Source organism: Microtus oregoni, unplaced genomic scaffold, assembly GCF_018167655.1.
Source record: "Microtus oregoni isolate MIOR12 unplaced genomic scaffold, Mior012 000018F_ref0000195, whole genome shotgun sequence".
Lineage (NCBI taxonomy): Eukaryota > Metazoa > Chordata > Mammalia > Rodentia > Cricetidae > Microtus > Microtus oregoni.
In genome coordinates this window covers 16,766,329-17,919,761 of record NW_024543077.1, presented here as the reverse complement: position 1 = coordinate 17,919,761, position 1,153,433 = coordinate 16,766,329, and the positions used below count along the sequence as shown (strand labels likewise).

Here is a 1,153,433-nt window from a genome sequence, read left to right as displayed (position 1 = left end):
ACCTCAACTGAAGTGAAAACTGGAAAATAGATACTGTGGTTGCCTGGGAGTGGTAATTATTCTTCTACAAAGATGTAATCGAGTTTTAAAAAATGAAATTATTACAAATTTTAGGAATTGCTATGGTTTGGGATATGTCCCTGTGTCCCCAGGGTAGCACTTTGAGAACTTTTAGGTAGTCAGTTCTAGTGGGAGGGTCCTGAACCATCTGTGATGTGCCTCTGAAGGATATTTAGTGTCTCAGCTCACACAACTCTTGCCTTTGCCTCTTGGTTTTTGAGGCAAGCAGTGGGAACCTGCTATGTTCCTTCTCATGAAGCCTCACTCAGAGCCAAATGTCATGACATCACAGCCTGGGACCATCAGAGACGTGATTTAAAGTGTTTTTTTTTTTTCATGTAAGTTATTTTAGCTACTCAGTTATAGTAGCAAGAACCTAATATACAAAACATACAATATATATCCTGAAACTGAAGAAATTGGAAGCCTAAAATACATCATGATCTTATTTCACCTTCAAAACAGACCTATAAGATGGTAGCAGCATAGTCTCTCCCACTTCCAAGCTAGACCAGGGAGCTGGAGAGATGGCTCAGTAGTAAGGACACATACTGCATTTGTAGAGGGCCTGAGTTCAATCCCCAGAGTCCTTGTTGGGTGGCTCGCAAACCCCTACAACTCTGTCTCCTGGAGGATCTGATCCACTGTCTCTGGACTACACACGCACATACATAACACCAGACAGAAACACATAAATATAATTAAAATACAATCTTCAAAATTTACTAGGAAAAGAGTTACATTACTATCTTAGGTCAGGAAAACTGACATGTTGTCAGGCTGGCTTTCTCAGAGCCTAACATGCAAACTCATAAACACTCTTCTTCCTCAGCCATAGTGAGGAGAGGGGGCTGGCAGTATTTTCTTCTTAGAAGCTCCTGTTTTGTCATTTTATTCAATTGCATTATTGTTTATGTGTGTATAAAATTATAGTTTAATAACTGAGCAAAGCTCTTTTGTGTTGTTATTTTTTCTTAACCTTGACAGACAACAAATTAAATATATAGTTGTCATACATCTGTAACCTCAGCATTTGGGGGGCAGAGGCAAGAGGATTGAAAGTTTGAGGATAGCCTTGCTGTAGAGAAACTCATGTTCTCAAAACAAAACAAACAATAAAAAAGAAACCCTAGCTATAGATAATATATATATTTTTTTGAGACAGGGTTTCTCTGTGGTTTTGGAGCCTGTCCTGGAACTAGCTCTTGTAGACCAGGCTGGTCTCGAACTCACAGACATCCGCCTGCCTCTGCCTCCCGAGTGCTGGGATTAAAGGCGTGCGCTACCACCGCCCGGCTATAGATAATATTTTTCACAATTCATTTGAACCTGTGCACAGACATATACACACACAGCCAATAGGCTCAGAATAATGTTCTTTCCACGTGGTATCACGTGACTCTGTGATCAACCATGAAGAAAGTATCGTTGGCCATTCCAGAATTTCAGCTGACACTAGATTTGCGTACCTGATGCAGATGTACTGGTTTCAGCGTCTTCTCGAGAGCCCCCCTGTCCTACCAAGGCTGCAAGCCTCTCCACCTGAATTGTTTTTTTTTTCACATAATATTCCTGAAATGAAATAAAATAGTGTTTTCTTTTTTTTTCTTTTTTTTGAGAAAAGGAGAAAAAAAAAAGAAAAACAAGTTTCCACCTCCTCCCAGCCTCCCATTTCCCTCCCCCTCCTCCCACCCTATGCCCCCTCCTCCCACCCTTCTCCCCCTCCCCCCACTCCTTTCCCCCTCCCTCTCCAGTCCAAAGAGCAGTCAGGGTTTTCTGCCCTGTGGTAAGACCTAGGACCTCCCACCTCCGTCCATATCTAGGAAGGTGAACATCCAAACTGGCTAGGCTCCCACAAAGCCATCACATTACGTAGGATCAAACCCCTGTGCCATTGTCCTTTGCGTCTCATCAGCCCTCATTGTTTGCCATGTTCAGAGAGTCCAGTTTTATCCCATGCTTTTTCAGACATTAAGGGCAACATTGAATAAATGGGACCGACTAAAACTGAGAAGCTTCTGCAAAGCAAAGGACACTGTCACTAAGACACAAAGGCAACCTACTGACTGGGAGAAGATCTTCACCAACCCCGCAACAGACAAAGGTCTGATCTCCAAAATATATAGAGAACTCAAAAAACTAGACTTTAAAATGCTAATTAACCCAATTAAGAAATGGGGCACTGATCTGAACAGAGAATTCTCAACAGAAGAAGTTCAAATGGCCAAAAGACACTTAAGGTCGTGCTCAACTTCCTTAGCAATCAGGGAAATGCAAATCAAAACAACTTTGAGATATCATCTTACACCTGTCAGAATGGCTAAAGTCAAAAACACCAACGATAACCTTTGCTGGAGAGGCTGTGGAGGAAGGGGTACCCTCATCCATTGCTGGTGGGAATGCAATCTTGTGCAACCACTATGGAAGTCAGTGTTTCGGTTTCCACCTGAATTGTTGATCTTGCTGCAGACAATCCCTTTATGGCAGAACTCCTGCAGCTCGGGGTCGCCTGCCAGAGCACAATTTGCTGATGGCGCAAACCTATGATCAGGCGGGGCGGGCTGTGAAGATCCCAGCTCTGGTGGCAGCTGTCTGTCTCCGTGCTCCACGTCCTGTGGTGTGATCCTCAGCCCAGCACGGTTGAAATGTTACTTAGCACGACAATTCTCTGTGTTTGAATAATAGCTGCTCCTTAGGCCGTTCTAACAATTCCCAGCACTTTATCTGTCTCTAGATAAGTTGTGTGCCAGAACGGTTTCTAGTTCCTCGCTAAGTCCTGACTTCTCCCTGTTTTACAGTATTTTTCTCATTAATATTTACTTAAAATATTAATATTCATAAATGATATGGAATATTTGGACCTACTAATCATTTACCATAAATAGAATATGTGTATCATACTAACAGAAATGTTCATTTGTTAGATCCTCAGAAGACAGAAATAAACCTTTCTCCCTAGGAATCAAGATCAACCCTAGCAAATATGGAGACTACCAAAAGCCCTGGAGTTTGGTTTTATAAATGACCTTGCTTTTCCTGCTCTTCATACCTACTACCTGCGTTTTTAAGAAACACTTGATCTACAGTGTTGAAGAATAACACTTGATGAGACATAAACCAGTTTCATAAAATCTGTCACAGGTTGGTAAAGAGAAATAAGGCTTTCATTGTTCATTGAACTAGAGTAGCAATTTGACTACTTTCTTGGCCCCAGGCATTGTTGCCTAGATATTAAAAATAACCTCGCAATGCTACTCAGCTTGTTATTATAGAATTTTGGCAGGTCAATACTAACAAAACATTGTAAAGAAATGTTTATGCTATTACTAATAATGAATATTAATGTGTCATGTCATATATAGAACTATTTAATAACGAATATTAATATATCATGTTGTACATAGAACTATTTAACTCTGTCTCCCATCCTTTCTCCCCTCTCCTCTATCCTTTTCTCTTCCTTCCCCTGTTCCCTTAGAGGATATAGCCCTGAAAGACCTGGAACATTCTATGTAGCCCACATCGACCTTCAACTTGTAGCAATTCTCCTGCCTCTACCAGCTGAGTGCTAGGATTATAGGCATGATTGGATCATGCCTGGTTATCATTTTCCTCTGAATGTTAGAATGAATGAGCTTCAGTATAATAGATTAGTGATGAACAATTTTGATGAAATTTAATGTCCTGTTTTTATTAAACTCATTTCTATTTTAGTATCAGAAACAGCAAAAAGTTTTATCTTACTCTATATAAATATTAGGAATTATGATAACATTAAATAGCTTGAAAGCTGGCATCTGGCTAAGTTGTTCTATTACAATAATCGATTATAGAAGTTAACATCACCTTTAAATGTGGCACCATTAAACTTTGTTATTTGAGGCCTTCCTTATGTAGAGGGAAAGCTGAGTTGTCTTAAAGAGATCCTCAATGACCGCTGTGGTCCATAATTTGCAGTAGCTCAGCCCTCCTTTTCGATTTGTAAATTTGTTTTCAAAACTCTTGATTGTTTTATGTACAGAGCATTTTGTTCCAGGACAAGGAAGTCTTTGTGCACTCAGGTATGGAGATGCATGACGTTACCCTTCTCCCTTCTGTCCTAAGTGACCAGTAGCTTTCTGTTTCATGTATGAATGTGGCTACATAGTCTATCACAGACGTTTGGGACTTCTTTACCCATTTTACATTTCAGTTTTTGCTTTGACTAATTGAAACGTCTTATATTTGTAGATCTACAGCTCTATAATGTAGAAACACAGAGCCCCTCCTCTGCATCTTTCAGTACCCACAAAGCAAGTTGCTACTAGCTTATAGACGTGTTTCTTAAAATAGTGTACATAATGTACACATGTGATATTTTATCAAACTCGTCTATAGTCTTGTTAGTTACTGTTCTATTGTTGAGAATAGATACCAACACTATAATCCTTTGGATGGGTAAAACGTGACATGAAGGTTAAATCCACAACAACAAACGGAAACCTCATACAACTTGGTTCAAAATAGAAAGTCATCTTTTTCTCAATTTTAGAAATTATAATCTGTAGTACTTGAGCAGATCACAGTAGGATTCAATTTCTTTCCCGTCTCTGTCTACTTTCCTCTCTCTTCCTCTTTTAATCTCTCGCTCTCCCCTCCCCGATTACATAATATTTTCCCCTAAGTTATATATTCCATCTTGCAGGGAATCTCTGAAGACTCAGGAGTTTCTAAAGAGAAGCTCTTAACTACTTAGTACTCAGTATAAGTACTGAGTTTGCAGGAAGTAACTGAGGTTGCAGGAAGATCCTGAAACCAAATAGATTTACTAGGCCCTACCTCCCCAAACTTAGACAAGCAACAAGGACTGTCCAGAGATACCCAGCTAAGCAGTTGCTTAGAAAAATCTCAGCCCAACTGAGCTGCTGGGAAGAGACTTTCTGACCTATTGAAGTACCTAAAAGTTGTGCAGTGACCACAATAGCTCCATCTTTTGTGAGCTAGAGTGAGGGTTTGAGGGGGGAGCTGTTCTTGAATCATGGCTGCTCCTGCTAGTAACCCCTCACCCATATCCTTGTACGTAGCCCCAAAACTCACTGTTTTACCAAAATGGACTTGGGTGGTCTCCTTGTTTTGGTTTGTTATTGTTCCCATCTGGACTCAGTAGACCTCTGTTCATAGCTCTCTAAGAAAAATGCTACACATCTTTTTCCTTCCTTCTTTCTTTCCTTCCACATCCCCATTTTTCCAGTTATATAATGGTACCAGCAGCGGCAAAATCTTAAGAAAGAAGTTTTAAGGTAGAAACATGATTTTACTGACATTTGGTCATTTTTTAAGCAAACAGAGTCCAATGGCATACTTACCTGCCACAAGAACTATCATATGCATATAGAAGTGAAAGGAGAGCAAATGAAAAGTGTCAACCAGCAACATTGTTGAGGTGGATAGTACCAAACACGTAGAAGGCACACTGAAGTGTGGGAGAAAAGACTTTTCAGAGCATTGAGGGCTGGTGGAGATTTTTCTGCCAGATGACTAGAAGATTTAGAGAGACAAGTGGATCCTTTGTCCTGCTACATTCATTATTTCAGAAGCAGCTACTCAGCTATGACTGCTGGGTCCACACTCTGCGAGCACTTCCGAGGAGCATGAAAACGGGTACCTATAATAGTAAGTTGAAGAGAACAAGCCAGGAATCTATAGAATAATTGAGAAAGATTCTATGGCTATTCTCTGAGCGTCCAGAGAAGGATGAGTTCCTAGCTTTTGCAGGAGTTCCAGTAAGAGAGAAATCCCAAGGAGCACAGGTAATAGGCAAGGCGTCTGGGGATTTCTAAGGACAGACAGTTTAGGCAGAGAGACTCTATCAAGCACCATACTTTGTAATGCATATGTGGGGACCCTAGAAAAGATGCTTTGCTTTATGCCTGTTTAGAAGGATCCTCAATCCTTTGGTTAATGCATCAAAGTTTCCATTTGCTGCACTGTTCCCTGGAGACGTTTGCTGACTCCAGGATGCTCACATGGATTCTGATTTATGTCTTTAGGATGGCCTGGTATCCCTAGAACCTGCCTCATTGAATGTTTCTTAATTACATAATTGATCTGCTTCCCTGTCAATAACTTTTTTTGGAGGGCAAATAAAAAGAAAAAAAAGTTAATTAGTCAAGACTTACTTTAGGATTCTCAGAATATGTAAAAAATAAAATGTAGTCCCCAAATCTGCTTTACTTTTCTTATTATATCTAATACTTGTGATACCCATAAAGAGAAAACTGTTCCTTTTTAGGCCTAGCTATAAGGAAAAAAATATATGGCCTAGTTATTTGACTATTGGATAAAGGTCCAACTCACAGACCACACTAAAGCAATGCAATAAATCAGGGGGCTTAGAGCTTTGGTTTGCAATGAAGAGTGAATGCAATTAGGTGCACGCAAGGCTCTTCCTGGCTAGACTATTAAACAATGAATGATAGGGATTCTTCCCAGTTCTCATGAACGTAAACCTTTCAGAAATATCAGAGGAGAATAAAGTAAGATGTCTTTTGAATTGTAGCATTATCTTCGCCAAGCTTGGCTTGTGAGGCACAGGTCATACTGTGTTGCTGGTTTCATCAGAGAGTCATTTATAGTTGTCCTCCTGTGCACAAAGTACCTCTGGACGTTTAGAAGGCGGCAAAACCTCTAGATGTTATAGAAGTCTTTAAAAATGAGATGACTCATTTTCTTAAGATGATCAGGAACCGTACAGCAAGATGGACATGTCTACACCTTAGTGCTCTTTTCCTGCGACACCGCAGTGTTAAGATGCTTCCCTCCTGTCCCTGCTTAGCGCTCATTTTCACTGTAGTCTCCAGTGGAGCAGGACTGGGGGTGATTTGGTCAGGAATCTTGATATTATTTATGAATCATTGATATACTGGCCAGCAATTTGCTATTGGTCGGGGATAAAATTTCTGAGCTCTGTACGTAACCCCTCCTCTATCTCTTCTTGCAGGTTTGTGTCAGCCTCAGTTTTTTCTGTCTTCCACAGACAACATCAAACCTGGGAGCACCTGAAGAGGCTTATTCGATGATCTAGATTCACCTACAAGTGCCAAAGTGTTATGGATCTTGGCATGCTCAGTACTTCCCTGTCTTTCTCAGTGAGACATGCATATAAATATAGCCTTGCAGATTGCATCTTTGGAGGGGTGAGAGGCTGTGTCTTATCTCCACTCTCCTACCCTTTTCCTACCAATGTGAACTTTGTTCCTTCTACCGTTCTCCATAACTACCTTCCTGATTCTAAAGTCATAGATTATTCCATGTTGTCTCCCTCACCACCTAAGCTCTGAATGAACTTCATTTAAAAATTTCCTAAATATAAAGGGGAAAAAAGTCTACATTGGTGAATTCACTAGTTCGTCTATATGCTTTGGTTTATTCATTGTGTATTTGCATTTTATAGACAGTTTCCCCTCATGGGGAATGAGAAACTAACAGAAGTGTAAAGTGGAGGCACGTTAAGACTCAGTAGTTGTTGGCTGCTGCTAAATCTTTGTGGGAAAGGGTTTTGTAAGCAATTCAGATAGGATCCCAAGAGAACAGTTTCAGGGCAGAGAGACAAGAAATGAATCCATACAGGTGAGCAGTGAAATATTTACTCATTAATATACAAGTTGGGGTAGGGGAGGGAAAGTGGAAAGGGCTGGAGACCTCAGAAAGAAAACTGTAGTTGTAGACTTCTGGGAAGACAAATTGTTAGAAAATTCAAAGCCAAGAATACCAGTTGAGGCCACTGTTTTGCTTCCTCTGGGAAAAAAAAAAAAACCTCAGGTTCACTTCATTTGTTTTGGACTAATAGCAAAACACTCTTGGCAGAACCCTGTGATTTTAAATACACAGAAAACAAACCCATGGAGGGAAAAGCAGTCTACAGTATGTGACCGCCATTGTCCTAAAGAACATTCAATTACAAATCAATGAGTGACTTGAAAGAAGATTAGAATTTGGGCTTGGGAGTCTATTTTTAAGCCTTTCTTTCATAAGGCTGGGCACAAAGGTTGTGGGAAGTTCAGCTTGCTCTTTGCAAGTCAGTCGGAAGCACCTTTTCTACCTTCTGCTCCAAGATCCAGCAGCAAAAACATTGTTCTGATCACAGCTTCTTGAAGTATAATTACTTCGTCAAAGAAAAATATAATTAGAACTGATATTTTAAAATATACCATAATTATATTTAAGGACTTGATAATTTGTTCACGTATGAAGTGTTCTGTTAATTTAGCAACAAGCAACAGTGCTGAAGTCAGGAAATGATCTGACAGTTTTTCTTTTCTCTGTTTTAAAAATACCATCTATTCGCTCCTTTGTCTATTGAAAGAGAGAGAGTCAGTTTCAGTCGTGAATTGAATTAAATGCTTGACACAGCATTATGAGCATCAGGGCCAATTATTTTCTATGTTCCTCCACATTTCTAGCTTGTCTGTACCATTGCAACGGCACAAGAACAAGAACAGCCCTCTGGGGTCCAAAGTACCCTATGATCTCTTTCTTCCCAGCCCCAGTCAGCATTACTCTCTCATCCCCTGTCTTGTATCTCGTTCCTCCCATGAAAACACTTAGAATCCCATTTCCCTTTTACTAGTCTCCTTTCAAAGAACCTTTTTATGAAGGTTTCCAAGGTACTTTACTTTCTTTAATATGTTTTAACGAGTATATGACTCTGCCTTGGCATCACTTATAAGGTGGTTTTGAAACAATTTCCTGATTATTGCATGACTACTCATCTCTCCATTCATTTGGGGTGACTCGGCCAACAAGTGACAGGTTCTATTCTATTCGGATTTCTGTTGTTGTATATGTCCATGTAAAAGCACAGACAAGACCTCTCTCTACCTGTTAATACAGGATTTCCATAGTTTTCATGGAAATTAGGTGTCTTTTTGGCGGTTCTGCCCTTGCCATCGCTTGCTGACTACTTCAGACTTGAAGGTGGCTTAGTGTGTTTCTGGTCAAGGGCAACATCACAGAGAAGATGTAACTGTGTTGACCAAAGATGCTGCTTTGGTGCAAATTTGCCTTGTTACCCTTGCCAAGATCCCGAAAAATCAAAGTCTCAAAAAGAACCTTTTACTTGGTAACAATTTGATAATTTGAATTTTCCAGAGAATAGTTGTTTCTTGTCACATTGCCCGTGTACTGATTTGTATCAGTTGAACTTTTTGGACTACAATATTTCTTGGAAATTAAAATGACTAATGTTTCTCTCAACCATGACATTGCTTAAAATATCAGAGACACCCAGAAATAGCACCTTTTAAGGTTGGGTAGAAAACAAAAATGTGTCTCTGAACAAGAGGCGTGTTGGTGAGGTGACCAGAGTCTGGGAGAATGCGCTAAGTGGCAACGCCTGAAGGGTTTCCACGGAGGACTGCGAGCAAGAGCAGCAGATCCTGGACTCTACTGGCCTGAATTCAATGTGGGAAGATGTGCTCATTTGTTCCTTATAACGCTATGCTATCCAAAAGAAGAAAGAAAGGAAGGAAGAAGAAAAGAAAATAAATCCAATGATTAATTGGTGCTGCCTCGTTTCATCTAAGTTTAGGATTCCTGAAGCCAGAAAGAGGAGATGACTGTCTCTTCCATTTCTTGCTGGTGTGCGCCTTCTTATGTGTGTCTTCTTCATTTCTGGTACCTTGTCACTGAGAAGAGGGACTGGATCTCCTGTGTGTTGTTTGGACAGATGTGGAGGATGGGGAGAGGGGAGGCCAAGTTGTCATCCTCTGACCTACAGTGCAGCATCCTCAGAAGTCATTAGCAATTACTAAGTTATTTAAACCTAGCCAGACTTCAACTTTCCTAAGACGTTAAGAATTTTTACCAAATTTAAGGTTTTTACCAAATTTTTCAACAGAGTTGTATAGTTTCGTTGTGATGAATGACCCTGAGATGCCTGGATTTTAGTTCTAAATTTGGTACTTGGGGAAAGTGAGAAAAACCGAAGATAAATTATAGATTTTATAGTTGTCTATTCTTTTTTTTTAAAAAAAATCATTATTTATTTTATGCTTGTGGGTGTTTTTTTTTTCCTATATGTATGTCTAACCTTCATGAATACATGATCTCGGGAAGGCCAGCAGAGGGCATCAGAGACCTTAGGACTGGAATAACAGATGCGCGCTACCAAGAGGATGCCGGCAATAGAACCGGGGTCCTCTGGAGGAGTAGCCAGTGCTCTTCCCCACTGAGTCATGCCTCCAGCCTATCTACTTTTATAGCCTTGTATGCTGCTTTTGGTTTATAACATTAAAAAGTATAAGAATTCTAATTGAGTCATCCAAAGTAGTCTTGAGACTACTTCCTAAAGTCTTTAATCAAAATTTTAGATATTAAGAATGTAATTATCAATTGGAGGCTGTCAGGGAATAAAAAAAAAGAATTTTTGATAGTTGTTTTGCTTGTTGTCAATGATGTCAACTAATTTCTGTGCTAGGTTAACATCGTCAGCTCATCGAGAGCTGGAACACTCTCCTGGGACTGCAATATTTACCTGGGGTTCAAATTATTAGTAACTGACGCTGGCTCTCACTTAAAAGTCACAGAAATTTCTACTCGGTTCTTTGTTTTCCTCTTTCCCTCCAACTGATTTCTAATTGGCATAATTCTGCAATAGTTCTTTTCCGATTTCATACTTGAGGTGAAAATATGTTAGAGAATTATTTGGACAATATGCAGTTTTTCTCATTACTAAATTTCATTCTGTGTTCAGAATGACTAGTTGAGGTTAGACTAATTGGAAGACCACAGCAGTGCATTTAAGGAACATCAGTCTCTTAGTTTCTCTAGGCCAGCAGTTCTCAGGAGGCACCTATGACCATCGGAAAACACAAATATTCACATTATAGTGGTTCTCAGGGGTCACCTACGACCACTAGAAAATACAGATATTTACATTATAGCGGTTCCCAGGGGTCACCTATGACCACCAGGAAATACAGATATTTATATTACAGTTCACAACAGTAGCAAAACAAAAGTTATGAAGTAGCAACAAATTTGATTTTATAACTGGGTGTCAGCACAACAGGAGGAACTGTGTGAAAGGGTCACAGCACCGGGAAGGTTGGGAGGCACTGCTCTAAGCCTTTCCTTCACTATCCTGACCCTGGTTTTCAGAAATAAGATGGAGAGAAGAATAACAGCCAACTTAGATAAGTAAAGTAATTGAATGAAGGGAAGAAACCCAGCTCTGGCTTTGGTTGGAATAAAGTAATGAACTCTCATTTGTACTATGCAATGTGTAGTCTAAATTTTTTGAATAATTTTATTATTTTTGGGGATTATAGCATAATGATATCATTTCACCCACCCCTTTTCTCCCTCCAGAACATCTTATATATTTCCTTTTGCTATCTTTCAAATACATGGCCTTTTCTTCTTTAACTGTTGATCACACACGCACGCACACACATACACACCACTCCGCTCAGTTCATATAATGTTGCTTGCATGTATGTATGTTTTCAAGGCTCACCCTTTGGGATAGAATCTCCCTTTGGTGTGCTCTTCCCTAGGAAGATGGTTTCTCCCACTCAGAATACCTTAGTTGCCTGTAGTTCTTTGTGTAGGGTTGAGGCTGCCTGTGCTCTCCCCTTGTATGTTAGCATGTCTATTGGTGTCGTCCTGTTTAGTCAGCCGTGCCGGTGAGTCTTTCTTGTTCTATGCTTTATTTGATCTAAAATATTGACATTTAATTTAGCTGAGAGAGAGAGAGAGAGAGAGAGAGAGAGAGAGAGAGAGACAGAGAGATGGAGAGAGGTTGAGAGAGGGGCAAGGTTCTGCTGTCCAGGCTGGTCTTGAGAGCTTCTGAAGGCTGGGGTCACTGGCACAGGCCACTACACCTATCTACTCATAGTCTTTAACTGCTCTTTCTACTGCTCTCTTATGGGTCCCATACATCTTATACCACTTGCTGAAGTTTATTTAAAGGGTGCAGAGTTATAGTCATTGGATGCTGAATCAAAAACAGATCAATGGTTTCACTCAGTTTTTGTGCCGGAATGCACCATTTTGGAGTTTATAGATGTTGCAACACTCATTAGGGATGCTATTCATTGTTACCAAGTCAAAGAACTGCATGTGAGGTCTATTGGAATGCTGGGTTATCGATGAAATGAGGCTTTTATTTGAAGCTTTAGCACAAAGCGGGGTGGAACAGTGCTGGTGGATGACCCTGGCATGGAGGTCATGCTCCTCCTCTGTGGTTTCAGACCACAAGCACTCCACGTTGTGCTTATGAGAGAGTAGGTATCCAAGAAATGCTTAGGACACGCATGAGGGATGGAGGAAGATCTGCTTATCATAACAAAGAAAGCCTGTCTCTGTTTACACTGTTTTTCATGATGGAGAATGATAGATACCCTATTTAGATAATAATTCTTCCTTGGAAGGATGAAAATGCTGATAGGTGGTTATGGTCTAGTATGTGGGCTATAAAGAGTTAACTGCTTAGGAAGGAAAGTTTTTTTAAAAGTTGTTAAAAGTAGCTGGTAGTATGGTCCAATAATTGTTGATTATAAAGGCCTCCAGCTTTTAATTCCTGCCTGTGGTTCTAATTAGTTTTAATGAATGTAAATCATGTGGTCCTCTGCTGACCTGCTCCAGTTCATTACTCTCCTGGTTGTCTGAAGCTAGTTGGTTCAGGATTAACTGTCATACTCAGAAAGAAGAGCTCCTGTCACTCATGCAGCTGCAGATATGGGCTGTTTTCTTCTGGGAATGAAATTGAAGGTGCACAAGATACGCAGCTTCAGTGAGCAGCTGTGTGTTCATGGGTGACAGGAGTGGAGACTCACAGACACTGGGAAGACACAGGCTGCAGATACAAAGGCAACGCCAGAAATTCCTTCAATCACATTTGCCTTATTAATGTGATATGTCCACATGTACTTACGGATTCTTATTGTGATTGAAATTGACATTATTTCAAAAAGGAGGGCAAAGTTTAGGGCTTAAATTCGTTGTAACATATTGCTCCATGGATTAGTAGCTAGATTAACAATAGTAAGCATGTTCTTTTCTCTGTGGAATGAACCTTAGATCCAACCAAAAAGCAGTTGGATATGGTCTTAATGATCATAATTTGCTGTAAAGCTCTTTTAATTTTTACATAGTAATAATTATTAATAATTTTATATGATCAATTGTATGTATTAAAGTTAGGAAACAGAATGATATATTTTAATACATAGTCTTTATTGTGATAAAACACATACAGATTTTTTTCTTTACATAAATAAAATCTACAATTGTTCTCTTAGCAAAAGAAGTCATTGGATAACACCAATATATCTTTTTAACAAGGAAACTTAACATTGACATAATAATTTAATCTGTAAATTGTGGTCTTATTTTGTCAGTTGTCACTATAGTGTCTAGTCTGTGCTCATTTTGCTAAGTTGGTTTTAACTTGGTTTTGTATTCTGGATGTTTACCTGACCATGTTGTTGATGTTTACATGATTGAAATACTGGGATGTTTTTGCATACAATCGAGTCTTTTTTTAGGTCTTTTTAAGGTCTTGGAAACTTGATGGCCACTAAAACCATGCCAAGCCAGTAGCCAGTAACTTTCAGGTTCTTGTTTTGAGAATTCGAACAATGAAATTCATGGGCCACCGAGGATGTGTTTTAGAGATAAGTTTATCATATATTCGTTTAAGGCAGTTCAGCTGTGTTGAGTAAGAGCAAGAGAGTAAGAGGGCAAGAGCTAGATGAGGAGGGACCCTGTAAGCAGGAAACATTCAGAAAATAGCTTGGCAGAGAGCCGCTAATCAGGGGCTAATGGAGGATTTTCTGGAAGAGACTTGGGTGAGGTGGGGACAGCAATTGGCCCACTCATGTGTCCAGGTGCCTTCTCTTAGCACTGCTAACATAAGTGCATATAGCCTTTAGACAGAAGAGCTCGATTAGGTTGTAACAAAGAACAGGAAAGAGAACTCTCCTGGTCTTCCTGCCCTCCAGCACGAGGAACTGCTGCTTTGGGTTCCTGGCGTACATTCTCAGTTTCTATTTCTTAGTCTTATCATTGTAGGGTAACTCCAATTAAACTCTTTGATTTGAACACACACACACACCCACACACACCACTACACAGGCTTTATACATGTGCTTTCCATAGATATTTTTAAACACTTTTAGTACTAGTTATCCCTTACCCAAATGCCCATACCTTTCCACACAGAAACCTCTCTTCCCATTATTCTACTTTTCCCTTCAATATCACTTTGTTCTTTTGTCTTTCTCCCTTAAGATCTTTCTTTTCCCTCCCCACCAGTGGTCTCTTTCTAGTTTCCTTGATTCTACAGGTGCTTCAAGTTAAACACAGAAATCTAAAGGTTCAATGATAATATCCATGTAGGTATGTATGCATGAGAACATGTGATACTTATCTTTCTAGATCTGGGTTATATCCCTTAGTAGGATGTTTTCCAGCTTTATCTATTTTTCTTCAAAGTCACACTTTTGTTTTTCTTTAAAGCTGAATAAATTTCAGTGCATATAGGTATATTGTCATTATCCATTCATCAGCTCATGGATTTCTAGGCTATTTCCAGCATGCAAATCTAACCAAGAACTCATAGTTGGGAAGCTATGAGTTAATCTACTACTATTTCCCTGCAGAACTGACATAGTTTCAAACTGCCTTTTAAATTAATATCTCTATGTCCATAGACTAGTGCAATGCTCAGTCTTCATCAGGGAAGTTTCTTTGTCCAGAGCGAGGTGATTACTATAGACTTTCACAATTGACCAAAGTGCAGTGAAGAAGTCTCAGTGGAGTGCTCAATTAGGTTTTTATATACTCATCCACCACAACAAAAACCAAGAAAAATCAGTAACAGAGATAAACTAGAAAAACAATTAAATTTATGTTATGACTCATGTTTCCATTATTGCATTCCCTCCTTCATTATCACTTAATATTTACTTTTCTTTTTATAAGCACATTTGTACACATACACACATGTGTATACACACACACATTATAGGATAGGAGCCACATATGAAGGAGGACATGCCATTTTTTTCCTTTGTTCTTTTCACATTTGGCAACTTTACACAAATTAGTTACCTGGGAAGAGACAACCTGAATTGAGGAATTGCTTTCATAATGTTGGCTTATAGGCAACTTCTTGATAGTGATTATGTGGAAGGGTCCAGTTCACTATGGGTGGTCCTGTGTTGTGTAACAAGACAGGCTGAGAAAGCCATGTAGAACAAGCCAGTAAGCAGCATTCCTCTATGATCTCTGCCTCCAGGTTTCAGCCTTGAGTTCCTTCCTTGGCTTCTAGTGATGGTAGACTATGGCAATTTATAAACCAAATAAAGCCTTTTCTCTTCAAGTTGGCTTTGGTTAGAATTTTATTACAGCAACAGAAAAGGAACTAGGATGGAAGTTCACACCAGAGAGTGGGATTGTTGTGATAGACCTGACCATGTTGGTTTTGGGGGAGGCTTGTGGAAGTATTTTTGATTTTTGTACTAGAAACAGCCATTGAATGCTCAGAGCTTAATGCACTGTTGACTGGTCTTTGAAGATAGGAATGTTGAGAGATGTTCAGATCAGGAGACTTGGTCTGTGAAGTTACAAAGGGGATCAAACACTACACCCTGGTCATTCACATGAAACTTGCTTTACTCAGACAAATGGGGGTAGTAGCTAAAGCTGAAGAATTGTGGCTAAATATCAGCGAATAGTAAGATATTATAAAATCTTCCTGGAAGTATTTCTTCAGAATCAGCACACAGAAGCTATGGTTGAAGGCTAGTACTGTATCTCAAGTTGGGATCTGAACTGGGTAATGTATAAGATTCTTTTATATGTTACTGGTTTTGGAGACATGAAGTTTATAGGATTAAAGGGATCATGGAGAGAAACTGAGGCTTGGTGTCATGAAGCTGCATCACAGTCCCTGAAGAGGGACTTGAGAGGCCATTGGTGGAAGGGTAGCCTCTGTTCAGCTGGACAGCATATTAGTTATGTCAGGACTGTGATGGCCATCAAGGACATTGGCAGATGTGGAATGAAGTTGGACTGAGCTTATGGGTCAAGCTGTGAGTGCTGAATAGGAAGCCAGAGAACCGGGACTACCCAAGCTCTTTGTAACCCAGAGGATCATGAGTGAGTTCCAGATGTCAGACACTGAACTCTTTCTACTGTTGAAGTTTGTTTTTGTTTTGACCTGGTATGCCCTGGTTCTTCCCTCTCAGAACAGGAAAGTACATACATTGGTTTTATTTTAATTTAATTTTTTTTAAATATATGAGCCTAGAGTTAAGAGACTTCGGATTTTTAAAGGAACTTTTTGTAATGGTCTGCCCTCTTCCTTTAAGAGACAAGTCCTGTCCACTTCACCCCTTCCTCTGGGGTAAGCGGATCTTCTGCCTGAGTAGGCTTTCTCTCTCTCTCTCTCTCTCTCTCTCTCTCTCTCTCTCTTTCTCTCTTCCTCCCTCTCCCTCTCCTTCTTCCTCTCCCTCTCCCTCTTCCTTCCCTTCCCTTTCCTTCCCTTCGCTTCCATAACCCACTAAATAAATTATACCCACAGTCTCTGCATGGTGTGTCCATCTGTCTCTCACCCATCGAGGGCTGCTGTGGCTCTGCTGAGGATCTCAGGTCACCCCACCCACAGTGGCCTGCTGTGTGCCGAGGCTTCCCACCTGGGACCCACTGTCTTTTGTGGCCTGCTGCTGACCCTCAGGAAACTGTGCTGTTTATCTAAACCATTACACTTTTGACTTTTAAAGTATTGAAAATTTTAAAGAAGGGAAGATTTTTCAAGTTTGCGTTTTATACTATGGAATTAGCATGAGATGCTGGAACTAAACAAGAAAGGGAAACGTCACACTGTAGCTGTGATGTACTTGACTAGGGGTCCCTGTTCTGGTTAGTTTTTGTTACACGCACTGGAGTAATTTGGGAAGGGGGAACCTCAGTTGAAGAATTTCTTCTTCAAATTGACCTCTGAGCAAATTTCTGGGGCCATTTTCTTAATGTATAATATGAGAAGGCCCATCGTGGACAGGGCCACCTTTGGGCAGGTGACTCAGGGTTGTATAAGAAAGCAAGTGAAGCAAGTCCTGGCAAACAAGACAGTAACACAGAGATGCTCCAGGGTCTCTGTTTCAATTCCTTCCTCCAGGCTCTTGCTTTGAGTTCCTGCCTTGGCTTCCCTCCCTAGTGGACCACAGCCTGTAAGTCAAATAAACTCTTTTCCCTTAAGTGGCCTTTGGGCAACATTTTATTACAACAATAAAGAAGCAAACAGAAACAAACCACCAGCCCCTTCAGTTCTTTAAGGGCGCGGCTCCTGGTAAATTGACCATGCTTCAGAGGGTGGCCTCACCCCAGGGATTTACCTACATCCCAAATTGTACTGGGTGGGAGTGCATAAAGGGACCAATCTTGTGGAACCATAGCTTCAGGATTTCCATGGCTGGAGCAATAGCAGGATGTAGGAGAGAGGTTCCGGTGATGCTCCAGTATTGCTGGTGTACCAGAAGCCAGGAGCTCTGAACCAGACTATGATTCATTGCAATGAGCATTTGCAAGTAAAGTTGTTTGGACTAAAGGGTAGACTGTGTGACACATCCCAGCTCCCGTGACCACTACAACAAATGAATACATGATGGAGAGGTGGGAGAAATGGAGAAGTAAAATGTTTTTTCTTTTTCTAAGTTATTTATTTATTTATTGGAGGGGACAGGCTTCAAGGGTAGAGAGGGCAGGAATGGAAGGAATGAAAAATGAGTGGGATTGGGGTGTATGATGTGAAATCAATAAAAAATTATATTAATAGAAAAGAAGACAGGAATTTGGGAGTGAGGTAAGGGCTGAGTCTAGGAGGAGTTAAGGGAAGAAAAGGGAGTATGAATGTGATGAAAATAGATTGCATGACACTCTCAAAGAAGTAATAAAATATTATATTAAAACATTCAGCTCTTCTAGGGGGTTGGGGTTTTGGCCTTCAGATTGAAAGAGCATTACCGAGTCTCAGGCAGTCGAGTTGCTGACAGACCCCACTGAACTTGGGGCTTCCTGCCTTCAGTTCATTCTGTCCAGGGAGTGATTTATTGTTGGCTCCTTTCTGTTGGAGAAAACTGACTATCCTTTGTCCTTTGTGGTTTGTCTTTCTAGACCAGGGTTCAGTCCAAGATTATGTGTTCAATTTAGCTTTCATATGTCTGTAGTCTTCTTTTAGCTGAAACAGCTCCTTAGCTTATCTTTTTCTTCCACACCATTGACATCTTTGAAAACCTATGAAAGTTGGTTTTAAGAAGGTGTGTCTGGGTATTTTTCTATGATAATACTCAAGTTTTACATCTTTGGTGAAATATTACATAAAATCACATTGTTTTCTACATGTGCCCATGTACCTTATTGATAACACTTTTAATAGTTAAAATTTTCATGCAATACATTTTGATCATATTATTTCCCCTTCCCTCAAGCCCTCCCAGCTTCTCTATGCCCCTTATGCATTCAAAAACATAAAACAAAAGCCCAACAGAACAAAACATAAAAAGGCAAAACACTAAACCACAAGCATCATTGCCTCAACAAAGCACATAAAAATATGGAGTCCATCTTGTGTTTATCAGACCATGAGGCCTGCTCTGGACCATCTACAGTAGACCTTTGATGATGGTAATTAACCAGACCAACTTAAAATAATACTCAGCTTTAATAAACAGAAGAAAGAAAACTTACAAACCAGGGTTCCAGCTATCCAGGAGTGCAGAGGGCAAAGAGGAAGAAGCAAGCATACCTGGATGTTTTCATTTGTTTTGTGTGGCCCCAGGGGGACACACCCTAAACGGAATGTGGTTGGCTGAAGTTCCCCATCACTTTGAGCCTACTCTTCCACAGAGATCCCTCACCTTGAGGGCAGCACTTTGATATAGACATCCATGTTGAAAGGAACTCCTTGTTCGTCCCCGGCCTCCCAGAACCAAAATAATCACACAGAAACTGTATTACTTAAATCACTGCTTGGCCCATTAGCTCTATCTTCTTATTGGCTAACTCTTACATTTTAAATTAATCCATCTCCATTAATCTGTGCATCACCATATGAGGTCATGGCCTACCAGCAAAGTTTCAGCACGTTTGTCTCAAACAGTAGTTCCATGGCTTCTTCTAACTCTGCCATCCTTCTCCCAGCATTCAATTTAGTTTTCCCTGCCTAGATCTGTTCCCGGATAGCTCTGCTCTAGGCCCAAAGCAGTTCCTTTACTAACCAATGGTATTCACAGCATACAGAGGGGAATCCCACATCACCTCTAACTGAGGATTGATGCTCCATGTTCTCTTGTGGATCTCTGTATCAATTTCCATCTACTGCAGGAAGAAGTTTCTCTGATAAAGGTGGAGTGGTGCAGGGAAGTGTGGGCATAGCAGTACTGATGATATGTTTTTGATGGCTTGTTTATGCTGGGAGCAGCCCTGTTCTGTTAGGCCTAGTGTTTTGCTTTGAGAAGTAATAGTGCTTTGTGGGAAGATGCAAAGACATGATGATGCTATATAAGTCATTTTCCCTTTTAAACCTTTTGTCACTAGATCTGGCATCCATTGATCATTCTTGCTTGAATAAATTTCACAAGGATGACTGTAAAAAATAGATTTAAAACATCATTTTCTGTGGTTATTAGGTGGTATTTTTGCTTTAAGAAATCGCTCTTTTCCATTTAATTTGTTAAAAGAACACAAGAATTCATATTTAAGTAAATATGAAAGTGAAAAAGGCCATATATGACCTTCTTTATTTATTGTGATGATAAAAGCAGTCTAGATTTAATGAGTAATAGTCCTTTCAAGACAGCTGCTGGACTGGTTAGTCCTCTGTAACTTTTGGAATACTTCTCTTTCTTTTTTTTTTTTTCTGATACAAGAAGCTGTATCCGATTAGTTTGGTATTTCTGATGCTGCAGTCTTGGGATGCAGCAATATTACCAGAGAGTCCTATTTCTGTTAGTAGCAACTGTATTTAAAACAAAGGTCTGTGTGGTGTAAAACAAAATCTTTTTAAAACAAAATCAGTGGTTGGAATGAGCAAGCAGTAAACAATAATGGAGCAGCCATCTGACAGCTAGACACTATACTCTATACTAAAATGAAGTTTGCTCACCAGTTGCTGAAACTGAGGGAATGGGGGTACATTTAATAAAGAAAATCAATAAAATTTTATAGTTGAGTTTTAGTTTAGAAAAGACTCATTGAAGTCAAGAAAAGGAAGATGTACAGTCTGTGATTTTCTTTCCAGTGAGTGGTGCTACATTTGTTGCAAGAAACATCCTGGTGCTCCATCTTGTACAAATGAATGAGATCGTTTATGCCTTACTATGTCACCAAGTGACCAAGTAATGACAGTAACAAAGTAGATGACATATATTACAGATAGTTAAAAATGTAATATTGATACAATTGAAGAATTTAATAAATGGCATTTGTTCAGCTTGGAGACACTGGCAGCGCAAAGATCAGACCTGTGACAGTTGCTGAATCCCAAGAAGTAAAACAGCATTGCACCATGAAAGTGGGAAGAAATCAGGGAGTGTTGCTACTGACCGATACAATATGCAAATGAAAAACTCTGTCTAGAAAAACTAAGAAATAGTTAAGGACTGGAGATACAGACCAGTGGTAGACTTCTTACCTAGTATGCAACTCTGTATTCAATTCTCAGCAGAGAGAAAGTCAGTTAAAATGTATAAAACTCCATAAGTAACAAGTTACTCAATTAAACCCCAAAACAATGAATTGTAAGAACAAGTATGTAAGTTGCCTGTAAGCTATCAGGAATGAATTTAGTCATGGTCTTTGACAATTATCTTTTCTTTAAGGCAGAGAAAACTTAATTATGAAACTTACTACTTCAAATAAAGATAATGATATTAATAATGCAATAATCATATTAATAAAAGTTACTAAAGTATGTTGCCTGTGATTATGGAGTGTAGGATGGAGGTCGGTATTATGGGCAGAAGGTTGGATAATGATGTCAGTTAGAAAGGCTCAGACTGCATCCTGAGAAAGGTATTTTGAATTCTGATGCTGAACAGGAAGTAAAAAGGGTGAAAATACTTCGATACTCTCAGAATCTGAAGAGGACCCATGCTGATTTAAGGAGAGAGAACAAAGACCCTACATATTGTGGTTAGCTGGGGAAAAAAAGAAACTCACAGTTTCACTCAGCTGTTTCCTCTTAGCAAGCAAAGAGGAGAAAGCCGGGGTTCTACAGAACGTGTTGAGGAAGGCAAAGCAGAAATCAGTAGATAATACTTCCTACATAATGATTTTACTGTAAGTGGAAAATTGACAGTGAAATATTTCATACAATTTGCTAGGAACTCAGAATAGGACCTGTATGGCTGTGCAAAAATTTTCGCCAGACCAGAGAACTATGAAGAGAGCACATAACACTCCTGTGAGGTTGAGTGAGGGGACCCACCTGCTCCTCAATGACTAGAAGTTGGAAATGGCTCTAAGCACTTCCTCTTTTCTGTTTGCAGTTATAGACAGGGGCCGACGTTTTAAGTCTTCATATACAGGTTGATTGGAGCCATATGCAGGATTATTTTATGGGTTTTTCCTATAAACTACAACTCACCCATGGGACGTTTCTTGGGGCAGGTGAACTCCTGCTGAACAGTAACTTTATTCAGATGCCATTACAGCAGTTCTAGGACATGCAAGCCCAGAGGCATGCTTTTTGTCATGACAAGGATCATCTGGCCTTGATATGTCTTCATGTTCTGTGTATAATGCAGATCAGAGCACACACCTGTTGAATAGTATGTGCTGAATGCCTTGTGGGTGACAAAGAAGTCTCCCATTGTTCACTTCCATGAGCATATTGGTATTGCTATGTTTATATGTTGAAACCCCAGTCTTCATTGTGGTAATCACTGGAGACAGAGCCTTGGGAAGGCAATTACTGGGTGTGAGAGCAGGATTCAGGTTGAGCTCAGAAGCTTTACAAGACAGGAAGAGAAACTGTGACTCTGAAAAGGGGGCCATCTGTAAGCCGAGGAGAGAGGCCCACCAGGAATTTACTGGGCAGTATTTGAAATTTGGACGTTCCAGTCTCCAGGACCATGGGAAACAAGAGTTTGTGCTTTAAACACTCCCAGTCTATTGTGCTTTGTTGTAGTCTACCAGACTAACACAATCCTATAAACGCCTTAACTGCTTTATTGGGTTATTGTAAGCTATATCAGCAAAATGGGTTAGATATCCTTGAAATCCTTGTTCGGGGTGAATTCTTGCTCTATCAGTAAAATCATATGGGATATCAGTTCATAATCAGAAAGCGATTGTGTGACCATTGACTTTGAACAAGACACATCAGAGGAATTAAATATTAAACAAATGATTGGATGAGTGTGTTGGGAAATCCAAGGGATATTTATCTCTCATTTGTAGTTTTGAATTCAGTTGGTCAGTCTGACTTTTCTTTCTCAATGTGATCTTCTCCTAGTGTCTCTCCCTGTCTCTAAAGTGCTCTTTTCTGGGTTTCTCAGTTGGCTCAGCATGTAATTTTATCTGAACACACCCAAGTTTTTCTGTCTTTGTACTTTTCTCATTCATTTTCTTCTTTTCTACTCACGAAACCAACTGCTTTTAAGAAGCAGATTCAGTTATGCCTCTATTTCAGAATCTCTGTAAGTGAACTTAATCACGTCCAAAATGTTTATATTTAACTTTTCAGGCAAAGGACTTGGTATGGGAAACCTGTTGGGAAATCAGTGAACCAAGTAGATTACAAATGCAAGCCTCACTGTAGATAAAATTCCAATGCACAAACAAGGATATGGGCACAATAAATATGGCACATTTACAGAGAGCTCACAGATGTGCACACATGCATGCATACACATATGCACACATATATGTATATGATCAAGGTTCAACTAGAAAAGAAATTATAAGCACGAAATTCAGCATTATGTTTCTTCTAGAGGGTAAAAATGCAGAAGTGATGTTGTAATTAAGCCAGGTGAGAATTCTTAGGGACTCATTCTGTAATGTCTTATTCCTTATGAGTGCCTGATATATTCTTTATTTTTTTTAAAAAAGTTGTTTTATTTATTTATTATGTATACAGCATTCTGTCTGGATGTTTTGCCCACAGGCCAGAAGAGGGAGCCAGATCTCATTATAGATGGTTGTGAGCCATCATGTGGTTGCTGGGAATTGACTCAAGACCTCTGGAAGAGCAGCCTGTACTCTTAACCGCTGAGCCATCTCTCCAGCCCCTGATATATTATTTAACTGTGGCAAATGTATGAAATGAATCATGAATAAAAACATTTTTTGCTGCTTATCAGCTTATAATATTCATTCAAAACTCGATGAGTTACATTTTATCTAAAAATTTTACTGCTTGACTTACAGAAGTACTTGAATAGACTGACTCAAAGTTCTTTGACTGCCAGGGAGAAGGTCACTTTAAAAGGTCCCTATGGGGATGAGGGACACAGACTGTCATGTGCTAGCTATATCGTCTGTAGAAATGTCCTCTTTTCCTGTCTGCCACATGGACGAAATGACTCTTACTTTAGTCAGACTGTATTACTGTAACTAAATTTCTTAGAAAATGCACTGTGAGTGCTAAGAACAAGTAAATGTTCCCTCTTATTTGTTGCAGGAACTTTAAGGGTTCTCCCTTAGCTTAGAATCAGGAGATATAATTGGGGTTACAGAGTTAAGGCTGGGAACTAACCAAACTTGCATGAGGAAATGCATAAAATTATGGCTAACTTACGTTTTTAAAAACAATTTCTTTTTTTTTTCACAATTTACCAATAACTTGTTTATTCAAGAGCAACTGAAGCTGTAATTGCTCATTTAAAATGTTATATGCAGAATCTAAGAAGAAGAAAGTAGTTTTTGAAAGTATGCACAATGTGGAGCTAGGTAAAATACTTTGAACAAACTTAAAACTAATGTATTTTGAGATTGAATCATGAACTGGCTTCATTGGTGTTGCACGTTTCATTGGTGATAAAGTGTGTGGTCACAGAATTGTCTCGAGTTCTCTCTGAAAAGCATACATGTTTTTCTCTCAGTTTTACTTTAAAAACAATTTCTTTTGAACAGGGTCTCACTATGTAGCTCTGACTGGCCTGGAACTCACCATGTAGACCAGGCTGGCCTCAACCCCAGAGGTCTACCTGCCTCTGCTTTCCTAAGTGCTGGAACTATAGGTGTGTGTCACCGTGACTGCATGGGTGACTTATTAGGACTTAAAGAGTAACATCTTTTTCTAGAGACAGGTACCTGTAACCCTCAGCAAGGTGCCCATTTACCTGGTCTTGAGAGAACTAGAAATTTCAATTTCAATATTGAAAAAATGCTTGAGATTTACAGTGACCTCCAAACTTCTTTCAGTTGTAATTTATTTAATCATTCATCAGCTGTCAATCCATCCATTCATACCTTGCTTCATTTCCACGAGGATACAGAATAGTTCATAAGAAATTCACACAATGAGGAAGCCCCGTGCTTTATAAACTCGAGCCTAAGATATTAATAAACATCATAATACAACCTTTTCATGGATTCAGAGGGGGTGTTTATTGCAGATTTTCTGAAGGGGAGGCTTGAGGAGCCAGTCTGTTTTTATCTACCATCGAGGGAAGCCCATGTGGTCTTTTGGGTACAGAGTGATCCTTACCCAGGGTTGCTGGGCGCATGGTACCTTAGGGCTTCATCAGTTTTCTGTTTTCATCCATGTTATCTCTGTTAGTTACAGATTCTCTTAGGAAATCAGAATGTCAGTGGTTAGTTTCTGTAGAAGGAGCGGTGGGCCGCATTCCACGTGGCTAGCATTAGACCCGAAATAACAACACACAAACTACATTCTTTTAAACATTGCCTGGCCCATTATCTCTAGCCTCTTACTGGCTAACTCTCACATCTTGATTAACCCATTTCTATTAATGTGTGTAGTACCATGAGGTGGTGGCTTACCTGGAAAGATTCAGCATGTCTGACCTGATGGCTGGCTCCATGGAGGCTGCCTCACTTCCCTTCTTCCCAGCATTCTGTTCTGTCTTCTCCACCCACCTAAAAACTGGCCTATCAAAAGGCCAACGAAGTTTCTTTATTAACCAATGAAAGTAACACATAGACAGATGACCCTCCTCCATCAAGTTTCAATGTGGCAAACTACAATTACAGTCTTTTTTTAGAGGAGAATTTGAGTTTGGGGTGTTTCGAGACTGTTTCTCACTGATGAATGTTCTTAGAATTATTCTATTCATAGGTAAGGAGGCCTGAGGCACTTTCTGTTCAGAGGGCAGAGTGGAGTCCTCTATCTGAGCAGATAGGCATTCTCTGTGAGACAGGCTTGCTCCTCCTCATACCACAATTGTTCCCCATCCACCTGAATGCTAGCACTCCTAAAAGATAATGAAGAGAGTGGCAGCTGAGGAGAAAGGGTGGACGATGAACACTTGGCTTCAGAGACTGAAGCCGGGCTCTGACTGTGCTCTGGCTTCTGACGGATGGCAGAGGAAAAAAGGGGATGCCATCATTTCAGTAACTTTGGGGAGGGAACCGATTTTCAACTTGCTGAACGTTATATTTATTCTTTCTTTGTAAATAAGTATAAAAATATGTTTTCTTATGGCATGATTCCTCCCCCAATTTACCTGGTCTCTTTTTGTCCGTACCATTCTGCCTTCTCGTGATCCCCTTCTAACCTTCATGTCACAAGGGTTCCATCACTTCCGCCCTCTTAAGCCTCGTTGCCCCTCTCTCACTGACCCCTTTCTAGCTTCACGAATCGATGCATTTATAGGAAAGTATTTTTTTTTATTACTGTGGGAAAATAAATAAATATCTCTTGTCCCCAAATAATTTTTGATATTTCTTTATGAAAAAGAACTACAATCAATAAATCAAACAAAATTACTTCCATTTTGCTGGTTTAACTCTTTTTGAGTCTAGACAATGCATCTCTTTAATCGAATGATCTAAGAACACAGTCCTCCATTTTTCAACCGCAGTGTGTCTCATCTACCCACCATTTATCCATTTACTCCTCATTTCCCCGAAGAACCTGAGCCCTTGGCAGGGAAGCCACATAACGAGAATGCACTGTGCTTTCTAACTCCAGTCTGGGACATTACCAGACACCACAGTGAAACGGCTTCCCATGCAGCTTTGCTCAATATATTCCTGTTTATTTTAATTAGTGTATATTAATTGTACAAAACAATTGTTTCAGAACAACGGGTGGCCTCTTTTCTGCACATAGTGTGCTTTGAACAAAAGGCTGTGCTAGTTTATTTGTGACTGTGGCAAATGCCTTGGAGAAACATTTAAAGGAGAAAAGTCTGTTTGTCTCATGGCTCTCGAGGTCCCAGCCCTTGTCATTTGACTTGGCTGTTTCTGGGCTTGGGAGGGGAATACTGTGGAGGATGGAGACACTTACCACATTGCAGACAAAAAGCCAAGGAATGGAAGAGATACTGTTTTCCCACAGTCTGCCCTCATGACATAGGTCCTTTAATTAGGCCACACCTCTTTCTTTTCCACCATCTGCCAATATTGACTGTTGTGGGATATTTTGATTGCATTCTGACTAACAATAAAGTTTGCTTTGAATCAGGAGTGGAGTTAGCTGCTACCTGACCAATATTAGCCATAGAGGTTTTGGAGGACTGAGGACAGATAGAGAGACAGAGGAAGTAGTAGGGCAAGGCTTGGAAAGAGTCCCAGCACTTTTGAGGGAGAAGGGTAGGGAGAGGGAGAGGTTACTGGTCACTTCTCAGCCATTTCTCTGATCATTCAGGTTCTTACTTCAGTATCTGACTCATGAGTTTTTATTGATAAGGACTAATTAGATAATAAAGACTAATTAGATAATTAGATAAACACATCAAATGACCCCCTATAATCTATCAAGAGAAGGTCCAACTGTTTCTCTAGAGTCCCTCAGCTAGCCGCCAGGCCTCTAACACAGTCTTTGGGATGCGATTCAGATTGAAGCCATGACAAACCATGACTTATACATCTTTTAGGATCAATGTCATTGTCAATGTATGTGTGATTTTCATGTGCCATAGGTTTAAAATTATGCAGAGAATTTTGGGACCAGTTATCGTGGGCCATGTGCCCATGCCTCGGTACTCTTAGAAAAATCTTAAGGACCAGGAAATCTTTCTCCTTCTGTTGTCCAAATAAGAAGACCTGAGTGGATGGGTTGAAAACCTGCTTGTGTTGTGACCTGGGAGGTGCTAAAAGGGCAGTCAGAAATGTCTTCTCCGACTTTCCGTGGAGTCAGCTGATTCAGTTGTCACTATTAACGTTGCCCTAGGGAAGGCTATCAGAAAAACCCTATCTAAAATAAATGTGTGTATGTTAAATTGGAGAGGGGGAAAACGCACGAGGCTTCAACTCTACACAAAGAAATACAGGCAGCCAAAGAATGCTGAGAACAGGAGAACTAGTCTTACCCAGAGAAAAGCACACCTCTTGGCAGTCCAATACCAAATAGTCAAATCCAAAACCACACAGACAAGTAACATACAGACTGAGCAGGTTATATGTAGCAATACAGGTAGATATGTGTAACAATTAATGAAAAACCAGGGATCATCGATTTGAAAGAGAGAAAGGAGTATATGAAAGGGTTGGGAGGGAGGAAAGGAAAGGGAGAGTGATGTAATAAATTATAATGTCAGAAACTAAAAAAAGTAATTAATATTTTCTTTGAGGCAGTAGCACATTAGCCCAGCTTGAGGCTGGCACACGGGTCTGGAGCTGTGAGCTGCAGGAGGCTAAGGGTGTGGCCAGGCCATTGTACACAGGGTTTCCAATAGGCCGAACAGGGTACAGAGGGACTTTAGACTCAATGGCAGATAAAGACACCAGCATGGGAGCTCCTCTACCTCCTTCCTTTGGTAGATGGGAAAGCCTCTCTGCTCATTAAAATTGATTTGCCTGTGTTAAAGTGCTTTGGCAAACAGGCAGAGAGAGAGAGAGAGAGAGAGAGAGAGAGAGAGAGTTTTTTTTTTTTAAATTAAAAAGAATCTCACTTTGCAGTTGTTTTTACGCCTTGGTGAAAAAGCAGGGTCTATCGAGTTGCTACATTACGCTGAGTCCACTTGGGCATCACTCCGGTCAATTACGGTTTCATTTCAACAAGGCCTCTGTCGAGTTCACAGAAGTTATCAGCCAGCCAGACATGTATTTTACTGATCCATAGCCTGCGCTATCCTAAGTAGTTTTCATCAGTTTCAGAAAAGATAGGCAAGGGCCCTATGGAGTTCTTACAACAACCTTGAGCTGTCTTTGGAGCTTCGGTCTGCTTAATTGGAAAAGAGAGCCCTGGTTGAGAGCGAGACACACATTCCCCGCTCCTTTAGAAGGGCCATCGCTCTGAAAATTGATACATTGTATCTCTCTGAAAATTGATACATTGTGAGCATAGGCATTAGATAAGCAAACATTTTCTTTCCCAGCTGTATGAGATCCGGCCAATGCCAGGTAAACTGCTCGCATTTTCACTCTCTGTAACTCCAGCTCCTGGGGGGCTGTTAGTGCTGTATTACACTGTGTACAGAAATGTAGTCTATCTCAACACGACTTCCGGGACTTGATATTTGACATAAAATTATGGTCATGTACAGGTCTGAAGCACTGTACAAAAGACGAAACTGCATCATTCCGTGGGATACAGTACATTTTCTCCCCCAAAATAAATTGATTTTAGATGAATTCCCTTCATCTATTTGACCCTGCTGGGCCTGGTTGCTTCCTGCGAGATGCAGCTATGTAAGAAGGAGGGTTGTTGTTATTTGATGGCAAATTAATTCAGCAATTTCAACAGACATTTGTTGGCTCTCTACTATATGCCAAAAATAAGGCTACATTATAAACGTGCAGAGGGTGGGGATACAGCTTCGGTTTTCGGTCAGTTGGCCGCTGAGTGAGGGCGGACACTTGCTCACAACATGGCGAAGGCCATAGGGGCAATGGTGGAAGGAAATTTGTGGATGGAAAGCTTTCTTTTTTTTAAGCTGTTGCAAACCACAGGGAAGGATTTTTCAAGTAGACAAAGATCAGCATTCTATTAACCTCAGGTTTCCTGCTGAGGATGTTTTGCCTGGATATAATCTGGACGGGGAAGAGATATGAAGTTAGTGCGTCCCACAGATTTGCAAAACATGCATTCATATAATGTTTTATAGAAGGTAGAGCGTGTTTTCATGAATTACTCAGCACTGTTCCTGGACAACTCTGTGAGATAAGAATAAGAGACGTGCCCTAGCTTCCAAACATTTAAAGATTGTTCCCAGCCCAGAGTAAAAGCATGTCAATTCTATTTATTCCGGCTGACGGCGATAGTGGAGATGCTGTGTGTAGCGTCTCCGAGCCTCAGTGGTTTGCTCAGAGTGGGTTGTCAGTCACGTTCTCATGGTTTTCTGTATTTTACAAATGTCACTAACTGCATTACGTGCAAACAAAGGGGGAATGTGATCAATAGTGATAATATGGGGTTCTAGTACATCTCTTCAGACTGCTTTTAATTTAAACGGGTGCTTTAGTGGGTTTTAGCTGCAGGCCCAGCATCCCCTCAGATACCCATGTCTGTGTGAGTTTGTCTGGAGACAAACTCGATCCATGGTGTGCAGCAGCCCATGGACAAACCATTCAGCCTGGAAAGATTCCTAAGTGAAGGGGCTAAATGAGCACCTGATGGTGTATTTAGCTTTCTGGGTATGGGTTACATCATTTAGTATGATATATTCTAGTCCTACCAATTTGCCTAAAAATTTCATTTTCCTTGAAACTATAGCTTTTAATATAGCAGTGTGTCTGTCTATCAGCTAAAGAATTAATAGACCAATTTTGGTAAATTCTGTGACAGCTACTATTTAGCATTGAAAAGAAATAAGTTACTACCACGTACAAGTATAAATCTCAGTATTATGCTGATTCCATTCATGAAATTCTAGAACAGATAAAAGTAATCTATGGTTCTGACAAGCTATTTCATGGTATTGTGACTAATAATAATGATAATGTATTGAACCATAAAGGAAGAATGAAGTTTGAATGTTGTAAAATATAAAGAAATGATGACTGTTTAAGGAGATAGATATGGGTAGGAAAATTAAACACTGCAACATATATATAAATATATGCATTAAAATAGCAAATAGTACTCTGTAAATTTGTATAAAATGAGTACTTTGATTTGTCAGTTAAGTATATTTTAATTAAAATATATTAAACTATGTATATGATATCAGAGATCACTACTTGGTGGTGGATAACTAATTGGGGGACTCTTCTCTTGGGAAGAGCATTTTTCTCTCTCTCAGCAGTCCCTAGTTGCCTAGTTCCTTAGGGTTGAGAGCCCATAAGCTTTCTCCCTTCTATGTCACCATGTCCACTGGGACCATCATTGTTCAGGTCTTGTTTGGTCAGTCATACTGACGAAAGTTCATGGGTGAAGTTCTTGTGCTATTTCCAGGAGGCAGACTTTCATAGCATGTAGGTAACATTATACAGCCTGGACAGGTTTTGAGTGTGTGTGTGTCTAACAATTAAAGGAAAAGACGACATGAATTAGAGAGAGAGAAAGTAGGGTGGATAGGAAGGGTTGGAAGGAGAAAAGGGAATGCAGATAATGATGAAATTATATAATTTCAAAAATAAAAATTATATATTATATATAGTATTTGGATTGACAGAAATCTGGCTGGAAAATAGGAAAGCTCAAAAGAATGTGAATGGAGCTTCAGATGGGACAGAAACGTTAGTCAGGTGGTGGTGGCGCACACCTTTAATCCCAGCACTTTGGAAGCAGAGGCAGAAATCTGTGAGTTTGAGGCCAGCCTGGTCTCCAAGAGCTAGTTCCAGGACAGGCACCAAAGCTACAGAGAAACCTTGTCTCAAAAAATAAAACAAAAAAAGGACAACTTGTATCAAGTTTGTGAAGTTGATTACTTTGTTCTTGACATTTGTCAAAATTTCTAAAACTTATACATAAAATAAGATGCACCTTATGCTATATGAAAGCTACATGATAAAGTTGACGGAAGTAAGGAAACCAAGTGATCTTTCACATCATTTCTCATAGTGTTTTAGCTACATTGCATTATTAAACAGACCAAATATTTCATGTTAGGATGGGCTTATTTCTTTGTTCATTACAGGTTATTACTGAAGAGACATTAAAAAATCAATACAGCACAACAATAGGTTTATATGCTTGTTGGATTACTGATAAAATTTTGATGTAGCACTGCTGTTAAACTTCTAAATAAAGTTTACCCCTGGCTGGAGACACCATGGTTGTGGAAACGGAAATACTGACCTCCTCATGCCTCATTCTTCTTTGTGAAATATATAGTACATTATTATTATCTGTAATTACACTACCATGTAGAGCACAGGAAGACTGGCTGTATTTATTCATTTGAATGTAAGGATTACATTATAATAATATACATGATGTGTAAAACTCAAACCTGGATCATTAGTTTTTCCACCTCTTCAGCTGTGAGCATCATCCTGCTATGCTATAGAGAATCGGCATTCCCTCTCTTGTAGTGATCTGATATCCCTAAGTTAACCTTTTTCCTTCTCCCTTCTTCTCTCCTATCCCCGTATCTGTACCACCATTGTACCCCTACAAGATTCTGGCCGTGAAAATTCCAGTAGTGTCAGCAGTCCAGACTGCAATGACTCAAGAGAATAGCTGTATGACTTCACAATGGATGTGCGCTTCCAAGAATGCATATCCCAGAACACAGAGCTGATGGTAGGAGTCCACTGGTATGAAGGAGATTTTCATTATGGCCCTTTGGGGTATGATCCGGTGCCAGGTTATAATGCCAGAAACTGTTGCCCTCAAACCACAGGCTATGGGGATTTCCCCAGGATTCTTAAGATGAATGCGGGAGATGTGTGGCTCTATGGGACCCCAAACCACAGTTGTGGATCCATAAGATATGATATGAATACAGGGGCCACTGGTAACTCATGAGTTCATGGTTCTCTATTGAATAGGAATAAGGTTTCTGTGTACTGTGGAGTGATTGCATGTGGTGCGCTTCTAACTTTATGAAAGTTAATACTCAAATGAAACCCTCTGCCTACCCCCAGGGGATAAGTATAAATGATGCTAGGGTTATTGACACGAGTCTGAAGTTCAAAGGCTGTGGGGGAGACCTTCTCTAGAAGATTCACGGTGCGATGATGAATGTCTGGGCTGGTGATGCTGTTATGCCTATTCTTGGGGAGGCAGAATTTAAGCATTTAGAGGTGATCTTTCTTAGGTCTTTTGAATAAAGAACTGGGTGGTTCCAGGGCTTTGGGATTTGGTATTTATGGTTGTAGAGCTTCAGGACATTGGCTAAGAAGGTCTCTTGGTCATACAAAGTAATTGCTTGTGGGACCAAGTGGTTATTACAGTTCTGGAGTTGGAACAGGGGATATTGTCTTCACTCTAGTCTTGACAGAAAAGGTTGGGCTTTTTGTATCAGCAGCTTTAACCCCAGATCCAGTATTGGAGAGAAACACTTTCCTGGTTCACCTGGGCATATTTTTTTTTAAAATTAGTATGTAGGGTGTAGAGTTGATTAGATACTTTTACGTTTGTTACTTCTGAACTCAAAGTGTAGCCTTTGTGTGGTCTTTGGCTTTGAAAAACTTCAGTAGTGTCTGGGTGTAGGGCACTTATGGTTACCTTCTGGAGCTAAAGGGATTGAATGGAACCTTCCTCGGGCCAATGAGGCAAGCAGTAGTGATGCCAAGCCTATTTGTATCAACAATCCCATTTCAAGAACGTGGGATGGGCAGATCTCTTTTCCACAGGGTGAGTAGAACTAGTTGGGAATTTAGACATCCAATGTTCATGACCCTGAAGCTTCCAGAAATGACTACAATTTTATCCAGTTCTTAAAGGACAGGAATGGGTGACCCAGACCTTTGCATTAGCAGCTATTGTTCCAAGGGGTCTTAGGATTTTATTGCTGTGAAGAGATACCATGACCATGGCCACTCCTATAAAGAAAATACTTAATTGGGGTGGCTTGCTTACAGTTTCAGAGGTTCGGTCCATTGTTCTCATGATGGGGACATGGCGGCATGCAGGCAGATGTGGCGCTGGAGCAGGGAGTTCTACATCTTGCAGGTAACAGGAAGTCAGCTGAGACAATGGGCAGCATCCTGAACGGGAAACCTGAAAGCCTACCCTCACAGTGACTCCCCTTTTCCAACAAGGCCATATCCAGTCCAATGAAGACACACCTCCTAATAGTACCTTTCCCTCTGAGATTATGAGGCCCAATTACATTGAAACAACCACACGAGGCTACCCGCTAATTGAATTTTAAGTCTACTTATAGCCGTTTTAGCTGTGAGAGTTGAGTTTATACAGCATATTCCCCATTTTTTGTCTGCCTCATCTTCTAATGCTTGTTGTAAGGAAAGAAATCACACTCCTCAAACTGTCTATTATTCTGAGTCCCAATGGGTTTTTTTGTTAAACCCATTTAGCCCTTTTAATAGCATAGAATAATTACAGAGGTGGTTTAGGCTCGTCTCATGCACGCCGGTAATCCATTTTGACCATTCTCCTTTTATCCTCTTCCAGATCGCACTGATGCCCTCGTCTTCCTAACAAATTACTTTTATACTTTCACATGAATTCTTGGTGCTTCAAACAAACGAAATTAGTGCACACCATTCCAAAGTAAAGGAGGTCCACAAATTAGGTACAGGCTGCATCTTCAATTATATCAATACTATCATCTAATTCGAGTAATTATGAGCCAGGAAATGTGGCCCAAGGCAAAAACTATCAAAATCTAGACACTCAGCAGACGTCTTTGTTCCTGGTACAAAGCTAGGATCCTGAAATAAGTATAATGAGTTCAACTAAGCCCAATGAGAAAGGTAATTAGTTAAATGAGTTACATACCTTTGAGCCTGGGGACCTGAATAGAGCTTCTGGGAAAGTTAGAAAACAAGTAGAAAGCTCAGCTCCTTTCGGGGCCTTCTTTAAAAAAACAGTGGAAAATAGAAATGGCTTCCTACCTGCTCGTTGGCACTGTGCCTTGCATTGGAAAGCCAGGGAATGGGCACAGGTGATCCTAAGGGCCATTAACAGTGGGTGCTGTGGATCTGGAAATTTCGCGGATGAACACTGATGACTGCTTCATGCAGCCATTCTCCTTTTCTTAGCACCATGGATTAAGAGCTTAAAAATCTAGCTCCGTTCGTTAGGTCTTATCTTCTGCCTTCCTCCCTTAGCCCATGGAACCTTGCTGTCTGAGGTGGCATTTGTAAACACTATCAGAATAAACCATAAGTTTCTCTTCCTTCCCCAGTTAATTAATATATAAATGAGAAATAAACTTGTACATATGTGAGTTATACATTTTCTATAGATGCACATGGTTTTATACACACACATGTATTTGTCTTTCTCTATATTATAATTATTTGCCATAATGAAATCATACATTACAAGCACCCCTTTGTGTGTGTGCGTGTGTGTGTGCGTGTGTGCACGTGCATGTGTACATGTGTGCGCATGCACATGGGTGTGTATGTGTGGTAAGGACAGTTAAGATACATTCTTAGCAAGTTTCACACAAGCAATAATCATTGAGATAGTGAGTCTTAGTTGTCAATTGTACATAACCTAGAATCACCTGGGAAGAGTCTCGGTGAGGTTGACCGGCCCGTGAGAAGATTGGCTTGATCCCCTTAGCTGATATGGGAGGACCTGTCCTCAGTGATTGGCCCCAGTGCCTGGTTTAGGAGGCTGTGCTGCACAAGAGCCATGAAGCTAGCGGACTACTAAGCAGCACGTATTCCGTCTCTATCTGGTCTTGACTGTGGCTGTGGTATGACTAGCTAGCTACTTCAAGCTCCAGTCACGGCCCTCAAGATCCCACTTGGTGTACTCTAACCTGGGACTATGAGCTCAAATATTCCCCTTCTCCCTTAAATGGCTTTGTGTCAGTGTTTTTTACAGCAACAGAAATGGAACTATGGGAGACACCAGGCTGTAGACTACGGCCCCAGCTGTTATTGATGGAAGTGAAAGTTTGTATCTTTCCTTTAAAGCATCTCATTTACACCATACCCTTGGCTTTGGTAAAAACTTACATTCTCTGCTTCAGTGATTTTGACTCTTTAGTACATATAAGTAAGAATTTACAGTATTTGTTTGTTTTGTTTTGGTTTATTTTACTTAGCATGATGACTGTCTTTTCATCCATTCATATCACTAATGGTGGATTTTTATTAGGATTTATGGCTGAATAATACTCAACTTTGAGTATGTACCATGTTTTCTTTATCGACTTATCAGTTGGTGTGCACCTACTGTGATTATTTGTGTATAAAATATCCCCCAAAAGTTCATGCGTTTGAACCCTTGGTGGTGTAGCATTGGGAGGTTATAGAACCTTCATAAGGAGGACCTGACTGCTGATACATGGACACTGAGAAGTATAGGACACCCTGATTCCTATCCAGTGTCCACCATTATTATATACTTCCAAGTAGTACTTTAATGTGTTAATGTACCACATTTTCTCTATCCATTCTTTTGTTGATAGGCATCTAGGTTGTTTCCAGGTTCTGGCTATTATGAATAATGCTGCTATGAACATAGTTGAGCACATGTCCTTGTGGTATGATTGAGTATTCTTTGGGTATATACCCAAAAGTGGTATTGCTGGTTCTTGAGATAGATTGTTTTCTAGTTTTCTGAGAAATCGCCATACTGATTTCTAAAGTGGCTGTACAAGTTTGCATTCCAACTAGCAATGGAGGAGTGTTCCCTTTATGCTACAACCTCTCCAGCATAAACTGTCATCAGTGTTTTTGATCTTGGCCATTCTGACAGGTGTGAGATGCATTTCTCTGATGACTAAGGATGTTGAATATTTCCTTCGGTGTCTTTCAGCCATTTTAAATTCATCTGTTGATAGTTTTCTGTTTAGGTCTGTACCCCATTTTCAATTGGATTGTTTGCTCTTTTGATGTCAACCTTCTTGAGTTCTTTGTATAATTTGGAGATCAGACCTCTGTCTGATATGGGGTTGGTGAAGATCTTTTCCTGTTGTGTAAGCTGCCATTTTGTCTTGTTGACCATGCCCTTTGTTTTACAGAGCTTTTCAGTATCAGGAGGTCCCATTTATAAATTGTTGCTGTCATTGTCTGTGTTATTGGGGTTATATTTAGGAAGTGGTCTCTGATGCCAATGCATTCAGGTGTACTTCCCACTTTCTCTTCTATCAGGTTCAGTGTGGTTGGTTTTATGTTGAAGTCCTTGATCAGTTGTTTCTTCGAGATAAAGTTTTCCATTGGAAGACCATCCAACTGGCATTTCTCAATAATATAGTGCCATTAAAAATTTAGTAGTGCACATTATTTTCCATAATGAGTCTACCAATTTATATTCCTTCCAGTGGTGTAAGTCCTCCACACCCAGCTAATAAGTGTTATGCCTTGATATTTTAGTTCTTATTTACTGTGTCCTCAATGAAAGGGAAAAGTCACATTAAACAATCACAATTGTGAATATGTGAAGGGAATGAATGATCAGTGAACCAATTCTTCTGATCAAGATCAATGAAATAATAGTCGTTTTTATATGATTACCTCATAGAAAATGGCGAAGACGGATGGGCAGTGGAAGGGAGTGGGGCAAGGTAGGAGTCAGAGGAGACTAAATTAATATGTAAAACCAGACCTGATGAGAGTGGAGAGCAAAAGAGAGGTTGGAACTGTACCCCAGATCTTCAAGTTTCTGTCACAATATTATGATTTCACAACATGAACTTTTTATTTCTGAATAGACAAAATGACTGAGAATACACACGTCATGTAGACAAGTCTACACACTCACATCATCCATATATCCCACTGAAAGAAGAGTTTTATTTTGATTTTCAGAGAAGTTAACTAGACTGTGAAAGGGTGGTCTATCAGAGTTATGGTCAACTTTTATGAAACATGTAAGTGCAATAGGTCAGAGTTTCTCATTAAAATACATCAGCAAGTAGAAGCTATATTTAAATGTTGCCAGGTGTGATGATCTGACATGAGAAAAGCAGCAGTAACTATAATTCCTTAGACAACCTTCAACTATGGCCTGGCGTTTCATGATGGATCACTACAAGATTACAAAGATTAGAGTTGATAATTAAAGCATTGTAGTTTGTGCTCTCGGTAAATCTTTGTTTTGATGGAACATCCACCTAGCTAGTTCTGATCAGTGACCTTGGTGAAGACTCTTAATCCAACATGTACATACATGGGTTATATGGATATGACCTACCTATTTCTTGCATAATTAATTTACTCGTTCAATTTAAGATGACTAATCGTAAATTTCATATACTCATTTTCATATGCATACTTTTACTTGAGAAGCAGATATCAGGTATATTTCTACTTGTCCTGTGCTCAGGAGTTTCCACTTGCCTAATTTTAAAGTTATGTGATGAGAACAACACACTTCTGGAAACACGGCTATGTTTTTAGATGGGGTAATTAGGAAACCCATATTGCAGACAGTAGATGAAAACTAACTCATTGCAATTGAATTTGTCATATCCATAATTATCTAGTACATTATGTACCTATCAATCGATAATACAAGCAACCAGCACATCATATGAGACACAAATACTGTATTGAGAACAAGCATTAATGGACGGAACCCTGTAAACTACGGCAAGCTTTGATTAATGTTTCAGGTGAGACAACCTGTCTTGTACATCATCATTCATGGAACATATTACTAAAATGAAGGACTTTAGTATTTTTATCTAGTATGTTCATAAGCATTTTGTGTTTGCATTACTAACTCATATTAAAAGTCAAACTATAGAATTATTAATTTGATAAATTTGATAAGAGGCACAAAACATTAAACAAATCTGGAGATCTTGGGAAATATTTTATTTGTATTTTTTCATGTGTGTGTATAGTGTGTGTATGTGGTGGTATGCACATGTGTGTGCGTGTGTGTGTGTGGGAACATGCAGACTACAGAAGAGGACATTGCATGTCCTGTTCTTTCTATCACTCTCTGCCATTTTCTCTCGAGACAGGGTGTCTCACTGAACCTGCAAATAGGCTGGCAGCCAGCAAGCCCCACTGAGTCCAGCATCTCTGCTCACCAAAGCCCTGGGATTGTAGACTCGCATACAAACCTCTCTGGCCTTTTCATGGGTACTAGAGGGACTCGGCCTTCATGTTTGCACAGAAAATACTCTTACCTGCTGAGCCATCTCTTTAGTCCAGAATGTTTTATTTTCTTTTGAAATGTTCTGTTTTGCTCACTTGTGTTTTCTCCTCTGAACTGATTTTATTATGAATTTTCTCTGGTAACAACGACATACTCTAGCTCAAGTAAGAGGACTTGCTTTTAAAGGCAAACCTAGGAGACTGTGCTCGTTTGCTTCCCTGTCTGTAACTTCTCTAATATTCTTCATTTTCTGTATTATTTATTAACTGTCTTTAGCCATCTGTTTTCTCTGGTGGAGGAACTGCTAGGTATTGATTATCTGAGTATAAATTCTAGAGGACTCCGACATAATGCAGCAGTGCAGAGATGGAGGGATTAGAAAAAGAGCAGGCAAGAAGCTCTGAGCTCTAAAAAAAGGCCGGATCTATCCTTAACTCGCCAGAGTGCAGCCTCCTATTAGAGGAGGGCCATTGAACTGCAAACAGCACAGGAAAGGGGAACTTTGGGTCTGTGATAAACCTGGATTCTTATCTGTGCTTCGGAGTCAGGACTCTTGGAGCAGGATAAATTAGAATCTGTAATGAACACAGGCAATAGCGTTTTACAGGAGGTAGGATCAAAAGCTTTCCCCTTCAGGGAAAATTTTCTCTATTATTTTCCATTTCTATCCTTGTGGTTAGAATTCAGATGGAGTCTCCCACGAGCAGAGTCTTCCCAGAGCCTTCTACAAAAGGATTTTTACTTTATTCTTTTATGTGATTTTTGAGTCTCTAGTGCTGGCTTCAGATTTTAGGATCTCAGTAGAGGAATTGTAGAAGTAGCTTGGGATGTACAATTGTCTCAGAGTATTTTAGCATTCAGCTTTCTATACATGTAGATTTATGGGGAGTTCTTGAAATAAAACATGTGTGTTTGTGAGAGGGAGAGAGAAAAAGAAGAGAGACACACACACATAGAGATAGAAGCAGAGACAAGGAGAGGTAGAGTGGTTAGTGGAATATTCATACATATTTAGGATTTATGTTAATTCCGTTTATTTTTTTATCTCCATTTATACTGAGCTAATTACCAAAATAAAAGCTGAACTAATATTCTGTATACTTCCTCAGTACATTTTCATTGCCTATTGCAACATATCTCTTTATGTGAGATTGTAAATATATTCTATAATTAGAAAAATGTAAAGCTAGTATATCAAATCTTAGAGAAGGTCCTACATTACAACATTGGCTATCTACACTAAAGATCAACAATTTCTTTCTCACCTAATTTTTTTACATACATTTAGTGTGTGTGTGTGTTGGGGGGATGGGTGCGTGTGTGCCTATGTGCCATAGCACTTGTATGAACGTCAGATGAGAACTTGTGAGAGTTACTTCCCTCATCCTACCTTCTAGGTTGTGGGTATTGGACTCAGGTGACTTGGTAGCAGGTGCCTTCATCCACTGAGGCATCTCACTGACTTTCTTTCTCCCTTTCTTAATGATGTAGTATAAAACAACAAGGGACAGACTTTTCCTCTTAGGGACTATGTGGCAGGCGTCCAGGAATTACTGGTATGGGGCTTGATCAGATTTGAACCAAGCACTAAGCATCTACTGGCATAACTGGCAGGGAACTTTTTTTTTTTTTTAAAAAAAGCTTATTTCTCATTTTAAGGTCCCAAAGTATCAAACACAGTCTATAGCTCAGCAGTGGGATACTTTACTTGGGAAGATGTCCCAATCATGCCCCATCTAGACAGGGTCAAACCATATTTGATGGGTAAGTAGGAAAGTACCATTTACTTATTTTTTCCAAGTGCCAGGTGCATGGCTATATTCTATGAAATAGGTATTGGGGCTTCCATTTGATAGCGGGAAATGGTCCCATAGAATGTAGGTGATTTGTCCAATAACTGATAAGACATTGGCCCTCTCTCAACAGCCGTTCTCTCAGGGTGCTAGTAACTACTCTTTCTTGCCATTGCTCCTGGATGATTGGTTATTTGTCACAAGTGACAGAAGAGCAGGCTTCATTCAGCCTTAGGTCACATGACTCTAAAGCTTTTCTCTGACAGCCCATTTCACTTACAACAATTGCTAGCAGCTGGTTGAAGCATACGTATTTCTACGTCTCTTGGTCCTGGTTTTATAAAGGCAATAATACTTGGGCATAAATAATGTATGGTTATTTTCAGTAGATTTTCTAATAATTTAGAGTGACCACGTAAGGTTGAGTTAATTAATATACTCATTTGAGCAGCAGTGTAATGAGACTAGGCTTTTTAGGAAGTCATCAAAATTACTCCCTAAAAGAAAAATCTTAAGAATCACAACTGAATGTTTTCATGACAGAGCAGAAGCTTAGGAATTTGTGTTTGGTTATAATACATGATGGACCATACATAAGTCTGCTCTGTGTTTTGAATGTCAGTGTCAGAGGGGTGAAGGAGGTGGCCTCCATGCTGGGGTGTATTTACTTGCACTGCATTGGAGAGACTCCCTTCAAAAGGAAATGAAATTTATAGTCAATAGGAGGAATTAACATAATCCATGCTTCCATTTATACTGAGTGAATCAGAATTGTGGCCGAATTAATTTTATGTAAATTTTATATACTTACTTAATTGAGCTAGAATATTTTCAGCCCGTATCATACCTTTTCTGTACGTGAATTCAATCACATCTTTTTCTAGCGCAGTCATTTTCAGCTTCTAAAATGTAAGGATCTTCTCTAAAACCAATCAGAACACTGATGCAGTTTCCAGATGATAGTGAGAGTATTTTCAGTGTTCACCAAGTGAGGAAATACACGATTCCAAGACAACGTCTTTCAATTCAATAGTTCCTTTGTGTAACTGCACAGGACATGTCAGGAGCATCCTTACACATTATAATGTCTCTGCATGTGCACAGAGAAACTAGCCACTCACACTGTAGACGGTATCTGATTGGTACATGAGTTTCGTTAGGTTATACCAGTCCCACCTAACCGAGTAACTAATTCACTCATTCAGCACACTAGTTTTTATTTGCTGGATTTTGGTGGAGCTATACTGCATTCAGTGGGTGGAGAGGATGTTGCCTGGCCTCCTGGAGCGTAGATTAAACTCACAAAACAGGAAGTATAAGCAGTACCAGGAAGAAATTAGCAACGGCATTTAGCTTAGTTCAGGGGTCATGGAATGCTTCTATCGCCGTTAGCATACCAGGGAGTTGAAGGATGGGTGTGTTTTAGGAAAGCTGTAGAAAGTAGACAAAAGACTAAGGAGGCCATGGTCACTGGCCCCGTTTCAAGCCAGAGCCACTTCTATCTATATATCTTATATCTATAGGTCTGACTATCCGTAATTTATGAGTGTATCTCTGTTATATCTATGGAAATGTGTGAGTGGAATAATCTCCTTATCTCATATTGACTGAACAAAGAAGACTGCTTTGGTCCAGAAGACAATTCCCCGAGGTCCTAGTGAAGGCAGGGGGTTCCCAGAAAGATCTTACTGCAGAAATTCTTACATTGGGCTTTGCATTATGGATGAAGTAAGGGTCCACACACCTAAAGCTGTCACATATGCTCTTCATAAGGATAGAGGCCTTCATGCTGAGTTCTTCTTGGGGCGAAAGCTAGCCTTTGCACTATCCACTGGATGGAGAGCTCAGCAGCCATGAATCCAGTTATTCATATCTGAGAGCCTACTGCATGCTGAACACTCTTCTAGCGCCCGAGAATAAGTCAAAAACTCCTTCCTACATAGGTTGCTTTCTAGTAAATAGGAACAAAGGAAGAGATGAGACATAAAACACTGTGGCAAGTGTTGGGAAGACAAAGCGCACTAAGCAGAAGAGAGCAGTGGCGACGCCGTGCTGGGTAAAGTTTGCAGGTTAGATGTCTGACCACATGACATTTCGGCTGAGACCCACAGCATGAGTATCAAAGTTCCATTGTCACATGAGAAGCCACATTTCCCAAACCCCATTAAGTCAGAAAGAGTAATATGACCCGTGCTTTCCCTAGTCTGTGTCCTAACCTCTCTCGTGCCACATGCCTCGTGTTTCTTAACCTCTAAGGACACATATTCCGCCCACGGTTCGCTGTTTCCTAGGGTGACTGACAGCCCTAATATTTACTCCATTCAAGAGAATTCCGAAGGGAGGAACACTCCGTGAAGGTCTCTCCATGCTGCTGGCCTCTAAAGAAGGGCTCTCAGTTGCTAGAGTTGTTTCAAATATCGGCTGACACCTATAATAAATGATTATAACCTTTGCTACTTTACAGACATTTATTTTGGCCTCATGGTACAGTTTTATTTATTAGTTTTCAATTTTATGGTCCCCAAGAAGAATGTGGAACATGTGCTACTCAGTAGCCCTGGCTCGAAAATGAAATTTCCTTCAGCCTGGGTTTATTACTAGGATTGTTTTCCTCTGCCCATCTGATCTCAGTCTTGGCTATGGAACATTTTGGGGGCCATAAAAGGGGATCTGAAGTGACTGGTATTGGTCATTTCCAAGAAGAAGCTTTAAGAGCCCTGGCATAATATACCATGTTCTTTTTCTTACCCCTGTCTTAAATATCACTAAAACACACACGTTGAGCTAATGTTTTGTAATCTGGGTTCCTAGCTTACCTGAAACAGTGACCAAGGCCACTGTGAACCTGATGTTTGCTGATGCACTTTATGAGTGACGTAGCTCATGTTCTTATTCTAGGCATGACACAGGAGGAGTCTAGTATAGCACTTACCTACAAAAGGTTTCAACTAAGCCTAGAGCAATATCACCTAGGAATAGGTGGGGGTTGACAGTGAACTGAGAAGGAACTGGAGAAGGCAAGAATAAACTGTGTCTTATACCAAAAGTAGAGATGGAAATATCAATAGTCTTTACTTCAAATGAGAGGAAACTGGCAGCACAATTTCTTTGACGTATGTAACCTGAGCTCTCCAGAGGAAAGGTGCAGTAGGCTGAACTTTCAGACTTTGCAATTTGATACAATACCTTAATTAATCAAGCACACTTGCTTGATTCTTTAGTCAAGTAGAAAAATGCAGGTTGGAAATAATCATTCCTCTCCTTTTAATCATTGCTTCAGACTTGCAATTTGAAGCTGTTTTCTCTCCTCGTATTTGACTGTCATCTGCTTTTTAGATCTGGGCAGCTGTGAGATCTTTCTGTTGGTTTCAAGCATCGGGATATGTAATAACATATTTGCCAGAGGTCTGTTTATGTCACATGGTACTGAGAACTTGACTTTAATTTGGACACATGCCTCCAAACTTAACAACAACATTTTGAACATAAACCATGTTTCAGTGGGATGAGTGTAAGCAAACCCTGGGTCACCAGACTCATTTTCTGATAAGATTGCCATTTCCCAACTTGTGGAGGCTTCGGACCAGAGTAGAGAATCAACTGGAGTTTCCACCATCAAATACCCTAATGGAGACTCTCGGGCAGTCAGTCCTGTGTCTTGCTGAAGGCTGTGCTTGATGCTGCTCTCTTAATCTTTCTTTGAAGAATCTAGCTTAGTTCAGTCTGAGTTTATACTTAAAAAAACTAGCAGAAAACAACAAGAACTATCATATTCTCATTTTTGAAATGTTCTGTCTGCTTTAATGCTATGTCCTGTGTAGGGGCCTCACGTAGGCTTCTAGAGTAAGCTAAGACACATTTTTTGTTAACTGTTCTGCTTATATTTAGCAAAGACCTATGCATGGCAGTCTAGAATACAGTGGCTTTGCTTGTCGTTTTACTGTTGTGAGGTAAGCCCACATGAGACCATACATACTGACAATCTTAAAGTCGAAAAAAGTCTTTATTGCTGGACAGCAGCATGGGAAACTTGGCTGAATCATGCAGTCCTGAGCCTTACAGCGATTTGTCTCTTATACACAAAATCATATCCTGGTTGGCATACTTCAGTTAGCAAGATATGTAACGATAGAAGTCAAAAAGCAAGGTAAGTACATTTAGGGTCTTTTTACTTGGTGCTTTTCTGGAAGTATGGACTAGGTCTTTGTTTCCATTTTGGCAAGTGTTGGATCCCGTGATCTGGGCCAATATGGTGCTTCTACGATGGTGTCAGTCTTGTTAAGTCCTGTTGCACTACATCCTCTCCTCAGCAACCCCATATGTTAGGTCATTTGCAATACCCAAGGTTCCCAGCATCATTTCCCATCTAAATCACCTTTGACCCTATTAGCTCTTAGTAGCAGAAAATAAAATCAACCCCACAGGCGAGGGGAGAAATTTCTTTTTCCTTTTACATACTTGTAAGTCCGTAATATGTTGAAGCTTAAGCATATCCCTTGTGGCTGAGGTGTCTTCTGTCGTCACCATTTCCATCCTTCAGTAGTTTTTGCTGCTGTGCTCCCAAGACAGTGGTTATGACTTTTAACTTCTAGGGAGAAAGAAAAAGTCAGAGGATTTTGCATCCACGAGATGTCCACGTTTCACCAACCATTTCTACTTATATTTAACTGGCTTGCCCTGGGTCACATGACCAAGCCCTGGCGGGGCTGCTACTGCACCGAGGCTGTGCCAGTCGGCCTTGTGTCTGCAGAGCCACTGCCCTTGAGTCATTTGTCTCTGTCCTCAGCCCGTGTTGCTGCAGTTTAATTTACCTGTCTTCGAAGTCACTTCTCCTGGAAAGATCCTTTTAATTTTGTATATATTAGTTGATCTTTGCATCTTAGTTCAGTGGTATAGTGCTGTCTGCTTCTACTTCTGAAGCAAGAAAACCCCCCTACTCTGACTGAACCAGTATCATTTTTTTTTTTACTTCCCATTTCTTCTGCTGTTGCTTTGTTCAGTCATAATTTCTGATTTGATTTGTTTTTGTGAGACAGACCTACCCAGGGTGGCCTTGAACTCACAACGATTCTCCTGCCTAAGCCTGTATGCTGGGATTATAGATGTGACTCTGCCTTGCTAGTCATATCTTATTTATAGGCAGTTTCTTTCTCCATGTTTTAAGCTACATTCCATTAATTTACATGAACGCTAAAGATTTTACAGAGCGGTGAATCTATCCAATGTTAAGCAAAATATTCAGTGTAAATTTGAAGTGCATTTAAAAATGTATCGAGCCATGGAAGTAGATCTATATTTAACTCAAAATTCTATTAGAAAGAATATGGAGGATAAGAAAAACCCTTCATCAGCTCTATGTGATCATATTTAAATATGACTTTAATGAGAATGCCATGGTGTCTATTTATTTTCACATTATTCTTGTCATCTTGATGTTGATTCTTCCTCAGCCTTTAATTTCTGGGTCTATGAATCTGTTTTACAAGTGACTAAAAACAGTCAAGTGTACAAAACGTTCAGAACTTTAAGTTTCTTATCAAGAGTAGGTCATAAGAAAAGCACATGTGCAAGCTAGGTTTTACTGAGGGAGACACGAGGAGGGATGGCGTCATATTTCACACGCTGATGGCAAATAATTGAAGATTATTTCAGATAAGGTCTCTTCTCAGTAGTGCCGCCTGGAAGCCCTGCTTGCTTTAATGTTGTTCTTCCTTTCCTATCTGACTCTGTCCATTGTATTCCTTTGCACTCTCATAACGAACAATTCATTTCTGACCTGACTCCCACCTGAAAATCATAAGAGAAAAATTAGAAAGATTCTCATCAAAGCAGAGCTGGGTATCCAAGAAAGCAAATGCAGTTGGTTTCAGAAAACAGTTTGCTACTCTAATGCCCCCCTGTGAGTCTCAAACTACAGCGAAGCCAGGCTAACTTCGATTGCTTCCTCTGGGATCGGCATTTTACACATTGGATTATAGTTATACTTGGAGGAGACAGGCTGGTTCATCATGTGAACTCAATTGTCTTGGCAGGCTAGGATTTTGCCATCAGGTGCTTGCGCTCTAGTGCTAGAATAACATGGTGTGGAAAGGTTGCAAGCCTTTCATTTCCCTGTGAATATATCTATATATGCTTATACTTCTTTATGCGTTGTGACTGAGGATTTTAGTGTTGTTTCATAAAGGAATCCTGACTTTTTTCATAGCTATATATGGACTTTCATCATCAGTGGGATGGAAATGGTATCAAAGTATAATATAACATTTATGAATGGTTGTCCTTCCTTGCCAGTTTTGTTGATTTTGCTTTAATATTGGATTAAATTCAGATGAAATGTCTGGAACTCAAGCATTTATCTTGAGTAATCAAGAGAAAGCTCATATGGGGTTGCTCATATGGGTAACAAGATAGAAGTAGGAAGACACAGCATTTTATATCCAAATTTATGTGAGAAGGAAATGCACTTCTGCTTGGTTTAAGCCATTTTAGTTTGGGCAGCATGCAAGAAGACCAATTTCTAATGGCACACGCATGCTTTCATCTCAAGGATTTAATATACCTAGGTATTAGTTTACAGTTAAGTTGATCTCTAAAGTGAGGGTTTTCAGAATGAGAAAAGTATATTGTAAGGCGCTCAAGATGGTTTACTGAAGAAAATGCTGGAACTTCTCTTTCAAAGGTACATCTAACAGTAAACCAGCTACAAAGAAATTAAGGTGTATTTGCAGCCGATTATCATATTGACTAGACCTTGACTTGGTGCTGGGCAATCATGTATCTCGTGTTTACAACATGGGGAATCGGTGGTTGCACTCTCAAGTATAGATTTTGTTCTTTAATTTTAAGGGAAAACTGACAGTAGTTTAGAACCATCTATGGATGTGAGTTGGTAGTAGAGTATTTGCATAGTAGAGGTGAACAATTAAAGGGTATCCTAATAAGAGGGAAGAACAAGAGCTGGGAATGCTAGTGCATGCTCACAACCTCACACTTTGAAGGCCAAAGGAGAGAGTCCAAGTTTGAGGACTGCTCTGATGGACTAGAGAAACCATGCTCTGAAAAGCAAAATGGAATCAACCAACCAACCAAGCAACCAACTAAACAACCAACAAATCAACCAACTAACCAACCCACCAACCAACTAAACAACCCACCAACCAACTAACCAACCAATGAACCAACCAACGAACCAACCAACCAACCAACCAACCAACCAAACAACCAACCAACCAAACAAACAAACAAACAAAAGAGAAAGGCAGGAAGGAAGACAAAGCAGCATGGGTAGCTGCTCATTGTCACTCTAAGTGTAGGGAACACAGTTCTGATACTGCTGATTGCTGTTTAGTCCATCTCAGCCTTTCCTTTTGCAATTTCTAGATTTGTATTTGTTTATAATGTGCACAATATAAGCACAGTGAAATATATAATTTATGTTAATGCATGTTTATGTATAAAGTGCGATTTGTTTTTATATTCTAATGGAATGAACCGAATCTAGTCTGTACAATATTTGGAGAAACTGAAAAACTAAAAACCTGTATTTTCCAATCTTCCTTGCTTGAGATTTGAAGGATGGAGTGAGAAATGAGGCTTCTTCCTGCCGTCGGAGCCAGTCTATTTCTGAGCTGGAATGGCAGTGGCTTTTGCACAGCTTGGAGGGAGATTATAACAAACAGGTTTTGTTTCTCTGCTCTTCCAGATTGCTGGCAGGTCTGGCCTAAGGCCCAGGAAGGAAGAAAATAGAGAAATTAGGGACAAAAGCGTAGTAGCCATTCTCACCCAACAATATGTCCTTATTCTTGAATCATCCCTTAGATCAGGTTTCTGTTGCTCACAGTGCTGACACAAGGCAGAAGTGAGTTTATTTCAGTTCATTGGTTATGTGGAATTGTCTTTCTAGACAGCATCTTCTTTATTAAAACTGAATAATTGGTATCTGATAAATCTTAAAATGCTCAAAGATAGAGCCACTCACTTATTGAAGAGCTTAGATTACAAAGAATACATGTACATTTTTGTGTTTTTAGCCATCCCAGTTCTTAGTTGGTATAGATTCCTTCCAGTCCAAGAATAAGAATAGTCATCAGTAGAGCTTGGCTAGAATAAATGTCAGAAACTTCTGTTCTTATAGGAGAACATAATAAACAACTCTTCAGAAAGACGTTAGCATTAATTTTCCCTGAGGAATGGGACATGAAGTAGAATCTAAGGCATTGACTATTACAGTGATACATGGTGAAACTAGGTGTGGGCGAGTTTTCCATCGACTCTTCTCTCTCTCCTGTGTTTCTGCTGTCGACGGAATGGAGACATCCACCAGATTCTTATTTCTCAGTTTGGAATTTATGTGTGTGGCTACCCCATCACTCACCTCAGTTCTCAGCAGCAACAGCCCCATGATGATGTAAGCCTGCGTGACACACGGGGCTGCTGTGTGGCGGTGAGAATGTGAGGATGAATTTAATTATGGGAGCTCACAGGAAAAATGGTCACGGTGAGGGTAGGCATAGTGGGTCTGAGCGGAATGATGCGGGGGCCTTTAACTTAGTTATTAGAAAGGAACCTAGGAGTGCAATAACTTCGCGACCAAAGGTCAGCTGCCCTATATAAAAGATAACAGAAATAACAGGAGATTAGGAGAAAGCCAGGACATAGAGAGGAGCAATGTGGCCGAAACTTTCTCTGCTCTTAGCTGACTTTTCAACAGTTGCTGAAAAACCTCCCTCTGAGTGAAGAAATACATACATGGATATTCCATGGATACCTTATAATAATGAGTAGCATCCATGATTTATAGGTTATTTTAGATTAGATGTTATAATTTTATTTTTGATAGATTTTTGGGATGAAAGTGACATACAATAGATATAATTTTTGACTTTTAAGTCCACACTTCCAGGGCTTTCCCTATATTCGCAAGCCACGCTTTATTCTCTCACAGACCAAACTGAGACTACTTTGTGTATGCCTCGAAGAAAGAGGTTTGTGTCCCTTACCTGTGAGAGTTACATCATCCACACCCACGAGCGCTAGACATTCCTATACCTTTTCTCTGTATAGACTTGTTTATTATAAACACTCCTCCCCCATAAGTGTATGTGCGTGTGCCGGTGTGGAAATCGGAGGACAGTGGCGGATGTCATTCCCCAGCAGCTGCCGGTCTCTTTTATTTCTTTGAGGCAGGGTCTTCCACTGGCCTGGGTCTCATCAGGTCGGAATGGCTGGCTGGCCGGTGATCCTCAGGAATCTGCCAATCTCTGGATCCCAGCACTGTGGTTACATGTTTACATGACATTGGGACGGATATTCTTGGCTGTCAGCTTGACTGCATCTGGAATGAAATAAAATCCAAAAATGGAGGGCACACCTGTGAGGGAGTTTTGCTTAATTTGACGTAGGTAGGTCCACTTCTAGTCCAATTGCTTGTGGTGGGAAGACACATGCCTGGATTTGAGGCAGGAAGACTCTTTGAATCTGGGCCACACCTTCTGCTGGATGCAGAAGGAAGCTCGATTCCAGTTTATATCGAAGATCGGCTGAGACCTGCAGCTTGGTGGAGCTGAGTAACTAACTATTGGGTTCGTAGAGTTTCTGTTCACTGCCAGCCATAGTTGGGTTAACTGGGCCAGAGCCTGTAAATCATTCTCATAAATCCCCTTTGTGTGTGTGTGTGTGTGTGTGTGTGTGTGCGTGCGTGCATGTGTGTATAGGCATATTGACTTTTACACCTATGGACTTTTTAAAACTATGAGTTCCAGGGAATGAACTCGGGACACCTCCAGGGCAAGCGTGCTAACATACTTGCTGCCTTGCCAGCCCAGAGATTATGAATATTTCACATCCTGAAACACTGCGGTCCCTGTACTTGGCTACTTTCACTTAGCATAGGATTTCAGTTACACGGTTTGCTCATTATGGGAACACTGCTACACTTATTTCTAGTAATGAACAAATGTCCCATGTAGGGATGCACCTCAGCACATGCCTTGCCTTGGTTGATGGCATTTGGGCTCATGTTTGGGTTTTGGGTGTTGAGGCTAATGCTCTACAACTACCATGGGCAGGATTTTACGGGGACATGTTCTTCCATCTCTTGGGTATATGTGTCCGGAAGTGTATCTATTAAACAATATAGTACCTTAATTTTTCTTCCATTTTTCAATCTTTAAAATTAGCATATGAAGGATATGTTCAGGAAGGATAGAGTGCTATTTTGGCACATTGTCTACAGCACACACTGATCGAATTAGAGTGCTTAATATCTTCCTCTCCTCATTTCTTTACTGTTGGAGCTTTTGAGCTTCTTCTAGATCGTCGTAAAGTGTGCAGTGCATTGTTGTGAACTGTAGTCATGCGTTTGCACTGCAGAAGGCAGAACTTGTCCCTGCCATTCAGTTGTGCTTTCGTTCCTGTGGAGGCTATTTTTGAACTTTAAGGAACTACCAGGCTGTTTTATAAACTGGTTGCATCATTTTACAGCCTTGGCAGCAATTTTCAGAAGACTTCTCTGGTGACTGATGATGCTCACGTGCCGACTACTAATTTATGTGTATTGTTTTAGGAGAAATGACTATCGTCTTTGCATTTTGTAATGTAATGTAATGTGAAAATTTTAATTTTTATTCATTCTTTAAAAAAAATGGTATACAGGCACACAGTGTATCTTGATCAAATGTGAGTGTTTTTTAAAATCCCAAATATAAATCTCTAAACACATACAATTCTTGAAAAATTTTCATCAGTCCATGGACTATTGTTTCATTTTCTTCACGAGTCCTTTGAAGGGTGATTCCCATGTAAGCACATTACTTGGAGTTTATCTGGACTTGGGTCTCTCAGAAAGCAAAGACGGATAGCACTGCAGTGAATATAGTCAGAACATACAATGTGTTGAAAGAAACTGTCTTTATGAAACCCAACACTGTGCACAATGAACACCCCCCAAAAAAGGTAGACAAAGCTCCTAAAAGTTGGTTTACTTAGAAGTGATCTCAGGTGGTTTATTTAGTAGTGAGAGCTGGGGACTGAGTCAGGGAAGAAGGAGGCCAAAAGGATGATATGGAGTTGGAGTGACTACCGGCATGGGTGGGGTTTTTGACGTGCTCTATAAAATATTTCAGAATGGCCCATCCTTGGACAGAAGGAGAGTGTTTTATCACAACAACAAAAGCAAACTAGGCCAGTGACTGGCACCAGAGAGTGGCCATGGCTGTGATGGCCTTGACCATGTGCATCTTTTGCCATGGACTCTTTTTTAGGAGTCAGGTAGAGGATTTTGGAGATTTGACTAGAAAAGCCATTTAAGGCTCAGAACTTAATCAGGAATTTGGAAGATAATGCTGGGAGAAATGCCAATACTGGAGGCATGCTTTCAAATGCACTTAGCACTCCCAACCTTCCCTCTCGTTCCCTTTGGAAGTTCACAAGCCAGGCCTCCATTATAGTGAATACATTTGAAAGCATGGGCACACACGCACATACACACACATGCATGCACACACACACGCACACACACATGCACGCACACACACGCACTCACATGCATGCTCACACACACATGCACACACAAAGGCATGCACACACACGCACACACACACATGCACACACACCTCAGGATACAAATGATATAGTGAATTAGGAATTAAATTGAAGCTCAGGCCTTCTAAGTCCAATATTCTCTCCTTTATGATACAATTTACTTGTGTCTACAGTCTCTGAAATGATGAGCAGTTGGATTGACAGCTATATGGAGTTGCTTATTTCAGCAGAGTACTATTGATTTTCTCTGACCAAAAAAAGTAAGCTCCAGGTATGTGTGTGTGTGTGTGTGTGTGTGTGTTGTATATAATTGTGCTCATGGAAGCACAAAACTGCAGGGAAGTTTATAAATGGGCAAAAGGATTTCTTAAATTGATAACGTGGTAACATAGTCACCATCTGTGCTGCAAAAAAATATTGGCTTTGAAATTCATGAAAAATTAACATTTTTTATCTTAACTTCAGGCCACTTAAATTTATTTGAATAAAATTTTTGTTCAGAGTAAAGCACTGGGTGTGTGTGCACATGTATGCGCTAGATTCACTTGTGTAATTTTTTATCTGCCCAGAGCCAGATGTACTATCTGGGGAACAATGGGGACACCATATCAGGCCAGCGTAGGCTGTGCAGGTGAAAGTATGTGCTTTGCCTGCCTATTGGGCAGTGGTTGTCAGAAGAAAGCTAAGGTGCCTCAATGGCTCTTGTGTTCTTTCTTAGTCCCAAACTTTCTTTGCAACTCATTGCCCAGCTTCAAAGTTGCAAGAGAATTCTCTTTCTCTGCCTATTCCATTATTGTATTATTAACTTACCCTTATCCTCTTTTACCTGTGGGCATTTCATTATATTTAAAAACTTGGGGCTATGAAGGCTGAATGCTTTCCTAAACTCATAGTATAGCTGTTGGCTGTCAGGCAAGAGATTCATATATATATATATATATATATATATATATATATATTTCAAGCATTTCCAGAATGCCCAGATTTTATAGCTTTTGGAAATCCTTTGGCATCTCATCTTCCCTTATAGTTTCCTTGATCCCTTCAGCTGTGTCTTGAGAAAGGAAAATAAATCACTCATCTATACCAGCATTTTTTAAACCTATTTGAGGGGTGAGAGGGATAGATCTGTTGTTAAGAGCACTGGTTGCTCTCAGAGAGGGCCTAGTTTCTATTTCCAGCTTCCACATGGTGGATCACAACCACCTAAATGTCTAGTTCCAGAGGACCTGGTGCCCTCTTCTGGCCTTTATAGATACTAGAACCACAGATGGTGCACATCAATACACACAGGCAAAACATTCATATACATGAGATGAAGTAAATCTAAAAAAAAAAAATCTTGTATGAGATTGTATAGGATTTTGTAGATTCGGAGCCCCAGGAAACCAGCACCTGCAGTACAATTAAAATCATTAGCAGGACCATGAAGCCTGCATGGTCCTCAAGGACCAGTGGTGGGTGGCTTTTCTAGATAGAAGGTAATTTTGCTACTTACCTTAGACCATTAGCTTTGGGCTTTGTATAGGATCTTCTAAATTTATACATATTTGTCTAATCTTCCTCTTGTGTAAGCAGACTTATAGACCTAAAATTGGATCTTGGGATTAATAGAAATACCATGTTTAGGCTCTATGGTTTCAGGTTATTTATTATTGTCCTTTGTAAGTTCAAATGTTTTAAAATTGAAATTTCTCTATTTTTGAGAATCTTATATATGTATAAAATAAAATTTGTTCACATGAACCCCATTATCCCCTCTAACTCTCCTTAAATCTTCTTGAACATGTCCGCCATGAAGACTTCATGTCTTCTGTGTTGTTGGTTGCCTTCTTTCTGTTATAACTCAGTAAGTCTAACCAGTGCTTCCAATATGTGCATAGGTATGGGGTCATGTGTTGGAGCATGGGACACCTACCAATGGGAACACCTTCATAAAGAATGATTCTCCACCTTGCATCCACTACCAACTGCCAATGGCGCCTTAGTAAGGAGTGAGTGTCAGAGGATACATCCCCTATTTATTTCAGAGCTCAGGCTGGCTTCATATTGTCTAGGTCTTGTGCAGGTACTCATGGCTGTTTTGAGCTCATGAGTGAGACAGCCATGCCATACTCAGAAGACAGCATCACAGCATTCTTCCTCATTCTCTCGCTTTTACATTCTTTCCATTTCCTCCTCCTCAATGATTCCTGAATGTTGGCGGTTAATACAGATTATTTAGGGATAATCATTTAGGGATGAACATTCAGTCTTTTATCTTCAATGCGTTGAACAATTAGACATTTTAGCATTGACTACTGCCCATTGTGAAAAGATTCTTGGGTCAAGGTTGAGAGCAGTCTATGTCTATGGATATTTAGAAGACAGCTTGATGACTTTACCATTTAACCAAATAACAATAGCAAATTCTACTCTAGGGCCCATGACTTCCTCAGCCAGGGGCTATTGATCAGGATTATAAATCTAGGCATGAGATCCCCTATTGCGAGAGCAGGTCTGACAGAAAATCAGAAAGCATGTAGCTTCCTTACAACAGCCATGCCACTACTGAGCCAGTGGGCACATCTTGCCTCTCAGGTGAGTATGGTGGCATTCAGGGTCCAGCGCTGTGTAAGACCACTGGTGTCTTTCTCCCTCAGCAACCTTCACATGTCCTTCAGGCACCATGCAAACTAGACAGCAGGGACAAAGCTTCCCAGTTATTTTGAGATTGAATTGTCTATGTGGTGTCTCTGGCGATAGGGTTTTGCTTTGTAATGATGGGAAGTAAGCAAGGACAAGTATGACCTCTGTTGTAGAGGCCCTTGGGGTCATCCGGGCCAGTAACTGTAAGGAAGGTATTTCCTACCTTGTACTGTGATTATCCTTTAGTAACCCATGGCTTCTGAGGAGTGCATTGTCCACCCATGCAGGGTAGTTTTGTTTTTACCTCATATTTAAATGTTATATATATATATATATTTTTTAATTTATTTATTTATTAAAGATTTCTGTCTCTTCCCAGCCACCGCCTCCCATTTCCCTCCCCCTCCCCTAATTAAGTCCCCCCCCCCTCAGCCCGAAAAGCAATCAGGGTTCCCTGTCCTGTGGGAAGTCCAAGGAACCCCCCACCTCCATCCAGGTCTAGTAAGTTGAGCATCCAAACTGCCTAGGCTCCCACAAAGCCAGTACGTGCAGTAGGATCAGAAACCCAGTGCCATTGTTCTTGAGTTCTCAGTAGTCCTCATTGTCCGTTATGTTCAGAGAGTCTGGTTTTATCCCAGGCTTTTCCAGACCCAGGCCAGCTGGTTATATTTTGAAATTAGCTTATTAGCCCATTGGTTTTCACAAGGCTTTTTCATATCTCCTCAATTTTGGCTAACCTTTCCACTAATGCCTCTTCTACTCTAGCTGCCATCCTGGGACATCCCTATTAATCCTTTAATCCTCAGTATAGTTCCGTCTTTTATCATATTATATTTATTCTATTATATCTCTCCAATTGTATTGTTTAATTGGGCTGTGAGAAAGTAGACTTTCTTGTGGGTTTGCATACACCCTTCATTTGGTGTAGTCCTCTCCTCTAGGCCTGTTTTTCTTCACACTCCCATTCCTCTCTCTGCTCTTGCCCTTTTATACCCAGTATTCTATCCTTTACCTATAACGGACTATCCTCCCTCTCTTCATGTGTTCCTGCCCTGAAGGCCCCTTTCTAGCTTCTGCTTGTGCTCCAAGTTAAACATACAAAGCAAACTGATGGGGAACCTCCTTCAGCCAATGGAATTTAAGAGATTGGACAAGGTTGGGGTGTGACTTAGGGTACCAAGAAGCTGTGGTCCCAACCAGCTCAGCCTCTTCTTCCCATTTTTCACAACTTTATGTTGGACCCCTGTTCCTGTGTCATGAGTTTTCCCTTTTAATAAAGAAAACCAACCATGGCAAAGAGCTTATGGTAATTTTTTGGGAAAATTAAATAGCAATTATCTCAAAAGCAATAGAATTAACCTTATAAAAAGAACTATGTGGATTCTTCCCCAAATTGTAGGGGACATTTTATACTAATGCAAAAAAAAATCAGAAAAGCAGGTTACAAATCAAAAAAGTAAGTAAAATGAAACAAAGTCCTTATAATTCTGTCCAAAATGCAGTTATACGCTATTATCATTCTACTAAGGTATTTAAAACCCTGACTGCTCTTTGGACTGGAGAGGGAGGGGGAAAGGAGTGGGGGGAGGGGGAGAAGGGAGGGAGGAGGGGGAGGGAAATGGGAGGCTGGGAGGAGGTGGAAACTTGTTTTTTTTTCTCCTTTTCTCAATAAAATAAAAAATAAAAAAAACCTCTCAATATAGTTAATGATTTGCAAATTGCAGAAAGACATGTCTTGCATATTGAAATCACTGAATTTATACCAGATGATATTGACTTCATTATTCATTCAGGTTCAAGATATAATCAGGAATAAGCTTTGCCCTAAATACAACATACATCTGAATCCGTATGGGTCTGCCAGGTCCTCTAGCACAAGGTATTGCAGAAATTGATAGATTATTCATTGAAAGTATGCTGAAGGCCTCAAATTTCATGAAAAACATCATGACAATAGCAAAGATTTAAAGAAAAAGTTTCCTGTTACATGGCAACAAGCTAAGGAGATTATAAAGAGATGTCCTACTTGCTCTTTTATAACCAAATACTGTTACCTGCAGGGAGTAACCCAAAGGGTACTCAAAGGAATTCAATCTGGCATATGGATGTGTTTCACTTTACAGAATTTGGAAAATAAAAATATGTACACCACACCATTGACACTTATTCAGGTTTTCAATGGGCAACTGCCTTGAACTCAGAAAAGACTGATTCAATAATCACACATTTATTAGAAGTTATGGCCATCATGGGTATACCTGCAGAAATAAAGAAAGACAAATAGTCCAGCATATATGTCTAAGTAAATGAAAGTTTTTACTTATTATACTATAAAGCATATTATAGGTATACCAAACAATCCTACAAGACAAGAAGGATATAAAAGGACTACCAAACCTTGCCAAGACAGGGTAAAACCGTTCTAAAAATTTTCTTGCCTCGAAAAATGGTCTGTCAGTTACTCTAGGCCTGAGCCAAAGTTGGTTGTTTCAACATTGCAAATGAGACTTTGGTTTATTATGTAGTATTTTGTCTGCATGCATGCCTGCAATGCAGCCCAGAAGAGGGCACTGGAACACATTATAGATGGTTATGAATCACCATGTGGTTGCTGGGAATTGAATTCAGGACCTCTAGAAGAGCAGCCAGTGCTTTTAACCTCTGAGCCATCTCTCTACCAAATCCAGCTGATCTGGGACTGAATGAGCATGCCATCAAGCCAAACTTTCTGAATGTGGCTGACAATGGGGGCTGACTGAAAAGCCATTGATAAAGGCACTGGCACTTGCTTCTACTGCATGTACTGGCTTTTTGGGACCCTAGTCTATTCAGATGCAAAGCTTCCTAGGTCTGGATGTAGTGGGGAGGGCCTTGGACTTCTCACAGGCAGGTTCCCTTACCCTCTTTTAAGGGGGGAGGGGGAGGGAGGAGAGTGAGTGGGGGAGTGGGAGGGAAATGGGAGAAGGGGAGGAAGTGTAAATTTTTAACATGTGCACTGCAAAAAAAAAAAATAAATAAATAAAATTAGAATTTGGGTGATTGCCCAGGTAGCCAGTTGTCTCTGTCATCTCATGCACATTTTGGAAGCTGCTTGATTGCACTTCCTGCCTACTCAAGTAATATTATCTCCCTTCCCAGGCCTTCAGTGGGTTGAAGATTAAATAGTTGTATTTACCTTCCTATTATGATCTAGCCAAGCCATTTTTTTTCCTTTTTAAAATTGACCTTATTGAGCTACATAATTTTCTCTGCTCACCTTCTTTCCTCTCCCCTCCTCTTCAACCCTCTCCCATGGTCCCCATGCTCCCATTTTACTCAGGAGATTAGATCCATGTATGTCTCCCTTAGGGTCCTCATTGTTGTCTAGGTTCTCTGAGATTGTGATTTGTAGGCTGGTTTTCTTTACTTTATGTTTAAAAACTCACTTATGAGTGGGCACATATTATGATTATTTTTCTGGGTCTGGGTTACCTCACTGAATATAATGTTTTCTAGCTCCATCCTTTTGCTTGCAAATTTCAAGATGTCATCATTTATTTCTGCTTTGTAATACTCCATTGTATAAATGTACCACATTTTTCTTATCCATTCTTGAGTTGAGGGTCATCTAGGTTGTTTCCAGGCTCTGGCTATGACAAACAACGTTGCTATGAACATAGTTGAGAACATGTCCTTGTGGTATGATTGAGGATCCTTTAGACATACACTCAAAAGTGGTATTGCTGGGTTTTAAGGAAAGTTGTTTCCTAATTTTCTGAGAAATCACCAAACTGATATGCAAAAGGGCTGTACCAGCTTGCATTCCCACCAGCAATGGAGGAGGGTTCCCTTTACCCCACAACTTCTCTAGCATAAATTTTTAATCTTGGCCATTCTCATAGGTGTAAGATGGAATCTCAGAGTTGTTCTGATTTTCATTTCTCTGATGACTAAGGATGTTGAACATGTCCTTAAGTATCTTTCAGTCATTTTAGATCTCTCTGTTGAGAGTTCTCTGTTTAGGTCTGCACTCCATTTTTTTATTGGATTGTTTGTTTTTTTGATGACCAATTTTTTGAGTTCTTTGTATATTTTGGCGATCAGACCTCTCTCTGGTATGGGGTTAGTGAAGATCTTTTCCCATTCTGTAGGCTGTCATTTTGTCTTGTTGACCATGTCCTTTGCTTTATAGAAGCTTTTCAGTTTCACGAGGTCCCATTTATTAATTGTTTCTCTCAGTATCTCTGCTACTGGGATTATAATTAGGAAGTGGTCTCCTGTGCCAATGCATTCAAGTGTACTTCCCACTTTCTCATCTATGAAATTCAGTGTGGCTGGCTTTATGTTGAGGTCTTTGATCCATTTGGACTTGAGTTTTGTACATGTTGATAGATATGGATCTATTTTTATTTTTCTACATGATGATATTCAGTTATGACATCACCATATGTTAAATATGCTTTCTTTTTTCCATTTGATATTTTTTTGTTCTCTGTCAAAAATCAGGAACTTGAAAGTGTGTGGATTAATATCTGGGTTTTCAATTTGGTTCCATTGGTCCTCCTGTCTACTTAAACAATTTCTAATACAAGACTTAGACTCCTTATGATAGAATGATTATTAAAACATTTAACATATTGCAGTTCTAATTTTTATACTTGATATCTGTTCTTAGTGTATATAGTTTTGTATTGGGTTTGGAACTCTCTTATTTAGACAAAAGGGGAAGTAATGGGGAACCTCCTTCAGCCAAAGTCTTTAAGAGAACTGAACTAGGTTGGAGCATGACTTAGGGTATCAAAAATCCGTGGTTCCACCCAGCTCAGCATCTTCTTCCCACGTTCCCCACCTTGATGTTAGACCCTCATTTCTGTTCCATGAGTTTTCCCTTTTAATAAAGAAAAGCCTTAGAGTATTCTATTCAAAGTTAGCTTGGGATTATTTGACTCACATTCAGCATCAACAAATATTTGAAGTTAATATACATTTTGGTGAGTGACCATATGACATTTGTCTTTCTGGGTCTGAGTTACCTTATTTAGCAGAAAACTTTCCCTCTTCCACTCATTTGCATGGGAATATATTTTGAGTTTCAGTTTACCTTCATTTTAGTTTAGTACTCAAATACTTAGGTATTTTATTTCCTATTTAAAAGAAATTCACATGGTGCTGGACAATGTTTTAAACACACATGCAGTTTTTGTCATTCCAGACCAATTTTTAAATTATATGCATACATATATGTTGCTTATTTACACAGATAGTTGTATGCAATTGATTAAACAATGAATGAAAACATACTATTCATAGAATAGTAGGAATAACAAACATAACTACTCCAGACTTAGTAAGTACTGCCATATCATTATATTTCCTTTATAATTCCATTTTAAATGTTTTTGTTTTCAGCCTCTTGCATATGGAGTTATCAGTGAGGAGTATCTTTCGGAATTCTTATTCTAGCCTCTGTTACCTTGTAGGTAATTCTTAACTAGTATACATATTTTTTGCCTCAGGATATTTCCCAAACTCTAATTAATGAGTCAGAAGGTGTAATCATTTAAAACCTTGCAGAATGGTTTCCGAGAAGGAGCTTATTAGATTCTGTTACAGTCCGTATCTGTAAGATCTTTCCTGCTGGGCCATCAGCAAGCTGAAGGCTTGGCCATTAGCAGTAATCCTTACGTTGACAAGTGCAAGAAGTATTGCTTGAACTTAATTTTTTGTTATTTAGTTGAACATTTTTGAATATTTTTAAGTTTTAAGTTTTGAATATTACAATACATTTATATAGTTCAAATATCTGAATGTATTAGTGCTGTGGGATGAAGCATCTCTTACACCCTTGATATTCAACACCCAAAGTTAACCTCCGTTTTTAAAAACTGTCCACTTCTGCAGTTTCGTTGTATTTGTAGAGGCTAATAAGAACATTTCATGAGAATTTTCATCTTTTTATGTCCTCTGTAGCTAAAAATTATAACATTCATTCTTCTTTACCTAGATTTTTAAATTTTACTTAATAATATGACTTGAAGATGAAAGTTCTCTTATTTCTTTCTTCACCTGCACACTCTCCTACAATCTGCAGTGATTTACTTGGCTCGTCCTTATTGGTGGACATAGATTGCTTCCCAGCTCTCACTACTCCACACAACTTACACATGAGATTTTACATGTGCAGCAGCGGCTTTCCTGAAGCACATCGAAGAGGGTGTGGTTTCTCAGGCTGTCTCCTTGAGGAGTTACTCCGGAGCTCAGGGCTTCTCTGTTTGCCTCACCCTAAGCCACCCAAGTGGCTTCGATGTTTTGCTGATCTGATGAGTCGAAAGGTCTCTGTGTGATTCTTCGTCAGCTCTTCCTTTGAAGCCAGCAGGATAACTTCGCACATGTGGGATGTGAACTCTGTTCCTTGTCTTTTCCCACTATGTGGAGACGTTCACGTCCTCATCCATTTCTTGCAGTTCTTGGGTGAATTACTGACTTCTGATATGAGATGAAAATCATTTTCTGGCTTGTTCAGTTGTCTTTGGACTTGCTTATACTTTTTATTGCCAAAATATATTCTTTAAGTTTTTGCAATTAAATTTATGTCACCTCAAAGAGAGACTGCATTTCAAGTCAGATTAAAAGATCTTATAATAGAATTCCCCAGTGTTTTCTGTGACTTTTGTCATTGCACTTTAAAATATTAAAACATTTGTTCCTAGTTGTTGCAGCTTTAACTTTCTTTTTTCCAGGTAACAACTGAATTGATTAGTTTCCTTTAGTCTTTGGTTGAGACTGTCTTCATTAAGTGAGCTATCATGGCATTTGGGTTTAGTTCTGGTTTTTCCTTACTGTGTTCCAGATCTATTAAGGTGCCTTTACCATGCTGATTAGTTCACTGATGTTTACAAATTTTTGTTGCTTGAATTCATAACCCCCTTTGATCCTTTTCATTCAGTGTTTCCCTGGTTATTCTATTTGATTATGATTTATACAAACATTACAATCACCCAATTAATAAAAAATGTTGATTACTTGGAACTGTGTTTTCTCTGAGTCACTTCAAAGAGAATTAAGATGATGGCATTGAGTTCTTACCCCTCAAAGCACGGTGAATCTGCCCAACTGTCCATAGCTTTTTGTGTTTTAATGTTTCCTCTTTTTTTTCTGTCTTGAGAATGTTTTTTTTAATTTATTTTAAATTTATTTATTTATTTATTTATTTATTTAAGGATTTCTGCCTCCTCCCCGCCACCGCCTCCCATTTCCCTCCCCCTCCCCCGATCAAGTCCCCCTCCCTCATCAGCTCGAAGAGCAATCAGGGTTCCCTGACCTGTGGGAAGTCCAAGGACCACCCACCTCCATCCAGGTCTAGTAAGGTGAGCATCCAAACTGCCTAGGCTCCCACAAAGCCAGTACGTGCAGTAGGATCAAAAACCCACTGCCATTGTTCTTGAGTTCTCAGTAGTCCTCATTGTCCGCTATGTTCAGAGAGTCCGGTTTTATCCCAGGCTTTTTCAGACCCAGGCCAGCTGGCCTTGGTGAGTTTCTGATAGAACATCCCCATTGTCTCAGTGTGTGGGTGCACCCCTCGCGGTCCTGAGTTCCTTGCTCGTGTTCCCTCTCCTTCTGCTCCTGATATGGACCTTGCGATTTCTGTCCAATGCTCCAATGTGGGTCTCTGTCTCTGTCTCCTTTCATCGCCTGATGAAGGTTAATATTCAGGAGGATGACTATATGTTTGTCTTTGGATTTACCTTCTTATTGAGCTTCTCTAGGAACGTGGGTTATAAGCTCAATGTCCTTTATTTATGGCTAGAAACCAAATATGAGTGAGTACATCCCAGTTCCTCTTTTTGGGTCTGGCTTACCTCACTCAGGATAGTGTTTTCTATTCATGTTTGCTCTTGTGCCTTTCTTACATTCGGCTGGAGGAATTTTGTCTCTTTCAGTACTACTAAATTTTGGATTTCATTATGTTTTCTACATTGCTAATTCTACTTATTACAAAATATAGTTAATATATTTCCTTGTCCTCACTTAAATGGATCAACTTGAATTTTTAATAATAACAGTGTATGTTTTCAGAAGCTCACTTAGTTTTTAAGACTTAACAGTGGTCTGGGCAGGTGACTCAGTGGCTGAAGCACTTGACATGTAATGGCGAGACTTCAGTTTTGGTCCCCAGAACCTATGTAAATGCTGGTAGCCATGGTGGTCTGTGTGTGTCCTCAGAGCTCAGGAGGTGGAGACAGGGAGGGGACCCTTAGAGTAAGGTGGTTAGACAGTCTAGCTCCATTCGAGTGCCCTGTTTTAACCAGGAAATCCTACCTTACTAACTAGAACAAAAGGAAGACTCCAAGCATAAATTTCTACACGCACACACATGCACATGCATCTGTACATACGTGTGAACCCACATACATGGGAACACAGACATGCACATACACTCCCACCATACTCACAGACCATAAACAAAGCCACACAAACAAAGCCTAGAGAACCTCAAGCAGAGGTTTCTTCACAGGGTCCTCCCCTTCCCTAATCATTTCTGTTTATCCTTGCAGATTCTTCACAATGCCGAGAGATTCCTTATGCCTCTTTCAGCTCGAAGGGATTTTCCTCACCTGTTTTAGAATCTCCTATGTCTCCCTTTCCTCAGGTGACTGGAAACACATTTTAGGAGCTGCCTTTACCTGGCTCGAACCTTTCTGAGTCTGGTTATACAAATAAGAAACAACAGTTTTAGGGAGTTTCTTGCGAGAGCCTCACCGTGTCCGATAGCCCTAGAGAGGACTGTATCTGAGTGTCTGCTAGTGCCTTCCCACAGACAGTGTAGACTGAGATCCCCAGCGTCTGAGGTTGGCTCAGTCACGAGTTTCTCTTTATCACCTCCTCAGCTCCTGGCCCCCGAGGTTTGGGCAAATGGGCATGCTGATGCTGCTTTCCCTGACTTTTCCAACTCTATTTTCATGGGAGCCCCACCCTTCAACATTGCGCTTATATGCAGGGGACACAATTTCAGATACTCCGCCTTCTATAGGCGAAAGCCAATTATCTTCCTGTCACATTGTTAATATTATTTTCTCGCATGCCTTGGACTTCTCTTTCCTCTTAGGAATCTTAAAATGGATAAAGCAAGATTGTCCTTACAAAAATTTAAAATGAATAGGAATGTAAGCCCAGAAATGCCAGAAGAGAATAGCCACGTGGATATGGTGTGATTTCTTCCCATACCTACAGGAAAATAGAGAGAGGTTTGCAGTGACTTGCTTCCCCTCAAACTAATGCCCTCGGGTTTTAGTTAATCTGTGCCCCAACTTTAAGTAAAAGTTGATAAGGTCTGCACTTTCTTCTCTCACCTTCATTCCTTTCTATGTCAGAAGTTAATTATCCAGTTGCTGTAATTATTACGGGCACACAGCCTCGAAGCCTGCAAGAGGTTCAGAATTACATATGGGCTTTTAAGCAATTTACACAGTATGGGCTTTAAGCCAATTTGAGAAGCACTGAAAGCCATTATCATCTATCCATAAAATGCCTTGCCTTGAGTTTGCTGCCCTCAGACCCGGGGATTACAAGAAAGCCACAAAGTACTGTGAAACAAATGGGCGTGCAGTGCTGGTCATTTCGCACAGCCTGGTTCTCTGGCTGCGCATCCCTTGTCAACCTATTGGTATTTTCTGTTGAGACGATAGGCAAGAGATGCTTTAGAGATGTGCTAGCCTGTGCCAGGGGCTTGTTTGTTTTGAGGAGTTTCTTTGCTCTAATCTGATCTCAAATGGGTTGATGTTATTCAAGTTTTGCATGCCACATTCTCAAGGCATTCTCTCCACTGAACAATAGGAAGGTTCTTTCTTTCCTTTGAGTCCAAACACTAAGGATTTGTCTCTAATTTAACAACTCATTCTGTTGAGTGTTCCTTCCCTTCTTTCTCTACTTACTCTTATTTCTCCTGTGTCCTACTTTTCCCTTCAATAGCTTTCTCAGGCTCAGTTGTCCAAACTCTTGGCGGCACCGTCTTCGGCTTTTCACAGCCTTCAGTACGAGGTTTCTACCCTTGATGTGAGTTAATGTCTAGCTATGAAAAAAAAAAAAAAACTTTTGAATTATTTAAGTCTTCCTACAGTGATTCAAGACAACTTTCCAGAATGTTTTCACCAAAGCAGAAAACAATTGCACTCTGTACCTCACACCAGCCAGATAAGCACCACAGGGATCCTCCAGTGCATGGCTGTCTGGAATGCTGAGAGGAGGCATGGCCACCTCAGTTCCAGAACTCATTAGTCCTCAGGTGCCCAGCTGCATTCTTGCCTCTAGACTGAACCATCCACTCTAGGTTCATACAGGGAAAAAAAATACCTAATTGATTCCTGCCTCGTGGTGGCCTTGCTAGAACACATGAGCCAATTCTGAGGTCAGACTTGGTGTGAACTTAGAGTTTCAGCCCAGAAAACTGACTCTGGTGTTCTTAAGTTAACCTTGTTGTCTCCAACAACAAGAGACATATCGCCTTCTGAGAATGGAGAAGATATGAGTGCCTTCCTCTTTAGCGGTAAGAAATACATTTACACTGTGCACTCACTGCAAAAGCAGTTTTGTGCAATTTCCAACCTCAGTAGGGATACACTTTCTTTGTAATAGAAGAAAGCGTTCACTGGGGATTATAGTTTCAGAGGATGAGTCTACGGATGTCATGGAGGGGATGACATATGGCAACATGTAGCCAGACATGGTGCTGGACCAGTAGCTGAGAGTTTGCATCTTGATCCACTAACACCAGGCAGAGAGAGAGGAAGAGACACTGGTAATGGGCACAAGATTTTGAAACCTTAAAGCTCACATCCAGTGACACACCTCCTCCAACAAGGCCACACCTCCTAATCCTTTCCAAACAAATCCACCAGCTGGGGACCCAGCTGGGGACCACGCCATGAGGCAAGGAAGAATCTCCAGGCTTCCTGCTCCCATACACTCATTTAATTCATGCAGATACTTCTCTGTCTAGAATATAACGCCCTGAAACACCCGGCGACTGATACAAAGGAGAAAGTAGGGTTTTGAGCTGAGAGTATTTATTTTGCCCCAGAAGTTTCCCGCAAGTCTGATAATTACAACACAGCATTAGGTCTAGAGCTGGTTCTCTCCTTCCAGGCTGGTGTAGCCAGTGGAGGGGACCCTGCACTGTGCGAGTTTGTCTACATAGCTGGTCTTCAGGTTGATTTCAGAGAGGGGACAGTGAATCTGGGTGGTGGGATGCAAAAGCCAAATCTCCATGTGGGTCAATTAAACCACAGAGGACTTTAAATATGCCCTTGGCCACCCTCCCCCTTATAAAGAACTGTGGGGGGAATCTGCCATAAAACAGCTTCTGTCATGAATGAAATGTATGTCTTGGTGGAGATGGAGCTGTAGGAAAATTATGCTTTTATGAATTACCTTTCTTCTTTAGAATATTTTAGCTTCCCAGAACAAATGAAGCGGAGTCACTTGATGTTATTCAAATCTTTCTACTTTTCTGTTACCCTAGCGCTCCAAACAAAGGCAGTGAAACCGCCATAGTTACCTTCTTCGCCAGCATTTTTCTGCCCTCAAATAGAGTCCATCTTCATGCACTTCATAGTGAATGCAGTGATGTGATTTTCAGGGAGAATGTTTAGGAACAGACAGACAAATGAGTGTTGTTGCTAGGGAAGCACATTGCTGTAGGAAGCAGTTCTGGATTTCAAGAATTACATGTGCTCCTGACATGTTTGTGAATTGCCCTGAAGTGTGTACGTAACTAGCGACTCTATCACCAACCCGGTTCATTCAGCCAGCTTTGTGGGAATTATAATTTGCTGCAACTACGTCACAGAGTCTACGGCCCTCAATGAGGCATCGTTTTCCTCTTCCTTTACTAGTTGTCCCCTGATATAGATGAAATAACACAAGCATCCTTGAGAAACAATGAAAACAAAATCCAAATGGCATTCAGTTCAGGAAATGTTACAAGTCCTTCTACAAAGCTGAGCTCATGTCCCCGTTCTCTTTCTCTCCAGTGGGGTTGGGACCTTCTGCCATTGAGCTCTCTGAGACTTGATGCTAAGCATGGTGAGGAATCCTTATCCCAAGGTTTTGGGTTTGCTTTCCCACCAGCCCCACCAACAAATAACACGACGGTTTTCTCCACTAGCAACAAGAGCTGCTTTTGAGATTTCCTTTTGTGGATACATCTCTGTGATCAGGCATGATGCTGCACACTTGGCAATCCTACCGCTCAACAGGCTGAGGCAGGAGGTAGAGACCTATCAAAAGTTTTTATTTTTTGACTATAATACTTCCTCCACACCAAGAGGTAGCTCTTCCTCAGTGTGGTATAGGTGAGGTGGGTAAGGAAAGAATAAAATTAAATATGATTAGGGATAGAAACAGATTAAGCTTCCCTCGTGGTATATTGAAACTCCTTCAGATTTCTCCATGTTTACATTTTGGGAACATTCCTTATAGAATAGCATCATACTGTCTTTAATTCATTTAATGTAGCGAGAGGTATATTGAAATAGAATGACACGTAAGTGCTTTCTGGAATTCTGCACAACTAGACCCAAGCTACAATCTTTGTGTCTGATAAAACTATGTCCCTTGCCCTAAGCTTTATCATGATAAAATTTGGTCAGCAACGTAACTAACTCTCTTATGGTGTTGTTTTGAGAATTAAATTGAATATTGGGTGAGTAGAGACTCAAAAGATCCTAGTTTTCTTTCCTTGGCTTTTAAAAAACTATAGTTACTCTGACAGGAGACTAGAATATTTGTTCCAAATTCTGTATTCAATTTTGGCATCTTACCTTCAGAAAGATGTTAAATTCAAAGAAATCAAAGAAATGTCAAAAAAAGCAATTGGTGTCAATAGAAACATTTATACAAATAACAAGAAAACAGTTTGATATAGATTGCATGGTGAACACATCTCCACAAAGAATGTGATTATCAAAGCATTTTAGAGTTGGGCAGGGCAGAGCACAGCACACCTTGAATCCCAGCAATGCGAGGAATGACTGGGAACTAGAAATCAGGTGGGTTCCATACAATACGCCATCGCAACAAGCCAACAAAACACAACTACAACTAAATTTTATACCTAGATTAGCTATAATGCCTCTGCTTTTGATTTTTGAAGATTTTAAAGACTTTGCATGCACTCTCAATAGCTTTTCAGAACAACACTTGGAAAGTGTGACTTCTAAACTGCAGCGGAGAGAAAAGGGGCAAAGAGATAATGGGATTCAAAGTTACACAATGAGAGAGAAGCAGAGACTTAAAAAAATCCACCTGAATGCTCATGCTAGGTTTGTCAAGGTGTTCTCTGTTTTTGGTCTAAGCCCTGAACACAGAATCTATGGTAGCTATTCAGAAGTGTCGCTCATGTTACCTTGGGTATCTCCACAGTAAAGAAGTGGTCAAGTGATGGTCCACACTGACTGTCCTCATGCCCGACCCCCCTGTGTTCAGTGACTGCAGACACCTTCATACTTCATCATACCCTGTTGCCTTCATTAGAACTTTGCTTAACTCCAACACCAAACACTCCAGGCAGAATGTATCTATAGAAAAGACATCCCTATGCTGAATTACCTTACTAAATTCACGACCTGGAAACCTCAGTTGAGAGTTGTTTCACTGCCGTAATGAACATCAGTGACTAACTCAGTTTTCTATTCTGTTTGATAGTGACTTTCCTCCTGTGTCCTCCCCAGTCAACACCTTCCTTGGTAAGCCCTTTCGTAGAGAAAACCGGCACATTGTAAGATCTCATGGCAATCCTTTCCACGCCTCCAGTGCCCTCTCACACTGTACCTTCCTAGATGTGACAACAGTTGAGCATTTGTGCCCAGAGCCACCAGTTTTTAGCCTCTCTTACCTCATTAGGAACATCCCTCCAATTCTTCTTTATCTGTGATGTAATCTGTGACAATAACATATATATGTATGTCTCTTTCCACGAACATTCAAACATATAACTCTTCTCATGTTGAAAGCAAAAATAAAACAAGCAACAAAACTTCAGCTTTTCTTTGGCTCTGCTTTCCCCATGTAAGACCTATTTGCAGCAAAACTTTCTAAAACAGAATTGTCTAAACCTGGTTGCCAATTTCTCTTGTCTCACTCCATTCTAGCTTCTATCCACACTTGTTCCCAAACTCTCCTTGTCTGGGTCAGCAGAGACTGAATTCTCAGTTCTCATGTGACTTATGCCGCCACACTTGACCCTCTGAGCACCCTTTCCCAATAAACTCCCCACCTTGACTTAGAAGACAATGTGCTCTTTTGTTTTTCTTCAGATGTTTTTGCTGGCTCCTCTTCATGGCCCGCTTATTAATATCAATTTGCCTAGAGCATGGTCCTTGGATGCTTCTCTGATGGAATCTCCTGCATCTGTGATGTTGTGCAATCTGGTGGCGTCAGTGGGCACACAAAGAAATAAAAAGTGACCCCCAATTTTACACCATTCATCAGACTGTTCCCATTCACTGTACAGTGATGGTTTGATCATTTAATCTCTTCCATTTGGCCACCTAAGAGGCATTTGAAATTTGATACATATAAATGGGATTCCTAATCCATCTCTTTCTTAAAAACATCCTTTCCCTTTTTGGTATGATAGCAGAGACATCTCCGTAATTCTCAGGCCAGAGCAGAAGAGTTATTGGCCAACTCTTTCTTCCAGACTCCAAGTTCTGTTTATCAGAAATTTTTGCTCATTTGGCATTCTATTTCCAGAATTAGATCAATTTTCCCTGCCATGTTTGGCCTACAGTATCAGCATTTCTCAATTTAATTGCTATAGTATTGACTTCCTGTGGCCTTCCTCATCCTTCAGCCTCCTCTCGCTGCTTTCTTGTCTACATCTGACACTGCCCTCAGAGGGAGACTTTTTGATATGCAGGCTGAGTTGTGTCATTCGCTGGATCAAATGCAGCAATAGAGCTTGCTTGATGACCCAGGCTCACACCAGCACTTATTTCAAGTTCGCTTTGGTTCTAGAGCTTTTGAGCATTTCTCAGAAACATTTTTTCAAACCTCCACTTTATTTCATCTAAGTCAATTTCCAGAAATCAGATTTTCAATGGGGTCTACTCCAATGTTTATAATCACAGGCTTTGTGATTTCAAAATTCCCAGGTCCCCTTGCAATACCGGATGGTTTTATGGAGTTCCTATGTCTTGTGATGATGATGCAGTTTGCTCATTCATTATGTCAATTATTTCTTGTCTTTATTCTGAAAGAATATAATCTTCCCAAGGGCTGGAACCCTCATTTCTTCTGTTTACTGTTATATCCTGTCTTTCCAATAACTCCAGACAAAACACAACTGTTATATGGGCCAGTGGGTGGGATGACTCAGTGGGTAAGAGGGATGGTTGCCACGCCTGATAATCCAGGTTGGAGCCTTAGAAATGACTCCCCAGCAAGTTTTTCTCTGTCTCCACCTTGCACACTCACCCCTGACCCACCACAAAAGAAACAATACAAAAATGCATATGTAAATCCGTCAATTTAAAAGCATATTTGTTTCAATAAACAGATTCTGGAGAAGGTACTGGCCCAGGGATACAGTTTGAGTTGAGCAATGTTATTGCACTTCGAGATCTGTGGATATTAGTTCCTCTGTCATAGCAATGCTTTGATGGAAAGGATCAGAATATTCTTCAGGGGATTTTGGTTTACAAATGTTTCCTGTATGCCTAGAGCCTTCTCTGGTATGTTAATAAATGATGAAGAAGAGCTCCAGGTGCTTCCAAGACCTTGCATTTTTGTAACATGACTTGAGCTCTGGAATCTATTTATTGGGATGTGACAAGGGTAAATCTCATGGCCAAGTGTATACACTGAATTATTGACAGTCCATCAGAGAGTGCAAAGGATGGTAGGCAGTGCAGGGTGAACTAGAAATGGAAGAAGTTTGGAGTCAGTCAGCTGTAGAGCCACGCCAGAGCCCGGACTTAACTTTCTCAAGCTTTTCTTTGTCACCTGCATGCTTGTGTGAGGTTCAGATGAGACTGTGTGTGTTCCAGTGCCAGCCCAGGCCAGGCAGATGGTAAGGTAGAGTGCCAAAGACTAGGCTTTCTTGTCCTAGGAAAGAACTCTGCACATGCTCCTTTCTTTGCCTTATTCCCTGGGTACTGAAATGGAAGTTAGCTTGTCTCAACACATGATTGTACCCCAAGAAGACTAATTTATGAACTAGAAGAAAACGAACAAAGGGTTTCTTCTCTTCTCTTTTACTAACTCTGAATATTTCAGCTTTACAATGGCTGTTAAAGATGATAGTGGCTTTCCAGGGAATTCTGATGAAAGGAGCATCAATCCTCAATTCGAGTAAGGAAAAGAGCTCAGCAGTCACTTAAGTTTCCACCAAGAATATGTAATTACAGATGTTTATTAAGAACCAACTGTGTGGAGATAGTAGGTGTTTCTAGAGTTGACTGATCTTAGAAGAGACAACACTTGCAAATCTCAGAACCATTAAGGCAAGGGTGTGAATGTTAATGCGCTTTTGTAGGAGAGGGTCAGATACTTTAATCATTATTGTTGGAGGTCTTCTGTGCGATTTCTAAGAGATTGTTAGGTACCCTTCAGAGGATGCTGTTGGGGAATTTTTAGGGACATCGTGAAAATGCATAGACAGCTTAAATCTGTTAGATTATTAATTAATGAAAATTATTCTCATGTGGTAGTCACGGCTTCAACTGAGGATTGTACTACCTCTGTCTCCTTGAGGCACAATTATTTTATATTCATTTGAGGATGGTTAGACAGCAAGAAAAGCCCTTAAGAAAGCTCAGGGATTTGGTTGCTGTGTAGCAGTATAATGTACCTGGCCTGTGAAATAAAAGTAGCTCAGTTAAAATTAAAATTACATTTTTCTAGGAATTTCTAATTAGTGTTTTCTTCCAATTAATTGAATTGGGATGTAATTCACTATAGCATAAACTCAACAAATGAGACTTGATTCTTAAAAGTTATTAAGCTATTTGTGTGTGTGTGTGTGCGTGTGGAGGGGAGGAAGTGTTGTGCTGCCGGAGGTTGCTTGTTCATTCCCTGCTGCTCAGACCTGAAATAATCACACAGGAACTATCTTATTTAAAACACTGCATGACCAATAGCTTATGCATATTTCTAGATAGCTCTTATATCCTAAACTAACCCATATTCACTAATCTGTGCATCATCACGAGGTCAAAGCCTACCAGTAAAAAGTCCACGGGCTCCGGTGGAGGCGTCTATATTCTGTAGTGGCTACATGGATTCTCCCTGACTCTGCCTACTCTTTCTTTATATATCTCTTCCAGCCTGGTTATATTCTATTAGGCCATTGGCTAAAAGGAGCTTCTTTATTAACCAATGGCAATAAAATATTCATAGCATGCAGAGTGGAATCTCACATCAAGGGAGAGAGACACACACACAGAGAGGATAACTTGTAGAAACCACTTCTCTGCTTCCATCCATGTAGGTCTTAGGGATCAAATGTAACTTATTAGACTTGTCAACAAGTCCTTTACCCTTTGGGCCATTACAATGATATGGCAAATAATTTAATATAACACTAATTATAGGTTGAGCTATTGTTTGTTCATGTTTGGTTGACATTCTTTAAAAAAGAAAACAAACTATCTTTGTTTTACATACCAATCCCAATTCCCACTCCTTCCCTTCCTCCCATTCCCTTCACCTCCCCACCCCCCACCACCCTCCCTCCACTCCTCAGAAATGGTAAGGCACATTGCTATGGGGAAGGTCCAAGGCCCTCCCTACTGTATCTAGGCTGAGCAAGTTATCCATCCAAAGAGAATAAGTTCCCAAAGAGCCAGAACAAGCAGTAGGGATTAATCCTGGCACGACCGTCAGAAACCCCACAGTCTGCCCCAGCCATTCAACTGCCACCCACATTCAGAGGGTCTAATTTGGTCCTATGCTGGTTCCTTCCCAATCCAGCTGAAGTTGGTAAGCTCCCATTAGCTTAGGTAGACTGTTTCAGTGGATAAACCCATCATGGTCTTGACCTCTTTGATTATATTCACTTCTCCCAATCTTCGACTGGACTTTGGGAGCTCAGCCCAGTGCTCTGCTGCAGGTCTCTGCCTCTTCTTTCATCAGTTGCTGGGTGAAGGTTCTATCAATCTGACTACAGGGCAAGGCCAACTCAGGCATTCTCTCCTCTGTTGCTTAGGGTCTTAGCTGAGGTCATCTTTTTGAATTCCTAAGAATTTCTCTACTGCCAGGTTTCTTGCTAGCTCCCAAATGTCTCAGTCAATCAAAATATATCTTCCTTTGCTCTCATCTCTGTCCTTCCTCCATCCAATTATCCTGTTCCCTCAAGTTCTCCTCCCACTCCCCTTCTACCCTCCTCTTCACCTTCCACCCTCCCTTCTCCCCCCACCCCCATGCTCCCAATTTTGTCAGGCGATTTTGTCTATTTCCCTTTACCAGGTAGATCTATGTATGTTTGTCTTAGGGTTCACCTTGTTACTTAGCTTCTTTAGGGTCATGGGCTATAGGCTTGTTATTCTTTGCTTGACAGCTAGTATCCACTTATGAGTGAGTATATACCAAGTTTACCTTTCTGGGTCTGGGTTACCTCACTCAGAATCTTTTTTTTTCCCTAGTTCCATCCGTTTGCATACAACTTTTAAGATGTCATTGCTTTTTGTGGCTGAGTTGTAATCCATTGTGTAAATGGAGCACATTTTCTTTATCCATTCTTCTGTTGAGGGGTATCTAGGTTGTTTCCAGGTTCTGACTATTACAAATAATGCTGCTATAAACATACTTGAACAAATGTCCTTGTAGTATGATTGAGCATCCTTTGGGTATATGTCCAAGAATGGTATTGCTAGGTTCTGAGGTAAATTGATTCCCAGTTTTCCAAGAAACCACCATACTGATTTCCAGGGTAATTATATAAGTTTGTATTCCCACCAGCAGTGGAGTAGTGTTCCCCTTACTCCACATCCTCTCCAGCATAAGCTATCTATTTAGTTCTGTACCCCATTTTGAATGGCATTGTTTGGAATTTTGATGTCTAATTTCTTTATATATTTTAGAGATTAGTCCTTTGTCTGATGTGGGGTTGATGAAGGTATTTTCCCATTCAGTAGGCTGCTTTTTTTGTTTTATTGACCGTATCCTTTGCTTTCCAGAAGCTTCTCAGTTTCAGGAGGTCGCATTTACTTATTTTTGCTCTCAGCGTCTGTGCTAATGGTGCTATATTTAGAAAGTGTGCCCAAGCACTGAAGGCTACTTCCTACTTTTGTTCTATCAGGTTTAGTGCAGTTGGATTTTTATTGAGGTCTTTAATCCATTTGGACTTGAGTTTTGTACATGGGGATAGATATAGATCTGTTTGCATTCTTGTACATGTTGACATCCAGTTATGCTAGCACCATTTGTTGAAGATGCTTTCTCTTTTTTATTCTATAATTTTAGCTTCTTTGTCAAAAATTAGGTGTTTGTTGACATTCTTGCTATCCATACCAGGAACACATTGGTAGCAAGTGTGACTAATGTTGGATTTCAATTAAATTTATGTCATCCACAAATGATTTATTTTTTTGTTATTCAGAAAAGTACCCAATAGCTACTATAAACAGTACAATCCAAGGTAGACTATTTGAATATTTGAATTATTTTAATTTTTTCAAGTAACTGAAACTAAATACTTCTTTTTAGGACTAACTGTACTTAAAAAATTCCAACCTTGTACTGTAAATATACAGCAATAATTAAATTATGAGGATAATTTGGTGTCTTTGTTAGCTGCCAAGTGGAAATACACAATACAAACATGAAAATAAAACATAATTTCAGTAAGCAAACATTCTTACATAATTGACATTTTCTTCATAAATCTGTGAAGGAAAATGTTAGCAGTGAGCACGGCAGATGTTAGCAGTGGACATCTCCAGGTGCTGGGATTACTGCTGACATTTTTTTGTTGTTGTTGTTTGCCTCTGTTATATTTTCAGTACTTTACAGATTCCAGAGAAACTATTAGCTTTACTAGCAGAATAATTGAACTTGTGTTTAAAGAAGGTATTTTATATGAGATAGGAGCATAGGACAGTAAAAGTTGAACATGAGAATACATCCACTGTCTGTCAACTCTGCTCATCTTTCTTAGAGAAGACATTAAGTGCCACATCATGAAGGTTTCATACAAAGTAAAGGTAGTTATGATAAATCACTACCATAAATAATAAGCCTAGACCAAGGCAATCCTTTTTGTGACAAGACAACTCTAATTGCTTTTAATTTCATGCTTTCACTTACAGTGCTTGCTAATTCTTGAATTTGTAATCTCTGGTGTTCTTAGTCATTAGTACAAATTAGCAGTGCTGTGCTATATGCTAATCAGCTGGCTGAAAAAAATCAGCTATGTGGAAAATACTGTAAATAACCTTTTTTCAACTCAATTAAGCAATGTTAGTGTATTACCCCAGGCTTTAAGGAACAAGTAATTGACTGAAGCTTTTAAAAACCTTTGGGTCTAATCTAGAAAACCTTGCACAGACAAAATTCCTACTTCCTTCAGCAGTAATCTTATACACCCAAGAGTATTAGCTTACACCCAGAGATGAAATACTATGTGGGCAAAAGGCGAGGAACACGGGCCAATATTTACTGATGCTGCTCATGCTATCATAATTCTTAATTCCCACAGTAAAGATAGAATTGAAATATGAAACGCAATCAAAGGCATGCCCTTCAGTAATTTCCTAGCTGCACGCTGCTGATGTATGCTAACTCAAGATACGCTGTTATTTTCAAGTGAGTATGTGATAAAATGATTTTAAGAAATTTCACATACCTCTGAACAGTCATGAACAGGAATGGATCAACACATGCAGTTAAAACCATCTCTTAATATTTTAATTCAGATATTAATTTCACTTGACTGTGGTATTTATTAATTTTTTAACACGAGATGTACTAGCATTCTGTAAACCATAGTTTCTTAAACTCTATTTGTAGGCTGGTGACAGTGGCCACAAAATTTTGGCAACTGTAAAAGTTTTTTGTTTTTTATGCAAACAGTAAACTTTTGCAAACAAAAACAAAATTAATTGTGTAGTGGGATGGGTTATAGCTCAGTGGGTAAATTTGAGCAAATGTGAAGAACCAGGTTCAGATCTTCAGAAGCCACACAGAAGGAAGACTTGCTAGCATGCCTCTGTAATCCCAGAACTCATTTGGTTGAATGGGAAGTAGAGACAGGAGAAATCTCCAGAGCTGCAGGGGCCAGCTAGCTCAGCATAGAAACAAGATGTCCCATCTCAAACAAGGTAGAAGATAGCAGGTAACATCTGAGGTTGTCTTCTGACTTCCACACATGCACTGGGGACACAGGCACGTACACTCACACATAAGCACACAAGTCACACATATGAGATCAAATATGTAATGAATTCAATGTGTTTGTGGCAATGCCTGCCCACGTTGCATCAAGTGATGCCATTGCAGCCTTGGTTCTGAACTATACCATTCACTTTATGTTGTGCATGGCATCACACCATGAAATGCCCGCTAATGCTAGATGCCGTCTTCAACACCCACGCTCATACTGAGGTCATAGTGTCTTATGAACTCCAGTAGAGATTACAGCTCTTATGGAAACACAATTGTACAATTAGAGAAAACTAAGACAGCATTCTTCTACCATTATTCTTTATTGTGTATCAAGTTAGTATGCCTTTAAATTGTATTGCTAGATTATCTAGTTTTTATTTTATTTTATTTTTAGACACTGCAGGACTTTAATGTTCTTCACATAGTCAACAGAAAACACTAACAACATATGAACGATGGGGAAAGACCTCAGCAAAAATCTGGAATGTACGGTATTGCCCTGATCAAACTACAAAACAGCCATGTAAACACAATTCACGGGGATGGGAGGGTAACTGAGTTTTGTTTAACAGCCTAACCGGAAAGCAAGCAAGCAACCATTTCTTCTACTTGTGGCCAGGATAAGAAAAGTGAATCATGGAACTTTTAGTTCTTTCTTAGAAAGCGACTTTAGAAGGGAGTCACTAAAGGGTGCAACTGCCCACAGCAGGGGACAGTCGTGCATAAAGTCATGAGCTGAACAAACACTAAAAGCATTGACAGAACTGTCTCATTAGAAATATAAAGGCATAGATATAAATCGTAAGGTATTAAAATCATACCCACTATATAAGTACTCATAGCGTATGTCACTTTTATCTTGTTATGAGAACAGCACAGATTCAAAATACTCACTGTTGACTTTAACCAAAAGCTGCAGAACCCAGAAAACTCACTGCTGTCAGATCCAGCACATGCACTCCAACCTCCTTGGGGTATGCTCCTGTGAACACAAAAATAACTAATCAATTCGGCAGAACAAAGTTTGAGGCTAGGACTGCGATCTGCCTAGGGAACGAAGCCAGGCTGGATTCGTTAGAAAAGCAACAGGAAAGCTTTGAAAGTGCCTTCAGTTCAAGTCAAAATGAAGGTGGCCATCAGCTGGGAGTCCCATCAGCTCTGCAGAGCCCTGGATGGTTAGGTGTTATTCTTTGAAGAAGAGTCTGTGTTAAGCATGCATTGGGGGAAATCCACATCTGTTAAGTTACTGTAGCCGATCTGAAGGTACTCTGAACGCCGCATGGTGCTCACAGACAGCTTGGAGCTGGTCACGCTCACAGCTGATGCATCTCCAAGAAGTTCTTCATGAAGGCAGCCAGCTTCTCAACATCTTCAATGGTGACAGCATTATACAGAGAGGCACGGATGCCTCCCACTGACCTGTGCCCCTTCAAGGAGATCATGTTGAGTTCCACTGCCTTATCAAGAAACTGCTTCTCTAAAGCTTCATCTCCTTTGGCATTGCCAATGCGAAATGGAATATTCATCCTGCTTCTATTCTGGCGCTCCACTGGACATACATAAAATCCTTGAGAATTGTCAATTATCTCATAAATCATTTGGGATTTGATGGAGCTGAGCTTCTCCATGGCTGCGGCTCCACCATTGTTCTTGATCCATTCCAGGACCGTGCCCATGACGTAGATGCTGAAACACGGAGGTGTGTTACACAAAGAGTTGTTGCCAGCCTGCAGTTTGTATTCAAGGACTGAAGGACACTCTCTGAGGGCGAACCCCAGCAGGTCATCACGGACGGTCACCACTGTCACCCTAGCAGAGCCAACATTCTTTTGAGCACCAGCAAAAATCACAGCAAACTTGGAAACGTCCACTGGCCTGGATAAGAAGTTTGAGGACATGTCACAGACCAGCACGGCTCCCTTGACGTCAGGTATGAAGTGGAACTCCACCCCGAGCACAGTCTCGTTTGCACAGAAGTACACGTAGGAGGCGTCCGGGTTGAGGTTCCAGGTGCTTGGGTCTGGAACTTTTTAAATGGACAAGTTAGCTATTCTACATGGGAAATTAGGTGGTGAATTTGGCTCTTCCATCCCATCTCTATTTCTGTTTAATAGGCAATTACAGAACAATTGAAAGTATTTACTTTTTTTCCCCTTTATCTTTGGGGCTAGATTGTCTTCTGTCGGGTGAGGACACCCCCGGTGGATAGATGCTGTGTCTAGGAATTCTCAGAAGAGAAGCTGCCCAACAGGAAGACAACATCACGTGTTCAGATGGATAGAACTTTGGTACCTCCACTTTTTTTAGGGGAAAGGAACAATCACAGATTGTGTTTAGTCACTGTTGTGGTTTGGATTGGTCTCCTTTTGGTGGTGCTGTTTGGTGAGGTTTGTGTGGCCTTGGTACAGCATAGATTTTGACATTAGACACCTCACACCACTTGCAGTTCATTTCTCTGCTTCTTGTTCCAGTCACCATGTCTGCCACGTGCTGCTGTGCTGGCCTGGTCATCATGGACTCTAATCTTTGGAAACCATAAACTGAAACAAACTCTTTTTTTATTTTTTATTGATTTTATTGAGCTCTACATTTTTCTCTTCTCCCTTCCTTGCCTCTCTTCTTCCCTTCCACCCTCTCCCATGGTCCCCATGCTCCCAATTTACTCAGGAGATCTCATCTTTTTCTACTTCCCATGTATACTAAATCTATGCATGTCTCTCTTAGGGTCCTCATTGTTGTCTAGGTTCTCTGGGATTGTGATATATAGCCTGGTTTTCTTTGCTTTATGTTTAAAAACCACTTATGAGTGAGTACATATGATAATTGTCTTCCTGAGTCTGGGTTACCACACTCAGTATGATGTTTTCTAGCTCCATCCATTTGCCTGCAAATTCCAAGATGTCATTCATTTTTTTCTGCTGTGTAATACTCCATTGTGTAAATGTACCACATTTTCCTTATCCATTCTTCAGTTGAGGGGCATTTAGGTTGTTTCCCGGTTCTGGCTTTGACAAACAATGCTGCTATGAACATAGTTGAGCACATGTCATTGTTGCACTGTTGAGCATCCTTTGAATATATACCCAAAAGTGGTATTACTGGGTCTTGAGGAAGGTTGTTTCCTAATTTTCTGAGAAATCACCATACTGATTTGCAAAGGGGCTGTACCAGCTTGCACTCCCACCAGCAATGCAGGAGTGTGAAACAAACTTTTCTAGAAGTTGCATCAGCCATGGTGTTTGATTAGAGCAACAGAGGAGGGAATAATACAGTCAGCCATCTTCAGTGACTCCCCCTCTTTAGAGGCAAGCAGGAGCAGGGAGGTGGGGCAGGTCAGAACAGCTGGGGATTATGATTACTTATCAATAACGAGGGACTTACTCAACAGAATGTACAGCATGTAGCCTCTGTGAAAACGCCTTAGAATGGGTTCAGAGGACTTCCAGGTGGGTGAAACAGTTTCTGGGAGGGTAGCACTCCTGAGTGTCACAGAACATCTGTGTCCCCATCTCCACTTGCATACCTTATGTATTCTTATATAGTTATTTGGCTGTTTATTGAGTGTTTTGGTCATAATATAGTGATAATAGTAAGCCAGTTACTATTCTGTGGCCCTTTGTAATAAAATGTTGAAAAGGAGTGAGGTGATATTGTGGGATCTTTAATTTGTAGCTAACACAGACAGAAGTATAGAAACCCAGGGACTCAACACTTGAGTAGCTAGTATCTGAAGTGGGGGCATCTGGGAATTTGAAGTCCCAGGGCAGTCTGATACTATTGCCAGTATTTTTCAAAAGAATTAAATTAAACTGTAGGACACCCAGTTACTGTTCATAGAATTGCACACTTGGCTGGGATGGAGAAACTCATAGTTGTGTTACAAGTAGATGCTAGTAAAGTCTTATGTTCCTGGGAATGAATAACAAAACACCAAAAGTTTACACGAGAAAGGCGGGGTAGTTAATGGACATTGTTCCAGGAGGGCCTATGAGGGCTCATATTTATTCCTATTAAAAATGTCTTTATTATCAGAGTGTATATGTGTGTGTCTGTTTGGTGATTGTGTGCGTGTGGGTTGTGTATGCCATGGTACACCTGTAGACAAAGGACCACTTTCCAGGAGCAGATTTCTTCTTCCACAGTGGGATCTGGGGATCAAACTTAGGCTGTGGGGTTTGCATGACAAGGGTTTTTTACTGGTCAAAATACCTTGCCTGCTCTGGAGTTATCATTTTTTGAAAACAAGACTTGATTCTTTTACGTTCTCATTCGTATTTGTACCACATACAGCAATAGCTCTTAACAATTATTACTCTGAGATACAAATAAGAATAAATGTTGATTTACAATATCACATTACTGAATTGTGATGGGGATGTTAAGGGTTGGAGTGAGGAATCTAAGTCCATGTACACAAAGATCTACTAATCTTCTATCTTATTCTTTCTCAGAGATCTGACAATTTCCTGCACAGAACTTACTCGTCTGCTAGCCCTATATACCCTTGTATACCATTGTACAACTCTTTCTTAGATCTTTTATGAGTAGAAAAAGAAAACTAACTAACTCTTTCCCCAAGTTTTCCTTAAAAGGTTACAAACTGGTTCAGGGACAAATCTTATCACTGTAAGGTATCTGTTGGAGTTTTGGTTTGCTATGTTTGTTCTTTATATTTGTAGGAATTGGGCTGGAGAGATGGCTCAGCCATTAAAGGCTAGGCTCACAACCAAAATATTTGTAGAAATTTTCTCTGTGTGGTTTGTAGATGTTCGTTTGTATTATGCAGTATAACAGAAAATGTAAGAGAAGAGAAGAGGGAGAGGGAGGCCCGTGAAGATAGTGAGCTAGAAATCAACTGTCTGCTTTCATGCTCTCATTACCCTTCTGTCTGTATGTGCACTTGAAGTAGTAAAGACTTTTATTCATTGGATAATTAGTTTTCACAATCAGTTCAGAGTGTCGGGTCAGAAAGCAGAGTCACTGATGTCTATGTCTTTCTGTGCTCCTATTGGACTATAAACTTCTAGAATGTCTTATTATCTTTTTTTTATAAAACAATAATCTTTTAAATTTAAAATTAAACCTGAATTAAGAGCATTTGTATATACACACTGCATTTCTAAGGGCAGTTGGCTTAGAGTATTCTCTCTCTCTCTCTCTCTCTCTCTCTCTCTCTCTCTCTCTCTCTGTGTGTGTGTGTGTGTGTGTGTGGGTGTGGGTGTGTCTGTGTGTGTAATATTATCTATTATCCTGAAGACTTACCTTCATACTTGATTCAGTATTTTGAAGAGAAGGTTTATGTATGAACTATTGCTTATTATTTGCTTTCAAATGTCAGGGGATCACTTCCTCCAGCAGATTTTGTTTGTTTTTGTTAATTATCCATTTCCTCTGGAGTTCTGTTTTCTTCCCACTGGTAAACCGATTCTTCTGGTCATGCCTGAGTTCAATGTTCGCTTTTCTACTTTAAGATAATTATGAGGAACCCGGTAATATATTTGCCTCTGAAAGCAGTTTAGGGAAGACATCCCAATCACAGCTGGATATTTGGGATCATGAAGGGCCACAAGGCATAGAATGAATGCCCAAACATAGCATTATGTATTCTTTGGCCTAATCAATTAATTGGTGTATAAATCTTGTTTTCCCAGTCTGAAAAAAAAAGAGAATCAGTTATAGTTATCAAATATATTTTTCAGAAAAACAAAACAGGACCAGGATAAGACATTTACTTCATTTAAAAATGAATTAAATTTTTGAAATTTAAGACATGAAATTCAAATATAGAAAAGAAGATCTGTGTAGGCCAATGACTGTTAAAGGATAATATTTCTCAGTAGAATATTTAACAGCATGAGGAGCCATTCTTGTCACATATGGGAGAAATGCAACTGACATCTAGTAAGAGGAAGTCACGGATGCTGAAACACTTCTATACTCTTTCAGATTTACCGAAGAACGCGGCAACACTACTGAGCTGCTCTGCAGGGACAGAAGCCCTGTGTACTTGGTGATTCTGATGCATCTTTGTTTAAGAGACACTGGTAGATGTGTCAGGTTTCTTCATTTGTTAGTGGCTAGCATGTGAAGTCAAGCTCTTTTCCACACTCTGAGTCTGGCTAGCCTCAAGACCTCTTTGTGTGGCACCCTCTCTCCAATCCTCTGGTCTCAAGAAGTTCTCTTTGAGAAGTGGTCTGTGTCTTCTGATCTTTTATGTTCTGAAGAGTTGGTGTGGGTCAACACTTGGTTTTAGTCTACTGCAGTTATTCTACTCTGTGCTTTGGCAGAAAGTGGTAACATCTCTTCCAATGCGACTGCTAAGTGGAGAGCTTTTCATCTTAGGATTTTTGAGGCTGTATCTCATGTCTTTTTGGCTATAAGTCTGTTGTAATCATTTGCTGTGAAGCTCCAAGTAATGGTTGGTTTTAGTCTACTACCTCATACTTGCCGAATAGATTACCCATAGGGCTTAGCTCAAATGGAAATCTACACTGTATACATGAATCAGTGTATATCTCAAGTGATGGTGTTTGGGCAGGAGTTTCACCATATCAGAAAATGTACACTACATTTTCCTTCTACATAGTACAGAAAGGGAGCATCTAAGTCCTGAGACCACGAGCTCAGGGTTTCCATGAGATTGTTTTGAAACTTGAGAGGAAAACAGTTCTCAAGAAAAATGAGTTGGGAAGTCTCATGGAGCTGGGTGATGATTGTGCACGCATTTAATCCCAGCACTCGGGAGGCAGAGGCAGGTGGATGTCTATGTGTTCAAGGCCAGTCTGGTCTACAGAGCAAGTTCCAGGACAGCAAAGTGTTACCCAGAGAAACCCTATCTTTAAAAACAAAACAAAATAAAAATAGCAAAAAAAAAAAGAAAGAAGTCTTGTGGCTTTCCCACCCATCCATTCCCCTTTATGTATTCAAACCCTCCTTCCAGTGTTTGAAAAGCCAGCTTTTGCATGAGTCTTTATGACAGAGTGAAAGAATGCAAATCTTATAATTAAGAACCTGCTCTTCATTGTTAGCCTGCAAATCATACAATAAAATAAACCTGGCAGACATGGCCAAATGTTCTTACTCAATTAATTCGGAAACATATTATTCATCTGTTGTGGCCTGCCATTGCAGCTGACGGTTCTCCTCTCTCGAGTTCTATTAAGGGTTTCTGGCACGTGCTACTGCCAAAGGGGTTGAAAACCTGAACATAAAGCGATTGTTTCAAATTCAGAGGAGAGGTGAGCCGTGTAACCACCTGTAGTTTTCCTCTTGAATTGCCTCTTTATTTTCATGAGAACTAGAGACTTCTATTAAGTCAGTACAAAATATATTTCACATTGTGTGCGTGACTGCTTTGCATTTTGTTTTATTTTAGTTTTTCTTTTCTGTTCTCTCTCCCTTTTTCTTTGAAGAATCTCACTAAAATAACCCAGATTGACCTTGAACTAATGACCCTTCTGCTTCAGCCTCCTGAGTTCTGGGAATAGAGGAATACATCACCCTGCCAAACTTCTACTGTTTTCTCAGGAAATGACTCCGGCTTCAAAGGCCTTAGCACTGCTATGAAGGAACCACACACAGTCCCCCAAATGAACATGAAAATAAGCTCACATTCTAACCTGCTCGTGTCTCTTCACTCAAGGTCAGACCGACAGAGTCAGAGATGATCAGACTGGTCATGGTTCTACTCTTTTGCTGTTCTTGAATCAGGAAACAACAGAAATCTGGACTTTATTTGCCTTTAATCTAGTTTAGTGACATAAACTGGGGGAGTGTTGTCACATTTTATTAGGAGAGGATGTCACTTTTTGTAAGGGTTAGTTTTAGCTATCAACCTGGTACAACCTGGACTAAACCTGGAACTTGGATGAGGGGCTGCTTAGATCAGGTCGGTCTGTAGGCATGGCTATGGGAGACTTTTCCTCGAAGTGGGAGTTCCCACCCTCAGTGCCTGAGTTGGGCACTGAATTATATGAGTGGAAAAAAGTGAGTTGAGCAAGCTCTCGATGTGACTGTCTTTGAGTTTCTGCCTTGACTTTTCCACAGAGATGGACTATGACCTGGAATTGGAAGCCAAGTAAATCCTTCCTCACCTAAGTTGCTTTTGGTTTGGGTATTTTGTTTCAGCAACAAAAATGGAACTGGAAACCCTCCCTCTTTAGACTAGCTACAATGTGGCCTCTTAACCTTAGATAGCAGAATCGGATTGTATCCTTAGAGAGTGGCTGAATTTCCATGTTACTGGAATCACAAAGGGCAACGAAGAAAACATTGGAGACACTTTCCTTCAAAGCAGTGACTGTCCCGTAAACAGGGATTGTTCAAAGTGACATTTATGCAGGTGACTTGGTTTGGGTGTGGGTTTATTAGGTGAAAACACTTGTTTCTCTAAATCTTCATGGTTTTGTTTTGGTTTTTTGTTTTTTTGTTTGGTTTCAGAAAGGAGACTGGATGGTTATAGCCCTTCCTGAGGGTGTTTCTATGAACACACATGTACCACTTACTTATCCATGAGTGCAGTGACATTCTGGTGATGGTGTGGAGTATGTGTCTAAGAGTAGGCAAGAGTGAATCAGTGGGGTGAGTCCTTGAGACATTTATCAAATGCTCTAACGTCAGCCTTCCCTTTTTGGAGCCTCTGCCTTGAATACTGTATTGTCCTTGGCCATTAATCATTTCTCAATTCAAATGCTAATTACCTTCCAAACAGGCTTCTCTGGGAAAGGTACCTATCTCTCCTCCACTGCCTTTATACTCATCAGACAATGCAGGGTGTTTTTTTTTTTTTTTGCATGGTTATGTGCAAATACAAGATACATTAATGTACTGGTGTAAACTCCAGCTTCTACTTCTAAAATCCCAAGAAAAAGTAAAAAAGAGAAGGTAAATATGACACTTTGGTAATATGATTTTAAACTGTGTCTCTCACATTGTGTGAACTCAGAACTTTGTATTGCGAATGGATAGGTGTGTAAGCAAAGGACACAAAAACTGTGATGGTTTTCAGGAATAAATAGAAACAAGAGCAAAATCATTTCTTCCTCTAAAATAAAATTATTCATATGGTACCCCATATACAATCCAAAAAGGAAATTTTAGAATTGGATTTGACCCTGGTATTCACCTCAAACAGAACAAGAAAAATCTCATGAATGTTATGTCTCTGCTTCGTTGCCACAGGTTATGTAAAATCAGATCAACTTCAATTGCTCCTTCCTCAGACTGTTGCCAGCCAGGGTAGATGCTCTCATTGCCACATTTAGCTAGACTTGAATCTCCTCATCCTAATTTCCAAAGCTGAACACCTCAACTCTCATGGAACTGTTGGAATATTGTTTGTCTTTTAAAGCCATCTAACTGTTGTCTCCATGTACCGGACACCTTGGAGAACTCAACAAATTAGGTGACTTAGAAAATTCGAGACCATATATTTCAAAAGGACTACGAGCTCAATTTTTCAAATCAATTCCACCTTCCTACATCACTGAACTTGGGTGTGTTGTCTTCATGCTTAGAAAGAGAGACACTGGAATGTGAAGCCCAAGTCTGTAGATTTGGTGTTCGAGTCTGAATTCTACTCCACCACGTTGGCTGTGTGACCTTGCACAACTTCACGAAATTTTCTGCGTCTCATTTTCTCCATTTGTAAAATGGAGGTAGCAAAGGCACAAATACAGGTGACGATTATATTACATGGGTCAATCTGTGTAACATGCTTGGAAGAGTCCCGGCAGGCAGTAAACACTCAAAAGTGCTAGTTGCTTTTTATTGTCCATGTGTCCCCCTAAGTCTTAAGTAATTCTTCAAGAGAGGACTATACAGCTCCATGTGACAGCAGTGACTCCCTCTCCATGGTACCATAGCTTTCCAGTGAAGCAGGGTCCAGGCACAGTTGCCAAAAGGAACCACAAGTCCAGGAAACCTCAGTGGTGATTAGTCAACCAACTTGTAGAGAGCCCAGCTCTAGAAGCTCTTGAACTTCCCATCGGTACACACGGGGTGCGTCACTCTGCTTAATGTACTTTTTGAGAAGGTGGGAAGGAAGTTAAAGTATAGCAGAAGAAAGGTTCCTTTTCTCTGCGTCCAGAGAATATTAGTTCAATAGCTTATTGTTGTCAGGCCTGTGATCCTGATTGCTAGGAATGTTTCCTCATTTTCTGCTGTTTCTTTGTCTACTTACTCTGGTTTGAAAAAGACAAAACAAAATCTCAGAATTCTCTTTCTTCTATCCTCTTACATTGAGTTTTCCTCCCCCTTCTAAAGTCTTGTCCTCTAGACTTTACAGATTCCAGGTACAAGGAAGTCTGGGAAAATAGGAAATAGGGCTTTCAAAATTGATCATGATTTTTTGCTTGGGACAGGGTGTTATTAATTGTGACCAATCCCCAACCCCATCCTCCACTCCCCTTTCTTTCTTTTATAATGTTCAGTAACTTCTACACACCTCCATTTTTATTCACCACTGCTTTAATTATTTATTAGTTCTTCGAGAATTTTTTACAACGTGTTCTGATCATATTCACCCATCCCTAGCTCGTCTCAAATTTGCCCCCCTACTCACCCAACTTTGTATCATCCTTAATCTTATTTTTTTCCTTACAAGCATCAACTCAGTTTTTCCTCCTCATATATGTGTGGCTTTCCACTGAAACATGGTCAACTTACCAGGGACTACACTCTTAAGAAAAGCTTCCTTTCCTTCTTCCAATGGCCTGATAATAAAGCCAGGTATATGGGTTTCAGTCTGTGGAGTGGACGTAAATCTAGTAAGAATGCATTGGTTGGTTACTCCAACGATGTTTGGTCCCTACGGCACCAGTGGGCACTATCTTTCCAAGTTATCTTTTATTGTAGGCCACATACTTGACAGCTATGTAATATTAATGGCTATTTAAATAGTGGTGTGCATATGAACTTTCAGGATTATTGAAGCTAGTCAATAGAATGAAGCTAGCAGGTCACTAAGAGTGTGATATTTCCATGTTGTATGACTCAAGTACATGATGTCTTAAGCAAAAGGGTCTTATCACCATGTTCTGGAGGGTAGCCAATAGCATTGGTCATAGCCTGTAATGAATGGCAGGCAATGTTTCGGGTCTATGGGGTCTTACTGACCATTGACTCTAAAAGGGGTGATTCGCTTTCCCTATTTCTCTATATCTATCTATCTATCTATCTATCTATCTATCTATCTATCATCTATCTATCTATCTATCTATCTATCTAATACATACATACTTGCACACATAGAGTGTGTACGTGTGTATTTGTATGTGTGTGCATGTGAGAGAGAGAGAGAGAGAGAGAGAGAGAGAGAGAGAGAGAGATCTTCTACATCTTCTACAGTATTAGGTTTCCATATGACTTTTTGAAAGGTTTTTATTTTACTGCCAGCTTCAGCAGAGTGTATTTGTTTTCTTTTCAGTAATGAGATTAAACCTAGGATTTTAAGAATGCTGGACAAATGCTCTACCACTGAGTTATATCCCTAGTCCCTACAGCCAATATTTTTATGTGAAGTGCCATAAGCAAGGCAACTTACAGAGAGAAGGTTGTGTTTGAGCTGAGGGCTCCAGAGACGTAAGAGTCCACTATCATCGAGGTGGAAATCATGGCAGCAGCAGGCATAGTACCCACAGTAGCAAGTGATGGTCCACGCCTTAAACTATATTCATGAAGGAGAGAGAGAGAGAGAGAGAGAGAGAGAAAGAGAGAGAGAGAACTGTGCATGTCACAAATCTTTTAGATTCTCAAAGCCCACCTCCTGTTACACACTTCCTTCAACAAGGCCAACCTGCTGAGCCTCCCAAACAGTTGCCACCAATTGGACTCAAGTCTTCAAATTCCTGATTGTATGCAGAACAGCTCATTCAAATGACTAGCACCCCCACTGTGTGTGTGCATGGGTGTGCATGTACTGTGGCACACGCGTAGCAGTCAAAGGATGCTTTCCGGAGTGGATTCTTGCTTTCTATCTTGTTAGAGATAGGTTCTTTTGTGGCTGCCATGTTATGCACTGCAGGCTAGCTGGCCCCTGAGCTTCTGGGTGGTTCTTCTATTTCTACCTCCTGTTGTAATAGCAGTAATATGATGTTGTCCTCTTTGTACTCTTTTGGGGGGCCTGCCACCCAGCTCCCAAATCAATCACACACGGAGACTTATTCTTATTTATAAATAGTCATCCTTAGCTTGGCTTGTTTCTTGTCTGCTTTTCTTAAGTAATATTATCCTGTTTATGCTTTGGCCTCTGTGTTTTTCCCATTCTCTTACTTCTTTAACTTTTACTCCGTGTATTGCTGTGTAGCTGGGTGGCTGACCTCTGATGTCCTCCTCCTTTTCAGGCTTCTATTCTGAACCCCTTCTCCCAGTTTTCTCCTTCTATCTATTCTCTCTGCCTGCCAGCGCCACCTATTTTTTCTCCTACCTCACTTTGGCCATTCATATCTTTAGCTCATCAGGTGTTCAAGACAGGCATCACAGCTTCACAGAGTTAAACAAGTAAAACACAAATAAAAATCACACACCTTAAAATAATATTTCCAATAACCTCCCATCTCAGGAGTCATGGGATTATACACATGTGCTAATGCATATGGCTTTTTACTTGCGTTTTGGGGCCTAACTCAAATCATTAGGCTTGCGTGCCTACAGCTTTTACTCAGCGAGCCGTCTCCCTGAAAAGCAGTTTTTGCAGTGGAATAAACCTGGTGTGTGGGAGAGATGTCACTCTGAGATTATCTGATGTCATGCTAATGCTACATCCAGAGTTCTGTAATCATTGTATTAGCCCTGGAGGCATTCTGACTGCCCAGCACCTATTGAGAGAGCGAGATGTGATTTGTTAGACTCGTTAATGGAGAGAACACTCTCTGCAGTCTTCTTATGAACGTTCTGAACTGAGAATTGCTTGTCATAACAAGTGACCCACAGTTCCTGTGATGCCTGGCCTCTCTCTGCTGTGCTCACAGATGATTTCCTCTCCGCATATGTTCTAGGAATGCCATCTTGATCTTTGTGTCCTTCTCCTGGGATTCTTTTTTTTTTCTGCCAGTTTATGATAACTCTTAGTAAAGTGTATGTCTGGCAGGATGGATGACCTTGGACCCACCTTGACTTGTGACAATTACTCTTATAAAATGCATTCTTTCCAGGACTGCTCATGTTCAAGCATTGTGTCTCTCTCCTGCATGAGATGTTCACAGTTCCCTGGGGATGCTATGGCAAGCCTTCTACGCCAGTTTCACTTACACCTGGTTTTGGGGTTTAATTATGTCATCTGCTCATGTGTCAAATGACTATTGTTGCAGCAGGGATGCTGCTGCCATGCTCATTAAGGGAGTGCTAACGGACTCTCACCAGAGTGACCTCGTTAGCCTGGAGACAGCCAGGGATTCTGTTTACTTACCGCACTGTTTAGGCAGTGGTAACCCGGGCTCCACAACCATGGCGGGGATGGTATCACATGGTGCTCCAGCACGTTCTGGTTTGGACTGTGGAAGAATCTACTTTCTTAATGCCCACTCCACCTCACACTAATACTTTAAGTAGAGATTCTTCAGTTTCCAAACCTGCAGCACAGAAAGGGGAGATCATTCTGCAAACCCAGTGACACCTGGCACCTCACTGTGTTATCTGGTCTCTTCTCAAGCTCCCAGATTCCAGGCAAGACAGCTTTGAAAACCTTAAGGCCTCCTAACAGTAGAGGTAAAGATAATTTTATTTTATAAAAGACCAGATAGTAGATATTTTAAACTTTTCTGACCCCATGTTTCCAGTCAAAAAATATTCAACTTCATGTGGTAGCATTGAGAACATCCATCAGCCACATGCAAATGAAGGATTGGGCTGTGTTCCTTAAACATGCCCTTTGGCACCCCAAATTTGAATTTCATGTGCCACAAAATTCTTCTTTTATGATCATTGAAGTATTCTAAGGGATTATACAAAACAGTGGGTTTGTTTGGTACAGAGGTTGCAGTTTCGACACTTTCTTCAAACCATCTCTTTCTATTTGAATCTTCTACAGTGATGGAAATGTTGTAAAACATTGATTCCTTGCAAAATCCCTGATGTAACTGATGAACTGCATTTTCCATTTTAACTAACTGAACTTTAAATTTAATTTTAAATAGACACTTGTAACTGGTGGTTGCCGAATCAGATACTTACAGCACCACTGCTTCAGAATTCTCAGGTTTTGTGTTTTATAGATGAGAATTATAAATTCTTGGGAGGGACAGTGTGGCTGGACCCATTAGGGAGAGAGTCTGTAGTAGAAACTGGACTTCCAGGAACTGCATTGATTGGAACTGAGTTGGGGAACTTCCTGTAAGAAAGGGAACCACCATCCCACCTGACAAGGCTCACCACAGTTTCATAAATCACTGTATTTAATAAAGGTACCCCTAATGTAAAGGAGAGAAGGGACTCCAAGTGTCACTAGAGAAGGATAGAAATTCTGGGAGTGCACCTCTTTTCTGTGTTTTTAAGTTCTCAGTACAATACTGCTTTGTGTCACCTCGGATCTGTCAGAGACCACAGTTGTTCACTTGTTCTTTTCAAATACACTGTGAGCGGGGCCAGTCAGCAAGCACTGCTGAGCATCTACTGTGTCCTAGGCATGATGCTCAATTCCTTTGCAGGTAGTTTCATATTTATATTTCTATTGAAATTTATTACTCTGGGTATTGCTTTGCAAAGAATTCAAATGAAACTAAATGTTCTTCTCACAAAAATAATATGAATTGTGATTCTGTTACAGAAGAATCTTTGAGGTCAAATTATAAAAGTCCCCCAAACCTTACTTTGTATTGATATCTGAAGTTTATTAACAGTCATTACACTGGCCAAATAAATTAACAGTATGTGTGATGGCTTAGGCTTCATGTCTTTCTTGGACTTATTCAGAGCATTGTATCTTCTCTGGAAACTTCTTTGTCTGGGTTGGAAAAGAATGAGAAATCAAGCAAAACCCTGCTGAAGAGGTGAAGTGATGTTTCATGTAAGATGCAAATGGTAGAAAAGTACTATTTGAAAAGGTTTTGAGAAAGAGGTTTTTAACCACAACAACCATGTGAATGCAAAAGTGGATGAGCTCTCACAAGCAGGAAAAGTGGCCAAAGGAGTCTGGAGTGTCATGTAGCAGGAGGCCCAGGGTGTGAATCCAGTTCACAAATTAACTCTCTCAGACCCAAGAAGGTCACTAGTGTTAACACTTCATAAACACAGGTTACATCACCAAGGTGGAGGAATCAATCACTTTTTTTCCGTGCTTCAGTTGAAAGTGGATTATCAGACAATGGACATACAATCAACTTAAATAAACGAAGTAATTCCTCAACATAATTAAGGCTATACATATATAACAAACTCACACCCAACATTTCTCCAAAATGGAGAAAAAGTTGATGCAATTCTATAAAGTCATAAACAAGACAGATCTTACCACCATCCTCATGCTTTTTCCTTTTCAGTGTAGTTCTGGAAACAGTAGCGAGAGTAATAAGTCAAGAAAAGAAATTTAAGGGATATAAATAGGAAAATAAGCTAAATTATCCCTATTGGTGGGTAATATAATACTGCACACAAGAGATCCCCAAAATTCCATTGGAGAACTTCTAGAAATAATAGCAATTTCAGCAAAGGAATAGCGAACAAAATTAACTTGCAAAAGTCAGTAGCCTTTCTGTATATTAATAAGCAGACAGACACACACACACAGGGAGGGGGGGGAAGGAGAGAGAGACACATTGCAGACACACTCTATTTTTAATTTATAAGACAAGTATTGTGTAATAGATCTAACCAAGGAATGAATGACATCTATAATGAAAACTTCAAATCTCTAAAATAAGAGGTTGAGAAAGACGCTAGAAAGTGGAAAGACATCCCATGTCCATTGATTAGTAGAACTGATAATGTGTAAATGACCATCTTTCCAAAAGTCATTTATAGAGTCTATACAGTCCCAGACAAAATACCCACAGCATTCTTAATGCAAATGGAATAAAAATACTGAAATTCTTACACAATCAGAAAAGACCCTGGATAGTCTAAGCAATCCTGAGCTAGTTGAGTGGAGGATGGCTATTCCAAACTTAGGTTACATTAGAGAGCCATAAGAACAATGAGGCGATGACACAGGACAGACATGTAAATTAGTGGAATAAGATAGAAGACCCAGACACAAACAGTCATAGTTACAGCCATCTGATGTTTTAGAAGGAGGCAGAAACCATGCACAAGAGAAAAGACAGCATCTTTAACCTAGGCTGCTAAGAAATCTGGGTGTCTACATGGAGAAGAATGGAATTTGGCTAGGATATACCACCCTGTAAACACATTAGAGCCAAGTAGATCAAAGACCTTAATTTGAAACCTGAAACACTAAATCTACTAGATGAATGCCTATGCATTATACTACAGAATGTAATAAAAAAGGACTTCACTTGCCCGGGAATTAAGGCCAACAATTGGCAACTGGAACTTCATAAAACTAAACATTTCTGTACAGTTAAGTGTATAATCAATCAAGTGAGGAATAAATCTTCAGCATGGGAGAAAATCTTTTCCATCTAGACATCTGACAAAAGATTAATATCAAGAATATAAAAACAGTGCCAAAGAAACAAATGACCCAATTAAAAAATGGGCTAGGAAGCTTAACAGAAAATTCTTAAGAAAAGAAACAAAAATGAGTAAGAAATGCTTCAAAAATATTCTCAATCCTTATCAATTAGAAAATATTAAAAAATAATAAAAGGTAACTTTAGACTTTCCTATGACTTTGATCAAAATTGCTAAGGATAACTGACAATGAAACAGGAATTCTCACTCAGTGCTGGTGGGAAAGCTAATAGTTAGACACTCTAGAAACCAGTATGAATAATAATAATAATAATAAACAAAGAATAAATCTAGCATATGTTCCAGCCATGTCACTGCTTGGCATACACCCAAAGGACTCAACATCATACTCTATAGGTGCTTGCTCAACAGGGGTCATAGCTGCTCTATTTACAGTAGCAAGCAAGGAGATTAGAAACAACCTAAATGTCCTTTAACATATGGATAATGAAAATATATCTATACATAATGGAGTACCACTTAGCTGTAAAGAGATATGAAATTTACAAATAATTAATGGATTGGGAAAGGATTGCATTGAATGAGGTCACCTGAACCCAGAAAGACAAACGTCACATGTTCTCTCTCATCTGTGGTTCCTAGCTCCAAATATTCAGACGTGAATATGACATGAAGTAGCCCCAGAAACTAAGAGAGTGAAAGGGAGTACTGACGGCAGGTATAGCTAGAGAGGAGACTAACAGGATACAGGCTGTGGAAGTGGACAAGCTGTGAGGGGGACTCCAACTGGGGAAGAGGGAGAGAGGTCAGTGTAGGAAAAAAAGGAGGAACAAGGGGCAAATAACACTAATGTTGTTTAATAACACCTTAAGGAATCATATTACTTTATAGTTATCTATAATTTTACACACATATACACACAGACACAAACAGACACACACACATACACACACTTGCAACAGTTACCTACTGGCAAAAAGGAAATCCATTTTCTCCAATGGATTGTTCCTGGGTAGATCAACCACACTCCAGGAGTAATTGGCTAACACAATCAGACTTCACAGTTTTTATTTTGTGGTTTTTTGTTGTTGTTGTTGCTCATTTTGGTATTTTTTTGTCTTACATTTTTTTGTTTTTGTTTTTGATTTTAATTTTGTGTGTGTGTGTTTACGAGTTAGAAAGAATATGAAGTTAGGTTATTAAGGAGATAGGGAGGATTGGGAAGAGTAAAGGGAGGGGGAAAGAAAATGTTCAAAATATAGTATATGAAAAAAATAAAATAAAAATTAAAAGATCATTGAAAATTTCTTCAGCAATGTTGTCTTAATACACTCAGTTTTAGAAACAAATGAGTAATGACAAAATATTTATGAATAGGAACAGTTTGACTTGTTGCAGATAACAATACTTTAAATACATATAATGTAGATAAATGTTTTCTAATACATGGAAGACTTTTTTTCGGGGATTAGGTCTTTTCTTGGGTAAAGGAAATATATTGAACAGTGTGTATCTTCCACATGTAAAGCACAAGGAGCTCTGGACTATCAAGCCTTCTACCCATGCTCTCTTTGGCTAGCTTGTTCTAATAGATGCAACTCTTCCATTTGCTCCATCCCCAGAGCCATCAACTCCCCCTAGATCCCCTTAGCCTCCATACCCACACAACTTCATCCTTTTTCTCTTTAAAGGAAAATCAGTAAGATGTAAAATATCAAGAGTAAAACAAAAATCATACACACACACACACACACACACACACACACACACACGGAAAAACATACACACTATTGGAGTCTGTTTTGTTTTGGCCAACTACTCCTGGGCATGGGACCTTAAGTTTAAAAAGAAGCTATCTCTCCATAGAAAATTAGAATTTATAAGTGTACAAGAGTCTCAATTGTACTGAGTGATTTCTCAAATGCTGTCAAACGATTCTTGTTTATTGATAATTCTTATCATCTTTAGGTTACTATATATTATCATTTTTATTGCGTTTTTTGAGTCAGGGTTTCTCTGTATCTTTGGAGCCTGTCCTGAAACTAGCTTTGTAGACTAGGCTGGCCTCGAACTCACAGAGATCTGCCTGTCTCTGTCTCTCGAGTGCTGGGATTAAAGGCATGCACCACTATCGCCCAGCTTTTATTATGTTTTTTTTAATATTTATACATCCAAATTTTCTTCGCCAATTCAAAGAGTAATTTAATAGCATTTATGTATGTGTAGTTAAATACCTCTTGGGCAGTTTGTGTTTCTGTGGTTTGTGTTTCTGAAGATTTGTCAATAAATCCACAGTATAAGAATAAAGGACTCGAAAGTGACCAAAACACAAACTGTTCAGTTCAAACCTATGCAAATCATCTTGGGTTCAATTGTGTTTATTCCATCTGTTTTTATCATCTGCTGTTACAATAATTTATCATTTTACATGGTATTAAAATGTAAATGAATCAGTAGAGAACACATCTGTGGACTGTTAGTTAATAAAACTACATTCAGCAAGAGAGTTAAGTCATAATAATTAATTAAATTTCACTGCCCATATATGCCTGTAATTGTATATTTAGTGTGCATTTGCATAATCACATAATGGGATCTATATGATTCATGCTTTGCTGAGCATAATCTGGATATGGAAATTACCAATTCAAACTAGGGCTGGTTATAAAGATATCACAGAGACATTTTACCTTTTTTTGAGTCAGGAAATGATGTACGGGAAGTCAATAAGAAAAACTGCTTTCTAAATGTGAGTTACACATTCTTAAAATACAGCAGCGTAGCTGATTGAAAGCATCTAGTTCTGATGCAGTCCTGTCTGGCTACTCTGAAAACACTCTGGCCTTTCCCTCTTGACAACGGCTAGCCTTAGTAGCATCTGATCATGGGAAGGGTCATCATTCTGAAGAAATGGTATGTCAATCATGATGATGTTTACTTAACTCACATCCTGTAGTTAATTAATTTATTTTTAAAAATGAGTGACTATCATTGCTTTAAGGTCATATCCTGAGGTAAAATTGTGCCAATTGGACTTTTAATACTTAGATATCCACAACTTTTTGGCACTTTAGTTTCCAGATGTGATATGCTGAAGAGAGCAGGGCTTTATATAAAATTTCTTTCTATGGTTCACTGCATCCTCTCAGAACTGACTGTTCCTTCAGATTACTGTCTGATGAACTGACGAAAACAACTCATAGCAAGTTGTGAATGACAAAGACTTCACACTTGCAGGTGTATGAAAATATTGAGAAAAGAAGTTTGAACCCTGAATGCATCTTGAACATATCAGTTTGTTGTAAACAGTTCCCTGACTGGTGTTCTCTTGGCTCATCACCATCTTAAGTTCAAGTACAGGTCATATCCTTCATGGTTTGATGATTTTGGCACCCTCCTCTGCTTTTCTATCTCTTATCATTTGTTCCCTTATTAATTGCTGAATCACCAGGAAGCATCAACTAAACACAAGTTGGCTATGTCACACCATTTTTTAATAGAAAATGCCATCATAGACTAGACTAATTCAATTTCTCAATTATGGTCTTATCTGTTAATTCCACTGTAAAAAGAAGCTTTTCTTAGCACCATTCAGCAGAAGATGCTAAAAATGTCACTAAAATAAATCCAAAGCACCACTTAACTCAGATAGATACTGCATGTGTGTGAAATAAAGACACAGTAACTTAGTTGTCTCATGCTAATTTCTCCATTATGTACTTTGTTAGTGAATTCTCCAGTCTAGATTCAAACCATGAAACGAACAACAGGAAAGACCAGGGACACACACAACATTCACACCAGCAGTTAGTTTCCATTCTCAGACTGGAAAACACATATATTTATTGTTCATCAGGAATAAGTCTGTTTGCTTTGGTATATAAACTTTAAACTCTTCTTGGAAAGCATCTCTTTAAAGGAAGCCTGCTCAGAAATGTAAGCAAACCCAGAGATGGAAAATATCTAAATAAAAGATTAAAATTCTTTATTGTTATGGGAATAAAATAAAACAATTTAAATGTATTTTGAACATGACTGCTTAGAGTTGGGGAAACACCCTTTGTAATTTAAGGCAGTTTGGATAAGTCAAAATGCTAGGCCAGTGAGTGTATGTACCAACTACTTTTTGTGAACATGAAGGCACATGATTTTGATTAATATAACATGACTCTCCACATGTCTGTCAAACACCAGATCCCTAGCTTTCTACTGAGCCTCCTTGTCAGTGAGCAACTGTACTCTCCAGTCTTTTCCTTGCCTCAAACTTTTCATTTGGAAATACTTTTAGACTTAGAAATAAAATCTTGTAAATGTCCTATTGGGTTCTGTATGTCTCTCATCCAGTTTTTCTGTGAAAAGTCCTTTGACATTGTACAGTCAGTGATCCCACAGGATAACTTCATTGAGCAGTGTGGTTATATAATAGCCAGTCTGAAAAGTGAAATAAATTCACAGTAGATATCAGCCATAGCTTACAGGTATTGTTTTAAGTGCACAGCTCTACATATTTTTGTCTTATGGTTTCTATTGCTGTGAAGAGATAACCATGACCATGACAACTCTTACAAAGAAAACATTTAAGTGGAGTGGCTCACTTACAGATTTAGAGATTAAGATTATTATCATCATGGTGGTGAGCATGGAGGCTCACAGAGACATGCTGGAGCCGAGAGTGCTACATCTTGTAGGCAACAGGAATTAGATTGACACACTCAATGGTATCCTGAGATTAGGAAACCTCAAAGCCAGCCCCCACAGTGACTTACTTCCTCCAGCATGGCCACATCTCCTAATGGTGTCAATCCTTTTAGGGGGCCAAAAAAATTTCTTTCAAACAACTACAATTTTATAGCCTAGAAGATGTAGGCCGCACAGAATTATGAGCTGCCTCCAGTTAACTGAGTGTAACTCCAGATGGTGTCCAGGCATTGCTCCTGTGTTGTACGGGAAGCTGTATGCATTTTGACTAGGCAGCTCAAAGCCTTCCTCCGATATTCAAATCTATGGGGTTTGATAGGAGTGGTTATTCTTACTCCTGTATTTGATGTTGCCTCCCTGGCCTGCAACTTTGGTTACTAATGACTTTTGCTTTCAGAGTCTGTGAGACTAGGAAAGAAAGCTTCCCGAGGAGACTTGTGTGTTGCAGGGAAACAGGTATCTGACAGGAAGATGGTATAGAAAATATAATTGGAGCCAAGGTTATTTTCTGCCTATTTAGGTTTTCTATGCCACTGAAACTGATAGGACGTGGGGCATTATATAAGGAAGTTAGATCTTTGGGATCATGCTCTTGAAGGTGCCATCGGTACCACAGACCCCTCTGCTTTCTCTTTGTACTTCCTGGATGTCATAAGGTAAAAAGGTCTGTGTCCTATGTATTTCTGCCATGAAGTTTTTCCCATCACAGGTCCAAAGAAACGGTGCCAAGTGACGATGAACCCAAATAAATCTCCCATACTTATAACATATTTATTTATTTGTTACGGAGGCAGATCAACCACATGGCTCTTGGGTAATTACGAATCTCCACATTCCATTCTGTAGTACACTCAGCCTGAAGGCAACATAGCCTCTTCTTACTGGTTCCAGTGTAGTCTGAACATCTTTGCTCCTTGCTTCAGATAGTACCATGTATTCCATTGGCTTTCCTGTCCTGAAAATGATTGATGTTATTTTTATTTCTGTTATTTTCTATTTTCTTAATTGATAGATGGTAAGGGTGAATTGTCTGTATTCTGTCAATCATATTTTAAATAAACACTGATTGGCCAATAGCCAGGCAGGAAGTATAGGCAGAAAAACCAGACAAAAAGTAGAGGTGGAGAAATGAGAACAGGAAAATTCTAGAAAGGAGGAAGCCCATTCCTCCAAGTTCTGCCCAGACCACTGAAGAAGCAGGATGTGATCTGCCCCACTAAAAAAGGTACTGAGCTATGTGGCTAACATAGATAAAAATAATAGGTTAATATAAGCTACAAGAGCTAATAAGAAGCCTAAACTAATGGGCCAATCAGTTTATAACTTATGGAGACCTCTGTGTGATTTTCATTGGAGGCTTACCAGCTGTGGGACCTGGTGGGAGGACAGAAACCCTCACTAGCAGGTTCTCATGTTGCATAATGATCCAAAGATCTAACTTCCTTAAATAATGCCCATGTCCTATCATTTTCAGTGGCATGGAAAACCTAAATAGGCAGGAGATAACTGGCTGTGGGACCTGGTGGGAGGATAGAAACCCCGACTAGCAGGCCCTCACATTACAGATAGATGTCTTTTAAATATTGTATTAGTTAGGGCTTCTATTGCCATGAAGAGACACCATAATGGTAACTCTTGGAAAGAAAACATTTAATTAGAACTGGTTTACAGGTTCAAAGGTTTAGTCTATTATCGGCACAACAGGAAGCATGGTGGCATACAGGCAGACACGGTGCTGGAAAAGGAGCTGAGAGTTCTATATCTGGATAGGCAAGCAGAAGAAAGAGAGAGAGACGGCCTGTCTTGAGCATTTGAAACCTCAAAGCCCTTCCTCAGTGACACACCACCTCCAACAAGGCGACACCTACTCCAACAAGGCCACACCTCTCAATAGCATGACGCCCTGGTGGTCACTCAAATCCATGAGCCTATGGGAGCCATTCCTTTTCAAACCATCACAAACACCTCTACATAAAACAATTGTAAGTCTTATTAGTTATTTTCATAAATTGATTTTTATAAGGAGAAAAGCTTAGTTCTAAGATGTCCCAAAGGATTTGGCAGTCAAGTTATCTGGGGTCACAAACTAGAGCATAATCGTGCAAATAACAATTTCCCACACATTTTTCTGTAATCTCCATAGTTATGAAAAATTTCATCAATGTTTATACACGTTTTCCCCAAATAGATGAAAACTTCATAATAATCATTTTGTAATTGTTGGAGATCATAAAATATACATGACAAGATAAAGGCAGGGGATTAAACTGTATCATAAATATTAATGAATCTGGTCCTGGAAGCTGTTGAGAAATATATTCTTTCCTTCTCAACAATGAATATCTGTATTGGCTTTAGCAGGAGTCATGCCCTGGTCCAACTAGAGAGGGTCTTAAGTTTTTTATTTTTCAGTAGGTTCTTATCTTTGTTTTCTTTGTCAAAGTTAAACGATACCCTAGGAACTTTCAAGGCAGGTGTTGAATGACACTCAAACCCCAGGAATGTTAGCGGAGGACCACTGCGGAGCAAAGTTTCCTCTTTGTAAACTGTCTCATATCTAACAAAGGAGAAGTAATATGTGAGTATGAGAAAAAGGCAATGAAAAACAATCACATTTCTAAACCTTAGGTATGATTTATTAATAGAGTTGTGTTGATTTGTCTTTTTGCTTGATACTTATGATTCACTGCTATAGTTACAGCTATGACTATTACACGGAAATGTTAAATAATGAAGAAATAACTCATTTCAGAATAAGCGCACCATTGGTGAACATTCTGCTTGGGCTCATTAAAGTTAAATTGCTAAATTTCACTTCCTCTGTACTAATTAGCATAGTATAGAAATGCTCCCATCAAACCCCAAAAAAACACTCTCGCTCATCTCTGGGGCTCAGGGGAATTTTATTTCTCTGTTGGCTTTTTACTGCATATTCAGTCAATGATCCTCTTGTGGTATCAAAGAATTAATGTGTCTCTTTAACTGCCCAAATTACCTCCAGAGAGTGGCTCAGAGCTGTGAAAAAATTGGCTTGATGCATTTGAAGAGGTTCAAGTAAGTTGAATGAAAGCCGTCAGTTAGCAGTGGGTAGAACTATATGCTATTTACTGAAATGTCAAAAGTTTATGAGACAAAGCTACAAGTAGTGGAGGAGTTCAAAGACTTTTAGTAAGTAAACATCCGAGTCTGACTGGGTGTCTCCTTGTTTCATTGATCCGGAGTACATGTCATCTTAGAGGCTTTCCTCTTAACTCTGGAGGTGTTCCTCCCACTCTTTTCCTTCCTCCCCCCAGGAGAAGGAAGGGGTTTGCAATATTAGAGTATAGAGTTGTCTTAGCTTTATTGCTGTGAAGAGACACCATGACCAGAGCAACTCCTATAAAGGAAAACATTTAATTAGAGGCTGGCTTAGAGTTCAGAGGTTTAGTCCATTGTTATGGAACATAGTAGCGTGCAGGCAGACATGATGCTAGAGATAACTCAAAGTTCTACATCTGGATCCTCAACAGCAGGAAGAGACAATGCATCACTAGGTCTAGCTGGAGCTTCTGAAACCAATGACATACTTCCTCCAACAAGTGCACACTTCCTAGTAGTGCCACACCCTATTAGAGGCCATTTTATTCAAACCACCACATTCCATACCCTGGATCCCATAGGCTTGTAGCCGTATTATAGTACAAATTGCAATTACTCCAACTTCAAAAATCCCCATAGCCTACAACAGTTTCAAAGTTGTTTAAAATTCCAAAGTCTTCTCTGAGATTCACAGCACTCTCTTAACTATAACCCTTATAAAAGTCAGAATGAAAAAGCTGCTCACATACTTCTAACATACAATGCCACAGGATGTACATTACCATTGCAAAAGGAAGGAAAAGGAACATAGTGTGAGTAATCTCAAAACTCAGAGTCAAGCAAACATAAAGGAAGCCTTCTATCACACACACATACACACACACACACATGCATGCATACACATATGCACACACACACACACACAAGTGTGTGCACACACAAACAAACCAAGTCACATGTCAGGCAATTCTGAGAACTAGATAAAAATGAGGAACATATCCCCTCGAATATACTTTTATTCACATGGTTTTCCTAGTTCTGGACAGTTATCCGTCTCTTCTGCACATCAGAGTATTACCAAATTTCAGCACATAAGTAATAACTTCCTTGTAGTTTCCTGACAGTAACCTAACCTGTAACAGCCCATTCCCTTGTGTGTGTATTCCTATTGCCTACTTCTCTATGAGATACAGCTTCAAACTTGAGTCATAAATCAAATCCTTATTGCCTCAAATTTTGTTCAAAAATGCTTCATTTTGGGTCATTTACATTCTCCATTTGTCTTATTTGCTTCTCTAGATTATAAACCCATGGAGGTCAGGCCTTAGGTTTTATAACACTTTGATAGTATTTAAATGGCTTTCTAGAATTATTCACGTAAATATATACTTAATAATTACCTTCTTGTTGAATACTGATGAGCCATTTTCACTGTGAAAATCACAATATAACAACTCCTGGATGCCTGGACTCCCTTTGACAACTGAATGCTGTTCCCTAACGCTGGTCTACATGAGGTAGGAAGATATTCGGTCAAGAGTCTATGCAATTACCTTACAGATTTCCCATGACAAAAGCTTGCTAGTTAGCAATGATTTGATTTCTATTTCATTGTATATAATATTCTTGTGAATAGGTGTTCTGTAATGTATCACGATATTGTTACTTTGAAGGACGTAGTATCTTAGAATTTCCACATTTTGGGTAAAAATGTATTTTCTTTCTGCACGATATTTTTTTTTTATCACAGAATCGCTTGTAACTGATTCCAAGCGAGCTGTACCATTTATTGGAAGAAACATTTGTTTTCTTTGCTCTCCTTGCATCAGCCCTTAGAAATTATGAACATTCAGAAATGGAAATGGTTTGTGCAATTTCCTCAAAGGCTGCTGTTAGGTTTGCTGCCGCAGGGTCCCCAAAATTTAAATGAACAGAGATGGTTTAATATTTTCAGAGAGAGCTCTTTTGTTAAGTGGTTCAGTATTGATAAAGGCCTTTTCATGCTGAACGGGAAGGCCTGCTGAGACATCAGAGTTACTATTTTGATTTGGAAAGGAAAGAAAGCAAGAAAACATTTTCTGAGAGTTCCTTTGAATCTAGCTGATCAAGCAGATAGTGAAGAATTATCTTCCATGTGCTCAGAGAACCCCTAGATAAGTGGGGGTTCAGTACCAGAGTAGCTAGTCAACCTTCTCAGAGGAAAAAGGGGAATGGGATGTGTTTGCTGGATGCCTTCCATGGAGTGTGTATTGTATTCTAATGCCCAATGCATGTCTGACATGGCAGTCAGCAGCTTCCTCACACAGGAAACTCGTTGCTGGCAGGGACTTTGTGTGTAGGTTATGGCTGCCTGAATATCACTGAGTGCTGGAAGCTTGACTTTGTGTCCTCCCAGCATCTTCCAGAAGCCTGGTGTGGAGAAGCTCCAAGTTATGACAGAAGGTCCAAGTTCTAACACAGTTACCCTTGGAAGCAAGAGCACAGAGTTTTATGTACTGTTTCAGGAAAGGGCAGTCCTTGAGACTGTGTTTGTCACCAGGCCATACAAGGCACATGCAAGAAGTCAGGCATTCAAGCAGAGCAAGTGGCAAAGACTAATAATAGCAAGTATAAGGAAACTAAATGGGGGTCACATTATGCTTTAGGTTCTCAGGCAAATATCTGCATGGTTCTTTCAAAAGAAGAGGCAATAAAATGGGGAACACATGAACTAGGAGGAAGGGAGGCCTCCCAAGTTCTCTCTAGCCACTGGCATGTGCTGGGGAAGTAGAAAGTTTTCAACCATGGTAGAGCATTCCTGCCAGCATGGAAAAGTTAAGTGATAGAGGACTTACCCAGCATGCACTAGACCCCCCCCCCCCAGAGACAGAGATAGATACACATATACATATGCAAACACATGCGCACTCAGAGAGACACAGAGAGAGGCAAAGAGAGAGATAGATACATATACAAACATGCAAATACACACATATACACATTATATTCAGAAAGTGTGTTAAGGGAAATGAAAGTAGGAGTTCTTTCTGGTGCAAATATAAATTAGACACAAGGCCTGCTTGCAGGAAGTGCAGGAAGTTGGAGGCAGGAGTAGGAAGGCAAATCTTTCAGCTGAGATTCTTGTAGAATTAATAGAGACCCGACATCTTCCATGTGTAGGGTGTGCTTGAGACACTGCAGTGGCTCAGGGATGCTGCAGTATAAGATGTAAGAAGGGCAAAGCAGTGGTAAGACAGGAAGTCAGCCCATCCATCTAGTTCCTAATGGCCTTTGCATGCCATGGTGAAGAATTTAGACCGTGAACTCCAGCAGATTGGAATCCAGTGAAGCATTAAGAAACAGGACAGAAGTAAGATTTGATTATCATTTTAGAAATTTCATCTGTGTAGCACTCAGGTCTTAGAAGAAACCCAGAAAGTCAGGCTTTAGGAGATGTCACAGAAGTCCAGGAAGGACAGAATCACCTCCACCAATCGGAAACTAAGAATGTGCTTTGCTAACATTCTGGTAATAAGCAGAAATTCTGCATATTTTCTGGAGTAAAGGGGAAATTTAGTATCACATTAAAGAGAAACTCTGTCTACTTTCACATGTATCCCATCAAATGTATGACCATGCACTGACATGTAGTTATCAGAGCAACAATTTATGCTTATGGAAGAGGCAAGCTGTGATGATAAAAAGTCAACCAATGAGATAATAGACATGCTTTTAATTGTTTACGTCAGTTTTTCTTGTGTCTATGGACACAATAATCTTTAATAACACCAGAATATTTTTCTTAGTGTGGTCATATTTTACTGAGAATTATAAATTAGCGAGCCTTCAGAATTGTTTTAGAGATAATTTTTATCTCTTATTGAAATGTATTTAAAAACAAATCTGTGCATAGCATTTTGAGACTAATTTTAAGGACAATTACAAGATCTTTCATATAGTGTCAAAAATATTATGTCCATTCTGGATGTACACAGAGAGTTTATACAGTCCAAGGAGTCAGAAATGACTTTTTCCTTTCTAGCATAAATTAATTAAAATTTAGATAAAATTAGATCATTACCCTTGAGATACACCTTTTGCATATTCAAGAACATATGTAGCAAGATAATAATGTAAATCTTTTGTATTTCATTCAGTCATTCAGTGTGTGTTACATGGTAATTAATAGGATGAAGCTTTATTAAGAGGCACTGATGTAACAGAACATATATTGTACTAAATTCCATTTTTGTCAGTGTAAACACATTCATCAATGTGTACAAGGTAGAGCTTAACTGATGGATTTTTATGATATTCTATTTTGTTGTATGTATTTTTATTTAAAAAACAACAAATGGCCGGGTGGTGGTGGCGCACGCCTTTAATCCCAGCACTCGGGAGGCAGAGGCAGGCGGATCTCTGTGAGTTCGAGGCCAGCCTGGTCTACAAGAGCTAGTTCCAGGACAGGAACCAAAAAGCTACGGAGAAACCCTGTCTCAAAAATCCACCCCCCCCCCAAAAAAATAAATAAATAAAATGAAAAACAACAAAGACTTAATTGAATATTGTAAGTACATTTTAAATACTTAATGATATAATAAAATAAATGAACTAAGAGCTAACATTTATATCAGACTTACTACGGCTGGTACATTTCAAGTCTTTGCCAATATTGTCATGTGAATCTACCTGTATGTCATTCTATAAATTATGGTATCATGTGAAGAAATCATGCCCCACTAGTTTTCAAACTAATAAATGTAGTCAAGCATAGACTCACTAGTATACAAGCAATAATACTGGCGTCACTGTTGAAGGATACAGTGCAGACCAACTCTATAGGGACCATAATTCTTTAGATGAAGGAGCCTGAAGTCTACCAACTTAGTTAGTCCCTTAGTGCAAACTTGCTCTCAGAAAGGACTAAGGGAAGACAAAGAATTTCACCCTTCTAGGACTCTAGCTACTGAGTTTGTGTTCACACCTAGTAACTGTTCCTTATTGTTCCTAGTCTATCAAGAAAATTCTTCCAGAATTGTTCATAATTTCCCACTGAACCCCATGGAAAATCAAAATTTAGATGATTGTATTATTTTGAACTCTCATAGGCATGTTCTATTCCTAGGTTATGGTCAGAGTTACCCAAGCAACACTGAAAAATTTCCCTGGTATCAAATTTCAGGTGATAGGAATGGTGTTATTTCTACAAATGGACTCTGTCTTCTCTTATTTATAATACCTGAGTGTGATGGATGTGGGTAAACAGCATCTACCAACTACACTCTTATTTATAATGGCACACATGTTCACTTTATATTCACAGAAATACATGAACTCCTTAAGTGACCATTAATAAAATAAGGAATGAAACCTCTCTTCTTAAGAACAGTCAAACAAAATGTTATGGTATAAACTAAATTATGGGCAAAATCAAGCAAGACTACATACACATCTAAAAATTTATTAACCTACACATTATAAGCAAGGGTGAATGGATTTCTCAAGCTCCTGCTCTTTTCGACTTAAAGACTGTCTTTACAATCTGGGTTTTAAATTCAAAATCCATTTTCCTAATCAGATCACTTAGTTTTCTTTGTAGAAATGTGGTATTTGACCCAATGCCTCTTTTACAAGGTGGGTCAAGATGATGGCACCAAGAGACCCTGATACGAGAGAAAGAGCTCGGTGTTTGCTGTTTCCCTTGCTGCATGTCAGCCTTGCATCAATATAATTGCTTTTGTTGTACCCCCATTTTATTCCTTTAGAAAAGGAATTGCACCCTCAATGCAAGACCTTCAAGGCCCTCTTCAATGAAGACTTCAACTTGTGAAAAAGGAAATTTAGTAGTAAAGAGAAAGCGTGAATTTCATATGCCACTGTTTAAAACAATCACATTGCACAGGGAAGTATTTTTCAAAGTTTAGTTGAGGTGGCACACACACATGCATTTATACATAGTCCACTACTATTCTGATAGACTGAATCTCAAACTGGCAAACTTTGGTATTGGTACAGTCATCCCTATGATTTTGCTTTTGTTGACACACGAAATGCAAGCCCTAATGGGACTAGGCGACTAGAACCAAGCAAGATTCCAGAAATCTGCTGAAACAAAGCAAGGTATGTAACGATTATATTTTCTACAAGGATACCCAAAGAGGCCACTGCATGAACTTGTGAAGGTGAAGTCTAAGTTTAATGAAACTCCAGGTTGTTGAAGATGCCAGGGCTGTGGGATGCCCTTTCTGGAAAGGAACATGGAGTGAAACCCTCCTCCAAAAGAAGTTAGGCATGCTGCAGTTGGCATAATGGAGGGGTGGGGCTAATCAAAACAGTTGGAGTACCATTCTTCACTTCTTTTGCTTCCTGATTAAAAACAATGTGGCCAGCCATCCCCCTATATTGCTGCCAAGCTATCCTTACTGTTATGGGCCAACCCCTCAAATAATGAGCTAACTAAATTCTCCCTTCCTGAAGTTACTTTTTATGTGTAATTTTGTCATAACAATGAGCAAGTGCATACAACAACTTAGGAATTAATAGAGAGCCTCTCTTTAAACATTCTTACACTTTGTAATACTCTCATTTACCTGTTTACAGAGAAATGCAGTAAAAATGAAGAGAGAAGGGGCAAGCTGTATGTTTCTTCATCTTTGATGTAAAGGATACAGAAACCAAAAAAAAAATTATAAACAATTCTGAGAAGCAAAGAGGCAATTTTCAAAGGAAATGTGTCTCACAAAGTGATTGCACCATGTGTTGGTTGTTTGAGGTTCTAATTTCTCTCAGTGGTATTACCTGCTGTTTGAAATGGACAAGGAGCCTAGCCCTTTCCATCTTGTTCAAAGCACCCAAATCATGAATCCAGTTTTTTCTTTTCTCTGACTTAAAAGTCCATCTTCTATTACTCTGATATTTCTGGTTAATTTTCTTTGTTGTTTAAGCTTTGCTTTTCTTAACTTACTATTTAATAAAATTGTTTTATCACTAGTCATAAACTTATAGTATTTTGGCTAATGCCTTTCTCTCCAGCCTTGGGCAGCTTAGAAAGATGAATTTATAGCACAGATATGGTACATGTGTTCTGAATAGTAAAATAGCATTTTCTACTACAAATTTCCACACGTTACATTCTGTCCTTCACCGTGCTTCTAAAACATGCTTCAATTGGATATGGAATAACTAAAAGGATTGTAAACAAGAGGAATTCCCAGGCTAGGCCAGAATTTCCTTTGAAGAGAAAACAGGGCATTAAATCACCATCAAGGCATCTGTCTTTGCAGACACTGCAAAATCAAACCTTCAAAATTTCACTCACTACCATTTATAAGTGTGGGAGGGAAAGGGGTACGGCAGTGCTTCCCCATGTGGTATTTACCTTTGTAATACCCTTGCCTCATATATCTTCCTAATAAGGTTTTCTATCAATATTGCCATATTTGTTCTTACCATAAACATTAAATGTTTCAAAATAAAAAAGGGAAAGAAAATGTTTAGCATTAGTAAACCACACTGGGAACCATGCTAGACATGGAGGAGATAGTACTAAACAAGGCTGGGATGTGTTTCAGAGTTGGAGCAGGGGCAGGGCTGTACAAAGTACATTCAACAGCTTTCAAAACCACTTACAAAATGACCCATGGAGCTATGAGAACATAAAAAAAGAAACAATCATTATCTCTAGGTCTCTGAGGAAGTAGTATTTAATTTAAAGGCCAGACTATAAATTAATCAGACAAAGAGTGCTAGAGATGGGAATAGGAAGGCAGGGTTCCAAGCCTAGGGGTGGCTTTGTAAATAATCAAAGCTACCACGTAGCTCATGATGTGCATAAGAACTCCATCTGAAAAAGTGACAATCAGGGGCCCAGCCTGACCAGGCCACAGAATTCTCATTATAAAGGTAGAGGCTGGCAAAGTGATAGAGTTTTAAGAAAAGCTTTGTGTTCAGATTTGCTTTTGTAGAATGTTAATCTGGAGAAAGGACTGGGCAGCAGTGCCTGAGATGATGAGTTAGGAGGCCATTTCCGCTGTACAGGTGAGGGAGGATCATGGTCTTCCAGTGAGGCAGTAAAGCTCAGTGGACAGTCTTTCTCACAAGATGTCCTAGGTTCTCCTGTTCAGGAGGTTAGCTGAGTGCCCAATACTTGAAATCCCATATAAAAAACTTAGTTCAGGGAGAAAGATAGATTTCATTATTAGTCTTAACCAGTTGAGGTAAAGAGAAAGATTTCCTTTTGTATAGTTTACACAGGTATCTTAATATTTCTGGATGATTTTCAGATAATTGTTTGTAGTGAAAGGAGGGGAGGGCTGTGTTCCTGCCCAGATCCCGGCTAGCTTACCCCCAAAATAACCACACCAAATTGTATTTAGTTAAACACTGCCTGGCCCATTATATCTAGCCTCTTGGCTAACTCTCACATATTGCTTTGACCCTTATCTAGTAATCTGTGTATCACGATGAGGTTGAGGCTTACCGGGAAGATTCTAACCTATGTCAATCTTGGGCCAGTGCTTCATTCCATCTGCCTGACTTTGCTTTCTTTCTCCCAGCATTCTACTTGGTCTACTCTGCCTATTTAAGTTGCTGTCCTATCAAAAGGCTAAGGCAGTTTCTTTATTAACCAATGAAAGTAACACATAGACAGAAGACCCTCCCACATCAAGTGTTTTCTTTAGATGCATTTTAAATTTTAATTTACATAATTTTTGGTGAAGAAGCATGAGAGTAGATTTATCAAATGTCATTTATACTTATCCTCACACAACATTTATATTTTTAGCATATGCTAATTTTGTAGCTGAAGTTCTATAAATGTGTTCTCTGTAAAATGATTGCAATTTTATATATCTGGTTACAGTTTATGGCCATTGTGATTCTATAATTGAATCAACTATTATGGAAAATACTGTATGATGTTTGAGATTTCTGGGGAGAAAATAAGCAAGACAAGTATAAAGCTTAATCTACTGAGCAAAGGATTTAAAAACACATTTTGACTTATAGTTGAGACATTAGAAACTTTTGTTTAAGAAAGGAAAGAGAAACAGGTATTTTGCCATAGTAGTGATTTCTTCATAGGCACTAAAGGAATACACAATTCTAAAAGAAAACCCCAATGGGCAGCCTAGCATCCAAATGGGCAAAAAGCACAGAGGCTCTGCTCTTAAAGATATTTCCTGATGTTAGAAAAGTTGTGTTAGAAAACTATACAGTACATTGTGGAAAAGGTTTACTGGGCACTGGTCACTTAGTGGTGTGACTGGTGAGTGAGATGGCACACCCACGTAAAACTAGAGAAAGTCCTTAGATAAAGAATCCTTGCTCTGATGATAATGGTTCCTCAAAGCTGAAGCATATTGTGTCGAGCTGATGGAGTTCTGAGTATACACGATCCACTGATACCCCAAGTTTGGGGGCCTCGAAAAGTCATCTAGCCTGTGTTCTATACTTGAGAAACTACATGATGCCCTGGACATGACTTTGAAAGGTATCTGGCATCCATGGAGCAGAGGAACAAAATAGTTGTTCTGAGCAGGTCTTCCTCATCTTAAGACATGGCATCCTCTAGGAGGGACAAGTAAACCCTTAGACAATTTTAGGTATCTCTTACTATTTTAGGACATGGATTTCATGGCAACCTTCTGGTTGTTCTTGAGAACTACCTGCCAGCGACTGTTAAATCCAAAGCCCAGAGATCCTACTTACATAGTAAAGTGAAAATATTGTATCATATTCTATCAATCTGACAGAAGGGCTTTCAGGCTTCTTCCTAGGTTCTTTTTATTGCTGTTATTTGTATGTATGTAAAAATATACTAATACTTTGTTTAATGCCCTTTGAGGGTTTGCTATAGACAGCACACTTCTTAGTCTTACTAGCATGTTGACAGCTACTGTTTTGAGTAACATAAGAGGTTATTAATAAATTACTTTTTATGTCTTTCTTCTTACTATTTTCCAACACACATAAAAACCAAGAAAATTTTTACCAAATTTCAGCAGTTAGTCACATTTTCCTAATCTTCTTTCACTTATACCACATAAAGATAAATAATATGTGCTTACAGTGTTTTCCAAAAGCCTAGGATGTTGAATTATGAACATTTCACTGATAAATACTTCTGAATGCACTTCTGAAAAATGTTATTTTTTGTATAAGTAAATATTACATTAGTGTCCAAAATGTTAATTCCTTCATCTATTAAATATTAGTCTTATATTAAAATGTTCCAAACTGTCTAAAGAAATACTCTTTTTACAGTTGGTTTGTTTAAGTAGAAGCCAAATACTACATTTGGTTATCATATTTCTTAAACCTCATTTATTTTCCAATAGGCTCCCAGTCTCCCATTTCTTGCATAATTTAATTGAAAAAACTCACAAACCTAACATTATAAAGCTATTTCTTCTGAATTAAAATATTTCTCTAAGGGAGGTTCATAGGGCTCTGGAAGCTTATTGAACTTCCAGGACTCAGAGGACCCTCTCTCTCCAAGGTTTTGTAAGCTATGCCAGGGGTTGACTTATTGGTGAGACAACTTCCTGAGGTACACCTGCCCCTGTGGGGTCCCCAAGCTAGACTTGCATAGAATCATCATTGGTATATCCCTGGGTGTTGGTGGAGACTGGTCATTCATTTCCTGGCTACCCAGGCCAGAGATAACAAATGGTGCCAGTGTAGACAACTACATCCACATAAAACCTGAGAGAACTTGGGAAGTATTTCTAGACACAAAAGAACAGAGTTAAACATGATTTCTTGATAGCAGCATTTTCTCGGGTGGGCTCTGTTTGCTAGAGGCAAGTGCTCTCATTTAAAAGATGCTTTCTGACTCAGCTTTAGCTGCAAAAACCTAGTGGCCCTTAAAAGGGCCTGCCACAAAACACTTAAATGGTATTTATGAATAGCCAACAGCATGCTTCTTAGTGGTGGCAGGGATCTTGAAACTCCACAGAGTTGTGGCAATAAACATGGCTCCCATCAGAACCTCTGCCATGAAGAGACTCTCAGAAAGATAAGAAATGAGGTGGATCCAGCTGTCAAAGCCAAGGCTTTAATCCTGGCCATATCACTTAGCAAATTAAAGACTCACATGGCCAGAAAAAGAGAGATATACAGTAAAGATAGATTCAGATGAATGAATCCTCTAAATGGTTTACAGTGTGTTTAAAAATATATGTAGGCTTTATCCCAGGCTTTTTCAGACCCAGGACAGCTGGCCTTGGTGAGTTCCCCATAGAACATCCCCATTCTCTCAGTGTGTGGGGGCACCCCTCGCGGTACTGAGTTCCTTGCTCATGCTCTCTCTCCTTCTGCTTTTGATTTGGACCTTGATATTTCTGTCCGGTGCTCCAATGTGGGTCTCTGTCTCTGTCTCCTTTCTTCGCCTGATGAAGGTTAATATACAGGAGGATGACATAGCGGACAATGAGGACTACTGAGAACCCAAGAACAATGGCAATGGGTTTTTGATCCTACTGCATGTACTGGCTTTGTGGGAGCCTAGGCAGTTTGGATGCTCACCTTACTAGACCTGGATGGAGGTGGGTGGTCCTTGGAGTTCTCACGGGTCAGGGAACCCTGATTGCTCTTTGAGCTGACCAGGGAGGGGGATTTGATTGGGGGAGGGGGAGGGAAATGGGAGGCGGTGGTGGGGAAGAGACAAAAATCTTTAATAAATAAATAAATAAATAAATAAATAAAATATATGTAGGCTTGGGAGAGAAAAGAAAGAGATAAAGTCCTTTAAAAAAAGGAAGAAAGAGAGAAGTTGGGTGTGGTGGCACCCAACACTAGGAAGGCAGAGGCAGGCAGATCTCCGTGAGTTCAAGGACAACCTGGTCTACAGAGTGAGTTCTAGAATAGCCAAAGATACACAGAAAAGAAACCCTGTCTCAAAAAATCAAAAATTAAACATAAAAATAAAAGAAATAGAATTTATAATAAAGCCATGTAAAGATGGAAAATACACAGAAAATCTGGATACTGTATGTTATTATGTTGTCTTTGAATTGTTTGATAGCTGAGCAAGGAGCAACACTCCTAAAAGACATTTGATTATAAATGCTTCTAGATTAATCCAACATTTATATTTTGAAAATGCCTTGACTTCTAAATTTAAGTCAAAAGATATGTTACTTTGGAGAAGAGGTTTTGCTTTTGTTCATAGGAAATGAGGGGCTGTGGATTCATTCTGGGTTAAGAAAAATCAGGTTTGATCGAGGAAAACCCCCTGAGAAATCTCTGATAGGAGTGGATGGCCCAGAAGATCCAACATTTCAGAAGACTTCTGTTGGAGTTCCCTCTGAGTTCTACATCCAGAACACCCTCAAGACTGCTGGCTGAGATGGTCAAGCCTCACAGAATATTCCATTCAGGACTTGACCATAATTCTAAATTTTATTTAGGTCCCCATAAGATTATCAGCACCCCAATAAGCAGGAGGTAGCCTAGAAAACTATACCCACATTCACAAAAAATGGATTATGGATGTTTGTCTCTGTTTAGGGTGTTGGTTACAAGTTGATACAGATAATGGTCAGGAAAAAAGCTAAACAAAGGAGATTAGATTCAGTTTTTGTTTTGAAAAAAAGTGCTGTGGGACAATGGTCTGGTCTTGTATCTTGTAAAGATTTGTTACTTGTACTGGTTTAGTAAAACACTGATTGGCCAATAGCTAGGCAGGGAGTACAGGTAGGGTGACCAGGCAGGATGTATAGGCAGGCGACAAGAATAAATAGTAGAATTCTGGGAAGAGGAGAGGCTCATTCTGCAGACCAATAGGAAGAATGCCTCACGGATAAAAGGTACCAAGCTACATGGATAACACAGACAAAAATCATGGGTTAATGCAAAATAAAGTTTAATAAGAAGCCTGAGCTAATAGGCCAACCAGTTCATGATTAATGTAGACCTCTGTGTGTTTCTTTGGGACTGAACAGCTGTGGCACTGGGTGGGACAGAAAACTCTGTCACCACCAGCGTCTTCTGTAGTGCGAGTAGTCTTTGCTGTCATCCCCTAAAAAACTCATGCTACATCTGGTTATTTTTGCTCATGGTGCTCCCTACAATCCTTCAAAAGATTTCTTTCTGTTTGTTACATGTTTGGTATAAGTTTCCATGAGTGTTTTGGTGCTCCCATCCGTGTGTCCATTTGGAGGGCAGAGGAGGATATTTTACTCTATCACTCTCCACCTTGCTCACTTGAATCACGGTCTCCCACCAATTTTCCATTTTGGTTTTGCTGGCTAGCTTGGCAGCTCCCAGTCACCACCCACAGCCACAACCCCCAGTGCCTTGGGCACATTCAGTCATCCCTAGCATTTTTAAGTGTGTGCTGGAGACTCAAGCTCAGAATTTTGTGCTAGCATAGCAAATGTTCTTGCTCACTGAGCCATTACTCTAGCTGATTCCTGTGTTTTTTATTTGATGTCTTGATTCTCTATGCTCAGTTTTAATTCTTATGCATCCGGAAAACTAATAGTTATATCAGCAGACTAGACTGAAGCCCGATTCTATTTCTCTGGCTAGGATGATCTCACCTTTGGAGCTGTCCACTTCTCACCATGCTCAAGCTGTTCATACACAGCAGTGCTCAGGTAGATCTCCCTTGTCACCTCTGTTCATACACAGCAGTGCTCAGGTAGATCTCCCTTGTCACCTCTGGGGTTGAAAACAGTGACCCAGTATGTTTTTTGGCTTGTCTGGTTTCATTGTGAAGATTTTCCCACTGAAGTTTGTGATGATCCAGTTGCTTATTGTTGGCCAGTGTCTGTCCATTAAGGTTACTTCTGTGTCCTTTTGACTTGACTGCATTTATAATGGTTGTTTGCCTTGTTTGGGGGACAAATTAACACTATTTCTGTTCTTGTGGTTTCTTGAACTAAATGTAGGAACAGCTGGTTTTCCTTATTGTCCTGTTACAAGTCATAAGAAAGTTTTACCAAACTTTAAAACTTTTATTACATGCCTAAATTTCTTTAAAACTTTATGTTTTATACACAATTAGGGATTGATCTAAATATTTTTAAAGTTTTATAGTTTTGTAATGATTGGCATTATGAATTACCATTATATTCAGAACAATAATTCCTGATGTTGGTGTTTTTTAATAGTAATACATATTGCTACATTTCCTCTCAAAGATTATTCCAATTTATGAAATTATTGTATAATCCTGTCAACTTAATATTATTTTATCATGAATTAAAAGCAAAATAAAGGAAGATTATTTTATTTTAGTTTGCCTTTAACTAATAAATAATATGAATGATTTGTTGTTGATGTTGTTGGAACTGAAGCAAACTTTTTAGTCAGTTGTAATTTTTATTGTACACCCAGTGTTGACCATACAGGTTTACCCTTTACCTCCATCTGTGAACCTGCTCATCATCCATGTCTTTGTGCTGATTCCTATGTGTCTCCACACTTAATTTCCATTTTCCCAATGTCACATTATGTTTCATCATATAACTTCTATTTCAGAAAAATAGTCATATATATTCATTATGTTCTGTATTTTGTTCTATTTTTAACTTTAATCATTAAACATTAAAAGATTAAGCTATGTTATTACCATAATAAATCCTTTGTTTTTGACACTGCATACTCATCAATGGTGTGCCAAGTTGCCTAGTCCTCTTGCCTATGATTGATTTTCAAAATATCTTCAATTTCTCATTAACCACACATAAAAGGCACAAAGAAAGCTTTGTTCATATTAAATATAGGTCTTTGTGTGAAAATTTCCCTGGAGTTCTGATTGTTGTCATTTGTTGATTAAATGATACCACATGGTTTCTTTTGTTAAGAAGTGTGGGTAATACCTATCTATCTATCTATCTATCTATCTATCTATCTATCTATCTATCTTTCTTTGTATCTATCTATCTATCTATCTATCTATCTATCTATCTATCTATCTATCTATCTTTCTTTGTATCTATCTATCTATCTATCTATCTATCTATCTCTATCTATCTAATCTCTATCTATCTATCTATCTATCTATCTATCTATCTATCTATCTATCTATCTATTTATCTATCTATACTGTAATTTCCATTTTCTAAATAACAATTCATTTTTCAGCATTTGCAGCATATATTAGTTTTCGGTAAACATACATGTGTGTGTATGTATGTTTAAGTGCTTGTTCATAGCTGCTGTTTTTTATAAAAATAATTTTTGAAAATCATTATTATTTCTCTCAATTTTTTTCCAACTCTACCACATTAAAATTTATAACTATTATTTATATATACCCTTTTATGATCTGTAATCTTAGCTTTCAAACACATCAACCAGTTTACCAAGTTCTACATGACCTAGCTTCTACATCTCCTAACACTGTTTCTGCTAGAAGTTTACTACAACCTCAAAAATAGCTTAAGTATGTGATCCAGTTGGTTTATCTTCTGAGTCTAATGCAGGGAAATATACTTTTATTGGGCACCTACTGATATAGACTACTGTCCTAGCAGGAGATATGTTCTCTCTGTCTCTGTAATAGAAAGGGTTGGCAGTGGTTTAAAAGGCAAAAGCCAAGGAGAGGATCAACCAGCACGATGTGTACAAAGTTTCACTCTAAGGCATTCTCTCAGTGTTTCTCCAGCTGCTCTAAGTCCCAAGCTTTAGGCAGCAGCACCTCTACCCAGTTTGGCCTTGAAATAAGCTTGAGCTTGTCTCTGTAGTAATCCCCCTCTACAGTTATCCCAGAGCTAACTCTACAAAAGAAGACAGAAACTCTGTGTTAACTCACCATATGGACAGGAACCAGAAGTTCCTTCCATGTTGAATAAATATTTTTCACAAGCTGATGTCCTGTTTTGAGAGTCATCTGTTCATTCTTTTGCATATTTATCCTCCAGGGTTTGATTTATACAAGCTCTGCTATGGATGCTGTCACATTTCATGCTGTTTCAACGTAAATATTTGTAATGTGGCTATTAAAAATCACCTCGTTTTTGTTTGTCCCTTGTTTACTGCTAATGAATTAGGAAACATTTACCCATCAATCATTATACCATTTCTTTGTGATATTCAGGATTACCTATAGTCAACGTTGCTTAGGATCTTAAACAGTTCTAGAATTCAGAGGAGGTCCAGGACGTTTTAATTGTGTAAAAAGCATATGCATCAACAACCATTAACAGGACAATAAATCTTAACTTGGAATTGTTACTTATAAAAATTTCAAAATTAAAAAAGTTCTCTGCTGCCAACTGGGCTAGGTATCAATCTGGTCACAGGAGATGGCCAGGACAGGCTATGTATCTGCTTCAGCTAGGAGTCTAAGCTGGGGTCCTTCTTGTAGATTTCCTTGCATCAGGTTTCTACCTTACTCCAAAGAGCCCCCTTTCCGGTACTCCCTCCCTCCGTTCATTGCAACCTGATCACTCATGTTCCCAGACCAACCTGCCCTCAGTCCACTCACAAAACCTCTTCTACTTCCCCTTCCCAGGGAGATCTGGGTGTCCCTCATGAACCCTCCTTGTTACCTAGCCTCTGGGGCTGTGGATTTTGATCTGGTTATCCTTTATTTTATAGCTAATATCCTCTTAGGAGTGAGTACATACCATGCTTATCTTTCTGTCTGGGCTACCTCACTCAGAATGGTTCTTTTCCATCCATTTGTCTTCAAGTTTCCTGGTCTTCATCCAGCAACTGATGGAAACAGATACAGACCCTCAGTCAAACATTAGGCAGAGTTTGGGAAATCTGGGTGAAGAGGAGGAGAAAGGATTGTAGGAGTCAGAGGGATCAAGGACACCACAAGAAAACTCATAGAAGCAATTAACCTAGGCTCATGGGGGCTGCTAGAGACTGACCTGACAACCAGGGAGCCAATATGGGTCTAACTTATACACTGCATATATGTCACAGTTGTGTAGCTTGGTCCTCTTGTGAATTAATAGGGACTATATTGCCTTGCCCAGCCTTGGTACAAGGGGAGAGGTGCTTAGTCTTACTGCAACTTGATATGCCATTCTGTCCATACTCATGGGAGACCTGCCTTTTGCTAAACAGAAAAGGAGGAGTGGATTCCAGGGTTGGGAACAGGAGTGGGGTGGGGAGAGGGATTGGGAGGAAAGGATGGATGGGAAACTGTGCAAGTATGTAAAATAAACAAATGTATTAAAGAAAATAAGAACTTCTAAGAACTTCTAATAACAAAAGTGTTGGATCTTGAACATGCTCCATAGGCTTATGTGTTAAAAGCTTGTTTAACTTGGCTTTTTTGGTATGTGGTCGAGCCATTAGGAAGGTTTGGTCATGGTGGAACACCTTTGAAGGGGATTACTGACCCTGGTTCTCTTTTCTCTTCTCTTATTTTTACATTTTCTCATAATTGTATGATTGGTTTTATTCTGTCCCATGCTCCCCAACACAATAAGCTGCCTCAACACAGTCTGCCACACAGCAGGGCCACCCAGTCACTTACCTTTGTGAGTCGAATCTTGTATGTGTCCTTCAGTGACAAAAAGCTGACTATGGTATTTTGAAACCATTTGAGAGTTCTTAATAGGTGAGCTTGCATATCATTTAGCCTCTTTAATCTCAATATAAAAATCTGCTAAATAATCATGATGATGCAATTGAAAGTAGATTATTTTAACATTGTAAATATTTTAAATTTAGGAAGAAGAGTAGTGACACAGAAGAAAAATACTAACCATTTAGAGAAGAAAAGGAGCTAACTGGACTTTTAAGTTAGTTTGTGTTCATCTTATGATGTGGGAGTCTTCTGTTTTGAGTTGATTTCATTGGTTAATAAAGAAACTGCCTTGACCCTTGATAGGACAGAAAATTAGGTAGGTGGAGTAAACAGAACAGAATGCTGGGAGGAAGTGAGGCAATCGCCATGCCTCTCCTCTCTGAGCCAGACGTGATGAAGCTCCGACCCAAGATGGATGTAGGCTAGAATCCTTCCCGGTAAGCTACTGCCTCGTGGTGCTACACAGATTATTAGAAATGGGTTAGTCGAGATGTGAGAGTTAGCCAAGAAGGGGCTAGATATAATGGGCTAGGCAGTGTTTAAAAGAATACAATTTGTGTGTTGTTATTTCGGGGCATAAGCTAGCCAGGCAGCCAGGAGCCAGGCAGCAGAAACGCAGCCCGCAGCTCCTACAACAATCTTGTAAAGAACTCTAGAATGCCTAAGAAGAGTGTAAAATATCTCTCAATGTATTCTGGTTAACCTTTGGAAGAAAATGATAGAAAATACATATATTCTTCCAATGGTTCTAGGCTAAGACATTGTATTCAAATACTACTCTAATTTCCATAGTAGCATCCAGGATTGGAGAAATTCACACACACACACACACACACACACACACACACACACACACTCACTCATAGCTGTTTAACACTGATATTTAAACTTTTCATTGGTGATAAAGTAAATCAAGGATCAACATTCTTGCATGGTTAAAGTATATTTAGCTAATAGTAACAGAAACTCAATAGTGATTAAATTGGGAGAAATTCATTTTATTAGACACGTGACAATTTGTAGGTGTGAAGTGTCTGGTGTAGCATCTCTGCTTCTTGCAGTATTTCAGAGGTGAGCCACACCCTCCATCCCAATGCTCTGGTTGGACACCACCATCCTTTGCCCTATCTGTCATGGCTTACCATCTTGGTTATGTTCTTGGCAATTGGATGGAGGTAAGGAGATAAAAAGGGACACTTCCACTCAGAAACACACTTGTAGAGATTATACAAGCTGTTATTCTTTTCTCCAGAGCATGTCTTACTTCTACTTCTACGACTAAGCTAGGTATGTAGTACATACCTATAATCTCAGAACTCAGGAGGCGGAGGCAGGACGATTGCAGTTTTGAGGCCAGTCAAGTCTGCAAAAAATTTGAGAGACTCTGTCTCAAAACAGTTCTCTTATTACTATCACTGGTAAGGGGAACTTGAGTCTCCATTCTGTATGGTCATATACTAAGTTGAAATTTGTTTTTAGTTCTCCAGAGTAAAACAAGATGCAGACTAAGAGGAGACTCTTACTCGTAGTTTCTGAATGCTAGTTCTTCATATATTGGATTGCATATCTGTTCAAATCTCAAACTGTCATTTTTTTATTTGATTTTGATGCCAACCCCTCTTTACTGCCAGTCTCATAAACCCAAGGACTTGGGCTTGCTTGGCTAGCACTCTACTACTGATTTATATTTCCAGATGTTTCCCTTCCTTTTTTTTTTTCATTTTGCTTTCTTACTTTTTGTCTTTTGGTTTGAGACAAGATTTTGCAAAAATTCCAAGGCTATCAATGAACTCACTTTGTAGCTCAGGCTTCAGCTTCTGAAGTGCTGGGCTCACAGGCAAGTACCACCATGCCCAGCTGTACCATTTTGATTTTTTTATAGTTCAATTACTGTGCTGTTTAAACTGAACAATTACAAATTTCTGAAATAAATATGAATTTCTGGACAACTTCACATGAACTATCTATCTTAGTCTGGGTTTCTATTGCTTCAGTAAAACACCATGACCAAAAAGCAAGTTGGGGAGGAAAGGGTTTATTAGGCTTACACTTCAGCATTGCTGTTCAACAACACTGAAGGAAGTCAGGACAGGAACTCAAACAGGGCAGGATCCTGGAGGCAGGAGCTGATGCAGAGGCCATGGAGGGGAGCTGCTTACTGGCTTGCTTTGCCTAGCCCACTCATCCCATCTTCTTATAAAACCCAGTACCACTTGCCTAGGGAAGGCGCCACCCACCATGGACTGGGTCCTTCCCCATTGATCACTAAATAAAAAAAATGCCTTACAGCTGGATCTCAGGAAGGCACTTCCTCAACTGAGGCCCCATCCTCTCTGATGATTCTGTGTCATATTGATGTCATACATCATTCATAACTCTTTATAAAAACATGAAGTGATCACTCAGATTCTGTTTAAAAAGCTTCAAGGTAGATGAACTATATGGCTTTTTAAATGAAAGAAATCAAGTCCACAATTATTGGGTAGAAAGAGTTAAATGCAACCAAACAATCAGGGAAAACCCACGTTTCAATTACAGCACACATCTGAATATTTGTTGAATGCCTACTATATTTTTGTGGGTTGGTGAGACATTACTGTTAAAAACTGAACATATGCTGTTCTGTCTCTGCCTGTCTGAAAGGAAGGAAGGAATAACTAATTAATCATACAAGTAAGTGTGAGATCAGGGTTAACCAATGTGAAGAAAGTTAAATGGGGTCCTGAGAGTGAAAACCAGGCATCCTCAGCCAGGGAAGAGAGCAGAGAAGTGACAGTGTAGCTGTCAGCTGCAAGGTGGGTCCTTTGCGGAGCAGGCATCTTAAAGAGCCTTCTTGTTGCTCTTTTTTCTGCCTCCTTTCCTCTCCCAGTCTCCTTTCTATTCCAGTTTCTTCTCCTTCTTCTTTCTCCCTTCCATCTTCCCTTCCCTTCTTCATCTCACCTTAGACTCCTCTTTCACAACCTTCCCTTCTTATGTGCCTTTTCCTGTGCAGACCTGAACCAACACACAGTTATCACAGATAAGACACTGATGACAGACGGAAGAAATGATTTCATTCAATTCTAGCTTAGTGAACCTGTGCGCTTGTTAGAGTTACAGCAGCATGGATCAGGGATTCTGTACTGTATCATGGGCAACTCAGAGGCAACTACATCACCAAAAACTTCTCATGAGCTCAAGTGACAATTCACAGAAGCGGCATCCCTGAGGCTCCCTGCATAGCATGTTGACAACTCTGCCCGTCTCCTCTTCGCAGCAATAATTACTGCTCATATAATTTTCTAGCAGCCTCCTGAAGCCTGTAAGCCTCAAGCACTTCCTGAACCTTGCTAGTTCATTTCCTTCCTCGGCTTTATGAGCCTGCTTCCTGCTTCCTGGAAGAGAGTGTTTCAACTCAAAGCAATTGAAGATGTAGCATGCCTCCATCCTTCCTTCTTCCTCTTTTGATTCTCCCTTCTGCCTCTCTCTTTGCTTTATCCTGTATCCTTTCCATTTGTGTTCTCTTGAGATAGATTGTACATATATGTGCCTAGAGACTTAAAGAGGGTCAGGTCATTATTAGTAAAGTAACTTGATTATATGTCCAGACTTTTGAAACAGTCTGTCTAAAGGTATGCCCCATATAGATTTTAAATAATCTTGAAGAGAGGGCATCATTAGCTACTAGGATAGAAACAACATATACAGAATCAGTTCCTTAACTCCATCTGATTTTTACTTTTGTTTTCATCATTGTTATCAATACTGGATAGAATTTTGCAGTTCAACATCTCTGAATCTCTTAAACATTAAAACACAGTTCTCTTTGGTAAGTCCTACTGTGTTGGGTCAGTGCACAATGTTTACATTTCCCTCTTCTGTTGTTTATTCATTTTCTTTTTTACCTCCTGACTTGTTTCTTATCAGTACCATCACCATGGATGCTACCACAGCTGTCTCCACTTCAGGACTAGGGAAAAACTCTTATGACATCATGGTGATAGAGAGTAGGTATCAGTCGCTTCTTCTTCCTTCAGTTTGAGCTGAAGTTGCTTGTGCTGCTATCTGGATATTGATCTCTGTGTCTATTGACTTTGCATCTGTCCTTTCTGTAGCTGGAAGGCTTTATTTTGTCTATTCTTAGTAGAGGTGTCTATATTAATTGTTCTCACATCGCCAAGCAGAAGATCTCCTTTTTCTACCCGGCTCTTCCTGTCTCTTTTTATTAGTGGTATACCAGGTACAGAGAACCCCAGTTTGATTAGTGTTTAGGAAGTTGCCCTTTATTCCTTCTACAAGAAGATCATGACATTTCTGGTGAGCTTGCTAGCTTTAGCTGTCCTTGGAATCTACCCTTGATCCTCTAAATGCTATGTGCACGTTGAGAGAAAACAGGGAGTTCTTTCAGAACCATCTGTTTGACCTGGCCACTCAGCCATTTCTATCTGATTACCCAAGCATCATGTTCAATACAGAGTCACAGTAGCCTCCGGGGCAACTTATATGTGCTATCTTTGGAGGTGATGGCCAAGCATGCAAAAAAAGAGTTTTCTTATTCTGGAATTTGGCCAACCTATTTGCATATCTTTACAGTTAACTTCTCGTTCTCATCCTGACCGTGCCCATATAATTCTTGGACTGCTCCAAAGAGCTCAGTATGACAGAGCTGTCTTTTCAGACTCACTTTTGTTCTTGTAAGAAAGAGATTGTTCTTAATCAGTTTCTTCTCCCGACAATACTGCATTTGTTTTCTACCTATTCATAGAAACGAATACTAAGCCCATATCTGTTTTTAATTTTTTTCATGCAATGTATTTTGATCATGTTTTCCCTTCCCCAACTCCTCCAGACCTTCTTAACAACCCAACCTCATGCTCACTGTCTCTCTAAGAAAAACAAAACACAAACAAACATAAAAATTAAAACAAAAGCCAATAAGATCAAAACTATGCCAAAACAATCTAAAGAAAAGAAAATCCCCAAACAGAAAACCACGGAGTTCATTTCATGTTGGCCAACTACTCCTGGCCATGTGGTCTGCTCTGGACTGTAGTTAATACACCCAGTGACAGTCCACTAGAGAAAACTGATTTTCTCAGCATGTATTAACTGCAAATAGCTTATTGATTAGGGGTGGGACTGCGTATCCACTTCCCCACTCAGTGCTGTGACCCCCTTTGGTTTGAATTTATGCTGGTCCTATGCATGCTTCCACAGTTCCTATAAGTTCTCAATATCTGTCTTGATGACAATAGAGACATGTGTGTCTTGAGAGCTGTGGGAAATTAAAACTATAGTGAAGGGAAAATATTACCTGGGGATATGTAAAATGTTTACAAATTCGAAAGAAAGATTCTAAGCAGAGGGAATCTCTTATAAAGAGTCTCGGAGGGTCTGGTGGGATGACTCAGTAGTTAAAAGCATTTACTCCTCTTGCAGCGAATATAGATTTGGTTCCCAGCACCCATACAATGGCTTTCTGCTGCCTAAAATTCTCATTCCAAGGAATAAAATGCCTCCTCTGACCATGGCACTACATTAATATGGTGCATATATGTAGAAACACACACATGTGCACATTAAACAAGGAAGCAAGCAAGCAAGCAAGAAAACAAACAAACAAATAAATGGTTAAAAGTAAGAGTCCTGAAGTAAGAAGGAGTAAGCCAAAGGCTGGGAAAGGGAAAAGGGAAGCAGGTGTCCTAGGAAGCGTGGCTGGGGGCATTGTGGACAGATTGAAATAAGAATGTTCTGGATATGTGCCAAAAGGTGTTTCATTGGGGCTGGAGAGATGTCTCAGAGATTAGGAGCACTAACTGTTGGCTTTCAGAGTCCCTATGTTCAATTCCCAGCAACCACATTGTGGTTCACAAACATCTGTAATGAAATCTGATGCCCTCTTCTGGCATGCGGGCCTCCATGCAGGCGGAACACTGTGCATATAATATATTTTTTTTTTAAAAAGGTGTTTTCTAGAGAACATTTTAATGTTAAGGTAAGAAATGGTTTCTTCTCATTGCTCAAATAACAACCACGTCACTTTCACTACCAGCAATACCCAATTCTTTCTCTTAGGAGCATTTGGTCGCTTCCTGCCTTCAGGTGGGAAGTACAGAATAAGCACTGAGGTAGGAACCTGGGGATGCAGAGTTGACTGAGCACAGGGGAATTTATACATAGCGAATGACCAGGTCAGATATGTGTGTTCCCCTTCGCCTGTTCATATTTGCAGCCACCACACTGTTACCCCGACTCATAACGAAATGGGGCAACCAATCCTGGCTCCAGATTGTATAAGTATTTTACAGGTTTTTTTTTTTAAAATTAGAGTTTTAAAATCTAATGATAATGTCTGATAGCGAAGGGAAGAAGATGACAAAAAGAGGGGCCACATCTCCACCTGCCTCCATGGTCTGAGCTGTGACTCTGTAGCAGTACATGTCATACACGTCATACGATAACGTGGGGTAAGGGGAAGAGTTGCAGCTTGATAGAGTCATTTGTTTAAGAGAGTTTGCTTTATTTACTTTTTTGTCTGCAAAAGTTGAAATTGCTTTTCTGTCTCTTGTGAGGTATTTGCAGGCTCCGGAGCAGCGCACCACCTCAGAGAAAGCGGAAGCGTCAGAGTGTACTTCATTCTTAGTGAGAGGATGCCTGGAAGCCGTCTGAGATTGCCTGCCAATGCTCTTTACTGCCCGAGTTTCTGAAGAGAGTGGTTTATGTGAACTTAAATAATAGATTAAAATTGTTTGAAAATGCTAGAGCAATTATTCTTACATTTAATGAGGACAAATTTTAAAAGAAGGAGAGAAAAGGCAAAACAATGCTTTTCAAATTTCAGGTATTTTTCTAAAAGAAAGAAGTATTGTGTGAGTCATACTCTTACGCGAGTCCAGACATCCGTGATCCAATCTTGGTTTCGCTTCTATTCTGGTTACGATGTTGGGTAAATCACTTAACGTAAGATTCAGCTTTCCAAAATTAAGATTTGAATAGATGTTATTTTCCTTCCTGTGTTTTACCACACGCTGTCAACTAGTCTGGCTACAGGGATACCAGATCTGTGGTTACAGACTATGGTTTGGATCTGTAGGGAGAATAAAACCGATATTCCTCCATAAAGTGAGTGAACCTCACATAACCCACTAAAGCCATGGCTATAATAGCAGAATGGCCCTCTTGCAAGTAAGAATGAATTTATTTCTGTCTGATGAGTTGGGAAATTGATTTTTGTCTGGCCTTTGTATATCTGCCGAAATGCTAGATTTTCCGGGATGAGCCCCTGAATGAATCTACAGATGTCTGGGACTCACCGGCTTTGTTACGATGTCACCAGCTCCCAAGAGACTGTCTCTGTTTTCCTTTTTTTTTTTTTTTTTGATTTTTCGAGACAGGGTTTCTCCGTAGCTTTTGGTTCCTGTCCTGGAACTAGCTCTTGTAGACCAGGCTGGCCTCGAACTCACAGAGATCCGCCTGCCTCTGCCTCCCGAGTGCTGGGATTAAAGGCGTGCGCCACCACCGCCCGGTTCTGTTTTCCTTTCTTGAGGGATATCATTGTCGTTTCTTTTTACATTGAGAACTGAATACTTTATTTGCTGGTGATTTTAGCACTTACTTTGTAAATGAAGACTATCTCTTTGCTGATGCTGGGAGGCTGCTTTGTGGGCTTCTTGGTGTTTGCTTCTCATATGGAATATCCCCCATTCTTTAAAGAAAGAAAGGTGAAGGAACTCACGGAGTTTTCCTGTATCACACACGTATCCAACTTCCTTGAGCCACATTTGAGCATAAGTACAGCATGCTGAATCAAAGGATTATATTTTAATAATTAACAACTCCTTGATATAAAATTAGAGATAAAAACTAAACAGTTCCTAATTTTCTATTGCTTTACTATATCTTAAAAAATTGAGATTTCATTTTATTTCATTGTCATCCATTTATTGCCTTTAGTCTTTTTCTGGCTGATCCATTCTCAACCCAGGAAGAACCTTGTACTTGGAAACTGGCCAGGTACACAGCTTGGAGCAAAGATTCTCTTTCATCTTTCCAGGAGCTGCCAACTGATATGTCTTAGTCTACATTTCTGGAGAACATCAGCAGGAATGTGGGTCTTTATGTTCATGTAGAAGACGTTGGCACAGGTAAGGTGTATAGTATACTTCAGGGCCAACAAAGTAAAAATATGCCAGAATTTTATTTACTTCATTTTTATTTCTTTTTATGAATTATGCAAAGTTATAATATCCTTAAGCAGAAAGCACTGTCATACTGTAAGTATAGTACATTTCTTGTAAACTTCCTTTTGTTGAGGTGAAATGGAGATTATCCTCTCATAGATACACATTTAGCTACTACTGTTATAGTATCTGTGTTTCTGAAATATATTTAATTGATATTGTCCCAAATTATAAATTTTTTAACTGATTTTTCAATGTCTAGTTGATAATTAATCATTTTCTATAAATAAACATGTATCCTAATATTAAATTATGAATATGTAAAATAGCCTTCTTTTTAAAATTTGAAGACCCAGAAAACTTGTCCTACTAAAATCCTAAAATTGAGATTTATTTCTATTTTTTTAAGAGTTGAACATCTTCAAAATAAACATAAAAATGAGAATGCTGTAATTGGAATTAAAGAGAAAATCACGTTGAATGCTTATAGAGATAGTGGCTTATGCACACTGGTAAAAACGTAAATCAAAACAAAATCGAGGGATTTGTCCAGACATTTAAAATGTTGCACCTCTCACCCAATATTTCTCTAAGGCCATCTAGGCCTCCTGTGCTTTTCCCTGCTCATTCCCTTTTGAATTTTAGTGATCAGTTCATAACTATGTCTTGCTTTGCTAGTATAGATGTTAAACTCACACCAATTTATTGCTAACTTAAAAATAACTTGTAATAGTGCTGAAATATCATTTTTTAGCCTTTATAACATGAGTGTTTTTGAAGAAAAATTTGTCTATTTAGTAAGAATGGTGCTTGACTAAAAAAATGGTAGGAGTATTTTATGTAAGATAAAAATGAAGTTAAGATAATAATTGAAGAAAATTAAGGTGAAACATTTCAAAGTTAGGCATGCTTAGCTACAAAGTAGGTCAGCTATCGCCTCGTTCATAATTTAGATGGGAAAGCCAAAGGATGTTTGAGATTATAATATCGAAAATTAAAAATGCTTAAAATTAAACTGTGGCAATAATGAGAGAAATTCAGAGGAAATGATTACCACTAGGTTTCATAAATAGATTTTTTATCCAGAATGTTGTTTACTCGTTCCCTCAGTTATTACCCATATTCTATTCTAAGTTCACCATTTAACATTTAAAGGGGAGAAGCTCTTGTACAGCCTCAATAAACTCAGTGCTATTAAAGGCAGTATATGTGATAGTAATTTTTTGGGGGCCATTTTCTTTAGTTTTGATATCCTATAGGATTTTGGAAAGTTCTTTTGAAAAATATATTTCAAAATAAAATGATTTAAATTATTCTTATTTAAATTTTTTGAGAACTCTACAGAGTTCTATAGCCCTCTATATTCATGTCATATCCAATCTCTCCCTCTTTTCTCCCTCTACATGTGTCCCCTGATTCCCTCTCCAATTCATGATCTCTTCCTTAATTAACACACACACACACACACACACACACACACACGTTACTTCACAAATATTTTTATACCATGATCTCAAACATCTTTTGGTTTTCCCATCTGAATTATATGAATGAGGCTATAGCTGACATACTTTGTAGCTAAGCATAACCTAACTTTGACAGTTTTCACTTTTAGATTTTTCAGTTATTGTGATCTTAAATCGATTATTTACTGACATAAGAAGTTTCTCATACAACCTGCTGAGTACATTTAGTGTTGGTAATTAAATGCATGTTTAGGGCTCACTGCTTGAAGTTGGAGAATATGTTAGGGGTTTTGTACCCAGGGAAGATTAATTCTTCCTCTTTTGCAGCTCTTCATCTAGGGTTGTAGCCTTGTGAGATTTTACCCCATGCACACTGAGACACTAACTAGTGTTGCCATTGTTCAGGTTCTGTTTAGGCAAGCATACTTGTTGAGATTTCTTGCTTGCAATTTCTCTGCCCTATGTAGAGGACTCTATTTCACAGCAGGTACCCTATTCTCTGGCTCTTACAATCTCTTTGTTCCTTCTGTGATAATTCTCTGAACCCTTAGGTGCTGGAGTTTTGTTGTACATGTGTTAATTGGGGTTGCCTACCCACCCCCAGTTGTTTCTGTATTTTGACCAGTTGTAGATTTCTGCATAGTCTCCAGATGCTATAAAAAGACAGTTCATTGATGACAGTGAGAGTTATACTTCATCTGTGGGTGTAAGAATAGGTATTTAGATTGCAGTTAAAATTTGTACTAGTTTAGGGAAATGGCTGTGATAGATTCTCCTCCTCCGGAGTGCCCTCACCTGCCCTAGGTAGTTGGCTAGGTTTATCATACTGGGAGTGGAATCTATTCTACTGAGCAGGCCTTTACTCTAACTAGACAACTATTGGTTACCTGCAAGATGGAAGAGCCACCATAGCTTGGTGATATTGTAACAAGCTTGTCATCTTGAGGTTCAAGGGTTTAATAGTTGGGTAGGGCTATTTATTGTTTCTCTTCCTTGGCAGCTTGCATAGCATCTTCTGGTACTGTGAAAGCTAATCCTTAAGGAGGGTGTTTTGATGGCAGTTCCAGCTCTATTTCTCCACGTCTCCTGTCTGAAGAGTGTGGCACCTTCAAATTCTAGACAGAAACCATGGGCAACAGCAGTAGCCTATATTGTTTTTAGGAGTCTTTTGGACTTCCCTTTCAGCAAGTTCTTTAACCAATCTGTAGCTCAGATCCTTTTATTGTATTGTAGGGATAATAACATTTAACGACTACTACTACTACTAATACCTTCCCAACACTGCTATTATATAGATTAAAATCATTACTATAGTTGAAAGTCCTGGTATGAGAGAATGATCACTAGTCTTAAATTTATGATTAAGTTTTTATAGGTTGGCTTTGCTACTCTAAAAAGCAAGTACACTATATACTTTTACTTGAAAGGCAAATGCTGACATTTGCAATTAAGGAAGTTGAAAAGAGAGAAAATTAATGCTCCTGTCAGCTCAGATCCAGTCTTGAGATAGTGTAATCCCTGCTACTGTGGTGATTGTAAATGTGACATGTGTGTTGTGTATCTCTCTGTGTGTATTGTGTGTATGTGTGTGGGGAATCATAAAGTAAAAGTTGCTACAGGCTAAACTGCTTAAAACGTTCTCCCCAACTTATCTTTCAGGATGAAAGGGGATCAATCTTGTCAGTGTAATCATTATTGTTTCCCCTTCTGCCTGCCACTCAACTGAGTTTCCCTTCATTTGCAGATTATATCAGCAGATCGATACAGTTAGCAAATTGAGTCTGATGAGGTCTAGGTTCAGAATTATCTTTCCTCCGATGAGCACATCACTATCAAGTGTCTCCCGCTGGTGCATACAGATGACATGAATTACACTATGTTTTTGTGTGTCACTTTGCTAGTCTCATGAATTTAATCAGCTCTTTTGTTCTTTATACAATTAACTATTCACTGCAGTGCTGCCAAGATCTTAATGATATTTTCCAACAATACAAAACACACCAAGAAGTTCGTTTTGTTTTTGTGTGCATTCTTCTTTTGTCTGCGCATCAACAGGCACTCAGTTTCCTTTGTGAAGCTCTGGTGGGTGTCCACTTCTATTCTCTCACATCTTTTGTGTTTCCTTCTATTATACTACTACCATAATTTTCATTTTCTTTATCCTGAAGTAGATTTGAAACAGGTCAGGATTTGCTGGCCCTTTACTCTAAATATTCAGAACCTGGTATGTAAGGAGGAATTCATACATACTTACTGAATGAAAAAATCATTTGGTAAGTCTAAATTTGTTTGGAACTAAGATTTAGCTACCTATGTCTAGTCTAAGTTTAATATTACAAGGCCACCACTGTATTAATTCCCATGCAGTCTAACCTCTATTACAATCTTGTCGCCTGAATCCAAGCATCCAGAACAGTACACTTATTGGGGTCATTCTTATTGGAAATAATCAAGCACAACTTGACATAACTTTCCAAATAAGTGCAAATAATTCATCACCCTCCTGATGTTTCTGTCTCATACCCCAGGGAGAGGTGCACTTGGTTGATAAATTGAGTTGCATGTCCTGTATACATCAGTGAATGCGTGTGTGTTAGCTTAATTGCTCTAGCTCCCCATCTTTATATTCCTAAGCATAATTGCTGAATAAAGATTCTTGCCAAGGAGGCTCAGTTTTGTCTTTGATAACAAGCATACATAGCTACTTTACGCCGTTTATATAAATATTAGCCATCAGACAAGGATGGAGAACACACCAGGCAGAAGCATGACGGACACTCAGCTCTTTTCAACATGTTGTTTGCTGTAGGGACTGGATACACTGGATTTTTTGCAGCTCCTCTCTCTCGCACTCTTCCTTCAGGTCCCACGTTCCTCTTCCTCTTTGTGTTGATCTAACAGCTGTATTGATGAGATAAAGTATAAAACTGCATACTTAAATCAAGTACGTGATGGAGGCAGATACACTCTTGACCCTGGAAGTCTCCTTTGGCTGAATGCTCCCTACCAGCAGAGGAGGCTTTGCACCTCCACAGGAGTGTCTGCTTACTTTGAGAAGCTTCAGCGCATAGTGAAAGAAACCGAGAAATGAGGTGATATGGTATGAGCGGATGACTCTTCTATTAAATAATTTATTTTTCTAAACGAGCCTTCACTATTCAATTATTATTGGAGTGGGTATAACTTAATATAAATTCCTAACTCCGTGCAGTTAATTTAGCAGAAGTAGGTTTTATTGTAGAAACAGAAGAGAGTCCGTTGCTAGTTGAGTTTCCTTTTACGTCATTTGGTGTTATTTTAATTCTTTTCCAGTTAAATTTGTAGAATTACTTTAAGAACACAGGAAACAAATCAAATTAAGACTTTTATACTTAAATATATTCCTAGTGGGTATTTGGCATTTAAAATCTGCCATCTAAAATTATGATCTCTACAGTTGCTTTCTTCTATTTGTTTTTTGCCAAATTCTCTCCTAAAACTATTGTATGATTTCCTCCCAATCGTTAAGATGTCTTAGTAATTGTTCTAGACTTTCTTAAGCATATGAGACTTAATATATTCGAGGTGTGAGTTTATATTGTATTGTGTTTTAAACCCTAATATCTCTTAACTAATGGAAAAATCTAAAGTTGGGGCTCAAGAGTGTCTCTCCTAGCTAAGATAAAAAGGAGTTTCATGCTGATGTGCTGCTTGACATTTAATAAATACAAAACACAGTTATAAAATCAAGAGATGAGTTCATATCTTTAAATAATTCCTGTAGGTTTATAGCAAACTATTATATACTAAGAAAAATTAAGTGCTTAAATAAGCTCATAGATCTGAGGCATGAAGTTGCTTCCTGGGCACCGTGCCCTTCTCATTTCGGAAGACAGACTTTACTTCAGCAGAGCTCGTCAAAGCTGATAGCCTGGCGCAATGCCTCTGGCATTGAACTTGATTCAGCATTTTGAGACAAATGTGAAAAACATCAATATTCTGGGTTAACAGTTTGCCAATTGTTTTATATTGGGAAAAAGTCCTGTGTGGTGCTCTGTAGTCAAGCAATGTCAACATGAGCATTTACTTTCTACTTATCCACAAACCATAATTGAAATGCTACTATCTAAATTGTGTACTTAGGAATTCATGGCAATATGTTTCTTATAAATAATTCACATTTGCTAATACTATGACACTTTCTCTAACTCAAATACCATATTATACTAAAGCACATTATAATAATGTCTCCATAATTCAAGGAAGTTATATTCAGTCTTCTTATGTATTATATACAATGACTTTGACCAAAAGAAAATAAGTGATGCATTTAACTACAGTCAGAGGAATTTTCATCAACAGTTTTCCCACTTCAGTTACAGTTACACATAGGCACACAGTATTGAAAATTTCCATTATTTTTCCTACTGTGTCCCCCTAATTTTGAAGATATAATTATCAAATACCTCAAAGAACTTGGCTGAATTTTGAAATAGAAGACTGAAGAGGCAGTGAAGACTAAATGTGGTGACAGAGATTCAACCGGAAATCTTAGAACAAGAGATATCGGGATGCTTGTTGTGGGGGATGCATTAGACCTGTGGTAAATAGTTCTGAGGCACTGGCTCACACAATCCCACAGATGCTCTGTAAAAGGGGTATCTTTTATTAACTTATTAGTGTGATTTTATAGATGAGAAAACTGGAGCTTAATGGAAACAAATGTGAGTCCAGGAATTGAGCTCAGGCTTGACAGCAGGCACTATTACTACTGAGTCATCTTGTGGGGCATACTTCCGCTTATCAAATTCCTACTTTCTCACTCTGAATGCTAGACACATCTTTGAGTTTTCCTCTTCCCATTAAATATCTGGTTCTACACGTGGAATCCACTCTATGAGTTTTCATACACCAAGTCCCTTAGAAATTAAAGCTTTAGATCCAGAAGGTCTGAGTTGAAACCTGCTTCCGTCATGGATTCTGGGATCTTGGTTATCACTTTACCACTCTGCTATTCTATTTTCTCATCTGAAAATGGTGATAGCAGACAATATATCTTAGAATTGTGAGGTAGATTGAATGTGTAAACTATTACTATAATGCCTAGTGAAGAAATCATTATGAACATTAGTTTTTCCTCTTTCTTCCTCCTCTTCATTTCACTACAGTTCCTACTTTTATAGCTATTTATATATTATATATTTATATATTATCTGTTATAAGTCTATCTAGTTGATTTGTTTAATCCTCTTTTTTAAATCTACTTTATCCTTTAACACATATATGAGTCAATGTTTCACAGAAGAACCAGGGTCATTATGTTCTCTTATGGTAATAAATCATCCTTGATTCATTAGTAGTCATTTATATAATACAGTACGAAACCAAAATATCTACAAATATATGTATGATGGGTGACACTTTCAAAAGATGACTGTGCCTATTAACAGTGCAATCGATACCCCATGCCTGCCTTTCAGAGTTTTCCTGCTTTGGTTCCTGTATACATCCTAGTGATAGGGAACACCTTTTACTCATTGCTGCATTCCTTGTCCATACTCCTGGCATATGCATAATGGTTTGCACATAGTTTTAGTTCCACTGATGGTTATTGAATCAATGTCTAGGCATGTTCTCTAGTGTCTATAGCACTTTATGTAGCTCAATAGAAACTTACAATACAGAGAACATAGCCTTGTTTATAAGGACCTAACAAAGACAAAGGGATTTTTACTGTAATGCAGTTACAGGCAGTTCCAAATTGTGGTTTCACATCCTAGAAGGTCCAGAGCTATACAGGGTGTGCTTTTACCAGGGGCAGTGATTTGTCAGCTCTTTAGCTTTGACTGTGTCAGACGACCCAATACTCAGCACTCGGTTTTCAGATTAGTCTCTTTTTTCGACCTTCACGAGGTGAGTACTTTGTTTCAAATAATACTCACGTGAAAATATTGAACCATGATCCTGCAAGTGACAGATGGTGGAATCTCAACATGTGGTCAGGAGCTGTGAGCTAGCATGCTTTTTCGAGTGAGGCTTATGTTAGGCTCACGGGAGGCTTATCTCTGCCGAACTAGTTCATACTGAGACACAGCACATGAAAGCAGAATTATGGTCAGGCTGAAGGACAAACTGCAGGATCCATCTTAATGCATAATACAAAGCCCAGCACCTGTACACTCATCTTGGATTCTTCAGAGCATTCCTAAAATACATAAATTTTAAAAGCACGAATGATTTTTCTTCCTGGTCATTCACTTTCCAGGGACGTTTTAAGGTATAAGGGCTAGAATGTTCTGTCCTTCGATTTGCCCTCCATAGAGTGTACAGAGGATCCTGTTGCTGCTTATAACCCAATGCCATCTTTTCTGGGAAAATTAATTGTTCCCCAGTGTTGTAAGGAAAATCTCCCGGATGAGATTGCTTGCTGGATTACTGAGGATTACAGCTCCACTTACTAACCCTAATTCTCTGATTTTCTGATTACATAGCCCTACCTCACATAACAACTGCCAGTTAGCCACTTATCAGAAAAAGAACTGTGCTAAAAGGACCTTCATAATTTGCTCAACAGAAAACTAAGGACAAACTATGTGTTGGATATTGAACAAGTATCTACCAAATTGTATTTGAACATTTCCTTGCCATTAATATTATGTTTGACAAAAATAAAACAGTGCTAAAATTTTTGTGTATGAAATCATTATTTCAATTATATTCAACATTCAAAGCTGCCTAATTTCTTTTATTGTTGTTATTGCACTATGTATTTTTCTCCATTCCCTTCCTTTCCTCCCCTCTCTTCTTCTACCCTCTCCCATGATATCCATGCTTCCAATTTACTCAGAAGATATTGTCTTTTCTCCTTCCTATTTAGATCCATGTGTGTCTCATTTAGGGTCCTCTTTGTTTTCTAGGTTCCTTGGGGTGGTGGACTGTAGGCTGGTTTTTCTTTGCTGTATGTCTGAAAGCCACTTATGAATGTGTCTTTCTTGGTCTGGGTTACTGCACTCAATGTGATACTTTCTAGATCCATCCATTTGCCCGCAATTGCAAGATGTCATTAATTTTTTACTGCTTAGTAGTACTCCATTGTGTAAATGTACCAAATTTTTCTAATCCATTCTTTGGTAGAGGGGTATCTAAGCTGTTTCCAGGTTTTGGCTATTGCAAATTATGCTGCAAAGACAACAGTTGTGTATAGTTGTGGTATGATTGAGTATTCTTTGGTTATATACCCAAAAGTGTTATTGCTGGGTCTTGAGGTAGATTGTTACATAATTTTCTAAGAAATCACCATACTGATTTCCGAAACAGCTGCACATGCACAAGTTTGCACTCCCACCAGTAATGGAGGAGTGTTCCTCTTACCCCACATCCTCTCCAGCATAAGCCATCATCAATGTTTTTAATCTTGGCCATTCTGACATGTATAAGATGGAATCTCATAGTTGTTTTGATTTGCATTTTTCTGGTGGTTAAAGATGTTGAACATTTCCTTGGGTGTTTTTCAGTCATTTGAGATTTGTCTGTGGAGAGTTTTCGGTTTAGGTCTGTATTCCATTTTTTTTATTGGATTATTTGTTCTTTTGATTTCAAGTTTCTTGAGTTCTTTGTATATTTTAGAGATCAGTTTTCTGTCCAATGTGGACCTTGAAAGAGCAATACTCAACTTAATATGGAAAAACAAAACAAAACAAAAAAAACAGGATAGCCAAAGCAATCCTGTACAATAAAGGAACTTCTGGAGGAATCACCATCCCTGTCTTCAAACTCAAATATATTGCTACAGTAATGAAAACAACATGGTTTTGTCATAAAAACACACAGGAGGATCACTAGAATCAAACTGAAGGCCCGGATATCAATCCACACATCTACAAATACCTGATTTTTGATAAAGAAGCAAAAAATGGAAAAAAAGAAGGCATATTCAACAAATGGTGCTGGCATAAGTGGATATCAACATGCAGAAGAATGAAAATAGATTTATTATCTATCAGCACACACAAAATTCAAGTCCAAATGGATCAAAGACCTTAATATAAAATCAACCACACTGAACCTCATAGAGAAGAAAGTGGAAAATACACTTCAACGCTTTGGCACAGGAGATCACTTCCTAAATATAACCCCAGTAGCGCAGACACTGAGATAAACAATCAATAAATGGGACCCCCCTAAACCTGAGAAGCTTCTGTAAAACAAAGAACATGGTCAACAAGACAAAATGGCAGTAACAGAATGGGAAAAGATCTTCATCAATGTGATCTAATTTAATACCATGTTCAAATACTATTTATAGGTTGTTTTTTTTGTTTTTGTTTTTGTTTTGTTTTGTTTTTAAATTTATTTATTTATTAAGGATTTCTGCCTCGTCCCCACAACCGCTTCCCATTTCCCTCCCCCTCCCCCGATCAAGTCCCCCTCCCTCATCTGCTCGAAGAGCAATCAGGGTTCCCTGACCTGTGGGAAGCCCAAGGACTGCCCACCTCTATCCAGGTCTCATAAGGTGAGCATCCAAACTGCCTAGGCTCCCACAAAGCCAGTACGTGCAGTAGGATCAAAAACCCACTGCAATTGTTCTTGAATTCTCAGTATTCCTCATTGTCCGCTATGTTCAGCTAGTCTCCATTTATCCCATGCTTTTTCAGACCTAGGCCAGCTGGCCTTGGTGAGATCCCAATAGAACATCCCCATTGTCTTAGTGTGTGGGTGCACCCCTCGTGGTCCTGAGTTCCTTGCTCGTGCTCCGTCTCCTTCTGCTCCTGATTTGGACCTTGAGATTTCTGTCCGGTGGTCCCATGTGGGTCTCTGTCTCTGTCTCCTTTCATCGCCTGATGAAGGTTAATATTCATGAGGATGCCTATGTGTTTGTCTTTGGATTCACCTTCTTATTTAGCTTCTCTAGGAACATGAATTATAAGCTCAATGTCCTTTATTTATGGCTAGAAACCAAATATGAGTGAGTACATCCCATGTTCCTCTTTTTGGGTCTGGCTTACCTCACTCAGGATAGTGTTTTCTATTTCCATCCATTTGTATGCAAAATTCAAGAAGTCCTTGTTTTTTACTGCTGAGTAATACTCTAATATGTATATATTCCATACTTTCTTCATCCATTCTTCCGTTGAAGGGCATCTAGGTTGTTTCCAGGTTCTGGCTATTACAAACAATGCTGCCATGAACATAGTTGAGCATATACTTTTGTTGTATGATAGGGCCTCTCTTGGTTATATTCCCAAGAGTGGTATTGCTGGATCCAGGGGTAGGTTGATCCCGAATTTCCTGAGAAACCGAAACACTGCTTTCCAGAGTGGTTGCACAAGTTTGCATTCCCACCAGCAATGGGTGAGTGTGCCCCTTTCTCCACAACCTCTCCAGCAAAGGCTATCATTGGTAATTTTTATTTTAGCCATTCTGACAGGTGTAAGGTGGTATCTTAAAGTTGTCTTGATTTGCATTTCCCTGATCGCTAAGGAAGTTGAGCATGACCTTAAGTGTCTTTTGGCCATTTGAAGTTCTTCTGTTGAGAATTCTCTGTTCAGATCAGTGCCCCATTTTATAATTGGGTTGATTAGCCTTTTGCGGTCTAGTTTCTTGAGTTCTTTATATATTTTGGAGATCAAACCTTTGTCAGTTGCAGGGTTGGTGAAGATCTTATCCCAGTCAGTGGGATGTCTTTTTGTCTTAGTGACAGTGTCCTTTGCTTTACAGAAGCTTCTCAGCCTCAGGAAGTCCCATTTATTCAATGATGCCCTTAGTGTCTGTGCTGCTGGGGTTATACGTAGGAAGTGGTCTCCTGTGCCCATGTGCTGTAGAGTACTTCCCACTTTCTCTTCTATCAGGTTCAGTGTGTTCGAACTGATATTGAGGTCTTTAATCCATTTGGATTTGAGTTTTGTGCGTGGTGATAGATATGGATCTATTTTCATTCTTCTACAGATTGACATCCAGTTTTGCCAGCACCATTTGTTGAAGATGCTCTCTTTTTTCCATTGTATACTTTTAGCTCCTTTATCGAAGATCAGGTGTTCATAGGTTTGTGGGTTAATGTCAGGGTCTTCTATTCGATTCCATTGGTCGACTTCTCTGTTTTTATGCCAATACCAAGCTGTTTTCAATACTGTAGCTCTGTAATAGAGTTTGAAGTCAGGGATGGTAATGCCTCCAGACAATCCTTTATTGTATAAGATTGTTTTGGCTATCCTGGGTTTTTTGTTTTTCCATATAAAGTTGATTATTGTCTTCTCCAGATCTGTGAAGAATTTTGATGGGATTTTGATGGGGATTGCATTGAATCTATAGATTGCTTTTGGTAGAATTGCCATTTTTACTATGTTGATCCTCCCAATCCAAGAGCAAGGGAGGTTTTTCCATTTTCTGGTGTCTTCTTCAATTTCTTTCTTCAAAGACTTATAGTTCTTGTCAAGTAGATCTTTCACTTCCTTGGTCAGGGTTACCCCAAGATATTTTTGCTATTTGTGGCTATCGTGAAAGGTGATGCTTCTCTGATTTCCCTCTCTGCTTCCTTATCCTTAGTGTTTAGGAAGGCAACTGATTTTTTGGAGTTGATCTTGTATCCTGCCACATTACTAAAGCTGTTTATCAGCTGTAGGAGTTCTTTGGTAGAATTTTTGGGGTCGCTTATGTACACTATCATATCATCTGCAAATAACGAAAGCTTAACTTCTTCCTTTCCAATACGAATCCCCTTGATCTCCTTATGTTGTCTTATTGCTATTGCTAGAATTTCAAGCACTATATTGAAGAGGTATGGAGAGAGTGGACATCCTTGTCGTGTTCCTGATTTTAGTGGGATGGCTTTGAGTTTTTCTCCATTTAATTTAATGTTAGCTGTTGGCTTGCTGTAAATAGCTTTTATTATATTTAGGTAGGACCCTTGTATCCCTATTCTCTCCAAGACCTTTATCATAAAGGGGTGTTGAATTTTGTCGAATGCTTTTTCAGCATCTAGTGAAATGATCATATGGTTTTTTTCTTTCAGTTTATTTATATAGTGGATTACATTGATAGATTTGCAAATGTTGAACCAGCCCTGCATCTCTGGGATGAAGCCTACTTGATCATAATGGATAATTTTTCTTATGTGTTCTTGGATTCGGTTTGCCAGTATTTTATTGAAAATTTTTGCGTCGATGTTCATGAGTGAGATCGGTCTGTAATTCTCTTTCTTGGTTGGGTCTTTTTGTGGTTTTGGTATCAGGGTAACTGTAGCTTCATAAAAGGAATTTGGCAATGACTCTTCTGTTTCTATATTGTGAAATACATTAAGGAGTATAGGTATTAGATCTTACTACAAAAGCCTGTATGCCACAAAACTGGAAAATACAAAAGAAATGGACATTTTTTTAAATAAGTACCATATACCAAAGCTAAACCAAGACCAGGTGAATGATCTAAATAGAACGGTTTCTCACGAAGAATTAGAAATGGTAATCAAAAATCTCCCTTCGAAAAAAAGCCCAGGACCAGATGATTTCAATGCAGAATTCTACCAGAACTTCTAAGAAGAACTAATACCTATACGTTGTTTTTATGTGAGTTTTTTGGATAGGGTCTCACTAGGTAGTCCACGATGGCCTCAAACTTGCTGAAGTTCTCCTTTTTCTCCCTCTTAGTCATTAAAGTTATAGTTGTGGACTACCATACCTGACTTGATTATTTTCAAAAATAATAAAATCACCCTCTGTCATGATTAGTTACTGTCTTAATTTGGAGACAAGGTTTCCTAATAATACACACACACACACACACACACACACACACACACACGGTGGATAAGCTGTCCTCAAAGTCAAGGTATTGATTTGACCCGAGAGGGCAGAAATCAAAGGTCAGTTGTCGTCTGAAGGTCTTTGGTCTTTGGTTCAAGTTGTTATAGTATCAAAAAAAAATTTTTTTTCTCACTTTGGCCTGTGTTGCTTTGATTTCTACCACCACAAAAAGAAATAAAGAAAAGGAATTGATAAGAATATTTCCCAGTAGCCGGGTAGTGTGTAACTCCATCAATACAATAAGCCAATCCATGTCCAGATTTTAACTGAGCAAAGCACTCCAGGTGGTCAGGGGAAGAGAAGAGGCCACAAGGGAAAACCTCTGGGGGTGGAGCCACTGTTGGTGGGATTTGAAGGGGGAGCTCCAGGGGAGGGGCCACCGCTTGGTGCTCTGAGGGCTGGGTTTGGAGAGGGCAGCTCCAGGGGAGACAGCCAACTGGAACATTCTCAATCAATATAATTAACAAGTATTTATTAAATTTATCTTTTACTGCAATAATTATAAAGATACGTTATCTCTTCCACGTTAGATATTTTACATAGTTGATTATAAAACTTGGTTGTATCCATATTCTTTATTTTTTTGGCCTAGGATTAAATTTAGGGTCTCCCACATGCTAGCATGTGCTCAGCGCAGAACTGTACCTCACTCTCAGACTCTAAAGGAAAACCTGCCTTCAAAATAGGGCTTCGTTTGTTTTATCCTAAAGCTCCAGTCTTTCAGAAAGCTTTGAGATTTGGAATTTTCCAGGAAATCTGATTCTTTTCATTTTACACCCCCCAAAAATTTCTCATGCACACAAACACACACATAAAAATTTGTCACGTCAATAGCTAGATTTACAGTGATCTCTTAAAAACATTTCCCCTAGCTGAGTGATAGTGACACATACCTTTAATCTCAGCACTCAGGAGGCAGAGGCTGGTGGATCTCTGTGAGTTTGAAGCCAGCCTGGTGCACAAGGATAGCGAAAGATACAAAGGAACTCTGTCTCAAAAAAAAAAAAAAAATCCCCTGTAAATAACATCTAATGAAGTCAATATGTGAGTTTGTTTAACAAACACAAAACAAAACAATATGGCTATTAGTAGAAATATGTTACAAAAGATGAAGCTAAAGGTCAAATGGCAGCGCACATAAATCACAGAGTGTCACCAACACATGTCATTAAACTAAAAGGTGTGCACACTCATCCCAGTTAGCTTAGGATCCTCCCAGGTGCTGATGTTGTTGCCAAGGCAGAAGAGGGCCTGCTAAGTACGAGTTGTTGCTCAGGTTGTCCATGTCAGGTCATTTTCCAAGGTCCCTCTTCATCTCCTAAAACAAAGCATCTCAATCCTCTCTGGCAGTCATTTTCATGGTTATATTGTCATTCTGCCATTTTCATGTCATGATTTCCTCTCTTCCTTCATATGTTACCACTGAACGGGCTTCCAAGTTCCCTTGTAAGGCAACAACACTCAGATAGGGTGAGTCCTTTGAAAAAATGGGCATTTGTGCTCTCCTTTTGAGAACTGTCTGTTTTATTTCCTTAACCCGTTTTGTTAGTTGGCAATTTGGAGCTTTTTTTAAAGGTTCAAATAATATCTAGAATGAGAAGGAATAAGTATCTATTAAAAAAATACTGAATTTAGCATTCATAAAAATGGGTAATTCTTTAATATTTTGTTGTATATTTCACACTTCAAATTTACATTACTTTCAATTCCACAATGGCAAATGAATAGAATGGGGGAAAAGAACAAAAATAACAAAAATCAGGTAAATGGGAAGCATAACATTTTCCTCATCTTTTACTTACCCAATGATCACCAGTCACAAGATAGTTGCTGAACTCTCCAAAACATACAAATCAAGCGTTGGCTCTTGGAATTGTGTATAAGTAAATAAAAAAGCTTTTCAATTGAACGAGGTCAACTGAGGTAAATAGATCTTCGAAATACACTGGTACTTTTAAAATGGACTTTTTAATCTTCCAGTCAATTTCAACAACCTTGATAAAGATAAGAAAACAAATGAGTCGTTTATAGCTGACTTTCTTTCCTGACCTCAGAGCTTCAGGAACTTTGTGATGTGCAGAGTATGTCTACAGGCTACTGGAAATGGCATGCTCAGGTCTCCTCTCGAGCACTGTCAGGGACTTTAACTCTATGTGCGTTCAGTAATCTTGCAGACAAGCACATGGAAGTGAAAGGCAAGGGGGCAGGAGAAGTTCCTCAGAGTCATTAAGCATTTCAAAGGACAGTTTATGATCTTTACTGAGTTTTCACGCTTGCCCAGTTCATCTGCGGGAAGGATAGGGGGAAAACCAACTGATCAGGCTTTGCATCATCAGCTGATGGGGATTCTGAATGGGTCTGTATTATATCTGAGAAACTTCATTTACGTTAGGCTGAAATCCTGTGAAATCCTGGGCAGTTTCTATTCAGAGGACTGAAGCATTTCCATGACTACACCATCCTTTTGTTAAAGCAGGTACTGTAGGTCAACACTTATCTTGAAATGGGCCTACATATGATTCTTTCAAATAGGAATGAACTAGAGGATTCAGTCAAAAGAAATTGCTCAGGTTGGCTTTTTTTTTTTTTTTTTGTCATTAAGTGCTCAGTATAGAGAGGACAGCTCATTCATTTTATTAAAGTGTTATCATTGGGTGCTTACTACTGCTAGATTAGTTTGTAAATGTGTTATACCTGCTAATCATCTTTGTACTGTACCTTAAGATGGATCTAATTTCCAAGTAACAGATAAGAAACTGAGGCACAGAAGAAAGTAAGACCTTTTCCAAATATTAGTAAATCATAGTAACCAGGGAGGAAACTTGGAATTCATCTGTGTGGTGTTCATGAAGAAAAAGTTAGGTCAAATTAATACTTGGAGATGCTGGGAATGTAAGTTTAGAAAATCTGATTTTATTTTACATTCTGTTACCTGTAGGTAAGGAAACCTAATTTCTTTCATCCTTCTGAATTCTCAGCTGGAACTGCTGTAACAAAAATACAGATTCATAAGAAGAAATCAAACAGAAATGGATTCACACGCATATTTGATACATTCACACACATGATATTCCCAGGAAATGCGTAAGTTTCAAAGAAGTGCTTGAGAACTCCAGCTTTCAAACATCTCCCTAAAGCAACAATGCAGTTTTAGAGATACCTTGACAAAGGCCAAGGCCTTGACCTCCCCCAGGAGAGTGAACTGTGGGAGAGAAAGTTTTGTTAGTAATGTTCCCTGGCTGGGAATGATGGGAAGCAGTCTTACAGTTTAGAGAAGGGAATAGATACATTTTGTCAATGTCATAGCTTTAAGTGAGGAGGGAAAGGCAGAGAACTTAGCCTGTTTCCACTTTGACCTTCAGTCTAAGATGATTCTTAAAGTGAAATGGCATATTTAGGGAAAACACAGTTTGCTACTTTTTACACCTGTCTGGTGGGCTCTTCTGGGTTTCAGCTCTCGTCCTTGTAACAGGAATGCTACACTGAAACTGTCTGTGTTCGGAAGTAGGTACTATTTTTTTTACCTCATGTTTCTGTCTTTATGAGTCCTGATACCTTCATATATACCTCTCTCAGCAATAAGGGATTGAAATTACCTTATTATTCTTTCGTTTCTCAATTGTTTCAGAACTTATTCATGGAAAAGTTTCCTTTTCTCACTCAGATTTCAAACAGATCGGATCACTAAGAGGACTAAGGTAGAAAAATGAATGTAGAAAAGTTATAATAGGGAACTTGGTGAATATTAACCGCCTTCTATATTTACTATTATTACTTTAATACAATCCCTTTAGCGAAGTTATACATTAAAATTCATTAAAGGTCTTTAAAATGTAAATAGCTGTTATAGAAGTTAAAAATAATGAAACTGGTTTTTAAAAGAAACTAAAACTCAGATCTTTTGCTTTGACTAATTTGAAGTGATATTTATTATTTACTAAACTAGGAAGTAGTGAGATTTAACTATACCATATTTTATCTACTCTAAAATGCCACCAGTAATAGCTTACATATTTATTTCACACTATTAAGCAAGAAAAATGCCTCCAATTAAGTCTAAGATGCTACAGAGTCTGAATTTCTCTTCACCCATGAGTCGTGATAATTGGAGATTAAAACAGAGACAGTGGTCAGAGTGTGCACATTTCATAGCTGGATTAGTTTGCCTGACTGCCTGGAATCTATTGGCAATTCCAATAGACTTATTTTAGCTAGGCCAAATCTGGGAAATTAATACAGAACCCAGATTCCATAAAGATGTCCCTTGGTCATGGCTATGAACTATGCCCGAAAACCACATCAGTATTAAGCTGCGGAATTTTAACTTGCATTCAGATTCAGATGTCTTCTCGGAAACACTAGCAAACAAAATAGTTCCTTTTTGCATTTACAGCATGTACTTGTGAATTGCACACACAACTCTTCTTGTGAACTGGTTTGAAGCAGAACTTATAATTTATAAAAGCTTTATATTGATACAAAGCTAAAAGAGTCAAATAAACTCAGCAAAGCACATTACTAGGGCCAGTATTTCTTCTGGTTTGGGTAGTGTTCACCACAATGAGAGATTTAAGGGCACTAAAATGAACATCCATACTTGATGCAAAATACCAAGGAATATTTACCATTTTAGTGTGGTGTTGTCATTTTCTGCTTTCAATATTTAAACCTATGAGATGCTGGGGAAGATGTGAATATAAATTCTTGTAAGTGGAAGTTTTTTTTTTCTTCAACTACTGTTTCCTTTTCTTTGAACATGACTGCCATACTGGCATGTTTATTCATGCATCTTTCTGATTCACGTGCTTATTGTTCTTGTTCATATCTGCTGCACAACTGGCATTTTAAAACATGGATTTGTGAAGTGAGACTCTTGATTTGAAGTGGCTGGGCCATAAAACTAAGCTATTAGATTAACAAGTCAGGGCATTAAAGCAAGGAGTCACTGCAAGGTTGATGTTCAGTCTGTTTATCACTTCCATACCAGATGAGAAAGAAAAATGACTTAATATTTGCATAGTTCTTGAATCTGTCTGGGGTGATTTGCACACTTCACTAACAGTGTGGCTGCCACTGTTAAACACAGTATAAAAAACACTGTTTTGTGTTCTTTAAGTAGGTTGCGTGCTATCTCATGAAGCTCACTAGAACAGCAATAAACAAAGACAAATTTGTCACCATCTTCTAGTACTTCATTAAGTTTTCTAAAAAATTTCCACCCGTCAAAATGAATGACTGAGGGACAGGATAGCTCTCTTTATACAAAATTTATTGTGTGTGGGACTTGTTAAGGGTCATGGCTCCTTGAGTAATATAAACGACACAACACACTTGAATATATTTGTGATAATATATTAGTAGGGATTGATTTTTGAAGAGTGCGTCACATTTTTAAAAGTATAGCTCTTATTCTTAAAAAATATCCCTGGGGTCCCCCCCCACTGCGGGTCCCAGCAGTGCCGGGCGCCGGCTCTAGGGTCCGGCACCGGAGTAAGCAGCTACAACTTCTCACACTTCTCACCAGCGGGAGGGCACGCACGCGGCGGGTCAGACATATAAACACAGAAAATAGCCATAAATGTTTATTAAAAAGGGGGAGGGAGAGAGAGAAAGAGAGAGAGAGAGAGAGAGAGAGAGAGAGAGAGAGAGAGAGGAGAAAGAGAAGAAGGGAGAGAGAGGAGGAGAGAGGCAGAGCCCCATGTGTACACCGGGGGAGGAAACAGGAAGAGGGAGCAATGGCGGGGGGAGGTCAGAGGTTAAAAGGAGTGGGCATGGCCAGGGCAGGGACCGAAAGAATAACAATAGCTTTCACAGCTGCTTTTAAATTTCAGGGTTTTAAACAATTGCCAATGTGGAGAATTTAGGCTTCTCTCTCTCTTTTTTAAAATATTTATTATGTATACAATGCTCTGCCTGCACATCAGACAAGGACATCAAATCTCATTACAGATGGTTGTGAGCCACCATGTGGTTGCTGGCAATTGAACTCGGGTCCTCTGGAAGAGCAGTCAGTGCTCTTAGCCTCTGAGCCACCTCTCCAGCCCCTAGACTTCTCTTTCTCAAGTGGACAGATGAATCACACACGATTGGACCTTAGCTCATTTTCTTTTTCTTTTTTTTCTTGATATTTCACAACCTGAACCCCTAGTGTATCTCACCCATTGCCAGAATAATGACAGGAATACTGAGTATTTGTTTTTGTTTCTCCTCTTGCAGAAACTTTCTGCATCCATAATGAGCTGTCAGTGAATCACTGAGGGTGGATGAGACTTGACTTGTAAATAGGAGTTACAGGTTTAAGCCCAAAGGATTAACCTCCTAGGTTCTGTTTGTATGAGGTGGGATTTATCAAGTACACCACTATTTCTAAAACGCATTTCTCACCTCCAACTTTTGTGTTAAGGGCTGAAGAGAGTGTTGGGGTGTGTTAGAGAGGACGGTTATCTGCTGGGCACCTGCCGAAAGTTTAGCTAATGCATAGGCTCCTCACTAATTCCTTCCCATTAGTGATGGCGGTGTCACTTTCTCACCCATTCCTTCCATGTGTGCAGCTGGCAGGCACCGAGCTGGCACTGAGGCAGGACTCTCCAAGTTCGCTGTGAGCTGTGAATTTACTTCCTTGAGTAAACACGGCAGCTTGGAAGGTAAACTTACTTGAAGCAAATGTGTGGACGGGATGACTGTGTTAGACTGGGTCCAGGTGCAAATCGATTTTGTGACTCCTTCCCTCCCAGTCTCAAAGAGCAAACATTGAAGGTGATTAACTCATAGACAGGCCCAGTTGGAATCCAATCAAATTGTTGACTGGAAGGAAAATAAAGAGCCCTTATGAATTCTCTCTGGAGTTCAGCACTAAATCATTTCACATCTGTGTGTGTGTGTGTGTGTGTGTGTGTGCATGAGTGCATGAGATATGTTCACATGTGTGTGCACGTATATATGTATGTATGTGATTGTAGAAGTTAGGAATCTTTCTCTACTGCTCGTCACCTAATATTCCAAGATCTATCTATTATCTATCTATCTATCTATCTATCTATCTATCTATCTATCTCTATGTATCTGTATTTATCTATCTATAGCGATCTCTCCATCTATCATCTATGTATGTATGTATCTATCTATCTGTCTATTACCTATCAATACATTTATTTACCTATGGACTTGCACCTGTGTCTCTCTGTGTGTGACTGTATGTACTTGTATGTGCAGGTAAGCATGGTTGGAAGCCAGAGGAAAGCATCACGTATCATCTTCTATAAATTTCCTTATTCATATAAGGCAGAGTCTCTCCCTGAATCCGAGGCTCACATTTTCCATGCTAAGCTGAGATCAAGTAAGCTCCAGTGATCCTCTGCTTTCCAACCCCTTCGAACTGGGGTTGCAGGTGTGTACAAAATGCCTGGCTTGTTTTGTGAGTGCTAAGACCTGAATTTTTCTCATCTTTGCATTGAAAATGCTGTTGACTGGTGAACTCTATTTGTTGAAACAGGTTCTCCAAGTGAGCCAAGAGCTTATCAATTTGGCTGGCCACTGAGCTTCAGCAATCTATAGATCTATCTATCTATCTATCTATCTATCTATCTATCTATCATCTATCTATATCTGCCTTCACGTACCACTTATCCCTGGAGTGACACACACACACCAGTGTCTCAATCAGTGCTAGGGATCTGTACTGGCTGGTTGTGTGTGCTAACTTGACACGAGCTAGAGTCATCCGAGGAAGGAGTCTCAGTTGGAGAACTGCCTCTATGAGATCCAGCTGTAAGGCATTTTCTCATTTAGTGATCAACGGGGAAGGCTCAAGTCCGTGAAAGGTGCTGCCGTCCCTGGACTGCTGGTCCTAGGTTCTAGAAGAAAGCAGGTTGAGTAAACCATGGAAAGCAAGCCAAAAGCAGCTCCCCTCTATGGCCTCTGTATCAGTTCCTGTCTCCAATATCCTGCTGTGTTTGAGTTCCTGTGCCGACTCCCTTTGGTGACAACCATCCACGTGGAAGTGTAAGTCAAATAAATCCTTTTCTATCAATTTGTTGTTTAGTCATGATGTTCTGTTACAGCAATAGAAACCCTAACAGGATCTACCCCTAAGACAGGATCTGAATTTAGGTCCTCATGTTTTCAGAGAAAAAAAAACAAAACAAAACAAAACGTTTAGTCTGAAGGCTCCCTTCAGACTCTTCATGTCTATTAATAGATAGGACATCTTTGAATATTCAGTCAGTTCCTCATATGAGTCACCTCAAAACTCACAGGGAAGAATCTCTGCTTTAGAATCATTTTACTGATGACTTGCATCCCAGGTCTGGCACTCACTGTAAAACTTGGGCAAATTACTCTTATCTCGTGGCTTCAGTTTCTTCTTTTATGCAAGAGTCATCAACAACACATTATACTGGGTAACTGCTATGTTGAAAATACAGTAATCCATTACTTACAGTGGTTCCTAGAACATACACAACCATAGCATCAATTCTCTCCCCTCTGGGTGTTCTCAGCATGTTCAAGGTCTAGAAGATTTCTTTGCTGCTGATGTGTTTAAATGAGGATATTTTCTTAGTGGTATTGTGTTTTGGAATACCCCATTTCCTCACTGTATATACACTTTCTTTCTGCTCCTTTTGTAAAATTTAGCTTCAAAGAACCTTGATTATATGTCCTCTGTGTCTCAGAGTTCTATATTTCTAATTGAGGAAATCTCTCTCTCTCTCTCTCTCTCTCTCTCTCTCTCTCTCTCTTTCCTCTCTCTCCCTCTCCTTCTCCCCCCCCCCCCTCTCTCTCTCTGTGTGTTCACATGTTTTTGTGTAACTATGTTTACATTGCTACTTATGGAGGCCAGAGGTGGATGCCAGTGTCGTCCTCTATTCCTCTCTACTTTATTTTGTTTATCTTTATTGTTAGATAATTTCTTACATGCATACAATATATTTTGATCAAATCTAACCATTTCTCTTCCCTTCAAACCTACCCCTAAGTACCAGAAGAACCATCACATATTATCCTCTATCTTTTGAGGAAGGGGCCTTCTTCTGGACTCTGGAGACCCCAACTTTCCATCCTAACTTTATGTCTCTTTTTTTTAAAAAAAAAACAAAAAACACTGAACATAGCTCTGCCTGTGTGGACAGAATCTTTCATTGAACCTAAAGCATGCTGATACAACTGTGCAGTCTGGCCATCAGACCCCAGATCAGCTTTCCAGGATGGGGTTATAGGCACTTACTGCCACACGTAACTCTGGATGTGTCTGCTCAGGATTGAATACAGATTCTCACCCTGCCACGCAGGCACTACCCTCAGAAATCGAACTTCCATTTTCTTTCAATGCTTCTTCTACCTAGGGACCCCAGACTGAGCTTATAATTTTTTCTTCCAGACCCATGACAATTTCTCCCTGATTTTTCATCAGTTTAACTGCTTTTTCTCAGAAGCTTGCTTTATTCTTTTTACTCCTATCATCAATAGTGCGTTTATCATGAAGGTCCACGGAGCTCCCTGTCCAAAGTCTTGCTTTTCTCTATTCCCAGTTCCCTCTGCCCCAAGATGGGTGGTGTCATACCCTTACCATGTGTGATGAATATATGGTAGACTTTCACTTATTTCTTGGCCCGCATCTCTTTCCTTTCTTATTCCATTTTTTTTTTCTCAGTCACGAGGGTTCCCACAGTCCCAGGCCTCATTTTCCTTCTTAGAAACTTAAAAATGATTACTTTTAAGCAAAAGTCTAAAACAGAAATATAATGTTAATATTTATGTCCTAATTTGGCTCAAACTCAGTTTTGCCTTTTAGATAATATTGATTCATAAATTTTAGAATTTTCCAAATATACATGTAAGTAAAAAAAAAAACAGACCATCAAGATATTCTCCATTCAGAGTTAGCATTTCTGATATTTATATATTTGCTTTAAATTTTGCTATAATTGCATGCCTTAAAATAAGACCTGGAATTCATGTCTACTTCATCTCTCATCTCCTTCACATTGACCCTTAGTAATAGCCAACCTTATCTTTTTCTTCTCTGTCATGCCTTGTAGTTTTTGGGGTGGTAAAATGACAGCAGGTGCTATTTAGCAGGGGCAAGGGTCTGCTAGAGAAGGGCCTTTAAGGAGGTGATCTGAGCACATCAAATTCGTCAGGGGGGACCCTTCATGTTACCTCTGTCTTGTTGTGAGATAAGATCCATGTCTCATATGCAATACAGCAAAGTGGTCTCTTAAAATGTTTGTTGTTGCAGCCTGTTAGTCCACCTCCCAAGACTACAACCAGGTTAGCCAAAAGAATGCCTCAGAGTAGCGAGGACTTAGGGGAAAGTCCCCATCTATCTACAGGAAAAAGACTCACATGCATGTTCCGAGGGTCATGTTCTTTTCATATCTTGTTGTCCTTTCTTTATTCCAGTTCTCTAGTTCTAAATCTTTAGTTCCAATTCTCTTTCTAGGTTTTCTAGATGTACAGAGGTATATTTCAGATGGATAGATATTCTTCAGACCTTTCAAAGACTACAGATTATAGCACCTAAAATGCTTAAGAACTTAGGACTTTTCATGACAATGAGACACATCTGCAGAACAGATCTTCAAATTTCCTGCTTCATGGAAAAGTCTGCCAAATACTACAGGCCAGTAGGCTGAAGATGGATGCCCCAATGATACAGAAGAACTTTGGGTGACTGTCCAGGCAATGAGATGTCTCTGTCAATTCTAGAGTATTGGAAGTTGTTTACAATGCACTTCCTGTTTATTTAGGTAATATTATTATATCCTTCTGGAGTTTTTGATAGAGTTGAAGAATAAAGAGTTATAATTATAGTTTTCCTTAGTTATGATAAAAGATAAAGTCTTGCTTGATAACTGTTTTGTTATATATAATTTTTCTATGTTAAAGTTAAAATCTTTCTTTTTATTTAAAAAGAAAAGGGGAGGTGATGTGTGATTCCCCTCTGTATGTTGTGATTACAAATAAATTTGAATAAAAAAAGCTGGCTTGAGCCAATAGCAGGGCAGAACAGAGGTCGGAGGGAAAAACTAAACTGAATACTAAGAAGGCGGAGTCAAGAGAGGAAAGGCGCAAGCTGCCAGCAGCAACCTCACCAGTAAGCCATAGCCACACGGCTAGACACAGGTCAATAGAAATGGGTTAAATTAAGATGTAAATGTTAGCCAATAATAAGTTAGAGCTAATGGGCCAAGCAGTGATTTAATTAATACAGTTTCTGTGTGGTTACTTTGGGAGTCTGTGTGTCCGGGAAATGAACATGTGGTCTCATACAACATAACAATGAAGATAGGCATGTATTTTCTAACATATTAGAATAATTATAGGAAAAGACAAAAACAACAAAAACCTACACTATTCAGACAGATAAATTACAATTGGCACATTAGTAACATCTTCACATGAGCAAGCACAAACAAAATACTAGTAAAAAAAAGCATCTGTGAATGTGAAATGATACTGTGTGGCTTAATGGTCTTTCTGCAGTGCTGGGGACTTGTAGCCTGAATAAGGAAAACAATCATCACATAAGTAGGATTCCTTTTCTTCTCAGTGATAGATGCAATGCTGATAATGTGTCTCCAGAATCATTTAAACAAAATTCAAGCCACAGGTGTAATTGAAAAACTCACTTAAACTACTTCCTAGCCCTAGAATAGGCAGAAGACAGTTTTTGGATCAGCTGTAAAGAAGCAACCATACCACAGCTTCTCTTGGGGCAATTAGAGTAATACCTTCACCTTCTAGCCCCCACCATAACATAGGGTAAGAAAATCAAGCTTATGAGCTTTGGACACGGTGACACTAGAGTTTTCCAGCTTTGAACTCAGATGCAATCCAAACACAACATATTTTAGAACACGTTCCTCTCTGCTTAGCTGAATGTTGGGGAATATTACTTTAACTATGCAGAGACCTCTTACATTTGTTTATTCTACGTTTGTTTAACTATGTAAAAATGTGTTACAATTGTTTATGCTGCATTTGTTTAATTATGTAGAGATGTGTTACTATTTCATCTTGCCTACCCAAGGCACTTGATTGGTCTAATAAAAAGCTAAGCAGTCAATAGCTAGGCAGGAGAGGGATTGTAGAGGAGCTGGTTGGCAGAGAGGATGAGTAGAAGGAGGAATATAGGCTTGAGAAAAGAAGAAACAATGAGGGAGAAGATGGGGCCAGCCAGCTATACAGCCATTGGCTACATACAGGAAGTAGGAAAATAATGCATACAGATTGAAAGAAAGGTAAAAGGGCCCAAGGGAATCCCCTAATGAAGATAAACAGGTTAAACTAGTTATAAGAGCTAGTGGGATGGCGGGGCATTCATAACTAGTAATTGGTCTCTGTGTTTTTATTTGGGATATAGTTGGTTTGGTGGCCCAGAGAAATCCTGCTATAGTTGAGGTTTCCTTTGCCACAGTCTCAGCTACCTACACACAACCACAGACTAAAAACATTAAGTGGAAAATTCTAGTTAAGACGGGGTAGCAATGTTTGCTGAACTTTTATTTCATTATAGGATTGAGATTTCTTTATGCCTTTTATTTAGTAGTATTAATGTTCTACTTTATAAATTAAACTTTATCATAATTAGATGTATTTGTGTGTGTGTGTGTGTGTGTGTGTGTGTGTGTGTGTTTAAGACAAAATGATATAGATAGGCTTTTGTACCCCTAGTGATTTCAGGCATCCACTGGGATTATTTTACTCCTCTAAGACTCCCTAGGCCATGTTCATGTACCCTCTCATTTATAGTACAGTATTCTTAAAAGAAAAGAATAATGCCATACTGTCTACTCCATTTTGATCCATGCCATTATCAATAGACATTTTAATAACATTAACAAGAACAATTTTCACATCTAGTGGCCAAGATCTGATAAACTTAGGTCATATACATTATCTCAAGTCATAAACATTATCTTGAGCCTTCTTCACTAGTCTTCAGATTGGTATGGAAAAAGTAACTCAACATGAGCAAATGTCAAAGCAGAAAACTATATTCTCCAGAGAACAAGGGCCTTGCTTGCATTACAGTCTGCTGGGGTCTGTAAAAATATCCTTTACTCAAAGAATAACTTCTGACCCTGAGAAATAGCTTTGTAACTTTCTGTTGCCTAAAGTTTGTCATCAAATATGTGTATAAGCTATGTGAATGGAGAATTAAAGGGAACTGGAACTAACATGACTATAAGCTTGAGTATTACAGATGACTATCTATTAACCTATATTTCTTAATTATACATTATATTTTAAATGAGCTGCACAAACACAATACCTTAATCAAAATATACATATAACAAAATTAACCTTAACTTTGTATCAATAAAGCAAGATCCATACCAATGCAAATGTCTATAGCATATCTACCTTTAAATGTAAACAAACATTTATAAACAATATTTGGGAATATGAGTGTGGTTCTTTCCAAACTGTTTCCTGCTTTTTGTTGGGTGAAGTATTTTTTGGGGTGTTATGGCGACCTTCTTGGGGGTCTTGGTTTATCAAACCACATTAGTCAGGAAGGATTCTACAGGTTCTCATCTTCTGTGGAAACAAAAGAAGAACCTCTTTTCCAAAGCAATATATCTTTAGACTCAAAATTTGAAGTCAAGAAACCTTTAAAACATATATGTTTTAGCTTAGCAGTCACCAGAATCAATTATCTCTTTGAAGTCAAAAAATTCAAAGAAAACACAGTAATATAATCAAGACTTTCTGTGTATTTTCCATCTTTATGTGGCTTATTTTTCTTAATCTGTTACTTTTTCTAGAAGTTTAATATTTATTTTATCATCTTTACTCCTTTAATTTGTGACTGTCTGTATTCTTTTATATTACATTTACTGTCTCTTTACTCTTTTTCTTCTCTGTCCCCAAGTCAATATACATTTTTTTTTAAAAGACACTGTGTCTTGTTTAGAGGTCTTTTACATCTGAATCTGTTCTTATTGCATATCTGTAATCTTTTTCTGACCAGGATGGCTTCTTAATATGCTAAGTGCTTCTTAAGAACCTAAGCAACATTATTGGGCAAACACGGCCCTGCCTGCTTGCTCCGCCTAGTCCAACATGGTGGGGTGGAGATCTGTTTACCATGAGCCATGCTCACAGTCCCATTTTCAGGCACATAGCAGGTCTATGTTGCCACTAAGCAAGTTGTAACACTCTGCTCACAAACCCCATTTAAATGCTCAGCCTCCCAAAAGAGTCAGAGTTCATGCTGGCCAACCAGGAAGCCACCATTTATAAAGAAGCCACATAGTTTTGATTGTACCTCTCTTAAAGCAGCCACAGCATCCCTGCTTGCTGTGAGTTCATCTAGAAAAAAAAATGTGGCTACCAAGAAACTGTGCTAAACTCTGTTCTTTTGTGTCTAGAATTCTGTTTCAAGCTCTCTCATGCTTTAAATGGACTTAGTTGAACATATTGGAGGGCCAATCTATTGTATGAGGCAGCTTATTAGTTTCCCAGCCACCCAGACCTGAAATAACCACACAAAATTATGTTAATTAAATCACATATTGGCCCATTAGCTCTAGCTTTTTATTGGCTAACTCTTACATCTTAATTTAATCCATTTCTATTAATCTGTGTATCAACATGTGGCTGTGGCTTATTGGCAAGGTTCCAGCTAGCAGCTTGCGTCTTTCTTCTCTGGCAACTACATGGTGTCTCAGCATTCAGTTTAGTTTTCCCCACCAACTTCTCTTCTGCCCTGCTATAGACTCAAGCCAGCTTTCTTTATTCATTATTAGTAATCACAGCAAACAGAGGGGAATCTCACGTCATAGTTTGAGTAGGACAAATCATATCTGTTTCTGTGTTCTCCAACATAAGGCATGGCCTGAAAAATGCTTAAAGAGTTTCTGATGTCAGTCTCTGGGTCTCTCCTAGGAACTTTGGATATCCTGGTAATTAAAACTCTTTCAAAGTTTTTTTTTTTAATTTAGAAAGAAAAATTGGAGCCCAACTATATTCCCTTAATTTCTGTTTGCTATAAAGTGCTGTGGCTTTTAAGTAAGACCATGATGTATGATGTGTTCAATCCTTGATCTTCTGCCCCAACTGAGGGTGCTCTGGAGTAGGGGTCTGGGATCTGGAAGACTGTGTTAATGTATTTTTATTAAGAATATTTTTGCTTATTCATTGACAATTTTGTATGGCATTTCTTTTTTCAGTATTGAGGATTAAACCTGGAGCCTTGGGTTTGCTAGGCAAGTGCCCTACACTAAGCTAAATCCCTAACTGTGGCACATTTGTATGTGTACACATGCATATTGTTTATACTTTAAAGCTATTCCTATTTTTGATCATGTTCTCTATGTGATCAAGGGCACTGTAATATTCTATTACATGTAGATTTCCTTATGGTTTCTTCTTCTTAATTCAACAGTTGAATTTTGTCAAGTTTTCTACCTTACGATTCACCCCTCCATTGGTGTTTAAGCTTCCAAATTTGACTGTATAGTCTGTCATCTTGTACTCAGGACTTTGCTTATTTCAGGAGATCCTTTTGATGATAAGTAGACAGAAATATGTCTGTAAAGTCTAGTGTCTTTAATAAGTAATATAATTTTTAACAAGTGATTTTACATATTGATTTATAAAGAACTATATTATTTTTCTTTGTATTCTTTTAAAATGAGTGTAAATTCTTAATCATTAGTACACATAAATGTTCTATGATAATGAAGAAGCCCACATTTTAAAGTAAAAAATGCTTTACTAAGTTGATTGCTTAGTATTGTGATTTGGAAAATGAAATGATTAATCTTTGTTGTCAACTTGATTGGATTTAGAATCTGAAAGAAAAAATATCGGCTCAGAACCCCCAAGGCCAAGTTCTCAGCACAAAGGAAATTTATTTGCACCAGAGGGGCAGAGGGCAGGGATAAGGAACAAAGACAGGCCATAGAGGAAAAGGGCCAAGGGGAAGAAGACAAGAGAAAAGAGGAAGGGATATTTGCCTCAGCGGTACAAAAAACTGCCTCCGGAAATAGAGGAGACAGACTCAGTATATAGGAAAATGATGGTTTATAATGGTACAAGGGGAAACCCCATGTTGGGATGAGGCATTTAATTTTAATTGGGTGTGTAATTAGGTGAGTCAAAGGGGTCTTTTGATTGGTAGATTTCAAGACTTTGATTACTGGACCTCAGTAGTCAGCCTCAGGAGGAGGGATTGAACAAATAAGGGGAAAGACTTTGGGAACTAGCTTCAAGAATAAAATGGTTTTTAGCAAGGCAGAGGGAACTGGGGAGAAGAGCAAGGCCTGCCAGGGTCACGTGCTCAAGTAGGCTAGTGTCCCTTCAGAATCATCAAAGCAGATCCAACTCTTAGTGTGACTCTCAGGATGTTTGCAGAAAGGTTTAGTTGACAAAGAAAGAGCCACTCTATTTGTCGCCATCACCATGTTATGGGCTGGGATTCTGGCCTAAAGAGAAAGAAGAAAGCAGGTACAAACCAGTTTCCATTCCCTGTTCTTCCCGATGGCATGGTTCCAGATTTGCAAACAGCTTTGCATCCCCTCTGCTGTACCTTCCCCGCCATGATGGACTCTACCATCAAACTGTGAACTAAAACAAGCACTTCCCTCTCATAGATGCTTTTGCCAAGTATTTTGTCACAGCGACCAGAAGAGTAGCTAAAGGACACCCGCTGTAGACCCCTTTCCTACCCTTCTGCTGCTCACTCAAGGGGCTCAGAGGAAACAACATTTCTCTCCTCTATTGTGGTAACAGAAGCTAAAAATGTTATTTATCTCCCTCTTGTGTTTTGTATAGGAGGTGTACATAAAGACATTCCCTGATCCATCTTGTCTAACACTAAGTCTCAAACCTTAATCACAGAGGGATGCTACCCCACCTGGAAGGAATCCACTGAAGTGTGATCGCCCTTAGGACTTATGACGCTCATTCCATTCACACATGGCTGTTCATTCTTCACTGAATCTCCCCGTCAAAAAAAAAAAAAAATTGAACAATTTTCTCTGGGTCTTGTTTTTTTCATTTCAGAATGATTCTGTATTATATAAAACTTGTTATTTTATCTTATAAAGTATGCCTTCCTTTTTTCTCCTGTCCTTTTTTGGAAGTATGATGGTAAGCTGTATCCTTATAATGGGAAGAAATGTTTCACATCTTTTGGGTCTTATACTAATTTATTATTTAAAATACCATATATAACACGGTTTGCAAAATGTTTTCTGAAAATGGTATAGGCTGCAAGAAAATGTATATATTAATGTATATTTGATCAGTCTCAATTTCAGCAAGGACTTAACAGGATATTCAAATTTGGATACTTTGAGTAGAATTTAAGATGGTTTATTTTCAAAGGCATGAGCAGAGGGCGGAATTTAAGGCAGCTGGCTAAAACTGCTAACACGAAGCCTTGTTAATTTCATTTGGGTGAGACTCCTAGTCCCCAGAGTGTGAAGAGAGGACAAAATTGTATTGAGAGGTAGACACAGAAACAAGGACTGAAGAGCAGTTCGCCCGTGTTGGTAGCCTACCCGTGGGAAGGGGTGAAGTGCTGGGATTGCATTCATTCTTTCTGGTCGTCTTGATGGTGTTCAGGATCTGTGATGACCTCAAGCAAACATTAGTGCTGCCAAGGCAGGTCTTTGGCTACTCTCCAGCACCTGTGCCTCTAACAGGAAGACATGCAGCAAATGTACAGAGAGGGGAGTGAAAGGTACAGTCACTTGCTCTTCTATCATGTTACAATCTTTTTTTTTTTTTTTATAGAGAGGCTAAATGGGAAGGGATTTGAACATTATATACCTGAGTTACAGAGATCCACCTGCCTCTGCCTCAGGGATTAAAGGTGTGCACCACCACTGCCCAGATGATTTCAGACTTTTTAAAAAAACATAAAATAAAGTGATTTTTAAACTTAATTGATTAACTTGATTACCCAAACCATATATACATGCTTATGTAATTTGATTCTCAATGTTCTAGCCAGCCAGATTCCAGTTTTATTTCACTCTGACATGCTTCCTGGGTACTGTGCTTCCACTGGCTGCTCATGAATCGACTTTAGCATATATGAAATTTCACACACTTTTGTGTTTCAAAGTGACTCAGTGGAATGTTTTCTACTTGAAAATTCTTTTGGAGTGTGCAATTAATCTATACTTTATATTTTAAAGAATGATCAATAGCAGCTTTCCTATTTCAATTCTGATGGAAATTGAAGCAAGAATCCACACAAGGAACCTGAGTTTTGGTGAAAATGTTCAATGAGGGTTAATTAGAAGTAGACTATTCTCTCCATGCCTTTCTCTTTTTAATTCTAAACCTATAAGAAGACAGACACATTTTGCACACAATATTAATATTCTAATGGGAGTTTGAGTAGTTTTAGTGAGACTAAATTTAAAAAGTAGAAAGACATTTGCCTTGAAGGTACTCAAAACAGAAAAAGAACAGAAAAATATTTTCTTTACTGTTTGGTTCCCAAGTTGTTTCAATGCAACCAGAATAAATTAATCAATGTAATTAACAGTATCATCTTAATGGGTGTACAAATACCCAGTGCTACAAAGTCAGGGCATGTATGAAGAGCCGTATAATGAGATCAAACAGTACTATAGCACTAAAGTAAAATTCTCAACAACGAAGCCAATATCAATAAATTAAAAATGTTTAGTCCATACTTGCTCCATACTTAAATATTAGAATCCCCTTTCTAAAGCAGAGAGTCTATCTAACAGCTCTGTAGATCTGACTTGAGGTCCCAGTAACTTTTATAACTTTTGGCATCCCTGTGAGATGCCCACTAAGATGAGATAAACTGGAGATTTCTTAGCACTGACACCCAGTCTCACAGACTTGGTACTTCACCAGAGAGCAAGCAATAGAAGCTGTGGCTCTGAGAAATTAGACGTGATGCATATGCAGGAAGTCAGGTCCTTTGAAGCCTCACAAAGTGTGTGCAAGCATCCCTGGGTTTCTCTTCGGGTTTCCTTTGGGTTTCCTGATGCAGTTAAAGGATGCCAGCGCACGTTCACCAGTGATGTGCTAATGAAAATCTGACTTCATTAAGCTTTTCTAAAAAGCAAAATTTCAATAAAGACTAAATTGCCTAAATTATTTTAAGTTTATGCCCAGCAAACATGCAAGTTAGAGAATATTGTAGATCACGGGCCACTGGGAATCATATACATAAGTGGTTAGCTATAAAAATTACAATGAGCTCACTATAATTACTGGTACATCCAGAGGTCATAATTGCCATTTTAGTGGTTTGGGACCCTGAAAATTTAAATATATAATCCCTGAGTTGTAGTATCTCCAAATGTAGCTTTATTTGGGAATACAATAATTGAAGATGTGATTAGTTATAATGCCATCATAGTTCTGTACGATGGGCCACCAAATATATCCGATGTGCTTTCAGAACAGTGGCTTTTAACCTGTGGGTCATGACCCCTTGTGGGTAGTTGAATGACATTTTTAGAGGGGCTGCCTAAGACTATTGAAAAACACAGATATTTACATTATGATTCATAACAGTTAAGAAATAGCAATGAAAATAATTTTGTGGTTTGGGATCACCACAAAATGAAGCACTGTATTAAAGTGTTGCATGATGAGGAAATTTGAGAGGCACTGATCTAAAAAGACTAAGAATACTTCCAACTTGGGCCCTTCAAGATGCTCACAAAAGGGTGGAGAGAAGAAAAGCAATTTTGCCATCAGTGCCGTGATGGCTTCAGAAGATGCATCAACATTCACCAAGGTGTCCCTGGAGTGGGCTTCAGAACTCATGTGTCTTGAACACTCCAAGAAATCTGGCAGCTCCAGATGTGCTCACTGATACCATGTTCACTAAAGCATCCACACCCATGGAAGAAGGCATGCTCCCCACTGGACCCATGCCACGAGAGTGAGGATTTGCCAAGCAAGCTCTAACTTTTGTAACTTTGTCCCTGGTACAACATTCACTTATACACAGCAAAGTGAATAAGAACTCAGTGCTGAGTGCTGAAGTCTTAAGACTACCTTCAGGACCTGGTTCCCTCTTTGGTTGTAGTCAGCTTCTGACTTTACGTCTCCTCTAGGTTGTGGGCGCCTAGAGGAGTCTTTCCCAATGCTCCTGCCTACCCTACCTCTGGAGCTTACTTACAGAGCGTTTGGACTATCACTGCTTTGTATAGTGAGAAACTGGGTGTTAGAAGCCAGTGTAGAATTGTCATTTACCACGTTAACACAGTTTAAGACAGAGTTTGATAAATAAAATGATATTTTGTTATTAATTTTCAAAGAATCCCCAAGGTGGAAATTTAAGGAATAGAGGCATGTGAAAATAAACTTGCTTCATATTTGAACACTTCTTGGTGACCTGCTTTAGTTTTTAAGGTCTTTATCTTCTTAGTGTCATGGATAAAAATCAGGACATGTCAGGTGCCAGGCAAGCACTCTACCTAAACTTCAACATCAGTTTTATCTCCCATTCCAAAAATTTGTTGGTATTTCAGAGGGTTTAGGTGGGAACATGCTCATTTCGCTTGTCCAAGAAGAAGGAGAAGTAGAAGCAGGAGAAGGAGAAGAAGGAGAAGGAAGAAGGAGAAAAAGAGGGGAAGGAGAAGGAGGAGGAGGAGGAGGAGAGGCAACAGCAGCAGCAGCAGTAGTCTCTGATTTCCTTCCTCTCTACTATGACTGTTGATACTCAGCCTGTATCATACAACCAAGTCTTGTGAATCTACCTCCGTAATATATGTTCATTCTATTGATTCTGTTAATAGAGAATCTGGACTAATATAACCTAGCACCGCATTTAAAGTCTTCTACTGCTCTGAACCTAGTATTTCTAAAGATGATAAAGATAATAGATAATTTAATTACTTATTTAGTAACTATTGTTTTTAAAATAGTTTCTTTCTGAAGCATTCTAATTAGTACTTTAGTAATGAGTACAGGACCATTTTTAAAGTTTGCTTTGGAATAAAGTCATCTTCAGAAACCCCTAGAATTTCAACCTTTGTGTAGGCAGATTTTATAAAAGAAAATGGCTTCCTCACAGTTTATATGGGTTCCCAAATCTTTTATGCACTGTATCCAAAGAACAAAGTTAAAGTGAGAGGCGCTGTTTATTATATCCTGGAAACAGCAATTGCTGGTGGAAAAAGGAAGTACATCCATGATTGCTGGTATAGTACAATATAAACGTTAATTACGATTTCTGTAACTACCTATTATTGTTCAAAAGCAATAAATTGCCTACACATTGGTTTTTTCATAGTTCACAGAGAAAGGAAAAGCTGATAAAGTCCCACAACATAATCCAGATGCTGAGACTGCCAGACAAAATTAGAAAAGTTTTGGTTTGTAATTCACACAGCTTGAGTTTACTAATTGTAACTATATAAAACATTCTTCATTGTCCAGGTAACCCAAGAAATACATGTAACATGGACAGAAATAGAAAATTATAAGATGCCTAATTAATGGAAGATACACAAACATAATTAATTAGAAATCAAGTTCATTTTCCAAGCAAATGAAAACTTTGCTTAAGTGTTTGGTATGTATAAATATTTCTTAATTTTAGATTTTTTTGCACACAAAATTATAATTTTAGAGTTAGAAATAAATTCAAAATTTTCACTAAAGATTAACCACAAGCAATATTTTAATGGGATTACACTGAAATGCATTTTGATTTTATCCCTTTGATCTTATATGGGTTCTAAAATGATAAATACCTGTCAATGTATGCGTGTACGTATATGTACACATGTGAATTAAATTAAATACATGCTTTTGACAATTTGTTGGGAGCACACTGGTCCTTTTGCCCACAGAACTCCAGGGAAACCGGGAAAGGCTGGGAATTGGAGATGGTTAACAGCCTGGTGATGATCTGTTACCTGTTGGTCTAGGCCGTATTAAGCTTCCACATCCAGAACTGGAGGTGGCTAGTAATCTAAATGCCCATTCCATTATCTGTATAGCCCCACAACCAGGAATGAGGGTGACTATTAACCCAAATGACCTCTATGCTATCTGCATGACCTAGGTCATACCAGATCCCTTAAGTTAGCACAGAACCCTTCTTCTTGGAAGAAATGATGTATACTCTGGTTGCATTTCAATGTAATTACACTTCCTTGTGCATCAGGGATTGTATTGCACTGGAAAACATTTTTTTTATATATTATACTGTGTTTAAATATGCTGGCAATAAAATGCCTGGCATTAGACTCTTGAAGTTTGATCCAGCCTGACTCAGGCTGTCATTTTTGCCTCTTTATAGACGTCTTCCTTCTTGCTGTGACACCTTGAACAAATCTCTCTCTCTCTCTCTCTCTCTCTCTTAAGAAAAGGTATTTTCCAGTTGCGGTCATAAAATGTGGTTATGCATTTTTTTCACCTACTTCCTCTACATTTCTTGTAATTGCTTAGCAAATAATGCCTTGAAATATTCTACTTTTCTGAGATTTGATTTTCTTCTCTCCTAACTCAATTCCAAATGTTTGTCTGCTTGTTGCAGTTAGAAAGGTTAGGCTGTTCTGTTGTAAACAAACACACAAAACAAGCTAACCAAAGAAATAAACAAATCTGTATCTTGTGGTGGCCTCTTGTGCTTGTTCATCAAATATGCCAAAGAGGAGTTGATGGGAAAGGGAGATGTGGTTCTTGCAGGGTTATTTGAAGACCCAAACCTACAGAGCATATTGAATGATCCCTGCTCAGCTATTGCTAGAAGAAAAAGAAAGCTATAAAGGATTTACATCTTCAGCTGAGTGTTCCTGCCTGGACAGGACCAATATTTGGTCAGACAGCCCCACTAAATGGACCCAGGAAACACGAACCTCCTATAAGCAGAACGAGACCAAATTTAGCAGGGTCCTTGTACTTGGTAGAAGGGTTTTCTAAACTGTAAAGTGATATTCAGACCCATCTTCTGTCTCCAACAAAACCTCCTCTTTTTATTATGTCAGGTTTCTGTTAAGCGTTGTTAATTTTTGTTCTCCTTTAATTAGCAGTTATTAAATGCTCATTTATATAATGCTAAGAGTTTGCACATGTAAAACGCCAGCCATGGCGCTTCAGAGAAGGAACAGTCTCCCTCCCCAAGGGTGCAGGATTCAGCTTGACAAAGAGTACAGAGCTTCTCTCTGCACAGAGAAGGGGATAGTTTCACCCCTGCACTGGGAGGCTGCAATCAGATGTGGCTACAGAGTCCAGCTTTGGCGCGGTTGCATTCTAAAGCCACTGATTTTCTGTCACAGCATCTCCCTGTTCTGCATCACTGAATTTTAAGAAGACAATACTTACACTAACCATTTAAGAAAACAGGATCTGAAATGAGTGTGTTTGTTTGCTATGTGCTGATTCTATCAAAACACTATTTTCCATGTGGTCAAAATCACTTAGTAGCTCCTAATGGTAAGTTATTTTAAAGTTGCTCTTCCTCAAAAGCAGAGAGCTCTGCTTTCAACAGGAAGCAAAGTTTTGTTCTCATGAATTCTTCTATTGCTGTCAGCTTTCCTTGCTTTTCAAAAGGTACATTAGACATTTTAACTCTCTGCGATTCTTGGTCTAGAGGTGAAGCTCCGAGAGAGATGTAATTACACTATAATCTCCAGAATAAAAAGATTTCAAAACTTTACGAACCTCTGCGTATTTTAAAAACACTGATCTTGAGTTGTTCTTTCTACATCACTTCAGATGAACACAGAAAGAACCAACTGCTAATAAGACCTGCAAACAGTGCATTCTAGAAGAGTAAAGGGGATGGAAAGGCTGCTCTGGGGACAGAATGAGGAGCATTTACTTTAGTCTGACAAATACCTAATGACAGTATGTCACCAGCAAGCCGCCAGAAGACTAACTGGCTGACTGAGGCAACAGACAAAAGCTGCACACTATAATTTATAATGAAAATGAGTGCCAGTTAGTTTAATAAAAATCACAAAACACAAAAGGAAGAATTGATAATTCTGAATGGGCATTAGATAATGTTTCATGGCGTGTTACATATATGCTGGACCTAGAGCCAAGAATGGGGTTTCAGAAGTACAGGGTGGGGAGAGGAATGAGCATTTGGGCCGAGGGAAGGATAGTTCAGTGAAAACATACAGAAAGTACATTGACAAGAAAGAATATGGCTCACTTAAGCAATAACAAGCAGTTCTTTTTATAGGGGCACCATGAAAACTCTCTCTCTCTCTCTCTCTCTCTCTCTCTCTCTCTCTCCATGTGTGTATAATATACTGAGAAAATTCCTCTCAAATTTGATTAAAAACAGAATTTTTAGAGTGGAGACTAAATGAAACTGACATTTTAAGACTATTATAGAAAGGTCAATTCAAACTATGTCACTAGTTTTTATTCTTTTCTTTAAACTCATTTTATTAGCACTCTATATACTTCCTACTGTTTTACTGGAGCTGGCTGGAGGGTGCAAAGCATTCAAGCCTATGTGAACTGTATCGTTCTTGACATGGTATTCCGCTACAGACTGACAATCTGTTATCTATAACACCAAATTGGGAACAGAAGTCTTTCAGATTTTGAAATTTGGAATATTTTCCTACAAATAATGAGATATCTTGGGGATGGAATCTACATTTTTTCATGGAATTTATATGTTTTAATTTGCATCTCAAACTTAGTTTAAAACTGATTATATGTATATATGATATATATAACTATATATTTAATTATACACACATGCACACAAATATGTATATATATGTGTGTGTACACACACACACACACACATATTTGAGACAAGGTTTCTCTGTGTAGCCCTGGCTGTTCTGAAACTCACTCTGTAGACCAGGCTAGTCTCAAACTCAGAGATCCACCTGATCTTTCTGAGTGCTGGCATTAAAGGCATGTGCCACCATCCCCCAACCAATATTTTATATATTTAGTGAGCCTAAATTTTGCCATCTTGCAAAGTAAGGCCAAGAAATTTCAATTCATGGTCTGATATTGGTACTCGAGTGTTTTGGATTTCTGATTTTCAGGATGGTGATTCTCAACCTATCATGGAGTCTCCTCCTACTTCACTTCTGGCAACACTGGATGATCTGAGGTGGGGAGTCCAATTTCCCATCCCTTGGTGTGTGGCTAACACACATAGGTCATTTAGTCCCTGATGCTCTAACTTTCAAGGTGTTTTGACTATGCTGAGTTTTATTCAGATTATGTTCCATTAACATCAGAGAGATAGAAACCACTATGCAGGAATCGGATATAAATAAAAACTCTGGGTTATACATTCTAAACTCTTGCTACATAATTCATAGTCTACAGCACTGGCTAGATGGAATCTTCTGAGTGTCCATATTAATTGCAGGAGTAATGTTTTCTAGCTCTTTGAATTCTATAGTTGAGGGATTAATGGTGTTTTAGAAGAATCACATCTGCCTTGTCTGATGATGATTCGTGTCTTCTACTTGTTCACTTGTTTCTTCTGGTTTTATTTTAGGTATTTTCTTATTAGGCCTATTTTCAAGGACTCAGTCTCTTATACTTCTCAGAGAGGAAAAGAATTGCTATAACAGCAACAATATCAAACAGTAAAAAGATACAGAAATACACATAAAATTGGTTAAAACCCCCTAAGATATCACCACTGATCATAACACTGAAAATGGCTAAGATAATGGGAATTTCAAAATTTTCCATGGTGAATGTGGACTTAATAAAGGTATGGTATAAAAGGGTCAGAAAAAGAAGTAAGCAGAAGATGAACAAAATTAAATAAAAGGAGGCAAAAAGAAGATTGAAGAAAAGCTGACCAATGAGGAAAAAAACAAGAGGTCAGAAATTAAAAGATGAGGGTTTTTGATCCTACTGCACGTACTGGCTTTGTGGGAGCCTAGGCAGTTTGGATGCTCACCTTACTAGACCTGGATGGAGGTGGGTGGTCCTTGGACTTCCCACAGGGCAGGGAACCCTGATAGCTCTTTGGGCTGACAGGGAGGGGGACTTGATTGGGGGAGGCGGAGGGAAATGGGAGGCGGTGGCGGGGAGGAGGCAGAAATCTTTAATAAATAAATAAATTTAAAAAAGAAATAAAAGATGAAGAAAAAAAACAACAAAACCCATCCTAATATTGGGAAAAAAATGAACACAAAGTAAGATAGAAGGGGAATAAAATAAACTATAAGAAGTTTGTTTTGAGATAGTGAAAATAAGATAAATTCAAAATATTGCCAAAACTATAGTAAAGGAACAAATATGGGAAATACAGGAGTATTAAAACAAACAAAAACACGATAAAAAGATAAATAAAAGTTTGCACAATAATGAAAACATGCATAAACAATATTAGGTGGATGGATGAATGAAGATAAAAACGAAAACATGAGCGTTTAAAAAATACAATAAAGTGAAAAGTTTCAGATAAGGAGCCCAAGGGTAAAAACGAGAGAGAAGATGAACTGTTACAACAGCCCGGTTCTTGATTCTCAGAAAATTCCAGTCGGATGAGTGGGATTGACTGAGTCAGCTGAGCTCCTGGACTCTGGCGTTTTCCTCTTGTGTTTTGTACTGGACCAGTAGCCAGTGTCCATAGGATGGTTTGCCCATCAGTAGTTCCCCTTCCTAGTGTATTGAGGACCTCTGCTGGCCACACTTGACTTTGCAGCGTGTGGGGTGGTCAGGTTCTCTGAACCTACCCATGCACCCGCTCTTTAGGTGGGCTAATGCTCTAGGCGGAGAGCATCTCTCAGCCTCACTGAGAACGGAGAGTGCAATTGCAACACTGGGGTCTGTCTTCACACTTCGCAAGCCCCCTAAATATTGATCTGCTGGGGAAACGCAGGCATGGATGTTAAGGCGTACCAGCCAGCATTCTCCGACTCTGTAGCAGTGAGCAGGCCCACCCTCAGACCCAAGGTTCAGAGCATCAAACCCCAAATGTACTGTCAGCTGATGTCTGCTTCTGGCTCCGGAGGGACGGCTGTCTCCGTGAGCTTTCCTGTCCCAGCACGTCTGTACTTCTGTCCACTAACTGCCTCCCTGTGCTCATCCCGGGTTGGGGTAGGCTAAACTCAAGTTCCCTGATTTTTAGCTGTTTCCTCTTCTTAGGTCACAGGGTAGCTTAGTTTGTTTGTTTGTTTGTTTGTTTATTTATTTATTTATTTATTTAAGATTTCTGCCTCCTCCCCGCCACCGCCTCCCATTTCCTTCCCCCTCCCCTGATCAAGTCTCCCTCCCTCATCAGCCCGAAGAGCAATTAGGGTTCCCTGACCTGTGGGAAGTCCAAGGACCACCCACCTCCATCCAGGTCTAGTAAGGTGAGCATCCAAACTGCCTAGGCTCCCACAAAGCCGGTATGTGCAGCAGGATCAAAAACCCATTGCCATTGTTCTTGAGTTCTCAGTAGTCCTCATTGTCCGCTATGTTCAGTGAGTCCGGTTTTATCCCATGCTTTTTCAGACCCAGGCCAGCGGGCCTTGGTGAGTTCCTGACAGAACATCCCCATTGTCTCAGCTTAGTTTTAAACAGCAGCTTTCATCTCAGGATGACACCCAGCTATCATTCTTAGAGTCATAAAAACTAACTTGAGATGGTTCTCTCCAACCCCATTGCCAGAGGAGTTACTGTCTCACTAAAACACAAGCTGGATCTGAGGCCTGTGAAGGCTGAGAGCTTCTTCCGAGAGTTGACTGCCGGTCACTTACCAGAGCCACACCGTTCACCTTCGGGATGAAGCTCCGATTTCTCATCTTTTGAGGAAGCTGCGCAGTTGAACTGCTTGACTTGGCTTAGATGTCACGTGTTGCCCATCCTTTTCTTAGCAACCTTCAGCTGTCAATCGGTCTCTACCTTTGAGGGTTGCTAACGTTCACCCTCACTTTCTCTTTGTGGTAGTCAATTCTTCCTCACACTAACTCTTTTTAGCCAGGACACATGGAGGCAATTTCCAGTCTGTCCTCTTACCTGAGAACCTCGGAGAAATACTTAATGATTTCTTATGCCTGGATCATCCTGGTATTTTCATTAACAGGTCTTCTCTGATCCCATCATTATTTTTAATACTGTAGAGTTCCCATTTTACCTTAAACGTTTATCCATATATATCTCATCTCACTTCTGTCTTATGATAGACCTGTTGCCAATTTCCCTTTAATGCTTTTTTTATTTGAAAGCAAATTATTCTACCATATAGTTTTGAATAGTTTTAGTGCTCAAACAACAGAATCTATCTTTCATTTATGGCATAACTGTTGTATACTTGGCACATTGTTATCATTGTCCATGATTGGAAAAACTTTGTGTATCGTTCCCATTTGCAAATATAAACATTTAATCTTTCTCTTGGCACCATGAGCACAAATACAGTCAATATGCTATGATATTAAGATTCAATATGGCAGCCAAGCAGTGGTGTTTCAGGCCTTTAATTCCAGTACTCTGGAGGCAGAGGCAGGTGGATATCTAAGGTCAAGCATATCAAAGACATGAAACAATCACTGAAGGACTTCAGTTGCGGAAGTGGCAACACTGGGAAAATATGATAGTTTCAGTGTGAAATACATGTATTAGAAAGACACAAAAATAGAGGTAGGAAAACAATTTAGAAGTCAAATATCTGGCTGAGGTGTTGAATTTTTCGAAGTTCATATTTTATGTCTGGTGTAAGAGAACTTTCAGGGAATAGACTTTTTACATTTTTTAAGTATTGTGCTAATGAAAGTTGGTGAGACAGATGTCATTGAATAAGAGAAATTAAAGTTTCAAGAGAAAAAGAAGGATCACCATTGTCAGATATTAAGGTATGAGGGGAATGAGAGCTGAGAAGAATTAGTTACAATTCGTAGCAGTGTGACACATATGTATCCGAGGTGGGTATCGTGGAAGGCTTGTGACAATTAGATGTTTGTGAAGGACAAAACAGGGACAATATTTACTTCCCACATTTTTAATAAATATTAATCATTAGCAAAATATCCTCAAAAAACAAAATGAAGAATTTAGAAAAGAAAAAAAAATCTTTGTTTTTCTTTTGGTTACTTGTGTTAAAGCATTTGCTTTGTGGGTAACTGATTATCTCTCAGGGCACAGCTTGGATGGTCCAAATGTGAATCAATTTACACCCAATATTATCCTATATTTACAGAGCTCTACTTAATGCACCTCATTGCATGTATGCATATTTTTAGAGCAGAGATTTGTATTAGAGTCATATCAAATTTTAATTTCCAGTTTGAATTCCTTTGGTAAGAATTAAATATAGTATAAGTAAAACTTTAAAAGTCAATGTTACAAGGAGGGCATTGTGTGTGCAGTTTTACATTAACCTAAAATGATTATAAATTTGACCCAAGAGACAAAAGGTTATTGATGACATTTGTCCAGGATGTTTACATGCTGGAGTGAGCCACATGGACTACAACTGAGCATAAGAGGTGAGTGTTGAAGAGGGACTTGACGTGAAAGACAGTGGGGCACAAGTGTCCCAAATCTAGAGGATTTCAGTAGATGGAGGCTTTCGGAGTATGTATTTTGTGTTTGTTTTGCATATGAGAAATAGCCAATTTTTAAATTAGGTCTGGAGTTAGCACTCAATGGAGGCAGCGCTAGGAAGTGGATATTTGGAAATACAGCAAAAACAGGGTATAATACACAAACAAAGTCTTTGATCCAAATAGAAGGATGGGGTGGGGCCAAATGACCAATGACCAAGGTCAAGGGGAGAGTGAGTGACTCAAAGCAAGACAGAGCTATGTTTCTGTCTGAGACTTGCTAGAGAGAGGAAAACAAGAAATAAGAGCCTGGAATTTGTCACTCAGAGGGCAGGAAGTTGAATTGTGTTCCTCTCGACAGCTTCAATTTCTCTGTGACACAGAAACAAGATCATCCAGGGAGAGGAAAACCTTGAGGAAGGGAGGGAGTTGGGGAGAGGAAGGGGCTGGGGTTGCTACTGCCCCTGAAGAGGGGCAGAAGGATTCAGTCCTTTTGCTTTTTTCTCACCTACAATGATTGCGTGGCTTCTCCGACACTCAGAAGTCCGGGTGGAAATTCTTCTGAAAGGAGGCAACAATTGACTTCACAGAAACGGAGCTGCTGTCAGTCTTTGGTGCAGATGGAAGTGCCAAACATCTAAATCTGTGTTCTTTTTCTCTGAGTATGATTTAGCTCTTTGTATACTTCACCAGCTGTGTAGGAAGCATTCGAATGGGCTCATTCATAAAGAATCATTAATTGAGGTCTTAGCTGAAGGAAATACAATTAGACCATATGCTTTATTAAGCCCGATAGTATATTTCTGACCTCGCTGTTTCTGAACACACACAGCAGTTGAACTAAGAGCCCTCTTCACTCTCATTATCTGGTAGGCGACACAATTCTTGTGAGCTACCTAGCACGCAGTTCTGCCTCTTGTTGTCACCTTTCCATGGGTCCTTCCTTTTGTGCTTTCTAACGAGTAATATCTAAAGCGCTTGACTTCCTGTATGTGATTTCACAGAGTCAGCAGTGGGGTGTGGAAACGCATCTGGGTGAATCCCATTCGGTTTGGAGTTACATCTCCTTCCCCTTTCAAAACTTCAATCTTCATAAGGAGAAGGCGAGAACAAATGTTCGGAGCCAGCAAAGAACGGAATTTGTGGATTCCGGACTGCTGCCTGCTTTTTGTGTGGATAGTTCATGAGCTAAAGATGCAGTTTGTATTTTTAAATGTTTAGAAAAGAGTCAAAATGGAAAATAGTTCATGACCTGCATCTTATTAGGGTTGCTATTACTATGATGAAGCACAATAACCAAAAGCAACTTGGAAGAAAAAGGTTTATTTGGCTTATAAATTCTGAATCCCAGTCTGTTGAGGGAAACCATGGCAGGAGCTCAAACCTACAGGAACTGGAGGGAGCTGATTCAGATGCCATGAAGGATTCTACTTACTCCCTTGCTACCTATATCCAGCCCAGGGATGGTACCACTCAAAATGGGCTGGAGCCTCCCAAGTCAGTCTTTAGTTAAGAAAATGCCCCCACAGTCTCTGTCTGTTGCAAAGAGACATTTCTTTGATGCATTTTTAAAACTTTGTAATTGTTTTGATAGACTGAAACATTAAATAAACCATTTCATGGTCCATAATCTCCATCACTAATGTATTTAGTTGGCCGTTTTGACTTTGACTAGGCTTTCTTCCAGGTTTCATGACTATAATGGTGAAACAGATAAACACTGTTCAATACTATTACACATTATACTGCTGGTGAGACAGATAAACACTATTCAATACTATTACATATTATACTGCTGGACTTAAATGTGGTTCAAATGTGGGTTTTTTTTGCCTTCTTTCTGAATAAATTTGGCTATGTTCCTTTGGTTACCTCATCAGCACAGTGGAGTGATATTTTCCACACTTATCTCAAGAGCTCTCTTGTGAGTTTCTAATGAGATAACCCATGTATTTAGCAATTTGGCACACATTGACTCTTCAACTGATGTTTTCTTTGCTTTATTATTAATAAATACAATAATCTCTAAAATGGAATAAAAACCTGGTTCTGTAGCACCTTTGAGGGAAGGTACGCTGAAACACCATGGATTACTTTGACCTGTACTCATAAATCTGGCAGGATTTGTCTGGCAAGAGGTGGAGAAGATATTTTGATTTTTTTTGAATGTGACCAGAGCGCCAGATTCATGGACTCTGCTGCTCCGGATCTGCTGCATGGCTGGGTTAAGTCTTTCTGCTTTGGAACTGGCTTTCTCCTCTGAAACTTCAACATTCTTTGTGACTGAAGCTGCAGGGATTCAAGGATAATTGTGCACCCGTCCTTCCCTGCTGTCGACAGGAATTCTTTAGAAGGAGCATTTCTTGGCAGGTGTAAATTCTTACCTTCAAACACCTGGACTGTTGGTAGGAGCTGTGATTTTAATTGAAGGATTCTCTTGCAGATGATGTCTGTAATGCCCACTTGCCTCATCCTGGTTCTCTTAACCCATAATCCATGAAGGGACCATTAGTCCCACTTCAAACAAACCTTGCAAGCTCTAATTCTTTGTTGCTATTGTGACTGTCTGGGCATATCAGTGTTACAACGGGAAAGAAACAGGAGAGAGAAGTACAAAGAAGGATACCAGTCAGAAGAAAAGTCAGTGGAAAATTGAGATCAAGTCCTGTTATTAAAAATCCTGTCTCAGATCTGAAAGCATCACTTGGAGGTCACTGTGCAGAGACCCCATCTCCTGAAAACTAAAGTAGCTGATTTGAAAAGATATCCAAATCCATGACAGTCTTGGACCATGACAGTCTCAATTACAGAGATCAGAAAATATTTTAATTAGTAGAAGGTGTTTTAGTACAAATATTTTTAATCATAATGAAGTTGTTTTACGTTGAATAAGGGATTTTGTTTTTTAGCTAGTTTTGAACTGTTGTATTTTGACAGTAGAATCAACATAGCGATGTCTAAAGGAAAATTATCTTTGGAGAGGAATCTAAAGTTGGAATTTTTGGCATCATATCAATTGTGTAGTTATGGTATACATGTTACCGTATTTCTCCTTTTTCTTTTCTTCTCCTATACCCATGTGTGAGTATAAGATTAGATAACAGGGCCTAAATCATGAGTTTGGTGTTGTGTATGTATCTAAATACACAAGAGGATATTCACACACGTTTTGTACTATTTGTGGCTGTGATTATATTAGAAGTGATTTCTTTTTGCCTCAGGATGAAGGCAAAGATAATCATTCTGTCAATTTGATTTACTCGGAATAATTTATTAGAATCATTTTCTCTAGCATGTCACTGTAAACCAACACTTAACTGTATCAAGACAGAGTTTTAGCAACAATATTCTGTCATAAATTTTGTTTTTCATAGAAAAAAGTTATGTTCTCATTAAACATTAATTTTAAGTAATGTCATTTAAATAAAAGATAAACAAATCCCTTTGGTGCCTAACTGAAAACTCGGGTAAAACTCTTATTTTTTCCTCAAATTAAACTTTAAAAATGGCAGTAGTATTTGTTTATATGTTTTAGTTTCTCAATGAATAGTAACATACAAGGCCAGAAAACTGTTGCAGATTAATAATGAGCTGAGAATAATAAATGGTGATTAATTATCAAAAGTGCTCTATTGTTTTTCTTTGCCATACAATACAAACTGTGGATTTCACAGGATGTGTAAAGAAGCTCGCCATTACCACAAATTGGTACTGATTTAATGTAATGGGTCACTATATGGGATCTTAGCAGTGCCACCTGACCAAAAATCATGGCTCCTGTCTGAGAGGGAGAAACTCCCCATAGGGCCTAAAGCCACACACTCTTTGTTCAAAAATAATAGAAAACAGCCCATTAATTAAAAAACAAGGCAATAAAGTGTAGAGGCTATATTAATAAATGTACGTTATGTGTAGTATATGTATATATGTATATGTATAGTATATGTATATGTGTGGAGGGCTATTGACTAAGCAGATGTGAAGTGTGTGAGGACACTGAGTTTGCAGACAGGACCTGAGATGATTCCAGTGAGATGTGACCTTTGAGTAAAGAGTAGAAGGCTATGGGAAATTCACAAAAGGAATCGTGGAGGACCAGTGTTTTGGTAGCAGATCCATACAGTGTTCAAGAATTGATGTGTGGGAATAAACATGAAATTGGCCAGCATGGGAACAGAGTATAAGAGATGATGACGTCTTAGAGAACTTATATGGGGAAAGTAGAGTAAGACAGGCATCCTAAGTCATACTCTATGGCACTTGACTGTTGTCAAGAGTTTTACGTTGTCAACTGTTGAGCTGATAAGTAAAATAATCTTACTTTGAAAGGATTGCTGTGGCTGATATTTATGAATCATAGATGTTTATGGTAGGCATAGAAGAAGAGAGGTGCAGGGAGATACTATGTCATAGGGGTTTTCTATGTTTTATGTAAGGACAATGTTGGGTTGGAATCAGGTAGTAGCTATGAGGTAATGGGGGAAGTTGGATTCTGATATATTTAATTCTGATATATATATATGTAGATTTTATAGACTATTGTGCAATGTGAATGTGCAGTGTGTGTGTGACATATAAATGTGTAGCTTCTCTCTCTCTCTCTGGGTGTATTTGTGTTGGGTATTTGATGAGCTACCAACTCCTTATGGAGAAAATAATGGGAGAACAGGTGGAGGTGATGAATACTACTGAAGAATTCCCTATTAAAATGTTGATTTTCAATAGTACCCATTTGAGTCGATAGCCGGTAGTTGGGAACAGGAATCTGGGTTTCAGGAAAGCTTTCTATATTGGTGTTATAGGCTGTGATGCTCAGACACACGGCAGTGACACTCTCTTAGCAATGTTATAAAAGGGGCCTTTTGTTAAGAAGAAGTGCAAAGACTAGTGCTCCCCACGGTGTCGGGTTGGTAGGAGTTCAGCGTTGGTATGCAATGCCAGGCTTCAGTCCTCTGGGCAGAGAAGCTGTGGCTCATACTCTCGGCATCCACAGACTCACTGTGAGAAGGCTTTGCCTTTTCCCTGAGCTTGACCTGATGGAAGCTTTGCTGTTTGAGGGATTGGCATCCTCATACCACCACACATATTATTCAAGACTTTATCTTCTTCCCACTCTACTGAAAGAGTGGGAGGTATAGAAATGAAAGTCTAGCATATTGGATGGGAAAATCACGAATGAATTTTTGAAATTACCATTATGGCATGAGTAGTGTTGGGAAAAATGACAGTGACCCCAGAGTTGCATTCTTCAAAGACAAGTGGATTGCTCTGAGTTGTAGAAAGATGGAGCAAAATGTGGTGCTAGATGGTAGGCGTTAAGGTCTAGAATTTCAAATCTCAGAATGGTCTGGAAAGAGAAAATGAGGAACAGGGAGGACAGTCAGTCCTAGCCCCAGAAAAAGGCAGGCCATTAGTGAAAAGCCAGAGCAGAGAAGGCTGGCATCCTCAGAGAGAAGAGTTAGAGGCAAATGGATCTTCAGAAGAATTTGAGAATACAGATGTATTTTTTGTCTATTTCCATATGCTTTGTTGGAATTCTTTCTGTCCTTTCTGTCTTGTGTGGGAGGTTAGCTCATTTCTTCCTCAAATGTCTGCCTGAGCATCTTTTCCTAGTACCTTCGGGGATGTGTATTTCATTTGAGCTTTTTGCTAAATTAGGATACTTGATATTTACATATTTTTGACTCTGAGCTCAGAGACATTTCTTTTGTATACAAAGTCAATGGGACTAAAATGTTTAAATAATATGGGCAAAATTCATTTTTTGCATCATTTATCATATAAAGATCACTTACATCATTTGGTTATGGGGATTAAGAGAGTCTTGATTTAGTTCTGGAACAAAGGTCATGTAAGTGCTATCATATCTGTTGTACTTACGCGCTTGTATTCAAAGACAGCCATTAAACAATACGCTGATAAACAGTGTCTGAAAGGACGTGCAAGCAGAGACTGGGATAACACACACACACCCATTCATCCATGAATGTCAGCAGTGGAAAGCGAGTACTTTCCGTGGAGATACTGGCAGTGGAGCTGCCTGGGGCATTGTCAGTGCTTTTTCCTTCCAGACACACTTTTCTCTTTATGGCTGAGATAGCCCACATTTTATTATGTTCGATAAGGTACATATCCTAGAATTTGTGAAGACAGATATTTTGCTAATTATGGAATTCTTATAACTTTCATAGCTGAAAATTTCTCCATTGCTTTAAAGTTCACAATCACAGATACATTTTCTTCACAAGTGTTGAAGGAGCTGTGGGCTGCATTCCTGCCACCCTGCTCCCAGCCGCCTGGCTAGCTTATGCCCCGAAATAACAACACAAAAACTGTATTCATTTAAACACCGCCTGGCCCATTTCTATTAATGTGTGTAGCACCGAGGTGCACTTACCAGGAAGATCCTAGCCTATGTCCATCCTGGGTCGGAGCTTCATCGCATCTGCCCGGGAGAGGGGAGCATGGCGTCTGAGCTCACTTCCTCTTCCTCCCAGCATTCTGTTCTGTTTATTCCACCCAACTAAAGGCTGGCCTATCAAATGGGCCAAGGCAGTTTCTTTATTAGCCAATGACCTTCCTCCATCACACAAGCCCTCTTTAAGATAGACATTCTTACTATCTTCATTCTTTTCAACTAGAAGTCTACTTTTCTAATTCAAATTTTTTTGTCCTCTCTGTATTTTGTCTTTATGCCACAAGAAAAGGCTTTTTCTTAGACAACAAAATGAATGTCAAAGATGTAAGGACACCATAAAGCTGTAACTACATTCATTTATCTTTCATCTTACTCTTCTATATTTTATTATTCATGCTTTCTCAATTGCCTGGAGTGGTCATAACTATCATCACTTCTATTTATTCCTTTGCCATTATTCTTCTGCCCAAATATTACTTAATGGTGGGGACCCAAATGAAGACAAAAATATGAAGAAATATTTGTGGGGATATTGTTTGTAAGATGTTGTTTTAAGCATTTTACCCAAATTATTGTTTTTGTTTGGCAAAGAAACACTCATTCAATTCTAACATTATTCCTACATTCATTTGGGAAAATTGAAGCATACAGTAGTGAAATAACTTATCCAAGGTCATACAGATAGGATAATTCAGGGAAGCCTTTTGAACACAAAAAGCATGCCTCCAAAGACAGTACTCTTTAATAATTTCATCTTATCTATTTTTATCTTATTTATTTTTATGCTGGTGAGTGTTTTGCTTGCATGTATGTCTTTGCAACATATGCATGCCCAGTGTCCAAGCAGGTCTGGAGAGGGTACTGGATCCCCTTGAACTGGAGTTTAGACAACTGTAGATGACCATATGGGTGCTGAGAACCAAACCCGGGTCCTCTGCATAACAACTGCTCTTAACAGCTGAACCGTCTCTCCAGCACCATGTTTTTACCAATTAAAAAAAAATTATGGGCGGGGCGGTGGTGGCGCACACCTTTAATCCCAGCCCTCGAGAGGCAGAGGCAGGCGGATCTCTGTGAGTTCGAGGCCAGCCTGGTCTACAAGAGCTAGTTCCAGGACAGGAACCAAAAGCTACGGAGAAACCCTGTCTCGAAAATCCAAAAAAAAAAAAAGGTATGTCTAAAGAAATTTGAATTTATAAACCTATTAATTATGTACTATCACATAAATCATCCACCAGATTTAGAAATTTAAATCAATAGAATTTATTGTTCCACAATTTCTGTGGATCAGAAATCTAGATGCAGTTTTCTGGGTGTCTCACAGGCTTAGGAGCAGGACTAGAGACAGATCGTTTAAACTTACTGTGTGGCTGTTGTGCGCCTTCAGTTCCTCACTAGCTATGGGATGGAGATTGTCCTTAGTCCCACAGGCCTTTCCAAACTGGTGCCTGTTTATTTAAAACGTTTACGCTGAGAGGATAAGTGATGGAGAGAGTTCAGCAAGACATGTACCACAGCGTTATATACGGCTCATGGGAGTGCTAGCTCTCATCTTTACTACCGTCTGTGTTCTCGACTCATGGGAGTGCTAGCTCTCATCTTTACTACCGTCTGTGTTCTCGACTCATGGGAGTGCTAGCTCTCATCTTTACTACCGTCTGTGTTCTCGACTCATGGGAGTGCTAGCTCTCATCTTTACTACCGTCTGTGTTCTCGACTCATGGGAGTGCTAGCTCTCATCTTTACTACCGTCTGTGTTCTCGACTCATGGGAGTGCTAGCTCTCATCTTTACTACCGTCTGTGTTCTCGACTCATGGGAGTGCTAGCTCTCATCTTTACTACCGTCTGTGTTCTCGACTCATGGGAGTGCTAGCTCTCATCTTTACTACCGTCTGTGTTCTCGACTCATGGGAGTGCTAGCTCTCATCTTTACTACCGTCTGTGTTCTCGACTCATGGGAGTGCTAGCTCTCATCTTTACTACCGTCTGTGTTCTCGAGGCAAGTCTCTGGGTGCAGTACACCCTAGGAGGAGGAACTGGCACATACACAGGAGTGTCTGAAAGTTGGTCATGTGACTGTGCATTAAACGCTGTCCACCACAGGTAATTCAGTGTTTATCTTAGCGTATATTTGAGACTTATTTATTATCTAAACTTTACTGACAGAATTTTAAGAAATAAAAATATACGGAGTTAAATATATTGAGTCGACTTAAAGAAAACTTTAGTAATAGCAGCATATGTACTTATTATAAAACTCTAGAAGGTGGCATATATTACCTACATTTAGAAATCATGTAACGTCTAAGTGGGTGATATTGCATTGGCTCATGTTATATGCTCTTTCCTGCTGTGTATAGACTTCAGTGTCTGATACAGACCAGAGACTGCAGTCACTAGGCTCAGTTTATCAGGACTGTCTCAAATGTAGAACTCAAAACTGCTTTGCAGATCGCACCAAAAGTGACTGTTGAAATGAGTCTGTGTATGGACTATGTTTTACTGAACTTGGAACCACTCGCTGTAGCAGCAATTATACAGCTGTAGCATGACGGAGTGATATACCCCTTCCCCCAGGCAGGTGCAAAGTTGAATATTAGTTTCCATTCATTGATGTTCAATCTAAAGCATACAGACACAGAATGAAATTGATGAAAATTTCTCAGAAGATTTTGTGAAGAAAATCCTAAATGGGCACTTAGGGCTTTTTCCAGCACTGCTGTCTTTATGAGCCGCCTGTCCTGTTCAATGTGATAAAAGGGTCCCTTCTCTAATTTTCCTCATATTCCTCACCAGCACACCGCACCATAAAGTCTAATTTCAGGTAAGCGATAAGCTCTGGAGAATTTATGTGGGATTGTGTGGTGGAGGAGGAAGCTTGAAAAAGTGTTCACCATTAGAGTTGTAATTCCATTCTTCTACCCCAGCCTGGGGGCAGCATGCCCATGGATGGACCTTCAGGACAGCCCAAGTGTGCAGACAACTGTCATGAGAATTCCAGAAGGAGAACTCTAAGCATGGAGACCAGAGCTTTGACCCTGGAACTTTGACCACCTATATAACACCATCTGTAGGCTGGGGAGAAAAAAGAAACCTATCTTTTATTTCTAATTTTATAGGCTCCCCTACGTCACTGCTTCTTTTGTAAGATCAAAAGTGGTTTTATATAATGCATGCTGTTTTCAAAACATGAAACACCAGAAGTGAGTCTCATTCAGACAAAATACAAAACTAGAAAATAAAAACCATATGATTTGCAATACTGTTTAGCCAATAGCTTAAGCTTAAGCACATTTATGGCTTACTTTTTTATCTTAAATTAACCTATTTACATTATTTTATATTTTACCATGAGGCTTGTGGCCTACTGGCAAGGTTCTACCTACTGGCTTGAGTCTCCTCTGGTGGCTCCATGGTCTCTCATTGACTCCGCCTTCTTTCTTCCAGCATTCAGTTTAGTTTTCCCCACCTAGGTCTATTCTGCTAAGTCACTGACTATAACAGTTTCTTTATTCATTAACCAATAAAAGCAATTCATAAACAGAAAGACTTCCCACACCAAGTAACTGAAAGGTAAGGCTTATATTTCTGCAATACTTTATATGCATAATCAATTTTATATACTTTATGTATATAGAATTTGTTCCTGAGTAATATAGATTTTACTTCTTGAGTACACTTAAAATCTCTCTACTTTTAAAATCTGTTTTATACATAACCAACATTGAGTTACCAACAATAATTCAATTATTACAAGAAGAGAGCAAAGTTTGGAATTCTTAGCTATGAGATTTGGGGGGAGGCATTAGAAAAGACTTTGTTTTAAACATGATTTATTCAAAGGATCATTGCAGAATAAGAAATAATTAGAACATGTAAGCCATCTAGTGGAGCCTGCCCCTTCAATATTAGTTGATATTGAACTGAAGGGTTCCAATGAAAAACTTGTCAGGGCATATGTAATTGGTTTGTGCTAAAACAATTGTTGGGGGCTAGGGAGATTGCACAGTGGGTGGAAATGCTGGCTGCACAAGCCTGAGGACCTGATTCTGAATCTTCAGAACACACATGCAGTCAGACACAATAGCATGAGCATCAGTAATCCCAGTACGCTTGCAGAGAGATGGGAGACAGAGAGGAGGATCCCAGGAAGCGCATGCCACCCTAACTCTCTGCACAGGATTATATAAGTTTCATACACTGCACAATAAGGAAAGCACTGTGCAGTACCTGGCTGTGCTCAGTGTTCAGAATGTTTTCGTATCATGATTATTTATCTTGCTCAGGATTTGAAAGACTAAAGGTATTAGAATGATTTTTTTCAAATTATGATAAAATATTACATTATTTTAGTTGTGCAATGGAAAGATTTAAATCCAAATCTGAATTGTACAAATGAGTATCTGGGTGTAGAGACAAGAGATAAGGTATCCAAGGTAGCATGGTTTAACTGGTGATGTGATGTCACGAGTGGCCTCAGTTCTCTAGAGCTCCTTTGAGAGGTGTGTACATATAGTTCCCAGTTATTATTACCAGAGTTATCACTGTACAATCAGGATTTGCTTTGAATGAATATAAAGAACTTCCTTAAGAACCAGAGTTGATAGTGTCTTATTCTTAAAACATGTTTCACTTCATATTTTGAAAGAAAATGAACAAGAATCACGCCAGAATGATATCCATATAACCTAAGTATAATAGATGGAGAACAATGGCCGAGAAATCTGGGCACTACGCTACTCTGAAAACAGAACAACACAAGTTTTGTGAGCTCCAGGCTTCTCTATAAACTAATAATCCTAATTTTATTGATTTCCCAAATATATAGGTCAAGTTAATACCAGATTTTTTAATATGATAGTTGAACAAATTGCTTTGAGCTGCCACTTACCTGCAGTTAGACCCAACTTGAAAAGATTCCCTCTACCAAGACACATTTATTTCTAATGAGTCATTTGTCAGTGTATGTCTTTCCTGCCTAACGGGGGTAGCATATAATTTACTATCCAGTTGAAGGCTGCTCGCTGATAATTATGCAGGCAGCAGGCATAAACTGGGACTCCTGGGCACACTGAGAGGCATTCCAGTCTTTTCTCTGAGATTAAAATAAATGGGATGAGGAATAGGCTTTATAGGAAATGGGTAAAAATTCTTATATCTGATGCTGTCTTTTTTTGGTCTGATCTGATCCGTTGTCTTTCATTGTTCTCCAGTCTCTCTTTACATCCACCCATGGAGTATTTTGCATGCCATCTCTAGGTGATATTTCACATCCTACTATATTATTATTATTATTGTTACTGAGGAAAGTGGTTTTTGTCTTCACTATGCAGCCCTGGGGCTGTGTATCTGCAACTTGGTCCTCCAATCTAGTTCACACTAAGTGTAAGTTTTAACTTGATATGAAGAAGATGCATTATCAAATACCAGAAGCTTGTGTGAGAGCATTGGCCCACACTGAGTAGTCCATACAAGGGACTCTAAGCTTTATTTCTCAGTATTTCTGGAGGCTGACATCTGCTGAGAGGCTTGAATGAGTATGCCCAGTGAGCATGGGGTCAATCATGAATTGTTCGGGGTATCCAAAGTACAGACTCCAGAATCTCTTCTCGGCCCCAGCTTTTGTCCCTCAACCAATTTGCTGCCCTTGTCATATAACAATTCTTTCTGTTCCCTTTCTTTTTCTTTTTTAGAATTGGTGCAGTTTTACATGATTTGAAGCATAGAGAGAGTAAAAACTTGGTTATTGTATTTCAACTCTTGCATTTTACTGGATTAATACCTGGCTTGCCTATAACCACTAAGATATCTAATTAGCTGCTGCAGAATATTGGGGTTTGCTAGAAGAGAGGGCAAGTTCTCTGAAGGCATTCTTTCTGTAAAGAAATAGCTGGATTATGGTGAGAAGTCATGATAATTATTATTATGTTAACAAAGGTGTTATTGTTTTTCTTGAGTAAATAATAAGAATATTTAGCTAGAAACTTTACCTCTCTCCCTTTCTTTGAGACCATTGTTCCAAAGGTGTTGCCAGTAATACACCCTATGTGCTATGTCATCCTGTGGGTATAAGAAAATCCAAGGGAGCATGGTTAATAAGCACACATAATCTTGATACCCAAAGCAATACCTAGTTAAAAAAAAAAACTTGGTTAAAATTTAAACTACATAATGATTGTTATAACTACACAAATAACCGTTTAATCAATTTTTAATTTTTTATCTAACTTTACATTCTTATATCCTATATGAGTTTGCACTTTGAAAAAAGGTGCTGGAACACAATCTAGCAGGAAACAGGATTCACAGTACTCAATAGGATATTTCAGAAGGTCGGGCAAGATTTGGAAGAGTTATTTAAGGTTAAAATTGGATGGAAAGTAGCCTTTTCTCCAACCAGCCACTAATAACAAAAAAAAAATAAACAGGAAATTGAAAAGACTGCACATAAATAATCATATTCAACCTAGAATATTTAATTAATATTTACTGTGTTTACTTAAGCACTTACCTAGCCTTCTCTTTAAACACCCACCAGTTTGAGCTTTAAAAATTTTTAAATTCATTGTTAATGTTAGTACTTTACACACTTTAGTACACATACTTATAAGCAGTGTTCCATACTTGGCTGTATTCCCATTTTTAAGATAACTAATCTACATACAGTGAAATGCATGGATCCCATATACATATGTATACATATATGTATATATCGCTTAGTGGGGTTTTTCAAATGCATGTGACAGATTCGTAAAATTGTCCAGGTTTCTATTAGGATGTTGTTCATTATCATAACTGCAGGAAGCTGGCTTCTAAGTCAATATCTGCTTCTACCTCTCACATGCTAAGTAATGATATCAACAATACTTTTCATTATTGATGAGGTTTCGTAGAGCATTTAATAAATGAAGTCAATATACTCTTCTTGATTTCACTTCTGTCATTTAGTATTAGAAGTGATTTTAAGGTTCACTTCTGTAATTTTGTATCAATAGTTCATTTTTTTTGTTATCAGTATAAAGAAACATTGTTCTTTAGAAAACTTTATCAATCATACCTCACAGTCAGTACTGTTTAAGCTTTGAGGTAAAGTCAACCTATGGGATCTCTAAATGGTGAAATAAAATCTGTGAGCAATTTTTAAGCTCTTTCCACATGCTAGGATGTATGGTTTGAGGATATTTTTCTTAGCTGTCTGTTGGAAATCAAACTTCTACTTGTAGATGCAACAACATAAATTTGTCCTTAAGATAAATAACATATTTAATAGAGTGGAAATAGGCAGATTCCCTCCCTTAACTTTTTTTTTTTCTTTGCTCCCTGACTGTTTGGAACTTACTTATCAGGTATAGGCAGCTATACACAGCCAAGTATTTGCCCCTGTCCCAGAACTGATGTGATAGTTCAAGGAGTATAGTTCTTGATTGCAAGAATTTTCCCATTAGTGTGCATTCTGAATGCAATGAGGATTGACAAAGGCCTCATTCTGTTTCTGCCACTTGCTGAGTATGGACAGTCTATGGCAGGAGTGGAAAAGAGAGATAAGCAGCCTGCTGCCCACCGGAGTGCCACGAGTATGAAACTGGCCTCACTTGTTAAGGCTGAAGCCACTATTCAAAATATGCACATGCCTCAAAATTGTAAAGGAAAGTTATTGGGATGATTGATAAATGAAGTAAATTTGAAAAAATGTGATTCTCTGGAGATCAGAGAAGCAGTCCTTTTGTCCAGAGCCTATTAATGTTAGAACACATTGCCTTCACCTAAAAGCAAAACAGGGAGAAGGGAAAAGAAGAAATTATCCTCCTAGAATTTGTCTTAATTGCAGTGACAATACTGTCATGAAGGCAGTTTTATTACAACTAAAAGAAAGCAAAAGAAAATCTTCACTTCCCAGGATTATGAAATTTAGTTTTGATTTCTGTGTATGTTAAAGACACACTGTCATTCTTTTACTTTTTAGTTTCAGATTTTTTTACAAGACATAAAAATTGATAGAAAAATTAAATACAAGGAAAGAGTTGTTTAAAATCAGATCTAAAATCGTTGCCATGTGTTGACTGTTTAGAAGTACTTTCTCCGTTTGCTCTGTAATTCATTGTATCAAAGACAACCGATGACTGAAAGACCTGGATAAATCCAGACCCCCCTTAGCAGGAAAAAATAGAGCCAAAAATCTAAGTAGGGAGAGAAGAATCATAAATCTAATATTAGCTGGTTCAGTTTCAGGAGCTAGCTGAAGATAAAGTTAGATTGTAATCTTGAGTATAATCTTGAGAAACAGGGAGTTGCCTCCTTGTGATCATCACTGTATTTTCAGAGTTTTCTGTGATGCCCTCCCTATCCCTTTCAGATCACTAGGGTGTGGTTTCTTCCTTTAAAAACCCCTTCTCCCAGTTACTCAGTCAAACTCCTCCCTTGTGTGGGTTATGAGTTTCGGCCCCAGCGCACTGGTTCCTGTCCTGTCAAATAAACCTCGTGTGGGTCTCTCAGGAGTTACTGGGGGGGGGGGGAGGGTCATGTTATCCCAAGTCTTGAGTGAGAGTCTCCACACACTGGGGGTCTATCAATGACCACGAAGGAAATGTCCACTGCTTTGAAGGTGAATACTCAAGAAAAACATAGATGAAGATGAACAAATCCTTCTGTCAGAATGACTTTCCCCTCTGTTTTTAATATCTAAGTAGTCCACTGGTTATTACAAACTCTTCAACCAGAACCAATAAAGTGCTTAATTTAACTGTAGGGATAGTTTGGATTTATTATTTTATAACAAGTCAATATTTTCAATAAAACAAACTAGCCATATCTGTAAGAAAAGTAGTTATTACCAAATTCATTGATTATGGGGCTGAGTTATAAACTAAAATGTCACTGTGCTTTGAATTAAAACTTTGAAATGAAGAATATTAGTCAGGGACCAACTTCAACAAGGATACCATCTACCTACAGGGTAGGGTCATGGGGATTAGAAAGACAGAGAGAATTAAGACGCAAGTGAAATTAGAAACCTAGGATAGTATCGGGAGGGAGTTGCAGTGAATCTTGGAATTTTCCCCACGTTTAATTTTCCATACACTTTTATATCCTAATACAAAAAGGGAGAAGAAGGAACAAGACTGCTTTAACATGATACAGAGAACAAGTAGAACAGTCACTTGCTTCAATACTTGAGACATCAAGTCACTAATTCTTGAGAAAAGCATTCTATTGTTTAGACAGTGAACTCACCCTAGACCAAGTATCCTGAAGGCAGTCACTCCCTTTGTCAAACCTCCTAATTCAAAAGAAGGAGCAGAAGTATGCTTAAATTCTCTTACCTTTGGTCAGGGTTGAGTGGATCTACCTGGATGAACCTTCTTAATGTCCAAAACAAGTAGCCACACTCTAGGTCAGGGTGTGTAGTCACGCTTTTCAACAACTTAGAACAAACTAAAACTCTCTGACCTTCAGACAGGGTGGAAATAGGCTCACATTTTTGGGCCTCCATATATTCATCCCTTTTATTAATTTTAATAAAACTTGAACTTCTGCTCCAGGACAGATGATCATGTCTACCTTAGGTGAACAGTTCCCCATTTTCCAGACTTACTCATCTTTATTATATGCATTCCAAACATGCATGCCCATTTCTTAGGAAGCTGGAAGGAAAAGGATCTTGTCTGTCTCTGATTGATGATCTCTGTAATCAAAGGGTTAAGGGAGAAAGGACCTCTAGGTATCCTGTGTCTTAGAGCCAATTTTTTATCAAAGGAGTTTACCAATGACGAGATAATCATGTGCAAGCAGATAATGCTTTGGGATATACATGTTCCTATGGCTACAATATCTCTCTAATTAAAGGAGTGGCGGATCACCAGGGGTGGGAAAGCCATTTTGAATTGGTCTAGGGTGCTTTTAATGTTTCCAGCTGTAACAAAATTTAAATTGATCTTATTAAATATGTCAAATCCGAGAAATCATTGGCAATGTCAAAATTTTCTTAGACAAGTTCTAATCCTTTTCAAATTAGTAGCATCTTCATAATGAACTAAAGCAGTTACAGACATTAACACGTCAATATCATAATTCTAGCATAACCACATAGTTCATCAAATCACAATTCTCTTAAATCTGTTCTAATCAAAAGGCAAGAAAAGGTTTCTGTGATGGTCCAATTTCAATGCTACTTCTAAGTAATTGTCCCAGTCTCTGAGCAGCAGGAAAAAACCCACAGGCTCCCCTCCTCATCTCTGAAGAGGGACTCCAGTTACTCTTTGTAATGATTTGTTTTTTCCTCAGATGGAAACATTGAGGTCTCAGTTTTTTGATCCTTTATTTCAACAGCAGATTGAATACCATACTGGCATAACGAGTTCTATGTCCCAAGATATGGAATGGATAAATTATCAAATATTTAGTTAGTGTCCTTGGACTGATTTTGTGAGAAATAGCCATGATAAGCTTAGTATGGGCAGGTCACCTAAAGGAAGTTCTTTACTTTGAACCATTAACACCTGCCAGAGTAGGACTCTGGCCATCTATAAATTTAAATGGAGGCCTGAGTCTCAGTAGTTTACCCTGAAGCAGGGTTGCAGGAAGAACCACAGGTTGAGATTACCAGACCTCCACAGAAAAACAGACCATCCAAAGGAAATGCCTAACATTCCAACTGCTGTAGATAGGACCACCTGCCAGCACACACTCACCAGAACACCCCTAGACAAATGTGATCCAATTAGGGGTCCTAACACCTCAGAAATCCTCACCCCACCTTTACTACTATAAAACCCTATTCTAATTGAGCTCAGGGCTCTCCGTTTATTCCAATACATTGGACATGCGGAGAGACCAAGTTTGCAAACTTGCTTAAAACTAAAGGCTCTTTGCCTTTACATATGGGACTCAGTCTCCTTGTTGGCTTTTGTGGGGACTTTGCGGATTTGGCATAACAATTCCAAAGTAAACAAGACACACCAAGGTCTAGAAGTTTGTACAATAGGGATCATCAGTCCTCACCATGACCTTTCCTTCTCAAACTGCACACGATGTAAGCCAGGAACACTGATTCAGGCACCCATCAGTGACTGTGATGTCATCAGGGGGCCTGAGTACCAGCCTCAGCATCCCTTCAGGGCTCAGAATAGGGATGTCTATGGCAAGCGAAGATCTGAGGGTAAAAAAATTAACTCAAGCACATTATCTCTGCGTGTTCTTTATTTTTCAGGCAAGGGGAGAAAAGTGAGGTGAAGGGGTATTCTCCATGAGGTTTTTAGTTTTTACAGTCATAGTTGAAAATTTTCATAGGCAAAAGCAATGATAATATGCATATCAAAATCACAGAAAGGGTAGGAAGAACCTGATAAAGCGGCACTCCAGTAACAGGTGACCTGACCTAGAAAGAGTCAGCATTCAAGGGGAAATACCTGACATCACTCCAAACCGTTACTAAACATCCCTAAATCCTGGATTCACCCATTCTACTCAGCCAATCTCTTTTGTGATAACCAGTTTGGGGTAGCAAGCTCGTTTGTTAGCAAAAGTGGGGCACACTGCTTTCCTGCTCAGTGCCTGTCTTTAGAAATTTCTATGTGGTCTGTTAGCAAGTGTTATTGGTGAATTGATTTTATGTAGATTTGACTGTTAGAAGAGAGTGTGACTGTTATCGCTCTAAGACCCCTGTGGTGTGGGGAAAGGGGCAAGGCCATTTGTTGCCAATATATTCCTGAGATGCTTTGGGTGAATCCCATTTTGAAGGGAGAAACACAATGATTTCACAAGATTCAGAACTGACAATGACTTACCCCAAAGACAAGTGTTCCTGCAGCTCTGCAAAAACGGGGTGCCCCATAGGTTGTACACTTGTGAGTCTGCCTTTATGAATCTGTCAGCTGTTCATTACTGTGCAATACTTGTGGCTTCTGATATTCTCTTGTATAATAACTTTGAATTAAAAATATGTAAAAACAAGAACCAGAATGCTTACCATTTCTCTTTCTTTTTTTCCTCACTCTCTCTCTTGCTCATTGCACTTCATCCCCTCCCCTCTTCCAGACTTCAATGGTCACATGTATTCTATGCCTATGATAAAATCCCGAAGCAGTTGAGTTTATACGATATTTTCCCTACTACTTGACTGGAATAAACCTCTTTAGTGTTCTTAAAAGATACTTATCATAAAAAGCAAAAATACTTTCAGTTTTAACTTCTAATTCTGCAAATACTCCGCTTCACACCAGAAGTGTTCAAGTGACAGAAACTGTCACCTCAAAAGGAGCCAAATTAGAAATTTAGCCTTTTATGATCAGAGTTGAGCCGTTTCATATACCCAATAAATTCACAGTGCTTAGTAATGCTTTCTAATTTTTATTCCCGATAATGTTGAAATAATGTCCTTTATCTTGAATGTATGCTTTATTTAACTAGCTAAGTAATGAGATTTTTTTTTCATGAAGACTTATTTGTTCTATCATTAGACCAACTGGGACTACAAAGGTTAAAGAGTGACAATATCAAAACCCAGTTGTCAGTAAAAACCATCAAATAGTAAAAACAAGGGGAAAAATCTGTGAAACTCTTTAATGAATTCATACATATTTTGAAAATCATATATATTTCTAGATTTTGCACTGTTTTGTGTTTCCTAAACATAAAACAATCTATTGTTGATTCTTATCACTGCACCTATGTATATTAACTGACCTTTCTGGGGGTAAGATAATTGAAACCATTTCTGGAATTGAACCTGGTATCCAAAACAAAATGAAAAATCTTAGAGTAGACATAACCAGCATATAAAAATTGGCAGAAAAATGACTAGAAACAATAATCTAATCTGGTAGATGCTGTGATATTTATAGCCAGAGGAATGAGTTGTTTTAAATATTCTGAAGAATTAAGCATCTGAAACAATTTTTTAAAATCATTCATTTGGGAGCTGGAGAGATGGCTCAGGGGTTAAGAACACTGGCTACTCTTCCAGGGGACCTGAGTTCTATTCCCAGTACCCACAGGGCACCTCACAATTGTCTGTAACTCAATTTCAGGGGAACTGACACCCTAACACTGACAGACATGCAGGCAAAAACACTAATACAGTAAAAAAAAATAACAATAAATCAATCATTCAAGCATAGTGCAGTCCAACGATATGATTTATAGTTACATCCATTTACTTTATTTTCCATAGTTAAACCATTATCCTTCTCTTAGTGCAAATGACTTAGCACATGCAGTAAGAACAGGGCAGCTCACTGCATACGCCAGGCTCAAATCCAAGCTGAGCTGTTCACATGGCATCCATTCGTACTGCCTAGGATGAAGGGTGTGTGTGGTGCAGAGTGCACTGCTGTATGTTCAAAGCCAAGCTTCAGTGAAGTCACATGACATAACAGAAACATCTTGAAGTCATTACATATTTAATTATCAATCAATTTTTGGTTGTTACATGTTCAGAAATCTTTTATTATTGTCTCTGGGACCTCCACATTCAGTTAGGGAATGCCACACACAATTTTGACCTAAGAAGTTATGTTCTGAAACAAGCAGAATGTGTGAAAATTCTAAACTATTGCTAAACCTTGGGCTGATCTCCAGGATTCCCGTGTTATCCAGGGTTACTTCCCTGATATTCTTCAGTTATTGCTATTGCTTGAGTGGAATAAACATGGGGAATGGAAACACACCTTTCTCTGGGTATTCCCTGAACACTTCAGATACAACAGTTTGAGAAAGGTCCCTACTTGTTTTCATCTTCATTTTTGCTTCTATTCTGCACTATCATCTAATTTCCATAAGTTAATTTGGAGGGATGAGTCAGATTTTATAAGGCTGTTAAAGTTGAGATTAAGCATTCTTAGATACTGTCTGTTGCCTGTCCAAAACTTGATGTCAGAAACAAGAAGATACAGCAAACCACAAGAAAAAAATAAATAAATGTTCTTACATCGAACACCCAATGGAGTGTACTCATGAATAATCACCATATTTATTGGTAGAAGAAGGAATATTAATCTATGAGAACCATAATTAATTATATCAGAGAGATATTAAGTTTTTAAAATAGAAGTTCTTTATTGGGTAGAAATATAGATGCCAGGACTCTACCATGAGATTTGACATTCTTTCTGCCTCATACTTATATATTATTTTAAAGATCTGGAGTTTAAAAAAATATCTGACTCTAAATTGATTTCAAACCATTTCCATATTGTACAATATGCAGTGAATAAATATCAGACTCCTCCCATTCCCCATCAATGGCAAACAGACACAATCAAGTTACTAGACTGTAAATGGAAGTTTCTGTCCCACCTGGCCCTGCAGTTGTTCAGTGCCAAAGAAATACATAGAGGCTTATAATAATTACAAACTTCTTGGCCTGTTAGCTCAAGCTTATTGTTAATTAGCTGTACAATTTAAATTAACCCATAATTCTTATCGATGTTTAGCCACGTGGCTTGGTACCTTTTCTCATTGTAGCATTTTCATCTTGCTTCTTCTGCATCTAGGTGGCAACTGCAGACTGAGCTTTTCCTCTTCCCAGATTCTCCTAATATGGTTAGTCTGCTTCTACTTCCTGCCTGGCTACTGGCCAATCAGAGTTATATTAAACCAATACAAGTGACAAATCTTTACAGGGTTTAAGAGCATTATCCCATGTAACTTCTCCCTTTTTTTTTTTCCAAAACAAGAACTCTGAATCTAATCTCCTTTGTTTAGCTATTTTTTTTGACCATTATCTATAACAACTTGAAGAAGGATGCTTAAAAGAAATCAGTATTGAGTATAATAGAGGATTTTTTTTTTATTTAGAGGAAGACTCACAGATCACAATCCTTTGCTGGAATGGGGGAACAGAAACCATATCCCCCAGCTGGAAAAGAGAGGCCAGATGTGCACGCTTTACATGGGCATAAATAGTATAAGAGGCCACACCCAAGTGGGTGGGTAACTTAAAGGCTACAGGTGGTAGGAATTCCTACAGCACCTCCCCCTTTTGTTTAAATAAGAAAGTTCTAAGCCTAATACAAAATTATATACAATAAGAACAAATATATCAAGAAACATGTGATAAATGTATTAATAATCATCCTATCCTAATGAGCTTAAGTCTTGTATAATAAATAATTTGGCCAAGTCATGAGAGGAAAGTAGCTACAACTATCTAGTCTTCAACCCCATTGAAGATCCAAGAAGGGAAATAATATTACTTGAGTAAGAAGGAAATATAATCAAGCAGCTTCCAAAATGTGCAACAAAAAACAGAGACAACTGGCTACTTGGGCAGTCACCCAAATTCTCATTTTCAATGTTGGAGCAGCCAACACTGGCTAAGGCCTTGAGTAACTGACATACCATTTTTAGAGGCAAGAAAAATTTTCAAAACCATCTTACCTTGTCTTGGCAAGATTTGACAGTCTTATTTCTTATATCCTGTTTGTCCTGTCCAGACATGGTGCATTTTGTCAGTGGTCAACACATGGGCAGTTCCTTGCCCAATGGCCAGTTTTGTCAAGAAGAAAACAAGCTCCAAGTGGAGTGTCTTTGGTGCTCAATATTCTCTCTGGAATAGATTGATGCTTCCAGGAGCAATCATGTCTCACTTCAACAGAATCCCACGTTATTTGAATGCCATATTCTATAGCTCTTTGAAGTGGTTGAAAATTACCTATCTAAGCAGGATACAATTTTTATGTATCTAAAGAACCTGATTGGTCTAATTATAAATATGACAAACTTTGATGACTATTGATCTATGAATCTTAATACCTATAGAACTTAAAGACTAAGATTTCATATTAGAATATTAAACAATCTTTAAACAACTGTGCAACAAAAAAGGAAAATCATCTCAAAATGTAAGCAAAATATAAGTATCTTGATCAGAGGTAGAAATGTACATTGCAATATGATAAATATATCCTAAAATTGTACCAATATATAAAATGTTTTAAGCAGAGGTAGAAGCATCATGCATAAAATATGACAAAATAACATTGCCTAGATTACAAATATTATAGAAAAAATAAGAACATATTCAATATAATTTAAGATTGTATCAATATACAAGAATCTATAACAATGTAAATTACCTATAAATAATAACTCACAATTATTCATTCTATTACTCACTATTATTATTAATGTAAGCTCACAATAATCTATTATCCCATCCTATTTCCCTTTTTTCCCAAAGAGATCCCTGATCCTATATAATTGTCCTCCCAGTCCCCAACCCTATAGAAATTATAATCAAGCCCTAAATGATGTAACTATCACTGAGTACAAACTTTGTTGGGAGAAGGGATGTTGTCTTCTAGAATTACTTCCAGTTGTCATGGGGGTGATGTTCTTTCTATAGGGCCCTGTGAAAATAAAATAACGGTTAAGTTCCAAGATTACTGTCTGGTATATTTGCAAATAGTCTCTGAGTATTCGGTAGGGTTTTTCTGAGGGTCCTATTTGGAGTTCTGGCCAGAACATTGTAAAAAAAAGTACACCATTTCAGCTAAACAAGTTGGAACCATCTTGAGCAGCTGGCACTCAAAACAGGTCTTATAAGTAGTGCTATCAACATCATGACATCATATCAACCAGGTGGAGTTGTTGTGGGGCCTCATCTTCTTCCTGGAAACTTCAAAGATTACTGCAGGAAAATCAATTGTTCATTGTGGAAAACTTAAACATTATTTATACAGACAAACACAAACATATATACTCAATAAAAGGTATGATAAAGACAAAAATAAGTATGAAGAAAAGTCAAATTTTTCTAAATTCTCTCTTATTTCTGTCCCATACTAGATGGCTCTAGACATGTGAAGGCGTAAGTCATAAACAATGCCACACCAGTTTGGAATTATGATTAATAGGGTGGTATTTAATTAAAGGGGAAAAAACTTACAAATCACCGTCAGCCCTCTGCGCAACCAGGAAGGGAGTCTAGTCGCCGGCGGTGAAGAGAGAGAGGAGAGGGAAGTGGCCGCTTTTTTAAAGGGAGAGAGACCACGCCCCAATGGGCTGGTATCTCAGCAGCGATAGGCTGGAGGAGTGGGAGGACCTCCCATAACAGACATGGACAAAAACTCTGAATTTTTATTTTAACAACATGCTTGGATTTAGAGGACAGAGCTGTTGTCCAACTCCAAAGCCAGTTCTATATATTTATATATATATATATGTATATATGTATATATTTATATGTATATGTATATGATGTATATGTTTTGAACATCTGTCTTTACAAATCATATTCCTTTTTCTTAATGATCCTTAATAGATAGTTATTTTTCCTTCTGTGACCATTCAAACATCCAGGGTCTCTTGAATTTTTGAAGATGTGTATTTTCCTGTAAAGATAAAAGGATAACCCTGCCACAACCCTTATGAGGTTTTCTTACCACCTGGATGATTGTCACCCCTGTGGATGAGTTGTCACTTCTCTTTTTCAAGAGGTTTCTCTTTTTCAAACAAAATCTTTATTAATTTTGATGGTATCCATAGTTTTTCTTCTCTTATGGAAACAAGAGCAAAACCCCTTCCCCAAAGTAACACATCTCCTGGCTTCCATTGTGAGGTTAACACATCCTTGAAATACATTGGCTTATTTAATTCAGAAGACTTTTCTATTATCCAATGTCTCTCTGCTGCTGTTGTCCCTTTCTCATTAGCATTAAGATAATTCAAGGTTAATAAAGCATTATGTAATCTATTTCTGGGGGTATTTTCTACCCATTTCTGTTTGTTTAACATATCCTTTATAGTTCTATTTGATCTTTCTACAACTGTCTTACATGTAGGATTGTGTGGTATATCTGTAATATGCTTTATATTATAATAAGCAAAAAATGGTTTCATTTTCTTAGAGACATATGCTGGACCATTATCTGTTTTTATTTGTGCAGGTATACCCATGATGGCCATAACTTCCAATAAATGTGTGATTACTGAATCAGCCTTTTCTGAGCTTAAAGCAGTTGCCCACTAAAAACCTGAAAAGTGTCAATGGTGTGGTGTACATATTTTAATTTTCCAAATTCTGTAAAGTGGAACACATCCATTTGGCAGATTTTATTCATTTGAGTACCCTTTGGATTAGTCCCTGCAGGTAATGGTGTTTGGTTATAGAAAGAGCAATTAGGACATCTCTTTATTATCTCCTTAGCTTGTTGCCATGTAATAGAAAACTCTTTCTTTAAACCTTTGCTATTGACATGATGTTTCTTATGGGATTCTGAGGCCTTCAACACACTTCCAATCAATAATCAATCAGTTTCTATAATACCTTGTACTAAAGCACCTGGCAGACCCATTGGGATCGGATGTATGCTTATGTATATGGGACAAAGCCTATTCCTGATTATATTTTGAACCTGTATGAATAATGGAGTCAATTCTGTGTCATCTGGCATAAATTCAGTGGTTTCAATATGCAAGACAACTCTTTCTGTATATTGTGAATCTTTAACTATATTAAAAGGTTTTTTAAAATCCCTTATATGAGAATAGCATTTAATTCTGCCTTCTGAACAAAATTATAAGGGTTTTGTTCCATTTTACTGAATTCTTCTGATTTGTAACCTGCCTTCCCTGATTTATTTACATCAGTATAAAATATATGGGCTCCAATTATTGGAGCATCACATACAATTCAGGGAAGAATTCAAAAAGTTCTTTTTATAAGATTACGTCTTTTGCTTTTGGGATGATTGCTATTAAAATCTCCCCCAAAATTAGCACAGGCTCTTTGCCATGGTTCATTGTCTTCCCATAACTTTTTTATTTCATCAGTAAAAGGCACTGTAATCTCTGCTGGGTCTATGCCTGCTAATGGCAAAGTCTCGATTTACCTTTTATAATTAATTCAGAGACTCTTTCCACATAAGTTTTTAATTTTTTACTTGGTTTATGTGGTAAAAAATCCATTCTAAGATAATATCATCTCTCTGCATTAAAATTCCTGTAGGAGAAATTCTGGAAGGCAATATGACTAGAATACAATTAAGATTTGGATTCACCCTATCCACATGTGACTCCTGTAATTTCTCCTCAACAATTGTTAATTCCTTTTCTACTTCAGATGTTAATTCTCTGGGACTATTCAAGTCTTTATCACCATCTAAATTTTTGTTTAAATGAATTACTAGATAAGGTCTTATCCCAACAGCTGGTCATAGACTGGAAATGTCTCCTAACAAACTGAAAGTCATTAAGAGTCTGCACCTGGTCTCTCCTAAAATGTGCCTTTTGTGTTATAACTTTCTGTAAACCTATTTTATAACCTAGGTATTTTCCAGGAGCAATTTGTAATCCCCATTTTGGCAAGACTTTCTTTACTTCTTCAAACATTCTCTCTAAAGTATCTATGTTTTAATCAGATACCAAAATGTCATCCATGTAATGGTAAATTATAGATTTAGGAAACTTTTTACGTATCATTTTCAATGGCTGACTTACAAATTATTGGCATAGGGTGGGGCTATTGAGCTTTTCCTGTGGAAGGATGGTCCACTGATATCTCCTAATAGGTTGAGAATTATTATAAGTAGGCACTGTGAAGGCAAATTTTTCCTCTGTCTTTTCCTTGTAAAGGTATAGTGAAGAAACAATCTTTCATATTAATAACTATAAGAAGCCATCTTTTTGATAATAGAGAAGGCAAAAGAATTCCAGATTATAGAGGGTCTATAGGTTGAATTACCTTACAAGTCTTAGATCTGTCACCATTATCCATTTACCAGATTTTTTTAAACAACAAATACAGGAAAATTCCAAGGGCTGGTTGATTCTTCAATATGGTGAGCATATAGTTCCTCTTGTATCAGCTGTTCTAAAGCCTGTGTCTTTTCTTCAGTTAGATGCAACTGTTTAACCAATATTGGTTTCTCAGTTAACCATTTTAAAAGTAGGGTTGTTGGTATCTCTAAAGGCTTGCTCGTTGCTTTGTGTTCTTGTACAGTCTGCATTCAGGTGACCTTTGTGTATAGTATCTTATAATATCCTTCCCTGAATTATGAGTTCCTGGGACTTCAGAAATGTTAATTTGGGTATTCCATTGCTACAGCAGGTCATAACCCCATAAATTCACTGCAATATTAGCCACATATGGCCTCAGCTTTCCTCTCTGATTTTGTGGTTCTATGCGGTCAACCCATCTTATGCTATGTTTAACTTAAGATATGGTTCCAATTCCTGGTAATTGAACAACTGCCTCTTGAAGGGCCAATTTGGATGTCAAGATTTTGGAGTAATGATGCATTTGCACCCATGTCTATCAAACTAACAATTACAATACCATTTATATGCACTCTTAGCTTTGGTCTTTGATCACTTATAGAAGTTGGCCAGAATATACATTTCTTATTTCCTATTGGAAGTTTTGATTTATCCTTCATGTTTATGCCTTCATCTAGAGCAGTATAGTCTTTTACAGAAGGCTCTGAATTTTTAAATTTTCCTGGTAAGTCATGTCCTCCACAGTGACTAGCAATGACTAGTCCACTTTTGGCTTGGGGGCCTGCAAAAGGCCCCCCAAGGAGTTTCCCAATGGTATCAAGTTGCCTTGTCTTCTTTTGTTGATCTGCATTCATTGGTCCAATCTCGGTCTTTACCACACTTTCTACATATAACTGAAGGCCGAATCCTCCTATTCTTGTCATTCCCAGAGGAAATATTATTCCTAGGAATTCCCTCCAAAATAACTTATCTTTTGACTTAAATTTTGAATTCAAGGCATTTTCAAAATATATAGGTTGAATTAATCTAGTAGCATTTATAATCAAATGTCTTTTCATAGCTGTTGGCTGAGGCTGCTTGTTCATTCCTGGCAACTTAGACCCAAAATAATCACACAGAAACTATATTATTTGTAATACTGTTTGGCCAATAGCTTATGTGTATTTTAAGCTAGCTCTTATATCCTAAACTAACCAATCTCCATTAATCTGTATATTACCATGAGGTCATGGCCTACTGGCAAAGTTTTGGCAGGCTCTGGTGGAAGCATCTGTCTCCTATGATGGCTACCTGGCTTCTCTTGACTCTGTGTGCTCTCTTTCTAAATTTCTGTTTGGATTTCCTGACTGCCTTTACTCTGTTAATCAATTGGCTGAAAACAGCTTTATTCATTAACTAATAAAAGGAACACATGGACAGAAAGACTTCCCATGCCAGTTGCTCCTTCTCCAGCAGTCAAACAATTCAAAACCAATACATACAGTAACATACAGTATCCAGATTCTCTGTGAATTTTCCATTTTTTATGTGACTTTAATTTGCTTTTACTCTATTTCTTTTTGTGTTTATTTTTAAAATTTTTGGTTTTTTAGATAGGGCTTCTCTGTACGTCTTTGAATTTCCTGGAATTCACTCTGTAGACCAGGCTGCCTTTAAACTCACAGAGAATTGCCTGCCTCTGCCTCCCAAGTGCTGGGATTAAAAACATGTACGACCATACTAGACAAAGTACAAGTCACACTAAATCTCATTGTTCAGTGAGACACGTGAATGCAAATTTGCAGCTGAAGTCACCCTCAACATATTGAGATGAAGATGAACTGCTCCACCATGATCTCCATCCCTAAATAGTTCACATTTTGGTTTTCCTCTTCCTGTGCTATGCAGCTATATATTTCTCTAGACTTCTTCTCAAGAATCTATTCCATTTTAGATATTTTGGTGCTTTTTCTTTGCTCTCTAAGTGATGCACAAATTTGTCACTTCATTTTATTTGTTTTGTGCATGAAAAAGATACTTATTTTTTCCATACAAGACCATGTGAAGCATGATTAATGAAACTCAATGTGACTACTACTGGTGTGCTTTACCACTGCTGGCTAGTAAGGTGGCCAATGGGGCTGCTTTACTCTCAGATCTTTAGATAAGCTTTATTTATTAAAATACAAATGAAATGCCACTACAGCCAAGCCATTGCAGATGTCTCTCATGAAGTCTTGTCCATTTCAATGTCTTATCTTGGGATTTTTATGTTAACAGTTACATTGTATGCAAAACTTACTAAACTGACTTCCTTGGGATGGTAAGTCAGGTTGTGTTGCCCCACACTTGCTGTGCTCTGGGGAAATGATTTACCCAATGCTGTTTTTCCAAACTAGGGCTTTAAATCATGTATGTGGTTGTAAGCTAAGAGAAAGAAGTGCCAGGGAGGAAGGTTATTTGCCCTGTGGCTGCAAAGGAGCAGAACCCAGTTATTTCCAAGGACAAATCTTCTGTGAAGCTGGAGGGCCTCTCAAACAGCTCATTTCTAAATAAGGTCTGAATGTTTCTCTTTATTATTTTCTTAAATTCTTTCTCAGGCTTTCCAGCTCATTCTAAAAACTGTTTAATATAATCTTTGTGTGTGTATGTGGTTTTTGTGTGTGTGTGTGTGTGTATGTGAAGTAACTAAATCCTATGTAGCAGATAATCCTGATGAGAGGGTGAGGGAAGAGTAGAGTGAAAGACAGAGATGCAAGATGGCCAGAATTTAGAAAATAATGATTAAATTAGGGCTATAAAGATGTTTATATTATCTGAGTAATAGGAAGTAGATTAGACTATGACTAATTAGAAATGACAAAAGAGGACTTTGGATTAATGATCCAAGGAAATAGCCTGTGGGGTTTATGATGATTAGATTATCTTTACCCCAAATACATGTGTATATGGTTAAAAATAGTTTTTAAGAGTGTATAAAACCATGACTTTTCATAATTAAAGTTTAGTGGGGAATGAGAATAGGGGTCAAATTGAACTGAATTCTGGAAGCTCAGCTTTACTGGCTACTCTAAGAAGTAGAACATATCAGTGACCACATGTGTGAATCCATGTCCATATTTGAATGGAAGAGCATAGAGAGCAGGCTTCTGTGGTTGGCTACTGGGAGGGAGTAGTGTGAAGTGCATCCTGAGAAGAGCAGACAGGGACTATAGCACAGGCACTTTGATCAATCCATCTGAGTGCTCTCAAATAACGACTTGCTTAAGAACAAAACAGGGTTACCACATCCCACACTTCCAAAAAGGTGATTTCATCTACCAGAATTATGCTGTGCTGTGTCTATTTCTAATATCCTTTCTTTTAGTTGGGATTCTCAAGGTGCCAGTCAACCCTGCCTGAAGTAAGGAAGGACATGAGTGAAAATAAGGAAACATCCTCATAGCCCCCACTGTCCCAGGCATTTAGACTGAAATAGCCACTAGTTGGGGCAAGAGGAGAGAGTGGGGAGGAAGGGCTTAGAACTCTCTTTTGTCAAACTGAGAGATCAGACTGAATTAAAAAAATTGGGGTATCCGTCTGTAACTTGTTAGAGACATAATTTTTTTTTCTAAGTCTGTTGAAAGGTAGGGAAGAAAAAGAATAAAATCCATTTTCTGCTTCCATCTTAAGACCAGTCGATTCTATAAAGAACTTCTGTGTTGTTTAAGAGGAGTGAGTTAGGATAAGGGGTCAGGGAATGAGAGAAGACTGGATGTAATGTCAGTTAGCTACAGGAGAGTTTATAAAACCCTAGGCTGGTGACAGAAGCAGAAAGAACAGAACAGATGTGAAAGTGAATTGAGGGATAATTTCTTCAAAGGACCCTCATTTCTCCCATTACGTTGAGTAAGAAGAGTGGAGAGTAAGAGACTGGCTGAGGCTTCAGGCCTGGTGAAGAACTACAGTACTACTTATAGGATCTGTGAAGGAAAGGGGCTGAGCACTGCAGCCAAGAAGGGAGGAGGGAAAGCGACTCAGTAGCTTAAAGCCTTGGTCTGAGGAGAGAGGCAGATGGAGCCTTGGTGAAAGGGAAAAAAGGAAAACAGTTTCCAGAGAAACTGCATTCTCTTAGCCACAAACAACCAATCTCTGATGTACTTGGGAGAAGTAGGTGTTCACTAATTGCATCATTTTTGTAGAGTCATAGAAATACTTACTTATAGAGAAGAAATGGTAAATGTGGGACCCAGCACATCATGGCACTTGCTAAAATAGTTGTTTATCATCAGTTGAGATCCTGGTAGTGACATCTGATGGTGTCACACCTAGGGACACATACACTCGCCAAGAGGCAGGTAAGGAAACGGGCTTCTGTGAGTCCAATTTCAGTGACACAGGAACAACTTTCACTTGCTTAAAAATGGTGTCTAGCCTCTTTAGTTCTTGTTGGTAATAGTAGCTGCTTTGCTTTTGCTCTGCTATTTTAATTCATTGCCTTTTATGTGGCTATGCTTTCTTCCTAAAATGCCTTAATATGCCATTTTCATATGTGTGTATGTGCGTGTGGAGGCCGGTGGTTGACATTAGATGTCTTCTTCAATTAATCTTCGCCTTTATTGTGAAACATGGTCTCTCAAAGAGCCCCAAAAGAGCCAACTTTGTTAGCGGGCCAGCTAGCCCCAGGGAGCTTTCTGTGTGTTTCCACACTGATGTGACTGACTATAGGCTTGAGTCACTGTCTCTGTGCCTAGCTCCTGTTTTTTGTTTGTTTTTTTGCTGTTGTTGTTGTCTTTTTTTTTTTTTAAGATTGGTACTGATGATCTAAAGTCAGGCCCTTGTGAAATAAGACAAATATACAATCATTCATACTTTTTTAAAATATAGATCTAATGAGAACAGATTCAGATTTATAGACATATTGTCAAGATTATACATACAGCACCTGATAATCTCATATCTATTTTTACTAACATTATATATTTGTGTGGAATATTTGTTACAATGACTTAACCAATATTAATAAATTATTTACAATCGAAATATATAGTTTCCTTAGTTTTCTTCTTTATTTTTTTCTGTTTAGTTGTGCACCCAAGAGCCCCTAGTATGTTTCAGTTGTTGATCTCATCTTGAGACTTCTAATAACTAGAATCTCAGATATTCTTTGTTTTTAGTGATCTAAATAATTTTCAATGGTAATGGGCATTTTTTTGGAAGATTACTCAACTTGAATTTGTCTGACATTTATCTCATGATTACAGTTGTGAGCTCCTAGAAGGAGGACCACATAGACCCCGAATTTTCTTGTCATCTCAAGGTTCATTATATCTGTGTCACACATCTCAGCGTTGATGCTTGACCTCTGTCCAAGGTTGTGTTTTCAGATTTTTTACTGTAAAATTACTTTTTAATTTATTTATCTCCATATTACATATTTTGGAAAAAGTCATTGTATGGCATCTTCAGTAAAACAGTGAAATGTTATACTACTCCTCTTTGAGGGCAGAGAAATTATACAAATTCTTTTGCATGAATATTTTTCATTTCTCCTTTATTTGTTTTTTCACTTATTAATTCATTAAATCAACATAAAATGTATATTTTAGATTACAGTATAATACATTTTTATTCTTCTGCTCAAAGTACCCCAAGGTTGGGCATTGGAACATCTATAAATAGTCTCCTCCATTTCTTAGACTTACAGTAATGTGTGTAGTCATTTCTAAAAATATATACACATGTATAACAATAGATTGAGCTGATATATTTATATTTAAGGATATTAATATATATAAACATATTATCTATGTATAATGCACACATCTCTCCATCTACATATATATATGTCATCTATATCTATACATGTAAAATAATTAAAGAAAAACATCATTAATTTGAAAGAGAGCAAGTTGGGGTACATGAGAGGGTTTTCAGGAGTAGTGAGGAAATAATAAATCATATGATATTACAATAATCTCAAAAATTAAAAAATTGTGGAGAATGATAGAGGAAGTCATCCACAGCTGCACACATGAGTAAGCTTTTCACCTTACACACATGTGCACACTTGTGTACCAGCCCCACACCCAAATCCCCAGAGTTTTTCGGTTCTCTAAATTTTTAAAAAGTTATTTTGAAGGAATAGGAAGTTGAAGTAGGGTCTGCGTAGCCCAAGCTTCCCTCATGCTCAATGTATAGCTGAGGATAACTTTAAATTCCTGATCCTCATTCCTCGACCTCTCAAATGGGATTATAGACATGCACCATTTACCTCCAAATTCAAGAGTTATAACTTGTGTGCCTGTATGCTTTGTATGTTCACATATTTAATTATATACTTGATAAATTGGTTGAACCTTCCTGTGATGTAGAACTCACTCTAGTTTCACTACTAATTAAAAACAGGTAATAATTGTCCCACATAAGCAGTTATGTATCAAGTATATTACTAATATCATCTGATGAAGCATGTATTGGATCTTAACCATATCAGATTCTATTATTTAAACCGCTCAATCTTGTATATATTGCTTGTAAAACTTTCATAGCTTTTAACCTAAGAGGTCATAGTTAAGAGTCAAGAGTCATAGGGAGCACACATTAAATACATAGATTGTGTTTTATATTCCCATAACAGGCTTTATTTTCATTGCTTACTAGCATTTGTGAGTAACTATCTAATTGTCTTAATAAATCAGACCCTCCTGATGCATTGAGGTGTGTCCAGAACATGATCAGTTTGCAACATTATAGGATGTAGAGCTAAAGTACCAATAGCAAAAACAATAATAACTAAAATTATACTCAATAATTTTCCAAGCAGCTTGCCAAATTGCTCTGTGCTTCAGTGAGGGTATCAGATGTGTGAAAGCACAGAGCCTTGAGCACGGTTGCTGGAAAGCACCATGTGACTCGTTCCTCTCTTACAAGACCCACAGCATGCTGCCTACTGCACTGAGGAGGCCCCTCCTTTCCCTCTTTCCAGAAGCCAGCGGTAATGTTACCACACATTTATTATCACCAGCACACTATACTACAGATAAAACTATACTGATAGCACCCCTGTGGGAAGCTGACAGAAATTTATAGTACTGTTCTAAACTCTGCTGTTTTCTCATTTATTAGACATCAATGAGAAGGAAATGTTAGGTTGCATAAAAGAATATTATACTTAAATCTATCTCTGCCAATTTCTGTCTACATTATCTTAGACAAGTCATTTTATGCTTTGTTTTTCTCATCATTAGGACAATACCTTGGTAATAGGACTACTGATTGATTTAGGGTTTAGTTAATAGATATTTATCAAGCAATTTGCCATATATTTTGACAAACCCTGGGCAAGAGGAAATGATAGAGGGGCTAGAAAGATGGCTCAAGGGTTAGGAGCACCAACTATTTTTCAACAAGACCTGGGTTCAATTCCCAGCACCCACATGGCAGCTCACAAGTGTCTGTAACTCCAGTTCCAGGAATTTGATACCCTCACATAGACATACATGCAGGCAAAACACCAATGCACATAAAAATAAATAAATCTTAAAAGAGAAATGATATTCATTAGTATGGCTATAGGATCGGGCCATCCTATAGCCATACTAATGAATATCTTGCATATCACCATAGAACCTTCATCTATGAATGGAGATAGAGATAGAGACCCACCTTGGAGCAATGGACGGAGCTCCCAAGGTCCAAATGAGGAACAAAAGGAGGGAGAACATGAGTAAGGAAGTCAAGACCGTGAGGGGGGCACCCACCCACTGAGACGGTGGGGCTGATCTATTGGGAGCTCACCAAGGCCAGCTGGACTGGGACTAAAAAAGCATGTGATCAAACCAGACTCTCTGAATATGGTGGACAATGAGGGCTACTGAGAAGCCAAGGACAATGGCACTGAGTTTTGATCCTACTGCATGTACTGGCTTTGTGGGAGCCTAGCCAGTTTGGAGGCTCACCTTTGTAGACCTGGATGGAGAGGGGAGGACCTTGGACTTTCCACAGGGCAGGGAACCCTGACTGCTGTTCAGACTGGAGAGGGAGGGGGAGGGGAGTGGGGCGTGGAGAGAGGGGGGAGGGAGAGGGAAAAGGGAGGCGGGGAGGAGGCAGAAATTTTTAATAAAAAAAAATTAAAAAAAGAGAAATGATAGAAAGATAAGTTCCTATGTTTTTGAAGCTCACAACAAAGTGGGAAGTATAGATATTGTTCAACTAGTGGGCTCTGTTGCACATATCCTAGAGAAAAAATCTGTGGCCTATTATTATTTTATGTTGTAAAGAATGTAATGCTTCACATGTATAAATAATCTTATTATTATGGATGGTTCTTAAAATATGAGGTATTAATTTCTTGTGTTTGGATTTATTCAGCACCTTTCTTATGGGAAAGATGTGTATCTTATATGATATTTCTTATAGGAAAGAGGTGTATCTTATATGATATTTCTTATGGGAAAGAGGTGTATCTTATATGATATTTCTTATGGGAAAGAGATGTATCTTATATGATATTTCTTATGGGAAAGAGGTATATCTTATATGATATTTCTTATGGGGAAAGAGATGTTATCTTATATGATATTTCTTATGGGAAAGAGGTGTTATCTTATATGATATTTCTTATGGGAAAGAGGTGTATCTTATATGATATTTCTTATGGGAAAGAGGTGTATCTATCTTATATGATATTTTCTTTCACATTTTTACAAGTACTGACCGAGTATGGCGACTCATTTCACAAATATGATTTACATTAAGGTTTTCGTACAGGTAGAGTGTTAGTCTGTTAAAGTGAAGATTGTGCAGAGATGAAGGTTAATTGTGAGATCTCTTATTGCTTATAAAGCTATAAAATGTATACCGTATGAGCTAGCAGAATCTGAGAGTGGAAAGATGATAAGGATCCACTTTTTCTAAACCTTAAAATCATGTAATCAAACTGAAACAATGGCGGTTGGTATGAGTGTTAAAATAATAAAAACAAATCTGGATTTTATTTATAGGAGAAAACATGGGATTTATGTCTTTCCCTCTGTTTTATCTTATTTTCATGTGTATGTGTGTGACGTGCATGAATGTGTGTATGAATATTCACATATGTGGGTGTGTAGGTGCATGTGTATATGCAGTTCCAAGGTTGGTGTTGGGATTTTTCTTTGCTTTATCTGCCACCTTCTTTTTTGAGGCAGGGTCTCTCATTCAAATCCAAAGGTCAAAGAGAATATCAATATTGTCACTAGATAGCTTGCTCCAGGAGTCCTATCTCTTTCTAATGAGTCTGGAATAGAGATGAGCTGCCATGCCCACATGGCATTTACATAAGTTCTGGGTGTCAGAACTTTTGCTTGCAGTGTAAGTATTTTAACTACAGAGCCATCTCCATAGCCCTACACCTTTTGAAGTCCAGCCCCATGATGTATTTTATTTGGAAAACTCATTGTACACAAAAGATTTAAATTCGCACTGAGTTTATATATTAAAACATTTTAGAAATGTGCATTCATCTTCTTGACATATTTGAAAAATTTACAATTTTACTATTTTTATGTTCAAAATTTATGAAATATTTAAACCCACAGGAAGCTATAAATATTTAAAAAGTGCATATTTCATTGAAATTTATTGCATTTGCTCTATTAAAACACAAAAAATTTTGAATATTTTCTGTACTAATACTCATTGTGATTTACTCCTTTTATCTCCAGGGCATACACAGATAGCAATTTTAGTTAGACTCTTGTCCTGCCCTTATAGTTTTCTCTCACTGCTATCTCCTACACAGAATGCAGAGAAATATACTGGTAATTGTTCTATTAAATTATACTGTCATTTTCCATTCCTATTTTATTTTCAGACATATAAATTATTCTAATCATTAAGTTAATGTTAATTTTTATTGTGATCTATTCCCATATTGTCAGGTAGGTACATGTGGTTGAAAGACACATAGTTGATTCCCTTTGTTTTCAATTACCTAAAAATGTGATAATAATATTAAATATATTTTCCTTGTTAAAGGGAGGAAGTTTTTTAGACTATATTTCTAGATGTATAATTCCATGATTTATAGGGCACACATATCTTCAACTTGTCAAAATATCAAACTTTAATTTTTCCCTTACTATTTCACCGGCAATAAAGAAGTATGCTGTTTAAATTTTAAGATTTTTTTAATCAGATAAGTATAAATTTTATTCACTTTAACTTTCCTGATTAGTTATTAAAGTATGATCTCATAATTGCATTACATATTTGAGTCATATTTTGTGAGTATCCCATTCAGACCCCTTATCAAACCATTCAATTGGGTTGTTTATCTTTCAATTGTCTTGACACTTCTGACTTGAATCTTAATTTTTAATTATTGAAGATATTTTCTGTTTTTTTTCCCTCCAGAAAACAGCACAAGTTATTGGCAAGGCGACTGGTTGTCCGCTATAACCTGATGATAAAACCGTATTGCTGAAGATATTGCTTTTGTTCAGAACATGGAGAAATTGAGCTGGTGCCCAACTAGAAACTTCATCCTTTGGACTAGAATTCATATTTCTGGAATTATTTTTGTATGATACTGGAGGAAAAAGTAATCATCAATATCACCCACCTACAAAAGCTGCTACCTACAAATCACACACGCCTAAGAAGATATACCAATGTAACAGTGGTACAGAGGACCGCTCCTACCAGGATATGGGAGTAACCAATTATCTTTTTGTTTTATTTTGCTTTGTTTTTAGGTTTATGACCCACTTAATGAGATGAAACCCTTACCTGTCATGGATAATGTTCCCAAGAACCTTATACTAGATAGATCATGGGTCCCAGAGAAAAACCTACTGCTATTATTTGCTATTACTCTGCCAAAGGAACATGACAATAAAATGACTTCTAATGATATATTGTTATAGCTATATATCAAACAGAACACTGCTCAACCCTGACCAGAGGAGCTTCTTGTGGTATATGGGGGATCAATACAGATTCCCAAAACTGGACAATGTGCAAAACATGAGAGACAGTGATGAACTCAATCCTAGGAGTATTTCTCAAGTGTCTCCCATGAAGGAAGGCCTGGGGATATAAACAGAAGAACAGATAGAAAGACTGTAAAATCCAGAGAGGGTGGATGACCATAAAGAAAGAGTGGCTTCTACATTCAGCAAGAAAAAACAGAGATTGTGGCAATATCTACAAGACCCATACATGTTGAAACAGATAAACTCCCATCACCGAGAACAAGAAATGGATGCAAATTTCTACTCATAGCCAAAAAACTAATACTAATTGATATGTGCTGGAAAAGCAAAATCTAGTTTTTTTCCAATGAGTGTCACTAGCTATATCAATTACATCAGGGAAAGCCCAAACCCCAGGAGTAAACAGCCAACACAAAATGGACTTCATGTCTATTTGTATATGCTTTTGGTTTCATACATTGGGGTTTTTGTTTTGATTTTCTCTTGTTTTGAGATAGAAATAATCTGAAGTTGTATGGGTAGTGAGGTGGAGATGATCTAGAATGAGCTGGTAGAGGGGAAATACTATGAACAAGTATTTAGCATGATTAAAAAAAGATTTATGTATTTATTATATGAGTGCCTTACTGCAGATATGACTTTATACCAGAAGAACATCAGATCCCACTATAGATGGTTGTGTGCTACCATGTGGCTGCTGGGAATTGAACTCTGGAAGAACAGCCAGTGTTCTTAACCACTGAGCTATCTCTTCAGCCCCCCCCCCAATTTTTTTATTGAGAAAAAAAAATTTCTGCCTCCTCCCAGCCTCCCACTCCTCCCCTCTCCCCCTCCTCCCACTCCTCTCCCCCTCCCCCCACTCCTCTCCCCCTCCCTCTCCAGTCCAAAGAGCAGACAGGCTTCCCTGCCCTGTGGAAAGTCCAAAGTCCTCCCCCCTCCATCCTGGTCTAGGAAGGTGAACATCCAAACTGGCTAGGCTCCCACAAAGCCAGAACATGAAGTAGGATCAAAACCCAGTGCCATTGTCCTTGGCTTCTCAGCAGCCCTCATTGTTCGCCATATTCAGAGAGTCTGGCTTTATCCCCTGCTTTTTCAGTCACAGTCCAGCTGGCCTTGGTGAGCTCCCAATAGATCAGCCCCACTGTCTCCGTGGGTGGGTGCACCCCTCTTGGTCCTGACTTCCTTGCTCATCCTCTCCCTCCTTCTGTTCCTCACTGGGACTTTGGGAGTTCAGTCCAGTGCTCCAGTGTGGGTCTCTGTCTCTATCTCCATCCATCGCCAGATGAAGGTTCTATGGTGATATGCAAAATATTCATCAGTATGGCTATAGCATAGGATCATTTCAGGTTCCCTATCTTCAGCTGTCCCAGGAACTACTGGGGACCTCGCCTTGGGCACCTGGAAGCCCCTCTAGGTCCAAGTCTCTTCCCAACCCTACGATGGCTCCCTTAATTAAGATATGTGCTTCCCTGCTCCCCTATCCAACCTTCCTTTATCCCAATCATCCCGTTGCCCCAAGTTCTCCCCATCCTACCCTTCTCACTTTTCTCTCCCCATCTCCCCTTACCCCCCTCCCACCCCATCCTTAAGATCCCTATTTTTTGTCTGGCTATCTTGTCTACTTTCCCTACCCAGGAGGATAGCTATATGTTTTTCTTTGGGTTCACCTTCTTATTTAGCTTCTTTAGGATATCAAATTGTAGACTCACTGACCTTTATTTATGGCTAAAAACCAATTATGAGTGAGTACATCCCATGTTCATCTTTTTGGGTCTGGGTTACCTCACTCAGGATAGTATTTTCTATTTCCATCCATTTGCATGCAAAATTTGAGAAGTCATTGTTTTTAACCGCTGAGTAGTACTCTAATGTGTATATATTCCACACTTTCTTCATCCATTCTTCCATTGAAGGACATCTAGGTTGTTTCCAGGTTCTGGCTATTACAAATAATGCTGCTATGAACATAGTTGAACAAATGCCCTTGTCATATGATCGGGCATCTCTTGGGTATATTCCCAAGAGTGGTATTGCTGGGTCCAGGGGTAGGTTGATCCCGAATTTCCTGGAAACCGAAACACTGCTTTCCAAAGTGGTTGCACAAGTTTGCATTCCCACCAGCAATGGATGAGGGAACCCCTTCCTCCACAACCTCTCCAGCAGAGGCTATCATTGGTGTTTTTGATTTTAGCCAATCTGACAGGTGTAAGATGATATCTCAAAGTTGTTTTGATTTGCATTTCCCTGATTGCTAAGGAGGTTGAGCATGACCTTAAGTGTCTTTTGGCCATTTGAACTTCTTCTGTTGAGAATTCTCTGTTCAGATCAGTGCCCCATTTTTTAATTCGGTTAATTGGCATTTTAAAGTCTAGTTTCCTGAGTTCTTTATATATTTTGGAGATCAGACCTTTGTCAGTTGCGGGGTTGGTGAAGATCTTCTCCCAGTCAGTTGGTTGCCTTTTTGTCTTAGTGACAGTGTCCTTTGATTTACAGAAGCTTCTCAGTTTTAGTAGGTCCCATTTATTCAGTGTTGTCCTTAATATCTGTGCTGCTGGGGATATACATAGGAAGCAATCGCCTGTGCCCATCTGTTGTAGGGTACCTCCCAATTTGTCTTCTATCAGGTTCAGTGTGCTCGGACTGATATTGAGGTCTTTGATCCATTTGGACTTGAGTTTTGTGCATGGTGATAGATATGGGTCAATTTTCATTCTTCTACAGGTTGACATCCAGTTGTGCCAGCACCATTTGTTGAAGATGCTTTCTTTCTTCCATTGTATACTTTTAGCTCCTTTATCGAAAATGAGGTGTTCATAGGTTTGTGGGTTAAAATCTGGGTATTCTATATGATTCCATTGGTCGACTTTTCTGTTTTTATACCAATACCAAGCTGTTTTAAATAAAATAAAAATAATTTGGAAATTATACAAAAGATCTTGGTGATTTTCTTTATCATTACATCTCATCTTTTTCTCTCCTTTTTTATTTGTGTATACAGCTGTTAGTTTATTGAAATCAGTAGTTAAGATATATACTTCCTGGCAGCAGATATATGAACTACCAGAAACTATGTGCGAGGCAATTTAAGTACTGAAGGATCTATTTACAAATTTACAGTTTTCACTCCGTTGGATAATATTTTCAGATGAGGCAAAGTGTAGCTCCTACCAGCCATTCAAAGACTAATGGAATTCACAAACAGAAATGAAAAACAAAACTCAACCAGGTAGTAACCATATAAGGAAGCACGAGAATGAAACTGTGTCTTAAAAATCTACTTTAGGGGCTTAGCAAGTTGGCCCAGTAGTTAGGAGCACTTTTGCTAAGGACCAGGGTTCAACTCTCAATAGCCATTTGGATGGAGGCTCACCACTTCCTCTGACACTAGGCATGCATGTGGTGCACAGATATTCATGCAGGCATACTCACACATACATGCATATACTCATAAAATAATAAAAACAAATCCAGTCCTCTAAGGCCTGAGCAAAGCTAGCACCCAAAATCTTTGGAGTTGGAGCTTTGGGGACGGCTTCCATCTGCGGTAACACCTGAATCTCCTATAGCTTTTGGTTTATTCTCTTAGGAACATATCAGTTTTGTTTCTTAAGTGGTCGCCCTCCGTATCAGCAGTTTTTGGTGAAATGACCAATGGCTGCTTATTTTACTTCCTCTGTGTTTTCAGATGTGCCCTATTCTTTGTGTAACTACCAATTCTGCCTAAGTCACACTACTGCAGGACATCCCTAATGGTCTGCCTTCGACTCTGCCTGCTAGCATGCATCCCCCTCAGACTACTACAGGAGATCCCTAATGGTCTGCCTTCGACTCTGCCTGCTAGCATGCATTCCCCTTGTGATTACAGGTTTGGTGATTTTGTTTCCTTTTCCCCAAAACAGTGTCCTAACAGGTGTCTCCTGGGGTCTGATCTGTAATTCGCGCTTTGATCTTCCAACTTTTAGCTGCCCAGGAGTCTCTGAATCTTTCCCCTCCACGATTCTGGTCACACCTCCCTTCTCTGTCCAATACTATGCTCCATTCCCAGTGGAGCCCTTATTCTCAGCTCTCACACTGAAACAGACATGCTCAGTTTTGCTCATGGCAGCATTATTCATAATATCCAGTATTGTAGGGAGCGGCTACCCGAAAAAACTACAGGGAAACTGTATTATTTTAAACACTGCTTGTCCCATTAGTTATAATCTCTTATTGACTAGTTCTTACATATTGATCTAACCCATTTCTAATATCCGTATTGCCACTTGAGTGTGGCTTACTGGGACGAGTCTAACGGGCATCAATCTTGGAGAGGAGAGTCATGGCGACTCACTGACTCGGCTTCTTTCTCCCAGCATTCTGTCTGTCTACTCTGCCTACCTAATTTTCTGTCCTATTAAAGGGCCAAGGCAGTTTCTTTATTTAACCAATGAAATCAACACAAAAGACTCCCACATTAATCTAGAACCTGGAAACAACCTAGAAGACCTTCAATGGGAAAATGGATAAAGAAAACGTGGTACATTTGCACAGTAGAGTATTAATCAGCTGAAAACAAAACAAAACAAAACAGTGGCACCATGAAGTTCGCAGGCAAATTGATGGAACTTGAAAAAAGTCATCCTGAATGAGGTAAGCCAGGCCCAGAAAGACAAACATGGTATATATTCACTCATAAGTGGAGACTAGATGTAAAGCAAGGATAACCAGACTATAACCCACAGCTCCCGAGAGAATCCTTAGGTAACAAGGAGGACCCTAAGAAGGACACATGGATTGCCCTGGAAACAGGAAATAGGTGAAATTTTCTGGGTAAACTGGTAGGGGGGGTGACAGGGGTGGTGGTAAAGCGGAGGGTATGGGGATGAGAACATGAAGAAACGAGTTGCGGGAGGGATGGAGTGGAGAGCAATGAAAGAGATATCCCCCATAGAGGGAGCTACTATGGGCCTAAGGAGAAACCTGGTGCTAGGGAAATTCCTACTAATCCACAAGGATGACCCCAGCTAAGACTCTTAGCAGTAGTGAAGAGGGTGCCTGAACTGGCCTTTCCCTGTAATCAGTTTGGTGACTACCCTAATTGTCATCAAAGAACCTTCACACAGTAACTGGTGGAAGCAGAAGGAGAGATCCACAGCCAAGCCCTAGTTGAAGAGAGGGAGAAGCGGGGATTCAAGATTATGATGGGGAAACCCAGAGAGACCTGAACTTGTTGAAACTCATGGACTCTACACCAGCACCTTTGGAGCCTGCATGGGACCGAACTAGGCTCTCTGAATGTGAGCGACAGTTTTGTAGCCTTGCCTGTTTGTGGGAACCCTGGCAATGGGACCAGGATCTATCCCTGGTGCATGAGCTGGCTTTAGAAGCCCTTTCCATATGGTGGGATGCCTTGCTCAGCCTTGATGCATGGTGGGCAAGGGGCTTAGGCTTGCCTCAACTGAATGTGTCAGACCTTGTTGACTCCCCATGGGAGGCCTTATCCTATCTGAGGAGTGGGTGGAGGTTGGTTTGGGGGTAGATGAGAGAGGAGTGGGTGGAGGGGAGGGAGTGGCTGGTATGTGAAATGAATTTTAAAACAACAACAACAACAAAAAGACATGCTTTCAGTTCATGGTCACCAGGCCTCACAAATCCCGCTGGGCTTCACATCTTTCTATTAAACTCCCTAAATCTTTTAGCACAGAACTGTTTTTACTTTATTGTTTTTTCAATTATGATTTTGTTTGATTCATTTTAAAATAAACTTTACATTAGAATAATGTTTGATGTGCTGAAAATTTCCAGAGATACCGTGGAGAATTACCACGCAACCCCTGCCCATTTCAGTTTCCTAATGGGATCACTGTATATTACTGTGGCGTATTTGTCAAAAACAAAGAAACCCACATTGCTAAATAACTATCAGTAAGCTCCAAAAATGTATTTAAATTTAATGTTTCTCCATTATCACCCTTCTGTTGTGGGTAAAGTCCAGTTTATAGGGTTGCCTGTGGTTTCTAGCCAGCTGCCACTTCTCTCTGGTCTTTGCTGCTTGGTGATAGTTCATGTTTTGTGGGGCAGGAGGAGTGTATTTTATTCAATATTCAATCTAACAACTAAGATCAACTAAGAAAATCAGAAATCAATAAATTATTCTGCTAGTTCATTTTCATTTCTTTTTTAATCAAAAAGTTTTTAAGATTATAATCACATCATTTCCATCTTTCTCATCCCCCTCCAAACTCTTTCAAATTTATGTCTCTATTTTTTGTTAATATATTAAATATATATATTTACACAAACAACACACACACACACACACACACACACACACACACACTGCATTCTTAAATACAGCCCATTCAGTCTGTATAATGCTACATGTATGTATGTTTTCAGGGTTGACTGTTTGGTGTTTGATAACCAATTGATGAGTTTTACCCTGGAGTAAAATATCTCACTATTTCTTCTGCTCGTAGTGTTCCTTATTTGCATGTAGCAAAGGTTGGGGTCCAGTCCCAACTGATATATCTGCAATATAGCCCTGCACGTAAAGCTCAGGGATAGGTCTGTTCTTTCAATTTCCTTGTTTCCCAGCTTTTTCTTCTAACTGTAATTAAAAATTTGAGGCTTCACACTGCTGCTAGTACCTGCTGTCTTTAATGTTGGAGTTTTGTGTTGGTTTCCTCTGATCCATCGGCCCTTGCCATTTCTTCTTGGTCTTCAGTTAGTGAATTGTAAGGCTTCTGATTAAAAGTTTTAAAATTAAGAAGTTGAACTGTTTCACCTATATTCAACACAGAGTTGAATTTTAAGCTTACGTTTGAAAACTCTATAGTTCCTAGCAATGATACTGCAGTAGATTTCCTGTCTACTGGATGAGGACTCGAAGCCCTCCTTAATATTTGTATCATTGACTCTTTACCATCCACAAAATGGAGTGGCACTGTAAGGATGATATAATCTTCCAAAACAAATGTTTCTTAGGAATAACTCCTGGTGTGTGACTGTGTGCACTTGGCACTGAGATCTACACTTCAGTACTATGATATGGAATTTCCCCTCTGTGTGCTGTGAATATCTTTTATTACCATTGGTTAATAAAGAAGCTGCTTTGGCCTATGTCAGGGCAGAATATAGCTAGGTGGGAAAACTAAACAGAATGCAGGGAGGAAGAAGGCAGAGTGAGGCAGACGCCAAGTAGTCGCCCAAAAAGCAAGATGTGAGGTAACAAACCACAACCATTTTGGTAAAATAGAAAATAATAGAAAAGTGTTAAGGGGTAAGAGTTGGCTAAGAATATGCCTGAGCCATTGGCTTAGCAGTGGTATAATTAATACAGATTTTGTGTGATTATTTGGGTCTAGGTTGCCAGGAAATGAACATGCAGTCTCAATTCACAGTATTGGACCAGAAAGAGTAGTGCAAAGTAGGCAAGAAGAGGAATTTCAAAAGCATCTCTGTGTTGTTCCTGTATCAGTTCCGCCATTTTAGGCTGTTGCCTCATTAAGGGCTGTCCCTGAGCCCTGCAAGTGATAACTTTATCTTAACAGACAAGCTCTTGGAGAATTTGTAGGTGCTTAACTTTTATTCCCTTGAAGTCTTCTATGATGCATAATCCTGACATAAATGCACAAGTGAAAAAACACCCTGACCTAACTGGATGCAGAAAGTAATTTTTAAAATTTACTAACAATGTCTCAATAGACTTTACACATTATCCTCTTTACAACCCTGTGACTAAAATACAATTTAGATAAATCACAGCTCTAGAAGTACCTGCAACTGAGAAATACAATAACAAAGATTATAGGCTTTTCCATGGATGGCATCCCCAAAGAATTACAGCCAAATTATTTAGAACCTATAGGGGAAAATAAAACTCAGGGTTGCACTTGTATGTAATTTTATTTGTCCTGAGGCCAACCTGACTATGTATGGAAAAACAAAACCTAATGAAGGGCATAAAGCTTTGGTTTAAATTGATGGTGGAGTTTTGAACCATACCTGTCTGTTGGTAAACACATAATACCCTAACAACTGGCAGTCAAATTACATAGCATACAAATTGAATCCCCAGCATGGGAATTCTGGTTATCAACACTAGGCCAGTAATTGACCACTGGCCCTGAAGGGATGCTGCTTGGCTCCTTTACCCTTATTTCTGTGAATATCAGCATTTGTGCATGCAATCGCTGGGAACTCGGTGGCGTTCCTGACCAGAGAGACTTGGTAGGATATATGATGGGGAATGTAACTAATAAGGTGAGATCTCCCAATTCTAAGATGATTGCAATGCTTCTTTTACATAAGCTATGGCTGAATAATGGTTAAATTTCATGAAACAACAATGAGACTTCAGTGGTCCAAAATAGTTTTGAGCTTTTGTGGAGAAGAGAAAGGACTACCCTGTCAACTGAGCCAAGAATACTAAATAAATTCATTATTTTTCCATTCTGATAAAACCTATTCCAATACCATTTCTTACTACCTCTCACAAGACCAGTGCACGCTGCTTCTTCTTAGGATCCCAGCCTTATGATTTCACTCCAACATAACAAATGGTGGCCTTGAAGCACAACTCGGATCGATTCATGGCATCATGAAAAATATTTTGGTAGCTTATGAAGTATAATTGACATAAAACATTAAATATCTAAAGTATGCAACCTTATGTGATTTGACAATGGTGAAAATCATGGAGCTTTGGGTAATGAACATTACCACATCACTAACAATGTTCATTGTCTTTTCCTACCACTTCTCACCCATTCCAAGTTGCCCTGCCCCCAACAACTGACAAACATCTCTCACCACAGATTAATATACATGTCACAGTGTTTAGTCCTTATTGTTAGTTAATAGGGGAGCTGTTAGCCGGGCGGTGCTGGCGCACGCCTTTAATCCCAGCACTTGGGAGGCAGAGACAGGCAGATCTCTGTGAGTTCGAGACCAGCCTGGTCTACAAGAGCTAGTTCCAGGACAGGCTCCAAAGCCACAGAGAAACCCTGTCTCGAAAAACCAAAATAAATAAATAAATAAAAAAATAAAATAAAAATAAAATAAAAATAAAAAAAAATAAAAAATAGGGGAGCTGTTGTTAGGGCCAGTCTTACACTGTAGCCCCAGTGTAATTTATTAATGTACACTAGGCTGGCCTCCAACTTGGGACAAGCCTCTAGCGTCAGCCTCCCAAGTGCCAGATTAAGTCCTAAACCAACACACTCAGCACATTTCGTATAACTTTAATTAATTAAATGGAGTATATTATATGCTCCCTTTAGACAGAATTCTTTCACTTAATACAGTTATTCCAAGAATCCTCCATTAAGCATTCATTATATATATTTCCTTATACTGTGGAATATCCTTCTGCTCTATGAATATACTACAATTTGTTTAACCATTTACCTGTTGATGACAGTTGCTATATTTTGAGTTTAAACATTTTCAATGAATGAAGTACACCTCTTTATGCAGAAGTTTTTTTTTTCATTTATTTTAGGTAAACATAAGGGCTAAAATAGCTAAGTCATGTGATACATACATTCTCAGAAACCAAATTGTGCCATTTTATATTCCTGTAAGTTGGTTGTGAGATTGTGTCTCCTAGAAATGGCAGGGAAGCTAAAGTCATGAAGTCTCAACAACATGGGTACTAAAGGAGACTCAAGTAAGTACTATACCTTATTATATGGGATTATTATTATACTCACTTTATAAACTGTGAAAGTTAAATAACTTGGTCAAGGTCTCAATCTTTAAGTATCAATACTAGAATTTTAATCAAAGATGTCTCTCCAGAAGCTATGCTATCAAATGCTGTGCTAAGTGCCTCTTAGGCCATAAATTTAGTATTCTGCTTCCATCAGGACTAACCATTAGGTATTTTTTATGCTTATATTCTTTCTAAATAGAGATAATAAACTCTTTGTGGGCATAGCCTGCTACATAGAATTGCAGCATAGTTAATTGAACATAAAGACTTTCAAAGATACTAACTTATATCGAAATCAGTCTTTAATCATTTATTGTTTACTTTTCATTTGTGAAGGGATGGGGTGGTGTGACTTACAATAATACACACGCACAAACTACTTTCCTCAACAAAACTAAGAGTATTGTGTACAGACGCTGTGGGGTCTGTCTAGGTGCTAGTTTCTCTCCTCAAGAGCATTTCCTTTCACTTCCTGGACTTTGTTTTCACTGATTTTATCGGTACTTGCGAGATTGGTTTAGGTGCCTGTAGTCACAGGTCACATGTGAGACCCCAGCTGTTGCACTCATCCTGGCTAGGGTGTCTTTGTTCTTGGGTTATTGTGATAGTTTATGTGTCCAGGTTTGTATCCTGTCCTGGTTTCTGTCCCTCAAGAACAAGCCATGTTCTCTGAGCCACTATTCGTTTTTAGTGATTTTATATTTTGCTTAATTAGCCAAAGTTGATTTCCAACAAACAGTCCTCACCAATCTGCAAGGAACCCTGGGTAGAACCCAGAGGGGATAATAGTGACATCCATTTCATCTCAGCAGTCGAGACTACAGCAAACAAACTTATAAATAATATACACCATAAAAATAAGCTTTGAGCTTTCTGGGAAAAAAAAAACGAGTTTCATAAATCTTTTTAAAGTATAAGAAAAGGGATCAAACAATATCACCAGGAGAGAAAATCTCTTCCTTGGTTGGAACTTGGAGAATACCATAAAAATGAAAAAGTTGTGTAGGGTGTTAGCAACACGGCACAGTCAGCTGTGGCTTCACCGAACACCTGCCCTGATCTTCCTAGAGTCCTTTACGTTTGTCCTCTGCTGCCAGATCTCAGGGTTGGGAAGACAGTCTGTCATTGCCTGACTTGTCATTGTGGCAGGAATCTGGGGAAAGCTGGGCAGTGAGACTTCCATGTGTCAGCATCCACTGACTGAGGTTTTGAATGTATCCTGTGAGCAGTGAAAGCAAGACAAAGCAATCAGAAAACAACAGCCACCTATTCCAGCTAGCCACTTATTGCTCTAAGAGGATCCTAGGTTTAATTACGCCTTCATTACATTCAGGTAGTTAAAAATGTCTGTTAAGGATTTATGAGGAAATTTGTGGGGAAGTCATCTCAGTTAAAGAGGAAGGGCTGTTTAATCCTTAAATTTTTAAATATAACCAGAGGGAAACAAAACCTTAAATGCCTACTGTTTTGTAAAATCTTTTAACTCAACTCATGAAATTTTCTATTTTTACTTTATTCTGTTTTAAAGAATCCTGATTAGAACTCTTTATATTAAGCACTTTGTGTGTATGGGATGGGGGTGAGGAAGAGGTTCTTAAATGAAATGGAAATAGAAAAGTAAACAGGAAGTACCAATGCTGCAAGAGGAAGTAAAATGAAAAGTGTAATAAGAGAAAACAGGTTTCTTCAAATGCACGCAGGAGAGAAATGGTTCTGCTAGACAGCCTGGTTCCTTTGTAAACAAATGAGGAATGAACTAGGTATGAATAAAACGACCGGGGCACAACTCTTTTGAAAATAGGTTTTCAATTTGTATAACTGAAAGAATGCCATTAGTGACCCTAAAAGCTCACAAGAAAATGCAGACAATAAAGCAATAGGTGAATAAAACAGAAAGTGTGGAAAAGACAGGGTGGTGTATGTTTGGTGTGATAAAACCAGATAACCTATTTAATAATTTATATTTGTGAAGTTAAATAGATCTGCAAGGCCAAGAATCTATTTTTAGAAAATGACCAATTTTTAATCCACTAAAACAAGGAAAAGGTAGAAAATTCTACTTAATAAAAAGTTTTTTTCTCTCATATATTGATTGCATCCTGACTGCAGTTTCCCCTCCCTCCACTCTTCCCAGTCCTTTCCCCACCTACTTATCTAGTCCTCTGTTTCCTTCAACAAACAACAAACAAACAAACAGATCAGGCTTTCGAAGACTATTCACCCAACAAGTCCTAACAAGTTACAATAAGGCTAGGCACAAATCCTCATATTAAGATTGGATGAGGTAACTCCGTGGGAGGAAAAGTTTCCCAAATTCAGGCAAAAGAATCAGAGACATCTCCCACTTCTACTGTTGGGAGTCACACAAGAGCACCAAGCTATACAATCATAAGGTATATGCTGAATCCTTAACTCAGACCTGTGGAGTGTCTGTGTTTGTGGCTTCAGTCTCTGTAAGCTCCTGCAAGTCCTACATTTGGAAGCAATGTAGAAAACTAGTACATTGGAAACACCCTGTAATCTATGAGAGTAATCCTAACGAAGTCTTCTAGCGATGGGAGGTCCAGAGCCCAGATTGGCTGTTACAAGGCAAGGCTCCCAACAGTGGAGCCACGACACCTTTGACTTACAATCTGTTCTGCCTGCAATGTGCGGGGGCGATCGATGAAGACTCAAAACTTGTGGGCATGGTCAACTGAGACTCACGTCAAGAGAGGGAGTCTAAGTCTCATACTACCTGGATGACAGAACAGCCCAGAGACCCAGTATAGAACCAAACACAATTAGCCAAAAGAAAAAAGAAAAAAAAAGTTGACAACATGATTCATTATGCTATTCTATCCTACTCATATTTGGCACATTGTCCAATTATCATCAGAGAGGCAACTTCCAGCAACTGATGGGAACAGATGCAAAGACCCACAAACACTAATAAATGGTTTTTGATGAACGAAGCTGAACATGTAATAAAGTAACATTACCTGGGAAGGAGAATTACTGTTTAAAATTGGGAAAATTAAATATTAGAATGTAATACTCAGCCCCCACTTAATCATGTCACCTTATCATAATCAAAGGATGTTTAGAAAAATGTTTTCTCACCCTTAGACGTAAAGTTAGCATTTGAATCATATTTCTCTAGATTGTTCCATCTGCATGAGAAAAGGAATAAAATCTTGCAGAAATAATAAAACCGTAGTACAGGAATAATTGTCAAGTACTTGGCAGTATTGGAACACATTCTATGTTTATTCTGACAATGAGGCGCCAAGTGGCATGCAAATGCCTGTTCCACTGGCTTGTTGCTGAGATGAAATTCCCTCTTATTTTATGGTTTGAGTTCCAAAATGGAATCCAAAGTAATAGTTCTTTGTTCTTGTCCTTTCCTGTAGTCTCAACTCATTTATAAGAACTAGGTAAGCCTCATGACAATCATCATCTCATCATTACAAATACAAAACCTAGAGTAGCAAGAATTTAAAGAGTTCTCTAGAAGTGTGTAGTAAAATGATAGAAGAATTGGGAACCAAGCAGTTTTTATGAGTATTACTCTGATTATTCTCTAACTCTTGCACATAATAAGAGTCTCTTAGAATTCTTTTCTTTTTTCTTTTATGTTGAATAATACTTGCTTGGGACTTTGTGACTGTCTTAGTCATTACAGTCGATAAAATGAATGCACAAAGGAGATCTTACCCAATAACTTCTTTCAATTCTTGGTCGCTATTAGGATGGTAAGGATGGTAAGTGTAATTGGGAAACAATAAAGCATTTGGGACAGAATTAAAGAAGCTTAGAATATGGCAATTTCTCTTTTTCTATCTGAAATGTCAAGGCTTCAATTGAAACAGAGGGAGCATCAATGCACACGGGGCTGTGGATTGTCTTAGGGTTTTCATTGCTGTGAAGAGACAGCATGAGTGTGGCAACTCTTAAGAAAACATTTAGTAGGGTGGCTCATTTATAGTTTCCGAGGTTCAGTCCATTATTAGCATAGTGGGGAGCATGGTGGCATGCAGTCAGACATGGTGCTGGAGCTGGGAGTCCTACATCCTGACTCAGAGGCAACAGGAAGTTGACTGATTGTCACACTAAGTGAAACGTAAGAGGAAGTCCTGAAAGCCCACGCCCACAGTGACGCATTTCTTCCAATAAGGTCATATCTCCTAACCGTGCCACTCCCTTTTAGAATATTTTCTTTCAAACCACCACATGGACAAAGTATGTGAGCTTCATAACTTTTACTTTATTCTTTAAGAATGGAGCCTATTTCTATTCCTCTGTTCCTTCAGAATTTGGTGGAAACTCAACTAAAGTGGGTTTCAAAGTCTGTTCCCTGGGCAGCATCATTAGTGTTAGCTGGAAACAGGTTATGAATGCAGATTTTCAGATAATCCACCCTTCTGTTAGAGTTTCTGAACCAAAAGGCAGGGCACAAGAAGCTCACAGATCATTCAAGTGCCCACCAAAGATGGAAGGCCTGGGCCAGCAAAACTTCCAGTGACTTGGATTTGTTGAGTGTTGCAGCTAAGGGTTTACAGTGATTCCTCCAGCAGCTCTCCAAGGCCTGCAGTTGTGTCCTGAATCTCTCATATTGCTAAGGATGTAGAGCTCACAGTATTTTGCATTCAGCAACTCAGCGTGTTAGCATACAACACCAATTGCATTTGGAAAATATGTACAAGGAAAATAGCGTTGTTTTCTCTTGATGAGTGAACCCTAAAAATGTGGCCTGGGTTTTTGGAGTCCAGTTTTCTTTTTACCAGCCTCATAAATTCTGCTGCGTGTGCTTGTTGAAAGGGTAACAGTTCAGAGTGTTGGGTCTGAATCGAGACTGACAGGAGCTTCAGCCCTGCTCTGCCATCTTCTTGGGCTTTGGCCAAGTTATTTAGGCTTTCATGCCCAAGTTTCTAACAGAAAAGATAAGTTATAATGACCACTTTGTCAAAGTGCTCTAAAAACCTGAGAAACTAAATGTATATATATATTTTTATTTTAGAAAAAAAAATCATGTGGAACATAATTTTCTCTCCAAATTGTGCCATTGATTAATTTACCTTTTTTTTTTGTTTGTTTGTTTTTGGTTTTGGTTTTTCGAGACAGGGTTTCTCTATGGTTATGGAGCCTGTCCTGGAACTAGCTCTTATAGACCAGGCTGGTCTCGAACTCACAGAGATCTGCCTGCCTCTGCCTCCCAAGTGCTGGGATTAAAGGCGTGCGCCACCACCGCCCGGCCTTTTTTTTTTCATACAAAATGAATTGTACAAAGACCCTTAAAAAGAGACAGCACGCTGCCAGAAAACCAACCATTCTCTTGAAACCCAAAGCGCTGAGTTGGAGCCTAAATTTCTATTTATGGCTAAGATTTGATCTCAGGGGACAAGGATAAATTAGAAGTTGCTAAGCAAAGCCGAACTTCACGTTTCCACCTTTATCAAAGAAAAGCAGTCGTATTTTGTGAGTTAATTTCACAGGGCTGTTATAAGGAGCACATAACAAACATGAAGGTGTCTGTGAAATGTGGAGTGCCGCATAGGAACAACGTGGTTTCTGTGATTGCCATTATAAAACTGAACCATTTTGTCACTCATCACCTGCTGATATATTTACTGTTTGGTGTGGACTTGGCTTATCCTTAGCAATGTCATGCGAATGCAAATTGAGTCGTATCCATGATGATGCAATCATCTCCCCTGAGAATTACATTCAGAACTCAGAAACACTTCACAGGCACCAATGAAATGCCATTGGGCACCAGTGACTCCCGCTATGACAACGGGCCTGCTTGGATTTATATTAGTGTCCATGAGGTGCACGGCATTGCACCGCATCATGCAGGGCCATCAGATGCTCTGTCTTTGAAGAGAAAACGTAATTTCTCACCTCCTGCCACTACATCCTTCGTTAATCAGTTCCCTGGTGCTTCTCTTTACGACTCCAGGCTGTGCAGTAGCTCTGTGGTAAAGTTACATTCTCACAAGGCCTTTGATTTTGTTTGAAGTTTTCATGCTCTTTCTTGCATTTTCTATTTCTAATATTTATGAATGGCACCATAGACTTGATGGCAGAATTAACATCAGCCAAGGAATCTCCTAGGAGACGCTTTGGCTGGTTTTCTCACGGAACCACCTACCAGCAGTCCCTTCCCTTTGATTGCTTTTGGGTTAAAACAGAATGCAGCGGGTGAGATGACGCAGTGGGTAAGAGCACTTGCCACCACCCTGACCTGTGTTTCATCTTTGGGATCCACATAACGGAGGGAGATTAAGGCCTCTGGCATACACTTATGCATTGTGGCATACTTGTGCTCTACCCCAAATACAGAAATCCAAAAAGCAACAGAATACAAGATGCATGCTTCAGATGTGATCCTCTGGCCTTTTCAGTTGACTGGAGGTCAAGGTAGGCAGTGGAAGTTGCTATACTATTCCATCAGGGAAGGTTCCACAGAAATGCGCTCAAGAACATGTGCTGGCCCCTCTAACATAGATCCTGATGATGAAGGCATGACCTCATCCACTGAAGGAACACTGCTAGAATGCAGCTTTCTGTCCCACTGTTAATGACTGAAGACAAAATAGACTGGGACCATAGGGAAGAGACTAAAATCATAAAGAAGCCTAAGAGAAAAATCAAAACAGTATTTATAGTAGGGAGATTGGTATATTGAGTTTCTTCTGTATGTTTTCAAAATTTTATATTATGAATGTAAATTACAGTAAACATCATAATAGTCCTATGGTGTGAGGCAAACAAGGAAGCAGGGCAGCTTGCATCTTCATCCTGCATCTCTAGAGGATGAACAAGAGACTGGGCTGTTGGAGACAGTAGGTGGTTTTTGAAGTGCAAACTGTGATGTGTAGGAACGATCCCATCAGGGGGTGTGTGAGCTTTTCTTGAAGTCTCACTATATTGTTATCGTAAAATTTATTCCATTTCCAGTTACATACAGTATGTTTTGAAAACCTGAATTAATTAAAACTTTTCAGTATTCTACATGAATATGAACTTGGGTATATTAAACATGAGCACAAATATATTCATATGAAAACGAATACATTAAAACCTACTCTAATGAGGTGGATAACACGATGTGCATAATCTCTCTTTCTCTCTCACACACACAAGAATGGAAGTAAGACAAGTACTAACTGTGAAGAATAATGGTGCGAACAGGTGTGAGGGGCAAATAAGAGAAGGGAATAAGGGAGGAGAATATGGTTATAATATATTTCACACAAGTACAATACTGTTGAAAGTTAAAAAAATTAAAAAAGTGTCTTAAATAAAAATCTGTAATTCAGAAGTGAAATAATACCTGTCGATGTAAATTGTGAATCACATCAGAATGTCTGTGTAAAACATTGTGCTTAAGTCATAGGATTAGATCATCTGGAGGTGAAGACAATGGTGAAGACAATGGAGGTTAAGACAATGGTGAATAGGGAGAGACATGCAGGAAAAGGGGGAAGAGAATAAATACAAGTGATGTAGGTGCACAAGTATTTAAATGATGGAGTGGAAACCTGAAATAAAGAAGGGGCGGTAGGCGAAAATTCAGAGGTGAAGGTGAGGATTTGAGTCAGTGAGGTGTATGGGGGGGGGGCTGTCAGCAGAGGAGGTGTAGTCAAGGAAGAGAGAGTAGCAGCTATAACTGAAATCTCCCTCTCTTGGGACGTGCTAATTGCACTCGAGGCTTGTGATGAGAACATTCAGAGCTAAGATTCTAAAACATGGATATAAAAGAAGAGATTTAAGAAAGCGAGCAAACAAGAGGAGCAATTGAAAGTATGAACTTCTCTTACTATTGTACAAAGTGAAAATGTCTGAAGACAGTTCATTCTTCTGTATACAGCTTATGATGTAATCAGGTGTTTTGTTGCATCTCAGTATCAACAGTGGTGTCCTTTGCCTTGCTCCAGCTCTTCCCACCCTCGGACATGTAGAACATGCTTTGAAAAACTGACGACCTTTTCCTGTGCTTGTTCTAATAAATGTTTTTTCTTTATGTTTTAAATATTTGTTTATACGTGGAAGGATTCCTCCATAGTCTCACCAGAAGTTTAAAGCTGCTGTTCCTGATCAGAGAACAAGTGATAAAAATGGTTGTGTGTGTGTGTGTGAGTGTGTGTGTGTGTGTGTGTGTGTGTAATGTGTTGGCCTACAATTTGGTTCTATGAAAAATGTAGAAAGTGTACCTAGAGATGGACCACACTGAAGAAAATATTTTCTTACGACTATTCAATAGCATTTCCCATTCTGCTTGGCTTAGATAGACGGGTAGCCCCACCTCTCTGCTTTTGTTTTAGCTTCTGTAAGTTCTCTTGTGACTGCTTTAGGAAGCAGAGCATATTAGAGAAAATCAAATCCTTAATTTGTTTTATCTCTCAAACAGTGGGATAAGTGTGTGGTGACTCTGCAACAGCGCTGAAGTCAGGAAAAAAGTAATCCAGCTCTTGAGAAAGGATGGACAGTAGACTTGCCACAAACCAGGTTGGACCACTAGAGCAAACCAGGAAGCTTGGGCCCGCATGTTTCCAAACACCTTTAAGGCCTACTCGAGTCCATTCAGTTTCACTTGGTGCCCGGCCCGCTTCTTGTGCTAGCGCTCCTTTATGAGTAAGTTCTGAAGTTTCAGAAGTCTTTTCTATATAACCAGAATGGACATCCTTTTAGTCGGAATCTTTGGGAAGTATACTAACTCTGTTTGGCCCCGAAGAGAGCTTGTAACTCGTTAGCATTGTAGAAGTGGAGTCAAGGAGCCATAGATCTGTGTTCATCTGCAGGAGGCTGGGCTGTGAAGGATTTAGTTCCCTCTAAAGCGGCCATGGATGTGGACAATCACCATATCCGTACATCTGTTCTGTTCAACTAGGATGGTCCTGATGGGACAGATCATTGTCTCCTCTGTTCAATGTCACAGTGTGCTATTTGGAGGCCTAAGGAAAAGCCTCCCACATAAAGAAGGCAATAAACAGGCGAGGCACTTGGGAGCACTCCTTAATCTCCCCTCTGGCAGGCTGAATGAAGCAAACTCTAAAAGCCTGACTCGAAGTCACACTGTTTTGAATATAGAGACAAGGCCCAAATGTTCTTAATTCACTCCAAGGGAGTTCTCCATCCAGCTGACATCCACATAAGGAACTTAATAAAGTAAAAGCAAGTTATCTAGTCACCCCCTGCTGCTTTTTTTATAATATCAAAATGAAAATAGGTTTAATTTGGTGGTGGTGTAATCACATTCATTACCATACCCAAACATGTTCTATGCTCCCCCCTTGAATATTGTGCTGCGCTAATTATATGGGCTGAAAGTGGGCAGCGTTATTCCCTTGTTGGATGGAGATTCATTCTGAGCACTCAGGTGTCATTCATCAAACTCCATGGGCATCAGAATGCGGGCATCATTTCAAAATGAGGATGTGGTGACTAACCTAAGCTATTTTGTTTATTTAGTAAAACAGTCCCCATGAAAAGTTTATATGCAATCTTATGAGTCCAATGCAAGGAGCTCTTTACGGTTTATGTGATATTCCCAATTCCTGGATCGGAGCATTCAGGAAAACATAGGTAGAATTAAAACATTTTACTCTTATTCAGATCTGAATAGGACATGATTTCTTCTTGTTACATAGAATGGAAGGACCATGATACCCTGTGTGCATGTGGTGCACAGTGACCATGTCCTTAACTCACTACTGAACATATTAATATAAAATATTTATTTTTAAAGTATCATTAACTTCCCAGTCAGTGTGTATTTTTTTCTAATTTTGAACTATTAGGGAGAGAGAGAGAGAGAGAGAGAGAGAGAGAGACAGAGACAGAGAGAGACAGAGAGAGAGAGAGAGAGGAATATGAGATTTTTTTTTCAGGTCAAGCATAAATTCTATTTCAGTATTTTTTCTTGTAAGCCAAGCTCTGTACGAGCCCTTTATATATAAGGATATTCGATGCATGGCACAGAACAGACAAATGGTCCTCCGCTGCCCTTTTCGCCAGCACAAAAGAGCCATTTTAGAAAAGACTTTTTATATCAAAGTTTTTACAATGAACTGGTTCAGGGAAATGTTTGGTATTTATAATAACCAGTATTTCAACAACTGCAAAGCCCATAGCACATTAACAAAAACCATTCTTCTGAAGGCAACCAAAGAAATGCTGAGTGGTTGAGTGGCTGAGAGTGGGAGAAATTGTCTTTCCCATGAAAGAGCTCCCAGATGCTTAGCTACACCGCATCAAGAGATCAGCTCTGAAATCATATGTATATATTTATGTGTATATACATATATGTATGCAATATATGCATATATACATATGTATACACATACATGCATATACACATATGTATACACACATATGTATGTATGTAACATTATATGGACCATGAAGGCTGTATTTATGTACTTAGGAATGTGATATACATAAATCAGCTAGTAAATAGCCCATATGTGTGTGTGTGTGCTCGTGCATGCGTGTCTGCATCTGGGCTTATTACTAGCTGATTTCAAGCATGAAATCATATTGCTCACCTAGACTGGAGTCTCCTAATGCAAAAACAAAAGTGCTTGGGCTAAGTAGCATTTAGACAGATGTCTGCTTTAAGGGCTATTAAGACTTGTATGGCATAGTATGCAGATTATTGAAATCTTATGAAATAACTACGTTTCATCATAACTTATAATTATACATGCCTCTTTGTTAATGTTTCTAGTTGATTTTTTATGAAACACATTTTTTTCTATCATTTTGCAATAGACACCTGCCCTTTGGAAGGTTTATCCTTGTTTGTGTTTATGTCTCACGCATCCTCATGGACCTATCTCACCTTGCCAAGGGCCACACAGTAATATCCACCTACCCGAGATTTCTGTTGCCCTTTTGGCTTTCCATCAGCCTGCAGACTCTACTCTCCTAGAATCCCAAGCTGTAGATCAGGGGAGGCAGGTGGTTTTATTCTGGAGCTAGTTGAGAAAACAGAACCTTTCCCTCTTGTAGTTGTGGAACCAGTTTTCCGGGCCTGAGCCATGGTACCCTCCTTGTTCTTCTGTATTCCCTTCTCTGGCAGTGGAAACCATGCATCCATCTTCTCCACTGAGCCCCTTACCTCTGTGGTGTAGGAGGTCCTTTTGTGTTTTTGTTGCTTTCTTTGGTTAAATAAAGAAACTGCCTTGGCCTTTGATAGGGGCAGCCCTTAGATGGGCGGAAACTACAGAACTCAATTCTGTGAGAAAGAAGGCAGTGTGGCAGATGCCATGGCTCTCCTCGCCAAGACGAAGCTGGTTAGACTCATCCTGGTAAGCCACAGTCAAGTGGTGATACAGATGATCAAAAATGGGTTAAACTAATATGTGAGAGTTAGCCAATATGAGGCTAAAAGTAATGGGCCAGACAGTGTTCAAATGAATATAATTTGTCTGTTATTTTGGGGTATAAGCTAGCCAGGTGGCTGGGAGCCGGGCAGCAGGAAGCGGCCCACCGCTCCTTTTACAACACCTCTGAAAATACTAATGTGGCTATGCCTGTTCCTATAGTAGTTTCTTTTATTTCAAATTTATTCTTTGAACATTTTATGTTTTATGACCTTTATTTGTACAGCATGGGACTTTCCTGAGTAGATAATGTCATGGGACCCTAAGCCTTTGTAGCAGTGCGGTGGGTGGAATGGCAGCAGTTGACTTGAATTTAGATGGGTGAGCTAAGTCTTTGCTCTGTCTCTAACTGTTCAACAGCGAAGGTCATTTTCAATCTGAACCTAGGTTTCCTTATATGTTAAACAATACATGATTCTTAGACTTTCTGTTCAGATGAAATAAGCCAACATATGTAAAGTGCTTCACAGAGCCAACCTCACTAAGTATGAGATATCTGATGGATGAGACTCTTTCCCACACTGATTTCTTCTTGATCGTCACCTCTTCTTCTTTGCATCCATATGCTCAAAATGCCATCAAGAGAAACTAAATTCTCCTTTGCGTGCTTATATTTTCTCAATGGGAAAATAGGAAAGTTGGTTCCCAAGACTTCTGAAGTCCTTTTGAGTTATAAAAATAAGTGATTCTTTAATTTTAAATATTTAATTCTATTAATATTTAATTTTATGATGTAAATATTTCATTAAATAAACATGAAATAATTAGTTGCTATAACTATTATACTCAATACCTGTCAAATTTGCTTTAAATTTTACTCTCACATTTCATCTATTTTTCCAATAAATTTCTGACAACATGCATGAAGTCACAGGGATCCTGCTGTGTTTTGGTAAGTTAAGTTTACAAAATGCTAACTGAGGTCTGAAGAAACTAAATCTTTAATTGTGGTTATCACACATATTATTTAATGATAGTGCATCTGAAGTTTCAGGTTCTTTGTGTTTTCAGTGGAGGTGATAATTGGCTTTATTGTACCTATCAGATAACACATTTGCTGCTTCCTCTTTACTGCTTCTCACTGCTTTGCATATCCCGAATTCATCTGAAGCTGAGTCTGCCCTTTTAACCTGAGCCAGTCTGTTTAGATGTTTAGAAGTGCTTGTTTGGACAATAAACGATGACAAACTATGATAGTATCCTTTTAGACATTTTTGTGGGATAAAGCCAGCTTGTATTTTGCTGCATAACTGTTAAGATTATAAGCCTCTAATTCATTTGGAAAGATTTATCAAAATTAAGTCCATTATTGTATATTATTCTGTAAGAAAACATTTGACTTCCTCATCTCTTCTCTTTGTTCCTTCTTGCTTTTCACTTTTGACAATATGTCCTTCATATCCCACGGATTATTTGTGTTTTCTTCAAATATGATTATTTTAAACAAATTTTTTTCTTACTATGTTTTTATCTGAACTCACTGTGGCTTTTCAGTTTTTACTAGTGTAAGTACATGAACACATGCATTTCATCATGACATTTTCAAAAATACAAAAGTCATTCTATTTTTAATTCCAGTTTGCTCCATAATAACTTCCTCTATCATGACCCCTTTCTGGCTCCATTTCTCCAACCAATGAATTCCTTTCTGTTTTCATCTCTCTCTCTCTCTCTCTCTCTCTCTCTCTGTCTCTCTGTCTCTCTCTGTCTCTGTCTCTCTGTCTCTGTCTCTCTCTCTCTCTCTCTCTCTCTCTCTCTCTCACACACACACACACACACACACACACACACACACACACACACACTTAAATGGCTGAGAAACACTTAAATGTTTAACATCCTCAACCACCAGGAAAATGCAAATCAAAGTGACTTTGAGATTCCATCTTATACCTGTTATAATGGCTAAGATAAAAAACACAAGTGATAGCTCATTCTGGCGAGGAGAATGTAGAGCTAGGGGAACACTTCCATTGTTGGTGGGAGTGCAAGCTTGTACAGACAGTTTGGAAATCAATATTGTGTTTTTTCAGACAACTGTGAATTCATATACTTCAAGACACAGCTGTACTATTCTTGGGGATACACCCTAAGGATGCTCCAAAATACCTCAAGGACACTTGCTCTCTTGGTAGTTTTTAATTGTCCATAGCCCTTCATCTAAGAGTTGGGATCTTGGAAAGTTCCCCCTTCTGTGTTAACATGTCCACTGGTATTGTCATTGTTCAGGTCCTGTTTATACAGCCATGTTGTTAGTGTTTTGTGGATGAAATGTCTTTGTCCTTTCTAAGAATCACATGTTTGCTGTAGACTTCCTCGTCTTCTGGCTCTCATAGTCTTTCTAATCCCTCTTCCTCAAGCTGTTCATTTTCTTAATGATAATTCTTACTTGGGTGAGATGAAATTTCAGGGTATTTTTGATTATCATTTCCCAGAGGGCTAGTGATATTGAACACTTTTTTCATGTACTTATTGTCCAATTTTATATCTCATTTTAATAATTGTCTGTTCAATGGATTCACCCATTGACTGAATTATTTGGTTTTTGGTGCTTAACTCTGCTTTTTTTTAAATATATATTCAGACTATTTATTATTTCCTTTGCTCTCCAGAAATGTTTTAATTCTGTAAGATCCACTTGTCAGCTCTTGTCAGAATCTTGAGCTGTTGCAGTGCTATTCAGAAAGCCATTGCCTCTTCCTATATATTGAAATATTTCTTTTTACGTTTTCCTTTATCATTTATAGTGAACTAAATATTTTAATGTAAGACCTTAAATTGCTATTTGCTTTTGATTCTTCTTTTCCTGCTTAAAAATCAAGATCCCATGAGTTTTCTTTAAAAATGACACCCTATTAATAATATCTTTGAAAATATTTAGTGTAGATGGATTTTCTTTGGGCTGCCAGCTCATAAAAAATGACACCGAGACTTATTATTAATAATGAAAACTCAGCCTATAACTTGAGCTTGTCTCACTAGCTCTTATAACTTAATTAATCCATTTATATTAATCTAAATTTTTGCCTTACGGCTTTCTACATCTCTTCCATCTTGTACCTCCTGTTTCCTCTCCGTGTCCTCTTGTGTCTCTACTGTGCCTGGAAGTCCTGTCTAACCTCCTCCTGCCTAGCTATTGTCCATTCATCCCTTTGTTAAACCAATCAGAAGGCTTCTTGGCAAAGATGCATCTTCACAGTATACAAAAAGACTTTTCCACAACATTTTAGCTATTCTATATTTATTTAAAACTTTGATTTCACCAAGTGTTTACAGCACACTTGGTAACCCAGAGACAGTAGCAACAAACCCAGCAAATATTCATGCTCAGACTGTTATTTTCCCACACTAACGACCATCTTTACATAGTCTTAAAGGACACTGAATTATCACTTGGATAGTCTTCTTTTTTTTGCAATTGAAACAATAAGAGGAAACACTAGATGGTTCCTGAGTACAAGTTCCTGTTGCATGGTGGTTTACAAGGAAAAAACAATAGAAATCATAAGAAAGATGTGTGCCAGTTTTCCTATTGAGAACTCCAAATATCTCCATTATGCTGCTCATAAAAGTAAATGCTGATTCTGTTTTTGTTTTGCATACTCTCCATAAAAATGGCACTTATAAAAATAGTTGGGTGATGGTGGCACTTGCCTTTAGTTCCTGCCTTTAGGAGGCAGAGGGAGGCAGATTTCTGTGAGTTCGAGGTCAACTTGGTCTACAGAGCTAGTTCTAGGACAGAGAAACCCTGTTTCAAAAGAATTTTTTAAAAGGCACTATTAAATACACAAAATAAAAGTAATCCATTTATGCCTCTAAGGTGGCCACTACTAGTAGTCACACTTAAAACAGTGTGAATTTTATTTGGCTTTCCTGAAGTTAGTAACATGCTTTCTTCTCTCTTATTTAGAACATAAACCACTAAAAGATTGCATGTGTTCACTCATATGTGCACACACACACACACACACACACACAACCCCCCCATACTCTCCTTATGGTATTTATCAATAACAGAATAAAATATTTTGTTTAGATAAGCAATAATTAACTTTAACTAAAACTTCATATTATAATTTGAAACTGAGTCATTAGACTTTAAAACAATTAACATGGAATAAAATTTTATATTGTGAAAACATATAAAATAAAAAGTTTATAATCTCTAACTCAACTCAGAGGAAAATATTCTGGTACTTGGAAGCCATTCAAATCCAAAAATCTCTCAAAGGTAGATGTTGGCCTATTCAGAAGAAAAGATACTGTGATTCACACCCCAGATATCATGAATTATTATTTTTTCATATTCTCAAGTGCTAAAAAGAGCAATGATCATGTCCATATAAATTTTCATTGCTTTTCTTGAACTTTGTGACTTTTCCATCCTTGGCCTCATTATATAGGACAAACAAAAATTATGTCCCTCAGGGCCACCTCTCTCTGTTGAGCAGAGCAGGTGGGTGGTAATAAATGTAACAACTGAGGATAGAAGGCATGGAGAGAAATACATTGGGAAACTATTATTTGACATACAAAAAATTTATTACAAAGAAGTTAAAAGAATCTGTCCCTTTGCATTTCAAAAAGCACACTTGACTGAGCTCCCAAGGTCCCAATGAGGAGCAGAAGGAGGGAGAACATGAGCAAAGAAGTCGGGACCACGAGGGGTGCACCCACCCACTGAGACAGTGGAGCTGATCTATTGGGAGCTCACCAAGACCAGCTGGACTGTGACTGAAAAAGCATGGGATAAAACTGGAATCTCTGAGCATGGCGAACAATGAGGGCTGATGAGAAGCCAAGGACAATGGCACGGGGTTTTGAACCTATGTAATGTGCTGGCTTTGTGGGAGCCTAGCCAGTTTGGATGTTCACCTTCCTAGGAATGGACGGAGAGGGGAGGACCTAGGACTTACCACAGGGCAGGGAACCCTGACTGCTCTTTGGACTGGAGAGGGAGGGGGAGAAGGGTGGGGGGAGGGGGAGAAGGGTGGGAGGAGGGGAAGGGAAATGGGAGGCTGGGAGGAGGTGGAAACTTGATTTTTTGTTTTTTTTTTTTTTGTTTTTCTCCTTTTCTCAATAAAAAAAAAATGGAAAAAAAACAAACAAAAAGCACACTTGAATTTAATAATTTCCTTTCCCCTTCCTTCCTTTTTTCCCTTCCTTCCTTCCTTCCTTCCTTCCTCCTTCCTTCCCTCCCTGCCTCCCTCCCTCCCTCCCTCCTTCCCTCCCTCCCCCTTTCTCTCTTTCTTTCTTTCTTTCTTTCTTTCTTTCTTCCTTTCTTTCTTTCACCAACCAACCTCCTCTTCTTCCATTCCTTCCCCACCTTCCTTCTACCCATCCCCCCCCATCCACTCCTTCTTCGGCTGTATTTAGAAGGGGTAAGTCCTCTCATTGGGATCAACAAAGCATGATATATCAAGTTGAGGCAGGACCAAGCTCCCACAAATAATCCCACCACATGGAAATTATTTATTTTTAAAGAAATGCACAAATTTGGGAACTCTGAGTTTGGAAATATAGCACAGTTTAGTTTTAGCTAACCTATAATGGCAATTTGAGTTTTATTCAACAAATATCTGTTACTAGGCAACGCCCCTTTCAGAAGACATGAGTTACTAAATGAAACTCACAGAGCAAATCACGGACTATGTCTCTATAAGCTAGGGGTCAGGGAGTCCCCCAAACTCTTCAAAACAGCACAGGTTGTTTCCATTACCCTTAGTTCCTCACTATAGCTACATGGTAAGATCCTATTCCTGAAGATACTAAACGCTTGAGAAATCAATCTCAAGTAGAACAAGGCATTCCTTTTCCCGCTGGCTAAGTATCATGTTGCCAGAAGGTACTAAAAAGGCTCAGAGGGGACCCTTTATTTTGCAATACTTACTTACAGGCAGGAGCTTCCCACTGATGCAATAGTCACACAACTCTTCCATGGTAGCTAAACACTTTCTGATTTCATCTGATTTTTTGCTCTTGGGTAGAACTTACTATTGTTTAAAACACTCTCAATAACTTGATGAGCAAAATTCTATTTATTGACTTAGAATAAGGAAAAAAAATACTCTGAGTGAATTGATGACAGTTAAAAGAAAAACAGAAATTTTGAGTGCATCATTCGCATTTGTACAGAAATATACTTGCTGTTTCCTTCCAGAAGCACTGAGTAATACTAACTGTATCAATGTTACTGACAAGGAAGTGAAAACCTGTAATAGCCACTTCAAAGTTGTTTCCTAATGACCTGGGATTAAGAACTAATTCAAGAGCCACAAGGATGCCAAAGGGACACTACTTTTTTCTTCTTCTTTAAACTCAACATGAAAAGTAATGACATCTCCAAACATACTTTGTTCTGTTGATCCTTCTTCCATACTCCTCAGCCCCATTCCCCTGCATATTCCTTTTATTAGATTATTTTATTTTATCATAATTCCATCCCACAGCTTGAGTAGTTATCCAAGAAAGTAGTATTATTTAAAATATATAGGAAAAAACTATATTCTATACTTTGCTTGATGAGCAAGAAGGAAAAATGGTTAGCCTGAATAAAGGATTTTTGTTTTCTTTTGCAAAATATTGAATAAATTATGTGACTATTTGAATTAAAAACATATTTTACCTCAAGCTATCTCCCCCTCCCCTAGCTCTAGCTATCATAAAAGTTACTGGATATTATTTTTATTGTCTATTGGCTAAAATATAATGTTCTCATTTATTAATTGTGTCTTCTCAAATCATTGATAATGTTGTTGAATCAATACATTCTAGGAAATGCATTAATGAATAATAAGTATTTCATTTTTCTACCTCTGAGGCAACAATAATGGATTGGGGGACTGTTTGGGCAGCAATTATCTCTGTGTACAGGAGTTCTGAAAGCTTGCTGTAGCCCTCTTCTGCCACATGTATCAGTTATAGATATAGCATGTGGACTCTGGATGCTCTCTCCTTGGGATGATAGAAGAGGATCCTTACACCTTATGCTAGCCACTGATAGCCCATCTGCTCTAAGTCTCCCTCTTCTACAGAGAGTATCTGAATTAGTATTTTCTACTAGGGATAGACCTTGGACCAGGGATAAAAATCAAAGGAACCTATATTGCTTGAACAAAGACTACAGAATCAATGTAGTACAATGTCCCTCTTTCCTTTTTATGTACATGCCATGTAACTGGATACATAAAGAATGTGCGCTCAAATAACTTGAACCCTGTAGACTGGCTGTGAAGAAATAGACAAGAGAATTACTAAGGTTAGCCAGTTATTCATTCTGAAGCAGCTAAGTGTTCTATAAAGGAAAGTCAAAGAAGACCTGCCATTTATTTGTTTGTGTGCACAAGTGCACACACAGACACAGCATTGTGGAAATAAGAAGTCAGAGGTCAGAGGACCATTGACATGAGTCAGTTCTCTCCTACCGTGTGAGCTATAAGAGTTTAACCATCTACTTTGCCCCCACAGATAGCTCTTAGTTCTTTAGAAGAGAAAATTCATCAAAGTGCTATGCGTAACACCACAGAAGCACAATGATTTATAAGATATTTAGAATGACACAGAGGGTTATGAATTGATAGAGAAAGCCTGGAATGAGGAGGCCCAGGAGGTGATAAGCATGTTTGAGATGGATTAAAAAAGAAAAGCTTTTCCAGAATGACACGATGACATGTTCCACAGTCTGAGTTCATGCACTTATTCCATGGGTTGGAAACATCAAAGCAGACATGATGTTCCTCTAGAGTGCATCCAAACAGGACTGTAGGGACGTCATGAAATGATCGGATCCTGGAAGGCATGTAGTGGGAGGCAATGTGGACTTGTTGTAATGGGTGCAAATTCTAAATTGCAGGCTGTTAGCAAATACTGAAATTCTGTTTATAGCTCAATACATAAAGAAAGAGATAGCCCATTTTCTGCCTCCAGTTAACTGATATTCACAGAAAACTTCACTTTGTCAAACATAAATATGTATACTAAACAAACATAAAAATTTTATTTTCATTACAAATAAAACTTGAATGTTATAAGAGAAGACTACTATTTGATATTCTTTCTTACAGGGGTTCTCTGTGTAGCTTTGGAGCCTGTCCTGGAACTCACTCTGTAGACCATGCTGGTTTATAACTCACAGAGATCCACCTGCCTCTGCCTCCTGAGTGCTGGGATTAAAGACATGCACCACCACTGTCCAGCAAATTTTTTTTGTTTTCATTTTTTGAAAAATTAAAGTGTCACACCACGTGGTTCCACGGAGGCTTGAACCCACAACCTTCTGTGTGTAAAGCAGACGTGATAACTGCTACATTATGGAACTGGGTTTGAAGTTCTTACCCAGAAGTGACTAAGGTAACAATGCTTCCATGAAGTTAGTTTTATCCAAAGGGGTTGTTTCATTGACCCACATTATATTGATCTGCTTAGTTTGTTGTCCTGAAATAACAAAATAGAATTTTGCAAGCTAAAACAAGATAGTGGACGCCACGTGTAATTGAAAATCTCAGCATCTATAGACAAACCACTCTGTAAACACATTGCCATGAGTTTGTATAAGTGCATGATACAAGTCCATGTGCATAATTTCAAATGCTTTTCTTGGTGAAACATTTGTTAATGTTTTCATAACATATGCTGTCTATAGTTTATATGGATTCTCAATAATTTGTTCAGCTGTTAGTTAGATAAATGAGTCATGAAATTACTCACTATTTCATCATATTGACACACTGCAATAGAGACTTAGGCTATTTTTTTATAGCCAGTGATTTTGAATAGAACAATGACTCTTGATTAACGAATATTATAGGCTTCTTTCCACTTCTATCTATCATTCACTACCTTTGAATAGTTGCTGTAAAAGATGTGTGTGTATGTGGGTGTGCCTATATGTTGTATATATATGTACACACATCTTTCACAAATCTCCACCAAGGAAAGGAGAAACCTGAAATAAAAGTAGCGTGAGTTTGCAAAGCGTATTGTTCAATTTACTAAGTTATTTTATGGAGGTTTTATTTAAAGCCTATTTAAAATATTTCAAATTTAAGCAGTAGTTTCTAATTATGAAGTGTGTCTGTTTGATGACTTTTGTTCTACTTGTACGGTGGGGCCAAGTTTCCTCCATCCATAAGTCCCTGATGCAGCCACCTAAGGTCTGACTAGAGCTGGATCCCTTCAGTCATCCCCAACGCCATGTTTACATCCAATTCTTTGGGAAAGTTTTTAAAAAATTACCCAATTTTGTCTCAGGGACCTGAGGTCAAGATGTTTCAGCTAATTGCTGCTTTTTGCTTCTGTTTAACCGCTTCCTTGCTCTACCTCACTCCGCAATTGCCAACCAGGATAGGATTTTGCTTTTAAATCTCCCTGGAGTCAGGAGTCCAGGATGCTCTGAGAGCATTGTTGTGAGAATTGCTCCTCCCCAGGTCGTCACCACCTGGCTTAATAAAAGAATCTTAAATTACGATTCTGATTTTCGTTCAGTGGTTCTTGACATCGTTGCCTTATTTAGTAACTATGTGAAATTTATCAATTATTGTGACATCTCTATGTCCTAATTCCAGGCTTTTTTTATTTTTATTTTTTTTACAGTGAAAGATATTTATTTATAATGTATACAACATTCTGCCTACGTGCATGCCCGCATGCCAGAAGAGGGCACCAGATCTCATTATAGATGGTTGTGAGCCACCATGTGGTTGCTGGGAATTGAACTCAGGACCTCTGGAAGAGCAGCCAGTGCTCTTAACCACTGAGCCATCTCTCCAGCCCCTAATTCCAGGCTTTGTAAAAGGTGATAAACATACCAGTGTCCACAGATTTTGAAAGATTGAGTGAATTAATGCTTGTAAAATATTTAAAATGGTCACTAGCATATAATGGATACTAAGAATTTATTAGTCACTATTATTTTATTTTGATCTCTGGCTAAGTAACTGGGTATTTTTCTTTTATAGCAATGTGAAGTGGTTTTGTTCATCACCCATGCTATCTTTTTTCTTTTGATATGCTGAAATGATCCCACTTTCCCCCTTGCTTCAGCAGAATTATGTATCTTACTTTACCTTCAGTGATGAGTGGGACTGCTGTGTCTGTGAGCCAGTCCATCTCCTGTTGGCATCTATTTTTAAACCTAGTTATTTGATTAGGTTATATGAATATTAGAGATTTGCAACTTACCTTCTCTGTTGTGGTTATACTCTTGGCTGATTATTCTCTTCCCTTGCTTGTCGCCTCATTCCCTGAATGATAAACTAGAAGATCAGGTTGACAGAAACATGACTGAATCATTATCCAACTTGCTCAACTCCTTTCTAATTTTTCTACTTTGTGAATCACAGCTCACAAATGTGATCAATAGCTGGTCATATCTAACTATCATCTTTACTTAATTTTTTTCTTTTATAGAATGTTTGTGTGCCTTTCCCTCTTACATTATACGAATGGCTTCTTGAAGAGCTACAAATAATATATATTGATCTTTCCCTAATCATCTATTTGTTCTAAAAAAAGTACAAATTTGATTGAAATCTTTTTCTTCTCTAAAGAAATATCCAGCCATCTTCAACTGTGCAAGCGAAAGCTTCATCTATGGGGTATTATTATATAACTATGGCTAAAGCAGAAGCAGTCTATAGTTGCAGGGAAGCCTAATAGATGTTCTGCTCTGTTGTGTTAATATGGTTCATTTCGTGATCAGATGAAAAAAGGGAGTTGAATCTTTCCTGATATTCAATCAAAATGACCCAGTTCTTTAAAATTTAATTTAGCCTTTAGATACAGTAAAATTATATATTGAAAGGTCAAAATGTAGGAGTAATGTCCCATGGATTTTTAGTGGGCTATTAGTATCTCAAAAATGGCATTGCTGAACAGAATAAGTGATTCTTTCATTTTTACTTTTGTGAATATCAATAGAAAGCTAGATTATATGGGGGGAAATAAAGGAGAAGAAAATTTTTCTTCTCTCTCTCTCTGTCTCTCTCTTATACACACTGTCTGTCTCTGTGTCCCTCTCTTCTCTGTCTCTGTCTCTCTCTCTCTCTCTCTCTCTCTCTCTCTCTCTCTCTCTCTCAGTGTGTGTGTGTATGTGCGTGCACGTGTGTGTGTGTTTTCTGCTCCAGTAGACAGAGTAGCTTCCCAGCTTTAAATCTTCTTGAGGTAGAAATTGCTAGTGTGTACCTTTCTTGTCTTGGATCTTGGCATTGACATTCTCAGTAATGCCTCTGGGCTTGAACTCAAGAGTGATCTTGCCTGTCAGAGTCTTTCTTGAAAATCTGTATGTTAATATCTGCTGTTTAACCACCTCAATTGAAAAGAAAAGAACATTGGACAGAAATTCATTTTTCAATTATATATATATATATTAGCAAATAGGTTATATATAAAGCATAATATATAATATATATAATCATATATAAGTATAATGTTGCATATAATATATGTTATATCATATATAACATGTTATATATTATATTGTACATTACATGTTTTATTTTTATATACATATAATGAAATATTATCTACATTATATGTAATATTATTATATATCTTTTGCTTCTGTGAATGGTTGCTGACATTCCACACTATGAAAATGAAGTAACAAAGTTTGGAATCTTCTCTCTTCAGAGTATGCTATGAGCCAGATGGAAGGAATCCTTTGCCAGAAGGTTCCTTGGAAACATTGCCAAGCTATGTGCTGCTCACAAAGTCAGGAAAAATAAAAGGGATAAGGAAGAATTTAGGCTATTTAATGAAATTTGCCTATTCTAATTCTAAGTAAAAATTTGTTTATAGAATTGTGGTATATACAGGTTATATTTATGTATTTAGAAGTATCTATCTATCCAATCTACCTAGTCTCTCTCTCCCTCCTCTCTCTTCCTCCCTACCTACCCATCAATCCATCATCTATCTATACATCAATCCATTCATCTATCTATCTATCTAATCTATCATCTATCTTTCTGTCTATGTATATCTATGTATATAACAACAATTAATAAAAAAAGAGGTCAGAATTTGAAATAGAGCCAGAAGGATATAGAGAATTTTTTTGGAGGGTGGAAAGGGAAAGGTGATATGATGCAATTAAATTATGATCTTGCAAAGTAAAAGAAATTTAAAAAAGAAAAATCTATTTTTTAATATATATCATTTGAATGTAGACTTTTTGTATCTAATGCCAATCTTCTGTCCCTTATCCAAATTTTATAACATTTTAAAAAAGTGGTCTGTCATCTTGTATGGTTATTTAGAGACTTATCTACCTTTCTAAATAGGTTATGAGTCCCTAGAGGGTAGAGTCAATTGTCGGGGTCTGGTGCCAACCCCAACATAAACTATCTATTTGGACCAGCATGGAGGCACAGGAATAAAGACACTAATCACTTGGCTTTAACGGGAGGGAGATTCTCAGTAATCCCTCATGAAATCCTGAGTTCACATTCTGAAAAAATTCCTCTGATTTATTTTCCAAACAGCCTTTATAGCAAAACATAAACTAACTTTCTTTCTTTCTTTTCTTTTTTTCTTTCTTTTTTTGTTTCTCTCTTTCTTTCTTTTTCTCTTTTTCTATAAGTTTTATTATTAAAAGATTAATATATTTTATATCATATGTAAATGGAAAATATAATTATAATATCTTTATATGATGATGGAGGAGGGTCATCTATCTATGTGTTACTCTCATTGGTTAATAAAGAAACTGTCTTGGCTTTTTGATAGGGCAGGATTTAGATAGGTGGAGTAGACAGAACAGAATGGTAGGAGAAAGAAAGCATAGTTGGTCAGACACCATGGAGCCAGCCACCAGGTCAGACATGCTGAATCTTTCCCAGTAAGCCACCACCTCATGGTGCTACACAGATTATTAGAAATGGATTAATCAAGATGTGAGAGTTAGCCAAGAAGAGGCTAGAGCTAATGGGACAGGCAGTGTTTAAAAGAATACAATTTGTATGTTGTTATTTCAGGTGTAAAGCTAACCATGAGGGAGCTTGGCGGGACGAAAAGCAGGCCTGCCTGCAGCTCCTTCTACAGTATGATATACAGAAGATACATGCAGTCATGCACACACACACACACACACATATAAAGAGAAAAATCACAGTTCAAACCTAGAGGATCACACTCAAGTTATCAACCAATGTTTATTGGATTTAAAACAAAAGAATAAGGTTAGAAATTTTTCTTTAGAAGAATAACTAGAGAATTTTATGCTCCTGTGTGGTTTTAGAATTTTTTTTTGTCAATACCTCTTATATAATCATTCTTATGGACTTATTTTTAAAAACCAAAGGAAATAATTAAAAAATAAAATGAAGAAGATTGTGAGCAGAACCACTTTGGTTCAATAGATCTGTTTTGAACTAACACATTTCAAGATAAGTTATCAAAATAGTGATCTGAAGATGTGGATTTATGACAGGGACCTGTTCTGATATTGCAAATTCAGATTCCATCCATGGATAAATATTCTGACTTCCCCACTTTCTCATTTCCCAGTAAAGTTTCTAGAGAATGTAACGTTTGGGTACTTAATAGCTCTAAAGTATTGTGGAATAATGTTTTTGTACATTGTGAAGATATGATGCTCTCATTAGTTTAATAGAGAGCTAAATGGCCAATAGATCGATATGAACAGGTTATGTGGGACTTACAAACAGGGATAGAGTGCAGGGATGAAGAAGGAGAGGCAGAGAGAAGCAAGATGAACATGCCATGCTGACAAAAGGTACAACGTCATGTGGTAGAATGTAGGTAAGAAATATTGGTTAATTTAAGTTAAAGGAGCTAGTTAATAACAAGCCTAACTTATTGGTGGAGCATTTATTATTAATAATAAATCTTTGTGTGGTTATTTGGGAGTTGGCTGGCAGGACAGAAAATTATGCCTACACCAAAGGTTTATGATAATACCATATTTGACCAATACTTCATCATTTGTCTTGCCTTCATTTTACTCCTCTTTCTTTACTTCCCATTTTGTTTTTCATTTCAGAAACTGCTTGGAGCAATATAGTCTTTGCTTTTGTGAGCTTACATTGTTTGGCCCATAAATAGAATTGAATGGAGAATATGAGTATATGATGGGAAGGGACTAGGGGACTAGTTCTAGGGATCTAGAACCAATGTGGTACATGCTCTGCTCTGGCAAATTAATTATAATGCCTAAGAAAATAAAATTGACTTTTATTACACTTCTATATGATTTTCATGAAAAAAAAATATTTCCAAACTTCAGTATCACTTAGGGTTCTCCTTGTTACCTAGTTTTTCTGGGTCATTATCCTTTGCTTTACATGTAATATTCACTTCTGAGAGAGTACATACTGTTCTCATCTTTCTGTGTCTGGTTTACCTCTCTCAGGATGTTTTAGTCTATTTCCATCCATTTGCATGCAAATTTCAAGATGTCATTTTTTTTTGATCCCCCTAGGAAGGCAATATAGACAAGATTTCCTGAGAAAATTGGGATTATGGGAGTGGGGGGAGAAGGGAGGGCAGAAGGGGAGGAGAAGGAGAGATAGGGAGGGGGTAGAGATCTTGAGGGACAGGATGGTCAAGATAGAGAATGACAGAGGAGGAAAGATAAGGAGTGTGTAATTTTGAAGGAAGGCTGCTTATTGGTTCCCAGCTGCTCAGCCCTGAAATAGTCACATGGAAACTATATTATTTAAAACACTGCTTGGCCCATTAGCTCTGGTTTCTGATTTTCTAACTCTTACGTCTTAATTTAACTAATTTCCATTAATCTGTATATTACCACAAGGTCATGGCCTACCAGCAAAGTTTCAGTTCATCTGGTCTGTCTCTGGTGGTAGCTCCATGGCTTCTCTCTGACTCCCTCCTTCTTTCTTCCAGCATTCAGTTTAGTTTTCCCCACCTAGCTATATTCCCCTATAGCTCCGCAATAGGCCCAAAGCAGTTCCTTTATTAACCAATAATATTCATAGCATACAGAGTGGAATCCCACACCACCACCCCTTTTTGTTTAAATAAAAAGGAAGGTTTCAACTTTAACATAGTAAAATTACATAAAACAGTTATGTATCAAGCAAGAATTACAATTATATCTATTTTATCTTTTATCCTAAGGAAAACTATATTATTACTATCTATTCTTTAACTCCATCAAAGACTCCAGAAGGATATAATATTACCTAAGTAAACAGGAAGTGCAATATAAATAATTTCTAAAACTCTAGAATTGACAGATACATCTTGCTGCATGGACAGTCACCCAAAGTTCTTCTGTACTATTGTGGCATCATCCATCTTCAGCATACAGGCCCATAGTATCCAGCAGACATTTTCATGAAGCAGAAAATGTCAAAGATAGTTCTGCCTATATTGGCAGTTTGGTAGTCACATTTTTCTGTGTCACACAGAGTATCTAGCAGACTCTTTGGTGAAGCAGGAACCCTGAAGATTTAGGCAAGTTCAGCAGTCATTTCTCTGTACTGCATGTCCAGCTCAACAGTCTAGGCATGTTGTAAGAGGAGCGGTGGGCTGCATTCCCTGCCGCCCCAGCTCCAGGCCACCTGGCTAGGTTATGCCCAGAAATAATTACATGGAAACTGTATTCTTTTAAACACTGCTTGGCCCATTAGTTTTAACCTCTTATTGGCTAGCTCTTACATATTGATCTAACCCATTTCTAATATTCTGTGTAGCACCACGAGCTGGCTTACCAGGAAAGATCTTAACCTACATCTGTCTGGAGTGGAAGAATCATGGCAACTGCCTGACTCGGCTTCTTTCTCCCAGCATTCTGTTCTGTTTACTCCGCCTAACTAATTTTCTGTCCTATCAAAGGGCCAAGGCAGTCTCTTTATTTAACCAATGAAATTAACACAAAACAGAAGACTCCCACATTACAGACAAGAGCAGTTTCTTGCCCAAATGGCTAGCAAACTCCATAAGGAGCCTCTTTGATGCCCATCTTCTTCTTGAAGTAACTGGTGCTGCCAGGAGCACACGTGTCTCTGTCATGAAAAGTCCTAACTTTTTAAAACATTTAAATGCCATATTCTGTAGGTCTTTGAAAGGTTTAAACCTTTCACCTATCTAATTGAAATATATCTCTAAATATCCAGAAAACCCAACTAACATGACTAGAAACTTGACTATTATAGATGCCTCTTTTTTTTACCTATATTTCTTAATTATACATTACATTTTTAAATGAGCTGGACAAAGACAATACCTTAATCAAGATCATATAATTATATATATATATATATATATATATATATATATATATATATATATATATACAGTATAACAAAATTGACCTTAAATTTGTATCAATAAGCCAAGATCCATACCAATGCAAATCTCTATAGCAGGGTAGAGAACTTGAGGGACAGGATGGTCAAGATGTTGGAAAGACAGAGAGGGAGAAAAAGGAGAGATATCTTGATTGAGGGAGTCATTATGGAAACTGCGCAGTCAAGAAGAGACCCACAATGTCCAGTTAAAGAGAAGGGGGAGCGCTAATATGAGGAAAGGGGCTAAGACCATGATGGAAATTTGTATGTAAAGGGAGAAAAGATAGTTGCTGTTTTTTCTTTTTAAAAAAATAATTAATTAAGAAACAAAACAAAACAAAACAACAAAAACCAGTATTACAAAGAGACCTGAATTATCCCCCTTTGAAAAAAGAAAGCTTAAGAAAACTGTGCTATTAGTAAGGTAGGATGTCCTATGACTGTAACTCTAGCACTAATATGGTTAAGAATAATGTAAATTAAGACAATACTGGGCTACATATAGAGGCAATATTTAAACAAAACAAAGAAAATTTTACTTTTGAGAGTGAGGCCTAGCCAGAGTATGGTTGATAGAAAGTAGAACATACAGAATGAAAGGTAAAAAGCTCCAAGGCAAAAAAGAGAGGAATAGAAAAAGGTGAATTTAGGTTATAAGAGCTAGTGGGATATGTCTAAGCTAAGGCTGAGCATTCATAATTAATAATAAGCCTCTGCATATTTATGTGGGAGCTGGCTGGTATTGATTATTGATTGAGCTTCTATGGGAGAGTGAATTAGGTAGAGTAATAAATGTTGACATTTGGTAATGTTTAGTTTTGGTTATAAAACATACATTTTGGGGGTTACTACTGATATGGAACTCCCTCCAGATACTCCTATAGTTGAGAGTTATGAAACCATAGCTAAGGAGTTAGGGTGCTGGATGCTCACAATCACATAAAGCTTCCATAGCCAGGAGTTTCTGGGTTCTCATCTCATGAATTCATGAGTGAGATTAACGGACTATAGAGTACATTTTCGAAGAATTTTATTGCAGATTCATAGCTGGAGCATAAGAGAGAGATGGCAGAGCTTTTCATAGCAGGAGCAGGATACCACTGAGGGTATTGAGATGGGGCTATGATCTACCTTGAGTTAGTTCATAGCATGTAAAACAGTATATTCTCAGGCTGTGCCTGAGAAATGCCATTTTACAAACAGTAGTTGACTTCATTTTGATGGTAGAGAGTATCTGTGCTCTTGATTGGATAAGTAAACACTATCATCTCTCTACCTGTCACTATTTGTGCAACACAGACTGATGAATGACTTATTTGTGGTGTTAGAAAGGGTGCCATCCCATAAATTTATTAGTAAAAAATGAGACTAGAGGGGCATATGAGTATACTAAAATCATATCAGGGAAATTTGGTCCATAAACCTATCAGACATGCCAGATATGGAGAGAGTATAAAACTCACCTGTGGTTGTTTTTTTCTCTCTCCTTACTCTTTGGGGTCCCATCACCCAGCTTCCAAATAAATACCCAAAGACTTATTCTTACTTATGAATGCCTGGTCTTAGCTTGGCTTGTTTCTAGCCAGCTTTTCTAACTTAACTTAATCTATTTCTCTTTAACTATGTTTTGCCTCTAGGCTTTTTACCTTTCTTTATTCTAAATAATTTTCTTCCTTCTGTGACTGGCTGTGTGACAGGCAGGCTGGCCTCTGGTTGTAGTAGGAGCAGCGGGCTGCATCCCACCACCTGGCTAGCTTTACACCTGAAATAATTACATGGAAACTGTATTCTTTTTAAACACTGCTTGGCCCATTAGCTATAGCCTCTTACTGGCTAATTCTCACATCTTGATTAACCCATTTCTAATAATCTGTGTAGCACCATGAGGTTGTGGCTTACCAGGAAGGATCTTAACCTGTGTCCATCTTGGAGAGGAGAGCTATAGCATCTGCCTTATTGCCTTCTTTCCAGAATTCTGTTCTGTCTACTCCACCCACCTAATTTTCTGTCCTATTAAAGGGCCTTCTTTATTAACCAATGAAAGTAACACATAGACAGATGACCCTCCTCCATCATCTGGTGTCCTCTTCTTCTCCTTTGCTCATTTTCCCCTCTTTACTATTTTTGAGCCTCCATTTCTCCTGTTTATTATATCTTCCTGCCAGTGCTGCCTACTAACTATTCCTCCTGACTAACTATTGGCCATTCTGCTCTTTATTTGACCATCAGGTGTTTTAGACAAATTAACATAGCTTCACAGAGTTAAACAAATGTAACATAAAAGAATGCAATACATCTTTGCATCATTAAACAAATATTCCCCAGCATAAGCGAATATAACACATCTTCAGCACATCCTGTCTTCTACAAGACCCATCTGGATGTAAAAAGTGATGGACACCTAGCACTGGGATGGCAATGGCCCCACACTGACTATCATCTAATGTTCAGGGAATGTGTCAAGAAGTGGAAAACAGAGGACTCCTGACTGTGTCTGAGGCTTCAGCTTGGCTCAGTCCTTGCTCCTGTTGACGTGGCTACTCAAATGCCATCTGTCTGTTAATCTCTTTGTGCATTTGTGCCTAGATCCATCTTTTCCTGATCTACCAGTTTCTTCCAGGACTCAGCTCTGTAACTTTGCTGTCAAGCATCACTCTACCATGGTCTGAAGAGCAGTCTTTCCTTGAGGCTGGTTTAGAGTTAATAATTTTATGAATGCAGATGCTGCTTCTATGTCTATCAGCACACTCTGAAAGCCTTTGAATCTCTTTTGTAATCCTTTAAACTTATATTCATTTTGTAAAGCACGTGTGTGTATGTGTGTGTGTGTGTGTGTGTGTGTGTATTTACTGTATGCTGTGTGATTGATTGTGATTAATTATAATTAAGATTCAAGTTTAAAAAACCATACATCCTATGTGGCCTTTGGCAGATAGTCAAGGTAGATAGATAGAATTAGCTGACTAATTGCTGCCATGGAAACAATTGCACCTTGGGAGTTATATGTTATTGTTTATTTATTTAATAATTCTATTGAATTCTAAAACCATGACAAGACACAACTATGTTTGTCTGTTTTGAATTTTATGCTCACAATAGAAGGTCGGTACGGTTTTATGGAAAGGAGCACGGGGCAGGAATGACCTGCTTAGGACCATCTGGTTATCAAGGTACCCAGTCAGATCCTCATGTAGAGTCTCCAGGAAGGGCATGCTCATTTAGAGTAAATGGCACAAGGGAAAATATAGTCTTCCTTTAGGGCATTCTGGGCCAAACCAAAGATAATTCTGGCTTAAATGTCTTTGGTATCTCTGGCCTCTGACAAGCCAAAACCTCTGACAACTTTTAGTCTGTGGATGGAGAGTGGAACTGTTGATTTTCAGTGTCCTTTGCATCAACCCACCTATCCAATACCTGTCTCCTACCCTCGTTGTTGAATTTTCTTTTACACTAGCCACACATTTTCCCTAGACAGGGTTTCTCAGTAGCTCTGGAGCCTGTCCTGAAACTCATTCCTTAGACCAGGCTGGCCTCAAACTCACAGAGATCCACCTGCTTTTGCCTCTCAAGTGCTGGGATTAAAGGCAGACACCATCACTGCCTGGCATGTTTTTCTCTTTTCTCTTTTGTTTTTTCTTTGAAGGGCCCACTACCCAACTCTCAAATAATTCACACACAGAGAAGCTTATTATTTCTTGTAAATGCCCAGCCTTAGCATGGCTTGTTTCTAATCAGTTTTTCTTATCTTAAATTATACCATTCATCTTTTGCCTCTGGGCTTTTATCTGTCTCTATTTTTGTATACCATTCCTTAGTTCTTTCTCCGTGACTTGCTGTGGGACTGGGTGGCTGGCCCCTGATGTTCTCCTCTCCTTGTGCTCTTGCTCCTTCCTCTTCTTCCAAGATTTCTTTTTCTATTTATTCTCTCTGACTGCCAGCCCCACTTATCCTTTCTGATGTCTCACTATTGGTTCTTTTAACGCTTTATTAGACCATCAGGTGTTTTAGGCAGGCAAGGAATCACAGCTTCACAGAGTTAAACAAATCTTTGCCTCATTAAAACAAATGTTCCACAGCATAAACAAATGTAACACACCTTAAAATAATATTCCCCGACATTCTTTATTGGTCTGTACTGCATACAGTAAAGGAAAAAAACAAGATTTTTTTTTTTTACTGAATTTGTAATTCCTAAAACAAAAAACAGAACAGAATTTAGAATCCAGGGCTTCTCTTTCTGTTGATCTGGGGATAACACTTAGCTCAGAAGGTAGCATTACCCATAAGTATTGGTCTTATTTAACTTTATGAATGTTTTAAAAACATATATTTCTTTGCAATAATAGCTCTGCGATGACTTTGAGCTGAGTTCTAAAACAGAGTAGATGAGACTAGGATAGAGAGCTCTCCCTTTGCTCCTGTGTCATTGCCTGCATCAGCTCCCGCACAATTCTTAGGAACTGCACTGCAGAGAAGGAATAGGAAGTCACTGTCACAGAGATCGCAACTTTTCTCCTTGTGCTGGAGTATTACAGTTTTGTTTTCAGAATATGCCAAGGCCAGAAGGAACACATAAAGGTTTATTTTACCATGCAATCAAGACCAAATTACTCAATAAATATCAAGTCTTATGGGGCATACATTGAAGGAGATAAGAAAGAGTACCTTTCTTATCTTTACGATAAGCACATTACTTACTCATGCTTTGCATGCATTTGTTAAATACTGCACAAGTGAGATATTCAAGACAGTAGACAATATTTGACCCATTTTTATCTGTTGTTCATTGGTATTTTGCCGAACATCAGCCTCCTATCACAGCCATGACTGAGCACACAGTTGTTCAATGACACTCCATGAAAAGGCAATAATGTCATCTTACTATTGAAGCTGAACTAACTCCAATGAGTATCTAAAATATGTTGACTTTGCCTTACATTTTTAAAGCACTCTTTTAGACCTGATAAATTTGCTATGATACTACAAAAGACATTTGCACAATTAGGGAAATGTGATGAGTTTTGGCCTGAAGCCATTTTGCTTTTCATTTTTAACACTGTTTCTTAAAATTTTTCTTTCAAATTGATGATCCTATAGATGCATAATGTTCTCGGGCATTGACTAAAAGGTGTGTTTACAGTCTTTGTTGGCAAGTATCAATTGATTGCCGTGAAAGGTATCTAGCATCTATGAGCCTTAGTTTCTTCATGGATTTAGTAGAAATAAGCATGTGCAATTCTTATGGTGATTGTGAGGATTAGAGTCAATGTTGTAGTCACAATATCTAAACAATACATGGGAACTTAGCACTTTATTGAATATTCTTCTACTTTTGCTTTGCTCTATAGAGAGCTATTTGATTAAGTCTGGTATATTTCTCATTCAAAAACACATATTTAAAAATGAGAAGTCACTCTGCAGAGATTTCTAAAATTACCAAAATGGAGGCTAATGTGACTGACATAGGTGTATAATTTTGGAAAGTCATACCATAGAAGCCATTAACAGTCTCCTCCCTAGGAACAGTCATCTCAGTGACGAGCCAGCAGCGAGGGGAGGAGAAGGAGCAGGGCAGGCTATGAAGCTTAGGCTGATTTGGAGACACTGAGCTGAGAGGTCACCTGCAATAAATGTTCCAAATCAGGCTCTAGAGAAGATCACTATCCTCTGATTCATCTCCTATTTTTAATGAGTCCTGTCATTAAGGTCAGTGATCTTCATGCACCTTTTTTTTTTCTGCTTATGTTACTCATAATGGCTTAGAGAAATCATTGAGCTACTGGGTTCTGCTCTATTGCCTCCGGGTCAGCCATACACAGTTAGAAAAATTGGATTTGTTTACCCAAGAAGAATGTCTCATTTGCTCATCATTCCTTAGCTATACCAGATCATTAACAAGGATTGTCTCAATTAACTGCTAAATCAGCAATTAAGGCAAAAGAGATATATCTACTGCAAATAACAAGGTTATTTGATTGTAATTCAGTGACTTTTTGTAATGATGTACATTAATCACACACAGTCTTTAACTGCAAATTATGACTCTTTCTGCCAGTTAGTCATGACATAAAGAAGAAAAGTTGAATGGTTTTCAAATGAACAAACTACCAAGATTTAGTAATGAGGCAGCGTAGTGTAACGGTACTCTTTGGGAAAGTCAGTATGTCCTAAAATGCAATTCTAAAATGACTTGAGATTTGCGTTTAACCTTGGCTAAGACCCAGCAGACGTACAAAGCATGTGTACATTCATTTGCAGGATCATATAAATTATAGTAATAGAAAGAAACCAAGCTCTACAACAGCTTACAGCCATACCGTGCAGTTGCACAAGGCAGTTGCACAAGGCTGTGTTTGAAGCATAGCATTATGTAAGGATATTGTTTACTAAATGCAGTGGTGAGATAATGGTGAGAGCACAGCTCATTCATAGCATATTTCTTAAAATAAAAAGGTAAAATTTGTTTCTCTTTAGATATGCTCATATTAATATAGCAAGATGTATAAAATCCCACCAAAATGATAAAAGCATACAGCTTTCTCATTTTTACGAGAGGCTAGTACTGCAATGGATATACTTTCTCATTGGCTATAGTTTGGTTATTAGCCGTGATAAGAAGGAGTTTTGGTATTCTGTAAAAGACTACTGAACAGATAAAGTGTACAATTCTCTACCACACCTTGCCTTGCCATGACCAATTAATTACTTTAGAAATGAGCATGTAGATACTGATTTTGCTAAACCATATACCCTTCTCTTGGGCCTGTGAGATGGCTCACCACATTATAAAGGTCTGTTGTCTTTGCCTTCATTTTATATCTCTCTTCATTATATTGGGTGACCTGCTTTCCTCTGTGCATAAGTGTGTTAATCACTCAAGGATTGTCTAAGCTATGCATCCCTCCTTCAGGTGGACACAACATCAGTAGGTTACTATCCTAAATCTTGGACTCCAGGAAAAGGAGAACTTTGTAGCACTGGATCCCTCTACCTCCTGATGAAGGCAATTACTTATGATGGACTGTGCTCTGTAGAAGTAATCATCTCCCATGAGCCAGATTGATCTCTTTAAGCAATGGCAGTGATAGGGACTCCTGGACAACTTGTGGAGACAGAAGTGGGATATGATCAACTAAACCACACCTTGACCAGGACTACTCAGTTATGCATATGGTACCATATATTGGTTTCAACAATGCTATTATGGTATCATCACTTAGGAAGCATTGGTATTTTTATCTATGGCACTCTGTGGTGGTTTAAAAGAAAATGGCCCCCAAAGAGAATGGCACTATTAGGAGGTGAACCTTGTTGGAATAAGTGTGGTCTTGTTGGAGGAAGTGTATCACTGTGGAGGCAGGCTTTGAGATATCATATATGCTCAAGCTATACCCAGTGTCTCAGACCACTTCTTGATTCCCACTGGTCCTTCTTCAGCACCATGTCTGCCTGCATATTGCCTTGCTTCCCACCATGATGATAATGGAAATTGTAAATGAGCCACCCCAATTTAATGTTTTCTTTATAAGAGTTGCAGTGGTCATGGAATCTCCTTTTAGCAATAGAAACCCTAGCTAAGACACACTTGAAATGTTTCTACATCCTGTAGCAATCTCAGTGAAATAATCTAAAAATATAACTCCTAGACAGTCGAAGTGGCAGAGAGAAACCTCCTACATGATAGTCATGTCCATTTGAAAAAGGATAGCTTATTTGGTATTTATATGAATGATTGAAATTCATGTATATGTCTGGCATCATGGAAATGTGATTACATCATATTATTTTTCTTATTAAAATCTAAAAAACTTATTTTATTTCTTTTTTGGCCATCACTATCTATAAGTGTAACATGATTTTAGCTGTAATAAAAAAAGCAAAATGTAGGAATATTGCTTAAATTATTATACATTTAATTAAAATATTTGTTGAATATCAAGTATATATAAATTCTGCTATTAATAGTATATATCATAGTTATTGTTTGGAGCATAAGTAAACTCAGTTGTGACTTGAGCATTACCTTAAGAACAGATTATGTGCTTTATAGTCCATGCCTAGTTTATTCCTCAAATACTGTACAAGGGGAACATTTATTACATTTATTATGTAAATGAAGCAAATGTGCTTAGTTTTGCCTAAATTATCTTTCTCCTAATGTATACAGCCAATTGTATGACAATATCAAAATGTAGTAATTCATGGTAGAAGCTTAAGTGTTGAAAGTATCCTGACAATATAGTGCTGGGGATAATAGAATATGTTCTGGAGTCAGGTTGTGGTTTTAAACTGTATTCCATTACCAAAACCAGGCAATAATTTTGTGAGGGGAAACTAGAGACTTCTATCTTGTAAATGTATCTTTAAAAGTATTTAACAAAACATTAGCAAATAAAATCCAACTTATGAAAATAGTTGTATAAAATGTCCAAGAATATATTATTTTAGATATGCAAGGATAAGGAAACAGTCAATTCACATACCAATACATGCTAAGGAAAAAAATAATATGATCACATAAAACATGTAGGAAACCATCATGAAAATACAACAAGAGCTAGGGAGATAAATGTGTGGATAAGATGCTTGACAAGAAGTCAAGCATTCTGGGCCTGGAGTTTGGATTCCCAGAACCAGTGTAGGGCTGGCCTGCTTGTGACTTAATACTGTGGAAGTGGAGACAAGGCACCCATGTGGCAAGTTAGCCAGCTGGACTAGCTGAGTCCATGAGATCAAGTTGCAGTAAGAGATTCTGCTCCAGGAAATAAAGCAGAGGGAAATCATGAAAGACACAAGATTTTAAGCTCTGGCCTCCACAAACATGAACAGACAGACACATGCCATGTGCAACTGTATACTTGCGAACATGTCTACACACATGAATGGATACCACATACAGACACATGAAAACAAGCAAAACAAAACACAAAACAAACAAACAACAAACAAACAAAAAAGCGGAACCATAATTGCTAGGCACACAAAGAAACCCCTTAATTTGAAAAAGAATATTTACTTGACAATTATGCTAACATCATATGTTTGACACAGAGGAAGCCTTGAACAGATGCATAGAGTAGTTGAAGTCCTGAGAGAATGTGTGTTGTTGACATGGACACAGCCATGTTAAGGACCAATGTCTTTGCTCAAGGCAATGCCTGAAAAATTATAAGCACCTACCTGCACTGTTGTGGGAATTCATTCTGCTGATAGCATTTGGGCTATGAGACTTAGGAACACGGTCTTGTCTCTCTGGATATGATTGCTTTTAAAAGAGAGGCGCGGCTCTCTCTTAGGTGGTGACCTGAGCTCTTATAATAGCTCCCAGCACCCACAGAGAGCATAGGCCCACAATGGCTTTCTAACTGGTTGTGAGTGTTCCCCAATAAATATTTGATACACCCCTTTATTTTGGACCCTAGTGGATTCACTTCCTCACGCTTACACTGCACATTGTGAGACTTAGAGGGATGACAAAATATTCTTCTGGCCCAAATGTGTATATTGGCAGTGTTAGCAAATATATAGGATGTTTACAGTCTAAGACTGTTAGCCTTCGGAGATCTACCAAGACTAGGTAGCCCCTCTCCTTTCTGCTGTTATGTAATAGCCTTGCTGAGGTTTCAGTTTTATAGTAGTTGGTGCTTCTCCATCAAAATGCACATGTACTAGTGGACCCCAGTTTTTCTGCACATGCATTTGTGTGCCTGTCCCTTATTCCTTCCCTTGGTGCTCCAAGCCTGTGTTCTTAGATCCAAGCCATACTGGATTCATGTGATCATCCCCACTAGTGGGAAACAAGTGGCATTCTATTTAAAATCAGGAGCAGGGCAGAGATGTTCCCTTCTATTAGTTAACATTGTTTATGGCCTGGTTAATGCAGCAATAACAAAAGTAAATGATAATTCTGTAGATTGAACAGGAAAAATGTATCCAGTTGATAGAGATGCTTGTTAATGTAGAGAATGACAAAGAACCAGCAAAATGATCCCTAGGACTGGTCAGTGATTATAGCAAAGTTCCCAGACACAAGGTTAACAAGAAAGTTAACTGATGCCTATATGCCTACTATGAATAGCTGTTTTTGAAATAAAGTAACAGACATTTATTTAAAAATTAAAACCATGCAAAACATTTTTAAAATGAAATATGCAAACATTTAGTAAAATATAGTTCTCATGCAAGATCTACCTGAGAAAAACAATAGGAAGCTAACAAAAGAAATTAAAATCAGTCTGAGCAAATGAAGAGGTAGTTTGTGTCCAGGCATAGAAAACCCCAACATTTTTTAAGATGTCTGTTGCCTCTACCTTACAGAAAAATCCATGTTGATTACTTATTGAATAATGGCACCAATTTGAGAGTTGACATGGAAACACAAAAGACTCAACATATCTAAAATAATACTGACAAAAATACATAAAAAGATTGGCATTCTTTACTAAAATGCCTTTTCATTATGGAATATTCCTTTTCACCGTGTGAGAAATATCACTGTGCTGGTTTAATAAAGAAACTGACAGGGCGGTAGTTGGACAGGATAAGGATAGGGGGAGAGCAGAACACAGAATGATGGGAATAAGGGAAGAGTCAGAGGAGTAGTCTGCAGACACAGAGAGAAGTAAGATGGACATGCCCTACTGAGAAAATATACCAAGTCACAAGCCAAAGCATAATAAAAATAAGGGTTAACTGAAAATGTAAGAGTTAGTAACAAGCCTGAGCTATTGTCCTAGCATTTACCATTAATATTAAGCCACTGTGTAGTTACTGGCGACTGACTTGCAGGGCAGAAACTTCTACCTACATTCCATAGCTAGAGTAATCAAAAGGGTTTGATGATGTTGAAAGAGCAAATATGTGAAAAGAACAAAAAACTCAGAAACATACTCTGCTGACACAAATAAAAACAGCTGGTTTTTGACTAAGCATCTAAGCAATTCAATGGAGAAACGACAATGTCTCATAAAATGATGCCGGGCAGCTGTGCTAAATCACAAGAAAGTGTTTGGAAGGAATCCAGATTTAGACCTTTTTATCTTTGACAAAAATGAACTGAACATACATCATAGTTCTAAATTTGTAACAAAAACCACTTTTCTCTAAGTCTTGGTGATGAATTTTTAGATATAAACTAAAAATATTATCCAAGAAAGGAAATAGAAAGATCAGTTGGACCTCACTAAAATAAAAATCTTCTTCTCTGTAAAAGTCACAGGCTGGAGAAATGGTTCAGCAGTTCAGAGAACTCGCTATTCTTGCGAAGGGATCAGGTTCAGCTCCAGAACCCACGTTAGGTCACAATCCTCTCTGAAGAGAGTTCTAGGGAATCCTATGTTATCTCCTGGCCTCTGCAGGTACAACACACCTGTAGGGCACCTACATCCATGCAAGCCAAACCCTCACAACACAAAAAAAAATCAATCTATCTTTAAATATGAAACTAAGACACGTCACAAAGCTGGAGGACAAGCTCACTGAAATACACATTAATAAAGGGCCCATTATCGCAAGTATAAAATTACAATATATAAAAGTTAGAATGAAGTCACTAGGATGGGTCCTAGTTTAATACGACTGAACTGCTTGTAGAGAAAAATTTGATCTGCGACCGAGATCCTCAGAGGAAAGACAATAAATAACACAAGTGGATCTAGCAAGTGAAGATGGAGACGGAGAGTGGAGTGGAGTGTTTACAAACCGAAGAACCCGAGGACAGCTAGCCCTTCTCCGGAAGCCAGGGGAGTCTCCCTTACTGCTGTGAGGAGCAGTGTTTTCTCCTGGCATCTTCCCTCATCTTTCTAGGTTCCATCATGGTGAAACCATCAGTATCTACTGAACTAAGACATACAGGGAATCATAGGAGAGTAGTATAGAGATACTGCAAATTTCCTCAAGGAAATCAAAACTTCATGTTCACACAAATAAGGTTAGGATTTCAACAGATTGGAACGGTGTGGGGAGTGAAAGAGGCCAAAATCAGAGCTAATTCTATGTGGATGTTTGCAGCAGGGTTATTTATAACTGAAAAATTTGGAATCAAGCTAGACGGTTTTCAGTACGTAAATAGATAAAAAAGAATTGGTCAAATGCAATGGAAAATTGTCCACCACTAAAAATAAATGAGCTGCCATGCCACAAAAAGACTTAGGAATGGCTTAAACACGTGTAAATAAGCAAAAGAAACCAGTTTTCAAGAGCTATGTGATGTGTGGGTCCAACTATGATGTTCTTGTTGAGGCAAGATTGTGGAGCTAACAGAGGAGTTCATGGTTTGCAGGGACTCAGCAGGAGTGGTGGAAGTCAGAGTTGGTGAGCTTTAGGGCTGTGAAGCTTCCGTGCAAAACTCCAGTGGTGGGTTCACTGCACCATGTGTTAGCCAAAGACACATAACAGTGCCTAGCAGGGTGAGCCCTAATATAGGTGCTATGTAAGAATAATCATCTGCTGTGACAAATGGACCCTGCTAATGAGAAATGGATAGAGAAAGGGGAAATTCTTTCTACTTTCTGGTCACTTTCCGTCCGTAAAGCTTAATTTGTTTTACAAACTGAGGTCTAGCAATGAAAATATCTCACAACATTTGTTAGTTGTGTGTGCTAGGATGATGTTGTTCATCTTAGGTCCCAGTTTTCTCACACTTACCTTCTTTGGGATACTAGAGAACAAACTTGGTTTTCTTTTAAATTTAAATTTTATTATTTTAATGAGTGCTTTACCTTCTTATATGTGATTATATTCAACTACATGTTTGCCTGGTACCCCTCGAGGCCAGATTTCCAGGGCTAGAATTGTGGACTATTATGAGCTGCCATGTGGTTGCTGGGAACAAAACCCAGGTCTTCTGGAAGAACAACCAGTGCTCTCAATCACTGAATCATCTCTCTATCCTCAAACTCAATTTTCTTTTCTTTCTTTTTTTAAAAAAGGAAATTAAAGACCTGCCTTCTGAAATAGTTGTGAGAATTAAACATCTATGTAATCTGTACAGCAGAAGGCCTCTTACTTATTACTGGTCTAAAAATAATGCTAATTAAGGAGAGATTTTATAGATGGCACATATTAGCATTTATTTGAAAGAAAGGAGGCTTTGGCATAGCTTCAGGGTGGCCTATCATGAACTGAATAGACACACTAGAATAGCAACAATTTCATTGCTTTCTCACTAGGTTTGTGGCTGGTATGCAGTACTAAAATGATCACCCTAAATGAGAAGCTCCACTGGCTATGTGTGTTTTTACAAGTCTGGGCTGGGGAACTTTATGCATCTTCTTGACCTTATGCACAGATGGGAATGTAGTGTGGAATTTACAAAGTGAAGTTACCATGACAGATATCTGTGGACACAGCTTAAATGCCTCCTCTCCAGTGTTCCATTAAAGCAGTTCTGCTCACACAAGCAAGAATTTAGAACCATATTAGTGAACAGATGAGCTCTTTAGGGACACTTAATAATGACTTATCTCTCTTATTTTATTAGAACTCTTGCCTTTATTAGCAGGTAAGGTTGGAAATCAGCTTTTGTAGTCTAACTCAGTTTTTAAACCCTGGCAACCTAAAGTGCACAGGCTGGTGGCAGCATTTGAAAATTAAAGATTACTTTAATCTTTGGTGACAGAGATTTATGAAATATTGCTTTAAATTCGTGCTTCATGTGCTCAAGCAAATTGAGTTTATTTTATAGACAAAAGCAATTTGAGGCAAACCATAGATTACTTTGTCCACTGAAGGGTATAAATTATCTCTAACTAAATTTTGTCAGTTCTGTATGTTGAGCTATTTAGATAAAACATGTTTTTGACATTTATTATCAAATGATACCCTCTTCTGCCTTCTATATTCTGTGGAGTTTAGTATAAAATGAATCATTAAGGGAATTAGTAATCCTTCTTTTGACATGAATCACATTACCCAAGGAGATGAAAATTTGAATGTATTTTTCTAAGTAAATTATTGTGAAAAGATATCCAAACCTATAATGATGAATTTAAGGTATGCTGAAACATTATACAACCCACATGCATAATTTGTAGGCAAATTTGCTCCCATTTTTAAAAAAGATTTTATGTATATTCATTCCCACAGGGTGCAATTCATGTAGAGCCAAGGCAAGGAATGATCCTGACGGTAGTTCTTGCTCACATATAGAGAGAAGTTCATTGAGTGCTCTGGGATTTCTAGTGGACATCCCACAACAGTTGGTGTTGCTGTTATTAGCACCCCAGAAGAGAAAAGAGGCATTCATTATGAAGAAAGCCCTGTACTTGAAACAAAAATATATATGCCTTAAATCTATAAGTAATATAGCATCTAACAGGCAAAGGAGGCTAATGTGCATTTGTGCACAAACATTAAAACACAGCAGCCCCCACAGACTCAGTAGCTAGGAGATGTGAAAGATAAAGAATGGGCAGATGATTGAAAAGAACGCACTGTACCTGGGCTCAAAAACATAATTATTTGATAATATTTACAAAAAGCTAGAGGAACTCTCAAAAGTGAGCATGTGTGTGTGTGTGTGCTCATGCATGTGTGTAACAACTGCTACTCAATGATGTTCCAATTTAATAATTAAAAATGAGTTATTTTGACTGTCACTAATTGGAAAGAGAATGAGACTCAGTTAATAGGTTTGACTTTTTCCCTTTCAAAAATAAATGTATTTTTTCTAAATAACCCTAACAAGAAATACTGCATTAATGTTATTTTTCAACTTTATTTTGCATACCAACCACAGTCTCCCTTCTCTCTTTTCTTCCTGTTCCCTTTCCCCACCTCCTTCTACCTTCATTCCCACCCATTCTTCCTCTGTCTCCGTTTAGACAGAGTAAGGTCTTTCATGGAAATTAACAAAGTTAACAAAGTATGCATATTAAATTGAGGCAGGACCAAGCTCCTGGCCACTGCATCAAGGTTTAACAAGGCATCCCACCACTGGGAACAGGTTTCAATGAACCAGCTCATGCATCAGGAACAGTGTCACCCAGATGCAGAAGGCCTGGGTTAGTCCCATATTGGCTCCCTCTAGATGTCCATCCAGAGTCTGTGAGCTCCCACAAGCTCAGGTCAGCAGTCTCTGTGGCTTTTGCAGTCATAGATCTTGACCTCCCTGGCTCATATACTCCCTTCTCCCTCTCTTCAACTGGACTCCAGGAGCTCAGCCCAGTGCTGGTTTGGATGCTTTAGGTTGTATCTTTTAGATGTTAGCATTACATTCTTTTAACTTACAAGTATAAAAAACAATATTTTCCCTTAAAGTCTACATAAGATTTGTCCGACATTACTTTCTTTTCCTGCAGGACATGAAAGATTGACACAGATTTTAATATTCCAAGAACCCCCTTCTCCATTATTTACTGTCCTAACAATTTTTAAAGACAAAATTTATAGTTAAATATTAATTTCCACCAAGTATGTGATTTTTGTTGCTGCTATTCTAGGACCTCTTAAAGTTAAATTTCCTTTTGTAGCTCTTGGGACTCTAGGATTCTTTTAATCTATGAGAATATAGAAATGTCTTTTTTTTCCCCTTTTTTAGAAACTAGTTTTAGTACTGCATGCTAAACCACTTTCTTTTTTTTTCTCTGCTCCCCTCAATGCCTCTCCCCTCTCCCCTACAGCCCCCCCCAAGGTCCCCATGCTCCCAATTTACTCAGGAGATCTTGTCTTTTTCTACTTTCTATTTCCCATTTATATTAGATCTATTCAAGTCTCTCTTTGTATCTGCATTGTTGTCTAAGTTCTCTGGGATTGTGGTTTGTAGTCTGGCTTTCTTTTATTTATGTTTAAAAACCACCAATGAGTGAGTACATGTGATAACTGTCTTTCTGTTATGGTTCCTATTCTTTCTAAATTTTTCAATGCCAGATTTCCCTGAGTTTGGATTTTCTTTATTAATTCTATTTGCACCTTCACGTCTTGAACTATCTCATTCACTTTTTTCCACTGTTTCTCCTTACATAGATTTCTTTAAGGGATTTATTAATTTCTTCTTAAAGGACCCTTATCATAGTCATAAAGGCTATTTTAAGACATTTGTATTATGCCTCAGTCTTGTTGAATTCTCAGGGTGGGGCTTAGTGGAGACATATTATTCTGACATATTGGTTGTGTTTTTATGCTGGCAGCTAAGAATGATTGTAATTCTAGGTGCTGATATCTAGTCTTAACTTTCTTGGGTGGATGTTTGGTTTCTTGGTTTCTCTTGTCCTCTGTGGCTCTTTGGATGGTGTGGTATCTGTGTGCTGCGTGTTAGGATATTCTTCTGGGATCCTGTCAAGTGTGGTCAAAGGGGCTTCTGGGTAAAATGTGTGTCTAGGTATGGGTAGCTGACATAGGAATAGGGATGGACTGGGATTGGGGGAATGCTGAGGGTTTTCCACAGAAGGGAGAAAAGCAGAATGTTCTATTAGGATCTGCTTAGTTTCATGAGAATGAGACAGAGAGTGAGGATGATCCAACAGGTGTTCTGCTTCAGAGCTGGGGATGAGACTGGCGTACTAGATTTGAAGGACAAGGGAGATACGGAAGATCTGAAACTCACCTAACTGTCTCACTGGCCTACTTGCTTCTCTGGCTGACTTGGTTACAGAGTTTCCAAGGAATTTCCACTAGAGATGGGTGATGAGATAATGGTGTGAATGGAAAGGAGATCTTGATGATTCCCTAAAGATGGGGGCAGAAAGAATGGGAGGAGACTGCAGCCAGTGTTCTGCTATATAGTTGGGTGTGGACTGGGGATTGGGTTTGGAGGAAAGGTGGGATAGGTAAAGATCTTATTTAGCCTAACTTCTTCTCTAACTGGAGTGGCCTGAACATCCCCAGTGAATCCTGATTATTTTTTATTTGCTAGATATCCTCATTCTTACCTCCTAACATTTTATATCATTTATTTACTTTTTATGGTTGAGGAGCTAAGCATGAATATTTTGGCATTTTGATATATAAATCATGTTTACAAAGCTTTACAGGAGTAAATTTGGCAGAAATATATTATCTAGTGGTCAGTCAGGAGTTATGAATTTTGTGGAATTAAGATATACATAGGTATTATTGTCTCTTTTGTTCTCAGTCTGCCCGTGCAGGATATGTAGCACACTGCATTGATTGGACATGACAATGCAATTTCAGAGAGAGGTCCAAAGTGAATCTAAAGGTACATAATTTTTACCTTGAGGATTAGCATATTGTAACTGTTATCCTCTTATCCAAAGGAGTGGCTTCTTTCTGAGAAACTTCCTCTAAAACCATGAATGATGTAAAAATCATAAAACCTTTGATCTCTGGCTACAGTTTAATCACCACAAGAGATATATGTAAAAGCAATAACTTGCACTTTAAATTATTCTAATTACTGTTCTCTTCCTGTAGATTATGGTGGACACAAGTCAAGTCATCTAACTCACACTGCACTGAATTATAAAGCAAGTAAGACCAAATATCCTATCAGAGCCACACAAGAACTAGAGTAAAGTTTATAGTAGAAATTTTTGTGTCTGGAAGATAGTAGAGAACGTAGTCTGTGTAATGGCACTCTGGAGAAGCACACAAGAATAAAGCTAAAGAACAGGCTCTTAGAGAAGGCTTACGACTGAAGAAACATGCGCGTGACCTGAAGGATATGCCAACAGCTTCAGTCATAGATTTATTTTATAGGGGAACTCATGTCCTCTACACTGATCTTCTGATCTGATTTTTGGCTGGAAAACACCAGTCCTATGGTCTGGTACATGACTTATGGATGTAGACACATAAGAAAACAAGCTATTGCCTTCTGACTCTGATCTACGACCGATTTAACAATCTCACAAAACTCAGAATATCTTTAGTATTTGGCTGTATCTCTTTCATGGAACAACTTGAATTTTTCAAATGTCCTTGTTTTGCTAGCACTCAACACCTCAGGAGAACTACTTGCCTGGTAGCAACCTTAGGTGGGGTGGGATTCTTCTTACCCCCATTTAAAAACCCTAGAGAGAAAAGGTGAACATATGTAATTAGAAAGAAAGAGTGAATTCGACTCTTGGAGATAATATTCACACCGAAGATGAGTACTTTGTAAGAAATTAGATAGTATTTAAAATGCATGGATTGTGTATTGGTGGCACAGCAGAAATGTCAGGAAGATGTAAAAGTTTACACATTAGGTCCAAACTGGTACCTCTGAAATTGAAACAGCATGTTTTTCCATTTACAAGATACTGTTTTATGTCAAGATTTGCTTGGTATTCTAGAATCCACATCAAAAATCTCAAAATGACTAATCTATTACAACCCAAGGTGCTCACAGGTGTGTGGATTGATAATCAGGTCTTCAATTTGGTTCCATCGGTCCTCCTGTTTGTTTTTCCTTATGAAGTTGAATGTTGTTCTTTCAAAGTCTACAAAGAATTTTGCTGGGCATTGCATTGAATCTGTAGATTGCTTTTGGTAAAATTGCCGTTTTCACTATGTGAATTCTGCCTACCTAAGAGCATGGGAAATCATTCCTTTTTTTCAGTGTTTTCTTTAATTTTTTTCTTCAAAGATTTGGAGTTCTTGTCATATGGGTCTTCCATTTGTTTGTTTGGAGTTACTCCAAGATATTTTATGCTATTTATGTTTATTGTGAAGGGTGATGTTTCTTATTTCTTTTTCAGCCCATTTATCATCTGTGTAAAGGAGTGTTACTGATTTTTTTTCAAGTTAATCTGTATCCTGTTACATTACTGAAGGTGTTTATGAGTTGTAAAAGTTCCTTGGTAGTTTTGGGATTACTTATCATCTGTCATATCAACAGTCATATCATCAACAAATAGTGAGAGTTAGATGTCTTCTTTTCCAACTTGTGTCTCTTTGATCCCCTCTTTGCTGTCTAGGTTCTCTGGGATTATAAATTGTAGGCTGGTTTTTCTTTGATTGATGTCTAACAATCACTTATGAGTAAATATATATTGTATTTGTCTTTCTGGGTCTCTGTTACCTCACTCAATATGATGTTTTCTAGATCCATCGATTTGTCCGCAAATTTCAAGATGTTATTATTTTCCACTGTGTAGTACTTCATTGTGTAAATGTACCACATTTTCCTTATCCATTCTTCAGTCAAGGGGCATTTAGGTTGTTTTCAGGTTCTGACTATGACACATAATGCTGCTATGAATATAGCTGAACACATAATAGGTCCTTGTGGTATAATTGAGCATCTTTTGGATATATGCCAAAAAGAGTGGTATTTCTGGGTCTTGAGGTAGGTTGTTTTCCAAATTTTCTAAGAAAGCGCCACAATTGACATCCAAAGGGGCTATACAAGCTTGCACTGCCACCAACAATGCAGGAGTGTTCCCTTTACTCCACATCTTTTTCAGCATAAGTTGTCATCAGTGGTTTTGATTTTGGCCTTTCTTAAAGGTGTAAGATGGATTCTCAGAGCTGTTTTGATTTACATTTCTCTGATGACTAAGGATATTAAAATTTTCCTTGAGTGTTTTTCAGCCATTTTAGATTCTTCGTTTGAGAGTTCTCTGTTTAGGTCTGTACCATACTTTTTTATTGTATTATTTGTTCTTTTGATGACCAGTTTCTTGAGGTCTTTGTATATTTTGTAGATCAGTCCTCTGTCTGATGTGGGTTTGGTGAAGATCTTTTCCCATTCTGTAGGCTGCTGTTTTGTCTTGTTGACCATGTCCTTTGCTTTACAGAAGATTTTCAGTTTTAGGAGGTCCCATTTATTAATTGTTTCTCTCAGTGTCTACGCTGCTGGGATTATTTTTAGGAGATAGTCTCCTATGCCAATGCATTCAAGTGTACTTCTCACTTTCTCTTCTATGAGGTTCAATGTAGTTGGTTTTATGTTGAGGTTTTTGTGTCATTTAAACTTGAATTTTGTGCATGGCGATAGCTGTGGGTGTGATTTCATGCTTCTACATGTTCAGTTATGCCAGAACCATTTGTTGAATATGCTTTCTTTTCCCCAATTTTCCATATCTAGGCAGACTTGCAACTTGGATTAGAAAGAGAGCTTACAAAATTTTAATAAGACATACAATGGTTAAAACCTTATTTAAAATATCCTACGGGAGACTTTGAGCCACTAAGTGAAATTCTTTTTTTTTATTTTATTTAAATTTATTTATTTATTAAGGATTTCTGCCTCGTCCCCACAACCACTTCCCATTACCCTCCCCCTCCCCCGATCAAGTCCCCCTCCCTCATCTGCTCGAAGAGCAATCAGGGTTCCCTGACCTGTGGGAAGCCCAAGGACTGCCCACCTCTATCCAGGTCTCGTAAGGTGAGCATCCAAACTGCCTAGGCTCCCACAAAGCCAGTACGTGCAGTAGGATCAAACACCCACTGCAATTGTTCTTGAATTCTCAGTATTCCTCATTGTCCGCTATGTTCAGCTAGTCCGGATTTATAACATGCTTTTTCAGACCTAGGCCAGCTGGCCTTGGTGAGATCCCAATAGAACATCCCCATTGTCTTAGTGTGTGGGTGCACCCCTCGTGGTCCTGAGTTCCTTGCTTGTGCTCCGTCTCCTTCTGCTCCTGATTTGGACCTTGAGATTTCTGTCCGGTGGTCCCATGTGGGTCTCTGTCTCTGTCTCCTTTCATCGCCTGATGAAGGTTAATATTCATGAGGATGCCTATGTGTTTGTCTTTGGATTCACCTTCTTATTTAGCTTCTCTAGGAACATGAATTATAAGCTCAATGTCCTTTATTTATGGCTAGAAACCAAATATGAGTGAGTACATCCCATGTTCCTCTTTTTTTGTCTGGCTTACCTCACTCAGGATAGTGTTTTCTATTTCCATCCATTTGTATGCAAAATTCAAGAAGTCCTTGTTTTTTACTGCTGAGTAATACTCTAATATGTATATATTCCATACTTTCTTCATCCATTCTTCCGTTGAAGGGCATCTAGGTTGTTTCCAGGTTCTGGCTATTACAAACAATGCTGCCATGAACATAGTTGAGCATATACTTTTGTTGTATGATAGGGCCTCTCTTGGTTATATTCCCAAGAGTGGTATTGCTGGATCCAGGGGTAGGTTGATCCCGAATTTCCTGAGAAACCGAAACACTGCTTTCCAGAGTGGTTGCACAAGTTTGCATTCCCACCAGCAATGGGTGAGTGTACCCCTTTCTCCACAACCTCTCCAGCAAAGGCTATCATTGGTGTTTTTTATTTTAGCCATTCTGACAGGTGTACGGTGGTATCTTAAAGTTGTCTTGATTTGCATTCCCCTGATTGCTAAGGAAGTTGAGCATGACCTTAAGTGTCTTTTGGCCATTTGAAGTTCTTCTGTTGAGAATTCTCTGTTCAGATCAGTGCCCCATTTTATAATTGGGTTGATTAGCCTTTTGCGGTCTAGTTTCTTGAGTTCTTTATATATTTTGGAGATCAAACCTTTGTCAGTTGCAGGGTTGGTGAAGATCTTCTCCCAGTCAGTGGGTTGTCTTTTTGTCTTAGTGACAGTGTCCTTTGCTTTACAGAAGCTTCTCAGCCTCAGGAAGTCCCATTTATTCAATGATGCCCTTAGTGTCTGTGCTGCTGGGGTTTTACGTAGGAAGTGGTCTCCTGTGCCCATGTGCTGTAGAGTACTTCCCACTTTCTCTTCTATCAGGTTCAGTGTGTTCGGACTGATATTGAGGTCTTTAATCCATTTGGACTTGAGTTTTGTGCATGGTGATAGATATGGATCTATTTTCATTCTTCTACAGATTGACATCCAGTTTTGCCAGCACAATTTGTTGAAGATGCTCTCTTTTTTCCATTGTATACTTTTAGCTCCTTTATCAAAAATCAGGTGTTCATAGATTTGTGGGTTAAAGTCAGGGTCTTCTATTCGATTCCATTGGTCGACTTCTCTGTTTTTATGCCAATACCAAGCTGTTTTCAATACTGTAGCTCTGTAATAGTGTTTGAAGTCAGGGATGGTAATGCCTCCAGACAATCCTTTATTGTATAAGATTGTTTTGGCTATCCTGGGTTTTTTGTTTTTCCATATAAAGTTGATTATTGTCTTCTCTAGATCTGTGAAGAATTTTGATGGGATTTTGATGGGGATTGCATTGAATCTATAGATTGCTTTTGGTAGAATTGCCATTTTTACTATGTTGATCCTCCCAATCCAAGAGCAAGGGAGGTCTTTCCATTTTCTGGTGTCTTCTTCAATTTCTTTCTTCAAAGACTTATAGTTCTTGTCAAGTAGATCTTTCACTTCCTTGTTCAGGGTTACCCCAAGATATTTTATGCTATTTGTGGCTATCGTGAAAGGTGATGCTTCTCTGATTTCCCTCTCTGCTTCCTTATCCTTAGTGTATAGGAAGGCAACTGATTTTTTGGAGTTGATCTTGTATCCTGCCACATTACTAAAGGTGTTTATCAGCTGTAGGAGTTCAATGCATACATTGGGGACTTAACAACACACCTGAAAGCTCTAGAAAAAAAAGAAGCAGACGCGCCCAGGAGAAGTAGAAGCCTGGAAATAATAAAACTGAGGGCTGAAATCAACAAAATAGAAACACAGAAAACAGTCCAAAGAATCAATGAAACAAAAAGCTGCTTCTTGGAGAAAATCAACAAGATCGACAAACCCCTATCCAAACTAATTAAACGACAGAGAGAGAACACACAAATAAATAAGATCAGAAATGAAAAGGGGGACATAACCACAGACACAGAGGAAATTCAGAGAATCATTAGATCTTACTACAAAAGCCTATATGCCACAAAACTGGAAAATACAAAAGAAATGGACATTTTTTTTAAATAAGTACCATATACCAAAGCTAAACCAAGACCAGGTGAATGATCTAAATAGACCAGTTACTCGCAAAGAATTAGAAATGGTTATCAAAAATCTCCCTTCGAAAAAAGCCCAGGACCAGATGGTTTCAATGCAGAATTCTACCAGAACTTCCAAGAAGAACTAATACCTATACTTCTTAATGTATTTCACAATATAGAAACAGAAGAGTCATTGCCAAATTCCTTTTATGAAGCTACAGTTACCCTGATACCAAAACCACAAAAAGACCCAACCAAGAAAGAGAATTACAGACCGATCTCACTCATGAACATCGATGCAAAAATTTTCAATAAAATACTGGCAAACCGAATCCAAGAACACATAAGAAAAATTATCCATTATGATCAAGTAGGCTTCATCCCAGAGATGCAGGGCTGGTTCAACATACGCAAATCTATCATTGTAATCCACCATATAAATAAACTGAAAGAAAAAAACCATATGATCATTTCATTAGATGCTGAAAAAGCATTCGACAAAATTCAACACCACTTTATGATAAAGGTCTTGGAGAGAATAGGGATACAAGGGTCCTACCTAAATATAATAAAAGCTATTTACAGCAAGCCAACAGCTAACATTAAATTAAATGGAGAAAAACTCAAAGCCATCCCACTAAAATCAGGAACACGACAAGGACGTCCACTCTCTCCATACCTCTTCAATATAGTGTTTGAAATTCAACTATAGCAATAAGACAACATAAGGAGATCAAGGGGATTCGTATTGGAAAGGAACAAGTTAAGCTTTCGTTATTTGCAGATGATATGATAGTGTACATAAGCGACCCCAAAAATTCTACCAAAGAACTCCTACAGCTGATAAACTAAGTGAAATTCTTAAAAAGGAGTAGTGATCCAAATTCCACTCTATAACTTACAGAACCTGCCAAACAGGTACTCACATAGGTAGAGTGTGCTATACAGAAACAACAATTTCACTATATTAATTATGATCAGCCTTGGCAAGCATGTATATTACCTATAAAACTTACCCCTAGAGCAGTTTTATGCCAAAACAGTCTACTTTTCTGTCTGCACTCTCTGAATATCCTATGAGGATTTTTTGAGTTATCATCTATTATGGGTCACACTTTATGGTGTAAAATTATGCTTTTGATGGATGTTTAATGTCACATATCTGCAAGTAGAATGTCACAAAAATGATCTATTTAAACTGCTGTAATTATTAATCTCTTAGCCATATTTTTATTTTGTTTTTTTCCAGAATAATATAAAAATTGAATCACACCTTTTCAAAGTTACTTAACTCATAGAAAGATAAATTTAAGATTCCCTCTTTTTATTTACCTGAATTGATAAATCATTTCTTCTTCATTTTTAGAGACAGACTTTCACTATGTAGAACAAGCATACTTCAAACTCACAGAAGTTTGCCTGCCTCTACCTCCCTGGTGTTGAAATTAAAGGCCACTATAGTCAACCTCAAATACTTTCTTTTACTGAGTAATATGATATTATATACATATACTACATGTTATTTGCTCATTCACCTATTTAAAAGCATCTACTGCTACTAATTTATGACAATAAGAGTTTCTATAAATATTGAGTGCATGTTTTATGTGGAAATATATTTAAATAGACTAGGCCAAAAGCTATAACCATTATAGTTGGACTGACTCTCAAGAGCTTGATTAATGATATGTATCTACCTCTCTAAATATCTACATTAAGATTTAAATAGAAGTATAGTAAGATTAAAAGGAATGTCAGGATTAAAATAATGAGTCCAGGAACGAGGATGGTAGGTAAATGGCTTGAAATAACCAAGTTGATCAGAAAAAGAAAAAGGACAGGACTCTTGGAAAATACCAGTGTCTGAAGGTTTCATACCCACTACAAAGACCCCCCTGGGAGATATAAGATACTATGTCCTTGAATATATTCCTAACTGTAGCTAAAAATGCTCCAAACCTTCTACCTATTCTTGGCTGCTGCGCAGACAGTACTAAATGCAAAATGCCCTGCATTATGACCGCATCTTAGTACTGTGGTGAGAGTTAACTTTCCATAGACAGTAAAGGCAGAAGGCCTATGGTAAGACTACAAGATGGTCTGTAGTAATAGGGGTGGCGGGGCTCTGTCCCCAACACCCCAGCCGCCTGCTCGGCTAGCTTACGCCCCGAAATAATTACACGGACACTGTATTCTTTTAAACACTGCTTGGCCCATTCTCTTCTAGGCTAATTCTCACATATTAATTTAGCCCATTTCTAATCATCTGTGTGTAGCACCCCAAGGTGCGCTTACCGGGAAGATTCTAGCCTATGTCCATCCTGGGTCGGACCTTCATCACGTGTGTCTGCCAGGGAGCAGGGCATGGCATCTCTGCTGAGGCGTCTGCTCCGGAGAGCAGGGCTGTGGAGTCTGAGCTCACTTCCTCTTCCTCCCAGCGTTCTGTTCTGTTTACTCCTCCCACCTATCCTCTAACCAACAAAATGGGCCAAGGCAGTTCCTTTTTTAGCCAATGACCTTCCTCCATCACTGGTCATATCAATGTGAGAACAAAGAGAGACAAAATTAATGAACCATCAAAGTCAGAAACCAGTAATACCTGCAAGGTTGGTGGCTAGTCATGTGGACCAGGTCTAGTGGCCAACTGACAGTCAAGGTCAATAGCTACAGAGGATGAATTCATGCATGGCCATCAATTAATTGCATGAACAGCACAAGAATAATGTGTATCCACATTATTCTGGTTGGGCCAGGAGAACATATACAGAATGTGGAACTCACTAATTTGTTTAATCCATGACAAATCCAGATCATTAACCAATCCCAACAGAATTTATGCAAGTTGCTGTCCAGTTTCATCCATAAGGTTTTATTAAAATCCTCTGGAAAAACAACTCAGATGAACTCCCTTTAGGTCTCACCCCCATTACTCAAGAATTCCAGTGTTTTTGACAGCCCATTTTTGGGGATCTCCCTTCTGGGAGCACCACTTGCTCTGTTTCATCAGTGAATTTCCTGACTTTAATATTTCTTTCTGAACTAAAAACCCCTTTAGAAAAGTCACCCTTCATTGCTACTTTTGCTTTGTAGCTCATGAGACCAGGGCCCTGAGCCACTAGAGGCCTTAGAAATTGCAAACAACTTGAAGCTGAAGCCAAGTTTTATTCACCAGAGGGCAGGGTGTTTATTGTGGTTTCCTTTGAATTTCAAAACTTTGAAATGATCTTTAACATGGCCCTACCATATATATTTCTATTGACAATGAATAATTGCGTCCTTGATGCTCTGTGTGTCCTTTAGAAGTTGCCATCATTGACTGGTGATTTTAATAGTAATATGCCAGCAACTCTTTGAATTTGATTTCAGTAATGACAATCAATGTTGAATACCACGACCTATGTGTTTGGTATTAGCATATCAACAAATTGGTAAGTTGTTCTCAGGGAAGGTGTGCAGAGGTCAGAAAATAACATTTTATTTTTCACCCCAGCTGGATGCAGTTTCCCCTCCCTACTCTCCTCCCAGTTCCTCCTTCCACCCTCACTTTGTTCCCACCCCCAATACACTCCTTCTCTGTTTTTGTTTAGGAAAGGGCAGTACTTCTATGGGCATCAATAAAACATGACATATTCAGTTACAGTAAGACTAAATATGTTGCCTTGTATTAAGGCTGGACAAGGTGACCCAGTAAGAGAAATAGGGACCCAAAAGCTATTAAAAGAGTCAGAGATAGCATCTGTTCTCCCTGTTAGGAGTCCTACAAGAGAATCATGCTACACACATATGCAGAGTGCCTAGGCCAGTCTCATGCAGGCTCCCTGGTTGTTGGTTCAGTCTCTGTGAGCCCCTCTAAGCCCAGGTTAGTTGGTCCTTCTTTGGTGTCCTCCACCCCTCTGGCTCCTACAATTCCTTCTTCTCTTCTTCTGCAGGATTCCCTGAAGTCTGCCATATGTTTGACTGTAAGTCTGCATCTGTTTCCATCAGTTGCTGGATGAAGCCTCTCTGATGACAACTGGGCTGCACTTCAGTCTGTGAGTATAGCAGAATATTGTTGAACAACCGTCCACTGACATTTTTTCCCTCCAGTCGTGTTTGGTTCGGCCTAGGTCTCTCAGTCATAGTCAGTTCTCTCTTTCTACCATGGATTCCTGGAATTAAACCAAGCCCTCAAGGCAAGCATTTTTACCTGATGAGCCATCTTCCTGGCTCTTCATTGAGTTGTTTGACTTACTTTGAGTTTTAAATGTTCTCTTTTACTTTGCCTATCAGTCTTTCTTTTTATTAGACGCATCATTATAGAACTATGTTCTGCAAGGTGTATTTTTTCTATCTTCATTTCTTCTTTTCAAAAGTTTATTTATGTTATGTACCAACCACAGTTTACCCCCTCTCTTCCCTCTCACTTCCTCACCTTTTCTTTTTGTATGTGAATATCTATTTGTTTTGATTTCATTTGCTGAAAAGACACAGTTCATTGTCATAGAGAGGTCAAACTGGTGCCTGCTTTGGGCCTTCACCCCATGGTCTAGTCTTTTGGTGGGAGATGATACTATGCAGGCTATGGAAAGAAAAAAACTGAACACCAGTCCAGCTTCAAAACCTTTGACCTACAACCTGTCCTGCCTGCAAGAGATATTGGGGCAATGGTGGGTCAGAGCTTGTGGGAGTGAATAACCAATATCTAGTTTAACTTTAGGCCCATGCCGTGATAGGGAACCTTTGCCCTACACTGCCTGAATGGACAGGAACTGGAGACTGAATAGCTCAGAGAAGTAGAGTAGAATCAAACATGACTGGCAAAAAAAGAATGAAATAACTCCTAATGATATTCTGCTGTCCTCATGGATCATAGATAGTGCCTAGTCCAGTCATCATTAGAGAGGCTTCCGTCAGCAGCAGATGGAAGTGGGTGTAGAGACCCATAGCCAGATATTATGCAAAGAGAATCTAAATTGGGGGCCTCTATCACATCCCTCCACTCAGAGTTCAGGGAACTTCATGGAAGATCAGGAGGAAAGACTGTAGGACTCCGAAGAGATAAGGGACACCAGGAAAACATGGCCCATTGAATCAGCCAAGCACGGCTCACATGGGCTCAAGAGACTGAAGTGGTAGGCACAGATCCTGAATCGGTCTCCACCAGCTTCTCCGCATGTATGCTAGGACTGTTAGATTGGTGTTTTTGTGGGACTTCTAAGAGAGGGAGTACATGTGTTTCTGACTCTTTTGTCTGCTCTTTTCCTCATATTGGGTTGACTTGCCCAGCCTCAATCTGAGGGCTTTTGCTTTGTCTTATTGTATCCTGCCTCATCGTGTTTGATTGTTGTCTCTTAGAGGCCTACTCTCTTCTGAAGGGAAATGAGGAGGGAGAGGATCTTGGAGAATCAGAGACCCCACTTATTCACATACTCAGGACTCATATAGATCAATAAACTGGAAGTCATAACAAGTATGCAGAGGACCTGATGCAGACTCTTCCAAGCCCTGGTCATAATACCTCACTCTCTGTGAGTTCATGTGAACTTTGTTCCATTGATTTAGAGGGCCTTGTTTTCTTGGTGTTGCCCATCCCCGCTGGCTTTTACACTCGTTCTGCTTCCTCTTCCACAGAGTTCCTTGAGGTCTTGGGGGAGGGACTGAAAGGAAACATCCTATATAGGATTGAACACTCCAAAGTTTTTCACTCTCTTAAATGTCTGTCTGTGGGTCTCTATATTTATTTCTCTCTGCAGGAAGAAGCTTCTCTGACGATAGCTAATGTCACCATTGCCCTAGCATATGTTGCCAGTAGTATGCCATCATAGATCAAGAGGTTTGCTGTTGGCTTGGTGTTTATGCTTCTCCTTTTGTCAGCATGAAGTGCATGCTTCTGTATCTAAGACACTGGCAAATAGGGGAGAAGGTTCTATGCAGGCACTGCCTTGACATCTTTTTCTTTCTTATGAGGTTTATCTGTTCCCTCTTGTCCTTTATACCTACCCTCTGTAGTTCTAGAGGTTATTAAAGATTGTGACTTGTCTATCATTGAATTGACAGATAATATTCACATATAAGCATACCATATTTATCTTTCTGGGTTATCTCATTCAGGATGATTCTTTTTCTAGTTCCATTCATCCTTTTGCTTGCAAATTTTATGATGCTATTATTTTATTACTGACTGACTAATATTCCATATGTACAAATACTGCATTTTCTTTACCTAGTAGTCTGTTGAGGGATATCCAACATTGTTTCAAATTTCTAGCCATTATGAGTAAATAGAGCAGCAATAAACATGGCTTAGCAAGTGTCTCTGTGGTAGAATGAAGCATCCTTTCGGTATATGTCCAAGAGTGGTCCAGTTGGATCTTGAAGATTGGTTTCCATCTTTCTGAACAACCCCGACACTGATTTACAGAGTAGTTAAACAAGTTTGTACTCCCACCAGTAACGAATGAGTATTCTCCTCACTTCACGTCTATACCAGCATAAGCTATCACGTTTTGTTCATCTTAGCCATTATGACACGTGTAAGATTAAATCTCAAAGTAGTTTTGACTTGCATCTCCCATGATTAGGAATGGTGAGCATTTCAAGCGTTTCCAGTCATTTGTGCTCCCCCTTTGAAAATTCCCTCTTGAGATCACTGTACTCCATTTTTAATTGCGTTGTTTGCTTACTAGATACAGATTTTCTTGAATTGTTTGTATTTTGTATGTTAGCTCTCTATCAGATATGTAGTTGGCAAAATTTTGTCACATTCTCTACGCTGCTACATTGTCTGAATGATGGTGTATTTTGCCATGCAGAAGCTTCTCAATTTCATGAGGTCCCATTTATTAATTGTTGATCTTAGTGCCTGTGCTAATAGTTGTGTTCAGAAAGTCCTTTCCTGTGCCAGTTATTTCAAGGTTTAGGGGAAATATTTTGAAAATATTGGGTTATCTAGTTCATGAAGAAAGAACAGTTCTGAGCTTATTTACACTTTTATTTCTTTGCCTTTTTCTTCTTTTTTTTGTTTTTATTGAGGTATGTATTTTTCTTCAATTCTTTCCCTTTCTCTCCCCTCCCCTTCTACCCTCTCCCATAGTCCCAATGCTCCCAGTTTACTCAGGAGATCTTGTCTTTCTCTACTTCCCATGTAGATTAGATTCATGTATGTTTCTTTTTGGGTCCTCTTTGTTGTCTAGGTTCTCTGTGATTGTGAATTGTAGTGTGCTTTTTTACACTTTATTTCATTTATAAATGTTTTTCAGTTTTCTGTATGATCAAGAGCATATTTAAAATATTTATACCAAGTTGCCTCAGTTTTGATGCTACATTTTTTAATTTAAAATTTTAATTAGTAGTGTTGGTGTTTAAAGGTCAAGTAATTAATTGAATTATCTATGTTGACCTTATCTCCTATAACTTTAATCTTTCTATGTATTAGTTACACATATTTTGTAGATTTTAAAGGTTTTTATTGAATAAACTATGTGATATCTAATCTTAGTTGTCAATTTTACACCTTAAGAGTAGAGAACCTTAATTGAATTGGCCTGTAGCCATGTTTTTGGGGCATGTTTTGATTACTAATTTATACAGGATAACTCAGCGACCTATAGGTAGTAATATTCATAGATAGATGTGTTTGTGTAGTATAAGAAATGTTGGTAAACATGACCCTGGAAGGGATCCAGTATGTTGTTTTTGTTTCTGTTCTGATTTCAGGTTTTTGTCTAAGTTTCTGTTCTGGCTTCCCTTTATGATGGACTATAACAGATAAAATGTAAGACGCCCTTTCCTCCCCGTGTTGCTTTTGATCACTGTCTTATTGTAACAGAGAATAAACTGGAATAATCATGCTGTAGTGAATAAAGATGCTTCATTTGTATTCATTTCCAAATCATAAAATTTTCACATTTTGTTTGTCCTATTTCAAAAGCTAATTAGCCTATAAAAATTGATCAAAGTTTCTTGTGTGTGGTTCAAGAAACGTTTTCATTTTATAGGAAAGGACATTCAGTCAGAGTTACAAGTTTATGTTTTGGAGGGAAAACCTATCTCTGATCCCCCAGCGATATCTGAATCTTGTTGGGTTTGAGTTTTGTTGTCTAATAGCTTTTAAAAAGTCACTGACTTTAGTTTGTCTGGCTTTTTTTTTTTTGTTGGTGGAGTGATAGCTATGTTCTCTTTTCACATCAAAGTTAAAATTGGAAGTCTCTTCTATCTTGGTTTAAGTAATCTCAAAAATATCTATTAGAATTTTATCCATTTGAATAAACACATATTTTGAATTAATATTTTACATGCCAGTAAAGTACTGGAAAGAAACTGTTAAAATTAAATAATTATTATATTCTAAAATACAACAATAGGAGATGGATTCTCTTAAGTGTGTGTAAATAAGCAAAATATACTTATCCATAAGAATATTTGACAAATATAATTTTGTAATTCTCTATTCTGTGTCACAGTGTTTCTCATGGTGCGTCCCAAGACTTTGGTGATATTAAACTATCTTGATCAGAGTTTTTGTGATGGCATTATAAGTAACAAGAAAATATCATTATGGGATAGGAGAGATGGCTCAGCATTTATGACAATTTGATGTTCTTGTAAAGTACCAGATTCAGTTCCTACTGCTGCAATGGCAGGTCTCAACCTACTATGACTGTGACTCCAGTTTCCAGGTCTTCAACATCCTCTTCAGGCATTTGGTGACACCTGCAATGCATGTGATACATGTATGTTTATGGAGCTACATGCACACACATCGAAACAATAGATAAATATTTTCAAGGCAAGAAAATCCATCAAGAAAAAATCATTGCTCAGTAAACAGACATTTACTTTAAGAATTTTATTACTGGTATGCCAAGATGGCCATCAATAATCTCTTTGGTCTATATTCTTCTGTGGTACTGTAGGGCTTCCATCTCCACCCTAATCTTTTGGTGGGTACCCTTTTTTCCAAGCAAGTCTTCATTAAGACACATATGTACCAGGAAAAACTGTGGAAACTTATAAAGCTCATGTATAAGAACAAGGAGTATTTCCTTGCCTCTGAGGGACCAGAAGGAACAGGTCTACCTATCACGATTTGCCTGTAATTGTTGCCTTAGCCTGATGTTGAGTTTCAAGGACTCTTCATGGATCATGTACAACTATTGGGAAACAATGGCTCCACATGACAGACTATAACTTCTCAGTGTTTGAAGTGAATTTAACCAAACTTTTCAGCAAATAAATATAAATTGTTCACGAGGGAAAAATGTTTTTTTTTTATTAACTAACTGAATATAAATTCTAATGTTACTCTATTAATCACTTGAAAGCAGAAGTCACAAAATAATTACACACCAGTTCAGAACTGTGAATAATAAAGGGTTATTTAGGGAAACTTACAGATCACTGTTCTAGATAACAGTCCTCTGTGTGAACAGGAACAGAGTCTAGCAGCTGGAAGCGAGAGCCGGAAGCAAGAGAGCAAGCACACACTTTACACCTGCACTTACAGTATAAGAGACCACACCCAATTGGGCTGGTATCTTAAATGCTATTGGCTGAAGGAGCAGAATGTACTCCCCCAGCATCTCCCACTTTTGTTTAAATAAGACAGTTTCAAACCCAATACAGAACTATATACATTAGGAACAAATATCAAGTATAATTAGAATTACAACCAGATTAAACAGTATTAAGCAAGGAATGTATGCTAAATGTTTTAATAAACATTCTATCCTAAGGAGTCTAAGTCTTGTATAGGAAATGGCTTGACTAGATGATAAGAGTACAGTAACTATGACTATCTAATCTTCAACACAGTCGAAGGACTGAGAAGGGAAATAATATTAGTTGAGCAGGCAGGAAGTACAATCAAGCAGCTTCCAAAGCAAGCAATATATGACAGAAACAATTAGCTACCTGAGCAATAACCCAAAGTCTCATTTGCAATGTTGAATCAACCAACTTTGGCTAAGACCTAGTATAACTGACAGACCATTTTCAGAGGGATCAGACGTATGTTATGTACAGGACAAAGCCTTTTCCTGATTATGCCTTGCAACTTAATGAATAATGAAGTCAATTCCATATCATATATATATATATATATATATATATATATATATATATATATGTATTAATTACCTAAACTCATCACTTGTATTTCTTTTTCTAGATGATCCTTAGTGGATAGTTATTTTTCCTTCTATCAGCATTCAAACATCCAGGGTCTCTTGAATTTTTGAAGATGTGTTTTTTACTGTAAAGATAAGAGCATAACCCTGCCTCAACCCTATATTGTGAATGAACTGTCATTTCTCTTTTTCAAGAGGTTTCTCCTTTTCAAAGTGAATCTTTATTAATTCTGATGGTATCCACAGTTTTTCTTCTCCTGTACAAACAAGAGCAAAACCCCTTCCCCAACGTAGCACATCTCCTGATTTCCGTTGTGAGGTCAACACATCCTTGAAATACATTGATTGATTCAATTCAGAATTTTTTTCCATTATCCAATGCATCTCTGCTGCTGTTGTTCTTTTTTCATTAGCTTTAAGAAAATTCAATGTTAATAAAACATTATGCAACCATTTCTGGGGGTATTTTCCCTTAGTAACATAAGAATAACATATAATTCTGCTTTCTGGACAGAATTATAATGGTTTTGTTCCACCTTACTTAATTCTTCTGATTTGTAACCTGCCTTCCCTGATATATTTACATCAGTATAAAATGTATGGGCTCCAGTTATTGGTACATCATGTACAATTTGTGGAAGAATCCAAGAAATTCTCTTTATAAGGTTAAGTCTATTGCTTTTGGGATAATTGTTATTAATTTCTCCCCAAAATTAGCACAAGCCCTTTACCAGGGTTCATTGTCTTGCATAACTTTTTTATTTCTTCAGCAGTAAAAGGCACTATAATCTCTGCTAGGTCTATACCTGCTAATTGATGAAGTATCAATTTACCTTTTATAATTAATTCAGAGACTTTTTTTTACATAAGTTTTTAATTTTTTACTTGCTTAATGTGGTAAAAAGATCCATTCTAAGATAATGTCATCCCTCTGCATTAAAATTTCTGTAGGAGAAATTCTGGAAGGCAATAGGACTAGAATACAATTAAGATTTAGATTTACCCTATCCACGTGTGCCTCTTATAATTTCTCCTCAACAATCATTAATTCAGTTTCTGCCTGGACAGTCACCCAAAGTTCTTCTCTATCATTGGAGCATCTATCTTCAGTCTATAGGCCCATAGTATCCGGCAGACTTTCCCCTGAAGTAGAAAAAATCAGAGATAGTTCTGCCTATATTGGCAGTGTGTCAGTCACTTTCTTCTATGTCCATCAGAATGTCAGGCAGACTCTTTCGTGAATCTGAAACCCTGAAGGACTGTCTCACCTCCTTTAGGCAACTTTAATAGTCATTTTTGTTCTTCTGTGGGTCCTGAATGTCCAGTTCATCAAGAAGTCCACAAAAGAGCAGTTTCTTGCTTAAATAGCTAATAAACTCCATAAGGAACCTCTTCAATGCCCATCTTTCTCTTGAAGTAATTGGTGCTGCCAGGAGCAGACGTGTCTCATGTCATGAAATGTCCTAAGTTCTTAAAACATTTTAAGTGCCATACTCTGTAGTCTTTGAAAGACCTGAAGAATATCTATCCATCTGAAATACATCTCTGTACATCTAGAAAATCTAACTAACATTACCACAAGCTTGACTATTACAGATGACTCTCTATTAACCTATATTTCTTAATTATACGTTAAATTTTTAAATAAGCTGCACAAACATAATACCTTAATCAAGAGCAGAAATATACAAATAATAAAATTTACCTTAAATTTGTATTAATAAACCAAGATTCATACCAATGAAAATTATTCATATCTATATCATACCTCCTTTGAATGTAAACAAACATTTAGGGAATTTGGGCATTCAAACTGCTTCCTGCTTTTTGTTGGATGAAGTAATTTGGAGGGTGTTTATAGTGACCTTTCAGAGGGTCTTGATCCATCAAACCACATTAGTCTGGAAGGATTCCACAGGTTCTCATCCTTTGTGGAAACAAAAGAAGAACCTCTTTTCTAAAACAACATATTCTTAGACTCAAGTTTTAAAGACAAGATACTTTTAATGTATATCTGTTGGTTTAGCTTAGCAGCCCTTACAATGAAATGTGTCTCTGTATTTAGTTCCTTCACAGTCAAAAAATTAAAAGAAAACACAAAAATATCCATAATCCAGACTCTCTGCATTTTCTATCTTTATGTGGCTTATATTTTTTATTCTATTACTTTTTCTACAAGTTTAATATTTATTTTATTATCTTTACTCCTTTAATATATGACTGTCTGTACTCTGTCTCTTTAAAGGCTTTGTTTTATTTTGTTAAAACATTTTTTAACTCTCTATATTCTTTTTCCTCTTTCCCCCAAGCATGCATACAATTTTTAAAGCTACATACATTTTTTATTTGAATTTGTAATTATTCTCTATTTGTAATCATTCCAGACCAGAAATGGTTCTTTGTTTGTTTGCTTTTATTTTTTCAGAACAATCATGGCTAGGACCAACTCTGTGGTCTTGTCTGTTGGCTCCACCCAGTTCAACATGGCAGAGGCATATTTATTGCACACTGCCCCAGCTCCAGGTTCTCTGTGTCATCATTAAGCAATTTATAACATGCTTCTCACAAACCCTATTTAAATGCTCAGTTTCATGAAGGAGCCAGAGTTCGTGCTGGCAGCATGTTTCTTTTCTTTTCTTTGCTACCACTGAATCAGGAAGAACTCTCTTAAGGGAGCTGTGGCATGTTAGTAGCAAACAGAGCAAGACGCTGTGTTAAACTCTGTCTTTTTGCATCTAGAACTCACTCCTTCCCAAACTCACTCATGTTTTAAGTGGATTTAGTTGGCACATGTTGGCAAGCCAATTTGTAGTGGGGGGCTGCTTATTCATTGCTGGCTGCCAAGATCATGAAATGATCACACAGAAGCTATATTAATTAAATCACTGCTTGGTTTATTGGCTCTAGTTTCTTATTAGCTAGATCTTACATCATAAACTAACCCATCTCCATTAATCTGTTTATTGTCACGTGGCTGTGGCTTACTGGTAAGGTTCTGTTTCCCCTCTCTCTGGTGGCAGCTACTTGGTGTTTTGTGACTCTGCCTTCTTTCTCCCAGCATTCAGTTTAGTTTTTCCAGACTGGCTCTACTATGACCTATCACAGGCCAAGGCCACTTCCTTATTCATTAGCCAATAAAAGCAACACATACACAAAAGACTTCCCAAATCATCTATACTCAAATTCACTCAATGTATTCAATGTCTAGGGTATGTCTTGTCATTTTTTTTTAGTGTACCATAAAACAAAATTGCTTCTGAGAGACTGCTGTAAAATGATGTATCAGAATGATAAAATATTGGTCATATTTACTGCTGTATGTTAGGCAGACTCAAAAACTTATAACCTTGGCATTCTGAAAAGTGTTTATGCCAAAAGATCGAAAGAAAGAAAAATATTTTTCCAGTGGTTACTAAGGCTGTACAACAGTATTGAAACTGAGAAATAGTATCTTTCTTTAGTGTGTCTTTGATTTTTTTTTTTAAATCTGGGATTTGAACATTTTGCGTTTTTATTTCTGAGAAAAAGTTCCTCTTTCATGGTGCAGTGTTTAATGATACTTTTATACTTTTGGCTAATTAACAGTAAACTTCTCCTCAGTCTAGTTAATTCCTGAAAATGGCATTCCAGGAACAACTTGAGACTTATAGTCATATTAACAGGTCCACATGTCTCTTTGTAACTGCTTTTAGGAGACTGGACTTTGTGAATTTAGTTGGGTTTGGGAGCCTCCTGAGACTTGTGGATAGTTTGCTTACTCAACCTTGCTAAGCTTTGTTCACTTGTTGAGGCTTAAAAAATTGGTATGCATCACAAGTTCTGGGGTTATATTCACTTTATCAGCCCTTTCAGCTTTGTAGCTAATTTTTTTTTCTGTGACTAGTAAGCAGGAATCAGGAACTGTGTCCTGGACTGAGTAGTCAGTAAGATTTGTGACACCTAACTGGATCTTGGTTAGTTAATATACATCCTTTGCCTTTTCTGAGACACAGAATCACTGATGATGAGTTAAATTGCATGATAAGGTTCTGCCTCATGGGTTTTCTTTTGAGCCTGATGTAAAATATCAGACATTATGAATAGTATTCTCTTAAACTTGCTATTTTAATTACTCTGACAATTAGTACCTCATTGAAATAAACAAAGTATATTAACAATCTACATAGTCTTCTGGGCACAGTGATAAATTTAAGAGATGACAGATACTCAAATGTAAGCTATTTAAATTTGGAATGCATCTCAGTGACAGATAATTTGGTATCTGGAAATAAGCCTTAATAACTAGTTCTTTAAAGGTTGGGTATGATTGATATTTTGCCTCCATTCGTTCTGGGAATATAAAATACTTGATTGATATGGTCTAGGAAAATATCTCTCTCACAGTACCTATTCATCTAGAAATCTCATTGTATTTTTACTGTGTGTCTAAGTATAACTGTACTCAGAAGAAGCTTTATGGCATTAAAACAATTTTATTTTTGAGAAACTTATATATGAGCAGTACATCATCATCATTCCTGGCCTCTCATCTTTCTCCAACTCTCCCTGTTTTGCCCACACTCCCTCTCAAAATTATAATCTCTTCTTTGATTATTATTTTTACATGTTTAATGTAATTCCACTTAGCACTGCTAACATGTACTTGTTTCTAGAGCTAACCACTTGGTATTGGACATTTATGCAGGAGATCATGCTTGCAAGAAGCTGATTACTCTTCATCTAGAGGTGGAATCATGTTGCCCTGTACACATTGGCATGCCAATTGATGTTGTCATTATGTTGGACCAAAAAGGAAATATAAGGGATAAAATTGGAAAAGAAAAAATTCAAATTATTCCTTTTCATAGATGATATGAAATTATACATAAAATATCTCAAAAAGTTTACCAGAAAACTTCTGGAAATGATCAACACTTTTATCTAAGTACCAGAGTACAAATTAACTTATAAAAATCAGCAACTTTCATATATATTGGTATATATATTTCAATTAAAAGAATTATTAGAAAGTTCATGGACATACTCCCATTCGCAAATTCCTTAAAATCAATACAGGAGCTAAAGCTCTATTATGAAATGTTCATTCTACAAAAATCAATTTACATTTTCAGTGCAATGCCAATCAACCATCTCCTGATATTCTTCACAGGAATAGGGAAAAAATCAAGTTCATAGGGAAACACTAAAGGCTTGCATATAGTCAAAGAAGCCTTGTGGATAAATAACAATGCTGGCAATTGAACAAAATAGAAGATCCAAATATGAGTGTACAATATTATAGCCACCTGGTGTTATGGTTACTATTGCTGTGATAAAACACCATGACCAAAGGCACTTAGTAAGGAAAGAGTTTATTTGACATATGTTTCTACCACACAGGTAGAAGGAAGTCAGGATAGGAACTCAAACAGGGCAGGAACACTGAGACAAGAGCTGATGCAGAGGTCATGGAGGAGTTCTGCTCCCTGTGGCTTGCTCATCCTGCTTTCTTATAAAACCCAGGACCACCAGCTCAGGGATAGCAATACCCGCAATAAGCTGTGCCTTCCCACATCAAGTTCTCATCAAAAAATGTCCTACAGCTGTTGGATGGAGAGGCTGCTTGTTTGTCCCAGCTGCCTGTCTAGCTCATACTTGAAATAATCACAATGAAACTGTATTTATTTAAATAGTGCTTGGCCATTAGCTCTAACTTCTTATTGGCTAACTCTTACATCTTAGTTTAACTCATCTCCATTAATCTGTGTATTGTCACGTGGCAGAGGCTAACCGAAGATTCTAACTGGCTTCCATCTCAGGCGGAGGATCCATGGCTTCGCTGACTCCTCCCTTTTCCTCCCAGCATTCAGTTCTGTTTTCCCCACCTACCAAAGTTCTGCCCTACCAAAAGGCTGAGGCAGTGTTTTTATTCATTAACTAATGAAAGAACACACTGAGCAGAACATATTAACACATGAGCAGAAGCACCTCCTACACCATACAGCTAGGTCTTATGAAGTAATTTTCTTAGCTAAAGTTCTCTTCTTTTTTGTTTGTCAAGTGACCACAAACCTATCTATCATACACATGATATTTGACAAAGATGTCAAAAATACAAACTTGAAGAAAGACAGTATCTTCCATAAGTGGTGTTAGGAAAACTGAATGTCCATATATAGAAGTAGGAAATTCTACCCATGTCTATAACCCTGCACAAAATCAAATAAATCAAATAACTCAATGTGAAACCTGAGACAATCAAAGTGCTACAACAAAATTCTTGATCTAGTTCTTTTAACAGCTGATGATGATCTGTAGAAAACCTGCATTGCTGTCCTTAGCTTGCTCTGGACTGCAGCAATTGTGTCTGCTTTAGTAAGAGACTGTGAATGATATATTCATCTTTGATAATATGTATTCCTGGTCACTAAGTTGAATACTAGTTTCCATTTATATAATATATATTTATATTATAAAGCATATTCTCTAGTATTTTAAGTATGGAGTCTATTCTTGTTTAAAAGATTTATTACAGGTGAAGGAGCTGTGATATAGATGAGTTCTTTGGAACTAGACTCCTCACAATCCACCAATCTCTGCATTGAAATCGAGGCTTCTTTGATGATTGGTTATCAGTACATTTATTTGTTGGGATAAAGAGATGAGTTAGATTCAAGTAAAGACTTACTCTGGTCTTACAAAATGGTTTATGGAGATATGTAGATCCTTTTCATAGGTCCTCACTAGTCCCAGGAGCTTAACATTCTCTCAGGAACAGGTTGGTGCTGTCAGGAGCATTCTTGTCTTATGTCAACAGGACCCTAAGTTATCTAGATGTCATGTTCTATAGATCCTTGATGTGGTTGAAGATAACCTATCTATGCAGAATATAACGTATATATATATATCTAAAGAACCTAATTAATCTGACTATATGTATAACAAATATTAGTGACTATTGACCTATACTACTTAATACCTGTATAACTTAAAGACTAAGACCTCATATCAGAATATTAAATAATCTGTAAACAACTGTTCAGTAAATGAGGACAATGACCTCAAAATGTAAACAATGTGTAAGTATCTTGATCAGAAACTATACAAATGTAAATTGTCCATAAATAATCGCTCACAAGTATTCACTCTATTACTCATTATTATTATTATTATTAGTGTGAATAAGTTCACACTAAACTACTTATTATCCCATTTGTTTTTCTGTCTTTTTTTTAAAGGTGATCTCTGGGCCTACATAATTTTCACCCCAACCCTCTAGTCCAACCTTAGTTGTGTAGCATAAAAGCCAGAGAGAGAGAGAGAGAGAGAGAGAGAGAGAGAGAGAGAGAGCGCAATCCCTGGGTAGGCCAATGGTTTTCTCTGGGTAACCAAAAGGCCATGCCCGAACATGGTCCAACCTCTTAAAGATCATTGGCTAACAGAGGTTCCCTATCACCACATCTTTAAGGGTACCTTGCATTGTGGTTCATTTTCATGGTTCATGGGTATTGCAGCCGGGTAGGTCTGCTAAATCTCTTTCCTCCCTTGGCAGCTTGCATCATATTTTCTGGTACCCTGAAGGCTAGACTATAGGAAAGTTGATTTTGTTTCAGAACAAGCATGAATCTTTAGAGTCTTGTGTCCTCAAGTGCCACAACTCCATCAGTAAGAGGCCACCTTCAACTCCTGAGAGAAAAGCAAGAGCTACATGGATAATCTATATTGTTTGGGAATCATTTAGACTCCTCTGAACAACCATTGGAAAGAAGGTTGCTTATGCCTGCTACTTAGATGTTTGTTAGTCTATGGTTCTTATGAAGAGTACTATCATCTCAAGTGGCTTCACTCCCATATAAACAATTTTAGTTAAATATAAGTAATATAATTCCTTGAGGCTGTATCAAATAATCTCTATCTATATTGACTTCCCCACACTGCTCCTCTATTGAGTCCCCGTCTCCATTTTCAATTTTCCTTCATATCACCTCTATTTATTTTGCAATTTCTCTCTCAAGCCAAATCCCCATCCTCCACACACCTACAGCCATTTTTTATACTTTCCTGGTTTGTGTGGTTACTCCATGTTGTAAACTTACATCTGAGATTTTGAAGCTAGGAAACACAGATGAAAATGACTATGAAGCATTTCTTTCTCAGTTATGGTTACCTCACTCAATACAATATTTTCTAGGTCCATCCATTTACCTAAAAGTTTTTTGTTTTCTTTTTCCTGCATATATGGCTCAGGGAACATTACAGAAAAGTAGGCAGGAAGGTTGTAAGAGTCAGAAAACCAGTGTCTTTGTTAGGGTTACTATTGCTGGGGATGAACTACCATAACCAAAGAGTATGAAAAGCAAGGGTTTATTTGGCTTATGTTTCTGCATCACAATTCATTATCAAAAGGCATCATGACAGGAACTCAAACAAGGCAGGAATCTGGAGGCAGAAGCTGATGCAGAGCCCTGGAGGAGTGCTCCTGACTGGTTTGTCCATCACGACTTGCTGCCTTGAACCCAGGACTGATTTGGGATTCCCCTCTGTATGCTGTGAATACCATTGGTTAATAAAGAAACTGTCTTAGCCTGTGATAGGGCAAAAGAGTAGAGCTAGGTGGGGAAAACAAAACTGAATGCTGGGAGAAAGGAGGCGGAGTCAAGAGAAGCCATGTAGCCCCACCCAGATAGACTTTGGAACTTTACCTGGTAAGCCACAGCATTGTGGAGATACACAGATTAATAGAAATGGGTTAATTTAAAATATAAGAGTTAGGCAGAAATACAGTTAGGCTATTTACCAAACAGTACTGTAAATAATATGGCTTCTGTGTGATTATTTTGGGGCTGAGCAGCCAGTAATGGAACAAATGTCCTCCTACTACACAGGACAACCAACAAGCTCAAAGGATGATATTACCCACAATGGGCTGGGCACTCCCCATCAATCACTAACTAAGAAAGTATTCTACAGACTTGTCTATGGCCATATCTTATGGAGCATTTTTCTTTTTTAAAAAAATACTTTGGCTTGAATACATGTTTCATATTTTTGTTGTTTTTATTGAGTTATACATTTTTCTCTGCTTCCATCCCTCTCTCCCCTTTGCCCTCTATGCTCTCATATGACCCCCCTGCTCCCAGGAGATCTTGGATTTTTCTCCCTCCTATTTAGATCCATGTATGTCTCTCTTAGGGTCCTCATAGTCATCTAGGTTCTCTGGGTTGTGATTTGTAGGATGGTTTTTCTTTGCTTTATGTCTAAAAGCCACTTATGATACTTGTCTTGTACATATGATATTTGTCTTCTGGGTCTGGATTACCTCACTCAGTATGACATTTTCTAGACCCATCCATTTGACCACAAATTTCAAGATGTCATTATTTTTTTTACCAATGAGTAGTACTCTATTGTGTAAAAAGTACCATATTTTCTTTACCCATTCTTTGGTTGACAGGTATCTAGGTTGTTTCCAGGTTCTCAATATTGTGAATAATGTTGCTATGAACATAGTTGAGCACATGTCCTTGTGCTATTATTGAGAATACCTTGGGTATATACCCAAAAGTGGTATTTCCGGGTCTTCAGGTAGATTGTTTCCTAGTTTTTCTTAGTAATTGCAATACTGATTTCCAAAGTGGTTGTACAAGTTTGTACTCCCACCAGCAATGGAGGAGTTTTCCCCCTAGCCCACATCCTCTTCATCATAAGCTATCATAAATGTTTTTTTTTTTATCTTGGCCATTCTTATAGGTGTAAGATGGAATTTCAGAGATTTTTGGATTTGCATTTCTATAATGGCTAAGAATGTTGAGCATTTCCTTAAGTGTCTTTCAGCCATTGGAGATTTGTCTGTTGAGAGTTCTCTGTACCCCATTTTTTATTGAATTATTGTTCTTCTGATATCAAATTTCTTTCTGATTTGGGGTTAGTGAAGATCTTTTCCTATTCTGTAGGCTGTTGTTTTGTCTTGTTGACTTTATCCTTTGCTTTACAAAAGCTTCTCAATTTCAGGAGGTACCATTTATTAATTGTTTATCTCATTGCTACTGGGGCTATATTTAGGACATGGTCTCCTGTGCCAATTTGTTCAAGTGTACTTTTCACTTTCTTTTCTATAAGATTCAGTGTGATTGAATTTAGCATTTCCTTAATTAAATGTCAAGGCGACATAAAACTATCCAGCACCATCAAGAAGAGTAGAAATGACTGCATAAACAAGACTGGAACAATTGCATTATCTAAGTACATATTAACAAGGAAGGAGGAAAACCTTATGGGGTTGTACCCCTAGACCAAGAATAATAGGCAACTAATAATTCCTGGGAAAGAAGAATCAGGCTTTTCTAGAGATGAAACTTCTTAGTGACTGTCCAATGAAGAGTGGTCATCCCTGAAACCATATACACACAAGCAGGAAAAATGGACTCAGTAGGTTGTATTTGTGTGTGTGTGTGTGTGTGTGTGTGTGTGACAATAATTCTCAAAGGAGGATTCTATCAAATGGAGAGTGGAAGCTAGATATGAGAGGGATTTGAGCTAGGATTTGGAAAGTGCTGCAGGGAGAAATTGGAGGAGGAATGTATTAAATTTAAATTGAAAACATATTTAAAAATAATAAAATTGAATTTCAGTGAAGCAGTACCCCAAGTACTTTAAAAAATTCTTATTACTACAAAATTTCATCTGAAAATCAGTCATAAGTCTTTGCAAATCTCAAATAAAACTATAAAGAAAAAGGGAAAAAGATGAATAGCCCATACTGCTCTGGGCTAAAAACACAGAGAATATTCAACACAAATAGAATCCAGAAGTTCCTGGCTTTGGTTTGGTCTTTATATGTCATAAAGAAGAATGTATAAGGTAGACTTATCTCACCGTAGTACATTTGGCTAGAAAGGATTTGTCAAAAGGAACTTAAATGGATAATGTTCAATGAATGAACTGCTAACATGTTGTCATTACAACCAAGGTTTCTGTAGTGTTCCAAAGGACTTTTTGCTGTTTTTTTTTCTGTTTTGTTTATTTGTTTTTTAAAGGTATACACGCTGTATGCTTGCTATACTGGTGCATGCAAAAAAAGGATGGAATCAGATTCTCTAGGTCTGGAGTTACAGATGATTGTGAACCACCACGTGGGTACTGGTAAGTGAACCCAGGTTCTCTGCATGAGAAGCCCATGCTCCTTACCTTGAAGCCATCTCTCTAGCCCCTCAGAAGCATCTTGATGTCTTTCTTGAGTTCCCAGAAATTCCTAGACACGCTTTTAACAGTTTATCTGCAGTCATCTCCCCCACTTGTCCAAGCGGTCAGCAACCTCCTACACCAACAGAAGGGCATAGATTCATACTTGCATACTTACTTTGAGATAGGTTCAAGACATAATACTTAAAATTCATTTGGGTAAAAAAAGTTCACGTTCATTAAAATCAGAGAGGACAAATGATGAGCAGCAAGCCTGTGTATAACTCATGAGAGATCCCACATTCTCTTCTGTGTTAAAGAGAACACAGGCTTTAAAAACAACACAGGTAAAACAGGTTGAATGGTGACAGAAGATTAGATTTCTCACATTGGTTGACTCTGTGATAGCTCTAATTGTTCTGTTTGTTGTGCTGTTCCTCTCCAGCTCATTGGAGTGGAGATTTTGTTTGAGGTTCATGCACATCTGCAGCAGCAAACACTGCAGGAGACTTTCACACGTTGCTTTCTACCTTTCATTGGGTTTATGTGTGGAAAATGTTTAGTTTCAATTGTCCAGACCAAAAATAAAATAAAAACATCAAACACACACAGAAAAAAATCAGTGCAATTTTTGTTCTCACTGTCAAATCAACTCACATGTTTATTAACTTAAGCATATGTATTTAACATTGATAAAAATTAGTATTTTTGTATATAGGTTTTAATGATAATATTATGGATATTAAACATGTATGCGTGTACACATACATATCTAATACATTTAAATTTAAGCTTTATTTTTTGATTTATGTATTTGCTTACTTTTATTGTATGAATGGTTTGATTGCATGTATGTCTGTTCACCACCTTTGTGCCTGGTCCCTGTGGAGGTCAAAAGAGGGCACCAGATCCCGTGGGACAGGAGTTACAGGTGGCTGTGAGCCACTTAGTGCTGGGGATCACCCTGACCCCCTTTAATCTTTAAATTATTGGTTTTTGTGTGGTATTTCTGTGGATAAGCACATGTATGTAAAATATAAGTGGAGGTTAGAAGAGGGTGTGTTATCTCCTGGAGCTAGAGTCACAGGCAATTGTGAGAGGCCCGATGGGTGCTGGAAACCAAACTCTTCCCATGAAAGAGCATCAAGCACTCTTAACTTCTGAGTCACCTTTCCAGATTTACGCATAAAAATTCGGTGTCATGGATGGGAATTTAAATAAATGGTGGTGAAAAAATAGATTCCAGCGAAATTCAAAGTAAATACTCAAATATCACCACCTACTCAAGCAAGCTTCAGACGAGATTAGTGTAGAATCTCATATCACAAAATTCTAGACAATATATAGAAATAAACTGAAAATACTTAAAGTATAAACTGGTAAGTAAATATAACAATTTTAAACTTCTGTATATAATAAAATAATAATTTTATAAATGTTTCAAAATTAGAGAAATAACTTTAGTCAGTATGTAAATAACTAATTGTATATAACAGATTTTTCTTATAAATAAAGGACTTATTATACTACTTACAAAAGAAGATATTGAAAATTATCCAGTCACGGGACTAGGGAGATTCCCCCAGTGGATAAGAGTGCTTTCTCTGCAAGTGTAGTCACCTGAAATTGAAGTTTAGTACCCATGTAAAAAAATTGACTCTAATTTCAGCCCTGGGTCCAAGAGCTTCCTGGCTGGGCATCCTGACTGAAGTTACAAACTTCCAGTTTGTGAGAGACCTTGCGTCATGACAGTGAGGTGGAGAGCTATAGAAATAGACACTCACAGTCCTGTTCTGACTTCTGCATGTACAGAGAGAGAGAGAGAGAGAGAGAGAGAGAGAGAGAACACAGAGAGTTAGTCAATTTTTTATAATAAAAAAGCAACGGAATATTACTACTTCTTTCTCATATTGGTAAGCATTTGAAATGTTCAACTGTACGACACATGTGAGTTTTACTTTTTTGTATGAACATCTATCATTTCTATATGGTCAATGTTTGTGAAATATTGTTTTAAGAAATTTACTGGCATCCCATAATTTAGATCTCATAATAAGCCTATTAATTTGATAAGCGCATTACCCACATTTCCCAGATCGGAAGCTAAAACCTGAAGAGATTCTGTTTCCATATCATGAAGCAAGCAAGATGGGGAAGGTGGTATTCAAATCTAGGCATGGGAAGTTGGTATTCAAATCTAGGCATGGGAAGGTGGTATTCAAATGTAGGCATGGGGAAGGTGGTATTCAAATCTAGGCATGGGGAAGGTGGTATTCAAATGTAGGCATGGGGAAGGTGGTATTCAAATCTAGGCATGGGGAAGGTGGTATTCAAATGTAGGCATGGGGAAGGTGGTATTCAAATCTAGGCATGGGGAAGGTGGTATTCAAATGTAGGCATGGGGAAGGTGGTATTCAAATCTAGGCATGGGAAGGTGGTATTCAAATCTAGGCATGGGAAGGTGGTATTCAAATCTAGGCATGGGAAGGTGGTATTCAAATCTAGGCATTGGAAGGTGGTATTCAAATCTAGGCATGGGGAAGGTGGTATTCAAATGTAGGCATGGGGAAGGTGGTATTCAAATCTAGGCATGGGAAGGTGGTATTCAAATGTAGGCATGGGGAAGGTGGTATTCAAATCTAGGCATGGGAAGATGGTATTCAAATGTAGGCACGGGGAAGGTGGTATTCAAATCTAGGCAGGTTTTCTGGCATGCTTGGAGCTCTTGAGCAGTCTTATCACCGTACTTCTCAATTTTCAGCCTGGTGAGACAAACAAAATATGTTTCCAAAGTATGTTATAATGTCTGTCTGAAACAATATGTATATAATCACTTCCACAGACACAACACACTTTAAAGAGCTGTATGTAAACCTGGTTTACAAGTAAATATTAAGCACTAAAGGAAAGGGGGGCACAGAATTTTACATGGTGCCTACATGAATTTGGTAGCAGAGCCAAGTTTCTAGGTGAGTTTATAAAAGCACATTTTTTTTTCTGTCTTAAAAATATCCTAATATGACTTCCATAACCTTTCAAATTCAGAATCTCTATAAAATCCTACTTAAAGGTTAGAATGAAAAATAGTAATATGTGGACTTCTGAAACCTTCAGAGGAGTTATATGCAGAAGACTCCGTGCCTATAATGAGACTGAGGGCAACACGTCAGTACTTACCCTATTTATTTACTCCCTTAGGTAGGCTGGGATCAACAGTCATGTTTGACTTCCTAAGTCACAAGATTCTGATAGGGGATGTCTTATATATCTCAGATGCATTTCTAGGAGTATGAAAAATGAGTAAATGTGCAAAAGTTTGCTGCTGTGGCATTTTTTATTCTCAAATAAAGACAGATGGTTCAAACAAAGAATACAAGACATGATTGAGGATTGATGGGGCATACCATTTCTTATAGGTTTGTTTGAAAGAAACATCTACACTGACTAAAAGGTGTCTATGCGATGGTAAAACAGGCAGTAGAGGCAAGCTCAGAAGACTATACACCGTGAGGGACACAGGAGGGGCATTCAGGATGCGATTCACACCAGGGGAGGTGAGCACAATCCACAGCGTGCTTCTCAGGTCGTTGTTAGAAGTTTGCTCTCCTTAGGGCGGTGCAGGCTTTGCTTAGAGGATTAAAATGATATTACTCATCTTAAAAACATGCTGTAGCTGTTAAGTAAAGAAGAGCTTCTAGAGAACAAGGGTGGAAGCAGGAAGCGCAGACAGAGACAATTGTGAACTTTTGCCTGCATACTACCATCTTTCTCACCAGGAAGATAATGGACTAAACCTCTGAACTGTAAGCCAGCCCCCAATTAAATGTTTTTTTTTTTCTTTTGTGGGCGTGGTGTCTCTTCACAGCAATAGAAATCCGAACTAAGAAGAATCCACATGCAGGCCATTTCACTTAATCACCTTGATCTCTTCTCTTCCTGAAAAGCTCACATGCTCTGACTCTAGTCAGAGATGCTCTCTTGCTATTTCACTTCCTCACTCTACTGAAATGTCCTATGTGGGCAGAGTTGTTGCTGTCTTGTCATTGAGATCAATGACTAATGACTAAACCCACTAATTCCTTTTTTATTGCCAATCTAAAAGCCACATCACTCTTCAGACAGCGTTTAATAGTCTGCACACCACCAGCTTCCTCTAACTCGCTCGTCCTGAGCCAAGCAGCGGTGCTTGCATTTCAAGCCTTCCAACAGAGAATGCAATATTCTTGGAAGTTTCACATGAGTTTTGCATTTTCAAATAGAATCTCTCCAGAAGGAAAGGGATCTATGATTGTAATACATTATATGCACAATTCTCATGTAGTTAGGTACAGCTGTGCCCTGACATTCATAGAGGATTGGGTCTAGGAGTCCCTCTAGATGGAAGAATCTGCAGGAATCCTAAAGCTAGATAAATTGGTGTGATATTTGATACAGCTTAAATCTTTATTGCTCTTTATTTTAAGTCATATCTTGATTTCTTACAGTATCTCATAAAATGTAAGTGCTATTTGAATAGTTTTTATACTTTATCATTGTGGAGGAAACTATCTCTACATGCTTAGTACAGATTCATTTCTTTCAATTATTTTTATCTGAACCAACAGATGTGGAACCCCTAGATACAGAGGCCCAACTGCATGATTTAAATGTAGTAAGTTCATATTGTCTTGGCTAGATTCATGACTTATCACAAAAGATATTAAATGTATTTTATGTTCAAGTCTACGTATTATTCAAGTACAGGATTGGCAACTGACAGCCACTATAGCTACATTAATCCTTTTGACTTTAGTATCCATTTTTATTGAGCTTTTGACACCAATTTAATCTTAGCCCACAAGCAAAGTACTATGAACTAAATTTTACAACTTATTTGAGATGAATTTATAATATATATTCATTCATTTATGAAAGCTGTTACAATGTTTTACAGAGACAGCATAGCATAAAATGAGATAATAGGATTTTGGTGTTAGTCAAACTGAGCCCAAACTTTATGGAAGCCAGGAAAGGAACTGCCACTTACTCCACACACCAATGGTGGTAAAAAGAAACAATAGACCTTTGTAGTTTCAGAAACAATTTGTTTACAGATAAATGCTTCCACATTTATCCCCTAAAAAAACCCCCAGTTATCCTTAACTACAAAAGCCCAGCTTGAATCATGTATGTGTATTCTCCTGAACTCTGGTCATTGTGTCTCTAAGTTTTGTGTCCTGATCATAGCGATCCAGATCTGGAGACATCACCTCTCTTTTATAAAATGAAGTAAATAAAAGCTGATATAGCTGTTGGGCTCTTCTAAATTCTCACCTTTCCTTCCTTCCTACAGACTTAATTCTTACGTATCATTACGAGCTTTGTATACTTGTATCCGTTAAAGAGAAAAGTGACTTTGCAAAGTGACCAGGAATGTTTACATTACAGAAAATGCCATGCTCAAAAGAGGAACTCAACCAGTTTTCTAGTGTCTAACATTAAGCTGATGGTAACAACAATTTTGAGGAAGTGACTTCATGAAGGAAACAAAAGCCACACAAATGAAGCAAACACCCACCTGTGCCACAGATTCTATTACATGGAAAAGGAGAGAAGATGACACCACAGTGTTGTGGCCTGAATGAGAAATGTCCCCATAGGTTCATGTATTTGATCTTGTTCTCCTAATAGTGGTATTCAATGAGCAGATAATGAACCCCTCAGGTCATGGAGCTTTGGTAGAGAGCCTATAACCCTGAGGGTCAGCTTTGGGTGCTTGCAGCCTCACCCTATTTCTTGATTTGTTTATGATTCCTGTGTGTGAAAATGCATGTTATCAGACAGCTTCCAGCTCCTTTGACCATGTCATGCTTTTCCTACCAAGATGAACTTTATTCTCAGGAATCATAATATATAGCAAATGATTTCTTCTTACATTGCTTTTGTCACAGTACTTTATCATAGCAATAGAGAAGTAATTAATGTAATGAACAACATTTAATTTTACAAAGTTATTATTCAAAATACAGAAATGTGTTGTACATGTTAAAATGCCAGCAAAAACATATGAGGAAAATTGAAGAAATATCTCAGATGCTAGAACATTACAAAACAAACAAAGAAACAAACATAACCACTACAAAATAAATCAAAGTGAACTATGAGGCCCATTAAAAGAATTCCTTCATAAAGCAGTTCCAAAGTGGGGGAAAATGGGGGAAAGAAAATCAATAATTTAAGTACAATTTTTTTATAATAGTAATATAAGATTCTAGAACTTTTTTCAATTTTCTGACTGTATGAATACAAAGACTGTGTTAATGTCTATAATATTTCAGAATAATGATAAAATGATCTTGCAGGCGTTCAGGGGAGAAATCAATTCACTGTGAACACAAAGCATTAGAATGGCGGTGATCATTATACTACAGAGGGAATCCAGAAAATATAGTAGAAAATCTTCAAACTTCCAAGGAAAGAAGTTACTTAGGACACAGGTGAATTATATAGTCTACAGAAAGAGAGAAAGGGACCTGAAAGACAATGGATCCTTAATATTGACTTCAATTCAAGGGAAGGGAAGAAGACATATCCTGTGTAATACTACAGAGAAATCTCCCCTTACAATGGGTTCCTGTGAGCAGAGCCTGTGCCAGAGATGAGCAGAAGCTAAAGAGTGGGTGAATGATCAAGGGAGAAAAGAATAACCTAAATATAAAGATGCTTTTATGGGTGTCATATTACAAGTCAACTCTAAAGAGAAGTGATGACTTCTTATAGTGTTGTAGGGAAGGGCTGCTGAGTGCTAATTTGGTGGCATGTGGACTGTAGTTCACTACCTCTGGCAAACAACTCCTCCTTGTTCCCATGTAGCACTTGGAAGAATAAGGCAGAGGACAGAGCTTGAGAATGATTCTAGGACAAGGTCATTAACAGAGCCATGATGTAGCGACATCAGCTACATCTGAAATTGAAGATGTAACCACTGCAAGTTACAGAACCACTTTCTGAGACTGGAGCAAATCCTATCTCCTCAGAGGAATTCTCCATAATGGCTAAATGGATAGACTAGTTTGACTTTTCTACCCTTTCAGTGTTTTTGAGAGATAGGGTTTCACTATGCTGCAACTCTTGATCTTTATGCCCTCACCTCCTGGCTGCTTGGGTTTCAGGGTTATACTTGTCCAACCTTATTTTGACTTTTTAGCATAAGCGAAGTCATGCACAAGTGAAGATAAAATTGGGCTTGACCTAGTGATAAATATAATACTAAATTAGAGGGGAAAATAATGTAATGATATTGTTCAATATCTTCATTTCCATGGTAAAATGTGAATACTGGCTAACTAAAAGTTGGATATAGTACATTTGGAGTTACACATGTTTAGAATATTCAAATTAGAACAGGGTAAAAAAATGATATGCCAATAGATGACTGAAAAACTTAAATTTAGAAGTAACAACAGTGCATCTTTTTGAATGTAGTCTGCACTGGGAGAAGTAGGGTGTTCTGATGTTTCTGTAAGGCAGAGACTTTCTGAATACTGGAAATTGGTATGCCACATAGAGATATTACCATTTTCTCAGCATGTGGTTTTCATGCTTTAAGGTGCCAGACCTGTACCTTTACTTTCTTGGTGGAGCTATTTGCCCTTTCTCTTAAGGGTGAAGAGGTAATAAAGCCATCTTTTCTTACAGCCCCCAGAGGCAGATGCTCTCACTTTGATAGTAGAACCTTTTTCTTGCTTCTACTAAAGAGGCTCCATCTCTCTAGCTCTTGTGTTCTGGCTCTTCCATCAACCATCTCTGGATGAGAGGAAGGTGGATGAGACAGCTCCTAAGGAAGCTTTATGCTTCACAATTGTAGCTGTCTTCTGTTGTAATCCAAATAACTTGTACCTGAAAGAGACACTCTCTATCAGCAACATAGTCTCTTAAATATCTGCCTCTGATATGAAAATTGAATGTTTATTTTATGATACAATATGTGTTTCATATATTAAAAACTTAGGCTAATATACCAACACATTATTCTACCTTCTAAAATACTAAATTTGGTTGTTTTGGAATTTTGGAAAGGAGAATAAAATCAGGCAAAAATATTGTTTTCTGTCTTAAATATTTATGTGACTCTGAAAACTGTATGCATGTAATTTTTATAAAAACAACGAAATTATTTAATTAAAATATTTTAAGGGTTTACTTATTTTTATTGAGTATGTTTGAGTGTTTGCTTCTATGTATGTATAGCATATACAAGCTTGGTAGCCATGGAGGACAGAAAAAAGCACTGGAATACTCAGAACTCTAATTACCGTGGGTTGTGAGCCACACCACACCACAGTTGTCTGCACGTCCTCTGGGTCACTGAGTTGTCTTTGCAGCCCCATGAAATAAAAATTTTAATGATTGCTTATAAACTCGATTGTCAGAGCAGAAAGTTCAGATCTTAGCATTAGCCAATCAATTTTATTGACCTTAAATTTTGAAGTAGTATAATTTTTTTTAATTTAGGTTCATTTTACTTTTATTGAGTTGTTTGTTTTGCCCTCAGTACAGACATATTAATCTACTTTAAACACTTTGTTGCTCAAAAACCAAATTCAAGAGTTATATAGTTAAAGGAGCTAGGCTCATACCTTAATTATTTAAGGATGGCCACAAATGGCTTTCAAAGAGTGCCTTGGGACGTTTTCATTTTGAAGGGGTCAATAACTTTCCTCCTTAGGGACCTTCCCTGCAAATGTAATTGCAGTTTATCAAGTTGGTTAGTTACAGAGAAGGGTCCCGCAGATGCTAGGCTGACAGCTCTGTGCAGTATTTTTCCAGCTCTGTCTTCTAGTATTGCTTGGTGATATAGAGGTTTTAGCCTTATCCCATTGTTTTTTATTTTTAACCTTGAATAGTGCTTTGTATGCTGCAGGGATCCCAATAGCTTTTGGAGAAAAGTAGATAGAAATAGTCTAAAGAGCTGTTAATACTTTAGATATTAACATGAAACTTGCCATTTCAAAGACAGAGCAGCTAAATAATAAGCAATGTAAATTTTCCAAATGTGTTTCAGTGAATCTGAAGTTATTATACCAAACTTATTGCTTCTGGCATAAATCCTATTTTTCTCTGTAATAAGGATATTTTACAGACTATTTTGGTGATCTTTGAAAGTAAGATTTGGAGAGAGTCTTTTAGAGATGCATTATAATCTATACACAGTTCAATAATATTTTAAGCATTTATAGTGTGTATTTCAACTAGTGTCATGGCTTCTGATAAGTGCTTCTAAAATTAATTTAAAATATAAAAGTATTATTATAATGCTGTATTTGTCAGTTGGGAAGGAGAGATAGTAGCTAGAGGAAAAAGCTAGTTGACTTAGGCTTCTGATTTGGAGATATTAAGGAAAAATTGCATAGGTAGTTCAGTGAGTTGTTCATAGCCCTCTTCTATATGGCACCTTCTGATGTCAGGACGTCCACATGGTAATTCCTGTATACCATTACATCACTGATGTGTTTCTGTTAACTAAATCCATCTCTTTATTTAGATGTTGCCAGTTCTCTGCCAATGTTAATATTCTGAGAGATCACATTCCACTTAGTTCTTCTGTCTCTCTTTAGCCTCCTCTGATGTGATATTCAACCTTCCCTTGCTCTCAACAACCGTGATGGAGATTAAGAATGCAGGCTAGGTATATTCCCAGGAGTGGTATTGCTGGGTCCAGGGGTAGGTTGATCCCGAATTTCCTGAGAAACCGAAACACAGATTTCCAAAGTGGTTGCACAAGATTGCATTCCCACCATCAATGGATGAGGGTACCCCTTCCTCCATAGCCTCTCCAGCAAAGGCTATCATTGGAGTTTTTATTTTAGCCATTCTGACAGGTGTAAGATGATATCTCAAAGTTGTTTTGATTTGCATTTCCCTGATCGCTAAGGAGGTTGAGCATGACCTTAAGTGTCTTTTGGCCATTTGAGAGATGCCCTATCATAAGACAAGAGCATTTGTTCAACTATGTTCATAGCAGTATTATTTGTAATAGCCAGAACCTGGAAACAACCTAGATGCCCTTCAATGGAAGAATGGATGAAGAAAGTGTGGAATATCTACACATTAGAGTACTACGCTGCGGTAAAAAACAATGACTTCACGAATTTTGCATGCAAATGGATGGAAATAGAAAACACTATCCTGAGTGAGAACCTTCATCTGGTGATGGATGGAGATAGAGACAGAGACCCACACTGGAGCACTGGACTGAGCTCCCAAGGTCCCAATGAGGAGCAGAAGGAGGGAGAACATGAGCAAAGAAGTCGGGACCATGAGGGGTGCACCCACCCACTGAGACAGTGGAGCTGATCTATTGGGAGCTCACCAAGGCCAGCTGGACTGTGACTGAAAAAGCATGGGATAAAACTGGACTCTCTGAACATGGCGAACAATGAGGGCTGATGAGAAGCCAAGGACAATGGCACGGGGTTTTGATCCTACGTAATGTGCTGGCTTTGTGGGAGCCTAGCCAGTTTGGATGTTCACCTTCCTAGACATGGACGGAGGGGAGAGGACCTTGGACTTACCACAGGGCAGGGACCCTGACTGCTCTTTGGACTGGAGAGGGAGGGTGAGAGGAGTGGGGGGAGGGGGAGAAGGGTGGGAGGAGGGGGAGGGAAATGGGAGGCTGGGAGGAGGTGGAAACTTGTTTTTTTTTTCTCCTTTTCTCAATAAAAAAAAAGTTAAAAAAAAAAAGAATGCAGGCTAGGTAATTTACTAATGTGCTTCCTTCCAGGTTTGTCTGATAGACTGCTTTTCCTAGTCCTTACTAGGATTACATATCTTCCGAAACAATGTGACTTTTTCACCACTTTTTACTAAGAGTATCTGGTGCTCAGGGCCATTCTCAGTGATACCCCTTCTCACTTAGCTCTGGTTGTGCTTCGGCATTGGTTAAGGTCATCTTTGTTAGGCTTTCTTTACTGTCAAGTGGATATACCTTGCTTCTGTTCTCTGTAATCTGTGGCAAGCCACCAAATGCACCATCCTCAATGAAGCTGCAGTTTGGAGCTAAGCTCCTTCTCCTGAGTAGAGCATGTCCCTTCAGGTTATGCAAAATGTTCTTGCTAGAAGCTTTGTCTTCTCCTTAGGCATTTATTTAACAACACAAACTTGTGTATATATTCTAGACTTTGGATTCTGATCTAACATTAAATTATTTATTTAGCTGCCAAGCTTTGGACATTGGAGATTTTCTGAATTAGTTACTTTGACTTTTCAGTCAGGATCTATCAGGCTGCTTTTGAGTGCTTCAAATTTTTTGATACTTCAAAAGGTTCTGGCTTCATTTTCTATTTTCCTATATCTTCTTCTGGAATCATCTAAGGAATTCTAGTTCCTTTAAATAGAACAGTATTATAGGAAAAAAGAGTCAAGACACTGAAAGTTATTCAAAACTTTCGTTTTGCTTATAAAAATCTTTCTTTTATATTTTGAGGTTGTAATATAATTATAACATCCCCCCTTTTCCTTTCTTTTCTCCAAACTCAAATGAGAAAAAACAAAACCTAACACACTGGAATAGAACAAAACAAACAAATGAAAGGAAAATAGCCAAGAAACAGCACAGGAAACAGAGATAAATGTAGAGACACACTGGTTTGCACACTCAGGATCCTATTAAATAAACAAACAAGCAAAACAGAAGCCATAATGTTTATAAAAAGAGCTTATACCTTAAAAGGGGGATATAAATAAAAACCAAAAAAAGATAAAATTTAATAAAGAAAGAAAAGAAAAGACCTTGGCATGATGTTGTGAGACAGGGACCTGCAAGTATGCCATTTTAAAGAAAGTCAGCTCCTGTTGTCTCCTCTAATATGTGACCAGTTAGCAACACAAAGCATTTTGATTTAGTATAGTTAAAAGCCTCTTAATAAAATGATAAAAGCCACCTTATACTTTGACAGGTAAAATATAAGGAGCCCTATGCTTATTAACCTTGTCTTAGATGCAGGCACAATCATTCAAGACATCTAATTATGAATTAGACTTCCTGCGTTTCATACATGTTTGTTAGATATTTTAAAAAGTTAGTTGAGTCCCTGTATCCCCCATTTTTATATCTTTCATTGTTTTTACTTAATTATTCAAGAAAAAAAATTAATCTCTCCATGAGCCCACAGCTTGCAATTCTGTAGGGAACTTCCAAGGCTTGAGTAAATCTAATTCTTGCCATCTTTGCAGTAATGTCTGCCACACTTACACCCACACCTAGTGGACCAATTTACAATGCTTCCATAGTTTCTGGCAGCAATGGATAAGTAGGCTTCCCATGATTGATCACAAGCCTACTTTACTCCAAAGTAAATCTACAATGAAAAAAATAAATAAATAAGGAAACTGGGAGCCCTTCTCTAAGCCATTTCAACAATGGATCATAGCAATCTGTCCTGTTTTTTAGTTCAATGCCAGGGGCTTTGTGTATAAGGGTAGCACACAGTAGTTTTAGAGTAATCATTTTCATTTTGAGAATTACATAATAACAAAATTAGTAATTGTATAGTGGAGAAGAGAGATGTGGTCTGCTATGCACACAGAGACCTCCATTCCTGAGTAATAGTATCTGAACTAAAATAAAAATCTTGCCAGTAGTCACACCACAGTGTGTTTGTGTTACCAGAAAATGTATGAGCATGGTGTGCCTGTCTGTGCATCAGAATCGGTACAGTGCGCATATCTGTGTGTCAGATTCAGCATGGTGTGTATTTCTGTGTGTCAGAATCAGAGAGAGAAATTGGGGTTCAACCTGATGATCAGAAAAGCAAAACAGTCAGCCACTGGCTTTTAACTCTACCTCAGTCCAAACTGCACATCCTATCTCCAAGGATCTCAGAAGGAGACTGATCCTGAAACCTGTGTCTTCCTGTTTTATATTCCTCTCTAGTGTTGGGATTAAAGGTGAACGCCACTGGGATTAAAGGCATGCACTGCCTGGTTTCTATGGCAACTAGTGTGGTTACTGGGATTAAAGGTGTGTGTTACCACTACTTTGTCTGTAAGGCTAACCAGTGAGGCTGTTTTACTCTCTGATCCTCAAGCAAGCCTTATTTATTAAAATACAAATAAAACGCCACTACACCTCTCTTTTCTTTTGTTAATGATTTTAATAGAAACAAAGAGAAAAGGAAATAATGCAGCCCCTAAAATCACAGAAATGTTCTTTCCATTTCAAGGTTAGTTGCTTCATGTGGGAAGCGGTTTATTTCAATAACGAATTCTTACTTTATTACAGTGTTTATAAATCTAAGCTTCATAGCTCACACAGCATCATCATGCATATAACTGTGGCTCTGACCACTTTCATGACTATAATTCTAGAATATTTACACTAAAAGTTTCTTGAGACCATGTTAGAGATATGTCTCACATTTAATACAATAGTGATTATTATAGTTATATTAATACATCTAAATAATTAATTGTATACATTGAATTTATATTATTGTGTAAAAAATTATGTTAATAGAAATTGAAAATTTGTCAATAATATTTTTTTGAGTCACTTATAGAAACATTATCAATTATCTTGCTGTAGTAAGAATGAGAGTTTGGGAAAAACTGCATTATTTTGGTAATTTTCTGTTAAATTTATATATTATGGAGCTATTTTGCCAATATTAGTAAGCAATACTTAATTTCAATTTAAAATGTTGACTTTACTCAGAGAGTCCAGTTTTATCCCATGCTTTTTCAGTCACAGTCCAGCTGGCCTTGGTGAGCTCCCAATAGATCAGCTCCACTGTCTCAGTGGGTGGGTGCACCCCTCGTGGTCCCAACGTCTTTGCTCATGTTCTCCCTCCTTCTGCTCCTCATTGGGACCTTGGGAGCTCAGTCCAGTGCTCCAGTGTGGGTCTCTGTCTCTAGCCAGTTTGGATGTTCACCTTCCTAGGAATGGACAGAGAGGGGAGGACCTAGGACTTACCACAGGGCAGGGAACCCTGACTGCTCTTTGGACTGGAGAGGGAGGGGGAGAGGTGTGGGCTGAGAGGGAGAAGGGTGGGAGGAGGGGGAGAAGGGTGGGAGGAGGGGGAGAAGGGTGGGAGGAGGGGGAGGGAAATGGGAGGCTGGGAGGAGGTGGAAACTTGTTTCTTTTTTCTCCTTTTCTCAATAAAAAAAAATGGAAAAAAAATGTTGACTTTAACTTTATACTTCCCATCCTTATTAGAGACATTTTGGCAGGATTTTGTAGGGAATTTGAAGTCCACACTGAACTGATTTCCACAGTTGGTTCTGTGCTGTAATTTTCTTCTGGTCTTACTATAATTACACACCCAAAATGCACTTTGGAAGTGCAGCTGAGAAAATATGAAACACACTTTCTAATTATGACACAGTGAGAGAATATTGCTGGGCGAAACTGTGAAGGAGACAAAAGTGGAATTGTACAGGATGAAGTCTGATAGTCCGGGAATATAACACCATTATTTTTTAGTATGCAACTCAATGTGTCACATGGGGAAACATGTTTTCCTGTTAGGACTTCTACACATAAAACTAAGTTTAGCCATATTAATAACTTGGAGATTCTTGTAAAGAATTCTGTGCTCTCTGAGTTATAAAATAATCATGCTAATGGGATCAAGTAGAGTTAAAAGGATTGGGCTAAGGTTAATTGCATTTCTTTCGAGAGAAACAAGTTTGAAAATTATAGAATGATGTCCATAAAAATGTTTTGTGATATGCCCAAAATAACAAATTTGGGGGAAAGAAGTGTCTGTACTTACCCCATGAATTTTAAAATATTAAATAAAATTGGTGGAAAGCTAATTTTTGGTAAAAATAATTACCAAATTAATATTGGTAATGAGAGTTACTTCTCCTGAAGATATTGGTGGCTCTGTTGTTTGACTAAGTATAATGTATAATTTATGACAAATTTGAAATTTTTAGCACTTATTTATGTTCATGAGCGATACCTAGAAATTATGTGAATGGTGAACTTTATATTATATTCTGTCACTGGTTTTTGTACTGTCAGTTGTTTGGACAAAGCAACAATCAGCACTATTTGTATGTTTGTTAGAAAAGACAGCACTTCATGGTTTGCAATATAGTCGAGAAGGTGGAATTATATTGTATTTGTATTAAAGATAAAGCTAAGTTGGAAGTGTTCATAAATGTTTAAGCAACAATCTTAGATGAAAAATTACATGTAATTATTAATGCTAATTGTGAACTTGAAAAAAATCTATAATCACCTGGTAGATGGGCAAGACTCATTCCACTCTAGGCATCTTCACTTCTTGCCTGGGATGTTGGACAACACATGTTGAGGAAGGGAGCTGAGAAGCTGCATTCATCACTGTCTAGTATTATTATCTAGATATCTGACTATTATTCATTATTATCTAGTATTAAATACTAGTAATATTCATCACTGTCTGTTCCTGAATTTGCCTGCAGTCTGACCAGGTACTTCAAATCCTTGGCAGCTTGACTTCTCCCCATTTGTAATGGAGTGTCTCCATGGTCTGTGATCCAAGGTGAACTCTTTTTTCTAAAATGTGTCTGATGGGCATTTACGTTATTTCCAGGTTCTGGCTATTCTCTCTGAGGTTTTCTATCCCACCAGGTCCCCCAGCCATGTTCACATGTTGGGTGCTTTTGTCAGAGGTTTCTGTCCTGCCTGGCTCCCACAATCGTTAAGTCCCAAAGAAATCACACAGAGGTCTACATTAACTATAAACTGATTGACCCATTAGCTCAGTCTTCTTATTAACTCTTATAACTTATATTAGCCCATTATTCTTGTCTATGTTAGCCACATGGCTCAGTACATTTTTCATTGGGGCAGTCACCTCTTGCTTCTTCTGTGGCTGGGCCAGGACTACAGACCAATCTTTCCTCTTCCCCGAATTCTCCTGCTCTCATTGACTTGCCTCTACTTCCTGTCTGGTTGTTCTGCCTCTACTTCCTGCCTGGCTACTGGCCAATCAGCATTTATTTAAAATATAATTGACAGGATACAGACCATTGTCCCATAGCACTGCTATGACCAACAATGCTATTATGAACATAGTTGAACACATGTCCTTTGATATGGTTGAACATCCTTTGGACAGATACCCAAAAGTGGTATTGCTGGGTCTTGGAGAAGGTTGTTTCCTAATTTTTTGAGAAATCACCATACTGCTATCCAAAGGGGCTGTACCAGCTTGCATTCCCACCAGCAATGCAGGAGTGCTTCCTCTATCCCACAACCTCTCGAGCATAAGTTGTCATCAGTGGTTTTTTTTTTATCTTGACCATTTTTATATATAAGATGGAATCTCAGATTTATTTTGATTTTCATTTCTCTGATGGCTAAGGATGTTGAGCATTTCCTTAAGTGTTTTCAGCCATTTTAGATTCCTCTATTGAAAATTCACTATTTAGGTCTGTACTCTATTTTTTATTGGATTATTTGTTCTTTTGATGACCAATTGCTTGAGTTTTTTGTGTATTTTGGAGATCAGACCTCTGTCTGATGTGGGGTTGGTGAAAATCTTTTCCTATTCTGTAGGCTGCCATTTTGTCTTGTTGACTGTGTCCTTTGATTTACAGAAGCTTCTCAGTTTCAGGAGATCTCATTTATTAATTGTTTCTCTCAGTGTCTGTGCTACTGGGGTTATGTTTAGGAAGTGGTCTCTGGTGCAAATGTGTTCAAGTGTACTTTCCACTTTCTCTTCCATGAGATTCAGTGTAGCTGGTTTTATATTGAGGTCTTTGATCCATTTAGACTTGAGTTTTGTCCATGGTGATAGATATGGATCTATTCAACCTAGATGCCCCTCGAACAAAGAAAGGATAAGAAAAAATGTGGTACATTTACATAATGGAGTACTACACAGCAGAAAAAAATAATGACATCTTGGAATTTGTAGGCAAATGGATGCAGATAGAAAATATATTGAGTGAGGTAACCCAGACCCATAAAGATAATTATAATATGTACTCACTCATATATGATTTTAAAATATATAGCAAAGAAAACCAGCTTAGAAATCACAATCCCAGAGAACCTAGACAACAATGAGGACCCTAAGGGAGACATACATAGATCTAATCGACATGGGAAGTAGAAAAAGACAAGTTCTACTGAATAAATGGGGACCTTGTAGGAGGGTTGAAGGGGAAAAGAGAGGCGAGGGGGGGGGGAGCAGAGAAAAATGTATAGCTCAATAAAATCAATAAAAAAGATAAAAGATGTTTCTGATGGAAAATTTGATTATAGAAACAAAAAAGAAATCAAGGCAGACCACCAAGAACTTGGATAGATATATCCTGCCTTCTTTATATTTATAAGTCTTTACTGACAGTATAATTCTTCATTACTAATGAATAAATGTGTTTGTGCTTTAAGTAAGGCCAAAAACAACAATGAGAAAATAACACTTTCTATTTCATGGTATTATAGTATACTAAGATTCCTTGATACAAAGTAGTTGTTCAATTATCTTTTAAATATGTATTAACTACAAAACATTAGTCTTAAATCTGATTTTACCCCAATAATAGACATAAAACTAAAACAGAACATTTTGATTCATAATATCTGAACTTTAAAAAATTTAGCTGTTTGTCATCATGATAGTCGTTGATTTTATCCCCATCACAAGACACTCAAAATTGATCTTAAATTTGTATCAATAAACAAAGATCTATAATAATGCAAATTTCTATGGAATATTCCCCTTTAAATGTAAACAAACATTTATAAACAATATGTTGGAATTTGGGCATAGTTCTCCAAACTGTTTCCTGATTTTTTGGTGGGTAAAGTAATTTTTGAGGTTGTTTTCAGCAATCTTTTGGGGAGCCTTGGTCCATCAAACCACATTAGTTTGGAAGGAATCCATAGGTTCTCATCATCTGTGGAAACAAAAGAAGAATCTTTTTTTTTTTCCCAAAGCAACATATCCTTAGCCCCAAATTTTGAAGACAATATACTTTTGAAGTTTATATTTTGGTTTATCTTAGTGGTCCATATAATGAAATGTCTCTCTGTATTTAGCTCCTTCACAGTCAAAAAATTCAAAGAAAACACAGTAATATACATAATCCAGACTGTGTATTTTCCATCTCCATGTGGCTTATTTTTTTCTTTACCCCTTTAATCTATGACTGTCTGTACTCTCTCTTTAAAGACTTTATTTTATTTTTTAAAACCATTTACTTCCTTTTATAACTGTCTATATTTCTTTTTCTTCTCTCCCCAAGCCTATGTATACTTAAAAAAATATACTGTGGCCCATTTAGAGGTCTTTTTCATTGGAAGTTGTCTTTATTGTGTATTTGTAATTTTTTTTTTCCAGGACCACTTCTTAAAATGCTAAGCGGCATGGCTAGGACTAGGACTAAGGCTGCTTTGCCTTTTGGCTCTACTCAGTCCAACATGGAAGAGGCATGTTCATTGCCTCTGAGACTGCTGATGGGAGGCATTCTTATCACCTCAACTCTGAGAAGCATCAAGCAGCATATAATCTCTTCTAATCTGAGTCAACGTTAAATCTGTCATGCAACACACTGTGCGGCCTGGAAATATCCCTGTGTATGGTGGTGGAAATCAGCCATGCTCTCCGGCCTGTGCATTTCTAGCAGAGTTGACCTTGCCACCTTCTCAGGTGGGGAGTGCTGAGCCATGGGCAAGGTCTCAGCTGCTTTTTAAGCCTCTGGACCTGAAGTGGTTGGTGGGCATATCCCCCCCCCCCAAAAAAAAGAGCCAGAGCTGTTCCTGTAATTATCAAAAATCAGGAAGCTTTTCCCCAAAGAAACCATGCAGTTCTTGCCACTAAAGCTGAGTCAGGAAACCTCTTAAAGGAGCCTAGTCTCTGCTTTCTGCCAGCAAACAGAGCAATAAGTTGTGTCAAAGTCTGTTTTTCTTCTCTTTTGTTATTTGTGTGTCTAGAATTCCTCTCAGGTTTTTACGTGGCTTTAGTTGACCACATTGGTGCCAATATGTTAGAGTAGGCTACTCGTCCATTCTTAGCTACCTAGACTCAAATAACCACACAGAAACTATATTAATCAAATCACTGCTTGGCCTTCTTATTGACTAGCTCTTACATCTTAAATTAACCCATTTCCATTATTTTGTGTATTGCTACGTGGTTGTGGCTTACTGGCAAGGTCCCAGTCTGTCTCCTCTGGTGGCTACATGGTGTTTCTGACTCTGCCTTTTCTCTCTTTTGCAGCCTGGCTATATTCTGTTAAGTCATTGGCCAAAAGCAGCTTCTTTATTTATTAACCAATAAAAGCTACACATATAGAGAATGACTTGCCACACCAATAGGGAGATCCCAGACATTAAAGTCAATTTCAGGTTGCTTAAGATCATGTTCCACTGCTCAGATCACCCACAGCATGAAAAACAGTGATTGGTGCTTGACACATACTGCCAGCTGATTGATTGCTCAAGTGGGTAATAGCCCACTTTCTTCTTAACAGTGCATCTTCTTACACTGTTCCTCCTCTGGAACTCGGTGCTGTTCTCATGGAGATGTTGAACTCTCCATCAACTCATAAATGCTGTTAAAGTGGTGGATTAAAGATTTGATTCAAAATATCTAAACAACATGAGAAAAATGTGAGAAGTAAAAAAAAAAACATTAACATTATATGATTTCTGATACTTTTATTGTATAACAAAAGTAAACATTAGAGTAATTTAACTTTATTAAGCCTGGATTCCCAGAGTTCTAACAAAGACTATCATGATAGTATTGCTTGACTTATGAAACCAACAGAAGCAACAATTAAATTTGCACTCATATTCTGACTTCCTGAAGCTTAGAACAATGTGAATACTTTTCCTTGTTTGTCTTCTACTTTCATTTCTTCCAGAGGGACCAATAGTGTATTCATGCTTTACAAGTTTTTCTTTCTTTCTTTCTTTCTTTCTTTCTTTCTTTCTTTCTTTCTTTTTTGCTAATACTCTCTTGTACATACTGGACAGCATTTTATTTTTTACTATAGCAAGAATGCAACATGCAATAAGCTTTCTAAAAATTTAAATGTACAATGCATTATTGTTGAATCACATTCATAGAATTTACCTAATTTTGCTAAAACTGTGTGCCTTTGTTGAGGAGGACTTCATTTTTACTTCCCAGAGCTTTTTACTATTACTATTCAAAGTTTCATCATATGAACTTTAGTGTTTTAGATACTTCATCTAAGTTGAAACAAGTTTGTCTTTTTGTTACTAGCTTATTTTATTTAGTACTATGTCCTTGAAAATATGATCTAAATATTTAATGAGAGAGGAATAGACAAAAATATCATATCCATACATAGTTAGTAAAATTTAACCTCAAATAGGACATTTGTTCAAAAGGAAATTAGGGCCAATGTCTTATTTAAAAAAGAAACCATGAAATTTTCACACTGAAAGTTTGCTGATGTTCCAAAGTTACTCAATTTTGGTAGTTTCCGTTGTGTGTTGGAATTAGTCATTTGAATTTCGTTTTCTGTCAGGAAGGCATGATAATAACATTAATAGCTAAATTTCTTGAATAATTTTGAAGTAAGCAAAAAGCTGAGACTTTTACATATTCTCTCAAAAACTGCATGATGCAAATTCCAATTGTTCTCAGCTATTGTAAATATGGGAGAACTGAGTGACCACATCTTAAGGTACTTGCCCCAATTCACCCACTACTAACTGGAGTCAGAGCTTTAACACTAATGGTCTAGCTCCATGTTCTTAGGAATGGTATTATGTTGACTGAATAAAACTTGGTCCAAATGTCAAAATGATTCTAAAAGCAAGGCAGAAACAAGAAAATGAAGAATGAGCCCCATTTCAAACCTTGGTCCTTCATCCTATGTACACTATTGTGTCCTCAAGCATTGGCATGATGCCCAAGTATAAATTCAATAAATATTTATGAATTTAGAAAATGAGAAACCAAGCTGAAGATTTCTTAATAACTGTGAGGAGACTGCCAAGTAAGAACTTTAAGTACGATCAGGAAAACAAGAAGACACCAACATCTGATATTAAATGTCCAAGGAATTCTGGATGAAATATCATATAAAGTAAGTTAATTCAATCATTTATTTTAATCATCCACATATTCTTAAAATGTACTGGTCATCTGTTTTATACAAAATATTCATGAATCACATACAGATATAGGGAATTAATAAATGGGAGAAAATAAAAATAAATAATAAAGCTAGAATCCCTGACTTGGACAGAAATATTTTAAGATAGCACTTTGAAAAAGTCACAAAAAATATTGCTTTTATCGGTAGTAATTCTGAAAATAAAAGCTAGTAAACTGTTATGAAAAATCAATTGTTCTTAATGTGGTAGGTAAGCAGAATTCATTATCATTTGGTAAGAATTGCAAATATTTTAAAAATCAATAGCAGTATGTTTTTGCCTAGTCAGCAATGCTATCTTGACACAATAAAGGAACTGATGAGATTAACATGTATATGAAGCAGAAAGTAGACACCGCAAGGTGTCTATACACAAGGTGTCTATATACAAGGGACAGCACTTCCTATGTATGGAAAACCAACATAAAATTCCATGTTTATTGATACATATTATGTAGAAAGAGACAAAAATTCAGAAGTAAGAAGGCAGAGTGAAGTAAAATAAAGAGAAAACTGCTAGTAACAAAGCCAAGTGAATTCTATTTCTGATGAATCCTGTTTCATTGATCATTTGTGTTCTGTGCAGTCCATGAATAAAACACCGTTGAGATCTGTCTAGCATTTAAATACATACTCATCGTTGGGGTATCTGCAAACATTGTCTTTTACAGCACCAACGATGTTGAGGCCAAGTTCAGCACATAGACTATTGCTGAGCAGCCTATGGGTTAACAAAGATGGCTTCATGCTTTGCTTTATAGAATTGAAGCAGGATGAGTAGAAATGGAGGTAGAGAACTAACCTAACCATCATGCTTGTCCAGTGCAGGCTCAACTGGCCAAAAGCTATCACTCAGGAATTGAGGTGGATTTGAAGAACTATGGGCCCCAAGTGGGTTTGAGATGACCAAGCCACACTTCAGTATCAGGAGGTCATTATGTGGATTCCCGGGGAGTTGCTTACTTTAATAGAAATGACTGTCCACAGCTGATGCAGTTGCTATGTGAGTGTCTATTAAATGCTGTGTCTTAGCATTTTAAGCAGCCAGGGTGATGTCTGTCCTTGAAGGGAACTCCTATCAGTTTTCAGGCTAGTGAGCTTTCAGTCCACTACAAAGAGAACTACAGAAAAGCAAACGCTCTTTACCCAGCCCTCTCCATTACTTTTGCATAGAAACCGCCCCATTCCATGCAGTTCCATTTAGATATTTCCAAATGCCCACCTCCAAAGCTCCATATGGTCTCTCTTTATTCAGCTGTGGATTCCATGTGTGTAGATATAACTCTGGATTGAAGAATAGATGTTTGGCAGAAAATAAAAATGATAGAATATTAAAGGGAGGTAAGAGAGGACAAATGACGCTAAGATGCCATCAATTTGACTTTCAGTTTTCTGTTCAAAGTCCATGATTGTATCCTCAGCACTGAAGGTAAAGAGAAGATGTTAGGATCCTGGAGAGTCCCTCAAAAAGATCACCAGCCATGTGCAATTGGCAAGAGTGTTTAATTTTTGAAAATATAAAGAGATCTAGCATGCTGTGACTGCACATTTAACACAAAGGCAAAATGGTGACCCAGAGAGAAGCTGCAGGCTCCTTTTATAAACTGCTAAAGAAATGCTGAAGAAAGTGAGGTTATTCTATCTAGGATTGGCTTACATGAGTATCAATCAGACTGTCACATTTCTGATTGGTTAGGGCTAGCAGGGGTAAACTATAGTCAAGCATTGGTCTTGCTTGGACAGGTCCCAGGATCTGTCCTTATTTGGTCATTGCCTTGAGCTCCTGGGAACTGTCTTAGACCTTCTAAGTGCAGTTTCCCTGGCAACCTTGTTGTCAGGGATGTTGGTGACTGATTATCTTTTGTTCATGGTTCCCTCATAAACTTCCTGCTTAGAATCAAGAGGCAGGAAGTGAGACTTAGTTCCTAACTGAGTTTTTAGGAGCCTGTAATAGCATTTGCTGGCCCTCTCAAAGACATTCCATGACTACTTATAGAGTCTGGACTTGTAAAAATGGTATGGCTAACTTTTCATTCTATTCCTCTCAAATAATTCTAGGTCATTAGTTTAAATTAACATAGTGATATCTTCTGAAATTCCAATTTTCTAAAAAAAATTATTTATTTATTTAAAGATTTCTGCCTCCTCCCTGCCATCGCCTCCCATTTCCCTCCCCCTCCCCCAATCAAGTCTCCCTCCCTCATCAGTCTGAAGAGCAATCAGGGTTCCCTGCCCTGTAGGAAGTCCAAGGACCACCCACCTGTATCCAGGTCTAGTAAGGTGAGCATCCAAACTGCCTAGGCTCCCACAAAGCCAGTACATGCAGTAGGATCAAAACCCAGTGCCATTGTTCTTGAGTTCTCAGTAGTCCTCATTGTCCGCTATGTTTAGTGAGTCTGGTTTTATCCCCTGCTTTTTCAGACCCAGGCCAGCTGGCCTTGGTGAGTTCCCGATAGAATATCCCACTTAAAGAAAATGGAGAAAGCATACATTGGGGACTTAACAGCACACCTGAAAGCTCTAGAAAAAAAGAAGCAGACATGCCCAGGAGTAGTAGAAGACTGGAAATAATCAAAATGAGGGTGGAAATCAACAAAATAGAAACAGAAAATAGTCCAAAGAATCAATGAAACAAAAAGTTGGTTCTTGGAGAAAATCAACAAGATCGACAAACCCCTATCCAAACTAATTAAACTACAGAGAGAGAATACACAAATAAATAAGATCAGAAATGAAAAGGGGGACATAACCACAGACACAGAGGAAATTCAGAGAATCATTAGATCTTACTACAAAAGCCTGTATGCCACAAAACTGGAAAATGCAAAAAAAAATGGATATTTTTTTTAGATAAGTACCATATACCAAAGCTAAACCGAGACCAGGTGAACGATCTAAATAGACCTGTTAGTGGCGAAGAATTAGAAACTGTTATCAAAAATCTCCCTTCCAAAAAAAGCCCAGAACCAGATGGTTTCAATGCAGAATTCTACCAGAACTTCCATGAAGAGCTAATACCAATACTCCTTAATGTATTTCACAATATAGAAACAGAAGAGTCATTGCCAAATTCCTTTTATGAAGCTACAGTTACCCTGATACCAAAACCACACAAAGAGTCAACCAAGAAAGAGAATTACAGGCCTATCTCACTCATGAACATCGACGCAAAAATTCTCAATAAAATATTGGCGATCCGAATCCAAGAACACATCAGAAAAATTATCCATTATGATCAAGTAGGCTTCATCCCAGAGATGCAGGGAAAATTCCATTTTTTTATCTCTATTTTCTTTTAAACTGCTCATGCTCTCTATTGATTGCCACAGGCATCCCTGGGATTTCTATTCGTGAGAGAGTGATACCTACCCTTCCCCTTTCCTTGCCTGCCTTCTGCTTCCTATCATCTGTTACTATCCCTTCCTTTTATAGTATTAATTTATTGACATTCATAATCTCTTTTGTGAAATTATGACTCCATGCTTTTTCTCCTCGGTCTGACTCTCAGTATCAAATACATTGATGTCTAAAATTGATTAAATAAAGAAAATCTTTGATAAAAATACTGGTTTCTTTGAGGTCTCCTTGATGGAGGAAGGTCATTGGTTAATTATAATAAAGAAACTGCTTGGCCCTCATAGGTTAAAACATAGGTGGGAGGAGTAAACAGAACAGAATGCTGGGAGGAAGAGGAAGTGAGCTCAGATGCTATGCTTCCCCTCTCTTGGCCAGACGCCATGAAGCAAGCTGCCAGGTCAGACATGCTAAATCTTTCCCGGTAAGACTGATGCTACACAGATTATTAGAGATGGGTTGATGGGGATATGAGAAATAGCCTGTAAAGGCTAGAGTTAATGGGCCAAGCAGTGTTTAAAAGAATACAGTTTGTATGTTGTTATTTTGGGGCATAAGCTAGCCAGGTGATCAGGAGCTGGGGCGGCAGGAACACAGCCTGCAGCTCCCACTATATCTCCTGAGTTGCTACGTAGTACCTGGGGCCAAGATTCACCCAGTAATTCTTATGTACATGGAAAAAGTCATATTTTATATATTTAAATCAACATTTAAAATGTAAACCTAGAGTAGTGACACTTGGTTGTAATCACAGATTGAGAACCTAAGATATGAGGAGAATGGTAAGTTCAAGGCCAACTTGGGCTTCATGATGAGAACTTGTCTTGAAATAAGTGAAAATAAGCCAAAAAAAAAACCCACAATAGCAATAATGACACAGATGTTTTATAACTTCATGTTGAGCTTGATAATGAGAAGCTAGAAAAGGTTTATCTTATGCTCATTGTCCAGGAATGGGCCAGGACAGGGTTTCTTTCTACAGGAAGAGTGTCATATCTGTATTGCTCCCAGAAGTGATTCTAGCATCTTGACCTTTTACCTCTTATCCTCCTATCACTACTAGGCAAAATTCCCCATTCCCAGGGGGTTCTCCCTCTCATGTTCTGGCTTTATCTGACTGGTCTCTGTGTGTGCTGTATGGAGTGGGTTTTTATTTTCCACGGCTCTGGATGCTGTACAACTCACTCTTCTGGGATGATCTGTGTGCTACCTCTTTCCTTCATCATTTTCTAAACATGTTTTTCTCTACATTTTAAGATTTTTATTGTTCTCTAACTTAAGAACAGAGCAAATTTATGAAACTCTTTCCCACTCTCTAGATAGCACCTGTCTTAGTCCTAGAGTTATTTACTGCAGAGAGATGTTAGCCTGGGAGGATTCAGGAGAAAATGCTTTCTTCTCCCCTCCTGGGTCAATTCTCCTAAGAGTTTTTCTATTTTTTCCCCTAGTTATTATTTTCTTCCAATATGTAGGTACAGGCTTTTCTTTTTATGTAGAATGATTCTTGGTTTTTCTTAAAGATGATTAGAGGGTGGACTGATAGGTTAGGTCTGTAAAATTGTTTGCCTTAGTTAAGTACTAGTTGTATTAGTTAAAAACAGCATGACCATTAGCAATTTGGGAAGGAAAGAGTTTATTTTGTCTTTCAGGTTATAGATTTCATGAGGGTGGAGGAATTACTACAGCAACATAGTGTTCGGGTGGAAGCTTCACCCCAGTCCCTGGCATTCATATATCCAAAGAAGCTGGAATCAGGGAGTTTCCCTCCAAACCCTCATCTCTCTCCAAACTTCACTGCATCTCAGAAAGATTGCCAAATGACCCTTCCCCGAGAGATGCTCAAGACCACTCTCACAGGATACTTAAACTGCTCTCCAGAAAACAGATTGTGGTTTGGCAATTTTCCTTTCCCATCTCCTCTTTTGGGGACTAGGAAGCCATCCGGGAGAATTGTAACCATTAAAACTGGCGTTTTTCTAATTCGGTTTATTGGTCTGATTTAGATTATTGCATTGTCAGGGAGGCTTATTGGGGTACAGAAAATTTTCATCTGGAGGTCCTACTGAGGGTCTGTTTTGTCCCCACTGGCCTGGGGCCATATGGCAGGAAAAGGCCCTTCTCCTCTGAACCTGCTTTCTGCAGGCTAAGATCAGTGTTCACCTGGGTAAGTTGTCCTGTCCAAGTCATTGCCTTAGAGTCCCTGAGCCTCCTGTGATTTTTGCGGTGCCCTGACAAGACACGGTTGTGCCAGGCCTCTGACCTGTTACTGGGACAATGACCTGCTTTTTCCCGTAGGACCCCCTTTTCAGAAGACTTTCTACAAGAGAATATCCCACACTACCTTTTTTTTTTAAACCTAGCACTGTGGACGCATTGCAGGAGACTTTGGGTCCCAACATAGACTCGTGAAATGGTCACTTGCTTAGAAGCCAGCTTCCCAGATGCCCTTGGACTGCCTTTTATAAAATCACAAAGCACTTGTATAAAACTAATAATTTGCAGACATAATTGAGAAAGGTATGATGAAAATAATATCTTAGATGGATTTCATAGAAATTGTTTTTGTTTGTTTTTATTGAGCTCTCCATTTTTCTCTGCTCCCCTCCCTGCCTTTCCCCTCCCCTTCAATCCTCCACAAAGTTCCTCAAGCTCCCAATTTACTAAGGAGATCTTGACTTTTTCTACATCCCATGTAGATTAGATCTATGTATGTCTCTAATTATTGTTGTCTGAATTCTCTGGGATTTTGATTTTTTGGCTGGTTTTCTTTGCTTTATGTTTAAAAACCACTTATGAGTGAGTACATGTGATACTTGTCTTTCTGTGTCTGGGTTACCTCACTCAAAATGATGTTTTCTAGCTCCATCCGTTTTCCTGCAAAATTCAGGATGTCATTATTTTTATATTCCATATTCTTTTTTTTGAGGTTGAATATTTATTTAGGGGATTATGAAGGGGGAAGGGAAAAAGGGGAAGAGAGAGAAAGAGAGAGAAAGAGAGAAGGAGAAAGAGACAGAGAAGGGGGAAGCAGAGAAGTGGGGAGAGAGGCAGAAGCGAAGCTGCCTCTCTGAGAGGAAGATGGAAAAGAGAGTATATTCCATATTCTTTAAGGCATTTTAGAACATTGGTTTTTGTGACAAAATGAGCTTGAAAGCTAGTGTCAGTATCTGGAAATTTTAATGAGTGATTTAGGTTACATTTTAATTCCTTTCCAAGATCTTGCAATCTAATTAAAATATCCTTTCTAGTTTTACTATGCTGGTGTGAGATTATTGCCTGTATTTTTGTGGGTATAGTTAACTTCCTGGAGTTGGAGTTTTACTTCTAGTAACTTCTGTAGGTCTGTGTTTGTGGATAAATATTGTTGGAGGGAGGGTGAGGCAGTGGGGGCATTCTGGGGTTTTGGAGTAGACTAAAATGGGTTTAGTGAGTGGTGGGCCATATCTTGATGGGTGTTTCTACTGCTCTGGACTCCCATACAACTGCTAGGGCTGTGGTTTCTTACCAGTTTCTTCTTTAAGCATGCAAACAATTGTATAGAGCTGAAACGGCTAAGTCAAGGGCAAGGTGGACTATAGTGTATAACTGTAATCTCAGTAAGAACACCCAAGTCATGAGGAAATCATGCATGTGAAATAAATTAGAATAAAATTGGAGTTCTTAGCAGTACTGAGAGTTGAACAGTTGTGTTTACACATCTTTATTTGCAGAGAACAAACCATTAAGATTCCTGACGTTTTTGAATATACTGAATGAGGATTTATATAACAGGGACACTGTTCTTAGGTTTTAGATATCTAAAAATACTAAATCACAAATGGAGTGGATATAGTATGATATGCAGACCAGTTGCATTTGCCCATTGGAGGTTCAAATGCTGGTTATATTTCTATCAGGTTTATATGTAAGTTAAGTATTCCAATAGGAATTACTTATAATTGCTTTTTTAAGATATAAACATGACTTTTAGAGATGGTGGGGTAAGTGGTGAAATATTTTTTAAAGATGCTAAGTTATATACTAAGCCTAGGAATTATAGACAGACAGACACACACACATACACACACACACACACACACACACACAATTTCTGGTACTTGAAACACTATATGATGTGAGATTCTTCTCTGTATGCTGTGAAAACCATTGGCCAATGAATAAAGCTGCTTAGGCCTACAGAATGGCAGAATTATGTAAGCCGGGAATTCCAAGAAGATATAGGAGTAAAGAAGGCAGAGTCAGAGAGAAGCCTGTAGCCACCACAGGAGACAGACACTGAATTGAATCTTACCAGTAGGGCACAACCACATGACAATATGCAGATTAATAGAAATGGGTTAATTTAGGATGTAAGAGCTAGCTAGAAGTATAATAGAGTCATTGGCCAAGCAGTGTTGCAATGAATATAGCTTCAGTGTGATTATTTCAGGTCTAGGCATCTGGGAAATGAACAAGTGGTCTCTGCCAACAAAATAAAGCTCAACGTGGGGCTAACATGCATGGCCTGCTACCCTCTTTGGGTCCAGGTCCCTGTACAACTTCTCAGACTTAGGAGGAAAGTAGCTAAGATAGTGCGAGCAGCTCAGCACTCTCTGCTTGAGCAGATGCACAGCTAGATTCACAGGCAGGAGAGCATGGCAGATTACCACAGCCATACACAGAGATATTTCCATGCTGGGAAGTTCACTGCATGGAACTTTAGCTGTTACTCAGATAAAATGGATTTCTGTGTTGCATGCTTCTTCCCAGAACTGAGATGGTGAGAGTAGCCTTTACTGGGCAGTCCCAGAGCTTGTGGTAAATATACCTTCACCATATTGAAATATTGAGAGGTGGAGCCAGCTTCCAGAATCCTGTGACACACTGTTTATCATCTTAAAATGCTGGTCAGAAAATGTGGCTTACAGATTCAGATGGAGGAGACCTCTAAATGTATCACAGTTTTGGATAAATGGACATAGACTTGAGTGGGGTGGGGGTGGGAGAATATAGACAGTTCTAAAAGAAAGTGGTTTTAAAAAATAAATCAAAATCTTTAAAGCAACAGAATACAAACTGTCATAGATTAATAAGTAAAGAAAAATAAGACATATAAAGATAGAAAATACACAGAAAGTCTGAAATATGTATACTTTGTGTTTTCTTTGAATTTTTTTGACTGTGAAAGAGCTTAGTACCTGAGAGACATTTTATTGTAAGGGCTGATAAACTAAACCAACATATATATTTTAAAGGTATCTTCACTTCAAAATTTGGGTCTAAGGATATATTACTTTGGAAAAGAGATTCTGCTTTTGTTTCGACAGAAGATGAGAAACTATAAATTCCTTACAGGCTAATGTGATTTGATAGACTAAGACCCCCTGAAAGGTGCCTGAACCACAAATATTCTTCACCCAACAAAAACAGAAAGCAGTTTGGAGAAAATTATGCTCCAATACCCAAATATTGTATATAAATATTTGTTTATATTTAATATACTATAGAGATGAATACTTTACATTGGTAAGGATCTTGGTCTATTGATACAAATTTAAGGTCATATTTGTTATATGTATATTTCTGCTCTTGATTAAGGTATTGTGTTTGTGCAGTTAATTTTAAAATGTATTGTATAATGAAGAAATATAGGATAACAGTCATCTATAGTAGTCAAGCTTGTAGTCCTGTTTATTACTTTTCTAGTTATATGGAGATAAGTTTCAGATGAATAGTTATTCTTCAAACCTTTTAAGTACTAACAGAATATGGCATTTAACATGTTTAAGAATGTAGGACTTTTTTGACAATATCACTCAGTAGCTTCTGGCAGTACCATATACTTCAAGAGAATAATGAACATCAAAGAGGTTCCTTGTAGAGTTTGTTAGCCATTTGGGCAAGAAAGAAACTGCTCTTTTCTGGACTGTTTGATGATATACTCTGCAAACTGGATATGCAGGGCCCACAGAATTTGAACTTGACTAAAGAAGATGAGAAAGTCCTTCAAGGTTCATACTTCATCAAAGAGTCTGACAGACATTCTGCAGTACACAGAAAAAAAATGACTAACAAACTGTCAGTACAGGTGGAATTGTCCTTGAAATTTCCTTCTTCATGGAAAATTCTGCCAGATACTATGGGTCAGTAGGATGAAGATGGGTGCCTCCAATGTTACAGAAGAACTTTGGGTGGCTGTCCAGGCAGTGAGATGTCTCTGTCAATTCTATAGTTTTGGGAGTTGCTTACAATGTGCTTCCTGTTTACTTAGGTAATATTATATCTTTCTGGAGTCTTTGATTGAGTTGAAGAATAGATAATTGTAATTATAGTTTTCCTTAGCTATAATAAAAGATAAAATATATGTGAATATCATAACTATAATTCTTGCTTGATACCTGTTTTGTTTGTATGTAATTTTACTATGATAAAGTTAAAACTTTCCTTTTTATTTAGAAAGAAAAAGGAGGTGATGTGGGATTCCTTTCTTATGCTATGAATACCATTGGTTAATGAATACAGTTGCTTTGTTATAGAAGGGCAGAATTGAATAAGGCAGGAATTCCAAGTAGATAGAGGAAGAAAGGATACAGAGTAAGCGAAAAGCCATGTAGCACTGCAGGAGTCAGATGCCAGACACCAGGTGGAAGCTTACCAGTAGTCCCAAACCACATCATGACATACAGATGAATCGAAATGGGTTAATTTAAGATGTAAGAGCTAGCTAGAAGTATTATAGCTATAGTCATTGGCCAAGCAGTGTTGCAATTAATATTGTTTCAGTGTGATTATTTCAGGTCTGGAGATCCAGGAAACAAAAGAGCAGCCTCCACCAACAAATATGAGTGACTTTTCCTGAATGAAAAACAAATATGTGCCTCTATTGTGTACTTTTGTAAAAGTGGTTTATCTTCAATAACACTCAGTAGATTTCTACTTTATATAGATATGACCTATTGTCATTTGCCACATTAGTTAGGGAAAGAAATTGCAAATAATATTCCTGTAGATACCAACATAGGTGTGGCAAGATCACTCAGTGTGTATGGTGCCTATCCCCAGGTATAACACACATTGTGTGTTCAGTCCTCAGGACCTACATGGTGGAATGAGCAAACTAGCCTGGAAAAATTTATAACATGAAATGGGGTCCTGCTTGTTATTGGGATTTTTGTCCAGTGCTGGTACACCACAACTGTTTAGCCCCAAAGAAAATCACACATAAATCTCCATAAATTATAAGCTGATTGGCCCATTAACTCTAATCTCTCCCTGGATAACTCTCACATCTTGATTAACCCATTTTTTCTGATCTATGTTAGCCATGTGGCTCAGTACCTTTTTTCAGTGGGGCAGATCACATCTTGCTGCTTCGGTGGTCTGGGCAGGAGTGGGAGGAATCAACTTCCTCCTTCTCAGAATTTTCCTGTTCTCTTTGCATCATTTCTACTTCCTATCTGGTTTTCCCACCTATATTTCCTGCCTGGCCAATCAGCATTTATTTATAACATGACTGACAGAATACAGACAATTCTCCCACACCACAAATTGTCTTTGTCTCTAAACACATGGTATGGTGCATACAGACCATTTCTACAAATAAATGAGGAAGGAATGTGATACTAAAATATTTATGATAGTAATGAAAACAAGACATAGAAGGTGGAAAGCTGATGAATAGAATACAGAACACAATCTTTAGCCTTCATGTCTAAAATGATCTAATCATTAACAGGAAAGCTGCTGTCCTAGTAGAAGGTATTCTTTTCCTTCTGTTTTTTAATCCAACTCTTTTGACCATTTTTCCTTAAAATATAATGAATTGAAATAATAAACACAAAGTTAATCATATCAAAATGGCATCACTAAATTCAAAATCTAAGTGACTTATAGGCAAAAGACTATATTGGTATATTGTCTTTTAAAAACTTTCAATTTTTTGTCTCAAATATTATATAAGCTATTCTTTGACAAATACTAAAGGATATTTTCTGGAAGATGTGCAAAATCAGTTCATTTGTGAGTAATTATATACTTAATGACATTTGAACCTTATTATGAAAAGAAAATGTAAGCATTTCCTTTCACTTAAGAACTTAACTTTGGTATGAATGTATGAATTTTTTTCAAAACAAAGTAGGAATATGGGAAAAAACTGTCATGTTTACTGTTGAAACATACATTTCCAGAGGTTTTGCTCTTAAAAAAAATCTGGAGGCTGACATGTATTTAATGTTTCTTTTCTTAAAAACCATCCTACAAGAAGAACAAAATGGCAGCTCAGCATGAAGCCACAATTACAGCCCCATGTGGAGTATTTCAGATGCTTGGAAGCTCTAGATTTTTCTCTTGCACAGGTTACAGTTTCAACTTTATAACTAGCCAGGCATGTGTGGGATTGAACATGTATTTAACCCCTTCTTCGCTCCTCCAGCCAAGTTCTAACAGGCAATTGTAAAAGGCTATATGATCACCAACTTTCCATCACCGTGACAAATTACCTTGAGAAAAATGACTTAAAGGAGAAAGGTTTATTGTGGTTCACAGCTTTGGGGGTTTGAGTCCATTCTCATTTGGCTTTGTTGTTTCTGGACTTGTGATGACCCTGGGAGCATAGTGATCGTATGCTAGCCTCATGACTCTTAGACGTAGAGAAAGGAAAGGAATGTCTCAATGTTCCTTTCAAAGTCACTTCTGAAATGACTACATTGTTCATTCTAGTGCCACCTCCTAGTCTTTATCATGTCCCCCAAATGCCCTACTAGTGACCAAGCCTTTAGCATGTGATGTATGACAGTCAATTCAGATCCAAGTCATAACATTGTTGTTATGCTGCCTCAAAGGAACTGCTGCTGATAACATGTAAGTCTGTTGAAGGTGCTCAGTGAGGAATCTTAAACCTAGCCCTCTGCCTGATGAGTGACATTTCTGTTTGTAGAGATTCTTACTAAAATGACTGGTGTTATCCCTTGGGTTGCTTGCTATTCAGCCACGTACATAGCCACCATATCTATAGCTATTTTGTTCCATGATTGACTTCTGGTATTATTTGCATAGAACTTCCAGTAACCATCTTCACAAGCCAAGTGATTTTTTTTCATGCATTTTTAAACTCATTCAAAAACCAGCTACATGCATGAAAATTATCTGCAACCACTAGACAGGTGAGGAGCACAATGACATGGTCCTTTTGATGACTATTTGCATTCCTAATAAAATTGATGCAGAAAATAACAATGGGTAATGAATAATTAGACTGGAAGTTTACTGTTTTTTTACAATAATTTTCAGTTGTTAATGTATAGCAGATATTCTATACAGGCATGGATAAGTATTCCATTTAATATTTTAGTTTGTAAAACCTGTGTTTTATAACTATTAATGAGGTAAATTTACACTGAAATGTATGGAAAAACCTATCTATGGCAGACTTTTGGTTTTCTCATTAAATAGCTGAACCAGATACATTTGAAAAACATCACAAGGATTCATTTCCTCTAAGTCACAGGTGACACCTGTGTCATTCTTAAGCTAACAGATCAGGCATCAATGTGCTCTACACCTTATAAACAATTGGGAATAAAGTTTAATCCATCTAAAATCAAAGTGAAAGAAGTTGACCTATGCATTCACTGAAGTCTTATAGAGTTTGTATGTACGTTATAGACTTATGCTTGTCATAGCAGAGATGGCTTAGAAAATCATTATACATTTTCAGGAACATCAGAAACATTTGGTCAATGTGAGAACATTAGTGTCTTGTCAATTGATGTTGACTGTATATTTTTCTAGGTAGAGAATATCATACACAACTCAGCAATAGGAAAAATTACATTGTGTTGAGAACATTAATTTTGGGACGCACAGTTGCCTTTTGTAGCCTTCCTCAGAAAGATGAAAGTGCTATTTTGTTATTTACGAATTTGAACATTAGAATTCTAAAGATGTTTTCAGATTTTAGGTTGTCATAAAAACCAAATGCATATTTAAGGATCAATTTCCTATCTTGGGAATTATCTAGGAATATAAAACTGATAGTCAAGAAAGCATGTGTTTTGGAATAACATAATTCTTAAATATTCAGTAAAGTATATGTTGAGATGAAATAAACTATGCATTTTTTAGAGTGCTTTCTTCTATTAGTGCTGCTTTTATTTTGAGGACCATAAGCTTAAATTTTATTTATTTTTGTTAACTTTAGTTTTTTTTTTCAGTTATATCTTTGATTTACACATTTTGGAGTGTTTTGTCTGGATGTTTAAGTGTGCACCATATGTTGTACCGTGATTGTGAAGGCCCGAAGAGGGCATTGGATCCCCTGGGACTTGAGTTACGGATGGCTGTGAGCTCTCTTGTCCTCTTGAAGAGCAGGCAGTGCTCTTAACTACTGAGCCATCTTAGCAGACTAATAAACTGCACTTTAGATAAGAACTTTTGTGTTTATCCAACTTGTATGTATCCCATGCTGACGCTCCTCCTCTTCCTCTTTATTTTTTTATTTATTTGTAAAGGCTGTTTGGCCTGTTGCCTATCTGTATACCTTAGGCATGCAATACCTACAAGAAGAGACCAGAAGAAGGTGTGAAATCCCTTGGAGTTTGAATTACACTTGATTGCAAGCTTTCAAGTTGGTGTGGGTATTGAACTTGTCCTCTGGAGGAACAGCCAGTGCTCTTTACCACTGAGCCATCTCTTGAGCCTTCCACTCCATGCTTAAATGTTACATTTTGTACTGCCAGAGTCATTACTTGCATTAGTAGCTGCCTCAAACTCTCAGATTTTGCATCAGCAAGTAATCAGAGCTAACTCTAATGCACAAACTTAGATAAAATTCACAGTAATTTTGCTTTAGAAAGTGCTGGCTGCAAACCTTGACTGTTAACCTCAAGACTGACTTTTGACTAGCTTTCTGACCTTCAGCTTTCAATATTCAGTGTGTTCTCTTTCATTGGCTTCTGAAACAGATGTGAGAAATAAGATCTTTTAGTTTGCAAGATACCTTAGCTAAGAGATGAAAATGACTGTATTTTTAAAAATCAAATTTAAATGGGATAATTAGATTTGATTAAGTGTGTGTGTGTGTGTGTGTGTGTGTGTGTGTGTGTGTGTGTGTGTTGGCGGTTAGGTCAGGGAAGCTAGAAGGAATCAGTTCTTTTCCTCTACCATGTGTGTCCTGGGAATCAAACTCAGGTCTTCGGGCTTCGGGCTTGGCAGAAGATGCCTTTACCCACTTAGTCATATTCCTGATCTTCAGACATCATGTTCATATCTAAAAATATTCTCCAGGTTCACCCATTTATTGCTTAACCTGCTACTGACTGCTTACAAATTACCCATTCCTTGCTTGTGTGTAGTCTGTGGGGAGAAGTAAAAAGAATTTTTGTTTCAGCAGTTTAATAAATATTTTCTAGACTTGAATTTAAGACTAGAACTAAGCCTTTCAGTTTTATTTTCTTCCAATGCTCAAAGCAAACTTTGGAGTTAGGCAGGACAGATATCTCTAAGATACTTCTTGGAGAAAGAGCATATACTCTTCAGTCACCAGGTTGGCAATGGCTAGATTCAGGAGTCTCAGATCCTATACCAATAGCCAAGCATTTGCAAAATTTGAGATACATTTCAACGCCAGAGATTCTATTTCAAAGAATACTCCATATATAGTTAAAGGAATGACACATCACAGTTTAAAGTGTAATAATTTATACACAGAAAACATGTTAACATGTTGGGCAGTGTTTTTCAAACTGCCCATGAATTAGTTTTACTATGCTGTCCGTTTCTGAGAAGAATGGTAAAATCTCCTACTATGATTGGGGCAATTACAGGTTTCTCCCTAGAGTTTCATTCTTTCTGGTTTCTTTTATTTAGAAGCTTTATCGGTAAGTAACACATATTGATGATTGTTGGGTATTTTTGATGAGCTGCTCATCCAATTTTTATGAACAGTTTCTTAACTCTGGAAATCCTCTTTAGCTGGTATATACCAGCTTTTTATGCTTACTCTATGCATTGCATATTTTCTATTTATTATAGAATTATATCTATTCAGCCTTCCCCATTTTTATTTTAAGACATCTCTATTGTACATAATCTACACTTGGATACTGCTCTATTATTTAGTATATTTTGATAATACCTTGCATGTAATTTTCATATTCTGCCTTATGACATTTTATGAATGCCTCATAGAGTTGACTTTGGGAATATTTTGAAAGTACATTATTTGCTTCTGCTTATTTCTTTGTTTTTGTTATTGTTGTTTTATTATTATTTTCTGGCTGTATCTTTTAATAGTTTAGCATATTACTTAGTTTGCTTTTCAGATGAATAAGATTTCATTATCTTCTTTTGGGGGAATTTTTAAAATTTAATTAATTAATTAATTAATTTTTATTAAAAATTTCCGTCTCCTCCCCTCCTCCCATTTCCCTCCCCTCTTCCCACTCCCGTCACCCTCCCTCTCCAGTCCAAAGAGCAGTCAGGGTTCCCTACCCTGTGGGAAGTCCAAGGTCCTTCCCACTCCATCCAGGTCTAGGAAGGTGGGGATCCAAACAGACTAGGCTCCCACAAAGCCAGTACATGCTGTAGGATCAAAACCCAGTGTCATTGTCCTTGGCTTCTCAGCAGCCCTCATTGTCCACCATGTTCAGAGAGTCCTGTTTTATCCCATGCTTATTCAGTCCCAGTCCAGCTGGCCTTGGTGAGCTCCCATTAGATCAGCCCCACTGTCACAGTGGGTGGGTGCACCCCTCGCGGTCTTGACTTCCTTGCTCATGTTCTCCCTCCGTGTGCTCCTCATTTGGACCTTGGTAGCTTAGTCCAGTGCTCCAGTGTGGGTCTCTGTCTCTGTCTCCATCCATCACCAGATGAAGGTTCTATGATGATATGCAAGGTATTCATCCGTATGGTTATAAGATAGGGCCATTTCAGGCTCCCTCTCCTCAGCTGCCCGAGGAACTAGCTGGGGACATCTCCCTGGACACCTAGGAACCCTTCTAGAGTCAAGTCTCTTGCCAACCCTAAAAAGGCTTCCTTAATTAAGATATATACTTCCCGGCTCCCATATCCACCCTTCCTCCATCCCAACCATCTCATTCCCCCAAGCTCTCCTCATCCTCCCCTGCTCACTTTTCTCTCCCCATATCCCCTTACCCCACCCCACCCCACCCCCAAATTCCCAATTTTTGCTGGGCAATCTTGTCGACTTCTAATATCCAGGAGGATAATTATATGTTTTTCTTTGAGTTTACCTTCCTATTTAGCTTCTCTAGCATCACGAATTATAGGCTCAATGTCCTTTATTTATGGCTAGAAACCAATTATGAGTGAGTACATCCTATGTTCATCTTTTTGGGTCTGGGTTACCTCACTCAGGATAGTGTTTTCTATTTCCATCCATTTGTATGCAAAATTCAAGAAGTCCTTGTTTTTTACCGCTGAGTAGTACTCTAATATGTATATATTCCACACTTTCTTCATCCATTCTTCCATTCAAGGGCATCTAGGTTGTTACATGAAATTAAAATCTTCTGTACAATGACAACAAAGCAATCTGTAGAATGAAAAGATACTGGATGAAAGAAAAGCATTGCCAACTATAATTGAGGTAAGTTGTTATGATCTAGAATTCAAAAGGATCTTAAAAATTTAGACTCATGCACACGCACATACTCATACAGTGCTTAAAACAATGAACAGTCAGTTCTTAAAAGAAGAAATACAAATCACCAGTAAATATATTTTTAATTATGCCTTTTGTTTTTTTGGATACTATGATTACAAATTTTTCTCCTTCCCTTTTTTCCCTTAAAACATATCCAGGTGCTCTGCTTTTTCTCTTCTAAATTCATAGCCTCTTTTTCATTGTTGTTATATGCCTACAAGTATATGTATATTAATATATATTCCTCAATACATAAAAACATGACATGCCCTCTGAATAATGCTCCTTGTATGTATGTTTTTAAGCGTGACCATTTGATATTAAATAACCAGTTGTGCTCTTTCCTGGAGAAGAATATTTCTCAAACTCTCAGCAGTCATTAGCAGCCTGTATGTAGGTCTTTGTGTAGGGTTGAGGCCTCCTGGGATATTTCAAGACCATGTTAATATGACTATTGCTGTCTTTTTTCAGCTCATGCTTAGGCAATCATGTATTGAGACTCATGGGTGTCTCTTCTGTCATTCCCTGGAGACACAACCTCATAGAAAACTCTTCATCCTCTGGTTCTTTTAATATTTCTGTCCCCTCTTCTACAGTGATTCCCCCAGCTTAGGGCCTGTGAGAGTTGTATAGTAGATATATATCCTTGGAACTGGACTCCACTATGATCAGTAGATGTTTTGAAAAGTGATAGACATTCTTACTCATCAGAGGAATACAAATTAAAAGTACTTTAAGGTTTCATTTCATTACTATCACTGTAGGTAGTATCATGAAAATAAAAAAAAAGTAATGGTGACAGTGTAGGAAAACAGAGCCCTCTATCACTGATGGTGGGAACATTAACTGTTGCAGCCGCTCAGGAACTGAGTATGGAGATTGCTTTAAAACCTGAAGGTGGAATTACCATGTGATACTGTATCAATGCTGTGTATATAGTCCTAAAGCACTGTATGCCTCACCACAATATGTTATGTGATGTTTTTACTCTTTTACTCTTTGTTTTTTGGGGGGGCTGCCATATAGCACCCAAACAGAGCACACACTCAGAGACTTTTCATAGTTATGAATGCCTGGCCTTAGCTTGGCTAATTTCTTGCCAACTTTCCTTAAATTATCCTCACTACCTTTTGCCTATGTACTATTTCCTTTCCTTTCTTCTGTATATCTTACTTTTACTCTTATTCTTTGGCTGGCTGGGTAGCCTCCGACATCCTCTCCTTGTTCTTTCATTGCTTCTTCCTCTTTCTCATTTCTCCTTGTATTTATTGCCTCTGGCTGCCAGGCCTGTATATCCTTGCTCCTACCTCACTATTGATCATTCAGGTATAGTAGACAGGCAAAGTATCACAGCTTCACAGCATTAAACCAATGCAGCATAAACAAAAGTACACACCTTAAAATAATACTTCCCAACAACAGTAGTTGGAATAGATGTCTGTCCTCAGATGAATGTTTAAAGAATATATGCTATGCAGAACACAATATATTTTTGCGTAGGGAAGAAGAAAAATGAAACTATGGAATTTGTAGAAAAATGGATGTATCTGGAACTTAATATAAGTGATGTAACACATTCTTAATGGAAAAAATATTTCTTGCTTTTGTTCATTTGTGAAGAATAAATTTTAGTTTAAAGATCTTTAAGGGGGAATATCTTAAGGAGGGGGGAGAAAATTAAAAGAGTAATAGAATATGTGTCACACAAAACAAAGTGAGTGTTCTTGGGAGAAAGGGGAGCAGTGCAGTGTTTGGCAGAAGGATTGGGAAGGGGGTTGGAGGAGGGATGTAAAAATACAATAAAGTAGTGATCAACATTTAGGAAATGATAGAGAAAGGAACAAAGGAGGATCTACCCCTCATAGATGCATTGTTTTTTTATGGATAGATTCAGGGACAGGGAGAGTTGCTACATTCAGTTGTGTACAATCGATAACCCCTAGAGAGCTCCAATGAGTAGTCCCAATACAGTGGTCACACAAATGACTGTGGGTTCAACTAAATAGATTAAATTTGTGTAGAGATGAAAACAATGAAATTTGTATCAAAATGGATGGATCTGGAACTTAAGTGATGGAACATATTCTGAGTAGAAAATATTTTACGGTTTTGTTCATATGTGGATTCTAAATTCTAACATATGTGTGTTCACACAACAAAACTAAAAGCCATAAACCAGGGGAAAGTATAGGTAGGCTGGAAGAACAGTGGAGGGGAGTCTAGAGACTCAAGGGAGAGAGTGACAGTTACATTTAGATCTGAAATTTTCTAGGAACCTACTGAAAAAATGCCATAATAAATTACTTTGCTAATTAAAAGAAACTAATTAAAACTTCCTAAAGATACTTATTTAAATTCGCTTTCCCAAATCACAGTCTGATACTGATAGAGGTTTTTACAAGTACCAAAGAGAGAATATTTTTCAGTTTATGCATTTCATTTAACCAATTGTATTATTAAACTCCTTTTATATGCAAAAGATTAGAAGAAAACCAAAGGTTTACAAAGCAGGTATGAGTACTCAGGAGACATCAGTAGAAATTTTGTCTCTTTAAAGTCTAAAGATTTGTGATCTATGCTGGTGGCAACCTTAGAAGAAAAATCAAGGGAATAAATTATTTTGTCAAAATTACCTTTATAGGCAATGTTTTTGATGTCAGAGGGCAATCTCTGCTTCCCTTTATTCTTATAATTGTATCAGTTTCTCATTGTTCAAGAATTCTTCACCCTAAGCTACTCTATTATTTCTGGAATTTGTTGAAAGGTCAGTGAGTCTCAGGAGCTGTGATTACTTTTTCTAGCTGACATTTATTGATCTCATTACCTTCACGCTCATATTTCAAAAACTTTTTTTCACTCTGTTACCATTTCAAAGATGACAGAAATGCTGCAGAGCTCATCATATTAGAATTGTGTGTAATTAAAGCTGCACTCAGCTTCACCACACTTTCTTTTCAGGACTGTGGCAAGTATTGTTTATAAATTAGACTGTTATAATCAGGGACCACAATGTGCATAAAATCAAGACTGGATTTATATTCTAAAATATAGTTTCCGTCTCTTCATAAAACTTAGAGCTGTAAAATCGCTCGACATAAAATCTTTGCTAGGAATGAATCACTCATTGACTCCCACATTACTAACACTCCATTTTAATGATTTGCTTTTGAAAAGTTTGAGTTTCCTCAAAATCAGTTGTTTCGTTGAAAATGTCTAAAGACAAAGAAGACTACAGATGTGCAAGTAAAAGTGATTAAGTAAAATTACACTTGAACATCTTTCAAATCTCTTTAGTAAGATTGAACCAAAATTAGACAACTTTATTAAAAAGTTAGACAGAAATTCTCAAATATTTAACTGCACAAATCTTGCTCAATTATAGCTGTCTACACTAAAAACTTGAAAAGGATAGCTATATTTTGTTAAATAGATATATTTACATAAGGATAGATGTAGGGTCAATCTTGTTCTTTGTCATTTTAAGCCACAATTATATACACTGGATTTGTTCTTTCTGTTTGCCAAAAGACCATCCAACCAAAACAGTTTAGGAGTTTTCTCTGTGAGAGTTAAGAATAGATACAGGACATAGATCTGTCAGGATGAATCAGAAATATAATTTTAAAATCATTTCCTGAAGGTTATTGTTGAGATGGAATGGTCTAAAGAGAATCTTTATTTATACAGGTAATAAACTGTAGGTGGTCATTAAGACTAGAGACCAGAAGCATTGTTGGATAGGGTTGCTTATGTGTAGTGTATTCACTCCTTCTTAATTCGTTTGTAAGTCTTCATTTCTCTAGGCTTTCTTTTATTTTGAGAGGTACAATCAGAAAAGCATGAAGATCTGTGAGTTTAAAGACATATTACAACCTCAGTCTGGCACTGTTTGTATGTCTAACAAATTTGAAAAGGCTTGCTTTTCTCACATTTATACGATTCCTGACACATGACAATCATCATTCATAAGAAAACTCTAATCTCATTTCTAAAATAATTAATTTATTGACCATTTTGACTTCTATATTAGGCGTAAAGAAAATATTCTGGCCGGGCGGTGGTGGCACACGCCTTTAATCCCAGCACTCGGGAGGCAGAGGCAGGCGGATCTCTGTGAGTTTGAGGCCAGCCTGGTCTACAAGAGCTAGTTCCAGGACAGGAACCAAAAGCTACGGAGAAACCCTGTCTCGAAAAATCAAAAAAAAAAAAAAAGAAAAGAAAATATTCTGGATTTAAACAACTACTGTCTTAATAGAAATGCTAATTCCAAAATATATATTCACTTTCCATTTTCTAGGCTCAGCATTGTGTGTCTGGGAGAAAGTAACACTGTATTTTATTGAAGATTTTGAATTATTGTTTCAATGACAAATATATGAAAAATATATGGAAAATTTAAAGATCCTCTTTATAATAAGTAAATATTTCTGAGCCTGAGATAACCTGTTAAAATATAAACAGTCTCCTTTGATGGTGCTGGAGTTTTAAGCCAGAGTTTTACATATGTAAGGCAAGGACTCCACTACCCAGCCACATCTGAGCCACTGAAAAGCCATGGGTTCTAGTAATATCCACATTTATGTTTTCAGATGTTAGTCAGATACCTGGTCTCTCTTGTTATCCTAAAAATCTTCTTCTATTAATACCATCTTTATTATTTGAAATGGAATTAATATGTTTTCTGGATGGCATTATATAACCAGGTACAATGTTACCTAGACAGGAACTGGCCAAACAGTAGGCTAATCAGTCTTCAAATGTTTTGCATTAGTTCTCAACAATGTTGAAGGTGGTAGTCACATTATTTAGCCAATAAAATCAGGTCTTAGTTCATAAGTAGTAAAGAGATAATAGGTATTGGGGGAGGCTGCTATTTTGTTTCCAGACCACCCAGACCCAAAATAATCACACAGAAATTATATTATTTGCAATACTGTTTGGCTGATAGCTTAAGCATATTTCTAGATAGCTCTTACATCTTAAATTTACCCATTTCTATTAATCTGTGTATTGCCACTTGGCTATGACTAACCCAGTAAAATTCCATCCACTGTCTGTCTCTGGCAGGCCTATATGGCTTCTTACTGACTCTGCCCACTTTCTCCCAGCATTCAGTTTAATTTTCCCTCCTAGATCTAGTCTTCCCTATCACAGACCAAAGCAAGTTCTTTATTTATTAAGCAATAAAAGCAACACATATGCAGAAGGACTTCCTACACCAATTTCTCTTTTTTGTCTAAGTAAAAAAGGAAGGTTTTAACTTTAACAGAGTCTAATTACATGCAAAAAACAGGTATCAAGCAAGAATTACAGTTATAATATTTATATCTAAATTGTCTTTTTTCATAACTAAGGAAAACTGTAATTATAACAATTTATTCATCATCTCTTCAAAGACCAAAGAGAGATATAATATTACTTAAGTTAACAGGAAGTGCATTATAAGCAACTTTCACAACTCTAGAGCTGACAGAGAAATCTTGCTGCTGGACAGTCACCCAAAGTTCTTCTGTAACATTGGGGGCACCCATCTTCAGCCTACTGGTCCATAGTATCTGGCAGACTTTTCCATGGAGCAGGAAATTTCAATGACAATTCCACCTGTATTGACAGTTTGTCAGTCACATTTTTTTTGTGTGTGTTCTGAACAATGTCTCAGACTCTTTCTTGAAGCAGAAACTCTAAAGGACTGTCTCACCATCTTCAGGCAGCTTTAGCAGTCATTTATCTGTGGGTCTTGCAAGTCCAGTCAAGCCATTCAGGCAAGTGTAGTTTCTTGCCCCAATGGCTAACAACTCTATGAGGAGCCTCTTCAATGCTCATCATCCTTTTGAAGTACATTGGTGCTACCAGAAGCAGATGTGTTTCACTGCCATGAAAAGTCCTAAGTTCTTAAAATATTTTAAGTGCAATATTCTGAATGTCTTTGAAAGTTTTAAAAAATACCTATCTAATTGAAATATATCTCTATATATCTAGAAAATCTAACTAACTTGACTACAAACTTGATTATAGATGATTATCTATTAATCTGCATTACTTAATTTTCCATTTTATTTTCAAATGAGCTGCACAAGCACAATACCTTAATCAAGAGAATACACACACACACACACACACACACAACAAAATTGATCTTAAAATTGCCTGAATAAACCAAGACCCATACCAATACAAATCTCTATAGCATATCTCACTTTAAATGTAAACAAACATTTTTAAACAATATTTGGGAATTCGGGTACAGTTCTTCAAACGTCTTCCTGCTTTTTGTTGGGTGAAGTAATTTTTGATGGTGTTTATGGCAATATTTTTGGGGGGTCAGATGTGGGAGTGTCATATATCAATCTGTTGATTTCATTGGTTAAGTAATAAACAAACTGCTTGGGCTCATAGCTTAGAACATAGGTGGGTGGAGTAAACAGAACAGAATGCTGGGAGGAAGAGGAAGTGAGGTAAGATGCCTCAGACAGAGACGCCATGCTCCGCTCTCCCGGGCAGACGCGATTCAGCTCTGACCCAGGATGGACGTAGGCTAGAATCTTCCCGGTAAGCGCACCTTGGGGTGCAACACAGATGATTAGAAATGGGCTAAATTAATATGTGAGAATTAGCCTAGAAGAGGCTAGATAGAAATGGGCCAAGTAGTGTTTAAATGAATACAGTTTGTGTGTTGTTATTTTGGGCATAAGCTAGCAGGCCGCTGGGGTGCTGGGGATGCAGCCCCGCCGCTTTTATCACTACAGGGGTCTTAATACATCAAACCACATTAGTGTGGAAGGAATCCACAGGTTGTCATCCTCTGCGGAAATCAAAGGAGATCCTCTTTTCCAAAGCAACAAATCCTTAGACCCAAATTTGGAATTCATAATACCTCAAACATATATATGTTGGTTTAGCTCAGCAGCCTATACAATGAAATGTCTCTCTGTACTTAGCTCCTACACAGTCAAAAAATTTAAATACAAAACACAATATACATAATCTAGACTCTCTGTATATATTCCACCTTTATGTGGCTTATTTTTTCTATTATTTTTCTACAAGTTTACTCTTTTTCTTTAAAGATTTTGTTTTATTTGTTAAAAAATTTTCTTCTTTTCAAAACTCTCTATACATTTTCTTCTCTCCCCCAAGTCTTCATAGATTTTTTAAAACACTGTATCTTGTTTAGAGGTATTTTTTTTTTATGTCTGAATCTGTCCTATTACATATCTGAAATCCTTTTCTGACCAGACTGCTTAAAATGCTAAGTGGTGTGGCTAGGACTAAGGCTGCTTTGTTTTTTGGCTCTGCCCAGTCAAACATGGTGGAGGTCTGTTTACTGCCTCTGAGATTACTGAGTGTGAACTTTTCTCACCACCACAACACTGGGAAGTATCATGCAGCATTTAAACCCCTTTTATCCGAGTAAAAGCAAAATCTACCATGCAGCACACTGCACAGCCTGAAAATATCTCTGTGTATGGTGGTGCTAATCCACCATGCTCTCCTTCCTGTACACTCCTAGCAGACCTGATTCTGCTAATTGCCCAGATAGAAGCTGCTGAGACATGGCATGGTCTCAGCTACTTTCCTCCTGACCCCAAGTGGACAATTGAGCATCTAGACCCAAATTGGGTGGTGGGCATCATCCCAAAATATATAAGATCACATTGGCATGCCAATTTGTTGTGGAACATGAGACTCTTAATCTTAGGGTCATGGGTTTGAGTCCCACATTGGGCGCCAATTTGTTGGGGGAGACTGCTAGTTCATTTCCCAACCATCCAGACCCAAAGTAATCACATAGAAACTCTATTATTTGCAGAACTCTTTGGCCAATAGCTTAAGCATATTTCTAGATAGCTCTTACATCTTAAATTTGCCCATTTCTATTAATCTGTATATTGCCATGTGACTGTGGTTTACTGCGTAAAGTTCCATCCAGTATCTTTCTCTGGCATGGCTATAGGGCTTCTTACTAACTCCACCTACTGTCTTCTAGCTTTCAGTTTAGTTTTCCCACCTAGCTCTATTCTGCCCTATCACAGACCAAAGCACCTTCTTTATTCATTAACCAGTAAAATCAAGACATATGTAGAAGGACTTCCCATACCAATAGGTTCCAGAAACACTGGAATTTGAAGCCCTTCATGTTTTGGTAGTGTCTTCAAACTTTTTTGAATAAATTATGAAAACAATGCATCTTTCCATACATGTTTAAGTTGGGATTCAAAATTCTTTCATTAATACTTTAAATAGTTTACAATGAAATTTTGACATATTGCAAATATTAACATTTTAAAAACTGATTTCCAAAATGTCTGGTTGAATCTTTGATGCTCAACATAATTTATTTTTTATAAAGTACTCAGACATTTATGTTATAAAAGCAAATGTGTGTTACTGGTTTTATTAATCTGGGTCCTTCAGACAATCAGAAATGGGGGTTGGGGGAGAAAAATAATATATTTCAGAATTTGTCATCTGGACGATTTACAAGAATGAGTTGACAGTTGTAAGGGGCGTAAAGCCGAGGTCATGCCCAAGGTCAAGAGAAACTTATCTCAGCTCGAGCAGAGATGTTGACTTTATCTTCCCTTTGACCTTTTTTCTATTCAGCCCTTTAAAACCACACAGGTGAGAGTTTTCCTCATGCAGTATAACATTTAAAATGGTAGTGTTCTGGATAGTTTTATGTCAATTTTTCCACAAGCTGAAACCACCTGATTAGAGGGAACTTCAAATAAGAAAATGCCTTTATAATTATAGGGTAAAGCAAATCTGTTAGGCATTTTCTTGATTATTGATTGCTAAGGAGTGATCTGCTTAACTGTGGGTGTGGAAATCCATGGGCTATTGATCTTGGGTTCTACAGGAAATTAGGCTGGATAAGTCAGTAACCTGTTTCCCTCCATAGCCTTTTGCATCAGCTCCTGCTTCCAGGTTCCTGCCCTGTTTGAGTTCTCTCCTGACTTTCTTTGATGATGAATATGGATGTGTAAGCCAAATAAACACTTTCCTCCAGAGCTTGCTTTTCTCCTCAGCTTGCTTTTTGATCATGGTATTTCCCTGCAGTAACAGAAACCTTAACTAAGGCAGATAGTCAAACTCTTCTTTTAAGACCTTCACATGTGTCCTTTAACATTTGCTTTCCCAGAGCTCTTGGACATTCCTTACCTTGTGACCTTGCAACATACTGTAGATTTTAATCTTTTCTCAGATATAAACAATCTTGGGTAACTATACTCATTTCTTCATTTACTTTGCTGAAGTTTCCACTTTTGGTTGGAAAATTGTTTATTCATATATATATATATATATATATATATATATATATATATATATAAATTCATCTTTCTAGCATTTTGTTTTAGATTTATTTCTTCTAGGAAGAATTTATTTCTTTAATCATAAGCCAAATAAGAAAGATTCTTTTCTCTTTCTGAATTAATTTAACTGAATTATATTTATTGATATAACTGAGATAGTGACTATGCTAGTTTTCTATCACAAAAGGAACAAATTACTACACATATAATGGCTTATGAAAATGACAATTTATGCTCTATCTATTCTTTGTCATTAATCTAGGCTGTAAGTAACTAGATTTTATGTTCAGGGATTTGGCTAGTTAAGTTTTAATCTGGAACTAAGATGCCCATTCAGAGTGACTCAGGCCTGTGGTAAAATGTGAAAAAATACATACCCAGAGTCTCCCTCTCTTCTCCTACATGGTTATTTCAGATGGACCTCTCTCCTGAAATACAGAAATAGGACTTACTGCTAATTGAATACTCATTTTCAATTTTCTTTTTAAATTTATTTATTTAGTTTACATTCTGACCACAGTTTCTCCTACCTCCTCTCCTTACAGTTCCTCCCCCTGCCTCAAACTTCCCTCTGCCTTCCCTAAATCCACTACTCCTCTGTTTCTATTCAGAAAAGGGAAGGCGTCTCATGGATATCAGTCAAACATGGCATCTTAAGTTGTAGCTAATCACCTCCACTTGTATTCAGGCTGCACAAGGCAACCCAATATAAAGAATAGGGTACCCAAAGTCAGTAAAATAGAGACAGCCCTGCTCCCGCTGTTAGAGTCCCACAAGAAGACCAAGCTACACAGCTGTGGACATATTTGCAGAGGACCTAGGTCAGGGAGTCCATGTGGGCTCCCTGGTTCTCAGTTCAGTCTGTGAGCCCCTATGAACCCAGGTTAGTTGTTTCTGTGGGTTTTCTTCTGGTGTCTTTGATGCCTCTGGCTCCTACAACCCTTCTTTCTACTCTTCAGCAGGATTCCCAAAGTTCTGCCTGGTGTTTAGCTGTGTGTCTCTGCATCTGTTTCAGTCAGTTCTGGGTGAAGTCTCCCTGACGACAACTGGGCTAGGCACCAATCTATAAATATAGCAGAATTTCAGTAGGTATCATTACATCAACATTTTCCCCTATACCCTAGGCCTCTGCGCCATGTAGTCTCTGGGTCCTGGTGCACTAGGCAGTGTCAAGGGGGAAATCACTCTTAATGGTAAGGGTCTCAGGACTGTAGTAGATTTTTAAATCAGGGATATATTACCTCCATAAATTCTTTTATTGTGCAGAATTGCTTTAGTTTTCATGGATTTTTTTTTTGTTATTTTAAGGTCTTTAAAGAGTTGTGCTGGGATTTTAATTTTAGGTTGCTTTTGATAAGATAGTCATTTTTACTATCCTCTTCATCCTGATCCATGAGCATCTTTACATCTTCCGATATCTTCTCCAATTTCTTTCTTTAAAGACTTGAAGGTCTTGTCACATAGATCTTTCACTTGCTTGGTTAGAGTTATCACAAGATATTTTATATTGTTTGTGGCTATGTGAATGGTGTTGCTTCTCTGATTTCTTTTCCAGGCTGTTTGTTTATTTATTTATTTAGTTTTTTTTGGGGGGGGAGGGACAGGGTTTCTCTGTAGCCTTTGAGCCAGTCCTGGAACTAGCTTTTGTAGACCAGGCTGGCCTCAAACTCACAGAGATCTGCTTGCCTCTGCCTCCCAAGTGCTGAGATTAAAGGCCTGCGCCACCACTGCTTGGCCAGGCTATTTATTGTTTGTATATTGGAGGGCTACTTATTTTTTAAATTAGTCTTGTATTCGGTTACTTCTCTAAAGATATTTATCAGCTGTAGGAGTTCCCTGTTAGAATTTTTGGGGTTGCTTATATATACTATCATGCCATCTGCAAATAGCAATACTTTGACTTCTTATCCAATTTGTATTTCCTTGATCTCTTTTTGTTGTCTTATTGCTTTAGCTAGAACTTCAAGTACTGTATTGAATGGGTATGAAGAGAATGGAGAGATTTGTCTTGTTCCCTTGTTCCTGCTTTCTTTTTTTTTTTTTTTTTTTTTTTTTTTTTTTTTTTTTTTTTTGGTTTTGGTTTTTCGAGAGAGAGTTTTTTTGTAGCTTTAGAGGCTGTCCTGGAACTAGCTCTTGTAGACCAGGCTGGCCTCGAACTCACAGAAATTTACCTACCTCTGTCTCCCGAGTGCTGGGATTAAAGGTGTGTGCCACCACTATGCAGCTTGTTCCTGGTTTTAGTGGAACTGATTTGAGTTTCTCTCCACTTGATTTGATGTTTGGTTATCAGCTTTTTATTATGTTTAGGCATATCTCTTATATCCCTGATCTCTCCAAGACTTTTATCATGAAGTGATGTTGGATTTTGTCAAAGAAGTTTTTTACATCTAATAAGACGATCATGTGTCTTTATTTTCTTTCAGTTTATTTATATGGTAGATTACATTGACAGACTTTTGTATGTTGGGACTCCCCTGCATCTCTGCAATGAAGCCTACTTGATCATGTTGGATGATATTTTTAACGTGTTCTTAAATTTGGTTTGTATTTTATTAAGTATTAGTACACAATAAGACATTGCATCCAAGTTCATGAGTGAAATATATCTGTAATTCTCTTTCTTTTTTGAGTCTTTCTGTTGTTTGGGTATCAAGGTAACTTTGGCCCATAAAATGAATTTGGAATTTTATGCTAAAATTGAATTCCCTGGGCTTTTTTTTTTTTTTTGGTTGGGAGATTTTTAATGACTGTTTCGAAGGGATTATAGATTTATTTAAACTGTTTATCTGATCTTGATTTGATTTGGTAAGTTGTATTTGTCAAGAAATTTGCTCATTTCTTTTTAGTTTTTTCAAGTTTGTGTAGTACAGGTTTTTGAAGCATGAACTAATAATTTTTTTTTGGGGGGAATTTCTCAATATCTGTTGCTATGTCCTCCTTTTTTGTTTCTGATTTTGTTAATTTGGGTATTCTCTCTCTGCCTTTTAGTTAATTGGGATGGGGTTTGTCTATTGTGTTAGTTTTCTCAAAGAATCAACTCTTTGTTTCATTGATTCTTTGTTCCCTTTGTTTCTATCTTATTGATTTCAGCCCTGAGTTTGATTATTTTCTACCATCTACTCCTCTCGCATGTGTTTGCTTCTTTTTGGTCTACAAGTTTCAGGTGTGCTGTTAAGTCAATAGTATCAGATCTCTTCAAATCCTTCATGAAGGCACTTAGTGCTATGAACTTTCCTCTTCGCACCGTTTTCATTATGTCCCATAAGTTTGGGTATTTTGTGCATTCATTTTCATTTGGATTCTAGCAAGTCTTTAACTTCTTTCTTTATTTCTTCCTTGAACTAGTGACAGCTCAGTAGAGACTTGTTCAGAAGGCTTTGTGTTGTTTGTGAAATCAAGTTTAATTCATTCTATTGAATGTTGGAGGTTATGTCAATTTTCTTATAACTGTTTAGATTTAGCTTGTGACTGAGTATGTGGTCAATTTTGGAGAATGTTCCATAAGGTGCTGAGTATATTTTCTGTTTGGGTGAAATGTTCAGTATATATCTCTTAGGTACATTTGCATTATAACATCTGTTAACTCCAGTAGTTCTCCAGTTGGTTTGTGTCCTATGGTATAGTACAAGTTTTCGACCAGAGGTATGGGCCAGGATAAGGTTTATGGACTTTATGGACAGAGGAGCCACCTGTGATTGTGCTGGGTGACTGCAGACAGGGGTAGGGTTGGGAACTGGGGTGGCTTACTGGTTTTCAGGAAGCTGGCCTGGCCTCTGATGTAGTGGAAGGCTTCTGCCAGAGGTGTGGGACAGAATATTTCTCTGATGTGAGGAGAGGCAGTTGGAGTTATACTAGATGAGCGTGGGTGGGGTGGGGGTAGTCTTACCTGAAGTTCAGGATGCTGGCCTGGTCTCTAAAGGAGCAGGAGCTCATTTTCAAATTTTAATTCTTTATCCAATAGTAAGACTCTTCTAATTAGGTCAGCCCCACAGAAAATAAATTTTGCTTCTTATATAGTCATTGTTATAATTTTATGGTCTTTTGAGACACCTTAGTTTGTTTGTAAATGAAAGAGCAGCAAATCTTACATACTGTGTGAATACTGGTTAAGAATCAAGGACATACAGAGTCAGGATTTAGATTCGTATAAGAGATCTTGTCGCCTCTGGGCTATGGGTTAAGTTACTTAACCTCTTTGCTCATTGTCATATCTGTAAAATGTGATAATAATGCCTGCTCCCAGAGGCTATTTTGATGATAAAGTGAATTAATACACACAATTTATATAGAACACAATCAAGGGAATAGCATTCAGTGAACCTTAGTTTTAGTATTTGTATTTCATAGTTATGTACAGATTTCTACTCTGTTTAGACAATATTAGATTTCAGCTGTGCTTTGAAGTTACATTTGTCTCCTTTCTCATGCTTGCTAATGGTAAATGTAGGTACAAATTTATGATCATATATAAGCATTAGTCTTTATTCATATTATTTACTATTTATATAACAGAATTAATATCAAGATGCTTCTATGACAAATTAACAGAAAAGTAGAGAAAATAAGTTAATTAGTAAAGTTGAGCTATGTGAAAAGAAAGGGCAAAGAGAACATTGATGCTAAACAGGAAGGAGAACCAGATGTGTTCTAGAGCATAGCAAGCATATCCATGTGACCAGGAATGACAAGGATGGAGTGCTAAGGAACATCAGCGATACACCTTCCAGGGCTAAATTTTGGCAAGGACTTTGGTTCTTCCTCATAGAAAATGATATAGCAACTGTAAGTTTTATAGTAGACGTGATGTTACTCAGATTTGATTATCACTGAACAATCATGGTTGCCGCAGAAGACTACAATGACACAGAACTGGAAGGAGCCAGCTGAAATAGTTGAAATGGATCATGGCAGTGACCAGTCTGTCACCATAAAAATGAAAATTAGAATCATATTATAGAACTATTTGATTAGGGATATGTTTATGAAGCAAGAGGAGAATGTAGCTTGTTGTGGTTATGAGTAAAGAAAGAGAATTGAATTTTGTGTTCAAGTGCTTTGGTGTGATTAAATAGAAAAAACTCAAAGGGTCATTTATGAAGCTGTGGCTTTATTACAACAGCAGAAGATAAGGGAGAGAGATAAGTAGTTCAGCTTTGAATCGGCTAAAGATGTCCCCCAGTCTTCACATATTAAGTATGCAATTTGATCATTGACTTAGAATTCAAGAGTGAGGAGTGCCTTGAAGGAGCAAGTTAGAAATTTTTATATTTTTTACAATACTTGGAGTTATGATTCTGTAGACTATCACCTCTACAGTGAGGAAGGGGTCAAGGGAAGACTAAAGGGACAAAATTCTAGGGCATGTCATGTAGTAATAAGGGCAGCGGGGCTGCGTCACCAACACCCCAGCCGCCTGCCCGGCTAGCTTATGCCCGAAATAACAACACACAAACTGTATTCATTTAAACACTGCTTTGCCCATTCTCTTCTAGGCTAATTCTCACATATTAATTTAGCCCATTTCTAATCATCTGTATGTAGCACCCCAAGGTGCGCTTACTGGGAAGATTCTAGCCTATGTCCATCCTGGGTCGGAGCTTCATAGCGTGCGTCTGCCCAGGAGCCAGGAGCATGGCGTCTCTCTCAGGCATCTGCTCCCAAGAGGACAGCTGTCGAGACTCTGAGCTCACTTCCTCTTCCTCCCAGCGTTCTGTTCTGTTTACTCCTCCCACCTATCCTCTAACCAATAAAATGGGCCAAGGCAGTTCCTTTATTAGCCAATGACCTTCCTCCATCAATGTCACTACTACATACACTGATGAAAGAGGGCAAGGAAGAGTGCACCTACAGTTGTCATTGAGCAATTTAGTCTTCTTATGGAAAAATGAATTATACTTACAGTGAATTTTTAAAATAAACATGATATAATATACAATATTCTGTGAAAATTCCAAAAATATTTTGTTTGAATGAACATTTGTGAGGAAAATATGACAGGAAATTAAATTAGAAGTTATTAATTTTATTATGAATTGCTATCAATGATTGTGGATAAACCCACTCTACCATCATGAAAAATCTGACTTCTTGCAAAGTATTTTTCATTTGAGTTACTTATGGTTTTTTAAAAACTATCTCTTGCGTGTTTTGAGATTTTAAGAAAGTCACATTTCCCCCTTTCTTTCCTTCCCCCAAACCCTGCTGTATGGCCCTCTTGCAAATTCACAGTCTATTTTTCATTCTTGTTTTCTATTTACACATGTCTAAACAGGAGCTGAACAGCAACAACAGAAACAATCGTGTGGCTACAAGGTCTCAACCATACACAAAGATTGGCAAGCAATTATTTTTGACTATTGTGAGTAACACAATGGTTGCATGTGTCTTTTCAATATCCAGATTTCAATTTGTTTAGGGTGGTTGGATTACATAGTTGGAATGTTGAATAAAATGCTAAGAAACAAAAACTTCCAGAGTATATTGTTTTTTATGAAATATGCTCAGAAGGGGTCAAATACTCAGAATTTTGCTGATTGGGCTGTGTAATTGGTCTGCCTACCTTATTCTGATCTGCTCCACCCATTGAGAGATCAATTTCTTTACATAACCTTGCAAATTGCATATTATAAAGTAGTAGTCATTTTTCTTCTGAAATCGTTGACCTCCTTTGATTCATTTATTTATCAATGAATTATTGATCACTTGGCATTCATGTAGCTCTCTTCCTAATCACAGAGGAATAGTAAACTAGACATAATCTCTGTTCCCAGAGGAGTTTGTGTTCTACATCTGAAATGATGTCCATTACTAAATTAAAATTTTTGCTAGAAGATTTTGAAATAAACATAAGCCTGCATTCTAAATTCTTCAACTCCCAATTATTTCCCTGTTGGAGGAGACAGCATGTACCCTACTACTCAGAGAGAGGCTCTGCTCTTGCACACCCCTGTGTTCCCTAGGGAGGATGTCATGATTATGTGGTTGTACAAAGTCCCAGGAAAAGTCCCCAAATCTCTCTGGACCTAGAGGACTTGTTGAAATGTAAAGAGGGATTCTTCATTGAAAATCTGGACAGGTTTTCAGTAGTGAATACCAGATCATCAATAATTTTAGCATGTTTTCAAAATTATATGCCCCATAGAAAATGCATGGAGAGAATGGGGATGGGGAAATAAGTATGGTCTTTAACAATGCAGCCAGGGTATATAGGGATAACATCATCTCACAGAGCACATGTGAAGAAATAAACAGCTCAGTCAAGGTGCTATTTTCAGGAACTGTGTATGGTGTAATTAGACATGTATATATGACTGCAGAAGGAATATTTGAAAAGTAATTGAATTTCAATGCAATTTGGGGAAAGTAATATAATGAATTGTGTTTAGTTTAACATAACCTTAAAACATGACAATGATTTGAACAGAGCTAAATTAAATTGCATGATGAAAGCTCATGTGTATTATGCAAATGTCTTAATGTTGTACAGTGTTATAGTGTTAGGCTATTATAGGTTACTGTTAACACTTTATCCTTGACACTTGATTCAAATGATGCTGTTCTCACGTTCTTATATTGCCAAATCAAGTAATGCAGATTCTAATCATATAAATCACAACACACATGTGTGTGTGTATATATATATGTATATATATATAGTCTAAAAATTAATATTTACTTTTTTAGTCTTGCAATAAGGAGTCTTAAACACTGCTGTGGAAACATCCACCAAATAATGTTTTCCCTAGAGATCTTAGAAATAGGCCAAGCTAATGAAAAAGGAAAGACACATTGAAATTCTGAACATGTTATTCTTGAAAAGATTGATGTATTAAATATTTATGCAAACACATTAAATTGGCAAGTGTATGAAAACATTATTACATATTCATCACCTTCATATTTCATCTTTTGGAAAGAACTGCCTTTCTATAAAACTAAAATGGATAACTGTAAGTTATCCAAAGATTCATTTTTCAAATTGCATAGCATTGGATAGTTTTCCTTCATATTATATTAATTCCCATAAATAACCAAATAGATGTTGGATTCAGAAAACTCTAATAATTTATTCAAAATAGCAGCACCAAAGTGCTGTTTCATCATTGGTCTCTCTCTATAAAACCTGAACTAGAGACTTCTGATATGAAAAATGTGTCCTGAGTGAATATTCCCTTTTGGAAATAAATGAACTCTTTCAGGTCACAGAATTGCTTAGCAATACACACACACACACACACACACACACACACACACACACACGGGTTTGTAACAAAAATAAAATGTTATGAAAGAATCTATACATTTGCTGACCATCTAACTCCTCTTGACGTGAAGTAAATCCTCATTGACTCTAAACTTTTATGTTCTTTGAAAAGCATTACTTGAATCAAAATGCAGTATAAAATTAAAATGGAGTATACCTCTCATTTAAAGCCAGAAACTTGATGTGACTCTATATGTTCTAAATGTATTATATGAACTACCTGATTATGCTAATGTAGTTTCTTACCTTTGCTCCATTGCCTTTTCAGAATAAACACATCCCTTCCAGACCATCACTGTTATTCCCATGTCTGCATCTTTTTAGTCTCTGTTTATGTTCTATGATCTCTTTATTTTTCACCCTCTAGTCTATCGCCTTACATGATTATTGTGCCTCACTTTGAATCTCTATCAGTATTAGATAAAGACTTAATTACCTACTTTCTGTTTTTGTATGAATGTGTGTGTGTATGTGAGAGAGAAAGAGACAGAGACAGAGACAAGAAGAGAGACAGAGAAATGAGACAAGGAGAAAGTAGAGAGACAGAGAAAGACTGTGCATTGTGGGCTCGAGAAGGACTTCATGAGTTTTTTTCTATCACTTTACCTTTTTCTTTCAAGGTACAGTCTCTCATTGATCACAGCACTTATGTTTTTTAGCTAGACTGACTGCTATCAAGTCCCAGAAATGATTTTTATTTTCTGCTGTGTTTTGCTGTTAACCTTGGTTCTGAGATTTGAACTCTTGCTTGAACATAAGAACTCTAAACTGTGGGAATAGTTCTGAAACCCACTGACTCTTTATACTCTCTCTTTTAATAGTTTGCACACAGTCTCATCACTTTGTTGGATGGAATATCAGGTCTTTAGTGTTGACTTGGTTTAACTCAGCTCTTCCAATTTATAGTGCCGTGTGATAAATGAATATAGGTCATGGGAGAGAAGAGGAGGAAGAAAAACAAAACATTTTAGCCCTTTATAGACAATTTCAATGGAACTTCAAGCTCCCTCTAGCTAAGATTGGCCTCTCCAATATCGCAGGCCAAGCTTTGATTGCTTGTTATGTGCTTGAGACTGGCAGTCCGTGCAGTCACTCCTCCCGCTCTGTCCTGATGAACTCTCAAATCTGTCTGCTCCCTTCTGAAACCCTGCAGAGTTTGTCTTGCTCATTTCTTTGGGCTCTTTTCATCCCACGGCTAAGTTCTGCCTCTCATCTGTCTCTTGCTTTCTCTTCACCGTGTTTTCTTTTTTCCTGCCCTTCATTCGTCCAGAAGACAGACTCATTCTACAATCCCCGAAGTGCTACTCTCTTAAGAATAAACTTCCGCAAAGAATGGGGCATAATAGACGCAAAACAAGTTCAAAAAAGCACAAAAGAGCTAACATAAAAGTAAAATTAAATCACTGGATATGTCAGCAGCTTGGTCACGCCCTCCTTAATCGTGCTTGCCAATTGATATTAGGTAATTTTCTTCCCGAGGACTGCTTTCTAAGCTTCTTCTCCCCATTCAAGGACATTTTTCTCAGCAAGAGAGCATTTTTTTTTTCAGTACGGACTAGTTATTTGGGTGGGGAGTAATTTTTTTAATGTCATATAATCTTTCTGCATTTTACTGATAGCTACTCTAATAATTTACTACAACTAGGTTGCTCAACATAGTAAACATTTATGTTTTATAATTCCTGAGGTCAGAAGTATGAACTAAAGATGCCCATGACCCATGGTCCCTTTTAGAGATTCTAGAGCAGATTGCTTTCTTAGCTGCTTTCATCTGGGCTCTCCTATCTTGATTCCTGTAACTGTGGCTTCAACACTCTGTCATCTCACTTTCTCCATATGGGCCTTCTTTCTCAGTGTCCTCTGTTTGTTTTGCCGAAGGACACATCATTATGTATAGTGCCAGCACAGTAATTCAGTATACTTAACCACATCTAGAGAGAAGTACTTTTCCCACAGATAAGGTAGAATTCATAGCTTCCAAATTTAGGATTTATTTGGTCATTATTCAGCCCATCACACAATTTTAAGATACTCAATTTTATCATTTTGTCAGAGCCAGACAGTAAATATTTTGTTCTATTTTTTATAAAAGAAAACACAGTCATTTTTCCCTAGACTAATTCTACATTCTTTAGAATAAACTGTAGTAAAATGTTAAAAAATACCTTTTCATCACATTATATATTTTCTTTGTAAATTTTTAAAGTAACATACATTAAACAGTAGGAAAGAGTTGATACTGTCAAACCAAACCAAAAATTCTACAAATGTCTTTTTTGTGACTATTTTTGAATATATACATGTATGGATATTTAGTGTTATAGATTAAATCAGAGTCTTTGGTTTATTCATTGTTTGTTCCAATAATGGAAATATTTCTTTGACCCTATATAGTTTTTTTAATGCCTACACTGTTTAACTTCTAAAATTTTGAATTTGAACCATGAGATTTCCCTGCATTATAAATAATTTTATAATGGAAATGAAAAGGTGAAATGTTTCTATCAATTTTAATATATACTGGAATTTTCAGAGATTCTCCTGCATTTATTACTCAAGATGAACATTTGAAACTTTAATTTTTCCTAAATTATGACAGAAGACCATTAAAGCTGTAGTTGGTACAAAATTATTAGTTTGAGCATTATTCCATCAAGTTTTACATATGCTTCCAATTACTTATTGTTTTGTTTCTCTGATAAAGTTTTGTATGTCTAGATTTCTGTGAAGCTAAATTATGCTCTCACAATCATTTTCCAAAATGCGGCTGTCCTGTTTAGCTTTATCTATCAACTTGATCCAGCTTGGAGTTTTCTGAGAAGAGAGACTCCAATGAGTCTACCTGCATCAGACTGTCCTGTGGGCATGGCGTTAGGGAGTTGTTTTGATTATTAGTTGATGTAGAAGTGCCCTACCCACTGTGGGCAACATAATTCCCTAGGCATGTAGAACTGGACTAAATAAACACTTATATAAGCATAAGCCTGTCTATAATGCAGCTGTCAGAATCTGCTCAGTTTCTACTGTTCTTTGGCTGTGATGTGAGTTCCTGGGTTGGAGAAAATGTTGTGGGAAATAGCAAGAAACCCTGCCTTTAGTTCCTGTTTTCATATCTCTCAACAATGAATAAAGAAGTTTATAATTCTTCATAAAAACCCAGTTTTCCTTTAAAAGTTTATATATAATGGTATTTTTTTTCTTCTTTTTTGAGACAGGTTTTCTCTGTGGTTTTGGAGCCTGTCCTGGAACTAGCTCTTGTAGACCAGGCTGGTCTCGAACTCACAGAGATCCGCCTGCCTCTGCCTCCCGAGTGCTGGGATTAAAGGCGTGCGCACCACCGCCCGGCTTATAATGATATTTTCAACAGAGTTTAAAGATGAGTTATTTGACACCAAATTCATTAATAATTTTGTTTGGATATTGACATCAGTCTTTTCCATATAAATAAATAAAATGCTTTCTCAATAATAATTCAGTTGGATTTTGTTCTATTTTAAAGTTGAAGTTCATCTGAGTTTGTGCATATTGTTAGTTGGTCCCTTAGTATAATTTACTCTGTCCATTTATACAGATATTTATGCAGATATATTATTTTTCTGGCAATCAGCAATTAACTTTCTATGATGCATTTTACTTAATTTACAATCTACCAGAAATTTAGATTAGTGCATTACTTAGTGCATTACTAAGTATTACTAATTATATATACTTATTAATGTTTTTTGTTTCTTTTAGATATTGCTTCCATCAAATAAAATTTCTGTTAAATAGATTTTTCAGACATTTTATTGAATCTGTTTTTTGCCTTATTTGTGTTTAGTGGCTTATTATGTATTTTGGTTATCACTACCTTAAAATATAACTTGGTATCTGGCAGACCTGGAAGCACTGCTTCATAGACATTTTGATAAATACATTTAGTAATGTCTCCTATTAATTTTAATATTCATAAAAAGTTTGTTAAATGTGAAGAAAACCATTAAAAGCTATTTAAGGGGGGTATTGAACCACCCTTAAAAGGTTCCTGTGCAAAGGTAACCTTTTAAAATTATTAGCCAGTAATTTTATGTTTTCATTATATTAAGGTTATTCAATATTCTAGAAGTATTTTATATCGGACAACATGTTAAATGAGAAGTAATGTGTGATTATTTATTAGCTAAATAAAATTTAAATGGAAGGTGCCAAAGGAGTTGACTACTATTTATTTATTTTATTTTTATTTATTTTGCAGTACTAGAGAGAGGCCACAGGACCTTGTGCATGCTAGGCAACTGCTTTATCCTTTATTTTAAAATCAAATATACAGATATTTTACAATAATTTGGTCTTACTTGAAATTCTGTCATCTATAAAGTCAGCAACCGTTACTTACAATTGTATTGTTCTGTAAGATGCATCTTTGTGTGTGTGTGTGTTTCCCTGTGTGTATGTATGCACATGTGTACACACAGGCATGCATGCTTGCACTCATGTGAATGTTTCTGTGGATGCAGAGGAATGCCCCATGGTGACGAAGTTGCAGGCAGTTACTAGCTTTCTGCTGTGGGCTCTGGGAACTGAACTCAGGTCCTTTTTAAGGGAAGTATTCAATCTTAAAAAATGATCTGCCTCTTCAACCTTTGTTGCACTGGTTATATTTTGTATTTTACAAGGAAGTCTAGGTATTATAGAGGCTTAGATATAATATTTACAAAGTTTATGAATTCAAAGGAAATGTTTTATATTTTAAGAGTCATGGAATAAGCTTTACTGTAGAATTATAGATCTATATTTACATCTGGAAGTTAAATCAATTTTATGATGCAGTCTAATTTATGAAAATATTCTATAAAAATATTTAAATTTTCATTAGCAAGTTTTGATTTGATCATTTGCCTGTCCAGTTGTTTTCCATGGAGTATGGTTAGTTGTGTCTTATCAAATGGGAGATAAAAATTACCCTTATAAATATTTTATAGTATTTATAGTATTTTTAGTATATTCAATACTAAAAATTAATCACAGAAATTCTGTGACATGAAGCAACTGTGTCAAATAGTAATAAGATAAACGATCTAGCTCATGTTTCATAATTGATTGTGTAGCCTACGTTTGGGTTTTCTGTGATAAAGGCAAAAATCTCCACTTTCTAGAAACTGCCAAAGATCATGAGCCAACCAGTTGAGCATAACTTCAAAATTATAACCAGTCTAATGCTAAGTAATTAAATTATGAAGGCAAATATAGGTAGACATTAAGTTATATTATTATGAATGATTCTGTTATGTTCTTGGCTTTCTTTGTTTTAAAATCATGAACACCTTTTTATTTTGAAGCTTGTGTAGTTTTTTTTTATGTGGTTGGTGTTGTAACTGTTTTTATTAACCTCTCCTATAATCCAAAATGCATGGTTCTTGGGTCCTGTGATACGTATGATATGCATACGTTTGCAGGTGGAATAAAAAAGTAGTATAAATACTAAATGCAAAATTTATGAATTTATGGAAGTTATATATAAAGTAATGAATGTTCATTTATTTCAAGTTTGATTATTGACACATGTATTCTGTTAGTCTTCTCCTTATTTTTGTTAAATAAATGGACTTTTTAATAATTATAAGAAAGAGGATGCCACATATTTAAAAATGTTTACTTGTTATAAAGGAAGACATACATAATATGAGAGCTACATGACTACGAAGACACCATGCTATGAAAGACAGGCATTGTACGTCAGGGACTCCACTGTAAAGGGGCCCATATTTGGTTAAATGGCATGCTATGGAAAGTAAACCAATAGAAAAATCTCTCCTTGTCATTTAAGAAACTACATTTCTTCGTGTTTTATGGCTCAAGTATGTGATAACTTCAGCGGTGTGGTATTACCTTAATATTCTGGTGGGTAACCAAGAGCAAAAGCAATAAATAGTCTTTAATGTTTGTGCATCTATGGGATACTCTTGACCACGATTTTAAAAAGTGATAAGCCATTCCTAGCACTGAGAGTTTTATCTGATAGCTTATGCCATCTGAGAGAGGTATTGTTCCCCTATTATAGAGTAAACTCCATTCAAACTTGTAAAATACATGTACATACATATATTTTAAGAAGCTTCTATAGTGGCAGACTCGTATGTGGCATTTACAAAGATTTTTATTGCCCCTAGACTCATTCCTCTATTTTGCCCTCCCATGCCACCATCTATTTATCCATTCTTGTTCTATTATTGCCATTTAATAACTCATATCTCCTGTTTTCTTTCATTCAGATCCACCCCATGGCCGCTTACCATGTTCATGCAGTGAGCACTTCAATTTAAACGCACATATCTAGAGATTAAAAGCTGATATACAGAGATGAGAAAGAGCATGTGGCATTTGTTTCCACATCTGGGTTACCTCACTCACTCAGAATGATTATTTCCAATTCCATCCATTTGCCTGTTAATTTCTTGATTTCATTTCCATTTAATTTTGAATAAAAATCCATTGTTTAAATGTACTGTATTTTTATTATCAATTCATCATTTGATTAAACTTTCTCACTATTGTGATTGGTACAACAATGAACATGGATGAGCAGGCACCTCTGTATTAGTGTAGAGTCCTTTGGTGGTGGTATAACTGAGCATGAGGTAGATCCACTTCTAACGTTCTGAGGAAACTCCACACTGCTTTCCATAGGGGCTGCCTGTGGTGGTTTGAATGAAAATCTCTCACCCAACCACCCCTTTCATGACTGTTTTGGAAGGATTGAGAGGTGTGGCCCTGTTGAAGGAGGTATGCATGAGCTTTGACACTTAAAAATCCCGTGGCAGTCCAGTTAGCATTTTTCTCCCTCTTTTTCCCTCACATTCTCCCACTGTCCCTCCCCACTCTCTTTTTATGATCGTGGATCAGATATTGCTCTCAGATAGTGCGCTAGTACCTCGTGCCATGCCTGCTTGTCTGTTGCTGTGCTCCCCAGATTGGTGATCACTGACCATCGTCCTCTGAAACTGAAAGCCCCAAGAGATGTTCTCATTCATAAGGTTTCTTGTCATAGTGCTTTTTCAGCACAGCAGATATAAACACGTCCCAAGTTTTCTATTCCACTGACAGTGAGTGAATTTCCCTACCTTCATGGCATCTAAGACAGCATTTCTTGTCACTTTTAGTTTTTAATTGTAACCATTCTGATTAAAGTAAAATGAAGTCTCAATAGTTTTGATTTGTATTTCCCTTATGGCTAAGGTTGCTGAATATTTTAAAAACATTTTGCATTAACTTGTGTTTCTTCTTTTGAGAAATTTCTTTTATGCCATGTCCTAACTTAACAGTGTGGTTTGATTTCTTGGATTTTACTTTTTTAAGTTCTTTGTACATTTCAGACTTCCACCTTCTGCAGACATGTAGCATGTAAAGAAATTTAACCTTTGTTGGTTAGGTTTTATGGTGACCAGTGAAAAAATGGTGTAAGTAGTCTTACCCAGATGTAAATCCTGGAGCTACAATACTGATTGACTTTATAACATATGCTCACACATGGCACAAATATTATGGGAATAATGAAACAATTTCTAATTGGACTTAAGGCCTTCCTCACAAGATGTAATGTAACAGGGAACCCTCAACTGGACCATATCTTCTGTCCTTTCTGCTGTCTCTCTTGCAATTCACTTGATCCTGAACCATGGGCTCTTATTAAGTCATTACCTCCTCTAATCTGCCTTCTCTAATCTCTTTCCCTCTTTGGAATCAGAGATTCCATTAATCCATGCTGTTTAACTGCAAGTGGCTTGACTTCAGTATAAAGTAGATAATCAGCATCTATGACCAGAAAATGGAACTTCCTATTTCTTAATTCTCAAAGATTGAGAAAATTTCTACCACTGCACAATCAAATGATCTGGAAAATACCTTTATTTCTAAATGTTCTCTACTTTCTGCTCTCTAAGCGTTCTTTGTTTCTGCCCTCTCTATTCCCTCCTTCTGATCACTGGGATTAGAGATTCTAATGTCTTTTGGGTATGAATAATATTAAAATATCATCATAATATAATCATATATATCATTATATATACAATGATATATCTATACAGCAATATATATTTATGTATGTCAATATCATCATAATACCAATATACTGTACTGAAAAACTAGCTCTGGAGATTGGATTTGACCTATCCACTCTATACCCTAGCATATATATTTAAAAACTTCCTGTAAAGTCACTACCCTGAGTCTGTCTGGTCACCTGACTGGGAAAAGGAAACCAAAACAAGATACTATATACTTGAGAACAACTAAGATGTAAACTATTTCCAATAGAGGTTGCTAATGGCTAAGTGTAATTGGAGATGTTTAACTCTCTGAATACCCTTCTCCTCCTTTTTCATTTAATTTAGGATTTGTAATATCATTAGGGTTTAGAAAATAATCTGTAAAGTCCTTAGCAGTAAAAGCTAGTTTAAAAATTGTAACAAAAGGAGTTGATAGTTGAAAATCTATCTCCAGGTAACCTGCATCATCCTTTACACCCAGACTCATATGACCTCTTGGTCTTCACCTGGGAGGATCCTGACTAGAAGAGCATCTCAGTTTTCTTGGACTGTCTTCCTGGAGGGATTCTGAGACACTTGCTTTCTTCAGCCACGCTCTGCCTACTGGGCTCCTTTCTCCAGATCTGTCTCCCAGCCATTTAGTCCAGTATAAATGACCTTCAATTCAGTCCCTCCCTGGCCTTGTCACAACATCACATTACTCAACTCCGTAGCTGTCTAGGAGATAATGCATACAGAGTCTCCTGTTCTGAAGCTCAGCTTCCGGTCCTTCTGGGCAGGCATCATGTTATCCCCTAGCGGTCACGTGCACCTCCTTAGCTTTCTAGGAGATGATGCACACAGAGTCTCTTCTGAAGCTCAGCTTTCAGTCCTCTGGGCAGGCATCCTGTTATCCCGTAGCCATCACGTGCTCACCCTCTAGTGTACCCATTATTGTAGTCCTTCACACTTCCAACCACAAGGGGGTAGTTGTCCACCTCAGAACCTAGATCCCTAGCTTTGTTATTCTTGCTCGCCCCCTCTATGGAGCATCTACAGGCCCCTAACTGAGCCTCTAGATCCTATTAAGCCTGTAATACCTGTTTCTCGCCTCACAGAGGCACTGCAATGGGTACTCATACAAACCCCTGCTCTGGCTTTCTCAGGCCATGATCAACCCTTTATCCCCTGTACTACTGAAAAATGTGGAAGGTTCTGGGGGATTTTAGGTAAATGAGAGGATCCAACTTTGCTTCTTTTTTTTTTTTACATTTTTATTGCTATTTATTGAGCTCTACATTTTTTTCTGCTCCCCTCCCTGCATCTCCCCTCTCCCCTTCAATCCTCCCCCAAGGTCCCCATGCTCTCACTTTACTCAGGAGATCATGTCTCTTTATACTTTCGACTTCCCGTGTAGATTAGATCTATGTAAGTCTCTCTTAGCGTCCGCATTATTGTCTAAGTTCTCTAGGAATGTGGTTTGTAGGCTGGCTTTCTTTGCTTTATGTTTAAAAACTACCTATGAGTGAGTACATGTGATAATTGTCTTTCTGTGTCTGGGTTACCTCACTCAAAATAATGTTTTCTAGCTCCATCTATTTTCCTGAAAAGTTCAAGCTGTCGTTATTTTTTCTGCTGTGTAGTACTCCATCATGTAAATGTACCAAATTTTCCTTATCCATTCTTCGATCGAAATAACTCTAAATTTCCATCTTACACCTGTAAGAATGGCCAAAATCAAAAACACTGATGACAACTTATACTGGAGAGGTTGTGGGGAAAAGGGAACACTTCTGCATTGCTGGTGGGATGTCAGTGTGGTGATTTCTCAGAAAATTAGGAAACAACCTTTTTCAAGACCCAGTAATACCACTTTTGGGTATATATCCAAAGATGCTCAATCGTGCCACAAGGACATGTGCTCAACTATGTTCATAGCAGCTTTGTTTGTCATAGCGAGAACCTGGAAACCAACTTTGCTTCTATTGTGTATTTTTCTGAATGATTTGACTCAAGAAGTAGGGGATGGCAAACTTGTTGTAGGCATTGGCCTCGTCTTTCTATGAGACAAGGCAGCCTCTGAAGCTTACTTTTGGTCTCATTCTGTCCTCTCGCCTCACTGGCTCTATCTCCTATCAGACAGGAGTCTTTCTACCTCGTCCCCTTCTAAGCTTCAACTTTTCCACATCACCTTCCTAGAACATTTTGCTATCCCCCTTGATTCTTGCCCTCTTCTCAACTTTGTTCCATTCCTCCCCAAGGACACTGCCCTCATCAGTCCCTTCCTGGAATCACTTGAAACCATTACCCAGGGAAAAAACAAAACAAAACAACTACTTTTGTAAATGGATGTTCCTGTCCTACTGCGTCCCTCCTGCAGCAGTTCAAACATTATCCCACAGCAAACTTTCTATTCCCCTTCTGTCATATCCTGTCTGCACTTGGTTTGTACATGGAAGCTCATCCCTCCGCCCCACGGACACCCACCAATTGGGCTATGCCATAATCTTCTCTGATCCGGTAGTAGAGTCTGCCCCTTACTACCAGTCCCCTAGTAATGATAAAACTTTGGGAAATATTTGCTGCCAGAACTACTAAAGAGGTGGGTTATCATCCATATCCTTATCCTCTATTGTCCTCTTGTCTTCTCCAAGCTTAACTTCCTATATGCATTAGATTATTTAACAGCCCTGTCACCTACTGCTGCAGGCCTCAGCTAGTTCTTCCCAGGAAGCTTGCTTAGTCAGTTCTGGCTTACAAAAGATGAACATGCTGTTTGCTGATGATACAAATTGAGAGCCTTAAAGGGAAGCTTAAATTACCTGAGTCTCATGAATACAAAGGCATCAAAACTGAAGCTGATTACCTTCCAATACAAAGGGCAGAGCTTGTTTTCTCTTTGTGCTAGCGGGCTCCCACTGAGATAGGTAAATGAACAAAACAGGCTTCATGCAAAGCAAACCACAAACTACCATGCCGTTGCTTACTTAAAGGCCTTGCCTTTCCAATAGCTGCTCTCAATAATTGTCCCTATGTCACATGGTAAATGATTGAATATTTCTAGACGGAAAGATAAAATTAAAGTTTTATGCATGTTATGAGGATCTGAGAAAGTGATTAAGGTGTATGGAACTCAGACTTACAGGTGACACAGTTATGTTAAAACATCCAGCTGTGACATCAGTCAACAGTGTTCTGGGAAGCTGTTAATCTAGTCTTGGTAATAATTATAAGCAGTGACCAGTAAAGCTTATTTTAAAATAATATCATAATCACAGGCACAAAGCTTCATTTCCCTTTGGGTTTTTGCAGTTCTAGATACAGACTGATGATCCTTGTCGAATTCCTTTAATTTAGTTTTATATTTATGAGGTTCATCCTTGCTTTCTGTGAAATACATGGTTGTTTTTATGATTGTACCCCATAATATAAAAAGATCCTAATTTTGATCCATCCTGCAACCAAGAAATTTGCGTTGCTTGCACTTAGGGATTGTTATAAAACATTTTTAATAATTATTTTAACCCAAACAGCTTCATTTGAGGGTCCAAGTCAGTGATGGGGGGACGGACAGATCATAGAGGGTGTGTAGAGAATACAACAGTGGGTCCCCGTGAGCAGAAATAAAAGGGGAAGGGAAAGTTCTGGCATAAAAGATTCCACAGGGCTTCCTGTGGGAGTGGGATTGGCCGCATCCAAAGTCAGACAGAGGAGTTTTTGTCCTGTGGCAGGCTCCCGATTAGTTTGGGACTTATCTGGGGCTATGGAGTTGGCCCAGGTTCTGTTCTGCCTCTTCATGGACATGTTTGTGACGATTTCCTTGAGAATAGCATCAAAGGCCAGCTAAACACTGATAGAATCCAAGGCAGAGGTCTTGAGGAATAGAGGACTATTTAGTTAAATGGTCTTTGGGGGCTTTCAGGGCATGGTGGCTCGTGCTTTTAATCCCAGCACTCAGCAGGCAGAGGCAGGTGGATATCTGAGTTCAGGGACAGCCTGGTCTACAGAGCAATTTCCAGGACAGCCAAGCTGACATAGAGTAGCTTTGTCTTGGAAGAACCAAAAACAAGGAAACCAACAAATCACTTTGACCACAGATTTCCAGCTTGCTTATCTGGAACACCAGGAAAGCCCTCACTACTTCCTGATAGTTCTATTGATAGTTGTGCCTTGTCTTAGCTCAGCATAGAGCATGAAGGTATCCTTAGGGGAATAATTCATGAGTTTGTATTGCTTCAATATTCCTGATCCCCAGTGGTTGAGAGACCTGGATCCAGCTTGTCTGTCACTGTGGTTAAGGAAGGAGGATTCAGTGGAGGTTCAGATGGGCCCAGAAGCTCATGTCAAAAAGTAAAGTTGCAGCCGGGTGGTGGTGGCGCACGCCTTTTATCCCAGCACTCGGGAGGCAGAGGCAGGCGGATCTCTGTGAGTTCGAGGCCAGCCTGCTCTACAAAAGCTAGTGCCAGGACAGGCTCCAAAGCTACAGAGAAACCCTGTCTCGAAAAACTAAAAAACAAACAAACAAACAAACAAAAACAAAACAAAACAAAAAAAAGTAAAGTTGCTTTGTGGAAACCCAAAGGACAGAAGTTGAGAACACATGTTATTAATAATTTTTAAGAAAACATTTTTTTGTACTTCAGTGAACAAACATGGGGCTGTGGGTATGTGGCTGCTCATCTCTAGGAGATGCTGCAGCACTTTTTTAGAATTCTTGCACTGGTCTCATTCTGTACAGTCAAGTGGTCTGTGGAGTGTGCGTTCTACAAACCTCTAGTGGATGCTGAGGAGCCAATAGCACGAGATGCAATACTCACTGTTTCTTCTTCTGTATCTTTATGACACAGTTTGCTTCCTATGACTTTGCTTGGAGAGAAACAAACAAACAACTATAAAGTTGCTTTGTTCACAGTTTCACAAAGAGGATTCATTCCTCCAGACTCCAGCAACTTTAGCCCACGATTATTTTTATGTTATTTGCTCATTAAGTTCAAGGAACAAGAAATTTGTGCCATTCCTGGGACCACATTAAGAATGCACAATCTTCTGCGACCGTTTTATAAAGATATAAAGATATTATATAATTAGACACATTTTCTTCCTTTTTCCTCTCTCTTTCTCTTCTTCCTTCTCTCTATCTCTTCTTTCTCCCTTCCTTTGTTCCTTCATTCCTCCCTCCCTTCCTTCTCCTTCTCCTTCTTCTTCTTCTTTTTCTTCTTCTTCACACAATGTCTCTGGTTGTCCTGGAACTCACTACATAGAACACACTGGTCCGAAACTTATGGTAATCCATCTGCATCTGCATCTGGGGTACTGGACTTAAGGATCTGAGCCACCACACTGAATTCTAAAATATGTTTGCAAGAAGCTATACACAAAGCTTAGGTTGGAAGGAGACATTGGGAGCTTAAATAAAAGAGGAGGTACGTTAAATACAGTGTTTTCTTTAATGAAAGTTCTAAGTTCTTTATTTGAAATGAAAAACCACAATAATATCATATGTTAAGGTATACAGTAGAAATGAGATTTCTCTATGGAATTGTGGAAAAGGGAAGAGGGATTTATGTAAATGATAGAACTAGTGGAATTTGACAGATATTTCTTAGGATTCTTATGTTAAAACAAAACAAAAGAAACAAATAAAATACTAAAGTTCAGATTTATTATATTTGTGTGTATACATATGAACTCATGTAATCATAATGAGTAATTTAACCATGTTAATAACTTAAAATATAAACTTCATTCACCACCTTAATATGAATTCAGTTCCTCATTGCAAAAGTATTTCTAATATTAGTTGTTAAGCCCACAGAAATATACAAAAAATAAAAATGATATTCCTAATTTTATCATTAATATTGCAATTAATAGTCAAAACATACATTTTTCAGAAACATTAAAATAAACAATAATTTTAAATTTATAAAAGGTTTTTATATATGTTAGGCAGTATAGCATGATGTTGAGGAAATAACATATAAGTCAAGAGAACTACAAATCTCAGAAATAACTCATGCATTTATTGCCAACTGATTTTGATAAAGAAGCAAAGGCAGTTTAGTGGAAGAAGGACAGTCATTTCAATAAAATGTGTTCTGTGATTGGATATTAATATCTCTTAAATCTACACATAGACCTAACCATTTCTATAAACATTAACTCAAAATGACTCAAAAGCTTAATTTGGAAGGCAAAGCCATAGAAGAAAATCTAGGTGACTTGGTGTTTATGAATAACTTAGTAGATGTAACACTGAAAGCACAATCCATAAAAACTGATAAATTATGGACCTCATTAAAATTAAAAACACTTGCTCTGTGATATACCCAGCTAAGGAATGAAAATGCAGGACTTGGAAGAGGACACAATTCAACAATATTTGATAAAAGATTGTATGTAATGTAGACAAATGAACCTTAAGAAAACGTAGCAGTAAGGAACAAATGGTGTCTTAGTTAGGGCTTCTACTGATATGAAGAGAATATCATCACAACAATGCTTATAAAGGAAAAGTATTTAGTTGGGGTGGCTCACAGTTTCAGAGCATTTGTCCATTGTTATCATGGCGTGAGATGATGACACACAAGCAGACATAGGCTGGAGAAGGAGCTGAGAGTCCTACATCTTCACAGACAACAAAAAGAGCTCTGACATACTGCCTATGGCTTGGGCATGTTTGAGACACTAAAGCTCACTCAAACAGTGACATACTTCTTCCAACAAGGTCATACGCACTCCAACAAAGCCAGACCTCCTAATAGTGCCGCGCCCCATGAGCTTATGAGAGACAACTACATTTAAACTACTACAAATGACTTAGTTTAAAAACTAACCAAAGGTAATAACAACAACAACAACAAAACAAAAGCAAGCCAGCAAAGAAGAAGCATGGCAAGTGATTACATGAAAAGATGTTTGACATCTCAAGTCACTGGAGAACTGGGCTTTGACACAATGAGGCACAGCAGAGTCATTTAGATGGTTAAAACATCCAAGTTGTGACAACAAATGCTGGGGAAGCTGGAGTTAAAAAAGAAAAAGCTTTCACGCATTGCTGGGGAACACCAAGTCCAGAGTGCCAGTGAAACACCTGGCAAAACTCAACACCAGACCTAGTGATCCATTTTCTTAGGTTTTAGTCCAAAGATTAGAGACTTTCATCACAACATGAATGCTTACAGCAACTTTCATCCCCACTGTCAAAATTATGAAGCACTAAGATGTCCTTCAACAGTCTAAGAAGCAAACACAGAGTAGTGCTTCTATGTGATGTGAACCTATTTCCCAGGGGCTTCCATGACAAAGCATCACAAAATGAGTAGTTCAATGACAGGAATTAATTTTCACACCATTTTTGAGGCAGATAGAGTGCAGTTGAAGTTTAAGTCTTGGTAGTTTAAACCAAAAATGAGGGCTACAAAAGAGGAATCCACTCACTTCTCTTCCCTAGGGTCTGGCGATTTGCTTGTAGTCTTTAGCATTCATGGGAACATGGCATACTAACTGCAGCCTCCAATTGGATTTCATTCTCCATGTGCCAAAGTCTCTGCATCCATCTGTTCACTTCTTAGAACATGGTCAGATTAAAGTCCATCCTAATGATCTTAACTTATTACCCTGCAAAGACCCCATTTCTGAACAAAGTAATATTCAGGGTGATTAAAACATTACCATGTTTTGCACAGAAGAAGCAATTTAAACCATAGCTCAGTGGACCATTTTTCGGCAATAATATTTAAGTGAGATAGCAAGTCACTAAAAGATTCCTATATTATAATAATATAGCATCCTTGGAAAGTTAATACTAGAGAGAGCTAAAGGATGAACAGTTGTAAGGGATTCAAAGAGCAAAGAGGAAGGATGTGTGCATGGAGCACAGAGGACTTATTAGAACTTTGGCATTATTATGTGTGAAGTGGCAGTGAATTATCCATACCCCAGCCTCTACAGGTGGATAACACAAAGAGGGAACCGCAATGTAGTAGTATCTGGATAATACGGACAATATTGGCTTAACAGTTGTAGCCAATTTACTAAATGTATTCAAAGATGATTTGTGAAGGACTTAAGAGAGTACATGCTAAAATTTATGTTCAATTTTCATGCATATTCAAAATTTGTATGCGAAAGAATGTCTATTACTTCGCTTAAAAACAATTTAAAAAGCTTCCAGATCACAGACAGCTTCTTTCGTCTGGGTGGCCAGGAAGAAGTTCTCTGAATTAGTTACCTTTAAATCTGACCTGAAGGACAAGGTTCTTCTCGTGAAGTTCAGGTAAGAGAGGTTAGAGTAGCATGGACAGCTGGAACAGTGACAGGGCAGGGGAAAGATATTGGGTGTGCTTGCTCAGGGAACACCAAGAGGAGCAAGGGTGGAGGGGGTAGGGCAGGACTGGGAAGGGCATGCAGCGAAGAACCTGGTGGCTAGATCAAATAGGCGTCTTTGTTGTTTTTAAATCAGTACTGTGCAGTTTGGCATTTTTTTAAAAAGGTTTAATCAGGATAGTCTAGGATCTGATCTGTTTGTAAAATATCACTGAATTTGCTTGTCAAAGAAAACATTGTAAATTGATGTAAACCTTGAGTTAGGAACACTATTGAGTGAGGAAGTGACATATTTGCTCAAGAAAAAAGTAATAATGGTTCAGACTTAGGTGAGGTCAAAGAGTAGAGAGATATGGAATATATGAGATACATTGTTGAAGATAATAGAAGGAGTACTGCTTGCTACGTCAATCATCTAAATATGTGGGATTATCAAATTGCTTGCAGCTTGAAGTCCATTTTTGTGGCTGTTCACATACCTTTCTATGAAATAAAATTTCTTAGATCAAACATTGCTAAAGTAAATAGGTCTTGTAAATTTGTGCATAATATTTGCTTTTCACAGTGTTTGTTATAATGAGGTTTGGCTCATGACTAAAATTGACTTTCTGTAGGCATATTTTGGAAACCTTTACTTTCATTTTATTTTTCCCACAAATGTTAATTAGACCATCTTCTTTTATAAAGAGACAATATGTTACAACTGAGAATCTTTCTGTTTGTAACAAATGAACATATGCATTTGTGTTATTTACATTCATAATACAAGCATACACGGGTCTATTTATTAAATATTACCATATAACAAGGGGAATCAATCATAAGCTGACACAGAAAGGAAGGTTTAATAATATTATTATTAGAATAGTCTAAATAACAAGTATGTCATGTTTTGTCTCAGTATTTTAAGATTGTAGCAAAACACTTGAAAGCAAAGAAAAAGCTATCACTTAAAATAACATGACAAAGTGGTTTCATTTATTTGCAAAGAAGACAAACCTCAAAAAATTAACAAGTTTTGAGAAATTTAACCAAATAATTTTAATCTTTGCTTCCTTTTGCAGAAAAATCAAATGTGAAGGGATGATGTTCTACTAGAGAAGAATGTCTGAAAAGGATCAGGTATTTTGAGTAAAACATAATATGGTATTATGGAATGTTTGATTTTATACTGTATAGCTTACTAGTACTTTTAGAAAAATTACTATTAAAATAATTAGTGATTATTAGGAAGTGTATTTGTTTAATAAATAAGACACTACATTCCTTGAACGCACTTGAAAAATGTGACATTGTTATATTTTTTTATTGTTATCTTTATAATGCATTCTCACACACTTGCGCTTTGCTCCTTGATGCTGTTTGCTCTTTCCACTATCAAGAGCAAAGCATCGGTATAAACTAAACCATATTATATCCTTTTAAAATCTCCAATGGGGAGTAAAGCTTTGACTTGTTTTTGTGGTTTCAGTATTTGCAAATACACTTTTTATATGAAAAGTATGGGTTCATAAAACATTTTACATTTTTACGTTGAATAAGTGTTGTGCAGTTAAAACACTGTTCTTGTTATGGTAAATATGTCGGAATGGGGAAGGTGGTTGAATGTGTTGAGTTTATTCTGACGATCAAAGTTTTTACCTAGATAGTTAAAAGCTAACTGTAACCTTCCTAGAAAGTTTACATTGGACTCCCTAAGTTTCAGTTATCTTTTGGTTCAAGGGTTAAGAGGAAATAGAAGTCTCTCACCCCTAAGAAGAAAGAAAGAAAGAGAGACAGACAGAGAGAGACAGAGAGAGAGAGAGAGAGAGAGAGAGAGAGTGTGTGTGTGTGTGTGTGTGTGAGAGAGAGAGAGAGAGAGAGAGAGAGAGAGAGAGAGAGAGAGAAAGGGAAAAAACCCTCTAGGTGCACACTCAAAAGTTTCCAGAATACCCAACTACAGTTCATCTACAGGTTTTCAGATGACACGTGCATCTAACTGCTCTTGAATAAAATATTCATGATAGTAAGTCGTGTAATAATGTAAACAAAAGTTAGGAAGCTATAAGGTTAAAATAGAACTCCCTTGCCCTATTTTACAAACTACCTTAATTGGAAACATTTAAATACAATTTTATTTTTATATGTTTCTGTCATGTGTGAGAGGTCTAAGTGTCAGCGGAGAGTGATTGCTCACTACATGGGAGGAGAGAGAGCTCAGGGAGGAACCCTAGATAGACCCCGAAGTTCCCACAGCACCAGTGTTTCAAGGACTCCAGAGCTGAATGAGCAAGACTGAAGGGACTCAGGCACTGATCTCAGAAAGGGGCCGGGAGGGATGGCACAGCTCACTGAGCTAGCTTGTGGCACAGGAGAGGGCGTTTGGCTTCCCTCTACCCCGAAAGGATTCTTCTTTCTTTTTCAGTGCATTTTCTTTTTGCACAGATGTTTTATTTTCAGTCCAGTTCGCTCCCTGGTGGCTTAATTTACACTGAACCAAACGACCTTTGAGAGGGTGATTATTAGGGACTGGCAAAACAAAGATCTCTACCGATGAAAACATCTGCGTCTTAACGGGCAGAGAACGGTTTTTCGTAAGTGAACCTTTGTAGCTAGATGCGTGCATACGTATGCATGCACGTAAACCTCAGCATTGGTTTCTATACCTTCTGTAAGTAAGTAAGTTTGCCACCTTAAAGTTGCTTTCTCCGCCACCCACTGGCTACCACAGTGCATCTGAACTGGGCTGAACCTCTCGTCCCTACAGGCGGCTGGGAAACTGTTTTTTATATGCTTCTGTTGTCCAGGCCTCGAAAAAGGAGACCTAGAGATCAGCAGGCTGCAAAGGATTAAAGGAAATGCGCTCTGGCTGCTCCCTCCACGGTCCTCCTCAGTCATCCCGGGTGCCCGCCTCCTAAGCCCCTTAGAAAGTTGATGCAGAAGCCGGGTAGAAGAACCAACAGATTGGTGCTGCGGGTTCCAGAAGGCGGAGCAGTGAGTCCGGTGTGGCAGCTGTCATCTCTCCTTGCCTCCCCGTGTACCCAAATCCTAAAGAGCCCACAGCTTCTAGCTGGGCGCTCACTGTCCCCGCGAAGTAGTCACATCTCCAACTCCTAGAGCTCGCCCTCTCCCGGACACTGCAGCGCGGACGCTCCTGGACGCCTGGAGGAACCGCTCCACGCTCCCTTGCACAGGCTGCATCCGCTGCATCCCGGGTTCCGCAGCCTGCAGCTCAGCTTGGTAACTCCGCGGCTGGAGCATGCTGACTTGCACCTGAGCATCCCCACCTCGCTCCGCCTTCACCAGAGCGACGGCAGGGGGCGGGGGAAGGGGGCGGAGGACTCTGATTCCCTGGTGGACCCAGGAAGTTGTCCTTTAAAAAGAACATCTTCAGCCAACCTTTGAGGGCCGCCTCGTCAGAGCAGCATGTGGACTGGTTCGCCAGGCCCCCTAAGTGTTCTGGGCTGTCACCGCCGCCTCAGTACGAGCAGCTGCTGTGGGCTGCGAGAGCCACGCGCAGGTCGAGGAGCAGGGACGCGCGGGTTCTTCATCTCCGGATTGCTGCTGGCCTCTTCTTCTCGGGAGGTGGCAGTCACTGTTGCTACTGAGAAGCCAGCCTGCATTTCCCTGCCTGTTGGTCGCCCAGTGAGGAGTTGAGACTGCACCTCCAGCCGGGACACACATGGCTTGTTACCTGGTCATCAGTTCGAGACATCTCAGCAATGGACACTACAGGGGCATTAAGGGAGTCTTCAGGGGACCTCTCTGCAAGAATGGATCTCCGTCTCCGGTAATGTGCACATGAGCGCGCACACCCGTCCACACATGTTCAAAACCAAATGAAAACAAAAAGAGGCAGTGAGAGATGCTGTCCTGCCTGCCTGAGTGGGTTAGACTCCTAGGGCATAAGCACTAGCTTTAGTTATGAGAGCAGACACACTTTGTAACAATTATAGAGAGGGGTGTGTGTTTACATGTTTCTTGCCATCCAGGTCATTTTGATCTGTAGTGTTTTGCATGTGAATATTTACTGAACACAGTAACTGCAAGGATGAAGGTAGAGCCCCCTGCAGAGTCTGCTCAGGAACCCTCTGGTTTGGGTAGTGGAGAAAGTTTGAGTGACACTTTATAGTGTGCTTTAGTGAACTCATACTTTCAGATTAGTTTAATAATTTTACAGCTGTTTCATAAGAGGATAAACTCCTCAAAGGGTTTGTCTTGTCAAACTGAAAAGATGCATTGTTAAGTTCAAGGCTCAATTAGATTCATTAGAAGGAAGTGGGTGACTTCCTTTGTGGAAATCCATATGGGGTTGTTTGTTCTATTACATAAAAAATATCTTAATCTGCAAATGGCATGCTTTTATTTAACTAAGTAGACTGTTCAGATGCTGTCATCCAGAATCAAAGGCATTGCTATATTTATCAATAAATTCATAGTACTACAAACTAACTAATCTTTTAAAGGCTCAAATGTGTTTAAAGAAAATGTGTATATGTATGTGTGTATGCATGCATAGTTTGAATAAGTACAAGTATATAATCAGCTTTAGACTAAATGGCCTAATATCCAAACTTAATGAACAACTTTTCGATTCTGATATTAAGAGAGTTATTTTTACTTTGCATGACATACAGAGAAAGGTCTTAATTTGCCCAAGTATTTTGTGCCACCCGCTGTCCATTACGGCTCAATACTTCATTAGTGGGAATTATTTGCAAGTGCTGTGTATTATAAATACCTCTGGTTTTCAACATCTGTGATTTGCAGAAGGGATCTGGAATCTGGAGGTTCATGTACTCAGATGCATCACCAATATTCCCAACGACAACCTCTTTTTTCATATTCTCATGTGCTTTAAAATGTGTGTTGTTGTAACAGCCCCAACTAAAATTTAGGGAGCCAGGAATGTTGCATGGAAAACTCTGTTTGCTTTAACAGTTACAATTAAATTCACAGGGCTCGAAAGGGACTTGGCAGTTCCAGCTGACTGAAAAATACTGCCCAGAGTCAGCCCAAGCAGCAGGTCTGAATCTTGCCTGCTTTAAAGAGTCTAAGGACTGGAGTTTGTGCAGCCTCAGCAAACCCATACAGTGTCCAACAACTCAAGGTGTCAGGAGCATTTTCCTCAGGGCAAACCATTCCTACCACTTCTTCCTTAAGCACATGTTGCCTTGTAAGCCTTTAATGCTCCAGTTTTCTTCCAGGCATTTTTTCCCCTAGTGCATTGTTAGTCTCCGTGGCTGTCTCTAAAACCTTCCTGAGTTGAGTTTTGTGTGGCAGTCCTCAGTACATCTCAATACTTGAGATCAAAGGAGACAGATCTCATCATTATTCCACAATTTGATTCTCTTCAAGGAGATGAGAATATGATGTTGAGTTAAAATCTCTCGTGTTTAAAGAGGAAGTTTCTTTCATTTGGTCAAGGATATCTCTGGGTCTTTCTGGTTGCCTATGTCCACAAAGCCTAGCTGACTTCATGTAAACTAGTGTGTAAATGTGGATGACAGATGTCCGCCTACAATCCACATGGTTGCACTGGTTGTCCAGGGTACAGCTGCACACCTATGGTGCACTCGTTTTATAGTTTACTTGGCTAATTGCATTACATGTGTCAATTTATTTACTTTGTTTTCAGTCTCTTCAATTTGGCTCACTGGATAATGCTCACTAAAATTATGTAGGAGACATTTAGAAATGTGTAATGTAGTTTTAATATGTAGCCCACAAATACATTCTCTTTTTCTTTTCTTTTCACATTTTATCATTGAATACATGTCTTTTTCAATGTTTGACAAGTCTCACATGAACTGAGTTGTATGGGAAACTGATACTTATTATCCTTTCTCTGTCACTGAAGGTTGTTGAGATAAATCTTCATTTGGTTTAAATTCTCTATTACATGATGTCTTCTTTTCTAAGGCAAAAATAAGTCACTATTTTCTAGACCCTAGACTCTTTGTCATTGAGTAGCCCATTTGTCCTCAGGATTGTATGCTTGCCTTCTTGATCAACAGGTTGCAAAGCATCAATTTAAAAATACTGTGGATATGTATATATTTTCATATTCAACAATGGCTTTCAAGTCATATTCAGATTGACACTTGTTTATTCATATGCTCAATGTAAATATTAAACTCATTGATCATGTGCTCATTAAACACAATCATTTATAGTTTTTGAAATAGTTATCTAGAAATGTCTTTTCAAATTTAGTGTATAGCATAATGTAAAATTGGCTGTTACCTATTATTTTAACTTCCCAAGGTTTAGTTTCCTAGAGCTAGATCGAGATGTTACCTAATAACAAACTTTCACTAGGGTCTCTATTGCTTAGTCTTTTTCCTTTCTCTTTTAACATCTGTTCTTTATTTGTTCCACACCTTTGTTGTTAGTGGAGCTATTTCAACAATGGACATGGCCATAACATTCCATAAGTGTAGTTCTAGAATAAGGGTATTTTGTATTCTGTCACAGAAAGGAGAAAGGAGACAATTACATTGTAGCTTAATAAGCCTTATTTTTATTTTTTGCTGTAACTATATAGCTTGCATAGTATAGATTTGACATTTCACTGTGTAATGTATAATCTACATAAGTCTCCACATATTCAAAAATAATTATAAAAACTTCTTATGTTCAAGTCATATCTGTTTAATGGAAAGATGAGCTATTAATCTCAAAGTACAAGAGAGAATTAGGTATAAAGGCATACATATATACTTACACACACACACATATATAATTTCAAGAGCTTTCATGCAGAACATATTGAGTCATTATATGTATTTCTCATAATAAATATGAAATGCAGTAACTGATAAATGAAGAAATAAGTGTTTTAACTCCTACCAATACTCACAGATTAGTAAACTGAAAATGCTAGGGTGAAATTCTACTTCTGTCTGCAAAGTTAGCACACAGAAATATCTGATGAACCACTTTGTTCTTCAGGAAAACAGAAATTGTGTTTAATGGTAATGAGCATGTGGAAAATTGATTTGAGATGGCTTATGTTCCTCTAAATCCAAGATAGAGTAAGAAAAATAAAAGTATTTCTTAGTGTTTAATTTAAGAGTTTATTTAAAACATAAACACATTTTGCTAAATTTTAGAATATTTATTTTGTATTTTCTCAACTCTATAATAATGTGATTGGACGATGCCTCTAAGAGTCAGGATTAGGTGGACATGTACATATCTTCAATAGGTAGGTAGCTAGATACACACGCTAACTCTGTTCAAGATATGTCTCATGTTATAACTCTTTTTAGCCATCAAGACATAAAACTTTGTTACAATAAGGGAAGTATTCACTAAGAAAACTTGAAAGCCCTATCACCATATTTGAATTCAATAAAATAAGTAATGTCTTCCCAGTAAAACAAGCATATTCTTCTGTTGATTCTTAGTTATTTTTATGTACTCTGAAATTTCATCTCAACTTGAGATTAATTTTAGTGTCTTCTTATAAATACTTAATCTATATATGGATAATAGTAAGACATTCATAACACTTAATCCATTAGTTACTAACCATTGCTGTATATTTAAACTATGATACATAATTTATCACCGTTCTTCTAAAAGTTAGACAGAGCTAGAAGTCCATATTCCTTCCTGGGCACAATGTAGCTAAAAATCAGAGAATAACAGCAAAGCTTGCTGTATTTCCCTAAAGTACTGTGTGTAGAGGAGACGGTTTGAACTGCCAATTGCACATACCCTGGTCCTTAGATTGTTTTATGTCTGGTAATCTTATCTCGAGTTGTATTTTTGTCTAAATCCCATAACATCAGTAGAATATAAATTATATATGTATACATGCATGTACACATATATGCTTATGTAAGTATATACATGCATATAGAATACATATAAACAAACACACATATGCATCATAAGCACATGTATATTCAGAAATGAACATTCAGAAGTGACAGATATTGTACAGACATAGTGGATAACCTTGAAGTTCTCTAACAGGTAATTTCCTAAATAAGGACCTATGCAGTTACACCCTTATCCTTTTTATTAAGGGTTATCCTATTCCATCATGTGCGTTTTCAAGATACTTACAAATAAATTCATATCAATCACATTATATAGCACAAAACTAATGTATTTTTGTGTGTCAAGAATAATTGTGAAAACATGTATTCTTTTTTTGAATTCTTGACTATGTACCACTTTCATATTTTTTCAATCAAGACTCGGCTATGTGTTCAATTCATGTTTTCCTTTTTATGCAAAACACCATATTAAACAAACTTCTTCCTTTTCCTTGTCTTTTCCCCTCTTTTCTCTTTCTAAACTCACACAAAAACTTGCTCTTACAGTTTATCTGAAGGAGTGAGCATCATCATTCTGATTTAAATAAACCTGTGTTCATTTAATTTCATGAAATTCCCATAAAAATAACGTCCATATTCAATGATTTAATTTGTGACTTTTGTTAACTTACTCGGTATTTGTTTTCTATCTTAATTTATTCATTTTAGCTATCAAATTAAAACAGATTTGAGTTTCTGCTTTGTATTTTGGAAATAAAAATAAGGCATTGTAACATCATGTGTCACACAGAGTGGATGGTGTTAAACGTAGAACTCACAATTCCCAACTGAAAAATCAGAAGGAATTGTAGTTAAGATGCTTGTTGTACAATGCACATACACTAACCTACCTATTTTCCATGGGAAAATAAGAGCATAGCTTGAAAGGCTGTTGTTTTAAGACCCTATTCAGACCCCAAAAGAGAAGAATCTGGCATATGTTCAGTAAGTCCATCAGGTGTCTTTGAGTGTGAAGTTAGCTAGTTATGGCATAGGAACCCTTTAGCATATACTTACATATTCTAAGATAATATTTGAACAAAAATTTAAAATTGTATTTTGGAAGTATCTTTTGCATGTTAACAATCTCATAACAAATTCAAAACGTAGGTAGCACGCACACATATACACAATATATAAGCAGTACATAGGAGAGACCACATATTTGATAAGTTTTCATAAAGAAGTGTAGTTGTGGTGCTAATAGAAATATAGCAATCCTTAATGTTTGGTCTTAAATATTTGAAGGACTTCCTAAAGTTGAGATTCTGAAGAGACAAGTTACTTCTTAATTTAGATATCCTTGGATATATAGACATAGCTCACTGAAAAAGAAAAAAAGGATATATTCATTTTTAAAATGAAGACAGGATTTTAAAATTTGTTGGTGAAAATATTTGATAATGTATTCAATTTTGCAGAGATAGACTCATGATGTGTTGAACTAAATAAAGTCTTCTGTTATTTAAATACGAAATGTAAAACCTGAACATTTCTGAAGAAAATGTTTATTTACTTTTTCCATAGAAAAAGAGAGCTACCCAAATAATAAACTCACTTTTGTTTCTATATTTCTTTGACTGATAGGAAATCCACAGATAAATCTGCGGCTTATAAAATGATAGGGATTAAAGATTGTCCTCAGAACCACACTGTTTCCCTGTGCTTATCACCTATTTCCAGTCTGCATTTCTTTTATTCCCTATGGTGCTTATTCTTTTCAAATTTATGCTTTCTTGTTTTATTAATGCTGGAATTTCAGGAGATTTAGATTTATTGTCAAAACAAGTTATAAATAACAAAATATAGACTGTCTCTAGGTAGGAGCACCACTGAGAACTCCTAGTTAACCAGTTCTGAGTTTTCATTTTCTTCATTTCTAGCAAGGACAATTAAGGCTGTCAATCTGAGGCTTTGGCAATGGTGAATTCTTTTTGGCAGATTTGATTTAATATTCCCCCTGACTATGCATTATTTTGCAACAAATGTTACAAGTTGGTTTGAAACAATATCCCTATTTTTCTCCTTTTACTTACCACTGATTTTTACCCTTTCATTTCTTAATTTTCACCATTTTCCCTTTTTGACTCTCAAGTAATTGATGGTACAACATCTGTAACTCCAGAGACACTGGCTCCTGGAAACAGTGAGCACACACTACTCTGTCTCGTCCCTGACTCAGCTGTATATTCTCTGTAGTTACCATTCACACACAACTACACATAACCTTCATTTCCAGATCATAAGTTAGACTTTCCTCCTATTTTCAGTCAGGAAACTCACCTAACAGCCTCCCCCTATGCTCACTTTCCCTACTGTGGTTAAATTGAATACTTCACTCGCCTTAAGTATCTTTGTGGAGCCAGAAAGGTAGTCAGTTTCTAGTGTCCACTCCCATGATCTTTCTAGGCATCCATTTTGAAATGAATGAATATATTTCCCCAAATCCACCTGTAATCGTACACAGACAACATATTTCTGTTCCCTGTTGTATGTCATACATAGATACATTTCTCTTCATGGTTGGAACACACAGGAGAGTGTTACAGCTCAACAAAGAACACTTTGGAGTCAAACTCCATAATTTTTAAAACGTTAGCAATTAAATTGCAATCATAAAAGTTATCTTAAAAGCCACTTCTACTCCTTCACAATGATGATGATGATGATGATAATATGGTGATTTGAGAGTGACACCTGACATGAATTGAGTGTAAATGTTAGCAGTTATTTCCATTCATACATGTTGATATGTACGCATATTGCAAAGAGGAAGGTTGTAGAAAAATCATATACAACTTTTAGATGTTTTCTTTCTCACAATTAATGCTGTTTATAGAAAAGATGTCAATTCCACTACAGCTTTACCTGGCATGAATATGTTCCCTTTGGTTCTTCTTGGGAGCTCTAGGGAGGAAATTATTTCTGGAATTGTGTCCTCTTAGAGTCTTGTAATGCTAAGATTTCTGCTGGTGGAATAAGCACTCCCTGTTTCTGTGATAATCTTCCTCACTTAATACTTTTTTTAAATATAAAGCCTAAGTTATAGGTGCTTTATTCCATGTGACCATTTTCGAACATGACTGAGATGAATGCATGGGCTGGTTAGGAATTTGCTTACTTGTCATTATCATATATTAGAAATCTCTGAGAAATGGGCGACAAAACAGGAGCTTGATCATTCTCTGCTTTCAAAAGGATAGTGAGGATGAAAAATAGTGATCGGATAGTTACATTATTTCATTGTGTTTTTTTTTTTGTGGGGAAACACAATAATTCCAGTGATCACTGTAGCCCTGCCCTTTAGAAAAAAAAAAAAAACAGACCAGCCACAGGGTGGTGGCTTTATAATTATCAACCATCTCCTGTAACCTAGACAGGCATGCACTTGCCAAAGGGGCTTTCTTAGCTCTTACCTTTTAGGATCAGTCAGGATGTAATTGAAGGCCCTTAGATATCTTCTAAACACTGTATTTGTATTTGTTATAGAACATCTAATACTCCAAGCTCACTAAATAGAGAGGTCTCAGGAGAGGAATCAGGGTTATCTCATTACCAATTTCTTAATTTTATTATAATAGATATTTTATTTGACTTTTAAAATAGAGTCCAAACACTCTAAGAACTTTACTAATCAAATTATTTAAATTCTATTTATTTTTAATATTTTACTATGGTGGGCAGAATAATAGTACCTGAATTATACCTGCATTCTAATCTCACAGATGTGTGATAAATCCAATACCTTAAACAAGTAGAAGAGGTTTTCAGATGTAATTAAAAACATTGAAGGATAATCCTGGACCATGGAGGTGAGCTCATTTTCTAAGGACTAGGCAGGTGTTGGTGGGAGGGAGAGTTCCAAGCTACCTTGCTGCTGCTGCAGAAGTTAGAGTAAGGGCTCACAAGCCAAGGCCTGTAGGTGACCACTTGAAACTAAGTCAAATAGGTAGACACCCATTTGTTACTTCTGGAAAGTTCATAACCCACTCACATTGTTATCTTTATACAAGAGAGACTTCTGATTTAAAGACATAGAAGATAATAAACTACATCAAGTCAGTAGATGTGTGGTAATTTGTTAGATCAAAATTAGGAAACTATTATGATCATACCTACCATAGAGGAACATTTAAATGGTATGGGTAGATTAGACCAACAAGAGAATACTGTTTTCTTTTGTTCTTACTCAGGGTTCCTGCTTCTCTCTTCATTTCGACCACTGAGAATTATTGTGTCATCTTAAAACAGGAGTATAGGGAAGCAAGAAGATCTCCACTTTTGATGTCTCTTTAATTATTCAGAGACAGTTGGTAATTTTGCATTGCCTAGGCATATAAAGGACTAAAATATCCATGAGAAAAATTTTCATGTACATAGTACATTGTTTTGTTATATATGAATTGTATGCAAACTTTGCAACTCTTAAGTGTTTATTGTATTTTTTATGTAATGAAATCTCTGAGTTATACTAGTGGTTCTATAGATCACAGTAAGGTGATAAACTCAACAAGGTGTTATGACATACTTAGGAAACCTGTTTTCATATTTTAAGTACTGTCTTCTTGTCCAACATGCTCATCTGTTATATTATATATATTGGAGAATAAACTTAATAATACAAATATCAAATCATTTAAGAGGGATATTTAAGGTTTTTTACTTTAGTCTTTAATTTAATCTTGCTCGAATTCCTATGGGAAAATACATTCATTTAAATAAAAGTGATGATATTAATAGAAGAATTACAATTCTATAAATATCCCCAAGTTTTCTATATATAGTGGTATCTAAAGAAAATAAAATTTAAAAATTAAATATAAAATAATATAAAAATACAATGTAAAATAAACTATGCAGAATATAGAATATATTAAACATAAAAGTACTATAAAATATAAAATTCAATATAAAATTTAAAATTTTATAGTGGGGATTTTTATATTTTATATCAAAGAATAACATAAAATATAAGTTGCTGTGTTGCAAGCATGCAGGTTCCTTATGCAGGTTCCTTTTCGTTTTTGATTTTTTTAGTTAAGATGGAACTTTAGAGAAACCTGGAAGCTTCAGTTGCATCTTAAGATTGCATTACTCCTTCCCAAGGGAAGCATTGTGCTAACAAAAGATTATACAGTGTCTTATTAAGAATGTTAAGATGAGTTCAGTGAGATGGCCTAGCAGGGTAGGTAATTCCAGTCAGTCCTGATGACAACTTGAGTTCCGGCTTGGGAGCCTATATTGTAGGTGAGGACTAACTCCTGCCAGCAGGTTATCCAGACCACCGCCAGGGGCACGCCCAAACACCCAATAATGACCAGTGTAAAACAAACGACAATGCCAAGATGTGCTTGACTGAGAGCAATGGACTGAATGGAGGCTGTCCGTTGGTGTCAGGGGTAGGCAACCACACTGTGTTTCTCCTGCTTCTGCTTCACTTTGATGGCTAAAACAATCTTCCTGTTTGAAATAAATGAACAAGAGAATACTGATTAGGTAAGAACAAATGGATTTATGCTAATAAAATACATATATTAGATCCAGAGTAACATCTGTGAAACATCTCATTATCTTTTGCTTAATATTCCACGCTGAAATTCAAAGATACAACCGTCATGTGGATTTAGAAATTTCTTGTAAACGGATAAGAATGGCCCTGGTGAGTTTTCATTATTTGAGAGGAGATATAAATTATGTACTGACTGGCAAGGTAACAATAAGTGATTAAAAGACAGACATATCTATATTGGACTTTTCATGAAAATGACATTCATGTGCAAATAATAGATAAATATTATTAGAAAAGTTATAATTTCATAAGCATACGGGAAGATCAAAGTCAGCTTTTGTTACTAAGCAAACAGTACTACTTCCAAGAAGATTATCTAAAGACTAAAAGTGCTTAATTCTAACTTAAATAACTTTATATGTAGATACGGAACCGTTCTTGAATGCTATGGCTTGGAGATGATATATACCTTCCAGATCTCTATTGAAACTCATTACCCTTGTAATGGTATTAGGACACGAAGGTTCAAGGAGGAGATTATGCTGTTAGGAGAGCTTAATGTCTTCTGGGAAGTGGTTTTGTACTTACCTGGAGTAAGCTGTTACAAGCAAGGTTACTCTCATGTTTGGCTTCCTTTGCATGTGTTTGCTTGCCTTTCTGCTATTTGTCATCAGTGGAGGCAACACAAAGTTCTCACCACAAGCCTTCAAGATAGATTTTGTGTGTGTGTGAACTTCTTACATGTACTACACCATTCCTGCCCCTCCCACCCCAGTTTATACTGTATCCCTGAAATTTATGATCTTTTGTTATTGTTGCAGATATATGTGCGTGTGTAGACAGCCTACTGAGTCTGTATTATGTCATTAATATGTATATGTTCCCAAGGCTGACTTAAAAATGAACAGCCTAAGCAGGAACTCATCCCTGAAGAAAACTCATTTTCCCTTTCTCAGGCCGCCATTGGCTGCTTTCCACTGTAGTGGTTCATTTAGGCTAGGGCCTTGTAGAATTCCCTGTATGTCTGCTAGCTTGTCAACTGGTGTCTTTATGGGTGTCTTTTTCAGGCAACCATACTGCTGAAATTTCATGGGCGCATTTTCCCTGTCATGTTTAATGTACATTATCTCACAGCAGGTGCCTTAAGTCTGGATCTTACGATCGTTCTACCATTTATTTCTTCTGTGATATTTCTCTGAGCTTTAGATGGAATGGTTGCATTGTAGGTTACTAGCTGGGGCTGGGTACCTAACAATCACTTATTCTCTGTGTTTTGACATTTGTAGTTCTCTGTAATGGTCTCCAGATGCTATAAAGTAAGAAAGTATCTTGACGAGGATTGAGAGTGAGAGGTACTCTTCTCTATGGTTGTAATGGTAGTTATTTAGAAAGCAGAAGTAAGATTTGTTTAGGAAAATGGCAGTAGTAGGGTCTCTGACCTCTACAGGCTTAGATATTGGCCAGTTTTTCAGTAACAGGCATGGAATCTTAAGTCCAATTAGAGATCTCTTGCTTACCCACAAGATAAAAGTGAGCAATCCGTAGTTCTACTTAGCCATACAAGTCTATGAACTGCAGCAATGACTGCAGTGACAGGATAGAATACTCTTTCGAAATAATCCAGTTCAAAATCCTGTTGGAGCAGCAGAAAAGTAAGTAAGACAACTTAGCCTAAATCAAATGTAATGTTCTTGTTCGGATATCCATAGGCTATGTAGTGGAAGTTCAGAGTTCTAGGAGAGATTGCTGGGGAAGTTCTTGGTGATGGTTGCCTATGACTTGCTTTTTTTTTTTTTGTCATCATAGAAGGTAAGATTTGAGGAACTGTGTTATAAAGGAAAGTAATAAAAACTAACACACCTTAGATTTTCTTCCCATCACTTCTTTGCTGTGAATATAAAAGCTACATCCATTCTAGTCTCTAATATCACTAGGATATACAGTGTACCTGAGGCTGATAGAATCCAGTTCTCTGTGCAGCAAAGCACAGGGGGTAAATGATAATTGATATAAACATATTCATACAGACAAAGCTGGATGGTTTCATCTAGCACATTCAAATCACTTCATTTGGAGGATTTCTACCGGATGCGCTTACTGGCATCTGAGTTTTAAGAAGTTCTGTGTTGTTCGGTGCACCAAGAATGAGGCTAGCTCTAAAATTCTGTGCGTGATGAGTGCTGTGGTTGACAAAGAGGGGAAGAACAGTGGCTCGAAAGGTTTTCTACTCTATTTGTTAATGTCTAGGCAGTATTTTACTAAGGTTTTCTAGTCTTTCTAAAGCTATAATATCCTGTTCAAAGGGAATTCTAGAAGCCTGGCAATATGACATGAGCACATCCACTTTCTCTCAAGGGGGAAGGTTTTGAACAGGGAAAGGTCATCTGTTCAAACAGCAAACAACAACAACAACAGCAATAACAGCAACAAAACTGTCTGGATGGAGAAAGTACCGTTCGCATAAGCTCCTTATATTCTGATTTGAATCCTACTTAGACTATGAAGGACAAGCCCCTGCTATTCATTAAGAATAGTTACAATGTGTCCATCTCATCTCCAGATGTGCGAGTAATTACCAGATGCATTGACACCAGGAGGCTTTATTAACATATTTGGAGCTTTTGTGAAAAACATTCAGTGTCTTTTGGAACTAAGCTCTTAGGGATACTTCCTTGTGCTTAAGGAGACAGGGGAGGGTTTCCCCTGAGATAAGTACCCTAGGAGAGGGGCTGGCCTACTTTAAACTTAGTTAAGTAGGAATTACCTAACATGTGGGCCAGGAAGTCAGACAAAGAAGGTGTCGGCTGGTCTGGAATCAAAAACAATGGAGCATTTCAATCAAGGGGCAAACGTTGCTCATTCACTTAGTCAATCAGATGTTCATATTAATCTTAAAGATATATGTGGGAGGCATGTAGGCATATACTGGCCATGTAGCAAAACTAAAGATTTCTCATGATCCAGACAATCTTGAGAAGTAGTATTTTCTATAAGCTTTGTTAAGGACTTTGGATAAAACTGAAAAAGAAAAGACCCTAAAGATACTCAAAACTTGAAATGGACACACTGAGGTACCAATACCTGCTTTTGAGAACTTGGCAATTCAGTTATCTCTATCCTTTTCAATCTTGTCCTTTTGGCTTCTTCCCCCCTGTGGAATTCTTAGAATTTTGAGACCCTAGCTACTTTCATAAGATCAGGGGATGGCAGCAGTTGGGGGTAAGGTTCCTGCGATCCTCTTGTTCTGGTTGTGAGATGTGCCTGTCACTAGCACTGGAAGTATGATCAGCTAGAGGCAGAAGTAATAAGGTAGAAACTGAACTTGGTTCAGCATCACCAGCCATCCGTCAGGGAGATAATCTACTACTTCGTTCCCCCCTAGAAACTGTAAAGGGTCTGGGGAAAAGCAGTCAATGATCCATAGATAAAATTTATGCCACCTTTTGTGAAGAATTCTCTATGACCACCAATGTGAAAAATTTCAATTCAGATACCACTAAATATGAATATATACAAAAAGCACACACTGTGATTTGCTTTTCAATATAAATAAAATAATTGGGAAAGTTCTTTCTCGTAGCCTAATACTTTGGCTTTTAAGGCCATGAAACAAAAAAAAAAGGCTGTTTTAGAAGAATAAGGATGGCATGGAAATACTGAATGAAATTAGGGTACCCTGGAGAATGGACCCACAAAGATGAAACATATAGAAGATGGAAGAAGGAAGTCTTTGGCTGGGAGAGCTCTGTGTTGCCCTACTTGGGAGATGTGCATGTACTACTCATGTACACGGGAGAGAATGTGCAGAGCCAATTGGCTCTACTCTAAAGTTGGTGGAATTTGGATCTGAAACTGTCACAGACTATTTGGGGATCCTTAATACATGTCAGATATAGGAGATGGCTGAGTAGGAATAGAGCTAACTGAAAAATGTATTTCACAGTAACCTATAAATGTACTAGCCTCTGCCAAGAAAAGGTAACTGATGTGCATGTGTGTGTATGCGTGTATGAAAGAGAGAGAAGGGGAGAGAGACAGACAGACACAACACACATAGAGATAGACACACACAGAGAGACAGAGACTGCAGAAGCTTTTCTAGAGTAAATTATAGCTGATATGTGATATAAAGAATCCCGCACAGATTCTAAGGCAAGATCTACTCCTAATAATAACTCCCAGGTTTGGGCTTGGAAATGGCATAGGAAAGAACAACAGTCATGCAAGACCCTGTAGGCTATGTAGTCAGCAAATAAATCATGTCAAGTGAACTGATATATGAGGTTAAATCTCATGACAGCATTCTGTTGTCCAAACTTTAATTCTTATCACTTACCGTTAGCTGTGCCATATGATCTGGGTAACAATGAAGTTTTCTGAATATTAAGAAAATTATAAATTTGAAAACAATAAAATAGAGTCCAGAGTCGAAATATCATTAATCTAGCTGCTTGTGTAGTATATTCATGATGGATGGTCTCTTTCTTGCAAGAGAGAAGAACTGCAGACTCATTTTGTAGACTTCTGCACAGAAGCTTGTTAATCTTACGGACACTTTCTCTCATGCAGTTGCTCAATCAAAATTTCTGTAGTTTCTATATTGCTGTATTTTGCCCTGTTTTATGAACTCTCCCTGCACTCTTAATGTGGGAATATGAAACATTTTGCTTGTACTAAGCCTACAGAAATGCTTACGGGCATTAACAAAGGGTTGTGTTGAGTTGATTGGACATCCGGTTCAGTCTCTAGCTAGCTCTTGGCCACACTGCATTTTTGCCATCAAGATTCTCTCGTTATTTACATGAGATAGCCCTTGTGTCATGCCGCCACGGTAAGGAGTAGGGTGACATGCTGGAGGTACACAATGCAAGGGAGCCAGTGTTAACTTCTTGAACTACATGTCAGTTCAAGCCATTTTCTGTGACCTGTTAGCATGTTCTCTGTAGTGACAGGAAATCTGACACATTTACGTGAATAAATTGGAGGTCTTTTTTTTTTTTTTTTTTTTTTCTGCTCTGCACTGTATTGTGTTGGGGAGAGAAGCGCAAGCAAGGTGGGGAAGGTTAGCATTCTATTTAACCCAACTGCTCCAAATAGAAGCCCAGTGTTTTCAGTTTCCCTCATGAAAATGCTTAGTGTGGCCTGTTTCTCTGACACAGCATTAGTTCAAGGCAATGATGTGATGTGGCTTTTTTCTGTTTCGCTCAGTGTCTTTATCAGAGCAAACAGAGAGGAAGAAGGGTTTGGTTTTGTGATCTTGCTGCCTTGTAGAAGGAACCTTTCTTTTTATAGGGATAAATTTTTAATTTAAAACTGTTGTCTTTTCTAGGAAGTACCCAACCTCATTATTTTGTCTTAACGTCTTCCACTGCCTCTGGGAATTCTAACAACAGTCATACTACCCTATCACTTTCCCCCCAAAAACCTAATTTTTCAGTACATTATTTGAAATAAGGAAATATTACATGACCAAGCACTATATAGTTATATACTATGAGCAAGGATTTTATTTATACGTAGATAAACTTTTATTTAACACATTTTGTTGATATGATATAAAAAAACTCAAGGTATATCATTTGCTACTTTGTGTTGCAAAAGCATTTGCACTGATGTGTGGCCAAGGTAACAGAAATCGCTCTCAGCCTTTCAAATAGAGATCTACAGACCTGTTGAAGAGGCTGTAAGAAGGAAAACCAAAGGCCCTATTACCCACCAAGAGTGGTATTTGCTGGGAAGTACCATAGGCTGGAGGAGGAAAGACAAGTGACCTCACGTGAACTTGCAGATATGTGCTTTGACAGACACTGGTGGTGGAGAGGCACAGATGCAGATTCTGAGGCCACCAATTGTTGATTTCCAGTCTTGCAAGAGTCCCAGTACTAGCCTGGCGGCATGGCGCACACCTTTAATTCCAGCACTTGGGAGGCAGAGGCAAGTGAATCTCTGTGAGTAGCCTGGTCTACAAGAGCTAGTTCCAGAACAGGCTCCAAAGTTACAGAGAACCCGTGTCTCAAAAAAACAAAAAATACTGTTGGTGGTAGTGGATACCCTGCCCAAGCAGGTGGTGGCTATCACTTCTGTCATTGCTTGGGCTAGCCCCACCTGCTGCTGCTTGTCACCGCCATCAGAACTCTTAATTGCTAAGATGAGGCAGTCAGACTCAGTCAGATTCAGAAACTAAAGTTAAAGCAAAAAGCTCTCTCCCTCTTGCACCCCTCCCCCAGCTTACATCCCCGCCCAGTGCTTTCCATTGGCAGCTCTACCTGGAAACCAGCTGGCAAGGGGCTCTGAGCAATGCTCTTCATAGGCTTCCAGCCAGTGGTTTCATCCCAGGAGAGTAGGAAAGTGAGAATAGGACTGATTGCCAGCAGACAAACACTTCGCACTGCATGCATACCGTTTATTATAGGATACAGAGTGAGGAGCATTCATTAGGGAGGAAATCATGTATGTCTACATCAGTGCTGGATTTCATGAGTTTTCTCTGCACACATGTATATTTCTAGAAATGTTGGTATCTATAGAAATGTGATAGGTGAGTAGAAATTTTGTGTTCAGGGATCAAAAGAAAGGAAGATAACAAGTAGCCAAGAACCAGAGAATAGAGTTCAGCAGACTCGGAAAAGTAAGGAAAGCTTCTGGGAGTTAAGATAGACAGCTCTACTTACACACTGATTGCAGCCACTGACACTGTCCTGATTGAAGTTCTTTGCTGTGGGAAAAGGCAGTGCAGTATTGAGGGCTTGGGTTTGAGCTGGTGGTGCTTTTTTGAGAGGCTCTGAAACGTTTCAGAGGTGAAGCTGGGTGGGAGCAAGTAGGCCACTGGAAGTGTCCCTTCAAAGACTATATTAGTGTCCTGGTTTTGGCGTCAATCAGGAGGGGACCGCTTCTGCTGCATGCTCCTGTTGTCTTCATGTTCTGCCTACAGAATCACGGGAGCCAACGGGTATGGGATGGATAATCAAAAAATGTTGATCTAAAAGTAATGGTTGCTCCTGTTAAGATGTGTGTGTCATGACAAAAAAAAATAACTAATATGCTTGCTTGCCAACATCTGCAAATTCATTTTTAATATACAACTTTATAGGTTCTAAAAATTAGATGATCAGCATCTCTGAGTCTAATAGTCTGTGTATCTTATCTTGTAAGTTTTGATTCCTAGACATGAATAGTTATTCACTCGTTATTGTTTTTCATAGTCATTTTAAAAACACAAGATCCAAAATTCAACCAGTCTTCTCCAAATGTGCTTCTTTCTTGGTGGGAGACTTTGTTTTCATCTAATAACCTAGGTATAATGGATTATTAAAAACTGCTGCAGGATCCCTGGTGGTGGCAGGCAGCAGAAACGCTGCAGGTAGCAGGCCATGTGGTGGCAGGCAGGGGGCAGTGGTCCTGAGAGTAGCCAGGCCCAGGCAGGGATGGCCCATGAGACCATGCAGCAGGTCTCTGAAGGTGGCTGGTCCCTGGAGGCCAGTCATGTGGCGGTGGACAAGAGACAGGCCGATAGGCACGCCATGCTGAGTGAGGTTGGATATTTATTTAGTGGTTATGGAAGGGAAGGGAGAAGGGGAGAAGAACAAAGAGGGGGTGGGGAAGTCGAAGCTGCCTCTCTGAGAGGGAGACAGAAAAGAGAGAGAGGCTAAGGCTGCAAGCAGGAAGGAAGACCTGCCTCCTGCCTGCCTCAGTGGATGGGAGAGGGAGTGGGTGTGGCTTGTCTCTTAAAGAGACAGAACAATCTTTACACTAGGACTGAAGTTTAAGAATATTCTGAAATTTCTTCCCAGGTCAATCTTTTTATGCTAAATACTTCCTTAGCCAATCTCTGCTCTGCTTCCTTCCCTGACTTCTAGCTGTGTCAGGGAAATCATCCATTGTTCTGAGAAGGAACTACTTTATGACTATTGGTCTCTGGCATTGAGCTGCTTATAGTATTTCTGATGTATATATCAAGTAGCCCATGCTGTCTGCTGTAAGAAAACTTACAGTCTAGAATAGAGAGTGTACATTAAAAAATACTTAAATGTAACAAGGAGCATTTATTATACTTACAGTTCCATTTTCAATTAAAATTCAAAATTCAGAAATATTTTAGAGAGAGAAAAAGCTAACTGTTTTAACTATAATGAATACAAATATTCTCTGTGTAGGTCACTTTTCTCTGACTATAGAAACATAGCTAGAAATAACATCTGTAGTTTAATTGCCTGTTTTGACAACTTGGTCATTTTTAAAAGTGATGCATTTGTTTCATTTATATGTATAAGTGTTTTGCCTGCAGGTACGCATGTGTATGTGATACCCACGGTGGTCAGTAGGGGGCATCAGATCCCCTGGAACTGGCATTAAGGAATAGGTGAAACCCTGTGGGTGCTGGGCTCTCAATCCAGGTCCCCTGAAGGAGCAGGGAGTGCTCTTTACCACTGAGCCACAACATAGCTACTTTTCAGAAAGCAAAGTAGAACAGCCTTTAGGACTTATTAGTCACTTAAATTTGAATAAATTTTAGGTTTTCAGCACTCGAATGGTCTGATGAATCATAAGCCTTGGTCTGGAACTGATCTGGGCCTGGATTATCCACTTTAAACAAGAAGGCTGTGAATATATTACCTACAGAAACATTGTAAAATCATGGAAACAAACCCTACTCTCTATCATTCTCCCACTTTGTAACGCCGAAGACAGAAGCTGAGGAATGCTTTATTACTTTCTTTCCACCTCCTTTTATTAACTGTTGTGGGGATCTTCTGTGGCGCTCGGCGACTACTCACCCTTCAAAACACAGTTCGCAACCATAACAAAGGTAAGGAGCACTCATTCTATTTCAGGTAGACCACGCAAATTCTATATGCTCATACACAGGTTAGTGGATACTCAATGAAATGTTGTCAATTCACTCGTCCATTCAATCACAACTGATTAGAGTGTTCACAATGTAATTAAGCCAAAGTCTCATATATATATATATATATATATATGCAATTAAAAATGTTTGTGTGTGTGTGTTTGTGTGTGTACAGACATCTTATGTTTTGAGTTTTCCTTTAGTAAAATTGCAAGTTCTTGCTATTTAAAATAGATAATATAAATATAAGAAAATATTCTAGGAACCAAATGACATTAAAAATACACAATGATTCAAAAATAAACACACTGCATGAATAATTTTTATCACATAAGGTACAAATGTCATAGTTTAAAAATCCCAAATGATCCACACATCTTAGTAAGAAGAAATACAATGTATATTCTGCTTTCTTTATCACTATGCATATTTTCATAACTTGTCACGTATTAACTGTCTTCATAGGAGTGAATATTAAAAATCAGTTTATGTATTTCAGATGACAAATCATGGTGGTTTTATTTCCTCATTCTTTTGAGTTTATGCAGTTAACCAACCAGTTTGATCTTAGAAGTATAATGGAAACAAAATCCCTTAAAACCGATATAAGCCCATTTTCATCTTTTTAAGATTTGAGGTCTCTGAAATAATAATAAAAATTCTTTCATAAGTATATTAAGCCTTTTAATTAGAATGGTGATATAATTTTATAACATTCACAGTACTACTGAGTAATTTAAGTGGGGTTTCCATAATGCAGACTAATAAAAGCTAATTAACAGATCTGGATCTGCCTGTCTTCATTGGCATTTAGGCATTTATCACAGGGTTTCAGACTCTTCCTGAGACTATGAGAAGAACAGCAAAGACCTCTTGGGGACTTATCCTGTGCTTGGTACTGATAGGAGACACCCGAGAATACGCCACCCCCAGGACGGCTGATAGACCAGCAGCTTGCCTAATTGGCATGATGTTCCAGAAGTAACCCTTGACTACTGGTTCAAATTCAAACCATCTTCTTCTATAACTGCCTTGTGCAGAGTGCAAACCATCACACTGTCCTCTGAACTCAGCTCAATTAGAAATGTTTATACACTCACTGATTATATTCTTATATGCTTAATACTCAATATTCAGTCAATTTACAGGCAAGAAAACTGAGGCTTGTTGGTTAAACAGCTTTTTCAAAGTCTAGATAGCCAGCAGAAATTCTGATGAGACAAGTTTTCTCGTGTAAAACTGAGAATTCATTCTATTATGTATGACAACGTTGTTTAAAAGAATGTCAGGTTGCTTAGGAATCATTTAGGAGGAAAAAGAGAAAACAGAACACACACACACATACATACACACGCGCACACGCACACACACAGACACTACTTTACCTTACTTAAATGAAACAGAAAAATTGATTGGATAAATTCAGAAGCTGAACCTAGTTAGAATTGGAAAATAAACCATGAACTGAGGTTACAGTTTTGTATTATTCCTGAGGGTCTCACCTCTTTGTACTTTTGAGTCATAATTTTCTTTTTTACAAGCAGGGCTTCCTCTACTCCTGGTCATCAGTGACTACTCAGGGTTCAGTCTCCAACTGTTTTCTCCTTCTGCAGCGAAGTAGGAGGATGGAGAAGGGGAGGCTGGAAATACCTGATATATGGCCCCAGTCTGTGAACCACACAGGAGCTGAGGAAAACATGCTCTTAGGGTGGCAAGTGAGCAATGCCTGTCAAATACGGCTCAGGATGGAAGTGGGAAAGACACAATTGACAGAGGATGATCTGCTCATTTATACAAAGCCTTAGTCATGCTGGGCTCTTCATTTCACTAGTTAAGGTTGGTTCTCCCCTGCTTGGGACAAATTGGTTTTTTTTCTATGTTGATTTAGATAATTTCATATATATATATATATATTTACAATACATGCGTGTACATTTGTGTGTGCGTGTGTGTCTGTGTGTGTGTGTACAACTGTTTCTAACAGCATTCCAGGTAGAAACATGTAGCTATTTATGCAAACAATTTCTGTTTGTCAAGTAAAAGTTTCTATGCAAGTTGTTTTGGTGTCTCTTCTATATTAAAATGCGTAAACACTGTACCATTACCATTCATAGATTACCATTTGACATCAACAGAAAAGCCAAAATAGGTCAGAGATAAGCTGCTTCTGTTAGGATAGCTTGTCTCTGTAAACTGTGGGCTTGCCACTTTTGATATCTAAGAATTAACTCAGTAAATGTCTTTAGCGACAGATGTGGGAAAGGAGACACTCTGAAGAATCACTGGGCAAAATGGGCTATGCACAAGAGAAATATTGGGGAATACTTTACACCTGTTTTAAATTCTTGAAGTGTATGATGTATGTGAAATTACCAACATTAAATGAGTGTCCTAAAAGTGTTAGGTTGCAAAAACATTTGTTTCTTATATAAAAAGGTCCAAAGTGCATATGTCAGATTCATAATTACCTCTTTCTGTGATTTCAAAAAATATAAGAACATCATATCATGCCCAATAGTGAGTTACTCACTGTATGCCACGTATGGACAATGTCTCGCTTAAAGACTACCAAAAAAGTTCTTTCTTTCACACACGAATACATTTTATTTTGATCAAATCCACCTCTTATTTCTCTGTCTAACTCCTGGTTCTACCCCTCTAAACTTCATGTCACCTCTCTATGTATTGTCTACTGAGTCTAATTATCTAAGAGTACGGGTTTAGCACTTTAAGCATAGGCAACCTTCCAGTGGCCTCACCTCTGAAACAAATTGACTTTCTATCACTGGTAGCTGTGGGCTGCCAGGGGCCTCTCAGCTAGGAGTATGGCCATATGGGCTCCTGACTCACCCTTGCATCCTTGGGAATGTTGACTCGACAGATCTCATACAGGTCCTGGACAGGCAATTGTAGCTGCTGAAATCATGAGTGCTCCTACTGCCTATCACTCCCTGAGCACACTGTTCTGCAGCAGCCCCCTGGGACTGCTGCTCTTTTACAACCTTTCTGGCCCTGAACCTTGGAGAAGGGGGTGCAATTTAAATTTCTTACTAAAGATGAGCACTACATAGTCACTTACCAAATAGAACATTTTGGTATGTTGTAGCTGATTATTCATCACCCCCATTACTAAATGTCCAAATAAGGCAGACCCAGTTTCCTCAGAGAAAACATGAATGATGTGGGCTTTGGCTGTCTCTCTTCTTTATATCAGTGAGCACCGTGATTTGGAGAAAGATTCTGCTCACTTCTTGTGGCTTACAGAGGGCTCAGGATTCAGTAGACCAATCTCAAGCCCACTTGGTTTTAACATGTTCTTGCCATATCAATATGAAATGTCTTAGAGAGGAAATACTCATGTTTCATAATGGAGAGTAAATGTTGAAAAGAGATGCTGACCATTTTTAATGAGGGATGTTGGATACTACTTCCTTAACTTGTGTTAATGAATCTTTTCAGAGAGATAGTTACAGAGAATCATACAGTTTGAGAATTCCTATAATGCTAAGTAGATAGATCTTGATTATATCTTTTACTCTAAAAATTATACATTATATTAAGTGATTGTAAGATGTGGCATTGACTTAAAGTATGATATAAACACAAATTCAATATAAAAATATAATAGAAATGTTGGAAAGCTTTCCAGGTCTTTTGTGCCATTCTAGTTGAAATGCCTTTTCATTTTCTTATAAAGGCCATATAATATTTACTCACAGCCAAATTTAAGGATATACATTCCAGAAATAAATGGTTCATGAATTTGCCATCATTTTTGATTATGCATTATGCAGCATTGCCCTTTAAAGTCATCAGTTTGCAAATTTGATATTTGATTATTATACTTGTATATGTGTAATTTATTAGCATGTTTTTGATGTAGGATTCCCCTTTTTAATGATGTGAATATGCTTTATTATTATTGGTTAATGAAAAACTGCTTTGGCCTATGGGCAAATACAGCAAGGCAGGAAATCCAAGCAGAGATGGAGGAGAAAAGAAGATGGATTAAGACAGATACCATAGAGCTGCAGAAGGAGAAAGATGCTGGAACCTTAACAGCAAGCCACAGCCTCATGCTGATACATAGATGAATAAACAAAAAGGGTTAATTTAAGATGTAAGAGCTAGCTAGAAATACATCTGAGTCATTGACCAAACAGTGTTATAATTAATATAGTTTCTGTGCAATTATTTGGGTCTGAGCAAAAGGGAAAACAATGTGCAGTCTTCTTTTACATGCCTTGACTGAACAAAGGAGGTGGTGATCTGGATAAGAATCATATCTCAGAGCAAAATTTACTAGTGTTGTTGATCCATGAAAATAGAACATGAACCTAAAGTTCAGTCAATTGGGACCAGGGAAACTTGGGGATGAGTGCTGAAGTAATCCACACAGGGCTTAAACTTGGTTTTGTGCACATCTGGTTTGCTCCATAAGGTAAGTCAGCCATTTAGCTAAACAAGCATGTGCTAGGAATCCATTCATTTCTAGATCAGATATGGTTACTTTATTTTTTATTGAAAAGAACTTTTAGTCATGCATTTTTTTTCTGATTATAGTTTAACCTTCCCTTGCTTCTTCCAGTTCCTTCTCCCCTTCCCTCCTGTCTGGCTCCATTTCCAAAATTCAAGACCTTTGCACATTGTCACTGAAACTAAACACAAATTATGATCTTCACTCTAGGTTTTTAATTTTTTTAATTTATTTAATTATTAAAGATTTCTGTCTCTTCCCCACCATCGCCTCCCATTTCCCTCCCCCTCCCCCAATTAAGTCCCCCCCCCCAGACCGAAAAGCAATCAGGGTTCCCTGTCCTGTGGGAAGTCTAAGGAACCCCCACCTCCATCCAGGTCTAGTAAGTTGAGCATCCAAACTGCCTAGGCTCCCACAAAGCCAGTGTGTGCAGTAGGATCAGAAACCCATTGCCATTGTTCTTGAGTTCTCAGTAGTCCTCATTGTCCGCTATGTTCAGAGAGTCCGGTTTTATCCCAGGCTTTTCCAGACCCAGGCCAGCTGGTCTTGGTGAGTTCCCAGTAGAACATCCCCATTGACTCAGTGTGTGGGTGCACCCATCACGGTAGGTTTTTAATTTTTAAAGAAAATTTATATTTCTAAATCTACTCTGAAAATTTAGTGTCAAGCGTTGAGCTTTTGGAAATACAGTCTATATTTGATCTATTTCTTTACCTTTTTAATTTTAAAGCTATCTTTTCTCATTTTATATATCAATCCCAGTTCCTACTTCCTAACATCCTCCCATTCCCACCTTGCACCCATCTCACTCTTCCATCCTCTCCTCAGAAAGAACAGGGCTTCCGATGGGGAGTCAACAAAGTCTGACGTATCACTTTGAGGCAGGACCAAGTCCCTCCCCCTATAGCTAGGCTGAGCAAGGTATCTCTCCCAAAGAGAATGGGATTCAAAAAGCCAGATCAAGCACTAAGAATAAGTCCTGGTCCCACTGACAGTGGCCCCATAGAGTGCTCCAACCACACAACTATCACCCATATTCAGAGGGCCTAGTTTGGTCCTATGCAGGTTCTGTCCTGTAAGTCTTGAGTCAGTGAACTCCCACTAGCTCAGGTCAGGTGTTTCTGTGAGTATCCCTGGATTTTTTCATCTTCTGTTTGCTCCTCAATTTATCTTATCCTTTTTCAGGTTCTATCATGTTATATAGAATGAGAATGACTTCAGGTCTCCCATGGCCTTGTTCCCAAACCCACATTGAGGCCTTTTATTTTCATTCAAGGCAGCAGTTGGTGCAATTGAGTCCTTAAGGAAGTATTTCCCTTCTATTTCTTGGATGTTACCATCTACTTTCCTTCACGGTTTTCAAGCAATTTAAAGTGAAGAATGTTTACTTGTGTTGGGATTTCCTTGGACTTTTAACTAAGTTTTTTTTTTTTGTCTGTTCATACTGTTTTCTCTACTGGGTGACAATACCATGCCTGAGGCCACAGACAGCACAAAAAACTGATGTTTCATTGATCCCTGATTCAGACCATTTTCTGAGGACACTGTATCAGATTCTGTATTGTGTTGTTCAACATTTTTATTTGGAGATACCTCCAATTCAACATGCTTGAAATAGCAGTACCTCATCTCATTCTCTCTATAAGCCAGTCTGCTGTTGCTCCTCTCTTCCCTGCCTCTTGGAATGAACTTGTTGCTGTCCTGGGCTTTTGCTTTCTTCTACTTCTCCTCATCTTCCTTCTCAATTGAATAGCCATATACCTGGCATGACTCTGTCCCCACCCACATCTTCTTATCTGTGTTGCCATTTTAGTACATTACAGGATTCTTTCCGTCTGTGGACTTCTACCATCTCTTTCACTGATTGCATTAATAGTCCCTAAACTGCTATATCTCTAGTCTAATTATATAGTCCCATTCAATCTCTTCCCCAAAATTCAAAATGGTTTTACTATAATGCACATTTAACCATATCACATATAAAAATTCAACTCCATCCTACTTCTCTTGTAGAAACAGTCACGGCATTTCTTTGCATTCTGTGTCTAATTCTTCCCCGGCCCCATCTCTCATCGATCCCATTTTACTCCAGCCCCTTCCTTATTTGCCTTTTTGAAGTAGTTTTAGTCTTTTCAACACAGCATGTAGTGTATATGTGTTCTTTCTTTAGCTGCATTCTTTTACTCTTGAAACTGGATGTATTAGAACAGAATAGCAAGTTGTGTATCCACTAATATAATAATTTTAGTTCCTCTCTGAAATTTCCATTTCTGGGATGAAACAAAAGAGGATGAATTAAAGTTATCTATCTTCTCCTCATTAGTGTGCCCACCCATGCCTAACAATGTCTTGAGACAGCTTTTCAGTCTATGATTACTGGGTTAGTAAAGGCGGACAAGTTTGCCATGCTGAATCACCTCCCCCAGCCTTGCTGCAGAAACAGGAGCACTGTAGTGTCTCAACATGCTGTGTCACACTTAGTTCAAGCCTATGGGAAGCTTGCCCCTTTCTGAATAGAGATGGAAGAGCAGTGGATGGGGAAGGGTGTAGATGGGAGGTGAAAGGGAAGAAAGGAGGGAGAGGAATCTGTGGTTGGTATGTAAAATAAATGAGAAAAAATTTAAATAAAAACCTATGACTAGTTAAAGCAATAGGCAGTTCACCGCAATATAGTATCAAGCATATCTTTCCATGTAAATATTGATTGAAAATGGAATCGATACTGCTGGGGGTGCCATGTGTAGACTTTTATGTGCTTCTCTAGTTCATGCATCCTATGGTCAGCAAGTAATTTTTAATGCTTTTAATGATACTAGTGGAAGGGATTAAACTCATTAAGTCTGAGGTTTGCTCCTAGGGAATGCAGATAAAGATAATATAGAGGCGTTTGCTCAAGCAGGTAGAAGAATCATGGGACTGTGGAAAGCAGGGTACAAGGGAAGGATTAATCAAAATGAAGTGTATGTGAACAGGCTACGTGAGACCTATGCTCTTGAAACACATGTGAAAATACAATTAGAGAAGATAGTAGTATGTATATTATATGAAATAAAATGGAGAAATACTAAGAGAACAAAATCTATGCAGGGATGAAGTCTGGGTCTGTGTGGACAATGGTGGTGGATTAATCAAAACTAAGAATATAGTAAGAAGCTAGATGAAACTTTACCAGTTTGTAAAAGAATTAAAATATAATTTAAAAATGGATGTTATATGTATATGTATATATATATATATTCAACATTAGTAAACAATATCTATCCCAGGAGATGTGCCATAACTAGAATAATAAGACACTATTCCTGAATAACACATACTTGGATTGCAGGACACAGGTAAATGGGTGTGAACTGCCAAGGAAGCACTTTCTTTGCTATCTGTTCTGCCCAGATTATGACACACAGAGAAAGACTACCAGGGAGGCCCATACTGTAATAAGCAAGGTGTAATCAGCATAATACAAACATATTTGGAACTCATCTCCATCCCTGTTACAGCGAGGTAGAGAGGAGTTGTATCTCCTCTGTGGGGTAAGCTTTTAAAGGCACAACTACAAAGCCCTTGAAGCTGCTCTGGCACGGGTACAAGGACTTTTGCTCCCTCCCATTCTGTTAAGTCAGATTTCTTCTTGTTCTTAGAGCAAGGCCACTGTTCTTGAGTTAGGCCATCTTTATCAGCCTGTACCAGTTGGCTGGCTGGGCTGAGCGAGGTGACCTTGTGCTTGGAATCTCCCAGGTGGGAGAGGGGAAGGCCACTATCTTTCTGGGAAAACATTTTGCTAGGAAATTTCTTCTCGCCCCTTTGAGAATAAGGGGTGAGGGTCCCACACTATCTAGTTTTCAGAGTACTGGCAGATGCTTTGCAGTTTGCCAGTGATCTCATATAGTACTTGATTCTGCATGTTACACCACCAATCTTTTATGCACAATCTGCTTGCTGGTGCAATAGTGGCAGTACTGTTATTAGGGGTAACCCACTCTTCTATTATTGGATTTGGTTTCTGCTTCATAAGTCAGACTGTGTCTGGTACAATAAAATCAGTGGGAGGGAGGTTTATACACATTAGGAGAAGGCATATTGTTGTTCATAAGTATTCATGTTGTTAAACTGTCTTCTAAATATTTATGCTTCTATTTGTAGATTTGTATTCCCCTTAACCTTGGTCAGAGATGCGTTTGATTCCATAGTGGGTATTATAACATCCATCATTGTTCAAAATGCTGAGAAGAAGTAACTCAATGCTCACCTGTAGACTGTACGTCTGCATCACTACTCCCGAAGGCTCAGAGGACCATACAGAAATGGGGATGGGAAAAATGTAGGAGCCAGAGGTTATGGAAGGGCTGTGAAAACTGTTGTCCTCAGGATACGACACGGCTGTTGTATGTAAACCTGCAGTAACTGAGGTTACTTAGATAAGACAAATCCAGCTAAAATTCTAGCATGGAGGGAGAAGAGTGTAAGAGGAGACTGTGCGATGGTTTTCCAACTGCTCAGACCCGAATAACCACACAGAAATTTTATTAATTATGACACTGCTTGGTCAATGGCTTAGGCATATTCCTAGCTAGCACTTACATCTTAAATGAATCCATTTCTATTAATCTATGTGTTTTCACGAGGCATTGGCCTACTGGTAAGGTTCCAGCACCTTTCTTCTTCAGCAACTACATAGCGTCTCTCTAACTCTGCCTACCATCTCTCTATATCTTTGTTCAGATTTCCCACTTGGCTGTACTCTGCTAAGTACAGGTTTGTTCATTAACCAATAAAAGTAGCATATAAAGGAGGACACCCCACATCAACAAAATTTCTCGAGGACTTATCCTTTGGCAATTGATGAATTCTGGAAATAGAAAATCAGCTTTTCTGTGTGGGGGACTGGTCAATGATATTATATTCATACCCCAGTGGATGATCCAACACACATTCACAGAAGGACAACAAAATGAGATTCAGTGAACTAAACAAATAAATCCATAAATAAATATCATAGGATATGAAGGTGTGTGGTAACACACACACACACACACACACACACACACACACACACCAGAAAAGACCTGGTGTGTGTATGTATATATATATTTGAATTATGCTTTCCTATATTGTTTTGCACCAAATCAAATTCTTTTTAATTTTTTTCATGCTGGAGATTGAAATCAGGGCTTTATCCATACACTCAGCCTCATCCTCAGTCCTAGAAAACATGTTTATTCAGAAAATTTTAATTTTCTGACAGATACATTCCATAGGTGGGTTACACCATTATTTCAGGGTTTGGGTTACTGATTTTATTAGAAGCACTTTAATTCTAGTCTCTGATATATTAATATGTATTAACCATGTATAGTATTACACTTATTACCTTTCAAACACAGTACAACTGATTCCTCTTGGGGTTTGTAGTATTCTTTCTGACATTAATGGATTTTACAATGTTGGTGACCAGAAGCCCCCAAAAGGAATTAATCCTCTAAAAGCAAATAATGAGCAGCAACAGAGATGAATATAATAGTGGTCACTCATGTGACTTCAATGTTTCTTTATTATTTTAAATAAAATTTTACTGGATGGAGTAGGTGGTAAAAAATGACTTTCTCTGAATATGATCAAATGTGAGGAATCAATTAAAATACTACCAGATATATGTTTTATTAGTAGAGAAACCTTGATATAAAATAGCCATGGGTTCTTTTGGATTTCTAAAAAGCATAGTGTGACTGGGAAGTGGACGTGGAAGAAGCCTTTGAGAAGTTATTAAGGAGGAGGTTTCAGAAATTTTCAGGTACTTATGTTTAAATGCTCCTAAAACATTGTCTTTATATTGAAACAATATTACACAAACAGATCAGAGATATCAGCTATGTTCTTTATACATATAAAACTTTTTGCATACTGATAGAGTATTGCATTGTATTCCATATGTGAAACAGAGAATTTTAATCAGAGTGATAACATCTTTTGAGTACTTCATGTTATTATTTTGTACAATACTCATGACTGATTCTAAAATATAGACTCACAATCAAACTATATTCATTTTTCATATGAGGAAACAAATTATAGTTCTATAGAATTGCAAAACTTAATTTCAAAGCAGCAGTTTGACTGCAGAGATTGTGATTTGGAACTTACACTAACTATTCTGCCTTTAACTTTTACAGATCAGTGATCTAGGCTTGGGGAGCGAGGAGAGGAAGTGGAGATTGGAGTGATGAAGAACCCTAAGCATGGAAATAGGTTGAGAAACAAAAATTTGTGAAAATGGGTGAAACTGTTATCAAGTGGCTATCAAGGACACAAAGGAAGACTCTAGGGTAATTTTTGCAATTTTAGTTAGCAATCATTTTGAAAATTTCACTTGAAGAAAGAACAAAAGTGGAGTCAAGTGATAGGCTGAAGGAATAGTGGTGGTAAAAATTTGAATTTCTTTGAATCATGTGAAGATACAGATGCCTATAGCCTTTAAATGTAGTGTCTTGTGGACATACTATACTAAAATAAAGCACAAGAGGGGTCTATTATCTATTATAGTAATGGGTGAAAAAGAATTCAATTCAGACCATGATCCTTATATCCTTTATCCCTGGCCACATTCTCCATCCATCTTTGTCTCATCTCGGTACTCCAGGTACCCAATATTCTATTCTTCAAAGGTACTACACTTAGTCTTAGCCTACAGCGTCACCAATTTCTGCTCTTCTTTACTAATTCATCTTAATACACATGGCAAGGCTGCTAATCTCCTGCTCTTTTTCTTCCTCCCCTTCTGGAAAAGTTACTTTCTATCTCTTGCAAGAAATGATATGTATAAAAAAAGTCAATTTAGCTCCTATTGCTAGAGGAGGCATTAAATTCTAGAAAGAACCATAAGGAGGGAACTGGAGTACGCAATACCCATACAGAAATTCAGAAAGGTAATCCAAGGTGGGGCAAACAGAATTTTCAGTTTCTACTTCTAGAAGACACAGTCATTAGAGCTGTGATTCTCTCTCTCTCTCTCTCTCTCTCTCTCTCTCTCTCTCTCTCTCTGTGTGTGTGTGTGTGTCTGTCTCTCTCTGTCTCTCTCTTACACACAAACACACACACACACACACACACACACACACACACACACGCCATCAAGTCCAGCTCCTAACAGCAATGAAAACTGTAGTTTCTACAATAAGCACATATTAAATGAACAAAGACATCAACACACATTTGGAGTCATTAGCTTTTATATGGGAGTTGAGATCACAGCAGAGACTGGATTGGAAAAGAGTATAACTAAAGTGAGCAGGGGCAGAAAAGAATGAGTCAACAATGCTATTAATTGCTTCATAATCATTTTGTGGATAAAATTTAAGCCTTTTAGCTGCAAAACTCAGGTGATATGTTCATTCTGTTAAATCAAATACAGGTGGCCTAAGTTATAAGAAATATCTTTCCTGAGTTTTTACCTATATAGAACATATTAGCAGAAGCATGTTAATTGGTCAACAGGTTAGCTATTATTGTAAAATAATAGTGAAACAAAAAGATAAATAATAAATATTGAAATCATATTCAATAAATTAAAAATAAAGAAGAATAATAGGATTATTTTTAATGTTACAAGCTAATAATGAAGTTAAAATAAAATTTTTTGATATTAAATCACAGTACAGCAATTCTAAAACAAGAAAATGAGATGACAAATATTTTTCTTAAAGATTTGTAAAATAATAAAGATTTGTATGATTAATATATTGAAATGAAATGGGACTATTGATTATCAGTGCTTATTCATGCTTTGAGAGAAACTATTTAGTGTCTTTAAATTTCTGAGTCTTTATTTCCAGAACAAAGTAGTAAAGAATTTGAAAGGTACTTTGGGCTTTTATCTCTATTTTCTTAAACTATATGTATTATATTTATTATGTAAGTATTTCTGAATACCTTCCAGCTATCTGGAAACTTAAATAATTGACCACAAGAGGGAGAACTCTAATTCCACATTAAGTCAATTATGCACTGTGTAATAATCTGGAAACATTTTGCTTTGTGAGCTTGGCAATAGGCTGTCATATTTTCCCTTCTCTAGGAAGCTTGAGGTAAGTTTACCTTATTTGAAATGTGTGTATATTGCTAAACTTATTGAAATCTGTTTGGAATTTGAGAGAGCACCGATCCTCATGCCACTAGGTAAACCTGCCTCTTTGTCTCCTATAGCCTTGCTTACCTCCTCACAGATTTCCTCTTACACTCGCAACCAACTATGTTCCTCCTTCCTTAGCCAGTAAATCTGTCAAGATCTTCCAAGACATCCATTGTCCTCGGGCCACCACAGTTCACTAGGCTAGGCTCTTCCGGGATCTTTCTTCCTGACATATCAGCTAGGCTCTGATCCTTTGTAACATGTAGGTATTCTACTTCCCCCATATTCACCTTCTTCTGAGACACTAAGTAAGCATTTTTTTTTTCTGCCACATCATGTAAGCATCACAACTCCTGTGAGATTACACTACCATGTGTGGCCAAAATGCCTGGCTCTTCTAGAACCTACCATATACCGCTCCCACAACTCCTACCCATCCTATAAGCCTCCTATTTCCCCAAAATCTCATTTTTTAGTTCTTAAAGGTATGTTCTGCCCTTCTTGAATTGATAAATGAAAGTGCCCATTCAGTTGAACAACATCTGCACACCGCTGCTGGTCAACCAAAGCTTACTTGAAGTAGTACAGCTGTACCTGGAGAGTCACACCAAAAACAAAGCAGAGGAGGGGGCTAGCAAGGTTCATGCTGATCCTTAAACAGTGTCTTTTCAGTCATGCAGTAGAAGTTCTAGCACTCAGTACAAAGCCAAGAAAAGAAAACAATGTCTCAACCCTTTTTCAGATTAATACTCTTTTGAACATTGTTCACACCTGCACCAGAAAGAAAAAGGAATTTAAGTAAAAGAAAGAAAGACATGACTATAAAGGACTTCAGATGTTCAAGTCCCAGTGCAGAAACAAAGAAATAAAGAACTAAGACAAAAATTATCAACCCAGAATAGTGTACTCTATAGATGATATGCTATAAATGAAGGAGAAATAAAATCTTTGCATAAAAAAACAGGTTAAGGGTATTTATGACTACTAATTCATCTCTCCAGAAGATACTAGAATATTTAAGTCTGAAGAGAAGCCTAAACACCTGCAAGAAGTCACAGGAATAAGTAATTCCAGGACAGACATGGAAACTTAGGGCAGCAGAAACTTTGAGAAGTATAAAAAGGTGATCCTAATGATCTCCAAATAATTAGGGGGACAGATTCCCAACTGGCCATCTCTTGTCATAAAATGAAACTTCTAGTACCTGGACTGAATTACATGAATTTGAATTGTTTGCCAAAGTGGTCCCATGGAAATCCCCAAATAACTCATGATGTTGCTAATATTATAGGCTGCTTTTCTTAAACTGAATGCAAGGACTCCTTGCTGAAGATAAGACCCACACAACTTATTGACCACGAAGAAGTCAAACTGGTACCTACATAGAACCTTCACCCCTACGTTGTAGTGTCTTACATATGAGAAGATATTCTAAAGCCTACCAAAACAAAACATAAACACCAACCCAACCACAAAATTAATGATATGTAATTGTGTTCTGCCTGCAAAATACGCTAAGGCAATATGGGTAGCCAACCGATGTCTGATTTGAATTAAGGAACTCTTTACAAGATGGGATCCATACCTGACACTTCTTGGCTGACCACGAACAAGAGACTAGACAGTCCATACTAGTATTTTTTTTAAAAAAGTAGCGATAAAATGATATTATTAATAATATTCTGCTATACTCACAGATCAGCACCTTATTCAGTCATCATCAAGAAGCTTCCTCTTGCAGCAGATGGGAACAAATACAGAGACCCACATCCAGGCATTACCTTATAACACACATCTCTAAATGGGATTCTCCATCAAATTCCTCCTCTCAGAGTTCAGGGAACCCCATGGAAGAGGAGGCAGAAAGCGTGTAAAAGTCAGAGAGGATGGAGGATACCAGGAGAACAATGCCCACTAAATCAAATGAGCAAAGTTCATATGAACTAACAAAGACCGAAGCAGAAAGCATAGGGCCAACACAAGTGGGAACCAGGTCCTCTGTGAACATATAAGCTTTTAGTTTAGTGTTTTAATAGGACTCCTAAGAGTCTGAACAAATGGATCTCTGATTCTTGTTCCTTCTAATGGGGCTCTTTTCCTTCTGTTAGTCTGTCCTGTCTAATTTCACTGTGATGGTATTGATTTATTTTGTAATGTTTTGTTGTGATCCCTTAGAAGCCTGTTTGTAGATGGAACTTTCTTTCCCACAAGGCCCTGCAGCTGTTCAGTCCCAAAGAAACATGCATAGGCTTATATTAATTATAAACTGTTTGGCCTCGTAGTTCAGGCTTATTACTAACTAGCTGTTACAACTTAAATTAATCCATAATTCTTGTCTAAAATTAGTTATACCTGCAATATTTATATTTACTTTGGCTGTAAACTTTCTTTATTCATCTGACATAAAGAATTACAAAATGTTTTAGTAATGACAGTGTTGTTCGGATAACAATAATTCTTCCTAAAGTGGCTACTATGATGAGTGAATTTGATTTGAATAAATTCATTGTAGTCTACTTACTATAATGAATGCATAATTGAGTTATCTATTTGTGTTTTTTCTTATATTGATGATAGATTCTATTTTCATACAATATATTCTGATTTCATGAATATTTAAAATTTACAGTGTGCTAAGTAAATGCTCAGTATTATCATTTCGATATGTCTATATCTTTTTCTAGAAATACATTGTGAGTGCTAATGGTTTTCATTAGTCTAATAAATTAGTTTTCTACCAGTAATTCTTATGTCAGGAAATGATATAGGCTGAAAAATGACATAGAATAGGCAATATGGAGACACATTTTACCACTCTTGGGGTATCCAACCAACGACAATGACTGGTTTCGTAGTAAGTGTTTACTTGGAGACATTTAGTAATGTACACAAAAGAATGAATAGCAACTGATAAAATCATTTACATGCACATATATTATAGATCTAGACAACTACACATTCATCTCAGGTCTAGAATTTGAGCAGGATTCCTAGGAAGAGTCCATATCTATTCCATACAGTGTCAAATGATATTTCTTGTAATCCTGGAAGCAGAGAATCTGGAGCCACCAAGTCTTACTTAGCATCTAGTACTTGGCTGTCACCTGGGCCCTTGCTGTGAATGTTGTCTGGAAACAGCTGTAAGTATTCATATTGCATAGTGCCTGTATTATAAGAGCTCAGGTTCAAGTCAACAAAGCAAGGCACTAGGAATTGTGAATTAGCCTTGGAGGTTGCACAGCTTCATGTCTACCATACTCTGTTGGCAAAAGCAGGTATGAAGGATGCCAGATTTTAAATGTAAATCCTGTCATATAAAATAGGAGGAATCCGAAGGTCACACTGGAAGAGGAGCATGTTGGATTGGATGTATTATACATTTTTTTTGTGTAATATTACAAGGCACAATATGATGTTTAACTTAAGTGTTTAAACTTAATTTGATGTTTAATTTTAATTTTTAACCATACACTACACTTTTGGTCACTTTCTTACTTTAGAAAATACCACTTTTTCCAAACTATTTACCTCGTCAATGAGATGCCATCTGACACAACAACACTGATTACTTGTGTCCTATAATATTACTTACATATAATATTAAGGTTTTCAACTGGGCAAGAACAATGCCTTGTGTGAACACTGTTGCATCACTAGAGACTGAAATATGCCTGTCATACAGAAGAGTGCTCAATGAATCAATGTTGCATAAAAAAATTGTATTGAAATTTGATGGTGTTTTCTAGTTGTTTCAAAAACTCTTGTGTCTTTCATCTTTATGATAGTTTCAATATTACTGATTGTATAGGTCAGAATATGGGTGTTTAGGATTATTTTCAGAGGTTAGGTTTTATTTTCTCTGATTCACAAATTGTTAATTAATGGTTTATTCCCTTATATTCTCCAAGTTTATTCTACCACTTCCTACTATACCATTTGCAGTATATTACATATTATAATACATTATTTCACATATATATTATGGTTGCTTGTAACTTTACCTTGCAAGTTTCTTAAGGGTTAAACTGTTAGAAATAATCTAACCCTAAACATATTTATTCTACCATATCATAAAGACTCCTTGTTAAATGTTGAGAGAATGCTTGAGAAACTAAATGCCCAAATGGTGTTAAATCCCTTTCAACTATACTTTCCTTAAAAGAAAAAATAAGAGTTATCCCATGAAAATTACGGAATTTAAAATTTAATAAACCCAATTACCTGAAAAAATTTATTAAGCTTTAGATCAGAATAAGCAGATGTATTCTTATGTTTAGCTTTAGATAAGCTGTTTCACATTCCATGCGCTTATTTCAATGTTCTGTTCTTTTTTTTTAAGAGTAACTTTAGAAATTCTTTGTTTCTAAAGTAGTACAAAATCTTTATGAGATATGCACACATAATCCCTCCCCATCCTATAAACGGGAAGGAGCTGGCCACACAATCTCAGAATCCAGGGTAACATGTATGGGTCTGTTATACATGCTTAAGAATGTTGCTGGGTCCAAGAATTCATCAGCTTTGCACAAGTATTGGATAGTTTGTTCTGGGAGGAGTAGCTCAGGGGCAAGTTGGTGCAAGTTGTCACCTGGCCCTTTCGTACCAACTTTCACGGTCTTAAAAAGGTGAAATGCCAGTTTGTGAGTCATGGTGAGAAAATCTGTGATGACTTCCGATAGAGACTGTGACTGTGTCACATCATCTAGATACAGAACTGGGACCTTGATGACAGAAACATGCCATTGCATGAACAACCTTGTGGGGATGTTATGAGAAGCAACTATAATTTTGACGTTATGGATGATAAATTCTTTGTCTTCTTTCTCATGGGCAACATAATCTAAAAGGATTCGGAAAAGCGTGCCATTGGAGGTCTCAAGGATATGCAGAAAAGTGCTTGAGTATATGAGCAATAAGCCCGTAACTGTCTCTCCTAAGTGATGCTTCAGAATTGACTGGAAGAGGTGCTCGAAGTATTCAGTAATCTGCTTTTTCTCCACATTGGCTTGTAGGTGGCCCACAAGAAACATCCTGTGAAGGAGGAATTTCTTTAGCTGTAGCCTGTGTTTCTCTTCCTGAAGGTGCATGTAATTGATTCGAGGAACTTTGGGCATCAGTAGAGGGTCCACTTGAAAATGCTTTTTGCTGCCCTTCCGACTATGGACCATGAAAGACATGATGAATCTTATTTTTTCTTCTAGGTGATTACAAGTCTCACTGGTGATGAACTCTTATTTTTATTTCTTCTGACAAAAAGGCAACAACAAAGCAACACAAAATGTGTCAGGTGTTAACGAATAACAATATCCCTACTCAATGCTACAGACAATGTCTTTGAAAAGGAAGAGAATGTAACAACATGACTGAAAGCCCAGAGATGGTTTCTGAGTTCACAGTGGAATAACTCTTATGTTTAGTAATAGACCTCGCTGTGCCATGATGATTACAAACTATACGTGAGGCTTTTAAAATGGTGTTTCTATAGCAAGTACTTTATCTAACATTTAAAATACATTTAACTGGCCGGTAAAATAAAAATAAATCAGGGGTACTCTAGGCTATTATTAGTTTATTTAACATTTACTATCAATGCTAAAAGTCAACAATGTTGCTTTAATCATAACAGTAAACTTTTAAGAGAAAAAGTAAGCTATTTGGTTTATCCTTTTATCAATAAATCTCTTCTATTTTGCTGTTTTACCGAGGTTTAAATAAAAGCAGACTTCTGCTTTGACCAAATTTCATGTCCCAGCTCCACTCCCAAGCCACCTTAACTTTCGTCACACGTACATTAAAGACATGTACATTACCTTTCTTTGAGGTCCTCTTGGCTTGACCTCTGTCATGTTTCCAACTGCCAGTGCCCTGACCCTCAACTGTCCTATCTAGGGTTCTAAACCCATAAGTCAGGAAAGGAGTTAGAACACCTTTGGCAACAAAGAAGCGAAGCGTAACAGGTCCTAATTCTACTTGAATGAGAGTACCCCAATAAACATGTGCACAACATTGTGGATTGTGGGGGAAATGAAATGAAATATATTTCAGAATGCCTTTTGTTCTTTCTTGGTTTTTTTGTTTGTTTATGACACACACCCTTGCCAGTCAGACATGTGGTCAATGTGAGCACCTTCAGTTACATCTCCGCTGTAGCAGTAGAACTTGTACCTATAGCTCACTTATCTACTACTTAAAGACTATAGGAACACATATGACTTTTTCTGATAATGAATCATTTATACAAATGTTTAACAATACCGTTTGGGCTACTTGATGTGAATTTAAGTTAATTTTTAGAGTTGAAAATAAAAGTGCCTTTTAATATTATACTCACATGAGCTCATGTGACAAGGCTAGGAAACACTTTGATCTAATTTTAAAAAATGAACCTTAGAGAACTTTTTTTCTCCTGAGATTTTCATTATTCAAACTAATGATCTGATTTTAATAATTTGCAGTGATAAATTATTCCAGAAAGTGAAGGCTGAGAGGTGATTTAATAAATCTTTAATTGTGTGATACATAACAATCGCCCATAATTCCTCACTCACTGTGATTCAGCTCATCACTCACTGACTCTTCCCTAAGCGGTTCACTTAGTCAGTGCCTTGTCTGGGCTGCCGTTCTCTCCATTCTTCTTGTGGCTTTGTGAAAAGGACAGTTTTGACCACTGTCTCCAACAGCCCCCTCTTCTTCATTGGTTTCTTGGAACTGAATGTACCTATTTTCTTTTTTCCCCAAATCTCTTTCTATGATCTGGTGGAATTCTTCTGGCATCAAGTTCTGAACAATGCTGATTATCATAAAGATAATTAATTACCATAAAGATTCATTATCATATGCTGTTACCATAAAGACCTTCCACCCTGTTTCCTTGCAGTAGCTCAGTAGACTCTGCATTCACTTTTATGAGGACATCAGAAAGTTCCTTGATGCTACTCCTGCCTCATGACTGCCTAATCGAGTATTGGCTCCTCTGAGCCCATCTATGGGATCTTCTCACACAAAAGCTTCAGCTCGCACACACACAGCTGCTTGATTGACACTGACAAAGAAAAACCTGAGCCCATTCAAAAATCTTTTTACAGAAGACTTTTACATCATTTTATTCAGTTTCTATTTATAACTCTTCTTTCCATAGATGTTAAATCTACTCCTTGAAAATTTAGAAACTGAGATTATAAAAATTATTTTTAATAAATTATTTTCCTTTGTCAGCATTGTCTAGTGCCAAAAGGTCAACCCCCTGAAAACATACATAGAAGTAACATTATACAAACTTAACAGGTTATATTCAATAACAATTAGTGAAAAATAATCCAAAAATTTGAAGATGAGCAGTAAGTGTATATGGGTGGGTTTGGAAAGTGAAAGAAATTTAATTACATTAGAATCTTAAAAGCAAAATTACTCTAAATTATGAAAAAAATTCCTTACTAATATAATGATTAATATTTTGTCTCATAGTTTTTAGATCAAACCCATTTCTCTTTTCTTTTTATATCTCTTAAAAGCAAATCCCAAATTATAAGACTTACTTTCTTTTAAAAATTCTTATTTTTCTAGAAAGCTAGCTTACACCTTTAATCCCAGCCTGTGAGAGGCAGAGGTACATGGATGGTCTCTGAGTTCAAGGTCAGCCTCTTCTACAAATCAAGTTCTAGGGCCACCATGGTCACATATAGAAACCCTGACTTGAAAAACTATATGAAAAATTCCCTATATCAAAATGCATTTGGTTTCCACTGCCCCCTTTATAGTCCTCTAGATTTCTTCACCCCAATATTAAACTCAGATTATAGAATGTAAACCTGTATAATAATTCATATAATATGCTTATATTTTCAAATGATTTTGCAGAGTCCTTGCTGCAACTTGAATATTGGAAAAGGATGATCTACATTGACTGTGTGCATGATGTGATCTATAATATTATTTCCAACCTCCAGGAGTGAATTAGATCACAGTGAACATAGAGACATGTAACAGGATGGTTTGTTACCTAAGGTTGGCATTGCTCATAGTTATCAGGAACTTACAGTACATCACTGCTACGAAAGACCCCTGCCTGAACCCACAGAAAAATTATTTCTTTAATTTAAAATTTATCCGAATGTGACACTTTGTATGGTTCTATCTAATGCATCTAAAATAATAGTTTTACTACCCCAGATAGGCAAACAAATACTTTATATACAGGTAGGATTGATTTTCATTAGGCATTCTTTATAGAGAGCACAATTTCCTTCCAAGGGCCAGCCTTCAAAATAAGGTTAATTATTGGATTATATTATCCCACTTACATGTCTGCTCCCATTTATGTATCTTATTTTGATTATAATATGTCCTCAGAAAGAGCACATGAGAAGAAAACATAACTTGTATATGGGCTTCAATTGAGATTTTATCTTACTTCCCATATTGCCACTGTCTTTGGGGTCTCCATAAATCTTGCTGTAAATAATCAATATTTTAGCTTTTGTCTTCACTGTCATCACTTCTTTCCAGACATTAAGCACCATTAACCTGCATGGCTCCTGCTGAATTGCTTTCTTAAGATTTGTTTCTTTTCTTTTTAAAAAAAAACCAACTATCTTTTTTTTCATTATACAAATCAATCCAAGTTCCCACTCCTTCCTCTCCTCCCATTCCCTCTACCTTCTTCCCCACCCTACCTCCATCTTCTCCTCAGAGAGGATAAGGCACATTGCTTTGGAAAAAGTCCAAGGTCCTCCTTACTATATCTAGGCTGAGCAAGGTATCCATGAAAAGAAAATAGGATCTCAAAAAGCCCATACAAGCCGTAGGGATAAATCCTGGTGCCACTGCCAGTGGCCCCTCAGTCTGCCCCACCCGTGCCACTGTCAACCACATTCAGGTAGACTGTTTCAGTGGGTGTATCTATCATGGCTGTGACCTCTTTGCTCATATTCTCACTCTTCCCACTCCAACTGAACTTTGGGAGGTCAGTCCAGTGCTCCGATGTGGGTCTCTGCCTGTGTTTCCATCAGTTGCGGGATGAAAGGTTATACGATGATATTTTAGATATTCATCAGTCTGACTATAGGACAAGGTCATTTTGGGCATCCTCTCCTCTATGTAGTCACTCATAAGTGGTACTAGCTATAAACAAAGGATATTGAGCCTATGGTTCATGATCCTAGAGAAGCTAACTAGCAAGGTGAACCCTAAGAAAAACATATATAAATACATCTGAAAAGTCAGAATAGAAAAGATCACCTGACAAAATTGGAAACATGGGGATGGTGGAAAAAAGAGGGTGGAAGGGGAGAAGGAGAGGGCAAGGAGAACTTGACGGAATGGGATAGTCAAGATGGAGGAAGACAGAGATGAGAGCCTAAAAAGAGATGTCTTGATTGAGGGAGGCATTATGGGGTTAGCAATAAACCTGACACTAGGGAAATTTCCAGGAATCTACAAGGATGACCCCAGCTTAGACCCTAAGATTTCTGTTTCTAATAGCATCACAGCATGATAGGCTCCCCTACTCCTCTGATGAACGCAACCTCTTCTGGAGATTCCAGGTGCCTTTCTCACTCATGCTCCTGGAAAAGGAGCTCACTAGTGGTATCCTCCCACCCACTGTGTGGGATTTATCACCCTTCTCTTTCACGTATATTTTTATTTCTAGTATAAACTTAATAGAGAAATGGGTTTTCACCAATTTAAATAGATAAGTGATATAATATTTCAACTAAACTAGTCATTTTTCAAAACATACTAATCTCTGAATAAAATCTAATTGGTGTCAGATTTAAAAACATAAATAATCATTTCTTTATTTTAAAAATTAGCTGTGATAGCTTTGTGTGGTTCAATCTAATGCATTTATTTAGTCAAACTAAAATAATAGTTTGACTAGTCCAATATATGATTTTATAGTTGTAGTTTTATTCTATTTCCCCAGTATGTTTTTCCCCATTTATCAAATGTCAGTTAGGTTATTCACTTGAATTACAGTAGTTTTGCCCCCTGACTATCTAAAAAGTTTAGGTGGCATTTATCCTGTTTTGCTAAGATGTCAACAGTAAAGAGAGGAAAGAAAAAGCAGGCATTTTGAACAATTTCTGTTTGGCCGGAATGTATAGCTACAGTTGAACACTTTTGTTTTAGTAGAGACTCATTGTGTGAGCTCCCAAGCACAGCAATCCTAATTGCCCATCTCAGATGTAGAATCCCACAGAATTCTTCTCTGTATCGACCTGGCTTAGGAGGCATTTGCTTTATTTTATCTACAGTGGTCTAATTAGAGTGCTGTATACGTTCAAGTTGTCATCACTTAACAGTTAGTAGGAACTTGCAGTCTTAGTCCTTTTCAGTTATTCCAATTATGCCCCCTGTTATTTCATATCAGCTTATTTCTCATAACATACTCATAACACATGTCACACAGTACATTTTGTGATTTCTTTTAGACTTCATACTCTGGTATGTTGTCCAGAATCAAGTGTTCTTTGATAAACTCCCAATGGCCTCTGTTTGGTGTAGGACATATAGGTCAGATAGAGAAGATCAAACATCATTAATGGCCTGGAGTAGCTACATTTTCATATACTCATTTAATATTAATAATAAGCCTTCTTAGAGTGATTGTGAGAGACATATTATTATAGGGCTACCTTAGGTAAGTGGACATTCTTTTCACAACTTATAGAGGACGTCGTTAAAATAGTGGATAGTTTACACATTGTTTAAATCTTTTCTCATCAACTTCCTTGTTGTGCTTACATTAAAACCCCACCCAACCCAGTGATATTTTTTATAGTGACACGAATGGATCAGGACACAGAAACCAGTGTATCCCACTGTAGCAAATTCTATTGCAAAGGCATGGCAATCTCCTAGAATTTTCTGCTATTAAGTTCGGTACTTTTTTTTTTTTAACTAGTTGACCACAGTCCTTAACAAATTGCCAACTTGGTTCAATGCAGTGGATTTTCTGATCTGCTATTGCTTTCAGGATAGCTACTTAAGAATACAGAGATCCTATAACACCTAGATAAATTAAATGTAAAGGAAATATCTAAATGATAACTGTGATTCAAATAAATTATCCTATTTTTATTAGTCGGTCATTTATCTTAGATTTATTGACAGTTTGAGCACTTTGCAAGATGTAAACAGATAAACACTTCCTAATTTAGGGGAGTAGAATCCTGTAGTGGTGGTGAAATGTTCAGGAATCTCAGGTGCGCTTAGAAATGGTCAGGTATCCACTACTTTAGGAATATTGAAATAGAAAGCATTGCTGGGTTTTCCTGGTGACAAAGCTCTTATATTAGCAGCATGTTAAAGGAAACAAAGTTCCTTAGTTATTATTCCCGTTCTGTGAAGAAACAGCATAACCAAGGCACCTGTAAAAAAAGAACACTTAATTGGGGGCTTGCAGACAGTTTCAGAAGGTGCATCTCTGATCATTTTGGCAGCAAGCAGACAGGTATGGAGCTGGAGAAATAGCTCAGAGCTTACACTCGATCCAGAAGCAGGAAGCAAAATGATGGAGAGGCTAAGCCTAGAGTGGGCTCTTTAAATCTCAGAGCCCATCCTCAGAGAAACACTCTCCAAGAAGGTCACACCGCCTAATGCTTCCTAAACAGTCCACCAAGAGGGAACCAACAATTCAAATAGATGAGTCCAGGACAGCCATATTCATTTAAAGCACCACAAGGGTTATGGAGTGCCTTTGAGGATGTCCCTTGAATTTATGATTTTAGAATATAAGGTTGTGAAGAACCAGACTGATTCCAGAAAATCCCAGCATGACTTTAAACTTTCTCCTGTGCTTCAGAATAGAGAGAAGGAGGACTACTTCCTTTAACGTAATTATGTGTCTCAACACTACGGAACCACCAGTCTAACAGAATGATTAGTATAAATAAGTAACTAAAGCTTGGGTGAAGCCTTCTAGAAAAAGTCATACTCTTGTTAGACTAAGTGGACAGTTTCATGGAACACCAGCGTGAAATTTGTTACTAAATCACTAGAGTTAAAGCTATACAAGGAATTAATGTTATATGCTTTCTTTATCATATTATTTTTTCCTTCCTTCCTTCCTTCCTTCCTTCCTTCCTTCCTTCCTGCCTTCCTTGTTCCTTTGTCTCTTCCAAAAGCAGTATGAAATAGTCTTTTGAAGTTATTTGTCAAAGAAAACACAGGCACACCTTTTAAATTCAAATAATTAATATATATCTACTCTGTATAAAATGGGCATGAACATTGGACATGTGGTTGAGAATCAGTTCTTATCTTCTCACATAAAAATTTTAATTCAGCTAGTAGACCTGAAGGCCACATGACTAGTTAACTTAGGAGTAAATAAGCATTTAGGTAGGTGTCAATGACACACGTGGCATTGGTAATGGTGATAAGACCAGAGAAAGCAAAGGAAGACACTAACAGTGTAAGGAGCATGTGTTGAGAGTTATAAAATGAGGCAATTCTTTCTTTTTTTTTTAAATTTTTTATTGATCCCCTCGTTATTGAGAAAAAAAAAAAGTTTCCGCCTCCTCCCAGCCTCCCATTTCCCTCCTCCTCCTCCTCCCACTCTTCTCCCCCTCCCCCCACGCCTCTCCCCCTCCCTCTCCAGTCCGAAGAGCAGTCAGGGTTCCCTGCCCTGTGGAAAGTCCAAGGTCCTCCCCGCTCCGTTCAAGTCTAGGAAGGTGAACATCCAAACTGGCAATTCTCTTTTTTAAAAAGGTAATAGTCTGTTATGGAAGCTACAAAAATCTAGGTGGAAAACAAAAGCAGCTTATGAAGGTCAATTCAGAAGGGAGGTTTCAAAGAAAGGGCTAAGGCATTTAAGGTTTGCTACAGCCTTCATATGTCACCATTTTCAAACTTTTGGGGTCATTTTAGATAAAATAGTTTAAAACTAAATGGCTCAGAGGAGTCAGAACCATTCAGTTAATCACAGTAGAGAGAATGGTCGAAGGCTTGGCGCTTCTCCCAAGCATTTGTCAGAAAGAAGTCTGTCACTGTTTGGACAGCAAATTGTGGAGGAGGAAGATTGCAAGGTAAGATGCAGTGGAGATCCCTGGCTCTCCATACTGAAAGCAAGCATTCCAGTTCCTTCACAAAGTGCTGTTGGGTTGTGTGGGAAATGTGGAATCTGAAAGCTGAATATGGTATATGCCTGAAAATATCTTAAGATCACAGACTGTACCTCCATCTTCTTGACTATAAATAACAGTAAACTCTGAATTATATCTATGTTTCCCTTTTATCTACTTTGTTTTCTGTTTCTGTGGCTGACAGTGCATGATCGTACATTACATTAGCAACATACCTGTTGGAAATTATGTCATGTGACCTAATCAAAGGCAATGTCCATTTACTTTACCATGATGTGTCCATAAGGGAGAATGCATGGAATAGCATCTTTGGAATTCTTATATAAATACCTACTCTGTATATTATCATTTATGGCAAAACACCTTAAATAAGTGAACATCTTTTCACAGCTTGGTTTTGGTTTGTCTTTCTTTAATTGTTGAATGATATGGAGAAAATTGAACTTCTTTGCTTTAGATTTAGAAGGAGCATGGCACCAACACAAAATATACCACACCGTTAAGGAAAATTCAGCACAAGGAAGTTTAGTGTCTTTACACCCGCAAGTTGCTGACGTTATAACAGAGTTGACAAAATATTTAGATGAAAGACTCAACAGGGACATGATGCCTCTCCCTGGAGTACTTTGTAATATAGCACAATGCCAGAACTTTCCCAAGATTAATCATTTAAATCTGAGTGTTGTAGTACTCAAGAGACATTTATTGTATATTATTTTAGAAAAAACATGTAATGTAATCAGGTTCTATGCTTATTGGTGAGTAGTTTAATAAATATTTTTGGGATATTTGGCAAGGCGAAAAAGTCTTATAATCAGAAACACCTACTAAAATATTATTATATCCTGAACATAAAATGATAGTTTTTATTAGAATTTAGAACTTTAGCAATTATTTGTTTACAGAATAATGCCTTTCAAACTCTGTGTAACCATATTATTTTTATTTTATGTAACTAGTATAAGGAACATGAAATATTTGTACAGATTGGCTCTGTCCTAGATTTTTAAATGGTTTCCCACTAATTTATTTAACAACCACTGTTATCTTGAAACTGTTCTCATACACACTAAATTCAAAGACATATTCCCATTCAAATTCAGGGAACCAACACATATTTTAGAAACTAAGTTTGCTAACATTAGGGACAATGTGGACATAAAAAGGCTCATTACAATAGTGGGTCACAGTCTTCAGTAACCATTCTTAAAGATATAACCTTTGTTGGAGCGGGGCAGCGTGAACATAGAATTTTTGAAATAGAGTATTGGAATGAGGCAAGATAGGGGTTGTGCTGTAAGACAGAGTGTGGGTCCCCATGGGCGATGAGCGCTCCATAGAAGAGAGCTGAAGATTGAGCTGCATAAATAACCATATGGTATATGCCACTTATTTTACTCTAATTCTTTGTCTTCATAATGCAGGGACCTCTCCCCTTTATTGAGGTCACAATTGACCTATTAGAGAATCACTTCAAATGGATTTCTGTTTCACAGATTTTCTAGGCAAAGTAGTCTTGCTCACTATGTGCCTCATGTTCTAAAATCTAATCACTTTGTGGTTCTTTTAACTATGAAAGATTTTAAGTGACCCATTTTATAGGCTAGTGTTTGAACTAACTATGGACTTAACTGCTAGCCCAATAACCCAGTAAGTGGAAATACAGTCTATTATGTGAATATTCTATATTCTTTGTGTGATTTCTGTTTTTATTTGATGGCATAACTTCTACTGTTTAATTATGGCATATCAGAAATACACACACACACACACGTACCTGTGCGTGTGTGTGTAATTTTTTCAAGTACCTGCCGAGGCAAGAAGACAGTGTCTGGTCGTCTAGCAGTGGATATACTGGCAAATGTAAATGAAAGCAGCCTGATGTGGAGCTAGGGTCAGAGCCCAGGTCACCCTACAAGAAGAGCAGGTGCTTTTATCTGCTGAGTCATCTTCCAGCCCCAGTGAATATTAATTCACTTTCTGTGGTGACAGTTACTTTATTAAGTTCTTTTCTTATATACTGTTCAAATAATCTGCCTATTTGCTAAGTATTTACATCTATCTCGCTCATCTCTGTGTACCTCTATCTCTATGTGTCTGTCTTTATCTCTCTGTTTCTCTCTCTCTATTTCTGTCTCTGTGTCTCTTTGTTTCTATTTCTGGAAATTTCCAATAGTAAGTCACAGCACAGTACAAGAAAACATAATTTTTCAGTTTTGACTGTTGACCAAACTGAACCTCTGTTTCTCAGGCTCAAAGGGCGGTGGGAAATGATGCTGAGAAGGTTGTAAAGGTTAGGCTAATTCGTGTGATTTGTACTTAGTGAATCATTCTTAGATGGTGGATTTGCTGCCTCCAGTGATCTATTTTGGAGCTGAGCTAGCTTTGCGTTTTTTATAAGGTCATTTCCTCAGACCCGAGTCTCAAAAGAGCAAGGAAATTCCCGTTGGTCATGTTTTCCAATACTGAATTCAGGTGTGGGTTTCTGGCCTCTTCAATACCTTCTCTGGTTTCAAAAAGAGATTTTTTTTTTGTTTTTGTTTTGTTTATATTTTTAAAAAAAATAAAGACAGTTTTTTGGACAAATACAGTTTTATACTTTGAGTATTTATTTTTGAAAGATCATTTTTAGGAAAAAATCTTTTTAGTGAAAACAAAAGAATAGTTATGCTCTGCAGATTCTGGAAAGCAGATCCGGCTCTCATTGTCCTTCTCTACCTGGAGTTACTGATTTACACGGCATAGTCATGCATTGTCCTTCTCCACCCGCTGTTACTAATTTACACGACAAAGCTTTGCTACTACATTTTATAACTAGGGAGTTTTCTGTCACTGTTATAGAGATAAGTAAAAAAAGTTTATGCCATGAAAAACTCAAAGAGCATGAACATTGTACCAGCAGGTGATAGAAGAAGGAATTCAAGTTCTAGTATTCTCCTGTACAGAGGCCCCATATTCAATCTCCACTACGTGTGACTTGAGGAAGAGATAATGGCCTCTCTGAATACTTTATGACTGTGTACAGGGAGAGCTGCTGAGGCAGTAGCTGGGAAATACAATCAGCGCATGTGAAGCCAGCACCTATTTGTCTTAAATTAATCTTTGTTCCAGGGCAGGCAGAAGATAATCCTGGGGCTGATGTCAATGTCTTTTTATTCATGACACAGATAAACCTGCAGCTCTGCTGTTTATGTGAGAGTTACGTGCTGTGAAAGATCTTACATCATTATAGATTGCTTGGTAGATTTATTTTTTAATTTTTTGGATTGAAATCAGTAACTAATTATTTATGAAATAAACCATTGGTTATGTTAAGCCCATTTGCTTTATTGCCAGCCTGGTGTAAGCAAAGGTTTCTAAGTAGAATAACTTTTCTTCATCATTATTAAGCCCTTCAGTTGATAGAGTTCTTTTTTTAATTTTTTATTGTTTTTATTGAGCTATGCATTTTTCTCTGCTCCTCTCCCTTCCACCCCTTTCCCCCGCTTCCCACTCTTTTGACCCCCATGCTCCCAGTTTGCTCAGGAGATCTTGTCTTTTTCTTCTTCATATTTAGATCCTTGTACATTTCTCTTAAGGTCCTCTTAGTTGTCCAGCTCTCTGAAGTTGTGGATTATAAGGTTTTTTGTTTGTTTGTTTGTTTTTTGTTTTAGTCTAAAAGGCAGTTATGAGTGAGTACAGATTTGTTATAAGATATCATAAAAAAGAGTGAGTACATAGTACATATTATATTTGTCTTTCTCGGTATGGATTACCTCACTCAACATGTTTTTTCTAGATTCACTCATTTGAATGCAAATTTCAAGATGTCATTGTTTTTTACCACTGAGTAAGTACTTCATTGTGTAAATGTACCACATTTTCTTTATCCATTGTTCAGTTGAGCAGCATCTAGGTTGATTCCAGGTTACAACTATTACAAATAATGCTGCTATGAACATAGTTGAGCAAATGTCCTTGTGGCATGAGTGAGCTTCCTTCGGGAATATACTAAAAAGCAGTATTGCTGGGTCTTGAAGTTGATAGTTTCCTAATTTTCTGAGAAATTGTCATACTGATTTCCAAAGTGGCTGTGCAAGTTTGCACTCCCACCAGCAGTGGAGGAGTGTTCGCCTTTGTCTGAATCCTCTCTAGCTCCTCTCTAGCGTAGGCTGTCATTAGTGTTTCTAATCTTGGACATTCCGACAGGTGTAAGAAGGAATCTCAGAGTTGTTTTGATTTGCATTTCTCTGATGGCTAAGGATGTTAAACATTTCCTAAGGTGTCTATCAGTCATTTGAGATTCATCTGTTGAGAGCCGTTCTCTGTTTAAGTGTGTACCCTATTATTTTATTGGATTATTTGTTCTTTTGATGTCAAGTTTCTTGAGTTCTTTGTTTATTTTGGATTTCAGTCCTTTGTCTGATATGGGGTTGGTGATGCCTTACAATTGAAGTGGAAATATTCCCACAGTGTTGTTTCACTCTATAGGTAAAAAGTCCGTGTTGTTAATGCAGCTAGAGGCTGAAGAGCAGAATGGTGGCTCTAATACAGCCATCCCAAGAGGATACCCCGTGGAATCACTTGCTATAGCCTTGTTTTCTCTCTCCTGGAAGGAAAAACGGTGGAATGAGAGGAAGAGAGGATTAGAGGAAGCATGTAGTTACACTCTAGGTTTTTCTAGTAAGTATCATGTTTACTGGTGTGAAGGGTAGTATAGAAGAATGTCATGACCTCTTTTGACTTACAAAGTGACATTTTGAAGGTTTGACCATCTTCTCACTCTTGTTTTTATCTGCATAATAAATGTGGTGACATGAATATGTTTGAGTAAAAAAACTTTATACATTAAGATAAAAAACTATACATATTTAGTTTAAATTTTAATCAATATTCTGTACATATATGTGTGTATATATACATATCTATAGAATATACATACACACATATAAACTATGTGTGTGTGTGTGTGTGTGTGTGTGTGTGTGTGCATGTGTGTGTGTTGGGGGGGCGTTATTTTTCAAGTGGAAGGGGAGATTCTAAGTAGAATTTAAAACTAAATGAAATAGTGTCCCAAAAGGCAGCTTCAATCTAGTAGTGCACTTAGAAGGATTTAATCAATATATGTTTAAAATTAAGTAAGACTATAGGCTTTGGCTATGGGGCCATAGGAGTAAGAAGTCCAGTCCTTCCAAGTTATTAAGTTACTCTTACAGACTGAGGATACAGCATGAGGTGTTTCTTATGTCCCTGTCAACAGCCTAGACTCAGTGCACCTGAGGTCCTGCACCCACATTCCAGTTAAGCTGGCAATATCGCTGTTTTCTTCCCAGAGGACAAGCTTTTAACCTTGAAAAAAATTGTAATTTATAGACTAACGTTTTGAAATAAGTTTTGGCAGCAACATCTTGGTATTGAGAATAGATTTATGATATTTGGTATTTCAGTGCTATTTGGTGTGTTAAGAAAACCTGACTCTCTGAACTAACAAATTAGCTTTCAGTTCCATCCTTAAATATGTGAGTAAGTAATTTATTTAGGTCTGTTATTTTAAGTTTTAAAACTTTCCAGGTTTTAAGTAGTATTAGAATATTTAGCATTTTATGTATGCATAGATAATCAATTGTTATCCATCAGCTTATCTGCCTAAACTATTTGGTTTATTAGAAAAGTGACTTACTTTGAAATGTCTTGAATTTTAATTTTTAGCACCTTGGTCAAAGGTAATTTGAAATTATCTGAGAAGGTAAAATTAAAATTTTTCATTTAATAATTTGTGAATTGGTACTACAACCTTTGAGGATAAATGATGTTTTTCACTTTGAAAATTAAAAAAAAAATTAAACTGAGCCCAGTGGTGCAGGTTTATCGTCCAGCACATGGGAGACTGAGGCAGGAAGTCGGCCAGGAGTTCAAGGCCAATGTGGGCTTTTTAGTGAACACCAACATAATTGAAGTACAGAGTAAGATATTAGCTCAAATACAAACAAATAACCAAAATTAAATTTAATATTAAGCTTCATAAACAAAATACACCTATAACGGGCATTTTCTGTGCGGCCTCCTCTCATAGCCGAAACATCGATTTGTTTTCCCATCACCAGTATGTGAAGAGATAGAGTCGGTGCACAGTTTGTTAGAATGGAGGCTTCCTGCATCTCTCTTGTAGGTCAGTATGGTGGGGTCCTCTGAAGATGGAAGGCAGCCCTCTGTCAACACAGTTGTGGCTTTGGCTTTCTGAGGCCGGGCTATGTAGCTGTGGATCCATCTGAGAAAGGGCTACCATGTATTTCTGCCTCATTTTTCTCCCTTAATATTTTATAAGACTTGGGTTATTTACAACAGAGATAAGCAGCAATATGATATTCACATCAATCTTCTAATTCAGAGAAATCATTGGCCACCCATATCCTGTGTGCCTCCCCTGTAGTTGCAGCTAAGTAAGTTTTGTTTATATATATAGTGTTTTATTTGACATGCAACATTGTTATTATACCACAGATACTTCTACTTTTTATGGAATCACATCATCTATCATGCTTTTGCTACCTAGTATATTTTGAATGCCTTTATTATTAATAAGATATAAATAAATATGAAAGTACATGACATTGTCATTAACATACTATAAACTACATAAATCTTTAATGAAGTATCAGTCATAACACAAAAGCATTATGCTTACTGGCTACATAGATTTCATTATAGAGATGAATTTAATATCAGACAACACCAAACATTAACCATTTTGAATTGTCTACATTTTTGTTATAATAAGCAACATTATATGAATATTTTAAATCTAAATTTTTATTAATCCATTTTACAATTAGCATGATACACAAGTGTCACACAGGAAGAAGTTATCATTTTGTAAGTGTTTGGAATCCATTGCAAGGTGTTCCACAGAGAGATGAACCATTTGCCTAATGATTGAATTATAAATATATAAAATTTAAGGCCAAGTTACAGACAGACATTACCATCACTATGATAACGGAGAACTTCCCTTTCAGGAAGTTAGAATAAAAGGTTTCAAATATTTAAAAAAGTATTTTGTTACCAGTCATATTTGAACGTGAAATAAAAGATGATCTAATGTGAATTCTGAGAAATGTAGTCCAGAAAGTCCCACGGGGCAGAGTGCTGCATATGTGGTCTTAAGAATATCAGTTTAGAAATTCTTTGCTGGTAACATACTGCATGATATGGCTGGTGATAGATTCTTACAGAACACAGGTAGTTTCTCCTTTTCTATTCATCGAAGCTGGTACAGTCATTTACCAGAGTAACAACAGGTAAGAGTGTTACAGCCATCCTGAACCGAATACAGTCTGTAGTATAATAGTTGAGTGTTGGAGAACTAAACAGTAACCTTCCCTTCTGAACCTAGGAAAAATCAAAACTCCTCTCTTCTGAAAGCAATTCAGCTTTATTCATGCCAAGAAAAGTCTAATGTTTTGTATAAAATTTCAACTACATTTGCTAGCTACATTAAACACAGATTATACTGATTTGAATAGTTGTTATTAAAACAATACAGAGAAAGTTTGTCAAGATATAAAAAGTAAGAACCCTTGTGTGCTATCAGTAAGATTATAAATTGATGCAGCAATGGGAAAGACCATAAAGGATTTTCAAAACTAAAAGATAGAATTGGCATATGACTGAGCAATCCCACTTTTGGGATATGTACAAAAGAGTTGAAACCTAGGTCTCAATGAAATGTTTGCTTATCCATGTCCACAGAAATTGCAGTCATAGCAACTAAAAGAGAGAAGAAATACAAATGTCTTTTGATAAGTGGTTCTGGATTAAAAAAGTATTGCATTTGTATCTTTAAAAATGATGGAAATTGTTTAGATGGTCCAAGATTAGAGGACACCAAGAACAGCAGGGTAAATAAAACAAGCCAGTCATAGAACAAAAAATAATGCCTGGTTCCTTTAATAGGATATCTAAAATGTCAAAATTATACATAGAGAAAATAGAACAATGATCACCAAGATCTGAGAAGAAGGACAAATGAAAATTTTTCTTTTAACACCTTCATAGCTGGAATTCTGCAAAACAAAATGATCTGTAGCTTGTTCCCAACAGTGGGCATCCTGCACAATTACAGCCATGTTCAGTAAAAAGTGGTTAGGATGGAATATCTTGTGCTCTGTTTCTCAGTCATATAAAAATGGTAATTTGACTATGATATGATGTATTTCAATAAATATCAGAAGTCGAGTGTAAAATTTCATATCACATCCTTTCTTATGTTTGCTGGAAACTAAAGATGTTCTCTCAAGATCCAAATGCCCTGATGCCTCTTGACTGCCTTGAACTTCCGTAGAGATGGAGAATGGCTTATATAATTGCTAAGGTTGAGCAAATGTTCTCTGAGTCTAATTATTTATGGTTTTAATGTTGAAGAGAAATGGTGAATTTGTACCTACCCTCTTTGCTCTTCACTTCTGACACAGCTCATGCACCATCAGACAGACTAGTGTTCAGTTGACACAGCTCATGCACCATCAGACGGACTAGTGTTCAGGAAGAGTCAGAAAGAAGATATTCTTGCAAGTGTAAAATTTTGGTATATTTTTTGGCATTTATCTCTGATTTCAGGAATTGGCTAATATCAAGTTTTAAATGTAGCTGGTAATTCTGCTAAAAAAAATTAGGGCATGCATCTTTATTTGTTTTACTATGATCCAACAGCTTTGGAGCTCTTACCTAACCAGGCTGAATTAGCACATGAAGGAAAATAGCAATGTTGGGATAATGTATCATTTTATTTTCTATATGACTCAGTTACAGAAGAAACTTATTTTTATTCTGAGGTTTGGTGTATAATCTTCTTGATTACACAGATATTTAAAGTAAACCCCTTCTATATTTTCTGTATCTCACCTCTCTCTCTTAATTTCTCTTTCTCTCTTACACATGCACATACAAAATAATGTTAATGTTGAGAGCTTCCAAATATTCTACACTACAGAATGTGATTATGGCCAGAGTCCTTGAAGCCCACAACACAACTTTAGGTAAATAAAGTGTCAGGTACAAGTTTGCTCTTTTGTTTGATTGCAGTTGTAGTATTAAACTGTCAATCAAATCTTTACAGTGATTTTAAAAATTTCAAATATGAAGAGATATAAATTCTAACTCTAGTCTTGCATAGAGCAAACATGGTGACACATCCTAAATTCCTCATTGATGACAGATTTAATTAATTCCTTTATTCCCTCCAAGGTGACTTACACATTAGTTTGAATTTTATTTCTTTAAGTTTGTTTTCATGTTGTATGGACTTAATTAATATAATTAAAAAGTACTGAAATTATTTAGTCTTTGGAGAAAACTGAGGAAAATTTCCATAGAACATAGTGTGAAAAGAATAAAACTATGGCTCTTTGGATTGTTTTCTATTGTTTATTTATCCTTAAAAGGTTTTGAAAATTGATTTGAGGCATTGCAGACAAACTCGGCTATTATATATGAGCCTGGGTAAGCTCAACAGCATTTTCACACCGTAAGCCAGCTGTTGTGTAGAGGCCTCATGAAGTATATTGAACACTGCCTTTGTATCTCTAGCTGTGATGGGGTCTGCATCCTTATCTCAAGGTACACAAGGGTTATTTATGAAACTACATTCTCTTGCTTTTACAACACAATTCTACTTTAGAAGTAATGACAATTTTTAAAGAAAAGTAATTTCTACAGTAAAAAGTTCTGAAGTGATTTATCTAACCTGAACTTTAGTAAGTTCAGCGTTAATTAAGTTTGAAAACTGAAAATCTTAAATAAAAAAAAAAGATGAGCAAAGATTTGAGCACTTCGTTACTGCTCTTTATCCTTAGTGATTTATACACAACTTCTGGTTGTTCACTTGGGAATTAATCATATTCTGATATTCAGAAATTAAAACAAAAAATGAAATCAAAATCTATGGCTGGGTGGTGGTGGCTCATGCCTTAATCCCAGCACTCAGAAGGTAGAGGAAGATGGATCTCTGAGTTTGAGGACAGTCTGGTCTACACAGCAAGTTCCAAAATAACCAGGGATACACAGAGAAAACAACTCCATATCACCCAACCAAGCAACAAAACAAACAAACAAACAAACCACAATACAGCAACAACAAAAGCCATACAAATGTAATCACATTTAAAACACATTTAAAGGAAACATCATCTTCCAGACACAGCAAGGTCAATGCACATATTAACTCAGAGTCAGTGTAAGCACATAAAATAATTGCAGATGCTCCAGCCAGACAGAATGCTATTATGCAAGAGAGGAAGTGGACACAAAGTCTACCACTAGCCAAGAAGCTACTTGCAATTGGTACTTCTGGGATAGGGAAATCAGTTATCTTCAGTGAAGTGACACTGTGTGTGTGTGTGTGTGTGTGTGTGTGTGTGTGTGTGTGTGCGGTATATGGCAGTCCAAATGAGCAACCCATGTTCAGTAGCAGTAGGTCAACAAAAATAGGACACCACAAATTTATTTATTTATGAATCTATTTTATTTATTCACCTATCTGTCTGTCTATCTATCTGTCTGTCTGTCTGTCTATCTATCTATCGATCGATTCATTCATTTATTGTGTGTGTTTGTATACTTTGCTAGGCATTGCTAAGAGAGAGAAAGAACATTAAGTTGAGTGGGTAGAAAGTGAGTGAGATTTGGAATAAGTTGAAGTATGGGAAGGAATATATATGATCAAAATAATGATGAGTTCTCTAAAATTAAAATATATTTAAAAATATTTTATTATTGAGTTCAAGTCCAACCTAGTCTACAAGAGCTAGTTCCAGGACAGGCTCCAAAACTACAGAGAAACCCTGTCTCAAATCCCCCACCCCATTTTTTTTATTATTTTAATGTTCTCTATACTGTTGCATTTTTCATGACAAAATAAATATAGACAAAAGTTGAATGAAGAAAAAATTAGCAAATGCTGAAATCATTTTAGATGTTTTCAAGTTGGGCTCTTTTCTTTTCAGGCAGAAATTTAGAAAATCATAAGAATGTGTATCTGTACTAGTAGGATATGTATGTGCATTAAAGAATTCAGATAGTTTATTAAAAATACACATATTTGAAGGGGAGAGGCAGGGAGAGGAGCAGATAAAAATCTAGAGCTTAATAAAAATTAACCAATTAAAATACACACATAAACATGCAACATACATGCATATATGAAACAATCTCAAAATGACAGAAAAGTTATGAGTCCTCTGGCTACTCCATGAACATTCAGGGACACTAATTTTCACAGCAAATAAGGAACATTTGTGCTTTTCACGTTAGAATCTCTCTGGTTTCCCTACCCAGAAAACTCAGGATAATCTCCCAATTTTTAAGATAAAAAACCATAATTTTTAAAAATTTATTTTTAGTTAAGTAAACATAATTAAATCTGAGAAGGGACTCTACCATATAATGTAGCATATTCTTAAAATTGAAGTAGGTATGTATTTGGTCATTTGAGGTGGTAGTGTGGACACATTCTGTCTGTCCTAATAGGTCCTTTGATAGTCCACACTTCTTGATTTTCAGTTTATATGCGCATTTACACCAGTATGGACTCTAGTGGATCTTAACATTTCTAACCACCTTTTTCTATTTTTGAGACTTACACTGTCTACCAGAGGAGCCCTTTCAAGCTGTGCCCCACAGCCTTTGACATCTCCTGTCATTCTCTGAATTCTGTCATACAATTTTTATAGCAGATAATACGTTTAATCTTGTTCTTTCCTTGACATTACCCATGACAGCTGTTTTTCTAAAGAGATCTAGTTTCATTTAGTTAGATAAGTATTTGAAAAGTATTATTTGGTCAGGAGTTGTTGTTGAGCTAAGACTATTTGACTATTGTCAACTTTTCTTAGTGGGAAGTCCACCACACATATTTACATAGTGACTTTTACATTTATGCACACTGAAGACAATCAGTTCGTGCTTATACCTGCAACTGAAATCCACCACGATAGGATGCATTCTTGTTTTCTATTTTCCATTCTTGTAGCTCTTCTCTTCAACAGTAAACATGGTTCCTCTTACCTTTCCTGTGGTTATTTACTTTAACAGTGTAATATAACAGGTCTCATGTTGAAGCCATCACTTTTCCTCCACAGGTGTCCTCTTCAAGTCATGGACCACACTCTCACAACCAATAGTAGATGATTTGTCTTTTCTCATGCATTTATTCACCATCTTGGGGCCAGAAAGAGCCTTGGACTGATCAGTTCAATCCCAGCACCACCCTGTCTCCCCTAATCAGATTTGTGGAAACAATACACAACTTTCCTGTTCTCCATATGAACTATGTTAGCCCACCGTAGAACAACCTTCTAGCGACCCTCTTTATTGTTCCCCAGCTCTGAAATATCATGTAAAACATTTCTCAAAACATAGGTCTTTTCTTTTCATGCATCTGGTCTCCTCTTTCAGGCCTGGCCTCTGATGCTTAGGGAGCCCCTTCCTATGTTGCTGAGACTCTGACGCTGCTCATGGTGCTGCTCCTTCAGCCTGATTCAGCACTTCTCAAAAGCTTTCCTCTTTCACATATGACCTCCTCACCTTGTGAAAACTATTGACATGTTCAGCAGTGGCTGAGTTTGAATTTCTTCCCTGACACATGTTTCCTTGTGTTGTTGCTACTCGTGTGTAGATGTCTTCTCAACTTCCAGACCTTGCTTGATCTCCAAGGCTTCTCCAAGGACCTGCTCTTTGCATTAGCTTGGAATTCCCTCTTCTAATGTCCCTATGAGTGATTTATCCATTAGAAGGGAAGAGAAAAGGGGAAGAAATAGAAAACTAGTGACTTGTTTCCTGTTTAGTTGTTTTCACTATAATTGCATTGTAAAAATAACCTTTTATTTTAGAATCATCTAAAGTTTAGAGAAAAGTTGCAAAGACAGCACCAAGTTCTGGATATTTGTACCCAGTTTGCTTGTTGCTGTTTTTTTTACATTTCCCCAGTAAATTCATCATAACCAGTACTCCAATACTGGTACATTAAAAAAAACTTAAATCCTTGATTAAAATTTCTAGTAACACTTGGAAAAAATGTACCCATAACTTTGCAATTTACTGTTTATCTTCAATACATTCCCTTCACGTTTGACCTCAATTACTACTCAAATAGAGAAACTCTAAAATAGCTGATGTCTTGAAAATTCTCTGAAGAGATATAGCCTCCTTATTTACAAATTTTCTCAGAGCTTTATAAGCTACCCTGTGTAGCCCTGCATGAACAGTTTGCTGGATGGACTATCCCTGAGATAAAGTAAAGTTCTGGCATTGTGACCAGCTTATTTTATTAATTTGGCACTGGAAAAGAGCATTGGTGAGCTACAGAAATTTCGGTGGCCTTCAAAAAAATGGAAATATAAAATAAAGCCCAGAAAAGATAACTCACTCTCTGGAAAACTGGGAAAAGAAAATGGTAGCTCCTAGTTGAAGGATTGATTATCTTAATAAATGCCTATGAAGCATATTTTACATCAGTACATGAGTTATTAAATATATTATTCATAAAATTTTGGTTTTGAGGCTCTCAAGGTTCAGAGCTCAGTTGGTCAAGTGCTTGCTGCATAGGCATAAGCACCTGTGTGTGAGGTCCAAACCATTATAAATAATCAGCTGTGGAAGCTCACATTGTGACCTCAGTATTGGAGCAGCAGGTACCAGAGGATCCTCGGAACTCACCAACTGGCAAGCTCAGCCTGATCCCATGAGTCCCAAAGTATCAATGAGAGACCAAAATACATGACTCCTGAAAAATGATACTTGAGCTTTCCCTTTGGATTCCATAGGCATATTATGTGCATAAACATGCATACATGAGGTTCCTTGCATGATTTTAAATGTAAAATTCCTATAACTACAGACCACTGGAGCAAATAAAAAGAGATTGTACACTGTATGGCCCTGCTCTTTTTATTCACTGTTGTGGTGTCTTATAAAAATATACCACAACTTTCAACATTTTTTTTTAATTTACTCTGGTTTCAATGGAGTGCAAAGCCCTTGGAATATTTTGAACCAGATCTCATGATAGACCCTTCCAGCTTCTACTTTCCTGGAAGAAATTTATCTTGAATGTTTCTTTCTTGTTTGTCCTAGAGGCACAAATGTACTTTGGTTATATAAGTTTCTCCTGTTTTAAAAATTGACACTATGGGGGGAAATTAATTTTTCCTTTCTACAGTCATAAGAGGTCTATGAATTTTTAGAAAGAAATTCATAAAAGCATATAAATGAAAGGATTAAAATCTTGTCTAGTAAATTTAGTAAAATTATTCTAAAGTCAGGAAGAAATTATGATTCTAAGAAGTTGGACATTTATTGATGAGTCCTTGAAAAAATTGAACCATATGTTTGACAAGGTTAAGAAACTGAGCCATGTGAGGATGTAGAACTTGTCCTGTGAGGGATTCTAACAGTAACTCGTGAGCACACAGTAGGTATCTTAAATCAGTTTCTGATCTTTGTGTGATTAAAATCGAAATGAAAACATGAGCCCAAATTCTAGGCTATGGAAGGACAAGGCTATAAAGAAAGGATTCATTTTTATTTTTGCACTTCTGCTATTTTATTTTTATCAAGACTGGTTTAAATATATATATATATATATATATATATATATTTTAATTACAAAATAGTTTAACCACTCTAAGGAGGTCATAGCTGATAACATACTTTGCTGAATAGAATCGTTTTATCTTTCTCAAGTAGTAAGTTCCTTTTAAGTATTGAAAAATTAATTATCTGAAGACATGGACATCTGTGTTTTTTTCTTTAACCGAGCTGGCTTGAAGGCTCCTCTTTGGAGACCTTACAATTAAGACTGCTCATCCCACTTGTGTCAGCACTGTCATTGTCCCCTAGGGTTTGGGTGACCCAGCTGGGTAGGTGCAGACATCCAAGGGCATCCCAAACATCATCTGCAGTAGATGATCCTGACATCTATCCTCTAGATCATGAAAGTCAAACCATGTTGGTTCTCTAATAGGGGAGATCAATTTTTCATAGATTGCCTTGGTCTGATGTCTTTCTCAGGTCTACAATCTGAGCATTGGCTGGTTGTAAGTCTTTACAACACCTAGACTAGATGCCTATAGCGTTGGAGCCTAGATAAGAAAAAAGCAGGACAGGGCAAACAGTCCTTTCTTTGTACACTATGACTTGGAATTAGAGCTATGTGGTTGACCTCCACAAGGACACTTTGAGTTGATTCTCATTGACATAAACATAGCCAGGAACTGAAGGGGGACTGAGAAGTACAGAGAATTTGCAGAGAAGTAGATAGCTGTGACTGTATCAGGTAAAGGCACATTGCCAGTGGATGGCAAAAAAAAAAAATATAAAAAGGTTATGTGAGGTGTTCTGTGTTTATGACAGTCTTTGCACAAGTGAGCCTGCATCATGTCAGAGGAGAGGGTAGAAAAGATGGGATAAACTGTGTTGAGAATGACCAGAAAGTACTTTTCTGTCTTTTTTCTTTACTTGGCTGGTTTGGCTACAGCAATAAGGTACAAATGCCACAGCCACATCATGAAGGTTGAACTTCTCACCCTTGTCCAAACCTCCACGGCATCTCTAAATTATGCCTGATCAATTCTGGCATAAGCATTTGAATCTGGCTTGTGAAAGGTGGTTTGGGGCATGATTTACAATGAATAAAATGTCTGTTATGTAAATGTCAAGGATCACCTTTGTAAAGTAAGGTTTTGTTTATAAAGAAACCACAATAAACCATAATCCTCTGGCCACAATTGTTCCTAGGAAAGTCAAATCTCATCAAGTTCAGGTCCAGTGGAAACGGTAAATTGCATACACTAATTCCAAAAGTGCAACTTATGCTCTCTGAAATCTTCAAATGAAAAATTATATTAAAAATGATCAGATTTAAAGAATCAGTATGCGATCCTATCCAATATATCTAGCTACTTTACCTTGAATTTGCAATGGCCACAAATAATTTTCCTAATTCTCATTACAGATTTACTTTTTGTCTTAATGACAGCCTCTTATTCTGTAGCCCATGATAGCCTGAATCTCATTATATAATTCAACCTGACTGTGAGTTACCAGTAATATTCCTGACAAAGTCTCACAGATGCCAGAAGAGCACACATTTATTCTCCACTTTAAGATTTGTCCCTTTAGTCTGTAGCACTGGGCTTGAGAGGAGAATAGTATTGAATATAGCATATTGTCTTATATACTCTTGTATTGCTGTGAGGATATACCATGGCCAAGCCAACTTACAAAATAAATCATTTAATTGGGTATTTGCTTACAATTTCAGAGGTTAGTCCATTATCATTATCACAGGGGACAGTGGCGGCAGGCAGGCAGACATGGTGTTGGAGAACTGGGTAAGAGCTTACATCTGAACTGTAAGTTTCAGGTGGGGAGAGGAAGATTGAGCTGGGCATGGGCTTTTGACACTTCAGAGCCAGTGACACACTCAGTGACACGCTTCTTCTGAAAGGCCATACTGATTCCAACAGGAGCACAACTTTTAAATATTCCCAAACAGTTCTACTAAATGAAGACCAATAATTTAAATCTATGAGCCTATGGGAACCATTCTTATTCAAACCACGATAAGTATTTTTTTTTCATTCTTTGGCACACACACAAGGTTATCATGAATGTACTAAAGCTTTACATGTTATTTGAAGGAGAAATGTATTTTGTTTCAAGAAAATTTTGTTTGTTTTTACTTTCAAAGTTATATTTTGACAGATATTTTTCTTCTTTTTATAATTTTAATTTAAGGTGGAATTAAATCACTTTGATTCATTCTTTCTCTGCCTTTAGCTTCTCCCGTGTCCCCTCCTACCCGTCCTGCCCATGTTCTTCTCCTCATTCCATCTTAAACTGGTGGTTTCTTTTTTTGATTATTATTGACATATGTCTATATGTATATATACAGCTTGCCTGGCCTGCTTAGTGTTGCTTACATTTTTATGAATTCAGGGCCCACAGATAAGTGCAGTTTCCTCTTCACCAAAGAAACTCTGCATCAAATGGAAAAGCATTACAGAAACCCCAATTCGTCCTAATGCGGAGATCAGCTGACTGGCTGTGAGGATCTCAGCCTAGTGGATACATCCACAATGCAACTGCTGTTCCAGTGGCTCAGCGAACAGTACAGAAAAGGAAGCAGAAAAACTACAGGAGCCAGGGAACCAGGAAGTCTGCTCTAAGATGTGCCTCCTCGAAATTAAAGCGAAGTTGTACTCATACATTAACAATATGGCTGCCTAGAGCCAGGAAAAGTGCAGAGTTGGGAGATCTCGTGGGGTCTCAGCCTAGGGAAAGAACTACTAGCAGACAACGGCTGCTGAGAGAAAGAGAAGTAGTATCTACCAGGGATGAGTCACCAATTGTTCATCAAATAATATTATTTTATTAAAAGTGGATGAAATATCTATAAACCTTAAAGTAAATATTTTGGTCAGTTAAGGAAAGGGAGTAACTACTACTTAACATATAGAGCATAATTCATTATATTATGTTTGTTCAATTTAGATTATTTGCCATAACATATATTTTAATTTTTTTATAGTTTGTACAGTTGTGACTTATTTTTCCTATAGGAAGAAATGCTGAAACAGCTCTGCTTTTTGGGAGAATAAGTATTTTAGTTATAGTCTGCTATTTTAGAAAATTAACAGTTTGAAGGTGGATAGGAAACATTTCTCTTTCTGTTGTATGGAGCTGCTTTTTAATAGAAAGAAGAAAAGCAAACTTTATTTTCAGTAGAAATAAAGACAGAAACCCAGCATTGATAAACCTCACGATAGTTCAGGATTAGCTACAATTATTCCTGATTTCTTATTTATCTAGTTTTCTTCTCTGCTTAAATATCATGAGCATTATTCCAGTTCCATTGATAGTTATTACTAATTCCAATCAATGGTCGAGCTCAAGGTAAAAGGTAGATCTTCTATAAAAAATATGTTTAATTACTTTTGTTAGCTTAGGAATGGGTAGGTGAAAAGATGGTGAGATTTAGAATAAGAACAATTGAACACAGTTCCATTTAGTCAGATGCTTTCCCTCAATTGAAAAATTGATTCTTTTGATCAATGCTGTAGAGAGAAAAAGGTAATCTTGCGGAGAAGTGGGATGGAAAATGGCCAATCAATAGGACTTGACAGTGCCACCCAGAATCTGAAGTGACATAGATTCCAAGAATTGTTCTGGTAATGCACACTTGTAAATACAAATAAAATAAGCAGAGGCAATCTAAATGACTTTCCATTTGATTTACTCCCATCGCTGGTCCTGTCTGCAGTCTTGATTAGGCACATGTTTTCATTAGAATAAGAAGTTTCCATGAAGGCTTATGTGTTGAAGGCTCCATCCCCAGCTAATGGCTGGAAAGGTGTGTAGGAGGTGAAGAGGTAATTCAAACTTGAGAGCACTAATTTTATCAATGAGTTAATGGATTAATGAGTTCATACTGAATTGGCTATTAGAAGGCAATCTGGTAAGGCAGGGGTGTAGATCCCTGAAGTATTCCTTTAGAGGGTTTATTATGTATCTGGCCCTCCATGTGTCTCATCTCTGTCCATGTTGAGGTCAACAGTTTGCTCTGCTATGGTCTCCAGACTGCTGTAGTGTTCTGCTTCAATACAACCTAGGAATAACAAAGCCAGCTGGCTGGCCAAGCACTGAAACCTGTGAACCCAGGGTCAAGAAAACTCCTTTAACCCTTACGTTCTTCTGTCAGGCATTTTATTGAGAGTTATATCAGAATACGAAATGGTCAAAACACAACATTCCCAAAAGACATCTCGTGATGGCTGGTGCACAGCTAAGCCCACATTTAGAACTTGGGAATTGCATGAGTTTCTAAAGAAGTCAGTGGGGTGTGCTTGCACTCCACCTTCCCAGAGGCATCATAACCATGCAGCAAACTAGTCTGGCAGGCTTGATTTCTGCGACTGGACCCTAAGGATGTGTTTTCTAACAGCAGGACAGGGCATGAAGAGGGATTTAGCTTTCTGGATTCAGAGAAAGATGGAGAGAAAGAGTCTGTAAGCAAGAAAATGACTCATAGCGGTGCAAGAACTATAGAGTGAGAGAAGCCAGGAGTTACAAGGTGGTGACCAGAAGCATTAGTGCTGCTGGGAAGGGCAATGAGACAGCTGTGTCACGGAGGATACTGTTTGATTCGGTTGTTGGTTTAACATTCTCTATAAACCCCACTGTTTTTTTCTGAGACACTTAAAATGGCATAGGGAGTCTGAATTCTTCTAGATAAATCCTCTTCAGCCAGCAGGTGTGGGAACTAAATCTTTATTTACAGTTTCAGATTAGTGTTCTTTAAAAACTGCTTCATACCCCTTGAGTTATCTTTTGTCTGTTTCTTTGCCATCTACACAAACTATATTTCTTTTTAGAATGTCATTTGCCTTCTGGATCCATCATTGATTTTGTCATTGTGTCCAAGGCCTCTGAGCAGATGGAGTCCCTAGAATTCAAATCAAGTTTGTCTCAGTGTTTGTGAGTGTAGATTAGGCAAAGTAATATGAACTAACAATCAAATGGGTCTATGAAGAAAGTTTAGGACACATAACTTAGAAGTTACTATAACAGTCCTTAGGGGAAACTGACATGATACTTATTAGTGAACATTGATCATTATCATGAAGATTGGTTAAAAATCCAAATAGACCAGATTATGACAAGGACTATAGCAATTTCCAAGACAAAAAGACAATGATGTACTAGTTTATTTTGTTACTTTCAATCTCTTTATCTATTTCAGAATTTAAAGATATACCAAAGATGGACTTGGGCATGTATGATGATCTAATGGGATCCTAAAAAATATGATAATGAAGATAAAGACATTAATCCACAGAGGACAGGGAACACACAGCACTAACCTCCAAGCTGCAGAAAATGAACTAGATATACCAACTAGACACTGAGGCATGCATGGCATGTTCTGATGCTCTGATGGAAGTTCAGATCTTATTTACCTGCTAAGTTAGCACTGAATTTCCCACACACATTGCAGCCTGTGGATTCCTATGTCTTCTGCTATCTGCAGTATGGGGAAGTCAAGGTACATTATTAGAACCTAGGGGATATAGCTTCTATGCACCACTTAACATAAAGTCCAAGAACTATAAAATAGAAACATATGCACTTAAATGATTTCATTTTCATTATGTGTAACCTTTTCCTTTATGCCTTCCTTCATTTCTTCAATTTTGTAGAAGAGATTGTATCTAAAAGATGGCTACCATGTTTGTCCTCCAAAACTCTGTTACTAAATTTGTGCCTTTTATATCGTATTTTTAACTTACTTTAATTTTTTGTACTATACATTTTGATTATAGTTTTGCCCAAATCTTCCCACATCCCTATCCACCCAACTTTAAGTTTTTTCTTTTTTTTAATTTTATTTTTTTAAATTTATTTATTTATTAAAGATTTCTGCCTCCTCCCCGCCACCGCCTACCATTTCCCTCTCCCTCCCCCAATCAAGTCCCTCTCCCTCATCAGCCCAAAGAGCAGTGAGGGTTCCCTGCCCTGTGGGAAGTCCAAGGACCTCCCACCTCCTTCTAGGTCTAGTAAGGTGAACATCCAAACAGCCTAGGCTCCCACAAAGCCAGTATGTGCAGTAGGATCAAAAACCCATTGCCATTGTTCTTGAGTTCTCAGCAGACCTCATTGTCTGCTATGTTCAGCAAGTCCAGTTTTATCCCAGGCTTATTCAGACCCAGTCCATCTGGCCTTGGTGAGTTCCCGATAGATCATCCCCATTGTCTCATTATGTGGGTGCATCCCCCCCGCGGTCCTGTGTTCCTTGCTCGTGCTCTCTCTCCTTATGCTCTTGATTTGGACATTGGGATTTCGGTCTGGTGCTCCAATGTGGGTCTCTGTCTCTGTCTCCGTTCATCGCCTGATGAAGGTTAATATCCAGGAGGATGACGATATGTTTTTCTTTAGGTTCACCCTCTTATTTAGCTTCTCTAGGATCACTAATTATAGGCTCAATGTCCTTTAATAATGGCTAGAAGCCAATTGTGAATGAGTACATCCCATGTTCCTCTATTTGGGTCTGGCTTACCTCACTTAAGATAGTGTTTTCTATTTCCGTCTATTGCATGCAAAATTCAAGAAGTCATTGTTTTTTACTGCTGAGTAGTACTCTAATATGTATATATTCCATACTTTCTTCATCCATTCTTCCACTGAAGGGTCTTTAGGTTGTTTCCAGGTTCTGGCTATTACAAACAATGCTGCTATGAACATAGTTGAGCATATACTTTTGTTGTATGATAAGGCATCTCTTGGGTATATTTTCAAGAGTGGAATTGCTGGGTCCAGGGGTAGGTTGATCCTGAATTTCCTGAGAAACGCCACACTGCTTTCCAAAGTGGTTGCACAAGTTTGCATTTCCACCAGCAATGGATGAGTGTACCCCTTACTCCACAACCTCTCCAGCAAAGGCTATCATTGGTGTTTTTGATTTTAGCCATTCTGACAGGTATAAGATGGTATCTTAAAGTTGTCTTGATTTGCATTTCCCTAATTGCTAAGGAAGTTGAGCATGACCTTAAGTGTCTTTTGGCTATTTGAACGTCTTCTGTTGAGAATTCTCTGTTCAGATCAGTGCCCCATTTTTAATTGGGTTGATTAGTTTTTTACAGTCTAGTTTCTTGAGTTCTTTATATATTTTGGAAATCAGACCTTTGTCAGTTGCAGGGTTGGTGAAGATTTTCTCCCAGTCAGTGGGTTGCCTTTTTGTCTTAGTGAGAGTGTCCTTTGCTTTACAGAAGCTTCTCAGTCTCAGGAGGTCCCATTTATTCAATGAGGCCCTTAATGTCTGTGCTGCTGGGGTTATACATAGAAGTGGTCTCTTGTGCCCATGTGTTGTAGAGTACTTCCCACTTTCTCTTTTATCAAGTTCAGTGTGTTCGGACTGATATTGTGGTCTTTAATCCATTTGAACTTGAATTTTATGCATGGTGATAGATATGGATCTATTTTCATTCTTTTTCTTCTTTTCAAAAATATTTTTTAAAAAAATCCCAACCAAACAGAAGGAAACAAAAAGTTGAAAACAAAACCAAGCAACCAACAAACATGAAGAAAACAAAACAAAAAACAAAATAAAAAATCACACCAAACACTGGGAGTCCATTTTGTGTTAGACAGTTACTCCTGAGCCTAAGACCTGCTGGAGTGTGGTTAATATCCCAGTCACTTCATTTGTATTATGATTCCCAGCAAGTCTCATTTACGAACAGCTTCTTGGTTGGGTTAAGACTGTGTGTGTATCCATTTTCCTTTCTCTATGGTCAGATTCTTGTCTTGCTAGAGCCTGTGCCGGTCTTGCAATTGATGTCTCTGTGAGTTCATGTGTGCGTTAGCTCTGCTGTGTCATTTACTTTAGAGCCCAAGACCTATCTGGCATCAGGTTCTTGGTATCATTTACAAAGTCAAGGACGGATTCTAACTCACGGAGTTGGTCCTAACTAATTACAATTAAAAGTTTGTTACTTCAACAACATTGTGACCACTATTGTACATATTATTCATCATTGTAGGTACTCATGTTCATATCTGGGGAACACTGATGGTGAGATTTTTCTACAGTAGATGTATATTGCCTTCCAGTACTGTGAATGACATTCATTGGGGTTAAAGTTTGTAGTTGGTACCAGCACAATTTTTTCATGTTCAATGATGTTAGTAAGTGGTGTTTTAAGTAATAGAGCCTTATATACTGTCATATTGTAGAGGGTAACCAATAGCACCGTCAATAACCTCTAATGCTTTGAGGGGCCTTTAAAGACCGAATAATCAATGACTCAAATGAATCTGCATTTTCCTGGTACTGGGGGATCTACTTGGCAGCATATGACATTTAGTGGGGGTAAAAAGACCTGAAAGACTCCACAAATAAACTTCATAAGTTGATAAAACTTTCATAAACATAAGACAAACAAAATTAGTACTTAAAAATCTGTTGATTCATTGTCCTTTGTGTCTCATCAGCCCTCATTGTTCGCCATGTTCAGAGAGTCCAGTTTTATCTCATGCTTTTTCAGTCACAGTCCAGCTGGTCTTGGTGAGCTCTCAATAGATCAGCCCCACTGTCTCAGTGGGTGGGTGCATCCCTCGTGGTCCCGACTTCTTTGCTCATGTTCTCCCTCCTTCTGCTCCTCATTGGGACCTTGGGAGCTCAATCCAGTGCTCCTGTGTGGGTCTCTGTCTCTATCTTCATCCATCACCAGATGAAGGTTCTATGATGATATGCAAGGTATTCGTCAGTATTGCTCTAGGATAGGGTCATTTCAGGTTCCCTATCCTCAACTGCCCAAGAAACTACCTGGGGACCTCAGCTTGGGCACCTGGGGCCCCTCTAGGGTCAGGTCTCTTGGGTTTGATCCTACGTAATGTGATGGCTTTGTGGGAGCCTAGCCAGTTTGGATGTTCACCTTCCTAGATATGGAAGAAGGTGGGAGGTCCTAGGTCTTACCACAGGGCAGAAAACCCTGACTGCTCTTTGGACTGGAGAGGGAAGGGGAAAGGAGTGGGGGGGGGAGAAGGGTGGGAGGAGGGGAAGAAGAGTGGGAGGAGGGGGAGAAGGGTGGGAGGAGCGGGAGGGAAATGGGAGGCTGGGAGGAGGTGGAAACTTGTTTTTTTTTCTCCTTTTCTCAATAAAAAAAGAAAAAAATCTGTTGATTCTTACAAATGGCAAATATACTGAGAAATAAATCAGGGAAGAAGTCCTATTCACAATAGTCTAAAAGAATGTATTTTAGAAAAACTTTAATTAACAAAGTGAAAGGCTTATATCATAAAAAGTTTAAGACATTGAAGAAGAAATTGAAAATAAAAGATCAGGAGATGGAAGGATCTTTCATGCTCATGGAACAGTAGGAGTAACGTTCTGAAAATGTTCATACTACCAAGGCAATCTACAGGTTAAATGCAATTGCCATAAAAGTTCAAACTTCATAGAAATTTAAAAAGAAATCTGAATTCATATGGAAATGGAAATACTCAGGATAATTCAAACAATTCTGAATAATAAAAGAACTACTGATGATATCATTAGCACTAGTTTCAAGTTTTACTAGAGAACTATAGTAATAAAAATAGCATAACATCCTGGGGGGTGGCGGTGCACACCTTTAATCCCAGCTCTAGGGAGGCAGAGGCAAGCAGATCTCTGGGGACTAAAGGTGTGTGCTGCCACCATCTGGCCATACACAATTGTAGAGTTAAGCCAGCCCCTTTAGGGGGCGGGTTTGCCTCGGGCGAATGTGTACCGATAAATGGGCGTGTGCGGGAGGCGGCCCCACCCTTTCTTTCCTACCTCCTGTGCTATGCGGGAACCTCGGTTCTGTAAGTTTTATTTAATCATTAAATTTGTATATATTCTTTAATATTTGCCTGTGTTTATTCACGCCGATACATTTGGCGGCGCCCACCGTGGGGCTTTGCGGAGACCCGCCCCAAATTGGAGTGTATTGGGGCCACCGCTCCCAGCGGAGGTCTCCCTGGGCATGCAGACTGTACCCTTTCAGCTGGTCCGTCTACGGCTGGGGACACAGCTGAGATTCTGAGCAATTCAATCTTTCCTGGTGCCTGCTAAAAAGTCAAACGGGATGGGAGTATTAGCACTCCCCGGCCCCGCCCTGCCTGACAGTGGCACAAGCACCTCTGTAACAGTGTGATCAGTCTCTGTTCCCCTCCCACCTGCGCCTGTGCTTGGGTCACGTGAAGGCGGTCCTGTGAGCTGGCTCAAACAAGCCAGTCCCTTTGATGTGTTCACTTTGGCAAATGCTTTTGCTCTGGTCCGTCTTGCACCGGTCCAAGAATTTTACCTCTAGCGGCGCAATATGAATGCCCCCAGCTGTCCCTCTTAATCATGGCCTTGGTTCCGAAAACCAACAAAATACAACCTCGGTCCTATTCCATTATTCCTAGCCGCAGTATCCAGGCGGCACAGGCCTGCTTTGAACACTATAATTTTTTTAAAGTAAATGCTTCGGGCCCGTGGGACACTCAGCTAAGACCATCGAGGGGGCACCGAGAGGCAAGGGGTGGGGACGGGTGGTGACTCGCCTCGCGCCTCGCGGCGGACTGCCCGCCCGCTCCCAAGATCCAACTACGAGCTTTTTAACTGCAGCAACTTTAAGATACACTATTGGAGCTGGAATTACCGTGGCTGCTTGCACCAGACTTCCCCTCCAATGGATCCTCGCCGAAGAATTTAAAGTGGACTCATTCCAATTACAGGGCCTCGAAAGAGTCCTGTATTGTTATTTTTCGTCACTACCTCCCCGGGTCGGGAGTGGGTAATTTGAAAATCACACTGGAAAAATGACAGCATCTTCAGCAAATGTTGCTAGTTAATGTAGGTCTTAATAATAAAAGCCCAGGGAGCTGGAGAAATGGCTCAGTGGTTAAGAGCACTGACTGCTCTTCCAAAGGTCCTGAGTTCAATTCCCAGCAACCACATGGTGGCTCACAACCATCCGTAAGGAGATCTGGTGCCCTCTTCTGGCCTGTAGGCAAACATGCAAACAGAATACTGACAATACTGTATACATAATAAATAAATAAATAAATCTAAAAAAAATAAATAAAAGCCCAGAGTCAGGTATAGGGGAAAACGCTGAGATATCAGAGGAATCAAGGAGCCAAACCACTAGTCCTTACCTCTCAACTTCCCAGCCAAAAAGACAGTGAGTTCCTGTTTCCTCCTGCCTTATCACTTCTTTGTCTGCCCAGCCACATCACTTCCTGTCTGTCTGTAAGGACCTCCAGGTCTCTATGGTTAGGTAGTGACTAGCTCTGCTTTCTGATCTTCAGGCACTCTTTATTTGTACAAATGTGGTATGAGCATCATCAAAATAGATAGCTGAGTATAAAGGAGGAAAATAAACCCATATCTGTCACTGTGCACAACACTCATCTCCAAATGTTTAAATGACCTCAACATGAGACTAATACTCTGAATATGATGAAAGAGAAAATGGGGAATAGGCTTCAACTGCTAGGCAAGGGGAAAGCCTTTATTATTAGGTCAATAATAGCACAGGATTTATAACAAACAATTAATGAATATGACATTATGAAGTTTAAATTTTTCTTTATGTCTAAGGTCCCTAGCATTAGAGCAAAGCAGCAGCCTAAAGAATAGGAAAATGTCTTCACCCATTATACATATGATAGAGAGTATCTGAATATACAAAGGAATAAAAAAAAGAACATAAATATCAAGAAGTCAAAAACCCCTCCAAAAAAATAATGGGTGACCATTTCACCTTGGATTAACATGTAGGGAAGATGGTTTCTCCTGCTCTCAGCATTGTTTAGTTGTCTGTATTTCTTTGTGCAGGGTTGAAGAATCTTGTACTTCCCCCAAACTGTTGAGCAAGTTCTACTTATTTAGGAATCTATCTATCTATCTATCTATCTATCTATCTATCTACCTATCCATCCATCCATCTATCTATCTATCCATCCATCTATCTATCTACCTATAGACAAGCAAATATGTGAAAGAAAGAAAGGAAGTTGAAAGGATGTAAGTATAATTTCAAAATGTTAAATAAATATTTTAAATAGTTTAGAACTAAACAGAGGTCTCAAAAGATGAAACTCAAATATCTGAGAATCACTTTAAAAAGTATTCAATGATTTTTTTTTTTAGCCATCAAGAAAACTAAAATTAAAATTACTTTATCCCAGGCAGGCTGACTAAGATTAATAAAACAAATGGTAGTAGATTTTTGTAGGCGGTCCTTCTGTATATGTGTTGCTTTGATTGGTTAATGAATAAAGCTGATTTGGCCTATGGCAAAGCTGAATAGAGTAAGGTGGAAATTCCAAGCAGATAGAGCAGGAAAAAAAAAGGCAGAATTAGAGAGATGCCATGTAGCTACTGCAGAAGACAGAACCTTATTGGTAGACTACAACCATGAGGCAATACACAGATTAATAGAAATGGGTTAATTTAACATATAAGAGTTAGTCCAGGATGTGCCTAAGCTATTGGCCAAGCAATGTTGTAATCAATTCAGTTTCTGTGTGTTTTGAGTTTGAGCAGCTGGGAACAAACAAGCAGTCTCTGCCTATAGTAGAGGCTGCCAAGAGTGCGAGGAAAGTGCAACCATTGGTGGTGGGTGTGCAGACATTGGTGGTGGGTGTGCAAACATTGGTGGTGGGTGTGCAAACATTGGTGGTGGGTGTGCAAACATTGGTGGTGGGTGTGCAAACATTGGTGATGGGTGTGCAACCATTGGTGGTGGGTGTGCAACCATTGGTGGTGGGTGTGCAAACATTGGTGGTGGGTGTGCAAACATTGGTAGTGGGTGTGAAAACATTGGTGGTGGGTGGTTTCATTGGTTATGAAAATAACGTGAAGATTCCTCCAATGTCTGGCAATTGATCTTCCACAAGATACATTTGTACCTCTCTTGGGCATGTACCCAATGAACTCTATGTTTTATAACACAGACTTGCTCATCTGTGTTTGTTACTGGTCTGCTCACAATAGTTAGACAGTGGAAGCAACTGATGAACAGATAATAAAAATATGGTACATTTGCAGAATGCAATATTCATCTGTTAAGAAAATTGAAACTAAGAATTTCAGGATAGATGGAGCTAGAAACAATCATCCTCAGTAAGGTAGCTATGACATAGAAAGACAAACACATTTATTTTCTCTCATGAGTGGATTTATCTTTTAACCTTTAGGTATGTGTGTTTCATTTAGAATATCCATACAAAATTATGTATCTACTGAGGGACCAGGTTGTGGAAGAAAATATCTCAAGGAAGGGAAAGAGATATAATGGGATTTAGAGGGAACTAGAATGTGAGGATTATTAGTTGGGGAAGAGGATGGGAGGGCAGGGTAAAATTGTGAAGATGGGGAGTAATAACTAACACTAAAGACCTTTGTACAAAGACATACGAATACCTGCTACTGTTCAAGCTTCTTGAATTATATTCCTGTATGAAGCAAATTTAAATGGAGTGAATTCATATCTTGTGAAGAAATCTGTTTTAGTTCTCTCTGTTCCTGAATAACAATGCCTTTTCCTTACAATCTGCCTCTAACTTGTCCAGAAGCCACCACCTTTTTTCTGACTCAGTTTCCTCTTAGTATCAGCATGAACCTGTCCCATGACAGCCTCAGCTGACTTGAGCATAACAGGAAGATCTCATATTTTGCGTCTTTCCCTTCGGTGAAGTCGGTGTTTATCTGAAAAGGTCAGAACACTTCCCTGTTTTTAGAGAAACTGTGAAGAGTCCTCACAAAGTGGATAAGACAAGATGCCCAGAAGGTTTAATAATCTCTTCCTTTAAAGCCACTTCCAAATAATGTTTTTTTTTCCTTTCCCTGTTAAACAAACAGGCAGACAGACAAAAAAACTATTTAGAAATGAATTATTTGACTTTGGCAGAAAAAGACTACAGTCTTCAAAGTGGTATCTAGAGAGAATTTATTTAGTATATACATTTATTTGTTTATTTTAAACAATGCTTATTTTGTATTTAATTGGAAGAAATATTTTGTTATATGCCTGAAACTTTCAGTTTATATTACAAATTCTAGATACTGATATCAAATTTTGATTGAAGACTGATTTACATCATTTAACTCAATGGACCTGCTTTTTCTATGATAAAAAAGGATTTAACAGCTAATCTCTAAGGTACATTCCAACTTGCCCATGTTGCAATTTGATGTGCTTTTCATTTATTGTACACAATAATAGCCCTATTATCAGTCAGAACACTGGGAATCCTAGAGCTATTACCTTTAAGAGTAGTCTAATTAGAGCTCATAGATCTAATTCTTTCCACTTTAAGGTCTGTCTCAAGGGCCTTAGTTGTACAATGACTTTAAGAAACAGCACTATACTTGGACAGATTCCAGAATATTTTTTTATTTTATAGACGCAGTGTCATTATTTCCTAGTAAAGTCATACTGACTTACACATTTTTAAGAAAAAAAAATTGGCGACAGAAGAACAGTGAATACCTACTGAAGAAGTCCCAACGTTTTAGAGCCGGAAGAGACCCGAGAATCCCCCATCAGGCTTACTAGTATGCAAAATACTAAACATAAAGCAATACATGTGAACCTGGCTCCTTAAATGAAAGACTCAAATTTCCAGCACGTGGAAATACTTGGGAATTAAATAGTAAAAGTGAATCCATTTCTATTTTGAAAATAGTTTCAATTATTATTCCTGCCAGATAACAAATAGAGAAATATATGGGAAAATAGAAAACAATTTTGAAAATTATGTAGATTCATATTGTTCAAATTATAATCCATGAATATTAAGTCTACAAAGGCTTCTCAGTAAATAGTGCGCATTGTGCTCAAGTAAACTAGGGAAATGTTGCTTCAGTCCAAGTCCAGTTCTGTTCTAACTGACACACATTTAAAAGCGCTGAGATTTTAGTGTGTGGTGTGGATTGTCTGTCTGCGAATGACCAATTTAGCTTATAAAACGATTTTAAATAAGTGCATTAACCACTGAACTTTTAGGTATTTTCATATGGATCAAAGCACAAAACTGAAGAGGAGAGTAGAATGAAGTCAAGCTGGACAGAAGCTCAGGAGGCTCAGAGAGTGTTGCTGGGCCTGCAGTAACCGCCTGGCTCAGGACGCCCTCTCAGGGCTTGACTCATTTGAGGATTACAACTTTCTTTTCACAGCATTCTTTTGCATTTGTTGCTTCACTATCTAAGCCTAAGTGTGTTAGGCCCTTTCTCTGTTATCTGCGGTCCTGTCCCCTCCTCTCTCAAATCTCCTAAGAAATTTTGGAAGCAAAGACAGCAAAAGATAAACTTGGAATTTTTATCTCCACCATCCACAAAAATCATCCCATTCTTCCTGTTTTTGCTGACAAACCTTTGGGCCACATTACTGCCCACTTTCTCTTTCAGTGTTGTAATAGCTCCCTAATTATCTCTCACGTACTCTTTTACAAGCTCTTCCTATTGTCTCACAAATAAACATTGAAAATATGGTTCTTACTGTGCCCTTTTATTCCGTATCCTCCACTATCTTCTTACAGCAAAATAACAATCCTCTTCATGTGCTTCCTAGGCTCTTTCACAACGTTGCCACTTTAGCCTTTAACAATTTCACATTTCTTTTCAGGTTTTCAGTCAAGCATACTCAACATAATAAATTCATAGCAAAATTACAAGTACTTAAAATGCATGTTTGCTAAGTATCATAGTTCATATGGTATGTATGTGTGCTTGTGTGAGTGTGTGTGGTGGGGTGTGCGTGTACCACAGAATGTGTCAGAGGTCAGAAGATAACCTTAGTTGACAGCCTTTGAATTCTACCTTGTTGGGATGTGGTGCAGGGCTTTTTGCATCACTGTATATTCTTAGTCTTTAGGAGAGTATCTGGTCACAGATAATACACTCATCACATACAGTTAACCCTTTAGTGATGGGGCTATGTTCTGAAAATGCAGCATCAGGGGCTTCTTTGATGTTCTAATACTGTACAGTGTGTTCATACACAGCAAGACAGCAATATCCCCGGTGATAAAATTTCATGGAACCATCGCTGGATATATGAATTATCATTGACTAAAGTGATTCAGCACACAAATATATTAGTCATTACTTTAATAGGTTATAAAATTTCATCATGAAGAACAAGTTTTTGTTGTAAAAACGTACAAAATGGACAATGGGTCCTATCCAGTAAGAAAAAGAAAACACTTTCTGATTCTAACCAGATGGACATATGGCATTCAGTGAGACAGGTTTTTTTTTTGCATTTTTTTTATTGAAAAAATTTCTGCCTCCTCCCCGCCCTCCATTTCCCTCCCCGCTTCCCATTTCCCTCCCCCTCTGCCCCCTCCTCTCCCCTCCCCCCACTATTCTCCCCGCCCACTCCTTTCCCCTGCCCACTCCTTTCCCCCTCCCTCTCCAGTCAGGGTTCCCCGCCCTGTGGGAAGTCCAAAGTCCTCTCCCCTCCATCCAGGTCTAGGAAGGTGAGCATCCAAACTGGCTAGGCTCCCACAAAGCCAATTCATGCAGTAGAATCTAAACCCAGTGCCATTGTCCTTGGCTTTTCATCAGCCCTCATTGTCCGCCATGTTCAGAGAGTCCGGTTTTATCCCATGCTTATTCAGCCCCAGTCCAGCTGGCCTTGGTGAGCTCCCAATAGATCAGACCCACTGTTACAGTGGGTGGGTGCACCCCTCGAGGTCCTGACTCCTTGCTCATGTTCTCCCTCCTTCTGCTCCTCAAGTGGACCTTGGGAGCTCAGTCCAGTGCTCCAATTTGGTTCTCTGTCTCTAGCTTCATCCATCACCAAATGAAGGTTCTATGGTGATATGCAAGATATTCATCAGTATGGCTATAGGATAGGGCCATTTCTGGTTCCCTCTCCTCAGTTGCCTAAGGAACTAACTGGGGACACCTCCCTGGACCCCTGAGAGCCCCTCTAGAGTCAAGTCTCTTGCCAACCCTAAGATGGCTCCTTTAATTAGGATATATACTTCCCTGCTCCCATATCCACCCTTCCTTTATCCCAACCATTCCATTCCCCTCAAGTTCCCCCCATCCTCCCCTTCTCACTTTTCTCTCTCCATTTCCCCTTACCTCCATCCCACCCTGCCCCCAAGTTCCCATTTTTTGCCCGGCATTCTTGTCTACTTCCCATATCCAGGAGAATGACTATATGTTTTTCTTTGGGTTCACTTTCTTATTTAGCTTCTTTAGGATCACAAATTATAGGCTCAATGTCTATAGAGCTAGAAACCAATTATGAGTGAGTACATCCCATGTTCATCTTTTTGGGTCTGGGTTACCTCACTCAGGATAGTGTTTTCTATTTCCATCCATTTCCATGCAAAATTCAAGATGCCATTGTTTTTTACCGCTGAGTAGTACTCTAATATGTATATATTCCATACTTTCTTCATCCATTCTTCCATTGAAGGGCCTCTAGGTTGTTTCCAGGTTCTGGTTATTACAAACAATGCTATTATGAACATAGTTGAGCATATACTTTTATTGTATGATAGGGCATCTCTTGGGTATATTTTCAAGAGTGGTATTGCTGGGTCCAGGGGTAGGTTGATCCTGAATTTCCTGAGAAACGCCACACTGCTTTCCAAAGTGGTTGCACAAGTTTGCATTTCCACCAGCAATGGATGAGGGTACCCCTTCCTCCACAACCTCTCCAGCAAAGGCTATCCTTGGTGTTTTTGATTTTAGCCATTCTGACAGGTGTAAGATGGTATCTCAAAATTGTTTTGATTTGCATTTCCCTGATCGCTAAGGAAGTTGAACATGACCTTAAGTGTCTTTTGGCAATTTGAACTTCTTCTGTTGAGAATTCTCTGTTCAGTTCAGTGCCCCATTTTTAATTGGGTTAATTAGCATTTTAAAGTTTAGTTTCTTGAGTTCTTTATATATTTTGGAGATCAGACCTTTGTCTGTTGCAAGGTTAGTGAAGATCTCCCAGTCAGTAGGTTCCCTTTTTGTCTTAGTGAGAGTGTCCTTTGCTTTACAGAAGCTTCTCAGTTTCAGGAGGTCCCATTTATTCAATGTTGCCCTTAATGTCTGTGCTGCTGGGGTTATACATAGGAAGTGATCTCCTGTGTCCATATGTTGTAGAGTACTTCCCACTTTCTCTTCTATCAGGTTCAGTGTGTTCAGATTGATATTGCGGTCTTTGATCCATTTGGACTTGAGTTTTGTGCATGGTGATAGTTATGGATCTATTTTCATTCTTCTACAGCACTATTTGCCAAGATGTTTTTTTTTTTCAGTGTGTATTTCTGAATATTTTTCAGTCCAAAATCAGGTGTTCATAGGTATGTAGAAACATGCATAGGTCTTCAATTTGATAGCATTGGCCAGCATGTCTGCTATTGGTCAATACCATGCTGTTTTCATTACTATAGCTCTGCAGTATAACTTGAAATTGGGAAGGATGATTTCTCCAGCAGTTCTGTTTTATTCAGGATTCTTCTGGTTAGACTGATTATTTTGTGTTTCAACATGAAGCTGTTATCAAAAGTAATATTTGGGGGACAAAATTTTGGCATCTTAGAAATAAATATTCTGTAGTTGTAGAGCACCTGACCCTGGGATTTTAGTTTCCCCGACTGAAAATGTCTTTATCTTTATCCAGCTACTGAACTATTTGTGGGAACAGAAGTGCGAAAGAAGATGTAAGAGTCTGAACCTTTGCAATACCTTTTGTCTATGATCAGATATCTATTATTGAGATTCCTTTTGTTTATGATCAATGAGTTTGCCATGATCACTATTCTGAGCATATCATAATGCAGACTATATTCCTTCAGAGATTTGTATACGTAAAATTGTTCTTTAATTACATATTAGTAATTTTCTTAGAAATTCTAGCTGTAATAAATCATAAAGCTCAAAGGACTCATTTGGTGTTAGCTTTCAAACCAACATTCCAGAGAAAACAAGGACATTTTGTAAACTATAGTTATTTATTAAACTTTCAATTTATAAAAAATTTATCTGGACACGAATGTTTGTCTGTAATCTCAAAATTTGTGAAGTTGAGGAAGATAACTATAAGTTTTGGGACAGTTTGAACTAAAATAATGAATTCTACGTAGTTTTCCTGAGCTATTCAGGAAAACCCTGTCTTAAAAAAAAATCATTTGCAAAACAAACCAAAAGAGGCCCTGGTTTCTGTCCCCACCACAATAACCCCCAACCTGCAGCCAAATACCGTTATGTTTTGAAAGAAGTATTATATAATGTAATATAAGTGGGTGTGGTTTTACAATTAATTGTGAGATGAGGGACGGTTGGGTGGTTAAGAGCTGCTCTGCTCAGGAGTTAATTCTTAGCAACCACATGGTGGCTAACAATTAATTGAAGTAAAAAGAAACAAAGGTAATTTGAAAGTGTGCTACTTTTGTAATTTTTTTATTAATATTGACAAACACCTCCAATTTATACCCTGTATTGTTAAAATCCAAAGTTAAGTAAGATATTTATGTAAAATTTTCATTGAGAAGAAAAATGTACATTTTAATTATAATTTGCACTTTGATATTTACTAAATGTCTGTTTTAATTTGGTGTCGTGCAATATGTTGTTCATTATAATCTTCTTTAACTTTGCACCTTCCAAGTTTTTCACAAATTGGATACATTTCTAAATTTATTTTGGTTATTGAAATAAATTAGGGGCACTTGAGTTTATCATCTGAATTATGCTTTAGTAATCTTCCTCTTTTCTCTGTTTTAAATTTAATTTTGATGTTTCCACTAAGAATTTGGCCCAGTTTTGCCTTCGGGCCTACTTCTTCAGAATGTCAGTATGTACTGAGATATCCAGTCCTGGGGACTGAACAACAACTGGATTCTTGTACTTTGTGTTGGACCAGCTATACCATAGCCTGTAAATACTCCAATTAATTCACTTTCTCCATCTGTCTGTCTATTCTTCTAATCATCAGTCCATCCATCTATCTATCCATGCATGCATCCATCATTTATCTGTATGTCTATCTATCTGTCTATCTACTCAATCTATCAATCTATGTATCTATCATCTATGTATCTATCTATGTATCTATGTATCTATCTATGTATCTATGTATCTATGTATCTATCTATCTATCTATCTATCTATCTATCTATCTATCATTTATCTGTAGGCTTTCTATCTGTCTATCTATCTACTCATTCTATAAGTTCTATTTGTAAGAGAACCCTGATTAATCCAATTACTAGTTTAATGAGTTCCCAAATCATGCTAAGTGGAAAGGATGAAAACACTCTTGGTTAATTTCTTACTAAGAAAATCATATGTAATTATTAAAAACTAAGGCTGATTTTGCCAAATGGCATTAGGGAACTTAAATTATGTAAATAAGGTGTTTATGTTGATAAAATTAACTAGAGTACAAGAAGCTCATGGAAAGTTAATCAGAATCATTCAAAAGTTAGTAACGTTTCAAAATAAATAACTTATATTAAGAAGCATTTTCCCCATGAAACAAATACACTAATACAAGCCACCTCAAATTCTATTTGAAAACAGTGCTATAATTTTTATTCTATCTTAATTACCTGACCTGAACTCCATATTTTTGAAAATGTTGAGTTCTCCCATACTTGCTATTTCAATAATTTTATATACAATATTCTAAACTGCCCTTACATCTAAAATCAAAACAAAGGTGAATGTATTTTCTTAGAACAAAGGCCATGTTGATACTGTGGAGACAATTGAGTGACACCACCTTAGCCAGATTTCGTGGAAAGAATGCAATTATTAGCATCAATAGTAACCACAACATTACAGTACCATCAATGCTAACTTCTTTATGCCATATACTGAGTGAGAAATTTCACTTTCCAGATAGTGGCAGAGTGTAACCAGTGGAAAAATATTAATTAGTATTGGACAGTAGCTAATACTTTTTTATATTGTGAAAACAAAATGTCTGGTCACATCTTAAGTACTACTATCTGTATATATTATTTTTTTAAAATTTCCTTTAAGTGGTGCCCAGCTTAGCTCCCTATTTCAACTTTTACCTTATGGAAAAAAGCAAAGTAGAACAACAGTATTCTGGAACCAGCTTTCAATCATGGCATCCTCAAATACTGCTCTGAGAGCCATACTGAACAAGCACAGTTGCTTTCTGGGTGCTGCAGTTTCTCTCCCTCCTCCCTCCCTCCCTCCATCCCTCCCTCCCTCCCTCCCTCCTTCCTTTCTTCCTTCCTTCTCTCTGTTTTTCCTCCCTGCTTCTCTCCTTCCCTCCCTCTTTTCTTTTCTTACTTTGTATCTCTCTTGTTTACTTTTGAGATTGTAAGTTAGTTACAATATTTCTCCCTTCCCTTCCCTCTCTCCAAGCCCTGGCATGTATCCCTCCCTGCTCTCCTAAATTATGGGCTCTTTTTTCATTGATTGTTATTGTATGCAAGTGTGTTTTTGTGTGTTTTGTTGACTCCATACAATGTTATGTGTATTTGTGTTGGTTACCGTTGTTGTCTTTTTTTCTGGGGAACTTTGTTTACCGTTGTTGTCTTTTTTCCTGGGGAACTGTCTCTCCCATTTTCGGCTTTACTCTGTAGTTTGTATAGGGTTTCTGCCTATAGTTCTTTGGGTAGGGTTGAGGCCCCATGGATGTTTGCCTGTCCAGTTTGGCATGTTCATTAGTAAAATCTTGGCCAGCTCACATTTGGACAGTCATTTTATTGAGACTTAAGGGTACAGGAGACAAAATTTCACTGAAAACTACCTAACCTCTAGCTGTTTTTGTTTGTTTGCTTTTTGGGTTTTCAAGCCTGGGTTTACTCTGTAGTTGTTTTTAGACTGTATTGGAACTAGCTCTTGGCTGGTATCGAACTCACAGAGATCCACCTGCCTCTGCCTCCTGAGTGCTAGGATTAAAGTGTGCCACCACCATCTGGCTCCTTTGGCTCTTATAATCTGTCAACACCCTTTTCTGCAACGTATCTTGAGCCTTAGATACAGGAGTGTTTTGTACATGTATCTGTTGTGGCTGGGCTCTGCAACTCTGCATTTTGATTAGCTTTGGTTTATCTGTTATGGTCCCTGTCGCAAAGAGAAGATTCCACGAGAAAGGGTGAAACCTACACTTACTGATTGATATAAGGACAAGTATTTATAGATTGTCATTAGGGATTATGCTGGGTTAGTAAATTAGTAATTGTAGATTTTCTTTCAATAACCATGTCATTAGCACTGTGTAGTTAGCAAGGTTTCCAGTACCAGTCATGGTATCTCTTTTGTTGAGCTGATCGTAGGTCCAATTAGAGAACTGTTGTTTACTGCTCTGGAATGGATCCCACTGTGCACCTGTAAGCTGTCATACCATGTTTGTCATTGATGTGGTTCATATGTAATACAATTAACTGGGTGTAACTTTTGGCTACCTCTTTCTTTTGGAAGCTTATATGGAGACTTCTGATACTGTGAAAGCTAGTCCTGAGAAACAGGGCCTTCAGGTCAGTTCTAGCGCAGAGTCCTCTGTGCCCTGTTTCTGACTTGTGTGGTGTCTTTAGCAAGAGGGACTTGCCTTCCATCTCTGGAGAGTATTCAAGGGCAGTAACAAAAGGCTGTTTATTTTAGGGGTCTCTTAAGACAGCCCTGGCCATCAACATAAACAATGGCTTTTCATGTCTTATACTGTGATTTTGTTTGGTGGTTTTTGGCTTGGTGGCTGCATGTCTCTTTGAAGCATCTCAATATTTAGTGAAAAGAGCTTGATGAATTGTGTTGTTTATTTAGTGCTCAGCACTGTTGCTTTTGTTTAAAAAATATTTTTACAACTTATGAACTTGTATTTAGTTAATACAAATATAAATTTTCTATCTTTTAACATTCCTGTTCTGCTTTTTATTTGCTATCTAGTTGTACTCCCTTTTAAAGAACTTACTGTTACACTAGTGAAATTGAATGTCCATTTTGAAGATTATGAAGAGAAAATGTTCACCCTCTTACGTACATATATCTCTTTTCTAACTTTAGGAAGATTCAGGATGCAATCCGATCTTTTGTATTTTATGTACAAGACTTTGTGGAAATGACCCATACTTTGCAATTCTCTTTTCCTTATCAATAGTATGTATTGAAAACTGGCTTTTCTAAATGCAGTTTAGGATTACCTAATGCATTTCATATAAATTATAAATAAAATCAAGAAATTCTATATAATGGTCTCATTGCCAGTAAACTGCAGTATTCAAATGAAAGCAGCTTCATTTTAGCTCTCAAGTGTAAGACCAATAAGAGTCGAGTCGTGAAGATTTAGTCTTTATATTTAGCAAAGCTTTGTGGCACAAGGGAATTAGACTTTCAGATTTATTATTTATGCTAATGGTTTTGAGGAAAAAATCAGTGGAAATCATATTTTAATGTCTGATTCTTAATTATCTTATTGTTGAGCCTATGCTCTACTGATCTTATGGATAAATATGAGCATCTTAGGTTTTCTATGTATTTTCTAAAAAAATAACCCAAAATAAAAACAGTATCATAGATCATCTGTTTATTATATATACTATGGTTAGCATAATGAAAACCTGTGACTTTACCCAGCACACTCCAGGCTTCATTGACAAGATCCATGTGCCTTGAATATTTATGTAGCACAATAGTTTGAGGCTTGTGCAAAAATACCTGATTATTTTTTAAATCAGAATCATTCTTGTCAAATTGAGATTAGTTCTTACACAGATAAAAGTCATAATATGAGGAAAATCATAGATGTGCTCCCTTTGCAGGAATGAGCCTGCTTCTCAGGATCTGTGGAGTTTTGAGCACATGTGAACTGTAGGGTACTGCTACTTGAAATGTGTGTTCAAATAGGAGACTGTAGCCAGGAAGAATACAAGAACTCTAGAAGTTACTAAGTAAACAGCAGCTCTGTGCGGGGATAAATTTTTCCTTATTTAGAAAAACTGTATATAAAAGCCTCTTTATAGATAAGTATTATTTTAACTAGATGCAGTTGTGATAACACAGAAATGTCACAGAAGACAGCAGCGATTGTCAGGCATTCATTTTGAACTGTAGTGACTATAGATGTGATGGTCCAAGAATAAACTAAGGGATGGAATTATATATTCAGACAACACACATCCCTGGGTGCGTCTGTGTTCTAGCATTGTCTACGGGAGAAAGATGCGCTAGATCTTCCCAAATGATTAAAAAGCCACGTGATGCTAAGAACCGTGTGACTGCAAGCACATGACAGTGGAGGAAAGAGTGGGGAGTTGTGACAGGAACTTAGAACCCCCTGCGGTATTTCTTCCATGATTCTCATTAAATTCTCCTGACGATGGGAACTTGTTGTTATATTTGTCAGAATTATACACTTCAAGTGTATTCTTTTTATTGCATGTAAGTTATATGCTGCAAAGTACATTAAACAAAGGGTTTGCTGCAGGCTGATAATTGATAGTATATTAAAAAGAAACGCTCTGTTTTCCAAACTCTTCTTCCACATTTGTTTTCCCAGCTCCTTATGCTTTACTCGGTCTATGTGTAACTCATTGGAAATAAAGAAATGCAAACTTTTGTGTGTTTGTGTGTATGTGACATGCATATATATGTGTGTTCACATGTGTCTGGGGATGTAAAATTGACAGTGGGTGTCTTTCTTAGTTTTGCCCACTACTATTTATTAAGGTAAGGTCTTGTCTGAACACAAGACTTACCTATTTTTGCAAACTTAGGTGGCCAGCTTGCTCAACCCATCCCCGGTACTGGCCTCCCTAGTGCTAGGATTACACACAGGCTGCCATTCCTTCCTGGCTTTTATGGGGATTCTGAGAACTGAACTCTGGCTTTCAGGCTTTTATGGTAAGTGTTTTATCCATTAAACAACATCTCTAGCCCCAAAGCAATACATTAAAAAATTGGTAAAATACTTACTTGCAAAACGTGTAACATAACACCATGACTAATGGCTGCTACCTCCAAATCTCCAGCTTTCAGCACACAGAGACTATGAAAAAATCTCCACTAGTCAGTAACTGCACAGTCATTTACTGACTGACCACGTCAGTACTTTTGTCTGAGTTCATTGGGGTTGTCTCGATTTTTGTGTTAATATTGGGCTTTATAAATCTTTTATGGCGGTAGCTTCAGTGGTGATAAAAATACACTACAGAAAAAACAAGATATTGTTGCTATATTGCTTTAATCCTGGATAATTAGCCAGAACTCAAGGTTAGGAAAAGAAGCAACTATTCTAACCCCTGTTATTGGAAGCTCCAGAGCTAGTTACCTCTGTATTCTACGGACCCTCACGGGGGCTCTACCCCCTTGTGCTCAGATTCTGATTTCTAATTCCAGTCATTGCTAAGGAAACCGGCATGCTTAAACAAAATCAAATCTATTTTAGGGCACTGATCAATGAGAATGAGCAGACAATATTTTATTATTGCTAAAGGCTAAGATTACTTAAAGAAATTAAGCCCTGCTACTGAATTGTATAAAGAGCTGAGCTGAGGGGCCTTTCAATGGCTGAAAGACAAAGTGGAGACTGGAAATTCAGTTGCAATGACAAGTCTGCGAAAGGCCATCGATTCAAAGTTAAATACAAAGGAAAATGGAAAATTCAATGTGCAGTGAGGCAGTTATGATGCTAACAAAGACAGTTTTAAAAGTAGATGCTCATTTAAATACGTAAGCAAGGTAGATACATGGGTTTACCCAGGATATACACATATATATTATTTCTGTTGCAAAGTTTAAGAATGATATATGTACAGGGGTTTTTTTTTTGGAAAGGCAAGATTTAAGTGTGTCTTAAAATATAGAAACATGTTAGGTTCATTTTTTTCCTGCACATGCAAAGAAAAGTGCATATGTGTGAGTGTGTAACCAGTCTATAGGAAAGTGGAAAGTCTATAGGAAGGTTTGACTTAGGCAAACATTTTCTATGGTCAGTCTAGAGCAAAACAGAATATCAAAGCATATTTCTGTTCAAACATTTCCAAAGTACCACCATTATCACCCACTAGAATTATATTCCACCTACTGATCGTATTTGATGGTTATGTACATTAACTAGTTAATGCTGTATATTGGTATGACAGTCTCTTTCCCAGAATGCTGTCCTGTGAACATGTGGGCCTTTTTAGTCTACCAGTTCTGTTTCAGTGCTCTGTTCTTCTGCCTTGCCCTGGCAAAATTCAGAAATATGTGGCCAGTGGGTTGTGCTGGGGATAGCTTTATTTGTTTATGGTTTCAGTGTCAGAAAATACTGTAAAGTTAAACCCACTGAAAGGAAAACTTATGATGCTTAGTGATACAATGTGACAGGGTGTATCAATGCTCATTGACTTATGTTCAGATTGTCTTTGTTAGAGAGCTTCAATAAACAACACTTGGCAAGTTTTGATGTAATATCAGGGTAGGGTCTTCACCTGGATACATGTTCTTCTGACCTGTTTAGATCTTTTGCTGATCTGAAAACAAAATATGGTCGTCCTGATCTCCACCTTTGAGGTTAAAGAGATTGATGAAGCAAATAAGCTACACACATTCATGGTTTGCTGTATAAATTATATCATGTAACATGTCATTTCTTATCAATTCGGATTATGTCTGGTTTACTCACCAGGGTACTGACCATTTCCACCAAAAGAAAGCCCCACTTCTTCTCATGATTTCAAGAAAACTGTGGTTCCCACGGCAGTCCTTCGGGGTGGGTGAAAGACATTTTAGGCTATCTTACAAAGAAGCACAGCATAAACTGAAAGTCACTAAGAAGAAGTATTTAAGACCATTTGTTCTGGTGCAGAAGCAAAGCCCTGTAGCCTTCCAAAGACACAGATGTGCGTTCTAACCACAGTGAATTGACGAGTGAGCTCTTGCCCCAGCAGCCAACAGTTGGCTGTTCATTTAAAGTAGCTCCTTCCTAATGATCATTGTCATTAAGGTAATTTGCCTGATTGACAGTTTACTCTTTCTTATTACTGGGTCCTTTGTTAATGAGAATTTCCCATCTGGACAAATATCTTAAAAGTGCAACATCTCTTCTAGAGTAATAATACCTACTTCTGTTTATATAGCAATTATTTATGGAATAAAATGTCTTGTGTTTCATTGTGTGTCACTCTTGATAATACTATGTTTTAAATACTGTTAAAGTTTTTCTCTATTCTTTAGAAGAGGGAATATTAGTAAGTTTGGATCAGATTTAGCAGTAGTATTCATTTGATGAACATTTGGTAGATTGATATCAGATCAAATTAACATCTCAGGGATAGTTTTGAACTAAATGAGACTAAACTGAATAAATTAACTGAAAAGTCACCAGATTGCACTTAGGAGAATTCAGCAAATAGTATGATCATATTTGAAGTTAAGAAGTCAGAAGAAAATGGTAAGGGGTTGTGGTGAAAATCAGACCATATCTTGTAGTATACATGGATATATAAACAAAATTGATTGACTGTAAATAACCTGATATTAAAATGCTTTAGAATTTCCAAATGCAGAAGTCTTATACTTCAGATAGTAACAATGCAATACTCATTAATTTTTATAAAATAGAATTTGAAAGTGAATGGTTATACTGTCTTAAAAAAAGACACTGGGTACATTTGGAGATATCATAATATATTTAAGTCATCATTTTCTATAAGTCAACATTTAGATATAAAATTTTCTTAATGTTCATTATATAAATTTACCTTTGAACAAAGAATTAACTTCTCTTTGCCTTTGGATTTCTGGTAGGTAGCCTATGTCACACTTAATGGGAGTATATTTGTAGGATAAAGTCATTCCAAATGAATCTTTAGATGGGGCTAATGACGCCTGAATCTTACAATGAGTTGTCTATTTCAAAACGACTAACAATGTGACTTAGGTTGAGATATAATTTTGAATTGTTTTTGTTTGTGTGTTCTGTGGCCTATATAGGTGTGCATATGTCTGTGCAGGCCCATGTGATTATGGAGGTCCGAGGGCATCAGGTGTATGTATCTCTGTATGTCTTCTGTCTTATTCTCCTGAAATATTTTCTCAATGACCTCAGAACTTGCTATTTTTCAGCTAAACTGGCGAAGAATAAGCCCCAGCAATTCTCCTGCATGTACATTGCCAGCACTGGGGCCATAGGCACACAATGCTCTTACCCACTAAGCAGGTATTGTCGGGAAGGTAATGAGCCTTGTTAACGGTAGGGAAGAGTGAATATCTCATAGCTGGGCCATCTTACACTCCGTGTGTCTCTTTCTTTGGTGGATTTTGATGTGAAACATTTTCTTGCGATAAACTGTGACCATGAGTACAAAAACATCAATGAGTTACGGAAACCTTCTAGATAAAGACTCAAATTGAGAGTGACTTGGGGATTTCCGCTCTCAATTTTCTGAAAATTAAAGCGGTATTGTGGACTGTGTATTTGGGCATTATAGTGTGGCTGACATAGGCCTTCATAATAAACATTATATGCATTATTAAACACCAAATTGCCTTCTGACTTTTCCCAACCTAACTTACATTCTTTTTTAAATTTTTTTTCTTTTTTTATTGATTTTTATTGATATCTACACTTTTCTTTGCTCTCCTCTCTGCCCCTCCCCTCCGCTTCAACCCTCTCCCAAGGTCCCCATGCTCCCAATTAACTCAGGAGATCTTGGCTTTTTCTATTACCCATGTAGAATAGATCTATATATGTCTCTCATAGAGTCCTCATTGTTGTCTAGGTTCCCTGGAATTGTGATTTATGGCCTGGTTTTCTTTGCTTTATGTTTAAAAACCACTAATGAGTGAGTAAATGTGATGATTGTTTTTCTGTGCCTGGGTCACCTCATTCAAAATGATAATTTCTAGCTCCACCCGTTTGCCTGCAAAATTCAAGATGTCGTTATTTTTTCTCTGTGTAGTGCTCCATTGTGTAAATGTACCACATTTTCCTTATCCACACTTCGGTCAAGGGGCATTTAGGCTGTTTTTAGGTTCTGGCTGTGACAAACAATGCTGCTATGAAGATAGTTGAACACATGTCCTTGTGGCACGATTGAGCATCCTTTGGATATATACCCAAAAGTGGTATTGCTGGGTCTTGAGGAAGGTTGTTTCCTAGTTTTCTGAGAAATCACCACATTGACATCCAAAGTGGCTGAACCAGCTTGCATTCTCACCAGCAATGCTGGAGTGTTCCCTTTACCATACAACCTCTCCAGCATAAGTTGTCATCAGTGCTTTTGATCTTGGCCATTCTTACAGGTGTAAGATGGAATCTCAGAGTTGTTTTAACTTGCATTTCTCTGATGACTAAGGATGTTGAACATTTCCTTAAGTATCTTTCAGCCATTTTAGATTCCTCTGTAGAAAATTCTATGTTTAGGTCTGTACTCCATTTTTTTTTATTGAATTATTTGTTCTTTTGATGACCAATTTCTAGAGAAAATAACTTACATTCTACTATTGCTATAGGCATGTTCTATTTTGTAGGAAGAGACAATACTGAAGATAGCTAACACTGGAACAAAACAAATAAAATGCTATCAATTTTCTTGTATGTAAGCTTAGGTAACATCTATTATTTTATTACTCTAGACTGTTTATTAGTAATATGCCATAGTTTCAGTGGTGCACTGTATTCTGATTGCCCTATACAGCATGGTTTATTGTCTTTTTTTCCATGACACAACATAAACATTTTGGTTGAATAAATATCTTATTTCAAGTCTGTCACATTTTTTCTATTTTTAGCAAGGAACACATGAAGCACAACTCTGGATTTCTTTTTCTTATATGTTTTCCCCCCAAGGTTGTCTTAATAACCTGTGCATAGCACAGCTAATTATTTTGTTATGTCCTCATCAGTTGTACAAATGAATCGAATCAGACAGCTACGTTGGTTCCGTTTGCTTAGCTTCCACTCACTCTGTTCCAGCCATCGTCATCTGTTAGGCACTAAGATTGCAGCAACCAGCTCTCCCATGAAGTGGAACACTGACAACTCTGTGGGGGAAAACATAAATTCTATCACAGTCCTATTGTGCATTCATTATTAATAAAACCCTGCACCGCAGGCTTCAGCCTGCAGTACACATCCATGAACAGATCCGAAAATGAAAAGTGTAAATTAAAACACTGGACCTTTAATTACAGCTGCCCAAATGGTAGCACTATAGTTACAGAATTGTTAAAAATCAATTAAGGAAGGTTGCCACCTGATCTCCCTGTGCATAGTCTGCTTAATTAGGTAATCTGTTTCTGAAATCTAATGTTTCTGCAAATTGAGACTTTTTGGCAGCATGTTATTTTCCTCAGAAGGGAGAGGCCAGAGATTTCTTGGGTCCTGCTGTTTCAGAAGCATGCTCACGGGAAGCTCTGTCTGAGCTGAATAAATTCTGGCTTACCTATACCTAACCCAATAACCCAAATCCTGCCCCCAACCCAGTGGGTGTCTGAAAACAGTAATGGCACTGAAATCTGAATACTCTTATGTTTTTTCTCCTGTATTTACATGACTCTTATAAAGTTTAATTTATTTATTAATTAATTTAATGATAAAATAAATAATAATAAAATTTAATTTATAAATTAGCCAAGTAAGATATTAACCTGCATAAGTTTTATGCTTATTTTATGAGTTTAGCAAACTCAACAATAGATTTTATTATCTTTCTATAAGAGGGGCTTTAGCTGTACAAGTTGAAACAAGTGCTTTATGACTTTTCTTTGACACATATGAATTTCTAGCCATACCACTCTTGTGCTTTGGGGCTGTTACTAAGTAAATAAAGATTATTTATATGCAACACTGCAATATTCTGCAATATTGTGACAGCCTGTTAACCAACATAGCTGCTGGAATACACAGCTAGTATAAGACCAGACAGCTCTACATAGAAAGACCTTTTCTAAAAATAAATATAATAAAATTACTTCTATAATCAAAAATTATAGAAGTTATGAGTATGGATCAATTTTATTGATATAATTGTTCTATACTACAGAATCAGGACAAAAGCTTCCTTAAGTTGCTTTCAACAGGGTGTGTCATGACATCAATGGGTAAAATAAGTACCAGACACTTACTCCTTTGACCCTGATGTAATTGGTTAATAGAAAGTTAGTTTTCTCAGCTTGGCTAGATGTGGATTGGGGATCTCAGAAGGAATCCCTCACTGCTTATGCTGTATATTCTCTGCATACAATCCAGTGCAAGTAACCTCCAATCAACCCACTAAATATCCGTGGATTCAGGTGACTGCAATCTGATTTCTTTGTGGCTTATTTGTGAATTTTTTTCTACCTGGATCTTGCTAGAAAATTGCAGTTGAGGGGTATACATTTTTAAGTTTTGTTTTCATGCCAGTATTTTCAAATGACACCACAATCATCTGATTTTAAATGCTCTGTAAACTGACAGCTCATGTTGAAGTTTATAATAGAATCTATTGTGGAAATAAAACAACTATTAATTGTATGTGTAGTCCCACATGGATGGTTTAATATGAGAAAGTTCCTTATGATATCTTTAGTTAGTTTACTGTTGGAGAGGAAGCTTGAGGCCTTTGTGAAGAGACCTTCATTTAGGGTGGGGGAGGTTTCCATGTGTCTCGTGAGAGTTACTAACATGATATTTTTCAAAAGAACCATTCTCTTTCAAGGAAATGGATTTTTCTTGTGCTGTTTTGCTTTCTTGGTAAGGGAGAATTGTCTCTATTCTGTCAATCATGTTATAAATAAACGCTGATTGGCCAGGTAGGAAATTTAGGCGGGAAAACCAGAGAGGAAGTAGAAATGATGTAATGAGATCAGGAGAATTCTGGGAAGGAGGAAGTTGATTCCTCCCACTTCTGCCCTGACCACAGAAGCCGCAGGATGTGAGCTGCCCCACTGAAAAAAGGTACTGAGCTACATGGCTAACATAGATCAGAAAAATGGGTTATTCAAGATGTGAGAGTTAGCCAGTGAGAGGCTAGAGCTAATGGGCCAATCAGCTTTATAACTTATAGAGATCTTTGTGTGATTTTCTTTGGAACAAAACAGTTGTGGGGTACTGGGCAGGACAAAAATCCCAACAAACAAACAAGCTAGCCCCCTCATATTACACTTTCTTCTCTCTCTCTCTCTCTCTCTCTCTCTCTCTCTCTCTCTCTTCCCTGTTCACCCCTCAGAAAAAAAATTAATTGTTTTTAGAAAGCACAGTACAAGTCTTTGCATCTCTATAAATTCATCCGAGTCTCTCTTTTGTCTTTTTATGACAGCATTTACAATTTTGCAATCAATTTTGCTGTGCTTGTTTCTCTCCCTAAACTCAGAGGCTTCTAAGGTTAGGTGTCACGTATTTTTATGTCCACTAGGCAGTTCTGAGAATATTGCAAGCAATAAGTATTTTCTTATTGCATAAAGAAAGAGTATTGTAAGTCATTGGCAAAATTGGGAAAGAGGAAAAGAGAGAACAAGAGAAGTAATCAATATAGAGAAGTGAGTTCTAATTTAAGTCTCTCTGAGTTTGGATTGCTTCCAACCATGAGCAAAAAAAAAAGACACTGGCGGCCAAAGATATGCTGACACTGGCATAATATTTTACATTAAGTTGAAAATTTAATTTATCCATTTATGACATTAGCTTAATAGTGTTCATAATGTAGATGTTCGGTAAATTCCTAATTGTTATAAGATTTCAAATGGGCATCTTTAGAGATGATTAGTGAAGTTGAGTGCCATGCATTTTGGTATTTGTCTGACATTGTACAGAGTCAGTAGAAGGCTTGCTGAGCTGGACAGAAATAATTCTAGAAAGAAAATATACAAGGGTAATCTTAGAAAAAGACAGTGTTTCCAGCTTTCTGGAAGTTTATGGCACAATCACTGAGAAGGATAACCATGTGCCTAAGATGTAAGTCCTCAGCAGAGCATTTTCCCTATGAACATGCATGCTGAACGGTTTCATCCTCAGTACTTAATAAAAATGCTAATGAAATAAAGGCACAAACAAACGTTAGGGACAACAATCTCAAAATGAAATATTATTTGATAGCTTCTCACTCTTTCCGGACATATACTAGTCAAGGTTGGAAAATAAAACCTTCAAACCTATTCAATGGATTTTTTGAGCTTTAGTATAGTCAGAGATTAAATTAAACCAAGAATCAGGGACTGGAGTTCTGTTACTTACTGCTCTTCTTTTCCAGGGCCAATGTAAAACTAAAAAATGAGGCTTGACTTTACTTTTTTGTGCTTTCACAAAGATTGCCCTGGCTTAAATGTGAAATGATCCTCACTTGTATATGTGTTTAAAACTTGGTCCCTATCTATGGCCCTGTTGTGGAGGTTGTAGAACCTTCTAGATATGGGGCCTACCTGGCACATTTTGGCCACTCACTTGGGGCTAGAGGCTTATTAACAGTCTTCCATGTCCATCCTGAGATTGTTCTTCCTGGTTGGTCAGGGAAGTGAACCAGCTTTCTTACACTTCTGCTGGCTTATCTTTGGGTAGCTCTTGATGCCTCCTTGTCTTCAGTACCACAGTGTTCTGTCTTCCCTCAGACTGTGAACATCAACCAGGACTTTCTCTCTTTTGCTGCTTTGGTCAACTATTGTATCATAGTGAAGAGAAAGCTAAGTGATGTAAAAATGCAGTAGAGTGTATTTTTATGTGTGAGAATGCTGTCAGTATCCCATACTATCTATCTATCTATCATCTATCTATCTATCTATCTATCTATCTATCTATCTATCTATCTTCATCTATCAATTATCTATCTATCATCTATCTATCTATCTATCTATCTATCTATCTATCTATCTATCAATCTATCTTCTATCATTCTATCATCATTATCAGTCAGTTATTTATCTTCGTTCATCCTTGAGATACCTATTTTTTCAAGGATATGTAGCTTGACACCTATTAACACAAGAACTGTAAGAAAAGAAAATGGAAGCAAAAACTAAAAATATTCTTTAGTATAGAACATTTTTAGTATATAATATATAACATATATCATCACAGAACACACATAACATATATTATGTCACCTATGTGTAAAATATGCTACATATGATATATAACATGTTATATATAACAGATATAGAAAATTTTAGTATAGAATATATAATATGAATTTTATAATTTGAAAATAGTTCTGAAATACTGGAAGAGATTCTTTTACCCTAAAGCAGAGTTTATTAAATTCAGCAAAATACAACATTGTTTTTATATAACCAAGTAAAGTAGTCTTGATATGTTGGTTAATATGCTGTTGTTAACTTGTAAAAGATTTAGAACCATTTCAAAGAGAAACTTCCTTGTGTACCTATGAGGAGTGATCTTTGTTAGGCTATGCACTGGACATGCCTTGAAGGGTTGTCTTGGGTCAGTTCACTGAGACAGGAAGATCCACTTTAAAAGTAGATGGCACTTCTTCCAGAGCTTGAGTCTTGGACTGCACACAAGGACAAGTCTAATCTACTCCGCCATTCATCTTGCTCTGCTTCCTGACTATGGATGCAAGTAATGAGCTGCCTTGAGCTCCTGCTGCCTTGAATTCCCAGAAATGCTGTGTTGTAGCCTTGAGCTGGGAGGCACAATAAACTCTTCCTTAAGCTGCTAACAGCAGCCAGGAAAGCAATTCACACACATGATATTATTTGAGCGAATTAATAAAAAAAGCTTTTCCACATGATTTGGTTCACTTTGATATCATATATTCTTCTTGCAAGATACTTTTGTCATTTCACTAAACAAAGAAGAATATGTTTTGAAATAAAGCTGTTATTTCCAATTCTGTGTTAAGAAGTAAAAAGATTCTGTCTCCAATAAAACCTTTTTTGTTAGAAAAGATATTTAGGTTTGAACTATAATTTTAAACTATTTCAAAAAATCTTGTTTTAAAACCTTAATTTCTTAAATCATATAGTTTAAAGTATAAAATAGATAACATTTTAGAAGTTTCTAAAAAATATAGACACATGTTCTTTGATGGAGAGAATAAGTGGAATGTTTCTCTTAGTCACTGCCTAATGCTGGCAAGCTAAGCATGGTTTTAATGTGGTTTAAATCCACATTATGTAGATAGTGCTTATATTTCATTAAGTGAAATAGATTTTAATACAATAAATTGTGAGGAAGTATGATGCGAGCAGCAGCGAGAAATTAACAACATCTAAACATGCCATAGCATAGAGAAAAGCAGATCTTTGACTCGAGGAGTGATTGTCCTTTTAAAGGTAGCTCGTGCCTACATAGAATTGTTCTTACTGTAGTTATTTTATTTGCTCTGCCCATTTTTTCTAAGTAGCTAGACAAGTTCTTCAAGCATTTATCTTCAGGAAGCGTATAAAAGGGGAAGGAGCCATGCTGATAAGTCACAGACTCACATATCAAAGTTGTTGTTTGGGAACTTATGAGGAACCTGGTATAGTTAAAGTACCTGTTTAGATGGGAAGTAAACCTCATTCACAATGGCTGGAGGTTGCGGTGGCAATACTGCAGCAGAGCATCTCCACTATTGCTGTAGCATCTAGCAGAGGGAGGTCTGGTATGCTTGCGAATAATACAAGCAGAACACTCCAAAAATCAAAAGAAATCATCTAGCTCCAAATGAAATGCCAAGGTTTGATGGGGGAGAGTCTTCTGTTTTATGTTAATTTCATTGGTTAAATAAAGAGACTGCCTTGGCCCTTTAAGAGGACAGAAAATTAGGTAGGCGGAGAAAACAGAACAGAATGCTGGGAGAAAAAAGCTGAGTCAGTGAGTCGCCATGATTCTCACTCCTGACACAGCCGCAGGTTAAGATCTTCCCTGGTAAGCCACCTCGTGGGCTACACAGATTATTAGAAATGGGTTAGGTCAATATGTAAGAGCTAGCCAATAAGAGGCTGGAACTAATGGGCCAGGCAGTGTTTAAAAGAATACAGTTTCCGTGTAATTATTTTGGGTATAAAGCTAGCCATGAGGGCGGCTGGGTGGCGGGACACAGCCCCGCTGCTCCTATTTCAACAAAGGTTAAGAAACTATAGTTTAGGGCATGAAAGCTTTGTTGATAGAAGAAAAGGGGGGAAGAAGCCAGGCAGGAAGAGGGTGCCCATATAGTTACTGATGAATGAGTAAATGGAGAGCATGCATCTCATCGTTGCTTAAGAAGCTTAACATGGTGGTGCATACCTGCCATGCCAACAGTCTGGAAGCTGGGCCAGAAAGATGGAGAGTTTATGACTAAACAATGTAGATGGAAGTTTCTGTCTTGCCCAGTCCTGCAGCCATTCAGCTTCCAAGAAACACACAGAGGCTTATATTGATTATAAATTGTTTGGCCCATTAGCTCAGGCTTATTATTAACTATCTCTTACAACTTATATTTATATATAAATATATTTAGCCACATGACTTGGTACCTATTCTCAGTGAGGCATTCTCATCTTGCTTCCTCTGCTTCTGATCTGTGACTGATTCTCTGCCTTTCCTCTTCCCAGAATTCTCGTAGTCTGGTCGTTCCGCCTATGCATCCTGCATGATTATAGGCCAATCAGCTTTTTATTAAACTAAAGCTAGTGACAAATCTTTACAATGTACAAGAGCATCATCCCACAACAAACCAATCTATATAGCAATTTTGAAGCAAACCTAGAGAACATAGACTCTTTCTGAAAGAAAGAAATTTTATATGTATTCACACAAGTTTGTATGTGCTGCTAGTTTTGTACATATATAGAAATATATATATATATATATATATATATATATCTCAAACATAGTGAGGCAAACCTAGGGAACACAGAATCATACACACATACACACACATGTATATTCATATGTGTATACATATGAATTAATTTAGAACAAACATACAGCTAGATAACTGGTCTTCTGAAAACACCACAAATCTAAGGAATATATTATATATACACATATTCATACATACATATATGTATTTACAAACACTCACACATGTATAATTCACATGGGTAATAGTGCCCATAGATTTTCTTGAAATTGAGCTTAACGTGCAGAATACATTGCACTGAAGAAATCTATATGTGAGCGTAAAGTATAAGTTATGGTCGACAACTTGGTTGTAAAATATGTGATGTTTAAGATAAAAGGAGTTTTTTTAAAAAATGTTTGTGTCTCATTTTAAAGATTATAGATCTGGTCAAGAGAAAAGAGTGGTCAGGTCACATGAATGGATGAAAACAACAGGAAAACAATCTTGGAGACAGGAGAGGTCAAGGTTTCATATTGGAGAATTATGGCATAAGTGGAAGGGTTGTCATGGAGAGTACTGAGCCATGACATTAAAAAGTGTATTACTGCCTGATGCAGGATTTAGAATCACGGTGGTGGAAGTTTAGATTTGATGCAGTGGTTTAGAAAGAGTCCTTGTAATTTCTTGAATAACATAGATGGATGAAAATGTCCTTTGTGTAATGCTGTTTTTACAGCCCTGTGTTTGATAGATCATAGAATGAAGAAAATGAGGCCTGTGACAGCGCTATCAGCTAGGAGACTATTGAAGTTCTGCCCTCAATTTACAAACAAAATATCTGCTTACTGCCACTCATAAAATCTCCTTCATACACACAAAATGTGCCATTAAGTTTCCTTGCAATTTTCTTGGTTATATACACTTAGTCCTCTAGCTTTTCCTCAGGAACATTGCGCAATACTTGACTGATTTATTTTGCTCTCGCCTCTGTATGCTCTCTAATTTCTGTCTTCCCATATCTCATTTCACTTACCATGATGCAAATTGAACAGAGTATCCTAAAAAAAATTAAAATCGAACCTCCACAGAAATGATCTTGTTCATTTAAAAAGAAATAGTTAATATTTTTTAAATTTTAAAGAATTTAAAACTTAAAATGAGGATGCCTTTAGTTGTTACCTTTTATTATAAACATTGGATAATTAAGAAGATGAAGATAACTGGTTGACAAATGTGAGAACAAACAAAAGGCTTCACTAAAATTGTTTCTTTAAGATAACCAGTATAGGAAAGACCCAGGCCCTCTGCATGCCTGAGACAGTTGTATAACTTGGTCTGATTTTAGGGCTTCTAGAACCTGTCCCTGGCCCTATATTGGCTTTCCTGTTTCTGCTCCCCATGCTGGATTACCTAGCCATTGTGCAAGGGGAGGAGCTCGATCTTGCCTCAGTTTAATCTGCCCTGATTTGTTCAAGCCCATGGGAGGCCTGTCCCTTTCTGAATGGAGATGGAGGAAGAATGGATGGGGAGGATTTAGATACTAGGTACGGGAAAGAAAGAAGTAGAGGGAGAGGAAACTGTGGTAGTTATGGAATGTAAAAAAAATGAAAAAATTGTTAATTAAATAAAATACAAAAGATACAAGTTTGTTAGCATTTCCATTTATAAAGGCGATCTTTATAAAACAATTTTAAAATAATAATTGAAATTAAAGCAAGGTTATTTTTAATTTAATAGAGTTGAGATCTTTTTGTACTGGTGCTTAATGGGAGGAACTAAACTGCCCTTGCTTTCATTATGAATATAGTAGAAACTTACCAATAAAATGGTTGAGGAGACTAAAAGCAATTTCTTAAAGGAACAAACTATTTCCAAGAAATTTAACCACATTCCAGAGCAAGAATCAAAAATGCTGGTAGAAATTTATTAACACAGAGATTATTTTCTCTTTAAGCTGAAGAATATCTAAGGATTTGAGCAATAGGAAGCCTCCACTGAAAATAATACATGGGATTTAGACTTATATTGAAAAGGATATTTTATAAACTCAAAATCCACGAAATAATGACATTGTAATACTATGTAGTGAGGAAAGAAAACAAGGTGAACCATATTTGACACATTTGAGCTTCAGTTTCCTTCCTCAGTAGAGATAGCTTACGGCATCAGGCCAGAGCATGAGCACCCAGGGAGAAGCTGGTCCAAGGGAGAAGCTGGCAGTTGTCTTGAGGAAGGGTAAAGGAGGCAGTCATCAAGGGAATCAGCAGTAACAAAAGTTCCAGAATGAAGGGAGGGCAGATAAAAGAGAGCCTTCGCAAAGTACAGCAGGCACATTCAATAGGGTTCCAATCACTTCAGGTATCTGAGGAAACTTGCTGAAATACAGAGCAAATGGACTCAAACTCTCTAACACCCAGCCATTGAACTTACTCCTCACCGCCAGCATGAAAACCTCCTAAGCCACAGGACTCAGAACTGTTTTCGTCTAGGAATAAAATTAAGCAAGACAAATGCTTTCAAAGCTTTAAAGCAACATCCAAGAGGATTGAACTTGTCCCCAAAATTTTAGGCGTACTATAGGACTATATATAATATTATATAATACGTGATACTTTACAAACTCATTACCTAGTAAACCAAAGTTTATAGTGAATTACAGTTAAGCAGATTTTAGCAAGCATTCAAAACCAGGAAAAGAAACAAGAATTGTCAAGACTGTCGTCAATAGTTATTATGGTTAAATGACATTAAAAATAATTTTTATTTAAAAAAATTTTGATATTGTAATATATTTTTACCATTTCAGCCTTTTCTTTTCTCCCTCCAAAGCCTCCCATATATCCCTCTCAGCTCTCCTTCAAATTCCATCTAACTTGAAAATGTATTCAGGGCTGGAGAGACGGCTCAGTCCTAGCACCCATGTAGAAATATCAGGCATGGTGGTGTACATTTTTAACCCCAGTGTAGGTATTTGTGGTTTAAAGACAGACACATTGCTGGGCTTCATGGTCAGCTGTTTAGCCAGTCTATGAGCACCTTGAAGTCACCGAGAGACTGGTCTCAAGGCCTGAGATAGAAACTGACAGAGGAAGACACTAGAATTAACTCTGGTCTTCACACAAGTGTACCCGGGTGTCCATGAGTACACATGAAAACATGAAGAAAAGTAATGTATACCACATGACCAAGGCAGTATGGAAATGGTTAATGCTAAATACTATTATAAAAGGTACAAATCAAATTTCTTGAGAAAAAAATATTGTGCTTTGTGTCATCAACAGAGTAGACATTGTGGATGAGAATATGCAATGTGAAACAAGATGAAGAAAAAATAAACACACTGAACACTAATGAACTATGAAACTCCACATGAGCAAATATACATATGATTGAAGTGTCTTGGAAGGGTGATGCCTAAAATTATTTTAAAAAAATAATAGTGAAATTGTCTCTAAAGTTAATTAAAAATAATTACGAATTTATTGATGTGGGAACCTCAAGCAGATCTATAAACAGGAAGGATCTCTTCCGAAAAAAGCAACAGTCAGAATTTCTAAAATATGTAATAAAATATTTTTAAAAATACTTAGAACAAGGATAAATGACAACAAATTTCTTTGTAAACTATACGGGCTTAAAGAGAATGGGCCATTTAAAAAGTACTGAACCAAAGAAAGCTCAGCCTAGAGGTTTTCAACAGTTTCAAAGAAGAAAAAAAGAGAAGAGTTGTTTTAAAAGCAGAAGTGACTGTCTCTGTCTCCTTTCATCGCCTGATGAAGGTTAATATTCAGGAGGATGCCTATATGTTTTTCTTTGGGTTCTCCTTATTTAGCTTCTCTAGGATCACTAACTATAGGCTCAATGTTCTTTGTTTATGGCTAGAAACCAAATATGAGTGAGTACATCCCATGCTCCTCTTTTTGGGTCTGGCTTACCTCACTCAGGATAGTGTTTTCTATTTCCATCCATTTGTATGCAAAATTCAAGAAGCCCTTGATTTTACTGCTGAGTAGTACTCTAATATGTATATATTCCATACTTTCTTCATCCATTCTTCCATTGAAGGACATCTAGGTTGTTTCCAGGTTCTGGCTATTACAAACAATGCTGCTATGAACATAGTAGAGCATATATTTTTGTTGCATGATACAGAGATAGAGACCCACATTGGACAGAAATCTCAAGGTCCAAATCAGGAGTAGAAGGAGAGTGAGCATGAGAAAGGAACTCAGGACCGCGAGGGGTGCACCCACACACTGAGACAATGGGGATGTTCTATTGGGAACTCACCCAGGCCAGCTGGCCTGGGTCTGAAAAAGCCTGGGATAAAACCGGACTCGCTGAACATAGCGGACAATGAGGACTACTGAGAACTCAAGAACAATGGCAATGGGTTTCTGATCCTACTGCACGTACTGGCTTTGTAGGAGTCTAGGCAGTTTGGATGCTCACCTTACTAGAACTGGATGGAGGTGGGTAGTCCTTGGTCTTTCCACAGGGCAGGGAACCCTGATTGCTCTTCGGGCTGAGGAGGGAGGGGGACTTGGTTGGGGGAGGGGGAGGGAAATGGAAGGCGGTGGCGGGGAAGAGACAGAAATCTTTAATACATAAATAAATTTAAAAAAATAGAAATAAAAAAAAGACACAGAAAAAAAAAGCAGAAGTGAAATAGACTTTTCCAGAATCATGAAGGCTAAAGGAATCCATCACTGGAAGAACTACATTATAAGAAATTCTGAAAGCATCCAGGAGCAGAGGAAATGTTGCCACCAGGAATGTCACGCCTCTAAGCAGAATGGGGAATACAGAAGACATGTTCATTTACTTTCAAAGTGTGCTTACAGCTCTCAGCTCTGAAAGGAAAGTAGTGAAATTCAAATAATAGGAAACATATCACCAAGACCTTTTCTTTTCAATTTCAAATGCCTAGAAGAGGAACAAGTTAGTTCGTATCTGTTAAAATTTCCTGTATCCATTGGGTGTGGTTTCTCCAGTCTCCCATCTCGTCACTAGGGAGGTTGAAGCAGAAGAATCAAGAGTTAGAGGTCAGTGTAGGTTATGGAGTGAGACATTGTCTCAGAATCATTAACTACGTCATTGTCAGTGCAGGTACCTGTCAGAAATACTCTAAACGAGACTATAAGCAGGATGTCAGTCTCCTAAAAAGACAATGCTTCTGTAAATCCTTGGATTGACTGCCATCCGCTATGAAAGAGTTTGTGAAAAGGCAATGTCTCATTTTCCACTGATTCTTTCTTCTATGGTGTGTTGGTGAGGAGGTGTGGCAGGAGTTTTGTCTTGCTAGACGCTGTGAAAGAAGGCTAGTTGGAAAAGAGAAATTGGAAAATAAATATGTGGTACTTTGAAAAATTATCTTATAGGGAGAAGAGTAAATTCAGAAGTCTAATTTAGCATGTGTCAGATTTGAGATGTGTCAAAGCTGGGTCAGGCCTGTGTGCTTTCTCCCTGCATGCATCATGATATAAAATCTGGGTACCAGTAAAATACTACTTGAGTTGTATCTTTCCAACTGGTATCTATCTGCAAGATACAATTTAAAACATATTTCATACTCTCAATCATGGTAAAAAAAAACAAAAGTAAGTAACTTCCCCGGGAGAACAGTTACTCTTTTTGACCTACATTATAAAAATAAACTGCTAATACATTTATTACAGTATAGAATTTGATTTTAGGCAAGTAAGACGTGAAAGTATGCATATGATTGAGTTTTATCTATGTTTTAAAATGTTTAAATTTGTTTTATTTCTCATAAAGCAACATTTTTTTTGTTTTTGGAATTTAGAGTTTCAAAATAAATAAATTAAGAAATCTACTCCCATCTTTTCTGTAGGCTTCATTTTCTCTTCCAATAAGCAACAATGATTGTTTCCCATTGATTCTGTCAAAGCTGTTTTGCTCACCAGCAATGAATGCTCTTCAAGGTAGCGTGAAGTGGAAATTTTGATTGCACTGTCTGGAGGATTAAACACCTTCAGCTTGTTTATTTGCCCTACCTATAAGTACTAATCCTGAATATAACTCTGTTACCACAATTCTTGTAACCTGATCATTCCCAGAAAAACTCATATGATAAAATATGTCTCTCCTAGGAAAATAGTCGACTGCCTGATTCTCCAATACATACATTTGACTTACATGGGATTCATAATACTCCTGGTGATAATGGCTAACAATAATAATACCTTTCTCTGTTCTTCTGCCTCTAATAGTCTATACATAGGGAACACACACATCCTTTGAATGTAAAATAATCCTCAAGAGTGATGCTAGTCATCATTTACTAATGAGGAGATTTCTTCATTTAATAACTTAAAGTACACATAGATAGTAAATAGAGCTGAAATTCTGACCAAACTTGCATGGCTCCAAGCTTATACTTTTTTATACTTATGTCATACTGGTTCACAATGTGCTGATAAAGTTACTCAAATTCTCTTTTAAAAAAAGAGACAACCCACAGCCGCTCTTTCTGCTGCCTCTCCCCTCCATCCACACTGCTGTGTGCTGGCAGCATGACATGCTTTCTGTGAGATGGAAAAGTACACTCCTGTCCTTGATACCAACCCCAGCAGAATGAAAGAACTAGAGGTGTCAGTGTGTGTGGTCTTAACCATATTTGTGAATCAGTGTCTCTGTTAAGGGAGACAATCTTCTGGATAAGAGATAACCTCTCTTACCTTGGGCTAGAACTACTGAATTTTTTTTTATCAGTGAGTCATCTTCTGGTACAAGGAAAAGCAGTGACTTTCAAAATATTTTAGATTCTGAAGACAATGGAAGGGAAAATTCAAAAGAAAACAGCTGGAACAGCCATCCCAGTGTTGTCAGATGAAATATGAAAAAAGATTTATTGAGTTTTACAGTGAAGACTATATGATGTCAACTCTCTAAACTCTTTAGTGAAATTGGTATTGGTCTTTAAGATAATCGATTTATTCTGGGAAATGTAGAGATGCTGATGATAAAAAAATGTTGGTGACTGGAAATATGAGGATTATGTTTGCATTGATTTTCACATTTTTTCAAACATCTAGAGCTCTTTTTAAAAATTATTCTGTTCTTCCAAATGCTTACTTATATCTATTTATTTTTCCATTTATTCATTTATTTATTTTGAGATGCTATCGATTGAAACTAGGTCCTTATACATGGAGTGTCTCTGAGTCATATCTCCATCCTTATTGTTAAATGCAGGAAAGGAGCAGATATTATTTGTCTGGTACTGAGTATCGAACTAAGGTCCGTAAGTATGTTTTTCAATGGTTAAAATTGCAACTAACTCACGTCTAAAGGCCTGAGGAAAACGTTTAATAGGACACAGTTAATGGTGGTAATAATTTGGTAATAAGTCTTTTCTTACTTTTAGACTGCGTGAGTGAACATTTAAGTATCTTTGCAAGTTTTGTCAATGCTCTTTATACCTGAGTGTTATACCACTAGCTGCTCTGTATGATCCCTTACTCAAGAAGTTAAAGTCTATGAAAATTCCAAAGCTGTGAAGAGTGACATGACAGCAAAAACCAGGCAACATGTCAGACTTGTAAAAAGACAGTGTTCAAAACGTCAGCTACTGGGATGCAGTAACTCTTTTACCTGGATCCTGTTCGTGAACATCAGAGTCTTAGCAAAAAACGGCCGCTACAGTCTGCCTTTCCCACGTCTTTCTTTGTCCCTCCTTCATTCCTTCCCACTCCCTGTGTGTTTAGTGCATGTGGTCATTTTGTTTGTCTGTATACATTTTTTCATTTAGACAAGGTCTTACTGAATAGCCCATATTTATTTAAAATACCTCACCCTGCTTCATCCTCCTGAATCCTAGGATCAAGTACTGAATTTCTTGACCTATGTTGATCTAGTCCTCTTCCTATGTAATTTCTCTAATTTATGGATAGCAGAGAGCTCTAAATCCTCTAATTGGCACAGATTTTTAGAGATTGGATTTTACATCCTATTTTTCTTCCTCATGGATATTTCTTCCACATGAAATCTCTTCAAACAACATGATGTAACTTAGTTTATCTCTCATTTCTTGCAAATAACAGAATTTTTGCAAGTGTGGCTTCATAGAAGTATAGTTCCAGGACCTTGAAGACGAAGACAGGAGGGTGGTGAGTTTGAGGGCACTCTGGATTACATAGTGCGTTCCAGGTCAGTCTGAGTTTATGCAGTGAAATCTGTATCAAACAAATAAGCCAAGCAAAAATAAACAATTTAAATATATATAAGCAAATACACAACTTGAAAAATGAAGGTATAGATGGAATTCTATTTTTTTTCCTGTGAAATTACAGCTAATTACTTTATATAGAGTCAATGAAAGATTGGGACAATGGCAGGGAGACCAGGACGCAAAGTCAAATGTAATGAATATTTTATACGAGATGAAAATGGAAGTAAATGATTGATAAATGCTGCTAAGTTGTGCAATAAAATATGATTCCAGAAATCTTAAGGTGAAGTGAAAATACAGATATACTTTGAGGCGAGGAGCCATGAAAAACAACCAATGACAGGAAGGCAATAATGGATTATGTTGTATTAAAATTAAAATCAATATGATGTACTTTGAAAGAGTTTTAAAGACATTAAAACATATGAAGTTCTGTTATGTTATGAAGAATAGCAATTTTGAAAATAACCATTAACATTCCACATTTTAGAGAACATAACTGCAACAATTATGGATGTAATGATGCCAATATTTTCTGGCTCCTTTTTGTTCTCCTGGTTCTATAGCTATAAGGTAGATGTATTTTGAACAGTGATTTCAGACATAAAACAGCTTGAGTTAAAGAATTATTAATGGGAAGGCCTATAAACATTCCCTGGATGTCTAGGAGGAAAATAATGGACATAAAAATGAGCAGCATTATGAAAGCATTAAAATTTAATATAGTTATTAAGGTATATATTTCTCTTATTATTGGGCTTCTTTGTGCAGCAAACACATAGATTTTACTTGGCTTATGTTCAAGCAACACACCTCATCAATAAAACGAAGAGGAATGTTGGATGCATTCTTCTCCAGTGTAGCAGTGCCCCTTGGGTGTGTGTGTTTGCACGTATACTGTTTGTGGATTTGTACATAGGGATAATATTTAATCGGTTACATAATATTTCATGAAAATATCTCTTGAAAATTCATGAATATACAAAGTATATCAGTCTATTTCCCATTCATTTTTATACATGTTTATAAGCCACCACTTAACAAAAGACTCATGTCTTTAGTCTAAATGATAATTTTATCACGATTTCAAGTATTTTCACAATCTATAAAACTTATGAAGTAATAAATAAAGCTATATATGTTTAAATATTTTATGTGATCATTAAAAATTGTAAACAAACAGATTACTTAATGTATCTATAAAAATGAAGTTCTAGAATTTGGTAAATTTTTCTATCAGGATAAATCAATATTTTACAAATATGTTTAAATAAGCTACAGAACATATAACATTATTTTTCCATACTAGAGGCATATTCTAAAATGTAATACATTTTTAAATTCATGCTTCTTGTGTGTGTATGTGTGTGTGAGTGAGTGTGTATGTGCCTCTGCATGTGTAGTGCTTGCATATGTGTGCATGTGTATGTGTAAGCGTATGTGTGTGTGTGTGTGCCTCTGCATGTGTTTGTGCTTGCATATGTGTGCATGTGTGTGTGTGTGAGTGTGTGTGTGTATGTGTGTGTGAGTGAGTGAGTGTGTGTGTGCCTCTGCATGGGTAGTGCTTGCATATGTGTGCATGTGTATGTGTAAGCGTATGTGTGTGTGTGTGTGTGTGTGTGTGAGTGAGTGTGTGTGTATGTGCTTGCATATGTGTGCATGTGTACGTGTATGTGTGAGCGTAAGTGTAAGGTACTAACTGTGCCTTTTTGACCAGATTCAGATGTTTCTTGCTTTTCTCAAGAAAAGCCAGCTGTGTGTGCCTGCTTTGCTACTGTCCTGTTTACTTCACATTTCTTCTTACTCTGCAGATTCTCTGTCCACTCTGTCCTTTACTTCCTTAAGATTTATTTTTCCCAAGGTGGAGCTGAGTCCAAGAGACTATTTCTAATGGACTTCTCTCCTTATCTTTCAGAATAGGTTTTCTCTATTATCTATAACTAGAGCCATTTAGTTCTTAATCTCAATTTATACATTTTTTCTTATTTGAAACAGTTTCACTCTATGCTCACTTCCCTTTTAACAGAGCTTAAAATGTAATAGCAGAGAATAAACAATCAATTAATAATTTAAAAAATCACATTGTCACAGTTTTCATATATGAAATAAAAGTGATTTGGGATGTGGTGGGATTTGACATAAGCAATAACTGGGCATAAATAGAATATTTAGTTAGTAGTCAGAGAGGTCTTCATGAGGATACAACTTTTGAACTGTGATATTATTGCTAAGGGATTAATGAAGCTACATAGCTTTGGGGTGAATCAAATTCCAGTATAATTGTCTGAAGCAGACAGTTCAGAAAGGAATCCCAGTTTGGCCATTTGATTAAAATCGACTGTCCTGTACTTGTTGTCCCTGCTGTATTTCAAGAATCCATTTATTTCACCTGTGTATATATTTGGTTTTTCAAGACAGGGTTTCTCTGTAGCTTTGGAGCCTGTCCTGGAACTAGTACTGTAGACCCAGTTGGCCTCGAACTCATAGAAATCCATCTGATTCTGTCTCCCAAGTGCTGGGATTAAAGGTATGTGCCATCACCGCCTGGTCTCACCCCCAGGTTTTATTGTACAGAATCCTACCTTAAAATTCTGCTGTTGTTGTCTCTTGGGGAAAAATTTGAGTCACTCACTTCAACAGCTCTCTGCCTGTCTTCTTATGCAGACAAATATCTGTACATAACATAACAGAACCAGCTGTTCTTCCTATGTTACTCCACGTTGCTGCACGTACGTTATTTCTTAACATAGAGGAAACAAAATCTTCTTGCGTTTGTTTTTATACCACTCTTTTTTTTTTCAAGACAGGATTTCTCTGCTTAACAACCCTCACTGTCCAGGAACTAGATCTTGAGACCAGGCTGGCTTCAAACTCACAGAGATCCACCTGTCCCTGCCTCCCTTTCACTGGGATTAAAGGCATGGACCACCACACTAACTCTTTTGTAGCGTTCTTGCTTTTATTCTTTCTTGAGAACAGGAAATAATTTTATGTTTTGCATGTGACAAATGCCTACTCTAAATTTTCAGCAAAATGAACTATTAAATATTTTTTTATTGAGAAAAGAAGAAAAAAAACATACATAAAAAACAAGTTTCCACCTCCTCCCAGCCCCCCCATTTCCCTCCCCCTCCTCCCACCCTTCTCTCCCTCCTCCCACCCTTCTCCCCCTCCCCCCACTCCTCTCCCCCTCCCTCTCCAGTTCACAGAGCAGTCCGGGTTCCCTGCCTGTGGTAAGTCCTAGGTCCTCCCCCCTCCGTCCATATCTAGGAAGGTGAACATCCAAACTGGCTAGGCTCCCACAAAGCCAGCACATTAAGTAGGATCAAAACCCTGTGCCATTGTCCTTGGTGTCTCATCAGCCCTCATTGTTAAAAGAGATTATAAGGGAGACAATGAAAGTGCCTTTTCTATGTTATTGCTTCTACTTCTTGTCATGATCAGAAGTTTCCCAAGAAAGAGAATCAGAGTTAAAATGAACTAAATGGCTATCTGGTTAATATGCAGTTGCCTTGTTCTGAGGGAAGTGGGAAGAGACCACAGGATGGTAAAAAATAAATTTGTTGTGATGCATCCAGCTGGCTCCCCAGGACATACTCTGCTTCTTTGGTCAGTGGACTCTTCATATGTAGTTGCCTTGTCTCTAGAGTATTTATTACAAGGGCTATCAGGGAAGTAAACTGCATATTGCATTTTTTCTAAAGATTTATTTACCTTTATTTTACAAGCAGTGGTATTTTGCCTGCTTGTACACCTGTGAATGTGACGGATCCCCTGGAACTGGAGTGACAGACAGTTGTGAGTTGCCATGTGGGTACTGGGAATTGAACCCAGGTCCTCCGGAAGTGCAACCCGTGTTCTTACCTGCTGAGTCATCTCTCCAGTCCATGTATTGTATTTTATCATATCCTATTTTGCATTTTCTATCAATGTATTGACATCAATGACCCTAGCCATGAGACGGCTTCCATGTCTGTCCTTCATCTAGAGACAAAAGTGATGAGAAGAAGCAGTCAGTGTAGCTCAGGTTTAAGCTACACAAGATCAGTCTTGGTAGTAGCAGTTGTGGTAGAACAAATAGGCAGTGGCCTGTGGTCAAAGACTTGCCAAGCTGAGATACTTTGAGAATTTGTGTAAAAAATGGTGTAGGAAATCTGAAAACCAGAGTTGGGTTTCTTCTCACATACCTCTCAATCATTAATTTAAGCAATATATAAGTAAGTAAGTAAGTAAATAAATAAAAACAAATTTCTCTGCCCTAAAATGTCCCTTCAACTTTCTGCCTTATTTTTCTCTTTTTTTCCAATGGAATCATGCCTGCCACTGTCTCACACATGATATTCATCTGGCGAGTTCAACTTTCTTAATATCTTGTTTGTTAAGAGTTCAAGTGTTTCTGCTGTCATCTGTGCTTGTGACTATTTCTGCTTTCCCAAGTGCTAGAAATCTCTACTGGCCCTCTCTTCACCTAAAACTTAGCAATTCATTCTACACTGCAACATTTCATTGGGGATAGCCTCATTCATGTCCCTGGACCATGGTAACTATATCTTGTCTAGAATAAACCACTAGTTTCCTTTGAGGATTTGTGTGTGTATGCTGAGAGTTCTGTGTTTACTATTCACCTAACAGGGCTATAAATTACAATCGAGAAGTCTGCACACTTTGCTGTTGTCCTTACTCATTGTGTATCTATCCCAGATGTCACAGAAACACAATGGATTCTTGATGTTGAAAGGTCATGGTTGAGTTTAATTGATGCCCTGAAGTATTTCATATACTTTATTCAAATTGTTTGTATAATCAATTGTAAAATTATGACATAAGCTTAAGATAAGTGAAGATGTTTATTCTGAACCATATATAAAGTGACCGAAAAGTTTCTGCTGATATAATAATCCAAATCAGACCAAATCAAACTGAATTAGAAAAAGCCCAGGTTAATTTGATGACAGTGTTCCTAGGTGGCCTTCCAGGTCATCAGAGAGGAGACAGGGAACAAGACCGGGAAAACATGTGTTTGATATGGGGGTGGGGGTTAAATACCCAGTGGAGGTGGTTTTGAGTCTCTCTGCAGAGGGGTCACCATTTGGTGGGCTTGCTTGGAGGTGGAGTCCGGACTGAGGCAACTCTCAGAAGAGGGAGCTTGGGATGAAACTTTCCACCCAAACATTCCAGACTCTTTGGGTATTCAGGGATTCCAGGGGCTGAGGTGAAGCCTAAACCCACGACCATGTTTCCAGAACATTGAATTAGTCTACACACAATGATGGGTTCCAATGCAAGGGAGCTTCATAGTTGTTTTTAACCAGAGAAACAAGGTCATAATTTGCAAATGCATTGGTAGGATGCTTGCAAAAGAGGCGAGAAAAGCTCTGCTAGATGCTAACTCATGACATTATTTTTCCTTCTTTTTTTTTCTTTTCTTTTTGACTAGTAGAAGTTAGTGGTTTGCTAAGGATGTATTCCAAAAGATTTATCTGAGTATCAGTAGGATGTTATCTTGAAGACAGAGAGGCACAAATAAATGTCTATTGAAGGGACTCGAAATTTCTGTATCTGTGACATTCTAGAGTCATGAACTTCTATTCAGTCAATAGTCTGAGTTCAATAGAATCTTCAACCAAGTATGACTTCTTTTTTTCAGCTTCAGTTCATAGTGTCCTTTGTTAGCCAAGAACTACATTTTGTGAGTCTAGAGGCCAAGAGATGTTTTATGTCCCGTCAAGTAGTTTCATTTGTAGGAACTGATATGAGACTGATTGGACAGAAAGGTTATTGTTAGAAGAGAAATAATTGCTAAAGCAATCATAGAAGAGATTTGTGTACAATATCAACACCATTAGATAGCATAATCTGGGTCTGATTTCTTTCTATTTTTGGCCCACTATATCTGATAAAACTTGTACATGTCATATATAATAGCAACATCAGCTAAAATAGTTAAAATAATTAGAAACACAGTACAGCCCACAGGAAAACAGATATGTTAACCAATGCCCAACTCCTCTCTAGACAGCATTGTACTCTGTAACTCTACTGACTACATGCATATGTACTTTTGTTCTGTGTGCCATAGTTTATATCTTATTAATCACTTATTTAATAGTTGGATTGTTTGATGTAATTTATTATGTGCCTTTTTTAAAATTCAAACTTTCTTTTGGTCAGTTTGATTTTTTAGCCATAAACTTCATGCAGTTAGATTTTGTTGTTTGTTTTTGTTGTTTTAAGACAGGGTCTCTCTACACATCCCTGACTACCCTGGAGCTCACTATGTAGACAAGGCTGGTATCAATATTAATGAGATGTCTGTCTCTCTGCCTGCCTCAGTGATCCAAGTGTCAGATTTATAGACATGTGCCAAATGTCCAGTTTAATGAGGATAATTTTAACTTTAGGAAAGGTTGGCTCTTTTTACCCATATGATTATAACTTTTATTCATTATTAATAAAATTTTTGTTCCATTGTTTTCATACTAAAAAGACTCCACTTTGGGAGAACCAAATAATTTTTAAAACTAAATGTTTTAATAAAATAAAAACATAGCATTGTTTTAAATTTCTTTAAACAAAATTTCCCTTTCTCCATTTACCAAAGAGTGTAAGCAGTGAGGGTAGAGAATGGAAATCAAATTTGTGTGATTTAGAATTCGATTGACTTTATAGAATATTCAAATGCCCTTGTTTACTTTCTAATCAGAAATGAAATAGGATTTTAATGGGAGTCATCTTCTAGCATAGTCCATTTCCTTCTGACTGTTAATATATGAATGGTTTCTGGGACATTTCAAATTCCATAGAACCTACTTTGTCCTAGCTTCAAAACTTATTTAACCAGAAAACATGAGCTCTTAAGACATAATTTCTCTAGTTCCTGCTTTTTTTTAAAGCACAGTACTTTTATCTGCTTCTTTTGAATTAATTCTATTATTTATTTATTCATTTCTTTTTTATTTAAATAACATTTTTCCATTTATTTTATGTATCAACCAGTTTCTCCTTTCTCCTCTCCTCCCATACCCTCCCCTTTCCTATCTAACTCTCTCCCCACCCACTCATCCTTCTATCTCACTTCGTAAGGGGGCAGGCCTTCCATGACTTGCACAAATCATGGCACATCAAGGAGAGGCAGAACCGAAATCTTCCCCTTATGGTTGAGGATGGGCAAGTAATCCAGCATGGGGAACAGGTTACCAGAAGCCAGGGGAGTACCAGACAGAGGTCCAGTTCTCGCTGTTAGAAGCCTTACTATGAGACCGAGCCATAGGACTGTCACACTCATGCAAAGTAAAGTGAATTGGTGGGGAAGAATAATAAGAGACTTCTTGATGGGGGTGTAATTAATCCTTTTTTAAGATATGTCTTTCTTTGATAATTTTAGCAAATTTACCTTTTTCAAAATATTTATTTTATATTTATACCACTAGTACTTTTTCTTTTGGTTTATCATTTGACTAATTTTGATTTAAAAGAATAACATCATAGATCTTGTTTCCAGAACAAACTGGTTCTTTCTATAATATTGATATGAAGAGTCAACTCAAAATTTTGGTGTATTGCTAGCAAGAATTGACAGAGTATATGGAAATCAGGATAGCTTGTGTGTGACAGTAAATATGGGTAACTACAACAGATTGATCTTTTTATCTAAAGATTTAACATTAATAGCAACGCAGCAAAGTTGATTGGTTCCATACACTCCTTGTCTCTTTTTCTTAGTAGGAAGATGCCTTATTATTTCATAATTTTTTATTTTAAAACTTTAAACATGAAAAAATGTTTTGAGTAAAGACCTCTGCAAAAGTAACCATGCCATCCAATCTCTGTACATGATTAGAAAATAAAGCTGGAAAGGGCACTGCCCATGGTGAAACTGACTTTAGTTATCCGTTCTCCTGTAAGCATCCTTAGTATGCCTCAACAAGCTGGATTTGGATAAGATCCTTTCTCTTCTGTCATGGTGCTCTATCTCTGGGAGTTGCCTGGAAAAGTCATGCAGCATCTGTGTTCAGCATAAGCAGTTGTAATTGCTACTCACTGCCTAGAAATGTGGTGCTTCACTGAGTATCTGAAGATTGACTGTAATGCATTGGTGAGAAACCACATTCATACAACCTCTAATGCTCTGGATCTTTGCTTTTTATTTATTATTGGCTTTTGATTCTTATTGTGTTTTATAAATTAAGCCTTTTAAGTAGGAAACTTTGTCACAGAGATACCTTTTAGGGGACCAACTTTGACAAATATACCACTTACCAGGGTAGAGGATTGGGATTAGAAAAGTAAGTAAAGAGAACAGACATGAGTGAAAATAACAAAGAGAAGCACAGGATAGTGTTGGGAGGGAGTTCCAGTGACTACTGAAATTCCCACATTTACTTTTCCATACACTTTTATACCCTAATACAACAGGTGGGGAGCAGGTAAAGACTGCTTTATCATGATACAGAGGACAACTAGAACAGTTACTTGCTTCAGTACTTTGAGCCATCAACTGTTGTAATATGAGCGGCAGTGGGGCTGCGTCCCCGGCACCCAGCCGCCCGCACGACTTGCTTTATCCAAAATAATTACACGGAAACTGTATTCTTTTAAACACTGCTTGGCCCATTAGATCTAGCCTCTTATTGGCTAGCTCTTACATATTGATCTAACCCATTTCTAATAATCTGTGTAGCCCTCGAGGTGGCTTATCAGGGAAGATCTTAACCTATGGCTGTGTCGAGTGAGAGAATCATGGCGACTGCCTGAATCTGCTTCTTTCTCCCAGAATTCTGTTCTGTCTACTCTGCCCACCTAAGGATTGGCCTGTCAAATGGGCCAAGGCAGTTTCTTTATTAATTAACCAATGAAAGCAACAGATTAGAAAGAAATCACTCCCACATCAATCAACTCACTAATTCTTGAGAAAAACATTCTGTTGTTTAGGTAGTGAACCTACCCCAGACCAAGTATTCCGAAGATGGCCACTGCCTAGGTCAAACATCTTAATTCAATAGAAGGAACAGAAGTATGCTTGAATTTTCTGACCTTTGATCAAGGTGGAGTGGATCTACCAATACACCCAGCAACCACATCTTTGGTTAGGGTGTGTGGCCACATTTGTTGTCAATAATTTTGAGCACGCTAAAACTCTCTGACCTTCAGATAATATGAAAATAGACTCACATTTTTGGGCTTCCACAGTACCTATATCACCTGAAGTTTTAGACACCCACTGGGGACCTAGAAGTATCTTATGTGAGGAAATATGAACTAGTTTATCAGAAAAATATATGAGGTATTTGCTCCCATTATTATATCCACTTTAGGATCAATGAAAGAGGAACACTGAGATGTGAAACGACTCGTACCAAGCCACACAGCAAGAGGAGGTGTCCCAGTAAATCTAAGTTTTTGATTCTGGAACCCTGATTGTCAACTCTTATCTGTCCTTATGCCACTTTCATTTATGTGATTGCATAAATGATATACACAAAATATGACAAATACCACATATAATGCATGCATAATATTCATAGGTCCATGATCTACAAGTCTATAAAGATGTACATATTGCTTTTAGAATAGCATGGTCATTTTCTTACATTCCCCCTTGTCTTGTTTGATGCCGTATCCACAAAGAACATGGACTTTTCTTCTCTAGTTACCTTTCTAATCATTGGTCAATTTGTGCTTCACCAAAGAGCAAAAATTTGAAGCTACTCTAAATAAATTTAGAGTATAGAGCATCTAATATTTATTCATTATTACTATCAAAATTTTAATTTTTTATTCTCCAACTTTCAAAGTAGGAAACAGTATAAGGCATATAAGGAATACAACAATTGGAGCTGTAGAGATGTATTTTAAACATTTGGGTTCAGTCTCCCACACACAAACATCAAATAATAATTCCAGTCATCATAGAGTGACTGGAACTTCATTTGACTCACGCCATGGTAACCACTGTCGCTTTCAGTAGACAGGCTGCTTTTACAATGTTTTCTGCACCCGAGACCTTTCTATTCATGTTTTCCACTAATCTCACACATTTTATAGCATATCTAAAGATAGTAAAACATATGGGGTCAAATTTTGAGCTATCTTTGAACTCAGTGGTGGAATCTGCTAAACTAGATCTAGATTTCAGTCAGCAAAGACACCTTGAAATGCTGGTTTGAAACCGACTCAAAAGCTTTCATAGGAATCAGTTTCCTGTAGGAGAGGAAAAATATATCTCATTTTATGATTGAAGTCTAGGTCTTCTATTACAGTCACATAATTCTTTGCTATAATTTTAATGCAGAGTAAAGAGAAATACCTACTGGTGATGCCTTATAATATCTATATTAATCTTGTATTCTGATCTGTTTACCAACTTCACATACAAAAAAAATAGGATGTTTATAATATTGAATAAATATTCAACTTTGAAGGTATTTTTATATAACAGAAATTCTTAATAAGAATTAAAACACAAACCACCTGGTGGTTAATACACATGTTTTGAAACACTTTATCTTAGTTATTTGGGTAATAAGGTTGGTGTTGATAAAATGCTAAAGCATGGCATTTGTGTTAGTGGTCATTCATTCTCCTCCTGTCTTCTTTCTTCCACAATAGACATCCCTCTCCCAGGTGCCACTCTTCATGGATTCAGATCTCAGCAAATCCTCACACTTTCCTTCACACCAGACACACCTATTTTAGGGCAGCTGTTGGAGGAGGCTGCTTGTTTGTTTCCCAGCTGCCCGGCAGTTTAGACCCAAAATATTCACACAGAAACTATATTATTTAAATCACTGCTTGGCACATTATCTCTAGCTTCTTATTGGCTGACTCTTATATATTAATTTAACCCATTTCTATGAATCTGTGTATTGCCATGTGGCTGTGGCTTACCGGCGAAAGTACTGGCGGGGCTACAGGACTTCTCTCAGACTCTGACTCCTTACTCCCCGCATTCAGTTTAGTTTTCCCGCCTACCTAAGTTCTGCCCTGCTACAGGTCCAAAGCAGTTTCTTTATTCATTAATGGTAATCACAACATACAGATGAGTATCCCACATCAGGCTCCCTTTTCAGGCTGCCAGGTCACAATAAAGTCTCATTATTTTTAGGATAAACAGTGTTTAGGCTGCATAAAATTACAATGTGTTTAATCAAGCTTCTTTAATCTTTTAAAATATTATTTACTATCTTTTTAGAATTTCATATATGAATACTATATATCATTTCCCTTCTTCTTGTTGGGATCCAGCTTCAACAACTATACCATTTACCAGGGTAGGGGCATGGGGCTTAGAAAAGACAACGAAGATGTGAGTGAAAATAATAAAACAGAAAACAGACTAGTTCCAATGAGTACTGAAATCACCAATGCCTAATTTTCCATATATTTTTATATCCCAATGCAAAGGGTTAAGAATGCAAAAGACTGCTTTAACATGATAAAAAATCCAACAAGAACAGTACATTGAGGCATCAAACTATTAATTTATGACAAAAGCATTCTGTTGTTTAGGTAGTGAGCCCACCCTAGACCAACTATCCTGAAGGCAGCAACTCTCTAAGTCAAACCTCCTATTTCAAAAGAAAAAGCAGAAGTATGCTTGAATTTCCTGACTTTTGGTCAAGGTGGAGTGGATCTACTTGCATGGGTCATCTTAATGTTAAAAATACCAAGTAACCACTCCCTCGGCCAGCTGCGTAGCCAGATGTGTTACCAACAACTTTTAGAAAGCTAAAACTCTCTGACTTTCTGATGAGGTAGAAATAGGCTCACATTTTTGTGCCTCTGCACTCCTCCAACTCTTATTTTGTTCTCCACTCCCTCTCAAATCCATGACTTCTAATAATGCATATATTATATACATTTATATTACATATATGCATATACATAATATGTAAATATAATTATGAGTTTTCATATGTTATTTATGAAATATGCTGAGTCTTTTTCCTGTTGTTCGTATGTATATGTGTCTAAAACTGACCACTTGGATTGAGTCTTGAAGACACTTTCAATATAACTAAGCCCTTTTGACTTTCTGTTTCAGATGGTAGAAATCCTTCTGTTTATAAATGTCATATCTCACTTCAAAAGAAAAGAAAAAACAAACATAAATCACAAACCATTAGCCAAAACAAACAGACTTCCTAAGTTTATCATAGTTATTAACTCTAATTATGACAATGTAAGATTTTAACTTCCAACAAACAAATAATTTAGCTGAGAAAATATGTGGTTTGAAGATAGAGGACTATGGGAGCTGCATCTTTCAATCAAGGAGTCATCTTTAGTCCTTAATGACCTGGACACTTGGGCAGCTGTAAGGCATAGACTTCTCATTCTTGACTCTGGGGGATAATCAAGTAACTAAGCTAGCCAAGACTTACAATGCTACCTGAGTTTCCCATAGATTATGAAGGTATATCAACAAGAGGTTAGCTACAGATAACTGAGCCTATTTAGTAATATTACCAGGGAATTCTTTGAGAGATAGCATGGTCAGGGTAGAAGAGATGAAGATCACAGATAAAGTAGCAATTGAATAGCATGGTACTGTCTAAAGACCTACTGTGCAAAATGAGAATCATAGTTGAAAACAGTGTATCAATTTGACTTTATTTTAATTTTGTTGTATGAGTAAACTGTGGCAGGTTGCAACTGCTTTTGATATGTAAAAAATGTTAATGCTATAAGATGATGAATATGCTAATTTGCTTTATTGTGGTAACCATTTTAATATTATTTGTATTCTCATAACATCATGTTTTATACCATAAATACTGACAATAAAAGGTTTATAAAACAGAGGGGAAATGCCTTGAATATAGAAAATGTGCATATAACAAACAATTGGAGGGCTGAAGTATCAGCTCCTTCACTGGCTGCAGAAACCCTGCCACAGAGGAGGAACTTCAAGGTTATAGACAACTGCCACCTCCAGAAAGCCAGTTGGCTTGAAAGTGGATGTTTTCTGGGACTCTTCGATGAAATTCAGAGATGATGAAGCTGCCATCCTGTAAGACAACTGAGCCTAGAGGAGATGGATGTGTTTCAGATTCTGTTTTCCTCCTAAACTTTTACTTCCTTTCTGTTGAATTCTTTAAAAAATAAAACACAAATGGTGATTGGAACATAAGCTATTTTAAGACCTCTAGTTACAAGGTGATCTGGAAAATGAAGACTTGCTTTCTGCTTTATAGGCTAAAAAGATTTAGGAAGAGTTTCTCAAAAGAAATTAGTCTTTATGGGTTCTTCAAAATAGATGTATGTTATAACCATTTCTTTTATTTCTCCTAATCTAAGTAGTTGCAAAAAATAGTATTGCATATATAAAGAAATTATTCTTCAATAAACACTTTTTTGTTTGTTGTAAGCTAGGCTATTATTTCTGGGATTTTATTTATTTATAATACTTTGTATTAACATTTATTACTGATGATTGTGACTAGACATTAATATCTAATGCTTACCACAAGGAAAATATTAAGTGTGTTAGTAGGATTTACTACTGACAATAACATTATATCATTTGTTTCTCATCACATTAAATTCCATATTGCTATAAAAAAAGGATTTCCTGTGTGTGTGTGTGTGTGTGTGTGTGTGTTTGTAAACTGGGCACAAGCAAGAGTCATGTGGGAACAGAATACCTCATTTGGGAAACTGCTCCATAAGACTGACCTGTAGGCAAGTCTGTGGGACATTTTCTTTATGAATGATTAGTGGGAGCTGGTGCCACTCCGAAAAAAGTAGTCTCAATTTGTGTAAGAAATCAGGCTGACATGCCATGTAGATAAAGCCATTAAATAGCCCCTCTGTGGCCTCTGCTTCAGTTCCTGACTCCAGATTCCTGCCTTAAGTTCATGATCTGACTTCGCTCGATGGTGGAATATTATTCAAGTGAAATAAATGATTTTTCCCTCACGTTGTTTTATTGACAGTCTTTATGACACCGAACTCTTTGGAAAAACTTCTATATTAGTTACTTTTCTATTGTTGTAATCAAAAACCACGTCTAGGACAACTCAGACGAAAACGTTGCTTCACTTATGTTCCAAGAGAAGTGGATTTATTGCCATCTTAGTGGGGAAGTGTGGCAGCAGGCAGAAACAGCAATCGGAACACCGCCATGAGAACGGAGGTTCCACTTCTCAAACTGCAAGCAGGCAGCAGAGAGATGCTGAGAGTGGTCCTGCCTTTGGAAGCCTCAAATCTAACCTGGTGATGTGTGTATATCTAGAGGGCAAACTTCCTAAGCTTCCACAAATGTATCACCAACTGTGGATCAAATATTCAAATGCCTGAGACTGTGGGAGACATCACAATAAAACCACTATATTATGGAGCAAGTAATGACTCTCAATTAGCTTTGCTACGTTTGGTGAATAATATAGACATCACTTTTAAGGAACTTAGCAGCTATTTAGGGATTAATAACTGGTGTATGAAACTGGCTCCCATAGGAAGGTAAAGTTTCAAGAAAAAATCTACATATTCTATTTTTCCTTCTGTGGAGGTAATTATGGAAGTTAGGGTTTACTAATTTTAAATATCATTGTGAACTTTAATCAGAGATTCTAATATTGTAGAACATTTCCTAAAGACTATGCAGGAAATGTTTCTGGTTTCTGAGCAACTATGATGTGAAGATACTGTTATTAAACTAGAAAAACAATGGTTTAATTTACCTTAGGAAAAGAAGGCAATATTAAAATCTTGAAACACAGAAGAAATATACATTAACTTTTTAAATTAATCAGTAGTGATTAAAAAGTAATATATAAAAGGTAATATTTTATGTATGACAGGAAATATATTCTGTTAACAGAAAAATACGCTATGCTTTTGTGAGCCTGGGGAAAATACAAAGAAAATGAAGAGCCACATAAATAAAATATAGATTTGAACTATTGCAAACAATATAAAAACAATTAATGTGTTTCTAACTAAAAACTTCAGAATTCTCATCTGTGAATACTCTGCTTGAGGACAGTGATAGAAAGAAAATAGAAATGAAACAAATATATGTTTTTCATAGTTTAGAAAATATATTACAGATTTTCAAGGTAAATCATTCATAGTTATTTACAATTATGAGTTTTTTTTTTACCTGAAACACAATGTATAAAACTGTTTCTTTTTCCTTTTGAGATTTTAATATAATCACAACGTTTCTCCATTCCTTTTTTTCCCTCCAAATTATTTCTAAATATCTCCCATAAGTCTCAATCAAATTCTTGGTCTATTTTTTTCATTAATTGTTATTTAATGCATAAATACATATATGTATATATGTTCATATATATGCCAAAATATAACCTGCCAGGTTCATAAAATGTACGTATATATTCAGGGCTGAGCATTTGACACAAGACAACCAATTGGGGTACACTTTCCTGGGAAGACCACCAATTCTGAATACTTAAATAGGAATTTTAAATAGCATAGCAATTTACTTATTGATGACCAACAAAATAAATAAATAAATAAGTACAGTTAATTCCCATTTGAGGAGTTTAGGTGGGTACCATTTAATACTAATATTAATAATTAATAGTAGATATTTACAAAGTTGTGGTTTTAAAATCATTGGCTTCCTTTTTTTCTAAATTATGGAATGATATCTATTACAACAATGAAGATTGTATACTATGCAACATAAACTACAATGAAAATAATAAGTGAAAATTTTTTGTAATTAATATAAAATGGTAAAATGAGAAAACAGAAGAGATGTTTTCTAATAAGCTTTCTGGAACTATGGGTAGGTGGTGGAGTGAAGGGAATACTAAGATTTGGAACGAACTGTTTCCTCAGAAGTGCTGACTCAAGTCTGTCATCTAAAGCATCACCTTGCCTCTATTAGTTGATGGTGGAATGGTTGGTATCCTTTTGAGGATTTCTCATTTTTGGAATAAAACCAGGAGATTTTAACATATTCTATTATATTCTGCAAGTGATTTGCAAAAATAGATTTCAGTGGAATATTCAGGAAAGGGAAGAAAAAAGAGAAGCCAAATGTAGTTCTGGAAAATAAAATCACTAGTCATTGAGAAAAATCTCTGACTGAACACTACCGGGCCAATCCATGTTCTACCTCCTTCATTGTCCTCCAGTAGTTGGTTCTTTAGACCACTATGGCATTCAATGGCACTAGATCAAGAGGCTATTCCGTTTTCACTGCTACAAGATCTTCCTGTTGACAAGGAGCAGATGGACTCGCAAGTACTCCTCTGTTATGCTTAGGACATGTCCTTTCCCCATCACAGTCACTGTCATCTCCATTGGCACCCTTCATCTCATCGGATTCATCAACATTATTCAGGAAACCTGAAGCTCATCTGCTCTCCTAACAGTGGGAGCAGAGTCTGTCTATGACTCTTTTCCTAACTTTTGGGAATCTTTTCCTAATATTGTGTTGCCTCACTCAGCCTTAATACCAGATGAGATGCCTAGTCTTACTGCAACTTAGTATGCCATGTTTGTTTGATATCTATGTGAGGTCTACCCTTTTCTGTAGAGAAATAAAGAGGGAGGGAGTGCTGGAGGAAAGTCGGGGGAGGGTAGCTAGAAGTTTCTGTCCCACCCAGTTCTGCAACCGTTCAGTTCCAAAGAAACACACAGAGGCTTATATTATTTATAAACTATTACCTCAGGCTTATTTTTAACTAGCTCTTAGAATTTAAATTAATCCGTAATTCTTGTTTATGTTTAGCCATGTGGCTTGGTACCTTTTCTCAGTAAGTCATTCTCATCTTTCTTCTTCTATGTCTGACCAGTAACTATGTCTCTGCCTTTCCTCATCCCAGAATTGTCCTAGTCTTGCCATCCTGTCTATACTTCGGGCCTGACTACTGGCCAAATAGCATTTTATTAAACTAATATGAGTGACAAATCTTTATAGTGTACAAGAGCATTGTCCCACAGAAAGGGAGGGGCTGAGAGGAGATGAGGGATGGAAAACTGTGGTCAGTATGTTATAATGATGATGACGATGATGATGACAAAAGAAAATGCCTCTAATGGAGGAGTGGATCTTGAGAATTAGAAAGGTGTGAGGGGCTGGAAGGAGTGGAGGAAGGGGAAACTGTGCTCATGATATTTGAAACAATGTAGTTTCAAAATAAAAACAAAAAACAAAATCTACTATATGATAATCAAAGGAAAAAATGTCCCCATAAAGTCAGGCTATTAACAAGCTTACAGGGTATTTTTTTAAGTAGTGAGTGATGTGGAAAGGTTTGTACCATTGAAGGTGATGCTGTCTCTGAGTTGATGGTACAGAGTTCTATAAGAAAGCAGGCTGAACAAACCTTGGAGAGTAAGCCAGCAGGCAGCATTCCTACATGGCCACTGCATCAAGTCCTTATTTTGCCAGGTACTGTATGCCTGGTTTGAGTTCCTGCCTTGAATTTCTCAATGGGCTGTGATTCAAGATAAGTAATCCAAATAAATCCTTCCCTTCCTAAGTTGCTTTGGTCATAGTGTTTCATCAAATTAGCAGTAATGGTGTTTCATTACTTCTGTAGTAACGTTAATTAAGACAGCATCTTTAGGTGAAGCATGACCCCCCAGACAAATTAATCATAGACATTATCAGCTATCAGTCCTGCTCCATAAAGCCTTATTTCATGTACTCATCCAAGCTCCTTTCTCTTTTATCCTAGATTCTGTCTTGGTGACACCCCAGTAACTGTAAAGCTGGTTGATAACAAACAATTAGCAAGAGCCATCTCCCTCCTATGAGAGCAGCTCTCTTCAGTCCAGGCTATGTATATATCACCCATGTGCTTAATAAAGTCATAGATTCCCATGCCTAATCACCAAACACTCTTACTTAGTATTTGTTTTTCCCCTCCCCTATCTCTCAATTATTTTTTTTGAATTTTGAGCAAAGTTTCTCTATGAAATAGTCTTGCTTGTCCAGGAACTCATTCTGTAGACCAGGCTGCCCTTGAACTCACAGAGATAAATCTGCCTTTGCCTCTCGAGTGCTGAGATTAAAGGCACGAGCCAATACCACCTGACTCTTATTCAGAATTTCTATGAGAGGGTTTTAGAAATATATAGTAATTGCCTATGAATTTTGATTTGTGCGGTTTTGAGTAAATACTTAGAGAAAACTAAATATTGGTATGGGTGTGTTTAAATGATAACCAGTGAGCTTATCGTTAATGTGTGTTGTCAGTTATATTACCACCTACATGAATCATCTGCACATATATCTCTATCTACCTGTTAATTTTACATGTAAGTAGTAATATTATTTTCAGAAGAAGTTTGTGTCTCAAGAAATCATGGATCCAATTCACACCCATGAAGGCATATATGCCTTTCACTCATTCCCAATTACTTTTACTCAAAATAGATATTAGTTGTTTCAACCATTTCGTTAAAAGGAAATTTTTTTGATCCTCTTCTATATTGCTTTACCTCTTTTTTTAAAAAAAAGATAAAACTAAAAACAACTCAATAAATGTTATTGTATTAAAGAAAATAATTTTTACTTTTTATATAAATATGTTTTCATTTATATTATATATTTTAAACGTAGAAAGTAATACCTTACTGCTATATTTAAGCCTAGAACATATTGTTTAATGTAGTGAGCATATTGGACATTTTAACAAGAAATAGCATGCACCTTATACAATTTTTTGTATCTGGTAGTTATTTTTTCATCTGCAGTTTTTTAGGCCATTGCCATCTTTACCTCCAATTTTTTTCCTTATTTGGATGTTGTTATTTTAAACAAACAGCTTGGCATTTTACATGCATTTAGTACTGTGAATAGTCATGCATGTTATTAACTTCATGATAAATATCAAAACAGTTTTTATGTGATAACCCCATAATCATTTACCTAGAACAATTTAAAATTATAAAGCTTGTGAGAAAATCCCCTACAGTATATATCTTCCTCATTCAATGTGAAGTGAATTTCCATCAGAATGCTGTCGTCATTGTGTGTAAAGCAACCTCGTGAGAGTTCACAGCTAGGTTTGTTAGTCTTACTGAACTGGGATGCACGCATTTCCCTACTAGGATACTGATGTCAACTTTCTCTTCTTGCTTTTCTGCTTGGCGCTCCAAGTACTCCTGAATACACTCTTACACTAAATATCCCATCAAGCATGACTGAATGGAAACTTGCTGTATAATAAATTTTTATTCCACTTTAAATGCCCTATGGGATTTCTAGTAATCCAATATTTGATTATCCTTATTTTTAGTTAAACCTAGTCAGAATTTATGTACTAGGAACCTTATAATCAAAGTGAAAATATATGGGAAATCATATTACATTATGTTCCATATTCAGACAGGAATGTTTCTATTATGGAAAAGATTAAATGTTGTTTTCTTCCACAGAGAATTGAGCTAAGATCACCAGCCTGAGTTTGCTATGCTAATTTATCTTTTCTCTCAAAACAATAGAGACTTTTCTTTGTGATTTCTTTCTTTACACCTTTGTATTGATATCATTTGGGTTTAACAATGTAATTTTTCTAAAATTCCGTTTAAAAGATCATATCAAATAATTAAGTTCAATGGTACATCATTGTCTGTTAGAAAACTTATGTTTTGCCTTGAAAATTTTTAGTCCTAAGCTGAACTCTAAAAATGTACAGAGAACACATGTGGAAATTTTTCTAACATACTAAACATGTGCGACATGTTGACAAAATAAGTCAACTATGATTTACACCTTCTGTATGACTCTGTCATAAATTATATTTTACTATACATAAGCTTTTTAAACTAGCTTACCATATCGTCTAAGTTATTTTTTCATTGTCATATTTGTAAATTATAAAGCCTTCTAATGTGTATCTGTTTACACCTGATGAAACAATATAATTAAATTGAAAATTATTCTCTTTATGTGTATAATAAAATTATTCATTATTATTCTATTAGCACACAAGTCACTAAGAAAATAAAATGTTTTTATTAGATTTTCAAATTAACCTTTCGCTGATGTTTATTGTTGAAGGAAAATGTTTAAAGAGAAAGTCTGAATTTAATGATTTGTATCTTTCTTTCAGGAATTGGAGATACTTTGTCAATTTTTCATTAATTACAAATACATACACATACACACATGCTGCATTTTCTCATAAAGTATTTAGTGGATTTTAGATAATTAACTTGTGTAGAACAACTAAATATATGCATAAGACTAAGTAAATTAATATTTATAGAATGAATTTATTCTAAATTTCTTGTCAAGTTTGGACTATTTTGTTCAGCTGGTGAATAGAGAATCACAGGTTCTTTTCAGAGTTTTTTTATTCTGCTCTATAGAAAGGGTCTTTGTGGATGTAATTGTATTGAAATACTGGAACCAGAAAGCTTAATTTGTGTTTTCCAGAATCAGAAGAATGCCTTAGTGTTATGTAAGTATATTCTGTGTAATCCAGACTAGTAGAACTCACTTTGGGATTATCACCTTCCCATGCTGTCTTTTTAACTTATCTCAAAATGATTTTATTGGCTAAAAAAAATCACTGTACAATTGTACAACTGAGTATGTTTGTTTGTGTGTTTAGGAGACACATATGCATATAGCAACAATTAATGAAAAAGGAGGCCAAGGATTTGAAAGAAAGGAAGGAGAGATATTTGGGAGGGTTTGGAGGTATGAAACAGAAGAAGGAAGGTGTCATTACATTTTAAGATAAAAATAAAAGTTAATTGAAATTTTAACCATACAAGGAAATTTTGTTTACATAATATCTAAACATTAAAAATGCTAGATAATAATGAAATGGTTATTTTTGTTTCAACAGAGATGCGAATGTTAAATGATTTAGAGTTAGCACATGTCGGGTAGTAAGTATATACCACCATAATAGCCTTTCCTCAAAACAATCATGTTTTCTCTAACCACAAGAGGCTCATTCCTTGAGATTTCCTCTGTTCCATTTTTTTTTTGCCCATAAGAGACTATTGCATTGTTATGTTATTTAAGAATATAAGATTGTTTTAATTGAGAATCCTCATTGTAATTATATTGTGACTCTCCTATGATGAAGGAGTACTAATCCTTATGTCAGTTCTCTGTAGAAAACACACAATTGGTATTAAGCCTTCATCCATTTTTTCACCCTGTGATCTCCATTGCTATAGCCTTGCCTTTCTCTACAAATACACCATGACATGCCTATCATATTATTATTAATATATACCTGAATATTTTTAAAAACAAAGGTGTATACGTTCATAGATAAAATTCACTGTTTGAATAAAAAGCACACTGAGTAATACCAGTGTTGGGAAATACAGATTGTCCCATTTTCTGCACAGGTTCTATAGTATAAATTTATGCAAATCTATTTTAATAGTTCTCTATTGATACATATTACTGTGTCTATATAATATTTTCAATGTAGTTTCTGTAGCATATTCATTGATAAACTGATTTAACATTTTAAGTGATTTTTATCGAAATAATCCATTGAGACTTAGTGTTCATTTTAGAGACTACATCCACAACTTTGTTCTGAAAGATGATTAATGACAGAAACGGTGGAGCAATCAGCATACCTGAAACATTTTATTTCAAATTGAGAAACATAAGAAGACTGATTTCCTTTCATGCATCTCAGATGGAAAACCTGATGTAGTTTTCTGTTTGCTACTGTTCAAGAAATTGTAATGAGAAATGCTTTAGTGTTTTGGCCATACGACACAGCATCATATCTGTGCTACAGCACTGTGGAGAGATTGGGCATCACACAGACACTGCTTCAACTGGAGAGGGAGTGAGCGTGAAGCTCTGATGGAAGCTGAAGGCACTACAGTCTCCCCTTCTCTTCATCTCAGTGACCAGCAGTGGGTCGCTATATTATCTGCTATCTAGCGCAAGAAGCAGTTTCTCCCATGAGTTACTGAGTGAAACACTAGACCTCAAGTTCCACCCAGGAAAATCTCAGCATGGAAGGAAAGACTGGTTGGCACAAAGTTCCACACCTAGTTGAGGAGCTACTGACCACTGGCAGTTGGTAGGAGAGGGAGAGAATCAACTTTAAGGTTGACACCTGGTAGATAGTCATATAATGCATAGATTTAGCTAGCTATAAAATTGTATTTTTCTAGGGCTTACTGTTTTGCCTTTCACTAGGCATGAAGAAGAATTTTCATTACTCTATTTTCAGACCAGAAATTCATATTATTGTAAGAAAATTAATATATTTGGTTGTCCTCATGTAATACAGTCTTTTTTTTTTTCGAGACAGGGTTTCTCTGTGGCTTTGGAGCCTGTCCTGGAACTAGCTCTGTAGACCAGGCTGGTCTCGAACTCACAGAGATCCGCCTGCCTCTGCCTCCCGAGTGCTGGGATTAAAGGCTTGCGCCACCATCGCCCAGCCGTAAGACAGTCTTAATTCTGTTCTCTTCCTGTAATGGCAGATGTACCTGCGTTTGCTTTAAACTAGTTGACACTAATTTACTAGAGCAACAGAGAGGTTGTATTGCCCTTTCTTTTCTTTTTTTTTTTTTTTTTTTTTTTTTTTTTTTTTTTAAATTTATTTATTTATTAAGGATTTCTGCCTCGTCCCCACAACCGCTTCCCATTTCCCTCCCCCTCCCCCGATCAATTCCCCCTCCCTCATCTGCTCGAAGAGCAATCAGGGTTCCCTGACCTGTGGGAAGCCCAAGGACTGCCCACCTCTATCCAGGTCTCGTAAGGTGAGCATCCAAACTGCCTAGGCTCCCACAAAGCCAGTACGTGCAGTAGGATCAGAAACCCACTGCAATTGTTCTTGAATTCTCAGTATTCCTCATTGTCCGCTATGTTCAGCTAGTCCGGATTTATCCCATGTTTTTTCAGACCTAGGCCAGCTGGCCTTGGTGAGATCCCAATAGAACATCCCCATTGTCTTAGTGTGTGGGTGCACCCCTCGTGGTCCTGAGTTCCTTGCTCGTGCTCCGTCTCCTTCTGCTCCTGATTTGGACCTTGAGATTTCTGTCCGGTGCTCCCGTGTGGGTCTCTGTCTCTGTCTCCTTTCATCGCCTGATGAAGGTTAATATTCCTGAGGATGCCTATGTGTTTGTCTTTGGATTCACCTTCTTATTTAGCTTCTCTAGGAACATGAATTATAAGCTCAATGTCCTTTATTTATGGCTAGAAACCAAATATGAGTGAGTACATCCCATGTTCCTCTTTTTGGGTCTGGCTTACCTCACTCAGGATAGTGTTTTCTATTTCCATCCATTTGTATGCAAAATTCAAGAAGTCCTTGTTTTTTACTGCTGAGTAATACTCTAATATGTATATATTCCATACTTTCTTCATCCATTCTTCCGTTGAAGGGCATCTAGGTTGTTTCCAGGTTCTGGCTATTACAAACAATGCTGCCATGAACATAGTTGAGCATATACTTTTGTTGTATGATAGGGCCTCTCTTGGGTATATTCCCAAGAGTGGTATTGCTGGATCCAGGGGTAGGTTGATCCCGAATTTCCTGAGAAACCGAAACACTGCTTTCCAGAGTGGTTGCACAAGTTTGCATTCCCACCAGCAATGGGTGAGTGTACCCCTTTCTCCACAACCTCTCCAGCAAAGGCTATCATTGGTGTTTTTTATTTTCGCCATTCTGACAGGTGTAAGGTGGTATCTTAAAGTTGTCTTGATTTGCATTTCCCTGATCGCTAAGGAAGTTGAGCATGACCTTAAGTGTCTTTTGGCCATTTGAAGTTCTTCTGTTGAGAATTCTCTGTTCAGATCAGTGCCCCACTTTATAATTGGGTTGATTAGCCTTTTACGGTCTAGTTTCTTGAGTTCTTTATATATTTTGGAGATCAAACCTTTGTCAGTAGCAGGGTTGGTGAAGATCTTCTCCCAGTCAGTGGGTTGTCTTTTTGTCTTAGTGACAGTGTCCTTTGCTTTACAGAAGCTTCTCAGCCTCAGGGAGTCCCATTTATTCAATGATGCCCTTAGTGTCTGTGCTGCTGGGGTTATACATAGGAAGTGGTCTCCTGTGCCCATGTGCTGTAGAGTACTTCCCACTTTCTCTTCTATCAGGTTCAGTGTGTTCGGACTGATATTGAGGTCTTTAATCCATTTGGATTTGAGTTTTGTGCATGGTGATAGATATGGATCTATTTTCATTCTTCTACAGATTGACATCCAGTTTTGCCAGCACCATTTGTTGAAGATGCTCTCTTTTTTCCATTGTATACTTTTAGCTCCTTTATCGAAGATCAGGTGTTCATAGGTTTGTGGGTTAATGTCAGGGTCTTCTATTCGATTCCATTGGTCGACTTCTCTGTTTTTATGCCAATACCAAGCTGTTTTCAATACTGTAGCTCTGTAATAGAGTTTGAAGTCAGGGATGGTAATGCCTCCAGACAATCCTTTATTGTATAAGATTGTTTTGGCTATCCTGGGTTTTTTGTTTTTCCATATAAAGTTGATTATTGTCTTCTCCAGATCTGTGAAGAATTTTGATGGGATTTTGATGGGGATTGCATTGAATCTATAGATTGCTTTTGGTAGAATTGCCATTTTTACTATGTTGATCCTCCCAATCCAAGAGCAAGGGAGGTCTTTCCATTTTCTGGTGTCTTCTTCAATTTCTTTCTTCAAAGACTTATAGTTCTTGTCAAGTAGATCTTTCACTTCCTTGGTCAGGGTTACCCCAAGGTATTTTATGCTATTTGTGGCTATCGTGAAAGGTGATGCTTCTCTGATTTCCCTCTCTGCTTCCTTATCCTTAGTGTATAGGAAGGCAACTGATTTTTTGGAGTTGATCTTGTATCCTGCCACATTACTAAAGCTGTTTATCAGCTGTAGGAGTTCTTTGGTAGAATTTTTGGGGTCGCTTATGTACACTATCATATCATCTGCAAATAACGAAAGCTTAACTTCTTCCTTTCCAATACGAATCCCCTTGATCTCCTTATGTTGTCTTATTGCTATTGCTAGAATTTCAAGCACTATATTGAAGAGGTATGGAGAGAGTGGACATCCTTGTCGTGTTCCTGATTTAAGTGGGATGGCTTTGAGTTTTTCTCCGTTTAATTTAATGTTAGCTGTTGGCTTGCTGTAAATAGCTTTTATTATATTTAGGTAGGACCCTTGTATCCCTATTCTCTCCAAGACCTTTATCATAAAGGGGTGTTGAATTTTGTCGAATGCTTTTTCAGCATCTAGTGAAATGATCATATGGTTTTTTTCTTTCAGTTTATTTATATGGTGGATTACATTGATAGATTTGCGTATGTTGAACCAGCCCTGCATCTCTGGGATGAAGCCTACTTGATCATAATGGATAATTTTTCTTATGTGTTCTTGGATTCGGTTTGCCAGTATTTTATTGAAAATTTTTGCGTCGATGTTCATGAGTGAGATCGGTCTGTAATTCTCTTTCTTGGTTGGGTCTTTTTGTGGTTTTGGTATCAGGGTAACTGTAGCTTCATAAAAGGAATTTGGCAATGACTCTTCTGATTCTATATTGTGAAATACATTAAGGAGTATAGGTATTAGTTCTTCTTGGAAGTTCTGGTAGAATTCTGCATTGAAACCATCTGGTCCTGGGCTTTTTTTCGAAGGGAGATTTTTGATAACCATTTCTAATTCTTCGCGAGAAACCGGTCTATTTAGATCATTCACCTGGTCTTGGTTTAGCTTTGGTATGTGGTACTTATTTAAAAAAATGTCCATTTCTTTTGTATTTTCCAGTTTTGTGGCATACAGGCTTTTGTAGTAAGATCTAATGATTCTCTGAATTTCCTCTGTGTCTGTGGTTATGTCCCCCTTTTCATTTCTGATCTTATTTATTTGCGTGTTCTCTCTCTGTCGTTTAATTAGTTTGGATAGGGGTTTGTCGATCTTGTTGATTTTCTCCAAGAACCAGCTTTTTGTTTCATTGATTCTTTGGACTGTTTTCTGTGTTTCTATTTTGTTGATTTCAGCCCTCAGTTTTATTATTTCCAGTCTTCTACTTCTCCTGGGCGCGTCTGCTTCTTTTTTTTCTAGAGCTTTCAGGTGTGTTGTTAAGTCCCCAATGTATGCATTCTCCGTTTTCTTTAAGTGGGCACTTAGTGCTATGAACTTTCCTCTTAGCACTGCTTTCATTGTGTCCCATAGGTTTGAGTATGTTGTCCCTTTATTTTCATTAAATTCAAGGAAGACTTTAATTTCTTTCTTGATTTCTTCCTTGACCCAGGTGTGGTTCAGTAGTTGACTGTTCAGTTTCCATGAGTTTGTCGGTTTTTTGGGGGCAGCGTGGCTGTTGCCTTCTAATTTTAATCCGTGATGATCTGGTCATTAATATCACTTAATATTAATGGGCTCAATTCACCTATAAAAAGGCACAGGCTAAAAGATTGGATACGAAAACAGGATCCAACATTCTGCTGTTTGCAAGAAACACATCTCAACCACAAAGACAGGCACCTACTCAGAGTAAAGGGTTGGGAAAAGGTGTTTCAAGCAAATGGTCCTAAGAAAAAAGCAGGTGTGGCCATACTAATTTCTAACAAAACTGACTTCAAACTAAAATCAATCAGAAGAGACCGAGACGGTCACTTTATACTCATAACAGGAACAATTCATCAGGAGGAGGTCTCAATCCTGAATATATACGCCCCCAATATAAAAGCACCTACTTATGTAAAAGAAATATTACTAGAACTCAAGGCAGACATCAAACCACACACACTAGTAGTAGGAGACTTCAACACACCTCTCTCTCCAAGGGACAGGTCAATCAGACAGAAACCTAATAGAGAATTAAGAGAATTATTGGAGGTAATGAAGCAAATGGACTTAACAGACATCTATAGAACATTCCACCCAAATAGGAAAGAATATACCTTCTTCTCTGCAGCTCATGGAACCTTCTCAAAAATTGACCACATACTCGGAAACAAAGGAAACCTCCACAGATACAAAAAAATATCAGTGTCCACCTGTGTCTTATCAGATCATCATGTATTGCCCTTTCTTAACCAGTTAATTATAACTTTGATAACTATGAATATATTTGTAATGGAGATTTCAATAAATATATATATATACCCTATTATCAATAATATCATATTCATTTTGTTGTTTGACTGCTTCATCATTTTCTGTCCTTTTATGATTATTACATATTCTTATGTTTTGAATTTTAATCTGCCAATCATTGTTACCTGAAGGATTTATTTCCTTTTATTGAGATGATTGAGTGGTTGATTACTAATCCTAACACCTTGCTGTTTACTTTATCTTTGTCCTCTTCGACTTTTTTAAATTTCTATTTTCCTTCGGTCATTTGAGTCTTTTAATACTTCTTTTTTATTTTCTCTACTACTTAATTTTTCTGTTTAATATTTATTCCAGATATTATAATGTGAATATTTAAGTTGCTAAAATCTTACTTGAATATCGGGGCTCATTTCACATTACACAAGATTAACATTATATTAGCATTATCTCCAATTATTTACATGAATCCATTTGCTCTCAAGAAGCATATCTATGCATTAATTTTGATATTGCAATTTAGGTAATATTATTGTTTGATGTAAGTAATATTTATTTATAATTATACATGTGTCATGTATCATTTTTTCTGTCATCTCTACGTTTTGGCATTTTAAATTAACTAAGATGAATTTCTTAATTCTTAAAACACATGGAGACATTTCATGATAGTCTTGAAAGTGTTAGTTTTTCAGCATTTTTCTTGAGCAGTTTGAGTCTGCTTAAAACTACTATGATCCAAACTCCTTAATAAAAATTGTCTTTGTACTAAGTATATCTCTACCTTAACAGCAAATTTTTTCTTTTTGCTTTTGTAATAACTGGGAAAGTCCTTGTCCCTAGAGTGTCATATCTTTCTGATGAACCCCTTATTTCTTTGATGCCATGAATGACAGTCTTACTTTAATTTAAAAATCTCAGTGTAGACTTTTAAAAAATCAGCCCCTGTAATTTTAGTTTCTTCTACAAGTACGTTCACATTATTGGTATAATATGAACAAATCCTAGCTATTGTCGCTTTTCTTTAGCATTGTCTTTCATTGCTTCTTCTTCTGAAGTATGATTTTGCTTTCTTCTGGAACTTGTTAAACTTCTGCATCTTGCATCATCTCGCTGTGGTGTTCCTGGGAGTGCACATTAGTGTCAATGACGGTCTCATTAGTTGGGACACTTTGAAGTGCACTGGTATTGCTACTTGTTGCTCCAAAGCTCTTTGGGTGCAGGTCCTTTTCCTCAAGTTCCTGGAGGAGATTTTCAAGTTCTATTATTGTCACCCTTACCAGATTAATTTTAACCTACTTTATTTTTGTGGGGGCGCTTTCCATTTTGGAGCTCATTGGGCTTTTAATGATGACTTAAAATTTCATCTGTTTGCTGAGGTTCCAGATTTTGCTTCATATCCCTTAAGCACTTTGGTCATTATAGCGAGGAATCTAGGTCAACAGCTATCAAAAGATACCTCCAGGGCAAATGCCAGTTTCAGCATTTGCTTATCCCAGGAATTATATTTTATTATAGTTTCTGACCATTGACAAATATAGTTGGTTTGTCACTTCTTAAGCTGTGAATTTTTAAAGGCATTTCAAATAAATATCTTCGATCATTTGGGATACATTTTTCTAAGCACTGTCTTCCAAATTGCCTAAGCACATAAAAATTTTATTTTGAGACATATACTCATTATTTATGATTTTTTAAAAATTAATTATAAAATGTAGAGTGTATTCATTAAGTATAAATTCTGGTTCTTTTTAATTTTATAATTTCTAAATTTAAATAGTAACACAATTTAGTATAAAAACATCTTAAAACCGTTATTAAAATGTAGATTATACTTGAAATCAATAGAAATATATTAATTTTGTTAAATTTAATATAACAATGTTTAAGAGATACCTGCCAAAAGTAACTGGCATAAAAAAAAAACAAAACAAACAAGCAAGCAAAAACAAGACAAAGGAAAACATTTGGACACAAAAATCTTCTTGACATTTAGCCTCAATGTTTATGATGTAGGTCTTTATGTAATCAGCTGATATGATGATTATAACTGACAATAGTTTCCAATAGCCTTATAAAATGACAGGAACAGTAATTACATGGCCAATTCTAATTTTCATTGTAACGACCATCATATAATAGGAAGTTGTCAATTAGAAGTATTACTCATAGGAGATGATGAGCTATAAAAGGAACAGAACATCTTGATGAAATCTTTAAAATAAAGACTGCACAGAAAACCAAACTTAATCTTAGGACCTCATTGCAATAATAGTACTCTGTCCTTTCATCTGTCTAATTTGCACAAAAACTTCTAGAAAATTAGAAAAAAATCTTGAATTGAGCATAACAATGGGTTTTTCAGTTGTAAGCTTGAGTGAGCTTAACAGAAAACCTCAGTAATTATATAATGATATCATTATTTCAGCTGTAAAATGTTAAGAAAAAGCATCAGTTACCAGTTTAGTTCACCAAAGAGTGAAGCCAGCCACAATGTTCTTTAGTAGAAAAGTTGATGTTCTGACTATGTGAAATTCATGAAATGGAATATTCCGTCAGCAAAGGAAAACATGCTGCACAAGCTATCATAAGACATAACACAATATTTCTAAGAGAAAAAGAAGCCAGTCTGTAGACGCTGTATGTGTTACTGCAAGTACAGAAGGAACACAATTATAAGGACTGAGAAGAGTTCAGTTTTTTCCTTTTTTTTCAGCATCTAGAGAAAGGGGAAGATGAATGTAGTAAACAAAGCAAAAATTTTAAGGACACCAAAACTACCTGTGTAACAGTGAACTGGGGAGTACTGTCTTTCTCAACACTGTAGAACATGGAACACAAAGAGTTTTTCCTAGTGTACTCAATTACAATATCAGTTAGGGTAGTGAAGGGACCAACTAATCTATAACTGTATTAATTATGGGAAGAAACTTTACTGAGTGTAATATAAAGTTTTGTTTTGTTTAATTTTGCTTTTTTTTTTAAAAATCATTTAACATAGCAACCCCAGTTACTCCTCCTTCCCCTTCTCCTGCAGCCACCCACCTCCCCCTCTTTACTAGTCCCCAACCACTCCTCAGAGAGGGTAAGGCCTCCCTTGGGGATTCAATAAAGTCTGGTATACCAAGTTGAGGTAGGAACATGATGCTGTAAAATAATCTCACACCAGTTCAGAATTATTGATTATAAAAGGGTTATTTATTCAAGGGGAAAAACAGATCATCATCCTAAAAAAACCAGTCTTCTGAGCACAAACAAAACACAGAGTCTAGCAGCCAGAATGGGAGCCAGAAGCAAGAGTGCAGGAAGCAAGAGAGCGAGCACAAGGTCCCCCTGCTTTTTAAACTATAAGAGACCATGCCCAAGTGAGCTGGTATCTTAAAGGCTATTGGCTGAAGGAGCAGAATGTGCTCCCACAGCATGAACAAGACACTTTCCCATTCATCAAAGCTCAGCAAAGTAACCTACCATAGGGAATAGACTTCAAAAATCCAGTTCATGCATCCAGGATAAATCCTAGTTCCATTACCAGGGGACCCCAACCCCAACAAATTAAGCTATATAACCCACATTCAAACTGACCTCCATAAACATGGAATTGAGTAGAGACTATATGGCTAAAGACAAAAGGTTCATCTCTCTATATATTTTCTGTGTTCTACACAGTGAGAATTTATTTATTGTAACAGAAGAAGAATTCTGGAATCACTATACTTGAAAGAGTTTGGGGAAAGAGTGAATGTTGAGAACCAACAATTGAGGCAGAAAGTTACAAACAAATAAGGAAGAAAGATAGAAAGAATGTGTCATGGGATGAAATCTGGGCTCATCAATACCTTCATACTTAGCTAAATAAATATATAGATATCATATGTAAAGATGCATACAGAACTGTGTTAATGTACATATGGGTTTAGTAATCATAGATGTATTTTCAGTATCTGTCTAAGAGAGGTTGTAAGTGATAAAACCCCATGGATAGTGAAAATACTTAGCTTCAAGATACTGGTTTTCTTTGAGGGAGTATAAGTGGGTAGGAAAGAAAAAGATTGATTATTCTCTTTAGTCAGTTTCTCTCACAATCCTCTTCTACAGCCTACCAAGTGCTAAGATTATAGGTGTGTCTTCTCACTCTTGGACCAAGATCTTTATTTAATACACATCACCAACAAAAGAAGAAAATTAAACAATAGTAGTAGAGCTCTTTGGAGAAAGGCTGTTTTGAAGCCTGGGTTAAGTCATGAGATGCTGTCTCAAAACCCAAAAGAAAGAAAATGCATATTTTTAGCAGGAGTAGTGGTGCAAACCTGCAGTGCCAGCATCAAGTCTCTGAGGTCAGCTTGAGCTACATAATAAGTACCAGGCCATCAGGTTACACAGTTAAACCCTACCTCAGGAATTCAAAGCAAAAATTGTGGAGTTTTAACTCTTTGCTCTCATATGTGACTTAGGAGACTAAGGGTGACAATTATAGACACTTACAGACAACTACTGGCTTGGATAGATAATTAGTGACACGCCACACTGATTGCTTGCATTTGAATTCAATGTGTGGAGATTGGCACCTCTCTACAAGTCTTCTATAAAACACACTATCCCAATTTCATCACGGGAAAAATGAAGATATTCAAGTAAAGCATGAAATAGAATTTATAAGTAATCAATGAGATCGAATCTTAAAATTATAAAACTTAGCATATTAATTAGCTATGTAGATAACATACAAAACTGGTAAGTGGTAGAAGGAATGTGTCTGTACCATATCTGCAACTGTTCTATAAATGTAAATCATTCCCTAGTGAAGTTTTATTAAAACGTCTCAGAAAAATAAAAGAAATAACGAAAAAAATTCAGGCAGAGATTATCATCAGCAGAGAGTGGGAAGAAATAAAGTACACAGATGTCTCCAGATAATTATTAGCATTTTATTGAGTGGGTATCATATGCCATTTTATCACTTTTACCTATATATTCCCCTACGCTTTATATATACCTTTGTGTGTTTGTTTCTCAATTTTTATTAAGAATTTCCTAAAGGATAAATGGCATAAAAAATGGAAACACTTTGAAATCATAGATTTATCAGAGAAGGTTTGTTGGATGGTAGTACTTACTCATTTGGCCAATGAAATAATTGGAATGCTATAGCTGTAATTGATTTGGAGTTGAAGGATGGAGTGGGAAACCGCAATTACATGTTGTTCCCAGTGCCGTTGTAAGAGGAATGTTAGAAAGGTCATCTTTCAGAAGTCAGAAATTTATTTGGCAGAGCATTTGAAAGGATACTCGCTGAGAATTGTGCATATTAAATCTCTTCATAGAAGAGAATAATAATGTCCAAAGACAATAAGAGCTATAGTTTATTTATGCATATTATGAGTCAATTGGAAGTAGAGTGCTTTCCAACTCTTCTCAAAGACTGTGCCAATGGGCTTTATAAATAAGAGATGCTTAGTAAACCATTATTTCTGATGTTGCTATTTCTAATATTATTATTACTCTTTATTTGAGAGTGTGTTATACATTGCATGTGTGTGTTTTGTATGTGTGTCTGGTACATGGATGTCAGAATGTGTGTGTATACATGATCATGTTATATGTGGGTCCAGAGGAGGATGCTGAGTGTCTGCTATCCCCTTCTACTTTATTTCTTGAGACAAGGTCCCTCACTGACTTGAAATCTTAATATTATACCTGAACAGTTTGCAGTTCCTTGATCTGCCTGTCTCTGCCCTTCAATGTTGGGGTTATAGGCTTATGCACCCTTGCCAAGCTTTTTAACTGATGTCTGAAGTCTAAACTTCATAGTCTCATTATTGCATGAATGTTCTTACCCACTGAGTCATCTTCCGCTCACTTTTTACTAGCTTTTGATTAGCATATATTGTACTAGTCTGAATAAGGGTCCTAGTTTGTAAAGATGTCCATGCACTAATGTCCAGTAACTGTGAATGTTAACTTTGGTGGTGGAAGAAATTTTGCAGATGTTATCAAATATCTTAAATGTGAAAAATATCATGCATTATCTATGTGTATCCAAATAGTCACATGGAACTTTATCACAGTTACATAGCAGGTAAAGTTTAGCAAAAGGTGTTTCAATAGAACCTGGGGAAACAAGCAGAACCCAAACCTTTCAAAGTTTATTGACTGGAAATGGCAAGGTGATCAATTTGCCCCTTAAACTTCTATAAGACGCAACCATGTTAAATATATTTTAATTTCAGAATTCTTGCCTCTAGAATATAAGGAAATTGAAAAGTACTTTTTTGCACTGGCAGCTGTGTGATTGAATTGCAATGGGGAAAGTGGAGAGCTAACATAGCTCATTATGAAGCCCTTTAGGAATTCTCTAAATTATAACTCAAATACATTTGTTCTAAATTCACTCAAGTGCTATGGCTTCATGGTTGAAGCTCCCCTGGTTCACATCATCATGCTCAGCTGTTGTTCCTAGAACTGCACATTTAAGACAGAATGGTGAGCCCCGGAATCTTGTACTCTTTGGGAGATATGCCAGAACCAACCAATCCAGGCTTCTACTTCAATAAAGAGCTCAAACACATGTCTCCAAGACCCAAATTATTGTGAATATGAAATTATATTTCGGACCCTTTCTCTTTCTCAACACCATTCTGGATCAAAGTGATATAAAAATTTATAATATTTGGGCAATGTTAGTAAAAGTCAGTCATTGTTTAAATTTTTAAATATTATTATTACTGATGTATTATTATTGTGTGTGCACTTGCATGTGCCATAGAGAACATGTGGAGATCAGTGGACAGCTGCATGGCTTTGGTTCTCATTTTCAACCTTTTACATGGGTTCACCAAATCATCTTTCTGGTCCGAACTCCTTCTTAAAATACTTAGAGATACCCAGATGTTCTGGGTTCTTCATGTATGGAACTTGAGTATTAAATAGTAATTTATTTCATATTACTAGGCATATTAAAAGATACTGAAAAGAAAACAACAAAGATAAGTCAAGCACATTGATAGTAGGAACTTTATGAGGAAAGAGTTTACCTCATCGCTCTATGGAAAGACTCGAGGGAAATCTGATGGGAGACAGTAGCATGTAACATGAGGGTCTGCTTATTGGGGCTTCTGTCCTGCACAGTTCCCACAGCTCGTAAGGTCCCAAAGACACCATACAGAGGTCTACATAAGTTATAAACTAATTGGCCCATTAGCTCAGGCTTCTTATTTTAACTCTTATAACCTATATTAACCCACTATTGTATATGTTAGCCACATGGCTCAGTACCTTTTTCAGAAGGGCTGGTCACATTCTGCTTCTTTGGTGTCTGGACAAGACTGAGGAGAAATGGTCTTCCTTCTTCCCAGAATACTCCTGTCTTCATTGCCCTGCCTCTACTTCCTGTCTAGTTATCTCACCTATACTTTCTGCCTGCCTACTGGCCAATCAGCAGTTATTTAAAACATAATTGACAGAATACAGAATTGTCCCACATCAATGCCTTTCCACAGACGGACAAGACAGTACAGAAAGAAATCTCACACTGACTCTTAGACATCATTTTTCACCTTGTCATTCCATCACAGAGCTTCGACTGCTCTCAAGGCTGATTCCTCAGATCTTTCTGGCACCATGCCTCAGTTCCCAACCAGTCTTCCTGCTATTCTTCATTTTCTAATCAGTTCACAACTCTATGGTTCACTTCAAAACAACCGTAACAGTGTATGTGCTTCTTAACTTAGTCTGACATTTAAAACTTTCATATTACTGATAGATTTAATATTAGTTCACTTCATAAGTTGCAACTCAATGTCTACCATTTTCACTTATTAAAATTTGCCTCTGCACCCATATACACATTCTAATAAAGACCTATTTTATAAAACAGGGGAAATAAATAAATTCTTGTTTTCTGCATCAGTATATTTTGTATATTATGACATGTAATTTATGTTTGATTTGCACACATAGATGAAAATGCATTCAAAATGAAACATCAGGTTTCATGTGGCAAAAGGTATTATGGAGTGATGTTTCTCAACATTCAAAAATCATGAATATGATAATAAAAAAGTGCTTGTTTCTTAAGGCTATGTTTAACATTTCAAGCTGAGAGTTTAATTTCTTTTGTGATCTAAAAGAGATACGGGCTTAAAAATCCATTTTACAGCAATGAGATTATCTAGTATCCTTGATTCACATGTAGAAATTGAAATCTGATTTCTTGTCTTTACATTTCAGGACAAATACAGAGTATGACAGGGAAAAGATATGCCCTGAAGACATTTTCTGGGTGAATCTAGTTTAGGAAATAAACCAAAACAACCTCTCCACTGAGTAATTTATTCATCCAAGTAATAGATTTAAAAATAACCAGTTGTGATATTGTTCAAAAAGAAATCGATTCATTAAAATAATCTAAAATAAAGAAAACTTACCCTCATAGTAACTGGTTAATCAAGCTTTTTATTCTTTATGAAATATTTATGTCTCCTTATAAACTCCAAATATTTCATCCCGAAACTTTGTTGTTCTATAAAGCATAGTTGTGTAATTATTACTGGTTAGAATAAGAAAGATTGATAAAGTCACTTGTACTAATATTAGTGATTGTTACCAAAGATGAAAATATGTTGCCATATGGTTAGCAGGTTTACTTGGGACAAAATGGAAAGGTATGAATATTCAGAATTTTATTGGCTAAAGAAATCAGAACCGAAATTATTATTTTGGGTGAAAATTTAAGACATTCCAAAACTCTATTTTAACTCTAAAAATAAGTCTAAGCTTCTAGACTTCTTCCCTACTGGAACTTTTAAAAATATATAATTGAAATAGAATTGCATCTTATTCACTCCTATTTTCTCCCTCTTGCCTCTCCCAGCCACCCTCTCAGAGCCATCCCATGTTTCCACTCTCAAATCGATAGCCTGCTTTTCTTTCATTATCATTATTACATACATATACACATACAAATTTATTTGTTGTCTGTAAGTGTGTATGTATGTGTGTGTATGTATATGTATGCAACATGCTGAGCCTATTTATTGTTGTTTGTGCATATATGAGATTTTTGACTAAGGAATAAATACATAACAAATTATACAGTTACAGATAACACATTAAATAATTTCTTTGTCTACATGAACTTGTTTACATGCTATTGTTTAGTTTCAGAGACAGGAAAAATAATCAAATGACTAGCTGCCTCATAACATGTAAAGGTTAAGTCATGAAAGATAAAGAGACAAATCTGTAAGATTCCTACATGTTTGCAATTTAAATTTCTTGTCTCATGAGTGGCTGCGTAAGTTTTCGCTTATTATTTGGGTCATCTCTCTGCTCAATTAATTTGTTTTGTTGCTGTACAGAACCTTCTAGTGGGAAGAAATTCCCCCCTTCAATTCTTGTTATTATTTTCTGGGACTTAGGAGTCACATTGAAGAAGTCATTTATATGCCTGCTTCTTGATGTATTTTCTCTATTTTCCTCTTGTAGTTTCTGATCTCATATAGAGGTCTTTGATCCATTTGCATTAATTTTTACATAGAGCGGTGCTGGGACAAAGAAGAAGTAAGACTATTCAAGAACAGGAGTGGGGATAGATACTTGACTCTCGATGGTATGTTATTAAAATAAAGTCCAGTAGAGCCTTCTCTGAATTTTTCATGTACAGCATTAGCTCACTGATTTATTTCAGTATTTCATATTGAAGTTATGTTTGTGCTTACCTTTGTCTTCGTAGAACATTTGGTATGGTTTGGACATTTGTGACTTTTATTTTATAAAATGGTAAATGTCTTTTGAATCAGTGTATGTTGTTGTTTTCTATTAAAGGCGCAAAGTATTGAAATAGGAAAAACAAAGGTAGTAAGACATAGGAAGACATGTCTCTCTGTCTCATAGATTTTTGTGCAAACTAGACAGTGTCTGGTAGTAGGAAGCAGGGATAAAATCATTATTTCACAATCTGTCACTCAAACACTTACCAGAAGGGAAGTACCTCAAGAAACACCAGCTTTGCTGTTTCCAACAGGAAGTGATAGACTTACAGTACAGAAAAATGTGACTCAATGCAAACTCTACCCACAGAATCCTAATTATGTCCTCCCATAGCTGCAGCCAAACCTCACTCCTTTCTGCAAATGTGCACTTCTGATGTGGGTCTAAACTTCTGGGCTTTAATTCCGTCATGTCCTACCTGTAAAACATGAGCAATACCTATTAATAATAATACTATTATTAGTCGTGTGCATGGAACAGAGAACCTCCTGGTCTTACATATTAGTTACCCCAGACATTTCAAGTCTTTTTTGTGTTTTTGACTATTCATCATTCCTGGCTGTTGTCTCAATTGCCAAAATTTACTACTTACTGTAATTTGGTGATTTTTGTAATAGAACACAAAGTACCATTGAACATAATTATATTGGATATTATGAGATTAATTCTATTTAGTACTTGGCATATGGAACTCTTTAACCTTTTGTCTGAGGATCCCAGTGATTTGTTTTTTTTTTTGTATACTTGTTTTGTTTTGTTTTGTTTGTTTGTTTGTTTTTGTTGTTCAAGACAAGTCATATCTATACCTATGGTGCTTTTCCAGGAACTAATTCTAGTGGACCAGGCTGAACTCAAACTCACAAAGATCTGCATGCTTCTGCCTCTCAAGTGCTGGGATTAAAGCCATGAGCTACCACTGCCTGGCAGATCCCACTGTTTTAAGAAACCTATTTGACATCATCTGAGAAAATTCCTCTTACAGCAGATGGAAACAAACATAAAGGCCCACAGCCAGACATCACACACACACACACACACACACACACACACACACAAACACACACACACACACACACACACACACACACACACACACACGGAGTGGGGGGGGAGACCTTGGAACACTCACCTCTAAATGAGATCTCTTTATCAAATCCCTCCTCTCTAAGTTCATGGAACTCCATGAAAAGAAATGAAGGCAGAAAGAGTGTAAGAGCCAGAGGAGATGGAAGACACCACATAATCAAGGCCCTCTAAATAACTGAGCAAAGCTCATATGAACACACAGAGATTGAGACAGCAGGGCCAGGGACTGCAAAGGTCTTCACCAGGTCTCTGCATATGTTATGGCTTCCAGTTTAGTGTTTTTGTGGGATTTCTGAATGCAAGAACTAATGAGTCTCTGATTCTTGTGCCTTCTCGTGGGCTTTTTTTCTTCTGTTGGTTTCTCCAGTCCAACTGTGATATGATACTTTCTGTTTCATCTAATTGTGTTTTATTTTATTATATTTTTTAAAAAATAAATTAATGAAAGAAAACTTAGCTACAAGGGAAAAGGTTAAAATCTGAAGTGTCATTTATATCTGCTGGGAGAAGGAAAAATCAGTTTTCTCCAATGGGGTGACACTGGGTATATCAACTTCTCCAGGGAGGGCCTTATGTATATGACAAACATATAGTGGAATCCACAGTTTGTTTTGTGTGCTTTTATTTGGCTACAATTTGATGTGGTTTTTGTTTGTTTTATTTTTTTCTGTTTGGGTATTGTTTTATTTGTTTTGTTATTGTACTGCTTTTTTGAGAATGAAATTTAAGTTGAGGGGATAAAAATGGAGATAGAATCTGGAATAACATGGGCAAGGGGAAGAATGTTATCAAACATATTTAAATTTAAAATTGTTTTAAATAGTACAAATGTAATAAATAAGGAAAATTTAGTCAAAAAACCTCTACCTGAAGTTTCTTTGTTTTAATTTTGTGTAATATATTGACCTAATGAAAATAACAATCAAAAAATTAAATGACTGGCCCATTTTTATGTTAATAGTGTTTTATGTTTCAGTTTCAGCTAAGTATAGGTGAGGTAAAAGTCTACATATTTGTTTAAAAATTACTGTTGTATTGCTCATTATAATGATTAACTATTTTCAGAAATATGGCAGGTTTTATAAGTTTTGATGGTCTTAAGCTGTTTTTATGAAACCAACAGTCTTGGTCATCACTTTTATAATGTAATAATTGAGCTCATTTCAGTACTAGATAGAATGCTATCTGAATAAATAAATGGTTTACATCATTGTCTCATCATATATCTGTCACCCTTATTTATGACGATTATGTATACTATGCCCAACTTTTTAGTGAGTAAAAAACTAAAATAAAATGATTCTTACAAAAGTAAAGAGGGACACATATAGAAGGTAAAGTATTGTTTTTTTCTAAATGCCAAACGTATTGAAAGAATGTGTGAACTGAAGGTCCCAGAAATTAGCCATGGTGCTGCTAAACACCCTACAAGGCTAAGTGATGGGTAGTGGAGAGCTGGAACTTGGCCGGTTGGAAGCCAAATTTTCTTAGTCTCGTATTTGTCCCCTTAAAACCATTTGTTGCCAATGTATGTTGGGGACTATTTTAAGATTTGTTACTTTTGTTTATGGTTTGGAGCATTTGTTTAATAATGCAAATATGTGTTACATTCTTTTATGTTGAATTTAGCTTCATAATACTGTGTTATTTTGCATATTTAAAATACCTGATTAGTCCAATAAAGAGCTCTACATACAACTGCAAGGCAGGAGAAAGGATAGGCAGGGCTGGCAGGCAGAGAGAATAAATAGGAGCAGAGATCTGGGAAGAAAAGTTAGAAGAACAAGAAAGGACGGAGAGGAGGCTATCAGGGTCCAGCCACCCAGCTACAGAGCAAGCAATGGAGTAAGAGGTAAAAAAAGATATATAGAATAGAAAATATAAAAGCCCAGAGGCAAAGGTAGACAGGATAATTTAAGTTAAGGGAAGCTGGCTAGAAATAAGCCAAGCTAAGGCTGGCATTTATAATTAATAATAGGTCTCTGTGTACTGTAACCCTTCCCTCTGATGTTTCCGCCACTGTAATTTTTTTAATGCCTTGGCATATTACTTTCTTTGTTCTGTTACTGTACTAAATATCAGTGAAACTCTATCCACATTGGGACATGGAGTCTGGGGTTATCTGTCTCCAAGTGTTCTGGGCCATGGCCATCAACATTTGGCTCCAGAATAAGCTTACTAACATTTCCTTTAAATGGAAGGAGGTTTTGCTGCTTGTCTCGGGTGGGTTTTAACTTAGGTGCTAAGTGTCAGATTCTTACACCCACAGACTCACGGATCAATGTAACCCTACTTCCTGGAACCCTTCCTTTATACGAAAACTCTGGGTGTGTGTGCCCAATTGTTCTTTCTCTGTCTTCCACTTCTCCCTTCCAGAGTTCCCAGCTAAGAATCACAATAAACTTGTCTCGAAACCCTGCTCTTGGGTCCATTAATTTCATTCTTCAAATTCATGATAGATAAAAATGCCAGATCAATTGACTAGTGTTGGCTTTGGTAGCCAGAAATTTCTAGCACCCGGTCTTCACAAGCCAGGCTCATCAGGAACCAAGCAAATTTCCACTGTGTTCAGAGATACCTGAATGTAGTGATATTTTAATTAATAAAGCTTGCCTGAAGATCAGAGAGTAAAATAGCCAGTCACTGACTCTTACTTCTACTTCAGTTTGAAATGGTGACCCTGCCTCCAGGAATCCTCAGAATGAGACTGTGTCTGAGAGCTGTCTCCTCTCATCTTATATATCATTACACCCTAATATTCGAGTAACTCTTCACCTTTAATAGTCTATCTTCATGGTGGCTGACCTAACCTTTAACAACGACCTTCTGTAGGCCCCTCCCCCGTGGTATCCCATTTCACTGAGATCAAAAGCACACATCCTTAAACTATTTGGAAGGGTACCTTGGTCTGGTTCCTATTATCTAGTAACCTACCTCATTCACTTTCCTGCATTTTGCTTCCCACCTTGTTGGCTTTCCTAAAATTCTTGAAACATGAAAAACCAGGTCTGCATCCTACTGTCTACTTTCTGTGGCATTCACTTTCCCAGTGTTGCCTGTCATAGACCCTTCATCCAGCAACTGATAGAATCAAATGCAGAAATAAACAGCTAAGCGCTGGCCTGAGCCCCCAAAGTCCAGTAAAAGAGATAGAGGAGTGATAAAACGAGCAAATGGGTCAAGTCCACCCTTAAATTTTGATGCCGGGGTATTCAATGAACTTGATGCTCATCAGTTTCTACCAGGCTGGCTGAATAATGAGTTTCAGACTCCATTTGTCTCTGCTGTCACCAATACCATCAGCCCTCAGTTGATTATTGGCACACTCTGCTCTTCATGGCTTTTTAATTTCGCTGGCTTTGGGGATATGAACTCAGACACTCACGCTTGCACAGCACATACTCTACTCCCTGATGGAGATACCTTCTACAGCAGAACGTATAAGTTTATACCAGGTAAAGTGATATTAGGAAAGGACCATACATGTACAAGGGTTTTACTGATATTCAGAAATTACTTGATAATGATTTAAGGTATATATGACATGACGTATGTATGACCTGACCCCAAAGTAACACATGTCAAGGTAATTGGGGAGCGTTCATTTTCTTTAGCAAAATGCACAGTTTTCTTTAACTTGTTTTACTTGATTTCTGAGTTAAAAACATCAGTTATCATTACACATGGTGAACCATTGAAATATCTTTAAAACATATTTAAAATGTAAATGAATACATATGTGGATTTTGAGTTTCTTTTAGGTGTAACTGAATAAAAAATGTGAAATAAAAAATGGTTGAGGACTTGTGTAAACAAAAACCCCTTTTAATTAAGGACATTTCTTTATGAATTTTTTTTTCATTTTGTCCTATTAGTTTCAGTAGTAAATTTTAATTCAATGTGTTCATTTTGAATACATTCACTAGCATCTACTGCATGCCAGGCTGTGTGTGATGTTGGGTAATAAGAAGAAAAGCAGCGTTATTGTAAAAACAGCAGTAGTGTAGAGTATGTACCTGTAAAACATTGGACAGGTACCTGAACTAATGATTGTAATGTAAATTATGGATTTGTACAAAAGCATTTATGTGTATCTTTTGTATTTTGAATGCTCACCAGATTTAGCTTTCATCTCTACTAAAGTGATGCTAATAATGTTCAGTGGAAAACAGATTCATTATATATGTGGGAGTCCACAGAAGTAAATCTGCTCCACTTTGACTAAAAGTCATAGTGCTCAGACCTATTCTTACTCCTTCAAGTATATATGACAGGAGGTTTGACCCAAGGTGTGACTACTAACAGGATGTTTGGACCTAGGGTGTGGTTACTTGATTTTGGGTATTAAGAAGGTCATTACTTTGTTCTCTGTATGATGGGAAAGAAGTCTTTTGTCTTCCCTGTTTTTTTATGGACTGGGGCATATAAAGGTTATGAGAAAAAAAACACGAGGCAAATCTTGGTATTTACTAGATGCACTCCTGACTCTGTTGTCGCGTGTCTATTTCTTTCTCAAGTCTCACTTTTCCTCCCAAGTGAGAACAAATATGTCAGGTGGAATCATCAATTTCATAAGTGTGACCTTTGTGGAAAAAAAAAAACAGGACTGTGATGTTTTCTACTCTGTACTCAAGGTCACCAGTCTTAAAGTATTAGTTTCAAGCAGTCATTTAAGTTTTACAAATTGCTTAAAAATATTATTTGAAATAAATAATTGGCAGTAGATACAGTTTTTTACTTACTAGTTTATTTATAATGTCCATATACTCTTTTTATTTGATTTTTCAAATAATTAGCAGCTTTTACAGCCATTTTTCAACTTAGTCTATTAGTTCTTAAAACATAATTACAATGATATAATGGACTTGTCTCCAAAAAATTTGACGTGTAGAGTACAGCTTAATATAATTTATTGGAAATAGAACATACCAATTTTTCCTTTTTAATATTTCAACCTAAACTTCAAAAAAAGCATACAGCACCAAATACATTGATTTAATTTTTAGTCTGAATTCTGGTTATCTGAAGTTTAGATATAGAGGGTTTCTTCATTCGATATTAAAAATTCATTTTCTTTTTTCCTTTAATTACTGGCAGCATTTCTGAATTTTAAGTGATATTTCTGTAAAATTCATTTTTGAAGGGATTAATACCAGTTTTTTATTTTAAAAAATGTTCATTAATAGCAAAAGTCAAACCTGAAAATCAGAAAAAACAAAACTATTACTTACCCCAAACTACTATATAAGAAAACAGAGTACCTTCATTTCATTGTCTTCATTTGTTATTTTAGTAATAACTAGAAGACATTTTAGAGTTCTTTGGCTAGTTCTGCACCATCTCCTTGCTCTTCTGGGTGTTCATTGGGTGTTAAGTGGCTACATAAGCTAGAGAGAGAACAGCAAAGTTCTATGGTTAATTTTTTATTCCTTGTTAAACCAATAGACAACATAGACAAGGTTTTAGAATGTCTGGTTCTCATGTTCTTAACTGAATCATGGTTTACAAAGCTCCTCATGTATCTTCACAGACTGTGTATAGGATTGGTAGATTAATCACAGAGAAGCCTTAGAAATATTTCGTTCCAATAAACTATGTCTGTTCATGATAATGCTGGTCTCATATCAAAGCCCAAGATAATTTTTGTATGCCTATATATTATTGTGGCAATTGTAGAAGAAGCTTATTATTTACAAAAATATAAGGAATGCAGCTCTGCTGTTGGACTAACATGGCAGAGTAGAGAGCCGAGAAGCAGACACTCCGGATTCACCACTCTTCTGGCTCACGACTGAGGGCTTCTCCCTGTCTCTTTATCAGATTTTTTAATTGATTAATTTATTTTGACTTGCAAGATCCCCAATTTTTTTCTGTCCAACCTATATTCCACAAATCCCATATGCAAATTTTCACTATTGATTTATTTGAGGTTGCAAAGGAGAAATACCTGACAGTGTTGATACATAATTCTGTTGTTGTTGCTCCTGACAATCATTTTTAGCAGTTAACTATTACAGACTATATTCTTTATCCATTCCACTATATCTGTTTGCTTTTAAACTTATTCATATATATGTGATAAAACTGTCAACTTGGTTTGAGAAATAGGTTACTGACTGAAGATGCATCTGTCACTTTGTAGGACCAAAAGTGATGCATGTCAGTCAACACAGCGATGCTCTTCCATGTCCTGAATGAATTAGATTTGAGAAGAGTGTCTAGGAGTATATTTACCCTTTTCACTAGGGCTTAACATTTAAACATATTTATTTATTTGGATAATTATTTTTATTTGGTTTCAATTTTGAATACCATCAGTTTCTAAATTAAACATATATAAATACTGTAAGAAAACTTTATCATCATGCATGACACTTTCCCTTTATTTTCCAAAACTATAGATATAGATTGACTTCTGGATATCAGTAAGAATGAGCGACAGGTGTAGAGGACTCCAAGATGATATCTATTGTGTCTATTTTTTCACAGCACAAATAGAACACAATGAGTTTTCTGCTCTCAATGTCAAATGTTACTTTGTGGCTATTAAGGGCCAGATGTTTTTTATGTGAGCATTTCTACTACTGTTACTAAGAATAAGAAATACCTAACAGCCCTATAGGTGATCATATACCAAAAACTGTTAACTTTTCAGAAAACTCAGTGAATGAGGTCTTCATTTATAGACTGTCCTTATTTTTTTTCTCTCCTCATTTTATAGAAAATGAGGATGAGGCAACGTAGATTAAATAACTGGACCGAGATGACATACATAGCCTTTAACATTGTAGGTAGTAGAGGCAAATTGAAAACCAGAGGGCTACTCCCTCCACCTCATATATATATTGAACATATTGAAACCTAGTTCACTTCTTGAATTTTATCCTACAATTCTCTTTTGCTATATAATTCTATTCATAAGATGTAAATCTTAATCACCTAATAGATAAATATAAGTTAACTGATTCAAAACAGTAACAGAAGTCGGTGTGCTTAGATTTAACTTCAATTTTTGCACATTATATTGCAAACTGTAATTTGCAATTTGTCTGCACTGGCTAAAGCTACACACAAACAACCTTGTCTTTAGTCAGTAGCCAGAGAGCTAGCATTCCTGCTGAGAGCCCTTTGTCAGCCAACAACACTTACTAGAAGTTCTCTAAGGATCTGGAATGGTAAAGAAGACATACAAGGCATTTGGTCAGGGATGCTAAAAAAATTACCAACTAGTAGGAGGCTCATATTCTTAATGACAAACCTTTGAAACTGATACCTGCGTGGTGATATGATTTGGTGATCTTAGAGGCACATGGCATGGGTCATAGTTTTACATCTCTATAGTTCAAACGACAAGTGTATATGTTGCAGCATGTCCTTACTAGTTTGCTTTGCTGGCTTATCTTTTCATGAGTTCATTTTAAGAAAAATAATTAATGTTTATATGGCCTAAATTAAAAATATGCACATCAACTTTTTTGTTTTTTGTTTTGTTTGTTTGTTTATCAAGACAGGGTTTTACTGTGTAGCAATCTTGGTGGTCCTGGGACTAGTGTTGTTGACCAAACTGACCCCAAACTCAGAGATTCTGCTGCCTCTGCCTCATGAGTGATGTGATTAAAGGCGTGTCCCGCCACCACTACCGACTCAAATAATTTTAAAGGTAGCCCAAAACACCAGAAGTTAATAATAACACCATTTAATGTTAATATACCTGACGATTGTGGTACGAAGTGATCCAAAACAACTTTTATGTTTGCTCATGTATTCCTCCATCACTTTCAAATTTTGTAAGAAATCATCAGCATAATTGTTTTCTGTTGAATAGCTTTTTATTTTTATGTTGATTTACTTATGCTTTCAAACTCAATGCTGCATTCGAGTTTCCAGGAAGTTTTGAAGAAGGAGAACATTGTCAATCACAAGGATTGTTCTTTGTTCATTCGTAAATATTCATTCAGCCCTCATCAAAGTTTGTACGGTGATGAGGATGATGATGCCAGACTGAACACAGGAAGCCTGTCTGTGGTTGAGCACGCTCCTATGGATTTAAAATGCACAGGTTTGCTTCAGTCTGAGCACTTCAATTTATTTACATGAAATGATTGAATTGGTAAATACAAAATATCTTCTTAGACTGTGTACATATGTATGCATACATATGTGGATGTATGCATATAGACACGTGCAGACACACACACACACCATGACAAATGCGGAACAGTCGACGTTTAAGAGACTACGACGTGCAGTTAACTGATGGCTTTGGTTGAAATGAAAATCAGATGTTGCCGGAACCGGTGGAGGGTGCCCCAGTAAACTGTTCTCTCTGCATGCTCTCCCAAACTACATTTATTTGTGCTCAGTTTTCATTGTGGCCATGGGTTTTAAACAGTTATCTGATGAAATAATAGGTAACTTTTCTCCTCTGTGTGAAATCACTGAAGGTGATAATTCCTGTCTCTTTGTATATTATGCTGACTACATTCAAACTGCTAATCATTTTCTACGTCTGAGGAGAGGAAATAGTGACAGAAGACCAGAGTTTCTGGACTGTTTCATACTGCTTCGATTAGACCAGGAAAGGCAGGAAATGACATAGAGGCCATTAAATAGATGATTTAATGTTACCTTCTCTCACTTCTCCAGAAATGGTGAAGCTGACTTCGGGCTTCCTCTTATGTCCTAGTAAATATTGTGGTCCTAGGGTGGGCTCGTGCTTTGTTCCCAGTTCAAGTCATTCATCCAGCAATGGACTTGTTCTCTAATTTGGGAGATTTTATGTTGCACAGGCTTGGGGGTTTCTGACTGCCTTCTTAATGCTCCTATTCCCTAGTAATCAATTTAGTTTGATTGATATTTGCTATGCAGCCAAGGAAGTTGTGAGCAGTTGAATCTCATTTACACCTTTTTATTCCTTTATTTCCAGAGTAATCAATTTGGCTTGATTGCTATTTACTTCCTTGACCCCTTGATATTACAGGACTGCTTAAGTGTGCTAATTACCTTCATAGCCACGTGCAAATTTCATTTGTACCTATTACACATTTTATGTTTTCATTATGAAATGTATTTATGTAAATAACTGCTTCTGTCATTTAGTTTTATTCATTGATGCCAATGGATATAGACAAAGAATTAAATATGCCTACTTTCTCACTTGGAATTTAAAGATAATTAATATAATAATTATCATGAAATATACTAAAATCACTATTAAAATTCTTGTGGGAATAAACTCATAAGCAGAGGAAGACTGCACTGGTAGACACAGATTGACTGTGGAGATAGCCTCAGGCTCTCTTAGAACAAGGCAGTCTTAACCTACCAGTCAGGTTTATTTGTTAACATTGACAAATTTTAAAAATAAACTAGGTCACTGGAAATGTCCTCTGTCTCTGAAAGTAATTTCAAACAATACCAATGAACTAAATAATCTCCTCTGTACTATAGAACGTGAACTAAAGGTCTTTCCATTTAAAATGGAATTAGAATGCTACAGTTCTAGATAGTTTTCTAAGAAATGTAATCAGGTAATCATTCACTAGATTTTTACAAAATGCCTTGCTTAATTCTGTATATGGGCACAACCACTTTAATAGTTACTTTAAACACTTAGCTAGTAACTTTCTTGTGTCTAGAAACATGGACATTGATCTTTCACAAGGATCATTTCATGTAGATATTCTGGTATTTCCTTTACATCGGAAGAACCTGGGTCTCTGCACTTTCTTTCATTATATTTATGTGAGAATGTATTTAATCAGCTTCTTACTTTAAGTAGGTTGTCCTGTAGTGATCCTTTATTCTCTATTTTTATAGAGGATAAATTCAAGACAAGTGTGATTAGAGAACCACAATGGAAGATGGACCTTGAAATGGAAACAATGTCTTCCATCTGGTGATACAGTAGGAAACACTCACAAGACACCTCCAGCAAGTCTTTCTGTATACCTGGCATACAGGAGCCACAATTTACATCTTTCTTTCTTTTTTTTTAATTTTTTAATTTATTTATTTATTAAAGATTTCTGTCTCTTCCCCGCCACCGCCTCTCATTTCCCTCCCCCTCCCCCAATTAAGCCCCCCCCCCCCCCGCCTCAGCCCGAAAAGCAATCAGGGTTCCCTGTCCTGTGGGAAGTCCAAGGAACCCCCACCTCCATCCAGGTCTAGTAAGTTGAGCATCCAAACTGCCTAGGCTCCCACAAAGTCAGTGTGTGCAGTAGGATCAGAAACCCATTGCCATTGTTCTTGAGTTCTCAGTAGTCCTCATTGTCCGCTATGTTCAGAGAGTCCAGTTAGATCCATATCTATCACCATGCACAAAACTCAAGTCCAGATGGATTAAAGACCTCAATATCAGTCCGAACACACTGAACCTGATAGAAGAGAAAGTGGGAAGTACTCTACAACACATGGGCACAGGAGACCACTTCTTACGTACAACCCCAGCAGCACAGACATTAAGGACCTCATTGAAAAAATGGGACCTCCTGAGACTGAGAAGCTTCTCTAAAGCAAAGGACACTGTCACTAAGACACAAAGGCAACCCACTTACTGGGAGAAGATCTTCACCAACCCCGCAACTGACAAAGGTCTGATCTCCAAAATATATAAAGAACTCAAGAAACTAGACCGTAAAACTCTAATTTACATCTTTCAAATACAGAAAGATTCTTGTACTACTGGATTATTGAAGGAAAAAAAATAAATACTACAGAAGAGAAATTATAAATCACTCAGTATATGTATTATAAAATAAAAATGTAGTGATATAATTTTGGTAATCTTAGGGGATGTTATTTGTCGTTCTAATTCAGCTATTGAATAATTGTGTGGCTGCTTTGATATAAAAAATGAAAAGTATTAAAACAATGTGGAGTAACAGTTTGTCGTGGCGTAGAGTAAAAGGAACAGAGGGCTCATAATATAATCTTCAAATATAACGTGCAGAGGAGAAAGGCTTAGAATCATAGTCTGTGGAGGGTTTCTCTGATAGGCAGTCTGACCCTTGATTAAACATCATAGCATTTGACTATTCTTTACCCCACTCACTCCTCTTACCTTTTTCTAGCATTTGACTTCTCCACTTTCACTAATATCTCTCACAGATGTTCATCTCCATATATGTTTAGGATGCATGGAGTGCAGTCCCATCCTAACTCAAATATTAATACTCATTTTGATGTTTTACTCATTTTATACATGATAAAGTAACAACAAGCTCACACTGATAACTTCTTCTGCCTCCCTTAGCAATTGACTCTTGCAGGATAGAAAGAAAGATCTAAAGTGTTTTGTTCTATGAGAGTCTTATGCATGACAGTGGAACTACACTCAGACCGAGCTGGATAATTTCCATTACCACAGAACATCCCTTTAACTTTATTTGAGCCCATTTCTTCCTTCTTTTCTGAATTCTATTACAGATTTATTTTCTGATTATTTACATGTATGTCGAAATGCTCTGCATGTATTATGAATATGCCTACTTTCATTTAAGACATGTGGTAGACTTGAGATCACACTTGCACTTCATGGTTTGTTTCTATGTGTTCTAAAGCATATTCAAGTCATAAATATATGAAAACTTACCCATTTGCCTGACACCGCACATGCTATCTTAAAGTAGGAAATTCTCAGTGGATGTTGATGTAGAAGAAAAGGGGAACAGATTTCCAGCGTGCTAATGTGATTTGAGGGAACAGATTTCCAGTGTGCTAGTGTGATTTGGAGGGAACAGATTTCCAGCGTGCTAATGTGATTTGGAGGGAACAGATTTCCAGTGTGCTAGTGTGATTTGGCGCCTGCTTCCACAACACGGATCAGGTTCTGTGCCTCCACGTCTTTGAAGACAATTAGTTTTGCATCGTTGTCACTCATGATTCATTTTTATTGTAGTTTCAACTCATATTTATCCAAAATCTATTTGTTGAATATTATAACATGTGCTTGTTAAGCATTGGCATTTTCCCTTTGGTGTGTTAGCTGCTTAAATATTTTGCATATCGTTAGGTGAGTTGCTTTTTTTTTAATTCTTGGCTTCAAATCCTTTACATATTTTGGATATAATGTTTATGATATATAAAAACCATAAACTGTCACTTAGGTAAAATATGTTCTTTCAATATGTGGCATGAGTATTTACTTTTCTTCAGAGGAAAAAAAAACGGTAGATATAATATTGTATTTTGATGAGATGTAATTTATCAGCATGAATCCTGTATCGTTGACATTTTGTGGGTTCTGTTTATCCAGTCTTATTGACACTAAGGGCACAAATATATTGTATGTGTTTTGTCAGGAAGATTTACAGTTTTCAAATTCACATTTTTTGTATATTCAACTATTAATAATTTTGGGGTATGTAAGGAAGTAAAAGTCTAAGTGCATCTTTCTCAACCTGTTTTCAAACATAGCCCTTGTTTTAAACTTTGCTGATCTATGAGAACCAAGCTTACTAAAATCAGCTTCACTTGTGCTTTTTACATACAAGTCTTGATATGTTTATGAATGTTGGAGAACTAGAATTATCTTGACATTGTTAATTAGCTTAGGCATTTTTTAATTTATTTATTTATTTTTTTCGTTTTACATACCAACCCATGTTCCCCCTTCCTCCCTTTCACCTCTTCTACCTCCTTCCTTCCCCTCATCCACTCCTCAGAGGGGGTAAGGCCTCCCTTGGAAAGTCAACAAAGTACTTATTTTAAAAAATGGAATGTATGCCGGGCGGTGGTGGCGCACGCCTTTAATCCCAGCACTCGGGAGGCAGAGGCAGGCGGATCTCTGTGAGTTCGAGGCCAGCCTGGTCTACAAGAGCTAGTTCCAGGACAGGAACCAAAAGCTATGGAGAAACCCTGTCTCGAAAAAAAAAAATGGAATGTATTTAAAATTCTCCAGAATGTGTATATGCATTCATATGTTGTGGGTGGTAATGGGCTTAAGTGACTTTTTTTTCTTACCTCAATATTTATTAAATGATCCAGAAGTTCCGGTGCTTTATATAAAACAGCTGGAGGCAGCGTTCATGACTAGAGTGTTTCTTCTACAATCAATCTTTAGTTGGCACATTAACAATATGTGTAACTCCATGTTCGACAGAAATAGCTATTCTTCTATTTACACAAAAGAAGAATATTCACAGATGGGCAAAATTAGTGGTTTCTGTGGAACTATTTTAGTGTTTTGATTGCATATTGGTAATTTTTAAAAATTTAAATTTGCTGCATGATTCCTTATAGGGTAGATTCAAATGTAACAGTTAATTAAATTTAAAATATGATAGTGTTATGACAATGGGGAGGTGAGAAAGATGGAAGATTGAAAAAGCTTTTTTCCTTTTTTGCTTGTTTAACATTATTTATTATGACTATTATTTATTATTATTCTTACTATTATTATTATTTTCCATGGCTTTTCCTTTGGGAATTACTACAGGCATGAAGGGTGGATACAGAGGAGCTGGAACATGAATAGAATTGATGTGCATAATGTGAAATTCTGGAAGAATCAATAAAATTACCTCCAAAAAATGATGGCCCTGCCTCTTCTAGATTACATTATGTATCAAATAAAAAGGCCGGTGTCAGGTGTGGGTTATGTCTTCTCAATTATTGGTTAATGAAGTTCCATAAAAATTTCCCAAACTTTATGAGACCTTTCTATGGCTCTTAGTCACACCCTAGAACTTGGTGGTAAGAGTCTGTTGCTGAAGTGAGCACACATAAGCACAGGACACGAGAAAATCAGTGTGATAGTGACCTGGAAGCTTCGTTCCCCTGATTATCTTTCAGGGTGTTAAAGCATTCTATATACATTAATAGAGGAGAAAAATTACTCAACGATATTATATAACTTTGAATGTTGCATAGTATATAAAATAAAGTCTTTCCTATTTGCACATATATTTGAAAAAATTGAATTCATTTCTTCATTGCTGACTGACTGTGGCATAGGGTAGTGCCATATCTGTAACTCAGGAACATTTTTTTGACATTTTTAAAACACTTGAACTTTTATACAGCAAACTGTCCTCTTGTCCAAGTAACACAAATGGATTTGCTGATGAAGTCATTCAGCTAACTGTCAAAATGGTAATTATTTCTAACAAAAATAGCAAATGCTAACCTGTTTCTCATGCAGTGCAGTTTCGCTTTTGTAAATGCCTGAGGATTGCTAGGAGGCCGTGGCATCGTAGCGTCACCAAATGCCTGACTGTAAGTAGAACCAACTGACCAAGAGACCACAGAGCTCTTGAAGGCTTTTTTAAAAAGTGAAACAACCAAAAATGTGGACTGGAGTTGAAATCTGGGCTCCAAGTGGGGGTGGTCCGTCCTATTTCAAATGTGCCTAAGGAGAAAAGAAGGACTATATATAAATTCTTCGTTTATTTAGTGCCTTATAGCTTTCCTCTAAATCTGAATATCAAGAAATAAAGAGTATCAAATTAAACAGAAATTTCAAAATCGAAATGCATTCCCTCATATGGAAATACTGTCTTGGATTTGATTTATTGAAGAGAAACCTCTTTTTCCCCTACATAATGATGAATACAGGGACCCACAATGTTCAGAGAATGAGAGACTCTATATGGGACATCTGTATCATCTAATGACTTAGGGAGAGGACTGCACAGGAACTTTCAGTTACAGGAATAGTCTGTTATTTTTCCCCTCTGTTTCCCCTGGTAACATTCTCTGGTACAGAATGAAGAATGTTTGACCCAGAGAGTTTCTTTCTTCAGTAAAAATGACCATCACTAGAGCAGAGCAACCATTTTGACCATGGTCAGTGCCTGTTTGTTCTTCAGCTATTAGAGTAAACCCTGCCTGCTAAACTACCAACATTGTGACTTAAAGAACCACACATATAAATATTGAAAGATGTGCAGTGTTCACAACTATACTATGAGTTTTAACGATTTTACTACGTTATTATGAAAACTTTTGAAAATCAAATAAAGGACATAAATTTCAAAACGAAATATATTAGTTTATGTTTACAGAGCCACTGATGAAATGAGCATTTAGACCTTAGCTAAAGTATTCTGTTTGCCCTAGTTTATCAGTCTTTGGCTTACTTACTAAACATTTTAAATTGAGGACGAAAATGTAAACCTAGGGAGTCCATAGAATATAATATAATTATAATAGAATTATCCTATGGCAAAACGATTTGCTGTAAGTTCAAATTTAAAACAAGTATAAACTGAAACTCTATTTCTGGGTTGCATATAGCTCATATTTAATCAAGTCTACTTTATCCCAACTCAAATGAGGTTGAAGTACCCTCTTTCTTTGTCTTCTCGTAATAAGCTATTATTTATTGATCGATAATTTTATTAGGGATGCTCTGTCAAACTAATTGTGTTGAATGGAAAACTTTAAATAATTCAGTGCCATTTCTATATCAATTAAATATCAGGGGAAAATAATTTCTTGTCTTTCATGTGTTTCTCTTTTACCACTGATTTTTGACAGCACAAGTGCCTAACTTTATAAACATTTCTAAGTCACATCTTAGAAAGTGCTAGCAACTTTTACCTTCACTAGTTGGATTATGAAGACTTATAAATTAGAACTTTCCAAATTATTTATTGTCCCGAACAGAGCCTATGTCATATTACTTCTATCTGGAGATGTTATTGAGTACTGTTCCCTAGGATTTTGAAATGAGTCCATATGAACAGGTCTCTTAGCTGATTTCAATGGATAAACTAGTCTAAGATTTTGTAAGGGAAATAAAAGAGTAATGAAAGTATATTACATAGTATCTGTTTAAGAATTGATTTCCAAGATAGATTTTTAATCTACATTTAGCTTGTAAATTTAGGACCTTATATAATTAGACTCTGAAGTATAGATTAGTTGAATGGATTTATTTTTAATAGGTAGGATGTAGCCATATGGTCCAAGAAAAAAATAAGTATAAAATGTATTGTGATAAATAAAAACAAATAAGATATAGGTAAATATGTAATATTTGTGAGGTAATACATTTAAAACTATATATACCAAAATTTTATAAATGAATTTTTGTTTTATACAATGACAAATACTTCTCTATAATATTATTCTATATATATATAATTATATATATTATATAATTATAATATTATAATTTTGGCTAGCTTATATGGTAGTTTTGTCTGTTTCAGACCTTTTCCCAGGGAAGCTATTGTTATTTAGACTACATAGAGGGGGCAAAGCAGACAGAGAGCCAACAGATTTAACAGAACTGCTCAAAAATATTGAGTGAGGGGTTTAGTGGTGGGAGCTTGGGGAACTCAAAGGCAGCCTTCCCACCAGTAAGTCTTAACTCAGAATGCATAGTGGAGGCTCATCACTGGACTTCATACATCCTGCAGTGGTTTTCTCAAAGCCTCTCCTTTGCCCCAGGATCGTTTGCTGCCTATATATCCTCAGGGATGTGTCTTGTGACCCATGAACTTTTGTTGAGCATACAGTGCCATAAGCTCCTGTGAGTTCTATCAGTCTGCTAAGGCTCAGTCTCCAGGGGGGAATTCTTCAATCTGGAGGGAATGGCTACACAAACATGCATGTAAATATTTATTTAAATGTCACTGATGTTTTCCTTTACTTATTTCCACAAAATTAGGTATTTTAGGCACACTGGTTTGTATTTAGGAGAAGATAGCTTTGGGAACAGATAGGGACAGTATAATTTGTGAATGTTACAGAGATTTCCCCCAAGTTTCAGCTAATTGCCTTCCTAAATTTCAATCAATCTCTTGTCTGTAATTGAAGTAGAAATAGAAACTGCTTCAACCTGTCTGTTTGTCCCATTTATTTTTAAACCCCTGAAAAAGTAATATTGCCTGGTTATTGTAAATCTCAGAAATCATCATGTTAAGTAAAATTAGTTAGACCCAAAGGAGTATAGATTAATATTTCCAGGTACATTCATATACATATACACATACAAATACACACACACACACACACACACACACACACACACGCATGAAGGTGGAAAAGCAACTATGAGAGCAGATGAAGAAATGGGCATTTAGCACCAGAGAGCATAAAGAAAGGCTCACATAATCTGTGTGGTGCAGAGCAAGAGAAACTCTTTCAGGAAGAAAAGCAGAAAAATTGGAAGTAGGGATGCTTAGGGGAACAGAGGAGATGTAAATAAGAATAAATAAGAATAAAGACTGTGTTTGCCTGTGTGTTTGCATGTGTGTGTGTGCTTGTGTACGTGTGTGCATGTGTATGTGCAAGTGTGTGTGTGTGCGCGTGTGCGGTGTCCTAAGTAAATTCACTATATTGTCTGCTGAATGAAAATTAATCTAAAATCATGTATTTGATAGAAAATGGTTATTTAAAAAGAATGTATTTTTGGTATGTTTATGAGAAATGTTTCCTTCAGAGATCTATGGGAAGAAGGATCTGGAAGGCTATATTAAATTTACACTCTTTGTTCATTCCAAAAATTAATATGCAGAACTCAGTAATGGGATCCTCACACATAAATTCTGTCAAATGTTGAATCAAGAGATAAAAATCTTTCTTTGAAAAAAACTTTACTGTGTAAATTTCAATTAATTTTAATTAGTAACTCTGATAAACAGCAATGTACTTATTTATTAAGTAAAATGAGTATTGGAGGATAATCCAGTTATCCCAAATGCCAAGTAATACTGAGAATGAAGGCAAAGCTTGTGTTCCGGGTGACTTGTTCTGTATGGTGGGACTCTGATAAAGAAGTTCTATGGATCTAAGAGACCTTAGCTGAGCAAAGTAAGACTGATGTCTGTTAGTAATCTTGACTTCAGCTTTCAGAATGAATAAACATAGTGAACTTCTGTTTATTCTTTTCTCAAAATCTGTTTTACAACTTGAAGGAACAATTAGTTACTAATACAAATGAGATTGGTTATAGTATTCTTTCTTCATTCTGCCGTTATTTACTTCATAATACTATAGAAATGTTGTAATTCTGGAGTCATAAGTAATATTTTTGTGATGTTACATTATGAAAAAGAATGCAAGCTTTCAGTGAAGTATTACATATCATCAACATCTACCCAAAGTTTAGGAAATGATGCTATTTAGTTTCTAAGGGACTATGTTACCACTTACACAGAGATTATACATAATCTTATGAGTTTTACCAATACCTCTGTTTTTAGTGAATTATGTTTTGTTGAAACATTTAGGACCAAATTCATTAGCTACCACAACCAGCTAAAATACAATTAGTTCTTAAAATTTAACCGTTTAATGAAATATTGAATTTAGTAGTATTGTTTCTATTTTCTTGAGGACAGTAAATGTACCCAGGAAAATTTCTGCACAATCTGCAGTTTCATATGTGGAAACTAGTGAAAAATAATTTGGTTTTTTTCTTTGCAGAAAAGACAGAGTTAAATACTTCTATTACAGATCTTGTAACGCTATGGGCATTTTGAACGTTGTCTTTGTATATTAGTCATCTCAAGCGAAAGCGAGTGGCTCAACAGTGTGCCCTTTGCAGGAGCATCTGTGGTGACAAGGGGACGAAAATGCTGCTTCCAGAATGGGAAGCCACTAATTATGTTACACGTATGCCCCTTTAACTATTTCTAGAGCAACTTATGTCTATTAGACAATTTCATAGAGTCTTGAAAATACCAGAATGGATTGGCTGATGTTATAATAAAAACTCTGTGGATGATAGGAAGCTTTTAGTGAATGAAGTCATGAGGGAATGAATGTTGTTGACATGGGCATAGGCATGTAAAGGATCCTAGAGCCTCAGACCCATGGAAAATGCAAAGGCTTCCCAAGCCTAGGCTGGGAAATAGCAAAGCCTGCGCTATTGGTTCTGAGTTTGAATGTGGATAACTCCCACCACATCTTCCTTCCCCTGGTGCTTGTGACCCGAAGAAGGCTTCCTACAAAGATAGCTCCTACTGAGACAAGCTCAGCCTGTTGCCTTGGTCCAGCTTCACATATACTACAAACATTGCCTCCTTGCTTATCTGTATGTAATAGCATCACATTCTCATTCAGTTGTGTGCAATAATCCTATCTGTCTGTTCAACAATTTGTAGTAAACTTGCTGAACTTCCACAGTGCTGAGATTTTTCCAGTTGAGAGTCCAGCCCACCTAGCCCCAGCTTTTGTGTGTGTTGCCTGCCCTTTCTTCATCACCTTGCCACTACCAGTGAGGTCCATGGCAGAATCTACACTAGCGCTCAGCAACAAACAGGGGGTGGAGAGTAGCTCACTGTTATTTGATTGTATATTGTTCCAAAACACTGATGCTACTATTTTTACTTAATTTTAGTATTTTTAATCATAAGAAATGTATGAGCAAGTAGAATGAAATGCCAAGTGCACTTAAAGATGATAGGTATTCAGATTGCATAAATAGATTAAGGAAAGAGTAAGAGAATGATAAAATCATCAATATTTGGAGGAATGAGCTGTTTAAGGAAAGAAATCATTTAGGTTATCTAGAGAAACCATCGTGGTAATTCAACTTGAACAGTAAAAGATAATTTCTCAAAGATTATAATAGGATTTCTTTTTTCTGTGAGGATTTTGAGGCTCATCAGATTTAATCAGCAGCAGCAAGGCTAATATAGAGGAAGAACAAGATAAATAGTTAGTGCATCTTAGTTCCAGGGTTCATAAATCCTTTTAAAGATATATGTGAACCCATTCACATGTTCGTTAAAGAACTACAGAACGTTAGAAAAGTGACAATTTATGAATTATACAAACTATCTGTATTCATTATTTTTCTGTTGCTTTGATGAAACAGCATGACACCAAGTTGGAGGGGAGGCAGAGGGGAGATGGGGGTAGGGATTAGGCAGAAGTGCGGAGGGTAAATTGCAGTTGGTATGTGAAATAAATGAATGAATTAATTAAATAATAAAATTTTCAATAAAGAAAAGAGTTTATAGAATAGGGTGCTCAAATCTCACAATTCCGACCAAAGCACACAACAAAATGCAAAGTGGATTTGCTCCAACATTTAAACTCTCAAAGCTTACCTCCAATTACACACTCCCAAAGCATCAAAGCCGCATATCCTAAACCTCCCCAGTCAGTACCACCAACTATGGACCAAGTGTTAACATGAGCCTATGATGACATTCTCATTCAAACCACCACATGACCGTATGGAATTTATGATTCTAAATAAATATGAATACGAATGTTAGGGATTTCACTGTTAAGTAATAATTTAATCCTAGAGTATGATTGTATGATTCAGTTGGGAGGCATGTGGTGAATGAAGCTACAAGATTATTTTTTTATTTTTAACAAATAACACATATTTATAGTGTACTGTGATTGCATTCAGTCTTCAATCTCTCCCTTCTCTTATTATTATTTCATCTTACTTCCCTCCTGACCTTATTATTCAGACTGTATTCTTGTCCCACATTCTCATCATTTTGTTTTGTTTGTGACATGCTGAGTTTAATCAAGGCCTTCTATGTGTCCACTTTTTTGAAACTTTCCATCAGAACCTGATGGCAATGACTTATTGTTCTATGCATTGAGCACAGTTGAGAAATAGGTGTGTTGCTTCACTGAAATCGCAACATTTTAAATATTACTAAAAATTTTTATATTGTAAGAATGTATACAACAAGGTTTAAATTATCTCAAGAGAAAATGAATTATACATTGTTACCCCCGTCTCCATATATCCAAAAGTTAATGTTAAAATGGCATTGGATTCATATTTTATTCAGTAATTTCTAGAATTTGTTTATACATGTTGTAAACAAATTGGAGAATCATGGATAGTTTTATGTATTAGTAAAATACTTTCTGGGATTGGTGTTTAAGGAGAGTGTTAGAAGAAAAAGATTCTTCCTGATGCTGATGGAAGAAGTGGTGTTTTCATAGAGTGCAAGTTATTGAAACATACTGAAGGATTGTGTACTTCTGCCTTACCAGCCAAGGGAAAATTGAAGGGTGGAAAGGCTGTTTTCAGTTGATTTTGACAAGGAAAATCAAATGATTCAAATGAATATTTAATTTCTGAGGGGAAGCACATTGATAAACTTTCAAACTTCAAACTTTATTATTTCTGAATGTGCTAAATTTCATGATAGAATTGTACATTTAACAAAGTGTGCAGTATCATAAACCACATTTCTAGATTCTCTTTCTTTAGGTACCTAGGACAGTTGGAACTTATTCCTATATATTGCTGATGCTTTGAGATATATTTCCTTTCATAAAGAAACATTAGGTTTAATTACTTCCTAACATGAGATATTATCATTTGTTAGATTAAAAACAATAAGTCATTTCCACATATGAGAAATGGAACTCAAACTAAATTATCATCTATAAAAAGAAGTTGGGACTTGAAATCAAAGAGTATTGTGAGCCTAAGAAATAATCTTGGCAATCTTCTCTGACCAGGAATGCTTAATAGTTTTGATCTTTGATGAAGGAAGCATTCTCTGTTCAAACAAAATTTATTATTGCTCTAAGTGTACACATGAGCTTATTGGTTGTATTGCTTCACACACAGCTATCCTTTTTATTTCTGAGATTTTAAAGCTGTGAACCATGTTAAAGTGCTCTTACTGTAGCCTGGCTATCTGGCCTGAGACTGATTCAGCATCAGGGATCCAGATATGTTGAGATAGTAGCATCATTTAAAGAGCAAAAGTAATGGATTTCCCTGGTGTAACAATAATTCTCACTAAAAGCCAGAGTTCTGAGAGAGGTCTGACTTTAAATGTCAGTCATGACCTCCTATATTCCATTATTACATGGTTCAGTAGAAAAGAAAAGTAGTTGACTTTATATTTAGATGTGTGTTAAGTACAGAACCCACTGGAGTTGAAGATCTATCCTTCAAAGCAATTCAGAAGAAAACACGCCCCCAAACTCTGAGCCTATATTGAACAGGGAGCTTGACAGTTGTGGAAAGAGGGCCTTCAGATACAAGCAATTCAATCATAGAAGAAGAGTTTCTTCTTGTCACTCAATTGCCTAAGTCCTAAAACTCAATTCAGAAGGGTTAAAAAAATTAAAAAAAATACATACAGTCTTATTTTCAGAAATAATTGTGTGGAAAAGTAAAACCTATCAAATTACAGTAGTGATAAAAATTTCATTCCTTGTTCAATAGTATGAACTTGGCAAAGATGGAGTGTTACTGATATGTAAATAGGCTCCTAATATGTTAATAGGTGATTAATTTTTTATATGACTACAGACATATTGACATCAAAGCTGTGACTTGTTTCTTGCTCATCTTTTTTTCATTTATCTAATGTACAGTGTGTGTGCACGTGTGTGTGTGTCTGTGTGTGTGTGTGTGCATGTGTGTGTGTACATGTGTGTGTGTGTGCGCACGTGTGTGTGTGTGTGTGTGTGTGTGTGTGTGAAGGCCAAAAGTTGATGAGAGATATCTTTTTCCATCACTCTTATTTATTGAGGAAGGGTCTCTGGCTCAGCTAGGGCCTGCTTGATACACTAACTACCTTGCCCTGAGAAAGCTTTCTCTCTGCTTGCCAAGTACTGAGTTTACACCTGGCTCTTCTGCCTTCCTGGTCTTTCTTATGTGGAATTTGAACTCTGGTCTTCATGCTCGGGAGGTTTCATTACCATGACTGTATGGCTTTCAAAGTAGATATTTGATCTCACTACCTACATATCAATTTTTCATGTGGTAGGGAAGACTAGCATTTCCTGTATTTGAGTAACAAATGAAATAGATTGTAGTTCTTTGTGAGAAATATATCAAATATTTATTTTTATGTTTAATATTTAAGTAATTTGAAAAACTTGCAATTATGTAGTTATTTATTCAGCTCAACATTTTTATAAAAAGTGTTCAACTTAATAACAAAAATAAATATGTAAGCAGTCTGAGGAAGGCAGAGAGGCATTGTGATTAAAAGGAAGCAGTGAGTTAAATTAGCAAATCAAATGCATGTTTCTTGTTGTTGTTGTTGAGCATGTTCTCTGAATTTGACACTTATCTCTCCAAGAAACAAGGCAAGAAGAGACACTTTCAGTCCTCCTACTCTGCTCATTGATTGGTAATGGTTTTCTGTAATAGTCTCATTCTGCTGCAAAAGGATGTTGCCTCAAAGAGTAGTGAGGACTACACTTGCTTGTGGGTATAAGGACAAATACTTAGAATGTAGGTAGGGATTGTGTCTTTAATTTAAACATAAGGATTGTTTGTATTAAGGAACTAATAAAGAGATTGAATCACTCAATCACTCCCAAACTTATAGCAAATTTATCAAAATGGGGGAATGCTGTGGAACAGTGCTCTTGTACACTGTAAAGCTTTATAACTCGTGTTGGTCAGTAGCTAGGCAGGAAATATATGTGAGGCAGCTGCTGTAGGAAATCTTACAGCTAGTGGTCACCTGCCCACTGGGGCGTGGCCTCTTGTCCTATATATGCTGATGCAGAGCATATGTCCAGCCTCTCCCTCTGTTCTGGTTGTGGATTTCAGTTTCTGGTCTCCATTCCAGCAGAAGATTCTGATTTGTGAGTTTACCCCTTAATAAATAATCATCTATTTCTCAATTCTGAGCTTGTGTGAGATTCCTTCTAAGCATCTTTCCTCAAGCAACCAGACTAGGAGAATACTGGGAAGAGGAAAGGCAGAAGCAGAGGAAGAGTCACCAGCCTGAGACAGAGGAAGCAGGATGAGAATATTTCACTGAGAAAAGGTATCAAGCTATGTGGCTAAACAGAGATGAGAATTATGGGTTAATTTAAGTTGTAAGAGCTGGTTAATAATAAGCGTGAGGTAATAGGCCAAACAGTTTATAATTAATATAAGCCTCTGTGTATTTCTTTGGTACTGAATGGCTGAGGGTCTGAGCAGGACAGAAACTTCCATCTGCAGGGTAATGTACAGCTCTCCATCACAGTGCCCTGGAATGCAGACTATGCCATAAATGTACTGAAGTCAAATCATTTTTTGGGGTGGTAAGAGTGGAAGTGTGAAGTGGAAAGAGCTTAGAGACAAAAACATAAAAATCTGAAATGTAAAATAAGCATTTTTATATGATCTAAAATAAATGATTTTTTTAGCCCAGAAATTATGTTTGTTTATGTATACATAATTACCAGTCATTTCAATGCAGGTATATAATTGTCTAAGAATTAAAATGACTGCTATAACTTTTCAGTATAGATCTATGACATCCAAATTTTGCAAGGTGACCTAAGTCAACAGAGTATAACTAGTCATAAGGTTAACAAGAGCTGCTGCATCATATAAGAGCTCTGTTCTATTTTATGTAATTTTTGGCTACTTAGTATCCTCACTAAGAAATGAAGAAACTGCTGGATCTCCAATAATTTGTCTTAAAGAGCTGAGGATGTTAGAAGCAACTTTTTTAAAAAAAAATTAAAGAAACTTCTTTACTCTGAATAAAAGAATAATTTAAAGAGTGAAAATTTCAAATAATCCCATATTTATTGAAAACTGATTCTTCTAAACTGGCTATGGCAGCCCAAAGTAACCTCAATTTCTGGAGAAAGAGAGGAGAGGATCATGGCCATAACAAGTTAGCCTGGTCTCCACAGTGAGTTATAAAATGGCCAAGATATATAGCAAGACATTATCTCAATCAAAAGCAAAATAAACAAAAATAAAAAAACAAAACAAAACAAACAACAAGCCCCAAACCCACAAATGAGTCTTCTCACTTCCTTTTAGAATTCATGCTGGGACAGTATTTTCTGGGAATGATCTGATATCAGAAAGAACTTGCACAAGATTTTAATAAACCTTTCATTGTTTGAACATTACATGCATGAATAAATAGCCTTTTGCTCAAGCTTCCATTTCATCCCTCCCAATTATTCCCTTATCACCACCACTACTGTATATACCATGCCAATTTCATGTATTCTCTTAAAAAGTTGTTTATTACTGCCAGTGTGTGCATAGGTCATCTAAAGGAACATACATAGCCTCACAGAGGCCAGATAGTAAAGAACTGACTCTTCTTCATTCAGAAATCGTAAGTGCCACTCCCAATTCCAAGCCTGGATTTTGGCTGGTATGGTTTTATACAAGTCTAGTCCATGCATTCTCCATCACTCTGACTTGTCTGTTGTAATCAGAAAACTTTTGTTTTTGCTGTATTTCTCCCCAGTCTCTGAGATTCATGACTTTTTTTGCACCCTTTTCTGCAATGACCCCTGGGCCTTGAAGCATGCAGTGTGGTATAGGTGTTTGATTTAAGGCTTTCCATGTTGTATTCACTTAATTGCTCCATGTTTGCCTAATGTGCATCTCTGTCTTAATCACTGCAAGAATAAGCTTCTTTGATGATGAGTGTGGGATGCATTAATCTGTGAATATCAATATAACACTTTAGAAATAAGTTTGACACTGTCAAATTAGGATGATAATGGAAATAGGCATTGCCACTACAGTCCATGACCTGACTTGCTGTGGTTCCTGAGTCTATTAACTCTGCTAACCAAGATTTCTGTGCTGTTGAGCCTTGCATTCAATCAGAAAGTGGTTGGGCATTCTCATAGCATTTATGCTATTATTCACCAATCAGGCAATTCACTGATGTTTCAGATTTTCAAGTCATTGTGCCCTTATTTTCACTGTCTGCTTGCTTATTAAGGTCAAACCCAAAGTAAAATATAAAGTGTTCTTTTATGGATCACTTATAGTATTTAACCACTCTAACCATGTATCAATAATAATTAAAGAAGACTTTTTTATTTGTGAATTAGAGTTTAAAATGTTCTCATTGAGGAGATGATGAGATATCTTTCCAGTAAAGGTGCTTGCAGCCAAGCCTGACAAAATAAGTTTATTCATTGAACTTACATGGTGGAAGAGAAGAAATGACTCCTGCAATTTGTTCTCTGACCTTTACAGATGTACTCTGCCTCATATGGCTCTCTGTCTCTCTATCTCTCTCATACACACTAAGTCAATCAATCAATCAACCAACCAATCAATAATTCTCTTTAATGAGATTTCAGCTAAAGTAAAATCATGTTTTACTACAAAACTCAAAATTTGTAACCTCAAGAATCTCAAAATGTACTGTATTTAAAGATAATATTTTTTGATGTGATGTGATGGATCATTAGTATCGGACCCCCAGAACTGCTATTTTATAAGCATCCACAGGGACGAACCCCAGGGATTCTCATACACAGAGGACAGTCTATGTGAGAACACAGTGACATGCCAGTTATCTGCAAGCCATGGAGAGAACACTCAGATAAAATCTTTCAGTCATTTAGACTGTTCGAATGGTTTTACTTCTTAAGTTACTGTGTTTGTGGTAACTGGGATTTACCCATACACCGCCACAACACTGCCCTTTCACTGGAAAAAAAAAACATGGAGTTGTTAATGGACCTTATCTTGCAAGACTGTGATGTATCTTTGGTGTGTTCTTTTCAGCCATATCTGTCATCCCTAACTTCAATGTCATCTGGTTATTGCAGGCTAAAAAAGACTCCAAGGAAACATTCATGGAGTAAGTGATGGTCTATGATCAACTTAAATTAATGATGCTCCAGTGTTTGTATAGAGTCACATTTACACTCATTTGATTTTGGCAATAGTTAAATGTTTTAGTAAGTATATCATATGTCAGAAATGTTTTATAAATCATTTCTTAATGATTTGATTCTCTTTCTTGTAGCTTGCTTTTTTTATTCTTTGATTTTTGATTTTTGTTTTTTGAGACAGGGTTTCTCTGTGTAGCTTTGGTGCCTGTTCTGGAACTATCTCTTATAGACCAAGCTGGTCTTGAACTAACAGAGATACCCTTGCCTCTGCCTCCCTAGTGCTAGGATTAAAGGCATGTGCCACCACTGACCAGCTAATGCTTTAATTCTTAAGAAAGAAATTTTGGAGTAAGAATTCTAAAAGAACCTGTGTTTAAGATTACACATAGTGCTACCTTCTTCTATTCTATTATGGTGAGGGTGGCTTATATAGATAAAGAATTCTAGATGCCTTTATAGCAAAGAATGGCAACAAAGATAAAAAGTTTTGTTTTGTGAGTATTTCAGGGAAGTCGAGAAAACTTTTCTGGCTACAACTGGTCTTGAAGCAGCTACCGTGTGATTTAGATATGCAGAGTAAATGGATGGGTAAACTAACGATGCACAGTCAGTGGTCAGGTGAAAAGATTATGATTTACGAGCCATGCAGAAGAGAAATCTCTACAACTGAAATGCTCAAATTATAGTAAGTGGCAAGGTGATGATGGTGGGTGGTCTCCATGCCTATGTGGTTATCCCACCAGAGAACAGGTGCAGGGAGAAAAATCTAATTACAATGGTAGGGGATCTAACTCACAGATTAATCCGGGACCCATAAGTAAAGAAGTGGATCTGATAGAAGAAAACTGTTTAAAATTTCTATAGACTGTCATTAGTGCAGGTAGCAGAGAGAAAACACTGTGACTATGGCAACATGAGATCATTTAGAATGAATTACTACATTTCAGACATACCGCTGTATTACCTGGGAAACATATTGTGGTCACAGCTGGAAGGAAGAAGGACCATCTGCACTTCCAGTAACCTCAAACAGATATGTTCAGAGTCTATTATTTTATTTAAAATCAAAGGAACTGGCTATGCCAGATTATTTCTTTAAATGGTTCTAAGAGACACTGAAACGAAAATTAATATTTGGCATTTTGTTAGCTGATATTTCTTAGTCTGCCTTTCCCTCATCAAATGTGAAAACAGAAAAGACTATCTAACAAGTGACTCCAAATTTTTCTGCTTCAGAATTAACTACTAATTAACTACTACATAAATTACTGAGATAAAAGGCAACTTGTGTTTTCATTGAGTCTTTTACTTTTGATATTTTCATAAATTTGACCTCATTGTTTTAATTCCTGCCTCTTTATTCTTACACCTTAGGTCTGTTACAATGCAGATTGCACTGAGATGTCTGCCAGAAAAAAGAAAGAAGGAACGATCCATTACTCTGTAGTTTGTTGCTTTAGTATAGGGTATTCTGAAGAATGAAGAAACATATGGGTTTTGGGTTTTAATGAAAAGTCTTTGGCTTCCTCTAGATTGTGTTGGAAACGCTCTTTGATTCCCAGGTGTGCTGTCAGCATGAAAGCACTCCTCATCCTGACAGAGTTGTGTTGTTGGTATTTTAGAGTCTATAATGTGAGCATTTTCAAAACTGTACCATTGATAACATTTGAGAAGAAAAAAAAACAGACATATTTTGCTGAAAGACAAATTTTTAATACGTGAAAAAGAAAGGAATAATCTGTCTTAACCCAAAAAGCATTTTTCTCAGTGCTTTCTCTGGGTTGTAATTGGAGCATGCATAGACTACCACTTGGACTCCCCTTGTTATGTATTTCCTAACTTTTGAACAACTTGAGGGTGACTTGTTCCATCCCAGTCTATAGTAGTTGATGTCTGGCCTTTCCTCAAGTAAATATTTTTTTTTAATTTTTTTCTCCTCTCCTATCTTTTATCTCTGTTCCCCAAGCTGCTGTTGTGTATGTAGCCAGATATTATTGCCAGATGCCCTCCTCTCCATCTCATGTATTTACTTATGTATGCATGTGTGTATTTATCTAGACAGGGTCTCCCTCAGAACCTGGAGCTGCTCCTGCCAAACTGGCTGAGCAGTCAACCCTTGAAGAATGTGCCTATCTCCTTCTCCCCAGCATAAGAGTTACAGATAGGTAACACCACATGTGGCTTTTTACCTAAGATTTGTGGTCTGAACTTTGGTGCTCACACATCTGTTGCATGCATGTTATCCACTGAACCACTTCTCCAGCCCCAGACATTCAACCACGCATGTTTTGTTAACGTTTGTCCTGTTTTCTGGTTTCACAGTCACAGCCTCGCTACTTCATCCTTTATAATAATATAAGCGGTAGTTGTCTTATCGTTATAGCACATCAGTACATACATACACTTAGTTTATTAGCTGAGTTAATTGAGGGGATTAAATAAGATACCTTTGAGGTGTCTTCGGCCTTTAATTTATCATAATTCTATCCCAAACATTTTCTCCTTAAACCCATCGGTGTCAGCCGGCACCCATCTGTATATCTAAGCGACATGGTTAACTTTGTGGCAATCAATTGCCTCAGCAGCAGGATTATTTGAAGACTCAGCTAAAACGGTCCCATCTGTGGCTTTATTTTTGAAGAATGATCTTAACCTTTGGTACCATCCTTTTGATTTACAGAATCTATCTTCTATTCTGAAATAACTGATCCCTGGCTTCATTTCTGAAGGGCATGGACTTTGTGACTTGACCTTTCGCATCCTGAGCCATCCTCCTTCCATGTGAGATCTAATTACGAAGGCATTTCTGAATAACCAATACTTACAAGAGCAATCTATGACTTATGAAGTAACAGTGGAGGTATTTTTAGCTACCAGCTGTGCAAGCAATAAGTAAGAGACTTTGAAGTCCTGAAAATATTTGGAAAGTGGCAAGTGGGAACTGGCAAACACCTGGGGTGAAAAAAGCCCTGGACACAATACGTCTGGCATACTTCTTTAGGACATTCTATTCTTAGTCAGTATTTTGATTCCTAAAGAGATACAGAGGTGCTTTCCTTTGAAAATGACCAAGAATGACAGACTAGCTAAAAACAGTCTGTGAACTGCGATTTCTCCTCTTGTTATTCTCTTTGCCCTTCAAGTTAAAAAAAAAAAATTAATGTCTAGACTGATTCTGGAATTATATATCATCTTAAAATCTTTGGAAGGAAAATAACATGGAATGTCTAATCAAAAATGAAAATGCACAATGTGTAACATTAACATATTGGGAATTTTGGATAAAACTCTAAGAATGTTCACAGTTGTGTTTTGTTTGTTCTAGCTAATATTCCCAACTGCAAGCTTCAATCTTAGTGTAAGGTTGATTTCCTTGGCATTTTCTCTCTACCACATTTAGAGGAATGCAGAATGCTTTGCTGCATTCATTCTTTATAAATCTACATTTAAACCCATTAACAGGTGCAGAAAATGGTTTTATGGCCTGGGATTGCGTCGGAACAAGATCATGTATAGAATGGAATTTAAGGCAATAGGAAGAACTCCAGGGATCTAGGGGAATCCTGCTTTCCCATTACATGCTTAAAGTAGCAGGTTAACTATTTACTAACGGATTAAAAAATGTTACAAGCTAACACACTTGCGAGAACAGTCCATTAATTAAAACATTTTGAGATTAAAAAGTGTAGCTAGTCAATCGATGTTTTCCGTGGTAGATCTGATCTATGTAAGGCTGGCTGTTATTAAAATCTTCGTTCTTGTAGCGCCACAGCACTTTTTTCATTTTTTTAAATGTATTTATTTTTACTTAAAAATTTCCACCTCCTCCCCTCCTCCCCTTTGCCTCTCCTTCCCCCCATTCCCCTCTCCCTCCCTCTCCAGTTCAAAGAGTCAGGGTTCCCTGCCCTGTGGGAAGTCCAAGGTCCTCCCCCCTCCATCCAGGTGAGCATCCAAACTGGCTAGGCTGCCACAAAGCCAGTACTTGCAGTAGGATCAAAACCCAGTGCCATTGTTCTTGGCTTCTCCGTCAGCCCTCCTTGTCCCGCATGTTAGAGAGTCCGGTTTGATCACATGCTCCATCAGTCCCAGTCCAGCTGGCTTTAGTGAGCTCCCATTAGATCAGCCCCACTGTTTCAGTGAGTGGGTGCACCCCTCGCGGTCTTGACTTCCTTGCTCAAGTTTTCACTCCTTCTGTTCCTCATTTGGACCTTGGGAGCTAAGTCCAGTGCTCCAATGTGGGTCTCTGTCTCTAGCTTCATCCATCGCCAGATGAAGGGTCTACGGTGATATGCAAGATATTCATCAGTATATAGTTAATATATGTACACTTGAAGTGCACGTTTTATAACTTTTATTCTTGAAAATTTCCCTCTATACTTACAACAGTATTCTATTGCTGTGATTTTTTTAAAACTCTGAGAGCAACAACAAAATGTCTAGTTTTAGTAATGTCCAAACTCTGGTATTTATTTCCTTACCAGTTAAAGTTGATAAAAACCACACATTTTATAGGTGTCATACATGGGCCATGTTTAACAAATTTATGACTCCAAATGATTTTGGATTTAAATATTCAATGTTTTTTCCAACTAACAAAGACAATTAGAAAAATTATTCTAATTTTAAAAAGTTTCACTGTATAGTCATGTATAAAATGGTATATATTAAAAACCACTTTTTCTCAGGTTCTTTTTTCTATTATAAGATATCAAACCAAATAAACTTTAGGATCAAGGGGGTTTTTGATGTGGGTTTCCCCTCTGTATGCTGTGAATATGTTTTATTACCATTAGTTATTAAAGAAGCTGTTTTGACCAATGGCTTAGAAGAGTAAAGCCAGGCAGCAAATTTGAATAGAGATATATAGAAAGGGGAGGCAGAGAAAAAGACACCAGTAACTACCAAGGGAGAGAGATGCTGGAACCTTCCTGGAATCTTATTTGTAGGCCACAGCCTAGTGGTGATACATAGATTAATAAAAATGGGTTAATTTAAGATATAAGAGCTAACTAGAAAGATGCCTAAGCTATTGGCCGAACAGTGCTGTAATTAATATAGTTGTGTGATTATTCAGGTCTGAGCAGTTGGGAAACAAAACAGCAGTCTCTGCTTACAGGGTTTATTTCACTTTGCAATTACTGGGTCCTAATTAATTTTTTAGGGAGGTCAGGGCAGGAATTCAAAAGGGACATAGAGGAAAGAAATGAAGCAGAGACGATGGAGTAATCCAGCTCACTGGCTTGATTCTCATGGATTGTTCAGCCTGTTTTCTTTTCTTTCTTCTTTTTTTCTTTTTTTTTGGGGGGCGGGGGGGAGGCTTGGTTTTTCGAGACAGTGTCTCTGCTTTGAAACCTGTCCTGGAACTAGCACTTAGAGACCAGGCTGGCCTTGAACTCACAGAAATCTGCCTGCTTCTGCCTCCCAAGTGCTGGGATTAAAGGCATGCGCCACCACTGGAGAACCAGCCTGCTTTCTTATATATCCCAGAATCATCTGTTCAGATGTGTCACTGTCCACTATGAATTGCAGAATTTCTACAAGATCACGTAAAGAAACACATTTATGCCTTAGCTAAGGACTTACTGAAGCAAGTCTAAGACAATGTCTAAAATTTCAGAATTCATCACAAATGATTTATATGCCAGTACTGAAATATAACACTACTGACAAGCTTTTCAAAGTTTTGATTTGATATTTTTGTCTCAAATATACCAAATTATAAGCAATACTGTTAATCAAGTTATCTGAGCAAAAAAACCCAGGCTTATGTTCACTCAAAATGTCCCAAATCGTATTTGAAAGCTACCCTTAACACTACTTAAATTCATACGTGGAACACTCACTGTCATTAAAAAGAAAAACTGAATATCCATGCATAGATGATAAGACCGCCCTTTGTGTCAGTTGATAAGAGGGAGAGGGGGTGAGATAACAGCCTAGAAGCTGCCCTTTAATGGTTCTATTAAAAGTGTATTCAATCAGTAAGAGCATGATACTTCTAAAGCGTGTGGCATGGACAGTACCAAATACGTTAGAGATTCCACACTTCATTTTAACTGTACCAGAATTGTGGAAGCATCCCATGATTTTCTACAAAATAATAATTCAAATGCTGAAATGAAACATAGTTGCTAAATGGCTTCACAAGGCTGTGTCTTTTCTATTGTGAGGACACAATACTATCTAGCTATTGCTCGTTCCTTGTTCTCCTTTGGGTGAACAGATTAGGATTTGAATCACTCGCTTCTCATTCTTCACTCTCAATACACCTCTCTAACTCGGTCACTATTTAAAGGAATCTGATGAAGTTGTGCCGCTGTAGGGAAACTGGCTTGCTGATTCACTTGTAAAAGTCATTATAAGTCTTTTGCTATTCATAAATTAATTTTAATCTGGAAGAGTTAGACTTAAGATTAAAAGTCTTAAAATCAAGACCTTTTCTGAGGAATAGGTCTGTTTCCTGGAAGCTGTCTAAGGGCATTCACAAACAGTAATTTCTGTCCATATATGAGTATAACATAAACATAGTTTCTCAGTGGCAAGAACAGCGAATAACTCAATAGAATCTTGGCACCAGCTATAGGCTCATTTAACATTAAAGAAAGGCTTCACTTGAAATAGTGGGCTTGCATGTAGGTACCTGCATCAATCAGAGACTGGGAACAATGATGGAACAACTGTAGGAGTACCAGGGTTTGTCCTTGGCCCTCCATTGAAGCAGGATTGGGGCAGCTCACTTCTTTTGGAGATAGGTTGGGGTTCAAATTCCCACTTCACCTTTGCCCTATAGAGTTGACTGGGGGCACAATGTATGGTACCCACCTTATGTCTAGGTAAAAATTTAGGCTTCCTTTTGGACTGACACAAGAGATAGGGGATAGGTGTAGGATGAAAGTCTCAACTCCTTACTTGGCCTATTTTGACATTCTTTGAAATTACAAGGTTGCTTTGGCCCCCAAATTTTCTATGTTTGATGGGTTTTGTTCACCTTTTATCCATGTAAGTACATGAAGGGACTACAAGTTTTTCTCTGGTTTTGGTTGATCTACATACAATTACGATTTTGTCTTGGTAGCAGACCTCTTCTTACTCCTTCTGACTAATTTTCTACTTAGTTTTTAGTGTTAACTTGACACAATATTGAGTAGCCTAACTGGGAACTTCAATTGAAGCATTACTTCAATCAGATTGACCCGTGAGCACATCTGCGAGAAATTTTTTTTCTTGATGATTAATGTGGGAGAGAACCTCCAATTGTGGGTAGGAAGGCCTGGACTTTATAATAAATCTCACTCAGCAAGCTGTACAAAAAGCCAGTAATCAATGTTACACCATGGTTCCTGCTTCCAGGTTCCTCCTTGAGTTCTTGCTGACTTTCTTCAAAGATGGACTATTAAAACCTGGAAGCATAAGATGGAACCTGTCCCTTCCATCTCAATTTATTTTTGGTCAAAACTAGAACAGCTAGGGAGAGCACACATTTGTGCTTTCTCTGTTTGTTTGTATTCTCCAATTATGAATAAATCTCCTTGTTCTGCTCCAGTCTGGGATATATGAAATAATTGTGTATTTCCATCGCCACTAAGCCCTGAATTTCCTCTTTACCTCAATGGGTAGCGACTCCTTCCTACGTTTATTCTCCTCACAGTGTCTGATGGTGTAGAATTGCTTAGATTGTGGAAGGTCGACCTTTTTTTCCTCACACACAGAAACAGCAGCAGTTTGTTTCTCTCTTTACTTTAAAAATTGAACTGGTCAGAATAGAACATTTTCACTAAAACCCCATTGTCCTCAATTGCCTACACTTACACACTATTTTCCACTTTCTGATTCTCCATCGTCTTGCTTCAGTGCTGGACCAGATCCTTCCCAACTCGTATGCTCAGAGTTGCTGCTTCCATGTCCCTTCTGCGTCCTTTAACAACTCTCCAGTGGTCATTAGACCATTTCACCCAGGTTTTATTGTGTATAACACAATAGTTCTTGACTTGAGTTTCCTCGCCTTTTTCCAGTATGTTGCAGTGTGTTATTCATAGTATTACAGCAGAAATTTCATACACTGAAATGTTTTAAGATGTTAAAAATGACTACTTCTACAGAAACTACACTTAAATTATTAATATAAAATTATAATTTGAAGGATATTTGTGTAATTAGTATATTTTCTGCACATGAAAATTTCTCTACAAAACCCTTAAATGTATGTATGTATGTATGTATATATATATATATATAGTTTAAATAATAAACATGCACATGAAAATTTCTCTACAAAACCATTAAATGTATGTATATATATATATGTAGTTTAAATAATAAAACATAAAATATTATAACAATAGTGGTATTTTAGAAAATATTAAAAGATAGGAAGAGAGTAACGACTATAGAGAAGATTATAAAACACAGACCTCATTTTTTATCCATAACATTTAATTTTTAAATGAATATCTTGAAAAAACATTAACATTCATTAAATTTGAGTAGTTAAAATTTTTTTGAAGTTTTCATTTTTTATTGATTTTTTTATTGAGCTCTACATTTTTCTCTGCTCTCCTCCATGCCTCTTCCCTCTTTTTAAATTTTATAATGTTTTGTATGTTTGAAAACTTTAACAATCAAGCAGTTTATATACTTAGACTGGTTCATGAATATTCCTCAAATCCATTTTACAATAACATTATGACTAATAAGGAAAATTAATAGCTTTTGTATATGACTATTCTAAGAATAGACAGGAACAAGCTTCATGTTTCTATAAATAGCAGTTTTGTGTCTTCCATCAGCTTTCAGAATGGTGCATGGTCTTCTGACTCTGCATTGGCCACATCTGCCTTACCCTTCGCTGTGTTAGGTGACATTCCAGCTGCTGTATAGAGTATCTAGGGGTGAATTAAGAGTGTTGGGATACTTTACTAATACACTGAGAAATCACATTGAACTTTCTATTACATATAATAATTTGATTCCCACTTCATGATCTTGACCTCCATTGCTCATATATTCCCTCCTCCGTCTCTTTCACCAGGTTCCTGGAGCTTGGCTTGGTGCTTGGTTGTTGATCCCTGCATCTGCTTCCATCAGTTACTGGGTGGAGGTTCTATAATGACACATAGGGAGTCACCAATCTGACTGCAGGGGAAGGGCAGTTCAGGCCCACTGTCCATTATTGCTAGGAGTCTTAGCGGGCTTTTATTATAGATTTTGTGTGAGTGAACTGAGAAATGAAATATAAAGAAGGAGAGACTGGACAAAGACTGAAGGAAAATTAATATTTTGTGTATTTGTGTTTTCTTCTCTTCTGTTTTGCTTTGTACAAATTATTATATTTGTCAAAATCACTGTTTTATTTTTTCATCTAACAATTCTTTTATTAGTAATGCAGTTACTATCTTGAGTGAATGCATGAATAAGCAAGATTAATTTCATTCTTAAAAACTATGGTTTTGGGGCAAGTCCAGGAGTTACCAACAGGCAAAATAACAGCTAATTCTTTTTCTAATTTTGAGTTCATATTAATTATGTGTGTTGTTTCTTGGGGGAATTTACTTATTAAATATTTCTATACTACGGTTCTGAGAGTTTATTATGCATTGACTTTTGTTTTTTGTATTCCTTGCTAACATTTTATACAACTGACTATACTCACCCACATTTATAGGGGTGATATAAACTTGTATTCATTTACAGTCATGTAACTTTTAAATGAAATAAAGTTAATTAATGGCATTAATTCTCAAAGACCAGCATGAGAATGTTATATGAAAACTCGCAGGTTTGAATTGTCATGCATGTTGACACTCCCTACCATTGTTTCTTTTCATCTACACGCAACAGTCACAGAAATTCCCAGTCACTCACAGCTAACTTTTAAAGTAAAAGCTTCTTTCTGTCTAACACCATGAAGTACAGAATACCTAAAATATTTTAAAAGATAAACCATATTTTTTGCTGCTTCAGAAAATGCATTTGTTTGTATTGCATAGTCAACACTATAATAGAGTTTGGAGTAATTTCTGTTGGAGCCTATATCCCAATAGCAGCTCCTCTATCCCTCTTTTGCCATAGGATACTGGAGTTGATGATCTGTATAGGTATTGGAGGAACAAAAAGCAGGACATTTTCTCCAGGGAACATGCCTATTTTTACTAGGCCAAGTTAATTCAATTTGTCCCTGGTTCTGTGACTGCTATAATACTTTTTAAATATAGTTATGGTTTTGATAATTCTTTTTTGTTAGCCAGGCCTTCCCTCTATTCATTTATCATGTATGTGTACACTTGCCATGACTAACAGGTGAAGATCAGAGGACATCTTGCTGGAGTTGGTTGTCTCCTACCACTTGGGGTCTTGGGGATAAATTCAGGTTGTCAGACTTGATGACAAGCTTCTTTAACCAGTGACCCATCTCCATGTTCATTGACTACATTTCTTAGGAGGCCAAAGCAGTAGGAGGGAATGCTGGGGGTGGAAGAATGGCCATATAGAGAATAGTGAAGACAGATTCCCATAGGAACTCAACTGTACGAATTTATGGGACTACTTTGGATCCTGACTGTGTGGTGGTAACAATGTTGACATTTGACAATAATTGCTACAGTCTACCTCACCAAGACTGCATTTTACTTTATGTCAGTTCAGCAAACCACTCCAAATAATTAAACAAAAGGCTATAATCTACCATAAGATGGAGAAAAATTCTATATATGGGGAAATAATAGCTTAAATCCTTTTTAATAGAAATTAAATGTGATGTTGTATGACATGCGACCCTATGCTGCTGGGAGTTACATAGTGAATGATTTACTAACAGTATAGTATAATAAAGTTGCTTTAATGAAAAGGATGCTATTCTGTGTTTTATAAACCAGATTTCAATAGGTATAACCAAACATTTCGATGCTACAAAATATTAGGCAGAAATATCGTTTCTCAAATGTAGTAGAACTTTTTATGTATGTAATGGAACTTCCCCAAAGGAGTTGAAATATTAACAGTTAGTGATGTTGTTGATGTGATGGGAAGTAATGGGAAGCAATATCCTCTTTTTAAATCAAAGGATTTTTTTCTTTAAATAAATGCTGTGTTTATAAAGCAGTTTTTCACTTTTGAGTCTAAAATTGTATTGTTTAAGCATACACATGAGTGAGAATCTTACAAATGCACATACAGAAAGAGAATCACAATGATATAATTCATACATGCACACATGCATAAAGACATATATACATATATGTATGTATATATACACATACACACATTATATATATATATATATATATATATATATATATATATATATATATATAAATGTAGAGAGACAGACAAACAGAGAAGGGGGGAAATCTGGCTATATAGTCTAGGTTTGCTTCTAACTGCCCTTCCTCCTGATTTTATGTCCTGAGTGTTAAGGTACAAAAGTGCACTGCCATTTCCAGATACTTTACAGTTTTGCCAAGGTCTTCTGTGTCCTTCATATGTTGGGAGTTGGTCTACTGTACAATAGTGAGTCAAGGATCAGAACTTTAAGAGGTTGGCATGGGGAGAAGGCTTTGGTTGTACTCTCAGGAGGGTTATAGGACATCAAACTCTAGCTATGCGTTTGCTCTTACAATCTTTGACTTTTCCTCTTAGAACTGTTTCTATATTGCTATGAAGTGAAAAAACCTAGGAGCTTCTCAACAAAGACTCTTCCATGATGCTTTGTATTTCAACATCTAAATATTCAACTAATTGAAACTTTCCGCTTTATAGAGGCAGCTTATATCAGGTATTTTATTATGGTGATGAAAATAAACTGTCCATAATAAATACTGCCCAATAATATTTATTTAAGACTTTGCTATTAATTAACTAATTAATAAATTTAGTGATATGTGTATGTGCATATGGTGTGTACATGAGGTGTCCATTAGGTGATGTTTACAAAGTTAGAAATAACCTTAGGAAATTTTTCTTTTCTTTCACCTTCACATCAGTTTTAAAGATTGAAGCAAGGTTGTCAGATTTCTGTGGCAAGGACCTTTACCCTCTGAGGCATCTCATTAGCCCACATCTACTGACTTTTCAATGCTAAATCCTTGTATAGGACACAGTTGATCGTGATAAGGTCATGTGTCTGTCTGTCTGTCTGATATCTATCTATCTATCTATCTATCTATCTATCTATCTATCTATCTATGTATCTATCTATCTACCTATCTATCTACATATTTATCATCTCTATCTATGCATCTATCTATCTATGTATCTATCTATCTATGTATCTATCTATCTATGTATCTATCTATCTATGTATCTATCTATCTATCATCTATCTAATCTATCTGAACTATCTATCTATCATTTATCTATCTATATCTCTATATGTGCATCTATCATCTATCTATCTATCTATCTATCTATCTATCTATCTATCTATCATATATTTAACTATCATCTGCCTACATGCCTACCTACATTCGTCTATATCTGTTCACTAATAGTTTGAGTATACTTTGGAGTATTTTGTTAGATGGCATTTGGAACTTTAGTATATTTAATATATTCTTTTCTAGTATATTTTTTTAAATTTGAGTTTGGTATTTGGCTAATCCCAATGACATAATCCAATGAGACTTTTCAAATAAAGATCTGAGTATTATTGTTATTATTGCTATTTAAGCTTTTTTAAACAATTTATTGGTGAATCTCACTAGAATTAAACTTTCTTTGGAAGGCTTTTCAAATTTTATGCTATAAATATGGTCTTTCAGTTTATTTATGTAACATTAAGCTAACTTTCATTATTCTATTTTATGCTTATTAGTGTATTTAATGCAGGCCTGGTCTCACGTAACACAGGTTAATCTTGGATCTTAGATCTTTCTGACTCTCCCAAATTCTGGGTTGGGAAGGTGGACCACCACATCCAGTTTCTTTCACCTTTCCATAATCTTCTCAATTTTATCTAATTTGTCAATTTGGAGGCAAAAACTCATTCATATTATTTCATTAGTATGATTTCTTGATTATATTTTGATCAGAAGGTTTTATTTACTCAAGCAAAGCATTTTCATTTTATAGAGTTTATTTTAAATATTCACAGTTTTGTTTCATTGATCTTTTCCTCTTATATTTTCTATTATTCCCATAGTCATCTTTATCATTTTGTTTCTATTTGTTTGGATTGAATTTCTTATTCTTTTTCTGATTTTAATTATATTTAAATATAATTGTATTTTAATCATATTAAAATATTTTGATAATATTTAAATATATTGCCAAATTATGCATTTATTTGGTACTGCTCTGTGTGTGCGCGCACACATATGTACATGGGTGGTTATATACATACATGTGGATGTGTGCTTATGCCATATGTGCATATTGCGGTAGGAACCACATCTTTTGGAAATTGTTTTTCTCCTAACATATTGAGAGAGCTGAAGATAAATTCAGGTTGTAGGCCTTAATATAAATGACACTAGCCACTGAAACATGTTGTTTGCCCTATTTTGTAACTTCTTAAAGTAGAATCTTTGATGGTTATGCTGATGTTTATATTTCCAAAGACACATAGTTAATGATATTAAATTCCTTCTAAGAATTACTTCATAAGGTATGAGAAAGTTTTGAATACTTAAAATTTAGTTTTCTTTCAAATAAATTAGTTATAGTATACCTATGATTTCTAATTTTATACAGTATCTAGTTAAAATTGTTACTGATAGGAATTTGTTTTCAGTAGTAGAATCATATGTTCCATGAATTATCAAATATAGTTTTTTGCAATCTTTTTTTTGTTTTCTTTCTTATTTATTTATTTATTAATTATATATTTCTGCCTCCTCCCTGCCATCGCCTCCCATTTCCCTCCCCCTCCCCTCGTCAGCCCTAAGAGCAATCAGGGTTCCCTGCCCTGTGGGAAGTCCAAGGACCACCCACCTCCGTCCAGGTCTAGTAAGGTGAGCATCCAAACTGCCTAGGCTCCCACAAAGCCAGTACGTGCAGTAGGATCAAGACCCACTGCCATTGTTCTTGAGTTCTCAGTAGTCCTCATTGTCCGCTATGTTCAGCGAGTCCGGTTTTATCCCAGGCTTTTTCAGACCCAGGCCAGCTGGCCTTGGTGAGTTCCCGATAGAACAACCCCATTGTCTCAGTGTGTGGGTGCACCCCTCGCGGTCCTGAGTTCCTTGCTTGTGCTCCCTCTCCTTCTGCTCCTGATCTTGATATTTTTCTTGGCTCAATGATAATTGTATTGGAGTATATGTACATCTTCTATAAAAGCTCCCTATGAAAATCTTTTAAAATGATTGGTGAAAATGAGTACTTTTAATGAAACAAGTTCACCTGTAAGTTCCTCCAGGATATCTTATTCTCTAATGAAGAGACTTCTTTCTTTGGTGACAGAAATATTTGAATACTGGAAATTTAATTCTTACCTATGGTTGGGCCATTTCCTTAACACCTTTAAGATCATTTGAAATGTGAAGCAGACAATTCAACATCTAACCAGTTTCTATTTTAAAGGATTGAAAACTATGAAGTCTAAATACTCATTAAATAATTTTATGTTGGAAAATCATTAATGACATAATGGAGTCCTAGAAAAAATAGAAATTTTTCCTTATCAGTTGAGTTTTTGTTCTGCATTCTTTGTACACAGAGATAGATTTGATAAAGATATTTCATTGAAGCATATTACATATATTGACTGCATTTAATTTTCATTTTCTCTCCTCTTCTCCTCCCACCAATATCCCTACCAAAAATGTTAATGTTCAAAGAAAATATTACATGTTTCTTTAATAATAAAATACTTAAAGTTTTGGAGTACACAAGCACTGTGGAAATGTACTATCCAGTGCAATAGTTATCTTTATTTTTTCCTTTCTGGTCTCTGACCTCTATCCCTGTATCACATTTAGGACTCAATATCTGATTCCCTTCCATTTGCAAGTCTGTACACAAACAAAATTTTATCAAAGGAACTAGTGAATTGTGTAACATATTTATAAAAATGTTTTTCTTAATGTATTTTTATAAAGCCACTGAACATATTTGATGTCTTACATTACTTACAAACATCAAATCATATTGTGGAAATGACTTCCTGTTTTAAACAATAAAAGAGAGACAAATGGTAGTAATAACCTCTAAATATGAAGAAATTACTTTGCAAATTCAATGTAAATTGATAGTGATTTTAGAAATACAGAAAATTTCCATAGAACCTTCAAACTGTTGAGGGAAAGGACAGGAGAGCTGTGTATGAGTTGTGCCTTCACTCCGACTTCCCCTCGTGTCCTTGGAAAGAGTTGTTCCAGAACTGACAAAGCATTGCTGCAAAAACTGTTAGTTTTTAATGTCACCCATTCAATTTACATAATATTTAAAGGACTTCTCTTTGAAAAAAATCCACATAATGTTGATGGAAGTTTCTGCCCTGCCCAGTCCTGCAGCTGTTCAGTCTCAAATAAACACCCAGAGACGTTTTATTAATTATAAACTGTTTGGCCAATTGTTCAGGCTTATTCCCAACTAGCTGTTACAACTTAAATTCACCAATAATTCTAATCTATGATTGGCTTGGTACCTTTTGTCAATAAGGTATTCTTATATGGCTTCCTCTGTTTTTGGCTGGTGATTGCATTTTTGTCTTTCTTCTTCCTAGAGTTCTTCTAATCTGGTTACCACACCTATAATTCCTGCCTAACTACTGGTCAATCAGCATTTTATTAAACCAATATGAGTGACAGATCTTTACAGTATACAAGAGCATTATCCCTCATCAAAATAATTTCTGCTTGAAATATTTGCAAAACTCTAAATGGCAAAATCATCAGAAGATAGGAGGCATCTAGTTCTATGAATAGGAAGGATGAATTTCTCTTCAAAGTTAATGTTCATTCTTCAATGTTTCAGCATTACAAATTCCTTAGTCCTTTAATAAACATTTAAATAGGTAATTGGAGAAAACACTGACAAGGTATGCAATTTAGTCACAAGTTTTAGTAGCTGGCATTAAAACAGAACTCTTGGTGAATAATCACACTACATCAACTTTAAATAGAATTTGAATATTAATTCTACTTATTTCCATTACCTTACTTCTAGTGGCAACAGATTCTCAGATGTATATGTATACATATAAACATAGATGATCATAGATTATAAATTTTAATGTATGTTTTAATAATGTTTATGATTATTTTTGTCATTTATTCATGATGATAATACCTCTTTTTAGATGTTTTAATTAAAATTTTAGAAGATTTATGGTATACTTACTTTCTGTGACCAAAATATCTTTATATGTAAAGAACTGACCATTTTTTACATAATTCTTATATAATGATATAAAAATGATCCCTTTGGCTTATAGAGATCAAAGCATTGACCATGAGCCTTCCTGGCTACCTTGAACTCAATCTTGCTTTTCAACTTCTTATAAATGGAAGTGTGTGCAAGACTCAAATGACTTAACATATTTCTGAATAAATTGTAACTGGGCACTTTTTCTTTTTCAAGATGATAAGACTTTGAGTTTAAAATACATAAACACTAGAAAAAATCAATTTCTTATCCAAGGGTAAATTTCTCTTTATTTTTATCTGTACCCAGCTGGCTGTGGGTGGCATATGATTCCTAGAAATTTATATCTTCAAAAGCAAATACTTAAGAGAATATTAACTTCACTACAGAGCAGTGATATTTCAGCTCTGAAATGTCATTTGTAGGAGTCATGCTTCCAAGAAAATATCTATAGCTGTAGCTTCAGCTGATGGGTTCTGTTAACTTTGCTATTTGCCTCTGTTGACCATAATGATGGATTTTGTTGGCCATGCTGATTGGATCTGTTGACCTTGCTGATTGGCTGTACTAGTCATGCTGATTGGCTCTCGCTTGACACACTGATGATTTTGTTGACCATGTTGATTGAATCTGTTGACCATGCTGTTCAGCTCTGCTGACCGTGCTGATTAGCTCTGTTAGCCATGCTGATGGGCTCTCTGGCCTAAGCTGACTGGGCTTTGTCAGTTGATGTGTTGATAGACTCTGTAGATTTAGAATGTCTCACTCCTTGAGACAAAAAGTCCCTAATATCTATAAATGGTGATTATCCACCCTCATTAGAAAACACAGGGTTTCATAATTTCCCAGTTACCTATTATTCTGTAGTATGATTTTATTATTTATTGAAATGAAATTATAATTTTGCATACTTTCCATAATCTTCTTACAACTTCTCCCATGACCTGTCTCATTTCCTAAAATGATGCGTTCTCTATCTATCTATCTATCTATCTATCTATCTATCTATCTATCTACTTGTATAGTAGGTGCATAAATAATTCTTACACACAGCCTTGCTGAACCTATGAACCTGTTTAGTATTACTTATACATATTTGATTTCAGTGCTGACCATTTGGTTTTGGACAGCAAATTAGGAGGCTCACCATGGGTAAAGACTTGCTCCTCCACTCAACAGTCCTTATTGTCTGTAGTTCTTTGTCTATGGATGAAATCCCTTCGCATTTTCTAATCTAATCATTGTATTATACCTGTTCAGGTCTTATTTAGGCTGCCATGTTGTTACATTATCATGGGTGAAAGTTTCTTGCCATTCCTAGGAGCTACTACCTCATAGTGTCTATCCTGGTCTTTTCATTCTTCCAATCTTTTGACCCTGTTTCTGTAATGCTTCCTAAACCTTAGGCAAAAGAATTGTTTTGTAAATATATTCATTGGGCTGCAACACGATTTTAAATAATTATGTCATAAATACATAACATATATTTTGTTGGCAACCTTTTTTAATTCTTATTTTGTTTTTCAAATAATTTTTTTCTTATAAATATTATCTCTATGAGTACCTTTCATGTACAGGTATTGAACACAATTGCAATCATTTCTTCAAAGCTGCCAGATTATAATTTATGGCCTCTCATAAAACCTGTTTTACAATATTGGTTTACACGACATGATGTCTCACCCTCTAGCCCAGGCTGCTCTGGAACTCATTGTGTGCCCTTGAGCCTGAGATCCACAGTGATCTTCTTCCTCATTCTACTCTGTAGTGGGATTACAGGCACTGTAGAATGAGTCAGACTACTTTTCACACTAGTATTTGAATGTCCAGTTACTATATATTTATACTCAGAGACTGTATGGAAGCAGATATTTTAGAAAAGCTTAGAAATCTTAGATCTGCTTGACTGATTTCTAGTATTAATATCAACTTATCTATATTATTCACAAAGAAGAGTCAGATTAAAGGAATATGTCTTTCTCTGCAGCCATTTTAGCCAAAACAAAAATGTGAATGCCTCCAAGTTGTCACACCTTTGCTTCTTTACTAAAACTCTTAGAATTTGGCAAAAGCTAAGCTTGAAACACATGGGATATCTTTCGAAATTGTACAACATAATAAAAAGTATTGAAATATTAGTGATGGAATTTTAGAGTTTAAAATTGCACATACATCACATAGTTATGTCTTGAGAAAATTTGACCAAGTGAAAGGAGAATGCAACTTATGAAATAAAATTGACAAAGACATACTACAATCTGTAATTAAAGTAGAGTTTGTAGCAGTAAACACATATCTAACAGAATAGATGGAAAGCCTGAAGTTAGACACATAAGCTCCTACTTAATAAAACTGGAGAATGAAAGGTTATATACACCAAAGCCAGAAGAAAATGATGTACAGATAGACTTATGGTAGAAAATAATAAAATAAAAAGAAAGAGCTTCATAGAGAAAACCATCAAAATCAAATATTGAATCTTTGAAAATTTCCCTATAAATGTCAGATATCTAGAATGTATACAAGAAAAGAAGATAAAATATAAATTTATATATACAGAATGAAATGGGTTTGTTGCTTCTAAGTCTAAAACCTAAAAAAGACAAAAAAAAATGTCCTGACCAACTGTGTGCTGAGCATATTTTTGTATGAAATTGTGAATTTTTCTAAAAACAAAATACTAAAATTCATAATAAAAAAGGAAATGGCTCTATATTTCTTAAAGAAACATGTTAAAGATTTTATAAATAAATTTTAATATTGAAACACTAAGTACTGAACTTTATATTTGGTAATTTTTGCACATTGAAGGACAAAAATTGCAAATTCTTCATAGTCTGTTCCAGAAGCATAGTGGATGGGATATTTCTTTCATCATTTATGAGGCCAGCATTGACCAAATACACAAAGACAACAAAGACATTAAATAATAAGAATAAGTAACCAATAAACCTCACAGTCTTAAATTCAAGAGTCCTCAAAAATATTAACAAACTCAATACAGCAACATATAAAAGGAATATTATAACATAATAAAATGTGATTTTCTGCAGACATGCATTTGAATTATTTGGAAATTACTACGGAACTTCATCACATCAACAAGTAAATGAATAAAATCATATATAAATATGAATAAACAAAGTGTTAGTCGATATTGACCATCTATTCACATACTGAAAGTGCTTAGGAAGCTATTTTTAATAAAAAGTTTTTGTTCTTGTTTTGATAAAAAAAAAAACCAGAAGTATATCCGACTTAACATTGAGAAATCACTCACTTTCCCAAAACAAGAAGTGTGGCAAGGGTATTGTTTTTTTAACACATGTATTAACACAATATTCTTCTAGAAGTATCAGCTAGTTCAATAAGATAATAAAATAATAGCAAGAGTACTGGGAATATGAAATGTGACTGCTTGTGTTTGTAGATGGTGCAGTTATCTATGTGAAAGATTCAAAAAGACAAAACAATCACCTACTGAATGAATAAGTAACTGTTGCATTATTTCAAGATGCAAAGTTAATATTAAAAGCTAATTGATTTCCTGCATGCCAGGAATGAACATTTGCCTTTGACATTAAAATTTAATTTCATTTATAATATCACCACAAAATAAAATATAATTAACACATATGTATATCTACAACAGGATCTCTATAAAAAACAATAAATACATAGATTTAATCCACATGGGAAGTAGAAAAAGACAAGAGCTCCTGAGTAAATTGGAAGCATGGGGACCTTGGGTGAGGGCTGAAGGAGAAGGGAGAGATAGGGAGGGGAGCAGAGAAAAATGTAAAGCTCAATAAAAATAGTAATAATAAAAAATCTAAACCAGGATATATGGTATGTAATGGAAAAATAAGTAAATAAGTCAGGGTGACACTAATTTTCAATATTCTCCAAATATTCAATACCATATTAATAAAATCTGAGAACTAACTCTTAAATTCATTTAGGCAAACCTGAAGGTCATAATTATTGATAAAACACTAAAGAACATGAAAAACGTTGGAGGTCTCACTTTGAAACTTACTAAGAAACTGCATGTTGCCACTCACATGTGCGCGTGCACACACACACACACATTTAAGAAAGAAGTCATGAGTTTGGGAGTGAGTAACAGATTTGTGAGGATTTTAGGGAAAAGGGGCTTTGACATGATGCAGCAACATATGTATGAAATTCTCAAATGCAAGCAAAACAAATAATTATTGATTGAAAAAAGCGAGCTACAAGCCACAAATATAGAGGTGCAACAAATTCACATTAAGAACTGAAAAAACCCAGTTTCAAAGGCAACACTGTATGATTCCAAATATACAAAATTTGGAAAGGCCAATCACAGAGCAAAAATATCAGGTTTTTATAGATCTCTTGTTTAAAGGAAGAAAATATTGATAGGTATATATGAAATTGTATATGGTGATTATGACATTATGCATTTGTCAAAACCTAATAAACTATAATATAAATGTAGAATGTGAATGATAGTTATAAACAAAGCTGTAATTAAATTTTTAAAATATTTATATATTGTAAATTACCAATATAACTTATTACATTGATATATTCATATAATTCGTTAATTATAGCAAATCTATTACTAAAGCAATATGTTAATTATGTGGGTGTAGGTGATAACCTTCAGTACTAAAAACCTCATTTTATTCTGTAAATATAATCATTTTTTTAAAAATAGAATTTGTTAAATTTGTTAATTTTAACAACATAAAAACTAAGAATGAAATGCCTTTTCCTTCTTTATTTCTTAAGCATAGTCTAGTGAGTGGTTATCTTTAACCTATTTTGTAAAGCTTTCATTAATTTCACTTTAATAAACATCTTATAAATGTTTTGCATCCCCTGATTTAATTAATAATTCCCACTCTCGTTCTATCTTTAAACCTTCTGTAACTCTGGATACCAGAATTGATGTCACCCTCTTCCTCAACATGTTTATTTATTTGGTCATTTTCTATTTAACTCTGTCTTCAAAATTTCACACCATGTGCATATTTCCCAAACTTTCTTCTGGGATATTTCCGTTTGGATGATTGGTCTGCTGTTAACAGAAAAACGGCAGGAATGTTTATAAATCTATGTTCTCAGCATCATTCTCCCTAAGCACATTTCCATTGTGCCATTGACTTTGCTGTTAGCAAAGTTCCTCATAAAGTTTAGCCCAAGAGAAGTTTCTGTGATCTAGGTTTTCAGTCTGAAAACAGAGAAAGTTGACTGCATATAGACTTGAGCATAACAACTTGAGTGTATTTTTGTTTTGTTTTGTTTTTGATTTTCTCTGTAGCTTTGGAGCTCCTCCTGGAACTAGCTCTTGTAGACCAGGCTAACCTCGAACTCATAGAAATCCACCTGTCTCTGCCTCCCGAGTACTGGGATTTAAGGCATGTGGGCCACCACTGCCTGACTTGGATGTAGTTTTTGATGTAATGTACACTTTTCAGTTTCTCTAGGGTGAGCAATGGATGTACCAATTTGATTCAGCGGTAGTTTATGCATTGTGGCTCCTGCTTGTCATTTCAGCAATAAGCACACTGAGGTCACCTGTTCATGAATCCAAAGTCAGCCTAGACTACACATGAGATTATTCCTGAACACAAACCTGTGGTGCCTTTTACACTTGTTTTACCAGCATCATCATGTTTGTAAGACTCTATGGCATCCTTTAAATTTCTAGACAGATGTAATGCCCAGTCAGCCCTTCGCTGGTCATGCTTTTCTCAAGCATAAAGATTTTCAACTTTCAGTGAAGTGAGTTCTCTGTTTTCCTATTCTTGCCATGTGTATCTGAATACTGATAATCATAATTCATTCTGACTAAAATTGTTCTTTGATGCATAATCATTATAAAATAAGAGGAATATTTATAATTTATATTTGAATTGTAGCAGTCCTTGCTCAAGTGACACATCATTATTATTTCTTGTTTGTAGAAGGAAGGCTGGGGTAGAGTAGGAAGTTTCAGACTCATTTTGTTCTTTAGTTTTCCTTTCCTTTAAGTAAGTATAATTTTTGCCCACAGCATTCATCTTGTGGTACAATAAGAAAATGCATTCAAAACCACTGGTTTTTGAACAGTGCTAAGTTTGCTTTTCCTCTGATTTAATACTTAGGAGCATTATGCTCACAGCTACTACTTCAGAATTTTCTAATAAAACATTTCTTTTGGCATCAATGTATGCTTACTTCTAGGTAGTGTAAAAAGTACAAAATAAATATATAGACACAAATTGAAGCATTGTCCGTTATCCAGGAGTCCAAACATTACTCTTAGAATGATTAACAGTATGTAATTTTAAAGAATATGATTTGAGTTGTTTTATCTCATTTTGGTTATTAAGCACTGGTATTTAAGGTAGTTACCTGCTGTTCTCCAATTGACCTTAACATCATACAATTTTTAAATGCTTGATAAAAATTGATTCTTGTCCTGAAAATTACCTGACACATGCTTAAAGGAAGCAATGTTCAGGTACATAGCAATCTGTAGGCCTAAATACAGAAGCAACATATTACAACCTTTGAAATGAAAGGGGGGGGGGAGCATTAGTGACTTATACATACCTCGCAGAAATGCCGTCCTTAAGAGGTCGTATGTAGTCCATCGCTGTCTCTTCATAGACTGTGTCCTCCTGGGCATAACTTTTTTTTTTTAAGTCAACCTCAGTGGTTCATAATTAAGTCAGGAAACTAAGATCCCAGCATGACACAAACTACATCATTGAAAGCAATGGGTAAAGAAAAATGAGGGTTGCTCAGCAAGTTGCTTTATGGATGAAAGGGAAAAGCACTTCTAAATGAATGGCCCCCAAACCTTGACACAGCCATGCATATTTCATCAATCTTTTTTGAGCTGTGTCTCCTGTGAATCCGGATCTTCACAGTCCCTGAGGGAATACCAAACAGTATAGTTTTCTTTTTTTTTAAATTTATTTATTTATTTATTAAAGATTTCTGTCTCTTCCCCGCCACCGCCTCCCATTTCCCTCCCCCTCCCCCAATCAAGTCCCGCTCCCTCGTCAGCCCAAAGAGCAATCAGGGTTCCCTGCCCTGAATAGTTTTCAAAAGAAGTCATCTTTTACCTCCCGCTTCAGAAATTTCCCCCTAGTATGTAACTTTCAGTGTGGAATTTGATTGAAATGTACTCTCTCACCAAGAAAAGGCTTCCTTGTAAAAGCTGTCATTTGAAATTGCATTGAGGAAATGTGTACTTCCAATCCATTGTCCTGAGAAGTTTACAAACCCAAAAATGAAGTATCTCTGTGCTCCCTTAAGAATCCGGAAGTTGACTTATAAAAGTTGTATAGAAAATTGTGTTGTTAAATTGTCATCTTTCCTCTTGTGTTTCGAGGGATCCTCTCTCCTCTGAGTATACCAGCTGTTTCTTCAGTTTATTTAGCATACACACCAGCAGATAAGGACGTAGAGCTATAACAAATACCAGGACTGTGTGCCTATTGAGTTTCCAGGAGGTGTGTTAACCTGGACTGTTGTCTCATTTGAACTTTCTTTTTACTTTACTCAATATTGTTCCATTTTAGGTCATCTTTTGAAACACACAGAAAAGAGAATACCTGACAAGGTTTGCCATCAATTGACACAAAAAGAAAGGTCTCTACATGAATACCTTGAATCAAGAACTTAGTCCAAGTGTTTGGATCTAATTAATTATATAAATCACATTTTTGAAAATGTTTTTCTTTTATAGAGATGTATAGTGAAATTATTGTATCTTTGGAGCACTGACTAATTTTCACAAAAAAATTTGAATGATCTTAAGTTTTAAATACAAATATCTACATATAATAATTTTTATAAGCCTTTATAAATTTTATGAATATACTTATAGAGAGAGCTAAAATGAAAATATTTTAACTTACATTGATTATGTATCACGTACTATTTGTGGATTAAAGTGTCATTTATCATTTTTATTAAATTCAGAGTGTTATTTATGGAAATGAGACATCTTTATGAATATACTTTTGTTATTTTTCATGTAGCAAATTCTTTGAAACACTTCAAAGTCGGGAAGGATGGTTAGACATCACAGGTTCTTGGATCAGAGGACATGATGCATAATGTCACTAATACTCAAATGATTACAGTATCAAAGAAATGCATATCTTCCCTCGTTCCATTCCTGCTGTTGAGATAAAACACTCTGAGATAAGCTACTTACAGAAAAAAATGGCTTTATTCTGGTTTTGGTTTCAGGTCCAGCACATAGGAAAATCAAGACATTAAAAAAAAAAGAACATAAGAGCTTCAACTATTGGCATTTGTTGTTATAGTTCTTTATTTGTTTGTTTTGTAAAACAAACACCATAAATAAAAAAAGAAAAAAGCCAAAACAAAACAAAACAAAAAATGGACAAATAAATAAAAGAAATCAACAACCACAAGAAAAATGATAAATTAGAAAACAAAACTTTTTTATTTTGTTTTTTAATAATAAGAAACGACATTATCAAGAAAGCAATATTAGGCTGGAACTGCTACTCAGAGCTGCAATGTCTAATAAACGTGTAACTGCCTTAGCACAAGAGAAGTCCTGAAAAGGGGAATAGCCTACAGTAGGAACCTGGGGAGTTCCACATCTTGCAACAACTTTAGAGGAAGCTGTAGATCCAGGTTAAATTTGGATATAACTCAAGTTCAGGCACCTGGGTGCACAGGAAGTTCCACCTTTTCCGGCAACACCGGTTCATGAACCAGGCTAGGTCACAGGTCTGACTCTAAATAAGATTTACAGGGGGGAGGAGAGCTCAGAAGCTTCTGTAGAAAGCTATAGCCTCAGGCAGGAGAGTAACCTGACACAGGGCAGCTTCTAACTTTCAGATAAAAACTCAAGATTGACTCCCTAAATACCAGTCCACAGAGGGAAAGGACAGTTTAACTCCGCTGGAATTTAATTCTCCATTCAAGACTGCAAAGCCACCACCGAGATAACAAAAATGTGTTTAGAATTTCAAAACCAAAACATTCAAAAATACAAATATATTAACTCTAGATGTACAAATATGAGAACAGAAAGAGGAGCAACTTGAATAATCAAGACTTGCCTTCTCTATAAATCACTAATAACATAATAAAGGAACTTTATAAAAGTGAATTTGAAGAACTACTAATGAATTTTTTAAAAATGATTATAAATACGTTCAAAATATTCAAGAAGAAATGGCTATACTCCAGCCAACAAGACAAAGAAATTAATGAAGCAAGTAAACCAATCCAGAATATGAAACTTGAGATAGAATTGATAGAGAAAACCTAATGATGTTAAAATAATTCAACAAACCTCTCCAACATAATGGATCATGTAGAAAACAGAGAAGAAAGACAAGATAGAGAAATTTTATCCATTAGTGAAAGCCAAGATATACTAACAAAATTGAGGAAGAGACCTGAGGCAAGATGAAAAGACAAAACCTTGAAATATGTACAGAAGGAGTAAAACACCATAATAAAAGCATAGTGAATATTTTCAATAAAATTTAAAAAGGAAATTTCTCAAGCATAAAGTGATACCTATCCAGTACAAGGTAACTATAGTACTCTATTTGACATAATAATAATTATAAAAAAAGAAAAGAAACTCCCCATAACATAGCTAAATTATTGAAAATACAGAAAAAAATTGGATATTGAAAGCTACAATAGAAAAAAGTCAAGTACCTCACAAAGGGAAACACAGTAAAATAATACTTGATTATTTGACAGAAGCTTTAAAAGTATGAGTCTGGTAAAATGTAGTCTAACTTCTGAAAGTCGACAGCTGTCAAACCAGAATACTATTCTTAGCAAAACTATAAAATGAAGGAGAGAAAAAAAATGCATAATACAAATACTCTAAAGGAATTTATAGTCATTTATTCAGTTCTACCAATGATACTAGAATGAATACTTCAGTTGGAAGACAAGAATCAAAACATGCAGATATCATAGGGAATAAAGTATTCAAGAACAGATAGTGAGAAGAGGTCTAAAAAGACACAACCACAACAAAGTGAGAATAATTAATACGTATTTCCAATAATGGCCCGTAATAATAGTGGCTTCAATGAAGAGACACAAACTGGTATTTTGAATTAGGAAACAGAATGTGTTTTGCTGCACATACACAACAACAAAAATCAAAGGAAAATTGCTACCAATAGGAGCATAAGAGGGCATTGGAGGGGGCATGGGAACAGCTAGGTGGAAAAAAAGGGAGAAGTGATACAATTATCTTGAATAAAATAATTAAATGAAAAAAGGACAATAACAAATTCTAGGATGGATGTAAAGATTGGAAATCCATGCACTCTTGATGAAAGTGCGAATTGCTGCAGGCACTGTGAAAATCACTACAGCAGTTCCTCAGAAAACTATAAAAAGTTCTGTCATTTACCAGTCCTGACCATATATACCAGGACACTCTTTCCTACTACAGAGATACATACTTATCCATGCTCATGACTACTTTATTCATAATAGCTAGGGCATGGAAACAAGCTAGAAACCTGTATGATGAATGGATAATGAAAATGTGGTATCCATAATCTGTGGGATTTTATTCCATTATAAAATACAAAAAAAGGCCTGGAGAGGTGGCTCAGTCATTAAGAGCACTGGCTGATCTTCCAGAGGTCTTGAGTTCAATTCCCAGCAAACACATGATGGCTCACAGCTATCTACAGTGGGATCTGTTGCCCTATTCCAGCGAACAAGTGTACATGCAAATAGAGCACTCATATACATAAAAAAATACCTTTTAAAAATCAAATACAAAAGGATGGTCAAAGCTGTTAACAATTAAACTAATGTAAATCAAAACTGCAAAGTAATAACTATGAGTTATAAAGATAACTATTAATTGGATAGTGAAAAATAACACTTTGGTAAAAATGTGGGAAAATAAATGTTGTACCTTGTTGACAGCTGTTACAATAAACAATATGGCATTCCTCAAGTAATAAATTCAGAGTTATGATGTGATATATCATTTTTTGTTCATACCATATTAACCGAAATAAGACATGTGAATTCACATTGGTACAGTGTGAACTGTCACACTGTTGTTAGTCTAAAACAGAAAGTCTATCCATTAATAAATTAAACAATAAATGGTAGAACATAAAATTATATAGATTTGTGTATGTGTGTGTGTGTGATCTAGAATAGCCAAATTCATAGAAGTGAGTGGAAGAGTGATTGCCTAGAGCAGGGGAAAGAAAAAATAAACTTACTGTTTTGTATAAACAGTTTCAGGTAGAACAATAAAAAAATCTGCAAATTGAAAATGTGTTTTGGTGCTCACTATTGTGAATACAATTACTGTCACTTAGCTGTGCACTGAAAATATAGTTATATTTAGTGTTATGTAGATTGAACAAGACACTGATTAAAACAAGGAGGACATATCTCTTATTTTTCTTCCTCCAGTTGCTTAATCCATTTTAGTAGTACAAGATGAGCAGTAATATTTTCAGAAGTCTATGATAAGTCTGAGGCCAGGAAATTCCACAGACTCAAGGAAATCCTGCATGAAGTTCCTTAAGAATCTATCCTCTCGCTTTGCTAAATATTTATCATTGGCTAGCAAAATTTCTTGGTTAAGAATCCTACTGTGTGAAAATTCATCTTGTAAGACATTAGAATCATAACATGAAAGAGATCAATTCTGGGTAGATACTTGACATAAGTCCTAAGAATGAATGGAAATATTAAAAAATATTGAATAGCAGGATGATAGAGTAACAGACAATTTTTCTTATAGACTTTTCTACCTCTGGGTGTCACCAAAATTTGACTTGATCTTATTTCCTAAAAGGAATAACTTCATAGGTATTTGTATGAACTGAAACAATGTATTCAAAGGAGTAGAAGGAAGGAGTTCCTCTTTATTGCTCTCTGCCGGCTTTGCAAATTGAAGTTGATGGGATTGATCAATCTTATATACAAAAATAAACATTCTATCTTTCAGATTTCAAACGTAGAGTAGATTTGTGCCTGAAAGCTCTCTTCATCCGTCAGAAGGCTGACTCCAGACACAGAGAGTCTAACCCTGTGAGGGAGGAACAGGAGGAAAGGGACTTGCTATTTTCTCCTTTTGACTATCACTTACATGTCTAGGCTATAAAGAGACGACAAACTTGAAAACAGATGGCTGATCTGCTGCTGCCCAAATGCACTGTAGAGCAATGTCAATCACGTATATTGTAATCTAAGAGCACATAACAATTCCATATGTTACTTCTGTACAAGCCAAGGATGAGTCATTACTTCATTCATTTATCAATTTATTAGTCATTACTGTAATTTGATAATTTGCTACTTAGAATTATGCTGTTATCCAATAGTGTGTCATTCTATTTCACACTAAACAAACAGGAATTTAGATGGCATTCAAGCAACCTTTCTGAAATGTCTTTAAAATACAAATATAACAAGGAAAAAAATGAAGTAAGCTAAGGTGGATAAAATCACTAAATTTGAAGGCAAGAACTTTTAAATTTAAACCAATTAAATATTTTTGGTAACTGTAATGTTGTCTCTAAGATGGGAATTCTACTTTTCTATTGATTGATAATATTTTCTACAGGAAAGAAAAATAGGTTTGTCAGTTTTCTGTCACTATGATAAGGTACTGAGAAGTTCACATTAAATGTGCAAAGGATTATTTTGCTAATAATTTCAGTTCATGGCAACTTGATTCTCTTATTAAAACCCAGTATTATTCACTTTCCTGTTGTTACAATTAAATGTTTTTACAAAGCAACTTCAGAAAAAAAACATATTTTGTCCATTGTCTATTATGTCAGGAAATTCTAGAGGTGACAACTTAAGAAAGCAGCTGGTCATATATAAATCTACAATTCCTAAACAGAGAATGACTAAGGCTTATGTTCAGTTTACAATCTCATTTTTATATAGCCCAAGACTCCATTCTAGGAAATGGCACTACCCACAGTGAGCAGGTCTTGACAGCTCATTTAACTCAATCATAAAATCATACATGGGCAATACCAGAGGTCCATTCCCAGGGGATTCTAGATCTCATAAAGTTGACAAGCAAGATTAACCATCAAAAACACTATGCCAAGGAGTATCTGGTTGAACAAAGCCTCCAACTTATGATAGCCAGGAAGCAAGGAGAAAACACATTATTTCATAACAAAATCTCAAACCCATTATCTATGAATCAGCAAATATATTGAGTCAACAAGGAAGCCAACGCCCACATGCATGACCTATTCATGTTCCAATGGCTCCAAATCCAGAGAAATTTTCTAAAACTCTCATATGGAATCAAGCTGTCACCACAAGCTTTTGTATTGAATTATTTATTTTAAAGGAGATATTGTGGTCTAAGCTACAACTTTAAATCAATGTGTCATAATTATTTTGCACATATTATATTCTAAGTCTATGAAGCAGTCTACATATGTCTATCATGTGTTTTAAGGGCTTCTTACTAATATTATCATGAAATAATCAGTATAATGACACATGCTTTTATATCTTATGTATTTTCAATACTATTGTTAGTGAAATAAAAATAATGTTTTGTTGGCAGAATAGGCTAAGGCAGATGACTAGTCAATTACTGAAATGAATACAGAAATGTCTTAAATAACTATAGTAACCAATAGGAAAACTTCATTAAAAACAAAATAGGAACCCATGAATCACTTAAAACTGGTGGGTTGTCTGGAATGAAGCTAAGGTAAGCATCATTTCTATTTCATCATTTACATTTTTATACAACGGATCAGACCCATAACCCAAATCCAAATGACAAAGCTTATGTCCTCTCATTTGTATTAGTTGATTAAAAACATCAAACATTAAATAATTATTCCAAAAAACGTTCATTTTTCCCTTTTGGGTAAAATGTTTTATTAAGGATGCCATAAGAAACAAAGTTTAGTAATTAATTAATTTTTCTTACATGTAGAGTCTCATCTCAGTTGGTGTTTTGTTCAAAGATGTACAGAAAACACAGCATGATACTTGCACACAATCACCATTTCAAGAAACTAACTTAGTAGGTGGAGAGCAGTGATCAGGACACATTGCAGCACAGACAAGTGCTCATGAGCACCAGCCATATTGCATCAGTTCTGAAAACAGATTTTCACCTCTGTACATGACAATACGTTTAGTCTATAGCCTATACTACATAAATCTGAGAATATTGAGTTGGCACTGAAAATCTTCATCATGCCTGTTGTCCAAGGATCCATAAAGTTTTAAAAAGCAAATATAATATTTTCAATAATAAATCAAATATTAATATTATCTAAGATAATATTAGATATTTATTGCACAAATAATATAAAGTAAAAATTAAGTTGCTAGGGAATTATGACCTGTTGTAATGTTCAAAAGCTATTATGCCATTATTCTTCTTTCAGCAATAAGTTTTGTTGAATCAGCAATGAAAATTCAAATGGGCAAATGGGCACACAATACGACTTTCTCGCCTGTTCTGCCATTTGCATACCATTTGTGACTCAAAAACCATACTTCTTTACATCATTTTCCAATTACCTCGTTTTCCCCTCTGGACTGATTTGCTTCCCAAAAGGGCATTTCTGGTTCTTCTCCTTTGCTGTCTTCTGGGAACCATCCACATTCTCATGCTTACACAATTCATTTGTTATTGTTTTGTGTTTTTCTTACCTGCATGTTTATGGTTAGGCTGGTAAGCTATATGGTTTGCTTGGGCATACTATGTGGAAGACTGTGCCTAGAGCAGACATGCAGACTAAGTTATCAATGAATACTAAATGAAAGTACACACTCACGGGATGCACACATTGCTTCAAAATCGTAAAGATTTTTTTCTTTTAAAATAGGAAGTTAGAAAATATTTAAATGTATCAGTATAGCTGAACTAATTTAAAAAATGTTGTTTTCTACTCCCCTTAAGAAAGCATACTACTACATCAGGGGATGGGCTGTGTGATAGGTATAGTCTCAACCCACATTACAAAGACTATATTTTATTTGTGGGGATGAAGTTTCTAGAAAATTTATGTTTATTAACATTTATCAGTAAATGGACATTTTCCCTTTTATTACTAAATTTCTTATATCCATTGAGTTTAAACTGAGCTTTAATACACTATCTGCTTTTTTGTTAAAGCAGTCAACCATTCTCTAATATTACTTAGTTAGGGATACTTAACTTTTCCAGATCAAAGGACTTAGAAGTCAATCAAAATCAAGCCTGCTTGCTACTAACTAAATTTTGTATCTGGTGATATGAAATGTATTTTCTATGTGTACTCTATTCTTGAAGTCTTGTATAGTAACTGCTAATAAAAATTCTAGTAGAGTGGGCCTCCCTCTTGTTCCTAGAGAAATGTGTATACTTTAACTGGGAGTAGGTTGATGTTCAGTGCAGTTTCATTGGACATCAAGGTGCATTCATTTTGGCCTGGATAAGAAAGTGATTAGTATGCAAGATGAGATTAATGCAGCTGGGGAAATAAATCAATTCCATGTTTCAACTAACGGTCTTCATAGATCAGCAAACCACATAAAAGTTAGCTTTTAAGTGGACATTTAGGCTAATTTGCCAGCATGCTTGCCATTAGCAAACAATTACTGTTATTAGACTGACATTTATTTCCTTCTCTCTCCAGTCAAATCTAAAAAACAAGTAGGAGGAAGCAAAAGAGAAAATGTATTTACTTCTAACATTAAATTGTGGCACCTGTGTGTCAAATTCATTGTTCTTATATGGCCAAAGCAACCAATAAATTTTCACAGCCAGGACTTTGTACCTGAAACACTTTGAATTTATTAATTAGACTCCCTTGCCATGTTCATAATTGCTGAGTGATGTGTGGGGTTATATAAAGATGCCTTGTGTATGTTAGCAGTAATCCTTTTCTTCCATTTTTAAAACATAATAGAATCTTTCTGTACAAATCGAATAGCTATCGGAAAATTAAACTTATTTGGCTTTCATATTGTAAGAGAACATAAAACTGAGAAGCTCCAAAAGTATGACTCGTGACATTAATGTACTTAAAGTTCAGGTATACAACCTACAGATGTAGCACTCAGCTAAACACTAACTCCTCTCACTCTTTTTTCTTTGCCCATTTATTTCTTCTTTCAACTTTCTCCTTCCCTCTCCATCTTTCTTCCACAAAGCAGTACAACAAATTCTATTTTTTTCTATGACAACGAACATTCATACAATGTGATTCAGTGAAATGATGTATGGTATGTATGGTGACTGTGTATACCTCTCTAGATCAAGTAATGTAGAAGAAAAATAATTATATTCAAATTATTTAAACCAGTTATTTAATTTGTTTATAATTTTGTCAGTTTAATAACAACAGTGTTTGTAAAATCAAGGCAGATTTTACTAATATGAAATTTAAAATGTAATACTTTTTCTAATGCATAACCTTAGGAAAGTTTCCTATGATGAGAAATCAGATAAAGTGTGGGGCTCAGAAAAGAAATAGAGCTCACAGGCTGAAGTCTCCCTGTTGCCAGTTTCTGTAGTGAAGTTAATGTGACTTGAGACATGGATCACTTATGGCTCTTGACAATTGTATGATTATCCTCTTGTCCCCCAAATATAAAATATAGTTCTTCCTGGGAGATATTTTCCAGGTTCATTATAACGTAAGATTGGCTTTATATCTTAACTTTTTCATTAATTACCAGTGTTGTTACCTACCATTAATAGAAATTTGTTACTTTATAACATATACACAATTTAGGCCCTTATTTCTTCATTTAACTTTATTAAAAGTTTCTAGTGTGGGAGATACTTACTAACCAATAATAAGGCAACCTGGATTTTAAATAAGTGCATAAAACAACGTATCAAACTCTGGTAGAGATCTGATCAGTGTGTTATCATTAAACACTTCTTAAAATGTAGTATGATTTTCAAAAATGCCTTAATCATGCCCCAGGTCTGCAAAATAATAACTGGAGAAATTGATGAATGGAGAAAAAGCCTCTTGTCCCTGAAATTATTGCTCTACAAAAATGTGTGGGGATATTGAAAAAAAAATGCATACCAAATGAGCCACAAAACTGTCACCTAAGACAGAAAATCATGCTTTTTGCTGCATCATTATTTTCCCTTCTGCTTCCTTTTTTACCCCATTCTCACATATTTTTATTAAATTTGAGATACACAATTTCTCAACATTGTTTTTTTTATTTCTATTGCTCAGAAATCATGTTGCACCATTGTTTATTACTATGTACTTTTCATCATTCATTAATTCAAAGGGATATTCTTGGTCCTAAATGGGAAGCACTAGGTCAGAACCCTTTCATTCTCTTCCTTCCTTCATCTCTTCCTCTGTTCCAGTACTCTACAGCCGCTAGCTCAGTACTGGCCCTTTTCCTAAGGAAAGCCCGATTTACATATTAATACAAGGTAGTCTAAGATCTGATGAAGGTTCTGCTTCCCAACTCTATTTCCTAAGGAGCTATTCACTCATCTACACTTAACTGAGGAGCCTTCCTGGGTTTGGCATAGTACTATGTGGTGACACTTGATCAATAGGTCTAGGAAAAACTAATTTTTAATCATGTCCTTTATCTTCGTTTTTCTTTTTCTATTTTGTGATTTATTTTTCTCTAATTGAAAATTGATTTTTTTTTCATACAATATATCCTGATTATAGGTTCCTCTCATTATACTTCTTCCCGGTTCTCCCCTATCTCCCCTCCCATCCACTTCCTTTCTGTCTCATACAAAATCAAATAGGCATTTAAGGAAGAGTAATAAAATATAAAAGTATAAAAAGATAAAGCAAAAAGAAACACAATATAATAGTAATATTAATAGGACAAAAACAGAAAAAAAAAGTCAAAACGACAGAAGAAAACACAAAACTGGAAGCTATAATATACACAAAGACCAGTTACAAAGATAAACAGGAGAGTGACAGGAAAAGACATAGAGAAACAGAGAGAACATATTTTTAAAAAAATATTAAATAAAAAACAAACAAACAAAAAAACTCTGACAGATCATGATGAGATAAGAAACCTACAAAGATGCTGTTTAGTTGTTGGGTTTGTTTGTGTTTGCTGCCTGGGCATGTGGCCCACCATTAAGAAGAGTAGACCAAGTGTGTTTCAATACACTTTCGCTGCCTCATTTCTCATGAACTTAAATGTCTTCCCTTATGAAACTGGCCAGTGTTTCAGGCACTGACCCATCTTTTCTTAACCTCTCCCCTTTTCTTAGCCTCATTACTCATTGCTGGGCAGCACCCGACTCTTTTAGCACACATCATTTATACACCCATCACGTTCTTTTACTAAACGGCTCTTTCCAAAGTCAGATGAGGAGGACTATGCTGCATTATTTACACTTTCATGACAGTATCTGGCAAAGCACGGACACCTAGTGAATATTAGAAATGGTGGAAAATACAATCCCAACTCCTTCACTGCATTAATATATACAGATTTAGCCAAAACGATCATTCTCTTGAGAACTCAAAAAGCAATTAACCTGGTGATTAAAGCTGATCATCTTTTCTCACTTCTCAGTTTGTATTAACAAGCTAGTGTTTGGACTCTGTAATTTACTGTCAGTTAAGAATACCTGTTTACTCATTGCTGACTTAACAAGAAGTTGGAACTGTAAGGCTTCTGTAGTTTTCCTTATTATAGTGCTATCCCTTTCAGTTGAAAGCAGACGCTAAACTAGTTGAAGGAGAAAAGGAGACATATTTGACTTAGTATATATTTATAAATGAAAATTTAAGATTAAACTTACATAAGTCTTTATGTTCATCAAAGCATAATATAGAATTTGAGACCTTGTTACTCTGCCTAGCTTATGATTTGCAGAAGTATCTTCCAAATACAATAGGAGCAAATAGATATTCCCCAGTTGGGTGGGGATACATGTAAATTCATGGGATAGATGCAAGTTCATGCAAATTTTTAACAAAATTGACATAGGGATTGTCTCCGATTTGAGTAAATTTTTTGCTCATTTTTGTAGTCATGGTGTTGTTTTTCACAAAATATCATTTTAAAGCATTTACTAAAATAGCATGGAAGCTTGTCTATATAAGCTGTTATTCTTGTTTCCTGTACATGGCAGACTATTATCCTCTCTGGAGAGAGACATTGTGTTTCTGTTAGCAGAATTTAGTGCTTGTTAAAAAATATCAGTTCATTTTCCTCCACAGGTTTTAAGACAGAAAAACAGAGGGAAACACTTAAATTCTAATATATTTACATATACTTCCTTAAGAGTAGACGGTGTGTTTTGTTTAAAGACAAGAAATCCTAAATATTTATTAAAGTGTGACCTTTCGTTTCCTAGTAGACAATACTTTCCTCTGTGGTACTTTCAAATCAAATCGCTTTCAAAAGAAAACTATTGATATGAAGGGGCATGTCTAGTCTTACTACGACTTGAATTTAAGAAGGCTACTGGTAAAGAAGAGGCTTCTTAAGTTATTTTGATCATTGCAATCATTTGGAGAGCTTGTTAAAACTACAACATATTCAGTTTCCAGGTCAACAGATATATGATAAAGCTTGAGAATTTATATATCTACACAAGTGCCCAGTTGATACTCTTACTACTTATAGAACCAAACACTTAAAAACAATTTTCTAAATATATTATCTGCCATTATTCACATTTCTTAATACTTGGGTTATAATCTACTTTCAGGCATGCTATTAAATAGAAAATATGTTTCAGTTTTTAAAGCCAGTATAAAAGTTGCTCAATATTACACCCACAAGTTTATGTTGATTACATATTAAAAGGCTAATATTATCATAAAATTATGTTATATAAAATGAATTATTAAAATTAATTTTATGACACAGAGATGAATCTGTGGGTAAAATGTGTACATACATCACACACATATACTGTTAATAATACATAATTTTTTAAAATTAATTTTGATTTTTTAATTTTTCTGTTTTTAAATATTTATTTATTATTTAATGGATATGAGTGTTTTCAACTTACCTGTACATACACATGCATGTGAATGAATATGTACTACACGTGTGACCCATGCCCACACAAGTCAGGAAAGGATCAGTTTCCCGGGAACTGAAGTTACAAATAATTGTCCACCACCAGAGGGGTGCTGGTAATCAAATTGGTAATAGCAATAAATTCTCTCAACCAGTGAGCATTCTCTCCAGTCTTATTTTTTACCATATTAATGTGACTTCCAGAAAACTTAAACTGATGTATATGATTCAAAAATACTTATGATTGATACTTGGCAGCTACCTTGCAAATTTATTATCTAATTTGCATCTCCGTTTGGTTTCTAACAATTTTCAAGATGGCAGTGAAAACTAGAATTGAAATAGTTGGGTAACCTCATTTAATTTTGATAAGTTTTTGTGAATAAAATTGTGTTTTGTCATCCAAATGAAGAGGCAAAAGGCAGGTAAGTTAGGAGAAGAAACTCCAGGCCATGAGGTGCTGGTGTAAAATTCTCTGACCGCAACTCACAGCATTCCATCCAGCCACGACACACTCAAGGAGATCTAGAGAGATTTGTTCCTGTGAATTGTTTGAAAACTATCTGCTTAAATGTGCATAAAATAAATCTATAGGAATCTCATTTGAAAGTAAATATGTCTAAGGACAGTTCTTTTTACTTTAATACAGAAATAATTTCTTCATAGTAAACAATTCTAATTGGTAATATTACAAATATTACTGCTCTTTGAAAATATATTTTGCTGATATGACAATGCAGTCTATTTTCAGATCCAAGGTACATTACCATTATTATATATTTATTAAAAAAAGCATGTTAATTCTGTATAACTGTACTCTAAATGCAAGCATTAGGAAGAACGTCTTTTCTTCTGTTAGGAATCTAACAAAAATACTGAACAAAGAAATACATACTTTTTTATATTAATCTAAATAACTTATTTTTTGTCTATGCGTTTTCTCATATCATGACCGCAGTTTCTCCTCCCTCTACTCCTTCCACTCTCCTCCTCACCCTTCCCTCTCTACTAGAACCATTCCTTCATTTCTTTTCAGAAAAGATCAGGCCATTTCAAAGAAATCAACCTAACATGACATAGCAATATGCAATAAATTTAGGACAAACTCTCTTATCAAGTTCAGGTGAGGCAATCCAGTAGGAGGATACGGGTCCTAAGAGTATGCAGAAGAGTCAGAGACACTCCACACTTCCACTGTTAGGAGTCTACAAGAACACCAAACTACACAACCATAATACATACACAGAGAACCTAGGGCAGACCCCTGCAGTCTCATGATTGACACTTTAGTATCAATGAGCCCCTATGAGCCCTACTTAGTTTAGTCTGTGGGCCAAGTTCTTTCAGCGTCCTAAATTCCTCTGGTTCTTACAGTCCTTCCTTCCCTGCAGTGAGGTTCTCAGAGCGCCAAGGGGAGGGACCCAGTGGATATCTCAAATTGGGGCTATCTCTCTACCTAATGCTTGGCTGTGGGTCTCTGCATTTGCTCCCTCCAGCTGCTGAAGGAAGGCTCTTGGGTGAAGAGAAAGTCATACTCTTGATAGTGGTCAGTATTTACTTCTGTATTTCAAGCCAGCTAATTGAATCAAGTCAAATGTCTTTTTTATTGTTTAAATTTTACATTTATTTAAAAATTTTAAATAGTAAACTTTACTTGAATTTACTTACTTTTAAATTATTTTTTCATTGAAAACAGTTTCTATACAAAGTATTCTGGTCTAGTCATGGTTTTCCCTGGTTTCACTCCTCCCAAATTCCCACCCCCACAGTCACCCGTCTCCATCCCTTCTCTTTCTCATTTTAGAAAACAGGCAATTAAAAAGCAGGCAAACCAAATAAAACAACAAAAAATAACAGAGACAGTAAAAGAAACACAGATGTGTATGTATACACTCACTTGTACGCACACACACACACATACAATCTATAAAACTATAAAACACAATCTATAAAACACAAAATTGGAAACTATAATACATAAGCAAAAGATTGGTAAAGCAAAATATGCCCAAACATAGCAATATGAGCCAAAAGTCTACAAAAATGCCCTTGGATTTATCTCTGTGTTGATCATTTACTGCTGAGCATGGAACCCAAGAGGAATTTATTTATTTTAACTAAAGGGGTAAGAATGTGGAGAACCTGAGAAGATGAAGAGATGATGAGAATTGAAATCTCACATTAGGAAAGTGGATATCCCCCCTTGTTGTGAAAGTTTTGTGAATTTTTATTATCTGGTTGAGAGTATTTATTGCCTATACAACAGTGAATTTTTACATATTTTTCTAAAAAATGAATATCTTAAATAATTACTGATCCTTAGCAATGCCCTTTTTGAAATCAAGTTGTTTTGTTTTTACTAGTAACAAGTAATATGAAATTAATAAAAAATAGGTCATGGGTTTGAAAGCTAGCAAGAAAGGATATGGGAGTAAAGGGCAGGAAAAGGAAGGGGGGATCTTATAACTACACTGAACCTCAAAATAAACTGAAAAAAGGTGAGACAGAGCACCTTTAAAAACTAGATGAATTGGTCCTGCAAGTCTTTCCTTTTCGGTGTTCTCCATAATAAACTGCCAATGTCGCCCTTTGCTAAACGTTCAGGAGACTTTTCATAGGTTTCACTATAACTTAAAGCCTTTGCTTCATTTGTCCAGTGTGTTTTTATGCTTTTAATCAGAATGTAGTTTTTTTTTTTTGACCTGGTAAGATGGCTCGAGGGGTAAAACATTTGCTATACAACCCTGACAGCATGAATTCTGTCCACGTAAAGAAGGAGAGAACTGACTCCACAAAGTTGCCCTGTGATGACCACACATGGACAGTGGGATCAACACCCCCAGATACATGTATCAAATGCACATAATAATAGTAAAAACAGTTTTACAAAGGTCATTGCTTGACAATGTACTTGTAGCTCTAGGAACATTACACATATGTAGTTCGAACACATGATATTATTTATGTGGATGGGCCTTTAATTTATAAAGCTATAGCAGTGAATATGCAATTTCTGGAAAATAATAAAAGCTTCAATTTCATAAATAAATTAATATAATATTAAAATAAATTAACCATGAAAAGCTGGTTGTCTAAAATTTGTCTAGTACATTCCAAAATATATTTCTCCTCATGATTTCTGCCTCCACAGAGCATGCTAGAACTAATAATTACCCATCATTTGTGGTTCAATTTTTTAAAAACTATTTGACCCCCACTCCCACAGAACACCTGAAATTCAAGTGTATTTCTTTACTTTTACTATATTAGTATTTTATCCAGAGAAGTCAACCAATTTCTAAATGCTAACTGCCAACAAAATGCTAAGCTTTGTAGCTTACCTAATACACTATGAGCCATGAATTAAAAAAAAAAATAAATAAATTGCAAGACACCGAAAAGATCCAGCAATCCTTGAATTTGCCTTTTTGTGCAGTGGGCTTTCTCTTGCTAACATGATGTGGTAATTTTGACGATTTGTCTCAAAAGCTGGTTTCTAATCAATATAACGTGTGCTCCTGGAATTCACCCTTCATTCATTCAAGACCCAATCTGCTTTTCCTTCATTGTAGACCATTTTATAGATCTGTGAATTTCTGTCACTTTTTTCTATGCTTATACATTATACTGGACCTTGGTGTCATAATTCAGGCCAAGTTCATCCTACTCAAAACTGAGCAGAGCTGAGGAAAGGTAAATTTTTATGCTAACTACAAATTAAACCTCTTTGTGCTTCAGCTCAATCCCAGCTAACTCAGTTCCTGAAATAATAATATTTTCTCAATTTTTGACAACTTAAATTGGAGTCTATTAACAGTTAAAAATCCATTATAAAAGATATCCCTCGGTCTGTTCTTTCCTTCTTTCCACATGGATACATACTTTGTCCCTTAGATGCTCTAGTGTCACAATTTATGACATTTGTTTTCAATCCAGATCCCTTCTTGTTTCTTTTCTTAAACAACCAAACATGCCCTGAATCCAGCAGCACCACGGCTTCCTACTGCAAAGTGCATACATGCAAATTGGATTTGCATAGAGTACACACATGGAAGTTGGATTTGCATAGAATTCACAACTTCATTCTGAGATACCTGCAAGTCCAAAGATGTATCTTCTTAACTGGATTCCAAACACTAGAAACAGAGATTCGCCTATTCGTCTTTCTGTGACTTAAAATCTAACACACTTTTGCATTGCCATGTCAGGAACATAATAAACACTGGCAAGTTGACTTTGTAAAGAATTATTAGTCTCTCCTTCCATACTTATATTTTATTATCAGAACAATTTTTATTAGTGTTTTAAATAAAATGCGTATGCAGCATATCAAGACCATTGTAAAAATCTCCTTATCACCAATAAAAGAGGAACAGTGAAAGAAATTTCCATATCATGAGTGTATGAAAACAAACCCAGACAAATGGCGTGTCAGTTGAAAATAAAATATCACCAGGGACATATCAAAACATGATTTTCCCCTTGAATATGTGGAGTGTTAGTGTTAGAGTTATAGTCTGAATTCTTTGTCAACCAAGAAGAGCTGTGCACGTCATTTATAAAGCCGATGCCAAATGGGCAAAGAACATTTTGATTTTTTGGTGTGTATACAGTATCAAGAGTTTTTACAGTACCTAAAGCAGCATTCCATCAAGAACAAAAAAGCACAGACAAGACTTGGAGAGTAGATATCCCACAGCTAACCCTGAGAAGGAAGTATGCCAAACATAGGAAATTATTTTATTCCAGCTTCTAGTCCACCTTGGGTTGGTGTGGGGAGGGTTGAAGACTTAGAAGTGTATTCTTTGTTTGCATGACTAAATCTTCTTGGAAATGTGTTTTGTAATAATTCCTATAGTCTGAAATAAATGACTCAAAAACAAAATTGGAGTAGACACCAGGCTGATTAATAGCAATTTGGCCGGAAAAGGAACAGAGAGAAAGTCGCCAAAGTGAACAAATCAAAGGGACCCGTGCATTTGAGCCGGCTCTCAGGGCGCCATCATATGACCCGCGGAGGAGGTGGGAGGGGAACAGAGACTTATCACGCTGTTACAGAGGTCCTTGTGCCACTGTCAGGCAGGGCAGGGCCGGGGAGTGCTAATATTCCCGTCCTGTTTGACTTTTTAGCAGTCACCAGGAAAGATCAAGTCGCTCAGAATCTCAGCTGTGTCCCCAGCCCGTAGTATGACCGGCTGAAAGGGTACAGTCTGCACGCCCAGGGAGATCACTGCTGGGGGCGGTGGCCCCAAGAGACTCCAATTTGGGGCGGGTCTCTGCAAAGCCCCACGGGGCGAGCGCCAAATGTATCGGCGTGAATAAACGCAGGCAAATATTAAAGAATATATACCAATTTAATGATTAAATAAAACTTACAGAACCGAGGTTCCCGCATAGCACAGGAGGTAGGAAAGAAAGGGTGGAGCTGCCTCCCGTGCGCCCATTTATCGGTACGCTAAAGGGGCTGGCTTAACCCTACATATACTCATGGGTATATGAACATGTAGCAGAGTGTTATCAATCTGCCACAATCTACACAGGAAAACTGACTTTTCTACAAGCAACTATCAACTGTCAATAACTCATCATAATGGTGGGCCTTTATGCCCACTTCCCCTCTTTATGCTAGAGTTTCCTCTGGCCTGAGCCTGCACAGACCTGGGGCATGCTGTCATAAACATATGTGTTCATATATAACTGCCCTGCTGTGCCCAGAAAAGTGTTTCATTTTAGCTTGATTATATTACGATTGGTGACAAAGGACTCTATTGAATCTGGGGCACAGTGAGGGATATTCAAAATATACCAGCAGCATATGACAATTAAAGAAAGTGTCCAAGAGTCTCTGGGATTGGGAATTGGTCAGTAACACACAAATCAACTGAGATGCCTCCCAATGGCCAGACTGCAACAGTTTGAATAACAAACATTTAAATCAGTACTTATTTATATTTTCAAAGTGAAAAGATAAATACCATAAATCTACAATGATATAAAGTCCAAATGTACTGAGTTATTAGGAACCCTCAGAGTGAATTGCATAGTGACCATACCATTCTGTATTTCATAAACAGTGTATTAGTGTTCATTTTCTCCCACACCTCTCCAGCATTTGTTGGCTTTTTAATTTTTCTGATGATGATTGGCATTCTGACGTGGGTGGAATGGACTTTCAATGTAGTTTTCATTTGCATTTCCTTGATGGCTTAGCGTTTTGAACACTTTTAAAAGTGTTTATTAGCTATTCACCTTTTGAGAAGCTTCTGTTCTCAATTGTTTAGCCTTTAAAAAATATGGTAATTCTTTTCTTGATATTTGTTTTTTTATAGCTTTTTTGAATGGTCTAGACATTAGTTTTCTATCTGTTTTACTCCCATTCTGTGAGTTGCCTCTTGGTTCCATTGTCCATTTCTTCTGCAGTACAAAAGGTTTTAATTTTATAAGGTTCCATTTGTTGATTCTGTCTTTGTTTCCTTAGCAACCAGGGTACCATGCAGAAAGTCTTAACTTACTCCCATTTCTTGTAGAATTGGCTATTTGGGAAAATGGGCAGGAACAGCTTCGTTCCTAAGTGTTCATTTAATTCACTCCAATTGTTCACAGTCCTTTCAGTCACTGGTTTTTCCAGACCAAAATATACTGTCTTTCATTTCAACTCTCAAAATCTGGGACAATTTTTAGAATTCAGAAGTTTAAATGCCATTTGACACTAAGTCAGTCCTAATTGTTTTAAATATATCTGACCTCCTTTTCTTCAGAATGCAAGTAACGTTTTTCTCAAAGCATTTTTAATATTCTTCTCTCTCTGAAATGTCAGTTGTCCTTGTACATGACTTAGTACATTGTAGTACTTATTCCTTGAAAGAATCAGCTGCCCATTAAACATTGATTGCTTAATTAGGGCAGGTACTTTGCTGTCCAGGAGAGACCACTGGTCACCACTTTTTGATTCTTCTCTGCTTAGTTTCTTCCTTATTACTGTGGCTTCCTGTCCCTTGACATTCTTCAAAGCTACATCACTCACTGGCACTTCTCTCATCTGTGGTTTACTCCCTATCCATACAACCCTAGCTAAGACCTCTCTTTTATTCACACACTCCGTTGCTTCATGAAGGGACCTTAAATGAAAAGGATTCTCAATAAATTTGGAAATGACATAATAAAAGCATATGGGTGCTAGCTTCATGAGTGCTCAGATGGAAAAGAAATAACTGGATGTAAGTATATATACATAAAAGACTGCTCTCTAGATTGAGAGGACAGTATGAAACCATCCTCCAGATGTAAGGGAGGCAGAAGGCAGCTATAATTTCCAAGCTCTCACTTACTCATAATGAAGTACTTTCGTGAGTAGGGGTCACCCATCGAAACTAAGCATTTGGAAGGCAATGACATGTAGATTGCTAGTGTGAGTGCTGTCTCACACTATGTGAACTATGTGTTAGGGACCCTATGTCATAAAAGAAAAACAAATTCATCACGCATTTACTTACAGAGTAAGTTTCTGGAACCACCTTAAGTCTGGTAAATGTTATCCCTGGAGGAAAGAGCCAGCACTCTGACTTCCCTGTGATCCTTAGGGTATGAAACATCCTAGAGAAACTGAAGGCAATGTCACAGAGACATAAAAAGCCAAGATGGATGGGGATGGGGTGGAATTGGTGAGAGTACAGTGTCTTTCCCATCCCATCCTGCAGTATGGGATAATTGGGCTAAAAGCAGGAGCACAGACAGAGCCCTAATGCACATTCCTTAATGAGGCACATTAGCTCTGCCTGCTGAAATCATTTCTCAGTGAAACAGGGGAAAAGGCTTTCACGCCAAGATTACCGGGGTTTTATTAAATGTGTTTGACCATTAAGTAAAAAAATGTGGAAAACTGTGAGTTATTTTCTTCATCCAAAGTAATCACCTCCTATTAAGATTAAGCCATAAATGCACTTTCTTGGCTCGTGTGCTCTAGTTTCTTCAGCCTAGTACGGAGGACTTGAACATATTGTTGGAGGAAGTTGCAAGATTTAGATCACTTTTATGACAAAGCTAAAAGGTTATGCTTTAAAAGCTCAAGGCTTTTGCAGGCACCAGGCTGCACTGCTTCTTTCTAAAAGACTAAAGAACACATTTAAAATAAAATTCCTTATGGAAAATACATACTTCACAATATAGTATTATAATATCTTAACCCATGTATATAATCTTATGTCCTTGTTTTAACATGGAGACTTGTGTATGATATGAGGTTTTAAGAATTGAAGAGAACAAGATAAATTTCTCCACTTAAAATTTTAAAAAATTATTTTAAGTAGATTTATAAACTATATTATTGAATAACTCTAGGCAAAAGTGAATTTATATTTAGAAGAAATTTAAAACAATGTTTGCAGTCTCTTCTGTTTTGGTTAATTCATTAATTTATAATAATCAATTCAGCAATTAATACAAATATTAATTTTAATCATTATTTTATTGATTTATATTAATATGGTTGATTTTTAATGGAAATTTTTGTTTAAAATTGAAAGTAGCATTTTATGGTGAGCAGGTGCTGAGAGGGTGAATTAGTGAAGAGAAATATTTTTCTTTCTACCAAGAACCTGTTTAACTTTTAACGTTCATTTCAAAAAATTTACAAAAAAGATATACACAGAGACATTTGTAGCTTTCTAAATAAAACATGTATATCCAGATATTTTCAACAAATATTATTATTATACTTAGCCTAGTTAGCTCCTTTGATCATTTGTTAACAACTGAATTCTTTGTTTTATGTCCTAGTGAAGGGTAGCAGTAAAATATCTTTTTAACTTAATGCATAAAATCAGAAATTCCTCAATTATTCAATATTCCCATCATTTGAAAGAGAAATTCATTATTTACTAAGGATGATCAAAAGTTCTTAATAATTCTTTCAATGACATTGACTAACATATTCCACCCGTATAGGAGGAGAGTATGAAGAACCACACAAGTTGTGATAAAATAGCTATTAAGTTAACCTAATTGAATTTAAGATATTTTCTTCTGAAAATATCTTTGTTTCTGAAACAAAGGGTAGGAGTAAATCTTTCTGCACTCAAAGTATTCTGTCTTCAAAAATTATTTTTATTCTTAAACACATAAAGGTGTCTAATTTAAGGACAGTATCATCGCCGTCACTCTTTTTATCAATATGCAATATAATTATTCATAAATACAATGGACTCATAAACAATGCACAGTAATGGTAATCCATAAAGAAACTGCTTGGAGAGATAATGTGAAAATAGTTTAGTTCAATAAGTTAGATTTATTTGCTTTATTAAGGTGTAAATGACAAATTCTATAATCTTAAGTTACACAGTATGATTTAGCTTTATACAGGTTTCAAATTCTATCATTAGCTAATAATTGGCAAGTAAGTAAAAGCAGAAATCTGTAACCATTTCTTCCAGGAGCACTTGAAAGGATGTTATGTTTAATTCTGTCCTCCATAGGCCTGGATTATATTGAAGAGAGGTCTATACTGCCATGTGTATGTTACCAAGATACTCAGCCTATGTACCCATCAGAGCATGAGTTGGTAAAGAAAGTTTGTGTAGACATGTGTGTGTATGTTTGTGGGGGGAATTTATGGGAAATAAGGGGGGTCGTGTGTATGCACTTATACAACGGAATACTATTTGATCATAAAGTAGATTTCTTTCATTTAATATAATATATATTAAACTTGAGGGTATTCTATTGCCTGGACTTAAACGTGGATTAAGGAAATCTTGTACAATTTCACCCTTATGTGAAATCTCAAAAAGCTAAACAACTGTAGGTAGATTGAAGAACACTGTTTATTAGGAGTAAATAGTTGAGGCTGCTGGCTTGAGGGGATGATGACCAAAGGATACAGATATTTTAGTTGCATGGGATGAATAAGCTTGAGTCTTATTTTGCAAGGAGCAGTTCTAGCCGCAATCCTAAATCACAGTAAGGAATTGGTTGTGTTATTACAGCCTAAATATAACTAGGTGAGACTAATCAATGCTTTAAGTAGGTAGAGTTAGTCGTCCCACTGTGCTTCAACACCAAGTACTATATTCTACATTTTTGCACTAATTTTGTCTAACAATTAAAAATTTATAAAACAAATATAAAAAGTCAAAGGATAGCTAAATTCTTTAATAACGCGACAATGTTCCGCGACTGAGAGGAGTAGGTCATACCCTTCCTGTCACATCATCTCTAGGGAGTACCCAAACTATCTGGCCTCTGAGACAACAAGTGCTTATACGTGCATAATCACACAAACTCAAACACATAGACCCAATTTAAAATAATAAAATAAATATTTAAAAAGTGTGTGATGAAAATTATAATTTCTGTTTTCACCACTAAATTCCAAACCAATACCGCTCCCCAAGATACAGATATAATGTATATAAATTTATATGAATTTCAATAGTACATGAGAGACTTGAAAGTTTAGTTTATAGAAAAGTCAAGATGTATGAGAATAGTACATATATATTTAGTTAAACTAGAAAATATGCACATATTGATTGAGAACATGGACACTTGCTGACATACTGTCTTTCAGAAAACTATATATCTAACACCTCATATTTTGTAATTCATATTTTATGCAGTTAGTTTTTTGCATTCATTGAGCATTTACTGAGTTTAGATCCCAAGTCTTTGTTAATAACATATAACCATTTGACTAGAGATAGTTTAATATAAACACACTATAGATGTTAAGAGTAATGATACAAATGGTGTTTCTTATTAAACTACTGTTGTATTTGCCTCCAAGTTCAGAGTTCTTAACCTCTAATGGATGCTGTCTTTCTTAGGTTTAAAGTCCCTGCTACAGTATTCTGGAAGTCAAATTATCAGTAGTTTTTGCAGGTTGTGTTGAAAGGTGCTTGCAGGTTGGCTCTGTGAACAGTAAATATACACGAAGAAAATGGGATGTGAACTAAACACATGACTCAGACACCTTAGTAATAGCGAGGGGAATGTAGCTATAACTGCTACAAATCAGCCATTCAAATGACTTGGGCCTATGCTGACACCAAGGCCAGCTCTATTCTTAAATGTGAATTCAGTATAATGAAGGAGTACGGAGAGCGACTTGAGGTACTTGCCATTGTTACCAGATAAATTTGTTTTCACACTGCTATTATGTGATTTTGCTTTACAAAATCCTCACCTAACTGCAGAGGCATGGTTCACAGTCATCTGATGCACTAGCAGATGGATTTGAATTTGTTTGAGCAGTAATTGCTCATGCTTGGGGCCATAATAGCTCATAGGTGATTTTGTATGAGTTTTGGAGATAGATCAGCTTCTTTAGGATATAGTGAGATGGAAGAATCATACGAGAGTATGGAAATAAGATACTATAAATTGAGGCAAGACCTTTGATGCAGAAGGTCAAAATAATAGCTTCATATGTTTTGCTAGATACTGTAAATAATGGAAGAAGATGATTTATTTTGTTAGGTTCACATTCCTCCATAGGATGGTTTCTCTTCTGGGACTTTGCCAACTTTGTAAGGTAGGTAAATCTCCAGAGAGCTGATAGTGAAATTTTTTTTCTTTGCTTTGCTTTTTATTTTTATTTATTCTTCTCTAATGCTCCAGATTCTGACCACAGCCTCCCCTCCAGATCCACTGCTCCTGATTTTCTTTTCCAGAGATATAAACATAACAAGGCATGCCGATATGCAATAAGCCTAGGTATAAACCCTCATGTCAAGGCTGGATGAGGAAACCCAGTAGGAGAATAAGAATCCCATGAGCAGGTAAAAGAATCAGAGATACTGACTGATACCCCCTTTCCCACTGACATGAGTCACACAAAAATCCCAAGCTACACAATTATAGCATATTGGCAGAGGACCTAGCTCAGACCCACGTAGGCTCCGTGATTGCTGCTTCAGTCTCGGTGAGCCCCTATGATCCCTGCTTAGTTGATTCTGAGGGCTATGTTCTCTTAGTGTCCTTGACACTTCTGGTTCCTACAATCCTCCTCCTCTTCTGTTCCTGTGCTCTGTCTAATGTTTGTCCAAGGGGTCTCTGCATCTGCTCTCATCAACTACAAGAGGAAGCCTCTCTGATGTGTTGATTGGACTAGGCACCTATCTATAAGTATAGCACAATATCATTAGGAAAAATTTCATTGACACCACCCCCCTGCCCAGTTGTGTTGATTCCACTCTGGGTCTCTAAGTCTCTGGGCTATCCTGCTTCCTATTCCTGACCATCCAGATAGTGTCAGGCATGAACTACCCCCTAGTGTTTTAGACCAGTCATTGGTTGGCATGCCCATAAGCTGTGAGCCTCCATTGTCCCAGCACATCTTGCAAGAGGAGATACCATAAATTGAAGGCTTAGTGACTGGGCTTGTGCCCCAGGCCCACATCTGGAAACCTGATCTGTTTACAGAGGATGGCCAGTTCAGGGCCCCTATCTTCTGTACTAGGAGTTGTGGCTAGGGTCATCCTCACAGATCCCAGGAAGTTTCCACTGCAGGAGGTTTTCAAATCACTCCCTAAGTGTGCCTCTATCCAGGTTGTCTCTCCCTATATTCTTTCCCTCAATCCTTACCTCCCCCACTCGTTCCTTCCGGTTCCCATACCCACTTACCCTGAGTCTATCAGCAAAATCTCTTCTATTTTCCTTCCCCACAGATATCCATGCATCCCCACAGAGCCTTACTTGTGACTTAGCATCTCTGGGTCTATAGGTTGTGGTGTAATAATCCTTTACTTGACAGTTAATATCCACTTATAAGTGAGTACATATCACGTTTTTCTTTCTGGTATTCCTGAAGACTAAAGAGGTGAGGAAAAAGTACAGAGAATTCAGAGAATTGATTCCAATTGTGATGTTTTAAATAGCAGAATTAGTATCAGCTCTTTATTTACTGATGTAGAAAATAAGACACGAAGAAGTTAAGTGGTTTAGAAGTTAAGTGGTTTCTAGAAACTGAATACTAGAATCAGAATGGGAACTAACGTTGATATTCAAAGCCAAAAGGAAACTTTTGAGTATTCATAGTCTTCTTATCTGTTAGATTGGTTATTTAAGTTGCCACAGCTAGCACATCAATTGTGTAGGTGAAAACAATGCCTTTCCTATGCCTATTCATTTATACAAAGAACATTTAAGCATGCGATAGAGGTCTCACTTGGTATCTTTCTGTTTTAGTTTCATGGAGAGAAATTTCTGTGGCCCCTCAGAAAGCTCTATATAGAGCATTTAATGTTCAATGAAGCAGCTAACAATATGAAGAGGATTTTTTTTAGTTTAGTATGAAATTATAATATTGAATGAAGCATAAAAACATTAAAACAAGTCAAGTTTTATTTTCATGGTAAGAAGGAATGGTGGACTTTGCACTGCTAATATACAGTTAAAATTAGAATTTTGTGTATTAGACAAATCAACGCAATAAAAATTAAACAGCCCGTGAATAAAATCATCAGTCATGGTTCCAGCAGTCTGTATCATAAGATTGATCTATTTAGAAAGGGTGAATCATTTTCTTTCTCTCTTGAACTTTTAGAAAAAAATACTCTATAAAGTGTGATTCCATGAAGAATTTGGTTATTATTTTAGGGAAACATAATCATAAAAGTAAGATAATGCAGAGAGAACTGTTGAATAATGCATATAGGAAATAATGAGTTTACATGCTGAACCCATTGGTAGTGTTGGGTTTTGTCATTTTTTAAATTTTTAGTATTTTTCTTGCAAGATTATGTTACATTATGTTAGAGTATAATTTTGTTATTCATAGGAATGAATTGTATAATCACAATGTGACAATGGCATACAGGTAACCATGACTACTTCTATTCTTCCGTCAACTTTTGCTTCTTTGTGCAATGGTGAATATTTTTAGTTTGTTTATTATTTTCTCTTTTCAAACTCAGAATCTAAATTATAAGGCATTTCTACTTTTAAAATTTGCACAATTTTACAGGGTTTTATCTTCTTTTAGGTATGTGAGTATATGATAACAAACATGAAGTTTGAACTAAGAATCTTCCAACTGAAACAAATCATTGATCAGTGGGTCACCACTGTTTAATGTTCCAGGCATTAATATTTGCATTTATAGAACATTTCCTAGCCTTTTTTTTGCTTATGTTATAGAGTCATTAGTTTCTTGCTATTTTTCTTATGCATATGTATGCTTGGGATATGCATATGTGTGTGCACATCCATTCAGATGTGTGTGGAGAACTGTATGTGTGTGGGTGATTACATATATGTGTATGCCTGCATGTGGGGGCCCGATGTCACAATCTTCCTCCACTACTCTTACCCCTTGTTCTTTGATGTGGGAGTGTCATATCAATCTGTTGATTTCATTGGTTAAGTAATAAAGAAACTGCTTGGCTGGCTCTCATATGTTAAAACATAGCTGGGAGGAGTAAACAAAACAGAATGCTGGGAGGAAGAGGAAATGAGCTCAGACTTCACAGCTCTCCTCTCGGGGGCAGACCCTTCAGAGAGACGCCATGCTCCCTGCTCCCAGGCAGACGCACGCAATGAAGCTCCGACCCAGGATGGACGTAGGCTAGAATCTTCCCGGTAAGACCGGTGCCACACAGATGATTAAAAATGGGCTAAATTAATATGTGAGAATTAGCCTAGAAGAGGCTAGATAGAAATGGGCCAAGCAGTGTTTAAATGAATACAGTTTGTGTGTTGATATTTTGTGGCATAAGCTAGCCAGGCGGCCGGGGTGCCGGGGACACAGCCCTGCCACTTATATTACTACAGTTCTTGATGGATAGTTCCTCCGTCAAGAGCCCTCCAATCAAGGTAGTCACCCTGCTCTAGTTATCCCCTCTCCATCTTCTGCCATGACCACCAATCATCTGTCAGTTCTGAGTATCTGAATTCCAACCATTCCTCTCCCTTGTGAGGCAAACACTTTAACAGTGATTTTTCTGCTTTACGTTCCTTGCTACTTCCTATGTACCAGTTTTCTGAACCCCCCCCTTCTATTAAGCCAATACAATCTCTGTTGTCATTTTCAGACATTTACTGCTCTTACCTGATTACTATGACACCCTCTGACTTGCCTTCATGATTTCATCAATATTCTCTTTGGTCGCATCTCCTCTTTTATCCCCTTAGCTGGATATCACTCAGAAGTGGCATTCTTTCAACACATAAGCTGCTCTAAATTTGAGCATCTCCTGACAGACAATGATCAAAGTAAATATAAGATTGCTTATTTGTTAAACAGGGTCTGTTATTTACTTTACAGGGACTCCCACTGGAAAGAAGTACTGAGTGCCAAGGCACAGGGGGGCATTGCACTGTATTCTTCAGCGTGTATCACAGTGACCATTCATGACATCCATTGATTTGTTAGGAAGTCTGCTGTAAGCAAAATTACAGTGTCAAAGCTGGAGGTGATCCTGTACCTAAAATATTAAATAAATAAATAAATCTTAGTGTAAATATAAAATAAAGATTATGCACACTGAATTTTAGTGTTCCTAGATTTTGTGATTCAAGCTGGTATGTTCAGGTTAAATTAACAAATCTCCAAAAGAGGAAGCCCTTCACAACTGGGATTTCTATTGAGGTAAACATCTGTGGTGCTTTGGTTAAAACACTGCACTCATTATGGGAAAACTGCTCTTGGAAATCCTTAGTCTGCTGGTTCATATGACGGCAGTACTTCAGAGTCAATAATTGAAGTTACATCAAAAGGATGAAGCCTAAGCAGCAAAATTATAGCAAACAGCTCAAAGACTTTAGCTGTGAAGAGTTTAAAGACAGACTGAAGTGCTTCTCTCGTATCCCACTGTTGAAATTCTTCTTTTCCACTGCCAGCAGAACACTGCAAGCCTATAGGACTACTGAAAACACGGCTCCTTCACCAGAAATCTGCTGAAACCCCTCTTTGGTGATTTGTTCTAAATCGCTTATTCTGTAAACATCAACATAGTAAGACCCTACATGGCATAATAATTCCTTTTTAGTTTAGGAGATGAAGGAAAAAATGGGACTACATATTATCTTTGGAATTTTGGGGAATGAGAGTGATAATGATAACCTCTAACTGGTTATTTTTTAGGTACAACACTAGCAGTGGTTTTGTCGTTTTCACTTTTATTTACTTTTTTGAGAATTTCATACATATTTACACCATTTATTCCATTCCATATTTCCCTTACAACTACTCCTGTGTATTTCTCACTCCCTCTCAAGTTCATGATCTCTTCTTGTATAATTAATATTGTTGCACACATACTTATTTGTATATATAAATATAACCAAGTGAATCCAATTAGTATTGTTGGTATAGACATCCCAATTATATATACACTTGGGATTGCCTAATCTACCGTGGGACTTGTCTGAAGAAGACAAAATTTCTTCGTAGGTGCTATTAAATTCCTTTAGCTCTTTAGGGCTAAAGCCTTGTGAGGTTTTCTAATCCATGCTGGCCTGTCATCTGGTACTACACACGTGGTGGTTTGCTTAGGCAATCATATTGCTGACTGTTCATGGGTATAACTTCCCTGTCTTTTGTGTATTGAAGACATTGTCTCATTATAGCCTTTCTGGTCTCTTACAATCTTTCTGCTCCCTCTCCTGCATTGTTCCCTGAGACGTAGGTGTGGGGTTTTTACTGTACGTGTGTCAGTTGAGGTTTGGCAGGTTCAGCACTCCACATTCAGTTTTCTCCATGTTTCACCATTTGTGATTTTGTGCATGTGTCTACGTTTGTTGCAAAAAGAGACTTAATTTATAAATGGTGAGACACTTATCTGTAAACATAAGAAAAACTACATAGACTGCTCCACACAAATGGCACTAGTAAGTTCTCCTTTAGGGTCCATGTTCTCACTAGGCATCGGTAGTTGTCTAGGTTTAGATTATTGGGTGTGAATTCCCTCTTATTGAGTGGACCTGAAGTCCATTTAAAAAGCGATTTGTTATCCCTAATATATAGGTGCCACTATTGCACTTTTAGAGATATCTTACCATGATGATCATTGCTGTGGTTCATAAAACTCATATCTGGAAGCTGAATAACATTTTCCTTCCTTGTCAGCTTATAAAGCACTTTCGTTGTGAAAACCAGTCATCAAGGAGGAGGCTTTTGCATTAGATCCAGGTAAATCCCCTGAATCCTGTTGCATGCAGTGAGCGGTGGCTTCAGCAACAGGGAAATCCTTCAGCTTCCTCTCCCTTGACAACTTGTGCAGCACCTTCACCTACTATGAGAACTAGTCCTTCGGGTGGGGGTAGGTTTCTTAGTCATTTACAGTCGAATTCACACCCCTCTGTCCTACATGTGTGGTGGTTTTGCAAGCAAGAACTGATCTCAGAGTTCTGGGATGCAAAAAATGGCAGTGGCTCTTTATTTATGGCTAGAAACCAATTATGAGTGAGTACATCCCATATTCATCTTTTTGGGTATGGGTTACCTCACTCAGGATACTGTGTTCTATTTCCATCCATTTGCATGCAAAATTTGAGAAGTCGTTGTTTTTTACCGCTGAGTAGTACTCTAATGTGTATATGTTCCACACTTTCTTCATCCATTCTTCCATTGAAGGACATCTAGGTTGTTTCCAGGTTCTGGCTATTACAAATAATGCCGCTATGAACATAGTTGAACAAATGCCCTTGTTTGGCATATGATCGGGCATCACTTGGGTGTATTCCCAAGAGTGGTATTGCTGGGTCCAGGGGTAGGTTGATCCCGAATTTCCTGAGAAACCGAAACACTGATTTCCAAAGTGGTTGCACAAGTTTGCATTCCCACCAGCAATGGATGAGGGAACCCCTTCCTCCACAACCTCTCCAGCAGATGCTATCATTGGTGTTTTTGATTTTAGCCAATCTGACAGGTGTAAGATGATATCTCAAAGTTGTTTTGATTTGCATTTCCCTGATCGCTAAGGAGGTTGAGCATGACCTTAAGTGTCTTTTAGAACCTTCATCTGGCGATGGATGGAGTTAGAGACAGAGACCCACACTGGAGCACTGGACTGAGCTCCTAAAGTCCCAATGAGGAACAGAAGGAGGGAGAAGATGAGCAAGGAAGTCAGGACCAAGAGGGGTGCACCCACCGACGGAAACAGTGGGGCTGATCTATTGGGAGCTCACCAAGGCCAACTGGACTGTGACTGAAAAAGCATGGGATAAAACCGGACTCTGAATATGGCGGACAATGAGGGCTGCTGAGAAGCCAAGGACAATGGTACTGGGTTTTGATCCTAATTCATGTTCTGGCTTTGTGGGAGCCTAGCCAGTTTGGATGTTCACCTTCCTAGACCAGGACGGAGGGGGGAGGACTTTGGACTTTCCAAAGGGCAGGGAACCCTGACTGCTCTTCAAACTGGAAAGGGAGGGGGAGAGGAGTGGGGGGGACGGGGAGAGGAGTGGGCGGAGGGGGGGAGGAGTTTGGAGGCTGGGAGGAGGCAGAAATTTTTTTTCTCAATAAAAAAAAAAGAAAAAAATGGCAGTGGCAATAACATATAGTTTTTGAAGAGTTTTTTGGACTCCTCTGACCAACAATTCAAAAAAGGATGTTTCCCATGACAGGCATTGGAGATTTTATTAAATAGTCTATAGCTTTTGGAATCAATCTCTCTCCCTTAAGTGTAATAACTTCACATACATACATATATATGTATTTTTAAATAAACAGAAATCAATGTGTTTTCTTATGAGTTTTCAAATATCCCTAATGTTATTATTCATCCACCCTGCATTTTCCTCCTTTCTTATTCCCTGTTAAGTTGCTCCTCCCTATTTTCTCATTTCTCCTTTCACAGTGTCCCACTCCCCTCCTGTCTAGAGCTCCATTCAGCCTTCTAACCTATCATTGAAAGATACCCCTGATAATAATTAACATATATGTGAGAATAGGTGTGCAAAGGAGCTCTTCTTGAAATTTGAAACCTTAAACATTTTAAGGAAGGCTGCTGTATGCAAGCAAATATCATTCACTGTCTTATGTTGAAAGGTTGATAGTACAGACATAAGTGATATTTGTAAAATATCAACCCCTCAGAGGAGCAATAACATGAGCAAAAGGGTCAAGACCATGATGGCGATACCCACAGAAACAGCTGACTTGAGCTAGTGAGTTCACTGACTCTGAACTGACAGTGGGGAACCTGCATAGGCCTTAACTAGGCCCTCAGAATATGGGGGACAGTTGTGTGACTGAGCAGTCTGTGTGGCCACTGGCAATGAGACAAGGATTTATTCCTAGTGCTTGAACTGAGGTTTTGGAACCCATTCTCTTTAGAGGGACACCTTGCTCAGCCTAAATACAGTGGGGAGGGCATTAGTCCTGCCTCAAAGTGACTTGCCAGACTTTGTTGATTCCCCATGGGAGGCCTTATCCTCTCTGAGGAGTAGATGGGGTGGGTAAAAGGTGGGGGAAGTGGGAGTAGGGGAGGGAGAGGATATGGGATTGGTATGTTGAATGAGAAGGTATGTTTTAAAAAATAAATTTGAAAATATCAGTCCCTTAAGACCAGTTCACATATTGTAATTCTGACCCTGAATGTAATGGATTTTCAGAGGTATAGCTTTTACAGAAATGGGTAGACCTGGAGGGCTGATATTTCATAACTGGAGTCATTTGCCTTATAAGAGATACTTTATCTCTGATGCTATTGAGGGTACAAGTGAAAAAGGTGCCATCTTTGAGACAGAAGGAAGGATCTTGCCAAATGTTAAATCTGATGGCTCCTTGATCTTGAACTCCAGTCTCCACAACCATAAGAGACAAATTATTTCTAAATCTGTGGTATCTGGTCGCAGAAGCCCATGTAGAGAGCATCAATACATGTCCTTACATCTCACAAAGAAGAAGACGTCCTTTTCGTTCCTTAAATAGTTTTGACTAAAGCTCATTCCCCACATTTGTCCTCAATTCCAGATCTTTTACCAAATTCTTATGATGGAGTTATGCTCATATTTTATTTATTATTCCTTTTGTGTTAGTGTAGCCACACAGTTGTTACCATGTAGACTAAAATTCACATACTCAAAGGTATTTCATATTTGGTTCTGTTTATGCCCCCAGTCTCACATTTTCCTTTTTCACACATTATTTCCATCCAGTCTCATATTTACTAGTATTCTCTCTTCTCCCTCTCCCTCTCTCCCTCTCTCTCTCTCTGTCTATACACACACACAATTTTACTCATCTATCAAAAGTCCAGTTCCCACAGAAAAGAAAATATGTGAAATTTGTCTTTCTGTGTTTCATTTATTTTGTTCAAAACAATGCTGTCATTTCCTTTGGTGTGACTAACAAATAATACAAAGAAATAATAGAAACATCATGGACCAATAAAAGTTAAAAGTAGGTTAATACTTATTTTCTAATTTAGAAACGTCCGAGTTCAGAGTAGCCGAAGAGTATTGCTCTAGGATTCACAGCCTGTAAGAAATGGGGCCAGAGTTAGAAATTCTGTTGTCAGAATTTGCATTGAACACTTCAGAACAGCGCTGACCAACAGAACTCCACCTACGATACAGTAAATGTGGATGTGCATCTGTAAACATTCCCAAAGCAAGCAAGCTTCCTAAAGTGACAAAAAAAATGTGAAAATTTAAAGCTTTTCTGTACCAGCTAGAAAAAGTTGCAAACGCAGCACAAACTGTTTGACAGGGACTGTATAGGTCTGCTCTGGGAGAGCAGAGTTTGGTGAGCTCTATGTTTCTCTACACAAAGCAGTAAGAGTCAGAGCCCGCTGGAATATAAAAGGTTGCATATTATAATCCTCCCTTTTTAAGACTTTTTTTGTATACCATTAGGGAACTTAAATTATTGTGGCTTTCAAGTCTAAAATTGTTAAAACGTCATGTAAAATTTATACCTTTGAAAGTCCCATCCCAGAACATGTTTCTTCTATAAAATATTGTTTGTTATGCTCCTTGTGGGTTGTGAAACTTCTGTTTTCTTGATCAGAAGTATGTTATTAACATGGAAAATTTTTTATAGTTTCAAAATAAAAGTCTAGAAGGTTTTATACTGTCAAATTATAGTTATTTTAGCATACTGTCTTGAGAGTATTATTATTCAGCAGAGCAAGATAATTTTAAATTAGCTATGAATTGAGAGAAATTAAGAGAGGACAGACATGGGATGTAGCTGATAGACATATTTTGGAGAGATATAACTAATTAGCATTATATTTTTTAAATGAATCACTAAGCAGATAAGTGTGAGCTCGTTACTACTAGGATGAGGTCACTGTTTTTGTATAATATTCCATCCCTTATGTGATGAAATTCAAACTTTTAGGATTGATAAGTGTCAGGATAGTAACTTAATTTTTATTCTTATTGTGATGACTTGTTTTATTAAAATTTTATAATTATATTATAATTTATTTTATAATTTTTGATATGTTATAATATTAAAAAGAGATTATTATATCTTTTTAGTTCAAAGTTGTTTATGAAAATCCAGTTTAAATGTCTACCTGCTTTTACACTGAAAAATTACAAGAGGCACAATGACCCGTGAGACACTGTGTTCTGTTCCTTCCTAGAGACTAGCAATGAGACCAGCAATCCATCAGAGATGTCTCCTTTGGCTTCCAGTACAGTGACTGTAGTCACAGTATTTGAGAGAGGGAGGCAGAAGTGGTAGGTACGTATACCCATCCATCTGGTTCTGTCTCAAAGATAAATAAAGAACCAAGGGCTCTTTATTAGGAATTATGTGCATTGTTTTATTAGTTATTAGATAAGGGGAAAATAACAGATCTGTTGCTAGTAATATTTGGTCACCATAGATAAGGACATTATACAAAATGTATAACTTAGAGAGCGGTGATGGATAAATGAGAAAGGGTTAGATAAGGACTAAAATGATAAAATGAGACAGGTTTGGTTTGAATGCAAGCTGTCTCCCACAGGCCCTTGGTCTTCAGGATGTGCCGTTGTGCTAGATCTTATAACCTTTAGAAGGAGTTAGTGCTTGTCTGAAGGTTAGGGGTCACTGAAAGAAGACCTTAAGTTCTCTTTCCTTTTATTTGTTTTAATTAATTCATTTTGGATATCACATTATGTATCATAATTCCACTCACTTTCCCACTCCCTCCCATCTTCCTTTTGTTCTTGGACCTCTCCCACCCAGACAGAATAGAATTTAAAAGAAAAACCAAAAACCAACTAAACAACAACTGAACCACAAAACTCACTGTGAAGAGTCACCCATTATACCCGTTAGCTCATACAGTGTTTATTGCTATGAGTTATTGGTCTGGTACAGGGCCTCTGGCTTTTGCTACATTATTGGTACTGGGTCCTCAACCAGACTCCTCTTGGACATGTTGTCTTGTGTCATGGAGATCCTGCAGTTTTGAATCTGTAGGTCTGCCCCCTTCATATGCTCAAGCAGTTCATAGATAAGGTAGATGGTTGTTGGAGCTGGCTAACTCTTAGCCTTGGTTCTGGGAGGGGGGGTAGCTGGGTTGGTCAGCCTGAAGGTTTTTTTCTCATCATCCCACCTGGGAAAGCTCTCCAGCACTGCCCTGGCTTGCTCTCCAAATGCAGCAGGCAGTAAGCAGGGGCCTGTTCTGCTCTCAGGCCGAGTGCGGCCCACCCTCCTTCACATTATCAGTGCCAAAAAACTCTACTGTTTTGCCTGGGCAAAGGGCAGGGCCCACTCTCCTGATTGCAATAGTGGCCATACCAGGTGGTTGGGGTCAGTTTTCCTGCTCTCCTGCTCTCAGAGCCCGATCACTTGTACCCCACCAACTGGGTCATCCTAGAAGAGGTGCCGGGACTGCTCTCCTGAGTGCGGCCATTGATGAGGGACAGATTCAGCTGTTCCACTCTTGTGACCCCAGGAACAGCTTTTCTGGCCTTCAGTAGGTGGTGAAGGTCGGGGGGGCATCTCTCCCTGACCCACCACCCTGTGACAGCAGGGCTAGCTGTCCCAGTCCCATGACCTCAGAACAGTCTCACCTGAGCTCCTGCTAACAGGTTTAGGTCTGCTGTGCTGCCCACCCAAAGTGCAGGGCCTACTTTCTTGGGTGCTGCAGTTGGTGAGGGACAGGGCCAGTTCTCCTAGTACTGCAGTTGGTGAGGGGTTTGAGGCAATTCTGTGCAGTTGTGTGCAATCCTCACGACCTTCCATGGTAACAAGCACCTTGCACATGACTACAAACTGCAGCTGTTGTGGCTACAGGGCAAGCCTGGTTGACACCACAGCCCTTGGTGGCAATGCAGGCCACTCAGATCTGTATGGCCCTGACAGAGGCATAGTCCTTGGACACTAAGTTGGCCCTAGGTGGCGACCCATACCCCTGGAGTCCGTGTGGCCCTTGGTTGCAACATGGGCCATGGATATCAACATAGTCCCTTGTTGCAGTTGAACCATGGCCCCAGACATGGTCTTTGGCATCAGTCCAGACTTGGTTGGCAGTACAGGTCACTCTAATTGGCATCGACCCAGTAGCACCATGGCCCTGGAACACTAACATGGCCCCAGGTCAGACAGAATAGATTCCTGACATCTCCACAGGCTTTGTTTGTAACAGGAGCCTCAGACATCAACACAGACCCCGACTGTGACAGGGCCATGGACCCCAACACAGCACTACCACAACTAGGGCCCATATGATTCCATGACCCTGGGTGGCAGCTCAGGTCACTCAGGTCTGTATAGGTCTGACAATGGTACTGTGATTAGACACCAGCATGTCCACAGGTGGCAAACCATATCTTGGGTTACTGTGTGGTCTTTGGTGGTAACACCTGCCACAGACATCAACAAAGATTCAGGCTGCAGAAAGAGCATGGACCTAGACATTGTCATAGGCAGCAGCCCAAGGTGGATGTCATTGTGTCCTACTTGGCATTGCATGTCACCCAGATCAGAATGACCCCGGTGGCTGAGTACACACTAAATATCAACATGTTCCTAGGCGGCAAAAGAGCTTAAGATTCATAGCCTGGTTTTCTTGTTAATTCCCAACTCCCTGAATGCTGACATGATGGAAATAGTTATCCCTCGTTCCTGTTGCTGTGCCTTCCCCTTTATGACTGTGAACCAATGCAAAGATGTTTTCTTGCTCTTGGTTAAGTATTTGGTCAAATTAACAATGAAATTTACTGACAGAAGGGGAAGACTTTTTTAAAAAAAAAATGCTATCTCAAATTAATTTTTTCTCTGTAAGAAAAAATGCATCTTCTCAAAAAAAAGTGTGACAAGGAAATGCATTGCTCCACCTCGAAACAGCTTCACCTGGGATTTCTTTATCAATTAAACTTCTAGTTAAACTGATTTACTTTGATCCCCAAATCCAAAGATCTCACAAAGTACCATAAAAAGTTGATGGTAGTGTTAATTATTTAATCTATTTTGGTCTCCTTTCTGAATTCTCCTGCCTACTTTTTTTTTAATATTTGGTAGAATCAAAGGTGACCACCTTTGATGTTTTTCCCTAAGAATTCAATTTCTTACAGTGAACAGTGTAAGTGGCCCCTAGGAGTTTGTTTTTCTTATCAGGTAATTTAGTTGGCTGTTCATGAAGGCTCACCACTAAGGAAAACTAAAGACATGAGCTATAGAGGACAAGGAGAAGAGGAATTTAGAGGTGGCTGAATGTCTTCATGATGTGTAGCGTGAATTGACAGATATAATTCCAGCACTTCTGGGAAAACGCCTTTAAAATCTCCTGCAGTGATGGAACAGAAATAAAGAAGACTGTGTGTTAATGCAACGACAATAAAGATGACATTTCACTGTGTCAGACAATGCATTTCTACTAACAATTGTCAAGCATTTGAACATTTACTAAATTACAAACATGTAGTACGTCTGTAAACTTTTGAAAATGGCTGTCTCCCCAAAACATGACATTGGATAACAGTACCACTTGCACACTATCATGCTTAGTGGAGAAGCATGTCTCCACAGGAAGTCTGTGGAGAGCAATGTCTAATACAATGCTTATAAACTCAATCTCTCACCTGCCCGTCTTTCCCTGTTTCAACTTTCATCCCCTTCAGACCTGAGCTCTTGCATCTAGACTTTTCCTGGCTCACTCTTGCCTCATTTTTCATGTCACATTTTTCTTCTATAAAATAAGATGTTTTATACTGGCAATAAATTATACTGAAACCCAGCTGACATGAGATTCCCACCTTTACCAAATTGTAAGCAGCACCCTGCCAACCGAAGGGGGTCTAGGTCTGCACTTTGACAGTCAGCATATGCGCTCTTACACCAATGACCGTATTTTTAAATGCTCACCATTGTATACTAAAATAGTCAATGCCTCTCTGCCAAGCAGCTGTGATTTCACAGAGCTTTTATGTCTAATAATACCCCATTGGCTAAATGAGTTGCAACTTAGACCCCATGAACCGTGGCTATGAAAACCCTCTTTTTGACATTAAAAGAAAGCTTCCATGCATTCTCCTTCTGATGAATCATGTCTACATTTCTGTTTATAATATTAGGCAGCTGTTTGTTTTAAGTAGAGAGTTTGACTTCTTATCATTTTTCCTTTCCATGGATCTACATGAGGTTTAATACCATCACACATACCTCATTCCACTTATGTATTTTGGTATTAGTCCATTTAAAATACCCAGATTTTCTTACTTATAAATTAAGGATGCTTATTTCTAAGACAATCTTGGAAATTAAAATTCTATGACTGGATAGCAATTGGTTTATACCCAGGGGCCTCTTTGGCTATGTTACATCATGGTGGATGGGAGAGAAGGATCATAAAGTGAGACAGAAGATAAATACTGGGACCAGGTTTAATTTTTTTTTAATTTTGCTTATGTTTATGGGAATTTTGCCTTTGTTTATGTCTGTTCATGAATGCCCGGTGACCCCCAAACCAGAAGAAGATGTGAACAAATACTCTAAAATGGTAGTTTCAGAGAGAAGTGAGCCACCATATGAGTGCTGAATTGAATAGATCCTCTGGAAGAACACCTAGCGCTATTAAAAACTGAGCCATCTCTCCAGCTCTCACATTTAATATCTTAACAACATCAAGTGGTTGAGGAACTTACCAGCTTACCATATAAACTACAGAAATCCTTTCTGAAATTAGTGTTGCCTGTAACCTAACCAGCCTGTCTGTTAAATGTTTTAGTACTTCTTCGCAGAGCAGACTTCAAACACGGGAACCCTTGGGACATAAACCATAACAAATTACATCAATTAGATTATTGGAAAATTTTCATGTCAATGTTCATGATGACTCATCTATGAGATTACTACTATACCTAAATTATAATTATTTCATAAAATTAAATAAAATATATCAAACCCCAAAACAGCAACAAATACAAAGAGTTTCTATAGTATGTTTTCTTCTTTTCTTTTATAGACCACTATCTCCTGTTGGGTTCATATCATGAATTCTGAGATATTAAGATTTTTCAGCTCACAAGAAAGGAGCATGATATGGTCTCTTCAATAATAGCCTTTAGGATTATAAGATTGTCTCATGAATAGATACACTATTGGTTGTCTATTCCCAAACTCTCGATGTCCCAATTTCTTCTCACTTTTTGCCTCATGCCAACACAATGTTAATGCTTTTCCAAGATAACTCTTAGTGCATTGTTTGGGTTATTATAATTATTACTCTAAGAAGTTTACTTCTATATATGGGTGTTTTGTTTTCATGTATGTCTGTACACCTAGGAAAAGGATATCAGATTCCCTGGGACTGGAGATAGATGTGGCTGTGAGTTGCCACGAATTTGCTGGGAAGTAAACCTGGGTCCTCTGGAAGAGCAGTGTTTTCTTAACTGCTGAGCTATCTCTTCAGTCCCTGTTAGAGTTATTCTTAAAATTTTATACCGAGACAGAAGCATACTGCATTATAATTGAAATTATTAGTAATGTAAGTAACAAAAACTAATCCCAAATGTATGAAAATTGGGACTTCTTGATGAACCCTAATAACCATAATAATCACAACAGTGATATGGTCAAGATCATGAACAGACAACACTTGTTTTAGCTTGGTTTTCCAAATGTGTTCAAACCTCAGCTCCCTTTCAGCACTTCGGATCCATTAGAGTGGTGTCGTCAAGAAAGCATAAAAGTTAGTGTCAAGGAGAGACAGGGTGTATTTTAGCCCTAGGACTGTCTCTTGGCTGGGAAAAAGAGGAAATAAATCATTATTCGAAATCTATCCAGTGTTTTCACTTTTTTCATTGTCATTGCTAGCTGGCCTTAAAGGATATGATTATCCCAATATTAATAATTAAAAATCTAATCTTTGTTGTACACTGTACTGTATTATATAAGGGCATTTTATAGAAATGCAATATGCACCAAATAAAATTTTGAAAGATCAAAAGATATATTTTAAAATTGGAAAAATATATTTTGGGCTACTAATACAAAAAGCGTGCCTGTGTGCTGACATGTTCCAGAACACAATAGAGGAGTTACTTTGACAGTTTGCCTTAATGAACTTGTGAATAATCTCTGTGCAATTTGAGATTGAGAAATTTTGCCATATGTAATTAGTTAAAATATATAGATTATACCATGTTATAATTTGAGTAATTGCCTTCTCATTTACCATGAATTTATTATCAACTTGAAGATGAGAGACTACGGAGTAATTATGACATCTATCATTAATTGAATCGTAGTACAAGTGCTCTTATTATTCTTTGTATTTTTGACATGCTATATATGAGAGACTGTATCATGTGTAGATATCATACACATTGTTAAACACATTATATGTAAACTCAAATTGCACTGAGATTATTCACATGTTCATTAAGACAAATTCTCAAAGAACTCCTGTATTGTGTTCTGGAACAGCTTCAAGAAAGTGTCATAAATGAGAAGCCAAGACAATGGCACGGGGTTTTGATCCTACTTAATGTGCTGGCTTTGTGAGAGCCTAGCCAGTTTGGATGTTCACCTTCCTAGATATGGACGGAGGGGGGAGGACCTTAGACTTTCCACAGGGCAGGGAACCCTGACTGCTCTTTGGACTGGAGAGGGAGGGGGAGAGGAGTAGGGGGAGGAGGAGAAGGGTGGGAGGAGGGGGAGTAGGATGGGAGGAGGGGGAAGGAAATGGGAGGCTGGGAGGAGGCGAAAACTTGTTTTTTTCCTTTTCTCAATAAAAAAAATCTCAAAAAAAAAAGAAAGTGTCATAAAGCATGTGAGTTATTTTTCTTTGGAAGACGTGAACAACTTTGTTAATCCTCCTAGGGAGCAAATGACAAAGAAATGATTCACCTGAGTCCATCTTGATGAATGAGGGATTTCATTTTCCTGGGGTTATTTACAGGAGCATGGGTGATGAACGGGTGCTTCTTTGCTGCCAAGTCTATCCCAGCACAGGGATGGCTTGTGATGTTCTTATCCAAGGAGTTTCCTCTTCTGCTTGCAGGAAGTTCCCACCAGAGTCTCCTGTCCTCAGCTAATTTCTGCTGCTCTCAAAGTGTTGGGGAGGGGATTTGTGAATCTTAAACTTTCTGAGTTTCTTCATCCTTGTAAGTGTCATGGTTTTTCAAGATGCTGCATGTTTCATATGAGTTTTGCATCTCATGGTTCTGCTTTCTGCCTAAAGGAAGTAATGCTTCAGTTCAGAGAAGATCGCTGTACATGAAAGTAGACATAGCATTGATGACCCTTTTAGTTTAATTTACCGTGATTTAATTCTCCAAAAGAAACTATAAATGCTTGACCAATGTATTTCAAATCAACTTCCTGTCTGATATTATATACTTTCCATCAGATTCATTATATTTATCCAACCTTGCCCATTCCCCTATACGCTTAATGTTGCCTATATGGGTCTCTAAATGCCTATGCACTATTTTAGGTTTTCCTTCCTCCCTAAATTTAAATACAAACATTTAAAAAATTTCCATTAATTCTGTCTTGTTCATGTCTTTATTGTCCTCATTTTCTGATATCTTTCTTCTTCCTATCACTTCATTCCATTGCTTTAGATCATTGTAGTAATTTAACTCATTTTAAAAATACTTTCTTATGTTGCAAAGATATGACATATTATCATCAAATGATAAAGTTGAGTGTATTATATTAAATAGCTTAGATTCTCTGGAAATAACCCTCTAGTCTAAAAGATGTGTTTTAATATCTTTAACTAGTATACAATATCATTGAGCAACTGGCCCCACGTACTCCATGGTGCCCAAACCACAATTTTACTTTCACTACTTGGTTTTTCACTCCTAATTATGATAGGATGAGACATTCATTCAACAAATGTATATTGGTTTCCTGTTCTATACCAGGTACAGATCAGAATTTAGAAATTTAAGTGTAAGTCAGCATAGCATGCCACCATGAAGTTATAGCATTCTGTGTATGCATATACAATATCAATGCACTGTATAAGTGAAGTACACTTCAGGAATGTTCAGAAATTAGAAAAATCAAGGGACTAGAACAGAGCTGTTCACTTAGAAATAACAGATTATATCCATGTAAGGATATCAGTATGAGAGATAACTTGACTGTGGAAGAAACTGGGTGAGCTGTTTTTTATGGATCACAGGATTATACAGACAATGAATGATTATGCGTTTCTATTTGCTTTTTTTTTTTTTTTTTTTTTTTTTTTTTTGTTATAGTTTGATATAATTCAGCATATGAATAATGCTTGAAGGTAAATTAACATCGCAAAGAAAGGATATACCATAATATAAAGTAATTTAACATTTATAATGCAAGAGACCATTTATTAAAGAAAATACCATTATGTAATAATGAGGCTCATAATTTCTTATGGAAATAATACTGTATTAATTTGATGTATTCATACTAACAGTGAACATGATATTTAAAATTTGGCTGTCACATAATTACGCTGCTACTTGGTGAAATGTTATATTGTCACCTACAAAAACCCTTCTTTGAGTGAAGATCCGTGATCTTTAGCTTCGGTGGCAGGTTGTAGCACGCTCCTGAGGTTATTTTTAAATGAAGAGGTGGGAGATATATTTTATGTTTTTAGGGACCCTGTTAAATTAATGGGAACAAGAGAAAAATTCCTAGTAATATATTGGTTAAGGGATAACAGTGGAATTATCTAAGAATAACACTGGCAGGGGGAAAAACTATTTCAGAGGTACAGACATCAGAATCAATGCCTACAATAATACTGGTATAAAAAAGAACAAGATAAAAATTTGGTTCAGTGAATTGTTCTCCTTATCTTGTTGTACACCATCACAGCAAATTTGGGAAAGTTTTAAAAATAATTGTGCCTGATAGATTTTTAGAATGATGGTGTTAGTGCTTGCTGAGCCATCTCCATAGACTAGATATACCTTGATGAGTTTGGAATGATGGTTTAGTGCTGGGAGAGGTATCTCAATAGACTAGATCTACCTTGATGAGTTTGGAATGATGGTGTTAGTGCTTGCTGAGACATCTCCAAAGACTAGATCTACCTTGATGAGTTTCGGATGATAGTGTTAGTGTTTGCTGAGACATCTCTATAGACTAGATCTACTGTGATGAGTTTGGCCATCTATATATTTATTAAGTAAGAAGACTGAATTTATAACACATATTCAAGAAATTTAAAAATTATTTATTTTAAATTTGATATTATTTTTATTTTTTAAAAAAGATTTTTTTAAACTTTTCTATTAATTTTATTGAGCTATACATTTTTCTATGGTTCCCTCCCTTCTTTTCCCCTCCTCTTCAACCTTCTCTCATGGTCCCCATGCTCCACATTTCCTCAAGAGATCTTTTCTGTTTCTAATTCAGATGGAGAATAGATCCATGTATGTCCCTTTTAGGGTACTTATTATTGTCTAGGTTCTCTGGGATTATGACATGTAGGCTGATTTTCTTTGCTTTATGTGTAAAAGCCACTTATGAGTGAGTACATAGGATGCTTGTCTTTCTGGGTCTGAGTTACCTATAAACATATTACATCATTCTGCTCCCTTCTCTTTTCTCACACAAAACTCTTCCATTACCACTTTTGCTCTTTGTCAAATTAAAAAAAAAGAGGTCATAGATTGGAAAAAGAGAATTTGGAAGAAGGAAAAGGAAGGCAGAAATTATGTAATGGAAGAGCACACTGATTGGTTATCCCTTATTAGTGGTCAGCTGTGGAAACATATATGCAAGTAACATCATTCAGAAAATTTTGACACAAAGATTTACTGTAGAAATAAATAGGATTTCAAAGGAGAATTTAGATGGTGAGAAGAAAGTATATATTGAGCTAAACTGCTAAGGAGTTTCAGTGTTTAGGACAGTAATATTTCTCAGGGTAAATGACAGAAGAGATGGTTAGGAAGAAAATAATACAAAATCCATGAAACAATATTTCAAATAATCATAGATTAAAGTAAAGCACCGACTTAAAAGTGTCTGCTGTGCTGGAGAAACAAATCACTGCCTGTTAGAGAATGACAGAGTTGGACTTGTCTAAAAGTTGCAAGGAAAGAGCCAGGAGGCAAGAACTACTGAAGACGTGGAGAAGAAGAGGAACGTTTAGAGCTAGCATTATGATAATGTTGGGCAGTACAACATTCTGTGTGAAGGTAGAAGGACTGATCTCAAGAAGAAATTTTTTTTCTATCCATAGAAAACGAAAGGATGGGTGAAGCTGAAATAGAAAGTTTAATATATAAAACAGAGAAAAAAGTTACCCCTTGAATTCTTAGCACTTCCTCTTGCTCTACATGATGCTAATTCAGTGTTATGACTTTTACATTCAATCACTACAACTATAAAGCCCTTGTGGGTTTAGTGCCACAAATATTGATTATAGATTATGTATACTGCCCTCCATCTTATCCCCTTTCCTCTTCATTCTGTTTCACTGTCTCCTGCTCCTCTCCCCTCTCTTTCATCTAATGTCTGTCTGCCTCAACCTCTAATTTGCCATATTCCTCACTGACACAGACATACAAATGTAAAAACTGAAGCTGTCATTGATGTATCTCTTTTCAGACAATGAGACACTATACTTTTTTTTTTCCTGTGATGAGACCCTAAATCTATTATCAAAAGGTAGACACATGAAAGGTGAAAGTTTGTGCTTTTCTAGGGAATGGAGATGTAGTTTGGAACTCAATGGCCTCCTTTCATTTGCTGTGAAGCTGCTGTCCTCAAACGTCAGATTCTTATACTGGACTAAATTCAGAGTTGAGCTAACTCTCTGATGGAAGGATTGTGGTTTCAGACTAGTCTTTGATCCTTTGATCTTTTACATCTAGAATTTGTTTATGCTTGTTTGCTCACACAAATTCCTTCTTTCCACATTCACTCAGTTCCTGATTCCTGACCTTCTCGTGTTCGGTTGCTTAGGCACCTTTGTTATATTTAGAAGGACACGTGATTATAGAGTGGTTTTTCATGGCAATGGTTTATTTTTTAAAATGCCAGTGAATACAGAACAATGTATTTTAAAGAATAATGATGACTTATCTGTACTGGCAGGTACTTCAGGTGGCTACAGATAGTAATTGATTATCTCCTATGAAACAGAAAGCAATGTTATACAATAAGGGTGAGAAGAGGAAAAGTATACTCTGAACTTCAAGATTCTGGAAATACATGGAAATTTCATTAGGGAGAAATTACAGGCTTTGTAGGAGGAGAAAAGGATTCTGAGAGGATTTAGAAACCAGTTGAGACTGGAAATTATGAAGGTCAGAATGCATTTAGTGTGCAATTATCAAATACACAACATTGCTCTATAAAGCTGTCTTTGTGGATTCAAATACCCCTCTCTAGTTTGAAATTTGAATTTTAGAAATAAACTCATGTGACTTATTCTCTATGTGGCTTTCATAGTGTTAGCTGAAAGATTACAATTGATCTTGGTTTTTCTTACACTTAAAATTACTTCTGTTTAATTTCTTACAATCTTTGTTTAATTTGTTCAAATGTAAAATATGGACAAATAACAATGTCTATCTCATAGGGTTTCTCTGGGGGTTAAGGGAAGTCAAACATAAAGTACTGAAGCTACGCCTGCCATGTTTAAGTGTTCTGTTATCTGCTTCGCTCTCATTTCTGTTCTGCTTCTTCCAAATCATACTCGGGTTCTATGTTATTAGCATGCTAAATATCTACCCAGTTTGTTCAATCCGATAGAAAAAGTTATTGTAAATGTTATCACCATTGTTATAATTTATCTTTTCTGAATTTTATAATAACTGATTGCCCTTAATCGATTTAAACAAAAATGTCTTCATATTTTTAAAATCTTCATATAGTCTTGGTAATGAACCTGTACACAAGTGGTTGGTGATTAAATGAATGATAATTAATATAACAAGTTTGTGCATGTACATTTGCAAAAATCTGACATGAATAGATGAAGGCTACTTTAGATACAATATAAAATCATTGAGAAAAACATACACATAAGTAATCTTTATAATCACAATGAGTATCATACTTGGCTATTATAGATAGTCTATTTAATTTTCTTGAACTTTGTGTTGACCAACTGAAAACTCAATATAAAGGTGTCCAAATCATAAGAGTGCAGCAGATTCATCCATAAGGTAATTATCACTATTGCTACCAAAAGTTACCTTTTGATTGTTTCAGTTACTGTAACAATTCACCTGAGAAATTAATTTTTTGGATCTTAAAATGCAATTTATACTTTAATTAAATTCTGTAATATTGTAATTGGTAGAAGTTGGAATGGTGAGTTGAAGGTTAAGATTTTCAGGTGGTACTATGTCAGCAATATTCTGATTTTTACTCACATAATAAGAAAGAAATTGTGTATAAAAGGTCATGACATCTTTGCTATAAAATACAATATCTAAAGAGACTTATTTTAGGTTCAAAACAACCAAAATACAAAATTTTATGGAAATAAGAGCTGCAATTATTACTCATGCTTGTTGTATAATGAGTTTAAGACCTCAGCATGAAAGGTTACAGAAGTCTAACAGTATTCTGAGATGAGCTACGATGCTGATATCAGTAAAAAATAAGGGATACAAAGAGAGCTCGAATTCTTTAATCAATGATACATCCTAAGACCAGTCTCTAAAATGAAGAATATTATGTTAAATATTTTTAAGACACAAAGAAGAACATTTCATATTAAATGTCCTTCATTTTATTATTTAAGGTTTTATTTTTTACTTTATAAATAATACCAATCAAAATTTCCACTTCCTCCCCTCCTCCCACCCCCTCCCGCTCCCTCCTCCTCCCCCCTCCAATCCTAAGAGAGGGCTGGGTACCCTGCCCTGTGGCTCAGGAAGATATGCATCCAAACAGACTAAGATCCCCAAAAGCCAGTACATTCAGTAGAGACAAATCCCAGAGCCATTATCATTTACTTCTCAGTCTGCCCCAATTATCAGCCACATTCAGAGGGTACAGTTTGATCCCACGCTCATTCATTCCCAGTCTAGCTGGCTTTGGTGAGCTCCCATTAGATCAGGCACACTGTCTCATTGGGTGGACCAACCCCTCGTGGTCCTGACTTTTTTGCTCATATTCTCCCTCCTTCTGTTCTTCAACTGGACATGGGAAATGCAAATCAAAACAACTTTGAGATACCATCTTACACCTGTCAGAATGGCTATAATCAAAAACACCAATGATAGCCTGCTTATGCTGGAGAGGATGTGGAGTAAGGTGAGCACTCATCCATTGCTGGTGGGAATGCCAACTTGTGCAACGACTTTGGAAATAAGTGTGTCGGTTTCTCAGAAAATTGGGAGTCAGTCTACCTCAGGGTCCAGCAATACCACTCTTGGGAATATACCCAAGATTTACCCAATCATACTACAAAAGTATTTATTCAACTATGTTCATAGCAGCATTATTTGTAATAGCCAGAACCTGGAAAGGTGGGTGTTAAATGTTATCTGAAACATTGCTAATACATAACATATGCAAATTTTAGTGTATTTTTGAGGGCCAGAGGAAGATAAATGTTAAATGATTTAGAACATTGTTGGTAATATGGTTAGGGTTCACTAATAGTGAGTAATTTTCTCTAGGTTGAGTCATACTACTAAATTAGAGACTGCTTTGATTTGTTAATTGAGTAATAATTGTGTTTTTTTATAACAAAAAAGAAAGATGAAAAAATGATTGTCAGATGATGTTATACTCATGCTTTTCTATTTGACTCCTGCATCTTCATCATACAGAATATCTATATCTTAATCTATAAAATACTCCACTTAACTTGGTTCAGCATCACCCTTCAGTAAATCTTGAGGAAAAATATTCCATTTCTTTCTATCATTTTTCACAATGTATATGAGAAATAATTCTAGTCCCCAATAATCATAGTCAAGACCTTCTTTTTCAACTGACCTTATTCGCTCCCAGACTTATTTAGTTTTTAAGATATGGCGTCCTTCTTCAATGTTTCCACTGACTTTTTTACCAGCTGCCATAACTGCTAAGTGGCTCATTCAGCTTCACTTTGATGCTCTTTGAATATACTTTTGGCATTCTCTAGAATATCTTTCTTTAGTCTTCCATTTTTTTCACATGTTTTTTTTTTGATTGACAAGCGAGTTCACACATTTCTTCTTCTACAGGAATCTCTCTGATCATGCCTTATCTAGACGTAGCTGTTCACCCTTGTCCTTGGGTCAGCATGCAGAGCGTGTTTTGTGGGGGCCTTCCTACTCTGATGAGTTTATGCTTGCATAATTGCTCTCACCAGCTGACCCTTATTCACAAGAGGAGCACAAATTTATTCTCCTTTTAAACTTACAAGACTTGCCAAAGGCAGTGGATAAATAATGAAATTTAACTTGATTTATGGTTTATGTAGTATTGATAATAAAACTTTATATCATGGAAATAGACTATGCCTTGTGTCTTACAAAGCTTTGTTGTCCAGATTTATGAGTTATGAAAAAGCCCCATCATCTCTACAGGATTGTGTTTTCCTTAAATTGACAATAAAATAGTCTTTTAACTAAATATATATCACAAATAGTGCTCTTTTAACTAAATATATATCACAATTTAAAGATTTTTTTAACCATGACAATAAGCCAAAATGTCTTTTAAAATATTGGAAAAGTCTTGTTTTTCAATTAATTCAAACCATGCAAACTTTAGATTTCTGAATCACTGAACTTTCCTTGCATAGATAGCTATATTTAATGTCATATTGTAAAATGCCTATAATATCAAAGAGTTTTTGATTACAGTGACTTGGAGGGAAACGTAGTCTCATTTGTTTTAATGCTTTTCTTTCTAGAGTATTAATGATATATTACTAAGTTAAAAGCAAAAAAATCACACATTTATTTGATTGTGAGTTGAATTAAATCCATGGATACTAAGCATAATAAAACTGGATTATCTTTTTCAACATTTTTGGAGATTAAATTTTTCCCTCATTTATTATTTAGTGTGGGAATACTTATAGCCAAAAGTAAAATTAGAAGTATTTTCCAAGTGCTTAAGGCCTCATGTATGATAGATATATACACTCTGAAAATGTTTTTTACAATATACTTGGGGGATATGGAGCAAGGGATAATGGAGATCATAAAACAACATGAGTAAAGGGGAAAATTTGAAGGAAAATTTGATTTTATTTTTTAATGTAAAACTAATTTTAAATTTACATATTTATTTTTATTGTTTTATTATTGCCACATAAGTATAATATCTAGATCAAGTAATGCCCATTCCCTTTTTATAAATCCTTCCTTTGCCTCCACACCCTGTTTTCCCTTTCAGGTTTATAAACTTTTTGTCTTTTAGTGAAAAGTCTTCTATGTTTGTGAAATGAAAAATACTGTTATATTTGCTTTCCGTTACTATGGTTTCAGATCATTTTCGAAATTATGATGTACTCTTTAACTGAACAAGTTTTAAAGGATGTCACATGACAACATACATGAAGTTTGTCGATAAAAAGCAATTATGATACATCCATAGTCAGAAGGAAGTTTATGGATGTTCCATTCTGTGAAAAACAAAGACTAGAGATCAGTCTGAAAATGTCAGGGCCTAGATTAGTAGAGTATTGAAGTTTCAATTATAATCCATCTGGAAATTCAAATCCCCTCATTTCTTTTTGGTCTTACGTTTGAATGTATAAAATAATGTTAGTTTGTGTATATAAAGACACATTTGTCGACATACCCATTATCTCAAATACTAAACATTTCTTGTGGTAGGAACATTTGAATTTATTCCCTTTGTAATTTAGAAATGTTGATAGAACCAGTGATTCACTATATTCAGTATCTGGGCAAGAAACTCAAAGAAGAAAAAAAATCATTCCTTCTCTTTAAAGGAAGCTTTCTAGCTTTTGATCGTTACTGCTGAATTGTGCACACCCATCCTAACCTTTGGTGATATTGTTACCTTTCTACTTCAGTTAGTTTTAGAGTTCACATCTAAGTTATAATACATAACATATGCTTTCCCCTTTCTGTTTATTTTTCATTTAATTCAACACTGACTCAGAATTATATTTTCACAAAAATTCATTTATAGGTGTGCATAATACACTATATCATATCTTGTTCATCTATGCATTTGTTAATGAACATTTAAAGTGACTCCATATATAGAGTTTTATAATAACATTACAATAGTTCAAATGTACCGATCTTAACTCTTCTAGGCAAATAACCATTAATTAGAATTTTTGGTTATTTGGAATTTTTAATTCTAGGTGGTAATTACATCTCTTTAATTTAGGGATAATTCTGAAATTCAAATGTAAAGCTTTACACATTTTGGATAAGTATTGTATTTCTGAACTAATCTGCCAACCCTTATTTATAAATTTTTGATGGACTTCCATGTTTTTATAATGCCTGTATTCATTTGCATTCCCATCAAAGTTTACAAAAGGAACTATTATTTTACAGAAAGCACACTCACACATATTTTCTGTCACACAAACACAAGCATATTCTGTGTCTCTCTCTTTCACACACACACACACACACACACACACATCCTCTCATTTTTATTACCATATTAAAACATGAATCTGGAAAAGTTTTTTACAAAAATTCAATTTTAGAAAAATGTCTCAAGCATGGTCCTGCCCAGCGCCATAATGGGTGGCACAGGACAGAGAAATCCGTATACAGGCCTGGGCACTCTTCTGTCCCAGACTCTGAGTAGAAAACTGGGGTCTGCCTGTTGTCTGGTGGCATACCTGAAGAGATAAAAGCAGTGAGGAGCAGTCTGATGTCGTTGGCTTCATTGCCACCCAGAGCCATGGCTGCTGCAGGAGCCCGTATCTGCTTTCATCACCCCGATGCAGTCCCAGTGTGTCTTGTTATCTGTGACACCTGTTGCCAGGAACCTCAGAGAGGATAGGGCTGTAAAGAGTTGCCTCCCCCCACTGACTGCAACACTAGGGCGAACTGGTCCTACCCCTCACTGACAGAAGCACACGGAAGAGATGGTCCTACACTTCACCTGGGCAGCCCAGTAGAGCTGGTTGTGTTTGCGGGGCATGGGCAAGCTGTCCCTGAGGGCGTGAGGATGGGAGAGCAGGTTACATCCATCTTGTCTGCCCTGTGGTGGTGTGAGTGAGGGAAATATGCCCTCTCCCCTTGCGCCTTGCCCACCTGCAGCAGATGGGGGACCTGACCCAACCTCTCACCTGCTGCAGCATTAGGAAGAGTTGGGCAGCACAGTACAGTTGACACTGTAGACAGGGGTTCAGGTGAACCTGCCCTGAGGGCATAAGAAGGGAGGGTACTGTCTCCCTTGTCTATGGTGTGGTGGGGGGAGGTAGAGGAAGAGATGCCTTTCCCCTTGCTCCTACCACCTGTGGTGGGCAACGGCGCTGACCGTCCCCTTTACCAGCCGCAGCACTCAGGAAAGTGGGCCCTGCACCTCATCTAGGCAGCAGAGTAGACTTGAGCGTGTTGACACTAATGTATATGGACTGGAACCAAGAACTTGAGCATTGGAAATGTAACTCCACTCCTTATCTACCAGATGATGGTATGGGTGGAGGGATGGACATTCCCCCTTCCCCCATCCCTATCTGAGTGTGGCAGGAGGAAGAGCTGGCCCTGAGGTCATAAAACTGGGAGAGATGTCCCTGTCCCTGCACCTTGTTCATCGCTTCAAGGGGTGAACTAGCCAGGGCAATGTTCAGAACTCACCTTGGTGGTGAGGACAGGGGGAGAACTGGTGAGATCCCATCCCTGCAGAGCTACCCAGATCCAGAATCAGGGTTATCAGGTTTTATTTCTCCTAAATTTTATTTTATTTTTGGGGAAGGTTGCAAAGGCAGAGGTAATTACAAAGGGATGAAGAAATGAATGGGAACAATATGCATGATATGAAAGACACAAAGAATTTTTTAAAAAGTAAAAAAAGAAAAATGTACTCAGGTAAAAATGTTGAAAATATTTTTAGGTTTTTGTAGAAAAACCCATAAAAGGATCAAAACCTAGTGCTATTTTCCTTGGCTTCTCATCAGCCTTCATTGTCCGCCATGTTCAGAAAGTTCGGTTTCATCCCATGCTTATTCAGTCCCAGTCCAGCTGGCCTTGGTGAGCTCCCAATAGATCAGTTCCACTGCCACAGTGGGTGGGTGCACCCCTCGTGGTCCTGACTTCCTTGCTCATGTTCTCCCTCCTGCTCCTCATTTGGATCTTAAGAGCTCAGTCCGGTGCTCCTATTTGGGTCTCTGTCTCTATCTCGATCCATCGCCAGATGAAGGTTCTAAGGTGATATGCAAGATATTCATCAGTATGGCTATAGGATAGGGTCATTTCAGGTTCTCTCTCCTCAGTTGCCCAAGGTACTATCTGGGGACATCTCCCTGGACACCTGAAAGCCCCTCTAGAGTCAAGTCTCTTGCCAACCCTAACAACTGGCTTTGTGGGAGCCTAGCCGGTTTGGATGTTCACCCTCCTTGACCTGGATAGAAGTGGGAGGACCTTGGACTTCCCACAGGGCAGGGAATCTGGACTGCTCTTCATTCTCGAGAGGGAGGGGGAATAGAGTAGGGGGGAGGAGAGGGGGAGGGGATGGGGGGAAGGGGCAATGTGTGGGAGGAGGGGGAGCGAAATGGGAAATGGGGAGGAGGCGGGAATTTTTTTTCAACAACTAAAATAAATAAATAAAATAAAATAAAATAGAATAAAAAGAACCCATAAAAGCAAACGTTGGGAAATTCATTAATGAACTGCACGTGAGAAAACCTTCTGTCTGGAATCTTGCTCTATTTTGGTCAGGGCACTTGATGATTATTCTCTGATTGAAGGCTTAACATTTCAATATATACCTTTGAAATTTTATCACTAGAAGAAAAATATTTATACACATGTTTCATAATTCTTTAAAATTAAAACAAAGCATAAAATGTCTTAAAATATAAAACTTTTGAGATATAAGACATAAATGATCTCTTACTACACATTCACAAGGTTTAACTGTATAGTTTGTATTTCTGTGCCACCTAATGTCATACAACCAGACAAATTCAATATTTTTCATCTTTAATTCACTTAATTAACATGTGTTGTATACTTTATACATCTTGACTTTTGTTGGAGAATGAATATAACACTAATTAAACAAAGTCTGTGCTGTATAACCAGAAAGAAATGGTTTTAGAAAAACTATATGTTAAACTAAATCCTTTGAATCTGATGTAACATCTTTGAATATAGCATTTCTTCTTTTTGTTTTATGAACAATATAACTTAAAAGGTGTTGCCTGATTCATTAATTCTACTATCTACCCGCTCTCATACAACAAAACTCTGAGCTGATTGTCACAGTTGCAAATTATTTTTGAAACAATTTGCAAGACTAAATTACGACTACCTCTTAAACATACACATATTTAGCAGAGAAAAATACATGCTAGGGGATGCAATGAACATCTTGAAGAAATATGATAGTAAAAGTAGTATTCTAGAAGATGGTCTTTTATCCAAATTTAACATATTCTAAACCAGATATCACTTATGCTTTTTATTATATAGTCTATTTGAAAAATACTCACCTGCTCAAAAAAAGGACAAACATAATTACAGTTGTAATTTTCCACTTGCAGTGATTTTGTAGATGTAGGATTACTATAGAAAACTCAAAGAAAAAAAAGTAACTATCTTGGTAGTCTCTGTTACTAGTGGTGAAGAAAGTTTAATTTCACTTCATTATAATCAAAATCTTTCCCAGGGTGGAATTCCTATTTATAATAAGATCCAACTGTATTATTAGAATAATAATGTATATTTTCTAAACTACATGCTTATTTTGCTAATAGTTGAGAACTTGTGTTGTGTGCATGTGCACATGTATGTGTGTCTTCAAGATACTTGTCTGCGATGTAGATACTACGTAGATACTCTGGGAAAATCTTCATGTGATAAATTCTTGATTAGTATTTCTTAATATGTGATCAGCAGTCACTTGGACTTCTAGATTTCTTCTTTAGCTAGCATGGTCTTGGTCCAAATATGTTTTAAACCAAAATGGGTTGCTGGATTTAATAATCTGTTAGTATGGCCATTCAGGGACAGTACCCATAATTAAATGCTACATTTTTGTTGTGACATTAGACTCTAGATCTGGAAAGCTATAAGTGTGTGTGTGCACATACTTGCATATGTCTCACATATTTAAATTCATGACTTAAAACTTCTATATTCTTTGTGCTTATTTAATGTGGGTTAAGAAAGAAATTTAAAAATATAAAGAAGCACAATTACAATGCTTAGTGTAATTGGTCATTTATATTAATTTTTTTTATTTCTTAGACACCCAGAGAGCAATAGATCATTCATGGGAATATGTTATTCATTGGCTTCTTGGTCTGATGCATACTCTTAAATATTGTGGCCAATTTATTTAGTTTCTATATCTGTTTCTAAATCTGGTCCATTACTAGGAAACATAAAGGTTCCTCCCTCTTATGGTTACTATTCTCAACTTACAAAACCTAGGTTCATATAGCAGACACACTTCTGAGAATTTGTGAGGGATAATTTTTGAGGTGGGAAGACCCACCCTAACTATGAATGGCACTATTCTATATGCTGGCATCCTGGGCCAAATAAAAAAAGAGAAATGGAGCCAAGTATGAACTCTCATCCATGTTGCCACCATGCAAACCATAGCACATTGCTCACAAACCCCATTCAAATGCCGAGTCTTCTGAAAGAGCCAGAGGTTGCGCTGGCAGCAAGGCCCAGAAAGCCCACATTTCAAAATGGTGTGACTTTGTTTTTGATGCCACTGAGTCAAGAAGCCTCTCTTAAAGGAGCTTTGGCACACTGCCAGCAAACAGCAAGAAGCTGTGCTAAACTTTGTACTTTTGTGTCTAGAATTACTTCTCAAGCTCTCTCAAGTTTTAAGTGGATTTAGTCAACCATGTTGGTGCCAATTCTACACCAAACTACCACACAATATAGTAAGTTATTATGTAAAATGTGGGCACTATTACATGAGACACTGAAAGCTTCCAGACATTCAATATTAATAAGCCATAACAATAAACGATATGTTTTAATATATATGAATGTATTTTAATAAAAGGTCTTGAAGTATGTATAGAAGTTCTGCTGTCTTGCCCATTTTTCCACAGGAAGGAAGAGAGCATGGCATTAATATAGAAGTTACAAAATGTTTATCCACAAAGTGTTCAGAAAACATATGGTACAGATATTTGATTTCCTAGTAACATAATTTAACATGGGAGTAAAGGTCAGAGAACATGTACTTTAAACACTTCATCCTGACTTCTTATATCATCTGATGCTAACACCTGTGTGTCTGGTGTCCTGGTCTTCAGTAACAAGTCTGTGGTATCGCTAAGAAGAGATATAACACCTGGTGCTGGGATAAGCCTTGAGGGGGTATGTGAGGGTTTTGCATTATCTGAGGCATTGAAGACTGGTCTGAAATTGGGGTTCACTAAGAAGGGGGTCCCATGATGTTTTCTTCTACATGTGGATTCAAGTCCCTAACCCTTTCACTAAGTGAGTAGTGTCTCCCTCCATGCTGTACTGCTTGGTTCAGACATGGATCTCATACGTAATGTAGACTCTTTATTCTACCCTCATCAATAATGTCCCCCTTCTCCAAGCGCCTCATATAATAATTCTTCTCCTGTTTCCCTCAACTTTTGCCAAAGTATTTGTGTGGTTGAGTAGTTGATAATATGCATTTTATAAATTTATATGTGTGTGTGTGTGTGTGTGTGTGTGTGTGTGTGTGTGTGTGTTTGTGCATTGTTGTTGTATCAGGCGAGGTATATCAAAGGATAACTTAATGGAGTTGTGTCTCTTCATCTCCATTGTAGATATTAGGGATTGAACCCAGGTTTTGTGTGATGCTTCTTTACCCATTGAGTAATCTCATTTTCCGGTCCCTCAATTAGTGTTTCCATGAAACAATGAAGGTTGAAAAGTACTCATTTTTATATAAATGAAGAATTTCAAGTTAAGTTGAAATATACTTTCAATCAATGGAGTGAAATTGTCTTGAGAGGCTGTAATAGTATTATTCCTTGTTACTTCAGCTCAAATTAAAAAGAAACCAGTATTAATGAAGAATACATCTGTAGTAACACATAGAAGTTAAAATTTACCTTCTTGAAATTTGCTTGCTCTGCATTTTTGCAAGTTATTCAGTCTATTTTATAAACATTAATTTCAAGTAATTTTTATCTATATATGTACATATAAATGAGTTATAATGTTATAATGTTTCAATCAATAATACATACTATTTTAAGTAGTTATGTTTAAAGTCTCACTGTGGGCAGCAAAATAAACTTTTTGTGGTACCTCATGGGTATTTTTCCTGTAGAATATTGTTAAAGTTGCTTCTGTCAATAAGGTGCAGGCCACGTGTATTAGGTGCTCATTCAGGTGGTGCCAAGGATTAGCCTTCAGATGTTTACCAGTCTGAGATTTTTATTCCCAATGTTAAGCCTATTCACAATGTTCAATTCCTAACCATTTCTAAGGAGTTTCCCCTACCATCAAATTATATCTCCCATGAGCAGACCCTATGAGGTAGCTCCTGGTGGTAAATAAAGTCCCACGCCAGCTGTGAATGGGCTGTGTGCAGAGCTGGCTCTGCTGGGAACGTGACCTATACCTTGTCTTCTTCATTTCCACAGGGAATAGTTGTAGCATTGGAACATAGACTACCTGAATGGTTTTTATTCTTCCCAATTCCTTATGTAAAAACAGTTCATGATTACTTCTTTTCAACAACCATAAAATAGCATATTTTATATTACAATTGTGAGGTAAGAGCAGGTTTTCAAAATAAGGAAGCTAGATAACAAAAAAATGTTTGTATGTACTATAAGCACAAGCTAATTTTAATAAGCTGGTCCATTCTGGAATTTGGGGCATTTCAGGGATGAGGCAGAAACCTAGTGGAATGGAAACTCCACAGAATCTATGAGAGTAACCCTAGTTAAGATTTCTGGTTACTGGGGACAAAGAGCCTAAACTGGCAGAAACACCGGTACATCAACCTAGCCACCAAAATCTTTGGCACAAAGTTTGTCCTGCCTTCAGAGTGTTCTGGGATCAGAGCCTAGCAGAATTGTCATCAAAGAGACCAGAGAGACTTCTTCCAGCAACTGATGGGGGCAGACACAGAGTCCCACAGCCTAACAACAAGCAGAGCTCTGGGAATCCTACTGAGGAGGGGGAAGAAGGAACAGGAACAGAGAGAGCAGAGGGGTCAGAAACACTGAAAGAACATGACCCACAGAAGCAACTGACCAGGACTCATGTGGGCTCACAGAAATCAGGAAACCTGTAGGGTTCTGACCTAGGTCCTCTGCATGTACGATATGGCTAAGTAACTTGATATTCTTGTGGGACTCCTAATAGTGGGAGCAGGGGCTGTCTCTGACTCTTTTTGTCTACTTGTGGGACCCTATTCCTTCCCCTGGGATACCTAGTTCAGCCTTGATATGATGGTATGAGCCTGGTCTTGTTACACCTTTTTATGCCATGTTTGGTTGATATCCCTGGGAGGCCTACTCTTAAATGTGGGGAGTCAGAAGGAGAGGTAGATGGGGAGAAAGGGGATATGGAGCAGAAACTGTAGGAGGTAAGGGAGACTGGTATGGACATAATATATGAGAGAAGTAAAAGAAAGAAAATGTTGATAGTATATTCATGTCTATACTCCATTTCATAAAACATGTTCCTTTATAAACTTCCATTGCATAGGAATTGTCTGTGTAAAGCAAATATGGAAATCAAGGACAGCAATAAAATAAATCAAACTCAGAATGATGAAAGAAGCAACTTGGGATGCTCCCTTAAAAAATAATATGACTTTTAAATCAACTCATCGTTGTCTGGCATTTCTACTGATTAATGCCAGGGTTCTCTGGGAAATTCTAATAGGGTAAACAAGGAAAAAATGAATTTCTTGAAATAAGATGAGGGCCAGTTTAAGATATTAATGACTCAGCTATGTCTGTTTATCAGAAATGTTTACAGCCTGAAGCAGGATTCACTTCACTCTGAGTTTTCCACAGTTGAACACAATAGCCTCTCTCTTTGCACATCATTGACTTTCATCGCATCTAACACCGAGAAATAAAGCCAAGCCCTAGTCTTAATTACAAGCTACCAATTATTGTTAGTTTTAATTAAATGGAATATTTTCTGAGTACGTTTAGTTATGGAAGTGCTTGGAACAATGCCACTGAGAAACAGAATGTGCCATACACTTTCAGCTATAAAGTGTCACGGTTGATAAGAAACTCATGGAAAGTCTTTCAAAGGACTTCTGGATTAACTTTTGCAGATGTGCACTTTGGATCCATCAATCTTTATGGCAACACATTTTAATAAATGAACTGTGGTTTATATTTTAAAGCACTATACTGTTTATCGTTAAAGCAATTACGCTTCCCTCTGTCTCCTGAACTAAAGGGAGGCTGTCCATGGAATACAGTAACCACAAGTTTGTAGTAGTAATTACTGTAGTTTAAATGCAGAGCCTTAGCCACCCTCCAAACTGTCATAAACCTCCTTGTCATGAGGTAAGCTTCATTGACTAAGTATTAAGGTGCTCATGACTCATGTTAATAAATAAAGAAAACTTGAAAAAATACCATAATTGTATCCATCACAAATCTCCCTGAAATCTGCATTATCCTGCCTTTTGTCCTGATCTTCCTCATTTTTTTTTTCTGTCTGGTCCTGTCTCTAATCAGAAACTTAGTTAAAAAACACAGGGTCATGCTCCAATGTGGGTCTGCCAGCTGGCCTAGGTCTGAAAAAGCATAGGATAAATCCGGACTAGCTGAACATAGCGGACAATGAGGAATACTGAGAACTCAAGAACAATCGCAGTGGGTTTTTGATCCTACTGTACGTACTGGCTTTGGGGGAGCCTAGGCAGTTTGGATGCTCACCTTATGAGACCTGGATAGAGGTGGGCCGTCCTTGGGCGTCCCACAGGTCAGGGAACCCTGATTGCTCTTAGAGCAGATGAGGGAGGGGGACTTGATCGGGGGAGGGGGAGGGAAATGGGAAGCGGTTGCGGGGAGGAGGCAGAAATCCTTAATAAATAAATAAATTAAAAAAAAAAAACAACACAGGGTCATGTTAAAGTCTTCTGCACCTTTAGCTTTTCCATATCCAGCGAAATGCAGACCTTAGCTCCTATTTCCTTATCTGCTTGGTGATATCATTTTGCCCTGATCTATACCTCATGTATTCCATGGACCTGAAGACTTCATCAATACAAACTCATATATTTCCCCTTTATTATCTGATATTCCTTTTCATTTGACAGAAGTAAAAGAAACTTCCTTAGCAAAATGTTCTTCACCCTTCTAGAACTTTATACATCTTCAATTGTTTCCTCTGCTTTGGTGCCTCATCAGATTGTTACTTCAAATTGTTCCACTCCTCATTTCATTAGAAGTAGATCTTTCTTTTTGTGTTTCCTGGTGCCTTTCACAGGACAACACTGTGTCAAAAGCCCCATCTAGTGTTTTCCCTCTTGCTGCTTTGCCCTCTTCTTTCTTTAGCTCAGGAAAAGTAAGTACCCAACTGTATTTGGGAAGCTAGCTCTGATATTCCTTATATTAATGAGTTATCCAAATATTAATTCATATTTGATTGAGAATTAATTGTAAGTTAGGAAGCCTGGGTTGTGATTCTAACTTGGTATTGATTTCGCTGGATTTTAATGGAATTCAAATTTTTAAAGTATCAATAAAATGAACAGTGTGGGAAACTTACGATTTTCATGCTCTAATAAATAATCCCTGTGTACTTTCTAATGTGTGGGACAGAAGAGAGTGTATGAAACATTCACATCTCATTATGTGAGTGGAGGTTTCTCAGTTCACTGAGCTGCTTGGGTCTAGACACATGACTCTCAGATTCTCAGGTGCTTTTCATTCTGCTCATACAGAGACCACCATGAATTTGCATTTTTGAAACATTTGGAATATAATATTTCACCTACCAGCATATGAGAGAAAAATAGTGATTCATTCTTTGAAGAAAAATAGAACTTTGAACAGTAGTACACCTTTTGTATGCAAGAATGAGGTCAATAAAATTTTGATTCAGATTGCAAAGTAAGATGTATCATCTGTTGAAAGTTGAGTTGATTTAATGGTGATTACATGAATATGAAGTAAAATATTCTGCCTGGAAAAGATTGACAAATTTGGAGATGTTATATGAAAATATTACAAAACAAAACAAGGTGGCTGCTGTGAAGGCTTTTGGAGGGAGTCATGAAGTAAATACTTTTCAAATCTAAAAGAGTAATTTGGGAGCTTTGTTTTATGTTATTAACTTTTGGATTAAGGAAGGCATTATTAAAATTGATGTTTTTTGTTTGGACATATTTAAAAAATAATTACAAAAAAATTTGTTAGATTATATTGAGTAAAATGATGTTGATGCATACCATATGACATTTGAGGTTACTGTTATTTCAGTAATTATTATTTTTCACCAGCCTAATACATACAATGTCTCACTTAGTACAAATAGCTGAAAAATTAACATTGATTTAACATTGTCCAGGTGATTATGCACCACAGGTAAAAACATGACTTGAATAACAGTAGAAATGGATCTTGCCTCCTGATGGGGTGAGATAGAATCTTAATGGAATTTTGATTGCTTTTCCCTAATGACTGTAATTTTTTTGTATTTATTAGTGATTTGTACTTGTTTATTTTAATAGTGGCTGTTACACTTGTTTGTTTACCTATACGATTATAAATATGCATATACAGTACTTACGCATGTGTTCGCACACTTACACATGTGTGTTCTGGATTTTAACTGCTGACAAATATTCCATCCAGCCTATATGCTGTATCATCTCTTGATTGCTCCCTTCACCATCTGGAAAGCTTTAATTTGCTATAATAATATCTATCACTTCTTGTTGTCCTCTACATATGACCATGAGTTCAACACTTATCTCCTTTTATGAATGAATACTATTTTTTGTCTGAATTTTTCATAGTTGTCTACCTATTCAGTTACTGTAAAAGGTATTAATTGCTTCCAGTTTGTATATTTACAGATAAAACATTTATAAACATTAATGCTTCAATTTCCTGCAGATACACACACATGCAATAACTTTTGAGCAACTGTTGAGAAGTGTGATTCTTGGGTTGTCTCCCAAAGTGTCTATGCAAATTCATATTCCAAAAGTGATAAAAGTCTGTTGCTCAGCATCTCCAACAGTGTTGTGCCCTGTCAATGTGAGATTAATATTAGACATGCTTTGACATACTAACTTGCCATATATATTCCATGATGAGGCATCTCTTTTGGCATATGAATTTTTCCTTGAGTCTATTGTTTTTAACATTATTTTGTATTATAAGAATAACGTATATATTTTGAAAAAATCTTTTCTCAGGTATGTCTTTACAGAATCATTTTCTCCACACTGTGAATCATATTTATTTCTGTTATATGGATTTTTTGGAGCCAAAGATCTTAATTTTAATTATATCAAGATTATTAATTATTTCCGTTATATACTGTGATTTGATATTATATTTATTTATTCATCATCACATTAAAGTATTCAGGTTTTCTATATTTTTTTCCAGGAGTTCTTGATTTTTAGTTCAGGTCTCTGGCTCCCTTTCAGTTGGGTTTTGTGAAGAGTGTATACATGACATTTAGATTAATATTTCTTCATTTAGATGCCTGGTATTAATAACCAACATCCATTTAAAAATATCTTTGTCCCACTACATTGCCTTTGTATTGTCAAGGATTATTTGATTGTATTTGTTTGGTTCTCTTTCTAGCCTGTCAATTCCCATCAATGATTTGTTAATTCTTTACCAATTACCACATCATCTTAATATAGCTTCACAGTAAGTTTTTAAGTCAGTCCCTGTTAGTCTTTGTCTTTCAATGCTGAACAGACTATACTTGTCCAAGTGGTTTTCTCTGAGGGTTTCTGTATCGATTTACACAAGAGATTTAATGTATATTGTTTTTAAATAATATTTTTCATGTAAGTATTAGAGAATGCACTTGTAGTTCTTTTGAGCCATAGAAATACCACAGATTAAGTTGTTATTAGATCTATAAAATTTACAATAGTAGTTCATGTTTTCTCAACAACTAATATTATTTTGTTTCAAAATTTTAAAATACAGCAGAATGATCAGGAATATTTTAACAAAGTTGGAAAATTATTCTTGTAGACTTACTATATTCCAGATACTTACCTCCAAAGTATTTTTCCATCCATGCTAAAGTATGAATTATAGGCTTGCTAGAAATATATCAAGGATTGAATCTGATTTTTTGACACTACACTGTGAATTGTTCAAAAGCAGAAGCCATTGTTTATTCATCCCAGTGTTTTCACATTCTTCCTGGTATGTTGGAAGAGATTGTTTGCTTTCAAATAATAAATAAAACTGAGTGCTTTGTAGATACTCCAAAGTAGCAAAACATAATTAAATAATTTGAAAAGGTATAAAATGACAAGTACCTCTAAAATATGGATGCGGACTTTTACAAGTATGCCTGGAAGAGGTAGAAGAAGCAAAAGTTATTCTATATACAAATAAGGAAGAAGTGAAGCTGCCTGTAAATAATGTAAATGATGAAGATTAGGCCAACACTCAAAATAAAACAATAAAGACAAAGATATCTGCACACAGGATGAGATATAGTCCAAAATTTTGGTATTTGAGACACCCATTCTAAGAAAAACAATCAATAAAACACCACAAAACAAATCTATGTACATGTAAAAAATCTGTAATTTAAAAATATCTGTAAATTCGTACTAAGAGGCATGTCTATTTTTATGCCTAACTTTATTCCATTCTAATTGTTCCAAGGTGTTGAACATGATTAAGATCAAATTTCATTCCAGGTGCAAGAAATTGCATATTATATTTTGCATCTATAGTCTAAAATGTAATGAATGCAAATTTACATTTTTTCTGAGCCTGAGCTCTGTGCTTATTTAAATGTAAATACATCCCCATACAGTGCTGACTCACCCAAATGTTATTCCAGAAAATCCAATTGCTACTTACTCTAGGCCCAATAGAGAGGGAGTTTGACAAGGTATATTCTCATAATGTCTAACATAATTAATCAGATTATTGCTTATAACTTGATTATCATAATCATTTATAGATCATTTCTTACAGCCGTCATTCTCCGTTCGCTTTAGTGGCTTGGCATCTTTGCCCACAATCACATATTTTAGAAGCCGTTTAAGTGGAAGACTATGAATAACTGAAGGAACTTGAGTTTTGACATTTGCTCCTGGTAACTGCTTTCTAGATATCGCCTAAGAAAGGTGACTATTTTAGTCAGCTGCATTGATCATCCCCTGTTGAAAGGCTTTACAGTCAGGTTAAGTTTTCATGTTTAATGCCAAGCTTTAGACTTCACCTCACAGTCCCTTCATTCCTGTGAGCAGATATGCACTAACACCCATAGTGGATTTCATAGCAGCATTTACCTTCACCTTCGAACAGCCTGAAGCTGTTCTTCCTCCTGGAAGATGTGCAGACTGTATGGAGGAGGGATGGCTGGTTGAACAAATTCCTTTTAGTGACAGCAAACCTCAGTAATGCAGAAAATAAACCTTCTGACATAGAGACAAAAGTGTGGCAGCTAGACAAGGGGTAGTGTGGGCACAAAAATTCATGTTACGTTTCCACTTGGTAAAAAAGGTTTCTTTTAGATCAGAATTTGAGACTTTATTTCATGGAAACCAAGACCACACTTGAAGCTGCTAGCCTCACACACAGTCAAGAAGAAAGGAGAATATATCCGTTCATGCATAATGATTCTTGACAACCTCTCTATACTTGTACCGGTCAGAATTCTGGGCCAAGATAAGAACTGTGCCACCCCAGGTAGGTTAGGTCAACCCTTATTGAGTGATAACTGTGGCCAGGTAATTCTGTATGGATGTGCTCAAATAGGACCCCTCATTGACTCTCTTCCTAAGTGACTTTGTACTGTATCAAGAGCAGAATTAAAATTATCACAATAGGTTAGTGCTGAATTCAGATCCAGCAGTGATATTCACAAGTGGTGAAATTATGTGTATCATTCAATTTTTGCAAACTCAAAAGTCTTCATTAAATAAAAGAGAAAACTATAGTTGCATGAGTGATTTAGAATATATATTATGGACAATATATACGAACAGATCAAGTACAATGATTCACAAATATTATATATTTTATCAATACAATTATAAAGCATAATAATATACTACTGTTTAAAAATTAATTTGTTTTTTAATTTGAAAGGTTTTTTGTTTTGCATATAAACAACAGTTCCCCTTCTCTCTTCTTCTTTTGTTCCCCCAACTTTTCCCCACCTAACCCCTCATCCACTCCTCAAAAAGGTTAAGGCTTCCCTGGGAAGTCAAAAAAGTCTGGTGTATCAAGTTGAGGCAGGACCAAGCCCCTCCCCCTATATAAAGGCTGAGCAAGGTATCCCTCCTTAGGAAATGGGCTCTGAAAAGCCAGTCCCACAGTCTGCCCCAGCCATGCAACTGTCACCTACATTCAAAGGACTTAGTTTTATCCTACATAGGTTCCCCAGCTGTCAACCCAGAGTCAGTGAGCTTCCACTAGTTCAGGACAGCTATCTCTTTGGGTTTTCCCATCATGATCTTGACCCTTTTGATCATACAATCCTTCCCCCCTCTCTTCAACTGGACACTTTTGCTAAACTGTGGATCTCTGCATCTGCTTCCATCAGTTACTGGATAAAGGTTCTATGATGACAATTAGGGTATTCATCAATCTGATTACAGAAGAAGGCTAGTTCAGGCACCCTCTCCACTATTGCCTGGAGTCTTAGCTAAGGTCATCATTGTGGATTCTTGGGAATTTCCCTAGCACCAGGTTTCTCACCAACTCTGTATGGCTCCCTCTATCAAGGTATCTCTTTCCTTGCTCTCCCTCTCTGTCCACCCCCCAACTCATCCACCACATTCCCTCTTGTTCTCATCTTTCCCTTCACCCCTCCTTTCCCTTCCCAATTTACTGAGTAGACATTGTCTGTTTCTCCTTCCCAGGGGCATGTATGTTTGTCTTTATTAGTATCTCCCTTGTTATCTAGCTTCTCGGGGTTGTTGATTGTTGCCTTTTTATCCTTTTTTTTACATCTAATATAATTTTATGAGTGAGAACACACCATGTTTGTCTTTCTGGGTTTGCGTTATCTTACTCGGGATGTTTTTTTTCTTTCTTTCTAGTTTCATGCATTTGTCTGCAAATTTAAAGATGTCATTTTTTGTTTGTTTACAACTGAGTAGACCCTATTGTGTAAATGTAACACATTTTCTTTATACATTCTTCGATTGACTGTTTTCAAAGTCTGCCTATTATGAATAATGATTCTATGAATATAGTTGAGCAAATTTCTTTGTGACATGAGTGTTCATCCTTCGGGTTTATGCTGGGTCTTGAGGTAGATTGATTCTCAGTTTCAGTTTTCTCAGAAAACACCATATTGATTCCGAAAGTGGTTCTAAAAGTTTGCACACCCATGGGCAGTGGAGAACAGTTTCTCTTACTCCACAACTTCTCCAGCATAAGCTGTCATCATTATATTTGATCTTAGCCATTCTGACAGGTGTAAGATGGTATCTCAGGGTAGTTTTTATTTGCATTTCCCTGGTAGCTAAGGAAGTTGAAACATTCTTTAGCTGTATTTCAACCATTTGAGATTCTTCTGTTGATAAATCTCTGTTTAAATCTGGTCTCAATTTTTAAATTGAATTATTTCATATTTTGATGAGTAGTTTCTTGAGTTCTTTATATATGTTGGAGAACAAATGTGGGCTTGGAGAAGATCTTTTCTCTTTCTGTAGACTGTCGTTTTGTCTCATTACTGTGTCCTTTGCCCTATAGAAACTTCTCTATTTCAGGAGGCACAAATAATTAATTATTGGTCTCAGTCTCTGTGCTAATGTTGTCATATTTAGGAAGTGGTCTCCTGTGCCAAGGCCTTCAAGTCTACTTCCTAGTTTCTCTTCTATGAGGTTCAGCATAACTGGATTTATTTTGAGGTCTTTGATCCACTTGGACTTGTTTTGCACATGGAGGTAAATTTGAATCTATTTGCATTCTTCCACATGCCGACATCCAGTTATACCAGAACTGTTTATTAAAGATGTTTTCTTTTTTCCATTGTATAATTTTGGCTTCTTTGTCAAAAATTAGGTGGTCAGAAGTGTGTGGGTTAATGTCAGGGTCCTCTATCCAATTCTATTGGTCCACCTGTCTCTCTTTATGCCACTACAAAGCCATTTTTATTACTATGGCTCTACAGTATAGCTTGAAGTTAGGAATGGTAATGCCTCTGGAGGTTCCTTTACTATACAGAATTGATTTGACTAATTCTGATTTTTTTGTTTTTCTAAATGAAGTTGAGTAGTTTTTTTTGTTTTTTGGGTCTATGAAAAAATGTGATGTGATTTTGATGGGAATTTTATTGAATCTCTAGATTGCTTTTGGTAAATCTGCCATTTTTACTGTTGCTCCTACCTATCCAAGCACTTGGGAGATCTTTCCATTTTCTGATATCCTCTTCAACTTCTTTTTTCAGAGACTTAAAGTTCTTGTAATACAGGTCTTTCATTTTATTCGTTGGAGTTATCCCAAGTTATTTTATGTTATTTGTTGCTATTGTGTAGGGTGATGTTTTCCTCATCTCTTTTTTATCTCATTTATCATTTGAATATAGGCAATCTACTATTTTTTTAGTTAATCTTGTATCCTGCCACATTAATGAGGGTGTTTATCAACTGGAGTTCCCTGGTATAATTTTTGGGGTCACTTATGTATACTATTATATTATCTGCAAATAGCGAAAGTTTTACTTCTTCCTTTCCAATTTGTATTCCCTTGATCTCCTTTTGTTGTCTTATTGTTCTAGCAGAACTTTCAGATACATATTCAATAGATATGGAGAAAGCAGACAGCCTTGTCTTGCTCCTGATTTTAAAAATGTTCAGAATTGAGACCATCTTGATGGATTTTTCCTGTGATGAATATAAAATGTACTTCTTCATTTCTTTTGATTAATTTTTGTTTAAAGTCTATTTTTTAGATATTAGGATAGCTACACCAGGCTGTTTCTTTGTTCATTTGACATTTGAAGTAATGTCTGTCTTTGAAGTTGAGGTGTGTTTCTTGTATGCAGGAGAAAGATGTGTCCTGTTTTCATATCAATTCTATTAGCCTGTGCAATTTTATAGGCAAGTTGAGAATCCATTGATATTAAGGGGTGTTAATAACCAGTGAATGAGTTTGGTGGTGGTGGTGGAAGTGTGTTTGTGTTTGCCTTCTTTGGGATCTTTTGCTGTGAGATTATCTGCTGTCTGTGATTTTGTGGGTGTAGCTAACTTCCTTAAGTTGGAGCTTTCCTTCTAATACTTTCTGTAGGGCTGGATTTGTGGTTAAGTATTGTTTAAATCTGGTTTTATCATGGAATATCTTGTTTTCTTTGTTTATGGTGATTGTAAGCTTCTCTGGGTGTAGAAGTCTTGGCTGACATTTGTGGTCTCTTGGTGTCTTTAAAATGTCTGGAGGCGGTGGTGGGGAAGAGACAGAAATCTTTAATAATTAAATAAATTAAAAAAAGAGTGAAAAAAATAAAAAATTGTAAAAAAAATGTCTGTCCAGAAACTTATGGCCTTTGGAGTCCTTACTAAGAAGGCAGGCATAATTTTGATAGGTCTGCCTTAATATGTTATCTGGTCTTTTTCTTTTGGAGCTCTTAATACTCTTTCTTTATTCTGTATGTTCGATGTTTTGGTTATTGTGTGGCAAGAGGATTTTTTTTTTTTGGTCCAGTCTATTTGGTGTTCTATAAGCTTCTTGTACCTTCATAGATATGTCCTTCTTTAGGTTGTGAAAGTTTTCCTCTATGATTTTGTTGAATATACTTTCTGTACCTTTGAGCTGGAGTTCTTCTCTTTCTTCTTTCCCAATTATTCTTAGGTTTGGTCTCTTCATGGTGTCCCAGATTACCTGAATTTTTGTGTTACAAATTTGTTAAATTTGATATTTTCTTTGACAATAAATCTATATCCTCTACCATATATTTAACTCCTAAAATTCTTTCTTCCATCTGTTGTATTCTGTTGCTTATGATTGCATCTTTGGTTGTTCATTTATCTAGATGTCTATTTCCAGAATTCCCCCAGTTTCTGTTTCTTTTTTGCCTCTATTTCAATTTTCAAGTCTTGAACTTTTTTCTTCACCTGTTTGATTTTTTCTTGACTTTCCTGGCTTTCTTTAAGGGATTTATTGACTTATTCTAATTTTTGGCTTGTCTATTCTGTCATTTCTTTAAGAGAATTTTTCATTTTCTCTTTAAGGGCCTCTATCATCTTTATAATTTTTAAAGTCATTTTCTTCATGTTCAGGTCTTTCTGTTTTGATTTTTTTAAAAGAAAACTATCTTTTCTTGTTATACATACTAATTCAAGTTTCCACTCCTTCCCCTCTTTCTATTCCTTCCCCCCATGCACTCCTCAGTGAGGGTAAGGCACATTTCTTTGGGGAAGGTCCAAGGCCCTTTCTACTATATCTAGGCTGAGCAAGGTATTTATCCAAAGAGAACAGGTTCCCAAAAAGCCAGTACATGAAGTAGGGATAAATCCTGGTGCCATTGCCAGTGACCCCTCAGTCTGCTCCAGCCATGCAACTGTCAACCGCATTCAGAGGGACTAGTTTGGTCCTATGCTTGTTCCTTCCCAGTCTGGCTGGTGTTAGTGAGCTCACATTAGCTCAGGTAGACTTGGTGCATGCACCCATCATGGTCTTGACCTCTTTGCTCATATCCTCATTCTTCACACTCTTGAACTGGACTTTGGGAGCTCAGTCCTGTACTCCAATGCGGGTCTCTGCCTCTGTTTCCATCAGTTTCTGGATGAAGAATCTATGGTGATATTTAAGATATTCATCAGTCTGACTACAGGGCAAGGCCAGTTCGAGCCCCCTCTTCTATAATGCTTAGGGTCTTAGTTGGGGTCATCCTTGTGGATTCCTGGGAATTTTTCTAGAGCCAAGTTTTTTGCAAACCCCATAATGGCTCCCTTGATGAAGATATCTCTTTCCTTGTTCTCATCTCTGTCCTTCTTCCATCTTGACTATCCCATTCCCTCAAGTTCTCCTAGCCCCTCCCCACATCCAAACAACCTAGGTGCCCCTCAATCAAAGAATGTATAAAGAAAATGTGACACATTTACACATGAGAGTACTACTCGGTGGAAAAAAAAAACAACAGCAACAACAACAACAAAAAATAGCAAAACAATGACATCTTAAATTTTGCATACAAATGGATGGAGTTAGAAAACACCATTCTGAGTGAAGTAACCCAGACCCAAAAAGATGAATATGGTAGTCATGAGTGGATACTAGCTATAAACAAAGGATATAAAGCTTATAGTTCATGATCCTAGAGAAGCTAATAACAAGGAAAACCCTAAGAAAAACATATATAGATCCACCTGGAAAGTCAAAATAGACAAGATCACCTGACAAAATTTGGAACATAGGGATAACAGGTCTTGCTGTTGTAGAACCACTAGTTTCTGGTGATGCCATATTGTTCTTTATGTTGTTGAATGTATTCATATACCTGGGTTTGGAGGAATTGTAGGTAGAGGCATTGATTCTTCCTCCAGTTGGTGCAGATAGTGTTTGTGCCTCAGGGGTTGCATTTCCTACAGTGGATGCAGGTGGAGCCTGTGCCTCTGGGTGGCCACTGATGCCACTGTTGGTAGTGTGGCTTGGCAGAAGTAGTCTTGCCTGCTGACTGGCTGTTGAGGCTCTTCCTCCAATTGGTGAAGGTGGGGACTGTGTCCCTGGGGCCCTCTGATGTAGCTGGGGGTGATGGTGAAGGAGTTCGATTGCAGGAGACTTCCCTGTTGACTGCTAAAGATAAATTTCTTAATTACTCTGAGAATTCAATTATTTAGCAGGTTAGCTTAGCCCCCGGCTACTAGGTTAAAATAAGTATTTAAAATAAATGTAAAAGTATAGAGACCACTAAAATATTTTTTTTTTCTTTGTAGGTACTAGAATGTGTCTCCCAATTCTCTACGTACAGCTCTTAATTGATTCTTTTCTTTGTAGTACCTAGTGAAATAAATCAATGTCAAGTTTACGACAGAGTAAATTTGCCTTTTAGGATTTAGCACTGTTATAAGACATGACTTTTTGGCATCTGAGAAGTTTCTTCTAAAATTATTTATTTTTTTGAGACAGTGTTTCTCTGTGTAGTCCTAGTTGTCCTAGAAGAAACTGTGTAGATCAGGCTGTCTTCTCCTTCCGAGTTTTGGGATTAAAGGCATTCACCACCACTGCCCGGCCCTATTTTCATTATTAATTGTTGAGTTGTAATCCATTTTGTATAATGTGTGCCACATTGTCTTTATCCACTCATTTGTCCACAGACCTCTGGGTGGATTTCATAGTTGCCCACTGTGAAGAATGTTGGAATACATGTGGATATGCAAGAAACACTGTTGTCTTAGAGATCTTTATTCATATATTCAGACACGATACTGATGGGTCATATGGTATTTCTACTTTTCAGACTTTTTAGGTGATTCCAAACAATTTCCATAAGGAAAATGAAGGCGCAGTGTATAAGAATTCCCTTTTTCAGCATCCTTCCAAGCTGTTATTATTTGTTTTCTATAAAATATTTGTTTAACCAGAAGTAGGATGAAATTGTTGTTGAGTTTTAACATGTGTCTCCCTGATGGCTGAGATTTTGAGTGTCTTTTTAAGTTTCGTTTTGACCCACTTGTACTTCTCTTTTCAGAACATTTCTGTTCATTTCATATTAGGTTGCTATTTCAATTTCTGTATTCTTTAAATATGGCAGACATCAATCTTCTGTCAGATAGAGCGGATATGTTTTCTCCTACTGTGCAGAGAGTATAAGAATTCTGCTGCTTGCAGATGCTTCTGAGCTTTGTGCCGTCCTCATAAGTGTCAGTCCTGGTATGGTTGCTAAACTCTCAGAGTCCTTTCAGAAATGCATCACCAATGCTTTTGTGTCGAATAGTTCCCCTTTGTTTGTTTTGTATTAACTTCAGAGTTTCAGGTCTTACATTAAACTATTTGATACACGTGGAATTGAGTTTTGTATAAGCCTGAGAAGAATATATTTTCATTCTTCAGCAAGTAGATCTTCAGTTATTCCAACATCATTTTTGTAAAGGTTGCATTTATTACAATGTAAATTTTAATTTTTGTCTTATTAAAAATTCAGGTGACTTTAGCTAGGTGGGTTTTTTTTAAATTTTTTTAAATTTATTTATTTATTAAAGATTTCTGTCTCTTCCCCGCCACCGCCTCCCATTTCCCTCCCACTCCCCCAATCAAGTCCCCCTCCCTCATCAGCCCAAAGAGCAATCAGGGTTCCCTACCCTGTGGGAAGTCCAAGGAACCCCCACCTCCATCCAGGTCTAGTAAGGTGAGCATCCAAACTGCCTAGGCTCCCACAAAGCCAGTACGTGCAGTAGGATCAAAAACCCATTGCCATTGTTCTTGACTTCTCAGTAGTCCTCATTGTCCACTATGTTCAGCGAGTCCGGTTTTGTCCCATGTGTTTTCAGATCCAGGCCAGCTGGCCTTGGTGAGTTCCCGATAGAACATCCCCATTGTCTCAGTGTGTGGGTGCACCCCTCGTGGTCCTGAGTTCTTTGCTCGTGCTCTCTCTCCTTCTGCTCCTGATTTGGACCTTGAGATTTCTGTCCGGTGCTCCAATGTGGGTCTCTGTCTTTGTCTCCTTTCATCGCCTGATGAAGGTTAATATTCAGGAGGATGCCTACATGTTTTTCTTTGGGTTCTCCTTAATTAGCTTCTCTAGGATCACTAATTATAGGCTCAATGTCTCCTTTGTTTATGGCTAGAAACCAAATATGAGTGAGTACATCCCATGTTCCTCTTTTTGGGTCTGGCTTACCTCACTAAGGATAGTGTTTTCTATTTCCATCCATTTGCATGAAAAATTCAAGAAGTCCTTGTTTTTCACTGCTGAGTAGTACTCTAATATGTATATATTCCATTCTTTCTTCATCCATTCTTCCATTGAAGGGCATCTAGGTTGTTTCCAGGTTCTGGCTATTACAAACAATGGTGCTATGAACATAGTAGAGCATATACTTTTGTTGTATGATAAGGCCTCTCTTGGGTATATTCCCAAGAGTGATATTGCAGTTATCCCAACATCATTTTTGTAAAGGTTGCATTTATTACAATGTAAATTTTAATTTTTTTAATTTATTTATTTATTAAGGATTTCTGCCTCCTCCCCGCCACCGCCTCCCATTTCCCTCCCCCTCCCTCGATCATGTCCCCCTCCCTCATCTGCTCGAAGAGCAATCAGGGTTCCCTGACCTGTGGGAAGTCCAAGGACCACCCACCTCTATCCAGGTCTAGTAAGGTGAGCATCCAAACTGCCTAGGCTCCCCCAAAGCCAGTACGTGCAGTAGGATCAAAAACCCACTGCGATTGTACTTGAGTTCTCAGTATTCCTCATTGTCCGCTATGTTCGGAAGAATGGATGAAGAAAGTATGGAATATATACATATTAGAGTATTACTCAGCAGTAAAAAACAAGGACTTCTTGAATTTTGCATACAAATGGATGGAAATAGAAAACACTATCCTGAGTGAGGTAAGCCAGACCCACAAAGAGGAACATGGGATGTACTCACTCATATTTGGTTTCTAGCCATAAATAAAGGAAATTGAGCCTATAATTAGCGATCCTAGAGAAGCTAAATAAGAAGGTGAATCCAAAGACAAACACATAGGCATCCTCCTTAATATTAACCTTCATCAGGCGATGAAAGGAGACAAAGACAGAGACCCACATTGGAGCACCAGACAGAAATCTCAAGGTCCAAATCAGGAGCAGAAGGAGAGGGAGCACGAGCAAGGAACTCAGGACCATGAGGGGTGCACCCACACACTGAGACAATGGGGATGTTCTATCGGGAACTCACCAAGGCCAGCTGGCCTGGGTCTGAAAAAGCATGGGTAAATTTTAATTTTTGTCTTATTAAAAATTCAGTTGACTTTAGCTAGGTGGGTTTTTGGGTCTTGTATTCTTCTTTATTATTCTTCCTTATTAAACCTTTATGTCCATTTCTGATGTTTCTGTTGTTGCTGCTGTTACCATAGATCTGTAGTTTTTGTAAAAGTCAGATATTGAGAACCTCTACTAACATTCTTTTGACTATCAGAGACACCGAGACTTTTGTGTTTCCATATGAATTTTAAGTTTTTTTCTTTTATTGTAAATAAATTTTTCTCATGCAATATTATTCTTTTCCATGTCCCTCCCTAAACCTTCTTCCCTCTGGATCTGATTGCTTTTGTCTTCCTTTAGAAAACATATGGACATTAAGGGAGAATAATAAACTAACATTTTAAAAAAAATCAGAATATTACTAGACAAACAGAAGAAAATGCTAAAGAAAGAGCAGGGGAAACACAAGCACACAGACATGGGAATACCATAAAATTACAAAAGCAGAGGCTTGTGAAGAATTTTGCTGAGATTTTGATGGCATTACATTGAATCTGTAGAATGTTTTTGGTAAGACTGCCATTTTTACTCTGTTAATTCTACTTACCCAAGAACATGAGACAACTCTCCCTTTTCTGGTGTCTTTTTCAATTTCTTTCTTCAGAGATTTAAGGTTCTTATCATACAGGTCTTCCGCTTGTTTGGTTAGAGTTACTTTGAGATATTTTATGTTTTTGTGGCTATTGTGAAAACAGAAGCCATAATGTGTATGTGATGTATATGTAAGTTAAAAAAATAACAAAAAAACAAAATCAACACCACCAACAAAAACAAATAAACAAGCAAATCAATAACAAAGCCATGTCATGATATTATGCGTAAAAGGACTCCCCAAAACACTGTTGAGTTCATTTTCTCTTGACCATCTGCTACTGGGTATGAAGCCCATTCTTTTCTCCCTTGGAGAAAACTAAGTTTTCATTTGATGGTGTTTATCAGTTACAGATAGGTTTTGGGTTTCAGGATGGGGCTTGTGTTCATTTCTCCTCTCACTTCTAGGACCGCATCTGGCCCAGACCCATGCAGGTCTTTTGCATGCTGCCTGCCTCTGTGAGTTCATATGTGATGTGGTCCTGTTGTGTTTAGAAGGCCTTGCTGACTTGGTGTGCTCCATCCCCTCTTGCTGTTACACTCTTTCTATGCTCTCTTCCTATGAGTTCCCTGAGTCCTGGGTCTCTCACTGTCTGCACATGGTCTGGCTGTGTGGGCATTTGTTCCCATCTGCTGCAGAAGGAAGCTTCTCTGATGATGGTGTAGCAAGGTATATATCTATAAGTATAATAGAATGCCACTAAGAGTAATAATATTTTATTGCTATATTTCTTCAGCAGAACAATGTTATTTGGCTCTCCTCTAGGTCACAGGTATATCTAACCTCAGGTTCTTGGTTGCTCAAGCTGTGTTGGATTCTTTTTTTTTTTTTTTATTGAGAAAAGGGAAAAAAAGTTTCCGCCTCCTCCCAGCCTCCCATTTCCCTCCCCCTCCTCCTACTTTTCTCCCCCTCCCCCCACTCCTCTTCTCCTCCCCCCACTCCTCTCCCCCTCCCTCTCCAGTCCAAAGAGCAGTCAGGGTTCCCTGCCCTGTGGGAAGCCCAAGGTCCTCCCCCCTCCGTCCATGTCTAGGAAGGTGAACATCCAAACTGGCTAGGCTCCCACAAAGCCAGAACATGAAGTAGGATCAAAACCCCGTGCCATTGTCCTTGGCTTCTCATCAGCCCTCGTTGTTCGCCATGTTCAGAGAGTCCGGTTTTATCCCATGCTTTTTCAGTCACAGTCCAGCTGGCCTTGGTGAGCTCCCAATAGATCAACCCCACTGTCTCAGTGGGTGGGTGCACCCCTCGTGGTCCCGGCTTCTTTGCTCATCTTCTCCCTCCTTCCGCTCCTCATTGGGACCTTGGGAGCTCAGTCCAGTGCTCCAGTGTGGGTCTCTGTCTCTATCTCCATCCATCATCAGATGAAGGTTCTATGGTGATATGCAAGATATTCGTCAGTATTGCAACCCCGCAACAGACAAACGTCTGATCTCCAAAATATATAGAGAACTCAAGAAACTAGACTTTAAAATGCTAATTAACCCAATTAAAAAATGGGGCACTGAACTGAACAGAGAATTCTCAACAGAAGAAGTTCAAATAGCCAAAAGACACTTAAGGTCATGCTCAACCTCCTTAGCAATCAGGGAAATGCAAATCAAAACAACTTTGAGATATCATCTTACATCTGTCAGAATGGCTAAAATCAAAAACTCCAATGATAGCCTTTGCTGGAGAGGCTGTGGAGGAAGGGGTAACCTCATCCATTGCTGGTGGGAATGCAATCTTGTGCAACCATTTTGGAAATCAGTGTTTCGATTTCTCAGGAAATTCCGGATCAACTTACCCCTGGACCCAGTAATACCACTCTTGGGAATATACCCAAGAGATGCCCTATCGTATGACAAAAGCATTTGTTCAACTATGTTCATAGCAGCATTATTTGTAATAGCCAGAACCGGGAAACAACCTAGATGCCCTTCAATGGAAGAATGGATGAAGAAAGTGTGGAATATATACACAGTAGAGTACTACGTTGTGGTAAAAACAATGACTTCTCAAATTTTGCATGCAAATGGATGGAAATAGAACACACTATCCTGAGTGAGGTAACCCAGACCCAAAAAGATGAACATGGGATGTGCTCACTCATAATTGGTTTCTAGGCATAAATAAGGGTCACGCAGTCTACAATTGGTGAACCTAAAGAAGCTAAATAAGAAGGTGAACCCAAGGAAAAACATATAGTTATCCTCTTGGCTATGGGAAGTAGACAAAATTGCCAGGGAGAAAATTGGGATCTTGGGGGTGGGGTGGGATGGGGGTAAGGGGAGTTGGGGAGAGAAAAGTGAGAAGGGGAGGATGGGGGGAACTTGGGGAAACAGGATGATTGGGATAAAGGAAGTTTGGATAGGGGAGCACGGAAGCACAATTCTTAGTTAAGGGAGCCACCGTAGGGTTGTCAAGAGACTTGAACCTAGAGTGGCTCCCAGGAGCCCAAGGCGATGTCCCCAGTTAGTTCTTTGGGCAGCTGAGGATAGGGAACCTGAAATGACCCTGTGTTGCATTCTTGATCACCCAAGCCATGTTGGGTATGAATTATATCTCACGGAGTGGGCTCTAAATCAAATCAAATTTCTTTGGTTATTCCCATAAGTTTTGTATTATTATTGCCTGAATATCTTGTATGCAGGCCACCATTGTTAATTGAAGGGTTTGTAGCTGGGTTTGGTGCTTACCTTTCTCTTTTGGTAGTATGCAATTACCTTCAAATATTATGAACACTGGTCTGTCGTGGTAAACTCTAGGGAGGCACAAGCTTGACTTCTCCATGTTTGATGAGACCAGTCAAACCAGTGGCACAGAACAGAATTTCACCTTATAGAACACTGACAAATTAATCAGTACTGACTTAAACTTTTCCTTCTAGCTAGAGGTATTCTTTAGTCCCGGTCTTAGAGCATTTCCTACTGATATTAGGTCTGAGTTCACAGATTAAATCATTAGGTATAGACTTTTACTGTTTTGATCCTGGAACTATAGTGTGTTGTAAAATGGGTTCTTGCCACTTCTTTAGTCAAATGTGCCAGAAAGAGAATTTTCCTAACAAAATCTCTCTATGTACAGGTACAGCTGTTCTCTCTCTCTCTCTCTCTCTCTCTCTCTCTCTCTCTCTCTCTCCTTCTTCTAAATGTAGAGTGAATTTTCTGAGAGTTCGAAATAGTCTTTGGTCATTGTCTTCAGTCTCAGTCACCCTTTCACTGAGAGTGGAGGAACCCAGAGCCCTGTAGCTGTGTCCTTAAGTCTTGCTGATTTTACACTTCCTTACTCTCTCCTTTCCTCCCTCCCTCCCTTCCTCCCTCCCTCCCTCCCTCTCTCCCTCCCTCCCTCTCCTACCTCCCTCCCTCCCTCCTTCCCTCCCTCCCTCCCTCCCTCCCTCCTTCCCTCTCCTCCCTTCCTCTCCTCCCTCTCCTCCCTCCCTCCCTCCCTCCCTCCCTCCCTCTCCTCCCTCCCTCCCTCCTTTTCTCTACTAAAATTTGGTTTTGGTCATTACATACTTTGTAGGATACAGTCTCCAACTTCACCTCATTTCTTTTCAGCCAATTTAGTATTGCTGTGTAAGTACAGCTTACTTTCCTTTCTTTTAAACTTCTGCAACTCTCTGAGTCTGTTTATGGATCTTTATAGATTTTTTGTAGAGTTTTTAGACAGCCATTTTCACAGATGTTAGAGAATATCAGATGTAAAAGAATATTACTCCTACTGTACCTAAGTTCTTCCAGAAATTTTTGAAGTCTGTATGAGTGTTGTCTATCATCTTCCAAAATCACCCCTCTTTCAGTTTTAGGAAGATTTCCATGGAGAAGACAAAGAAGAGGCCATGCATGACCAAGTTGCTTACACATGGTGTTTTACCCATTACTGCAGCATAAGTTTCTCTTCCGGTGAAAAGAGATTTTTGGTTTATTGTTACATAAGAAAGCCTGGACAACATTCAACAGCACCCATGAGCATAAAGACATTTAGACAGACTTTCTGCTTCTGTGCCCTCTTTTATAACAGTCATTAAGAGAGGCATGGGCACAAAACGCCCATCTTGCTGTGGCAATTGTCTTATTGAGGCATTGAGTCAACAGGAAGCGCTCAAATTTTGTACAGTCCATGCTTTTCAAGGCGTGTGGAATGGGATTTACAAAGACTTCTAATGTTCCTGCAGCCTATATCCTTGTATTGTTCTTCAGGACAGCCCAGGGAAGCTATTAGCTTCTTGGTTGCCATTTTGAAAAAGGTATTTGAGCTTTAACATGCTTGTGTTATCTTGCCAGTCAAGACCCCTCCACCTGCATGCTACTGGTATATAAAAGGAGCAGTGATTTATTCAACAGTGTTAAATTGCATTTTAGAAAATACGGCCAAATTCGTCTGATATAAACCATTCAATTAGGCTTCATCAGTGTTTTGGTTTTTAACGTTTTTATAAAACAGAATATGTCTTGAGAATTGTGTGAATTTATTTTGGTTGTGATTTTCACAATGACAGCTGTCAGTGCACTGTTCTGATGAATGAATAAGTGGCATTCTAATTGTCAAAACTGTGACTTCATTGCATTTATCTCCTTGTTGTACTTCTATCACCAAGTCACACTGTATAACTTGACAGACACCTGGAGTCCTGCTGTTGAACTCAGTGGTTCTACTTGTCATATTTTTTTCTCTACTTCAGATTTTTCCCTTGCTGTGTCTAACTCCAGTGCCTAAAAGATCACCTGTAAAAACAACTCACACTGAATAAGTGGATTAGGTGGAATTCTACTTGAACGTCTACTGAAGTCAATTTTAAGAGTGATATTAAATATAAGCTAAGTCAGGCATCATGGTGCAGGCCTTTAATCTAAGCCTTGGGAAGAAGAAGCAGGAGAATCCTTTTGAGTTTTAGGTCAACCTGGTCTATATAATAAATACCAGGACATCCAGAACTACAAAGTGAGTCTCCTCCTTCTCTCTCTCTCTCTTTCTATCTCTCCCTCTTTCACACACATATAAAGCTAATTTGGTATTGAATTTTGAAACCAACAAGTTTTATAAAAACTTATGAGTTTTAGCTGAGTTTATAACTTTTTATTGTATTTTTATTTTTCTTATTGTGTTGTTGCTATAGTTGCTGTTTCCCTGTTAAAGAAATTCACTTTTACTGCTTCCTCCCAACCCATGCCCCCCCCCCACACACACACACATTCGCTGCAACACTGGATGCTCTTAGTGAGTCAGAAAAAATAACCCTGGAACCTTTGAACTGAACCTTTTGTGTCAAGGGCAGTGGTATGAGAATTGAAAGTGGAAATTGAAACTTCAACATAATTGCATGTTGACTGGACTTGTGTAATAGCACTGTCACAGACAGGAGAGCAGGGGTAATAGGTGCTGTCTATGCTCAAATGTTATTTGCCATTATTGTCCAATTCCAGGGCTAAGCTGTGGCTTTAAACTCTTTTGCCTTGTTCACTTGCATTTTCACACTGGAAGCTTGACTTAACTTAACATGCAATTATTTTCCTAGAACTGCCCTTTACCCACCAATGTTATGCAGTCTTCTGAGCCCTAACTCCTAAATGATGTGACACTTTTTGAGTCTTCATATGAAAGATGTCTGCATGTATTCATCTTTCACCCTATCTGTTCTTTCTCTGCCAGGCATCTGGCATTTGAGGAAATCAATGGCTGTTTTATACACAATACCAATGTGAGAATAAAACCACACATATTCTTTGATGAAAAATCAAATCAAACCCCAATACAAAAGTGGTTGTATGTAGTCTCTTCCATAAATATTCGTTGGATTAGTGAATGTGTGGGCCATGGCACAATGGCTTTTATTTTTTAAAGATTAGTTTTCCAGAGATATTCAGATCAAAATACTGTTAAGGAAAAAGTTGTAGGGTAGTAAGGAAAGGAGCAGGATGAGTAGTGAGAAATATGACATTACCTTCTATGTTAGGGTTCTTTAGAGAAACAGCGTATAGAAGGAATACAGAGGTGATGATGATGATGATAATGAAGATAGTTATATGATAGATAGATAGATGACAGATAAAAGATAGATGATAGACAGACAGACAGACAGATAAGTCATAGTTATATACTAAAAATTGGACTTACACTGGTTTTCATGGCTTATCAACTTACTGGTAAGACTAAGACTCTGGTATCTTCTCCGTCCTGAAGGCTGAATGCTCTTTGTGTCTAAAAATGGTAGGAATGAGGTCCTGTGCTGTAATTAAGGTGAATTTGTGACTATAGGGATTCTCCCGCCTGTGGGCAGAATGGATATAAAAGTAGGCAAGAACGAACCCAGTAAAACTAGGTCAAAGGCAGTTTCTCTGGCTTCTTGGCTGTACGGAAAGTGTCACTGTTGATGCAAACATTAAATGGAATAGAGCAAGAGGTATGATGCTTGTTTGGTGGTAAAATCAGCACAATAGTAGAAAGGGTGGAGCAAAATTGCGTGTGTTTTCTCTGAGCTTATTATGCAGCAGTAGAAGAAGATGGAAACTTAGGGGAAACTATAACAGATAAGACATAAAAGCCCAAAAAATGCAAGAAAAAAATCTCTCCTGTTTCCAATCCCTTATATATTTACAGGGAACATCCTGATATCTTACTGAAGTAGAACAAGCTCCTATAGAAAGAATAAAAATCACACCAGCCAACTTTCTGAGAAATAGTTTACAAAACATATTTTTTTAAAATTAAGTTGGCAAACTTACTACATGTCAAATGAAGTTGACTCTTACTAGGTATATTATTTATTTTCCTCAGTGGTGTGATGAAACACCTGAAGAACTAAGTAGAGGAAGTAAGGCTTCACCTTGGGTCATGGCCTGGGAATATGCAGTACATCAGGGAAGGGAGTCCTAGAGGAAGAAATTTGAGGTGACAGGTCACATTCCTTCCTATGTAAGGAAACAGAGAGAAATCAATGCTAGAATCCAGCTGGTTCTTTTCTTTTGATGCAGGGAAATGGAAATGTGCTGTTCTCATTTTAGTTGGTTCTTTCTTGCTCAGACAAACCACTTTTGAAATACCTTCAAGGACACACCAAGAGGTATGCTCTTAGGCAGTCCTCCAAAATGATGAGAAGCAAGAATAATCATCACATTAGGCCCAAAACTAACTAAGACCACTAAGTCAATAGCCATTAGGGGAATAGAGAAAAGACAAAGGCCAAGAAAGAGATTTTGTAAGCCTAGCCAGTGTCATAGCCACAGTGAGGACAACAGAGACTAAAGGACTAGGGAACCAAGGAAGAACATCAACACTCTTAGGACAAACACACAAGCAGGCACACATACATGTATATCTTTTTTTAAAATTCCACACAATTGTACATATTAATGGAGTGTAGTGTGATCTTTCAACACATGTACATAATGTTCAAGGGTTAAGTCAAGGTAGCATATCCACCACATCAAACATTTATCTTTTCTCTTTGTTGGAAATACATTTTTCTGGTTCTATTGAAGCATCTCATAAATCAGTGCTAATTAGTCATTCAACTATGCTATCAGAACTAGAACATTTAATCTCTGAAAAGCACTAAGTTAAGGGTGTTGTATCAGGCACACTGCTGGGAAAAAAAGTGTAAAGGAAATTGCATTTTCTCTGCCTTTCTGAACCTGTAGTATAATTATTAGATGCTGAGCGGAGAGAACACAAGCTCAAATGAGGCTGGGGAGAAATAGGAAGGAATCAAATCTAACATGTCACTGAAAGTAGCATGTGTTGTTCATAGCGAGTTAGTAGAGGCAAGTGATTTTTCTTGTCAAAGGAACCAATGTAATATCGTTCCTGAGTCTTAATCCTGTGCTGTCAGATTTTCAGTCTACATTTTCTTGATGACTTTCCCAGTATGAGATATGTGGACTTGCATTTGAGAGTGGAAGCTATACTGTGGGTTTAGGTCACAGGATCCTAATTTGGGACTTAAAGAAATTGATGGGTGAGTACAGAAGTGTATTGTTAGAAGAATTAATCTAGATAGTGGCATACACTGAAAATTTAAGTGAAAGGAATCACTGAGGTATATGTCAATATTTTGCTCTTGCAAAGTAGGGAAGAGTTGCAGTCCCATGGGTGTAGGTGATCAGTTTTCAGCACAATGGCTTAATAGTGCTAAAGAGACTCTAATATACCATCTTAAGTTACCAGATATGATTACCTTCCTCTAAACGCTCATCATCTGGTAGTAACTGTATTTCCCTATGTTTATTGGAAAAACATCATTATAATAAAGACTTGCAAATAAAATTATAGGTTGAAATACGGTATAGTTTGGAATAGCCAAGGTATGTACACTAGAGGTTAATGTTCCCTGTTATATCTTCATAATTACTCACACAGGCTTTCTACTGCACAGAATTTTAAAAGTTCAATGATCATAAAACAGAAAATACATCACAAGCTTGAGAAAGATATTATCACTATAAAATGATTTGCAAAAAGAATCTTAAGAGACTTTATTTTTGGCACATCTGATTAATATTTGACTTCAGTATTCTATGTGTTTTACAACATGTAATGATGATTCTGCCAAATGAATACTGTTTTTATTTAAGGCAATAATTTCAAAGTTTTAACTTTTACCAGGTTTAACTTCATAGCGTCAAATGAGGAACAGAAGATCTGGAAGTAAGTCAAGAGGTAAAGAAAGTTTCAGCCCTACTAGTAGAAGTCGTATTTGGTACTTAGAATCCTTGCAATGAGTTCCTTACAGAGTGAATAATAGTTTTTGAGACAAACACTTTTGTTTCACTCAAAAAGATCAAAATTATGTGTACTCAAAAAGATCAAAATTATGTGTACTCATACATCTTCGAGAATTATTTTGCTTTTAAAAAATACATTAAAAGCTGGGTGGTGGTGGCGCACGCCTTTAATCCAAGCACTCAGGAGGCAGAGGCAGGCAGATCTCTGGGAGTTCGAGGCCAGCCTGGTCTAGAAGAGCTAGTTCCAGGACAGGCACCAAAGCTACAGAGAAACCCTGTCTCAAAAAACCAAAAAAAAAATACATTAAATTTATTTTATAGAATTATAATCACATCATTTACCCTACCCTTTCATCACTCCAATCTTCCTGTTGTTCTTCACTTTCAAATTCATGGACTCTTTGCATTAACTTTTGCTTTGTTTAATACATATATATTAATATACATGTATGTATTAATTTAATTCACATTATTGCAAATAAATTTATATTGTTAATTATATGAATAAATAATATACATAGATATAGCCTCCTCAGTCTGTATAAAGAACCAAAGGAACAGGGAGTTTGCTATGATATTGTGTGAAGCCTGTGGGACACATTACCAACAGGGGCCTTGTTATGTCCATAGTCCATTCTGTAGATGAAGGCCTTTGTGATGCTCATGGTGTACCCCTGCAGACCATGTGGTCCACACTGCCATCAAAGTCTATGTGGATGTCCTTAGCCTTTACTGCTGCCTGAACTCACGCTGTTGTCTGTGGCCTTTGTCTATGTTTCATCTGAAGGTCTTTTGGATGTCTACAGTCTGTGCCCCTTCCTGCATGAGATCATGTTGGTGACCTATTACCACCTGACACCATCTTGATGTCTATGCTGTGTCCAAGTGCAGTGTTGAAGTCTGTCATCTGTATTGCCACTGGAGCCCATGCTAATGTCTATGGTCTCTGTTGATGCCAGAGGCCATGTGGATGTCCATGGTCCATGCTGTTACCAGGAAACTTGAGGTCCATAATCCATACTGTCACTGGCTGTAAAGGGCAAAGAAGCTTCATTGGCAGTGGTATCAATGTCTGCAGATTTAAGGTTGCGAATCCAAAATAAGTTTCCTTGACAACCTCCCCTCCACAAATCTCACCTCCTCCCAAAGAAACAGTCTAGACAGGAAACTATTGAAGAGAGCTATAAAAATTGTGATAAGGATGCTGAAGTACAGCTCTTTATAGTTGATGGTATCTGCCAGAGGTGGAGTGGGGAAGGACTCAATTTTCTTTAAGGGCCTTGGAGTTTGAAGATGTTCCAGTGAGCATTTTGAAAATACAAAAAAGGACTAGTATTTCTTTCGTTTTATTTCTTTCTTCTTTTTTTCTAGGAGAAAGCCACAAGGGTAGGGAATGGATCTAAGAGGACTGGGAAGTGAGTATTATTAGGGTGCATTATGTGAAATTCCCAAATAAATAAAAAAAATATTAAGTTGAAAAAATTACTTATGAATGTCTAAAACTAACAACTCATTTTAATTTCACTTTATGAAACCAAATTGATTTTCTGATTTAAAAAAAATAAAAGAAGAGCTAAATAGTTAAAAGAAGGTGCAAACCAGTTTACAATAATTCACATAAGCACCTTACTCCCAGTTCAGTCTCTGGAAGGGAGGCCATTTAAACTGTCACCTCATGACAGGGTAGCTCATCCCAGTAAAGTTCATTTTCTTTCAGTTAACTATCTGGCCTCTCAACTTATTGACATTTCCTTATTGCCAAAAGACCAAGACTGGCCATGATATGAATTAAGATACCATTATTTAGCAGGGTTTTCAATCACCTAGGTACAATTTTCATATAATATTTGTAACATGATCAAAGAAGTTAATCATCTCTTTTAACTATGGCTATACTTTGTCACAGGTATTGAAGATATATTTGATGGTATTATTGCGATGCCCTGTGTATTTTATAATCAGAGTCATGTATTTTTTTGTTGTTTCTGCATCACAGGCATGGGAATGTAGTACATTAGCTTTTATGTAATGCACTTAATGTTGTTTCTTGATAATGATGAGAAAGTGAAATAGGCTTTTTTTTTTTGCTTATCTGGGGAACTTTATTAGGACATGATAGAAGACTTAAAAGCTACATTATTCCATTAAGTCGGGGCCTGATCCAGAGCAAGGCTCTAGCTTTCTTCCATTCTATGTAGACTGGGTGTTAAATAAGCTTCAAATGCAAAGCACACAAGTATCAAACATTGTTTACAAGATTTAAGGAAAGAAACTGTTTGCATGCTCTGACTGTGCTAGGGAAGGCAGCAAGTGTAGAAACTACAGAAAGATAGACATATCCAGCTAAGACCAGTAATAAAGGTGCTTACCTTCAAAATGAAAGAAGACAGTATGTAAGACTTTAACAACTAGAGAGGAAAAGCCAATGCCTGTATTCAAAGCTGCCAAATTAGACTAACTATTTTACTAGTAGTTTTTATAACTGGTGACCTAGATTGAAGCCAGTGTTCATTTACCTTTCAAATCCTAGGGCCCATAGAACTGTGGTAAACAGTGTCTGTTTGTGTCCATTCTTGAGACCCACTGTTCAAAGATACTCCTTTCAATATATTACTACCGATGAACAAGTCAGCCAAGCTACCCAGTCAAGTGCACCACGTGATTAAAACATTTATGATTGTTAAGAAGTTATTTTACAACCTCTGGGTCCAGGCACAATTTTAAATTTCATGACTGTCATTCAAAAAATACATTTCAAAGGCTATCTTCACCATGTCTAGAAATCCTTCTATTGAATCTAGGCTGAACAATTCAAACACCCTCTGGAAATATTTTCACTTTCTATATGTAATTATGAATATTCATGATTCATGGGAGGAGGTCAAAATACCAGCATTGGCAAGTGCCTGGAAGAAGTTAAGCCCAGTGGGTTTGAAGAGCTCAAGCTTTCTGTAGAGGAAGGGCCTGAAGATGCAATGAATGGATGAGGAAGATATTTAGAAGTGTAGTTTAAATGTGGGATTGAATTCCTATAATCTTCCCAGTAGTCTCCAGTGGGTGGGTCTCTGCTTCTCAAGTCTGAGCAAAGAAAGCTGGTTCTTGAGAGGGAGCCAATCCTGGTAAAGATGGGACATTCTTAAAATAGCAAAAGATTCAGATGAGTGTGTAAGGTAAGTTAATGAACAAATAGCAAAGTTTGAGGGGACTGATTTCAAACTCTCAACAAGCATCCGTACTGTGGATGAAATGTTATCCAACAGTATCACATGCTACAGAGGAAGTTTCTATGAAAGGAACTCAGTGTGCCATGTTTCAGTTTTATCTCACTTTAAGAAATGGTCACAAAATTGTTAGTATTTTGACCTCCTTCCATGAATCCAAGTTTGAACAATTGCCACCTTGATCAGTCAGTATCTGTCTACTAATCTTTGTATTATATTGTAGACTTATCCTGGAAAAAGCATTGTCTAAAGAACCAATGGTCACACCTCATTTTTAAATTAGCTATTGTCAAAATTACAATCAATTATGATTGCTAGGAAGCAACAAAAAGTAGGTCATGAGACCTTCTTTATTCTGATTTTGCTTTATTGGCAGTGGTCTAAGACAAGCCAGTAGTATTGTTGAGGTAAGCTTGTGTTATTGAAATTGAGCATTGTCTAAAATAGGTAGAGACTGCTCATTCCTTCCCATCCACCCTGACCCACAATAGTCATGCAGAAACTACATTAATGCAACACTGCTAGGCCAATGACTCTACCATATTTCTAGCAAGTTCTTACATCTTAAATTAACACATTTTTTGTTATTTTGTATTTTATCATGAAGCTTGTGGCCTCCCAGTAAGGTTCTGGCAAGTCTGTCTCCTTTGACAGCTACATGGTGTTTCCTTGACTCCTCCTACTCTCTTCTTACATCTCTGTTTGGATATTCCACATGGCTTTACTTTGTTAAGACTTTTGTCAAAAGCAACTTCTTTATTAACCAATGGCAATAAATCATATTCACAGCATACATCACCTCCCACATCAGACTTTTGTTTTTTTTAATTTACTTCTGTTTCTATAAATCATTTATTATATTGTTATTTAAAAATAGGAAACAAAATACTAAAAGAGCAAGAAATACTGCAATGTCTAGCTAGTCCATAGTTCTGAGGTATATTAAACCTAAATGGAGTCTTAAAATTTGTGTTACAATACTTTTGCATATGCCTAGTGAATAAGAATCACAGCTTTTGATATTGGACTAAAGTAGATGGTCAAGTACTTTTTTAATCTCTAGAGGATTAAGAATGCAGCACTGACCTTCATTGGATTGGGGGCTGGCTTATGAGTTCAGTGATAATCAACCTACCAATGTCTTCATGCCATTGATCTCTTAAAAATATTAACTTATCATTTCTAGGGATTAAAATAGGAAAAATGGAGAATATTTGAAATAATGTTGGTGGACACCTATGCACACAGACAGCAGCACATTCTTATGATGATATTATAGTTAATAGTTAATATTCAACCCTATTCTACCAACAGACTTAGTATTTCTATGCAGGAAGAAGGAAAACAGGGCCAGAAGATCTTCTAGTGTTGAGAATTCAAATAGAAGAGAAATAGAAGGCATACAAATGATAGGTTGCTAGTATGTGCACAAGTCTTGTGGATTGCAATAGTGGATTCTGGAATGGAAATAAATGAGGACAGTGAAGAAAGAAAGTGGTTGAGTTGTTTAAAATGTGAACCTTCCTAGAAATCATAAGAGATAAAATTATCTATAGAATGTTTTACTTTTAAATTTAGAGTTTTTAAAGAACTTCACACGAGTGAAATATATGCACAATTTCTCCCTCTCCATCATTTAATTCCTATGTGCTTCCCTTCTGTCTTTCAAATTCATGACTTCTTCTTTAATCATTTTTGTTGCCTACATACTTCAACATAGGCATATACGACTGTTGTTCATGTATACTTTTGAAGTAGTTGTGGTGGTTTGAATTGGTATGTCTCCCATAGACTCATGTGTTTGAGATACTGACCCTCAGTGAGTGGACCTGTTAGGAGGCATGGCCTATTTGGAATTGTTGTGGCCTTGCTGGAGAAAATGTGTTACTATGGAGGTGGGCCTTATATGTTCAAGCTATGCCCAGTAGAGCACAGAGACTTCTGCCTGTGGGTCAAGATGTAGAACTCTCATAACCTTCTCCAGCAACATGATTGTACACATTGCCATGTTGAATATCATGATGTTAAAGGACTAGACCTTTGAAACTGTAAGCCAGCCCCAGTTACCCTTTCTAATAGTTGGTGTCACTTCACAGCATTAGAAACTATAATTAAGAAAAGGTTGATACCAAGGACTGGAGTATTTCTGTGGTAGGCCTGACCAAGGTGTTTTTTTTTTCTTTTTTTTTTTAGAAATAAGGACCTGAGTACTGGGAATTAGAAAAGAAGTAGTTGAATACTTAAAGTTGAGCTTAATGGTCCATACTAGTAGGATCATGGAATAGAGTAGTGCTGAGGGTGATTTGAACTGTGGAGACCTGGCTCAAGAGGTTTCACAGAGGAAGTTCAGTATGTGGCTTAGAGATCATTCTTGTGATACTGTGGTGAAGAATGTTGTTTTTGCTTTTATATGAAGAGTCTACCTAGGGCTAAGAGTCTACCTAGGGCTAAATTGAAGAGATTTGGGCTAATACCATTTTCCGAGAAACTCTCAAACAGTCTAGCATAGATTCTGTCCTGAGTTCATTAGTGTTAATTCTAATGAAGCCAAGTCTTGTGTTCAAGGAGATGAACAGAATAAAAATTGAAAAAAAAAGGTAGTGGTGAGTTCAGGGCAAGACACTATCCATTAAAGCTTCCAACAACTGAAAATGAATTATAGAACAGTTTAGGTCCAAGTGTGGTGATAAACACATTTAACCCCAGTACTCATAAGGCAGATCTCTGAGTTTTAGGCCATACTGGCAGATAGATTGAGTTTCAAAACTGCCAAGATTAGAAAGTGAAGGAAACCATGGAAAACAGAAAGCTGGTAAAGTTGTAATTTAAAGATGGGGCCATGGTCCAGCTGTAGTAAGCAGTGGAACTTGGCAGCGTTGGACATGTGGTTCTGGTTTTAGAGTCAAGGGTAGGAGAAAAGTAATATGGAAGCTTCCTCTATGAACAAGAAAAGGCACTGAGGCCAGGAATTTGCCAAGGGTGTCTCTGAATTGAGGCCCAGAGAGGTCATTGTATGAAACTGAAGGTGAAACCCAGACTTCAAAATTGTGGAATACCTGCCTAGCAAAGCTACTAACAGGGAGTGGAAAGAGCTCAGGAGATAGAAGGTTATTGCGGTAAACGAAGCTGAAGTGAATTGGATATCTGAAGAGGATTTTGACATCAGACCTAGAGATGCAGAGTTTGGAGTTTGTTCATCTGGTTTTCGGTCTTGCTTTGGTCCAGTATTTCTTCTTTACGCTTTCTTTACTCCCTTTTGGAGTGTATGTATACCCTGTACCACTATATAATTGGAGTATATGATCTGTTTTCTGATTTTAAATTTATAGTGGATTGTAGTTAAGAGACTGCATGAATCCCAGAAGAGACTTTGAATTTCAGATTTTAAACCTGGTTAAGAAAAAAAAAAGTACAGTGAGCAGGATAGGAATACCAGCTAAATAAATCTGTAGACTGTAAAATTAGGGTTACCTTGACATAAATTACCTCAGCATGTTATTGTTTTGATTATAATTTTTCTGTCTTTGCTGCTTAAAATATACCATGAGATTGATATTAGCAAGAAAAAAAAAGACTCTAATGAGTAAGAGGCAATTTGAAGTTGACTAAATGCTTTAGCATCCTGTTATGGCTATAAGCCCATGGGGGCCAGGGAGTGGAATGTGGTAGTTGGCATAGGTATAGCTCCCACAGATCCATGTGTTTGGACTGATTGGTTCATAGCAAGAGGCACTATTCAGAGCTATGGCCTTGTTGGAGTACTTGTGGCCTTGCTGGAGGAAGTGTGTCAGTGTAGAGGCAAACTTTGAAGTCTACTATGCTCAAGATATTCCCCCACTGTAGCTAATAGCCTTCTTCTATGGCCTGTGGATCAAGACTCTCAGATCCTTCTCCAATGCATGACTTCACACACATTCCCATGCTAACTAACCATCATTATGATAATGGACTACACCTCTGAAACTGTAGGCCAACTGGCCTTAGTGAGTTCCCGATAGAACATCCCCATTGTCTCAGTGTGTGGGTGCACCCCTCGCAGTCCTGAGTTCCTTGCTCGTGCTCTCTCTCCTTCTGCTCCTGATTTGGACCTAGAGATTTCTGTCCGGTGCTCCAATGTGGGTCTCTGTCTCTGTCTCCTTTCATCGCCTGATGAAGGTTAATATTAAGGAGGATGCCTATATGTTTTTCTTTGGGTTCTCCTTCTTATTTAGCTTCTCTAGGATCGCGAATTATAGCCTCAATGTCCTTTATTTATGGCTAGAAACCAAATATGAGTGAGTACATCCCATGCTCCTCTTTTTGGGTTTGGCTTACCTCACTCAGGATAGTGTTTTCTATTTTCATCCATTTGCATGAAAAATTCAAGAAGTCCTTGTTTTTTACTGCTGAGTAGTACTCTAATATGTATATATTCCATACTTTCTTCATCCATTCTTCCGTTGAAGGGCATCTAGGTTGTTTCCAGGTTCTGGCTATTACAAACAATGCTGCTATGAACATAGTTTAGCATATACTTTCATTGTATGATAGGGCATCTCTTGGGCATATTCCCAAGAGTGGTATTGCTGGGTCCAGGGGTAGGTTGATCCTGAATTTCCCGAGAAACTGCCACACTGCTTTCCAAAGTGGTTGCTTTCTAAGAGTTGCTATGAAGCTGGGTGGTGGTGGCACATGTCTTTAATACCACCACTCAGGGAGGCAGAGACAGGAGAATCTCTGTGCGTTTTAGGACAACCTGGTTTACAGAGTAAGTCCCAGGACAGATAGAGATACACAGAGAAATCCTGTCTCAAAAAAAAAAATCAAAAAACAAGCAAACAAAAAACAGTTGCTATGGTCATGGTGTCTCTTCAGAGCAACAGAAACCCTAAGGCAGTAGTTTATTGAAATTTTAAATTAAGTATCCAGTGATTTTACTGGATATTGCCGAAGATATTAATTGGGTATATTCGTCTTGATCAGAGATTTGAAATACCACAAAGAAAAAGAGAGAAACTTGTGATACTTGCTGCTGTAATATTCTGTTTGTCCAGACTCAAAAGATGGATACAATTTTAAGATTCAAATTATTTATTTATTTATTTATTTTAAGCAAATATTCATAATTATATTAGAAAAAAGGCTTTTTCCTTTTTGAAAAATAAATGCTTTACTACCTTTTCCAATATTATCACTTTCTTTTGCTAATCAAGCATATCAAAATTAAACTAGGTAAATGAACAGTGAAATTATATAACTATGCCACTGTAAATAAAACATCCAAACTGCTATCCAACTTAAAGTATTCTTACAAACCTGAATAGAAACTTTATCTTATGATACCCTACTGAATTATTGTTCTCAAGTTTTTCAAGATAATCAGTCTAATATATGGTTAGAATATATTATAAGTAGCTTCTACAAAGAAATAAAAATATAGCTATAAAGAGAAGTACTTAGGAGACATTATATGAAAACTCTTTATAGTCCCATAAAGCCAGTAGGATATGTTTACATCAGTTCAAACTGGAATAGGAGATTGAGGTAGATAGAATGAATGCCTTCATTTTCTAAATAAACTGTTAGTAAGGTGGATTTTATTCTGTAGAGCAACTACCTTTAGTGGAATTCCTAGGTTGTCACAGAGTGTTACTGCTTCGATGAGTTAAATACCATGGAGAATAAAGATTAATCAGAGCATGCAGTGCTAGGCGAAATCATCCTGTTTTATCTTCCAGAAGTAGCCTGTACTGAGTGTGAATATGCAGTAATTTTAGAAATTAATTATTGTCTGTCTTACTTGCTGCCTCTGTAAAGATCAGTGTGGCGTTACTTTTGACATGACTATGTTATTGGAAAATGAAACCAATTTTTAAATATTTTGTCTAGAGAAATTGTTTCATTTGCTTCTTTGTCAATTTATAGCATTTTCATGATATTTTATTAGAACTTTGACAGATATTTACTATGACAGGGAATTTAAGAGTTTCATCTCTACCAAAACTGCTATATATATATAGATAGATAGATAGATAGATAGATAGATAGATAGATATAGATATAGATATAGATATATAGATACACACACACACACACACACAAAACTGAGATCTCTGAAGCAAGAACCACACCCATATTTCCAACACGTTTTGTGGAGAAAAACAATTACCTTTGACAGAATCAGTCAAACAGATTTACATGGAATAAAATTTAGTTTTTATCTTCTGTTCCATTGACTTTTATCTCTGGCTGTACTGTGGAAGCAAACTTTTTTTCCTGCCATGGCTTTGCAGTACATTCTGAAGATTCTGAGCTTTGATGTTTTCTTGGTTTGGGTTCCCCCCGGCCCAGGACAGCTTTGCTGTTCAGCTTCTTTTGTGATTTCATAATAATCTTAGAATCATTGATTTTTATTTCTGTGAAGATTATGAAGAATTTCATGGGTATTTTGATGGATATTGTACTGAATCAAAATGTCAGCATTAATTTTTACAATCCATGAATTCATAAAGGCTATTTTCGAATTTTTGTGTATTTTTAAACTTTTTTCAAAAGTCATTATATATTTTCATAGATTTCTTTTGTTTTCCTGTTTATGCATATGTGGAGATTTTGAAGTAGATATTGTAAATAGGATTGGTTTCTTTTTCAAAAAGTTTATTGGCATGCAAGTATTGTTGATGCTTATTTCTTGCTTCTAAACTCCTTCAACTTTGCTGAGTCTATTTATGAATCCTGAATGAATTTTGGTAGAATTTTTAGATGGTTATTTGCACAGGTGAAGGGAATTCAACATGTAAAAAAGATATTATTCCCATCAAACCTAATTTCTTAGGTCTCTTTATCATGAAGGAATGACAGATTTTGTAGAATATTTTCACATCTGATAATATGGCTTTTACCACTCATTATGTTGAGGTTAAAAGTTGATGTTAGAGATTTATATATGGTGAACTATCTTCACATATGCATTGTTCTTTATTATATAGTAATTTTTCAATGTGGCCTTTTATTCAGTTGTATAAAATAAAAAAAATAGTATGCTTAAGTTCAGCAGGGATTTCAGTTTTGTGTGTGTCCATGTCTGCTTCCTTCTCTATTTTTAGAATTTGGGTAAAGTTGAACTCATAAAATGAATTTGAAAGAATTATATCATTTTCAATTTTTAGAAAATAGTTTAAGAAATAGTATTAAGATTTCTGTAAAAGTTAAGAAAAATTCAATTATGAAGTTCACTTTCTTGGCTTTTCTTTGGTGAAGAATTTATTATTGATTCAAATTTTTTTGCTTTAATTGATTTTTTGTACATTTCACATCATGAGTTCTAGTCCTGCTGATCTTCCTGTCCCCTCGAATCTGCCCTCTACCCTTGTAACCTCCCCCAATAACCAAATTTAAAAGAAACCAAAAACTAAACAAAACAGAGAGAGAGAGAGAGAGAGAGAGAGAGAGAGAGAGAGAGGGAGGGAGGGAGGGAGGGAGGGAGGGAGGGAGGGAGGGAGGGAGGAATCTTGTTATGGAAGCTGTGGCGTGGCCTTGTCGAAGAATACAGTTTACCCGTTAGTCCATTCATCTTTCTTGGAAGTGTTCATCGCTACAAGTCCTTGGTTTGCCTGGATGTCTCTGGTTTCGGCTATATCACACATAATGGGCTGTCACTGGGGCTCCTCTTGGATATCCTGTTGTACTGTGTCATGGAGATGGGTAGGTTCATCACCTTCACATGCTTCAACAGTTCTTTCGATTGAGCGGATGTTCTGTTTCTGGGCCTGGGTAGTAGCTGGACTGGTGAGCCTGCCAGCTTTCCCTCAACGTCACTCGCCAGGAGCTGTGTTGGTGACGTCATCCAAAGCAGACTGCAGCAAGGAGCAGGCCAGCTCTCCTTTGCTCGATCCTCAGATCCTGTTCACCAATATTCACATTACCGGGGTCAGCTCTACTGTCCCCAGGGCTATACTATATCTGGTTGGCCTATTTTGCCGCCAGCGCCGTGGTAGTAATATCTGGGCTGGAGCTGCTGCTGTCAAAGGCCCTGTCTGCGTCCTTATTCCTGATGCAGATGGGGTCTGTACTGATTGATGTCCATAATCTGTGTTAGGCACAAGGGTTCATTAGAATCACCTTGTGCTGAGCCAGTCCCACCTTCTGCTGGCCAAGGGATAGCTGGCTCCACTCCTAATGGGATACTAGAGCAAGAGGAGTGCTCCTCACCTGCGCAGCACACTAGAGCAGACCCTGTGTTTGGGACTGAGGTGAGTTAACCCTGCGGGTGTGAGAGCAGGAGAGCTGGCCCGGTCCCCTCTCCCTTGTCTACCTTGTGGTGGCACAGGTGAGAGAAAGGTACGCTGATGTCCCCACACCGATACCTCCTGCAAGAGAGCTGGCCCTGGGGTCACAAGAAAGTGGGAGAAGTAGTCCTGCCCCTCACCAGCTGCAAGCCCTGGAGAAAGCAGTTTTGGCTTCCCCTCTGGGAAGCACAGTAGAGCTGACTTGGTTGTTGGGAGAGTGCAGGTGAACCAGCCCCAAAAGTGTGAGAGCAGGGAAGCTGATTCTGCCCCTCCCTCATACCTGCCCTACAGCAATTTAGAGGGATTTCCCTGGCCTTGGTAGATTCAGTCTGGTTACACAGTCTGAGCAGATTTCCTTTCCTTCACAGTTCGGTTTGATGTGTGTGTGTGTCCAGAACAGTATCCCATTCAAGGTGTTTCAATTTTTCCCCCAGGGCTCTTTCTGTTCACTGTTGTGAACTAAATTATATCAGCAAATTAGCAATATGAAAATGGTCTGAAAAGACAAGAAAACTAAGTCAACAAAAGTGAGACAAAGTGAATGACTGGTTATGAGTCTGACGCCTTGCATGATCTCAAATGTAGGTCTACTTGGAAAGGTGAATCCTCCGTCACATTGCTATTTTAAAAATAATGAGTGTCTGTTACTACTTCTCATGTGGATTAGATTCATCAGTTTGGCTACAGGGCATGTCAAGATCAGGCCCCTTCTCCTCTATGGCTTAGGGTCTTACCTGGGGCCATCCTTAGCTGGGGATTCTGGGAATTTCACTAGAGCCAGGGGTTCTGCTAACCCTATAATGGCTCCCTCAATCAAGACATCTCTTTCCTTGCTCTCACCTTAGTCCTTCCTCTTAGAAGTCTTCAAGTCATGGGCACAGGAAACCACTTCCTAAATATAACCTCAGTAGCACAGACACTGAGAGCAACAAAAAATAAATGGGACCTTCTGGATAACTGAGAAGCTCCAGTAAAGCAAAGAACACAGTCAACAAGCAACCTACTGAATGGGAAAAGATCTTCACCTACCCCACATCAGACAAAGGACTGATCTCCAAAATACAGAAAGAAATAAAAAAATTAGACATCAAAATTCTAAATAACTCAATTAAAATGGGGTACAGGACTAAACAGAAAATTATCAACAGAATAATCTCAAATGGCCAAAAGAGATTTAAGGAAATGTTCAACATTATTAGAAATCTGGGAAATGCAAATCAAAAAACTCTGAGATACCATCTTATACCTGTCAGAATGGCTAAGATCAAAAACACCAAGGCTGGAGAGGAAGGGAAACACACAGGCATTGCTCATAGGAATGCAAACTTGTACAATTACTTTGAAAATCAGTATGGTGGTTTCTCAGAAAATTGGGAATCAGCCTACCTCAGGATTCAGCAATATCATTCTTGGGCTTATACTCAAAAGATGCTCAATCATACTACAAAGGCATTTGTTCAACTATGTTCATAGAAGCGTTATTTGTAATAGCCAGACCTGGAAACAACCAAGATACCCCTCAGCCAAAGAATAGGTAAAAAAAAAAAATGTGGCACATTTACACATTAGAATACTGCTCTTCCATAAAAAGCAATGACATCTTGAATTTTGCTTGCAAATGGATGGAATTAGAAAACACCATCTTGTGAGGTAACCCAGACCCAAAGAGATGAATATGGTATGCACTCACTCATAAGTGGATACTAGCTTTAAACAAAGGAAACTGAGCTCATGATCCCAGAGTAGCTAAGAAATAAGTTGAACCCAAAGGAAAACATATATAGATTCACCTGGAAATTGGAAACAGACAAGATCGCCTGAAAAAATTGGGAGCATGGGGGTAAGGGGAAAAGGGTGGGGGGAAGGGGAAGAGGAAGAAATAATGGGAGGGGTGAGAAGAATAAAATTTACCGTTAAATTACTTCCTACTAAGCTAACTTATAAGGCTCAGTTCAGTGATTTAGAAAGAAAGGAAGAAGAGAAGAAGGAAATCACCCAAACCCAATAGGTCTCCTATTCATACATAGTTCTGTACAAAGACTCAGTTCAGTGGGTGTACCCATCATAGTTTTGACCTCTTTGCTCATATTCTCACTCCTCCCACTCTTATTGAAAATTCAAGGTTTATTAGATTTCCTCAAAGATTTGAGCATTATAAAATATAGCAAGTTTCATAATGAGTTACTGTGATAATGTCTATTTATCAATCACTTCTTTCTTTGTGAATATAGTCTCTTGCTTCTGAGTTTCTATTAGGTGGAAATAAACTGTACAGTGTTATTAGCTCACCAAAGAATTAAGGAAACAAAGAACTATGACAAGAATGAATGACATTGATTGTTATCATACAATGTAGGCAATATTTACCTACTGCTCAAATTGGTTATTAGGCATTATTCTGAAAACAATGTTTTTGGAGTTTTTTGCTCAGTAACACATGCTCAAGCTCACAGAATATTTCAGGCTTAGGAAACCAATATATTTTCAAAATAAATGAAGGTAACATTAACATCAATCACTTTTGAGACCTTTAACCTTTGAAGATACATTTGTTTCCAGTTATTAAAAGCTGCACTTTGTAGGTCACATTCAAACTTCAAAGAAAATTCTCTTAGGCTTGTTTCTGTGTAAAATCCCAAATGATATGAAAGATTATGTTAAAGTGGCTGAAGATATTCTTCAGGTGTGAGTATGTGATGTATCTGATGGCCAGAATCAGAAGACGGCCATAATTAGGGCCACATTATTGTATATTCAGGAAGGGCAATTATAATGTCTCATGGAAGCAGCTGGATATAAATCAAGTGAGAGTAAGGTGTGAATGACTAGGCAGAGTGAACCTGCTTGCCTCTGGTGTGTTGTGCCTGTGATCCCATCATGTTGGATGCAGCTCTAGGTTTATGCAAATGTCCGCAGATCCTGACTCTCTCATTTGCACATGAAGTTGTGACATATCGTCCTTCCTGCTGCTGGCTTCTAGAGTTTGGAAGTTTATCAGTACTATTCAGAAGTTGCTTTTAAGGACACTATAGATCAGTCAACTCCATTAATTAAGGGTGTTTCCAAATTTCTCCTTTCTACCTAGACTTTCCTGTAAAAAGTATTAGGTAGGTACAGCTAGTGAGACTGACAGCTATTTAGTGTCTCTAAATATCTTCATTCAGATGTTCAAATGATCTGTTTATTTCTTCTTTATTGAATGAGCCCTCTCAAATGCCAACTAGTTATTTACTTAGTCTTCATTTAATGTATTATTATTATTGTTTTTTTAGCTAATAGTTTTTTTATTAAATTTTTTTTAATTAAAAATTTCCACCTCCTCCCCGCCTCCCTTTTCCCTCCTCCTCCCCTCTCCCCACGCTCCACTCCCCTCCCCCTCCCCCTCCAGTCTATTTTTAAATTAAAATTTTAATATTTCAATAAAATATTGCACTGGTAGTTTATAATCCATATACTGTAAGGATCCACTGCAGGTTATTGCTCAGGCCATGCATCGGCAGCATCCACTTCTTTGAAGCATATGGTGAGCCCTCAACTGAGTGACCCCTACTAAGGTGTCAGGATTCCCAGAAAATGTCAGCCTCTCTACTCACACACTTAAGACAGTTCAAAGATCTCCTATTGGCAGACTTCCTGGGAAATGGGTGTCTTGCAAACACACCTGAATTTACTCCACTCTCGTCAACACTCAAGAATCAGGGTCAGCCTTGGTTACATGCTCCAGTAGTAAAATCACTCCCCTTTTCTCTGAGACATATCATAGATCTCTAAGATCAGAGCTTTTTGTCTACTAGCTACAGCACTGGAGCCTGGACTCTTCTTTAGATTTCCTCTCCTGCCTGTCTGCAAGTCCATGCTAATAGTAACTCTTCTAATAAACTTCTTACCCAAAAGGAAAGTCCTCCCAAGTGTCACCCTTGAGTCTCTAATCTGAGACATATCTATTGCTGTTGATAAAACCTGAAGTATGCAAATTTCTTTAAATAATATTTTGTAATTTTATTGCAATAAAATGAATATAGACTTTGAAAATACATACACTGTGGCTCTTATGTTCAAGGTAATGAATTATTCTGTATAAAGTGTCTTTTTCCTTAAACACTCTTTAGATTAATCTTTCCAAATCACACAACCTTATTCAGTGTTCATTCTGTAAGTTTAGAATAAGCTTGTCAAAATCAAAGCTCTTTTCAGAAACAAAATCAATGTTGCTTTTGTTGGTGAGCTTTTTTAAATTGAGATTTATTCTATGTTTGAGAGTTTCTAGTTTCTTCCGGTCTCATTGGAATACTGCAAGATTTACAATAGATGGTCGAAGAAATGATTGGAATTTAGTTGTGTAGAACTCCAACATTAAATCACACTTGTTTTCTGGTTACTTAAGGATTCTGAAATAGTCTGAGAGTACTCTCTGTTTCTTTCCTTCTACCTCTAACTAAATAGCACTTTGGTAGTTGATGAGAAAATTTGAAGTTGATTAATTGTATTAGAATTATTTCCAAACTTTTTTCTTTGTGTGTGTGTGTGTGTGTGTGTGTGTGTGTTTTATTGTTTTCCAATCAGGGTTTCTTTGTGTAACATGTCTGTCTTTCTGTCTTGGAACTTGCTTTGTAGTTCAGGATGGCATCAAACTCAGAGATGCCTGCCTTTCCTCCCAGGTGCTGGGTTTAATGACTTGCTCCACCATGGTATTTTAATTACTTCCTGAATCTGCTGAGTTCAGCCTGCAAGTGTATTAGCCCACTGAAACAGAGTTGACTGTGGGTTTCGTACAACCAACCATGTTTGGATGCTTCACTTGAAGCAGGAATAATCTGCAAGCCACAGAATGGCTCCATTCTGTATGCCTTACAAGGGTCTCTGTGACACTCTGCTGGATCTTTTGTCTATGTGCAAAGGAGGTGCACAGCTGTTAATTGACAAGGTAAGTAATCTTCTCCTGATTACAGTAGTTAAGGGCTGCTCTCTAATGGAATTTACTTGTCACTTCTAATTCTTTTGAATGTTTGTCTGCATTCCACTAGAATGGCTTTATCATTTGGATTGCACTCCTGTTGGTTACTCTGATAGATTTAATGGGTTATTTAAAAACTATGATAATCCCTCAAAAACATAATGGAATGATATTTAGATTCTTCAGGGACATCTTAAGCATGATTACTTTTCCAAGCCATTTTTCCTCTTTTACATTTCACATTTTTTTTTTTTTGCAAATCAAGTATTTTACATTTTTACATTCCTTGAGCAGGCTTCTACTTTAATCTTCCCTGGCTTAATCTACTGACTAAATATGAGATCGTTGGTGAGCCAGTTTGGAGAGTATGTTATCATTTTCTATTCTGCTTGCTTGCTGTGTTTTGATTTTTTTTTTTTTTAAATTAAGAAGACTTTGACTGAACAGTTTCCTAAAAAATGATTCAGGTACTAGCAAAAACATTTACAAGCCTTTGTAGGATCTACGGATGAATTGAGAATTGAATTGCAAAACTTGTTTGTTATGCAGGGTATAAATTCAGCCACCATTTGTGCTCTAAGAGAGCACTTTTAGATCTCGCACCTTCTTTCCTGCATATGTTTATAATGAATTAAATACTCATTCATATCTTGAGATTGTATCTCAGCCCCCTAAGCTAGTACATTTGCCAAAAGCTTTTATATGCTATACTGTGATTACTGAATTGTACCAATTAAGGTGTCTGATTGGTGGGAATAATTGATTAATACAAGAATATGTATTTAAACAAGAAAGTTAAAAGAATTTTGGAGGATAAATTGCACAGAAAAAAAACAGCATTTTATGTTTAATAAATCAGGATAGAATTTGCCCTACCTTAGTTTTAGATACTATTGAGCCATTTAACAATCATATCTGGCAAAGTTTATGTGACTGCTAATCCTGTAACAGATGGTAGAATTACAGGATACAAAGTTTTATGGGATGTTTTTTCAAAGTTTGCTAAAGTGAGATCCAGTGCATAGTTTTTATAACATGTAAATTCTGCCTGGGAGCTTTCTATAGCAATTTGGCAGTGCAGTTATAATGTAAATTTGTCTTTGTATGAAATCGAATCCATGCCAAATTATTCCTTTTAGTGTTCATAGTGTACATTTTAAAAAATGAAAAGAAGCACAAATTTCAAAGAACTCAGTGTGTTTATTGATTTTTATGATGTCGCAATGCAGGGCCAACACAAAACTGATATATGCTTAAAGGTTTAATGCATTCCAGTTTGGAAATGTAACCAAGAGTCTTAGAGGTTTAATGCATTTCATTTTGGTAATGTGACCAAGAGTCTTAGAGTGATAGTATTAAAATGGATAAGACCACGATCACCTTTAACTCCCTATTTACACTTTCTTAAATTGCAGTCGTACCAATTTGTATTATATGCTACCAACTTATGCTTCTAACTTTAATTACATTGTGTGTATGTGAAAGTATATACTTTTGTGTGTCTGTGTTTATATTTACATTTACGTATACATACATGTGAATATACACTGTTAAGCTATTTCTTTTCCATGTTTATGATCACTGTCAACACTGATTTGTAGTTAATTGTCAAAAAGAGCAAAGAGATGAGCTATGAGTCAGATTGATGGGCACTGTGTCTGATTCTGCTTCACTGTCAACCACAGGTTTGCTCTCGGCTCTCTGTCTGACTGAGAGCTCCTGCTGGTAACTTTACCTTTCCTGCATTCTAGCTACGGCCACAGCTGGTGTCTCTAATATCAGGCTTAGAGGACAGCCTAGCACTACTTCTTCCTCCCACTAGTGTTGTTCCAGACACGTTCTACGAAGCATAGATATGCTAAGAGTTTGTACCTGTGAAAGCCAACTTTGGAGTGTGAGAGAGATACGAACCCATATCTCTCTCCTAGCAGGATTTTCCAAAGATATTGTGGTAATGGCTCCAGGGCATTTCAGGAAACGGCTAGCAAGCAAAGAGTTGGCATCCTGCAGAGGCACAGACAGCTGCCCAGTGCTTTCCCGTTACATCTGCTCTTCTTTATATTTTATTCTTTCTTTTTTCCTTTTGCTGTTTCTTCTTTATTCTTCTGCAAATAGTATTTATTTATTTATTTATTTATTTATTAAAGATTTCTGCCTCCTCCCCGCCACCACCTCCCATTTTCCTCCCCATCCCCCAAACAAATCCCCCTCCCTCGTCAGCCCAAAGAGCAATCAGGGTTCCCTACCCTGTGGGAAGTCCAAGGAACACCCACCTCCATCCAGGTCTAGTAAGGTGAGCATCCAAACTGCCTAGGCTCCCACAAAGAAAGTATGTGCAGTAGGATCAAAAACCCATTGCCATTGTTCTTGAGATCTCAGTAGTCCTCATTGTCCGCTATGTTCAGCGAGTCCGGTTTTATCCCAGGCTTTTTCAGATCCAGGCCAGCTGGCCCCGGTGAGTTCCCGATAGAACATCCCCATTGTCTCATTGTGTGGGTGCACCCCTCGCGATCCTGAGTTCCTTGCTCGTGCTCTTTCTCCTTCTGCTCCTGATTTGGACCTTGAGATTTCTGTCCGGTGCTCCAAAGTGGGTCTCTGTCTCTGTCTCCTTTCATCGCCTGGAACATGGAATGTACTCACTCATATTTGGTTTCTAGCCATAAATAAAGGACATTGAGCCTATAATTCGTGATCCTAGAGAAGCTAAATAAGAAGGTGAACCCAAAGAAAAACATATACGCAAATAGTATTATGAAATGCATTAGCTTGTTAGTCTTTTCTGGGAAATAAAGAAAACACAGCCTTCTAGGTTAATTACCCTTTGAGTTTCTTACTCGAGGCAGTAGTGTTCAAACATTTTCCTTAATTGGGCTTGGCATGCAGTGGTAGGGTATCTGTCTAGCATGGAACTGTCTTACACTGTAAAACAAAATAAGACAAGATCATTGAATGGCTTGTTCATGATAGGAATGACAATGAATTTTGCATTAAGCAATGAACTTTTGATATAACAAGACAAGTCACTGTGCTCTATATATTTCCTAAAGTGTTTTAGATCTGCAGGACTATGTCTTGGGAAACATGTCTCTCCCATTGTTTTAGGATATATATATATATATATATATATATATATATATATTCATATGTGTCAGTATATAATGTTTTAACCTACATATTCTAAGGCAGTACAGAAAGTCTTTAAAATTTACCAGCATATTCCTAGCTAAAGTAGAACTTAGTGGCAATCCAAAGCAAGTATTTTGGTTTATTTAGCTTTAGAAGAAACAGAGAGTAACTTTTCCATATTTGCTCATGAATGTTTCAGCACACATACAAATATCTGTACAGTCACTCCTCATGTAGGCAGAAGCACCATCAAAATCATCAAAATGTATTATAATTACAATATCAAAGTAAAATTGAAATGAAACTCAGCTGATTCTTAAGTCAATATCCTTTTAATTAGACATACCTTGCTAATGTGCATATGATGAGTGTGTACTTAAGATGCAGATATATTTTGCCATAACTTTTAAAGGACATTTAATATGTTGGTTGTTTGCAAATTCATACTAAATAATCCTTTGCTAACCAGCATTCAGTTAGACTGCATTCTAGGTCATTCTATCTGAAATATAACATGGAGTATTGTGGAATATTAGTTAAGATGTGTTACATTCATTTATGCTCTAGAGTACTTGTTTACTGATGCAAAGATGTGTTGCATTCTCCTACATTGCATTTGCTTAACTCTGTTACTTCACCTGCCTTAAACACTTCATTAGTCTAATAAAGAGCTGATCGGCTAATAGCTATCAGGAGAGAGACAGGCGGGGCTGCCAGGTAGAGAGAATAAATGAGAGAGAATAGGGAGGAGCTAGTAAAGAAGGAGAGGAAGATGCCATGGTCCAGCCACCCAGCCACACAGACTACCACAGAAAAAGAAGGAAAGAAAGATATTTAGAATAAACAAAGTTAAAAAGCCCTGAGACAAAAACGTAATTAAAGAGAAATAGAATAATTTAAGTTAGAAAAACTGGCTAGAAATAAACCAATCTAGGTTGGACATTCAAAAGTAAGAATAAGTCTCTGTGTATTTATTTGGAAACTGTATTGCAGGCCCCCAAAATAGAAGCAAACAAACAAACAAAAAACTAACTATGATGGAGACTATTCTAGAGAATTTGGTACATGAATAATTTAAAAGCTACAATTTGAAAAAGTATTCCTTGGATTTTACCAAGCAGTTACTAAATTTAAAGACATAAAATAAATAGGTTTAGTCATCACAACTTTGAAATATTTATGCACAAGGGTAAGCTGCATTTCCACATCTAATAAGTGACTGTTTTCCTTTCACCACCATGAATTATCAGGAAGTATATGGATGCGCTGGAACCTGCTGCAGAGTTTGCCGTCCACGTCCACGGGTGTAACTAAGGACTGAAAATGTTCAGACAAGATTTCTACCTATGCCAATCATGAGGGTTCCCTAACAATGTAACTTAACCACTGCTTAACACTTAAACTGAATTGGTTATTATAATAAAGAGATGATTTAAAAGTTATACATACCCATGTGCATCCACAAATAGCATGCAGTCTCATGTAGGGACTTTAGAATTCTTCTGCTTTAGTGTTTACAGGAGTCCTGTGGTCAATGCCCCATGTATATCAAATGTTCACTATTCTGAACTTCTACATTAAAACTTTACTATTTAAATGAGATGGAATTAAAGACCTCACTTACTGAAATTTGTATTTTTTTTATTTTTTGAAACATATCTAAGTTAAAGAATTATTCTTGGAATGTCAATAAAGTTGCAGCCTGAGTAAATATGACAAACAACATTTTTATATATTCTGGAGGAATGCATGAAGTGGTTAAAGCATTGGAACAGAGCGGTGTGTGCCATGGTTTCTAGATATGGTTGACTCCATTTTAGCATTTTAAGTAAATAGTATAACATTTAATACAAAAGAAATCAGTTCACATATCTTCAATAAAAACAAATTTATTCCAATACAGATATTGTCCTCTAAGGCCTCAAGTGTTAGAGGCTTGCTTATATGCTGGCTGGTGGAGTTTGGAGAGGACATTGGATTATGAGGGCACTAACTCAGCAATTGGATCACTCTGCTCGGGACTGCAGAGTTGACTGGGTTATTAGGAGGTGGGAACAAATTGAAGGACGTAGGCCCTCTGGCAAGCCTGTGGAGGGTATGGTTTGTCCCTGGACCTTCATCCACTGTTGCCATTTCCTGGATGCTCTGGCCTGAGGAGCTTTGCTCTACCATGTATTCCCATCTATGGTCTTCTGCCTTTGCACAAGCCCACAGCAATTGGGAAGAGCCGCCTTTGAATAATCCTTCTGAAAGAGTGAGCCAAAAGGAATCACCCTTCTTTTAAGCTGTTTCCTCACGTATTCACCATGACAACAAAAAATAGAGTATATTACAGGTACACTTTGAATTTCTTAATTACTTTGAAATATCTGGTGAAGTTTTATGATATTATTAAAATATAAATATTAAAAAATATAAAATCTCACGTTGTTGATTATCTTTTTAATTGAGAAAGGAATTTCCTGCCTGGGAACTAGAATACTTTGAACTTACTAGCCACAAATAGATTAAAAAAAAAAAAACAAGTGTGTGTTCTTTGAAAGGCTTTTGTTCCACAGAATTCAACTGCACCATTCTGGACTTTAAAGGACTTGTGATTTGTTAAGCTGAACACAAACATATACACATAGAAACAAATGCAGATGTACAAAGGAGCAAGTTATGGAAAATACTAAATCCCATAAGAAGGTGAAGACAGACAATACAAACTAGATCAAATTGTGTGTGGAGTGAGTGGAGTTTGAGTTAAAACTTTATACAGGTAGTTCAAAATAAAGTAATGGTCAGGATTGACAATTCATACTCATTGTAGGAAAATTTGGACATATATTGAGTCAGGGAAAGAGCAAATTTCCCATATTGTTTTATCTAATTTCTTATCTTTCTCCTTTCTTTTATTTTCTTTTTTGAAGTACACTTCATATGTAGCTGAATATATAATGATAATTTTCTTCAATGGATTTTATAAAAGATTTCATTCCATTTTATGAAAGACTGTCTTTAGCCATGGGTACCATATCTAGAAATACTTGCATTTAGGGATGCTAATCACCTCAGGATAATGTTGGCTAGAGAAAAAAGTAATTAAAGTCTTTCAAATTAAGTAGCTTAGATGTAAATTATATGTAAATCACACATCATTATAAAGAGAGACAATTCCCTTTCAAACATGGGGAGAGCTAGCCAAACAGCAGCAAAAACAAATACATAAAAGCAGATGTTACTTGACTATAACAGGAAAATAGTTTATCATTTTTTAATGTTCTCTGACAAGATTTGCCTCAGTTTCCCAGGATAAATGAGTTCAAGCTTTGAATACTGGAGTTTAAAGGACTTTTCTCAGTAAAAAATACAGTAATCAGTCAAAATCAAAGTTTATACAAAATAAAGTTAAAGCATAGGATAGCCTTGGAACCAAAGATGATTAAAAAAAGCAATTGATATCTGTGAGTTTGAATTCATTCTTTCAAAGGAAAACCTAGAGATGACTGACTGTATGTGTGGGCACAGGACTCGGATGCTTGGAGCTTTCTTCCCATAATATAGTTTCAACAGTACCAGAACATACTTTCCAAATTACCAAGGAAGGGAAGCTATTAACTATGGTCCATACCTATAACCAGCCTGGCAAGATATGCACAAAGGTATAAGAAGTGGCGCTCACATATTAGAACTTAGCAATGTCTGTCCAGTTGTATATAAGGCCCACTCACCAGGAGGAAAATCATGCCTGGTACCAGAAGCCTAACTGTATTGGTCAGCATTAGCTAGAGGAATAGAACAGAATCTATGTTTATGTGGTCCAACTTGTCTATCAATGGCCGTCTATCATGGAAGTTACAAGAATCTAATAGTTGTTCAGTCCATGAGGCTGGATGTCCCAGCTGGTCTTCAGTAGTCACTGGAATCCCAAAGAAGTAGGCTCTGATGATGGTGAAGAAATGGACTTGCCTGTGAAAGCAAGCAAAGTCGGGCAAAGAGAGCAAGCTTCCTTCTTCCATGTCCTTTAGACGGGTTGCCAAAAGGAGGTGTGGCCCAGATTAAGTGTGGATCTTCCCACTTAGGAAGATTTTGACTAACTTTTTATTTCCTACCTCAGAAGGTCCTGATTAAAAGTGGATATTCCTATTTCAAATGATAGACTTGAGGAAAAAAATCTATTGAAGGCACACCCAGCCACTTGTAGTTAATTTCCTATGTAGTCAAGTTGCCAACTGAAAACAGTCATTGACCTAGCTTGGTTCCCATGATTGGTGAGGTCATGGAGCTTAGAAAATAATCTACTACTGTAGATGGAGACTTCTGGTTCATTTCTGGCCATCCAGACCAGAAATAATCACAGAAACTATATTAATTACAACACTGCTTAACCAATTAATCTAGGGTTCTTATTAACTAACTCTTACATCTTAAATTAACCCATTTCTATTAATCTGTGTATTGCCACGAGGTTGTGGCCTACCTGTAAGGTTTTGGCTGGCAGCTGGCACCTTTCTCCTTTGGCAACTATGTGGCATTTCCCCGACTCTGCCCTTTTTTCTCCATCTGTTTGGAATTCCTAACTTACTCTATCCTGCCCTGCCATAGGCCAAAACAGCTTTATTCACTAACAATAAAAGCAACAACAGAAGAAGGACTTCCCACACCATACTACTGCTGGTTAAGCCTACACAATACTTCACTACATTCTAAATATTATCCTTATACCACTTGTTTGGGTAGCACTGCCCCTCATTAAAGAAGCCCCTCTTTACAGCAAATGGAGATCATTACAGAAAAACCCATCTGCATCCAGTGCAGACATTAACAGATGGTTTGAAGCACATCTCCAATGGCTTCATGAACAAAACAGCTCTGAATTAAAAGCACTTAGAGATGGTGCTTTTAATCACAGAGCCAACTCTTAAATATTTATGTGTGGGAATGTATATTACATGTGTGTGGTACCCACTGAGGCTAGACATGGGAGTCAGATCTTCTCTAGCTGGAGCTACAGGCAGTGGTGAGCCACCATATATGACTACAGGTAACTAATCTCTCAGGACCTCTGCAAAAGTCCAAAGGCTTTTAACTACACTCTGATTTTTAATTTTAATGTTTGTAAACATTATATCAAATCCATCATCCATTCTCTCTACTCTAATGCCTCTCTTCTTCATCTGCCCACTAGTCCCTTCCATGTTTATGAGCCGCTTTCTATTCAAACCTCTGGTGTCTATTCAGTGCTGCAGTTTGTTCCGGGGTAAAAGGCCATCTGCTGAATCATGTGTACATTCTCAGCACCAGCATCTTTAAATAAAACCGGCTCCCTCATTCCCAGAAGCAATCAAATGCTCTTCAGCTAGGGCTGTGGCTTCATGATTCCTGTCCTCTTCGGTGCCTGGATTTTGTCTAGCAAGAAACAGCTTAATGGGAAAACTGGAACTCCTGCCACACAATACACCATTATTGTCACGACCACCCTCGACCCGCTAGGATGACCCGACACCCAGAGCTCTTCTCACTGCAGTTTTATTCAGGACTTTATTCACAGTAATCTTTCTCCTTCTCCTTCTCTCTCTCCCTCTCTCACTGGGCAAACCTCTCCCAGCCTTTAAGTAGGGATGGGCTACCAACCCAGAACTGCCAGGTGGGCACCGCCCATAGATCCACTCATATGCAAGCAGCTGATAATCATTGCATGATCATAGCATAGGTCAGGCCTTAGCCATCTCAGGAGTTGATTATCCATCTCCATCAGGTGTGACTCCACGCAGCTTGCTACACATTATGATTAGGTTCTACAAGGCAAAGTTTGGATAGCAGTTAGGGGAAGGCATGCCACTTAGGGGAGAAATCAAATTACTTAAAACGTCTCTAGTAGCCTGCTTTCCTGACACCCAGGTTGCTGTAGTCGAGGTTTACCAAATTGCTGGACTTTATAAACCTACAGAAAGGCACCAGTCAGATGTGGTATCACTGTGTTCATTTTGCATCCTTCCCCAGAAACAGCTGTAAAACACTAAGGTGCAGAGCAGGGAAAGGAAAGGGAGCTTACTCAGGAGTGCTGTGCTTGGTTAGAGAACATCAGTCAGATCTGCCATTCACAGAAAAGCTCAAAATAGAGTCGAAGTACACTGCTTAGTTGCATGACCTCTCAAACCAGGTTCTTAAAATCCAGTCAGCTTACGTGGTGTTTTTTCAAAAGTCATCTCTCCTTGCTTCATTATTCTTCCTGAGGTTATCTAAAGTCCACATTGCTCATCCTTTCTACATACCAGTGTCTTTTACTGTCACAAGAGATTGCTGTCTACATCATAAATTAGGTATCTTTATTCTAGTCAGATATGCTTTATTAAATTCTTGGGGTTACAGTGCATAAGTTACTGTGATATGGCAGTTGACCATCTGACTGGAGATACTCCTCCTTGCACAGTAGTTCTGGCTGAGGGCAGAGACTTGAACTATGCAGTTCTTTCCTCCAAGTTGGATATTCCCTTTTCGCCATAGGAGGAATGTTGGTAAGTTTCAGGAAACAGGATACTTACAAGGCTCAGAAACTTCATGAAACTGATAAGACTCAGGACATTTCTATATCAAATGAATTCCAGTTTACCTTTGCTTGCTCATATTTTGACAATATTTATGATAGTGTAAAAAAGGAACAATATGTTACAATAGACCCAGAAATAATGTAATGTAATTCAATTAAAATATTTTAAAGGCTGCTGGCTTAAAATTACATGCTAAACAAAAATATAGTATAGTCTTTGTATTCCACAAAGAATAAAAGTTAAAATATAAATATCCCCAAAATATAAAGATTAAAAATTGCAATATGCTATTAAGGTGATACAATGTGTTTGCTATGGTTTGAATTTCTGTCTTTAATACCTTCTAAATTTGTATTGAACTTGATTCCTAAAGCAATGCTATATGAAGCTGTGACTTTGAAAGGTAACTAAGAAATGAGGTCCCAGCCACTATGTAGAGAATTTAGGGCCCTTTTGTTTAAAGGAGCTTGATGGTGCAAATTCACCTGTCTTGCATATTATGTCAAAAGCGTGCAGCATCCCTTCTCTCTCAAGGATGAGGCAACTAAGCATCATCTTGGAGGCTGAAAATACTTGCAACAGACAGAAAGTCTGCATGTACTTTGATTTTGACCTTTAATGTCTCTACAAATGAGATTATGGATTTTAAAAATTATCCTCCATCTGTGGTTCTTGTTATAGTACTGTAATGAAGCAATGAACAATCGTATGTAACTGCATCACAATATAAGCATATGTTGAAAAGATAACACAAATTCTACCTGGAGTCCAAATTAATAACTATATAGATATACATGAGTGTTGGGAAATAAACAGTGCAAGTAATCAATTTTCTTAATAATAAATTTGTCCAATGGAACTCTATTGGAGAAAAGCAGTTTTAATTTCTTGGTTAGAGATGAGAGCTTCTCTCACTTGGGGTAACTATTGCTATAATGAAACACCATGACCAAAAGCAACTTCAGGTAAAGAAAAAAAATTGTTTGGAACATGCTTCCACAGTTTTATTAATCATTTATGGAAGTGAGAATAGGAATTCAAACAGGGGCAAGAATTGTTGCAGAGACTGTGGTGGGTGCTTCTTACTGGCTTGCCCCTTACAGGTTGTTCTTATACAGTGCAAAAGTATCAGGACAGGGTGGCCACTTACATCAATGTAGGCTTGGCCATCCCACATCAATTGCTGACTAAGAAAAATCCTTCTATGCTTGCATACAGACCAATTTTCTAGAAGCACTTTTTTTTTTTAAATTAGGGTCCCCTTTTCTTAGATGACTCCAACTTGTACCAAGCTGACATAAAACTACCTAGCACAGCCCATGTTCAGTTTTTCCTATCAGAACTGGGACCTCATTGAGCTTTAACCTCTACAGGGCTTTGACCTTTGTGGTCCATTTGTTTTCTAAAGAAAGAGAGAAAGAAGTGGAGAGGGGGCATATATTTGTGTTGCTAAAGAGACAAAAATGATCTTGGAGAAGCTGTGGGCAGGAAAAAGGATTAAAACATATTTTATGATTTTTTTTCTGCTTCTTCACACCAAAAAGAATTTTTTCCTTTATTATTTATAGGTTTCATCATCCTGGTACCTATTTTCTAAATTTAATTAAATTTGGTGTTTTTTCCAATGAGCAAGAAAAATAATAAATTTGTTGAAATATAGGTAAAACTTAGTTATTAATTTAACATTCAACTGAATTTTAAGATAACTATAGAAGTTGACAGATGGAAATTTCAACAAGTAGGCAAAGTACTTACATATTTATACATCTTTCCTTAATGATTTTCAAGTTTTTGTTTGAGATAGTGTCTCACTTGTCTATGAGGTGAAACAATCTTCCAACCTAAGGCTCTTGAGTGCAGGGATTATAGTCATGACTCACCATGCCTGGTCTGAAACTTTTAAAACTAGATGTAAGTGTATCTCTCAGCCTTTCCAACATCTTTAAACCCTGTACTCATCAACCATACATCTATGCAGAACCCAGTTTGGAAACAAATACTCCAGACAACTTAATATGTGGTGGTCTAAATGAAAATGGTTGCAATAGGTAAATAGGGAGTGGCATTGTTGGAGGTGTGGCCTTGTTGGAGTTGGTGTGATATTGTGGGAGGAAATGCATCACCGGGTCAGATTTTGAGGTTTAAAGCCAGGCCCTGTGTCACTCTCTTCCCATTGCCTTCAGATCCAGATGTACAAAACTCAGCAACCTCTCCAGCACCATGTCTGTGTGCATACTGCCATGCTTCTTGGCGTAATGATAATAGACTAAACCTCTTGAAACTGCAATTACCAGTTAATTTGTTTTAGTTTATTAGAACTGTCATGGTGATGGTGTCTCTTCACAGAACCCCAAGAAAGTCATTATAAGACTTCACCATCCAGTATGTTCATAGCTGAAGATCAAAAAGAAATATGACAAAGCTGGTGTTATAGGCAGGAAGAGAATTTATTGTTCAGGTACAAGATGTTTTGGGTTGTACACTATCACAGAATTGTAGTGGGAAAATGGTTTAAAATAAATAAAAGTCAGATAATTACTATAAAGTTAATAATGTGGGAGAGTTGATCCTGGGACAAGTAAGCCTACTAACTATCATCATACACTACTTTATGGATGATATAGATTAATCACTTTGGACTCCAGAGTGAACTATCTTTTCTCGCATCATGTGATAGGAGAAGCCATGTGTTTATCACCACTGTATCTAATTTGCACTTTTAATTAGTTGTTTTTCTCAGTTATTTATTCTAATATAGTACAAAGGTATAAGTACAAAATTACAGAAATGTTCTTTCCTATAGTATTAAAATGATACTTATCTATCCCACTGAGGTTTTTGAACATATGCTTTCTATTGCACTCTTCTTTAAGGTAATGTTTATTACAATGTTTCCTCACTAAATACATATTTATTGGTTTCTATTCCTGGTAGCTGACCAACAGCACTTTTGAGGAACTACTTGTGTATGAAATGAAATAAAGTTGAAATTATGAAAGAAAACTGATACTCTGGACCTTCCTAGATCATCTTCACATATTGAACCATTCCCTGCACAGATTTCTTGCTTAGCACTGCTGCTCTTTAATCTCTGCATATCATGAAACTCATTTCAGTTGCAAGACCCACTTACACAGACTGCTTGAGGCTAAGTCCTGAATGTGGTTTAATGCTGAGCTCCTCAGTTACATTAATGGAAAACGTGCAGTTGCATTTTCAGGCAAATCTCACCTTCATTTACTGCTGCAACCTCCCCTATCTGTCTGTTAAGCACTTCTGAGGCTCTCTGCTTGCTTGTGATCAGAGTGAAGACTCTTTCAGTGACACCTTGTTGGCAGATTTACTAGGAGGCTGTATTTCCTTTTGCTTGGCTCACAAATCCAGTTTAGTAGCCTGCAGGCTTGTTATTGACATAAATGAATATAGGAAGATATTCACACCATGCTTTTGAATCTGTGAATTAAGTTGGAGGAAGCAGAGGCAATACTGATGGACAATGGGAACTTAGCTACAAGGAAGGAATGGCCATGCTAATAAGCACCAAATAAATAAGTAAAACCAAATATTAAATAATTTATCAGCAAAGAACCAAAGCACCCTCTCCACTGCCTACAAAAATATTAATCAATTTTTGGTGACTCAATGACTATATGCTTTAAAAGTTATTTTTTAAAAATAGAAATCCATGAGGTGAAACTATTCAAAAGTAATAGAAAACAGATAGCAGTACATATTTTAAAGGAAAGACCTATCAAAATTATTTTAAAATTATGACTAAAAGAAAGCCAGGGGTGATGTTGTCCATCTTCATTTCCGGTATTTGGGAGGCAGAGGCAAGTGGAAGTCTTTGAATTCAAGGTCAGCCTTGTCTACAGAGAAAGTTCTGTGACAGCCAGTATTACACAGCAAGACTGAGTTATAAAAAATTTAATTGAATTAAAACTGTAGCATAGAATTCTGACTGCATTACCTAGAAATGGTCATAGCTGTTTACATTTATAAGCTGCTTTTCTGAATTGGAGAAACTTTGATTTGAAAGTTGGGTTCGCTGACATGGTGACTGTGTAAAACCCTCTGACTCTGAGGTAGGGAGAGTGGAGAGAAAAAGGCAGATGAGGAAAGGAGGCAAACTAAGTTCACACGGCACATCAACAAAGCCCCGGAACAGCATTTGCACCAAACCTCTAGACCAACAACGAAACCCAGAGGTTTCAGGCCATAGCTAGAGGCTGATCAGATGTTTTAGAAATTTCTTGATGAGATGTATGTCTGAAATAAAGGAGACAGGTAAAGAGAGAGAGGAAAGTTTGCCCAAATGGGATGGTTGGGGTGTTGAGCCTCAAAACCAGTTCTATGTTTCAGCACCAAATGTTATATCATGATTGATTAAGCCAATAGGCACGTTAAGTAAAAAATAAATCTGACCTCTATTGATGCTCACTGACCTTAATCAGTATAATGAAGGTTAATTATATAAATAAATAAAATTATAATATATACAATAAATATAAAAAATTATAATATAATAATTCCTTAATCAGTACAAAGTCGAGTGGAGACTTTGCCGAGATCAGCATTTTTACTATTTTTCTTTAATTATAAACAGATTTTCTTACGTAATATATTCTGATTAGAGTCTCCCCTTCAACTCCACTGAGATCCTTTTTATCCCCAGCAACTGTGCAAATCCACACTCTTTCTGTCTCTCATTAGAAAACATGAGATGTTGAAAAACTCCCACCACACAAATCAAAATCCCAGAGAACCTAGACTACAATGAGGACCCTAAGAGAGACTTACATAGAACAAATCTACACGGAAAGTAGAAAAAGACAAGATCTCCTGAGTAAACTGGGAGCATGGGGAGTTTGGGAGACAATTAAAGGGGAGCGGAGAGGCAGGGAGGGGAGCAGAGAAAAATGTAGAGTTCAATAAAAATAACTTAAAAATCACAATAGAATAAGATACAAGAAAACAAAACAAACAAAGGAACAGAAGAAAAAGACCCAAGAGAGAGAGCAGGAGAAACACATCCTGACACAGAGAAATACATGTTCACAAAACAGGACTTTCACAAAAACACAAACCTGGAAGCCATAACGTATATGTAATGGAAATGTAAGGTTAAATAAAATGTCCTGTCACAAAATTATGAGACAAAGATGCTCCAAAGATGTCACGAGTTTGTTTAGTGTTGGTCATCTGTTGTTGGGCATGGGGTGTACTGTGTGTATATTGTTTATATGAGTAGCATTTTTGTCTATCATTCCAGAGGTTCTGACTCTGATCTGCAAAAGCTACATAAACCAGGCCTGGTTGTGTGTGCGTGTAATCCAAGCACTTTGGTGATGGAGGCAAGGGGAGCAGAGGGTTTTTAAGATTATCTTGATTAAAGTCTCTGTATTATAGACACTGCTACTACTGCTGCCACTACTACTACACAAACCAGAGAACCACTTTATCTGATATTTACTAAACTGATTAAAGATGAATTGAAGTTGAAGGCATTATTAAGGTCATATAGTGACAGATTCAAAATTTACTCTAACCTCAAACTCTAGACCCTCTGACAGAAATTATAGCTGCATTATTCCAAAACTATTTTTTCTGCTTTTATTTTCAGAGCAAAACTGAAAAACAAGCTGATTAATCTAGACTTTAAAATACAAATACAAATCAACAGACATTTATTTGTTTATTAGTATAGGTGTCTGACCACACTCCACTGAATTTTGTCTTTGTACTTTTTACATGTATTTATAATACATATTGGTTAAGCCAATCTCCCCAAAAGCTTTAATTATAAGTAAATTCATAAACACTTTCTAATAACAAGATAATATAGGTAGCTGATATTCTCTCATATATTTGTCACTTAATCACCACACTCATCATTACACTTAGGATCTGTGAAAGCATATGTTGGCTGAGATATTCTTTAGAAAACAGTCTGTTAATTTATGAAAATATTTTAAAAGTGAGTACTTTTTTCAGAAATGCATGAAGAGCAAAATGGATAAATATAAATGTGATTTGTGAAGAAAACTGTATGCTGAAATTTAAGTTGGGACATTTTAACAAGTGAAAGTGTAGTTCAACTGTTCAGTATATGAAATGCCTTTGGATATTTCTTATATGTGTAATAGTAAAGATGTCATATAGGCTGCTGTTAAGGAAAAATGAAGAGTTTAATTGAAAGCCTTATTTTAGTTGTGGAAATTCACCTTTGAGAACAATCCTAGAAAGCAAGATTATAGAGCTATGATATGTGACAGTCCAAATTATTATATCACATTTCTAAACACAGAAATATGCATGTTTTTTTAAGTAATTATCTGAGGACTTCAAAATTTACAAAAAAAATCATTAAATCATCAAAGTAGTTTTAAGGGATACAAGTAAACTTATTTTCCAAAGTAGGAAAATTCACATGTTGTAAATTTTGAGACATTTGAAACCTACCTACTTGGCAGTCATTAGAAGTCAGACATACTTCAAGGAGCTGCAAGGAGATCTCATGACATGATAAGAAAATGCTATTAAGAATTCTTAGTTCAGTGAGTCTCATGCATATCAATCATCAAATCAGAAATGCTTCTGCTGGTGACTGTTGTAGTAGTTTGAGTGAAAATGTCCCCTGTAGGCTCTAGTTTTGAAATACTTGTTGTTGATGCTATTCTAGTAGGTTTAGTAGGTGTGGCTTTGCTAGGAAGTATGGATTAGGGACAGTTTTGAGGCTTTAGAAACCACCAGCCACACTCAGTTTGCTCTCTGCTTCCTGCTCTCATACAGAGTGAGGCTTCAGGGTCTTCTCTAGCTGCCATGTCATTTGCTTGCTGCCATGCTTCCTTGTCACTCTAAAATCATAAGCCAAAACAAATACCACTTCTCTAAGTTGTGGTGCCTTATCACAGCAATAGACACTTAATGAAAAAGAAGTTGGTACCAGGAGTGGAGTATTGTGGTAAGAAAGGAATACAAAGACTTTGGAACTTTGGACAAGAAAGTCAGTTAAATCATAAAAGCAGAACTGAGTGTGCCAATCTAGTAGAAGCTTAGAAGACAGTAGTTCTGAGCAATATGTGTACTCTCGACGCTCAGCTCAAGAGGCTTTAGGGAAACAAAATTAGTTACATGGCTAGAGACTGTTTCTGAGATAGTGTAGAAAAAATATTGCTGCTTTCCGATTGTCCTAAGAACTTGACCGATGCTAAACTCAAAAGTAATGGGGTGATTTATTTGGTATAGAAGATTGCAAGACAACCTAATATTAATTTTGTTACATTGTTATTAGTAGTCACTCTTATGCAGGTCTAGAACGAAAAATTGCAAGTTGAGAAAAAGGAATATCTAGTCAGAAGAAAAAAAATTCAGAAACTTAACTTTGCAGCCATGACTTCTGCTGAAAGAGATAATCCTGATCTGCAATGGAATAAAGAGAAGGCAGGTCTGCCACTTAGTAAGTTTCCAACTTATGAAAGAAAAAATCCTGAGTAATTTTTTGTTCTAATAAAGACAATACATAAAAGCTGCTGCCAGTATATTTCAAGGGGTTGGATTCTGTTCAAGTCAACAGATAAACTTGTCAATATCTTTCATGCACTTTAGAGTAAAAATGAATGCAAGAATAAATAATAGGCTCATAGAATGTCCCTCCACAGTTTTAAGGAATCACTTAGGCCACACAATGCACGTCAGGGAAGTCTCTGCATGGAGGTCCTCAGAGAGCATTTTATGGAGCTATGGAAATGAATCCTGGGTTGCATTGGTTATCCAAAGATGTTAGAGATGTCAGAACTGTGAGATATATGCCAAGGAGCGCTTCACACAAGGAGTGGGACCAGAAAGAAAGACTAGTAGTTATAGGCTGCAAAGCTGGAAGGGCAAAGCTGTCCAATCCCTTTGACATAGAACTTAGAGCTACAGGACTTGATATTTGACCTGCTGGATTATATCTTGCTTTGGTCCACTATTTCCCCATTATGCCTCCATCCTTTCCTTTGACAATGATAATGTATAGTCTCTGTCATTATATGTTGGAAGTATGTCATTTATTTTTGGTTCTATAGGGAGATATAGTTAAGAGATTGACTTGGGTCTCAGATGAGACTTTGAATTTTAGACTTTGAAACAATGCCAAGAGTGAGAGACTATTGGAGATTCTGAAGTAAAACTAAATTTACTTTGTATTATGGTAGGGCCAGGACCAACAGGGACAGGGAATGTAACATGGTGATTTGAATATGGATGCCCTTGATGGACTCTGGTATTTGCACACCTGGTCCCCAGTTGTTGGTGCTATTTGTGTAGGTTTAGAAGGTGTGGCCTTGGTGAAGGAAGTAACATGCCTTTTCCAGTTCACTCTCTGCTTGGTGATTACAGTTAAAAATGTTAATATCTTCGTTTCTGCTCCACCTGTCATGTCTGCTACTTACTGCTACACTTTCCCACCATGACGGACCCTTCTGTCTCAGGAACCATATACTGAATAACTCTCTTCTGTCGGTTGCCTATTCATGGTGTTGTATCATAACAAGGGAAAAGTAACTAAGGTATATGCACATAGTGACTAAACACTCAATAGTCACATCTTTAATTGTGGGTTTAAAGATATATATCTGAGGGAAACACCCTGGTAGAAATTGAGCTGGAGTTTTAGCAGGAAACATATCTCATGTGATTAACTTTAGATTTGGGATCTCGTAGCCCACATAAAAGAAGATGGAAACCCTGAATTCTGAGTTGCAGTGAGAAGATAACAATGTGCATTTACGTAACCTGGAATTGACTAAATCAGTGTTTCAAACACATTTTCATTAGCAGATTTTTCCCTTGTGAAAAATAACAAGAATAGTATTACCAAGGCAGATTTCAGATACAAATCCACACATACTTATAACTGCACACATACATGTAAGAAATCAGTATTATTTCAGTTCCAACATAAAGACCTCAAATGAGCCAAAGGTAGCCACCTAAAGAAACATTTTAAGCATTTTACTTCTGTCTAAAGGTAATTAATAGAGTAAAAAAAAAACAAAGCTCAATAATCTGCATTCAAAATTCACAGTAACTCCATAGCAGCGTGTTTGGCTCTGAGCCATTCACAAGCTATGCACATAAAGTTCCTATCAAACAGACAAACCAGAACTTAATGTTTTTCATTGTTGTCAGATATATTACTTCAGGACAATATTGCTATTTCAATAAAACCCTTAAAGTACTCTTTACAATTTCGGACTTGGTCCTGCTTTGGACTGTGGTTGAGTTTTCAGGGATTACATCATTACAGAAAGTTGATTTTAGTTCTATGGCTACTGATGAGATTTTGTGCATACAACCCCTTCCATTTTGGGATATTCTTCTATCTTGAACTTGTTCTGGTCTTATGCATATACCACAATTGTTACATTCATATGTGCAACTGGCCTTTCATATTCGGAAAACAATGTTTGCTTGACATTACCCACCAATGTCTCTTAAAATTTTTCTACCCCACTTCTGTGATTATTCCTGAGCCTCAGAGGAAGAAGCCTGTGATGTGTGTATTCCATTTAGAGTTGAGGTCTCTTATCTTATGTACATTTTCAGTTTGAGGGTTATAGTGTTAATTGTCATCTTCTGCAAGAAGAAGGCTCTCTAATGAGTGGTGAGTAGGATCTATGGATGAATCAATGAACCATTAGGAATCATGTCAATTGTCTGTCCTCTCAGCAGAAAAGTAGTAGTGAATTATCCCGTAGTCGATGAACTCTTTAGCCACAGGTGTTTGGGCTCAGGTAACATTGCCAGGAATGTGTTCCACCTCATGGAGCAGATCTGAGATTAAATCAGAGAGTGATTTCTTACTCCCATGACATCCATGGCACTATTAGACCAGTGGGCATATCTTGTTTTTTAGGTGAGAAATAGTTTACAGCTTTTAATATACTGCTAATCCAAGGAGTTTTGTGAAAGTAAGGGAGTTAAGTTGATTTTAGAGTTGTATGACCTGTAGAAATACTCAACAGGAGTTGGAAACATAGCCCTGAAGCTCAGATAAGCAACTGTCTGGAGATGAAGCTAAGGCTGTTAAAAGAACAGTCATTGAGGAAAAAGAAAACTGGATGAATTCTTCAAAAATACATTTCAGAGGAAAGTTAGTCTTGTGGTTTCAAATGTTTGTCATATATAATAAAGAAATTAAGTTTTCCAGGCTAGCTATTTCAGTTACTAATACTTTTCTCTTAACATTTCTTTGAAGTCCCCCAGTGTCTTTGATAGTATCTATGCTAGAAAGAAATTGTATTACATCTTTATGCTTCTAACTTTAAAAGACAGTACCTACAAATCATGTAAGCAGACAATAGTGGCATTTCTCTTGCTGTCAGATTAGATCTGGGACCCTTTAAAGATCTAATGTGAGGCCACTGCATTTAATTCCACAGCCCAGGAAGTTGCTTGGGTGGGACTTACCCAATTCCTTCTGAAATGATAGAGAAATATAGAGTGTAATCTCAGGTCTTAGATGTAAACTACACAAGAGGAACTGCAGAGAAGTCCGGGAATATTTTTCAGTCTTTCCATCATGTATCCATTTTTTATGTGTTATATGTGGACTGGGGGAAAGTAGATTAAAGAGTGAGATTAATGAATGAACAACAAAGTGTGAGTAGATCGCAGGCTTGAAGAGAAGGAGATCCTGTCTTGGGACAGCACAGACACAATTCAAGAGGTTAAGCTAACAAAGACAGAGGAGGCGATTGTAATACTGTTGTACTGACAGGCCTAGTTGATAACAGAAAGTAAGGCCACCTGTAGAAATGACAGGAAAATTGATAAAATAATTTTAAATATACAAGTTGGAAATTTTCCTTTTTCCATCTCTCTCTGTACATTACTTATGATGTTAAATTATCTGTATTATTTCTTATAATTTCTATCTCTCTCTGTACATTACTTATGATGTTAAATTATCTGTATTATTTCTTATAATTTCTATCCTCTAAAGATCTAAGATAGGTGGCCTGTGTCTCAGATAGAAAAAGCAAGCACACAAACAAACAGAGAGGACATAGGCTTGGATTGTGCTTTGTCCAGTATTTCTGATCTTCATGGTGTCCCAAATAGGTGAGGAGAGATTAAAAAAAAAACACACACAATGTAGCAAGTGACCCCGAGAAAAGGACAAGCCATAACCTCAATCCTCATCCGTATGAGGAAAAGAAGTTAAAGTTTGCTAAGTGGTAGGGGGTTTTGTAATTATTTTATTAATTTCTTGGTTTTTGAATAGCCAGATCTATCCAAGACTTTTTTCAGAGGCCCTGATGAAAGGACAGAGGGCACTTTAGATCTATGTCTAGTCCAGGAGTTGAATTGGAAAGGATGGTTTAGAACAGGAAAAAGGGTCTCCTAAGAGTATCCAAGATTGTGACTTCTGGGCACCCATTCTTTTCCTTGGTCTGTGGTTCTGACACCATAGGCAACTTTGTCTGATATTCTGCATTTTCTTTGACAACTTTTTGTTTGTTTGTTTGTTTGTTTTAGGCATCTCTTTATTTTACTCTCCCTCTTTTTATATTGATTTTTATTGATTCTCTACATTTTTCTCTGCTCTGATTCCTGCCTCTCTGCTTGTCTTCAACCCTTTCCCATGATACCCATGCTACCAACGTATTCAGGAGATCTTGTTTTTTTTCTACTTCCCATGTAGATTAGATCCATGTATATCTCTTTTACTGTCCTCATTGTTGTCTAAGTTCTCTGGGATTGTGATTTGTAGGCTGGTTTCCTTTGTTTTATGTTTAAAACCACTTAGGGGTGAGTACATATGATAATTGTCTTTCTGTGTTTGGGTTACCTCACTCAATATGATGTTATCTAGTTCCTTCCATTTGCCTGCTAATTTCAAGATGTCATTTTTTTTTCTGCTGTGTAGTACTCCTTTGTGTAAATATACCCATTTTCCTTATACATTCTTCTGTTGAGGGGCATTTAGGTTGTTTCCAGTTTCTGGCTATGACAAACAATTCTGACATGAACATAGTTGAGCACATGTCTTTGTGGCAATATCGAGCATCCTTTGGATATATATACAAAAGTAGTATTACTGGGTCTTGAGGAAGGTTGTCTCCTAATTTTCTGAGAAATCATGTTACAGATATCCAAAGGAGTTGTACCAGCTTGAACTCTCACCAGCAATGGAGGAGTGTTGTTCCCTTTACCCCACAACCTCTCCAGCCTAAGTTGTCATCATTGTTTTCGATCTTGGCCATTCTTACAGGTGTAAGATGGAATCTCAGAGTAGTTTTGATTTGCATTTCTCTGATGACTTAGGATGTTGAAAGTTTCCTTAAGTGTCTTTCAGTCATTTTAGATTCCTCTGTTGAGAGTTCTCTGTTTAAGTATGCAAGAGGAGAGAGAGGGCCTCCTTTTGGTCCCAGCCGCCCAGCTAGCTTATACCCGAAATAATCACACAGAAACTGTATAAATTAAATTACTGCTTGGCCATTAACTGTAGCCTCTTATTGGCTAACTCTCACATCTTGATTTAACCCCTTTGTATTAATCTGAGTTCAACATGAGGTAATGGTGCTTACCGGGAAAGATTTAGCATGTCGGACCTGGCAGCTACATGGCGGCTCTCTCTGACTCTGCTTTCTTCTTCTCAGAATTCAGTTCTGTCTTCTCTGTCTACCTAAGTTCTACCCTATCAAAAGGCCAAGGCAGATTCTTTATTCAATCAAAAAAAAAACAACAAATAAACAGAAGGATCTCTTACACCGTTTCCCCTTTTCTGTTTAAACAAAAAAGAAAGGCTTTCACTTTAACATAGTAAAATTACATAGAACAGAACAGTTATCAAGCAAAAATTACAGGTACAATATTTATATCTATTTTATCTTTTATCATAACAAAGGAAAACTACAACTATAACTATCTATTCTTCAACTCCATCAAAGACTCCAGAAGGATATAATATTACCTAAGTAAACAGGAAGTACATTATAAACAACTCTCAAAACGCTAAAATTGACAGAGGCATCTTGCTGCCTGGACAGTGACCCAAAGTTCTTTTGTAACATTGGGGCATCCATCATTAGCCTACAAGCCCATAGTATCCAGCAGACTTTTCCATGACGCTGGAAATTCCAAAGACAGATCAGTCACTTTCTTCTGTGTCTTGCAGAATGTTTTGCAGACTCTTTCATGAAGCAGAAACACTGAAGGACTATCTCAAGGCAAGTTCAACAGTCATCTCTCTGCAGGTTCTTCATGTCCAGTTTATGCAACAGTCCAGGCAAGAGCAGTTTCTTGCCCAAATGGCTAACAAACTCAATAAGGAGCCTTTTTAATGCCCATCTTCCTCAGGAAGCAGCTTGGTGCTTCCAGGAACAAACATGTGTCATTGTCATGAAAATCTCTAAGTTATTAAACATTAAATGCCATATTCTTTACTCTTTGAAAGATATGAAGAACACCTTTCCATCTGAAATGCAAATCTAGAAAATCTACCTAACATGACTACAAACTTGCTTATTATAGATATTACCAATTAACCTATATTTCTTAATTATACGTTACAATTTTAAATGAACTACCCAATCACAATATTTTAATCAAAAGCAGAAATATACATATAACAAGATTGACCTAAAATTTATATCAGTTAAGCAAAATTCATACCAATGCAAATTATTCATATCTATATATATTCCCCTTTAAATGTAAATGAATATTTATAAACATTATTTGGGAATATGGACATAGTTATTTCTTTCTAAATTTCTTCCTGCTGTATGGGGGGTGCTATTAATTGGGTCCTTCATGGTATATTTTGTGTGCTAGGGTCATCTCCATCAGCAGTTGAGTGAAGTAAATTTTTGAGGGTGTTTACAGCATCCTTTCTGGAGGGCATGGTCTATTGTACCATATTGGTGTAGAAGCAATCCACAGGGTTTCATCTTCTGTGAAAACAAAAGAAGAACCTGTTGTTTCTTCTGGGAGGGACTGCATCTCCCAGAAGGCCCCCTGCGTGTAGAGGCTATGGCATTGTGCCTAACCCCAAAAGACCACATATGCCAGAAGCACCCAGAGTTCGACAAAAGGCCACATGTGCAGAGTACAGTGTCTGCCTGACTGATCCAAAAGACCACATTTCCCAGAAGTGCTCAGCGTTCTACGGAAAGAGCATAGTGTCCTGCCATACCACATTTCCCAGAAGCACTTAGCGTTTGACTAAAGGGCCATGCGTGCGCAGGACACACATTTCCCAGGAGTACCTAGCATCCCTTAAAAAGCTGAAGACGCCATTACCCTATTCCCCTTTTTCACCCCCCTTTCCTCACTGTCACAACGTCCCTTCCCCCAATAAATTTGGCCACGTGGGATCGCCGTGTCTCGTGTTTCCTTTCCGATTCCACAAAAGAAACAACAGAAACTCTTTTCCAAGCATCATATCCTTAGACACAAATTGTGAAGTCATAATAACTTTATAATATACATGCTGGTTTAGCTTAGCAGCCCACACAATGAAATGTCTCTCTGCACTTAGCTCTTCCACAGTCAAAAAATTTAAAGAAAACACAATAATATACAGAATCCAACTCTCTGTGAACTTTCCATTTTTATGTGGCTTATTTTTACTCTATTATTTTATTCTGTCTCTTTAAAGACTTTACCCTTTCTTAAGCATTAACTTTATGACTTTTTATACCTTTTCCCTTCTCTCTCCCAAGCCTATGTACATTTATCTAACAATATGACCCATTTAGAGGTCTTTTATATCTGAATCTGTCCTATTGCATTATCTTTAATTCTCCATTGTCTTGAAGAGCTTTTAAAATGCTAAGTGGCTTGGTTGCAGCTGCTTTGGATGTTGGCTCCACCTCTTTCCAATTTCAAAATGGTTGACGTACCATTTCTGCTTGCTCTGGGGCTGCTAGGTAAGAGCTGTACTCAGCACTTTAACTCTGAAAATGAGTATACAGCACATAAACTCTTTTTATCTGAGTTACAGACAAATCTGCCATGCAGAGCACTGCATAGCCTGGAAACATCTCTGTGTATGGTGGCAGGAATTTTCCATGCTTTCCTTCCTGTGCATGCCTAGTAGACCTGATCCTGCCTCCTGTCCTGGTGGGGAGCACTGAGACCTTGGCATTGTCTCAGAGTACTTTCTTCCTGATCCCGAGCAGGCACACAAACATCGGGCCTACAAAAGGCATTGAAATGCTTCATAGCCAGAGTTTGTGCTGAAGGCACTGCCCAGAAAGCTGCATTTTAAAACCACACAACTTTTTTTTTTTTGGTATAGCTGCTGAGTCAGGGAAATCTCTCTTAATGGAGCCATGACACTCTGCCAGCAAACAGCAAAAAGTTGTGTTAAACTCTATATTTGTGTCTAGAATTCCTTTTAAAGCCCTCTCAGGTTTTATGTGGAGTCAGTTTACCACCTTGGAGTGCTAATTGTAAGAGGAGAGAGAGGGCCTGCTTTTGGTCCTGGCCTCCCGGCTAGGGCTAGCTTACACCCAAAATAATCAAACAGAAACTGTATTCATTTAAACACTGCCTGGCCCACTAGCTCTAATTTCTTATTGGCTAACTGTTACATATTAGTTTAACCCATTTAGATTAATGTGTATCGCCACGTGACTGTGGCTTTCGGGCAAAATTCTAACCAGCATCTGTCTCAGGCAGGAGCTCCATGGTGTCTTCCAGTCTGCCCTTCTTTCCAGCATTCAGTTGTCTTCCTCCACCTACCTAAGTTTTGCCCTATCAAAAGGCCAAGGCAGTTTCTTTATTCAACCAATGAAAGCAACACATAAACAGAAGGGCTTCCTACACAAAGTCTGTACTCCATTTTTTATTGGATTATTTGTTCTTTGATGACCAATTTCTTGAGTTATTTATATATTTTGGAGATCATTCCTCTCTCTGGTGTGAGGTTGGTGAAGATTATTTCCCATTCTGTGGGCTGATGTTTTGTCTTATTGACCATGTTTTTTGCTTTACAGAAGCTTTTCTATTTCAGGAGATCCCATTTATTAATTGTTTCTCTCAGTGTCTGTGCTGCTCGGGTTATATTTAGGATGTGGTCTCCTGTGCCAATGTATTCAAGTGCACACCCACTTTTTCTTCTGTGAAGTTCAGTGTGGTTGGTTTTATGTTGAGATTTTTGATCCATTTGAACTTGAGTTTTGTGCATGGTGGTAGATATACATCTGTTTTATTCTTCTACATGTTGATATCCAGTTATGTCAGCACCATTTGTTAAATATACTTTCTTTTTTTCCATTTGATATTTTTTGCTTCTTTGTCAAAAATCAAGTGTTTGTACTTGTGTGGATTAATATCTGGGGTTTTGATTTAATTCCATTGGTCCTCCTGTCTGTTTTTATGCCAATACCAGGCTGTTTTTAGTACTCTGTAGCTCTTTAGTAGAGTTTGAAGTCAGGGATTGTGATGCCTCCAGAAGTTCTTTTATTGTACAGCATTGTTTGGACTATTCTGGGTTTTTTTTTTTCTTTTCCATATGAAGGTGAGTGTCATTCGTTTGAAATCAGTGAAGAATTTTGCTGGTATTTTGGTGACCATTGCACTGAATCTGTAGATTGCATTTGGTAAGATTTCCATTTTTACTATGTTAATTCCACGTACACAAGAGCATGGGAGATCTTTCCACTTTCTGGTGTCTTTTTCAATTTCATTCTTTAAAGATTTAAATTTCTTGTCCTACAGGTCTTCCACTTGTTTGGTTAGAGTTACTCTGAGATATTTTATGCTTTCTGTGGCTATTGTGAAGTGTTGCATTTCTCTGATTTCTTTTTCATCCCATTTATTGTCTATGGAAAGGAGGGCTACTGATATTTTTGAGTTAATCTTGTATTCTGTTACATTACTGAAAATGTTTATGTATTGTAGAAGTTCCTTGGTAGAATTTTTTGGGTTAGTTATGTAAACCATCAGTAAATAGTGAGAGTTTTACTTATTTTTTTATTTTTATCTCCATGATCTCCTTTTGTTGTCTTATTGCTCCAGCTAGGACCTAAAGAACTATATTGAATAGATATGGAGAGAATGGACTACTTTGTCTTGTTTTTTATTTCAGTGGGGTTACTGTGAGTTTCTCTCCATTTAATTTGATGTTGGCTATTGGCTTGCTGTATATTGCCTTCATTATGTTTAGTTATGTTCCTTGTATTCCTGTTCTCTCCAAGACCTTTATCATGAAGGGATGTTGTATTTTGTCAAAAGCTTTTTCAGCATTTAATGGAATGATCACATGGCTTTTTTTATTTTATTTATATGATGGATTACATTGATAGATTTTTGTATGTTGAACCATCTCTGTATCTTTGGGGTGAAGCCAACTTGATCAAGGTGGATGATGGTTCTGATGTGTTCTTGTATTTGATTTACCTGTATTTTATTTAGTATTTTTGTATCAATGGTCGTGAGTGAGATTGGCCTGTAATTCTCTTTCTTAGTAATGTCTTTATGTGGTTTGGGTATCTGGGTAATTGTAGTCTACAAAAAGAGTTTGACAACATTTTTTGATATAGATCTCTTTCTTGCTTTCAAATAGTATGCAAGATTCTGTTACTCCTTAATAAACTTGTTTAGCATAAGTCATCAGTTTATGCAAGACTTTCTGATCCAAGTTATTGCTTTTATTTTACTTATTTCCCATATTTTTTTATTTCTTATCCCTAATCCTCCCACACAACATTTCACTGTTCAGGGTCCTTTTTCCTACTGATTTGAAATAATTTTTAATATTATAGAACAATTATACAGCCTGACTTAATAGTGCCTCTAGATTGAGAAACTTCAATAATCCTCGAAACATTCATTCTCTTTAAGCAATCTTAGTAATAACTGGGGAAAAAAAAGTAACCCTAATCCTCATCTTGGTGTGCTTGTGGGACACTCCTAACAGTGGAATCAGATGTTTCTCTGAGACTCTTTTACCTCTTCTTGGGAATTTTTCCTTCTTATATGGTTGTCTTGTCCAGCCTCAGTATGAGGGCTTTTGCTTTATCTTATTGTATTTTGTTTTGTCCTATACGGCTGGGGTGTCTTGGATGCCTGATCTTTTCTAGAGAGAAAATGGAATGAAAGTGGATCTTGGTAGAGGGGAGATGGCAGCAGCTATTAGGAATAGAGGGAGTGGAAACTATGGTTGAAATGTATTCTGTAAAAGAAGTACACACACACACACACACACACACACACAGAGAGAGAGAGAGAGAGAGAGAGAGAGAGAGAGAGAGAGGGAGGTAGGGAGGGAGGGAGGGAGCTGAAGCTAAGCATGTTGGTGCATGCCTTTAATCTGAGCACTTGGGAGGCAAAGGCAGATCTCTGTGAGTTTGATCCCAATCTGTTCTTCATAGTGAGTCTCAGTAAAGCCAGATTTATGTAGTATACCCTTTCTAGAAAGAAAGAAAGAAAGAAAGAAAGAAAGAAGAAAGGAAGGAAGGAAAGAAGGAAGGAAGGAGCAAAGCCGAGCAATTCAATAAGCAGCGCTATTCCATGACCTCCACTTCAATTACTTCCTCCAGGTACCTGCCTGGAGAGCCTGACATATAAGCTGGAAATAAACCCATTCCTCCCTAAAAAGAAATGTAGTAGCAATACCAGAGATGACATATTTATTATTATCATTATCACTATTATTATTAACTGTTGTTACAGTTACTGCTATCACTTTTGCGTGTATAGGATGGAAAGTATGGTATGCATGTGTGTGGTATGTATAGGTCTATATATGATGCACACATTCCTGCGTGCATAGTGGACAGAGGAGACCATCATGTGGTCCTGCTTTGTTAATCTCTGCTTTATGCTCTTAATACAAAACTCTCACTGAGCCAGGAAGTAGACTGCTGACCAGAAAGTCCTTTTGATTTGCTGGTTACCTCCCACAGAACTGAGTTTACAGGAAAGCATATAGTCTACACCTCCCTCAGTACTGTGTTTTTACAGGAGAGTCTACAGATACTCTCAGTTCTTGAACGTGGGTTCTGGGACATGAATTCTGGTCCTTGTGCTTGTGGAGCAAGTATCCTATTCAATGAGCTTTCTCTAGAGCTCTCTCTGATTGCTTAAATGGTCTGCCTAGTGCTACAGAACATAAAGGAGACAAATTCTATTGGAAATGGCAAGATCTAGGCCAATGGTGACCTTTTAGAGAAACATTTTATTGGGAGAACCTGCAGAAGATAAATTGCAAAAGGTTAAATACAACATAAATGAGAAATCAGGTAAAAAGTAATAGAAGAGCAAGAAATGCTGCCTGCAAAAAGGCAAGAGTTAAAAAGGTTAACCTATGCAAAACACAGGCTAAAGAGATGAGATCTATTACTTAGAAATCCTGGAAGGAAATAAGAAAATTAGTTCATGAATCCCAACAGATTTAAATTGCAGATATATTTAATAAATAAAGGCTTTCATGCAGAGTTGTGTCATTAGTATTGGAGAAAAATGTCCTACTAATAGTTATAATCTATTCATAAGCATGAAGTAAATCATGTTTGGGTATAATTAGGAAGAGAAAATCAATAAAGGAGAAAAATATTTTTAATCTACTAATAGAGCTAGAATAAATCATGTGTTAGGTATAATTACTTGGAAAATGTTTGGAACACAACAGCATGCTTCTATTTAATATACTTATTTCAAATGAAATCATGATGCTTCTGATATGTTTTCTTGCTTCTTTGTTATTGATGTAAGAGTGGGGGCTTGGGGAAATGAAAAGAGGAGCCTGTTCTGAAGAAGTGTGGGGATAGACAAATATTTTAAGTTTACATTAGACTTAGTATAATAATGCAAACTTGTTTTAAATGTAACTCTTTCTCTATGAGAACAGCTTTCCATGCAAGTTGTGCTGTGCATTGATACCTCCAATCCTGCTGTTTTCCTCTCGAACAGAGCTGTATTATAAAAAAGCCCTTAAGAACCAGTCATTGTTGAATTTAGCCAGTCTTTTTCTTTAGACTTCATTGTTATGTTCACTTCCACACCAGACATACTTATTGCCATAGGTTTTGAATTGTTGCTAAGGTCTGGTAATTAGTTTTCACTACCGACTCTTTTTCTCTTCTCTGCTTTCTTCAAGTGCCTAATTAATCTTTTTAAAGTACATCTTTAATCATTTAACTCCAATTTTCAAAAGTCATTAGCTTATTTCAACTTCTCATTTATTAGCCTTCAGTTCAATTGGTTGATTTTGTCTTCTAGCAGATGGGAAATAGTATATTTCTATTTTCCTTCTAAGGAGAAATTACAACTGATAGTTATACCTAGTATCTCAGACGGGGTACCCTTAACTCATTTATATGTTAAATTTGGTCATATGTCTATTTGCACTAATTTATAGCAATATAAGAGATCAATATGCAACTAGAGATAAATAACCAGGAAATACAGAGCAACTATGACTGAGGAGCCCACCAGTTTGCCATCATAAACAAATAAGGGAACCAATGATTGCAGACGAAAATGCAAAAGAAATTGAATGGAAGAAAGAGGGTAAGTTAGTGTTTTAGACAATTTAAGTGGTAAGTTGAGTTCCAGGTGGAGAAAGTAGTTAATTAGTGATATGTGAAGTCGGTAAATTAGCATAACCCACTCTCACACAAGACCATGCAGGCAGAAAACCAATGAAGCCAATTCCTTGATGAAAAACACACTCTGACAAAAACTCCTGAAACATTACAAACAGAAAAGTGCAATAAAATCCAGGAGCATCACTTTGAAAGCCACGTGGGGCAGGAATTTGAAATAAATGAACTAGAAGCTGGCAGAAACAGGCTCTATCATGCCACACAGGTGAACAATCATGGAGGTAGAGAACAAGGAGTGACAGCGGAGCCAGAGTTGAGGGGCAGCTTGAGAAGACCGTCCAGTTCTGTAGAGCAGTTTCAAATCCATATGAAACTAGCCACCCAACCACTACCTGGGTTTTAACCATAGATGGCTTCCTGAATTAATTTGGTGACTTGCTACAGCTGATGACTCAAATTTGAGGCATCTTTACCTACTGCCAGTCATTTCCTTGGCCAGCCAGCTTTACGGTTATGGAACAACAGGAATGAATCATGTACTGTGTAGGTATGACATATCGTACAGATCAATGCTCTTGTTCTGAACGAGAACAAGAAAAGGGCTCACAGCTTGCATTCTGGTGGGATCCCTCTCAGTCCCCTCCACAATTGTCTCCGACAAACACCTGCTCTTTCACAGGAATGTACCCTTTTCAGAATATCGCAAGATTGGAACAGTATGATCTACAGATTTCTACGTTTTGAAGGATCCCCCATGACTTCTCTTGACTTGATCACTTATTTCTTTTAGTTCTAGATCAAACTTTATTGTGTGGACATGCCTTCACACACACACACACACATGTACACACACACATATAGTGTATTTGTGTATTCTGTGTACATATATGTGTGTAAATAAGTACATCTCTTCTCAACCATTGGACAAATTCTTGATTACTTTTAAGCTTTGTCAATCTAGAGCAAACCAAGTAGAAATACTTGCATAAAAGTTTATGTCACAGATATGAAGTGTTTTTCAAGTCATTTGGACAAATAAGTGCTACAATTTCTAGATAATTTGTAAAGCTATATTTACCTTTGTGAGAAATTTCAAACTGCCTTTCAAGGAGATGCCAGTTATGCATTCCAACCAACAATGACTCATCTTTTCTGCAACTCTGCAGCATCCCTGCATCTGCTGGTGTCACTGTCCACGGTACCAGCCATTCTAATTATTTTATCATTTTGTTGTTTTAGTTTGAAAAATCTCCAGCAACAGAGGAAGATTAGCACAGTTTTGCCTGCCTATTTTTCATAAAAAATATGTAGGTGACTTTTCTTTTTTTTTCTGAGTCACTTGCATATTTGGCATACAATATTTTCATCAAACATGTGCTTTGCAGCTTTTTTTCACTGTCTATGGCTTGCCTAAGTTGAGATTTCTATTTTTTTTTAAAAGTAGCATTATCATTTTTTTATTTCATGGAATTGGATACTATAACTGTGTCTACAAATTCTTTTCTAGAGCAAAAATGTTGATGTGCCACCAAAGTACATAGTTACAATGATTATGCACTAAATTGAAGTCATGTACACTTACCACACAGAAAAAAAAATGTATTGCCAAATTGAACATCACTCATTTTATTTCATGCTATCTTTTTGGGTTTATATTTTCAATTCACATCATGATTCAGGTAGTATTAATTTTTAAAGGAATCATGTCAGAGATGTATTCATTTGCTCATCTAGACATTCAAATGTTTATGTACTATTTTTGGAAAAGTCTGTCTCTTTTTCACTGAATTAGCTATTGCAACATTGTCAAAGATATTTTGGCTGTATTTGTTTGGTTACATATATGAGCTCTTTATTTTATTCAATTATTTATAATTTGATAAGGCTGCACTTCTCTGATTGATGCAAATTTGTAGCAAGCCTTAAAGTGTGGAGATTCTGTATCCTTGAATTTTGTTCTTTTCCTTCAGTTTTGTACCTCTTCTGGGTTATTTTTCCTTCTATCAAACCTAAAACATGCTTATCATCATACCGATAGTAATTTGTTAGAATTTTTGTCAGGGTTTTCCTAAAACTATAGATTAATATAGTAAAAACTGACATACTAATAATACTGTCTGTTTGGTGTCTCTTTTGAGTAAAGAATAAAGATAATAAAAATAAATGATGAAAAATAAAGATAATACATCTGTATGTCAAATTAGGACCACCAGATGGTTTTTGTCTACAAGTTGGACAAGAGGGGAGAGATACAGGTTTTAAAGAGATGATGATAAATTGAGTTTGGGATATTTAGAATGTGAATTGCCCTAAGGCAAGTGTGTAGATCAATCATCATGAAACTGATTAATGGGATATGACATACAAGAGTCTCAGTTGGATACACAGTTCTGAAAACCTTCAACATAGATAAAATTAAATCCTGGAGTATTCATGGTGTTTTCTTCACAAAACACCAATATCAAAAGATATAAGCTGCTGTGAAAAAAATTTAAAAAGGGAAGTCTAAAATTAGGAATAGTTATTTAGTAAGAAACCATAGTGAATATTTCAGATGTAGATGAAGTGCAACAGCATGATACAAAACAAAGGTGCTTGCTTTGTGAGGCATACATTTTACATTCTTTTTTACTTCATTTTTATTTTTATTAATCTTAATTGACGTATAGTCATATCACATTATCGCTCTTTTTTTCCTTCCTACAGCTCCAGCCATCCCAAGTCCCTTCCCTCCAACTCTTCTTTTTATATTTTGAATTTATAATTTGATATCATTTCTTCTTTCCCTTTTCTACCTCCTAACCTTTTGCATATATCCTTCCCTGCTCTCCTTCAAATTCGAGTCCTATTTTTACTACCTATTAATAAAGGCATTTAAAACATTTGCTTTTTAATCTACAGAGAACAACACTTTTGTCAGTATGAAAACTTATGAAAACCTGAAATGGTATCATAGACAGACATGCAAATGGAAAGCCAGCTAACAGACACACATAAATGCTGACACAAATGTGACGAGCTCAAAGGCAACAATGTTACAGTGATGAACAGACTAAGGAAAATATATTTCAAGCACCACTATTCAGCTGGGATAAGTTATAGTATGTTTGTACTTTGAAGCAAAGGACTCAGAAATTAGAGGTTAAGACAGAATTCTCATTTCCCCAACAATAACTGAAAGGAAGAAAAGTTTCAAACTTAATATTAAATTTAAGAAATAGTTTTTTAGTCAATCAATTAATAATAAGTCATTGTTAATCAAATAACAATAAAAGTAATAAAAATAATACTCAAAGTAATAATCAAATAATAATAAGTAGTTAAAGAATGACAGAAAATCTTATACTTTGACTCAAAATATACATAAAATTGTGTACAAATATAGACCACTGATAGAATTGGACACAGGCCTTTTGCTGAGACCTCCATGATATTAAATAAATAAGGAAATAAACATTCTTAATATCCAAATTACCATTAAAATTAACATTCCTCCCTTTTTACTATAAAAAGCTAAGGAGTTAGAAAGGGGTAGCATGTGAGGCAGGAATGAGGACGCTGGGTTCCTGAGACTACTTTGCGCTGGCCTAGGGGGCCATTGTTCGTCTTCAGGGAACCTAGGAAAGCTGGGATATTAGCTACATCCTAGAGTATCTGGCTGCTTCACGTCACTGTCCAGGCTTTGTGGAACCATCAAACACTGCTTGGATCTATCAAAAATGCTGTTCAAGGTGGATCCAAGGTGACTCCCTAGGGCTTAAAGCACCTGATTCTTTTTCCATCGCCACAGCATCGCCTGGACAGGTTTGGTAATCTTGCACCTCCAGCTCTGTGGCCAGCAGCTGGGTAGTTCTGCAACAGTAGCTGATTAGGAGAGTTCCGTGGGTCTCCAAAAAGTATCCCAATGGGATTAAGGGGGTATAAATGATGACACAGTTCCCATGAGTGAGACCGAGGAATAAGACCCAAAGTCTGCGATTCTTAGCATCCTCTGAATTTATGATGGATCAATTTTGGGATGGCGCAGGCTGCTTAGTGATTCATCAAACACAGGAGCCAAGGGCTCTGAGCCTGAGAGAGACACAGTTGCCTGGTACCAGGACTTCAAGAAAACTCAGAAGGTGAGGAGAGTACTGTTCTCAAGATATGAAGCCTCACATCCAGGGGAATGGTCAGAGGCAGGTAGCCTCACCAGAGTCAGGAGAGAACTGACTGTATAGGTGTGAAAATGTCTGATAAAGCATTTGCAGATCTGACAGCACAGATAAACAATCTTCATAATGATGTAAAACAGTCAGATGAGCTCATGGGTTTCCTGCAGGTAATACTGAAGCTGGAAAAGGTGAATCCACAGCAGTGCCAGGATTCACTCTCTGAGAGAAGGCTAGAACACCTGTTGGATTAGGAAAGGAAGTCTGTTCTGTAGCTTCTACAACTTCAAAAAACCCATGAATATTCAGACTTATCATGACTTTGGGACTGGCAAGAGTACAGAAATACAAAACAAATACAAACCTTTGTAGTATTTCTCCTTTTTTTTTTAAAAAAAAGAAAACAATCTTTTTTCATTATACATACCCATCCAAGTTCCCACTCCTCCTCCTCCTCCCATTCTCTTCAATAACCTGCCCAACCCCCATCCACTCATCAGAAACGGTAAGGCACATTATGTTGGGGAAGGTCCAAGGCCCTCCCTACTATATCTAGGCTGAGGAAGGTATCCACTAAAAGAGAATAGGTTCCCAAAAAGCCAGTACAAGCAGTAAGGGTAAGTCCTGGTGCCACTGGTCAAGGCATTCCTCCCTTTATTTTCTCCTCTCTTTTTCTTTCTTCTTTGAATACTTCTAATGGGGTACTGAAGATGATAAAACATGACTGAGAAAATCAGAAAATGACATTTGTTGGTCTCTACTTTCCTTAAAAATTCACACTCAAGTATAAATAGATACAGAGGGAACAGGGAGGGTAGACAGAATTATGACTGGCAAAATGAACTATAAACAAGAATCATTCTTTGTCAAGATCTTTAGTTGAAAGAGGACATTAAGTGAAAATAGTCTTCAGTCTTGCCATTCACTAATCAGCCTAAGGGCCTCCAAAATTTTACAAACGTGAGAGGATTTAATCTCTAATGCCAGGACTACCATCGACAAGAACACCAGAAAGACACCTATCACAAACTCATAGCACTGGGTCGAAGAAGAATCAGCATCACTAGAATTTGGTCCATTTTCACTGGCATTTAGAAGATTTTGTTAGCATTTTACAATAGCACATAGAAAAGTTTATTCTCATGAGAATAACGAATCTTTCCTAATCCCAAGAACACACTCAAATTGATATATTTACTAAAGTTTACTAATTAAATCTAGGAATCTGAACATTAATTTTTATTAAAAAAAATAATTTGGTGCTTCTTTAAAAATTTCCATTCCTACTTCTCACTTTGGGAAGTGCCGTTTTACATGGTCAAAAGTTGCATATGAAAATCAATTTATACATTCAAATGGAGTATGCCAAAAAGGGGGTAAAGACAGAAGACGACGTTTTTGTAATGAGTTCACCATTTTGGCATCCACCCTTTTAAATCAGATACCCTCATCTGAGGCATAGGTCTGGAGAAAGATTGTTTGATCTTGTCTTAGTCCCATATTGTCCTAGTTCTTATTTTAGTTCTCTATAGTCTTCCTAATAATAATCAAGGAGAAAGGAGGGCTACGAACTTGCGAGCTTGAGAGAGAAAAACTGGGAGGGGTTGGAAGAATGAAAGGGATGGGGAAAGGTGATATAATTCAATTTTAATTAAAAGTATACAATCACTACAAAATAAAGTTTTGAGTTGAGGTTCAAAAAGCATTTATTCTTTTATATATTTGTTCTTCTTTGAAATTTAAATGCCACACATTAAGCAGATGAAAGACCCCACAACAGTAAACATGCTGTTAAAAAAAACCCTACTATCTTCCTTATATTTTATGAGAAGAATGAGATGAATATTTATATTTCACACTATTTGTCTTACCAAATAACATTATTCTGCCTCAGGTAAGCTCAAATAACTATAGCATGTATTATATTTGAGAATATAAATTGTACTGTTCATATGAAATAGATTAAGCTACTTTTACAAACTTTTAAAAATAGTTTATAGATGTAAGACAAATAGAAATAAAATATCCTAAAAGTTATAGGTTTATAATTTATGTTAGAGCTTCTTTTTTCCTGTGCTACAGAGAAACATACACACTACACACATACACACACAGCAAATGAAGAAATAATTTTCTATCTTTGAAAATATTGCCATGTGCCATTTATTCTGGCTGTTTTAATGGAAGAGTTACCATTATAGCTAACTTTTCTATCTGTAACATTGTTCAAAAGCTTTAATGTATTTTTTATCACAGGGAATTATAGTTTAATGAGCAGTTTAAATATCTACTGGACAAAATACAGAATAAATCTTGGAAGGAAATCTCAAATGAAGATTGTATAGACGAGTTGGTCTGTGGGCATATGCGTGTCTATGGGATTTACTAGATCATCTTATTTGACATGAGAAGACTCAGTCCATTCTGGCTATTAACTTTTCCTGGGTGTGGGTCTTGGAGTGTAAGAAAACAAGATGAACACTGGGCCTGTATACATTTATTTTCTTTGCTCTGTGACCTTGAGTGCCTGTTTTTACCTCCTCGTAATGGTGGACTTTAATGAGGAATTTTGAGTCCAGTAAACCTCTATTCCTAAGGTTGTTTTCTTCATCACATTATTTCATCAAGCAACAGGGATAAAATTAGAACATATAAGTAAAGAAAGATTTTCTGAAATGTGTCTGTTTTCTGAGCTGTCAGTATTCTTTTTATTAAATGATTTTGTTGGTAATCTTATACATATAATTAATGGATACCGATTTTACTCTTACTACCCCTATCAGTTCCTATTTGTTTTTCTACAAATCTCTTGCCCACATTCAGGATTACATTTACAGTTCATTGAGTTTCATTAAGGCCATCTTTGTGAGCCTGGGTATAGAATTTTCCTCTGTAGCCTAGTGGGCTCACCAGTGAATACACCAAAGAATCCTGGTCATCACCTTTGGATTTACAGCTAGTTAAGACTGTTGATGCCATTTCTGCCCATGAAGCCCATGTAGCATCTTCCAAGACTATAAAAGCAATCCAGCAGGGAGGGCATGCAGAACTCATTCTACTTTGATTTATCTACACCTTATAGCTAAGTAATGTGGCAATTTCAGCAACTGGGTCTTATCATCTAGTTTTGGCATGGAGCTGAGAGACTGGTGAGTGAGTATTGTTGGGATACTCTGGGGCCTCATGTCCCCAAACTCCTGAGGGGTAATTCCATACCTTGTACTAGTTTTGTTTAGTGACTTACTGCTTCTAGGACTGGGGTTATAGAGCCATTCAAGGTACATACCTGCTAACTCTCTGTTATGTTTTGAATTGCATCATATGATAGTAAGTTTCTGTGTGGATTATTCATACTTCCTTCATTTTGGTTAACCTTCTCTCTGAACATCCCTTTCTTTCATTGCCCACCCTCTGTCATTTTAAAGCTTTTTAACCCCAAGGTTTCCATTCTTGATTTTATTTATTTTTTTAAAAAATATTTTTTTAATTGAGAAAAGGAGAAAATAAAAAAAACAAGTTTCCACCTCCTCCCAGCCTCCCATTTCCCTCCCCCTCCTCCCACCCTTCTCCCCCTCCTCCCACTCCTTTCCCCCTCCCTCTCCAGTCCAAAGAGCAGTCAGGGTTTTCTGCCCTGTGGTAAGACCTAGGACCTCCCACTTCCGTCCATATCTAGGAAGGTGAACATCCAAACTGGCTGGGCTCCCACAAAGCCATCACATTACGTAGGATCAAACCCCCGTGCCATTGTCCTTTGCGTCTCATCAGCCCTCATTGTTCGCCATGTTCAGAGAGTCCAGTTTTATCCCATGTTTTTTCAGTCACAGTCCAGCTGGTCTTGGTGAGCTCTCAATAGATCAGTTCCACTGTCTCAGTGGGTGGGTGCATCCCTCGTGGTCCCGACTTCTTTGCTCATGTTCTCCCTCCTTCTGCTCCTCATTGGGACTTTGGGAGCTCAGTCCAGTGCTCCAGTGTGGGTCTCTGTCTCTATCTCCATCCATCACCAGATGAAGGTTCTATGATGATATGCAAGATATTCGTCAGTATTGCTCAAGGATAGGGTCATTTCAGGTTCCCTATTCTCAACTGCCCAAGGAACTAACTGGGGACCTCAGCTTGGGCACCTGGGAACCCCTCTAGGGTCAGGTCTCTTGCCAACCCTAAAGTGGTTCCCTTAACTAAGAATTGTGGTTCCGTGCTCCCCTGTCCAACCTTCCTTTATCCCAATCCTCCTGCTTTCCCAAGGCCCGACCTCCTTCCCTTCTAACTTTTCTCTCCCCATCTCCCCTTACTCCCAACCCTCCCCACCCCAAGATCCCAATTTTCTCCCCGGCAATAACTTTCCTTTTATTTATTTGTGGTGTTTTTCCCACCATGTATCTAGATCCCTTTGTATCTGCCCTCTGCCCTTGAAGTTCTACCCCAGATAAATTTAAAAGTAAAGAAAAAAATAGAAGGAAAAAAGGGAATAATCTATTTTATTACACATATGTTTTACTGAACCTTTCCCCTGAAGCAAGCCATCACTCAATGGCCCCTTTCCAGTTTCCTGGATTCCATGGGTACTCCAAGTTAAACACACAAAACTAAAGAATCAAATATGAAAATTAAGAGATCATGTGGTATTTATCTTTCTGGACCTGGTTTATAACAGTCACTATAATTTTAGCAGTACATTTATTTTCCTGAAAAATTCATAGTTTTTCTTTTTTCTTTACAGCTGAATATAACCTAATATATGTTATACACACACACACACACACACACACACACACACACTATCTTTTATTATATAATATATATACTATCTTTTCACTATATAATTACTAGGTGAATGATTTCTAGGCTGATTCCATTTCCAAGTTATTATGAATAGCCATGAATAGTTATTATGAATAGCAATGAATAATATGCAAATATCTCTATAGTGGAAAACAAATTTCTTTGGGTACAGGATCAGGATTGGTATATTTTGGTTACTTATGACTAGTGTGTCAATTCTAATACATTTTAGAAGATTGACAAATAGTAGGATATATGTTTGAATTTTCCTCGGCTTTTATCATAAGTCTCTGTTTAAAAGGCATTTGGTTGCATTGAGACATTGCACAATAACAAAGCATTAAGAAAACCATGCTGTGAACTTAATTATATAATGACAGTTACTTGCAGAGTTGTTTTATTGTAAGTCTGTTCAGTTTCTTAAAAAAAAAAAACAATGAAACTTTCAGCTTTTAAGAATTAAAATTTTTAGTAAACATTTCTTAACCATTTATTAAAAGGTCAATTCAGAAATTTGTTCTTTATGAGAAACAGAAAAGCCATAGTTCCTTAATAAGATATTTATCTACTTATCTACTTGTGGTTTAAAATTTATGACATATACATATTTTGTATAAGAGTCCTACTTGATATACCCAGAAAATATAGGTCATTTTACTATAACTGAGCATTTCAAATCTCTTCTAAAAAAATTTCAATATTTGGCCCATATTATTTCACAAAGGGAATTTTGAGTCTTTGTTGTTTCATTGTTTCTTTCATATCTTTGACAAATAAAACAAGTTGGATTTGAATTTTATCATGCAAAGTCAAGTTTCAATTCTTGGGATAATTAAATGTCTTCAGAAATTGGGATGGTTTATAGAGCTGGGATTTTCATGAAAGTCGGTAATTTATATCCATAGTCCTCAGTCCTATCTTATATGCCAGCATTTTCTCTTTATTTTCAGAACAGAATATAAGGGTAAGAACCGGGAAGACTGATTTTTATTAACTAATTTTATTTAACAATCTCTTATATGTATATAACACATTTTCCGTTCTTTCTGTTCCATATCTGCCAGCCCCACTACCAGAGAAGCATATTCAGTGTATTTAATTTAAATATGTTTTCAGGGATAACCACCATAATATTAATTATTTAATAACCACATTATGGTGGTTTTCTATACTTTCATATTATAGCTCAAATAAAGAACTTTGAGAGCAGTTAAATATTTTCTGAGGGCTAAGAATCAGAAACCAGGTCTGCTCAGGCTTTGAGCTTTCAATCAGTGTTGCCTAAAGTAAAGCATCCTTTCACTAATTAGTGTCAAAATCCCTACAATTCCAGGCCATTTAAATTTATTTTTCATTAGGTGGGGAATACAAAACCTCAAATACTTGTGTCTCTTGCAAACGTCTCTCATGATTGCACGGAAAAATCTAATTCAGCAAACAGTGAAGCAGTGCTGATTAAACAAATACATTGCTATCTCCTGCTTTTACAATGCAGTATAATGAGTTCTTGTAAAGGTCAAAACAGCTGTATTGTGCCCTTGGCCAATGTACTTTTCTCATTCCAATGTTACCAAAGTACACTCCTTTGGTTTCTACCTTGAGAATTCCATCTATTTCTTGATTTCAGCTACTATTCAAAATGTAAGCAAATTCATTTTTTGTTGTTGCTTTGGAAAGTTATAAATATCAGTTTTTCATCAAGGTCTTCAACACATTTTCCATCAGCCTGCTAGACTGTATAAACTTTTCTACCAGAAGTTTATAAAGGTTCAACAGTACCAGCGTTTACAGAGAGGAAGTTGTACATTGCAGATTTGACACTAAAGAAAATTTGCCTGTGTGAACGCTGTGACAAACTTCAGAATTACTGGGTCAGTGGTTTCTGCCACATGTATTTTTGTTATATAATTTAGAAGCAATCTTATTTCAGTTACTTTACTTTTTTAGACAAACATCAATAAAATAGCAAAGGAATAAGTATTTTAGATGCTTTTATGTTCCAGGCACTGAGCATATATAATAATAATGAGCATATATGAATGTATATGACCACCAGAGTCTACAGTATTACTAATAATCGTTTTCTGTCCCTGATGCAAAAAGAAGTTACATTTAAAATCTGAAAATTGTTGTGAGTGTTGAGAGACCACCCATTTGCAATTTAATATGGAATCAAGAGAGCCTTTTTGACTTATGTTGCATTGGAATTATATACAAGACCTATGTGATATTCTATTGTACCTGGGAAGACTATCATGAAGTCTATTGAAATTGTTAAAATGTCTCTAGTAAGAAACTGGATCTAGTATATTTTGTCAAGTTTCAGGTTATCATTAGCTTTCATCACATTTTCAATAATTACCATATAATATCTGTAATAATGACTAGAATATACTGCAACAGTTAAAACTTTTATTGAATCTTTGATATATAACTTACAGAAACTAAAGTTATTATCATAGTAAAAATTATTAAAGCTTTTAAATTCAACTAATAATTTTTAAATATAAAGCCTGAAATTTCGCCAAAGTAATGTTATAGCTCTACAATCCTGTCTTTTTCTTATTTTGAAAATATCTAAACTTTGAATACATTTATATCCAAAGAAGCATATAGAAGAATACAATAAGACAGGATCAAGTTATTTCCTATTTAAACAATAATAATAAACTTTGCACTTTTCCCAGGCAGAACCACAGAGATGTGATCTGCAAAGAAACAAACCTTGAGAACTGAAACTTTTGAAGTTATTTAAAGAAATCTATGACTATCTGAGATTGTATGTGTTATCACTTGCTTAGCTAGAAGCTGTCTAAATTAACTGTCATGTGCAATATATGATAGATGATAGATAGATAGATAGATGATAAATAGATAGATAGACAGTGCCTTCTAAATCAGAAGTTGAGTACTTAGGTGAATATGTTATGCATTTCAATAATTAAGACAGTGTGGCTCCTGCACCACCTGGAAGAGCTGTCAGGCCAGAGTTTGGGGATTAAAGATCACACAGAGACATGGGTCACTCTTGAAACAAGAATGCCAATTTTATTGTGTTCCAGGGCAGCTTATATAGGGCTCTCTTTGACTAACAGCCTGCCCTAGCTATTAGGATTTTTCAGCTGCAAGCCCACCAAAAACCACTCCCCTGCCATCAGGAATTCATGAGGGTTTCATGATCATAGCAGCTGTGAGCACAGAAAAACAAGCTGCTCACTCCAGCAGACAAAGGGTCATAGAAAGTTGAGGGTCTGAGGGTCTGCAGTCCCTTATGGACAACAACATCCACTGTGACTCTTTACAACTATATTTTTCTAATATGATAGGCATGACTAAAAGTAGTGACATGAGGATCAATTTGATAAAGATACAGAAAATTAAGTTAGGTCAGGAGACATGTTTAACATATTTGTTGTCTGAAATAGCAACATGTGATTAATGACTACGTTTTTCAATATATAATACTCTTGAATGCATAAATAAATGCATACACATAAAATTCACACACATATAAGTGTACACACTTATGTATACTTGAATATGATTATATTATATTAATAATTACATCATTTAAAATATTTACACATATAATTATATATGTCTATGTAAATGTATGCACTTATATGAATGCACATATATTTCAATTATATTATATATATCATTTATATCATTACAGAAAATGGGTTGGCAGTATTAATTTCTAACTTTAATGAGTCAAGTGACTTTTAGTGGATAGTGCCATTGTGCAATCATTCTTTGCCATCAGTGCACCCTTCTGGCCATCCGTTCCTACCCTTCTTCTAATCCCTGGATTGGTAGAACAGCTTTCACCATCTGCTGCAGATAAAGAGTGTCTTTTCCACATCGGCATGGCTTGAACAGGTCATAATGAGTTGGCTTTGGGTACCAAACTTTTCTGCCTCCTGTGAGAATGCACCCCATCAAACATTCCTTATCTTGTCTTGTTTGCTGACAAGTACACACAAAACAAAGCTAGTTGTGTTTACCCTTTCTAAAATTCTAGTACTTCTGCTTTGTCTTACCTTGCTTGTCAACTTATACCAATTTTTAAGTTCATTTTCTGAATCAGCATTGCTCTTCCATGATTGTTCTCCTAGTCGTTCCTCTTCCCATTCTAATCTCTGTTCCCTGAATATGCTCAGGCTAACGCCTCACACTTCTGTCTAAGGATGACATATCTGGGCCAACTCTAAGACACCATAGCATCCCATGCATGATGCCTGTGTGCCACATTCACGGAATGAATGAGGTGAATGCCTTTGTTGTGCTCAGAAGGATTTGAATTCTTTGAAGACAAGGATAATGTTTTACTCATTTCAGAGTTTGTAGGGCACAATTGAGTTTCTTTTATTCAGTGGTCACTAAGGAAGAGACAATGAGAGGAAGTTTTTATATTAGATTTTGTACCTTAGTAGTGAATTGGTACAGGGAGCAGGAGAGCTGAGGGAACATGTGCAGAGTTAGAGATACGGTACCTAGAATGAAATGAAGAACAAAGTTATATAATTCAATGTTAATAAAAATGTATCATTTTTAAATTAAAAGCAAATACAAAGAATATGCATCATTATAGTCGAAAGTTTGTTTACATGTGTCAAGATCTCTTTTAGTGCTGAAATGCATTAAAGGTAGGTTCATGGATGATAAATCATAATCACTGTTATAAAATTGTTGATGATACTATTCAATTTAACGTGAAGTTGGGCATGCTTTTATACCAAATGCTGAGCAGGGTTCAGAAGATGTTAGTTTAACTAAGACATTTTTATTTCTATTAAATGCTTCCGTTAGTAACAAGTCACAAAGTTAACATTAATTACAATAATAGTTAATTTTCATGTAGTATTTATAATCTTCTAGTGTTAAGTGTGCCATATATATTGTTATTCAATTATTCTTACAATTTTGCCCTGAATATTTTTACCACTTTCCAAGTGGCAAAACAAAACAGCATGAGTGAGTTATCAAAGTCACACAAATCATCGTAGGCCACATTTGGAAGGTGACTGGGTAGAATGGTAATTTGTTATGTATGGTAAGGACTCATTCAATTCCACAGACCGTATTTATAAAAGACTTTCATTTTAATGTAATAGGTCCGCAAGGGGATGAGAATACAGACAAACATTCAGGATATGAGACAAAGCCACAGGCAAGCTTTCTTCAGGTACTTATTATCACACAGATGGGTCTCCAGATGGAACCACTATGAACTCCCATAAATCTTAATTGCTCTTCAGTCCAAAGTAGAACTGACCAGTAGAACACTCCACAACTCTCCGGTCACCAATCAAGCCTGCGCAGTAACAGGATATACTGAATGAAGGGCACCAGAGTACAGGCTGTTCCTGAGGGGCTTTGGTTTCTTATGACATCCTAAACACTAACACTTTTATCCTGAGAAGGTGTCAAAGAGAGGAATTCAAATAACCTCAAGAATGAAGATTTAAATTCCTTGGCCTGTTATAGGTTAACTCAATGCTATATAGAAGATCTTTTCAAAGAGTTAGAAAAATGGGGCTGTGGTGGGAGAGTGGTTGAGCTTAAAATTCAGAGCAAACATTTGGATTATCCAGGGGTAAAAGTGAAGAACTTTTTTTAGAGCTTTATTTGGGAAAGGAACAGACTTGAATACAGATTATAAACAAATTATAGGTTATCATTGATTGTCTGCAGTACTTACTCTAAGTAACTAATTGTTTTGTCTGTTGCATACATAATCTTTAACCACATAAGAACCATATAAAATCATAACTCTCTCAATTATAGATGAAAAACAGGTCTACTGAAAACATAATTTTATAAGATTCAGATCTAGTAGCAATCTCAGGTATTACTTTATAATATTGCCTGTAGGTGAGGGTAGAGCTAATCGAAGGTGAGCACCAGCAGAGATTTGTACGTTTGTTTATGACCAAATGCCCAAAAGGATACAGTTGATTCAACTACTGTTCTGCCACCCCTGCCCTACCCAGGCTATAGTGAAACATGTTGACACGAATTGAAACTCAAACAGGTTTCCAAGGTCTTGCCTCTTCTTGGCTACCTGGGCAGGAAACCCTGCCACTGGGTGCCAGCTGGGTGCTGCTCTGATGTTTCTTTTCTAGCAAGTGCAACAGCTTTTGTATCCAAACTGACCTTCAATGTCCTCAAGGAGACAAAGTAAGAGCCAGTGTTCCTGAGTGCTTTTCAGTTTTACTTAGCTCTTACATGTCAATATGACAAATGTCAGGGAAATGACTTGGCTTCTTTCTTAATCCCTTTGGCTTAAGGGTGTCTGGCAGAAGGCCTGATTCTTGCAACGAGCAGGCTGTCCCATCTGTGAGTATAGTCAAGGGGGTTTTAGAACTTAAAGGTACAATAATAAAATCACTGTGATCATAAGTAATCCATTTACTGAAATGGTTTTGTGGCTGTACCATGCTGTGTCATGTACACATAGGCATTAATATAAAGATATATTTTATGTGTATGTGTGTTATGTATTTGTAGCTGATAAACTCATTAGAAACTATCAAAATATTGTTTGAACTAACTTCATGATTTTATCTTTCTTTCCTCATCTTTATAAAGAAACAATTTCTACCAATACAAATCAAACCTTTGTTGAATATTACTACTAATATCAACTAAAAGATATGAATATTGAGCAGAAATATTATTTTTTATTAAAAAGATAACATTTTAAATGTATATAAATATGTAAGTAATCTGTGAAAATTTTCTTTGACTGCAAGGTACCACCATGAAGGGTTAACTTTAGAACAGTGTAATGAAACTCCAATGATCAAAAATGAAAATAATTAATATATATTTTACATTATATATTAATATATTTTATAATAAACATTATATAACAGACATTTACATAATTTCAAAAGTGGCTTCAGATTTGGGGTAAAAATTCATTTAACTGATAAGTTGGTTGTCCTTCTCCCATAAAATAGTGGTCGTCATTTATATGCTCAGTGGCAAAACAATTGTCTTTCATGTGTAAGGTCCTCAATTTATGCCCTAACACAAGGAAAGAAGTAAAAAAAATAATTTATGAGTTAGGGAATTAATTAAGAAACTCTGAAAAATTAATATTAACTATAATATATAATTAATTTTTATGTAATACTCTGATTTTTAATGAAAAATTAAAGATCAATTTAATATATTAAGTTGTTTATTTTTATTTTTTTAAAATAGAAAACAAACAAACCATCTTTTTTCATTTTACATACCAATTCCATTTCCTACTCCCTCCCCTCTTCCCATTCCTTCCACCTCTTTTATCAACCCCCATCCACTCCTCAGAGAGTGTAAGGCACATTGCTTTGAGGAAGGCCCACCCTACTGTATCTAGACTGACCAAGGTATCCATCCAAAGAGAATGGGTGCCCCGAAAGCCCAATGTTAGAGATAAATCCTGGAGCCACTGCCAGTGACCCTGCTGTCTATACCAGTCATACAACTGTCACCCACATTCAGAGGGTCCAGTTTGGACCTATGCTGGTTCCTTTCCTGTCCAGCTGAGTTGGTGACCTCCTACTAGCTCAAGTAGACTGTTTCAGTGGATGCCCCCATCATGGTCTTGACCTCTTTGCTCATATTCTCACTCTTTCCACTCTTCACTGCACTTTGGAAGCTCAGCTCAGTACTCTACTGCAGGTCTCTGACTGTTTCCATCTTTGCTGACATTTATGATATTCATCAATCTAACAACAGGGCAAGGCCAGTTTGGGTACCCTCCTCTCTATTGCTTAGGGTCTTAGCTGGGGTCATTCTTGGGGATTTCTAGAAATTTCTTTAGTGTTATGTTTCTTTCTAGCCCCAAAATGGCAACCTAAATCAAAATATCTCTTTCCTTGCTCTCATCTCTGTCACTCCTTGATCTCAACTATTTGGTTCCCTCAAGTTTTGCTCCCCCTTCCCCTTTTTACCTCCTCTTTCCCTTCCACTCTTTCTCCTCTCCCTACCCCCATGCTCTCAATTTTGTCAGAAGATTTTTTTCTATTTCCCCTTTCCAGGTGCATCTATTCATTTTTTTAGGTTTCACCTTGTTATTTAGCTTCTCTAGGGCCAGGGACTTATAGGCTCGTTATCCTTTGCTTTACAGTTTGTATCCACTTATGAGTGAGTACATACCACATTCATCTTTCTGGTCTGGGTTACCTCACTCAGGATACTTTTTTCTAGTTCTATTCATTTGCATGCAAATTTCATGATATCATTGTTTTTTGCTTAAATGTACCATATTTTCTTTATCCATTCTTTGGTTGAGGGATATCTAGGTCTTTTTCAGGTTCTGAGTATTACAAATAATACTGATATGAACATAGCTCAACAAATATCCTTGTAGTATGATTGAGCATCCTTTGCGTATATGCCAAAAAGTGGTATTAATTGCTGGGTCCTGAGGTAAACTGATTCCCAATTTTCTGAGAAATCTCTATACTGATTTCCAGAGTGTTTGTACAAGTTGGCATTCCCACCAGCAATGGAGGAGTGTTCCCCTTAGTCCACATCCTCTCCAGTATAAGTTATCATTGGCATTTTTGATTTTAGCCATTGTGACTTGTATAAGATGGTATCTCAGAGTTGTTTTGATTTGAATTTTTCTGATAACTAAGGATTGAACATTTCCTTAAGTGTCTCTTGGACATTGTGGTTATTCTGTTGATAATTCTCTGTTTAGATCTGTACCACACTTTTTAATTAGAATATTTGGAATTTTGATATTTAAGTTCTTGAGTACTTTACACATTTTAGAGATCAGTCCTCTGTCTGATGTGGGGTTGGTGAAGATATTTTCCCATTCAGTAGACTGCCTTTTTGTCTTATTGACTGTGTCCTTTGCTTTACAGAAGATTCTCAGTTTCAGGAGATCCCATTTATTTATTGTTTGCTTTCAGTGTCTGTGCTACTGGGGTTATATTTAAGAAGCAGTCTCCTGTACCCTTGCATTGAAGGCTGCTTCCCATTTTCTCTTCTTTTAGCCTTAGTGTGGTCAAATGTATATCAAGGTCTTTAATCCATTTGGACTTGATTTTTGTGCATGGGGATGAATATGGATCTATTTGCATTCGTCTACATATTGACATCCACTTACGACAGCACCATTTGTTGAAGATGCTTTCTTTTTTCTATTGTATAATTTTAGCTTCTTTGTAAAAAATCATGTGTTCATAGATGTGTCTTTGCAGGTCTTTGATTCAATTCCGTTGTTCAACCTATCTGATTTTATGCCAATACCAAGCTGCTTTCATTACTGTAACTCTAAAATAGAGCTTGATATCATGGGTAGTGAAACCTCTGGAAGTTCATTTATTTTATAGGCTTATTTTCGCTATCTTGGATTTTTCATTTTTCCATATGAAGTTGAGTATATTCTTTCAAGGTCCACGAAGAATTGTGTTGGGATTTTGATGGGGTTTGCATTGAATCTATAGATTGCTTTTGGAGGGTTATCATTTTTATTATGTTGACCCTATCTATCCAAGAGCATAAGAAATCTTTCCAGTTTTTGGTATCTTCTCAATTTTGTTCTTCAAAGACTTAAAGTTCATGTTGAATAGTTCTTTCATTTCTTTGGTTATTGTTACCCCAAGATATTTTATATTATTTGTGGCTATTGTAAAGGGTGATGTTGCTCTGATTTCCTTCTCAGCTTCTTTATCATTTGTATATAGAAGGCTACTGATTTTTTTTAATTGATCTTCTATCCTGCCACATTACTGAAGGTATTTATCAGCTGTACGAGTTTCCTGGTAGAGTGTTTGGATTACTTATCACTTATATATGCTATCATATCATCTACAAATAGTAAAAGTTTGACTTCTTCCTTTCCAATTTGAATCCCCTTGATCTTCCTTTGTTGTCTTATTGTTGTAGCCAGAACTTGAAAAACCAGAATAGTTGAATAGATAGGGTGAGAGTGGACAGCCTTTTCTTGTTTCTGATTTTAGTAGAATCGCTTTGAGTTTCTCTCCACTTAATTTGATATTACATTTTGGCTTGCTGTATATTCCTTTTATTATGTTTAGATATGTTCCTTGTATCCGTGATCTCTCCAAGACCTTTATCATGAAGGAATGTTGGATTTTGTCAAATGATTTTTCAGCATGTAATGGAATGATCACATTTTTTCAGTTTATTTATATGGTGGGTTTCATTGATAGATTTTCATATGTTGAACTATCCCTGCACATCTGGGATGAAGTCGAGCAGATCATGGTGGATGATTTTTGTCTTGATGTGTTCTTAGATTTGGTTTGCCAGTAGTCTATTGAGTATTTTTGTATCTATATTCATGAGTAAGATTGGTCTTTGTGTGGTTTGGGTATCAGGATAGCTGTAGCTTCATAAAAAGGGTTTGGTAATGTTCCTTCTATTTCTGTTATGTGGAAGATTTTTGAGGAGTATAGGTATTAGCTCTTTTTTTAAGTTCTGGTAAAATTCTGCCTTAAAACAATCCACTCGAGGGCTTTTTTGGGGGGGGGGTGTACTTCTAATTCCTTGTAGTTTATAGGTCTATTTAAACTATTCACATGACCTTGTTTTAATTTTGGTATGTGGAACCTATATAGAAAATTGTCTATTTCTTTTACAATTTCCAATTTTGTGAAGTACAGGTTTTTGTAGTATGATTAATGATTCTCTGGATTTCCCCAGTGTCTGTTGTATTGTTTCCCTTTTCATTTCTGATTTTGTTAATTTGGATGGGTTTTTTGTGTTTTTTGATTAATTTGGGTAAGGTTTTGTATATGTTATTGATTTTCTTGAAGAACCAGCTCTGTGTTTCATTGATTCTTTTTATTGCATTCCTTGCTTCTATTTTATTGGTTTCAATCATCAATTTGATTATTTCCTGTCATCTACTCATCCTGGTGAGTCTGCATCTTTTTGATCTGGAGCTTTCAGGTGTGCTGTTAAGTCTCTAGTGTCAGATTTCTTCACATTTTTATGTAGGCATTTAGTGTTACAAACTTTCTTCCTAGCCCTGCTTTCATAGGGTACCATAGGTTTGCATATGTTTTGCTTTCATTTTTGTTGAATTCAAGGAAGATTTTAATTTCTTTCTTTATTTCTTCCTTGACCCAGGAATGGTTCTACTGAGCACTGTTCAATTTTCATCAGTTTGTAGGCTTTCTGCAATTAGTGTTATTATTAAATCCTAACTTAAAACCGTGGTGATCTGAAATGATACAAAGGGTTATTCCTATTTTTTGTATCTGTTGAGGTTTGCTTTGTTATCTAGTATGTAGTCAGTTTTAGAGAAGGTTCTATGAGGTGCTGAGAAAAAGGTATAAACTTTTGTGTTTGGGTGGAATGTTCTGTAGATCTATTACATCCATTAAGTCATGAGTTCTCTTATCTGTTAAGTTCCTATCTGGTTGACTTGTCCATTATGGGGAATGGAGTGTTGAAATCTTTTATTATTAGTGTGTGGGGTTTGATGTGCTATTTCAACTTTAGTAATATTTCTTTTACATATGTAGGTGCTCTAGTATTTGGGACATAGATATCCAGGACTGAGACTTCATCTTGATGGATTATTCCTGTTATGAGTATGAATTGTCCTTCTCTGTCTCTTCTGATTGATTTTAGTTTGAAGTCTATTAATGTTAGATATTAGGATAGCTACACTGGCTTGATTCTTAGGTCTGTTTGATTGCAAAACTTTTTGCCAACCCCTTACTCTGAGGTAATGTCTATCTTTGAGGTTGAGGTGTGTTTCTTTTATACATCTAAAGAATGGATCCTGCTTTGGAGCATTAGCCTGTGTCTTTATATAGGTGAATTTAGTCCATTGATATTAAGAGATATTAATGGAAAATGATTCTTAATTTCTGTAATTTTTTGATTGTAGTGTTTGTGTGTTTCCCTTCCTTGGGATTTGCTTTGTGAGATTATCTGTTGCCTGTGTTTTCATGGGTACAGTTAGCTTCCCTGGCTTGGGGTTTTCCTTCTAGTACTTTCTGTTGGACTGGATTGTGGCTAGTTAATATTTGAATCTTATTTTTAATGAAATACCTTGTTTTCTCCATCAGTGGTGATTGAAAGGTTTGCTGGGTTTTGTAGTTTGGGCTTGTGTTAAGAATTTGTTGGATTTAGTGTTTTCTTTGACTGATGAATCTATTTCCTCTATATTATCATCAACACCTGAGATTCTCTCTTCCATATCTTACATTTTGTTGGTTATGCTTACCTCTGCAGTTCCCATTCTTTTACCCAGATTTTTCATATTTAGAAGAATCCCTTGGTTTGTGGGGTTTTTTTATTCCTTCTCTTTTGGTATTTGAGCGATTTTTTTTTTGAAGTGTTAGCTCTACCTTCTTTCTTGTTTTTTTTTTGAGAGATTTATTGATTTCTTTCAATTTTTTGTTTGTCTTTTCCTCCATTTCTTTAAGGGAATTTTTATTTCCTCTTTAAAGTTCTTTATCATTCTCATAAAGTTACATTTAAAATCATTTTCTTCTGTTTCTTCTGGTTTAGGATCAAGTCTTCCTGTTGTATGACCACTGGGTTTTGATGTTATCGTGTTGCTTTTTAGGTTGTTGAATGATTTTTTGCATTGGCACCTACCCATCTCTTCCTCCAATTGATGCCGGCAGTGTCTTTCCCTCTTGGTTCAACTCTTGCAGTGGCTGTTTGTGTCTCTCTTGGCCTGCTCTCTGGGTTCACTCTCTTGGCCTACTCTGTGCAGTCACAGTCTGTGCTTCAGATTCCCTCTCAGTCCTCTCTGTGCATTCATAGCTTGTGCTTCAAGATTACTCCCTTAGTTCTGTCTTTTAGACCTTTCTGCAGGAAGCTTGCCTGCTGGCTGGCAGGAGAAGCTGAGGCAAGTGAGGGTGGGGCCCGTGCTTTTGCCCCAGTATCGAATGCCTAGAGAGTGGGATGTATCATCGCTGGGGTGGGGTGTTCACTAGTTTCTTGGTCCTCTCTCTGAATTTGCAGCTTGTGTTTCAAGGTTCCACTGAGGTTGCAGGAGGATAGGAGGATTTGGGGGTGGAGTGGGACTTGTGGCTTGCGGCGTCTGATATATTGAGTTTTCAGGTGGTAGTTTTGTGATATTTAACAGACAGAAGACCCACATAAGCAATCCTTCCACAGTTTGTGAGCTTGGATTTCTTACTATTAAATTATTTTTAAATAAGCACTTTATTTTCTGTAAATCATTGACTATGTAATACTACATGGAGGCTTCAAACCATTTGTTTTGTGAGGTAGCAATATGATAAAAGATTTCACACGAAGAACATTAACCTGTGTAGTTCAGTTTTCTCCTAAAAAGAATATGCCTGTTCTGCCTACCTCAGAAGGATGGCCAAAGGGTGGCTGATTTACATCAGCATGTGTAAATCTGTAAATTACAAAGCAGCCTTAAAAGCTTTGATATTGGTGCATCAGGTCATTTTAGCAAAATAGGATAGTCTGGAAGTCAAGCAAGGGAAGGCATCCTTCTGCTCACATACAAACTGTCAAAATAACTATTTACATCAAAATAGTTTCTCTTGTAAAAGCACAAGAAGAGGTCAATAAATATAAGTATTATTTTCAAATACTTTGTAAAAACTTTAGATGTCAGGCATTCAAAAATAATAAAAGTAAAATTAATTGAGAGAAGTTGGGTTCTTTTCCTTGCTTCAATTTATTTTCCGCCATTCTTTGTTCCACAGCATGGTAAGAGCAGAAATCCCCAAATACTATTTCTTAAGACTTCTGGGTTTTCCAAAGTGTACTTATTTTTGGTGAAACCTCTGAGGAGTGAATAAGAAGTGTTGAAAATGCCTCAGCGGTCAGATTTCCCTTCTTGGGAAACTTAAGGAATTTAAAATACAGGTCAGAATGGGTCTTTGCACTCAGTTTTGATTTTTATATAAATCCCAGATGCTGCTACAATAGCTGGTTTTCTAAGGAAGCCGTTAAGAATGGAAAATGTAAACCCAGACAACATGGTTCATTTTGGTCCCATTGGAAAGCCAACTTGTCTTGCTACCCAGTGAAATATTTGGAATACTGTAATCTTTACACAAATCAATACACTTTTTATTAAACTAATTAATGAGTATCTCCTGTTAGAAAACATACACATACATTTTTTTCTGATAAAAAATTCAGCAAAAAACGGTAGTAATAAAAGAAAAGAAATTATCTAAATTCTATTTTTTTTCTGAAATTATTTATTAAAATTATGGCATAAAAACTTAAGGTATGCTTCTAACAAATGTGGCCAGTAGAACTTTATGGAAAGGGGATTATATTAAAGACAAAAGCATAATCTCTAGTGCTGTGCCTTAGAAACAGTGAGCAAGGTGTATTTCATTTATCAGCCCAAGAGAAAAAAAAATTCAAGACGTATGGACTAGAAAAACTGGTACCTACTTTTATTAATCTCATGACCATTTTCTGTAAAGACATACCTTCTTAAGTTGTTTCTTTGGAATTGTCTCTGTTCTCCTTATAAAGGATAAAGGCAAAATTACAGATCTGCCAAAATGTTTTATTTGGAAGGAGGTGAAATGGAAACTGACTTTGTGTAACATTTTTATAGAACTGTTTGTGTGTGCGAACTCAGTTTCTAAGTATAATGTTACAATTTGGAAGATAAATAAAATATCAACATTGTGGGAATAATCTTTGAATAAACATAAACTCATAGTTATAAATGTTTCTGGAAACCAGGAAGGATATTAAATGATATGGACATTAAATTATTTGTATTTTAGAGGGCAAAGAATAGTTAGATAAAATATTCACGTCTTCACAGGCAATTTATCAGTACCATTAAGAATTAAATAAGAGAAGATCAGGTGAGCATAGCACGGACACATACACAGCATGGGCAGGACTGTTGCCTACCTGCCCCGCCCATGTTTAAACCCAAGATAACAGAAAACAGATGAAGGAAGATCTTAGCAAACACAAACAGCAGCAGTGAGCAATTTCTGATGAAGAAGAAAAGCTGGGAGAATTTGAAGAAAATGTCAGAGAGAATTGCTTGATAGTAAAAGCTGTACTTATGGATGGCTCTTAAAGAAATTGTCCCTTTAGAAAATTGTAAGCTCTCAAAAATGGACTAAATAAAATTGGACAAAACTCAATATCTTATAGACCACCTTTATGTTTTTACCCTTCATGGTTGTTTTCTCCTTCACGAGTGGTCCAGGTATAGTTGAAGTGGTTCTGGGAACATGTTCAGTGGGCCCTCCAGTGAAACATGTTTGCACAATGGCCACGCTAAAACTCTACCAAAACATAACAGTGATGTGGGATGTCCTTCTATTTATGTGCTGCTTTCATTGGGTAATAAATAAAGCTATTTTGACCTATGGCAGAGCATAATGTAGCTAGGATGGAAGAGATACAGAGAAAGAGAGAGCACAGGCAGATTCAGACACCATGTAGCTGCTGAAGGAGGTAGATGCCATGTGCCTAGCCAAGAAACAAGGGGTAACAAACCATCAGCCTCATGATAAAATATAAAATAATAGAAATGGGTTAATTTAAGATATAGGAGTTTCTTAATAAGAAACCTGAGCTAATAGACGAACAAATATTGTGACTCATCGAGTTTCTGTGTGATTATTTGGGTCTTCGCAGCCAGGAAACAAATGTCTGCTTACAATGAGGTAGTTGTATAAGTGAATTACAGGCAAGTTCTAATTAAATGACATTCATGAAACATGCATTAAATCATTATATAAATAAGGTGATTTGTGTATGTGATTAGTATATATAATGATGTCTTTTTATCACTGAGAGCATATAGAGATGAATTCACTTCTGTGTTTCTCAAGTGAGATTTAAGACAATTCTAGTATGTAAAGTATCGAAAGGATATGAGAAGAAAGAAGAATTTCTGAGCACACCTGCATTTCACACAGACATAAAAGTAGATGGCAATGCTTCCTATGCAGCACAGAATTAGAGAAATTCAAAACAAATCAAGAAATGAAATACTGTAGAGTTGATTTTTAGAAGGGGAGTATCACAAGGTCTTGAAAAAAATGAATAAGAAGCCAAAAGATATGAAATATGAAGCAAGAAAATTAGCAGCTTACAGACTTGAAACCAGAGAAAAGATGGAACAAGGTACCAGCCTAATGGAGTGGCTTCAAAGTCACTGATATGGCCAGATTTACTTAGGTTTAAGCCAGCCCTGTTTACTTACATTATGTAATCTCTCAGCACCTTACATCTAACATCTATAAAATGAATATTTATCTTCTTAACTATTTTTTTATGGAATTGTTTCAGAGAACTAATGCGCTAACATGATTTTTTTCTAAAACTCAGTAGCTAAAGCACAGTAAGCAAATATCAGCTTCTGTTCCCATTGTGCAGATAGGGGTTCATTTTCTTGGCCAAAAGGAAACCAAATGATGAAACAATCTCAATTACTTCACAGACACTGTATTCTAACTTTGTCTACACTCCTTCTTATAGTCTTAGCAATCCTCAGAGGAAGCCTGAGAGAGGGCTCTGGTTGCCTGCCCTGCTTTTGTGCAGTGCTACTGCCGTCCATCTTCCTTTGCAGTCAAGAATGCAGACAATAAATTTCCTGGTATCATGTGTTGCCTTCCCCCTGTCCTAATAGAGCTCTTGCTTATATGTCCTGGCTGCTTGTTTAACAGAAATCAGTTTCAAAGAGGACAAAAGAGTCCTGGAAGACAGTGGCCTGTCCTAATGCAGTTGAGGTTTCTATGCTATCTAGCTTTAGACATTTATAGCAAGTACTGGAAATAAATGTCAGGGTTAATGCACTCCAGCACTAAGAGTTTTCGATGAGAAAATGTTGCCAGGAGTAACTGTTTAGCTAAGACAAAGAGAAACCATGATACTGTAGTAATTTGGGTTTATATTGTGTCTCTCTTGGGGGAACTCCACGCTCTCTAAAGATACTCATTACTAGCTCAAGAACCTATGAGAAATATGCAAAAATAGTGTTTCCCCCAATTTTTCTGTAAGAAGCTACACCTGGGAATTTAATGAATTGTCAGTGCATAGAAATCAATCTCTCATTTTCAGAGAAGAGGCCGTTTTAGTAAATTGGTTGATTCTTTTATAAGTCAGTTTCTCATCTTAAATGGGAAAGAAAAATGTCTAAAGTTCACAACAAAAGCAAACTAACAGACAAATAAAACAAAAACAGCCAAGCAACTCATTTCAGTACAGTACACTATTATTTGAAAGCACATAATTTTAATAGACATTTTAAAAAGTCCAAGATATTTACACAAATATGTACAATAGGAAAGCAGGGCTCCTTTCTGGGTCCAATGGCACTGCAGTCCTCTCTGGGGATGCTCTGTGCACCCAAAACCACTTCATGAAGTTTCTAAAAGAAAACTGCCACAAATCAATAACAGCTTCAAATACTTGCTTGGATATATTTTTACATAAACATGTTTGGCCTTTATTCTCAGACATGATAGCTCTTGTTTTCACTGCTCTTAATTTTATAAGGGCCTAGACAGTTGGTTCTCTTCTTATCACCCAAGGAGAAACTATTTTAGAATTTCTGACTATGCCTTGTTCTGTGCTTTGAATCTAAAATGTCCACATACTGTTGAGGATTTGTGGATACTTAAGGAAGTGAGATCCACTGGGATGTCTTCCAGTAATTAAGGATATAACCTCAAAAGAGCTGTGGCAATCCCCATCTTCTTCCTCCTACCTCACAGCCATGAATTATCATCGTCATGTGCTAGCTTGCTATGGATACAGAAGCTACAAAACCAGTCATGAACAACATCATCCAAAACTGTGAACTGTGGTTCTCTTTCTTCCTTGGAACCACAGGCTGTGGGTCCATGCGGTAGGGGGAGCAAAAGTCAGTAACAGGGTTCAGATGATATGATATGATAGAGATAGCCCTCAGGAAAATGACCTCAGTGAGACATTTCAACTTCATTCCAGATTATAAATAGAATACATAGGATTGAGGACTGTAGTGGGAAATCACCTTATTTGCATTAAACAGCATGCTCCTACCAGAAGGCTTTGTATGCCACAGCAGGTCCTTGTACAAGATTTAGTTACTATAAGAGCAACAGGCGGCAAGTTTCTAGCAAGGAACTATGCCAAGGGACATGTTAGAGATAAATTAGACACCCAGGTTTAGTGACAACATTTAGATAAGGTCAGTCCTCAGGCCTGCAGACCTTCTCCAGATAAGGGCAAGCAGAGAGTAGGAAGGGAGTCTCCCATGAGCTACCAGGCCGTGCTAGACTGCAATCTGTGACCAGCAGGGCCTCTTACCTAACCAAAGGGAATCTTTTCCATTTGAAAGATCCTCATCACTTAATTTGTTACCATCATGTAAAAATAACATTCTGCATTCAGATGATTTTGAGTTTGTTTTCTTGTTGCTGCAATTTAAACATTCTTCCCCAAAGCAGCTTAGTGAGGAAAGAATTATTTCAGCTTATTCTTTTGGGTCACAGCCTATTGTTGAGGGATGTCAGAGCAGAACTCAAGGCAAGAATCTGGAGGGAGGAGCCATGGAGAAACATTGTTCACTGGTTTGTTGTCTAGATGATGCTGAGAACATTTTTTGCCTTAAGTTCAGACTATCTTGCAGCAGGTGTCCTGGTTTCTGGTTTTTATAGTCTTTCTGTCCCTTCTTCCAAAATGGTTCCGTAAGCCTGACGTGCTTGTACTGTATATGTGCCACATGGAGCTCGGCACCACATTGTCACTTATTCTCTGCACTTTGACCTATTATGGACCTCCAGCTGCTACCAAAAGAGGATTCTTGAATGTGGACTAGGAGTCTCATGGATCTGTGAACAGAATATAAGCATTTAGAATGCAGTTACCAATTGAATTTATTTACCAAAATGCCAATAGTAGGCTGTCTTCTAGGGTCTATTACCACACTAGGCATGGGTAGTTGACATTATTTCCTTCCTTGGAGCAGAACTAACTCTAACTGCACAGTTGTTGGGTAGTCTCAAGATCAAAGCACCTCTATTCCACTGCTGGGGTAGCCTTGCTGAGATGGTCATTGTGGCAGTTCACAGACTTTGGAGCCTGGTAAAACAAGTGATTTCTCTTCTCCTTTGGCAGCTTGCATATCACCTTCTAATGTTAAAGAAGCTAGTCGTGGAGGATTACAGGTCAGTTCCAGCATAATTCCTCCAAGTCCTATCCCCAAAGTAAAGGATGTCTCCAGCAATATGCTACTGCTTTAAAGTTCTGGGAGCTAACCAATGACAATGTTCTATGTTATTTAGGGAGTCTTTTGAAAGCCCTGGGGAGCAACTCAAAAGGAAGTGTCTCCTGTCTGGCATGGGGATTTTGTTACATTGTTTATGGCTCCTGCAGAAAGCATTGTAACCTCCTGCAGTTTAGCTTCTTTTAAGCTATACATCTAATATTTATTTTAAATAAGATTGTAAAAGAGCATCCTTTCTGTGGCCTTTACAACATCCTCAGTGTTATTGGCTTCTAAAAGTCATTGTCAAATGTTAATCTCTGAGGTACTTTTTTTGACTTGTACCTTGATATCTGTGGCTGTACCTTACACACATATACTGTAGAAGTCAAGAGGATGGCTTAAACACTCACTAACCTTCTATATTGCCTAAGTATTGATTAAAGGTATCTATACAAAGTTTTACCTCCATAAGTATCCTTCTTTATTCCTACATATCATCTATTGACAATTTTTCAACTATGAGAAAGAAGGTAATTTTTTTAGTTAGTCTACCTAAGTTTATTTTTATTTATTGTCTGATTATTTCATGCCATTTTCTTTAGCTCATGTGGCTATTTTCTGTCATAGTTTATGTTAAAAGTCCATCAGCTTACTTCTACTTTCACTATACAATACATCAATGTATAGATTGTTTCTGTTCTTTACATAAAAAGGGTCCTACTTGATGTACAGAAGATCAGAAGGGCTTCTTATCAACACATGATCATTTTATTACTACTACACGCTATTTTAATATATTTAAGATATGACAGAAGCATTGTATCTTTCCATCTACATTTGATATCCTTTTACTCATTCTGCTATATTAAAGAAAACACAGATAGACCACTTGCTTGCTTAGATGTGTTAACTAAATGAGACAAGATCAGTAACTTTTATATATTCCAAACCCTCTTGAAAATGATAAAATTGACAGAATTATGAAACTCTTGACCCAATATCTTTTGAAGACAGATCAGATTAAAATGGAGAGAAACTCAAGGAATATTTTAAAAAATGTGGTCAAAGTTATTTTTTGACCTTAGCAGTGATTCAAACCATGAGTGATGAACTTACTTGTGAATTCCTGATGTCACAAAATGATAATGTTAAGAATAAATTGCTAGCTATATTATTAAAGTCATATTGCAGTTTACTTAATATGTTCCTTTATCCATTCCAAAGTTATATACTGAATTACCCTCTCTGAATGAAATAGAAAACTGAAAATTTGTAGAGATAATGAAGGTATTTTTTTTTCCATAGGTCTCTGGTAGATATTCTATGTAATTGATTCTGGATCAGTGAACTAAACCAGAGGGTAAATTTTATTTAAAAAATCATTTAGTTCTGTAGTACTCTGGTTAGGAAATTAAAGAAATGAAATCACTTCCTTTCTCTTTAAATTAAAGGTGAGTGAACATGTTCGCCATTTGCTTCTGGAATAGTCAACTCCATTAACCATTTTCAAAAACATTTCTAGTGCAATACCTAGATGGACTCAGATCAAAGCAGGGTCTGAGTCAGTCTCCAAATAAAACTATCATTGAGCCTCCAGATTGTCCTTACACTCATTACTCTTTAATAGAGATGCATTAAACCATCATCCCCTCCAACTCTTATTACCACAGAACATCTGTAAACATGGTCAGAGACACTGATGGGAAGCACTCTGTTCAATTTAGAACTCAAAAGATTAAAAACATTTATTAGTAATGAGACAGAAGGAGAGATTTTACAACTTAAGAGAGTTTGTAGGATGTAATAACATATCTATGTACTGCAGAATAACATACAGTATCAGAAGATGACATTAATCTGAATGTGAGGTAATAAACATGCTAATAGAAGTAGTCAATTGGGAATTTATAAAGGTGATGAATGGAAATCATGAGCCATTTAAATGCAATCAATTAAAAACCCAGCAGTGGGTGTAATTGACAAGTTGGGTTTTTTTTTTCACTGTAGCAGCCCCATGGATTCATAAGAACAAAATAAAGCAACTCAAATATTAATAGAAAATAGTTCCTTCTGAAAGTCTCCCATAAAAGGGAGCAATAATAAAAATTATGTTCCTACACAGTTTTGGAACTAAGTGAATCAGAATAGTCAAGGTGTCTGGAATTAGACAGGCATGTGTTCATTTCTGTAGTTCACAGTAGCCTGTTGCAAGCTGTTGAGAAAAACGACAAATGTAGCTCAATTTTAGTTAAGTAGGGGATAATAATTTTTCTCTCAAATTGTCTGTGGATTTGTTTTTCTAGAATCAAGTATTAGCAAATACTATTTTTATAAAGTGACTTAAATTTAAAAGAAAATTTCAATTATGTTGTTGAATTTAAATTTAGTCTTAAAAATTTTCTTGAATAGATAAACTATCAACTGCTACATTATTTTGCATATAGATCACAAGAGACTACATGAGGTGAGGGGAGTGTGCTCAGCAGTCAATGTGACAGAGGTTTTGTCATATGACAAAGAGCTTCTCTGCTTTCCATCCTTGCAATCGTAGACAGGTCATGCTACCTGTCTAAATTTAAATTCCCGTGTTTGCACAGCTGCTATGCAACTTCTCTATGTCAGCACCTTTACGACTGGCTGTGTCGCTTTTGCAGAGTGCTTAGCGGAGTACTGCATATATCGCAATTTTATAAAACAGCCAGTGTTACCAACTAGTGCTCATACATGCACGTTGGTATATGGCTGTAACCATGTCCACTATGGTATTCAAATATTTCTAGAATACAGAAAACATAAATTAAACAAGAAATTAAGGGATAAAATTTGACAAAGTGTTTATTCTCCTGGAAATCCAGTATTAGTATACTTGTCTTTTGATTCTCTCTGTCACAAACAGAAAAATGTAGATTAATGACTTTCCAAAATGATGCTATCTATATATTTTAAAATAGCCATATATTTTTGGAATAAAATAATGCTAATTTAAAAATTAAAAATCAATATTATCTCTAAAGAATCAAAGAGATATGATTTATGTGGGAACACTGCTGTTGAATAGCAGTCACAAGAGGTTGTTATAGGATTTCCAATACTCATACTGCACAGACCAACAGCTCAGAAGGATGAATCCTAGATAAATCCAATAGTACTTTATGGCCCATTAGCTACATTTGTTGGATACTATCTTGAGTGAATTCATTTCAAGTTTTAATTCTGAAAGTAATACCTTTCTTTCTCAAAAATAATTACCCATATCGTGTCCACTCTTTTTGTAGCCTCTGTAAAGTCATAAACTTGAGCCATAAACAATCAGTTTGTCAAATGCCACAGAGAAACAGTCTTCTGTACCAGGATCCTCTGGGAAGCTCTCAGAGTTCCTGTCCTGGAGACCTGAGCTGGTCTGGTTTTGTAGTTGTTGTTGTTGTTTCTTTGTTTGTTTCTTGGTTTGTTTGTTTGTTTATTTTGGCTCCTTATCCTGTCACTCATTGGAAGAGGGCATCAGAAGGTTACTCCCAAGCTGAAATTGAAGTCAGACCTACAGACCTTAATGCAACAATCATGCATTTTTTTCCTTTGGGGTCAATCAAATCCATTTGTCCACTGTAAATTTTTGTGTCTACTCTATAAATTCCCATTCAGTATTTTGAATCAATTTCTCAGGGGATTTTTTTTAAGAAAACAAACATGAAAGAGCAGAAATTGAGCTGCCTACCCCAATCTTTTATGATATATTTAAAGTGGGCTTTATTCTTAATTGAAAAAATGTTGGTCAAGAATTAAAATCTAACACAAAATAGAGGTTTGTCATTTTTTAAGATTAATCATGTCTACTCTATATTAGTACTTATCAGTCATTTATAAATAATTACATAAAATTAATAATAAATTGATATTGACTATGAAGTTTTTATTCTCTTTAATTTTTAATTATTCTTTAAAAATTTCATACATGGAAAAAATTGTCTTTTTCATATCTACCCTTCACGTCCCACTCCAACTCCCCTGGGGTCCTTTCTCTACCTCCCATCAACATGTCATAAGGCAAAAGCAATTATTTATGACTCCTCAGTTCTTCTGTTGTAGAAACCAAAGTATATTTTTCATGTAATGTCAACAAAGTCATTATCTAAAGATGAATGTTTAGTATGTTCCATACTAGGTTCGCTGTATGTATTTAATCCTTGAAATTCCAACTTTCTAATAAGATTTGCAGTTCTGGCACAAAGGAAAAATGGGGAGATTATCAATTGGCCTAACAAAGTGAAAAGAGAAAGTTGCCAGCATAGAGAGTGCCCAATATTTACAGGAATTACTTTCATTTGCTTCATCAGTACCAGTCCTATACAGCCCATGATTCCAGTCTTATAGTTTCTTATATGTGCTATAGTGAGTGGTAAATATTTAGAAAACATAGAATTTCACCTCATTGGAAAGCCTGATTCTGTTTCAAGCATGGCAGATGCCAGGAAAGTATAGGAGGATAAATGTATTCACTGAGTTTCATCAACATGATTCAGGGAACACACTTAGAGACAGAATACTGCATATCTATATCTATTTTTGTCTATGCCAGATATATGTACATACATATATTTGACGTAGATATATATCATTTAAATATGTCTGCTTGGTTTCTAGACATGTTTTCATATTAATTGCACCTCTGCTTTTGAATGAGCCAGTATCTACATTCTGCTTACCTGGAATATGAGAGGCTTCAGAGAGCTTGAAAGACTAGTTATATAGAATTCATAAATTACTCCCAACCTCCTTCCATGTCTGTCTATACTGGAGTCTTGCTGCATAACAGAAACACATGTAGGAAATGAATAGTTTCTCAAAATGAGAAAAGTTAGAGATGTAGTTATAACAAGAAAAGGGAAGTCCCTGTGTCTCTAAGGTTCTAAGACTTTCTGAGGATCTGATATTATCAGGTCAAGGAAGCTCTTTGTATGACGAAGACTGTTGCAAGACTCTCATATATTATTCTGTGTGTTTCCCTTTTGGCAACTAGGGCTCACCTTAAGTTCTTGAAGAATTGAGCACTGGGTCTCGGTGCTATCAGCCATCTTTCTGCTACTTTAACAGTATATGCAATATAATCTGCATATCAAGTAGCCAAGGTTTCTTTTGGCTTAGTGTTCCAGGCACCTATCCATAAACAGACATGCTGGCTTTTTGAGCCTCTGTTTTGGGGCAGCACATCCAGGAGGGAGCACAGGATGAAGCAGAGCTGCACATATAATGGCCAGAGCCGGAAAGCAAGAAAGGAGGGCTGGGGGTCATTATCATAAAAAGCACACTTCAGTGACGACAAGGCTTCTGATACCAGGCTCTTTAGGTTCCTCACACCTCATAGAGAGTAGCTTAGATCACAGAACAAAGAGACCATCTGTACTTTTCATAGTTATTGTTAAACTTTATCTTTTACTAGTGCTTCTCTCTGCAAAAATAATAAATAGGTTTTGTTTAATGTAAAATAGGTACATTTTCAGGCAAATGTGGCGAAATGTAGTAGAGAAAAAGAGTGCCTTCTGACATCTTCATTCTCTGGAAAATATTATTACTGCTACTTTTATTGATTTCTAACAATGATGAAATGCTTCTACTGCTACTACTCGCACTACCACTCCTATTACTATTCTGTATAAAAACATTAGTTCATATAATAACAAAATAGGAGAAATTACTTTTGGGCAAGATTCTATGCTCACAGACTATGATCTGCCCCAAGGGGGAGCATGGTCTAAGGTTCACATCACAGGATATCTGTATGGGTTGATTTGGAGATTTTCCTTCTCTGTAAATATATGAATGACATTGATAGAAATGCCAATGTTAAGATGCCCTGACATTCCTGGTGTTAATACAACAGACAAAATACAAGGTCACCACCACTGTCTATGTGGGTTTGTCTTCCTACAATTTATATTTTAATTTAATATTAATTTACAATTTAATTTTATAGTTTATTTAAAGTCATATGACACAGCAGCCCCTTTATCTCTCTAGCAGTACTGCAGTGCAGCTCTTCTCACTGCATAGTTTTATTTACTCGCAATCTTCTATTCTAAAAGGATGTCTTTCTTTCTTATAAATATTTTAAAAACTCATGAATGTTATTGATAACCAGAAAACTTTTTTTCTGGCACTCAACAGATTCTTCAGCTGTACTCTTCCTTCATTCTTAGTTATAGTAAATTAAAAATGTCAGCACATAAAAATAATAAACTTTTAATCCTCTGACCATTCCACATGAACATATACAAAGGAGGTGATGATAATGATGTTCACATACTTTTACTAATCAGTGCTTCTTAGATTGAGGTGACTTAAAACGGTGCTTCATAGCATTTGAAACTTTTATAAGCCTGCAAATATTTTCAACAGGTATCTCTCATTCCTTTAAAAATATAAGATCTAGTTATAAAATTTATGGATTTCAACATCAACACAAATATTAATAAAGTATTTCCAGATCATGCAATCAAGTGTAAATCGTTGCCACTGGTAGTTGGCAAGTTTACGCATATACTCATGGAAAATTAGGATGCTGTTCACTGGACAATCATCCTGAGTCCACTTGAGATCACTAGTCATCTCTTTGCATTGACCTTTGCCCCAACCTTTAATTTTATCTTTTTGCATTGACTTTTGGCCCAACTTTTAATCTTAACAAACATTTTGATTATCATCCATTATACTACAAATAGATTTTATTTAAAATATTATTTAAAATACCACCTGTGGTTTTTTACATGCACTTTAAATGAATAGTAAATATCAGTGTGATATTATAAACTGTGTCCTCAAACATTTTGCAAATATCAGACCATAATTTTACCCATTAATATAAAAGATAGTGTATGTCCTAAATGTCCCCTTGTTCTTTTATTGATTGAAAACCTAGACCACATTAATCAGATGACCTGGCTCAGTATGTCTTAAAGAAGAGGAACTGGTAACATATGAAGGAAGAATAGTTAGAATATTCTATTTATCTGAGCTACAAATAAGAAGCAACACAGGTCTCACATGGAAAGAGGGCAGTGCCTGGCATTGATTCTGAGGTTTTTCCATGTCCCTGCCTCTGGGTTTCTTTCTTTTTTTATTAGAATTTTTTTTTTAAATATACCAATCCAAATTCCCACTCTCTTCTCTCTTCCCATTCTCTCCACACACCCTCCCACCCCAACTCCCTCTAATCCTAAGAGAGGGTAAGTCATTTTGATTGGGGAAGGTCCAAGGCCCTCCTTACTACATCTAGGCTGAGCAAGGTATACATACAAAGAGAATAGGATCCCAAAAAGCCAGTACATGCAGTAGAGATAAATCCCAGTGCCACTGCCAGTGACCCCTCAGTCTGCCCTAGTCATACACCACATTCAGTCATGTCAAGGCCAGGGGCCAGTGAATCTGATGCTTTTTTTTTAATTTTTTTTTTATTGAAAAAAAAATTTCCGCCTCCTCCCAGCCTCCCATTTCCCTCCCCCTCCTTCCACTCATCCCCCCTCCCCCCACTCCTCTTCCCCTCCCTCTCTAGTCTGAAGAGCAGTCAGGGTTCCCTTTCCTGTGACTGAATCTGATTCTTTTTAATGCACGAACTAGTAATGATAACGAAAACTCCTAGCTGTTCAGTTGATTTTGTTTATCTGATTAGTTGATCCATGTTAATTCACTATGGATAAATCTGAAACTCATTTTTTTGTCATCCAACCAGTAAGCAAATATTAAGCCTCGATTTTTCCCTTTCTTAAATGCTGCATATTCAAATAGGCAGTAATTTTGTAAATGTCCTGACGTAGTATCTGCAGTGAATGATTTCTCATCTAAACAATTACGGCATTGTCTAAGATAAGGAACTCTGTAGCTCTGTCTTTAGTGATTGCCTTGGATTTCTGCCTACTCACTCTGCTTCCAGCCCCACATCTTCAAGTTTTTTCTTCATTCTGACGTCACTGAAACTTCCAAAGTCCTGACCAGTTTAGGTTGTGTTCTGCCATTGATTGTGTGTTGAGCCTTCATCAGCTGGCTGTATTCCATCCCTTAATTTCTTCCTGTGCTTTCCTGCAAAATTGCCACTGAACCCCTCACAGTTTTCTGTGTTCTGTTATTTTTTTCTTTTGTGATTTTCACTTAGAGTACCTTCCTCTGATGGTAGACATTGATGTATTGTCTACCAGCACTGAGTACTGCTTTTTTGAACAGTTCTTTTACTTTAACTTCCCAGGAATTTATTATTTAAAGTGTGTGTTCTCATATGGTACCTCAAAAGTACTTATAACATGACATTTATAATGTACCTTATCTGCCAACCTCACGACTAAACTAAAATTCCTTCACTGTTAGTAATCATCTTGTCAGTTTTGTAAGCCATGATAGACATATAAATAGGAACTAATTAAAATGCATCTTCACAAAATGTAAATAAGTATACATAGAGAATATATGAAATATGACTATTTTAAAATAAGATGATGTTATCTACAGAAGCAGAAATACTGGTAGAAATGTGTCATTGTATATACTTGCCATATGATCCTATTCATAATGTATTCATAATCCTATTCATAACTGTAAAGTGGGAATAAAAGACAGACTTATGAATATTTGCATGAACGAAAACCAATCAGGCATTTGAAACCTTGGAATATGGCTAGTGCTTAAAAATTCTCCTCTCCCATTTACATCACTGTCGAAATCTACCACCCACAGCAACAGTTTATTATTATTAGTTTCTCTAATCAAACAATTATCTTGCATCACATCGCTTAGTCCGGAAATTTTAGAACCATGTTTTGTTCTAACATTTTCCCAGTGTTTATGCTGTGGTAAAGTCGTAAATAGTGATATAGGCAAACACAGAATCCAATGCTCTACTCGCAACATGGATAAAAGCAGCTCAAGTAATTTATTCTTACATTTCTTTTCCAAAGATGTCAATTATTGAGCATTAACTGCTGAATGGGGAATTATTCAAAATATGACAAACGAGAGAAGAGGTATGGTTGAGAAGCAGTGTGGAAATGCCCTCCATCCTTTCCACTTTTCTTACAGATCTTCTACCTATCATCCTCCAATTGAGACTAGCCGAGGTGCAGGAAGAGAGCTGCTTTTCACATTGAAATGATGGACAAGGGACAAGTGACTTGTTGAAAGCAAGAACTTGGGATGGTTCCCTGTAAATATGAAGTATATTTAGGATAGACATAATTAACTCTAATTTTTTCTTATCCTTTCAAGTTTTTTAAGCTGCAATTATGTTATCATCTAAATACAAATCAATTAACACATTGCACTTAATGAAAAGGAAATGTCAAAATCTCCTGGGATAATTAATGGAACAGCTTTCCTAACTATTACTTTTCATCCACATTCGAGAAAAAGCACTTGATTGTTGAAGTTGTCGTTTTTCCTTTAGAAGCTGTAAAACATGTTCTAAAACACATCATTGATGAACATATTATCACCTACTCGTGTAATGGGATTTTAGATTCTATTTTCAACAATGTGGTAAAGAATAAGTTCTTTGATAAAAAGTACTCTTTAATTTCATGAAAATTACCAGATTTCCAGTCTAGAGCTGCAATCCTGAGAGGACTCATTAATCACATTGGAGCGATTATTTCTAGCAACCATCATTCTTTCCTTCTGAAAAGCCAGTCTAAGGCTCTTCATAATCGTTTTAAATTGAATGTCCGAGACTATTTTGTAATACATTAGTACAATATCATTGATAGATAATGTGCAGTGAGATAACCATAGTCATGTACATAGTCAGCTCCATGGAGGTGCAGCTGCAGCCCTGTATGTACTGATAAATGATTTTGACCCATCCACATGAGACATGATTGACATTGGTTTTTTTTTTAATTTATTTATTTATTAAGGATTTCTGCCTCCTCCCCGCCACCGCCTCCCATTTCCCTCCCCTTCCCCCGATGTACTCACTCATATTTGGTTTCTAGCCATAAATATAGGACATTGAGACTATAATTCGTGATCCTAGAGAAGCAAAATAAGAAGGTGAATCCAAAGACAAATATATAGGCATCCTCCTGAATATTAACCTTCATCAGGCGATAAAAGGAGACAGAGACAGAGACCCATATTGGAGCACCGGACAGAAATCTCAAGGTCCAAATCAGGAGCAGAAGGAGAGGGAGCACGAGCAAGGAACTCAGGACGGCGAGGGGTGCACCCACACAGTGAGACAATGGAGATGTTTTATCATGATTGACATTGTAACAAGCATGCACAGATGAGCACCAAAGCTTGTAGGATTTAACTGTCCTAGACTTTCCCCAGCTTCGCAGCATTCACCCTTCCGGAAATTGACTCATAAAGTAAATAGAGGGGAGGCACATACGTCCAAATCTTTTTCTATTTTCTCTTTGGTGTGTAGAGAGACGGTAAAAACATAAGTCAGGTGTGATCTGACCCTTTGCCAATGAAGACAGCTGGTTTGAAAATTCCTTACAGAAAGGTACTGAAAGTAAGTAATTGGAACTGGAGTGGAAAATATTCTGCAATCTGATTCTGTGAATTGGAGGGACATTTTCTTGCTCAAATAAATCGCAAGTGGAAGCCATTAATAGCTTATCCGTCTAGTGTCTCAGAAAAGTATGTTAAATGCTGAGACTCTCACAATGGCTTCTCTTTTATGCTAAGGCAGAAGGCCAACAAAGAGAAATATCTAAACAAGCGTGAGTGGGATTCTGCCTTGGTTCATTTCTGGGCTTTGCCTCTAATTCATTTTTCAGCTCTTGACTTTGATTAAAACCTTGTTTTTTTTTTCATGTAAAACATGTTTATTAAACATTTTTGACTATTGTATTTTTGAGATTAAATAATTAAATAAAATAATTATATATTCTCTCCTTTTGCCTTTCTCCCATATACCCCTCCTTACTCTTTTCAAATCCATGAACACTTTTTCATTGATTCATTCATACATACACACACATATACATACATACACACACAAATGTGAATATGTGCATATGAACATATATGTATGCATATATTGCACTTGCATATATATTCCTATATAAAATCTTCTAAATCTGGATAATATTACTCGTATGTATATTTTCAGGGCTGACTATGTTGAATAAACAATTGGTATGCTCTCTCCTGAGGGGGTCTTTATCCCACTGTCACTATTCCTGGGCTGCCTGTCATAGTTTTGCTAGGATTGAGGCCTTTTGGTCTTTTTTCATTCACTTCTCTGTTTCTGTGGCTGTTACCTTGCTCAGATCTTATTAGTAATTGCCCTGGAGAGACTTTATGGAGTAGCTTCTGCCATTACTAGGAAACATAGTCTCACAACAAACTCCCTGATTCTCTGGCTCTTGAAATCTTTCTGCAATGTTTCCTGAGACTTGCGTGTGCAGGTGGCTTGCAGATGAATCTGGCCGATTGGGCTCCATGCTTCTGCTTTTTGATTGTTTATGATTTTCTGTAATGATTTCTGTCTCTTGCAAAGATAAGTTTCCCCAATGAAGAATAAAGGCTACACTTATCTTTAGGTGTATGCCAGAGGTAGAAAGTAAGTCTGTATTCCTAAAGACACCATGCACTTTAGATACAGAGCCCAGAGAAGGCTGTTGAGCTATAATTGATCTGAATGCCTCCTCCCTGGGGACCAATTTCCATGCTACCATATGAAAGGCTTCCAAAGATGGAAAGCAATAAATAATCTTAAACTGCTATGACTCCTATGAATCACATCAATGACTGGCATGGCACAACAACTTTAAGGATGCATTAGTGGTAACTAAAGAGATCTCTGTAGTTGGATTTAAAATCCTCTCAAACACAAGAGAACACGTGGTACTTTAACCTAGCCAGCAACCCGAGGTTAGTGAAGTCATGGATCTTGGAGAAAAACCTACAGCTACCATATTACTAAAACAAACCTTGTATTTAAGTGAGATCAAGACTTTCTAGAGAAAGTTTTCACATTGTTAAAATGCAATTTCTTTCTATGAATGTTATTGCCTCCAAGATATCTTCAGAACTGGAACTCCTGTAGTCTCCATTAGCTGTTGCTTGTTCTCATCAGACTTTCTTTAAGGACCACCAGATTCCAAAGAATAATATGAAAACGTATTATTAATGATACAGTGCTTTGCTCAAGCCTAGTCTTGTTCAGAACTAGCTCTTCTAACTTAAATTATCCCAGTTTTATTATTTTTGCTTTGCAACCTGACTGTTTGTTTACTTCTCCATTCTGTACTTTCAACTCCCTTGGTGTCTCGCTGGTGTCTCCCGTGTGCCAGATTCAATCTGAATTCCTCTCTCTTTCCAGAAGTACTGCCTATTCTCTCCTGCCTATTTATTGGCTATTCAGCTCTTTATTAAACCAATTAGAAGATGTGTTGGCAGAGACATATCTTCACTGTGTGAAGATTATCCCACAACAACCATTCATTTTTCTATCCCTCTTAAGAGTCTTCATGTCCTGTCATGCCTTTGTTCTGAAACACATCTGGGACTAGTCTTTTCCTTTGCACTTCTGGGTTGTTTGTCGGTCCCTGCTGCAATCTCTTAGTTGATCACTCCGTCACCTTCTAGTCTTTGCTCCAGTCTCACTCACCCTAAAACTTTCTAACAAGATGCTATAGATACAGATGACAGATTTTCTTTTTAAAAATGTGTATCTATTTCCCAAATATTACAACTTATGCTCCTTACTGTACATACATTCACTTTTATAGTGAAACTGTCTTTTTGACACCAGATTCTGTACTTATTTCTTTTGTCCAGTACAACAAAGAATAAAAATTGGAACACATATATATATTCTATTAATTAGTCCTTTTAAAATTCAAATCCACAAGATCATTCCACCTGAATCTCCAACCATTTCCTGAGTCTGTCATCTGGTCATCTTACCTAATCAGGTTTACCATGATCTGATAGAGAATGGGAATGATTAACAGTAGTGATCAACACTAAATAGAGTGTCGATATTAGCTGCGACATCAACTACAACAGGCCTTCATGGATTTCAAAACTCCTGAGCCACCATCTAATGTTTTTTGGAAACAGACACTAATGCTGAGCATATTAACTCTTTATAGCTTATCTATCAGTTGTCATTTAAGAAGAAAGCATTGAAGACAACATAGGAATTTTTTGTCTGCACTCTAGAATCCTGTGTTAGCATAAGGAAAGCTGGAAGACAATGGACCAATCACAGGAAAGGAAAATATTTGGTGAATTTTCCTGGCATCCATTCTTCCTAGTGAAATACTTTCCAAGTTCTCACAACAAAGAATCCAACTGTACTAGCATCCTGACCTTCAAGCATTCTTGTGTGGTATTCACCTGTGCTCACTGTTTTGTCTTAGTCATTTAAAAGAGTAGTAAAACCATGGAATAATGCACTCTAAAACACATTTCACAAACAACTTATCAATACATAATTAAATAATATTCTTTAATCTCCGAAAACTATAAATTTTGCAATTGTGTCAAAGTTATGCTTCCTTGGTATCTTTTATTATGCATTAAATATAATTTGAACAATAAATCAGGCTCAATAGTGTCTCTCTTGTCACAGTCTCTCATGTAGCATTAATAAGATTTGACATGCTCAGTAACGTGTGATAAACCTCCATATGTGGTGACATCTTGAAGAATGTTTAAAAATGATGTAGTTCAGTGTCTTCTAAGCCTACCCATGTTTTTTTTATCTAAGTCTGAAAAACCATATAACATTTTAGATAAGAGGATCAATGTATTTCTTTAGTTACTATATCACAAAGATAAACTTATATTTGAGCTCATCAGTTGGCACCAAATAATATAGAATCATAAAAAGGAATACACCTAATATTTGAAAAAGATATTTTATTTTGTATGAATAGAAAAATTGGAGCTACTAGCCATGAAGAACAAATTCATTGATTAGGACTGAGTTAGTGGCTGTTTGTTCATTTCCCGGTCACCCGGACCTGAAATAATCACACAGAAACTGAAATTATTACAACACTGCTTGACCTATTAGCTCATGAATCTTATTGGATAGCTCTCATATCTTAAATAAACCCAATTCTATTAATCTGTATATTGCCACGTAGTTGTGGCCTACCAGTAAGTTTCTATCCTGTGTCCATATCTGTCTCCTGCAGCAGCTACATGGCTTCCCTTTGACTCTGCCTACTCTCTCCACCTCTATCTGTTTTCAATTCCTTCCTTGCCCTATTCTGCACTGCAATAGGTCCAAAGCAGATTTGTATTAACCGATGGTATTCACAGCATACTGAGGGGAATCCCACATCATGGAACCAACATAATAATCTGTTTCAATTCTATTGTATTTGACTATGATCTGCTCCCTCCTAAAACACTCATAGTTGATAGGACCATAGGCAGATTATATTGTAGAGAGACTATCATTCTGTGCTATTATTTTCATTTATTATTCACTTGAATACACTTAAACTGACAGTAGAATCACCAAGATCATAGTCGCATAGATCTGTAGAGTTAAAACTAAAATCTGAACATTGTATGCAGGGTCCAGACTGCAATTTTTAAAGACCCTATTTCTTACCGCTCTCTTCCACCCTCACACCATAATTGGTGTCTCTTTAGCCATCTTTCCTGAAAGGCTGCTATGATTATGGACTACAAATCTGTTCCATTGACGAGAAAGGGATGGTAACTTCTGACACAGCTATGGGCTGACACACAAGAGCAGAATCCTGTACACACCTCTGGTGCAATTCTGCACTGATTATCATCACAGAATCACTTCTAAAGTCAGTTTCTAAAACTCAGCAGGATGTATCCAAGAAAGCTCTGTCAACACTTTTCTTATAACTGCATACAATAAATATGGTGCTAAATTCAAGAATCAAAACAAGCAGAACAATTCCTGGATGACATAAACTCTGTGGTCTACAACTTTATATTAAAGAAAATTCCCCATGGGAATAAAATAATGCATACAAAATGCAATGTAGTATAATTTATTCATAATTTTACTTGGCAGTGGCGAAAATAGAATTAAATGTTATTCAAGGAATAAAGTTTTTATTACTTTTGCATAAATGTGTTACTTCTTGGATTAAAATGAAACTTTCCTTTGGTAAGGATTTTCTTGACTTTTACAAAAAATTGATAATGTATCCCATATATGTGTAAAAGTTAATGTTATAAATACCTATATGAAGAGATACTATAAAAAAAGAGATACTATAAAGACATTCATCTATATGTTTTCAGTGCATCTTTCTTTGATATAAAAGTCAATATAACTATCTATACTTTCTATGTCTGGCTCATTAAATATGATTCTAATTTGTTAGCAGTTAATTTTTGTAGCAACATTTAATAGGAAATCATATCCATTTTGATGTAAAGACTCTGTTTAGGTACGGAATTGGAATGATTAGTAGAATACTGTTCAGTTTTGTTGTTTTACAGATGAATTTTAACTATCTAATGTCATACACTTAAATAGTAATAGAGCCAAGATAGAACACAGGAATTTATACTGTAATTGCCTATCCAATACACTATAATATAAATATCAATTTAAAATGAATACAAAATTTTTATGTTAGTTCTTTGGAAAATGTTCATCCCTATTTTCATTTACTACCATTTTTAATTTTGTTCTAAACTAAAACCCCGGGCCAGCAAAAGCAACTAGCTGTCTTAATAATATTTAAAGTTGAAGACATAGTAGAAAGGAATTTTTCATTTTGGTTTGGTTTTTGCTTTTCCAGACAGAATTTCTCTGTAGTTTGGAACCTGTCCTGGAGCTAGCTTTTTTAGACCAGGCTGGCTTCAATTTCAGACCTGCCTGCCTCTGCCTCCTGAGTGCTGGGATTAAAGGCAATGCAGCACCACGGCCTGATGAGAAAGGAATTTTTTAATTGAAAAGATTTGTTTATAGAGTACACTGTTTTTTTTTTTTAGCAAGGTAAGTCACTGCAAGATAAGTAAAGAAAGTTGATATCTCATACCAATTAATAGATGTTGGAAAGTCAAAGGAGAGTGGACAGACAGGGCCCAAACATAGGGAGAAAGGATGTGTTCTAGAAAGAAAAAAGATTTGCTAAATGCATGCAGCTTTGACATAGGAAGCCCCTCTTCCTTCCTGGAGGAGTTAAATATATTAGTTTTCTTTTATTTTGGGTTTTAGCAACAAGGCAAATAAAACATTAAGAATGTTCCAAATATACTAGATAATTGATATGTATATTAGAGAGCACAAAGATTGGAACCTATAGAGACTATCATTTCCGAGTAGCCTTTTTTTTTCTTTGCTGATTTGATTTCTATCAATAATAAATGTTATCAATAAAAGGCAGCTGTCACTGAAATACTACCAGTCAGTTGGATACTAAAAAATGCTTTATAGATGATTAGGGAGAAGCTCTGAAGAGTAGAATTAGGGTAGACAGGAAGCAGAGGGTTGCACCTGCACCTCTTTCCAGAGTTCGTTCCACTTGTGCCTTCAAATGAAAAGAGAGATGACATGTCTGTGCCTTTACGTCCTCTCGTAATCAAATAGTTCTATTTTCTTCTGTCATTTCTCTTTCTTTGCTTGCCTTTTCTTTTTCCTTTCCTTTTTTTTGCCTTTTTATACTTTCCTCTTTTCTTTCTCCATTCCTTATTCTCACATATCTTAGCCAATTTCCACTGATATTTGCATATAAAGCACTAATTACTTTTACATTTATTTACCTTGACTTAATTTTTGCAACGGTACTTTGGCATTTAAATAGCACATCGACCAGTGGCATTTAAAGCTTGCTGAAGCATCAATCAACATAATTAGTGTGTATGAAATAAATTCCAACACTATTAAATATTCCATTCATTGCCATTCATATGTATAGGATTTATATAATAACCACAGCACATAATTAGGTAAAAATTATTTGTGTGGTGTTGTTTTACCTTTCCCCATCACCATCATACAGTGTTATATTCTTGGGTCATGATCAGGAGAAACACTGAGCAGAGACAGTTGTACCGGTGCATCAGGATATGTGTGGCTTTTAGGTGGTTTCTGCTTTTGAGGGGGCTACCCTGAGAATTGAGAAATGTTGTGAGTAAATGTACTTTGGCAGATAAGATGTTTCACAATACAAGCAAAACAACAGAGACTCTGGTACCTGATGCAGCCAATTGAGGATTAAACATCCGACGAGATATTTAGAGTGTTTATGCATCTTGTCGTGGCATTCAGCACAGGGTTATAGCACACACCATAATTGGTGGTCTTGTAGTCCTTGGCAGATGGTATCAATAACTTCAAACTACATCTTTAAAGAATTGTTGTGCCCAAGGTGAGAGCCCCAGAGAGACCACTGGAATCCAGTCAAGTACAGAATACAAAAGCAAGGTTTATTCTTTCCAGCTGGGAGTTCCCCATTACATGCAACACAGTGCAGTAGGGAAGGCTCCCATTTCTTATTTGGTGTTGACATTATATAGGCAAAAACCGCAAACCAGGTTAACTTAGGGTCATGGAGGTTGGTTTTGCTGAGTACAGGGTATGGACTTCATCTGCTTCTGCATATGGCCCCTACCCTCCCTCCAAGCAGTTATTTACTGCTACTGTCTAGACCACAAAGCTTAGTATTGACAGGGGGCTAGCTGCTAGGGACAGTTGGCCTGAACTTTTGCAAAGGTTCCTGTTTCTAGCTAACTCTTGATGCTGCAAAGAGCTCCAGGGATGTGTCTTAACCAGCTCCTGACCAAACAAACCTTTTTAAAGTTTTCCACGTCCTTACAGAATAATTTTTTAAAGTTCCTATTTTGAGAAACCGAAACACCGATTTCCAAAGTGGTTGCACCAGATTGCATTCCCACCAGCAATGGATGAGTGTTCCCCTTCCTCCACAGCCTCTCCAGCAAAGGCTATCATTGGAGTTTTTTATTTTAGCCATTCTGACGGTGTAAGATGATATCTCAAAGTTGTTTTGATTTGCATTTCCCTGATTGCTAAGGAGGTTGAGCATGACCTTAAGTGTCTTTTGGCCATTTGAACTTCCTCTGCTGAGAATTCTCTGTTCAGTTCAGTGCCCCATTTTTTAATTGGGTTAATTAGCATTTTAAAGTCTAGTTTCCTGAGTTCTCTATATATTTTAGAGATCAGACCTTTGTCTGTTGCGGGGTTGGTGAAGATCTTCTCCCAGTCAGTAGGTTGCCTATTTGTCTTGGTGACAGTGTCCTTTGCTTTACAGAAGCTTCTCAGTTTTAGTAGGTCCCATTTATTCAATGTTGCCCTTAAAGTCTGTGCTGTTGGGGTTACACATAGGAAGCGATCTCCTGTGCCCATCTCCTGTAGGGTACTTCCCACTTTCTCTTCTATCAGGAAATTCGGGATCAACTTACCCCTGGACCCAGCAATACCACTCCTGGGAATATACCCAAGAGATGCCCTATCACATGACAAGAGCATTTGTTCAACTATGTTCATAGCAGTATTATTTGTAATAGCTAGAACCTGGAAACAACCTAGATGCCCTTCAATGGAAGAATGGATGAAGAAAGTGTGGAATATCTACACATTAGAGTACTATGCTGCGTTAAAAAACAATGACTTCTCAAATTTTGCATGCAAATGGATGGAAATAGAAAACACTATCCTGAGTGAGGTATCCCAGAGCCAAAAAGATGAACATGGGATGTACTCACTCATAATTGGTTTCTAGCCATAAACAAGGGTCACGGAGTCTACACTTGGTGATCCCAAAGAAGCTAAGTAAGAAGGTGAACCAAAGGAAAAGCATATAGTTGTCCTCTTGGCTATGGGAAGTAGACAAAATTGCCGGGGAGAAAATTGAGATCTTGGGGGTGGGGTGGGATGGGGGTAAGGGGAGATGGGGAGAGAGGGGGGAGAGGGGGAGAATGGGGGGGAGCTTGGGAAAGGGGGAGGATTGGGAGGAAGGAAGGTTGGATGGGGGAGCACGGAAGCACGGTTCTTAGTTAAGGGAGCCACCTTAGGGTTGGCAAGAGACTTGAACCTAGAGTGGCTCCCAGATACCTAAGCCGAGGTCCCCAGTTAGTTCCTTGGGCAGCTGAGGATGGGGAACCTGAAATGACCCTATCCTAGAGCAATAAAAAAAAAAAGAAAAAAAAAAGAAAAAAAATAAAGTTCCTATTTTGTGTTAACCAATACTAACTGCACTACTTTTATTATTCTGTTAATGAGATTTCTAATATTTTGAAAGTATTTTGACTCACCAGCGACTCCAACCACAGGGTCAGCTCTAGTATGCTGTCAAGGAGAGAGGCATGCCTGTGGTGAGGGTGGGAACATCAGGCCTGAATGCTGATTTGGGGGAGCTCTCCCCTGTAGACTGGTCCAGCTCTCCTGATGCCATATCCAGTGAGGGGCAGGGCCAGCACAGCATGGTTACAATGACCTCCTGTGCTAACATGAGCTATGGGCATCATCACAGACTCTATCTTCAGCAAAGCTACAGACCCAGACATGGCCCTTGACAGAAGCTCAGTGTGGATATCACCATGGCCCTGGTGGCACCATGACCCTTGGATACCAACATGGTATCAGACTGCTGACCAGTCCCTGGACATCTGTGGGGCCCACAATGGTAGCAGGAGTAATGGACATCATCCCAGTCCCTGGCCACTACAGGGCCATGGACCCAGACATAGTCCTAGGCAGCGGCTAGGGACTGAACTACTCTATGACCTCAGGTGGTATTCTCTTTCAAAGAGTATAAGCAATATAATTTTATTAGATTAGACACAATTGCAATGTTGGATTAATCTCCCATGCCTATAAGCTTTTCTGTATTCACAATTTGAACAAACTTTATTTTATATAGTAAGATCAAGAAAACAAATTGTGAGAATATGTACTTTGCATTTTTGCCAGATATTTTATAAGCAGGATCTGGTACACGATCTTGAAAGAAGTTCTGTCCATTCATAGAAATGCTGTAATTACTTTTCTTTCTATACTCTACAAAGAAGTCTTTAATTCACACAGAAACTTACATTTGAAGAGTGAGACCATGCTATAGGTAGCTGAAGCACTTAACCCAGAGCTAAGGAGAAGAACGACCTTGATTTACCTGCTCTGGGGAGCTATGACACAAGGTAGGTTAAAGAAGTCAATACTGTGAGATACCATTAGAGGGGAGAAAAGAGCTTCTAATGGAATTCAGCACTCCAGTGTTGATCTAGTGCAGATTATCTCATATATCTGTAATCAAAATTGGTTTGGAAGGTTTATAAAACACTTACATTTGTACACTAATAGTCACAATTTATGTTATAGTTATGTATAATGTAGCATTCCTACTACTAAGAGCTATTATGTTAAAGTGGTTTCAGGTTGTATTATTCCAAGAAGGAATTTTCAGACTTAGAGTTATACTCTCTGATCTCCACAAGCACAATAGATTTTAGCTGTGCTGATGAGTGTTTCAATTATCTTACAGAATATTCATTTTTGTGCTTTATGATTCTAACATGAAATGAGTTTCTTTACATCAAGGGAGATTAGAGTTATTCAGCAATAACACAACTCTTTCTCAATAAAGGAGTTTGGACCATATGCAGACTGTGCTTGCTTAAACAGAAACAGACATTTAAAAGCTTATTAACAACTGGGATAAATGTTGCTGAGTTAAGAAATGCTCTTTGTGAAGTGAATAAAGGAAAAATCCTGCTACAAAAATTCTTTTAGCCGGGCGATGGTGGCGCACGCCTTTAATCCCAGCACTCGGGAGGCAGAGGCAGGCGGATCTCTGTGAGTTCGAGACCAGCCTGGTCTACAGAGCTAGTTCCAGGACAGGCTCCAAAGCCACAGAGAAACCCTGTCTCAAAAAAAAAAATTCTTTTAGATTTTGTTGATCTCTTTTATATCACAGTCGAGGTGACTCTGCAAATTGTGGCATTAGTTACTAAACCAAACAGAAAATGAGAATCTCTAATGGTGATCATTAAACCAAATAACTTGTCACAAACTATTTGATTGCTTAAATACACTCATCTTTTATTACATCTTAAATTAAACTAGGAAACCAGAAAAAGCCCTTTTCTAACAGGAATAATAAAGTAAAATGAGCATTAGTTTACCGACATAATAAAAATAATAACATACAGAATGAGTGCATTGTTCTTACCTTTCAGAGCCAGCAATGCTGACTTAAACTACCTAGTCAATGGAGTGATTAGGGAAATTGACTTTATTATTAGCAGAGATGGCCTCAGAGAAAATAACTATCATGAATTTCCTCTCCCAGAAAGGGTACTTTTCCTTCCATTTCCTCCTCAGAAGTCTTGATGTCATTCATATACTGATTATCATAAGCTTCTTTTTCCCTAATAGTAATTCCTGTTAAGAAAACACAAATCAACAGCACTATAATAATATGTACACCCAGAAAGTTAAATGAGAATCTTGTGGCTTTTATTTTTATGTATGAGTACCAATTGTTCCACCACATTTTAGAGCTAAACTGAAGGAGGGCAAATGTTGCTGGAAGATAAAGTTACCAGAGAGGTTGTGTATCTTGTTTTCTGTTTATTTCCAAGGAATGTTTTGTACTCTGTACTTCCAAAATCCTAATAGATACACATTGTCTTCCTCTCCAGGCTAGTACTCTTGGTCCTATTGATTAGCTGGCTAATAAAAGGTAATTCATGAAATCCAGAAATTTATGGGACAATACAGTGAATCTCCAGTTTTAACACAGATGACTAACACATCATCCACAGTAGATCTGAATTTCCTTTTATCAATGTCTTCTCATTTGAGTGAAAATTGTACACAAAATTTGACTATCTAGCCCCCCAAATTTTGTGTTTGACCTTTTCCTCAACAAGGAAAAATAGAATGAAGTTCAATTAACACATGCAAAATAATATAGAAGTCATTTTAGCATTGTGTTCCCCCAGTATATTATTCCTATGGTCCTCACACCTAGTTCAACAATATCTAATCATGTGTTTTCCTCGTTTTTCATAAAAATACCTCCCTCATTACTGTATCTTATCAGTAAATGAAACATACATTCAAAGTTCATCATCAGAATAAGTAAGCCGGCATAAATGCAATGGAGAAGAACTATGAAATCTCACAAGCCAAAAGGTGACTGGTGGGAGTCAGAGGCTCAAGTGCTTCCTTTCGCCTGTGCTTCAGCTACTATGATATACAACAAAGGGAAAAGAGTCACCATTAACTCTGAGAGTCAGCTTTTATAAATCAGCTGAGAGTACTTTTATCAAAAAAATTCAAAGATGACTGAATGAAATGACAGAACACTTCAGCACACTCCAGGCAAGCATCAGTGTGCTGTCTGTACCACAGAACCCACACTAAGCACATGTTTAATACTTGAAAATTATGGCAGTAACTGACTTTAATATGAAGGCTTCAACATTTTATTTGTTTGTGAAGTTTTATTGTAATGTCCTTCATGTTTGTATTTTTATCTCTAAAGGAATCTTTAATTGAGAGTGGGGTCTTCCATTTGTAATCTCCATAGGGTTCTATGGTTCCCTCGAAACAACTTTCAAAATCTTTCTTTGAATTTTTGAACATATTTCATATTATTGATTTCTATATTAATCCAGAGACACACCCTTTTTTGAAATGACTAAAATTGTAGAAATTTTACACTTAACTTCACAATAGACAATAAAGAGTGTTTACATTTTTTTTAGTTTACAACAGCACTGTGTGAGATACTAGTCAACCCTGATCTAACTTATCACTGCAGGTACCAGTCTACCCTCTCAGTAAGGGGCATCTGGATGTTGAATCTTTGGCATGCCAGCCAGTGCCTTTGCCCTCTTTCCCAAAAGCTGCTAGAAGTGACAGATTACCTGTGTACCTCTGTGAGACATAATTTGATCATGATCATTAAGTGTTTGAAATAAGAAAGAAGTGGAGAATTATTTGTTAGACTTGGGGTATGCCTGAAACAGAGAACCTGAGAGGCCTGGGGAAGGTGCAAAATCTATCTTCTTGATAGAAGGAATCTTGAGCCTTTATAAAGAGAGCTTTATAACTCAATCTCCCAGTACAATGGATGCTTTCTTCCTGTGGCTCTCCTGAGAGCCCTGCCTTGAATGGTGTGGTTGCATGAATACAGATGCTTGTTCACAAGGTATCAATACATCGATGCATTCTTCTCCACTGCAGACGTCACCTCCAATAAGCTCCATCAGTCATGTGAACCCAATCTTCCCCTCTTCAACAAGCCTTGCCCTGCTCAAAAGCTTGTCAGTCATCATTTAGTTCTCAGAACAAAGACAGCCATCTCCTAGGTTTCTTTCTTTTCCCAGAAAACTTCAAAATAATAAAACCTGGGCTTATTCAATGTAGAATTATAACTATTAGACAAAGTATATAAGGAAATATGTGTTTATATAATTGACCAATATGACTAGTCTAATTTTACTCTCAATAGAATTACTGTATGTGGCTGACTTATGAAATATGATCATGTTTTCATTTAAATTTTTAATTCAGTAACAAAATGATAATTCATATTTAGAATTTAATATGCACAAGACATTTACACATACTATCTTAGTTGTCCATTATAAAACCCCAAAATAAAGTTCAGAGTATTGGGAATTAATTTGCTCAAATTTCTGTAACTACTCATGACAAAAATTGTATGTGAACATAGGTGATCAAATTTCAAGCCTGACTCCATCCATTCGCCTGAATAATTCAAAATGTCGTTATTTTTATCTGCTGTGTAGTACTCCATTGTGTAAATGTACCACATTTTCCTTATCCATTCTTCAGTCAAAGGGCATTTAGGTTATTTATAGGCTCTGGCTATGACAAACAATGCTGCTATGAACATAGTTAAGCACAAAACATCATTTTGAGTGAGGTAACACAGACCCAGAAAGACAGTTATCACATGTACTCACTCTTAAGTTGTTTTTAAATATAAAGTAAAGAAAACCAGCCCATAAATCACAATCCCAGAGAACCTAAACAATGAGAACCCTAAGAGAGACATATATAGCTGTAATCTACATGGGTAGTAGAAAAAAGACAATATCTCCTGAGTAAATTGGAAGCATGAGGACCATGGGAGAGGTGTGAAGGGAGAGGAGAATCAGGGAGGGGAGCAGAGAAAAATGTAGAGCTCAATAAAAATCAATAAAAAATTCAAGTCTGAAATTAAACTACTGAAACATAGTCCTTCCTTTAATTAGCTTTGGGGTTGTTTTGGATTTTGTGAAACTCTGAGGTATCAAATAGTGGAACTTTGAAAATACAAGATTATCTTTGATGTTTTCAGAATTGGACTATTGTATGATTGACATAAAGTATTGGGTAGTAAATGAAAGATTTTATGGCCTCATCAAATGCTATAGGTGGGAGGACACATTGGGTGCTTGGCACTGTATGTAAAATAAAATCAGGCTAACAAAGGGAAGCTTCTAACTCTGGCACTCAGAGTAAAGGCAATCTAAAGTATTTGGTAAGGATAGTGGTGATTCCAATCACCAAAGAGTGAACAGGACAGTAGCTTGCAGTAATGAGATGGACTAAAAGACAGTGTCAGTACAATCTCTTTTAAAGCAACCTGGATTTCACAAGCGCATTCCTACTTAAGCAAATCCATGTCGAGAATGGTTTTCTTTCTCAGTTTGGTCTATAAACACATCTCCAGCATTCTCTTGATTGCTTTACTTCACAAATATACTTAGTTTGAGAGGCAAAACTCAGGTCACCGTGACATACTCATGATTTAAATTCAAAGTAGGGTTTTTCTTTTCCAAACCTAATTTGAAGTAACAAACATGATCTTACTTTTTGAATTAGCCTGTGACATAAATAAAAGCTTAAGTAAACATTTTGAGGCACCGGCATTGTGTATTTTATGGTAATCTTCCTTGAAAATAAGTAAATTTTGAGAAGCAGGGCTAATTCTTTCCCAGGGTCTTGTTTGTTAGAAGGTACCCAGTGGAAAACAAGGAGTGCCAGGGAGACAAAGAGCTTCTGGAAGCTGTAACTCGGGGCCTTCATAGAAATTCAGATGGCCACATGAGCTTTCCTAGAGCGTTGGTTAATACCCTGAGTTCCCTCTCTCTCATCCACAATGTTTGACAAAGAACCTAAAATTAACGACAAGATTTTCAAAAAGTTAATCATTTTTGTAAGCAACATGTGTATGGACCTTAGTGTAAATTTTGATTCAACTTTATGAAATTTTGTTTTTTAATTACCTTTCCAATTCACCTCAATCACCTCTCTTATTCCATTTATTAATTGTTACAGAGCTGGCCATTCCCTTCCTGTTTACCTAAACCTTGTATTTGATTAATGTAATAAAATATATTGCAAGATAGAGATTATCTAAAACAATTATGCTAATGCTATATATCATGTATTTAATAAGGCTGAATTGATGGTGTGTATGTCATGACTCAGCAATCAGAAGACACTTAATGAATATTCAGGGCATCTCCATTTCATGTTCTTCCAAGTTTGTATCAAAACAAATGTGCTTCAAGAATGAAGAGTGTGAATAAGTGGGGTATTAATTGAAACAGAAACTGCAGCAAATTAACTTTGAGCAGATGGCATTTGATTCAAATAGGATCAGCTAGGAAATTGCCCTGTCTTAAAGGTGCTATTCCAAGTGACATGCTCCCTAACTATGAGAACTAATCAGTAGATTTATGCATTGTCCTTTAAAGAAGTATGTATTAGAAAGAGCATTTGGAAATAAAAAAATTGAAATGATGCATGAAAAGACCCTTGGATATATTGTTAAAGCACATTTTCCAAAGGAAGGTACAGCTCATTTGAGCTTGCCATTATCTGAAATCTAAAATTATTCAATACACTATATTAGGATGCTTAGGGGAATTATGTGTGACAGGTAGAGGAAATGAATTCAATAGATGTCGAGACAGAGTAAGGGAGGACCAGTGTAGTTAAAGCTATTACCCACAAGAACCGACTAGGCAAAAATCCATATGATAATTTCTGTTGGTTGACCAATATTTAGGCGTAAACATGGTTTGACATAGTTACCTGAAGCACATGCTGAAGTGACATGGAAAGAAAAAAAAATAAGTTTCTCTTGATCACTTTGAACCAAATAAACTTCTCCATTCCCCCACAGGGTTCAGAGTGGAAGAGAGGTGAGGCAGCTTAGTGTTGTTTGTGCAGTAGCATAGAAGAACAATAATAATAAGCATGGGTAGAAAATTATTCAAAATCGTTTCCTTTTTAAAAATTTGCTTTCTTTACAACAGTCAAATTGTGTAACAGCTTCTTTTTCAATGTCCTTAACCACATTTTTCCTTGACTCCAAATGTAGCATTCCTGAGAATATTTGCTAGTTAAGATGAAGGGAATCTCAGATATGGATTAGTAGTAGTATGGCCGTTTAATTTCCACACAGGACCTTCTTTCATAACAAAAGACCATGAGAAGATTTTTCAGAGTCACAGCCCCCATTTTATGAAGGATAATAAGAGGACTATGTCTATATATTTATTTATGCAACTGTCTGCACATTCCTGTGGACATCTTTCTGGCATTTGCATGCACAACATCCAAATTCAGCATCTCGTTGGGAGGCTTGTCTCATTTAGAAGAAAAAGAAATGACAGGCACTGACAAATCGTTCTGCTGGCCCTTAATGTCAGTCTTTAATAGAGCAAGCCCTTTATAGGAGCTGCTGTCACAGTTGGAACCAAGCAATTCCAGAAAACAGGCAAGAGCTTCTTGGCTCTCTGTCATGCAGAGTTTGACCTGACCTGAGGTTAGTTATACAGAGGCAGGGTCCATATAAATGTAGACAGAATAAAGAAATAATTTAGTCTTTGGAAAGATCTCACCGTTGTTCTAGCTGAGCCGCCACACTATTCAGAGGTCCAATGAAAATCCGAGTAAACATTTCCCTCCTCTCTCTCTCTCTCTCTCTCTCTCTCTCTCTCTCTTCCTCTCTGCCTTTCCCCTGCCCTCTTTTCTTCCCTCTTGTTCTTATTTTAATGAAAGCAGATCCAACATCTTATGGGATAATTCAGTTTAAGAATTCATTTTATGGATCAAGAAACAGTTTAAAAAGGAAAAATGATTCATTAAACATCATGGCTCATCTCTCCAGGCTAGGGATAATAAATGTTGAAGAGAATAATTCGGTGGTTGTGAAATAGTTACCATAGAATATGCAATATTCAAGTGTAAGGATATGTGTTTAAGAGTATGGGAGTGTGTTTAATTATATGTATGCTAAAGCGCTTATATGTACATGTTTAATATTTTTATCTTGTTAAATTCTCTAGGTTTTTGTCATCAGGTTATTTTATCTTTTCAAATTTATAGGTAATAATTCTTGACTGTTTTCCTTCTGTTAGGTAAATATTCACATATCTCTTGTTTTACTATAGAAATGGATTTGATTAATAACCTGACCACACAATTATATAGTCTCTGTGATTATGTTATCCTTGTCCAGATCAGTTGTTCAACTGATTCATTACAACAAAGAGAGCCTATGCCTCTATAATTGGCAATTTATGTATTAACTTAGGACACCTATCGTATGCCTATATATTGACTATCACCTTTGGCAAATGCCCAATTGAAACACACATTTGAGTATAAATGTATGTATTCCAGGGGGAAATAGACAGGACATGTGTCTATTCTAAAAATCCTGGAAGAAAATTTTGCTGATTTTTTTTTTGTGTGGACAAGTGCTTATGCACTTTTGTGTGCACATGTGTGGCTATATGTTTGCCAATGTGCTTGCACACACATGTATAGGCTGGTTCTCATCAATTCAGCTGTATTGTCTGGGTAGTAGGCCCAAGAATTATCATGTCTCTATTTCTTCAACCCTGGGATCACAGTCTTTTACATGGGTAGTGAGCCTTGAGTTTCAGGTTTCCATGCTTGCATGGAAGCACTTTGACAAACAAACCATCTCCCCAGCCCTTTACCTTTTGTTTTCAAAAGTATCTTGGTTTAGTTAACACAAGTAAAAAAAAGAATGTGCATTGCTTAAAGTGAGCATCTATTATGACATTGATTGTGCGTGAGACACGAAAGAACTTAGCAGTCACAGGCTTCTAACTCCACAATAGAACTGGAAAACCAAAGCATATTAAGAACCTCATCATAGAAATGCATCTCCTAGCTTTGATTATGGTTTATAATATATACTAGTGGATCGAATTCATAAAATAAAAGCATCTTGTCTGTTGTGAGCCCAAAGAACAGTGGTGTGGACAACTTTGCTGTGGACAGTGAAAGACAAGTGAACACCGAGTGAAACTGTGCCTCTCACATGTTCAGATAACCACACAGAAGGCACAAAAAATATGTCTTCCAATAGCATGCTGGGAGGTAAGCGTGAATTATATGGAAAGACACAGAGAAGTTTCCCTGCTCTTGATAGACCTTCCATGAGCAGTCTGTACCATCGTATGTACCTAGTCTTACTCAAATAGATATCAGAAGACAATTGCCTTTGCTTGAGTCTCTATGTTACTAAAAGGAAGTCTTAGAAGACCAGAACAGTAAATCTCAAATTCATACTTTTCAAGTCTTAATACATCCGAAACTACAGAAGTCATCTAGAACAGCTTATTTTATATTGAAATTACATAGAATATAAACATGCCCATGAAACAGAGGATTTGAAATTTATATTTGTTTACTGAGAAGTTAAGTCTTAATATTAGTGGAAAATAACAGTTGATACAATGAATATATCACCGATTTTAAAAATGATAAAGTAGTTTTGTAAATGAAAATTACAAAACCTTGCTGAATGTATATATAAAGAATATAATTCTTTGAAAAATATTTTACCACCATGGGATTATCTTAGAATATTATGTATACTACAAAATAATACTAATTCCCATTACTTCAAAAAGAATGAATATATTTTTTTAAATGCAGCTTTCTTCTCTTCCATGTAAACAGTTCACAAAATAAGAATATATCTCACATTAATATTTTTTAAAAAAATTGTATAGAAAAGTTCTTTGGTTGTTTGACATAGTAAGATGAGTATTGTACTAACTCATAGTAGTTAGCTTTGCCCAGTTCAGCATTGTAGCCAATGAGCTTTAACTGAAGTGTGGTTATTGCTAACTGACAACAATTGTATAAGAACTACTCTACTGGTATTAGGATGGAAACAAAACAGACAAACAAACAACTCATTCATGTAGTGAAATGTATAAGTAGAAATAAGAATATGTTTAGATTTTATTTTTTCCAAGTTTTTGTGGTTCCTTTACATTTTCTACCTCCTATTTTCCTGTTCGTTCCAACACCACAGCCCTGTGTATTACAGGACAATTGGATTTGTTTTCATCTCAGGAATAAGTCCTGAATTTGAAATAAATAACTCTTGCACTTTCTCCAGTAGTAATATTTTCTTGATTAAAAAAAAAAATTACAGTTAAAGAACAATGTGCTTGTTCACCTGCATAAACCTGGATGATAAAACTATACAGTTGTTTTGCACTTATGAAATCTTTTGGGGGGGTATGGGAAACCAGTTTTCTTTCTACACACTTTGAAGAACAATAAAAACTCTTTGCAATATGATTTCTGAGGAAACAATCATCTCCGGGGCTTCTGTGGGCAAACCACTTCCGTAGTCCCTACCTTTCTAATTTAAATTTCTCTCAAGGTCTGAGAGAGCCTGTCAACCATGATGCTTGTCTCTGGTTATAATTTCAAAATTACCTGTAGCATTTTATTTGAAAACCACAAATATCTTAATACCTTTATTTGAAATTCAGAACCATGTCTCCCCTACCTACAGCACACTTCCTTATGGTCACAAATTAAATTTAGTCTTTTATGGTTGTAATCAATTCATTCAACTTCCAATTCCTTTTTTTTTGTTTCTGATAGTGAAAATAATTAACTGAAAAAGAATATTTACCCTGCCATACAAATTTCCATGGATCACCCTCTTTTCCTTAAAAACTTTAAGGCATGCAAGTAATAACAGCACATATATTGAGCTTGGTCAATTGTCTTAGCAAAACTGATAAAGGATCTTGGAACAAACATAAACAAAGTCAAACAAGTAAAAAAAAATATAAGTATGGTCTGTACAAATGACTTCAATCCTAGCAATTGCAATAATTAGTCATTGTAGAAATGAAAGTCTTTTACTTCAGTACAAATAATTCAGTTAAAGACAGCTGGGAGACTTGCTATAGACTTGAATTCATTCACTATGTCTTCCTGGGCCTTGGCCTGTTTGTATTGACAAAAGGCTGTTGAAGTGAGAGTTTCTTTTTTTTTTCTGTGCCTAAATAAGTGTCTGTAGGGAGACATGAATCTAAATAATTCATGATCTTCTCATATATCTTTCTTAACTCTCATATTTTGCAGAACATTCTATTATCTGACACTTTTTCTCTTCTAACATATTATGTTAGACTTGTAATGAGTCTGTTCCCCAAAAGACAATAATTATTGATACAAATGCTCAAGTGACCATTGTCCAGTAAATCATTGTTCTAGAGGTAAGAGGATTGGAAATTAAAAATTACATATTATATGCAAATTTTTCTAAGAAAAGACAAAATTATCAAGTGCATTTTACAAAAGTAAGATTTTGAAATACTACAATGAATGGTTTTGTTATGTTTAATTCCCAGTAATAAGTATCAATTTATAAACTATCATAAGCAAGGAATTCATTTCAATGAGATGGTTGATTAGCTCAATAGTTCCTATCAAGTAACCATAGAAATTATCTTTATTACACAAAATTGGCACCTGAAAACTATTCATATCTCATAAGCATGGGTTGACTACAGGAAATTGCCTGCTGAATTATTGTTTGCCTTCAAGTAAATCCTGAATTGCTCATCAGCTCCTCAGGTTACAAATACAGGGCATTTTAGAAATGTGTTGTCCAAGTACACTTGCATATTAAATTGTACCTTACTCATTAAAAAGGATACATATGCGATTGAAACTTTATTAGCAACTTTTTCCTATAAAGGCTTCCAAATCATAAAAATGAATCTCATTGTTGAAGTGAAAATGAATAATTATATTAGAATAGAAACTGATGTTGTTCTGTTTGGAATAGGACCAATATAGACATTTTCCCCAAAGCACAAAATTTAGAATCCATATACAAATGTAAAATAAATGAAGAATTATCAGCGTCTTTTAACAATTTATATGTAATTTTAAATAATATAATTATCTTTGACATCTATAGTCACATATTAAACCACAAATATGAACATAATAGCTTTAGATATTCAGTACTTTTTGATTAAAAGTTTAGTTTCTTGTCTCTTGGTTCTTAGAGCCTTCAGTGTTGGAGTACAGGTGATTCACTTTTGTACAGGTGTAACATGGGCTCCCTACAAAAATCTTTCTGTAAGAAGATAAGACCAGCTGGAGATAGGAAGGCTGTAGTGATACGCAGGCTCTGTGTCCCTATGAGAACTTCTTCAGATGAATCCTCATCTACTGAGATATTGTGTAACAGTTTTTTCGCTCACCCTTCATTTCCTCCTTTGTTGCCTGGCTACTATAATGGTCCTCATAAAAGTGTGTCCACTTCCTTTCTTCATACTTTTTTGCTTTAAGTTGCTAAAACACAAACCTTAGTGTATGTTTGTGTTTTCTTTTTTTACTTTTTAAAATTGAAATAGTATTTTTAATTATTTGAATGAAAATAGATTCTTCTCTCATACAACTCATTGCAAACACAGTTTTCCCCTATCTTGGCACCTCCTTCTCCTCCCTTCTTCCCCATATCTACCACCTTTCCTTCTCCTCTCAGAAAAGAGCAGGCTTCTAGGAGACTACAACCAAACACAACTAAACAAGATACAATGAAACAAACAAAAACAACAACAATAAGCAGGGTGGTGGTGGTGTATTTCAGTGCTTGGAAGGTAGAGACAGGCAGATCTTTGTGAGTTCGAGGCCAGCATGGTCTACAGAGCAAGTTTCAGGACAGGGTTCAAAGCTACAGAGAAACCCTGTCTCAAAAAACAAAAACAAAACACAGAAACAAACAAAAATCAAAAACTAGCTACAGTACAAGGCAAAAGCTCTCATGTCAAGGCTGGACTAGGCAATTCAACAGTCAGAAAAGAGTCCAAAGAGCAGGTAAAAGAGGCAGATACACACCCACTACCACTGTTATGATATCCCCAAGCCATAAAATGTATGCAGATACCTGGTGTAACCCATGCAGACCCTGTCCTTGCCGTTTCAGTCTTTGTGAGACTTTATGAGCCCTATGTGGTTGACTCAGTATGCCTTCTTCTTCTAGTGTCCTCCATTCTCTCTGACTCCTAAAATCTTTCCTTTCATTGGTATGGGATTACATACCAATCCCAGTGCCCACCTGTCCTCTCCTCCCACTCCCCAACCTCTACCCACCCACCCCCATCCACTCCTCAGAGAGGCTTTCCATGTGGAGTCAACAAAGTCTGGCACATCACATTGAGGCAGGACCACGACCCTCCCTGCTATGTCTAGGCTGAGCCAAGTGTGCCTCCAAAGACAATGGACTCTAAAAAATCAATTCAAGTATGAAAGGTAAATCCTGTTCTCACTGCCAGTGGCCCTACCAACTGTCCCAGCCACACAACTGTTACCCATATTCAGAGGGCCTCGTTTGGGCCTATAGAAGTTCTCCCACTAGACATTTCTTGAGAACTTTTCAACCATTTGAGATTTCTCCATTGAGAATTATCTGTTTAAAACTATATCCTGATTTTTAATTGGATTATTTCATTTATTGAGATATAGTTTCTTGGTTTCTTTATAAGTTTTGAACATTAGCTTCTATCAGATGTGGGGTCAGTAAAAATATTTTTTTGTTCGGTAGGTTGTCATTTTGTCCTATTGACAGCATCCATTGTTTTACAGAAGCTTTTCAGTTTTATGAAATGTTGAAACTAACATATTTTATAAATCAAATGAAACTAATAGATTACCTATAGAACATTATACCCAAACCCAAGAGAATCTACCTTATTCTCTGAATCTTGCAGAATGCTCTGCAAAACTCAACATATATCTGACACAAAGCAAGGATCAATAGATAGAAGAAAATTGAAATATCCCAGCATTCTTCAGGAAGCTGTTGATTAAAGCTGGACATCAACAGCAAGAGAAAGTTTATGAACCCATGGAAACTGAACAACTCTCTACTGAAAGAAAAATGGGCCAAGACATATACAGATAAAGAAATTAAGGACTTTCTAAACTTCAGTAAAAATGAATAAGCAACATTCCCAAACTTATGGCGCACAATAAAGGCAGTTCTAGGAATAAAGTTCATAGCACCAGATGCCTATATTAAAGAAAATTGGATAAATCTCATACTAGCGACCTAACAGTACACTTCAAAACTCTAGAACAAAAAGAAGCAATTGCACTGAAGAGAAGAAGATGGCAAAAATAATCAAATTGAGGTCCAAAAATCAATAAAATAGAAACAAAGGAAACAGTAAAGAAACAAGGAAATGAAGATTTGTTTTTTTTTTTTGTAAATCAACAAGACAGACAAACCTTTATCTAAACTAACTAAAAGACACACACAAAAAATCCAAATCAACAAAATCAGAAACAACAGTAACCAAGGAAATCCAAAGAATCATGCATTAAATCCTGTTCTCCACAAAAATGGAAAATCTAAAAGAAATTGATAATTTTCTCAGTAGATACTACTTAACAAAGTTAAATTAAGACTGGATAAGCAACTTAAATAGATCTATAATCCTGAAAGAAATAGAAGCAGTCATTAAAAGTCTCCCAACTAAAAAAAAGTCCAAGGCCAGATAGTCTTTGTGCAGAGTTCTGCCAGACTTTCAAAGAAGATTAATACCAATACTTTTCAAATATTTCACAAAAGAGAAGCAGGAGGAACATTGCCTAATTATTTTATGAGGCACAGTCAACCTGATACTCTAATCACCTAAAGATTCAACAAAGCAAGAGAGTTACACACCAATTTCCCCCATAAACATAGATGAAGAAAAAAAAAACGATTCTATTAAATACTTCAAAACTGAATCCAAAATCATATCAAAAACAGTGTTCATCATGATCAAGTTGGCCTCAGCCTAGAGGTGTAGGAATAGCTCAACATATAATAATCAATCAGTGTGATCCACCATATAAATAAACTGTAAGAAAAACAGCACATGATCCTCATTAGATGCGGAAATGTCTTTGACCAAATGCAAAACCCCTTCACAATGTATTACCTGTGTGTATGCCTGAAGGCCAGAAGAGGGCGCCAGACCTCTTTACAGAGGGTTGTGAGCCACCATGTGGTTGTTGGGAATTGAACTCAGGACCTTTGGAAGAGCAGGCAATGCTCTTAACCAATTAAGCCATCTCTCCAGCCCCAACAATGTATTACCTATACATAAAAATGAACATTCTCTTAACAACCTACAAGTTATTGCTTTCTCCCTTTGTGTAAAATAGACAGTTGATGTACATGCTAGATTTAACTTACTTTTGTTTAATTTAATCACGTAACACACCAGAAAACAGAAATCTGAACTTAATTTTATTTTAGAATTAAAGAAATACAAACATTTTGAATGAATAAATTATTCTTCAGTTGCTTAAAATTTTGATGTGCTTACACAGTAAGAGCTTTAAAACTGACATCTTATTTGAATATGCAAAATTAGTCATTAAAGATTGATGAATAGAAAATAGGCTTTAGAGTGTTCAATTTGCCATGAAAATATGAACTACTTGGACAACATAATTGGCAAACATAAATCCTTTGCAAAATATGCTTGATTGTATCTCTAACTTTTGAATTAATAAACATAAACAAGTCATATAGGCAAAGACAGCAATATTTTTTGGGGAATACTTCCCAGACACACAGAATACTTCATAACTCACATATGCATTCTGTCTCATTTCAAAACACAGGAGACAATTGGCAGGAGCCCAAAGTGCCCTTTTATGTAGCTATTTAAAAAGTGCCCCTTAGAATTTTGCAATTCTAGTAACATGTATAATATCCATGGCCATTTTGTGTTATTACTTTTATATTAATATTTATGAAATTATATCTGCAAAATAATATAAATATCTTGTAAAATTGGATTTCCTTTTAAATAAGCCAAATTAATCATATTATTTTATAAATAAAAATGCTGTAAGTTATTATATATTTGGTGGCAAAAAAGATAACATGACTTTGTGATTATTTGTTATGACATATAGGAATATTTTCATTGTAAGCACAATAAAAGTAAATATATGGCATGATGGAATGAGCAATTATAACTTCCTGCTCTTCAATCAGGTAGACTTCTACACAGAATCAACATAAAAATTCAAATAACTACATTTTATAAAGTCGTATTTCACAACAACAAAATATGTAATCTCCAGTTAGTAACAAAAAGTATTTAAAAGCTTGTCTGTGCTTAAACCAATGTCAGTGTCATACTGTATGAAATAGAAAAAGAAAATCAGGAAGTCAGCATTAGAAAGCATAGCTCTTTCCAGTAAAGAAAACATGTTTAATGCAAAGAGCATTATTTCTTCTAGGTAGCTTATGTAGAGTATGGAGACATGGGGAGCATGAAAGTAAGAGTCATACAACAGTAAAGGACACCAATACACTCACTCGACCTTGATGAAATGTACCTGACCCAGGATTCTGCTTGTTCCCCGCTGGAATTTTTTTCTTTTTATCTACAATACAGACTGTTCCTATGTTGGGGAACAGCATTGCTCAGTCTGATACACAGAACCTACATCACTTCCCTATGAGAAGAAAATTTTTTTATCATAACATACATCTCAATAACCTTATTTACAGATACTGTGTGGGTAAAAGTTACATTAATGATGCCCCTTATTATTGAGCAAATAGTCCCATACTTAAAACTGTCCTCAAGTCTCTGTTCCCATACTGGATACAACTGCTTTCTATGGTATGATTCTCTCTCTCTCTCTCTCTCTCTCTCTCTCTCTCTCTCTCTCTGTGTGTGTGTGTGTGTGTGTCTGTCTGTCTGTCTGTCTGTCTGTCTCTGTCTCTGTCTTTCTCTCTCTCTCCCTGTGTGTGTGTGTGTGTGTGAGAGAGAGAGAGAGAGAGAGAGAGAGAGAGAGAGAGAGATAATATATATCACATTCAGATCTATTAGATCTAATGCTCTGGTTTGTATTTGATATTAAACTCTGTAGAAACAAAACATAACTTAGATGTGTCAATAAAGTCATATGGGATGACAGAGTGAGGAATGATGAAAAGGGTAAAAGAGCATGTGTATGAAGATACTCATCACCTTATATAACACCTAAAATATTATCTAACTTGACAAAGTCTTCAATAGATAAGAACACTTGCTACTGAAGCATGAAGGTCTGCTTTGAATCCCTAGTATGACCTTACAAAACCAGGAATGGCTGTGTACCTGTAGCCCCAGCAATGGGGAGAGATAAGATGTGGAGATTGGCAGATCCCAGGAGATCTCTACCAGGCAGACTATTCCAAAGCAGTGAGCTTCAGGTTCAGTGAGAGGCTCTGTCTCAAGACAGTAAAGTAGAGGGCAACAGAGGAAAATACCAGACAGCCTTCTCTGTCATCCACCTCAATCAGACCTTAAGAAATAGTTGATAAATTTACTTCTAGCCTTTGAATTTCTCTCCTGACTCATAAAATATTTAGTGCAGATTGAAAATCCCCTCTTCAGATTACTACAAGATTCTTATATGCCTGAGCTTACCCCATGACAAGAGATTTGCACAGAGGGTCACTAGTAATTTCAGTCATAACCAGACAACATAAAGGTAAAGATTGACTCAATGCAATATTGAGTCCCAAGGATGTAAATATAATTGATCTTCCTGTACTATCATTACAGTAATAAATTTAAAATAAGAGAAATTTGTGAAAGAGATGTGTCCCAAACTGCTTTAAATATATTGCTTACTATGTGTAGTAGAATAAGATTACATATATAAGATTACATATGTATACATCATTATATGTATGATTACATATAAGTATCATAGGAAAGCCTTGGGTGTTGATCATTTGGTTCTTCCATCTTTTGAGACAGGGTCTTTTATTTGCTTTAAACTCATGAAGTAGTCTTCATAGACTGACTAGTGTGCCCTGGGGGTCAACTACCTACCCCTTTAATGTTATATGTATAAGCTACTCACTATTTTTTTGCTTTTACATGATGGATCTCGGTCACTGAAATTGGGTCTTCATGCTTTTTAGGGCAGGTATATCACTGATTGAGTCATCTTTCTAGTTCCACAAGCATGTTTTAACTAAATAAATTGTATCTAAGGCTGAAGGGTTTAGGTTTTTCACTTTCATTAGCCTAAATCTTTCCTTTGTGTGATTCGGTATTCCAGGTCCACAAACTTGAATTTTTCTTCCTTCCTGTTCTTCTCTTCTACCTATCTTAAAAGGCAATGAGGTCGCATCTCTTAAGTAGATGTCTGTGTTCTCTTGCTAGCCTCCTATCTTTCATTATCAGAGTTCTTACAATGCTTTCAGGGTAAAGTCTTTTGGTATTTGAGGAAACAGAACGTGAAGAGGGATTCTTTTACTACAGTTTTTGCTGCTAAATCCTGAGCGAGTTAATTCTTGTTTCAATATTTAATGACATGGTGTTGCTTGTCAATGAAGATTTTCTTCTTCTATGATAGAAGAGATTTTTCTACTTAATTGTGTTTAAATGTTCCCTGCAGTTAGTGCAGAATAGAATTCTGCTGACGAATGAGGCCACTAATAAGAATAAAGTTTTCACCCAGAGTTAAAATTGAACATTTAACCTAATAGCAGCCACAGTTGGGGTCTTCTGTGGCTTCGTGGGTAGAAATAAATAATTCTGTAGAAAAAATCTTTAAGGATAATTTGATTTTGCTCTGACTAATTCAATGTGAATTCAAACTTTTTTCAAAAGCCATGAGACAAATGTCCTAGAGAAATGTTCTGGAAAAATAGCTGCATGTGGTATACAAAGGAAAAACATGAAGAAAATTGAAATTATGACCTTACCTACTGGTCAGAAATAATGACTGTTTGCAATAGAGAAAAATGAAGAGTCAAAATCACTGGGCCTGCAATGTTTGCACAGCTTGTCCCTTGTTAGCACACAGCAGCTTCTGTAGCAATTTCATTACCACATGAAGATACACAGCTCTCGGGGCCTTCTTAAACCCCTGATTGAAGAGTGCATTAAGTGTCATAGAATAGTTTCAGCTAGAGGAGCCAAATCCTACACCCATAACAAAATCATACAATAAAGAGATTCATTATTTTAGTCTTGTATGGCTTACATCGTATTTGTTTATTGCTTCTTCCCTCTTTTGATTACACACAGCACACTAAAACCCACTAAATTTTATACTCTCCAGTGTGCTATCTTTCATAGTTTGAGACTTAGCATCATCCCTACACATTGTCAAAAGTCTCTTCAAAGTGTGGATTTTTTGTTATCTTATAAAGTAATCTGGTGAAGTTACTGTTTCAACCTTCACAAACAACCAAATCTCCACTCCACTAAACTCTTTCACAGAATAGTAAAAAGACAAATATGTTAATCTATCTTAGTGGTTAATTTTTTCACCTCAAATGTTGCTCCAGAATCAGGAAGGGGTGGGTGGTTTCCTTTCTTCTATAACCAGGTTTTAACACTGAGTTCAATGCTAGTGATGATGCTATGTAACCTGCAATGTACACTCTAGTGAAACCCTAAATGTACCTTTGCAAGTAAGAAGAATAAAAGAAAGAAAAAGAGCCTCTTAAGAATGTTCTTTTCTAAAAAAGGTTGTAAACAGAAATGTGCAATTCAGGAATAAGGAATGTAATTTTAAATATGTTGTTAAATTTATTTTGAATGTAGTTATTTGATTTGACAAAAGTTAGATAGTCTATTTCTTTCAATTTTGCATCTATGCAATTGATACATTTTAATTTTCAGGAGCACAGAAATTTGAAAACCTGGTTTTCCCCACCTAGCTCTGTTCTGCCCTGCTACATAGGCACAAGACATCTTCTTTATTAATTAACCAATAAAAGCAACATATATACTGAAGGACTTCCCTCACCAGTTTACAATATTTTATTGGTCTTTATGTATGTTTCTATATCTTAGTGAACTACTACTTTAAATATGTTTCTCTAGCTTTGACATGTTTTCTAAGCTGATGTTAGTATTTTAAGATCTGAGACCTACCGTGTCCTTATGGTACGCTTCGTTCACTTCCCCAAGTTTAAAAGCAAATTACCCACTATAATGTTAGTAGTTAGAAACTTGGAATATCAAATTGAAATAACAGTACAGTGTCTTTTGTGAGCAGAATCTCCTTTAAGACATTTCTTGCTGTGATCAGTCTATCCAGAAACAGCAAGCTTATTATCAGGCACCTCAGAATGTATTCATGACAGCAGTGTTTCGGTAGGCACTCACGAACATCTGACTCTTGTATCCTTAGAATTAAAGCCATTGCCGTCATACTATCCGACTATGTAACTGCAGGACTTTCCAAGCCTACTCTCTGCGTATGAGCAACACGGAAATAACTCTATTGCAATTAATATCACAGTACCTTAGAAGCAAAATGAATGGGAATTGCTTGATAATTACTGAATATTTATAAGGAAATAGATTTGTAGTCAGTTCCCAACCAAAAGTGAACCAGTGTCCAATTAAAAAATGGGGCACTGATCTGAACAGAGAATTCTCAACAGAAGAAGTTCAAATGGCCAAAAGACACTTAAGGTCATGCTCAACCTCCTTAGCGATCAGGGAAATGCAAATCAAAACAACTTTGAGATATCATCTTACACCTGTCAGATTGGCTAAAATCAAAAACACCAATGATAGCCTCTGCTGGAGAGGTTGTGAAGAAAGGGGTACACTCATCCATTGCTGGTGGGAATGCAAACTTGTGCAACCACTTTGGAAATCAGTGTTTCAGTTTCTCAGGAAATTCGGGATCAACCCAACCCTGGACCCAGCAATGCCACTCTTGGGAATATACCCAAGTGAGGTCCAATCATATGACAAGGGCATTTGTTCAACTATGTTCATAGCAGCATTATTTGTAATAACCAGAACCTGGAAACAACCTAGATGTCCTTCAATAGAAGAATGGATGAAGAAAGTGTGGAATATATGCACATTAGAGTACTACTCAGCGGTAAAAAACAATGACTCCTCAAATTTTGCATGCAAATGGACGGAAATAGAAAATACTATCTTGAGTGAGGTAACCCAGACCCAGGTCATTACTCTGAACGGGCATTTTCACCTTCTATAACTGTTGCAGTTTTTGAATTAAAAAATGGTTTGTAACTGATTTGTCCCTAGCAACTTTTTGAAAAGTAGTTACCTGACATTTTTCATTGATTTCTCTTATGTGAGAAAATGAAATGTCAGATACTATTAATTGCATTTTTACAGTAAGTAACTGTATCAGGAGTAACAGCTAAATGAAATTGTTTCCTGCCTGATGCACAATGAACATATTCCTTTAAATGTATTCAATTTAGATGAATGCAGTTATGCCTATATTCATTATAGTTCCACATATCTACGGGGTTTAATTATAGGGCAGTAATTACTACCTCTATAAATGCTACAGTGTTGCCATCAGTCTGAAGCAAAAAAATCCATTCCCTTATCATATTCTGTATAAACACACACAATACAAACTTTCCAAAATCAGTCTCAAATATAGAAATTTTCTCTTGAATTTCAAGTGGACTTAATGTTTCTAAAAATGGTCTGTCAATAGTTCTTGTTTTATTTAAAATTGCCAACAGTTATTCATGGAAAATGACAGAATGATCTCCCCATATAGGGAAGCTCATATTTTTTTCCTTCTGCTTTCCTATAGCTGTCCTGTAGAGTTTTCAAGACATGGGTCAGATTATTTACACATAGCAGTTGTTTTTCTTAAATTTAATCAAGACATGGGTCAGATTATTTACACATAGCAGTTGTTTTTCTTAAATTTAATGAAGAAAGAATTATTAATATGTAATTTATTTATACATTAATTTATTTATAACATATTTTTAACTACAAAAGTATATTTTCAGAGTACTTCTCAGAATTCCTATAAATCTCTCCAACTTTTTCCTATTGTGGACAGTTTTGTGGGTTGCGTAATGACAAATTCATATTGATGTGTTACTGTGTGGGTTGAAATGAGAACTGTGCCCAATAGACACATACATTTAAAGCAGTACCCCTGAGCACTGCTTGTGAAAATTTTGGAAACTTTAGGAGATAGAGCCTTGATTAAGAAAGTATATTACTAGGGAAGGATTTGTAGCCTCTCTGCCACTCCCCATTGAACCATAAGCCAAAGTAAACTCTTTCCTCCATGACTCACTTTTGGCCATGAAGTCTTTAATCACAGCAGCATAAAGTAACTAATAAAATTATTATTGGGATATACAATCTTTTATATTTCATTTCATACTTTATGTTCTAAAATTACATGGTTTTGGTCCCATCCTACATAATTCAAATTGTTCAAAAATCTTCCCTTTGCCCTAGTCTGTGACAAAACATATAGACAGAAATCAAATACATTCATTCATTATTCTTTCCACTTTTCATGTAAGCATTCTTGTCTTCCCTGCCCAGGGACATTGTGTCATTCCACAGATGTAAGCTTGGATGTTCTCTATTAGAAACTAATAGGACATGAATGTTGGCTAGCCAGTATTATATCACCAAATATAATTTGTTAACATGTGTTATTGATATTTTGTTGGTTGTTTATTCTATGTAAAAATCTATAACCTTAAAACCTTTTGCAGTGTTATATTTGTATAAGACCAATAAGAAAAATAGAAAGATGAATACTGAAGGAGTGTAAAATAACAGTAAGGATGTCTAAAAGAGTCATAAAGAATTACATGATGAACTAGCTAGAAAATAAACATTAAAGATGTAAATTTGTGTATATATCAACATATGAAGTTTTAATAAAAATTTTCTACATGGGCCGATACATATGCATACACATACACACATATATATAAATAACACACACATTTATGCATAAATACACACACATATATACAACATATATATAGAAATATACATATACACCTAAAGATAGAGTGTCCATGAACATGAATATGGGCAAGAATAGGTATGGGAAGGAATTAGAGTGGGGATTGGAGAGCAGAAAATGATGCAACTATATCATAATTTCTAAAAATAGATGTTATAATAAAAAAGAATCATGGAAATTATATTATCCTAATTGTCTTATAATTAGACAGACAATCATAATATAGTAATGAATCAATAACTGTTGTAATGATTATCTTACGGTATACCTGGCATTTCCTCATTTACTTAAAAATATTTTTCTGGTAGAACTATATATTATTTTCAGAAGTGATAAAGTTGGTGGTCTTGAATTCTCATAAATCTTAACTGAGTGAATGTTAAAAATCATGCCTTTTTACTTGTAGCCATTTAGAAAGCTTTTCCAAAAATTATCAGTTATTTATATAAGCAAGCTTGATATATTTAATTATTGCTTCATAAACAGAAACGCAGCAAGCAGGCTGGCATTTGACCAGTGACGCAGAAATTTGTCTTTCTTTCCAAATTAGAATTGAACTGATTTGCTGCCAATGTAGGTTTCCCAGAGACAATTTCACATGTTAATGTGATTGCATTCATTGTTTAGTGTGAACATCTTAAAAGAATCATTAAGAAGAAGAGACAACTCTCGCTTCTTAATCTAGAAACTGGCTGACATCCACCTTCCATGAACAAAAACAGAGAGTTCTTATTTTGATCATATCTGATTTCAAATATGAAAAAATCTGAACATTACTCACAATTCTGTGCAAAGGTGAGAGAGACATTGGAAGTCTGGAATCCAGATCTCTATGTTAGTCTTTGGTGCTTGTAACATTCTATTTCTTTATTATTATTATTATTATTTATTTATTTATTAAAGATTTCTGCCTCCTCCCCGCCACCGCCTCGCGTTTCCCTCCTCCTCCTCCAATCAACTCCTCCTCCCTCATCAGCCCAAAAACGCAGTCAGGGTTCCCTGTACTGTGGGAAGTCCAAGGACTTCCCACCTCCTTCCAGGTCTAGTAAGATGAGCATCCAAACAGCCTAGGCTCCCACAAAGCCAGTACGTGCAGTAGGATCAAAACCCAGTGCCATTGTTCTTGACTTCACAGCAGCCATAAATAAAGGACATTGAGCCTATAATTCGTGATCCTAGAGAAGCTAAATAAGAAGGTGAACCCAAAGAAAAACATATAGTCATCCTCCTGGATATTAACCTTCATCAGGCGATGAAAGGAGACAGAGACAGAGTCCCACATTGGAGCACCAGACTGATATCCCAAGGTCCAAATCAGGAGCAGAAGGAGAGAGAGCACAACAAGGAACTCAGGACCATGAGGGGTGCACCCATAAACTGAGACAATGGGGATGTTCTATCGGCAACTCAACAAGGCCAGCTGGCCAGGGTTTGAAAAAACATGGGATAAAACTGGACTTGCTGAACATAGTAACATTCTATTTCTGTGGGAATTTTAAATAGATTCCCTAATCCTTAGGATCTTCATGTTAAAACTATTGTATACATCCAACGAGAATAGAATCCCAAAAAGCCAGTACATGCAGTAGAAACAAATTCCAATGTCACCGTCTGTGGTCCTTCAGTCTGCCCCAGCCACATAACTGTCAACCACATTCAGAGGGACTAGTTTGGTCCTATGCTTGTTCCTTCCCAGCCAAGCTGGAGTTGGTGAGCTCCCATTAGCTCAGGTAAACTGTTTCAGTGGACAAACCCTTCATGGTCTTGGCCTCTTTGCTCATATTCTCATTCCTTTTACTCTTCAACTTTGGATGTATACCTTGCTCAGCCTAGATGTAGTTGGGAGGTCCTTGGACCTTCCACAAAGCAAAGTGCCTTACCTTCTTTTAGGATTAGAGGGGGTGGCGTGGGAGGGTATGTGGAGGGACATTGTAACTTAAATCTTTACTTGATAATTGTTCTTTTCATATCCAATTTTACTGGGTCGGATTTAAAACCTTTCATTTTTATTTAAACAGAAAAGGAGAAATGCTGTAGAATATTTGTTTACATCGTGTGAAGATGTGATGGCGTGATTTAATAAAAAGCTGAGCAGTCAGTAGCTAGGCAGGAGAGATTTGCAAGACTTCTGGGCAGAGAGAGGAACTCAGTGGGTTACAATCTAGGCACGTGGAAGAAATCAGTGAGACACGAAGTGAGTCAGACATAGAGAATGGAAGAGAGGTAAAACGTCATGTGTTGGAATGTAGATTAATAGGAGCCAGTCAGTTTAAGTTATAAGAGCTAGTTGGGAACAAGCCTAAACTAAAGGCCAACCTTTCATAATTAGTAATAAATTTCACTGTCATTATTGGGGAGCTGACTACACTTCCCTGAATTCTTAACTTTCATTTGCTATAACAAAAGACAGATTAATACGGGCAATAAACAAAGAGAATTTTGATGGCACATGCACTCTGTATTATAGAGAGAATCTAGACAGTAAGTTTCTAGAGTATATCTCCAGAAGCTTTTTTCCACTTTAAGTTTAAACACCACCATCTCTGAAGTTAAGAAAGAAGTGCTTGGCCAACCTCCTTTCTAAGAACCAAAAAGCGCCATGAATTTTGGAACAGAATTGATTCCTTCCCTTTAATTAAGTAACTTCAACTTGAGAGATGGTGGACTAGGGAGATGGCAAGCAGAAGATAAGGCAAAGTAGTTGACAAAGTACTTATAATACAAACATGAGGACCTGCATTTGGGTCACCAACCATAACACAATCCATGTCCAGTGTTGAGTGGGTCAGAGACAGGACAGTCTCTAACACTTAATGGCCAGCTTGGCCAACTTTAGTGGGAGAGGGGAGGCCAGTCAGTTCCAAATTCCGTGAGAGATCCTGTCTGAAGGGAGCAACCTGCCACTTATAGAGAACCAAAATTTTCCAAGGGTCTCTATGCATAATTTCACATGTTTGCACACACACACACACACACCACACACACACACACACACACACACACACACACAGAGAGAGAGAGAGAGAGAGATGCACTTCAACACACACAGAGTCTGTAGTGATTTAAAGCCATCCTTCTTCTTTTCTGAGTATAGCAATGTAGATACACTTACAAATGAACACTTCCTTTATGAATATAAATTTCTCTTGTGAAAGGATAACGTTTGTGAGGTCCTCCCCTGCCTGTGGTTTCTCAAATGACAGTCTGACAATCACGCTCACTCAAATGACAGTCTGACAATCACGCTCACTCTAAAGATGCATTTTGATACGGGTTGTCTAGGCTATGCTTTGTCATAGACTGGAGTAGTGCTTCTTGACCCCATTCTGCATTAGTGTAGCCCTTTACTAAGCACAAAAATTGTAACACTTTTCCTTACATCAATCTAGCTAACTACTTATTATTATCACCTTAATTTATTCTGAGAACACTGAACTCCTCAGCACTTGAACTATTTTAAGGCACAGGCTGACATTTAAAGTTCTCATTTTTCAAAAGCTAAATTACTTTTCTCATATGAATATAATGAAATAAATAATCATCAAAAGCATGTTTTCCATTATTCAGTTTGTAACAAGCTACAAGATGAAATGGAGGCCAAATAATTTATTAATTAGCAAGATCGACCTGTTTTTAACAGAGGTAGCATGGTTTGGGCAACCAATAGAGTATGTTACAGAATATTAGAATTCTTAAAGCAATGAATTGCATAATAATGAAAACTCAAATGCAAGTTCTTATTCACTATGGCTTGCATTCTCAAATCAATCAAGATATAAAATCAGCAATGAATTTGCTTTTTTAAAATTTTATAATCTGGGTTCATATTTTCAACAGTTGAATGGGGCTTTGGATATATGTGAGAACTGGCTAATGATCAGGTCATGGGAGCAGCTGTGAGCACAGACATCAATAGCACTTAAGTCAGGCTGACCTGAATCTAATTCCAAGCTCTACATGATGGTCTAGGTCAACATGCTCGCATTCTTCGCTCACATGCTTAATGAAACAATCATAGATCAGAGTTCACTGCTAAAATTATGCAAGATGAAATGTGTGCACTGTGTGCAGAATGCTAGTAGATAAGACATACTCCATAGTTTTAGTGTGCGGTAATCATTGTGATAATTGTGAAAATTGTGACAATTGCAGTAATTTTGTAGTAAATATTCACTCTTCTAATTAAATTCAGAACATTGTTAGAATACATGCCAGTTTACAGACACATCTACTATATGCATTTTACCATAAGTCTCTTGGCATGAAAATATATACTCTCTCCTCACATTAATTATACAAAGTAATTAATTATATAGGATAATTACCAAATTATAGAATTTCTATTGACATTACCTAGTATTTTTAAATATCTTATTAAGCAAGTGGTCATATTCACACTATAGATAATTATTCATATTCTAATGAATCATTGAGAATGATAAACAGGAAACTGTCTTTGGTATCATAATTGCTTTATGCTCTTCAGCACAAGAACCCTCTTCTACTATAACCCACTGAACAATCTGAATAACTATAAATCAAGAGTTGATTTCCAGCTTGTCTTCTTATTTCACTCATTTTTATATTTTAAATTTACTGATGCCGACAACAGGGTGTAATTTTGGCTACTTTTATATATATTCCGTATCTTCAAATATATGTAAAAATTTTATAGTTTTTTTTGAAACAAAATATTGCCTTAATTTACAATCAGGGGTATTAAATCAGCAAAATTACCTTATAATTAAATTTAAAAAATACTAACTAGTGCCTGCTTACTGAATAGTTAATGGAGGGAGAGAAAGAGGAACAGAGAGAGACAGAGAATCAATCATTTTCTCCTTTTATCATCAATTATTCTTAATTACATTATTAAGACCACATAAGCCTCTGGCAACAGCTAAGTATCAGGGTCCTAACATTTGTGTTTGTTATTTTTTTCATTTGTTTGTTTATTTGTATGTTTATTTTGCATAGAACAGGCTGTCCTGGAACTTGATCTGTACATCAGTCCGCCCTCAAACTCACAGAGATCTGCCTGCCTCTGTCTCCCACGTGCTGGAATTAAAGGTGTGTGCCACCACCAGCTTACTACAATGTGTGTTTTTGCCTCATTGCTTGATAACTCTGTCATACAAATTTACATCGAGTATAAATTTAAAAAAGCAATAAAATTTGTGAAAATCTGACACTTGGAAGTTTCCTAGAAGGGACTTTTAGATGTGTGAATACGTGGTGAGTAGCAGTGTGACAGTAAGGGTACATGGATGGGTGGATGGATGAGGATGGACCAGTAGAGAATATCTTCGGCTTTACTATTCTTAGTGTTGTGATTCATAAGAGTGCTGAAGGTCAGTGATCACACTACATGCCAGGTCTGATTTAAATGATGCTTCTAGCCTGTTACCCACCATCTTTCTGTAGGTTTTGCTAAACTCAGCACCATATAGTTCGACAGTCTAATTTCACCCTTTAGAATAGGCCTGAGGCACACTGGGTAGGTAAGCCGCTATACAACAACTTCCTTACAAAGCAGCTTTTATTGCCTGTCTAGCTGTACACTAAGTTTTCATGTTTGCAAATATTCTTAAGGTACTTTTTTTGGTTTCTATATTTTGCCATTTTGTTCTCTTTCTTCCTCTTTTTCTTTATCTGCCAATGATTTTTTACCCTCCTGCTTCAGCTTTCCTATTTCCAATCGCTGGTCTCCTGATTATAGGTTTATGATTTTACCTCTGGCTTGGCAGGATACACTTGAATATGAACTATGTTTGTGTGTTTTGTTTTTCTTTTCTCCCTCAATAAAAGAATTCAAATGTTGCCTTTAGGACTTTAGTGGTGAAGAAGGTAAGCATTTATTCACAGATTCTTGGTATCTAAATAAAACAAGGCATAGGATGTGTAACTTGGTCCTGTGATATTCCCAGATGAAAGCATGCCCAGTAAATACCATATGGTTTTAATTCTTAAAGACAGTCTTAAATTATTAAATCTGGAACCAAATCCATATAATATGATTATTAAAGGAGTTTTAGAAATAGGTTAAAAAGAAAATACAAGAATTAACTAGAGGAGTCTTGCTGCTGGCTAAGTTATCATCCTCTACACACTCTAGACAAAATACATATGCGCCATATGTCAACCATTAGTTTTGTTATTTACTTTTCTGCTTCATGAAACTGAAGTATTTTTAAGCAATGGACAAGTGTTAAACTCAAAGACTGTTATTCTAATGGCATAATAACTATGATTATCCTAAAGTAATTCTTAGAAAGAGAAAGTAGGAAAAAATGCCATTGTAATGACTGCATGAGAATAATTGTTTCCCTTGACGCTAAGCTTACTAATTCAGGAGGATTATCAGTACTTCAAAGCTCTCCTTCTGTGTCACTTATCACCAGTGGCCACACTGGCAGGCCATTATCCTGGTTCTTAGAATAACTGGTCTTTTTGTATGCAAGCCAGAGTCTATTATTTCCTTACTGGACACAGACTATTTAGTGAGCAGCTTCTATCACATGTTAACTCTAGTGTACTCTGATGCTTTTGTTCTCTGAGAAAGATCATCCAGGCATTTGGCTTATTCCTGTCTGTAAAGGGTGCTCATGCCCTTACTCTGTGTGATCATTTGATTTATCTCTTTATATTTAGAACTTAATAAAATATCTATGGCGCTTACTAACAAGGGAGATGGCTGTGGATTATTTAGTTAAAATCTCTTTGCCGCCTTCCTTTTGGTTTGTGACATCTGTCAACACTGGGTGATGTATTTATAAAATGATTATGATCCTTGTGTTCATCCACATTACCATGTATGAAATGAGAGAATTTGAGAACATTCTAAGTCAAGAATTGAGGCAGAGGGCATGAATATGTTGCCATTACCCATTAATTTAAGGAATCCATATTAAATGTGTTCTTGTTTTTAAGCCATACACTCTGTTGTTTAGCAATGTAGGCAAACACACCCTGAATTAATAAAATAGTTTATTGAATTTAGTGGAGCAATAAACATATTAAAATATGTTTGATGATGGTCAGAGACAAGTATAAATATGATGATAGCAAATTAGAAAGGAAGTATTACAACATAGTGGTGATGAATATAAAGGGGAATAGTAAATTGCTGTTGTTTCCTACCTAGGGAGTAAGGCCTAAGTTGATTTGTTCATATCTCTTTGCTGTTTACTTATTTGTGGATTTTATGTGATGTCTGTTATTATAGTCTTCATCATTATTACCATGTAAGCAGTGAGATAATTTGAGGAGATTTTAAGCAGACACAAAATATATCCAAGATTATTAGAGGTAAAATATAAAAAGTTATAAATTTAATGGTTTGGAACACATGAAGTAAGTATAGTAGTGGGATCTAAGAGGTGCTGAAGTTTAGAAGACACTGGGCTGGAGTTTCAGAATGCGAATGCCTCAGACATTGGCAATAGACTGAGTAGAGACATCCTTGAGAGAATTTTCAGTGTGAATTGATTGGTTGGGTGAAGGTAAGATTAGATGGGATACAAAAATGTAATGACTATATGAGTGGAAGGAAAATATGGTAGAGATAAAACAGAAATGAACAATTATGTGTTTGATCATAGGCGGGATTACAACCTGGAACGTAAGACTGAGTAATAGCCTGGCTGTAACTAACCAGAGCACTACATCTGAAGAGCCCCTATATTCACTGCTGTGTTAGCAGTGATGGTACGCTGAACGTTTCTTCCATAGGGACATGAATTTTCAGCAGATCTGAAACTTCAGCATTTCATTTTAGTCAAACTAAAATTAAATGGTAACTTGGCTAATATGAAATATGCCTCTTAACAGAGAAAAATATAACTGATTTATTTTTGCCCCTTTTAAAGGATTTTGCAGAAAAAGAGAAGTCCACAGCAAAAGCTCTGGAAGATGCAAAAGCGAACTTTTATTGTGAATTATGTGACAAGCAGTATCACAAACACCAGGAGTTTGACAATCATATCAATTCTTATGACCATGCGCATAAGCAGGTAAGCCAAAGTGGGAAAAAAATTCTTTCCTCCTCCTAGATTAATAACTTCAGAGCAGAACTGCAAGGCTTTAACCTTATTTATTTTCATCTAAGATATATAGGTGAGATGATTTTATGTTCATTTTCTGTGAAAGGTTTTCTGTTCAAATGTTTGGTGAAGTTATTTTTTTTCTTAGAAGTACTATAAAGTTAGAACTGAACTTAGAGATCCCCAAGTATAGTGAGTTACATAATATGTATAATGATGTTTACAAATAGTGAGCTATTTAATATACATTACATATATATATATAGATATAGATATAGATATAGATATCAGGAACAAGCATAAGTAGTATCACATTTAAAGTAACCTAAGTAGTTAATGGCAGAACTTAAATCTCTGATTAGTACATGGGCAGAATATATGTATATATTCTGCACTGATATAATCCCTCCTGATGTTTGTTTTATTTTTCTCCTTCAAGAATTACAAGGTATTTTTGTAAATATTGGATCTGAGAACACATCAGTTCAATAAATGAGCCATTTCAAAGAAAAATGTTTTAAAAGTCAAATATATAAATGCACTAGAGAAAGGCTAGTATCGGTTTTTCAGTTAATTTTCTTTATAGGTCACATATGTCATTATTGTTAGATTTTTACTGGCAAAGATATGGAGATATTGGTGACTTAGGAACTGTTATTGTTGTATTCCTGTGACCTAGAAAGAAAATTCCCATCAGCAAATGATTATTCCTAAGAATTGTAGTGGCAAATCGAGTGGGCACATTGTAATATTTGGGTAAATTTTGTGTACTCTGTATCTAAAGTATTTACTCAAATCAAATGAGATGACAACTTTTCTATGATTTGTGGGATAAATACTACATATGTGCACTTTACAAACAATACTGTTCATAATGTATCTTCTATCTTTATGCACAGAATACATGCATGCAATTATTATATTTACCTGGCATAGGCAAGATCGATGGCATGAATATTTCAGGGCTGTAAAGTTCAGCCCTTCAGTGTGTTATAAGCACCTTGGAATCTGTAGAGAATAATGATTAGTAGAATTCTCTTCAGTATTCTTATTTGATAACTCTAATATAGAGATCACTGGATCTTGTAGTTGAAAGAATAAAAACTTCAAACATGTATTACAGTAAATCATCTCATATTGAATTTCTGCAATATTCTTTCTTGTTTCATTATAACTCTGTGCTACCTTTGCTCCGTATTGCTACACATGTTTGAAGAAAACGTCAAATAGCATGTAATATCTCAAAATATTTCATCATTCAAATAATTTTTAAAGTGTATTATTATAATTATTAAAATACCATTGAATTATTTTATTTCACTAATTGTCTCATAAATTGTAAGTTCAAGTAGTTTGAAATCAGTATACAAAGTATCTTCTTTTCACATGCTATAATTATTTTTAAAATTTTAATACATGGATATTTTGTTGTTCATTTAACATTTACTCTTTATAATCAGTTTCCCCGATCTGAGGCTTTTTGAAAATTTTCCTAGCATTGTGTTTTTTTTTTCATTAATCTTATGTGTTATCATAAAAATCAGTTGTGATAGTTATCATAAATTGATCAAATTCAGATTTCTTCTATTTTTGAGGGGATATGTCAGGGGGAATACCAAGTCCTTCTATGATATCAGACATCGGTGATATCTGAGCACTTGTTTTCATAAAACATAACACTTATGAAAAGTGGGTCCAGGTACTATGAGTTTGATCCAGGAATGAGATCTATAGCCACCAATGACCATTTGTTCATATCAGTTATTCCATTTGAAGTTTTAAAGTGATGATACAGGCAATTCTCACCCTGTCTTCTTTAACGGAATGAAAGATCCTGATCAGGACAAACTTCTTATAAACACCACACTACTCTAAGGGATTTTAAACAAACAATCTTTAGGATACATGTTAACAATACTGTGGGCATTCATGCAAAGATAAGGAATAGTCTCTTAAAGAGTGGCATTTGTTCTTGAGCTGTGCTTTACCAAGGCTTGTGAATGTGTTTGCACACTTAAAATTGAACCTCCAGATGAGATCACACTGTTGACAGAAGAAATAGTTGCAATGAAGAAATAGAAGGTAATTAGTTTCCTCGTCTGAAGTGTGGCAACATGCATCATTCCCTGTAGCTTAGGATTCTCCCTAAGCAATTTCCTCTATTTCATTTTCTTCATACTCATTCATAGGTTTTCTAAGATGTTAATAGAACAGCCTGTTTTCAATCTTTTCATCACATCTATATATTCACTACCATATATTTTTAGACTTATGTGTAACTTCCCATGGCATTCACCGTTATCAAACAATTACACAGATTTCTAATAAGCACTACTACGATGGGCACATAAAAGGATTGATTTGTTTTTTGGCTTCGGGAACAAGCTGCCAATGTAGGAGACAAGCCAATGAACGTGATAGTGCATTAAATATTTTACTGATTATATACATAGGAAATTCAAAAGAGAAATTATAAAACTGATTCTATGAAGAAGAGAGGACAAAGCATCTATTAAAAAAAATGAATGGAAGTTAATTATGTAACCAAAACCAATGCATCCTGTATTACAGAAAATCTACAGCAGGGCATAGTGGCATGTATGAAACTGGGTGCAAAGAAGTACAAAGAACTTACAAGCTACAGAAGCCATTGCCATTCTCTTGAGGGTTTCTTTGGCTTTGAAACAATTTTATTTATATAGCATTTTCAATGTCTTTTACTCATTTCTCAATTTTGCATTCTCATTTTGTCAATTCTGTTTTTACTTATTTAAAAGATATTTTTAAAATTATCTTTTGTCATTTTACATATCAAACCCAGTTCCCACTCCCTCCCCTCCTCCCAGTTTTTCACCTCCCCCATACCCCATCAACTCCTCATGGGAAGCCAACAAAGTCTGGCACATCACTTTGAGGCAGAACCAAGGCCCTCCCTGCTGTATCTAGGCTGAGTAAATTCTCCCTCCATAGCAAATGGGCTCCAAAGACCACCAATACCACATTTGAGTGTGTACTCAAAAGATGCATACTCAACCACAATGACATTTGCTCAATTGTGTTCAAAGCATTACTCATAATAAACAGAACCTGGAAACAACCCAGATGCCCTCAACATAAGAATGGTTAAAGAAAATAGAGTACTACTCAGTGGTGAAAAAAACAATGACCTCTTGAAATTTGCAGGCAAATGGTTAGAACTAAAAAAAACCTTTATGAGTGAGGTAACCCAGACCTAGATAGATAAACATGGTATGTGGTATGTACTCCCTCCTACGTGGGATACCAGCTGTAAAGCAAAGGATAACCAGCCTATAGTCCATGATCCTAGAGTAACTAGGTAACAAGGAGAACTCTAAGAGAGTCATTTTTCCAATTTTTATTACAGGCCATTATTGAAACTTCTTACTGAACTCCCTATGTCCAATACTTTCCCTATTCAAAATCAGCTTATCCAATTATGATCAGATTAAATCTACCATATTCAAACAATTGTCCTTTTCCCAGACAGTCCCCAGCAGTCAGTGATTGACATTTAAAAGAGGATACACTATTCAAAACCTCGCAATCTGGCTTTTGCCTCTATTTCCAAACCTATCTCCTGAAAATCCAGCTTTTCCCTCCAGCTTCTAAAAGACACCATATGGTTTGCAACTGCCCTTCTTGGCTCTTCCCTCTGTCTATGATGTGTCTCCACTTAATGACTTTATTTCAACTCATATTTCTGCATAATTCATTGAGATTGACAGATTCTATCTGAACTCTAAAGGAGCTAAAACTTCATGGAAAGCTAATTAAACACAAAATTTTCCAAATTCTTTTTTGCTCAGAATCAATTAAGATTTTGTTCCTGCTGCCCATTTTTGGAAAGAGCAGATTAATTAAATCTGCTGTAGACCTTGTTAGTTGGCTTCCGGGATAGTGTGAAAATACTTCTTTTTAAAGATTTATTTTGCCCCAAAATATTTTGAAAATTACTTCAGTTTTAGATGAAACTGAGTTTGAAATTTTCTTTTAAATGAGAGGAAACTTTATGTTCCTAAAATGAAGCCTTCGTTAAAATAGAATATGCAAAAACAATCTCCAAATTTCAAAGCTAAATACAACCATTTGGTTCTTGCTTCATTAAGAACTCTTCTTGACAGGCCTACGTAGTGATTATGACGGTGGTGGAATCTGACTAAGAATAACTTTTGGCCTGAGGAACAGGAATGGTTGCCAACGTTTTGCTTCCATGAGGATTCAGAGGAAATTTCTTGCCTCAGCTATTGAACTTCCAGTAATATGGTTTTCTTTTTTGAGAAGTAAATCCAAAGTTAGAATCCGTTCATTACTCAGCAATAGAACAGATTAGAACTAGAAATAAAACCTTGAATTTTCCTTTTATCTTTCTTTCATTCATTATCCTTTGATTTAAGATATTTCTGAATCTTAAATACTTCCTGTATCTAAACAGCAATATTGTGTGCCTGATTACTTCATTATAACAATGTTATTCATGGGCACATTTTCTACTAGTGTGTGTGTGTGTGTGTGTGTGTGTGTGTGTGCAGGTGTGTGTGTGTGTGTGTTAAATTGTATGTACGTGTATATATGTACCATATGAGTGCCTGGTTCCACAGAAGGAAGTGTATAGCATCAGATGTCCTGGGACTGGATTTACAGATGTCTTTGAGCTACTGTGTAGATAATGGGGACTGAATTCAGTCCTCTGCAAAAACAGGAAGTGCTTTTAACTGTTGGGCCATATCTTTAGCTCCTCATGGGCCCATTTTTATTCTGCAGAAGTAGGTAAATATATAACTTTACCTCTAAAATGTAATGAAATTAATTATATATATATATATATTTAAATAATTTTAAAATATAAGTTGCTGTGGTCATGGTTTCTTTTCACAGCAGTAGGACATTGACTAAGACAGCAACCATGGAGAACCCAACTCAGTAACATATACCCTGAACCTGGCATGCGATTGATGACCCATGAATACTTATGAAACTTATGAATGACTTCAAGATCTAGCTTTGTGCATTTGAAGTACCCTCTATGAGGAGCTAACACAAGCAAGAAGTTAGCACTTGTAGTTGTGTTTTTCTAGGACTTTATTTCTTTTCTGTAAAGCCTACTTAGTCATTTTCTGTTCTTCCCCTTTCTCACCTGCTATGAATTTTACCTTTGTTATTGACAATATGGCAATACTGTTCATGCTGCTGACACACAGCATTTGTATCACACACATTCACGGCTCTGAGACTGTCATAGGACATTAGCCCATCTTCACATACTCCTAATATAAGAGATATGTCTGCATGCATTTTTTAAGGCAAAAGAAAATGCTAGAGTATCATCATGGCAGGAAGCATGATGGCACACAGCACAGGTAGACATGGTGCTGGAGAAGAAGCTGAGGCTTCTACATTTGGATCTGAAGGCAACAGGAAGAGAGAGAGAGAGAGGCTACAGAAGAGGGGGAGAAAGAAATATAGGAGCAAGAGTAGTCAAGTACACCCAAGAAAATCCACAGAATCAACTAACCTGGGCTCATAAGGGCTCCCAGAGATTGACACAACAATCTGGAAGCCTACATGGGACTGACATAGGCACTCTGCGGATTCGTTACAGTTGTGTAGCTTGGTCCTCTTGGGGAACTCCTAAAAGTGGAACACATGGGTTGTCTCCGACTCTTCTGCTGACTTTTGGGACTCTGTTCTTCATACTGGGTCTCCTTGTCCAGGCTTAATACATGGGAGGTGCTTAGTCTTACTGCAACATGTTATGGCATGGCATGTTTTGTTGATATCCATGGGAGACCTTCCCTTTCCTGAACAGAAACAGAGGAAGAGTAGATTTGGGGGAAGGTGGAGGGGCTGGAAGGAGAGGAAGGAGGGGAAACTGTGATTGGGACGTAAAGTAAATAAATATGTATTTTTTAAAAAGGAAATATATATATATATATATATATATATATATATATATATATATATAACTTTAAAGAATAAAATAAACCCTTTTGTTAAGCACTTACTAATACATTTTCTATAATTTGATCAAATATTTAAATATTCAGAGCATAAATATAGAGAACATTTACTTCACCATGAATACATCTATAATACATAATACATTAATGTCATTCATACAAAGAAATATTATGAGGCTCTAGGCTTGACAACCTCTATTTATAGCTCATGCTTTGAGGAAACAACAAGTTGTTTCATCTATAGCTGTAGATGTCTTCTAATTCCCTCCAAATGCTGAGCATCACTCAAAAAGCAATTTCCATGTGGATATAAATGACAGTCACTTGGCAAAAGCAACACCATGGTTATTAATACAGTAAACATGTCAATAGCAATTCATTCCTCATGAGACTGTCCTAGCTCATACTCTTATTTTGAAGACTATTAGCTGCAAGTGTTTTCTATCGAAACAGTATCGCACATCTTCACATTCAGAAGTCTTTTCTACCCCAGAGATTTATTGTTCTTCCAAATTAAAAATAAACACATACAAGCTAGATTACCCTCAAACCCCTCCAGTATTCACCAAGGACACCACTTTCAGACTCTCCACATGTGGATCTTAATCCCACTAGTCTCCCTTTGCTTTACACAGGAGTTATTTTCACTCAGGGGACTTGTTTAGTTGTTAGGTTTATATGCAAACTCAAAATAATTCACTTATAAAATGTTCTTTTTGATTCTTTCCTTCTCTACTGACTCCAGGCAGAATATCAAATAAGATCTATCACTATCACTCTGACCCCAAAGGGGAAGATTGATCACTAAAATTACATATTGAATTCTAATTATTATTTTTTTTACTTTCTTTTTACAGTTGTATTGAAATTACCTCTATATGGTACCTGAAAGGATCCAGTGAGGAAAGAAAATAGCAAAGTCAAGGTGGTTTTTGAAGCCAGAGTTATGTTTCTGATTTTTGTGATCTAGTATGCCTGACGAGAAACAGTGGATGGGCTTATTTTGACATGGCGTTTAAAAACAGATGCTATACCATGGCACCATGGGAGGCATCACTTGACATTGTGATCAGAGTCAAGAACACAGAGAATAGGAAATATGGCTGAGATATGAAAACTCAGAGCCAACACCGACTGGTACACTTGTTCCAAAGGCTCTGCTGTTTATAGCTTTCAGAATCTTCTAAAGCAGTTTCTATTCTGCTCAAGTATTTAAACACAGGGTCATGTGGATGACATTGTGTGTCCAAACCACAATGAAGAAATAAAGATGAGAGCCCCTATAATAACATTGTAATATAGTGTAATTTTCTTCTACATTTTACATTCTATAAACCCCTATTTCTAGTAGAACATGATAATACAGAGTGTGTGTGTGTGTCTGTGTGTATACAAGTATGTTTGTTTGTGTATGTGTATACATGTATGTTTCTGTACATGTATGTGTATGTGTGTCTTAGTACATATCTGTTCTCCTAATTACCTAGCAGTAATTGGAGTCTCTACTTGTGAAGAATTACAGCAAAATTGATCTTAATTATCTGCTCACATTCAAATTATTCCATTAATGATTTCATATTGGTTAAAAGAATTCTTGATCTCATAATTTTCTATTTACAGAAAAATCCATTTAAAATGTGCATGCTGGTCTTAAATGTGCCAGATGATTTTGTATTCTAGGAAAGCATCATTGTCAGTTCCCTCTCCTTACATTTCTTCTATCTGACCTATAGCTTTCTGCTTCACTTTCTTTAAGTCCCAACTCTTAAGTTACCTTTTAGCTGGACCTTTCATTTTCTTCGTCGTTCAAAGAGTGAATTATAATTTTTCTAATTCCTTAGATCTTTGGCACTAACTATGGTGATCAGAGTCCGCTTAATGACTCTCCAGAGCCAGCTATTCAATGCACTCAAATTTTTTTACCTCACTGTTAAACATTAGTACCTTTATGTCAGCCATAACAAGTCCAGGCTTCCTCTCTTTTATTGTGGTATATTAGAAAGTTAGTACACTGGTGCACAATTACCTAAACTCTTAGAGTTAAAAAAAGTAATGTTTTGCTTTTAATTTGTTGATTCTCCTAACATGTCCCTGTCATTAACCCTGCAAAGGCAAGTCAATTATTAGTTCTAATAGGCACTATGGCTCTAGAATTGAAAGGTGTTACTAATACCCATACCAATAAGTCTATACGTTTTTAGTGGAATTAATATTTTATTAGTTCTTAGAGTTTTATTACAGTGTGTTTTGATCACATTAATTATCCTTCCCCAAATCCTACCACATACATCCTCCACAAAAGATGATATTCTCGTTTTGTTTAGCTGATTGAACAAATTTGTGCTTCCCATGTAAGCATAGATATATAGATGTAAGATCTATCTATCAGGTGATACACTACTAAAAATCATAGTGTCTTTCACTTTGCAGCTAAACTTGCCAGTAACTCTACAGCTAGAGGTGTGATTTCATGCCCACGACCTCTCCATGCTGGGATTTTGTTCGACATGAACTTGCACAGGTCTTGTGCATATTTTACGACAAGTGTGAGTTCGCTTGTGGGAACTTGCACTTGCCCTGCTATGTCCAGAAGACTCAGTTTCCTTGTCTTCATCTTCCGCCTCTGCTCTTACACTATTTCCACACACATTCAGCCAATGTGGGACATGTGATAGAGGTATTCCATTTGGTGCTGAGAATTCTTCTGTATTTTGTTCTGTGCACATTGACCAGCTCTGGGTCTCTGGGCTAATTATCATCTACAACAAATAGAAGCTTTTCTGATGGGAATTGAAGACAAACCAATTTAAGGTTATAATGAGACAGTTTGAGGAACCATTTTAATAGAATGTCCATGTAATAGAATAGCTGTAGGAAGTTCTCCCTTAGGGACTGTTATTTGTCTTACCATGGATTCATAGACCCTGTTTCAGTAGCAGACATGATTTTCATCTTTTGGTTTGGGCCTTAAGTCTTATTAGAATGTAGTTGATTGCACCCATAATGTTGATGTTACTATTGCACCATATAATTGTCTATCTAGGCTGCCATTATTGCAGCTTCCACAGTTCACATCTGGGTAAGACTGTGATCACTTTTCTCCCTGAGCAGCATGGATAGCTTCATTTTTAACAAAAAGGGCAAGAATACCCACTGGAGGAAAAAGAAAACCAATATCTTCAGCAAATCGTGCCTATCAAACTAGGTAGGTACATGAAAATGGATCTTTATCTCTCTCACCCCAAATAAAACTCAACTCCAAATGGATAAAGGACTTATGCATAAGATCTATAATCTGAATGTGATAGAGAAGAAAGAAGAGAATAAGTTATCAGTGTCCTTTCCTGAAAGTCCCAGTGAGGATGCTGATAGCACAGGTATTAAGACCAATATTTACTAAAGGGGACCTAATGAGACTAAAAAGTTTTTGTAACAGCAAAGTATACCATAATTCAAGTGAAGGAGCAACCTACAACTAGGGAAAGTATCTGTTGTTCATCTAATATAGGATTAGTATCTATAGCATAAAAGGAATTCAGAAAACTAAATATCAAGAAAAAAAACCCAATCAAAATTGGGACATTGAAATAGATCAAAAGATGAAATGTAAGTAGTTAAAAATATTCCAATTTTTCAACATACTAAGACATTGGGAGAATGAAAATTAAAACTACTTTGAGACTTCAGTAATTCTAAAATATGAATGAGTAACTAAATAAATGAGTTTCCATGGTTGGCCATTCTGCTCTGCTGCATCCACATATCTATTCACCATTGATCAATCATTGCTTCAGATGTGTAAGGTGAACAACAAAGAACCCCAACCTGATTAAATATAATAATTGAATAAGAGCTGCATTAGCATTATTTTATACTCTGAGAAAATATTTGAGTATATATTAATGCTGATAATATATGTGTCTTCCTAAAATGTTTAGAGAATTCTCTGGAGAATTAGTAACCTGCAAGAAATTTTAAGCAATCAAATGATATCATACTTGAGATTTATAAAAAATAAGTCTAAAAGTTTTAAAGTCAAACTGAAAAAAGTCTGGGCCAGGCACTGGTAGCACACACCTTTAATCCCAGCACTTGGGAGGCAGAGACAGGTGGATCTCTGTGAGTTTGAGACCAACCTGGACTACAAGAGCTAGTTCCAAAGCTACAGAGAAACCCTGTCTCGAAAAACAAAACAAAACAAAAAAGTCTGAAAACAAAGGAGCTTGGCTTTGCAGTCAGATGTAAATTTTAGAGTCTTTGGGGTGTTAGCTTGTTCTAGAGACTGTCAGTAGCTTACTAAATAAGACGAGATGATTTACATCAAAATTAGTCACCTAAAAACAAGTGTGTAGGGATTTAAAACATAACCTATCAAGTATGAAAAATAACCATTGCTACTCAATAATCATGAAAAAAAATGCTTATGAGCAAAGTATTTCAAAATTTATACTAATTTTAGTTATTTATCAAATATTTTAAAACGTGAATTTACTTGTCAAGCATTCCCTTTGCCTTGTGCTTTAAGAAAACGATCAGATGAATCTCAAATACTGGTGTACACAATTGTTTTAAAAAGCGCACATAATGTAAGCAATAAAAAGAAAATGACTAACTTATGTTACATAGAACGTAGAACAATGTGTGAGAGATCAAGTAGTTTTAATGCCTATATTTATGTGAATGTTGCACAAAAGTAAAAGTGTTAGTTTAATAACATTTTCAGGGAAATTTCTAAATATTTTCTTTTACATGAAAAAAATAAATATAAAATGTAGTCATTCAATGTTTAATATTCAATCTTCATTGTGTTTTTCATTTGATAGTGTATCTTTCCAGTTCACAGAGAAATACAGCTTATTGTGTTCTTAAAGGAAAAATTAGAAATCATAATACTATGACATATATATGTGTGTATACATGTGTGTATATATATAAATAATATATATGTATTACTTAACTGAACTTTATATGAAACTATGGTTACTTTATAATTACATTTCTTTCTAAATACATTTTTGAAGCACCTTAATTTTCTTGTATGCCAAATATTATGTGGTTGCCTACTACTAATTTATTTCCGAATTGTCCTTCACGAATATGAAGAAAAATTCTTAAAGGTTATATAAAGAAGCTGATAAGTCAATTCTCTTTCTGTTGCCTTTAGAAACATCCCTGGTTTAATCCAGTGTGCTGTCTTTGAGTTTCAATCTGGACAGGTTGTCTTTCATGTTGTCTGCATAGCTGTTGCTGTGGGTGTTGTTTCAACTCTGCTTTGTGAATGTATTTACTCCTCTCAAATTGCATTCCTTATTATTCGGCCCCATGGATATGATGCCTCATTTTATCCCACTCTTTTGATGGACCCCATCTCTCAGAATCTAAGAGATAATACATACAGCCAGGAAGCTTGACTGCCAGAAAAAGTACATGTCCTCTTTAAGTTTTATACATTCACATCAATGCAAACTTTGATTTATTTTTCCAGGGTTTTGCAGCTTTTGGTATTAATGTTTAGAATGTTTTTAGCATTTTGAATTCTTAACTTTTCTTTCTAGAAACATGTAGATTTTCAATGATTTCTCCATAGCAAGCATTGATTTAGTGTCTGTTTTGTTTTTCCAAAAGGCTGAAATAAACTTCAAAGACGTTCCCATCCCTGTGAAATAATCCTAAAAATGGATTATTAACATACCCATAAAATTATAAGCTATTATAATTCTATAATAGGTTCTAGATGTTAAAAAGAAAAAGAAAGACATATTTAGGGAATGCTGTTTGATTAAAAAATTTAGCTGGTGGTTTTGGCGAAAAATTCAATTAAAAGTTAATGATGTTAAGCCAAAAATATTGAAATGAGGTGACTCAGCCTCACCAACCTCATTTATCTATAACTTTAACAACAATGAAAATGAGGCAGTTATATGAACTAGGTCAGCAGTAATATATATATATATATATATATATATATATATATATATATATATATATCACTTTGGACTAATGTAAGCAGTTGCATCTGAGTTTCTCTGCAGGCTTTTCTACCCCTGTGGGCTGACACTTGGCTGGAGGTGTTCACTACCACAACTCGAGCACAGGCTTGCCTGGAACTAGCCATGTAGAGCAGTTGATCTCAAAAACACATAGCAACCATCCTGCTTTAGCCTCTCAAACATTTTGATTATAGACACGTTAAATGATTTAGTGGTTTCTGATCACTCAATTAATGGTTATGTCTGTGATGTGCCTGGCTTTATTTATTACTCCTTGGAAGTATTCATTAAAGTCCATGTCATTCAAATTTCACACACCTAAAGATTCTAATACCAATAACCACTTACTCTAAAAAAAATATTTCATAAATAATTCACGACACTGAAGGTCAAATGCAAATTCTAAATACTACTGTTTTTGATATGAGTTGCTGTCAAAGTTGCTTTTTTCATTTGACCTATCAGAATTAATATTCTACAATTAGTTTTCTGCCTATTACTTTTAATGTCTCTGTCTTTCACAATAGCATTCAGAGATTTTTTAAAAAATATTAACATTCTAATTTTTCAGTGGAATATTTTCTGCTGTATTATGTGTGCATCTATATGGAGGGTTATGGTTTCATCTATGGCTTACACAGTACATATTTTCCTCAACTACTTGTAGTACTTGATTAGTCATTGTTACTTATATTTAAAGGAGCAATGACTGACCTACCTGTTTCATTGTGCATCAGTGAAATTTAGTCTCTATTATGCCTTAACACAATATGGTAGGTAGACATTCATACTGTTATTTGGATGACTTTCATTCTCTGATTTTTTTTTTGAAAATCACAAATAAATGGTGGTGTGTAGTCTTTCCAGTAGACAGAAATTTATTTGTTCTCATTTTTGTCCAAGACATAATTTAATACTTTGATCTAGTGTTATAGCTCATTTAGAGGGTCAATAAATTAGTGGGCAAAAGTACTTGCCACATAAGTGTGACAATATCAGTTCAATCTCAAAGAAAGAGTAAACCTCTGCCCTCTTCTGACTTCTACACCTGGATGCACACATGCACATGCACAAATACACACTCACAAATAGTATTAAATAAAATATAACTTAACCCTAGGTTATAGCATATATACACAAAACTGGATCTCTCCTGGTTCAATACGTCCATAGATATTCAACAACTTTTCTGTCAAAGTAGAGCAGAGGATTTACAAGTCGAACAGCTTCTATGCAGACATTAGTCAGTTTTCCCATTTTAAATGTCAGCTTCCACTATTTTAGATCTAAATCCCTAAAACAGGAGATTACAGGATCAACATCAGGTTTGCAGCTCAGTTGTCTGCTATCCATTTTCTGTTAAGCTTATAGTTCCCTCTAACTTTCCCTCTCACTCCTCTCTCCCTTCCTCTTTCCATTTTTGGACCAATACTTTCTTGTTCCTAAGCACATAGGGTCAATGCTAACTTTCTTAGAGAATTATAGCAATGATTAAACAAAAACATTGCATTAAGTCCTCTTAGGCAGTCTCTGGAATAATTTCTCAACAGAGCTGAGAGGGCATATTTCAGATGCTGCAATCTTCACTGAAGGATTGAGAGACATTACCAAAGAATATTGTGTGAGAATTCTTTCATTAATTGGGAAACTAAATTGAAGGCTGTGTTAGCTCTGAAGTGGTGTATGAATAAATTTTGAATATATGGAGGCTTTTCTCATTCACTTTAATTTTAGAACTAAATAAATAGCAAAAACACACAACTTTCTGTTGATTTTATATCCCTTGTGCCATAACCCCTGCTAAATACTTTCTTATTACCGCTAAACACATATTAAGACCATTGCCCAGAGTATGTCAGTAGATACAAAATGCCATGTAAAACTACCCAGAAGTATTTGGCTCTTTAACAAAATATGTTTTTTCTTTCTGTGGACTCAGGAGCTTCATTCCAACAGCCCACTTTGTGGTTTTTCTAATTTATACTCTAGTTTCTTGAGATAATATCACTGGTTTGAGCTGAATGAAAAAGAAATAATGTTTAATTACATTAAAATACACTGTTCATTGCTAGCTCTAGGAATTCCATTGGTCCAACTCAATGACAGTCCTATCATCTTTATATAAAAGTTGATGGAAAGGACACTGTCACAAAGACAAAAAGGCAACCCACTGAATGGGAGAAGATCTTCACCAACCCTGCAACTGACAAAGGTCTGATCTCCGAAATGTATAAAGAACTCAAGAAACTAGATGTTAAAATGCTAATCAACCCAATTATAAAATGTGGCACTGAGCTGAACAGAGAATTCTCAACAGAAGAAGTTCAAATGGCCAAAAGACACTTGAGGTCATGCTCAACTTCCCTAGCGATCAGGGAAATGCAAATAAAGACAACTTTAACACACCATCTAACATCTGTCAGAATGGCTAAAATCAAAAACACCAATGATAGCCTTTGCTGGAGAGGTTATGGAGTAAAGGGTACACTCATCCATTGCTGGTGGGAATGCAAACTTGTGCAACCACTTTGGAAAGCAGTATGGCAGTTTCTCAGGAAATTCGGGATCAAACTACCCCAGGACCCAGCAATGCCCCTCTTGGGAATATACCCAAGAGAGGCCCTATCATACAACAAAAGTATATGCTCAACTACGTTCATAGCAGCATTGTTTGTAATAGCCAGAACCTGGAAACAACCAAGATGCCCTTCAATGGAAGAATGGATGAAGAACGTATGGAATATATACATATTACAGTACTACTCAGCAGTAAAAAACAAGGACTTCTTGAATTTTGCATGCAAATGGACGAAATTAGAAAACACTATCCTGAGTGAGGTAAGCCAGACCCAAAAAGAGGAACGTGGGATGTACTCACTCATAATTGGTTTCTAGCCATAAATAAAGTACATTGAGCCTATAATTCGTGATTCTAGTGAAGCTAAATAAGAAGGTGAACTTAAAGAAAACATATAGTCATCCTCCTCGATATTAACCTTCATCAGGCAAGGAAAGGAGACAGAGACAGAGACCCACATTGGAGCACCGGACTGAAATCCCAAGGTCCAAATCAGGAGCAGAAGGAGAGAGAGCACGAGCAAGGAACTCAGGACAGCGAGGGGTGCACCGACACACTGAGACAGTGGGGATGTTCTATTGGGAACTCACCAAGGCCAGCTTGATTGGGTCTGAAAAAGCATGGGATAAAACTGGTCTTGCTGAACATAGCAGACAATGAGGATTGCTTAGAAGTCAAGAACAATGGCACTGGGTTTTTTTTTTTTGCCATTGGACAAAACAACTTTATTCATCAACCAATAAAAACAACACACATACAGAAGGGCATCCCACAATCCCACATCATCTCCTCTTTTCTGTCTCAATAAAAAAGAAGGTTTTAACTTTAACATAGCAAAAATACATATAACAAAACAGGTATCATGCAAGAATCACAGATACAATATTTTATCTATCTCATCTTTTATCATAACTAAGGGTGAATGTCCAGGCAGCAAGACGTCTCTTCAATTCAACAGTTTTGGAAGTTGCTTACAATGTACTACCTCTTAACTTTGGTAATATTATATCATTCTGGGGTCTTGGATGGAGTTGAAGAATAGATAGTTATAATTAATGTTTTCCTTAGTTATGGCACTGGGTTTTGATCCTACTGCACGCACTGGCTTTGTGGGTGCCTAGGCTGTTTGGATGCTCACCTTACTAGACCTGGAAGGAGGTGGGATGTCCTTGGACTTCCCACAATACAGGGAATCCTGACTGCTCTTTGGGCTGATGAGGGAGGGGGAGTTGATTGGGGGAGGGGAAGGGAAATGGGAGGCAGTAGAGGGGAGGAGGCAGAAATCTTTAAATAAATAAATAAGTTGATGGAAAGCAAAAGTATGTACAATGACCTAAAGAATGCCTGCATGCCTGGATCAAAATTAAAAACAAAGGAATAATACTTTTTATATCAACAGCATAAAGAAGAAAGCCCATGGGATCTTGATACACTCATGATAAAAAAAAATTGGATGCTGGTTCTGTAGCTCAATTGTAGAGCACTTAGTATGTCTGAGGTTTGATTGTCGTAAAAAAGGCATGGAATTTTGAAAATGAAGAAATAAAACTTTCAGTGCTAAATGAACCTCTAATGTCTAATTGAAAAACCAAAAGAATACAAAAAACCAACAATGATCTTTAAGTAATTACCTAGGTTTCATGATGCATGTTTACATGCAATGTCAATAGCTTTCTTATGTACTATTGATGAACAAATGAGAATTGAGAACACAATGCCATTTGCCTTAAATTTTCATAAAAATAATATTAATAAAATATAACATATTGTGTACAAAGGATATACAAGAAAAACATAAATATTGATGATACAAAAACACAACTTTTAATAAATAAGAGAAATAATTTAGCCAAACTTAGTGTGCAAATTTGGTGTCATCAAATAAAAAAACATCTTTTTTAAAGCTTTTTATTGATTCTTTGTAATTTTCACAGCATGTGCTATGATCCCATTCATCTACCTGTGCCTTCATATCTGCCCTCTGCCTTTGCATCCTTTCTCCAAATAAAATATATCTTAAAGGAAAAACAAAAAACAAAAGCCAACCAACCAACTAACAAACAGTCTTGCCATGGGAAACTGTAGTGTGACACGGTGAGTCACACAGTAAACCCTTTAGTCCATACACCTTTACTTATTCATTGCAATGAATCAGTGGTCTGTAAAAAATTCTTGTGGCAAGATGGCTCTATGATAAAGGTGATTGCCAATAAGCTGAAAAATCTGAGCCCATTCCCAAAGCCCACATGGTTGAGAGAACCTAATCTAACAAGTAATCCTTGACCAGCAAAGATATGCTGTGTTGTGTACACACATGTAAAACCACCCATATATGAACAGACAGACACATATACACAGTAAATAAATACATAAATAAATAAGTAAATAAACAAATGATTGATAGATGAATGAATGGATAGACAGTCAGATAGATAGATGATAGATAGATAGATAGATAGATAAGATAGATAGGTAGATGTAATAAAAACTTATACTGTTTTTCTCTACATACAGATAGGTGAATTCTAAAGTTTTTATGAGAAAGTAAACAATTCAGAATATCTAACTAAATTTTGCGTTTAATTTAATTTCTGAGCACCACCTTCTTGCTAAAATTACTGTACAATTGCATTATCAAGGCTAGCAGGATAGGAAAATGAATAGAAAGAGAAATTCATGGAGTACAGGAATGCATGAATATGTGGCATTTTAATAATAATAATTTAAAGAATGAGATCCAAGAAGATTCAATAGTGCAATCTACTGACTTTTGATAAAGACTGTTTAATAGAGACACGCTAGTCTGTACAAGTGCTGCTGGAATAGCTTGATGCATTGCCGAAGGGGAATGACTCCTACACCTTTCATACACAAACACACACATGGACACACAAGTATGTTGCTCATACACATACATAGGCACACACTCACAAACACACAACAGGTAATCTTAATACAATTTTAGAAAAGAGAAGTAACACAGGAAAAGTTTTCATTTCCTAGCACCAACAAAAAGTTTTGCAGTTTATCCCTAAAGCTTGTAGTTATTGTTGCATCTGTTCACAGATTTTTCCTTCCCCCTAAAATTTGACATCTCGTTATGGCTAGACCTGTGACCTACTCAGGTGCTTTTATTAATTTTGATGCACATCAGTTATTCAAGAAGCTGTAAGGTCTTTCCAATAGACATTATTTTATCATTAGACAGACTGTATAGAATCGTCATAGAATTTATTTTGATTTTTCTCTCAGTTATCAATGTGGAACACATAGCTTTTTTCTTGATTTATATTTTTTATTTTTAATTTTATAAGACTTTTTAAAAAATATTAATCCAAGTTCCCACTCCCTTCCCTCCTGCCATTCCTTCCACACACTCATCTACCCCACTCCCATCCAATTCTCAAAGAGGGTAAGGCACATTACTTAGTGGAGAGTCCAAGGCCCTCCCTACTATACCTAGGCTGAGCAAGGTATCCATCTAAAGAGAATAAGTTCCCAAAGAGTCACTACATGAAGTAGGGATTAATCCTGGTGCCTTTGCCAGTGGCCCCTCAGTCTGCCTGAGCAATTCAACTGTCAACCACATTTAGAGGGACTAGTTTGGACCTATGTTTGATCCTTCCCAGTCCGGCTGGAGTTGGTGAGCTCCTAGTAGTTCAGGTAGACTGTTTCAGTGGGTGAGCCCATGATGATCTTGATCTCTTTGCTCATATTCTTATTCCTTCCACTCTTCATCTGGACATTGGGAGCTCAGTCCAGTGCTCTGATGAGGGTCTCTATCTTTGTTTCCATCAGTTGCTGGATGAAGGTTCTGTGGTGATATTTAATACTTTCATCAGTCTGACTACAGGGCAAATCAAGATTGGGCCCCCTCTCTATTGCTTAAGGTCTTAACTAGAGTCAGCCTTGTACATTCCTGGGATTTCTCTAGAGCCAAGTTTCAAGTAACCCTATAATGGCTCCATCAATCAAGATATTTCTTTCCTTGCACTCATCTCTGTCTTTTTCCATCTCAACTATCCCATTCCCTCAAGTTCTCCTCACCCTTCCCCTATTCCTCCCCTCCTCTTCCTCTTCCCTTTTCCCCTGCCTTCCCACCCCTATCCCCATGCTCCCAGGAGATCTTGTCTGTTTCCAATTTCCAGGTGTATCTATAAATGTTTTTATTTGGGTTTACCTTATTTCCTACCTTCTCTAGGATCATTAACTGTATGTCCTTTGTTTGGAGCTAGTATCTACTTATGAGTGAGTACATACCATATTCATCTTTTTGTGTCTGGGTTATCTCACTCAGAATAGTATTTTATAATTTGCATGCAAAATTCAAGATGTCATTGATTTTTTTAACCAAGGAGTAATACTCTAATGTGTAAATGTGTCACATTTTATTTATTCATTCTTGGGTTGAGGGGCATCTAGGTTGTTTCCAGGTTCTGGCTATTAACAAATAATGCTGGTATGAACATAGTTGGACAAATGCCTTTGTAGTATGATTGAGCATCTTTTGGGTATATGCCCAAGAGTGGTGTTGCTGGATCCTGAGGTAGGCTGATTCCCAATTTTCTGAGAATCTACCATAGTGATTTACAATGTGGTTGTACATGTTTACATTCCGACCAGCAATGCAGCAGTGTTCTCTTTACTCCACACCCTCTCCAGCATAAGCTATCAGTGGTATTTTTTATCTTAGCCATTCTTATAGGTGTAAGATGCTATCTCGGAATTGTTTTGATTTTCATATCCCTGATTGCTAAGGATATTGAACATTTCCTTAAGTATCTTTTGGCCATTTGAGATTCTTCTGTTGAGAATTCTATGTTTAGTTAAGTATCCCATTTTTTAATTGGGTTAGTTAGAATTTAATGTCTAATTTTTGAGTTCTTCATGTATTTTGGATATCAGTCCTTTGTCTGATGTAGGGTTGGTAAAGATCTTTTCCCATTCAGTAGGCTGCCTATTTGTCTTATTGAGTGTGTTCTTTGCTTTACAGAAGCTTTTCAGTTTTAGAAGATTCCATTTATTTATTGTTGCTCTCAGTGTTTGTGCTACTGATGTTATATTTAGGAAGTGGTGTCTTGTGCCCATGCATTGAAGACTACTTCCCATTTTCTCTTCAATCAGGTTCAGTGTGGTTGGATTTATATTGAGGCCTTTAATCCATTTGGACTTGAGTTTTGTGCATGGCAATAGATAAAGATCTATTTTCATTCTTCTACATGTTGACATCCAGTTATGCCAGCACCATTTGATGAAGATAATTTCTTTTTTACATTGTATAATTTTAGTTTCTTTGTCAAAAATTAGGTGTTCATAGGTATGTGGATTAATATCCGGGTCTTCGATTCAATTCCATTGGTCAACTTTTCTGTTTTTATGCCAATACCAAACTGTTTTTATTACTGTAGCTCTGTTGTAGAGCTTGATGTCAGGGATGGCAAGGCCTCCAGAAGTTCCTTTATTGTACATGGAACACATAGTCTTACTTGACATTGTATTCTATTTCATTTTCAAGATTACAAGATATTTCCATAATTTTACTTCTCTTATCTCCCCCTAAAGTTTTATTCATAAATTTTAATTGTCTTACTCAAACTTGAAAGTTATTATATATTATGGATTTGAATCATTTATTATTTATGAGATTTGAAATGGTTCTTGCAAAACTATAAATTATTTTTCTTTATTGTTAGTGAAACATTTTGAAGACAAAATTGTTTTTAACTTCTAAAAAAATCTATTTTTTTGTGGGGTTATATTTATGTCATTATATGGGATATGTAAAGACTGCAAAGATTTCCTCTGTTTATCTGGATATTTTATTCAATTAGTTTTTCTTTAGGCTTATGATCTTAGTGTTAATTTTCAACTTTTCCATGACTGAGTTTTTCACTGTATGGTGTCTGTTCAGTTAATACCCTAATGTAATGACATAAAGTTCTATACAATATTTTATAATACTTTGATTTTTTATTTTCCTTTTTAATTGTGTGAGTTTTGATTAGTCTAGCTATCAGATTCAATATTATTCATCTGTATAAAGCCTAACATCTTTAGCTTATAATTTTACAGTATTTAAAGATGTCACGTTTGCTTTCTGATTGCTACATAGATGCTTCCATTGGTTTTTACTTTATGCTTTTCTTTCCTTTCTCAATCAGTTTTTTACTAATCCTGAATCATCAGAGTCACATAAAACTTTTCCTAAATCACAAAAAAAAAAAATAGAAGATACTAAAACACCAGCTGTCTAACTTGCCAAGAAATTTTGATGGAAAAATACATAGCTAATTTTTTTTAATGTTTGAAAATAAAATATAACTTCGTAGTTTCCCCCTACCCTTTCCTCTCTCCAACATTTCCCATGAACATTCCCTTGTTCTCTTGTTCTCTCTTTAATTAAAGACCTCATTTTTTTAATTGTTAATATACACAAGTATGTATATATTTATCAGAACATGAATACGTTATTCACTACATATAATGGTAACCATCTGAGGGCTCATCTTTGGGAAAGATTATTATTTTTTCACTCTTTCAAGATCTCAACATTCCTCATTTGTGGGCAGTCTATGGCTGAAGCCCCAGATTTTCCCCATTTTGGTAACATGTCTACAAGAGGTTTGGCTGTTGTTGTTTATGTCTTGTTTAGTCAGTCATACTGATAGGACTCTATGGGAGTCTTGGAAATACAATCTCACAGTACACTTCCTGTTTTCATCATGACAGAAATCATGAGTGGAAAAATGGCTTCTCTGTGTAGAGGGGCTGTTTCAGAGGTGAGCTAATCAATCATACCACAAGGACATGTGCTCAACTATGTTTATAGCAACATTGTTTGTCATAGCCAGAACCTGAAAACAGCCTAAATTCTCCTCGACCAAGAAATGGATAAAGAAAATATGTTATATTTACACAATGGAGTACTGCGCACCAGAAAAAAATTAATTAACAACATCCTGAATTTTGCAGGCAAATGGGTAAACCTAGAAAATATATATTGAGTGAGGTAACCCAGACCCAGAAATACAAATAACATATGTACTTACTCATAAGTGGCTTTTGGACATAGAGCAAAGAAAACCAGACTACAATTCAGAATCCCAGAGAACATAGATAACAAGAGGACCCTAAGAGAGACATACATAGATATAATCTACATGGAAAGTAGAAAAGATGTGATCTCCTGAGTAAATTGGGAGCATGGGGACTATATGATAGGGTTGAAGAGGAGGGTAGAGGAAGAAAGGGGAGCAGAGAAAGAAATGTAGAGCTCAATAAAATCAATTTTTAAAAAAGAGGTGAGTGAAGAAGACACTGAGAACCAGAATAAGGATCTCAGTTAAAAGAGTGGTTTATGGTTATAGTCTTAGCCATTAAAGAATAAGGATTACAACCAGATGACAAGAAGTATCTATTTTAGGATAAGGTAGATGACTCTGTATATTAAGTGCTCCTACAGTGACTGAAAGTTGAGAATGGGAATCCTGGAAGCTATGGGGCAGCTAACATTGATACAAAGCAGTAGACAATAACAAATTCTGTCTCCAAGTTTTACAAAAAATACAAAATGAGTTTAACCTCTGACCTCCACCATTGCTATGGCACCAGTGTCCCTGAACTTATACGTGCAACATGTACACAGACACACACACACACAGATATGTGTGCAATTACATGTTCACATACTTTATATAAGCATTTAAAGAGCAATGTTTATATTATTCAGTACCTATAATAAAGCCCTAAATATTTTACATAATGGAGTTGTAACTTATAACATTTAGAAATAAGGTCATATCTGTAAAAAGTGATCTGAATCTTTTATTGAGTCATAAAGCCATCTTAATAAATAATCATTAGAATTTAACTTAATATAACCTTACAATTTATACAGTAAGATAAACCATAAAATTCACATCTACGTAATGGAATTAGTTGACTTTCAAAGTGAAATACTTATGGATAATCCAAATCACTACTAAAATACATACAGACACACAGTGTGTACATAGACTTCTATTTTGAGAATTATTATATTTCTATTTAGATTTTTATATTTTGTCTTCTGTAATAATGAGAAAATGGAGGTAAGTCTTTCAAATTTAGTACTGATAAATTCTGAATATTTAGGTCATATCACCAGATCTAATCAACTGTCTAATTTTCTTGAGTAATGACTAGTATTGGTTCTAAATGGATTTCTATTAAATTAGATACTACAGTAACATTTCCTAATGAAAGACTTAATTCAATAGATAGTTTCAATAATAATTTTTATCCTGTGTATACAGGAAACCTTATCTTCCTATTTTCTAATAGCTTGGATTTTCTTGTTTTCTTATGTTTATCCCAATCACCAGATAACAGTCAACAAACAAACAAACAACAGAAGAAGAAGAAAAAGATAGCCAACCTTTTCTTTTCTCTACAGTTCTTTTTGGCTAGTCTGCCAAGAGATATACAGAAAGATCCAAATCCTAATGAATATCCAAGCATGCATGTTTTATAAACATTGGCAGATGCAGGAGTGTTTCTTTTACATTTTATGCTGCAACAAAATCTTTGTAGAGAATTTAAGGGAAATTTTAAAATTTTTTTTCTACAAAGTAATTTCATCAAATGTGAAGCAAATTAATATTGAATGTTTTTCCTGTGACCTTCATATTTATGGAAGTACATATTTCCATATCTAATGAAAAAACAGCAACACCATTGAGATTCAATGTAGAATTGCTAATATACAGAGAATGCTGACAGGATAAAGCCTGCTACTATCCAAACATTCCAGATTCAAACATAGAACTAAACAAATAATTTAATTACTATGACAAAAGCACTTATAACACATTCCCATGGGATTGTTTTTACTGAAAATAAAAAAAAATTATAAAGAATAAATACATCCTTGCACAGGCAAGTCTTGATGATCACTTTATTTTGTGCCAAAGCAGATTCATTTTTATCTTTTTGGAAAAATGAAACAATTGGCTAAATAGAAATGGAACAGACTTGTTTTAATGTTTCTCACAATATTTTTGTTCTAATAAAAAGTATTTGGAAAAAAAATACCAAACATTTCTTCAAAACAAAATGTCTTTAAAAAGAACGTTTTAAACTATTTTTAACTAAAATTACTCTTCAATGCCTCATCTTTGCCTGGTGATACATGAAGTTCCATAGTAGAGCACTTTCCCTGCTCGGCAAGGCCTTGGACTTAATTCCGCAAACTTCTAACAACAGTTACTTACCAGCAGCCTTTGGGAGACCCTGCCCCAAGGAAACCTTCAGGGTATGCAATAAAATTCATGAATGCAGTGAGGGTAAATAAGAAAGTGGGATTTCAGGTGGCAACTTAAGTAAAAAGGAATAAGCAGCATACACTTTCCTGATGGTAACCTTCTCTTTTTTTTTTTAATTTTTTTTATTGAGAAAAGAAAAAAAAAGAAAAAAAAACAAGTTTCTGCCTCCTCCCAGCCTCCCGTTTCCCTCCCCCTCCTCCCATCCTTCTCCCCCTCCCCCCACTCCTCTCCCCCTCCCTCTCCAGTCCAAAGGGCAGTCAGGGTTCCCTGCCCTGTGGTAAGTCCTAGGTCCTGCCCCCTCCGTCCATATCTAGGAAGGTGAACATCCAAACTAGCTAGGCTCCCACAAAGCCAGAACATGAAGTAGGATCAAAACGCAGTGCCATTGTCCTTGGCTTCTCATCAGCCCTCATTGTTCGCCATGTTCAGAGAGTCCGGTTTTATCCCATACTTTTTCAGTCACAGTCCAGCTGGCCTTGGTGAGCTCCCAGTAGATCAGCTCCACTGTCTCCGTGGGTGGGTGCACCCCTCGTGGTCCCGACTTCTTTGCTCATCTTCTCCCTCCTTCTGTTCCTCATTGGGACCTTGGGAGCTCAGTCTAGTGCTCCAGTGTGGGTCTCTGTCTCTATCTCCATCCATCACCAGATGAAGGTTCTATGGTGATATGCAAGATATTCGTCAGTATTGCTATAGGATAGGGTCATTTCAGGTTCCCTATCCTCAGCTGCCCAAGGAACTAACTGGGGACATCGCCTTGGGCTCCTGGGAGCCACTCTAGGTTCAAGTCTCTTGCCAACCCTAAAGTGTGGAATATATGCACATTAGAGTACTATGGTGCGGTAAAAAACAATGACTTCTCTAATTTTGCATGCAAATGGATGGAAATAAAAAACACTATACTGAGTGAGGTAACCCAGACCCAAAAAGATGAACATGGGATGTACTCACTCATAACTGGTTTCTAGCCATAAATAAGGGTCACGGAGTCTACAATAGGTGAACCTAAAGAAGCTAAGTAAGAAGGTGAACCCAAGGAAAAACATATAGTTATCCTCTTGGCTATGGGAAGTAAACAAAAGTGCCAGGGAGAAAATTGGGATCTTGGGGGTGGGGTGGGATGGGGGTAGGGGGAGATGGGGAGAGAAAAGGGAGAAGGAGAGGATGGGGGGAACTTGGGGAAAAAGGATGATTGGGATAAAGGAAGGTTGGATAGGGGAGCACGGAAGCACAATTCTTAGGTAACCTTCTCTTTTACTTCATCTTGAATAATCTCTCTTTCTTGACACTCTCTCTACAGTTACATATCTTTACATACAGTTGCATATCTGTCTTTACCTATATACATCTCACTCCTATGCAGCGTATATCTCTATTTTCACACATTACATTCTTCACATATTCTTCATATGCTCTCCACACAGTTACATTTTTTACATAACTTCTTCTTTACACATCTCTCCACATAATTACATTCTCTACACAGCCATGTACTCTTCCTTCACATACATTTCTCCTATTTACTCATCTTTCTTCTATAGAACTACATCTTCTATATCTCTCTGCCCACTCAGCTACATCACTTCACACTTCTCTCTCTGCATAGTCAACTACATCTCCCTTTCAGTGTGCATGTGCACACACACACACACACACACACACACACACACAAACACATCTCATTTCTCCTTTTCTACAAAAAAAGCCTTGGGACAAATATGAATCACCTTTTTAGGGTCACTCACCACTTCTTGAGTAAACAATAAGAAATAGAGCCATATGGATCACACAGTTTCTTTCAGGCTACGGATGTTGCACTGACTGGGCATGGTGAATAAAGTAAGCCCATCGCTCTGAGTAGTCAAGCATCCCAGACAGAAAGTGACATTGAAATTCAGAAGTTAAGCAGTAAAGAGTTAGCTTGCTAAACCTTGAGGTTAGAAGTGCAGGCAGTAAGTCCATTCCTGCAGGGGTTATCTCTACCAACGTTACTTAGAAAACGTAAGTAATTCTCAAAATTAAATGATATGGTAATTTATATGGCCTATTTGGTCCCCGGGACACACGTGGTGGAAGCAGAGAACATAGCACACAAGAAAACGTGTAGTACGCTCAGAAGTGAAATAGAAACAGCATCATCGTGGTTTAAATCTTTCTGAAAGGTCTTCGTTTTACCTGGGTACAGCGAAGAAGAATCTGGTACTCCAAAACAAGTTGTGTCCCTGTCATATTCCATATTCTTCCTCCTCCTTCAGTTTTCTCTCACAGTTTGCATCCCTCCTCAAGCCCTTCAACTGCACTTTTCAAAACCCTCCTCCATGCAGTGTTGCAAAGGTGCCTCTGGTTAGTTTAGCTGTGTTGCTAAAGATGTGTGAGACACTTAGGTGAACTAAAATGAAGCTCTTTAAAAATAATGTGTGGATTAGGATTCATATGGGAGGTAGGTCACGAGGAGAACATGGCCCACAGAATCAGCTACTTAGGGCTCAGCTCACACGGGCTCACAGAGACTGATGCAGTAAGTACCGAGTTAACAGGACAGGGGTCTGCATCAGCTCCACTGTGCATACATTATGACTGTTGGCTTGGTGTTTTTGTGGGACCCCTAACAGTAAGAGCAGGTGTGTCTCTGACTCTGTTCTTCCTATTGGGTGGCTTGTATAGCTTAGATTTGAGGGCTTTTCCTTTGTTTTACTGTATCTTGATTTGTCCTGTTTGGTTGCAATTTCTTGAAGGCCTGGCCCATTCTTAAGGGATATGTAGGAGGAGTGAATTTAGAAGAGAGGGGAGATTGGGAGAGGCAGAGAGAAGTCAAGGGAGGGGAAACTGTGATGGGGAAGTACTGTATGGAAGAATAATCTATTTTAATAAAAAATAATGAAAAGAGAAAATACCTAATGTGTATATTTATATGGATGGGGAAGTTGGGAGGATCTGGGAGGAGTTGAGGGGCTACTAATCAGGACACATTATATGAAAACAATGTTTTCAATAATAATAATTTATTATTATTATTATATGTGATGTATATGCTTTTGTAATGACTGATCTAGTGCTTGGTAATAGGGATAGGCTCATTGATATTCTCCAGATAAGTTTATTTATGATTATAAGTATTCTGCTACCAATAATAGAGTCTTTACTTACATTTCTAAAAGTAAATTATAAAGATTTCTTCATATATATGAAATTTAACAGATTGGCATCTAGTCCCAGCAGTTTAGAAATCTTATTTAAAATATTCAGGATTATTGACACAAATTCATTGCATAACTTGAATGCTTAATGACTTACAAGCATACTTTTACATTTGAAATAATATCTAAGTACCCAAAATAAATAAAGAGTGAAATAATAATTTACTGATTGTAATACTGTCACTAGATTTTTCCAGAAAGTATATTGAAAATTACCATAGTCAAACTATTAGTTTTGTATGCAGGAAACTAATGCCTACAGATGTACAGTATTGTTCTAAAACCATTTCTATAGTGGGTGGTGAAAGAAAGGGGTCCATATATCAAGTGGGGTTAAATATTTCAGTTCCATGAAGTTGAGAGTTAGTTCTGAAATCATTTTCAAGGTTCTGTATCTATCAGAGTCCTTCATGGCTATGTAGGCTTTTTCTGTGGTTGTTCATATAAATCCCACTGTGAGGTGAAAGATTTCCACTTCCCACTGCTTTTCCCCTGGATGGTATTTTGTTGCAGGCATATTTCTTATGGCTATTTTTTTAAGAGAAAATCATTATATAGTTGGCAAATGTTTCTTCCTAAAGAACTTCTATGTTTTATGATTTAGAAGGGAGTCCTTCTCTTACTCATCGGCTTGATTCGTATTCGACATATCACTTTATTTACGCTCCTCGTTTAGTGCTTGCTGGATCTCAGCTGAGTTGCCTCTGCTTTAGATTTCTTTGTATGTCCCTATTTATCCTCACTTGCATTCTGCCTACCTTGAGTATTAATAACAGATAGGATCCTAATACCTCGTGCCAGAGCGTAATTTATTGCTGAGCACTTGAGACTTTCCTATTTCATTGGATTCCATAATTGATTCACTTGTTTTCCAATAGAAGTCATGCCTCTATTGTAGAACATTGCTTGCTTTACTTTTTGAAGGACATTCTTGTCTCTCCTCATTTCAGTTCATCCCCAGTAATATTTTATTCTTCTTTTTTGCCTTTTTTTCGACAGCATTGACAGCAGATCATTTTCTCCAAAATGTCAGTATGAATAACTCTGATCTGAGTCATTTGTTTTTGTTTAGGATTTTGCATTTCTTCCTTAGCTAACAGAAAATTATTCCATATTAATGAACAAGATATTAGGTGTTGAAAGTGGATAACTCTATCTCACTAGTTTTCTTTACTGAGTATAAACACCCAAATCCCTTTGCTGTAACAATAGTTGAAGGCAGAGATCCCACCCTATTCCCCATTTGATGAATCTTCACATCTCAGGAAAACTGGTTTAATGATGTATGCCATGTTGACCTTCTTCAGTTCTCTGTGTCTGAATACCTACTCGCTGTGAGTGTTTTCTGCCTCTCTCAAACACAATATTAGCTCTTGACTTCTTCAATATAACACACACACGCACGCATACATGAAATGCACTTCAGTGTTATTCTAGAGTTATTCATATTTCACTTATCACAGAGTAAATCACATGAGTTTGTGAGATATAAGCAAAAGTACAAACTCCGTGTGACACGTCCTTGAACATTACAATAGCCAATGGAAGAAAATGCTATTTTTAACTATAATATACTCTTTCTTTGGTGTAACTTGGTTCCTTTTATGTCACAATGTGATTAGTTACTTCACAGTATGTGGGCAGGTGCATACCAGCAATCACAGAGTGTGACAAAGCCTGAGTTACATTTAAAATGTTCATAGACTTCTCTGTCCTTGACACCTGACATTTCATAGCAGCTAAGACTCTTTCACATAAAATGAAATATAGCATTTGCCCTGCTGTCCTGTAGACAGTACATGAAGGGATACAGTTGTGTGAAAGGCACTCCCACCCCTGGAGAAATGATATGCCATGATCATTCATCTTTGTACCAAGTTCTCTTTGGCTTAGTTTCTGCTCATCCTATAAAAGTCTATTATAAATCTCTTATGTAGTTTCTACTGGTCTTCCAACCCTTTCTATAAACTGCTATGACATCCAGTATTTATCCCATTAGACGACATAATTCATTGAAATAATTTTTTATCACATTAGAAAATTGAGAGTGCTGTTATCTATTATCACAAAGTCAGAACTAGAGAAACACAGCACATACAAATAGACTGGTATTAGGTGAATTCACTAAGTTTATAACTGTTGTGAGTGGTGAGATGTCTCAGTAGGTAAGACTGTTTGCTGCACCTGGCATCTCACATCATTCTCAACTTCAGTTCCAGGGCATCCATTATCCTTCTCTGGCCTCTGTGAATGAGTACCAAGAATGCATACAGTATATATAAACACATACAGGCAAAATATTCATATACATAAAATAAAAATAAACAAACCCTTAAAACACTATGAATTTTGTTGGAAAGATTAGAGTGCTGTTAGATTTCCAAATTGTTTTAATTAAGTATGTATGATTCTGTAATATCTACTACCATGTTCCCTCAAATGAATACAGTTGACTCTGGACTGTCATATTTCTTCTCATTATTGCTTTTACATTATTATGTCTTTGGCACATTTTTCTGATTCTGTTAAGTAGTAAATGTTGAACTTACTAATGATCAAACTGATAATTTTTGATTCATGATAAAAATAAGAGTCCTTTGGCCATTTTATGACATTAAATTTTAAAATTTCAGTCTCACAAAACATAAAACTTTCAAATAATAAAATGTGTGAGTATGACTTCATTTCTGCCTATGTAAAAGCAAATAAAATGTGAAAATGCTGTTGTCAAAATACACAATACTTCCTAAACAAAATGCAGCATAAAAATTGTGCCATACCATTTCATATTATGATGCTTGTAGCAATTTATCCCTGAACTAATAAAATATCGATATTCCAAATATTAAGAATCAGAACTACTTGTAAAACAAAGAGCTAAATAATGTTCTTTGCTTCCTCATTAAATAACTACACTTGGAATGTAATACAAAAGCAAAACTGAAACAATCAAATGTTGCTGGTGGCTTTTATCTTAACAGCAAGAAAGTTTGGTACACGTGTCAAGTGATACACGTTTTATTTCAAGCAAACACATTTATGTAGACTGCTGGGATTTAATAATAATTTGGTACCTTTCAGATAGGAACATTAGTTATGATAAGAAAAGAAAATAATCAGTTTCAATATTTAAAAACTGCTTGGCCCAATAAGTTTACTTGAATCATTACTGCCCCAAAATATCTACCAAACAGAGCAGCAATTCCTTTAAATTTTATTACTAGATAAACTGTCTGTCATTAATTACTCTATACAGAGGAATCAAATTGGGCAATTTTAAAAATGAATACAAGTCAATATGTAAATGAGCAATTTCCCTCTTTTAAATTGAAAAGAGAAATCCTCAGGACGGTTAATTTCATAGTTGTTAGCCGTGTCCAAATCATTATATGGTGAGTCTTCATATATTATCATATAAGAAATTACAAAAGATCCTTATTTTACTTTTGTATTTAGTAGAAAATGAGCAACAACAGTATCTGTCAGAGAACAGCTTATAATTTTGTTTGTGTTGTGATGTTTAAGTTTTTTTCAGAATGTACAAAAACAAATTTGGAGTAATGGGATGTGATATTTAGGTGTGGGTGAGTGTCACCAGAGGAAAATATGCTATAATGACATTTTTCAGTCATGATGATGGATACTTTTATGTGGGTTATAATAAGCACTAAGGTTTACATTCAAGTGCTATTCTACTGTATGATGAAAAATCAGCTGTCCCTGTTATTTGGCTTCTTAATTGTTTTGAAACATAACTCTCACTGACAAGCCCACTTATAATTCCTATGTTGACCATTTTCATGTTTGTAGACAGTAAAGAATTAGAATACTGATATAAGAGTAAATTTGCTTGTCTGTTTCTTGGGACCTACTTACATGGTTACACGGTTTGTCTGGAACCAATATCTGGTAGTTAGTTTACATGGTAAATTTTTCTTTCAATATATACATGTTATACACTTATTGCTGATATTTGGTCCAACCCCATTTGTAAGCAACAATGAGGAAAGGTAACTTAAATTGATTGCTAGAATAAATGCACTTACTGAGCTACTACAATCTGTAGAGATGAGAGCTTTTATCCTGAGTAGTGCTCATGTGCAAAGGATAGCTAGAATTCAAGAGCATAATTGATGGAGAATGGGCTTTGCTCTTGGCAAATATATTCAGCAACTCTAATGAAGTCATAACTTTAATATATCTTATTTGTTAAATTTCCATTGCTTCGATGAAGTATTTAGAAAAAAAAATCACTTTAGAAGAGAAAGCAGTTTATTTTGGTGGACAAGCCTCAAAGGTCCATGAGAAGTTGAGTTCAATGTTTCCGACATTTGGAGAAGCAAAATATCATAGCCAGGAGCACATGGTTGTTCATAAATGATTGCCGTAAGCTGAAGACAAAGAGTAAGTATCTGAGGTTCCAATTTCTTCATAGGGAAGCCCAGATATCATAGTTTCTGTCCACTCAACACCCATTCTAAAGATACCATTCACCACCCAATGACACCATAAGCTGGCGTCCAAATATATAGTCTTTCAGGGAGGGAGGTAGGGAAAGAGAGAGAGAGAGAGAGAGAGAGAGAGAGAGAGAGAGAGAGAGATAGTGGTGTAGATGCACATGCAGATGTTGAGAGATATAGATACACACACAGAGACATAGGCAAATACACAAATACACACAGTCACACTCAAACAAGTGTCTAATTTAAGTTGATAGAATGGCAGCAATCCCCTGGAAGAAAATGATGAGAAGAAAGATTATAACCCAGTCTCGAAGAACTCAGATATTTTAGTTTTAGTTAAAGGAGAAAGGACTGCAAGGATCTTCAAATGGCGGCACCAGACTGGATGGAGGAAACACCAACAGTTTGATAATGTAATTATCCCATGCATGCAGTGGAAGACGAGCAAGGACTGTCAGTCAATAAATAAATTTACCTGAGTTGGAATTGGGATTCAGATCCACTTCTGTTCACATCAAAGTTCTGTGATGGGAGGAGGTGGCGGGGAGGAGGCAGAAATCTTTAATAAATAAATAAATTAAAAAAAAGAATGACATTATCCCTTACTGCACATAAACAACATTTTGTATCTTTGTATACTGTACTAAAAGGTGCCATGTGACTAACTAACACATGCCTGAAGCTTTCTAGGCAGTTTCTGACAAGTCATGGTAACTCTTAATAACCTGATTAAACTTTCCTTGTCTCAAATGAAAGCAGTCAACACAATCGGAAGCCAAAGGACATAGTCTTTTACATAAACGAATGTGTCTAAAAGGCATTGCCATCTTCTCTGCCACAAATTTCTATGTTTAAAAGAATTGCGAAAAAGCCTCATGTCAACTACAATGATTTTATATGTAGGGGTTTCTAATTGTCACTTAACAGTAAAACTCTTAGGTGGAGTAGTCCTGAGATCAATCGCAGTATTTTTGTGTTGTATGACATATGTGTGTGTGTGTGTGTGTATATATATATATATGTTCATAATACGTACTTTTGTGAATAGCATGCATAAATATACATAATAATGAAGAATATAAACATAAAATTGTGAACCAACAAAACACAATCAAGCTGTATTTTACTAATGCTATGCTAAAAATATAAGCGGGCTAATTATATTTATGCTAACACATATTTATCAGTAAGATGTTTGTCAGATTTTTTTCAATGATACTATGGATATTGGTTTGACCTTTAAACTTTGTCCAAATGTCATTAAAATACCTAAAATGTGAAAATCAAATTATCCAAATTTGTCTATGGTACTTTTGCTGTAGTACTATATGCCTTAAATAACAATAGAACTTTCCTTTGTTCTTAAAAAGCATTATTCATGTAGCTTTTATAATTTTCATAAGTGCCAGTTACAAGCACACATTGGTATTAACAACATGACAAACATCTTTCTAGAGACAAAATTCCATGCATGTCTTTTGGCTAGGCATTGTAATATGAAAGACAAGTGTTTGTTTTACCTTCAGTGGCTGCTAAGAAAAATGATTTGATCCAGTAGGGTTTTTTTTCTATTCAGAATGAATCGTGCAATGAAAGCACCTAACCTCATGTAAAATTTCTTGATAATTCTTTTAAAAACACTTTTCATTAAAGTTGATAAGCTTGAAGTTGGCCTCTGAGAATAAACTTAAATGTGTGACAAAAGCATTAATCAGGCTAGGCTGTCATAAATGAGAAATTAATAATTAAAACTGAGTAAATTTTTAAAGAAGCATCTGCACATTTGGCACTTTGGAGATCAGAGTCACTTTCAGATGTGCTTATTCCAGAAGTGTGGGATGTGGTCCTATGAGTAGAATTTCAGATTTAAGCAACCCCTAAATCGGGGCACTTTATTAAATTAAAAGTAGAGGTTAAAAATCACTGCTACACAAACAACATCCAAAATCCTGTGTAATAATATTAAACTCAAGAAACAATCACTGATAGTTTAACTTTATACATAGCTTGTCGTCCTTTACCCGGCAACACTTCCCACTTAGTGTTTGTATGAGATTTTTATAATTGCATCAGTAACTATGTTATGCTTCAATTAAGGGAACATAAGAAAAAGAATATTGCTGGAATATTTTCCAGGGAGCCTCATATTAAGCTCAAAAAGAGAAAAAAATAATCTTTTTTTTTGTTTTTTTTTCTAACTTCAGTTTTGTATGGCCATTAACTATGCATATATTTATTCAGGGGTCAAATAAAAAATGATAATAGAAGAATCAATGCTTCAAAAGGAAATTCATCCAGAGTGAAATATCAGGTTTGCTCCACACACAGAAATCCAGAAGTGAAATGAGCTCAACGTTTAGGTACAACACCGCTATGATGTGCTAACTTTGAAATGAGCTGAACGTTAAAGTGCAACCGCTATGATATTATAACTTTGGAGGAAAAGAAACCATGACTTCTGTTTTAGTACTCTTAAAATGCATGTCTTTTTGTCCTGTAATGTGCTAGAGCAGAAAACACAGAGTAACAATAGAAACACTAGAGTAACAATAGAACCACTGAAGCTGTTGTAGGAGTCCAGTGTACAGAACCAAATGCGACTCCGCATCAGTTGCGTTCCTCTCAACCAGTTAAACATGAGGAACTTGGCAGCTGTGAAATCGAAAAAGATGTTTTTGTTCTCTCACCATTCTCTCGATGACTCGTGAGTACAGGATTCGATATTGTCACAGTTTGGTTATGACAATTACATTCAGACAAAATGTTCCAAAACTTAGGAAGTGTGAGGAACTCTGATAAGTGCTTTGCAAAGGTTTATTTTTTCTATTTTTAAAATAATACTATATATAATTTTGTAAAGACAATATAAATTTATGAAAGTGGTCGCATGTGTTTTGCTGTTGTTTAATCTTCACTGAATTATAACTTAATTTTATAGAAATTCTTCTACAGTTTCATGCATGTGTATCGTGCATCTTCCATCTTCCTCCCACCCATCTCAACTCCCTCTTCCATGTAAGGACTTTACTCAGATTGTTTAATTTGTCTTGTGACTTATTGAATTTAACAAGAGCCATCTATGTGACCAAGGGTTTGGAAGTGTCCACTGGGGTCTGGGGGCTTAGCCTATGGGTACACCATGGGACACAGTGATTGACCCTCATGGCAAATCCTCCAGGAGTCAATAGTTTTGTAGGGAAATGTAGGGCCACGTGTGCCAACCCTACCTATATTGACTGATAGCCCTAGCTTTGCTCAGGCTCAGTAGAAACGATTTTGGCCACTGGGATCATGACTGCAATGGCCGTGTCATGCAGAGAAGGTAATATTTCCCAGTACATCAGTCCTTATTTTTGTGGCTCTTACATTCTTTCATTTCCTCATCAGCAGCACTCCTGAGCCTTGGGCAGAGAGTTATAAATGTCAGATTTAGCAACAACTGTCATGTATTCTCAGGATCAAGAACAGTCAAGAATCTCTGCATTCAGAATTACACAATGCAAAGAGACCTTTCTCTGATTATGTCTGAGAATAGAATTTGTCTGTGGTGTAAACAAAATATTCAGATCGTAATATGAGGCTCTGTCAATGTAGCTACATTACAATGATCAGTTCCTTTCTGGGGATTTAGACTTACCCAACAACCTTTAAGAAAAAAAAAAACTGAGTCTACAGTACCAGGTATTCCCTCCTATGGAGCAGGCCTCAAGTCCAATCACAGACTGTTTGCTTACCCCATAACAGTTGAATCACTATTTGGAAAAGTATAAAATTTAAAACTTGGAAAATAGACCCCTTGTGTTTGAAAATTGAAAGCCCACTCCTGGTCAGGTGATCAAGTCAGACAAGTTACTGCTTCTCTTTCTTATTTAAATCTGGATAAAATGGCTCATTAAAGAGCAATGTCTGTGCTTAGTTTAATTAAAAGCAAACATAATATATGGCCCAAGAGGGGTCTTTTCCATAGCTGGAGAAAGTCCCTTCAGTTAAAGCATTCTGTTCAACAGTGAAATTGTTTGCTAGAGAAAACCATTGACAAACTTTGTGTGGTTTTTAAAATTGACTTAGAATCTATATTTTATATCATTTTTTGCATGATTGCTCTTAAATTTATGTATTTCACCATATTGTGAAAAGAATCCTAGGAAGAGAAATTATTATCATCATATTGGACAAACCTTCATTTCATATGGAGTTTTGCTGGTATAATGCAAAGGAGTTGCTTCTCTCAGGCTGAGGTGGTTCACATACTGTCAGGTGCATTTCGCAGACACTGACATATAAAATCAACAATCCAAATCTTCCAACTTTTAGTAGTATACTATCAAAGAATGTTATTCTCTGCTTTCACTGTTAGAAATCCTGTCTGTCTGCACAAACGCAAAATGAAAATTTAGCTGCACAATAAGAGCATGGTAGCTTAGCCTTAGCTTTCCAGTTAAATTTTAGCAAAATAACTTAAGAGAAAAATCTCAGTGGTCTTTATAAATTACTGTTGCATAGGCAATTAAGACTCTTTAATAGAAGAATCAAATGTAAATAGTATAATTGGCTTAAATATACAAACCACTGCAGTGATTTGGGGTAATCTATAGATTGTTTATGTGAATTCTCCTTTATTCTGAATCATGTTCATTTCCTTGGCTAATTATGTCATACATAATGCTGGTTTCATGTGTTTGTGCTGATTAACTGGAGGTATTGTTGGAGAGAATAGCACTGGGGTGTAAGTAGCATTTTCTAATTAGCTTTAATAGTAAGGAGAAGAGTTTTATTGAGTCTTGAAAAAATGAAAACACATTGTTCATTGTTGACTTACTAGGAAATCTCAGGAAAAATCCAGTCCAATCAAGCAAGCAAGCAAGCAAACAAACATGAATATAGCCTATTGGGTGAGTGGGGTCACTTGCCATGTTGGTTTACTTTATAAAATATATAGTTTGCTGTAATAGAAGGATAATATCCTTATTCAATATTGAGAATTTTGTTTCTGATCACTGATTGATTCATATTTCCACCCCTGCTCATTATTTTCAAGCTCTGGCAGTTTGTGAAGGATAAGAGTGTGCCCTCCTGGCACAGGTCCAAGTCCAGGTTTCTCTGTTTGTCATGTGACTTTGAATGACATAATTGCTTTCTCCTTCTAATACACTTAGGGGGATGATTAAAGATATTCTGTATGAAAGATTATTATAACAGTAATTAGTAAGCATTTAAGTTGCTTTCTCCCTTTAAAAGTATTTTTATGAAGTGCCAACTTTTCTTCCATTGTCCATGTCCTTTTCATACCACATATTTTGGGGTGGATATTGTATTCTAGACCAATTCCTTAGTTTGGTGGTGCAAGACATATGGGTACCCCAAAGCTGTTTCCTTTTTTGTCTTATTTTATACAGTTGAATTTAAGTTTTGTACTAAATAAAGGGTAATAGTCTCATAAGGTTTTAATGTAGCAAAAAAAACCTTCCTGTCACCCAGTAATGTGGATTTGGGAAGGCTGTAGTTTAATGGATTGATTATGCATGGGATTATTGTGATACTGGTGTAAAACAAAACAATAAAAACAAAATATCTTTGCGTTGTCCAATATAAAAATTATATAACATATATTTGCATATAATATTGTATGCAATATCAAAAAATAATGAGACATTTATTTCTTGACTTATATACTTATTATACTGCGCTTTGTGTTATTGTTTCAGAGTGTATTCCTTCTACTTACTGAATATTTACTCTTAGAGATTCTGTCATGCTAGGCTGACAACAGGCTTGCCTGTCTCATATGTGCTGTGTCTCTTGAATATGTAGAAATTTGTATTCCATGAGATACCTGCATCATCTAGGTTTGTGTACATTCTATGGTCCCCCAAACAATCAAATTACTTTACCAAGCATTTCTTGAAAGGTATTCTATGCAACACAGCTTTTACATTTAAAAAAAATCTGATTATCAATGAATGGTATGGGAATCCTTCTGTATGTGTGTTGCTTTTATTGGTTAATAAATAAAGAAAGTCTTTGGCCATGATAGAGCAGAGTAGAGCTAGGCAGAACACTAAACTGAAGGTTGAGAGAAAGAAAGCAGAGTCAGGAGATGTCATGGAGCCGCCAGAGGAGAAAGATGCGAGCCATCAGCCGGAACATTGCTGGTAGACCACAAGCCTCATGCTAAAATATAAAATAAATAGAAAGGGGTTAATTTAAGATGTAAGAGCTAGCCAATAAGAAGTTAGTAGGCCAGCAATGGTTTAATTAAAATAGTTTCTGTGTGATTATTTTGAGTCAGGGTGGTCAGGAAACGAACTAGCAGCCACCACCAACAATTGGCATGTGTAAAGAAGGTGCTTTCAGCCAATGGCTTGGCAGAGTAGAGTTAGGAGAAAAAACTGAACTGAATGCTGGGAGAATGAAGGCAGAGTCATGGGGAAGCCATCTAGCTGCCATAGGGAACAGACTCCTCCGCTAGAGTCTGCCAACTTTGCCAGGAGGCCACAACCTTGTGTTGATGCCCAGATTAATGGAGACTTGTTAGTTTAAGATAACCCAGAAATACACATAAGCTATTCACCAAATAATATGGTTTCTGTGTAATTATTTCTTGGTCTGGGCAGCCGAGAACAAACAAGCAGCCTCTTACTACAAATCTAAAAGTTAATTATTTTATATTAATAGTATCTAATCTCTCTGCGGATAATACTATTGATATACACAACACATATCTAAAGGTATTCTGTTTGCTAACTTCTTGACCCATGCAACTTTTCCACTTACTTGTTTTCCTTTTATTGGCTTCTTGTGATGTTTCTTGCTTAGTTATGTGTCTGTCTTTGAAGCTTAGATGTCTGGATGTTTGTATCCTCTTTTTACTTCTCTCTTTCTTCCTTCTCTCTCTGTCTGTCTCTGTCTCTCTGTGTCTCTTTCTTTATCTGTAACTAAAAGGTTGGTGTCCCTTACATCTCTTTTTCTAAGGAAGAATATGAGAGCTAAATGCTATCAACAATTCCAGATACACTTTGGCTTCTCTTCTAAACTCTTTCACGTACTGTTTCTCCCTGGACGTATATCTGCCACTGCATGCCTAATGTAACTACCCTAACCACCCCAGCTTACCCAATATCCATGCTTCTGCTAGAAACCCTTGCTAAATGGCTCCAGATCTTCTCTGCACTGACACTGATGCTCCTGTGCCTTCCTGGTTAAAATTCTTTTAAAGCTTTACTGATTTTCTTATTACTTTATGTTTCCCAGGAATTTTCCCTGAACTTTTCATTCATGTAAAATGATTCTTTAGAACTTTCAGTTTCCCAAATTAGTAAAATATTCAAATTATGGATTAAAAATGTCATTTGCATTTTGTTTGGATTGATATATATTAATTATTCCTATTTATGGCATGCATGCAGAATGTTGTTTTGATATGCAAACTTTGTGTAATAATTGTATTATGATATTTGACTTACTCAGCACCTCATACATACTTGGTTCACCTCTGAGAACCAAGTGCAGGGGTATAATGTACTCATATATAATATATTCAATTCTGTCATCTTGAAACGTGACCTACTAGGTTTTGTTATTTTTTTAATTGAAGTTTCAACAAAGACATGCATCCCTGCCCTAACCCTGGGACCTGTATATGTGACTTTATTGCTACAAGACTTTTGTTAATGTCATTGGGTTAAGGACCTAGGTATTGGGCAATCTGAATTGCTTGAGTGTGGTTTAATTCCATTGATAAATGTCTTTAAAAGAGACATGCAAGAAGAGAGAGAGAAATCTAGGAGAAGGAGGAGGCAGAGATGAGTTATGTGTCCAGTGAGAGCTAGGAGAGGCATAGAAAAAGAAACTTTACCTCCAAAACCTTGATTGGCAGTGCAGAACATTTTACAACTTGTTTTATGATTCCAAATTGCTTTTAAAATTTTTCGTTTATTTATTTGTTTATTATTTTAATTTCATTTTACATTCCAATGACAATTCTCTCCAACCCCTTCTCCTGAACTCCCTTGTTTATTCCCCAGTCCACTCCCCCATCTACTCTTCTCAATAGGTAAGGGCTCCCATGGGGAGTAAAAAAATCTAGCATATTAAGTTGGGTCAGGACCAAGTCCCTGCCCTGTACATTAAGACTGAACATGGCACTACACCATAGAAAATGGACTCCAACAAGCTAGCTCATTCACAAGGAATAGATCCTGGTACTACTTACAGGCACCCCTCAGATAGTCCAAGCTTCACCACTGTAAATGGAGGGTATAGTTCAATCCCTTGGAGACTCCACAACTGTCTTTCTAGAGAGTTTATGAGTTTCCACAAGCTTGGTTCAGTTGTCTCTGTAGATTTCTCCATCATGATCTTAATCTCCCTTGCTCATGTATTTCCTCCTTCTTCTCCTCAGTTGGATTCCTGGAATTCAGCCTGGTGCTTGGTTGTAGATCTCTGCAGCTGGTTCCATCTGTTACTGGATGAAGGCTCTAATGATAATAGTTGGGTATTCATCAATCTGATTATAGGAGGATGGCCAAATCAGGCATTCTCTCCACTGTTGCTAGGGCTTTTAGCTGGGGTTATCCTTGTGGATTTCTGGGAATGTCCATATAGCATCAGGTTTCTCCCTAACCCTATAGTGGCTCCCTCTATCATGATCTCTCTTTTATTATTTTCCCACTCGATTTCTCTCCCCCTTCAACCATCTGGTTTCTTCATGTTCTCACCTCCTCTTCTCTACCACCCTTTCTTGTTCCCAGTTTACACTAGAGATCTAATTCCCCTTCCAAGGGCAATCCTTGTGTTCCTCTTAGAGTCTTCCTTATTATGTAGCTTCTCCGGAGCTGTGTATTGTAGTCTGGTTATCCTTTGTTTTATGACTAATATCCATTTATGAGTGAATACATACCATGTTTGTATTTCTGAGTCTGGGTTACCTCACTCAGGATGGTATTTTTTAGTTACATCTATTTGACTGCAAATTTCAGGATGTCATTGTTCATTGTTTTTTACAGCTGAATAATACTCTATTGTGTAAATGTACCACATTTTCTTTATCTATTCCTCAGGGGTATCTAGGTTGTTTCCAGATTCAGACTATTATGAAAATGTTGCTATGAACACTTTGAGTATGTGTCTTTGTGGTATGATTGATTATCCTTTGGGTATATGCCAAAGAATGGTATTGCTGTGTCTTGAGGTAGATTGATTCTCAATTTTCTAAGAAGCTGCCATTCTGATTTCCAAAGTGACTGTACAGGTTTGCACTCCCACCAGCAGTGGAGAAGTGTTCTCCTGAATCCACATTCTCTCCAACATATTAAGCTATCCTCAGTATTTTTGACCTTAGCAGGCATAAGATAGTATCTCAGAGTCATTTTGACTTGCATTTCCCTGATGATTAATAATGTCAAGCAATTACTTAAATGTCTTTAGGCTATTTGAAATTTTTCTGCTGAGAGTTATCTATTTAGCACTGTACCCCTTGTAAATTAGATTGTTTTGTATTTTGATGTATACTTTCTTAATTCTCTGGATATTTTGGAGATTAGCCCTTTGTCAGGTGTGGGATTGATGAAGTTATTTTTCCATTCTGTAGTCTTTTTTTGTCTTATTTACCATGTCTTCTGCATTACAGAAGCTTTTTTTTAAAATTGTTTTATTGAGAAAAATAAATTTCCGCATCCTCCCAGCCTCCTACTCCTCTCCCCCTCCCCCTACTCCTCTCCCCCTCCCCCTACTCCTCTCCCCCTCCCCCCACTCTTCTCCCCCTCCCCCAACTCCTCTCCCCCTCCCTCTCAAGTCTGAAGAGCAGTCAGGGTTCCCTGCCCTGTGGAAAGTCCAAAGTCCTCCCCCCTCCGTCCTGGTCGAGGAAGGTGAACATCCAAACTGGCTAGGCTCCCACAACGCCAGAACATGGAGTAGGATCAAAACCCAGTGCCATTGTCCTTGGCTTCTCAGCAGGCCTCATTGTCCGCCCTATTCAGAGAGTCCGGTTTTATCCCCTGCTTTTTCAGTCACAGTCCAGCTGGCCTTGGTGAGCTCTCAATAGATCAGCCCCACTGTCTCCGTGGGTGGGTGCACCCCTCTTGGTCCTGACTTCCTTGCTCATGTTCTCCCTCCTACTGTTCCTCATTGGGACTTTGGGAGCTCAGTCCAGTGCTCCAGTGTGGGTCTCTGTCTCTATCTCCATCCATCGCCAGATGAAGGTTCTATGGTGATATGCAAAATATTCATCAGTATGGCTATAGGATAGGATCATTTCAGGTTCCCTCTCCTCAGCTGCCCCAGGAACTAACTGGGGACCTCGCCTTGGGCACCTGGAAGCCCCTCTAGGTCCAAGTCTATTCCCAACCCTAAGATGGCTCCCTTACTTAAGATATGTGCTTCCCTGCTCCCCTATCCAACCTTCCTTTATCCCAATCATCCCGTTGCCCCAAGTTCTCCCCATCCTACCCTTCTCACTTTTCTCTCCCCATCTCCCCTTACCCCCCTCCCACCCCACCCTTAAGATCCCGATTTTTTGCCTGGCAATCTTGTCTACTTCCCCTACCCAGGAGGATAGCTATATGCTACAGAAGCTTTTCAGTTTTGGGAGGTCCCATTTATTAATTGTTACTGTCAGTATCTGTGCTACTGATGTTATGTTTATATTTAGGATATGGCTTCCTGTATTTATGCGTTCAAGGTTACATTCTACTTTCTTTTCTGGCAGGTTCAGTGTAACTGGATTATGTTGAGGTCCTTGATCCACTGGACTTGAGTTTCGTGCATGGAAATATATGTGGATTTATTTGCAATCTTCATCATGTTGATATCCAGTTATGCCAGCACCATTTGTTGAAGATGCTATCCTGTTTCCGTTGTACTATTTTGGCTTCTTTGTAGAAAATCAGGTGTTCAGAAGTTTGTGGATTAATGTCAGGGTCTGCAATTTGATCCCAGTGGTCCATATGTCTTGTTTTATACCAATACCAACATGATTTTATTACTATAGCTCTACAATAGAGTATGAAGTCAGGGATAGTCATGCCTATGGAAGTTCCTTTATTGTTCAGGATTGTTTTAACTTTTTCCAGTTGTTTTGTCTTTCCCTATAGAGTTGAGTATTGTTCTTTCAAGGTCTATGAGGAATTGTGTTGGAATTTTGATGGGGCTTGCATTGAATCTGTATATTTCTTTTGAAAATTGCCATTTTTATTATGCTGATCCTGCCTATCTAAGAGCATGGGAAATCTTTCCATTTTCTTATATCTTCTACATTTTTTTTTCTTTAGAGACTTAAAGTTCTTGTCCTATATGTCTTTCACTCATGTAGATAGAGTTACCCCAAGATATTTTATACTTGTGGTTACTATAATGATGGTGTTTCTCTGATTTCTTTCTTGGCCCACTTATCATTTGTACATAGTAGAGTTACTGAATGTTTTTTGAGTTAATCTTTTATCTCTCCATATTATCAAAGCTGTTGTTTATCAGCTGCAGGAGCTTCTCGGTAGAGTTTTGGGGGTCACTTATGTATGGTATCTTATCATTTGCAAATAACAATAGTTTAACTTCTTTCTTTCCAATTTATATGCCCTTGATCTCCTTGTGTCATCAATAGCTAGAACTTTGAGTTCTATATTGAATAGATATAAAGAAAGAATTTGTCTTGTTCGAAATTTTATTGGAATCACTTTGAACTTATTTCCATTTAATTTGTTGTTGACTGTCGCCTTGCTGTAAATTGCTTTTATTATGTTTAGATAGGTTTCTTGTATTTCTGATCACTCCAAGAGGAGTGTACTGAGAGAAACTCAAGAATTGAATAACAATTTGTGCCAAGGGAAGTTTGTAGGATCCCATTTTTTCTTAAATTATTTAAATGGAATAAAATTTGTTCCATTTAAATTTATTTTGATAATATTACAGCATAACTTAAAAGAATAAAATGAAAATGGTAATCAATAATATTTTGCTAAGAAAATGAAAATGCTGTTGAAAAATACTGGTTATTTTAAAGATTTCCTCAGGAAATGGGTGTTTCAGGATTAATCTGTCCTCTCTCTGAGGTGTCACCCACAATTTGCTTTGTTACCTCTGGTGACTGACACCAACTTTGTAGCAGAGGAAGCCACATTCATTTTCCCTGATGTCTCATAGCCAGTTTCCACACTGTGGGCCTTTCAGGGAAAGGCCTCTGGTCACTCAAACTCACAGTAGGTGTCTAAGGTAATGAAAGGAGCACAGCTCCGTGCATTCTCTGTAGCCACAAGGACAAGTAGCTGACATACACATTCTAGTGTCTTTTTTTCTCTTCTCCATTTGTGGGAAAATTTGAGGTTTGAAAATAGATTCTTGAAGATGCCGTTAGGGATTTTAGCTGCCCCCTAGAATGAGGAGATTGCTTTTTTCTTCTGAGCAACTAGCCTATTTGTCTTTAATCAATCAACAGACTAGCTGGCCTAATATTGCTGCCTATCACCGGATCTCAAATTGTCAGTCTACCAGCAAGGTGAACTGACTTTACTCAGTTTTAGACAGCTTCATTTAAAAAATCTTGATCAACATCTTAACTACATTTCAAAACTTTAACATTTCTCTAAAACTGGATATTAAGAACTCCCAAATAATGAGGAAGTAATTCTTTGTGAAAATACATATGTATAAGAAGAATTTTAGGAGCACTATACATCCTAACTCTTTAGTTCCAAAGGTACTGATTTATTAAATACTAACAATTTTCAACTAAAATATAGTTCCACATGTAAATTCAGTACTCTCTCTGTGTGTCTGTCTCTGTCTCTCTTTCTCTCCCTCCCTCATTCCCTCTCTCTCTTCTACCTGGAGTTGAATCTAAGATATCTCAGATGTACACATGTTAAATATGATGTATCACAGAGCTACATATAGTCCCCAGTTCTTCACAAAAAGCTAACATTAAGGAAATGCACACTTCCTCTGCTGTTCACATGTCTTACACTGATCTTTCATTTAATTTCAACATGAACTCTACTTCACTTTATGGATTCAGATATCAGACTCAGACTAGTGCCTGATCTGCATTTCCTTACCATTATCTGTATTTGGGTTCAATAATTTTTTGTTCTAAAAGTAGAGTTACCATCAGGAGTGTTATTTTTAAAATGTTAATTTATCAATTTATTAAATCAATGACAGAAAATAGATCCAGATTCCCAGTTCTCTCTCTCTCTCTCTCTCTCTCTCTCTCTCTCTCTGCATGTGGTGTGTGTGAGAGAGAGTATGTGTGTGTGTGTGTGAGAGAGAGAGAGAGACAGAGACAGAGACAGAGAGAGAGACAGAGAGAGAGAGAGAGAGAGAGTGTTATGGAGATGTATACAGTACAAAGGATTTGATCAAAGTTACCTGGATTTATTTAACTTGAACTTGACTGTAAATATATACTGAGATTCAAAATAGATTTATGCTATAAAATTAGGCAAATTACTTCAAAGTGACACTTTTTCTGGAACTAAGGAGATGGCTACCCAGAGGAAGTGACTTGGGCTACACCCTCTTTTTCATCATAATTTCCATTCTTTTCAGCTGATGGGCAATGATAAACCATTTCACCCTTTGAATCCTCTCTGGCTAGGAAGTACCCCTACCTCTTCTCCAGGCTTCACACCACACGGTGATAACTAGAATCTGTCTTCCATTTCCATAAAATTGCCCTACCCACTGAAACTTCCCTTTATTTTGTATTCTTTTTTTCCAATTTTGTTTTATCTAGGCGTTCAGCTTCCTAGAGTTAGTCAGTGAGTGCTGAGTCAGAACAATTATTAGAATCACATAGAACAAATTGCAGGAAAGAATTTGTTTTCCAATATAAGAAGGATTTATTCATTAGAAAAATATGAATGTTGAATATATTTCGTCCTTAATTTTCTGATATATCTCTATGTAATTATGCTTTGTTTTGCAAATGACTAACTTGTCTTTGGGTGACTACCCTCATTTCACCCTATATTTCCAATATACATTATAATGACTGTTTGATCCAAGTCAAGGAAACTTTATGCTTTACGTACTAAGGACATTATCTATCTAAGATTTATGGCTAGTTTTCCCTCTTCATTGTATTTAATTTTATGTCTTTTGCTCCACAGAACACTGCTTATCAAAAGCTATCACCTTCCTTACATTATCTACTACATGTCTGCCCACACTCCTTGCTAACTTGTATCTTTCAAGTTCCTCTATGGCTCTTCTTCTGCCTACCCATTAAATAAATGATTCTCAGAACGTTTTTAATTAATGTACACAGTCTCTACAAATATATGATTTCCCTTGTTGGCTCTGATCTTATGTGCTTTTTTTTTCCTTCCCAGGGATTTATCCTGACTGACAACATCTATTTCTACTTACCTGTCATCAGATACTCACAAAACCACAAAAACACTACATTGGCTTCTTAAAAACTGTTTCAAACTCAGTGTAGTGTCAATAATGTGATCCCAGCAGTCTAAAGCTGAAGAATCATAATTTCCATGGGAAACTGTTCATATGGGTTACATAGTGAGTCTCTGTGAAAGACGGAAAAAGAGACGGGCAGGGAGAAGAATGAAGAGGAGAAGGGTTAAGGGGCATATCATGGAAGGAAGGAGAAAAGAGGGAAATGAAAGAGAAAGCACTCTGATTTAAGTCTCCTTTGTTTTCCCCTGCCCAGTTGCTTTGCCATATTCTTCACTAATTCACGTTGGGAGGTCAGAGCTGATGTGGGCGTGGCTCTTCTCCACCTGCACCTGTCAGCACAACACAATTCTGTTACACTTCTCTGCTTTATCACTGCTCTCCACCAACTTTGCAAATTTTTTTACTGTATGACCTTAAAAATATATCTAGCTTTCTGTGCCTATGGCTTCCAGTATCACCTCTTCCAGGTAAAGTACAATGTTAGCTGCCTTATTTTTCTACCAGACAATTTATTTTTTTCTTTTAGGGAACAAGATCTTTAGAGATGTTACTTTGTCCTTTTTGGTTCATAAGATTTAAATGTCTTAGCACTGAATGTTTCAACTAGTAGAGTTTTCATAACCCAAAGTTCCATGTTTCAGGTACCTTGGGGTATTTGTGACTAGTCTCACAGGCCAGTCATCTTGATGTTTTTGTACCATGTCTCACACTGCTCTTCCCAGTGGGGACACCATTCCCTGCTCAGCTCACAGCCAGCTTTGTAAGTCATGGGAACTAGAAAACACCTGACATGTAGAGGTGTTCACAAAAGGCGTATAAGAATATAAATTTCTTTATCCTCAGCTTCATATTTTGTAAAATTGACAAAGCTTTTGCTTTGTAAATTTCATGAGTAAAATGGAGGTTTCATAAAACTAACTAGTTTAAATTAAACTAAAATCAACTAGTTATAACTTACATCTTCCTTAAACCAAAATGAACTTATCCCACAAACACAAGGTGAAGAATATCTAAGGCATTCTATGATGTTTAATAATTACAAAGGTCATCAAGACTGAAGGTCTGTGCAAAATACCAGATGACAGCTCAGAAAAATCGATACCTTCAATGAATTCCTCAAAGTAATTTCTGAGTTTGTAACTATCTCTTTATGTGCCTGTCACGTCTCTTAAATGATTGGAGTATTGTTTGTAGCACAGCAGCTCTCTGAGAACTGGAAAAGATTTAAAATGCTATCTTTTCTCTCCAGTAGTTTTTAGACAATACACAACACAACACACACACACACACACACACACACATATGTACATAATATGACATAGTACATGCCCACCTCTCATCAAGAAAATAAAACAAGCGTTTAGAATGCTGGAAAGGCCAACTTCAGTTCTGTTTCTGTGCTCCAGGCTTAGGTATAAATGCGTTCATTCTGCTTGGTGCTGTCTGACACTCTTATAAGTCACACATGATTGGGTAGCTGGCTGCCTGCTTTAAAAAAGTTAATTCACATGATTCTAAAAGTGTTTTACTGTTAAAAATTACTCTTCTCATGCAATTGTAAAAGAGATATTTATACTAATATATTATTATATATTATATTTATACTAACCGAAGTATCACCATAAAAGCTGAACAAACTGAGAAGTACTTCTTTTTTTTGAGAACAGAGGCTTAAGGAAAAGTTCAACTTCAAAAGACAGACAAAAGCAGTGATCTCATGCCACTCACTCTAAAGAGGGGACATAGACAGCATGCTCATCCAAACTGATGTCATGTGAAGATGAATGACAGGAGCTGGGTTGTGTTCTTCTGGTCACGGGACGCTTGGCCATGATTCCTGTGGAGATAGACAGGCTTAAAGATGAAAGACAAAAGCAAATGGTGGCATCAAGTTGTTTATTCAATGTTTCTTCTCAAAAATAATTTTTAACAAAAATGTAAGGTGCACAAATTCAAATTATTTGAATTTTATTCACTTTTGAGCTCATAAATATTTACTGCCAGACACTATTGAACAATATGTTAATTGGTATTTTTCCATTGCAAAATATAAGATGATTAGAAATCTAAAAGTTAAGAAAAAAGAGACTTTATTATTTTTGTAATACTTTTTCATATTCATGAGTTTTTCTTTGTTAATATTGTCTTTCCATCTAGCATATATTAGGGGCTCAATACTTAATGTTTTATTAATTTGTAGCTGTATTGTTAGTCTTTAGGGTAGTAGATTTAAATTTTCCCCTAAAATTCAATTTAGTTCTTATTTCTTAACTCATCACTATTCCAATACATAAAACTTTAAAAAAAAATAACACAAATGAAATTTTGACATTTCACTAAATAATAATAAAAATCACTTTGCACAGTGGGAGCAGCTATTTTCTGCATCAATAAAATTACATGATTTCAATAAAATATTTCTCATTATCTCAGGCAAAGAACATTTCTGTAGACTGTATTCCAAACTAGGTCATTAATATGGTCGTGATATAAGGCCACGTTTCCCATTCTTCCACTGTAAGAGGTAACAGTCTTGCATGCACTTCTCTCTGATAAAATCTCAATACTTCACTTTTTTCTCTGACCTGATGACTCTTTTTCTACTTTGTGAGACAATAAACATGCTTAGAATTTCCATAAACTCAAGACACCATATAACAGAACTGCTTGCCTTTCACCTCTTTTGCCTTTCCCCCAGTAATCACGAAATCCTGGGGAGCTAGTCAGACTTTTATAGGACTCCGCACTTGCAGGTCTTCCCTTCACACCCACTCACCTGCTCCAGACCCCCTTCCACAACTCTTGAGTGCTCAGTTTCTTTCTGTCTGTTTAGGATTTCTCCTCCCATCCTGACAATGGGAATTAATAGATAGGCAACTGGATATGATGTCTAATAGGCATCTGAAATTATAACATACAACCCTGCTTCCTGATCTGACTCATAAGCTAGCCTTTGATCTAGTTTTCCTATCTCCATTAAATATCAAGTTGAAATTTTTAGTTCATAAACTTTATACTTTACTTTCTTTTTCAATACATATCCAATAAAAATCCATGTTGTCATACTTAAAAGAAATAGGAATTGGAGGGAGGGCTCAGCCACTGAAATGCTAGAGCATGGAAACACAGGAGCCAGATTGAAGCTTGGCTCCCAATTAAAGCCAAGTGCATAGGTGCGTATCTGAAACCTAGTTGTTGTGGTGTTGAATGCAGGCAAATCCCTGTAGCTTGCTGGCCGGCCGACTGAGCTGACTCCAGAAACATCATGCTTAGTAGGAGATCCTGCCTCAAAAAATAAGGTTCAGAACAACTAAGGACAACACCTAATTCTTCCTTTGGCCCTACTCTTCTGCATGTGTGCATGTGCGCGCGCACACATACACACACACACACACACACACACACACACACTCTTTCTATTCAATCTATTCTCAGAACAGTAGCAAATGACCCTCCAGCTCTTCTGTACCATATTAAAGCAGACACCAATGCATACTATGAGCTACCCCTCCCAATTTTTCAAATTATTTCTTTTTTAAGATTATTGTATAAAATTACATCATTCTTTCCTTCGTTTTGCTCTTCCAACCACTCCCATATGCCTGCTTCTTGCTACCATTCAAATTTCATAGTTTCTCTTTTTCATTAATTGTTGTTGCAAGAACATACTTATACTTTTTTGAAACAGTCTCTCTCTACAGAGGCCTGGCTATCCTTGAACTCACTACATGGACCAGGCTGACCTTGAACTCACAGAACTCTGCCACCTCTGCTTCCCAAGTGCTGAGATTAAAGAGGTACATCACCATACCTGGTGTATGTAAACTTACATAGTAAATATTACCTGTTCAGTCTGTATAATGCTTCAGTCACAGACTATATATTCCCCTCCGCAGCATTCTTAGTTTGCCTATAGTTCTTCATGTAGGGTTGAGGTCTTATGCCTCACTCAGCTCTATAGTTACATAAATCATCCAAATACTCTGGAATTAAGATTTCTAAAATGTTCTTGCTATATACGTTTATTGACATTATTGCTGTTCATTTCCAGTTTCTGATCCAGTTTCATTTTCTGCATGAGACCTTTCCTGGTTTTTCTATTAAATTTTCTACCAAAACCATTAATACTTCACATCTCTAATTTCTTTTTTTATTTTTTAAAAATACAATTTAATTAAACTATTAAATCCAACATTTTGGCAAAGTCTTAGTACTGAACCAAAACCAAAACAAAATCCTATTTTTAACAATCAGAAATGTTATAAAGTAACATTTTCATCAGGACAAAGGCTATCTAACAATTATTTACTGAAAAGCTAATATTCTATTATAAAATGTAAGTAATTGCATTCTATATGATAGGAATGTACCTAACAAATACACTTCAAGTGAACTTAAATATCACAAAGAAAATCTAAAGGAAAAATAAGATGTATTAGATATGTCAAAGGCCTCCATTTTCTCAGTAGAGATATTGCTTTTATCAAACAATCAAAAGAAGGTACACAAAATTACTAAATAAATTAATAAATTTGTTCGATATCAAATCAACAAAAGACATATCTACATACTGATAGCAATGAACAACATAAATTTGGGATCTTCTAATTATTCTAACAATATAGTCTTATAATTAATTTTTGTAACATTAGAATTATGACCTCCAGAACAGGAGAACTATATTTAAAATATGCAAAATGATATCAAAAGACTTATTTCTTGTTGAAAGAAAAAGTAAAGCCAAATAAAAAATCCAAAATAAACCCACAAAACAAGCAATAGACACAACAACATTAACTACTTATTAAAAAATAATAATAACATGAGCTGCGTGGTGGTGGCACCCACCTTTAATCCCAGTACTCAGAGACAGGCAGATCAAAACAACAACAACAAAAACAAAAAAGAACATGATCATTACTTCCTTTGCTAAGTTTGTTTCATAAAGAACAGCATATGAGGCACAACCATTTGCTAGATTCTCCCAAATGAGGAAGGAGCTCGGTAAGGAAAGGGCCCATGGCAAAAAAGCTGGCAGAGTAGGAGGAGCAGTGCTAAAGTCAAACAATTTTCACTACTAATGACTAACTAACTCAAAAAGTTAAGTTGGCGAAAGGTGAATGATAGGGTGAAGTTTTGAGGGCACGTGGGCAAGTTGAGGGCAAAAACCAAGATTGCAATGACGAGACTTCCCGAGAGCGACTTCTGTAAAGAAAACAGTCAACTCAAAGAGCAAATGCAGGTGAGATTCAACCAGCGATGATCTTTCTTCCAGATTTTCTAGCCAACCGACAATCCCGTATTCTGCATTCTGCCCAATTCAAGCACAAGAGTGCCCTTCTAACCTTGTACACTGTGCAAAGGCACACATGATGGCGTGGGGAAGTCAATCTCTCACTTGAGAGGCATTAGGATTTGTGCAGGGCAGTTCATTGACAGAAGAGTAGCCTCCTGGCCTTGCATGGGGCCAGCGGAGAGGATGGAGGGCGCTGCTCTTGGAGACTTGGAGGAGAAGATGAAGGCAGAGGCTGCGGGAGTGAACTGGGGAAAGGTCCCAGCAGGTAGCTGTCCACGTCCCAGATAGACCTTGGCGAATATGGCTCTGTATTAGGAGAAGGCACTGAAGGATATGGTTCTGCTATGTGGCCCTGAGGCCAAGGACTGGGCATCCTGACAATGGAGGAAAAGGGCTCACTTGCCTGACCAGCTGGAGGATTCATCTAGAGTGACAGGAAACCAGAGTCCACATCCTCATCACAGGCATCCTCTTATTAGGAACTTTCTACAATGTACTCACAGAAGGATCCCTGCTGGAGGACTAGGAGGTGGTCCTCTGACATTTCCAGGACAGCGGCCCCTTGCCGGCTGGCAGAAAAGAACCCAGGCTGTCCAAGATGGTAGGAAGCCTGGAGGCTCTCGGGGACCAGGATGATGGAGTGTTTAGTGAACCACACTTCCAGAACCGAGGTGGGATCTGGCTCCAGCAGCAGATCCACGCCATCCAGTTGCAGTTTCATGGCGCAGCCTGCAGTCAGAAACACCATGGAGGTGGGTGCATTGCTGGCAGACTCAGCGGGCTCTTCCAGTTCGGGTGGCGTCTGGGGCTCCTTGGAGACAGCATCGCTTGGCAGGGTTGGGTCCTTGTGCCTGCAGTGCCCAGCAGGGTTCAGGGTCTGCGCCTGGCTGCAGGGTCGTACTCCCAGCATGTTGGTGATGATGTCTGGCTTACAGAGGCATGGATTGCCACACAAACAGGTACAACTGGGCGGCTGCTCTTCTGTCTGTGGAGCCTTGTGCTTTCCTCACACCTGGCCCGATATACCCTGAGCATCAATTCTATTTCAAGAGAGGCACAGGAAAACAGGTCCAATAGGGAAATGTTATGATAGGCTCCGCCCCTTCCTAGCTCCGCCCAGCAGTGACGATCTGACCAATGACAATGGCCGTAGTTTGTAGGTCAGTGTGTGGTATTCCATTCTTAGCATTCCAAAAGCAGCCATTTGGTTTGTAGGCCTTGGCCCCTGCTTTGGATTGTGTGCCTTGTATACTATAGTCAGATTACAGCAGTAAGCTATCACTGCTCAAGTCTCGCGACTAGAATCTTATGTAAGGACTCTTTGGGATGAAGCCTACTTGATCGTAATGAATGATTTTTTTTGATGTGTTCTTGGATTAGGTTTGACAGTATTTTAATGAGAATTTTTGCATTGATTTTCATGAGTGAGATTGGTCTGTAATTCTCTTTCTTGGTTGAGTCTTTGTGTGGTTTTGGTATCAGGGTAACTGTAGCTTCATAAAAAGAGTTTGGCAGTGAGCCTTCTGTTTCTATTATGTGGAACACATTAAAGAGTGTAGGTATTAGCTTTTCTTGGAAGTTCTGGTAGAATTCTGCACTAAAACCATCTGGCCTTGGGCTTTTTATGGTTGGGAGGTTTTTGATGACAGCTTCTATTTCCTCATGACTTAAATTGTTCACCTGGTCTTGATTTAATTTTGGTATATGGTATTTATCTAAAAAAATGTTCATTCTTTTACATTTTCCAATTTTGTGGCATCCAGGCTTTTGTAGTAAGACTTAATTATTCTCTGAATTTCCTAACTATCTGTTGTTATGTCCTCCTTTTCATTTCTGATCTTGTTTATATGAGTGTTCTCTCTCTGCCTTTTGATTAGTTTGGATAGGGGTTTGTCAATCTTGTTGATTTTCTCAAAGAACCACTCTTTGTTTCATTGATTCTTTGGATTGTTTTCTGTGTTTCTATTTTGTTGATTTTAGCCCTCAGTTTGGTTATTTCCAGTCTTCTACTCCTCCTGGGTGAGTCTGCTTTTTTATTTCTAGAGCATTCAGGTGTGCTGTCAAGTCTCCAATGTGAGCTTTCTCCGTTTTCTTTATGTGAACACTTAGTGCTATGAACTTTCCTCTTAGCACTGCTTTCATAGTATCCCATCGGTTTGGGTATGTTGTGTCCTCATTTTTGTTGAATTCAAGGAAGATTTTTTTGTTGTTTTTTTGAGACTAGGTTTCTCTGTTGCTTTGGAGCCTGTCCTGGAAATAGCTCTTGTAACCCAGGCTGGCCTCAAACTCACAGAGATCCACCTGCTTCTACCTCCTGACTGCTGGGATTAAAGGTGTGTGCTACCACTGCCGGACTCAAGGAAGACTTTAATTTCTTTCTTTCTCTCTTTCTTTCTTTCTTTCTTTCTTTATTTCTTTCTTTCTTTCTTCCTTGACACAGAGGTGGTTCAGTAGTTGACTATTCAGTTTCCGTTAGTTTGTAGGCTTTCTGGGGGTGGAATTGTTATTAAATTCTAACTTTACTCCATGATGATCCTATAAGACACAGGGGGTTACTCCAATTTTTTTTTGTATCTGTAAAGGTTTGCTTTGTTGCTGAGTATGCTATCAATTTTTGAGAAGGTTCCATGAGATGCTGAGAAGAAGGTATATTCTTTCCTGCTTGGGCAGAATGTTCTATAGATTTCTGTTTAGTCCATTTGATTAATTACATCTGCTACTTCTCTTATTTCTCTGTAAAGTTTCTGTCTGGTTGACCTGTCCATTGGTGAGAGATGAGTGTTGAAATATCCTGCTATTAGTGTGTGGAGTTTGATGTGTTTCCCTTCTTTGAGTTGTGTTGGTGGAGGATTGTCATATGTCTGTGCTATTGTGGGTGTTGTTGGCTTCCTTGGGTTGCAGTTTTCCTTCTAGTACTTTCTGTAAGGGTAGGTTTGTGGATATGTATTGTTTAAATCTGTTTTTGTCATGGAATATCTTGTTTTCTCCATTGATGGTGAAAGAAACCTTTGGTGGGTATAGTAGTCTGGGCTTGCATCCATGGTCTCTTAGTGTCTGCAGCACATCTATCCAAGACCTTCTGGCTTTCATGGTTTCCATTGAGAAGTCAGGTGTAATACTGATAGGTTTCTCTTTATATGTTACTTGATATTTTGACCTTTTTCCTTTGTAGCTCTTAATATTCTTTCTTTATTCTGTATGTTTTGTGTTTTGATTATTATATGGCGAGGGGATTTTTTTTTTGATCAAGTTTATTTGGTGTTCTGTAAGCTCCTTGTACCTTCATAGGAATATCCTTCTTTAGGTTGGGAAAGTTTTCTTAAATAATTTTGTTGAATATATTTTCTGGACCTTTGAGTTGGAATTCTTCTCTTTTTTCTACCCCTATTATTCTTAGGTTTGGTTTTTCCATGGTGTCTCAGATTTTCTGTATGTTTTGTGTTAAGAATTTGTTGGATTTGCTGTTTTCTTTGATCAATGGGTCTATGTCCCCTATAATATGTTCAGCACCTAAGGTTCTTTCTTATATCTCTTGTATTCTGTTGGTTATACTTGTCTCTGTAGTTCCTGTTCGTTTACCCAGATTTTCCATATCCAGCCATCCCTCAGTCTGTGTTTTCTTTATTACAATCTTTTTTATTTCAGTCTTCAAGTCTTGAACTGTTTCCTTTACCTGTTTGATTGCTTTTTCTTGGTTTTCTTGGGTATCTTTCAGGGATTCGGGGATTTATTAATTTCTTCTTCTTCTTCCTTTTCTTTTCTCTTCTCTTTTCTCTTCTTCTTCTTCTTCTTCTTCTTCTTCTTCTTCTTCTTCTTCTTTTTGGTTTTTCAAAACAGGGTTTCTCTGTAGCTTTGGTGCCTGTCCCGGAACTAGCTCTTGTAGACCAGGCTGGCCTCGAACTCCCAGAGATCTGCCTGCCTCTGCCTTCCTAGTGCTGGGATTAAAGGCATGCGCCACCACAGCCTGGCTCTTTTAACTTTTTGTTTGTCTTCTCTTCCATTTCTTTAAGGGAGTTTTTCACTTCCTGTTTCAGGCTCTCCATCATTTTCATAAGGTTACGTTTAAAGTCAATTTCTTCTACTTCTTCTGAGTTAGGATGTTCAAGTCTTCCTGTTGCTTGTTCACTGAATTCTGGTGTTACCATGTTGCTTTTTAGGATGTTGGAGGAATTCTTGCATTGGTGTCTGCCCATCTCTTCCCTCAAATGAGGCCAGCAGAGTCTTGGAGTCTTGGCCCAATCTTTGCTGTGGCTTACTGTGTACTTTGGAGTTTTTCTTGGCCTGCCCTATATTAGGTGCCCTCAGCACTGGAGCAGGCTCTCAGATCCCCTCTACCCCAAAGTTGGCAGTGTTGAGGGATCCAAGTACCTTGGAGATGAAAAGGCGGGCTTGGGGGACTGGGTGGAATGGAGTAAAGAAAGCCAGCAGCAGAGAACTCACACGGCTGGATGGCCAGAAAAGCTTGGGGAATTGGAGGGGGCCTGGATACAGTACCCCCTGGACTGTCCAGCCTTGTGGCCACTTACTCATCTTTCCGGATCCCTAAGCATGGGAGCAGGGTTTCTTACTGAGTTCTAAGAACCTCACAGACAAGAAGGCAAGCTCGCGGGACAGGGTAGGATGGCACAAAGAAATCACAGAGGCAGGAACACTCCCTGCTGGTTTTCATGACCCCTCAGCTCTGAAGCAGGCTGTGTTGGTCTAATTTCTTTTTTTATTTTATAGTTAATCGTTTGTTATATAATAGATTTTTTTCTTATTATATATACTGTTGCTTTACTTCTTTTTGTAAGAAAGTAACTAACCTGAAGATAGCAATTAAAACGTGTAAAAAATTTAAAAAACCCAGCAACCAGAAAATTTGCCATATATTTTATAGAGTCCTTTTTTATTGGTAAGCACTACTTAATACTGTTATCTGAACAACATTTTAACCTAACACATGCTTTAAAGCTATACACATATAATAATTGTTGGTTGAGTGTTGTATTAATCTAGAATGCAAGTTATCCAAAGATATATGGTGTTTTCTAGAAAGATTTAGTGAAAATAAATGCAAATTCTATTTTCAACCTTTAAAACAAAAATTTAGATCTTGGGAAAGTCAAAATTCAGAGTTTAAAAATAGTGAATAATTTAGGAGCATTTAAAATTAATTAAGTATGCTTAAGAAGATCAAAACAAAGTTATAAATACTTAATTCAATAATTATAATTGAGTTCAAATTTCTTTCAGGGAAGTTTTGATAATGATTATAGAATCTCTTTAACTAGATTTTCACCATTATAGCATATTAGAAAATGCATAATTTTTAAACTTTAGCTTGCATTTGTATTCAATGTGACCTTAAGCATTACAAACCATGAGCCTTTAGCACTTCAATCCGTTGATCAATTTTAATAGCATATTCTAAATTAATAAAGTATTTCTCTTCTTGAGATGTTTTAGTGTAAGGTTTATATCTTTTGGATTATATGTGAAAATGCTAAATTTGTTTGGATAGGCCCTCAGAAATATAGAAACAAATTGTTTTAAACATTTATCACTATCAAATTTAATTTACATTTTACTTTAATGCTGTGTATCTGAATATGAACTGACAAGAAGACATTCCCAAAGGTACAACTAATGTACTAACAAAGAATTCCAGTGTGTGAGAGTGTTAGCTTGACCTGAAGTGAAGACCCACCACTAAGACAAGCAACACTATTTACAGGCTATTCTGATAATAAGCTATCAACAATGAAGTAGATAATCAACAATTTTCTCCCCTTAATCTCTCCTACATTTATATAACAGTTTTAATAGAAAGTGAACATTTTGGGTAGAATGGAAATTATCAATTACATGAAAATTATGTTCCTCATACAAGTAATGATAAGACTCCTGAGTGTCTCATTTGTCAAGAGCAGAGAGAGACAAGGAGCCTTACTACGGGATATCTATTGGAGAATGAGTTACTACTTATAGAACAAGGATTGCAAATGATTTTATCTACCTTGGAGGAAGTCATTACTTACACCATCTCCTCAGACACATGTGTTGGAAGTTCTATCCTCTGCTAGTAATCCTATTTGGGAAAAAGTAGGAAATTTAAGAAAAGAGAGAGCTAATTTTCCTTAATGGCATGACCTCTGGAGGCTAAAGAAGCTCTATTAGATTGCCCCATACTTTAAGTACAGCAGAAATTGAAGTTGGTATTTATTTTTTGAAAAAAAAGGATATAAAGTTTGAAAGAGTTAGAAGAAACATGGAAAGTGAAGAGATGCTCACCATTGCATGGAATTCTCCAAGAGTTAATGGAGTACTATATTAAAAATAAGCCAAGCATTTTATACCGATGTAGTAAGACAGCTGTTTTAAGAGCATCTGAAGAATACCAAGAACTTACCTCAAACATGGAAAGGTCTAACTTATTTTTAAAACAACTGATTTGAGAAGAGAACTTGAGTACCTGATAACTTATTGTCACTAGTGGCTGTTTTCCCCTAGATTCAGTCACTTACATTCTCAGAGACCACCATAGCCATGGTTTGAGCATGTCCAGTTACCTCTCAAACTATGGTGACCTTGTGATCATCCACATGCACTTGGTTACCAATATGAGACATAGCACTGCAGCATCGTGAAAACCTCTATGCAGATTTCAAAGGAAGGTTGGGAATCCAGACAATTTGTGTCAGTCAGAGTTCCTACATGCAGCCAGTGGAAATCAAGAAGGAAATCTGTGAGAGTGAAATCTAAGCTGCAGTGAAGACTCAAGGAAGTTATAGATCTAAACAGTGGAAAACACTGACCCAGAGAAGCCATAAGAAAGGGGTAAACTGATGAGAGGAGCTATAGAGGCTGAAGCTAGAAAGGCTACAGGGATTAGATTGTTAATCTTTGGGAGTACATGTATGCCATTGCATGCCTCAGGTGCTATATATAGTGAGAAAGATATTCAAAATATGTTTCCTGTTGCATTTTATTCTTTCTTTTGTATGATCTGTCCTTAACATACAAAAGCTAGGCGTCTCATCAGCCCTCATTGTTCGCCATGTTCAGAGAGTCCGGTTTTATCCCATGCTTTTTCGGTCACAGTCCAGCTGGCCTTGGTGAGCTCCCAGTAGATCAGCTCCACTGTCTCAGTGGGTGGGTGCACGCCTCGTGGTCCCGACTTCTTTGCTCATGTTCTCCCTCCTTCTGCTCCTCATTGGGACCTTGGGAGTTCAGTCCAGTGCTCATGTGTGGGTCTCTGTCTCTATCTCTATCCATCACCAGATGAAGGTTCTATGATGATATGCAAGATATTCGTCAGTATTGCTCTAGGATAGGGTCATTTCAGGTTCCCAATCCTCAGCTGCCCAAGGAACTAACTGGGAACCTCATCTTGGGCACTTGGGAGCCCCTCTAGGGTCAAATCTCTTGCTCACCCTAAAGTGGTTCCCTTAACTAAGAATTGTGGTTCCGTGCTCCCCTATCGACCTTTCCTTTATCCCAATTCTCCTGATTCCCCAAGTCCCCCCTCCTTCCCTTCTACCTTTTCTCTCCCCATCTCCCCTTACCCCCATCCCACCCCACCCCCAAGATCCTAATTTACTCCCCGGCAATTTGGTCTACTTCCTTTAGCCAAGAGAATAACTATATGTTTTTCCTTGGGTTCACCTTCTTACTTAGCTTCTTTAGGTTCACCTATTTTAGACTCTGTGGCCCTTATTTATGGCTAGAAACCAATAAGAGAGAATGTATTTTTTGTTCTCTATTGATCTTAGAATGCATATGTGTTTGTATATGAGAGATACCAAATCAAGAATAAAATTCACATACATGCATATGATATACATATACATACATACACACACATGCATGCATACATACATACATTTTTGAGACAAAGACTGCCTACATAGATCAGACTATCCTGAAATTCATTGAGTACACCAGGCTAACCTACAATTCATAGAGAACCACCTACATCTGTCTCCTTAGTGCCAGAATAATAGTTGTGTGCCATCACGCCCAACTTCTCCTTGTTATATTTTTTTCACAATCGTCAGGAATGGAAATATTTAGTCTCTGCATTTGACATTGCAAGTGTGCAAATGCATATTTAATTTTAAAGGAACTTTTGTTAAGAGTTTGGCTAATGCATAAGAGGAAATCTGCATTTGAATATTTGAACAATATTAAAAATATTTAGACTCCAAAGACACTAGATAGACTAAATTCCCCTTCTATAATGAGTGGACAATGAGTCTTTGAGGTCCAGAGGTAAATACTATGTTTCTAATTTGGAAAATATCTATTGACTTGTGTATTGGAAGGTTTTATTCCATTTTGACACCGTTAGTCAGGATGTTGGAAATGTAAGAAGCCATCTTAAGTAGAAGAACTACATCTGCAGACCTGTGCAACCTTCCTGTCAGGAGTTGAGCCATTTTTCCATCACCATGCTCATAGCCATGATGCTCTGTCTCAGCATGCCCAGGACCACTCATCAGTCAAATATCTATGAAACCAAATCCCAAATCAGCCAAGCTATAAAACAATTAGCTAGCATCAATATCATGTAAATTTCCCCCTCTTTCTCCTTGATAGTTGAAGGCCTACATCCTCAAGCTCAGTGATTTAAATTAAAATAATATGAATTTCTTTGTGTACTATTGAATTATTAAGTCTTCGTTAGCAACTCAGTCAAGTCAAATATGACTATATCTTTGATTGTTCTATATTAAGGAGCAAGTATGCACAAAGGCTCAGGCTATGAAGCAAGCAATATAATTTTAAGATAGTTCTTTACTTGTTAATATTTTCATGAAATTTTAATTGTATAATGCTATCTTAATTAGTATATGCATGTGTTCTACCTACCAGGTCATATTATCAAATAGAATATGTTACAGGTATGTTTTTCTTTTCCTCTCTAACTCATTTATAATGGTCTTCTACCAAGTTCATTTAATCAGACACCTGCTGTCCTGGAGCAGAAACTAGGAAATGCATATCTTTTTCATGTTAATAAAATAATTTTCTCTTTAGGCACTGAAAGTTATTACCAGAGGCAAGTATTCCTGTTGTTTTAACATATGAGAATTGCTTATAATCAGTTTTGCCCAGTGAAATTTTTAGACAGCAATTATATTATCGTAATTCCAAGATTTAAATTTCAGATATTATAATAGCATTTCCTTCTATACCCTGTTCTTGGGATTTAGAATCCAAAACAAAATCATGTGTCATGTGCATGTCCATATCTTCTGATCTAAAATGTTGCTATCCAATGTTTCACTTGTTGATAGGTTTTCTTGTTAGGTAAAGTTAGCATGAACTATAATATTAGCAAATTGGCCGATAAATGTCTGTCTTTGACATCACTCTCAAGGAACCAGCTATCTCACTCCACATGACATGTGGAACACTATGGTGTGTACTATTTTGTGATTTTTTTTCCTTTTACTTACTATAAATTTTTGATGTACCCAAGGTTTTGTATGTATCAGTGTCCATAATTGATCATTTCTATATAGCAAAATGCATACATTTATCCTTCCATTGTAGCTGCTTAAGTTATATGTCAAAGTTGTTTTGACATGTGTTATGTTTTATAACGTTTTGCATAAGTATTTTTATAGCCTTTAAATTTTAATGCTTTTCCCTTCCACCAACTCCTCCCAGATTCCTCACCTCTTTAACCTCCCAGCACTACACACTCTCTCCTTTTCCCCTCCTTCTTATTAAAGAACAAGTAACCACTCCCCACACACAAATACACACACATACAGACACACGCACACACACACACACACACACACAATGAGAATGTGATTTAACTCTTTCATACATTAAATATGCAGAAATTTTTCAGAAAATTGGCAAATGGTTTCCAAAGTAATTGATCTCTGTGCCCTTTTCTTCAGTCTTGTGTTAGAATTGTCATGTCTAGAACAAGAAAATTGAATAGGTTTGGAAATATTACTTGTGAATGGTGAAGATGTCAAGACTACTATTACTTAAGGAAATATGGATGTCACTTACATACTTTTTGAATGCTATTTTCACAGATAAAAATTCCTTCTCTTAAGAATTCTAATTGGACTCATCAAATACCAAATAAATACCAGGCCATCTTCTTCCCATTCCGCTGTGGAAGCAGACAGTCTACCATAGTTTGTTACATAGTTTATTAGAATTTAAAAATAACTCCAAGATTTTAGTAGTAACATTTTTTAATTATAGTTTTTAATCATAGGCTCATCCAAATGAATATTCAGAGAAAAGGCATGATTTGACCAACAAATTCTATTGTCTTCTATTTCCAGGTGTGACAGTCCAAAACCAATTATCTAGAACATGTTGTTTTGGCAAAATACATGATCATTTAGTGAGGTCACAATTTAAAAATAAATCTTCATTTTTATAAAACATTTACTTGGTTTTCTCTTGAAATTAGTATTCCTATGGTGGAAAAAACTCTCATTATTCTAAGAATCTTATTTCTTAATTTTATTTAAGTTGTATTTGTGTTGCCAACTGAGAGCAATTTTAGAAGTGAGATATCACATTCTTAAACCTTCAAAGTCAGCAGCAAAGGAAGTGCTCCAGAAGGACAACAAATCCAAACCTGGCTGCTCCGTTCAGAACGCTTCCTGGAAACAGGCTAATTTGGGGAATATGCTATTTTCACTGTGTATTCAACACCTCTGATTTGACTCCAAATCCCCAGCTCTGAAGTAATCATTTATTTTATTTTTCACAAGTGGAGATTAAACACTTTGTCCCCTTTGCATCTTGAAAAATAAAATGTGTTTATCTATTTTAATATTTCACATGTATGTTTGTACCTTATTATTAAAAGGGTTCAAACAAAAAAATCTTACCAGAAATTATGATTTATCTTAGTACTAAAAGTTCCATGACTAAGACAGACCGTAAGAGAACATTTATCCCCAAATAATTCCTTTAAATGGCCTTACTAGTCCACACTGCTTTCCCCTCTGTGCTCCATCAGCTCCTACTGGCTGAGCTCCAGTCTTCTAGGCTTGGCTTCTTGATTCAGATCAATATACTTCACCGTTTTTTAAGGGCAATGATGGTCATGTCCTTCCTCTTATTAAAATGTTCTCTTGTCTCCTTCTCAAGCACTGCATAGTTCATCATACACTTGTTAACTTAACACTAACTTTCCCATGTTCCCAGTCCTTTTTATTAATGGCTAAAATATACATTATAATCCAGTTTGCATCCTCTAATTCATCTCTCCCTTCACCATTCTTTCTCCCTTCTCTACTTGCAACTACATTACTACACTCCAGCTTTATATTTTCGCTGCTCTCAACCTGCATGTCTTCATGCATGTTCTTTCCTTGATCTGAAATGTTCGGCAACCACTTCCATACCACTGTTACAACTGGAGAGTATTTACTAGAGAGAGCAGAGTAAGGATAATGACAGTCAATGAAGCTGTAGGGTCAGAGTATTTTCTTCTGCAATCACTTTTAAATCATAGCAAAGGTGTAATTGCTAAAATGACTTAAACTAAATGTTTTAAATGAATTTTGCTATGACCCTGGGAAGGTCTGGAAGAGTAAAATAACAGCTAGAAGAGACATCAGTAACTCGGGTAGGTGAGTAGGAATGAAACAGTGAAATTTTGAGATAGAGTAAGAATGCTGAAGGAGAAAATATAGCACACATACAGATTATGTTTTATGATAAGAACCAATTTGAGTTTGATGTATATAAGGCATTGGGACCTATTTCCTTACATTCATTTAGAGAATTTCAGAAACATATTTTTCTATAAGTCCTACTTTTTGCAATTCTGATGTTTATCTTTTAGAAATGGTGATAAAAGATTGACCAAAGCAAAGATCAATAAGTAGGGAAAAGAAATACTTTAAAGTTATTATTCACTTATTTTAACGATTTTTCATCTTACTTAGAGTTCAGCCATCCCATGGATACACGATTTCACTCACTGATAGGTGAAACATTCTAACTATTTTATAACAAAGAAGAGTGGGAGAGTGACAACAGATGAATCTGGAATGCAGGGAATGTGTAGCTCAAGGTCTTTAACCTGCAGTTACATATAAGTCATGAGAGATTTTCATTGTGAAAAATGAAAAACATTTTTGCTAAAAGATACTTAAAGGATTTTGTCTGTCTGCTTGATGAGCACTGGGAAGTGTAGCGAAGAGGCGAGCAGGCCTGCTTTTGTCCTGCCCAGCTCCTGCATGGCTAGCTTAGCCCCAGAAATAATAACATGGAAACTGTATTCTTTTAAACACTTCCTGGCCCATTAGTTTCAGCCTCTTATTGGCTAATTCTCACATCTTGCTTAACCCATTTCTAATAATCTGTGTAGAACCATGAAGTGGTGGCTTACTGGGAAATATTCAGCATGTCTGACCTGGTGGCTGGCTCCATGGCATCTGACCAACTATGCTTTCTTTCTCCCAGAATTCTGTTCTGTGTACTCCACCTATCTAAATCCTGCCCTATCAAAAAGCCAAGGCATTTTCTTTATTAACCAATGACAGTAACACATAGACAGATGACCCTCCTCCATCATTTCCCCTTTTTCTGTTTAAACAAAAAAGAAAGGCATTCAGTTTAATATAGTAAAATTACATATAACAAAACAGCTATCAAGCAAGAATTACAGTTGTAATATTTATATCTACTTTATCTTTTATCATAACTCAGGAAAACAATACCTATCTATATATTCTTCAACTCCATCGAAGACTCCAGAAGGATATATTACCTAAGCAAACAAGAAATAAGCAACTTCCAAACTCTAGAAATGACAGAGACATCTTGCTGTCTGGACAGTCACCCAAAGTTCTTTTTGTACCATTGGGACATGTATTTTCAGCCTTCAGGCCCATAGTATCCAGCATACATTTCCATGAAGCAGGAAATTTCAAAGATAGTTCAGTCACTTTCTGCTGTGTCCTGCAAAATGTCTTGCAGACTCTTTCATTAATCAGGAACTCTGAAAGATCATCTCACCTTTAGACAAGTTCAGCAGTCCTCTCTCTGCAGGTTCTTTGTGTCCAGTTTATGCAAAAGTCCAGGAAAGAGCAGTTTCTTGCCCAAATGGCTAACCAACTCCATAAGGAGCCTCTTCGATGCTCATCTTCCTTTTGAAGACCCTGGTACTGCCAGGAGCAGATGTGTCTCATTGTCATGAACAGCCCTAAGTTATTAAAACATTTAAAATGCCATATTCTGTAGTCTTAGAAAGATATGAAGAATGCCTATCTAGCTGAAATATATCTCTATATATCTAGAAAATCTAACTAACATGACAAGCTTGACTATTATTGATGATTAACCATTAACAACCTATATTTCCTAATTATACATTACATTTTTAAAATGAACTACACAATCACAATACCTTAATCAATATCAGAAATACATATAACAAAATTGACCTTAAAATCCATACCAATGCAAATTATTCATATCTATATCAGGGCAGGAGTTGGAGAGAGCAGAACTACCTCAGAAAGATAAGCAAGAAGCCATAGAAGGTTTTGACAGAACAATGCAGGCATTTTTTTTTGTCAGATTTGTTGACTCTCTTCCTGACTCCTCCATGAGAACCTTCCCTCACAAGCTCCCCTAAGAACCTCTCCGTGTCTTCTCCCAGTGGAGTTTCTATGCCTCACCAGACTCAGAATTCAATCTACTTGTCAGATTTGGATGTGTTGTCTCTATCAAAACATGGCTAAGCAAAAATAAAAAATTAAAAAATAGTTAATTTGTTTTCATCAAGTACTCCTTAACTGAAGTTAATCATCTTTTCAGTCTCCCAAAGCACACACTAATACCTATCTTATACAACAACATTCTTTTATTCAGACAGAAAATAATGTGTGCTGTTTAATATAACTTTTCAGGGAAAAAAAGGGACCCTACATGTGGCCTTTTGCTAGATATATGACTCTGGAAACTCCTTATGCTCTCTATTTGTCATTTTTTTTTGTATGGAGGATGGAGAAATCAATGGTATATATCTTACAGTGTTGTTGTAAAAAATATCTCATAAACTATATCTAGCATAAATTAAGCACTGGATAAAAAAATTGGTATTGACATCATTTTTGACATATCACAATGAATACCATGTTATACAACCACATTATTATTATGGGAATAAGACTTTTATTATGTTTTAATGTGTATATATACCAAGGTATATATATTATCATATATGATAATAGACTTATCTGTTTGTCTACATTTTCGCAGTCATTAACATTATTTTTTGCAAAAAGATTATTCATATCTTATACTGTCTCGAGGGAGCCTATTCCCCAGCCCAGGGTTCAGTTACTATAGAATCAGCTATGACAGACAACTTTTCACATTGCTCTACATGTGATGCCTGCTAAATGAGAGTTGAACCAGTGTTCTCACCGAATCTCATATAATAATTGTCTTGGATGGACTTACTGGAGTAATGAGGTACATTCTTTCCTTTCATGACTTGGAAGCAGAGTAAAAGGATCTTATTCTTTGGGAAATAAGAAACCAGAACTTGGAAAAGCCATGTTAAAGTCTGATATGTTTCAAAGGCGAGGAAAGAATGGTGCAGTGAGATAGGGAGTGTTAATTCTACATAGAGAGGAAAATAGGAGATCATGCTGCCTCTTATTGAAGATAATATAATATCAGTTCATAGCCTTTTTGTTCTTGACATTAATACATTTGGTTTCTGGTTATATTTCCTGCTGGGTTTTTCGCTGAGGTATATTGTAGCCTTCTGGGAAATCACCCCATGATTCAGTAGATTTTTGTTACTAACAAATAAACTGTCATTTCTGGAAATGGTGTGGCTCTTTTCTTCCCTGCAACACTCTTAGCTCTGTGAGCATCTTTTCCTCTCTCATCCCTAACTCTTGGCTCAGTGCCTCGCACAAAGTAACATTAACCAAAGAAATTACTGGAGTCTATACGCTTGCAGATAATAGGTTTAACTTTAACAATACTATCCCAGTCCTGAATCAGAGTGATTCAAACCTGATTTGAAATGATGAAAATGGTGGCAGACCCTTTAACCCATCACTTGGGAGGTAGAGGTAGGTAGACATGCTTGAGTTTAAAGACAGTCTAGTCTACATAGGAAGTTCCAGGCAAATACGAAGACCTTGTCTCAAAAAGGCACATATCTTATTGAAATTATTTTTTTAAAAAAAACTTAATAATATTTCAAAAGAAGAGTCCTGGGAATTTTTATAAGATCCTGGCTTGTGACAAATCTGAAAAAAAAGAAAATTACTAAATAAGACTGAAGTAAATATAGAATAATGGGCTTTTCTTATGGTGTGCCTGGTGCACTTAGGGAAAACTGAAACACTTCTGGATCAGGGTCATCTCTAGGGGAAAAAAATCTTCTTTGCAGTTGGATGTGTCTCTGATGTTTCCCTTGTTAATGAAGTGAAGGCAGGTATTTTTTTATGTTCTACCATAGAGACGCACTAAATTTCCAATCCTGAATCCCAAATGCTTCAAAGCTTTCATGTTTTTAAAAACTACAGTGAAAATGGTTTGCAAAATAACTATATTAAATATAATTGAAAAGTTCTGGTCCTGTGAGGATAACAATGCAATAGTTCCAAAGAGGGAAAAAAATCAGGTGTGCTAAAGTCCTCAAAGAATAGAACAAAGAGGAGAGTATAGGAGTTATCAGCCTGGATTTGAGAGTCTGAAGGCAAGGATTTCAAAAAATTATATAAATCCAGAAACTAGATGCGTAATTCTGAACAAGTTACTCAACATCTCTTAGTTTCAATTTCTTTATCTAAAGAAATGGAATGTGGATACAAGTTGTTCTTTATGAGGCTTGGGGAAATTTTAATTCATTTTACTTAAGCAAATGCACCAGGATAAAGAATAAATAAGAGGGAAAAGAATTATAAATTGAAGAAAATATAAAATATTTTTACATAAGAAAGATTTTCTCTATATCAATATGCAAGACAGAGGAAAGGTGGTCCACTATTTCTGGTTAGAGCCACACTCCAAACTGAACTAGATACTGAGGCAAGATATCTTTCACTGTGCAATAAAAATAATGAAAACAAAATTTATTTTATAATTAAGTGTAAAATTAAAGAAAGTAGTATGGATGAAGCACACATGCATTTTGTTTGTATAGCTGTTGATTGAAACCAGTCTTGGGGATGCTAGATACTCGACCACTCAGCTACACACTAGTTCACACTCGTAATTTTAAATATGACTCGCATGTAGTGCTTTGATGAGGTGAAATTTGGTCTTTATGCCTTTGCTTTTGTATTATAGACCTCCCTTAGGATCAGTGAGATCCAAATTCCAATGATGCTTAAGTCCCTCATAAAAATAAAATAGTATTTGAATGTAATCGGCATAAATCTTCCTATATACTTTAGATCAACTCTGAATTACTTAAAATAATTACCTAATATAATGTATAAATATTCTGTAAATTTTTGTAACTATATTTCTTATTGGCTAATGAGCAAAGCTTTCTGTTCATGTCCAATATAGATACAAGTTTTTTTCATAGTAATTTTTTATCTTCTATTTGCTTGAATCCATAGATGTTGGATCTCTGAAATTAGAAATCCAATTTAGTATTATTGGGACCCTTTGAAAATAGCAGAAAGTCACCCAAGTGATTTGACTGGAATATGAAAACAGTCTGTGAAGATTTTCTGTTGACAGAGCAAAATTAAGGTCACATATGCATCTGAGACAAAGAACTTTTATTCAATACCTGAAAATAATGATGTTAAAAAGGAAGGAGGAAGGAGGTTGGCATACAGTTTTAAGTAAATGTTACATCAATACCAACGTTATTTCCAAGATAATTCCTCAGCAAAGTTATTTTTAGAAGCATGCACCTTAGTATTAGCATGTATTAATGGTTTGCTTATCCACTGTCCTGTAGTGTGATGGCTTTTAACTATTTATTACAATAAATACAGTAAATATGAATAATAAGAACCTGAAGTAAATAAAATCTACTTATGAAGCTTCAGCTATTATTATGTAATTTTGTTCAACTACTTTCATTCTTATATATCTGATATGTCTATTTTTTAAAGGGTGATATTTTGATTCCCATATATTAATGTGAAGCTTTGAATGGCATTTATTTATTTTTCACTTGTGTTTTTACATATATATAAACCTAAGTAAAATTTATTTTATAACATTCATTTTCATTCTAATATGAATGAAGTAAAGGTTAGTAAAGGTAAGATGGCTTTGTTGAGAACAATTGAAGTCTATGACCTTCAAAATGACCACATCTAATAGACTTAATAATTACTTGTCTTGCTTTTGAATGAGCACAGTTAATAGCCCATAGGAATTATGCTCAAATATAGGCTAAAAAAATATGAGATAAATAATGAGCACAATTAAACAGCAACTGAAAGCTGGCTTATCCAAATAGATCCATCTCCAGGTTTAATTTGTCTCCAATCAGCAAACAATTCAGATGTCAAAGAAGATGATTTTTACTTGAATTATAAATTTCATTTCACCACATAATCACATTAACTAAGCATCTCATCTCATCCAGTTTTTTCTTTGTGATATTGTTTGAGACTTGAATATGAAAGCACATCCAATACTCCATAAAAATAAAAGGAATAGAAGTCAGGGAAATATCCTGCCAGGGCCAGAAAGTGCAACCCTGACTTCACCAATAACTCTTTCAATTCCATCCAAGTCTTGCCATCCTTATTTTTGTTTTATTATGAATCATAGTTTACTTTAAATTTTTATTGGTTAAAACAGTTATTATATAAATGGAATATACTTATTTTTTCAAAAGTTATTTGAATTTGGATTTGGTCAGTCACTGTAAAAATCAGGTTTGAATTCCTTTGTATATCTCTATCTTCTTTAAAGCAACAAAACCGAAAAAATAATGAGGAGACTTCAATTTTTTTTAAAAAAAAAAAGATGTGTTATCGAAATAGTGGCACATAGCAAATCTGATTGGATTTATAAGCCACTTTGTTGTAAGGGAACAGGCTGCTTGTTTGTCCTGGCTGCCCAGATAGCTTACACCCAAAAAAACCACACAGAAACTGTATTGATTAAAACACTGCTTGGCCATTAGATTTAACTTCTTATTGGCTAACATTTATATACAAGTTTAATGTATTTCTATCAATCTGTGTATCACCATGAGGTTGTGACCTACCAGAAAAGTTTCAGTATATCTACCTGCAACCACGGATCCACGACATATCTGATTCTGCCCTTCTTCCTCTGAGCATTCAGTTCTGTTTTCACTGCCTACCCAAGTTCTGCCCTATCAGCTAAGCCAAGGCAGTTTCTTTATTCATTAACCAATGAATAGAAGGAACACAAATAGAAGGAACTCCTACACAACCACTTCATGAGCTAGAACCTATCCCCAACACTGTTCAGTGGTCACGAACCTGATACAGAGTAAGACATGGACCTATGGGTGGTGTGGGAGAATTGTCTGTATTCTGTCAATCATGTTTTAAATAAACGCTGATTGGCCAGGCAGGAAGTATAGGTGGGTCAATCAGACAGGAAGTAGAGGCAGGGCAATGAGAACAGGAAAATGCTGAGAAGGAGAAAGTCCATTCCTTCACACCCCTGCCCAGACCACCAAAGAAGAGGGATGTGACCTGCCCCACTAAAAAAAAAAGGTATCAAGCCATGTGGCTAACATAGATAAAAATAAGGGGATATATAAATTATAAAAGCTAATACAAAGCTTGAGCTAATGGGCCAATCAGTTTATAATCTTCTGGAGTCCTCTGTGTGATTTTCTTTGGGGCTTACCAGCTGTGGGGTACTGGGTGGGACAAAAACCCAACAAAACAGCCCCTCATGTTACATGTGGGAAAACCAAACACTATGGTTGTGCTAACTGAACCTAACAACAAAAATGACACCTAATGCCACTCTGTTATACTCATAGGTCAGTGTCTTGCTAAGCCACCATCAGAGAGGCTTCCTCCAGTAGTAGGTGGGAATAAATACAGAGGCCCATAGCTAGACAGCATGTAGTGAGTGACCTTGAAACTTCCAGTCTTAAAATGGGCATCTCCATCAATTCACTCCACTCATAGCACAGAGAACCGTGTAGAAGAGGAGGCTTAAAGAATCTCAGACCAGGTGGGATGAAAGACACCAAGAGAAAATGTCTTCTATACACAGTAGGACAGATGTACAGAGACTGAGCCATCATGCACAGGGCCTATGCAGGTCTAGACCTGATGGGGTCCCAGAACTGAGAGGGGAAGCAGACACAAGACCACAGCCCTAACCCAGGAGCTACCTCCAATAGGTAATCACTCACAAATGAAAAGTTGTTTTCTCCAACTGAATCTCACTGGTATACAAACTACTCTTAAGACCAGGCTCTGTGTCCATCAGGAGATGACCAGTACAAAACAAACTCAATGGAATTTTTGGAGGTTTATTTTTGGTTTTCTTTTTGTTTTTGTTTATGCTTTTGTTATTCTGTTTTGTTCTGTTCTGTTCTGTTTTGCTTTGCCTTGCCTTTTATTTATGTGTGTGTGTGTGTGTGTGTGTGTGTGTGTGTGTGTATGTGTGTGTGTTTGTGTGTGCTATTTCATTGTCTCAATGCTCTGTCTGGTCTATATCTGGTATCTGGGCTATGTTTTATTTTTTCCCCTTAGGATTTCTGTGTTTGTCACTGTGAGTTTATTATATATTTCTTATGCGTTTTCCTTGATTACTTGTTTTTATGTTCATTTGTTTATTTTAATGTATTCAGATTTGTTTTTTACTTTATTTTATTTTTTTAGGTGCTTATCTGTTTTCTAATGAGAGAGACAAAGAGCAAGGAAGAGTGTGGACTTGTGCAAGTAGAGAGGTGGGGAATATGTAAGGGGACCTGGGGGAGGGGAAACTAAAATCAGAAAATATGATATGAAATAAATATATTTTCAATAAAAATACAATTCAACTAATTTCACATATAGGACTAATAAAGAATGTAGAAAGTACAGCTTATAAAAATAGTTATAACATGTATCATTCCCCACCAAAGCAATTTTGACAAATTGAGTAGTAGTTTAAGAAGACTAGGAGTAGGAGTGATTTCTTTTACCCCAAGCTTAGTTCCACCAACATTACAAGAAGCAGCCTTCACTCTTGATGTGTAATTAAATCTGAGCACGCATTTCTAGAAGTGGAGTTGCTGAGTCAGGGGAATGATGCCCATAGAAAAGTAATTGCTTTTGTCAAATTACCCTCTAAAGTGACTGCATCAGTTTACTCACACACCAAAGTGAACGGATGCTTGTTTCCAAACACACTTAATGACACTAGACATCATAAAACATTATGACTCTGTTGGTTTGTTGCAGTAAAATTGAATTTCCTTTGATGTTTATGTTGTATTTGAATGAGTAAACTTTGTTTATTTTAAAAACCAAAATGAATCTAGATATTTTCTGTAGTTCTGCATGTCTCCTTAAAAATGGTGCATAATATAAAAAGATTAAAAATATAAAACAAGTCATTCATAATATATTAGAAAAAGTGTAGCCATAACTATACTTTTGTTTTTAAAATTCAGAATTACATCATCATTATTTTAAGTTAACCTTGACAAAATTTTATTCAAATAGAGATTTTCATAAAGGTAATTTTATATTTTTGCATTGTTTAAATGTCATTCTTTCCAGAAATATCTGAATATAATCAAAGAGAAACAATGCAATTTCATTTTAAAATTCAGTATGAAGCAAGTTGCCACTAAACATATGCAAATTAAAGTATAAATGTGATCTTAGTGGCATTACTATTCATTTAGAATCTGTTTATGAAACTTTAGTGTCACTAAAGAAAAAGACATGCAGGTGAAATAATATTTTGAATAATAATACCTATGAATGTTGATGAAATTTTGTTCAAAAATTTTAATGTTACAAATAATGCATTTGCAATTTGTTTTTATTAAGGAGACACTAGTTATTGAGAAAATTGCACAGCAAATTTTGTTTTTATAGTCGAGAAAATGAGAATTTGAAAAATAAATTATCTAAAATATGTTTTGGTGAGTTAAGAAAATAGACAAAACAAAAGCAAATTCAAGCAGTTACTTGTGCAATCTGGTATAATAACCTCATTTCTCAAATGTAAATTCAACTAAAATCTTGATTTCAGAGTTTCTTACATTTAGAAAATCGCATTAGTTTCCTATAATCAAATAAACAAAAATAAAAATATATTTATTTTTTTAATCAAAAGACAGCTTTAAAATTTATTATGGACAAAAGCAAATTTGCTTATGGATTTTCCTTTGTTTACATAAATAATTAAATCTTGGGAATTAGGTAATTGATCAGTCCTTAATATGCTTGACATGCTGATGTGAAGGTCTGAGTTTGAGTTACCAGTACCCATGTAGAAAGTTAGTATACTGCTGCATACCTCTAAATATTTAACATAATCTTTGCATGTGTGGAGGCACACACATGTGCATACTATACATGCACATACAAATGTGTATGAACACATACAGAGAGAATATAAATATTGGCATAATATTTGATACCACAGGATATATTTATGAAATTTTCAGCACTGACTATCGTAAAATCAAAATACTTATTACAAAGTTGTTCCATACCCTGCAGTATCAAAAACATTTTTTAAAGTTTTATCATGAACTTCACATATAAGGGAAAAAAATCTTTAGTCTTATTCAGGCAAATTGTTCTTTAGTCTTCAATACATAGATATTGATTTAATTACACTCTCTCTGTTTTCCTTCTGTGATGACTGGTTAATTTGCTTGTCAACTCGAGGAGACTTAGAATTCCCATGAAAGCAATCCTCTGAGCATAGCACAGCGTGTCATCTAGGTGAATTTAGCCTGTGGTCATGCTCATTTCCATTGATGAAGATTAGATTGAGGTAGGAGACTAAACAAAACTAAGGGTTCTGACCCGACCAAGAAGGGGAAATCGCTTGAGCCCAAACACTCATCTGCCCCTCCAGGAGGGAGTTCTCCTGTCTTTAGAAGCACTGTGGCTCATTCCCCACATCTTGTTCATATTTCCACGCCTTGCCGTCCCTACCACGATGTGCTGTACTTTCGAACTGTGAGCCAGAACATAACCTTCTTCCTTAAGTTACTTTTGTCTGGAATTTTGTCCAATGTCATAGAAATACTCTTCCTTAGTGTTGCCTTTCTGCAAAGATACAAGGACAGACAAGGGTTTTAGGAACAACTGTGCACACCCCACTCTCGTGAGTATGCATGCATTTATGTGCAATGCTAGTGAATTGCTTTAAATAGACTTGAATGGCTCTATCTATGTCTGAAAATTACTTGTTCATTTAGCAGCTCTGTGGGATTCTATTCAACAGAAGATGCAAAGCTTATTTTGCTAACAAAGTCAAGTTTGATTCCGTTAGACTCTCACAGGAAGTTAAGAATATTAACTCTAAGTCAACTTTTTAATAGGAACTCTCTTCCTTATAGTAATGGTAGTTATGCTTGGGGGAAGTCTCAAATTTATTACTATTAATTAAGTAAAAGTGTTAGTTTCTTCCCGATGCCATCGTCTTTTTCTTTCATCAACATTTTTTTTCTGTGTTCATTTCCTGGGCTCTTTCTTTCGGGGAAAACATTCTGAGATGTTAAAGTGTGGAGCTAGTTAAGTTCTTCATCCTAACAGGAACAGAGCATCTTCTATAACAGGATGGCAAAGTGTGTGGAGAGAGCTGGAGTGAAAACATTTGAGATTTTATAGAACAGACTATCTAAGAACCCATGTATACCATTATAGCTGGGAAAAAATATAAGCATTTGGAATAACTGTTTCAATTACACTTTTACAAAAACAATCTAAAAGCCAGCTTTCACCCATGGACCTTAGATTGTTGACTCCTAGTTGTAACACATTATGCCCGATAAGAAAAAAACAATTCCAAAACATTTTTGAAAGAATAAACATTTTAATTTTATTATACTTTATTTATGGGTGTAAGTGTTCTGCCTGTTTGAATGTTAACCATATTTGTGACTGGACCTATGGAGACTTGTATGGAACATCAGATCTCTTGGAACAAGAATTACAGACAATTGTTAGCTGCTATCTGCATACTGGGATTCAAACTTGGGTCACCTGGAAAAGAAGCAGAATCAGGCTTTTTCTTTGGTGTCTCCAACCAGATCTCAAATTATGACATGAGGACATTTTATTAGTTATGACTGTTAGACCTAGCTTAAACTTGTTTCTGGTTAGCTCTTATAACTTACATTAACCTGTTTTTCTTGATCTACCTTTTGCCTTAGGGCTTTTTTATTATTATTATTTTTTACTTCTGTATATCTTACTTTTATAGTTTCTCTTGTCAGTTGCTTTGTATGGTTGGTGGATATCTGGCCTTTTTCTGGGGGCAGGTTTTCATCGTTCTTTTTGTTCTCTTCTTTCACTTGTTTCTTCTCTCTCCTTTTGAACCTAGATTTTTCTCCTCTTTATTCTTTCTGACTGATTGCCTTGCCTTTCTCTGATCACCTATTGGACATTCAGCTCTAGGTGCCTTACACTGGCAAGGTGAAACAAATGTAATACATATTTACAAAATTAAATAAATGCAGCATAAACAAAAGTTGCACATCTTTACATCATTAACAAAGGCAGTAGAAACAAGTGTAACATACCTTGACACACCTAAAGCATTATTCCACAGCATAAACAAATGCAACACATCTTTACATAGTTAAAATAATATTTCACAACAAGCAACCCATGTTCTTAATTGCTTGATCTTACTCTCCAACCCCAATTTTCTATTTTAAATTGATGTTGTAGAACAAATTGGTCTGAAAATTTGCCTATTCCCTGATTTGAAGCTGAATTACTTAGAGTTAGGAAGAAGAATTGCACAAAGACGAATTGCCACTGACTGAAGGCTAAATGCAGGCATTACTGTGGGGAAGGCACTATTCCACCCTTCCTCAGTTTTCCTTTCACCCTCTCTCCTTACTGGGATTTATTCTGAGAGATGTCAATAATCCTCAATAGAACCCCAAATTTGTCACATTCCTACCAGCTGTCACTATTTGAGACTAACAAACAATATGAGTAGAAGTTTATTCAGTTTCCAAAATGCTCTTGCTTAGAAGATGAAAAATTAATTTAGAAAGGATAAAGTCTACTTTTGCCTTTAGCCCTTTATCTGTTTTTCACTCGGAAATGCAGTTTACTGCCTGATATTGTAGGAGGATGGGATCACTTATTGATTCCCGGCAGCTTAGCCCTGAAATAATCACATAGAAACTATATTAATTAAATCACTGCTTAGCCCATTAGCTCTAGCTTCTTACTGGCTAACTCTTACATATTAATTTACACCATTTCTATTAATCTGTGTATTGCCATGTGGCAGTGTCTTACTGTCTAAAGTTCTAATGTCTGTCTCTGGCAGGGCCACATGGCTTCTCCCTGACTCTGCCTCCTTTTTCCCAGCATTCAGTTTAGTTTTCCCTACTTACCTGTATTCCCTACACAGGTCAAAGACAGTTTCTTTATTAACCAATGATATTCACAGCATACAGAGGGGAATCCCACATCACCTCTCCTAAAAAAGAAGGCTTTATCTTTAACATAGTAAAATTACATATAACAAAACAAGTATCAGGCAAGAATTACAGTTACAAAACTTATATCTATTTTATTTTTTATCATAATTAAAGGAAACTGTCGCTATCATTTCTTCAAGTCATCAAAGACTACAGAAGGATATAATATTACCTAAGTAAACAGGTAGTGCATTGTAAGCAACTTCCAAAACTCTAGAATTGACAAAAACATTTCTCTGACTGAACAGTCACCCAAAGTTCTTCTGTACCATTGGTGTATCATCTTCAGCCTACAGGCCCATAGTATCCAGCAGACTTTTCCATGAAGGAAGAAATTTCAAAGACAATTCTTCCTATATTAGCAGTTTGCCGGTCACTTTTTTCTGGCTCCTATAAAATGTTTAGCAGACTCATTCATGAAGCAGGAACCCCAAAGATTTTCTTTACCTTTAGTCAAGTTCAGCAGTAATTTCTCAGTGGGTCTTGCATGTCCAGTTCATCAAGCAGTCCAGCAAGAGCACTTTCTTGTCCAAATAGCTAGCAAACTCCATAAGGAGCCTCTTCGATGCCCATCTTTCTCTTGAAGTATATTGGTGCTCCCAGGAGCAGATGTGTCTCATTGTCATGATAAGTCTTAAGCTCTTAAAACATTATAAATGACATATTTTGTAGATTTGAAATGTTTGAAGAATGTCTATCCACCTGAAATATATCTCTGTACATCTAGAAAATCTAACTAAAGTAACTACAATCTTGATTATTATAGATGATTATCTATTAACCTGTATTTATTCATTATACATTACATTTGTAAATGAGCTGCACAAACACAATACCTTAATCAAGAGCAAAAATATGTATACATAGAATAATAAAATTGACCTTAAATTTGTCTCAATAAACCAAGAACCATACCAGTGAAAATCTCTATAACATATTCCCCTTTAAATGTAAATAAACTTTTATAGACAATATTTGGGGATATGGGCATAGTTCTCCTTCAAACTTCTTCCTGCTGTTTATTGGATGATATATTTTTGGAAGTATATTCACAACAACCTTTAAAGGGCTCTTGGTACATAAAACCACATCAGTCTGGAATGATTCCACAAGTTCTCATCCTCTGTGGAAAGAAAAGAAGAACTTCTTTTCCAAAGCAACCTATCCTTAGACTCAAATTTTAAAGTCAAGATACCTTTATGAAATATATGGTTTAGCTTAGAATCCCATACAATGAAATGTCTCTCTGTACTTAGCTCCTTCACAGCCAAAAAATTCAAAGAAAACACAATAATCTACATATTTCAAACTCTCTGTGAATTTTCCATCTTTATGTGGCTTATTCTTTGTTTACTTCTTTTAATCTTTGACTGTCTATACTGCGTATCTTTAAAGACTTTCCTCCTTTTTTATAACTGCCTATATTCTTTTTCTTATCTCTCCCAGCCTACATACATTTACCCAACATTGTGATCCATTTAGAGGCTTTGTCTTATCTGAATATGTCTTTATTGTATATCTGTAATTATTTACTGTCCAGGAGCACTTCTTAAATACTTAAGCTGGGGCATTACTAGGGTATATATGATACTTCCTTCTTGCTCCACACAGTCCAACATGGTGGAAGTACATTCACTGACTCTGTAAGCTGTGCACATTGCCCTAGTTCCAAGTTTGCAGTGGGTCTATGTTAAGCCATTAAACAGTTTGTAACATGCTGCCTACAAACTCCACTTAAATGCTCAGCCTCCTGAAAAAGGTTGTGCTGGCAGTAGGGCCCAGAAAGCCAGCATTTCAAAAGGTGAGGCTGTTTTTCTGCTACTGCTATTATCAGGAAAACCTCTTTTAAAGAAACCAGGCCTCTGCTTGCTTCTAGCAAACAGCCTAGCCAAGAAAATGCCACTACCAAACCATGATTAACTCTGTTCTTTTGTGTCTAGGATTCGTTTTTAAACTTTCTCAGGTTTTACATGGATTTTAGCTAGTCACGTTGATGCCAGTTTGTAGGAGGAAAGGGCTGCTTATTGATTCTAGGTTGCTTAGTCCCAAAATAATCACACAGAAACTGTATTAATTAAATCACTGTTTGGCCCATTAGCTCTAGCTTCTTATTGGCTAACTCTTACATATTAATTTAACCCATTTCTAATAATCTATATATTGTCACAGGGCAGTGGCTTACTGGCAAAGTTCTGGTGTTTGTCCCTGTGGGGCTACATAGCTTCTCCCTTTCTCCCAGCATTCAATTTAGTTTTCCCTATCTACCTCTATTCCCTGTGCAGGCCCCAGACACTTTTTTTTATTAACTAATGGTATTTACAGCATACAGAGGGAAATCCTTCATCATGGTGCTTCTCAGGTGTACTATGACCTTGAGGATGAAACCAGAGTTCAAATCAGAGGAAATTGAAAACTGGAAGATGGAGTTATTAACTCTTTTAAGAAGGTATAGTTTCCACTTTATGCTTGAGGATGGCTTTTCACTGAAAATGAAATCACTTTCTTAATTAAGCTACTGAAGCCACATGACTGATCACATGGCTCACTTCTATACTTTCTGTAACTTTAAAATAGCCTTACTATTTATTGATTAGCAGTGAAACAATCCAATGCTCTTTAAATATAACTGGAACACTCCAGTTTTTACTATTAATTATATTAGTTTCTTTATTCTGCTTCTGATTCTGATCTAATGGCTTCTCCTAAAAAGCAGTTGTATTTTAGAACAGCATTTAGGTAATAGTTAAAGACATTTGAAAAACACATTCCCTGGACTAAGAAGTCTTAGGTGGCAGATATGCCCAGATTAACTATTTATGCCAGTGATATTCTCAGCAGGCATTTTCTGACCTTAAACTGGAGTTGAAAAGAGTACGAGTATAAAGTAGAAATTGAAAGAGCTCATAAAATCAATATAGTAATAGGTTGAACAAGATACTGAAATACAAGAAATTGCTCTTAAAGAAACAGGTGAATTTCTGGGTCAGGGTGCAATGGTTCTTATTTTCTTTTTCAACTGAACAGGGAAAATGGCATCAGGGAGTAAGAGGACTGGGACTGTTGCTGTGGAGTGGTTATACCCGCCAGATATAGATGACCACACAGGCTTCCTGGAGGGCACAGCATTTTCTTAAGCTTCCCCTTTTAAATTCTCAAAGACCAGTACAAAATCATTTCTTATCTAAAATTTCTCACAAAGAATGAAATGAATTCTTCTCATGTCCCTAAGTAAAAGAATAAATAAGTTAATACCCTAGGACTTTGGTCTTTGTAACATATAAGAAAGAGTATTAATTAGAGAAATGAACTCCAGACAGAAAAATATTCTTCATGAGTCTCTGAAAACTGTATACCACAATTAGAAATACTGATTAATAATCAGAGACTAAGATTTCATAAGGATGATGACAAAAAATTATAATTAGATTATATATATTGACCATTGAAAAATACAGAGAATAATTTTTCTGACTCCTATGACAAAATGCCTGACCAAAAGCAAGTTAAGGAAGAACAGATGAAGTTTAGATCAGCCTGTTATATCAGAGAATGAACAGTGGCAGAGCGTGGCACAGTCATTGTGTCTGTGACATAAGTGGAGTGGGAGAAGTACTTGTGTTCCACTCAATTCTCCTTTCTCTTCATTCCTGGACCCCAGTCCATGCAATAGAACCACACATAGTCACAGTGAGTCTTTTGTCAGGTGAGGTTCTCTGGAAATGCCCCCCAAAACACACAGACAGGTCTAGAGGGTTGGCTTTTGCTTTTAGGCATTTGTAAGTCTTGTTGAGTAAACCATGAAGATTGCAACAACCAACAGCGGCATCAATATGTACTCCAGTTCTTCTTTAGGCAAATGCAGATAATGTATACATTTCATCTCATGAGGAAAGTAGGTTTGAATTTTCCTCTCAGAGTCATTTCTGTGTTTTCTATTTTGAACTTACTGTCTATGATTCTAACTATGGTGGAATGCCAGATTATTCTTCCCCTGAGGATATATTGCTACATGGTAATCAAGGGTTTATTTTTTTAACACAATCTGTACCCATTGAGCTTCTGTTTTTTACTCCAGAAATAACAAATATTGTCAAGCTTTGGCACACTCTCTGTAGATACCTCATGAGGAATTACTTCATGTTCTCATTCTACTAAGAACAAAAGCTATCATTTGAAAGTTCATTTTCTGATACAACCCAGTCTAACATAAAATTACTCATTTACATTATCATTAGAACTATTGATACATTTGTTATAATTTACCTGATATAATATGAGTTAATAAGTCACTATGAGGTTTAGTTTCAGATACAGTGTGGTTTATAAAATAAAGAAACTTTGTTAAAACCATGAAGGCTCATGTTTAGCATCACAAATGAGTTGGATGAGTTCCCTTCATAGCTGGATGATGGGAAGACTGGAGTAACACTCCAGAAACAAAGCGACACAGGAGTCTTCACTCCACTGGCCGGTGAGAACCTCTCAGAAGATCCTGGGTTTCAGAAAGGGATTGCGTGTTGTGCCTCTGGCACAGATATTGCATGGATGTATTCCAATCTCTACGCCAGGGAAATGATTCCAATCAGACTTGCATTGTAAAGAAAATTTTCATTTATATGAATTATATTATTTTTTAATCTGAACTCTTTCCCCAAACCATCACTTAGGTGAACACAGTGCCTCCAGGCCTGGTTATATGTCTTCTGCACATTGGACTGAGTTGCAGGATTCAGAAATGAGCCTGACAAGGAATCTATGCTCTGAAAAGCTGGCTGAACATCAGCAATTACATTTAGAGTCCAGTAGTTTTTATTCAAGCACATGCAGGAGACTCTTCCAGGTGCCAGTGTAACGCATTCAATTTAACCCTTCTAAGGAGGAGGATTGGGACAAAGCATGCAGCCTCAGAGTCTTTACTTCTTTCATGTTTCATTCAGTTATGGCTTAACTCATCCTGAAAAGGGCGGTGCATCACAGGAAATGCCCAGCCATACCCATTACAGTTAAGAAAAGGAAGTCATACTTGTCTGTAGGCTGAACTCACCAGGCTTTTTTTTTTAATACTTCTGCTTGTCTCATTATCTGTGTTTGCATTTCTACTAGATCATCAAAGAGAATGACATTTAAAAATGATATCAATGAAGAAAAGACTTCATTTTAATGTGGGAAATTCTTTTGGGAGATAGTGAAATCCTTTTATAATTTTGATCTCACAAAAATTAAACTAGGAAATACATAGGCCTTTATGAAGGTTGAATGTTCCCTTGTTTTGATCTCGCCTAACCTGGATGATATTCTCTCTCTCTCTCTCTCTCTCTCTCTCTCTCTCTCTCTCTCAATAATTTTGACTTTAAAATTTAATCCTGGATTAAAGGAAAACACCAATGCCAACCCCTACTCTGGGCTCTATGGATGCAAAGTGCAGAGACAGAAAAAGTTATTGTATTTCAGGAAGGAACAGTAGACACACTTGAGCTGATTCACTTCCCACGTATGCTCTGCTTCATTGGAATTGAACAGAAAGTGGTTACTGGAGTGGGCAGATGTGCACACACAGATTCAGATGGTAAACAGCAGTATTGCAAATATTCCTATTCCAGACACACAGAGACTTACTGACTGGATCAATTTGTTTCTTCATTCATTTATTCACAGCCGAATTCCACTTGCAATGCATGTGCCCAACATTTCTCCTGGCAGGTAGGGACAAACATTGCTTTGTTCGTGCTTCTAAAAGCCCCAAAGAAAATTAAATCCCAAACATTTCATGAATAAATTTTATCAAGTTTATCTCTAAAAGTTTTACTTCACTTACTACTGAGAGGTAATCAAATATGGTTAAAGCTGAAGAAACTACATGAAGACATTTTTTGTCTTTATCTTGACCTTTGTGCCTGGTCTTTATTGTACTGCTTTGTTCTGAGAAAGACCAGGGCAGCCATTAATCCTCAGGCCTGTGATGACCACTCTGCTTGCAGTTTCTCTTTGTGTTCCTTTGTAAAAATGACAGGGGCATAAGCTGATGTCAAGGGAATTCTTCTACTTCACCCCTGTATTTCTCCCTACGAAATCCTAGGTATCTGGTCTTTTATGTTCCTTTCTTTCCATTTTTTAATTAAGGAATAGACTGACCAATTTCATTAAATTTGATAAAAATCTTATCCGAAAGCTATGAAAGAAAATTGAAGTAAATTGGGCAGATGATGTTGTTTTGCCGTGCTATTCATTCTTTTCACTTGTTCTTTGTAATTCAGTCCACCTAGATGGAGTAATGTAAATGAGCAATGAAATCAGCATGGCAGGTGCTCACGCTGAACTCCATCAGTCTCAGATATGCAGCCCTTTGAAGTGGTTTTTCTCTATGACATCCTCCACTGATTTCCCTTGATGGGAAAACAGTTGAAATTTCCAAATGGATATTTTGTGAAACCTGTTACAAAATGAAAATATATTCTGTCTGGACGGTGTTAATACCCAGTGGCAAATTAGTAAGATTTATCAAAGAAAAGTCTGAGAACACATCATATTCCGGCCTAAAATTCATAATGTTATTCAGTAATGATGTGGTTTTGGAGTTGAAGAAATTATAAAAGTTTCTAATAAATATAAATTATTCAAGAAGAGAAACACCCATTCGTATATGGCATTACCAATAGATCACCTTAAATTCTTGGCTTGAATCTAAAATGTGGCAGGAAAATGAACAGCAACTCGGGTGTACTTCTTTGCCCTTCAGGTGTCCCTCTTATAAACTAGTCTGGATTAAAGCCACTCATGGAGACTGCTTCAACATATCTGAATCAAATACACTTAACAGAACCCTTTATGCACTAACAAAGAGTTCCTCACACTTCCTGCTTCCAAGAATCCCATCAAATGTGATTATTCCTCATTTAACAGTGAAAATTCAAACTCACTGAGAATTTGCCATACGTCAGGTGCTTAGCTAAGTGATTTATCTTTTCCAGGTGAAATGATATCAGGTAGATACTGATGGATTACTAAGCGTCAAATGTGTAAATTAAGTTTAGCAATAACTAAGCAGCTTTCCAAAAATCTCAGCTCCCAAGTGACAAAGACAAGATAGAAACTAAGGTCATCCTGAGCTGGGAATGCTTTTTTAAACCCTCATGCTGTCTGGCGTTCTGTGGGGTTTAGAGCACATTGTTAATGTTGATAAATACTGATGTGGCAAGCTTCTTGTTGGACTCTCTTTGGATTACCAGCCTGCAAATCATGATCTGGGGACATATTATTAATTACAAAAGCTTGACCTTAGCTTAGAATTTTTTCCCAACTACCTTTTATAACTTAATTAACCCATATATTTCTTTTTAAATCTACATTCTGCCACATGACTTGGTTTCCTCTTCTTAGTACTACATACCTTACTTGCTCTGAGTCCACTGGTAACATCAGGCACCTAGATTCTTTCTTCCAGTTTCTCTTTCACTCTCTGCCCAGAAGTCCTGCCTATTCTCCCTTCCCCAGCTATTGACTATCTAGTTCTTTTTTAAAATTTCATTTTACATTCAACCACAGTTCCTCCCTCCCCTGCCATCTACACAGCTGCCTTTCACCTCCCCTGCAAACCCCTCCCTGCATCTACTTTCAACTTGTGAGGGCTAAGTTTGTCCCACCTAACTGGAGCAGGGCTAATCCCCTCCGCTCTGAACCAAGGCATCCCACCACAGGGAATGGGCTCCAGCAATGCACCAGGGATAGATCCTGCTTTAACTACCAGGGGCCTCTCAGATTGTTAAAGCTTTACCACCGTCTCCCACACACCAATGGCCTAATTCGGTCCCATGGAAGCTCCACAGCCCTTGGTCTAGAGTTCATGAGTTTCCACGAGCTTGGTTAAACTGTCTCTGTAGATTCCTCCATCATGATCTTGACCTTGACTGCTCATATATTTCCTCCTCTCTTTGACTGGATTCCCGGAGCTCAGCCTGGTGCTTGGCTGTGGATCTCTGCATCTGGTTCTGTCAGTCACTGGATAAAGGCTCTCTGATGATAGTTGAGGTACTCCCCAATCTGATTATAGGGGAATGCCAGGTCGGGCACCCTCTCCACTATTGCTAGGAGTCTTAGCTGAGTGCCTGGGAATTATTTAATAGTAAATATTGAAAACATCTTGATTAAATTTTGTGTGTATCATTAACACAATTTATAATTATGTCTAAATAATACTAAGAATAAGGTATGAGATTATTAACTACTATGAAAGAGGCAGTAACTCTGGACTTTCAGAAATTACATAGAGCACAAGGTGAGTACCATCTTCTGCCTGAACTTGGGATTACATATATTGTGTGAAAGGGCTCATCTGCAACTAAAGGAGGATCAAAGCAGGATCTCTTTAATGAGTAGGAATTTGTGTCTGGTTTGGGGAAAAGTTTTGGAGAACAGAGAGTGAGTGCTTCCTAGAAACAGGTATATAAGAGACTCCCTATAACTGAGTGCAAAGCAACATAATCTATCAAGAGTGGGCTGCTGTTAATGAATAAAGGAAGCAGGGATAAAGACTCCAGTGTGTGGCAGCATTCTACCTCCTCCGGGCTGATTTGCAGGTTGGGATCCACCAGTATCTCCTGTAAAGCTCTGTCTAGATCTCAGCTCTAGTCTCCAATCAAGAAGGGCTTATCCAATATCAATTCTCCCCAGCATGGGAAGGGGAAGAGAGAAATTCAAGTCTTGGAGCAGGTAAAACTCCTTCAACACTCATTTCTGAGGTGGAGCATTGGCTTTCATAATAAGAAAAGAATCCCTTTAAAGAGAAGACAAAAGCCCAGGATCTCAGATTCACAGGATCCTATCACTTCTATTCAGCAAGACATTGCAACACCAAAGTCTAGATTAGATATCTACTGACACTATTTTGTATTGATATGATCCAGGGGTCTTGATATTGATTCATTTGCCCTGCCAGTTAAATGGTTAAAAGGCAGGAAATATCTGAAGTGCAATACATAGTAGCAACACAGAGATACCCTGTACCACAGAGAGCATTGACAGTTGAGAAAAGGTGTTTATTGAGGGTGAAGAAACACACACATGCAATAGTCACATGAAAGACTCAGGAAGTTGAACATCCAGTCTCTTGTTGATGGTTGAGGGCTTTAAAGCCTCTTAACAGTTTTCCTTCTCTCTTTTAGGGTTTGTCAGTTTGATGACAATTTCAAAGGAAGGTTATTGGCCAGCAGCTGTGCTATGCCCTCCCATGATCCTGCCCTGTCTGGAAATCCTTGAGATGGTTCAACAGCAGTGGTCCTACCAGTTGGAGACAAAAGCTGTCAGGCTTTGGTATGAAGTCAGGACACTGAGAAAAAAAAACAAAACAAACAAAAACAAACAAACAAAAAAAAAACTTGCCATCTTGGAGATTCAACACCTTTACTACCTAGCCACGGTTCCTCTCTCTATCTGCATACAAGAAGATCTAATTCTTGGTCTCTGAGCATCATTAACTCCATTTATGAGAGTTCAGAAAAAGACCAGACTTTCTCCTATTTCCTTTCTTCATCCTTCTTCTGGGGCTGATAAAATCTTCCTCCATTGTTTTCTTGGTGACATTATGATGACATGAAGAATTTGGTGCTAAACTAATTGGATGGGAGGTAGGATAGTGCTGAACAACAAAGATGGCAGGACAACAATGGTAGGCAGAATTTTCTAGACTCATGTTATTTTCTGTTGTTTTTTGTACTGAAAGTAGTGAAAAGTAAACAAAGAAGTTTTACTCAATGTATCCCTTAGGAAAGGAGAAAAAAATCTTAGTGACTCCCGAATCCTTCTTCATTGTTCTGACAGGAGGTTAAGCTTTAAGTAGAATATCAAGATGTGGGTAGCAAAAGAATCAGATCAAGGTGTGTTCCTGCCCTCATCATCTGGCTTTGTTTTCATCCTGAAAATTGATGGAATTGTGGGAAATCTCTTTTAAGGAAACAGTTTCTCTCTGACTGGCACCAGATTTCAGTGTTTTCCTTCTCCCATCGTACAGTCTTGGGGAAATTCCAATTCTCTGGGGTGACTGGTTTCACAGTTTTACATATAAATGAGAGACAAAATGTGTGAAGTTGCTCCTCTTACAGTATGATTATATGTGAAATAGTTTATCAGTATAGAGATGATCTTATACTATCCATCCTCTTCTCTATCGTGCAAGTGAGCATCTTCATTCACTATGAACAGTCAACATGTTTTGTGATGATGGGCAACACTGTAACACAGAGACATAAAAGTATTCTCGCATTTCAGAACACAATAGATCCCTCATACATGGGAGCTGTGTAGAATTTCAAGAGGTATCAGCTTCCAATTATGGATGAACTTGGGCCTTGAGAAAGATATTTCTCTCCTGCTTAAGTTGTAATTGCAAAGCACTACAGAAGTCTGAAAACAAATGGAAATGGAATCCCCTCTACCTTCTTCTTGTATATATACCAAATACAATCTACATCATGGTCGGGAAAAATGAAGTTCTGAGAGACAACAATTTTTTCCTTAAAGCATATTTTTCTTTCTTACTGCTATGTGTGCCTTTGCAAAGTATATTTTTCTCTATTGCTGTTAGGTGTACATTAATGGTTTGTATCTGAGTATGTTTATGAGTGCATCAGAGTATGCATGTAAAGTAAGAGAACAGCTCTCAGGTTCCAGGGATCAAGCTCAGGCCATCTAGGTTTGTACAGCAAGTATTTTACCTACTGAACCATACATTTGCCTAAGAAAGTACTTTATAGGCATTGAGTGCTAGGAAAAGTATTAGAATGCAAAGGTAATGGCAGGTTAAAGTCCACACATTAATGCATTGTTTGGAAGCTATAGAGCACAGAACTTGGATCAACAAAGAACAAATATATATCTAAGCATCTTACATTTAAAGCCCCCCAAAAGACATTGAGTTAGTATTTCTATATGTACATGTGTGTTGTTGTAGTCTCTGGTGTTCTTTGTGTAATATTCTATCATTTAGAAAGAAGAGACAGGACACAAGCTAACTAGTCAAGCTAACAAAACTCAAGCTTCAGGTTCAATTATGAATCACTAACTCAATATATAAGGTGGAGAGTGATTGATAAAGACACACCAAACCAACATCTGGCCTTTATACCCATATAAACATAGACAGGCACATATCTGCACACTTATGTGAGCAAACATACACACAAATACCCCTATGCTATGGGCACTCAAGAAACAAAAGTAGAAAGAAAAAGAAAAGGTTAACAATAACAAAAAAGAGCATGCCTGTCAGTTAAGGATAAGGATGATAAATACTGGAAGAAAGAGTATATTACAATACAAATCTAGTGTGTGAAGCTGTAGCCTACATTCTCAAACAAAATCATGACCAGGCTTATCACAACAATACTCCCCTCTCTGAGGCCAACTCCTGTCTTAGGGTTTCTATTGCTGTGAGGAGAGGCCATGGCCATGGCAACTTTTATAAAGTTTCCTTTTAATTGGAGTGGCTTCCAGTTCAGAGGTTTAGTCCATTATCATTATGGCAGGACATGGTAGTGTGCAGGCACACATAGTGCTGGAAAAAGAACTGGGAGTCCTACATCTTGATCTGAAAGCAACAGAAATTGAACTAAACTTGGTGTAGCTCAAGCAAAAGAGACCTCAAAACCTGCCTGCATAGTGGTATACTTTCTCCAACAAGGCTATACTTAGTTCAACAAGGCCACACCTCCTAATAGTGTCACTCCTAGGGTCAATTATATTCAAACTACTACATTGACTAAGACAGAAGTTGGTATCAGGAAGCAAGGTTTTGCTGTGATAGACCTGATCATGGATTTTGTGGGAACTTGGGTAAGGAAAGCAATGGAATGCTTTAAGTACTGCTTAATGGGTCATATTAGTAGGAGCATGAAATATCATGGTTCTGAGTGTTCCTTGATTAACTATGGAGGCCCAACTCAAGATATTTTGGAGGAGGTGAGTTTTAGTATGTAACCTAGAGATCATTCATGTGATAGAGTGTGAAGAAAGTGGCTACTTTTTACCCTCGTCCAAAATATGCCTAAGTCTGAATTGAAGAGTTTTGGATTAATTCCATTGGCAGAGGAATCTCAAACCAGCCTAGTATAAACTCTGCTGTATGGTTATTAGTGCTACATCTAATAAATAATTATAGTGAAAAGGAAAAAAAACTGAGCAAGGAAAAATTCAGTATGTACAATTTGAGAAGAAAAGGAGCATCAGAAAGTAAAAAGAAGTCCCGTATTCAAGAAGATAAACAGCTTAAGAAATGGAATAAGGGGGGTGTTGACCTCAGGGCTTACCCCACTCAGCTAAGTTTCCAAGTTGTGAAGAGAATTAAAGAAAAGCTTAAAGTCAGGTGTGGTGCATGCATTTAATCACAGAAAGCAGAATCTAGTGGGTTTCTGAGTTTGAGGCCAGTCTTGTCTCACACAGCAAGTTCCAGGAGGGCCAACCTAAGGCACTGAAGGTAACTATCAAAAACAGGAAGCTGGTGGAGATGCAGTTAAACAAGGAGACTGTAGTGATCAGGCCAGCAGGCCTGCTTTTCATCTGCCTGGATCCCACATGGCTAGCTTTACACCCGAAGTAACAACACACAAATGGCATTCATTTAAACCCTGCCTGGCCCATTAGCTCTATCCTCTTACTGGCTAACTCTTACATCTTTATTAACCCATATCTAATAATCTGTATGCCACCACGAGGTTGTGGCTTACCAGCATGAGTCTAACCAGCGTCATCTCCTGAAGGAGAATCTTGGTGTCTGCCTGACTCTGCTTTCTTTCTCCCAGAATTCTGTTCAGTTTACTCCACCAACCTAAGGGCTGGCCTATAAAAAGGCCACGGCAGTTTCTTTACTAACCCATGACAGTAACACATAGACAGAAGATCCTCATTCATCAGGAGACCATGTTCTAATACAAAAGGTAGCTTCGGCCACATGATTCTGGATTTAGAATCAAGGAGAAACCAGGGAAAACTGCTGAGGCCAGGGATAAATCAGAGGTGTCCCTGAATGTGGGCCTAGTAGAGAAGCCATTTTGTGAAGCTGTGAAGTTGAAGCCTGGGTTGCTTTAGAGGCCCCAAGATGTTGGATGTGCCAGAGGCATGGAATACCTGTCAAGGAGAACTACTAACTCAGAGTGCAAACAGCTCAAGAGAAAACTTGTTTTACAATCAGCAAAATTGGAAGGAGTTAGCGATCTGAAAAGCATTTTGACATCAGACATAGAGATACAGAGTTTAAAATTTGTCCAGCTGGTTTTCAGTCTAGCTTTGGTCTAGTATTTCCTCACTGTGCTCCCATCTCTACATTCTGGAATGGCAATGTCTATCCTTTGCCATTATATGTTGGAAGTATATTTTTTGATTTTTATATATATTTTGATTTCATAGGGGATTACAGTTAAGAAATGGCATGGATCTCAGAAGAGAGGTTGAACTTTGGACTTTAAAACATTGTTGAGACTGTGATAGACTATGGGAATTTTTGAAGTTGTACTAAACGCTTTTCGAATTATGCTATAGTCACAAGCTTATGGAGGACAGGGAGAGAAATGTGATAGTTCGAATGTAATTGGCCCTATGTTTATAGAGAGTGGCCATTTAGATATGGCCTTCTTGACCTAAGTGTGGCTTTGTTGAAGGGAATGTGTCAATTTAGGGTGGACTTTGAGGTCTCCTATGCTCAAGCTATGCCTAGTCCAATTAACTTCCTGGTTTTTTTCTCTCTCTCCCTTTAGAAGCTGGATTTGCTTTTTTTTAACCCCCACCCCTTGAAAGCTGGAGTAATTCTTTTTTTAATTTTTCTTTTTATTTAATCTTTATGTCTTTCACTTCGTGTCTCCACATCATGTCTCCAGATCTCACCCATCACTACCACTCTGACAAAAATAAAACAAAATAACATTTAAGAGAAGAAAAGGACAAAAAAGGAAGAAAGGGGGAATCTTGTCATGGAAGCTGCAGTGTGATGCAGTGAGTCACAAACCCCTTTATCTATAGATTTTACATGAAGGTGTTCATCACAAAGACTCATTCATTAGGTTTGAGGCCCCTGGCCTCTGCTGTACCATTGATGCTGAGCCTTCACTAGGACATTCCCTGGAGAGCCTGTTGCTGCCCTGTACTTCCTGTTTCTTACAGCCTAAGATGTATGACTGTCAGCTCATTCTCTAGCACCATGACTGCCTGCATGCTCTCTGGACTGTCATGATGATAATGGACTAAACCTCTGAACCATAAGCAATTAAATGTTTTCCTTTATGAGTTGCTATGGTCATGGTTTTTCTTCATAGCAATAGAAAACTTAAGACATCAGTGTTTTATTGCTGTGAAGAGACACCCATGAGCACAGCAACTATTACAACAAAAAGCATTTAATTGGGGCTTGCTTACACTTTCAGAGGTTTACTCCATTTTAATCATGTCTAGAGCGTGATGGCATATAGGCAGACATGTCATTGAAGAAGTAGCAGATAGTTCTATATGTGGATCTACAAGCAGCCATAAATGAGAGTCACTGGACCTGGTTTAATCTTCTGAAATCTCAAAGCCTGCCCCCAGTAACAAAGTTCCTCTATCAAGGGCCACACATACCCCAGTAAGTACACACCTAGGAATCCTACCAAGTAGTACCACTCCTTAAGGAATCCTACCAAGTAGTACCACTCCTTAATAACTAAGAATTCAAATATATGAGCATATGGAGGGCATTTTGATTCAAACCACCACATCAACTCTCCTCAGACTCTGCTAAACATCATTCTTTGCTCAACTTCTAGGACCCTATTTTATATTCTACGTATGAGTGACATTGAAGAGACTTTGCCTTTGTTTGCCAGGCTTATTTTCCATTGCACATTGTTCTCCATCTATGTAGATGAAATGCCATTCTCTTTGCAAAGAATAATGTTCTGTTGTTTATACGATCTTGCTCTTTTATTGATACTCTATGCCTGTTCATTTTGTTGTTTATACTGCTTAATTAACTGTTGATACATTTGAATTCCAGTTATTTTGTGATTTTCTTTGCAATTATTTTATTTGTTTTTTCTTATTTTTCTTTCATTTCTTGGATTAAATAAATTTAGTCATTCTTTTATAGATCCATTTTGGTCAATTGCATAAAAACAATTTAGCAGTTTAATAGTTGTTATATAATTTATCATGCATTTCTTTAAATTACCAGTCTGATTTTGATTGGTAATACACAGCTTCATACATAAGGAAGCAACATTTCAGCAGTACATTGACATTTCACCTTGTCAGACTGAATGCCATTGCTACTCATTCTTATTTATATATTTTCTGTAAACCTCAAAGATTATTGGTGTAAATAATAGAAACCATCACAAGAATAGTATATATCACCACAGTTACTTTCCTGTAGTTTTTTTTTTTTTGGAGTAAATGTTTCTGACATATTCATCCTTACTTCATGATACCTGTTACTACTTGTTATTAATGTCTCAATGTAATGGATTCTTTCAGTTTTGCACGTTTGAATATCTCTATATTTTACCTATCTATAAAGAGGTATTTTCTTTGGATATAGAGTTCTATATTAACTATTTGTTAGCCTGTTGTGTCTAGTGAGAGCCCTGTGCACAGGCCCCATTCCTTTGTAACTCCATTTAAACTCTTAAAATATGTATGTATACTTATTTTAGGAAATTTGTAGAGTAATGGGTTTTCTTAGGACATTTTTCCAAAGGTCTTTAGTTCAGTTATCTCTCTTCTTTGTTGTTTGTTTGTTTTATAATTACCTATCATTCGGGTAATGAACTTGTAATCAGTTATTCTTTTATTCCTTGCTTTTACCATGTATTGGATAAGTCCAATAGAGTACTCAACAGAGATAATTACTCCGCTGAGAAAGAGTTTCCTGAGTTCTTTACTCAGTTCATCATAAATTTTCGCAGTTGTCTTGGAACATGAATAATTTGAGGTCTTAGGTGGGAGGTAAGACCTAGTTCTTAGTTCCTTACATGGTTACTTCCTTCCCACTCTTTCTGTTTGTTCATCCATCCGTCCTTCCCTCCCTCCCTTTCTCTGGGTAAGCTTGAGCACTCACAACTGGCTGAGCTAAATTTACCTAGATGTTATACAAAATTCATCTTTTCAGGTTCTTTGTTCCTACAAAATTTTTCACTTTTATAGCAGGAACTATCTGAATTATTCTTGTGGACTTCAAAAGAGTGTTTGTGTGCTATTTAAAACTAAGAAACTGAGCATTTTCTTATAAGTCATATGGGTGTAATTATCTTTCTTTGTGAAAAAGAAAATAATTGTACTTCATAAGAGAAACTTAAAGCATTTATTTATTGTAAGATGAGACTTAATGAAAACATGATAATTTCTCTAATTAAAAATGAAGTATCTTAGAATTGTGGGACTAATGGAAGAAACAAATATACACCAAAGTTTCAAATACTGTTCTAATCTTGAAGGACCAATATCAATAAATGAATCAACTTTCCCAAGTATACAAGTTTTATGTGCTGGTAACATCGAATATTAAATAAATATGGAATATTTTTATTAGAAAACAATAAAAACAAATATTAAGAAATATTTTGCTTGCTAAAATATTGAAACTTACTTTTACTTTCAGCTATTTTATTTTTCTCATAAACAACACATATGTATATTTTATGTAATTGTGTATATGCATTAATTTAGTTTGACATTTCTCTTTTTTTTCATAAGGTAAGTATTCACTATAATCCTAGAATATAAAGTATGTGGAGTCTGAGGAAGTATAACATCAGATATAGAGATCTTATTAACTTGATTTTCTACTTATAACCAACCAAGGCTATCATCTCATTCATTGGTCACATCCTAATGTACTTGGAAACTATAGATCTGTTTTGTTGATTTTTGTTTTGTTTTCTGAAAACAAAAATGTTTAATTTAATTCTTGGGGCTTTTATTTTCCTTGCTCTATTTCTTTTTTCTGTTTTTTAGAACTATCCAAAGTATTAACAAAAATTGAATTTAGATTGAATCTACTGTCTTCCCTGTGACTGTTGCCAATTCTATGCCCCTTTTATTCTTTGTACTTTGAGTATTCTCCTTTAGAAAGGCTGGTCAATGTCCTTTAGGATTGAGTTTAGCTATGGTTACCTAGCCACCATCTTCCATGACAACATTCCTTTCGTGAATGAAGCTAATGATCATTAGAGATTTTGGACTTTGCTTTATGTGTAGGAAATACTCTGCAACCAGATTAATGACAGTATATAGATTTTTTTTCTTACCTTAGGAGGATCTTGATACCTTACATGAACAATTAAAATCAGACACAGATTTTAGACTATTTAACATCTTGTGTGGGTTCAGAGAGGCTAATCTTCTGGTAATTCTGCATTATACCCCAAGTTTCAAGATGTTCATTTGATGGTGTCTGTTTCTCAATTCATTCAACATTAGTAGGTATGCTGTCTGGCAGTTTCTGAAAAAAAGATCAAAACAGGTAATAGGAAGCATCTAATCTGGGTATAAACCAGTTGTTTCAGAGACTAATCGTTTCAGGATTGTTTAAATGAGGAAAGGCCAAAGCGCTACTCTGAGTTTTAATTCCTGACCACTTCTTCACATCCTTCTCTGCATTTAGTTTGTATCTCCAACTAGAGCTGACTTTTAAATCCCACCTGGAACTAGCATTTCGTAATCAAAGCAGTTTACCGAGAGAAGTTCATTCCACAGTCTGTTTAATCATCATCATCTTCATAGGGAGGAACTAAGTAAGAAAACTTAAACTCTGGCCTCCCCCCCCCCTTTGCATATGGCACATGAATTTGGTTTTCCCTCTCACCGACACAAATGACTCAGCTGTGTGGACAGGGTGATTCCACCCAGGACTGGGTCCCAGCTTTGCATCACACTCTGAGGTTTATTTTGACAAGCTTTGAGGAACAACCTAGCTGACAACTGCAGTTATCTACTAAATTTATCTCGGAGAAAATGCTTTTACTCTCCATATCCCAAAAGACACCTTTACATTCAGGATCATGTTTAATAAAGACTTGCAGACAGAAAAGCTTGTTTTACTTAACCATCGTATCCTTTCTGTTTTATTTTTTATATAGCGATTGAAAGAATTAAAGCAACGAGAATTCGCTCGAAATGTAGCTTCCAAGTCATGGAAGAATGAGAAGAAGCAAGAAAAAGCACTTAAGCGACTCCATCAGCTGGCTGAGCTGAGGCAGCAATCTGAATGGTAAGAGGCAGAGGAGTCTGATGGTCCATGATGCTTCTCCCAGCTCCTGGAAAGTCTCAGGAGTTACTCTATTTGGTTCCCTGTAACAATATAAAATTAACATTTATCAACAAACATGCTTGAAGGCAAATTCTTAATAGGTAATGTTTTGTAAATTATTCATTTTGTCATTTGATTTTTTTCTTGCCAGTGCTGTTAACTTTTTTAAACTGTTTATAGAAGTGATGCAAGAACCAATTGTATAAATGGTCATCTGTTCCAGCTTGACTTATTCTTACATAATTCCTCAGTAATTTAAGTTTTATAATAATAACTTTTAAAATATTTTATTTAATATTCATACATGCATATGTGTTTATAGTATAAATGTTGAATCAAATGTAACCTCCATTCCCTCCTCTCCAAGTCCTCTGACCCCTCCCACCTTTCCTTACCAACTTTGTGTGTTTCCTCTATACACACATATACATTTATGTTTAAATACTTACTATATGGGACTGCCTGTGAACATGTTTGGGGACCATTTTTTAATCTATTGGAACAAGGATGGATGTTTTCATAGGACCCAGATCTCTGAAGAAAACCCACTCTTCCTACCCCAGTAACCAGCAACTATCAATAACTCCTCATGGGCTCCTCTCCAATCCAAGTTGGGAAGATGACTGGCTTGATCTTGTGCAAGGATTCTGCTTGCAGTTCCAGCTGCTGTGTATTCATGTATTTAACTTTGACACCTGGTCTGGCAAACACTGTTCTGCTTCAGGCAGCCACAATGACAGTTTTTTAAGCTATAAATAGCAATGCACCTTTGGGGTGGAAAATACATGTCCTGTATATTCCCTTGTTCACACTTGATTGTGGCATAAAAGATGCTAACATTGTCTGGCAGACAAACAAAATATAATTAATGTAGTTAAATTTACTGCACAGTGCCATTTTAATTGATAATTATACCATAACAAGCATTACACTAATACATACTTGTAACTGAAAATTGACAGTCTTAAAAGAGCTTGCAGCCACTGAATGATTCAAAGTTGTTACTGGAATGCAATTAACTTTGCAGATTGTGAATTGTGCTAATATGAACCATAATGTATAACAATAATATAATTAATTAATACGGTTTACAGCAACCTGGTGAATTACGAATTTATAGCTCTGTAAGAATTTAAATGGAATACAATATAAAATAACAAGAGTAAATAGTTTATTTATATTACCATAAAATATTAGACTTCAAATCTGGTCATTGGAAAATATAATGACAAATAACCAATATTTACTTATATACAGTGTAGTTTTTGTTTTGCTTTGTTTTTAGTCCCACTTTGGAACACCAAAATATTTTTGGTTGTTTTCACTCTCTTTTGAGGAACCTACCACCCAGCTACTAAATAAATACACACACACACACACACACACACACACACACACACACACAAACACACACAAACACACACAGGCTTTTTACTACTTTCAAATGCTTAGCCTTAGCTTTTTTTTATTTCTTGCCACCTTTTCTTTAACTTTTGCCTCTGGGATTTTATCTTTTTCTATTTTCATATATCTTTTCTCTCCTTTTCATTCTGTGTCTGGTTGGGTGGCTGGACCCTGGAGTCCTCTTCTCCCTTTCTCATTCTCTCTTCTTTCATTCCTTCTATTTATTCTCTCTGCCTGCCAGCCCCACCTATTCTTTCTCTTGACTCATTTGGCCATTCAGCTCTTTATTAGCCCAATCAGACCTGTTGGCATAACCTTAGAAGAGTGTGTCCTGTGTTCATTAGTGTAGCATACAGGAAAACATCCAAATCCCATTTCAGTTCCTGCATGATTAGTATAGGAAACAGTAGATCAAATCACAATACTTGGGAAAGAAAGAAATCCTCAAAACCGATCTTCACAGACCATTTTTGCCTTGTTCAGCAGCACATCTGAGTTACCGTCCAAGCATCACTGTGGTTGTCTTTACTGTGACAGTAACTATACATCTACATCCCTGCCCCCAGTGAAAGAATCAGAGAAGATCAGAGGAATCTTGATGCCAGTGGCAGTGGTACAGTCACAAATGGAGTACTACTCAGCGGTAAAACACAATGACATCTTGAAATTTTCAGAGAGTGAGGCAATCCAGACTACAGAAAGTCAAACACAGTATGTACTCACTTATAAGTAGATATTAGACAAAAAACAACTATTGGATAACCAGCCAATAGTCCACAATCCCAAGACGGGAAACAAGAAGAGCCCTAGGAGAGACATACATGGATACCACCAGGGTAGAGAAAGTAAACAAGAACTCCTTAATAATGGGCAGCATTGTGGAAGGGGTAAGAGTTGTAGAGGAGTGGGAAGGGGACAAAGGGAGTGGGGAGGAGAATATGAGGGATCAAGAAGGTCGAGTTGGCTGAAGAACAGAGGGAGAGCAAGGAAAGAGATACCTTGATAGAAGGAGCCATTATGGGATTAGCAAGAAACCAGGCACCAGGGAAATCCCCAGGAATCTACAAGGATGACCCCAATTAAGAATCTAAGCAACAGTTAAAAGGGTACCTTAACTGCCCTTCCCCTGTAATCTGATTGATGTAATCTGATCTTAATTGTCATCATAGAACCTTCATCCAGTAACTGATGGAAGCAGATATAGAGATCCATAGCTAAGCACTGGGCAAAACTCCTGAAGTCCAGTTATAGAGAGGGAGGAGCATTTATTATGAGCAAAAGGGCCAAGATCATGATGGGGAAATCTACAGAAACAACTGTCTCAAACAAGTGAGAGCTCACTGACTATAAATTTACAGATAAAAAGCCTGCATAAGACAGAATTAGGCCCTCTGTATGTGGGCGACAGTTGTGTGGCTTGAGAAGTTTGTGGGGCCACTGTCAGTGGAACCAGTATTTATCCCTAGTGCCTGAATTGGCTCTTTGAGGTATCCCTATGGAGGGATACCTTGCTCAGCCTAGATACTTGGGGAAGGCCTTAGTCCTGCCTCTAGTGATTTGACAGATAGTTACTGACTCCCCATGGGAGGCATCATCCTCTCTGAAGAGCGGATGTGGGTGTGGGGTTAGGAAGAAAGTGGTAGGTGTGGAGGGACAAGAGGTAAAGGAGATTGGTATGTAAAATAAGATTGTTTTTAACATAAAAATGTTAGGGTATCTGTCAGGCAACCTTATGTACCAAACACATTCAACTATAACCACTCTATAGGCCATAATGTATCCTATTGGAAAAGAAAAGTGTTCAGTTTTTGGACAAAGAATTTCAAATCATGAAGATTATTTCTTCCTTTCTATTACTACCCAACTGCTCTATTTGCTTAAGCAGCCTTGTGGCTCCAGAGAAGTAACTTAAAGTTATAAAATATTTTCTTTGTTGCAGCAGGAGTGATGCATGATACAAAAATAACAATTAAACATACCGTGGCCCCTTTCCTGAATAATGTGCCTTTTGTCCACTAGTCTTACTCACATTTGCTGAAAAGCCAAGCAATTCTGGCCCTGTCGTGAAGGCCTTTCGTGAGTATTTAGTGCTTCTTTCTGTGCCCGTTTTACCATATTTACTAGCATCCGGCTCCCAGCATCTTACAATTAACCCTGTAGGAACTGATGCTATCTGTGTAGAACAATCCAAATAACATGATTCTTCATGCAGAAAATAAAGATGAGTTATCACTATTGAGAACACTTGAATCCAACATATAAACAAATATTGACTGGAAACTGGCTATGAGTTTCATACAGGGCAGACAGCTTTGATTTTCTCTTGGATACCTTCATTCAGCCTGAGTCTCCAGTAAAACCATCTATTGCATTGGGAGGCACTCACTTCTGAGTATAAACTTATATGCAAAAAAAAATAATGTAAGTACAGTACAATATTAAGGGTGTTTTTGAAGCATTTGAAAAAAAAATGTTAGTGATATTGATTCTGAAAACAGAAGTTCCCCATATAAGAAACATAATATAACACAAAAAATATCATTCTGTTTGGTACGTACCTTTTTATGTTGCAATATATATTTTTCCCATAGAAGCAAGTCCTATATTTATAATGTTACTTTTGAAACTGGGGACAGTATTGAGATGAACAATACAATAGTAAGAGTTAAACAATTAGGTATTACAAATACTAGGTTTTGCAAATAAAAGTCATTATTTTACAATCATTGACACTAAAGATAGCTTCAAAGATGAAATCAGAAAGTTTTAACAAATGTTTAAACTATGAAAAATTATAGAAATAGGAGCATTCCTTGCTAGGGATGAAAAGATAGGGAAGTGAGAGGCCAACACACAATCATAGAAATTTTGAGATCTAATATAGAGACTAAAGATTATACGTAGCAATATTGTAGTCTTTACTTGAAATTTGCTAAGATGGATAACCTTAAGTTGTTTTTCACACACACATACATATACACACAGGTAATTAGGTGTGGTAAATGTGTCAATGGGTTTTGTTATAGCAACTATTTCACATCATTTGCACATGTCTATTTGACATCCTCATGTGCACCATGGTCTACCTACCCACATTCTTCTACGCACATATTCAAACAACTAACTGAATTTCTATTTTAAAATTAAATGAAATTTAAATTAAATTTTAAAATACTAAAATATGTACATTTTATTGAAATCCGGAAGAAGAAATGCTAATATTCCCTCCTTAGCATTTGAATACTTTCTCTAGAGCATAATACCAGTGACAGAAAATTGATTGACTTTCCAGAAGAAGCAAACTTATCAATTAGATAACATGGATACTGCTTAATAAAAAAAAAATAGAACAAATATAGAGAGCTATCTGTCACCAAGAAAAATATTCAGTCACAATGTTGTTCCTTGTCTTTCTTTGTCCAGGTTGCAATAAAACTTCAACAAACCCTTTGGGACTTTTCTTTGTGTTGGAATAAAATTCCATAGCCCAAATGTTGTGTTTCATACTTCTCCCTACTAAAAACATTACATACACCATTTGGAAAAGTGTGATGATGTTATCAAAACAAGAGGATTATTGTGTCAGGGATGGAAAGTTGTTCCATAAAAAAAAATTCAAGAAAAGTCACTGTTTCATAAAATTCCTAAATTTCATTTCCAGACAATAATGGAATATACTTTATCCACCCATTCATGAGAATGACAATCTCACAAAATTGTGAAATAAATAATGGCTAAAATTATTGTTTGTAACTGAAAATCCACAAGAGTGGAGAAAATAAAAGGTTCTAATACTATAAAAACAAAATAATGTCAGTAAAGGAAACTTTGAATACCAAAAATTATCTTTCTTTTTTTTTTTTTTTTTTTTTTTTTTTTTTTTTTTATTAAATTTATTTATTTATTAAGGATTTCTGCCTCGTCCCCACAACCACTTCCCATTTCCCTCCCCCTCCCCCGATCAATTCCCCCTCCCTCATCTGCTCGAAGAGCAATCAGGGTTCCCTGACCTGTGGGAAGCCCAAGGACTGCCCACCTCTATCCAGGTCTCGTAAGGTGAGCATTCAAACTGCCTAGGCTCCCACAAAGCCAGTACGTGCAGTAGGATCAAAAACCCACTGCAATTGTTCTTGAATTCTCAGTATTCCTCATTGTCCGCTATGTTCAGCTAGTCCGGATTTATCCCATGCTTTTTCAGACCTAGGCCAGCTGGCCTTGGTGAGATCCCAATAGAACATCCCCATTGTCTTAGTGTGTGGGTGCACCCCTCGTGGTCCTGAGTTCCTTGCTCGTGCTCCGTCTCCTTCTGCTCCTGATTTGGACCTTGAGATTTCTGTCCGGTGCTCCCGTGTGGGTCTCTGTCTCTGTCTCCTTTCATCGCCTGATGAAGGTTAATATTCCTGAGGATGCCTATGTGTTTGTCTTTGGATTCACCTTCTTATTTAGCTTCTCTAGGAACAGAGAGGCCCTATCATACAACAAAAGTATATGCTCAACTATGTTCATGGCAGCATTGTTTGTAATAGCCAGAACCTGGAAACAACCTAGATGCCCTTCAATGGAAGAATGGATGAAGAAAGTATGGAATATATACATATTAGAGTATTACTCAGCAGTAAAAAACAAGGACTTCTTGAATTTTGCATACAAATGGATGGAAATAGAAAACACTATCCTGAGTGAGGTAAGCCAGACCCAAAAAGAGGAACATGGGATGTACTCACTCATATTTGGTTTCTAGCCATAAATAAAGGACATTGAGCTTATAATTCATGTTCCTAGAGAAGCTAAATAAGAAGGTGAATCCAAAAATTATCTTTCAACTAAAGCAAAAGATGACAGGCAGTAGAGTACCAGTATGTATGCTGAGTACATTAAGACTCCTTATGTTTAAGACTGATGACTCGGCATGGATAACATGCCAGGGGAGTTTTCCTTTCAGAAAACAGATTCTCTCTTTGCAGAAGTCACTGATGGCCTGTACTGTTTTATCTAAGGTAGAGTCTTGTCCAATTTCCCCATTCATATTGACATGTCAACTGCTGTCATTATATAAGGGTTATTTGTGCAGCCATATTGTTGAGATTTGTTGGAAACAGTTTCTCTGTCATTTCTAGAGCACAGTATCCTGTTGTAGAAGGCCAACATTTTGTACAACATTTATACAACAAATAGGCACCAACATGGCCAAGTAAAATTCACTTAAAACCTGAGAGAGTTTGGAAAGAAATTCTAGGCACAAAAAAAAAAAAAAAAAAAAAAAAAAAAAAAAAAAAAAAACCCAACAAAAAAAACAACAAAACAATACAAAACAAAACAGAGTAAGCAGGACTTAAAGCTGCAGTTCTTTTAAGAGAGGTTTTTCTGATTCTGCAGTACCAGAAAAACAACCAGGGTTTTAAAAAGGTGGCTTCCTGGACCGTGCTGCCAGCATGAACTCTGGCTCTTTCGGGAGATCCAGCTATGTAGCATTTAAATGGGTTCTGTGAGCAGAGTGATAAAACTTGCTTAATGGCAGCATAGACCTGCCCTGTGTCTAAAAATGGAGCAATGTACATGGCTCTCAGAGGCAGTAAACAGCTGTGTCATGCTAGACTGGGCAGAGCAAGCAAGCAGGGCCTTATTTGCCCTAGCAATGCTGCCGCTTAGGTTTTTAAGAAGGACTTAGCATTTTAAGAAGCCATCCTGGTCAGAAACGGATTACAGATACACAATGAAGACAGATTCAGACATAAAAGACCTCTAAATGAGACACAGTGTGTTTTAAAAATGTACATAGGCTTGGGAGATAGAAGAAAAAGAGTATAGAGACAGTAAGTGTAATATAATACAGAAAGTCATAGATTAAATGAGTAAAGATAATAAATATTAAACTTGTAGAAAAAGTAATAGAGTAAGAAAAATAACCCGCATAAAGATGGAATATACACAGAGAGTCTGGATTATGTATATTAATGTGTTTTCTTTGAACTTTTTGACTGTGAAGGAGCTAAGTAACCAACATACATACCTTAAAGGTATTTGTCTTCAAAATTTGGGTGTAAGGATATGTTGCTTTTGAAAAGAGGTTCTTCTTTTGTTTCCACAGAGGATGAGAACCTATGGATTTATTCTAGGCTATAGTAGTTTGATGGACCCAAACCCTGAAAGATCATTGTGAACACTTCTACAAAAATTATTTCACTCAGCAAAAAGCAAGAAGCAGTTTGGAGAGAACAACAAATTCCCTAAATGATTGTTTATAAAAAGGGATGTGCTATAGAGATTTGCATTGGTATGGATCTTGGTTTGTTGATACAAATTTAAGCTCAATTTTGTTCATATATATATATATATATATGTGTATGTGTGTGTGCGTGTGTGTGTGTGTGTGTGTTTCTGATCTTGATTAAGATATTGTGTTTGTGTAGCTCATTTAAAAATTAAGAAATATAGGTTAATAAATAGTCATCTATAATAATCAAGTTTATAGACAGTTAGGTTTTCTGGAAATACAGAGCTATATTTCAGTTAGATAGGTATTCTTCAAATCTTTCAGAGACTTTAAATCTTTCAGAGACCTTCAGAATATGGTTTTTAAAATGTTTTAATAACAAGACACATCTGCTCCTGGAAACACCAATAACTTCAAGAGGAAGATGGGCATTGAAGAGACTTCTTATGGAGTTTACTAGCCATTTGAACAAGAAACTGCTCTTGCCTGGACTACTTGATGTTATGCTATGTGAGCTGGACATGCAGGACCCATGGAGAGATGACTGCTGAAGTTGCCTAAAGAAGGTGAGACAGTCGTTCGGGGTTTCTGCTTCATGAAAGAGTCTGTGAGACATTCTGCAGGACACAGCAGAAAGTGACTGGCACTGCCAATATAGGCAGAACTGTCTTTAAAAATCCCTGCTTCATGGAAAAGTCTGCCAGACACTATGGGCCTATAGGCTGAAGATGGATGCCACTACCGTACAGAAGAACTTTGGGTGATTTTCCAAGCAGCAAGATGTCTCTGTCAATTCTAGAGTTTTGGAACTTGCTTGCAATGCACTTCCTATTTACTTAGGTAATATTATATACTCCTGGAGTCTTTGATGGAGTTAAGTATAGATAGTTATAATTACAATTTTCCTTAGTTATAATTAAAGATAAAGTAGATATAAATATTGTAACTATAACTCTTGCCTGATACCTATCTTGTTATATGTAATTTTACTATGTTAAAGTTAAAACCTTTCTTTTTACTTAAATAGAAAGGGGAGGTGAAGTGGAATTCCCCTCTGTGTGCTGTGAAAATGATTGGTTAGTGATTCAAGAATCTGCCTTGGTCTGTCATAGGATAGAGTAGAGTTAGGCAGAGAAAATTAAATTGAATGCTGGGAGAAAGAAGGCAGAGTCAGGCGAAGCCACGTAGCCACCACTGGAGACAGACACTGGATGGAAATTTATCCCACATGGAGATAAATGGAGATGGGTTAGTTTAGGATATGAGTTAGCCAGAAATATACTTAAGCTATTGGCTGAACAGTATTGCAATTAATACAGTTTCTGTGTGGTTATTTTGGGGCTGAGCAGCCGGGAACAAACAAGTGACCTTCTACAACAGTATCCCACAGCAGGCTCTCTGATCCTCTGGCTCCTGCAATCTATACTCCTGCTTCTGTGATTTTTCTTGAGTGTAGGTTGTACTATAGGTGTACCAAGGTGAGTTTGATAACCCACAGTCACTTGTTCTCTAAATTTAGACCAGGTGTGGATTTCTGCGATAGTCTCTGCGGCGAAAGGAAGATTCTGCGAAAGGAAGATTCTGCGAAAGGAAGATTCTGTGAGGACGTCTGCAAGCTGCATTTTTGTGTGGGTGGGTGATGCTAAGCATTGAAAACTGAAGGACAGTTAATACTTCAAAATTTAAGTGATGTGTTTTAAGGACATCCATTTTAATATTTTATAGTCAAGAAACAAATGCGTCACAATGAAAGTCTAAGATAGAAAGCAGGATAGACATTGGTCCAGGCACATGGACAAAGAACTAGCAACTGAATGCCATTTCAAATAAGATATTGAAGAAGTGATGAACTAGCATTGCTTTTCCTCAGTCAGCATCAGCATCACTGCTGGAAAGAGGTAACTGAGAAAGTGTGAAGACACTAATTTTATCTTAAAAGTTCCTAGCCTCTGTATGTTTATTTTCTGCTTTCTTTTTGAATCACTAACGAACTTTAGCTAAATCAACAATCGTGGAAAACCTCAAAAGACAAAGTATACACAATTGGCATAAAGTTGTTGTGGTGAGGAAGAAGCAAGAGACACAACGGTAAAATCCTGGGGAATGCCCTGGGAATGCTGAGCCTGCCTGAACACACCACTGCCTGCTGCTGGGCTCTCTAGCTGCTGACAAAAGTAAGGACAAAAGCTCCTTACTTCAGCAGAAGTGAACCGGAAAGACCTTTGATATTGAAGGGTTAAACAGTGAATGCTAACGATGCTGAAAAATCAAATTAAACTCTTTTTCCACTCCGCAGATTTCAATTTCTTACCGAATGTGAAGGTGCTGTTTAGAAGAGCATGAAACATGTTAAAGCTCTATTTGCAAAGATCATAGGTTCTACAGACTATATTGTGATATAAATGCTCTTATTTCCGTTTGTTTTGAAGCTTTCATATAAGATAGTTACATATTATTGCTTTTTACATTTCTAAATAACAGAATTAAACAGAGCACTTCAGTGTAACTATATAGCAGTAATACTGTCTTGTATGTAATGATAAAACGGTGGTTTTATAGAAAATTATGTTCACCAATAAATATTAAAGCAACCCACTATAGAAATACTATGGAATGTTGTTTGCATGTAGATTTGATTCCAACGCTAATGTCCTACTCATTTAAATATTTACTTTATTTACAGTGTTTCTGGAAATGGACCAGCATACAAAGCCCCCAGGATAGCCATGGAAAAGCAGCTCCAGCAGGGAATTTTTCCTGTTAAGAATGGCAGAAAGGTCTCCTGCATGAAGAGCACCCTTCTTCTCAAGGGAAAGACCCTCCCCAGAAGCACCATGGACAAGCAGCGATTTGCTACGCATAACCGACAACAACTGCAAGCAGACAGGCGGTGGATAACACAAACGTCTTCAGATCTCGGCAGTGCAAATCACAGGACAGGAGTTTCGTTTTCATTTTCAAAAAAAGCTTATCTAAAATTAGAATCCTCAGCCTCAGTTTTCAGTGAGAACACAGAAGACACGCATGAGTGTAACAAGTCACCCGCCTATAAAGTCAAACAAACAGTAGAGGAATGCATGTGTTGCAGGTTTGCAAATGACGATTCACACCTTACTAAGGAAGAAGGTGTCATCTCACCAAGCCATCTGGAGGGCATGCTAAACAACACCTTCTCAATGAATTCTAAAATGTCACAAAACAAAAATGAATCTCTTAATGAGATGCTGAAAGATTCTTCAGGCATTCATGCTTCTTTCTCTAGGTCTAACCTCCATCTTTCAGAAAGAAATTTTACTCTTTCCAGCAGAGAGAAAGAAATTAGGAATACATTAAAGGAAACTTCAGAAAACGGCATTAATCACCCACAACAAGCAAATGAATCCTCCAGTCAACTTCATGTTTGCAAACACAGTGATAACCATTGGTGCGAAAGTATGAATGAGTTTTCACCTTCAGGGTCAAGGGAACAAAAGAGCAGAACACATCTGAATCCTATCTCCAGAAAGGAAGCCAGAGCAAAGGCTTCACAAGAAGCAGACAAAGTTAGCAACGGTGTTCAGAGACTTTACAGAGAAGGGTGTCCAGGTGACGTGAAGTCCAAACCATTGCCTTTCCTCCACGTACAGAGCAAGGATGGACTCACCACTCTACAGTGGCCTACAGAGCTCCTGTTCTTTACCAGAACGGAGCCTTGTATATCTTACGGCTGTAATCCACTATATTTTGACTTCAAACTTTCTCGCAACACGAAGGATGAGCATAATTCAGAGAATGTAAAAAAAGAATTGGAGAAGGAGCCTTTGGAAATGAAGCGAAAAACAGAGAGTCAAGTCTCAGGTTTAATGAAAGAACAGCAAAAATTAACCCAAGATAATCAATCTCAGAAGCCAAAGATGATTGTAGCTAACCCAGATTGGGAAAAGTTCCCGAAAAAATACAATTTGTACCATGATTCTGATTCTTGTATGAGTGAATGTGGTTGTCTGAGAGACTTGGGTATGAAAAGTCCTGAAGCGTCCGCCTACCTTAATCTGTCTCTAAAAGATGGCATGAGAAAGGACAATGCTGATGATACTGAATTCAAAGAACCTTCAAATGTCCACGGGCAGAGCTACAAACGGACAGTTCTAAACAATGCTCAGGACAGGCCTTCACGCTCGCCTCTCCTCTCTAGGACTAAAACACACAAGCGGAATCCCTGCACACCACATTCAGAGGTTGAAGGACAAAGCCAGTGCACCTGGAATTTTAGTCCTTGTTCATCAGAGAACCACAGTGAGCCTGAGAAGGACATCAGTGAGAGTCTAAATACCTGCAGCATCAGCCTGGGCAACAAGGCTTCTACAAGTGGAAAACAAAGCTATGACAGATTTTCCCCAAAGCCACCTCTGAGCAACCATCCCAGACCTCGGGATGTATCTCCCAGAAACGTGGCCAGCTGGAGAAACACGTGCTCAAGTCACCGGTCCAACGGCACCGGCCGCAGTCATTTGCTCTACGTTTGCAGAGCAGAATGTGACTCAACTGAAAGACACACGTGGAAACACCGAAAGCACAGTTGCTTCTGCTTGTCTAATGTCCCAATAAGCAGTAGCTGTCCTCAGTTAGAAGCGCAGAGAGGCAGGAGTGGTAAACTATGGGACTCACTTAAAACTAAAAAACAGTCGAAGCACAGCAACTGTCACTGCAGAGAGAGATGTAAGCTGGGTAAAAGTCAACAATTTGAAGGGTTGAAACCCACAAGAGTTTTTAATAGTGATTCCATTTCACAGGTTTCGCTTGATAGAAATAGTGAAAAACCCTTTAATGGCCCAGGACCTCAGCACAGCAAATCAGGCTCGCATTTGAGACAGAGAGCTTACTGCTTAAACAAAAACAAGAGAAGTCAAAAGTCTTTGACCAGCCTTCACATTAATGATGTGGGAAAAGTCAAGTGCAGACCATGCAACCGGAGGACTCTCAACTACCTTCTTAGGAGCTGTGGAGGTGGCCCTTCAGAAACCACACAGTCAAACATTTTGGATGGAGAAGGGCCTTCCCTGACAGCAAAGTGTCTTTTAGAAAGAATAAAAGCCAAGAAGTGTCAGGAGCAAGCAACTAAGTTTGAGGTTTCTTCAAACAGTTGTTTAAAAGAATCAGAGATTCATTCACAGACACAACCCACAGTTCAACCTAGACCACCGAGCTGTAACAGAACAGCCTTACCTTTTTCAGAGAGGAGACAACTGAGGAAAAGGAGAAATGATAAAGACAGTATAATATATAAGACTTCTGACAAAGACACAATCAGAAGCTCACAAAAAAATAATTTTACTGTATTCACAGATGCTGAATGTGATAACAATCTCCCCAAAGGCATAAATCACGCAGTAACAGACTCTCAATCTCCAAGCAGAGAAAAGAACCAGACAATGAAAGAGCAATCTAAATCTTCAATTCGTGAAGTCCAGCCTTTCCTTCAAAGCTGTGACCCAGTACCAAATCATTTCCTTGGTGCTTTTCCATCTAATAGATATACTGGTGTGTCTGATTCAACAGAGACCAAAGAGGACCGGATAAATCTAGACTTACAAGATGTAAGCGTGTCTATGAATCATGTAGAGGGGAATATAAACTCTTGCTATGACAGAACTACGCAGAACCATGACAAAGTGGAAGATGAATTGGAAGGGTGTCCCAAGTCTCTCTCCCCACCATTAGTTCATCAGCCCATAACATTTTCTCCGGATGAAATAGACAAGTACAAGCTCCTCCAGCTACAGGCCCAGCAGCATATGCAGAAACAGCTCCTGTCTAAGCATCTCCGGGTTGTGCCTGCTGCAGGGCCCACTGCCTTCTCTCCACCTTCAGCTTTGCAGACACTTCCAGTCCACCAGCACACAGCCATCACCACCATCCACCACACCTTCCTACAGCACTTTGCTGTTTCTGCTTCCATCAGCTCACACGGCAGCCCCCTCCCAGTGGCTCATATCCACCCGTTCCCACAGACACATTTCAGCCCTCTTCCATTTCCAACCATGGCTCCAACCATCATCCCTGCACACCCTACTTTTCTAGGACATCCCCTGCATTTAGTTCCTGCTGCCCCCTTTCACCCATCACATATAGCATTTCAGACTCTGCCTCCTGCAGCGTTTATCCCCACATTGTTTGGTCCTCATTTAAATCCAGCCACAACTTCTCTCTTCCATTTGAACCCTTTAATCCAACCAGTGCTGCAAGGGCAAGATCTTTACCATCATGCTTGTTCCAACCAGATGCAGCAGTTAAATAGTATGAAAGAGGCCTTAAATATGTCAGTCCATTTGAACTAATAGTTATTACAGCTCATCTTTGAATAAATAATGCCAATCGTGACTACCTGCAAAACAATGTATTAATATCACATCTCCTAGTCCAAATGTAATTCACACATAAACATAAACTAAGTTTTCATACTAGAAACGGGAACATTCTAAGAACTTGTGCTGGCAAAAACAATAGAGCAAATTAAAAATAATTTTATGGAAGGAAATCCTAGAAAGCATTAAAGAGTGGTTTGAAATAAGTTGTTAATTAATACTAAAATTGGTAAAAGAAAACATCTGGCACATCACAATGAAGGAAAAATAGAAGGCTATGTTTGCCATCTGTGATGAGTGAATGATGGATGAATACGGATTTTATTTGTCAGATAATATTAAAATGTCAATAAAATGAACCAACGATTAAGAATAATTTCTTTTGACATATTTTTCATGGAAGTTAAGAAATATTCTAATTAATGCAAGCTGAAAACAAGTACACAAACTCACTTTACAATTAATGGAATTCTGTGAGAGACCATTTTCATACCACCTTGTATGAATCAATAGCATCAGAAATTAAGAATGTTTGAATTTCATATTAGAAAGCATAAAAGAGATGTTATTAGTATTTGATAATGCAAAATAAAATCTCCTTACAGTAACATATTACACATATTGGTAATTATTTCAAATATAATAAGAGCTAAAAAACTCAACTTTTTTTTTTTTACTACTCAGAATTTTTTTGTGGTCAGGAATAAGAAGGACAAGGCTTAGAAATGATGAGTTTTATGAGGATAAGCCAAGTTATCAAACATGGAATTTCAAATATTCATTCAAAAGCCCTCCTGGCTCATAGAATTTTGACTTCCTGTATTGTTTGTGAACTGTCATCTATTTGGTATATGACTTAATATTCTTATAATTATAAAAGTATTACTCATATTTCCTATAACAATGGGTTTCCAGAAAGTAAAACTCACAGAACAGGAGGTGGCCTCTCTCTAATAATGAAGTGAAGATGGAACCTTTGGCACACTGGTATAAAATGTGACTCTTACTCAGCCTTGGGGGAGGGCATCTGCCTTCACTGAATACATGCATTTGACTTCCTGGAGGTGAATCACATAGATCACTTTTTATTATTCCTCACATCTGCACAGATCAACATTATCATTCTTCAAGTCATCAATGCAGTTGAAAATCAAAGGATTGGTTTTGTCTGAAGAGAAAAGCAGAAGGGGAGAAAAAATAAATGTGAATGTTGACATAAAGAACAAACATACTTACCAAAATTATGCCAAACATTTGTTTATGGGGGCTTCTATTGGAATAGAGAAGGCACAGAGTCTGGCCTATTTAAATGGAATAGAAAAAGAAAAAGATATTTATCAAATAGCAAGAAGTCCCATACTTCTAATAATTTCACAAAAGTAATTATTAAGGGTAGTGCATTTGGGTAAATCATATTAAAAATAAAAAGAGTGAAGATATTAATATGAAGATAGATAATAAATATTGTGGATAATCAGTTCCTCAATCAGGTTATAAAGATGGCATAAGGCTAAGAGAGAATAATCCCCAACAGTCACTAAAGTCTTATTACAGAAAAGACAGAGCATTTGATTAACGTTTAAATTGCCTTAGAGACAATCTAGAAGCTCAGAAGGTTAAACCAGGGGAGTTTTCTGCTGAACCCTTAGATAAATCAATGTAAGTGGATAGTTAGGAAATGACTGCTCCATCTTGCACTAGAAACAGTTAAAGTGCTCAGTGAATAATCCACCGCATACAACAGAAAGGTGTTGCTCTTAAACAAAAATAATTTGGACTCCAAGGCGACAAGCCATCATACCAGGAGAATGGACAATGAGATCAGCAGTCTCTCTGGATTTGTTTCCATTTTCCTTTAGAGGAAGGCATCCTTGAAAATCTAAAGCAGAAAGAATTCCAAGCTTATTCTGAATTCTAAATTTGAACCATTAAAAACACAGTTTTATGGATTATACTTTTAGTATTAATTCCATAAATTATTTGATAATTGATTTGAACAATTTTCTATTAAATGACAAATTTATTGGATAAGTTTTGCTGTGAGTTCACCCTTGACAATAAGTCATTGAGCCTTGTCCAAGAACCAAGATTAAACAAAACACAAATATGGTAGAGATAGGCTGTAAAATATTTATCCATGGGCCCACATGTGAGCACATGAACACACGAATGTGTCTGTATGTTTTATCCCCCAAGACTCAAAGTCTTTCCACCATCATATGCTCAGTGAATTCAGGCATGATTCAAGAGGGGAAGCGGTTTGTGCGAAGCCATGACAAGTGGGTAAAGTTTATTCTCTTAATTATTGCCAAATTTTTCCAAAAAATTGCACTGTGGCTATAAAATCTGTTCTCTAACATGATTTTTGAGATCACCTTCATACATGTTATATATATAATGAAATATCAGAGGTGATTACACAGTAGGGAGTGATTTACAAAGTTTCTAATTCTGAGGCTTTGATCCCTCATTACCTGGAGGGAGACATTTGTCAGAATGATCAGAAAGTTCTTTCTCATAGAAAATGGATTTGACAGTGCCTACATTGTTCAGTCTCTGTCAGGTCTTCATGGAATCTCTGTTATCACTGGGTAGAAGCACATTTCAAAAGAACGAATCCACAAAAGTTCCTCATTAAACAGAATTTCTAACCATCAGACAACTCAGGATCATATTGCAAGGCCTTGCTGAACATGACCCTGAAGTTTTTCTGTAGAAACAAACACAGCAACAATGCAGTTTTTTGAAATTGTAATAACACTTTGAAGTTTTATCTAAATACATCCTGCTCTCCAAGCATTCAAAACAGTAACTGGAGATACAAAGATTGTCTGTAAATGGGAATAACACAATTATTCCAAGATTCTAGATGAAGATATAAGAAACGCCCTCCCAGGCTGCTATTAGAGGTAACCATCTGTGACACTTGCTGAGATGGTAATGACAACAGTAACCAACTACACTACAGCACAGTAACCAACTACACTACAGCACAGTAACCAACTACACTACAGCACAGTACTCTACACCTTTTCTCAAAAATATTCCCTACGATTTTTAAAGGCTATTGTTAAATATTCTGAAGAAAAACTTGGACATATCAGATCCAGCTTTCTAAAACTAAAATTTAAAGACTGATATCACACGTGTCTGTTGTCTGGTATGCAGCTAGTCTTTTTAAATCTAATCGTTCCCTGCCTCAGCAAGGTTAAGAGAGAGTTTTAAGTGAGATTCCTTGTATTGGACAAACTCCTAGAGCAGATTGTGCTCTCATCGATGAACAGGCACATTGGTGAAAAGCAGTTGGTGACTAGTTCCAGACACAGGATCAGGGGAATGCATAACTGCCCTTTCTGTCTCACTCAGAAACCACGTCAGTAGGATGGAAGTTTCGAAGTGGAAGTTCTTCCTGCCAAGAAGCATGGATTAGAGGATTTTCAAAAGCTATCATTTCATTCCAGTAAAAAAATATTATCCACTTCCTCTATTAGGTAGATAGTTGATTGTGAGTATTGTACTTTGGGGGCTTAAGCTGTATTGAAAATGGGAACAATGGACAAATGGGTTAGGTTTAGAATAAGCCAATGTAAGAAATAGGCTAAAAGGTCTTTTTCATTTTCTGTAGTTATACACAAGAGGAAACACTTCCAATCCAATTCTTTAATTCCTTTCTCAAAGTCACTTCTTATTTTCGCAACTTACCACCTCTCTTAAGTAACAAGATCAAGAACACCTAGCTAGAAACAAACAAACAAACAAAAGGCAGGAAATCAGGAAAAAATGCAAAATGTATGAATGCATATGTACATTTGTTTTTGTGTGTGTTCTAAATCTACTTTTTATTCTTAAGTTGTAAAGCTTAGTCTTTGTTGAAAATAGAAAGTTTATTACAGTGTATTCTTTTTTAAAAAAATCACATATTGAGACAATCAAATTCAAGAAAAGATTTCAAATCTTGTGCAAAAGAATCATTTACTTTGATGTGTGAGAGATTTAAAAATAGTTGAAATGTAGACTGATTCCGTCTCTGTCTATAGTAAGTTCCCACTTATTGAATCCTATGGTACTTAATTTAAATGAAACGGAATGATGATCTAAAATATGGTCTAAGCCAGTCATTTTATTGTGTGTTCTCTGTTCCAGGAAATTTGATTATACTGTGGCTAAGTAAATTGCACTACTGTACATGCAAAGCAGCTTTTTTCTTTTAGGTTATTCAATAAATTACTTGGACTGTTGTTCGATGCAATAATATTTTTTTCAATAAAATGCTTAATGATATAGGTATATTAGTCATGTATTTAGAAGAAAAATTGAACCAAAATATAAGGATTAAATCAAATATGAAATGGTGTGAAAGTATTCTGCATTTTACACTGTTGGATCATAACGCATTTAACATTTTATTTATTACTGTATATTTATAGTATAGATTTAAATGCTTGGATTTCTTAGACTATTTCTTACCATTTGAGTGTTATCAAATAAAGTTGTTTCCTCAAACTTAAAATGAATATCACTTAAAAATTCTAGAGATGTATCTCTTGCCGAAACCTAATACAAATACTAAATAATGTCCTATATTTTCTTTAAAAATGTAACCCAAAAGTTTGTAATGATTTAACAAAACAAAATGTATTCTCTAACAATAGAATACAGTGAATTTTAGTACATGTATAATTGTTGTAATGTGAATTCAGAAATATTTTAATTAAAAACTTTAATTTTATCTCCAAATAATAATTCTGAGAAGAACGTTGACTTTCTAAGTAATATTTTAATCAAATATGATGAATACTGTGAGAATTAATTTGAGATTCCACTTAACTATCACTAATTATTTACAAATTTAAAATTTTTTGTCTATATATCTTTTAGGACATCTATAAGGACCTTCACGTCCTAATTCATGGTATGTTATTTCTTCCCTCTCGAACCAAGTGTGCTTAGAATTGGCTATTCATAGATTATTTTTATTCTTCTTTGTCTTCTCCTCCTCTTCCTTTTTCTTCTTCTTCCTCCTTCTTTTTCATCTTCTTCTTCCTCCTTCACCTCTATCTCCTCTTTCTCATCCTTCCCCAGATCCTTATTCCAATTATATTTGAGCTGCCCATCTCCCTGCTTTTACCTCCCAAATTCGGGGACTGTGGATGGGTGTAACCATTCCTAGTTGCTCTTGTTCTTGAGCAACATCAACACCACCCTTTCCATTACTGTTCAACAAGCTTTAATCTAATATGAAAACCCCCTGCTTCTGAATTTTTTCATTTCTTTTTCTGTTCTTATAGATATTAATAGAAATAGAAATAGAAATCTGCATTGTACTCTGCCTTAGTCCAACTTTTAAGTAAAGAAATATTTCAGATGTCAATTGTTTGCTAGACTTCAAGTCTAGGTTCTCTACTTTTATGATAAACTATTCAGTCAAGCCATTGAAGTAATCAAAAGTTACTTTTCCCAGAAATACAACACAAATAACTACATGGGAGTTACAAAGAGTGGGGCATCTTGTTTGTCCCGGCCACCCAGCTAGCTTACACTCAAAGTTACCACACAGAATCTGCGTTAATTTAAACACTGCTTGGCCCATTAGCTCTAACTTCTTATTGGCTAACTCTTACATCTTGATTTAGCCCGTTTCTATTAATCTATGTATCGCCATGTGTCAGTGGCTTACTGAAGATTCTAACCAGCGTCTGTCTGAGGCAGAGGATCCATGGCTTCTCTCTCTGCCCTTCTTCCTCCCAGCATTCAATTCTGTTTTCTCCACCTACCTAAGTTCCACCTTATCAACTAGGCCAAGGCAGTTTCTTTATACATTAACCAATGAAAGCAACCACAAAATAGGGAACTCCTACACCACATGGGAGCATTTATTTGTTATTGGTAGAGTCATCAAAGAATCACTGGCCAGTTCTGGGATTCTCATCTCCTGTACTATTGGAGTGTGTCTGAGCGGGAAAGTGAGATTTTTAAAAATGGATTGCAATTGTATTAATACTTAGATTGAGTTGAAAGACTACCTGATGTGTGTGGTGTCATGTTTACACATCCTCCATTCCTGTAAGATTTCTGCCATGTTTGAGCTCTGTTCATGTTCCATATAATTTTTATATCACGGAAATTTTGGGCACCAATATAAAGTGGCTGCCACACACTCCTGAGTTAGTGTTCTTTTACTGAACCTGGTAAATGTGAGTCAATTGCAAATGACATTTTAACAATACTTGGAAGTCTAAAGAAAAACCTTAAAATGTTGTAATGTGGCTCAGAATTGAATAAATAAAAGTCATTCAGGAATAGGAACACTCATGAAAAAGCTACGTTTTGTGGAAAGTTGGCAGGTGGAAAACTCATCAATTGAGCAGTTTTATTTTTAAGTGTCATTGCAACACACTCCACAGAGACATAGCAGCTCAAGACTTGATGCTTCAGTTATTTAGTCTGGATATAGCATACCTTGAAAAGAGACAGTAAACTGCAGTGACTCTTCATGGGATGCTTCATTTATTATGCATACTTTTATCCTATAGTGCTCATGGTTTTGCAAAAGTGATTCTATCATATTCCCATATGTTTAAGAAAGTAAAAACAATATGCTATAGAAGTAACTTACTAGGAAGTAGCAGCCAATGATGATTAAAGGACAAATGAAATGAGTGAAAAAATAAGAGGTGAGTCTAGTTAGTGAGGGTTTTTTATTCTGTACATTTGTTCTTATCTCTATTTCCTAATATTGATTACCAAGAGGAATTTAGGGCAATGCAGTTATAATATCAAAACTAATTTTTTAGTTTGCCCAATTGTCACTTGTGCAAATAATTTTTAAGATTATACACATTCTAAACTGCTTACCAATTCCAATTATTTCAACCAAAAAATAACTATTTTGTTTTACTTTGTTTTCTTGTTTTAGAATTGAGCTCTCAAAACATGAAACACATTCAGGAAAGGGGTGTGGAAAGTTTGGGATAGGATAATTGAATTGACAAAGCTCAGTTCAAGTCTGGATATTTAAATATGAGATGGACGTATATATAGCACATCATCACCAGTGTGGACTTTCCACAGAATCATAGAACTAAAGTCAACCCCTTGTGGACCTGTTGGCTTTCAACAGTGTATGTTATTTCTCTTATTTAAAACTACTCACCTTTTACTCTGGCTTGCTCTGTATTTGAGATCTTTTCGAGGCTAAGTGATTTCTCCTCTGCAGCCTTTCTACCAAAGAGTTTTCTTGCAGCCAGTCTTTATGCAATGTAGTAAGCCAGGAATCAGACCTTATGCTTGCTTTTATCACTGGTGTCTACAATATGGGATCACATGCATTTGAAGCCTATAAAAGCCATTTTTATTCTGATAGTACGTAACTTCATATTTTCAGATATACCCCTGCCCCTGGCTTCTGCATTTGTTAAATCAAGAGCTCACTCAAAATCTCTTCTGAGTGTCAACTAGTCAGAAATTTAATGTCCAAATTTAAATTTAAATCACACTCATTCTCAGATTTAGGCTTATATTTGTACATTTTAGATTCTATCTTCTTAGAAATCAACTTTTTGAGGAAGACATTGCTTGATTTTTTTTCAGATTTCTTTAATGCATTTTTAAATTTCCTAGAATAATGTTGAGAACATAAAACAGTTTTTGTTTTGTTTTGTTTTGCTTTATACTTTGTTTTTGCTTTTTGTAAACAATAATTGCCCAAGTTAAAGATTCTCAGGTCAATGTTTTTTGATGCAATATTATTTTCCTAATCACGAATAAGGAAAGTTTAGTAATTTGTTGCATAGATTATATTTTTGGAATAAAAATCTATGTTTTCTTCCCAAAGGATTGATATAAAAAGTACTTTTTGATTTATTGATAAAAGTATTTCTTGAATTATTGCAGTAATTTCAAATTTCAAATATACATAGACTCTGACATATTTAATTGATTCAAAATTTGACATCATTAACATGTTAATATACACTTTAAACTTTATATTGATCTGTATATGTGTGTATCCTTTAACCTCTATAATTCTGGTGATTGTGCTATGCATTGCACAATGAAAGCAATATAGCTATTTGCATTGATAGCTTATACTTATCTGTGCATGGTATAACACTACTTCTCATACTTGGTATGGCAAGTTGGTGTGGAACATGAAGGGGCCTGCTTATTGGGGTTTATGTCCTGCCCTGTTTCCCACAGCTGGCAAACCCCAAAGAAAATCATACAGAGTTCTCCATAAGTTATAAAATCGATTGTCCCATTAGCTCAGGCTGCTTATTAGCGCTTGTAGCTTATATTAACCCATTATTCTTATCTATGTTAACCACATGGCTTAGTATCTTTCTCAGCAGGCAGCTCACATCTTGCTTCTTCGGTGGTCAGGGCAGAACTGCAAAGGGAGCTTCCTGCTTCCCAAAACACTCCTGTTCTCATTGCTCCACCTCTACTCTTGTCTGGTTGACCCACCTATACTTCCTGCCTGGACAATCAGCGTTTATTTAAAACATGATTGACAGAATACAGACAATTTTCCTGCGCCACTGGTGTGTGACTCCTAGCATCAAGTAATACATGTTAATTAGGTACTAGCAAATCATGGTTGTAGCAGTATAGAAACTCCCACAGAACTAAAATAAGTTAAGATAAACAACAGTAAGTGCTAAAGTAGTTAGTTCATGGTAATCATCTCATAAAGGAAGAATCTATATGTGGACGTGGGTCCTCTGTTTTATTGTAAAATCTGTGCTTATTCAACCTCAGGAAATGGTGTGAGTAATATGTTGTTGACTGTAATGTTTCCAGTTACTTTCTTCAAAGAGTATGAATTGAAAACAAAATTTCAACAAAAAGCAACACCTTCTTAGAACGGGAAACTCAACAATATCCACTCTTTTTACGTTTCTCTTGTTTTAAGAATAGGCTATTATTACAGATTTAGAGTTTGTTGAAATGCATAATTTAAATTATAAGGGATATTCACTGAACTGATAATAATAATAATGGCATACAGATTAAGGAAATATCTAGTTAAACATAAATGTTTCAGGTTAAATTCTCTTTTCTGCCTTAAGCAATTAATGTGTGTTTGTAAATTAACAACATCTGATTTCAGAAAATGATAGATGAAGATATATTCCGAGATCTCTGTTTGGAGATGTAGTTAAAGAAACAGATCTATAACTTGCTTTAAATTTTCTGTGGAAATAGTATATCATATAAGGATAGATACACCAAGGTTCACTACCATTTAGTTTAACTAATTTACTGAGTGATATGTTTGTAGGACTTTTTGGTCAGTCTTTTTAATAGTTCTTTCATTGTCAGCAGCTGTTTATTGACTTTGTTTTTCTATAAAGAAAGAAAAAAATGAAAGACTTGAGAAAATAGATAAGAAAAATTAGTTCTTTCATCCTCTACCCTGAATTGAAGAGTAGAATGTAATTTCTAAAATTACCTCAAGTGAAAATCTAAGCTGTCTGAGAAAGGTCACCCTTGATTTCTAATGGGCTGCCTGTCAGTGCTAGAAAATTATCAATTAAGTCTGGTTGGTAAGTCTTTTTGGCAAAGCTATGGCATAGCTCAAGGTTTCTTTCAGAATGATTCTAGTGTTTCTCCTAGGAGGACCAGACTGGATTCTGGCATTGGCCTTGATTGCTTGGTTTCAAAATTGAGTTGTCTCACTCTTGATGGCAGCTTGGGGCTGATCTGCCACTGCTTGTAAAGATGTTTCAATGCTTCCAGCAGATTTCTGGCATGTCCTTGAAGCTGCCCATCCTGAGCATGCCTTTTCCCCTTCTGTTCCTCGGATGTTCTGCCCTCATCAATTTTCTTCACATGCCAATTCTGTCAGAGCTGAGTTTTCACAACTGTTGTGTCAATTGCAAAGAGGCAAATGCAGCCTGAACCCTGACCAGTGGCCGTTTTATTCTGCCTGCTGGGGATGTGTGGGTGGCAGCTGCATTAGGATTTAGTAACCAGCTGTGATAGGGAGAAAAAAGTCCCATAAATTGAAAGGATTTGGAACCACGCAATTACTTTGTTTGAATCAATGCAGGATTTGTTGCCAAATAAAGTGTTTTATTTAAAGAGAAAGCAAGTTCAGCATCCTGTTCAAGGAGCATGCCATTAATGGAGATTTCAGAAAGAAGTGACACTGTTTGAAAATTTTATTTTTTTCAAAATCTGCCCCTATTCTTCATGTTTCCTCTAAGTATTTAAACAGTATTTGCAACAAGATGAACTACAGCAAAACTACAGAATCAAGTTAAGAAATATTAGTCTATTAGTCTCATCCTGTAACCCAGAAATGACAGAAAATATTATTTGTCTTGATCAGAATTGTCATACACTGAATCAATTGAACACTTTTGGTTTTGCATTCTAGTTTTTAAATTTACTATGATAACTTCTGTTTTGCTTACTTTATTGTTTACATTTTGAAAACATAAGCTGGTGAATATGCCACAATTTATGAATGATTCCCCATACTACTGTTTTAGACTTTTCTCAAGTTTTTACTAATATAAATGATGTCTTACTGGACATTATTTATAAAGAACACTTTCATCATTACTTACCTAAGGTTAAATCTTATAAGTAAGAATAAAAATACACACATATTCATGATTTCTTGTATGTTACCAAAATGCTTTCTAATGTATATAAGCAGGGCAATAATTGCAGTAAAAGTTTCAAAATAACGTCCTTAATTTGTATGACTCACCCTTCCTCTGCCATTATAATCTTTACCATGATCATCAGCATTCTGTCCTTACTGCTGTGTCACAATAATCTGTTAGCATATAATAATAACACTTCAGTGAGTTTTCCTTATAAAAATATTTCTTAGTTATAATGCATATTTTTAAGTAACTGGTAACATTGTTTTGAATTATGAAAGAAATGGTAAAAACTTGAAGCCAGTCTGTTTGAATAGACTACAGATGTACCATGCCTTCATTACTACTGTTGTGTTACTTTTCCAGAGGAAACACTTATTTGTTGTGTTGTAGTTTCCAGAGAAATTCTAAGATACATCTGTGTCTGCTACATCGATTTTCCTGGAACGACATGAAGAAATATCTATTCAATCAGGATAAACCACCAGGAGACAAAAGAAATGATTAAATTTTAGGTCAGCATAGGGAATCCACAATTGTATTGTGGGGACTATTAGAAGCATAGGTGAAGGATTACATGCAGTTACATACAGGAATATTGGTGAGTCAAAAGCAATTGTATCACCAAGACATCTCTCTTCAGCATGGGCAACAAATTAAGAAAACATTGTAACTCAAGTTCCAGGTCACCGTCAAGATTGTACCCCTTGCGTACTCTAGAACCCCCAAGGTGAAGCTGAATGACAGGAAGGACTGGTGACTCAAGTGGGAGGTGTTGAAAATAAATCTTAACAGTCTCATTATATTACCATATACTACAATGACGACAAGTCCAAGACATTTTGTGATAACCACAGGGATCACTTCTCTAAGATTACTGATGGCCATGTCTTGCCCAGAGGAAATAGCATCACTACAATGATCCCGGTATATTTTCACTTCCTGCACTCACTTCTTTGTCCAAAAATCAAAAACACTTCTTGGCATCTTGTCTCTCTCACTGTGTCACCTATATTTTCTATATACTAAAAATAAATCATGTCAAAGGCATTCATAAGGGGAAAATGAAATTCTTATGTAACAGAAAAAGCATAGTATCTTACTGTTAAGAAACATGTATAAAGCATTAGTGGGTGTCTCAGAGATGCTCCTGATAGCAATTATTTTGTGTGGTTCTTATTTAATTTAATTTTAAATTTTATCTTTATTTCATAGGTATGGTTGTTTTACCTGCATATATGCTTAGGCACTATGCATGAGCCTCGTGTGTGAGAGGGCATCAGATGCCACCAGAACTGGAGCTACAGATAGCTGTAAGCTGTCATGTGGAATTATAGCTACAAATGTCTGTGAACTACCCTTTGTTGAGGGAATTTAATTTATATCCCTGAAAGAGTAGATTTACTCCTAACTATTCAGATGTCTCTCGTCTCTCTAGCCCAACTTGTTGGTTTTGATGTACATTATAGTTTGAGTGTTACATGTCCCTAAAAGCCCATGTGTTAAAGGTTGGGTCTCCAGAGTGGTGCTGTTGAAGTAGGGAGAAGGAATCCTTAAGAGATCAGAGACATTGAGGGGTTGGGCTTACAGCAGCTTTTGTGAGAGCCCAGCTGCCTCCTGTTTTTCTTTCTTCCTGATCCCAAGGCAACCATTTTGTTGGCTTGTTTGTTCCTGGCCACTATTGTCTAGCAACTCTAGGAGATACTTAAAAGGAGTAAGTTCGTCAAGTCATAGACTGGATCCTTATCTTAGGGTTGGTATTGCTGTGACCAAGGCAACTTATATTAAGGAAAACATTTAACTGGGTGGCTTGCAGTTTCAGAGGTTTAGTCCATTATTATCTTGGTGGGGCATAGCAACATGGCAGCAGGCAAGCAAATGTGGTACTGGAACTGAGAAACCTAAATCTTGATTGGCAGGCAAGAGGAAGTGAACTAAGACTTTAGGGGGTATCTTGAGCATGTTTTAGATCTCAAAGTCTGCCTCCATAGCGACACACTTCCACCAACAAGGCCATACCTACTCGAAAAAAGTCACACCTCCTAATAGTGTCACTCCCTTTGGGAGCTGTTTTCTTTCAAACTAATTTTTTTCTCCTTAATAAATTGGTTATTTCGGGACATTTTGTTACAGTGACATAAAGTTGATCAACATGAAATGCTAAAATGTCATCCAAAGTATGGTTTTTCTGTGAGTTGTTCTAGAAAGTTAATCACATGAATGAAGAACCTTGAATTTAGAAAATGTCTTAGTTTCTTCCCCCATTATTGTGATAAACAACATAAAAACCTCATTTAAGTAGTTAAATATTTCTTTCATCTCACAGGTCAAGGAAAAGTCCATCATGATGGAAAATCAAGGAAGCAGGGGCTTGAGGTAGTTACTCACATTGTATGTAAATTCAGAAGACTATAGTGAATGCTTCCATGTTAGTAATCAGTGGCTTTTTCCACTCTTGCAGAGCATCCCCTGCCTAGGGAAAGGTCCTGTCCACAACTAAGATTGGTCTTCCCATCTCAATTACTATAATCTCGGTAATCCCCTACATAAATACTGATAAATCCACAATCCAAGAAATTCTTATTTCAGAGAGTGGGAGCAGGAGTGAAGACATATGTAGAAAGTTATAGAAGGCTGTGTATCACTGATCTGTGCCTAGTGATTAAAGCAAAGATAGTGTTATAGAAGAGTGTTCTCTTAGCCTCAGAAACTTGTCACAATTTTAAGTAGCTTGTGTGAGAAATATTTGTATTATGTCAGAGAGTTATGAGAAAGAAATATTTTTATATACATGTGTGCTATATCCAAAGTTTGGTAGAGTAAGTTATCACATATGTAACAAATGTGTATGTCAGCTACCCTTAAAATTTATTATTATGAAAAGTTCATGTGCTTTGTGACATGTGAACATAAAGTGACAATTATTTTCTGCCATGGTTTAATAAATTATCTTCATTTTGATCAGTCTCTATGCTCTATTATGTCTGAACAGGACTATTTTGCAATGTGTATTTTTTTTTAAATACATCCAGACATTGGTAGATCCAAGACCTAAAAAGTAAGGAGTATTTATAAAACCTATTACAATATCAGAGAGCTTTCTTATTATACTCTAACCCTAGCATTCTCTTTTCCTTAAAGAGACTATCACTTACCCAATTATTTTGAAAATTGGCTAGTCTTGTGATACCAAAAGAATTGCAACACAGCAATCAAACGAGAGGCCAATGCAACACTGAATGTCTAGTATTTGTCTATTACTGCTGTTTCATGGCACTGAGTTCCTTTCAGAAAGCAGCCAATGGCCAATGAATACCAACTGATTATTTTCATTAAAGGGCCCCCATCTTACCAAAACCTTCCTCCCTACAACAATTTAAATAACACCCCTTTTGTCTGATTGACCTCTGTTACCTGAAATTTTGCTGAGAGTTTCAATCTTCAAACATTTTCATTTACTATGTAAATTATAAGAAGTAAATTTTATTAGGGATAAATTATATAAGCCACTTAGACCATAGAAAACCAGAGTTTTTCAGTCATTTTCTTCCTGACTCATGACCATTGGAAGAGCACTTTCCCTATCAGAATAGACAGAAAGCTGGACATAGGAAATAAAGAGCATTCACTGAAGGCAACAGGCCTTTGGCAACCTCTTTTCAGCAAAGTCTGGATGAAGTCTGATAACTATTACCAATTTAGTTATTCATGGTATCTTCTGTATTATCTTCCAAGTGAATGCAAATCCAAATGTGGAAGTTTCTGCCCCTATTTTCCTTAAGCCTCTGTTTCTTCTCAGGAAATGCTAATATTTGATTTTCTTCTTCCTTATCTTGACATCCTGGAGCAGGAAGAGAGTGATGTTTGTTAGTCTCACAAATAGGTAAATATATGATTATAGAACCTTGGCAATACACAGGTATACTGTGTTACCCTGAGGACACAATCATGACCCACAACATTTTTTCTAGTGTTTGTTCTATTTTCCATTCCAAAATGTTATTAAAAATTTGGAAACTGGACATTGCTCTGTTTATGAGCAGAATTTCTTAAATAAAATATTTTGATTTCTACTTCAAACCTTTAATAAGCCTTGCTGTAAGTGATTGAGAATGTTCATTTGACCTATAAAATAAAATATATATATAAGTCACAGATTCTTGGCTACAACACTTCTTTGCATTTTACATCCTTGAAGAGTGGTCATATACAATCAGGCATTAAAGGAGGGAAAAAAAGTCCTATTAGTTTCTTTCAATGAGGTATTGTAATCTTATGAAGAGGTATAGAAAACATTACTACTTACTTGAAGTGATCTGTCAACAATAGCTTTGAGTTTTTCATCAAGAAAAACTTAATTCACAGACCAGTACTAAATATAATCAGATGCTAAAGTTAAAGCAATAAACTTTCATGCTGGTACTTTCCCACAAAGAATGATCATAGATTTTTATGCTCTTAGTCATTTTTAGCTAAACATAAAATGATTCTCTTATGTCTTACACACGTAGGCTGCTGTCTTATTTTATAATCTATACATAGGCACACACATGGAATAAATTCTATTTTTTCATATAGAATTATCTTCCAATGAAAACCAAGATGAAGGGAAACTTGGAAACCTGAGGAATAAAACTTGAGATTATTGTATTTTCCAAATAATTTGAAATGAACAATTTTAGTTCTTCTGGAGGAAAATGATGATATTATATCTAGTTTATGATCTGGGATCTTAGCATAACAATTAGTTCATTTTTCTACATTCTGGTTCATTAATGTATTATTTAAAATACAAATAATAACCATATATATGTTTGTATATATATATATATACATATATATGACAGTTTTAGTATTTCATGTTGGTCAACTTTATGTCACTGTAACAAAATGTCCCGAAATAACCAAATTATTAAGGAGAAAAAAAATAATTTGAAAGAAAATAGCTCCTAAAGGGAGTGACACTATTAGGAGGTGTTACTTTTTTCGAGTAGGAATGACCTTGTTGGTGGAAGTGTGTCACTGTGGAAGCAGACTTTGAGATCTAAAAGATGCTAAAAGATTACCTTTCTCAAATACACTGAGACAGAGGATGCCACAAGGAGAACCTTCCCCTTCAATATGAATACCATCACCAGGTCAGTGTGGGAAAAGACTGACACTTTAAACAGTAAAGGTAAAGAGAGCAATGTTCCTTAACTTACATTTTATAATTAATTACTGTTCAAATACCATATATATATATATATATATATATATATATATATATATGTGTGTGTGTGTGTGTGTGTGTGTGTGTGTGTGTGTGTGTATACACACACACACACACACACACACACACTATCCGTAGCTATTAAATATGTCAAGACCCATAATGTATGGTAGGGAATGACTATATGAAATGTTATAGATGAAGCAAGTATCTCTTCGAATTAAAACTCCATATGAGCAGCTCTATTAGTGCTGTGATTTATTTGTTGATGCTGCTTCTAATCAACAGTAAAAGATAAATTAACGTTCAAATATTGCAAAGATTTTCAAAATTTAAAGGCTACACTTCAGCTTCGTTTTTTACCTTTCCCAGTGTTTACTAATTTAAACAATGATGATAGATGATGATCAATGGCCGTAATTAAGTCAGCTTCAAAACTGACTTCACAGAAAAAGGGATTAAGCCTGAAATCAGGGATGGTAATAAATTCATCAAATTTCCATGTGTATAGAAGCCAGACTTTTCTCATTAACATTTAAAACCTTCAGACGTGGTATAATCTTGTACCAAAACATACTGATTGATGAAAAAAGACAATATGACATCAGTTGCTGACTAGAAAAACAAAGAAATCCGTAGATATTATTAGAGGACTTTATGATTAGTTTTATCTTTTTTCTGACCTTTATATCTATTTTTATTGTTATTCTTCTCTCATATATTACATCATGACCACAGTGTTTCCTCCCTTCACTCCTCCCAGGTCCCCTTTTCTCCCCACTCACCCAGATCCACTCCCCCTCCATTTCCCTTCAGAAAAGAGGAAGCTTCTCACCAATATCAAGTGAACATGGCGTTAAAATTTTACAACTAGGCACATACCCTTATATCAAGACTGGGTAAGGCAACCCAGTAGGAGGAAAAGAGATCCAAGGTCGGTCAAAGAGAGTCAACCCCCACTCCCACTGTTAGGATTTCCACAAGAACATATAGCTAAAAAAACCATAATATTTCTGCAGAGGTGTTAGCTCAAACCCCTAAAAAGTCCCTGATTGTCACTTCAGTCTCTGTAAGCCCCTATAAGCCCTGCATAGTTGATTCTGTGGGCCGTATTCTAGTGGTGTCCTCAACTCTTCTGTCTTCTATAGCCCTTTCTCCTCTTCTGTAGGGTTGTCAGAGCTCCACCTGATATTTGGCTTTGCTATTCTCTCATCAGTTGCCGGATGAGGCATTTCTAGCTAGTTTTTCTCACTCCAATTTTCTAAAAATTTACAATTATATTTTCCAGAAAATTGTTTGTATTTGGTCCCTTAAACAACAGAAATTCATTTCTTAGCTTCTGGGACATCTAAGATCCATGAGCTATATACAGAGGATTTATACTGAGATCGCTTTTCTTGTGCTATAGGCACCTGTTCTCATTTTACTGTGTCTCAAGTGGTACTGACTCTGTACGTTGCCCTGAAGAAATATAATGGGAGAGGGGAGTAAGATATCTGGTGTCTTTGGAAGTTATTGATCCCATTACAGAGTTTCATATTCATGGTTTCATTTAATTACGTCACAGAGGACCTTTCTTTAAATTGGCAGGTAGGATTCCAATTTATTAATCAGGTTGTCAACACCCCACTTATGATTAGATTGCCAATAAACCTCAGATTTTAGCATGAGCATAGATTCACACTGCAAATTGACAATGTAAGACAGAAATAGCTGTGTGCGCCTTCAATCCTAGTATTCAGGGTTCTGAGGAAGGAGGAGGACTGATGAGTTTGAAGCAGCTCAGCCTGGGCCTGGGCTACAGAGCAAGTTACAGACAAGTTTAAGCCACAGGTAAATTCATGTCTTAAGCAAGCAAACAAACAAACACAAAGTTATGAACAAATGGAAATAATCCAGCTCTCTCTCTTTCTCTCTCTCTCTCCCTCTCTCATCTTCTTGCAAAATATCTTGTAAATCTTCTATGTTCTTTACAAAAATAGGCACTACATTCTTCCTTTATACTGAAAGTTTGGAATTTCATGGTTGATCCTCTAAAATAGTTGCCTCAACTGTAATTTTTTCTCCTACTAGTTTTGATTCTTTCCAGGGTCTCTGCCCAATTGTGGACCTGAGCTATTGATTAAAACTTTATAACATGAAACATTATCCTTTTTAGGGTCTGTATTATTTTAGTACCAATGTGCAGTTTCCTTGATTCTTATATGAATCTGTGTTAATTCTTTTTCCAGTCTTGGTATGAGTCACATATGAAGTTCAGCCAGGGACATCCTACGGCCAGAGGACCACGGGTATTTATCATGTCAATGTTCATAAGGCATACATGTGCATGGGGTCACAAAGTCATGTAGACATTGAGAAAAAGTGTTTCAATCAAGGTGTCTTTGATGAAACCTGTATTTCTTGAGCCAGTCTATCATGAAACTACTTGCCTGATACAAAGTATCAAACTTAAGCCCAGATGTTTCCTCCTTCTATTTAAGTTAGTGTAGGAAGCTTTATTTTGTATCTGTACATCTTACTCAGATTCTTCTGTTCAATTCTACAGGTTTCAATATACTTAAATTTTCATGCAGACCTATGATTGTTTATTGACACATGGACTAATGGCATCTTCTGCCAGAAAATTGCATTATATTTTTATTCACAATGAAATGAATGTATCTTTTATTCCAATGTAGATGTAACATATCTCATTAGTTAGATAGGTAAGTAAGTGTATGATAGATCAATAGGCAGTACATAGATGATGGTAGATGGTAGATACATAGGTAGATAGATGATAGATAGATAGAATGATAGATAGATAGATAGATAGATAGATAGATAGATAGATAGATAGATCCCTCCAGCCTAAAAGATTAATATGCACAGGAAAATACTGCCATATGAAATGCAAAATAACAGTTATAATTTGATATTATAGGCATTAGTGCCCAGTAAACAGCCTTGATAATCTGTACTAAGCTATAAAGCTGAGAAATAAAAAAAGAGAAATCATGACACATCTATTTCGATACATGGTTTCTTTCACTTTCTGTTGAGTTCCTCATTCTTTAAGGAAAGTGCCTCAACTCTGTAAGTCTAACAGTCAATAGGTCTGACTTTCAAATAAAGCTTACCAAGTGAAAGGTGTCTAGAGGGAAGCATCTTAGCGCCAGAAGAATACACTGTCACAGTTCAAATCTTTGCTTGAAGTGCTTTCCCCTCTCATCTAAGAGAAGCCATATAACAGGATCAGTGCCCTGAAGTCCTTTTACATTGTGAAGTTCAACAAGGACACAGGAGGTGTGGGGTCCTGAGGAAAGCAAGACACAATAATTAGGATGGGGAAGCAGTGTGCTGCTGCTGCAGGGAGCCATGGCACTTTCCCTTTCATCCCATGGAGCACAATACTCTATGGAGGAAGGGGAAATTGACCTCTATGGCTTGTTGTAGAGAATAGAAGGTGTTGAGTACCACCAGGCTTTATTAGAAAACATAGCACTGGGATTCTGCTTTTACTTTCTTATGAACCTCATGAACCTGTAGCATTTCTCTGACAGTCTGGAGGTTGCTGGAAACTCTCCCTCCTGAACTCAATCACAGTTGAAGTTATTTGACAGTTAGTCTAATTACATCATAAAAATATTCAGTTATAAAATAACAGTTGATTTATATCTGTCTCTTGGGTCTGAAATATATACTATATTGGCTTCCTCGGGTTTTCATTTCCTATTAAAGGAGAAAGTGGAGAACTCCCATTTACAGGCTCTGAGAATCCAGCATTATCTAGCAGCAGTAGCAACACTAACATCAGAGTGCACTGTAGAAACAATGCTGTGGAAGTTTCTCAGTCTTAGGATGCTTTACTCTGTCCCTCCTGCTATCTTTCTGCTTCTGGGAGTCTTTCTGTCCCTTTTAAAGCCAGGGAAATGAGGAATAAATCTTATAATTGACATGTAGGTCTCACTTCCTAAACTATAGTCTGTTCTAGGGCACAGCGCACTCCCACTTATGTGTAAGTCAGTTCCATCTAGCACAGTAAACAACAACATGAAGAGCAATAAGCAAAACTGCAATTTTAAAAAATTAAATTAAACATAGTTTCCATAGTCTGCTTTGAAACTGCTTCACAGAGACAATTTAAAATAGACTTGACATTCATAGTACCAGCTTTGAACCAGCTTTTATGAGATGGATAGTGTTCTGCTGGGAGTGGAAATACCCACCAGAATTCTTCGCTCACTGCAAGGGCTGTCTCAGGATACTTGAGGGATGCAGGTATAGTATGCTTTCACTTGTTTTAAACTGGGAAAATAATGTTGGCTTCTAGGTCAATTCCAGTTTTATTCCTCCAAGTCATGTGTCCAAAATACGTGGACCTAGCGACAGGGTCATACCTACAGGTATTGGAAGGATCCCTGGAACAAACAGACTGGACTGTAGTTAAGAGGAATTTCTCTTGGACTCCCATGACCAACACTTCAAGGCAGGTTTCACATGTCTGATAGTTGGTCTTTTAGAAGATAGTCTATGGCTCTTTAGAGTTGCCTTTTCAAGTGAAATAGCTGTAACCTCATTTAAAATATGTGTACATATACATGATATATATGAATATATAATATGTGTATTTAAAAAGAAACCCAAAATAACATGAAAACTACCTAGGTAAAAAGTAATCAGTGAATTTATCTAGCTGTGAAGCCTATGAACCACAATTAGTACCAGAACAGAAATTTTCAATTATGAGATAATGAGACTTAAATCTGGAAAGTAACCAATAGCAGTCTAATTTAATTAAAGGACTACTCAATAGGAAGGACTCTAACTACTTCTAGCTGCTAAGGTCATGAACTTCAGAGGAGCACTTACTGCTGTCACTTTACTAAACCAATATAAGTACCAACTCCATTCCAAAAAACTTCTCCTTATCCCTACAGATTAATGTAACTCTTATATCTGATGAAAAAACCTTCCTTTTGCAGCACATGAATGCTCTTACAGAAATCCACACTGAAGAGACTAACTAGTGGAGTGCCCAAACTAAATGTAGACATACAGTGAACTCCTAATCCTAAGGCTCGGGAACCATCACAGAAGACATGAGGAAAGATCGTAGGAGCTTTAGATGATAGATGATAGTTTAAGAGATGATAGTTATTGCTGGCTTTTCTATATTACAGTGAAACTCCATTCATAAAATCTCAAAAATATGCTTGCCTAAACAGGACACACATAATGACAGCCCCAGGTGATATATCACTGAGAATAAGGAAAATCTCACAGATCTCCATTTAACAGTTTCTGGGAGAGGACGGCTCACTCTCCTCCAGGTACAGGCCCCCAGTGGGTCCTCTAATCCCCAGACATCAAGCCTTAAACACATTTACATATGAGCAAGACTCCACAGATGCAGAAGGTTTGATGCACATACATGTAAAAATTATAATTTGTAGCACGAATTCTAATTGTTCTTTTTTTATTTTTTATTTTTTTAATTAATTTATTTATTTCTGCCTCCTCCCCGCCACCGCCTCCCATTTCCCTCCCCTTCACCCAATCAAGTCCCCGTCCCTCATCAGCTCAAAGAGCAATCAGGGTTTCCTGCCCTGTGGGAAGTCCAAGGACCACCCACCTTCATCCAGGTCTAGTAAGGTGAGCATCCAAACTGCCTAGGCTCCCACAAAGCCAGTACGTGCAGTAGGATCAAAAACCCATTGCCATTGTTCTTGAGTTCTCAGTAGTCCTCATTGTCTGCTATGTTCAGCAAGTCTGGTTTTATCCCATGCTTTTTCAGACCCAGGCCAGCTGGCCTTAGTGGCTTCCCAATAGAACATCCCCATTGTCTCAGTGTGTGGGTGCACCCCTCGCGGTCCTGAGTTCCTTGCTCGTGCTCTCTCTCCTTCTGCTCCTGATTTGGAGCTTGAGATTTTAGTCCGGTGCTCCAATTTGGGTCTCTGTCTCTGTCTCCTTTCATCACCTGATGAAGGTTAATATTCAGGAGGATGCGTATATGTTTAATTGTTCTTAATAAAATTCCAGAGTCAGATTTTAGGGGTGAAAGCTGACAGATCAGAGAAGCAGAGCAGTAAGCCGCTGAACTTAAGTAACAAGTAAACACTCTATCAATGTTCAGATCAAAGGGGCAATCCTGTTCTCAGACTGCAATGAACTCCATCTCTTCTGGCCTTATATTCCTCTTTTGCCCAGCCATATCCCTTCCTGTCTCCACCTCCTTAGATCTGGGATTAATGGCATAGGACTCCCAAGTACTGGGATTAAAGGCATGTGCCACCACTGCCTGGCCTCTAGTATTTTAGCTCTGCACTCTGATCTTCAGACAAGTTTTACTTGTTAAAATACAAACTAAATATCACTACAATAACTAAACAAGAAGATGCCATGAACTTCAGAAGTATTAATTTTTTAAAAAAAATATCGGTTTATTAAAGTAAAGCTTATCATTCAAAGTCTTTGTAAAGTCATGACAGTATACAAAGATAGGTCTGATGCCCTCCATAATTGATGTACAAACGTTTCCTGAATTTTCATCCTTACCAGTGTGTTCTGCTGCTGCAGCTCTGTCAAGCAGGCTATGCACATCCTTGTCATTGGAAAACACAGAAATGTCTGCCCCTATGTTAATCTTCCACTGACACACCATTCCAGAGTGCAAGTAAAAGACTCTTTCAAACTCATGGATACACATGTTTTCTTAGAACGCATGTAAAGAATTAAGTTCAAACCACCTCTACAGGCACATGAGAGGTTTCATGTTATGTTGGATTCTGAAGAAAGGAAGGGCTTCCTAATATAGAGACAAAGGTCACAGCATAGGAACCATAGGAAGACACTCATGAATAAACCATGCACAGCACACTTAGAAGTAAAGGATACATTATAATTTGGGGTTGGTCTCTTCTGTGGGAAAAGAACTGAGGTTTGGAAGTATAGTTTCATGCAAGACTAGCCCTCTTTCACTTCCTTGGGTTTACAGAGGTTAATCATGTCAAGGTCTTTGTGGTTCCTTCCTTCTGCTTGGTCTTTGCTTTATTTTCTGAGTACATTTTTGACAGCTTCCAGACACAAATTACTTGCCCTCCTCAGAGATCCTTTCATGCCTAGCACTGAAGCTTCCCTATGCCTGTCTTTGTATAACATTGTTTTAATTGATGCCATCAGCATTTGATGTTGGCGAATGGCTGTCATCCATGTACTCTTTCCGGCCACTGCTATTCATCACTGTATTCACACATGAGGTAATTCCTGACAGGCAGCTGCCATGTAGCCACATGACTGAGATAATCTACTATCCTCTAGTGGCTGAATGGGACTATTTAGAATTTCATGACCTATTGGAGGACACAGGTATACAATAGTACCTCAAAGAAATTACACTTGTGGCAAAATGCATAGTGTAACATGTAGCCTAAATCAGAAGAGTGATCTTGAGGTGAAAAGGTTAAAAAGAATGGTATCTTCTCATTTTCCTGCATGGTGTGGACATGAAGTTGTTGAAATATTTGATTCTTATGCAATACAACAGTGATATAAATCAGAACAAGGTTTTGAGCTACAGTATCTACTGTTTTGTAACAGTTTCAATGTCACACACACTCACATTTCCAAAGCAGTGTTAGGTGTTTTTGTAAATTTTAACAAATCTTTTCCCTTTTGTCATGGTGGTTTAAGGCTATCAACTCATCCCCATGAAATGAGCCAACTATTAAGCAAAGCACCTGAGCACTTTTAACCTACACAACGCACAGACCCTTGGGACTCAGTATTTGCTATATTTATTGTAGCAAAACCTAAAAATAAAAAGTGGTGCAGGCTATTTTAAAACTTCCGGCCTTTAGGTGGTTTGCCCATGTACTCCAGAAACCTAATGAAGGATAATAATAATGATTAGGATAATGATAATCACATCAAAATCATGGAAGTATGTTTAAAAGGCTTAAAATGAGGTTCCTGCTGAGATGATAAAAAGGGTTTTCTGAGGCCAAGTAGAGAGCTGAAATTCTACATGGTCCAATTAACTTCACACAGAGATAAGAAAGAAAGAAGAAAAAAGACTCATGCAAGTCCCTATGCTTTATTCTTAACTGTGTACCAACCACAACAAATCAATGATGTAATTATTGAGCAACTAATGTGTTAGTTGTTGATGGCTCTAAACTATTTGCAAACACACACCATGGCCAACAGTAACCAGATAATGGAGCGTGCATAAGTCAGTGAAACTGCCAGGAGGTGTGGGCAGACATCAGAATAAGCCATGGAGACAATCACCCCTTTCCTTTCAGTATACAAGAGCTGAGTCCTTGTTACAAATATTCACTTGTTTATTTTTAATTTACATGTGTGTGTGTAAGCCCACGTGAGTCTGTATACACCATACTTATGCAGGGACCTGAGAAAGCAGTGAAGGTATTGAATACCCTGGAACGGGGTTGCATGGAGTTATGGGCAGCCATATTAATGCTGGGAACCAAACCAGGGACCTCTGCAAGTGCTCTTAACCTCTGAGCCCCCACTCCAGGTGTTGCAATCTGCTGTCCTGGTCTGTCACCTGGGTACCCTGTCTCTTAAAGAGACAAGCTCTACTCACTCCCAACCTCCTCCTCCTCTTCCACCTAAGCAAGCCATCTCCCACCTTCCCACCTCCTGTGTGACCTTCTTCTGGAGAGGCAGCTTCGCGCCCCCCCCCCCCATTCTCCCCACATTTCCCTTACCCCTCCATAACCCACTAAATAAACTCTATAGCCAAACTCTCTTTGCATGGCTTATATATCTGTCTGTCTCTGTCTGAGGCCTCTGGCCACCCACCAGGGTGAGGTCTTGGGTTACCTCGTGGGCCCTGCCTCAGGTCACCTCTGTTATATTTATACATGATAACACCAGGAACCCAGAGACTTTTTTTTATCTTTGTCTTCCCCAACCTATTTTATCTTGTAATAAGTGTTAATGGAAAAAGATCACATATTTCCTTCATACTGTTTTTGCCCATCATCTTCAGACCTCCCCTTTAGTCTTACATTATGATAGGTAGATATGACTGTGCCTGTTCTCCACTTGCAACCTGTTGGTAGCTCTCAAGAAACAACAGGAAAGATTAACCCTAGAAACTTGCTGAAGTCCTGCAAGTTTTAGTACTTTTCCCACCCTGTCTGCTTTATGAATCATGGTGCATTAAAATCAAACTGCCTTGTGCCTGTAATCCTCCTGACAACTGCTTGTCTCTGTTCGTGTTGACATCACTTCTCGAGTATTCACTTACCTAATGACCTAATTAAAATCATATTAATTCCTGTGACCTCCAATAGGTCAGTGTTACCAAATCCACCCTTGATATAAAATAAAAACCATCACTGAATTCCTCCCAGTCTATGATAAGTTATTAAACAGAAAAGGTAATGATATTAATTAGATTTCTATTACAATGATAAAATATAACTGAGGTAACCCCTTAAAAAATGAGGTATTACTTGGTTTCACAGTTTTAGTGGTTATAACACAAGAATGTTTTGTCTTATTTCTTTGCAACTATACTGAGAACATGTTGCACAAAAGTCATCAATCGGCTGGTGAAAGAGTACAAAAAAGAAAGAGAAAGGGTTTAGATTCTTACTGTCTTCTTCAAGGGTGTGCCACCAAATGTCTAGAATAACTCCCACAAAGACCCAACTCTGTGGAACTACCTCCTCCCAATAATGCCACAAACTGGATACATGGACCTTTAGGGCACATTTCATATCCCCAAAACAACAACAACATGGACAACAATGTGTATAATACTATTTTCTGCTAACTAACGAGTAGATCATGAAGTTATTTGCTTTTTTAAGCAGTAAAGACTTTAGAAAATGCATAAAAATTAATTTACAACATAAGAAATTACTTAAGTGATGTGGGATTCCCCTCTGTATGCTGTGAATATCATTGGTTAATAAGGAACTGCTTTGGGCCTTTAGCAGAGCTACGGGAGAACAGAGTTAGGCTAGGAAAACTAAGTGGAATGCTGGGAGGAAGGAGGCAGAGTAAGAGAGAAGCCTTGTAGCCCTGCCAGAGACAGATAGTGGACCTTGCTGGTAGGCCATGAACCTTGCGGTAAAATATAAAATATAGAGATAGGTTAATTCTAGATATAAGAGCTATCTAGCAATATACTTAAATAATTGGCCAAGTGGTATTTTAAATAATATAGTTTCTGTGTGATTATTTCAGGGCTAAGTGGCCAGGAACAAACAGGTGGCCTCCTCCTACAATTAAGAGAGGCAAAGTTGTATAGTTTTCACCTCAAAAGTGATGTGAATTTAAATATTAAAAGCAAAAGACTATAAATGAAGAAATAGCTAATATTTAAAAGTAGGAGTGATAGGATTAGATGTATGTGTGAGTTTAGTGATATAATAGAGATCCAAAGAAGGCATTTTTACATTAAATATCTTACATCCTTTCAAATATGTGCATTGGGTATCTCATATTTATTAATATTTTCTATGGATAACAGATAATACTTTTGAAGTTTGGTAGTAAAACACAAGTAATAATATATTGTTGAAGCAAATTTGAAACAAAAAGACATTTTAGTGGTGTAGGAAGTCCTGTCTATGTGTTACTTTCATTGGTTGAATAAAGAAACTGCCTTGGCCTTTTAATAGGGCAGCACTAAGATAGGCAGAGTAGACAGAATTCTGGGAAGTAAGGGGAGACAGAGAGCCACCATGGAGCTCCCAGGTCAGACATGCTGAATCTTTCCTGGTAAGCCATCACCTTGTGGTAAACACAGATTATTAGAAATGGGTTAAATCAAGATGTAAAAGTTAGCCAATAAGAGGCTAGAACTAATGGACCAGGCTGTGTTTAAATGAATACAGTTTTGTATGATTATTTTGGGTGTAAGCTAGTGGGGCAGCTGGAACGACAAGCAACCCACTCATTCCTGTTACATTTTAGTACTAACTTCAAGAGGGCTAAATACAATTATCTAAAAGTTTCATGTTGCTTTATTTCTCTATTCTGTCAGAATTGTACAGCATAGGCCATCTCATGGTCCAGACTCAGAGAATAAGTCTAGCAACACCTCCCATTATTATTGCCAACTCCATCGTAAGTGGGGACAAGTGAGATAGGTTTCTTCTGGTGCAGTTGCTTATCACAGGGCAGAACATCCATGGACACAGGCCATTGGAGCACAGGACAACGTATCACTGGTATGTTAGTGGTTGCTCAGAGAATGGACAGTCATTCATGCTTGAAGAAGGGGACACATGGATGGGATGAGCACTAAAAGCTTTACAATCACTGAAAGGATTGCAAGGATTCTAAAAAACAAGTAATATTTGTAACATGGGGAGAGGGGCTGCTTTTGGTCCCGGCCATCCTGCTAGCTTACACCCAAAATAATACACAGAAATTGTTTTAATTAAATCACTGCCTGTCCCATTATGTCTAGCCTCATATTGGCTAACTCTCGCATCTTGATTCAACCCATTTCTGATATCTGTATAACACCATGAGGTTGTGGCTTACTGGGAAAGATTCAGTATGACTGACCCGGCAGCTCCATGGCTGCTCTCCGTATCCCCTTCTTCCCAGCATTCAGTTCTGTCTACTCTGCCTATCTAAGTGCTGCCTTATCAAAAGGCCAAGGCAGTTTCTTTATTCAACCAATGAAAGCAACATATGGGGATGTTCTATCGGGAACTCACCAAGGCCAGCTGGCCTGGGTCTGAAAAAGCATGGGATAAAACCAGACTAGCTGAACATAGTGGACAATGAGGACTACTGAGAACTCAAGAACAATGGCAGTGGATTTTTGATCCTACTGCAGGTACTGGCTTTGGGGGAGCCTAGGCAGTTTGGATGCTACCTTACTAGACCTGGATAGATGTGGGCGGTCCTTGGGCTTCAGGTCAGGGAACCCTGATTGCTCTTCAAGCTGATGAGGGACAGGGACTTGATCAGGGGAGGGGGAGGGAAATGGGAGGCGGTGGAGGGGAGGAGGCAGAAATCTTTAATAAATAAATAAATTAAAAAAAAACAACATTTAGACAGAAGGACCTCCTACACCAGATATTGAAGCTTATTTGGGGGGTTAATCCTTATCAAATCTCTCAGGGTCAAGCTAAGATTCACTATAGCATTCAAAAATCTGACTCCTAAGATCTGAGAGTGAATAAATTAACTTGTGCACATTACTTCTACATGTTCTTCATTCTTTTGGATGAAGAAGCAGAAAGAAAAAAGAGGTGATCTCCATAAGGTTTTTAGATTTTACAAATGTGGTTTAAAAATTTCCATAGGCAATTACAATTATATCAACATGCATTTCAGAATCACAAACAAACAACAAACAAATAAAACAAATAACAACAAAAAAAATGAGGTAGAACAACCTGACAAAGCAGCATTCAGGAATAGGTGACACCACCCAGGAAGGGTCAGCATCCAAAAGGATGCTGACATTCCAAACCATGAGATAAAGTTACTAAAGGTTTCTGAAACCTGGACTCATCCACACCCTGACCTGTTTATCTGGTAAGAGCACTATCTTCTTATCTTTTTGAAATTCCTACATGGTTCATTAGCAAGGGTAATTGTGGGAAATTGACTTTAATTAAATTTAGCTCTTAATACAAAAAGTGAATGTTATTGCTCTAAGGCCCCATGGCCTGGGGGAATATGGTAACATCATTCCATTACCTATGAAGGAAGAGGAAGTTACACTGCTGAGGTATTTTGGGAGTTAATTCCATTTTGAAGGGAGAAACACCATGATTTCACAAGATTATTACAGAATCAACAGTGACTTATCCAAAAAACAATTGTACCCAAAGCTCTATATTTGGGTTCCCCATAAGTTCTAAGCCATAAGTTGTACAATTTGGGTCTGTCTAAGAATTTGTCAGCTGTACATTGACTGTACACTGCCTGTGACTTCAACAAAGAGAGCTGATATTCTGCATAAGGTAGAATTGCTCTTTACAGGTAGCCTAGCACAGTTCACTAAATTCCAAAACGTTATTTGCAAGACTGTCATTTACTTTGAACATGCCAGTGGTACCCACTCTTCGAACTACAACAGAGAGTTTGCTGAGCAAGTTTTTGCTTGTACCAGAACATTTCATGGTATTAAATCTTGTCATGGGTCAGGGGTAGAGGCTCATAGTTCTGGACAAGCTGACCCTGTTGAAAGTGATGTTTCTCGGCACACTCCAGTACTGCTGCAATTGTCAGCAACACTCGGCTGCTCTTTCCACCACCTCAGCCTTCACAGCATCATAAACTGCATTCATTTTCTGAGCAAATTTCTTTGATGACACACATTTCCTAAGGCTTCTTAGAGCACTTTTTCTTATCCTGTCTCTTGGTATCCTTTTTTCTCTAAGCAACATATCAAAAATAACCACAAGGAAAATAAGACTGCCACTTGCTCTACCCTCCTAAATTGCCTGCTCTGCTCTTTTGTCATCTAATTTCTGTTGTTGTTTATATGTTTTCATCAGAATGAATTTTGCAGGTTTTACATCTGTGTTTAAATTTCCTTCCTTATATCAACTCTTACTAGTGTGGTACTTCAAAGGCAGTTTTTAATAATCCGTTTACAAATTTCTCCAGCTTCTTTATGAAACTTTAAAATTTTCTTGGGTATCATTGGCTTGACACCTAAACAGGACAGTGATTTCTTTCACAGTATTCTACAGTAGCATAGTGCAATGAGGCCACTGTAGGATGTTACACAAAACACAGCTGAGTAGAAGTCTGACAGCTGCTATCCTATTATTGAAAGAATTCCTATTTATTCCTGTGGAAATTTTAAATGTTATGGATCCAAGTGATCTCTGCTTTCATGAATTAAAACCTTCAATGTCAAAGACATTTAATCTATTTTCCCTCAATCTTCCTCAATTTGTTTAGAAGACATTTATTAAACTGGTATTTTAGTTCTTTGACCTTTTCTTCAGTGACTATAAGTTATGATCTACTTTCATCATTTATTAATAAATTTATACCCAAACATTTAACTCTTACCTGTATTTAAACTATAAAATACCTATTCTTATTTATAAAACTGAAAATACACCTATAATTAGGTAGGGAAGTTTAGAAGGAATATTTTGTAAATATTTCTCCTCTGCCACTTACTCAACCCAACTAAATTGCTTATTCTGCTATTTTGCCATATAATTTCTGTTAAAGAAGATGGTCATGTATATTTACTTTCTGTAGATACTAAAATGATTCTCTATACATTCCCAGATAATCATTATGAGAAGATTGTTTACTTTTATATTATTTAGTACTAGTATAATATCATAAAATATAATTTGAAGATTCAAAATCAGAATATTAATTCTTTTCCCAGAACTCTGGTACCTCACAACCATTTTTAAGTACAGTAATATCTTCTACTATCAATTTATTGCATTGTATTTGCCACATATATGTTTGATGGCAGTAGAGATTAAAAGAAGAATGTTGACAGAGGATTCTGTCCTGCCAGCCCCACAGCCTTTTGATTCCAAAGAAACACACAGAGGTCTATATTAATCATAAACTGCTTGGTCTATTAGCTCAGGCTTCGTATTAACTCTTATGACTTAAATTAACCCATAATTCCTGTCTGTGTTAGCCATGTGGCTTGGTACCTTTGATCAGTGAGGCATTCTCATCTACATCCTTTATGTCTTGGTGATGACTGCAGACTGTGTCTTTCCTCTTCCTTGAATTCTCCTGTTCTTGTTGCTCCACCCATATTTCCTGCCTGGCTACTGGACAACCAGCATTTTACTAAAATACAAGTGACAGGGTATAGACCATTGTCTTTTTTGTTTTTTATTTATTTATTTATTTGTTTTTGTTTTTTCGAGTCAGGGTTTCTCTGTGGTTTTGGAGCCTGTCCTGGAACTAGCTCTGTAGACCAGGCTAGACCATTGTCTTTCAGCACTTCCCCCTCCCTTTTCTTTTCAAAACAAGAACTTTGAATTAAATTTTCTTTGTTTAGATTTTCTCTTGATCATTATCCATAATAATTTGTAACCAACATTCTAAACAAAGACAAATGTTCATAATCCATTATTTAGGAATGAGGGTATAGTTTTCCAGGCTACTTCCTGATGATTGGGAATGCTGATAATCTTACAAGAACCTAAAGAAAATTTAGAATTATGATCAAGTCCCAACTGGAGTACCCTGCAAGGTTTGATCATCTCAGGCAGCAGTCTTGAATCTGTTCTGGATATAGAATTCAGACATCTGGGCCATTTGCTTCTATCAGAAATTTCTCAGGGGTCTTCCTTGATCAAATATGGTTTTTCTTAGCTGAGAATGTATCTGAAAGCTCTAATTTTCTGTGGAAACAAAAACAAAAACCTCTTCTCTAAAGTAACATATCTGTTGACTTAAATTTTGAAGTCAAAGTGTTTTCAAAATAGGTATATTGTATTAATCCAGCAGCACTTGTAATCAAATATCTTTTAGCAGTTATTGTCCCTTCCTTGGCCATCAAACCATTTAAAGACAACACAACAACATAGAATATCCAGATTCTCTGTATAGTTTTCATCTTTATGTGGCTTTATTTTAAACTCTATTTCTTTTATTTTTATTTTTAACTTTTGGTTTTCTGAAACTAGATTTCTCAGTGTATCTTTGGCTGTCTGGTCACCAGATTGTGCTTGAACTCAGAGATCTGACTGCCTCTGCCTCTCAAGTATTGGGATTAAAGGCATGTGCCTCACACCCAACTACTCTTTTTCTTTCTTTGTTATTTTAAGGACTTTATCCTTTTTCTTTTCTCTCCCAATCCTACATATATTTATCCAACACTGTGACCCATTTAGAGGTCTTTTCCATCTGAATTGGTCTTTATTGAGTATCTGCAATCCTTTTCTGACTAGAAGCACTTCTTAAAATGCTAAGTGCTTCTTAAAAACTTAAGAGGCAGCATTGTTAGGGCAAATATGGCCCTGGCTGCTTGCTCTGCCCAGTCCAACATGGCAGAAGTCCATTAACTGCCTCTGAGACTCCTGGGTGGTAGCCATTCTCACCACTTCAACCCTGATAACCATCAGGTAACTTGCAGCACACTGCCCACAAACACCATTTACATGCTCAGTCTCCCGAAAGAGCCAGCATTCCTGCTAGCAGCATGTTCAGAAAACTATTTCAAAACCATGCGGCAGCTTTTTATGCTACAGCTGAATCAGGAAAACCTCTCTTAATGGAGCTGCTGCACAGTACCTGACAAAGAGAAATGTTATTAAACTTTGTTATTCCATGTCTAGAATTCCTTTTCAAGCTTTCTCAGGTTCTATGTGAATGTAGTCCACCCCATGTTGGTGCACCAATTGTTGACAGACATTTCCGTCCTGCCTAATCTCACAGCCATTCAGTCCCAAAGAAATGCACAAATGTATATATTAATCATAAACTGGTTGGCCTATTAGCTGAGGCTTCTTATTAACTCATAACTTATATTAGCCCATAATTCTTGTCTGTGTTAGTCATGTGGCTTGATGAAAGGTACTTTCATCAGTGAGGCATTCTCATCTGTGTCCTCTATGTCTGGATGACAACTGCAGACTATGGCTTTCCTCTTCCCAGAATTCTACTGTTTTTGTTGCCCAGCCTCTACATCCTGCCTGGTCACCCTGCTTATACTATCTGTCTAGCTACTAGCCAATAAGCATTTTATTAAAATACAAGTGACAGGGTACAGACCATTGTCTCACAGCACTGATGGTGATGGAAGTTGCAAAATTTATCCAACACCATTTCAGATTTATGTATAATAAAGGATTATTTATTTAAGGGAGACTTACATTTCACTGTGCTAGATCACAGTCCACTGCATGAATTGGAAACAGGAACTGAGTCTAGCAGCTGGAAGCAAGAGCTAGAAGTAAGAGAGTGAGTGCATGCTTTACAGCTGCATTCATAGTATAAGAGACCACACCCAAGTAGGCTGGTATCTTAAAGGCTATTGGCCAAATAGCTCCCTCAGAACCTCCCCCTTGTGTTTAATTAAGAGAGTTCCAAACCCAATACTAGGAACAGATATCAAGTATAAAGTTAAAATTATAACAAGCATAAACAATATTAAACAGGAAACATATCCTAATGTTTTAACAAAGAGTCTATCCTAAGGAGTCTAAGTTTTATATTAGAAATGGCTTTGCTAGGTCATAAAAGGATAGTAACTACAACTGACTAATCTTCAACACCATCAAAGGCCTGAGAAGGGAGATAATATTACTTGAGGCAGGAAGTGCAATCAAGCAGCTTCCAAAATGTGCAGTAGATGACAGAGACAACTGGCTACCTGAGAAATCATCTGAAATCTCATTTGCAATGATGAAGCAACCAATTTGGCTAAGGCCTAGAGTAACTGACAGACCATTTTCAGAGGCAGGAAATTTTCCAAAACCATCTTACCCCATCTTGGTAAGATTTGACAGTCTTTTTTCTTGTATCCTGCTTGTCCATTATGAACATCATGCACTTTGTCAGTGGTTCAGGCATAGGCAGTTCCTTGCCCAAAGGCCAGTTGTGCCAGGAAGAAAACAAACTCCAAGTGGAGTGTCTTAAGTGCTCAACATTCTCTCAGGAATAGATTGGTGCTGCCAGAAGCAATCGTGTCTCATGTCAACAGAACCCCAAGTTATGTAAATGCAATGTTCTACAGATTATTGAGGTGTTTAAAGATTAACTGTTTATGAAGAATATAATTTCCAAGAATCTAAAGAATCTAGTCTGACTAAAAGTATAACAAACATAAGTAACTATTGACTTATAATACTTAATACCTATATATCTTAAGAATTAAGACTTCATATCAGAATATTAAGCAATCTTTAAACAACTGTGCAGCAAAGGAGAACAGTGACCTAAAAATGTAAACAATGTTTAAATATCTTGATCAGAGATAGAAATGTATAATGCAGTATGATAAATATATCCTAAAATTATAGAAATATACAAAATGTCTTAAACAGAGGTAGAAACATGCATGTATATAATATGAGAAAATATTTTGCATAGTTATAAAAATATTGTACATAGAAATAAGAGCATATTCAATATAGCAAATATATCAATATAATACAATAATATAATACAAATATATCAATATACAAAAATCTATACCAATATAAAATGTCCACAAAATAGATCACAAGTATTCATTCTATTACTCACTATTATTATTAGTGTAAGTTCACATAAATTACCTATTATCACATTCAGTTTTCCCCCTCTCTTTATTTTGAGATATCTGGGTCTACATTATTTCCACCCCAGCCCCCAACGCTATACTAATAATAATCAATCCCCAAATGGTGTCCCTAACCCTGAGAACAAACTTTGTTGGTAGAGGGGACATCATCTTTTAGAGTTGCTTCCAGCTTTCATGGGGGTGATGTTTTGTCTATGGTATCCTATAAAAGTGATATGATGGTTAAGTTTTTAGATTGCTGTTTCATATAATTGCAAAGGATTTCTGAGTAGTCGTTTCATTTTTTAAGTTCTTATTTGGAGTTCGGGCCAGAGTGTTGTAAGAAGGTGAACCATTTCAACAGCTGGTACCCAAAAACCAGTCTCACAGTAGCATTATTAGCATCATGGCATCATATCAACTAGGCAGAGACATTGCTGTGGGGCCCAATCTTCTTTTTGGAACTCTGCAGAAAAATCTACTGTTCATTGTTGAAAATTTAAACATTATTCATATAAACTTATTTTCAATGAAAGATACAATATAGACAAAATGAGCAGGGAGAAAAGTAAAGTATTTCCTTAAGATATATATGCTTTCAAACCAGATGGCTCCTGACATGAGGCAGAACTTCTGAATTTTTTTAACAACATGTTTGGATTTAGAGGAGGACACAGCCATTGTCTAACTCCAAAGCCATCTCTTCACTTTAATTAGGAATGTTTACATGTCCAGATAATCAAATTTTACCCTACAGATGATATAGCATCATAAGTCAATTTCTCTTGGCTTGTTGATTCTCTCTGGATAGCTATCTTTTCATCTTTAGGCATCTAGATCTCCAAGGACTCTCAACTCTTTGAAAATGAATATTTTCCTGCAATGACAAGAACATAACCCTGCACCAACCCTTCTGAGATCTTCTTGCCACCCGTATGGTTGTCACCTCTGTGGATGAGCTGTCATTTCTATTTCTCAATTGGTTTCTCTTTTTTTTCAAATTTATTTATTTATTAAGGATTTCTGCCTCCTCCCCGCAACCGCTTCCCATTTCCCTCCCTCTCCCCCGATCAAGTCCCCCTCCCTCATCTGCTCTAAGAGCAATCAGGGTTCCCTGACCTGTGGGAAGCCCAAGGACTGCCCACCTCTATCCAGGTCTCCTAAGGTGAGCATTCAAACTGCCTAGGCTCCCACAAAGCCAGTACGTGCAGTAGGATCAAAAACCCACTGCAATTGTTCTTGAATTCTCAGTATTCCTCATTGTCCGCTATGTTCAGCGAGTCCGGATTTATCCCATGCTTTTTCAGACCTAGGCCAGCTGGCCTTGGTGAGTTCCCAATAGAACATCCCCATTGTCTCAGTGTGTGGGTATACCCCTCGCGGTCCTGAGTTCCTTGCTCATGCTCCCTCTCCTTCTGCTCCTGATTTGGACATTGAGATTTCTGTCCGGTGCTCCCATGTGGGTCTCTGTCTCCTTTCATTGCCTGATGAATGTTAATATTCATGAGGATGCCTATGTGTTTGTCTTTGGATTCACCTTCTTATTTAGCTTCTCTAGGAACATGAATTATAAGCTCAATGTCCTTTATTTATGGCTAGAAACCAAATATGAGTGAGTACAACCCATGTTCCTCTTTTTGGGTCTGGCTTACCTCACTCAGGATAGTGTTTTCTATTTCCATCCATTTGTATGCAAAATTCAAGAAGTCCTTGTTTTTTACTGCTGAGTAGTACTCTAATACTCTAATATATATATATGTATATTCCATACTTTCTTCATCCATTCTTCCGTTGAAGGGCATCTAGGTTGTTTCCAGGTTCTGGCTATTACAAACAATGCTGCCATGAACATAGTTGAGCATATACTTTTGTTGTATGATAGGGCCTCTCTTGGGTATATTCCCAAGAGTGGTTACTGGATCCAGGGGTAGGTTGATCCCGAATTTCCTGAGAAACCGAAACACTGCTTTCCAGAGTGGTTGCACAAGTTTGCATTCCCACCAGCAATGGGTGAGTGTACCTCTTTCTCCACAACCTCTCCAGCAAAGGCTATCATTGGTGTTTTTTATTTTAGCCATTCTGACAGGTGTAAGATGGTATCTTAAAGTTGTCTTGATTTGCATTTCCCTGATGGCTAAGGAAGTTGAGCATGACCTTAAGTGTCTTTTGGCCATTTGAAGTTCTTCTGATGAGAATTCTCTGTTCAGCTCAGTCCCCCATTTTATAATTGGGTTGATTAGCCTTTTGCGGTCTAGTTTCTTGAGTTTTTTTATATATTTTGGAGATCAGACCTTTGTCAGTTGCGGGGTTGGTGAAGATCTTCTCCCAGTCAGTGGGTTGCCTTTTTGTCTTAGTGACAGTGTCCTTTTCTTTACAGAAGCTTCTCAGCCTCAGGAGGTCCCATTTATTTAATGATGCCCTTAATGTCTGTGCTGCAGGGGTTATACATAGGAAGCGATCTCCTGTGCCCATCTGTTGTAGGGTACTTCCCACTTTCTCTTCTATCAGGTTCAGTGTGTTTGGACTGATATTGAGGTCTTTAATCCATTTGGACTTGAGTTTTGTGCATGATGATAGATATGGATCTATTTTCATTCTTCTACAGATTGACATCCAGTTTTGCCAGCACAATTTGTTGAAGATGCTCTCTTTTTTCCATTGTATACTTTTAGCTCCTCTATCGAAAATCAGGTGTTCATAGGTTTGTGGGTTAAAGTCAGGGTCTTCTATTCGATTCCATTGGTCGACTTCTCTGTTTTTATGCCAATACCAAGCTGTTTTCAATACTGTAGCTCTGTAATAGAGTTTGAAGTCAGGGATGGTAATGCCTCCAGACGCTCCTTTGTTGAATAAGATTGTTTTGGCTATCCTGGGTTTTTTGTTTTTCCATATAAAGTTGATTATTGTCTTCTCCAGATCTGTGAAGAATTTTGATGGGATTTTGATGGGGATTGCATTGAATCTATAGATTGCTTTTGGTAGAATTGCCATTCTCTTTTTTAAAACAGAATCTTTATTAATTTTGATGGTTTTCCTTCTCCCTTGGAAACAAGAACAAAAACTCCTTCCCCAAAATAGCACATGTCCTAGTTTCCACTGTGAGGTCAGCACATCCTTGAAATACACCAGCTGATTTAATTCAGAAGTTTTTCTATTATTCAGTGTCTCTCTCTGCTGTTGTCATTCCTTTCTCATTAGCATTAAGACAATTTATGGTTAATAAAGCTTATGCAATCTATTAATGTGGGTATTTTCCATCCTTTTTGGTTTGCTTAGCATATCTTTTATAGTTCTATTTGATCTTTCTACAACTGCCTAACCACTAGGATTGTTTGGTATACCTGTAATTTGACTTATATTGTAATAAGCAAAAATCTGTTTTATTTTCTTAGACACATATACTGGACCATTGTCTGTCTATATTTGTGCAGGTATACCCATGATGGCCATAATTTCTAATAAATGCATGATTACTGAATCAGCCTTTTCTGAGCAGTTGCCCATTGAAAACCTGAATAAGTGTCAATGGTGTGGTGTACATATTTTAATTTTCCAAATACTGTAAAGTGGAACACATCCATCTGCCAGAACTCATTCCTTTGAGTATGCTTTGTGGTACTCCCTCCAGGTAAAGGTGTTTGGTTAAAGAAAGAGCAAATAGGATATCATTTTATAGTCTCCATAGCTTGTTGCTATGTAATAGAAAACTCTTCCTTTAAATCTTTGCTATTGACATGAAGTTTCTTAAGAAATTCTGAGGCCAACAGCACATTTCCAATCAACAATTGTTCAATTTCTTCATTACCTGGTGCTAGAGGATCTGGCAGACATGTATGGGATTGGATGTGTGTTATAAATATGGGACAAAGCCTATTCCTGAATATATCTTGAACTTGTATGAATAATGAAGTGAATTCTGTATCATGTGGTATAAATTCAGCAGTTTCAATATGCAAGACATCTCTTTCTACATATTGTGATATCAGTAACTATATTGAGACGCTCTTTAAAATCACTTAGTACCATCAGAATGACATATAATTCTGCTTTTAGGAGAGAATTATATTCCACCATACTTAATTCTTCTAATTTGTAACCTGACTTTGTTGATTTATTTGCATCAGTATAAAATGTACCGGGCTCCAGTTATTGTCACATCATGTACAATTTGGGGAAGAATCCAAGTAGTTTTCTTTATAAGGTTAGTTCTATCACTTTTTATAATTGCTATTAATTTCTCCCAAGAAATTAGCATAAGCACTTTTCCATGGTTAATTGTCTTCCCATAATTTCTTAATTTCTTCAACAGTAAAAGTCACTATAATCTCTGCTGGGTCTACACCTGCTGATCAAAGAAGTCTCAATTTTCCTTTTATAATTAAGTCAGAGACTTTTTCCACATAAATGTTTAATTTTTTACTTGATTTATGTGGTATAAAGATAAATTCTAAGATAATATCTTTATTCTGCCTTAAAATTCCTGTAGGGGAAATTCTGGAAGGCAACATGGCTAGAATACAATTAAGATTTGGATTCACTTTATCTATCTACATGTGACTCCTGTAATTTCTCTTAAACAACAATCATTTCTTTTTCCATTTCAGGTGTTAATTTTCTGGGACTATTTAAGTCTTTGTCACCATCTAATATTTTGTTTAAATTAACTAACTGTTAGACCAGGTGTTATTCCAACAGATGGTCGTAGACTGGAAATATCTCCTAACAGTATTTGAAAGTCATAAAAGTCTGCAATTGGTCTCTCCTAATTTGTGCCTTTTGTGCTCTAATTTTCTGTAAACTATTTTTTTAACCTAGGCAATTGACAGAATCTCCTCTTTGTATTTTTTTCAGGGGCGATTTTTATCCCCATTTAGGAAAACTTTCTTTACTTCTTCAAACATTGTTTCTAATTTTTTTGCATTTGAGTCAGATAACAAAATGTCACCCATGTAATGGTAAATTATAGATGTAGGTAATTGCTTGCATATTATTTCCAATGGTTGACATACAAAGTATAGGCACGGGGTGGCACTATTGAGCATTTCCTGGGGGAGGATAGTCCACTAGTATCTCCTAATAGGCTGAGAATTATTTTAAGTAGGCACTGTGAAGGCAATTTTTCTCTATCCTTATAAAGGTATAGTGAAGAAGCAGTCCTTAAATTATTTGCTATAAGAGGTCATCCTTTTGGTAATAGAGAAGGCAGAGGAATTCCAGATTGTAGAGGGCCAATAGGTTGAATAACCTTTTTGACAGCTCTTAGATCTGTCACCATTCTCTGTTTTCCAGATTTCTTTTTAACAACAAATACAGGAGAATTCCAAGGGCTGATTGATTCTTCAATAAGGTGAGCATCTAGTTGTTCCTGTACCAGCTGTTCTAAAGCCTGCAGTTTGTCTTCCATTAAAGGCCATTACTTAAGCCATATGGGTTTCTCAGTTAACTATTTTAATGTCAAGGCTGCTACTACTGCTGAAGGCTTGCTAGTTGCTCTGTGTTCTTGTACAGCCTGAATTGCTGGTGACCTTTGTTTCTAATATCTTATAATATCATTCCCAGAAACATGAGTTTTTGGAACTGCAGGAATGTTAACCTAGGTATTCCTTTGCTGCAATAAATCATGACCCCATAAATTCATGGAAATATTAGTTACATATGGCCTCAGCCTTCCTTTCTGGATTTATGCATTCAACCCACCTTGTGCTTTGTTTTACTTGAGATAGGGTTTCAATTCCTAGGAACTGAATATTTGCCCCTTGAAGAGGTCAATCTGGATGCAAAGATCCTGGAGTAATGATACCCACGCCCACACGTGTGTCTAGTAATTCTGCAGTTACAACGTCATTTATATGCACTCTTAGCTTTGGTCTTTGATCATTTATAGAAGTCTGCCAAAATATAATTTTCCTATTTCCTACTGGAGTTTTTAATTCATCCTGCATATCTATTTCATCATCCAGAACAGTATGGTTTTTAACAGTAATTAAAAAAACTGGATTATTTTATCTTCCTGGTAAGACATGTTCTTCACAGTGACTGGAAATGACTGGACCTTGTTTGACATCAAGGCCTGTGAGAGGCCCCCAACAAGGAGTTTCCCAGTGATACTGGGTTGCCTTGTCTATCTCTTGTCGACCTATATTCATTAGTCCAATGAATTAGCCTTTGCCACACCTCTTACATATACCAGAAGGCTTAGTCTTCCTATTCTTGCCAATCTGAGAGGAGACATTATTTCTAGGAATTCCTTGTCTACCATCCATTCTTAGAAGTCCTATTCTTCCACAATTAAAACATTTGGCATTTTGGTGTTTCCTCATACCATTAAAAATCGCATCTTCTACCCAAGCTTCAGTACTATAGTCAAATGTTTCAACATTCATTGTGTGGAAGATCCAATCATCTATGGGTGCTGATCTAACCTTTAAACGCCCAAGGATTTTCTTAAATTCTCAGTTGGTATTTTCAAAAATTAAGGATTCAATTAGTACATTCTAGCCTTAGGGTCTGACACTACTACTTGTACAACCTTAGTTAATCTTTGTAAGAAGTCACTAAAGGGTTCTCTCTGGCCCTGTTTACCCCTAATATATGACTCAATACTCTTTTCTCATCCCCGAATCCTGTCCCAAGCATTTAAAGCTGCGGTGCTACATAGAGACAAGATGCATTCATCATAGTGACCCTGTTTCTGAGGATCAGAGTAATGACTTACACCAAGATTTTGATCTTGGAAATTCTGAAATCCTTTTGCTTTCCCTTGTTGCTCTAAAATTGTTTCCTCTTCTCTCCAATAACACTTCCAAAGAGGCTGAAGTCCATTTTCTACGAGCACTGAGATTAATTGAAGCCAATTGTGTGGGGTGGGGTTGCCTTAGTGCTTAGAGCCCATGTTTTCACCATTTATCCAACAAATGGTGAATATAGCCCATAAAAAATTATAGCTTGTTTTATTACTTTTAGATCAATCATACGTATTGGTTCCTACACATATTCTCCTACACATTGACTACCTTAGGGTACTTTGTGCCAGATGGTCTTTCTGAGGAAATTACTGAATATGCAGTTGAAACTCTGTGTAAATTATTATGGGGTCTGGCACATACTGATGAGGCTAAATCCTGTCCTGTACCTTTTGTCCCTGCTCATCAATATTAATAAATTCCTTAATTTTTTGATTCTTTTTACTAATGCCTTTTTAAAAGTCTATATCTCCTGCCCAGTGTTCTGTTCTAATGTCCTCACTGAGGATTCCAAGGTATGAAACTTGTCTAGTAAAGATAATGCTTCTTCCTTTGACATAATTTTGACTATGTGTATATTACCTTCCTGGAGAGATATCTTAATAATTAATCTATCATAACTTCTCAACAGATTCTGATAGCTAAATTCAACAGCACAAATTCCTTCAGATAAATTTGTAAAAATGTTGCTATCCCTGCTATCCCCCTTCATAGTATTGAACCATTTTTAATGAGATAATATTGAAAAAAAAACTAATTCCTAGAATCAAATAAGTGGAAGTAGAAGAAAAATCACATAAGTCTTTCACAATAACTTCCATAGTATAAGCAAAATAATTATTGAATTCCTCGATGTTATCAGTTATTTTTTGTAGTTTATGAGAGCTTATCTGTCTTAAGGAAATTGCAATGAATTGGAGTAGGTGTAATAATTTTTATCGGCCTGTAGGTGTTGCAGTTGGAGGCATGTGGCCAAAAGATGCTAGCAGCAATGAACAGCATGTGTTGCTTACTTAGGTACTGAAAATATGTTTTGTTTAACAGATTAAGTACAGTTATTAAGGCAATCAAATGATTCTGAGAGTTGGGGCCCAGGATAAAGAGAAAACCCAAAGTTTTCCATCAATGCAAGTTGTAGACTATGTAAACCGTGGGAATCACAGGCAACAGAGTATGGGCCCAGAAATGCAGTGTGTGAGTTGTGAGCCAGGGAGTGCTAAGAAGTAGCCTTCTGTCTGAGTGCTGGCTAGCGCCGCAGGCGGGAGAGTCAGTGCCCAATGCACCACATGGTAGGTGGTCTCAAAAAGTGTGGACTGGTTCCCATGTCCGGGCACCAGATGATGACAGAAGTTACAAAGTAATCCCACACTATTTCATATTTACATATAACAAAGGGCTATTTATTTAGGGAAGCCTCAGAGATCACCGTGCTACATCACAGTCCTCTACAATAATGGAAAACAGGAACCGAGTCTAGCAGCCAGAAACAAGAGCAGGAAGTAAGATAGCAAGTGCATGCTTTACAGCTGCATTTATAGTATAAGAGACCACACCCAAGAGGGCTGGTATTTTAAAGGCTATTGGCGAAAGGAGCTCCCACAGCAAAAGAAGGGGATTCTGTAGAAGTGATTGTATGAACAGACTAGGTGGGAGTGGTGGTCAGGTGATGAATAGAGAAAGCAGTATTGGATTTATTTGTGTTGTTTACTTGTGTTAGAAAGCATAGGTATTAATCTTCAGCTTGTTTTATATCTATGTAACCATAACTCAAATGCAGTTACTAACTAGTTCTATCAATTCCCAGAGAACTAGATGGGAGGGTTAGAATTCTCTGCATTACCACATAGCATCATGGTCTTTTTTGGGGGACTTTTGAACAAGCATAATAGCCATCTTAAGAAAAAATATAGTGAGACAAAAGGAAATATCAGAAAAAAATAATAAAAAAGTCTTTTAAAATTGGATGTTCTCAGTAAGGATTTGTTTTCAAACACAATGAAATTTGATGTATATTCCAAATGAACCAGATATAAAGAATAGTAAGCCCCATCCTTCTCTGTATCTATCTCTCTACTTCTGTCTCTATCTCTGTCTGTCTTTCTGTCTCTCTCCACACACACACACACACACACACACACACACACGCACACGCGCGCACACACACACACACACACTACATAATTCTAGATAAAACATTGGAAATAAAGATGCACTCTTAATCTTTAATAGGACCTGGGCAGGACAACCTGAGAAAACTGAAAAGGCTTTTTCAATCAAGAAATTTAGGAAAAACATAGTCATCAGTGATTTGTGAAGATGAGGCTGAAAGTCTGAGAGACAAAAATATTTTAATGAGCTGTAACAGCACCAGCTAAGAGTGGATACTGAGGAAGAAAGTCACTGTCACAATGATGACTCAGAGCGTGTATACTTAGTGAAATATTGATTCCACTTTTTTAAAAAGTTTCAACTTCATGAAAATATTGACGCTCCATGCTCTCATGGATTCTGCTACTATATGATAATAAAGTAAATGCATATAGTAAAATAGCATGTTAATGTTTAACAATGTTCCTTAATCCTTGAATCTAACTTTCTCCCCACTAAAGCACACCCATTAGAGATCAAAACGGGCTCTCCTAAATACAGATTTACCTTTCCATTGTGGGGTTGTTTTTATTCCATTTATTTTATTATCCTGAGAATTTCATGTGTAAGTACTGTATTTACATGATTTTCACTTCACCTTCTCTCACCTCCTACTCTTTCAATTTCCCTGCATCACTCTTTCAGATTTATAACTCTTTGAATTTTTAAGATTAAACAGGGCACAGACATGCATGCACACATGACACACAAGAAGAGACTCATGCAAATGCACATGTATATATAAATACATATATGTGCGTTTGTATTTAGGGCTGACCCTTTGGAACTGAGTAACGAGTCAGGGTGGGCCAGGGAAGGCTGGGTCTCCTTCTAAACAGCCATTAATCGCTTGTAACTCTTCATCTAATGATATAACCTTTTGAGATTTCTCCAATCCAAACTGGAATAACATCTGGATTCATCATTGTGAAAGTCTTGTTTAGGTGATCAGACTTTTAGTATTTCATGAATGTAACTCTCTGCTTCATATATAAAATGCTATTTCATAACAGATGTCCTTTGTCTTTTAAAATATTTTGCTCTCTCTTCTGAAATGTTCCCGGGGCCATAGGTGTAGAGATTATTTTATAAATGTGTCAAATGGTGCCTGGCACATCATGCTCGGTGTTCTCTGCATTTTGTTCAATAGTGAATTTTTGTGATGGCTTCCAAAGTCTGCTTTCTATAATGCAAGCAATTTTCTCAGAGCCATTTGCTAAATTTTCTGTTATTTCTACATCAAATTCTGTATGACACATCAGAGTTCTAACTGGATGTATCGTTTCATTGGGTGACAGCAAGTTTCTATATCTAAAACTGTCTCTTTTTGTTCTTTTTCCAACAAAGATGTGTGCACTCATTGCCTTGTGTAACTTCTCTCCTTAGTAATTATCACTTCCTGATATGCTATTATTCTTACTCCTCTGAAACTGCCTTTGACTCAGCCATATCATAAGTTATCAAACCAGATGACTCCTGTTTTCTGTATTATTGTCCTATTACTAAGTCTTAAAATAAAAACAAGTATGTAGTAGATGATTTTAAAATATGAATGGCAAAAAATGAGTCAGTGAAATGATTCCTAATGATATTCTACTATACTCGTAGATTAGTGCCTATCCCAGTTGTCATTAGACAAGTTTCACCCAGCAACAAATGGAAACAGATACAAAAGCCCACAGCCAAACCTTAGGTGGACCTCTAGGAACCCTGGAGAAGAGAAGGAGGAAGGATTGTAGGTCTCAGTAGAGTCAAGGGCTCCACAAGAAATCCCACAAAACCAACTAACCTAGGCTCATAGGAACTCACTGGGACTAAACAACAACCAGGGAGTAGTCTGCATGAGACTGACCAAAGCCTTCTGCCTATATGTGAAGTGTGTAACTCTGTCTTCATGTGGGACTTCTATCAATGAGAGCAGGGGATATCTCACACTCCGTTGCATGTATTTGGTACCCATTCCTCTTCCTAAATTATCTCATCCAGGCTTTGCAGAGAAGGGGATGCCTGGTCTCACTAAAGCTTGATATATCATGGCTTGCTGACATCAATGGGAGGCTTACCTATATCTGAAGGGAAACAGTGGAGGAGGAGTGGATGGGGACGGCAGTAGAGGGGTGGGGAGGGTGAGGTTGGAGAAATGGGAAGGAGGGGAAAATTTGGGTAGAAGATAAAAACAACAAAAGAAAGGACGAGAGTGAGAAAGAGAGAGAGAAGGAGAGAGAGAGAGAGAGAGAGAGAGAGAGAGGGAAACAAAGAAAAACATTACATTGTATTGACTTAAAATATCTATCATCATCACTATTTTTATGTATCAATATTTTATATTTTATTGCCTTTTTTTCATTACCCTATTCACTAAAGAATACCTTGTATTTGGGTATTTACAGAAAACCAGAAGTTCTGCTATAATGGCCTTCTGAGTAAATGTTGTTTAAATCTTTTTGTTTAGCTTCTAGTTAATTACCTTCAAAAATATTTGCCAGCTGGGCACTGAGCTCCGAGAGACAGAATTCTCTACTACCCACTAATTTTTTAGTTCAATTTCTGTACCACCAATATTTTTCATTTTGTATGTATTTTGTTAATGGGTTTGTTGAATTCAGTCTGCAATTGTTACTATTTTACATGATAATTTTAAACATTTTATATTTGTATAATTAAATTTATTTTTAAAGATTTAAAATTTTTAAGTCTAGATTACTTTGCTATTTTTCTCTTCTTCCTTACCCATGTGTCTTATTTTCATGGCAAGGAAATAAAGGTGCAATAGAAGAATGGTCTACTAGTCCTGTTATTTTCACTTTCTGTCATTTGTGTGTGTGTGTGTCAAGCATACAAAATTCTCATGAATGAACTCAAGAGTTAATCCTTTTTCCATTCACTAACTAATTCTTAAAACCAAGGGGGTCTCTTGATTTTTAATCTATTGCAAGATTTTCATTGACATCAAAAATGAGTTGGTACACTTTACATATTGTATTTTATTTTTGGCTTTTCTGTATCAAAAAAAAATTGGCATCCATAAAGAAGATAACATGCTATTTTAAACACCTAAATTCTCAGTTATCACTTTATGTGTACTGCATATATTATTAAATGAATGTAAAAATAAAAATTTATTAATTAGAACCATTTAGAGAAATGCTGGAATATTGTAACTGAAGTAATATGTTAGTTACTAATTTTAAGACTTGTTCAAAACAATTTAATCTAAGGATTTCAAGAAAGTAGCCCAAAGAAAACATACTACAGGCTTACTTTAATGTAATTGTTCAATTAAGCAATAATTCCACTGTCATCCCTTACAAAACTTTCCTTTTCATTAACAATTATTTTAGAAATGATAATCTGCCTTCAAGAAGTAAAAAGAAAGACATAAAATAAGGCCACTCTTTGATGTGGGAGTCCCCTCAGTGTGCTGTGTTTGCCACTAATGAATAAAAAAAAAACCTGCCTATAGCTAGGCAGAACTTAGGTAGGCAGGGAAAGTGAGGGTAAATGCTCAGAGAAAGAAGGGCGGAGTTAGAGAGAAACCACGGAGCCACTGCCAGAGTCAGGCAGGCTGAAACTTTGCCAGTAAGCCACTGCCCATGGTGATACATAGATTAACAGAAATGGGTTAGATTCATATGTAAGAGTTAGCCAATAAGAAGCTAGAGCTAATGGGCCCAGCAGTGGTTTAATTAATACAGTTTTGTGTGATTATTTTGGGTCTAAGCTAGCTGGGCAGCAGGAAGCAAACATCCCTTCTCCAACAAACTGGCGTCCAATGTGGGGCAACTAAAATCCACTTAAAACCCAAGAGACTTTAAAAAAAAATTCCTGCTTCATGGAGAAGTCTGCTGGATACTATGGGCCTCTAGGCTAAAGATGGATGCCCCAATGGGGAAAAAAAAAACCTTTGGGTGTCTATCAATCAGTGATATGTCTCTGTAAATTCTAGAGTTTTGAAAGTTGCTTACAATGTGCTTCCTGTTTACTTAGGTAATAGTATATCCTTCTGGAGTCTTGATGGAGTTAAAAAATTTATAAATATAGCTACAGATTTTCTTAGTTATGATAAAAGATAAAGTAGATATAAATATTGTAACTGTAGTTCTTGTTTAATTCCTGTTTTGTTTTATGTAACTTTACTATGTTAAAGTAAAAACCTTCCTTTGTATTTAAGCAGAAAAGGGAAGGTGATGTGGGAGTTCCCTCTGTGTGCTGTGATTACCATTAATGAATAAAAAAAAACTGATTTAGACCTATAACTAGGCAGAACTTTGGTAGGCAGGGAAAGTTAGGCTAAATGCTGGAAAACAGAAGGGCAGAGTCAGAGAAAATCATGGAGCTGCCGCCAGAGTCAGACTTGCCAAAAATTTGTCCGTAAGCCACTGTCACACGGCGATACACAGATTAATAAAAATGGGTTAAATTAATATGTAAGAGTTAACTAATAAAAAATCTAGAGCTAATGAGCCAAACAATGATTTAATTAATACAGTCTCTATGTGATTACTTCTGGTCTAAGCTAGCCAGGTGGCCAGGAACAAACAAGTACCCTTCTCCAACAACCCATTGATAATACCCTTAGGCACACAGAAAATTCTACGACCCTTAAAAACATCCAATTTTTTTTATACCATTGGCAGAAGGTGCCTTGCTCCAGGAGTCAGTGCTCATGCCAGAAACCATGACCTACAAAGTGCAATGCCTTCCAGCCTCAAGTGGAATAGAGAGAAAGGATTTAACAATTAATTATAGTCTGTTATGGGGTAGAATACTAAAGCACAGCACCACAAATTGTTTTTGGCAGACCTTTAATTCTGTTATCCTCTTCATGAATAGAAAAAGCACCTTTTGTCTAAATATTCACTTTATAACACCACACATAACTTTCTTCTTAGCTACACAATTTTAATGGGAGGAATAAATTCTTTATTTTCCATTTTCTGTGATCTTGTTAGAAACACCATGCTATAACACTGACAGAAGCAAAATATACCATACTTTCAGCAATTTTGAATCCATAAATATATACTGTCATGAATACTTTCATAGAACAAATTTGTAATTTTGTTACTTAGCAACTTTTGCAATAAATTTATAAAGTTCATGCACTGATTGAAAATTAAAGATAAAAACTTACTATATAAGAACTCAATTTTAAAGAGGCAATTTAGAAGTATAAACAATAGAAAAAAAGAAAACATTAGCTTTATGTTGAAACAGCTTCTTGAAACTAGATTTTAGTGTTTAAATATCAGAAAAAGAAGTTTCTAGTTTTCCATGTTAATTCTTTCTTAAAACATAGATCTATAGTATATAACTCTTGTTGGTCTTATCCTTTTACTCTTCGAAATGTTTCCTTTACAATTAGTAAAAAGAGGGCTAGCAATATTTAAATAACCTTGCAGAAGAATTTTGTGTGTGTGTTGCTCTTTATCAGTGCAGAAATAACCTCTAAGGGACAAAGAGTGAAAATTCCAGTCATTATCTGAAGGTTCCTCTTTCACTCAATGACTCTAGAACATGTGGTGGTTGGCTTTGCATGACTCCTCACTTTCCATAAATATGTGGAAAATTTATATTGAAGACAATGGAGAGTGTGAATATAAGACACCCTGCCCTAAAATAAGGTAGTTTAAAATCAAGTATATTGGAGAATATACTGATAGAATTAAGGATAATTCTTCAATAATTTGTTTTTACTTTTTAACAAAATTGGTTAAGAAGATTTCATGATTCTAAGGAATAGTTGAGAATTGGAAAATATTTTAGGAGATCTAAACTCATCTCTTTTAAAACACACAGCTTACAAGATTTCTGAGATGTTGAAAGGAAGTTATAAATTTTTAATGGACGATCATGACCACTGGTAAATGGTAAATAAAAGTGAAAAAAATTCAAGCAACTTCGCTCCTACCTTTGAAGCCTCAATCAAATTAGTTTTCCTCAGTGTAGAACTTAGAAGTCAAACTACATTGTAAGAGATGTAATGCATTTGGCATTTCTGTTTTTTTAAAACTGAAAATGGCAAGTCTATCATGGCAATTAAATTGATTTCCTATGTACATAGATCTATTTTGCAAAGACCATACAATAGGATAGAACACTATTCAATATACTTTTGGCTGAATGGCTATAAATAAAAAAATATATTTAGGTAATGGGATTTTAGGGAGTTAATTACTGTCAGCTAGTAAAATAAATTCATATTTAGAGTAAAAATCCAAATTTATAATTATGATTCTGCACATAAATATTGCCTCAAAATTCTTCTCAAATGAATAGATTTTCATAACATTAAACACTGTTACTGTGGATTATTTTGTCTACATGACCAATAGTTAAGTGCAAAAGTAATTTATTGTTCATTCCTGTACATTAAACTTAAGTGATTTAAAGAATGGTACTTCTAAATGATGCTTTTATCTATCAGTTGGTAACTTTAGTCAAAATAAGTCAAAATAAAAATTAAATGCACAGATCTTTAAAAAACTCAATAATGTTATCAATGAAGTATTCGTGCAGAACTGGAGGAGAAAGACAGAAATGGACAGTTTTCAGACATTTCAGAATTCATTTAGAAATCATATGCATAAGTTTTATATTTGTGAAAAAAGAAGTATAGAATTTGAGCAGCAATTAATTCAATGTTTTTCTAAGGTGAATATTTTAAATCATGAAACAAAAATGAATAATTGCATGAGTACATTTAATGTCCATATTAGGATAAGGGCACCAGGGATATATTGCATCCATAATGAAGAACACTAATTACAGAAAATATATAAACAGGTGATTTCTTACATTGATACTTGAAAGTTTGCAAATATCTACTCCTCTATCCATAATAACAATAAAAATGTATGAAAATCAAGAGTTTTACAGTGTATTTTGAAGCAAATGCAGATGTGAACAATGTAAATTCTTGACTCACTTTGTGTTAGTCTAAAATGCTTACCACAATATGTGCTTCTAGATTCCACTGAAGAAATATAAGAGGTTTCAGTCAAAGATACTACTCAATAGAATTTATATGATAAATGTCACTTGCATTTTACATTGTAATACCTGAAAATTATTATTATCAAAACACTTCTGTCTTAAGTGACTTTAGAGAATCTTCCTTTTTAGAATATCAATAAAAATGAATATAGGACACATTAGTGATATCTTTACAGTGAAAAAATGTTCTTTCTATGTTGTGTTCCTAAGATGGTAAAGTAACCCAACCAGACAGCAACAAGCCACTTCAACCATCCTAGAAAGAGGTCATTAAACTTCAGCAGAAAACTCATAAAGATTATGAATTCAAAAGTTATAATGACAGAGGGAGAGAAATGCATTACCCAAAAGGAGGACATGTTTATTTATTACAGAATGCTTAAAATATACCTGTAACATTTTAGAATCTGAGAAAACAAAAGCAGAATGAGAATTAAACTATGTTGCTTATTTTGAATATCTTTCTTATATTTTTCATTCTTCTAATGTTAAAATTCAATTTTCTCAAATTAAAAATCTGAAACTTGTTGGAGGCATCTGCTTGTTGTTCCCAGCTGCCCAGCCCCAAAATAATCTTGCAGAAACTGTATTAGTTAATTAAATCACTGCTTAGCCCATTAACTCAAGCTTTCTATTGGCTAACTCTTACATATTAATTTAACCCATTTCTACTAATCTGTGTATCACCATGAGGCTATGGCTTTCCAGAAAATGTTCCAAAGGGCATCTGTCTCTGGTGGGGTTCCATGCCTTCTCCCTGACTTCACCTCCTTTCTCACAGCATTCAGCTTAGTTTTCTACCTAGCTCTGCTCCCCCTGCTATAGGTCCAAAGCAGTCTCTTTATTAATTAATGGTAACCACAGCTTACAGAGATAAATCCCACATCAGAAACTTGCTTTCCTAGCTGCATTTTAACTAAGTTTTGAACATGTGGCCTCGAATTAGCTTATCAGAAAGGCCACAGAAAGTACTAGAAAGAAAACTCCTAAGGAAGTTCTCTTTGAGACACTCCCTATTTACTAACAGATGTCCTTCCAAGGACACCGTGTCATGACCACGAGCTACAGTTTATATGATAGAGAACATAGTCCAGGAAAACACAGTGAGGTCTGACTTTGCTTTGAGAATTTAGAGCACAGCAGAAATGATGCATTTGCAGAAATGTAGAAGAAATGAAGTCCGAGGAAGGGTGACAGTGGGGAATGCTGTGAACTGGAGTTGGGAAGATGTGAGTGTAGGTGCATGCATGCTGAATACATGCTTCCAAACATGAAAGAGAAGGGCAAACACTACACGGTGCATGCATGCTGAATACATGCTTCCAAACACCACACGCTGCGTGCATGCTGAATACATGCTTCCAAACATGAAAGAGAAGGGTAACACCACACTCGGCTCATTGTATAAAATTCTTCGACTCAGTCTAACAATGAAGGCTGTTTATGTTGTGTTTTTAAACACAAGTAATAGAGTTTTGAAAACAGTTTAAAGAAAATAAAAAAAGGCAAATTACCATGTAGAATAAATTTTTTGCTTGAGTTTTAAAGTTATAGCAGGAATTCTAAGGACAAGTTTTGTAAACAGTTTAGGAATTTTCCAAAATATCGTGTTGGTGTGACTTTACTGTTATTATCTCCTGCAATTAGATACATTTAGTACAAAAAGTTTGAAAGCAATGCCATTGTGAAGTTACATACCTACTTAAACCATCGTGGCTTAGTAAAAAAAAAAAAGTCCAGACTGCAAAGTTACTCTTTTCTTGTTCCCAAAATCATTCTCCTTTTTTTATTGCTAAGTTACTTAAATGTTCAATAGTTTGATGACCTCTAAAATTCCAAGTTTAGATCTCTAAAATACTATGCAGTTACTACGGATCTTAATTGGCATCTCTATAGCATAATCTTAAAATACTTCCCAGAACTACAGGCTATAATTCTTCACTACTTTAAAAGGTGAGTATATATTTTAATCACTGTTTTTTTGTAATGCAGTTTGTTTAGCTCAAGTGTTGGAGAAGTATAAATGCTTAAAGTGATAGTTTACTATAACAATGAAAATAAGAATTATTTCTGAAGAATCCTTTCATGTTCGCTGATGGAGATGAGACTTTGAGTGTGTGTTCACCCTCCTGAGTGTTCCCTATCTCACCCAACACCTGGAGATATGAAAGCAGATAAAAATAAATCGGCTTGTATCCTTCACCTGTGGGAATTGACTTAAGATATTGGATTTGAAGATAGCTGACAGGGAAGTTTGCATAGACATAAGATTTTAGAAAATACTGGTGAAAGAAAATTAGGGTGCTAACATAAAAATACTCAACACTCGAGAATAAACAAGGACACATGCATTTGGATATAAGGTGGTCATCTGAAACTGGGTCTTAGGAGAGACTGATACAAAAATAAAAGCCATAAGAACAAATATTTGGTGTAAAAAAGAGGTCACAACCACAAATGCAAATAAAATTTAATGACAAGACAGTTGTGTCAAATATTTCAGCAATATATGAAATATTTGAAGAATTATGAATAACAGGGATGTTGGCTAAAATGATTGGTAATTTTTCATAGTTAATATGCAGCAAATGGAAGAAATGTCAAACAATTTATCAGTAAAGAGATAACACTGGGTTGATACTGACACTCAATTCTGTGTGTATGAGGCTCATACAATATCTTTACTATGCAGCTGACAACAGCAGTCAGGGAACAATGTAAGATTTACTGATTAGTGACTACATTGCATAAACATTCAAATTCTGCCCACTTTTTCCAAATATTAGCATATCTTGGGTCTCCCTTTATCTTCCTTCACCATCATCTATAATGGAGAAAAACATAGTCTCTGTCTCACAGCACATAAAAGAAACTGACTTGACAGGTATTTGAAGTACTAAACTTAAGGTCATACTTTATATTCATATTGTTATTAAAAATCAATAAAACACTGTTTATAAGTTTTATTTTTATGCATTTCTACATCACTTTGAAAGCTTTAAAATATTATACATTTTTATACAACACTCAATTCTCCTCCTCAGCTATCAGACTGAGAGAGATGTATAGCAGAGGTGATATAAACATATCATATTGCCATATCATTAGCTCTTTGGAGTTTTAACTGAAGCATAATAGACATAAGAATAGTTACTAGATAAAACACATTATAAAATGTGTAGTTATTATTTTAATTGCATATGCAATTTAAGCCTTACTTAAATATAAACTTAAGTAGTGTTTATATTATTATATTTATATTATAGTTCTTTACTATAAAAATATAAAAACTACCTGATGCCTAATTCCTTAACTTTCAGCAAGTAGTGCTCATCATTGGCAAAACATGAGTTATTGACTCGTCCACCACCTATCTGCATGCCTATCTCCTCATCCTCCATCCCATTGCTATTATTAATTCCAGAAATATATTAAAGAGTAGTGGTGAGAGGACACATCTTTGCAACACTTCTATGATTGTCTTAAACCAATCACTTAGTTCTCTACAGACTTTGGCTGATGCAAACAAAGGTCTCTTTATAGGCATTTTCTAGTATTCTTATAGTTTTCTCTGGGTACTTATAGAACCTCATTGTGTCCCGAAGTTCAAATGAGCTGCAGGCCATGGTAAATAGAGTGGTGGAAGTCAGTGAAAACCTTGGTGTGAAAGTCAACATTGAGAAGACTTAGATAGAACACTTGGGAATGGCGCACAAGGACTTTACCATTGTAATAATGAATCAGAACCTCATGCAAACAGTCAAATTTGTCTATCTGAGAGGAAACCTCAGCTCAAAGGATAGAACTATTTCAGACATCAAGATATTGAAAGTATTAGTGAGGGCTGCATTTCAAGTGCTAGGAAAGGTTTGCTCAGCAAGAGACATAACGACAACAAAATTACAAGTATATGAGACAGCTGTCTTGAGCTGTCTGCTTTTCAACTCTGAAACTTGGACAATGACATGCACCTCAGAATAGCCGCTGAATGTGGTTTTGGGTGGCATGTCTCAGGAGGATTCTAGGCATCACATGAAGAGAAAGGCTATGAATGATGACATTAAGAAACGTCTCCATCTGCAGAAGGAAGTGAACCACAGGATACAGTATCATCTCTTAAGATTGTTAGGCCATGTTACGAGAATGAATGACAGTAGATACCCAAAGATAGCACTGCTTGGAAAACTGCGTGGGATAAGTTGAAGAGGAAGGCCCAGAAAACACTGGATAGACAGCATAAAGGAAGACTGTGGAACGCTGTGTATGACAACAACACAAGCATCTAGGACTGCCCAGGATAGGAACAACTGGAGAATTGCCATAATTGGGCTGCCTGTGCATGCATAAGCATTAGCCAGGGCATGAATGAATGAATGAATGAATGAACAAATGAATGAATGTTCACTCCCTAATAGGAGACACCAAATTTAATTCTAGTTCTCATTTTCTCCTCAGAAGCAAAACATAATTTTTATTTACTGAGCTCATACAGGTAATTGTCTTATACTTAAGTTGACTGGCATTCTGGGGAAGGCATGGGATATCTGATGCTGAACTATCCTAACAGCCCAATTTAAAAAGAATTCCTTCTACCCACAGATAAGTGTAGTCTTTATCCCTCACCAAAGAAACTTCTCTTTGCAATAGACGGTGACCATTACAGAAAGCCACAACCAATCAAAATGCAGAATGGATACATCTACATAATGTTCCTCCACCTAAGTCTCAGAGGATGTTGTGGAGTAGAGTGGAAAGATTGTAAGACGGGAGTTTGCTGTGCGATTGTGTCTGCTGATAATGTCAGAAGCTACACCCTTATATTCTCACCTACAAGACTGCCCCAATATGAGTTGAACAAGCACAAGCAATGGAAATGTCAAAGTGAATAGGAAATCTATGATGCCTCAGTCCTATACAAAGTATTACTCAGTTGAAGAAAACTGGTAGTTGGACAGGTGTTCTCCCCCATAGAAGAATACACCAATAAGTTGTTCAGAGCTAAAATCTCAGTCCTAAAAATATACACACAAGTAACATTATACAGACTGAGCAGGCTATATTTAGGCATATGTGTGCATATGCACACATATATGTGTATATTTGAAAACAATTAGTGGGTAAACAGGCTGGGAATTTGAAGGAAAACAGAAAGGAACATATGTGAGGGTTTGGGGGGAGGAAAGGGAAGAGAAGGAAGGGATTATATTATAATCTCACAAATAAAAACATTTAAATGTGAAATTTCTGTTTCTAGAAGACACAAACCATGCAATTGGTATAACAGTCTATGGAAAAACTCAATAGTGAATGGTGCCCAGCTGGGTACCATTGTTAATGACCTGCTTAAGTAAAGAAGCAGACACACACACACAAATGTGATAAGCTTAAACAACAATCGAATGTGTCTAGTAATCCTTTGGAAAGTATAATCAGAATTTTGGTATTGAAAACTTACAGCATCAAATCATCTCTTGAAAGCAATTTCACTGTATAATCCACAGAACATTCTTCATGGAGGTATAAATTGCCCAAGATAAGACAAAGTCTTATGTATTAAAGGGTAATTGGCCAAAAGTGGATAAATAACTATCATTTTCAAGATTGGTAACATAGTAAAATACTCTCAAAAAGTGAGAATAGCCACTGGGAAAAGAAGAGCAGAAACAGCAGCATTGTTTGCCTTTTTGTCTCACCACAAAGAAGTTGTTTTAAATATGTTTTATACCATATTCAGATAATCATCTCAATTCACCCATTCATCATAATTGGCAGATTTTTACAACGAATTGCTCTCTGGAAGGCACTACTCAAAGGAATCTATGTCTGAATCTAGGGAGCAATTGGTGATGAAACAGTTGTTTGAATGACTGCTCTGCCTACTCCCTGGATGCCTGCCACACCCCTCTGCATTCTGAAAGCTGGCAGGTTGGTTACTGGTCTCAGTGTACACTGAGTGGGTTTAAAATCAGAATAAATGTTAAGAATTCCTCAGGCAAAGGAAAACCGATTTATCTACCCCAGACATACATTGGTAGATTTTTAACAAGAAATGTTTAAATTTTGGAAGAGCTACCTATATTTCATGAATTACCTAATCCTAGGGAGTTATACCAAGGGCTTGCTCCTGTGTAAAAGGAGTATATGGCTGTATTCATATTATCACAGCTTCTAATATACTTCTAGAAACAAACGAGAAGAAACCGCATAAAATGGCATTAGAAAAAAAGCTTAAAGTACATTATATCAAACATACAAACCCTGAAAATCTGGAAGACTTTGGTGATAGCATGAAAAAATATTGTCTCATAAACAGATATATACTGCTAAGCCCTAATACCCAGAAACTTTGTGTCACTCTGTTGAGAACACATTCAATAGTAAATGTGAAGGCTATGAGTGTCCACAAAAAAAAAAAAAATTCTTCAGGCCTTTTTCAGACGTTCAAAAATTGTTATTTCACATTGACATTTTAAATTTTCCTTTTATTTAAATCTTGCTATAAAAGAAAGTTTTTTTTTCAATTGATCCTCACAATGCCTCTCTAAATCATGCCATAAACACTTTCCCCAAAGGTTTTCTATGGTCTATCAAAAACATATCAAGTCAATCTCTCAGAGTTCAGCTAAAGAAGTCTCCTATGCTTTGCTCAACTTTTTTTTTTCTAAATTTTGCCAATGGAAATTTATGGGCATATATTAGACCACGACAGTAAATACAGCATGATAATAAATTTATTCAACCACCAAAGTTTTAAAACTCTTATTTGCATAGCCTTACCCAGTATATTATATAAGATAAATAATCTATAGAATACTGGTCTTCCAAAACGAGTAGCAATAAAGCATTGAAATATTACAGTATTAATGAAATACCTAAAGAATCTATGTGATAAAACATGCAAATATTTGATAAAACAAATAGAGAAAGCCTATTCTATGTTCATAATTGATGGGGTGGGTTATAAAGTAGCATAGGCCATTTTAGAAAACAACTATGAAGTTCATCAAAGATTCACTGTAGGTTTAACATAGAATCTACTCTGATATACTCAAAAGAGTTATGAAATGAAGTATTAAATGAGCCTTATTAACCTGAAAAGTATTTTAATTTTGCTACTATTAAAATGTTAATGACAGTAAAGTAACTGATAATGTTGCTTTCCTATACTCTTAGTTCTTAGTATTCTGTATGTTGGATCTATTAGTTACTGACATAAAGGTCAAAGTCTCCACTTTCAGGAAAGAATGGTTGCATGTATGTTGTTAATTTATATACTTTTCTCTATGACACATGTTTATGTGAGAACATAAAGTGTCCTTGAAGATCTTTTCCAAATGTACTCTCCTATTATCTGCCATACTTTGTTCTCAAATTCACATTGAAAATCAAGTAGCTATTCCAAGTTTCTTGTGGTCTTGTTAGTACTGTATATTTTCAACCTAATTTTGTTCTTACACACCTGAAATCTCCACATTAAAGGGTTTTCATATAAACAATATGTATTAGTGCCTTTTATTTTCAATTCATAAGAGACTACTGTAAACTTTAAAATCTGAGATATTACATCTAAATATAAGAACAATTGGGGCACATGGGAATGGGGAAATTAAATAATTAAATTTTAATTTCAAAAATTAGCATAAAACTATGGTTTAGACTATTCTATTTAATATGACTGTTGAAACGGTAGATCAGGGCCTGGAAAGATGGCTCAGAGGCTAAGAACACCGAGTGCTTTTCCAAAGGTCTTAGGTTCAATTCTCACATCCACACAACTGTCTGTATGTAATCCAGTTCCATGTAACACAAACATACATACAGACAAAATACCCACAACCACATGAAAAAGAAGAGAAATGGTTAAATCAGTATCTGTCATTTTATGTTTGCTACTGTTTCTATTGGAGTTCTTCACTACTAATAATAAAATTTAACATCTCTGTTCTGTTAGTTCAAACATATGTGTCATTATTTCAAAAACTACTTATGATGTTTTAGTTGTGAAGATCATTATGTTTTACTAATGATAAGCCTTAAAATTTTCTAGTCGGTAACAGACTTATAGTGACAGCTAACAGAGCTGACGGACATAGGCCTTAATGTGATGACTTCTAATCTGGTTAGGTTTTGGATTTATTTAACAGTTAATATTTTAGGTGTTCCAAACTCTAATCTTCTAATTTGAAAACTTCATAAGTACTATTCTTCAAAGAGATTCTGCACAGTAGAGCATTATCAGCTATAGCAAACTGCTGATTGAAAGTTCTGTTAGCTTGATGTGGGGCATAGAAAACTTTTCATAATCTCATAGTCAAATCTAATTCATTTGGCAAGCTTGTGTCTCCACTTTGTAGCCTTCAGAAATATTTGTCAAGTGATGAAACTCTTCCTCCTTCGGACCACTTGTTTAAGACAGGAATGCTGAAGAAATTGTGGCAACTGTTTAGTATATTCTATCAATATTTTCATCTGACTGCCAGAGGCACAAGATTTTTTCTTTATTGCACGAAAAGCATAAATTGTTAGAGATAAGGTTTCCCAAGATGAAACCCACATATTCTTGACTGCTCCATATTCAGGCTCCACAGATTCTTCAGAATTAACAAATCTATGTTCCTCCCTGTCTGTTACTCCACAGGCTCTAGTTCCAAATAAATGGTTGCCTTTGAGAACTTCCTGTTCCAGTCATTCTGCACTGAGAGTGGCGGTTCACCAGACGTCGGAGTACTGATGTGTGGGTTAGGGTTAGGGTTAGGGTTAGGGTTAGGTTTAGACATTTCTCTTCAGTTGTTTCTCATAAAGTTAGAGAGACAAACAGGAAAGCACTGAAAACTTTTAGCTAAATGTGAAAGTAGAGTTTTGATTTTAGTTTTGCTTTTCTTCTCCATTCATGGTTGAAAATATTACCTGTCTTTATAATGAAGATAAAAACAACCATCATATGTGTCAATCATTTTCAGTTATTTTGTGCCCACAGAGCCAGATATATTTATTTTCCTTTCCTGTTTTCTGTTGGTTTCATGGAACAAGATTTCAGGCCAAGAGAGTATCATAAATTAGAATGTCAGAGAACTTAGAAATTGCTTGTCACTCATTCCTAAGCTTCTACAGCACATATTCCTTCCCTTTTAGACATAGTACCACTCTTTCCAAATAACTAAACCACAAATGGACACTGGAAGTCAGCATCTCCTTAATGAACGTAGACATAAAAAAGAAAAAATTAAAGGAAAATATTATATTTTTAAATGAACCAGGTGAAGTACAGCACTGTGTCTTATGTCATCCTTGTCTCCCTCTTTTGTCTCCAAGATTTTTTCTCATCCAAGACTTTCTATCTATTCCATGATAACTAGGGAAAAATAGTAATAAACATTATGAAGAACAAAATTATTTAGATTTTAAATTATAAAGATGATCAAACAAAATTGCTAATATTAATCCCATTTAAGATAGTTATTTTAGTTGGGAAAGGCCTCAACATCCATCACTGCAGTAAGTTTCACATACCACCTACTCCAAACATAAAAGAGCTTCACAAGTGAAGCATTTTCTCTTTCCTCAAAGAATGTGGAGTTCATTTTCTATAATGCTTTCATGTCCTCATTTCTCTCCATCTGGATGATACAGCTCATTGACATTCAAGTATAATAAAGAAATGCTAAAATCTGATGGTGAATTTTAAAGTGTAAGGACTCCTGTGAGAAGAGAAAGTTTTCACTGACACTAATGTCAATATGTTAGGAGGATGAAAATACAAACACCAGATTACACAGTCAGTAAGTATGGTGTCTCCCATACAAACACCAGATTACACAGTCAGTAACTATGGTGTCTCCAATACAAACACCAGATTACACAGTCAGTAACTATGATGTCTCCGATACAAACACCAGATTACACAGTCAGTAAGTATGATGTCTCCCATACAAACTCCAGATTATACAGTCAGTAACTATGGTGTCTCCCATGCAAACACCTGATTAAACAGACAGTAACTATGGTGTCTTCCATACTAACACCAGATTACAGTCAGTAATTTATTTATTTATTGTTCCACTATGTTATCTTAGAAGCGTGCAGTGCACTGTTATCAAATATTAATGTTTGTCCTATTTTCAAGAAAGAGATCACATTCAGGTAATTTTTATTATATTACTATATTAATTCCACTTTACCATCACTAATTATTATTAATATCTTAATGCACCTAAATTAAAAGTAAAATTTTATCATGTAAAGTATCTACAGGAAATTTATAGTAATATAGGGTTTAATATGATCTGTAAATTTTGCTTAAAATATATTCCCCATGGAAAAAGGCAAGCTACTGTACTCTCGGGGGAAAAAAGTTTTCTTAAGTACAACAATAGAAGCAGAAAATTATTGAAATAGTAAAAGTATGGCTTTAGAAAAAACTAACTTGAATTGACTCTACAATATCTATGTAGACCTTGTATGTTATGTAATTTCTCTAAATTTCAGTCTGCATAACCTTAAAATATGTACACTGACTTTATTTGCCAGATTATTGAGACATTCAGCTTTACTCATCAATATAAAGAATGTTGAATGGTAGTTACGAAATAAGCAATGTCTATAGATACTTATTTTAAAAGGCCATTGTTCGTATTAAATACTATTTATAATTTCAATTAAAATAAAAGTATGCAGCTCTCTTTTTGCCTCGATACCTCTAGAGAAGATGCCCTGCCTGCGTGAAATGAATATAAAGAAAGGAGTGAGGAGAACAAAGGAAGTGGCATCCTTCTGTGTAATTTTGTGTACTGTAGTAAGAGAAGCACCTAAAAGACCTACACAAGCTTTGCTGCATAGTAACATGAACAAAAGTGTGTGCATTTGTGAAGCTGCTGCCTTTCAAGGCCTTGTTGAGCCTGTGTTAACTAACCTATGAGTAGCTTCTGAAATTGGTTTCTAATAGCATTATAAACTGTCTTATTTAATTGGTGCCTGTAATTTTAGTTTAGTTTCCAAAAAGAGTAAACGAGTTAATAAAAAAAAGTTGGAGACAAGAAGTCCTAAGAAATAAAGTTGATACTGCAAACAGTGTATTGTGTGCTAATAAATCATCCTTAGACTGACAGCCGGAAAACCAGGTTCTTCATTGTTGATACATTGTGACCTCTGACAAATACACTTCTTATTCTTCCAGTGAAGATCTAACTCAACAAATAAAGGTTTTACTTGATGGAATATAGTTTGAATGTCACCTCTGGCAAGAGTGACCTTTATAAGTAGGTAGAAACAGCACTTCGTTAAAACATAAAAGGAAAAAAATGTATCTGAACATGTCATGGTTTTCATTATCTTTTGTTTTCAATTCTATAGTAAATCAAAATCAACATGGATCCATTAAAAATTTATACTATGTCATAGATATATATTCTTATTTTTAAAACAACTAAAATTTTTGATTAATTTTATTTGAACATTTCTGAGTCCTCTAAAATAGGAGCTTTTAGATGCAAGACAGACTGTTTTACTGAATTAGCACATGGTGTGGGATACCCCTTTGTATGCTGTGAACACCACTGGTTAATAAAGAAACTGTCTTGAGCCTGTGATAGGGCAGAACTTAATTAGGCAGGGAAAACTAAACTGAATGCTGGGAGAAAGAAGGGTGAATTGAGGAGAAGCCGTATAAGATTTAGTCAATAAGAATCTAGAGCTAATAAGCAAAGCAGTGATCTAAATAAAACAGTTTCTGTGTAATTATTTAAGTTATGAGCTGTTGAGCAGCTGGGAACCAACAAGTGACCTCTCTCCAACAAATTGGCGCCCAATGTGTGTTAACAAAATCCACATAAAATCTAAGAAAGCTTGGAAAGGAACTGTAGACACAAAGGAGCTGAGTTAAACATGGCTTCTTGGTAGCCAGAATTTTGCTGGAGGCATGCTGCAGCTCCTTTAACAGAGGTTTGATGGATTCAGCAGTGGCAGGAAAAAGAGCTGTGGTTTTGAAATGCAAGCTTTCTGGCCTGTGCTGCCAGTGTGAACTCTGATTCTTTCTGGAGGGCCAGTTATAGAGAATTTAAATAGGGCTTGTGAACAGAGTGCTACAACTTGCTTAATGGCAGCATGGACTGACTGTGTGTCTAAAAATGGGGCTGTGAGCAGCAAATAGCTCTGCCATGCTGGGCTGGGTAAGGCAAGCAGGCAGTGAAGTATTTCATCTAGCAATGGTGCCACTTAAGTTTTTAAGAAGCACTTAGCATTTTAAGAAGTGCTCCTGGACGAAAAATAATTACAGATACACAATAAAGACAGATTCAGACAGATATGGACCTCTAAATGGGTCACAGTGTTGAATAAATATACGTAGGTTTGGGAGAGAGAAGAAAAAGAATATAGAGAGTTATAAGAAGTAAATGCTTTATACAAAAATAAAACAAAGTCTTTAAAAAGACAGAGTATCGACAGTCATAGATTAAAGGAGTAAAGATAATAAAATAAATATTAAAAAGTAATAGATTTATAACAAATAAGCCATGTAAAGATGGAATATACAAAGATAGTCTTTTTATGTATATTATTGTGTTTTCTTTGAATCTTTTGACTGTGAAGAAATTAAGTACAGAGAGAAATTTCATTGTATGGGCTGCTAAGCTAAACCAACATATATGTTTTAAAGATTTCTGGATTCAAAATTTGAGTCTAAGGATATGCTGCTTTGGAAAAGAGGTTCTACATTTGTTTCCACAGAGGATGAAAACCTGTGGAATACTTCGAGTCTAATGTGGTTTGATGGACCAAAACCCACTGAAAGGTTGCCTTGATCACGCCCACAAAATTACTTTGTCCAATAAACAGCAGAAAGCATTATGAATAAAACTATGCCCAAATTCCCAAATATTGTCTATAAATGTTTGTTTATATTTAAAGGGGTATATGCTACAGACACTTGCATTGGTATGGATATTGGTTTATTAATATAAATTTAGGGTCAATTTTGTTATACTGTGTATATGTATTTCTGATCTTTATTAAGGTATTATATTTGTCAAGCTCATTTAAAAATGTAATGTATAATTAAGAAATATAGGTTAATAGATAATCATCTATAATAGTAATGTTTGTTAGGTTTTCTAGATACATAGGGATATATTTCAGTTAGGTATTCTTCAAATCTTAAAGAGTCCTTCAGAATATGGCATTTAAAACACTTTAAGAGATTCAGACTTTTCATGACAATAAGACACATCTGATTCTGGCAGCACCAAACTACTTCAAGAAGATGGGCATCACTGGGCGGTGGTGGCGCACGCCTTTAATCCCAGCCCTCGGGAGGCAGAAGCAGGCGGATCTCTGTGAGTTCGAGGCCAGCCTAGTCTACAAGAGCTAGTGCCAGGACAGGCTCCAAAGATACAGAGAAACCTTGTCTCAAAAAACTAAAAAAAAAAAAAAAAAAAGATGGGCATCAACAAGGCTCCTTATGGTGTTTGCTAGCCATTTGGGTAAGAAACTGCTCTTGTCTGGACTACTTTATTATATTCTATAAAAGCTGGACATGCAGGACCCACAACAAATGACTGCTGAACTTGCCTAAAGGTGAGAAGACCATTTAGGTTTCCTGCTTCATGAAAGAGTCTGCCAGACATTCCGCAGGACATAGAAAAATGTGATGGACAAACTGCCAACAGGTGGAACTGTCTTTGAATTTTCCTGCTTCATAGAGAAATCTGCCAGATATTATGGGGCTGCAGGCTGAGTATGGATGCCCCAATGGTACAGAAGAACTTTAGGTGACTGTCCTTGCAGTAAGATGTCTCTGTCAATTCTAGAGTTTTGGAAGTTGCTTAGAATGTACTTCCTGTTTACTTAGGTAATATTATATCCTTCAGGAGTCTTTGATGGAGTTGAAGAGTAAATGGTTGTAACTATAGTTTTCCTTAGATATGATAAAAATAAAGTAGATATAAATATTATAGCTGTAATTCTTTCTTGATACCTGTTTTGTTATATGTAATTTTTCTGTGTTAAAGTTAAAACCTTCCTTTTTATTTAAACAGAAAAGGAAGGTGATGTGGGATTCCCCTCTGTAGGCTGTGAATACCATTGGTTAATAAAGAAATTGTCTTGAGCCTGTGATAGAATAGAACTTAGGAGAGGAAAACTAAACTGAATACTGGGAGAAAGAAGAACAGACTGAGGAGAAGCCATTAGGTCCCACCAGACACAGATGCCGGAACTCATGGCAATACACAGATTGCTAGAAATGGATTAAATTAAGATATAAGAGTTAGCCAATATGAAGCAAGAGCTAATGGGCCAAGCAGTGATTTAAATAATATAGTTTCTGTATGAATATTTCAGGTCTGCGCTGCTTAGTGGCCAGGAAACAAACAAGCAGACTCCTTCAACAAGCAAGTCTCCAAAATAATTTTCAGGTTAATCTGTTAAACAAAGATAAAATTATATAACAACCAGTTTAAAGGAGGGATAATAAACAAATCCTAGTTAGCAGGAATATCTTGTAATAAAACAGGAAATAGTGCTTGTTGATGATATCAACGCAAATAAAAATGTTTCTAAATCTTATTTTACTAAACTTTGCACTGGTGACTTATTTAGGGTTTCTATTGCTGTGAAGAAACACCATGACCACGGCAGCACTTACAAAGGAAAACATTTAATAGTTCATTATCTTTATGATGGGAAGCATTGGGCCATGAAAGCAGAAATGGTGCTGTAGAGGTACCTGAAAGTTGACATCTGGATTAACAGGCAACAGAAAAAGAGTGAGACTCTGGGTCTGGCATGAGCATCTGAGGCCTCAAAGCCCTCCCCTAGTATTACACTCCTCCAACAACTCCACATATACTCTAATGAAGGTGAAGGCGTAAGTCACAAACAATCCCACACCAGTTTGGAATTATGATTAATAGAATGGTTATTTATTTAAGGGGGAAAAACTTACAGATCACCGTCCCAGACAACAGCCCTCTGAGCAATCAGGAAGGGAATCTAGTCGCCGGAAGCAGAGCAGGAAGTAAGAGAGAGAAAGGAGGGAAGTGGCCGCTTTTTTTAAAGAGAGAGACAACGCCCCAATGGGCTGGTATCTCAGCGGCTATTGGCTGGAGGAGCAGAAGGACCTCCCGCAACACTCTAACAAGACCACATGACCTAATAATGCATATAGGGACCATTTTCATTCAAACCGTCACAACTGTGTTGTTTGTGTAAGTCTTAACAAATTTGAAGATTTTAAGAAATAATGTCTATAAAGCATCCAGTGGTAAGTAGCATACTGTAGCACCTATAATTTTCACCATTGGCTGCACTATGACATCCAGAGAAAGTGTCAGTACAAAATAGATCTCAACCAAGGAATGAGTCAAGAGAAGGGATCCAAGGACCAGCAACAAATTAGGGAAAAGGAACATACTGGGAAATGATCATGATCTGGATAAGGAATTTGAAAAATTGAATGATAGTCTCTTATTGATTGGCAGTTACGGAATATATCCAGTAAAGTGACAATAATAAGTAGTGTGATGATATTTGATGATATAAAGTTATTACAAATTGAGATAAAATGACATATATAGAGAGCATAGTAAGATATTGATTAACCACAATGGTTTAATTTGTACATGAAGGAGATATCACTGAAGAGAAATACCATCATAAGTCTTTCCTAATAAATTTATACATTACACATTGGTCAATGGAAAGAAGCATCTTCCTCTTGTCTTTCTTTCATAATAAAGAAGACACCAGAGTAGACATTTATTTTAGAAAGATTATGCTAACTGTATTAAAGACAAATAATGGAAGCAATAAAAGCAATAAAATGTATCTGAGGAACCAATGCTACCTAAAAAATGAACTTCATAGCAACAGAATAGAAATGGAAAATGTAAAAACAGGCAAAGAATTAGAATTTGAAGAGAGAAAACCTAGGAATCTAGGAATTTGTATGGGAAAATAATTAGAGACATCAGAAAAGCAAACATCATTTTATGATCATCAAGAATTTCCCCAGAAAAAAAATCTAAATCTTTGCAAAGAAGAAAATTGTTATTAGTCATGCATTCACCACTATAAGGTAGAATCCAGACACACTATCATAATGGAGAAGGCAATAGTGGTGTGATTAATGAACTGGACCTGCTGAACTTTGTTCTCGTTGATTACATTTATTTTCATAAACTCTGTGTACTCCTAATTACTTTGTTAGTATCCATCACGCAACATTGGGTAGAGATAGGGGAGAATTCTGGGAGAAACAACTGGAATGGGGGTGCATTTGGGAATGATGTAGAAACCTAGTGGAGTGGAAACTCCCTGAAATCTATGAGAATAACTTTGTAACAACTCCATGTAAAAGGGGTATATGGACCCTGCCCAGCCATCTTCTGACACTAGGCAAGACTTTCAGTGGTAGGACTGAAACCAACCCAGCCACTAAACCTTTGATGTACAATTTTCCCTGTATCCAAGATATGCTGAGGTAAATCTGGCTCAGAACTTGACTTGTGGGAAGGACCAACCAATGACTGATGCAACTTAAGGCCACACCAGGAGAAGAAGCCAATGTGTGGCACTACCTGGATAGCGAGGAACCAGATACTGGATGGTCCAAAGATCCAAGATAGAACCAAACAAGATAGGAAGAAAAGCGAATAAAATGATTCCTTATGGCATTCTCCAACGGTCATAAACTAGAGCCTAGCCTAGTTGTCATCAGAGAGGCTTTGTCCCGAAACTGATGGGAACAGATGCATAGACTCATAGTCAAACATTAGGCAGAGGTCAGAGAACCACAGAGAAGAAGGAGAGCAAAGATTGTAGTAGCCAGAGGGGTCAAGGACACAGGGAGAGCATGATCCACAGAACCAACTAAGCAGGGCTCATAGGCAGTGGCAGAGATTAGAGTAACAAACAAGGAGCCTGGATGGGTCAGAACTAGATCCTCTGTATATACGTTAAGGTTGTGTAGCTTGTGGGACTCCCAAGAGTGGGAGTAGGGGCTGTCTCTGACTGTTTTGCCTGCTCTAGGGACCCTTGGCTTCCTACTGGGTTGCCTTGTCCTGCATTGATATGGTTTGTGCCTAGTTTTATCGTAACTTGGGGAGGACCGCTCTTTTCTGTAGGGAAAAGGAAGAGTGGATCTGGGGGAGAGGGAAGCTGGTGAGGAGACTGGGAGGAGTGGAAGGAGGGAAACTGAAATGAGGATGTAAAGCATGAGAAAACAATAAATTTTAAAAAGTTGGCAGGTGGATCTTTGTGAGTTCGAGACCAGCCTGGTCTACAAGAGCTAGTTCCAGGACAGGCTCCAAAACCATAGAGAAACCCTGTCTCGAAAACAAAACAAAACAAAACAAAACAAAAATGTTGTACATTAGCAAAGGTTAAATTTAATGCTTCCATTTATATATAATTTAGAGGTTAACATAGGGCCCTGATATATTTAGTCATTGAATTCCTTCAGAACAAATGATATTTAATGTGAACTTAAGGTTTCAGCACTGTCAAGTACAAATCCATTACTTTATTGATGACTTAGAATATTAAAATTAGTAAAAATAAAAAAATAATTTTATAATCTCCTACAATGTAATAAGTTTCATCTAAAAATTATGTCCATAACAGAAAGATAGTTCAGGGTTGAAGAATACATACTATTTTTGCAAAAATCTCAAATTTGATTGCCAATATAGCAACTCAGCCAAATGTATCTCTACATCTGAGGCAACCAATGTATTCTTCTGACTTCTTTTTTTTTTCTTTTTTTGCTTTTTTGAGACAGGGTTTTTCTGTGGTTTTGGAGCCTGTTCTGAAACTATCTCTTGTACACCAGGCTGGCCTTGAACTCACAGAGATCTGCCTGCCTCTGCCTCTTGAGTGTGGAGATTAAAAGCATGCGCCACTATCACCCAGCTGCATTCTGCTGTCTTCTTCAGGCGCTTTGCTCATTGCACAAACCCACACACAAATTCATACATACTAACATAACTTTTGATGAACTAGAACTCAACCCAAAACAACATAAGACTTATAGGAGGCCATTACATATTAATGAAAGGAACAAGTAATCAGAAGCTATAGAATTTGTAAATATTATTTATATGAGGACTTCCATTACATAAAATACTTAACACGCATAAACGTGGCATAGTTTCTGATACAGACTTCAATAAGTCATATTTGCATTGGCTTTCCAAATTGAAAATCAGAAAAAGAAGTTCATATTTAAATTTTACCATAGACCAACTGGATTCAACAGATGCCTAAAGATTATTATATCCAACAGAGTTATAATCCACATCCTTCAGTGGCACATGTCATAATTCTGTCATATTATGGGCTTTAAAGCAAGCATTTAAAATATGAAATAAATAAAAATATTCCTTGTATTTTTATAAGAATGCTATGCAAAATATTAGAAATCAACAAAACAAGAAACTACATAAATATGTGGAGACTTAAATACACTTTCAGATGAAGACTGTCTCACTAAAAGACTCATTGAGGGAACTTTTAGTCACATCTTCTTTCACAGATAAATACACTAGTCCTTAGCATGATTTCTCATCTTATTTCAAGCACAGCAGCTGGTGGAATAGTGCCACTCACACTTAAGGTGGGATTTCCCATCTCAATTACCACAGCTAGAAAATCCATCAAAGACATGTCAGAGATTTGTCTTCTAGATGATTCTTATAAAACTTAATTGTCTTTAATGTCCAGAGTAATAGCAGAGTCATAAAAGTGAGAGTCCCCTTGGAGCCTCCTTTTCTGAAGTTTGAGAAAACTTAAGTTTTGTTGCAAAGCATGGGCAGCTCTCTTTTGATTGATGTTCTTGAATTAGGAAGTCTTTGTTCACTGTGCATGTCCAGCTCCATGATGTATCCAATTTTAATCATATATGCCCAAATAATGTACAGGCATAAAATGGTAAATAGGGGATTCTCCCAAAAAGGATAGATACAGTTTACCCAACCATGTATATGGCCAAAACCAATCCAGGCTAGATTGGCCTTCCTTTCTTCATACCTTGTTATACCAGTACTAAGTTTGAATAAAAATTATCTAAGTTTGATTATGACCACTAGGAAAATACAACACTCTTCAGAAACTTAACTGAAGTGTTTCTTCTGAGAAGAAGCAAAACTCAGGGAATTACCTGTGAAATTCTATAAAGTCAAAAAATAAGGAACATAATTCTAACACACAGTGACAATAGTAAATATATTTCAAAATAGAGGAATGGGAGTAGAGTAAGGAAATATCAGACAAAACAAGACCAAAACATACTAAAGCAAACACCAAATCCTAAAGATTTATGTCAGGTGAAAATCCTTAACATGAAGCTTGCAAACCAAGTCAAGAAACATTGAGAAGAGCATACAACATGATCAAGTTGGTTTCTTCTCTGAGTTACAAAGCTGAATTGATAATACAAATCAATAAGTAGGGTGCACCATATAAATTGACTAAGGGGTAGAAAGTACGTGATCTCCTACATAGATACAGAGGAGTCACTTGACAAAGTTCAACGTGTTTTAATGATAAATGTGTAAGAATAGGTGAAATACACCTCAAAATAATAGAATATATGACAAACATAGCCATTATTCTAATAAACCAGGAAAACTGAGAGAACTGCTTCTAACATCTGGAACAAGACAAAGATTACTATTATCTTATCTATTAGCACAGTTTTAAATAACTAGACTAGATCAATAAGAGAGAAAAATATGAAAATGATACAAATAGGAAAGGAAAAAATATATTTTCTTATTTTCAAAGACAAAATTATATAAATTAAAGATACCATAAAATAAATGAAAGCAGATATATAGTGATATTAAGTTTGTATTTTAACAAATAAAGCTTGACCTAAGATTAAAGTGCAGAGCTAAGTCACTAGAGGCCAGTACTTGGGAGGTGGAGACAGGAAGGGATATATCTGGGTAGAGAACAGAATCTAAGGCTGGAGGAGACAGCAGCTCAGCAGTCTAGGTAGTCAGTCTGAAGCATCATTCAGCTTTCATTCCCTCATCATTGACTCTGAGTTTTTATTTATTACGACCAATTAGAATTTGTGCTACACATGTAATGATGAAAAATTATATACTCTCATATTGAGTTCATATTGTGATAATGGTAATAGCACTCTGGATTCTTAGGCCAAGAATGTGTGTCTGCTTAATTACTACTTTTTCCCCTGCTTGTGCGGACATGTCCTTTCTGGCCTCCAGAGTTCTAAGACAATATACACAAGTACTAATAAGGCCAGGCAATAATTTGGGTAATGTATTAGGTCTATAACAGCTTTTACCTTCATTATCATCACAATTCCTTTTACTTTCACAGTTCCCAGCCGGAAATGGAAAATGCAGATGGTGAGTTTCTACAAGAAAGCACATTGTGTGGATTGTAATGTTTTTTAATGAAGATGTGCAATAGACTGTGTACAACACAAAATCGCTACTTACTTTAATATTAAGCAGTTCATGACCAGATGCAAACATATGAAGAAAACCAGGGCAGTTTCTTGTTGAGTGTAAGCTACAACATGCATAGAACCTAAATTTATAAGCCGTGGGGAGGGCATAGGCAATTTAAATAGAAATCAAGAAATATATTTGAAAGTATTAGCACAGAAAATCCCCATTCTAATGAAAAATTTCAGATTTTAGCAAGCTTAAGCAAGACAAGAATTAAAGGATACAGAATTCTGCAGCCCCTGCTGTTGTATTCCATTTTTCCATTACAATAAGAGGGAGAAACAGTGGTATGTAGCCTCAGGGAACCCATTTTTAGAAGCAGTTTACAAAGAACACACCAGAAAAAGAACTAACAAAATCCAGTCCTATTGTCAAGCTATTAGAAGTTTATATTTTATTCAACTATTATTCAATATAAAACATTGTTCCCAGTCAAAAGAAAAGTCATCTTTGAGCCTTTTGATCAGAATTTCTCATAATGTGGTATAGTCACACTGCTTGCCTGTCTGTTTGAGATTATGTTACAAAGTAGATGTAAAATACTAGGCTTTCTTTGAAACAGGGTTAAAAGTAATTTATATTTTATTCCAATAATGCATACTACATGGAAATGTGCTCCTAAGTCTTACCTGAATGTTGGAATTTAATGAATTACAAGAATAATTTTGCCCTCTCACCCACCTAACTATTATAAGAAAATATTGTATAGCCCTAATTACAAGAAACAAGAGAGGAATGAATTACCATTACATACTTTATTTTGTCTTTCTGGTTGCTGAATAGATTTGTAGATTTGATACTGAAGCACAGCTGTCACATGGAGAAACAGTCTTTCAATAAGATTTCAGAGGGGGTGTGTGTGTGTGTGTGTGTGTGTGTGTGTGTGTGTAGTTGAACAAGCATATTCCCCTTCCATTTTTTTTAGACATGATCACTGGTGGCTTGGAACTTGCCAACCTGGCTCAACCAGTTTGCCAGCAAGTCTTGTCCAGCTGCCTTATCTCTCTGGCACTGGTAAGACAAACATATGCAATCCACACACACACACACACACACATTCACACACACACACACACACACATAGGCATATATAAATGTGTGTATGTATATATATACATATACGTGTGTATAATGTGTGCATGTTTGTATGTATGTATATATGTATGTAACTCAAATCTGAACACTTAAAATACAGATATTTTCCTGCCTGAGATTTCTCTCAATCTCTAATATAGTCAATTTTCAAGAACCATTTATCTTATTCATAATTAAACACCATTTTTGCCTACATACATATCCTCACACGTGTTACACATACACAAGTAGACAAGCATGTACGATTCAACTCTTTATAGCTTAAATAATAGTTAAAACTTCAAACTGTATCTAATTCTTTATATTTATTATGGGAATAGCATTAGCAAGTTCAATAAACTATTCATGATAAGATCTTTGATGTTTATATTAATTCAACAAATTAAAATGTTTCTTACTATTTCTTTTACTTTTTGAGATTATGATACAATCACACTATTTCTTTTTTTTTCCTGATCTATAATCTCCTATCTACTCCATACTCTTTTTCCATAGTCCATTTTCTAATAACTGTTGGTACATTCATATATGTATATAATATATATGTATATACATATATATTCTTCACATTGGAACTAGAAACCTGTTTCTTTACCGCAGTGTGTCCAGAGCAAATTTCTGTCATTGCTTTAGTCATATCTTCACAGACAGTCTCAAGTAAACACGATCAATCTGTGTGACCGGCTTCAAATGGAAGTGGCAGGGTCCTTAAGGTTGTAAAATTTTAGAAGTTTCTAGACAAATTTTTGGAGCGATTTTTTGAAAAATTTCTTACTTTTGCTTTTTATATTTTCATTTTAGCTTGAATATACCTAAGGCTGGCTCTTTCTAAACTGTAGTAAGGCTCTTGGGCCTTTTTCCGAGAGATTTTACTGTAGCAAACTTAGTGGCTAACCCTTTTTCTCTTTCCTTTGTAATTTTTTTTACTTTTGTTTTGATATCTTTACTGAACATAGAGATTTGATAATATTAAAGGAGTGTTCACTATAAAGACTTGATAGCCTGAAAGTGCTAGAGGAATGAAATAGGATAAGGGAATGACTTGCCGAGTATGTCTCTAGTAGTAGAGAGCGTAGGACCAGCAATAAAAAGATGGGTCACATAAAACTAAGAAGCTTCTGTCCAGCAAAAGAACAATAAGTGAATAAATAGGGAGCCCCCAGTAAGGGAGGAAAAATTTGCCAGCTATTAACCTGACAGAGCACTAGTGTCTAGAGTATACAAAGAACTTGGAAAACTAAACATTAAAAAATAAACAACTCAAGTAACATCAGACTATAGAGAGGAATGGAAATTCTCTAGAGGAAAAAAAAAGCAAATGGCTTTTTACAAAGTAATCCATATGCTTGGCCATCATGGAAATGCAATTTAAAACTACTTTAAGTTCTGTCTCACACAAGTCAGAATGACCCTCACCAGGAATCCAAATGACAACAAATGTCAGCATGGATGTGGTGAAAGAGGAAAAGTTATGTTTTCACTGTTGCTGTAATGTAAATCATTCAAACAAAGGGAGAGAAGACCCTAATGAATAAAATTGGATATGAAAGGGAGTCTATAACAGTAGCTAGCAGTGAAGTTCAGAAGGCTGTAAGGACTTGACACTAATTTAGAAAACTCAGAAGAAGATGATGAAGTTCTGGACATTCATGACCTATTAAAATTAAACCAAGATTAAATAAATGATTTAATTCGATTTATAGCAAGAAATGAAATTGAAACAGCAATAACAAAAGCTCTGACTAAAGCGCCTCCATCGGAGATATATTTATTAATGAACTGTACCAGACTTTCAAAGAATTGACACCAGTGTTCATCAAACTATTCCATATGTCAGGAGATAAAGGCACAATATCAATTTTTTAGAAGGCATTATTAACCTTATCTCCAACTAGATAAGACACAATAAGAAAGAAGTAATCCAGGCAAATCCATTGGGCTGAACCTTCTGCACTTGAGGAATAAGCATTTACTCTCATTTCTCTGTATGCTGAAATCCAGTTTTCCCAGGGCTATGGGATGAAAACATCTATTTCCACTGTCTAACTGTTGTATCTTTGCCAAAAAGTATTTGACTATTGTTGCTTGCACTTGTACCTAGGTCTTCAATTTTATTCCTCAGATAGTTCTCTCTCTCTCTCTCTCTCTCTCTCTCTCTCTCTCTCTCTCTCTCTGTGGATGTGTGCAGGCATGCATGCATGCAAACATATGCGTTGTGTGGTGGAGATTACAATTGTGATTGTGGCAAGCTGTATAATGGCTCTGTAATGAATCTGTTTAAATGTTTAATTTTGGTATTTTGCATGCTTTCTGGAACTTTTTTTTTTAGATTTTTCCTGTTCCTTGGTTCCTCTATCTAATGATAAGAGACAATGGTAAATATGAAAATAACATCTATCCTATAGGTTTTAATTTATATTTTGTGTGTTAACGGAGTAAAGCCAAAAGGCATCCAGTCTGCTGTTTTTAACCACTGCTACTTTCAATAATCAACAAAATTTTTGTCTGTTTTTTCTTTTATTTTTGAAATGGCATGTTAATTACAGCATTTCTTCCTTGCCCTTCCTACCTCATCACACTCCCAGTTCTTCTCCCCACTCCCCTTCAAACTGATGGTCTCTTTTAAACATTGTTATTACGCATATATCTATATACTTGTATATACTTATATTTTCCCAAAACAACCTATTGAGTTAAAATAATGTTACTTGTATGTATGTTTTCAGGGAAGATCATTTGCAATGGATAACCAATTGGTGTGCTTTTTCTTGTTGAAGGTCACCTTTCCAATTTCAGGCTTTACTTGGGTTGAAATCACCTGGGCTTTTCCCCCAAGCAGTTTGACATCACAGCAGGTGTCCTTGCTCTACTGACCTTAGTGCAATCTTGTTGTTGAGACTACCAGTGTAGCTTCTCATGATGCTAAAAGACGCAACCTTGCAGTAAAGTTTCTCATTGTCTTACTCTTAAAATCTTTCTACGCCCTGCTTCCACAATGTTTCTGGAGCCTAGCTCTAGGAATGTTTTGTAAATGTATCCACTGGAACTAGTCTCCATAGCTCTGCATTTTGATTGGCTGTGATTTTCTGCTGTTGTCTACATCTGTTGCAAAGACAAGATTCCTTGATGAGGGGTGAAGAATACTTATTTGTGGGTATAAGGACAAACATTTATAGATTATTGTTAGGCTTGATCCTGGTTTAGTACATTAACTAATCAGAGGTAGTGGAATCATAGTTATCAGAGGGTAACCTATATTAAACAATTGATAAATCAACAACAGCTTTTCCTAAGGAGTTGTCATTACATATTTTGTAACATTGGGCCGATTTTATTACTACTGAAAAGACAATGCATTATTAATTAGTCTAGACTTGTGATATGATTTCAGATACTCTTTCCTATCCTGTGTGTCAGTGTTCATACTGACATATTTTTACTTAATTTAGTACATTGTATAACAGGTTTTAATTTTAACTCAGTAAATTCTTTACCATTCCTCTCTGATCTTCAAATTTCCTTTTGCTTCTGCACACATGTAACTCTCCTTATTGAGTCAGCACTAGCTGAATTCTATAATTGCATTTCAGCATTTTCTACTGTGGAATATTTATTTTTTCAATAGTATTTTAGCTCAAAAAAGTTGTTTTTTTCCCTTAAACGTTTTCTGTACAAGATTAAAATATGATTATTTTCAGTAAAATGGTGCTATGTTAGAATTGCATTTTTGCTATCTATGGTTTAGGAAATAAATTAATTACCTTGCATCAGATATTAGTAGATAATGAAGCCTACATTGAAAACCCATACACACATTCATCATACTGGTGCCATCTGCAGATGCTGTTAATTTCTGACTTCTTGACTAGCTAGCTCAATTCTAAGAAAGAGTTGAGCCAGACTTTTCCCCTTAAATCCTGTTTAGTTGGCTTTCCAATTTGAATATAATTCAGCAAATGCAAAATTTTGTCTAAAGATTAAGTTGCTGTTGAGGACATCATCTTTACTCACACAAAATAAAATGACTCATGTAAAAATAGAAAATTTCAAGAGTATTCTCTCATAAATTTTATGCTTTAAACTGAAAGGCTTTGCATGGCTTGGATAGCTAAATGATAATTGGGTAATGACTCTGATGAGTTTAAGTCACTATCTGTACCTACATCTTATATTATGAAGGCAAGAAGGAGAGGAGATTCAGTAATTTTTTGGATAACCACCATGCCCTTGGATCCATTTTCTAAAGGAGGTAAAATGTAACTGTGATATTGCAGAACTAGATGAGCCCAAGAATAACCAATAATGTTAGCTATAATTTTTACTTTCTGGTTAATTGCTAATGTGCAGTGTCCTGGAATATTCTGTGACATCACAGAGATGATAGTGTAAATACTCTCAGTACTACTCCTTTGGAAGATGTTCATTCATGCTTGTCTAAATGTGACCTGACCAAGAATGACAGCAACAGACAAGATAACATGGCTGAGGAAAGCCCAAGAAGCCTCAGCCCTACACAAAAAATTACAGTCAACTCAGGAATGCTGAAAGCAGGAGAAATCGTCTTGCTCTAGGGAAGATGCACCAATTGCTTAGTCCTGAAAACACGCATGCAAGCAACATTACACAGACGGAGGAGTTATATATTTGTATGTATTTAGTAACATATATCTATATACATAAGCATGTATTTGACAACAGTCAATGAAATAAAAATCCATGGATTTGAAAAAGAGCACATGAAGGGTTTGGATAAAAAAAGAGGAAAAAATAGGAAAATCATGATGTAATTTTAATCTCAAAAAATAAAGAAAATACTTTTACAACATCCCAGATTCTGTTTAGTTAAACTTAAGAAACATATTCCAGTTGGGTGCTGCCTAGCTTTATTATTTAGACCTCCATAACCACTACTTCTGTCAGTTTTTTTATACCGTGGTCCCTGTCATGCCACTAAGCGCCTTAAATAATTCTTCTCAGGGTTTCCATGACTTCAGTAAGAATGATCCTCCTAATAGGAACTCATTACTAGCATATCATTAATTCTAGAGTGAATTTTCGAGCTTCATTCTATCCTTAGAGAGTGTCTTCAAAAGCCAGCTGCTCACCTAGATTTGTCTTTCCCAGGAGTTAAAAATTTTAGAGATAAAGAATATTTTGTTGTTGTAGTATGCATGCACTGTTTATTCAAATAAGGACAAATACACAACACAAACATAAGATTAAAACTTGCAGATCTCTCACTTAAAATGTGAAATGATGTGCTTCCTTAGCTGTTGATACTCTTCCCTCCTCCCCCTTTTCCTCCTCCCCCTTTTCTCCTTGCTCATTACAGTCATTATTTGATTTACCGGCCCCTCTCTGTTTGACCCAGCTTCACACACTTTCTCATTCTTTACTGCACAATTTGTTTCTCCTTCTGGATTTTTATGAGTAATAGGGAACTCCTGTCATCACAATGCCACTATAATCATATGACAGTGGATTAAAACTGAAATGAGAATCCCTGTCACTCCATGCCCCTGAGTATAATGTATAATAGATTAGCTACACTAATTGCTAAGATTGAGCATCTTCCAAACCCTCCAGCTGACTGACCCACATGTACATTAGCAACACTATTTTCTGGTATAGATTTTCTAGAAATTAAGTCTTGTAATTTAATCCAACAATATCCAACTTATTGTTTCTTGATTTGATTTTTGCTATTCTACTCTTATTTTTCACACTCTTTATTCTTATTTTATTAATTATTGCCAACCAACACACCTTTTTAAGTTATTACAACTATATATGACCTTAGAAAATATGCAATTTAGATACAAAATAGATAATCCTCAACATGAAAAGCTAAAATCATGGCTCTACTCCCAGTTTAAACCATCTGACTTCAGGGACATAATTACAAGCAGAAACTGTGGCTTCAGTCTAATTACACGCTGTGCTCTAGCTGGATGTCTCCTGTTTCTTTGAAGATGAGTAGCCAGAATTAGAATTTAAATTGTCAGCTCAATGAAACCCAGGATCCATTTGGTTTCTGCTAGTTAAAGAGTCATGGGAATTCAGAGGGGTGGATTCTCATGTCATTCCCTTATTTCCCTTTGCTTGACCTCGGTGTTTTGGGTTGAAAGGAGGGCCTGGGTTCTCAAGAAATCATTTTAATTGTCTTTTCACTGAATGCTGCACTCACATGATGCCTCATGATTAGAAATGGATTCTATTCATTATACACGAACACAGCTCTATTCACTCATATTATATTTAAATGCCAGGGTATAGAGAAAGTGAGGAAATGAAGGGGAAAATGAAAATCTCTTAAAATAATGTAGCAGTTAGTTTCTCTTTTTTAAAGCCCTAAATTTTATTAAAAACCAGTGATAACCAGCAATAACCTGTCACCCCTTAGAATAGGCAAAGTGTCACATTTCCTTTGGGAAACTCTCTTTTTTTTTTTTTTTTTTGGAAAGCACAAACCAAATCAACTCAATTTTATTCTGAATTTCATTCCAGTCAATAATAATTCAAACCTGTCTCCCAGAAGCACTGAGTTTGAAGACCTAGAAGGCAGTGACATCTGATTTTGTAACATCTCAGCTTTTATAAATGTTGGATACATATGGAAGGAGCAGAATCTTATTTAAAACCTGTGGAAAGAAAGTTCAAAAAGCATATACTGGATAACACTGACCTCTCTCCACCACAGCCTACCCACAGCCTCTCTGTTTTGAGGCATTGGCTCGGGTATGTGCACCTCCCATAATTATCATATACATGGAGAAATTGAGAATGTTAAGGAGGAACTTACTCCAGGATTTCCTAAAAGGAAGGTAATAGGCTTAAATGCTGTGTGAAACAACTTCATTCACCACCATTAACACTGGAAAAATGACTTTTTTTTTAAATGACATAACAGTCTTTTAAAACTTCACTGAGAAGTTCCAAAATTAATTCAATGGATAATTAACTGGTAATGAAGCCAAATCACATCTTGCATGTTGCAATTAAGACAGTAAATAATCATTTCATCCAGTCTGGTTACCCTGTGTGAACTAACAAAAACAATTACAAAATATGGAATTAGGGGAACTAGTATGTACACATCACAGATATTTAGAATGTCACTGACTATATTCAAACTGATTTAATTTAAAATTTGAACAAAATAATGTTTGTTTGGTAAAGAAAAAATACACATGTAACTTTTCTGTGTAAAATGGGCATAGTTAGAATAATACCTGATCCAGAATTAGAAGCAAATAAAAATAAAGAAAAGATATTGTAATGATTCCCATTGTCAATGTGACAGGATTTAGAATTCTCTAGGAAATAAGCTTCCAGGTATTCATGTAATAAAATAATTAGATGGTGTGGGAACTGCTTCAGCCTTTAAGATACCAGCCCACTTTGGAGTGGTCTCATATACTATAAATGCAGACGAAAAGCATGCATGGGCATCTTGGCTATTGGATTCCATTCCAGTTTCCAGTGCCTGCAGAGGACTGCAGATCACTCCCCTGTGAGTTTATCCACAAATAAATAACCCTTTGTGATACTCCATTTCAAGCTATTGTGGAACTCTTTGTATGCCACCACCAGATAATATTTAGTTTGTAGTCAGGACCGTGAGAACTCATTTACATAGGGTTAGGTAAGTTTAGAAAGCCCATCCTAATTGTGGGTAGTACCATTCCATGACCTATGGTCATTGGCTGAATAAAAAGGAAAAATGAACTGAGTATGAATATTCATCACCCCCTGCTTCCTAACTGCAGACAAATTTGACAAGCTATCACAAGCATCTCCCATTATTACCTCCCAGGTATAATGGACTGTCCATCAAATGGTAAGCCATCATTCAAAAGCTACCAAGGTTTTATACCATAGCAATGGGAAAGGTGCTAATGAGGAAATGTTACAAAAATTGGGCCTTGCTGTTATAAGATGTTAAAACCATGATCACATGGTTTTTTGGCTTTGGGAATTACTTTAGGAAAGCAATGTGGAAATGTTTGGAAATTCAGGTGATATAGGCATTTGTATGTTGCAATCAGAACTCAGTTGGTCATTCTGGTTGGATTTGGGAGGAAAAGATAGAAATATAGATAGTAGACATTCAACTTTTGATATGTCAAAGGGAATCAAGAACAGTATAAAGATCTATGATGTGAAACTGGCTGCCTTCTGTCCTTGTGCTGTGGAACAATACTTTTGTACACTGTAAAGATTTGTCACTCATACTAGTTTGAGAAAACACTGATTGGCCAGTAGCAAGACAGTTAGTATGGGTGGTACAACCAGACTTAGAGAATTTTGTGAAGACAAAAGGCTGAGAGTTAGTCACCAGCCAGAGGTAGCAAGATGAGAATGCCTCATTGATAAAATATACTGAGTCACATGACTGAACAAGGACAATAATAATAATAACAATAATAATAATATAATAAGCCTAAGCTTATTATTAATAATTTATAATTGTAACAATTTATAATTAATATAAGTCTCTGTGCTTCTTTGCGACTGAATGGCTACAGGACCAGATGGGACAGAAATGTCGTTTGGGACAAATGTCTATATTCTGTCAATTATATTGTAAATGAATGCTGGCCAGTAGCCAGGCAGGAAGTATAGGTCAGACAACCAGACAGGAAGTAGAGGCAGGTCAATGAGAACAGGAGAATTCTGGGAAGGAGGAAGCCTATTCTTCTGCAGTCCTGACCCGGCCACAGAAGAAATAAGATGTGACTGCCCCACTAAATAAGGTACTGAGCCACATGGCTAACACAGATGAGAATAATGGGCTAATAATGGGCTATATTCATTATAAGAATTAAAAAGAAGCCTGAACTAATGAGCCTATCAGTTTATAACTAATGTAGACCTCTGTGTGATTTCTTTGGGACTTAATAATTGTGGGGAAAAGGCAGCACAAGGACAGGTGGGGCAGAAACCCTGACAATAGAAACATCCATTTACAATCTTGAGAACTGAGTAAGGCTAAATTTTAAAGTAATGCAATACTTTATTTAGCAGAAGAAATTCCAAGGAAGAGTAGTATTTAGTCTGTGGCCATTTCTCTTGGTGCTCTTTATCTAGATATTCAGTGAGGAATAAAGATAGATATAAACTTTTGTGAGCTAAACTGTATAAGAAAGTTTAATATTGTGGAAAAAGCACAGGTGAAAAAATATCTGTAATTCTTAAAGAGAAATCCCATTTTCTTCGGTGGAACAATCAGAAAGTTGTGGTGAAGTCAATGTTCTACTCATCATGGGCCCCAACTCATAGAAATAAATGTATGCAAAGGAGACATCTGAAAGGAGAATGTCATCAAATGTATCTCCTGCTCAAAAACAGCTACTTGGAGCTCTGACTGTGAAAATCAGTTATCAGACAATGCTACATCTGTGTTCCAAGGGGGTCATGCTTCATGCCAATCTGACAGAATTTGGCATTTTTTTCTTCATGGTACTGGGTTAGTCGGCACAAAAGATAGGAAATTAAAAGAATCATATAGTCATTATATACCGATACAGAAGGCAACTGAAACCTGATAATGCTTGGCAGATTTGGAGTCCTGGCAAGGATGCCCTGTGATGCTGCAATCTGAAGTTGTGAAGATGAAACATAAGTGAAAATACAGAATACAGGATGCCATGTCCGATATGCCTCATCCAAAGTACATTAGTGAAGAAAAGCTACAGGCATGAAAGAGAACCAGATACAGATAGCTGATGTGTGCTCCAAGAGAACCAGATACAGATAGCTGATGTGTGCTCCAAGAGAACCAGATACAGATAGCTGATGTGTGCTCCAAGAGAACCAGATACAGATAGTTGATGTGTGCTCCAAGAGAACCAGATACAGATAGCTGATGTGTGCTCCAAGAGAACCAGATACAGATAGCTGATGTGTGCACCAAGCAGCATCACAGGAAAGGATAGTGTACTGAAACACTTCAGAGTTGAGAGAACCTCTTAAAGGCTCCAGTTGTTAGACCTAAACCCATAGGAACTGGCATTTTTTCCTGTGGGGACTTTGCCCTGCTTTAATTCCATCATTTTTTGATATGCCAGTTATTGTCTTTAGTAATAAGAATGCATATCACCATAGAACCTTCATCTGGTGATGGATGGAGATAGAGACAGAGACCCACATTGTAGCACTGGACTGAGCTCCCAAGGTCCATATGAGGAGCAGAAGGAGAGAGAACATGAGCAAGGAAGTCAGGACCACGAGGGGTGCACCCACTCACTGTGACCGTGGGGCTGATCTAATGGGAACTCACCAAGGCCAGGTGGACTGGGACTGATGGAGGATGTGATCAAACCGTAGTGTACGTGACTGACAAGGAGGGTTGACTGAGAAGCCAAGGACAATGGTACTGGGTTTTGATTCTACTGCATGTACTGGCTTTGTGGGACCCTAGTCTGTTTGGATGCTCACCTTCCTAGACCTGGATGGAGGGGGGAGGACCTTGGACTTCCCACAGGCCAGGGAACCCTGACTGCTTTTTGGACTGGAGGGGGAGAGTGAGGAAAATGGGAGGAAAGTAGTAAGTGAAAATTTTTAATAATAATAATAATAAATAAATTGAAAACAAAAAAGAATGTTTAGTGTGTGCCATTGTATGTTTAAAATATGTAGCTTGTTTTTCTGTGTTAGAAGAACTTACAGTTAGGAAAATTCTTTGCATTTCAGATGAATTTTTGAGCCTTGTTAGAACTGTTAAGTACTACTGAGAATTAGGGAGTTAGGCTGAATGCTCTTTGAATTGTAAGATCATCACGATCCTACAGATGCTAAAGGAGAAAAATCACAGCTTTAAAATTATGTGGTTTTGTGCCAAATTGACAAGAAGTAGGTTTTGTGGTATTTTCAACTTGACAAGATTTGTAAATGCCTAAAAGTCAAGTCTCTATGTATGCCTTTGAGGGCTTCTCTAGGTTAAATGAGATTGGAGACCCACTTTGACTGTGAAGAGCACCATCTCATGAGACGGTGTACTTACCTGAATAATAGATAATGTGATCTTCCTATTGGTATGCACACCTTGATAGTAACCAATAGCTCTCTAGTTGGACTTAAGACCTTCCCAACAACTCAGTGGAAATTTATTCAATCTATGAAGTAGTCAGCTGCTCAGAGCTAGTAGAGCCACAGATGTTGTGGGAAAGCCTAAAAATGAGCACTTTACTAAGCCAGCACAGTCCCTAGCTCTACTCTAAATGCTTGGCCTTATACACACCGATAACTATAGTTCTCACCCTCATCAATGAATCTTCTCTTTAATTTCCAATTTTATTATATCAGTTAAGACTCGGTACAAATGAGTGAAGCAGAGTTGAGTTTTTGAACACTTCATATTTAATATTACCCAAAAATATAAGTTCCATACTTTGTTCTATGTGCACATACATTCTATGATATTTTAGACATCTGGGGTATGTATGAACACAAACACTCTCAAGTTAAAAACCGGATTCTGGGTTTACTACCAATATGAACCTGAGGGATTTTCCTTGCTTTTGTTGCTGTTTTGTTTTGTCTTTTACCTTTCCTGTTTTCAGTCTCCTCATTCATAAAATAGGATTTTTAGTTCTTCCTAGGCATTCTAAGAATAAGAAATATAACAGACAATTATTTAGAACATATTATAGATTTAAATAAAGATATGATCCCTATGGCACAGTAGCATTGCTCTAGGATCTGATATCCAGTTCATCTCAAACTATTTCTATACCCAAAATAAAAATAAGTTGCAAAAACAACTTTGGTTATAAAACTTGCCTTATTTTTGTTTATAAACACCAGCAAGTTAGAGCTGCAGACACCAACATCACTGCCAGTTTTGGAAAGAAGAAAGTAATTAGCCAGGATTTCAGAAAGACTGCCTGGCATATAGACCACAGTAAAAGGTCTCACTAATGAGTGAAGAGGTGGCTGTCTGGATTCTTCTGAAGCAGGGATTATTATGAAGCAGTGCCATCTATCACATTCCTCTACCCCCTAAAAGGCTATAATAATGGTATTCATGTTTCTCTACAGGGCTTTGTGATTTAGTTGGCTTACATCATCTTGTAGAATTTTATAACTCAGCTCTAAAATAGGTTTTACATAATAATCTCTTTAAAATAAATTTGTAGGAAGTCTTTGCCTGGCCTAAAAAAAGTGCAGGTTTCAAACTCCTTAAAAACTATGAGCTTCCAAGATGCTTAGAAAAATTAGAGTTTTGATAAAAATGAGATAGCTTGAAATAAAAACGATGTTTTATCAAAATATAATACATATTAATAGATTTTAATAAATCAGCATTGCTAGCCACTTTGAATTTATCATCTATTACTTATGGGTGCATTTTGTCCAGAGGTTCAACCCTGTAATCCCTAACTTTATCTTAAGGGACTTAGCATCATATATTTAAATATACAAATTTTATAAAATGTATCTCAAGATCATATACACATAAAAATTCCATGGATAACTCAGTTACATCTCCATCTCAAGCCATTAGAGGACATATTAAGAACTAAAACTGTATTATATAGTATATATTCAAATAACACTTTGAGAAATCTGAATGAAATATAATGAAGATGCACTTACTGTATAGCTACAAGACTAAAGGTCTCTTCATTGCATACTGTTATATTGTAGACAATGTCATAGACTTACCATCACAACCAAAGAATCTTTCTCACAATCAAGAAAATGTGTGTTCTACGTAGATTTAATATTTGTTACTCTCTTTTTAAGATAAAGAGTAGATTTGGTATATATTTTTATGAGATGGCACTATTAATAAATGTGTATGCCTTAATGCATTTCTCCTAGAATTGTTTCCAATTATATTTCACATATGGACAAGTAGACCTTAATGTATTTAATATTTTGCTCCCATTCATTCAGTTTATTATCTTAGAATTCAGAACGCAAACACCAACACCTCAAAAAAACTGCTCATTTCTCCTGTGATTATGGTAAATTCATCAGTTAAAATAAAACCTCACTCTGTATCTGATATAAATTCTAATCACAGTTTTAAAGATAAGTGGTGTGCGTGTGTGTGTGTGTGTGAGTGTCTCTGTTAGTCTGTGTGAAATTTTGTGCACTCTGTTCAATGGAACCCACATAGACTAAGAGTTTTTTCCAAACCCTAGAGCTGAAATACAGGCAATAGTAACTTTCTCTGGCAGGGAAGGGAAATGAAACTGGGTTCCTGCAAGAACAGTAACATAGCGGACAATGAGGACTACTGAGAACTCAAGATCAATATCAATGGGTTTTTGATCCTACTGCACGTACTGGCTTTGTGGGAGCCTAGGCAGTTTGGATGCTCACTTTACTAGACCTGGATGGAGGTGGGTGGTCCTTGGACTTCCCACAGGGCAGGGAACCCTGATTGCTCTTTGAGCTGAAGAGGGAGGGGGAATTGATTGGGGGAAGGGGAGGGAAATGGGAAGCGATGGTGGGGAAGAGACAGAAATCTTTAATAAATAAATGAATTTAAAAAAAGTTAAAAAAAATAAAAAAAAGAACAGTAAATGTTCTTACGCTCGGAACCATCCCTCCAGCCCCTTAATGAAGTACTGAAGGTGCTTCAAGATAATCCAATTATTTTAATACTAGTTAATATTTAATATTTATTAACATATTTTCTGGACATAGGTCTCACTGTGCAGTTTACACTGAACTTTAAGTTACCATTCCCATACCTTTTCCTCCCTAGTGCTGGGATTACAGGTGTGCACCGCAATATCAATTAAAATCTCTTTCCTTTTCAGTATATTAACTCTTGTCACTAAAAATCTGGACAAAGATTGAGACCGTCTAGTCGTGGTCAAAAAGTTTAGTGAGATAGTATAGTCAAATAATAATAAGAGCTGAAATGTATGAAGAGAATTTTTTCTTAAAATTGTAACTGTCATTACATGTATATTATGATTGCTTTCAATTCAGTAATAAAGTAAGATGAAATTAAAAGTTTCTAAACCCCATTCCTTAAAAAAAAATGATATGGTGTGTGTGAGTTTATTGAGGCTCACTGATCGCATTCTTCTTGGAATATTAACATAGCCTACAAAATGGTATCTACTTGCAATCTCCATGAAAACTTGTCACTTTAATCTGGACATTAATGAGGAGCTATAGCAAGCAAGGACATGGCTAAAATCTCAGCGATGAGTTTCAAATTACCAATGACTAATGGGACACTTGCTTTTCTCCAGAGACTCGCAGGTGAAAGTAGTAGAACTTGTAATAACATCAGTTTGTTCTAAGTCTAGGTCATGAGCATTTCTGAAGTAAATGCACAAAAATCAAAATGTTGCACTCTTATTATCTTCATGAGTGAAGGGAATATAGGCATAATCTACTCAGCAGTAATAGAAAGTTGTTGCAGCCTACCAAGAAGCACGTTCAAGGAAACTGGATCCACAAGTGTACAACTAATCAGTACATCTCTGCCCAGTGAGGATTAATTAAAGGAATTAACTAATAAAGCTTAATAAATAAATTAATTACTCACCCTTACCCAGTAAGGATACTCTTCAGTGTCTCCTATTTTCATAACAACTTGATCATGTGATAGATTTAAATGGAAGGTTTAATGAGTACATCAGTGAGTGACCTGGCTAATGACTTATTAAATAAAAAATAAAATACAATCAGGAAAAAGAAACATAACTTACTTGAACACAAATCACAATTTTAATAGGAAATAACAGGAGCATGGTGCTGTAATAAAAAGCTACGATTTGACTTTTAAAAAACAAAGAAGTTTATATGATATTCACAGTAAAAGTATGTGATGACCATGACTATAAAAGCAAAAGTGTGTGTAGGGTTTTAGTCTCTCCCCCAGAAAAGGCTGATGTTGCAGTAGCTTTGCCATAGTTTACGATAATACACAGTGTTAACATTTTAACTTTCTGTTTTCACTTTTTACTCTGAGACTGTTTCATTAACTGACCTGTTCTCACTTTGAACTCAACTATACAGGCAAGGAAAGTCTTGAACTTGCTACCTTTCACATTGGACTCCCCCAAATCTGGAATTATAGAAATAATTCAAATCCCTGTGCATATACTTCTAACTTTAGTAAGATTTTATCAAAATATAGATTGAAGATATTAGGTAGCAAAATCTAGAATTACATCCATTAACTAAAATTTCAAAACTATAGTATATATTAGCATAAAAACTCTTTAAAATTATGATTAAGATTTGATTATTTTACTACAGTGTGCTTTATATTGTTAATATATTTTACAAAGGAAATATTAAGAGAAAGGGGAATCATGAGTACACTGTCGGGTACCCATCGTTTGATGGTGTATTTCAGCTCTTCAGAATATATATTACAGAGACTTTTGGAGGAAAGAATTAGCATTGTGGTTGATAAATCTGAGGCTGGCAAGTCTCCTGACTTTGCTGTAAAAATAATAAAGTTCATCGTATGATCTTTCTTCCCCAGAGTGTACTGAATAGTAATGAATGGATGCTCATCTGTCTAGTAACCAAACCATGGCAGAAGACCAGTGTATTAATTCATGCAAAGTGTTTGACATCACACCAAATACCAAGTGAACTAAGATTATTTTTAGTAATTAGAATTTTTCATTCATTTTATGTATCAACCACAGTTTCTCCTCCTTCCTCTGCTCCCATTCCTCCCCCACCTCCCATCACCTAGCATGGCAAATATGTTCTCAAAAACAAGGTTAAGTACCAGTGATAGGTTCTGATACCAGTGCTAGACGCCCCACAAATATACCAAGGCACACAATGTCACACACATGCAGAGGGTCTAGGTCAGCTCCATGCAGGCTCCCTAGCCGTCAGTTCAGAATCAGCGAGCTCCTACAAGCTCAGATAAGCTCTCTCTGTGATGATCTTGATCCCCCTTGCTCCTACAATCCATCCTCCCTCTCTTCAACAAGACTGCTGGAGCTCTGCCCGGTGCTTAGTTATGAATCGCTGCATCTACTTCCATCAGTTACTAGATGAAGGCTCACTGATGACAATTATGGCAGTTACCAACCTGATTAGGAGATGACTAATTGAGGCATCGTCTCCACTTTTCATAGGAGTCTTAGCAGGGACATCCTTGTGAATTCCTGGGAGACTCCCTAACACCAGGTTTCTCCCTAACACCAAAATGCCCCCCATAAAGATATCTCTTTTATTACTCTCCCCCTCCACCCACATGCCCAACCAGACACCTCATGTTCCCATCACCCTCAATCCCCCTCCCTGCCCACAGTTTACCCAGAAGATCTCTTCTATTTCCCCATGAGTTCTTCTTCGGGCTCTCCTTGTTACCTAGCCTCTCTTGGGCTGTGAACTGAAGTTTGGTTATCCTTTATTTTACACCTAATAACCACTTATGAATGCATATATATATATACATATATATATATATATATATATATATATGTATATATATATATCTCATATTTGTCTTTTTGGGTCTGGGTAACCTTACTCAGAATGATTGTTTTCTAATTCCATCCATTCGCCTATAAATTTCATGTTGTCATTGTTTGTTACAGCTGAGTAATACTCCATTGTGTAAATGTGCCACATTTTTTACCCATTCCTCAGGAAAGTCCTCTAGGTTGTTTCCATGTTCTGGCTATACAAAAAACGCTGCTATGAACATAGATGACCAAGTGTCCTTGTGGTATGACTGAGCATCCTTAGGGTTGTCCAAGACAGGCAAAGCTGAGTCTTGAAGTAGATTGATTTCCCATTTTCTAAGAAACCACCATATCGATTTCCAAAGTGATTGTACAAGTTTGTACTCCCATCAGCAGTGGAGAAACATTCATTCCCCATACCCACGTCCTCTTCAACATAAGCTGTCATAAGTGTTCTTGATCATAGTCATTCTGACAGGTGTAAGAGGATTTCTCAAAGTCATTTTGGTTTGAATTTCCCCTATGCTTAAGGATGTTGAACAATTAAGTGTATCTTAGCCATTTGATATTCTTCTATTGATAATTCTCTGTTTAGACCTGTTGAGCAATTTTAATCGGGTTATTTTGTATTTTGATATCTAGTTTCTTGATTTCTTTATATATTTTAGAAATCAGCCATATGTTAGATATGGGTAATTGAAGATCTTTTCCCATCCTGTAGGTCTTGTTGATCTTGTCCTTTGCCTTATAAAAGCTTCTCAGTTTCAGGAGGTTCCATTTATTAACTTCCAATTTCAGTGTCTTTGCTACTAGTTCATGAAATGGTATCCTGAGCCAATGCTTTCAAGGCTACATCCTGCTTTCTTTTCTATCCAGGTAAACTGAGATTTTTAAGATGGTGAAGCAGTCCCTGAGTCCAATTATTATGTCACTTTCCATAATTCCTGCTTTCTGCTTTAGATGGCTCACTATTATTTAAGTCAATTCAAATTTCTATCAGGTTTGGGTTGATTATCATAATAAAGTCCTATGTTATTTTAATATTGCTGATCTTGATTCTTCTTCTTGAAACTACTTTAACCACTAGAATTGTTATAATTGACTTTTCTGAAATGAAATTTATACTAGGAACCTCTCCATGATGCTTATTAGGAAAATACAGAGTCTCCCAGATATAGATTAAAATATACAGTTTACTTTCTCTTAACCCTTTGAACGTTTTATAACCATTTACATCCCCTAATAGGAAATTTTAAGTATTATATGATGTAAGCAGCCTACACAGGCTTTCAATTTTCCTTGTGTTTAGTCTATTAAATACAGTACCTAACAGTTTACCCAATTCATACCCAAATTCTCAATTTTCTTTGTTTTATATACTTGTATTATAAGACTGACCTTTTTATTATTAGATACATGGATAGACATATGTGATAGATGAGGTGTAACTGTATGTATGTGTTTATACATATGCGTAATTTCTTCTTAGTGCAGACTCTTTGATGGTTACACATGTTCAAATTAGGATATACCTCGCTTAATTCTTTTCTTTCTGTTTCCATAAAGAATTAACAATTCCTCTGCTCTCATTTCTAACCTCCCCAATATTTATGCTAAAACCTCTTCTAAATTTTACATGTGCATACACTTATATACACTTCTAAGTTTTACATATGCACATACATGTAATCACTTGACACAGACAAATAGGTCTTGTTTCTGAGCAGTTTTTGATACAATAAAACTTGTTTAAGCAGAGCAGAACCTAACATGTAATATGGTTATTGATAATTTGCCAGGGCTATCATCTAGTCCTCAGTAAAATGATGGGTCACTTTATAAAGATGTTATTAGTTAATACTAATGAATTAAATTAAATTCTTTTAATTTTGTCCTTTACAGAACTTTTAATACTTTCTTTCCATATTGTCTTACAAAATGCAAATAGTTACTATTTATATGAAGTGTAAAATTATATTCCTTAAGCAATAAATTATTTTTCATATTTTATTTCATATTATTTTTAATCTTATTTTATTATTGCTTTATTGATCTCTAGTTTAAATGACAAGTGCATCATATATATTGGGTATGTGAACACTTGGTCCCCAGTTGGTGAAACTACTTACTGGAGAGAGTTTGTCACTAGTGGTGGGTGGGTTAAGGGACTTTAAGCTATCATAGCACATCTGGTTTGCTTTCTTGGCTTCATACTTGCAATTCAAGATCTGAGCTCTTAGCTGCCTTCTCCAACCCTTCTTATACCTACTGGCTGTCATCCCTCCAGACACGATGGGCTCTTCTCCCTCTGGAACAATAAGCCAAAATCAACCCTTTCTCCCCTGAGTTGCCTCGACTATGGCATTTTAATACAGTAAAAAAAAAAGAAGTGACAACTTCATCTAGTCAACAAAATATGAGGGAAATGTAGCATGTTCTGGCATTCCTGGCATGAGAAATCCATGTCAGCAGATTGAGAAAGGAAAAGGAAATAGGAAAGGAGGAAAACACATATTTAGGAGTTTGATATAAACTAGGCTGTAGGAATATGAAAATCTAATAGCAGTCTGTACTGAGCAATATTTTTAAAGCAATTTGAATTTTACTACTTTACAATGATCAAATGGCAGTGGAAAGATACTTGGTGTTTGGGGATAGTTTGTGTGACTTGCTTTTAAATATTCACTCCATGGTTATTAACTTCTATTTTCTTCTTAATTGCCTTCCTTTGCCAGTCCTGACAGTCATGGGGAAAGCTGAAGTTTGTATTTTGAGATTCATACTTTCTGTATATCAGGAAATGGTAAGTGAGAACAGAAGTTGTTCTGGTCTAACTGATGATGACTTTGATTTTTCAGTGACAGCAATAGCAACTATATTTAATTCCAATTCTCACCCCAAAACTGGTTGGAACAGGAGAAATAGGAGGAAAAATAAAGACAGTGGAATCCCCATTTCTCTGATATTTAAGAAACGTTCATAGCAGGTAGATAAGCTAAGCCAGGTGTAATCTTTTTTTGTGCCTTTCAGATCTTGGTTTGACCTTTCATAATATCTAATCTCTTGTGAGAATGAGAAAGTACGTTACTCCTTCACAGTGAGTGACCACTCAACCTCTTTTCAAATTGGCACTGGATCTCAGACAAAGAAGAGATAGTCAACTATGCTGTAAGTCCCAGAACAAGAATAGACAATCATCTTTCTGTGAAACCAGATATAAACATTCCCATCACCCTTTGACATAATTTTCTCTCCTGAATTTGGCTATTTTCTGGAGTGACTGAGATGAGAAATTAAAATGGAAAGTCATTTCATAGTTCCCCAACACCAACTCGCTGTTTCAGTGGCTGTGCATGTACCATGCTCATGATAAGACCTCATGAGAAGTGAAGGTAGGAGAAACTGTGGTAGTGATATATTTTATGAGACAGCAATATCTTTTTGATAAAAAGAAATAATGATCCTTTAATAAAGAATTATCCATATCTATCATAGAATGTGTCTCTGAAATTTTCAAGTATATTTTCTAAATGTTAGGATATTGAGTTTTGGAAAATTGTTATGCATCATCTATCTATCTGTCTGTCTGTCTGTCTGTCTATTTGTCTAATTATTTAATATTGAGGGGAATGTGTCATGGTGCATGAGTAGAAGTCAGAGAACTTGCAGGAATTGGTTAGCTGTCTTTCAACCTTATGGTTGCTAGGATTTGAACTCAGAGCATCAGTCTTGTTCCATGTCACTTCCATACAGATATTAAATATCTACTTTTAAATAGAATGTGATACAGAATAATTCCTTTTTGTTGTTTCCTCGGGTTTTTCTTTACGTCTTTGTTTTGTGTTTGTTTATCTGTGTAGCTATGGCTTTCCTAGAACTCAGTCAGTAGACCAGGCTGGCCTCAAACTTAGAGATCAGCCTACCTCTTCCTCCTGTGTGCTGGGTTTAAGGTGTGTGCCACTGCTGCCTACTAGAGAAAACAAACAATCAAAAGAGCTTCTTTAACTCTTTCAGTGTTTTAATGGCATTGCTAATTTCTGTTACTTTGTGTAATAACAGGGGAAGTTTTAGGGTCTTTTATTCCTCTATTTTTATTAGACTAGACTCGGGTGATCAGTATTAAGTATTAGATGATGGTATGCATATCTCAGATATATGCTCAAGGAGCAGGGGACTAGTATGACGTTTTGCATGGAACAGCTGGACAACCTTGCAAAGGGAACTGCAGACTTCCATTTAGTATGTTTCTTCCAAACTGCATTCTTAAAAGAAATGCTTCTGTTTGATTGGTTGGTTTATATTGATTTTCTTGGTTCAGTTAATTCTGTATTGACTCCCATGTGCATCGTAGAATTCTTCTAATTTTAAATATTGCATTCTTACTCTTTTGCTATTACCTTTTATGTTTTCTTCGAGTGCTTTAGGCTTCCTTCAGTATCTGGATTCTCTTCTCACAAATGACATAAGCAAACAACGAGGATTTTTTGATTTTCTCTAAGACCTGACAGACCTTGACTACTTTATTATGTGAAAGATGAAATGTCCTCACCATATGCCTTTCTGTCAAAGGATCAGGAACATCAAGAGTCATCCTTTCAGTCTCAGTTAGAAATACACACACACACACACACACACACACGCACACACACACACAGACTTGCACACACACATATATAGCAGGAACACAGAAACACACAGAATACATGCATGCACACACACACAAATACACACACACACGTGCGCACACATGATCCTTTGCTGTAATTACATTTGCTTGCTTCTCAGAAAGAAGTTCTGGTTCTTAGCTACGCAATCCTTGAATTCCGTTACCTTAATAAGCATCTAAACTCTATGATGATATCTACTGTTTCCCAAAGAAAAGAGATTCTTCATCACTGAATTTTCCAAAGTTTAGATGCATTCTTTATTAACGCATTACAAATTACCTTAAAATAAAAAGTACTTTTGAAAAGAAAGCACAAGGAGTCTATTTGGGAGAGTGGAAGAGACAAGCATGGTAATGGGGTAAGAATGAATATGATCAAAGTACTTGATATGAACATTCAAAAATGCCACAATAAATCTATAATTTTGTGGAATTCAGACTTACTGATTAACAAAAGAAAAATACATTATGGAAATACTTTGCAAATCTAGAGCAATTAATTATTCTTAGATAGTACAAAGTATGTGTTCTATATGCCTCAATGCCGTAAGCCTTTGATCCCATTTTAATATGATATTTTTTAGTTAGCCATAACACCTTATTTGCCCTGGATGGTTGTTATGTCCAGACTTCAAAGGACCAATCAACAAAATTGAAAAAAATTCCAGCTTTCAGCAGTTGTGATATTTTCATTTTTGTGTCTTTGTTGAATATGAATGAATTCTTTCCTATTTTGTTTTATATTTTGTGTCTCTTGTTCTACCATCTTTAAGACTCATTCTTTAAGTGTCTGAGATCTCATATTCTCCAGGCGTCCTTGTATTTTGACATGTAGAGAATTGCTTTTCAGACAACATGATTCTATTTATCAGCCTGGTCAGCTTCATAACTACTTTAGATGAGATCTTTTTAGGGTCTGTTTCAAGGGACTGCCCCTATCATCCAGGAGGGCAAGAGGCACTTCCAGATTCAATATTCATGGACTTATGTACCCTAATCTATCCAATCTAATAAAATATCCTATCATCATCCTGCCATGGGCTTTAAAAAGATCAGTCTCTAAGTACTTCTGATTTCATATCTGCTGAAGCTCTGATATCACTTTGATTAAAACCTGAGGTAGACTTTAAAGATGTGTTGTTTTCTAAGCTATCTGCTATGTGGGAGTGTGCAGCACATTTAGCCTTGCTGGGTCTCTGCCTTTCACAGAGTTCCTTAAGTTGGGTGCATGAGTCTCAACACTTGGTTTTGCAATAAAGTATCATTTAAAAAAAATAAAAACTCAAATCACCGTTTCCATAGCAATTAAGTTATGCATCCACTTGCTTTCCATAAGCTTTCGCTTCCCATATTAATTAGAAAAAGATCCAGGACTGAAAATAAATCATAAGTCACTGATTATAAGTCATAAATGTGATTGGCACACACTCCCAATCCAAGTACTTGTAAGACAGATGCCAAAGAATGTTGAGTTGGAGCTTGGTCTTGACTATTTATTACTTTCTAGACCAGTCTGTGTTACATAGTGAGATTCAGTCTCAATAACAGAAACAGCAAATCCTGCCCAGCCCCAACAACAACACCCTATTAACTATAGGTCAATTGTTTAGTAATTATGGTGTCACTGCCTGCCAGGTGTTATCTGACTTGTCATTGAGTAAGTAAATAACTCAATACTCAAACATATTCTAATAATATGTATTTGAGAGACAATCTTCATACAAAGTGTGCTAACTTCAGTTCTAGGGCTGGAAATAAAAATGAATAATGCTAGCAGTGGCTTTATTAGGAAAAATGGCTCAGCTGTAAGAGTGAAGGAAAAAGCTGGAAATGAAATGGAGTCAGGGAAGAGAATACACTTTGATATATTCCCTATTTGTCCATCATTGAAAAACAGAATTGTTCAGGTCAAGAAGGTCACATCTTCCAGACAGCATGGGCACACACGCTCTATCCTAAATAATTTCCCTAAAGCAGAAAATAAGGAATTAATCATTCATCGTACATGACTGCCTTTGATTTACTACAATGTACTTTCCCAGAGGTTTGGTTTTGTTTTGATTTGCTTTTTTGTTTTGTTTTGTTTTTTGTTTTTCAAAACAGGGTTTCTCTGCCCAGATTTCTTTGTTATGTTACCCAGGACTTAAGAAAAGCAAATTACATGTGCTTCACCTTAGTCAGAAAGAAGCCAAGGATCAGATGGTCTACTAATACGGCAAAATTATACTTTGCACATCTCCTGAAGGCATGGTCAAACCTGCCTTTCACCTTGTATTATGTTACAACAGAGTGCCAAAAGAAAAGTGAAGAGAGAACAGTTATTCTTGGCTGCTCCAAGGTTTTTAGAAAGTAAAGAAGAGATCTGGAGAGCACATGAGCTTATTCTTTACCCATGTCAAAAACTCTTCTTGTCAATGTTGACCTCACTTATGATCTAGTCTGCAAATTATTGTATCATTTTAATGCAACAAGACATATAACACAAATTCAAATTGCCATGACATATAGCATGAATTTCTCCATATAACCTTTATTGTGGTAAGGATTCTCAAAAGTATCCAACAGTCTTCGAGTATACAATGTTTTGCTAGTGATAGATACCGTGTTATGCCTTTGAGCCCTTGAACTTATTACTTTTAAGTGAAATTCATACACTTTGACCACTATCACCATACTCCTGCCTTATCTCCCAAATTCCTTGTTTTAGGAGCAAATTAACTAATTAACTGAGCATGTGGGAAATTTAATTGAAGTTTTTTGATATGTAAGATGAAATCTGAAGTCCTGTCCTATTGATGCCCTGCTTCTTCCCAACTTGTTTCCTTCCTAGTTGTGTGTGGGTACCCTTAGCTCATATGTAATCATGGTCTTAATGATCTTGTCATAAACAAAAGATCATCATGTACAGTGCTCTTACCTATATTCTGGCTTTAAAAATCTTCTTCATGCCTTTTCTGAGATGGTCCCTTGACGGGTTGTTATAAATGCCCTACTTAGGACTGAACACTCGGTTGTCACTTATTCTCAGCAATTTGATCACTTAGAAGACTCTGCACTAATCATCACCCACTGTACACAGGAAGCATTTCTGTCATATGAAGCACAATAGTTTATAGAAGCTGTTCATTCCTTCCCAGTCACCCAGACACAGAAGCTATATTATTTCCATTACTGTTTGCCAATAGCTTAAGCATATTTCTAATTAGCTCTAATATCCTAAATTAATCTACTTCTACTAATCTGTGTATTGCCACATGGTTGTGTCCTACTGGTAATGTTCCATCTGACTTCTGTCTCCTGCATCTGTCTTCTGCACTAGCTCCATGGCTTCTCACTGACTCTGCCTACTTTCTCCCAGCATTCAGTTTAGTTTTCCCCACCTACCTCTATTCTGCCCTATCACAGGCCAAGAGCTTCTTTATCCATTAACGAATAAAAGCAACACATACACCGAAGGACTTCCCACACCATTTCCCCTTTTCTGTTCAAATAAAAAAGAAAGTTTTAATTTTATCATAGTAAAATTACATATAACAAATCATGTATCGAGTAAGAATTACAACTATGATATTTATATCTACTTTATCTTTTATCATAACCAAGGAAAACTATCATTATAACTATCTATCCTTCAACTCCATCAAAGACTCCAGAAGGCTATAATGTTACCTAAGTAAAGAGTAAGTACACTGTAAGCCACTTTCAAAATTCTAGAATTGACAGAGTCATCTAGTTGCCTGGACAGTCACCCAAAGTTCTTCTGGAACATTAAGGCTTAGAATCTTCAGCCTCCAGGCTCATAGTATTCAGAAGACTTTTCTATGAAGCAGGAAATACAAAGATCAGTTTTGCCTTGTCACTCTTGTTCCAGCTGGCATATGCTTCTTAGCAATTGTTAATATAGAATTCAGGACCAACAGTTGAATAAAATCATCAATTGACTTTTGCCCCAGGACATTTTACTGATTGCACCTTTTCTAACTGTGAACACTAGCTAGTGAGAAGTGGGTTTCCAGGTCAGTCTCAGCTTGATTTCTCTGTTTCCTGTTTTGTTTTCTTCCTTCATTCTTCTTATCTTGCAAAGGTTTGATAATTTTATTGATAATTTTTTATAGAAACAGGTCTTTGTTGCATTTTTGAATGTTTTATTGAATTTACTTTCTATTTATTTATTTATTTATTTATTTATTAATTTTGGGACTATGTTGTTTATAAGTCAGAGAACAGCTTGCAGAAATACAATTGCTTGATTTCACCACATAGGTCCCAGAGATTGAACTCAGTTTAGCAGCCTTGCTGGCATGACTTGCCTATTGAGTCCTCTCACTTGCTCAGTTTTTGCATTAATTTCATTGATTTCTCCTCTTATCTTTATTATTTAATTCTTTGTATTTTATTTGCCTTATACACATTTACCTAGGTTTTTGAAATGAGAGTTTAGACTATTTCTGCTAAACTTTGCACTTAATGATAAAATTTTTTCCTTTAAGTACTATTTAAAATGTCCATTATTTCAACATTTGATAAACTATATTTTCCCTTAAATGTAATTTTTACATTTATAATTAAATATAAAACTTCACAAATTTTTATGTCTCATTTAGATAAAATTTTCATTGAGTATATAAGGTGCATCTATTTTATCTTAGTAAAATTGGTATACATTTATAAAACCTTAAGTAACTGTTTAACCAGAATAGCCATTCCTCTAGAAATTAGAGGGCTATAAATGGAAATCAACAATAGGTGATACATACACTTCCAACACCTGTGCTACACTGGTGACACAACCTCTTTCTTATACGTGTATCCTCACAAATAAGTTCCATGTATCTTAATCACAGTGAAAAAAATATATCCAGGCTTGGTTTGCAGAGTGGCTAGTATTATGTGTTCTCTCTGAACTCTTATCTGTTGCTTGCTACAATCTTATTAAACAGGGTAACTTTCAAAAATTGTTATCTTTTTAATTATAATACTTTTATATAAAACACTTGAACATTATTTCATGTAAAGAGAGAAATGATCATAGATACAGATTCATATTTAGCCTCAGGGAACCATGAAAGTGTTGGCTAATCAGGAACTTGACTATATCAATATTAAAGAAAGAAAAATAGATAGACCAAAAAGCAAAGAGTTCATTCTTTATGGGATAGGAAACTTGACCCTGATTCCTAGAAATTCCTAGTTGTATAGTTACAACTGTGCAACAGAAGAAATGAAGAAGAAAAAAAGACACCCCCCAAACCTCCTCTCTTCCCAGATCTACTCCTCCCTCCATTTCCTCTTTGGAATAGAGCAGGCCTCTAAGACATCACAACGAAAAAGGTCAAAAGATGATACAGTTATATTGGCACTCTTTTGACAATTTCCTTTCTTCTCTATCCTCAAACTCATTGACTTTTCCATAGCATGGAGAGTGGTGTATCTTTCTGATCAGAATCACAATTGTATAAACTTCTTCTTCTTAGTAGTCACATAAGAATGGAAGATCAGATCCCCAATTTACAAAATATTTTACTGTATCTTTGAATTTCAAAATAAATGTTTTCTTTATGATTATTTACACATATAAGACGATTGATGTTGAATTATCAGTATTGCAATTTTTCAACTATTGATGTTTAGAAAAATAACTGGTAATTACCTAATAATATGTAATTTGAATATATGAAATATGTAGTATGAATAACTATAAAAGCTATTTTAAATTTTAATGAACTTAGATGTTTACCAGTATATAAGATAAAAAATAGGAAATAATTTATGTCTATTAATCATTTTTTCTTTTGCTCATATCTATACTGCTTTCCTTCCCAAAGCAGTATAATGTGGGATTCTCCTCTGTATGCTATGAGTATGTTTTATTACTATTGCTTAATAAAGAAGATACTTCAGCCTATGGCAAGGTAGAATAAAGCCAGGTGGGAAATCCCTAACAGAGATATATAGAGAGAGTAGGTGGAGTTCAGAAATAGAAAGATACCATGTAGCTGCTGAAGAAGGACTCATAGTAACCTTACCAGTACACCACAGCCTTGTGGCGATACACAGATTAATAGAAATGGGTTAATTTAAGATATAATTCTTAGTTACTAAAAAGCCAAACAATGCTGTAATTGATATAGTTTCTGTGTGATTATTTGGGTCTGGGCAGCTGGAAAACATAAATGCAATTTCTGCTTACATCAAAATTGTTAGTTGTACACACAGTAGTACCATAAACTTATGCTTAGGCCAGGGACTATATCCACAAAAATTCCCTTTCCTTGATAGTGTTGGATTAGAGTTTGTCAGTAAGAGATATTTTCACACACACACACGCACACACTACACAAATTGTTTATGTTTTCTGACTAAGATTAAGGTCTTATTAATTATTTAAAATGTTCAACAGAGATAAGTTCAAAAGAACTTTAAAATTTGTTAGGTAGGGAAAATGAGATCAACAAAAGTTCTTTTTAGGTAACATAGTTAAAGCAGCTACACCGACGTAACTTATTCTCAATCATGAACAAATACAGCCCCACATTTCTCTGGGAAGCATATGTAAGAACACTAAGCTCGTTAATACTCCATCATAATTAAGTTTCACTCTTCATAGGAAATCCAACACATTTGGATATTAACTACCACCAAACCACATAGAAATATGCATAAAGAGAAGACAATGATGTGCATGTGTGATCCATACAGCAACTGATTTTCTCTATGTTCTGACCTAAAATTGTTCACCATGCCGCCTCATCAGCAAGGAGACAGGAATGTTGACTAAAATTACATTTTATCTAAAGATGGCATTTTAACCTGTTTCTCAAGGGTTGTCACAAAGCTACCTCTAGAAATAGGCAGTCATGTTAATTTGCACTGAATTTTGAAAATGGATTGAAAAATTAGTATTTGATGATTTATTGCTGAAAACTGCAATGAATTTGTAGGCATACAAATGTGTATGAAAATAGACAAATATAGGGGAAATGGCCAACTACACAGGCACTAAATGTGTCTCTATAATTCCTGTTCTGTATCATGTTTATAGAAATGGAGATATTGGCCTCTTGGAGATCATATCCTCAGAAGAATATTAGACTGTAGTCAAGAATACTGTGTATTGATTTATTTAATTCATTTTTTTCTGTCTTCTGAGATAAGATATAAAAAGTGTTGGTCCCTTTAAGATAATAAATATTAAAGAGGGTATAACACTAATTGTTTTTCTAGTTCTATATTTCTCATGGATTTTGTAGAGTTGGTGGAAGATAACTGAATAAAATTATTTTGATTCTAAATGTAAAAAATTCAATATGAAGAACACAGCTTTTGTTTCCCATATTCATGATCATGCTATTCATAACATTCAGAGACTGGAAACAGCCTAGATGTCCATCAATGAGTGAATATACAGAGAAAATGTGGTTCATTTATACAGTGGAGTATTATTCAGCTAAGAAAAAAATGAAATTTGCAGGTGAATGTATGGAGCTAGAAACAGTAATCTTCAGTGAGGTAACCCAAACCACAAATACAGATACTGTATCTTTTCTCTTACAAGTAGTTGTAAGTTTAAGTTTTCAATATGTATATTTTAATCCAAATGCCTATTCTAACTGTGTAGAAGTCTGTTGAGTCATATACTTTGAATAAGCTTAATTTTGGTTTGTGATGCATTTATTCATTTGAATCTTCATTATGTAATGCAGTTTATACAATTAAAAAAGCAACACTTTAGTTAAGTATGAAACTACATTGAAAAATCTGTTGATAAAAACTAAAGCCAGTATGGAATATATACATATTAGAGTACTACTCAGCAGTAAAAAACAATGACTTCTTGAATTTTGCATGCAAATGGACGGAAATAGAAAACACTATCCTGAGTGAGGTAAGCAAGACCCAAAAAGAGGAACATGGGATGTACTCACTCATATTTGGTTTCTAGCCATAAATATAGGTCTTTGAGACAATAATTCGTGATCCTAGAGAAGCTAATAAAGAAGGTGAAATCAAAGAAAGACATATAGGCATCTTCCTGAATATTAACCTTCATCAGGCGATGAAAGGAGACAGAGACAGAGACCCACATTGGAGCACCGGACAGAAATCTCAAGGTTCAAATCAGGAGCAGAAGGAGAGGAGGCACGAGCAAGGAACTCAGGACCACGAGGGGTGCACCCACATACTGAGACAATGGGGATGTTCTATCAGGAACCCACTAAGGCCAGCTGGCCTGGGTCTGAAAAAGCATGGGATAAAACCGGACTCACTGAACATAGCGGACAATGAGGACTACTGAGAACTCAAGAACAATGGCAATGGGTTTTTGATCCTACTGCACGTACTGGCTTTGTGGGAGCCTAGGCAGTTTGGATGCTCACCTTACTAGACCTGGATGGAGGTGGGTGATCCTTAGACTTCCCACAAGGCAGGGAACCCTGATTGCTCTTTGGACTGAGGAGGGAGGGGGAGTTGATTGGGGGAGGGAGAGGGAAATGGGAGGCGGTGGCGGGGAGGAGGCAGAAATCTTTAATAAAAAAAAAAAAAAATCTAAAGCCAGTGTTGCAATAAGCTCAATGAGCTATACTGGAGAGCTGGTGCTCTCCAAACTTAAGTTTTAAAACTGAATCAAAACCACCAAATTGTCCTGGAAAACCCTTTCCTCCTTATTTTCCCATCATGGGAGTTGCTGTATCATACTTAAATCTTAGCAGCTCACAGCTGCAACCTGAGAAACATTAGCAAGAAAGAGGAGCCTCTGAGTCTTCTCTAAGGACTGTAATATCTAAGCACACATAGGTACCAGGACCTGTTGAGAAGAAACTAGAGCTTCCCAGCACACACAGAGGTACAGGGACTTGTTTGGAAGAAAGTGAAGAAAACTCAATCAATCCCAACAAAAAATTTCTCAGTCAATTTCCCTTTGTGACAGCAAGAAGGAAAAAAAATTGAAACAGCAGTAATCTGAAATTGGCGGAGCCTGTATTCATAAACCCTCAGCACAGAAGACAGCAGTTAAGAAAAATCACACATAAAGAGCTCCACTTGAGCCATTTGACAGAAACAGGAAGGCTTATTTAAAACTCCCACTCAAGGTTACACCGAATGAAACCATTTTCAGAGATCCTTTAAATTTTATTGATGTTTCTTTAGCTTTTGTATTCCATAGGTTTGAAGTAACAAAACCGTTTTGGAGAGGTATACATATCAATTTGAGCTCTGGTTGAGACTGATTTTTGTCGTTTTGGTTTCATTTTACTATCATTGAAGATGTCTGTTTCCATTCAGGTCTTTTGAATATAGCAGTATAAACTATCGCAACAAAGAAGATTATGAAAACTATTGGTACTAAACTAGAAAGTGAAAAAGAAAGTGAATAAATTGTTCTTCTTCTGTGAGGTTGGATTGATTACCACATTTTATGGTCGTACATGAGAGTTTGGTTATCCATTTTTACATCCAAAAACACAATGTTGTTTTTGCATCTATTTTATTGAAGAAAGGTACTGCAGTGAGTGTGATTTTATGTTAACCTGGCCAATGTAAAATAATTCTCTGCAATCAGCTGTTTCCAAATTCTCAGGAGGATTTCTTAGTCTTTATCATCTGTATCCTACATTTGTCTAAAGAATATAAAACGTTACCAATTAATGCAGCATTAATTCTTTCATGTCCATTTCCATAGTAATTGCTAATGTCCAGAACTGTTTTTGGACGTAGGACATCTAGTTTATCTATTCTCAGTTGCACTGAATATTCATAACTAAACTGCTTTTCTCTTTGATTGTTTGGTTTTTCTTACTGCCTTAAAGAGTAATGGTGTTATTATATGTATATTATTCATCTCTTCATTTATTTCATTGCCATATGTTATCATTTCATACATGCATTCTCTATGTCCCCCTGAAAGATTTTCTGTTGTTTTTTGTAATCATAATTCTATTCAATCAGTAATAAATCTATCTAGTCACTCAATTTCAAAAGTACTTTAATTTTATTACTTTTCAAAGAAAACATTCTGATTTTCATATGCAGGTTTTTATTCCATATTCAATGTTTCCTCATCAAAGTTTTTTATTCTTAACCTTTATACTTAATCTCTTTTTTCCTAATTTCTTCAGCTGAGAAATTTCTTTCATTCACAATATCTATACTATTCTGATATAAGAATTTAATATCTAAGTTTTCTTAATTTTAAATTTACTTACAAAGGACTAGGCTTTCACTTGGAGCTCATGTGCCTGTTTGATTGTCGTTTGTTGCCTTCCCACCAATCTCTACTCAGCTCTGTGCCTCCCTCTCTGTGATTTTGCTGGACCAGCTTAGGCTTCGTTAAATGTTTTGAAAAGTTCAACTAGGATGATTGTGAAAGAGCTTTAATTTTAAAGATTTTTGAGAAAATTATTTTCAGCAACTTTGGATACATAACATTTTCTTGTTGTTTCATTCTAAACATGTTTCCAATTCCCTTATGTCTTATTATTTTTTCTATAAGTTAATTAAAAGACTTCTTTTTAATTTAAATGCATCAGAAAAGTGGGTGTTCCTTTTCTTTTGTTATTTCAAAGTTTAAACATAACTGACACTAAAAAGTCATACAAATATTATCCTATATGACTTCATATTCATATGATTGATGTGAAATTCCCCTCTTGTGCTGTGAATATGTTTTATTACCTTTGGTTAATAAAGAAGCTGTTTTGGCCTATGGCAGGGAAAAATAGAACTAGTTAAAAAAACTAAACTGAATGCTGGCAGAAAGAAGGCAGAGTCAGAGGACTCCATGCAGCTCCCAAAGCAGAAAGTTGCCAGTACCTTACCAGTAGGACACAGATTAATAGAAATGAATTAATTTAAGATGTAAGAGTTAACTAGGAATACACCTAAGCTATGGGCCAAACAGTGTTGCAATTAATACACTTTCTGTGAGGTGCTAATCTGGGTCCTTTGGATGAGGAGAAAGTGAGAATCCTTTATGCCTGATCCACTTTTCCAGCTCAGAAAATTCTATATTTCTGTGTCTTATTAAATTTTCTGATAAGGCACTTTATGATGCTTTGGATTTTTTTTTAGTATGGCATAAAATTAAAGCTGTCCATTCCTATTAGTTTTGTCACTGTTTGATAAAACTGAGTCAGCTGTAAGAGAATGCTTGCACTGTGGATTTTCCCCCTAAGACAGGTCTATGGAGAGTCTGTTGGAAATTTTCTGCATTAATGGTTGATACGGGAAAGTTTAAACTACTTTGGGTGATGCTGCCCCTGGGAGGTAGTCCTGGGCTATATGAGAAGGCAGCCTGAGAAATCCAGGGGATAAAGCCATCAAGCAGCTTTGTACCATGGCACTACCTCTGCTCCTGCTTGAGTTCCTCCTCTCACTTCATTCAAAGGTAAACTGTGTTTGGGACATATAAGCAGATTCTGGAGAAGGCAGAATTGCATTTAATTTTTATGACTCTAGCTTCACTAGATTTCTTTGTTACTGAAACTTGTCAAAAACACCATTTTCAAATAAGACCATAGCCATTTTATTAAGCAACTATATGATGGATCTGAAGAAATCTGTTCACAGAACTGACTTATGGTTTTAGGTGGATTTTGAAAGTAAAAACAAAATACAGCAAATTAATATGCTTACTGTGCTTATGTTACCATGGCTCTTTAATTCTTTGGGGTTATACAACTTAGCAGCTAGATATATTTAGCCATTGTAACCATTGTTTCTTCACTAACTGAAGACTAACACATTTTTTTGAAACTACATAGTATTGAAAGTATTATTAAAATGCTAAGAACATTTTCAAAAGACATATTTAAAGATGTCAGTGGTCACTCAGCAGGAAAATTCCATTTCTTATGCCACTGTGATTCTATAAACATTTGCAAATAACAGGTAGGGCAAGGTTTCAAATAATTTTTCAAGCCATTTCACAGGGATTCCAAAACTATACACTTATTCTTGGAATTAAGAGTTAGTCATAAATCCTGACTTTCATTTTTGCTTAATAATGCATACATTCATTTACTGAACAAATGTATCATGATCCTACTATATCACAATACAAGAAGCTAGAGTTAAACAAATTAGGTATTATCTTGTAGAATAAAATTATCATTGCACTTTGCAGGAAAAATATTAAGCAAATATGGAAGTATATCTCAGGTGCTCAGAACACATTGTATCCTGTGATGAAACTGACTGACATTGTTAGGTGTGATAGTTATTACACAAAGAACCACCTAGCACTTGAGGAAGCTAAGCACAGCACAGGAAGTACACTATCACAGTGCTCTTTTACTAAGAAAGCTTTTTAAGAAAGGAAAATTTCCTAAGAAACGAGGGCCACTTATAAAAGCAATTACATGTAGAAAAATAAAACATCAATAAGTGTATAATAAAGATTATATAATTTCTTCTTATTTCTGCTGTGTGTTAGTTATCTATTTGTTGTTACAATTACACCCCAAAACAAAACAAAATTCATAACAAAGCTAAGAATGCTGGATTAGAACCCATACTTCTCTCTCTCCAGTCTGGAATGCCAGAATATGAAATGGAACAACCCACATTCAAAGTGGGTGTTCCCACCTCAATGAAACCCATTTAGAAAGCCTGTCACTGGCAGGCTCAAATTCTGAGTTCAAGGTAATTCTAAGTCTGTCACATTGACAATCAAGATTAACTACTCAAGAATGACACTAAAAAGAAATCCCACACTAGCTCAGAATTGAGAATAATAGATAGTTATTTATTTAGGGGTAGACTCACAAATCAATATCCTCTGCTGGAATGGAGAACAGCAACCGAATCCTGCAGCCAGAAAAGAGGCCAGACACATGCTTTACATTGGCATAAATAGTATAAGAGGCCACACTCCAATCGGTGGGTAATTTAAGGACTATTATCTGTAGGATTTCCTACAGCACATCCCCTTTTTGTTTAAATAGGAGAGTTATAAGCCGAATACAAAATTATATACAATAAGAACAAATATATTCAATAATTATCATATCCTAATGAGTTTAAAATTTCTATAATAAATAACTTGGTCAAGTCATGAGAAGAAAATAACTACAACTATCTAGTCTTCAAACCCATCCAAAATCTGAGAAGGAAAATAATATTACTTGAGTAAGCAGTTGCAATTAAACAACTTCCAAAATGTGCAACAAATGACAGAGACAACTGGCTACCTGGGCAATCACCCAAAGTGTCATTTGCAACATTGAAGCAATCAACTTTGGCTAAGGCCTAGAGTAACTGACAGGCCATTTTCAGAGGAAGGAAATTTTTTAAACTGTCTTAACCTGTCTTGGCAAGATTTGACAGTCTTTTTCATTGTGTACTACTTATTCACTTTAGGATACCATGTACTTTGTCAGTGGTTGAGGCATGGGCAGTTTCTTGCTCAAAGGCCAGTTTTGCCAAGAGTATCTTTGGTGCTCAATATCCTCTCAGAAATAGATCAGTGCTGCCAGGAGCAATCATGTCTCACTTCAACAGAATCCTAAGTTATTTAAATGGCATATCCTACAGCTCTTTGAAGTGGTTAAAGATTACCTATATATGCAGAATACAGTCTCTTTGTATCTAAAGATCCTGATTAGTCTACCTATAAGTATGACAAACATAGATGACTATTGATCTACAATTCTTAATACCTATATAACTTAAAGACTAAGACTTCATATTAGAAAATTATACAATAAACAACTGTGCAACAAATGAGGAACAGAGAACAGCAACCAAATCCTGTAGCCAGAAAACAGGCCAGACGTGCACTTTACATTGGCATAAGTAGAATAAGAGGCCATACCCCTGTGAACAGGTAACTTAAGGGCTATTGGCTGTAGGATTTCCTACAGCAAACTATTGCACTAGTTTGCTCATTCTCCAACCCTATGGACTCTATCAAAATAACTTTGTATCTGTGATGTTAGGTTTAATTCAATTTGACACAACCTACAGTTATCTGTGAGGAGCAAGGCACAATCGCGAAAATGTCTCCATACAATATGATGTAGGGCATTTTCTCAATTACTGTTTGATAACGAGTGCCCAGCTCATTGTGGGTGTTTCCATCCCTTGTTTGGTGATCTTGGGTCCTATAAGAAAGCAGACTGAGCAAGTCATGATGGACAAGTCAGTAATCAGTGCCCCTCTGTAGTCTGTATATCAGCTGCTGCCTCCAAGTTCCTTCCAGGTTTGAGTTCCTGTCCTGACTTCCTTTGATAATTTTGATGATGAACAGTGATATGGAAATATAATTAAAATAAACCTTTTCCTCCCCCAACTTGCTTTTAGTCATGTGTTTCATTGCAGCAGTAAAACCTTAACTAATATAATATCTTAATTCTAATATCAAGGAGCCTTTAGGGACCTTCAGGGGAACCCCATGCTTCATCTAAGTGAGTCCTAGAGTAAGAGATAGGCTATCCAATGTCTTCCTGTTAAAACCTGGTTTTCTTCAGATTGGCAGATCCAAATGTACATTGTAAATCTGATTATTAAGAGATTCATTTTAAGCAGTCACAGAAGTCTTTGTTTTAGGATACCAACTTTGTCTACAATCAAGTCATGCATCTGAAATGTACTTAAGACTAAGGTTTTATCTCATTTATTATGTGACATCACTCCATGCTAGTATTTGGAAGACAACAGCCACACTAGAATGCCGTTCAATTTTTCTTAAGACACTTAAACTTCATTTTCTACCTTAATTCAACAGCAGAAAAACCAAATTCCTGAATAAGTGTCTTTTACTCAAAAGCATGGATAAAATGGTAAATATATTAACTATGATTACTATCTTCCTACTGGGAACAGACAATCTAGAAAATAGAGACATAAATCAATAGTTAATTTGTTATTTTTGAAAATAGGAAGTTATGAAGTCATGATTAATTTCATAGAACCATGAAATGACATTTTTCTCCAAAATAGTGGAACAGCTTTTCTCGGTGTGTGGCTTCCATTCTCAATGAAAATAGGTGGGATATTAGCAACCATTCTCAAAAGAATTCAACACAAATATGCTATAGGCAGAGGGACAGATAGAAAGATGACAGGAACGAAAGATTTACCTCTCTTCCTACTTGACTTCTTTGTGATGGGGCAAAGAGAATATACTACTATTCAGTTCTTAGGTTTCAAAGTCATTAGTCATTTCATTTCCTTTCTCTAGCATTTTGTATCATTCCACAATTGTCTGAAGCCCACTGCCCAAAGTGTCCTGTTGTATCATAAAAATAATATGAAAATATCTGTTAGTGCCTCCTACTGGAAACAGAAGTCAGACATTGCTATGCACAACTCACACACTTTTTAAAAAATTTCCCAGGTATACTGATGTATACCTTTAATTCTCACACTTAGAAAGCAAAAATGCAGATCTCTATGAGTCTGAAGACTACTTGGTCTATAAAGCAAGTTTCATGCCAGCTGGGACTGTGTAGTGACACCTGTGTCAAAAGGAGACATTTTTAAATTTTTATTTATTATTTGAATGTGCCATATATGCCCAAAATGTATCTAGATCATATCCACTCCCCATCTTTTCCCCCCAAATCTTCCCAGAATCCCCATCTACATCTCCCTCCCAATCCCCGTTCTTGTTTCATAATGTTTAATTAGTTCTTTCATTTTCAATCCACTGAGACCAATGAGTGCTTCACTTAGGTGCAGGGGTGGGGTTAGTGCAACACACCTTAAAATGTGACGCTTACAGGCTTGGGACGAGAGCAGAACTGAGCCAGAGACCTAGGCCAGAACAGGCCTAAGACAGGGAACACCATGTGATTGGGAGCAGACCCAGAACTGGGTGATAGAGGAAGGGCTGCTTGCTCGTCCTGGCCATCCAGAACCAAAATAACCACACAGCAACTATATTAATTAAAACACTGCTTGGCCCCTGAGATAGAGCTTCTTATTGAATAACTCTTACATATTAATTTAACCCATCTCCATTAATCTGTGTATTGCCACGTGGCAGTGGCTTACCAGCAAAGTTTTGGCATGTTGGACTCTGTCAGCACTCTGTGGATTCTGTCTCTGCCCTTCTTTCTCCCAGAATTCAGCCTAGCTTTCCCTGCCTACCTAAGTTCTGCCTTGCTATAGGTAAAAAGCAGTTTGGTTATTCATTAATGGTAACCAGAGCATACAGAGGAAAATCCCACATTACCTTCCCTTTTCCGTTTTAATAAAAAGAAAGGTTTTAACATTAACATAGTAAAAATACATATAACAAAACAGGCATCAAGTAAGAATTGCAGTTACTATATTTATATTTACTTTTTCTTTTATCACAACTAAAGAAAACTATAACTATAAATTCTTTAAGTCCATTAAAGTCTCCAGAATGATATAATATTATATAGGTAAACAGGAGGTGCATTGTAAGCAACTTCTAAAACTCTAGAGTTGACAGAGGCATTTCACTACCTGGACAGTCACCCAAAGTTCTTCTGTACCATTGGGGTGTTCATCTTTAGCCTACTGGCCCATAGTATCTAGCAGACTTTTCTATGAAGCAGGAAATTCAAAAACAGTTCTGCCTATACTGACAGTTTGGCCATCACATTTTTTTGTGTGTCCTGAAGATAGCAGACTCTTTCATGAAGCAGGAACCTCAAAGGATCATCTCACCTTTAGGCAAATTTAGCAGTCATTTCTCTGTAGGTCCTGCATGTCCAGTTCAGCAGTCCAGGAAAGAACAGTTTCTTGCTCAAATGGCTAACAAACTCCATAAGGAGACATTTTGATGTCCATCTTCCTTTTGAAGTAACTGGTGCTACAAGGAGCAGATGTGTCTCACTGTCATGAAAAAGTCTTAAGCTCTTAAACAATATAAATGCCATATTCTGAAGGTCTCTGAAAGATTTGAAGAATACCTATCTAACTGAAATATATCTCTATATATCTAGAAAACCTAACATGAATATAATCTTGAATATTATAGATGACTATCTATTAACTTATATTTCTTAATTATACATTATATTTTTAAATGAACTACACAAATATAATACCTTAATCAAGGGGAGAAATATACATATACAGCATAACAGATTTTACCTTAAATTTGTATCACTAATCCACTAAGATCCATAGCAAAGAAAATTATTCACTTTTGTTGTATATCCCCCTTTAAATGTAAACAAACAATTATAAACAATATTTGGGAATATGGGCATAGCTTTTCCATAATGCTTCCTGCTGTTTGGGGGAGATTTTAATCAGGTCTTTTATAGTTTATCCTGTGTGCTAGGCTTATCTCAGTCAGCAGTTGGGCAAAATAATTTTTTGAGGAGTATTCAAGGCAATCTTTCAGGGGGACTTGGTCCGTCAAACAATATTAGTCTGGAAGCAATCCACAGGTTCTTATCCTCTGCAGAAACAAGAAAAGAACCTTTTCTCCAAAGCAACATATCCTTAGAAACAAATTAGGAAGTCATGATACCTTTATAATATACATGATGCTGGTTTTAACTTATCCACAGTCAAAAAATTTAAGGAAGACAAAATAATATACATAATCCAGATTCTCTGTGTATATTTCATTTTTATGTGACTGTACTCTGACTCTTTAAAGGCTTTTTTAAATGATTTACTTCTTTTCTAACTCTCTATACTCTTATTCTTCTCTCTCCCAAGCCTACATACATTTGTCCAACACTGTGACCCATTTAGAGGTCTTTTATGTCTGAATCTGTCCTGTGTATCTGTAATTCGTTACTGTTCAGGAGCACTTCTTTTTTTTGTTGTTGTTGTTTTTTAATTTATTTATTTATTAAAGATTTCTGTCTCTTCCCCGCCACCGCCTCCCATTTCCCTCCTCCTCCCCCAATCAAGTCCCCCTCCCTCGTCAGCCCAAAGAGCAATCAGGGTTCCCTGCCCTGTGGGAAGTCCAAGGAACCCCCACATCCATCCAGGTCAGGAGCACTTCTTAAAATGTTAAGCGCTTTTTAAACTTAAGCTGCACCATTACTAGGGTATATACAGTACCTTCTGCTTGTCCCACCCAGTCCAGCATGGTGGAGCTGCTCCCACCTCTGAGCCTCTGCCCCACTTCCAGGAACACAATTGGTCCATGTTACCACCAAGTGTGCTGCAGCATGCTGCTCACAAAACCCGTGCAAATGCTCTGTAGCTGGACCTCCTGCCTGAAAGAGTTTGCACTGGCAGCATGACCCAGAAAGCCAGCATTTTAAAACTGTGAGGCTTTTTTTATTTTTGCTAAGATTGAATCAGAAAAACCTCTCTTAAATGAGCCATGCCTCTGCTTGCTAGAAGCAAGTAGAGCCCATGCTAGAAAATGCCACTATCAAACCATGCTTAACTCTGTTCTTTTGTGTCTAGGATTACTTTTTTTTTAATATTTATTTATTTATTTATTATGTATACAATATTTTGTCTGTGTGTATGCCTGCAGGCCAGAAGAGGGCATCAGACCTCATTCCAGATGGTTGTGAGCCACCATGTGGTTGCCGGGAATTGAACTCAGGACCTTTGGAAGAGCAGGCAATGCTCTTAACCTCTGAGCCATCTCTCCAGCCCCTAAGATTACTTTTTAAGCTTTCTCAGATTTTTACATTGATTTACTCCACCACATTGCCACACCAATTTATTAGAAGGTTGGTTCCCGGTTCAGTATGTCTGACTCTGGCAGCGGCTGCACAGCATCCCTCTGACTCCTCTCTTCTTTCTCCCAGCATTCAGTCTAGCTTTCCCTGCCTAGCTAAGTTCTGCCTTGCTATAGGTCCAAAGCATTTTTTTATTCATTAATGGTAATCATAGCATACAGAGGGTAATCCCACATCACCAGGGACATTTACAGATACAGGACTGAGCCACCAACCTAGGCTAGAGAAGAACTGAGACAGTGAACTCCATAGGAGCAGGTAAAAGAGAGCAACCACTGAGGGATTGGGACAGAGCCAGAAATCTTTGCAGGTCCAGGCATGAGTGTGGGACAAGCAAAGGTGTAGGCAGGAATCAGAGACTTCTCTGGGTCTGGGCATGAGTCTGGAACCTTCAAGGAAGTAGATCTGAGCAAGGCCCACTGTGGGTCTAGGTGTGAGTCTGGGACCTCCAAGGAACTAGGACTGAGCCAGGACCTCTGAGGGCTGGGTGTGAGTCTGGGACCTCCAAGGAAGTAGACGGGAACCAAACACATCTGCAGGTCTGGGCATGAGTCTGGAACTTCTGAGGGAGTAGGCATGAGCCAGGACCTCTGGGGTCTTGGAACACCCAAGTCTGGGATCTCCAAGGGAGTAGATTGGAGCCAGAGACCTTTGCAGAACCAACCCCAAGTCAGGGACTTCTGCAGGAGTGAAACCAGACCAGGAAAATTTACAGAAACAGGTCTGAGCCAGCAACCTAGGCGGGAGCAGGCCTGAGACAATGAACACCATTGGAGTGGAGCAAAATCTGGGAGAATGGAGTGACGTCCGCGAACACAGTGCAACCAAGGGGGTGACTGGAACCATGGCTCTGACTACATCATGAGGAGCAACCATCTGACCCTTGGATACACTAGCACATGGAAGATTGATCACCAGAGTCACAGACAGTCCCAACTACACCAATTAAAGGAAAAGATGGGTAGAGAAGATAGCAACATGCAACACCATAAAGAACAACATGACACCAGTAAAACCTAAAGAGCCTACAACAGCAAGACTTGAACAACCAAATATAGATGAAGCAGAAAAAAAAATGACCTAAAAATTACTTTAGGAGAATATTTGAGGCCCTTAAAGAGGAAATGAGAAATTCCCTCAAAGAAATGGAGGAAAAGACAAACAAAAAATTGGAAGACATCAACAAATCCTTTAAAGAAAACCAAGAAAAAGCAATCAAACATATGAAAGACACTATTCAAGACTTGAAAACTGAAATACAGAAAACAAAAGCCGAGGGAATTATAGAAACAGCAAACATTAGAAAATGATCGGGAACAACAAATGCAAGCATAAGCAGCAGAATACAAGAAATGGAAGAGAGAATCTCAAGTTTTGCAAATACAATAGAGGAAGTAGAATCATCAGTCAAAGAAAACATTAAATTTAACAAAAACTTAACACAAAATTTCCAGGAAATATGGGACACCATGAAAAGACCAAACCTAAGAATAATAGATAAAGAAAAAGGAGACATTCAACACAACAGCACAGAAAATATATTTAACAAAATTATAGAAGAGAACTGTCCCAACCTAAATAAAGATATCCCTATGAAGATACAGAACACCAAATAGACTGTTTTTTAAAAAGTCCCCTTGCCGTATAATAATCAAAACATATATAAATATATAGAATAAAGAAAGAATATTAAGAGCTGCAAAGGAAAAAGGCAGAGTAACATATAAAGGCAGACCTATCAGAATTACACCTCACTTCTCAATGGAGATAATGAAAGCTAGAAGGTCCTGGTCAAGCATTATGCAGACATTAAGAGAGCATGGATGCCAGCCCAGAGTACTATTCTCATCAAAACTTTCAATCACCATAGAAGGACAAAACAAAATATTCTATGACAAAACAAGATTTAACCAATACCTAGCCACAAACCCAGCCCTACACAACGTACTAGAAGAAAAACTTCAACCCAAAGAAGTTGGCTAAATCAACAAAAACACAGACAATTGATGATTTCGCAGTAGCAAATCCCAAAGAATGGAAAAACACACAAATTAGCATCACCAACAATGAAAACTAAATTAATAAGAGATGGCAGTTGATGGTCATTAATATCGCTAAATATAAATGGACCAGATAAGAAATTAAATAGACCTATAACTGCTAAGGAAATAAAAACAGTCATCAAAATTCTCCCAAACAAAGTCCAGGACCAGATTTTTTGAGTTCAGAATTCTAAGAGATTTTCAAAGATGAACTAATACCAATACTCTTCAAATTGTTCCACACAATAGAAAGAGAAAGAGCACTGCCAAACTCTTTTTATGAGGCTACAATTACCCTTATATCCAAACCACAGGAAGACAGTACCAAGAAAGAGAATTATATTTTACTCATGAACATGGATGCAAAAATACTTAGCAAAATACTGGCAAATCGAATCCAAGAACACATCAGAACCATCATGCACCATGAACAAGTCAGCTTCATTCCAGAGATGCAAGGATGGTTCAACATATAAAAATTTGTCAATGTAATCTACCATATAAACAAACTGAAAAATAAGAACCATATGATCATCTCATTAGATGCTGAAAAAGCTTTTGAAAAATATAATATCCCTACATGATAAATGTCTTGGAGAGAGCAGGGATACAAGGAACATACCTGAATAAAATAAAGGCAATATACAGCAAGACAACAGCTTTCATCTAATAATTGAAGAGAAACAGCAATTCCACTAAAATCAAGAACAAGACAAGGTTGTCCACTTTTTATGTATTTATTAAATATAGTTCTTGAAGTTCTAGCTAGAGCAATAAGACACCAAAAGTAGATCAAGGGGATGCAAATCAGAAAAGAAGAAATCAAACTCTTACTATTTGCTGATGATATGATAGTATACAGAAGTGACTCCAAAAATTTTACCAAGAAATGTCTACAACTCATAAACACTTCAGTAATGTAGCAGGATACAAGCTTAACTCAAAAAATCAGTAGTCCTCTTGTACTCGGTAATAAAAGGGCTGAGAAAGAAATCAGAGAAACATCACCCTTTTCAATAGAAACAAATAGCATAAAATATCTCAGAGAAATTCTAACCAAACAAGTCGAAGACATTTATGACAAAAACTTTAAATCTTTGAAGAAAGAAATTAAAGAAGACACAAGAAAGTGGAAAGATCTCATGCTCTTGGGTAGGTAGAATTAATATAGTAAAAATGGCAATCTTTCCTAAAGCAATCTACAGATTAATGCCAACTCCCATCAAAATCCCAGCAAAATTTTTTCACATACCTCTTAAGAATGATACTCAACATCATATGGAAAAGCATAAAACCCAGTATAGCCAAAACAATTCTGTACAGTAAAAGAGCTTCTAGAGGCAACACAATCCCTAACTTCAAATTCTACTACAGAGTTACAGTACTGAAAACAGCCTGGTATTGGCATAAAAACAGACAGGAGAATCAATGGAACCTAATTGAAGACACAGATATTAATCCACACACTTTCAAACACCTGATTTATGACAAAGAAGCAAAGAATTATAAAATGGAAGAAAGAAAGCATATTTAATAAACGGTGCCAGCATAACTGGATATCAACATGTAGAAGAATGAAAATCTGTATCTCTCACCATGCACAAAACTCAAGTCCGAATGGATTATAGACCTCAATATATGGCCAGCCACATTGAACCTCATCGAAGAGAATATGGGAAACACACTCGTATGTGTTGGAACAGGAGACCATTTCCTAAATATAAGACTACCACACAGACACTGAGAGAAAAAAAATTATCAAATGGGACCTCTTGAAACTGAAAAACTTCTGTAAAGCAAAAGATATTGTAAACAAGACAAAACAACAGCCTACAGAATAGGAAAAGATCACATCAGGCAGAGGTCTGATCTCCAAAATATACAAAGAACTCTACAAATTTTTCATAAAAAAAACAAATAATCCAATAAAAATGGGGTACAGACCTAAACAGAGAACTCTAAACAGAGGAATCTAAAATGGCTGAAAGACCTTGAGATTTCTGTCCGGTGCAAATCAGGAGCAGAAGGAGACGGAGCACGAGCAAGGAACTCAGGACCACGAGGGGTGCACCCACACACTAAGACAATGGGGATGTTCTATTGGGATCTCACCAAGGCCAGCTGGCCTAGGTCTGAAAAAGCATGGGATAAATCCGGACTAGCTTAACATAGCGGACAATGAGGAATACTGAGAATTCAAGAACAATTGCAGTGGGTTTTTGATCCTACTGCACGTACTGGCTTTGTGGGAGCCTAGGCAATTTGAATGCTCACCTTACGAGACCTGGATAGAGGTGGGCAGTCCTTGGGCTTCCCACAGGTCAGGGAACCCTGATTGCTCTTCGAGCAGATGGGGGGGGGGGACTTGATCGGGGGAGGGGGAGGGAAATGGGAAGCGGTTGTGGGGACGAGGCAGAAATCCTTAATAAATAAATAAATTAAAAAAAAATAAAATGGCTGAAAGACACTTAAGGAAATGCTCAACATCCTTAGTCATCAGAAATGCAAGATTTCATCTTATAACTGTGAGAATGGCCAAGATCAAAAACACTGATGTCAACTTATGCTGGAGAGGTTGTGGGATAAAGGGAACATTTCTGCACTGGTGGTGGGAGTGAAAGCTGGTACAGCCTGTTTGGATTTCAGTAAGGCGATTTATCAGAAAATTAGAAAACAACCTTCTCAAGATCCAGCAATCCCACTTTTGGATATATATCTAAAGGAAGCTCAATTGTACCACAAAATCATGTGCTCAACAATGTTTATAGCAGCATTGTTTGTCATAGCTAGAACCTGGAAAAAAACCTAAATGACCTTTGACTGAAGAATGGATGAAGAAAATGTCATACATTTACAGAATGGAGTAGAGAGAAATAACGACACCTTTAAGTTTGCAGGCAAATATATGGAGCTAGAAAATGTCATATTAATTGAGGTAACCAAGACCCAGAAAGATAAATATCATATGTACTCACTCATAAGTGGTTTTTAAACATAAAACAAAGAAAACCAGCCTACAAATCACAATCCCGGAGAACCTAGACAACAATGAGGACACTATGAGAGACATACATGGATCTAATCTATATGAAAAGAAAAAAAAGACAAGATCTCTTGAGTAAATTGTGAGCATGGGGATGATGGGAGAGGGTTGAAAGGGAAGGGGAAGAGCAGAGAAAAATGTAGAGCTCAATAAAATTTAAAAAAAAGAAAAAAGTGACACTTGCTCTCCAGAAGCTGTCAACTGATAACTGTTCTTCAGCTGTGTGGAGCCTCTCTTCCTTCTGAGCTGTAATTTGACAAGGTTGGTCTTCTGCAGGGCTCTTGTAGGTAACCACAGCTTTTGTGAATACATGTGGGCAGCACCCTTGTCATGTCCTGAGAACAGCATTTCAAAGCATGCTGGCTCATTTGTCAAGGTGATTTTTAAGATTTAAAACTACTTACAAATATTTTTCTTCTTACATTTTGAAATCCAGTTTTGAACAAATGGCAACTCTTTAGCTGTTCAAATGTGACTTTTTGTTTTTATTGTAGTGTTTTTGAAGCTAATAACAAAACAAAAATGAGAATTAAGAAGATGTGAAACAGGCAGTGGTGGTACAAACCTTTAATCCCAGCACTCCATAGGCAGAGGCAGGCAGATCTCTGAGTTCAAGATCACCCTGGTTTTCAGAGTGAGTTCCTGATCAACCAGGACAACAGTGAAATATCTGACTCAAGAAACCAAAAATAAAAGAAAAAAGAATATGTGAAATAAATTATACATAGAAAAGAAGTCACTCTTAGTTTGTCATATTTATTACAGTGTCTCTTTATTTCCCCAAGTTTATTCTCTGAGATAAATTGCTTGTGTCAATCGGTGGATAATAAAGGGGTTCAGGTAAAGGTCACTAGGGAAGTTCATCATAATTCATTTACTATGTGCTCATTTTAGAGTGTTGCATCCACAGCCAAAATAGCACCAACCTAATGCCATGCAGGACCTATGAATGGAATGATGTGCTTTTTAAATTCTGAAGTGCATTTTCCTCCATGTGTCTTTTGACATCCAAAACACCTTAGCAAGAGTAATGGCCTTGTGATTTCTCAGTACCAGAAATATGCAATACTATATGAAAATTTGCAGTCCAGTGTTGATGGCTCAGAAAATATAAAAAAGACAGTATTTTGTCCTCTTACATTCATCTAGGAGGTGAAGTGAAGCAGCGAGCTTGTAATACAATTGTTATAAGAAATAGTGTTCAACTAACTATTTTTTCATAGTGCATATTATTCTGGATGATAATGTATATATGTGAGATGATGTATCTCAGATATTTAATAGAAATGTATACAGTGTGTCTCCTATCTTGTGGTTATCAAGTTTTGGATAATTACATAAGTAGTTTTTCCTGAATACACTAGATCCAATTTGTATGGAATTGTTTTTCATAGTAACAGTATGTAAAATAAGTATGCATTAATCATCTCTTCATACCTATGACAAAGAACTTGAGACAACCTTTGTATAAAGAATAAAGCTTTTTTAGCTTACAGTTTCAGCGGCTTTTGTCTATGATTAGACAAAATCATTTCATGTAGGCTTCTCATGACGACTGCAGGCTGTGCCTCTACATGGTTAGAAAGCAAAAGGGAAAGTATAAGGGGCAGAAGTCCGATTATCTCATTTTACACTAGGTCATAACTCTTAAATGTTTATCTTATACTAGGGACACCCTGGGGCCAGTTTAACACTTGATTTACATGTGTGGTTGTCCGCACGCATGTATACATGCATGTGTATGTATAAAACATTTATATGCATATGAATTTATGTGTGTATATATTATTTATAAATATATAATATTTATATATGTAAACTTTTGCATATATGTATTTGTATGTGTAAAACAATGGATTAAAATTCAAAGTCTTCAACATACAACATTAACTATTTCTCTTGCACACTGGGTCATAGGAAATTCCTTACAATCTATCTTATGGTGACACCATGCAACACTTTCATAATGCTGCTTTTATTGATTGTGTTTTTTTTTTATTTTTGATAAAGGTCTCCTTTTGCAGTCCTGACTATCCCAAAATTCATTCTATAGACCAGGCTGATCTCAAACTCACAGAGCCGCTTGCCTCTACCCTCTGATTACTGGGATAAAAGTGTGTGCCACCATGTACAGATGCTCTTACAAATTTTATTTCACAATTCTGTGTCGTGTTTTCTGTGTTAGTGCCCTGTTCTACTTTTTAAATATTTATTCACTAATTTTACATCCTGATTGCAGTTTCCTCTCCTCTAATTCATTTGCCCCGCTGCCTCTCTGCTCCACTCCACCCATCCCCTCTACCCTCACCCCAACAAAGTCTTTCCTCATTCATTTCTATTTTTAAAAAGTCAGGAATCTCATGGATATCAACAAAAATATAGCATACTAAGTTGTAGTAATACTAAGCACTTCCCCTTGTATTAAGGCCAACCAAGGCAACCCAGTATGAGGAGTAGGGTCCCTAAACAGTTGGAAACGGCCCCTGCTCCTGTTGTTAGGAGTCCCACAAGGAGACTGGGGACATAGCTATAACACATATATGCAGAGGACCTATGTTCTTCCCATGCAGACTCCTGGTTATCGGTTCTGTCTCAGTGACCCTATATATACTGAGGCTAATTTATTCTGTGAGGTTTCTTGTGGTGTCCTTATACCCTCTGGTCCCTATAATCCTCTCTTCCACCCTTCAACAGGATTCCAGAAGCTCAGCTTAATGTTTGACTATGAGTCTCTTCATCTGTTTCCACCATGCACTGGTCTAGTTAATGTAGCTAACATATAAGTACCATTGTATAGTATGCAGTTTCTCTCAACAATTTCGTTACTAATTGTCACCTATATCAGAAAGTAAGCTCATTATACTTTTTCTAGTCTTGAAGACTTAATATGTCAAGCTTGAACATATATCAGTTATTCAGTAAATGTCATTGAGTGAAATCATAGTAATAACATTTCCATGCAGTTGAAGAGAAATATCTAACAGTGATGGTGAGGGACAGGAGAAGTCATCAATGGAGTGATTAAAAACTCTCAGCTCTGTAGAACATCCTTTTATAACATGCAGCAGTTTGAACAAAATCAGTCCCTGAATCTAAATAGCTAAGAGAGGAGGAGTCTACATCCCCATCCGCACTCAACAGTTGATTAAAGCACAGTGACACATACTGCTGATGACATATTTTTTTCTCAACTTGTGCTGGCAGATAGTGGAATATTGTGAGTCAATAGATAGGATTTCTTTGTGCTAGATCAAAAATGGACTTTCGACATACTGAGGATCAGCTAAGTAAGATCTGTAAAAACAATACTGACTGAATTCTTTTCAAAAGGCAGACTTGAGGAAGTTATATGAAGGGTCATATTGACTGTTAATACGGTAATAGTTAAGGGAAAATGCATTGTTGGTATTTTCTTCTACACATATAAGTAATACATACTAAATTTTAATAAATTATTAATCCCTGCCATGTTGGTTAGAAGCATGGAAGGGAGAATAATTTAACAATCAAAAGCATAGCATTATAAAGCTGAAGAGCCATGTCTTGTATTAATATTGCATGACAAACCTCCTTCAATATGTGCCCTGAGTAAGAAGGTAAAATAGGAGATTCTGCAGTGTCTCACTCCTGTACTCAGATAGCTGAGTCATTTCTAAATACATGGAAGCAGAGATGGAGGGTATGCGTGGGATAAGAACACAGCTCTTTCCCATGACAGTACTTATGGCTATGGTAGCTACTAAATGCCCAGCTAATACACAGAAAGTCTCTTGGTAATACTCAAGTCTGACACCTAGAATCTAAGTGATCATAACAGACCAATTTATCATGGACTGGACAACTCTAGGTTGTCAACTTGATTGGATCTGGAATCAACTAAGAGTCATACCTCTAACAGGTTTGTAAGGCCATTTACTGAACCGAAGAGCTAATTGGATCACATCCCATACCATGGCAACATCTTCTATCAGTGGGCCATGTTGAAGGCAGTCTTCGGCAAACCTTGTTTTGCCATCAACCTTGATTTTTGCTGTAGAGTATCTCCTCTGTTGCTGCTGTTGATGCTGCCATCATTCGCTGATTTATTTAGCCTGTTATCGTGGACTAAAGCCTGAAGCCTCTTCAGGGACTTTCAGCACAAGATTGGAATTTCTGAGGGATCTCGTCACATAGATTATCACCTATCAAAATTTCAGCTTCTCCAGTGATCTGAGAGCTATCGGTGATCTTCCTTGCTAGTATTATCACATATGTTTTCTTTTAAAATTTATTGACAATATTGTTTCAATCTGGTATCTATATTTGGGATTTCCAGAACATTCTAACCATTTAGGAAGTTTTATTTTGTTGAGAATTTACAATAAGTTATTGTTTTTTTTTTATTTTAGGCTTTAATAAGCACAGCTACAGAATCGAGTTTCATGACCATCGGCCCTAATGGGTTTCTGATTTAGCACCTTGTGTATTTCCTTTGGATGGAAATTTTAAGATAAGATAGTCTGTGGTTTACTTTTGCAGCATACTCCACAAACTCTCTGGATGCCTGCTACATGAATGTTGAACGAAACAATGTAAATCTAACAGAGTTATCAAGGACTCTGGTGAAAAAAAGGGTAGATTGTTATAAACAAATATTTTTGTTTGTCTAAAAATATTGTTTGAGATACTATCCCTTAAGATGGTTATGTTGTAATTCAAATGGGTTGAACTAAACTAGGCAAGAATTTTTTTGTTTTTATTTTTTACAAGAAAAAAATCAACGTTTTAGAAGCTCATTTTATGTTCTCTCCTCTAGTATCTATGGAAAATTAAACAAAATAGAAAAAATCAGGTGATCCATTTGTCTTATTATTAAACTGTGCATCCTCACTAGCAATAAAAAATTTAGGTGTCTTTCCCTCAAATGAACTTTTATTCACTGTCTAACATTTAATTTACTAGACTGACTCATTATGGGATTTTGATCAACTAGTTATTTTTTTTTCAGAAAGAAGAAAGAGTCATTCACTGATTCATTTCACATAAATAATGAGGGAACTTTTTTGGGGGGGGTAATGAGGGAACTTTAAAAGGATCAAAATACAGGTAAGGTCTTAGGGTTTCTGTTGCAGTGAAGAGACGCCATGACTATGGCAACTCTTATAGCAGAAAATGCTTAATTAGGACTGGCTTAGAATTCAGAGGATTTGTCCATTATGCAAGAAGCATAATTAGATGCAGGCAGACAAGGTTCCTGAGAGGCAGCTGCGAGTTCTACATCTGTATCTGCAGTGTGAGGGCTCACAGATGTGAGTCCTGTTCCAGCTTGACTTAATGTGAGAGATTTGAACTTATTTTTGCTCTTTTAACCTTTTGACAGCAGGTGTGGCTACACACCCTGACCTAGGGTGTGCTTACTTGGTGTTTTGGACATTAAGATGGCCCATAGAGATGGATCCACTCCACCCTGACCAAAAGTCAGAGAATTCAAGCCCATTCCTGCTCCATTTTAAAATAGGAGGTCTGTCATAGGGAGTGGCTTCCTATAAAACACTTGGTCTAGGGTGTATTCAACTCATATCCTGCCCAAAACATCAAATGCTTAACTCAGGAAATAATGGCTTGATGTCTCAAGTACTGAAGCAAGTAACTGTTCTGGCTGTTCTTTGTGCCAAGTTAAAGCAGTCTTTGCCTTCCTCCCTCCTTTTTGTTTTGGAGTATAAAAGCAGATAGGAAATAAATGTGGGCAGATTCAGTATTCACTGAGCTGCCCTCCCAGTACTATCCTGTGCCTCTGTATTTCTTTCTTATCTCTCTTCCTCCTACCTAACATTTCTAATCTACTCACCCCTACCTGGAACATACAACCTGTCACTTGTGCTAGCTGAATTGTGACACTGCAGGCAGCAGGAAGAGAATGATACACACTAAGCCCAGTTTGAGCTTCTGAGACCTCAAAGTCCACCCTGCAGTGACACACTTCAACAATACCACAACTACTGCAACAAGATAAGAACTCCCAAGAATGCCAGTTTTTATGAGCCTTTGCAAGCTACCACATGTAGTGAAACTCTGTTTTCCCACATTACCTTATGTTTGTTTGTTGTTTTCTTTCACTAACTCTGGATCTGGCTCTGGTTCTTTCTCTATCTTTCTCTCTATGTGTATCTCTCCCTGTCTGTCTCTTTGTCTTTCAGTCTCTCTCCACACCTCAGTATCTTTGGCTCTTTGTCTCTCTCTGTCTCTATTTCTCTCTTTTTGCATTTCACTCTGTGTCTCTCTCCATCTGCCTCTCTGTCTCCCTTTCTCTGCATCTCTGGCTCTCCCTCTCTGTGTGTCTCTGTCTCTTTGTCTCTCCTATCTATCTATCTATCTATCTATCTATCCATCTATCTATCTCTAGCTACCTATCTCTGTGTCTCTATCTGCCCCTTTTGTGTTCCCATCCTTTACTTTTTCACATAAAACAATTCGTTACTCCTTTTCTTTATTCTAATGGCAAGTCTTAGTAAGTAGAAACCTCTAATAAAGCTACAAGTGATAAAAGTTTAGGGGTTAATATCAACAGAGACTATGAGGAAAATGAAAAAAAATAGAGATAAAGATTTATGACTTGATGCTATTCAAAGAAGATCAAGTGCAGTCGGTTGCTAAGAAATCAAATTGATGACCAGAAAGTATGATCCTAGTAAGAAATATGAAGTGGGTAGGTCCTCCTGAGACACAGTATTGGGACATTGAGATGTATGTCTAGGGGACAATGAAAGGTCTGGGAATGGAAAAGTCTGAAATCCTCTTATACTACATCACTACAGGTCATATATTCCTTGAGAAACTCGATTACCAAATATCCCAGACAAGATGAGTGACTCTTGTGGAAGTGAGAGCAACTTTGGAAATTACATAAAATTCTAAGTTGGCTCTCAGTGTTCAGAAAATATTGTGTACAGGCAAGCACACTGATATTTCTTGTCAGCACAATCATGAATATCTGTAAAATACTCATAAAGTGAGAAAGAAACTTAGATAATTTTTTAAACTGAGGACTTTTCTGGACCCATGAAGGATCACAAATTCACAAATGCACATTTTATTTTAATCATTTTAAGCCCATCTAGTTCATCCTTCAGAACTTCAATTTTTCTGGGCAGCACAGTTGACAATAAGTCAAAGGTAAAAGGCCACAATAGTGTATATTTGAAGGACTGCTTACATGCAAAGTTCTGTCCTTCTGAAGAATATAGAATTACTGGAATAAGTGTAAGGAAAAATCAGTCAGTTCAGTGTGGAGCAAAAATCTGTTATAACACAGTATTGGCATGAAAGCATTCTTCTTTCAAACAAATGCATGCTAATAATAAGACATCATTTAAATTTAAAATTATCATGTGATAGGAGCAATTCTATCTTTTCTAACAACTTTATGACATAGAAAGTGATGTCCTCATTCTCCCTCAGTAGTGGGAGAAATGGGAGCAAAGACAGGATAGTCACTCTCACACTCAGAGCCAAGCTGGAGTTGGAGTAGAAGCAACGTTGTCCTTTTCTCTTAAATACTTGCTTTTCTTTTTATGCTTACAAAGACTACTAATTCTCAAGGAAACATAAGCTGCAGAGACTTTTTTCTTGCCTTATATTTTCCAATTTTTTTCTAATATAGCGGTTTCCCATGTGACTGTGTTTAACTCTCTGAACATCATCTCAAACTTTTATAGCTACTGTTTTCAGCAGAGAGTGGATACACCTGAAGTTCCAGAACTGAAGGATCTTCATCTAGACCAACTACATGCTGTAATCCTCTATAGGGTTGTATAATTGAGTGAAAGTTTAAACATGTGGCAAAATAAAAAGCTTTCTAGATACAAAGTAACAAATAATTGCTTGGAGGTCAAGTGTTTCCTGAGTCCCTGCTGCTTCTCCCAAGCCCTGCCTACGCTGTGTCAAACACCTTCAGTGCGACCTTGAGCTGAACAAGTGGTGTGCACTTGGCACTGCGCATGTGTCGAGCCACACAAAACTGTTGAGTGCTTGTTGACACTTTTAGCTCAGATTCAAGACTTGTGTTTGTATTACCGTGCACACAATGCTTTCTGCCTCAATGTAAACATCATGATTTAATTAGGGAAAGCAAGGACTTCTAATATTTTCCTAATCATCATTCCTCAGGGCTTAAGGATCAGATCTGCACATCTTTGGGTTGAATTGTGTCATGAAGCTTGATTTTTAAATTTGTGTTTCAGTTGGTGACATTTGTTTGATTAAAAAATAATTAAATGAATCTTGGTATTAAGACAGAATTTCCATGTTTCTAAAATAGCCCCGAATACACATCTACCATTTGTAATGCATTCTTGCATGAAGCACACTCTGCACTGATAATTACAAAATTAAATTGTCAAAAAAATCTGAAAAATATAGACAATGTTCTCTGTTTCCACAATATCAAATATTAAGCCAACTTTTGATCATTTAATTTTGCTACACACATGTCCTGTGCACTGAGCATATTTCTTTCCATATGCCTTCCAGTCTTCCTTCCCTCCCTCTTCCGCCTGTTAGTCGTCATTACCCTAGACAGCTTCAGGTTGGTGCAAATGTTTAGCAAAGGTCACAGTCACCTGGAAAATGTATTGGATTTTCAGTGTCTTATTCAAGAGGCCCAAGGTTGTCTGATAGAGCTGGTCTGAGGACCAAACTACAAGAGCTACTGCTCTGGTGCTGGTGCTGGCCAAGGCAAAAGTCTGAAGATATGAATTAATCAGTTATTTATTTAAAATGTAAATAAAAGTAAATTGTGTTCATACCAGAACAGCAAATGTCCTAAATGATAATGAGTCAAAGGACTTCTGTTAGTCCTTAGGAAAGGCATGTCAGCTAATAGTTTGAGAGATAAGATGGAATTTCAGTATGTTTGTACTGCTTTTCCTCAGAGAATATTAAATTAACAGTTTTCATTAGGTCCATTTTAAAGGGGACTACTTATTTTCCCCCAAAGGACAAATATTCAGAAGGATTCCATAGATTCAGGAATTGATTAAGACAATCAGTACTAAATTGTTCCACAGCCTATATTTGGTTTATGTCAATAAGTCTTGTGATTATTAATCTTGATAGTCAATGAGATTGATTGACAAGTACTTAGGAAGTCAGCTAAGTACACCCCAGATGTGTCTGTATGGATGCTTCCATGGGGAAGGAAATAAAACTGACCCTGAATAGCACATTATTCCATGGGACTAAGAATGATGAAATGCAAGGCAGTCTCTCTCCCTCTCCCTCTCTCTCTCTCCCTCTCCCTCTCTCTCTCTCTCTCTCTCTCTCTCTCTCTCTCTCTCTCTCTCTCCCTCCCTCTCCCATCACTGCTTCCTGGACACCATGAAGGAAGCTGATCTACTTTGCCACACTGATAGGCTGACATCTTTAAACCCATGAGCCTAAGTAAACAATTCTCTCTAAGTTGCCTTCCTCTTACACATATTTGCTTAGGCATCAAAAACTAACTAACACAAATAGCATGTCAGACACTTCTCTTCTTACTCTAGTGACAAATTTTGCTTAGGTACATAGCTGTCCATGATTAGTTGTGGAATTTCAAGTTCCCCATCTTTGAAACCATAACTGTAAACAAAGCTAAAGTTCTGATCAATGAGGTATATATAAGAATGTTGTACGTAAAGTACCTGTAAAATTTTGCGTTTAAGAGAAAAAAATTGAGTTATTTTATCCTACTGAATTTGGAAGCATCTGTAGCTTCACTGCACACAGCATCTACAATTGGTCCCTTTGCCCTGGCTCAGCTCACAGGGATGCTGCAGGCCATTTGTGGCTCTGTCATACATTTTATTTCATTCATTTAGCACTCGTGATGAAGACTCTTGCCAAAATTTTGGTGTGTACATGAGTCCTTTGGTCACAATTTCTGAATTATTTTGATTTGAGCTGTACATTTTCTAAAGAGGTCTTAATTAACATGCATTTAGAAGTTTTTGGTATGGTTTAAATAAGTTAATGTAATTGTTGTACATGAAATTGCACCTTGTTTATAGTAAGCCTTCAGTGGTGTTACCAATGCCCCACTCAAATGAATGCATCCTTCATGGGGATTTTCTATGCACTGGAAACACAGCACCTACTGCACATTCGGTGGACTCTCTGGCATATCACTGGCAAACTATCTGTGCCATTACTCTTACTTAAAGGTTTAATTGGCTATATCTATCCAGAGTGAGTCTGGATGATCTTTAGGAGGATGATTAATCCAAAGCTGTACAGAGAAGGAAAGAATTTGCAAGCATGTTTCACCAAGCAAATAAATGTTGGATTCTGTCACCAGGAACTGAATGATAATTAAGGTGCCTGAAAAATGGTTTATGTGGCAAGCAAGGAGGTCTCTAATTCTGCCCATACATATGGCAGACTCATTTACATAGGGCAAGAATAAGGATGGTTCATAAGCAAGTTCAAGGCTGCCCTTGGCCAAGGTTCAGATAAAGGAAAGACTGTAACTGCCCTGGTTATCAGAAGGCACCTACACAGGAGCAATTCCAGATGACAATAGCACTTTTTGCCAGCAACACTCTATTTCTTAGAATCTTTCTACCCTGTGAAACACAGGTAGCTACTGTGTCCCAGAGAAAAGGCATTGTCACAAGGAAACAAACTGGGACTCACTACTCAGACAGTTGGTCAGTCAGTACTCATGCAGGCTAAATGCTTATCCTGGGAAATTAGGATGCCTAGGAACTGAATCTTGGCAAAAAATAATATGGAAAATCATGGGTGAGGAAAATGTTTTCAGTAACAGAATCTCTCTCCCAATGTCAGAGTAGAAAGGACTTGTTTCTTGGGCTGGATATTGAAATAGCAAGTCCAAAATCTGAACTTTAAGTTATTGATAATCAGAAGTTTCAAAGGATTGAAAAGGTTTGGAATCCTACTCAGCATTAAAGAAAATGAAATTGTGAATTTTTCTGAAATAAAACTGGATGAAACTGGAAAAATACACTGAAATACAAATGCCTATCTTCTGTCTCATACGTGGATCATAGCTTCAAATTTATGTCTGAGTTTAATGTGGGAAGTCTGTAGACACCAAGTATTGTAGACAGGGATTATGAGAAATGAAAGAGGCAAAAGAGAAAGTATCAGAAAGCATACCAAATAAAAATAGAAGCATAATAGGAGCATCCCTTAGCTTCCATCCCCAAGGACTCTCCATGTCAGGGGCTCCCCAAAGAGAAGAAGGTCCCTGTAAGCCGTGCCCCAATCCATAGATGAATGTTGACAGGCCCAATCTTATGTAGGCTCAGTACAGGCAACTACAGAGACTGTGAATTCGTGATAGTAAAAGATGAACCACCCAGAAGACAGCATTTCAAAGCCCCTTTGCTTGTCATCCAGCTGCTACATTCTTTCTGGCATCTCTTCCTCGGTGTCTCTGAGTCTTAGATGTACTGGTACAAATGTTGTATTTAGGACTGAGCACCCAACACTCATACTGTCTGTACCTTAAGCAGTCATAAGGCTTTGCATTCATCACTGTTCACTGTTAGAAGTATCTCTGTTCAGTGCTGAGAATAGCATGTGTCTGTGTGTATAAACATAAATATTGGGAAGATAATCTGTTATCATTTCAAATTAGCAAATCAAAACCTACCTTGGGTCTGTGACCCCACTGGCCATAGAGTTTTGGTCATCATCAATACAATACTAACTATTTTTGTGGAAAAAATCTCAAATCTAACAGAGTACACAGAGGAACCTGTAATGAAGGGAATATTCTAGCGTTTCCCATTATATAAATGTACCATATTTTCTTTATTCATTCAATACTCAATGTACAGCTGTGCTGATTCTATTTTTTAGCTATTTTGAAAAGGGCAACAATGAATATGTATGTGCAATCCACTCTACCATAGGATATGAAGTTCTAGGAATGGATACCCTGAAGGCATGTGAGTGAGTTATAAGGCAGGTCTACTTTTAGCTTTGTCAGGAACCTGGACCATGATTCCCATACTGGCTGTTCCAGTCTACATTTCTAACTGCTGTTTAAATATTCACTTTTCCCTCCATCTCCATCAATCAGCATCCTTTCTTTCTCTTTTTAAATAAAACCATTCTTTGGGATGGAGAGATGGCTCAGCAGTTAAGAGCACTGGCTGTTCTTCTAGAGGTTCTGACTTCAATTCCCAGGAACCACATAGTATCTCACAACCACCTGTAATGAGATCTGATGCCCTCTTCTGGCCTGCAGGCATATATGCTGTATACATAACAAATTAAAACCCAAAAATAAAGGAAGTTGCTTTAAAAAATTTCTTCCTGGGATGAGAATGGAAGAACCTCTAAGTATTTTTATTTCCACTACTCTCATGGTTAATGACATCGAACACATTCTTCTTTTGAGAACTCTTTTAAATTGCATAGCCCATCTATATTTTGATTGGAGTGTTTGATTTCTTGATTATATGCTCCTATTAATAAGAGATCCTAAAGCTCCACCAAAAAAAAAAAACCTTAAACTGATAAATGCTTTTAGTCAAGTGCCAGATTACGTAGCTAACATGTAATAATCAGTAGCCTTCTAGTAACTGGCTTTGAATAGTCACATCTACAAACCTTTCAGTACAAATAAAAATTTCAATTACCACTCCAAACAACTTCAAACAGATAAAAAAAATTGCACGCCAATAATACTTAAAATTCTGGTGGCTTTATTTCTATATTTTCAGGTATTAGTTGGCAAAATATCCTTGGAAATCAGTAATCCTGAAATATGTTCATTGTGATTCTATAGTTCTATGCCCAATAATTACTCTCAATTACAAAATGTGTGGATTTGGGGAAAATGAAGTGTTCAAGTAGAGTATTGTTAATTTTAGTATGCTTGAATTATATTGAATTATGTGCATGTAAATAAAAACTGTCATAAGAGCCTTAAGCTGGCGAGACTAATCACAAAATAAGCAATACCATGACATAACTGTTTCAATGCAATGGAACAAAATTCCAGAGTGACAGTGAGTTTGAGGAAAAGAAAAATAAATAAATGTCTAATGACAAAAGAAAATAAGGGATCAAAAGAGTGAACCTTCAAGGCACAGGGCTTCCCTGCTGGCTGCATATCTGCTGGGAAGGATGCTAAGTGCATGGAAGTTCTAACGGAGCACAGAATGGTGGAAGGAGGCTGTGTGGCAGGAATTAGTAGAAAAGAGGTCAAAGAACGGAAGAATGGTAGTGATGCATGCTGAAGAGAACAGATTGTTTCGCTGGCAAAACATCTCCACCATCTTGATGGGGGTGACTGAGAAAAGTGCAGAGGAGGCAGCTTCCATAATCATATAAGTTAGAATGAAAGCAGAAAACAGCAGCATGGACTTCTACTGCTGACAGTCCCTCTTCACAAGAGACCTGATCAACCATGGAATTGGTAAGGAGTCCCATAGTAGAAGCAAGAGGGAGGGAGACACAGCAAACTTTTCCATGGGAAAAAAATACCCCTAATATGCACACAATACGAGTTTCTCCATGAGGGTAAACTAATGGCATTTCAGGATTTAACGTATGCGGGTATATCATCGATAAAAAGAGCCTTCCTTTAAAAGTGTTTTAAAAAAGAGAAGACACAAAGTTCACTACTTTTGAGATTTGCTGCTCACAACTTTGCAACAACAAAACCATCAGCTTTATCTTTCTGAGGAAAAAAAAAAGTATTCAATTCATACCCAGACTAGAAAACGCCTAAGCCGGTGAAGAACGGTAAATAAATACAAAGACAGTCTGAAAGAATCTTGTTCTGAAGTGAAATCACAAGATGGGCTCTCATCATCAATCAAGACTACAGTCATCACAGCCCAGATAGGCTGGTAATGGGTCCAGCACAGATCATCAAAACTAAAGCTCCCTGTGCTGGCAGCCCGCGCTGAATGGCAATCCCAGGGACAGACGCCAGCCTTTGAAAAACCCTGCTCTAGCAGCAGGGGCTGACTCACTGGCAGGCTTTTCAAACACTTTCCCTGGCAGCTTCAGAAGTTGTGCTAAATCAGTTATATGATTAGGTTCTTTGGGGAGCCTGGGTTTGCTTATCATCGTCTCTGCCATAGCTGTGGACAACGCACCTATTCACAAAGCAACGACTGGGGCTCTGATCAGTTTGGGACACTGGTTTTCTAAGAATTATCTATTTTGCTAAACTTAAAAGTAAGCCTCCCTGTATATAATTGCCTAGACGAAAATCACAGTCTCGAAAAAAGAAAAGAAAAAGAAACAGGCAGGTTTATTTTCCTTCTTTTTAAGGCTTTCAAAAATTTTATTTATTGATAATTCATATAGGATTGCTTGTGTCTGTGCTCGTGTTTGTTTGGGGAGTCACACTGGGTGCCTGTGCATGCAGATAAGCCCATAGGTATGGATGCCTAAGCAGGTATGTGCAGGGCATCATGTGTACAGGGAGGTCACAGGACAACTTTCTGAAGTCTGCTCTCTCCTCCTAAGGTGGGATCCAGGCACTGGAGTCTGGTGGCAGTCAAGCCTCTCCAACATGCATTTTTTTACTCAGTGAACCATCCCCTGGACACAGTTTCTATATTGACTGGTTGTAACTTTTCGACCCTGAGCCCCACTCTTGTTCATTCTTGATTTTCAAATAGTCTTATTTTTTGACATCAAGCCACCTACCACTACTCCTACAAAGAACTACAAAAGACAGAGAAGTCAGAAATGAAAATTAAGGACTGTCAAAAAAATTGTCACAAATATTTTTCTAGTTCATTTCCTTAAAGCAAAGAGCCTAAAGACAAAGAATGTTTAAGTCAAACAGGACTGAGGAAACCAAGAGCAAGACTCTGCAAACAAAATAATATGGGGTATAAGGATGGTCCTGTGTCCTGCCAAAGAAACCAAATCATATTGATCTGTCACTGACCTTTTGACACCCACATGGCTTTTTTGTTTTGTTTTGCTTTGGCTTGGTTTTGGTTTACCAAATTGGGTTTCTCTATAACTTTTGGTGCCTGTCCTGAAACTCACTTGGTAGACCAGGCAGGCCTCAAACTAATGGAAATCCACCTGTCTCAGGCTCCTGAGTGTTGGGATTAAAGCCGTGCACTGACAGCACCCTGCTTCCCACACAGCTTACTGGCTCTCTAGTCTGTTCTTACAGTTTGCTTCCTAGTCTTTCAATGTCAATCGAAGACTTTCTTTCTTGCTACTGTTGGATGTGAAATGTTTATTTTAGAGTAGATTAAAATAACAATTTACTTTTTGCTATTTATCTAAGGCCATGCCTGATAATTTAATGTAATATGTATTAGTCTAACATTGCTCAGTGAAACTTAAAGAATTTTTAAAATTCCCTTCTTAGTTAAGGGAACAAAAAAAACACAAATGAGGCAGATCTTATCTTCAGCCTAGGAAGACAGAGATCAGAATCTTAACCATCCAACAGTCCAATGTTAGAATTTTAGCTAAGACACGTTGAAGAAAAATTTAAGCAGATTTGTTGTTACTTTTCTTTTTTTCCTGCTTCATTATGTCTGCTATAAAGTTATGGAAATAATTTAATTAACTAAACATTTTATTTAGGAAATCTACTTTGTGTCTCCAAAATAAAGCTTTCAATACTGCATTTAACAGGAAAAATCGATAGGATACTATTTCCTGTTTAATCTATAAGCTCAATCTATGTCTTCAGAAAAAATTGTTTTTTTTCATTTATTAATTTGGTGAAGCTAGGACTGAACTGCTGGCTGCATACTCGGAAGAAAGCACACCATTGTTGTTCTACACAACTCCCCTAGAAAACTTTATTTTCTCATGAGGCAGGAAAAAATTTAAGCAGCTGTTCCCTTTATAGAGAGAGATAGGTACAAACCCAGCATTTTAACATTGTTTAATTTCAATTGAATTTCAAAGACCTAGATGTTCAATGACAAGACAATAAAAGCAGGAATTTATGTTTTAATTATAGAAAACTAATTTTCTTTCATTATTAAAAGTAATTTTCCATTTCGTCTGGATGTTCTATTAAAGGAACACATGTACTAATAAAATTGTGCTCATTTTCCTTCACTTCTACCCTATCCAATATGCTTTTTCCACTTCCTATCATGGGCTGTTTCATTTCTAAGCACATACGCCACATTATTTAACTGCATCAAAACTCTAAGAGGAATAAAAGAAGAATCAAATTATGCTGGGTGCAATTGCATGATGTTTGGATTGCCATCTTTCACTTCCACTATCTCTTTGCAATGCCAGAGGAATTACAAATGGGCATGGGAAGAGGTACTGGACATTCAGACTGGAAAACAAAAGTTTGGAGATATTTGGTGGTTTCTTCAGCTGGAAGGTGGAACGTGCTCTGGATTCTCCTATACATCTAGTCAGAGGTCTCTAAGCAGGGTGGTGGATTGGTATTGTCAGCTTCTCAACCAGTCAGTTTCCAGGCAGGGTTTGTATCGCATTAATCCTCTAGTCAGTTTCTTCCAGATAAGTTGAAATCACATTCTCTTGATTTCTGGTCATGCATGAGTCATTTTCATGCATCTCACAGTAGGAATATAGATAGAAATTACTCCTATGAGTTATTTGTGTTTCCATCAAGACATTTACCAACAGATAAAATACTATCATAAGTATAGTTTAAGATTGAACGTGTAAATAATATCATATGCATTCATCTATTTTTCTCAAAATCAAATTTATTAGTTTGTTCTGTCAGTGCTATGACAAAATTTTTTTTTAATTGAGAAAAGGAGAAAAAAAAAACAAGTTTCCACCTCCTCCCAGCCTCCCATTTCCCTCCCCCTCATCCCCCCCTACGCCCCCTCCTCCCACCCTTCTCCCCCTCCCCCCACTCCTTTCCCCCTCCCTCTCCAGTCCAAAGAGCAGTCAGGGTTTTCTGCCCTGTGGTAAGACCTAGGACCTCCCACCTCCGTCCATACTAGGAAGGTGAACATCCAAACTGGCTGGGCTCCCACAAAGCCATCACATTACGTAGGATCAAACCCCCGTGCCATTGTCCTTTGCGTCTCATCAGCCCTCATAGTTCGCCATGTTCAGAGAGTCCAGTTTTATCCCATGCTTTTTCAGTCACAGTCCAGCTGGTCTTGGTGAGCTCTCAATAGATCAGCTCCACTGTCTCAGTGGGTGGGTGCATCCCTCGTGGTCCCGACTTCTTTGCTCATGTTCTCCCTCCTTCTGCTCCTCATTGGGACTTTGGGAGCTCAGTCCAGTGCTCCAGTGTGGGTCTCTGTCTCTATCTCCATTTTTAAAAACAAGGAGATGTTTATTTTAGCTGATTGTTTCAGGGGCTCAGTGTCTTGTCAGCCTCTATCACTTGTGCATCATGGAGACAGGAGTGTCTGGAAGAGGTTGTACTTCACTCCTTTGTGGACAGGAGTGGTGAGTAGGAACAGTCAGGAGCAAAACACAGAACCGAAACAAACCCCAGTGACCTACTGCCTCCAAGTCTGCACCTCATGGTTCGCCACCTTCCAATTGTGTAAGTCATCCATAGGATAATCGAACCAAGTGAGAGCCCTCATTCTCTACATGTCTCAGATAGAGCCCTCATAGACACACCCAAAGCTGTGGTTTAAAAGTCCCTTGGACATTTAAAAAATTCATTCTTATTTTAGTGTGATTATTTAATTATTTTAATATGTATTTTTCTTCCTTGTTTGTATGTGTAACATGTATTTTCAGAGTCACAAGGATTCTGATGATTTCCCTGGATCCTGTGAAACTGGAATCACAAGCAGTTGCTAGCAACCATGTGGGTGTTAGACAGTGAACCTGGGTGCTCTGTAAGAACAGGGAGTGCTCTTAAGCATCATGCCATCTTTCTGATCACCTTATCTTTTTAATTCAATCAAGTTGGAAATCAAAACTGACCGTCACATCAAATGCATCTTAATTTTCATGAACTGAACAAGTAAGAGTATATATGTGTACATTTCATGGATAATAATGTATTAATTAATTGAAAGACAGATATGTAGTTACAGATATAGGTCATGTTTGATCAGATAAATATGAATAAGTTCCCAATTAATTACCAATTTTTTTCTTAAATTTGTGTTTTATTTACTTCTCAAAGCTATGACAATAATTGAAGCTTATCTGTATTTAATAAAGGCAACACAAATATATACATATTTATTTGTTATTTACAATTTGTCAGGAATCTTTATGCATGTTCTTGTTTTTTAATTTCATGACAACTTTGAAAATTAACTATTATCGTATTATGCCCAAGATTCAAATGAGAAAGCATTTTAACACAATTCCTTCTCCAATGACAGTAGGTTTGTGCCTCAGCCTAGACATTCAACATGTTCTAAGAAGTGATGATGAATAATGCCATCTTTTGCATTCTGATTTTGTTTGATTCTCTCCACAAAATTCATTAAATACTTCTTTCTCTATTTTAATTAATATGTCTGAGATAGTGAGATTTCCAGTTCCTCCTAGCTAGGATCATTCTGATGGGAGATTCCCCTCTGAGTGCAATGATTATGTTTTATTAACATTGGTTAATTAAAAAGCTGCATTGGTCTGTGGCAGGGCAGAATATAGGTAGGTGGGACACTAAACTGAAAGCAAGGAAAAAGAAGGTTAAATCAGACAGATAACACATAGTTGGTGAAGGAGAAAGACACCAGAAAGTTACTGGTAAACCACAGCCTCATGGTATACATGGGTTAATAGAAATGAGAAAATTTAAGGTGTAAAAGCAAGCTACAAATACACCTGAGCCATAGACCAATCAGTGTTGTAATTAATAAAGTTTCTGTGTTATTATTTGGATCTAGGAGGCTGGGAATGAAAGAGCAGTCTCCTTTTATAATGTCACCCAAACATTTGGCAAGAATATCCACATAAAGCCTAAAATAGCTTAAAAAGGGGCTTCTAGGCCTACAAAAATGGAGTCAACTGAAGCTTCTTGGTACACATGTTTTCAGATAGAATGTTGGCTGGTGGTGAGCAGATGTGTGACTCCTTTAAGAGAAGGATTCCTGACTCAGCATCAGCGGCAAAACTGCAAGAGACAGCTTCCTGATTCATGCTGGTGGCACAGAAGGCACTGGATCTTTCTGGAGTCCTGCCTGCAGTGGATCACTTGAACGGAACTCATGGGCAGCATGCTGCAAGTAAGCAGTGTTGGAATGGGCCAGGCGCTTCCCAGAGTCGGGGTGGTAAACTCCTAGAACCATGAACGAATGGTAAATGAAAAATCTCCTGCTGTAGGAAACTCTACAGCCAATAGCATTTAAGTTAATCGCCCACTGGGGCGTGGCCTCTTATACTATATATACCAATGTAAAGCCTGCATCCAGCCTCTTCTGGCTGTGCAATTCAGTTGCTGTTCTCTGTTCCAGCAGAGGATATTGATTTGTGAGTCTACCCCTAAATAGATAACCATATATTCTCAATTCTGAGCTAGAAAAGAACTATGAATACCATCAAAATTAATAAAGACTTGGTTTGAAAAGGAGAAACCTCTTGAAAAGGAGAAATGGCAGTTCATCAACAATGGTAACAACCATACAGGAGGTAAGGAAAGCATATAGGGTTGGGGCAAAGTTCTCTTCTTATCTTGCAGGAAAATACTCATCTTCAAAAATTCAAGAGAACTTGATGTTTGAATGCTAACAGATAAAAAAATATCTGTCCACTTTGGATCAAGACTAAGGAATATGATTTATGAGATCAGTTATTTATACTGATATATATATATATCATATATATAAACACACACATATATTATATAATATGAATATATATAATTGGCCTTGGAATTGGACACTGGCTTTGTCCCTCTCTAAATCCAAGCATGTTGTTAAAATAAAAATTCAGAGTTTCTGTCTCATGTCAGGAGCCATGATATGGGACAGAAAGAAAAATGAATTTTGGAAAAAAATTTTCTTCATTTCTATTTTTGTCTCTACGATACCTTCATTGAATATATATATATATATATATATATATATATATATATATATGTCTATCTATATTAAATAATGTTTAAGTTTTCCACAAAGAACAATGAATTTTCCTGCAATAATCTTTGAAGTTTTCAGGAAGAAGGTAAGGCCCCACAACAACTCTACATGGTTCATATGACGTCATGATGTTGATAGTACTACTATAAGACCTGTTTTGAGTATCAACTGCTCAAGATGGTTCCAACTTGGTTAGCTGAAATGGTGTACTTTTTACAATGTTCTGTCCGGATAGGAACCTCAGAAAAACCCTACCATTTACTCAGAGACTATTTTCAATTTTACCAGACAGTAATCTTGGAAATTATTTAGCATTTTCTTTCACAGGATCCCTTAGAAAGAACATTACCCCCATGACAGCTGGAAATAATTCTATAAGGCAATGTCCCCTCTCCCAACAAAGTTTGTCCTAAGAGTTAGCGACATCATTTAGGAGTTGATTATAATTGGTTAGGGTTAGAGGTTGGGGAGAAATTTTGTAGGCTCAGGGATCTTTTTTAAAAAAATGAATAGGATAATAAATAAGTGTGAGTTTACTTACACTAATAATAATAGAAACAGAGTGAATACTTGTGACCTATTATTTATACGCAATTTACATTGGTATAGATTATTGCATATTGATACAAACTTAAATTATATTGAATACGTTTTTATTTTTGTCCACAATATTTGTATAACTAGGTAAAGTTATTTTGTGATATTGTATACATGCATGCTTCTACCTCTGTTTAAAACATTTCTGTAAATTGATACAATTTTAAGATATATGTATCATATTGCAATGTACATTTCTACCACTGATCAAGGAACTTATACATGGTTTACATTTTGAGGTCATTGTCCTCATTTGCTGCACAGTTGTTTATTGTATAATATTCTAATATGAAGTCTTTAAGTTATATAGCTATTAAGAATTAAAAATCAATAGTCATCTATGTTTGTCATACTTATAATTAGACTAATCAGATTCTTTAGATACATAGAGATTGTATTCTGCGTAGATAGGTAATCTTTAACCACTTCAAAGAGCTGTAGAATATTGCATTTAAATAGCTTAGGGTTCTGCTGAAGTGAGACATGATTGCTTCTGGCAGCACTGATCTATTCCTCAGAGAATGTTGAACACTGAAGACATTCCAGTTGGAGCTTATTTTCTTCTTGGCAAAACTGACCTCTGGGCAAGGAACTGCCAATGTCTCAATCACTGACAAAGTATAGAGTATCCAGAAATGAATAAGAAGGACACAAAGAAAAAGACTGTCAAATTTTGCCAAGACAGGGTAAGATGGTTTTGAAAAATTTCCTGCCTCTGAAAATGGTTTGTCAGTTACTCCAGGCCTTAGCCAAAGTTGGTTGCTTCAATGTTGCAAATGAGACTTAGAAGATTGCCCAGGTAGCCAATTATCTCTGTCATTTGTTGCATATTCTGGAAGTTGCTTGACTGCACTTCCTGCTTGCTCAAGTAAGTTTCTCTCTCAGATTTTCATTGGGCTAGAAAAAAAAAAGATTAGATAGTTGTAGTTACTTTCCTTTCTTGACTTGGCCAAGTTATTTATTATACAAGACTTAAACTCATTATGATAGGATAATTGTTGAATATATTTGTTCTTAGGCTTAGTACTCTCTTATTTAAACAAAAGGGGGAAATGCTGTAGGAAATCCTACAGCCAATAGCCTTTAAATTAATCACCCACTGGGGTGTGGCCTCTTATACTATTTATGCCTATGTAAAGCATGCCTCTGGCCTTTTTTTTTCTTTTTTAGCTGTGGGATTAGGTTGCTGTTCTCTGTTCCAGCCAAAGATATTGATTTTTGAGTATATCTCTAAATAAAAAATCATTTATAATTCTCAATTCTGAGATGGGCGCTGGAGAAACTTGTTATGGAAATTGCCTTCAATATGACAAGGTTAGTCATTTATTTTGGCAAGAAACTTCTCTTGCCTGTGTTTCTTGATAATCTGTTGTATAAACTGGTTATTCTGGACCCAGAGAAAAATAATTGCTGAACTTGCCAAAAAAAGATGAGACAGTCCTTCAGGGTTCCTGCTTCATGAAAGAGTCTACCAGACATTCTGTAGGACACAGAAGAAAGTATCTGACAAACTGCCAATATATATAAAAGAGTCTTTCAGATTTCCTGCTTAATGTAAAAGTCTGCCAGATACTATGGGTTCATAGGCTGAAGATGAACACCCAAACATTACAGTGGAACTCTGGGTGACTGTCCAGGCAGCCAAATGTCCTTGTAAAATCAAAGTTGTTTACAATGCACTTCCCATTTACTTAGGTAATATTATATCCTTCTGAAGTCTTTGATGGAATTGAAGACAGATAGTTATAGTTTTCCTTAGTTATGATAAAGGATAAATTTTTATGATAAAAGATAAAACTTTAGACTCACGAAGAAATATTGTAATTCTTGCTTGATACCTGTTTTGTTATATGTAATTTTGCTATGTTAAAGTTCAAACATTTTTATTTAGACAGTAAAGGGAGATGATGTGGGATTTCCTTCTATATGATATGAATGTATTATTACCATTGCTTAATAAGGAAGCTACTTTGGCCGATGGCAGGGCAGAATATAGGTAGGTGGGAAAACTAAACTGAATGCAGTGAGAAAGAAGGCAAAGTTGAGCGGGTGCCATATAGCTGCCGAAGGAGAAAGACTACAGAACTTTACCAGGAAACCACACCTCATAACAATACACAGATTAATAGAAAGAGGTTAATTTAAGATTTAAGCATTAGCTAGACATATGTCTGAGCCAAGCAATGCTATAATTAATATAGTTTCTGTGTGATTATTTGGGTCTGGGTGGCCAGTAACAAAAGAGTGGTCTCAGTCTCCACCATTACTTCTGCTCATACTTTCAAATCATCGGGTTTGCCATTCTCACTTTTGGTGAGTGGTATAAAAATAGTCTGCAGCTTTAAGGCAAACATTGTTATATTATACAGAACTATTAAGGTCCATTATTTCTACCAAGAGGAAATGATAGTTACTCAGCATTTAGATGAGTGTCCTATTCAGACCAGAGGAATCCAGGCTCATAGCAAGAGGATAGCATTGCAACATTAAGTTGGAACTGTGAAGAAAGAAATATCAAATGGCAGGAGTATATTTTAAATCTCAGACTGCTCGCTCTACCACCCAATTCTGCTGTTCATCAAAACCAGAATCATAATGTTCTCCATGGCTCCAAAGTCCAGTTCAATTCCCACCCTCACATAAATGTTTCATAGTTTAAAAAAATCCTTTCAGAGCCTCAACAGTTACATAGCTTCTTTCAAAATGACAGATAACTTTGGTGTACAGAGACCAATTTCACTGACTGTCTCAGTGACTGCCCCAGTGTAGGTTTTGGACAGAGGGCTCTATGATGGATTTCAGTAACAGCAGTTACTCTGCTGTTCATGAGCTTGATGTTCAGGCAGCAGCTAGAAGTTTTGACACCAAATTCTTAGCCTCAGGTTCAGCACTCTGGACAGCAATCTTCTTCCTGGATGTCTAGAAGACATCTATCTCCCTTGCCTTGGTATCTGATTTGCGAAGAATTATTAACTGCCGAATTGTCAGACTGACAATCAAGGGAAAGTACCAGTTCAAGAGTGCCTGAGATTTTTCAGTGCTTTGCTTTTAATGTTTCACAGGAGCTTTTAGAAATGTACGTTCTAAATAGCTTTGATATTAAAGACATTAACAGCATTAATCCATCAACAATAACAATCTCAAGTAAGTTCTTTACTAAAATGTCTACTAAAAGACAAAAGTTAGATTAAGAGAAAATAAAAAAAATTCATCTCCATAAATTTTCAGTGATACACATATTTGTCAGATCAGGACCAACTGTGAATTCAGATTCAGCGCTTGCACTTGAAAATGCCAATTAGCCAAAATAACAGTTGTTAGGGATAGAAAAAAAAACAGGAATATTTAAAGCCAATAAAAAAGAACAAATGAAGATGGAAGTGATAGAAAGCTCTTAAGGGTTGTGGTTACAAGGCTTGTATATTGAGTTATCAGATAGGTGCAATCCAGGGAGGCTACAATTTCAGAGTGGCCACATATTTCAGGCGTCTTGCTTTTCTGAGACATGAACCTCTGATACTTGTAAGTTTGGGGTCATTTTTAAATTCTGTAAATATAAAGAAAACAAATGATTGGAAAGTTTTAGGGGTCAATGTATAGTTTAGCTCCTTTTCCCAATTTTCAGTTTCTTTTCTCAGAATAGTTGATTCTTATTGATTCTCAAGTTAATTATGGGCATATAAAAAGTATGTTTTTCTCTGCAATAAAGCAAAGCCTGTGAATAAAATAAGACAGTGAAAAACTACTTTTCTGAAAAGGTAGAAGCAATAGAAAGAAATAAACCTTCCCCTACAGCACAAGGAAGATAACTGAAAGTCAGCTATCTTCAGACAAGATAGTGATGTGTAAGTTTTGCAAAGCAGTTTTCACGATTAGATGGCTGTGGCCTGAGATGCTATCTTCAGCAAGGATGCAGGCAGACAGCACAGCAGTGTGACCTCTGAAACTAATGACTTTGAAAACCAACTGAAAGCAACTGGTTGTTTATGCAAGTCTTCTGTCCATAACAGTAGCATCATAGGAAAGTGATGGCAGGAAAGGACAAGTCAGTGTTTAAAAATCATCTTCTTGGCTCATTTATTTAATGACCAATATTTACTGAGTGTCTATGGCAGTAAATGCCTCAGTTCTTGGCTATTGAATAACAAATAAGATTAAAAAATCCCTTTACAGATGAAATAATGAATTTGGGGAATCAGAAAGATACATGTACCCCCCCCCCACACACACACACAGAGAAAGAGATAGAGAGAAAGAGATAGAGAGATGGAGAAACACAGAAATAGGCACACAGAGAGATACTGACACAGAACGATAAAGACACACATATGCATGCACACACAAAGAGAGAGAGAGGAAATGTAGAAAAGTATATTAGCATATATCCATAGGTAAAATAAAGTCGGATATGGTAACAATGGAAAATAAATTTTCTATAATTATAGATTTGATTGTAAATGGTTACAGATTTGGGTGAGAAAGTATGTGCTGATTTACTTTACAGAAATGGGTAGGTAAAGCACAGAAGAGCAACAACTGAGAGAATTCTAAACTCATTTGTTTAGAATGCTGGTTACAAGTTGTTATGGACAACAAAAAGCTGGGAGAGTCTAGGACCAGGAAAAGAGAAGCAATTATAATAGCAGCTCTACTAACTTGGAAAAACATTTGAATTTAGACTGAGCAGCCTGAATATAGATTCAAGAAAATACTTGAGAAAGGATAATAAATTAGTCTAAATAGATGGAGGAGTGTTGATATCTGCTGATAATAGAACTAGAAGGTCAGTGGCCGCTGAGGGACAGTTATTTGTACCCTGTGAATTGTATTTTAATAAAACACTGATTGGCCAGTACCACACAGGAAGTAGAGGCAGGTCAATGAGAACAGGAAAATTCTGGGAAGAGGAGTCTGCAGTTACCCAGACACAGAAGAAGCAAGATGTGACTGCCTTGCCAGATAAGGTACCAAGCCACGTGGCTAACATAGACATGAATAATGGGCTAATATAAGTTATAAGAGTTAATAAGAAATCTGAGCTACTAGGCCAACCAGTTTATAACTAATGTAGACCTCTGTGTGATTTCTTTGGGACTTAATGATTGGGGGAACCAGGTAAAACAGAAACCCTGACAACAAATGGTACCCACATGGACAACTGCATCCACATAAAGGCTGAGAGAGATTGAGAAGTAATTCTAGACAAAAACGAATACAGTTAAGCACAGCTTATTGATAGCAGCATTTTCTCAGGTGAACTCTGTTTGCTAGAGGCAAATGCTTCTCATTTAAGAGAGACTTCCTGACTCAGCTTTAGCTGTAAAACCTTGCAACTCATTTGTTTAGAATGCTGGTTACAAGTTGTTATGGATAATGGTCAGGAAAACAACTAAAGAAAGAATATTAGATGTGGAGTTCTTGTTTTGTCTTTTTTTTAAGGGGGGGAGTGCTGTGAGACAATGGTTTGTACCCTGTCAATTGTATTTTAATCAAACGCTGATTGGCCAGTAGCCAATAGGTGGGACAACCAGGTGGGAAGCAGAGGCAAGGCAACAAAAACAAGAGAATTCTAGGAAGAAGAAAGCTTGGTCCGTAGTCATTACCCAGTCACAGAAGGAGCATGATGTGACTGCCTTGCCAAATAAAGTACCGAGACACGTGGCTAACATAGACAAGAATAATGGGCTAATATAAGTTATAAGAGTTAATAAGAAGTCTGAGCTACTAGGCCAATCAGTTTATAACTAATGTAGACCTCTGTGTGGTTTGGGACCTAATGACTATGGGGACTCTACAGGACAGAAAACATCAGTCAACAAGCGGCAGAGTTCTTTCCTGGAATACCCTGGATATTAATCCTAGCATGGATAAAAAGGAGAGAGAGGAGGGGGTGTCTGTGGCTTGGTATGGTGACACATAATGTCTATATTCCAACTAAGGCTGTAGCAGGAAGATTATTGGTTCTAGGCTAGCTTTAACTATATAATCATTTTGAGGACAATTTAAGCTACATATGAGATATTATCCCAAATAACCATAGAAAGGTTAAACAAAGAAACAAACAATCAAAATCTTCAAGGAGAAGTGACAACAAGGAGTGCTTTATTAAACATAAAATTATTAGATTGTTTAGACAAAAGTTAAGCCAAATATATCAGAAACTCTGTATACAAGTCAGAGAGAGGTTAAAAGTGAAATTACAAATTAATGAGTTATTGTTTTACCATGATATGTTGATATGTGAAATTAAAGACAAGAGACAATCACTTGTAAGACATTAAAATAAAAGTAATGTGGATGTTAAATTTCAGATTGCTCAGTAAGTTAGAAGTAATGATGAAGATTGTTTCTCCAAAGTGACTAAAAAATAAGAGAAATAAGATGAAAATTCACTGTATATTTCTTGTTTATAATTATTTTGGCCCCAAGAATCAATTTGGGAAGTGCAAGGTTATATTAGCTGCATAACTATTATAGTCCACCTAGTCTAAGGTATATTTTTCTTTTCCATATTTGCATTTCCCAAACAAGTGTGTGTACCTTATATTTAGTGACATCATAACTTTTCACTATTATTTGGCATTGTTTTCTCTTTGATGGGAGTGTGCAAAACAATAGATCACCTTAAAACTGATATTTGTAGACCAGAGTATACTTAGTACGATGGTAATACATCACACATACAAACAGTAGCATTTATATCTGTGTGTCTGTTACAGTTGTGATTTGGAACATTCTTCAAATGTTTGTGCACTGAAGACTGGGTCCTCAGCAGGAGGCACTATTGGAGGAGGATAGAAACTTTAGGACTCTGGTGAAAGAAGGTTATGGGAATCATGCCCTTGAAGGATACACTTTCGCTAGACCCATCTTACCTCCTCTTCCTACCCTATATCCTTCCTGTGTGGTGTAATGCAAGCAGCTTCACCTTTCCCCTGCGGTACTCTTCCATATTGACACATCTGCCATCCCCCAAGCTTAAATATCCTAAAAGCAGTAGACCCTCTTGATTGTGTACTGATTTCTCTGGAAACCATCTACTCTTCCCAGTTGTTTTACTCAGTAGTTTGCCTTAGAAACTTAACTAACCAAGCACTTACCTTTACCTCTCTCTCTGCATTACATCATCAGAAATGTGAGCATTTTTTCCTAAGAATTCGTGTATATTTCATAATGGAAATATTAATCTCATAATGGAAAAACAATAGCCACTATTTCGGGAAGTTATTACATATTGTATTTGAGAAAGTGATTCATACTATACCTGTGTTTATTATATGCAGAGATACATAAGAATGAATATTTTAGTCTTATATCATAAACTCATAAGTGACAATTTGATATTCATCAAGAAAATCAGTTCAATTATTCTTTTAACATTTGTAGCTAATGTAATTTGAGTAAAGTTTATTATTTTCAATTTCTAGATAGAACAATGTATTAGCAAAAACTACTAAAAATTTTGCTCATAGTAATTTGGCAACCAAACTTTACTTTCAAGCACTTGATGGTTTCCCTGAGAATAAAATTTAAGTGTAACATGTATCCAGAAGTCTCATATCCATTGCATACCAGTCACACACAAAAATTGCTCTTGTATATAAAAATTTGTGTCTTGCACAAGTCAAATCTTGAAACATTATTAGAAAATATGATGAGTGCATATTTATGGATAATGAGTTTCTGCAAACGCTTCTTGCTAGGGATGACAACTTGCCTTACGCAAGGGAAGTTGCTTGATTGGACTTATTTTATGATTTCCGTACAACTTGTTCCTATCAGTTTATTACATCGCTGCTCCCTTTAACAGGTAAAGATGAGCAGTTATCCCAGTCTCCATGTTTTAAGCAACATTCTCATCAGCATCGATGCAGTAATGAGTAAGGATCAGTTAAACGCAGGCTCCACAATGGAACAAGGCACAGAGTTTTTCTCTCTTAATCCCTTTGAATTTAGAAGGAGAGAGCCTGCTTAAATTTGTCACCTGAAATGAAGGGTCAGCAGATTGGAGGATATTGGCTGCCACTCTTTTCGACATTTCTAATCAGTCAACCTTGATTGGCCATGCAGTTGGACTTTAGCATTAAGAAAATGATGTTTCTCACATTTTCTACTAATGCTTTAAATGAAGGCAAGATGCATCTTGATTTGAAATTTAAAAAAAAATGGTGAGATCCAGCTTTCATGTATTATTCAAGCCTTATCCATGACAGCCACAGATTTGCAAAGTTAGTGTTCTTCAGCAAAACATTGGACAGTTTTATATGCCTTTAAAAAAATGCTACTTAAAATGTATACTAACACATACCACATTATTTTTCAACCTATATTTTTATTATCTAAAGATAAAATAATTATTAATAATAAGATTACAGAAACCTCATGTGGAAGTTGCCCTTCTCAGTATGATATTTTAAATGAGGAATATCCCCTATGTGATTTGTTATTTGAACACTTAGTCTACAGTTGACGGCACTGTTTTGACATGGTTTAGGTGGTATACCTCTGTAGGGGAAGCATCACACTGGTGAGGTGGACTTTGAGATTAAAAGCATCTCACCACTTCCCGTTCCCTCCTTCTGGTTTCTGATTATGGTCAAGGAGATGAGCGCTGGGCTTCCTGATCCTGACTCCATGCCCACTGCTAGCTGCCATGCTTCCCTTCTATGGTGCAATCTCATCCCTCTGGAACCATAAACCCAACAAGCTCTCTCTTCAATATGTCCCCGTGATCAATGAGGTTTATCACAGATACATAAAAGTAACTAATACACCTAGCAATCATGAAGGTAGTTTTCACTTCTGGGATTGGAATGTACATTTTTCTTAGAATAGTAGTATCTTCATTACTTTTATATTTCTGTGAGGAGACATCATGGTCTAGGCAACTTAGAAAAAAATTATTTATTGAGGATCATAGTCTCAGAAAGTCAGAGTTCATGATCATGATAATGCTGGGGAACATGGCAGTAGACATGCAGCCATGAATCTGGCCAGTAGCTGAGAGCTTATATCTTGATGTACAAGTTGAAGGTAGATAGAGAACTAAAGCCTGGGCTAGTGAATCATTCCCACCCCCAGTGCACACCTCCTCAAATAAGGAAACATCTCCTAATCATCAACAAATAGTTTCACCAACTAACCAAATATTCAAATATATTAACCTATTGGGGATTGGGTAGAGCAATCTCACTCAAACTAACACAAGTTGCAAGTTCACATGAGACTCAAGAACTATATTCACAGACAAAGTGATACAGATCAATGGAGGGAAGAAAATGATGACACTTTAAGGTCATATATGTGCAATATCCAAAATCAGAAGTGGATCACATTTTGAAGCTGTGTGTGGTCTGTGGGTTTTATATTAGGTGCATGTAGCAAGTATTTACTTTTGTTTTACAATTGCATGTATGTCTTACATACTGACCACTTGCATGCCCCACCTACCTACCAACCCTGCTTGCCCTCCACACTAGCAGCAAATTTCTCACACATTCATGTGAATTTGCTTCATTTGTGTTCTACCAAAAATAACCAGGGCCGCTGTATGACTGACTTTGGAGCTGTCCACTGGACTGTGGTGATTTGGCAGAGGTACACAACTAAAGAAAGTTATTCCTCATATCAAATCTAGTTATAGCCAGTAGTAAGGGTAAAGTTCTGTGAGACCCTTTTCTATCCTGGATGATTATTGGCAGACTGTTCTTGTGTGGGCCCAATACAGATAACCAGAGTTAATACGACTCAAGTATGCTTCACTTCTATTTAAAAAGTGTGTGTGTGTGTGTGTGTCTGTCTGTCTGTCTGTCTGTCTGTCTGTCTTTTTGTCTGTTGTCTGTGGGTGTGAGTGGATGTGCACTTGGATATGAGGTTATATGTTCCTGTGTACTAGCACAGTAGCCAGAATAAGGTCTGGAGCATCCTCCTTTAACACTTTCTGTCGACTCCTATGAGGCAAATTCTTTGCTAGTCTGAGCCTCACATTTGCTCTGCTAGGGTGTCTCTGTTCTTCTTGAAGTTGTTGTTATAGGCATGTATGCGATGACAAGCTTGTTGTGTGGGTGCTGGGAAAAGAACTCCACACTTTTCTACTCTACAGCAAACTCTCTTAACTGCTAAGCCATCTCTTCAACCCCTACAACAGAGATTACTTTCTTTTATGATGTTTCCCTGGAATGCCTTGATTTTTCCTAAGAAAAGATCATTTTATTTAGTTGTAAATACTACTGCATAACTTCTTGCCTGTGCCTTCTGCCCATTTCTAACACCTTTTATAGCCTTATTCTTGATCTTGACCAAACTCTTACAAATGTAGCCCATCAATGTATTTTATCCAAGAAAATTTATTTTTCTGTTGCTTGAACTATCTGTTTCTATATCTCCATTGTCTATTTACACTTGAGAAATTTTAATTTTAGCATATTTTCCACCAGGCAATACAAGGTCTTTTGGAATCTGTGTTTGTATTGAGAAACTTGGAAGGCTGAATGTCACTATTTGAGTGTACTTTCTACTCTTACGTATCATTTCTGAGAAAAAGGAGATGCAATTACTTATTTGTTTTGGATGTTGATCTATGTGTGATTGTATTTCTGGCTTTAGAAATATCAATTAGTTGAGAAAAATATTACTTTGCTCTGTTTTACAACTGATTCACAAAACACATATCCATTGTTTTTATGCCTCCAAAAGTGTTATCAAGATATTTCTCTATGGTTTCAACACAGCAGATGGAGATCAAAATCCTCCAAATAGATTGGTTCCAAAAGTAATTTTCTGAGCGCTTTTTTTATTATTATTTATTTATTTTTAATTTATTTATTTATTAAAGATTTCTGTCTCTTCCCCACCACCGCCTCCCATTTCCCTCCCCCTCAGCCCGAAAAGCAATCAGGGTTCCCTGTCCTATGGGAAGTCCAAGAAACCCCCACCTCCATCCAGGTCTAGTAAGGTGAGCATCCAAACGCCTAGGCTTCCACAAAGCCAGTACGTGCAGTAGGATCAGAAACCCATTGCCATTGTTCTTGAGTTCTCAGTAGTCCTCATTGTCCGCTATGTTCAGAGAGTCCGGTTTTGTCCCAGGCTTTTCCAGACCCAGGCCAGCTGGCCTTGGTGAGTTCCCAGTAGAACATCCCCATTGTCTCAGTGTGTGGGTGCACCCCTCACGGTCCTAAGTTCCTTGCTCGTGCTCTCTCTCCTTCTGCTCCTGATTTGGACCTTGAGATTTCAGTCCTGTGCTCCAATGTGGGTCTCTGTCTCTGTCTCCTTTCATCGCTTGCTGAAGGTTAATATTCAGGAGGATGCCTATATGTTTTTCTTTGGGTTCTCCTTATTTAGCTTCTCTAGGATCACTAATTATAGGTGCAATGTCCTTGGTTTATGGCTAGAAACCAAATATGAGTGAGTATATCCCATGTTCCTCTATTTGGGTCTGGCTTACCTCACTCAGGATAGTGTTTTCTATTTCCATCCATTTGCATGCAAAATTCAAGAAGCCCTTGTTTTTTACTGCTGAGTAGTACTCTAATATGTATATATTCCATACTTTCTTCATCCATTCTTCCATTGAAGGGCATCTACAGTGAGTGATCCTGGATCCTAGACTCTCGGCTTCCTCGGAGTCTATGGAGAAAGCTACTCTTTATTATCACCACTGTAGATTAAATAACCTGAAGTTGTAAAATGACCCCAGATTCTTCAATAAACTGCATTGCTCTTGCAGTAACTAGGATTAGGAGGGAAGTCTTCCGTATTTGTGTTTTTTCAAGGTCATACCTACAGGGAGAAAATAACCACTTCTGGCTGAGATGCTAAGAGTAGCTGAAAAGCCAGCCCCAAGCAGATGTTAGAAATAATAACAATTCAGTTTATCTAGTAACCTAATATGAGTTGAGAAAAGAAGAAAACATATATAAGATTAAAGCAGCAATAGTTAAGATTTGTGTTTTCTTCTGTTTGTGGTACAAAAAGTTTATATAAATTGATCTATTTATACTTATGATCAGTTCAGAATCAGTACAATCTTCATCAACTCAGGCATGAAGAAATTGAGACTCACCGCATCTTCGACTTCATTCAGTTCAAGCAGGTATTAAGTGGAAAACTGTAATTCGAAACCATATAACATGGATTATTTACACTACAACATTCTACAGCATAGAAAAATTGAGTGAGTCTAAAACACAAACTACTTTTAAACCACAGTCTAAAATGTTGCTGACAATTCATGTCAAAATCGTCTGTCATAGCATTTCAAGAACCTAAGCTTAGATTTTTTTTCACGCTATTCCATCTCATTTTGGGAACATTTTGGCTTAAGATAAAAAAAAATCAAAACCACTAGTCCTTTTTCCTACCAGAATAAGTAATGACTGTGATATATTCTGTCCAAAGTTTGCAATATGATGGAAGAAGTCAGCCCATACTCACTAAGTTTTATCAAAAACAGCAGCAAGTAGAATACTAACTTTTTGTCAGCCACTCAAATATTCATTACAATCACTTAATGATGTAGCATTATTGACAAGAAAACACAGAACTTCATGGGTTTTAGATCCTTACAGATCTTAAATTTGAGAAATATGGACATTGTTTCTCTCTAAAGCTTGTGATAAATACTTATAATCATGAGAATTGAGGAAATGTTGATATATGGGAAAGTGGTTAGCTTTTGTCTGACAAACTTAGATAACAAAATGTAGACTAATTCATTTATTTATTCATGCATATGATTTAATTATGTTTTATTAATTGAAACAAATCAGCTGTGGGGCATTAGTTCAGTTATCAAAACATTGTCAATGATGTTTATTGCCTGAGTTCATTCATCCAAACACTGTGGATTTGTTTTTAGACAATAACACGTAATATAAAATGCTAGAGGACAGAACTGTTTCTTTTTAACTTGCTTTGGAAAAACACCAACAGTAAATAAACACTGGACATTCCAAACAAAGGTAATTAAGACCTCTTTAGTCTTTTACTTAAAAAACTAACTTTGGTTACCTAAATACACTTAGCTAATATATATATATAGTTGTTATACTGCTATTGTTTTTATTTTCATCCTCTGAACACTAGATTACTACTGAGCATGCTTAAATTGATTGCTATGTTTGAGAACAGTAATACTGATTCTCAAAGAAACTTGAAAATGCTAAAAAAAAATCTAAATTTTCAATTGGATAGATAATTTTTGTAGGAATATGTTATCTTAAATTTTTTTCTAAGGAAAATAATAATAGAAAAAGAAGAAGATTGATTTACTTTGTTTACATGACTCACTAAGGTGGAACCAATGGAAATTAAGGGAAACAGCCAGTGAAGGGGAGTAATCCCAGCCCACACAAAAGCAGTCACAACCCACTTCCATTTGCATGTCTAAGGGAGTGGACAGAACCAGGGAACTTCCCTGACTTCAAATAAAGTGGCAAGAGTTTTACATCCCAAGTCAGGTCCTCATGAACTGCTGAAGGTGAGCCTGCGTTGGGATTGGCAGTAGGGGAGCCTCCTGGAAGTCCTGGGCAGTTGTTTTATTATTCGGTCCCCTGTCAGGACAATGAGCTTCACATAAGAACATGCTAAAAACAGAGGTCCTCTGATTTCCGTCCAACTCTCCTGAATCAGAAACTCTGTAGTTTGGGGTCTAGTAAATTCTCTGAGTGATTCTGATGCATCTTGAAGTTTGAGAACAACTGAACTAATGCAATGTTCCAAAAAAGGATGAGTCTTGAGTCCTTAGCAGCCAATCTTAATACTCTGGGTGCTAGCTCACCTGCTCTGAGTAGAGAGTTGGGTGAGCCAAGCACAGTAAGCACTATGAACTTGAATTCTTTAGCTGTATTATGATGTCTTTTCTCTCGTCCTAACCATGCTTTTTGCTTCTGTAAACTTAAGCTTTTAACATTTACCCTATGTGCATATGTCAATCACTTCTACACAGCATGTTGACAAGCTTGTCACCTTGCTTTGGCATCCAACTTCTCTTAGCCCCACCCCAGCACCTCCAAAGGTCCTTCTGAAAGTGCACTTTTAAAATACAACCAGCCCAGAGCCCATATGTTTAACTAGCTCATATATTAGACAAACTCTAGACCATGGTCAAGAACCAGACAACCACAAATAGTTCCTGCCACCCACTGAAACTCCCAGAAACTCTTGAAACCATCAAATCTGGAGTCTGACTATCTCTCCTCACTTGTTCCTTCTCACAGGATGTACAATCAAGGCTCTCATCCGGCATTTTCTTCTGCCTCATGACCAGTTCCTGCCATTACATAGACGTCCGTCTGTCTCATGACCAGTCCTGGCATTATATATATATATATATATATATATATATATATATATATATATATATATGTCTGTCTGTGAATAATGCTCCCAGGTCTTGGAAACTATTAACAGCAAACTATCTTTTCAGTGGTTATTAATTTCTTATACTCTGGACCTGCTATACATAGTTTTCTTTCTTTTTTTCCCCACTTTTTAATTTCTTCCTTTTGCAATCCACTCCATAAGAAGGACACACAGGACTCAAACCTGAAAGCAGATAATCCGCTCTGTGACTGAAACCCTGTAAAAACTGACTTCAACTTACTCGGAATTAAATTTCAATTTGAAATTAGGGGGATAAAAAATAAAAATAGCTGTCAACCAAAATTCTACCTCTGAAATTTATTTTCATAAACATAATAAAAATTCCTCCAAAACTAGAGCCAGCTGCTGATATTTTTCATAAAATATTTGAGTTGCTAAAGAAATTCAACATGTTCTTTGTACTATAATTTAAATATGGTTTTTCAAAAAATATTGTAGGTATTCACAAGCATTCTTTTCATGCTAACACACTGAACACAAGTATGATGCCATTATAAAGACTATAATATGTATTTTTATTAGGAAATAACAACAACAATAAATAACTTAGTCTTTGTCTTCCTCAAGAGAATATATAAATTGAGGCTGACACTTGGGGTGAAAAATTATAATATACATTAAACAAAATATCAAATGTAAAAAGAACTAAATTATACAAGAAAATAGTTTCCCTAGTAGAACAAGGCAGTGTGCCCTCCTTGGCACTGGCTTGCATTGGTTATTTCTATGAATTGCTCAGAGTCAGCAGTGATGCTTTATTATGTGTTAATTCTTGTTCATGAATGTATATTTCAATTTTGTTTATAGCTGTTTTATTTGCCAAGGACTGAAACTCAAAACTAAGAACACAATCTCAGCTCCACTGACCTTGTCGTTCAGGTATTCTCTGGTGTGCCAACTTAGAAAATTGCAGAAGATACATTCATCTTCATCATGTGTATTTGAAAGCTGTTATTGGATTTTTAAATTAAATAGTTTACAGCTTATTTCAGAGTCCAAAATTTTCTGCCAATTTTTCTATCTTATGAGTGATTTATTTATAGGTCCAGAGCACCAGAAGCTATAAAGCTAGGTCCTGAAAGATTCCTGCTCCCAGTGAAGATTAAAAGGTTTATCTCACTGTAGCTGAAGCTCACTTCACACAGATGCCAAAACCCAATGGCATGAAGCATGCCCTTATAAGTTTAATAGTCATTTGTGGTCAAAGCCAAGGAAACACTAGTGTCAATCTTCCTTATGAAATATACTTTGGGAAGCAGATTTTTTTCAGTTAGTTGAGGATTATTAGTCACTATCAGCATACTTCAAAATTTATAGGACCAGTATCTTAGCTTTCATCGTGATAAATTCGATGAGATTATATTATCCAAATGGGTTATCTATAACTGTGGTGATATGAAAGATGGGTATATTCCAGGCAACATTATTTTGTTTATAAGATGTATTTGGTACTAAGAATTTTAACAAAGAATAAGAAATATCACCAAACCTACATGTTTTAAATGTTCTAATTTCTTCATATTTGTAAGCTTTATAAAAATGATTTAATTTATTTATAAGTCTGTGTGTGTCCTTGAGTATCATATCCCTGGAAGCCTAAAGAGGGTGTTTGTTCCTGGGGTTGGAGTTGTAGGTGGTTGTGAGCCACAAAAGTGGGTGCTAGGAACTGAACTCTACAAGAGCAACAAGCCCCCTTAACCTGTGAGCCTACCCAAGCCCCTTATAGACATTCAGTCTCAAAATTTCTTTGTCTGGGAGCTTCTTACTTACTCTTCCATCACTCCCTTAGCCCTCAAGCTGATATAATAACAACTGTGTGAAAACAAAGATAATGGTAATAATTTTAATGTAATTACCACAGTTACATAAATGTGTATAGGTATATGGTGTTGCACTAGGTGCTTAGGCGTGTATTATCTTTCTAACCTTTAAAATGGCCTTAAGAGGATCATTTTTCTAGATGAACTCTGATCTGAGTAACCAATGTTGTGGGACTCTGCAATGAGACAGACAAGGTTCGAATTTAGGCACCTAGTGAAAAATGGTTGATCATGCACACACTGCTTAGTCTCTGACAAATATTTGATGTAGAGTAATGACTGAAAGAGAATTTGACTCATAATATGAATAATACCCTCACACTGACAATGATAGGATTGGCTCCCTGACAGCCAATCCTGGCTGATTTCCAGGTCTGCGTCTCCACCCATTCCACCTAACAAGGACTCTCCTCTTACACCACCAACAGCATTTTGCTAGAGCTAGCTGTGCTTGCTCAGAAGATAATCAGAAATTCTAAATTTGGGGCTAAATTATTGGCAGCTGTGCAGTCATGATCTATGTTAACTTGATACAAGCTAACATAGGAAGGAGAAAACCGCAATTGACAAACACAGCTGTAGGACATCTTCTTAATTACCCATTGATTGGGGAGGGTCAAGTCCATTGTGGGTGCTGATGCCACTTTGTCTGGTGGTCCTAGAATCTATGATGAAGCAGGGTGAGCAAGTCATGAGAGCAAGCCAGTAAGCCACACTCATCCATGTCCTCTGTATCCCCGACTGACTCCTATTTAGTGCCCTGTTGGAGTTCCTAGCCTGACTTTCTTCAGTGATGGACTACAATTTGGAAATATAAGTAAATAAATTCTTCCTCAACTTAGTTTTGTTCATGGGGTTTCATCACAGCAACAGAAACTGTTACTAGGACAGCAGGTTAAATTGATCCCTGGTGGGAATGTATACATCAGGAAAAGCTGGAAGCTCTATCCATCTGGACTTCTCCCCATTTCCTCTGGCAGATCCAGTTTGCAAAGCATGAAACACACGTTGGATCACTTTTCTCGAGCTTCTATTCAATTCCAAATTCCTAGAGTGCAAACAGGATTACTTGCCATTGTCACAAAAGGGTCATTGGCAGACCCTCCATTTAGGCTCCCAGTTCTTTTATCATACAACATACTAAAGTTGGAGTTACTTGATCAAAAAGTCTTAGAATGAGTGTAATGTGGGTGAGAGCTTGAACTTAACTCTTCTGAGAGAAGATGTAGAACAGATTTTAATCATGGAGAGAGCTGGGGATGCTGGAAGATTTGGAGGAGGCAGGTTGGTCACTGTTATTCAGATACCCATTTGGTAACTGAATATCAAAGTTTGCTTGTTTATTGGATATCTGAGCAGTGTCAGGCATGGGAGCCTGGGAATAGATAGGGTATTAACCTAAAGGAAAACCAAATGATAATGTTCCGCTAAAGAAATGCAATATTCTGCATTGTTCATAGATCAATGTCATACCCATGCATTTTCAAAGAGCTTCCTCCTGCAGGAGATGGAAGCAAATGTAGAGTCCTTCAACTGGACAATGTGCGGGAAGTGAGAGACTTTGGAACACTCAGTCATAATGGGGTGTCTGCATCAAGCTCCTCCCCTCAGGGCTCAGGGGACACTGCAAAAGAGGAAGCAGAAAGAGTGAATGAGCCAGTGGGGATCAAAGACACCAGTAAAATACTACCTTCCATACCCATCAGGACTAATGCACACATGAGCTCACAGAGACAACCAGAATGCACACAGCCTGTGCAGAGTTCCAGCACGGAGATGTGTAATGGGCACATGCACCCATCCCTAACGCAGAAGCTATCTCCAAGTGGTAACTGCGTCCTAAATTTTCATCTCTCCAATGGGTATACAAACCTTACTTAAGACTAGGACCCTTGCCGAGCACTGGATAGCCAACACAAAACTAACTCCGTTGTATCTTGAGGAATTTTTGTTAATCTCATTTTGCTTGGTCTGTGCATTGTTTATCTTACTGGTCTTTTGCTTATATTATGGTGCTTTGCATTCTTTTAACGTGTTTTCTCTTCTGTCTGTCTCTCTGTCTCTGTCTCTCTCCGTGTGTGTGTGTGTGTGTGTGTGTGTGTGTGTGTGTGAACGTTTGCATATATAAGGGATTTCTCTGATTCTTTATTTGCCTTTGTTTTTTCTATTGTTTTGTTTTGTTCTGATTTAGTTTTTTTTATTAGTTTGATTAAGAAAGAAAGAAAGAAAGAAAGAAAGAAAGAAAGAAAGAAGGAAGAAAGAAAGAAAGAAAGGAGTTGGTTGGGTGGAGAAGTAAAGAGTATCACGGAAGAGATGTGGGAGGGGAAGCTATGACCAGAATATATTGAATTTAACATCAATTTTCAGTTAAAAGTAAGAAATATTTTTTTTAAAAAAAATGAGCCTTGTACCTTCCATAGAATATGCAATTTGGTGCTCCATCTTTCTGAATGAACAAGCTTTAAGGAAATCCCAGAGCCTTTAGAAAAACAATCCTGGATTAAAAGCAGAGCTCTGAAAGCACTGTTTCTCAGAGACATGCAGGAAGATTTACAATTGCGGGTGTTTTACAGGCACCAACAGACCAGGCCTCTGGAGAACGAAGAAAAGTGTCTAAGTTCAGACCAGTCAGGAAAAATCATAAAGGTAGCTGGGCCACACTTAGAACATAGTTTAAGAAGTATGTTTGCTGAATAAACAGTGGTATGATATCTTTTAAGTTTAATAACAATATTTTTGGCTAAAATTGATAGAAATAACCACTCACTTTAGTTTTACTAAAGTCTTATAGAAGTCGGCTAAAAACTGATTTTATATTTGTGTATGTGGTTTTTATAAACTGGGTTGCCTAAGCCTAAAAATCTTCTATTGCTAGCTTCTGGTACTTACAGATATGATTTCTGATCCTATGATCTTGTTTACCAATTTGAAAATATTATAATTGACCAATAATGCTTGAATATATAAGTGGTTTAGTTTATTTAATTTATTTGCTGTAGGTGTTCATGTGGGCTGGGAATACCCTGCAGTAGATGTATAAAGGTCAGAGAACAACTTTTTCCAACACATTCTGTATGTCCCACCATTATGAGAGTACAACGTTATTAAACTCCATTGAACAGTCTCGACCTTAAGCATTTGTGCTCGCTGAGCCCTCTCACTCTCCCTATGGTGACATTTTGATATGAATTTTCAAACAGCTGACCTGAGAAAACTAATATATCCTATACTTTAGATACTTTATCTTCTGTATTAGATAAAATCCTCTAGTCTTGTCTTTACCAATATACTGAGTAATGGAATCTTACAGCATGAATTCAGCCTTTGATTTTTTTTACACTGCTTTCACTGATGATCATGATAGTCGTTGCACATATTTGAAGCTATTTCCTTGTACTTTCTAAATATACTAATTTGTATAACTCTAACATAACTTATTTTCAACTCATTAATTGACAGACAATAGTTGTTGCTTTTCCATAGTGAAGAATTTTAAATTTTAGATATTAAAACATATTTATATCATTTCCCTCTTTCCTTCTCTTCCCTCTAACCCTTCCCATGATCCAGATCCACTATACATACTGGATTCCTCTTTAATTTGTAGCCACTTTTACTTTAATTATTATAATTATATGTGCATAAACATACTAATAGCACTTTCTCAGTCTACTAAGTATAGTGTTGCTTGTTTGTATAAGAGTTCAGAACTGACCAACTGGTGTTAGGTAATCAACTGGGGAGCTCATCTTGGTTTTGCTATTTCTCCTGCTCTCAGCATTCTCTTACTTGTTGTAGTTCTTTGTGTGGGGCCTGTGAAATTTGTTTCTTCAATATTAGCATGTTAGTTGGTAGTGTACTTGCTTAGGTCTTGTTTAGACAGCCATACTGCTGAGACATCACGGATACCAGAGCAGATTTTCTGATCTTCTGCTCCGAGAATCTTCCCAGACTCTCTTCTACAATGTTTCTTTAGCCTTAAGTAGAGTTACATTGTGCATGTCTTAACTGGACTGAGCAGCCCATGATGGGTTGCTCTTCACATTTGACTAGTTATAGTTTTCTTTAATAGTCTCTGTCTGTTACTTCTTTATCCAAGAAATTGGTTATTCATCAAAGAGAAGCTTTTCTTTAGTGAGAGCTGTGGGAGCTCTTTTGTTATACAGATAAAAATTTAGAATGCAGTTGAGATTTTTCTGATTTAGTAGTTTTTTACTGGAGCTTCTGACAATCAAAATTAAAACTGCTGTACATTTAAATAAATTTCTCTCTCTCTTTTTTTTTTTTTTTTTTTTTTTGGATTTTTCCAGACAGGGTTTCTCCGTAGGTTTTTGGTTCCTGTCCTGGAACTAGCTCTTGTAGACCAGGCTGGCTTCGAACTCATAGAGATCCGCCTGCCTCTGCCTCCCGAGTGCTGGGATTAAAGGCGTGCACCACCACCGCCCGGCTTAAATAAATTTTCATGTGGAAATCTGGCTTCATTTCTTTTAGAATAATTTTCTCTTGAAAAAAAACATTATATTCATAGGACTGGGATTACCAGACCTCATTATAAAAATGTGGGTAGCTTCCTGTTTTACTGAAAAATTCACATCAGTATAGGGTTTACATTCTCCCAGACATCACATGAACATTTTCATTATACTTTGTCACTGCCAGAACTCAAAATTGACATTTTTGGTTTTGTATAAAGACATCCTAAGAGATAGTGATATCATCTTCTGGCTTTACTTCTTATTCCAAGAACAACTTATAACAGTGAGTAGCTTTGTGATGGCCTGTCAACTATGCATGTCTTTGACATGGTTTTCATCCTAAAATATGCTCACATTGTTGTTCCTGGGCTTTTAATTTACTTGGTAAATGTGAGTCCCTTGCACTTTGGTGTAGAAGCTCTTTAGAAACATATATCCTTTACAAGCCTTTCTATATCTTTTTCCTACAATTAAATTTGCTATAACTTATATTTCTTCTCCCCTGGTTCCATGGGATTTAATTTTTTTCTTTTTCTAAACTCAAAGATAAAGAGTTCAATTCAGTTTGAGATGTTTTTCTATTGCAATATAAGAATATGATTCACAAAATTTTACTCAGATAGCATTCCTGCATCTCACTTCTTTTAAAAATTTTATTCAGTTCAAAATGTCCCTTGTGGCCGGGCGATGGTGGCACATGCCTTTAATCCCAGCACTCGGGAGGCAGAGACAGGCGGATCTCTGTGAGTTCGAGACCAGCCTGGTCTACAGAGCTAGTTCCAGGACAGGCTCCAAAGCCACAGAGAAACCCTGTCTCGAAAAAACCAAAAAAAAAAATGTCCCTTGTGACTACCTCATTGATTTCATGATATTTAGAAGACCATTTTCAATTTCCAAATATTTGGAAAATTTTCCATACCGATTTTTTATTATTTATTAGAGTTTAGTTATTGTCCTTTCTAGTTCTTTAAATCTATTTAAGTTTAAAGTCCAAAATATGGCCTTGTGATGAATATTTTATGTATGCTTGAAAAGAATTGCATTGTGTTCTTGTTTAGAGGAGTGTCCAATTAGGTCAAGTTGATTGATGATATTGTTCAAGTCTCATCCATTCTTAATGTTTCTGTGCCTTCAAGAGAGAGCAGTGGATGTCTCTGCATGTGGTTATAAAGTTCTCTGTTTCTCCTCTCAGCTTTCGTTTTGCTTCAGATGTTCATAAAATCCCAATATCTTTGGAAGGAGTTAACCTGTTCAGCATCATTCATTTTTCTTCTTTATTATGATGACATTTTCTGCTCATAAAATTGCCTTAACTGGCACTGGTATAGCTGATGACTGTTCCACTTGCTGCTGGCCTTGCAAACTTTTTCAATCATATTAACTTTAACATAGCAAGATTTATATACTTAAAGTAAATTCCTTGTAAATTAGTATTTCTTTTCTTGTTCCTATAATCTACTCTCAAACTCGAAGTCCCTTTAATACTATCTAAAATTATATAGATTTTATTAGTAGTGTTTTGATTGTACTTGAAACTATTAACTTTCTAATTGCCTTTCCTTCTCTTACCCCTATTTTCCCTTTATTGTAAACTTTATTTTAAGATACATAAAAATCACTTTATAATTTCCATATTGTTTCCATAGTAGATGGTTAGTTTAAGTAACTAATCCAAAAGTTATTTACTGACACTTTTGTGGCTTGAGTCATTCTTTATAGTCATTCTTATAGTGATTTATTTGTCTCTAATTGATGATGTTTTGTGCCCAGTCACATGTCTCATAATTTTCATAGAATGTCAGATACTGTACAGCAGAAAAGTATAATGAAAATATAACTTATGTCTTAAAGTAAGTACATGTCCTCTTATAAAGGGCACAATGGAAGGTTAGGATCAGCTAAATCTATTGGGTTTTTCTTGATGTCGACCTACGACTAGTGCTACTCCACTGTATACTTTTAAGCATAGAATGCTAGAGTGTCTGTTCTAACATTCTTATCCACAGGGGACTCTAAGTGTTAGTCTTCTGCCTTAGATGAAATCTACACACCCTTCATCAGTGTTGAACTCCTATTGTTTCTTATTCAATGTTCAATTTTGCTTTGATAAAAATAGTCTATGCCATCTTTGTCTAGCTTCTGTTTTTTTTTTTTTGCAATGAACATGATTTATTCTCCTTTCCTATGTCATTAGCATTTTAGTTACTAGGTATTATTTTTTCTGTGCATGTGAGTCCACAGACTGGAGAAGTCTGGGTCCCACACCCCAAAGTTCTCAACGGTAGAACAGAAACACGGCTGCTTCAGTTATCTCCCGGCTACTGCTGTACCCACTGTGAGTTCCGTATCCATTCCAATCAAATGCAGAGAAGTCACCACACTGCACGGGGTTACCTTCTGGGAAGTATCCTCCTCCACCAATGCAGTGAAACTCAGTGTTACATCCAGTGACCTTCATCCCAGCACACAAAGCATTGGCTGCTCCTTCATTATTAAACACTCTGAATTGGACGTATCCTGCAGTGAATTCAGAGAGAGAAGCAGGCTGTGGTGGATGATAAATGGCTGCTACTTATCATAACTGAGTTTATCACGTGTCCTGCAGAGGGTTCAGTCACATTAGAGACTCACTCTGGCCATAGGGGGAATAATAAGAGGCTGACTTCTGAACATCACCAAAGTCATAGAGCACCTCCTTTCTCCCAGCATTCAGTTTAGTTTTCCCTGCCTAACTCTGTTCCCCTGTAGCTCTGCTATAGGCCCAAAGCAGTTCCTTTACTAACCAATGATATTCACAGAATAAGAGGGGAATCCCACATCAAATTCTCTCATTAAAAAAAAAAAACAGCTTAACCACAGTTTTCCCTACCTCCACTCCTCCCAGATCCCCCCACCTTTCTTCTCCCCCAAATTCACTTCTAGCTTCTGTTTTAGGCAGGTTCCAAGACCTAGACCTTAGACTCCTTACATCTTTAGAATAGTTGGTCTTTTTTTTTTTTTATACAGCCTGAGCTTTCAAACAATGTTTCATCTCAAGGCTGTTTAACCACCATGGAGACTATGGGTTCTGGGACAAACACTCATTCCATGTTTCTAGACATGCACCTTGCTTAGATGCTTTTCTCAGAGGAACGGAGTATTTCTGCCCATATCTGTCACTCTTCCTCGTGTTTGTTCTTTGTATGAGAGGAAGATCCAGGAAAAAAGAACACAAACTTTATATCTTTCTCCTACACATCTATCCACCATTCCTTCCTTTCAGGGACCCTCTTTGGCCAGCTCTGATCCACACTTTATGCTGAGCTGCTAGTGGAAGCCATTGAAATGGTTTACAAGTGAATGACTTTTATTGTGGTTTGTTTGATTCTATATTTTTTCCCTAGTTATTTTAAACTTGGCCTTTAAGGTAGCTAAAAATTTTAGCTAGTTCATTGCTAACATTTTAATTGGAACTGGAGTTGCAGGCATTTTTCAGATTCCAAGCCAGTTTCATGGGTGCTAGAACTGAACTCCAGCCTTCATTACTGAGCAGCAAACACTCTTAACCTCTGACCCTTACCTGCAGACCGCCGATGCTTTTAACAATATGTATCACTTATTATTAGAGATGCTCAGTAAGCATTGTTGTAAATAATTTTTATCTAGCATTCAAGGGTTTCTTTTCTATTTATTTATTTTTTTAAGCTCACAGACAATTTTATTGAGTTTCAGATAAAACAAGAAAGCAGACAAGCTGTGAATCCCAACAGCTTTCAGACAAAAGAAATAGACAAGGAAGAGAGAAAGCCATGTCAATTGCAGTGGAGGACCTCAAAGAGATGCTTGACAAAAGGAGATTCAGGCTTTAGAGTATGCTTTAGAAAGCCCAGAGTTTCTAGTCTAGGCTATGGCAAGTATCCAAAAGAATATAGAACTTAGAAATTATGGCTTCTTTTTCTTTCTTTTTTCTCTTTCTTTCTTTCTTTCTTTTTTTCTTCCTTCCTTCTTTCCTCACCCCCCCCTCTAATTTTATCGATTCTTTGTAGATTTCATATCATGCATCCTGATCCCACATTTCGCCCTGTCCCCTTGCATTGGCCCCTGTTTTGGCAGCCTCCCCCCAAAATAAGTCAAGATTTAAAAGAAGTGCCAAAACCAAGGAAAACGAAGAAATAAAACAAAACAAAAACTAACAAAAAAGACTCTTGCAAAAGCTGTAGTGTGACTCTCTGAGTCACCGTTTAACCTTTAGTTCATTCATCTTTACTTGTAAGTGTTCATTGCTGAGTCACTGGTCTCATTTGAGGCCTTTGGTTTCTGCTAAGCCACCGATAATGGGCTTTCACTGGGGCTCCTCTTGGATATCCTGTTGTCCTGTGTTGTGGAGATCCAGAAGTATTGTCACTGTAGTTTTGTTCCTTTCACATGCTCGGACAGTTCATAGATGTAGTGAGTGTTTGGGCCTTGGTGGTAGCTGGGCTTGTCAGCCTGCCAGCTTTCCCTCTACTCACTCTCCAGAGGAGCTCTCCAGCACTGCCATGGACAGCTCACCAGATACAGCCTGAAGCAAGGAGTGGGGCTGGTTTTGCTCTCCTGCCCTCAGAGCCCTCAGATCCGGGTACCCCATACATATGGGGGTGGGGAAAGAAGGATATAATACAAAATAAACTATTTTAGGTGCACCTATTCACTTGCAGTTTTAGAAATGTGTGTGTTATAGCTCAGTCCTGCCTCCACAAATGTCCCTGGTCTGGATCGACTCCAACTCCTCTGAAGCTCGCTGCCTCAGGCACACTCTGTCCTATGTAGCCAGCTCAGTCCCATTCCTGTGGAGCTCATCGTCTCAGGCCTGCTCTGGCCTAGGTTGCTGGCCCAGTTCTGCTTCTGCAAATGTCCCTGGTCTGGATCTGCTCCTGTTTCCATGGATTTCCAGGTGTTAGATTTGTGAAGACTTCCCTAGTACAATTTTACTTTAAGATTTCTATAAAGTATAAAGTAATGATGAATAATTTTAATGAAATAAATTACTTTTGAAATAGTTTTATCAGATACAAATTTAAAAGTTTTAATTTAAGAACACTGCCCCTTTGCTTCTTCCTTCCGTGGCTTTTTTCAAATCACTTGGTTTTAGTCATACCCCATAATCCCTAAGTAATCTTTCTAGGTCTTGTAGAATCTGCTTTATAAGCTCCATACTTGTTAGACAGTATATATTGTGAATGTTTTTCTTTCTTCAGGTTGTTTTTAAACAGAGTTGCTTATCCCCAGGAGCTTATCTCTCTGGTTTCTTTTATCTCATGCTAAAGCTCACCCGGATCCTCGACTGATTTTCTGATTTTCCTCTGTCGTGTTTCGCCAGTCTCTGTGCATTTTTATCCACTCATTTTTCTGCACCTCACAATGAGAGCTAGATTCTAGTCAACTTTAGGACTCTCTGTTCTTTTGGATAATCTAAAGCAGCTTTAGCAAAATCTCCCTGAATCATGTTCAGTTGTCATGTTTCATCCCATACCTCTTTCTTGTCCCAGTGCATGTAGTCATGGCAATCCCTGCCCACAAACCCCAGAAACTACTTGTTATCTAGCAACAGACGATTTTTCAAGAAATGAATTAATATATCTTTTCCTAATTTGCTTTAAAAAAATCTTCACTATTTTTGTATTCCCCTGTGTCTATTTTCAGTGATGCGCATTGCCCTCCAATCTGTATCACATAATAACATGAAAACAATAACCATTAGAAACACTCATTATGTGTCAAACACTACTCTACATGGTTTGTACACCCTAACTTACATAACTTAAAACAAGACATTTTAAGGCTATTATCATATTTACTGTGAATGTAATGAAACTGAAACATAGCACGATCAAGTAATTCTCTAAGATCCTAAATTATGAAACAGTGCAATTAGAATTACAGGGTTTGGTAAAATTTGCTTCACATACTTATCATCTCAGTTTCATGAATATAATGTTGTGATATATTTGAATATAAGTTAATTAGTACACTTATGAATCTATTATATCTACAGTAAAATATTGAATTTATTTTTAAAGAATTTTGGTTTTAGAATAATTTATTGCTTAAAGGAAATACATTTTATCTAATTTTTAAAAAAAATGAAAGGTACTGATAAATACTTAAGAATTTAAATTTCCATAGATAAATAAGTTTGACAAAAAACAGTGATACTATGATTATTATGAACCAGAAGTACCTTTCTCAATATATCTGCCTAATTATAGCTAAGGTAAAAATGAATTAACTACTAATATTATCATACATGGAGATTGAAATAAATTTTCAAAGTAACTCAGGAACATGATAAGAATGACACCATGCAACCAAATATTTGATCATAACTTAGTATTTAATTTATTACTTCATCACAATTCAATATGTATAATAGAATCTGCAATGTGGGTTCTTCACATTAAAATGCAAACTAACAGAGATCAAGCACGTCATGTTTGACAATGACACATTGATTCTAAGTTCTCGCATACTAACAGCTTCTACTGCATACTCACAGTGACAGCTGTAAAATGTCTTGCCATTTATTGCTCATGTGTGTCCTTCAGTTTAATTCACCACAAACCTAGGTGGCAATGACTACCTTAGATATTATTTTCCTCCTAACAGAAATGCTGTCAATTATTTGGTATCTCACTATTATTTCATCATGAAGGCTGGGACAACAATGTTGTCACTAGTCAGTCATCATGCTCTCGTAATTAATATCTTCCACTTCTTACATCTCTACTGATACTACCTCTTCTTTGTAATTCCAAAATTTTCCTAATTAGAAAACTCCATAACCTGTTTCTCCCATTAACCAGTTCTCTTTAGTTCCTGTCCATAAGATTATCTTAATCTCCTGATAGAGTCACTCTAGAGAATCTTCAACATGCAGACAGGATGTCCAGATTTGAACTCTGGAACATTTAGCTAGTGGCTTTGGGCTTGGGGAAAGTTGTTCAAGCTCTTAGTTCTCCAGAACACTTTTTATGTGTAATCTGTAAACAGTAATAGGAACTGATTCAATAAAATTATCATAGTAAGTGAAAAATATTTGAATTGTAAGCATCAGTATCAGATACTATAAGCAATAATAAATAAAAATTTTAGAAGGTGAAGGACAGCAATGACAGCAAGGAAAGAGATACCTTGATTGAGGGAACTATTATAGGGTTAATAGAAACCTGGCTCTAAAGAAATTTCCAGGAATCCACAAAGTTGACTCCAGCCTAAGACCCTAAACAATAGAGGAGAGGGGGACTGATCTTGATTTACCCTGTAGTCAGACTGATAAATGTTTTAAATATTGTAGGGATAAGTCCCGCCCCTTGGGGGGCGTGTTCGCCTCGGGCTAATGTTTGCATATAAATTTGGCAAGCATGCTCCCAGCCGCTGCTTCTGCTTTCCTGGTCTCTGCAGGAACGGTGGTTCTGTAAGTCTATTTCGCCCTTAAAGCTGTATATATATTTTTACAATCTGTCTGCATTCGTTTACGCCGTTACAAAATATCACCGTAGAACCTTCATCCAGCAATTGAGAGAAACAGAGACCCACATCGAAGCACTGGACTGAGCTGCCAAAGTCCAATTGAAGAGTGGGAGGAATGAGAATATGAGCAAAGAGGTCAAGACCATGATGGGTTCGCTGACTGAAACAGTCTACCTAGGCTAATGAGAGCTTGCCAACTGCAGCTGGACTGGTTATGTTTTCCAAAAGTAAAGTTTTAAAACATTTGAAAGTATTACTGCCGGCCTATTAAAACAAATGCCAGTAGGAACTGCCTATAGACCTTTTTCCTGGCTTTTTGTATTGTAGAAAATTTGATAAATTTCACCCAACTAATTTTTATTAAAATCCATATTAGTACCCAATATGCACATACCTTAATCCTGTAAATTTTATACTTCTAAGAATGTGGTTGAGGATAGTAGGGAAAACAGCACAAAACAGTCTTGAAAAAGGAGTACTTTCCAATGTGAAAAGTCCTACAAAGGAACTATGTCTGAAAAACACAAACAGGATGTGAGGGTAAAAGCTCCAGTTGACCAAAGACTCTAGGCCACTGCCCTGAGTTTAGAGCAGACTCCCTCCAGAGGCTTCTCTCGAGGTCCCACATTATGGTGTGGTATGAGCATATATATACATATCTCTGGTCCAAAGCAATAACGCACTTTTGTAAAGTAAGGTGTGAAAGCTTCCTGTTTTCTTGCCTGTTGCCCTGCTTCCTAAATTACAACATGGATATGATGCAAAGAAGATCTTTGTGAGGAGCAGTGAATTCCAACATCCGAGGATGGAAACACGAGGAGGAAACGCATCGCTAAAACAAAAGGATGTAGCTGGGAGACTGTGCTGATACACAGATCCTGGAGAAGATCCGGACTTCCCGTGTGTCCTGGAAAACTAACGGAAAAGTGTTAGTCCAGGCTGATGTTATTTAACGTCAACTTTCAAATGCTTTATTTGGATGCTATTACAAAGAAATTTTATCTTGATTAAGCAAAAATTGGGAACTGGGGGGTGGGGTGGGATGGGAAAAAGGGGAGATGGGGAGAGAAAAGTGAGAAGGGGAGGATGGGGAGAGATTGGAGGAATGGGATGGTTGGGATGAAGGAAAGGTAGATATGGGAGCAGGGAAATGTATATCTTAATTAAGGGAACCACTTTAGGGTTGGCAAGAAAATTGACTCTAGAGGGGTTCCCAGGGATCCAGAGAGATGTCTCCAGCTAGGTCCTTGGGCAGCTGAGGAGAGAGAGCCTGAAAGGGCCTGATCCTATAGCTATACTGATGAATATCTTGCATATCACCATAGAACCTCCATCTGGCAATGGATGGAGATAGAGACAGAGACCCACACTGGAGCACTGGGCTGAGCTCCCAAGGTCCAAATGAGGAGCAGAAGGAGGGAGAACATGAGCAAGGAAGTGAGGACTGCAAGGGGTGCATCCACCCACTGAGACACTGATCTAATGGGAGCTCACCAAGGCCAGCTGGACTGGGACTGAAAAAGCATGGGATAAAACCGGACTCTCTGAACATGACGGACAATGAGAGCTGCTGAGAAGCCAAGCACAATGGCACTGGGTTTTGATCCTACTTCATGTCCTGGCTTTGTGGGAGCCTAGCCTGTTTGGATGCTCACCTTCCTAGACCTGGATGGAGGGGGGAGGACCTTGGACTTCCCACAGGGCAGGGAATCCTGACTGCTCTTTGAACTGGAGAGGGAGGGACAGAGGAGGGGGTGGGGAATGGGGGGAGGGGGAGGGAAAAGGGAGGCAGGGAGGAGGCAGAAATTTAAAAAAAAAATTCACTTATTTATTTTCAATATTTCTGTGGTAATCCTAGCAAGTGATGAGGCTATTTCAGACCAGAGTGAAAATATTGATAATGTGTACAACTTAAGCAGCGTATAATAGCATATTAGTAGATATGACATAGTTTAATAGTGTGGGGGGGCTGTGTGTGTGCATGCATGTGTGTGCGTGTGTGCGTGTGTGTCTGCGTGTGTGTGTGTATGATATACTGAGAGGAAATATAAGAAGGCATGGAGGGCGAACACAGGTTCTTTTGGCTTTAGCATGTGAGTGAGTGAGTGAAGGTGCTTTTACTGGGATGAGGAAGATTGATGGAAAATCATGCAGTGGACTAAATCAAAAAGTTCTATTTTAGACATATTTAATTTAAGATGCCCATTAGTCATTTGGACTATGACACTTTGGATTATGAATTCGGAGATCAGGGGAAGTTCGACATGAGGACATATGTTTGGAATTCATCATCCAATTCATTGTAGTTCAAGCAAATCAACTGGGTAACATGATATAAAACACCTTTCAGAGGAACAATATAAAAGAGGTCAAACCAAGAATTCTGGGTCACTTCAGTTTTCAAAGGCTAGATAGAAGGAAAGATCTCCAAAGCTGAGAAAAAAAGTGGCAAATATAGTATTATGTAAAACAAGAATGTAAGACAGAATTTAGATTGAGGCCTGAAATCTTTGTGCAATTCCAATAAACTTGGAGAGCACTGTGAATTTAATAGGCACAATGTAAGCAAAGTAGAGAGGACAAAACTTGGACCTGAGAGAAAGTTTAGGGCAAATGGGAGATGAAAGTCATTGAGTGCACTAGGTTATAGTTTCCCTGTGAAAGGACGAGCATAGAGAAATAGGCAACAAAGTTACTCCTAATTCTAGGCTCTGTTTTCAATAAAAGTGAAGACGGTCATGCTGGAGGGATGGCTCAACTCTCCCAAATGCCCCAAATTCAGTTCTGAGTATCCAGGTCATATTTACAACTGCCTGTATGTCCAGCTCCAGGGGATCCAATTACTTCTGGCCTCTGTGAACATACCTTTCACATGTATAAACTCACATATAGATATATACACATACATATGATTAAAAATAAAGGTAAACCCGTTTTCATCTTAATTTTAAAATGTGGATGTTGTCCTATAAAATGTTACTGTTTATCATAGCAGAAGAAATTGTTGGTATGGGAAGACAAGAGAGAGAGAGTGAATAAGGATTGGAAGAGAGGAAGGTTAGAGAGAGTGGCCATGAGCATAGAACTGTTCCTTCGTGGAACCATAGACACCTCCTTATAGTGTCAAGAGGAGAAGTAGGATTGAGAGCTTCTGAGGAAGTGGTCATAAATGTGCTTGATGTGGGATTAAACTGTTTTGCTTGTTTTTGTACTGTTAAATCAATAAAATTTGAGGCCATCCCTTGAGACATGAAGGGTTGAACAGAGAAGAAACATGAGTAGGTTAAGAAATGGGAACGCTCATTTATTAGGGAAATTTAATAGAATTGTCTAAATACTATTGAACGATTGAATGTCCTGATGACATGTCATATATTGAAGTTACCTTATTTGGCACTATTGCATATATTTTTATCAGATATATTCAGTTTCCTATAAGGTAACATAATGTGAAATGTGTTCAGCTAGTTAGAGTCGCCCTTCATCCTCATGAATAAGACAAAAATGATGTCATGACATGAGGGATATTGTTGTTTTGTATGTGTGGATGTTTGTTTGTTTTTATTCTTGATGTTTGCAAGTAAATATTCTAAAGATAAAACATAAGAACTGAACCTAAATATTAGCTTGGAAGTTGAAATTAATGATATGTAATGAAAAACAAAACAGTCAGTTCAGTTCTACTAGTAGCAAAAGCAGGGAGAGGACCGTGGAAAAAGAGGAGGAAGAAAAAAAGCAGACAGGAATGATGCTTTTACAATCGGTCTAGTTACGTGACAACAATTTTTATTTAAAAATGTGACACACTGTTCTGAATTTAGCCCATGGGCCATTTCACCCACTCCTATATTGATGAAAGATCGTGGACTCTACTGGTCTAAAACAGCACCCAGAGCTAGATTCTACTTTACACATTCAGGTCCAGGTTTAGGCCTCAGGTCCAGACTGATGAGTTTCTCTATATTTTGCTAATATAGCCAGTGAATGGGATGGTACTAGCCCTACTCACACTTCATCTCAGGCAGAGCAGTCATAGTAAGCAGGGATGCATTTCACAGATTGACTTCATCAGGAGACAGAGACCCACATTGGCGCACCGGACTGAAATCCCAAGGTCCAAATCAGGAGCAGAAGGAGAGAGAGCGCGAGGAAGTAATTCAGCACCGCAAGGGGTGCACCCACACACTGAGACAATGGGGGATGTTCTATCGGGAACTCACCAAGGCCAGCTTGGCCTGGGTCTGAAAAAGCCTGGGATAAAACCGGACTCGCTGAACATAGCGGACAATGAGGACTACTGAGAAGTCAAGAACAATGGCAATGTTTTTTTTATTTTATTTTTTATTTTTTTATTTTTTTATTTATTTATTTTTTGGTTTTTCGAGACAGGGTTTCTCTGTGGTTTTGGAGCCTGTCCTGGAACTAGCTCTTGTAGACCAGGCTGGCCCAGAACTCACAGAGATCCGTCTGCCTCTGCCTCCCGAGGGCTGGGATTAAAGGCGTGCGCCACCACTGCAGGGCTCTGGCAATGGGTTTTGATCCTACTGCACGTACTGGGTTTGTGGGAGCCTAGGCAGTTTAGATGCTCACCTTACTAGACCTGGATGGAGGTGGGCGGTCCTTGGACTGCACAGGGCAGGGAACCCTGATTGCTCTTCCGGCTGATGAGGAAGGGGGAGTTGATTGGGGGAGGCGGAGGGAAATGGGAGGCGGAGGCGGGGAGGAGGAAGAAATCTTAAATAAATAAATAAATAAATAAATAAACAAATAAATAAATAAATGAAAAAAACCAAGTACATGCATCATTTCTTCACATTCATGATACGTTTAAGTGGGAAAGAGGGCATTATTGGTTTTAGATGATACCATAGGCTTAAAAAAAGAAACAAGGACTCCTTGAGCACAGTGGTCACCTGCGGACATGAGAAAAACCCCGCTTCAATCAGAGAGTACAATCAGCACTAGCAAAGAAGCACAGGGGTATTGGAGCTGCAGTTGGACAGATAACACCGGGGCACCTGCTTCTTTGTCTCCTATATATGGTAAATTACAGTTTTATTGGTTATCTGAAAACCTTAAGATTTTGAGTAAAAGAGGATGGTTTGGGGGATATAGCAAAATGCTCAACCGCATGCTGGCCTTCCTTTAAGATCTCTGGGATGGCATGCTAAACAAAGGAGGGGTTGGAAAAGAGATGCAATGAAGTTTATGTGTAGATTGGACAACATGTTATTTTCTGTTTTTTTTTTTTTTTTTTTTTTTTTTTTTTTTTTCTCCTGGCATCACTGAAAGAGTCCGTGGTCAGAATTGTTCTTCTAGTATTAAGTAAGGCTTGGTTTTGAATGAAAAGGAACTGAGATAGCAGGCAAGGAATCTAATAAGGTAGATTGTTCTAGAAAAACTTTGCATTTACCTACTTAATTCCTAGGCTTTTGTTAACATTCTATCAACTAGCCATACTATAGAACTTAATTCAGACAGTGTTTATGAGGGCCTATATTATGGGCATAGACTTTTGCGGATTATAAAACTGGACAGGGTACTAAGTTTCTTTCCCTATTAAGCTACGGTGTTAGAGTTACAGTGTCACACTGGACACCCCTTGATTTCTGCTATATATGCCTCTGACACTCATGTACAGTTTAAGAAGTCCTCAAATCTATGCAGCGAGAGGGTCCAAAGTAGTTAACACTTCCAGTGTTAACTGTAATCCATGACATATAGCAACTTTAGGGTATTGTCTTCAACTTTTTATGTTCCAGTTGAACTGTTCTTTATACACACACACACACACACACACACACACACACGATACATGTGACTTCAAAAATGCATATTTAGAAGAGCTCAGTGATGCCACTGAAGGAGAGTCCTAGATATTCCCCCATCAAAAGCCAACTCGGCCATTAGGCCTTGCGCTTTGTTCATTACTGACCTTTACTTTCCTCATCTCTCAATTCATCTTTCTATGATTACCTTCCCTAAACACCACCTGCTTGCAAATGTTTGTCTCGGGGAATTGTTGCAGGGCAGTGTAAGAATCTGTAAAGATATATTTTAAATGAATAGGACCAATTCATATTTTTTTTCTTAAGTTCCAAAGACAGAACAAAGAGGTTTAATTCTGCATGATTTTATTTACAAAGAAACATCTCTAAAAATCCAATTTAAAATAAAGCAAAGAACAGAGAACAATGAATCTTCTTTCACACATAATGAAGATGACATATCTGAATATAGATTTAGGAGTCAAATGTAATCAAACCAGAATGTGAAAGGAGCTGGTCAGCAGTACTTGATATGATTCCAAGCACTTAAATGATGCCTCTGACAGTCTGTGTGAAGAAATTAAATTCAAAGGCAATTTTCTTTTTACAGATGAAAACACAAATCAGATATTCTCTTGATGAGAATTGTTCTAATTCTTCTTAACTTTTATGCATGTTCTTTCACTTCATTTTTTTTCATAGAAGAATAACAATTTTAAAGTATTCAGGAGAGGAGAAAAAGGTGGATAATCTCCTTAACCCTGGTAATCTAATTTTGAAATGTATTGAAGTCATAGGATGCAGGTTTGCTTTTGTTTTGCATGCTTGTAGATAAACAATAGATAAATGGTTTTCTTCCCTCTGTAGTTTGCATATTTGTGTTCTCTAATTCTCTAAACCTGCGATGTGCTGAATGTAACACAGTATGTCACTCTTAAACTGGCTACTGCTTCTAGCTGTCACTTTTGATCAGGAGACACACAGGTTTGGGGCATGAAAGTCGCAAATAAAAATCAGGGAAATAAACACAATTTCCATTTCTACTTGAAAATTTACAAACAGTGGTGCTCTGAGCAGCATGAGGCAGTTAAGGAGATGCGGCTTTCATTTGCCTTGCTTCTGTAGGAAATAAAATTTGGGGAGAGAGAGAATGTTGAAAATGGATCTTTTTGCTCCCCAAGCACTTGGGAGTTCTATGGGGTTGTTGACTAAGACAGGAGGATGAAGGCTTGCTTGCCCCTTGAAGTTTAACATACACAAAGAGTCAGACATTATATTCTCCCTTGTTGCTTGATAAAATATTATTCTGTATGATCTGCTTACATATTCCAATACAGATGTAGTTCTTGAGTTTCCCATTGTTTCTTCACTCCAAACCTCATTTTCTTGTAACAGCTGAACCACTGTTTGACAAACAGAAGCCAAAACAACACTTAGCATAAATAAATAATCAGCATCTAAATTTCATGATTAGTCAGATCTCAGCCTGTTTTCTTTGCCTGCGGAGTTTGTCTGACATAATGACCTATTGGAGATCCACATATTGTTATCTATTTTCCCTCTGGATTGTGGATTTTACTCATCTTTTTCTAAAAGAAAAAAACAAGAAAGAAAGAAAGAAAGAAAGAAAGGGAAGAAAAAATGGAATTTTCTACTCCATATGGTAGCAATGCCGCACAAAATACACTTTACTCTCTATGAGACAATGGGCATGTTATTGAGTCTGTTTTGCAAAACATACCATAAATATTAACTTTTTAAAAATATATCAACTTGGCCAGGGAAATGCCTCTGTGGACAACAGTGTTGGAAGTGAAAACAAGGTTCTAGAATCCTTATAAAAACAGGATGTACTCATTGTTGTCTAGGTTCTCTGGGATTGTGATTTGTGGGCTGATTTGTTTTTGTTTTATTTTTGGGTTTTTTTTTTTTGCTTTATGTTTTAAAACCACTGATGAGTGAGTACATGTGATAATTGCCTTTCTGGGTCTGGGTTACCTCACTCAATATGATGGCTTTTAGCTCCATCCATTTGCCTGCAAAATTCAAGATGTCGTTATTTTTTTCTGCTGTGTAGAATAGAGATAAGACATACATAGATCAAATCTACATTGAAAGTAGAAAAAGACAAGATCCTCTGAGTAAATTGGGAGCATGGGGACCTTGGGAGAGGGTTGAAGAGGAGGGGAGAGGCAGGGAGGGGAGCAGAGAAAAATGTAGAGCTCAATAAAAATCAATAAAAATAAACAAAAGGATGTACAGTGTGAGCACCTGTAGTCTCCAAACTCCTGAAGAGAGACTGGAGCTGGAGAAAACACGGGATCTTAGGGGTCAATTTGCCTGTGCAGTCAGATGAGAAGGAGAACCTATCTCAAAGGAAATGGAAGAGAAAGGCCGATATTTGAAATTGTCTTCTGATGAGAAGGCACACATGTGCACACAAACACATGCTAATCCTTTTGCTTTTAGGAACTTGCTGTCCTTTCTCAGCCTCCTTCATGCTGTAATAACAGACATTCCCTGAAAATTCTGACTTAATGTAATCTTCTCTGTACACACATGTTAATATGTATGTATGTATATATGTATGTATGCATGTAAGTGGTTCTCATGGACGATAAATGTAAATGTGTTTCTAGGTTCAGATGCACATGTGGAACATGTAAATGTCTGCTTATGTTCAGGTGAATGTGAGGGACACATGTGAATATGTGTATATATTCAGGTAAATAAGGGAGATACATACAAATGTTTGTGTGTCTGTGTTCAGATGTATACGGGAGACACCTGTAAATGCCTGTGCATGTTCAGGGGCATGTGGGGGACACACTTAAAGGTGTGTGTATGTTTAAATGCACCGGGGGTTGAACAGAGGCAAACATCAGGAGTTGTTCCTCAATAGCCATCTACCTCATTTGTTTTAAGGGTTCTCTCAGTGGGAACACAGGACTCACCAGTCCAGGTAGTCTAAATGGTCAGGGAGTCCCAGGCATTCTCCTGTCTCAGTCTCCATAGTACTGGAACTACAAATAGGAAACACTACACTTTTTCTTTAAAAAAAAAATGTATGTTCTGAGAACTGAACTTGGGTCTTCATGCTTAACAATAAACATTTTATTGAGTGAGCTATCCCTAAAACCTATATAATCATTTTAATGTAAAGAAGTTGTATGATCACTTTGTTAATTTTTTCTTTTATCCTCAAAGAAAAATGAAAACTCCCAGAGGTGTCACTCTTAAAAGGTTAAATGGTATCTTTAAAACAAAGCAGTGAACTAGCCGAAGGTAGAGAAAGGCAAACAAAAGAAAAGTAAGAATTCCAAGTAGAAGAGGACACCCTACAATATTGGCTACTTTTCTATTGCTGTGAAGAGACACCATTACCAAAGCAACTTCTAGAAGAAAGAGCTTATTGAGGACTAGCTTACAGATTCAGAGTGTTGGAGTCCCAGACCAACACTGCAGGGAGCATGACAGCTGCTAGGAGGGTGGTACATTGGAGCAGTAGCTGAAGCACAAGGCAGAGAAAGCTAACTAGGAATTAGTCTCAGAAGCCAACCCCAGGGACACACCTCCATCAATAAAGCCATACTTCTTAATCCTTGCAAAAGATTCTACCAGCTGGGAACCAATAATTCAAATATATGAGTTACAGAATCCGTTTTTATTCAGATTTGACACCTACCTCTTGGTGTCTGGGGTCTTTATGACCATGGCTTAATCTCTTAAACTCTAAATTTCCACTCCCAGATTGGATATGAGAATAACAATTTTTGTATCTCCAGGCTGTTCATAAAAAAATAAAAATGATGCGCATGAATCCATACTTAGCTACAAAATATTTCATACTGTTTTTCTGGTACTCAGATGAGCGTTTTCATTGTAGACCAAGATTTAGAGGGTAGAGGCCAAGTGAGGGTAATATCCTGTAGACTTCCTGTGCTTCATCAGCACCAACTGAGCTAACACTGGGCAAGCCGGTGTAGGATAAATCCTCTATTTTCAGAATCTCAGTCAATGACCACTTCCTTAGTTTACAATTTGTAGTGAAATATTCTGTTTTCATCTGTGAATTTTTATAAAATGACAGAATTTGATTTTGAAGCCAGTCACCAAATACTGCTGTAAACCTGGGAAACTCTAACCTGATTAAATATTCCAAATTATCCAGCAAAACCAAATTGTCTTGTCAAGAATTACAGACTGGGACAATGAGTGCACATATCCAGCCTTCAGCCTTTCACAACTGGGGATCATCATATTTGATATGTCTTAAGTTAGCATTCTACCCTACTGGCATTCTATCAAAACTTCATCATTTATCTTTTTTTTTTTTTTTTTTTTTTGGATTTTTCCAGACAGGGTTTCTCTGTAGCTTTTTAGCTCCTGTCCTGGAACTAGCTCTTGTAGACCAGGCTGTCCTCAAACTCACAGAGATCTGCCTGCCTCTGCCTCGCGAGTGCTGGGATTAAAGGCGTGCGCCACCACTGCCCGGCTCATCATTTATGAGCACTTTATAACTTTAAAAGACAAGAACCAGTTCCCAGCTTTAAGCAGAAAATGACTCCATCCCAAACAACCTGAGATAGCAAAAGTAGGGAAGACCTAACAGGAGAAATCTAAAATGCATTATCAAAGATGGTGGCAGGGTGACTTTTCAGGTGTCACATGCTGTAATAATTCCTTTGCATCTTAATAATTTATAAATATTTAATTAATATGATATGTAGGAGGAAATGTCATTCAAACAGTGTCCTGTCAGGAATTCTACTTTTAGGACAATAGACATAAAAATCATTTCTATGGTAATAAAAATGTATTCTTTCTTTTCAGGAAGAAATTTTTGAACTACTAAAGGGAGTCCTTAATGTTAGGTTCAATAAAAATGAAACAAATGTAGATATTGGTGCAAACTTCACTGAAGACAATTTTACTCTTAATTTCTAATCAACATATGTTACTTTTCTATTTTTGAGTCTATAAGATTTTTATTAAACATAAACTCCCTCTGGCACAAAGAATTTATCCATTGTTAAACCTCAGATCTATAAAAGGCAATTCAATCAGAAAAAAGATCATTAATCTTGTTTTACCTGGAGTCAATGAGACAGATAGACAAAAAGTAAATATAGTTGATAAGAAGGCACTGTTAGTATTTTTTTCTTTTCGCATACTTTTTTGGGCTTTTTGATACAGGATTTCATTATGTAGCTTTTTGGAGCCTGTTCTGGAACTAGCTCTTGTAGACCAGGCAGGCCTCGAACTCACAAGGCTACATGGTTTTCTTTTATCTGTTTCCTGCCAATGAAAAACAATATCATGTCACACAATCTTCTTGGAAGAATCTGAGTATAGCCATGTTCGTTCACAGTGGCACTGCCCTCTGTCCCACCTGAAGCATAGGCACTCTATTCTGGATAGGCTGTCCCAGTTCTTCACAGTAAGTGTCTTTACATCTGGTCAATCTTTGCAATAGAAATAGATATGTGTATGATTCTGGCTATATCTTACCCAATGTTGCTGTGGGAAATTCCCTCTAGTACTAAAAAGTGCCGCTTTGCAGTTTCCTGACCTGTTTCTGTAATGAGCTGTCTGATATGCTTTGCTTTCCCTATTGCTTTCCATTCAGTGTTCAAATCTTCATCACTCCTCTTAGGCATAGCTTTTAGTGGAAAACATTCAACACCTCATTTCACACACACACTTGCTCCAACAGAGGTAACTCTTTCACTGCCTTGAATGACTACTCGTAAAAGAGTCATGTGCTGCTCTGTAAAATAGCATCCAGTTTTTACAGCGGCTATCAGTAACTATTTACCTTCAAAGCATTTTTAACAGGTTTTGATTTTTCTGGAAGATTTTATATGCTAAAGTGCAGGTTATGGAAATTTTCACATTATAAAACTATAAATAGTCTATTACAAATTCTTAAACATATTCTAACTAATGTGGCAATGTTATCACTTACACTTCATTTGAACAGTAAACCAACACCTGATTTGGAACAGAAAACCAACAATTAGTTAAATTATCTGTGATATTTCAGTTGATATTTAATATCATGTCATACCAAGTACTTAAGGAAGCAGGAACACAAGAGACCTCTCATATAGCTTATTTACCTAGAAATTTGTTTTAAGCTGGAAAGCAAAGTTCAATCATCAAATATCACACAAGCCAAATTGGAATTATTTTATTCTTTTAACTGAATACTTAACATGGTCTGTGAAAACTTTATTCAAGAAATGCCAGTTAAAATATCACATCTAGATATGAAACATTATATGAACCAAGCTGCAAAATCTTCAACCTGCAATCTATCTTGCTTGCAAGATGCTCTCCAGCAATGGTGGTATAGAACTTGTGGGAGTGGTCAAACAATGACCAGTCTAACTTGAGAGCCAACCCAGGATAGGGAACCCATCCAACACTGCCTGGAAATGGAGATGGATAAACCAGATACCTAGGATGGTGGGGGGGATACAATACTTGCTGATGATAATACTCATATGTTGGTACCTAGCCCAGTCTTCATCAGAGAGATGTGTGTAGGCATCTGATGGGAGTAGAAGCAGAAACCCACAGCCAAACTTTAGCCAAACTTCAGAGAACCTCACAGAAAAGTATGTGGAAGAATTCTAAGAGAAAAATGGGTTGAGAAAGCCAGGAGAACAAGTCTCACAGAATCAATTATGGCTCATTGGGGCTCACAGCGACAAAAGTGACAGTCATGGAGCCTGTATGAGTCTGAGCTAGGTCCTCCATGCATATGTGACGGTTATTAGTTTGGTGTTCTTGTAGGAGTCCTGACAGTGGGAACCAGCGTGTCTCTGACTCTTTTGCCTGTTCTCATGACACTCCTCCTTCCACTAGATTGCCTATCCCTACCTTAATATGAGAGACTTACTGTAACTCTTTATGCCATGCTCAGTTGATACCTCTGAAAAGACTGATCTTTTTGAAGGAAAACAGAGGAGGAGTGGATCTGGAGAAGAGAAGAGGAAACTGGAAGGAGTGGAAAATGGGAAACTTCCGTAGGGATGTATTGAAAAAGAAGAGAAAAAATCACAAAGGGATGCTACTTACTGGCTGGATCCAAGGATTATATTCAGTTACCTCTCCTGCACATATTAGAACCCCACAGCCCAAAGCAGACAACTTCATAGTAAGATGTAACTTGTGTGTGTGTGTGCTTGTGTGTGTATGTGTATGTGAGAGATACTAAAAACATTAATTATTTTACATAATTTTAATTAAAACTATATGCTTTAGGCTTTCTATTGCTATAAAGAGATACCATGGCCACAGCAATACTTACAAAGGAAAACATTTAGTTGGATGGCTTACATTTTCTGAGGTTCAGTCCATTAGCATCAGGGTGGGACATTGTAGCATGAAGGTAGTCATGGTACTGGAAAAGGAATCAAGAGTTCTTACATCTTGACCCACAGGCAACAGGAAGTAATCTGAGACACTGGACCTGGCTTGAGAATATATGAGACCTCAAAATCCATATCCAGAGTGACACATTTCCACCAACAAGGCTAGGCTACACCAACAAAGTCACACTTCCCAATAGTGCCATTCCCTATGAGCATATGGGGGCCGATTAAATTCAAACTACAACAATCCACTCCATGGCCCCCATATTCATGTAACAATATCAAAATGTAAAATGCATTTAGTCCAGCTTCAAAAGGCCCCATAATCTATTACAGTCTCAACAATGTCCTAAAGTCCAAAGTTCAAAATCTCTCCTGAGATTCATAAAATCTTTTAACTACAATACCCTACTAAATCAAAATAAGATCACATATATCGAACACATAATGGCAGAGGATATACAGTACCACTCAAAAAAGGGAGAAAATGGAACATAGTGAGGAAAAACTGGATAAAAGCAAGACTAAAAACCAGCTGAGCAAACTCCAAACTCTATATCTGTCTGATGTCGAAGCAGATCTCCGACTGGTTTCAGCATTTTTGACAGAAACCCTCTTCTTTCTCTTGGGCTGATTCCATGCCCTCCTAGAAGTTCTCATCATCAGGTAACACAGGGCTCTGACAACTCCACCATCTCAGGGTCTCCAAGGCAATATCACAGCTCCTTGCAAATAAACTTCATAGCTCACCAAATACCCTCTCTAGGTCTCTGTTCAGAGAAACTACTGACACAGGCCTGGCCTCGGTGACTTTATTGAGTCCTGGAGGCAAATTTCATAATCCCTTTCTTTTATCCTTATGTATAAATCCAGAACCACAAGGCCCAAACTGCCAAGTTCTTCTGCTGCTTGCAAGGGCTGGAACATGGCCCCACTTGTTCAATTACATCTTCACTAGCTTTCTGTTTTCCATGGTTTTCTTCACTGCCTAAACTTGGCTGTCCTTAAACATTCTCTGTAGACCAGGCTGGTCTCAAACTCAGAGATCCACCAGCCTCTGTCTTCCAAGATGTGCAACCCATACCCAGCTCTAAGCATTTCTTTAGTTCCTTTCCATAACCACGCTCTTTAATCTATATCTTAGTCAGTTTATCTTGTTGAACACATACTTAGTTCCATTCTACTTTCTGGTGCTCAGTTTCTCTTCAAATTGTATATTTTGTATTTTTCCTTCCTCGGTTTGCTCTTTTTTATTATAAGTCTTTGCAAACATCAACACTAGGAACCACACAAATCTATGCTCAACAGCTTTGAGATTTGCTTGCGAATGAAAATAATCTAAATCTCATCACTTTAGCCTCAGGCAGACTCTTCAGAAAAGGGCAAAAAACAGCTGCTTTCCTCAAGAAAACATCACAAGAAAGGTCTCTAGGAAACATACTGTGTTCTTCTCTGAAACTTCTTGAGACATTCACAGTACCATTATCTTTCCTGCTCCTATTAGTATGGCCCATTAAACAGTGCTTAAAGATTTCAAGTGCTTTTCTAAACCATAGTCCCAATGTCAAGAGTCTATGGTCAAGCCTCTATTGGGTTAGCAAAATCCTGGCTCTAGAGAAATTCCCAGGAAGCCACAAGGATGACTCCAGCTAAAACCCTAATCAGTAGAGGAGAGGGGGCCTGAACTTGACTTGCCATGTGGTCAGACTGATGAATATCTTAAATATCACAATAGGATCTTTTTCCAGAAACTGATGGAAACAGAGGTAGAGACCCACATCAAAGCACTGGACTGAGCTCCCAAAGTTCAGGAGAAGAGTGGGAGGAATGAGAATATGAGCAAAGAGTTCAAGACCATGATGGGGACACCCACTGAAACAGTTTACCTGAGCTAATGTGAGCTCAGCAACACCAGCTGGACTGAGAAGGAACAAGCATAGGATCAAACTAGTCCCTCTGAATGTGGTTGACAGTTGAATTGCTGGGCAGACTGAGTGGTCACTGGCATTCTCACCAGGATTAATCCCTACTGCATGTCCTGGCTTTGGGGGATCCTATTCTCTTTGGATGTGTTCCTTGCTCAGCCTAGATATAGTAGGGAGGGCCTTGGACCTTCAACAAAGCAATGTGCCTTACCCTCTCTGAGGATTGTATGGGTGAATGGGGGTAGGGTGGGAGGGTGTGTGAAGGGAATGGGAGGAGTGAAGAGAGTGGGAACATGGATTGGTATTTATTAAAAATCTAATAAATTAATAAAAAAGAATACCCTGGTCCTTGGTGCCAACTTCTGTTATAGTTATAACTTCTATTGCTGGGAAGAAACACCATGAACAAGGCACCTCTTATAAAGGAAAACATATAGTTAATTGGCTTAAAGTTTCAGGGGTCTAGTTCATTTTTGTCATGGCCAGAAATGGTGGCATGTAGGCAGACATAGTGCTGAAGAAAAAGCTAAGAGTGGAGAAGGAACTATATCTTGATCCAAAGGCAACAGGAAGTGCAATAAGTATCACACTGAGTAAACTTGAGCATAAGGGACCTCAAAGCCCACCTTCACAGTGACACACTTCCTCCAACAAGGCCACACCTCTTAATAGTGCCACTCCCTATAAGCTTATGGGAGCAATTACATTCAACCTGTGACAATATAATATATATTCCTACCCAATATAATCTTTTGGAGGTAATTCTACAATTGAAAATTCCTCTCCCAAGATATGCTTAGATTTGTACCAAGTTGACAAAAATTAACCATCACATTCATATTTCATTAATAATTTCATATTGATCACTTGTTAAAATAATATTTTAGATACATAGGATTAAGTTAAATGAACCTGGCATACAATGGACCAATCAAAATGGAACACAATTATTCTAGATATTATTTTGCAAAAGAATTGCACTAGGTAAATTCATGTCTATGCAGTTCATCATTTGAGCAATGATTTCCAAAGCAATTGCCTTTGCTTTTGGATATATTGTTAAAGGCTTTTTGCCATTTTTTCCTCTCAATTCAACATAATTGCCCATTTGAGAGAATACAAGGATTGATCAGTTATATTGGACCAATGAAGAGGCTAAAAGATGGAGATTCATTATGAGACAATAAAAGGCATTGAGCAAAATATTGGGCAGGACAATTGGGCAACAATGTTGCACCATCTAGATTGCTAATTTGCATGCCTTCGCTTAACACTAGACTTTTTTCCACACACGTATCACTTTTGTAAAGACTTATATGAAATATAAGGGCTCAAAGATTGAGGGTGAAAACACCCTGAGAAAACTGACTACCAATTTTAAATTTCTTTATTCATGCTTCCGAAATGAAGAAGGCAAAAATCTTAACCGATACAAAAATCTGTACCTGGAAACTCCAGCGGTTGGTCTTTTCTTAGAATCTCAGACAACTAAATGAGGACACTTTGAAATAGTCATAATATCTAGAAAAAGCACATTGCCATGATTTATGTAAGGTCCTGAGTGCTGTTGTTATGTCATAATTAAATAACTACTTGTAAGAAGATGGTTTGTGGAGGTTATGTAGAAATTTGCAAAGCATTTATAGAAAAAGTTATATAAATACATGAATATATTAATTGGTAATGTGATCTCAGTATATCTACTTAAGTATTATCCCCCAAGAAAGAAAATGAGCAATCTCTGACTTTTGTCTAAATGGTGCAACTTTTTTCTATGTTTGGCCCTGATAATTATCTTTCCTTATATTTTCATAATTGATGTGTTTCTTAACAGCTTCTGCTCACTAATAACTAGAAAATTCAACTTTAAAATAGTTTAGAAACCGTTTCTTTAGATTAACAGAGATGACCCTGCCTATACCTCTGATGTCCTGACTTCTTGGAACTTGCAGTAATTACATACTTACCACAATTTCTCTACTCTAGACATCATTGGAAAGTTACAGAGATTTGCAAAACAAAGACTTTGGAAATTTGTATTCTGTCTTTATTCAAATTGAAACCAAAAATATTCAAGATGAGATTTGGATTCCATTTTCCTGAACTAACCACTGTTGAGGAAAGTCATAAACCTTCTTAATCTGTGGAAGAACATATCTCATTGAGTCTTATAATAACCCCATGCTCCTTATACCCTGGGCATCTAAGCCCTAAGGATGTGGATATGTTTCCTTCCCTCTCTTCAGTGGTAAGTAAATTCTGTATTGTATCACCAGAAAATCCTACAGGAAAATAAGGTAGGATACTGAACTTCTTAGAGAGTCAAAGTCCTTAGCTTATATGTACCCTGAAACTTTGATATGCATAGCAAAAATGAAGAGAAAGGGGGATTTATTAGCACACTTCCAGAAAGAATTGCACTTTTCTTTATCTGAAAAAAAAGAAGAGTAAGCTGCCAGATGAATAACTCCTACCTTATCACAAATGGCACCAACCATTTCTACAACAGAGTCACACAGATATGCAACTTGTCTGTTTTCCCTTCCCAACCCTCCACATGATGCTTCTCCATCCCCAAATCTGTCCAATATGTTCTGAATCCTGTTCGTCAGAGACACCCTGTGACTCTTCCTTACCGGGAAAGCTCATAAAGCCCTTTAAGAATTTATTGTGTTTTCACTAGTTTGTTCCTATTTGTTTTTATACCTATCACTCTTCTCTCAGGAACTGTGTATTGCAGGCCTAGTGTTCTTACTGTGTTTCTCCTCCTAAATCTCACTTCTTGTAAATTTATTTCACTTACTCTTACTAAATACTCTTAATTTTTGTAACTGCTCATGTTATCCATATTACACATGTGAAAGTGCATGTGAATAAACAAATATTTATTCATACTCTCTGTGTGTTTGAAGAAAGGTTCACATATTAATACAAAATCTAATGGGTAAAGTTTGGTGAGGATTCGATAGAGAGTTTGTTTGAAAATATCTACTACTAAGTGTTTTCAAACTGCAGAAGCAAAAGTTCTCACAGTTCACACCATTATAATGACCTGAGGAAAACTGTCATGAGTAGGACTGAAAGATGAAGAATTAAGACACCTGGCCCTCACAACAGCATTTCTGCAGAAATTCTACAAAATATGAGTCATCTGAATCTTATGAATTAGCACTATTAAACTCTCCAAGACACTGTGTGCTTTTTATAAAAAAATCTATACCTTTCAAAGTGAAGATAATTATGAAAAACAGAAAAGAGGCCTGAAGAATACAGAAATGATTTCACAAATGATGAATTTAGTTAAAAGATTTATACAATTTCCACTTTCTTAAACACTTTTCGTAAGAGTAAAATCCCTTTTGTCAAGTGAAGATTTCTAATGACTGAAAGGAAATGCATCCTGATAAAATACTATGTCTTTTCTTTCTTTTGTATCTTGGTATAAATCCCATGCATTACTCTACAGCAAAGTATAATAGAACTGTGACCTCAACACTATACGCTCAATTGGCTTTGTGATAGCTGTATGCACTTCTTCTATTCATATTTCAAAAAATTATTCTCTGTGCAATACGTCAACATAATAGTTCCTTAACTATTACATTTACAGTAATTAAAGTATAAATTTATAATATTTAAAGATAAATTGTAGAGTCTCGACACAGAATTTTAAATAACCTTTAGTTCTGGGTTCCTGATATAATACAATTTTCATTTTACAATTAATGTGTTGTGTTGTACGGCACAGCCAGGAAACCCTCAGTGCCTGTGCTTCCATATGTTCTCATTTATCTCGCTATGTTGGAATATTATGGGTACTTTCTCTTGTTATGTTATTATGAGCATAACTTCCTGGAGAGACAGGCCTACTGGGTCACATACTACTCAAGTGCATGTGTGTTTCAGGGGAGGCCACTGTCACTGCTGTTCAGACACATTCACAAATGATTAATTCTGACGAACCAATTTGTCCATAGATATCAAGAGCATAGAGGAAGGGACACAACATGATTTGCTAGGATGTGTCACTGACCCATGTTTTCTAAAGCACCATCCCTTGACAACGAGATTCAGAAGATCTTAGTCAATCTTGGGCCTACTTCCTCTGTGCCTCTCTGGATTGTCCAAGTTTGCATTCTGTAGAGAAAGGGGTAAGCAACTCTACATTGACAGTATATCCTTCAATGAGATTATTTATCTCTAAATATTAAAAGATACAAACACACCAGAGAATATTGTTTACTTCATGAGAAATACAATAAAAATTCAAGCTATACTTTTGATATTAAAATATCATACTTATTCCAGATGAGAAATATATCATAATTTCCAGTTTTCTTTTAATCTAATTAAAATTCACTGCTAATTACACAGTTTGAGAAGACTTACAGGTACATGAGGTTGAAACATCCAAGTGACCCTGTTGTTCTGAACTTTGAATAAAATGTAAAAATGATATATTCTCTTGTTAATGTAATTAAAGGGAAAAAACTGTCTTAGAGCTTTAATTGCTGTGAAGAGACACCATGACCAAAGCAACTCTTGATTGAAAGTAGCTCATGTACAGTTTCAGAGATTTAATTCATTATCATCATGGTGGGGAGCATAGCAGCATGCAGGCAGATATGCTGGAGCTCAGAGTCCTACATCTTGTTGGAAACAGGAAGTCAGTTGAAGTACTGGGTGGTATTCTGAGCATAGGAAACCTCAAAGCCTGCCCTCACAGTGACACACTTACTCCAACAATGCTATACCCACTCCAACAAAGTCACACCTAATAGTGCCACTCCCTATTAGCTAATAGATGCTAACTAAAAACTGTTACAGAAACGAAAAGTCACTAAATGGAAGAAACAAATTAATTATCAACCAGATGTGTGTGATAGATTATAGCATTTTCAATGCTATTGACACAATCTAAGTATCAAATAAGTACAAAAGAAAATCAAGTTGTACTTACAAAGATAAGTAAAACATGTTGGACCTTAGAGTCAAGAGAAAACAAAAGTAGGGTATTCATTATAATTTTTAATAAATTTACAATATCCTTAAGTGTGTGAGTTTATGAAGTAAAATCTGTGGAAATACAGAATTTTGATGAAACAATTGTAAACTTCTGGTAAAGCAATTTTTGTAATACATCAAACGCACTTAAGAATGTAATATTATAGTGGGGTTCAGTAATCATCCTGGGAATATTATTTTCCTCAAGAGAATACATAATCCCTCTTTATGCTCATAGATTAATAGAATACAGATGTTATTTAAATTATTTATTTGTTAATAAATTATCAAAAATGTAGTACAAAGTGTAAAGACAGAAAATAATAAAAGACTATTTTGAGGATGAATGGTTGGAATCCAGTGTAGAATTAAAAATGCTAAAGAGGTTATAGACAGAATAAATGATTTTCAGTCTTAATAACTCACATGTGTCATCCGAACATGACCAGAGAAAGAAGAAGAAGAAGAAGAAGAAGAAGAAGAAGAAGAAGAAGAAGAAGAAGAAGAAGAAGAAAAAGGCCATTCATTGGGTATGCAGATACCCCTCAATTCTAGATTACTGATAAAATGTTAAGACTTGAAAACTTTATAGCATTTGTTGCAAAAGTTTAAACAGAATGCAAATTAGTTTGCCTCTTTTTATCATGCTGCATTAACACTTTAAAAGCAATAGAATATCCATTTTATACTATCTTCAGATGTCATTTATTTTCATTTTTAAAGTTTTAGTTATATAACCACAAAACTAAGTCACTGTGTGCAGCTCTCCATTTTCTACACTCTATTAGGGAAAATTTGTCCTAGCTGGGGTCATCCTCGCGGACTCCTGAGAACCCTTCCAGAGCCAAGCCTCTTTGCCAACCCCAAAATGGCTCCCTCAATTAAGATATCTCCTTCCCTGCTCCCATATCTGTCCTTTCTCCATCTCAACCATCCCACTCCCCCAAACTATCCCTAACCCTGCCCCTTTTCCCTTTCTCTCCCTCTCTCCCCTTCTCCCACCTCCCCTCACCCCCATGCTCCCAACTTTCCCTGGCGATCTTGTCTGTTTCCAATTTCGAGGAGGATCTATATATGTTTTTCTTTCGATTCGGTTCACCTTATTACTTAGCTTCTCTAGGATCATGAACTATAGGCTCAATGATCTTTGTTTATGGCTAGAATCCACTAATGAGTGAGTACATACCATATTCATACTTTTGGGTCTGGGTTATCTTACTCAGGATAGTGTTTTCTACTTCCATCCATTTGCATGCAAAATTTTCATGATGTCATTGTTTTTTACCGCTGATTAGCACTCTAATGTATAAATGTGCCACACTTTATCCATTCTTCCGTTGAGGGGCATCTAGGTTGTTTCCAGGTTCTAGCTATTACAAATAATGCTGCTATGAACATAGTTGAACAAATGCTTTTGTAGTACAATTGGGCATCTCTTGGGTATATTCCAAAGAGTGGTATTGCTGGATCCTGAGGTCGGTTGACTCCCGATTTTCTGGGCAGTGGAGGAGAGTGTGCCTGAAATGGCCTTGTCCTGTAGTCAGACTATGTTGAATATCACCATAGAACCTTCATCTGGCGGCGAATGGTGATAGAGACAGAGACCACATCAGAGCACTGTGCTGAGCTTCCAAGGTCCAGTAGAAGAGCAGAAGGAGGGAGAAGATGAGCAAGGAAGTCAGGACCAAGAGGGGTTGATTACCCACTGAGACAGTGTGCCTGAACTAATGGGAGCTCACCAAATTCAGCTGGCCTGGGACTATACAAGCATGGGATCCAACTGGACCCTCTGAATGTGGCTGACAATTGGGGCAGACTGAGGGACCAACAGTAATGGCACTGGGATTTGTTTCTATTGCATGTACTGGCTTTTTGGGATATTATTCTATATGGATGCATACCTTCCTAAGCCTGAAGTGGGGAGGGCCTTAAACTTCCCACAGGGCAGAGTACCTTGCCCTCTCTTAGGACTGGAGGAGGGGAGGAAGTGGACATTTGATTGGTATTATTTATAAAGTAATAACAAAAAGAAAATTTGTCAGAAAGAGAGGTGAGGGAGGAAAAGGTAGCGAAGGGAAAGAGAGGGCAGAGGATCTGCAAGGAAGAGACAAGAAAAATCCTAGAACAGGAAACAATAAATGATGCTCACTTCTCTTTTGAAAACTGCATGTAATCCTGTAAACAGAAGACTGTGGAGCAATCCAAGTACGCAAATTGTGTTTTTGCTTCTTTTAAAGTTAGTTTATACTTTCAAGCAATCAGAACCATGTTTTAGAACCAGAAATCAAGATCAACTTGACTTCAACAGCATGTCTGTATTCTAGTTCCCAGTAAAAGAGAATCAAGGATGTTGGAATAAAGCAATGTATCTCTAAGAAAGAGATGCAAGAATATTACCCACATTTCATTTTCTTTCATAGTGATTAAAATGTTATCTACTCACGACTCACCCAGCAGGAAAAAAGGTTGGGAAGTACCTCACTGAAATGCTCTTGGAATACTAAACCATGAAATTTATTCTTATAATTTACTACATAACAAAATTAGATAATGATATGTTCATTTTTAAAAATATTTTATCATCAGTTCTAATTTAATTCTTTATTTTTGAAAGTAAGAAAAAAGACGCTGTCTAATATTTTGTTCATATTTCACATTCAAATCTAAAGAGGCACATTCTATTTTCTTAACTATTAACATTAAGATACAAAATTAATGAGGAAAATGTTTTAATATCATTGTTAACATATTTTGCTTATTAAGGTAAACTATAATCATATACCTGGCTATACCATGTAGTCGAGTTTTGTAGAGAGTAACTGTAATTAGTTGTTTGTTATATCAGACTCCTTCAAAAAGAAAAAGCACCTGCAAACTTGTAAGAGAAGTCAGTTAAAGTCAGCATCTAATTGACAATTTAAAAGAGAAATAGAATCCTAGAGGGTCCTTTCACAGGATTGCCTAGCAACATCTCAAAGATACCACTTGGGTGTCCTGAATAATTTCCCAAGCCTGTGGTTTAATGGCAGAGTATCTGGCAGCCGACTTTAATAAGGGAGCAGAGGCAGTGAGGGTGCAGCAGAGCACATTACAGCTATGAGAAGTGCTCTTCCAAAAAGAGAAAGTCTTCCATAGTTGATAAGTACAAAATTTAGGTTTGGCCTCAAAAGTTAAGAAGATAGTCCTGTTTTTCTTTCAACTGTGGAAAAACATTTCAGTCATGACATAAGCCAAGGTCTCATCTTCTATTTGGGTCAGATATGCATATCAGGAAAAGAAGTCATGAGTAAGAAAGAGTTGTCCAAATCATTTCATATGGTATAATGGCTGATAACTTTAGACTCTCTTAAAGAAATTTCAATCTTGGTTATATTTTTATGCCGAGTGTTTAGAATCAGATCGGAAGTCAAAACTAGTTTTCACTTTTATACTGTCAAGACCAACTGAAGATCTAGTCCTCAAGGGTTATTTGGGCTTCTGAAGAACCACAGAATACTCTGGCCTTTTTTTCTACCAGTTTTCCATCTATATGAGGATAAGTTGAGGCCTTGGCTGACCTGAGTGTGGTTTCTCCTGGAAACACTCAGGGAATCTCACCTAGTGTATACCTCCTCTTTGCAGACTGGATGGTGTTTATAATTGAGGGTGTCGTCACAGCCTCCCTGAGCAAAAGAGCCAGTGTCTTTCCAGAGTTACACAGTGTACCTGGAGATGACACACCGTGCCCTGGGACCTCATTGACATTAGAGGCCATCTAGGGGGGAGCATTCTCTCTTTGAGCCATCTGACTACATTAAGACATCCTCTAAGTATAGCTATTAACACTCAGAAGTTTATGTACACCCAACATGTTATTAAAACTACTATATAATATTTCAATAACAACATATATCTAAGTAAACGTTGATTAGATATACATTTTGGCCAGACTTGTAACTATTGATATTTGACTTTAGAAACATCAATAACATATACATCATCAAGTCTTATCCTTTAGATGCCTTAAACAACTAACTCAGACCTTCATATTCTACATAGGTTTTCTAGTTCATTTTTCCATTCTGGAACTATTCATCATCTTAATCTTTGTACATAAATCCTTCTTTACTAAAACATTTCCCATCTTAAATTATTACAACATTTTTAATTTTTTAGTGTTATGAGATATAATTGCATTAACAAATGAATCTACTCCTATTGTGAGACTTTTCTCCCTGGAAGAAAAGGAGAATAGGCAATGTCTATCCCTTAATCATAAGGTCCCAAATCCTAAACAAAGTTTAGTTTAATCAAGTTCAACCTAGAGAACCAGTGAGTTCATTGGGCTTACATACAGAAAATAATAAGGGCCTACTTGGACTGTGGTTGACCCAGAAGAAGCCATACTGAGAAATCTTTACTCAGTGTTTATGAGTGCTTTTTGATAACTCACAGAGATAAAATTCCCCTTATTTAGCACAATTTTAATATAAAATTGTTTGGGTGTCCTGGTCATCTCCTCTTTTGTGAAGACTAACAGTTTCACTGTGACATTTTAGGCCACCACAGCTGAGAGGATAAGGATGTGGTTATTTAACTATGAAGGAAAAACAGAAGGCCTGTATTCTTAGAGACAGATACTAGTTTGGAAATTTTTTTTCTTTTTTACAAGACCTGGCTAAAGTAAAACCCCATTTATTCATTCATTTGTTTTTAAAGTAGCATTAGTGGTTAAAAAATGTTCAAAATTATTTAGAAGTTGCATATAAAATACATTCAACGACACAAATGTAAGTTATTTTTACCTGAAGGGAGGGCAAGTCTCCAATAGGAAAAAAAAAATGCATCCTGGGGTAAGAACAATCATTTCTTAAAACTAGCTTCTACATTCAAGCAATCAGAAACATACTATAGAAGCAAAATTGGGCTAAGAATCAAAGACATAGGCCGGGCGGTGGTGGCGCACGCCTTTAATCCCAGCACTCGGGAGGCAGAGGCAGGCGGATCTCTGTGAGTTCGAGACCAGCCTGGTCTACAAGAGCTAGTTCCAGGACAGGCTCCAAAACTACAGAGAAACCCTGTCTCGAAAAACCAAAAAAAAAAAAAAAAAAAAAAAAAAAAAAAAAAAAAAAAAAAAGAATCAAAGACATGACAACTGGATCAAAATTCCATGATTATGTATACCTTGTTTTTAAAAGTAGATTTAAAATTTAAAAGCCCATGTTAGTTAGCCCAAAGAAAAATTCAGACCATGAGCCATCTCTATTCTTTTACTTGTATGGTCACATTGACTAAATAGATTTTTGTCTTTCTTCATTATTTTAATTTCTTTTAAATTTTGGTTTTATTCTGACCAAAATGAACTTGGACTAAGTTAAAAACTTTAGTTTACTTAAGCACTTGATTATGAGTCAATTTCTTACTAAGTATATAATGCAAAGAAGAAACCAAAACAAAAACATAGTCATGTGTAATGAGACTGCCCATAAATGCATAGTCATTCATAAAAGATTTTTTAATTAACCAAGATTTTGCATGCTAGTGTTTATTGGGAGTGCATCTTTGATAATCTGCAATGTTAAAAGGAAACAACATAGATATGTGTAGTCTGCACATTCTTAGATCAGACAGCAAATAAAAGCAGATATATTGAGAAGGAAAAGAACACCTTATCTCAGAGAAAAATGGGCCTGAAGATACCAGGCAGAAATAGCAGCCATTAAGAAAGACCCAGAAGAGCCTTATGGAGTGGGTTCTCACTGGGAGCAGCATGACTACCTTGGCACTCTGTCCTTTGAGTCTCTGTTGACAACTGTGAATCTCAAAGTGTTAGCACACCTTTTTTAGTATGTTACTGTCAGAGACACATAAATGGGAAATAGGTCATGTCCTCCTTAGAAGCCAGTAACTGTATCATGTAAAAACTGTGAAAATTAAACACACACACACACACACACACACACACACACACACAATTAGAAAATGAGCAACTTAGGTAATATATTCCTGGAATTGGGGACACCTGTTGCAGCTCCCTGGCTCCCCATTTCCTGACTCTTTCTGGTTCTCATGAGGACCGACTGTCAGAAAAGAGACCTGCCCTTACATTGGTGAAATCTGAGATCTCCTGTCCTGCACACCTTTGTCTTGTCTAAAATCCTCAAGGCTCAAAATTCCCACAACCTTGCAGGCCAAGCTAGAAGCAGAAAGCTGAAGGCAGAAACTCAGAGGACCCTTGGGGATCGAGAATCTCTGTATTTTAATCTAGTCCCTTGGAGTGTGGATGTTAGATGAGCTTGTGCGGTAAATGGAAAAAGGCTTCTGCTTTGGAGGTTGCTAGCTATCTGTATCGACCCATAGATGGACAGACAGATAGATGATAGGCTGAAGCAGATGAAAAATGGGACCAAAACTGATTTTTTGGCACACCAATAAAGCTGCACGACAAGGCTTGCACCAATTAAGTAGACAAAGACAACAAAACTCAGAGGTTCCATGTCAGGACTGGAGGCTGGCTTCTAAGTTCCTAGTAAGCCTGGAGAATGAGCAGCCATGCCCTTGATAGAATGGGATGGGTCTCAAAAGAAAGAAAGAAAGGAAGAAAGGAAATGAAAAGAAAGGAAATGGGTAAGGGGGGAGAGGAAATGTAGCCCAAAGCTGGGGAGATTGGGACACGGTGTCTTAAATCCCATCCTGTTAGGAGTCACCAGATGTTAAATTAGGACTTATCGAGGTGACAAAAGAGGAACCCAACTTCTACAAAAATATACTCTCCTTTAAACAGAGCAGTGGAATCAGCAATCTTTCCACGGAGTGAAGACTTTGTGCCCATGTGCAGGGGTTCTGTAGAGCAGAACTCTTGGAGTGAAAGATTCCATATGCAGATCTCTTCCCTTGCACTCTCAAAGCTGGAGCTACCCATGGACGCTGGTGTATTAACCTTATCAAGGGCTTCTTGGATCCTACTTGCCTGCAGATGCTATCAGCATGTCAACGTTTCTCATTTCACCTGGGACTTTCAGGTGTTTAAGCCTTCAGCGAGGCTTACAGAATAAGAATATTAATAACACAGAAAAAGATATCAGACAGAATTGGGGGTGTGTGTAATTCACGTTCTTCCACCGCTGGTCATTAGAGTATTTTTTTTTTCCTTCTGCAGCTTTTTCCTACATATCGTGATACAGCCATGTTTTTTATATCTTGCTAAATAGAAGCAATCAATTCATACAATTGCTCTTGATAACTCCTCTTTATTCCTCAAGTGTTAACGTAACTTTCTGGAATTTGTGCGAATAGATTAGTCTCACTATGAAGTTTGTGTTTTGTATTCTTTAGGCAAAAATCCCCTTGAATTAGTTTCCAGTGTAATGGCTCAGTCTTGATTTTTATTTAACAAATATCTGAAGAGTTTTTATAAATGTTTACAAAGAATTTGGTGCATGCCAAGTGTTATAAGTTTTTGATTTGTTTCTTTTTAAATTCTCACAGCAAAATAAAAGATACTATCATCTTTGTTTTAAAGATAAAGAATTTTAGAAAGGATAGACAGTTTAACAGAGGGAACTAAGCAAACTTTTGGATTTGTGACACCATGGCAAAACCCCATAGGCTGTTCCCATATTGTAGCATTTCATCTTTAGTAGTTCTCTGTCTACTGTTAAGCCACCCTGCCTCCATCTTAAGCTTGAAATTTATCTTATAGTAAAGATCAACTAGATTCATTCCTGTTTATGATTAAAGCTCTTCTTCTTAAGGGTTAGTCTATGCCCCACCTGTAACCTTAAGTACAGAAGACTCTGTACTACCTATTCCAGGAAACAGCAACCGTTCCTTTGTTTCAAAGGTCATTATGGTCACCTATAGTTATGATCATCTTGTTATAACCACCTTGCAACCATTTCGCTGTGGTAGGTTGTTATGAACAAATTTTATGCTTTGTTCTGTTTCTGTAACCTTACCTATTTTCTTACTATAACCCCCATTTGGAAACTCCCTATTTCTGAACTATAAAAATCTCCAAGGCCACATTCTCAAGGCAAAAAAGATTGTCCATAGGAACAAACCCTTGTTAAAAATAAGTTATTTAATTTTAATCTGACATGCTAATTAGCAGAGCCAAAGGGGGATTTTGATGGTTGAACTTTAATATTTTGATAGTTGGACCTTGGTAGTCAATCTCAGTAGTAGGAAGGGGTCAAGTAAGGGAAAAGACCTTGGTGGCTAGCTTTAGGAATATAATCTAATGGTTTTTAGCAAGGCAGAGGGTAGGGGGGAGGAGGGGCAATGCCTGCCAGAGCCTTGCTGCAGTAAGTTAGTGTTCCTTCATCATCAATATTCAATGTTGATTTTTGAGCTTCATCTTTAAGGAAAGACAACATTTGTATATCAATTGAAAATATGCTTTAGTTAATCGCTTACTTTAATTAATTGTATTTGAGTCAGTGGGCTTTCTCTTTGTATCTGTGGAATTAGCACTAACATTACTTAAATTTGTGAAGAAGGAATTCAAGGAGAAAAGAAAGTCAGTACAATTTTAACAATACATGATTCCTGATAAGAAATATGAGCAAGTTTGCTACTGGGTGAAAACAAAATCTGTAGAATATCCTTGCATGTATTGTGTTGAGACTCACAAAAGCTCATGTGATGGAGAACACACTAATAACAAAGGAGACTGCTTAAAACGTTTAAAGGATCACTTCCTTCACTTTGAAGATGGGGCTTTAGTCACTGCAAACAGAAATCACAATGTCTGTAATAACTAAGATCAAATTGGATTTTAAAATATCCAAGATTCTCTCCACTGGAAAACAGTCAGGCAGATGCTATGAAAACTTGCCAAATAAAAAGAGTCCAGAATATGGAATCACTCTTTTAAGAAATTGGCAGGAGAACCAGTCAATTCAATATTCAATGAGCAAAGAAATTTTGCTTTTCTGATGTAGTCAAGTCATCTGGCATTCAAACAATCTTCTACAACACAAACACAGATAGAGGCAAAATTAGGTTGGAGGCAGCAAACTCACTACTGAAAGATGCTAGCTACTATAACATAGGAGGCAGCATAAGAAGGGCTTTAGTGTCCAGGATCCAAGATTTCAGGAGTTGCCAAGAGTATCATATTTGCAAAAGAGAATCTAAATTCTAGGTATGTCTTCAGCCATGGCAGAAAGCTACAACATCAAGGAGAATGACTAAGGCCAAAATCCAGCTGCTAGAATAAAGGTTATGACCATCAGGGGATAAGTGACAGCAAGATCCACAGCGTAAACCTGAAGCAATGTCCACAGCGGTGGGATGCGCCTTGTTCTGAACAGCTAAATGACTTGGGTCTGAGATGCATTCTTTGACTAAGGTAGGGGCTAGCTAAGCTGGCTTTTCTGGAGGTCAAAATGGCATGGGTAAAGCAAACCAGGAATTTTCTATGAAATAGGACCTCCAGTTCTGTCATCACCAGACTCCACTGATTTACAGAATACTTGTCAGTCACTGGTAAACTGCCTTCCATGTCTTTCTCGTGTAAGTCATTTAATAACAAAGTTTTTAATTTTGTTAAGATTATGTGTGTGCTTTTGTGTGCATACATGCACTAATGTGCAGAAGTCGGAGGCATTGAATTCCCTGAAGGTGGGGCTAGATGCTGTGGCAAGCCTTCAGGAGTGATGGGAACAGAACCCAGAACTTTTGAGAGAACTGGACACGCTTGACTGCTGAGTCATCTCTCTAGACCCTGAAGAATTATCTCCACTCTCACTATCCTAAGAATCAAAGAGAAACACACAAAGGCTTTGTTTTGTTTTTCTATAGAACATTGATAAGCAGGTCTCTGGGCTAATAAAATTCAGTCCCACAGGTAGGGGTTTTGTGTGCACGCACTGGAAACAGTTGTAGAAGATGCTACAGCAGCTTATCAAGGAGCTCAGAGTCTATTGTGTATCAAGAGACAGAGACTCATATCCAAATCACTATAATACAAATGTGTACTGACAAAGGCTGAAAACAACTATAAACATCGCTGTGAGAACAGAAAGGGAAAAGTATTCAATTAATTGAGTTTGGGGATATTATGAAGGAAAGCTTTTCGAAGGATGTGAAATTTGAGTTATGCCTTGGAGGAGAGTTACAGCGAGAAGCCAGGGAAAGAAAATAAAAGAAGAGTGAGGGGGAAAGATATTTTTGGCAGAGGAAGGGAAGAAATCTAAAACCTAAAATTGCATGTTTTATTCAAGGATTGGAAATAGCAGCCTATATGAAGAGACTTAAGGGGCAGAGAGAAGAAGAGAACTGTGGGTGGTCATAGATTTTATTATTAGAGGCATTGAATGCTCTAATGGGGTTTTAATTTTAGTCCCTAGGAAATGGGGACCCATATAAATAGGACTCAAATAATGAGGAGCCAATTAGGAGAATGTTAATGACCAATTCCTGGATGTTAAAATCTCACTGCTCAAACTAGAAAATGTAGGCTGAAGAAGCACTGTATGGTCTTTAACTAAGTTATTTGGTTTTGAAACTAAGAAATTGTTTTGTACAAGAAAAAAATCTGTAAGAAATATTTATTGCCTTGTACAAAACAGTAGTATACAACTGAAGTGGAAGAAATATACAAAACAACCAAGAAAGAAAGGATGAGAAAGGGAGCATCCACAGTTCACAGAGCCGAGAGAACTTCCCCGTGTTCTGTGACTATGGCATATGCTTTGGAGTGTGAGTCAAGGGTCATACCTTTACAGTAATTAGAGTTAAAGAAAAATGAAGAGATTTTAGAAGAGATACATAAATTGTTTTGAATATTACGATAGAGGATTTGATGGGTGCTTTCCCAACCTCCTTTAGACTTAAGTGAATATATAACTAAGATCTGCCTAGAGAAATATGAAACGAGATTTGTGCAGCATTTCCAAATATGTCCAAAGTTGAATTGATCTATGTACTTTGATCTCTATCCTTTTTACCACCGAATGGAAATGACAGGAAACCCCTCAGATGGAAGCAGACACCTTAAGAGGTGGCTTAGTATATGAGAAAGAGATGCAAAGAAAAGGAAAACCTATTTAGTCTTAACTGTCCTATTTTTTCAAATACAAGGTTTTATTTTTATCTGATATTTAGCTCACAAACATTGAGGGACTGAGTTTAAAATTCCTTTAGCACAAATATCCCAAAATAATTATGAATGTTATTTTATTAACATCCAGGAGAGTTTAATAAACAGGACTGGAAAGTTACAGAAATGTTCAGCTTATAGTGAGCAAAATGAGAGAAGAATTGGACAAACCTGTTGGAGAGACATTTTATATAACTACAAGTATGTGTGTGTGTGTGTATATATATATATATATATATATATATATATATATATATACATTCCTGCTAAAAAGAGAAAGGAAACTGGATCTGAGCCTGAAAGAAATCTGGAATACCCATAGTATTCCATTTCCCTTTTAACTCCTGGGAAACAGAGATATAAATCAATAGGTCTTTTTGAGATAGATAAGTCCAATTACTGATTAATTGGTTCAAATACAAAACTATGATCAGGTTCTTTTGCTCTTAGGCTTAAATAATATAATAATAAGATGATAGTGTAATCATAAATGTTATCATTAAAAAGTTATTATTTATATTATTTATTTATATTTTATGTATGAGTGCTCAACCTTTATTCCTGCAAGTCAGAAGAGGGAATCAATTCCTATTACAGATGGTTGTGAGCCACCATGTGGTTGCTGGAAATTGAACTCAGGACCAAGAACAGCCAAGGCTCTTAACCACTGAGCCATCTCTCCAGCCCCAAGAAGTATGTGATCAGCTTCTTGATTTTTATTTTATGGAAGATTACAGGAAAGTGTGTGAATCTTAGAAGAGATTTTGAACTTTGTACTTTTCAATATATTTGAAACTGTTATAGATTAGACTATGGGGACTTTTGAAGTTGGACTAAATTTTGGCATTATGATATGGCTATAAGCCTTTAGCGAACCAGGAGTAATAATGTGGTGGTTTTACAGAAAATGCCCCACTACTAGAAAGTGTGTACTTGTTAGAGTGGATGTGATCTTATTGGAAGATGTGACTGTGGAGGCAGACTTTGAGGTCTCACATTTGCTCAAGCCATACCCAGCGAGACAGATCACTTCCTGTTGTCTGCAAGTCAAGATGTAGGACACTCAGCTACTTCTCCAGAAGCATGCCTGCCTGCATGCCACCATGTCCCACATTAATGGTAATGGGATAAACCTCTAAAAATGTAATCTACCCCAATGAAAAGTGTTTCCATTTCATGGCAGTAGACACCTGAACTACAAGAATTATTAAGCTTGATAATCAAGAAGAAACTCAAAGCGATTTCACTAAAATCAGGAACAAGACAAGGCTGTCCACTCTCTCCATATCTCTTCAACATTGTTCCTGAAGTTCAATCAATAGCAATAAGACAACATAAAGAGATCAAGGGGATTCAAATTGGAAAGCAAGAAGTCAAACTTTTGTTATTTGCAGATGATATGATAGTGTATATAAGTCACGCCAAAAACTCTACCAGAGAACTCCTACAACTGATAAATACCTTCAGTGAAGTGGCAGGATACAATATCAACTAAAAATAATCAACAATCCTCTTATACACAAAGGATAAAGAAGCTTAACTACAACACTTACTAAGCTTGATAAACAATAAGAAGAACATAATAATTCTGCAATTAAAAAATTTTATTGCACGCAAAAAGTCATTTTCCCCTAATACCTTCAAAATGTGTATGGGCATATGAAGGATTGATTCATCAAATGGCTCCAAAAATGATGAATTGTAGGGTACTATAGCTCTGAATGAGTCTAACATTTATAGAGTTATTTTATACGAGCATTTCTTTCTATTCTAGAAAAATGCAGCTTTTCCTGAAGTGTTGAATTTAGAATTGAAAAATGAACCTTAAGAACAAAGTGTCTCCTTTACCTGTATTTTTGGTATAGTAGATAAAAGCTCCATTTTCCTCCATAAAGATTGTCTTTCTTTACATGCTTCATGGCTATATTATTGTAATTTGAAAAGAGATTCTGAAAATAGAGGCAATAAAATTGCTTCGCTTGCCTGCTGTGAAATTCTCCCCTCAAGACTTGAAATTGAACTTGCTCAACAGGCAGAGACACCCACCTCCTTCCTTTGACACTGACAGCAGCTTGTTCAGCAAGTGGGAGAGGATCTGGGCAGTCTCAGGAGGTGGAATATTGAGTGTGCTGCCATTGGCACCTCTGTCAGCAGAACTGTCATCAGATCATGCCAAAGGAGACCGCCAGGTGACAAGGAAGTAAGGAAAGTAAGAGCTAAACTAACTGCCTGCAAACATGTATCACAGAAGGACCTAAAACCATTTGCTTCATAGATTTTGTGTTCTGAAAGTGCGAAAGAACCAGTGGTTAGATTATCAGTTTATTTTCGAGTCTACTCCATGCAAATGCACAAATGAACTTTCATTAGCCTTAAGACAAGATTCAAGAAAAGCCTACAATTCATGAATTCCTCACATGTGATAAAAAGGTAAAGAAAAAGTGATAAATGCTGTGTCTTGATGTTTAAATTTCTATAATAAAATACATTCCTTTTATCTTTTGTATAAAGTAAAAGTTAATTTAATCAAAATATGCATTTGAAACTCTGATGTAGGTGGGTCTTCTATCTATCTCTTGTTTCATTGATTAACTAATAAAGAAACTGTTTTGCCTGATAGGACAGAAAATTAGGTAGGCAGAGTAGACAGAACAGATTTCTGGGAGAAAGAAAGTTGAGTCAAGCAGATGCTATAGATCTCCTCTCCAAGATGGACGCAGGTTAAGATCCTTCCTGGCAAGCCACCACCTCGTGGTGCTACACAGATTACTAGAAATGGATTAATCAAGATGTGAGAATTAGCCAATAAGTGGCTAGAGCTAATGTGCCAAGCAGTGTTTAAAAGAATACAGTTTTCTTGTAATTATTTTGGGTAAAGCTAGCCGGTGGCCTGGAGCCCTCCCAGGCGGCGGGAAGCAGCCCGCCGCTCCATCTACAAAACTGTTCAGATTCTTGGGTTTTCTAATCTTTCTATCATTCAGTGTGGATATGCTGGGGTGGGTTTAAATCTGCACCCTTTCAACTGTTATACCTAGGAAAATATCAGTTAGCTCAAGAACATTGCTTTGTATCCACTTGACCCTGATAGGAACTCTACCTAAATTCTGCAATTTAAAGAGATTCTTAAAAGAGAAGGGATGTATGCCAAAGAACTTAGATTAATAAATGATTATCAAGGCAACAAGAGAAAGACCTCCAGACAGATCTAGAAAATACCATCACTCTATCAAGTGGGTGCTTTAGTTATTCCATGATATAAAACACAAAGTGAATCTTAGATGTTAACAACCTCCTGGGAAGTGAAAGTGGATGGAATGATCAGGAAATGGGAGTCTTGGAACATAGAGAAAGGAAGATGATTCTGTGACTGGAAAAAGACCCAAAGAATTCTGGCAGCCTCAGACTTCCCAGACCTTCAGAAGACAGCCTATGTCATTCTGCTTACACCAAACACCTCACACCTTCCAAACTGGGCCATCTTCTGATGAAAGAGACTTGTAAGATTGCAGCCAAACAAGCTATAGGCAAACAGAAGACTGTTAGCTAGAATCTGCTGGCCCCACAAATGTGGAATCTGGATTTCCCAAAGTCAGCATTTAATAGTCAGGTAACATCACATAAAGATGTCCATGCCATTTGGTATTAACTTTGTGCAATAATAAATGGGAGACCACAAATACATAGTATTTTTGTCCTCTTCCAAGCCACCCATCATTCATGTAGCCAGCTATTTCCTGTCTAATCGGTGGCAGTTCTGCACTGTTCCTCTTCCACTGTTTCTGTGCCTGATTAGACTCTCACACTCATTTGGTTTTCTCTAGATTCCACTTCTGACACTCACATATGCACTGAGAAAAATGAGTTAATATGCCTTGCCTCAGGTTTCCTTTTAAGAAACCTAAGTTATTGTAAAATAATAATTCATTTTAAAAACTATATCTCTCAACCTAGTACGAAAGAAAGGGCTGAAATGTTAGGAAAAAACAAGCACGTAATTACGCAGCAGAAGAACAAGATAGCATAAATCCAGAAAACTTGATTGTTATTTTAAAAATAAAATATTAGATAAGTTGTTTAACTATGTAAATTAGGAATCTTGTGAAAGAATTCACTGTTTCTTAAAGACAACTGTCTAGGATGCTAAGGTATTTTTGTATGACACATGTTTTCCAAATAATTGTCAAGTAAAAAGGATTTAGCAATAACTTACCTTATAGGTCCATGAATAATAACACCTTAATTGAAGAAGTATAAAATTTAAAACAAATTATCTTATTTCAGATAATATTGCAGTTATGGTTTACAAAATCAGTATCTAATATCTCCAAATGTAAGTAGGCCCGATCCGATATGTTCATGTGTTCATACAGGGTGTCTACAGTGAACATTCTCTATTTTCAATGTCGTGCATGATAAAACCTCAGTTTTCATTCCTCCCTTATCTGTTTTGATATAGAGTCCTGGCTAGGAAGCTTGGACGAAGCTCAATTTCTTTCAAAGAAATACAATATGACAATGTTCTTGGAAATGCCAAAATTGAAAATAATGAGAAGTACTTTCTTTAAAGGCTCAGTGAATCTACACCCGTAAACAATTAGCCAATTCTCACCAGACAAGCAAAGTCATCTCTCAGAGGGCAAAGAGAGAACCTCTTTGATGCACATAAAACAGTTATGTAAATGTGAGATGAATCTTCCTGGTTGCTCTATAAGTTAAAGCAAACTTTTGAGACTTTGCTGAGGCTTTGTCACAGGTCAGCAACTAAGGTTTTTCCAAAGCTTCTGTTTATTTGGAAGATTTCTGACAGAGAGCTGTAATAGGCGCACTGTTTGTATGGCAGAGTGAATGCTTGTATAACACCTAGGAATCATCAGCTTCTCTCTGGAGCTTTGTAGAAAGCTAGAAATGAAAAAAGGAGCACCAGGGACTGAGGATGTGTTTGGCACACAAGTGTTATGGCCTGAATTTGAATACTCAGCACCATCCCTAAAAATTTAAAAACAAGAATACAGACTGAGTAGGTGAGTGCACATGATCCCAGTGCTGGGAAGGTAGAGACAGCAGTTTTATGGATCTCATTACACAGGCAGCCTAGATAAATCTGTGAGCTTCTGGGAGAACCTTGCCTCAAATAATAAATAATAAGCTACACAGTGATGTAATAAGACACTCTGTGCCAGCCTCTAGCTGTCACATACAGATATTTACTTATGCACCTATAAATATACATGCACTGAACCACATGAACAAAAACATCACATACATACACACAGAGAGAGAGACAGAGACAGAGACAGAGAGACATGAAGCATGAAGACAATAACAAATGTAATGAATGATGGAAAAATATTCTCTACCTCGTGAAAATACACTATGGAAAAACTTGGAAAAATACAAAAATATATGTAATTTTTCACAAAAAAAACTGATTATGGATTTTTAAAAACTATGTTGCTAAGTATACATTCTATGTATGAAGAATCAAAGATTAAAAAACACTAACTTCTACTACACTATTAATATAAGAAAGTAAAAGTAACAATGTTTTTCTAATTCCTTGTGTGGAATCTGCATATAACACAAGGAGAAAAAATATTGTACCTGCCTTTCATGTAGGAGGCGATCTATAAAATTGCTTGTGGAGATTAGGAAAGCTAGACACATTAAAATAGTCATGCACTGTTAGAGATAAGGAATAATGTCCCCCCAAAGTCAAATGCCTTCAAAGGATCAGACACATATCACTAAGAACTCATAAGAATTTGCTAAATTAAACTCTTTCTCTAACGCCAGATGAGTTCTCAAATATGCAGCAATGTTCGATTTAGCTAAGGTGGAGAAGGGAGTGCACCAGGGTGTGTAAACTACAGTAGAGAATGCTAGGCTACTGGCAATAGGCTGATAATGCTGGAACGGAAGAACAGTAGCATTGTGTCCTTCATGAGGTTGTACAGAATAAAACCCTAATACTCTTTGCATCCAAGTTTAGCTCCCTCTGTCAAATTACGTAACTAGACTGTCAGGAAAAGGTAGACTGTGCACTCCTGAAGACCAATGCAAAATATACTAAAATAGTAGTAGAGTAATAACTACAAATAAATTACATTTATATTTTGTCTGTGTCGTAGCTCTTTTATTTTCTAATTCTACAGTATGACTACTCTTAGTTTGCCTCTAAAATCATTAAAATTGACATTACATTGGCATTCATTAAGATGTTTAAGACCTCACCTCAGACTATTACCTCATATTCTAAGGACACTACAAATGGTTTTAAATTTTGATAAGCAAGCTTACTTTGCCCTTTTGTTTATTTGTTACTCTTGCTCCACAACATATATTGTTAGCTCTATTTTCACTTATAAAATTTTAAATTGAATATCTAGAACTATATATGTTCTCGATAAGTCCTATCCTAATCTTGGCTTAAACATTATCTGCAATTTGTGAATTTCACAGTGATTTCCTTCCACTGAAAGAAGAAACCTCTCCCATAAGGCCTGAGAGTAGTAATAATCTATGGGTATAAACTGTTAAAAATATAAAGAGACCTTAGATGTTATGTTGTGGAATATTTCTTTATACTGTGTTACTATGTGTCACTAGAATTGGTTTAATAGACAAGCTGACTGGTCAGTAGCTGTCCAGAATAAAGTTAGGCAGGAAAGCTAAACTGAGAAGGATGGGATGAGGAAGGGCGGAGTCAGAGTGTATTCAGTCAGACAGAGAGGGAGCAGAAGATGAAGGTGCCATGCTAATAAAGGTACCACCATGTGACGGAGCATAAATAAGAAATATGGACTGACTTAAAATGTTAGAGATAGTTAGTAATAAGCCTGAGATATTGACTGAGCATTTATAATTTATATTAAGACTCTGAGCAGTTATTTGGGAAACTGCTGCCAGGACAGAAAAACTTAATAGTAACTTTTCCCCTATAGCCCATGAACATCCAAGTCCTGGGTTCTTTCCATATTTAAAGAACCAGGTATGTACTTTCTCTTGTATATCTTCAAATCCAGTCAGAAAACAGTTGGTCATTCTCATGGAAAAATCTTCTCTTGCCCATAATTATAAAATTCACAGGATTCACAGCTGGGTACAGCCTTTAATGATTATTTTTAACCCAGGAGCCTACCTAGCATTTTCTACCATTATGAAAGTGAGCTATCACAGAGGAAACTTTATGGTCAACACTAAGTTAATTTCTCCTTGACCTGTGAGCCGTGTGTGTGTTCTCTTCAGCAACAAGGCCTGTGATGGATCTTCTTGACTGTGAACTTGACTAATTTTGAAATTAACTAAAACTCAAATGGCTAGGTTCACTTGTGAGAGATTCCTCTTCCTAAATTAAATCATTTGAAGTGGAAAGACCCTATTATAATCTGGATCCTTTGGGGTAGTAAGGTTCACCTTTAATCTGAGCCAAACATACTCCTAATAACCTATGCAAAGGATATAGAAGAAGAAAAATTGTTCTTTGCCTACTTGCTCTCCCTCTCACGAGTAAATTCATTGCTTCACTAGAGTCTGCTTCTTCTTGATCCCAGTATATACTGGAAATCAGTAAGTTACATGAAGGAGTTACCAAAATGCCAAAGTTTCATATTCTGTCTGCTGCCAAATATTTATTTATAGCCTCACCTCATGTTACCAATTGTAACATGATTAATAAAAACACAGAGACAGAAATCGGGGTTCAACCAAAAGGTCAGAAAAGCAAAACAGCCAGCCACCAGTTCTTACCTCTACCTCATTCCAAAATGGTGATCCTGCCTCCAGGAATCTCAGAATGAGACTGTGTGAGAGCTGTCTCCTCCCATATTGTGTCCTGGGATTAAATTCGTGCACCACTACCACCCCGTTTCTATGGCAAACTAGTGTGGCTACTGAGATGAAAGGTGTGTATCACCACTGCCTGCTTTGTAAGAGTGATCAGTTCAGCTACATTACTCTTTGAATTTCAGGCAAACTTTACTTATCAAAATACAAATGAAATATCACTCCACCCTATAATGTGTTGACTTTTGAAGAGTAAGACCTGGTTTTCTGATGGTTCTCCATATTATTTGGGAATAAGGAATGGACATCTGCAGCATTACAATCTATTTCTAGGACAGCTCTAAAATACACTCGTACAAGAAAATCTTCACAGCAGGCAGAACTTCAGGCAGGATACATGGTCATACATTTTGTTTGGAGTGAGGAATGACCAGATGTGTGATTATTATTTGTGGCCTGTAGCCAGTGGATTGGGTGGATGGTCTGGGACTTGGAAAGAACATTATTAGAAAATTGATAGGAAAGACATCTGAGGAAGAAATATGTGGATAAATCTCTCCAAACAGCAGAAGGATATGAAAAATACCTATGCCCATGCAAACAGTCATCAAAGGGTGACTTCAGCAGAGGAGTTTAGTAATCAAGTAAATGAGATGACCTGTTTTCTAGACAATGAGGTTCTTTCCTCGGACATTCCTGTCATTGCCTGATCGGCACATAAAAAACTGCCATGGTGGCAGAGATGGGGATTATGCATAAGCTCAACGACATGGACTTCAATTTACCAAGGCTCATCTGGCTACAGATGCTGCTGAGTTCCAGATTTGTCAACAACAGAGACCAACACTGAGCCCCAGATATGAACCAGAGAAAGAACCCAGCAACTTGCTGGAAGCTTGAATGCACTGGACCACTTCCTTCATGGAAGGGACAATGCCTTATCCTCCACGGACTAGAAACTTACTCTGGTTAAGGATTTGCTATCCCTCACATAATGCTTCTGCCAAAAAAAAAATCTGCATATTTGCAGAATTCCTTATCTTCTATGATGGTGTTCCACAATGTATTGCTTCTAACCTAGGCAATTATTTCACACTCATAGAAGTCTGAATGTGAGCCCGTGAGCATAAAATCTACTGGACTTACCATGTTCCCCATCATCCTGAAGCAGATGGCCTGATAAAAATGTATAATGGCCTTGGGAAGACACAGCTACAGCTCCATCCAATTAGGTGGCAGCAGCCTGGAGTTCAGAGGCATATGCTTCGAAAGAGGCATCTTCTTTAGAAGGTTGCATATGCTTTGACATGGCATACAATATATGGTCCAATTTCTCCCATAGCCAAAATCCATGGGTAAAGAAAGTAAGGGGTGGAAAAGGGAAGCGTTCTATTCACTATCACCCTTAGTGACCTACTTGGAAACTATTTGCTTCAAATTCTTCTAACCTAGAAGTTTTTGATTCCAGAATTGGGAGCACTCCTGCAAGGAGCCATAATAAACATTTGGTCGAACTGGAAACTTAGATTTCCCCTGACCACTTTGGACTTTTGATGGTCTTAAGCCAACAGGCTACGATAGGAATAACAGTGTTAAGAGTTATGATTGATCCATATTACAGAAGAGAAATTGGATTGATTCTCCACAGTAGAAGTATCCTTTAGGGTGTCTTTTATGTCTACCATGTCCTGTGATCAAAGTCAATGGGAAACTGCAACAACCTAATCCAGGTGGAATGGCAAATGGCACAGACCCTCCGGGAATGAAGGTTTAGGTCATTCCTCCAGGAAAAGAGCTAAGACTTGCTGAGGTTCTTGTTGTTTAGTGTGGAGGAAAAACACAATAGGTAGTAAAGGAAGGTAGTTAAAATACCAGCAAAGACCACATGTAGAAATGAGGATTATAATCGATATGTTTCTTTCATAGTTTAAGAGTATGTTTGTACATATTTTTGTATTTTCTTTCTTTGATTATTTGTTTGTCATGTAATGTAACATCAATTAAGAGAATGTCAATATTTGAAATAAGGAAATTTGAGATAACTAAAGGGGCATTGCCACCTATTCTAACATTTAACTATGTTTGCAAATGAATGAGGGATAGTTATATCGTAACCTAATAAAAATATATGACACATTTGATATTATATGTGGGACAGTTCTATCATTATTACCTGGTTATTGTTTTATCTGAAAATTAATCATGGCATAAGGAAACATGATTGTATCATTTTCACAAGGGGTGGACTAGCACTGACTATTTTTAGTTATCAATTTAACTACATCTAGAATTAACTAAAACTCAGGTGGCTAGGTTTTCCTGTGAGGGACTTTTTTTTTCTTACTTAAATTATTTGATGTGGAAAGTTTTAATCTGGATCTTTTGAGATGAGAAGAAATACCTTTAACTCAGATCCTCTGACGTGGAAAGATCCAATTTTAATGCAGATCTTTTGAAATGGGAAGATCCACTTTTAATCTGGGCCACCTCTTCTGCTGCACCCTATATAAAGGACATGGAGTAAGGAAGTTTGCTCCCTGTGCCTACTTGAGCTTGCTGACAAGTCAACACCTTTACTGTATCTACTCCTTTGAAACTCCAGCATGTGCTGAAGACCAGTTGAGACATCCAGCCTCATAAACTGAACAACTACTGGTTTCTTGGACCTTCCATTGGTAGGCAACCATTTTTAGACAAGCTGAACAACAGATTGGAACAATTCTATTAAATCATCTTATAAATACCTTATTTTTTTGAACACTTCATTTTCTATATAGGTTATTCTACTTACTCTCTTCAGATATTATTCCAGATGGTTTTTATGTGAACTTAACACAAGTTAAAGTCATCTCAGAAGAGGGATTCTTTTTAGAATTCTCAATTTTCGCAGTATTCTCAATATTCTCAATATAGAAAATGCCTCTATAAGATCAGTATGTATGCCCACATACAGGCCCAGAGCAGACCAACGTGGGCTCTGAGAAGGAAGATTGTTCCTGCCCAGTGCCATGAGCAGGACAAAAAGTCACACTTGTAGACCCTGGGCAATTCACCCCAGGCTTCAAGGAGAAAACACAGGTCTTCTCTCACCACAAAGCCCCAGGCAGGTGTGCACAACTATGGCAAGTAAATGTATGGTGTGGTGTGAGGGATAAAGAGGGACAAAATGGTTCATGTCCCATGGACAAAGGCATTTCTGAAGAGGAGAAAGAGTTGAGTGGGCTGAGGTGGGTGGCTTGATTGCCACCCAGGGCCATGGTGGTGTCTGGGCCTGGCACTGATACAGTCATAGTCTGTGGTGATGACCAAGACTCCTAATACCACCACAGGCAGGCAGGATAGGGCTATTCAGATGAACAGAACTGGCTCTACCTTCACTGACTATAACACTAGGGGTAACACAGGACAAATGGTGCTATACCTTGCCTGGGCAGCACAATAAAGCTGACCTGTTCGCAGGGGCATGGGTGAGCTGGCCCTGATGGCGTGACAATGGGAGGGCAGGTCACACCCCTCTTGTCTGCCCTGTGGTGGCATGAGTGAAGGAAAATGACCCCCTTCCCTCTCTTCTTGACACCTGCAGCAGGTGGAGAACCTGGCCTAACCCCTTACCAGCTGCAGAACTCGGAACAGACCCTGGGCATCACGTGGGCAGCACAGTAGAGTTGACCCTGTTTACAGGGCCTCTGATGAGCCAGCCCTGAGGGTGTGAGAGAAAAATAGCTGATACCACCTCCTTTGTCTGTTGTGTGGTAGTGGAGGTGAGGGAAAGGTGTCCTCCCCTTTTGCCCCTTCTGCCTCCAGCCTGTAAGGGAATTGACGGTATTATATCTACAGCTTTTATAATCATGAAATGCTCTAATAAAGCTATTCAACGACAAACATATCTTTTACTTTTATGAAAAAGAATGAGTGAATTTAGAAGCTATCAAGAGCTAAGTTATCAGTGTTACATGAATATTAATGAAACTTTACCTGTCTCACTATTATCTTTTTGTATACATAACTTGATTTTTGAGTTTTACAGGTCCACAGATGAAGAGACACTATACTCCAAGATGGGCTACTGTTTTTTTTTCAGTTTTTTTTATTTTTATTTTTTCCAATCCATACACTTTATTTTTTTATATTTTCCAATTTTATGTTTCCATTAAAAAATTTACACTTCCTCCCCTCCTCCATTCCCCTCTTGCTCTTACACTCATCCTCCTCCCTCCTTAAGAGAGGACAGGAAACCCTGCTTTGTGGGAAGTCCAAGGCCCTCCCCCCCCACATCCAGGCCTAGGAAGCTTTGCATCCAAATATACTAGGGTCCCAAAAGGCCAGTACATGCAGTAGAAACAAGTCCCAGTGCCTTTACCAATGGCTTCTCAGTCAGCCCCCATTTTCAGCCACATTCAGAGAGTCTGGTTTGATCCCATGCTCCTTCAGTCCCAGTCCAGCTGGATTTGGTGAGCTCCCATTAGAACAGGCACACTGTCTCAGTGGGTGGACCAACCCCTCAAGTCCAGACTTCCTTGCTCATCTTCTCCCTCCTTTTGCTCTTCAACTAGACCTTGGGGGCTCAGTCCATTGCTCTGATGAGGGTCTCTGTCTCTATCTCCATTCATAGCCAGATGAAGATTCTATAGTGAGATTTTAGATAATCATCAGTGTGGTAGTGGGGCAAGGCCAGTTCAGGCACCCTCTACTCTGCTGCCCAATAACCTAGCTGGTAACATCCCCATGGATACCTGGGATCCCCTCCAGAGCCAAGTCTCTTGCCAACCCTAAAATGACTCCTTTAATGTAGATATCTTCTTCCCTGCTCCTATTTCTGCCCTTCCTCCATTTCCACCCTCCCACTCCCCCAAGTTCTCTCCAGTCTTTCCTTTCTCCCTTCTCTCTCCCCCTCTCCCCTTCCCCAACCACACCCTCACCCTTACCCCCACCCTCATGCTCCCCAGAAAATGGAAGGATCTCCCATGCTCTTGGATGGGTAGGATCAATATAGTAAAAATGGCAGTTCTACCAAAGGCAATCTATAAATTCACAGCAATCCCTATCAAAATCCCAACAAAATTCTTCACAGATTTTGAGAAAACAATAATCAACTTTATATGGAAAAACAAAAACCCAGAAGAGCCAAAACAATACTATACAATAAAGGAACTTCCAGAGGCACTACCATCCCTGACTTCAAACTCTATTAAAGAGCTACAGTAATAAAAACAGCTTGGTATTGACATAAAATCAGAGATGTCGATCAATGGAATTAAATTGAAGACCCAGATATTAACCCACAAACCTATGAACACCTGATTTTTGACAAAGGAGCTAAAAATATACAATGGAAGAAAGAAAGCATCTCCAACAAATGGTGCTTGCATAACTGGATGTCAACCTGTAAAAGAATGAATATAGATCCATATCTATCACCATGCACAAAACTCAAGTCCAAATGTATTAAAGACCTCAATATAAATACCACCACACTGAACCTGACAGAAGAGAAAGTGAGAAGTAGACTGCAACACATGAGCACAGAAGACCACCTCCTACATATAACCCCAGTGGCACAGACAACAAGAGCAAAAGTGAATAATGGGACCTCCTGAAACTGAGAAGCTTCTGTAAAGCAAAGGACACTGTCATTATGACAAAAAGGCATCCTACCGAATGGGAGAAGATCTTCACCAATGCCGCGTCAGACAAAGGTTTGATCATCAAAATATACAAAGAAATCAAGAAGCTGGACATGAAAATTCCATTAACCCAATTAAAAAATGGGGTACAGAACTGAAAAGAGAATTCTCACCAGACGAAGTTCAAATGGCCAAAAGACACTTAAGATCATGTTCAACCTCCTTGGCGATCAGGGAAATGCAAATCAAAACAACTTTGAGATACCATCTTACACCTGTCAGAATAGCTAAAATCAAAAACACTAATGATAGCCTTTGCTGGAGAGGTTGTGGAGTAAGGGGAACACTCATCCATTGCTGGTGGGAATGCAAACTTGTGCAACCACTTTGGAAATCAGTGTGGCAGTTTCTTAGGAACTTGGGAAGCAATCTACCTCAGGATCCAGCAATACCACTCTTGGGAATATACCCAAGAGATGCCCAAGTATACTACAAAAGCATTTGTTCAACTCGGTTCATAGCAGCGTTATTTATAATTGCCAGATCCTGGAAACAACCTAGATGCCCATCAATGGAAGAATGGATGAAGAAAGTGTGGAATATATACACATTAGAGTACTACTCAGCAGGAAAAAATAATGATATTTTGATGCAAATGGATGGAAATAGAAAACACTATCCTGAATGAGATAACCCAGACCCCAAACAATGAATATGGTATGTACTCACTCATTAGTGGACTCTAGCCATAAACAAAGGACATTAAGCCAAAGTTCACAAGCCAGGAGAAGCCAAATAACAAGGTGAAGCCAAAGAAAAACACATATAGATACTTCTGGAAATTGGAAGCAAACAAGATATTGTTTACTGTTTTAGGTGGACCTGGGAGAGTTGAGCCTGAAAATGATCCACGCTAAAGTCTTACGCAATAGCCAACTTTATTCAGAGAATCAGAAAATTTATACTGTGAGCATCAAGAAGAATCACCAAAGTAAAGTGTTCAATCACAAGGACAAGTCGCACATGGAAAAAGTTGTTTTACAATATAAACATATAAAGAAATAGCAATAGACAGTTGTAATGAATAATCTTGAACAGTGTTAAGATAGGATGCAATGAAAGCCCTACTCAAAGCTAATTTGTTTTATGTAGAGGATATTAATTTAGACTTTTTAACTCAATTATAAGGAAAGATCATGTTTAGTAAGGTAACCCAACCCAGAAAGACAAACACTGCATATTCTCTCTCATCTATATTCCTAGCTTCAATTTTATAGATGGGAGCATATTACACTGAATAACTATAGAAACCGGGAAATTATAAAAAGGACCATAGGTGAGGAGAGCAAGATGCAAGTGATTTGAAGCAGGAAATGGAATGAATGGGAGAGGGCTGCAACTAGCAAGTAGGGATGTCATGTAGAAGATGGAAGAACAAAAGAGGGACAAATAATATAATATTAAGATTGCTTGATAAAGCCTCAAGGAATCATTTTGTATTTACCTAAAATTATACACAGTATTTATAAGTGTATGTATATGTATAATATATAATTTGTAAGAAGCAATGAATTTAGAGATAATTGCAACATTAAACACTTGCAGTAAGAGGAAAAGTACACACTCACACACACACACACACACACACACACACACACACACACACACATATATATATATATATAGTTCATGTGTATTACTCTTGCCTGATATACATGGAGCCTTGGGTTTTACCCACAGAACAACCAAAACATTTAGAGTAAAATCATAACACCATACAAAATAAACTAGATATAGAGCCAAATGTGTGCCTAGAGCAGTCAGAAGAAAACAAAAATGAAAGTTGTAAAAAAAAAACATATTGGAGATGAAAATATCAAGCTGTTATTTTTTGTGGAAGAAAAGAACAAAGTTATAAATATCTGCTCAAGGAAAGATACAAAGAGCAACTATCTGAAATGAAAAACATGTCAGTGCTGATCCTCTAAACATTAAATACACAAAAAGCAATATATGGACAACTATGTGCCAACAAAATTGATAAACCAGATAAAATGGACTAATTTTTGGAAATATAAACTATCAAAACATACCCCAAGAAAGCAAAATAAGTGGATTGTTATACACTTACCCAAAACCTCAAATCCATTTTAGATAAATTCCTAAACAAGGAAGTGACAGGGTCAGATGACACCCTTGTATTTGCTGTTAACAACAAAGAAAGAAGACAAAAAAAAGAGCCATGATCTGTCTTAGAACTTACTAGGAGCAGAAGGACTTCATAATGCATTCAGTGGTTCCAGTTTTCCTTAATGAGGTTTAAGAAAACTCCATGTTGAGAAGACATTCAGCTGCTGTGGAGGTTGTATTGGCTGAGGAGGCTGTGCTATCATTGCTTGTTGTTGAGAAGTGCTACCAGGATTAGCCTGTTGGGCTGGGAGTTGGGACAACTGATCATTGTTTGAAAGAGATTTTAACAGTGCATTTTCTCATTCAAGTAAAGAGTTTCTTTCCTCTAATTCTTTTATTTTTTTTTTATTTTAGAACTTCCACTCATTCAGTGGGTCTACCATAACCGATGGAGAAAAGCAATAATGATGATAAAAGAATGCAAAGTTGCATTTAGCTAATCATGCCTTTAATCCTAGCACACAGAAGACAGAGGCAGAAGAACCAGTTGTAGGTCCATTTCTCCAACAAAGTGAGCTAATTTATAAAAAAAAATTAAACAAAAGGACTGGAAAGATGGCAAAGCAGGAGAATGCTCTCTGCCTTTTCAAAAGATTTGAATTCTGGCCCCAGCATTGACTCTATGTGAGGAGGCTCCCAACAACCTGTAACTCCAGTTTCAAGGGTTTGAAGTGTCTTACTTTGAAGACACATAACACACACATACGCACAAACACACACACACACACACACACATGCACACACACAATTAAATAAAAAATAATAAAATAATTTAAAATGTTTTAAAGCAATATATTTTATAAACATACATGTAAAAATTTCCATAACATATTAACAAATAAAATCTAATAATTTATCCAGTTGTATGCCATGGCAAATTAAAGTTCGTTCATCTATAATTGTCTGGCTTAATATTCAAACAATAGAACCCACCACACTAACAAAGTAGATAAGGAAAGTTGCATGGCCAAGTCAAACTGCAATACCCACTCAAACAATACTATAAACAACCTCATAAAACTAGTAATAAAAGGGAACTACTTCAGCTGAGTAAAAACATCAGAATCTATTCTATTTCTCTGTCCCATGGAGATTCATGTGCTTCTTCCCCTCTTCTCCTTATCTTATGTCTCTTGATCTATGGATTGTATTGTGATTATCCTTTACCTAAGAGCTAATAGATTCCTTGGGTGAACTGGGAGCAAGTGGAGATTGGAACAAGAGGGATCAAGTCGGGGAGTGAGACGTATGGAAAGAGACGGCTAATAGGTGTGGAGTTAAGGAATGATTTGGAAGACTAGTGCATTGGAAACTCCTGGAACCTATGAGCTTGATTCTAACGACATTCCAAATAATGGAGGATATGGAGCCATCTTCTGTAACCAGAGTAGGCTCCAATTGATTGAACTCGGACACCAACCTAGGCACAAAAACTATCACCCACAACCTGTACTCCCTGGGAGATCCCATGGAGCAACTGTAGTTCAGAGCTTGTGTGAGTAGCCCAACAATAATTAGTCTAACTTGAGGCTAAACCCACTAGAGGAATCCCATCTAATGTCTGACATGTCTGGATGGTCAGGATCCAGAAGATGGATGACTCAGAAACCTAGGGTAAAACAAACACAACTTCACTTCATCTCATTTGTCAAACTATTGTCGGAGACTGCTTATTTGTTCCAGCTGCCCAAACATGAATAACCACACTGAAAATGTATTAATTAAGTCACTGCTTGGCCTATTAGTTCTAGCTTCTTATGGTTCTTACCACTTAAATTAACCCATTTCCATTAATCTGTGTATTGTGATGTGGCTGTAGCTTACTGGCAAGGTTCTGGTGCATCTGTCTCCTGTGGGCACTACATGACATCTCACTGACTCCGTCTTCTTCTTCCCAGCATTCAGTTTAGTTTTTCTCCCTAGCTCTACTGTGCCCTATCACAGGCCAAAAAAGATTCTTTTTTATTCAATTTTTTTAATTAAAAATTTCTGCCTCCTCCCCACCTCCCTTTTTCCTTCCTCTCCCCCACTCCCCACACCCCTCTCCCCTCCCCCTCCCTCTCCTTTCCAAAGAGCAGTCAGGGTTCCCTGCCCTGTGGGCAGTCTGAGGTCCTCCCCCCTCCATCCAGGTCTAGCAAGGTGAGCATCCAAACCAGCTAGGCTCCCACAAAGCCAGTACATGCAGTAGGATCAAAACTCAGTGCCATTGTCCTTGACTTCTCAGCAGCCCTCATTGTCCACCATATTCAGTGAGTCCAGTTTTATCCCATGCATTTTCAGTCTCAGTCCAGCTGGCCTTGGTGATCTCCTAATAGATCAGCCCGACCATCTCAGTGGGTGGATGCCCCCATCGTGGTCTTGTGGAATATATACATATTAGAGTACTACTCAGCGGAAAAAAAAAAGACTTCTTGAATTTTGCATGCAAATGGATGGAAATAGAAAACATTATCCTGAGTGAGGTAACCCAGATCCAACAAGATGAACATGGGATGTACTCACTCATAATTGGTTTTTAGCCATAAATATAGGACAATGAGCCTATTATTCCCGATCCTAGAGGAGCTAAATAAGAAGGTGAACCCAAAGAAAAACATATAGTTATCCTCCTGGATATTGGACGTAGTCAAGATTGCTGGGCAAAAATTTGGGAACTGGGGGATGGGGTTGGAAGGGGGAAAGAGGAGATGGGGAGATAAAAGTGAGAAGGGGAGGATAGGGAGAACTTGGGGGAATGGGATGGTTGGGATAAAGGAAGAATGGATATGGGAGCAGGGAAGTATATATCTTAATTAAGGGAGCTATCTTAGGGTTGGCAAGAGCCTTGACTCTAGAGGGGTTCCCAGAGGTTCAGAGAGATGTAACCAACTAGGTCCTTGGGCAGCTGAGGAGAGAGAGCCTGAAATGGCCCGATCCTATAGCCATACTAACAAATATCTTGTATATCACCATAGAACCTTCATTGGCGATGGATGGAGATAGAGACAGAGACCCACATTGGAGCAGTGGACTGAGCTCACAAAGTCCAAATGAGGAACAGAAGGAGGGAGAACATGAGCAAAGAAGATTCTTAATTCATTAACCAATTAAAGCAACACTTATACAGAAGGATTTCCCATATCAATAGCTTGTGGGCGTGGCCGTACAATAATTGGTCTGACTTGTAGAGAAAGCCACTAGAGGAAACCCATTCCTGAAATGCCTGAAAGGTCAGGATGCAGAAGATGGATGGCTCAGAGACTTCTGTGCTAAAATAAGCATGACTTCGCTCCCTCATTCCCTACCCCTGTGTGGGGTGGGAAAGAATCAGTAAACTAATTCCTAATATTCTGCTATACTCATAGATCAATGCCTAGACCAACTGTCATCAAAGAAGCTTCTTTCACCAGTTGATGTGAGCAGATGCAGAGACACAGCATCCAAATTAGAGATCTCCACTGGGTCCATCCAATCAGAACTCAGGAAACCCTGCAGAAGAAGAATGAGGGAAGAACTGTAGGAGTAAGAGAGGTCGAGGACACCAGGAGAACACGCCTCACAGAATCAACTAAGGACACTCCAAGGGGACTTGTGGCGACTGAAGCAGCAACCACAGAGTCTGCCTGGTCTGCACCAGGTTCTCTGCATACATGCTGTGCTTCATTAGCCTGAGATTTTAGTGGGACTCTTTATAATTGTGAGGGCTGGAGCTTCTGACTCTGTTGTTTGCTCAAAGATCCCTTTTGCTCCTGATGGGTTGTCTCATCCAATTTTGATATGAAGGTTTGTGCCTAGGCTTATTGCATTCTGTTATGTTATGTTCAGTTGATATTACTGGGAGACCTGTTCTTTTAATATGGGAAAGTAAGGAACAGTGGATCTGGGAGAGAGGAGAGATAAGGGGGGTGACTGGGAGAAGAAGAGAGAAAGGAAGCTGTACACAGAATGTATTGTATGAGAAAGGAATATTTTTAAAAGAACATAAAGATATAGCTATTACTCATTTTGTGATAAAAGAATATTGCAGAATATCTTGAACTAACATCTATTTAATGATACAAAGAACTATATGTTTTCTCCTTGATGATAGAATCAAAACAAGGATAACTTCTCTTTTCACCTATATTCAACATGTCCTAGAATTCTTACTATTACCGTAAGACTATTGAATGAAATAAAATTATAAATATTGAGAAGAAAAATTGCTAGCTTTGTTTGCAGATGGTATGATTAACAGATAGCAAACCCCACAAAAAATTTTTTACTAAGCACTAATGGAGTTAGTAAGTTAGTACACCAAGGTGATAGGATTGTGGGTAATAGACAAAACATCATTGCTTTCCTCCTCAGAATCAAATAAGAATTTTAAGCAAATCTTTGGGAATAACATTATTTATAATAGAATCAATACAAGGTAATATTGAGCAAATACCTAACAAATTGTTTATTACATTCTTGGAGGAGACTACAAAATGCTGATTAAGAATTCATAGATCTAAACAAATGAAGAGACAATGTATATTTATATTTTTCAAATACTCTATATTATTAAAACTTTAATGTTTTTCAAATAGATCAGAAGGGTTTTCATCCTAATCTGAATCAAACTTCCAGCAATCTGATTTGTAGTTGGGAATATATTCTAAAGTATCTATGAAAAGCCAGAAGACTCAAGGGAAAAAAGACACAAGAAAATCGTTTAACATCACTAACAACAAACAACTTGAGATACTACTACATACAGGTTTACAATAATTCTATGCAGTATTTTGAAAGCTATTTTTAAAAAGTTTATTAAGACAATACATCGCTAGCTATAAGAAGTTCAGAAATAATATAATATGGAGAAATGAAAGTGAAATGAGATTTTTCAGAGGAAGATATGTTTAGATGATTCTATGTGGAAATTTAGTGATGGATGTGATGAGTTGTTAAGCTATAGAATCTTTCTAGAGTAAAGAATTAAACTTAGAGATAAATTATTAGGAATTTGAGGTAACCAAGACAAAATATTAACTGAGATGAAAAATAATCCTAGTAAAACTGCAAAAAACAAAATTACTGAAAGGAATTGGTAATCTAAGCGTCTGTGAAAATGCATAGATTCTGAAAGAAGAAAGACAAAAATAACTGGACATAAGCACTGTACTCTTGTTGATAAAAAAGATTTCTCACAGTAATATAAATTAATAATTATGAAACGCATATATTTTATGTGGAAACAAGCAAGTTTAAAAATAAATCATGTATAATACAAGATGGGATCTCATTGAGTTCAAACTTAGACAAAAACGCAGAAAGCTAGAACAAACCATATGTTGGCAGATTACAACTGGAGGTGTTGATACTGAATCATGCTTGTGCTAATATAGATATAGGTACATACTGTCAAAAATATGTGCAGATATTTGCATATAGATTCTGTATAAAAACATTTCCTAGACTCCATCAGCTGGGATATCATAGGAATAACCCCACCATTGTAAGGAACAGCACAATTTGTGATCTTTTCCTTTAATCATGTAACTAAAGAACAAGGTCTGGTTGAAGAAATGCCTGATTCTCATTCTTAAGGAGTACACACATAGGCATAGACTGTCTTGTCATGTAAGAAAGGAAAGGTGTGTTCGCTCTGCAGTATGAGAATTTGTCAGAGTCAAAATGTTATCTAAATACTTACAATGGCAAAAGATGAAATAATCTGAGAGGCTGAATAAAGACAGTAGACTGTAAACAATGTGTAAAATATATACATATAAATTATACATGTATACATCAATTAATTGAATACATATGTAAAAGGAAAATAGACAATTATCTCTTGAAGAAGATAGGCACATAGTTTAAGAAAGTTCACCACTATTAAGGATATGAGTGGCAGTTCTCCGTGTCTTAAGTTTGTACTACAAAGAGTTATGTTTTTCCCAAGTATGGGGAAGTAAGGAAATCAGTGTTACAGTGGAGAAGACTAAAAAATACTACTCGCCTTGGGAGAAAGTTCAGTATCAGCAATCATACAACATGATGATGATCTGTATCTTTGCTGTGATATAATGAGAAGGATACTTAAACTCTGTGATCTTCTGTCCCAAGCCCACAAGCCAAGAATAATCATGATTTAAAAAAAAAAACACAGAAAATCTCAACTGTGGGACAATCTATAAAATATCTGACCAGCACTCATCAAACTGTCAAGATGACTAAAACTGGACAAAGTCTGAGAAATTGTACAGCTCAAATGAAGCCTCAGGAGGCAGGATGACAAAATGTAATATGATATACTAGACAGAATCATAAAAAAGTAGCAAGGTTTTGGCTTACAATAATGTCTAAATGTTAGCTAATTGTTTGAGGCAAACCTGCCATGTTGATGTAAGATCTGATTACTAAGGGAACCTGTTGCTGTAAAGAACAGCCTTCAGCATCTCAGGGACTGAAGGGAAGGCAAGCAGTTGGACAGCTAATCACTCAATTTACTTTTTTCTCTGAGGGAGCAAAACAATTCTCTGGGGCAGGCAAAAAAGGGACACACACACACAAACACACACACACACGTCTTTAGGGGCTCTCTATCCTTTTTATTTCTTTGCCTCTTTCCTGGTATATCCCTTCTGTATCTCTCCTGATGTCTTCCTTCTAACTAGCTTCATTCTTTTTTTCTTACATCTTGCACATATTATAAAATTTACAATGTGGTTCCATTCTACTTTTCAAGAGAATGAACGTAAGTGAAAAAGAAGTATGTTTTTCATTTTTCTTCCATGATGAAACATTTTAAACAGGTAAAAAAACAAATTATTTCCAAGGACCCATGTACATTCATGTCTAAGCAAATTCTTATAGATTAACAAAGAGGAAGTAAGCAAGATATTTTTATCAGCCAGTTCTTTTACTAGTAGGCTGCATTTTGCAGTTACAAAGAAAGAATCGTTTTACTATTTATTTTAAAAGGTAATCTCACAAATAAATCATAAAAGAATCACAAATCTAAACTTTTGTGTAAGAGAAACAGTGAGTCCTCTCTACTTTACGTCCTCAGGGTGCATACCCACTCATCAACAGTTTTTATTAAATCATATCAGGAAGTTGAGGGCAGAAATGAGTACAATGAATTAACCATCACCTTTGATCACCAACCCATCCTAGCAAGAAAAATACCAGTCGGCCAATAATAGCCAGGGCTGCCATTGTTTTTGTTCCCTGACCTCAAAGAGTCCCTCACTCTACTGTTGTAAATGTGTCTTTCTAAACTTTAAAGCATTCCCCCAAGGTTTTCTATATTAAATTCATTAACAAGAACATCTTAACCTAACTTTACTAACAATCAGCATGTCTAAAGTCCTTCTAAGGGTGGTGGTTGAATTATTAATCTGCTCCAGTAGCAATGCTTGGAAAAACTCAATAATTATTATTCTAAGTACCAGTAACACTGCCTAGTGAAGGGCTAGAAACTCCATGAGAGCTTTCATACAACTCAGATTATGAGGGATACGGCAACCATGAGGGTAATAAGCAGAGTTTTGCTCGATAACAGCATGAGGTCCTCAGGATATGCAATCCTCGGGGCTCTGCCTCTCCAAGCTCATCCAGCATGTTTGTACTAGGAGCTAGTTCCAAAAGTTCCAAAGTTGCTTACTGTTTCTCCAGTATGGCCCCCAGCAGGAAGCTCTGTCTGTAACTATTATTTTTATAAGCTTTCTATGATGCCACACTATTCGCTAATACATTTTTTATTGTCTCGGCCTTGTTAGCACATAGTTCTAGAATGTTGGTGATGTGTATGTGTTACTCTAGTGGAACAGTCACTTCACTTCCCAAAGATAAAATGCTAATGCATTTCCCACAGTTGAATATAAATCTAAGCTCAGGATATTGGCGTTGTCTGGAGCACATCATGTTTCATTAGCCTATAGAAGAATTAAAGCCTTCCTTCCATCCTGGGTGGCCTAGCATGATCTGCAGAGTGCTTAGGAAGCCTTCCTCCAAATAAAATGCAGTTCTGAAGCCTAGCTATGCTACCTGCTACATCTTTGGCTCTGGTGTTCACGAAGGGATAGTCATGTGAGATGGAAAAATCACTGCTTTAGAAGATCTGTTTTCCTGTCAGTATAAATTGCTCCATTATTTTACAACACTTGGCGCACAATTCTAGCATCTACACCTCGATCCAGAGATTGTATTTTCAGTAGCAATCTTTGATTTTCTTGACAAGCCACACTCTATCACTTCGTAACCAGGGCCTCTGCCTGACACTGTCCATGTTTGCATCAAAGTAGAAAGCAGAACACACTGTAACAGGTTGTTGAACTCTCTCCCTTGTTCTAGCGGTACATTTCTTTGGATAACTGTTCCCAACAACCATGTCGAAGATCTTCTAACAGGGAATCTACCACAGCTGAATACGTGCAAGAATGATTCATTTGTTTGTTAGTTGTGTGATTACTTATTGAACCCACTTCCTGAAGCTGTAGGCTTACAAAAGGGGCCTTCCCTGACACTTGGGATCCCGAAGTCATCTATGAAATGCACTCTTCAAAGCTGAATAAAAAAATGTATAAACTCTCGCAAGAAAACCCTGGAACTAAAGTCAAGCAACTGAGAGCAAGAGAAGTCCACTACCAGTCATTGGCACTACTGTCTGATACTTCAGTCTGTAGTGATTCTTTTATGAAATAGGATATTCACTCTGATTCTCTTCTGTAATAAGTCCCTAAAGGCCACCCATCTTCAACTACTCTGCTCATATTTACCATATATCTGAGAATAATCATTTGTTCATACCATATATCTGAGAATAATCATTTGTTCATACCACTCGACTGACTCCTAGGAACAATATGAGAGCTGATTAGGTTCCAGTCATGAATCATGTGGAGTATTTATGAGGGGGGATGCCATTTAAATATAATCTACTGGGTTATTATCATTGAATAATTTTGGTGTGACCTGTGTTCTGAAAGCTTCCACTTGTTCTCCTTTACAGTTAATAATAAAATGTCATTCAACCCACGACTGGAGAAGATTTAAAGCAGATGCTGAACTAAAGAAACTATAATGTTCATTTTCTGAAGTGACTGATGGGGGCCAGAGAGAAAAATGAAAATGATTCTAGTATGGAGCAAAAAAAGAAATAAATTTCTTAAAGAAATCATTTTTCTATAAAAATTGTAAGGCAGAAATATGTGTATTTTCTCACATAGCTCAGAGATCACATAAATGCCAGGAGAAATGACAGTTGCTGAAATAAATGTGTTTTTTATGAAAAGCAAAGTAGTAAAACAAGCAAAATAGATGCATAAAATAAGCAAATTTTCAGCAGATTAGTTATTGTTGCCTCGGGGCAACTATAAATTATAGACTTGTTTTTAAGCTTTTTGGGTGTTTGTGAATATATTTTGGATCTGTTCTTCCTTAGACCGGCCTTGAAATTCAACCGTTTCCTGATTTATAATAGTCTTAGTTTCTAAATCAAGGTTCCCAGATATTTGGATTGGAAAAGGCTCATGGAAAAATTAAAAGCAACCATGAACCAAGTACTATTCTTCAGGCACATAAAGTATTCAACTGAGGCTCGAAATGGTGTTTCACACTTACAATTTCAGGATTTGAAAAGCTAAGGTCAAAAGAGTGTCTTGAATTTCACATTAACATGGGCTACAAGGTGAATTTGAAGCCAATTTATCCTAAAAATTGAAATATTCCTTCAAAAATTAAGTAACAGACTAACAAATGTAATATTTCATTTCATCTCCTTTGACCTAACACTTTTTCTTTTATATTATTATTACTAGTTAAATTCATTCATTTATTTTACATCCTAACTGCAGTTTTCCCTCCTCCTCTCTTCCCATTCCCTTCCACCTCTCCTCTGGCCCATCCACTGTTTTTAACAAATATAAGACTAAACTATTTTTAACAAATATTTTAACTTATATTTTAACAAATATAAGACTAAATTATTGTCCTTTTCTTTCAAAAATAGGCAATGCTGTATCAATGATTATGATAGTTTTAAATGATCATGAGTTTATTCTTCTATCCTTTTCTTTCTGGCAGTAAAAAGCAATTAACTGTAGTAAAGTCATTTGTGATGATACCCTGAAGGCACGCTCAGATTGACATGCTTTTGCTCCATGACAACAGCTCAATGTAAGTGTAATTCTGCTGTATGCATGCATGTCAGACACTCCATAGACTTACCAGGAGCAGAACACAGCGCCTCCAAATGGATGATGTTATTCTAGCTTTCTCAATCAGTAGCCATGCCTTCAAATGCAATTAGGATTGAAGCAAGTATGCCAAAAAATAAAACATATTTAATTTATCTTTTAAACAAAAAGTCTATACTTCAGACTCAATTTTGAGTTACAAGTTTATAAATTATAAGAGAGCAGTACAATTTGACTGTACCTTTAACACATTTAGAAACTTTCAGGGTTTCTGCCTCTTGAAGGAGTCATATCTGGAAATTGATTCAAATCAAGCAAATGATAGATAGATAGATAGATAGATAGATAGATAGATAGATAGATAGATAGATGATAGATGATTGATAGATAGATGATAGATGATAGATGGATAGATGGATAGATAGATAGATAGATAGATGATAGATAGAAGATAGATAGATAGATAGATAGATAGATGGATAGATAGATAGATAGATAGATAGATGATAGATAGAACAAAATGAAGGACACAATCAGACAATATAGAGAAAACACAACAAACATAATACTCTCAGGCATTGTATCAGTTTATACCTATGCTGTTTTTAACTTATGAGGAATAATACACTCAAAACACACACCAATCTAAAGTTTTTACTTATTAGTCATTTTTCTGCACTCTTGAATTCAACAACAGCTATCGCATACAGAAAGCTGGCCTTTCTCCACACACAACCCATTTTGTGCAGATCTCATTATAATAAATCCATCATACTCATGAAATAAATCCAATGCTGCACAAAATACAGAATTGTGTCCATTCATATTTAATAAAAAAGGAAACAGACTTTTAAAACCAAATCCAGTATTCCATTGTTTTCTTACCAAAAAGGATACATGGCGATAGCAAGCCATTCATGGAGAGCAGCTTTAAAACTGCATACAGTTATGTATACATAAATGGTTGCACTGGATCTCAGTGTTTAGACACTGGTTACCTTTGCAGAGGATCTGGGTTCAGTTCCCAGTAACTTGTCGTGGCTTACATCATTGTAACTCAGTTCTAGATGATCTGACACCCACTTCTTACACTCTCAGAGAATGAACGCAAATTAACTTCTTACATGCTCAGAGACTGAACACAAATTATACACATATATCCATGAATGAAAAGTAGTCATACACATAAAATAAATATTTATAAAATTGAATATGATTACACATATGTAGAAATATTTATGCCTCATATTTTTAGTTATTAATGTCATTTAGCTACACTCATCCTTCTGTCCTGATTCTCTTATTCTATTACAGTAGCCAATATAATGCCATACTTAGCCAACCCTGAAGTAAAATACAATTTTTAGTAAAACAACAACCACAGTGAATAAACGAATATAGTCAAAGATTCACCTCAAGGTCATTTTTCATTAAAAAGGCACTAATGGCTGGGCAGTGGTGGCACACGCCTTTAACGTCAGCACTTGGGAGGCGCAGCAGGCAGATCTCAGAGAGTATGAGGCCAGCCTGGTCTACAAAGTCAGTTCTAGGACAACCGAGCTTTCACAGAGAAACCATATCTTGAAAAACAAAACAAAAAAGGCATTGACTACTGTTAAAACAGTTTTATTATGAAATATCACATATACAAAGATAAACAAGACATGTATAACTAACAAATAATTGAGAAGAAAATACCAATGCGGGCCAAAAGACACGTAAAATCGTTCCTCATTCCTCTAACTGTGACACTTCTCATAGCCGTACCTTCTCAATGCTTCATTACCTCAAAGTGCACCTGTATATATTATTGCCTTTTTTACTTCTTTTTTTCTTTGATGTAGATTTGTTAACATGTGTTTTGAGAGTAAGATTTTTCATAAGCTAAAAATATCATAGGTATAAACTGATACATTCATTGTCTGAGGGTATTATGTTTGATGTGTTTTCTCAATATTTTCTGATCATGTCCTTCCTTTTGTTCTATTTGTCTATCATTTGCTTGATTTGAATCAATTTCCAGATATGGCTCCTTCAAGAGGAAATAATGGCTTGATGTCTCAAGTATTGAAGCAAGTAATTCTTCTGGCTGTCCTTCATGTCATGTTTAAGCAGTCTTTTGCCTTGTCCCCCATCTCCCGCTTCTGTATGTGGGTAGAAAAGCATATAAAATGCAAATGCGGGCAAATTCAGTATCCACCGAGCTGCCCTCCCAGTTCTATCCTACGTCTCCATGTTTCTTTCCTATCTCTGTTCCTTGTACCTAACGTTTCTAATCCACACACCCTAACCTGGAACATACAAACCTGTGACAGCTGGACCACAACAGAAGTCACCCTAAAAGAGTGGTTTACAATATGTCTCAACATAGATTTTACCTTCTAAAACTCAAACAAACTGGAAGTTAAGGCTGCTTCCCACTATTGTGCTTGGGACAGCTCCACTGGCAGCAAAAATTAATAAACATCCCATGTAATTTATTCAGGCATCTCAGGAATTTTTCCTCTTCAGGTACTCCATAGCAGCATTTCATTCTGTTTGTCTGTTTGGTTGCTCTTGGACATTTATGTTATTTCTATTATCTGTATTTTATATATTATATTGCTGTAAACTTTTTGTACATGTTTACTAGGCTGTATCTATTCATATCATTGTTAGGTTTAGATGGAACAAAATTTAGAATTCATAAGTTTGCATCACTACTGCTAAAGTCATCTAAAGTGATCTTTACATATTTTAAAAATGTATACATTACTACCAGAGGTCTTGTTTTTATTCTAGATTCTTACCAGCTCTTTATTGTACAGTTGTGTTTGCTCAAGTGTTCAGTGATAGTAGTTAAAATAGATAATGATTTTATTCCATTGAGGTGCTTGTTTGTAATTGTCTAATTATGAAGCTGAGCATTTTCAGCAGTGTTAATAGGCTAGTTGGAGAGTTTGCTTCATGAAATCGTGTTCACGAATTGTGTTTACAGTTTACTGAATCATCTACACATTGATTCCTAGGAGCTCTTTATAAATTAAGAATGCAAATAAATCCATATTATTGTCCAATTGCCTTTTAACTCTTCTCAGATATTTTTATGAAAAGTGCTTTTACTTTTAATGTAGATATATTTACTTTTAATGTAGATATATTTAATAATATTTTAACGGGAAGTACGGAAATGCAATTTTCAGCGCTAAAATTTATAGCTGATTCTTTCCTAAATCAGTAGTGTAACTTTTGTATCTGTTGTTTCTTTACCCATATTTTCAACATCTTGAAATAAAATAAATACATTCACTCAAAATCTCTCTTTCTATAATTCAAATATTTAAAGATGTTTGATTTTTAGTTTTTCTATTTGACATGAGATTTCTGCTGGTTTTCTCTAAGATTGCCTTATCTCCCCATGTATCTGATAATCTTTCCTCCAGTAAAAGTCTTTTATTACATTTCTCCAGGGGAAATTTCATCTTTACTTCAGCCAGATGGCTGGAAACCATAATTGTTTGAGACTATTGTAATATACTTGCTGCAACTGGGATGATTTATTGGTTAGATTTTAGCCTGATATGTATTTCTAAACTAAACTGGAATGTATACAAAAAAGTAATTTGCTTATAATTCATCCATTCAATCCACTGAAGTCCAATTCCAAAGGTACTGTGGGGTTAATTTAAAAAAGTTATAACCTTTGCATCAACAGTGCTGCAAGGAGCTTAACTCCAGACCAATATCTCAGCTGTCTCTTCTATTTCAGCATATGCCTTCTCAGTCTGAACAATTCTGAAAACTAAGGGTCTGTTTTTCTCATCTATCTACAGTTGTCTCATCCCTTAATTTAATATATATTAGAAAAGCATTTTAATAAACATATAATCTCAAAAATACAGACATTTTCTATTTCTGTATTTTCTATTATTTATTTAATTTTTCATACAATATATTTTGATCATATTCTTTTCCTGCTTCAAACTCTTCATAGAGTCTCCCTACCTGGCTACCAACACAACTTCATATTTTTTCCTCTATCTTTAATATAAAACCTCAAATCAAAATAAAATCAAACAATAAGACATAAAATACCAAAACCAAAGCACACATACACACTCACATATAAACACACGCATGCGCATGTACACACACACAAAGAATGGAATCTGTTCTATGTCAGCCAGTTATTCTTGGTCCGAGATCCTTCCATGGGATGTGGTTGATATACCTAGTTAGACTCCATTGGAGGAAATTTATTCTCTCTTTCCCAATAGGTATCAATTGAAGTAAGTTCTCTGTTAGAGTGTGGGATATTTTGTCCACATCTTCTCAGTGCTGGAATTTTGTCTGGTTTAAATCTGTGTTGGTTTTGTGTTTTTCAGCACAATCACTGTGAGTTTGTATCTGTATCAGTTCTGCTGTGTCTGGAAGACACTCATTCCTTGGATCCAATGACCACTGCTTTGTTTTAGAATATTTCCATCTCCTCTTCCATATATTTTTCTGAACCTTAAACAGAGGAATTGGCTAAAGACCTCACATTTAGACTGAGTGCTTCAAGATGTGGCACAGTCTACACATTGTCTAGATATGGGTGCCTGCGTTTATTACCATCTAGTGCAAGTAGAGGCTTATCTGGTAAGGACTGGGTGATGCTCTGATATCTGCAGCATTGGTTTCACATTGTGTTTTCGCTTCCAGTTTCATTTCAGTTTGTATTTACTTTAACTGTTTTCTTTATTAAATTTTACTTTCATCTTTGAATTGCTTTCATTATTTCATCCAACTGCTTCTGTTTCCACAGTCTTCACTAAGGTGCTTATTCATATAATTTTTAATGTCCTTGAGCATATTCATAAGTGCCTTTTGTCTCATAAATTAATTAAACTGATTTTCTCAAGGTGTATTGCAGTATAGTTTCTGGTTCCAGGAGGTAATATATTGTTTTGGTTGTTTCAAGTTGTCTTTTTGCATTGATATCCAGGAATCTGGGATTATAAATTTGGAAGTTTTTCTTGTATAGTTAAGTGATCTCTTCTTTGTTGGGTGGGTGTTCTCTTCTTTGGTTGCTGTTGCCTAACCTGGGTCTTAAACAATATGGCAGCTATGGGGCTCATGTCCCAGGCAAGTGCAGTGGCTATAGAGGGCTGCTCTGTAAGACCCCTGGAAGTCACAAAGAAATTCAGATGTCCTGGAAGGAAGGCTTAAAGAGGCAGTAAGTAAGAACTAGAAGAAACCTGAGTTTGAACCAAGAGACTGAGTCCCACGGTTGGCTTTGAGGAGAGGCTCTTAGGGGCATGCTGAAGCCAGACTATGGGTTTATTGGAAGAGACTGGAATAGAGGTTAAAAGTCTCCTCCTGAGTCCCAGCTTTGGTGTGGTGTCTCTGGCTGTCTGGTAGAAAGTGGTTTTGTGGGTTGGTAGAGTCACATGGAAATGGAAATTGGCTAGAAGGAAAGACTATATTTGTTGTTGTTGTTGTTGTTGTTGTTGTTGTTGTTTCTAATTGGAAGATATAGGCTATTCAGTAAGTGGCACATTTAAACAGATAGTTTAATAATAATATCTTCACTGTTACTAGAGTAACTCACTGAACTATATGTGTTCAGACATTGGCCAAAATAGTCAAAAACTAAAAAAAGTTAAAGCAAATAGGGAAAAAAAAGTGAGCCACAAGTGGTAACAACTTGATAATCAAATTATAAGATCCATAATACAGTTAAGAAAAACAACTTCTGATTATCAGTCATTAGTAGCTAAATCCCAAATCATCCCTGTTTATTAGAAAATTGAATAAAAAAATGCCCATGCTGCACATCCAAGTTTGTCACTATTCCTAAACCTTTGCTTTTAATTCCAATACCTCCATGTTATGGTAAATGAACATAAACTCTTGGTACTAGCCCTCAGCCTTACAGACCCCTTTAATTCACAGTCATTGGCAAGTTTGCTCTCCAGTTCACAGGTTCCCACAGATCATGGTACATCTAAGTTAAAAATAAGTTTACTAAAGGAATATTTTTCTTGCAAACATTTTCAGATTTAATAATTAAACCCATTAAAGTCATTGTTCTATTCCTGCAAATAGGCACCATGATCAAGGCAACAGGGGACTTGCTTACCGTTTCAGAGGGTTAGTCTATTATCACAGTGGGGAGCAGCATGGCACACAGGCAGGCGCTGAAGCAATAACTCAAGTTACTTCCTGATTTGTAGGAAGAAAGGCAGAGAGACTGGGTCTGGCACGGGCTTTTAAAACCCCAAAACCCACCCCCAGTGATACACTTCCTCCAAGGCCACACCTACTCCAACAAGGCCCTTCTTCCCAAGTCTCCTCAAATAATGCTGTTCTAAGGTAAATAAACAGTCAAATATACAAGCTGACAGATGACATTCTTACTCTAACCTCCACAATTACTAACTGATTATTTATCTAAAATAAAATTAACTCTTCAGCCTAGTTGGTTTAGTAACATGTATAAACAATGTGTTTATTTTGCAAATGAGATAATGGTGGCTCACTTTATCAATTAAAATTTGAAGACTGGGCCGGGCGGTGGTGGCGCACGCCTTTAATCCCAGCACTCAGGAGGCAGAGGCAGGCAGATCTCTGTGAGTTCGAGGCCAGCCTGGTCTACAAGAGCTAGTTCCAGGACGGGAACCAAAAGCTACGGAGAAACCCTGTCTCGAAATTCCTAAAAAAAAAAAAAAAAAATTGAAGACGGGAGACTTAATAATTTTTAAAGCTTTTTGATGTCCTCGAAAATCAGAACCTACTAAAATGCATAGGTTTACCAAACCTCCCGTGAGTTATTTGATAATTACACAAATGAGTTCTAAAAGCTGAATAAGTTAACTCTATTCTGCATCAGCTTCCTTATTCTGCACTAAACTCTTGGTACAGGGATGGCAAAGTCCTATTAATACACATGTGACAAGCCACAACAGAGACAGAACATTCATTTGATCTTGAACTCTTCATTGACAGGAAATGAAAAGAGCAGTGTTTTCTTTGAGAAGTCCCCTACTCAGCAACCTATGGCTGTGGCAGCTTCAAAGAGACGTCCTGCAGAGAGACAGACTCCCTTCTGAGGAAGAAGGGCATTGAAGCTCCTCTGGTTCTCTGCATCACAGGGTGCCACACATGCAGTCTTTCAAAGTTTCTTGCATTTTCTTAAGTCAGGCACTCTCACTTTGGTGACATGCACCTAAGCAGATGAAAGTATAGAGAAGCCTTCCAATTTTTTATCGCCTGTTCAGCACCTCTAACACTTTTTTCATATATCCCCTTTGCCGAGAAAATACAACTGTTTAATCATCACGAATCAAAGAGTCCAGAATTGACATTTTTTCTAGAACTGTACTAACCTGATTTTGGCAAATCATAACCTGGAAAGGTAAAAAGGATGCCTCAGATGTAGTTAGATTAAAGATCTTGAGATGAGCAAATTATCTCTTACTATGTAGGTAGGCCAAAGTATCAAAAGTGATCCAAGTCAGAGAAAGGAAATGTAATTCTGGAGCCAGAATTTGAGGTATAAACTTTGAATATTGAGGAAGAAGCCTCAAGCTGACCTATGCAGGTGCCTCTGAAAAGCTGTAAAGGGAAAGGAAAAAGATATTCTTTTTGTATAGTTCAGAAAGAATGCAACCTTATAGGCTGGGGAGATGATTTAGTTAATAAAATGTTTGCCACACATATATAGGAACCTTAGTTCAGATCCCAAGATCCTACATAAAAGCCATCAGGGCAAAGTGATCCACACCTGTAGTCCCAGGACTGTGGAAACAGAGTCATGAGGATAACCAGAATTCACCGAGCAGCTAGCACAGCTGAAATAGTGAGCTTCCAGTTTCAATGAGAGTCCTAATCTCAAAAAGCAAGGCATAGAGTGAGTAATAAAGACACAAGACATAAACCTCTGGCCTCCATGAGCATGCATGTACACATGAATACAGTGGATAAACAAACACACATATATGCACACATATGAGTATAGAAAATTATAGAATCCTATGTTGTATCTGATCACATGGAATAAAGTTGTGTATCAACTGTAGTATAAACTACAGAAAACACAGAAATTCGTAGAGACTAAAAATGCTCTACTGAAAGACAATTGGACCAATGGAGAAATAAAAAGGGGAAAATTTAGAAATCCTAGAATTAGATGAAAATGAAAACAGAGCTTTAAAAAAAAATCTGTGAGACACAATGAAGGTACCACCAATAAGAAAGCTTATAGTTTCACATAAAATAATTTGAGGGGTTGCAAATTATGATTTAATAAACCCAAATATCTTGAAAAAGATAAAGAACAAACAGTATCCCCAAACAGTAGAGAAGTACACGTAACACCAGGGCAGAAGTTGATGAGATAGAAACAAGAAAACAAAAATTATAATACAAAAAGGCAATTAAAAACATAGCTAATTCTTTAAACAATTAATAGGACTGAAAACTATCTGTCAAATTAAAACAAAGTAGAACTAAGTTAATAAAATTAAAAATGAATAAGGAGATAGATAATATAACAGACACCAATAAACTGCAAAAGGTTTGTTACAACAACATACTTCTAAAATCTTTATTCTACCACGTTGCAAAATCTAAAAGAAGTAAGTGAATTCTTAATGCATGTGACATACCACAGTTAACCCAAAGAAAGTTTTTTTAAAAAAATTAAAGATATTTATCACAAGTAGCAAGAACATCACTTATAGCAAAATAAAAGAGATTCAGGTGGATGTGCTGCAGAACTCTACCAGACTGTTAAGGAAGAACAAAAATGAATGTTTCTCAAATTACTCCAGAAAATAGAATAAGGAAAATATCCTTTAATAAAAAAAAAAAGCAAAGTCAGCATTACACTGATACGTAAACCAGATGTTTAGTGTTTCTACTGTTGTGATTTTAAAAATTTCATCAAACACTTAATTCTTAAAAAGGTTCAAATACCTGTATTCCTTAGTGGAAATGGTGAGGGAAATTACACAGTGGTTTTGGAGGGAATAAGCAAGGAAAGCCAGAGGTAACTAATTGTTGTCATGACTCCACAGGTTCTGGACACCTGGAGTAAAATCCCTGGGAATGAAAGCAGCCCTGGCAGTGTAGGTGGGCCTAAGCATTTGAAGCAGGATAATAGCTGGACTCCTGGTGCAGGAAATTCCCAGGAAGCTTATATTCTCTTACTATACCTCCTGTAAATTTATCTCCTAGTGCAAAGCCCAATTAACTACTTTTAATCATAATATATCTTAATAAATAACACTTACACGAAGAATAATGGGAAACATTTTAAAAGCTTATTCCACAGTAAGAGGATGCTATACCTGCCGATGTTCTAATGTCAACATCTTACTAATATGCTCCCCCTCAACAAACAATTTTATGAAAAATCTATAAAAGAGGATTATTATTTTTTCACTGACCTCTAAAGATCTTGAGCAATAAAACATCAAACTTTCTCTATTAAAATCGAAAACATCCTTTCTAAGAATGACTTATTTTGTACTGAAAAAGAGGGGGAAAGCCCTCAACAATATAAAAAAAATACACATTCAGAAGCACAAGGCTGGGTCTGGAGGTCAGATCTAGGCATCCCTCCAAGCCCAGATGAGTGGGAAACATTTCACTGGGGAAACACTTGAGATAAGGAGCAAACACAGCTTATAGGTTCTGAAGGAACAACAGTAGTAAGAGATAATGACACCCTAAGCCAGTTCTTCAGAAAGGAGTTGAGAAGAGTAATTTCCCTAACACTTTGTACCGTCTGGAGTCCGTGTATTGCTGAAGTCTCCCGCCTTCCCTGGCCTCCACATTCCTACTTCCCTCCTTTCATAGTCTTTAATTCTAGTGACATGCCTCCAGTGTTTTTGCCTGAGTGTTTAGTTTGTCTGTGTCTGTCTTGTGCAACTTGTCCTCTCCCTATACACATGTTAAAACCAAATTCATAATTTTCTTGTTCTTTCTTACTGTATCTATAGACCTCGTTCAGAAACTATATTATAAAGTCCAAGGGAATATTAACTGTTGTACTTTTGTAATAATAATTTCTTCTTTGTTACTGAAAAATCAAAATGGTAGGTTGAGGACACCACAGAAGTAGGCCCAAGTCAGCAACTTCTGCTGGTACAGGCCCAAGCCAGGGACTTCCACAGGACCAGACCTAAACCAGTGACCTCTGCAGGGGTAAGCCTGAGCCAGGGACCACTACCAGAGCAGGTAAGAGGGAGCAACCTATGAGGGAGCAGGCCTGAGCCTCCAAAGAAGCAGGTCTGAGCTAGTGACTTCTGGAGTAGATCCAAGTCAGTGACCACAGGGCCAAGCTCAAGCAAAAACCACCTCCAAAGCAGGTACGAGAGAGCAACCTCTGAGAGAGCAGACCCAAGCCAGCAACCTCCACAGGAGCAGGCCCAAGCAAGTGACATCCACGGGAGCAGGTCCAACTGACCCACAGGATTGAAGAGTGACCTCTGAATGTGCTGAGCAACCTCCAGAAACATGGAGCGACATGCTGCTTGACTGGAACCATAGTCCCAACTACAGCACAAGAAGCAACCGTCTGTGCCTTGGATCCACTGCCAGCTATAAGAGTGGTCACCAGAGACATGACCCCAACTACACCAATTGGAGGAAAAGATGGGTAGACAAGGTAAAACACACTTAACGCCACAAAGATCAACACTGCACCAACAAAACCTAGTGTCTCTAAAGCAGCAAGACTTTAACACCCCAATATGGATGAAGCAGAAGAAAATGGTCTAAAAAAAAATAAATTTAGTAGGTTGTTTGAGACCCTTAAGTAGGAAATGAAAAGTTTTCTCAAAAAAATGGAGAAAAGACAAAAATTAGAAGAAATAAAAAAAATTCTTAAAGAAAAGCAAAAAAATAACCAATAAAACAGGTGAAAGAAATGATTAAAGATTTAAAATCTGAAATAGAGACAATAAAGAAAACACAAATCAAAGGAATTCTGAAAAGAGAGATATGGAAAAACAATCAGGAACCAAAAGTGCACACATAAACAGCAGAAGACAAGAGATCGAAGAGAGAATCTCTAGCTTTGAAAATACAATAGAAGAATTGAACTCATCAGTCAAAAAAACATTAAATTTAACAGAAGCTTAATACAAAATATCCAGGAAATATGGGACACCATGAAATGACTAAACCAAAGAATACTAGGGATAGAAGAAAGAGAAGTCCAACTCAAAAGCATAGAAAAAATATTCAATAAAATCATAGAAGAAAACTTTCCAATCCTAAAGAAAAACATGAATATAAAGATACAAGAAGCTTACAGAACATCAAATAGACTAGACCAAAAAAAAAAGTTTCCTTGCCCTGTAATAATCAAAACACTGAACATAAAGAATGGACAAAAAATACTAAGAAATGCAAAGAAAAAAATCAAGTGACATATAAAGGCAGACCTATCAGAATTACACCTGACTTTTCAATGGAGAAAATGAAAGCCAGAAGGTCCTGGTCAAGTGTTATGCAGACATTAAGAGACCACAGATGTCAGTCCAGACTACTATACCTAGCAAAACTTTCAGTTACCATAGAAAGAAAAAGGATGATATTACATGAGAGAACCAGATTTAACCAATACATATTCAAACCCTACACTAAGTACTAGAAGGAAAGCTCCAACCCAAGGAAATTGGCTACATCCACAAAACCACAGACAATACATGATCTCAAAGCAGCAAATTCCAAAGAAGGGGAAAACACACACACACACACACACACACACACACACACACCAAAAACTAAAATAACAGGAACTAGTAATCACCAGTCATTAATATCCCTTAATATAAATGGACTCAGCTCACTCATAAAAAGACACAGGCTAACAGATTGGATATGAAAGAAGAATACATCCTTCTTCTGCATTCAAGAAACATACCTCAACCTCAAAAACAGACATCACCTCAGAGTTGGAAAAAATTTTTCCAATAAAATGGACCTAAGAAACAAGCTGTTATAGATATCTCAATATCTAACAAAACAGACTACAAACTAAAATCAATCAAAAGAGACACAAATTAGTCACAGGAAAAACCTATCAAGAGGAAATATCAGTACTGAACATCTATGCCCCAAATAAAAGGGCACCTCACATGTAAAAAAAAAATTCTAAAGTTTAAATCACATATTAAAACTTACCCACTAATAGACTAATAGTGGGAGACTTCAACACTCCACTCTCAAAACCTGGAAATTAAAAAATGCTCACCTGAAGAATCAGTAGGTCAAGGATGAAATAAAGGAAGAAATGAAAGACTTCCTAAAATTCAATGAAAATGACCACAAAACATACCCAAATTTATGAGTCACAATGAAAGCATTGTTAAGAGGAAAGTTCATAGCATTAGACGCTTACTTAAAGAAACTGAAAAAAATTCCACACTAGTGAATCAGCAGAACATTTGAAAATCCTAGAACAAAAAGAAGCAAAGTCACCCAGGAGAACTAGACAGCAGGAAATAATCAAATTAAGACCTGGAATCAACAACAACAAAAAAAAAAAAAAGAAACAAAACAATACAGAGAATCAATAAGACAAAACGTTGGCTCTTCAAGAAAATCAACAAAATAGATAAACCTTTATCCAAACTAACCGAAAAGGCAGAGAAAGAATATCTAAATTAACAAAATAAGAAACTAAAAGAAGGGCATAACAACAGACATGTAGCAAATTCAGAGAACCATTAGGTCATATTTCAAAAACTTGTACTCTACAAAATTAGAAAACTTAAAAGAATTGGGCAACTTTCTGGACAAATAACACTTGCCAAAATTAAATCAAGACCAGATAAGAAAATTAAATAGACCCATGTATGCTAAAGAAATAGAAACAGTGATCAAAATTCTCCCAAACAAAAAAGGCCCAGGAGCATATTGTTTCAGCTCAGAGTTCTCCAAGATTTTTGATGAACTAATACCAATATTCCTCAATTTGTTCCACACAATAGAAACAGAAGGAACATTGCCAAACTCTTTTTATGAGTCTACAATTACCCTAATACCCAAACCACAGAAAGACATTACTTAGAAAGAGAATTATAGACCAATTTCACTCATGAACATTGATGCAAAAAACTAAATAAAATACTGGCAAATCAAATGATCAAGTCAGCTTCCTCCCAGAGATGCAAGGATGGTTAAACATATAAAAATCTGTCAATATAATCCATCATATAAACAAACTGAGAAATAAAAACCATATGATCATCTCAATAGATGCTGAAAAAGATTTTGACAAAATACAACATCCCTTCATGATAAAGGTCTTGGAGAGAGCAGGGATACAAGGAACATACCTAAACATAATAAAGGCAATGTACATCAAGCCAACAGTCAATATCAAACTAAACGAAGAAAAACTCACAGCAATCCCAGTGAAATCAGGATCAAGACATATCTTTTGATAGAATTTGTCAAAATGTTACCCAAAAAATAGATACAAATTATTTTAACCCTCAGCAACATCATTATCAAGCATTTTGTTGTCTGCTAAACATCTAGTCAAAAGTACCATCTCCTCATAATTTTAATTAAAGTTTGTTTTATAGTTGAAGTAAGCATCATTTAACATATTTGTTTTCTTGTTATGCACAAGATTTTTCTGTTTTTCTCTATATATTTTCTTAATAGTCTTCCCATTGTTATAAAAGAAAATCAGTATTTCCTTCAGGACAGGATCTAAATATTTTGCATATAGTTTGCCTTTTACCTCTGTCCTGAAGTGCAAATTCTAACTTTAGAGAGGTATAATTTATACAGAATCAATGAACCTACTCTGAGTGTACAATCTGGTGATTTATAGGATGATGTCAGAAATTTTGTCACTCAGAATAGTATCCTAATTCTACTTTTTAATATTGTCTCTATTAATCACTTTCCAAGCCATAATTAATCTGATTTCCATAAACATATGTTTTATGTTATAGTTTCATTGTAATAACATAACCTGTCTTTTGCTTTAAAACTTTTTAGTACACAGCTATATTATATTTTATGTCTTAGTGTTATATGTGCACATTAAAAGTTATTTGTATGATCATTAAAGGGACCTTTTAGTTGATCTAATATTTTACAGTATAGATCAAGTTTGGTTCTAAGCAGTTTTATGTCAATAGCTTTAATATCTTTAGGGTAAATTTCTAAAATTTGTTTGCTATCTGTATTTTCGGTATGTGTTTTTAACTTTTTAATGAAGTGCCAAGGTGATTTCTGAAGTAGACAGAAATCTTTCTATTGAGCAATTATACAAAACTGATATTGATTGACACTTCATCAATCTTATTTTTAGCTATTGTATTCAATGTGAAAGTGTATCTCCATATTGTTATAACTTGGATGCTTATAATGATGATACTAAATATCTGTTAATGTGCATATTTGCCATTAATATATTAACTATCTTTTATGAAAATTGTTCAACACATTTACCAATTCTTTCTATTGATTTGTCTTTATTCTACCAAGCTTAAGGCATGTTTATATATCATGGATACTATCTTTATACTTGTATTACATGTAAACACACATACACGCATATACATATACTGAGAGAAAGACTTACACATTTTATGCTACCTCTGCTTTTTATTTTGCTAGCAGTTTTTTTAAATAATTAAAATGATAAAAAGCCAAACTCTTCATATTGAAACGTCAATTTCTCATGATCTGTGTTCATATGATTCACATGTTCATATGATTCATATGTTCATAATGTTTCAGAACCATTTCTTGAAAGAAATACTCTTCTACATAGATTATGTTGGTTCTTCCTTTAAAAATGACTTTACTTTTTTCCTGCCTCATTTAGTTTCGCCGGAGCAGCAATGAAGCTAATTCATCAGAACTACCCATTGGAGCCCAATGGGATCGCCATCAAATACACAGTTCAAGGTAGTGACTCTCACCACCTCTGAATCTATCAGTTCAGTTCAGAACTGAAAGGTGAGGTCCACTAAGCTCCTCCTCCAACCATGTCTGACTGCACCAGGCCAGTTCTTTTGATCAATGCAGACAGCTGCAGCTTCTGTATCATGTAGGGAAGATGGAGGCTTGATAGAGATGGGAGATAAGACATAGTATGAGCAAAGAGTAATCAAAATACATTATATAAAAACAGGGAATAATGAAAAAACAAAATTAATAACAACAAAAATTAAATTTAGGAGACATGGGTTTATTTCTCCTTAGGTCCATTGGTCTAGCCTTATAGAAATTTGAAACTAGATTACTAAAATCCGATCATTTTTCTTACCTTGCCTTTTTTTCCTTTCAGAAATGGTTTGGGCATTTATATTTTAAAACATATAGTAACATTTGCCTGTAAGTTTCTACAAAGAAGTACTATGGCATTTTGGATAAAATTTTCTCAACTTTATGGATAAATCTAGGATTAATAAAAACATCTACAATATTGAGTGTGGATTCAGTAAGTTGAATGTATTGATCGATGCAGTTAATAGCTATATTTTCTTATCCTTGAACAACTTTTGTCCATTTTGCTGACTCATTATCAAGATGTTTCATGTGCTCTGATGCTACGACACGTATTTGTTCTGTGGCATGCTGATAGCAGAGAGAAAGAGTAGCTAAGGTAACTTCAGTTGCTAGGGATTTCCTCTGTCTTTGCAGATTATAACTATAGGTCTGCCTTTTTATTTTTAAGATTTATGGCCTTTAATTCTTTTTCACCACATTCTTGGCTGATAAGGACCAAAATAAAATGTGGTAGAGTGAGACGAGGTAACACTCACCTTCCCCCCAATTTTAGGAGTACTTTGTAACTCAACTCTTAGGTTTTCAATTCATGCATTTTACCAAACTGAATAGAATATGTTCCATCTCCATCATAATATGCCGTTTGCTGAATCTGTATTTGTATTGAGTATCTGTGAACTTTAATTAATCTTTAACAGCTTTACTGTTTAACTGATTTTATTTCTGCCTTTGTTTTATATTTTAACGCTTCTTATTAGTAATTTCTGGCTATTCTATCTTTCTTACTTAACATATTAACATTAAAGTTATCTACTCTAATTCATGAAAACTCCTATTGTTACTTATAGTGAGATGTTCTAATTTTTGATAAATTATATTTTAGTTTATGAACTGTTCATTCTGATAATGGATTTTTTTATCCAAGAGTATTCATTATTTGTTTTTTTATATTTGTGTTACTCAATATCACTATAAGAGTCCTTCCGTGAGACTGTCAATTTAATTTCAGACTTATACTTACACCTTTCATCTTTTTTAAATGCTTCATTGTAAATAGAAGTCTTTTTTAAAAAAAATTATATTCTATGAGATATAGAACAATTACATGTTTTCCTCTTCTCCCTCAAAACCTTCCCACATACCCCTCCTCACTCTTTTCATATTCTTACTCCTTTTCTTTTTTTGTTTTTTTATACATGTATTTATACATGTGTGTGTATACATGTGCATGTATTTCCAAATACATAAGTTAAACCTGTTCCATCTGTATTATGTCACTCATATGTATGTTTTCAGGGCTGATGAATTACAGTTTTATAGTTGTATAAGCAACTGGTATGCTTGTCCCTGGAGAAGACTGTTTCTCTCACTATCAGCATTCTGGTTTCTATGACATTGTGTAGAAGAATTTGGGATACTGAGCATTTTGTAAAATCCATAGTGGTGGTGATGGAGGAATCACCATGTAAATTTGTGCATAGAATGTGTGTACATTCACTATGAGAATGAACACTTCACTTCAACGAAAAATACAAGGTATCCAACTGGCCCAGGGAAGTCGGCTACCATAACCCTCTCTGAACAATAACACATTCCTGGCTCAGTTCCGGGTTTTTTGATCAGCACATCAAATACTTGGAAGTGAGAGTGGCTGAAGGTTACCATGACAGGAGGTAGATGCTAAGAACACTACATTTGCAGAGTTCAGTTTCTATGACATAAAGGAAAGCAGGATAATATGAGTAAAACTGATGTGAGAAAAGCACACAAAGCCAGGCACAGTGGTTCTCCTTTCATTTTCTCCACTCTTGAAGAGCTGAGTGCCCGCCCCCTCTGTGAACTGCATCTTGGGTTTTCTGGTAGTTCTGCTAGTGTTGCCTTCTGACATTCTACAATACATAAGGTCAACAGAGCATTTCATTAATCATACATTAGTTTTTTGACAGATGGTTTTAAAGGCAGGGCAACCTGAACAGTAACCTTTTCTTTATACTTTCTGTTTTACTTTGGCCACTTCTCAGTTCATTAGCATAGTGTCATCTTTTATGATTTTTGCGAATTGCTTTCTGTTCTGAACACAAAATTCTTTGACTGTTCCATTTATTACATATCTTTTAACCTTGGTCTATAACTCAATCGATTGGAAAATGTGTTATTGTTCCTACATAACGTATTGCTTTTCCCAATTAGCAGACGAATTTTCTCCTGAAAACTCTCAACTCTCATTCTGAAGATGATAATACCTGTTTCTCTACCACACACTATAGATTTGGGTGAAATTTTTATCTGTTGCTCTTCTTTTTTCCTTGGTGAATATTTTACCTTTGTTAGTTGTTTCTTTCATTCTTTCTGTTTCCATTTTACCTGATTTTTATCCTGTCTATATATTCTCAGTAGATGTGACAGGGCACTGCTTTGAGATCTAGCGAATATTTCTTATGATTCACGAAGCCACTCTATGAGCTATGTTATGCTAACAAAGAGTTATTTTTTAATCAAATTTGAGACTCCTTTTGAAAGGCATGCTCTTTAATGATTATAAGCTATTTCTAAATTGTTCTGGTCTCTCTATTTATATAACCCCAGTGCCACTTCTCTATGTCCTCACAAACTTAATTTCAGTTGCTATAGTTAGTCAAACAAAAATGTCAGTTTACAGTTTTTCTTGAATCTGTAATGGAAACCTAATTGGATTGGATTCTTGAGGTTTTGTTTGTTTATGTTTTTTTCTTTGTTTGGGGAATCTTCTCCCTCAGAGATAAAATCAGCAGATATTCTGGCATTCCCTTCTCAGAAGCATTTAAAGAAGGATAAACTAATATCTCATTCTGTCATAAAATTTATTTGCTGTGGTCTGGAATTCATTTGTCAAAAAAGCACAGATTAAGTTAAAGATACCCTAATATTATTTAAGCAACTTCTGTCACTCCATAATAATCTCATGAGTAAAAGATTGTAGGTAACATTGAATAAAGAAGTATAGAAACAAAGGTGGCTGTTTGGGTATTCCTATAGTAAATGGGAAGGCAAAAGATTTAAAACTTACCATAATATGTTATTTTGTCAACTATATAGTGGTTTCAAATATCTTCACATTTTAAGTTATGCACAAGCAATTGTTTTCAATTTTATTGTTTTCATATTTTCAGCTTTTTATGATTTCTTCTTTTCCATGCATCTTTTGACAGCTTCCTTTATAATAATCTCTCATATCAAATAGAACAGTTTTTTTTTTCTTGGTTGATGCTTCTACCTTTTTTATTTTTTGTTTGTTTGTTTTTTTTGTTGTTTTGTTTTTTGAGACAAGGTTTCTCTGTGTCGCTTTGTTGCCTTACCTGAAACAGCTCTTGTAGACCAGACTAGCCTCGGACTCACAGAGATCCTTTTGCCTCTGCCTCCCAAGTGCTGGGATTAAAGGCATATGCCACCGTCGCCCGGTGATGCTTCTACATCATAATGAGGTATGACATAATAAGCTCACAGCAAAAACCAACCAAATAAACTGGCCTTCAAAATCTGCCCATTGTATTAGCTCTTCCTTATAAGGAACATTCTGAGGAAAAGGTACTTGGAGTAAGTCACATGATGTCTGTCAGCTCATTACACGTGTACCTCTTTCCCCTCACTGGCAGAGTTTACAGCAGGGTAAATACTCCTCCATTCCCACTTCTCACCCAATCCTCAACTTACTGGTTTTTTGTTTTTTGTTTTTTTGTTTTTTTTTTTTGTACACAAATCAATATCATTGATGCCTTCACAAATGCCAGGCAGAAGACACTTCCAACTCTTATCTGAGCTCTTCCTTAAATCCCTCAATTTCCTGTTACTCTGATAAAATGCCAATTCGAGCCATTTAAAGGTTTATTTAAGCTCATAGTTCAAGGGCACCGTCCATCATGGAGGTGTAAACATGGTGCTGGGACTTGGGACTCCTGGTCACAGTGCAGTGAGCAGGGGATGCTCATCTCTCCTCTTTATTCAGTCATCACTCTGTCCCACAAGATGGTGTTACCCAGAGTACTTGGGTATTCCTATTTGAATTAACCTATGTAGATAATCCTGGCAGAGAAGTCTAGAAGCTACTTTAACATAGATGATACCAAGCATGCCAAAAGTTTATTCTAGATCATGTCAAGTTGAAAATCAATATAAATCATCACAGATGATGATATTGTTTTCTTTATCTACTCACAGAATCCCCCTACTGTGACTTCAAGGTCTTTGTCTTTTCCCAAATTGATTTTATTTTTCATTATTTCTATTTTTCAAAGTTATTGCTGTAACATTAATGCTGTGAGAATACTTTTGTCTCCTTTGATGTCACCCAATTTCACCAAAGAGCATTGTAGTAAGAAACTGCTAGTTTGTGCACGGCTGCCCAGACTCAAAATAATCACTCAGAAACTATAGTATTTGCAATACTGTTTGCCAATAGCTTAAGCCTATTTCTAGCTTGCTCTTATAGCCTGAACTAATCCATCTCCATTAATCTGTGTATCGCCACGTGGCTGCAGCTTACCGGATAGAGTTCTGTCTGGTGTCTGTCTCTGACGGGGTTACATAGTTTCTCTCTGACTCTGCATTCTGTCTCCCAGCATTCAGTTTTGTTTTCTCTGCCTAGCTCTATTCTGCTAAGTCACTGGTCAAAACGGCTTCTTTATTCATTAACCAAAAAAAGCAACACATAGACGGAAGGACTTGCCACACAATTCTCCTTTTCTGTTAAAATAAAAAGGAAGGCTTTAACTTTAACATAGTAAAATTACATATAACAAGACAGGTATCAAGCAAGAATTACATTTACAATATTTATATCTACTTTATCTTTTAAAATAACTAAGGAAAGCTACAACTATAACTATAACCCCATAAAAGACTCTAGAAGGATATAATATTGCCTAAGAAAGCAAGAAGTACATTGTAAGCAACTTTCAAAACTCTAGAATTGACAGAAACATCTTGCTGACTGGACAGTCACCCAAAGTTCTTCTGGACCGTTGGGGCATCCATCTTCAGCCTACAAGACCATTGTGTCCAGCAAACTTTTCCATGAAGCAGGAAATTTGAAAAACAGTTCTGCCTATATTGGTAATTTGTCAGACACTTTCTTCTGTGCCCTGTAGAATGTCTACCAGACTCTTTCATGAAGCAGGAACTCCGAAGGATTGTCACACCTTTAGGCAGGTTTAGCAGTCATTTTTCTGTGGGTCCTGCATATCCAGCTCATACAACATACCATCAAGCAGTCCAGGCAAGAGCAGTTTCTTACCCAAATGGCTAATCGACACCATAAGGAGCCTCTTCAGGTGCCCATCATTCTTTCGAAGTAGAATGGTACTGCCAGGAGCAGATGTCTCTCATTGTCGTGAAAAGTTCTAAGAAGCTAACCATTTTAAATGCCATATTCTATAGTCTTCAAAATGTTTGAAGAATATCTATCCATCTGAAATACATCTCTGTACATCTTGAAAATCTAACTAACCTGAGTACAAGCTTAACTATTATAGATGTTTATCTATTAACCCATAATTCTTAATTATACATTACATTTTAAATGAGCTGTACAAACACAATACCTTGATCAAGAGCAGAACTATATATATAAGAAAATTGACCTTAAATTTGTATCTATAAACCAAGATCCATACCAATGCAAATCTCTATAGCAGAGTATCATTCAGCCCAAGCAACTCCCAAACTTTAAGTCAGAAGTTGTACTTCTTGGTCAGAATGCCTCCTAAGTCCATACCCTTTCATAGATCACTCTGAACAGAACACAATTTCTAGTACAATTAATTTTATATGTTGCAGGTGATTTGATTCACTCAATAAAATATTAGCATAAAATTATTTCTTTAGGCAAACATTTAGACCTAAAGAGATATCATGCACTTAACAAAGACATGAAAAGTGTGTCCCCTTGGTGATCCTCCAAACACAGTATAAGACGACACAGCATGATGAGGTCCTGATGGCTTATTAACGTCAGTCTGAACTATCAGAGCCGCATACAATCCACAGGACCAGAAGCAAGAACTAACTGTAAATAAGCACAAAGTACTGAGCCCTGGAAGGAGTGAAGGCGTAAGTCACAAACAATGCCACACCAATTTGGAATTATGATTAATAGGGTGGTATTTATTTAAAGGGGAAAAACTTACAGATCGCTGTCCCAGACAACAGCCCTCTACACAACCAGGAAGGGAGCAGGAAGTGAAGAGAGAGAGGAGAGGGAAGTGGCCGCTTTTTTAAAGGGAGAGAGACCACGCCCCAATGGGCTGGTATCTCAGTAGCTATAGGCTGGAGGAGTGGGAGGACCTCCTGCAACAAAGGAGTTTCATGGAGTCATTTTCAAGAACATATTTGATACTGTACTATTATATCTTTTTTTTTTTTTTTGGTTTTTTCGAGACAGGGTTTCTCTGTGGCTTTGGAGCCTGTCCTGGAACTAGCTCTGTAGACCAGGCTGGCCTTGAACTCACAGAGATCCGCCAGCCTCTGCCTCCCGAGTGCTGGGATTAAAGGCGTGCGCCACCACCGCCCGGCTGTACTATTATATCTTTATATTATTTTATTTTATGTATGACTATTGTGGATTCGTGTGTGTGGTCTGTATGAAGAGTGTACTTATATGCCATATACCACGTGTAAGAGCTTAGAAGACAACTGTTGAAGGTGACTACATACCTAGTGTTTTACTCGTTGACCTATTTCATTGACCCTACTATATTGTTACAAATGTTCAAAACACTTCCTGACTTTTAAACAAAACATCCAGCTTATCTGAGCACTTCATCCAGATAGATCATGAGTATCACAAATTCAATATACACAAAAACAAACTTAAATTCTTCCTGGGAGAGCTCACTCTCATATGTTATTCCCAACCTCAATAAAAAGAAATTGAATCTTATTTGTCAAAAAGAAAAGCCAAAATACTGTCTTGTTTTTCCTTTCTTTGTTTCTTCCCTTCAGTCCAGTTTCCAATTAATCAGTCTTCAAAATCTTCAATAGCCAATAACTTCATGAAAACGCATACACACATACATAGATATAATGCAACACTTTTTTTTTTTTTTTTTTGGATTTTCAAGACAGGGTTTCTCCGTAGCTTTTTGGTTCCTGTCCTGGAACTAGCTCTTGTAGACCAGGATGGCCTCAAACTCACAGAGATCCGCCTGCCTCTGCCTCCCGAGTGCTGGGATTAAAGGCGTGCGCCACCACCGCCGGGCTAATGCAACATTTTTATATTCCTACAAACTGCTTTAAAATTTTTACTGAATGTTAACTGGAGAGAAGACTCAGTGTTTAAGAGCACTGACTGTTCTTCCAGAGCACCTACATTGCATTCAAAATATCACACGATGACTCATATCCATCTATAACTCTAGTTCCAGGTGACTCTAAGCCTTTTCAGGCCCCCAAGGTCACCAAGCACACCTGTGGTACATAGGCACATGTGCAAGCAAAACACCCATGCATATAAAATTTTACTGAAGGTTACAATAGAAAATAAAGATATATTTTCCTGATCACCATTATTTTTTCTCACGAGGTCTAAATTATTTGCTCTCGGGTGCACCCACGTACCTACTGCAGTAGCTTAGATAGTCATCGTTTTGTGCATAAAAAACATGCACTAAGTTTTTCACTTTCCTTGCCTGTGCTGCTTCCCACCCCTCTCTTAAAGAGTACTATTTGATTTAAACTTTGATCTACTTAAATTTCTTTTCAGGTAGCTACTTTCAGAATAGGTAAAAACAAAGGACATGTATATACAACCTATATCCAATTACATTATCATATGGTAGATATGTGAACATAGAAATTATGCCTTTTAAGGTATTTGTGTGGTATAATTTTGAGACGGGGTTTCTCTGTGTAGCCTTGGCTCCCCTGGAACTAGTTCTATAGACCAGACTGGCTTAAACTCACAGAAATCCCTCTGCTTCTGCCTCCTAAGTGCTGTGATTAAAGGAGTACACCACCACCCATCTCATGTCTCTTTCAATAGAAAATTCTCATACCTTATTTCTATGACCTAACTACATAGCACATTTATGTGCATCCCTCTACTCTCAATTTAAGTGTTTTGTGGGGATCATTTTGATAATTTTCTCCATTCTCTATAAAATTGAACAAAGTTAACTCTTTGTGGAGAATTTGTATGTAAGTCTATAGTGTCATGTATATGATATATTTTTACAATATTATTATGTCTCTAACCTCTGCTTTAGAGATTTTATATACAATGCAGAAAATGTAAGTTATATAGAAAATATTTAAGGCAGTAATTTTATTTATCACTGTATTTCAAGCATCAACATATAAATCGTAAATATTTTGAGATATTTAAAGTAAGTGTGAAAGAAAACAAATTTGGATAAATAGATAGGGGTAGGTAACAAGATAAAATAAAATTCCCAGTTCATTCAAGCACTAGGGAAAGTTAGAGTGGGAGAGATAGTCTTACACAGGGAAGAGCACACAAAGTTCTTCTCCAGTACCAGATGATCAGTCCTGAAACAGACATACTAGTAGCATCATAGAGAACAAGCAAGCTGTATTAATATATTTAGGAGTGTGTGTGTGTGTGTGTGTGTGTGTGTGCAGTGTCGTGTGTGTGTGTATATCTCAAAAATTAAAGAAAAAAGGCTATGAATTTGAAAGATAATTGGGAGGTGTTATATGATAGGAGTTAGTGAGAGAAATAAGAATTGTGTCTTAGAGTTTCTATTGCTGCAAAGAGACACAAAGACCACAGCAAATTTTACAAAGAGAGACATTTAATCTGGGTGTCAAATAGTCCAGAGATTTAGTCCGTTATCATCATGGCAGGACATGACAGTGTATTGGCAGACATGGTGCTGGAGAAGTTAGAGTCCTACCTTTTGATCTGCAGGCAACAAGAAGTGAACTGAGACACTGGCTCTGGCTCATGTATTCAAGAGACCTCAAGACCCTCCCGGACAGTGACAGACTTCCTCCAACCAAGCCAAACCTACTCAAACAAATCACACCTCCCGATAGTGTGAGCTATGGGTGCCAGTTGTATTTAAAGTAACACACGTGGTGTGATGTAATTATATTATAATCTCACAAAATAAATTTTAAAAATTATGGAAATTCAAGGCATGCACAACTTTTATCTCAGGAATTTAAGAAAAGGCCCCCTACAAACTCTTCTCCAACCTGAACAGGTTGGGCAATGGATGCTGTTTATCACTCATTTAAATTTTATTTCTTCATATTAATTTGATTGATTTTCAAGTCTGCTTATCTCAATAGATCTGAAATCCCTAAAATCTGAATGCCAATCTCATTAAATTATGAAATCTTCAAACCAAGCCCAGTTAAATCTCAAAACTGATTGCTGACAATGTGTCATACTGATCAACACTATGTATTAGTACATTCAGCCCACCAGCCAAATAGCCTTGGTTTGAGTCTCAGGCATCCAGAGCAGAGAATAAGGCAGAGGTGGAAAAGGACTCTCCTACATGTGGTTACTGCAAAGCTAAGAAAGAGAGTTCAAAAGAAGAACATATGGTTCATTCATTCCCTCTACATTTAGAAAATGTGTAAAAATTAACTCCAGCATTGCATTTTTAACAGTGATTTGAAGAAATGGAGAAGAGTTGAATGTACCCCTAATCTTCTATTATCAGTTGAAATAAAGTATAATTGCATTTAAATTCATATTAGTTTTAATTCAATATCGTACATACCATTGGGTTATCAGATACTCGCATTCAAAAATTCCATCACTAACCCAGCTGATCTTTATTGCTTCAATTTGTTCACCTTAGCATCTTTTCTCGTAGCCTGTAGTGTTGCTGTCAGTATTACGCAGCTCGATGCTATATTGTCTTCAGGTTCCTTCTGTCAAAATTGTTACTCTCAGTGAATTGTCGGGTTCTAGGAGTTTTGCTCCCAATTTATATACTGTCAGCGTAGTGTTAGGTGGATCTGATTTTTATAGTACACACAGTGCTGCTGAGTGGCCTTTTGTTGCGTTGCATGCTGTAGAAGGGTGGCATTTCCACGGCTAGAGATTGTAGACTATGTGTGTTTTTATCATGCCTGGCAAGCTCTGAAAATCGGTGAATTTTTCCATTTGTCCAAAAGCATCTCTTAAATATTTATGGATTTCTCATCAAAATTCTATATCAAATGCATAAATATTACAAATATTCAAAATAAATATCTGTTTAGGTGGTATAATAAATAGCGTCTTAGCAAGTAATAAGACACTGTTAGGATTTAAGCATTATGACAGCTGCTCTGTCATCTGGCAAGATGTATCCAGGCTGTATCCTGGCCAGGCCAGGTTCCTAATCTGTACAAAGGTGCAAAGGTGCCTTTAAGAGACAAGCTCCACCCACTTTCCCATATCTTCTTCCTACTGCCCTTCTGAAAGGGAAAGCAGAACTTTTCTTGCTTCTCTTTTCTCTTTTCTCTTCTCTTCTCTTCTCTTCTCCTCTTCCTCTTTCTCTTCTCCTCTCCCTTCTTTTCTTTCTACCCTCATCTCAAAAAACCCCAGAGTCAAGCTCTGTCTGCATGGTGTAGTTATCTCCTGCCCATGGTCCTCACCCACCATGGGACCCATCAAGAGCTCCCTCATGCCATTTGACAACAACTGTGATATTTGAACTATATACTATCTGATACACTTCACTCTGCTACAATTTAAATGATGAAAGAACAATAAATACTATTCATAATAAAAAAAATCATGACTATGTGTCTATCACAGCATAAAGAATTCTGTGAGTCAACAATGCAGCTATTGGCATGATTGGCTCTCTATTGCTTTCTTACTTCCTACTTCAAGAATACAATATAAATCGAAAAAGTAAAGTAAATTTGCCTTTGTAAGCAATATATATCATTTCATACTTTGCTTTGGAATTATATTGAAAGCACTTATGATTTTGGAAAAGCAAAGAGTGGGATTGTTTGAAGATCTTTAAACCAATAATGCTAAAGCAAATTGCTTCCTTTATACCAGCGTTTCTCAACCTGAGATCATCACCAAATGGCACTTTCACAGGAGTTGCCTAAGACCAACAGAAAATACAGATATTTATATCACTGCTTAAAATGCTAGAAAAGTTGCAATTACAAAATAGCAATGAAAATAATTTTTTTGTTTGGGATTACCACAACATGGGGAACTATATCAAAGGGTCACAGCATCAGGAAGGTTGAGAACCTCTGTCTCTACACTTTCTCAAAAATCATACTAGCTAAAGATGCTGCAGTGACTGAATTGCCCTCCATCCTGTAGCCTAACCTGAGAAGTGCTTAAATCATACAAAAAATATGAACTAAATGATTTTTTTAATTATACTTTAAAACAAGCTGTCCAATTTCATGTGTCAGAGGTAAGCTTAAATTGAAAGAACTTTGTTCTGCTTAACAATGATTAATTTTTCAGTTTATGACCACCTTATAATTAGTTGCTACAATGTAATGTATTCACCCTGTAAATACTAATGATTATAACCTTTATTCTGTCATTTAGTCTCTGATGAAAGATGGTTGTATATCCCAAACTTGGTCTTGGTATGTATCTGGAGTTGACACTGACATATTGTTAAATATACTTGTCTTTAACAGAACATAAATTTTTAAAGTCTGTCGCTTTTCAAAACATATGGAAATATTAAAATGAACTTTTTATCTGTAAAGTTAGAGCTTGATAACAAATTTGTGTTTTCTGTTGTGATATTGAAATCTGTTCTGAAACACCACAATTAGGCAGATCACCAATATTTTCTAGTTGTACTTAAGAAATCTTTGTTCAAAACACATTGATTTTTCCACTTTCATTTTAAATTGCTCAACATTCTTCTCTTGACTTAGAATATTACTAATCATAAAATTGTTAATTAATTGGTCTAACAGCCATGGGTCTTAAAATTAGACATGGTAATTACTTGTAAGAACTTCCCATTCAAGTCACAATTATGGCAGTATGTAAAAAGTTCTGGGTAGGCATGATAAGTGTTTCCATTTATTTTGTCCAGTCTGAAAATAATTATAAGGCTAAAAGATTGCTCTTACGAATAAAACTGCTAGTGCCATTGAAGGAACTTATACACAATATATCTATGATGCTCTAGTCTTTGTTTATAAATTGCAAAACTCTTTCTCAATCTATTATGGTTAAAACATGTTTTTGATCTTTTTACCATAAAAATTATTTTTAATTTGTATTTTAATGAATAAAACTTGTCTGATGGTCAGAGAGTAAAACACCCTGGTCAATGTCACAGATCAGACAGTGATGGCACACACCTTTAATCTTAGTAGCCACACTAATTTGCCTTAGAAATGAGGCAGTAGTGGTGCATGCCTTTAATTTCAGCACTAGTGATGAATATAAAACGGGAGTAGACAGGCTTCAGACACAGTCTCATTCTGAGGATCCTGAAGGCAGGATCATCATTTCAGGCTGAGGTCGAGGTAAGAGCCAGTAACTGACTGTTTTGCTTTTCTGTCTTTCAGGTTGAACCCCAATATTTGTCTCTGGGTTTTTATTAATCATGTTACACATATAGAAAACCTACAAGAGGTTAAATAAATAAATAAATGGATTTAGTTTTTATATTAAAGCAAACTTCCAATGAATGACCTGACTTGTGTTGCTATAACATAGGGAAGTGTGATGAGACAAAGCAGGAACAAAACCTAAATCTTTCAGCTCCAATTTCTTGATAGAGAGGCATAAGCTAGATGAAGATCAACCAGGAATCAGGATCCAGACCCATTTTTATTTCAGATCTTCTGTCTAGACACATGAGACATTCTGTGGGGGAAAAGATGGCGTGCTAATTGCCATGCAGAGAGAGCCTCTGAGCACATTCAGCAAATTTACCTCCAGTTGTGCTTTCCCTACTAGTTTGCAGACAGGAAGTGATGTGAAATGCTTTGGTTTGAAGAGAAATTACCTCTACTGGCTCATGTATTTGAGCACTTGCTCCCTAGTTAGTGGTGCTATTTGACAAGGTTTCAGAGCCTTGAGGACATGAAGTCTTGCTGAAGGAAGTGTCCATTTTCAGATCCGCACTCCACTTTCTGCTGTAGCTCTCAAGTGTGTTGGGTCAATTTCAGAGCTATCTTAAGGTACATGCAGCCTACAGATCACAGGATGAACACAGCTAGTCATTCCAAGGGTACCCCTAAATACCGTAACATATATGTATATATGTACATATAAATTCATATATTCAAATATTCATATATTTGTATATGAATATTTACACACATATATATACACACATATATATTCATATATATGTATATGTGTATACATGTATATATGTATATGTGTATATATATGAAAGAATCAGAGATACACAGACACACAAATGCAATATAAAATCTGCAAAGGCAGAGTTTCGTAAGATCTGGCCTGAGGGTTAGGATTGTGTACAGCCATAAAGAAGAATGCTAAAATCTAAAAGGAGGTGACTAGGCAAGGAAGACAACTTTTTGACTTCTGATGAATAAAACAAATTAGAATTGTGACTGTATGACATATGAAAAAAATTGTCTAAATTCACTAAAGTTTAATGAATTTAATGGTGCACTCAGAAGAAAAAAACTAATACAGGTACTTCCCGAAATATAGATGGTACCCAGACTGATCAGCATCATGAAGATGATCGAACAAGTGGTCTGTTTTTTTATAAACAATGAACATTTTTAAATCTATAAAAATTATAAATTGTTAGTTTCACTGAGTTTTTTTGATTTTCCACCATAAGCATCTTGTTACTGTTCCTATTCAATATTTTGCTACACCAAAATTCACATACATCAAATGTGCAAATGGTTGTCTTGCTTTCTTCCTTGTTCTTTATCTGATGTGTGTACCATTGGCCACTCCCTTCAAATATACCAGAGTCCTCATTGCAACCTAGCACATTTGCCCCTTCCAAATTCTCACAGTGCAGAGTGCTGTTCTTCCATTTATTAAAACTAGATTATCCTTTAGCTAGCTTCTATACCACTTCTTTTTATTTCTCCTGGAATTTTAATACCCTTTGATGTTTTAATTTACTTGCTTGGCCAAGTTATACTCTTAACTTTTTTGTTGTTGCTGCTGCAAACTTTTTCAAATAACACCTCATCAGAAAAATTCTCACATTATATTCATAACAGAGTAGTAAAACATCATTTTTCTGGAGTGTTTACATCTGTGATCGCGTATGAAGCACTCTGCTTTATTTGTCGTTGCTTTTGTGGTCCACCATTTCCTGAGTCTGTGGAGGCCAGCCCTCATCTGTATTGAGCTGACACAGCTTCGGAAGGAATTTTGAAGGATCTTAATTTCTCAAAACTCTCATTTTACCTTATTTCCATTCAATTGCTTTTTAAGTTAAAAATAGGGGAGAGCAGCGTTGAATCTGTATCAGTAGGCTCAGATTGGATGCTTTATAATGCAATGTCAGAGGGATCTATTGACAACAGCAAAAGCCAAGTTAATGATTGAGGGTTTCAGTTCCCTTTTGCTTAGGAAGACTGATAGCTGAGCATCAAGAAATCATATTTCAGAGCTCCCAGCCTATCAGCGAATTCATCAGTGTTTCTTGTAAACCGCCTGCCTACATTTTATACATGTATTTGCGTATTCATACTCTGACTGGTTTCAAAGAGAATTTAAGGCAGCTCACAAAGATAAAATACATTAAAAGAAGGTGAGTCCTTGCTCTAAAGAAATTCATATTCACCGTAAAGTCGGGAATATATTATCGGTGGGCCACAAATTCAACCCTAAGATTTCCAAGCGAGCAAAGGGATAAAATCACTGTGATGTGTTCTGGTGAAATTGACTTTCCTTCTTCAGAAAATTGCAAAGTGGTCACTCCAAATGCCCAGAAGAAAAATCCCTATGTAGGGAATGTGTATATCCCTAACATGACACAGAACAGACTTCCATATGGGCACGAGAAGTGATTAGAAATATAAGTCTTTGTAAGCAAAATAAATTACCAGCCAATAGTAATATTCCAAGGCAGAGTCAAAATTCACTAGATAGAGCTCAGCTATCAGGAATGCTACTAGTCAAACAACACTTCTGACTGACTCTTTGCCAAGTCAGTTCCTCTGCTTTTGTGCTTTTGTTATTCATTTGTTTGTTACTGTAATTCTGATTACATTACTTTTGAACTCTACCTATCCTTAAAATCTAGTTCAAATTACTTTCAAGTATGTAATACAGTCTATAAAAATACAAATATATGAGACCTAAATAGAGTGGTTTATTGTTTTATACACACTTTATTTCTGCAAGCCTCAGCTTCCATGTCTACAAAATGGGACTAAAATCTCTCTCTCTCTCTCTCTCTCTCTCTCTCTCTCTCTCTCTCTCGTTTTCTTGAGACAGGGTTTCTCTATGTAGTCCCAGTTATGCTGTAACTTGTTCTTGTATACAAGGCTGGCTTCATTATCACAGAGATCCTCCTGCCTCTGCCTCCCGAGTACTGGGATTAGAAGGTTTAAGGTTACCCTTAACTCATGAATGGCCATAGTTTTTAAGCTGCATAAGGCAATATAACAAGCAGTCAACAAGTAACAGTTTCAGCTAGCTAAAATAGTCATTATTCATATAATTAATTCTTCATCTTCTTGCAAAGGACAAAGGTACAATGAAGGAAATGTGGGAGAATCTTTGTTTCACCTTTTATAGTCTAGCCTGATGCTCCTGACCCGTGATAGGAGGAGCATACATCCCTTCTGTAATCTCTAACTCTTGAAGACAATGGTCAATATGAGTGTCATGAGATGTTACTCCTGCAACAAAGTTGCAGCACTTTGTTGAGAGATTTTGCAGGGATTCCAAAATTCCCAATCAGCTGATTGTGAGTTATTCAGAAAAGTGAGTTTTCCCAGCACTCCAACTTGAGTTCTGTTAAAAGTCAAAGAGATTAGCTTTAGGGAAATTCTCAGTCGATTTACTTTTCAACATGAAAATATCAGAAGACTTTTATTGTTTTATTTCAGGTTCCTGCCTCCTGGAAATGGTTAGTATTAAATTTGTTGGTTTAAGTTGCTGAATTTGTTTTAACTTACTATCTACTAACATAAAATTAGCATAACACAGATTTATTCTTTAACAGTCATGGTCTGAGGTCAGGCAATTTGTACAGTGAAGATAATAGCATTTAGTTTACAGCAAAGTTTCAGGGAAATTATGACTACAAGTGTATTCATACTAGTAAAGAGTGAATACTTCAAATTCAAGATACTATTATCAAACTCTCACTGCTGTATGGAACTTTAAAATTGCTTTTGAACTCTGGCAATTTATTGATGTTTCTTCTTCAACTCCTCCCCCCCCCCTTTTGACAAGAGTCTGGAAGATGAAACTTCTATTTTATCTTTGGATCTGATTGTTTTAAAATTCTGTAAGATTAATTAGGTATGGAATCATAGTGGTGGTTATCCCCTACCCTCCAAGCGGGTAGTTCAAGACTGAAGAAACTTCATGAATCGAAGAAATGATTCATAACTTATTCTGGATAGTAAATTTGTAAAACTTAGTAAGCCCTGTACTTAATATTAGTATACTTTGTCAATTTTCTGTCTTTATTATTCTTTAATTTTTATAATATTGTCATATTAAGAATCAATTTATAACAAATGTAATATTTTAAATAAAATATATTACATCTTACAGATATTTTTCAAATAAACTAAAAAATTGGACACAAAATAAGATATGTATCAGCTAGGTGTTTCAGAATGAAAGCTGCAGTAACAGCTACAGCACAATACAATGTAGCAAAATCAGGTCATCCACCCTACCTTTTGTGCTTCATCTTCTGATATTCTAACATATTAATTTCAAAGTATTTAAACATTATAGGTATAGCATTTCAAAGAATTGAAAGCAAACATTTAAATGTTCTCCATCAATTATACAGCTTTGATAAGATATATAAAAGATTAAAAGATAGTGTTTTCCTAGAATGCCAGTGCAAACTGTGAATATAGAAAAAATTCATGTGCTTTTGCTTGTGGGACTTTCTTCAAACAACATTGAACTCTCATTGACAATGGCAGCAGGTTAATTAAGATATCTCTTAGGCATGACACATGTTCGATACAGATTGGCTTTCCCTGAGACATGGTTATAGTCAATGCTTGTTCATCAATACTCACTTGACTGATTAACCTTATTCAAAATTAGAAAAACGTCACTTGCTTCAAAGACTATATGCCTGCAAAATCACTGCATGGAAGAATGAGAGACAGCCATTTGAGAAATATCAGAAGATAAATTGGATTGCATGTCAAGACTATTGCAAAGGTCTGTTCACCCCACTGAGTTGGCTGGATGTTTTGAAAAGCAACACGATAGCTACTTTTCCTGACTTCAATTTCAGAAAGAAAAAAAAAAAACAGAAAAGTACTCCAGTTATCCTTAGCTTTCAGGATTTGTCTCAGAACTTGTAAGAACTTTGTATCTCATTGAATGCAAATAGTTCTATTTGAAGAGTAAGAAAACAAAGCCCAGAGACATTAAATTACTGGAAGAAGAAAGAACTAAAGAAGGGCTATTATAATATATAATACCTTATTATATAACATTCAAATAATGTTTTTATTAAGGAAGATATAACAGTGTGCTAATTAGCTTGATTGGTTATAATTAAAGGAAGTAGAGACAGCTAACCTGGGGTAGTGCTTGCTTTGCCAGCTTGAAAATTTGAGTTTGTACCCCCAAAAACCACATTTAAAAAGCCAAGTGTGGTGGTAAATCCTTGTAAATCCAACCTTGCAGAGGCAGAGACAGGCAGATCCACATAGCCTACTTAGTGGATTGCATATACTTGGGACTCACTAGCCAGACAACCTACTGAATTCCAGGTTAGTTAGAGACCATGTTTCAAATATAAACAGATTCCCTAGAGATATGCTGCCCAGACCAGATAGGGAGTCTGGTATCTTTACTCTCCCTCCTCTCCACCAAGTCCAATTCCACAGCTCTGTAGCAGACTACCAACTGCAGCATTGTCATGTTCCTTGTTCCCATTCCCAGTGGTCTATGTAGATCCTAATGGCAACCATGCTTTCTCTCTCTTTTGTGGGCCAACTTAGCTCCCCTCTCTATCCCAACCCCAATCTTTAGTGTCTGCTCCCAAAACCAAGAAACACGTTCTATCTGGGACCTGCAGTATCCACACCTGACAGGACATCAGAAGCATTCACTACCAAGAAAACCACAGCAATCACATTCTCCTAAGAACCACAAAAGGCAACAGAAACCAAGAAATGGAAGACCCACACAACAAAGATAATACCAGATATCAACATCTAGAATTAGAACCATTCCAAACTCATGTGTTTAGAGCATAATCAATAGCAGCCAGAACAATGTCTCACTAGAACCCAGTAACTCCATCACAGTAGGCCCTGGGTATTGTAACATAGCTGAAGCACAGGTAAGGATTTCAAAATAAGTGTTATGCATATCTTAGACATCCTTAAATAGAATATGAATAAATCCATTTATGAATTGTGTGTAAACTCACTCTAAGAAATAAAGGAAGGAAGGAAGAAAATGGTGGAATGAAGTAAAGAAAAAAGTTCAAGACACCTAAGAAGAAATAAAATCAATAAAGAAAAGGTAGACCAAGAGAACACTTGAAGTAAAATGTATAGACTCTTGAACAGGAACCTCAGAGGCAAATTCCAGCAGTAGATTATTAAAAAAAAAGAAAGAGAAAATCTCAGGCTTTGAAGAAAAGGTAGAAGGAATATAACATTTGATGAAAGAAAATGTTACATCAGAAACAAACAAACAACAACAGACAAAATACAGAGGTACAAAACATCATAGAAACTGGGACCTATGAAAAGAACAAATATATGAAAAATAAAAAGACAGGATGGAAAAGAAACCTAGGTCAAAAGCAGAGAAAATATTTTCAACAAAATACCAGATAGACAGGATTGGAAACAAAAATCTTCTCAGGATATAATAATTAAAATAACCAATATAAAGAAAGAATATTAAAAGATACAAGGGAAAAAGTTCAAATAATATAAAAAAGGCATTCCTATTACATTAACACCTAACTTCTCAGTGGAGACTATAAAAGCTAAAAGGGCCTGGACAGATGTTCTATAGACACTAAGAGACATAGAAGTCAGACCAGACTGTAATGGCGTAAACGAATGCAGAGAGATTGTAATATATATATAATGTAGAAATAGACTTACAGAACCACCATTCCTGCAGAGACCAGGAAAGCAGAAGCAGTGGCTAGGAGCAAGCTCGCCAAATTTATAGGCAAACATTAGCCCGAGGCGAACACGCCCCCTAAGGGGCGGGACTTATCCCTACATCTCCCCTTTTTGTCTAAATAAGACAGAACTAAGCCGAATACAACTATATACAATAATAACAAATAATAAATATACCAAACAATATTGAGAACAAAAGTTTTGCTAAACATTCTATCTCAAGGAGTCTAAATAATGTAGAGAGTAACTACAATTATATAATCTTCAACTCCGTCAAAGATCCGAGAAGGGAATAAATATTACTTAACAAACGAGATATATCCAAAATATGCAACAATTGACAGAGACAACTGACTACTTGGGCAATCGCCCAAAGTCTCGTTTGCAATGTTGAGTCAATCAACTTTGGCTAAGGCCTAACATAACTGACATACCATTATTAAAGGCAAGGAACTTTTCAAAACTATCTTACCCTGTCTTGGCAGGATATGACAGTCCTGTTTTATCCATTGATGCACGCTCTGTATCTCTGTCAGTGGTTGAGGTATGGGCATTTCTTTGCCCAAAGGCCAGTTCTGCCAAATAGAAAGGCTCCAGGTGGAGTGTCTTTGGTGCTCAACATTCTCTCGGGAATAGAGCAGTGTTGCCAGGAGCAATTGTGTCTCACTATCACGAAACTCTGAGTTAGATTAAAGGCCATTTTCTACAGCTCTTTGAAGAGGTCGAAGATTATCTATATATATACTGAGTATAATCTCTATATATCTAGAGAACCTGATTAGTCTAATTATAAATGACAAACTTAGATGACTATTTATCTATATAATTCTCAATATCTATCTAACTTAAAGACTAAGACTATAAACAACTGTGTAACAAATGAGGATAATGACCTCCAAATATAAGCACTGTACAAATATACATTGCAATATTGTAAATATATATCAATACACAAACATTATATAAGTATCTTAATCAGAGGTAGAAATGTACACTGCAATATGGTAAATATATACATTATATATTTATCAATACAATATATGTCAATACATAAAAAATGTTTTAAAAGAGATAGAAACATGCTTGCATACAATAGTCAATATAATTTAACTTTCTATCAATATATAAGAATCGATACCAATATAATTGTCTAAAAGCAGTAACTCAAAATTATAAATCTATTATCCCATCATTCCCTCTTTTTTATTCAAAATGATCCCTGAGCTTATAAAATTCCTCCCCCAACCTCCCAACCCCTAAATGATGTCCCTAAACCCAGGGGTAAACTTTACTGGGAGAGGGGGCGTCGTCCTCTAGAATTACTTCCAGCTGTCATGGGGGCGACGTTCTTTCTGGGGGATCCTGTGAAAGAAAAATGATGGTTAAATTTCAAGATCAATGTCTTTTACAATTGCAACTAGTCTCTGAGTATTTTGTGGAGGTCTGGCCAGAATGTTGTACAAGATGTGCACCATTTCAGCTAACCAAGTTGGGATCGTCTTCTGCAGCTGGTACCCAAAGCAGGTCTTGTAGTAGCGCTATCAGTATCATGACGTCATATCAACCAGGTAGAGTTGTTGTTGTGGGGCCCCATCTTCTTCCTGGAAACTTCAAATGTCACTTCAGGAAAAACTCATTGTTCATTGTGAAAAACTTAAACATTAATCATATAGACATACATATATATATATATATATATATATATATATCCAATGAAAGGCATGATAGATATATTCAATGAAAAGTATGATAGATATGGAGAAAAGCAAAGATGTTTTCTAAACTCATATTTCTTTCTGTCCCATATCATGGCTCTTGACATGAGACAGAAACTCCAGAAACTCTGGGTTTTTCTCTTATTAACAGGCTTGGAATTGGAGAGGGACTGAGCCAGAGTCCAACTTCAAAACTAGCTCTACGTATTTATAAAGAAATGTTTAATAAGACATATATATATAAAATTAATACTTACAAAAATGTGTCTATCCATCACTAATTAAATATTCAGGGTCCCTTAATTTCTTTGAAGATGAGTATTTTCCTATGGAGATAAGAAAAGAACCCTGCCTCCAACCTATCTGTATTTCTTACCATCAGTATGCTCGCCATCATTAAGAAAGAATTGTTATTTATCTTTTCCAAGTGGCTTCTCTTCTTCAAACCGAACCTTTATTAATTTTGACGGTATCCACAATTTTTCCTCACCTGTGGAGATAAGAGCAAAACCCCTTCCCCAACGTAGCACATCTCCTGGCTTCCATTGTGAGGTCAGCACATCCCTGAAATAAACTGGTTGATTTAGTTCAGTAGACTTTTCCATTATCCAATGTCTTTCTGCAGCCGTTGTTCCCTTCTCATTAGCGTTGAGAAAATTCAAGGTTAACAAAGCATTATGTAGCCTATTTCTGGGGGTGTTTTCCACCCATTTCTGTTTGTTCAACATATCCTTTATAGTTCGATTTGATCTTTTTATGATTGTTTGACCTGTAGGATTGTATGGTATACCTGTAACATGCTGCTACATCCTGCAGAACTTTCAATCACAATAGATGGAGAAAATAAAACACTCCATAATAAAACCAAAATTTAGTAGTATCTATTGTTATATCATCCCTACAGATGGTACTAGAAAGAAAACTTCAACTTGAACATGTTGAAGTTAACCATACCCAAGGAAATACCAGAAATAAATAGTAGTTTCAAAGCCAGCGAAGGGAAGAGGCCACACCATTAGAGCAAAATGACAAGAATCATCAAACATTGCTACTGATAACTCTCAACAAGCTGGTATAGCCATTTTAATATCTGAAAAAATGCACTTCAAACCAAAGCAAGTAAGAAGAGATAAGGAAGACACTATAGGCTCATCAAAAGAAAAGACAGAAACTAAGTAGAGAAATACTGGAGTTAACAGACATCATAAACCAAACAATCTTATACATATCTACAGAACATTTCCCACAAAATACAAAAGAATATAACTTTTTAACTGAACCTCATGGAACTTTCTCCAAAATTGGCCGCATACTTGGACACAAAGAAAATCTTAAAAGATACAAGAAAATTGAAATAGCACTATGTATCTAAGAAAGAAACAACAACAACAACAAAAAAAAAAAACAGAAAGCTTACAAACCCATGGAAATTGAAGCAACTCACTACTGAATGAAAAACAGGTCAAGACCAAAATTAAGAAAAAATTCAAAGATTTTCTAGAACCAAAAGAAAATGCACAATAAAAACAAACTTATGGGGCACAATGAAAGCCATTCTAAGAGAAAATTTCATAGCACTAAGTGACCATATATAAGTTATAAAAATATTATTAACTGAACAGTACAACTAAAAGAATCTAGAACAAAAAGAAGATATAATTCCCCCAAAGAGTAGACAGCAATAAATATTCAAACTTGGGGCTAAAGTTAACAAAGTTGAAACAAGCCATGCATTGTGGCACATACCTCTAATCCCAGCACTTGGGAGGCAGAAGCAGGCTGGTCTCAGGGAACTTGAGAACAGCCTGGTCTACAAACCAAGTACTAAGACAGCCAGAGATGCTGCACAAAGAAACCCTGTCTGAAAAACCAAAATAAACAACAAATAAATAAGTAAAATAAAAACAAACAAAAATACAAAGAATCAATGAAACAAAGACTTGATTCTTAGAGAAAAATCAATGAGATTGATAAACTCTTAGGCAAAAAACTAAGAGGCAGAGAGAGAACATCCAAATTAATAAGACTTGATATGAAAAGGGGGACATAACAACAGTTTCAGAAACCCAGAAACTCATAATGACATAACTCTAAAAACTTCTACACCACCAAACTGGAAAATCTAAAGGAAATGGATAATTACCTTAATTTATACCACCTAGCAAAGTTAAATGACAATAAGATAAGCAGTTTAGACAAACCTATATCCCTGGTGAAAGAGAAGCAATAAATAAAAGTCACAACCAAGAAAAGTCCAGGGTCAGCTGTTTGTAGTACAGAATGCTACCAGACTTTCCAAAAAAATAATAATAATAATGCCAATGCTCATCAAATTATTCCACAATAAATAGAGAGAAGGAAATTGACCGCTTTTATGAGGTCACATTTGCCCTGATATTTGAATCATGGGAAGACCCAAAAATGAAAAAAAATTACAGATAATTTACCTTATGAACACAAATGCAAAAATACTCAATAAAATCATTGCGAAGTGAATCCAAGAAAACAATGTAAAGGTCATTCACCATGATCAAATAGGTGCCATTCCAGAGATACAGGAAAGCTCAATGTACATAAATTGCCATATAAACAGACTGCAAGACAAAAACCACAGGATTATCTGTTTAAATGCCTTTTCACACTCCAACACTCCTTCATTATAAAAATCCCTGGAGAGATTCGGAATATAACAGATATCTATCAGCATAGTAAAGACACCTTATAGTAAGGCCATAGCAACATTGTCTTAGGGTTTCCACTGCTGCAACAAAACACCATGACCAAGGAAGCTGGGGAGGAAAGAGTTTATTTGGTTTACACTTCCACAGCGCTATTCATCATCACACCAAGTCAGGACAGGAACTCAAACAGGACAGAAACCTAGATGTAGGAGCTGATGCAGAAGCCCTGGAAGGGGGCTACTTACTACCTTTTCAACATGGCTTTATCACTCTGTTTTCTTATAGAATCCAGGATCACCAGCCCAGGGGTGGCCCCATCTGTAGTGGTTTAGACCCTCCCCCATCAATTACTAATTAAGAAAATGCCTTACTGGCCTGTTCACAACCTGATCTTATGGAGGCATTTTCTTAATTGAGGGTCCCTCCTCCAAGATGACTTTAGCCTGTTCCAACTTGGCATATAATTATTCAGCATGAATATCAATCTGAAAGGACAGAAATTCAAATCATTTCTATTTAAACTAGGATTAAGACATGGTTGCCCACAGTCTCCATACCTACTGAATACAGAACTTCAAGTCTTAGCTAGAGAAATAAGATAACTGAAGGAGATCAAGGGGATAGAAATAGGATGGAAAGATATCAAAGTATTTTTATTTATATATGATAGTATACATGAGCAATTCTAAATATTTTTTTAGGAAACTTCTACAGCTAATAAATACCTTGAGCAAAGTAGCAGGATACAAAATTAACACACAAAAATCAGTACCATTCCATTATACAAATGAATAATAGACTGAGAAAAAAATTAGGGAAATAACATATTTTATTAATAGTCTCACAAATGTAAAATATAGTGGGTACCTCCAACCAAGTAAGTGAAAGCTTTATATGATAAAACCTTTAAGACTTTGAAGAAAGAAACTGAAGAAGCTATCAAAAGATAGAAAGATGTCACATGTTCATAGACCACTAGGATTAATATGGTCATTTTACCCAAAGCAATCTATTGAGTCAATGCTATCCCCATCAAAATTCCAATATAATTCTTCACAGAACAAAGGACAACTTTCAACTTCATATGAAAACAAAATCTTCCAGATAGCTAAAGTAGTCCTAAATAATAAAAGAACTGCTGATGGCTTCACAGTTGTCAAATTCAAGTTGTGTTAAAGAGATGAAGCAATAGAAGTACAAAACAGAAACATTGATCAATGAAATCACATTGAATAGCAGAATTAAAGTACACTATGTATACTTAATTTTTATAAGGAAGCCAAAAATACACACTTAAAAAAGGCAGCATATTTAACAAATGTTCCTACTCAAACTGAATGTCTGATGTAGAATAATGCAAATAGATCCATACTTATAACCTAGAGAAAATTCAACTCCAATTGGATCAAAAAACTCAACATAAAACCAGATATTTTGAACTTGATAGAAAAGAAAATGAAGGACAATGAGGAATCTCAAACTCATTGGCACAGGGAAAAGACTTCTGAACAGAACACCAATAGCACAGGAATTAAGAACAATTAACAAATGAGACCTCATGAAACCGAGAAGTTTCTCTATGACAAAGTCCATCATCATTCAGACAAAGCAGTAGGCAACATAATGAGAAAGTATTTTTAGTAGCTATAAACCCAATAGAAAGCTAATATCCAAACTATATAAAGAACTCTAAAAACTAAACATCAAGAAAACAACCCAATTAAAATCGGTTATAGATCTAAACAGAGAATTTAAAAAGAGGAAATTCAACTGGCTGAGAAAATGTTAAAGAAATAGTCAATATCCTTAGTTATAGAAATTCAAATCAAAACTACTTTGAGACTTCATCTTAAACCATTAGAATGTTTAAGATCAATAAACAAGTGATGTCTCATGCAGATGTGGAATAAAGGGTACATTCATCCATTGTTGGTGGGAGTAAAAACTTGCATAGCTACTTTGAAATACAATGTGGCTGTTCCTCAAGAAAATGGGAACCGATATACTTCAAAATCCAGCTATACGACTCTTGTGCATATACCCTAAAGAGGATTTATCCTTTTACAGAGACATTCATTCATCCATGCTTATTGCTGTTCTGTTCATAATAGGCAGAAATTAAAAACAGTCTAATGTCTGTTCATGGATGAATAGAGAAATAAAATGTGGCATATTTTTACAATGGAATATTGCCTTGTTATTAGGAATGAATACATGAAATTCACAAGTAAATAGACAAACCTAGAAATTAAGTATCTGGAGTAAGGTAATATAGACCTAGAAATGCAAATGTTGTATATATTTCTTATATGCCGATGTTAGCTACGGAGTCATTGGTAAGGAAACTATAATCCATATAACCACAGCAGTTAAGTATAGAGCAATGTGCAAGGGAAAAGGGATGGTCCTCACTAGAAAGAGAAAAGAGAATGGATAGTTATAGGGTGCTGTGGGAGCTCAGCCAATAGCCTTTAATGTACCAGGCCCCTTGGGTGTGGTCTCTTTTGCTTTAAAAAGCAGTGTTAGTCCCTCTCTCTCTCTCTCTCTCTCTCTCTCTCTCTCTCTCTCTCTCTCTCTCTTGTTTTAGGCTCTGCTTTCAGCTACTAGACTCTGTTCCTGGTTGTGCAGAGGGCTGTTGTCTAGGACAGTGATCTGTAAGTTTTCCCCTTAAATAAATAACCCTTTTATTAATCATAATTCCAAACTGGTGTGGGATTGTTTTGTGACTTATGCTACACCTGATGCCCATTTGTTGTCTGGGTTTCTGTCATGCCTGGTTCCCACAATCGTTAAGTCCCAAAAAAATTCACACAGAGGTCTACCTTAGTTAAAAATTGATTGGTCCGTTAGCTCAGACTTCTTATTAACTCTTTTAACCTACATTAGGCGATTATTCTTATCTGTGTTAGCCACATGGCTCAGTACCCTTTTCAGTGGCATAGTCACATTCTGCTTCTTCTGTGTCTGGACAGGACTGAAGAGAAAGGGGCTTCCTCCTTCCCAGAATTCTCCTATTCGCATTGCCCCACTTCTACTTCCTGTCTGGTTGTCCTGCCTATACTTCCTGCCTGGCTACTGGCCAATCAGAATTGTTTTTCAATAAAATAATAAAAAACAAACAAATAAATAAAGGACAGAACCTGAGGGTAAACACTTGAGTTATGTGCATGCACAGAATATATACTGTGCATATATATGTGTGTGTATACAATACATAGCATTAGTATATATACAATATATACAAATAGTATATACTGTATACTCATATGTGTATATATAAGGTACTATATGTTATATGCAGTACATAAACTATATATGCATTATATGTGTGTGTATAAGTCTTGCATAATACAAACTTATACTGCTTTCTGTACCTCCCTTCTACGCTGCTCCCTAACAATCATAACTGAGTAGCATGCACTTTTGTATACATCATGCCAACAATTCCCAGTTAAATTCTAGTCTTTATCAATACGACAGTTCTTCATTGGGATATTACCCAAGATCTCAAGAAAAGTATCTAGTGGAACACTGCAAATTAGACAGAGAATTAATTGTATGTCATATGTTTTATTTTACTTATTTAACAACTTATGAGCTATTTGACATTTCCACCAACAAGAAATGCTGTTTGTTAAGTAACAACTAAAAAGCAAACCTCAAGAAAATCTGTGCTGGAGTTTTTCCTAAATACAGAAGAAAAAAATTATCAAAGTATATAAGTGAGGAAATTTTAATCCACCAAAGTTCCTTATCTATATGACATTCAAAATGGTATTTTAAAATAATACAACTCTGGATGTTAGATGCCGAACAGAATGCTACTTCCTTTATTATAATGTCTCTTGTGGTATTGATTGAAGCCCTGCAAAGAATTAATCTCAAACATATATGACAGTCTCATGTGATTTTTACATATTGTTTAATAAAGTATTCTAATGGGAGGAAAATTAATCTACAAGGATATGAAAAACTGTGCATACTCTGATGTGAAAATTGTAAGATTAGAAAAACTAGACCAATGCTTCACTCTCTAAGCAGCAATGGATCCCCCCCCACAATAGTTGATTTTATAAAAAACTGGAAATTATTTTCCAATTGACTTAAAAATAATGGATTTTCAGTCTTATCACAAAAATCAAACTCTCATGTTCAAATTGCATGAGAGAAAAGCTATAATTTTCAGCGACATTACAGCCTGCTTTCTTCCATTGTAAACCTTAAAACTAGAAAAAATAATTCTATAGCAAAAATGGGAGAGTTTTTTTTTGTCACATCCCACTAGATGAATCGATGGGTAAAATTTCTTCTCTCCTTTCTTTAGTCTTTGAAAATCATTTATAAAAAATAGTGGGAGACTGTTCCGTCTCTTCATTAAAAGTAGTTATTTTAACAATTTGTAGATAGTCATGGAGAATAAAAGGATAAAGCCTGTATGGTAAAGAGAAGATTCTGCAAGAGTTTATAAGCAACTAGTTTAATAAAACTACATAAACCCATATACTTTTCCATAATCTAACTATTTAAGCTCTTATTTTCTTGTCATTGATAATGAAATTCTTTTGTCTCACTCATTCAAAAGTCAGTCTTATTCAAACTTTCCATTTCCCCCATTTCTTCCCATTCAAAAAAACAGTGTTATAGATTCATATCTTCAGGGTTTTATATACGCAGTTTTCTTCCCCTTCCCTTTCCCTAATCCCTGAAAATCTCTGTTGTTGCATGAGGAGGGTGGCTCTTTGTTTGTCCCGGCCACCCGGATAGCTTACACCCAAAATAACCACACAGAAATTGTATTAATTAAATCACTGCCTGGCCCATTATCTCTAGCTTCCTATTGACTAACTCTCACATCTTGATTTAACCCATTTCTATTAATCTGTATATCACCACGAGGTCGTGGACTACTGGGAAAGATTCAGCATGTCTGATCTGGCAGCTCTCACTCTGCTTTCTTTCCCCCAGAATTCAGTTCTGTCTACTCCATCTACCTAAGTTCCACCTTATCAGGCCAAGCAGTTTCTTTATTGATTAACCAATGAAAGCAACACACAAACAGAAGGACCTCCTACACCACTCCATCTGTATTGGCTTTCCTCTGGTGTTACCTGGCACTTGACAGGAAGAGTGATGTATCTATCACAAGCAATTTTCAGGTGTTGCCATGTCTTATTTCATTTATTATTATTCAACAATAAGAGACGGTATCCCACGATAAGTCTTCTATTATGCAAAAAGTTCTCACTGAGGTATCCATTATCTGCAACAATGTTGCAAAACAAAATGCTCTATGATGATGGCATTGTTCCACATCTGCCCTATCTAATATGACCACAGGCTCTGCATATGCTGTCCACTCAGAAGACACCTTATCACAGCTAGCAAATTTTGATTAAATTATGTAGCAATATGTTGCTACCACACTGCGCAGTTCAGCTCCGACATAATGGGTTTTTCTCAAACTTCTTGATGAGCCAAAATTACTTGCAGATCTGTGAAAATACAGATATCATCCTAGTGGTTTTTGGTATGATAATAAATTGGAGTTAAGATTAATAATTTGCTTTTTTTTCTTAATGTTGTCAAATGATATTGATGTTCTTGAATGGAACAGTTTCAATGGAACATGGAAGAAGTTTGGGAGCTGTTGCTCTGAAGTTCCATTCTTCTACCCTTTATATTTCCTCTTATGTTTCTAGTATTTCTCAGAAAAATCCTAAATTGCTTATGAATTCTGAATCTTACTCATAAGACTTTAACATCTTTCATAGTCACATTAAGATGATAAACATATTTTGGGTATTAATATGATCAAATTGAGTTACAAACAAGGTACTAAAAATTCAAATTGATTTTTCTTTTTCTAAAATGAATTTGAAATGTTTCATACCTAGTTATAACACACTTTACAGTTAACAATGAAGTTCTGATGACATATACTTGAGGTTTTGCAGCTTTTCATCAATAGAGTCATAGAAAAATACTCTAATTACATTCTTCTGGTGATAAAAATGGCAAACATCACAGACATATTCAGTAAGTGGCTAATGTTACAAACTGTCATTAGACATTTACAAAAGTAACAAAACAAGTCTACTACTCAGAATGAAAATTTTAAATATGAAAACTACATTTCAGCAACCCTTAACATTTTAGAAATAACACTTTTTTTTCTTAAAGTAATACAATTTATATCCTCCAACATAATAAGGTTAAATACCAAAAAGAGAAGCAAGGCATCATTAAAATACAACTCCAGAAGTTTCCAAGATCTTAAACAGCAGCCTGTCTACTAAGACCAGACAGTTAACTTCCTTGCTGAGAACATATCCCTTTAAATTTGTTATGTGAAAGAAGCTGTCTATTCAGAAATAAGTTGCAGTTATTTTAGTTTATAACAAGTCACCACCAAATTATTTCTCCTCAGATTATTACAGAAGATTACTCAGTGCATTTTAAAAATAAATTCAATCTGTATTATTAGAGACACAGATAATGGATGATTGTTTCGTTAGCCAAATCACAGGTTATCTATTTTCACATTAATATATTACCTACATTGCCATCAAAGATTGTGGTTGATGTACATTCGCTCAACATAATAGCACAAGGAAGGGCCTTGATGATGCCACCTACTCTTAGGCCTATGTTACTAGTTGCTAGGTAACCAAAGATAAGCACTCTGAAGCAGACCAGCAAATAAATGAAGCTGCATCCAAGCTCTAAAATGTGTCCTAATGCCTCACTCAACACCATTAAATCTCTGGAAAGTACAAAGTCAAAATTCAAAATAAATAGGGCAAAGTTCCCTGACCATGTATGTGATTTATAACCCAAGTTCCTAAACTACTACAATTTGCCTGACAAGATCTTTTTTAGCCATTTTTCTTTCTTTTTTTCCTATTTTTGTCCTTGTTAAATGTGTGTGCTTTTTTATTTTTTAAAAATACCAATCCAAATTCCCACTCATTCCCTCCTCCCATTTCCTCCACACACCTTTCTACCCCACCCCCTCTAATCCTCAGAGAGGATAAGGCACATTGCTTTGTGGAAGGTGCAAGGCCTCTTTAGTATATCTAGGCTGAGCAAAGTATACATACAAAGAGAATAGAATCCAAGAAAACCAGCACATGCAGTAGAGATAAGTCCCAGTGCCACTGCCAGTGACCCCTCAGTCTGTCCCAGCCATACAACTGTCAACCACATTCAGAGGGACTAGTTTGGTCTTATGCTTTTTTCTTCCCAGTCCCGCTAGAGTTAGTGAGCTCCCATTAGCTCAGATAAACTGTTTCAGTGGATGAACCCTTCATGGTCTTGACCTCTTTCCTCATATTCTCATTCCTTCTATTCTTCAATTGAACCTTGGGAGCTCAGTCCAGTGCTCTGATGTGGGGCTATGCCTCTGTTACTATCTGTTGTTGGATGAAGGTTCTATTTAAGATAATTATCAGTCTGGCTACAGGGCAAGGCCAGTTCAGGCTCCCTCTCCTCTATTGCTTAGGGTCTTAGCTGGGGTCATCCTTATGGATTCCTGGGAATTTTTTAAGAGCCATGTTTGTTGCTAACCCCATAATGGCTCCCTAAATCAAGATATCACTTTCCTTGCTCTCATATCTGTCCTTCCTCCATATCGACTATCCCATTCCCTCAACCCTCCTCTTCTTCCCTCACCTTCCCCTTGTACCCTTCCTTCTATGCCCCCCTGGCCCCATGCTCCCATTTTGTCAGGCATTCTTGTCTGTTTCAAATTTCCAGGTGGGTCTATATGTTTTCCTTTGGGTTCAACTTATTACTTAGCTTCTCTAGAATCATGAACTATAAGCTCAATGTTCTTTGTTTATAGCTAGTATTCCCTTATGAGTGAGTACATGCCATATTCATTTTTGGGGTCTGGGTTACCTCACTCAGGATAGTGTTTTCTATTTCCATCCATTTGCAGGCAAAATTAAAGATGTCATTGTTTTTTACTGCTGATTAATACTCTAATGTGTAAATTGCCACATTTTCTTTATCCATTCTTTGGTTGAGGGGCATCTAGGTGGTTTTCAGGTTCTGGCTATTACAAATAATGTTTCTATAAACATAGTTGAGCAAATGCCTTTGTACTATGACTGAGCATCTTTTTGGTATATGCCCAAGAGTGGTATTGCTCGATCCTGAGGTAAGTTGATTCCCAATTTTCTGAGAAACCACCATACCGATTTCCAAAGTGGTTGCACAAGTTTGCATTCCCACCAGCAATGAATGAGTGTTCCCCTTACTCCACATCCTCTCCACCATAAGCTATCATTAGTGTTTTTTTTTAATCTTAGCCATTCTGACAGGTCTAAGAAGGTACCTCGGAGTTGTTTTGATTTGCATTTCCCTGATAGCTAAGGAAGTTGCTTATTTTCTTAAGTATCTTTTGACCATTTGAAATTCTGCCGAGAATTCTCTGTTTAGTTTACTAGCCCATTTTTAATAGGGTTATTTATAATTTTAATGTCTACTTTCTTGAGTTATTTACCTATTCTGAAGATCAGTCCCTTGTCTGATGTGGGATGGGTGAAGATCATTTCCCATTTAGTAGGCTGCCTTTTTTCTCTTAAAGACTATATTCTTTGCTTTACAGAAACTCAGTTTCAGGAGGTCCCATTTATTTATGGTTGCTCTTAGTGTTTGTGCTATTGGGGTTATATTTAGGAGGTGGTCTCTTGTGCCAATGCATTTAAAACTACTTCCCATTTTCTCTTCTAGCAGGCTCAGTGTGATCAGATTAATATTGAGGTCTTTAATCCATGTGGACTTGAGTTTCATGCCTGGTGATAGATATGGATCTATTTTCATTCTTCTGCAGGTTGATATATAGTTATGCCAGTACCATTTGTTGAAATGCTTTTTTTCTATTATACAATTTTAGCTTCTTTGTCAAATATCAGGTGTTCATAGGTGTGTGGATTAATATCTAGCTTTTCAATTCAATTCCATTGGTCAACGTCTCTGTTTTTATACCAATAATAAGCTGTTTTCATTACTGTAGCTCTGTAATAGATCTTGATGTCAGGGATGGTAATGCCTCCAGAAGTTCTTTTATTGTATAGGATTGCTTTCACTATTCTGGGATTTTTGTTTTTCCATATAAAGTTGATTTTCTCTCAAGGTCTGTGAAGAATTTTGTTGGGATTTTGATGGGGATTACATTGAATCTATAGATTGCTTTTGATAGAATTGCCATTTTTACTATGTTGATCCTTCCCATCCAAGAGCAAGGGAGATCTTTTCATTTTCTAGTATCTTCTTCAATTTCTTTTGGTATAGGAGTTCCTTCTGTTTGTGTGTTGTTTCATTGAATAATGAATAAAGAAACTGCCTTGGCCTAGGTCGTAGGACAAAACTTAGGTAGGTGAAGTAGACAAAACTGAATGCTGGGGGGAGAAGGGCAGAATGGCAGACACCATGAATCTCCTGCCTGAGATGGACACTGGTTAGAATCTTGCCAGCAAGCCACAGTCACGTGGCGATACACAGATGAACAGAAATGGGTTAAATTAAAATGTAAGAATTAGCCAATAAGAAACAAAAGCTGATGGATCAAGCAGTGCTTTAATTAATACAGTTTCTGTGTGATTATTTTGTGTGTAAGCTAGCTGGCTCAGCCAGGACAGAACAGGGGACCCCCTCCTTGTAACATTCTTTCTTCAAAGACTTAAAGTTTTTGTCAAATCAGTCTTTCACTTCCTTGGTTAGTGTTACCCCAAGATATTTATTTTTTGTGGCTATTGTGAAAGGTGATGTTTCTCTGATTTCCCTCTCAGCTTTTTTATACTTTGTGTATAGGAGGGCTACTGATTTTTTTTTAGTTGATCTTGTATCCTGCCATATCACTGAAGGTATTTATCAGCTGTAGGCGTTCTCTGGTAGAGTTTTTGGGGTCACTTATATACACTACTATATCATCTTCAAATAATGAGGGTTTGACTTCTTCCTTTCCAATTTGTATCCCCTTGATCTCATTTTGTTGTCTTATTTATTGCTATTGCTAAAACTTCAAGAAGTATGTTGAAGAGATATAGAGCAAGTGGACAGCCTTGTCTTGTTCATGATTTTAGAGGAATTGCTTTGAATTTCTCTCCATTTAATTTGATGTTAACTGTTGGCTTGCTGTATATTGCTGTTATTATATTTAGATATGATTTTTGTATCCCTGATCTCTCCAAGACCTTTATCATGAAGGGGTGTTGGATTTTGACAAATGCTTTTTCAGCATCTAATGAGGTGATCATATGGTTTTTTCTTTCAGTTTATTTACATGATGAATTACATTAATAGATTTTCATATGTTGAACCAGCCCTGCATCTCTTGGACGAAGCCTACTTAATCATAATGGTTGATTATTTTTGATGTGTTCTTGGATTCAGTTTGCCAGTATTTTTTTTTTGTTTTTTTTTGTTTTGTTTTGTTTTGTTTTGTTTTTTCGAGACAGGGTTTCTCTGTGGTTTTGGAGCCTGTCCTGGAACTAGCTCTTGTAGACCAGGCTGGTCTCGAAAGTTTGCCAGTATTTTATTGAGAACTTTTACATCCATGTTCATGAGTGAGATTGGTCTGTAATTCTCTTTCTTGGTTGAGTCTTTGTGTGGTTTGAGTATTAGGGTAACTGTAGCTTCTTAAAAAGAGTTTGTCAATGTCCATTCTGTTTCTATTATGTGGAACACTTTGAGGAGTATAGGTATTAGTTCTTGGAAGTTCTGGTATTATTCTGCACTAAAATCTTGTGGCCATGGGTGTTTTTGGTTGGTAGGTTTTTGATGACGGCTTCAATTTCCTCAAAGCTTATAGGTCTATTAAAATTGCTTACCTGGTCTTGATTTTAATTTTGGTATATGGTATCTACCTAAAAAATTGTCCATTTCCAATTTTGTGGAGTACAGGTTTTTGTAGTAAGACCTAAAGATTCTCTGAATTTCTTCAGTGTCCTTTGTTATGTCCCTTTTTTCACCTCTGAGTTTGATAATTTGGATGTTCTCTCTCTACCTTTTGATTAGTTTGGATAAGGGTTTGTATAGAAGACATTGCAGGCAGGCCTGCTTTTTGTCCTGCCCAGCTCTCGCATGGCTAGCTTAGCCCCAGAATAATTACAAGGAAACTGTATTCTTCTAAACACTGCATGGCCCGTTATCTGTAGCCTCTTATTGTCTAATTCTCACATCTTGATTAACCCATTTCTATTAATGTGTATAGCACCACGAGGTGTTGGCTTACCAGGAAGATTCTAACCTGTGTCCATCTCAGAGAGGAGAGCTATGGCATCTGACTCACTGCCATTCTTCCCAGCATTCTGTTCTGTCTACTCCACCCACCTATGTTCTGACCTATCAGGCCAAGCAGTTTCTTTATTAATTAACCAATGAAAGAAACACATAGAGAGAAGACCCACCTACATCAGGTTTGTCAATCTTGTTGATTTTCTCAAAGAACCAATTCATTGTTTCATTGACTCTTTTTATTGTTTTGTTTCTATTTTGTTGATTTCAGCCCTCAGTTTGATTATTTCCTGTCTTCTACTCCTCCTGGGTGAGTCTGCATCCTTTTGTTCTAGAGCTTTCAGGTGTGCTGTTAAGTCACTAATGTGAGCTTTCTCTGTTTTCTTTATGTGGTCTCTTAGTGCTATAAACTTTCTTCTTAGCACTGCTTTCAATGTCTACCATAGGTTTGGATATGTTGTGCCTTCATATTCATTGAATTCAAGGAAGACATTAATTTCTTTTTTATTTCTTCTTTGACCCAGGGTTGGTTCAGTAGTTGCCTGTTCAATTTTCATGAGTTTGTAGGCTTTCTGAGAGTAGTATCGTTGTTAAATTCTAACTTTAATCTCTAGTGATCTGATAAGACACAGGGTTACTCAAATTATCTGTGGAGGCTTGCTTTGTTACTGAGGATGTGATCAATTTTAGAGAAGGTTCTATGAGGTGCTGAGAAGAAGGTATATTCTTTTCTGTTTGGGTGGAATGTTCTATAAATGTCTGTTAAGACCATTTGCTTCATTACATCTGTTGGTTGTCTTATTTCTCTGTTAAGCTTCTGTCTGATTGACCTGTCCATTGGAGAGAGGGGAGTGTTGAACTCTCTTACTATTAGTGTGTGGGGTTTGATGTGGGACTTAATATTTAGCAATGCTTCTTTTACATATGTGGGTGCTCTTGTATTAGAGGCATAAATGTTCAGAATTGAGACTTCATCTTGATGAATTGTTCCTGGTGTGAGTATAAAGTGTCCTTCTCCATCTCTTCTGATTGATTTTAGTTTGAAATCAATTTTGTTAGATAGTCGGATAGCCACACCCACTTGTTTCTTAGGTCCATTAGAATGGAAAAACTTTTCCCAATCCTTTACTCTGAGATAGTGTCTGTCTTTGAGGTTGAGGTGTGTTTCTTATAAACAGCAGAAGTCTGGATTCTGTTTTTGTATTCATTCTCTTAGCCTGTATCTTTTTATAGGTCTATTTAGTCCATTGATATTCAGCAATATTAATGACCAGTGGTTGTTAACTCCAGTTATTTTTTGGTAGTCATATTTGTGTGTTTTCCTTCTTTGGGTTATGCTGGTAGGGGGTTATCAGTTGTCTGTGTTTTTGTGAGTGTAGTCAGCTTCCTTGGGTTGTGGTTTTCCTTCTTACTTTCTGTAAGGCTGGGTCTGTGGATATGTATTGTTTAAATCTGTTTTTGTCATGGAATATTTTGTTTTCTCCATCAATGGTGGAAGAAAACTTTGCTGGGTATAGTAGTCTGGGCTTGCATCTGTCATCTCTTAGTGTCTGCAGCACATCTATCCAGGAACTTCTGGCTTTCATGGTTTCCGTTGAGAAGTTGGATATAATTCTGAGAGGTTTGCCTTTAAATGTTACTTGACCTTTTTTCTTTGCAGCTCTTAATATTCTTTCTTTATGCTGTATGTTTTGTGTTTTGATTATTATATGGCAAGGGGATAGGTTTTTTTGATTTAGTCTATTTGGTGTTCTGTAAGCTTCTTGTACCTTCCTAGAGATATCCTTCTTTAGGTTGGGAATGTTTTCTTTTATAATTTTGTTGAATATATTTTCTCTGCCTTTGAGCTGGAGTTCTTCTCCTTCTACCACTATTATTCTTAAGTTTAGTCTTTTCATGGTGTCCCAGATTTCCTGAATGTTTTGTGTTAGGATTTGTTGGATTTAATGTTTTCTTTGACCAATGAGTCTATTTCCTCTATAGAATCTTCAGTGCCTGATATTTTTCTTCTATCTCTTTTTGTCTGTTGATTATACTTGTCTCTGCAGTTCCTATTTGTTTACCCAGATTTGTGATATCCAGACCTCCCTTGGTTTGTGTTTTCTTTATTACCTCTATTTCAGTCTTCAAACCTTGAACTGTTTCCTTAACCTGTTTGATTGTTTTTTTCTTGGTTTTCTTTGAGGGATTTATTAATTTCTTCCAGTTTTCACTTTGTGTTCTCTTCTATTTCTCTAATGGAGTTTTTCATATTCTCTTTAAATGTTTCCATCATTTTCATAAAGATACATTTAAAGTCATCTTCTTCTACTTCTTCTGGGTTAGCATGATCAAGTCTTCCTGTTGCATGACCACTGGGTTCTGGTGTTACCATGTTGCTTTTTTTGACTGTGGGAGGAATTCTTGCAAGTTGTGCTTTCCTCTTTAGCCATTTTTCCTATGCTCAATTTCACGTTGAACATTGGAGAATTGTTTCCAATATATTTTGACAAATATGCTAATGTTTGTATAGAAAATATCTAAACACTTGAAGTGCATTCTCAACATGGCTTGGAGAGAAAAATCACAGTTTTTATTTTATGTTGTGTTTATTTAGTTGGTAATGCTGTAATACGTTGTTTCTCCAATTATTTCTCATATTATTAACTTAACCACACAACTGAAAATTCTAGAACAAAAATAAAAATAACTTCCTAGTGATTGATGGTTTCTGCAAAAGAATAGTCAATGTTTAACAGATATGTGTCCCCTTGAGAGGTTATTCATGCTTAGTGGATGGGACTACAACCATGCACACATAAGTAATATGATCTCAACTAAACATGTTTTTAAAATGAAATGGGCACATGAAGTTTGGAGGGGAAAGTGTTGTATGGATGGGGGAATTTTAAGGAGAGGGAAAGGTTTAGATTTAACTTTTTAAAACGTTATATGAAAGTGTAAAAATCTCAAAAATATTACTGCTTTCTGTGTCTGACATCACATAGTCCTTTTATCAACCCATTGAGATAAGACAGGTGCTGTTACATTAATTCCATAAACAAATCAATAAAGAGATGATACTGAAAAAGTTACATGATATATGACGCACTGATTCATAAACATATAGGTATTTAGGCAGAAAGGTAATAGACTGATGGAATGATTGGTAAACTTAGGTATATAAATGATATAGTAAAAAGCATAGGCAAAAAATTTTATTCCAAGTTCACACATCTCAAGTCTAATTGGTGTTATCTCACAGGTAAAGTTCCTAACCACATCTTGCACTCCCTAAAAAATACTGGATGATGTCATAGGACAGCACTGGACAGATAAAAATAATGTAAAGAATCCACTTTCAGTAGTCAGATTTGATTTGATGATTTGGTTCAAACACAAATACTTAAAAATATCTATTTGAGGACTAGAACAATGGTTCGACTATTAAGGGCTATGCTCACAACCAACAAAGATAGTTACTTAAGCTGAAGAGGGAAGGAAGTTGATCTTAAAGCCATCAGAAGAATTATTCATAATGTAATAATGCCAATTTTAATGTTGAATTATCTGGTATCTCAAATGTGTCTCATATGTAAGTCTAATAAGCAAGGTCATTCAGTTGGCCAAAGGAGTTAAAAATAAAGTAATTAATGTACAAGCATAAAGCTATAAGGGACGTAAGTGATAGCAGCACAGTAACTTTGAACAATAACATAATAGATGCTATTAAGTAAACCTAGGTTAATGATATGTTCTCCTATTGAGGGTGTTACTAGAGAACTGGCTTAGTGTTTAATTTAAATGATCTTGCAAATCCGCTTGGTTTATTTGACAGCCAAATGGTCAATTCATTTCTTGATGAAATTTACTTAAATACAAATTTTTATAACATCAATAGAAATAAGGTTCCATAAAATGTGGATCCTGAGGAATGTAAGTTCTATATTTTGGAAAGCAATTGGTAGAAAAAGTTAAACAATTTATTTTGATTATCTTTTTTCCAGTTGTCAGATACTGTTGAGCAAAAAAGCTGAGACCACGTTAATCTTATTGAAGTTTTCTTTCTGTTCATATTCTCATATATGGAGTTTCCTAAGAATAAGCCCCCAATGAAGAATTGCCACAAGAAGGACTAAACGTGATTCTGAATGCTAAGTTGGTTCACCAATGCAGAGTCAACTCTTATCATCAATAAGAAACATAGGGCTTCATAATAAGCAGCTTGGTGGGAGTTAATTCAGTAGCTCAGAGTAAGATTAGTAACATTGTTCATCAAAAGAGTAGTTGATCAGCTGGTTGGGGGTGGCATATTCCTTTAATCCCAGCACTTGGCGGGCAGAGGCAGGTGGATCTCAACTAAATTCAGAACCATCCTAGTCTACAAAGCAAGTTCCAGGATAGTCAAGACTGCAGGATTGTTACAAAGAGAAATTCTGTCTTGAAAAATCAAACCAAAACAAAACAACACAAGAAAGAAGAGTAGTAAGTCAAAATAAATTGAGGAAAAACTATCAATATTCAAAATTTATTTGCATATTCTTCATGAAAAACACAGCTCCTGCTCCAGAATAATATTTTATTTTAAGCTAATTGTGAACAATAATAACGTGGAAACATGCAGTCAAGTTAGACCTAATCCTCCACTTCTGTGGACAATGCATTAAACTTACATCCACACAACAACAAAAAGAGTCATAAATCAAAGCATTTATCAAATACATTAGTGAGAACATTTAGTAGTTGGGCTATATCACAATTAGAAAAGGCTGGTCAAAAAGTTTAGATATTTTCTTCAAACATTCTTAATTTGAGGGTCAGCTAAAGGCTATGTTCTGTTATACCCCAAACTTCTATCTCATAGTCATAATGCTGTTAGGTCCAATGCAGGGGCTAGCAGCAAATACATAGGAAGTGACTCCGACTGTAACATCCCATATTTCATAAGGACAGAATTATAATTAGACATCCAATTTGGAAGGTCCTCAGTAAGAATAAAGAGTCTTCCGACAACTCCAATTCATATTAGCCTACATGATTTGCCAAACCAATATCCCTCACTTTGGATTTTTTCTCTGTATTCCCATGGTTGAAATTTATTCATTCTTTAAGATCAAAATATGTTACTTTAAGGTTCTCTTATAAAAATTAGAATGGACTTATGGATTAATCTTTCATTTAGATACTCATGTATATTTCATATATGTATATGCTTGTAACAGCAATTAATGAAAAATAGGCCATAAATTTGAAAAGAGCAAGGAGAGATATGGGAGTATGAAGGGAAAAATAAAATGAAAAGGATGTAATCTCAAAAAAATAAAAGAAGTAAAAAATGAGATCATAAGATGTTTAGGTATCCTGCTTGGAACTGGGGAAATAAGTTTCCTATATGAACCTTGTTCTTCAGTATGCAACCACCCCAGTCTTGCCTTCTCCTCTTACTTAAAAGTATGGATATTTTAAAATGCATAGATGTGACATATCAGTCTATATAAATGTTGCATATATATGATTTAAGGCTGACAATTTTTAAATGAGCTTTTGTTCCAAAGTCATTGACCTACTCCTTTGTTCTAAAAATATATACAGTTTATTCAGCCTATTTTCATCTGTATTTTACCCCTGAATTATAAATTATTGTTGTTTTTTCAATTGTTTACTTTCTCATATAAATCCGGTCAGTAAATCATCAGAATTTGGTGAATGAGTGAAGAATGGGTAGAATGGGAATTATGGCAAGGTTGATTTAGATTCATGTAATAAAATAGCACAGTACTTGAGATCCATCTTTCACCAAATTATCACACATTATCAATTTGAACCTTCACCATTCAAGAGCCATTCACTATACATGACAAATTATGTAAATTCTGAATTTTTACATATCTTAATACCACATCATAAATCTTAATTTCAACTACATGTAGTATACACAAACTTTCTCTAAAAGCATTTACTTTTCCAATTTTGAGAATCTTGATTTCTTATTCTGCTTGTTCTGTGAAGTTCATTTTCTGTTAAAAATACACTGCATATGGTTTTCAAGGGTTAGAACAGCATTGTCTGGACAGAGGGAAGAAGGTCCAGTCTCAAACAATACCATGGCATGTTTGTCAATGGGAAACACTTATCACTATAGAGGCCGGCTACTAAGCAAATAAATTTTATGACACAGATAAAATAAAATTCAAGTTGAAATAAGCATTTTCAATTTTCATTTTAATTCATTTACTATATTGCAAGAAATACTCAAAGGAAATGATCTCCCGAAACCACATTTCAATATACTATTATCAACTTAAACTTATGCATGCCAGACACCTGATTCCTCATTTTTGACTGATGTCTTACCACAGTGATTAGTAGGATTTAAACAATAGGATAAGATGTCAAACCAAGTTCAAGCAAAGATGTTTTTACATGCATGTTCCTTGGTGCTTATATTCTTAATGTCCTTAGAATAATGCTCTCTGTGACTGATATTGAGGTAGCCTGCAGTAATGAGTCATTGAGCTGAAACTACTTCTGGCTATTCAGTTCCAACTGACTGGAACTGCCTGTGGGAACCCAAGCCAAGCCAGACCTGTTCAGCTATTTCCTCCCATATTAATTAGCAAATAATTGAATAGCCTTGTATTTTACATCAGGACAACTGGTAGTTTTGAGTCTTCATGAGACAGTCAGAGAAAAATTAATCATACTGATGCTCTTGTTGTAAACATAAAGTTTAAGGATGATAATAGTATAGTTAATTGTGAGTTCATAAGCAAAACAATGAATTGGCAAGGCATATGATGCGAGTATGCTTAGAATAGGGTGATTTTTTTTATCTTTAATAACATTGACCTTACAAATTAGATAAATTCTAAAAAGTAAAAATTTTGTATGATATTTTATTAGGTTCTCTACTAAATACCACTCACTTGGAAATGTGGATATCATAGATTTTATCTATAACCCCTTGCATGAGAATCTAATATGCAGAATACAGCACTGATCATTTAACTCACTATATTTTTATTCTTAAATTTTGAAAATATGCTATATCTTAAATGTCTAACATTCTTGAATATTTTAGGCAATGCACACAAGTTATGGTAATAATAACTGAACTAATAAGTAATAAAAATAAAGTTTCCTTAGTCAGATAATCATTGAATATGTATGAAATGCATGAAAGCAGAGAATGACTTATAGGCTATGAAATGGTATAAAAATTACTTTATCTAATAACTTTTTACAGCTTTCATAAGTCCCCTCTGCCTTAAAGAAATCTACTTAATATTCAGGATCCTTCATTTAATGCTTTACTGAATGTGTTATGTATTTCTTGATTTGTAAAATATATTTATCTACAGTTGAGTTCAAGTTTAAAGACTATAACTTCAGTTTATGAATGCAGTGCTACACATATAAGGACTTTCTTCCTCATAAAAGTCCAACACTCCCAGCCTCACCTGGTTAAGCTATTGCTTTTCTGCCACAGAGAAATAAAAAAGATAAAACAAAATAATCATGAAGCTATTGCAACATATGCAGTTATTTTACTGTCCTAACAAATACTTCTTGCATAGGGCAAAATAACCCAAACTTTATGAGACTACCATAATATTGTCAAAATACTATTGTTAGCTGCTGAAGATGTATTCCATCAGATTTTTCAAGAAATTGAAAATATTCCTGTAGAACAGTTGATCGTATTTATTTTGTGGTCATGTTTTTCAAATTCTCTCTAAATCTCAATAACCTGAAATAAGACACTTGAGAAACAAAACGTACATATGAGTCAACAGAGATTCAAAAATAGATCAGAACCAAAAATACCTATGTTAGTACTTGGGATGAATGAGCCAGAGGAAACACTCCAGACTCAGGTATGTTAGAGGAAAAGCTCTCTCACTTGTCATATGTTTGACACATTCTATGTACTTTACTTATACTTCATACAGACACCTTCATTTAAATTTTAATCTTGTCAATGGTATATTTTTATTTTGTTGATGAAATCAGTTAAATGACTTGTCTAATGGCTGAAACAGAGAAGCAGCAGAGCACTGAAGCTGCCATCTAAGTTTGGAGTGGGCAACAGGGCAGAGTAGATGGCTGGGTTATTAAATTTCTTTATCAGCATGGGCTCGTTTTACCAGCATTCTCAGTCTCAAAAGTGTTACCTTTATCCAGTCTTTAAAATGAGAATGTCTTAGCATATCCCTGGCATGGTTTTGTGAATTACTCATACAGTGGCAAACTCTTTATACAACCTATGTCTCTAGAAGGATTAAATCATCTAACACAATAAAACTTGTCAACAATTAAGTGCTAATGATTCCTCCTTATATGAAAGATTATTTTGTTTATAAGAACAATATAAATATAAGATACAATCTCTGTTTCAAAATAACTGAATGTATAAGACATATATAAAAGATCCCTAGCCTATTATGTAAACTGCATATTTTTACCTAAGGAGTAGACACACAATGCATTCGCCAAGTTTACCCATACTATAGGCAAAGATATTCCAGTACTGAAGATAAATGAAAAAGTACAATTAGTGGTTCAACAAAAAGACTCAACACAGCAACGGCTCCATAAAGATTCTTTCTCAGTGTCACAACGAGGATCAAAATATGAAATACTACCAGACAAGATGCATTTGTCATTCAAGAGGAATGTGTCACTTCCTCTGTGAAAGGAAGACATTGTACACATCATCAGTTCTCAGTAAATCAAGACAATGATCTGTCTAAGCTGTGACAGGATGTTTTGTAAGAGAATGATGAAAATGTGTTATAATGGATAAAATATGGTGCAAAAATGTCTATGAGAGCCCAGAGAAGTGTGTATTTCAGGATGAAAATATTAATATAACTTATCACTGATATCCCTATAACTGTCAAATTCATTATTAGTTCTTGAATACACTCAAATTTGGCATGTTCCCTTAGAATGTTGATGCAAAAGTAAAATTATAGTGAACAATAGCTTGGCTGGGTACAGTAGTCTGGGCTTGCATGGGAGCCTAGGCAGTTTGGATGCTCACCTTACTAGACCTGGACGGAGGTGGGTGGTCCTTGGACTTCCCACAGGGCAGGGAACCCTGATTGCTCTTGGAGCTGATGAGGAAGGAGGACTTAATTGGGGGAGGGGGAGGGAAATGGGAGGCGGTGGCGGGGAGGAGGCAGAAATCTTTAATAAATAAATAAATAAACAAATAAATAAATAAAGTAAAATTATATCATGTTGAGAAAATTATTTGATTTGCACAATGCTGAAAGTGTATAGTTGAGCAAAAAAATGAAAAAGTTTGGGGGGGGGGGATTGAAGATTCCTAAAGACTGTTTCAGCACAACTGACTCTTTAAAAGGGGGTGGTCATAACTCAACACCAAAGAAACCAAAACACACCATAAAATGAAATTGGTTCATTTAATTAGCAGTCTTGGATTGTGGCTAGTGATGCTGCTTTTAGATCCCAATGAGAGTTATGCTTAGTGTAAATTGGGACATAGCACAAATATCTACCCTTTTAGAATAAAAAGACCTTGGATTTAGGAGAACTTTAATAAGCAGACATAGACCAAATGTTTTTTAGAAGTCATCAAAGTATAGTTAAATAGACTCATATTTATGGACTTCTTAGCAGAATGTTTTCATTTTTAGTACTCTAATAAATCAATTCATTTCTGGTTATTGATCCAAAATCTTTCATCTACTCTCTTCTAACTATAAGTAAGGGTTCTATGTATATATAACACGTCCTCTTTCTTATGATAATTATTAATACTGCAAATAATCATACAACGTACTGCTACCTCCAAGTCTCTCCACAGTCTTGAGCCTTCTCTGGGAGTTAAAATTCACACCGAGCACTAAAAATGACCATGAGTACAGTGTTTCTGGGTGAAAGAGAAACTGATCTAGGTCAGTTATATTCAAGATGGGTGAACTTATCTTAGCCCATAATCTTCCAACTAGATTCAAAGACTAGTTTTATTTTCTGGTCACTACGCCTCCCATATTATCTACTATCCAACGTTCTACTGATTTAAAAAAATAAAATTGAATGATTGTTAGGTTATAGGACTACTTATTAAATCAGATTTTTGCGTTTCTCAAAGTAATTATTTCTACAAAATTTTAATTTCATAAGCTTGACATATATATATATATATATTCAAGAAAGCACATACTACATAGTCTAGTGATATTTCATTTGTATTTTAATGAATAAAGCTTGCCTGAAGATCAGAGAGTTAAACAGGTGCCTTGGTCAGCTGTGGTGACACACACCTTAAATCCCAGTAACCACACTAGTTTGCCATAGAAACTGGGAAGTTCATACCTTTAATCCTAGTGGTGCACGCCTTTAATTCCAGCACTAGATAGGAATGTGAGATGAGAGGAGACAGCTCTCAGTCTCATTCTACGATTCCTGGAGGCAGGATCGCCATTTCAGACTGTGGTAGAGGTAAGAGCCTCACTCTCTGTTTTACTTTTCTGACCTTCAGGTGTAACCCCAATATCTTTAATTTTTTTTGTGCTTTTAGATGTTTTTTTTATTTTATTTTATTTATTAAAGATTTCTGCCTCCTCCCCGCCACTGCCTCCCATTTCCCTCCCCCTCCCCCAATCAAGTTCCCCTCCCTCGTCAGCCGGAAGAGCAATCACGGTTCCCTGCCCTGTGGGAAGTCCAAGGACCACCCACCTCCATCCAGGTCTAGTAAGGTGAGCATCCAAACTGCCTAGGCTCCCACAAAGCCAGTATGTGCAGTAGGATCAAAAACCATTGCCATTGTTCTTGAGTTCTCAGTAGTCCTCATTGTCCGCTATGTTCAGCGAGTCTGGTTTTATCCCAGGCTTTTTCAGACCCAGGCCAGCTGGCCTTGGTGAGTTCCCAATAGAACATCCCCATTGTCTCAGTGTGTGGGTGCACCCCTCGCGGTCCTGAGCTCCTTGTTCGTGCTCTCTCTCCTTCTGCTCCTGATTTGGACCTTGAGATTTCTGTCCGGTGCTCCAATGTGGGTCTCTGTCTTTGTCTCCTTTCATCGCCTGATGAAGGTGAATATTCAGGAGGATGCCTACATGTTTTTCTTTGGGTTCACCTTCTTATTTAGTTTCTCTAGGATCACGAATTATAGGCTCAATGTCCTATATTTATGGCTAGAAACCAAATATGAGTGAGTACATCCCATGTTCCAATGCTAAAATAAAAAAACACCAATGATAGCCTTTGCTGGAGAGGTTGTGGAGAAAGGGGTACACTCATCCATTGCTGGTGGGAATGCAAACTTGTGCAACCACTTTGGAAAGCAGTGTGGCAGTTTTTCAGCAAATTTGGGATCAACCTACCCCTGGACCCAGCAATACCACTCTTGGGAATATACCCAAGAGATGCCCTATCATACGACAAAAGTATATGCTCAACTATGTTCATAGCAGCATTGTTTGTAATAGCCAGAAACTGGAAACAACCTAGATGCCCTTCAATGGAAGAATGGATGAAGAAAATGTGGAATATATACATATTAGAGAACTACTCAGCAGTAAAAAACAATGACTTCTTGAATTTTGCATGCAAATGGATGGAAATAGAAAACACTATCCTGAGTGAGGTAAGCCAGACCCAAAAAGAGGAACATGGGATGTAACCCCAATTTCTGTATCTAGGTTTTTATTTATTCAAGCTACAACATGCAGAGAATAAATAGTTAACATCTTAAACATCGTCTTTATCACAGTGAAGACATTCTCTGCTGGACCACAAATACTCGGAAAAGTATCTTCAACAATGGTGACACTGAAAACCAACACTTCTAACACACAAGTGTCCATGGAGAAAAGACTTAATTTGAATTGAGGTTTTT

The 1,153,433-nt window shown here is 37.0% G+C and overlaps 3 protein-coding genes and 1 pseudogene across 3 annotated transcripts; 1 reads left to right on the top strand and 3 right to left on the bottom strand.

Moving 5' to 3' along the window:
* Positions 1-8,802: 8,802 nt before the first annotated feature.
* LOC121458709 lies at positions 8,803-9,048 on the bottom strand (annotated as a pseudogene).
* A 67,877-nt stretch (positions 9,049-76,925) lies between these two features.
* LOC121458663 (phosphoserine aminotransferase-like) lies at positions 76,926-89,090 on the bottom strand. Its single transcript, XM_041667958.1, has 2 exons — positions 89,051-89,090; positions 76,926-77,665 (listed from the first exon to the last, which is right to left on the bottom strand). Exons 1-2 carry the CDS (start codon positions 89,088-89,090, stop codon positions 76,959-76,961), a joined length of 747 nt encoding a protein of 248 aa, XP_041523892.1. The 3' UTR covers positions 76,926-76,958.
* A 273,377-nt stretch (positions 89,091-362,467) lies between these two features.
* Positions 362,468-869,469, top strand: LOC121459091 (zinc finger protein 804B-like). Its single transcript, XM_041668600.1, has 4 exons — positions 362,468-362,578; positions 761,285-761,428; positions 855,365-855,495; positions 865,836-869,469. Exons 1-4 carry the CDS (start codon positions 362,471-362,473, stop codon positions 869,467-869,469), a joined length of 4,017 nt encoding a protein of 1,338 aa, XP_041524534.1. The 5' UTR covers positions 362,468-362,470.
* Positions 397,992-398,753, bottom strand: LOC121458625 (testis-expressed protein 47). Its single transcript, XM_041667939.1, has one exon. It carries the CDS (start codon positions 398,751-398,753, stop codon positions 397,992-397,994), a length of 762 nt encoding a protein of 253 aa, XP_041523873.1.
* Positions 869,470-1,153,433: the final 283,964 nt, after the last annotated feature.

What these genes read in the sequence shown, in the direction of transcription:
- LOC121458663 (XM_041667958.1), bottom strand. Translation starts at nt 89,090, where the DNA reads ATGGTTGTGGAGCCCGGGTTACCACTGCCTAAACAGTGCG. An exon ending in ACCACTGCCTAAACAGTGCG is followed by an intron (nt 77,666 to 89,050) that starts GTAAGTAAACAG and finishes AAAAAGTTCCAG; the next exon opens with ACCCAAGCACCTGGAACCTC.
- LOC121459091 (XM_041668600.1), top strand. Translation starts at nt 362,471, where the DNA reads ATGGCTTGTTACCTGGTCATCAGTTCGAGACATCTCAGCAATGGACAC. An exon ending in AGAATGGATCTCCGTCTCCG is followed by an intron (nt 362,579 to 761,284) that starts GTAATGTGCACA and finishes CCCCTTTTAAAG; the next exon opens with GATTTTGCAGAAAAAGAGAA. An exon ending in CTGAGGCAGCAATCTGAATG is followed by an intron (nt 855,496 to 865,835) that starts GTAAGAGGCAGA and finishes CTTTATTTACAG; the next exon opens with TGTTTCTGGAAATGGACCAG.
- LOC121458625 (XM_041667939.1), bottom strand. Translation starts at nt 398,753, where the DNA reads ATGTCTTTCATGGTCCATAGTCGGAAGGGCAGCAAAAAGCATTTTCAA.